The sequence below is a fragment of the Chiloscyllium plagiosum genome, unplaced genomic scaffold (genome assembly GCF_037043375.1).
Source record: "Chiloscyllium plagiosum isolate Xiang-an unplaced genomic scaffold, Cpla_swu_hap1 HiC_scaffold_10, whole genome shotgun sequence".
NCBI lineage: Eukaryota > Metazoa > Chordata > Chondrichthyes > Orectolobiformes > Hemiscylliidae > Chiloscyllium > Chiloscyllium plagiosum.
The window spans coordinates 26,359,769-27,513,201 of record NW_028270148.1 but is presented as its reverse complement, the minus strand read 5'-3'; the positions used below and the strand labels follow the sequence as shown (position 1 = coordinate 27,513,201).

General features: G+C 41.2%; 3 protein-coding genes across 6 annotated transcripts; 1 reads left to right on the top strand and 2 right to left on the bottom strand.

The window, feature by feature from the left end:
* Positions 1-224,103: 224,103 nt before the first annotated feature.
* ryr2a (ryanodine receptor 2a (cardiac)) lies at positions 224,104-993,577 on the bottom strand. The gene is made up of 103 exons (XM_087991236.1): positions 993,396-993,577; positions 755,449-755,568; positions 727,680-727,788; positions 679,485-679,555; positions 678,963-679,041; positions 678,168-678,280; positions 676,674-676,773; positions 669,285-669,381; positions 655,897-655,971; positions 648,208-648,364; positions 643,820-643,984; positions 641,417-641,538; positions 637,878-638,061; positions 637,482-637,617; positions 633,109-633,204; positions 621,882-622,000; positions 618,438-618,571; positions 616,111-616,352; positions 609,897-610,089; positions 607,463-607,679; positions 602,694-602,798; positions 600,719-600,822; positions 588,181-588,264; positions 557,475-557,634; positions 535,648-535,795; positions 522,749-522,957; positions 519,201-519,375; positions 505,196-505,404; positions 498,920-499,272; positions 489,607-489,724; positions 486,267-486,427; positions 483,304-483,463; positions 477,475-477,561; positions 472,000-472,226; positions 470,549-471,350; positions 462,296-462,496; positions 459,431-459,536; positions 455,066-455,209; positions 453,919-454,192; positions 451,060-451,174; positions 447,151-447,283; positions 445,672-445,775; positions 441,491-441,626; positions 439,165-439,351; positions 437,336-437,441; positions 434,858-434,978; positions 432,301-432,470; positions 426,018-426,238; positions 424,484-424,574; positions 417,168-417,308; positions 413,288-413,451; positions 408,888-408,966; positions 407,062-407,151; positions 404,212-404,349; positions 398,671-398,748; positions 397,549-397,624; positions 395,824-395,947; positions 390,231-390,346; positions 388,781-388,845; positions 387,383-387,504; positions 382,236-382,285; positions 380,352-380,412; positions 378,728-378,966; positions 375,933-376,014; positions 368,146-368,276; positions 363,384-363,704; positions 361,755-361,995; positions 359,043-359,130; positions 358,838-358,930; positions 358,003-358,173; positions 354,010-354,069; positions 350,131-350,265; positions 340,653-340,765; positions 335,600-335,696; positions 333,813-333,919; positions 332,374-332,425; positions 325,786-325,839; positions 316,514-316,613; positions 314,884-314,963; positions 312,905-312,981; positions 309,757-309,830; positions 307,281-307,298; positions 302,928-303,008; positions 301,957-302,045; positions 294,240-294,368; positions 291,925-292,029; positions 291,482-291,563; positions 286,629-287,935; positions 282,310-282,377; positions 279,766-279,916; positions 277,991-278,077; positions 270,181-270,402; positions 265,582-265,712; positions 262,735-262,777; positions 261,251-261,384; positions 252,801-252,861; positions 249,662-249,808; positions 249,106-249,240; positions 247,947-248,103; positions 233,374-233,438; positions 231,902-232,002; positions 227,576-227,627; positions 224,104-225,186 (listed from the first exon to the last, which is right to left on the bottom strand). Exons 1-103 carry the CDS (start codon positions 993,441-993,443, stop codon positions 225,091-225,093), a joined length of 14,868 nt encoding a protein of 4,955 aa, XP_087847362.1. The 5' UTR covers positions 993,444-993,577; the 3' UTR covers positions 224,104-225,090.
* Positions 993,578-1,035,023: 41,446 nt separating this feature from the next.
* heatr1 (HEAT repeat containing 1) lies at positions 1,035,024-1,123,136 on the top strand. Of its 3 annotated transcripts, none has more exons than XM_043695571.2 (45): positions 1,035,024-1,035,082; positions 1,039,635-1,039,785; positions 1,042,547-1,042,763; positions 1,043,106-1,043,247; positions 1,044,184-1,044,285; positions 1,044,783-1,044,923; positions 1,045,733-1,045,944; positions 1,050,740-1,050,933; positions 1,053,816-1,053,930; positions 1,055,019-1,055,126; positions 1,055,559-1,055,676; positions 1,057,264-1,057,371; positions 1,058,355-1,058,450; positions 1,059,000-1,059,088; positions 1,064,697-1,064,908; positions 1,066,565-1,066,686; positions 1,068,030-1,068,224; positions 1,070,005-1,070,185; positions 1,073,906-1,074,054; positions 1,075,018-1,075,210; positions 1,075,318-1,075,490; positions 1,077,018-1,077,185; positions 1,079,429-1,079,662; positions 1,080,581-1,080,712; positions 1,082,663-1,082,769; positions 1,083,406-1,083,558; positions 1,085,885-1,086,003; positions 1,088,892-1,089,013; positions 1,089,641-1,089,769; positions 1,093,212-1,093,442; positions 1,095,469-1,095,598; positions 1,098,910-1,099,082; positions 1,102,719-1,102,771; positions 1,105,938-1,106,061; positions 1,106,544-1,106,687; positions 1,108,967-1,109,256; positions 1,109,861-1,110,011; positions 1,110,101-1,110,259; positions 1,111,247-1,111,381; positions 1,112,378-1,112,482; positions 1,112,581-1,112,749; positions 1,114,592-1,114,746; positions 1,116,294-1,116,452; positions 1,120,814-1,120,922; positions 1,122,757-1,123,136. In XM_043695571.2, exons 2-45 carry the CDS (start codon positions 1,039,644-1,039,646, stop codon positions 1,122,843-1,122,845), a joined length of 6,549 nt encoding a protein of 2,182 aa, XP_043551506.2. In that variant the 5' UTR covers positions 1,035,024-1,035,082; positions 1,039,635-1,039,643; the 3' UTR covers positions 1,122,846-1,123,136. The 3 variants fall into 3 exon arrangements, with proteins under 3 accessions (XP_043551506.2, XP_087847361.1, XP_043551505.2); XM_087991235.1 differs by having other exon boundaries at positions 1,070,002-1,070,185; positions 1,098,913-1,099,082; XM_043695570.2 differs by having other exon boundaries at positions 1,070,002-1,070,185.
* A 2,203-nt stretch (positions 1,123,137-1,125,339) lies between these two features.
* On the bottom strand, positions 1,125,340-1,151,061 carry LOC122552695 (galectin-8-like). Of its 2 annotated transcripts, XM_043695566.2 has the most exons (10): positions 1,150,942-1,151,061; positions 1,146,327-1,146,415; positions 1,141,029-1,141,239; positions 1,139,553-1,139,672; positions 1,137,069-1,137,125; positions 1,136,953-1,136,979; positions 1,135,027-1,135,115; positions 1,127,678-1,127,846; positions 1,126,589-1,126,734; positions 1,125,340-1,126,497 (listed from the first exon to the last, which is right to left on the bottom strand). In XM_043695566.2, coding segments are annotated over exons 1-10 (936 nt in total). In that variant the 5' UTR covers positions 1,150,969-1,151,061; the 3' UTR covers positions 1,125,340-1,126,496. The 2 variants fall into 2 exon arrangements, with proteins under 2 accessions (XP_043551501.2, XP_043551500.2); XM_043695565.2 differs by having other exon boundaries at positions 1,125,340-1,126,734.
* Positions 1,151,062-1,153,433: the final 2,372 nt, after the last annotated feature.

Genomic DNA, 1,153,433 nt, shown 5'->3' with positions numbered 1-1,153,433 from the left:
TGAACCCTCAGATATTTACATGGCACTTTCTCACCAACCTTTAATCAGGAATAGATAGGGTACAAGAACGTACTGTACATCTGGACCTAGTTGAAGATCCACTCTCCCATCCTCTGTGGCTAGAAGTGCCATATGCTGTTTTCTTTTAAGCAGCTGTGTTGGGATTTCTAAACTACAAACCCAACAGCAAAATACTTTATCGTAGGAAATTAAAATTCATTGCTTCTTTTGCTTTTAGTATTGAAGGTCTAGTTGAGCCTATTTTCTACCCTTTAGATTTAAGAAGCATGGCATTTAAACTGAAATATAACAATTCAAGAACAAAAGCTGCCACAGAGCAGGCTTAAGTGAGAATAATAGTCAGTTCCAAGTACTTTACATAAAACTCTGCAATTTAAAGTAGGTGAGCTGATGTATTTGCTGCCCTGCATTTCTGAGTTAATGCTGAAAGGCCATTGATGCAAATTTTAATACATTCTTGACCTCGTGGTGCTGCTTAGAGGACCATATCTTTTAATGACAACAAAGATAAGCGGATTCCTAATTAATCCTTTAAACCATCCCTCTTATTGAGCAAAAGGTTAATTAACAATGTTGAGAGATGAAGTCCAAAATAAGATTTCACCGCTGTCTGTAAGATTCCCTTTTCTATACTCTGCACTGTCCTTCACACCAAGAGCAGAGATTTCCACTTTGGGTGGGGTGTAATATGGATTACCTGCCCTATTATACACCCTGCTCCATTCTCCTTCCATTTACAAGCCGAAACCCTTCGTCAGGAAGAGTTTCAGCCTGAAACGTTGACTTGCCTGCTCCTCGAATGTTGTCTAACCTGCTATGTTTTTCCAGTTTCACATCTATTGACTCTGGCTTCCAGTATCTGCAGTCCTTACCATCTCCTTCCATTTAACTCAATCATGACAGACAGCCCCTCAATGTCAATCACAAACAAATATTTCTGGTGCTAATATCTTTGAATACCACGATCACTCTTTTGCTGCAGTAAAAACAAACATGAGTTTGTAAAAACAAAGAACGTGAACCATCAGCTAATATTCATCTATTGAACCTTTAGTTTGAATGCAGTACCAGTGTCCTAAAATAACATCTGTGAACTCGATTCAGTTCATTATCTAAGGAATTTGTGCTCAATTTTAACAAAGTTGCATTTGCTTCAAGCTGTCCTTGAATAACATTCAACATATTCAGACAAAATGCACAGATTGATCATTTCATGTCATTTGCAAGTAAGACATACCACAAATAGTCTTACAACTTTTGACTTTAAATGAAGTAAGATTCTCAGGACCATACAATAGAAAGCCTTTGGTGAATGACTAAGTTTCATTTCTACAAAGTGCTATGATTAATCAGCAAGACTGAATCTTATTTCAATTTTTATTCTGTTTAAGAATTGATATGATTTGAGCGAAGATTCAAATCCACTTTTCTTTTGGCCCAGTGTTCCTCATTTGCATCATTTATTCAGCCATAGGGAACAGGGCTGCTCTTCATTCCTATAATCATTGCTTCAACTTGCTCAGGCAATGAACCAAACATAATTTTTTTAATAATTCGTTGCAGAGCTCATTTAAATTTCTTACTCTGAAATGCCTTGGCATAGCTCACACACTTGTATTATAACTGTCAGCTCTGCAACTTACATAACTATAATCTGGCCTTGCTATTGAACTAGAACTAAACACACTCATAATTATAAATCACACCTTGGATTTGTTAAAAAAAAGAGGAGGTGGTTGTTACCTTTCACAGGACATGATAATGTGCCCATCCATAATGCTAAGCTCCTGGTTATTATATGTTTAAGGTGATGAAAGAACAGCACCTAATTTTCCACTTGGGAATTCTGTAGCCTTCAGGACTCATTATCAAGTTCAATAATTTTAGGGCCTGAGCACATTTCCCCATATCTTTACCAGGCACACACCAGGCCTTGTCATCATGTAGGCTGCTACTGCAAACAACCCATTATCGGTTACTAACAATCCATTTTTGTAGCTAAGTCGGTTCTTCTATAATGCGATTGAAGAATTTAGGCCAATATTTGTAGAATGCAAATGTTCCTTACCTGCATTGGTTATAACGCAATTCAGGTCCTATTGGATTAAATGATGCTGCTATTACATGATTTTCTTATAACGTGGGATTACATGGAAATGGGACTATTGTGTTTTATCAGAACAGAGAATATTCATTAACCCAGCTGACCTTTAACCACTCCTTTTCCATCCAATTGTTTTACTCTCTCTTTGGGCTCGAGCACCATCTATCATTTACACCTCCCCTCCCCCACATGATCTTCTTCATAAATACCAATCTGTTCCTAGACACCAGTTCTGAGGAAGGGTCACTGGACTCAAAATGTTAAGTCTTGATTTCTCTTCACAGATGCTGCCAGACCTGCAGAGTTTTTCCAGCAATTTCTGAATTTCTTTCTGATTTCCAGTGTCCACAGGTCTTTCAGTTTTTAAACATTATCAACCCTGCATTTTCCTGTTAATGTCTTGAAGACTTCAATCAAATCACCATTTATCTTTGTAAATTTATGAGTAAACAGACCAAATTTGTATAACCTGTCCTCATAACTTAATGCCTGAAGTCCAGATATAAAGCTATGTTGTCCTCCCTTCTTAAGATGTCCTTCAGCTGTATTATGTACAACAGCTATAGTATTGATATAACACACAGTGGCAAGGCTTTAGTTATAAGATGGTTTCCCATATAGAAGCAAAGTCTCCACTTCCAGGCCAAAATGCTTATGAGTGAAATAAATCCCTTCAATGGACAAAGAATTAATAATTAAACTGAAAATAGCTGGCAGGGTGGGAGGAGAAGGTTATGCCAAATGTGACGAATTTTAGTTGACTGGAAGTGTTAGAGAAACTGGGTTTATTCTCCCTCGCGCAGAGAAGCATGTGGGGCAATTTCATAGAAATGTTCAACAACTCGGAAATCTATTACAGAGAAAGAAGTTGAAATAATGTCCACTGGCTGTAGTCAGGATCCAGAGCACAAAGATTCAACATGACTTGTGAAAGAATCAAAAGGGAGTCAAAGAGAATTCTTCGACATAGGGTTGTTATGGTCTGGAAGGAAGGCAGAAGAAAATTCAATACATTTACTTGAAAATTGAAAATAAAAATTGTGGGTCAATGAGGAAAAAGCAACAGAGAGGGATCTAACAGGGTTCAAACACAAGCATGCTGGCCCATTGCCTCCATCTTAATGATTCTATAACTTTCTGAACAAATGCATGAAACAGCAATACTATCCTCTGAAAACATTTCATTCAGACGAGGTGAGAAATATATCTGTCCAGTTAGAGGAGATCACAAGTTACCTCTCATCTACAACTGCAACCATCAATTGAGTGTGTGTTTTAAAAGCCCACAAGGAGCATGATGTTTTTAAGACCGAGAGTCTGAGAGCAGTGGAGGGTGAAGTGGAACCTGTTTCAAACATCTTGTTCCAGAAGAACTTTAATCTAAAAGAGAACTTTCATGATGACTAAAGCAGAATAAACTGCAAGCTGAGAAACAGCAAGATGATCAAGTATTAGTACAGACAATAAAGAATAAATCTTGGGTTGCTATGGGAACAATCTAACTAACTGGTACCGTTTGGAGATAAGACTCCATTGGTATGCCCGGTGAAGCAACACTTAGAGCCAACTATGAGTAACAGAAGTAATAGCCACACCTGAAGGAACTAATCACTGAGATGAGCCTAGGAATCATGAGGAAGTGTGGACATTAAGAATGCAATAATTTAACAACACTGAACTCCTTTATAGTCAGCAGTGACTGGTGACTAAAGACACTAAACAGACATCAAATGAAAATAAAAACAAAGAACTGCGGGTGCTGGAAATGACAAACAAATTCTGAAGAAGTCATTGGACTCAAAATGTTAATTCTGCATTCTCTCCACAGATACTGCCAGACTCGTTGAGTTCTTGCAACAATTTCTGCCTGTTTCAGACTCCAAATGGTTATTGGTTTGGACATCTGTTACTTGAAAACCCAAATTATGATTATTTTTAATCTGTGTGTGCACAGTTAAAATAAAAGGCCTTTACAATTGAGGGTGGACTTATTTGCTTCTATCAAAGTAGACTCAAGTCTACCATCTGTACACTAATACCCAACAGGGGAGGTGTGAAATACATAAATAATTCTTAGAAAGAGCAATGGGATTTAGAAGTCCCATGTGAAAACACTTCTATAAACAGTTCTGCTCAGGTAGAAAACGAAATCAGAGTTGCTATAGGAAGGATGTTGTTAAAATTGAAAGGGTTCAGAAAAGAATTGCAAGGATGTTGCCAGGGTTGGAAGGTTTGAGCTACAGGGAGAGGCTGAATAGAGTGGGGCATTTTTCCCTGGAGTGTCAGAGGCTGAGGGATGGCCTTTGTGAATTTTATCAAATTATGAGGGACATGGATATCGTGAATTGTCATGGTCTTTTCCCCAGGTAGCAGAGGACAAAACTAGAGGGCATAGGGTTTAAGGGGAGAGAGGAAAGATTTAAAAGGGACCTAAGGGGCAACTTTTTCCACCAGAGGGTGGTGCCTTATGGAATGAATTGCCAGAGGAAGTGGTGGAGGCTGGTACAATTACAGCATTTAAAAGGCATCTGGATGGATATATGAATAAGAAGGGTTTCGTGGGATATGAGACAAATGCTGCCAAATGGGACTAGATTAATTGAGGATATTTAGTCAGCAGGGACAAATTGGAACGAAGGGTCTGTTTCTTTGCTGTATACCTTTATCATCTATGTCCTGTATATGGATTGTTGGCTTTTACCTTAATAGTCCTTGAATACAAACTGAGAAAGTGATGCCTATTGAACACTACTGGTGTCCTGTGATACGGTGTTCAGCCTTTTCCACAAAACCTCAAGAAAGAGGAGTCTTGTCAGGAGTAGAGAGCAGATTAACTGGAATTGGAGCTCAAATGGTTAAAATAGGACAGAAACCTGCACTGCCTGGTTTTCCCCAGATGATTGGGATGGATGTGAGAAGATTTTATAATGATCTTTAAAACTATCGAGAGATTCAGCAGGGGAGAAATTAGGACATTATTCTGTTTGTTGGGGACAATGGCAAACAGGAGATATTATCATAATGTTGCAACTAAAGTTTTCAGGAGTGAAATTATCAGGAGTTTCAGGTTAAAAGTAATCCAAAACTTTCTCCCTGTGGATGCTGGATCAATTAAAACTTTCAAGATGGGGTTTGATAGATTATTGATGGATAAGAGATGGTAAAAAGCCGAATTAAATGGAGTTGAGGTAGTGATTAACCATGCCCTATCCCAAAACAGGCTGGAGGAGAGATGATTGGCTAACTCAGCTCCTGGGACATACCCCAGTGAGTGGTGCATACTGAAAAAAAGAAAATGACAGCTCTGTCTGAACAACTGATTTATCTGCGTATTAATTTTTAATAGATCTCACAGCACTCGGGTCCACAAGTTTTGCATGATTCTTTCATTATCAATCTCCAACCGCTATCAGCAAAAATAAATTCTGAAATGACTAACATCCCTCTGAAGAGTTTAACAGTATGTGTATTTTATATGAAATATTAGAAAATGGAATTTTGAAATTCAGAAGATTCTGATCTAATTTTCACAATAAAATTGCTGCTTCGTGATAATTTTTAATTGTCCTTTTCTCTGTTTGAATTCTAATGTGATGGAGTGTTGTTTAAAGGCAGTGGCCAAGATTTATCATAAAATCATGGATTGACTACAGCACATTTGGCCCATCATATCTGTGCTAGGACACTCTAAGGCAAATGCATTCCAGGTCCTAATCTGTTACAGCTGAAAAGGTTTCTCCACGATAAAGAAACTGAAAGAACTGCAGATGCCATAAATCAGAAACAGGAACAGAAATTGCTGGAAAAGCTTAGCAGGACTGGCAGCATCTCCGGAGAGAAATCAGAGCTAACATTTCCAGTCCAGTGACCCTTCCTCGAAACTGAGGAACGAACCGAAACGTTAACTCTGTTTTCTCTCCAATGTTTCTCCACTATTTCTTGTGTCCATCACTTTAAATCTGTGTGCATTTTATCTCAATGTTAACCCACTTCACGTGACGCCCCACCCCTGCCCCCAACCCAAACGTGTTGGAGATCAGGTTTAAATCAAAACGCTAACAGGGCCCAACATGGTCAATCCTGCCACCACTTCTATTCAGTGAATTTCCTGTCATGTGATTTTGGACAGGCATCATACTTAAGGACTCTTGCAGTACAGTTGGGAGCCCAATTTACATGTGAAGAAGCATACCAGTAAAAGAGAGGAGTGCGCTTCAGTTTCCTGGAGGTAACAAAAACACAGAAACATAGAAATTGAAGCTGGAGTAGGCCATTTGCCCCTTCAAGCCGGCTCCTGTATTCAAGAGGATCATGACTAATCCATATAGCACTAAGATCTATGTTTAACTCCTTCTTGAAACATCCACTGTTTTGGCCTCAGCTATCCTCTATGGTGGAGAATCCCACAGGCTCACCAGTCCCTGAATGACAAAATGTCTCCTCATCTCAATCCTAAATGGTCTGCCTGATATCCTGAGACAGTGACTTCTGGTTCTGGACTTCCGAGTCATTGCAAACATCCTTTCTGCATTTACCCTGGTTAGTTCTGTTAGAATTTTATGACTCCAGTGGATATAATCCTAACTAATCCAGTCTCTTTTCATATATCAATTCTGTCGTCCCAGGAATAGGTTTGCTGGTATCAATGCCTGAGTTGCCTGCACTACAGCAACTTTTACCTTGATCTATCCTGCAAATTCTCTGTTGATCCAGTCTCTTAGGCTAGGCTATAAAGAGGTTTGTGACCTTAGGGAACAGCACAGAGTATCTGATCGCTTCAACTGAACTGCTTCCCCTCTTAGTGCACTGCATCAAAGTCTCTGTCTTATTTCGAGTGGCATTCAGGAATTCCAACAAACTCTGTTCTTCACACATTTTTATGCATTACACTCTGAAGTACATGTTCTTCCTGCCCTGTCTTCTCAGTGTCTCTGTCGAGAGTGTGGTGCTGGAAAAGCACAGCAGCTCAGGCAGCATCCGAGGAGCAGGAGAGTCAATGTTTCGGGCACAAGCCCTTTATCCTCCTCCTTCGCAGTGTCTCTGTAGTATATAAATGTGGGTGCCTGTGCTACACCATCATTATGTCACTAGCATATATATTCTATACATTGAACTATAAGTAAGTGTATTTTACTGCACTCTTTATAGCTCAGAAGGAGCATGAGCTCAGTTCCCATCCCCAGCCACTGAAGGAACAGTCTATCTCTTGTACCTGCTCCAATTTCTGATCTCTCCCACAGACCATCAACCCCAACCTGTATCCACAATCTCGCTGCTGGATTTTCTGACCAACCAGTTTGATCTGCTTCTAAATAGGGAATGCAAATTCCAGACACCTTGTTTCCTGGTCCTCCCACTGCCCCTCTCCCATCCCAGCTCTCTATAAATATATTTTACAATGTAGCTGCATTTCTGAAATATATAGCGAAATCACCGATAGAGAAGTCTTTGTTCGTTCGATTGCTGCTGGAATAAATTGATCTAGAGTGTATGGTAATGCAATGGTTATCTTAGTGACACTAGCACTCCAGAAAATATCAATTTGAATGCTAGCTGTGACTTGGACAGAGGACAAGAATTTGGTTTGAAAAAGTACTGATTGTCTTTGAAACCCAACTAATGGCTTTCAGGATAAAAGTGATACCTGGTCAGACCAAGATGTCGCTCCAGTCCCACGCTCATGTGGTTAACCTTTAAATGCCCTCTGCCTTGCAAGCCATTCAGTTTTAATGTCCATTTGAGAGGGCAGCAAGGGACAGACATTAAACGCCAGCCTTGCCAGAGATGCTCACAACCCATGGATTCATTAAAAAAAAAATCAGGGCAATTCAGTTAAACATTCCTGAACATCTGGCAAGTCAATGATCTTAGAGGATCCCTGCACTGTTTCTTCCAGGCAAGGCTGGTTGATTTTCATTGGAGTCATTCATTTCGCAACATTTTATATGGAAATTTATGTTAATTAGAGTCATGCATAAGTTGTTCAAAATAAATAGAAATGTTGCTTTACAGCTGAGTGCAGAAATGTGATTGGATACCACACAAAGGAGATTGCAGGAGAAACTCTGTGGGTTTATAGTTTCTAAACATCGTATTCATTCCTACAAGTCATTACAAAGCCAATACCTGACATTATATCTATATATGAGACTGCATTGGCTAATTCACTGACCTGGAGTGTGGTGCAGATTTCCGAGCTCTATGCAAACAGCAGCTTGCTTCCTTGTCAGCCGTTTCAGGCACCTGCACTGATCTCAAGCTGAAACAGCTAAAAGATAAACAGACAAGGAAACTGTGGTGGTGTCTCTCGCCTATGCAGCGTCACAGGTATTGGCAGGTCCACAAGGCCGCCTCTCTAATCTGCTGTCTGTCAAAAACCTCTGCGTCCACAAACTGGCTGTAGGACTGACCAAGGCGGATCCACAAGAACTGTAGTCAGTTCAGACCCCTTCTAGTTGACATTGCCGCTGTACCTCTAACTCTCAGCAGCATTTTAAAGTTCATAGGTAACATTTTTGCCACTGAAATTGGCTGCTAAAATATTTGAGGTGAGGGGTCTGTACAGCAACTCAAAAGGGTTGTGAAAGTGATCTTTTTTACTTCAACATTCTTTTAAAAGTTTTGAAATCCTTGCAGTCAACAGATCATAAACCCATATGAAATTTGTGGGCCACCACCACACTCTTGACTCCCATCTCCAGCATCTGCAGTCCTTACTCTCACCTTTCGCATTTAAATAGTTATGTCAACAAAGAGCCAAAATCTAACTGGTCTCAAACAGACTGGTCTGACAGCACCAGTGGAGAGAGAAATTAGCTTTGGACCCCTTCTTTTGTTCCAGAAATGGTGCCTATGCACTTGAAATGCTGACTGTCTTCCTCTCTTTCCATAGATGCTGCCAGACTGACTGAGTTTCTCCATCACTATTTTGGTACTGCCAACCGGAGATGGAAAATGAAAGATAGGTCAGTGTTTCAAACCATGATCAATAATTGTTGATTCCTGCTGAAGGGGATTACAATTAATGATATTAATGGCTTTGGTTCCTCAACTGGAAAACCTGCTACTATTCCTGCACTAGATTCTCATTGAGATGGCTAAAGATCCACATCAGACAACAACATCCACCAGACAATCCATCCCAACCCCGCAAACTGAAATGACGGAATATCGGGCAGAGATTATAATAGGCTCCCTCTGCAAAATCACTCTCCCTCCCACCTTGGTCAGTGAATGATCACTTGATGCAAGAGACCAAAATGAATTCCTGGATGAGCGAAGCAGTAATCCAAAAGATTAAGCACCTTCCACCCAGACAGGAGAGAAAGAGTCGGAACTAGTTTTGTTGCCATTGATTTTCCACCAGAAATTTTACAATCAACTAATTATAACAAACATAGAGTCTGTCACAAAAACACAACCCCTTCACTCAGCAATGTCATGGATAAGGGCCCCATTACCTATTGATGTAGCCAACCTGGATTGATGTAGCCAACACCAATACACATTTATTTGTGTAGCATAAAAAAGCAATGCTCCAAATCAATTCACTGAAATATTAGATAATAAAAATAGATACAAGGCAGAAGAAACTTATATGTTGGTTTCCAAAAAGACAAAATGTTGGAAAATCTCAGCAGGTCTGGCAGCATCTGTAAAGAGAAAAAAGAGCTGACGTTTCGAGTCGAACTGACCCTTTATCAAAGCTTTGAGTCAGTTAGACTCGAAACGTCAGCTCTTTTCTCTCCTTACAGATGCCCCCAGACTTGCTGAGATTTTCCAGCATTTTCTCTTTCTTGGTTTCAGATTCCAGCATCCGCAGTAATTTGCTTTTATTACACGTTGGTTTCATATGTTAGTTTTGTATTTAATTTGAAGTGGGCCTTGAAGGAAAAGAAGCATGTAGAGTGACAGGAGGGGGGAGAATTTCAGAGTCAAAGTTGCTAACGGTAGGGTCACCACAGACAGAGCAAAGGTGATGGACTTGTTTGTTCCTAAAAAGAAATGTTGAGAAGACAAGAGCATACTGCTGTCACAATTCAATTGACCACTGGACCATGTTGGCCTCCAGGGAATGCTTGCCCTGCAGGTTCTGCTATTTTATCGCACAGATCTCAGAAAGAATTTATACCCGTGCGACATGTGACACTCCAGTTTAACCCATCTCCATTGCCCTCCCTGCACAGACAAGGAACCAGCTCATCAATCAGTCAGTCAGCTATAAATATAATGCTTTGGTAATAAAGTAGGCATATAAACCAGATTGTGTGTGTAAGTCTGAGATGTCATATTCATGTACACAGTTAGCAGTTAATAAACTTCAAGATATCAGCGTCAATAAGATCCTGAGTCCCTGTCCTATATGCTATGTTGCCCCACACAGAAAACCACATCACAAGGTGATGCATTTTGGAAGGTCGAATTTGAAAGCTGAGTACAGGATTAAGGATAGAATTCTTGGCAGTGTGGAGGAACAGAGGGATCTTGGTGTGCAGGTACATAGATCCCTTAAAATTGCCACCCAAGTGGACAGGGTTGTTAAGAAAGCATATGGTGTTTTGGCTTTCATTAACAGGGGGATTGAGTTTAAGAGTCGTGAGATCTTATTGCAGCTCTATAAAACTTTGGTTAGACCGCACTTGGAATACTGCGTCCAGTTCTGGTCGCCCTAATATAGGAAAGATGTGGATGCTTTGGAGAGGGTTCAGAGGAGGTTTACCAGGATGCTGTCTGGACTAGAGGGCTTATCTTATGAAGAGAGGTTGACTGAGTTCAGTCTTTTGTTCATTGGAGAAAAGGAGGAGGAGAGGGGACCTAATTGAGGTATACAAGATAATGAGAGGCATAGATAGAGTCAATAGCCAGAGACTATTTCCCAGGGCAGAAATGACTAACACAAGGGGTCATAGTTTTAAGCTGGTTGGAGGAAAGTATAGAGGGGATGTCAGAGGTGGGTTCTTTACACAGAGAGTTGTGGGAGCATAGAATGCGTTGCCAGCAGCAGTTGTGGAAGCAAGGTCATTGGGGACATTTAAGAGATTACTAGACATGCATATGGTCACAGAGGGTGCATACATGAGGATCAGTGGTCGGCACAATATCATGGGCTGAAGGGCCTGTTCTGTGCTGTACTGTTCTATGTTCTATGTTCTATGTACATCTGGGTGGCAGCATTTGCCAACTAGAAGATGATGACCACAAGTGTGTTCTCATGGCTAGTTGCAGGAAATTGATACTGATGGCTAAAATGTCATATCGTAAGTTGTGAAAGATTATTTTCAAAACCGTCATCTGTGAGCTGTCCAAATTCAAAGCAGAAGTACACAGCTAAGAACCAAGACTGAAGGCTATGAACTATATTAAAGAACAGCAACCCTAACAGAGGAACAGTCATCATAGAATCCCTTCACTGTGGAAACAGGCCATTTGGCCCAACAAGTCTACACCAACCCTCCGAAGAGCATCCCACTCAGACCCATTCCCCAACCATATTACTCCAGATTCCCCCTGACTAATGCACGAAACCTACACATTCCTGAATACACATTCCTGAAGCAATTTAGCTGGTCAATTCACTTAATCTGCACGTCTTTGGACCGTGGGAGGAAACTGGAGCACCCAAAAGAAACCCACGCAGACACAGGGAGAATGTGCAAACTCCACACAGACAGTCACCCGAGGCTGGAATCAAACCTGGGTCCCTGGGCACTGTGAGGCAGCAGTGCTAACCATTGAAGCACTGTTATTAATAGACGCTAATAGATACTCTCTACCTCAGAAAGAATATAAGAGGCATGCTGTGCCAAATATAACACATAAACAACATTCAAAAAGTCCTGAACATTCTTGAGTCAGCAAAGCTATTCTGACCCAAGTACAGCCCAAAACAATGGAAAGAAAACGTTCTGCATTTCGTTCAGACTCACCTGTACAGCATCATCAGCTGATTCTGCCATTTTGCATTCTTTGGAAATGGTGCAAAAGCAGCGAAAAGGTGGTTGTGACATCAGTCTATTTCTTTTTTGGTGCAAATGCAACATACAGGCTCTACTTAGCTATTTCTTTCAAAAGCAGAAAATATGAAAAAAAGAGAAAGAGCATCAACCTCTAAAGCAGAATTAAAGAGAGAAACAAAAGAGGAGAAGCCAACAAAATAAGAAATGCATTATAATGCAATATAGATCTTTATGTACAGGCATTTATTTTTATATTCAGCACAGTAAGGATGAAAAGCAAACATTTGAACATAAACTGGCAATCCAGAAGCATTCTGTCAGAATTCAGTTATTCAAGGAAAGAATGAAACTGAACTACATAGTTCATTAGTTAGTTGATGAAAGGAGACAGTCAAACTTCTTACCACTTTGGGAAATGGAAAGGAAGGATTAAAAAGATTAAAATCCTCCTGTACTTCAAGTGTACACCAGAAAGATTCTAATAACATTTTCCAAGTTTTGGGATATCTGCTTAAAATCTGTGTCAGTCTCACGTACACAGGATTGCGTTTGTATCATTTGACTAAAATGCCAGGTGAAAATACTGTCAAGATTAGAGTGGTGATGGAAAAGCACAGCAGGCCAGGCAGCATCCGAGGAGAAGGAAAATCAACGTTCTGGGCAAAAGCCCTTCACCAGGAATGAGGCTGGGAGCCTCGGGAGTGGACCAGCCCCATGCCCCCCCATCCCGCACCCCATTCATCTCTCCACCACCGAGGCTCCCAGCCTTACTCCTTTGCCCAAAACGTCGATTTTCCTGCTCCTCGGATGCTGCCTGAACTGCTGTACTTTTCCAGCACCACTCTGATCTCCAGCATCTGCATTACTTACTCTTGCCTCGATGAACATACTGACCAATGTATAGCCAGATGTCAATGCAAGCACAGAATGTGATTTCACCAAAGCTAACTTAGCTGGAAGCTTAATGGAACTGCTTGTTGAATCTCCACCCAACAACTTTTTCTGATACGCTCTTCTGCATGAACCTTATGCTATTAGCAAAACTGCTGGATGTAAGATGCAAGTTCAAAGCAAACCCTAACAGAATACCAGTAATTACAGGTTCTTGACTCTGCACAACAATCTCAGCCTGGATCAGTGGTGCTGGAAGAGCACAGCAATTCAGGCAGCATCCGAGGACAGGATTTTGCCTGTCCTCGGATGCTGCCTGAACTGCTGTGCTCTTCCAGCACCACTGATCCAGAATCTGGTTTCCAGCATCTGCAGTCATTGTTTTTACCACAACAATCTCAGCCACCAAATTTTGTTAAAAAAAATCCAAATCTTGTACAAGATAGTATCCAGCATTTTATGACATGTATATTCTAAAAGACAATATTGAGCTAAATTGTGCAAGAAGTCCAAGTGATTATTATTTTAATTATATATACATATGTGTGTGAGACAGCATGTGAGAGGGTGAGAGCAATCTGTAAGCATAATTAACCTTCATCTTAAACTTCTCAGCCAATATGGTTATTAACAGTTAAATTAGATTTTGTTTTTCCTATGTCTGGGCATTTGCAATGTGTTATTATTTGCTATCTGTCACATCAATCTTCTGAAGATATGAGTAACTACAACAAGGTGGAAGAGGGAAGCACAAACAAGAGTGAAGGTGAAGAACCACAGACACAAAATGACCAAAAATAGTAAAGGGTTAAGTTTAGAGTTAATGCATGGATATGTTTACTCATTAGCTGCTGCATCAACCAAAGAAAAGACCTGCAATCAGTTGATATTCCACAGTTAAAAAGTTCAAAGCACAAAAAAAAATCTACCACTGTCTTCTGACCTTTTTATTGTGGAATTTTGAGACATTTTGAAGACACTTCAGTTTATCCCCTCCAGCTCTCTTTGGAGAATGTTTTAACTGGAAAAATAGTCTGATTCTTTAACATATAAATCTATCTCCCCATGAAAGAGAATGATCACAACAGAAACCTCATCAGTTTGATAACAAAGTCCACACTAGTCTTCTCAAGGCAATAATGACCAGCAATAAATGTAGCCCTGCCAGTGGTGTGGGTATGCAGAGAAAACCATAGAGCAAAGCAAGTTTTTCTAGATTAAAGAGTTATCTAAATGGAAATTGCTGCGGTTACCCTGCTGGTAAAAACAACAGGCATTCCTGAATGTTTTGCAATGAATGGCATGAATGTTGTATGTTGTTCATGGATGTTGTACATTATTTCACGGCATTAGATGTAGTTCATGGGCTTTGTCTGTAATTCAGGGGTATTGTATGCAAATTCTATTCTTTCCCCTTTAAATTTAGTGAAAGGAATTTCAATGTATTTCAAAGACAGGTATATCAAAGGAATATGAACAATCATACATTGTCCAGTACCAATATTAGACCATAAGACATAAGGGGAGAGGTAGGACGTTTGGCCCAATGAGTCTGCTCCATTATTCAATGAGATCATGGCTGATCTGTTCATCCTCAACTCCACTTTCCTACCTTGACCCCATAATTCTTGACTCTTTATTATTAACACTGAACATTAGCATGAATAATATTCTGGGTGCGTGGACTACATCTAAAGTATTGTGTCCAATTATTACCATTGTTTTTTAGGGAAGATGTCAAGGTCTTGGAAAGGGTGCAGAAGAGATTTGCTAACTTGTGATCAGGAATGAGGAGCTTGTGTTATCTGGAGACTAGAAAAGCTTGGATTGTTCTTCTCTAAGCAAAGGGGAGATCAAAAAGTGGTCTTCAGAATTCTAAAGTGCTCCCAGAGGCAGAAGCTTTAATAACCATAAGGGGAAGATTAATGGTGATTAGCAAAAAAATCCAGAAGATAACTCCTTGTTTAGCCACACAACTTGTTACAATTTGGAAAGCACTATCTGTAAGGCTACTAGAAACAAACAAAATGGTAAACTTCAAAGAGAAATTGGATTTATAGTGAAAAGGAAATATCTGCAGGGCTATGTAAACTGCAAGGGAGCTTTTTCTTTATACATCCACTGGCTGGGTGAGCAGTTATTGACCATCCCTAATTGCCCTTCAGAAAGTGGTACTGAGCCGCCTTCTTGAGCCAAATGCTTGGGTGTAAGTAAACCCACAATGCTGTCAGGAAGGGAAACAGCAACAGTGAAGGAACATTGTGTGCCTTGGGGGGAAACTGGCAAGTGATGGTATTCCCACATAGCTGCTGTCTGGGTGGCAACCTTGGCGAGATGCTGCTGTGCATCTTGTAAATGTTACACATTGCTGCCACTGTACATCACAGGATTGTGAATATTGAAGGTTGGAAGATGTACTGAAACTCAAGCTAACTGTTTTGACCTGGATGGTTTCTGTTTTATAACAGTGTAAGTGTCTGAAAGGGTTAATACTAAGGAGTGCATTAAGCACTACCCACTGTGATGATATCTTATGGATTGTGGGGATCATGAAGGCTCACGAGTTTCCTTTCGGTTCTCCTCGCAGTCATTGTCTCAGTATCTATCGTATCAAAGTAAATTGTATCTAATTGCTATTATACAATAACCTACATTCTGTTTAAGATAAGAATCTCTTCTCATTAAGCCAGTAAATGTTTTTCTGCTATCACACCAGACCAAATAGGCCCTGTAGATCCTGACCTAAAAAGAGGATGTTGGCAATAAACCTATCCCATGTTGAGCAATGCTGCCTGCAGACTCATAAAACATGGTGGTCTCCAGTGAGGAATATCTGTCCAACAATGTGGAACTTCCTAAGTGTTATTGGAGCTGCATTAATCCAGGCAAGTGGAGAGCATACGACCAAATATCTAACTTGAGCCTTGTAGATGCTTGAGGTGGAGACAGGAGGTGAGTTACTCATTGGAAGTTCCCAATCTGATATGCTTTTGTAGCCATAGTATTTATTAACTGGTCCTGTTCAAATTCTGACAATAACGCTAAGGATGTTGACAGTGACGCGTTCAGTGATGGGAGTGTCACTGAGCATCATGGGTCATTCTTAGATTTTCTTTTATTGGAGATGGTTACTGCCTGGCACTTTGTGGCATGTATATTACTTGCCCTTTATCAGCCCAAGCCTGGATATTGTCCAGGTTATTCTTGGATACTCTCAGGTCGTGTTCATATGCAAGGAGTTGTGAATGGTGCTGAAGATTGCGCAAATGTTCCAAATCCTGACCTTATGTGAAGGACTGATTATTGATGAAGCAGCTGAAGGTCCTTGGACCTAGGACACCAAGCTAAGCAATGCTTGCAGACATGTCCTGAAGCTGACCTCCAAAAACCACAGTCATCTTCTTTTGAACTAGATATGATTCGAACCAGTGGAGAGATTTCCCCCTGATTTTCATTGACTCTGTTTTATCTTTTGGACTTTCTTGTGTCATACTTGGTCAAATGCCGCCTTGATATCAACTGCAGTCACTCGCACCTCACCTCTTAAGTTGAATTCAATGCTGTAATGCGGTCAGGAGCTGGAAGAACACACACTAACCATCAATGAGTAGATTATTTCTAAGAAAGTGTTGCTTGATAACACTGCCAATCACCACTTCCATCAAGATGCTAATGATCAAGTTGAGTTTGATGGGGCTGTAATTGACCAAGTCGGATTTGTCCTGCTGTTTGAGGAATGGGACATACCTGAGCAATTTTACACATTGCCAGGTCAATGCCAGTGTTGTAGCTGTGTGGGACTAATTGTCAGAGAGTTCGCAAAGGTACAGCAAGCAGAGAAGTCTCCTTCTGTATTGTATCACTGTAAAAATTTGAATTCTTAACTAAGGCTTCATTTATTCTTCTCAAACACTGCACACAAATTAGCCCCCAGTTTCCAGGCCAGCCAACTTTGATGAAGTCTGAGTGAAATCCAATGTTAATTGATACAAACTTCTGGTAAATTCTACATCTAAAAACAAACCAAGCTGATTTTGTTTTCATGGACAGATATTTGACCAGTTTGCCATACCTAAAAGACAGGCTGTATTAATGCACAATGCAATCTGAAATCCAGGAAAAACATTATTACAAACTGGCATCTTTTATTTCATTTGTCATAGTTATAAACACTGCTCTCAAGATTCATATCATTGAACATAGAACAGTATAGCACAAGAACAGGCCCTTCGGCCCACCATGTCTGTGCCAACCATGATACCATTTTAAACTAACCCCATTTCCATGCACATAGTCCGTACCCCCTCTATTCTCTGTCGGTTCATGTGCCTATCTAAATGCCTCTTAAGTGTTGCTAACTTATCTGCTTCCACCACCTCCCTTGGCAGTATGTTCCAAGCACCTACTTTGTAAAAGAACTCCTTGCACATCTCCATAAACTTTTCCTCTCTCACCCTAAACCTGTTCCCCACAAATATTTGATCCTAGGAAAAACAGTTCGACTATCCATCCTATGCACACCTGTTATGATTTTATATATGTCTATCCAGTTGCCCCTCAGCCTCCAAAGCTCTAGTGAAAACAACCCATGACTGTCCAAACTCTATTTATGGCTAATACACTCCAATCCAGACAGCATCCTTATAAACATTTTTTGCACCCTCCTCAAAGCCTCCACATCCTTCCTACAGTGTGGTGATCAGAACTGCACACAATACTCCAAATGTGGCCTAACTAATGTCTTACACAGCTGCAACATGGCTTACAAACTTTGATACTCTGACTACATGCCCTGGCCAATAAAAGTATGCATGCTGGACATCTTCTTTCTCATCTTATCCACTTGTGTTGCCACTTTCATGGAGCTAAGGACTTACATCCAAGATCCTTCCATATATTAATCCTACCAAGGGTCCTGTCATCGACTGTATACTTTCCTCTTGCATTTGAACTCCTTATCTCACTCCATTGTTATTTCTCTGCCTAGTTTTCCAACTGATCTATATCCTGCTATATCCTTTGACAACCTTCCTCACTATCCACAATTCCAGCAATTTTCAGGTCGTTTCTAAATTTACCAATCAGACCATCTGCATGTACATCCAAATCAAACAACAGAGGCCCAGGCATTGATCTTTGTGGAACATTGCTAGTCACCGAACTCCAGACAGAAAAATACCCCTCCACAATTACCCTCTGTATTCTATGGCCAAGCCAAGTACCTATCCAACTTAACAACCCATTGTGAATCTTCTGGATCAGCCTACTATAAGGGACCTTGTCAAGTGCTTTAGTAAAGTCCATGTGGACAACATCCACTGCCTCACCCTCATCAATCATCTTCATTCATTCCTCAAAAAACTCAAACTGGTGAGATAACACCACCCCTACATAAAGCCATGCTGACTATCCCTAATGCAAGCAAATCCTGTTCCTTTGAAACTTCTCCAATAATTTCTCTCGTGCTGATGTAAATTCACCAGCCTATTATTTCCAGGATTATCCCTATTGCCTTTCTGAAACAAAGGAACAACATTGGCTATTCTCCAGTCTTCTAGGACCTCATCTGTGCCGATAGAGAATACAAAGATCTCGGTCAAGGTCCCAGCAATCTCCTCCCTTCCCTCCTTCAGTATCCTGGGATAGATCCCATCAGGCCCTAAGGACTTATAGAGTCATAGATATGTACAGCACAGAAGCAGGCCCTTCAGTCCAACTCATCCATGCTGACCAGATATCCTAACTTAATCTAGTCTCATTTGCCAGTATTTGGCTCATATCCCTTCCTAATCATATACGCATCCAGATGCTTTTTAAACTGTAATCATTGTACCAGCTTTCACCACTTCCTCTGGCAGCTCATTCCAGACACGTGCCACCCTCTGTGTGAAAATATTGCCCCTTAGATCCCTTTTAAATTGCTTCCCTCTCATCTTAAACCTATGGTCTCTAGTTTTGGACTCCCCTACCTCAGGAAAAAGACCTTGTCTGTTTACCCCATCCACGTCCCTCATAACTTTATAAACCTCAATAAGGTCACCCCTCAGCCTCCAACACTCCAGGGAAAACAATCCCAGCCAATACAGTCTCTCCCTATAGCTCAAATCCTCCAACCCTGTAAATCTTTTCTAAATCCCTTTCAATTTAACAACATCTACCTAAATGTTTTTCAAGATACCCAACACCAACTCCTTCTTAATATCTATTTGGCGCTTCCAAATCTAGTTCATCCCGTCCCCATACGATCAAAGTGGGAGAAGGAAATCATTGAGTTTAGCCATTGCGAGGTAAACACAATCACTTGGGTATCGCTCCTACAAGATACAGCAAGTTCAGCAACTCATTGACACTTATCTGTTACTAGGCCCATTTAAAGATGTAATGCCACAAAAAGGATTACGCCAGTCATTTCAAATATACGTTTTGACAAGTAATTGAAGTGTCTTCGAAAGATTGGATCAAAAGGTCACAGCTAATATTCTGAAAGACCCCTGGAAAGGAGCCAGCTCAGGACTCGACAAGGGCTAAAACCATTTAATGGTCACATTTCAAATTCCATTAGTTGAAGCCAGAGACGGGTTGTGGGGAAATTGGAGTCCCTGCAGTGCTCAATAAATTGAATCAACAGGAGGTTTGATGACTGGCTAGAATAGGACAGCTCTCTCACACATCTGAGGGAGTGGTTACAAATAATATCAACACTGTTGCAAATTAAAATTTGGATTAAAAAAATGACTTCCACCAGCTGAATGGAATAAAAGTCAGACCAAGGAGCTTTAATAGTATCATCAATCCTCACTCAAAGTAGTATCAAAAGACCTGCATAGTCGACGGAAAGGATCTGTTAACTTTTCCTTAATGACATTTTCACCTGGGAGCATTGCTGACACAGAACACATTCCTAACCATAACCTTAAAGTGAGCACTACTGGCCCTCAGATAAAATGACACCACACTCCAACACGTTGTACTTGTTATGAGATTTAAGTCTGAACGCTTTAATCGTTTCATATTTGAGGGTGAAGTTACTCCACTTTTAGCTGAAAAGATTATTTGGACCACAGCATCAGCTCAAAGTGTGATGTTAGCGAAAGAGTTTTCTTCAGAAAGTTCATGAAATAGAAATGTACTGATATGGGGTATTGATGGAAATTGTTTTCCTATCCCATTGAAATCATATAATTAAACAATTCCGTACTCAATGGGGCACTTTGTGCCTAAAATTGCCTATTCATCGTGTTGATTTCATACCAGGGAATTAGCTTGCAGGGAATAAAGTGTGACCATCTCCTGGGATGGGAGGCAAGTCCACTGAAATGATCAGGGTGCTCAAAGAATCAGAAAGTATGTGCAATTCTGCTGTGGGAAGTATGGAGAGTTGGGAACGTGTTCCACTTCTGGAGTTCACTCCCAAGTCACTTCCATTGAAAGTTGGAACACAATGCAGGACAACAGTAAAAAGCTGTTTGTAGTACGGGAAATGTTCATATGTCAGCTCTTTAAAATTACACCCCTGTATTGTGTTCATACATATGAGTTTTTGTAAGTTGGATGTTTGAAATCGAGGACCCTCCCCCCCCCCCCCCCCACCCCCTGCCGTTAAGTTTTGATTAAAGATGAGTGAGGAAATTCAGAATTCCAGATTTATGAGAGTAAAGAATATTTGAAATCCTCACCTGGAAGTAAAGAGTTAAAGTCAAATGCAAGCAAGCTGAATCTGTATACTTTGAGCTTGCCTACAGACTCTAAACCATGGATGCCAAAACAGAATACAGAAGCAGCGCTAAAGACTGATGATCAATGAAAGAAAGACGTGCTTTTGCTTTAAAGCACTTACTTGTAACTAATGCTGATGCAGAGGAAATACATAGCTGCATTATAATCTTCCAGTAGGACATGAAACTCCCAAAAGAAGAAGAAATGGACCTTGGTCAGAAAGAATTGAACAAAGCTCAGACTCAGTGAGAAGAAAAATGTAGAAAAAAAAATGAAAGAGGCCATTAAAAAAAGGATATCAAGATTTTCTTGTAAGAGTATGAACACAACCTCAACAAGATTCTTAAAAGAATGTAAAAGAGCCATAATGTGCTTTTAAGTAGGAGGTAGACTACTCGGATGGTTGCCTAGCTGAAGAGTTTTATGTGGATTTGAAAGTTAAAGCCTGCAGGCAGGAAATAAATTACAGAACAAATGCTAAAGCTTGGGCCAAGTGACTCACAGAATAATTCTAAAGGCCAATTGTAAGGATAAGAAAAAAGCATGGAAAAGAATTTCCTTGATCTGCTAGTATTCAAAATCCTGAGGGACTAGCACAAATCAACAATACTTTTCTTGACAATGTTTCCCAAACTGAACTAAATGTGTCACCCTTTAATCAAAGACATAGAAATAAAATGAAGATTAATCATTAAAAGAGAAGAGATACTAACAACAAGTGATTTTTCCATCATTTGAAAGGAAGTACATTAAAAATCATCAGAATAAAAGGTTTTAACTTTTAACTATCGCTCGCATTTGGTTGATATAGGTTGAACACTGTAATGCTAACAAAGATAGACTGCATAGTGAACAATATGGCAGCATGGGGGTAGAGGGGATATTCATTTTACTGAATATAGTTATGTTAGTTGTTAAAGCGTACACAATGTTATAAGTTGTTGGAAAGCAAATGCAATGCTGGCATTCATTTCAAGAGCAGGGATATTGCTGAGACTGTATAAGGCTCTGGTCAGACCACATTTGAATATTGTGAGCGGTTTTGGCCCCAGAATCTAGGGAATGATGTGGTAGCAATGAATGAGGTTGACGAGCATGATCCTGGATATGAAGGGTTTGTCATATGAGTAGCAGTTGAGGACTTTGAGTCTGTACTCGATGGATGAAGGGGGGATCTGGTTGAAACTTATTGAATACTGAGAGGTCTGGATGAGGTAAGTGGAGAAGATGTTTTCATTAGTGGGAGAGACTAGGATCTGAGGGCACAGAGTGAAGGGATGACCCTTTAGAACTAAGGGGTGAGGAGGAACTTCTTCAGCCAGAGGATGGTAAATCTGTGGGTGTCATCACCTCAAGGCAGTGGAGGCCAAGTCATTGAGATATTTAGATTCTTGTTTCGTAAGGGTTACAGGGAGAAGGCAGGAGAATGAGGCTGAGAAAAATGTCAGCTTGAAAGGTGAGGCAGACTTGATGGGCCGAATGGTCCAATTCTGCTCCTGTATCTTATGGTTTTATGGCTTTGCTCTTGGATAACGTTAATGAAAATTCAGTGCTATGGTGGTGACTTTTCATTCTTTGGGGGGAGGTATTACAATTATGATCCTTACAAAACTATTATATTTTGAGATGGTGGCTTTAACTTTAGGATAACTGAAGACGGTCCTGTGACCTGTTTTGAGGTCTGCCGAACAGTAAGCCTGGGTAGCTCAATTGTTCAAGATTAAGTGAATACTTAGATTGTTTCTTTAAGAACAAAGTGTGAGGCACTCATTGGCAGCCGTCTCTGAGTTTGCAAGAAAAAGACTAATGTTCTCCCAGAAAGGTACTGTTGGAACTGGGTAAGAAACAGTATGCTGTAAATTGTCTGTGTATATCTAAGATGAAAGGAAATTGAATCACAAATCATTAATTAATATATTTACCTGGAATCAAGATTAATGTGTTTCATTTTGTGATAGGGAAGAGGGCAGAGGAAGTCATTTTTAATCAGATTACAGGCTTCCTTATAAATCAGAGATAGACAGTGAGCAGAGGGATAAAGCTGCGTGGCTTTGAGAGTTACCACAGCTGGAGGCAGGAAACAGACAGGCTGTAGTTGAAGAAATGCATCCTGCAGGCATCTGCAGATTCAGAGAGATTTGTTCGGGTATGTTTTGGGGAAGGAGAGTCATTAAAACAGGCTTTAGTGCTGCTGGTGAATTTAAGAAATTGGCTGAAAACTGGTGACAATCATATGAACATCCTACTCAGTGGGGCAAAGATATGCGAAGAGAGAGAGAGAGCCATCCTAACTTGGAAATGCATCACCGTTCCTTCAGTTTTGCTGGGCCAAAGTCCTGGAATTCCTAATGGCATTGTGGGTCGGCCACAGTTTAAGGAGGCAGCTCACCATCATCTTCTCAAGGGTAGCCCGGGATGTACAATAAATGCTGGCCCAGCCAGCGACACCCATGTCTGATGATTGAGTAAAATAAGATGCATGTGGCTGGCATTGCTATAATTGTAGTTGCAGATGGGGAGGTTTCCCAGCTGAGTGATTAGACAGAGCGGAGGGCTTGGAGGGTCCGTCATAGTTTGGGATGGATGATGGTGATGGAGAACAGCTGGTGCATGCAGTAGTGAGTGTGATAGAGCATGAGTCTTCACGGGAGACTTGTACAGTAGTAGAGATAGCATGAGTGTGAAGTATTGGAGAGAGGATGGTGTCACTTGTGCTGGCAGAGTGGAAAAGAATATTGATCCTTATCCTACATTGCTGTGCATTCCTCCAGGTGACTGAGACTGCTTGCTCCAACACAGGATGCAACCTCCGGCCGGCCTGGTATGGTCAACTGTTGGTGGTGGCAGGAGGAAGCCCTGTCTCTCTCTGCCACATCAGCAGGTTCTCCAGGACCATGCCCGCAAAGCGGAGTGCCAATTTACTCCATCTGCCATGCCCAGGGTGAATGTCCTGAACTATGCAGGGTGGCTCCAGACTGGTAGCGCCTGTCCAGGTATACAATGGCCTTTTCAAGATAGTGCTGGTGCCAGGAACGCTGGTCAATTTTGGGATCTCCAGCAAATAGGGAGTTGCTCCAAGAATGGCATACGCTGAGATGGGGTGGGAATCGAATGTGATTCTCACCATCAGGCCTCAAACAGCACTTAAAGTAGCAGGTTTGGTAGAGTACAGCGAGAAAACTCACTCAGCCTCATGACAAGAATCACTCCACCAAACTCAACCCAACTCGCACTTAGCCAAAAGATCCTGTTAGTTGCTGTCCTGCCTCACTCTCTGAACTCTTTCTCTCCATTTGTCCAGGCATTTTCAATCAGACTATCTTAGTGTTTGTAAGCCACACCCTCGAAGGCAAAACCACATTTGATCCAGGTTCTTTGCCCCGTGGCAACCATTGCCTGCCCTGTTACCAGGCCAAGTCCAATTCAATGTCACCTCATTCCCCTTTTGCAGACATTCTGTTTTACCCTAGATCAGAAGTGACAGTCCGAAACTTAATCAATTTGATGAAACTTCACATATGTAACAAAGTTAAAGTTAATATGGACACAATGTTAAAACCAGAAAGGCCTCCTCATTCACATCTTGGCTGTTTTCATTCTCAAGGAGAAAGTGAGGTCTGCAGATGCTGGAGATCAGAGCTGAAAATGTGTTGCTAGAAAAGCGCAGCAGGTCAGGCAGCATCCAAGGAACAGGAGAATCGACGTTTCGGGCATAAGCCCTTCTTCAGGAATGAGGAAAGTGTGTCCAGCAGGCTAAGATAAAAGGTAGGGAGGAGGGACTTGGGGGAGGGGCTTTGGAAATGCGATAGGTGGAGGGAGGTCAAGGTGAGGGTGATAGGCCGGAGTGGGGTGGGGGCGGAGAGATCAGGAAGAAGATCTCAGGTTAGGAAGGCGGTGCTGAGTTCGAGGGATTTTACTGAGACAAAGTGGGGGGAGGGGAAATGAGGAAACTGTGTTTTCATTCTCACCTGTGTCCTCCCTGTTAGCAGTGACATTGACAGGGACAGAAGGAGGCCCTGAAAGTAAGACAATAATGTTCAATCCTGTAAGTGCATTTAATGAGCATCGTTGGTGGTACTTGTGTGCTGGAGTGATCAAAGGTGAGGGGGACATGAGAAACAGACTGCACATTGACACTATCTTACATACAAAGATATGAACATATCAACAAAGAAATTAGGAGGAGAAGTATACCATTCAGCCGTCATACCTTCTCTGCCTTTTAATAAGATTAAAGTATTCTGAATTCCACTTCCTGTGCAGCTGATACCCTTTAATTTCATTGCCTAAATATCCATCTATCTTCACCTTTAATGTACTCAATGATCCTACCTTCACTGCCTTCTGAGGCAGAGAGTTTCAAAGTTGCACAATCCTTCAGTGAGAAAAAAAATCCTGTTTCATCTGTCCTCAAAGGGCCGTCCTTAATTTTAAAACAGTACCTCCTAATTCTGGACAAGGACATTGTAATATTGTGCTGTAGTTTTCAAACCAAGCATTCACACAAATCAATGTTGGACGGTGTTCTTTGTTCCCTTTGCTTTCCACACACAAGGTTAAAAATAAAACAGTAATTCCACTCTGTGTAAATGTACAAATGAAATGATCAAAGACCACTTTTGAAGTGACAGATATTGAGATTAAAATTTCTCCCAAGTGAGTCTCTAATCAATCTTTTGTACTAAACCTGTCAACAGAACGAGTCCCACCACTGAGCCGAAAGCTATTTTGCAGATCACATTTTGCTTTAGAATCTATATTAACTCCTCCTGCATGACTTATAATAAACAAAGGAATATTTTAAAGGCCAAATGAATAAAAAGGAAAACTGAAAGGCTACAACTGCAGATGCTGTAAATCAGAAACAAAAACAGAAATCGCTGGAAAAGTTCAACAAGTCTGGCAGTATCTGCAGAAAGAAATCAGATTTAACATTTCAGGTCAAGTGAGCTTTCCTCAGAACCTTTTTTGTTCCTAAATAAAAGGAAGGACTTGCATTCATTTGGCATCTTTCACAACCATGGAATATTCCGAAACATGTTATAGCCAATGTTAAACTCTGAATTAATGTCACTGTTGTAGTATGGGATAGAGCAGTCAACCAATAGACAGAAGTGTGTTAATGATTGGCTAATTTGTTCTTGTAATGTTAATCAGGGGATAAACCTTGAGCAGGACACTTACCTGCTAATCTTCTAAATCGTGCTATAGGAGCTTTTAAATTCAATTAAGAAGAGAGGTAGCACCTTCAATAAGTGTTTCAACCAACAACAGCACCTCTAACAGTGCAGCACTCCTTCCTTTCTGCACTGGAGCATCAGTCTGGACTTTTCTGCTCAGATTCTGCACAGGGATTTAGAACATAGAACATATTCTAACATAGAACATAGAACAATACAGTGCAGAACAGGCCTTTCAGCCCTCGATATTGCACCAACCTGTGAATTAATGTAAGCCCATCCCCCTTCACTATCCCATCATCATCCATGTGCTTATCCAAGGATTGTTTAAATCTCCCTAATGCATTGACAGGCAGGGCATTCCATGCCTTACACTCTCTGAGTGAAGAACCTGCCTCTGACATCTGTCTTAAATCTATCACCCCTCAATTTGTAGCTATGCCCCTCCCGCAAGCTGACGTCATCATCCAAGGAAAAAGACTTTCACTGTCTACCCGATCTAATCTTCTGATTATCTTGTATGTCTCTATCAAAGCTTGTCTTAGCCTTCTTCCTTCCAATGAGAACAGACCCAAGTCTCTCAGCCTTTCCTCATAAGACCTTCCCTCCAGATCAGGCAACATCCTGGTAAATCTCCTCTGCACCTTTTCCAATGCTTCCATGCAATCTACTGTGTGTGTAAATATATTGACAACCTGTTGGCCAGCTGTGATATTACTTAAAACAAAATGCTGCTGAATCATCTGCAAGTTTAAAAACAGCTTTGAAAACTTTTTTATTCTGTTTAAATGGTTTCCTTTAGTGAACTTAATCACCAATGAAAATGCAATAGAACTTGCGTGATCCAATTAACACAAAATAAAGCTGGACTCCAGAGAGGTTTTGCAAGTTTGATCCTGGTCAGGGAGGGACTGTCTTGTGAGGAGAGGTTGAGTCAGTTGGCCTGTAATCAATGGAATTTAGAAGAATGAGATGTGACCATCTTGAAATATACAGAATTCTTCGGGAACTTGACAGAGTAGATGTTGAGAGGTTGTTTACCCTTGTGGGAAAGTCTCAGACCAGAGCGCGTAATCTCAGAATAAGGAGTGCACACTTAAGCAGACATGAGGTGGAAATTCTTCTCTCATACAGTAGTGAATCTGTGGAATTCTATACCACACAGGGCTGCTGAGGATGGGTCATTAGATGTATTCAAGCCAGAAATTTACTTGATAAGAGAATATGGGGTAAATGGCGGAAAGTGGAGTTGAGGACTGTCAGATCAGTCATGATCACATTGAATGGTGGAGCAGGCTCGATGGGCTGAATGGTCAACTTTTGCTCCTACATCTTATGATCCTTTTTTGTCTAAAATTGAGTGTGAAAAGTGCAAAAGGATTGTTTTGCCAGCATCCGTTCAGAGATTAAATGAACAAATTACTTTTGGCAGGAACATAGTTACAAATAGTAACGTTTCATAGTGACTAGCCATGGGCAGAATCTGACACTGTCCACAAAAGTGAGTTTGGGTTTGAGGGGCATTTTTTTTCATTATCCACTCGTGGGGATGTGGGCATCACTGGCTGGGCCAACATTTATTGCCCGTCCCTAGCTGCCCTTGAGAAGCTGGCGGTGAGCTGCCTTCTTAAACCGCTGCAATCCACCTGCTGGAGGTTGACCCACAATGCCTTTAGAGAGTAAATTCCAGGATTTTGACCCAACAACAGTGAAGGAACGGTGATTCATTTCCAAGTCAGATAATAAGCGACTTATTATGGGCGGCACGGTGGCACAGTGGTTAGCACTGCTGCCTCACAGCGCTAGAGACCCGGGTTCAATTCCCGCCTCAGACGGCTGACTGTGTGGAGTTTGCACATTCTCCCCGTGTCTGCGTGGGTTTCCTCTGGGTGCTCCGGTTTCCTCCCACAGTCCAAAGATGTGCAGGTCAGGTAAATTGGCCATGCTAAATTGCCCGTAGTGTTAGGTAAAAGGGGTAAATGTAGGGGTACGGGTGGGTTGCGCTTCAGCGGGGCCGGTGTGGACTTGTTGGGCCGAAGGGCCTGTTTCCACACTGTAAGTAATCTAATCTAATCTAATGGAGGGGAACTTGTAGATGGTGGTGTTCACATGTGTCTGCTGCCCTTGTCCTTCTAGAATAGGAAGGGAACAAATAGTAAAGGGTTGGAGCGATTTGGGCCAGGTGGGACCAGGATAATTTGGGAAACTTGGTCGGCATGGACAAGTTGGACCCAAGTGTCTGTTTCTGTGCTGAATAACAATAACTTGATGGCCATGATTCTATGACTGTGAAGTAGTTATGGGTTTGGAAGGTGTTGTCTAAGGACCTTTGATGAATTCCTGCAATGGAACTTGTAGATAGTACACAATGCTGTTACTGTGCACCGGTGGTAGAGGGAGTAATTATTTGTAGATACAGTGCCAATCAAGTAGGCTGCTTTGTCCTGAATCGTGTCAAGCTTCTTGAATGTTGTTGGAGTTGTACCCATCCATCCTGATTGGGACTGTGGGGAGAACATCCACAGTCATATTGTCACCAAATGAAACCCTTACATGGACAGTTAATCCCCACTGATTGGTCTCATCTCGCAGCGACTGGCATCAACCCAGCAGCAGACAGGAATCATGATCAAGAAAACCATGGCAGGTCAATACCCAATAGAGGGACCCGTCATCGGGAGGAAAAGGTGGCTGAGAATCAAAACCCATCCTCCCCAACTGCAAAGTCTTCAAAGTGAGAGGATTCTGGAATGTATGATCATAGACAAATACAAGCAGTCAGCCAATTGGCCCTGCTAGCCTGCTCAGCCAAACTTTAATTGCTAATCTATTTGTTGGCTCAATTTCATGTTCCCACCTCCAGCCAATAGCCCTTGCCAGACAAGACTAAAGGACATTTGTAAACCTGATGGTTTTTACTATTCAAAAATAGACCTAGTTTCTTGGTCACCATCACTGAAACTAGGCTGGGAGTTTCCATTCTTTGAGTAAAGTGTGGGGCGGGCATCTTTAAGTGTGAGAGATGCCCTGCCCCAACAAGAAGGCATTTTGGATCAAGTACCATATAAGAACTTGCCTGGTAACTCGGCAACATTCCTGGCCAATCAGATCCTATGGTGGAAGCGTCCTGCCTGAAGTTTGTTAGCGAACCAGATGCCTGTAGCCAGCAGTGACCAGTGGAAGGCCCAGATGAACACTGAATGAATTATGACAGTCATACCAGCCCTTCGGCCCACCGTATCTATGCCAACCAACAAACGCCAAACTACACTGATCCTATTTACTTACAATTGCTACTATGCTGGAGAATTTCAACTGCTCACCCAGATACTTCATAAATGTTGCGAGGTTATCTGCTTCCACCATCGTCTCAGGCAGCATGTTCCACATTTTGCCCATCCTCTGGGTGCAAACATTTTCCTCTGACCTCCTCTGAACCACTTACTCTTCACCTTAAACGTATATCTTCTAGTCTTAGACATGTCTGCCAGAGGGGAGCAACGTTTCTCACAATCTTCTCTGTCAATGCCTCTTATAATTTCTGATACGTCATTCAGATACTTCCCCAGTCTCCTTTGCTCCAAAGAAAACACCCCTAGCCTATCCCGTCTCTCCTCATTACTGAGACCTTTCTCCTCAGGCAAGATCCTGGTGAATATCCTCTGCAGCCTCTCCAGTTCAATCATACCCTTCCAATAGTGTGGCAATCAGAACTGCACACAGTATTCCATATGTGGCCTAATCAAAGTTTTATAAAGTTGCAACAAGTCTTCCTTGCTCCTACATTCTACGCCCCAGCTAATGAAGGCAAGCATCCTATATGCCTTCTTCACCAGCCTGACTAACCTTGCTTCCTTCTTTTTCTTTTTCAAACTCTCAATATACTTTGGTATTCAGGGTTTCTTGGACTTGCTGCCCTTAACAGAACACATAATTTTTGCACTATCCTTACCATAATGACTTTGGAATTTACAGTGTTATGGTCACTATCCCTAAAATGCTCACCCAATTTCAATTTACCAAATTTTATTTCCTAGGATTGGGTCCAGCACTGCCCCATCTCCAGTTGGACTATCTATGCACTGGCACAAAAAGCTCTGCTGGATGCATTTTCAAAATTCCATCCTGTCTATTCCTTTCACACTATGCTGATCCCAGTCAATGTGAGCAAAGTTGAATTCTCCTATACCATAGCCCTGTTTCGTTCACACCTTTCTTGATTTGCCCACATATCTAGTTGTCTTTCTCTCTTTGACTGTTGGGAGGCCTGTAGTATAATGCCAGCAAAATAATCACCCCTATTTTATTTCTTAGCTCTACCCAGATAGCCTCATTTGAAGATCCTTTGAGGACATCATCCCTCATTGCTGCAGTGATGGATTCCTTTATCAATATGCAATACCCCCACTTCTCTTACATCCCTCCCAGCCTGCCTGTAACTTCTGTTCCATGAATGTTGAGCTGCCAGTCCTATCTTCCCTTCAGCCATGACTCAATGATTGCATCTATATATTCCCACATGCTGATCAATGCTCTAAATTCATCAGTCAAGCTCCTTACATTAAAGTGGATATAATTATGCTCTCTGAACCTCTTATGTGCCTTATCCTGCCCATGTCTTCCCTGCCCACTGGACTGCCATAGTACTCCTTTTACAACTAATTGGATCTTGCTCCCAACTTTACATCTACGCTGTGCCCCCATACTACCCCCCCACCACCCCTGCCAAATTAATTTAAAATCTCTCCAACAGCATGGGCGAGCTTCCCACAAGGAAGCGTTCCACCATTCCCATTCAGGCGTAAGCCATTTGGCTTGTACAGGCCCTGTCTACTCCAGAAGCTCTCCCAATGATCCAAACATCTAAAGCCTTCCCTCCTGCACATCCCTTAAGCCACATGTTCATCTGACCTATCTTGCTGTTCCTATATTCTATGGTGCATCGCACTGGAAGTAATTTGGAGATTACAATCTTAGTAGTCTTCCTTTTTAACTCCTACCTAACTCTCTAAATTCCTGTTGTGGGGCCTCATAACTCTTTTTACCCATGTCATTGCTACTGATATGTACCATGACTGCTGGTTAAACACTTTCTCTCATCAGAGTGCCCTGCAGTCACTCTGACTCTGGTACCAGGGAGGCAATCTATCATTTGAAAGTCTTGTTTGGTGCAAAGGACTTTCTGTCAGTTCCCCTTACAATCGAGTGCCCTATTACTTAAACTCTCCCAGCACTATTCCTCTCTTGCTGTGCAGCAGAGCCAACTGTGGTGCCACAGACTTGGCTGTTGTTGCTTCCTCTGAAATGCTGTTTCTCCCAGTGGTATGTAAAAGAGTATATCAGTTTGAGGAGGGAATGGCCGTCCTTGTCAGTGGTCAGCTAACACTTTTCTGTCCTTGTGGTGGTGTGGTCAGCCTGCTAAATATGTTATCCATGATATTTCCAGAACTTGGATGCTCCATAGGTGTCTGCAGTTCCAGACACTCTATACAGCCAGGAGAAAGTAAGGACTGCAGATGCTGGAGATAAAAGTCGAGCATGTGATGCTGGAAAAGCACAGCGGGTCAGGCAACATCCAAGGAGCAGGAGAATTGATGTTTTGGGCATAATTCCTGATGAAGGGCTTATGCCTGAAACGTCGATTCTCCTGCTCCTCGGATGCTGCCTGACCCGCTGTGCTTTTCCAGCACCACACTCTTGACTCTATGCAGCCAATCAGGAGCTGCAGCTGAACGGATCTCCTGCATACGGAGTCACCATGGAGACTGGAGGTATCCCTGATTTCCCACATATTGCAGGAGGAGCATTTTCACAGGTCTGGGTTCACCTGCCATTGTGAATCTCATCAACCACAGACTATAAACTAGGAATCAATGGCTCAACCTTACCCACTACTCACCAAAACAACTTTCCTTCTGTCTCTCTGTCTCTCTGTCTCTCACTCTGTCTCTCACTCTGTCTCTCACTCTGTCTCTCACTCTGTCTCTCACTCTGTCTCTCACTCTGTCTCTCACTCTGTCTCTCACTCTGTCTCTCACTCTGTCTCTCACTCCATTTCTAACAACCTACAAACCACAAAGGTCAGGACTTTCCGGTCAATCTCTCTCCCTGTGTTACTCACTCACTCAGTCCCAAATGCTGGTTCCTTGGCAGCCAATCCTTTTGCCCTACCTCACTTTTTGAATTGCGACGACTGCTCGAGAGCTCCGCCTCCATATTCACCAAGGATTCCACCCTTTCCACTCCTCTCCTGAGGCCGCTCCGACTGAGTGTTATTGATTGGTTGGTTGCAAAGTAACTCTGGAAAACTGCACCAGCAGATTGTCATGAACCGAGGGGAAAGAGAGTTGTGGAACTGTGTCGTGCTGACAATAATTGTATTCACCAACTTGAAGAGGAAAGCTTGATTTGGATAGGATTCTTCACTTACCCTGTGTGACTTAAAAAACCATGCACACATTAATGCCACACATGCTGAAGGAAATTGCATCTTATTGTTTAATTGTTGCTGTATTGACTAGTTAAAATGCAATGTGCCTATTTATTTGCTCATTAATTCATAGTTAATTCATTTTGCTTCCAAGTTATGTTAAAATCACAGATGTACAGCAGGGAAACAGACCTTTTAGTCCAACTCGTTCCATGCCGATCAGATATCCCAACTCAATTGAGTCCCACCTGCCAGCACCCAGCCCATATCCCACCAAACCCTGTTCATAATGCCTGCATTTTAAATGTTATAATTGTACTCTCCTCCATCACTTCCTCTGGCAGCTCATTCCATACACGTACCACCCTCTGCATGAAAAAGTTGCCCCTTAGGTTTCTTTTATATCTTTCCCCTCTCACCCTAAACCTATGCCCTTTGGTTCTGGACTCCCCAATCCCAGGGAAAAGACTTTGTCTATTTATTCAATCCATGCCCCTCATTATTTTGTAAACATCTATAAGATCACTCCTCAGTCTCCGACACTCCAGGGAAAACAGCCCCAGCCTATTCAGCCTCTCCCGATAGCTCAAATCTTCCAACCCTGGCAACATCCTTGTAAATCTTTGCTGAACTCTTTCAAGTTTCACAACATCTTTCTAATAGGAAGGAACCAGAACTGTACATAATATTTCAAAAATGACCTAACCAATGCCCTGTACAGCCACAACATGACCTCCCAACTCCTGTACTCAATACTCTGACCAATAAAGGAAAGCATTCACTATCCTATCTAGCTGTGACTCCACTTTCAAGGAGCTATGAACCTGCACTCCAAGGTCTCTTTGTTCAGCAACAGTCCCTAGGACCGTAACATTAAGTGTATAAGTCCTGCTAAGATTTGCTTTTTCAAAATGCAGCACCTCGCATTTATCTGAATTAAACTCCATCTGCCACTTCTCAGCCCATTGGCACATCTGACTAAGATCCTGTTGTAATCTGAGGTAACCATCTTCGCTGTCCACTGCACCTCCAATTTTGATTTCATCTGCAAACTTACTAACTGTACCTCTTATGCTCACATCCAAATCATTTATGTAAATGACAAAAAGTAGAGGGCCCAGCACCAATCCTTGTGGTACTCCACTGGTCACAGGCCTCCATTCTGAAAAACAACCCTCCACCACCACCCTCTGTCTTCTACCATTGAGCCAGTTCTGTATCCAAATGGCTAGTTCTCCCTGTATTCCATGAGATCTAACCTTGCTAACCAGTCTCCTCAGGTGAACCTTGTCAAATACCTTACTGAAGTCCATATAGGTCACATCTACCACTCTGCCCTCATCAATCCTCTTTGTTACTTCCTCAAAATACTCAATCATGTTCGTGAGACATGATTTCCCACGCACAAAGCCATGTTGACTATCCCTAATCAGTCTTTGCCTTTCAAAATACATGTACATCCTGTCCCTCAGGATTCCCTCCAACAACTTGCCCACTACCGACATCAGGCTCACCGGTCTATAGTTCCCTGGCTTGTCCTTACCACCCTTCTTAAACAGTGACACCACGTTAGCCAACCTCCAGTCTTCTGGCACCTCACCTGTGACTATCGATGATACAAATATCTCAGCAAAAGGCCCAGCAATCACTTCCTTAGCTTCCCACAGAACTCTAGGGTACACCTGATCAGGTCCTTGGGATTTATCCACCTTTACCCATTTCAAGACATCCAGCACTTGCTCCTCTGTAATCTGGACATTTTGCAAGATGTCACCATCTATTTCCCTACAGTCTATATCTTCCATATCCTTTTCCACAGTAAATACTGATGCAAAATACTCATTTAGCAGCTCCCCCATTTTCTGCAGCACCATAAAAACGCCGCCTTCCTATTTTGAGCAGCCTTATTCTCTCCCTAGTTACCCTTTTGTCCTTTATGTATTTGTAAAAACTCTTTGGATTCTCCTTAATTGTATTTGCCAAAGCTGTCTCATGTCCCCTTTTCGTCCTCCTGATTTCCCTCTTAAGTATACTCCTACTGTCTTTAAACTCTTCTAAGATTCATTTGATCTATCCTGTCTATACCTTACATATGCTTCCTTCTTTTTCTTAACCAAACCTTCAATTTCTTTAGTCATCCAGCATTCCTTACACCTACCAGCCTTTCCTTTCACCCTGACAGGAATATACTTTCTCTGGATTCTCGTTATCTCATTTCTGAAGGCTTCCCATTTTCCAGCCGTCCCTTTACCTGCGAACATCTACCCCCAATCAGCTTTCGAAAATCAATACCGTCAAAATTGGCCTTTCTCCAATTTAGAACTTCAACTCTTAGATCTGCTCTATCCTTTTCCATCATTATTTTAAATCTAATAGAATTATGGTCGCTGGCCCCAAAGTGCTCCCTCACTGACACCACAGTCACCTGCCCTGCCTTATTTCCCAAGAGTAGATCACGTTTTGCATCATCTCTAGTCGGTACATCCATATACTGAATCCGAAAATTGTCTTGTACAGACTTAACAAATTCCTCTCCATCTAAACCCTTAACACTACGGCAGTCCCAACCTATGTTTGGAAAGCTAAAATAAAATAACCCTGCCATAACCACCCTATTATTCTTACAGATAGCCGAGATCTCCTTACAAGTTTGTTTCTCAATTTCCCTCTGACTATTAGGAGGTTTATAATACAATCCCATTAAGGTTATCATCCCTTTCTTATTTTTCAGTTCCACCCAAATAACTTCTCTGGATGTATTTCCAGGATTATCCTCCCTCAGCACAACTGTAATGCTATCCCTTATCAAAAATGCCACTCCCCCTCCTCTCTTGCCTCCCTTTCTATCCTTCCTATAGCATTTGTACCCTGGAACATTAAGCTGCCAGTCCTGCCCATCCCTGAGCTATGTCTCTGTAATTGCTATGATATCCCTGTCCCATGTTCCTAACCATGCCCTGAGTTCACCTGCCTTCCCTGTTAGGCCCCTTGCATTGAAATAAATGCAGTTTAATTTATTAGTCCTACCTTGTCCCTGCCTGCCCTGACTGTTTGACTCGCTTCTGTTCTCAACTGTATCAGTCTCAGATTGATCGCTTTCCTCACTATCTCCCTGGGTTTCACCACACCCACCTTACTCGTTTAAATCCTCCCAAGCAACTCCAGCAAATCTCCCTGCCAGTATATTAGTCCCCTTCCAATCTAGGTACAATCTGTCCTTCTTGTATGGATCACTTCTACCCCAAAAGAGATTCCAATGATCGAAAAATGTGCATCCTTCTCCCATACACCAGCTCCTCAGCCATGCATTCATCTGCTCGATCCTCCTATTCCTACCCTCACTAGCTTGTAGCATCGGGAGTAATCTAGATATTACTACTCTCGAGGACCTCCTTTTTAAATTTCTGCCTAACTCTCTGTAATCTTCCTTCAGAATCTCAACGTTTTCCCTTCCTATGTCATTGGTTCCAATGTGGACAATGACCTCTTGCTGGACCCTCTCCCCCGTGTGAATATTCTGTACCCTCTCTGAGACATCCTTGATCCTGGCACCAAGAAAGCAACACACCATTCTGCTTTTTCACTGCTGGTCATAGAAACATCTGTCTGTACATCGTACTAGAGAATCCCCGACACAATTGATCTCTTGGACTCCGACGTAACCCTCATTGCATTAGTGCTAGTCTCAATACCAGAAACCTGGCTGTTCGTGCTACATTCCCCTGAGAATCCATCACCCCCTACATTTTCCAAAACAGCATACCTGTTAGAAATGGGTATATCCACAAAAGACTCCTGCACTAGCTGCCTACCTCTCTTACCTTTCCTGGAGTTAACCCATCTATGTGACTGTATCTGAGACTTTTCCCCCGTTCGTATAACTGCCATCCATCACATACTGTTGCTGTTGCAAATTTCTCATTGTTTCTAACTGTCTGTTCAACAGCTCCATTCGATCTGATAAGATTCGCAGCCAACAGCATTTATGACAGATACAATCCACAGAAACCCTTAAACCCTCTTTAAACTGACACATCTGACAAGAAGTACATATCACTCTATTAAAGGCCATTTTTGTTTCTTCACAATCTACAGACCAGAAAATAACATCATCTTATTCCTCTACAAACACTGCCCCAGGTTAAATTAATAGTTATGACTTTTATTTTAAGTTTAATCAAGAGACATATCTCCAAAAATATATAATCAAAAAGAACCCACTCTACTCACGACTGCAGATTCTCTTTAGGCCACACTTAAAACAACGATTAACGTATCTGATTCTGTGCTGTGAACTTTGCCCAACAGTTCCTCCAAGATCAGTTGTGAATTTCACTATTTGTTAATTTTCCCAGATGCACTCCGATGTCCAGTGATACATGAATTCAAACAGCAAAGGCAGTAACTGTGCAGGTTCTCTCTCTCTCTCTCTCTCCTGCAATGACCTCACCATGTGTTTCCTTTGTCTGTTCTTCTCCCTTTTGAAACTGCTGTTGTTTTGACTATTTTCTTCCAAAGTTCCAAAACAATGCAACAGCATATAAAACAGTAATTGCTGCTCCTGGGATTCGAGGAAATCACCTCCAGCACCTAAAATACCTCAAAAAAAGGAGCAGCTCTTACAGCCAGAAATTTTTCCTGACCTCCATCTTGGATTACCCAGAATCCTCAAACTCTCTGTATAATTACTGGGAACAATATCAAATTCTGTTTCATACTTAACCATGCTGCATCATGGATATTTCCAAGTTTCTTATTCTTTTCCCCTCAGACAGGCCTTTCTGTAATCTGTGATATTTGCTGACACTCACTTCATATTTCCATTCCTACCACTTTTAAAACCTTGAGAAATTTCAATCTAACAAAATGACAGACATGATGTAGATTAAAGATTTAATTGAATTGCAGTCAGCCATCTCTTCAATGTAACTTTAATAGTATTAATCTTACTGAAAAAAGCGCAGACTTTGTTCTCAATGAAGTTGCATGATATGTACAGGCACAAAGCATGAACAAATGTCACAAAGATTTTACAAAACCAAGATAAGGAGACTTATTTTCCTCTTTTTAATAGAAAACCAGGCAAGGCATTTCTGCCTTGGAACTGCAGGTTGTTCAGAGTCATTGTGCATCATCTGATGTCACTGGGACTTGGAGACTGGAAGAGCATTTAATTAAAAGGAGGGAGCACACCTAAACCTCACAGCCTTCCTGTGACCACCAGAAATAAGGTCCGGAGTCAAACTTCCATCAGTGCTGCCAACCTAAATGAACAATAAAGGACACGTTGTGGGCCTCAACCTATGACCAATAGGATGAACCATCAACATGTGGGCCTGTTACCATCTGGTTGTCTCCTCAATCAATTTCAATTAGTGCCTGATTGAAGGGCTGGACACTGGAAAGAGGGCAGTGGGTGGGCAATGTAAATTACTTCCCTTGCCCTTGCTTCCGATGCACAGGCTTTTCCTCTATGATGTCCACCTTGAGAACTCCCATGATACATTGTTTACCTCTAGCCTCGATCCTCTTCAATCTGTGAACTCCAAGGCTGTGCAATTCCTGCAACAGCCACAGTCCCCAATGGTTCTGCTGAGCACAAGAGCTGTCAGATTCTGATTGGCCAGCAGATCTCACCAGAAGCAAGATCTCCACTGCCAGGGTAATGGCAAAGACCCATTGATGGCATCATATCTGCCTCATTGGCATGTGGTTCAGGATCTCTCCTGAAAAGGAGGCTCTGCAGCCAACAGACATAACCCTGATTCGACAAGATTCCACCCAATAAGAGGAATTTGGATTTTGTCTAACATCTAAATCTAATACTGGATGAGCAGAAATTTCCTTCAAGTAACTACTCCAAAAATTATCTAGCAAAGGACTGGGATAATGACACCAACTACATTCCCTAGACACCATTTGCATTCTTAACAATTGCCTGAGTCTGAGTCAGACTATCAGCAGTCTTGGTGTTGACCCAAAGTTGAACTTTTCAACTACATACCTCACTAAGACTGACTGCTTCCACTCCATGCTCCAATGCTGCCTCAGCTCATCTATTGCTGAAAACCACATCCATGCCTTTGTTACCTCAATTATCCCAGTCCTTTCCTGCTGGCTTCCTATCTTCCACTCACCAGAAACTCTTGCTCATCCAAATCTCTGCTGCCCAGTTTTCACTTCACCACCATCCTTGTACTCTCCCACCAACAGTAGTTGACAGTTTGACAGTCACCCTTGCAACTCCAATTAATAACTGGAAATCTTTTATACTCAAGGCATTGGGTTTAACTGTTGCAGGATTCTCTCCTGAAGCAACTGTTGATTTATAATTTCCTCCTGGTCTCACATTGCTGTGAATGGCCTTTGCTTATTTATTTGGCTCATTTGTCTTTACACTGACACCATGCACACATGGTAGAAGTGGAGACAGGAGGTGGTGCAGTCATAGTCTCCCTACCTCTGGTCCAGAAGCCCTAGCTTCAAATCTCATCTCAGGACTTCATGGTGACAGAGGGTTTGTCTTAATGCAGCTCAGCAAATTGATTAGCAAGCTGTAAATCTTTTCCATATGTCTACAGAAGGCAGTAAGAGCAAAAGAGCATCTTAGTCACCGAGGACCACGTGGTAGCTATAGAAGATTGTGTGATAGAGTCTATCACGAAACAAAGTTTTGTATGAGCTAGCTGGACTCATAGTCACTGTTAAGCAAATTTGCTGCCATTATGTTCATCTTAGCCTGGGGTCTATGGTGCCTCCTTTGTCAGTGTGGTTGAAGAAAGCTGCTAGGTTGTCCAATGAAAAAAGACTCTATTCTTAAATAAGATGTAGTTTTGCATGATAGCAATCAGGTACAAGCTACATTGATAGGTCACATGTTGTTGCTAAGACTATGATGAATGGTAGCTGTGTCTGCTTCAAGATCCAGATCGGCTCCTCCACCAATGTTCAGGATGTTCTTCTCCTTTATTGTGCTCTTTTTTATTGGGAAACGGATTGCTTTAAGCCAAGGAGTTGCTGCACTTTTATAAACAATTTGCTGAAAGGCATTGGGAGGTGTGCTTTCACTGCTGCTTCATTCAAGCAGTGGGGCAAGGTATCTAAGATGCTACAGCACCTAGGGTGTGTGTGCAGAGGAAAGTTCACCCAGAGACAGATTGCTGACTGAAGCTTATGCAAACCGGACCAGTTCACTGGAAATAGACAGAGTGTTTGCATGAACAGTTCCTGAAGCAGAAGCCTGCAGACAGCACTTTTCATCCCCTGTCTGCAGTGAAGTAATCAGAAACTGGAAAGTAGCAAACTTTTCTGTCCCACCACTTGCTATCCACTATTGATTTTAACCAGTGACTGTGTGAGACCCCGGTCAGTTATGCTAACTATGGGTTACATCCTTGTTGTTTTAGCTTTCTGCTCCCCTGAAGCAATGCAGCTTGTGACTGAAGAGCCCACTGCTGGAGTGACAGTCCCGGTCACAGAGTTCACATCTGTATGTGGTTGTTGATCTGCTCGAACTCCTTCCTTGGTGCCTGTTTGTCTGATGCAGCGCTCGTCACATTCTTCGCCCCTGTTTTGAGGTGTTGGTTCAAGGTGTTTCTCCATCTCATGCTGTAAGCTGTTCCCAGGACTCCATAACAATATCAAGCGCCTTCATGTCCCTCATGCAGACATCCTTGTAGCGCAGCTGGGACGCCCCGTGGGTCTCTTCCCGGATGCGAGCTCTCCAGGAAGGATATCCTTTCAGATGCAGCCATCCTCCATGCGGTGGGCCTGAGCAGAGTGTACATTCTGGGAAGGCCAGCACAAGATAGGACCGCTGCGTCGGACACTATGTCTTGTCAGGATTTGCCTAGGATGCAGCAGATATTCCTGAAGTGGAAGGTGTTCAGATTTCTCTCCTGTCTGGCATATGTAGTCGACGTTTCATTGCTGTACAGCAGTGTGCTGATGAAGTAGGCATTATAGACTGACATTTTTTGTCGTCACTGTCAGCTTGGGATTTGTCCATACTCGAGTCGTGAGGTGAGCAAGACTGGAGGTTGCTTTCCTGATCTTCTTGGCAACCTCTGACTGAAAATTACACATCTGATGAAGAGTTATCGGATTTGAAATGTCAACTCAGCTTTCATCCACAGATGTTGCCAGAATTGCTGGGCTTCACCAACAGCTTCTGATTTTTGTTTCAGGTCTCCAGCATCCACAGTTCTTTTCCTTATTTATGGGAGGTTTAAAATTACAGATTTATAGGTTTCTCCCACGACACACCATTCTTGCCAAATAAGGAATTATGATGTCACAGGGGCTCTCCTCTAATTTTGTTTAGAATTGGAAAGACAGATTTGCCAACAAATCTTTGGACTCAGATAAGACTTATTAAAGTAGAAAATGATTTTAATGCATTTTCTTTGAAGTAAGTTTTGTAGCTGTGTGGTGAGAAATGCAATCTGCCTTTTTTTTGAAAAAAGCAAGGATGAGGAGAGTTAGTTTTTGCCATTTCAGTACAGAACTGTAACCTTTTAATTTTTATTTGTAACTTCAACATTTGAAATTTCTTTCAGCTTGAAAGAAGTCAGAGTCTAATCAGCATGAATTTAGTTCTTTTATCATACTCACTGAAACTGATAATACAGGCTGTATGAATTATTTGATGCATCGGCTGTTTTCCAATTGATCTTCAATTAGGTTTTCAATATATCTATAAAGGCTCAGCAGTCTTCTTTGTAAGTGGTCACCACTGTTCACCTTGGTCTGCATTTTGTTTCTAGTGATGTATTTGTGGTGCTTCTGTTATCTCTATTATACTTCTATTATCTCCTGTAACGTGATGAATAGTCATAGCCCTTAGGTTGGAGAGTCAGAGTCTTTTTCCCAGGGTGGAAATGGCAAATACTAGGGGGCTTGGGTTAATGTGAGAGGGAAAAGTTTAAAGGAGATGTGTGAGGCAAGTTTTTTTACACAGAGGATGCTAGGTGCCTGGAACATTCTACCAGTGGAGGTGGTAGAAGTAGATATGAGAGCAATGTTTAAGAGGCATTTAGACAGAGACATGAACAGGCAGAAATAGAGATACAGACCATGTGCAGACAGTTGGAAATAGTTTAGAATGACATCATGGTCAGCAAAGACATGGTGGGCCAAAGGGCAAGTTCCTGTGCTGGACTTAGGTAACATAAGAGCCTAGACATGGGTGATGTGGTATTGAAGAATCCAACGAAATGTTTATTAGCTCATTGTTATATCCAGCCATTAAATTCACAGGCACTTCAGTGATACACTATTAGCTTACAAAAAACAATAGGCTTTTATCAGTTTGTCACTCTTTTAAGTTGCCCAAGTTAAGATGGTATCTGACAGTGATGATATCATGAATATGAATATTAAAAGTGTCCTGAAATAACATTGTGAGATACAAAACAATAATTATCATATATTGGATGGAGCAAAATGCAATCTTTAGCTTTAACAGTTTCAGAACCAAATACTGTACTTCTACAATGCAACATAACAGTCTCCCAACATGAGAAGATTCCAAGAGCATATTTTTTGCTATGAACAAGCTGACATCCTCATCCAAGAGATTATCACTGTGCCTGCACATGCACACAAATATACAAAAACAGACATATGTATACATACACATATGCGCACACACACATATGCGCTTATACATACGCACATGCAAAGACAAAAACTGACACGGATACACACACACAAACATACACACGTATGTGTACACCCACACATACATACATACACACAGATCAATCAGATGTCAGGAATCATTTCAAAATCTGCATTTGTTACTTGAGCCTTCAGATACCATAGCAAACCTTGTGACATTTCTAAAACATTTCCAAAACTTGCTGCTTGTGGATTGGTGGAGGTGGCACTGGCTATTTCAGCTGGTTTTCCTCACACTATGTGCACCCCACCCCCCTTCTCTACCTCTGCCTGTCCTTTTTGAACATGTTTGTGCCAACATTGCAGCCACTAAAGCTTCTAACAATCAATGGGCTTTGCTTACCAGAGAGACGCCTGCCACTGCTTTTCCTTCTAACATTTTAGTCCCCATTTTGTGATCTTAATCACCCTTTCCTTGGTTGCCAGTGGGAATCGATAGACAGACAGAGAACGTGACCTGCTACACTTCCCACAGGTATGGGAAATAGAGTTAAATATTTATGCAATATGATATCCTTGATAAAAGAATGCAAAACATTCTCTTCAAAACTAGGGTTAACTAAAATGCCATGGCATGTCATTTGGAAAGGCAAGTGAGCAATTATCCATCTGAGTAGTGTCAGCAAAAATTTAGATTGCCTACTGACTTCAAGTACTTAAATCATGCCTGCTTTGAGCAAATAAATTACATGGAGTATGTTCTGCTCACCTTCCCTCTAATAGAAATGTCAGAACCAAATGGGTTTGTGCTAATATTTTAATGTGTGTGAAATTAGAATGACTAATACTGGCGAATGAAGTGATTATGAATTCTGCACTTGTGTTGTATTTACATCCTAACAGTATGGTACATTTACACTGTGAACAAAGGTTGTGATTCTTGCAGAGAAGTTAAGCCGTTTTTTAAAAAAAATCACACTCAGAATTTCCTGGTGTCACTCCCAAGTGTTTGTTTCAGAGCCTTGGACTGAAGGGTAATTCTTTCACATGCAGCTGGACTACATTTTTATTGCACCGGACTTAGATTTAGCATTAGTTCTTTCAGTCTCATATGGGAGAATGGACAACAAGGATCCACATTCGGGATTAGTGGTGCTGGAAGAGCACAGCCGTTCAGGCAGCATCCAAGGAGTTTCGAAATCGACGTTTCGGGCAAAAGCCCTTCATCAGGAATACTGAAGGGCTTTTGCCCGAAACGTCGATTTCGAAACTCCTTGGATGCTGCCTGAACTGCTGTGCTCTTCCAGCACCATTAATCCAGAATCGGGTTTCCAGCATCTGCAGTCATTGTTTTTACCTCTAACAAGGATCCACCACCAGTCCCAATCTATCACATTCTTTTCTGATTCAGCCCACCCTTGAAAGTGCTTCTTAAATGCACTTTGCCAGATCTTTCTTGGTCAGCCCTGTTTTCTTTGCGTGTCTGGTGATATCCATTTGATGGCTACTCTGATGGAGCCTCCATATCACAGGCAAAATAATAAATATCCTGCCAATCAACTCTGTCATGGGGAGACACATCTGAGTGGTTCGCAACCCCTCTTCTTGGCTGATGTTGTCTTTCTAAATGATGCCCTTGCATAGACAACGCTGGTGGAAGGCATTCAACTCACATAATACCTCTGTTGCTTTTTTCCATGTCTCACTGACATAGACTGTAATTGGGACTACTCTTCTTCTTGTATGGCAGACCCTGGTGGTGATGACCTGCTTCTGCACTAAGTAATGCATTCTCAGGAGACTGAAGAGCCTGATGTGAGACCTACAGGTTCTCTCAAGTGGGGCAAATTGTGTTTAGGAGAATGAGAGATAGTGATGCCTCAATTGTCAAACACTCCGAGGTGTCAATGGGAGAGTGCCTTTGAAGGGGTCCCCTCTGCCTTCCTGGTGTTGGCTTGCCATGTTAAAAGGAGGAGAAAGTGAGGACTGCAGATGCTGGAGATCAGAGCTGAAAATGTGTTGCTGGAAAAGCGCAGCAGGTCAGGCAGCATCCAAGGAACAGGAGAATCGACATTTCGGGCATAAGCCCTTCTTCCTGAAGAAGGGCTTATGCCCGAAACATCGATTCTCCTGTTCCTTGGATGCTGCCTGACCTGCTGCGCTTTTCCAGCAACACATTTTCAGCTTGCCATGTTAAAACTCCAAGTGAGGTGACCGAAGGTGGTGTTGCCACGATGAAAGCGGAAGGGTTGAACATCAACAAGGATGTCTGCCCTCACTGAAAACAGGCTCCCAAGGAACAGAGAGAGGTCAACATTGGTCAAAGTCTCAGCATGAATTTTGATAACTGGGGTTGGGGGTTGGGGGCAAGGCAGTGCGTTATGAACAGTGGCAGGTTGGAGCTCAGCATCAGAGGTGTTCTGCGGTTTTTGACAGTGGGTGAGATGACCTCAGATTGGGTCTGCAGGCACTTACTCTTTCTGCATCTACCCTGTCACACCCCCTCAAAATCCTATATATATATATCAATAAGGTAATCCTTCATTTCTCTACATTCTCATGAATAAATTCCTAACCTGTCTAACCATTCTTCATAAGTCAATCATTTATCCCAGGAATCACCCAGCTAAATTTCCTCTGAACTACTTCCAATATCATTACATCCTTCCTTCAGTTCACGATCCATGACTATACTCAACTACTCCAGTTGAGCCTCACCAAAATTCTACATAATTTTAACAAGACTTCTCCATTTTTAAATCCCAACACCCTAGAAATAAAGGCCACAATTCAATTTCTTTCTTAATTAGTTGCTGGACCTGGATTTTAACTCTCTATGCTTCATACATAAGAACATCTAAATCCCTCAGCAGAGCATTTTTGGAATCTATCTCCATTTAAGCAATAGTCTGCCATTTGATTCTTTCTCCCAAAGTGTATAACCTTACACTTTGCTACATTAAACTTCATCTGCCTTATCGTTTTCTCATTCACTATAAGCCCTTGTGGATTCCTTAACCACAGTATGGCCTCCCACAATTTCTGTATCGTCAGCAAATTTGGATGCATTGCATTCTGCTCCCCCCTCTTCCAAGTCATAAATATTGATCGTAAATGATTGAGGCCCTAGAACCACTAGCTTTTTTTTGGACTTGATAAAGACCCATTATTCCCATCTGAGAGATCTAGGACTGCCAACTGGTAGTATTGCAATGGGATGCCACAGTATTCACCCACCATGGCCTTCTCATGGTGAAATCAATCACAAAGTGGAACATTAATGGAGATTAAGCCTTGCATTGTCCTGTGGTAATGTTGACGGATCCATGGTGCCCACTGCACTTACAATTGCCTCATTTTTAAAATCAATTTATCTTGAAAATGTCTGATTCTTTATGGCTGCCTGTGGTTGCAGTGTGAAAGGTTGGTCCCCATCAGTTTCTGCTCTTAAAGTTTATCGTTCATGGGAGAAAGGCATTTCTGACGAAAAGCTTATGCTCAAAATGTTGACTCTCCTTGGATGTTGCCTGGCTGGCTGTGCTTTTCCAGCACCACATTGTTTGACTCTGATCTCCAGCATCTGCATGCCTCACTTTCTCCATGGGGGAAAGGTATCTTATCACTGACACACTGACCAGGACCAGTGTTTTCAGGGATCCCTTCCATTCTCTGTTTCCAACTTTACTCCAGGGCCGACGTCAGCACCAGAGTTCCTCCTAAATTGTGCCTAAGTTATATCAGCATTTCCAGTTTCACCATCCAGTGTCTGACTTTGATTTGCATTTATGAGGGTGCCCAGTTAGGATCAGAGCCTGTTGGAGAGTCCAGAGTCATCAGACAACATCTCGAGAGAGAGGGAACGGGTTACCATTTTACTCAGCAATGAAGAGAAACTTCTTCACACCTGTAACCGTGAAACTTATAAGTTTTCTATCCAAGGGATCTGTGGATCTTCAGTCATTGAATATATTCAAAGCTGAGATCAACAGAATGTTGCACTCAAAATGAATCAAGGACTGAAAAAAGTGGAGAATAGGTCATGGTTTGTCTCATGTAATAGACGAACAATAATGTTATTAATGGTAGTGGATACTGAAAGGGCTATCTGACTAATTCTTGCTCCTACCTATTATATTTGAGATTCACAAATTTCAAGCTGTCTAATCCAGAAATGTCTGATGATTGCTTTGGTTATATATATTACTGGCATATTTGATTTGTAAACCTGGATCACAGTGTTCAGTATCACAAAGAATAAAGATATGTCACTGACTGCATTGGGTCGGGTCTTTATTCATATGTGATTGTTTAATTTATTGGCTTGATATTTATTTTCTGTTGTTCTATATTGTAACTATTCTGCATTGTTAGCTGTTACGCTAAGTCTAAAGTTTGCGTTTGTATGGATATGGGTTGCATGTTACTTTCTTCTGCTGGTTCAAGCCTTTGAAGCTTCTGCCTCACTTCGTTAGTGACTAAGTGTCTTCAACTTCCTTGCATTTTATTCACTTTTAATTCACCTTCATTTGATTAGGCATTGTGCAGCACGCTTCTATAATTGTCATTCTCCCTGACTCACTGCTTCATGTCTAACAGGTTGATTAGATTTCTCTGAGAGTCTGATATAATATGCCAGAGAAATGAGGAATCTTTCAGAGTATCTTTTCTGCCTTAGTTCAAGAATGAGATAACCCATTTGCATTGAGAGCTTGTTTTTTTTTGTTATGCCCCAGTGAATTGTGCAGCCAATGAAGTCCTTTTGAAGCTGGAATGCGAGAATTGTAGCAATCAATTTGCTCACAGCATGCTCCTACAATAAGATGAATGGTCAGATAAATCTACTTTTCGTGATGCTGGTTGCAGGACATCAGGGATAAATCAACTAGGAGAAAGTGAGGACTACAGATGCTGGAGATCAGAGTTGAGAGTGTTTGGTGCTGGAAAATCACAGCAGGTCAGGCAGATCCGAGGAGCAGGATAATCGACATTTCGGGCATTCCTGATGAAGGGTTCCTGCCTGAAAAGTCGATTCTCCTGCTCCTTGGATGCTGCATGACCTGCTGTACATATCCAGCACCACACAATCTCGACATCAGGGATAAATCTCCTACTCTTCTTCAAATTGAGTCATGGGATCTTTTATGCCCTCCAAGAAGCAAGACAGGAGTTCCATTTAATGTCTCGACTGAAAGACAGTATCCCTGACACTGCCATATCTCCTCAAGAATGCTTCACAGTGACAGCCTAGATTTTGTGCTTACTTCCCAGAGTGGGATGTGAATCACCAATTTTCTGATCAAAGGCCTGCACTACCAGTGCAGTGTAAAGTAAGGCTTCCCAAAGTGGGGTCTGGACTTCAAGTAGGGTCAGAAGCTGTAATTCTGGAAATATGAGCTCCGAGAGATTAACGGCTTCCACCTAATTGCCCTCACCCCTTCCACCTCCTCCTTTCACAGGCTGTCTCCCCTCCACCATCTCTCCCCCCACAATGCCCCTCCCTATTCCCCCATGTCAAGGTTAAAGGTCCTTGCCAAGGGATCAAGACAATCTTTATGCCTTGAAAAGGGTCACAGTCAGAAAATGGGAAGGACTGGAGTAAAGGATCATAGTACAACATGATTGGAATCTTTTTTTTTTATTTAATAGTGGTACCAGCTTTGCTGCAACATTACAGGGCCCTGGGATGGAGTTGGCGGAGTCACCTAAATATTTAAAACTCCTTCTCAGCTCTCCAATTTCCTGAGCAAAGCCCTCAAAGAGCGTGCTCATTGATATTCTGCCTCATACACCACTCCTGGGCTCACTCAGTTAAAGTGTCATCAGATGGTACAAGCTTACATGTGATGTTGACAGCCAGATTATTAAAGTACCTTAGAAATAACTGGAGTTCTCCCACTATCCCCTTAGGAACTCCACTCAACAACACACTAACACCTATATCTGACATTACATTTCTTTTGTTTTCTGCTATTGAGCCCTGTGGATTTTAGTGGAATTAGGAATCTTCATGTAGGATTTTGTCAAAAGCCTTCAGAATATCCAAATAAGTTATAACATATGGAACACCATTATTTATACATTTTATCACTATTCTTTTCAAAGAGGTTTCCTCAGGTGCTTTCAAATTCATGTTTCTTATTAAGTCAATAACCTAAAACTCAAGGTTTCTAAGTTCCATCTTTGTACTATTGCCATTACTTATTTGTAACCATGGCAACATCTCAGCATTAAATAGTGTAACAAAACTCAAGCTGCCCTCATTTTGGTTCAAAGTGATATGCAGTAACTCAGTCTTGAAAATGAAGGAAACTTTACTTATTTAAATAGATTGTAATCATTCAACTCTCACACAAATCATGTTTCTGACAGTTCCCCACATCATGGATAAGTGTGACGTATATCGAGCTACCTGTACACAACAAGCAAGGTACTGTCGAGGTACAGTGGAACAAATGAGATGGTATATTTATGATACGATACCCCCATTTAGTCATTTGGAGTTACATATTACTAAGAAAAAGTACAGTTTGTTGAAGTTTCTCATCTTTCACTCAGCAAGACAATTTGCAAGAATACCAATCTGAGAGGAAAAGCAACATTTATTCTGCTTGAGGGGTAAGTGCTGACTGGTTGGCAAGTAGACTCAAAATGGTAGCTGCAATGCCATGGAGAATGTACCCATTAATGCTTACTGGTAGTTAACGGTCAGCCTTTGTTTAAATTTTAAAACAGAGCTGAAAATGTGTTGCTGGAAAAGTGTAGCAGGTCAGGCAGCATCCAAGGAGCAGGAGAATCGACGTTTCAGGCATGAGGCCTTCTTCAGGAATGCAGAAGGGCTCATGCCCGAAATGTTGATTCTCCTGCTCCTTGGATGCTGCCAGCCCTGCTGTGCTTTTCCAGCAACACATTTTCAGCTCTGATCTCCAGCATCTGCAGTCCTCACTTTCTCCTAGTAAATTTTAAAACAGGCAGGTTTACTTTGATTGGTCAGGGAATTGCATGAGAAATAAACCAGAAAATTGCTGATGCTGATTTTCTAGAGTTGAAACAGACAGTGTGTGTGAGCGTATGTTCTCTCTGCCTTTAAAGAATACAGCCTTGTGTATTAATACGAGTAATTTGTAATACTGTACCTTGGTACCACACTGCAAGCCTGACTGACAGTCAGAGCCAATGGCAGCAGCAGCAAGGCTATTCTCTCGGTGTTCGGGGCTAATAGCAGCAAAACTCCTCCAACGTTCGGGAACAGCGGCAGCGGACTGTCCAAGGTTGTCGCACGGGCAAGACAACATCTGCAGCCAAAGCGGGACTCGTAGCCCGACGGTGGTCTGGCCTGGCCGTGCAGCCAGGGACTCTTAGTTGTGGGTCAAGAGTGTAGTGCTGGAAAAACACGGCAGATCAGGCAGCATCTGAGGAGCAGGAAATTTAACATTTCAGGCAAAATCCGTTCATTAGGAATGAGGCTGGTTCAGCAGCATCAGTGAAGTGGGCCCAGCAGCAAAGAGATAGCACCTGAAGTGGGGTGACCCCTACTTTGGAGGGTCTGGTGCAGGTGGTGGTGAGGCGATAAACGTCTCCCTTAAGGCTGGGTGCTGACATGGACAGGGTCAGAAAAACCAATATTCTGAATGTTTTGCTTCTTTGTTAAGCTTTCTATAGTATGTCAGGAATAAAAGAATGACTGGAGTAAGATTAGGGCCACTCAAGGACATCAGTGGGAAATACAGTCAGAGGAGATAGGAGAGGTATTAAATGAATATTTTTCATCAGTATTCCTCACTGGAAAAAGACAATATTGCCGAGGAGAATACTGAGGTACAAGCTATTCAACTAGATGGGATTGAGGTTCATAAGGAGGAGGTGTTAGCAATTCTGGAAAGTGTGAAAAAGGTAAGTCCTCTGGACCAGATGGGATTTATCCTAGGATTCTCTGGGAAGCTAGGGAGGAGATTGCAGGACCTTTGGCTTTGATTTTTATGTTGTCGTCGACAGGAATAGTGTCAGAAGACTGGAGGATAGCAAATATTGTTCCCTTGTTCAAGAAAGGGAGTAGAGACAACCCTGGTAATTATAGACTAGTGAGCCCTACTTCAGTGGTGGGTAAAGTTTTGGAAAGGATTATAAGAGATAGGATTTATAATCATCTAGAAAGGAATAATTTGATTGGGGACAGTCAACACGGTTTTGTGAATGGTAGGTCATGCTTAATAAACCTTATTGAGTTATTTGAGAAGGTGACAAACAAGTGGATGAGGGTAAAATGATGATGTGGTGTATATGGATTTCAGTAAAGCATTTGGTAAGTTTCCCCACAGTAGGCAATTGCAGAAAATATGGAGGTACAGGATTGAAGGTGATTTAGCAGTGTGGATCAGAAATTGGCTAGCTGAAAGAAGACAGAGGATGGTGGTTGACTGGAAATGTTCATCTTGGAATGCAGTTACTAGTGGTGTACCACAAGGATCTGTGTTGGGGCCATTACTGTTTGTCATTTTTATAGATGACCTGGATGAGGACTTAGAAGTTAGTAAATTTGCAGATGACACTAAGGTTGGTGGAGTTGTGGTTATTGCTGAAGGCTGTTGCAGGTTACAGAGGGACATAGATAAACTGCAGAGCTGGGCTGAGAGGTGGCAAATGGAGTTTAATGTGGAAAAATGTGAGGTCATTCACTTTGGAAGGAGTAACAGGTATGCAGAGTGCTGGGCTAATGGTAAGATTCTTGGTAGTGTGGATGAGCAAAGAGATCTCGGTGTCCCTGCATGACGATCCCTGAAAGTTGCCATCCAGGTTGATAGGATTATTAAGAATGCATACGGTATGTTAGCTTTTATTGGTAGAGGGATTGAGTTTCAGAACCATGAGGGCATTCTGCAGCTGTGCAAAACTCTGGTGCGGCTGCACTTGGAATATTGCATACAGTTCTTGTCACCACATTATAGGAAGGATGTGGATGCATTGGTATGGAGGGAAGGTCTTATGAGGAAAGGATGAGGGACTTGAGGCTGTTTTCGTTAGAGAGAAGAAGGTTGAGGGGTGACTTAATAGAGAAATATAAGATGATCAGTGGATTAAATAGGGTGGACAGTGAGAGCCTTTTTCCTTGAATGGTGATGGCTAGCACGAGGGGACATAGCTTTAAATTGAGGGATGATAGATATAGGGCAGATGTCAGAGGTAGGTTCTTCACTCAGAGAATAGTAAGGGCATGGAATGCCCTGCCTGCAACAATAGTAGACTTGCCAACTTTAAGGGCATTTAAATGGTCATTGGATAAACATATGGATCAGTGTAGATTAGATCGGCTTCAGATTGGTTTCACAGGTCGGTGCAACATCGAGGGCCAAAAGGCCTGTACTGAGCTGGAATGTTCTGTGTTCTATGTCCTTATTTTTCTAATTTATTCCTATGACCTATAATACCGGACTATTTATTTCTTTGTATTTAATTTTTTGTATTTCCTAAGAATTTGATCTTGACTATTTATACCTCGGTGCCTTTGTACCTAAGATGGTATTGTAGTGTGGAGACTGTAATCATTTCACTCTCCTCATTTGAGTACATGTGACCATAAAGCTAATTCTCTTCAATTCAATTCACTTCCAAATTGGATGGCATTATAATTCCTTGTGCACTCAGGATTATGCAGCAAGTATTGTCCAACTGCAGAATCATCTCGACTGTTAGACACTGTTACCAGTTTTGTCAGTGCAGGCCAGCTGGGTATAGCATATGAATTTTAGTGCCATGAATAGGCCATATGCCCCAAAGATTGATGGATCATATCAAATAGTATGTTCCTTCAGCTGTTTGTAACAAGCAAGGAACTGACTGCATCCAGCCAGCTGAAAATCTCTTCAAAAGACTTTTCAAACAAAAGCTAACTAAACAAACTTTTGATGAAAGCCATTTCAGCTGTCAGTTGTAAAGTGTAAGAACTAATGAAGATCCACACTGCTACAGCTTTCAAGACTTGATTTTGTTAATTTACACAAAATTGACAATCCCACATCTCTTTGACTGTATTTTTGACTAAGGGCTGATTTCCAATTTTCAGAAAGAGACATTTCTCCTAGGTCAGGCTGAGTGTACTCAATTAATTGGGTCAGTTGTGCCCTCTGATATCAGGAGGCTTTTTTGCCACCTTTTCCAAAATCATTCATTAAATACCACTGAAATCTCGCTATGCAAGGAGCCTTTTGCCAAAAACTGTGAAAATCTGCACAGCCCATAGCAATAGGACTGCCTCTCCTCCATTCCCACTATCTTTATCATGGGGGTAAGTACAGGATTACTAATTCAGCAGCCCAGCACAGCAATGTCTTGGCCCACTGTAGTGATCTCTCAGCCTGGCGTGGCGGTCTCTCATTGTGAGGGTCTCTCAACCTGGCATGTTGAATCTCTCGTTGTGGGGATCTTTCGATGTGGGGTCTCTTGAACTGGGAGTCTCTTGGTATGATGTTCTCTCGGTGTGGGGGTCTCTCGACCCGAGCTTGGTAGTTTCTCAGTGTGGTAGTCTCTCAGTGCAGAGGTCTCTCGGCCCAAGCATGTTGGTCTCTCAGTGTATTGGTCTCTTGGTATGGTGGTCTCTCGGCCCAGCATGGGGGTATCTCGGTGTAGGGTCTCTTGGTGGCCTGCATGACCTCAGCATGATTCCAAAGCAGTGTCCTGGCTTCAAGAGCCCCGGGGTGAAGCCTGGGACAGTCTAGAGTTGAGGCCGGAGTAGACTAGATACTCCTTGCTAGCACGGACTGGGTTAGAAGGACTGTTATTCTGAACTTTTTATTTCTTCATTTTTCTAATTTATTCCTGAGCTCTGTTATGCTGGACAGACATTATTTTCTTAATTATTTTTTCCCCAAAGAATGGGTACTTGAGAATCTGTACCTTTGTACCTAACGTGGTGCCAAATGTGGTGACTTTTAAACTTTACACTATCCTCATGCGAGTACATGTGACAATAAAGCTAATTCCAAATCTAGTCCCTGCAGCACCGCAGCATTATGGACAGCCATGACTGAAATTACATTCCCTTGTGCTGCTCACTCTCCAGCTCACAGGCTCTTCAATATTGTCTTGAAACAGAATTTGAATTGCGGCATCGTTATCTCAGCAACCCAAATCCTCCCATGACACCTTATCTCAAAACAAATGCTAAACAGATACTTAGAGTCGAAAATCATTGCCATTCTTTACAGAGACAAACAGCAGGAATGATTACCTTCTTGGCTGCACTGTTTACAGAATACTATTCCACTTTCTGCTATCATTTGTTGACAAAGTTACATCCTGAGAGGCTATTGGGTCAGGGAAGTTTGCCAAGGGTCCAGTATTCACCACAGCATTCAGTTTAAAATATTAACCAAATACCATGGTTTAAAATGCAAGTCCAATTTCCTCAGTTCTCACTCTTGATGATAATTATTAATTATTAAGGGCCTTCAATTAATTGTCGTCAACAGAGACATCAGCTGACAATTGATTTTGCAAATCCAATGAAATGGAGCTGATATAGGTCAGCTGCTGCTCCGATGTTAATTGAAAGCATTTGGAGCTGACAGCTCCCTATTTAGAATCAGCTTATTTGAATAATTAGAGGAGAAGCTCACAGCGCAGCTTTGCACTGAGAGCCAACTGAGAGCGCGCGTGCACACAGAAAATCTGGTGAGTAACTCTAATTGAAAGATTTGGGCTTGCTTAGAATTGGTGGCTGCATACAGGGCAATAATGTTTGAACTTTCAGTTCTCTTTCTTTCATTTTCTATTTAGAACTAAGCAGATCTACAATGTGTAACTTTTTACCTTATTTCTGATGTTTTACACTTTACTATAATTACTGCAGTGTTTAACTTTTAACTTTGTTCGTTCTTTCTTTCTACCTTCTTGTTAAGATTCTGCACCAAGGTTTGAACCCAAGATGGTGCCTTCCGTGGCAACGTTACGCACTTTTCACTGCACTCCTGTATTTTTCTACTTGAGTACACCTGACCATAAAATCAATATTCATAAATCACAATGTCCTTACTGGAGGAGTGGCAGGCCATTCAGCACCTCCTGTCCTGCCTTTCCTTTATGGTGCAACTAATCTGTACCTCAATTCAATTTACCTGTCTTAGCTCTGAATCTTTCATTACCCTCAGGAATCGAAAATCAATCTTCAAAGCTCATCTTGTCCAAAGCGGTTTGTGTTTTCCCTGATTTTCTGTGAGTAAATACTTTCTGAATGCACACTGAGTCAGAATCATACAGCGTGGAAACAGATCCTTTGGTCCAAGCAGTCCATACTGTGGGATGTGGGAAAAATAGTGTTACTTCTGCAATTCCATTTACTTATACAAAGTAAATGAACTCACACCAGTGTGTAATTGTTTTAGCCAAGAGCTGAGTCAACAAGAATAGAAACTATGTGGAGGAAATACATAATTGTTTTGCAGTCACGTTTCATTCTGGCATACAATTTTAGCTAATACAAAAACAATGGTAGATATTACAGGCAAATAGATAAGATGCTGTGAAGGGATGAAGTTAAGCTAGATATGCCTGTACAAATAGTAGGTATAAACATCTGTTTCCCACTTTTACAGAAACATAGGAACCAACCCCAATTTAAAGGGTCATAAGGATCAGGGGAAGGTACAGATGGAGGGAGTAGATAATGATGAAGAAAGAATATGCCTAACAATGACCTACAGCGGGATGAGGTCAAACGGCCTTGTGAGGCCAGAAATAAGCATTTTGTCACAGACAAGGCCGGATAAGGCAAGAGATAAACAGGAACAATGGGGCCGGTCTTAGGGAAGTGGAAGATGTAAACAGGGGAGGAGCAATGTAAAACAAAAGAAACCAAATTATATAAATGTGTGTATTAATTGAATTTGGGGGGGGGTGTATGTCCCCTGCCTTATAGACACTGGACATCACACCCTCTTGCAAGAGTAAAATAAAGGACACTACTGAATCAGATTTTGTCTCTGACTGCAATTATTGAAGTGTGTAAGCTTTGTTTCTCACAATACCGACCATGTTACTAAACTAGACCCAGCTGCCTGCACTTTGCCCAAATCTCTCGGAACTTTTCTGATTCATGAACCCATCTAAACGTCTATTAAATATACCTGCATCCATCACTTCCTTTGGCAGTTCATTCCACAAAGGAACCACTCTGAGTAAAAAAGTGTTGCGCCATGTCCTTTTCAAATCTCAACAGACCAGGATTTATACTATTAATGGTAAGGTCCTGAAGAGTGTTGCTGAACAAAGAGACCTTGGAGTGCAGGTTCATAGCTCCTTGAAAGTGTACTCTCAGGTAGTTAGGATAGTGAAGAAGGCATTTGGTATGCTTGCCTTTAATGGTCAGGACGTTGAGTATAGGAGTTGGGAGGTTATGTTGCAGCTGTGCAGGATATCGGTTAGGCTACTTTTGGAATATTGTGCGCAAATCTGGTTTCCCTGCTATAGGAAAGATATTGTGAAACTTGAAAGGGTTCAGAAAAGATTTACAAGTATGTTGCCAGGGTTGTATGGTTTGAGCTATAGGCAGAGGCTGAAGAGGTTGGGGATATTTTCCCCGGAGCATCAGAGGTTGAGGGGTGACCTTAAAGACATCTATAAAGTCATGATTGGCGTGGATAGAGTGACTAGACAATGTCTTCTCCCTGAGATGGGTGGGTCCAAAACTAGAGGGCATAGGTTTAAGATGAGAGGGGAAAGGTATAAAAGGAATCTAAGGAGCAACCTTTTCACCCAGAGGGTGGTATGTGTCCAGAATGTGTCCTTCTGCTGGAGGAAGTGGTGGAGGCTAGTACAGTTACAATATTTAAAAGGCATCTGGATGGATATATGAATAAGGAAGGGTTTAGAGGGATATAGGCCAAATGCTGGCAAATTGGACTAGATTTGTCTAGGATATCTGATTGGCATGGATGAGTTGGACGGAAGAGTCTGTTTCCATGTTGTACATCTCTATGACCTAAAAATGACCCAACTCTCAACATAAGATTCAGTCTGTCTTTTCTGCCATCTTCATTTCCAAATTTAAGTTCACGAGCTTCCAATAGATAATGGTCAAAGTGTACTGTGGTTTGCCATTGCCTTCTAGAAACATAGAAAAAAATACAGCGCAGTACAGGCCCTTTGGCCCTTGATGTTGCGCCGATCCAAGCCCACCTAATCTACACTAGCCCACTATCCTCCATATGCCTATCCAATGCCTGTTTAAATGCCCATAAAGAGGGAGAGTCCACCACTACTACTGGCAGGGCATTCCATGAACTCACGACTCACTGAGTAAAGAATCTACCCCTAACATCTGTCCTATACCTACCACCCCTTAATTTAAAGCAATGCCCCCTCGTAATAGCTGACTCCATACGTGGAAAAAGGTTCTTATGGTCAACCCTATCTAAACCCCTAATCATCTTGTACACCTCTATCAAGTCACCCCTAAACCTTCTTTTCTCCAATGAAAATAGCCCCAAGTGCCTCAGCCTTTCCTCATACGATCTTCCTACCATACCAGGCAACATCCTGGTAAACCTCCTCTGCACCCATTCCAGTGCCTCCACATCCTTCCTATAGTATGGCGACCAAAACTGCACACAATACTCCAGATGCGGCCGCACCAGAGTCTTATACAACTGCAACATGATCTCAGGGCTCTGGAACTCAATTCCTCCACCAATAAAAGCCAGTACGCCATATGCCTTCTTCACCACACTATTTACCTGGGTGGCAACTTTCAGAGATCTGTGTACATGGACACCAAGATCCCTCTGCTCATCCACACTACCAAGTATCCGACCATTAGCCCAGTACCCCATCTTTTTGTTACTCTTACCAAAGTGAATCACCTCACACTTACCTACATTGAACTCCATTTGCCACCTTTCTGCCTAGCTCTGCAGCTTATCTATATCCCGCTGTAACCTGACACATCCTTCCTCACTGTCAACAACTCCACCGACTTTCGTATCATCCGCAAACTTGCTCACCCAACCTTCTAGTCCCTCCACCAGGTCATTTATAAAAATGACAAACAGCAATGGTCCCAAAACAGATCCTTGTGGAACACCGCTAGTAACTGCACTCCAAGATGAACCTTTACCATCAACTACTACCCTCTGTCTTCTTCCAGCCAGCCAATTCCTAATCCAAACCTCCAACTCACCCTCAATGCCATACCTCCGTAATTTCTGCAGTAGCCTACCATGGGGAACCTTATCAAACGCCTTACTAAAATCCATATACACCACATCTACTGCTGTACCCTCGTCCACCTCCTTCGTCATCTTCTCAAAGAATTCAATAAGGTTTGTGAGGCACGACCTGCCCTTCACAAAACCATGCTGACTATCCTTGATCACATTATTCCTATCCAGATGTTCATAAATCCTATCCCTTACAATTCTCTCTAAGACTTTGCCCACAACAGAAGTGAGACTCACCGGCCTATAGTTACTAGGGTTATCCCTACTCCCCTTCTTGAACAAGGGAACCACATTTGCTGTCCTCCAGTCTTCTGGCACTATTCCTGTAGACAACGAGGACATAAAAATCAAGGCCAACGGCTCTGCAATCCCCTCCCTTGCTTCCCAGAGAATCCTAGGATAAATGCCATCAGGCCCAGGGGACTTATCTATTTTCACCCTTTCCAGAATTTCCAACACCTCTTCCCTACATACCTCAAAGCCGTCCATTCTAATTAATTGTGACTCAGTATTCACATCGGCAACAATGTCCTGTTCCTGAGTGAATACTGATGAAAAGTATTCATTCAGTGTCTCCCCAATCTCTTCAGCCTCCACACGCAACTTCCCACTACTATCCTTGATTGGACCTATTCCTACCCTAGTCATTCTTTTATTCCTGCTGGATGGCTGACCATTGGATTCTCCAACTCCTATCGCCTGCCATCAAGATCATTGGAAGGATGAGCTGACAATCAACCTGTCTGCAATATACCATATTATAATTCATCCTCCATGGTCACCAGTCCTGGCACTGAACTCAAACAGAGAATTTCTAACCCAAATGGAAGGATGGCCACTCCACCAAAACTTCCAACTTGAAGATAAGATTTCTTCCTGATGGCATAATGTTTCTTCATAAGGGTGGCAAGGTGGCTCAGTGATTAGCACTGCTGTCTCACAGCTCCAAGGACCCAGGTTTAATTCCATGCTGGGATGACTGTGTGGACTTTTCATTCTCCTTGTGTCTGTTCGGGTTTCCTCCGGGTGCTCTGGTTTCTTCCCACAGCCCAAAGATGTGCACGTTAGGTGGGTTAGCCATGGGAAATACAGGATTACACAGATAGGGTGGGGGTATGGGTCTGGATGGGATGCTGGTCAGAGGGCCAATATGGACTGGATGGTCCGAATGGCCTGCTTCTACACTGGAGAGATTCTATAATCCATTCTTCACTTGCCAATCAAAGGAATTGGTGTGTCTCCATTAATTTTATTTCATCTGTTAACATTTTTAATGCCTTAAGCAGTTGAACCCCTCTCAATCTTCTCAATGTTAATGTCAGAGCAGCAATTAAAATACCTGTCAGCTTTTGAACTTGCCAGGGCTGAGGACTAGGGCTGTCAGACAAAAACAACCAGAAAGGAAATGAAGATAAGAAAACGCTTTTGGGGTGATAGGGAAACTCCCCAAACAAACCAAGATTGATGATGCCCACTGTTCCTTGCAGAGTGCAGCAAAACATCAGAATGAAACAATTTAGCTCTTTGCACAAAGAAAATAAAGATTTTCAGTGACAATCTGTCATAAGGCACTTCTCCAGAATGTATACTTTTGTGGAAGTTAAGGGAAGCAAAGCCACTTGTGGCTAATGCTCCACTTCACTTAAAATATCCTTAATTGACCCCTCCCCTTCCCCACTTGTTTTTTGCAGGTGGGGGTTTTGTTAATTGTACTGTTCAATTGTCTTCTACTTGATGATGTGAGGATACTTATTGATGCTCACTGGGCTTGATTGTGAAGAGTCATTGTGAGTTTGAAGAAAAGTAAATAAAGCTGTGAAAAGAACTCTGAAACCAAGAGCTGGAAGTTTGGAGTAGACAGTTTAAAATGCTGTAAGGAAAACTTTGTAATGCATGTAGAAATGTTTGTCACCTTTATAGAGCTCCGACAGACATAAAATTTGCAATATTACCAAGACTGTGCAGCCAGTTCTTGATTTTGGAGCTACTAATAATGTCATTTCCAGCCCAGATGGTCCTAATGATGTACTTTCTAACCCACAGCTGAACCTTGCAGGAGAAAATTACAAATTGCTGGAGTCTTTGCACATTTCTTTATAAGCACCTGTTTCCCATTAACTTGCAATGGCCAACTAATATACAATTATTTGCAATTATTAATGACATGGATGAGAGATGTGAATGTACTATTGCCAACATTGTTGTTGACGCAAAATAGATGGGAGGGCAGGTGGTGAAAATGAGACAGTTAGTGGAAGCTTCCCAGCCCTTGAGCAATGCGTCGAGAAATTTAGAAAAATCAATTGAGATGGTATTGAGATGTCCCGTGAGGACCATCTCAAAGTCAAGACCAAAAGTCCCATTTTCCAACTAATTGTCCATTATCAAAACAAGAGAAGATTCTCAATGGAAAGAGGCATGAAGCTTATTAGCATTGATTATCACTCATTAATAGCCTTGTTATTACCTCATCGAACCTCTGCATCTGCAAATGCAAAGTCACCCCATAGACGTGCATGTGAGTGTGTGCATGCTTGATAGAGAGTTTGCATGAGTGTGATGAGGTATAAGCCTGGGAGGATGTGTGAGCGGGTGAGAGTCCGGGTGGTGTGTGTGCGCGTGTGTGTGTCTGAGAGAGAGCGTGTGTATGAGAGATTCTGCGTAAGTATGAGTGTATGTAAAAGTGTGTGATTATATACTGTAGTGGGGTCACCTACACCATGACGTGAACCTGAGGTCCCAGTGTATTTGCAGAAACATTCTATTTTTTGCTCAAAAAGCACACAACCTGCAGGCAGTCAGTCCATATAACATTTTATAAATTCCTACTTTGGAAATAGAACCAGTCTGACTCAAGATTGGGATATAGATAGACTCTAATCTCATACATTTAATATATTTACTGAGCTGAGATGTCGCCTTTTGTTTTATAACACCTTAAGTGATCTCGAGAATGTGACTTAAAAGAAGTTCTGGGATTTACATATTCATGAACCAAAACCTGCAACCCATTTTAAAAGATGAAAGACTTTATAGAAATCTAGGCTCGTTCAATATATAATCTGAATTGCAGGACACTGATTTTTTTTTTGCTATAAATTCCATACCTTATGATCCCGCCTGACTAGTTACCTGATGAAGGAGGAGAAACTGAGGACTGCAGATGCTGGAGATCAGAGCTGAAAATGTGTTGCTGGAAAAGCGCAGCAGGTCAGGCAGCATCCAGGGAACAGGAGAATCGACGTTTCGGGCATAAGCCCTTCTTCAGGAATGAGGAAAGTTTGTCCAGCAGGCTAAGATAAAGGTAGGGAGGAGGGACTTGGGGGAGGGGCGTCGGAAATGTGATAGGTGGAAAGAGGTCAAGGTGAGGGTGATAGGTCAGACTGGGGTGGGGGCGGAGAGGTCAGGAAGAAGATTGCAGGTTAGGAAGGCGGTGCTGAATTCAATGGATTTGACTGAGACAAGGTGGGGGGAGCGGAAATGAGGAAACTGGTGAAATCCGAGTTCATCCCTTGTGGTTGGAGGGTTCCTAGGCGGAAAATGAGGCGCTCTTCCTCCAACCGTCGTGTTGTTGTAGTCTGGCGATGGAGGAGTCCAAAGACCTGCATATCCTTGGTGGAGTGGGAGGGGGAGTTGAAGTGTTGAGCCACAGGGTGGTTGGGTTGGTTGGTTCGGGTGTCCCAGAGGTGTTCTCTGAAACGCTCCGCAAGTAGCCGGCCTGTCTCCCCAATATAGAGGAGGCCACATCGGGTGCAGAGGATGCAATAGATGATGTTTGTGGAGGTGCAGGTGAATCTGTGGCGGATATGGAAGTTTCCTTTGGGGCCTTGGAGGGAGGTGAGGGGGGAGGTGTGGGCGCAAGTCTTGCACCTCCTGCGGTTGCAGGGGGAGGTGCCGGAAGTGGAGGTTGGGTTGGTGGGGGGTGTGGATCTGACGAGGGAGTCACGGAGGGAGTCACTCCCTCCGTGACTCCCTCGTCAGATCCACACCCCCCACCAACCCAACCTCCACTCCCGGCACCTCCCCCTGCAACCGCAGGAGGTGCAAGACTTGCGCCCACACCTCCCCCCTCACCTCCCTCCAAGGACCCAAAGGAAACTTCCATATCCGCCACAGATTCACCTGCACCTTCACACACATCATCTATTGCATCCTCTGCACCCGATGTGTCGTCCTCTATATTGGGGAGACAGGCTGGCTACTTGCGGAGCATTTCAGAGAACACCTCTGGGACACCTGATGAAGGAGCAAAGCTCTGAAAGCTAGTGCTTCCAAATATACCTGCTGGACTATATCCTGGTGTTGTGATTTTTGACTTTATCCACCTCACCGGCACCTCCACATCATAAGAATTAATTGTCATTCTTTCTGGACAGATGTGGCAATTTTGTTTCTCTCAGACAGTTGTACAATTTTGGAACTCTCTGCCTCAGAAGATGGTGCAGTTGTGGTTATTGAATATTGTTAAGATGGAGCTTGATGGATTGCTTTTTGGGTACGGCTAATAAAGGTTTTCAGAGGGAGAGAGAAATGTGGAATTTGGAACACAAACAGATCATCCATGGTCTTATTGAAGAGCAGAGCAGACCCTAGGGACTGAATGGGCTACTTCTGCTCCTAAGTTTGATGATTGCATAAATGTTTTAAATTACTCAGTGTCAACTCTTCATGCCACACAAAGCTAAATAGGCGTATTGTTCCAAGGGAGTGTTGGGGGATGCATTTCAACAAGATTCTATAACATTCCCGTGCCAAGTTGTAAGTTCTCAGACACAGGCTGTAATTTAACGTTGACGAGGGATGTCTCGCCTGCCCCATAGCTGGAGAACTGGCAGAAATCCCATAGCACATCCATTGGCCACTTGATCCCAATAGACATTGTCCCTCAGGCACTCAGTGGCCAGTGTCAGACCTTCCCAGGATTTAAGAATACGAGGGATGAAAGTCAGCCTTCCCATGAGAAGCGCTGGTCAGCAAGAGGCTAGCAGATCCCCATTTTTAATGAGCATTAACCCTGCCAGTGTGCCCACCAGAGGGCTAGAATAGATGAGAGGCCCAGGCTGTGAATGAGTGAGTGAGGGAGGTTTGCTGATTGGTTGCAGGCAAGAATGAGTATTCATTGGCTGAGGGAGATGTCAGAGGAAAAGTGAAGGATGCGACGGAACTCACTGATAGTGGGTTGGAGGATATAATTCCTTGCTACAGCACTCTTTAGATTGTGAAAAGTCTCAACAAATATACAAGGACAATAGCCTTTTAGGATTGGATTGCTGAAGCTACAAATGAAAAAGAAAGAAAGATTAATATTTTGGTAACAACATTAATCCTTTTAGTTGTGTTGATTTCAAGAGATATGATTTGTTGATGGTAATTATGGTAATATATGCACAGAATTATTTCAATAAAACTTTTATCAGCATTTTTCTGATGGAAAACCTAATGACAAATTCAAGATGCAATTTGTATAAATTCTAACTGAATATAATGTGTCTTACAAAAGCTTTTACATACCAGAGAGAACAAAAACATCTTTAAAATGTCCATCTTTTATTCTATCCCAGCACTAGCTTTGATGTCTAAGTTATTGAAGATTGAGCACATTGATAACTGCTGTTTCTCCCACTACTATTAGCAAATATAATTAGTGACAGTGAAAGTCCAATATAACAAGTATCAATATGCCATTAATTTGCTTCCAGCTTGTTTTTCTAAAGGCTTCAAAATCATGGTGTCACAAAGGTAGATGTTCAAGATGGCGGCAGAGTAACATGCTCCAGCCAGAGCTCCGTTCTTTTTTTCTCTCCTTTTTTTTTCTCTTTTTCTGCATTTTTTTTTCAAACTTTTAACTTAAACTTTCTCAGAGAGGAATGGAGGGGGCGTCTCAAAACAAAAACCATCACTGGTAAGTCCCAGACCAGGCCAGCAGAGGGGGGTGTCGAGTCCCACACCAGGCCAGCACTGGGTTGGGTGGGGGTGAGGGAGAGGTGGTGGGCACAGTGAATCCTAGACCAGGCTGGTACGGGGTTGGGGGGGCAAGAAGTCAGTGAGTTCCAGACCAGTTCAGTGCAGGGTGGTGGGCTGTGTGTCAGTGAGTTCCGGACCGAGCTGGCACTCGGTGAGGGACAGGGGAGTCAGTGAGTCCCGGACCAGGTTGGCACGGGGTGGGGCAGGGGATCAGTGAGTCTCAGACCAGGCCAGCACGGGGTGGAGGCTCAGTGTGTCCAAGACCAGGCTGGCACTAGATGGAGGGCAGGGGCCAGTGATTTCCAGACCAGACTGGCACAGAGTGTGGGGGCAGCAAGTCCCAGCAAGTCCCAGCAAGGCCGGTTTAGTGGGCGGTGGGGGGGAAAGCAGTGAGTTCCAGACCAGGCTGGCATGGGCTGGGGGGGGCGGGTGACAAAGGTGAGTCCCAGAGCAGAGGCCAGCGAGGGGAACATATTCTGGAGCAGAGGCGAGGCCCTTGGGCAAGGCCCTGGAAGTGAGGCATTGAGGTTTGAAACCCAGTGTGGTCTAGAGGCTTAGTGCTGGCATGGACTTGGTGAAAAGACTGAAGTTTGAGTACGTTTTTTAAAACAAAACTTCTTTACTCTTGCAGAACTGTGCCTGAAATGGAGCAAAAGTGGTAACGTTACAAACTTTTCATTGCACTCTTTCCAGTACACCTGACAATAAAGCTTATTCAATTTATAAGAAGCGTAAGTCATAAAATGTCAGTGTAGAAGTAGGGCCATTCAGCCCATCAAGTCTGCACCTCCATTCAATGACATCATGGCAGATCTGATAATCCCTAATTTTGCTGTCCTTTCCCCATAACCCTTGATTCCCTTAAAAATCCCTTTCTCTCAGCCTTGAATATAACTAATGACCCAACCTCAACCAATAGCGTTGGAAAAGAATTCCAAAGATTCACTGCTTTCTGAGAGAAGGAATTTCTGTTCACCTTACTGATTTGTCCTGACCAGCTCCCACCTTTTCCCTGACCTGACCAGGTACTCTGCCCTTGGATTCAGTCCCCCCATCAGCCTCAGTCTGACTCCTCACCCCCAACTCCGACAGCCCCGCCACAGCACAAACTCCAGCCCCATCCCTGACTTGAAAATTCTAGACGTTTTTGATCCCGCAAGAGATAATCTATTTCATGGTTGAGTTGAGTTGTAACATGGACTGCTTTTTTTGGATCACTACAATGGTACATGGGTGTGAAATGGTTAATACTGCCTTTATTTCCTCATCTCCCACCAAATCTATCCAACCCAGTCTTGAACATAATCATCGACTCAACCTCAACTGCTCTCTGCTGAAGAGAATTCCAAGGAATAATGACAATCTGACAGAAAAAGATGATGCTCCTCACTTTTGAATGGGAGATACTGAATTTTGAAGACTCAATTTAAACCTAAAAGAGGAGAGAATATTGAATAGTGAAGAGGAGGAAAGAGTAGAGGAGAGATGTATAGGAGAGAAGGAGCAAAGGAGAAAATTAGGAAAACAACATTATTTATTCTTACAGTGGATTGAACTGTTGTATGACAAGAATCGTTATGATGAAGTTTTTTTTAGAAGCTGATGATAATTAATGCCACTGACATGAATGCTGAAAATGCAATGATCTGTGGCATTTTTCATGAAAGGTCTAAGGGCTCAATATTTGAGGTCAGTTCTGCTTCTCCAGTATGAGATTATTGCCTCGGAAAATGTTAACAATGTCTACTGCAATTCCAGTTCATTAAACAATTGCAAGAAGATTGAAGCATGAATAACTCGAGCATTTTTAAATCTAAAATGTTGTCTATTATGGTTATAAACTTTGAGATTTATGCTCGTCACACACCCACTGAGATTGGAAAAAAAACGCAAATATTTAAAATGCTAAATGATGGGAAGTGCTTACAACTGGCTTGAAATGTCAGAACAACTTTAAAGTAGATGTATCCGGAAAGTTTCATTTTCCCTGTGGATTTCTGAACCCTAACAGTAGTCTCAAATATGGGCCCAGAAAAATGCATTCTGTGAGAAACCGTTACTCAATGGGAATTTAATATTTCCCTGATAACTCTGTCCATGAGATGTTATTACATACCTCTGGAGCAGGTGGGACTTGAACCCTGGACCAAATGTAGGAATGCTACCACTGTGCCACAAGAGGATTTTACTCAATGAGGACATTGACTGGTTTCTTGAAGATGGGTGTCCAGTCCGAGCTCCCAGACTAAAAGGAGCAACAGGCAATAATGGAAGGTTAATAAGTGAGAGGGCACTCCAAAAAGAGGTGCCCCATCTCCGGGCTGCTGAGGAAATTTGGCACGATGGCAAATACCCTTGCTGACTTTTATAGGTGTGGCATCAAGACCATTCTGTCTGGATGTATCACTGCCTGGTATGGCAACTGTACCATTCAAGATCGGAGATGGTTACAGAGAGTGGTGAACTCGGCCCAGACAATCACAATGACCAACTTCCTATCTATAGAATCCATCTACTAGGCCCACTGTCAAGGAAAGGCCACCAGCATTCTCAAAGATCCATCCCACCCTGGCAATGCTTTTCTACAACCTCCACCATTGGGGAGAAGGTACAGAAGTCTGAACACATGCACCAGCCGGTTTTGAAACAGTTTCTACCGCATTGTCGTTAGAATACCGAATGGACTCACAAACACTTAACATTCACCTGTACCTGTGATTTTTCGTTTTTGCTGCTGTTTACCTATTATTTACTTATCTATGCTACTTCACCCTGTGATCTGCCTGTATTGCTCGCAAGACAAAGTTTTTCACTGTGCCTCGGTACACATGACAATAAATTCAATTCAATTCAAATTTCTTTAAGTTTATATAAAAATATGGCTTTTGTAACAAGCCATCACTGAGGCAGTAGTAGGGGAGATGGGGTTGTGTTGGTGGGGTGAGTTCTTCTACCTGTCCTCACTGTTTCCCTATCAAATGGTCCAAGTTGCGTTTGGAGTGGTATCCATGATTTCCTTCAAGGATTCTCAGGCCATTCACACCTTGCTACAAATCCAATTCTCTATGAAGTACCACATGGTTTATTCTTTTTAGGCTAATGCCGCTAATAGCACAGTTTAGCTATTTTCTTTGGGCAATGGATGTCTATTCTCCATGAGGACAGGCTGCTTTCTCCTTACGAGGCAAAAGTGAGGACTGCAGATGCTGGAGATCCGAGTCGAGAGTGTGGTGCTGGTACTTCAGATGCTGGACCTGCTGTGCTTTTCTAGCACCACACTCTCGACTCTGCTTTCTTCTTACCTTGAGTCAGGTCTTCCACACCTTCAGCACTCTAATACTCTTAATTTTCACCTGTAGATTATATGTTGAGATAGTGGTGCTGGAAGAGCACAGCAGTTCAGGCAGCATCCAAGGACAGGCAAAATCCGAGGACAGGCAAAATCAACGTTTCGGGCAAAAGCCCTTCATCAGGAATAAAGGCAGAGAGCCTGAAGCGTGGAGAGATAAGCTAGAGGAGGGTGGGGGTGGGAAAAGAGTAGCATAGAGTACAATAGGTCAGTGGGGGAGGAGATGAAGGTGATAGGTCAGGGAGGAGAGGGTGGAGTGGATAGGTGGAAAAGGAGCTAGGCAGGTCGGACAAGTCCGGACAAGTCAAGGAGACAGTGTTGAGCTGGAGGTTAGAAACTAGGATGAGGTGGGGGGAGGGGAAATGAGGAAGCTGTTGAAGTCCACATTGATGCCCTGGGTTGAAGTGTTCCCAGGCGGAAGATGAGGTGTTCTTCTTCCATGAGTCTGGTGGTGAGGGAGCGGCGGTGGAGGAGGCCCAGCACCTCCATATCCTCGGCAGAGTGGGAGGGGGAGTTGAAATGTTGGGCCACGGGGCGGTTTGGTTGATTGGTGCGGGTGTCTCGGAGATGTTCCCTGAAGCGCTCTGCTAGGAGGCGCCCAGTCTCCCCGATGTAGAGGAGACCGCATCGAGAGCAACGGATACAATAAATGATATTAGTGGATGTGCAGGTAAAACTTTGATGGATGTGGAAGGCTCCTTTAGGGCCTTGGATGAAGGTGAGGGAGGAGGTGTGGGCACAGGTTTTACAGTTCCTGCGGTGGCAGGGGAAAGTGCCAGGATGGGAGGGTGGGTCGTAGGGGGACACCACCCACGCCTCCACCTCCTCCAAGACTTCCGTTTCCCCGGCCCCCAACGCCTCATCTTCACCATGGATATCCAATCCCTCTACACCTCCATCCACCATGACCAGGGCCTCCAAGCCCTCCGTTTTTTTCCTCTCCAGACGTTCCCAACAGTACCCTTCTACCGACACTCTCATTCGTTTGGCCGAACTGGTCCTCACCATTAACAATTTCTCCTTTGAATCCTCCCACTTCCTCCAGACCAAAGGGGTAGCTATGGGCACACGTATGGGCCCCAGCTATGCCTGTCTCTTTGTTGGCTACATAGAACAGTTGATCTTCCCTAATTACATCGGCACCACTCCCCACCTCTTCCTCCGCTACATTGATGACTGCATTGGCGCCACCTTGTGCTCCCGCAAGGAGGTTGAGCAATTCATCAACTTCACCAACACATTCCACCCTGACCTTAAATTTACCTGGACCATCTCTGACACCTCCCTCCCCTTCCTGGACCTCCCCATCTCCATCAGTGATGACCGACTTGACACTGACATTTTCTACAAACCCACCGACTCCCACAGCTACCTGGATTACACCTCTTCCCACTCTATCTCTTGCAAAAATGCTATCCCGTATTTCCAATTCCTCCGCCTCCGCCGTATCTGCTCCCAGGAGGACCAGTTCCACCATAGAACACACCAGATGGCCTCCTTCTTTAGAGACCGCAATTTCCCTTCCCACGTGGTTAAAGATGCCCTCCAACGCATCTCGTCCACATCCCGCACCTCCGCCCTCAGACCCAACCCCTCCAACCGCAACAAGGACAGAACGCCCCTGGTGCTCACCTTCCACCCTACCAACCTTCGCATAAACCAAATCATCCGCCGACATTTCCGCCACTTCCAAACAGACCCCACCACCAGGGATATATTTCCCTCCCCACCCCTCTCCGCCTTCCGCAAAGACCGTTCCCTCCATGACTACCTGGTCAGGTCCACGCCCCCCTACGACCCACCCTCCCATCCTGGCACTTTCCCCTGCCACCGCAGGAACTGTAAAACCTGTGCCCACACCTCCTCCCTCACCTCTATCCAAGGCCCTAAAGGAGCCTTCCACATCCATCAAAGTTTTACCTGCACATCCACTAATATCATTTATTGTATCCGTCCTCCCGATGCGGTCTCCTCTACATCGGGGAGACTGGGCGCCTCCTAGCAGAGCGCTTCAGGGAACATCTCCGAGACACCCGCACCAATCAACCAAACCGCCCCGTGGCCCAACATTTCAACTCCCCCTCCCACTCTGCCGAGGATATGGAGGTGCTGGGCCTCCTCCACCGCCGCTCCCTCACCACCAGACGCATGGAAGAAGAACGCCTCATCTTCCGCCTCGGAACACTTCAACCCCAGGGCATCAATGCGGACTTCAACAGCTTCCTCATTTCCCCTCCCCCCACCTCATCCTAGTTTCTAACCTCCAGCTCAACACTGTCTCCTTGACTTGTCCGGACTTGTCCGACCTGCCTAGCTCCTTTTCCACCTATCCACTCCACCCTCTCCTCCCTGACCTATCACCTTCATCTCCTCCCCCACTGACCTATTGTAATCTATGCTACTCTTTCCCCACCCCCACCCTCCTCTAGCTTATCTCTCCACGCTTCAGGCTCTCTGCCTTTATTCCTGTTGAAGGGCTTTTGCCCGAAACGTCGATTTTGCCTGTCCTCGGATTTTGCCTGTCCTCGGATGCTGCCTGAACTGCTGTGCTCTTCCAGCACCACTAATCCAGAATCTGGTTTCCAGCATCTGCAGTCATTGTTTTTTCCTATATGTTGAGATATACAGCCCTCTGGAGTAATGTCTAAGATCTTTGCCGCTTTGCAGATCACCTCCTAACCGTGCACTAGCATGACTCCATCCTTCCTATAGCCGGTCATGTTAAGACAGCGTTCTGCTCACATGCCTGTTTGTCTGCCCTGGGTATGCTGCAGTGTTCTAGTGAATTGCTGCGTAAACTGGAGGAGTAACACCTCATCTTTAACTGGGCACTTTACAGCCTTTGGGAGTTAATATTGAGTTCAACCCCTTCAAATTGTGAACTACGTCCCATTTCTTCCACTTCTTTTAGCTTTAGTTGTTACATTCTCTGTCACCATGTCCTCTCTCCCCTCCCCCCACCCCCCCACCTCCCACTGAGGTGGGACTGTCTGTTCTTTTCAGTCTGGCAGTTAGTCACACCATTGTTCTGCCATTCTCACATTCCGATCATTTAATCTGAACTATCAACATCTTTTCTCCACCAGCACTCTACACCCCATCACCACCATACCACCACCTCACAACTACAGCATAAATGTTGCCCCGTCCACACTTCACTTTAACTCAATAAACCTTGACTCGAAGTTTGGAGATGCTGGTGTTGGACTGGGATGTACAAAATTACAAATGACACTACACCAGGTTATAGTCCAACAGGTTTAATTTGAAGCACACTAGCTTTCGGAGCGTCGCTCCTTCATCAGGTGGTAATGGAAGGAGCGACACTCCGAAAGCTAGTGTGCTTCCAATTAAACCTGTTGGACTATAACCTGGTGTTGTGTGATTTTTAACTTTGACTCGAAATGTTAGCTTGCTGTCTTTCCATGGATGCTCTGTGTTATCTTCAGTGCCTAAGACCTCTCTACATATTTCTTTCTAGTCTGATATCTGTTTTAAAATTGCTCTGCTGATGTCAGAACGACATCATTATATATGTCATCAATTATATATTCCACAAGTTTCTCTTTTGCTTGATTTACACTACTCCAGAAATTTATCTTTAAATTACTTATAGCACCACTATTAACGTCAACATCATTATTTCAATCTCCTTCCACATCAAAGTCTGAATCTCACAGGTTTAGATGATCTGTGACTCTGATTCATTGGCTTTATTTTGACACAAGAATAACATTTCATAATCTGTTCAGAGTTCTAAGTCAGAGAGGTATCGCTTTTCAGATTCTGCAGTAATCACATTTTCTTTCTCTTCTCAGCTCAAGTAAGATAAATCTCCTAATCATAGCTTCAAGTGTTCAAACTCTGTATGATCTCAGTTGTTACTTTGGATCCACAGAGAGGCCTTTTCTTGGCCTGTGTGTCCCAGAAACAAAATTGTCATATTCAAGATTGGCACTTTTCTTTGAATATAAGGTCTGCATTCTTGAGTGTCCTTAACTCTTCCCTGACTCTATGGTCATGTTTCCTTTTTATCTGACCAGTAACTGGGATATCGTCCATGTAGTAAATGGTTACTCGTTTTCTTTCCAGGACTCCTGACATCGCTTTCTGAAAACTTTCTGGTGCAGAGAAGATTCTAAACAGCAGACAGGAAAAATGGTACCATCCAAATGGTACAATGGATGTACTCTGTCATCATAACTGATACTTTGGAAGTTTCTGCCAAAACTGCTAATTGTGTTTTAATTACCAAAGAACTTGCTTCTTTCCAATTTGGCCAAGCTATCATTGACTGATGAAAGTGGATGGATAACTCATCTAACTTCTCTCTCCAACATACATAATCTGAGTTCCCCATCTGGTCTGGGAACTATTCCCAGCCCTGAATGCCTTGTGTCAGTTCTGTCACTCTCAATGTGACCTTACTGTCTCCCTTGCTGTCTAACTGTGATCTCACTTTTTCCAATAGAAGGTGAAGAATTTTCCCTGGATAGTCTACGGAAACGGGGGTTATCATTTTCTAAATAAAAAACAGTAAGTAAAAATTATGAAGCAGCTGAGCAGTGGAGTACTAAAATGAAAGGAAACCAGGTAGTAACAGAACAAGTGAGAATGTTTGAAAACAAATATTCTTCTCTTGGAGGTGTTAGGATACAAAAAGAAGGAATAAAAAGAACAAAGAAAACTTACAGCCCAGGAACAGGCCCTTTTGCCCTCCAAGCCTGAGCCAATCCAAATGTACTGTCTAAACCTGTCGCCCAATTCCTAAGCATCTGTATCCCTCTGCTCCCCACCTACTCATGCATCTGTCCAGACGCATCTTAAATTAATCCACTGTGCCTGCCTCTATCACCTCTGCTGGCAACACGTTCCAAACACCCACCACCCTCTGTGTGACATACTTGCTGCGTGTATCCCCCTTAAACATTCCACCTCTCACCTTGAAAGCATGACCTCTCGTTATTGAATTCTTCATCCTGGGAAAAAGCTTGTGTCTATCCACCCTGTCTATACCCTTCATGATTTTGTAAACCTCAATCAGGTCCCCCCTCAATCTCCTTTTCTCTAGTGAAAATAAATCTAACCTACTCAACCTCTCTTCATAGCTAGCACCTTCCAAACCAGGCAACATCCTTGTAAACCTTCTCTACACCCTCTCCAAAGCATTGACATCCTTTTGGTAATGTGGCGACCAGAACTGTACTCCGTATTCTAAATGTGGCCGAAACAATGTCTTCTATAATTTTAACATGACTTGCCAGCTCTTATACTCAATACCCCGTCCAATGAAGGCAAGCATATCATATGCCTTCTTGACCACTCTATCCACCTGTGCAGCAACCTTCAGGGTACAATGGACCTGCACTCCCAGATCTCTCTGCCCATCAACTTTTCCCAAGGCTCTTCCATTTATTGTATAATTCGCTCTAGAATTAGTCTTGCCTAAATGCATCACCTCACATTTGTCTGGATTGAAAGCCATCTGCCACTTTTCCGCCCAACTCTCCAATCTATGTATATCCTCCTGTATTCTCTGACAGTCCCTTATGCTTTCTGCTACTGCACCAATCTTTGTGTCATATGCAAATGTGCTGATCATACCAACAGTGCCCTCTTCCAGATCATTTATGTATATTACAAACAACAGTGGCCCCAATACTGACCCCTGTTGAACACCACTGGTCACCTTTCTCCATTTCGAGAAACTCCCTTCAACCATTACTCTCTGTCTCCTGTTGCTCAACCAGTTCTTTATGCACCTAGCTAGAACTCCCTGTACACCATGTGACTTCACTTTCTCCATTAGTCTACAATGGGGAACCTTATCAAAGACCTTACTAAAGTCCATATATATGACATCAACAGCCCTTCCTTCATCTATCAACTTGGTCACTTCCTCGAAGAACTCTATTATGTTGGTAAGGCACGATCTCCCCCACGCAAAATCATGTTGCCTATCACCGAGAAGCTCATTCTTATCTAAATATAAATAGATCCTATCTCTCAGTACCCTCACATAAAACTTGCATAAAGACAATTTACCTGAAGCATTCGAAACAAAATGAATGAGTTGATGGCATGGATCATTGTGAATGGGTATGATTTAGTGACCATTACAGAGACATGGTTGCAGGGTGGTCACTACTGGGAGTTAAATTTCCAGGAGTATCAGACAATTCAGAAGGACAGGCAGGAAGGAAAGGGAGATAGTGTAGCTCTGATGTAGAAGGATGACGTCAAGGCAGTAGTGAGAGATGATATAGGTTCGATGGAGAAAAAGGTTGAATCAATGTGCGTGGAAATTAGAAGTAATAAGGGAAAAATGTCTGATGGGGTAGTCTATAGGCCACCAAATAACAACATCATGGTGGGGCAGGCAATAAACAAAGAAATAACTGATGCATGTAGAAAAGGTACAGCAATTATCATGGGGGATTTTTATCTACATATTGCTTGGTCAAACCAAGGCAGTCTTGAGGAGGAGTTCATAGAATGTATCTACGATCGTTTCATCAAACAGCATGTAATGGAGCATATGAAGGAGCAAGATATCCTACTTCTAGTCCTGTGTAGTGAGACAGGAATAATGGATGATCTCATAGTTAGGGGTCCTCTCGGAAGGATTGATTACAGTATGGTTGAATGTAAAATATGGATGGAGGGTGAGAAGGTAAAATTCAATACCAATGCCTTGTACTTAAACAAAGGAGACCAGAATGGGATGAGGGACGAGTTGGCTAAGGCAGTCTGGGAGCAAACACTACATGATGGGACAATTGAGGAATGGCGGAGGACTTTCAAAGTGATTTTTCACAGTGCTCAGCAAAAGCATATACCAGTGAGAAGGAAAGACTATAGGACAAGAGAACATCAGCCATGGATAAATAAGGAAATAAAGAAAGGTATCAAATTGAAAGCAAATGCATACAAAGTGGCAAAGACTAGTGGGAAACAAGGGGCTTGGAAAATCTTTAATGCTCAATAGAAAGCCACAATAAAAGCTATGAAGAAAAGTAAGATGGATTATGAGAGTAAACTAGCTGAGAATATAAAAACAGACAGCAAAAGTGTCTATAAATATATAAAATGAAAAAAAAGTGACTCAGGTAAACTTTGATCCCTTAGAGGATGCAAACAGCACAAGTAACATGCCAATAATTGATGACAAAGAGGAAATGGTAGGTGAGGACCTAGAAATGATCATTATCTGTAAAGAGATAGTGGTGGGCAAGCTAATGGGGCTAAAACCAAGTCTCCTGGCCCTGATAGAGTGTATCCCAGGATACCAAAAGAGATGGCAAGTAAGATAGCAGATTCACTCGTGGCGATTTCTCAAAATTCACTGGATTCTGGGGCAGTTCCAGCAGATTGGAAAACAGCAAATCTGACACCACTGGTTAAGAAAGGCGACAGATGAAAGGCAGATAACTATAGGCCGATTGCTTAACTTCTCTCCAGTGGGTAAAATGCTTGAATCTACAATCAAGGGAGAAATAGTAAGACATGAAGGTGGTACAGTGGTTAGCACTGCTGCCTCACAGCGCTAGGGACCTGGGTTCAAATCCAGCCTCAGGCACCTGTGTGTGTGGAGTTTAAACATTCTCCTCGAATCTGCGTGGGTTTCCTCCCACAGTTCAAAGATATGCAGTTTAGGTGAACTGGCCATGCTAAATTGCCCATTGTGTTCAGAGATGTGTAGATTAGCAGCATTGGTCAGGGGTAAATGTAGAGTAATAGGATAGGGGAATGGGTCTGGGTGGGTTACTCTTCGGAGGGTTTGTTGGGCCAAATGGCCTGTTTCCACACTGTAGGGGTTCTGTCTATCTGTGAATTCCATAAACATCTGGATGGATATTGTATGATTGGGCAGATGCAGCATGGGTTCAAGAAAGGCAGGTCATGTTTAACCAATTTACTGGAATTCTTTGAGGACATTATTAGCATGGTGGACAACAAGGGGAAAAGGATAGAGCAGATCTAAAAGTTGAAGTTCTAAATTGGAGAAAGGCCAATTTTGATGGTATTAGGCAAGAACTTTCAAAAGCTGATTGGGGGCAGATGTTTGCAGGTAATGGTACGCCTGGAAAATGGGAAGCCTTCAGAAATGAGATAACGAGAATCAGAGAAAGTATATTCCTGTCAGGGTGAAAGGCAAGGCTGGTAGATATAGGGAATGCTGGATGACTAAAACAATTGAGGGTTTGGTTAAGAAAAAGAAGGAAGCATATGGCAGGTATAGACAGGATAGATCAAGTGAATTCTTTTTAGAGTGTAAAGGCAGTAGGAGTATACTTAAGAGGGAAATCAGGAGGGCAAAAGGGGACATGACATAGCTTTGACAAATAGAATTAATTAAGGAGAATCCAAAGGGTTTTTACAAATACATAAAGGACAAAAGGGTAACTAGGGAGAGAATAAGGTCGCTCAAAGATCAGCAAGACGGCCTTTTTGTGGAGCCGCAGAAAATGGGGGAGATACTAAACGGGTATTTTACATTGGTATTTACTGTGGAAAAGGACATGGAAGGGAAAGAATGTAGGGAAGTAGATGGTGACATCTTGAAAAATGTCCATATTACAGATGAAGAAGTACTGGATGTCTTGAAATGCATAAAGATGGATGTCCCCATGACCTGATCAGATGAATCCTAGAACTCTGTGGGAAGCTAGGGAAGTGATTGCTGAGCCCCTTACTGAGATATTTGTATCACTGATAGTCACAGGTAAGGTGCCGGAAGACTGGAGGTTGGCTAATGTGGTGCTACTGTTTAAGAAGGGTGGTAAGGACAAGCCAGGGAACTATAGACCAGTGAGCCTGACATTGGTGGTGGGCAAGTTGTTGGAGGGAATCCTGAGGGACAGGATGTACATGGATTTGGAAAGGCAAGGACTGATTAGGGATAGTCAACATGGCTTTGTGTGTGGGAAAGCATGTCTCACAAACTTGATTGAGTTTTTTGAAGAAGTAACAAAGAGGATTGATGAGGGCAGAGCGGTAGATGTGATCTATATGGACTTCAGTAAGGCGTTTGGCAAGGTTCCCAATGGGAGAGTAGTTAGGAAGGTTAGATCTCACGGAATACAGAGAGAAGGAGCCATTTGGATACGGAACTGGCTCAGAGGTAGAAGACAGAGGATGGTGGTGGAGGGCTGTTTTTCAGGCTGGAGGCCTGTGACCAGTGGAGTGCCAAAAAGACCGGTGCCTAGGTCCTCTACTCTTTGTCATTTACATAAATGATTTGGATGTGAGCATAAGAGGTATAGTTATTAAATGTGCAGATGACACCAAAATTGGAGGTGTAGTGGACAGCGAAGAGGGTTACCTCAGATTACAACAGGATCTGGACCAGATGGGCCAATGGGCTGAGAAGTGGCAGATGGAGTTTAATTCAGATAAATGCGAGGTGCTGCATTTTGGGAAAGCAAATCTTAGCAGGACTTATACACTTAATGGTAAGGTCCTAGGGAGTGTTGCTGAACAAAGACTGTGGGGTGCAGGTTCATAACTCCTTGAAAGTGGAGTCACAGATAGGTAGGATAGTGAAGAAGATGTTTGGTATGCTTTCCTTCATTGGTCATAGTATTCAGTACAGGAGTTGGGAGGACATGTTGCAGCTGTACAGGACATTGGTTAGGCCACTGTTGGAATATTGCGTGCAATTCTGGATTCCTTCCTGTCGGAAAGATGTTGTGAAACTTGGAAGGGTTCAGAAAAGATTTACAAGGATGTTGCCAGGGTTGGAGGATTTGAGCTATAGGGAGAGGCTGAACAAGCTGGGGCTGTTTTCCCTGGAGCGTTGGAGGCTGAGGGGTGACCTTATAGAGGTTTACAAAATTATGAGGGGTATGGATAGGGTAAATAGGCAAAGTCTTTTCCCTGGGATCGGGGAGTCCAGAACTAGAGGCCATAGGCTTAGGGTGAGAGGGGAAAGACATAAAAGAGACCTAAGGGGCAACAATTTCATGCAGAGGGTGGTACGTGTATGGAATGAGCTGCTAGAGGAAGTGGCGGAGGCTTGTATGGTTGAAATATTTAAAAGCCATCTGGATTGGTATATCAATAGGAAAGGTTTGGAAGGATATGGGCCTGATGCTGGCAGGTGGGACTAGATTGGGTTGGGATATCTGGTCGGCGTGGACAGGTTAGACCGAAGGTTCCATGCTGTACATCTTTATGACTCTATGACTCTAGTGTGTATGGATTTCCAGAAGGCAATCGACAAGGTGCCGCACAAAAAGCTGCTGTATGAGCTAAAAGTACACAGAATTATGAGTAATGTATTAGCACAGATAGGGGATTGATTTACTAACAGAAAGCAAAGAGTGGGGACAAATGGGTGATTTTCTGGGTTGGCAATCAGTGGCTAGTGGTGTGCCTCAGGCGTCAGTGTTGGGACCATAATGGTTTACAATTTTCATCGATGATTTGGAGTTGGGGACCAAGTTTATTATGTCAAAGTTCGCAAATGACACTAAAGTGAGTGGTAGAGCAAAGTGTACAGAAGACACTGAAAGTCTGCAGAGGAATATCAATAAGTTAAGTGAGTGGGCAAGGATCTGGCATGTGGAGTACAATGTTGATAAATATGAGGCCATCCATTTTGGCAAGAATAATAGCAAAATGGACTACTATTTAAATGGTGAAGAATTGCAGCATGCTGATGTGCAGAAGGACCTGGGTGGCCCTGTGCATGAATCACAAAATGTTGGTTTGCAGGTGCACCAGGTAATTAAGAAGGCCAGTGTAATATTGTCCTTCATTCTAGAAGGATGGGGTTTAAAAATAGGAAGATTATGCTGCAGCTGTACAGAGCGTTGGTGAGGCCACATCTGGCGAACTGTGTTCAGTTTTGGTCTCCTACCTTGAGAAAGGACCTACTAGCAATGAAGTATCCTAGAGTAAGGCTCTTCCACTCCTTAAGTACAGTAACATTCTTTATACATCAGTATATTAAAGATTAATGAATATAGATCTCTTGTGTAGAGTCGAAGGCCTCACTATTTGCATTCTGCTTTTGGTCATGTGTCTACTTCCAAATAAACTGCACTGCAACCTGTGGGGGACACTGAGTTGTGTTTTTGAGCATTCCAACTATTTCAAGCAATAGATGCCAAATATACAAAGTGACCATTGGTCCAAAAACCCCCAATCCTCACATTTTCAAAATGTAGCCCCATTATCCGATTGTAAAGTTGAAGAAAATTGCATAATCAGATACTGTGATACTTACCAAACAGACTTATTGCTGCTGTGTTTGGCATATTATTCATTCTCAGGATGTGTGAAAGCCAACATTTATTGTCTATTCCAGACATCTTTACATAATTTCAATGGGCCTTTCTGTTGCACCATTGAACAGTTTGATACAATTGATTGGCTTTATCAGTCCCTTCAGAAGGCAGTTAAAAGGAATCACTTCACTGTGGGACTGGAATCAGATATGAACCTGACTTGCTAAAGACAATGTGTTTCTTTCTGTTAAGGCCCAAAGTGAACTAGTGGGAGTTTTACAAAATCCAACAGCTTCATGGTCACTTTAACTGATTTTAGTTCCAATCTTTTTTTAGAAGAGAGAGTTCAATTGCTCAACCTACTGTGCGGTGGGGTTGGAAATATAGCTTTCTAGTTTGTTAGGCTAGGCCTCTGGTTTGTAGCATAACAAACCACACACCTGTACTGAAAATAATAAATGCTGAGGATCACAGAAAGCTCTCTCTCCTGGATGCTGCCTGACCTGCTGTGATCCCTGGCATTTGTTGTTTTCAGTACAGATTCCAGCATCTGCAGTAATTTGATCCTAAACTTGTTGTTTTGAGCAAAACAGTATCTGGTCACTCTAAAAATATAAGTGGAGTAAAGACATGTGAGGGCATTCAAAAATCAAAACAAAACAAATTATAGGATGTCAAATCCAATTTCTAAAAGGTACCATCAACATCACGTAATAAGTCAAAAACGTAACCATTAAACTGTCAATCGACCCACCTTCTGGGAATTAATGTCGAAAAGAAGCACAGCAGATACCTCTCAACCAATCACCCAAGCAACGAAGAATCAAACAGGCAAAGGCTTCAGGAGACCATGAGCATCAGAAAACTATGAGTTCTGCCGTCACTGCAACTGTTTTAAGCCATTAGTGTTGTAATTAATGCATATAGGGTAAACTACACAGAGTAAATGTTGGAACTGATCAAATCTCATGTCGAGTTGAAGGGTTACACTATACATTACTATTTCTTGTTGATCAAATTATTATGCAATTTCAGTATTTCATATTGTAGTATTATAATTATTCCAGCTACATCCATGGTTTAATCCATACAAACCATGATTGGGGTGGACTGGGGTGGTGGCTCAGTGGTTAGCACTGCTGCCTCACAAGCACCAGGGACCTGGGTTTGATTCCACCCTTGGATAACTGTCTGTGTGAAGTTAACATATTCTCCCTGTGTCTGTGTGGGTTTCTTCTAGGTGCTATGGTTTCCTCCACTGTGCAAAGATGTGCTGGTTAGGTGGATTGGCCAATCTGAAATTGTCTGTACTATTCAGGGATGTGTAGGCCAGATGGGCTAGCCATGCTAAATGCAGGGTTACAGGACATGATGGAGGGGCTGGGTCTGGGTGGGATGCTCTTCAGTGGATCGACGTGGATATGATATGCCAAATGGCCACTTTCTGCACTGGAGGGATTCTACGATTCCAGGTTACTTTTTTTTAAAATCCAAAATGGCAACTTATTTTCACAGTACCATATTAAACTATCCATTGGAGGTAGCAAACACAGAAATTGCTGGAAAAACTCAGTAGGTCCATGGAGTGAAAGCAGACTTAATTTTTCAGGTCCATTGCCCCTTCTTCAGCTCAGACCCATCAATTTCTATTTCAGATTTCCAACATCCACATTTCTTTGTTTTGTTATTTCGATTATAAGTCTTTTGTATATTTGATTCATTGTGCGCTGCTTCTTAAATAAAACTTTCATGGAAAGAAAATTAAAAATGACAACTGACTTGACACTGAAACTAGTTCAGACCATCACCAGAAAATAATGTAGGATGAATACCTAACCTTCAATTAAATGTTTGTAATTTAAAGAGCCTTCCAAGTTTAATAAGACAATATATCGGAATATAACAATGGGACTTCACAAAACCAAAATTGCACCATTTGTAGGATTTCATCAATGCTGAATGTGGATTGAAACTTGCACTGGACTTAGGCCACGATCTACAATTCCCACTTCTAGCCATGGAGAGATCAGACTTCATGAAGAAAGCAAATAAATGTTTGAGAGTGTTTGCAAATACTTTAAACACAGTTAAATAGTTCCTTATGGTTCAGGCTTGACTATGTCCAATGAAGGTTTGTTACTTGGGCACCAATAGTTTAATACCTAATGCAGGTACACAATACACATCTACCCTGGTTTCTCACAGACTAATGGAATCAAAATGGCTTTTTGTAAATTTTAGTTCCAAAAGTATACTTTATTCACAAAATTTGTAAAAGCATATTACAAACATTTTGACTGCAACATGATATAATTTGCACTAAAATTTGACATGTTCCACCCCTGCAAACTTTAATATGATTGTAATGATCTTAATAATTACAACATATATACTGGGCCACCCGGACGAACCAACCCAACCAACCTGTGGCACAGCATTTCAACTCCCCCTCCCACTCCACCGAGGATATGCAGGTCATTGGACTCATCCACCGCCAAACCACAACAACCCGACGGTCGGAGGAGGAGCGTCTTATCTTCCGACTGGGAACCCTCCAACCGCAGGGGATGAACTTGGACTTCACCAGTTTCTTCATCCCCCCTCCCCCCACCTTGTCTCAGCCGGATCCTTCCAGCCCGGCACCGCCTTCCTGACCTGCAGTCTTCTTCTTGACCTCTCCGCCTCCACCCTACTCCGACCTATCACCCTCACCTTGACCTCTTTCCACCTATCACATTTCCAACTCCCCTCCTCCAAGTCCCTCCTCCCTACCTTTTATCTTCTCCTGCTGAACACTCTCTGCTCATTCCTGAAGAAGGGCCTGTGCCCGAAACGTCGAATCTCCTGTTCCCTGGATGCTGCCTGACCTGCTGTGCTGTTCCAGCAATAAAGTTTCAACTTTGATCTCCAGCATCTGCAGACCTCACTTTCTCCTCCAACATATATTCCATGTCAGGCATACAGTCTGAGGATAAAACATTACTAATTGAAAATTATAGAATCTGAAATAGCAAATAAAGTTTCTATGACCACCATGAGCCACTCTGAAGTGCCTCGACACGATTTCAATATTCTTGATGTTCACCATTTAAATTCTTTGTAAAGAACACAGTCCAAGAAATTCTCTAGCTTCCAGCCACTTCATGTACTCTGGTACTAAGGTCTTAGACAAATTGTTAAATATTACTGTTTTGGTGCTTTCAGCACTCACCTGACATGTGGTGTAGCTTTTGTAAAAATTTATTTGTTTGTGTGATGTGGGTGTTGCTGGCTGGCCAGCATTTATTGCCTGTCCCTAGTTGCCCTTGATAAGTGTTGGTGAGCTGTCTTCTTGAACAGCTACAGTCCACCTGCCGTGGGTTGACTCACAATGTCATGAGGGAGGGAATTCCAGGATTTTGATCAGTGACAGTGAAGGAATGGAAATATATTTCCAAGTTAGGATAGTGAGTGCCTTGGAGGGGAAATTGAAGGTGGTGATGTTCCCATATATATGTTGCCTTTGACCTTCTAGATGTAAGTAGTCATCGGTTTGGAAGGAGCTTTGGTGAATTTCTGCAGTACATCTTGTAGATAGTACACACTGCTACAACTGAACATTGGTAGTGTAGGGTGTGGATGCTTGTAGATTTGGTGCCAGGGAAATGGACTGCTTTGTCCTGGATAGTGTCAAGCTTCTTGACTGCTATTGGACCTGTACCCATCTCGGCAAGTGGGGAATGTTCCATTACTCTCCTTATTTGTGCCTTGAAGATGGTGAATAAGCTTTGGGGAATTAGGAGATGAGTAACTTGCCACAGTATTCCTAACCTCTGACCTGCTCTTGTTTGCATTTGTTACGTTTTGGTTGATACCTATATGAATACAAATTCAAGTCACATTGAGATGAGAGTAATTGTAGAACTCGGGCAAATTCTAATACAGGAAAAAAGCAGGCTTTGCTGCTCAAAATCACACGTTCCCCAAACCTGGAATATAGACAGAGGGCTACAGTACAGGTTATTTCTTGCTATTTGGCTGCTTAGTGGTACATTAGTCTGGAAAAAAAAGAGAAGCAAAGGACTATCAATGAAAAATAACCAATTCTGGAGGTCAAAAATGAGGAGATTATTTTAGATTATTGTCTAGTAAACTGTTGCAGATTCTTGGTGTGGTTAAGAAGCCTTTTTCCAAACATGCTCACTATTTGTTTTAAATGTTTAAAGGGTCACTTTAAAGGGTATAAATCATAACTGTGAAAAACTGCAGACAAGTTCACCAAATTTGGCATACTTTGCAAAAATAATAATGTTTTTGAATGTAAAAACATAGTTTATTTAAGGTAATTTCTATTAAATCTGATTGCAAACTTTCTTGAACATGTTCAATCAACAGTGCAACAACATAAAATGTGTTTTCTGTGTTTTCCTTAAATAAATCAGTATCTGTTTCTCAATTCTGTAAAAAAAAGTCATCACTATAACACAGAAAACAGTAAAGATAAAAAAGATTGTTCTTTTTATCCGTTGTTCAAATGAGTTTCTTTTATGCATTCAAAGTGCATACAACTATCCTGTTTTGTAACTTTTACATATTTATGAATATATGGTTCCCTAGAAAGGGCTGTGAGCACATTATATCATGGCAAGACCTACATAACAAATTATTTTTGAATATTCAGTACATCAAATGCTAACCTAGCAACAAACATATCTTAGAAAAGCATGTACTAGTTCCAAAGCAATGTCTTTAATTTTATCTGAATATTTATTCCAATATTGTTGAACGTCATGAACAGCTCTCTCTCAGCAACATCAGGCCTTTTACACGTGACGTTTTGATCAAGAGATAAAGGTGTTGATGCAGTCACAGATAAATAGGACTATCCTGTGAAAGATCAGTGTCAATACAATACAATCATTTTTGTTCCATTGTAGTCTCTTTTGAAAGGGGATTTGATTCAAACCCTTGCGTCTACAATTTGTATTTGAATTCCTCAGAGTATTACCAAAACAAAATAAGTCAACCTTTTTTTTCCACTGATCTGGGAACAGGTATGGATTTGGTGGCCGAAATGGTCTCTTTCTTTGCCCTAATGTCTCTGTGACTCCCCAATAGCCCTGATGCAAAAGGCCTGGTTTCCTCCCAGATCAAAGGTGGGTGATGATCCAGTGGTATTATTGCTGGAATATTAATCCAGAGACCTATATATTGTTCTGGGTAACTGGATTCAAATCCTACCATGGCAGATGGCGGAATTTGAATTCAACAATAATCTGGAAATAAGAATCTAATGTTGACCATGAAACTATTGTGAATTGTCAGGAAAAACCCATCTCGTTCACTAATGTCCTTAAGGGAAAGAAACTGCCATCCTTACCTGTGGTTAAATCTTAACTGCCCTCTGGGCAATTAGGGATGAGCAATAAATACTGGCCTAGCCAGCAATGCCCTCATCCTGTGGATGAATTTTAAAAAAAGTTTGTCTTCTATATTGCTAGTTGTGGCAGAGTTGAAATACAGAGTGGGGTAAACACGTCATGACAAGACAAGACCCCCGTAACAATTACTTTTCAATATTGTGAATTTTGAGTACATCAAACACTAACCTAGTTGCAATGGAGTTATTGAGTAAACATGGCAAACATTGTCTATCCAAAACAGAACAAATTAAAAAGCAGATTAGCACATATTTCAAGTATTGCATGCAGGTCTGGCCTCATGTGCATCAAATAGGCACTGGAGAGGGTACTGGAAGGTTCCTAACAATAATACCAGAAATGTGAGGGGAAGCACCTTAGTAAAAGATGTTCAGACTGGATTTCTATTCTTTTAAAGGAACAGTGATGAAGGATGTCCAAATAGACGTCTTTAAAATTATGAAACATGTTGATACATTTAATACAGAGGGAATATTTCCATTTGTGGAGAAGATCGTAATCAGAGGCCACCCAACATAAAAGAGCCACCAAGAAATCCAACATGAAATTTTAAAAAGTCTACACCCAGAGAGGAGAATGTAGAATTACTGCACAGAGTGTGAGGTAGAAATTAATAGATGTATTTGAAAGAGGTTCGGCAAGCATTTGGAAAGACCAAATATTGAGAGATTTCTGATTGCTAAAATTAGATGAAGTAAGATGGCCGGCAGTTTGAGTGGAGCATCAGTAAAGTATTATAGTGATAGGAACCAGCTGGACCGTGTTAACTTTGAAATCCTTGATTGGGATTGTTAACCTGGGCCAATCAGGATAACCCTGGATGACAAATACTACTAAGAGACTTTTAATCTCCTCAGGTCAGGTGTACTGACTCCAAGCTGGCTGATCACAGTCAATGTACTGTGCACAGTAAATAAAGGATGACTTGGTGAGAGAGTTCTGGCCTCTGTGCAGTTAATTCAAGTATAGACTGGTGAGATTGAATGGTCTGTTTCTTTTTCTGATATTCTGAACAACCCCAACTAGTAAGTCTACAAAAGAAGTTGACATGATGTGAGGAAAAACCCCAGTGGTGGTGGCTAATATTGTGAATCCAAGGTCCAAATTTACCAGTTTTCTCCTAAGTACACACAAGATAGATTAGACTTCCTCAAATATATTTACCAGGAATATGGTTACCATCTTGCACAATCATTATTTCATTAACTAAATATGGCGCTGGAAGACTCTCTCTTCAGCACTTCTTTTTCCCAACCTGGTTTTTGTGTTTCAGGTATTTTGCTAGACACCAGTATTTGCAATCAGCCTAGAAAGATTATTTACTGTATTCAAAAATGTGATGAATTCTTGCTATATAACTGAGTCGAGTGAGACCTAATGGCTTAATAACTACTGAAAATGATCCAGCCAAAGTTGTGGATTGATTTAATTGTTGGGGAAACATCAAGAAATGCATGATTACAAATTATACAGCAGTTCAGAAATTTCCTTTTTAAATTGCATGTTCTAATGTCTAGACAAATGCCAGAAAAACAAAAACAAAAACAAAATGTGTGCAGGGCTTCAGAAAAAGATCAGGGGAGTGAGACTGACTAAATGTCTCACTCCCCTGATCACAATGGGATGACTGGCCTTTTATACCATGTGATTTCTTATTTAAAGACCAACTTCATTCATAAATTTGCCCCCACTGCACTGCTCTTCCCCCACCCCCCCCATCTCATTCCCCACTCAACCTCATGACTCTGATACACTTGTGGCTCCCTTTCCCCTTTTGCTAGTCCTGCCCGCTATCTCAATGGAATGTAAAAGATCATCCGGATACTTTGCTGAAGGAAGTCAAGTGGGAAAGTCCCTGTTAAATCCAAAAGAATCAATCAGCTTATTGCAGAGTAAATGGTGAAAGTGAGGGAAATTCAGCCTCATTCTGCTTGTCGAACTTGCATCAGTCAGCCTTAAGTTGTCTAAAAGGTTCTCAGCACCCCCTGCTGGTAAACAGAAAATTGCCCTCAGTGTGTTGAAAGAGAATCTGCCTTCCAGAGGGGTAGACTCAAGGGCTTGAATACAATGAAATCAAGAGATCCTTTCAAAGTTTCTTCGAAAAGCTAGACATTGAGCATTACTCAGTTTAATTGGAAAACAAGTCAGTGGTGTTGGTTAACCATTGATTTTTACACTTTTCTGTGAAAGAGGTAGCAGTCACAGAATTTCTTATTGAATAACATTTCAAAGGAACTCTAATTTTTCATTACTTCTACATAAGGTTTTTGTCTCCATTTTTGTTGGGAATTCGTTAACCATTAAAGATAACAATACATTATGAAAACCCTGTTGAAAGGCATATTTTGGCACTCCCTTTTGGAATATTCTAGTAATTGTTTCTGCTGAAAATGCTCTCCCTTATTGACAAAACCAGAAGCTGCACTGACTTGTGCCAGACATTACTGTTAAAATATTTTCGTGAACTGTAATCTCCCTTTGTTATATTCAAAAGAACTTCTTAACGAGGTAATTTAGAATCCTGTGAATCATCTAAAAAGCATGCTTTTGAATTCTGAAGCTCCTCCACAATGGTATTGCAATCATAGAACATAGAAAATAGAACAATACAGCGCAGAACAGGCCCTTCAGCCCTCGATGTTGCGCCGACCTGTGAACTATTCTCAGCTCGTCCCCCTACACTATCCCCTCATCATCCAAGTGCTTATCTAAGGATTGTTTAAATCTCTCTAATGTGGCTGAGTTGACTACACTAGCAGGTAGGGCACTCCACACCCGTACCACACTCTGTATAAAGAACCTGTCTCTGACATCTGTCTTAAATCTATCACCCCTCAATTTTTAGTTATGCCGCCTTGTAAAAGCTGACATCATCATCCTAGGAAAAATACTTCCACTGTCTGCCCTATCTAATCCTCTGATCATCTTGTATGTCTCTATCAAATCCCCTCTTAGCCTTCTTCTTTCCAATGAGAACAGACCCAAGTCTCTCAGCCTTTCCTCATAAGACCTTCCCTCCAGACCAGACAACATCCTGGATAATCTCCTCTGCACCTTTTCCAATGCTTCCACAACCTTCCCGAAATATGGCAACCAGAACTGTGCACAATATTCCAAGTGTGGCCGCACCAGTGTTTTGTATAGTTGTAGTATGATATTGTGGCTCCGGAACTCAATTCCTCTATGAATGGAACCTAACACACCGTATGCCTTCTTAACAGCACTATCAACCTGGGTGGCAACTTTCAGGGATCTATGTACATGGACTCCAAGATCCCTCTGCACATCCACACTACCAAGAATCTTTCTATTGACCCAGTACTTTGCCTTCCTGTTATTCTTCCCAAAGTGCATCTCCTCACATTTAGCTGCATTGAACTCCATTTGCTACCTCTCAGCCAATTCTGCAGTTAATCCAAGTCCCTCTGCAACCTGTAACATTCTTCCAAACTATCCAGGACCCCACCGGCTTTAGTGTCATCTGCAAATTTAATAATTCATCCGCCTATGCCTGCATCTAAGTCATTTATAAAAATGACAAACAGCAGTGGTCCCAAAACGAATCCTTGTGGCAAACCACTAGTAACCGGACTCCAAGATGAATATTTTCCATCAACCACCACTCGCTGCCTTCTTTCGGAAAGAAAGTTTCTAATCCAAACTACTAAATCACCCTCAATTCCATGCCTCTGCATTTTCTCCAACAGCCTACCATGTGGAACCTTATCAAAGGCTTTACTGATGTCCATGTATACCATGTCAACTGCCCTACCCTCATCTACATGCTTGGTCACCTTCTCAAAAAACTCAATGAGGTTTGTGAAACATGACCTGCCCTTGACAAAACCATGTTGACTATCTGAAATCAAATTGTTGCTTGCTAGATGATTATAAGTCTTATCTCTTATGATCCTTTCAAAACCTTTCCTACAACAGAAGTAAGGCTCTATAATTACCTGGATCATCTCTACTGCCCTGGTTGAACAAAGGCACAACATTTATAATCCTCCAGTCCTCTGGTACTAAGCCCATAGACAATGATGACTCAAGTATCAAAGCCAAAGGCTCTGCTATCTCCTCCCTAGCTTCCCAGAGAATCCTCGGATAAATCTCATCTGGCCCAGAGGACTTGTCTACTTTCACTCCTTCTAGAATTGATAACACCTATTCATAACTAACCTCGATCCTTTCTAGTCTAATATCTCGTACCTCATTATTCTCCTCTACAATATTCTCCTTTTCCTGAGTGAAAACCGATGAGAAATATTTGTTTAGTACCTCTCCAATCTCCACAGGGTTCACACTCAACTTCCCACATCTGTCTTTGACTGGCCCTATTCTTACCCTAGTCAACCTTTTATTCCTCACATACCTATAGAAAGCTTTAGGGTTCTCCTTTATTCTTTTTGCTAAAGACTGCTCGTATCCTCTCTTTGCTCTTCTTAACTCTCTCTTTAAATCCTTCCTAGCTGATCTGTAACTCTCCATCATCTCATCTGAACCATCTTGCCTCATCAACACATGAGCCTCCTTCTTCTGCTTAACAAGAGATGCAATTTCTGTAGTAAACCACGGTTCCCTTACCTTATCACTTCCTCCCTGCCTGACAGGGACATACCTATCAAGGACACGCAATATCTGTTCCTTAAACCAGCTCCACATTTCCATTATCTGCATCCCCATGCTACCCCATTCTATGCATCCTAATTCTTGCCTAATCGCATTATAATTGCCCTTGCCCCATCGATAACTCTTGACCTGTGGCATGTACCTATTCCATTCCATCGCTGGAGAAGAAATGAGAAGAAATTCCAGAAGTTAGGGCCATAAAGAGCAGGAGAAAGCCATTCAGTCCCTCAAACCTGTTCTGATATTCAATGAGGTAATGGTCAATCTGAATCTTAGCACAATTTACCCACTTTTGATCCATAATCCTTGACCCCTTCACTGAACAAAACTCTGTCAGTGTTCGTTCTGGAAATTTCAATTGGCTTGACTTTAGTTTTCAGATAATGCATTTTTTATAGAGAGCACGGATACAGACCCTTCAGTCCAATCAGTCCATGCTGTCCATCATCCCAAACTCAGTTAGTCCCACCTGCATACTCTTGGACCATATCCCTCCAAACATTTCTTATTCATGTACTTATCCATATATCTTTTAAATATTATAACTGCACCCGCATCCACCACTTCCCATGGAAGTATATTCCACACACAAACCACACTTGTGTCAAACAAATTGCCCCTCATATCTTTTTTTAATCTTTCTCCTTTCACTTTAAACATATGCCCCCTAGTCTTGAAATCTCCAACCCTAGGGAAAAGACACCGGCCATTCACCTTATCTATAACTCTCATAATTTTATAAACATCTCTCCCTTCACCCCCTAACCTTCTTCACTCCAGTGAAAAAAGTCTCAGCCTATCCTGCCTCTCCTTATAAGCCAGTTTTTTTTCCACTGAGGCTTCCAGCTCAGGGAGCTCACTTCCATATCATCAAACCGAGCTACAAATCTTCTCAAAAATCACTAACTGCATCTGTATTTATCCTTTTGAATCCTTTTATCATAATTAGATCACCCCTCAAACTTAGTACTTCGAGGGCCACTTGACTGGCCACCTAAGGGTCTTTGGGACATGGGTGGGTGTGTACATGGACAAGTGGCCTGGACTTCACCAGTCTCGCCATAGAATTGTGGAGAGGTTTGGCAAGGCAGGAGAGCAGTGGGAAAGCCATACAGAGACTGTTATGGACTAACCCTCACCCCTGCATCCTGAAAACCCAATTACAGGGGAACACACAATTCTGGCCCTAGAAATAAATGCTTTATCACTTTAACCCATGTCGCACTGGTGATTCCTTGTCTGTCCTCATTGAGGTGCAGTGCAGATAACTAGTTTGTTGGAGACTGGTCCACAGACTGTTTAATTGATGCATAAGTCCCTAATTATTTTCCTTTGTATTCTGGTCATTTTTGAGATTAAGGTCAATGTTAAGCTTTTTGATTGCTTTTAGTAACTATGTTCTTAATGATTTGGACTAAAGCGTTCTCACCCAGGAGAGAATTATATGTCACAAGGCATTTCTTTTATAAAGAAGTTGCATTAAAAACTAGTTTAAATGTTCCTTAATTCCAACAATTTATCGTTCAGAAAGTAATTTGAAACCAGTAATAGGCTTATTTAAGTCAGCTTTGCTTTTAATAATTGGGTTAATTGGTGATTCACTACTTGGGTGGTAATACTTAATTACTGGTATTATTATTTTATGCAAGGTGTAACAAAGCAAAGATTTTGTAATAATCAAAAGAATTTAACAGGATAATACCTATCTTGAATCAATCCAACCCATCCAACAGTCAGTCATTACTGAAAGAGGAATGTTATTAATAATCTAATTTTTGTCCTATTATTTTATGATCTCTTCAAAAACTGGACTGATTTTGGAATATGTCCAGGTATAGTGTGACTTTTGAAGAGGAGACTGGCTCACGAATGACTTTGGTTCAGTCACGCGTTTGCGTTGGATTCTTACTCATTAAACTATGGGCCAACAATTTATAATAAGGTGCTAATCTCTCGAAACGAATGTATCGGAGGAAAAAGCAAAGTAGGACATACTTTTTATTTTCTGAGGCCAGTGCCACAGGATCTGAATGGCACAAAGGGACTCTGAAATCTGATAATGTTCCGTAGTGATCTGGGCAATTTGCACACTGAGCACGGTTCTCCAGCAGAATCTTGAGACCAATCCAGAACAGCCTCAGAAAGAAGGATCCAGACTTCATTTGGTAATGTAATGGACTTGAAATGAAGCCAAGTGCAATACCCCTGCCAGTCAAGGTGCAAATGACCATTACATGCATTGGAAAAATGCTCAGCAATACATTGACTAGTAAAGCTCTTAAAACATAACTTTTGATTTCAATTTTTACAGCTTTGTTTGAATTGTCTTCTATTATTAATTGTTGTTGCTATTATTATGAAAAACATTTTAAATTGTGTTTTCTTTGATTTCCTAACTGACAACAGAATGTGAGGTCGCTGCCTAGGCGATTATAATTCACCCATAATTGAAACGTTTCCAAGATTTTAAGCAAACAGTTGACACTGAAAAGGGAAACATAAAGAAAGATCTCTTGCAATGTCAACTTCTACAGGTGGGGCTTAAGAACGGACAAAGTATCTAAGTGAACAATTGCATGGGAGTTAGCAAATCGAATTAAGATTGAATTATTTTTAATTAACCTGTTTTCACATGTTATGATGTACTCCTGGAGCGGGTGGGACTTGAACCCAGTCCTCCTGGCCCAGAGATAGGAACAGTACCACTGCAGCACAAGACCCTGTTTTTAGTTCAGATTTAAGTTAGACATCTGTCTTGAGGGACCACTATGATACCCAGGTGGAGTTTTTCCAGAGGCTCTCCTGATCCTGTGCTGTAACATCAGCAGAAAATTGACGGCGAACCTGGAGACATGGAAGAATTCTGATCTGACAGCAGCATTGCCATTTTCGAAATCAAACTCTTCTCTCAACCTAGGGTTCAGCTACAGGAAGAACTCTGCACCAGCCTTATTTAAAGACAGAATGAATTCTTTGTTGGTTAGTAGCTGGTTAATTTCTTCTTACGGCTGTGGATCATGAAAAGGAAGAGGAAGGGGAGACAGTCGGCAATGCAGAAAGCCCCACTCTGTCCAAGCATAATAGCAGTGACTGGGAATCCTATTCCCTAGCTATCAATGGTCTCACTCCTTACCTTATCTACTCTTCATTACTGACTATTACACTGCCTATTTAGCCACAATGCAAACTGAAGGACACTACCAAATGAACATTCCAAACCAAGTTTATACAGAAATCCTGTCATATTTCATACAATGCCAATTTTGGACATCGTCCTAATGTTTGCTGTCCACATGTCTTTGCCTCTCCTGAAGTGTATTGCACCAGTTGGGCTGCAGCATGCTGTTGGAAGAGGTTTTCCAGTGGACAAGACAAATGATATGACCTTGCAGGATGACCCGTAAGCAGTTCTGGGTCTAGAAGGCCAGGCTGCAGTTTGTGCCATACATAGCTAGAATAATCAGTGCCAGCCAGTCTCACAGAAAAACAACAATGGGGTGTTAAGGGCAAGAAGGCAAATGCTGACTGCTTGGGAGATGACTGTAGGTTCTCTTCCATCGAGGATCCCCAGTACATTACAAAAAAAACCTTGAAGCATGCTGCCTTCCACTCTTCACTGTTTTCCAGGTCACAATCACTTCAGCTGGACTGCCAGCCCCTCCTCCAGCCACTGGGTATCTCCTTTTAACAAAGTGCATCCTTGCTTTAAGCTGAGTGCGCTCACATAACCAGCATTAGGAAGTTATGATATTGGGCCCATTGCTGACACAATGAAGAATACAATTAGAACTGACTCAATCATTCAAATGGGAAGGCAGGATCAAGTTAGCACACTGACTGCATTACAATGAACGGTCACAGAAAAATTGCACTTCACAATTGCTCGCCTGTTTTTGAGGGCTATCTGTTTTGCCTTCACACCAACTAACGTTTATAGAAATGTTATTTGGCACAGTCTGGAAGGCCTTAGGTGATTGAGAAAATCAGTACATGTTCCACCTAAATGATTTCTGGAGGATGCCTGACATCATCATCTCCTGTGCAGGCAAGTTGTTTCAATGCTGCAATACCCCATGTTACAAATTTGTTACATTACCACAAGGAACACGTACGCAATTTGTTTCACAGGTAAACTATAGCTTTTGCGCCACTGGTCCTGTTTACAGTTGCCTGGACAAATTGAAAAATTGTCTCCCTGACCAATCAGGAAATGACATTTCTAAGACAATGGCACTGTAAATTACTCCTTAATGCTCCTTATTTCGTTTCTATGGCGCTGCTCAAGATGACTGTTTAAACATCATCACTAATAGCTTTATCTTCATCCAATACTATAAACGGGAATTACTCATGCTGAGACCAGTGCTTTTCAAATAAAATCAATTAATAATATTTGTCTTCTACCACAGATTAAGGATGAAAATCTATGCCTCACAATATAATAATTAAACATTATGATTAGTTGTTTAGCCAGATAAGTATTTTATTCTACAAGATTTGAGACATTTACTCATAATACTTTATCTTTTCTTAATTAATGCATGTTGTTACAATTAATACGCCTCTGTTAATGGATGAAGAGAAGAATTAAGCTTCTTTTTCAATTCAAACATTTATAAACATTAGTTACAATTTAGGGTTTTTATAGTAATTATTTATCTCTTAATGATTTTACATCCATTCCTACAATTGGACCTTATCGTATAATAATGTATACACAGTAGGTTCTTGATCTCCTGCTTTTGTAAATCTGCATGCCAATTGATTGACAGTTATCTGACATACAAGGTAAGAGACCCTTGACTGCTGTGTGCTGGGAGAGGTATGATGTCTGTATTTGTTGTCTAAGCTTCCTGGTTTCTCTGCAGCACTTCTACATTAAGGCTGAGGTATCATACTGTGAAGCCCAAGGCAGGGCAGAGGCTGTTTAATTTGCATGAAACAATGGTTCAGGTGTTTGGATTGCTCCATTAGTAGCCTCACATGCATTCTGAGACACTGGCCACAGTATTCTATGCCTTTACAGCACTGCCATTGATACAGAAATTAGCAGGCAGATTAATGATAACAATCGGGCACTTGTACAAGCTGGAGGCAAGGGTTAAATTATTATATATTATATTATATTCCCTACAGTGTGGAAACAGGCCTTCAGCCCAACTAGTCCACACTGACCCTCCGAAGAGCAGCCTACCCAGACCCACTCCCCAACATTTACCCCGACTAATCCACCTAACACTACAGGCAATTTAGCATGCCAATTCACCTAACCTGCACATCTTTGGACTATGGGAGGAAACCCACACAGACACGGGGAGAATATGCAAACTCCACTCAGACAGTCACCCAAGGCTGGAATCGAACCTGGGACCCTGGTGCTGCGAGGCAGCAGTGCTAACCACTGAGCCACCGTGCCACCCAAATTCTACCCTTAATTGCAGGACCCCAGGCTTGGCCTGAAAGGTAGGTTGCCTGCCTGTACTTTGTGGCCATGGGACAATTCAATGATTTCATCTCAGAGTCATAGCATCATACAGCACAGAAACAGACCCTTCAGTCCAACTCATCCTTGTTAACTAAGAGTCACAAACTAAACTAGTCCCTGGACTTGGCCTATATCCATCTAAACCTTTTCTAATCACGTGTCTTGGGAATTTGAAGACTTGCAAATGATATTTTAAAGTGCAACATCTTTATTGAATCATAGAATCTGACAGTGTGGAAACAGGCCATTCAGCCCAACAAGTCACACTGACCCTCCAAAGAGCATCCCACCAGACATACCCTGCTACCCTCTCTCTGTAACTCTGCATTTCCCATGGCTAATCCATCTAGCCTGCACATCCCTGGACACTATGGGCAATTCAACATGGACAATGGACTGTGGGAAGAAACTGGAGCATCAGGAGGAAACCCACGGAGATATGGTGAGAATTGCAAACTCCGCATAGACTTGTATTCAGCTGCCTGTGGCTCAGTTACGCATGATGGACTACCACTTGATACTATCAGAGGCCTGTCAGAGGCATAGAAGGCCTGAAGCCTTTGGAGTGCCAATGAGAGAGGTGGGCACTCCTGAGGCAGGTGAAAGACACACATATCACCAGGTAAATAAAACAAAAATGAAAATCAAAAGGCCAAGAATTAATAAGCAAACCCCTGCTGTGGGGGAATCACTTAGGCTGTGGGAGCGACCATTCCCAGCCCACCACTTCCTTTTTAGGCCATTGAGTATCAAGCTGTGAATTTCACCATTACCTCCATCCTCCAACATCGCTTCCACCTGCTACAAGGATGTATCTTTCCAATATTGGAACGAATAAGATTTTTAGGGGCTTTGATAAATGCAGGGCTGTTGTTTCCCTCTGTGGGAGAGTCTAGGACTATAAGGCATAATCTCAAAATAAGGCATTGCACATTTAAGGCAGAGAAGAGGATGAATTTCTTCTGTTTGAGGGCAGTGAACTTGTGGAATTCTTTACCACAGAGGGCAGTATTATTTAATATATTCAAGATTGACATTGACAGATTTCTAATCAGTAAGGGAATCAAGGATTACTGGAAAAGGGCAGTAAAGTAGACATTATCAGATCAGCCAAGATCTCATTGAAAGGCAGGACAGACTCAATGGGTTGAATAGACTACTTCTGCTCCTACATCTTATGGATTTCTAGTCTTAGGATGCCAGAAGTGGAGGTGGTCTGGCTCCATTGATGACAAAATGCTGGTAGCCTGGTAAAGAGGCTCTTAACAAGACCTGCATAAATGCTACTCAGCCGCCCACTTTCTAACAATCCACCAATGGGAAGCATCACCAGGAATCCATTCCATCCTGGCTCACCTCTCTGCTACTGGCCGTGCACTGGCTCCACAACTATCTACCCATTCCACAGTTCCCTCAACCCCACAACTGCCTTCTTCTAACCCCTACCTGGAAACGGGTAGAAATCTTCCCAAGGATGTTTAACAACATCTTCCCATTACGAAATGTAAACCACTCCAGCACTAAAACATAGCCACAATGGGATTTTGAGAAATTCTGTAATGGCAAAAGGACACTAACTTAACCAGGTAATGGCATAATCTTGAGATCTGGTCTAGGGGACTTTTACAGGCATTGGGCACAATCATTTGCTCTCGCCAATGGTGAGTTTGTGGGCAGGAAGAGCATTCAGTTAGGCGTGCTATGTTTCACCCGATCACCCACTGTCTTCTGAGTGAAGTTGATTCTGGTCACCAGGGCTCATCGTCAATGTTCCTGCCCGAATACCAATTCATGCCTTGTGGGGCCATTTAATGACCATGAAAGGCCATCAGCCACTGCAACTTATAGTAACCTCTCATATGTCACGATGTGGCACACACAAGATTGTGTAGTCCATTTGACGCTTCGGGGAGATCAAAGGGAACCAGTCCTTGATCGATAGGGGTGGGTCTTTGGGAATGTTGGAGGGCCGCAAGTAACAGACATTCCTGGTCCTTTCTCCTGACACCACTCCCTACGCTCCCCCTTTCCCATGATCCCTTGTCTCCTGTTACATTGTTTACCTGTGGCCTGGCCCTTCCGCGACCCTATGATTTCATGGGGTTGGGAGGAGGTAGGTCAGATGAAGGTCCCATTCTGGCAGCAGCTACATGTGGTTATAACCTGTCGGCTGGTTATCTCCCCCTCCTCCCTCTACACCTGGGGATTTTGTCCCTAGAGAAGGCTGTTACTGGCCTTGCTACTGCCTGATTGGCCTGGATCAGCAGGCCTTTTCAAAAATAAATGCTACAGGTCTCCTGCCTCCTCCAGTAGTTTCTCTCATATTCTCTGCGTTTGTTTCAAATACATCCAGTTTAGGCAAGATGCCATTTTTGCTCCTATCCTGACCAGGCCTGGCCTAAATATGACTTATGGCCCACAGTAGTGTATTGACTCTTAAGTGCCCTCTGAAATGTCCCAGAAAGCCACTCAGTTGCATCAAACGCTATAAAGTCTTCAAAGACAAGAATGAATCTGGACATCAACAAAGGCACCAGAAATGATACTGACAAACACAGCCTCATCAACCTGACAAAATCTTCCTTAGCAACATCTGAGATCTAGTTGGATGTTAGCATTGCTGAGGTAGAAATCTGAACCAGAAGGGACTTTTCTTTCATGATCAGGTCACAGATGGACCTCACTATCAAAAAGAGCAGATACATGAGTAACTTTGAACTCTACGGCGTTTGCTTCATTTGCCCCTTGCCTCAGCAGTAGTTTTTTGAAGAGGTTGTGAATTCTGTATGAAACACTTTTTCTTTAGCTTCATACTCAGTCTTATGCTGTGGCCAGGAGGATAACATAGAGCAGAGTTGTGGGACTCCTCAGTGTCCTGGAGAAGAACTAGCTCCCATCAGTGCAGGAGCAGAAAGCTTCATTGACAAGTATATTGCATGCAACAGAACCCTGTTACAATCATCATTATGCAGCACTAATATAATCCTTACAAGGATTTGTGGCCATTAAAAGTGTACCAGAGTTCTAGTACGATATTTCTTCACAAAATGAAAAACATATCAAAAAGCTCTGAGATCAACAGGTTGAGTTTGCTGGCTTCTTAATTTCTGTGCCCTGTGAAGTCAAGTGCCATGATTGAGTGCATTGGAAAACAAACTTGAAATGTCTTTTTTGGCATTGAGTAAGCACAATCCACAAAGTTGTTTACACAATATCAGAAAGTTAAATTTGGAAATGGTGATAATTTGTTCCAGTATGATTGTTTTGAAGTAAAATATGTTGATCACTATGTAATGGAGAGCAGCATCGAGTGGACAAAATTAGTCAACATTAGCTTTTGTTATTTAAATGTGTTAGGACAAAAACATTTCTCACGCCCATTATCCTAGAGTTGATGGTGGCAGCCTTCACTTGCCATGAAAACATTCCCACAAAATTAATTCTGGCTTTAGCCTTCCCTTTTAAGGAGTTTCTACTGTTTTTTTTAAAAAAAATAACATATTGACCAAATTAAACAGAAATCAGAAATGGTTTAAGGATTTCGTACATCAATGTTCCTGTTACTGCTTGTCAATAGGCCTCAAGTTAGCTTCACTAGACCAACCCTCAACAGTATTTCTGTATTTGAAGGTAAGTTTTCTTCTTTACTTTGCCAGCACATCAGAACCCATTTATGACTTCTTATTGTCTAATATCAGGTTTTGTTGAACTTTCAGGTGACTTTGTTTTAATGTAGCAATGCGCACCAGACAGATGGTGTGTGACAATACATCAGATCCTTGTGGACTTTTGCTGCAGGGAGTAATGGCCTTGTTAAACAAGAATGAAAGCAATGTCTTTGAGAAGCTGGGGGAGGGTGAATCAGAGGCCATTGGCAAGGGACAATGCAGGAGAAGAAGCCTGGAAACTTATGATTAGAGAACCAAGAAGAGGAATTGGAAGTGTGCATGCTTGTGCTGTCTCTCTAACCAGACAGACTGGCAGAGAAGCATTATGTAGAGACAGGGGGCAGCAGGAGTTGGGGCAGAGTTCCAGAGTAACGGGTCAGCACTTAAGAGCAAGAACCATTATGAGTGCAGATCATCGCCACTGACAGTGGCTAAGTGGTAGTGGAGCAAGCAAACAACCATAGAATACCCAGGTTGTCCATCTGGGCACAATCACGGAGTCCAAGAGGTCATGAAGATGGAAAGATCCCCTTGTGTGGGCAGGAAAAGTAATCAGCATCACTTGGTAACAGGTAGTTCCCTGTAGGAGTTCTTCCAACTGAACATGTTACCCAGCTGACAAGAGATCAGGAGTTCAGTTTCCAAACAATACCCTGGGGGATGTGTAACATTGAATATTCATCACAAAAGATCATTCCTCTAAGTTACATCTTCCATTATTGTTTATAAAGATTTATTGAAGGTGGAATAAAGAATCTCTTTTGTGTGGATGTGTTTAAAATGCCAGCTGCATTATCATGCTGACCACGTTCATCCCAAATAATGTTTTATCAACTGGCCACACTGCAAAGTCATTTTAGAAACATAGAATCCCTACAGTGTGGAAACAGACCATTCGGCCCAACAAATCCACACCAACCCTCCGAAGAGTAACCCACCCAGACGCATTCCCCTACATTTACCCCAACGAATGCACCTAACCTACATATCCCTGAACACTATAGGCAATTTAGCTTGGCCAATTCACCTAATCTGCACATCTTTGGACTGTGTGGAGAAACCAGTGCACCCAGAGGAAACCCACACAGACACAGGGAAGACATGCAAACTCCTCACAGTCCCTAAGGCTGGAATTGAACCTGGATCCTTGGTGCTGTGAGGCAACAGTGCTAACCATCATGCCGCCCAAGTTTTGATCGTGTTACAATTCATTTCAGTTAAAAAAAATTAGAGACTATTTTGTTGCAGGTAAACAGATAAGCTCTTTAAGATCTATGTCAATAATAAAGCAGTGGTGTTGATATATTTCTAACCTATTCCCACGTGTCTGCCGAGCACTGAGCATTGCATTGACCATTCTATAGGTGTTGTCATTCTCAATTCTCACTGATGTAGTTTTCACTGTCACATGTTGGGCACACACACATGCTGTCAAGAAGTTTTCACATTTGTGCACAGAATTTCACAGCACAAACTGTTCTTTCTAGTCCTAATGTAATGCAGCACAACCTCAGATAATTAGAGAACTTTGAAGATTATCTCCTTTTTGAGATCGTAAGTAATTACAGCAACATCACAGGACATGCGAAATGTCATTATCGGGAACAGGAACAGTTTAAATCCTGCCAATCTGCTGCCATCGCACTCTTTTCAACAATCCCCTTTCCACATTGATACAAAAATACATTTTACATAATCTTCTATGTGAATAGCATTCTTAAACTCATCAAAAAAAAAGATTCAAAAGACCTGATGATTTCCTATTCCCTCTCCCTTTGCCCCATGTTCAGTGGATTGTCTCATTATGTGACAAACTTAGGGCTTCACTGCCATCACAAGTTGCCAAAAATGTCTCTTAAAAGGATAACGTCAAATAATCTGATATGTGTTGGTACTGAAAATTCCTTATCTGCAACGTACGTAATTGATGATTGCTCCACAAAAGAAGCACAGCAGAACTCACTGTGAATATAGATGTCATTGACCATCACAATCAAAGAGTTTGATGTCTATCCAAATGAAAATCCTTAGTTATATCAACGATGAACAAATACCACTCCTTAACTATGCACTGATAAAACAAGGCAGTTTTTTCATCTTTTCTTTCAGGATGTGAACAGCTATGATTAGGAGTTATTTATTGCCAATTCTGACAACATTAAGATCCTATTAAACATCATGGAACTGCGATACTGTGTAGGATTATTGGATTCCTTTCCAAAAAGGACATTCATGAACAACAAGGTTTTTATAAAAATCTGGAAGCTACCTGGATTTATTGTGTTACCTTTCACAAGTTGCCATACCTTCAAACCTTACTAACACCATGAACATGAAGCTATTTAACCTTATCTTGTGTATGTACTAAAGCTCCTCTTCTTAACAAATTTGCTCTGTGTAGATGATGATCTAGCATTCAAAGAAAACCTATAGTTTTCACAGCATCTTAAGCACCAACACACTACGCCACTGGAGCATTGGATGAACAGAATAAGCAGAAACACTGAGCACTTTTCTGGGGCTTTCAGATCTGGGGACATTTGATTGCAGGACATCGCCTAATGTGGTGGAAATCTGGCCTCTGAGAGCTGCTGACATACACAAGCTGCTGACATCATAACCCATAAGACTTCCCTCGCTGGACTAAAACAGAGGAAGATGGGAAAGTGCCACCATCTCCAACTCATACCATCCTGCCTAATCACACAAAGCCAACACTCCCTGACCTCATTTCCAAATACAAACTCAACCCAGGAGTAGATGGGGAAATCACTAAATTCCACCCACTGTTATGGACAGTGACACCTCACCTTCCATAGTAATAGGCCAATTTACCAAATGTCTGTTCACAAATATCTTTGGAAATCAGCTCAGAAACAAGTGGCAAACCATCACATAAAACAAATAAACTAAACCACATCTGAAGTAAGTGAAAGGTTATGACTCCGAAACCTGCTGCTGAGTTTAGAATTGAGTGACTGCATATAGGACGCAGCTTCTTTTTGGCTATTGCAAGACATTAGGCAGAGATGAAATATTAGCCTGTTTTTACAGGTTGATAGTTACCCACACCGGTCAGCATTGGCACTGTAGATGTACATATTAACAATACATTAAAGGGAAAGATCATATGAAATGGACAGAAGATAACTGCAGTTTGTCCTCAGGGAAGGGAGGTTCGTGAGAAGAAAATCTCTTCCAAAAAGTCAATTACATAAACACAGATGAGGTAATCACCCTTTTGCATTTCTACCTATTTTAATTGATCAGTTTTTCATTGATCTGGTGAATGCTAACAACATCATTAGTGGACCTGATTAGAGGGCTTAATGAACCTAATTATATGTGAGACAGAATTAATGTACCAGTGAAGTGTGAAACCCTGATTCCAATCACAGGAGTCCAATGTGTCTGTCAGCAGATTTCTATATGATACTAACCAGGCTAATGGGATGTCACTCAGGAGCTGGTCCTGTCCTTGAAGTCATGGACTTACAGGAAGTCATGGCAGGAGACAGATTAATCAACTCTTCAGGGTCATCCAGCATGGTATTTTCTCAGCTGGCCACTCCTGGTATTCACCATCTCTACCAGTATATAATACTGGTAGGTACAGTTGAGGTGGTTTGCTGCCACAGTCCTCCAAATCACTGTATAGTATCCACAGAGTGGGCACCTTTCTTAGATATCAAGACGGCTTATTGCATTTGGTCAAGCATAATTACTGGGACCTTGGGAAACTGGCATCTTCTGACTCCAAAAGCTGAAGTAGAACTCCTTGTCTCCTCCCACAGACAGTTCAATATCAATAGAATGGGTGAAGCCAATGTCTTGTGAGCATTAACTACTTCAGAACCATTACCAGATACAATACATGATTTTCTTTAAAATTATATCCTTCCATTGGTTTCAAGGAAGATATAGGCGACTTGATATCAGGTTTGTTTCTCATAGCAGCCAGTGCTATGTTAGAGCTGAACAGAGACCTTGGAGTGCAGGTACATTCTTGAAAGTGGAATCACAGGTAGATAGGATAACTTGGAAGGCATTTGATATTCTTTCCTTTATTGGTCAGAGTATTGAGTATAGGAGTTGGGAGGGTATTTTGCTGCCATACAGAACATTGGTTGGGCCACTTTTGGAATATTGCATGTAATTCTGGTCTTTTTGCTATCGGAAAGATGTTGTGGAACTTGAAAGGGTTCAGAAAAGATTTACAAGGATACTGCTAGGGTTGGAGAGTTTGAGCTATCGCGAGGGTCCAAATAGACCAGGGCTATTTTCCTAGGAGTATCAGAGACTGAGGAGTGACTTTATAGATGTTCATATATTTGTGAGGGGCATGGACAGAGTTAATAGACAAAGTCTTTTCCCTGGGGTGTGGGAGTCCAAAACTAGAGGGCATAAATTTAAGGTGAGAGGGGAAAGATTTAAAAGGGACCTAAGAGGCAAGTTTTTCATGCAGAGGGTGATGAGTGTTTGGAATGGGCTAGCAGAAAAAGTGGTGGAGGCTGGTACAATTACAACATTTAAAAGTCATCCGGATGGGTGTATGAAAAGGAAGGGTTTAGAGAGTGATATGGGTCAAATGGGACTACATTTATTAAGTTTATCTGGTCAGCATGGATGAATTTGACTGAAGAGTCTGTTTCCATGCTGTATATCTCTATGACTAGCACCTGCTTATGAAAGGAGCAGGAAAGGCAGGCGCTGTCATGGTCATTATCTTTTATTCACTCATGGGATGTGGGCATTTCTGGCTGGCCAGTGTTTATTGCCCATGCCTAACTGCCCTAGAGGAGATGGTGATGAGCTGCCATCTTGAACCACTGCTGTGGGTAGACCCATTCGAGAGGAACCTTCAGGGTCTTGACCCAGTGATAGTGAAGTAACGGCAATATATTTCCAAGTCAGGATGGCAAGTGGCTTGGAGGGAAACTTGAAGGTGGTGGTATTCCTATTTGTCAATTGCCCTTATCCTTCTAGATGGAAGTGGTTGTGGATTTGGAAGTTGCTTTCGAAGGATCTTTAGTGAATTTCTGCAATGTATCTAATAATCTCAGCTAGTGTGCGTATTAAACCCTTACCGTTGACATCACAAATTAGCTATCCAGCCTACTGAGCTAGCTAAACCCCAACACATTACACCTTACACTGGTAGCATAGTAGTAATGTCACTGGACTTAATGACCTAAGACCTTGGGGTGTGGGTTCAAATGAGATCACTGCTGGTCATGGAAAATTGTATTCAATTGAGAAATCTGGAATTAAAAGCTGGTCTCAGTTTTTCAATGAAGCTATTGTTGATTGTCATAAAAATCCATCTGGTTGACTAATGCCATTTATGGAAGGAAATTCATCCTCGTTTTAGTGTACATATGACTGCAGACCCCCAACAGTGAGGCTGACTCTTAACTACCCTCCAAAATGACCCTGGTGAGCTATTCAGTTCAAGGGTAATTAGAAATTGGCAAAAAATGCTTGCATCCACAAATGAAGAGATAAAATATCGACAACAAAAGGCAGTGTAGAAAGACCACACGACAGCAACAAAATCAAACAATTCATCCTTACTCACTCTGTGGAACAACATTCCAGTCTACAATCAGGCTTCACAGTCACATTAGAATGCACAATATACATGTCAGAAGGAGCCATCTTGGAAACTAAAGGGAAATCGAATGAATGAATTTGGCAATCAGGAGTGGCAGCAATCAGTGGGCAAATCAGGTATGGAGTTGAGGAGAGCAGTCTTGAATCATTCATGTAAATAAATGTGAAAAGACTAACTTCTTAACTGAGGTGATCCCAAGCCATGGTCTTCCCTGGTGCAACCAATGGCTTCAGGCCAAACTAATCTTGAAGTGGAAGCCTCAAACAGGAAAGAATAACATTAGCTTCAGATAAAATCTAAGCATGCCTTTTATCTTCTTCCCCATTTCCATACAAAAATTTCCATCCACTGTTTAGCAAGCCAGTTAGTGCCTGGGGAATGAGTGCTGGATGGCTGAATGTACGGGCCTATCTCTCTCCTAAAAAGAAATGGAATGAAAATGTACAAGTTGCATTTCAAAAATCTAAATCTTCCCTTTCACTCATTTGAAGTAAGCTCTGCAGAGAGAAAAAAAAACAGGCTGACTGTCAAAGCTAAGTAAAGAGCTGGGGACAATTTATTTCTGCACACATTCCAGAATCTTAATGACATGATGAGATGAAAGGGTAGATTTAATGAATTAATGCTCCAAATGCACTAGGAGCTTATAACTGGAATTTGAATATGGAGGTGAGCCGGTTCTGCAGGATTTTCTGTCCATTAATTTTATGCCTTAAGCTATTTCTGGTGATTTTTGCTTTCCCTGTGTCTGTTCTGTATCTGCTATACCAGTGCAGATGAGCTGAAAATCTACCTTAATAGGCTCTCATCTTAGTTCAAAGAAACAGCACTGAAGACATTATTTTATAGCCAGTTGCAAATCATTTGTTTTCTGGCTTCATGTAAACAGTCGAGCTCAAATCTCCTGTTCATTCACAATTCAATGGTGGGCATAAAGATTTTGTGCATCTGCACTCCATCTGTGTCCCCGGTAAATGCATTCATTATTGGATACAGGTTGATCTTAAAGGGTGGCATGTTGGCTCACAGCACCAGGAACCCGAGTTTGATTCCTGCCTCGGGCGACTGTCTGTGTCAAGTTTGCACATTCTCCCTGTGTCTGCGTGGGTTTCCTCCGGGTGCTCCAATTTCCTCCCAGAATCTGAAAATGTGCAGGTTAGGTGAATTAGCCATGCTAACTTGCTTATGGAGTTAGGTGCATTAGTCAGGGGTAAATATAGGGTATGTGAATGGTTCCAGGTGGGTTACTCTACAGAGGGTCAGTGTGGATTTGTTGGGCCAAATGGCCTGTTTCCATACTGTAGGGAATCTAATCTTGTATAACGCGATGGTTGTGATCTTGTGCAACTCCGTGTTGTACAAAAATCGCACTTTAGAAACAGCGCTTAAAGTGCTGGCGATGCAATCATGTTATAGCCAATGCTCATTTTAAGAGTTTATGCTTTAGAAATGGCAGTTGTGTTATAATGAATTTGCCTTAATGAAATGCGTGTTATGGCAGAATGACCTGTATGCACTCAGATTCCATACCTCACATTAATTCCACAGCAGGAGCTATTAAACACAGATATGGCCATTAATTACCAGGAATTCTAAAGCTGGTGCAGCTGGGTGTGGGCGGATGGGTGTGGTAATTAAAGAGGCAGGGTGAGCTTAACTGATGAGAGACTGCATTGGGTTTTTCCCAGGTTGGTCACTTACAAACAGGATTTCCCATTCCAGACCAACACATTTCTGGTAATAAATGTTTAAAAGCCCTTTCTATGCAATCAAAGATTCAAAAGGGTGTCCTTTCCTTGAAAGCACATCTTTTCAATTGTAAACAATGTACCTTAACAATTCAAAGGCTGTGAGAACACATTTTGCACATTTAAAAGGCAGTTATTAATAATGAATAAATACGAAGCCACCTGGTTACACTGTCAAATTGTGTAAACAAGAGGTGACATTGGGCTGGACATTAATGCTGTGCTGTCAGTGTTCAAAGCCTGTTACAAAACACATGTCAATGTTGCTTTGGTTTTATTAATCATTATTTGCTAATGGCTAAAACAGAAAGGGCAATGAGAGACCTCTCAATGCGCAATAAACAAAAGCATTGACATCTGAACGATACTTAATAGCAGCTGCTTTGTCAATAATGATGCATGAGTAACCATTTTCATTTCAATCATTTTTATGAGAAGTTATGATATTTAGGTTTTCCAGTCAGCCATTTAACCTGGGGAGAAAGTGTTCACATTGGAGGGGAGAGTGGAGTGGTCTCTAACATTTTTTTAAGCAACTCAGTACTTGGTTTTTCAAGGTCTCAATGTATAGTTTGGGGACTTCTGCTTTACAGAAGGTAGCAGTAGTCAAAGGGAATGTGATGTCAGGCCCACGTTGTGTCCAATATCCTCCAGACTGAAAAAGTGTCACTGCACCTATAACCTTAACTCTGCTTTCGCTGCACAGATGCTACCAGACCTGCTTAGTTTATCCACCATTTTCTGTTTTTGTGTCCTCTAGCCTAATTTTGGGGAAAAAAAGGAAGCTATTCTCTGTGGCATACTCTACCATTCATGCATATCTTGAATCCAACAATCCAACTATTGCCTGAAGTTGAGTCAAAGTCAATGGAGCCCTTGATGTAATGCTAAACCAACACAGCTTCGGGACAAACTGCATCACTCATCTAACTTCCACCATAACCTCTACAAAATGAAACCAAATTAGAGTTTCTCTCAAAGCAAAAAGAAGTCTGATCCTTCTAAATGTAAAGCAACATTTACTCAATTTCCTCATAAAACATTTCCAATGCAAACTAGATTCCATTATCATCCCATGAACAACATCTTGCTTGCTGGTTTAACAAAAAAATGGCTCCAGAAATATTAATGAGTTAAGTATTAAACTCCTTTATACACACAGACTAAAGCTCACATGTCACTCATTCAAAATCAGAAGTCTAAGTTATATTAACGTATAAATTACACATCTCACAACACAGCCCCTAGCCTCACTGCTTCACATGACAGACATAATTTTTGTCAGGACCATATTGAAGTTTTAATTGTTAAAAAAAATTAGTATACAGCCAAAAGATGTCTGCAGATGTAAATTCAGCTCTTGGCTGGTGAGGAATCTTGAAATGTTGTAGTTGAAGTTATCAAGGAAATTTAAAAGGGAGAAATGCACTTTATATTGAACTGAAATCTCCTATGAGTGTTGCTGACTGTGAGCATGATGGGAGAAAGAACAGTAGACTGGGCAAGAGACATATTCACATTTTCGCCTTTCAAAAATTAACAAGGATATAGATTAAAAGTCAGTCTCACCCCTGGTCTTTGTTTTTAGTGTGCTGGGGAGCTGCTGTGTGCTATTCAGCTTAGATACTCATGTATACTAGCCTGAGTTTGATCACTAGTGTGCTGTGAAATTCACAGCCAAGTAAATATTCACTAGTCATCCCCTGCTTTGCAGTTAAAGCGAACTCTTACTCTGAATGTTGGTAGGCAAGGCACAGGTGCAAAGATTGGGTAGTGTTGTGATTCCAGGCCAGAACACTAATAAGCCCCTTCTATATTTCTGGGTGATTATCAAACCAGTTCCAAAGGGAAATAGGACAAAAAAAAATTGAGCCAAGAATTTTGAAATTGACTGTTCAACTATCAATGTTCCACTATCTATTCTTCACAAATGACTCAAAGACTGATTTGTAAATGTTCTGACTTGTATCTTTTATTGGACTTACTCCCCATTTCCAATCTGAGTCTGCGTCTTGTGACGTTATTTCTTCTCACATCATAGAACGAATTAACTCACTCTTTTGCTAATTCAAGAAATTCTGGTTAAATTTCTCCTTTTCAAAACACAAATTGACTTGGTCTGGGAGAAAGGTTTACACGAAGGAAGGGATGCTTTTTGATTGACCTGGTTGTGACCAATGGAGGAGGGGTGTGAATAAAGAAGGGAAGTCAATTCATCCCTCCTCACCTGGGAGCTTGACAGTTTGGAGTATCTGACTTGGAACCATATTAAATTGGGAAACATTTTAAATACAATACAAGATCTCAACATTTGAATGCACATTTCATTACCACTGGCTCTGCCTGATGTGCAATAACTTCAACATTCTCTTCCTCACTATCAGGACCTTAGTTAAAAGATTCTCACTTCATATCCTCTAAGCATGTCTGATGCAACTCTTTAATTATTTGCATGTTTTTTTTTGTATTCAGCAAGCCAGCCATGTATGACTGGGGATGTTCACAGAATTGGTATCACACCTCACTGGAGTAGTTCACTAGAAATCAAGATCTGCTTTTCCTGAGGTTGTCACAAAAGTAAACGATGTTTTAGAAGTATGTGAGATTCCCATTTACCTGACCATTAGATTGAGGTGAATAGAAAGCACCCAATACAGCATGGGTTGGGACAATGACTCAGTGGTTAGTACTGCTTCCTCACAGCACCAGGAACCTTGATTCAATTCCGTCCTTGGGTGACCTTCTGTGTGGAGTTTGCACATTCTCCCCATGTCTGCCTGGGTTTCCTTGGGATACTCTGGTTTCCTCCCACAGTCCAAAGATAGGTGGATTGCCATGGGAAATACAGGGATGGGGTGGGTCTGGGTGGACTGCTCTTCAGAGGGTCAAGGTGGACTTGATGGGCTGAATGGCCTGCTTCTACACTGTAGGCATTCTATAGACTCACAGACATGTGCATAGTTTTCTGTACTTAATTAGAATCAGTATTTATTATGAGTAAGTAGACTCTCACAGCACATAAATAATAATGAACAGTCAGCATAAAACTTCACTAGTTAAAATTTTAATCCTTTATAAGCTCCCACTTAAACATAAAGATGTGTCAGACACAGACAGGGTAAAAGAAATTGGTATTAAAGGCAGAAGAAAACACATTTCAGTGGTCCCTATTCACATGATGTGCTGAGATAGTTGGTGTGCTGATCATAATGTCACGCCTTGGTCTTTTTTCTCAGGATGCTTTCACTGGTTTGCAAGAGGCACTGGGTGGTTCACAACTATAAAAGGTCTCTGACTCATTCATTAAAAGCCACAGCTTACAGCTACTGCTGAAGGAAAATTAAATTGATTTTTGTTTAGCCTTAAAGAAACATTTACTGCAGAGAACAAAGAGAGTTGCTGAGCTGCTGAATGTTAGTGCCTTTTTCACAGCCTAAAGTGAGTTAGCTACCTGAGAAATAATCACATCACTGTTGGCAGGCAGAAGGCCTTCACAATCAATAATTGGTCCAATGTCCAAATGCCAATCGGCACCTTGTGGCCAGTTTAATCTTGTCTGCACTGTTGTTTTTGACTGCCTGAACCAACAGTAAAAGAGTGCTTGCAATGAGTGTCACAACAAGTCCATCAATCCCCCAGACCTATCCAGTTTCAATGCCTCTCTTCTGCTTGTTGTTAACTGCTATTTTTCTTTGCAATGTCAGAAAACATTATAAATACAAACAGCTGGGACTGTTGACAAACAATGTATTATCCAGTTTGATGCCTGGAGTTTTGACAAGGGTCAACTCTCAGTTTGTGAGCTCATGACCTCAGTAACTTGAAACCTGGCCAATACGGAAGAAGCTTGAGAACACAAGTGCAGCTAGTGAGATTGTCCTAATGGAAATAGATGGGTCTGCAACACAGAGTGATACCATTGGTCAACTCCGGCTCTGGCTTAGGTTACCATGAAGATCTTGCCTTATCAATGTCACCATGTGTCTGAGTTGTGATAATCCTCAGGTTAAACCATCCCAAACATCTTTCTCTAATGAGAGACCAGCTACAATGATTCTCTTCCACTATGGCGACTTGAATAGGAAACGACTAAAAACTGATTCCAATGTCAGACTAGGCATGTACTAGTATCATCCTGACACTGTATAGTATAAAATTACATTGTCAATATAAAAGCCCAAAATGTGTGAGCTTTTACACCAATAGAACACTTATATTCTGATTAATGCAAAATTGAGTGTGATACAAACTCATCACTTTACTGCCTCAAATCAGCACACACACTAACAAATATTACTATTTTTTAAACTGTGCACTTTTTTTCGCAAATTATGTAATTCTAAAATAAGTCAGTAACAGTTCAGTGATTAAATGCATTTTAATTACTCTATTTATCTACCAAATGGAAATGTAGAGCGGAGATAAGTAAACCCCAGTGCCCATGTGGATTGAAAGACACAAGTCTTTGATTTTAGATTGAAAACAGAAAAAAAAATTCACACAGTCATTAGATGCTCTAATGGGATTTAATTAACATGGATTACAGTTCCTTCTTTAGTTTCTCTCAAACCGTTTTTCAGATCAGCTGCTAGTTATTATTGGCAATGGCTACCTAGGTTCAGTGAACTGAAATTGTCAGTGTGCCTGAAAGTGAAAATCAGCCAACTCTTATCTTCTATACACGTACACTTTTACAAGATATTATTGAGGTGGCTGAGCCACAGACTAACTTGATATCTCATGACACAGCCTCACTCTGTTGAGAATCCTAATTTAATTTACTCTGAGGTGCTTCTTATCCATTAACTCTTTGAGGCTGACTGCAGCCTAATTGCAACAAAGAACTTGAAGAAACAACTTCTTGTTCCTGTTTCAGAATGGTAGAAAACATTTTGTGCCTGCACATAAATTTCCCATGGATATTGCTTTCTTGCCATCTCCATTTTACTTAGCAACGGCTCAGGCAATATGATTGTCTTGAGCTGTCCATTCAATACCTCAGGAGGCACTCCATGAAAATCTGATTAGTTGCTAAGAGTTCATTTAATATGCACTAGTTCCCATGTCCTGGAGGTCAGAACTTTCAGAAATATTCAGTCGCTTCTTTGTGCTTTAAGTGAGGCATAATGTTACTTAGAATCATAGAATGTTACAATACAGAGGAGGCCATTTGACTCATCATGTCTGTACCAGCTCTTGAAAGAGCTACCCAGCTAGACGCACTTCCCAGGCAATACTTTAGCATTGTAAAGATGCCCATCACAGAAAGAAGTCATTCAACTGTTCCTCTCAGTGAAATATATAGCCTTTAACCTTATTTAGGATTGTTGCATTAAAGACCATAGGACCATGAGATGTAGGAGCAAACGTACTGCTCCACCATTCAATGAGATTATGGCACATTTGTTAATCCTTAATTCCACTTTACAGCCTTTCCCCAATAACCCTTGAATACCTGAATGATAAATCTATCTATCACATTCTTGACCCATTTAATGACCCATGCTCCACAGTGCTCTGTGGTAAACAATTCCACGGGTACACAACCTTCTGGGAGAAAAAAGTTCCACCCCATCTCTGTCTTAAATGGGTGACCCCTTACTCTCAGATTATGCCTTCAGGTCCTAGAATCTCCCACAAAAGGAAATAACATTTCCACAGCTACCATGTCAAGTACCCAAGGAATGTTGTATGTGTGTGTTTCCTCCGGGTAACTTGGTTTCCTCCTACAATCAAAAGATGTGCAAGTTCGGTGGTTTGGCCATGTTAAGTTGCCCATAGTGTCCAGGGCTGTGTAGGCTAGGTGGATTGGCCATGGGAGATGCAAGGTTAGGGTAGGGAGTGGGTCTAGGAGGGATGCTCTTTGGAGAGTTGGTGTAGACTCGATGTAACAAATGGCCAGCTTCCACACTGTAGGGATTCTATGATTCAATCTTTCAGGAAGGCCAGCTTTCAGACTTCTAAACTCTACTGAGTTCAGACCCAATCTACTCAGTTGCCCTTAATAAGACAATCCCGTCTTACCTGCAATCAACTTAGTGAATCTTCTATGGCTTGCCTCCTTTGCTTTTCACTGTGCCTTGGTACACATGACCATAAATTCAATTCAATTCCAATGTCAGTACATCTTTCCTTAGATCAGGGATACAAAGCTGTTCACTGTAAACCAGCTATGGACTGTCAAATGCCTTGCAAAGCTCTGGAAAACCTCCTTACTACATGCCCATTCCTTTTGAAATAAATAACACTTTATTTGCCTTCTCTATTTCCTAATGAACTTTGTTGCTTGCTCATTGTGAATCATGTTTGAGGACTCCAAAATCCCTCAGTTCTGTAGTTTTATATAGTCTTTCTCATTTTAAATAATATTCAACTCCTTCATTGTTTCTGCCAAAGTCCAGAATCTCACATTTCCCACTTTATATTCTATCTGCCAATTTTTTTGCCCATGGGCTCTCATCTTATTAAGGAGATGGATATATATAATGTTAGAAAACACCTTCTGACAAATCAACTACATTACATCCACTGGGTCCCTTTTATCTTTCTTGCTTGTTACCTTCTCAAGGAATTCTAGTAAATTTGTCAGGCTGATTTCTTTTTATCATAAATAACAAAAAACAGAAAGTGCTGGAGGAAGCAGGTCTGGCAGCACTCTGGAGAGAGAAACACAGTTAACATTTTGAGTCCATCAGAATTAGATTTGTCAGATTGTGATTTTCACCATGCTTTCTACTTCTTCACTATTAATAGACAATTTTGAGTGGAATTGGAAGCTATGTGCAATGAGGAATTTGTTTTTATATCACACCCTCCACAACTTCAGAACATCAAAAGTGCTTTGCAGATGATGGAGCACTTTTTGAAGTATAGTTAAAAAAATGTTACTCTTATAATATCAAGAAATATGGCGGCTTATCTATACGCAGCTTGTTCCACTGAAAGCAATGCAAAAGGTAGCAAACAATCTATTTTACTGGAAAAAAACTGAAACAAAAATTTCGGGAGAATATCAGCAAATCTGGCAGCAACCGTGGAGTGAAAAGAGAGGTAATGTTTCGAGTCCAGTGTCCATTCATCACTGGTACTGATATTATTTGAGGGATGAATATTGATCGGGGCACTGGAAAGAACCAGAAATGAGGATGTTGCCATGGTTGGAGGGTTTGAGCTATGGGGCGAGCCTGAATAGGCTGGGACTATTTCCCCCTGGAATGTCAGAAGTTGAGGGTGACCTTATCAATGTTTATAAAATCATGATGGGCATGGACAGGGTGAATAGACAAGGTCATTTCCCCAAGGTGGAGAACTCCAAAACTAGAGAGCATAGGTTTAGGGTGAGAGGGGAAAGATACAAAGAGACCTAAGGGGCAACAATTTCATGTAGAGGGTGGTGTGTGCATGGAATAAGCTACCAGAGGAAATGGTGGAGGCTGGTACATTAACAATTATTTAAAAGGCATCTGGATGGGCATATGAATAGGAAGGGTTTTGAGGGATATGGACCAAATACTACCAAATACTGGCTAATGGGTTTAGATTTATTTAGGATATCTGGTCAACATGGACAAGTTGGACCAAAGGGTCTGTTTCCGTGCTGTACAACTCAATGATTCTATGACTCTACAAACCCCTGTTCTTCTTTATGATCCACACCATTCGAGGCCTGAATGGGTCTGAATATACACATTATTTGCAAAAGTGTGAGATCTCTCAATGAAGTGATCAAAAGAATGCAGAAGGTGAGAGATCAAAATCGAAGAGAAGGAAAATAAGCATTAGTAGACAATATGATCAGCTCACACACACATATTACTAGAGGATATAAATTTCTTTCAACCCTTCTCAGTGACAGTCATAATACCATAAAGAAGAGTTAGGAGCATGGTTTCCTCCCCTTGGCTTTTTCATCTCCCACAATTTGTTTCGATTATTGTCAATAGGGTGTAGCTTCAAAAGGCAGGGTATTTTCCAAGGTAGTGTGGCGTTGATGTTCTGAAGTTGTGGAGGGTGTGATATAAAAGCAAATTCCTCATTCCACAAAGCTTCCAATTCCACTCAAAATTGTCTATTAATAGTGAAGAAATAGAAAACATGACGAAAATCACAATCTGACAAATCTAATTCTGATGGACTCATCTTCCACTAATATATAGATCATAATGGTTTGGCACAGTGGCCTAGAGGTTGGCACCAGGGACCCAGGTTTGATCCTAGTTTTGGGTGACTGCATGGAGGTTGCACGTTCTCTCTGTGTCTGGGTGGGTTTCCTCTAGGTGCTCTGGTTACCTTCCACAATCCAAAGAAGTGGATTGGCCATGCTAAAATGCCCTACAGTTTCCAGTGGTGTGCAGACTAGACTGGTTAGCTATGGTAATTGCATGGTTATGGGAATGGAGTGGGTCTGGGTGGGATGCTCTTCAGAGGGTCAGTGCGGACTCAATGGGACAAATGGCCTTTTTCTACACTGTGGGGATTCTATGATCTATGACAGCAAATACTAAGACTATTATTCCTGAATTTCCAAAGCTGAGTATATTTAGCAGCAAGTCAATAGGTGGCTAACTACTTCGAATGCATTAGTAATTAGAACAAATTCTAACTCCAGTTGCTACAAAGTGTCATTGTTCACTCCACGTCACCTGTAAATGATGCTTCACTTGTCAGTGTTGCATAAAAACAAAAGAATGGAGTAATCTTTATTCATGGCGACAGAAGCCAATTATTATTTCTGGAATTTTGATATTTAGGACAAACTTTCATCTGCTCCAGTTTTAATCATGGTCATAAAGATGTCTCAATGTGACATGAAGCTCAACAGCGTTCTGTCAGTAATAAAATCTATTTGGAACAGTTTTTACAGTTCATCACTGCCATTCAAACACATACAGGGCCAAAAAGGCTTTAAAATTGGGTGATAATCCAAATTTGACTTCTTTCAAGTTCTTTCCCCGGGTTCAGAACTCCCCTGGCAAGGGGCATCTATCAGGGGTTTGGGTCACAGCTGATGTTCTTCTACTTTGTGAGTTATTTCTGACCCACAGTATCATGATCTCCATCTCGGGCAAAGGAACAGCACCCAAATTCCGCCCAGCCCCCATCGGGATCAACCCATTTTCTATTGACACCTACCCGATCCCAAGTGATTATCCAGAAAACCAAGCCAATCAATGCCCTGTGGAGGTGTGAATTGGTGAACCAACATACATTTTCATCTGCCTGAAAATATAAGTAGCGATAGTAAAGACTCCAATTTGTTTTCATCAGATGGCTATCCAGGAATCTCTCCAATTCTTACTGCCTGACATTAGTGTCAATTGGAAGTTGACACCCAACCTGTTTGGCCATCAATAAGTGTTCGGGTGAATCCTGAACCTGGTGCCTCTGGCTCAGAGGTAGAGACACTCCCATTCCACCACAAGACATCTGTGGGATTTTCTCTCCATCTGTAAAAATAACAATATAACTTTTGCCTTTTCTGGACAATTTTGACTTGTCAATTCGAAGCATGCATCTGTTAGTAGATTTAAATGATTGATGGCATGATGGTTCATTCTGTACCTGAATGTTAAAGTCCAGTTTTAACGTTTCATTATCAAATAGTCATCCAAGGAATGCAAATTGCAGAACAACATCACCAACCATACAGTACTCTTCTAGGCAGGGAATGGAAGGATAATGGCCTGGGATAGGACATGGCTTGGGGAAGTACAGTATTGAAGGGGAGGTGTGGGGGAAATGGATCGGAAGTACGAAACAGGGGAGAGGGATAGCATGAGTCCGAGGAATGGGACGGGGTCTTTAGGAAAGGATGATAGAAATCAATATGGAATGACATGAGATGGGGATTTTGAAAAAAAAAACACATCCTCATGTCACCGCAAATGCATTGCTGTCCTTCATTAGTCAAGTTGCATCAAACAAGTCTCCTGTGGGGTTTGTTGTTCCTAATCAAGATGTTGTTAGTCACCCCTCGCCCTTGGCACCACCTTCCCGATGCATGAAGTTCATTGTTCGGAACATGACTTTGCAAAAGATTCCTGTACACAGATTTGACAGAAAACTGATTCAAGAGAGAAACTAAGAATGGAACTTCCATGACCTTTGGTACTTTGGAAGCTGGGTGACAGAGGAATTGAACATTGGCAGGGAATATTTGATGAGTCTTAACTCAGATGGGAGATGGTGGCAGTACTGCTTTAAACCACAAAGGTGAAACTCAAAAGAATTATAAATTGCCCAAAAGCGTTTTAAAGTCAGTCACCCTCTCTCAATTTCGTGTTATGTATTCAATAAAGACTAGAGTGTATTCTCTTCCTGATGGGGGTCCAAAATACTATTTAATGGCTGCCACAGCCAGCCTCCAGCAAAGGGTTTGTTGTACAATCTCACACAGTGAAACCAGGAAGATGAGGTTTGCAACACAGAATGCATAATTCATTTCCAGATTCGGGGTTTATGATCAGGCATGCTTTATGTTGCATTTGTCTTTTTGAAGTGAGTGAATCAGGATTCCAGTTAAATAATTCCAGGGGATAAATTGGGCATAATTTTGACACTTGCATTTCAGCAGTGGAAAGTAACTGTCATTGCACATGAAACAAAGTTAGCCCATCATAATAGTTACTGACAACATCCAGAAATGAATTCTTTTGACAGGATGAGGCAGAAAATTTGATTAAAAGGATAAAGCACAAATCAATTTAAAAACAAACAATTATTTTCTTTAACTCAATCAACAAGTATTATGAGATTAATTGCATAGTATTTCTGAGCCTGACAGCAACTCATTACTTCAGACTGAGGGGGAGAAAATGAGCTTCTAACTAAGAGAAATGAATAGGTTTACGGAGGGTGATGAATGGTACTTAACAACAAGAGGCATTGCTTCTCTCAGATAGCCAGATATAAATCTTGCCAACAACATGTGTTTTGTACATTGTGGTGAAACTATTCTGCCTCCATGTTCAATTAACTGAAGGTTTCTCAGTGGATGCCAGTATCATTGTGCTGAAACCACAATGCTGTTTGATGAATTGGTTTACTGGCAAACTTCAGGCATCTTCCAAGTTACGCAGGTTAAAAACACAGGATGCAACCTTTGCTCAGTGACGAAAGATGTTGAAGAAAGCTTTTACTGAAATGATTCAACCTCCGTCCCATCTCTTTGAAAGCTAGCTGTTATATGCATATAAAAGAAATCAGTTTTGAGTTCAAGATTGAAGGCAGTCAACATCATCAGCAATATTTAGACATTCCTCTCATACCCACAACTTCAGAAATGGGAAATCATCACAATCAACAATTTCTTCATGGCTTGGAGCACGAAGGGGAAATGCAGCAAAAGAAAATCACATGGCAAAGTCTCTCGGGAGTGAGCATCCCCTTTGCCGCACTCTCTTTATCAATTATTAACGCACATCGAAAGATTAAACACATAACAGCTTCTCACATGTGTATCACAGCCTTCACACACCAAAGTCCCAGCATTTCTATTAAACATTCACCAGCATGTTAGCTCAGGCAGGGCTGTCTACAGTAATTAACTAATCAACGAAACCTGCTGCAACAGTCAACCTACACTCACCACTCTGACAAGGAAGACTTCAAGAGTTGCTCACAGGATAAGTTATTAAAGAAAGAGGTTCCCTTAGATTTTAGTACTTTGATTTTTTTTTCAAGGAATTTCAAATAAAACATGTTAAAAAATCTATTGTTACAAGTTCACCTGAGATTTAGTTTAGCTTGTAAACTACAAGCTAAACTACAATTTAGCTGCCCAACTACAATTTAGTTGGAATCCTACGTTACCTGTAAGAAAGGTACTATTTTTGTAAGTAAATATAAGGAGTTAGTGTAACTTATTTGCTATTGTATACTGTGCTTCTGTTCATAAATGCTTAGCCTGCTTGGCTTATTTGCCTGCATACATCTTCCTGCAACCTCATTATAGTTGGACTATTAACCAAGTTTTACCTCTCCCTAATTTTTGTTCCAAAATGCATCATGTTACAGTTCATTATTTCATGCTGCAAGAGGAATGTATTGTGCAGCTATCAGACAAAAGCAAAGCAGTGAGTCTAATTGGAAAGCTCCTCAAAAGTCCTTGGACCAAATGGCCTGCTCTAATGTTGTATGGTTCTACGAGTACAGATCATTACAAATCCCATTAAACTGATATCTTAGAACAATCATCAATGTTATTCCTCCACAATAAAATCCAGATTTACCGTGTGTGTTCTACTGATAAGTAAACAGATTTCAATCGAATACAGAATACTTTTGACTGCACCCTACGTAATGATGGGGAGCAACATTCAAATAGGTTCAGATGTACTTCATGTATTATTTGTGATTTTTGTACAGAGATATTAGCATTTCACAAGAGTTGATACGGAGATAAGTTTCCTTGAAGTGTAGCATTTTGGAAACTTCTGCAAAATTAATTTCAGATCCCCTCCTCCAGCTCCCACTGAAGCCTCCCCCTCTGCACCCTCCTCACTCTGCAGATCACCCGGGGAATTTGAATCCAAAATGGTGGCACCACAGAACACTTTATTCAGAATGAACACAATTCTCAGAAATTTACAGTGGAAGTCAGATTGTCTTTCCCATAATTAAAAAAACACATTCACACTGTGAACCATCTGCATTGTGAAACAGTGTGATAGACAAAGTAAGAAGGGAAAAAATTCTTGACACAATGTCCAACAGCAGAGGGCTGCTATTTCCTGCCATCAACTGGTACATATGCAAATGCCACCTGCATGCAGAAGCTGTGAGAAGGCTTTACTTCCTCCACTCATTTAACGTGAGAAATAAGATCTATGTCATCTTCTTACTAAGTATTCTTGCCACCATAAAGTACAATATATCCCCTGTTAGACATCAGTCCAGGTTACCCAGCTGATTTCTCTTACTTTACAAGCGCAGACAGAAGGTCAAGAATAAATTCAATTGGAGACTTACTTACCACAAGGTAATTATCATTCCAAGCTTCCTCGAGTTCAATTTGCCTCCCCCTTTTTCAGGCACCCTCTCTTCCTTCTGGTTTTCTTGTACTGCAATTGTTTCTCTGCACTATCACCAGCCATTCCACCACCACCCCAGCCAGAGAAAAGTATCACCCCCTCGCTCGCTCTCTGCACTTGGAAACCCAGCTGTCTTTCTGTGGTTTAAAATTTAATTTTATTGACAGGATGTGGCTTCAAGGTTTTATTGTAGTGAACTGCACAGCTCCCTTGTTCTGTGTAAATGCAGAGAGGACTGGTTAGCAAGTCTCGGCTTTGCTGATTAACACTCGACAGCTATGATAGATTGTGAAAACAACTTATAATTCACCTGATGGGTTGCTGGCAAGATTGTCACCCTAGTGGAAGCAATTAACTCAGAGAGCTGTTTACTTTAGCCAGTGTGTTGTTAAGTTCAGCAGCCCAGAACTTTGCTGGCTCCTTAGCCATAAGAGTCCAAATTGCTCTCCCCACAAGTTTGGTTTTAAACAGCCAAATATTTACCTTACTTTAAGGGCTTTACAGATTCTTTCATTTTAATTACGCTTTCTTCCTATCACAGGGTAGTAATGAGATCTAACCATGGCCACCCAATGAAGAGGCGAACAACTGAACTCTGAGTTACGATAGGATATCTCTTTGTCGATCTGCACTGGATGGTTGTTAAGCTGCTTTAGTAAAGCTAAGAGAGAGTTTGTTGTGATCATTGTAGTGAATGGAATGCGGTCAGCCAGATGGACCTCACACACTATGAGTTTCCTGATTGGGGCTGTTAATCTGGTCCAATCAAGGAGCCCTGGCTGACAGATAGAAACAGGAATGTCAGGGATTCTGTTCACTCTAGGACTATGCATTGTGTAAATAAAGGGTGACTTGGTGACTTGGTGACATGATATCGGCCTTCATGGAGTTATTTCAATTGCAATCATGGCGCATGTTATCCAACTGTGAGAAATTGCAGATCAGTCGATTAAAAGAGGTGATGTTAAGATCATCCTTCAAAGACCATAGGTTATTTAAGAGTAAGAAACATTGTTGATTCTGGACAGTGAGAACTTCATAAAGAGCACATTGTATTTTGTTGAAATGATCTTTCGAGCCTAAAGCAAAATAAAATTCAGCATCACAAGGTGATTAGTGCAAACAAAATCTAGACTGACTCCTCAATGGAGAACAGAGCGCTGTCAAGATTGGGTAAGCTGTTGAACCAAAGATCCATCTACCCTCTCAGGGAGATGTAAGCAATCCCATTTGAAGGACAGCAGGGGACATATCCCCAGAACAATGGTGACTTTACTTTTAAACCCAATTTCAAGCCAATCTGAAACATCCACACAAATTTCTACCACTTGATCTTGTTACAATTTCTGCTTGCCTCTGCAAACCTATAATTTACCCTTCGAATGAAAGGCCATTGATAGAACATGTTCAAACATGGTTAAATCAATATATAATAAACAGGCATTTTGAGGTAAAAGCCATTTTTCTTTCCAACATAATGTTATGATGCTGTTTGGTTGTTTAGTTATTTTGCAGAAGATACGACTTCCAAATCTAATTTTGTGCTTGCATACAATGAAGGAAATCATTAATGTATGTAGCATCAATATTTGATGGTTTGGACAATTGAATGTGTCCTTACATTAATTTAGTAATAAATCACTAGCCAGTTTTGATTTGTATTTCAATTGACAAATATCCCTGCGCAGGAATTAAATAGATTTACTTCTCTGAATGCAGCAGAAATATTCAGTCTCCTGTTGTGAATTTCAAAGTAAGAGCATTCAAAAATATTGAATAAGCACGAAAATTGGACAGTCGCATAATCCACCCAACTTATTTATTGACATGAGGATAATTTCTGAGGTGACCAAGCACCGTATAATCCCTTACCAACCATCAGGAATGAAATGGAAACACCAGGGTATTATATTAATTGTAAGGATTTGCATTACTGAGCCACTTGTATGCACAGATAGACATGCCCATGGCATTGAGGCACAGTTCCATTGAGTAGACAGGTATCAATGTTGAGACAACATAGTAACTAATGACAAATCCAGGATTCTGATGAAGTTTTCTCACTCAAAGTGAGGTAAGCATACAGAAGTTACTGATGAAGGGCTTTTGCCTGAAATGTCAATTCTCCTGCTCCTCGGATGCTGCCTGATCTGCTGTGCTTTTCCAGCACCACTCTAATCTTGACTCTAATCTCCAGCATCTGCAGTACCGGCTTCTGCCTACACAGAAATTACTACTGCGTGGAATAGTCACAATGAACAGCATCAATGCTCATTCACAAAGTGATGGGATGTGTCATTGCATGTGCTGTCAAGTGGCACTTACTCAACAATAACCTGCTCACTGATGATCAGTCTGCCTTCTGCCCAGGCCACCCAGCTCCTGACCTTATTACTGCCTTGTTATAAACATGGACAAAAAAGGCTGAACTCAACAAAGTAGGTGAGGGCAACTGCACTTGGCAAAAAGACAACATTTGTCAGGGCATGGCATTAATGATTACTAGCTAAACTTCAGTTACTGAGATTTGCGGGAAGAGAAGGGAATGCTGGAGATGGTCTGCTGGTTAAAATCATGGCTGTGGCGATTGGAGGTCAACCATCTCAGCCACAGGGTATCACCGAGAAGGACAGAAATACCTCAAAATGAAGGTCCTGGTCATACTGGAGCCCCTCTTTAAGGTACGCAAGATGAGGTTGACATCTGCAAGTTTTACTGTTTTTTTTTCTTCTTCTGGGAACTAAAGGAGCTAGTCCATAAGACCATAAAGCATAGGTGCAGAAGTAGGTTTATTGGCCCATTAAGTCTGCTTCATGGTTTATTAGACCATGGCAAATCTGATATTCCTCAACTCCTTTCTTGCCTTCTCCCCAAACTCCTGGATTTCTTTATGAGTTATCTGTCTGTTTCAGCCGTGAATACATTCAACCACACAGTCTCAAAAACCTCTATGTAAAGGATTCCATTGATTCACAATGTTCTCTCCCTCAGGGCAGGCCCAAGCTCCACACAGCAATAACTCTCCAAGGTTCCTTTGCTAACACCTTCAAAACCCATCGCCTCAAACTTTGAAAAATTAGGACAGGAAACACTTGGGAACACCATCAACACCTGCAAGTTCTCCTCCAAGCCACTCAACATTCTGACTTGGAAATGGATCACTGTTCCTTCATTGTCGCTGAGTCGAAATCCTGGAGCATCTTCCTTAACAGCATTGTGGGGGTACCTGGCTGACCTGTGTGGACAGCAGCAGCTCAAGAAGGCAGTCACCACCACCACAGAGACAGGGAGGGAAGGAGACTGTCTGAGATATGGAGGGAGATTATCTGATGCAGGGAGAGAGCCATGGAGGGACATTGTCTAATTCGGCAAGTTAGGACCAAGTGTCATGAATGTTGTGATCCTGTTTCGGATGGCGTATGAGATTTCCGGACAGGCTTAGTTTGATGGAAGTGGTCCTATAAAGATTGGGTTAGTGCAGTCAATGATGGAATTTGGAGACTGAACTGAAAGAGGATCAAACAGTCGCAGCCCAAGTGGGAAGAGGGATGCGCTTTGGTTCAACTTTCAGGTACGAGTATCAGATGGTCTCATGGAAGGAGTAGGATTGTGGGATTGTATAGAATAGAATTTAAAAAGCCCTACATTGCAGAAAGGGGCTATTCAGCCCATTGATTCTGTACCGACCCTCTAAAGAGGAGCTCACAAGACCCAATCCCCCCTCACTCTGTCCCCATTACCCCACATTTTCCATGGATACCCCACCTAATTGCACTCTATGGACAATTTGGCATGGCCAATCCACCTAACATACACATGATTGGACTGTGGGAGGAAACCAAAACACCCAGAGGAAATCCACACAGACATGTGGAGAATGAGCAAACTCCACACAGACAGGCACCCAAGGTTGGAATCAAGCCCAGGTCCCTAGAGCTGTGAGGCTGTTGTGCTAACCACTGAGCTGCTATGCCATTCAAGTGGGTTGAACAGTTCAGATATAGTGGATAACTGGAATGGTTAAAATTGGGGTGTGCATAGTGACAGTAATGGGTCTAGTGACAAAAGAAGACATGTAGAGAATGATGGCTTTAGGATCAAGGGTAATGTGGGAAGATTCAATGGTAACAGAGGGGAGAGGTATAGTTATATTGGGTGGGGCAATGATAATGTAGGAGATTTGTGGATATGAGGAAAGGATTGAAAGTGCAAAAATGAACTTGGAATCTCTTGCTCTTTGCTATTTAAACTGTTGCTCGCAAAAACAATGTCTCTGAAAGTGTGATCATTTGAAACAGGAGGAGGGTTGTTTAGAGGTGGGTGGAGTTGAAGGTGAGGACTGTTGGTGAATTAAAGGGACACCCTGATAATTGTGAGGTAAATAGATGATAACTATGATCAATGTGTCCTTGTCTCCATAGTCACACTCTTAATATTGAGTTCAACACCTTTAGATTGTGCACTCACTCCATTCCTTCCTTTTCTTTTAGCTTTAGTTATTGCATTTTCCAACACCATGTCCTCTCTCCGCTCCCCCACCCCACTCAAGTGGGACCATCTGTTTTATCCAGTTTGACAGTTAGACACATCATTGCTCTGCCATTCTCATATTCCAATCACTTATTCTGTACTATCAGTACCCTTTCTCCCCCAGCAACCCACCACCTTCCCCACCCCACTATTACATACTCCACACTTCACATCAGCTCTGATGAGAGGGGAGTGAGAGCTTTATGGTCTTTCATGTAGGACAGAGGGGGGAATATTAGACCAGGCAGGGAATTTCAATCTTGGAAGAATGGCTGTGATGAGAACGAGAGTTATATTAGGAAGGTGATTCCCAAATCCACAACCGGTGACTGTGGATGATAGTGTAAGTGCCCAGGAGAGTGAATGGTGGGTTAACATTTATGAAGATAAGGGTTGGGAAGACTCCTCAATGTTCCCTGAAAGCTGGTCATAGCTGTCAATGGGGTGGGTGGAACTTATCTGAAAGCAGGGCAAGGATGATGGACTGAGGCTTTAGATGGAGGGAAGCTCAATGGCAAATGGGGAAGGATGCATGGTTATGACTTCCATTGTCAGGTTCACTGCTCCAGTACCCACATGTTCAACAAGATGTTATCTGAGCAGCTATTCTCCAGGATGGAATTGTTCACAACAGGATGATGGAGGCCAGAATGTACCTGATGCTAGGTAATGCTCCTACTGGTGAGGAATGAATATCTGGCTGGGTGGTCTTTAAATAGGGCGCCTGGACATTTCACCCCATGAGGTAATGGTGCCCCATCACACGATTGGCTGCCCTCCTCACACATACACACACGCACATGTGACTGCATATAGTTTGCCATCTCTCTCTCAAGCAAAGTGTTATACACTTCCTACCCCACCACTGAAAAACCCATTGTCCCCAAGGATTCTGCCCCAAGAAGGTTTTAAGGTGACAAGTTTATTCACTCAGAGAACAATTATTAGATCTCACGTGGAAAGTGTATCCTGATTCGAGAATGTGTCGAGGGAATGCCAATTTATTTGAAAGAGCAGAGGAGGTTCAGCTCCAAGAAAGGGAGAGATTTATTACAACTGAAGCACTTTCCCTCTTTTCTTCTGCTCTTGTGCAAAGTAAAAAAAATGTTTTCTCAAATGGAAGGCTGCTTTTTCTAAATTGAGATGTGGAAAAGCATTGCTGTCTGCCAGTAATCTCACAGCAGTAACATCATAAATTGAACCTTTTAGTGAACACGTTTGAACTGTATAGGACAGCTGATCAGCTTATTTCAGTCACGGAAAATGAATCACTTGTGCACATCAGCATGTTTATAATTGTATTATTAAATTTGTTGTAAAAACATTGCGAACATGGTATGAATATAAATAATATCAGATCTCACTGTTGAAAGGCAATAAACTGCTCGAGCAGTTATTTCTCCAGCAAATTGTCAACAGGAAATATTCTTCCTTGTTTAAAATCGCAGTCAGCGCTTAGTCCAAGAAGAGGTCTTGCATTTATTTCGAACCTTTTATGATCATTCCCAAAGCACTTTACAGTCAATGCAAAGTGTTGATAATATGGATATTATTTTGACTTTTTTTTATTTTTGTGATTTATAGTTTTATTTGAAAACCTGAAGAATCTGACTAACTGGATGTTTTGCACGTATCAAAGGTTCCACACATTTCAGCTTCACTACCCGATGGTTGTGAACCCTGTAACAACTGAACAGCCATTTAAAAAGGAGACCAAGGCTCAATTTTAGTTTAGAATTGTGCACAGAGTGAAATAGTCCAATTGTCCATCTCACCGTCTCAGTTTCAATCTTTATACTCTTCTAAAACAATCTAAAATCAAACTAATTAGTTGATTTAAAATCTCTTGGAGCAGTGTTATAATACAAAATACAAAACTTCCAAAGCAGAGTGAACTGAATCAACTAAAATGTCATTTTGGGTGGAGAAGGCGCTGTCCAGTCTCCTCCTATACCCACTGATCACAATAGGTCACAATTGTACGTACTCTATTGATAAAGTAATTGATGAATTAAACTAATTAATGAATTGGCAGCTTCATGAAGGATCAATTTAACAAAAGTAAAATGTTAAAGACTATAGTGATTGTAGCGAGGTCAGGCAGGTGGAGTACATAGAATATGAGTTCCCTGATTGGGGCTGTTAACCTGGTTCAATCAGGGAGCCCTGGCTGACACATACAAACAGGAGGTGTTCGTGGGTCTGCTCCTGGGCATGGCCAAACTGGCCATAAACATGTCCAGGCGGTGGGCCTTAGAGGGGGTCGTTAGGGCCAACTGCCTGCCCCTCTTCCGCTGTTACATTAGCGCCTGGGTGTCTCTGGAGAAGGAGCACGTGGTATCCACCAACACCTTGGAGTTGTTCAGGGAGAGGTGGGCACCACAGGGAGTTGGGTGTATTATTTCCCCGAGCAATTTTATTTTGATTTAAACCCTGCCCTCCCCTTCACTGTTTGATCAGACAGCATTGACCTTTGATGTCAAGGGCACTGTTTCTCATTGGCCACTTGGTTGTTTCTTTTCTTCCCGGTGGTGGAAATTGAATAAAGATTCGTGCACCTTGTGTCTCTCATTGTGTCTCACACCTGCACACACACACAACATGGGTGCTAGGGAAAAATAAGCACTACCGCAGTTAGGCGGTAGTGGGGGGATAAAAAAAAAAGGTCTGTCAAAAGTAAACAGGTGGTGGATCTGAACAAGCTGGATCAGTGTCAAGGATTTTCCACGTATAAATAAAGGGTGACTTGGTGATGGGATACCAACCTTTGTGGAGTTATTTCAAAGACAACTTGCAAAATGAATTAAGCAATGCATGCCTCCGCCTGTTTACCTGCGCGTTAGCCTGAATAAAGTTATGTTCCAACTCAGTTCTGTTTGCATATTGAACTTTAAATGAGAAGTCGCAATCAACTAATATTCTGTTATACCTTTCATTTAAAACTTGAAAGCAATCTGTCACATGATGTGAACTGTCACTTTCTAAGAAAATGTTAAGCAAGCCAATATCAACTTGCCCTGCCTTAAAGGAACTTGTGATTTTTCTTGACATCAGATGGCACCTTCTTTATGGATTAGTGCCTAATTTGTGCAACTCTCTGCTAACTTGCAAATCCAGGAACGTGTGTTTAACTCTCTAATTTAAAATGATACATGCATCAGTAAAATAAAACTTAATGTTCAGCTGCATAATGTTTTTGAGAGTTCATACACAAATTAATCAAATCTGAGCTGGAAATGCATACTACATTCTGTCACAAGGAATTGTACTTTGACTTTTGAGACAGGTAAATGTCAAAGTGTATGCCAGGTTACCAAAAAGGAGAGTAACCCTTGACTACTTTTTTGTCTTATGTGCATATTATCTTGACTACATGAAGAGTAATTATTTTTAGATTAGATTGCCTACAGTGTGGAAACAGGTCCTTCAGCCCGACAAATCCACACCAACCCTCCAAAGAGTAACCCACCCAGACTCATTTCTCTCTGACTAATGCACCTAACACTATGGGCAATTTAGCAGGGTCAATTCACCTGACCTGCACATCTTTGGACTGTGGGAGGAGACCAGAACAAACCTACACAGACAGAGGGAGAATATACAAACTCCACACAGACAGTCACCAAGGCTGGGCTCAAACCTGGGACCTTGGTGCTGTGAGGCAGCAGTGCCACTGTGCCACCCCCAAATGTAGGAAATGTTAATGTTAGTAATGTCTTGGAGATAGGAAACATGCCTACATTTCAAAAGGAAGCAGGTAATGAACGGGAAGTGGAGAGAAAGCATTATTATTTGAAAAAGCCTTGTTTTGCAAGTATTCTGACTGCTGTGTCGGAGCTCAAATTAAAACAAAATACTGCTGATGCGGGAACTCTGAAACAAACACAGAGAGTGCTGGAGGAATTTGGTTCTGAACAAGCGTCATACCGGACTCGGTACATTAACTCTGCTTTGTCTCCATAGAGGCCTCAGACCTGCTGATGTTGTCCAGCATTCTCTCAGGTTGATGCAGTGTTGGAGTTTATCTTCACAACCTTTGCAATAGATTAAATCGTAGCTATATTCTCCAGGTTCCAGTTGATAACATCTTGCTCAGCAAACACAGTGTCAATACATCTGAAACATACCCCAGGGCTTGTCCCTGTAGAACATGATGTGCAATTATATTCAAAGTACATAGCTGATCATTTGATGGTAGTTGAACAGCTTGACTGAATATACAAATATTGAGCGATTTTGAACAAGTGCATAAAAGCATCTGCAAATAGGTTTCCAGTGAAATTTGGCAGGGACACTCTGCTTAGCCAAGAGGCTTAACTACTGAGCTTTATCAGGAAATGATTAAACTTTGAGTTTAGCATTTCCCAAATGATCCTTTCTGTTCTCCATGTAGACTTCTTCAACCCAATAACTTCTTTGCATTGATTCAGAAAGTAATTTTCTTCAATGCTATATGAATTTTCCTTGTGTCTTTGTCTTTTTTCTTATCCATATTTAAATTTAACAACCTATCATTTTGTGGGGTTTTTTTTAGATTCACTTTAATGGAGTGAATAATTGGTTTACAATTATTTAGAAACTTGCAGTCAGACTTTTTGGTCCTGTGGAATTCATTATACTCCCAGGCATGAAAGAATAAAGGATTCACGAACACTTCTTCATCACAAAATATTCAAGGAAATAAGAATGGGACATAGAATGTGAATCAAAAATTTTAATTGCTTTATTCTATGTGTCTTACAGAGCTTTTTAAAGCATGTAGCTGGGTCAGATTATCATTACTTTAAAAATAAGATCCACATGTGAAAGGATGCATCACATCATAACTATTGTTTGGATTTTTGATCATTCTGTTCATTTAACCTTTTTATTGTTTCTGTTGTGAACAATGTAATTGGATTATCATATTACTATTGGTAATAAAGCATCCTTCAGGAAGGATGTGAAATTATTGGAGAGAGTGCAGAAGAGGTTTGAGAGGATGGTTTTAGGGATGAGGAATTTCACTTCTTTAGATAAATTGGCAAGGAAGATAAGGCTGAGAAGAGACCTGACAGAAAAATTCAAAATCACGAGAGGCCTGGACAGAGAAGTTGGGGAGAAACTGTTCCCTATCAGAAATGATTGAGAATGAGAAGGAACAGATTTAATGTAATTTGTAAAATTAACAAAACTGATATGTGGCAAATCCTTTTTAATGAGTGCCTCGGGTCTGGAATGCATTGGCTGAGAATGCGGTCAGTTGAATGAGGACTTTCAAAATGGAGACAGGTGGTTATTTGAAAAGGAACTGTGTGCAGGGTTACACGGAGAAGGTGGGATAATGTCATGAGGTGCCCATTCAGAGAGTCAGCACAGATATAATGCACTGAATGGCCTCCTTCTGTACAGTAACAATTCTGTGATTCTGGGTTCAAAATCTGCGGAAATTACCCAAAATAGAGGGTGAAATTCGTCAATTGTGATAACACAAAATATAAGGAAGTTCTGTGGCAAAATAATGGCTTCCTTGTCTCAAAGCCACAAGCTCAGGTTCAAGGGTGAATCCAGGATTCGATGACTACAAAGAGAGTATTAGCAGTGCAAAGAGTGTAAAAGTAGCTTCAGTTCAACCTATGAATCTTTCCGATACACCAATGGCAGACAGTAAGTGCAGGAAGGTCTCCTGCTCAGCCGTGTTTAACATGGAGTAGCTGATGGAGGGCACAAGCTATAGCCGCTGGAAGCAGATACATTGACCTGTTACAGGTAAAACCTCACTCTGGGAATGGATATAAGCCTGGGTAGGTTCCTCATGCATCAGGGCTTTTGCCCGAAACGTCAATTTTCCTGCTACTGGAATGCTGCCTGACCTGCTGTGCTTTTCCAGCATCACTCTAATCTTGGCTCTAGTCTCCAGCATCTGCAGTACCCACCTCCGCATAGAGGAAACAAAATAAACTGATAGTGAGTGGGCAGCCTGCTTCACATTCATCTGAAACCAATGGAGTATAAAAGCAGTTCCATTGTGAGGAGAGGTGGAAGAGATTAAAATAAAGGCAAGTTTCTGTTTTCTAACAGATTGAGCAAGAAATGCTGAGTACAGCAGATACTATAAACACTATGTTTGCACATGGGTTGCAGGGCAAACAATTTGGTGCCTTTACCAACTATTCCTTTTAAGCCTACACATAGGGTACAATCATATCAAAAGGAAGACTGAGAGTCAGAACAGGATGGCATTGAAGATCGGATAATGTCAACGTGCATTCGGTCAACCCTGTGATTTAACGTTCTTGTTCGGCAAATCCTGTGACATTGCCCTGAATGGTCACGACTGCAATATTTTGGATAGTGGGAAAAGCAGCCTCCACTTTGGTTGGAGACACAGTGGAACATGACATGGGAAGACTTGAGCAATGGAACATCAACAATATCAGCAAAAATGTAGGCCCGATGATTAATAGTGGGAAAAAAAAGCAAGTTATGCAAAAGTAAACCATTTGACACATGATATTCGCATAATTGTGCCTGAGAAATTCCAGGAGGTAGTAACCAATTTACTTTGGTTCAACTGCAACATGGCTTGGGTCAGTTGAAAACAAGTGGAGCATTTGATAATCCGCCGAAGTCTGAGAACAGAAGGAATTCATGTTGCCAATGAGGGTCACCCAGTGTTCCAAAAAACAATAACATTGGACTCGAAACATTAACTCTGTTAGACGATGCGAGATCTCCTGAGTTTCTCCAATACTTCCTGTCTTAATTTTAGGTTCATCCATTGCTTCTCAACATACTACAATAGGTCACTGAGTCATATTGACTCAAAAATGGTGATAAGAGGATTAGATTCAAGCAAACCATGGAACTTCTAAAGAATATAAATAATTCAACGGAAACAGCAGACTAGGGATATGGTTGAAGAAGGGAACTCTAACAACATGAACAAGGTACTTATTCAAACAGGACAGTCCAATTTCGTCACATTATGAGATTCTATAAACAAGTGTTTCCGAAAAAATGCTAGTCATTGTCTGCAACCAAGAAAAGAAGAGCAAATGAGAGACCAGAGGAGAGTCAGAAAAATTTAAGAGGGTGGTATTTCTAGGAAATGTAATTTCTGGGACACGGAGGCTTTTCACGTTAATTGAAGAGACACAGAAAGTTTAGCAGAAGCAAGCACCTGTTTGTAAAATAGACTGAGGGAAATAAGCTTAAGATACGTTGTTACAAAAATGTGAGAGCTCACAAATATACAAAACTTTTCTTAGAGTTCAACAGAGGAATGGACTCTGAACTGTACTTGTGTTGTGTAAAATGGAGCCGTGATCAGTTCTGAACAAGAATCACTGGACCTGGAATGTTAACTCTGATTTCTCTCCACAGATGCTGCCAGACCTTCTGAGTTATTCCAGCAATTTCTGTTTTTGTTTGTGGCCATAATCCATGTTCTGTCTCCTGTAAGGAGTTAACAATTCTGTAGTGAACTGTGAGAAATTAAAGAGAACATTTTTCAGTTGATCAAACCTCTGCTACATGAAGCAAGAGAGAGAGAGGAACGTTTAGTAGAAATCTTAGAAGATGAGTTGCAATGTGTACAGATGTGATAGCCTGAATGGTGTATTTGGTAGATTTTTTTTATTTCAAAATATACTTTATTCATAGAAATAAATCTTTGGTACCTGTACAATTTTTGTAGATGGAAATTATAACACTATGGCTCCCTGATTTAACCTGCAGCTATCCTTTTCCATAGTCTCTGCGCTATTAAGGCAAGTGTGTCTTTTGAGATATACGATAGGTAGAGGATCTGTATTGGGCAGAGGCCACTACTGAGTAAGAGGTCTACTCTAAAGAAAATAGATCATTTGCACAGGTAATCTACAGTGAGCAGGATAATGAACTGGTGAAGCTTTCTCCTCTCTGCCCCTGCGTGTCGTAAATGAACTACTTTGGGCCTATTCCTGCCCTTTGTTTTCTATATCTTGATTGAATCTGAGAGATTGGACTCTGCTACAAGACTATGCAGAGAAACTATGTTTCAAATAGTTGTAAATTCTTGAAATGTGAAAAGCAAATAGAGAAAAAAACTGTGGAAATTCAAAAAGACCAGAACTTTTTAAAATGTCAATTTGTTTTCGTTTTCACTGTCTAAGATTTAGATTTAATCCTAGAAACATGGAAGCATTCTGAAGGCTAAAATCTTGCTTTAACATCCCTGCCAATTCTATTATGTATTGGGGTATTCAAAATGCATGAGAGTGAATTTACCCCTCAAATCACCATGCTGGGCAGCACAGTGGCTCAATGGTTAGCACTGCTGCCTCACAGTGCCAGGGACCCAGATTCAATTCCAGCTGTCTGTGTGGAGTTTGTACATTCTCCCTGTGTCTGTGCGGGTTGCCAGGTGAATTGGCTGTGCTAAATTGCCGATAGTGTTAGGTGCATTAGTCAGAGGGAAATGAGTCTGGGTGGGTTACTCTTCAGAGGGTCAGTGTGGACTTGTTGGACTGAAGGGCCTGTTTCCACACTATAGGGAATCTAATCTTCTTTCAGCCTGTTTGTGAGAAGTTCACTCTTAACCTTACCTGATGCAATAGAAACACAACACATCCAAAATTATCTACTCAAATGTCAATAACCATCTTCTATTTATTTATTGAATGTTTGACTAATAATGACATCCTCTCCTCAGTTTGCTCTGTTCTCTATTAATTCATGATTGCATGAAATTGCCCAAGAGAGGCATGATTAATCAATCCATAGCAAGAGTTTAAGTCCTTCTCATTGTTGTAAATCTAATATCTTCAAACCAACTTGTTTCCCATCCCAACCATTTTTTTCCAAAAATCCAGGGGCTCATTAGTTTCAATGCTCTTGAAACATTTTATAGAACCAAGCTACGGCATCTGAGAGGAACATACTTTATAAGCTTCACTAAAATGAAAATCGATTGAATATTAACAGGACATGCTGAGAAGAGGCATGTTCACAGGCTTTTTTTTGAAAATAGAACACTTCTTCAATGTTGTAAGAAGTGCAACTATATGGTGCCTTCAATAAAATGTTTGAAGAAATTGAATTTAGCTGTGCTTGTCTGAAGACCAGCCATTCTCACTGGCTACATTTTGAAGCTATTTTTCTATTTATTCAAATAGAAATTTAATGAAACAGATTTAACAGATGTGCACACATGATCAGATTGTGTCCCATTGCTCTCCTCTGTTCATAAATAAGGAAAAATAGCTTACAACTTTTACCTCGAGAACATAGTTGATTTAAGCATATGGCAGAACAGATGGGACTTGATAATGGAGTAGATTTATTGCACTGTTCTCTCACAATTCATATGAATCCACCCAGATTGATGGGATAAAAACTCCTTGCTCTCTTGGTTGCAGTCATTCTGCACAGAATGAGTTGAATAGATAAGATAGAAGCAGGGAGGCTGTTTCCATTGAGGGGTAAATCTAGGACTAGAAGGCATAGCCTCAAAATAAGGGGGAGCAGATTTAGGACTTTAGCTGAGGAGGAACTTCTTCACCTGAATCTGTGGCATTCCCTGCCCAGTGAAGCAGTTTTGAGGCTATCTCACAGAATATTTTTAAGGCAGAGATAGATAGTTGTTTGAACAGTAAGGAGTTAAGGGATATGGTGAGCAGGCGTGTTAAGTCCATGAAAAGATCAGCCATGATCTTATTGAATGGTGGAACAGGCTCAAGGGGCCAGATGGCCTACTCCTGCTCCTGGTTTGTGTGTTCTAATAAGACAGCCTCAGCTGAATTGACAGCGAGAACAAGTCCAGGTCACGAAACCAAGCCTTACTGTACTAAGTCATATCGAGAGGAAGATTCTCTCTGCTCCTTGTAGCAGAAAAAATGTTCTTCTGGCAGAATTAGTAACAACAATTTCACAGCATTTTATTTGAATTAAATTACGATTTTAGTGGATATCAGTGAGACAAGAGCCATTTTGGGGCTGTCTTAAACATTCACAATTGAGCATGGACTCTTACATCTCTCCCCATATAATTCAAAAGCATCACCATTTGACTTACGGGTGAGCTGCTTCAGACTTCCTTTTGCAAGATGCTTCCAATTACGGTGCAGTGTATTTTTATTTCAAAACCATGTTTCATTCATAAAAATATCTTTATATATATATATATATATATATATACAGTCACTAAAACACTATCGTCTTGTCATTATAGTCTGTGACTGGACTATCTTTACATTGAGGAGAAAGTGAGGTCTGCAGATGCTGGAGATCAGAGCTGAAAATGTGTTGCTGGAAAAGCACAGCAGGTCAGGCAGCATCCAGGGAACAGGAGAATCGACGTTTCGGGCATAAGCCCTTCTTCTTTACATTGAGGCAAGGGACGGTCCAATTACTGCACATTTATGCACACTGTGATACAGGAAGGCTTCATACTATTGCCTTCTGCAGCTCAGGGTGAACGGTGCTGGACCATTGCAAGGATAAGGCCCCTAGGCAGAAAGTAATGGTGACTGAAGATTCTGCTCTTCTTGAAGCATAACAGAGAGATGGAGCAGAAACAACATGAAGGAGAAACCTCTGGCAGAGTGAGGAGGAGGAGGAAGAAGGCTCTCCATAGACGTCTCAATCCTTAAGATATACAGAGAGCACTTCTCTTACCTTCATATCACAATGAGGAGTGTCTACAGTAGCCACACGCCACAAAGCTGCTGGTCAGTTAACCATACCACTTCCTTGGATCAGATCTACAACTGCAGAGCTGGCAAGGTGTGGTAAATAGCTTTAGACTGCAGGATGGTCCCGACGGAGTGGTCAGTTGGTTCAACAGTGGAATTTAATCCTGAAATGTCTGAGATGATGCATTTTTGGATGACTAACAAGGCAAAGGAGAGCATTTTGAATGGCTGGACACTAGGAAGCACTGAGATTCGGAGGGACTTTGCTGTACTTGTCCACAGATCCTTGAAAGCAGAGGACAGATACACAAGGTGGTTAAGAATGCATATGGGATGCTTGTCTTCCTTTGTCAGGGCAATGAATCGAAGAGCAAGGAGGTTATGTTGGAGCTGCATATATTATTAGTCAGGCCAAAGCAGGAGTACTGCTTGCAGTTTTGTGACTGCACTAGAGAAGGTGCAGAGGAGATTCACCAGGCAGTGCAATTCAACTATGAAGAGACACTAGATAAGCTGGGATTGTTTTCCTTAGAGCAGAGAAGGCTGAAGGGGGATCTGCTTGAAGCACACAGAAATTCTAAGGACCATAGATAGGATAAATAAGGAGAAACTTCTCCCTTTAGTAGAGGGGTCAAAAACCAGGGGTATAGATTTATGATAAGGAATAGGAAGTTGAGCGGAAATTTGAGGGAAATTGTCTCAGCCGGAGAGTTGTAAGTTTCTGGAATTCGCTGTGTGAAAGAATGGTTGAAGCAGGAACCCTGAAGAGATTTAATAATTATTTAAATGAGCACTTGAAAAGCCATAGTATTGAAAGCTATGGCCAAGTAATGGGAAATGGGATTCCAGCAGATGAAAGTTGATGATGGGCACTGATACGATGGACCAAACGTCCTCTTTCTGTGCTGTTAAAAACTCTAATGTCAACAGTGACAATCAGTCACAGGACCCTTAATTTCAATATCTCAGGATTCTTCCAAGCTGCAACCAGCAATGTTCCTGATCTTTCTGAGATTGTAATTCAATGCTTCATACAGGAAGTTACTGAGGGCACGCACCTACCAAGATGGGACTTCATTGTCTTCTATCTTTGCTGAGAAAAGCAGAAGGATTGGGCATGTGGCTTTGCCAGGGTAACGGATTTCTGTCCTGCTGAAACGAGTCATCAAATACAGACACACGGTGCAGCGAGCACCCCTTCTCAATCAGGAGATGCAAGGGCTTCCACTCCCTGATCACACACTCATGATGTGGCCAAGGCTGCCTCACCTTGGCAGCAGTCACAATGGACTGGATATTCCAAGAGTGGCAATCACACTCAATTTGCCACTCCACTCCTTCATTTCAACTTTAAGAAAAAATTCTGTGTTTCTGACACAAGATTCTGACCTGGACTCCTTCAGAAATATGGAGCATACCTGAAAGCTGATAGGTCCCTCACAGTGCAGAACAGTCAGGAGATGTCAAACTACACCCACCGTTTCACAGCAGTGGTTTCTGTGTTTTGTGATTTAAATATCAGGAAACACAGCTACTTTCACGGCTCCTACAAAAGGTAAGAGAGCAAGTTATATGTAAGTTAGGGTGCTACGATGGTAGGATGCTAGATCGGTAGAATGTCAGGTATTAAGGAAAGATAACCCTCATTCTAAGATTATATCCTCTGATCCTAGATTCTCCCACAGGGGAATTAACCTTTCCTCAATGCCTGATCCTCTAAGAATCTTGTACGTTTTAATACTGTTGCCTCTAATTCTGCCTTAAATTCCAACAAGTACAGGCCCATTCTACACAAAGTTGCCTCCTAAGACAATCCCTCCATACCTGTATCAGCCAAGAGAACCTTCTCTGGACTGGCTCCAATACCAGTACATACTACCTTAGATAAGTGGCCCATAACTATTCACATTATTCCAGCTGTCTTCTGACTAGTGCAACATATAATTTTAGTAAAACTACTTTTATATCCTCTGAAATAAAGGCCGGCATTCCATTTGTCTTCCCTATTTCCCGCTGAACTTGAATATTAGCACTTTGTGATTCAACATTTATTAACAAGATCAGAAAGGTGGATTGGCACATTTGTTGTATTATAGAATAGATTCTAGAAAGGCCAAGGTTGGAAGCATGTCAGCAGTAGATGAGAATGCGGATTTGACATTACAATCAGATCAGCCATGATCTTATTAAAGGACAGTGCAGGCTCGAAGAACTGAATGCCTTTCTCCTGCTTCTGATTTGTCAGTAAGATAATTATATGAGATCATAATATGAGACATTCCAGTATAAAGGTATCTGCCTAACCTTCAATCACTGTCTCTGTGTCATGGAATCTTGCAGTCATTTATAGTACGTGATGTACACTAACATGAGTAACCATTGAACCCAGATTAAATCTGTGATATTGGAACCATGTTAATAGTGGTATTGCTAACAAACATCAAGACAGCTTTCTCAAAAAGAACCCAACTCTCTGTGGTATGTTAACAGATAGGAAACCACAAAGTGCTTTAGCACATCACCACAACTATTAAACACCAGTGGTTAGTACCACAACATCTAACAGAACATATCTGACAATCTTGCAGATTGTTGGATCAATGCCAGTACTGTGACTGTACTGGAGCAGCTTGGTTAGGAGCATAACCTTTTAGGAGCATTGCAGGGACATTGTCTGGTGCATTCAGTCCTTTCTTGATGTCATGTGCACTGAATAAAATTGGTTGTAAACCAGCAGCTCTGTTGTTGGGGGCTCTCAGGGAGAGACCAAGAAAGATCATTCACTCTGCACTGAAAATGGTTGAATCAGATTGAACCTTGTCTTGTGCACTGACATACTTGACTCTCCCATTACTGAAACTGGGGAGATTTGTAGCACCTCCTTCTCCAGCGAGTTGTTTATTTATCTGCATTCTCGTTTGCCTTCTAGTCTTTCTGAGATCTCCCCTCCCTTCCATCTTGGAGCTCACTTCCTCAAAAAATGATAGAATCAATCCTTTGATGTATTTAAGGCAGTGGTGGATAGATTGTTGGCAAACAACAGAGTTCAGGGTTATGAGGGTAGGCAGGAATGTGCATTGAGTTTGACTTTATTAAATGGCAAGCAGACCAAAGGAACCAAATGGCCTCCTGCTCCTAACTTGTACATTCTTAGTTTTAAAATTATCTCCATGCTGAATCTGCCCAGGAAGTACTTAATACTGTTGTTCAGTGAAAAATATCATAAATATTTCCATCATGGGGCAGGACATCCATGATGAAAATGCAAACCCATGCAGCATCTCAGCACATCCTAATACTTTGAAGGTGGTACATCACTGCAGGTTATTGTTGTTGATGACGGCGAAAAATATTTCCACAAAATCAAAGGAAATGGCTGGAGCGGACAGCAGAAGTTGAATGTTCTGATGTTTACAAATGGATGGATTCTCTCGGTTGCAAGCAATTATGGATTGGACACCCCGGTACACTCCAACTCTTCTTTTCACCCAGGAATACTTTCTGGCAATGACGAGTTTTAAATTGATGAGTTGATCCCATCTCTCCCTGATGGAGTACCACAGCGGCTGCAGAGAATCCCATAAGCCCTGCTGCACTCCCTCAATTTCACAGTTCATCAAAAGCCATTGACTCTGTGGTTCACAACATTTCAATCTTAACTCCCAGGCCAGCTGCTTCTCACCTTCCCGATAACATCGATCTTTATTCCCAGTCTGGGCCCAAGGCTCTGGTGATTTTCTACACTCATGGTAACTTTCTGAACAGTTCCACTTTGATAGTTTGTAATAAACTTAATAGTACTGGTTAAAAAACATCATCTTTTAACATATAATAATTATACTTTTTAATTAACTTAATCATACAGAACCAAGATTTCTGTAATTTTACTTATTTTCCCTTTAGTTTGCTTTTATTTCAGTTTCCCAGTTTTGGACATGCAGCTGGAACTATAGGTCTAATTTATAACAAATAATTACATGGAATGCCCAGCCCAAAATGAGACAATTCCCTCCCCCAGTAGCACATACCAGTGCCCATGTTTCATAAGCACAGTTTCTAGCATAGATTTATTGAACTCTATCCTTCTACTTTCCCCCTTTCATGCATTTATCTAGCCTCTCCTTAAATGTGTCTATGTTCATCATCTCCACTGTCACCTTGTGATCGTGAGTTCCACATTCCAACCCAGAATTTCCCAGATGGTGGGTTTGGAATGCCCTGTGGGATATCCGGATGGGAATTTAGTTCTGAAGAAGAGTCACTGGACCCAAAATGTTAATTCTGAGTTCTCTCCACAGACGCTGTCAGGCCTGCTGAGTTTTCCAGCAATTTCAGATTTTGTCAACAATTTCCAGCATCTGCAGTTCTTGTGGATTGGTGTTGAGCATTTAGAGTCTTGGCCTGAGTTTATCCCCAATGCCTCATCAGATCGGTGTCTGGCTTGGATTTGCTGAGAGGGAAGGGGAGCTGCTGCCAGGCAGGATCAGTGTCAGACATGATAGCATTCAAATCTTTTCTTCCTCCAGCCCAGGTATGATGGGAGATAAAGGGGAGGAGAGAGGCTTCAAGTGAGCCCAATGACCAAGACAATGCTGATAATACTGCTGCCAGTGCGGAGGAAGCTGAAACCAGCTGATCCTGGTGTTCTCCTTCTTCCCCTCTGCCCATGAACCCCAAACTGCAGCTACCTTAGTGAGCTGATGTCAGAGAATGAATCTCAGTGAACTTGGATACCACCCCCAACCCCACCCCCCACTTCCCCCACCCCAAGATCTTGTGAACTTCAATGCTTGAGGTCTCCAGCACTTGCTTCTCAGCAATTTTGCCTAATTTCTTTGTCCTGAGATTGATGCAAAGTCAGTATTACAAAGTGGATCACTATTAAACTCATCATGTTATGTTGGTCTTAAACCAGTGAATGAAGCACGTTAACTCCATTAGTTTTCCAGTGGGCTTTTTCTCAAGATTTTGATTGCATTTTGAGCAGATTTTCCTTTCTGTGGGTTGGTTATACTGTGAAATTTCTCAAATGCTACTGTTCTGAGCTTTCAGTAACTGCATGCTCACTGCTCACATTCTTTCCCTTACAAGTAGCGGTCACACTTAATTTAAAGGGCAATGAGCATGAGCCCTCATGTAAAATGCAGGAGGATAATTTAGTGCCAGTTACACACTTACTTTTGTCCAACTTCTTACATTCAAAATCTTGTGACAAATCCGAACAAATCTGTGTGAACCTTGGAACACAAGTATTTTATTTATTGACCTTTATAAATTAGTAGAAAACATTTCACACACAAAAAAAACTGATTTTGATAATGGGCCAGGCAAAACAGAAATCAATTATACCTTCACTGTCTACCTACTACATTCCAAATGCCAAATCTGTATTTTTGGAAACTCCGATAAAAATTGTTTAGCATTGACTCAATAATGTGTGTGACGCATAATAGTAATACCATTGCACCTCATTTACTTTGACAAGCGTAAACATTTAAGATGATGGATTATGTGAACTACAGGATAGCGTAGCGAAATTCAAAAATAATGCTGATCATTGTAAATATTAGTCATTGCAGGGCAGTTTGACTGAAGAGATTTAGACAGTGAGAAAGAACTTGCAGCTATAGAGGGCCTATCATCATGCAGGACATCCCGAAGCACTTCACAACTGACAAAGTGCTTTCTGAAGTGTAATCAGCACAGCAAGATCCCACAGAACGTCATATGAGCACAAACAAGATAATCTCTTTTAGTAATATTGGTTGATGATTAAACATTGGTTGGGACTATTTCCTTCAAAAAAGTGCCAAGAGATCTTTCATGTACCTGAGAGGACAGATCTGGGCTCAGTTTAATATATCATTGAAAAGAAGATCCTGCTGAAAGTGCAGCACTCCCTCAGTACTGTCGTGGAGCATCAGCCTAGATTTTGGTGCATAGGTCTACTCAATGGAGCATGTACAATGAACAATGGCCAGAATGCTACAAGATGAAACAAGCCTGACACATATTGCCATGAGAAGACCAAAACTTAAATACAGCATCAGAATTACTCTCGTATCAACTACTTTTATAATTTTGCCTCAGTTTAATGTTATCTCTGTGGGTATCCATTTGTTAATATTCTTGCCAAGAGCATGTGTCACTATAAATTGAAATTTTGAACAAGACGAGCAAAACCATAATAGTCATTCTTCCTGCTGTTAGCTGCAATAAATCAACTTGTGCAGAAGGTGAATCGATGGAGTGATTGGCTGAGGGCATGAGACTTCCTTCCACAGTTGAATAGTTTTTGGCACACTGCATAACATTATGCGCAATGATTAATACCAAGTGCACCAATGCAAATCTTCATTCTCAAGACAATAAAGCAAAGAACTGCAGATGTTGGAGGTCTGAAACAAAAACAGAAATTGCTGGCAAGGTTCAACAGGTTTGGTTGAATCTGTGGAAAAGCAGAGTTAATGTTTCAAATCTAATGATTCTTCATCAGAACTGATAGCAGATACAAAAAAAGTGATATTTATGCTATTTATTGAGACAATGTTGGGGAAGGGCGGGGGGAAGGAGAAGTGAGTGGAAAGGTAGAGATGGAGTCCAGGCAGAGAGAGAGAAATGGAAGGGATAGGAAAATGAGGGGACAGCAACACGTGTTCTATTTGGGGTCCCTGCAGAGTCTAGGATTTGATGTCTAGTCATGTCATCCCTTATCCCCTCATTGACCTACCCTTTTCTCTTTCTGGGCTCCGTCTCCACCTACCCTCTCACCTCTCCCTTTCCCCCACCCCTCCCCCAACTTTGTCTTCAGCATAAATACCACTTTTTCCTGGCCGTTGGCAGTTCTGATGAAGGATAACTGGACTAGAAATGTTAACTCTGCTCTCTGCCAATGTGCAAGAGAGATGTGCCGATAAATAAAACTGCCCTGTCTTCATTGATGCAGAATGACATTAATACTAACTACTGGAACTTCTTTTTTTTAACCAGGCTGCAAATATAATGAGAAATTATTGCCATTTGGTAATTATAGTGTTATTTGACCATGATACACATATACATTTAGTTATAAAATCCCTACAGGGTGGTAGCAGGCCATTCAGCCCATCAAGCCCACACTGACCACTCCAAAGATTTTACCACTCAGCCTCACATTTCCCATGGCTAATCCACCGAGCCCGCACATCTTTGGACTGTGGGAGAAAACGCAGAGGAAACCCACACCATTGCCCAAACCTGGAATCAAACCCAGGTTCCTGGTGATGGGAGGCAGCAGTGCTAACCATTGTGTTACCATGCCACCCTGTAGTCATGGAAACAATTACCAATCTTACTTTCACAGAGTATTGAAATGGCTGAATACCTTCAATCACTTCCTCAGTGTTTCAGTAGATTTATAAGACATTGCTTAATGGTTCTGAACTCATGCTGACTGCATCTTATGAATTCTCTACTCTTAAAAGGAACATTTATTGTATTCACCCTAGTATCTTCTTCAGTTTTATTAGATCTCCTATAACTCCAAGATAAAAAAATGTTCTGGTATTATCCGAGAATTGGTATTATCTGAGGTGATCTGCAATTTTAATCTAAAATGCTTATGATTACCAAACTTTTGAAGATTCAATTCTGATGGATTTTGGCTGTTGCCCAGTGCTCCAGATAAGGAATGTTTTTGGGAGGAGATATCAAGGGTAAATTAGTTATGCTCATTAAGGTAAATGTTAATGAATGGATAATTTACTTTTCCCATTGTTTGACACCCTGTGCTTCTGAGTCAACACAACACATGTTCAATTCATAATATGTTTCCAAATGATATTGATTAACACCTTCTGAATTACATTGAGTGCACATCACAATCACATTCAACCTGGCTGGAGTTAAAATCTGTCAATGAAAATCTCTGCTCTGAAAGGTGAAGGTGTGCCAATCCAATGCATAACTGAATCTTTACAGTAGAGATCAGGACAGTAAGTATCAGCTGATTTCTGATGAAGGGCTTATGCTCAAGGCATCAACTCTCCTGCTCCTCGAATGCTGCATGACCGGCTATGCTTTTCCAGTACCTCATTCTTCGACTCTGACCTCCAGCATCTGCAGTCCTCACTTTCTCCTTGTAACTATCAACTGTCCCATCTGCAATCCCTATAAATGAAAATGGGATGGTCAGCTTTATCTGCCAAACCTCAACTTGCAAGCTCGGGAATAGCTTGAGAAACGCATTCTGCTCTATTGGTGGTGCAGTGGTAATATCCCTGGATCAGCAGGGGTTAATATTTTGTGGACTATATCCACAAAAGCTGATGGAATTTAAACTCAGTGAAGCAATTTCAGCTATAGAGCATGTCTCAGTAACGGTATCATCAAAAAAGCTCACCATATTCTTCAGGGAAGAAAATCTGTCAGCTCCACCCCATCTGCCCAAATATAACTCCAGACTCATCGTAATGTGATCAAGAATAAAGCTTGCTGAAGCTCCTCGATGCTGCCTGAATTGCTGTGCTCTTCCAGCACCACTAATCCAGAATCTGGTTTCCAGCATCTGCAGTCATTGTTTTTACCGTAATGTGATCAACTCTTATCTGCCCTCTGAAATGGCTTACCGATCTACTCAGTTCAGGGACAATTATTGATGGGCAACAGATTCTAGTCCTGAAAGTAAAGCTTGTATCTTATGGAAGAATTAAAAACTCATCAAACAAACTGCACACTGACACTCATTTCCATAATTTCAATATCGATGACACGCTGGCTGGCCGCCTATTCAGTAGGCGCCTACTTGTGTGCAAGCCGAGCGTTGGTTATAGCCAGCCTGCTGCCGTTAAAAGTAGTCTATTCTTCTTAAACAGAATCTACCCTGAATTGTAGGAGACTATTGCAGGATGCAATTATTGCCATTCATTACAATGGGAATAGAAGACCAGGGCAGGGAAGAGGCAGTTTTAATGATGCACACTGGAGACATTAGCCATTAAGATGAACAAGAAGAAGTCATGTTTTCACAAGGGATAGGGGCCTGAGGACTTTCAGGTAAAACATTAAAATGGGGAGGCTACAGCTTAGTAGACTGTTAATGCAGAGACCCAAGTAATGTTTTGGGGATCCAGGTTTAAATCTTGCCATGGCAAATGGTGAAATTTGAATTCAGAATAAACTTTGAATGAAGAGTTTAATGATGACCCCAAATCCATTGCTGAATGTTGGAAAAACCCATCTGGTGCACTAATGTCCTTTAGAGAGGGAAACTACAACCCTTAGCTGGTCTGGCCTGCATGTGACTCCAGACCCTTAGTATATTTAAGAACAATGAGTACCGGATGAACACAGCCCACTGATTCTTAAACAACAAACCCAAACAAGAAGACACAACATGTCCAGAGGTTCTAGCCACACTACCATACATCAAAGACATTTCGGGGGGTGACTTCCAGAGTACTCTGAGCTCTTGGCATCATGGTAGCCCACAGACCTACCAACACACTGAAACAGCTACTGATAAGCCTAAAGGACCCTATACCAACAACCAGCAAAATGAATGTCATTTACAAAATACCCTGCAAAGACTGCAACAAACACTATATTGGACAGACAGGCAGGAAACTAGCCACCAAAAGACATGGCCAGATCTCACTAGTATCCTTACACACAGAAGAAGAAGGAGACCACTTTGACTGGGACAACACATCCATTCTAGGACAGGCTAAATAGAGACACACACAGGAATTCCTCGAAACCTGGCATTCAAACCAGAATTCCATCAATAAACACATTGATTTGGACTCTATTTACCAACGTCTGAGAAAAAGAACCGGAAATGATATCACCCACCTTACCAGACTAAGACACATGAATAGAAAGTGGGACAGAGCACCAGCACTTCACCAGAAACTCACTGATGATGTTACTTAGCGTGGTGATGAAACACCTGAGAACAAACCTACCGGGTCAGCGAGCAAACTTACAACCTTAACCTCAACCTGAGCTACAAATCTTCTCAAAATTCGCATTGATCTCCCTTGCTAACTTTGCTCAGTTACTTTTAATTTTAAAAAAAAATCATTTCATAGGATAAAGGCATTGCTGGCTAAGCCAGCAATTTATTGCCCATCCCTAATTTCCCAGAAGGCAATTAAGAGTTGCCCACATTGCTGTGCAGAAGTAACACCTATTGAGCAATTATACATGGCCTGTAGTGTGTGTCTGAATCTTTTTCTCGCCATTTGAATCTGCTGAGCGCAAGCAAGATCAGATGAGAACTTGCTATGTATACGTGTCCTCAGGAAATTGGCTCTATTTTTCATGAGCACTTTGTGCACATGTGAAAATACAAATTAGGGATTGTTTGGTTCCTTTGGTCTTTTGTAATGAAGAGGATTCCCAAAAGTAGGGTGTGTGTGTGGGTAAATATTTATATTAAAAGGCCTGCTTACAAAATTCAATGTCATTATGTGTCAGTAGAAGGAATGCTATCTTTCATCTTCACACTTATAAATGCCACAAATTCTCTCATTGTTCTTTGCTCAATTACTTCCTGAAAAGGTGCAGTATCCGTTGTTTAGGCATGTGAATTTATATTTTGTGTGGCCTGTGTAGTTTGGTTTTGAGGAATTCAACTCCCAGTTTCTTGCTGAAGTGCTATAAAGTTGAGTTGTTTATCATCTTTCTTGGGTTTGTAAACACAGAGACTGCAAATCTTCTATAATCTCTTCTTAATCTCCTCAAAGCTTGAGGTCAGAGTAAAAACGTTCTCACTATTCCTAAATTTGAGCTTTTCTGTACTGTGTCAAAAACAAAACTTCTCTTAAGAGACGTCATCTACTGAACTTGGGGTGATTGTTTCAACTTTGGCAATTTTTAAAAAATCATAGTTATCCTTTGAAATGCCATGGGGAAGGATTGCTCCAGTAATTGGGACCATGGACTGATGGTGTGCAACAATAGCTAACAAACTCTCAAAGAAATCTTGTCACAATAGAGTTAGTAGCAAGTAATTAGGAACAGTAATTGGTTAGCGACCTGACTTTCATGAAAGTTAAAGAAATATGAAGTTATTCACTTTGGTCATGAAAACAGAAAAGTAGAATACTCTTTAAAAGGCATGAAACTTGCAAATATTAATGTTCAAAGGGATTTGGGTATATTCCTATAAGGAACGCAGAAGGTTAATGTGCAGTTACAGCAAGAAATTGCACAAGGCTATGATGAGACCACATGTAATGAACTTTGTACAGTTTTGGTCTCTATACATAAGGAAGCCTAACTGAGCATTAGAGGAGGCACAGCTTGTAATAATAATGTAAATGGTCTGGTGAAGGGCCTGATGAAGGGCTTTTGCCCCCAACGTCGATTTTCCTGCTCCTCAGATGCTGCCTGACCTGCTGTGCTTTTCCAGCACCACTCTAATCTAGACTCTAAATGGTCTCATAGCCAATTGCTAGTCAGGGATGATTTAACTCCCTGGCTTTGTTTACTTAAATCTGTAAATACGTTATGAATCAGACATGAGCACATAGCAATTGATTTCGGTGTGCACAGCTTGCAAACCCAAAGCCTAACAACCAGGCAGAGTAATAACTGTGTACACAGACAGCACTTTAAATGTGAACTCTCCAAAGAAAAGGTATACACAAAACATTCCCCTTCCGGACAACAGAAAGATTAACTATTTACAATAGCAAGTGAGTCTAGAGTGTCTGTAACATTTAGGTAATTTGCTGATATATCCACATCTCATAACTATGGTTTTATCTCGGAGATGCTATCAATTTCCAGACATCAGAGATACTGTCTGTTGTTCCTGTTTGTTGCCAATTTCCTTTGGCAGGAACTGCAGCTCGTATTCCAGATACTGATAATTCTGACACATGACAAGCAAGTTTCTTTTTTGACTAGCTACTGACTGATCTTGCTCATCAAGCTGTATCGAGTAGTTCAAATCTTCTTGTTGTTATTGTTTTGTTTCAAAGGAGCTTCCAGTTCAATTTAAACCTTTTGGTTTTACATCCTAACTCTTTCAGAAGTTTTATCCTTCAACTGGTCCAACATATTTTCTCCTTCATAATCTGATCTTCCAGCCAGCCTCTTAACTTCTTTTTATTATTGTTTTTTCAGAAGCCTGGGCCTCTTCCACATTTTACTTTGGTGGTTATTTGGCCTTTCTTTATGTCCTGCTAAGTTCCTCCAGTAGATTATCATTACTGGTGTTTATTGCTGAGAGGTCTGTCTCATGATTGCTTTGCGATTCCTCATTGTGTGCACTGTGCATCTCCACCTGTGTTTGCAGGTCTGTCATTTTCTCCAGCCTTTCTTTGAGCTCAAGCTAATGTCTCTATAACCGCTCCTACTGAACTTGATCTGTTTTGTCAGTGAGCTTCTCCAGATTTTCCTGCAACTAGTAATCTTTCAATAATATAGAACTTATGGTGCATTCTGTGCATATTCTTTCTCTTTCCTAGAGTCATAGAGTCAGGCAGCACAGTGACAGATGTTTCGATCAAACTCGTCAATGCTGACCAGTTTTTCCAAACTAAACTAGTTCCATTTGCCTGTTTTATCCCTCCAAGCTTTTCCTATTCATATACTGTCAAAATGTTTTTAAATGTTGTAATTTTACCTTAATCTACCACTTCCTCTGGTTGAGCATCCCACATATGAGGTGGCGGGGTAGCTCAGTGGTTAGCACTGTTGCCTCACATCGCCAGGGACCTAGGTTCAATTCCAGCCTTGGGCAACTGTCTGTGTGGTGTTTGCATGTTCTCCCTGTGTCTGCGTGGGTTTTCTCCAGGTGCTCTGGTTTCCTTCCACAATCCAAAGATGTGCAGGTTAGGTGAATTGGCCATGCTAAGTTGTTCAGGGATGTGTAGGTTAGGTGTATTAGTCTGGGGTAAATGTCGGGGAATGTGTCTGGGCGTGTTACTCTTTAGAGGATTGGTGTGGACTTGTTTGGCCGGAGGGCCTGCTTCCACACTGTAGGGATTCTATATCTATGTGAACCATCCTCTGTGTGAAAATGGTGTCCCTCAGGCCCATTTTAGGTCTTTCACCCTAAAATTATGCCCTCTAGTTTTGAACTCCCCTACCTAGGGGAAAAAAAAACCTTTGCTATTCACCTTATTTATCCCCCTCATGATTTTATAAACCTCTATAAGGTCACCTCTCAACCACCTACACTCCAGTGAAAAAAGTCCTAGTCTTTTCAGTATATTCTTATATGTCAAACCCTCCATTCCCAGCAACATCCTGGTAAATCTTTTCTGAACCCATTCCATTTTAATGATATCCCTCCTATAACAGAATGACCAGAACAGAAAACAGTACTCCAGAAGAGGCCTCACCAACATCCAGCACAACATCAACACGACATCCCAACTCTTGTATTCAATGGTTTGAGTAATGAAGATAAGCTCCATTTGCTACTCCTCGGCTCACTGGCATAATTGACGAAAATATCTTTGTAATCTTAGATAACCTTCTTCACTATCTACTACATCACCAATTTTGGTGCCCACCCTTCCTTCAGGCATCTATTGATTTATCTTGTCAGCACTGAAATAACTGCACAGAGACCAGTATCCCATCACCAAGTCACCCTTCATTTACATGTGCATGGGCTCTGACCAACCAGCTCCAAGCTAGTCCCTAGAGTAAGGAAACCATCTGAATCTTCTGTTTATATCTGTCAGCCAGGGCTCCCTGATTGCCACAGACTAACAACCCCAATCAAGAATCTCATAGTCAATGGGATCCACCTGGCCACATTTCCAATCACTACAGTCGGCTTGTGTTTAAAAGACATGTGTTCTAGTTGATTAATATAGAAATTTAATCTCACTCTGGATTGATCTTTTAATATCTTTTGTCCATATATTTTGGAGAACCTTTAGCTCCTTCGCTGTCAATGCTGATGTGTCATGTTTGTGTAGACCCCAACTGCTAAGCAATCTTAATGGTTTGGTTCTCTGTATTGGATATACACAAACGTGGATAACTCAGTTCTAAACACTGTCTAAACAGATGAAGTTCTGTTAGGTGGTACGTAATGCCTGAAATTATGAAATGGAATTTTGGGGACATTCCAACAGTATGTTTTTGATTGTTCCCTGTTTGCTATTGAACTGACAGACACACTGAGCACTTCTCAACGCTCAATTATTTAAACTGGGATTTCAATAAGGATTTATCCGCTTACCAGAAAAAACAATAGTTGCAAATTATGCTCTGCAGCACCATCACAGTAAAGACGCTACAAAAGAGTGCTCAGCAGTCACCGTCATAGTGGAACAGTCTGAAAAGAGTGTCCTGTCGGCAATATCGCAGTGAAGCACTCTGGGAAGAGTGTCCTGTCGGCAGTATCGCAGTGAAGCACTCTGGAAAGAGTGTCCTGTAGGTAGTATCGCAGTGAAGCACTCTGGGAAGAGTGTCCTGTAGGTAGTATTGCAGTGAAGCACTCTGGGAAGAGTGTCCTGCAGGCAGTATCACAGTGAAGCACTCTGAGAAGAGTGTCCTGTCAGCAGTATCGCAGTGAAGCACTCTGGGAAGAGTGTCCTGTAGGCAGTATTGCAGTGAAGCACTCTGGGAAGAGTGTCCTACAGGCAGTATCACAGTGAAATACTCTGGGAAGTCTAACTAGTCATATTTCAGTGAAACAGTACCAGAAAAAATCTTGCATTCGGCTACTCAGTGAAGCAGTCTGAGGAATGTAACCTGCAATCGGCAGGTTGGGTTATTAAATCTATTCAAGATGTGGAGGAGCCAGTGTTGGATTGGGGTGGACAAAGTTAAAAATCATACAACACCAGGTTATAGTCCAACAGGTTTATTTGGAAGCACTAGCTTTTGGAGCACTGCTCCTTCATCAAGTAGCTGTGGAGTATAAGATCATAAGACACACAATTTATAGTAGAAGATTACAGTGTCATACAATGATGTATTGAACAAATCTGGATTGTAAAGTCTTTCATCTTTTAGAATGGATTGCAAGCTTTGGTTCATTAATACGTAAACCCCAGAATTTCTTTTAAGTCACCTTCTTGAGATAACTTAAGGTTTTAGAACAAAAGGTGATATCTCAGCTCAAACAATGCATTAAAGGTGTGAGAAGGCCTCACTAAGACCTTCCCTATGCCTCCCCTTCTTGCCTTTAAACAACCACCAAACCTTAAACAGGCAATTGTTTGCAGCAAACTGCCCAGTCTTCAGGACAACATCAACCACAACACCACACAACCCTGTCATGTCAACCACTGCAAGTCATGTCAGGGTGTCGACACGGATACCTGTGGGGACACAACCACTATTTACGCAGCAGATAATCATGTGACTCAGACAACATTGTCTATTTCATACACTGCAGGCAAGGATACCCTGAAGCATGGTACATTGGTGAGACTAAGCAGAGCCTACGATAACGGATGAATGGACACCGCACAACAATCACCAGGCCGGGGTGTTCCCTCCCAGTCAGGGAACACTTCAGCAGTCCGGGACATTCAGCCTCGGATCTTCGGTTGACCGTCCTCCAAGGCGGACTTCGGGACAGGCAACAGCGCAAAGTGGCTGAGTGGAGCCTGTTAGTCATATCGATACCCATGAGGATGGCCTCAAACGGGATTTTGGGTTCATGTCACACTATAGGTGACTCCACTACACTATACACGCTCTCACACACACACACAAGCACACATACACACACACACTTACATACACACACACTTACACAGACCCTCTCATAAACACATGCAAATACATACAGGCCCCACACTCACACCCACGCGCACCCTCTCACAGATTTATACTGCATAACACCCACACATACACACTTTACCAAGCTTTCACAGACATGAAACACACACTCTCCCATGTGTACTCACAGTCACATGCACACACTCACATGAATACTCTCTCTGTCTCTCTCTCTCTCTCTCTCTCTGTTTGCCATGCATACTCACGCACATATAAATATATGGGGTGAATTTGTATTTACAGAATTATATTGGCAGATACATTATATTTTGCACAAAAAATACACGCTCTGCTGGCAGTCAATGCAGGCAGTCAATCCATGTAATATTTTGTAAATTCCACTTTGGAAATAGAACCAGTCTGACTCAAGATTGGGATAAAGACAGACTCTGACCTCACACCTTTAGTGCATTGTCTGAGCTGAGATCTCACCTTCTGTTATAAAGTCTTAAGTTATCTCAAGAAGGTGAAGTTCTGGGATTTACATATTAATGAATCGAAATTTGCAACCCATTCTAAAAGATGAAAGACTTAACAATCCAGGTTTGTTCAATATATCTCTATATGACACTGTAATCTTCTACTATAAATTCTGTGTCTTGTGATCTTATACTCCACAACCTCCTGATGAAGGGGAGCACTCCAAAAGCTAGTGCTTCCAAATAAACCTGTTGGACTATAACCTGGTGTTGTGTGATTTTTAAGTATATTCAAGGCTGAGACAGACAAAATTTTAATCAGTAAGGGAATCAAGGGTTATAGGTAAAAGGTAAGAAAGTGGAGTTGTGTATTATCAGAGTAATCGTGATCTCACTGAATGGCAGAGTAGACTCAAGCAGGATGAATGGCCTACTTTTTTCTATTATGCCTTATGGTCTGATTATGGAAGCCGAGAACATGGAATTTGAGGATAATGCGCTGATCACCTTGGACTGAAATTAGTTTAGATTTTGTAATTCAAAGAATTGTAAATCTTACTAAGGCTCTAGGCCAGAGAGTTGTGGGTACCCCATCACTAAATATTTCTAAGCCTGAGATAGACAATACTTTGGTCTGTCAGGAAAGCAAGTAATACTGCTATGAGACCATTGCCTCCCTGTAGTTGCTGGATCAATTAAAATTTCCAAGGCTGTGATGGCTGGATGTTTATTAGGCAACGGAATCAAGTGATGTGGATCAAAGAATAAATGAAGTTGAGATCTAGATCAGCCTCGACCTGAGAGCACAGTGGAACAGAACAGAGGGGTCCACTGGCCTGATCCTGATTATCTGTTTGTATAATTATCTGGATTTTTCTTTTAGCACTCTCTTAGAGTCATAGGGATATACAGCATAGAACAGACCTTTCGGTCCAACTCATCCATGCCGACCAGAGACCTTAACCTAATCAAGTCCCATTGGCCAGAATTTGGTCCACATCCCTCTAAACCCTTCCTATTCATGGACCTATCCAGATGGCTTTTGAGTGTTGTAATTGTACCAGCTTCCATCACATCCTCTGGCAGCTCATCCCATACACGGACCACATTCTGCCTCTTCGGTCCCTTGTAAATGTTCCCTTCTCGCCTTAAACCTATGCCCTCTAATTCTGGACTCATCCACCTTAGAGAAAACACCTTGTCCATTCACTCTATCCATGCCCCTCATGATTTTACAAACTTCTATAAGGTCACCTCTCAGCCTCCAACGCTCCAGGAAAACAGCCCCAGCCTATTCAGGCTCTCGCTATAGTTCAAATCCTCTAACCCTGGCAACATCCTTGTAAATCGTTTCTGAAGCTTTTCCAGTTTCACAACACCCTTCCCATAGCAGGGAGGCCAGAATTGCACACAATATTTCAAAAGTGGTCTAACCAATGACCTGTACAGCTGCAACATGATCTCCCAATGTCAATACTCAATGGTCTGACCAATAAAGGAAAGCATACCAAACACCTTCTTCACTATCCTATCTACCTGCGACTCCACTTTCAAGGAGCTATGAACCTGCACTCCAAGGTCTCTTTGTTCAGCAACACTCCCCAGAACCTTACCATTAAGTGTTTATGTCCTGCCCTGATTTGCCTTTCCAAAATGCAGCAACTTACATGTATCTAACATAAACTCCATCTGCCACTCCTCAGCTCATCTGATCAATATCTCACTGGAATCTGGTGTAACCTTCTTCGCTGTCCTCTACACTTCAAATTTTGATGTCATTTGCAAACTTATTAACCATTTATATAAATGACGAAAAGTAGTGGACCCAGCACCAATCCTTGTGGCACTGGTCACGGGCCTCCAGTCTGAAAAGCAACCCTCCACCACAACCCTCTGTCTTCTACCTTTGAGCCAGTTCTATATTCAAATGGATAGTTTTCCTTCTATTCCGTGTGCTCTAACCTTGCTGTCCACTCTCCCATGACGAACCTTGTCAAGTGTCTTACTGAAGTCCATATAGATCACGTCCACTGCTCTGGCCTCATCAATCCTCTTTGTTACCTCTTCAAAAAACTCAAGTTGGTGAGAAGTGATTTCCAACGCATAAAGAGAAGTTGTGCATTCCTAATTCCTCTAATTTAAGATGATGTCGTTTATTTAAAAAAAAGATACTTCAACAAAAGTGGAAAGGGTGAAGTTTCAGACAAATGTACAAATTATTAACATCGCACAACAGAATATCATCAGTCCATTTGCCAAGCAATCAGTACTCTCCTCTCATCTATTAAAAATGCTGTTTTGTATTACTTCCCTACTTTTGACCTGTCCTGATGAAAGCAAATGGAAAACTGACAAAGTGCATCACTTTTCTGAAATAATGCCAAGAAGCACTGTGACGTATCAATATCATTGAAAATGGGAAGACTTCCTCAGCTAATTAGTTGAAACTTTATTGCTGGAACAGCACAGCAGGTCAGGCAGCATCCAGGGAACAGGAGATTCGACGTTTCGGGCACAGGCCCTTCTTCAGGAATGGCCCATTCCTGAAGAAGGGCCTGTGCCCGAAACGTCGAATCTCCTGTTCCCTGGATGCTGCCTGACCTGCTGTGCTGTTCCAGCAATAAAGTTTCAACTTTGATCTCCAGCATCTGCAGACCTCACTGTCTCCTTCCTCAGCTAATTATTCTAACTAAATCACAAATTTTATGTAAAGGACTGAGATCCCTTTTGTTAGAAATAGCAAACAAAGGAAGTCTTCCTACTATGCTTACAATATCCTTGTCATGTCACAAGCAAAGGAAATTTCCACTCTACCCATGAGCTTTCTTATCTCCTAATATAAAGTTGTAGTCCATGTTAGGATATATACATGGTACTAACAACTGACAAGACATTCATGTTCAATATAATGTTTTATCGTCTTTATCCAAAATTGCTGTTATCTCCATCAATTCTGCCTTAAAAGCATAATTTATTGAACTGATTTTTAGACACTTTAATCAACAGTCTGGTTTATATATCCATTATTCTATGAATATTTATCTCTTTTCTTAGCAGTCTCAAATGTATCAAAAGATTTCATGAATTCTTTGCTCAAGCAGCATGTTCTGTTGCCACTTAATGTTTCCAAGATTAAATTTATGATCCCTTTAATCTGCTTTTCTTCATTGCAGATAAGTCTAATTCTATTAATAATTCAAAGCCTAATAATTAACTTGATTTTAGTCATTCAGCTTTGAAGCCTCCTTACTATATGTGGACAGGGTGAGCAAGATGTGGGCCATCATTGTCTTTAATCATAGGATTTATGAAGGATGATTCTAAAACATGCATATACATATTGTTATATAACTTCTCAATAGGCAAGTGACAGCTGTAATCACCTTACAGTCAAGAAAACAGTTCACTTTCAAATCAATCCAACTTGAGAAATTAGTGCATACCTTCCCACTGATCCAGCCTGCTCTGCAATGCAATTTGATCAAGGCTGATATTTAACCTAAACTCCACTTTTCTACACTAACCGCATTTAGCTCAATTCCTCCAGTTTCCAAAACAAATTATCAATCTCTACCTTCAATGAATCCGAACAATTGAGAACCGCAGCTCTCTATTAAAGTGAAATTTCTTTTCCCTGTCTCAGTCAGACCACCTCAAATGTTGGTTGCCACCCAAATCCCAGCTGCTGGAATTTCCAGAAAATGGTGATAAGCCCATCTGCCAGAAACAGGAGAAAGGCTGTCAATTTTAATCTGGAAAACCAGTAGTCATGGAATGTAGATCTTAATAGAAAGCTTGATTTGACCCAGTCCCCCTCATGTTGAACCAGTTGGTTCTCCTTAACTGTTCTGCTCTAAAATTAACCTGGATTTAGGGATGGTAAAGTAACTCCAACCCTTTGTTTACACTGTATACCTTCAGTGTAATACCTTCTCTGTATACAGTCTAGTACAGGGTGTTACTTCTCTGTCCGTCTCCATCGCAGCCTCATTTCTCTGATTGATCTGCTTACAGCTGGTTAAATCATCAGTTACTTCACTGATTTATAATAACTAACTACTGCACAATTTTTATGCATTCGTACTAGAAACTAAACAACTGAACAAATGGAACATAAAAAGGCCAATGGATGAGTCAGTGTGCATAGAAAGGGAAGGACATCTTGTGGCACAATTAGTAGCATCTCCACCTTTGAGCCAGAGTCTCTCGGGTGAACTGCAGCTCCAGGCATGATGGTCACAGAAGAAGCATTCAGCAAGACTCGTGGGGCTGAAATGCCCCTCCTGCTCCTAGTTCTTATAAGATGGCCAAACAGCTTGATTATCAACCTCTAATTTCTTCTGAGATACCTATGGCTGGTGGTAAAAGTGGGACCATCTCCGGTCAACCATGCTTAGACCACAAGACATAGGAGCAGAAGTAGACCATTCAGCCCATCAAAATTACCCCAATATTCAATGAAATTGTGGCTGATCTGATAATCTTCAACTCTAGTCTATCTATCTATCTATCTATCTCAGTCTTACATTTATTTAATGACCTAACCTCAACAGTCCTCTGCAGTAAAGAATTCCGTAGGTTCACTGCCCTCTGTAAGAGGAAGTTCTTCCTCATCTCTCTGGTAATGGCTGATCCATTGGAAGAGCATTGCTGGTTACCTGTTCCAGGGAAAACTCCACTATGGAAAGTGTGTGTTTTTTTCTGTCTGATGTGTAACTTGGATAAAGGAAAAGTTGTAGACAGGAAGAGTAGGGTATCATTTTCAATAATAGGTTTCTACTACGATAGGATATAGCCATGAAAGGATTTCATCCCTTTGAAGATATACAATCCCTTCAAGATGACAATACTATCAGCGTAATATATTACAGAGGATAATTATCATTGTCAATATAGCGCCAATAACATTATAGAGAATTGTGATCATATAATTATCGTCGAACACTACTCTAGTCAATCCATCAATATTAAATAACTTAGAAATAAAAAAAATTAAGACATCAATAAAGGAATTTGCAAATGTACAGCTTGTCAGTTGAACTGCTTTCATTTTAGATTTGTAATATTCCTGCTGGTTTCCTATTTTTCCCTGAGCAATAAAGACAGCTGTCTTTCATCTCAACAGATTTGGTACTTAAGTCCCAGCAGCAACTTTATGCAGTTATTGTTGAGTCTCGCAGTGAAATAATTTCTTGAAGGCTTACTTCAGGCGACAAAGTAAATCCCTGCTTCTACAGTCTCATCACAAAGGAAGCACAGCAAGTCAATTACCCACAATCATTTTGATGTGCAGCATTACGGGCACTACAAGTGACCTTAGAGAACCAAAACTGCTTCTGCAGGACACATCCACACCTCCATTGTCAATCACCCCAGACCCAATATCGAGCCGCAAGGATGGTAGATTTCAATGTAGGTCAGAAGACTGGGCAGATTGTGGCATCAATCATCATGACACTAGTACTGCCAACATGGAGCTTCACATCTAATGACCTCTCTCAATCTCACGCAGCTGGATGGCTATTCAACATCTGGAAGGATCTCACCCATAACTCAGTCTAACTAAAGGAGTCATTAATAACTTGCACATTAGTTGCTGATTGATCCCTGCTCTCTGGCACTCGGGTTGATTAGACAATAATTACTCGAGTTTGGTGGTTTTCTAGTGTTCTTTAAACATTTGCAAGATTACAGCGAAATTGAAAACAGGGGTTGCAGGGCTTTTTTGATGACTTCAAGTCATCCTCACGAAATGATTGCCCCAAATATGTGTCCAGTCATAGGCGAACCCTCCAAAATACAACATGACAGGGAGAATGAACAGAGGTAACACAAAGCAGGATACACTACCGGAAGCAGGAAGTGACCATTTCTGAATACAGAGCCAATGGAGCAATTTTCCTACCTGATGCTCAACAGGGGCTTGGGTCAAAACTTTCAATCTCCTAGTAGCTGGAGATAAGACATGTCTCCAAAGAAGCTCATCTGACATCCTCAGAAGCCTTGGTGCACTGACTCCATGGGATCTGTCTGGGAAGTTTAAACTTCCGCTGGGCAATTCTTTATCTCTCTGAGATCCTGTGTAATGTCTCTAGCTATGAGTTGGAGTTGGATATTTGAAAGAGATCTGACTTACTTATCTCGATACTTATCCAGGAAATGTTAGACAGATTAAAACCAAGCCTAATTCCTGGCTCACTGTACAATTGACAGTCTCTACTGATCTCCCCCATTGACTCACCTGACCCTCCACTTGCCTTCCCTAACCCTCTTACTCCCGCCTGACCCTCTGAATCACCACTGAACCCCTCATCACTCCATGCTCCCGACTGTGCAACTGCTCTATCTGATTCTCCATCCCCTCTAACCCATCAAGCATTCCCCCAATGTTCTACCACTCCCTGAACACCCGTGACACTTCCATGATGCTGGTCTTAATAAGCCCCATCCCACCTCAAGACAACCTTATTAATCTACAAGCCTGGTACAACATCCATCCTGTCACCCTGTCCATTTGGCATCAAGTGACTCTACCACTGTCCAGCCTGCCCTCATTCATACCCACTTTACTAGCTCACTGATAAGCTGTTCACATTTTTTGTGTCTTTTGTGGGTGCCTGTGAATGAAACTTTACCAAACTACAGCACCCAGTGCCATAAAAAGCAGGAATGTCTTAGCTTTCACCCATGATCCTCCACTATGAAGAAAGCAAGATTCCAATGTCAGGTACACATCACTTTTCGGAAGTAGTCAGTTTTGGAAGACCTAGTAGATTCCAGTTATGGTTGAAAACTCTAGGAGGGGGAGTAACAATCTGACAGTGATTGCTGCTCCTAGAAGATTCAGGTTAATGTGTGTGATCACTGAGGAACTCCTCACTGAAATCTGTCATCAGCCAAGTGAAACATTGACAACGGCATTGGACAATTATTGCAACAAATATAATGTGCAAGGGTATGGGGGAAAATCAGAAGATTTCTACAGAGCAATGATGCTCATTTAACAAGTTGGGACAGGCACAGTGGACCGAATGGCCTTCTTCTGCAAAGTAACAGCTCTATGATAGTGTGATTAATGTGCCTCCCCTTTCAGTAGTGCAGGCTAGCTTTAACCAATGCCAGCTTCTCAGGATTTGCAGCCTCAGCCTATGGCTTGCAGCCGGATTAATAATGCCATTAGCACCAGCTACATGAAGCGTACCTGTTAATTGGCAGTCATGATCCTTGCTGTGGATACAATGGACACAGTTTAATCCAAGGTTGTGATCCCTGGTCCTACTTTTGAGGCCAACAGTTTTATTCTCCCCCATTCAATTCAGATCAAACTTTCTTAACAGATTGATGTTCAGGTTTAATTGCTTAGTAGAGGTTTTATTATTGCTAGTTAGTAATGTGCTTTATTCTTCATCATTGAACACTGTCATCTAAGGCAAGACTGAATTCATTTCCCCATCTCCAGCAGTGGTAATCCTTCCAAACCCCCATTGTTCAGCAGAAAATGCCACTTATAACAGCGCCATTAATGGCTGCCTGCAGCTGATGGATAATGATGAGCTATTAAATCTTCAGAAACAGTTTATAGCAAAGCACCCCAGAGGAGTCAGCTAATATTGTGTGGCACAGGAATGAAAGACAACAGCACTTGAAGCTTTTTTCATTGAAAGAATACTTTCCATTATTGCCTTTTCTTCCTGTTATTCAACACTGCTGGACCGTTGCAAATATAATTCATCAGGATTAACCAAGTGCTCATTTTCTTCCTTAGCCCTACATTGTGGGTCTGAGAGGGAGGTGACAGCCAAGACATGCGAAATGAAAAAAAATACAAAATGGGATGGCAGCCATTTAAACAAAAGTATTAAAAACACTTTTAAGTCTAAACAGGTTTGATAAAAAATGACATCTATAACATTCCCTTCAAACTCAGAACTTTGTCGAGAAGCCAAATATACCTCAAACTATGAAGCCAGATAAAAATGCACTGTCGGCTGTGCCTTTCATTTAGAGTCATAGAGATGTACAGCACAGAAACAGACCCTTCAGTCCAACTCATCCATGCTGACCAGATATCCTAAATAAATGTGGACCCATTTGTCAGCATCTGACCCACATCCCTCTAAAACCATCCTGTTCATATACCCATCCAGTCCCCTTTTAAATGTTGTAATTGTATCAGCCTCCACCACTTCCTCTGGCAGCTCATTCCATACACGCACTACCCTCTGCATGAAAATGTCACCCTTGGGTCTCTTTTTATATCTATCCCCTTTCACTTTAAAACTATGACCTCCAATTTTAGACTTACCCACTCCAGGAAAAAAACCTTGGCTATCCATGACCCTCATGATTTTATAAACTTCTATAAGGTCACCCCTCAGCTTCCATTGCTCCCGGGAAAATAACCCCAGCCTATTCAGCCTCTCCCTATAGCTCAAGTCCTCCAACCCTGTCTGCGTCCTTGTAAGTCTTTTCTGAACCTTTTCAAGTTTCAAAATATCCTTCCTATAGCAGAGCAATCAGGACTGAACACAATCTTCCAGAAGTGGCTTAGCCAATGTCATAGAACATAGAACATAGAACAATACAATGCAGAACAGGCCCTTCCGCCCTCGATGTTGTGCTGACCTGTGAACTATTCTCAGCTCGTCCCCCTACACTATTCCAAAATCATCCATGTGTTTATCTAAAGATTGTTTAAATCTCCCTAATGTGGCTGAGTTGACTACATTGGCAGGTAGGGCATTCCACGCCCTTACCACTCTCTACATAAAGAACCTGCCTCTGATATCTGTCTTATGTCTATCACCCCTCAATTTATAGTTATGCCCCCTCGTACACACTGACGTCATCATCCTAGGAAAAAGACTTTCACTGTCTGCCCTATCTAATCCTCTGGTCATCTGTATGTCTCTATCAAATCCCCTCTTAGCCTTCTTCTTGCCAATGAGAACAGACCCAAGTCTCTCAGCCTTTCCTCATAAAACCTTCCCTCCAGAACAGGCAACATCCTGGTAAATCTCCTCTGCACCTTTTCCAATGCTTCCACATCATTCCCGAAATATGGGGACCAGAACTGTACAGAATATTCCAAGTGTGGCTACACCAGCATTTTGTATAGATACAGCATGATATTGCAGTTCCGGAACTCAATCCCTCTACGAATGAAACCTAATACACCGTATGCCTTCTTAACAGCACTATCAATCTGGGTGGCAACTTTCAGGATCTATGTACATGGACTCCAAGATCCCTCTGCACATCCACACTACCAAGAATCTTTCCATCGACCTAGTACTCTGCCTTCCTATTATTCTTCCCAAAGTGCATCACCTCACATTTACAGTCGCAACATGACCTCCCAACTCCAATACTTAAAGCCCTGACCAATAAAGGAAAGCATACCAAACCACACTATCCTATCTACCTGTCAATCCACTTTCAAGCAACTATGAAGCTGCACACCAAGGTCTCTTTGTTCAGCAACACTCCCCAGGACAATACCATTAAGTGCATAAGTTAGGTTACAGGTTGATTTGCCTTTCCAAAATGTAGCACTTCACACTCATCTAAATTAAACTCCATCTACCACTCCTTGGCAGATGAGGTAACCTTTTTCACTGTCCATTAAACCTTCAATTTTGGTGTCATCTGCAAACTCATTAACATAATCTCCTATATTCACATCCAAATCATTTATGTAAATAACAAAAAGCAGTGGACCCAGCACTGACCCTTGTAGCACAGCGCTGGTCACAGGCCTCCAGTCTGAAAAGCAACCCTCCACCACCGCCACCCTCTGTCTTCTCCCTTCAGAAATGGCCATACACAGATTCACTAAGGTACTGCCTGGCATACAGAAATACAAATAATCTCTTGTTAAATGTGTATAATTTTTTGTTACAGGTTGATTTGATAAGTGCTTTAAATTAAAAAAGGTCAGGAGAAAGGAAATTGAAGCACAATTAAGGCCTGTATTCTTTACACAGTTGTGAGGAAGGCAGTGGATGTTGCCTGGCTTCAAGATGCCAGCGCTGTCTGGTGAACCAGTGATTTGCCAACACATTTATGCCCCCGGGATAGTTTGAAGCTCACTGGGCAGGAGATCGGGGTGGAGACAGCTACCTGCTGATTGACTCTTTAAGTCCTGTTAAGGTCACTCCCCAGTCAGCGTTATCACTGCCCCCTCTCCATCAGTAATATCTGGTCAATGAATTGAAGCAGGCTCCTGGCAATAGACTTGGGGGGAGGGGGTATGCTCCTTTCCTCCATTTATCATTTTAATTGCCTCCCACACTCCTCCATGGTACCATCTGTGCTAGATATCCATAGCTGTGGTCACAGCCTGCCCTTGAGAGACATATGTTTGAAGGATGACTGCATGGAAGCTCTGGTCTCTTTATGTTGCAAGGTTGTTAAGTGCCTACTCTCTTTCTCTCCTACCTCGCTCACCACTCACAGAGTGGGACTGTCGATGTGTCACTGTTGGACAGCTTCTGTTAGCCCTCCAGTCTTTGGAGACCATAGTCCGCTCTTATTTTCAAGGGGAATGCAGACCGCAGCCACTAAATATCTGCCAGCATGACATGGGATCTGTATCTGGAAATTAGATTAGATTAGATTACTTACAGTGTGGAAACAGGCCCTTCGGCCCAACAAGTCCACACCGCCCCACCGAAGCGCAACACACCCATACCCCCTTTACCTAACACTACGGGCAATTTAGCATGGCCAATTCACCTGACCAGCACATCTTTGGACTGTGGGAGGAAACCGGAGCACCCGGAGGGGACCCACGCAGACACGGGGAGAATGTGCAAACTCCACACAGTCAGTCGCCTGAGGTGGGAATTGAACCCAGGTCTCTGGCGCTGTGAGGCAGCAGTGCTCACCACTGTGCCACTGTGCCGCCCACAAATGAGCAGCAGCTCCAGAACAAAGGTTCAGCTCTCCCTTTTCCCAGTGACTGAAGTATTTAGAAATGGGGAGGCAGGGAAATAAAACTGCATGTTAGAGACAGAAAACAGAACAACAGAAAATGTTTCAACACAAAGGGTCATGGGGCTGTGGAATTCACTCATAGAATTTAAATGAATGAAACTGAGATTACACTCATATTTAAGAATAGATTAAAACTGTGGTGGAAGAGAAAGGGAAATGAGGAGATGTGCGAAGAACATTGAAGCTCAGGATTAGGACAACTGTTTATGTAGAAGGGATACCGTAACTGCCACAATCACACTTGGCATGTCCTTAGACTAGCTTATTAACTGAGAATCTGTGAAAGCTTTTATGTAGCCCCCTTTTAGTTCTCTAATGTTTCAAATTAAAAATAACAACAGAACAGCATTATGTTTTAAACAAGGTGAAAAGCGAATTTATTACACCGTTTTTTCTAGAAGTTATTTTAGTAAAAACTGATAAAGTTATTAGCTAAAGTACCGTTATAAAGATTAGAAGTAAACAAGTTAAAAATTATGAATGTAGATGAAAATTAATCAGTCTCCATTATCACCGCTGGTCTGGCTTGTTTGAAGATCTTCTTTTTAAAGTGAAAGGGCTGAAAACTTGAAATTAGATTCAGCAACTGTGATGGTTTCGTAGAATAGAATCATCATAGACTCCCTCCAGTGTGGAAGCAGGTATTCAGCCCATGGAGTCCACATCAACCTTCTGAAGAACACCTCCTCTCTAACCTATCCCTGTAACCCTACATTTCCCATGGTCAACCCCCCTAGCCTGCACATCCCTGGACACTATGGGCAATTTTGCATGGTGTAATACAGAGTACTGGTTTAATGGTAAGATTCTTGGTAGTGTGGATGAGCAGAGAGATCTCAGTGTTTACATGCATAAATCGCTGAAAGCTGCTACCCAGATTGATAGGTTGTTAAGAAGGCATAGAGTGTGTTAGTTTTTATTGGTAGACAGATTGAGTTTCAGTGCCATGAGGTCATGTTGCAGCTGTACAAAACTCTGGTGTGGCCACATTTGGAGCATTGCGTACAGTTCTGGTCGCTGCATTATAGGAAGGATGTAGAAGCATTGGAAAGGGTGCATAGGAGCTTTACCAGGATGTTGCCCAGTAAGGAGGGAAGATCTTATGAGGAAAGGCTGAGGGACTTGAGGCTGTTTCCATCAGAGAGAAGAAGGTTGAGAGGTGACTGAATAGGTACATACATGATCAGAGGATTAGGTAGGGTGGACAATGAAAGCCTTTTTCCTCAGATGGTGATGGCTAGCATGAGGGGACATCACTTTAAATTGAGAGGTGGTAGGCATAGGAAAGATGTCAGAGGTAAATTCTTTACTCAGAGAGTAGTAAGGGCATGGAACACCCTGCCTGCAACAGTAGTAGACTTACCAACTTTAAGGGCTTTTAAATGGTCATTGTATAAACATATGGATGATAATGGAATAGTGTAGGATAGATGGGCTTCAGATTAGTTCCACAGGTTGGTGCAACATCGAAGGCCGAAGGGCCTGTACTGTGCGATGTAATCCACCTAACCTGCATGTCATTTGGACTGAGGGAGGAAACTGGAGCACATGGAGGAAACCCATGCAAACATGGGGAAAATGTGTAAACTCCACACAGACAGTTGATTGAGGCTGGAATCAAACTCGGATCCCTGGTGCTATGAGGCAGCTGTGCTAACCACTGAGCCACTGTGCCACCTGTATAGATGGAGGTCACTGTCACAGGTGGATTCACAGATGTCCCTCATATCTCCTGGTCAATGCTCCAGAACCCTTTTGAGGGTTCAATGGATGTTGCTGGGCGTCTTGAATTATTTACTGGCCATTTGTGGTTGCTTTTTTGATGTTGCCTCTTAAGATAATGCAAACTCATTGTCTGCTTTTGGCTGCAGGTCAATCTACCAAAGAGGTCTTGTCGGTGTTGGGGTCATTTTGTAAGGCACCTGGGGACTGTTCGTGAAGAAAGATAATCTGCCTTTAAAGGGTTTAACAATATAACTAGACTTTTGTGACAGTAACTAATTTGGTTCGACAGCTTGTTTCCATGTCATCATTTTCAGGATTTCAAAGTTAAAAAAAAGTGGCTGCTGTGATTTAGCTGTCATTTATTCACACAACTTTTGCATAAAAAATTTCAGCAAAGTTCCCTCCAACCTTAACACCCACACATAATTAAAATGATCTTGCTACATCTCCCAGTTACTGAGTAGAAAATGTTGCAAGAAAAATATGCTTTTGTCTCCAACACATGATGTGGACTGACAGATGAGTCTCTGTATAACAGCTAATTAAACAGCATCTTCCTGCCTTCAGTCAGAGAGGTAGCTGGATTGTTTAGCCGCATTGAGGAAGCATTCATAATTTCTCAAATTGGATTCCTTCCCAGAGAAGGTGTGGCAGATGGTAAGGCTGGAGGAAACATTCCGTAGGGTGTTTGGCCATCCTCTCTTCAATCTTCCTAAGACTGAATTCCCTTGAAAACTCTGCCTGACAATCTGCTGCTGTTCAGAGTTGCTACCCACCTGCCAGCGTGTATGCATGCCATTAACTCCTAACCTCTATCCATTGCCTCTTCCTTTCAGGTCCTATAAGTCAAGGTCCCAACTGCAAATAGAGAAGAGAGAAGGGAGCATCAGGAGGATATATTATTAGTCTCGCCCACCAATGTAGACATCAGCTCAAAAATCAATAGCTCTCAAACTGTATAAAGTGAATTTCAGGAGTGGTCATTGCTGATTCAACACCCAGAGATGAACAGATGCAAGGACAGGGGTAAATTGTGGTTGGTGACCCTATTGAGGGTTCTGCTGTTTGGGAAGACCAACTTTAGATGTTCAATTGAAGAATGCAAAAGCTGTAATGAAATGTTAGCATGGCACAAACTCAATAAGCAATCCCTCTGAAATCTACTGAAATTCTTTGCAGAAGTACTTATACTGGTCCAGTGGACCTCGAGATTTGCTTGGCAGTAGAACAAAGGTAACTGTAAGGAATCAAGTGCATCCACAGGAACAAAGTTGCTGAAGTTCATTGATTCATTTCCTGTTCCTCTCCAGAGTGATCAAAGCAGGGACACAAATGCAATTGTTCAAACTCAAAATTATACTTCAACTTCTAAAAAAACATCAGAATCCAAATACACAGGATTTCTATAGATGGTAATGAAAGACACTTACAATCAATCATCCCCCAACATGTACATGCCACAGCTTTCATTATGTTTAAATATATACAATATAGGATATAATATACACAGAATATAGTAATGCACTATTGGACACTGAGTACGGACAGAACACAGCTGATTCTATCCAAAAAATCACTGCATGATATGATATGTATGTTATTAATCCCATTTTATTTTGTACAGTGCTTTATGGAACTCCATGAAATAATTTTCTATCAGGGAATTGGAGAAGACAATATAATTATACAGCTTTCTCTGACAACTTGATCTTGGTTAGTAATTGTCTAAATGAGAAAGCATGTCCACAAGCCAATGTCCTGCTCTGTGGCAGGATGTGGGAATACGTTAGCAACACACAGAACACCACCAAATTTGGCTAGTTCCTCGCCATGTGGCTGGACATCCTGAGAAGCAGCAATCTTGTGCAGTTTGAGGGAGCTCTGTATTTCTGGGAGGGGATTCCAGTCTGCATTCATCAGAAATGTGAAGCCGTACTCCCATTCTGACAATTCTTTCCTGGTACAGAATTGACAGGGAAGGTAAAACATGCCTCTTTTACCTTAGAACCGATGAGGTGTGAGGGCATGAGATGGGTTTGGTTGCGTACGGAAGCCATGGGAAGGTGGGTAGAGTAGGGTCCAGCACAAGGGAAGGGGTCTCTGGGGCAAAGAGGGCTGTGTTAAATCTGGCACCCGGTGTAGAGAGGTTGAGGGAGGACCAGAGTATTGGGAATCAGGTCCTAAGAGGTTGTCAGGTCAGGGTTTGGGGTGGTTTGAGGTAGATATGGTTAGATATATGTGAGCTAAGTATAAAATCAGTTGAAGATCAGTTGACCAGGAGTTAGACTATGTATTTAGTGATGTAACATTTCCTGAGAAACCATTTTCCTTAATTTCACCAGATTCTTTGAATTCTCTAATTTAAATGGAGACTTCCAAAGGGTTCCAAGTGTAAGGGAATTGCCCAGGGAAGGGAAGGTTTCAATATCCTGGACAATTCTTTCAGAGCATACGTGAAGAGGATTCCACAGGCTTCCTATGTACAGCTCCCATTTATGCTGGAATCATGACTGTCTGGCCAGTAAAAAACATCCAGGCCATTGTTCAAAGATTTGAAGTATACTAAACTAAGTTGAAAGTTGACCAGTTGGATACTCAGCAACTTTACCTGTCAACCTAAGGCTTTAGGTACTCCAGTAGTGTCTACAGCCTGTAGGCTTTGTTGTCTAAAAGGACATGAGCCTGAAATGGTTACTGCTGAGGCATGCATTAAACATTGCCTGATATGATTTCAATGGATTTAAGATCTAAAATTGTAATCTCTCTCATAGTCTCAATCACAATATCTATCACACCTATGTGACCTGTTCATAGTTGCTATCATATAATAAACCAAATCTTATTGAGGACATGAGTCTCTTTTTGTAAGGGTACCAGGCAGTTGTCCTTTACCAGAGTAGATCCACCAAGCTATGTAGATCCCAATGAGGAAAGAGGATGGTAGCAGCATGATTGGACAATGTTCAGCACCATTCACAACTTGTCAGATATTGAAGCAGACCATGTCCAAATGCAACAAGATCTGGAGAATATCCAGTCTTGGGATGACAGATGGTAAGTAGCATTCATACCATATAAATGCCAGCCTATGACTATCACCAGTAAGAGACAATCTTACCACTGCCTCTTGACATTTAATGGTGTTACCATCACTGAATCCTCCACTGTCAACATCCTGAAGGGTTATCATTAACCAGAAACTCAACTGGATTCACCACATAAAAAGTGGCTACAAGAGCAGGTCAGAGGCTAGGAATACTGTGGCAAGTAACTCACCTCCTGACTCCTCAAAACCCGTCCACCCTCCCCACGATACATCAGGAGTGTGATGGAGTATCTGGATGGGTACAGCTCCAACAACACTCAAGAAGCTTGATATCATCCAAGATAAAGCAACCCATTTGAATAGCACCACAGCCATAGAATAGAATAGAATCCCTACAGTGTGGAAACAGGCCCTTCAGCCCAACAAATCCACACCAATCTTCTGAAGGGTAACCCACCCAGACCCATTCCCCTACCCTATCATCCTATATTTACCCCTGACTAATGCACCTAACCTACACAACCCAGAACACTAGGGGCAATTTAGCATGGCCAATTCACCTAACCTGCACATCTTTACATTGTGGAAGGAGACCGGAGCACCTGGAGCAAACCCACACAGACATGGGAAGCATGTGCAAACTCCACACGGACAGTCACCTGGGCTGGAATCGAACCTTGGTCCTTGGCGGTGTGAGGCAGCAGTGCTAACCTCCCAGCCACCATGCCGCCCATATGCAACCACTCCCTCCACCACCAACACTCAGTAGCAGCAGTGTGTACTCCCTACAAGATGAACTGCTGAAATTCACCAAAAATCCTCAGACAGCTCTTCTAAACCTACGAGCACTTCCATCAAGAAGGACAAGGGCAGCAGATACATGAGAACACCACTACCTTCAAGTTCCCCATCAAGCTTCTCAGCAGCCTGACTTAGACATATATCACTGTTCCTTCCATGGTGATTGGTCAAAAATCCTGCAACGACCCCCGAATGGCATTGTGGTCTACCCACAGCAGGTGGACTGTAGCGATTCAAGAAGGCAGCTCACCACCACCTTCTCAAGAACAACTAGGGCTGTGCAATAAATGCTGGCCAGCCAGATCCCACAAACGAATAAAAAACACCAGATTTAATCTTACACCATGATGAACGGTGATAACAATTTCCAACTTTGTTTGCTCACTGGAGTGTGTGTAGCCTCAGGTGAGCAAACCTAGCAACCTTTTACACGTCCATGAAATTACATCTTATGGCTAAATTTTCCCAACTTGTTACGTTAGGAAATTCTCAACAGGTGCACCTAATTTCTGCCTCAGACCTTGATTCTCATATTGATAGCTTTGATGATTTAACTTTGTCTGGAAATGAGTGGGGTGTTCAGAAATTTTGTCTGGGCTTCAGCTTGGTCTTCAATCATTCCCCTGCAGACATTAAACCAATGTAACCTCGTCCACAAAAGGAAATAGCTGACACTTCCTTCTTCGTTGTCTTTCAGAAAGCTCCTAAATATTAGGATACATTTTTGTTTTAACTTTTTAAATGTCTCTAGGACATCAGCAGCCCATTATATACTGTAGCTGTGCATTCAGTGCTTCATTGAGCATTTCCTTTTCATATGATACATTCAATTTTTCTTTTCTCTGGGACTAATTTGTGTTGATTTTTCCTCCAATGTAATTCATCATTAAATTAAGGTGTTTGGGTTTTACTTACACATGCACACTATCACAATTTTATGTCACCTGATTCTTGTAAATTAGAAATAACCACATTTTAGACTCAAAATACGGTAGCTTTATTATGTATATTTCATTCGGTTTCCCTGGTCACTGATGGCTTGGTTGTTACTGATACAGAACATTGTTAGTCAACACAGGATTGAAATGTAAGCATGCCTAATGGATATATACTCGCATAACAATGAGCTCCTAGCTGTTTATAAATAATACAACAAAAAAAACAATAAAAACAGTCCCTAGCACCACAGACCTTCCACCAAAATACCAATAGTGGATGGGGAGTGATATGAGTCAGTGCTTCCGGCAAGGAGATGAAATGAATAGTTTGAAAATGGTTTATGCCTCACGTAGTTGATTATAGTTGATTCTGATAAGAATGTTTCCAGAAATGCGTTATGCTCAATTCTGATGGAAGACCTGAAATATTAGCTGCATTTCACTCTCCACAGATCTCACAGACTTGCTGAGGCACCCCCCCACTCCAGGCATTTTCTGCTTCCATGTCAGATTTCTGCCATCTGCTGCGTTTTGCTGGGTTCTTAGAATCGTACAATCCCAACAGTGTGGGAGCAGGCCATTCAGCCCATTGAGACCACACTGACCCTCTGAAAAGTATCCCACTGAGACCCCCCCCCCTACTTTACCCCTGTGACCCTGCATTTTGCATAACTGATCCAACTAGCCAACACATCCTTGAACACTACACAGCCAATCCAGCTAACCTGCCCTTCTTTGGACTGTGGAAGGAAACCAGAGCACCCAGAGAAAACTCACATAGACATGGGGAGAATGTACAAACTCTACACAGACAGATACCTGAGGCTAGAATCGAACCCTGCACCCCTGGTGCTGTGAGTTAGCAGTGCTAACCATTGAGCCAACATGCTACCCTGCAGTTAGTCTGGTGGTTTTGTCACCCTGGTTAATAGCTGGGTCCCTTATTTAAAAAAGAACATTGTATCATTGGAGGCAGTTGAGAGAAGATTCACCAGGATGATCCCTAGTATTGAAGGATCGTCTCATGAATGCAAGTTGAACAGTTTGCAACTGTACTAATTGGAATTCAGATGAAAGGTGATTGCTTTTTTTAGATTAGATTCCCTACAGAGTGGAAACATGTCCTTCAGCCCAACAAGTCTGCACCGACCCTCTGAAGAGTAACTTATCCAGACCCATTCCCCTACATTTACACCTGACTAACATACCTAACACTATGGGCAATTTAGCGTGGCCAATTCACCTAACCTGCGCATCTTTGGATTGTGGAAGGAAATCCACACAGACACAGGCAGAATGTGCAAGCAGACAGGCACCCGAGGTTGGAATCAAAGCTGCATTCCTGGCATTGTGAGGAAGCAATGCTAACCACTGAGCCACCATGCTGTCTTTGAATCATAGGATTCTTCAGGGGCTTAACAGGGTGAATGCTGAGAGGATGTTTCTCCTCATGGGAGAGTCTAAGACCAGAGGGTATCATCTTAGAATAAACGGGCCTCAATTTTAAAACTGAGATGAGGAGGAATTTTGTCTCTCAGAAAATTGCGAGTCGTTGGAACTCTTTGCACAGAGAGCTGTAAGGGCATGTTCTGAGTGTGTATTTAAGGCTGAGATAGAAAGATTTTAATCAGGAGAGGAATCAAAGGTTATGGTGAAGAAAGTGGACGTAAGGGGTGTCAGATCAGCAATGACTCTATTGAATGGTGGAGGAGACTCAGGGGCCAGAACAGCCAATTCCTGTTTCTATTTCTTATGGTCTTGAAGCTTGTTGAGTTGTACAGTTCAAGGTGAATTCCAATTCAATCCTTGGACCAGGCCTGAATCAGTGTAGTTTCGACAGGATGTGGTTCAGGACTGCAGTAGTGCCCTGAAATGAGGAAGAGATAATGAGTTCTCTAGTGACCCTTACAGAAAGCTTGAAGACATAACCAGTCCTGGCTCTGATAACCCAGATGATTTTCAGCCTATAGATCTGATCAACTCTGGTCACTTGTCCGTGGCTCTGGAGTGCTCTCTGCACCCCTGGATTGTGCCTTTGTCTCCACATGCATGATTATAGAAAAGAAAAGATAAATCAGGATTAGGCGCTCTAATTACGACTAATCAGATTAAAGAGTTCAGAAGAACCTGCTGCCAAACATTATTCTAAAAATGTGAGTTGTCACGGTAATAAAAAGCTCATTTCTTTTATCTCAATCAGGATAAAACATACTTTGTGGATCACTCCCCTGAGAAACTACACTGAGCACGAAGCCATCAGTCAAGCCTGTCACATGAAGATGGATTTCAAGAAATTAAGCTTTAAGTGCCCCACGAATTACTGCTGTTGTAAAAACGGCAACATGTGACTTCAAAACCAGGCAGCATCGTACCTATATTTCAGTCACTGTACAAACTGGGCCCGTAAAACAGCAGGCAGCACGAGTACACAAATAAGCAGCCAGAAGTGCACCACTGCATCGTATTGATGACCATGCTGATGCTTGGAGACATTTTCTGCAGGAGGTCGAGGGATGAACTTATATTAAGTTTACAAAATCATCAGGGGCATGGATAGGATAAGTTTCCAAGGTTTTTCCCCAGGATAGGGGAACCCAAAACTAAAGGGCATAGAATTAAGGAGAGAGAGAAAAGATTGAAATGGGGCAACTTTTTCACGCAGAAGGTGGTGTGTGTAAGGAATAAGATGCCAGAGAAAGTCGTGGATGCTGGTACAATTAACATTTGGAAGGTAACTGGATGGGTATATGAATAGGAAAGGGTTAGAGAGATATGGGCCAAATGCTGGTAAATGGGATTAGATTAATGTGGGATTTCTGGTCAGCATGGATGAGTTGGACCAAAGGGTCTGTTTCCGTGCTGTACAGCTTGATGACTCTCCATAATTGGGCGGCACGGTGGCACAGTAGTTAGCACTGCTGCCTCACAGCACCAGAGACCCGGGTTCAATTCCCGCCTCAGGCAACTGTCTGTGTGGAGTTTGCACATTCTCTCCGTGTCTGCGTGGGTTTCCTCCGGGTGCTCCGGTTTCCTCCCACAGTCCATAAATGTACAGGTTAGGTGAATTGGCCATGCTAAATTGCCTGCAATGTTCAGTGCAGGGGTAAATGTAGGGGAATGTGTCTGGGTGGGTTGCTCTTCGGAGGGTCAGTGTGGACTTGTTGGGCCGAAGGGCCTGTTTCCACACTGGAAGTAATCTAATCTAATCTAATCAACCTGTTCAGAGATGTTGCTACACACCTCTGGAACTGTGGGATTTGAACCCAGGTCTCCTGGTTGGATCATAAGTGCATTCCAACAGTATTCACTTAAAGGTTATGTACGTTGCTGAGAGTCCTAGGCTTCATGCATGACATGTTTTCCACTTTCACTCATACCCAGTAAAGGAGGAAGAGTTCCATTAAAGCCACGTCATTCTGTGCCAGTCTCCTGGTGCTGCCATTGGCACTACCAGACCTCCTTCCTGCTTTCAGTGCACAGTTTATCAAAAAGCTCATCAAAGTCAGTACTTCCATTCCACAGGCACCAGGGCACGTGCAAACCTTATTTTTCTGACGCGCAATTGTGGAGAAAGAAATCTGGGATTTACCTTTGCCTTCCAAGCTGAACCTTGATTGCTGGGAAGTATTGGCAGAGAGAATGAAACTTGTTAAATATTGAAGTGCTCCAGCCAGGTCTCACAATGAAGATTTTCATGACTCAGTCAGCACTGCTATTGCCTCCAAAATGGAGCCTCCAAGTTCCAGTCCCAATCCAACACTCGATGGTCACAGAAGGAGTATTCATGATCTCATTCAACAGGTTCATAAGCCAGTGATTCTTAACATTTCCCAAATATTCTTCAAGGGGGAAAATGGTCTGTGAAGATATTATGCTAACAAGGTCTCATCATGGATGGTCATCTCAGATTAAGACACTGCAGGCCGACCAATCTGCTGACACCATTTGACTCAGACTATTGAAAAAAAAGATGCGTGATGAAATGCATTGTCTAACTTTTAATAGCACTTTGAGCTTACATAGGTCAGAAGTTCACATGATCTCAAAGTTTTAGGCCAAGAAATGAAAGAGGGCAAAATTCCCATTAGATTCTAGTTAAAGGTCAAAATATTAGATTTCTGGTCACTTGTAGGGCTTAACCAGCATTAAGGAGTTCTGTATAACTAACCTGATTGAACTGTTTTGAGGAAATGAACAAAGTGGAAGAATATTCCATTCTATTAGATGTTGCAGATCTTAATTTTCAGAAAGCCTTTTGGGAAGACACCATAGGGTCAGCTATGAGAAAGATTACACAAATGGTCAGAAATTATACTAAATAGGAAAATATCTCTGAACTTGTAGTAAGCCATGGGAGTGAAGATGTGAGGGATATTTCTTCAAACTATTATTTTTCAGCATTAAGATCAATCATTTGGAATGAGAGTAGTGGGCGGCACGGTGGCACAGTGGTTAGCACCGCTGCCTCACAGCGCCAGAGACCGGGGTTCAATTCCCACCTCAGGCGACTCTCTGTGTGGAGTTTGCACATTCTCCCCGTGTCTGCGTGGGTTTCCTCCGGGTGCTCCGGTTTCCTCCCACAATCCAAAAATGTGCAGTTTAGGTGAATTGGCCATGCTAAATTGCCCGTAGTGTTAGCTGAAGGGATAAATGTAAGAGAATGGGTCTGGGTGGGTTGCAGGTTGGTGTGGACTTGTTGGGCCGAAGGGCCTGTTTCCACACTGTAAGTAATTTAATCTAGATCACTAAATTTATGAACAAAAACAGAATTTGCTGGAAATGCTCAGCAGATCTGGCAGCGTCAGTGAAGAGAAATCAGAGTTAATGTTTGGGTCCGATGACCTTTCCTCCAGACCCGAAGCGTTAACTCTGATTTCTCTTCATAGATGCTGCTATACCTGCTGAGCTTTTCCAGCAAATTCTGTTTTTGTTTCTGATATACAGCATCTGCAGTTCTTTTGGTTTTTATTTTGCAAAATTTATGCTTTGAAATGTATACGTGACTCTGGAATTTAACTCAAATAAATGGGGTTTTTCTCATTTTTCAAAATTAGGGAATATGCAGTAAGATAGTCTTCAACATTGATAAATGCAAACTCTTAAGTAAAAAACAAACAATACAAAGAGCTTCAGTAAAATGCAAACATTGTGGAAAAGATAAAAGGAAGTGCAAACAGTGAGGAGGGGATGAAAAGACAAATGAAAAATTTCATGTGAAACAAAAGCATAATTGTTACTATCTTTCTTTAAAAACTGCACATACGGCAGAAAGTAAATGCAATTAGAAAATGTAAGTAACACTGAGTCAATATATCAATTTCAAGAAGAAAAGAAGAATTGCTTTAAACTAAAAATCCAAACACCAATCTTCATCCTGATAAAAGATTTCTGAACCAAACATCACGCTAACCAGTGACAGGGCATTCTCACATCATTAACAGCAAGTACTGAGAAGAGAATAGTGGATGTAGCTATGGTCAATAGTTATTAAAATCAATGTACACAGTTACGCCTAGAACAAAGATTTCATTTTAGCTGCATTTGAAGCCCTTTGACAATTCTTCTCTTTTAATTATATTGCTTTTGCTTTTGATGTGTACTGGTCTTTTCTGTGTCTTTTCAATAACAGCACACATACGCCCATCTGCCCCAATACCATCTCTCGCAAAAATGTTTTACCAGATCCCATCTTTTTTACAATTGCAATCTCTGAATCATTAGCCCCGAATCACAAATGTAGTCAAAATTACAAGATTGATAAAACAATATCATTCTTGATGGTGAAAATTACATTGGAGAAATTATTGGAAAGATGCAGAAAATGGATGTAAGACATTCCTCTGACCACTATTTTAATCAAAATTTCTTCAAAATGTCAAGGAGCTTCTGGCTGAGAAATGTTGTACTTCTAATCCACTTAACAGAATTGTATTAACTTGTGTTCTTTCCCTCACTACAGTCACATTTATTTCTACATTTTTAAAACCTTTCCTAAACTCCTTATTAATCAGTTTTATTTATAATCAAATCCCAGGATAACCCATAGCCCAAATCTACTTGCTTTCTCAAATTAGTATTGGTGTTAATGCTGCTCATAGAATAGAATAGAATGCCTCTATTGTCACATATACTCAATGAGTAAAGTGAAGAGTGTATATGTTGCTAATTACAATGCCAACCCTTAGATACAAAAGTACCTAGGCACAGGTTTTTTAATTACGTGACTTAGACAATACAGAAATAAAAGGTCCATCATTACAGAATTAAAAGTTCAGTACAGCAGACCACACTGGCACTGAGCTTCCAGCCCACACTTGCCCTGGCTCCACACCATGCTGGGAATACAATGGGAGGCCAGGCCAGGAGGTTATCATACAACAGGTGAAGGTGAGGCCAGAGTGAAAATTGAAAGTGTAATGAATAATGTTTTTCAATTCTGGACCAAGGAGGGAAATAGCACCAATGATGTCTTCGATGCATCAGAGAAAGAGGGCCCTACAGAAAGATGCCACAGAGCCAGATTGAGAGGTCACCATGCCAACACGGGAGGCCAGAATGGGTGACCAGAAGGTTGGCTATGTCAGGCCAGGAGGCTGCAATGGGAGGCCACTGCACCAGGGGAGGCTGGGAATCATCGCCTGAGGCCAGGAATCATCCACAGAGGCTGGGAATTGTCACTCACTGGGGTCAGGAATTGTCACCAGAGGCTGGGAATCATTGCTGGAGGCCAGGAATCAAAGAGAACAAAAAGGAGGAGGAGAGGAACAAAGAAAATCACTAAGAGGAAGAAAAAAAGAAGAAAAGAAGAAGAAAGGGCAAACCACGCGAACTCTGGCTGGAGGGTCCTACTCCGCCACCATCTTGCATCATTGGCACCATAGTGTACTCACCATAGATTATAAAAGAATATTGCAGATGCTGGAAATCAATATCAAGATCCAGCACTCTACTCATTCACTCCATCAGAATAGTCTCAGGGTTTTTCCCATCTACTTGGAAAGCAGATCTGAACTGTCCCCATCCATCACCAATATCTCCTTTAATTCTTTTCGCTTACTTCAGATCAAAGATGTGGCCATGTGTACCTGCAATGGCCCCAGTTATACCTGTCTCTTTGTGGGGTACATGGAACATCCTTTGCTCCAATCCCACTCATTCTGTCCCCACAATTCTTTCTCTGGTGCATCGATGACATCATTGGTGCTGCTTCCCTCCTTGGTTCAGAACTGAAAAAAATTATCCATTGCACTTTTAATTTTCAACCTGCCCTCACCTTCACCTCGTCCCTTTCTGACTCTTATCTTCCCTTCTTTGACATCTCTGTTTCCATTTCTGGTGCTAGGCTGGCCACCGATATCCATTACAAGCCTACCAACTCCCAAACTTATCTTGACTATGCATCCTCACACCCTACCTCCTGTAAAGACTCCATTCCATTCTCCCAGTTTCTTTGACTCCATCACATCTGTTCTGATGATGCCACCTCCTGCCAGACAGCCTCAGAAATGTCCATCATTTTTCTCAACCAAGGAATCCCCTCAGGGCCCTTAGCCATGCCTGACCCATCTCCTGCACTTCTGCCTTCACCCCTTCTCTTCCCTCCACAACATTGCAATTGTTCCCTTGGTGCTCACTTACCACCCCACCAGCATTAACATCCAAAGAATCATAAGCCGGGATTTCTGCCACTTCCAGGAGGATGACAGCATCAGACACATATTCTTCTCTCCTCTCTTGTCAGCATTTCACAGGAACCATTCCCTCCAGGGCATCAACCCTCCTCCATTCTCAATATCTCCCATTCCCATACATCACCTTCCCATACAATCATAGAAGGTATAACAATTGCCTATTTACTTCCTCCCTTCTCAGTATCCAAGACTCCAGACACATCTTCCAGGTGAAATAGCGATTTACCTGCACTTCATTCAATCTAATCTACTGTATTCGCTGCTCACAATCTGGTCTCCACTACACTGGGGAGATAAAATGCAGACTTGGTGACTGCTTTGCAGAACACCTACATTTCTGTCTCACTGCAGTACTTGCTGCAGTACTCCAGCGAGTCTCAGTCCAACCTGGAACAACAGCATCTCAATTTCCACTTGGGGACCCTGCAGCCTTCAGGACTCAGTATCAAGGTCAATAATTTTAGAAGCAGAATGCCTTCCTCTAAGTCCTTTACCACCCTTACACCCCAGGTTTATCATGGCATAGACCGTTTTCAGCACAACCAACCCATTTCCACCTGTTTAAGCTCCCTATTTTCACCTTTTCATTCTCTTTGGCTGACTGAGATGCATCCTTCTGTCTCCATCTCCACCTATTTGCTCACATATTTACCCCCTTCCCAATCCCCCTGTCTCCAGCATACAAGCTACCTTTTCCTAGCTACTAACAGTTCTGAAGGAGGGTTACTGGATGCGAAATGTTAACTTTGATTTTACTGCACAGACACTGCAAGACCTGCTGCATTTCTCCAGCAATTTCTGTTTTCATTTCAGATTTCCAGCATCCCCTGTTATTCCTTTTACATTAATGTGTTATGAAAATTCATAAAACATTTATTCTGTTTTTCACTCTCCACAGATACTGCTGGACCTGCTGAACATTCCCAGCACTTTCTGATTCAGTTGTCGATTTATGATGTTCTGTGATAGTTTAACTGATTGGCGTCATTTGATCTTAGTTTCAATGCATCTCCTGGGTGACTTTTCTTTGAGGCTCTTTAAGTGTCTCTTAATTTACCTTTATGACATCCTCAATGAACACTGTTAATCTTCAACCACTTGATATTTTTAATGGGTCACTTGCTGGTTAATTTCCAATTCAAATTGTGCCTGCAGAAGAGTATTTGGAAGTATTGCTAGAGATGCCATTCTTTAGCTAAGACATTAAGTCGATGCAGTATGCTTGCTCTGATCTTATAGAATCTTGATAAAGTGCATGTGACTGAATTAAGTGTGTTCTCCCAGTGTTACATACGACACTAATACTGCACAAGTAGACGAACTAGTCATCGCTGTATCATGTGAAATAACTGCTACCTTTGCCTGAAAAATAACTGAATAAAAACAATTAATTGAACAGAATCAAGATTTTAAAAATATAGCAAAAGCATGCAACGTGTTTGGCAACATTTCTGGAAAAAATTATTCAGAAAATTGCTTTTTCTTCAGAATTATTTCGGACTGCATTATGATATTTGATTTTACTTCTGTTTTTGGAATTACGAACGTCTTATCTGATACTCTTTTAATTTACCTCTTTTTTTTGATAGAACTTCCATTTGTTTCTGGTTTTCACAATCTCTTTTCCTTGTGTAGCCCTATCCAATTCCCACATCAACAGCTGGAATATCCTATCTTTCTCCTTCTCCCACACTCAGCTGCCAACATTTGCGTTTTTCAACATTCTCAAAACTAGTGATACCAGATTTCTTTATTTTTTTAATCTGCTACTGGCACTGTCATTGTTTCAGTGAATTCTGTCATGTGGTGCACTTTTAATGTTTTGCCCCTTAGTTTAGTATATTGGAATAACACACTTTACCAACTGTGCACTTCAAGAGCTGTATGTACCAGAGGTTTTATTGCACCTCTGGCTGTTTCACATAGACCTTCATTTTGCATCAAAATACTGTTCCGATAAAATTTCTGCTCACTCACCATGAAGTTGGTCAAGTCAGCTCAGATTGTGTATATCATGCTTATTTCTCCTGAATTGGACATTTGATGTAAAGCATGACAGTAATGCTGTGATCTGACCTGAAATCATTATCCCTCAGAAGACTGAGACAGTCAAGCATATGATTCATTGAGTATTTACCATTGACTGAAAGGAGTAAAATTCCACCATTCTTGCTTCATTTGTTATTCTCAACTTTCTGCCTGTGGTTGACATTTACCCAATACCTTGAAGATGGTAAGGTGTTCATAGGGGCTAAATAGGAGCTATTATACATCAAATGTTACATCGGGCCACATCAAAGGAGCATGAAAACAAGTGACTGAAGTATTGTTTAAAGCTGTAGGCATCAAGGAGCAGTACAGCAAGAGAGAGAAACATTTAGGGAGGGAATTCTACAGCTCAGGGCTTAGCCTTAAAGGCAGAGTAGCCAGTAAAAACATTATTGAAATTAATGTGCAAGAAGTGTGGGCAGCACGGTGGCACAGTGGTTAGCACTGCTGCCTCACAGCGCCAGAGACCTGGGTTCAATTCCCGACTCAGGCGACTGACTGTGTGGAGTTTGCACATTCTCCCCGTGTCTGCGTGGGTTTCCTCCGGGTGCTCCGGTTTCCTCCCACAGTCCAAAGATGTGCCATGCTAAATTGCCCGTAGTGTTAGGAAAAGGGGTAAATGTAGGGGAATGGGTGAGTTACGCTTCAGTGGGTCGGTGTGGACTTGTTGGGCCCCCTGAAGGGCCTGTTTCCACACTGTAAGTAATCTAATCTAATCTAAAGTCAGAGTTACCGCGTTGGGGGGAGGTGGGGGGTGTTGCTGAAAATGTGTTGCTGGAAAAGCGCAGCAGGTCAGGCAGCATCCAAGGAACAGGAGAATCGATATTTCATTATAAGATGTTCCAACAGGAATAAGACAAGCTCATACAGGAATAAACCTTGAACACCCTATGGGTATACATTAGCAGAAGCGGCTGCAGAGGAACCTTGAACACCCAAAGACCTGGCTTAACGTTCAGAACAAGCTAGAGTACAAACAGATTCCTGTAAACACGATAAGAGAAAGACCTAGGATGGAACATTTCTGTTTATTGTACAAAAGTGAAATGTAAATACTGGATGTGTATAAAGGTTGATGATTTTCTGTACATATGGGGCAAATGTAGGAGAGATGTCCGACAGAGACTGGACAGAGGTAAAACACAACCAGACAGAGCTGGGACAAAGTATAAAGGCGAATTCTACTCAGCCAATCTCAGCCTGAGTTTGTTTAAATAAACACAATGTTAGCCTGCATCGTTGAGTCTTTCTGTGGTCTGTGAAAAGAGAATTACTACAACACAGCAGAGAGATAGATGAAGTGCCATACCTCTCAATATAGTTGTCAATGATAATTATTCTTGCTCATGTCTACTGAGATCCCACTCAGTGCTGGAACTTTACTGGTTTTCATTTCCCTGATGGCTTCCCTGACTTTGAGGTTACTGATCTTGTCCTTATTGCAACATGACTGTGGATTTGTCCCTGAACTGCTTCTCACAAGTTCTCTCGCACTGCTGAATTCTTAGCAAGCACCAGTGTCAAGTTCTCAACGAATTAGCCCGATGCTGTGAGGTGGCATATAACATCTGAAGAATAAACACAAATGAAACGAAATCAAGAAAGGAACAATCCTTCAGATACGCACAACAAGCTGATCTGGTCAGTGGTCGTCCCATACTGACCAACCTCTGGAGCTTTCAGACAATTACCACACTCTTCCATTATATGTCTGATGCTGTACTACACCAAGTAAGGACACTTCATGAATATGTGCTTTGTAAACCACACAAAACAGCACAAATGTTCCAGTATTTAACCAAACCAGCCTGTTGGATTATTGCTTTGCTATTCTGCAGTCATTAACTAGTCTGCCATCATGTGGTTTCAAGTGGTGTTAAATTCCAAATCTTACAAAACTGCAATTACTTTTCATTCAGCTGTAAGGCCGACTTCATTAATTGCAACATTTACATAGTTTATTTCTGTGTTTATACTGTTCTAAGCCAAAGAAAATTTTAAACCTACAAATGAGATCAGAGAAACATATTAGCTTAAGTTACAAATGCCATGGTTTTGTTAAGGTGGTCATCATATGTGCTGAGAGAAAGTGAGGACTGCAGATGCTGGAGATCAGAGCTGAAAATGTGTTGCTGGAAAAGCGCAGCAGGTCAGGCAGCATCCAAGGAGCCGGAGAATCGACATTTCGGGCATGAGCCCTTCTTCAGGAATCATTCCTGAAGAAGGGCTCATGCCCGAAACGTCGATTCTCCTGCTCCTTCAATGCTACCTGACCTGCTGCACTTTTCCAGCAACACATTTTCAGATCATATGTGCTGAGACTTACAGAAGATTCAAGTTAAGCATAATCCAAATCAATGAAAATTTCCCAAACTGGTATAACAAGTAATCTGTAGCGAGATTGTATATTTCTACTTCACATCTCTTTCGCTCTTTTTAAATGACCATATATAGTTTACTGAAATAAAAGTTGAAATTTTGAAATGAAATTTCGAGACCAAATGGTTATGGAGCAGGACTTTAGGTTGTACTGGGATTGCCAACATCTTATTGAAAAAGACTGTGGTGAAACCACCCTCACTCTGCCACATAGTCCCAGAGCCATTTAATCATCTCAGGGCTATTAAATCACTGAAAGCAAGGTTTCAGCCCCATCTGGAAGAAGAATTTGGGATGAATTGTTCAGTAATTCAGGTAAAATAAAATTAGGGTAATTTTGAAAGCGTTTGACGTGATGTGTCGTAGTTAATTTGTTCAATATCATATTACATTGGATAAAAAATAGCATATACTTTTATAAGATAAACTAACAGATAATATATAGACAAAATGGATGCAGTTTGTTCATATTATAAAATGAATAATTCATAAAAAGAAAAACAGAGTTTTACAGCACAGAATGAGTCCATTCGACCCATTATGTCTAAACCTGGTTTAGAAAGAGCTATCCAACAAGTCTCATTCTCCAGCCCTATTTCTGATGCCCTCCAAATTCAGCACTTTCAAATATATATTTGGATCTCATTTGAAATCTCCTATGAAATCCACCTCCATTCTTCTGTCAGGCAGCACATTCTGAATCCTAACAATGCTCTGAGGAAAGAAGGTTCCTCTCATCTCACTCCTAGCTCTCTTGCTGACAGTCTTGAATTTGTGACCCCATCTGTCACTGACATAGTATCCTGCTTTACCCTGTCAAAATTGTTCATAATTTTGAACGCCTCAGTAAGGTCACCTCTTCATCCTCTCTGCTCAAAGAGAATAAGCCCAAAATTTTGAATCTTTCTTTGTATTGAAAATCCTTCATTCCTGGTATCAGTCTAGAAAATCTCCTTTGCACTCTCTCCAGGACTTTAACATCTTTCCTTAAACAAGGTGCCCAGAACTGAACACAATACTCCAAATATGCTCTGACCAATGATCTGTAGAGGTGTAGCATCACTTCTTTGCTTTTATACTCTAATGCCTCTGTTTATAAATCCAAGGATCCTATAAGCCTTCTTAACAACTGTTTGAATTTGCCTATCTCAGAGGATTACGTACATGAACCCTGAGGTCTCTCTGCCCCTGTACTACCCTCAAACTTATACCATTGAGTCTGCATTGTCTTTCCACATTTCTTCAACCAAAATACATTACCTCATACTTCTCTCCATTGAAATTCATCTGCCAGGTCTTTGCCCGATTGGCTAACTTATCGATGCCTCTCTGAATTCATTCTGCATCATCCTCACAATTCACTATTCTCCCTTGCTTAGCATCACTGACAAATTTAGAGCTCTTGTCCTCAACACCCATCTCCAAATCACTCAGATAAACCAAAAAAAGCAAGGGTCCCAATATTGATCTATGGGGAACACGACTTGTCCCCAGTCTGAGAAATGCTCATCTGCACCCACCCCCTGTTATCTATTTTTTAGCCATCATCTAAACTGTGCTGCCATGGGCTCATCAATCACAAACATTTCTAATTTGATTACTTACCTGCTATATGGCACCCCATATCAAATGCTTTCTTAAACTCCAAATATACAACATCCTCAGGACTATCCTTTCCTATTGCCTATGTCACATCATCAAAGGACTCAATTAAATTTGTCAGACATGACCTGCCCATAACAAAATCATGTTGACTGTCTGGTATGAATTTATTTTTCTCCAAGTGTATATTTACCTTATCTTATAGTATTTACCTTATCCTATAGTATAGTTTTCTTACTATTGATGACAAGTTGACAGGTCTTATTTTCCTGGGTTATCTTTTGTCTCTTTCTTAAACAAATGCATTGCATTTACAATCTTCCAGTCCTCCAGGACTATTCCTGTGTTCAGAGTCGCCTGGGAAATTTCTGTAAATGGCTCTGCAATTTGCTCCTTTACCTGTCTCAGCAATCTAGGATGCATCAAATCTGAACCTGGTGACTTCCCAACTTCAAGTGCTGCCAACCTTTTTAACACCTCTTCTTCGTCTATCACTATATTGCTCAGTTACTCAACACACACATTTTCAACGGGGCCATTGTCACCATTTTCTAATTTGATGAAGACAGAAGCCAAGTACTCATTTAATACCTCTGCCACACCCTTTACTTCAGTGAGCAGCTTACCCTTCTTATTGCTTATGGGCCACACTCTACTGTTCACTAGTCTTTTAATATTAATATGCTTGAAGAGCATTTACTCGTGCAGCTTGCCATTCTTTCCTCATGCGCACTTTTATCTTCTCTCATTCGAGCCTTAGCCTCTCTCTTGCATTTGAGATGTAAGAGACAAGCAAATATTAGGTACCAGAATTTCAGATTTATATAAGGCAGGCCTTGAGGGAATGAGGCAGAGACTGTCCAGAGTAAACTGGAAAGCTCTGCTAATAGATAAAATAACCAAGGAACTTTGGAGAATGTTCAAAAAAACATTTACTGCTATTTAGAACTCACCAGGAGGAAAAAGTCCACCTCACAAAGAAGCAGCCTGGGAGATCTAAGCATCCATGGACAGCATAAAATTAAAAGAAAGAGCTCATAAAAGCACAAAGAACAGTACAGATCCCAGAGAATGGGAGAAATACAGAGACCAACAAAGAGCCATATAATGGTTTATAAGAGCGGCTAAACAGAGTTTGGAAAGGAAACTTGCAAGGGACATAAAAGACAAAAGAAGAGATTTTATAGTTATATAAAGGGAAAGCGACTGGTTAAGAGTACTACTGGACCATTGAAGACTGAGAATGGTGACATTGTCAATGACAATATGGGGAAATGGCAGGCATACGGAATGAATATTTTGCTTCAGACTTCCCTGCAGAAAATGAGGATAGTTTTCTGAAAGTCCCAAAGAAATTAACAGAGGATCAGTGACAGGGTCAAAACAAAATTAGCTTAAATATACCATCAATAATAGGGAAATTAATGGAATTGAAGGGTGATAAATGTCCATGATCTGATAGTTTCCATCCACGAGTGTTAAAGGGGCTAGGACAGCACATTGCCAATGCCCTAACCATAATCTTTCAGAATTCCCTGGATTCAGAGGCTGTACCTCTAGTTTGGAAAGTTGCTCATATCACTTAACTTTTTAAGAAGGATAGAAGAGGGAAACCAGTAAATTACAGACCAGTTAGTCTGACATCTGTGGTGGGGAAATTGTTGGAGTCTACAATCAAGGATAGGGTAACGGATCACCAAGAAATATTTCAGTTAATCAGGGGTGTCATCAATGGTAGATCATGCCTGACAAGCCTCATAGAGTTTTTTTGAAGGCAGAGCAGAAGTGATGGACGGAGGTAAGTTGATGCATGCTGTTTATGTGAACTTCCAGATAGCTTATGCCAGAGCCCCACACAAGAGACTGTTAGCTAAGGTGGAAGTCCATAGAATTCTAGGAAAATTATTGACATGGATAGGAAATTGCGTGAGTGGTAGGAAACAGAGAATTAGAATAATTGGTAAATAGTCAAATTGGCATGATGTGACTAATGGTTTCCCGTAGGTATCTGTGTTGGGGTCTCAATTACTCACAGATTCATAACAACTTGAATAATGGCATAAAAGACAAATATTAAAATTTTCTGCTGACATAAAGTTGGGCAGCATTGTAAACAGTGTTGACAGCATAACATTGCAACAGGATATTAATACATTAAGTGACTGGGCAAAGCAGTGTCAGACAGATTTTAATATCAACAGATGTGAAGTTATCCATTTTGGGGTGAAAAAGGATAGACCAGTGAATATTTTAGAAGGCACAAGGTTAAATACAGTGGGTGTCCAAGGAGATTTTAGGGTTCAGGTGCATATCTCTTTAAATTGCCACAAACAGTTGCGGAAAATAGTCAAGAAGGCTAATGGAATGCTGGCCTTCATAGCTAAAGAGCTGAAGTAAAGGGACACAGTAATACAAACCCCACTTGGAGTACTGTGAGCAGATCTGGGCACCACACTTAGGATGGATGTTTTTGCCCTGGAGGGAGTTCAATGCAGGTTTACAAAGTTAATATCTGGAGTTTAAGGGTTAAATTATATGGAGAGATTAGATAATTTAGGCCGTTATTCTCTAGAATTTAGAAGGTTAAGGGGTAATCTAATCTTCAGGATATTAACAGGGCAAGACAGGGCAGATAAAGATAAATTATTTCCACTGCTTTAAGATTCTAGAAGTAGTGGCATTGTGTAGGAATTAGGGCCAAGCAATTCAGGAGAGATATTAGAGAGCACTTTGACACACAAAGGGTAGTAGAGGTTTGGAACTCTCTTTCTCAAATGGTGGTTGATGCTAATTCAATTGTTACATTTCAATCTGTGAAGGATGAACTTTTACTAAGCAAGGGTATCAAGGGATATAGGCCCAAGGCAGGCATATGGCCTTAAGCCACAGATCAGCCATGATCTTAATGAAACAGCAGAACAGGCTTCAAGGTCTGAATGGCCCAGTCCTGTTCCTGTGTTCCCATGAGATACTCTTCCTGATTTCTATTGCTATTATTGTTCCGGTTTATATTGTATGCCATCTTTTCCTTCCTTATTTTCTCATCAATACCCTTGGTCATTCAGAGTATCCTTGGTTTGGATGTCCTGTATTTATTTCTTATGGATATTTATCTAGGCTTGTACCCTAGTCATCTCTGTTTTAAAAGTTTCCCATTTCTTATTCATGGTTTTATCAATCAAAACACATTTCCAATCAGAAACAAAAAGAGAAAATTGCTGGAAAAGCCTCTGGCAGTATCTGTGCAGAGAAATCAGAGTTAACAGCTGGGAGATTAGTTCCATTTCTCCTCAGGTGAAACCGATCTCTTCTGAACAGCTTTCCCCTTTCCCAAAGGTGATCTCAATGTCCCAAAAATCTAAACCCCTCCTTTCTCCACCATTCCCCAAACCACACCTTTATCTCCCCAATCTACCTTTGCCTAAATGGTGAAATTTGTGGTACAGGGAGTATTTCTGAGATTATTGCCCTGGAAGTCCTGCATTTTAACCTAAATCCTAACTCCTGAAACTGATCCTGCAAGACCTCCAAGTTGTCCCTTCTTATGTCAGTAGTTCCTACATGAATCACAACCACTGGTTGTTCATCCTCCCTTTCCAGATGTTTATCCTGCCATTTCATTATATATATAGATAATAACTATAATTTTTTTTTAGCATTGTTTCAGATTAGATTAGATTACTTGCAGTATGGAAACAGGCCCTTCGGCCCAACAAGTCCACACTGACCCTCCGAAGAGTAACCTACCCAGACCCACTCCCCCCCACCACCACATTCACCCCTGACTAATGCACCTAACACTGGGCAATTTAGCATGGCCAATTCACCTAACTTGCACATCTTTGGATTGTGGGAGGAAACCGGAGCACCCGGAGGAAATCCACACAGACATGGGGAGAATGTGCAAACTCCACACAGACAGTTGCCCGAGGCAAGAATCGAACTTGGGTCCCTGGCGCTGTGAGGCAGCAGTGCTAACCACTGAGCCCCTGTACTGCCCCATATGGTGCCTTTCACGACTACTGGATGTCCCACAGCATAGAGTCATAGAGATGTACAGCACAGAAACAGACCCTTCGGTCCAACTCGCCCAAGCTGACCAGATATCCTGACTTAGGTTCTGGATTAGAGTGGTGCTGGAAAAGCACAGCAGTTCAGGCAGCATCCGAGGAGCAGGATACCTAGATATCCTAACTTAATCTAGTCCCATTTGCCAGCATTTAGCCCATATCCCTCTAAACCCTTCCTATTCATATACCCATCCAGATACCTTTTAAATGTGCAATTGTACCAGTTTCCACCACTTTCTCTGGCAGCTCATTCCATACACGCACCACCCTCTGCATGAAAAAGTTGCCCCTTAGGTCCCTTTTAAGTCCTTCCACTCTTACCCTAAACTTATGCCCTTTAGTTCTGGACTCTCCCACTCCAGGCAAAGACCTTGTGTATTTATCCTATCCACGCCCCTCATTATCATTATCCTAACCATCTCCCCCCAAATTAATGGTAAGTAATTAATAATCGCAATACGATTCAAATGCAGAAACAAAAACACAATTAAAACAATTAGTTTTTTCAGGATATAAGTCATGAACGTAAGTTACAAATGAAAATATATGTTTAATTTGTGTTTGTCTAAAAACTGCTATAAAGTTAATGGTGGGTTCACTTTGCCTATCATTTAATTCATAAAAGGACATTAATTTATTATGATACTTTATTCTATTATTGTGGTCTTTTTGACTTTCTGTTTGGGCCAAAACATGCTTGCATATAAACTTCTTGAAAACAATTCATCCCAAATCCTGGTTGTATAAAGCCATTGTGTGGATCTTTATCACAAATACAGGCATCATCTTTCCATAGATAAAAATGTTCCCAATGGCATCAATCACATTTGATATCACACATTTTAGTCATTATTTTTGACAATACTAGGATTAAGGACATTGCATATATCCATAACCTACTGGCACTATGTCATTCATCAGCGTGCTCACTGGTGTCCATCATTAGTGATTTTTTTTTGTCTGACAGCATCAAATTGTTCTGCATCTTTCAGATACCGTCGAAGCCTGTTCATATGCATGTCCGAGGACTGAACAATATCCATTATAACTGCTACAGTGGTGCAGGTTGATCTTACATTGTTGACGACGTTACTGATTAGGGAATTTGAACACACCTCCAGATGAGCAAACCCTTTGTGTAGTCCTCCTGGTCTCCACTGTCATTTCTTTGACCCAATGCCTGCAACCACCTTCGCCCATTCCAGCTTTGCTTGTGAACATTGACAGTATTAGAAAATCATAGAGTCATATAGCAGGGAAATAGATGCTTTGGTCCAACTCATCCGTGCTGACCAAGATTCCCAAATTAAACTAATCCCACTTGCCTGCATTTGCCCCACATCTCCCTAAACCTTTCCAATCCATGCACTTATCCAAATGTCTTTTGTATGCTGTAACTGTAACTGCATTTATCACTTTCTCTGGCAGTGCTTATCACATATGAAACATCCTCTGTCTAAAAATGTTGCCCCTCAGGTCCCTTTAAAGCTTTCTTCTCTAACCTTAAAAATATGCCCCCTATTTTGAACTCACCCAACCTAAGGAAAAGACCTTTGCTATTCACCTTATCTATACCCCTTATGATTTTATAAACCTCCATTAGGTCACTTCCTCAACTCCTCCCTCCACCCAACTCCAGTGAGAAAAGTCCCAGCCCATCCAACCTATCTTTATAACTCAAATCCTCCTTTCCCGGCAACATCCTGGTCAATTTTGTTTTCTGAACCTACTCTGTTTTAATAATATCCTTGCTATAGCAGGGCAACCATAACTGTACACAGTACAGTTCTGGAGATGGGTCACGTAATCTGAAACATTAACTCTGATTTCTATCCCTAGATGCTGCCAGACCTGCTGAGCTTTTCCAGCAATTTCTGTTTTTGTACGCAGCTAAGTGTTGGAGTCAAGACTCAGAAGTTATGCTGGAGAGCTGTGTTGGGGAAAATCATAGGGACTTGGAATGAGCAAGCTATCAATAATACTCAGGTCATCTGACAGCGTGGATTTGAAAAGCTCACAAGATATATTTGCTTGGTGCAGTTGTGCAAGATAGGGACTTGGGGGGTGAAAGCTGTCTACTTATGAATGCATATTGGAGTGTCATTCTGAAGCCTGATAAAGGAAGGTGATCGACTGGAAAAGGAAGCAGTCATTGAGACAATCAGGATGCAATGACTCAAGATGTGGTTTCAGGGCCAGGCAGCAAAAATGAAGAATTTAAATCTCATGTGAAGATAAATGAGATGCGATGTGCCCCAGATGTTAATGAGTTATTGGGAAATTTGCAAGACATGTCTTGATCGCATTTGCCATTTGATGTGTGGGATGTTTGATCATAGTCTATTTTTCATATTTACCATTTATCAATTCTACATGTTAGAAAGAAGTTATAGATGTATTGTAGATTGCATTACCATTCCAATATAGTGAAGTTTATTATTATTAGTGCAAACCCCTGGAATATTGTGGCTTTATTGTCTTGTTAAGTCCACACTTTGTTTACGTTAAAAATAAATTACTTACCTCGTGTCAACTTGTAAGAAATTTGACAGTGGTTCAAGATTGTGGCATAGACTATTACCATTTTCTCATCCTTGTTAACCTGTGAAACACTTTTCTCTACATTTAAAATTGAGTTGGGTGTCTGCTATTCTTTTTTTGAAAAGCAACATGATGAGTCACGCAATGTGTATTAAACTGGATTAGCCGGAGATTGTCACTTGAATTGGTTCAAGATGCAGGTGTGAACCTTTTAATTAATGAATTCTTGCAACTTCCTTTAATTTTTTTCATGAGATGTGGTCATCACTGCAAATGACACTATTCCTAATTAAACTGAGGAGCTTGGTGGGCCATTCCAGAGGCAGTTTTGCCCCCTTTTGGCACAGTGGTAGTGTCCATACACCTGGTCCAGAAGGCCTGGATTCCAGCCCCACCTACTTCAGACATTTATAATACATCTCTAAACAGAAAATTAGGTCAAAAGTCAATCATATTGCTGTGGGTTTGGAGTCACATATAATGCAGACCAATGAATAATATAATAGTTATTTCACTAATAATTAGTAAACCAGATGGGTTTTTATAAACGATGATCACAATGATGAAGACCCAAGTCCATATTTTATGAATTGAAACAATGATGGGATTTTCTCTTGAGTTTCTGGATTACTAGTCCAATGACATTAACATTATCCTAACCATCGCCCCCCCAAATTAATAGTAAGTAATTAATAATCACAACATAATTCCATCCCGGAAACAAAAACATGGTTAAAAAAATTCGTTTTTTCAGGATATAAGTCATGTGCGTAAGTTACAAATGAGAATATATGTTTAATTTGTGTTTGTCTAAAACCTGCTATAAAGTTAATGGTGGGTTCAGTTTGCCTGCCATTTAATTCATAAAAGGACATTCATTTATTATGAAGAGGAAATATGCCATTAGTTACAAAATGCCTCAAACTTTGGATTGGTTTTCTCGGTGCTCTCAGCACTATTATCAAACCACACTTCCAGTGATTTATGGCAAAAAGTAATTGGAGCTGAAAGATGCAGAAACGGAATCTAATGCCCTGTGAAAAACTCGAATGGATCAAATTGTGAGTTCTTCTTTCTTGAAGGAAGTGCAGCCTAAACTGCTAATTCAATGAAGACCACTAAGATTCATGCCAAATTACCTTTCTACTGATGTATATAAGCACAATGCCAAAGTTCGCAGTTAGTATTAAATTAAATTACTTTAAAATTCACAACTGGTATCAGCCTTGTTAGAGACATTTTCACAAAGTAGTCAAGCTTCCTTTGTTTGTCACTAATTTATATCAAAACAATTGAAATGACTGACATTTATATTACAGAGGTAAATGTCCCAGTGTTTCCTATGGTCAAAAATAAATGCTGAACTAAAAACAGAGCAAATAATAGAATAAAGTTTTGGTCAGAGGTATGTGTTTTAATGAGGCTTTTAAACAGGACGAGAAAAAGAGAAGTTGGAAGCGCTTAAAGGAGGGAATTCAACAGCTCAGGCTTTAAAAAGGTAAAGGGACAAGCACTAGGAGCAAGAAAGATGTCAAAGCAGGAAGTAGCAAGGTATACGTTCCAAAGAATGGGTTTGTAGGGGAGGCCATGATGATATTTATATAATGGAGCAGATTTCGCAAGAACAGAAAAAAATCTGAATGGCACAAACCTTTGTAAAGTATATATCAGCTGGAAGCTTGAATGAGGTTGGGAGACCCATGAATTGCAAAAGCCACAATAATTTTTATTTTTAAAGTAAACAAAGTGTGGACTTACAAAGACAACAAAGCTATGATATTCCAGGGTTTTGCACAAATAATAATAAACTTCACTATATTAGAATCGTAATGCAATCTACTATGCATCTACAACTTCTTTCTGACATGTAGAATTGATATATGGTAAATATGAGTAATAGACTGTGATCAAACACCCAACACATCTCACCCTTAACCTCCTTTGATTTTTATGAATTTGCACATTACTTATTAGTAAACCCACCACCATATGTTCAATCAGGTAATTAACGGTGTAAATAATAGCACTTTTTGTGTAGAATGCAAGCAACTTGGTTCAGTGTATCGGATCTTTACTTTGTGTTACAGGTCTGAAAATGGCAAAAAGGTACTTCTACGGTGGTGTAGCAAAGGCAGTTCTCCTTTACAGAAACAGGAATCACTGGAAAAGCTCAGCAGGCTGGCAGCATCTGTGGAGAGAAATTGTTTCAGGCCGATGATCCTTCCTCAGAACTGGGATCTCCTTTAATGGATTGGAAGTATCTTACCAAACTCTGTAGCTTTCTCTTAGGATTTTAAGGTAAGTATTGCTTTTATATTTTAAATAAATTTCTGTAACATGAAGTAAACTAGGAATATCTATTAGAAACAAATTAATACCTCCACTCCTAGAGCTATCAATGTTGCAATTGATTTTCCCATCAAATGTGAATTGCACATTCAGTTCTTTCATAAACATTTATCTATTTAGTAAATAGATAATTTCACAGAACCGTCCTTCTCTATACATCTCTATACATTGATCAGTGGAGAGGTCCATTATTGTAGAGAAACGAAAAGACCTTTGTTATAGGGGAACTTATGAATAGGAAGAGGCCATTTAACCCCTTGAACCTGTTCTATCATCCAGTGAGATCATGGCTGAGCTGTGTCCTAACTCCATATACTTGCCTTTGGCCCATATCCCTTTGCTTGATAAAAAAAGTCAGAGAGGGACAAATAGAACGAGAGAGACACAAAGGAGTAATATGCCTGATCTGTAATAGTTGCAAAAAAGGATTGGGATTACAGAAGTTAAAATACAAGACTATGTTATTGGCCAGGACTACATAAAGTTGTTGTCAGATGTTGCCAGACCCACCAGTTACTTGGGAAACAACAACCATCAATGAAACCTGATCCTTTAATTCAAATGCCAGTTTTTAGAGAATCATTTATTAAAGTCTTTATACATTTTGTAGGATCCCTACTAGGAGTGGAAATCAGCATCGATTATAACTAAGGATGTTTCATCAGTATTTCTTCAAGCATTCATTTGGGAAAGAATTATGACAAAAAGATTTTTTTTAAGGTATGGATTAGCCAAAATAATATTATTCGAATCAAGGTTCAAATTTAAATGTCATAAATATTCAAAGAAATAATGAATAGTTTGGAAGTAAAACAATTCACATCGTCAGGTTATCATCCACAATCTTAAGAAGCATGGGAAAATGGGAAATTTTAAATATTGTGATCACTGATTTTTGTCAGGGATGTCCCAATGATTGGTGGTTCAGCTCACCACTACCTTCTCAAGAGTACCACGGGATGGGTAATAGATGCTGACCATCCAGCGATGCCCACATCCGACAAGTGAACAAAAAAATGGAATTCCTTTGTTACAGTTTATCATCAGGAAACCCTTAATGAGGTCACCAGATTCAGTCTCTTTGAACTTACATGTGGACATGAGGTGAGAGGGAAGTTGAAGGGAAATTTATAACCAAAGCGCAGGGACTATACTTCCAAACTTTGCTTCAAGTTTCCTGGAGAAACCATAACATGTGGAAATTGGACAAAAAATATTTTAGTAGTGTCCTAGAACCGATGAAAGCTAGAACAAATTAAAAGTCTAACACTCAAAGTTTTGTTGCTGGAGGCAAGATGATTTATTACCAACTATATGTGGGGGACCATATCACTGGACCTTATCAAATCAAAAATAAACTCAATGATTTGAATTTTGTAATATGTCTCCAGTGCGAAGGAGAAACGCATTAAAAAATAATTATTGGAAAAATAGTCAAAACAGAAACATACTTACAATGATGAAAGAAATAGGGATTGAAATATAAATCAGAACAATTCAAGAATTAATTTGAAATTGAAAAATTTACAATTTGAACTTACAGTAATGAGATTAGATAATGAAGAAGTGTAGAAAACAGATGGATTGTTATGTTGTCTTCTACAAAGCTATCAAAGCTAATACAGATTCATAAATTAACTTATGTAAAGTTGTCAGGAAAAATATAATGCAATGTACAGAATTTGTTACCCATAAAAAAAATCTTTATAGTCTCAACCCAGAAAGGTGAACTCAAGTGAGCAAAAAAATTATATTCATGTCGAACAGTGGCATTATTGAAGCAAGTCATAATAGTTGGAGCTTACATATATGTGGTGCTGCTGTAATTAGCATAGTGGACCAAACCAAACTCCCTCAAAATATATTAGAATGGTAGCGTAAACCCTAACATTTTCTTATTTTAATGGTAAGTGTAAAGTGTTGCATTCCAGATGCAATTCAATTGGATAAACTCTGGACATTAAGCAAAACCCACAAACAAAATAAAAAGAAAAGAAATCAAGACCCCAATAACAACTGCTACTGAAGGCGAAAACTGAAAAAAACGTTCTGGTTCTGTGGGAGCTTGAGCTCACCCATTCAGGTTGCTTCTGTTGTTCCAACATGAGAAAAGATCACAAAGGCCTCACACTTTACTGGCTTTGGAGCAGACTGCTTGACACCCTTGTCTCAATGTTTACTCATTAAAAAAAGGACGAAATAGACTCATAAATCCATGGTAGCGTCACACCAGATAAAACCAGAATGCTGATTGTGGCATGGGGCAAGAGATGAGATTCCATGACCAAAACTATTTGTTGATGCACAATGTTACAAGCACACAACATAATAAATCAACCATGTGAAAAGATGGTTACTTTTGAGAAAATACTTAGAAAAGTTGAATTCTCCGTTTAAACTGGACTTGTATGGAATATGGTTGTGAAGGTAATTGTAAGTGTAATATAAATGTATTATTACCATCAATGTAAATATAAACAAGTGATTTGATGGAAATTTGATAGCAAAATGAAGTTAGGTTTGGTGAAGGGAACTGGCTTGTTTTAAAAGGTTAGAAAGTCATTTGGAACAGAGAAATAAATGCAGAATTGCAAGAAGTTATGTGGCTTTAGTTAAGTGCCCAGCAAGATCCCTGTGGTATTAATTGATGAAAAACTTACAAAGTTTTTTTATGACACATAGACAAAACAGAACAGGTGTTATAAGTGGCTGGTATTCAGTTCAGAAGAATAGTTTCATCCCCAGAATAGGACAATTATCTTAGTTTGTAGACTATCCAGAGTTTGCTAAATATCCAGAGTACTTATGCAAAGTTTTTCAAGCTGTCCGAACTGAATAAAAGATTTTCATTAGAGCCAAAAAGACTAGTAAATTAAGATAAGTAAGAAATTAAAGAGTTAAAGATCAAAATTATACTGCAATGGGATTGAATATCTGAAACAGATGTTTCTGCAAAAAATATTGACTGGTTTTTGTTTGTGCTGATTTTTCTAAACTGATTGGGTTTGATTTCTCTGCCCTTTTGAATAATAAATATATGTTCTTTTGTTTAAAAACAATGACAGCTTAATGAGAATGTGAACAGTGCCAAAACACCACGGTAAGAAACTGCAAAAACTAAACTGATCTGTCAAGTCAGGTTTCACTCGAGACAAGACTTGCTCAGAATTGCTATTGGCTGGCATCATAACACTGTGTTAGCACCTTACCTTCCATGGGGGCAGCACAATGGATAGCACTGCTGCCTCACAGCACCAGGGACCCAGGTTTGATTCTGTGTGGAGTTTGCACATTCTCCCCATGTCTGCGTGGGTTTCCTCTGGGTGCTCTGGTTTCCTCCCACAATCCAAAGATGTGCAGGTTAGGTGAATTGGTCATGCTAAATTGCCCTTTGTGTTCAGGGATGTGTAGGTTAGGTGCATTAGTCAAGGGGAAATATAGGATAGGAGAATGGGTCTGAGTGGATTACTCTTTGGCGGGTCGGTGTGGACTTGTTGGGCCAAAGGGCCTGTTTCCACACTTTAAGAATTCTATTAAAAATATAATGCCATTAGACGTCGGAGCAGAATTAGGCTATTTGGTCCATAAAGTCAGTTCTGTCATTAGATCATGGTTGATATGTTTCTCAACACCATTCTCCTGCCTTCTCCCCATAACCTTAGATTCCCTTATGAATCAAGAACCTCTCTATCTTGTCCTAAGTACACTAAATGACTTGGCTTCCACAGCCTTCTGTGGCAATGAGTTCCATAGATTCAATGCCTTCTGGCTGAAGAAATTCCTCATCATCATCATTCATCCCTTCACTCTGAAGATGTGCCTCCGATCCTAGTCTCTCACAAGTGGAAATACCTTCTCCATGTCCACTCTATCCAAGCCTCTCAATATTTTATGTGTTTCAATGAGATTTCCCCATCATCAAGTACAGACCCAGAGTCCTCAATCAGCCCTGATATAACAAGCTCTTCATCTCTGGAATCATTCATATAAATTCCTCTGGAACACCTCCAACACCGACACTTCCTTCTTTAGAGACAGGGCCCAAAACTACTTACAATATTCTGAGCAGAGCCTGCTTGTATTTCTCTTGTATTCCAGCCCTCTTGAAATGAATGCTAACATTGCATTTGCCTTACTAACTACCAGGTGAACTTGCACGCTAACCTTGAGAGAACCTTAACTAGGCCTCCTAAATCCTTTTGTGCTTCAGATTTCAAAAGCCTTTCGCCATTTACAACATAGTCTACACCTCTGTTCTTCTTACCAAAGTGCATAGCATCCCATTTTCCTAAATTGTATTTCATCTGCCACGCCTTTGTTCAGTCTCCCAGCCTTTCCAAGTCCTTCTGCATCCTTCCCCTTCCTCAATACTACATCTCTCTCCATTTGTGTCATTTAAAAAACTTGTCAGCAATACCTTCAGTTCCTTTGTCCAAATCATTAATATATAACAAGGAAAGTTGTGCTCCCGACACTGACCCCTACGGAACTGCACTACTTTCCAGCTGCCATTCTGAAAAATAAAAACCCTTTATCTCCCCTCTCTCCTTTCTGCCAGTCAGCCAATCCTCTATCCATGCCAGTATTTTGCACCTAACACCATGGGGTGTTATCTTATTTAGCAGCCTTCTATGAGGCACTTCATCAAAGACCTTCTGGAAATCCAAATGGATCACATCTATTGGCTCTCTTTTGTCTAACTTTCTCATTACCACCTCAAAGAATTCTAACAGATTTGTCAGGCATAACCACCATGACCTTTGACAGGACATCATGTGTTGGTGAAGATTCACAGCAAAATAATATTCCTTGAACGACTCAACACCATAAGTTGAAACTTGCAAAATGGTTCCTTTTTGGAGAGAGACAAGAAAAGTGACATGATTGGAGGTTTAAAATTATTAAGATGTATTCATGGTACAGGCTGATGTGGAAAAGCTAAGATTAATTACTTGATCCCAAGCTTCCAACAGGAAGGACCCAATCCAAGAAGACTCCATTTTGGAAATATATGGAACATTGTAGCTCCAAATCCCTACCATTCCCTGACACCATGGCTTCTGGCTTAATACACTAAATCCTGCAATTTAATATTCATATAACTAAAACGTTTACCGTCATTGTAGAACTGAAGGAAATTATTATAAAAATGTTGAATCTCAACTGCACATCTCAATAGACTAGTGAATATTTTTAACAAATGCAAGTAAGAATATGAAAGACTGCAATCAAACGCACTTAAACTCATGTTAGTTAAATTCTTGGGAAAGTGAAGTGGCTACACCTGCAGTTAAAATTAAGGACGGAGGCCTTATTTGCAATTATAGATGTAACTAATCAACTTGCCAGTTTCCTTCATGGATCTTAAAACTGTTATCTTACCATTGACACTAAATATATTAATCAAAACACACCATAACACTTCAAAGCCCTTTCCAGTCTCTGCTGGAAGGAAGATAAGTATATCTGAATGGCTTTACCTGCAAGTTTATTGTTTAAGGATTATTTTAATATCGCAATGTGGCAAATACCCATAGAACTTGTGGTATTAGAGACAATATTTTTTGATTACTATTAAAAGACTGACAATGGAAACTGTAATAAATATTAAAATATACAAATAAATCCCAGTTGAAAAATGTCCCTGTCAATTCTAAAAGCAAAGCCATGCTGTGAGAGTGAATGCATTATTAAAGTCTGCTGCCAGGCTGTCAGGGTAGAGTAATAAATCCCAGGGCTAGTTTCTATTTGATGTTCTGGCAAATTTCTCTGTGGGCTCATGTAAAAACATTTGGATGCTTTACATTTTAATTAACGATGGCAGATTGTCCGATACCCGCCACCAGATAAATAATGTGCATGAATCAGCCCTATTAAAGTAGTGCACAGTATGGCAGCTGTAAGCTTGGGGAGTTGAGTCAATAATTTCTGTAATTATCATGAGCACTCTTCTGCTGATGAAAATACAGAGGACTGGCATTATTGGAGAATAGACACTATCCAACAGCCTTTGTGAGATGAAACACTTTCAATTTGGCTGCAGCATAGATGTGATATAACACACAGATGACAAACATTTGTTCTACCTGTAATTGGAGCGAAATCACCAACTTGCCCTTTATAAATAGATTTATTTCTCATCTATCAGACCCTACAGAGAGAATGTCTGTCCAAAACCCATCAGTTTGATCTGGACAATGTAATGTAGCCTGCAAGACACTTTGGAGAGCACTTCCCCCCACACTTCTGTTGTGTTGGGTGTTCAATGCAGAATATCAGATAAATTTGGACTTGTTGAGGAACTAAAGCTTGCCCTCTTCAGAAAGGATGAGATTTCAGGTTGATAAGGACAAGAATTCTAACAATATTTCACCAGGAAAATGAGACTTTTCAGCATATACACTCTAGCATCGGTAACTCGCTAGATTTCGAGAGGGAAGTTGCCTTCATTGCTACCCTGCCACTGGTGAAATGTCAGAGAGGCTGTAAGATTGCTCCTCATGGGGATCTCAACACTGTTAGTAGGCTTCAAACCTTCATGTTTTGAGCGACAGATTTGTGTCCCTGCCCAGAACTCAATGAGGAGACGTCTTGATGTGGCAGCTTCGGTTTATCCTTTCCACTGTCTCCGAGCTCACAACCATAATAGTGTGAAACTTCTGCCCGACATTTTGGGTCAATGGCTTGTGTTAGCTCTGGTCCTCTTTCCACAGATACCACTTAACCATCCGAGTATTTTATTTCCATCATGGGCAGTATTTCACTTATTGTATTAACATTAAAAGATAAGACGTTTGTAGCAACAAAGGAAGCTGGATGGAACTTGATCATCTCAAACATATGAGGGTTTGGTGCAGTATATGGTAGAAGATAATAAAGTATAAATCAATTGTTTCTTGAACCCAAATCAAAGCAAAATGCTGCAGATGCTGGAAATCTCCAGCACTGCCTGTTTTTACGTCTCTTGAATCAATTTGTTTGCATTGCTGGAGAAAGGGTAAAATTAGGAGATCATGACAAAGCTACTCTGGTTAATCTCAGACAAAGGCTCGGTTTTATTTGGATTAATAACTGCTCCCATCCATAAAGATTCTCTTTTTCTCACAATCTTACAAGAATCTGACACTTCTTTTCCCCAAACACTCTCTGTGGATTTACTGAACTGTCACACTGTCAAATTCAATTTCTTTAAAGCTGCTTTCCCTCTAATAAATCACCTCCCGAGAGCTGGACTAAGACAAAGGTTCTTACTTCACTAACTTAGTACGTCAGCAATTTAAGTAGCCACTTTCGAGACTCAGTGTGAGCATTTTCCCTCCAACAGGACTAAGGATCTAGTGTTAAATGTCTTTCAGCAGCATCAATGCACTGCTCAGTCTGGCTGGAAGACTATAGAACTATGATAGGGGTCACTGACTGAACCAGTAACCCAGAGACCCAGACTTATGCTCCAGAGATGTGAATTCAAATGTCACCACAGGGGAATTCAAATTCAACTAATTCATACATTTAGAATGAGATGTAGTCTCATTAGTAATGATCATAAAATTTGCAGATTGCTGTAAAAATCGCTTTGCATTATTAATGCCCTTCAGTGTAGGAAATATGCCATCCTTATTCAGTGCACCCTGTTTGTGACTGGAGACTCACAGCCAGCCACTCAGTTGGATCAAACTGCTACCATAAGAAAGGCAGAGGGGACTGCATGGACAGCAGCTGTTCAAGAATGTAGCTCACTATCACCTTCTCAAGGACAATGATAAGTACTGACCTTGCCCATGATGTTTACATCTTTAGAATGAATTAAAACATTAAAAAATTGCCCCATGCATGTCTGAATTTTTTGTGTTTATTCAACAAGACCAGAGGACAGCTTGCATGCGAAGTGGAAATGTTCACTCCGGTGCAGTGATCATTTTCTTGTGGAGGTGGAAACAGTCTTATTCTGTACATAAATGTGATGAAAAGTATCTAATTTACACATATATACTCTGTCACATTTAGAGATTGAAGTTCAAACTAATGGCATATGGCAGGTAGTTGCTTTTGTGAAAGGTGTTATGACACAAGGTACACCCTCCTGCTTAATTTAAAGCAGCAACACAGAACAGATTTATCCTGTGCAGTAATCTGTGAAAATTCAAGAACCAAGAACTATTAAAGTTAAAATTAACAACTTTATTTCTTAAAGTATAACAGAATAATTAACTAACAACTCCTTCCTCTAACCTATCTTTTACCTTCCCCTTCCACAATACTTAGTCCAATAAAACTCCCAATTAAGATTCATAAAACAAAACTTCTTATCTCAAAAGCAGGCAGTTTTCATTTCTCCTCTTTATTCCTATCTTCTTTTCTTCTTGTTGGGGATTCTGCTTTACTGATCGATTAGGTAGCTTGAAGAGGTTACTGATCGATAAAGGTAGCTTGAAGAGAGCTATTTTTCATGCAGTCTTTACATGCTGGAAACTTGGCAGTTCTCCTCTGCACTAACCTACTGTGGTCTCCATTTCCGCCTAAGGATTCTATCTTTCAGATAATAACCCTCCAGAATACTCCCTGCCTCCTTTTCGGAGTATGCATTTCATATATATCTTTTATTGTCTTGTCTTGCTGTTTCTAGTCCCTTAGCCTTTCAGGACTAAACACTTCCGTCTGACCCTCTGCCTGTTCAGGTTTTTCCTGCACCATTACGTCAAACAGGATATCTGTTAACTGAACCTCAACTTCTTCATCTTTCTCTTTATTTTTACTTTGTGCTGTGACTTATGATAGTGGGATCTGGTTATCACACAGTTTAGGAAAATACCAGGATATTTCTGTTTTAACTTCTCAGTTTCTTGCTCTTCCTTGGGCTTCTCCACAATAAGGGGTGTCACTCTCACCTTGGATCCTGCCAAATCATTCCAAAGAACAAACTGAATTCTTGGAACTGACTCTGTGTCAATTACTCCCACTGTAACTTTCTCAATCTTAAGTTGGCGCTTCAACCTAATCTTACATCGGGGAATGCTGAATTTCTGTCCATCTATCCCACAAATTACTACACTCTGGGTAACAAATCAGAAAGAGTGCATATTCGCTCATGCCTTACTATCAGCGACTTGTTAGATCCGGTATCTCTCAAAATTATAACTTCTTGTCCTTCTCCTCCTGTTCCTTCTGAGTAAACTTTACCCACAGAGGCAAATTCTTTGTAGAGTTCAGGTACTAACTCCTTACCCAGCCTCTGCCTAGGCTGTGCACTCTCCTACAGCTCCTTGGCTCTTCTTGGGGTGTTCTTTACTAACTTCACTAAGGCCACTGGCTTAGTTTCTTTTACCACATCTTTTCCCACAATATCTTCCTTTAACAACCAGCACTGTGTCTTTACGTGTTCCACTTTACCACAGTGGAAACGCCTGAGGCCTTTCACCTCCTTTCCACCCTCTTGGGCTTCTTTTTTATCCTGTGATAAATTCTTACCAGTGCTCTCTACTCTTGATTTCATAGTGTAGGATCTCCCCTTCTCCCAACTTATATCCCTCACAGGACAAAATTCTGGCCGGGAGCGTGTCCTATGCATCAACATGTACTCATCTGCTAATTCTGCTGCCCTTCTCACTTCCTGAACTTTCTGTTCCTCCATATGAATTCTTACCATCTCTGGAAGTGTGTTTATAAACTCCTACAGCAGAATACTCTCTCTCAGAGTCTCAAAGGTCTTATCTATTTTCAAAGTACGTACCCATTGATCAAAATGACTATGTTTAATTCTTTCGAACTCAACGTAAGTCTGTCCTGGTTCCTTCTTTGTGTTTTTGAATCACTGTCTATATGTTTCTGGTACCAATTCATAAGCACTTAAAATAGCCTGTTTAACCTCTTCATAATCTCTTGACACCGCATCTGACAGTGCGGCAAATACCTCACTAGCTCTGCCAACCAGTTTAGTCTGAACTAGCATTACCCATAAATCCTCGGGCCACTCCATCTGCCTCACCAATTTTTCAAATGAAATAAAGAAGGCTTCAACATCTTTCTCATCAAAATGTGGCAGAGTTTTGACATGCTTATATATATGTCACTACCTTCTCTTTTAATCTCCATCCTGGTAACTTGACTTTGCTAAGTCACAACTTTTCAAGTTCAAATTCTCTCTCTTTTTGCTCAGCTAAGAACTTTCTCTCTATTTCTTTCTTCTTTCTCTCTCTTTCTCTCTCCCTTTCTTCTCTCTCTTTTTGCTCAGCTAAGAACCTTCTCTCTCTTTTTCCTCTCTCTCCCTCTCTTCTCTCTCTTTCTCTTTCTCTCTCCCTCTCTTCTCTCTCTTTCTCTTTCTTCGCTCTCTCTTTCCCTTTCTCTCTCCCTTTGTTTATCTTCTAACTCCATTTTCCTCATTTGTAATTTAAGTTTTTCTATCTCTACTGCACTTGTTTCTCTGTCACACCTAAGTGTTTGAGTAATTAACTTACAATTTCAGCTTTACTTGTGTCCTCGGTTAAACCCAAATCTAACTTATTTGCTAATTCTAAAAATATGGCCTTTCTCTTTCCTTCTAAACTTTCTTGGCAAATTTGAGAAACATCTTCAAATCCCAGAACCTTTTTTAACAATTTTAAGACTCATTTCTCTCATTTTTAATTTAATCAACCACAAGTTGCCAAAATTAAACAAATTGTCTCACCTACATTTTATTTAAAGATCTAGGACACTGCAAGTGTTTAAATCTGCTGGGCTTTTTTGTACCCCCAAATCTATTCAAATCTGTCTAAACCAGTTCAAATCCCAAACCCGAGCCCCAAACAGTTAAGGCATGGGGTAAACTCTCCTGTTAAATTTAAAGCCAACAACACAGAAAAGATTTATCCAGAGTAGTAATCTGTGAAAATTGAGAGGCCAAGAACTATTTAAAGTAAAAATTAACAACTTTATTTCTTAAAGTATAACAGAGAATAATTAACTAACAACTATTCACAACTCCTTCCTTTAACCTATCTTTGACCTTCCCCTTCCACAATACTAGTCCAATAAAACTCCCAATTAAGATTTACAAAACAAAACTTCTTATCTCGAAGCCAAGCATTGTTCTCTGTATTCCTGTCTTCTTTTCTTCTTGTTGGGGATTCTGCTTCACTGGTTACTGATTGATAAAGGTACCTTTAAAAGAGCTATTTTTCAGGCAGTCTTTGCATGCTGGTAGCTTGGCAGTTCTCCTCCCAACTGTTCAATTTTCCATGGTCTTATACCCCCAAGCATCAGATTGTGTGATTGGCTTTTAAGATTGTCAATATACTAAATTCAAACTGATTGGAGTTCAGTATTTTTTAGGGGTATAATTTAAACTGGTTGGCCTAATTCAAGTCTGTTTTTTGTCTCCAGGTAACAAGCTACCCTAACTGCTGGACCAAAAGGTTACATTATATCTTTTTTCAGAACAGTTGGTGCTGTCAGGTAGTTCTGTTGCTTTTAACTCTCTTAAAGGTACATTACGCCCACATCTTCATAACAAGGGGTTAAAAAAAAACCTAGTTCAGTCAGTCTTTTGCAATCTTGACTAAGACTTATCGAGTCATAGAGATATACAGAACAGAAACAGACCCTTCGTTCCAATGTGTCCATGCTGACCAGATATCCTAACTTAAAATAGTCCTACCTGCCAGCACCCGACCCATATCCCTCCAAACTCTTCCTATTCATTTACCTATGCAGATGCCTTTTAAATGTTGCAATTGTACTAGCCTCCACTACTTCCTCTGGCTGTTCATCCCATACACGCATCACCCTCTGCATTAAAAAGTTGCCCTTTAGGGCTCTTTTAAATCTTTCCCCTCTCACCCTAAACCTATGCCCTCTAGTTCTGGACTCTCTCATCCCAGGGAAAAGACTTTGTCTGTTTATCCTATCTATGATTTTATAAACCTCTATAAGGTCACCCCTCAGCCTCCGACACTCCAGGGAAAACCCCAGCCTATTCAACCCCTCCCGATAGTTCAAATCCTCCAATCCAGCAAGTATCCTAATTTAACTATTTATTTATTTATGGACTATGAAAGTTCCAAAGGTAATGTTGAATGAAGACTTTTCTGCTTTCTGCTCTAGAAGACAGAGGAAAATCACATGAAAAACCTTCAGCTCAGGACCAATTCTGAGGTCACTATTTTCCTTCCACTATTTTTTTGCGTTATAGAGCAAGGACACCTGGAGTGTTAATGGAATGTGGCTATGCTGAATTTATGACTGGGAATGTAAACATCGAAGCTCATACGTTCATAAGGTATAGGAGCAGAATTAGGCCATCGGGTCTGCTCCACCATTTGATCATGGCTGATATGCTCCTCTCCCCCATTTTCCTGCCTTCTCTCCATATCCCTTCAACACATTACCAATTAAAAATCTGTCTAACTTCTTGTTAAAATTTACCCACTTTCCAAGCATCCACCATGCTTTGGGGTAGTGAATTCCATAGACTCACAACCCTTTGGGAGTAGCGGTTTCTCTTCAACTCTGTATAAAATTTGCTATCCTTATCCTAAGATTACACTGGCTCATTACATTGTTTTTGATTCTGGATAATCCAAGGCTGATTTTAGCTCAGGAAGCCCACGGATTCAAAGTTTTGAGCAGTTCAGAGCAGAACTGACAAGGATCAGAAGCACAGTACAGTTTCTGCCTTAGAAAGAGTATGGAGGCACTCTGGAAATGTTTTCTTCGTAGAGAGTTAATTTGAATAACTTCCAAGACCAGGAGTGTGTGAATCCTGCAGATTATTAAAGGACTGAGAAGGTCTGAGCTTTCAGATTTATGAACTGAAGAACACTTCACAGTTCTTCAATTAATGTCCACCACATTAAAACTTTTAAAAAGTTTTTTTTCTATCAATCCAAGTTTCTTTCCGGGACCTGATGTGTCCAGCAGTAGCATCAGCTGAGACCATAACAATAAGCACACTGATTGTGACATGTAAACTTCTGGTCATGAATGATGTGAAAAGACATTCCATGAGGAAAAGGATGGGAAGAAATTAGTCATGTTTATAATTCCAGGCTTGCAGCTGGAATCCACAATCATTTCTGTTTACACGGAGACAGAGGCCTGACAATGCTCATCACAAAGATGAGCAATCAGATAGTTTGGCAATGTATCACCAAGCTTTGCCAATACATTACTATGAACAACTTTTATCAAATATTTGGCATTCATTTATTGGTTAGTGTTTATATTTAGTCAAAATAATACAATCAACATTTTTAATAAATAATTGTCAAGTCATTTTTAAAATGTTAGTCAAAGGAAGGAACTGAATCAAAGAATTTGTTCAACAGATCTATAAGTCTGGAGATAAAATTCATATTTTATTGAAAATGTGAGCAAATTTGATTTCACTACATTAGCTGAAATTTTACTGAATTACATACAGACTATCAGTAAATGTCAACAAATATTGTACTCAAACACTTTGTAAGCAATAAATGAACAGTCAAATCACTTGTAATCTCCAAAACATTATGCCCTGCATTGGTACATGACAAATTTGGGTGTTTGGTAGCAAAGCTGAAAGTGTAGAAATCTCAAAAGACCAACAAGGCTCTACATGTACCCTGCCCTGTAACGGTTTATTGCTTTGTATATGAATTATGTTGCTGATCTGTGTTGCTGCTGGCATGCTCACTGCAGTCCCTTTCGATGAGGCTTATAACCAGCATGTTCTCTGATTTCATGACAAGGCTGCAACTATAGTAATGTGAAGAGAAAGCGAGAGGAGTTGATTAGCAAGATTAATTAGGCATGATGTCCTAATGGAATTCCCACTGGGCTTGTTAGTGGAGAATATTCCACCTGCACCAAGCACAGCCATTGCTACATAGGGCAGAAGTCGATGTCGTTTACTCCCTACATTAGGAGTGTCCAACCCCTACTTGCTTGGGATTGATGGTAGTGTGAATTGCAAGATTAAAAATGTACTTCTTATAGCTACCCATGGCTGAATATGACAAAATGGCTGCCTGTGCTTTTTTTAACTGACACAAAATGGTGGAGAAAATTGTAGCTGATGCAGCACTTCATATAGCTCAAATCATGGCTTTCACAGACAGACAACAAAATGCCTCCAAGTCTAAGTAAGATGAAGCTAGTATGCAGACTGCAAAACTCCGATAAAGCAGCTCAGATAAAAACCGTCTGATTTGAAATTTCTGATTTTTATATGAAATAGAAAGAGAAAACTTAACCCACCTTAGATGAGGCCTTTTAAATAATTATAATTACATATTAGAATGGACACATATATTCATACAATAAAAGCCTTTTTAATGTATTAGATACTGGAAGTGTTAATTTGATTTCTGTAGGCAATCAGTCTTGGGGACAGAGACTGGTTTTAGAGAAACGCCATTGGAGAACCTTGATTAAAATGTTACCAACTAGCAGCTGGAAAATGGCTAAGAACAATCGATGTTGGAATGTGGTCCTTAAGTTGTATAGTAAGAGCCGAAGGACAGGTGATAGGGAGTCTGACAAACATCACAAGATGATGAGAGGACTGAAGGTTGATCATAATTTTGTCCATCATTGATCGTTTATTCATAGGATTGAATGTGCAAGTCAGAGGGGATGTAGCAAACACCAATGTCAATGTTGAATGTAACCACTGTAATAGAGTATGTATAAATATCCCATACTTTATTGGGAAAGATAGAATGTCCTAGAGACCTCTCCCATGCTGCATGGTAAGGAGCTAAGAATAAAGATTAATTCGAGATACTGAACCTAATACTTAGAGTCCTCTCCAACAATACTAAATGATATTTGTGGTCTCCCTCTGAGGTTCAGGCAATGACTATGTATTGGATCTACCAAGGGGAAATGTATACATTTTAAAAACTATTCGATGAAATTCTCTTTTTAGGAGAAGGTACACACTATCTTGTAGCATCAGGCCACTGCTAGCACACAAAAAAAAACAACTGTACACTGATACTGGCTACATAAAACTATTCTATGAGATGTTGAAATTTGTCCACTGTGATGAAGCTTGCATGTTTTATATACATGGTTAGTATTTTGAATCTTAAACTAGTGGAAAATAGATATTGATCTATTTTTGTGAATTGGTCATTCTTTCCAGAAGCATGACTTAAAAACCAATCTGTCAGAGACAGCAGATGACAATGCAATGCCCTTTGGAGTGTTAATGGAAGTTGGTTTATATTGTGGGGTTTATAACAGGTGAGAGGAAGCACTAAGCCATTAGCTGTAGCCAAATCTAAGATGGACAAGTTCTGTAACTTATCTTAAATGTTTTTGGATTCACTTTGAAGGAGAACTGACTGGGATCAGAAGCAAATATGGTGTCTCCTAGAAAATGAAAATTGTTCAGAGCAGTTAAGGGAATAATTTACCTCAGTGAAAGGAGCTGTTACAACACAACGGTGAACTCTTCTGTTAATTAAACCAAACACCCAGAAAAGCTCACCTCACCTCGTAATCTGTTAAAGTATAAATGACAGAGAACTCCCAAATTCCACTATCAATTTATTCTTTAACTCTAAAAATGATCATTAAACAACAACTATTTACAAATCTAAGCCTCCTTTTTCTTAACTGCTTATTATCTGCTTCCAACTTTATAACAATATACTCTTCCAGTAACCATCCATATTAAAATTGCATCAATTTAATTTTCAAACTGACACGGCAGCTGTCATCATCAGTGTTTGTCTCCCTCTGTCTGTGGATCTCCCTGGATTATCTTCGATCTTTTGCTGCAAGGATGTTTCATATGAAAAAGGTACATTTGATAGAGAGTGTGTTGCTGGCAGTTACTCTATCGATGGCAGTTGGTCTCACTGTAACTCGCCAACATGCCGGCTTCTTTATACCCCAAACATCAGATCGTCTCATACGTTTGATGTTGGCAAAAACAAGAAATTCAAACGCAAATGGGTTTTAGTATCATGGGGCATATTTTAAACTGATTGATTTCATTCAAATTGTGGTCCAAACAACTCAGGTATCTAGTTTACAGCCAAATATTACATAGTTTCAATTTTCCAGTACACTCTGAGACTGCTAGTCAGTCACATGACAACTGCCTGCACGCTCTCAGTGTAAAACAGATTTTGCGCTCTCTTAAAGATACAATACATGCCTTCAACTCCAGATTAGTTTGTGAAACAACCAGAGCAGAAGTGTTTGGTTAGAAATCTGCATTATTTATTCAAGGCTAAAAAACCTAAATCCTAAATTGTGTAAATATTCAAAGAAAAGACTTCACACCAGCTCATAAGACAGCTGTGAAAAAGAAGCAGTTAAATCAAGCTTATCGAGATGACAAATTTTGAGGAAGTAACAAAGAAGATTGATGAGGGCAGAGCGGTAGATGTGATCTATATGGATTCAGTAAGGCGTTCGACAAGGATCCCCATGGGAGACTGATTAGCAAGGTTAGATTTCATGGAATACAGGGAGAACTAGCCATTTGGATACAGAACTGGCTCAAAGGTAGAAGACAGAGGGTGGTGGTGGAAGGTTGTTTTTCAGACTGGAGGCCTGCGACCAGTGGAGTGCCACAAGGATCGGTACGGGGTCCTCTACTTTTTGTCATTTATATAAATGATTTGAATGTGAGCATAAGAGGTACAGTTAGTAAGTTTGCAGATACACCAATATTGGAGGTGTAGTGGACAGTGAAGAAGGTTACCTCAGATAACAATAGGATCTTGACCAGATGGGCCAATGGGCTGAGAAGTGGCAGATGGAGTTTAATTCAGAAAAATGCGAGGTGCTGCATTTTGGAAAAGCAAATCTTAGCAGGACTTATACACTTTATGGTAAGGTCCTAGGGACTGTTGCTGAACAAAGAGACCTTGGAGTGCAGGTTCATAGTTCCTTGAAAGTGGAGTCACAGATAGATAGGATAGTGAAGAAGGCGTTTGGTATGCTTTCCTTTATTGGTCAGAGTGTTGAGTACAGGAGTTGGGAGGTCACGTTGTGGCTGTACAAAACATTGGTTAGGCCACTGTTGGAATATTGCATGCAATTCTGGTCTCCTTCCTATCAGAAGGATGTTGTGAAACTTGAAAGGGTTCAGAAAAGATTTACAAGGATGTTGCAGGGTTGGAGGATTTGAGCTATAGGGAGAGGCTGAACAGGCTGGGGCTGTTTTCCCTGGAGTGTTGGACGCTGATTTGAGCTATAGGGAGAGGCTGAACAGGCTGGGGCTGTTTTCCCTGGAGTGTCGGACGCTGAGGGGTGACCTTTAGATTAGGCCCAACAAGTCCAAACTGACCCTCCGAAGAGCAACCCACCCCGCTACACCTAACACTACGGGCAATTTAGCATGGCCAATTCACCTAACCTGCAGATTTTTAGACAGTGGGAGGAAACCGGAGCACCCGGAGAAAACCCACGCATACACGGGGAGAATGTGCAAACTCCACACAGACAGTTGCCTGAGGGGGGAATTGAACCCGGGTCTCTGGCACTGTGAGCCAGCATTGCTAACCATTGTGCCACCGTGCCACCCTTATAGAGGCTTACAAAATTATGAGGGGCATGGATAGGGTAAATAGACAAAGTCTTTTCCCTGGAGTCGGAGAATCCAGAACTAGAGGACATAGGTTTAGGGTGAGAGGGGAAAGATATAAAAGAGACCGAGGGGGCAACGTTTTCACACAGAGGGTGGTATGTGTATGGAATGATCCAGAGGAAGTGTGGAGGCTGGTACAATTGCAACATTTAAGAGGCATTTGGATGGGTATATGAATAGGAAGAGTTTGGAGAGATATGGGCCGGATGCTGGCAGGTGGGACTAGATTGGGTTGGAGTATCTGGTCGGCATGGACAGGTTGGACCGAAGGGTCTTTTTCCATGCTGTGCATCTCCATGACTCTATGTTAACAAAACCATCATAAAGACAGAAACATTCGCAATTCAATCTCCAATTTCTTTGGATAAAACAAAAATTCTCCTGTTGAATACAGGAGGCCAAAACAGCAAATTTTCCCTTTCGATTCTTGAATTATATACAGAGAAATTCTGCAAACTACACATGGTCAAATGCCTAAGGAGAGAAGGCTCCCTTTGATCTGTTAGATGAGCTGTTAAAAAAATAGCTGTTAAAAAAAACCCAAAATTCCCAAATCTGACTGCCCCAGTTGACCCATTGTCTCCACCTGCCCCTGCCCCACTGATCTTATCTCTGCATACCTTGACACCATCCTGTCCCTATTGGTCCAGGATTTCTCCATTTACATTTGTGCCACCACCCACACCCTCCACCTCCTTCATGACTTTTGGTTTCCCAGCCTCCAATTCATCATCTACACCATAGATATCCAGTCCCTATACACATTTATTCACCTTAAGGAAGGCCTCCAAGCCATCAGTTTCTTCCTCTCCCGCCAACCCAACCAGTCCCCATTCACCGACACACTCATTTCATTGGCTGAACTGGTCCTCACCCTCAGCAATTTCTCCTTCCAATCCCCCCACTTCTTTCAGACCAAAGGGGTAGCCATGGGCACCTGCATGGGACCCAGCTATGCCTGCCTCTTCGTCAGGTGCATGGAACAGTCCACCTTCAGCAGCCACATTGGCACAAATCCCCACCTTTTCTTCTGCTGTATTGATGACTGTATCGGCACCACCCCGTACTCCCACAAGTCGGTTGAATAGTTCATCAACTTCATGAATACCTTCCAACCTGACCTCAAGTTCACCTGGACCATCTCAGACACCTCCATCTCCTTGCTGGACTTCTTCGTCTACACTTCTGGCAACCAACTCAACACAGACATCTACTTCAAACCCACTGACTATCACAGCTACAAGGACTACACCTCTTAGCACCCTGCCTTCTATAATAAAAATGCTATCCCTTATTCTCAATTCCTCTGCCTCTGCTGTATCTGCTCCCAGGAGGAGCAATTCCATCACAGAACATCCCAGATGGCCTCCAATTTCAAGAATTGCAAATTTCCCTCCCACATGGTCAACAATGCCCTTCAGCACATCTCCTCCACTTCCTGCACCTCCTCCCTTGAACCCCATCCCTCCAACCACAACAAGGATAGAACCACTCTGTCATCACCTTGTACCCCACCAGTCTCTGGATAGAATGCATCATCCTCTGCTATGTCCTCTACCTGCAGTCAGACCACACCACCAGAGATATATTTCTCACCCCACACCTACCTGCATCCGCAGAGATCTTTCCCTCCGTGACTCCCTTGTTAGGTCCACCCCCCCCCCCACCACCAAACCACCCTCCACTCCTGGCACCTTCCCCTGTCATCACAAGAGGTCTAAATCCTGAGTCCTCACCTCCCCCCTCATCTCCATCCAAGGCCCCAAAGGATCCTTCCACATCCAGCAGAGATTTTTCTGCACCTCCAAATACCTCATCTACTGTGTCCATTGCTCTCAACGTGGTCTCCTCTACACTGGGGAGACAGGATGCCAACTTGCAGAATAGTTCCGAGAATATCTCTGGGGCACATGTACCAAACAACCCCACCGTTCTATGGCCGAACACTTCAAACTTCCATTCCCACTCTGCCAAGGACTTGGGTTTCCTCCACTGCCAAAACTAAACCACTCAATGCCTAGTGGAAGAATGCCTCATCTTCCACCTTGGGACCCTCCAATCACACTTGATCAATGTGGATTGCAGCAGTTTTCTCATCTCCCCTCCCCCTACTTTATCCCAGATTTAACTCTCCAACTCAGCACCACCCTCTTGAACTGTCCTATCTGTCCATCTTCCTTCCCATCCGCTCCACCCTCCGCTCAGATGTATTGCCATCACCCCCTCACATTTATCTACCTATTGCCTTCCAAGCTATCTTCTTCCTGCCCCCATCTCCCTTCCCATTTATCTCTCAGCCCCCTTGGGCCCCCTCCACATTCCTGATGAAGGGCTTATACCCAAAACATCGACCCTCCTGCTCCTTGGATGCCTCCTAACCTGCCGTGCTTTTCTATCTCCACACTTTTTGACACTGAAGGTAAGCATGCAGGTTCAGCAGGTGTTAAAGAAGGCAAATAGTATGTTGGCCTTCACAACGAGAGGTGTCAGGGATGGCTTGTGCAATTATACAGGGCCTTGATGAGACAACACCTGGAATAGTATGTGCACTTCTGGTCTCCTTGTCCGAAGAAGGATGTGCTGGCTATAGTGGGAGTGCACTGAAGGTTTACCAGACTGATTCCCAGGATGGCAGGACTGACATATGAGGAGACGTTGGACCGTTTCGGATTATTATTCACTGGAGTTTAGAAGAATGAGGGGGATCTCACAGAAACCTGTCGAATTCTAACAGGCTAGACAGGATAGATGCAAGGATTATGTTCTTGATGTTGGGGGAATCCAGAAAACAAGGGCCACAGTTTAAAGATATGGGGGTTAGGCCATTTATGATTGAGATGATGAGAAATTTCTTCACCCTGAGTGTTGAACCTGAGGAATGGATTACCACAGAGAATGGTTAAGGTCAAGAAATGTTATGATTTCAATGAGAGGTTGGATATCGCACTTGGGACAAAAGGCTTCAAAGGCTTTGGGGAGAAAGTGGGAACAGGTTCCGGTTTTGTTTTTTTTTAAGGGATAAAGCCACAAACTGTTAGTACTATTATTGTTGTCACTGTTACTGCTATTACTAGTTACAAAGGGACTTTAATGTAATAAAGCTTGATGTCTTCAAATAACGTTTATTAGATAAGTAAGTGAGCTAATGACATTCTAAAGAGGGGCTTAGTGATGATGTTTCTCAAACGACAAAAGGATTAATTGAAGTCTCGCTCTGGCAACCGTATAATGCATTGTCCCACTTGGTTAATTGTTTTCAAACAGTATCAGCAAAGGACTAGCTGTGACAGTGCTAAATTGCTTTCATTCAAGCTTATGTTTTGGGAGGCAAAGTCTACACAATGGAAGACCATGTACTGACCTTTTAGAGTCCCCTTGGCCAGTTAATTGCCTCATCATGCAGTATAAAGGTCATCATTTCATCAAATTACAAACCCTTCATGGTCAGTGTGCTGTCAAAGCTTTTAAAGATCGTTCATCTTTTGCAGCAAAACAGCATGCATTCCAGCTGTCATTTCTATTCTCAAACTTGTCATATTATGAAGGTCAATAACCTCCACTGAGCATTGATCCTGATCCCACCAGGCTATTATTCCATTTCAAGTTTATTATTTTTAAGAAGAAAACACTTCATTTCTTCACTTTTCATTGTCTTGAACTAAATATAGTGAGGTATCACTTCAAGTATCTTTGGTAACATTCATTAAGCAATCGTTCCATTTTTTTCAATGGTCCAGTTGCAATTCAAAGCAAATTCTCTTATAGAAACCAACAATGAAAAATCCTCAATTCTAATTTAATGAAACACAGCCCTGGATTCTGACTTGGAGACAGGGAGTGAGATGGTACAAGAGGGGTGGGGAACAGGGGCAAGGTAGAGAAACCCGGAAGTAATTCATTTCCAGACTCTTCCGTCATTGGTTACACAGTTTATTTTCTCACCTTTCGTGACTGTGGCCAGCCAGATTGAGAGGAAGGCTGGCAGTTAGACTGCACTAGGGAGGGAGAGAGGGAGGGGTCACACATCACGGAGTGTTCGATCAAAATCGGAGGCCTAAAGGATTAATAGTTGAGGGATGTCAAGTTGGAGGCTCACAAAATAAAAGGCATGATCAAGGTGTGGGGATAAGGTTTGAACTCTGAGGCTGCAGGGGCTCCTGGGTTGTGGGAGTTAAAGATGCGGGGGTTTGCTGACTGGGACATTGAGGTTGTGGATAATCGCTGCGGGATGGAGATGAGGCAGGTTGAATGGTGGAGGGGGTAGGGGGAGCATCTTTCATCATGGGTTTGGGGAGGCAGGTATGATGAATCCAGTGGAAAATTGGAAAAGGCACTTGCATCCATTTTCAACTATCCCTTATCTTCCTTTAGGTGCCTGAGAAGCTCAACCAGTCAGAATTCAATTTGAAACTATAAATCAATGCCTGACTGCCAGTCTGATACTTTCATTGTCAAATCTACCTCTTGGCATTGGGTTGGTTTCCTAACCCTGTTCAATGTCCATTAAAATTGGAAGTAGACCATTTGGAGGCAGGTTGGACCTGGGTTTCAAGACTTAACATGAGATGCTGCATTTTGGAAAGGCTAATCAAGGCATGACTTATACATCTTAATGATAAGTTCCTGCTGAACTAAGAGACCTTGGAGTGCAGGTTCATAGTTCCTTGAATGTGAAGTCACTGGTAAATAAGATAGCGAAGAAAGCATTTGGTATACTTACCTTTATTTAAGCTATAGGGAGAAACTGAATAGTTGGGGCTATTTTCCTGGAGCATCGAAGGCAGAGTGGTGACCTTATAGAGGTTTATAAAATCATGAGGGGCATGGATAGGACAAATAGACAAGGTCTCTTCCCTTGGATGGGGGAGTCCAGAACTAAAGGGTATAGGTTTAAGGTGAAAGGGGAAAGATTTAAAAGGGACCTAAGGGGCAACTTTTTCACACAGAGGGTGGTGCATGCATGGAATAAGCTGCCAGAGGAAGTGCTAGAGGCTGATACAATTACAACATTTAAAGGGCATCTGGATGGGTATATGAATAGGAAGGGTTTAGAAAATATGAGCCAAATGCTAGCAAACGGGACTAGATTTATCTAGCATATTGGATCAGCATGGACGAGTGGGACCGAACGGTCTGTTTCTGTGTTGTATCTCTCTACGACTCTATGACTTTAAAATACTTCAACCACCCCCGTTCCCTCAAACGTAGATAGCTTAAAAATGATCATGGAAGAAGAACATGGATGACAACTGAGTTCAGTGGAACTACAACAGTGAAGTAATATAAAGTTAGTGCATTGGAGTTAAAGGTGTTGAATTTATCAGAATAATAGATAAATAATACTCCAGTTGGTATTCAATTCGGTACAGCATAACAAAGTAATGGAAAGCATACTGCAGTCACAGACAGTTGATTATGAATTTTCTATTGGCGGGATTGCATTGATGGAAGTTTCAAAAATCTGAAATCCAAGAAATATTCATCATAGAATCTCTACAATGTGGAAACAGGCCATTTGGCTCATCAAGTCCATGCTGACACTCCAAAAGGCCACCCACCCAAACCCATTCCCCTACACTGTTACTCTACATTTCTCCTGACTAATGCATCTATGGGCAATTTAGTATCGCCAATTCACCTAATCTGCACATCTTTGGATTGTGGGAGGAAACCAGAGCACCCGGAGGAAATCCACGCAGACACAGGGAGGAGAATGTGCAAACTCCACACAGTGAAGAAGTTTGGATGGACAATCTTTGTTGAGCCACGGATCAAGGATAAGTCTGGGAAGCCTGAGGCTGGAATTGAACCTGTGTCCCTGGTGCTTTGAGGCAGCAGTGTTAACCACTGAATCACCATGCCCTGCCCAAGGGCAATAGATACATTGAAACACCACCTACAAGTGCCCTCTGATCCACTCACCATCCTGAATTGGAAATTTATCGCTGCTCCTTGACGGTTGCTGGTTCAAAATCCTGGCGTTCCTTCCCTAGGGTTGGTGACGATTCGCCGCGGCACATTCGCCACCACCGATTAGCCACTGCCGGTTCGCCACCAGCGTTTCTCCACTGGGGCCGTTTGACCTCTGGAAACTATTCGCCACTGGAAATATATATATGTACTGATTGTTTTCCCTCCCGCCTGTTCTTTCATACTTCTCAGTACCCTTTATTTATACAACAACATGGTACATATTGATTTAAAAAAGAGGTGAAATAAATATCATGTTATTAGTTTATGCATAAAAATGAGTTACAAACACTTGCGGTGGCGAATCGTCCTCAGCGGCCAATGGGCGCTGGTTAAGCGTCCTCGGCGGTGAAAGGGCAGTGGCTAATCGGCGGCGGTGAATCAGCGGCGGCGAATGGTCCCATTACCACATTCCCTAAGGGCTATGTCGGTCAACTGGACTGCAGCAGTTTAAGAAGGCAGATGAGCTCAAGGGCAACAAGGGATGGGCAATAAATGCTGGCCAGCCAGCGATGCTCATATACCTGAGTAAATTTAAAAAAACCTTCCATTGCTCCAATTGCAAACTGGAAATGGTTACTCGGTGTTTTTATCTCCGTGGAGAGGAGCACTTAACTGTGAGCCAGCTATTAATGCTACTGTATCTGACCACCATATCCAGCAACAAATTAATGGACTCAGTTCATCGCTGGTCTGTGATTTATGAACCACTCTTTAAGGCGTTGATCCACCAACAAAAATTTTTGCAAAAAGCAAATCTGAAATCTAAATAAGCAAACTGCCTACGAGGTTATTGTTATCCCAAATGTCAACTGAGTTCAGTTGAACTGCAGACATAAAGATAATCGAATTCTAATTGCAATTAGGATAGGTTTGATTAAAATATGGTATTTATTGGCTCACATGAATTGCGTTGATTAAATGTGCCCAAAAGATGATTAATGACTGCAACAGAGATGACCTCATGAAGAAAATGTCTAAAAGGTTTATTGCCATAATAATAAACACTAATTATTCCTTGCTTCAGATGTATTTGCTTCTACCTTCTTGGCTTTACTGATGTCATTGAATTTATAGCAGTTTTGATTGAACTCATTTAGAAGCTAATTGTGTGCATGATCAAGCAGACAAAAAGATTGCATTTTGGTGTTTGGGTTGTCTCCTTGTGAACTGTATATCATCTTCAGTTTCAATGATCAAAACTGTGTTCTAATCTTCAAATCCTTTGAACTTGATGAGTGGATTGTCTGTATGTGGTAATAGTGTAACTTTTGTTAAAATGAGGCAGATCCAAAATTCACTTTGCAAAGCCCAAAGCTAAGACCATAAAAATGTAGACTTGTAATGTGATAAGGGAGAGACAATGATAAGATAGACAGCCTCAGCACATGCTTGAAGAACATCCCATTTTCCGCTTGGTGATCCTGCAGCATCGAGGACTCAACATCGAGTTTGATAGCTTTAGAGCCTGATTCCATCCTTTCAATCTTTTTTACCCAGCCCACACATGGTGCTGTCTTCCATTCCCAGTACTCCTGGGCAAATCATCATGTTATAGAACATAGAACATAGCACAGTACAGCACAGTACATGCCCTTCAGCCCTCAAAGTTGTGCCGGCCTTTTAACCTACTCTAAGATCAGACTAACCTTTATACCCTTCATTTTACTATCATCCATGTGCCTATCCAAGAGTCGCTTAAATGTCCCTAATGTATCTGACTTTGCTACCACTGCTGGCAGTGCCCTCCAAGCATCCACCATCTGAGTAATCTCCCCGAAAGCTTCCTCCAATCACTTTAAAATTATGTCCCCTTGTGATAGGCATTTCTGCCAAGGCAAAAAGTCTCTGGCTATCCACTCTATCTATGCCCCTCATCTTCTTGTACACCTCTGTCAAGTCACCTCTCATCCTTTTCGCACTAGAAAAGCCCTAGCTCCATCAACATTTTTTATAATACATGCCCTCCAGTCCAGGCAGCATCCTGGTAAATCTCCTCTGCACCCTCTTTAAAGCTTTCACATCCTTCCTATGATGAGGGGAGCAAAACTGAACACAATATTCCAAGTGTGATCAAATCGGGACTCTATAGATCTGCCGCATAACCTTAAACTCAAGTCCCCTGCTAATTAAAGCCAACACACCACCCACCTTCTTAACAATCCTATCAACATGGGTGCAACTTTAAGGGATATATGGACATGAACCCCAAGATCCCTCTGTTCCTCCACACTGCCACGAATTCTGCCTTTAACCCTGTATTCTGCATTCAAGTTCAACCTTCCAAAGTGAATGACTTCACATTTTTCCAGGTTGAACTCCATCTGCCACTTCTCAGCCCAATTCTGCATCTTGTCAATGTTCCATTGCAACTTACAACAGCCCTCTACACTATCAACCTTCATGCCTTGAGCAAACTTACTAACCCACACTTCCACTTCATCATCCAAGTCATTTCTAAAAATCACAAAAAGCAGAGGTCCCCCAGAACTGATTCCTGCAGAACACCACTGGTCATTGAACTCCAGGCTGACTACTTTTCATCTACCACCACTCCCTGTCATCTATGGGCCAGCTAATTCTGTATCGGACAGACAGGTTTCCCTGTATTCTATGCCTCCTTACTTTCTGAATGAGCCTACCATGGGGAACATTATCAAGTGCCTTGCTGAAATCCAAGTACACCACATCCACTGCTCTACCTTCATCAAATTGTTTTGTCACATCCTCAAAGAATTTAATAAGTTTTGTGAGACATGACCTTCCCCTCACAAAGACATGCTGACCACCTCTGATCAAACTATGGTTTTCTAAGTAATTATCTCTCAGAATCCTCTCCAATAATTTGCCCACCATTGAGTAAAAATGTCTGGTCAATCATTCCCAGGATATTCCTTTTCCCATTATTGAATAGGGGAGTAACAGTTGCCACCCTCCAATCATCTGGTACTACTCCAGTGGACAGTGAGGATGCAAAGATCATCACCAAAGGCGCAGCAATCTCTTCTCTTGCTTCCTGTAATAACCTAGGTATATCCCATCTGTCCTTGTGTTTTTCAAAAATTTTCTGCACATCCTCATTCCTAATGTCAACCTGTTCCAACATATCAGTTTGTTTCATGCTGTCCTCAGAAACATCAAGATCCCTCTCAGTAGTGAGTGTTATAAAGTTTGTATTCACCAGAGCTAAATCATTTTCTCACTCTTAGCTCTTAGTATCTCTTATTCAGCTTTTCTTCTGTCCTTGTCTTCTATCCATTATTTCCTTGTTTATCAACCATTTTCCTATCTCGCTCTCTGGGTTCCATCTCCACCATTCTGTCCCCTCGGCCCATTACCCCGACTCCCACTTTGGCTTCAGCGTAAGTACCACTTTTTCCGAACTACTGTCAGTTCTGACAAAGAGTCACCAGGTTGAAAACATTATCTCTGTTTTCTTCCCATAGATGCTGAGTTTCTCCAGCAATTTCTGTTTCTATGTAAGAGAATATGGGGCCTGGTTTTAATTCTCATTATTTTCTGTACCTAAACATGTAATTTCTATTTGAAAAAAAGGCTAATGGAAGATTTACCTGTATTTCTAAAGGACTGAAATATTACAATAGGCACAATTCAGGAACGATATATCAGACTTGGAGGGTGGGCAGCATAGACTCAACCTGAGTGAAAGCTAGACTTCCAGATTCAAATTACACATTGACATATGAAATAGGATCAGATGCACACCATTTGACCCCTTGGCCTGCTGTGCCATTCAATATGATTCCATCTACTCCCAATAGACTTTAATTTCCTTGCTTAACAAAAATCAATCTCTGCCTTAAACATGTTTAATGACCCCATTTCCACTACCTTCTGATGCGAATATTTCCCTAATTTGCAAACTATACTTACACAAAATAGTGTTGTATTTCCTGGAATTTGAAAGTCTAAGGGGTCATTTGAGCAACATTTTCAAGATATCAAAATCAAAAGATCTAGCAACTGAAGGAGGCTATTCAGCCTATCAAGTCAGTTCCATCGTTCGGAGAGATCATGGCTGATCTAACAACCCTCCATGTTACTTTCCTGCCTCTTCCCCTTAATCCTGGATTTCCTTATTGATTAAAAATCTTTCTCTCCCAGTTTGAATATATGTAACCCAACCTCAAAAGCGACCTTCTGTAAAGAATTTCACAAATTGACTACTCAGGAAAAAGTTCATTCTCATCTCTTTTAAATGGCAACTTCTTACTGAGAATACATCCTCTGGCTCTAGATTTTCCCACTATGGAAAAAAATCTCACAGCATCTACCCCATCAAGTCATCAAGATCCTTCCTTAGACAAGCTCCTTCATCTTTTATATGTTTCAAAAAGATCGCCTTTCATTTTTCAAAATGCCAATGAGTACAAGTCCAACCTACTCAACATCTCCTCATAAGAAAGCCCTTCCATGACTGGCTCAACCTTCCATGCACTATCTCCAATACCAGTATATTTCTCTGTAGATAAGGGGACCAAACTATTTAGGGAGAGGGAGATGGTTAAAGGGAACATAAAGGGTAGATAGAAAGAATCGGTATTGCAGGTTGAATAGTCTCAACTGGCGTTTAATCTAAAGAGCCAGAGAGTGGAGTGAAACTAGGAAATATTTTTGCATGCACAGTGTGTTAAAATTTGAAACTTTCCTCTATCAATGATAATTGGTAGTAAATCAATTGTCAATTTTAACATTGAAATTGTTTTCAGTTTATTAGGCAAATGTACTCAGGGACAGGGGCAAAGTTAGGTATGTGGATCTAGGTCACTGCATCTTTCACTATGATCGAGGGAATGGTGATGGTATAGCATCGAGAGGCTAAATTGCCTGCTTCTCTTCCTATATCCAAAGGAAAAATGCCACAACAGCTCCAAAGAAATTCCTTCATCATAAAAATTAATAGACAATGAAATATTTACTATTTACTTAAAATAAATTAATTACTCTTTCATTTGGAACTATCCTTTCATCTTCTAACTGACCTTGACTTTAATTGGTTTTGAAAATTTTCTGATAGCTCGTTTTTTCTCTTTAACCAAACTGATTAATTTACTCGCCCACAAGCCTATTCTTTTCTTGGCCTTAATCCAATTCCTGTGTATTTGTTTACTGCCTGACAAAGCTACAACTGCACTTGTACAGTTCATATATCAAACACACTGGGCATAGGACCAATGTGGAGACAGATATGGGCGAGGAGCCAGTCCGAGTTACTTACATCAATATGTGGGGAATTAGCTTACCTGGTCTGGTGCATCATTAATTTACTTACTTTTTTAGTAAGTGCTATTAGTGTGATGGACAGGAGCTACCACCATGCTCAAAAACATGTGAACTGCTAGTAATGCTTTCTTTATCTGCTCTCTCCAAACTGGATCACATACAACCAAGATCAGCAAAGGATCTATGAAATTAGGAGGATATGATGGCTTAGTGGTAATGTCACTGGGCTAGTCATCCAGAGGCTCTGGGGAACATGGGTTTAAATCCCATCACGACGTCTGGTACTAAAATTAAATAATAAAAATCTGAAATATAGTCGTGATCAATGATCATTAATTTTGATTCACTAATGCTTTGGACCCAGTCTGGTCTACAGATGATTCCAAATCCATAGCATTGTGACTCACTCTTACCTCCAATCTGCAATGGATGAGCAAGCCACTTATTTCAAGGGCAGTTGCGCATGGGCAGCAAATGCTGGCATTGTTATCATCCTCCACATTCCATGAATAAATAAAGAAAAAAAGTCTGCAGCTCTCTCCCTTTATACTACAGCAAAAAGAATGTGGAAGTAGGTCATCTCTTTGCTTGCCTACTGCCAGTGTTAATACTCCAAACAGAAAGAAGAGATTTGGTGCTCCAATTCATCCAATTTCTCATTTCAGAACCCAATATTCTGCACCTGATAAAATAACCTTCCTGAAAATATTCCAACTTTAATAACTTATTCACAAGAAGGTATTCTTAATCGTAAGCTATTGTGACGTGGAGAAAGGCGGCCTTTCATTCACCTGATCAAACTAGTTACACTAGTTTTCAGTGTTAGCAACTGAGGCAGCTTCTCTGAGTGAATGGATCAACCATGACTTAGGACTGGATTTTCTGAGGAGCAGCGTCTTCTTTTTTTCCAAGAGGAGAGTTATACATTTCTAGGAGGAGGTTCCAAGCAGGACTACCTCAAAACTACAGAGATGTATCGCCATTCTGTCCATTCTTCCACAAAGCAGAACTGTCAGAGAAAGGCAAACCACTAGATTCCTTTATCATGCCAGCCAGCTACAGTATTATGACACTTAAGGATCCTGACAGCTGCAGTCAAATTGTAAAAACAGAGGGAAGGCTGATATTCGGACGTCAGATTGGTAGGGGGAAGGGTGCCAGGTAAGGAGAACATCTGGAAAGTTGGGTGCCAGCTGATTAGGTGGTGGGGTGCCAGGTGAGGAGGGTACCAAGTGGGCAGGGGTTATGGTACCAGGTAGGGAGGATACCAGTGTGCAAGATGGAAAGTGGCCAGATAATTGACACAATGTTTAGGATACCAGTAGGGGAAGGAAGTGTTGGGTCAAGGTATGGGGGAGGATGAGGTATTAAGTAGTCAGTTCACTAGTTACTCAGGATTTAGACTATGTATTTAATAGTCTAACTTTTCCTGAGTAACTATTAACTTAATTTTTTTCACAACTCTGAAATCTCAGATTTATGGAGCTTTTCCAGAGGGTTCCAGGTATAGGAATTGGTCTGTGAAATCTTCAGTTTGCTGAGCAATTCCTTCAGCGTTTCCTTCGATGGAAATTCTGCAGAGTCCTGCAACTCCCAACCCGTGGCCATCAGAACATCCAGGTCCATTTCTCACTCAGCCAATTTACTACATTAATTTGTTTTTCACTTGTGGGATGTGGCCATTGCTGGCTGCCCAGCATCGATTGTTGTCCTTAGTTGACTTATGGAAGTGGTGGTGAGCTCCCTTCTTGAACCGCTGAAGTTCCATGTGCTGTAGGTAGACCCGTAATGCCCTAAGGGAGTATTCCTGGATTTTATCCCAGCGACAGTGAAGAAATGGTGTTATATTTCCAAGTCAGGATGGTGAGCAGCTTGGAGAGAAACCTGCAGGTGGTGTTGTTCCCATATATTTGCTGCCCTTCTCCTCCTAAATGAAAGTGGTCATGGGTTTGTAAAGTATTGTTTCAGGATCTTTGAAGAATTTCTGGCAGTTCATCTTGTAGATAGTACACACTGCTGCTACTGAGCATCGGGGGGGGGGGGGGGGGGGGGGGGGGGGAGGGAGTGGATGCTTGTGGATGTGGTGCAAATCAAGCAGGCTGCTTTGTCCTGGATGGTGTCAAGCTTGTTAAGCGTTGTTGGAGCTGCACTCATCCAGGCAAGTGCATCCACCCAATAGAACAGGTCTTTCATTATCAATGGTGAATCTTACTCATTGGCTAACCATCTCAGGAAATGAAAAGCTTGCAGGTGTGTTTTCTTCATTATGGCAAATATTTGTAACAGCACAGCTTCAATTTTCTGATCTGCGCAGCCTGGGGATGAAGCACCATCTTAGAAAATCAGACATACAATCCCAATAGGAAGCCAATATTCCTTGTAGAGGTGCTCCATTCTCTCACTGGATTCACTACCTACTAAAAGTTGAATTCTGAATTCTTTCTTTCCAATGCCATTGTAAGTGTTAGGGTGGTGGGGGGTTGGGGGATTCTCCAATTTTGTGCTCAATCCCCAGTCCATTACCATCCACCTGTTGAAATGATTAATAAGGAATTAATGGACGTGGACGGTAGCCAATACAAGCAGAAAATGTTCAACATCTGATGAGCATCCTGGACCACGTTTTTCCCTCAGTAACAATGACCATGAAAAGACTATACTGAACACTCTTCTCAATTTCTTTTTAAAAACATTCATTTCAAAGGACACAGAGAACTTTGGTTGCCCTACAGCATGCAGTGGGATACCATTAAAATGCTAGGTCCACTTACGGTAAATGTTTGAGTCCTTTGCCAGTCTAACTTCAGGCAAAAGCTGCTTAATCAAATTTGAAATAGAAGTATGTACTTTTCAGTTGGACTCCGTTTGTGTCAGTAATCTTGATTGCTAAAAAATGAACATAGGCCAGACATTCAGTAGCTGTGTTTCTGCTCCATAGAATGCAGTTTAATGCTTTAGAAATTATTTTAACAATTGCACATGAATAGTTTGGAACTTAAAACCTAGCCTTCCAGACAGTTTTACTTTGTGAGCAATTCATTAGATATATTAGATTAGATTACTTACAGTGCGGAAACAGGCCCTTCGGCCCAACAAGTCCACACCGACCCGCCGAAGCGCAACCCACCCATTCCCCTACATTAATCCCTTTTACCTAACACTATGGGCAATTTAGCCTGGCCAATTCACCTGACCTGCACATCTTTGGACTGTGGGAGGAAACCGGAGCACCCAGAGGAAACCCACGCAGACACAGGGAGAACGTGCAAACTCCACACAGTCAGTCGCCTGTCGGGAATTGAACCCGGGTCTCTGGCGCTGTGAGGCAGCAGTGCTAACCACTGACAGGCTAAAACATGCAGCTGCACTTCTTTTTCTAAAATATGTCTCATTTTAACAAATAAATGACAGAAAGCATTTTATTGTTTGCTCTCAACAGTTACAAGGTGAATATAGTCAAAGACAGATTGATAATGTTGACAATCAGCAGTTTAAACTTATTGCACTGTTAAAGCAAAAGCAAAGGACCTCAGCATTCAATGTAGTCAGTGTAGTCACTCCCCACAGTGGGAGAAAGAACAAATGACTCTACCTTAGATGCTATTCATATGAGATTTACTGGGGTAATGAGGTAGTGAGGTTTAGTACTGTATATGTTTGGAAGAGTTATGGGTCAATCATTCAACATGTTTTATTTTACTTAGGTTCTCTGTTTTGTGCTACAAATTTTGGTTAAACCATTTGTGCTGAGGATTTCACTCTACAAATGGTTGCAATTTGAAGCCATTATCACCAATTCCAAGGTAAATATGATGCAAGTTTACTATAATACAGTCTATATATATTGCAAGATTTGCATGCATGTGTACCTTTTCAATATTATGGGAACTTAGCATAGGCATATTATGCAACATAGTGACACTGCATTGCAATGAAGTTCAAGTGGTGAAGTTGTTAACGTGTTGCAATCTGCCCTCATTCAGATAGTGTATAGTCTTGTTACAAGTCAATAGAGATAAGAATGGAACATGTTGGAAGTCTGAAACAAAAACCTGAAATGCTATAGAACATAACAGATCATTCCACATCTGAAAGAGAAAAGAAAGGCTAATCAAATTGAATTCTTCAGAAAATCATTGTACAGTATCTGATAATGGTCCATTCATTCAGTAGATAAGCTTCACCAATAACACAAATTGAAAGGGCAAATTATAATTAAAATTGATGATGTGGAGGTGCCAGTATTGGACTGGGGTGGACAAAGTTAAAAATCACACAACATCAGGTTATAGTCCAACAGGTTTCTTTGGAAGCACTAGCTTTCCAGCGCTGCTCCTTCATCAGCTAGCTCCTTCCTCAGACAACTGCCTGATGATGGAGCAGGGCTCTGAAAGCTAGTACTTCCAAATAAACCTGTTGGACTATATAATCTGGTGTTGTGTGATTTTTTAAATTAATATTGAAACATACTACATTATCACATGACATTGCTCTGACTTCAGGAGGTTATTTTGTCTTGGTTTTTTTGAAGAGTGATTGTAAGGCAGAGGCAGAGAGCAGTCTGGGGTAATATCAACAGCTTGGCATGGCTTGGTATTTTTAAACAGCTTGAATGGGTGTGGTCAGCTCGCACAGATCCAGATTTCTGGGTTTGCTTTTTTCTTTGTAGCATCAGAAGCTATTGGAGTCTCAACAGAGTTGGAAGCTACAGTAAATATCTCTTGGCTACTATTCTCTCTGAATTTTCTCTTGATGTTTTATTAGTCCTGGATTAGAGAACTGCTTGTGCGGATCTTTGCCTGAATTTGCCTTGTTGCCAAAGGAATGGACCAGGATGTTATTATATTGGAACAGTTAATTAGTAATAGTTACTGTATCTATTATTCTGTTGTTATCCAATCGAGTTGTTATTCTAAGTCTTCTTCCTTTTATTGCAGTTCAACTATAGTGTTTAAATAAACTGTGTTCTGCTTAACATCAAGTAGTTTAACCAGTGCATTGCATCTGACGCATGGCACTTCACATCTGCCTTGAAAATAAGAAAAGGTCTGTTCTACCTTCTTAAAATATTTGGAGGGGGTCTGGTCTGGTCCATAACAAATTCACCTGCACAAGTAAAATCCCATATGTCTTCGGAATGCTGGAAAAATAATGTTGTGAGGGTAACATCTTGTACATTTTCTGTGTGTTTTAAAATCTAAAGGTCATTAAGCTTGCCACTGAGCCAAATCCAGCATAATGTATTCTACACCTTCACAACAGAGCCATTGCGGTCACATATAATTAAGCTCCTAAATCTCTCGAGATTCACACTGATGATCTCTCCCATTGACATGACAGCTAGTGGACTTAGTTAATAATGGTGAAGAAGCTAAGGCAAATACAAGGTTCAAAGTAAATTCATTCCCTTAACAAATACAGTTTTCTGATGTCTATAAAATTGTTGTAATCCATTAAGACATACAATTGTGAAGTTAACACAGAACATAACGCAAGAATTTACAGCTCTTGTTAGAATCTATTGCTAGTTATAACTCTCATTCTTTTAATGAGATGCCCTAGGGAACACAGCATTGATTTAAACTTTGTTGGAATTAATTGGTACAGACAATCTGTCTCCAAGCAGGAATGCAGCTCTGCTCTTGATCCCATTAAATGACATCAGGCATTTACATAATTATTTTAGACATTGTTAATTCTATTGAGAATGATATTTTTGAGCTGGAAGTCTGCAATCAAAGACCTTTTAAGTGGGTGGAGCTTACCTAAATTATGGTGAGTCAAAGGACTTGGTATACAAACAGGCAAGATGGCTGCTTCTATTGAACAATGCTTGCATGGGCGAAATCATGCTGTAGATATTTTTAATTACTCTGGTCAAATGATGTTATGACGTATCTCTGGAGTAGGTAGGATGTGAACTTAGAACTTCTGGCCACAGGTGTAGGGCTATTACCACTGGGCCCCAAAGTCATGCTGTAATTTTGAACAGGGAAACATATGACACGAACATCCTCCAGAGTTCAGAGTTCGGTCATCAGAGCAGAGTAATTGTGTGGAAAAAAAATATTTAGTGGTGGTTGTATCATGTGATTTCAGAAAATGCTCTTCCACACAGCTCGATTGCAATATCACAGATAAAACACAAAGCAAAACACTCATTAATCAGGGTTTTAAATAAGAGTTGAAAATGTGTTGCTGGTAAAGCACAGCAGGTCAGGCAGCATCCAAGGAACAGGAGAAGCGACGCCTCGGGCACAAGCCCTCCATCAGGAAGGCTTGTGCCCGAGGCATCGATTCTCCTGTTCCTTGGATGCTGCCTGACCTGCTGTGCTTTACCAGCAACACATTTTCAGCTCTGATCTCCAGCATCTGCAGACCTCCCTTTCTCCTTTTAAATAAGAGTCCCAAAACTCATGTGTGAATTCAGATGTACTGGGTTTGGCAATATTTATGCATGATCAGTTGCTTCGGTTTACAAAAGCTTCACCTTAAAAAAAGAAAGATACGTGCTTTTATTCTGAATGTTTTATTTCGAAAGATTTGCATTACAATTTAAAACAACTCAAATGAAGTATTCTACACAGTTACTTTACAATGGTGGTCGATGAAATCCCTGAATGAATATTGCTTCAGCTTCAATCAGAAATGAGTGGGCAGTTATTCCTCAATCACTATATTTAATACAAGTGGCAGAAAAAATGGGAGGCAACAACCAAGTTTAAACACTGCATTCTTGGCTGATGAAACTGGTTCTGAATCTACAATCAAGTACACAACACTTGGTAACTACAGATTTATCAATAACCTTAAACCTAAAAAATAGTTGTTACATTGATCAGCTTGCTTTTTTAATTGTTCTGTTTTGCTTGCATAATAAACATGCAATGAAATATCTTTATTTTCTTCTGAAAGAATCTTTTTAAGCAAAGATTCAGATCGTTACTGTATTGCATAAGAGCATTACCAAAATAAGGAAGAGCTAAATAACCAGAAACTAACATCTTAGGTTCATGTGAATGTCCTACACTTCTCCTGAGACGCACGGCAGTCAGACAGAAGCATGTACATCAAAAGTTTGATTTACAGTGTGACACGGTCATGCACACAACTCCTTGCATAGCTCAACCCACATATAGTAAGGCACTATTTCCTCATCACAGCCCAGTGTCCATAAACAGATTGCTCTGCACATCAAAATGTATATACCATTCCAGATGAAGAAATACATAAATGTATAAGATGAGAGCAATTTATCATCTTTCATGTATGTGCTCACAAGATGAAGGTAATGTCTTAAAACGTCTCTGCACACAGTTTGAAATCAATTTTTGTTTTCTCTACATCAATTTGAAAGCAGATGCGCTGACAGAGCGGACTCAGTGGGCTATAGCTTCGGTGGTCCAAGTGCACACTGATCAGGTTATATACAGAAAAAGAGTTTGAAAGCATTCAAAGAAGAAAGCTGTAGGTATTTCGACATCTGTGAATCAGCTAAGTCCTTGTTCAGTTGAGCTGGTCCTCATATTGCTTACGGAAGCAATCTCCGGCAGGAAAGAATTCCCAGCAACGTTCCTGATACATTTTCCATACATAGGACTCCTGTCAGATAAACAATATGGTGTTATATGGGCCAGTGCATGGCAGATACTTTGCAAGGGTTCAGAAAAACTTTACAAGCAAATTGCCAGGGTTGGAGGGTTTGAACTATAGGGAGAGGCTGAACAAGGTGGGGCTATTTTCCCTGGAGTGTTGGAGGCTGAGGGGTGACCTTATAAAAGTTTATAAAATCATGAGGGGCGTGGATAGGATGAATAGTCAAGGTCTTTTTCCAGGGGTGGGGTAATCCAAAACTAGAGGGCATAGGTTTAAGGTGAGAGGGAAAAGGCTTAAATGGAACCTAAGGGGCAACTTTTTCATGCAGATGGTGGTGAGTGTTTGGAATGAGCTGCCAGAAGAAGTGGTGGAGGCTGGTACAATTGCAACATTTAAAAGGCACCTGGATGGGTATATGAATAGGAAAGGCTTAGAGGGATACAGATCAAATGCTGGCAAATGGGACTCGATTAATTCTGGTTGGCATGGATGAGTTAGACTGTACATCTCTCTGACTCTATGACACTCAACAAACAGTGAGCAATATGATAAGCCTCAACTAACTAGGAAAGGTGGAGGTACAATGATAATTACACTAGATCTAGTAATCCAGAACACCAGGTCAGGGTCCTGGGGTCATGAATTTGAATCCCACCATGGCAGATGGTGAAATTTGAATTCAATAAAAATGTGGAATAAAGAGCTAGCCTAACGGTGATTAATTAACATTAAAAATCCATTGGGTTCACTAATGTCCTTTAGGGAAGGGAACTGCTGTCCTGACCTCACCTATTTGTGACTCCAGATTCACTTGATTCCTATCTGCCTGCTGAGTAATAAATGTTGGCCTAACCAACAACAGATGATTTTTTTTTTGTCAAAAGGGAAGTGCTTACAAAGAGAATGAGTAAGAAATTCCAATTCACACAGAGAACAACAGAACCATGGAGTAGACAGATGGAGAACTGCTCAAAGAACGAGGGTAAGTGCTTTAAAAGCCGCTTTCTCTGTGTATCAGTCTTTTAATGCACAAAAGGATGAGTAATTCATATGCAAATTGTTTTATATGTTTCTTCCCGACCCAGCCAAGCAATGAACAGTGTGGCCTAAATGGGACTGCAGATGTTGGGACCCTGATGTGGTGATGCAAAAGCAGGACGCAAACCCTTACTGACAGCAGCAGGAAGAGCTTGGCAATTCTACCACAGTCAGCTTCCCAAAAGATTCCCTGCAGACCCTGTCAAGCACCTGAGGTTACTGGCCCAATCAGAGAACCCACAGCACTGAAGCCTGACCTGTCCTATCAAGAGCTGGACAAGAGAAGTGGGAACATATTTTTGAAGATTACAGAGCTGAGGACTGGAAGGGAGATCCCACAGTGGGAGACCCACAGTTGCACCATCAAGTCTGGCTATTCTTTCAGGCAGCAGGAAAAAGGCTGCCCCTTTATTTAGCTACAAGCCTCACAATGCCACTGGTGAGGGTGGCTGGTCCTACCAATAGCACTGAAAATGTGTTGCTGGAAAAGCGCAGCAGGTCAGGCAGCATCCAAGGAACAGGAGAATTGACGCTTCGGGCATAAGCCCTTCTTCAGGACCAATAGCACTGCCAAAAATGACTTCTAATTGGACCTTTCATTATGGCACTTTTCCAGCTCCTTGGAACAGGCAGCATCTCCCCATCCAGTCTCATTACTAAAGCCTCTGGATTATTAAGGGGATCAAGGTTTACAGGGAGAAGGTAGGGGAATGGGCTGAAGGACATTTCAGCCATGATTGAAAGGTGGAGAAGACTCGATGGGCTGAAAGGCCTAATTCTGCTCCGATATATTATGATCTTAAAATCATATTGGGGGGGCAATCTGATATGGCTGAAATGCAATTGCTTGTGCAATTGGTAAAATGCTGGCGTGGATCTTTGTAAAACATCTCTTCGGCCCACTCTAATGATGACAAAGAATCATGAAGTTTCATAGCTGGCCACTTGCTGAAGGACTTGGCAAAACTTGGTAGTTGTAAATGGAAGGATGAATTGTAACAGGAAAGTTAGGTAGTATGTGAAAAAGAAATGATGGCCATCTGTGTGTGCCCTGAGTAGACAACCTTTACTCCTAATTAATGCTGACAGGCAGGAGGCTGGAAGAACCCAGCAAGCCAGGCAGCATTAGGAAGTGGAGAAGTTGACGTTTCGGTTACACCCCAAACGTCAATGTCTCTACCTCCTGAAGCTGCCTGGCTTGCTGTGTTCTTCCAGCCTCCTGCCTGTCTACTTTGGATTCCAGCATCTGCAGTTTTATTTTGTCTCCTAATTAATGCTAGCAAACATGCTAACATCTTGAAGTGTTATAGCATTAGTCCAACCATTTTCACTCTATTAGAAAGTGAGGCGGCCTTACCTGCCCAGTGTGCTCTGTTTCATCTTTGTTAATTAGATACATCAAGAAAAACCTGTAGGAATAAAGACATATGTTTGTAACATCTAAACAAACATTGTATGCATTGATATGAAACTGATTCCTGTACAAATTCTATGTTATTAAATGGAGCCTCTCCTTATGAGATGGGCTTTGAAAACCGATGCACTGATCGTGATAACACACAGTATGCTGTTATTGAATTCCTCCTAGAATTTCTATCTTGTACGTTTGCATAATGGTTTTCTCCGTTACTCACCCTTGTGTTGTGGGGGTCTGTTTGAATCAAGAATGTGACAGTTTTCAACAAATTTGAAGGAAGAAAATGAGCAATAGATTTGGATTTTAGACTTGGAGTACTTACAGTGTGGAAACAGGCCCTTCGGCCCAACAAGTCCACACCGACCCTTCGAAGAGCAACCCACCCATACCCACTCCCCTACATTTACCCCATTAATGGGGAGTCGAATCAGACAGTACACTGAATTAAATGAGACACTTCCTGCTGCATGCTTAATGACACCAGCAACCCAAACTGCTTGAATTCCACCATATCACGTTCAATAAACTGAGACTCTGCAGTAACACAGTGTGCAACAAAGATTCAGACTGACTCGTAATGTATTACCTACCGTGCTACCAATTCCATGAATTGTCAAGATAGTGGAGCTAAAAATTCCCTTCTCCCAAATTAACACATTGCATTAAAAATGTATACGTGAATGTACAATTTATTCCCCTCAAAATGTACTGAGGGGTATAAATTCTTTGCTGTAGATAGCTGTAAAGGCTGAGGAAGACATATTTTTGATCAGTAAGGGAATCAAGGGTTATGGAGAAAAGGCAGGAAAGTGGAGTTTAGAATTATCAGGTCATCTTAGTGAAGGACGAAGCAGACTTGATGGGCTGAATGGCCTACTTCTACTACATCTCATGGTCTTATTAAGTGATGGTTGTTAAAATAATTTAAGAAAGTGCTTGCCTGTTTTCACCAGACACAGCAAAGACCGTAATACAAGGGAAGTGAGTAAACCAATCTAGTTACAGTTTGCTTGATAAGCTGTTAATGGATGTAAATCCCAAGCTTCTACTTCATTAGCAGATTTAAATGATCTCAAATAATGTGGTAAAGTGCAGTTCATACTGTGTTCATTGTCTCCATGGAATCTTTACAGTACTAATTAAAAATGTTGCTTCACTAGTTATTGTTGCTGCCCAAGACTATTCCACTGTGTTACAATAGCACGAATGACAAGTAGTAATTTAGTATTCCATTATCCAGGCTTCATTCAGAACTGAAAACATAGGTCACTACTAGTACCTTGTATGTTTTATATGGTTTTGATAATGTTGTTATAAATCTGTGGTTCTCAAATCCCCTTATATAAAATAATTTTCATGGTATATGGCATAACTGGCTAGGCCAACCCAAATGTCTAGAGGACAGTGAAGTGCATTGGTGAAGCAGATGTTGGTTCACAAAAACACAGGGGCCATTTGGCCCTGTTCTGCCATTCGATAGAAACATGGTGTACCTTGTTACCATTTTCTCCCCAAACCCATTGACCTTAAGAACCACATCTAATTCCTTCTTCACAATGTTTTAACAGCTTTCTGTGGGTTCCATAGTCATCATTAGGTTAGCTTTATATTGTAAATTTTCTGTCATGGTGGGAGTTGAACCCATGTCCCAGCTTAGGGTTATAGATTACTAGTCCAGTGACATTACACCATGCCACCATCTCCCTCAAGAATGGTGCTTCCCAGGAACATTTTTGGAGGTTGGTACTAGTTTTGGGCTGAAATGGCAAGAGAGTACCATTGTCTGCCCAGAGTGATGTGGATACATTAGGATGTGGAGCAATGGATGGGGTTCCACATGATGGCAGTGGTGCTGGACAGTGAAGTTGGGATCTGGCATGTCTTAGAAAGGGATGTTGGGGCAGTAGAAACCCTGGGAAAGTTGGAGGCACTTGGTGTGAGAATTCTCAAGCAATACAACATGGGAGGAAGTCATTGGGAGCAAAGGAAAGAAAGGTCTGGAAGTGGTGGGAGTAACAAAGGGGAGAAAGGGTAAAGGAACTCAGGATGGGTTCAGATGAAATGGTTGGACAGAACAGTGTAATGGAAGAAATACTAGCAAGATTAAGGCTAGTTCAAAAAAAATCTTCATATTAAGCTGGAAGATCCTGCATTATCTAATTTGTATACATCCTGTTTTCTATTTAAATACCAATGAGCTTCCCAACTAGTGTCGAACCCATTTGAGTAATCTGAGAAAAAGCCTGGCTTGCTAAAGGAACTATATAACTGGCTTTAAATTGATCAAGCTCTTACAGCACTTTGCCAGGAATCTTTTGTCTTTCCATTCTTTTTTGAATAATTAGTTCACTTTATAGCTAAGGCCAAAAGAAGAAAAAAAGTATCTCTCTTTTCCTGGAATATTCTCCCTGTTTGGCTCCTTTTCCCTGCCCTTTTCTTTATTCTGCTCTCCACCTTTCTGTTTGCCTTCTACTTGTTTTTACCTCATGGTTTTCCCACATTTTCTCTCAATGCCATCTCCCTTTCTATCCAGTTGTACTTTGTGCATTTAAATTTCTAAACCTTTTCAAGAACTATAATCAGAACAGCTCTCTCTTCCCCTCTGTATATTACTATATCCAGAATACTGCAACATTACTGTCAAATGCTGTTGTAAATTTGTAATAAAAGATGCCTTATAGACAGAAGAATGGGCATTGAGGAATTTTCTAGTCAGAGAGAATCTGACTGATTTTAAATTCTGTTGGTTTAATTTGTTTTATTCATTTCTTGGGGAAAACTTCTCTCATGAAAATTAGTGAAATGACTTTATTATTCTATTTATTTATGAGACACAGAAACCAGGGAACTTGCAAAATTAATCGATCAATTCAATAATATGGATTCAGCGTTGGCAATTCCTTTATTATGGTTTCTTGCTATTTATCTGAATATTGTGCTGCCAGGATGAAATAACAAGAGATTCTAGCAATGCTCAGACAGTGGTCTTTCAGAAATACAAACGCACAATACTGAAAATACTAGACATCATTTGGAGATGCCGGTGTTGGATTGGGGTGTACAAAGTTAAAAATCACACAATATCAGGTTATAGTCCAACAGGTTTAATTGGAAGCACTAACTTTCGGAGCGCTGCTCCTTCATCAGGTGGTTCATCAACAACCTGATGAAGGAGCAGCACTCAAAAAGCTAGTGCTTCCAATTAAACTTGTTGGACTATAACCTGATATTGTGTGATTTTTAACAAGATACTGGAGATCTGAAATAAAAACAGAAGATATTGGAAATACTCAAGAAGTCAGGCAGCGACTATGGAGAGAAACAGAGTTAATATTTCAGTTCCATGGTGACCCTTCATCAGAGTGAGAAACAAGATGGGATGAAGCACTCAATTCCTCTTGGCCCCATATGCAGTGCTTTAAAAACGCTCCCCTTCTCCCTGAACCATGTCTTTGCAACTGCGGAGCTTCCCAAGACCTGAGAAACCACGCTGCACATTGTAAAACCCACAAAGCAGGTTAATTCAGAGGCAGCCAACTTCAGTAATATCTTTAAATTGTAAACCCGTCTCCTGGGATTATGTGTGCTTCCCAGTCTCTTGTTCTGCTGCTGTTAAAGCCAGAGGTGGTTGGGTGGGAGGTGAGTTACTGTCAGGATTCAGAAATTTTAAATTATAACATCTGATGTGACCCTAAGCCTAATCACTTACGTCCACTCAATGTCTCAAGTGTGGATGTCAAATCATAGGGTAGTATTAACACTATAAAAATGACCACTCCAACACTGCACACAATCTATCTTTGTATTATAAATCACCCAGAAGCTTCATGTACCAAGAAGCCTCATACTTGCACGCCAAAAATGGCAATTCAACTGAGCTGAACTAAATCACTTGTGTAATATTTATCACATATTTATGTGTTTATATAATTTTTCTAATCATATCTTAGTTCAAACTTTCATTTGAAAGTTTACAGCTGCACAAACGTCTTTTCAAAGTTTACTGCCTCCATCTGCAGGTTCAGCAGCAGTTCCTGAAGCTCAGCAATGCAAATGGCTTCTATCCATAAAAGGATGTGGTGTGAAGCTCAACATTAGACAGAGTTATTTTCCTTGGCGGATTTCATTCCTATTTCATATATTTAAAAAAACAGCACTGACGAGGGCTGTTTGTTTTCTTTTCTCTTCTGGTGGCCATATAGCTGATTAAAAAATCCACGCATGCTGCTTTCGTGTGATTGAGTAGCAGGAAATGCAAGTACTTACAGGTAATTTGCCAAGTTATGTTCCTGTAGCGTGTGAGTCTCAAAGCCGTGAGGGACCGTGTCGAAGTAATCATTGCCAATCCCACAGATGAAGCACTTGGTCTGAAAGAGATTTAAAAAAAGTAAAATAAAAGAAGATTGGCATGTGAAGTCTCTAGATCACTATTGTCTGACGACCATAATCAGTTGGTGGGGTGGGCTTGAGATCCAGGAGATGGTTCTATGTGATTTGTCTGTCCATCTTTTGGCTTAAACATCGCAAGTATCCAGATTTACCTCCGAATGGTCACATATTCCTTTCCAAGCTGTGGGAAATTATGATGGGAATTTGAGATATTTGCATATCTGAAATTAAATTGATCTTACATTATTTGTCCATGAAAGTGGGTTTGGTGAATGTAATTCCCATGCAGAGTTTTTTTATCAGCACAGCATACACCAAAAGGGGGACTGTTTATATTTTGCTTTAAATGAGCTTGACTAATCTTTTAATTATAATGGGAATAGCATAACCTAAAATAAAACATAACCTCAGCAGATAGATTTTCAGATCCTTGTCTGGCCTTATAAATTGTCCACTTGATTTAAGAATCAATGGAGATGAATGTTTAACAGTTTTGCCAATTTTGATTGACAACAATTTCACAGTCAGTGGAAAGATGCAAATCTACTCCTTTATCCTTTCTTTGTGGTGTCACTATCAGAAAATTATATGTCCAAAAATAGAAAATTATTTCTATTGTTCTCAATTCCAGCAAAATCCCCGCAGTTTTAGGCTGTACAGTCATACAATTTTCCAACACAGAGAGAAAGGAGCTCATAGACCATTGCTGTCATGCCAATCCTCTGAAAAAGATTTTGACATAGTCCCATTCTCTGGTCTTTCATCACGCCCTTTGTTAAAGCAGTTTGTATTCTGATTCTACCTTGCATGAAAAAAAATCCTCTCACATCCCCCTCTTTGTGCTCCCTGTACAAATCCTAAAATCGTTTTGTCCCATATTATTGAGTTGCCACCAGGGAAATTAATCTTTCTCTGTTTACCTTCGGTTAGCTAATAGGCAATTACAAATACTTGTTGTGAAAGGCACATCGCTTGAATTGGACTTGTAAGGCCTGATGATTTTAATGGATGCAAAATTTAAAGCACATCCCTGTGCAATGGAGGATGAGGCTTGTGTTACCTTAGAAAATAAGTCTTATGTCAGCTCCACATTCTGAGATTCAGAATGTGAAATTTCCCTGCAATGTTAGTGAAGAATGCAAGGACATAGTCCCAGTTGATTTTTTTTTTAATTTTCACCAATTTCACAGTCAGTGGAAAGATGCAAATCTACTCCTTTATCCTTTCTTTGTGGTGTCACTATCAGAAAATTATATGTCCAAAAATAGAAAATTATTTCTATTGTTCTCAATTCCAGCAAAATCCCCACAGTTTTAGGCTGTCATTCCTGATATTGTTAAATCTCTTACCTCCATATCTTCTTTAACTTGCTCTTGCTGATCTCTTAGTTCACCAAAAGCGTCAATAATTAGACCTGAACAGAAAAGAGGAATTAGGTCATTTAATAAAGGTAAGCCTCAGTTGCAGCTCCTTCTGGAGGGAATTTTCACTTCAGCTGTCACTGTTAGTTGCAAGGACAGTGAGAGTAGAAAAACTCAGTCCTGTGACCAGAAGTCATTGAGCAAAGGAACACATAGAGCTACCCAGGTGAAATCAAGACTCCTTGGGACACTGGTGACGATTATCCATGGTGAAGGAAATAAAATAACATGCTTTAGCATGCCAGCTTGCTTAATGCATCTAACTGATTAATTCATTTTACTTATATCCATAAAAGGACTCTCAAATAATTCAACAGAGCCTGGTATCACGTCAACAAGTCACCCTTTATTTACATGTGCCGAGTACTTGACACTGATCCAGCTTCCTCAGAGCCAGCTCCCAGAGCGAACAGAACCAGGATGCTCCTTTTTTTTGTTTTTTTTTTGTTTTTACCCCCACACTACCGCCCAACTGCGGTAGTGCTTATTTTTTCCCCAGCTCCCATGTTGTGTGTGTGTGTGCAGGTGTGAGACACAGTGAAAAACATAAGGTGCACGAATCTTTATTCAAATTTCCACCACCAGGAAGAAAGGAAACACCCGAGTGGCCTGTGACAAGCAGTGCTCTTCACATCAAAGGGACCCTCCTGTTTATATCTGTCAACCAGGGCTCCCTGATTTGACCAGGTTAACAGAGCCAATTGGGGAGCTCATATTCCATTAGGGCCACCTAGCTGACCTCATTGCAATCACAACATTCCTCCCCCTCGAAGTCCAGGGGCATAGGCCTGTCCTTTCTCTTGTAGCCTCTCCTGAGCCATTTTCACACCTGGTCCGGGTCCTGCAGCTCAGCCTCAGATACGGGTGGCGTGTACCCGGACTGTAACCCACCTCTTGTGCTCAGACCGCCTCAGAAGTAATTCATCTTCTTCTTCAGGTGGTAAAGGCGTCGAGGCGATGACACCCCCTGTGTCCACCTCAGATTCTGAGGTTTCTTTTGCACTAGACAGAAGGGGAGAACCCAGCTGTTCTGACAGCCTTTCTGGCTGTTCTGAGAGGCCAGGTATGTTTGTTCCTGCCTGCTTGCAAGTTTGCAGCTTTTGTGCAATCCACGTGCTTGTTCAGGACTGCCTCACCTACCTGAGCTTAGTACTCATAGGATCTGACCTCACGTCAACCTCGTCTCTTATCCACGCAGGGCTACTTCCGTGGTTTCGGCACCAAATTTCATTTCCATGAAGTAAACTGTCTCTCCCGCTTAGAGGGGTCTCATGTTTCACCATCCCCCAGGTCTGTGAAGATCAGATTTAACCTAGTTCTGAGTCTTTTCCCCATTAGCAACTCTGCTGGAGCTATCCCTGTAGTTGCAAGGGGTGGGTGGGGGGGTGCTCCAATCGTCAAATAGGAACAGGGACAGTTTGGTATCAAGTGAAGCTGTAGTGTATTTTACTGAGCGTGCCTTCAACATTTGGTCTGCTCTGCCCACCAGATGATTGGGCATTGGATGATATACGGAGCTGTCTTTATCTGCTGAACGCAATTCAACTTTAGGAAATACTCAAATTCCCTGATGGCAAATAATGGCTCGTTATTTGTGACCAACAATTAGTGATACCTGATTCAGCTGCTTCTCATAAGAGACCAAAACCAAAGGTGTACCCTTAATCTATAAAGGTTCCCTGGTACAGTTTCTCAGTCCAGCCGAGGCTTTATGCAAACTTAAGGTTGGGAGTCCAGATTGAATTTTGTTAAAGACTGGTTCTGCAATCACTGATACAGCCTTACTGGTATCAACCTCCATTAGAACCAGGTGACCATTGAACCAGATATTTATGTTGACTGGTTCTGATTTAGATGTTGTGAAGCAATTTAACTGTTCCAAGCTCATGTAGGTGGGCTTACATGAGAACATAAGAACTAAGAGCAGGAGTAGGCCATCCGGTCCTTCAAGTCTGCTACGCCACTCAATAAGATCAAGGCTAATCTTTTCATGGCCTCAGCTCCATGACCTGCGTTTTCACCATATCCCTTAATTCCATTATTTTTCAAAAACGTATCTACGTTAGCTTTAAAAGCGATTACTGAAGTAGCATCAACTACTTCCCTGGACAAGCAATTCTATAGATTAACAACCCTCTGGGTGAAGAACTCAGTTCAGTCCTAAACCTGCTTCCTCTAATCTTGAGGCCATGCCCTCTTGTCCTCGTCTCACCTACCAGTGGAAACATCCTCTCTATTTCTATTTTATTGATTCTCTTCAAAATTTCATGTGTTTCTATAAGATCCCTCCTTATTCTTCTGAATTCCAATGAATATAATCCCAAATCATTCAGCCTCTCCTCATAAGCCAACCCCCTCAACTCCAGATTCAACCTAGTGAACCTCCTCTGCATCCCCTCCAGTGTCAGTACACCCTTTCTAAGTAAGGAGACCAAACCGCACACAGTACTCCAGGTATGGTCTCACCAACACCTTGTGCAGCCGCAACATTACCTCTCTGCTTTTGAACTCAACCCCTTTAGTAATGAAGGACAAAATTCCATTTGCCTTCCTAATTACTTGTTGTACCTGCAGACCAACCTTCTGTGATTCATGCATAATGACAGCCAGGTCCCTCTGCAAATCAGCATGCTGCAACATTTTAACCACTCAAGTAATAATCTATTTTGCTGTTACTGCTACCAAAATGTATGATTTCACATTTACTGACATTGTATCCCATCTGCCAGGCTTCTGCTCACTCACTCAATGTATCTATGTTCCTCTGCAAAGTTTCACAGTCCTCTGCACACTTTGCTCTGCCACTCATCTTATTGACATCGGCAAATTTTGACACTGTACGCGTGGTCTCCAACTCCAAATCATCTACATAAATTGTGAATAATTGCTGTCCCAATAACGATCCCTGAGGCACACCACTAGTCACTGATTGCCAGCCAGAATAGCACTCATTTTTCCCCACACTTTGTCTTCCCAAAGAATGGCATGATGCTAGAAATGCTCAAAGAAGACTGTTGTGAGCGAATTTCTTCAGAAGAATACTTTTTGGCTCATCACTACTGATCTTGTTACAATCACTAGAGACTCAACAGCATAAAAGATACATGCAATCCCCAGATTCTGTAGATCTGTAAAGAACAAGTGATGACTTCCTTTGTAACGTTGGAATTGTCTACAGAAGTCTCTGCCTGAATATTATTCTGGTGTGGCTGCACAGATGGGTAACTGCTGTGTGTGTCTAGTGCTGTCAGATGACCCCAGGATTTCTGTTTTACCTCTCGGTCTTCCAAAAAAAAAACCAAAAGACACAAGGTTGTACCCATTGCACTATTTCAAACATTGACAGAGAAGTAAATACCCTTAAGCAGTTCAAAGATAATTATCAAACTCGTTGCAGGAGCTGAAAAACCTTCCATTGAAATAATCTGTTGTTCCTGGTTCCAGGAATTGTGTTAAGAAATGAAGCCATGCAGTCTTCATTAATTTTGATTCGGAGATGCCGGTGTTGGACTGGGGTGTACAAACAGAAACAATTCAATGCTATGGCAGATCTAGATTCACCACTGTACCTCCAATCAAGTTATTTAGTTGCCATATGTTGGCCATTAGAGTGTTACAAAGGTTTGCGTGTACTGTACCTTTAAGAGAGTTAAAGGCAACATAGCTACCTGACAGCACCAAATGTTCTGAACAAGATATAATGTAACCTTTTGGTCCAGCAGTTAGTGTAGCTGGTTGCCTGGAGATAATGACAAATTCAAATTAGACCAATCAGTTTAAATTATACCCCCAAAAAACAACAACCTCCAATCCAGTTTGAATTTAGTATATTGACAATCTTAAAAGCCAAATACACAATTCAATGCTTTGGGAGTATAAGACCAGGGAACGTTGAGAAGAGAACTGCCAAGCCGACAGCATGGAGAGACTGACCAAAAAATAGCTCTCTTAAATAAGACCATAAGACATAGGAGCGGAAATAAGGCCATTCAGCCCATCGAGTCCACTCCGCCATTCAATCATGACTGATGGGCATTTCAACTCCAATTACCCGCATTCTCCCCGTAGCCCTTAATTCCTTGTGACATCAAGAATTTATCAATTTCTGCCTTGAAGACATTTAGCGTCCCAGCCTCCACTGCACTCTGCGGCAATGAATTCCACAGGCCCACCACTCTCTGGCTGAAGAAATGTCTCCGCATTTCTGTTCTGAATTTACCCCCTCTAATTCTGAGGCTGTGTCCACGGGTCCTAGTCTCCTCGCCTAACGGAAACAATTTCCTAGCATCCACCCTCTCCAAGCCATGTATTATCTTGTAAGTTTCTATTAGATCGCCCCTTAATCTTCTAAACTCCAACGAATACAATCCCAGGATCCTCATATGTTAGACCTACCATTCCAGGGATCATCCGTGTGAATTTCTGCTGGACACGCTCCAGTGCCAGTATGTCCTTCCTGAGGAGTGGGGACCAAACTGGACACAATACTCCAAATGGGGCCTAACCAGAGCTTTATAAAGTCTCAGTACACAACAGTGCTTTTATATTCCAATCCTCTTGAGATAATTGACAACATTGCATTCGCTTTCTTAATCATGGACTCAACCTGCATGTTTACCTTTAGAGAATCCTCAACTAGCACTCCCAGATCCCTCTGTACTTTGGCTTTACAAATTTTCTCACCGTTTAGAAAGTAATCCATGCTTCCTTTCTTTTTCCCCAAAGTGCAAGACCTCGCATTTGCTCACATTGAATTCCATCAACCATTTCCTGGACCACTCCTCCAAACTGTCTAGATCCTTCTGCAGCCTCCCCACTTCCTCAGTACTACCTGCCTGTCCACCTAACTTCGTATCATCGGCAAACTTCGCTAGAATTCCCCCAGTCCCTTCATCCAGATCATTAATATATAACGTGAACAGCTGCGGCCCCAACACTGAACTCTGCGGGACACCACTTGTCACCGGCTGCCATTCCGAAAAAGAACCTTTTATCCCAACTCTCTGCCTTCTGTCAGACAGCCAATCCTCAATCCATACCAGTAGCTCACCTCGAACACCATGGGCCCTCACCTTGCTCAGCAGCCTCCCGTGTGGCACCTTATCAAAGGCCTTTTGGAAGTCTAGGTAGACCACATCCACTGGGTTTCCCCGGTCTAACCTCCTTGTCACCTCTTCAAAGAACTCCAACAGGTTTGTCAGGCACGACCTCCCCTTACTAAATCCATGTTGACTTGTTCTAATCCGACCCTGTTCTTCCAAGAATTTAGAAACCTCATCCTTAATGATGGATTCTAGAATTTTACCAACAGCTCAGGTTAGGCTAATTGGCCTATAATTTTCCATCTTTTGTCTTGATCTTTTCTTGAACAAGGGGGTTACAACAACGATCTTCCAATCATCCGGGACTTTCCCTGACTCCAGTGACTTTTGAAAGATCTCAACCAACGCCTCCGCTATTTCCTCAGCCACCTCCCTCAGACTCTAGGATGTAACCCATCAGGGCCAGGAGATTTATCAATTTTAAGACATTTTAGCTTTTCTAGCACTTTCTCTTTTGTAATGGCAACCATACTCAACTCAGCCCCCTGACTCCCTTTAATTGTTGGGATATTACTCATGTCTTCCACTGAAGACTGACGCAAAGTACTTATTAAGTTCTCCAGCTATTTCCTTATCTCCCATCACCAGGCTTCCAGCATCAGTTTGAAGTGGCTCAATGTCTACTCTTGCCTGTTGTTTGTTTCTTATGTATTGAAAGAAACTTTTACTATCATTTCTAATATTACCGACTAGCCTACATTCATATTTGATCCTCTCCTTCCTTATTTCTCTCTTTGTTATCCTCTATTTGTTTTTATAGCCTTCCCAATTTTCTGATTTCCCAATGCTCTTGGCCACTTTATCGGCTCTCACTTTTTCTTTGATAGATTTCCTGACTTCCTTTGTCAGCCATGGCTGTCTAATCCCTCCCCGGATAATCTTTCTCTTCTTGGGGATGAACCTCTGTACAGTGTCCTCAATTTTACCCACAAACTCCTGCCATTTTTGCTCTACTGTCTTCCCTGCTAGGCTCTGCTTCCAGTCTATTTTCGTCAGTTCCTTTCTCATGCCCTCATAATTACCTTTATTTAACTGTAACACCATTACATCCGATTTTGCCTTCTCTCTTTCAAACTGCAGGCTGAACTTTACCATATTATGTTCGCTGCTTCCTAAGTGTTCCCTTACTTTAAGATTTTTTATAAAGTCTGGTTCATTACATAGCACTAGGTCCAGAATAGCCTGCTCCCTTGTGGGCTCCATGACAAGCTGTTCCAAAAAGCCATCCTGTAAGCATTCCATGAATTCCCTTTCTTTGGATCCACAACATTATTTACCCAGTCCACCTGCATATTGAAGTCTCCCATGATCACTGTGACCTTGCCTTTCTGACATGCCTTCTCTATTTCCCGGTACATGTTGCGGCCCTGGTCCTGACCACTGTTAGAAGGTCTGTACATAACTCCCGTTATGGTTTTTTTGCCTTTGTGGTTCCTCAATTCCACCCACACAGACTCCACATCATCCGACGCTATGTCATTCAGCACCATAGATTTAATTTTGTTCTGAAATAACAAGGCAACCCCGCCCCCTCTGCCCCTCCCTGTCTTTTCGATAAGTTGAAAACCCTTGGATGTTTAACTGCCAGTCCTGACCCCCCTGTAACCACGTCTCTGTGATGCCTACCACATCATAATCATTCACGATGATCTGTGCCATTAGTTCGTCTGCTTTGTTACAAATGCTACGAGCATTCAGGTAAAGTGCCTTAGTGCTAACTTTGTTATCATTAGAGATATTGGAAGTCATAAGATGTCCTAAGTTATCCTTCCTTTTTGCTGCATTCCCAGTCTGTCTCAAGTTTAAATCTGCCTGCACATATGCTATCCTGCCGCTTATCTTTCCATTTAACTCCATACTCCCTGTCACTTTCACTTTCCCTTCCCCCCAACTCAGAAGTTTAAAGTCCTACTGACCACCCTATTTATCCTCTTCGCTAGAACATTGGTACCTGATCGGTTCAGGTGGAGACCGTCCCAACGGTACAGATCCCCCCCGGTTCCAAAACTGATGCCAATGCCCCATGAAGTGGAATCCCTCTTTCCCACACCAATCCTTTAGCCACATGTTTACTTCCCTAATTTTCTTATCCCTATGCCAATTGGCACATGGCTCAGGCAGTAATCCAGAGATTATGACCCTTGAGGACCTGTACTTCAATTTCCTTCCTAGTGCTCGATAATCCCCAAACAGGTCCTCCACCCTAGCTTTGCCTATGTTGTTAGTCCCAACGTGGACCACAACAACTGGATCCTCCCCCTCCCGCTCCAATATCCTTTCAAGCCGGTCGGAGATGTCCAGTACCCTGGCACCGGACAGGCAACACACCATGCGAGACTCCCGATCCGGCTTGCAAAGGATACTATCTGTCCCCCTAATTATAGAATCCCCTATAACAACTACTTGTCTTTTTGCTCCCCCCTCTTGAATGGCCTTTTGCACCATGGTGCCATGGTCAGTTGGCTCATCCTGTCCAGAACCCTTTTCCTCATCCGTACAGGGAGCAAGAATCTCATACCTGTTGGACAAGGTCAAGGGCTGAGGCTCCTGCACTCCTGAACTCAGGTTCCCCCTACCTGCCTCACTTACAGTCACACTCTGATGTCCCTGATCACTAACTGAATGTGAATTACTTAATCTCCCAGGTGTGACTGCCTCCTGAAACAAAGAGTCCAGGTAAACTCTCCCCCTCCCAGATGCGCTGCAGTGTTTGAAGCTCAGATTCCAGATCATCAACTCTGATCCGGAGTTCTTCCAGCAACCAACACTTGCTGCAGATGTGGTCACTGCCATTCACAATGGGATCAGCCAGCTCCCACATCATACAGCTACAGCACACCACCTGACCAGCCATCTCTGTACCTTTATCAATCAGTAACCAGTGAAGCAGAATCCCCAAGAAAAAGAAGACAGAAATACAGAGAAGAACCAAAAGCTGTCTGGTTTGGAGATAACAAGTTTTGTTCTGTAAATCTTAATCGGGGGTTTTATTGGAATAATATTCGAGAAGGGAAGGTAAAAGATAGGTTAGAAGAAGGAGTTGTAAATAGTTGCTGTAAAGTATTCTCTTTTATACTTTAAGGAATAAAGTTGTTAATTTTTACTTTAAATAGTTCTTGGCTTGTTGAATTTTCACAGATTACTGCATGGGATAAATCTTTTCTGTGTTGTTGGTTTAAATTAAGCAGGAGGGTTTACACTGTGTCATAACAGTTTGGGGGCTTGTTGTCAGGATTTGAACTGGTTTAGACAGAGTTGAATAGATTTGGGGATACGAAAAATCTCAGCACATTTAAATATTTGCAGGTTAATGTCCTTGATCTTAAACTAAAACATAGGTGAGACAATTATTTAATTTTGGTGACTTGTGGTTGATTAAATTAAAAGTGAGAGAAAGTGAGGAGTTAAAACAGAAATATCCTGGTACTTTCCCAGACTGTGTGGTAACCAGATCCCACTATCTTAAGTCACAGCACAAAGCAAAAAGTAAAGAGAAAGATAAAGGAGTTGAGGTTCAGTTAGTGGATACCCTGTTTGACAGGAAAACCCTGAACAGGCAGAGGGTCAGATAGAAGTGTTTAGTCCTCAAAGGGGAAGAGACTTGCAACAGCAAGTCAAGATGATAAAAGATATATATGTGGATGCATACTGCGAAAAGGAGGCAGAGAATATTTCAGAGGTCCAGATGGAGGTGGAGGCCATGCTCCACAAGGACATCATTGAACCAAGCCAGAGTGAGTAGAGTTCGCCGATCATCTTCGTTCCCAAATCGGACGAGACTCAACGATTCTGTGTGGATTATTGGAAGGTCAACGCCATTACAAAATCAGACTCATATCCAATTCTGAGATTGGAGGACTGTACTGAGAAAGTCAGACAAGCCAGTTACATCACCAAGTTGGACTTAATGCGTGGTTACTGGCAGGTACCTTTATTAGAGACAGCAAAAAAATTTCTGTGTTTGTAACTCCAAATGGGCTAGATTAGTTTAAAGTGATGCCCTTTGGAATGAAGAATGCACCCGCCACATTCCAAAGACTCTCGAACAGAGTTGAGGCTGGGTTAACAAACTGTGAAGTCTATTTGGACGATGTACTGATCTTTAGTAAGTCCTGGAAAGATCACATGGTACAGTTGGCAGAGCTTTTTGACTGACTACAAGAAGCAAAACTGGTGATAAACTTAAATAAAACTGAATTCACGAAAGCAGAGGTGATGTTTTTGGGACATAACATCAGTCATGGAAGGTTGACCCCACGGAACGCAAAGACGAAGGCCATTGAGGAATTTCCATGACCAAGCTTGAAGAAAGAGGTGCTTCAATTCTAAGGACTCAGCAGATTCTATCGAAGTTTGTTCCAAACGTCAGCAGTGTAGTGGGCACCATTAACCAATTTGCTGAAGAAGAACACAAAGCTTTGGTGGACAGAACCATGCCAGGAGGTATTCGATTATTTGAAATCAATATTAACCACCAAACCAGTTTCAGCTACACCAAACTTTTCAAGATCTTTTAAAGTTACCATCGATGCTAGTGACATAGGAGTTGGAGCTGTACTCCTATAGGAAGGCGAGGATGGGACTGAACTGCCAGTTGGTTACTTTTCAAAGAAGATCAACATCCACCAAAGGAAATACTCCACAATCGAAAAAGAACTATTGAGATTGGAACTGGCCTGACAGTATTTTCATGTGTATGTCACGAACAATGTGTCGGAGACGGTGGTGTACATGGACCACAATCTGTTTACATTCTTAGAACGCTTTAAAGACAAGAATATGAGACTATTTTGTTGGAGTCTTACTTTTAATTTAAAAATCACACATGTTGCAGGTCGCAAGAATGTAATCGCAGATGTGTTATCGCGGATTTAACTGATAAAGTCGAGATGAGATTTGTATTTATTTAATGTTTTATATATATATATATATATATATATATACAGGTGTGGTGTAAAATTATGTCCCAATACATGTGTGAATCATAATGTAACACATGTATTGGGCCAAGCAGTGGAATGTGGTGAAACGGTTAAAAATTATGTCCCAATACATGTGTGAATCTAACCGGAATGGAGGTGTTGCTTAGTCCCGTGTGAATCTTATTACACACCTCCCCGTGTGAATCTTCTTATCTGTATGTAACCAGAATGGAATGTGTTTTTTAGCCTTGCTCTGCTGTTCACATGAATGTTTATATCTGGAAAAGAGTATATCAGCTGGAAAAGTCTCCAGTTCGGTGAGTCTGCTCCGGGGTTACGTTTAACCGCCGAGCGTGGGTTGTTGGCAACCGCTCTACGAGAACTGACGGCTCCCAGTTCCGGTAACATGTAGAGTGAGTATAAGCCAGACCCGTTGTAAGTATGAGACCTGGTTGTGGCGACGCTGCGGGGAATAAAATGCTCATATTCTAGCAGACTCGCCTCTTGGTCGTTTGTTCTGTGTCAGACTACTCTCCTACGAACCTGACCTTGAGAATTTTTTAAAACATTTGGCGCTGCGAGCAGGGTCAATCGCAATTGAGGAGAGATTTTGATACAGAACAATGTTTTGGAAAAAGACTAAGAAACCAGAAGAACAAACTGTGGAGGTCCCGACCATCCCGGGATGGCATGGACCGTGGCATGACGTGGCAGTTTGTTTGAGAAATGGTGGGGGGCGACCGGAGGAACCCCAGGGTCGCTGCTGTCCACCCTTGAGAGGATCCCAGTCCTGCCGAAGAACCCCTTGCCTGGGGTACAGCGGAGGATGTGGGCATGTCCAAAAAGCTGAAGCGGAGTTAACAGAATTGAATGGGATTGAACTGAACTGAACTGAGTGGAACTGAAGTGAATCAAATTGAACGGAACAAAATGGAACTGAGCTAAATTGAATTGAAATGGACGGAACTGAATTGAACACAATTGAATTGAACTGAACAGACCTGAACTGAGCTGAATTGAACTACACTGAATTGACTGAACTGAAATTAACTGAAACGAATTGAACTGAATTAAGCTTAATGTAACACATGTATTGGGCCAAGCAGTGGAATGTGGTGTAAAATTATGTCCCAATACATGTGTGAATCATAATGTAACACATGTATTGGGCCAAGCAGTGGAATGTGGTGTAAAATTATGTCCCAATACATGTGTGAATCATAATGTAACACATGTATTGGGCCAAGCAGTGGAATGTGGTGAAACGGTTAAAAATTATGTCCCAATACATGTGTGAATCTAACCGGAATGGAGGTGTTGCTTAGTCCCGTGTGAATCTTATTACACACCTCCCCGTGTGAATCTTCTTATCTGTATGTAACCAGAATGGAATGTGTTTTTTAGCCTTGCTCTGCTGTTCACATGAATGTTTATATCTGGAAAAGAGTATATCAGCTGGAAAAGTCTCCAGTTCGGTGAGTCTGCTCCGGGGTTACGTTTAACCGCCGAGCGTGGGTTGTTGGCAACCGCTCTACGAGAACTGACGGCTCCCAGTTCCGGTAACATGTAGAGTGAGTATAAGCCAGACCCGTTGTAAGTATGAGACCTGGTTGTGGCGACGCTGCGGGGAATAAAATGCTCATATTCTAGCAGACTCGCCTCTTCGTCGTTTGTTCTGTGTCAGACTACTCTCCTACGAACCTGACCTTGAGAATTTTTTAAAACAACAGGTAAATGGGAAGATGTTTAAGGTGAACTTATGTTAAGGTTATCGGTATGTTAGGGCAATGTGTTTAAAAAATAGAAAAAAAATGAAGCCATCTTTTCATTATGATGGTTCATTTTTTCTTAAGGGGGGAGGTGTTATGAAGGTGTGAGTGTACTGTACCTTTAAGAGAGTTAAAAGCAAGAGAACTACCTGACAGCACCAAGTGTTCTGAAAAAGATATAATGTAACTTTTTGGTCCAGCAGTTAGGGTAGCTGGTTGCCTGGAGACAAAAACAGATTCGAATTAGACAAATCAGTTTAAATTATATCCCAAAATAAAAACCAAATTCCAATCAGTTTTAATTTAGTATATTGACAATCTTAAAAGCCAATGACACGATTTGATGCTTTTGGGGGTATAAGACCAGGGAGAATTGTACAGTTGGGAGGAGAACTGCCAAACTACTAGCATGTAGAGACTGCCCAAAAATAGCTCTCTTAAATGTAACTTTATCAATCAGTAACCAGTGAAGCAGAATCCCCAAGAAAAAAAGAAGACAGGAATACAAAGAAGAATCAAAAACTGCCTGGTTTTGAGATAAGGAGTTTTGTTTTGTAGATCTTAATCGGGGATTTTATTGGACTGATATTATAGAAGGGAAGGTAGAAGATAGGTTAGAGGAAGGAGTTGTAAATACTTGTTAATTAATTATTCTGTGTTATACATTAAGGAATAGAGTTGTTAATTTTCACTTTAAATGGTTCTTGGCCTCTCGAATTTTCACAGGTTACTGCACAGGATAAATCTTTTCTGTGTTGCTGGTTTAAGCAGGAAGGTTTACCCCATGTCATAACAATAGTGCAAAGGATTTGGGGTATATTTCCCTGAATCTATTCCAAGATGGAGGGGCATAGATAAGATAAATAGACAAAGTCTCTTCCCTGAAGTGGGAGAGTCCAGAACTAGAGGGCATAGGTTTAGGGTGAGAAGGGAAAGACATAAAAGGGGCCTAAGGGGCAACTTCTTCACGCAGAGGGTGGTGTGTATATGGACTGAGCTGCCAGAGGAAGTGGTGGAGGCTGGTACAATTGCATTATTTAAAAGGGATTTGGATGGGTATATGAATAGGAGAGGTTTAGAGGGATATGAGTCGGGTGCTGGCAAATGGGACTAGATTAGGTTGGGATATCTGGTCGGCATGGACGTATTGGACCTAAGGGTCTGTTTCCGTGCTGTACATCTCTATGACTCTATGACTCAATGATCAGGGTGGCAGTTCCCAGCTGGGACACCAATTCATAGGATCTTTGGCCCCCTTTTACCCAGGAGTGTACTGGCTACAGTTCATGAGGAACATGTGCTGAAGCAGGAAACCCACTGTACCACCAGAAGCAACTGCCCGATATCTGCAACAATTTCCAAGATAATGTTAAACAATATTTTGTGGTGGGTATTTCAATGACATTTAAACATTATGGTGATGATGATGGACATTGGTGACTGGGCAACGTGCCATTAAGACCAAGCTCAATTTCATTGTCATCCATTGTGTACTAACTTGTTCCCCAGTGTAAACAGGAAGCTGGAATTCAGTAACAACACTTCTGGCTGTTTTGTTTTTGCCTTCCCCTTTGCCCAAAGGCACTTGAAATGCTTTAATTTCCATGCCAGCTAAAGTTAGCCAACATGCATAAACCACAGATTAGACCTGAGTCCTTCTGTTGTCTGTTGTCCAACGTGTTACTAAAAAAGTGCTTTTACTCCTTGATTCCTCACAATAGTAAATACAAAGTACTACTGATGCTCGGAATCTGAAACAAACACTGAAATTGATGGAGACACTCAGCGGGTCTGGCGTCATCAAAGGAGAGAGAAACAGAGTTAACATTTCAAGTCAGAACTCAAGAAGAGTCATACCAGACTCAAACATTAACTCTGTTTCTCTCTCCATAGATGCTGCCAGACCTGCTGAGTTTCTCTAAGATTCCTCACAATCTTTCATAGTATATAATTAATTTTACACCATTGTGCCTGTAAACTTGGAAGTACAGATGAAATGAGATATGCCACATATTCATAACTCTGTCAAATTTAAAATGTTAAAATCACTAGTTCTAACATTATTTAGTGCACAAAAAGCATAGTTATCAGCTTTAGCTATTGACTAGCCACTACTTTCCTGTTTCACTGCTCATGCATTATGTAGTCAGGATATTTATTGGTTAAGGTCTGAAGAAGCATTCCACTTGTGTCACTTAGGTTTCCTCCAGCGCAGTTTTAAAAATCACCACCTGATGGATATTCTATCAGTGTATTGCTTATATAAATCCATCTGCCCTCTCAAAACTATTAATGGACACCAGAGGTGGGGATCCTTTTCATGTTGGAAGGCCACATTATGTTAGTTGTAATCTAATAAGGCCGCATCCTAGAAACTTCAATTATATATTCTTCAAAATTCACATTATTTTATAAAAATCTCACTACCATGTACTAACTAAAAAAAATGAAAAAAAAATGTTAATTCTAAAGTTAACTAACCTTTTAATTACTTTGTGGGACAAAAAAAGACATATTAATAAAAAATAAAAGATTTGTTCTGCAAAATTTGGATTCATTCAAAAGGCCACACACAATGGCCTGGAAAGCCGCATGCAGCCTTAAGGCCGCAGGTTCCCCATCCTTGATGAAGACTATGGTGAAACATAGTCACAATAATACAATCTCCCCGAGCAGCTGCAAAATGCGCTTGCAAAATATCTCCGCACCTTGAATGATGGCCAACAGGATGACGATTACAAAAAAGAAGAAGGTGATATCAAAGATAATTCGATAGATTTCGTATTCATCTCCAGCTGGATCTTCAATCTCATCACCAATACCTCCACCAGCACGAACACCCACGTACATGTGAAACATGTAACACTGTAAACAAAAGAATAAGTGACAACTTCAGATGAGCATGCATCTCACCTTCAGATTGAGCTCTCTAAATACTTTGTCCTTTGTTTATACTTCAAACCACCAAATCAACAAATCATTGTAATTGAAAACCTGACAAAAAATTCACCTAATCCAAGAATCAATACTCCCATGTCCATTTTCAAAATATTGCAAGCATCTTATGTTCATATAATTGAATTGTGATCTGCTGCCTTAGCAGAAAACCCTGATGTCAATTCATCATTGCTCATTGATAGACCCTGAAATGTTCCTGTGGTTTAGATAAACCATCGAGTGTAACTCTGAAGGTGAATCTCCACAGGGCTTGGTACATTGTCTCACTGCAGCTTCAGTAAAAGAACTTTGCAAAGCCCAAAGAAGCAGCTTAAATCAAAACAGCCCACGTATTATATTCACTGTGTAAACATTGTTAGAGTACAGGATATGCTGGGAAAATGCAAGAGAAAATCCAGTAACTGTTCACAGAAATAAATCAAAAATTAAAAGACAATTAGAAGCAGCATTTCATAAAGGAGAAGGAACCTTAAAAATAAATAGGAATACATTTACTAACACAAAGCTCCTTTATAAAAGCTACACTGTTAGTGGAACAGTTGTATTAGCATTCATCTTTCATCCTTAAAATATAATTTAGCATAACAAGGTAAACATTATGATCAACAGTGATGGTTAAAATGTGTGAGACAGCTTATAAGCCCATTTAAACAAAAATATTAAGGTCAACTTATGGCTTAAAGGCTTCTCCATTGCGAGTGCATGCCAGGAAATCATAAGAATGCTACCTTAGTTTTCATCCAATGGAAACTCATGGGCTGTGACCACAAAGGAAGTGCCTACTGGTCTAAATAGCCTTTCAGGTCTGTGTTTCTTTTCCAGCTTCTCATCTATTATATTCCTTAAAAGTGAAATCTGATTCAAATGAGTCAGACTTGACATGTTTTCCCCAACAAGTACAGCACCTACCGTCAGCATATCATCACACTTCATGTCTGGCGTGTCTCCATCTTCACTTTTGTTGTAGAATTTGCGAAAGAAATTAAAAGCAACCACTGTGTACAGATACACCACAACAGCCAATAAGCCCACGGTTAATACCAGCTGCGCAAACATAAAGGGGGAGAGAAGCGTCAGATCAATGTGAAATCATTAATAGCCATCTATTTAATAAAACTGAAGATTCTACTGGATGATTACTCAATTGTTTTATCAGAACAACTTGAGGAATAACTTCCCAAAGTCTTTCAATCATACAATGATTGACCAATTCATACAATATTTGGTTTTCCCACTTCCTCTGGCTGTATTAAGTTGCATCTCTTAATCGGCTGCATCTTAAGCGTATGCTTAAATGAGAACAAATAAATCTCTTCCCTTTGCATTTTAAGTTTCAAAGTATTGCTACAGGCAAGTTGTTAGAAAACACATTCAAAAATCCTCATAAACATGTTATGCAGGGACTATGTACCTGCTATTCATTTGTGGATCCAACTTTATACTTAAAAAGCTTGCATCCAAGTACCTGTTTGCCGTTGTGTGTCACAGATGACAGGATGGTCCGTAATGTTTTAAATCCCATTGCAATATCCAGCAAATGGGCAGCAAAGAAAAAGTTGTTATAATGTCCCAGAACTGACATCGTCATGTACCAGGCAAGGTACAAGAAGGACTGCAAACAAACAGAAACAAGCATTACTTGCAGCCAGCACACAGAAGTACATTTTCTAGAAGAGGAAGAATTTTATTGAGTGCACACACATTGCATTGAGTTCGAAATTGAAAACAGAAAATGGTCTATTAAATAGCTGTGAACAGAATAAATACTAACGCTTCACCTAGAGACCATTCATCAGAAACCACTCCTTTCTCTTTAAAGCTGAATGACTTGCTATTCTGTTCAAATCTTATTTCAAATTTGCAATACTTTCCTTTCATTTCTGTCTGAAGTAATATTTTGCTTGCGCATCTTGCAAGATTTTACATGTCAGTTTGCTAGGGTAATTTCCCTCTAGTGCAATCAATTTAAAGCACAAACAGGGGGCACTTGATGTGCAAATAAGATCATTAATTCACCACAGAGACCACCTTTCAACCCAAGCTCCACTTCAAGTCTGTAGTATTTCTCTATAGAACTATGAAATAGATTTGATTCCCAAAATTCCCCAAAGGATTGTCAGCTTCCCTAAGGGTTCTGCTTGACTCCTTTTGGAATGGAGAGACAGTAAACCAACCATGGAGATTCACTGTTAAAAATCACACAACACCAGGTTATAGTCCAACAGGTTTAATTGGAAGCACTAGCTTTCGGAGAGCTGCTTCTTCATCACATCCACAACCACCTGATGGTGTTGTGTGATTTTTAACTTTGTACACCCAGTCCAATACCGGCATCTCCAAATCATGGAGATTCATGGCTGTGGTGTTTCTGTAGCGGAATTCTCACCATACATCAATTAATGCAATGGATAATTTTTAACTGTAGGCAATCTTTGCAAAATCAAAAAGTTTCAGTTGCAATACTTAGTGAAGATAAATAATACGGTTTATTAGTCAAGTCCTGAAATAGGTTCAATCAGAGATTTGTAAATGAGGAAAAATGAAGGGAAGCTTTCTTCAAAACCTTTTTTAAAAACTTCATTCACAGGATGTGTACGCCAGTGACCAGGTCAGCATTTATTACCCACACCTAATTGCTCAGAGGTAAGTTAGAGTTAAACACATTGCTCTGGGTCTGGGGTTACATGTAGGCCAGACCAACAAAAGATGGCAGATTTCCTTCCTTAAAGGACATGGGTGAACCGGGCGGTTTTTCTCTGATAATCAGCAATGGTTTTGTGGTTACCATTAGACTCTTAATCCCAGTTTTCTTTAAAATTGAATTCAAATTCCACCACCTGCCATGCCTGAGACCTCATTACATTAAAAACCTAAAGAGCTGAGGGTGCTGTAAATCAGAAAGAAAAACAGAAGTTGCTGGAAAAGCTCAGCAGTTCTGGCAGCATCTGTGAAGAGAAATCAGAGTTAACGTTTTGGGTCTGGTGGCCCTTCCTCAGATCTGCTCAGCTTTTCCAGCATCTGCTGTTTTTGTTAACCCAGAACATTACCTGGGTCTCTGGTTTAATAGTCTAGTGATAATAGCACTAGGCCCCTTTAGTTACTGCCTTTATTGCCACTGAGAAAGTTCGCTACATGATGGATTTATGTCAGTGGAATTTTTAAAAACAGTACTACATGAGTAAAAGTAGTGAGTTTTGTTTCAAAAATGTATCAAATTATTCAGATGAGATTTATGACCTGGATTTTCCAACCTTTGATGTTTTGAGTACAAATGGCCACTGATAAACTGCTTGGTAACCCCAATATATTTTACACATTAAACTGAACCAATTGGCTTTGGTAAATTCACTAAGCCATTAATTATGCATGATGTAAAAACCATGGCAATTACAGAATTCCACAAGAAGGAAATTGCTATCTGATAACTCCATTCTGGAACAACAAACATTGGTTCCAAAGCAATTAAATTGAGGGACTGGGGAGTGAAATCCAAGAAAAAAGCACAGGAAAAATAATTTTAAGACAGTTTTTAGGCTCTGATTATGGCAATGTCAATTTGTGTGTTGGCTAGGTTAGTGGATTATTACACTAAGTAGTTTAGGAAATATGAGGTTGAATACTACCATGGAGGTTTAAGAACTTGCTTTCAATGAAAAATAAAAATATGGAATGGGAAAGCAGTCACCAGTAAAGTGACTATGGGTTGTCTTAAAAATCTAGTGGTTCAGTAATGTTCTTTAAGATTACACTACACCAGGTTATAGTCCAAAAGGTTTATTTGGAAGTACTAGCTTTCGGAGCGCTGCTCCTTGGTCAGGTGACTAACTACCTGATGCAGGAGCACCACTTCGAAAGCTAGTACTTCCAAACAAACCTATTGGAGTATAACCTGGTGTTGTGTGATATTCTACTTTGTCCGCCCTAGTCCAACACCGATTCCTCCGCATCATGTTCTTTAAGATGGCATTAGGTAGCTCCTGGAGAGTAAACTATAGAGTGCAATTGCTATATAGAATCATGGGTCATGCCACCTTTCTGAGAGGATTTTGTAAAAGCAGACAATGTGGTAAGGAAAAAAAAAAGTGTGAAAAACTTGTGCAGGTGCAGACACGCATACAAATGGAAATAATTATAATGAATGATAAAAACAGCCTTTCTTCTTAGAGTAGTTTTATCAGAGCTGTAAGATGAACACATTTACACCATTCTTATATTTCAAAGAATCTGTACAGAGCAGAAAGACACCCATCAAGTCTGCACCGACCCCCTGAAGTACATCCCATCCAAATCCAACCCCCATCATAGCATCATAATCTCACATTTACCATGGCTCCTGCTCACCTGCATACTATAGGACAATTTAGCATGGCCAATCCACCTAAGCTGCACATCTTTAGACAGTGGGAGGAAACCAGAACATCTGGAGGAAACCCATGCAGACACTGGGAAAACGTGCAAACTCCACCCAGACAGTCAAACAAGGCTGGAATCGAACCCAGACCCCTGGTGCTGTGAGGCAGCAGTGCTAACTATTGAGTCATCCACATTTATAAAAGTGTTTCATTGAAAATTGAATTAGCTTCCGTCCCCTACTTGATACCTACATTATCTGTGAATACTACTCCCAACTTCCAGATCTGGTACTTGACGTCGATGGAGTTCAGCCTGTGTGAAACAAAACAAATAAGTTAATTTGTACATTTGTTTCTCAGCCCATCACCTGAAGAGTTATTGGACAACACAACCCTGCCAATGTTAGCTGTTCTGCAGACAGCTTACATTCAGTAGAATATGTGTTGTCTGAGGGCAAAATGTGCGTCCCCTGCTGGGAGGACGCTCCTCCTTACAGAGGTGCTGGGCAATTAGACAGATTGCAGCTCTGCAGTCCCAAGCACTGATAGTCCCTGATAAAGGATGTTGATAACAAACACTTCATAGGAAGTCTTCTGCTAGGAATAAAGAGTAAGGAAGAATAGAACTTGTATTCATCTATGGAATTAAGAGAAAGTAAATGACATTTGAGGTGATTTAGGATGGCCATTCAGTTATAAAACAATAATTACAAAAGAAGACCCACCACCACCTTTTTAGGACAAGAATCTTTAGAGTATTTAACTTAGGCATAGTTGGCACTGCCCACAACCTGAGCCCAAATTGTGGGGGGAAAAAAAGAGCCAAGAGATGCTAGCTCTGACAATATTTGCAAAATATCAAAAAGAAAATCACAACTTACAGCAAAACTTAGCCAAGTATTCCTCAAAGACAAAACGCCTGATGATTTGTTTATTAGCACATCTACACATATTGGAATTAATTTTAAGGATCATTAAGCAACAATGTTTTTAATTGTTTTGTTTTGAAAGGAAATCCTTGCAATGATCTTTTACAATTTGGTTCCAATGATATCTGCATGATTTCCAACAATTTATTGAGCGAAATGAATCAATTTTCCAAATACCTTATATTAAATCTGACTATCAGCTACTTTGTTAGGTTTGTTTTTGTTGCATCTGAATGGTGTCACTCACAGGAATGAAGCAATCTCCTCATCATTACTGGAAAAGGCCTAGATGCTTAATTTAATGGAAATTGTAACTCAAAAACCCCACACATTCTTTCATTTCATGAGGTTGAATAAGGAAGTTGGAATATCAACTCTATTATTGGTGGATTTTCCAATGGTATAATTTGCATGACACAGATATCTAAAACTTTATTAGAAAAACATCAAGGCCTGTACCCTGTGTCTTGTCAGAAATGAGATGATGGCGGGACCACTCGAAGCTCACTATTGAGGAAGGGACCTTGATTTATACAGCCAACATATTGCTCAAATCTGACAAGAGGCTGATTAAACTGAGGTACCTTTGATACCTCCAGATTTCAAAATGCACTGTTGATTAAATCATTGCTGAGTTGCTGCCTGTTAAAATGTTCCTCCCAAAATTGACCCTACTGGTAGCATTTTCAGACAATGAGTTTCCTCAGCCCATCACCCAGAGAGTTATTGGGGAGTACAACCCTGCCAATGCTAGCTGCTCCGCAGACAGCTTACATTCAGTAGGGTATGTGTTGGCTGAGGGTAATATTTGCGCCCCCTGCTGGGAGGATGCTCCTTCTTACAGAGGTGCTGGGTAATTAGATAGATTGCAGCTCTGCAGTCCCAGCAGTGGCAGGTTTGTGCAATGGCTTCTGTTGGGATCATAGATAATGATTGGAGAAAAGGAGCTAATGGATGCGTGAACTAAGGTAGGTCTAGGGTATCAGCCATGCCTGGCTGGCAGGTCCCAGCCACAGGAGCAGTTTGGGGGTAGTGATGGAATTTGACAGACCAAGATGAATAAGATTAAAGGGAGTATGAGCTTCAAGTGGGGAGGGCTTGAGCTGGCCTATTCAGCTATCTGCTTTGTATTGGTATCATCCAGCCTTGGCTCAAATAGTAGAGGCGACAGGATGAGGACTTAGGGGCAATTTATGGGCCACCTAACGTCCTCAAGAAATAATGGCCATGTCAAGTCCAAGGGTGTGTGAGCCACCAGTCACCTTGGTCAAGGGCAGGTGGCTGGGCAGTGAACATGTCTGGCACTGTGTTTTGTGAGTGGCTAACAAATGGGACCATAAAATTCTACCCCATGGATTCATCTGAACAAAGGAACATGGGATTGGGAATCACGGCACAGATTTATGCAGATAGTGGGATTAGTGATTGCAGTGGGATTAGCATGGATGGGTCAACACAGATCTGATGGGCCAAAAGGCTATTCTGTGCAATAACAGCAACTGCTTGCATTTATGTAGCACCGTCAACTTAGTAAAGCAAGGTATTTCAAAGATGTGATAACAAACAAAATTCAACACCTAGCCACGAGAGGACATAAAGGCCCCAATACACACAGTTATTGGGAAGGGAGTCATTTTTACCCAGCCGCAAACTGGAAATCGCTGGAGGCAATTCTGTAACCAGAAACAATCTTTTTTTAAATTCTCCTTTCTCACTTGCCAGCTGGATAGGCGGAGAGGCTTGCTCTGAGCACCATTCAGAAGAGCCAGCTTTTTTTTTCCACTCATTTGTGAGATGTGGGCATCGCTGGCTGGCCAGCATTTATTGCCTGTCCCAAGTTGCCCTTTGAGAAGGTGGTGGTGAGCTTCCCTCTTAAACTGCTGCAGCCCACCTGCTGTGGGTTGACCCACAATGCCATTTGGAAAGGAATGCCAGGATTTTGACCCAGGATGTGGCAGGACTGCAGAGCTTAGATCTGATCCGTCAGTTGTGAGATTGCTTAGCTCTGTCACTTGTTGTTTATGCCATTTGGCATGCAAGTAGTCCTGGAAAATGGCTTCACCAGGTTGATATGTCATCTTCAGGTATGCCTGATGCTGCTCCTGGCATGACCTCCTGCACTCTCCATTGAACCAGGGTTGATTCCCTGGCTTGATGGTAATGGTTGAGTGGGGGATATGCTGGGCCATGAGGTTACAGATTGTCAGATTGTACTGGAATACAATTCTGTTGCTGTTGATGGCCCATTGTGTCTCATGGGTGTCCAATCTTGAGTTGCTAGATCTGTTTGAAGTCTGTCCCTTAAGCATGATGACAATGCCACATAACAAAATGGAGATTATTCTCAATGTGAATGTGGGACTTGGTCTCCACAAGGACTGTGCCGTGGTCACCCTTACACATACTGCCGTGCACTGATGCATCTGCAGCTGGGGGATTGGTAAGGATGAGGTTAAGTATATTTTTCCTGTTGTTGGTTCCCTCACCACCTGCCACACAGAGAGTGTTACGTGTATGGAATGAGCTGCCAGAGGAAGTGGTAGAGGCTGGTACAATTGCAACATTTAAGAGGCATTTGGATGGGTATATGAATAGGAAGGGTTTGGAGGGATATGGACCAGGTGCTGGCAGGTGGGACTAGATTGGGTTGGGATATATGGTCGGCATGGACGGGTTGGACCGAAAGGTCTGTTTCAATGCTGTACATCTCTATGACTCTATGCTATGTAGCCAGTCTAGCAGCGATGTCCTTTGGGACCTGACCAGCTCAATCAGGAGCCCTGCTGCTGAGTTACTCTTGGTTGTGGGCATGGAAATCCTCCAGCTGGACTACATTTTACGCCCTTGCCAGCCTCAGTGCTTGTTCAACGTGGTGGAGTACTGATCCAAAAACTGAGGGAAGACATGGTAATGAGCAGTCGAGAGAGTGGTGCTGGAAAAGCAAAGCAGGTTAGGGAGCATCCAAAAAGCAGGAGAATCAACATTTTGGGCATTAGCTCTTTATCAGGCATCAGCAAGAGGTTTCCTTGTCCATGTTTAACCTGAAGCCACAATACTTCATGGGATCTGGAGTCATTAAAGGACTCCCAGGGAAACTCCCCAACTGTAAGCCACTGTGCCGTCACCTCTGCCAGGTCTGTCCTGCCGCTGGATCAGTCCATATCCGGGATGGTGAAGGTGATGGCTCAGACAGTTTCTGTGAGGTATGATTCGATGAGTATGACTATGTCAGGCTGTTGCTTGACTAGTCTGAGAGACAGCTCTCCCCATTTTGGCACTAGCTCCCAGATGTTAGTGAGGAGGACTTTGCAGGGTTAACAGGGCTGTTTCGGCCATTGTCTTTTCCGGAGTCTAGCTCAATGCCAGGTGATCTGCCCAGTTCAATTCTTTGAGACTTTGTCACGATTGGTACATCTGAATGGCTGCTAGGCCATTTCAGAGGGCGAGTGAGAGTTAACCACATTGCTGTGGGTCTCGAGTCACAGACCAGGTAAGGGTGGAAAATTTCCTTCCCTGAAGGGTATCAGGGACCAGATGGGTTTTTCTGACAATCAACAATGATGTCATGGTCATCAGTAAATTCTTAATTCCAGATTTATTTCATTGAATTCAAATTCCACCATCTGCCATGGTGGGATTCGAACCTGGGTCTGCAAAACATTGGCTAAGTTTCTAGGTTAATAATCCAGTGATAATACCACTAGCTGTAGAGAGCTAAAGCCATAATATGTTGGGGAAGGATCCAAAGATCAGGGAGAATTGGAGATTTGTGGCAGGCTGAGACAGATTTGGTGCAGAATCTTTTACTGCGGCAGAATTCGAATAACTGAAAATTTCTTTGAACATTCACATCAAAGTATATGTCAGATATTCGATGTAATGCTGTGTGAACAACTATAACAATCTACGTCTCATTAGATTCACTTTGGCAGTTGGTTAACACACAAATTTCTTGCGAGCTGTTGGTTAATTGTAAACTATTTCATCATTTGCCTTGACTGGAAAATAAATCTTTTCCTTTTGTTTTATTCTTTCCTGTCAGGCAAAAGACAGACCCGTGCTGACTTCTGTTCCTGCACAGAGCACACAAGTGATCCTGTCAACATCGTCAGCCTGTTTTTGCTAATGTTCATGCCCCAGCCCACCCTACTGTGATTACAGAGCACTCCTCTTCTGCTGTTCTGTACATATCATCACCTTCAACTGGCAAAGAATCTCAAAAGTAACCAAGGGCATGTCACAATCATTCCTTAGAGTTTGAACATAAGTGCTGACAGCAGAGATGGTACCAACACTAAGCTACTCTATTTAGAGTGACAAATAACATTCAAGGCTACGGGCCAAGTGCTGGAAAGTGGAAGCAGTGTTCAAAGGTTGGTACAGACTTGGAGGGCCTTCATGTGCTGTATGACTCAATGATAATTAAAGTAGGAAGGAATGTAGCTTTTGAATCATATCCAAAGATGATGGAGAATGAGGAATTGTTCTTTACCAATCATTGATGAAATTAATGTCCTGGCTACTTTGGAGGACATAAACTATGGTACAGAAATATAGGAGTTGTGAGAGAAAAATGCCATATCCAGCTACTTCAACTTTTACGATTGTGGTAGTTGCATCATGCATTGACATTGGAAACACTGCCTCTGAGGGCATTTTGCAGCAAGTGACTCGAGCTCTCCTTGACAAGACACAAATCCTCACTCACCTGAATGAGTGCAGATCCAGGAACACTCAAAATAGTTAATGCAGTATAGCAGCCCCTTTGAAAGGTAATCCGTCCAGCACCGTAATTATTCACTCCCATCAACACTGCCATGCAGTGGCTACAGAAGCACAGCAGCAACATGCCAAGACCCTTTCTATAGCGCCTTTCAAATCCATGACTTCTGCCACTTTGAAGGACAAAATCAGCAGATGCATGGAAGAGCCACCAGCTGTTAGGTTCCCTCCAAATCACAGACCCTCGAGGAGTCTCCATTCCTTCAAATCCTGAAAAGCCTCCCCAAAAGCATTGTGGGTGTGAACCTAAATTAGACAGAGTGAAGACTGTTCAAAACGTCAGCTCAACACCAACTCCTCAAAGGGAAATTAGGGGAAGAACAATAAATGCTGGTTTTGCAAACGATACTCACATCCCAAGAATCAGTAACTTTTTTAAAATCACATTAATCAATCTCTCCATGACACAAGGCTAACTCTAGCTGTGTAATTTTGGGAAACATAGTTGCCAAGTCACCACTAAATTGAAATTTTATTGGGTTTCTTCATTGAACAACTCGTGGAATATGAAAGTATGAGTTTCCTTCTATTGGTCCCAACTAGAATTGTTCAAATGATCACTAGCTAGATATTTAGCAATTCATTCATGTAGATCATCAAAATGCAATGGAATGAACTAGGAGCAGGAGTAGGCCATTTGGCCCTTCGAGCCAGCTCTGCCATTTGATAACATCATGGCTGATCTTTTCATGGACTTACCTGCCGGCTCACCATAACCCTTAATTTCTTACTGTTCAAAAAAATTTATCTTAGCTTTGTAAACATTCAAAAAGGAAGCTTCAACTACTTCAGTAGGTAGAGAATTCCATAGATTCACAACCCTCTGGGTGAAGAAATTCCTTCTCAATTCAGTCCTAAATCTGCACCCTCTAATCTTGAGGCTATGCCCTCTTGTCCTAGTTTCATCTGCCAGTGGAAACACCCTGTCAACTACTGTCTTATCTTTTCCCTTTGTAATTTTATATGTTTCTATAAGGTCCTGTTCATTCTTCTAAATTCCAATGAATATAACCTTGGTCTACTCAATCTCTCCTCATAAGCCAACCCCATCATCCTAGTGAAACTCCTTTGCACCCCCTCCAGTGCCAATACATCCTTACTCATGTAAGGAGACCAAAACTGCACATGGTACTTCAGGTACAGCCTCGCCAGCACCCTGTACAGCTGCAACATAACCTCCCTGCTTTTAAACTCAATCCCTTTAGCAATGAAGGACAAAATTCCATTTGCCTTCTTAATTACCTGTTTTACCTGCAGACCAACCTTCTGTGATTCATGCACAAGGACACCCAGGTCACTCTGCACAGCAGCATTCATCAATTTTTACCATTCAAGTAATAATCATTTTTACTGTTATTCCTACCAAAATAGATGACTTCACATTTATTAACATTGTACTCCATCGGCCAGACCATTGCCCGCTCACTTAAACTATCTATGTTCCTTTGCAAGGTTTCACAGTTCAATGCATACTTTGCTCTACCACTCATCTTAGTGTCATCCACAAACTTTGACACACTACACATGATCCCCAACTCCAATCATCTATGTAAATTGTGAATATTGTGGTCCCAACATTGATTCCTGAGGCACACCATTAGTCACTGATTGCCAACCACAAAAAAACTCATTTATCCCCACTATTTGCCATCTCGCATGTTAGAAATGAAATCGAAAAGACTGACAAAGTATGAGTTTTATACCTACAGAATTAGAAAATATGGGGTTAGAAGTCATACTTAAACCATATAGAGCCTTAGTTAGAACATTCTTGAATATTTTGGACAGTTCTTGGCACTACCGCTGAGGAAGGAAATATTGACCTAGGGGTAAATTTATCAGAAGATTACCTGGACCCCAAGTGTTAGATTACGAGGAGAAATTGAAAATGAGAGTTCTCATCCCCGGAATTTTGTATGAGTTAATGGGAAATTTGAACAAGGTTTTCAGGCCACTAAGGGGAACAGACTGGTTGCAGAGTGTAGAACCACGAGGCATAGGTTCATAGAATCCCTATAGTGTGGAAACAGGCCCTTCTGCCCAAGAAGTCCACACCAGCCCTCCGAAGAGTAACCTACCCAGACGCATTGCCCTACATTTAACTGCTGACTAATGCACCCAACATATCTGAACACTGTGGACAATTTAGAATGGCCAATTCAACTGACCTGTACAGCTTTGGATTATGGGAGGAAACCGGAGCACCCAGAGGAAACCCACACAGACACAGAGAGAATGTGCAAACCACACGCCCAAGGCTGGAATCGAATCCGGGTCCTTGGTGCTGTGACACAGCAATGCTAACCATTGATCCACAGTGCCTCCGTAATTAAAAATTAGTATTAGACATTTCAGTGAGGACATTAGGAAACACTTCTATACACAAAGATGTGTAGCAGTTTGCATCTATCTGCTGTAAACAGCAATTGATATAGACCCACAAATGCTCATTTAAAAGTGATATTGATACAACCAATGACATTAATGGATATTGTACAAAGTTAAGTATGTGGAGTTAGGTCACAGTTTAGCCAGGATCTCTCTAAATGATGGAATGGGATCAATACACTGAACAGCTACTCCTATTTGTAAGATCCGTGCAAGTTAGTTGGTTTGCTGTGCACAAGTGCATCAAGAAACAATGAACTGGGTTTTTATACCTCCATCCGTGTGGGAACAGAAGAAGATGATTGTTAAAGATGGAGGGCAGGGCCCAATTCTGTGACTCCTACATCATGGCATTGGAAGGTTAGACCACTGTTAGATCTCTGGAATGGGCTTGATTTGTGGACAACACGGTTGAAAGCATCGGAGGGTGAACTCTAATCGGACAGGAATGTCATAATGGGATTTGTGGGTGGGGAATGTAAAGAATCACCCCGTCCTAATACGTCTCACTTTTAGAATTCAGGCTACATGCCATGAATCAATGAGTGCTTACACTTACACAACTCCGTCGTGATACGTAGATTGGGCGTAAGTACTACTCACACTGCAGAGAAGGAGTTATCCCTCTTGGATTTCTTCTTCTCCTGAGCATCACTGAAATCCAAAGCAGCTTTATCCATTCCCAGCAGTTCGCTGATCCTATCCCTCCCATAGAATTCACCATACTTATCCATAACCTACAGGAAGGCAAGATAAATTGTTAATTAAAGGACTTTTGTGTTAGATAAAAAGGCAATGAGAGGCAAGATTTAACAAAGTCTGGTTGCTCAGTGGTGGAATATTTACAAAGACAGGTATTTAACAGAATATGATGGTGTACTCTAAAGCCATTGGCCTCATGTAGATGACTATTCAGCTAAATGTTTCTCAGATTGTTTTACAAATGCTGCATTTGTTCAAATGAAATTTTCCCTCCCTCATTAATTTGTTTAAAATAATTCAGTGAAACACTTCAGTTAGGCAGCACAGTAAAGAAATGAACAAATGCCTGCTGAAAAAAAAGTGATGTTCTGTTGAAGATTTTCATCTTGTCCTTTGTCAGGCCAGATGCAAGAATGCAAAATTGCAAAGAAGCAGCAATAAATGCAAGAGGAAAAGGAGCTATATAAACTATTGCTCCCTTTGAAATTTGGCATTCTTGCATCTGTCCTGATGAGTGTAATATGAAAAGTTTCAAGAATGTTTCATTTTTTTGCAATACTCAAGTTCTGTAATGCCAGGTAATTACTTAAATAAATACTTGTCAAACATCCCAAGCGGCAATGCTAACAGTGATTTTTTTTCTTCAAATTTACTATCAGCTGAACTGACTTGTTTTCAAACTTTTTCACCAATTACCACAACTAATGCCTTGAAAGTTACAACATTGCAATGAATGTTTTATGAAAACTATCATCCTTTGAACGAACTGGCTTATTGGATACATGCCAATTTCAAAGTAATGCTGAGTTAACGACCATGTGAGCATCAGTGTGGTGGATTTACACTGCTTTCATATTGCATTAATGGGTAGACTACAGGTCGAAATTAACGTCATAACCTGATCACCTCATTAGCACCAGCTCAATTTTAGACATGGTCCACCACCAAGGAGATAGACCACATGAAGTATGAAAGTCTGGGTCCATTGATAAAAGTAATGCTCCAATTGCCATTTTAGGCAGGACCTGGTTACAATATGAGCCATGTAAACGCCAATCAGATAGTGGAAGAGAAGAGGCCAATGAAGGACGAGGTTTGTGGGCCTCAGAAGATCAGATACAATCTGCCCCCAGTCCTATCCAAATTTACATGGCTGATGGAATTGCTGGCCTAATTTTCAGGTGAGTTGAATCAAGGCATCAAGACACCCATTTGGCACTTTCACCTCATCTCATGAAACTAAATGGGGCCAAACACTCAAAATTATGGGAAGCCATTCCACAGCCAGAATGATCAGCTGACCAGCAAGCTCCCAACACACTTATTTGACTGCCGTGTGTGCAGGATGCGAGAAAAATTACAGAAAATTTGAATCTGCTCTTTACCTTTCTTTTCACAAACTTGTCCCAGTAGTTATAAGGGAATGATCTGAAAAAGGAGGACAGAATTATTAGTAATCACATCTCTTGGTTCTGGCATATCATGCAAATAAGAGAAAGACAAATTTTGCTGTTCCAGCTGAGTACAGAGGCAGGTGAGGGTGAAACAGAATACAGTCTTGCTTTGGACCACACTATTAATCAAAAGGCAAAATTTCAGTAGCAGTTGGAGATGTGAAAATGTGCCAGGCTGCTGGAGAATGGCCAATGCAGTACAAATGTTTAAAAAGGGAGACAGAACTAATCCAGCTAACTACCGAGGTAAGGGAAAATTTTACTGAGCAATAATGAAAACAAAATGAAAAGTAACTAGTTTGAAGTAGCCAGCATAGACTTAAAACAGAGGCAATCATCTTCCCAACCTCATGGAATTCCCTAAGACAGCAACAGAGAAGGTTAATGCATAAGCATTGTCAATAAAATAATATATTGAATTAAGATGTGAAGACAAAACTCACACAACACCAGGTTATAGTCCAACAGGTTTATCTGGCATGGCAAGCTTTCAGAGCCCCCACCCGTTCCTAACTACCTCAGGAAGGAAGGGGGCCTCTGAAAGCTTGTGGCTTCAAATAAACCTGTTGGACTATAACCCGCTGTTGTGTGATTTTTGACTTTATCCAACCCAGTCCAACACTGGCACCTCCACATCAAAGATATAAAGAGGCAGTTCCTAAGGATAGTTCAATGTCATATTTGATTTACACACTGAATAAAACTCAGCTGAATTAAATTTTGAATCATAATAATGTCAGGACCCTAGTCTGATCATCAAGGTTATTTTACTCTGATCTTTTACTTTGTATTTTCATACCTGCATTGAAGAAATTATTGATTGTAAACCTTACGTCAATTCAGCCTATGACTGCAACAGATGTTGATTTTAAATAAATAGAGCTATGGTAATAAGACATGAACTATAGGAAAGCCTCTGACAAAGTGACACATGGAAGATAAATGGAAAACATTAATAGTAATGAAATCGCAGGAGGTCTGAAAATGAAATTGTGAATTGATGAGAAGGGAGAAAACAAGGAACTGGATTTGTGGATGTGGTATGGAGATAGGTGCATGGGTTCCAAATTGCTTAACTCTGGAGTCAGTTTCATTCATTGTGAAATCAATGAGTTATCATAGTCTTACAGGAGTGATGACAACATTTGCAGGTAATATTGGAACTAGAGGTACAGTTATCACCCCAAAAAAGCAAATGAAGCTGAAACAGAACATTGATAAGGCAAGGCCACTGGCAGCACAATGCTAAAGGTTGAGATGGGCATGGCAACATGTGGGAGAACTTCTAAAGCACAATCTCACAACAGTACATAATTTGAAGTTACTTCATTAGGCATCTTTTATCTACAAGGAGAAAGTGAGGACTGCAGATGCTGGAGATCAGAGCTGAAAAATGTGTTGCTGGAAAAGCGCAGCAGGTCCTGAAGGGCTTATGCCTGAAACGTTGATTCTCCTGCTCCTTGGATGCTGCCTGACCTGCTGCGTTTTTCCAGCAACACATTTTTCATCTTTTATCTACAACATGTTGTCATCCATGAGTTCTCTACCATGTCCAACCATAGACCTTTTGGAAGGCTCCTCTTATAATGGTCCTCAGCCAGAGTGACCTCTATTCCCTTGGTCAGTTTGCCACATTATTCCCCTCCAATCCAGGCACCCACATTCCAAGTTAGCAGGTGAAGTGAAGGCAGAGCAATTAGTTAACCAAACCATAACAATATCCTTTTGTGATTAATCTTAATCAGAATAATGCTGAAGATATAAAGCCCGAACCTTTTTTGATGCAATTACATTCTGTGGAATGTAAGCAGCTATCACCACCTTCTCAGTGATGCTGATTGTAATGAGATGGCCACTTGTTACCCTTGGATCTGGGCAGACTGTTTTGAGGGGAAGGTGAAGATTTCTGTCCACAATATCGTGGATACTGGGGAATACTCGCTGCCGGCCACTTATTACTGCACATAATTGGGCAGACCTTCCCCAAAGGAGACAGTGTGGAATTCTGCTGGCTCTCACACTGATGGCAAGGTTCACACTGACAGGATTGCATTTCATGCCGATTCCAAATAGAATAGATATAGAATCATAGAATCCTGACAGTGTGGAAACAGACCATCTGGCCCAACAAGTCCACACCGACCCTCTGAAGAGTAACCCACACAGACCCATTCCCCTACCCTATTACTCCACATTTACCCCTAACGAATGCACCTAACCTACACATCCCTGAACACTTTGGGCTATTTAAGTTGGCCAATTCACCTAACCTGCACATCTTTGGATGTAGGCCATGAACCTTATATTTCTCCATAATGTTTCCTCCATTATTTCTTTTCTTTATTCTTTCGTGGCATGCAGGCATTGCTGGCAAGGACAGTGTGTCACCAATACCTTGTTGAGCATGAACAAAATGGCCTTGCTAGAGCATTTTAGAAGATATTTACAGGTTAACCACATTGTTGTGGGTTTAAATGTAAATCAGATCAGGTATGTATGGCAAATGGGAATGAGACGGGTTTTTGCCAACAACTGATGATACTTTTGTGATCACCATTACTGAAACTAGCTTTATTTTCCAGATGTATTCTTTGAATTTGAATTCCACCACCAGATGTAGTGTGATCTCAATGTTTGCCACGACAGACTCTGGACTGCTAGTCAAATGACACCACCACCATGTTACCATCGCTACCACCCCCCCCCCCCCCAACCCCAGACTGAAATATAAGAATGAACCAACAGAATTACATACAAAACCCAATGTCTAATACTCACTGTGTGTTTATGACCAGCCTGTCCCATTGTCCCTTGATGTCATCCTCTGAAGGTTGTTCAGTGATGTATAACCCATCAAACTCCAACTTCCTGGCAACCTCTTTCTCTCGCTTAAAAATAACCAGAGGGACCTACAAAAAGATAAGGAGATAAGTGTGGCTGAATGACATGACAACTCTAATTTTCTGGCCACCAAAATCCCATTTTGCACTCCCTTGCTGTCATTTAACTGCAGACTGGTTTATGACCTGACGCAAGAAGGTTAAGCTTGTTTCGTGCTGAACCAAAGAGATTGGCATATCTTAAATGTTCAACTGTTTAATGCAAAGATGAGAGAGACTTGAGCAAATGAGGTGACAGTGTCCCATGAAAGGCAATATCTGCTGGTAACATTTGCACTGTACCAAACTGCTGACGAGAGATGGATTCCTCCTGCGGCTGGATGCCTCTTGCTGCTTCCACTCTGCAGCCCCACGATCCTCAGCAGCTTTCACACGTCCATCCAAATCACATTCATTTGTCTGTGTCAGCTGACCTCCAGGTCCTTCTCCTCCTCAGTGGAGGAGGTACATTATGAGGAATATACAATGCTCAAAGAGAACACTAATCCTCACCATTAATAGTGCGCTGAGAGATGACGACATTGCAAGTTCTTGGACCTATGCTTAAGGGATAGTCCTGATTATAATTATAGGTTTACAAAAGGCAAAGATTTTCTAAACAACAGTCAGCAGACTCTGCTGTTAAAACCGGCACATGCCCACTGCCTTTATGCCCTGTCCATGACACACTGAAAAAGAAACCCGGATTCACACCAGGCATGTTTCAGATATTTTATAACCAAGCAGTTTCCAGGTGTTATTGTGAACCTCTGGAGCAGGTGGGACTTGAACCCAGATCATTTGGCTCACAGATAGAGAGCTGAAAAATGTGTTGCTAGAAAAGCGCAGCAGGTCAGGCAGCATCCAAGGAGCAGGAGGATCAATGTTTCGGGCATAAGCACTACCACTGCATCGCCAGAGCCCAACTAGATATAAATCATATGCACCCACCTTATTAAAGCATTGTGACTGTATCAATCAGATGACTGACTTGCTAAAATGGTTTTATGAATTTCAAAATGACAAACAGACTGCTGATTTTGGGGCTCACTCACCCATATTACAGTGTTCTGTCTTAATTATGTCATTGTGCCAGATATCATAATTCCACGTGACTATGGTAGTCTCACTTTTGCAATGTAAAATTCAGCTCCATGTTGCGGACTAGTTTAGAAGATTTTCTCTTATCATCTTCAAGCCAAATTTCTCATGCCCTGATCATGGGTAAAATATTGCGAATGAATGATACCAAAAGTGGAGGTGCAATGGACAGCGAAGCAGGTTACCTCGGATTACAGGATCTTGATCAGATGGGCCAATGGGCTGACGAGTGGCAGATAGAGTTTAATTTAGATTTGGGAAAGCAAATCTTAGCAGGGTTTATACACTTATGGTAATGTCCTCGGGAATACTGCTGAACAAAGAGACTTTGGAATGCAGGTTCATAGCTCTTTGAAAGTAGAGTTGCAGGTAGATAGGATAGTGAAGAAGACCTTTGGTATGCTTTCCTTTATTGGTCAGAGCATTGAATACAGGAGTTGGGAGGTCATGTTGCGGCTGTACAGGACATTGGTTAGGCCACTGTTGGAATATTGCGTGCAATTCTGGTCTCCTTCCTATTGGAAGGATGTTGTGAAACTTGAAAGGGTTCAGAAAAGATTTACAAGGATGTTGCCAGAGTTGAAGGATTTGAGCTATAGGGAGAGGTTGAATAGGCTGGGGCATATTTCCCTGGAGCATCGGAGGCTGAGGCTTATAGAGGTTTACAAAATGATGAGGGGCATGGATAGGATAAATGGACAAAGTCTTTTCCCTGGGGTGGGGGAGTCCAGAACTAGAGGGCATAGGTTTATGGTGAGAGAGTGGTGCATGTGTGGAATGGGCTGCCAGTGGAAGTGGTGGAGGCTAGTACAATTGCAATATTTAAAAGGCATCTGGGTGGGTATATGAATAGGAAGGGTTTGGAGGGATATGGGCCGGGTAATGGCAAGTGGGACTAGATTGGGTTGGGATATCTGGCCGGCATGGATCGAAGAGTCTGTTTCCGTGCTGTACATCTCTATGATTCTATAACTAAAATATTGTGAATAAAATATTCAGATTGTTGTGCCATTAATTTCTATACCTTGTGCCCCCATTAAACCATTTTGCTCAGACTATACTCTGTGTAGGCTTCAACTATCCAGTAGATTACTTAACAGTAGAAAAGTAATTAATAGTGGTACAATTTTACAGTAAAATGTAATATTTAATGCTCTGGATGGTGATCTTGAGATGCAGTGGGTAGCATCTCTAAGCCAGAACTCTGGGTTCAAGTAAAGCTTAAAGAATTGATGTCCAAAAGTGCATTCACAATGTGGCCAAACAGGTTGAGTATCAACTGGTGAATACTTCCAACACATACCAATGGCAGGAGTTTAAAGTGGAACAGACTCATGGTCAGCCATGTGATGGAATGAAATTGGAGTCCTTGCCATCATTATCCACAGATCCAGGCAACAGCATACATGTGGGCAGCACAGTGGCTCAGTGGTTAACACTGCTACCTCACAGCACCAGGGACCCAGGTTCAATTCCTACCTCAGGTGACTGTCTGTATGGAGTTTGTACATTCTTCCCGTGTCCATGTGGGTTTTCTCCCACAATCCAAGGATTTGCACGCCATGCTGAATTGTCCAATAGCATTAGTCAGGGTAGGGGGATGGTTACTCTTTGGAGGGTTGGTGTGGATGTGTTGGGCTGAAGGGCCTGTTTCCATACTGTAGGTAATCTAAAGTGAATGTTACCCCAACACTCTGAGTTTTTTTGGGGGGGGGAATTGGGTAGTTGTCAGTTGACTGTGGACTTCAACTTCTTATTCTGGGGTGCATTTGGAAAAAGAGTCACGATGGACTCAAAATATTAACCATGTTTCTCTTCAGATATTGCCAGACCTGCTGAGTTTCTCCAACATTTTCGGTGTTTATTTCAGATGTCTAGCATCTGCAATATTTTGATTTTATCTGGATTTAGGAACTGCCACCTTGCCGTACACATTGTAGGGGTTGTGGCAACATTGGTCTGACCTGCCTTCCAATAGAGAACTCAAGAAGAAAAATTAAGCATGGTAGAAAGAAATACATTGCTCACGACTCTTTTCATTGCTGGGCTGTTTCACCCATTTCTTAACGTAATTATGAGAAAAAAATTCTTGCTTTGGAAGGACTGGCAGACAAACACCTTTAAACTCGTGACTAAATTTATTTTAACCACACAGAATGTTAGTATTTGAATTGAAAAGCTGAGGTTAGCCAGTGACTATTCATTTTCAGATACTACAAAAGTTAACTGTAACAGAATGAGTTAAAACATTCTGACTTATACTGTTTGCTGCCCCAACCCATGCTGTACCTGAATGAAAAAAATGCCAAACCCCAGCTAACATCTATAAATAAATGGACTTTATCGTAAGAGTTACCCTCAATCACTGATAGTCAGAGATCTTAAACCCCATAATTCTAAGCAAGTTAAGGTCAATAATAAATCTTTCTAATAAATTTACTTTTAAAACTTCTGATCCTGACAGTAGTCTGAAATGATTTTTGAATCCCACTGTTGTGATCTGTTAACCATTACTCACTGTAAACTTCAAAAAAATACTAAAGATTAAAAATACAATAGAATCCAAAATGTGAAAGCTCATAGCATGAAGCCCAATTTTACTTTATAAAACTGTAATATCTGCCGAAATCTAAATATTTGGAATGGATCTTCTGCAGACAGTTGTGTGTAGTCTTCATACAAGAGTAGGTTTTTCTGAAAGATATGCTACATATTGACCATCGTCTTTTTCTGAGGAACAGGCTAAGCAAAAAAAAACACATCTTAATACAAATGCAGTGATTCTATCAGACTTGTTAATATCACCAGGTAAATCTCTTGTTTCACCAATGATATGTGAGTCGTGGAGACTTGTCAACAGCACAAAGAAAATGTCCACAGTGGAATAAAATCCTCATGTCAGTTCTTTGTGTACACTAATAATTGTGATAATAGGCCTATAATCGAATACTGGGTTTCAGATGATGGAGTTTATCTATTTGATCTTTGCTTTAACTACATTTTGTTAGTGTTGACAGAATCCATTGATTAAATTGCTGCCTGCTAATCATGCCAAGGCAATATCCAGTAAACTGCTGTAGGCTACAGAATCAGAGTCAGTCTTATGAAAAACCCAGCTCATGACTGTACAACTTGGGCTGTAAAATGACAAACTCTATAACTTAAGCAAAATAAATTATTGACCAATGAATATGGTTAAATAGTTTGGGTAATATAATCGAACAAAATTGGGCTAGACATTGAGAGTTAGAACTGTCTTCTGGGAATGAATTAGGCTTTCAGCTTGTTTCTTGGAATGGAATTAGTAATTTACATAAGTAGTACCTACAGTTTGCAAAACAAAACGACGGATTTTTTGTGACTTGTTTGCAATGACCAAAATGTTCTGTTGCCTTACTTTTAGACAGTAGTAGCCAATGATGCAGAAAAATGAGATGACGGTGTGCAGGATGGCTAGAATTCGCAAGGTGGGTTCCATATAGCCACTGCTTTCCTGGAGAACATAATGCACTGTGACCCTGTGCTCACTTCCCATACTGCTCCATCGAGAACCTCCACCTTCCTGATAGTATCCTGGGTGTTTACATTCCTTCTCTTCTAGGGATGGAGAAGTGGAGACCTGTTGAACATTGCACATTAGTAACAGAACCTTCCATCATTCATCAAAATATCCAATACAATTTCCAATCTTTGCATTCAGAAATTACAATAGAAACAAATCAACTGTTGGAGTATTTTTAAACTGTTGTTTTTGGATGCACAAGGTATATTGAGCATCATTTTAATGATGCCCTGATACACTAATATAATGATAGAAAATAGGAGCAGGAATAGGCCATTCAGCCCTTTGAGCCTGGTCTGCCATTCAATACAATACCTGTTCCCACTTTCTCTCCATATCCTTTGAACCCTTTAGTCCTAAGAATTACTTCTTGAAAACATCCAATACTTGGCCTCAGCTGCTTTCTTTGGCTGAGAATTCCATAGGTTTCCCACTTTCTGGGTGAAGAGATTTCTCATCTCAGTCCTAAATGTAAACCTCTTTACCTTAAAATATAACCTCTGACTCTAGACTCCCCAGTTATCAGGAACATCCTTTCTGAATCTGCCCTGTCTAGTCCTGGAGAATTTTATAGATTTCCATGAGCTTGTCCCAGTTCTTTTAAACTCCAATGAATGCAGTTCCAACCAATTGGGTCTCTCCTTATATGCCTAGGAATCAGTCTGGTAAATGTTTGTTGCACTCCCTCCATTGTCAGAACATTCTTCCTCAGATAAGGTTACCAAAACCTAAGATGTGGTCTCACCAAGGGCCTGTATAATTGCAGAAAGACATCCCTGCTCCTGCCATTTAATTTTTTTTTCAGGGGCAACAAAACATTTAGACCATAAGACATAGGAGTAGAAGTAAGGCCATTCAGCCCATCGAGTCCACTCCACCATTCAATCATGACTGATGGGAATTTCAGCGGCACTTACCCACACTCTCCCCGTAGCCCTTAATTCCTTGCGAGATCAAGAATTTATCAATCTCTGCCCTGAAGACGTTTAACGTCCCGGCCTCCACTGCGCTCCGTGGCAATGAATTCCACAGGTCCATCACTCTCTGGCTGAAGAAATGTCTCCTCATTTCTGTCCTAAATTGACCACCTCTAATTCTAAGGCTGTGCCCATGGATTCTAGTATTCCCGCCTAACAGAAACAAATACCCAGTGTCCACCCTTTCTAAGCCGTGCATTATCTTGTAATTTTCTATTAGATCTCCCCTCAACCTTCTAAACTCTAATGAATATGATCCCAGGATCCTCAGCCGTTCATCGCATGTTAGGCCTACCATTCCAGGGATCATCCATGTGAATTTCCACTGGACACGCTTCTGTGCCATTATGTCCTTCCTGAGGTGTGGGGCCCAGAATTGGACACAGTATTCCAAATGGGTCCTAACTAGAGCTTTATAAATTCTCAGAAGCACATCGCTGCTTTTACATTCCAACCCTCTTGAGATAAATGACAATGTTACATTTGCTTTCTTAATCATGACCTCAACCTGCAAGTCAACCTTTACAGAATTCTGGGGTAGCATGCCCAGATCCCTTTGTAATTTGGCTTTATGAATTTTCTCACCATTTAGAGAATAGTCCATGCCTGTATTAATTTTTCCAAAGTGCAAGACCACGCATTTGCTCACATTGCATCTCATCAGCCATTTCTTGAACCACTCCCCTAAACTGTCTACATCTTTCTGCAGCCTCTCCACCTCCTCAGAACTACTTGCCTGCCTGCCTAATTTTATATCATCGGTGAACTTTGCTAGAATACACCCAGTCCCCTCATCCAAATCATTAACATATATAAAGTGAACAGCTGTGGCTCCAACACCAATTGTCACCTGTTGCCATTCCGAAAAAGAACCTTTTATCCCAACTCTTTGCCTTCTGTCAGACAGCCAATCCTCAATCCATGCCAGTAGCTCACCTCGAACACTATGGGCCCTGACCTTACTCAGCAGCCTCCTGTGAAGCACCTTATCAAAGGCCTTTTGGAAATCTAGGTAAATAACATCCACTGGGTTTCCCTGGTCTAACCTACTTGTTACCTCTTCAAAGAATTCCAACAGGTTTGTCAGGCATGACCTCCCCTTACTAAATCCATGCTGACTTGTTCTAATCTGACCCTGCACTTCTAAGAATTTAGGAATCGCATCCTTAATGATGGATTCTAGAGTTTTACTTACAACCCAGGTTAGGCTAATCAGCCTATAATTTTCCATCTTTTATCTTGATCTTTTCTTGAACAAGGGAGTTACAACAGTGATTTTCCAATCATCTGAGACTTTCCCTGACTCCAGTGATTTTTGAAAGATTACAACCAACACCTCCACAATTTCTTCAGCCACCTCCCTCAGAACTCTAGGATGGAGTCCATCCAGGCCAGGAGATTTATCAATTGTTAGACCTTTTAGCTTTTCTAGCACTTTTTCTTTTGTAATGGCTACTGTACTCAACTCTGCCCCTTGACTCTCTCAATTGTTGGGATATTACTCATGACTTCCACTCTGAAGACTGACACAAAGTATTTATTAAGTTCTTCGGTTTTTCTTTATCTCCCATCACAAGGCTTCCTGCATCAATTTGGAACAGCCCAATTTCTTTTTTTGCCTCTCGTTTGTTTCTTATGTTTTGAAAGAAAGTTTTACCATAATTTCTAATATTACTGGCTAGCTTACCTTCATATTTGATCCTCTCCTTCCTTATTTCTCTCTTTGTTATCCTCTGTTTGTTTTTGTAGTCTTCCCAATCTTCTGATTTCCCAGTGCTCTTGGCCACTTTGTAGGCTCTCTCTTTTCCTGATACATTTCCTGACTTCCTTTGACAGCCCTGGCTGTGTAATTCCTCTCCTCCACTTCCCCCTACCGCCCCCCCCCCAACCCCTGGATAATCTTTCTTTTCTTTGGGATGAACCTCTGTACTGTGTCCTCAATTACATCCAGAAACTCCTGTTATTGTTGCTCTATGGTCTTCCCCATTAGGCTCTTCTTCCAGTTGATTTTCGTCAGTCCTCTTTCGTGCCCTTGTAATTACCTTTATTGAACTGTAACACTATTACATCCGCTTTTGCTTCTCTCTTTCAAACTGCAGACTGATATCTACCATATTATGATCACTGCCTCCGAAGTGTTCCCTTACTTTAAGATCTTTTATAAAGTCTGGCTCATTACATAGCTCTAAGTTCAGAATAGCCTGCTCCCTTGTGGGTTCCATCACAAGCTGTGCCAAAAGGCCATCCTGTAAGCATTCCATGAATTCTCTTTCTTTGGATCCACCGGCAACATTATTCACCCAGTCTATTTGCATATTGAAGTCCCCCATGATCACCGTGACCTTACCTTTCTGACATGCCCTATCTATTTCTTGTACATCTTGTGCCCCTGGTCCTAACCACTGCTGGGAGGTTTGTACATAACTGCCATTATGGTTTTTTTGACTTTGCGGTTCCTCAACTCCACCCCATCTGACCCTATTTACTTGCTTCACTGCCAGCTTACTGATGTATAAGGGCATGTAAATTTGGTTGCAATTCCCCCCTTTCCAATCAATTGCTATTCAGCTGATAACAGGCTTAAACTGTTTATGATACTAAAGTGGATAACCTCACATTTATCCCTGTTATACTTCATCTCTCCAGTCACTCAACCTGTTTAAATCACACTGAAGCATCTCTGCATCCTCCTCATCCTCTCACCCAGCTTTGTATCATCTGCAAGCTTGAAAAATATTATATTTAGCTCGCTCATCTAAATTGTTAATTCAGTTTGTAAACAGCTGTGGTCCAAGTACTGATCCTCACAGTATCGTACTAGTTACCATCTGTCACTTGGAAAAAGACCCATTTGTTCCTACTGTTGTTTCCTATCTGTCAATCAGTTCTCTACCCATGTCAGTACACGAACCCTTAGTTGCATGCGTTTTAATATTACATGCTAATCTCTTACATAGGACCTTATAGAAAGCCTTCGCAAAGTTTGAGTAAACTATCCACTGGCTCTCCCTTACTTAGATCTCAAAAAATTCCAATAGATGTCTCAAGCATGATTTCCCTTTCGTAAATCTATGTTGACTCTGTCCAATCCAGTTATCCTTTTCACGTGTTTGGCTATTAAATCTTCTATAATGGACTCCAGCATTTTCCTGACTGCAGGTGTCAGGCCAACCAGTTTAGACTTCCCTGTTTTCTCTCTACATTCTTTTTAATGGGCAGGGTTACATTCAGAGTTTATGAAATCCTGAAAGACAACTACCAACGTACTCATTATATCGAGACACACTTCTGGGATATCGATTATCAGCCCTGGGAATTTACCGGTCTTGGATCCCATCAATTTCCCCAACACCATTTCCTTACTAAAACTGATTTCCTTCAGCTCCTCCATCTCTCTACACACTGTGTTCCTCAACATTTTTGAATGTTACTTGTGTCCACCTGTGTGAAGTCAGCACCAAAGTATGTATTTAATCAGTCTGCCATCTTTGTTCCCTATTTTAACGTCCCCTGTTTCTGACTGTAATGAACCTACCTTTGTCTTGATTAATCTACTTTCTGTTCACTGGATATTCTTACGCCGCTAGTCTACTCTTGTACTCTACTTTTCCCCTCTTAATCAATGCAATTGTCCTCCTTTGCTAAAATTTAAACTGCTCTCAATCCTCAGGTCTGTTGCTTGTTTTGGTCAATTTAGCCATTCCTGATGAAGGGCTTAACATCAACTCTCCTGCTCCTCGGATGCTGCCTGACCTGCTGTACATTTTTCAGCGCCACACTTTTTGACTCTGACTCTCCAGCATCTGCAGTCCTCACTTGTTCCTCCTTGGCCAATTTGAATGCCCATTTGTAATACTATTCCTCATTTCTCTTTGGCATTTTTCCTGTTTTATTTTTGCACAAGACAGAAACAATTGTTGCAGTTCTTCCATGCGTTCTTCAAATATTTGCCATTATTATCCACTGTTATCCCTTTAAGTAATGTTCCCCAACTTAACCATAACCAACTGGAGACCCATACCATTGTGGTTTCCTTTATCTAAACTTAGGACTCTAATCCTAGAATCAACTATGACTCTCCATCTTAATGAAGAATTGAATCATATTATGGTCACTCATCCCCAAGGGGCCTCGCACAATTAGATTGCCAATTATTCCCTTCTCATTACACAGTACCTAGTCTAGAATGGTCTATTCTCTAAAGAAATGCTTTACAAATTTGACATTCCATACTATATTATGTGCTTGCCAATACAAAGAAAAATATTGCCAAACATTTCTTCATGAAAAATATCTTGTGCCAATTTCAAGCATCTGGGAAAACGAATTGCAACCATTTTCAATATTGATGCTTGAAATGTTTTAACTGAATTCTAAAGAAGTGAACACTATCATACACACCCTTTTTTTATTAAGACATGTATGATGTAACATGTCAGGGTAATTATTGTCTATACACAATTCCACTCATGATCATGCTTGGTGACATTCCTTACTACACCAAGTTGCCATCGCTCTTCTATTCAAATAGTCTAATTAACCCCAGAACCTATCATTTGGCATCAGATCAACTGAAAACATATAGTGAATTAACTATATGCTAGCTAAACATGTTGCACATGCAACATGGATCAATATAAAAGTTCTGAATTCAAGCTTAAAAGTAGTCACAATTTTACAACTAAATTTCCACTCAACAGACTTTAGAAATATATGCAAGAACTTCACTTCTAGAGATCACAAACGTATGAGAGTCATAGTGGCATTTGATTTAGTGCTTTATGTTTATCTCTTGGATTAAGTACTCATGGTTGGGTAGTCCACTACGAACACTATCAACTGTTGGGGACATTACTCAAAAGACATAATTACATTAATTTGATTGTTTGATTGGCTAATTGAATCCAGTTGGGAAAACACAAATCATAATTTGGACCTGACGATCAGAACCTAATCTGGATATTTAAAGAAAAACACTGGGACTTGCACTCTCTTCTGTTGGAAGGACAGTTTGGAGTCCAGTCTTTATTTAGCTGTGAGCAATACAATCGCTGACAAATTTTGATTAGTAAAATTCAAAATAAACAAATGTCAACTATCTCTTGAACATTGATAAGAATGGTGAATAAATCATCATATATTGCGACACCACTTGTGTCAATTAAACTATTATACTAGGGTGTAAGGATCTGAAAGGGTCAACACTGAGGAGTGCCTGAAGCACCATCCAAAATGATGATACCGTACAGCTCAGTATGAGAGCATCCTAGGATTTCACAGGAGTAAGACCTACAATCTGGATTTTCCTCATAGTCTCTGCTAACAAAGTTGATATTCAATCAGTGTAACCAGGGCACAGTTGCTGTCATGCAGCAGATTCCATCTTGCTTAAGACAAGAACCTCTTCTGATTAGATTACTAAGTGGCTTTACTCTATCTCACTAGGCCAAGTAGACTCTATAGATCCTTCTCTGAAAGAAGATCGTGGCAGCCATTATACTGCATAGTATATAATAACAGAGAGCTTATACAACATTATGAGCCAGGATTAGGGTCGCTCATGAAAATAGACTCAACAGGAAAAGTAGGAAATATGAATGAAGTCAATCAACAAATTCTGGATAACAAAGAAGTTGTCATTTGTCATTTGTGTAAATGATTTGGATGAGAATATAGGAAACATGGTTAATAGCTTTGCAGATGACACCAAAATTGGTGGTATAGCGGAGAGTGAAGAAGTTCTCTAAGATTACAAAGGGATCTTGATCAATTGGGCCAATGAACTGAGGAGTGGTAGATGGAATTTAATTTAGATACATGTGAGACGCTGCATTTTGGTAACATGAACAAAGGCAGGACTTACACAGTTATTGGTAGACCCCTGAGGAGTGTTGTCAAACAGAGAGACTTAAGGGTTCAAGACTTAAGGGTGATAGTTGCAACACAGGTAGTAAGGGTGGTTAAGAAGGCATTTGGCACAATTGCCTTCATTGCTCAGACTATTGAGTACAGGAGTTGGGATGTCATGTTGTGGTTGTACAAAACATTGGTAAGGCCACTCTTCAAGTACTATGTACAGTTCTGATCACCCTGTTATAGGAAGGATATCATTAAATTGGAGAGAGTACAGACAAGATTTACAATGATGTTACCAGCACTGGAGGGTTTGAATTATAAAGAAAGGCTGGATAAACTGGGATTTTGTTTTCACTGCAGTGTAGGAGGTTGAGGGGTGACAGGTTTATAAAATCATGAGGGGCATAGATAAGGAAAATAGCAAAGATCTTTTGCCTGTGATTGGGGAGTTCAAAACTAGAGGGCATAATTTTAAGGTGAAAGGAGAAAGATTTAAAAGGGACCTGAGGGACAACTTTTTCACATATAGTGGTCTGTACATGAAATGACTACCAGAGGAAGAGGTAGATTCACATACAATTGCAACATTTAAAAGACAGTTGAATAGCTACATGAATAGGAAAGGTTTAGAGGGATATGGGCCAAACGCAGGAAAATGGGACTCGTTCAGTTTGGGAAACAAGTTGGGTCGAAGAATCTGTTTTAATGCTGTATGACTCTATGACACTATTGTTATTTGGCACACAAATTGTGGCTAAACATTACCATCTGCACACCCCTCAAGAAGTTAGACAAGAATACAAACTTCCTACCTTATAAAATAGGAGAATGAAGTTAATTGCGAACGCGACAAACAATGCCAGCATCCTCATGTTGTAGAAATTGCGCGCAAAGTAATTCTGAAAAGGGAGGAACAAATAGATTGTGGAAAATTTTACTATAAACAAAATTATTTATAAAAACATTCAGTTTAAAACTTAGCGTAATTAACATTGAAAAGCAACACTAAATCACTTCTTCAAATGCTATGAACCAAGGAAGATTTTAATGAAAATAAAGACAAAATAAGGATGGGTGCCCCACAACTCAAGAAGGACCTGAAAGGTCCCACATTTGATCCATGGTATGTACTCGATTCTATGGTCAGAGCCCAGCCATCCTTGCTGAAAGCATACATCCACAAATGCTGTGTGAAGAGAGAATCAGGCTTGACTATCATGGTCCCTGCACATAGGTACTGGGAGAACCATTCAGGCTTCAAACCTGTTCTGTTATTCAATGAGTGTATGGCTTACTTTCATTCCACACTCTCTGATACTCTGTTAATAAAAACCTAGCAATCACAGTCTTGAAAGTTGCAGTTGACCGAAGATTGACTAGGCGAATTCAGGAGTAAGCAACAGTACTTAGCAAAAGTGTGCCTGTTGTTTTCCAAAAATGAGTCATCTCCCACAAGAAAGCTGAAAGTTTTAAAAAAGGAAAATAGGGAGGTTTTCAGAATGAAAAGTGGAAAGCCAAGGCAGTGATTTTCAGATGGGGTACAGGAGATGAACTACTGCTCATTGTAAATTCTGCCTAATTTCCTTCACTATTGACCTTTGTCAGAAAGAAAAATAATGGCCGATGGGTATTTCTCAACAGGATTTCTCCTTTCTCTCAAAGTAAAAACTGATGCCCACTTCTCCAAGTTCAACTTCTCATGTTGGCTGAAATTTTTGGAGGCTCCCAGTGCTTGGTTGGAGGTAATAAGTGGAAGAAATCTGGTGGAAGTTCAGGTGGGCTAACATATCCATCACATTCATGCCATCACTCTGTATATAACCAACAGTAGGGAACGGTGGTGGAGATCTGACCTTCTCTGAAATCATTGAGGGCCTTCAGGTGTTGGATGAGATCTTTACTAGATTAGGTGAGTGTCAGGCATACTTTGGCAGATTTTGTTTGGGCACAAGATTGAGTTGGCTTCTAACTGGACGTGCTTAGAAAGGGATTGTCTTTAGGAAACATCCCTCATTGCATTCATCAGCCAAACTAGCCAACCCCATGTTTCTGGGTTTCTCAGTGTCCTCTTTGTTTGCCAACTCTTCCTGAATGTACTTCTAGCTGTCCCCACTGGTCCCAGTGGCACTGCTTAGTGTTACTGTTGGTCCTCTGATTGGCCAGCAGCTCATGAGGGTCATGACCTTTCTTCTCAAAGGGAACTGCTGGGTGCAGACGTGTTTGTATAGGGACTCCCACAACTGGCCACTCTCAGGACTCCCTCAACTTTCTGGGTAGAAAATGATGTCCGAAGAATTATATCTAACTCCTTCTTGCAAACATTTAATGTTTTGGCCTCAACTACTTTCTGTGGCATAGAATTCCAATGGCTGAAAATTTCTCCTTATCTCAGTCTTAAATGTCCTACCCTGTATCCTGAAACTGTTACCGGTGGTTCTGCACTTCCCAGTGATCAGGAACGTCCTTCCTGTGTTTTCCCTGTCTGATTCTGTTAAAATTTAATAGGTTTCTATAAGATTCCTCCCCACACTCCCCATTCTTCTCAAGTTCCTTTTCAAATATGTTTTCACTGAAATATTGCACCCACGAGCAGTTTCTGTTGATATGCCGTAATTTTCTTCCAGAAGGCAGATTCTTGCACTTCCGGTTCTTCAACCTTCTGTGCATGTTGCTGTCGTCTTCTTCGCCGCCGGGACTTATTTTCTGTATTTCTTTCCTCTTTTTCCCCATCCTCCCCTCTGTAATCCAGAAATCAAGTTGTTATTAAAACTGTCAAAGTATTCAATAATTCAACCTTCCATTGTGATGTATCATACATAAGACATTCAAAGGTTAGGTGAATTGGCCATGCTAAATTGCCCATAGTGTTAGGTGAAGGGGTAAATGTAGGAGAATGGGTCTGGGTGGGTTACGCTTCGTCAGGTCAGTGTGGACTTTTTGGGCCGAAGGGCCTGTTTCCACACTGTAAGTAATCTAATCTAATCTAATCTAAAACTGCACACTTGTTGAACAGGGGGACTTTTTAATTCACTCTTGGGACATGGATGTTGCTGGGCAGGCCCGTATTTATTGCCCAAATGGCAGCTGAGTGTCGCCGTGGATCTAGAGTCACATGTAGGACAGACGAGGTGAGGATGATAGATTTCCTTCCCTAAACAGGATCAGTGAACCAGATGGGTTTTCCCTCCAACAGTCGGCAATGGTTTCACTATTCTTAATCCCAGATTTTTAGTGAATTCAGATTTCACCACCTGCTTGAACTTGAGACCTCAGGATATTATCGGGTTCCCTGGATTAATGCACAAATTACGGAGGCATGGGATTGAGGGTAATTTAGCAGTTTGAATCAGAAATTGGCTAGCTGAAAGAAGACAGAGGGTAGTAGTTGATGGAAAGTGTTCATCCTGGAGTTCAGTTACTAGTGGTATACCGCAAGGATCTGTTTTGGGTTCACTACTGTTTGTCTTTTTTATAAATGACCTGGATGAGGGCATAGAAGGATGGGTTAGTAAATTTGCGGATGACACTGAGGTCGGTAGAGTTGTGGATAGTAACTAAGGATGTTGTAGGTTACAGAGGGACATAGATAAGCTGCAGAGCTGGGCTGAGAGGTGGCAAGTGGAGTTTAATGTGGAAAAGTGTGAGGTGATTCACTTTGGAAGGAATAACAGAAATGCAGAGTACTGGGCTAATGGTAAGATTCTTGGCAGTGTAGATGAGCAGAGAGATCTTAGTGTCCAGGTACATAGAATCTTGAAAGTTGCCAGCCAGTTTGATAGGGTTATTAAGAAAGCATAGGTGTGTTAGCTTTTATTAGTTGAGGGATTGAGATTTGGAACCATGAGGTTACGCTGCAGCTGTACAAAACTCTGGTGCGGCTGCACATGGAATATTGCGCACAGTTCTGGTCACCGCATTATAGAAGGATTTAGATTATAGAAAGGGTTCAGAGGAGATTTACTAGGACGTTCCTTTGTATGCAGGAAAGGTCTTATGAGGAAAGGCTGAGGGACTTGAGGTTGTTTAGAGAGACGTAGGTTGAAAGGTGACTTAACTGAGACATATCAGAGGGTTAGATAGGTTGGACAGTGGGAGTCTTTTTCCTTGGATGGCAATGGCTAGCATGAGGGGGCATAGATTTAAATTGAAGGGTAATAGATATAGATCAGATGTCAGAGGCAGTTTCTTTACTCAGAGAGTAGTGGGGGATGGAACGCATTGCCTGCAACAGTAGTAGACTCTCCAACTTTAAGGGCATTTAAATGGTCATTGGATAAGCATATGGACGAGAATGGAATAGTGTAGAATAGATGGGCTTCAGATTGGTTCCACAGTTCACTGCAACATCGAGGGCCCAAGGGCCTGTACTGCGCTGTAATGTTCTATGATAATACCACTCTGAGTTAAGGCCAAGTTTTGTCTCCATGTGAAGTAAGAATAGTGAATAAGGGATAACTTGTCTATGGGGTGAGGATGTAATTAAGTCACTGTTTTGAAATTATATATTTTATTTTACAATATTTTATAAGTAATACTGTATATCAAATCACTGAACAATTTGGGGAACGGAAATGTCAAGCTCATTTGAATAAAGTAGTTTATCTGCAGTGCAATTTGAGATGATGAAAAACCATTTTATTGATTCACAGGAAGCCTCAGTTTAACAGTTCAACTAAAAAACAGCATCTTTGACAATGTAGCGCATTCTCACAGCGCTGGAGTGTCAGCCTTTCCTTTTGTGCTGAAGTCCTAGTTTGGTAACCTTGTAACTCAAAGTCAACAGTACGATCAACAGAACCACAACTGGCAATGTAGCTGCATCCAACGCTTTTTTGGAGAAAATGCTCCGATTTCAGGTTCTTAAACTCACCAATTGTTCTAACAAACCAAGGTAAATCTTCTCTCCCACTGAGGACAGTAAGTTTGTGGCGCCACACCAAAACTGGACAGGTTCCAACTGCGGGAGACTGATCAACCAGGTTACCAAACAGATGGAGTTGAAGATTTGCCCCAATGTCCCATTATGGTGCAAATATTATACATTTCATTTGATAAAAATCCTCTGTGTGAGCCCTCACTTCATCAAAAGGAAATCAATAATAAAAGAATTCTGATTCATAAAGTTACTCACTCAGCTTTCTCTGACTCAACTTTATGGTCTTCTTTCTCATTTGTCTCATCTTCCTTTGTTTTCTCCTCCTAGACGTACATTGAGAGTAAAAAGATTCAGGAAAAAGCAGGGATTACTTTTCCGTACTAAATCATATTTATATGAATTTTTAACCCCATGAAATTTATTGCATCGCAACGACTGACCAAAGGAGCAAAACATTACTGGATGTAGAGAACAGAACTGGATCAGATTATGAGGCAGATCCCGATTGAGGAAAGGAGATGCAAAGAGGGACAAAGGTGAGGATTAAATTTTACGTACTGGTTGATTAACTGAAACATAAGCAAGAATTTATCGCAGACACAGGCAAACCTGTGCAACTCTGTACAATACTAAACAGCTCCAATGTCCATATAGCATTACCAGTCATGAAAAGGCATATTAATTGCATGCATTAAGCAGAAAAATGTCACAATATTATTAATGATTTGAAATTTGAGGTAAAACCAGTGAGATGTTTTAAGCCTGGTTTCAATGTAGACTCAAACAAATGGAATGAAATTAGGAAATTAGTAATTATACTGGATTTATTCATAAAGGTATTAATGTGATGAATACGAACAGTTAGGGTCAAGAGGTCTCTGATTTAATGAGACTGGTAACCTATAAAAAAATTCAAATAGAACGAGGAACCATGTGGATACATATGGGCTAATTTAGCAATCTCATCATTCCAGCTGAATGCCACATTCAAACCGAGTGCACAGTGGAGAAATGGAAGGCTAGGACAGAATTTTTCAGATGGTAGGGAACACACTGTCACTCCTGATGGCTTCCCCACTGCTTTGTAAGCTTTAATTGGCCAGAGACAAGCCTTCTTCCACCAAATGGGTAGGATGTTCCATCTCAGAGACCTGTCAGCCATCAGACTGACCAAGAGCTCTCCAGTACCAGCAGCTATACCAGGAGTGGTGACTAATGCTGGGACTAAATCAAGTCCTGCAGAACACAGACCTAAATGCCCAGGATGCAGTGAAGTCCAGAGGCCTTTAAGTGAGGCCCTTATGAGGGTCATAAATTACCACTTAGGAGCTGCTTCCTCAATTTTAGAATCAAAAGGCGTGTCGCTGGAAAACACAGCAGTCAGGCAGTATCCGAGCAGCAGGAGGGTCGACGTTTCAGGCATAAGACCTTCATCAGGAATGAAGGAGGAGGAAAACTTCTTCAAGGTGGGCATCCTTGGAAGTGGCTTCACAGTAAGATTACAGCAACTAGGAGAAAGTGAGGACTGCAGATGTTGGAGATCAGTGTCGAAAAGCACAGTGCTGGAAAAGCACAGCAGGTCAGACAGCATCTGAGGGGCAGAAGAGTTGACGTTTCGGGCATAAGCCCCTCATCAGGAATGTGGTCAAAAGCCCTTCATCAGGAATGTGGACATTCCTGATGGAAGGGTTTATGCCCAAAACAGCGCTTCTCCTGCTCCTTGGATACTGCTTGACTGCTATGCTTTTCCAACGCCACCCTTTTCGACACTGATCTCCAGCATCTGTAGTCCTCACTTTCTCCTTCCTCAATTTTCACACTGGCAGGTGAAAGGTTCAGGAGCTAAGGGTAAAAATTGGGAAGTGATCCTGTTCAGGCTTTGTTTTTAATTCATTCATGGGATGTGGTCATCACTGGTTGTCCAGCATCTACTGCTCAACTCAGGTTTCTCTTGAGAAGGTAGCAGTGAAATGCTTTTTTCAACAACTGTAGGCACACCCATAATGCAGTTAGGGATTTCCAGGATTTTGAACCAGTGACAGCGAAGGAACAGTGGTATATTTCCAAATCAGGATCATGTGTGGTTTGGAAGGGAACTTGCCAGGTACATGCCAGTGTGTGTGCTGCCATTCTTATTGTAAGTGGTAGAGATTGTGGATTTGGAAAGTGTTATCTAAGGAGACGTGGTAAGCTACTACAGTGCATCTTATAGATGGAACATATCACTGCTATCTGTGTTCATGGTGGAGCGAATCAATGTCAAAAGTGATAGATGGGGTGCCAATCAAACACGCTGCTTGGTATAGGATTTTAATTGAGCTTTTTGAGTGCTGTTGGAGCTACAGTTTTCCAGCAAGTAGTTAGTACTCCATCACACTCCTGACTTGTGCCGTGTAGATGATGGACAGGTTTGCAGAGTTAGGAGTTAAATTACTCATTGCAAGGCTGCTAGTCATCAACCTGCTCTGAGAGCTACAGAATTATATGGTAAGTCCAGCTCTGGTTAATGGTTATCCACTGGCAATCAGTGATGGTAATGCCATTGAATATCCAGGGACAATAATTGGATTTCCCCTTGTTGGAAATGGTTTTTCCTTGGCACTGGTGTGGCACAAATGTTACTTGCTACATATCAGCACAAGCCTGGATATTGTCCAGGTCTTCCTGTGCTTGGACATGGACTGTTTTAACATTGAGGAGTCACGAATAGTGTTGAATATTATGCACTCATCACATAATTCAAACTTCATGATGGAGTAATAGTTATTGGAGTAATAGTTATTGACGATGCAGGTCTGGGTGGTTAGGCCAATGACATTACCCTGAGGAACACTTATAATTATGTCCTTGGACTGAGATGACTGACCTCCAACAGCCACAAATAGTTTCCTTTGCAACAAGTACGTCTCGACCCAGTGGAGAGTTTTGCCCAATTCCCATTCTCCAGTTTTGCTACTGGTCACATGCTGCCTTGATGTCAAGGTCAATCACTCTCATGTGCCCTCTTTTTCTTCTAGTTATTCACAGGATGTGGGCATCACTGGCCAGGCCAGCATTTATTGCCCATCCCTAATTTCTCAGAAGGTAGTTAAGAGTCAGCCATATTGCTATGGATCTGGAGCCACATGTAGGCCAGACCACAACAAAACAGCAATCTCCTTCCCTCTAGGACATCAGTGAACCAGATGGGTTCTTGTGACAATCAACAATAGTTTCAGGGTCATCATTAGAATTTTAATCCCAGATTTTTATTGAAATTCCACTATCCACCATCCTGGGTTTTGAAGTCACGTCCCCAGAATATTACCTGGATCTCTGGATTAATAGTGATAATCATCACCCCTCTTGAGTTCAGCACTATTGTCTAGGTTTGGATCAAGGCAGTAAAGATGTCAGCAGCTGAGTGGGTCTGATGGACCCAAACTTAGCATCCAGGACAAAAGGTTATTGTTGAGCAAATGCTGCTTGCTAGTACTATTGAAGACAGCTTCCATCACAATGCTGATGATCAAGAGTAGAGTGATGGGACGGTAATTGGTTGGGTTGGATTTGTCTTGTCTTTTATGTACAAGACATAACTGGGCAAATTTTCATCTTGCCGGTTAGACACCAGTGTTGGAACAGCTTGGTTAAGAGTGTTGCTCGTCTTGGAGCACAAAGCTTCAGTACTATTGCTGGAATATTATCAGGATCAATAGCAGTATCCAGTGCCTTCAGCTGTTTCCTGGTATAATGTGGAGTGAAATAAATGAGTTGAATATCTATATCTGTAGATTACATTCTGGGATTGTCTGAGTCCAGGTTTTCCCAGTTTTCACTGTGTGACATGAGTGTTCACAAAACTGCAGCTACAGCAGTTACCAGCTTCCAAATTTTGAGCATATGAGAAAAGGTTACAATGCAGCATTAAACTAGAATCAATGATTTATCTGGCTTCACATATTATCATTGTATTGTTTGGGAAAAGAAGCAGTTTTCTTTCTTAACAGAATGGTAAACCAACCCTCAGGTGAAGGTGGGCAAGGGGAGACAGGTCATCCTCGCATCATAAGTAGCTGCCTGTGGTCTTTGTCCTCAAAGGGTTCCAAATGGGCGACTGGCACAGCTTAGATTGCCAGCCCCCATAATAAGAGATATGAGCATTGGGAGGTGGCAAGTGAAAGGCGGGAGAGAGAGGATCCAGAGAATGCTTCATCACCCTCTTGGGAGAAGACCAGAGGTTGAAGGGGAGAAAAAGGACTCTCACCAGCACAGTCTGCAAAACATCATTGATAAACACAACACCACTTCAAAAACACGGGGGTCCATCACCTCCGCTTCTCCAGTCTACAGAACAGCTTCAGGATCGGTAAAGCATTCTCATCTGTGATGGTTAGTGTATTTCCCTTTTTTGACTATTTTAATGATACATCGTTTATAAATGGCTGCTTCTTAACAAACTCAATGAAATATCTGAAAATTGCTTACAACAAGTCAACTTCCCTTTATTAAGTAATTGTAACCATGCAACCCACCCCCGCCCCCACCACCAAAATCTAACACATTGCAAGAGAATGGCTAACGTTTTGTGTTACCTGTTGGATGCTTTGAAGTTCTGGAAGTGGAACAGTGAGGTAAGGTGGACTAATTAGATCCCTCACTCCAGCATTTGGATTGTGTGGTATTAGTTTGTACTGGCCTCCCTCACGCCGTAGGTCTAATCCAAAAATATCAGAAAGGAAGTCACTCTCCTCAGTGATAGCTGTTAGGTCAGTCAAGTCTTCAGAAGGCAGGGTTGATTGTGTAACTTTTCCCTCTCCTTCACCAACTTCACCTCGTACCTCATCATGTGTCGGATCTGGCATGTTAGCTAGAAGTTCTGTAACTTTAATCTTCTTGGCTCCCTCAACAAGGCTGCCCCCCAAGAAAGTGCTGTACATGATGCGGAAGAATCCACGGAAAACACTAAATACAAAATGGGAGAACCCGATCAATAAACTCCAATAGAAGGCAAACAAGGTCATAACCATGTCCTTCATTGTCATTTTCTTTATTTTCTTCATCTGCTTTCTGAGGCTTTTCATTGTGAGTAACTTCATGAGAATCATCACATTATACCTGAGAGCCATTAAGGCAGATCTAATTGTTGTCATGGAAAAAAAGTTCATTTTGGGATCTTCTTCCTCCATTTTATCCTTTTGAGACTCCTCTTTACTCACCGATCTCTCAGTAGAATCTGACTCTGAGATCTGTGCAGCTAACTGCATTTCAAAGATTGTGTCTTCACAGAAATTCACAAACAGTTCCATCTTTTCCTTCTCTCCTCCTTCATTCACAACATCGAAGATGAATTGTCTCTTGGACTCCTTTACTTGTGGCTTCTCCCATTGAGTCCTGCTGGATTCACTGATCTCAAAGTAGACTCTCTCAATTCGCTTGGCACTTCCCATAATCTCGATGCGGCCAAGAAAAGGCTGAAAATAATTGAGAACACTCTCTGCCAACTCCAGGAAGGTCTGCAGGCGAGTATCATGGGGCATGTGCTCCGATAAGTTGGTCAGTAGCACTGCAACATTAAAACCAATGTCTTTTGCAGGTTCATGAAATCTTTCAACAAACTCTTCATAATCCAGCATCTCATTCTCATCAGTCTCTGCACAGGAGAGTAGGAATTCGGTTTCTGACTGTGTGTAGTGTTTATGACTCTCCATAGCCTTCTGGAAGTCCCTCTTGGAGATTAGACCTTTGCTATCAGGATCATATTCTTTGAACGCATCAGATGACGTTAGGTTCTTTAACTTAAGGAACATGTCAAAGAATTTGAGAATCATTTCCACATTGTTTGAGGATTCCACCAACATGTCTACCATCTGCTTGCCAATAGTTCCATTGACGACATTACCTGAAGTAAATAGTTCACGTAATGTTACATTTGGTCCATTATCAATCCTTTATTATCAATGTCTCTTCACTTGTACTTTAAATGTCTGTTTTGCATAATAGTGCATGATCTCATGCAATAAATTCATAGAATCCCCACAGTGCAGAAAGAGGCTATTTGGCCCATGGAGTCTGCACTAACCCTCTGAAGGGTATCGCACCCAGACTCAGCCCCCTCATGTTATCCCTGAACCCCCATTTACAATGGCTAATCCACCCAGCCTGTATGCCCCTGCACAATACAGGGTAATGTAGCATGGCCAACCTACCTAACCTGCACATCTTTGCATTGTGGGAGGAAACCAGGGCACCCGGAGGAAATCCACACAGACACGAGGAGAATGTGCAAACTCCGCAAGACAGTCCCTCAAGATTTGAAACGAACCGGGGTCCCTGGCGCTGTGAGGTGGCAGTGCTAACCACTGAGCCACATTGCCACCCTTAAACAATACAGCACCGCCTCCATTTTGCACAGGAGTGTTCGTGACTCTGAATTCAAATTCTTGATGGGGACTTGAATCTAGAAGCGTTTGACTCTGAGGCAAGACAGCTGCAAACTGAGCCATGAGTGATAATTTGATTGCTTTGATTGAATCAGACTTGTTCTGATATTGCATCTCAGTGCCTCACATTTTACAAACCAAGGTCTTCATTTTATCCCCCCCCCCCTAGTAAAACGTAAGAACGGGTATTTGAGAGGTTAAAATAGAGGCATCTTCGTCCCTCCTGAACAGGATTGTCCTTGTGTTTTGACACTGGGGAATCGCATTTCAATTTTTCCTCTTACTTGTGTTACCAATGCGCAAATTTCAGAAAGATAATATTTGCCAAAACAGTTACTGCGAATTTTGAGAAAGCAATTCCAAAGCAATAAATTGATCATTTAAATAAAATGAATAATAGATGAAAAATGACCATTAGAATGTCACAGAGCTAACTCATTAAACCATTTTTTGGCATCTCAGTTAAGAGCCGGCACAGGGCCAGCCAGCCTTATCCCCTCACCCGCCCAACAGGGACCCTGTCCCTTGCATTTGATTGTTGGGTTTCCCTCCACAAAGTGAGTACCTGGAGTGGTGGAATGAGAGCATTAGATTTAAAGGAATATTATAGGTGTAACATAGATGGGCTTTTTTTTTCAGAAAGTGATTAATAGGAAAACTCAAGATTATGGTGTAAAAGAACTGTGGATGCTGTAAATCAGAAATAAACACAGAAATTGCTGGAAAAGCTTAGCAGCTCTGGCAGCATCTGTGGAGAGAAATCAAAGTTAATGGCTTGAGTCCCGCAACCCTTCCTCAGAACTGAGAGGGTCACTGGATCCAAAACGTTATCTCTGATTTCTCTCTTCGAATGCTGCAAGAATATGCTGTAATTGGCCATGTAGCAGAAACGGAAATTTAGTTATAAAGCAAGAGCAATGTATCAGAATAAGTGAATTTATTTCTAGATTAGATTAGATTAGATTAGATTACTTTACAGTGTGGAAACAGGCCCCTCGGCCCAACAAGTCCACACCGACCCGCCGAAGAGCAAACCACCCATACCCCTACATTTACTAAATTTCCCATAGTGTTCAGCACTGCATAGATTAGGTGCATTAGTCAGGGGTCAATGTAGAGTAATAGGATAGGGAAATGGGTTTGGGTGGGATACTCTTCGGAGGATCAGTATGGACATGTTGAGTTGAAGGGCCTGTTACTACACTGTAGGGATTCTAAATAAAACCTTAAAAATATCAATAGAATTTTGGGTATTAAATATGTAACAGGATAGAGGAGTAGAAAAGGTAAAGATAACTTTATACCAAACATTGCTTGATCCAGAATTAAACTATATGCAGTTTTGAGGGCCCCACTTTAGAAAATATATTAAATACATATAGCATAAAATCACCTGTATGATCCAGGGAAATGAAACAATGGTTATAAAGAGGAATGTACAATATAAGGACTACTTCTGCTGGAACAGACATGGTCTGTTTATGGAAGTTATGAAAATCTCAATAAGGTTTTGGCTGATTCAACAGATGGTGGTTCAGTGATTATAGGGGTCATTAACTTAACATTATTACTTCAAGTGAGCCCAGTGTTCAAGACAAATGTTCTTATATACAGGGTTGTTGGGACATTGAATTCTTTGCCACAAAGTGTTTGAGACAATGACTATTCTATCTTCTGAAGGGAAGCTCTATAGATATTAAGAACGGCAAAAATACAGGATTACTCTGGCACTGAGCTGGGAAAACCATTATGGGCCAAATTTTCACTTTCTATGCTGTGAACATCAATGATTATTTTCAAGAAAAATGCTATTGGAAGAATAAGACAAGGTGATTTCAGAATGAAAAAAATATCAAAGTTAAAAACAGTACAGTTTGGACTGAGATCAATGTACAGAGACAGAGGGTAGTGGTGGGTTTTTTTTCAGACTGGAGGTCTGTGACCAGCAGTGCTCCGCAGGGATCAGTACTGGGTCCACTGCAGTTTGTCATTTATATAAAGGATTTGGATGAGAATATAGGAAGCATGGTTAGTAAATTTGCAAATGGCACCAAAACTGGTGGTGTAGTGGACAGTGAAGAAGGTTCTCTAAGATTACAAAGGGATCTTGATCAATTGGGTCAACAGATTGAGGGGTGGCAGATCAAGTTTAATTTAGATAAATGTGAGGTGTGACATTTTGGTAACATGAACAAGGGCATGGCACACACAATTAATGGTAGGGCCCTGGGGAAAGTTGTCGAACAGAGAGACCTAGGGGTCCATGTACATTGTTCATTGAAAGTTGTGTCACAGGCAGACAGGGTGGTTAAGAAGGCATTTGGCATCCTTGCCTTCATTGCTCAAAACACTGAGTATTGGAGTTGAGATGTCATGTTGCAGTTGTTCAGGATATTGATGAGGCCACTTTTCGAGTACTGTGTACAGCTCTGGTCACCCTGCTATGGGGAGGGTATTATTAAATTTGAGAGGGTGCAGAAAAGATTTACAAGGATGTTACTGGGACTGGAGAGTTTCAGTTATGAGGAGAAGCTGTTTTTTCTTCACTGGACTTAGGAGATTGAGAGGTGACCTTATAGGGGTTTATAAAATCATGAAGAGCATAGATAAGGTGAATAGCAAAGGTCTTTTCCTAAGGTTGGGATAGTTCAAAACTAGAGGGCATAATTTTAAGGTGACAGGAGAAAGATTTAAAAGGGACCTGAAGGGCAACTTTTTCGCACAAATGGTTTAACTGCCAGAGGAAATGGTAAATGCAGGTTCAACGTTTAAAAGATATTTGGACAGGTACATGAATAGGAAAGGTTTTGAAGGCAGGCAAACTGGACTAATTTAGTTTGGGAAACTTGGTTGGCATGGAAGAGTTGGTCCTAAGGGTTTGTTTCCATGCTGTATGACTCTATGAGTCAATGACTCTATAACAGACAGAAATAAGAGCACAAAATTAATTAAGGTTTTATTTATTTGTTAAATTTTTTGTGTCTAATTTTATTTCACAGACTCACCTTCCAACATTGAAAGCAGCATTACGACCATATCCTTCTGAAGGTCCATCAACTCCTTCAGCAGCTCAATTTGGCTAGAATCCTAGAAATTGTAACATGTAGATACTGTAATAAATAACCTTATGGTTTTAATTTTGCTGTACATTGTTAAATTTCTATAATTGAATTCTAACGATCAATGCCGTGAAGAAATCATCATAAAAATTACTTTTTTCATTTATTGTCTACTCTGAATAAGCTAACTGTTGTTCAGTAAACTTAGAATATTTCTTTCTCTTATACTATTTTGTTTTCCTAAACTTTTGCATTTTTCCCTGCTAACTTGTCTCTTAATTCTCTAGATGTTTTTGTCCTTTAGCAATCTATTGCCTGGAGATAGGCACAGAAATGGAGGCTGGAGTAAATACCAAAGCCTTTCTTTATTTGCATACCCACTCACTAACCTGGGACAGTTTCATTTGCATGTGGGCAAACACATGAAGAAAGCCAACCACTGCATCCCATAGTCTGCTATGTGCCAGACTTTGCTGATTTCCAGTGCAGGGGCCCTATAGAAATAAACAGAGTTTAGCACAAAACTAAAGTATTTACATTGCACTAGCTGACCAATAAATCTTTTCAACCAGAATCCATTTTTTGTGCAAGAATCTTGAATCATAAATGGCAACATTTTTTTTCAGCTGATTTGCACTCTCACTCTGAGTCAGATGGAGGTGATTTCAACTTCCACTTCACGATATCTGCTCATAATCGAGACTGATTCTCCAATGGCAACCGAAGCAAGATAACTCACTTCCTGCTTGTACTTGGGTATCTGACACTTCAAGCTACATTAGAAATTGTCCTAGAGTTTCCAATGTAAAGGTGATATTGATTTTTACAATTATAGTCTTTTGTTGCATAAGGAAAGAAGCTTTGGAGACAAAGGCGATGATTTTAACTTGAGACGCACAATGAACAAAGTGTGGGATGCTGGCAGAGTCCATTAGTTGCCTGATGGTTGTTTCTGGAAAGAGGCACAAGCCATTTTGAGGCTTAGGTCTTATTTACTTACAGCTGGGAAGCTCGTCCCTTCAAAGAGCCAGGACAGATCTAATGTACCAAATGGTCTTCTTCTGCGCTATACGAACAAATTGAAATGAAACCCTCTCCCTAAAAAGCCCCTCATGCTAGGTTGATTGAACCATAAAGCATTGGGATTGATAGATTATTCAAGTGTTTTAATGTAAATGGAGCTAATTCAGATAACTAGGCTAGCCATGACCTATTATATTGGGAGTACGTGTTTGAGAGGCTGAATGGCCTTCTCCTGTTCCTTTCAGATATTGCTTCCACTAAATTTTGAACTTTATACAACTTTTCTGCCATACTTAACAACAAACAAACTTGAAAGGATTCAGAAAATATTTACAAGGATGTTGCCAGGGTTGGAAGGTTTGAGCTATAGGGTAGGGGCTGGGGTATTTTCCCTGGAGCGTTGGAGGCTGAGGGATGACCTTAACGAGGTTTATAAAATCATGAGAGGCATGAATAGGGTGAACAGACAAGGTCTTTTCCCCAGGGTTGGGGAGTCCAAAACTAGAGGGCATAGGTTTAAGGTGAGAGGGAAAAGATTTGAAAGGGACCTAAGAGCCAATGTTTTCATGCAGAGGGTGGTGTGTGTATGGAATGAATGGCCAGAGAATGAAGTGGAGGTTGGTACAATTACAACATTCAAAAGACATCTGGACGGGTATATGAATAGGAAGGGCTTAGAGGGATATGGGCCAAATGCTTGCAAATGGGACTGGATTCATTTAGGACATCTTATTGGCATGGACATGTTGGACCAAAGGGTCTGTTTCCAAGCTGTACATCGCTATAACTCTACGACTATATAATTTATATAAATTATTGGTATTAATATGTTCCTAGAAAATGGTTTGGCAAATCATTCTGCTATATGGGTCAATAAAGCGAGCTACAGTGAAATGAACACTCATGCATTATAGTACCCCAGGTTCTGCTGCCTGCAGCAAATTAACACACCACCGTTCGCTGGACTGGGTAAAATATTTGGACTGGGACTGGATTGGGTAAAATATTTAATGAGTTTTTAAGTTATAAGTTACAGCTAATCAGGAGTCTGATTAGGACCTGTGTAATAAAGGAATAAATCTCACCTCAATTAATCAGATTGAAAGATCCTTACTGAGGTACAGACAGTTCTGAATTAGGATAGAATATTTAATTCAACCTAAGATTGTGAACAGGAAGATGTAAAGAGAAACGAGATATGGAAATAAAGGCAGCCTAATGAAATAGACAAAATAGACAAATATTTCTGAAAATATTTTCAAATTTTTAATTTTCAAGTAATCTCCAAAGATAATTAATGTCCTCATAAATGAGAGTCCATGATCGTAGAATTCAAATCCCAGTACCTGCAAGATTGTGAGGCAGTAATTAAGACTGAAGACTGATCATGTCATTGTACACTTGAATCTCCTGATTTTTATTTGTGGTGAGTATATATTTAGTGTAAATACCACACTTTCAAGTGCTGTATATGTTTGACCAGATAAATTGGACAACTTAACTGTACCCATCAAGAAACTGACAAATCGTTTCTGAGCTAATTCTTAGTAACAACCTCACCATTATTTTCTAATTCAATAACTGGGCTATTACGGTGAATATGACATAAAGCTAATACATCTGATCTTTTCACCAACAAGCTTAACTGAAGAGCAGTGATGGTTCTCAGTGATGATTCTACCTGAATGTACTCAGTAAGTGTGTTGAACACTTGCTTTGCCACATTGATTGCCTTTGAGAAATTGCGCTGTCCCTGTTCATCAATGATGTCCTTCCCAGAATAAAACCAATAGAAGTCACTGATTGATTCCTGGAGGCAAAACAAAAGATAGTGGTCATAATTATGGACATCCAGTGTATAGTATTTTAGGAGATGCAAATGGTTTTCCAACATATAAGAAGTTTAATGTGCACAGAAAGCCCGGGGTTGTGCATTAAATCAGAGTTCACTGTTCTTCCCAGTATTTTAGCATTCTCTTAGGAATGTGCAATTTCATTCAATATGCCATCTTCTACAAATACTGTGTGATAGTTATTGCACAACTGAGATGTTATCAGAAAATAATATTGCTCAATTACTTCATAAATTGATAACAATCAACTTAACATGTTTGCTCCTACAAGGATTGGGTAATTCCCTTATATATTTTGTGCTAATGAGCTGAGGTAACAGATATATCGAGTCTACCCACACAGCACAGTATTAATTAGCTGCAATAGCACTCTGCTTTTTACTGAATTGTTTCAGAACGACATGCATACGAAATACTGTGAAATGTTAAAAAAAAGGGTAATAAAACTGCAGGCAATTTACAAAGATTCAATAATATCTGAAGGAAGACCATATATGACAATAGTTTGCATAAAGATCTTCAATTCAGGCCTGTTCACAATTAACAACCTTTTACTTGTCTGTATGCTTCCCGCATTCTCCACATTTATCCTCATTGCATAATTCCACTCTACCAGGAATACCTTATGGACTCAACTATATGGGGATCAATCTTCTCTGGAGCACCAAACTGCACACTTTTGTTTCTTGCAACTTGAATGTCTGACTTCACATGACAACTTTTTTTCTTTTTACACTGGAGTCAGGTTTGCAGTGCAGTTGCAAGGCATGCTGGGTACAAGAGGAGTATGGCTGCAGAAGCGGGTAGGTTAGAATGCTCACTTTTGTTCTTCAACACAGTATCCCAGCTTCCAACAGGATTTAAGTGGTCCTTAAACCCATGCCAGCCGATTACCTTGTGAAAACAAACCAAAAACCACATCAAAGGAACAAAATGTTAATTGCAACTTCTTGAAATTGTCATTTTTTTTGATGCTAAAACCCAATAGTACTTCAAACTCAGCCAAATATTTATATTGGTCACTGCTGCCCAAATCGTAGGCTACTCTCTTCGAAGGAAAGAAAAGCAGGGGTTCACTTTAATTTCCAAACAAAGTGCTTAGCATTTAATGTAAGGGATCATGTGGTTTTGTCAAAACCATGTTTTTTAATCCATTGGACCCAACTAAATTGCATTAGAAAAGATGACAGTACAGGCTGCCAAGACACTTTGTAACACTTTTCACTACATTTTCTAATGACTACACATTCTAACACATGTGAACAAGTGCAAAAGACTGGTCAAGGTAAGTGACAACTTATCTTTGAAGGTCATATCCCTCTGATGAATCACTTCATAAAAATACATCTCCATAACAATACAGCACCTCATAATAACATGTGAACAAACTTTACATTTACCTTTCAGAATGTTTCAGATTGCTCAGCAGTCTTTCCATTTGCTTCATGAACTCTCACTTATATTGCCTCTAGTGGGCTTTCAAACCCCACACTACTAAAGTAAAATGTTGGCTGAGGGGAAATCTGGTTTTGACCTCCTACTTAGAATGAGGATCCCGATCTCAACAAGAGACATTGATGACCCCCATAAAGTCCAGAGGAAAAAGGCACATGGTCAAAATACAGAGGAAAATCATATTTCCTCTTTAAAAAACTGTAAGATTGACTAGTTGCATGTTGAAACATTTCTTTACTGTTGTAACTTATTACTTAACACTGTGGAGTAGTTATAAAGTCACAAAGTAGGCAAGTATTCTCAGTTAGCAGCAACAATGATTAAGTACATTGTTCAGTTCACAATGTGTTCTTTTGGATACATCTTTGCTCATCTGGGTAAAATGTTAATCCTGAATACTTAAGCATTCATTCTGCAAAGTTTAGATTGTTCCTAGATTGTCAATAAAGGGAGCTACATCAAAATGCACTATAACATCACTTGTAATATACTTTTACAGTTCTACCTTTTCAAGATTTCATATAGTATCTGACACAGTATTAGATAGTTGGTCACCTTGACCTTAACAGTAAAACATGCCCTACGTGCCCAAATGAAGGGCTTTTCCATCAGTCTGCAGTTCTCTGTAGTCTTCTTGTCGTGTTTGCATTCATCTCACCTTCCCCACTGATCAATATGCTCTAAATGGGCAGCAATAATGTCTTTCCCATTACAAGCCAAGCCTAAAACATCTTGGAGAAACTCATTGAATAATCCTTAGGAAAAAATGTAAATATAGCATGTGCACAGCAACATGATTCATACTTCGTTAATGGGGCTTATTTAGTAGCATGGGCAAAAGATACCACTCTGATCACAGTAAAGCACCCCATGCTCAATTGACACATGTAGTAGCTCTCATGAACACAAGAAAGCTATGAGGTCTTATGCTTAGTACCGCAATATTTCAGTAACAATTCAAAGTGGTGGGGTTAATTGTTGCTATGCTTAGAAACAGTATAAATATCTTCTTTTTAATGCATACACATCATTGCACATGGTGCGTGCCATTGTCAATCCCTCCACATTACTCGTTCAATTCATATTTCAACATTTTATTCCCTGTTATTTCATTAAGTTATTTCTTGATTGAATATGCAGCGAGTTAAATATTCACAGATTCATAAGACCATAAGATATTGGAGCAGAAATTAGGCATTTGGCCCATCAAGTCTGCTCTACTATTCAAATCATGTTTGTCAACCCCATTCTCCCACTTTCTCCTGTAGCCTTTGATCCCCTTGACAATCAAGAATCTATCTATCTCTGTCTTAAATATGCTCACTGACCTGGTCTCCACAGCATTCTGTTGTAATGAACTCCATAGATTCACCAGTCTCTGGCTGATGAAATAACTTCTCATCTCTCTTTTATAGGGTCTTCCCTTCATTGTCAGCCTGTGTCCCAGGCTTCCCAAACACCCACTCTGTCCAGGCTGTTCAGTATTCTGTAAGATTAAATTAGATTCCCCCCTCATCCATCATAATACATCTCATCTCATTATGGGACCTTGGACCTGCTATTATTTGTAAACCAATGACTGTTGTTTATTAAATCAACACAAAACTGCACATTGCTGAAAATGTGTTGCTGGAAAAGCGCAGCAGGTCAGGCAGCATACAAGGAGCAGGAGAATCAACGTTTCGGGCATGAGCCTTTCTTCAGGAATGAGGAAAGTGCACATTGCCAAACCTTGATAATTCACATGGGCTTCAGAGTCGTCTGAAAAATTAAGGTTGGCAACCTTAGAAAATCAATTGCAATTCAAAGTTTGGGAGAAGATTTGTAGCTCGAGTGCTCGTTGTTGTGGTTCTGTTTGCTGAGCTGGGAATTTGTGTTGCAGACGTTTCGTCCCCTGTCTAGGTGATATCCTCAGTGCTTGGGACCCTCCTGTGAAGCGCTTCTGTGATGTTTCCTCCGGCATTTATAGTGATTTGAATCCGGTTCCGATTGTCAGTTCCAGCTGTCCGTTACAGTGGTCAGTATATTGGGTCCAGGTCGATGTGCTTATTGATTGAATCTGTGGATGAGTGCCATGCCTCTAGGAATTCCCTGGCTGTTCTCTGTTTGGCTTGTCCTATAATAGTAGTGTTGTCCCAGTTGCTTGTCATCTGAGTGTGTGGCTACTAAGGATAGCTGGTCATGTCGTTTCGTGGCTAGTTGGTGATCATGGATGCGGATCGTTAGCTGTCTTCCTGTTTGTCCTATGTAGTGTTTTGTGCAGTTCTTGCATGGGATTTTGTACACTACATTGGTTTGCTCATACTGGGTATCGGGTCCTTCGTTCTGGTGAGTTGTTGTCTGAGAGTGGCTGTTGGTTTGTGTGCTGTTATGAGTCCTAGTGGTCGCAGTAGTCTGGCTGTCAGTTCCGAGATGCTCCTGATGTATGGTAATGTGGCTAGTCCTTTGGGTTGTGGCATGTCCTCATTCCGTTGTCTTTCCCTTAGGCATCTGTTGATGAAATTGCGCTGGTATCCGTTTTTGGCGAATACATTGTATAGGTGTTCTTCTTCCTCTTTTTGCAGTTCTGGTGTACTGCAGTGTGTTGTGGCCCTTTTGAACAGTGTCTTGATGCAACTTCTTTTGTGTGTGTTGGGGTGGTTGCTTTCGTAATTTAGGACTTGGTCTGTGTGCGTGGCTTTCCTGTATACCTTTGTGGTGAATTCTCCGTTCGGTGTTCTCCATATCATCACGTCTAGGAATGGGAGTTGGTTGCCCTTTTCTTCCTCTCTGGTGAATCGGATTCCTGTTAGTGTGGTGTTGATGATCCGTGTCTTGTTGTCTTGTTGACAACGGAATGAGGACATGCCACAACCCAAAGGACTAGCCCCACTACTATACATCAAAAACATTTCTGAACTGACAGCCAGACTACTGCGACCACTAGGACTCATAATAGCACACAAACCAACAGCCACTCTCAGACAACAACTCACCAGGATGAAGGACCCGATACCCAGCATGAGCAAAACCAATGTCGTGTACAAAATCCCATGCAAGGACTGCACAAAACACTACATAGGACAAACAGGAAGACAGCTAACGATCCGCATCCATGAACACCAACTAGCCACGAAACGACATGACCAGCTATCCTTAGTAGCCACACACTCAGATGACAAGCAACTGGGATAACACTACTATTATAGGACAAGCCAAACAGAGAACAGCCAGGGAATTCCTAGAGACATGGCACTCATCCACAGATTCAATCAATAAGCACATCGACCTGGACCCAATATACCGGCCACTGCAGCGGACAGCTGGAACTGACAACTGGAAGCGACAGATTCAAACCACTACAAATGCCGGAGGAAACATCACAGAAGCGCTTCACAGGAGGCTCCCAAGCACTGAGGATGTCACCTAGAATTTGCAACACAAATTCCCAGCTCGGCGAACAGAACCACAACAATCAATTGCAATAATAAAGGTTGAGAAATATAAAGAGAAATTAGCAGCTAACATTATTTACAAATTGTAGCTAAAAGCTACTGTTCTAGTTCTGTACTGTAACCAACATAAAACATGTCGAGAAAGGCTCTTCTAGAGTCATAGAGATGTACAGCATGGAAACAGACCCTTCAATCCAACCTGTCCATGCTAACCAGGTATCCCAACCCAATCTAGTCCCACCTGCCAGCACCCAGCCCATATCCCTCCAAACCCTTCCTATTCATATACCCATTCAAATTCCTCTTAAATGTTGCAATTGTACCAGCCTCCACCACTTCCTCTGGCAGCTCATTCCATACACGTACCACCCTCTGCGTGAAAAAGTTGCCCCTTCGGTCTCATTTATATCTTTCCCCTCTCACCCTAAACCTATGCCCTCTAGTTCTGGACTCCCCGACCCCAGGGAAAAGACTTTGTCTATTTATCCTATCCCATTCAAAGTAAAAGGTAGACAAGAAAGGGTGGGATCTATAAGAAAATAAATAATCAGGAAAATATAAGATTGGCAAAGATGCTTAATATATACAAAAGCAAAATACTGTAATTTCTGTAAGTAAAAACAGGAAATGCTGGAAACACTGCCAACAACTGTGGAAAGAAAAACAGACTTAACATTTCATGTGACTGTCCATGAGAACTTTCTGATGAGAGGATTACAGAAGTTTTCATGATGGGTCACAGATCTAAAACATTGCTCTGCTTAATAACTCTGTTGCTTCTATATTCAGGAAGCAGCATGAAGGACCTGCCAGAGAGAACAACCAACTAATAAAAGTATTGAACAAGTTGCAGTTTAAAAACTGACCAAGGTATGGATGGTTGGACAGCCTACAAGGAATACATTGTGAAATATTGACTTGCCTCAGCCGCAATGTACAAGTGTCCCATTTCATTTTACCAGATACATTTCTCGTAATGTGTGTTCCTCTTTCCAGGCAGGCTAGTTTCATGGATGTTGAAAGTACATCAAAGCCTGGAAATCATGAGTGCTCTACAAGGAATGCAGGAGATCCATTCCCCATTCTTCATCTTCCCTTTGGGAGACTGTCCCAGTGGATCCCCAGCTGCAGCATAAGACCATAACATATGACCATAAGATAGAGGAGCAGAATTAGGCCATTTTGCCCGTTAAATCCACTCCACCATTCAATCATAGCTGAAATGTTTTTCAACCGTATTCTCCTGCCTTCTCTCTGTAGCCTTTGATCCCCTTACTGATTAAGAATCTATCTCTTAAAGACATTTATTTAGCTGTTGTGCACAGACAGCCTGAGGTCAGTGATGCCAGCTCTGAGTGGGAGACAAGCTTAGTCTTATCCTTTCATTTCTTCATGGGATGTGAGCTTTGCTGGTGATGCCAGTATTTGATGTCTATTTAAACACTAAATAAGCTTTATGCTCCTCATCCACCCAGGGTAAAAATCAATGCCTTTATTTATTTAAGGCACCAGCTTCAGCAGAATTCAGATCATTTGAAGATTAGTTCTCTCATGAGATTCCAATTAATTCAGGGGCTAAAGTAAGGCCACTTATACCTGACTTGGCCAACAGAAAGCATACAGGTGGTCAGTTAAAATCAGCCAGGCAACTCACCTACAAATTTCCCACCTACAGAGAGAGCAACCAATTAATATCACTTTAACTCATACATGAAGTGTATTATCAGGCTGTGACCACATTATAAACTGTGCCTTGAGAAATGGAGTCATTTTGACTTTGACTTCCATTTTAGTTGTTTTGGCATCACAGGTAAACATTCATATTCCACCAACATATTGTTTAGATTTATTATGAATCTGGTATTATGGCAAAGATCAGATGTTCTTTTTTCCTGTAATGTTGACTGAGCAATAACTATGGGCCAGAACACCCTTGCCCATTCTTCGAAATGATACTCAAGGATCTTATATACCTACCTGACCATGCAGGTTAGGCATTAGTTTAGCATTATGTCTAACAGGATGACACATCCATCACTTTTGTGTTCCTTCAGTATCAAACAGGATGGTCAGCATTGGTCTTCTTATATTCACTTAAGCTTTCAGAGTGGAACTCAAACCCAGGAACTTGTGGTTCAGAGGCAGAAATGCTACCAACTGCACTACATCTGCCAATAAAACAGTAAGTGAAGCATCTGAGGCTGGAAGAGCACATTCAATGCAAATTTCTTTTTCCCTTATTTGTCCACAGGTGTGCTGTTTTGGAATCTCACAGGAAACATTCAGGCCCTTCCTGTCCTGGGCTATCTATTTCCTGCAAAAGCCTCCCAAAACTCCTGGTTGCAGTTTTTTTCTATACCATCAATGGGCCTCCTGTCAGTCCAACGATAGCCCAGTCTCACTCAGATGTCACATTTCACACATTTGGAGCAAACAGCTGGCTGGCAACACACAGATGTATCTCAGGAGCTTCAATTTCCCAAACCTCACATCACTGAAGTCCAGCACATTTGCCACCTGTCTCCTGGCCACCAGAATCTGACTGTTGGTTAAAACAGGGAATAGGTTGCATAATACTTACATACTACTGAACATGCACGCTTTCTTTGCTCAAGATCTGCTCTAACCAGGATGAATTATCTCTGACACACAGTACCTGAACTCTCAAGAGGTAGTCCACAGTTGAAATGATGATATTGACTGTTGTGTTGTTGCCCGTCTGGGTTCGTAGATAATTCTGGAAATCTTTAGACAAATAAAATCAACATTTTAAATGTGAGCTGGGATCCAAAACAATGATGTATCTTATAATAACTACAGCACATGGGCAGGTTAAGAATAACAGACTGATACTATTTAAATAGCAACCCAAAGGTAACAAGAGCAATCAATAATGATAGTCCAATCTGGAGTATCGAAGAATTGGCCTGTTATCTCTACATTTTTCTTGCAAATGTTTTGTGAGGCAATCTTGCTAATTTTATTTATGGAGGCCCTTGTCTTTAGTAAGAGAGAAGGTCTCATTTTATGACGTCTGGTGAGTTTTGCCACTTCTCGTTTACTGAAGTCTTATTATTTTATGTAGAGACAAGTTTTGTTATTTTTTCTGTTAAGGGATGTCTTTGCTCTGTTTCTGTACAAAAAGGCTATTTTTATTAATCACTTTTGGTTTGTCTGGGTCATGTCACTCTTTAGTGCAAATTGGGATTTTATAACTTGTGAACATAGATAGGATTATTATTTTCTATAAAGAATCTCATATTTTTCTGTGTTTGTCTTTTCATAAATTTGCGTATGTGGGCCTTATATTTTACCATTGAGAGTCTGGCATTTTTATGTTTTTTGTACAATGGGTTGGTTTGGAATTCCCAAATTTACATCTCGCATAATCTTACATGGTCCTTGAAATACATATCTGGTTTCCACCCCAAAGATTGTACATTCCTGGCCTCAATGATGCAAAAATCCTTTCAACTTCAAAGTCGGTTTTCATCACAATTACTACATCAATAGTTTACCAGTTAAAAGGCAAAACTAAATGTGAATACAAAAGCCATCAGTTTTTCAACTGTAGTATAACGCATTGTCCCTTGACCAATGAGCACACACGCAGCCTTTGTTACACACCTGAGTTGTGACCTTCACAGAGCAGCTGGAGAAATCGAAAGAGATCACACGTAAACTCATCATCCTGCATCACCTTCTCACCTACAAGATGTCAGTGATAGTGAGAGTGCAGTGCGTCAGTATCAGGAGCCTGGCAATGTGCATCCTAAATCTAAATCGTTTGCACACTTTTAATTACATTACAAATATATTTATATTTATATATATATATATATATAAATGTATATATATATATATCACCTAGTTTCCCAATATTGGCTAATCATAGCTACTGTTCTATCAGAAGCCCACACAGTGCACTTCACAGATAGAGAACAAATGAAAACAGCACGCATATGACTATTAAAAATGAAACCTGAAAACACTCAAAATAAAACACATGAAAACAATTTTAGAAGTTGACATGGCTATTGCCAATGTTTATTGACTCCCCTGAACTTATATATTTTATAATTATTTATAAATATATTCAAATACATAAACAAGACAGCCATGTATGTGCATATAGGAGAAACTGAGGACTGCAAATGCTGGAGATCAGAGTCGAGATTGTGGTGCTGGAGAAGCACAACTGGTCAGGCAGCATCCCAGGAGCAGGAGCATCGAAGGCCTGATGAAGGGCTTACGCCCAAAATGTTGATTCTCCTCCTCAGATGCTTCCTGGCCAGCTGTGCTTTTGCAGCACCACACTCTCGACCCTTGTATATGCATGTGTAAGGATTTAAAATGCAAAACATTTGATGATTCATAATAATTTCAATTTTTCTAAAATGCACTAACTTGGTCAAAAGCAGAGGCTGGCCTTTCATGATGCTTCATTAATGACACATTGGGAACATTGGGGCTACAGTGTTAATTAGGTTGCTTGCTTAGTTAAATATGTAATTACATGAGCTCTAAGGATGATGATTCTGCAAAGCTAGGTTCAGAGATATAGCTGCTTCTTGCTAATTTAGTTGTGAATCCAAGTGGGCAAGGAGTGTCTTACAGGACATAAGTTGAGATGATTGTAAAAGGGTGAGTGCTGAATCTTTAATTTAAATTATAGTTCTTGATCTTTTCTTCAATAGTCTCATATTGAATCCAATGTGTCATGCAGCTCTTTGAGATTGAACGTGTACAGAAAAGGAAATTTACAGGAGCTTGTGTAAACTTGCAAATGTGCTTGAGATGTCCAAAACAATACTCCAGAATCTAACAGCCAAACCACGTTCATCTTAATGTTTTTCTTAACATTGATATTTGAATTGGCTGAGTTCAGTATGGATCTCAATGGAAGACAGGAGAAAATTGAACACCTGCATGAAACCTGTATTCCATGTAATGGAATACATAGCTATAAAGAAAGGAAACAGGCCTTAATATATTTTGATAAACTGAAATTTGTGGAGATTCCCCAAGCCGTATCTATTGTGATACGAAGTTAGGTGGACAGGCAGGTAGTACTGAGGAAGTGGGGAGGCTACAGAAGGATCTAGACAGGTTGGGAGAGTGGTCCAGGAAATGGCTGATGGAATTTAACGTGAGCAAGTGCGAGGTCTTGCACTTTGGCAAAAAGAATAAAAGCATAGACTACTTTCTAAATGGTGAGAAAATTAATAAAGCCAAAGCACAAAGGGATCTGGGAGTGCTAGTCGAGGATTCTCTAAAGGTAAACATGCAGGTTGAGTCCGTGATTAAGAAAGCGAATGCAATGTTGTCTCTTATCTCAAGAGGGTTGGAATATAAAAGCAGAGATGTACTACTAAGACTTTATAAAGCTCTGGTTAGGCCCCATTTGGAGTACTGTGTCCAGTTTTGTTCCCCACACCTCAGGAAGGACATACTGGCACTGGAACGTGCCCAGCGGAGATTCACACGGATGATCCCTGGAATGACAAGTCTAACATATGAGGAACGGCTGAGGATACTGGGATTGTATTCGTTGGAGTTTAGAAGATTAAGGGGAGACTTAATAGAGACGTACAAAATAATACATGGTTTGGAAAAGGTGGATGCTAGGAAATTGTTTCCGTTAAACGAGGAGACTAGGACCCGTGGACACAGCCTTAGAATTAGAGGGGGTCATTTCAGAACAGAAATGCGGAGACATTTCTTCAGCCAGAGAGTGGTGGGCCTGTGGAATTCATTGCCACGGAGTGCAGTGGAAGCCGGGACGCTAAATGTCTTCAAAGCCGAGATTGATAGATTCTTGTTGTCTAGAGGAATTAAGGGCTACGGGGAGAACGCTGGTAAGTGGAGCTGAAATGCACATCAGCCATGATTGAATGGCGGAGTGGACTCGATGGGCCGAATGGCCTTACTTCCACTCCTATGTCTTATGGTCTTATTCACTTGAAGTCTACTGTTATAGAAGCAGTCCTGTCCTCACAAACTCAGCATAGTTGGGTAATGGAACACTGTTCAAAGTTAAGTATTAAAAGCTGGTTCCACCACTCCACTGAGTACCCAGTCTTTGCTGTGCTGCCTCAGGAAGATATTGAGCAAGTGCCTGTGAGTATACTGTGGGAAGGACATATCAAACAAAGGCTCATTGTTAGGCCACTGTTGTACTGAAAACATTGCTCAACTATACCATATTTTAAACATTGCAAGAAAAGGAGGGTAGCATAAAGTATTTTTATAATAAGAAAATAATATTTGGTTGAGTATTCCAAGTTACAAACTTCAGCAAATGTCACTTTTGTTATGAAGGTGTAGGGGTTCTGCACCTTTAAGCACAGAGAGTCATAAATCTTCATAAAACCTTGTGTGTTGAATCTTTCAAATTGAACAATCACATTTAACCAAACTCCATGAAGGAGCAAACATCTGAGCTCAGTTTTAATCAATTAAACTAATCATCAGAACCAAACCTGTTGGACGTCGGCCATGAACCATGTCAACAATTCTAAAATATGAAGACAACTCACAATAAGTCATGGATGATGAAAAAGGCTAATGCTTAATGGCTTTATGACTTCACATGGGACTTTTCAGATGCATAACTACAGATGGAGTACAGTAAGTGAAACAACGATGTAGTGAAAAGAAAAACCAGAAATGTTGGTAGTTAGTGGAATGTGAATGCAATTACTGACTAATCTTAAACACTTTGGCTGAAAAAACATACTGGATCCAGAAACATTGGAAATTATCTTTGTTCTGTGGCCATGGGCCTAGTGAAAAATGGGATTGATGTAATAGGAGATTGGAATTACAATTAGGTTTCTCCAGGTTTCTCATGTAATTTTAATGCAAGATTGGGGTTGCTCTTCTGAATGCTATTTACATGGAGTAGAAACCACATCCAGGAGAGAAAACAAGTGCATAAATTGCTTCAGATGTTGAGCGGTCACCTCAGTTCAGAATCTTACATGTGTGATATTAAAAACATTTATTACGATTATCAGTACCCATAATTGACTGGTATTACAACTGTGAATCTATTCCAAAGATTTCAAATAGGTTGCAGAGATAGTTTGATCCTCACTAAACCTGTTTTCTCATTTTCAGACACCGAGGACCTCAATGGAGGTGATCTATCTTTTTTTGTATTCCATAAAAATAGTTTTTTCAATTTTTTGAAAGTGGGACTTTTCTTGTTGACTACAATTCTCAACATGGTCAATGAAATTAGACCCTTGCAAAACAGCATCCGCACTTTGGAAACTTTGACTGAGAACTAATTGACCGTTCTTTTCTTAAGACTAGTATATCCAGTCTGTGTTATGAAACATTTTTCCATTTCTGCAACCAGTATGCAATTCTGATTTCTGGAGTTTTATGTTTAACAGGCTGAACCTAAATAGCCAAAACAATACAAAGGCTTTCTGCCTGAACTTCACATTGCAAGATATGCAAAGGAACCCAGTTGCAAAATAGGGTAGATAGTAAAACACACAGTAAACTCACACAAAAAATGTCATCTGCATCACAACAAATAACCAGCGCCATTGCATTTTAGTTTTTAAAGCAACTGAAAAATTAAATTAGGTACAAAATTTAACACTAAAAGTCTTTTAGTTGTTACTTGCACATCGACAGGTGCAGCCATAAAGCCACATTGAATACACAACAAATACTACAGTAACTGTACACCACAGTTTGGCACATCCAACCACCGCATCACTGCCACTTAACGGCTCACAATTCTTACATCTAGTGTGCCAGTTACTGTGCAAATCCTGAGAGAGAGGCAAAACAGGTGTGAAGTTGGTTAAAAGGCTTAAACTTTTCTAAAGCAGAAACAAACAAAAATATATGTTTTTTTTTTGTATTAACAACTATGTCTAAAGAGTGCAAATTGGCAGAGTTCAGGACCTGTACAGTGCTGACACAAGGTAACAAAGGAAATGGCAGAGTTATAATTACCGCGCTCATGAGTGATGACTGAGGAGGGGAAGACAGAACAATTGAAATCAAAAGAAAAAAAAGATGAGGTTAGGTATTAGAAATTATACTCAACTTCGTTCTAAATTTTATAAGAATCGGGTAGGTTGAAAGAGGGGAAAACAGAATTGTAAAAGTCACACGAAAATAAAACCATATATTAAAGAAACATAATTATACACATCTTCTTAGTTCATATTTAATTAGTAACAAAGGGTTTATGTTATTTTAAAAAATATTTTTCAATAACTAACAAACCCTGTGTTGAACATTTATTTATGCAATGAATTCAAAATGAACAATTCAACACATAATTACCTTTTTTCAACAAACAAACACACATGCGCGCGCGCGTGCACACACACACACACACGTATCCTTATGCACAGGTACATAGGTTTAATATATAGTGCTGTTGAAAAGGTACTTGAAAAAAATTGTGCAGTTCAAAAGTCCTTTTTTGTTCTTTAATATCTAATCCTACCACCTGCTGAAAATCGAATTTGGTTGATTGGTTTTAGAATTTGGTAAGCAGTAACGTCTTTCTCAAACAGTGGTAGTTAGTGAGTGATTTAGCATTCATGAAACACAACATTATTTTTGGTACATTTTAACACAGTCACGTAACAAGTGAACAAGCGATAGATATATCATGACTAAATGGCAATGTCTATTGAATGGTATTTAAGAAAATTACACTGAAGGATGGTTCAAAGTCAAGATGATAAGGACAAAATAAAAACAAATGTGTCCGACTTTGAAAATGGAAAATGCAGCAGTATGATTGGCTTGTGTATGAGCAAAATAGAGGCTTCCAGATCAAGTATGTATTCATAAACATTTTTGGAATAGTTCAGCTTTTGATCTCTAGGCTACAAAGAATACCACGAAAGATTACATTAAGCAGATACTTTTGTTCTGAGAAAGTAAAATGTGTAATCTTTTTATAAGTAAGGTTGCATTGCTGCTAGTGCATTGTGCATCTATTACACGTTCTTCTTTACTCAGTTTGGAGGATAGAGATTCAGAACGAATTTCTGACACTCATAGACCACGAATCACCATTTGTGGTCATGTACGATATGGCAGTCATCCATATGTATTTTAGTAGAAGAATTTATTACTTTGTTTGATGGTAAAATGGATTAATTCTACCATTTCTTTATGGTAGAATTGCCATACAAATCTGTTCACGTGCTGCCATCACAAACAATATATAGCAATAGGAGTAGACCATTCAGCCCTTTGAACCTGTTCTGCCAGTTAGTGAGATGGTTGATTGGGATTCAAACTCCTCCCCTTTGCCCCGCTAATACCCTTGGCTAGCAAAAATCTATTTACTTCAAATATAACATGATTAACTGAGCTACCAACCAATACCTACTGCAGGACAGAAAATGGAATACTTCTATCAGCATTTGTGTGAAATCGTGTTTCTTAACTTTTGTCTCCAAAATGGTCTGGCTCTGATTTCGAATTGCATTTCCAAGTCATTAACTTTCCAACAGCAGAAAATTATACCACACTATCAACTCTTTCAAAAATTCTAAAAAGCTCAGTCAAATTACCTCTCACTTTTCCTCATAATTTCATTCAAGCAGCCCCATCACATTTTGATGTGATGTACCCTCTCCAAGGCCTTTCTAAGGTGCAGTGCCCAGGTGTGCACACTACACTCTCAATATGATCTTACCAGACTTTCAGATGGAAGGAGAAAATCTTTCTTCTATTTACATTCTAGTCCCTCTGAAATAAAGGCTGAATTTCCAGTCACCTTCTTGATTTTGTTTTTTTAACTTGACTGCTATATTTTTGTGAGCTGTGTACGGCAATTCCCAAAATATTTCTGAAGAGTGGTAGATCATCATCATTGTCAAGAATCAGTAGTAGATGTTGCCATTTACCACTCTTTCTAGATTTTGAAATATTGCAATACAAATGCTTTATATAAACATAACTGCAGCGACAGCAACTTCCTTTTAGTTAATTAATTTCAATGATTAGTCATTTCTGAGCATTTTAATAGAATCATTAATTTAACAATGTTTGAAACAGTGCAGGGATTATTGTCAGCCTGTGAAATACAGTTGCAAAGAGAAACCTAAGAATGGAATCCCATGTTCAGCTTTATAAATTAGTATTCCTAAAAAGAATACACATTTAGCTGTCATTAAATATTACCCCTTGGGTTTAAAATTATGCCATACCGGTATGTAAATATTTACCACATATGTATAAAATTCTTCCATCTCTAAAGGAGGAATTATCCAATATAAAGCAAACAAGTTTACAGCTTTGTTAATTGAGCAAAGGAAGACTTTTCATACAAATGCATTAAGTGTTTGCATGCTAGCTAGTAATTCATGGCATTATTACAAATGAATCGTGTAATTTTCTTTACTTTATTAGAAAGCTTAGAAAAGATGACTAGAATACCAAATGGTGTTTCAGCATATACCTGATCCCTCTTCTGTCACCATGCCAAGCCCTTCTGCTTTGTTTTGGCGTTCAAATGCATTTAGATCAAGTACACTGCAAATAACAAAAATAAATAAAGAAATATATGTTTTTCAATCTTTTTGTAATTAAAAACACGAAAATGCAGGATTTTAAAAATGCCGATCATGCTCAATTGATCCACAGATGATAAAATGTTGATAGCTGTCAAACAGTCAGAAGTTTTTTTTTATCTTTTCATAATACATTATTGTGACAATGCATATTTTGAGCTGTGTCATCTTTGAACTTAAAAGGGACTCCAGATTCCAAAAGGTGGATATCAAAAGCCTGAATATCTCACTCCAACCATTTGCCTCTTTTAAAAATTATTTTAAGAATTAAGCCTGCAATTAAAGATTTTCCACTTCTTTTTTGAAGCTGTCAATTACTTAAGGAAATGGGTAGAGAGTAACGGTGGCACTGTGGTTAGCATTGCTGCCTCACAGCACCAAGGTCCCAGATTCAATTCCAGCCTCAGGCAACTGTCTGTGTGGAGTTTGCACATTCTCCCGGTGTCTGCGTGGGTTTCCTCCCACAGTCTAAAGATATGCTGGTCAGGCGAATTGGCCACGCTAAATTGCCCATAGCGTTAGGTGCATTAGTCAGAGGGATGTGGGTCTGGGTGGGTTACTCTTTGGAGGGTTGGTGTGGACTGGTTGGGCCGAAGGGCCTGTTTCCACACTGTAGGGAATCTAACTTAATATATCCAATAAATTATTGATAACCTAAGGCATCACTCATCAGGTATATGTTTGAAATTCAGTTGCAGAACTGTGCAAGAGTCCATGCAGAAACACCTGTATTGTGCAAGTCATTTTAAATCTGTGGGATTTCAGGGTTGATGCCATATACCAGTCATTCAGCATTTACCGCTTGGTCAAGGTATAGAGTGCAGTGGCTGTAATGAGGTCAGCCAGCTGGACTTCGTAGAATATGAGTTCTCTGATTAGGGCTGTTAATCCAGTCCAATCAGGGAGCCCTGGCTGACAGATATTCCTGATGAAGGGCTTTTGCCCGAAACGTCGATTTTCCTGCTCCTTGGATGCTGCCTGACCTGCTGTGCTATTCCAGCACCACTCTAATCTAGAATCTGACAGATAAAAAAGCGAGTGTCAGAGATATTGCCACTCTGATAGCTAACTCTGAAGAGGCAGTTGCAAAGTTAAGGACTGTTCATACATAAATAAAAGGTGACTTGGTGACGGGATTTCATACGGCATATTCTCTAAGTAAGCCATTCCCACCAGTAAACCAAAAAGTTCAAGAACCATCAGCTAAACTATATGAGGTGATCACAGTACTCCTTATATTCAATAAACTTGCTGAACTTTTCAGAATTCCCTCGCTCAAATGCAATACATCAGAACACTGACTACCAAGAACTATCTAACAACTAGAATATCATCACCAGGAAGGACATTGCAGTTTCTCAAGGAAGTGTATGCAGAGAAAGGGCTGCACAGCATTCCAAGTCATTGCGAATTCTTATATTTTGTGAAAATTGCACATCCGCACAGTCGGGTCTTGTTGAAAGGCAAATCAATAAAATTGATCCAAATATTCATGGCACTCACAGATCAGCTGTGAATTCATCAAGTCACTGAATCCAAAAATTGTGTTTTGAAAGAGAACTTACTTTCCACTAATACCTTGGATTTCTTTAGTACTTAAATAATGATAAAACATAATTGCTTCACAATCTAACATTTGGCTGATGCTGTGAAATCAGACTTTAAGAATGTAAAAAAATGTTTCTATTGTCAAATTTCTAAAAGTAAGTGTAGCATCTGATGACTGAAAAGAAACTCACATAATAAATTAACAGCTGTGAATTTGCTCTGTTTCCTAAATAGAGTTGTATTTGCACAACATCGCAGTTTCTTTACTGGTGCTTGGTAAAAACCCTGGAACTGTCTTCCTAACCACAGTGTGAGTATATCTATCCACTGATATCTCACCTTCTCTCACTTTCTCAAAGGCAATTAGCATTGGGGAACAAATGCCTAGCCAGAGATACCCATATACCATGAATAGATAAAAGGAATCCCTTCATCACAAATGTTTTTTCATCCACCTAGTATCAGATCCGCTAGGTGGTAACAGTGACAAGAATATTTGGGATTTTGGTGACTGACAAGTCAAATAATGGATATCCTTAACTAATAAGCGTTAATTATTGAGTGATAAACTGAGGAAGTATGGAGAAATTGTAGGATTAGCTAGTGAATTAACCATAACGCCATATCAAATCTCTGACCTACCTATCTGACTTTAATACTGTCATGACTGCACACAGTGTACAAGAAACAACTGTCATCAGCAATACTCAGACCATCAAATCAGGTATTAAAAAAATGAAAAGGAAATAAAGATTGGACTGAGAGCTAAAAGGAGGCAGAAAGGAAAGTTAGAGCGCATTTCAAAAACGTTTTGAAAATTGTTATTTTAAGGTATTAAGATTCCACATTTTAAAATTTTCACTTGCTGAGCAAGAACAGTTGATTAACTATTCTTAAAGAAATGGCACATAGTTAAACAAATATTTAAGCTGTAATTACGAACGAGATTTAAATTCTGATGTTGAATTTAATAATTAGCAAATGCATAAATGCAACAATTTCATAAAATTCTGTGGGATATTAAGCACAGAATATGGTTTCCATAGAGTTAATAACCGAGTGGTCCAAACTGGCTCAGTAACTCATGGTTAATTTCCATTCCTGGGTTATTTCTTCCGTGCCTCGGTAAACAGCCTATTTGCACATTAATAACAGCATGAATTGTTCACTTGCTGTTATTTTATCTGTGATTTTTCTGGGTCTATACATGATTGATTCAAACACAAGTTTTGTGTCATGGATGACCTGGAGAAAAAAGACTCCCTTAAGAATGAAACATTGCATTCTCAATCCTGGAGTTACCAATACAAACATGATCTAGAGGTGAGATCATTAGTGAACTGCTGAATCGAATTTAACTCAAGCTGGTCATATTCTGACCACAATAATTAAAAACTTGTCGAAGTCGAAAATGAACTAAAGGAAGTGCCAAAATCCCGCTCATATGGGAGAAAGTATGAACTGGAGGAGGGCGTGTGGTAACCTTACCTGCAAGACTGCATGAGGCCAGCAAGACTCTGAAAGAAACCTACATCCTTCTTCTCTTTTAGACAGTCAAGCATTTTCTGCAGAAAGTTAAAAACAGACCTCAAGTGATGGACTTATGACTAGAAGTTGCACCATTGTCCTGTATTAAATACTTATTACAATTCCTATTAAAATCTATCACATGCAAAGGAGGTAAAACATTTTCTGATGGAGGATGAGTCAAAGGAAATATATTTGAGATGATTAGACAAAGAACCAAGTATGGAGGTCCTATGGCACACTTGGTAACAATATTGCCTCTGAACTAGAGCTCAAATCCCTTTCACTGACTCAATAGCTACAAAAGGGCTCCTTAAAACGTGGTTCAATACTTGTTATGTAGGTTGCAAATCACATCATTTGCCAAAGGGACAAGAGAAATTGAAGATGAATAAAATAAACAAGAGAGAAACGCAATGTGGATTCCATAACAAGTCAACCATGGGTAATCTGAATTGTTTGTGAAAATAAACTGACGTAATAGACAGAATATCTATGGATACAATTCATATGGACTTCCAGAGGCATTTGGTTAGTTCCACTTTCAGGAGATGACAAGCTAACAGGAAAGCTCATGGAATTAAAGGTAAAACTCTGAGATTGATCTCTGTTGCCTTGTAAATTACAATCTCAGGTACTTCAAATTGGATGAGGGTAGAGCAGTGGATGAGGGTAGAGCAGTGGATGTAGTATACATGGATTTTAATAAGGCATTTGATAAGGTTCCCCATGGTAGGCTTATGCGGAAAGTCAGGAGGCATGGGATAGAGGGAAATTTGGCAGTTGGATAGAAAACTGGCTAACCGATCGAAGTCAGAGAGTGGTGGTAGATGGTAAATATTCAGCCTGGAGCCCAGTTACAAGTGGAGTTCCGCAGGGATCAGTTCTGGGTCCTCTGCTGTTTGTAATTTTTATTAATGACTTGGAAGAGGGAGTCGAAGGGTGGGTCAGTAAATTTGCAGATGATACGAAGATTGGTGGAGTTGTGGATAGTGAGAAGGGCTGTTGTCGGCTGCAAAGGGACTTAGATATGATGCAGAGCTGGGCTGAAGAGTGGCAGATGGAGTTCAACCCTGCCAAGTGTGAGGTTGTCCATTTTGGAAGGACAAATAAGAATGCGGAATACAGGGTTAATGGTAGGGTTCTTTGTAAGGTGGAGGAGCAGAGGGATCTTGGGGTCTATGTTCATAGATCTTTGAAAGTTGCCACTCAGGTGGATAGAGCTTGTAAGAAGGCCTATGGTGTATTAGCGTTCATTAGCAGAGGGATTGAATTCAAGAGTCGTGAAGTGATGTTACAGCTGTACAGGACTTTGGTTAGGCCACATTTGGAGTACTGTGTGCAGTTCTGGTCGCCTCACTTTAGGAAAGATGTGGAAGCTTTGGAAAGGGTGCAGAGAAGATTTACCAGGATGTTGCCTGGAATGGAGAATAGGTCGTACGAGGATAGGTTGAGCGTGCTAGGCCTTTTCTCATTGGAACGGAGAAGGATGAGGGGTGACTTGATAGAGGTGTATAAGATGATCAGGGAAATAGATAGAGTAGACAATCAGAAACATTTTCCCCGGGTACAACAGAGTGTTACAAGGGGACATAAATTTAAGGTGAAGGGTGGAAGGTATAGGGGAGATGTCAGGGGTAGGTTCTTTACCCAGAGAGTGGTGGGGGCATGGACTGCGCTGCCTGTGGGAGTGGCAGAGTCAGAATCATTGGCGAACTTTAAGTGGCAATTGGATAGGTACATGGATGGGTGCTTAAGCTAGGACAAATGTTCGGCACAACATCGTGGGCCGAAGGTCCTGTTCTGTGCTGTATTGTTCTATGTTCTATGTTCTATAAGGTTACCCATTTAAACTGTTTTCTAGACTCCAATTGTGGTATAATCAATGTCTGGTACAGATTCATCATCAGTCCTTTGTTTTGGTATTCAGTCTAACTTACCTGTTGAACTGTTGAGTTTCCGCCATTTAGAATAGCAATCCCAAGCTTTAGAGTGGATGCAACCATTGGTCCCATTTCTCCTAAGGAAAATGACAGCAATTACTGAATACTTTTATTTACAAACCCATGTTAAACAACGGTACAATATCGCGGGTCCACGATTGAGCAATGACACGAGGTTGCTAGCAATAGCCTTAAATCTCTATTCTTATAGTTTTGGTAGCAAATTTCACAGCATTATGAGGCAAATATGTCAATGTTAAACATTTCACCTCTGGGCTTTCAGAAATTACAATGCAGGTGGATTCAACAATCTAAGATTCAGCAAGAAAGTAACAATTATATGTTCAGAACAAATCCACAAGGAATTTAGTGATTAATCTAACTGATGTAGAAGATGGGAAGATCAAGGTCTCATTGTAGAATTTTCTTACCACAGGGACCTCTCTCAAAAAACTCTTGAAATGTCTCATACTGCAGGGTAGCAACTTAAAGGAAAATTAAATAAAATCCAAATCACCAAATGACAAAAGGGAACTAGCAGGGATCTGGGTGGCAGAACATTTGTGAAAACAAGTAATAATAAAAAAGATATTGATCAGAAGATTTACCAGGATGTTGCCCATGCGTAGAGGTTCAGATATGAATCGAGATGGACAGACTGCAGTTCTTTTCTTTGGAGTAGAGGAGAGTGTGTGTAACATGATTGAGCTGTATAAAGTTATGAGCTGCGGAGATAGTGGAGTGAGGAAAAAACTTTTCCCTTGATGGATGGATGGATCAATGATCGAGGGCATAGATTTAAGATAAAGAGCAGAAGATTTTGAGTAGATGTGAGGAAAAGGTTTTTCACAAAAAATCTGGAACTCACTGCATGTAGGGGTGATACAAGCAAAAACGCTCAAAGCATTTAAGAAGTATTTTGATGTGCATGTGTGATGCCAACTTTTACAAGACTGTGGGCCAAGTGCTGGAAAATGGGATTAGAATGGTTAGGTGGTTTTTTTTGAACAGCGAGGAACAGAAAAATAACTGAAGAAGGAAACAGCCTGAAAAGGAAAGATTATCTCTGAACCTTTAAAGATTTTTCTTCCATTCAACATGTTTACCTGACCAGTTTTAGTGGACAAACTGCATTTCAGGAGGAACTTTGATCAGAGTTTAGGGAAACTCTCTTAGCTGCCCTTGACCTACACTTGCTTACAATGAGCATGTTTAATAATATCCTTCCAAATTCTTATCAAATTCTTTATTTTTGTCATAGTTTACAATTGAATTATTCATTTCTGTCAGTAGTGGCATGATCTACATTTTTATCTCAAAAGTTTAGTCCTCTTCAATAAAAGGAAGTTCCATTATCTCCAATAAAAGTTTATACTGGACTTAAAAAGTTCACTCTGTTTTGTTCTCTCCACAGATCCAGTCAGACTGCTAAGTTTTTTTCCACACTTTCAGTTTTTATTTCAGAATTACAGCATCCTCTATTGATGGAATTTTAATTCATAACTTAGGGCCATTACCCTTGACACTGGTATGTTAATGGCCTTTTCATAGGGTGCTGGGAATTGCTTTGGTTGAAGATAGGTTTTTTTTTAACAGTGAAGCTCCATAGAACCCTTAGTTCATTTACCTTTGCTGGCACTGATCATCTGCAGAACCATCTCAGCAGCTCCTCGGTCATGGAGTCTCGCTTGCTGATACAGAAGCTTTTGCTTCTCCATTTCCTTCTCCTGAAGAGATAGAAGGCAGGTAATCAAATGAAGGTAAATCAAGCATTTTCTTTTGTCCAACAAGAAGACTTTGCTTGTTTTCAAACCTAGGGCTCTATGCTAACTTCTCAGGCCATACATATTTGAGGCCTAACACTGGAATTTCGACTTTGCTGTTACCTGTATGCAGTCCATCTTTGCAGGAGGCTGACACATGAGGTCAAGACGTCTGCCTCACTGTTTTTCAATAGTCATGCTAGTTCCTTCAACCATCTTAGAGCTGGAGTATCCTTTTTTGAGGAGATTGCACAAACAAATGAACTGATTCAAAATAAAGCCCTTTCTAGCAGGAATCTGGCATTCTCTTTAGGTCGTGTACGGGAATGTCAACAAACACAGTTTTTCGCAGGGCAGACTAGAGAAACTTTTATCTTCTTGCTGTAGGATGATGTGAGAAAATACTTGCTGCACTTTAAGCCTGTTTACACCAACACACTGTGGTTCACAACTTCCAGAATAGCCACGCTCAGTATGTGCTTGGAATCTTAGGTTATTAATCAAGCGTGATTTGGAATGTTGATGAAAGAAGGCGCAAACATTTTTGACTTGTATTGACTAAGCATTTTCCAAATCCCAAAATGTTTGAATTTGGCTAGTGTGGGACAGAATACATGTCCAAAGAGTGTGTCATCCTTGTTTCAGCCAAATCACAACAAGCAACTAATTCAAGGGCATTGTTAGCTCCCAAATGCACCATTATATAATTGCTGTGAGGGAGATCACAGCAGGTCTTTTCCAGTGGTGGAGGATGGAAACAGGCTTGACAAGACCCCTGACGCAAATGTGGATGAACAAATCCGAATTCCTGGTAGATTTGAAGCCTGCAAGTCAGCTATAAAGAGGATACCGCAGCTTGGATGGGACAAAGTTGGATACCAACAGAAGGCAGTCTAGAGCCCTGCAGAGTACAGCAGCGTTGGGCGTTCAATGGCACGGCTGAAAGCTGAACACATGGGGGTGTGAAACAATTAAATCTGCATCATGTGCAGACAAAAGAAACTTTGGGAGACATGTGTGGCTTATGAGGAGCAGCAGCAGTAGCAGCAGCAAAAAGCAGGTCGTCATGAAGCTGGTTTTGCTGCCTTTGTGTTCTATTGGAATTACTCAGAAACACGCTGAAAGAACAAAAAATTCAGATGGAAGAGGTTTAAAAAAAAGGCTTTTACAGGAATCTATCTATATATAAAATAGAGGGGATAAAAGGAAAAAAGGACACAAATGAAAAAGATAATGGATTAGAAACAAAAACTACTGAAATACTGTAGATGACACTAACACAGAACAATTAGTGGGTTTTTGTTTGTTTTCTTTTCTTTATTTTTTTTGTTTTACCAGAGTCGTTTCCCAGAAGCTGCCAAATTTGTTTCGTAAATCTTTGATTATATCAAGCTGCAAAAACAAAATTAATCAGTTTTTTGTCATTTCCATGTAGCAAATAAAAACTCCTTGTCTGGAAGAAAATGGTGATCAATCTAAAATGGGAGTGCAAAGTAAAAGGGCAGCCTTGCTTCACTTAGCCATGCCAAAATCTGACAGTTTTGCCTTCATTTTCAACCTCTTCCTCAGTAGCTACACAGTGAAAGAAAACAAAATTCTGTCAGTTCATAAGTCTTTTATTTTTCAGTAAAGCTGCAGCATTCCTTTTGTCACCTTAAAGGGATGGATTTGCTACTTTTTGCAACTTCCCTTCTTTCAATTATTTTTACTCCTCCCTTAAGAACACAGGAACAGCACTGGGCCATTCAGCCCATTAAACCTGCCCTGCTGTTTGACAAAATCATGGCTGATTGAACACTTCTGTGCCTTTTACCCACCTCATCCCAGTAACCTGGAATAGCAGTGGCAATCAGGAATCTAGTAATCTCCACCGTAATCGTACTCAAAGACTGAAATTCCACAACCTTCTCTGATTAACAAAAATCTCATCAAAGTGACATCCCCTCTATTTTAAATTGTACCACACCACCCCCCATTCGAGACTCCTCAAAAGGGGAAACACCCTACCTGCATCAACCCTGTCCATTTATATTTAGGTGCAGTCTGTATTAAGTAATTGGAGGTGATGAGCACAGCTGGCTAGGTGACTAGCATGTAGTTCATTCAGAATAATGCGAACAGTGAGGGTACAAGTCCCTTTCTGGCTGAGATAGATTTGGTATCTGTTTCCTTGCTTTCACCCCTGAAAGCGGTAGGCAATAGCAAACTATCGCTGAAGATAAAACCACCAAGGCAGTGTGCCAAAGACTTGCCTTCATGCAGAGCACAACAGCACATTCGAAAGAACATTAGGTACAACTTCTCAACTGTAAAGATCATTGACAATAAGAGTGAGGAAACATATGAAAGTGAATGGGCATCTAAATTCCCCTCTCTTTGGGTGGTGAGGGAAAGGTGAAGAGCATCATTTCTTGTCTTACCATGTCAATTGGCTGGGACTTGTAATTTACTATTTTGGAAGCTTGATGCAGTAATACTGGCATTATTTTCACCGATTGTAAATATAAAGGGCTACCACAATTAATGGCATGTATTTTCCTGTCACTGATCAATGAATGGGACCCACTCTGAAAAGGTTAGATTATGTCCAAACAGCTTGATTCCTAGCAGTTGCTGCAAGTGGGAGGTAAAAACAACATGATGCATTCTTCAGGGTATCTGGTATCTAACAGAACAGGCAACCAAGGGTATATCTCATTCCCAATTAGAGAAGTGTTGTGAAATGAATGAAGCAGAGTCTGAACCAGAAAGTGGAAGTTAGGACACTGAATGAAACATCAAATCAAGTGCAGTAAATGCAATAAAGAGAAGGAAAAAGAAGATTGGATTAAGAGAAGCAAAAACAAAACAGACTAGAAGAAAAAAATAAAAAGCTATTACATCCTTTTTAAGGACAACAATTTGCATTTATATAATATCTTTAATGTAGTAAATTGCCCCAGTTGTTTCACAGGGATGTTAGCAAACAACATTTGAGATTGACCCATCTAATGAGATATGAGGGCAGATGGCCAAAAGCAATTGCTTAAAGACATGGCTTCAAAGAGCTTCTTAAAGGATGAAAATGGGTTAAAGAAGCAGAGCTGTTTACAGAGAGAATTCCAGAGATAAGAGTCTTGACAGTTCAAGGTGCCAAAAGGTAGAGCTATTTACAAAATGAAAGATGCTGAAGAAGCCAGAATCAGATCAGCGTAGATATCTTGGAGGGTTACAGGGACATAGCAAGAGCGAGTCTGTGGAGAACTTCAGACATGAGAATAATACAACTGCAGCTGGCTTAACTGGAATCCAATGCAGGTCAGAGAATCTAGTGGCAATAGGTGAATGGGGCGTGGTTCAGGACAAAACAAATCAATAGAGGTTTGAATAGCTTCAATTGCATAAGAAATAAAGCTAAAAAGATGAGTTCCATTTTGTAACAGTTTAATTCATTTTCAGTACCAGGGTACTTGACTGTTAGTAACTAACATTTATCAGGCCACTGTAATGGGTATTTAGACTAAATAATTCAAGCTTTACTTGTTGTAGTGAACTTAGTTTGTGCATAATATGCAAGTACTGAAATTTCTGCCCATTCATTTCAAGACAGAATGCAAGATACTGTTCTCACAAAATTAATGGCAAAGGGTATCAACTTGGACAACAATTTTCAGTTTTTATTATTATGAAGGTTCATGATATATGAATATTGTTTGTTGACAATTTGAGATCTAAAGTGGAGGAAAAGTTGATCTTAGACTTTCAGTTCTGTGAAGATCACACCTCCAATTTTCCATGGGTCAGAAATTAATTTTGAATCGTAAATTGAAAACAGCATTTACAAGAAGTCACATGATTTCAACAGAGTGACCAGCAAGTAGCCAATGGAAGATCATTCCAAGCTTTTCTTAGGATTTGAATATTGTGACCACCAGAGGGGAGGGGGGAAGTAGTTTAATGCAGAAGGAAGAGGCCCACTAACAGCAGATGTGCTGCTATTAGCAGTCTTCAAGCAGTCGGAGCTAGGGAGGTATTTAAAGTCATTGAGGAGACAGCCCCAGTGGCAGAAGGCTGTGGAATGTCTAAGAGAACACACTGGGCAAGACTTTTGAAAATGAGTCCAGGGAAGCCATGCAAAGGATAATAAGCTGTCCAATGACCATGGGCTAGATCCTGAATATTTTTAATTTTTCAAATTCCAATTGTATTTTTTAAAAGAGGGCTGATGCAGCCAAAAATGCCCGTGAATATAATTTGAGTGGCTGTCTGCAGAGAGCGAACTGCCGAATGTCATACCTACAACATGATGGGAATTTCAAATTACAGCCCTTCAAGGAGTGGATGAGACAAGTCAAAAGAGCCTGGACTGCGATCTCTTGTTCCTATGTAGATAACAAGGGCTGACAATCACTTGCTCAACAGCAAGTAGTCAGGCGGACACATTTTATGTTTTCCCTTTAAACAGTAAACGGGTTCAGAGTTAAGAAACCAAATGTAACTCTACTGAAGTGTGCTGGTGGGATTGAATATCCTTGTGTGGATCAGCCTGGGTTCAAGCATTCAAGTGCCATGAAGATCACAGTCAAAAAAACTATCCCCTAGTTACCCCTGTGCTGCAGGTAAAGGGAGATCTTCATACTTCGAGTGCTGCCAGCCATTAAAAAGGAAACAAGACAACAAAAGGAATGCCAGAGTTCATCCACAGTAGAAAGGACAAAGGGCCTTGTTCCATGCTGTAAAACCCTATGACTCTAAAAAGAATACTAACCAATCTATTAAACTAAGGATCAAAAAACCAACCAATCAACTAGGAATGTCAAGGCTATAGGCAACCTCTACTGCAATGGACACAAATTTGACTATCCACCCTTTGCTAACAATTCAGAGATTGATCCACATATGTTTCTTTATAACCTCTTTTAGAGATTCATCTCCTATTTCTAATTACAGAGCTAATTCCTCTTGCATAAAGATATTAATAAATTACTCTTTGTCGACTCACAAAAGCCTGCGAAAATGGTTAGTTTAATCCTCCTTTTGGGTCTGGGAGAAAGGTAATCACAAGGGAAAGGAACGTTTTAAAATTAATCTTATTGTGACCATCAGAGGAGGTGGGTGAATAAAGAAGAGGAGCCAGTTCATAGTTGTCTGTTAACTATAGGGATCTCATAATCTTAGAGAAATCTATAAAATTCTAACATGACTCGACAGGGTAAATGCAGGAAGTATGTTCCCAATGACCCTGGAGTCCAGAACCTTGAAAACCTGTTTAAAGATTTGGGGCAGACCATTTAGGATCAAGAGGAGGAGAATTTCTTTACTCAGACAGTGGTGAGTCTGTGGAATTATCTATCACTGAAAGAAATTAAGGTTTTTGAATGCTTTCAAGACAGAGTCAGATATAGTGCTTATGGTTTTAGATTACTTTACAGTGTGGAAACAGGCCCTTTGGCCCAACAAGTCCACACCGACCCGCCGATGCGCAACCCACCCATACCCCTACATTTACCCCTTACCTAACACTACGGACAATTTAGCATGGCCAATTCACCTCACCTGCACATCTTTGGACTGTGGGAGGAAACCAGAGCACCCGGAGGAAACCCACGCAGACACGGGGAGAATGTGCAAACTCCACACAGTCAGTCGCCTGAGGCGGGAATTGAACCCGGGTCTCTGGCGCTGTGAGGCAGCAGTGCTAACCACTGTGCCATGATCATATTGAATGTTGGAGGAGACTCACAGGACCCAATAGTCTAAACCTGCTCTGAGTTTCTATGTTTCATTCCTGCTCACATGGGAGCTTAACGGTTTTGGGTATTCCATCTGGAACCGTAGCAAATTGAGGAATCTCACTGGGGCTGGGTGCAACAGCAGAATTAATAATTTTTTTAAGGTGTCATGAGAGACAAAAATTGAAGAAAATTACATCTAGTGAAAGCACAGCAGTTTGCTGAAAAGAAACCGATTATAGCTGTATCAGCTGAGCAAGAAGCTTTAGTGTGGAGAACAGGATGACTCTTTACTGTGGTTTGAGTGGTTGTCAGGCTATTGCTGGGATCACAGGGATGAATCTTTCTTCTGGATGTTTGTAACGAGATTGCTCAAATAGGTTTTGTCAGTTGTAACATAATTCAGATTTTTCTCTTTGTATTAAACATTGGTGTTCTTTTATTAAAAGTAGATATGCAGTCTATGATTACATTGAGCTCTGTGGTAAACAAAAAACAAAATAAAACTTATGGACCATCAATCTGGGTCTCAGTGTTAGATCTGATTGTCCAGTAATATCAGCAGCTGGGATGTAAACAACGCTTAACTACATTTCTGCCTGGATCTAAAACTGTGTGATTTGTCCATCAATATGGTGGTTAGCATTATACTTATTTTACTGAGGTAAAACTTTGGAGCAATATGTAGAGGAATTGGCATAACATTTTCATCCAACATTTCATACTTGGAGGTCACATGGCTTGACGTTCGAGATACCACCCACGCCCTCCACCTCCTCAAGACTTCCGTTTCCCCGGCCCCCAACACCTCATCTTCACCATGGATATCCAATCCCTCTACACCTCCATCCGCCATGACCAGGGCCTCCAAGCCCTCCGTTTTTTCCTCTCCAGACGTCCCCAACAGTACCCTTCCACCGACACTCTCGTTCGTTTGGCCGAACTGGTCCTCACCCTTAACAATTTCTCCTTCGAATCCTCCCACTTCCTCTAGACCAAAGGGGTAGCCATGGGCACATGTATCAGCCCCAGCTATGCCTGTCTCTTTGTTGGCTACGTAGAACAGTTGATCTTTCGTAATTACACCGGCACCACTCCCCACCTCTTCCTCCGCTACATTGGTGCCACCTCGTGCTCCCGCGAGGAGGTTGAGCAATTCATCAACTTCACCAACACATTCCACCCTGACCTTAAATTTACCTGGACCATCTCTGACACCTCTCTCCCCTTCCTGGACCTCTCCATCTCCATTAATGACGACCGACTTGACACTGACATTTTTTACAAACCCACCGACTCCCACAGCTAACTGGATTACACCTCTTCCCACCCTACCTCTTGCAAAAATGCCATCCCGTATTCTCAATTCTTCCGCCTCCGCCGTATCTGCTCCCAGGAGGACCAGTTCCACCACAGAACACGCCAGATGGCCTCCTTCTTTAAAAACCGCAATTTCCCTTCCCACGTGGTTAAAGATGCCCTCCAACACATCTTGTCCACATCACGCACCTCCGCCTTCAGACCCCACCCCTCCAACCGCAACAAGGACAGAACGCCCCTGGTGCTCACCTTCCACTTTACCAACCTTCGCATAAACCAAATCATCCGCCAACATTTCTGCCACCTCCAAAAAGACCCCACCACCACGGATATATTTCCCTCCCCACCCCTTTCCGCCTTCCGCAAAGACCATTCCCTCTGTGACTACCCGGTCAGGTCCATGCCCCCCTACAACCCACCTTCCCATCCTGGCAACTTCCCCTGCCACTGCAGGAACTGTAAAACCTGCGCTGACACCTCCAACCTCACCTCTATCCAAGGCCTTAAAGGAGCCTTCCAAATCCATCAAAGTTTTACCTGCACATCCACTAATATCATTTATTGTATCCGTTGCTCCCGTTGCGGTCTCCTCTACATTGGGGAGACTGGACACCTCCTAGCAGAGCGCTTTAGGGAATATCTCCGAGACACCCGCACCAATCAACCACACCGCCCTGTGGCCCAACATTTCAATTCCCCCTCCCACTCTGCCGAGGACATGGAGGTCCTGGGCCTCCTTCACCGCCGCTCCTTCACCACCAGATGCCTGGAGGAAGAATGCCTCATCTTCCGCCTCGGAACACTTCAACCCCAGGGCATCAATGTGGACTTCAACAGTTTCCTCGTTTCCCCTTCCCCCACCTCACCCTAGTTCCAAACTTCCAGCTCAGCACTGTCCCCATGACTTGTCCGGACTTGTCCTACCTGCCTATCTCCTTTTCCACCTATCCGCTTCACCTTCTCCACCCTGACCTCTCACCTTTATCCCCTCCCCCATTCACCTATTGTACTCTATGCCACTTTCTCCTCACCCCCACCCTCCTCTCGCTTATCTGTCCACACTTCAGGCTCTCTGTCTTTATTCCTGATGAAGTGCTTTTGCCCGAAACGTCGATTTCGCTGCTCCTTGGATGCTGCCTGAACTGCTGTGCTCTTCCAGCACCACTAATCCAGAATCTGGTTTCCAGCATCTGCAGTCACTGTTTTCACCTGGATGTGTTCTATTAGCCTAACTGTCAATGTTGTAGACAATTTGTCAATCTGTATGTCAATAGATTTTTTTTGTGGCAACCAATATGTAAAAATGTCAAATTCCTTGCTACATTTTAGAAAGCATAACAGGATGCATCAAAGCAATCCAAACTGATCATCTCAACAATCTTCAGCCTGATTTTACAAACGTAATAGGACTTAGAAGTTATTCTTCCAGTACCAAGTCAAATTTATCTTTTGGAAGTTAAATCATCCTAAAAGCAATTCCTAAATTATTATTTTATCGATAACCCATGCTGTGTGGTTGTAAAAGGACTACTGCAACCTTAAGAACAGCAAATTAAGGGACTGTGGAGTTGGGGGTTATAATTACCTTTGGATATTAACATAAAGCATGCAAATTGTTACTAAACATTGGCATTAGATTACACCTTGACAGAGACTCAACGAGTAAAGGATCTGTTTTGCAACTCTTTGATCATTCTTACTTTTTACCATCCATGTGATGACTTTCTGGTCCTGACTGGTATCCAGTGATGGTTCAATTATATATATGAGGAAAAAGTGGTGTAAAAGATTACAGATTTGACAATGATGTAATCTAATTTCAAGAAGGAGATGTGTGGCCTCAGGAACTAAGGTTCTACATGGAGACATCAAACTAACAAACAAATGTCACCATACGCATTCCAGCTTCTCATAATTTATCAACTGTGTATTGCTGAAATTGAACATCAGATTCAATATAAAATAAGCAGCAATTCACAGGGGGAGAGCTCAAAGCATTTGGCGTTAAGCAAGAAGGTCTACAAAATGAAATTAGATTAGACATGAAATCTATGCAAAATATTCTGATATGTATCATCTGAAAGACTAATCGTGGAAACTCTTACTTCAAAGCTTTTGACTTCTTCCTCGCCGTCCTCATCTTCTTCTACATGACAGCTCTGCCATAAAAGAAAAGTAAATGTCTGGTTAAAATGAACTTCAATTTAAAACATGAGACATTGTAAATGGCTACTTTCCTTCCATATGAACTTTGACCTCTGATTCAAAACTGGTCCATTATGTCAACTGCATCTCTTTCTTGCTGCAAAACCTTTGACTCAGACACTACAAGTTCAGGAACCGAATGCACCAATGCAAAAGGGGCAGCAACAGAGAGCCATGAAAACACAACAAATAGAGAGAACATCTCAAAGTGTTATCATTGACAATACAAAGTGAGAAGCAGCAAGAGCCAGAGATTCACAGTCAAGAGTTTAATTTCTTTAAGCATTAACAGCATTGCATTATTTAAGCAGATAAACAAGTCTAACAAACAGGTGATGCCCAAAACATCGATTCTCCTGCTCCTCGGATGCTGCCTGACCTGCTGTGCCTTTCCAGCACCCACGCTTTTCAACTCAACAAGGCTTGTTTGTCAGGTCGGATTCAGAATAGTCACATGACTCCCTTCATTTTAGCCAACTTTTGGGCACAGTCATAGAGTCATACTGATGTATAGCATGGAAACAGACCCTTCAGTCTAACTTGTCCATGCCAACCACATATCCCAACCCAATCTAGTCAGCACCTGGCCCATATCCCTCCAAATCCCTTCTATTCATATACCCATCCAGATGCCTTTTAAATGTTGCAATTGTAAAGCCTCCACCACTTCTTCTGGCAGCTCATTCCATACACATACCACCCTCTGTGTGAAAAAGTTGCCCCTTAGGTCTTTTTTATATCTTTCCCCTCTCATCCTAAACCTATGCCCTCTAGTTCTGGACAACCCTGCCCCAGGGAAAATACTTTGGCTATTTATCCTATCCATGCCCTTCATGGTTTTATAAACTTCTATAAGGTCACCCCTCAGCAAGTCCTAAACAAAATACTCTTCTAATCTTCATAATTGTAACAAAATAGGAGTCTCCCAGCTAACTGGCAATAGAAGTAAATACCATGCAACAATCATTATGTTGAAGAGATGTCTGCCCAGTGAAAAGTTTGAAATCTTTCCCCATGTCATTTCTAATTCATATCTTTCATTGGGCACGAACCTTTCAAGTGGGATGTCGGGGACACTACAAGAAGAGCTTGAGTGTAATGGACTCTGAGGAAACACAGTCACAAGGCTCATGTGTACCATCCACCAGCTCAGAAACACACATCTCAGTGAAGGTAGCTGGGTCACCACATGGTGGGTGCTTGAGCAGATGCTGAAGGTGAAGACAGCAGCAGGGAGCCATAATGGAGGAAGCAGGATCATCCAAACTCTGTGTGGCTAGGCATAGATGCTGACAGCCATTGCTGAAAAAGACTATTCCAGAATAACACCAAAGGTTCTATGAACCTTTCCAGAGACACTGCACATCACTAAAGACATTGGGGGCATATGCCTCGAGGATGCTATCACCAGTAATTAAAGCAAAAGAATGAGCAGTCTCCCTCTGACTCTGCTGAAGGGATAGAAGTAACAGGAAAAGAAAAAGAAAGAGTTTGTAGTTTCACAATGGGAAGTATTTGGGTGTTCATTAGGATGTCAATTTGTCAAATGTATTGTATATGCTTCCATAGAATAAACTGTATTTTAAGTTTCATTGTCATTTCTCACCACTAAGTGTACACCAGCCTAATATGACAAGAGTTGAAAAGGAGCAATGGGAATGAGTGAAATGGCAGGATTACTGACTGGTGGGATAGGTTAGGATTGGTGGAGGCTGGTTGGGTGGGGCAGTAGTTTCAGGATTGGCAGGCACATACCTTGCAGTGCCTCAGGTTACTTTACTGTGGCTGTATAAGACTGTCCTGGACATTTATGATACAAACCAGCGCTGCTTTCCTCCTACTACACAGTCTAATTCCTAATTCTAGATATTTCTAATCAACCTGTTTGCTGATGTTATTACACACCTCTGGAGCAGGTGAGAGTTGAACCTGGATCTCCGGGCTCAGAGTAGGGACACTACCATTGCATCACAAGAGCCCCCACTGCTAACTGCATTTTTTAAAGCTATTTTTCTAATCAATCAGTTCAGAGATGTTACTACACACCTCTGCAGCAGGTGGGACTTGAACCCAGGTCTCTCGACCCAGAGGTAGGGACATTACCACTGAGCCATAAGAGGACCCTCCTCTGCTAATTATACACTAACTGCATTTAAATAATGCAAGTAGTGGATGTTAACCAAGGATTCACTGGAGCCCCTGTAAAAAGAGAGGATTTAGTGGCTCAGTGGCAATGTCCATACCGCTGAACCAGGAGGTCTGAGTTCCCATTCCATCACAGGGTGTGATGACCACAGAGCTGTGAACACATTCAAATAAAGTTTTATTTTAATTTAAAAGGATCAGACTGAAACAATGGCTGTTGGACAGGAAGGTGCATGTTTGAAATGCGTTTTCCTGCAAGGAATGCTTACATACGTGTGTAAAGATTGGTTTCACTCCTATCCTTCTGAGATATAGCAATGGAAATTACAGTAGTTCATGACTGCTCTTGCCTGCTGAAGACCTCCAAGTCTGGCAGGCACTCGAATTACAAATTCAATTATCACTCTTGTCCTCATGTGGCTCTTATACCTTCCCTCTGGCACTGTCAGAATAACATGGCTCAACTTTTTAACCCAAAGGAATGATTCTCAAACTGAGAAAACCTTGGACATTACAGTTTTGCAGGCTACTTCCTTTAACACCTTCAGATTGAAATTTGGTCATGTTAATTGGATTTGTCACCCTTTGTTATCATGACATTCTGTTATTTTGCTGACATTAATTTTGGTCAGTCACTGTCCCTGCTCAATATTAGCTCCACTGGGATATCTAGCATGTTGTCCTTTTCTTCAACTGTAAATACTGATGCTGGCTAATTATTCAACTTTTACAGTCTCCATTTCCTTTTGTTTTTATTAACAAGGGGTTAAAATTGCTCTCGGCTCATCGTATTGAAGAATCCAACTCTAGAACCTTTAGTAATGATTTACATTTATCCCTTTCGAATATTATATTATACTTGAAAACACTGAGGTGGCTTTAGTCCTATTACTGTGGCATCAGAAGTGAGCCTAAAGGTTTTTGGGATGTCTGAACCGGATTTCATGGCAGTTGAGTCATGAATGCAGATGGCATGGACTTGCTGCTGGATTGTGTCAAAGAGAGAAGGCAACTGTGAAGCTTCTATGACCTAATTGTTACGCAGGAGCTGACATCATGTTTAAAGGGTAGCCCTGCCCATGTTAGTATTGGAAATCATTTTGCAAGTTTTATTAGGAGAACTAATAATTAGGAGAGTTATAGGGTAGCCAGGAAGGACCTGAAGAGAGAGCTAAGAGCAGCAAGGAGGGGACATGAAAGGTCCTTAGTCGGTAGGATTAGGGAAAACCCTAAGGCTTTCTATAGGTATGTTAGGAATAAAAGAATGACTAGGGTAGGAATAGGTCCAGTCAAGGATAGTAGTGGGAAGTTGCGTGTGGAGGCGGAAGAGATTGGGGAGACACTGAATGAATACCTTTCTTCAGTATTTACTCAGGAACAGGGCATTGTCGTCGATATGAATACTGAGTCACAAATAAGTAGAATGGATGGCTTTGAGGTATGTAGAGAAGAGGTGTTGGAAATCCTGGAAAAGGTGAAAATAGATAAGTCCCCTGGGCCTGATGGCATTTATCCTAGGATTCTCTGGGAAGCAAGGGAGGAGATTGCAGAGCCATTGGCCTTGATTTTTATGTCCTCTTTGTCTACAGGAGTAGTGCCAGAAGACTGGAGGATAGCAAATGTGGTTCCCTTGTTCAAAAAGGGGAGTAGGGATAACCCTAGTAACTATAGGCCGGTGAGTCTCACTTCTGTTGTGGGCAAAGTCTTAGAGAGAATTGTAAGGGATAGGATTTATGCACATCTGGATAGGAATAATGTGATCAAGGATAGTCAGCATGGTTTTGTGAAGGGCAGGTCGTGCCTCACAAACCTTATTGAATTCTTTGAAAAGGTGACGAAGGAGGTTGATGAGGGGAAAGCGGTAGATGTGGTATATATGGATTTTAGTAAGGCGTTTGATAAGGTTCCCCATGGTAGGCTACTGCAGAAAATACGGAGATATGGCATTGAGGGTGAGTTGGAGGTTTGGATTAGGAATTGGCTGGATGGAAGAAGACAGAGGGTAGTAGTTGATGGCAAAGTTTCTTCATGGAGTGCCGTCACTAGCGGTGTTCCGCAAGGATCTGTTTTGGGACCATTGCTGTTTGTCATTTTTATAAATGACCTGGAAGAGGGGTTAGAAGGTTGGGTGAGCAAGTTTGCGGATGATACGAAAGTCGGAGGAGTTGTTGACAGTGAGGAAGGATGTGGCAGGTTACAGCAGGATATAGAGAAGCTGCAGAGCTGGGCAGAAAGGTGGCAAATGGAATTCAATGTAGCTAAGTGTGAGGTGATTCACTTTGGGAAGAATAACAAAAAGATGGGGTACTGGGCTAATGGTCGGATACTTGGTAGTGTGGATGAGCAGAGGGATCTTGGTGTCCATGTACACAGATCTCTGAAAGTTGCCACCCAGGTAAATAGTGCGGTGAGGAAGGCATATGGCGTACTGGCTTTTATTGGTAGAGGAATTGAGTTCCGGAGTCCTGAGGTCATGATGCAGTTGTATAAGACTCTGGTGCGGCCGCATCTGGAATATTGTGTGCAGTTTTGGTCGCCATACTATAGGAAGGATGTGGAGGCATTGGAACGGGTGCAGAGGAGGTTTACCAGGATGTTGCCTGGTATGGAAGGAAGATCGTATGAGGAAAGGCTGAGACACTTGGGGCTGTTTTCATTAGAGAAAAGAAGGTTTAAGGGTGACTTGATTGAGGTGTACAAGATGATTAGGGGGTTAGATAGGGTTGACAGTGTGAACCTTTTCCCGCGTATGGAGTCGGGTATTACAAGGGGGAATAGCTTTAAATTAAGGGGGGGTAGATATAGGACTGAAGTTAGGGGTAGGTTCTTCACTCAGCGAGTCATAAGTTCATGGAATGCCCTGTCAGTTGCAGTGGTGGACTCTCCCTCTTTATGGGCATTTAAGCGGGCATTGGATAGGTATATGGAGGATAGTGGGTTAGTATAGGTTAGGTGGGCTTGGATCGGCGCAACATCGAGGGCCGAAGGGCCTGTACTGCGCTGTATTCTTCTATGTTCTATGTTCTATTAACTCTACTTTAAATCTCCAGGCTCTGAATTTCTGTTGCCTCCAGCATGAAAAGACATTCCAAAGTCCAGCAAGAAGATTCCTTCACCATCACAGAGGTTCAAATGAGGTCTGAGATGGAGGTAGTGCATCCAATACTTGAGGATAAACATGGACAGGGTGGCTGATGCCCATACTCTTACACCTCACTTCCTTTTGCCAGCAGCATTCTGGTAGTTTTCTCCTTAGGGGCTCAAATCTATGAAGCAAATTAGAGGGATAGCATCTCAGTTGAGTGTTTAGATTTTTGGGTCCAGTATTTCTGCCCTGGCTTCAGAGTGTCAGTTCAGCAGAGTTTTACAAAGAGAAATTATCACCAAGGTCACTTGAGTGCACACTGAGTCGGTCTCCTGAAAATACAATTGACTCTCGCCGTAAATCACAAAAGCCACTGATGAGTGACCAGTTTGCACTGGGCAGGTTACTGAAAGCTGGGATTTTTGCTAAATTGGGGAGATAAGATTAAATCATGTCAAATTGCATTTAAATTACATGCAAGGGGCATTAAGCATGAACTCCCCATCGCTAATTGGTGGCTTGTCTGTTTTGTTAATTTCCTACTGTCAGATTAATCACAAACAGTTTTCCTGCCACCAGCAGTGTTCTGTGAATAATTCCAGCATCTCCATGCCTGCCCACCTTGCCCCTGCATGAAATGCTCATCATTAGGCTGTTAACAAAACCAAGTTCATTACTGGGTCCAATGGCTGTAGCTCACCGAGTATTTATCCACTGGGTCATCACCCGATCTGCTGGCCTATTGAAACCTGCACCCATTCAGCAACCTTCCCACACCAGGTACATTCTGTCGCCTTGCTGAGAGCAAGATCACAGATTGTGAATGACTGTAAAGTTTCATTCGGTATGAGAAAATAAAGCAACAATAAAGCCACTGTTCACCCTTCATAGCTTTGAAAGAACTATCCAACACAAACTATTTTACTTTAAAGAGAGGAAATGAATGCAATCAATTATATGAATTGGGACCATTCAGCCCAGTCAGTTTGAATGTTAGTGTGTGGTTCAGACTAACATCAACAGCCCAGTTTTGACTCTACTTGTGGCGAAGATAGAATTGGGAGTTACTTTTGTCACCTGAGTCTGTTTCGAGGAGAGGAAGGCAATGGCAAACCATTGCTAATCAAAACTGCTAAGAAAAACAGCACAGGAGGCAGCATCGGCAGACAATAAGCCAAATATCTGCCTTCAGGCAGAGCACACAGTCATATAAATAATTTACACTAAATTAACTTAATAAATGTAATTCAATCATTACCTTTGCCATAATGTCAGCATAAGCCATGTAGAGGAAATCTTCTTCGAGATTACTGAGAAAATCATAAGAGAATGCTCTAAGTAATAAGATATAATAATTTTTAGTGGTTGTAGTTTGGTTTAAATGACACGGACTACAATTCCCAAGGAGTTCTCCTGATCTTCCTCCATAACCTTGGCACACCATCGACAGAATCAACAATCAACAGAAATGGCTTTTTTATATGCCATTTCGCAGGTTTCCTACTGAAGTCAGTGTGAGTTATCAGGAGAAGCTCCATAGAAATTCCATGCCGGCAATCAGACTATCAACCATTGTACAGATATTAACAAAAATTCAAACTAAAGATGTTGAATTAAAATTTCACCTTGTGGGGAAGAACTCAACAATCAGATCACTTGTGAATGAGCAGGACAAAAATGACCATAAAAGTCATGTTAATGCAAAAATTCAAATCATTCAGTGAAGGGAAGCTTCCTCCTTTCCCAGCCTGCCATCATATGACAACAGAGAGTTGACCTTAAGTTAGCTTTCTCCCAAAGCTGACCTTCACTCTACTGTTAACACACACACTGGATTAGCGCTTTGTCTCCTCTCTGCAACCATTACCACTCCCTTAGCCTTTTGTCCTGCCATACCTTTAATCTCTAAATTCCTTCACTCTTTAATCTGTCCCTGATTTAATCCTCCATTCCACTTGTTCCTGCCCACATTTGTCAGCAATGCAGAACACACCATTTATCCACATCTCTTCACTTCCAAAGGGTCATATTGCATTCAAAACATTAGCTCTGTTTCTCTCTCCACAAATGCTACCAGACTTGTTGAGTTTCTCCAGCATTTTCATTTTACATCAGAAGACGCATTGTAGTGATTCTTATTGCTCTCAGTAACTACTGCTTTGCCAGTATAATCTCTCTCCAGAACAAAAGATCACATAAAACCATAGTGTCCTATAAATTATTCTTTACCCATGTTGTAACTTTGACAGAAGTATGGTGAAATTGTTACTTATACACAAAGATACCTGTGTGGGAGTGGTGCCAAGGAATTTCCAATGTGCTACAGCTAAAAGGTCAGTTAGAGTGGAGTTGATTACCAAAGATGAAGTTTTGGCTAATTCTTACACAGAAAAATTCAACCCATTACAAATTGTGAGTTCAACTTGCAATGAGGTTTCTAGTTTTTGCAACCAAATGTGAACTAAATACACCATTTTCTGAAGTTAACCTTAATTTACATTTATGTTTGTAAAGACATTGTATCAGTGGAATAAAGAATCACATTTGTAAAGTTTAGATGTCAATGAAATGAAGAACCACAACTTCATGAACTTCAGGCCATCTGTGTACTTTATTCTCTCATAATATTTAGCTTTTTGGTCTTCTCTTGTGAAAAGCAAAGACAAAGAAAAGCAAGTTATATTAACTGAATCCTACCATTTTTCAGTTAAGGCTGTCCGACTGAAAAGAAGAATGAGTTGGTGAAGAGGGTCAAGGCGCTTGGTTCCCTCCTCTTCTTCCACTGGTTTTTCCTCCCCTGGTTTCTAAAGGAATACAGATAAAGTTATATCTAAACTGAAATTTCATTAGAAACATTATGAAACTAAATACCATCACAAATGGTACAGGTTGTCTAATAAAAGGCTTAATATTTACAATACAATTTTCAGTGAAATAAGTTGCATAATACAATCAGTTATTTGTTCTGAATGTACCACCTCATATAACTGCAAACGAACAAATTAGCCTTGCTGGACTATAGTCTATTTTCTTTTGACTTATACAGTTTGTTTTCCAGGTCTCAAACAGGCATTAACAACAAGACTAAGAACAAATAGTAGATTAATCAACATATATGAAGTGAACAGACTGCTGCGATTCAAACATGAAAACAAAGTCAAACCCTTGACAATGTGTTCCCTCTGCAATGTGCTCGTTATTTTATATATTTTGAACTTTTTAATTCAAATTTCCAACATTTGCTCTTCATGTGGCTTTAATCAATACATCACCACTACTTCAGCTTCCTTTTCCTGTAATAGTGTCTATTATTTATTATTCTTGGGACTGAATTGACCTGATAGTATTTAATGGCCATACTGAGTTATCCTTAAGGAATTAAGAAATTAAATTACAGGACGGAATGCTTCTGTATATTTAAGGCTGAGTCAGAGAGATTCTTGACCAGTGGGGAATCAAGGGTTAAGGGGAAAGGGCAGGAAACTATGCTTGAGGAATATCAGATCGGCCATGATCCTGAATAGTGGAGCAGGTCTACTCCTGTTCCTATTTCTCATGGTCTTAGTTGAAGGAGAGCTATCACATTGAACCACTTCTGTTGGATAGACACCAGCATTTTGGGTGCATGGGAACATCTGGCTTGGGACCAGGCTGGTTTGGAGCATAAGCCTTCAGTACCACACTCAGAATGTCCTATCAAATCAGCCATTTGTCGATATCATGTGAAGTCATTTTATTATTCCAAGTGATGAGGTACCTGATATACTTCTTTATATTGTATGACACCACAAAAGTGAAACTTGTTGCTATGTTTATATGTCAGATTTCAGAATGGAAAGTGTGAAAGGCATGTGGTTTTTCAATGAATGCTGGTGCACCCATGTAACATACCGAATGTGGAAAACTAACAAAGTTACAAATCACACAACATCAGGTTATAGTCCAACAGGTGTATTTGAAAGTATAAGGTTTTGGAGTGCTTCTCTTTTGTCAGGTAGCCACCTGAAAGCTTGTACTTGCAAATAAATCAAAACTATAGCCTGGTGTTCTGTGATTTGTAACTTTGTCCACCCCAGTCCAGCACCGGCACTTCCACATCATGAAAATTGACAACTTTAACCTTGTCTAATCAATGCAATTTAACGAGAATTACATTTTCTCCTTTGCTTAGAAATAACTAACACTGATATTCCTCTTTCCACTATCTTAACAAAGGCACTCTTTTCTTTTAAATGGATCACCTTCTTTGCTGAAAGAAAGTACAAAGAAATCAATCATGAATAAATCATTGCATTCATTGTCCACTTCAAACAGAGCAATGAAAGATGGCGTATGTAACAGACTCTTAAGTGATGATGGATTAGCTATCCTGGAACGGTAGAAGCAAAGGTATGAAATTAAGAACACTGTTTTACATTTCCAATACCCTATTAGTATCCTCAGAAATTAAACTGCACAAAGGTCAATAACAACATATAACTCACAGCTATATCCTCTATTAGCTTATCTTCGAAATAATGTTCCTCAGTTTCAATCCAGGATTTTTCATAGCCTTGAAGGAAGAGATTGACAGCTCGGTGCCTGAAGGGACATACAACAATGACAATTATGGCACATTATTTGTTTTGCTTGTTACATTAGGGCTATATCAGTCTCTGCATAATGTTAAACTGATTATGTTGCAAGCTGAAGCCCAGGTTATAACATTGTCCTATCAGTCATTGCCATTTGTTATGGCAATATCGGATCATTTCCAATCTCAACTTAGATTTTTTTCATCTACTTCAATCTGATTAGGGCATTTTAATAACAAAAAGTATAAGGATGTCTATACCAACTTGAATTGGCTTCTAATCTCTCATCTGAATCTCTGTTAATAAACATAGGTTCCTATCTTTATAACAATTTTCAAAATAACAGTTTTTTTCTTCTTATAAAATATGTCACAATAACAAAAACCCTTGAGAAATAATATTCAGCAGCATTTAAAATTAATGCGATTTTTGAGAAGATTAGTAGCTCAGGTTGAGATTCCAGTTGTAAGCTTGCATGCTGGTAGGTTTGTCCTGAGATGTTTTGTCAACAGACTAGGTAACGCCATCATTGAGCCTGCGGTGAAGTGTTGGTGTTCTGTCCTGCTTTCGATTCATGTGTCTTGGTCTGTTAAGGTGGGTGATATCATTTCCGGTTCTTTTTCTTAGAGTTTGGTAAATGGGATCCAAATCGATATGTTTATTGGAGGAGTTCCAATTTGAATGCCAGGCCTCTATTCCTGTGCATGTCTCTGATTAGCCTGTCCTAGGATGGATGTATTGTCCCAGACAAAGTGGTGTCCTTCTTCGTCTGTGTGTAAGGATACTAGTGACAGCTGGTCTTGTCTTTTGGTGGCTAGTTGATGCTCGTCTATCCTGGTGGCTAGTTTCCTCCTGCCTATCCGATGTAGTGTTTGTTGCAGTCCTTGCAGGATATTTTGAAAATGACATTTGTTTTTCTGGTTATTGTTACAGGGCCCTTTAGGTTCCTCAGTAGCTGTTTCAGTGTGTTGGTAGGTCTGTGGGCTACAATGATGCCAAGAGGTCAGAGTACTCTGTTAGTCATCTCTGAGATCTCTTTGATGTATGATAGTGTGGCTAGAGTCTCTTGGTGTGTTGTGTCTGCTTATTTGGGTTTATTGTTTAAAAATCAGTGGACTGTGTTTATCGGGTACCTGTTGTTCTTGAATATGCTGTGTCAGCATTTTTCTTCTGCTGCTTGTAGGTCCTGGGTGCTGCAGTGTGTTGTGGCCCGTTTAAATAATGTCCTGATGCAGCTCCGTTTGTAGACGTTGGGATGATTGCTCCTGTAGTAGAGTATGTGGTCTGTGTGTTGCTTTCCTATAGACGCTGGTCTGCAGTTCTCCATTGATGGTTCGTTCCAATGTGACATCTAGGAGGGGTAGTCTGCTGTTGCTCTCTTTAGTTTAAAATTAATATCATGAACCGCATTCATTTCTCGGTGTTATATCTCAGAAAGGACATATTGGCTGAAGAAAGTTTGTAACAGAATGATAGAAGTTTTAAATGATGTATTGACTAGGCTTTTATACTCCCTTAGTATAGGAGATTAGTGGTTGATCTCATAGAAATGTTTAATATCATTTGTTATGGACTAGGCCAGACTACTCAAAACATTTCTAAGCAGGCAGCCCAGACTGTAACTTTGCTATTCATTTTGGTAAGTGTACAATGAAAATTACCCGGAGTAAGTTAGCTAGGTTGACTACCAGGTTTTAAAACAGACAAAAATTTATTCACAAAGTTACAGAATGAAACACAAAGAACAGAATATAGAATACCCACAGAACTCAGTCTATTCAAACTAGACTTAATTATGCTGTTCCGAAAAAGTGCAACAGTCCCGATAAACAAACCTCTTAAACACAGTAAAAATGAAACAGAGGCTTACAGGTTGATGTTAGAAGGGCAGAAGGAGAGAGAGTCTAGCAGCCTGTTTCCACACAACCCACTGCTGAACTGAACTAACAACAAGAATTCAGCTTCCAGGACTGACCACTCCCCTTTCATTATACAGTTTACTTCTAAAACATGAAAGCTGTGGCCTAAAGTCTCATCTGTTTACGTATAAACAAAAAAAGCCTCTCAGTAAACCCTTTCATCTCTGTACTAAACCAGTTGAATCAGAACCCGGACTGTTTTAGACCCCTCTGAGAAAAACCAAGGGCACAGTATCCTTGAGAAAAGGAACAGCTTTTAGAAAAAAGGACCAGCTTTGTGACATTTTAAAGTAATTGATGAGGTGGATAAGAGAAACTATTTCCTCTGTTAGGCAAGTCATGAACATAGGACCAGAACCTTAAAATAGAGTTAGAGGCAAGAGATAAGGAAAGGGCAGCAGAAATGAAACACTTTGAGTTACAGTTGAAAGCAGAAGAGAAAGAAAAAGAATGAATGGCTTTAGCAGAAGAAAAAGAAAAAGAGAGAGAGTTTGAACTTCAAAAATTGGCACTTAAATAGGTAAGTCAGCTAAAAAGGCTGGAGATAAAGGCTGAAGGTCAGCTTAATGTGGAAGAGCTCAGTTGTTAATGGGTGATATCATAGAAAAGGAAAGTGAAAATCTAGCACTATCTTCTCAAAATGTTGTTGAGGTCAACAGAAAATCTAAGAACTGAGAGTTTGTTGGGTAAGGGTACTAAGGGTTACCGAACCAATTAAGGTAGGTAGACAGAGTTAAGCTAGAGGTCAACCATGATCTCACTGAATAGTGGGATATGCTTGAGCAGCTAAATGACCTAATCCTGTTGCTACATGAAGATAATGCCAATATCCAATTTGCCTAATGGTGCTGCTGGTGACAGCAATATCAAGTTTATCTGCAGTGAAATATAATGGTTTGTCGTGCAGCCTCTGAAGATTCCAGGATCTGCCAGGTGTTCCATAAAAGTTCACACGATGGCCTGCCATCAATTTCATTTAGAAAAAATAAACAACACGTTCCACTGTCAGTTTTTGCTTTCATCTGGCTTTATAAGCTGCACTTGTGACCAGAGTACAATGCCAGCCAAGTAAATATGAGTAAAGTGTACCTGACAGTCGGGAGAGCAACATTCCCCCAAAACTTGCACAGCAATGTCAAAGCAACTTGGGTGATGTGCTCGAGCAGCATGTAGAAAGGCAGAGACACTCCATGTGCACTATAAATGTTACCACCTGATACCGAGTGTGTACTCTTTGTTGAGTGGCTTAACCTGTCTATATGATGCATCTTGCCAGATGTAAGCAGTCCTATTAGAAGAATGAATACCTTCACTTTTAAAACCATATTCCTCCTTTAACTATGTCTTTGTCACCTTCAGAGTAGACCTCTCCAGTACCATACTCAGCACTTTTCCCAGTTACATCATATAAAAGATCCCACTTGGCAAATGCACCATTCTCCAAATCCTGTCTCCTGAAATAAATTAGTATTAGTTTGGGGTCATTTTCAAAAATGAATTATATTTAGCATTGATAAATTCCCTAGACCAGATGAGCTATGTCCAAGAGTATTGGAGGTGGTGGCTACAGGGATAATGGATTATATTTCAAAATTTTAAAGATTCTGAAAAAGTTCCTGCAGAGTAGCAAATTATTTAACATGACAGGCAGAGAGAAAGCAAGAAATACAGACCTATTCATTTGATGTCAGTCATTAGGAAAATGATGCAATCTATTATAACGAGTGTGATAACTGGATACTTAGAAAATAAGAATATGATTGAACAGAGTCAACATGGCTTTATGAAGGGAAATCATGTTTGACAAACGTGTTGGAACTTTTGAGGATGCTGCTTGTTGCAGAGATAAACGAGAGTCAACAGATGTGGTGTGTCTAGAGTTAAAGATAGTAAATAAAAAGTAGTAAATAATAAAAAGTAAAGAATAAAGTTAATAGGTTCTACGAGTTTTGGGTATCCTTGTATCCCAGTCATTGAAAGTAAGCAAGGAAGTGCAGTAGGCAGTAAAGAAGGCAAATGTATGGTATCTAATGTTATGGACCAGGCCGAACCTGCTCAAAATGTATTAAGAAGAGAGCTGAGACCCTAACCATTCTTATTTAAAGTTAAGTGCAAGGTATTGCATTCCAGATCCAACTTGATTGGTCAAACTACTTGATGCTAAACAAAACACACTTTATTTTTACACTACAGTTAAAATACAGACTAAACACAAATAAAGTAATTAGTTTAACTGTAACTCTATTGAAATGCTTAACAAAATAATAGATATATTAACTATTACTAATTAACTATTCCAATACAGTAGCATCCCGTAAACACACCTTTGGCAAAGGCAAATTCAACAAAGTTGATTATCTCATATACAATGCTAGCAGCGGGAAGAGAACCCTCGCTTTTAGCTGGAACAGAGAGAGGAATAAAAGTTTCCACATCCAGTGTCAGGACCCCAGCAACTGCTGACAGCTAAAACTAAAAATTCTGGTTCTGTGGGAGCTTGGCCCCATCCATTCATGCTGTTATAATTGTTCCAACTTTTTTTTTAAAAAGCCTCAAGGCCTCACAAGTTGTTTACTCTATTAGCAATGAGCTAGACTGCTCGACACCTCTGCCTCAAACTTTCTTCAGAAAAGAAACCAGGACAAAATGCACCTCTTAGAGCCATAGTATTGTCACACTAAGTACAGGAGTAAACATGTCTTCTGCAGTTGCATAAAACTTTGGTGAGCCCACACCTAGATATTTAATACAGTTTTGGTCATCTTATCTAAAGGCGTACATATTGCCATAGTGGGAGTGCAATGGAGGTTCATCAGATTAATGAGGAGACATTGAAGAAGTTGGGCCTGTTTTCTCTCGAGTTTCAGCAACTGAGAGGTAATCTTTCTGGAAATTTCCATGTACTTTGATGGGGTGTGACAGGAAAGACGCGAATAGGACTTTTCCTCTGATGCTGTGATAAGGATAAGCTGATCCATGCGTGGGAAGATATAAATGCTTGTTACAGGTTTATTAACTATAGTGAGAAAACAGTTAGTTCCTACCGTGGTAAATTATAGAGCGGTGCCATCCGGAAGCAGGCCACAACTGCCCGTTTACGTTGTTTTGACAGCAGTTTGTGCCAGACAGCCTTTTTAGATCTCTGGGGATGCTCCACCTAATGCATAAGGTAGAAATGCAAAGCTCAGGCTTACCATTACAATTGTGAGACCACTTGTGACAAAAATGGTTCAGTCATCGTTAGTTTAACCAATTCTGGAATTTATTCTCATCACGTCCACGACAATGAGATTGTACATGGGTTGACTGGTACTTTAAGGTTTGAAGCCAAAGCCCATTTGAAATCATACTATCAGACATTAACATACGTTGTGCACTGATACAATTTTTTTCCCATTTGCTATTACATTACTCAAATGTTAAGACAGCAGCTTTACAATGGGTTCAATAATGTGTAACTTAGATGATTTTGCGTTTACAGCTAGACCTACAGGAATGTACACAATGGCAAATAATGTGGGTAGGTTTAATCTAGGCTCTGCTAATGCAAGTTAAACCATGGAAACAGAACATAGACCAAAGGATCTGTTTGCATGCTGTACATCTCTATGACTCTATGTTCAAACTCGTAAAAGGAAATTTTAATTCTGCAATAAAGAAATTATTCTTAATGAGGAAGTAATCAAGTCTAGAGCCCCAGCCTGGAGCACGTATGCAACCTGGGCAGTGATGCATCTGCAGAGCTATAACAACAGAGAGCTAATCAATGGACCTCACTGCAATCTGATTTCACCAACTCAGGTTGAATGATGTGAGGATCAAAAAAGAATGATTCCTCAACAGAACTAGGGCTCTTGAGGCATAAGCATTGCCAGGGATGGGGGTGGGGTTTGAATGTGGGGAGCTAAACAGAAACTTAGTAGCAGATCATTAGAGAAGCAGAGAAATATAGAGTAGTGGAGACCTGACGTTTCCTTATAGCATGAAGGAGCACCCTTACTACTCCTAAGCCCCAATAATACACTAAAATACTACATTTATTTCCCTTTTTGGTAGTTTCCAAGGTCTGTTCCTGAATGGTGCCAGGTTTCCCCAGCAGAGAAGAGTGGCGTGTAATGGGAAGTGGATGAGAATCATGTTGGGTCAGACACTGCTCCAATTTTACCCTCTGACTCGGGTACAACTGTTTGCATTGGGAATCAGAGATTGAAGGTGAATCTTGGGAAGCGAAGACCAGGCAGAGTGATGTGACCCTTGCAGAAATGCAAGGAACAACTAGACATAGCAATGGAGGGAATGGAGAATCATTTCAAGTTTACGAACTGATTGGCCTTCCTCATTTATATGGTAATCTCAGCCGACTTGTAATCCAGAACACCAGGTTAATGTTCTAGGGACATGGGTTTAAATCCAGCTATCAGAGACAGCTAAATTTGAATTCAATAAGAAAAATCTGGTATTAAGCAAAAGCTGGACTAAAAAACAATGTAACCAGTGTCGATTGTTGTAAAAACCCATATAGTATACTAATGTTCTTCGGAGGAGGAAATTTGCAGTCCTCTACTGTCCTACCACACACACACACACACACGAGTCAAAACCTACTGCAATGAGATAGACCCTTGATTAGGAGCAGGTAATAAATGCTGGACTAGTTAGCATCACTCACATCCTGTGAGCAAAAACAAAAAAAGTTGCATCAAAACTGCAGCACACAGAATTCTACACCAATGGACTTATTGGGTACCTTGAGTGGCACGAGGAAATAATGAGAAAGTTGGAACAATACATTGAGAATGGAAAAATAAGATTCTTAACATCAAAAAGAATAATTACCAATTTTTCCCTTCAAGGATGAAACACTCATTTCTAAATTTCACTAATGAACAGGGACTATCTTACTTCATTTCAGTAATCTCCCCTCATTTCTATTCAGTTCTCAATTCTCCCCTCCTTCCTCAATAAACTAGGTGGCATCAGTTTCTGACATAACAGTCAGAGCGGTTACCTGGCGGCAGATGTTTAATGCTTCTTCAGGATTTATGACAACTCGATGTTCACCACCATTTCCCTGGACACCATCTTCTTTCACTCTTTGTCCATGCCAATGGGCATCACCAAACCAGCAGTCTCACCACATCGTCATAGCTGTATTCAGACCAACTTTCAGCCAGTTTAGCCCCCCAGGACTTTATTTTGCAGCTCAGGAAACTATGACTTGCACTTACTTCTGCCAAATTATAGGGACACACATGCACCTCATATATCCATACAAGATGCATCTTTTGACTCTTCATTTACTTTCTTCATTCTCGCTCATTTTGCACGGACTCAGAGATTATCAGGTTCTCTGACTTTCATTGATTTTTAGTGTGTCGGTTCTGGTGTTCCAACTTACAGGCTGTCAGTCTCTTTGGACTGCATTGGTATTCCTTGCAGAGAGAAAGGCATGCACTATGTCACTGCTCAGAGCATGCAACTATCAAGGAGGTAGATATATTGCTGCACAGGCCAATGCTACCTCAATACAGCATATGCCAGCAGCTTATGCAGAAACATACTGCACATGCTCCAACTTTGAGCGGCACTGCTGCCTCACAGCACCAGGGTCCCAGGTTCAATTCCAGCCTCGGGTGACTGTCTGTGTGGAGTTTGCACATTCTCCCCATGTCTGCGTGGGTTTTCTCCAGGTGCTCCGGTTTCCTCCCACAGTCAAAGATGTGCAAGTCAGGTGAATTGGCCATGCTAAATTGCTCATAGTGCTAGGTGCTTTAGTCAGAGGGGAAATGGGTCTAGGTGGGTTACTCTTCGGAGGGTTGGTGTGGACTGGTTGGGCCGAAGGGCCTGTTTCCATCATTGTAGGGAATCTAATCTAATCTAATAAATGGCTATGTCTGAAAGTCAGAGGACATTAGTCCTTAGTGCAGTCAAATGACTCTTTCATTGTCACTGAGCCATGTCATCTGCAGAACTTGAGCTCACATGGGGTCTCCAACACTGGTCTTCCAATCCTTGGCTCGGAGATGGGCCTGGGATGTCACTGATGCCATTTCTCCATGTTACACCAGTTTATATCTTCCCTCTGTGACGAGCAGTCAGTTATCCTGGGCAATGCGATTATCAAACATTGCTGGCTTCCCCCATATGCAGGGCTCTATAGATTTTGCTTTGAAAGCACCCTATCACCAACCTGCCAAGTTCATCAAAAATAAAGGCTTCTGCTCCATCAATGTGCAGTTGTGATTGTGTGACCAGTAGTGCCAGGTCTTGGAGATCTGGGCAATGTCATTCTGCATGCATGCTAGCAAACTCAAGGTTTGTGCCTCATTCCAAGGTCCTCAGGCTAAATAACGATGGCTGCTGGGAGAGAAACAACATCCCCACCAAACAAGGCTGATGAGACCTTTACAAAAGTCTCACACTGACACAGTACAGAGTTACAATGCTTCTCAGTTGGCCACAGTGCGAGAGACAACAGGCCTCCTTACTTTGAGGTTTTGCTGCCTGGACTGCTGACTTGACGTATCACTGGGGCAAGCTGTGCCTGCCAGAACTGGCGCGGACAATCTCTTGGATGAAGAGGAAGTGGAGGATCCACAGCAATGATGCAGATGAGGAGCAGGATATTGATGTGAGAAACATCCAAGAGACCATGATAGATCTAAACATCACCAAATGCAAGAGGCTAGACACTACCTCTGACATCTCCCCTAAACCTTCCTCCAATAACCTTAAAATTATGCCACCTCGTGATAGCCATTTCCACCCTGGGAAAAAGTCTCTAGCTATTTAGGGCGGCACGGTGGCACAGTGTTTAGCACTGCTTCCTCACAGCGCCAGAGACCCGGGTTCACTTCCCGCCTCAGGCGACTGACTGTGTGGAGTTTGCACGTTCTCCCCGTGTCTGCGTGGGTTTCCTCCGGGTGCTCCGGTTTCCTCCCACAAACCAAAAATGTGCAGGTTAGGTGAATTGGCCATGTTAAATTGCCCATAGTGTTAGGTGAAGGGGTAAATGTAGGAGAATGGGTCTGGGTGGGTTACGCTTCGGCGGGTCGGTGTGGACTTGTTGGGTCGAAGGGCCTGTTTCCACACTGTAAGTAATCTAATCTAATCTAATCTAATCTATTCACTCTATCTATCCCTCCCATCATCTTTTACACCTCTATCAAGTCACTTCTCATCCTTCTTCGCTCCAATGAGAAACGCCCTAGCTCCCTAAACCTTTTATCATAGCCCTCCATTCCAGACAAGATCCTGATAAATCTCCTCTGCATCCTCTCTAAAGCTTCCACATCCTTCCTATATTGAGGCGACCAGAACTAAACACAATATTCCAATTGTGGTCTAAGCAGGGCTCTATAGAGCTGCAGCATAACCTCACAGCTCTTAAACTCAAGCCCCCTGCTAATGAAAGCCAACATGCCATTCGTCTTCTTAACAATCATATCAACTTGGGTGGCAACTTTGAGGGATCTATGGACATGGACCCCAAGATCCCTCTGTTCCTCCACACTGCCAAGAATCCTGCCTTTAACCCTGTATTCTGCATTCAAATTTGACCTTCTAAAATTAATGACTTCACATTTTTCCAAGTTGAACTCCATTTTCCACTTATCAGCCCAATTCTACATTCTGTCAATATTCGGCTGCAACCTCCAACAGCCCTCCACACTATCCAAAACTCTACAAAACCTCATGTCATCGGCAAACTTACTAACCCACACTTCCACTTCCTCAACCAAGTCATTTATAAAAACCACAGAGCAGAGGTCCCAGAACAGATCCTTGCAGAACACGACTGGTCACCGAGCTCCAGGGTGAATACTTTCCATCTACTACCACCCTCTGTCTTCCACAGTTCTTGCCTAATGGCATTGTAATTCCCCCTCCCCCAATTACTTTCCCATATTATCTGCTCTTATCCCTCTCCATGAGTATAGTAAAGGTCAGGGAGTTGTGATTTTTATCACTGAAAAGCTCTCCCACTGAGAGATCTAACACTTGGCATAATTTGTTACCAAACACCAAATCCAGTATGGCCTCCTCTCTCATCGGTCTGTCTATACATTGAGTCAGGAACCCTTCCTGGACATACCTGACAAAAACTGCTCCATGCAAACTATTTGAACTAAGGAGATTCCAATCAATACTAGGGATGTTAAAGTCACCCATGACAACAACCCTGGTTACTTCTGCACCTTTCCAAACTCTGCCTCCCAATCTGTTTCTCTGTGTCTCTGTTGCTATTGGAGGCTCTGTAGAAAACTCCCAGTAATGTGACTGTTCCTTTCCTGTTTCTGACTTCCATCCATACTGACTCTGTGGACAAACCCTCCTCGTTGACCTCCCTTTCTGCAGCTGTGATACTGTCCCTGATTAGCAAGGCCATTCCCCCACCTCTTTTACCTCCCCCCAAATCCTTTTGAAATGTCTAATCCCTGGGACATCCAACAACCCCATTCCTGCCCCTGTGATATCCCAGTGTCTGTAATGGCCACAATCTCACAGGCTCAAGTACTGATCCATGATGTAAGCTCATCATCCTTAAGGTCATATATCTGATGATGTGGAGGAGCCAGTGTTGGACTGGGGTGGACAACGTTAAAGACCACACAACACCAGGTTATAGACCAACAGGTTTATTTGGAAGTACTACCTTTCAGAGCGCTGCTGATAACAACTACCTGATGAAGGAGCAGCAGTCCGAAAGCTAGTGCTTCCAAATAAACCTGTTGTACTATAACCTAGTGTTGTATGATATTTAACTTTGCCATATATGTGAACCTAGTTATTTCTGCACTCCTTGAAATATTTTGTTGCTGAATAAATACATTCTCATCCTTATGACTGTTCATGTGGTAACTTTTGGCTGATCCCACCTTTCTGTACCCACAATTTACAGGTCCTCCTTACCATTTGGGAGACAACAGCAGTTATGGAGACAGTAACATTGCATGGCCAGAGAAAGGCAGCAATTGCTTCAGTTCCTCTCAACAGGCAACTGAAGGGACAGTAGGGACATGAACTTCTCATTGTTCACTTGCCTTGCCTTGAAAAGCAGAAAGACAGGATGACACACTGGCAATGGAAATAGAACATAGAACATAGAACATAGAAGAATACAGCGCAGTACAGGCCCTTCGGCCCTCGATGTTGCGCCGATCCAAGCCCACCTAACCTACACTAGCCCACTATCCTCCATATGCCTATCCAATGCCCGCTTAAATGCCCATAATGAGGGAGAGTCCACTACTGCTACTGGCAGGGCATTCCATGAACTCACGACTCGCTGAGTAAAGAACCTACCCCTAACATCTGTCCTATACCTACCCCCCAGTGATGTGAAATCATCACTGATTCAGTGCTCTCACTTATGACGTGCATGTAGGTGTGGCTGATTTGTGCAGGGCAGGCCCCCATCTAATCCCTGCACATTGCTTTTCACCTCAGTATTGTGAACATTTAAGTGCAGTGCCTTGGCCCTAATCATTAACACCATAGCTAAAGGATCAGTGAATCCTAATGCTATATGTTTGTAAGTAATGAGCAATACTTGTCAATGACCAACTGTCATCCTTGTGATTAGATTAGATTCTCTACAGTGTGGAAACAGGCCCTTCAGTCCAACAAGTCTACACTGACCCTCTGAAGAGTAACCCACCCAGACCCATTCCCTCATTTAACCCTGACTAACGCACCTAACACTATGGGCAATTTCGCATGGCCAATTTTGGATTGTGGGAGGAAACCAGAGCAAGCCCACACAGACACAGGGAGAATGTGCAAACTCCACACAGACAGTTGCCTGAGGCGGGAATCTAACCCAGGTCCCTGGTGCTGTGAGGCAGCAGTGCTAACCACTGAGCCACCGTGTTTGACAAGGCCACTCATCTCATTTCTCTCACACGTGTAAGTTAAGCAGGTCCAACAGCTACAAAGAACCTGTAGCAAAGATTTTAAGAGTGCGAGTGTATGTATACTGTATTAACAAAAGCTAATATTTGTTGTTGACAATGAAGTATCACCTTTACCATCCCTGTGCCCTCAATAGGTTTTGTTTGTCCTCTCCCTTCCACGATGTCAAACTGCAGGCGCAACCTTGGCATCTGGAGTGGAGGGAACCAACTTTGTAGTTGGCGCTGTTGACTAGGTTGCTCATGCCCTGGCATATATGGACCTAAAGTGCCCAGGGATACTGGATGCCCTGCCCGGCTGCAGGTCCAACATTCTATGCTTAGGCTTTTGTAGGCTTCAGTATCACAGACATGGGCAAAGGTATAGGGGACAGGTACCTCTGCTAAATTCTTAGGGGTAACTTAGTAGAGTTCTGCCTGTTGCTTCTTTTTCTCCCTATGGGTATCTGCTTACACTACCCTATCTTCCAAGAGGTTGAGGTTGCTCATACCCTTCTCACCTTGCCATTGATACTGAGCACCCATGGCTACAGCAATGGAGTACAGGTACCTGCACGTAAAACACTAGCTGTGCAAGACCTGGCTGTCCATTGTAGTTACCACATGATGTATGAAGGCAACCACAAGCACATATACTGAAGCCAGATGGCACTGATAAAATTGATGGAATCCTCTGTCTTTCGATCCAGCTAATAGACTGTCTCTGATAAACCTGTCTGCTGTTCTTGTGCCTTGCTATGCATTTTGATGAAGTCATTAATTGCTGAGGCCGTAAGAGTATCTTCTGCCTGGGGCTGAGCAAGTGCCTCAGCAAGGTTTCTGACAGTTCTCCAAGTGTCTGAAGCTCTGCTGAGATGTGACAGTGATATGTTTGCCAGATTGTGATCCTGAGTCTAATCCGTAAAAAGCTCCCACCAAGGTGAAAGTCTCTGAGCTGGTGGAAGGTGCAGGTGGAAGTCTTGCTGTTAGATCCTCTGAGGGATGAGTGGCTTCCCCCTCAGAGATGGAAGTGAAGCTCAGCGTCAGTGGTGCTGGCCTCTGACTTGCAGTCTTTCGCTCGGTCCCACTAGTGCCTGCTTAAGAGGAGAGATGGCAATAGTTGTGGATGAAAAGGCTAAAGGCTTGTGCAGGTTAAGAAATAAGTGAGCACTAGCGTTAATAGTAGAGCAGTGCAGTACTATGAAACTCATTTAGTCTCCACATCCCCTCTTGAGCGGTCACTTTTTCTCAACCCAGCTCCAGCACTCTTCCTGATATGGGATGAGAAGCCTAATGTTTATTCTTCACTCTCTGTACCTGGTTATGAGGCATATTTTCATCAATGAGACAAAACCTAAGGTGGCACAGTGAGTCAGTGGTTAGCATTATTGCTTCACAGTGCCAGGGACTGCTCTACATTGCATTAAACCCAGAACACAGAACTGATCTGGGTCGCCATCTCCTGGGTCTGGTGAATGGTCTCTTTTGCCAAGGCTGGAGGATATAGCACTGTCCTCCCATCCGTCAGCACTTAATATTCCTATTTGAGCCATTTTCATGATTAAAATGATACAGAACAAATGTATATGGGCAGTTCCTGGCTGGCAGCATCTGAAATACTATGAAGCCGGGGCTTATTATGGAGCCAGCGGTATGAACATTGCAACATCCCAGCAGTATTAAGCACTTCTGCTTCTATCACGCTATCCATGAGACCTTTGTGTTTATTTGTTAGTGGCACGTGGATGTCACTGGCCAGATTTTACGTTATTACCCAATCATCATTGCCCAGAGGACAGTTAAGAGTCAATCACTTTGGTGTGGGACTGAAATCACATGCAAACAGACCAGGTAAGGACTGCAGACTTCCTTCCCTAAACCACATCAGTGAACCAGATGGATTTTTATGATAATTGACAGCAGTTGTCACTGGATTAGCTTTTTTCTCCCTTTTCTTCCAGAATTCCTTTTTAGATTGAATTCAAATTTTACTATCTGGAATGGTAGGATTTGAATCCATGCTCCAGGAAGATTAGCCTGGAATTCTGGATTACCAGTCCAGTAACATTACTACTATTTCACAACGCGACTGGCTGGATGCATAAGTCATGAGCCAAGGAGTAGAAGCTTGCGTGGGAATGTTGACATGGACCACGGTAGATGGTCCACATTGGATCTCACTCGAAAAGCACTTCGGCAAAAAAATTGGGATAATTCAGCTGTCAGCTCCAAAAGACTGTTGAATTTCCTATTCCTGATAAACCTGCTGATATTCCCAAGTATTACTACAAATACAAACCAAAGTTATGGCCTCTTTCAGACAGGCATCTTGTTAAGGCACACAAATTAGTGTTCGATCATCGCCACAGGATCTGGGAGTAATACAACCGTGTGAACAAGAACCGTGTGCTTTACACATTTCAGGCACTGTGATCGGACAGGCCTCACAAAAGTCTTTCCACCTGCTGCCTGCCTCTCCTATTCCCTTCGTTTGGGGTCCCCTCAATCTCTTCCCACTATAACTCCCCTTTACCCCCTGCCTTTCACCCCATTTAACCCCTATTTTAAAATCAGTTCCTCAGAAAGTGTGTATTTACAAATTATAATCACTTGAATTAAATCCTCAGACCTGCTCCAAGTGGAAGATCACATTGGCAATATCCAGCACACGCATCACCGTTTTCTCTGGATCAGATGAAGCTTCATTCCTGTTAGGTAGATCTTTGTAAAGGGCCATCTGCCACCTAATGGCAGGATCTTCCAACTGTGGGAAAGAACAAGTGTTAGTGATATACACAGGAGCATGCATGAGCAAAGATAATTCTTCTATCTCTGTGCAAATGTTTTATTAAAGCTCACATTTAATTCTATTTAGTTCAGAATACAGAACCTTGAACCAAGAAAATCAATAAATGTTTTCGATTGCACTGCTCACCCCACTGCTGTTAAAATTTAGCCACTTGTGGAGTTTGAACAACTCAAATTTAAATAGTGATCAGGAAAGTAAGATGAAAGATACAGAAAATGACTGTATACATATGTAGAAGTATGGACTGTCCTGAATGTAGTAAAGCTGTATCAAATAGCAACAGTTCAGATGTTCAGAAGTTATAAGGACAAAGAGTCAAATGATTTCTGAACATTATCTAAACTTTGAGATTAAACTGGGGCCGTACATTTTCTCCATAAGTTTTTTAACGTTTTATTGTGTAAATAATTCACCAAAATTAAAACAGTACTAAAATCAAAGCAAAGCTGAAGAGAAAGTAAACAATTGAAGAGGGGTAAACAGGCACAGTCTTTTCCCTGGGGTCAGGGAGTCCAGAACTAGAGGGCATAGGTTTAGGGTGAGAGGGGCTGGTACAATTGCAACATTTAAGAGGCATTTGGATGGGTATATGAATAGGAAGGGTTTGGAGGGATATGGGCCGGGTGCTGGCAGGTGGGACTAGATTGGGTTGGGATATCTGGTCGGCATGGACGGGTCGGACCGAAGGGTCTGTTTCCATGCTGTACATCTCTCTGACTCTATGACTATAGATAACCACCAAGACTGCAGAACACCACAATCATGTGATTGTAGAAACCAGCATATGAAAAAGTAATCAAATCTTGGGAATGATTGCAAAGCAACCAAGCTCAAGATCTGAGACATTTAGGTAATGTCAAAAATGCAAAAGTAAAATCCAAATAAAATAAAATGATTACTGAATCCTGGGATAGGATTAAGGTTGCAGCATTGCGATCATTTCCATTTTGTTGTACTTATTGCAATATTTGTATTATTTAAATTTATTCCAGACTACAGGTTTTTTGACACTTTCCCGGACTTTACAATGGTTATAATGATCCAAACTTGAGTGTTGGCCATCTATACACAAAAATTGCTAATCAATACACTCTCCAAGCTTTGAAACTAGCAGTACTTTGGGAGTCTGCAAATGTACAGAATACCATGGAAATGCAGAAGCTGCTGTCAGTCAATCTAAGCTCCTCTTGCAAGTGTGTTATTTAAATTCTCAAGAGCGAAATGTCTAAGCAATCAGTGAATTGACGAAACATTCTACTTCTTCATTATTAGTTTAACTGTAAAAAAAATTGAAAAAGTTACACCTAGTTGCATGAGTTGCTACAGGGTTTATAGTCATATACCAAATTTATAACAGCTGCTGAAAGCCGAAGATCATAATTGGAATGCCATTCCCCCACACACAAGTTTTAAAATAACATTTTTAGAAGCTTATTCATAAAAGTTTAGCTTCAGTCTTAATACAATCTCAATCAGAAATATTTATTGTGCTATCTGAAATAAGGAAATTCTGTGCTTTTCACCTCTTGGATGGTTAGCTGTGGGAATATTTTAATGTCATTGGCTGTTTCCTCATATCCTGACATTACTGTTACTAGTCACCTTGAAATCCCCTTGATTTGGTACTAGATTTTAATGGCCATCAGCAAAGGAGAAGTCTGCATTAGAGAGACTACTGGATCTTTATGCATGGGCAGCTTTCTTTGAAATCAGTCACAAGCATTGTTGTTTCGCTATTGACTGCAGTGTTTTTTCATTAACCTACTCAAATATATTGTGACACATCACTCTTTGGCCCAGACGTAGCCACACTAGATGATTTTTAAATCAACTTATTCGGACATGTTATAACACATCTCCAAGCCAGGTGTAATGTGAACATGGAACCCTGACCTAGAGTTATGGACACTAACAGTGCAACATGATTCTCCCTCTAAAAAATATTTTGGTCAACCCATTTCAAAATGTTCTGAAATAAAACAAAGATGCTGGAAGTCAGAAATGAAAATAGAAATTGCTGGAGAAACCCAATAGGCCTGGCAACATCTGTGGAGAGAAAGCAGAGTTAATGTTTCAGGTCCAGGTCCCCTTCTTCAGACATGCTGCATTCTGAACGGTTCTGAAGAAAGGTCACTGGTTTCAAAATGTTAACTTTGTTTTCTCTCCACAAAAGTTGCCAAACCTGTTGGGTTTCTCCAGCAATTTCTGCTCCTGGAAAAGTTCTGACACTGTTCCAGAACAGGTGGGACTGGAATCCAAATCTTCTGGCCCAGGGATTTGTATATTACCATCATTCTACAAGATCCCATGACTATATAATTCTTAATTAATCTATTTTGAGATATTATGACACACCTCTGAGGCAGGTGGGACATTGTGACACAAGACCACTTGGTCACTGACACTCACTATGTATGTGCAATTAATAGATAATGAGGGATACACTGAAGTGTCAATAGCTGTGATGTATTCAGTGCATTTTAATGAAAGGGCATCAGGTGGTTGATCATTTGTACTGAAAAGTGGTTTATTCAGTAATTTTCTCTCAAAAATTCATTTGAGATATCAGTATTAATTAAAAGTCAAATGATCTAATGTATTTATTTAATTTACAAACAGTAACCCTGAGCTCATTTTGATATAATGTACAGGTTGCATTAGAAAACATGGTAAAACTCTTTGAGTCAGAGAAGGCAATAAAAATGGAACTGGTACACTTCAAATTCCCATTAATTTGATGTACATTTAAGATGAAAAGAAGAAGATATCTTGTAAAAAAAAATTCTGGTTGGATAAGATCATTTTATATGCAACATTAATAGTAAGAAAATCAAGATGTGTCCCAAGGCATAAGTGAAATATTATTCAAATTTAAGGTGTTGCCAATTGTAGACCAATGGCATTGAAACCAACATCAATCATTCATTTATTCACATCTGTACATTAAATAGGTCATTCCATAACATTAAAATATAAATTGTGATAGCACATTCTACAAAGGCAAGTAGTTTTATAAATATACAAAGACAGCACTATTCTATTGAAAAATCAATTAAAAATAGAACATTAACACACCACAGAAGATTAAGCATCTCTTTTTTATTAGTAATCAATTCAATTATTCAGATTTAGATGACTATCCTGTATGAGTAGACACAGCTTGTAGCATCTAAGCAAAGCATGCGCTTCACCTAAGTTTAGCAACCAGCATCCCAAAATACTCTTGGGGGTCTTCGAGTGTCTCTTCAGAAACACATAGTCAAGAAAAAAAATCATTTTTTTTAGAAGCTGACAAAGGAGCTGGTTCATCTCTGAGAATAAAGCCAAATGAACAGCATATTTTTGCATGGTCAAACGTTTATAAATGTAAGTGCTGGCATATCTGGACCTGAGTTAGTGAGCCTTGAAATGGATTTGGAAGATTTGCTCTGCATCCATTTCACAATTACGGTTAGTGTCTTCAGCAGTCTCTTGAAATAAAAGGCTCAATAATGAAAGGCAGCATGCAGGCATGCAGGAAGAGAGAGATGGATATGTGAAATGAGTAGTTAAAAGATTTTACACAACAAAACAGCCATTGCAATGCAACTTGTATGTAATTCATGCTTGAGCACAGCAATGCAATCAATAGAAAGCAATTTCACAAACACACACAAACTGCAATTGCTTAGCAAGTAGATAGTAACTCCAGATACCTACTTTCCCCTGAAGGTGAAGATTATTGCGAATTATTTCTCTAACTTCATCTTCTGTATCTTTCTGTTTTAAGAAGGAAAAATAATTACATTTCAGCAAACTACCTTCAAAAGACCCACAAGATCATGTAACTCTAATAATATATGAAATAAATTGTAACAGAGACTCTGTGGAGAGTAGCATGTTGTACTTTCCAGCAAATTCTTAAAATTCATTTTCCAAAATACATGTACAAGATGTTTTGGATTATTGAGATTTACATAGGTCCAATAATTTCTGAGATACAAGGTAATAACACATCAATTGTCAGTGTAGCAGTATCCTTCTGGTGTTTCTACATTTTTACTAACAACAGTGAGCAGTACAATCTTTCACACAATAAAACCACTAAAGAGTTAGACATCCAAGCTTAGAAATTACTCTGAATACATTCTTGCTTAAGATTTATCCGGATTGATGTGACCATTTTATATTGGAGGAATACAAAGGAATTAGTTGCTGGGTCCACTGCTTTTCATCATTTATATAAATGATTTAGATGTGAACATAGGAAGTATAGTAAATAAGTGAGTTTGCAAATGACACCAATGTAGTGGACAGCAAAAAATGTTACTTCAGATTACAACGGGATCTTGATCAGATGGGCCAGTGGACTGAGAAGTGGCAGATGGAGTTTAATTTAGATCAATTTTGCCTTTTGGAAAAGCAAATCAGAGGAGGACTTATACACTTAATGGTAAGGTCCTGGGGAGTGTTACTGAACAAAGAGACCTTGGAGTGCAGCTTTATAGTTCTTTGGAAGTAGAGTTGAGCGTAGATAGGATAGTGAAGAAGGCATTTGGCATGCTTTCCTTTATTGGTCAGAGCATTGAGTATAGGAGTTGGGAGGTCAATTTGCGGAGGACATTGATTGGGCCACTTTTGGAATATTGCGTGCAATTCTGGTCTCCTTCCTATTGAAAGCATGTCCTGAAACTTGAAATGGTTCAAAAAGATTTACAAGGATGATGCCAGGATTGGAGGATTTAAGCTGTAGGAAGAGGCTGAATTGACTGGGGATGTTTTCCCTGGAGCGTCGGAGGCTGAGATAGAGATTTATAAAATCATGAGGGGCATGAATAGGATAAATAGACAAGGTCTTTTCCCTGGGGTGAGGGAGTCCAAAACTAGAGGGCACATGGCGAGAGGGGAAAGATATAAAAGTGACCTAAGGGGCAACTGTTTTACACAGAGGGTGGGGTGTGTACGGAATGAGCTGTCAGAGGATGGGGTGGGGGCTGGTATAATTACACCATTTAAACAGCATCTGAATGAGTATACGAATAGGAAGAATTGAGAGGGATATGGGCCAAGTGCTAGCAAATGGGGCTAGGTTAGGTTGGAATATCTGGTCAGCATGGACAAATTGGACTGAAGGGTCTGTTTGCATACTGAACATCTCTATGACTCTATAACAGCAAAACTGGAATCATATTAAGATTAATCAGAAATAATGCTGTTAAGTATCTGTTCAGAGAGAGAGCCAGGAACTTTAAGAACATTGTGCATCCAATGTCAGCTGCTTGCAAAATTGGTTTTCTTGAATGGAAATAATTTAAGACAAAAAGGAAAATGTAATTTAAATACCAGTCTTTGGAAAGCTGTGACAGAATTACCAAGGAAGAAGTAAAACATAATTTGTCAATTAAATGGTTATCACTCCCCATAAACTGACATAAAGTGAGATCAATGATGCTGCACTGGGTGATAACAGCAAACTGGAGGATGTTCAGACAAAGTTACATGAATTGAAAAAAAATGGAGAAAGTGACCACCGCAGATGCTGCAGATCAGAGTCAAAAGGTGTGGTGCTGGAAAAGCACAGCTGATCAGGCAGCATCTGAGGAACAGGAGAGTCGACGTTTCGAGCATAAGCTCTTCTTCCACATTCCTGATGAAGAGTTTATGCCCAAAACATTGACTCTCCTGCTCCTCGGAGGCTGCCCGATCAGCTGTGCTTTTCCACACCTTTGACTTTTAAATAAAATGAGCAAGCTGAGAAATCAAAGTTTCAGTCAATAGAAGAAGATTGTCTAGATTTGGAGGACCATATTGAAGATTGAAAGAAACTTACTACATTTGATGAGAAAAAGAGGCTTCACTGATTGTTATTGCGCTTCCACACTGTGAAAGCCTGTGATATCTAGCCACCAAAGATGATGTGTGGACAATTACTGTCTGGCAAATGCAGAAGAAGAAATGTCCTCAGCTATTATATTAAAGCCTTTGTCCCATGATTTCAGACTAATTGCCTGAATGCATCTCTAATAGGAAACCACAAATCAAATGCTGACTCGACTTTACAGTTAGTTATCAGTTAAGGATATATGAATGGCGAGTAGAACAAAAGACAGTTCACGAAGCCAGACCATTGTTTCATCCTACACATTAATGATAATCACAGTAGAAAGCAAGTTGACAAAGCAAAACAGAATACAACAGAACATTGCTAGCTGACAGTGCAGGTAGATTGAGATACAGTGCCATTAAAAACCCAAGAAACTCACATGTACCCAGCCCATATAGCTAATCAACTGCAGAGTCACTGAAGAGCTGAAATAGGCAATTAGTACAGACTTGTATTCATAGACTGGACACAAGCATAGCACCCAACATAACAGAAACTAGTGATACTAAAGATCCTCCTACACAACATAATCATACATCAGCTTCGTTTAGTTGGAAGCATTTCTATCCCTGACTCAGAATGTGTTGCATAGCGCTGGACTAAGGGTGTGCTGCACTGCTACAGGAGATTAGATATCCCTATTGTGGTTCTGTTCGCCGAGCTGGGAATTTGTGTTGCAGACGTTTCGTCTCTTGTCTAGGTGACATCCTCAGTGCTTGGGAGCCTCCTGTGAGGCGCTTCTGTGATGTTTCCTCCGGCATTTATAGTGGTTTGTCTCTGCTGCTTCCAGTTGTCAGTTCCAGCTGTCCGCTGTAGTGGCCGGTATATTGGGTCCAGGTCGATGTGTTTGTTGATAGAATCTGTGGATGAGTGCCATGCCTCTAGGAATTCTCTGGCTGTTCTCTGTTTGGCTTGTCCTATAATAGTATTAGATATCCCCATATTTGCAAAAGGACAAGAAATGCTCTTGACATTCTACACTACATTCTTCGCAAAACCAAATCCACAAAACCAGATGAATTGGTTATTTTGATGATTGCTCATGAGATCTCACAATACAAAGCATAATTGCTGAATTTATTGCCCCAAGTCACTCAACTTTAATGCCATTCACTTATGTGACGGATCTGAAGACAATGATAAGGCATAATAACAATGCACGCCTTTCAAAAGGAATCTCTTGAGGCACTTTTTCTCTGTGAGATTCACAAAGATCTACTTCCCTTTGTACATGGAGCATCTGTGGGGATTTATGTGTGAAATCAGTGGATCCCTACTACCCTGACCATCCAATGCTGTTCCTCTTTCATTACATGGTGCACTCACTCACCATGTAACTGCACTGCTCCTTCTCCTGTTTATTCAAACAAATGTAAGATATTAGGCAATCTCTCAATTAGCGTAAATGCTTTAACTGGCACACAAACATATCCATGTGATGCTACAGTGCTTTTCTGAAATATTACAGCCCAAATATCTGCAAGCTGACAGGTATAAAAATAAGAGTTGGGCAAAAATTCCCTTAAATGGAACTGATCAGCCTTACAGCAGCTGAAACACCATAATGCACAGACTGAGCGATAGTGTTGTGTGTAACACGTTGAGAAGAATTTTCAGCACAGCAATAAATAAAAATGAGAATTATTGCTCAGAAAACAAAAAGACTGGGCTTTTACCATACAATTAGTATCCATGTTAACATAAGGTGCGGAGTAATTTCCAGGATTTCGACCTTCCTATTGATATTCTTATCAATGTACTGAAATCTTTTGACATTAAGATGATTAAAAATTACTCAGAAAAAGTAATCTGATTTGCAGTCCACATACCATGCTAAATCTACTTTTAGCTAATGAGATTAGTTCCTGGTCACCAGGTGCACATATATTTAACCCAATAGGCAGCAGTCTCTTCAACGCTGCAACAATGAGTGAAGTTTGAAGAGAATAGCGATCTCCCTTCCTCTTTGATTTCTTCCTCTCTTGATCAGACACACCTCCCTGGGGACAGCAAAAGAAGAAAAAAAGTCATTATTGTTAACATGACTTATCGAGAAAATGGTTGTTGTCATGATATTTTTCCAAAAGGTCAGGTCTAAAGCGGTTTATTTAGTGCTACAAAAGGACCAGGGAGAGAGGACCGGAACTATCAGCATGGAGAACCAAGGTGAAATTAGAAGAGAAACCTTCTCTGATTCCCAACATATTGTTGGTTAATACCATATTATGGGTATGTTCTAACAGTTTTTCTAAAGACTGATGTTTGAATACCCTAACTTGATTTTACATGGAACGCTTAGAGATAGTGGATTTCCAACCTATTTTATTGCATTGGATTGAGCCCAGAACAACATACTCAACGGTTACAACAAGGAAATAACTCACCGAGATGAAAATGACGCACTGTATTACAAGATATAATGAACAATAGGCACCGGTCAGAGGGAAATCTTAATATCTATTGATCATCTCAAATTTTTTATTAACCACTGTGAAGTCATTAAAACTGTTCAGCTGAATTAATGTCTAATCAATACATGAACAATTAATATTTTAACAACTATAAATTACTGCAACTTAAAATTCAAGGCAACTCCAACGGCAAATAGCAGAAATTCTATATAAAACTGTAACAGAAACAGAAACAAAATGATACATTTGGAACCTTTGACATCTTGGACTTTGTATCAGTAATGAGGAAAGACATGTTGTTGATTTCATTCTGAATCACAAAGTTCTGTTCCTCTCTTTTAAAATTCTGAAAAATAAATATTGACTGTAAGTGAGATTGAAAAAGTATTATAACCACATAAATTATTGTTTTATGAAAGATCCTGAAGGTTGGTTTCATTATTGCATATTGAGCTTACATGAGATTTTGCCCAGTAGATAAATACTTCTGCTACCATGCGGAAAAGCTCCTCTGCTTCAGGATTTGGCTCTTTAAGCCATTTTGCACTGGAAAGAAACAAAAAGACATTTTGTAGGCATGTTTTAGAGCCACAGTGGATTTTAACTCTTCTGTATTTTCAGAAGTTATGGCTGAATCTCCAGGTGGAAAGAAGCAATATTACATAGAAACATAGAAAATAGGTGCAGCAGTAGGCCATTTGACCCTTGCTTGCACCACCATTCTATATGACCACGGCTGATCACGCAATCTCAGTCTCTCATTCCCACTTTCTCTCCATAGCCCTTAAACCCTTTAGCTGCAAGGACCATGTCCAGTTCCCTCTTGAATGTATCTAACAAACTGGCCCCAATAGCTTTCTGTGGGATAGAATTCCACAAGTTCACAACACACTGAGAGTGAAGAAATTCTTCCTCATATTAGTCCTGAATGGCTTACCCCTTATTCTTAGACTGTGATCCCTCGTTCTGGACTTCCCCAACATAAGGAACATACTTCCCGCATCTATCCTGTCCAGTCCCAACAGAATTTTATCAGTTTCTATCAAAGCCACCCTCATTCTTCTAAATTCCATATCAGTCTTTCTTCATACATTAGTTCTGCCATCCCGGGAATCAGACTTGTGAACCTTTGCTGGAATCCTTCAATAGCAAGAACGTCCTCCCTCAGACTAGGAGACCAAAACTGCACACAGTACTCAAGGTGTGGCCTCACCAATGCCCTGTACAAGTGCAGCAATACATCCCTACTCCTATCCTCAAATCCTTTCGCGATAAAAGGCAGTATGCCATTAGCTTTCCTACATTTGTTGGCCAGTTCCTTTGAAAAGCTCCATATTATCCATTCATTAATGTTCATTTGTGAAAAATTCACAACTCTGCACTTACTAGATTGCTGCTGCCTGCTGAGTGATCAGTCAAAACAGTAGCGGTTTTGATATCTTGCTGCAGTAAAAGGGATTTAACTTAATATTAATGAGCCCTCAATCAATACTCCCTGTGAGCACTGCTATTCATCAGGAATGACCAGTCAATAAATTGGCACTATGTGTTCAAATTTAAGACTAGTCATTTCATTAATTGTTATTGGCTAAAGACCAAAGTAAAAATACTCTTATAGCAAATACTCTTTTACCAAAGTAAAAATCTCCAGCACAGAGAAAGACCCATTTGCCAGTATTTAGCCCATAGCCTTCTAAGCCTTGGCATTGCAAGTGCACATCTAAATACCTCTTAAATGTTATGAGGATTTCTCTCTGCACCACCCTTACAAGCAGTGAGTTACACATTCTCACCACTTCCTGGGTGTTTTTTTTTAAAAACTCACATCTCCACTAAACTTCCTACATCTTTTCTTAAGCTGTTTTCAACAAATGCCAAAAAGTCCTCTAGGCTACTCCTGCTCCTCTACTATAATGTCACCCAGAGGTATAGCAAGATACATAAAAGGCACTTTCATTGCATGTCTAGCAATGTTACTGTTGGACAAGAGAGTAAGCGTTTCAAAGGATTCATGCTGTGGAGTTCACTTTGCACCACACAATATGATGATGTCAGATGGAGTTGGAAAAGGGAACAGCAATTTTTTCAGAGGGAAAAGACCAATCAATGAGATCTCCCTCATAATCTCAGTTACAATGTCTATCAGTCCAATGTAATTTGTATGCATTTACCACCAGCAAATCAACTACATCATTTTTTAAGACCAGGGTCTTTTCTTGTTCGGCTGTTTTTCCTTGATCAAAAGGCTAAGCAAGTCCTGCAAATCCCATCCAGAAAAGTGTATGATGGCAAGAAATTTACTTTGATCTTATGCCATTATGAGCTGTGGTGGGGATCCAGGCACTTCAGAGCAGTGAAAAACTAAGTGACTTTCCTATACTACATTAGACCAAAGAAGCCTTGTACACCCCTACCAGAAAGGCAGAACATCTACCAGATTGACTTTACATCAAGCACAGCTATAATGGTGAGGTGAGCTTGGAGGGTAGTCAGGGATAAGCAACAAACCTTGGCCTTGCCAGCCATGTCCACAGCCCATGAACAAAGAAAAAAAAAATTAGAATATTGCCAGGGGACAGTGTATTCATGGTATGCAGTACCAAGACAGCAGACATATGTTTTGTAAGTAGCACAGAATTAAAATATGTTTAACAGTTAATACTTTGACTACAAATAATAATATGGAAGTTGTCATATTCTACAGTTGACAGGCTGCTCCCTCAAGAGAGAGAGAGAGAAAGACAATTGGCGGTGACTCTAACCTGAGCATCACCTGACCTAAGATGAGGGATTGTTTGAAAAGGCAGGTGCTTCATGAAGATGATACAGGAATTGAACCTGTACTCTTGATATCGCAACAATATATTGAATATATTATTCTTAAGAGTTCATTCTTCCTAACATCTGGCCTGAGATAGGTACAGTAGTAAAGGGTACAATGACAGTGAAATGCATTCTATCCCTCAACACTGTAGAATGAGATTCAATGCAGGAGATTGCCATATGTGAGTTGCTATGACTTTTTTTTGAATGGTATGGGGTGATGACCAGGAGTACGATCTTCTGACCTAATCGCATGACATCACACTTTCCTACATTAATCTCCATCTGTCAAGTTTTTGCTTAATCAATCAAAATTACAGTAAAGTAAAATATTAAAAGTACATTACCGGTTATAATCCACAAATCTGATCAGTAGTGGGTAGAAAGCATAAAGATCTCGGGCGAGCACAGTAAATTCATCCAGAATTAACAGTTCAGCCTCAGACATGTCTCCTCTGCCCTCTGATTTCAGATGTTCCTCTTCTATCACCACAGTGGCCACTTTCTTTTTCAGCTTCTCCATCAGGGGAAGGAAGTGTGTTTTAAGGAGCTGTGGTTTCACTTTGCTGATAATTGGCTGTGAGAATACTGGTAGGAGTAAAACATCAGGTTGCAGCATTTCATAGAATCAGAGGATCTCTACAGTGTGGAAACAGGCCATCTGGCTCATCAAGTCCACGACAACCTTTTGAAAAGTGTCCCACCCACCACGCCCCCACTCCCATAACCTTGCATTTCCTATGGCTAACCCACCTAGCCTGCACATCCCTGGACACTATGGGCAACTTAGTACGGCCAATCCACATAAACTGCACATCTTTGGACTGTGAGAGGAAACTAGAGCACCCGCAGGAAATCCACAACATGGACAGAATGTGTAAACCTCCCATAGAGGGTGGAATCAAACTGGGGTCCCTATCACCATGAGGTAGCAGTGCTAACCACTGAGCCACCATGCCTCTGTGATTTGATAAGATTGGTGGAAGAAAGTGCAGTAGCGATTTTCAAAAGGGAACTGGATAAACACTTGAAGAGAAAACATTTACAGAGGAAATGTGCAGGGGAACGAGAGGAACCAAACAGCTGACACAGGCAAATTGTGCTGAATGGCCTCTGTCTCGGTTGTGTTATTCTATAACTGTACAGAAAACAAATGGATGTAAACTGTAACTGAAATCAAACTTTTGTTTTAATATCTTGCATACTAGTAGCAAAACTGTTGATTATAACTCAACACTTAAGTATTACACTTTTCAATACAACTTTACATATAGCAAAATGTACAGACTGATTACAAATAACAACCTCAAGTGAAATGGGAGATGAGGGAAAACTTTCCTTCCTCTATAGAATAGAGGTATGTGAAACAAATACAGCTAAGTTAACACATCCAAAGGGAATAATGAAGGCTCTTCTGAAGTCACACTTTTTGCATTCTTGGCTTACTTCACTGACTCTTAATAGTTTCATCAATCAAAAGGAATATTTCCCTTACAGAAAATCTGGCAGCTCTTGTAACTAATGTCTTCAAGTAAACAGTAGGAATGGTAAATTCTGAACAGCAGATAATCGCAATTAATTAGACATCACAGTCCAAATATCAATTTTACTTCTGACTACTGGAGTAGAAAAACATAGTGTTATTATAAGTGAAGGTTCTTTGATCAAATGCAATTTTTTACCCTGTGAGTCGCAGAAAAAAATCCACTCTAAGAAACTAAAGAACAAATGCTCCTTAATTGAGACATCTTTTTATTCAAATGGCTGAATTTCTAAATGCATAGCCCAAATGTCCCATATTTCATTGGGATGTGCTGAATCAAACATTATGGGCCAACTCCCCAGGAATTTCTATCCATTTATTAAAAAAAGTCTTGAGAATGCTTTGGCAATTTCCTGATTTGCACACCCCCAACTTACAATCAGTCTGATGATGCTTAAGTTTTGTGAAACATACTGGTCATAAACAGCAGTACCTGCTAATCTTTTCATCCAGGCTCCTTCGTCAATGCCCAAGTTGTTCGAAATTATCTTCAGAATGTTGCCCAGAAGGGTGTTCATGTGTTCGGAGGTGAGAGCAGTGCAACACTGCTCTGCCTTCTCAGGGTTATTCTCTGGCCCATGTTCCCACCAATGGGACATGTAGCTGCATAGCATGGGCAGAATAACTTCCATCACATGGGGCATCTGAGTGTAGCGTATCCCAGATTCTGCCAGCTCCATGATCTCATCCAGTAAACTTTCCAGGGAAGGAATATTGGGGCACATATCTTCCACTTTGGCTGGTAACTTCAGAGCTAAGGCATAAGAAAAACTTTAACAGCATGAAGATCAATAGCAGTCCCCAGAGAACAACACCCTGCACTTTTAATCTATTCACTCCGAAACCAAATGTTTTAATAAGGAACCCTGATGCATAATTTGAAGATTGCATTTTTGGTTTTTAGTGCACTTTTTCATTTTCTTAATAAGATACAATATAAACAGTCCAAACATCATCAGCAACGTTTTGACCACCTCTACATGATGTCATATCTAACAATCTAATCATTACCCCTTGATATTCAATAGCACTAACATCTCTGAATCCCACACGATCAAGATCCCACTGACCAAAGTGGAGGGTGGGTTCAGTTGCATTGAAAATTATGGAAGAAGTTAAATGGGAGGAGAGCTCAGGAGAGGTTATTAAACTTTCTAGAACAAGTAACAGGAAAGAGGTTAAGGAAAGGGTCAGGAATCTAACTTCAGGTACAGCAGGTAAGAGGTCAACTCTGAGAAGGGGTGAGTCAACGTAAGACTGAGAATGTTGTACTTAAATATGCACAGTATAAGGAACAAGGTAAATGAGCTTGTAGCTCAGTTTGAAATTGGTGGGTAGATGTCGTGGCAATCACAGAGATGTGGCTGCATGGAGATCAGGGCTGGGAAACTAAATATCCAAGGATATACATCCTATCGAAAGGACATGCAGATGTGCAGGGTCGCCTTGTTAATAAGAAATGAAATTAAATCGATATTGAGGAGTAATATAGACTCAAAAGCATAGAATCTGTGCAGGTAGAATTGAGGAACCACATAAAGAAAGACCATGGTGGGAGTTGTATACAAGCCTTCTCGCAATAGGATGTGGAGCAGAAAAAAAATCAGGAGATAGAAATGGAACTTAAGAAAGGCTCTATTACAATAGACATGGGGAATTTCAATATGCGCTGGACTGGGAAAATCAGTTTGGTAGCGGATCTCAAAAAAAGGAATTTGTGGAATGTCAATGAGATGATTTTTTTGGAGCAGCTTGTGGTACAGCCCACAAGGGAATAGACAATTCTGGATTTGGTGATGTGTAATAAGTAAGATTTGATTAGGAAGCTTAAGGTGAAGAAACTCCAAGGGGCAGTGAGCATAATATGATATAATTCACCTTGCAGTTTAAGTGGGAGAAGCTGGAATCAGACGTAACAGTATTACAATTGAATAAAGATAATTACAAAGACATGAGGGAGTAGCTGGTCAGAGTTGATTGGAAGGGGAGGAAAGCTGGGAAGATGGTGGAGTAGCAATGGCAGGAGCTTCTGGGGGGTAATTCAGGAAACACAGCAGAAATTCATCCCAAGGAAGAAGAAACATACGAAAGGGAGGAGCAGGCATACATTCCTGACCAGGGAAGTCAGCGAAAGTAGGAAAGTTAAAGAAGAAGCATCCAATGTGAAGGTTAGTGGGAAGTCAGAGGATTGTAAAGCCTTTAAAATCCAGCAAAGGATAACTAAAAAAGCAATAATGGGATGGGGGGGGAGGGAGAACATGAAATATGAGTGTACACTAGCTAGTTATATAAAAGAAGATTGCAATTTTTAAAAAATTTATAAAGTTAAAGTGGACATTGGACTGCTGGAAAATGAAGCTGGAGAAATGGTAACGGGTATCAAAGAAATGGCGGAGGAATTGAATAGGTACTTTGCATCAGTCTTCCAGGTGGAGAAAGTCAGTAGCATACTAAAACTTCAAGAGAGTCGAAAAGTGTGACGTACATTAGACCTGCCTGATGAAGGGCATATGCCCGAAACATTGACTCTCCTGTTCCTTGGATGCTGCCTGACCTGATATGCTTTTCAAGTGCCACATATTTCGACTCTGATCTCCAGGATCTGCAGTCCTCACTTTCTCTTAGAACTTCAAGAGAATCAGAAAGCAGAGGTGAGTGTAGTGACCATCACTGAGGAAGCTGAAAGGTCTGAAGGTAGATAAAGCACCCAGACTGATGGACTACACTCCAGGGTCTGAAGGAGATAATGAAGGAGATTGTAGTGGCATTGCTAATGATCGTTCAGGAATTACAGGGGTCAGGGAGGGACCCAGAGGACTGGAAAAAGGCTAATATTACACCCCTGTTTAAGACATGAAGGAAGGAGATCTCGGTTATTTGCAGGCTTTTAGAATCCATCATGAAGGAAAAGATTGTGCAATACTTGGAAGTGCATGATAAAATAAGGCTGAGTTAGCAGAGTTTCAACAAGGGAAGGTCATCCCTGGCAAATCTGTTAGGCTTCTCTTAGGTAACACGCAAGTTAGACAAAGGAGAGTCAGTGGACTCGATCTATTTGGATTCCCAGAAGGCTTTTGACAAGGTGCCACAGAGGAGACTGCTGAACAAGACATGAGCTCATGGTGTCAGGGGCTAGGTACTGCCATGGATAGAGGATTAGCTGATTAGCAAAAGGCAGACAGTGGGGACAAAGCAGTCTTTTTCAGGATGGTGGCTGGTGACGAGTGGAAATCTGCAGGAGTCAGCATCGGGACCACAACTATTCACATGATTCTTTGATGATCTGGACAAAGGAACTGAAGGCATTGTTTCTCAGTTTGGAGAAAACACAAAGATAAGCGGAGGCACAGATAGTGCTGAGGAAGTGGGGCAGATGCAGAAGGGATAGAAGATGACTAGGATGGATGAGGAGATTGAGCGACAAATTGCAGATGGAATACAAAGTGGGAAAGTATGCATTTTGGTAGGAAGAACAGAGGTGTAGACTGTTTTCTACATAAGGAAAGGCTTTTGAATTCTGAAGCACAAAGGAACTTAAGCATGTAGTTCAGAATTCTCTTAAAGTTAACATGCAGGTTCAGTTGGCAGTTAGAAAGGCATTGCAAAGTTAGCATTCATTTTGACTGAGCTAGACTTCAAAAGAAGGGTTTTACTGCTGATGCTGTAAAAGGCTGTGGTCAGACTTGATTTGGAATATTGTGAGCAGTCTTGGGTCCTGTATCTAAGGAAAAATGTGCTGGCATTGGAGGTAATCCAGATTAAGTTTACAAGAATGATCTCAGGGATGAAGGGTTTGTCATATGAGGAACAGATAAGGACTTTGATCTGTACTTGATGGAATTTAGATGTATGAGAGGGAATTTCATTAAAACTTAGACGGATCGAGCCTCAGAGTGAAGGCATGACCATTTAGAACCGAGATGAGAAGGAATTTCTTCAGCCAGAGAATAGTGAATTTGTGGACCTCATTGTCACAGAAGGCTATGGAGGCCAAGTCACTGAGTGTATTTAGGAACAGATTCTTGATCAGTAAGGGTATCAAGGGTTAGAGGGAGAAAGCAGAAAAATGGGTTTGAGAAACATATCAGCTATGATTGATGGTGGATCAGGCTTGATAAGCTCCTATATCTTATGGTCTTACTAGACTGAACTGGACTAACCACACAAATACAATGTCTACAAAAGCAAATCAGAGGATAGAGAGTCCTGTAGCTCATCTCCTGACTCCCCAAAGCCTGTTCACCATCTACAAGATGCAAGTTAGAAATATAATGGAATACTTTCCACTTGTCTGAATGAGTGCAGATCAAACAACATGCAAGAGAAGGTCAACGATATCCAGAATAAAGCACTTCGCTTGAAGGCACTACATCCACAAACATTCATTTCCTCTACCACTGAGGCTCAGTAACAGCAGTGTGTACTATCTACAAGATGCGTACAGAAATCCAGAATGGCTCCTGACCAAACTTGTGAACACTGACATCTAGAAGGTCAAGGGCAGCAGACACAGTGGAACACCGCCACCTGCAGGTTCCTTACCAGATCACTCACAATCCTAACTTGGAGATTTATCCCGATCTCTTTATCATCATTGGGTCAAAATACTGAAATCCATCCCTAAAGCATTTTGGCTTTACCTACATCAACTGGACTGCAGCAGTTCATGCAGGCTGCTCACCATCAATTTCTCAAGCATAATTAGAGGTGGACAATAAACCTACCCAGCTAATGAAGACAAAATTCTCTGAATGAATTTTAAAAATGCTATCCTAAAGCTCCAATTTTAACCAATGGTGAGAACCGAACAGGTGAAGGCTAACGATGTTAGCTCAGTTGGCTGGGCAACTGCTTTGTAGCATACAGTAATGTCGACAGTGTGGGTGCAACTCCTGCAACCAGCAGAGGTTACCATTAAAAGCTCTCTTTCTCAACCTTTCCCTTTGCCCGAAGATGGTGATTCTCAGGTTAAACTGCCATCTGTTCTCTCTTAAAGAGAAAGAGCAGCCCTATGGTCAGCTAAGACTATGGCAACTTTTACCTTTACTATACACATCAACATGCTACCATCATATGGCAGAATATGGTGGAATTTCAAAGCATAGCATCAGTACATTTGTTGGTCATTAAAGTGTGCGCATTAGATCAAATGAATTAAACGGTCAAAACAATCATTGCACAAAAGGTTAATGTACCTGCTCGATCATTCGGTGTTTTAGTGTTGTAGCTCGAGAATGGATTGTGTTTATTCGAGTCAGTTTCTAGGAATGCAACTGGAAAGGCCCCAGCTAATGCTGCCAGACATTCTCCCAGTGCTGGTCGCTGCCTGTAGATGGAAAATTACACAAATAGCAACAAAATTAACAACAGATCCTCCAAAAAAGCACCCTTGGCCTGCAGCGTTGGTATTGAATAGATTAGGCCCCAAGCCCTGTAATTCTTAAGTCTTTTCACCTTTCTGTCTCTCACTGCTCCTTCAAGATGCTCTGTGAATTCTCTCTTAGCTACCAGATATTTGGTCACTTATCCTAATTTCTTTGACTCAGTGAATTTGTTCTGTCAATGCTCCTGTGAAGAGTCTTGAGGTGTTCTTATAGATTAAATGCAATTAGTAGTTGTTGAAAGCATCACCTTCTCACAGTCATACGAATTAAATCAAATGAAGAAGGTAATTACATAAAGGAAAACAGTTACATTCAGACGGTATCTTATCACATTTTGAGAAACAAGTGATTAGATTTTTTTAAAAAGATTTTAATACTGCCATGTGAACAAAGTGGATTTTAATAAGGACTGATATCTCAGATGAAACAGTTGATATATTGAGATAGCCAGAGAAATAGAAACATCTCTTTCAAACACTTGCAATTTGTTTTACAGCAGAATCTCTGGATTATTCACTTGGAGGTTCACATTAACTTTCAGAACTTTTATATTTTAGAAGTGATGCTTCTCTGGGCACCTAGAAAGGCATTTATTGTGAATGAACAGACTGCTGTTTTGCCTGCAATAGTGGGTCAATTAGTAGGACAGCTGGTCTGTGCTGCATAATGACACCAAAGGTGTGGATTTAATTCCTGCGCAGCTGAGGTTACCATGAAGGACTCTCCTTCTCAACCTCTCCCCTCACCTGAGATTAAGTGGTTATTTAATGAAAGTGAAGGCTATAGTGATATTACTTTTACACTACAGCATAAATTAATCTTCTCTGAACTACTATGGGACTTCCTGAGATCATGGAAGCTGCCATATGCCTTGCCTCCAAGTCATAAAGTTCTGAATTCAATTTCCACCCCATGGCTTCAGTATGAAAACCAAGGCTGAGATACAAATACAAGAACTGAGGGAGTGGCTACACTGATCAACATGATCTTTCAGGCACCATTTGCCAGCTCAAGTGGATGCAAACGATTGAATAACACTAATTTAAAGAAGAACGGGACAGTTGTTCCTGGTGTTCGGGCCAATTTTCATTCCTTAATCAATATCACAAAGAAGTGATTATCAGATTATTATCATATTGTTGTTTATGAGAGCTTGCTATGTATAACTTGATTCTGCAGTTCCTACATTGCAATTTGATTTGATTTATTGACACATGTATTTGTTACAAATACAGTAAAAAGTGTTGTTTAAAACATTATAACATTGACTACACTGTGAACTGTTTGACATGTCTAGTGGTCCTGAAAGCATTATGTAAATGGAAAAGGTAAGCTTGTGTTTTATGAATATAACTTTGTTTTATTGGTATCACTTACATAGGCTGCATCGGCTGACACCAATGCATGCGCACTATGTGTCACTTAGATACGGGCATGTGTATTTAAATCGGTTTAGAGGGATGCAACTGATGAGAGGGCCAAGGACCTGGGAGAGGGTGTGGGGGAGAGAGGGAAAGAGGAGGATGGGGCACAGAGGGAGGATGGGGTAGGGATTGGGACAGAGGAAGAGATGAAGAGAGGAAGTGAGGGAAGAGATGAAGGGAAAGGGGTGGCCTTCTAATTCCCAAGTCCTTACTCCCCTTTCACCCGGCATCCTGTGTCCCTACCCTTCCCCCATCTTCATGCCCTCTGCATTCTCACTCCACACTATTGAACCCTGTTTCGAATCACCCTTATTTTCTGTGCATTGAAGACTTTACATTTGACATTAGATATCAATTTTATAAGGTGACATACTCATCTGGAATTATGCGCAGGCATGTTTTCAGATTAGCGTGCATGCACAGTTCTGGACAGCACTGCCTTTTCATGTTAAATAAGACTATAACATGTAGGTGCAGAAGTAGGCTATTCCACTAGTTCATAATTCAAAGAGACCATGACTCATCTAATAGTATCCTTTGCAAGCCAGATCAGGAGTCTCGCATGGTGTGTTGCCTGCCCGGTGCCAGGGTGCGAGACATCTCCGACCGGCTTGAAAGGATATTGGAGCGGGAGGGGGAGGATCCAGTTGTTGTGGTCCACGTTGGTACCAACAACATAGGCAAGACTAGGGTGGAGGACCTGTTTGGGCATTACGAAGCACTAGGCAGGAAATTGAAGCACAGGTCCTCAAGGGTCATAATCTCCGGATTACTGCCCGAGCCACATGACAATTGGCATAGGGACAAGAAAATTAGGCAAGTAAACACGTGGCTAAGGGATTGGTGTGGGAAAGAGGGATTCCACTTCATGGGGCATTGGCATTAGTTTTGGAACAGGGGGGATCTGTACCGTTGGGACGGTCTCCACCTGAACCGATCAGGTACAAATGTTCTAACGAAGAGGATAAATAGGGTGGTCAGTAGGACTTTAAACTTCTGAGTTGGGGGGAAGGGAAAGTGAAAGCGACAGGGAGTATGGAGGTAAATGGCAAGATAAGCAGCAGGATAGCATGTTTCCAGGTGGATTTAAAATTGAGGCAGACTGAGAATGCAGTAAAAAGCAAGGATAACTTAGGACATATGACTTCCAACATCTCTAATGATAAGGAGGTTAGCATTAAGGCATTTACCTGAATGCTCGTAGCATTCATAACAAAGCCGATGAACTAATGGCACAGATAATAGTGAATGATTATGATGTAGTAGGCATCACAGAGACTTGGTTACAGGGGGGTCAGGACTGGCAGTTAAACCTCCATGGTTTTTCAACTTATCGAAAAGACAGAGAGGTGGGCAGAGGGGGTGGGGTTGCCTTGTTAGTTAAGAACAAAATTAAATCTATGGTATTGAATGACATAGCGTCGGATGATGTGGAGTCTGTGTGGGTGGAATTGAGGAACCACAAAGGCAAAAAAAAATAATTGGAGTTGTGTATAGACCTCCTAACAGTGGTCAGGACCAGGGACGCAACATGTACCGGGAAATAGAGAAGGCATGTCAGAAAGGCAAGGTTACATTGATCATGGGAGACTTCAATATGCAGGTGGACTGGGTAAATAATGTTGCTAGTGGATCTAAAGAAAGGGAATTCATGGAATGCTTACAGGATGGCTTTTTGGAACAGCTTGTCATGGAGCCCACAAGAGAGCAGGCTATTCTGGACCTAGTGCTTTGCAATGAACCAGACTCTATAAAAGATCTTAAAGTAAGGGAACCCTTAGGAAGTAGCGACCATTATATGGTAGAGTTCAGTCTGGAGTTTGAAAGGGAGAAGGCAAAATCGGATGTAATGGTGTTACAGTTGAATAAAGATAATTATGAGGGCATGAGAGAGGAACTGACTAAAATAGACTGGAAGCAGAGGCTAACCGGGAAGACAGTAGAGCAAAAATGGCAGGAGTTTGTAGGTATAATTGAGGACACTGTACAGAGGTTCATTCCCAAGAAAAGAAAGATTAACCGGGGAGGGATTAGACAACCTTGGCTGACAAAGGAAGTCAGGAAATGTATTAAAGAAAAAGAGAGATCCTATAAAGTGGCTAAGAACAGTGGGAAATCAGAAGATTGGGAATGATACAAAAGCAAACAGAGGATAACAAAGAGTGTAATAAGAAATGAGAGGATCAAATATGAAGGTAGGCTAGCCAGTAATATTAGAAATAATAGTAAAAGTTTCTTTCAGTACATAAGAAACAAACGACAGGCAAAAGTAGACATTGGGCCACTTCAAACTGATGCAGGAAGCCTAGTGATGGGAGATAAGGAAATAGCAGGAGAACTTAACAAGTACTTTGTGTCAGTTTTCACAGTGGAAGACATGAGTAATATCCCAAAAATTAAAGGGTGTCACGGGGCTGAGTTGAGTATGGTTGCCATTACGAAAAAGATAGTGCTAGAAAAGTTAAAAAATCTTAAAATTGATAAATCTCCTGGCCCCGATGGGATACACCCTAGAGTTCTGAGAGAGGTGGCTGAGGAAATAGCAGAGGCATTGGTTGAGATCTTTCAAGAGTCACTGGAGTCAGGAAAGGTCCCGGATGATTGGAAGATGGCTGTTGTAACCCCCTTGTTCAAGAAAGGATCAAGGCAAAAGATGGAAAATTATAGGCCAATCAGCTTAACCTCGGTTGTTGGTAAAATTCTAGAATCCATCATTAAGGATGAGGTTTCTAAATTTTTGGAAGAGCAGAGTCTGATTAGAACAAGTCAACATGGATTTAGTAAAGGGAGGTCATGCCTGACAAACCTGTTGGAATTTTTTGAAGAGGTAACAAGTAGGTTAGACCAGGGAAACCCAGTGGATGTGGTCTATCTAGACTTTCAAAAGGCCTTTGATAAGGTGCCACACGGGAGGCTGCTGAGCAAGGTGAGGGCCCATGGTGTTCGAGGTGAGCTACTGGTATGGATTGAGGATTGGCTGTCTAACAGAAGGCAGAGAGTTGGGATAAAAGGTTCTTTTTCAGAATTGCAGCCGGTGACGAGCGGTGTCCCGCAGGGTTCGGTGCTGGGGCCACAGCTGTTCGCATTATATATTAATGATTTGGATGAGGGAACCGGGGGAATTCTAGCGAAGTTTGCTGATGATACGAAGTTAGGTGGACAGGCAGGTAGTACTGAGGAAGTGGGGAGGCTACAGAAGGATCTAGACAGGTTGGGAGAGTGGTCCAGGAAATGGCTGATGGAATTTAACGTGAGCAAGTGCGAGGTCTTGCACTTTAGCAAAAAGAATAAAAGCATAGACTACTTTCTAAATGGTGAGAAAATTAATAAAGCCAAAGCACAAAGGGATCTGGGAGTGCTAGTCGAGGATTCTCTAAAGGTAAACATGCAGGTTGAGTCCGTGATTAAGAAAGCGAATGCAATGTTGTCTCTTATCTCAAGAAGGTTGGAATATAAAAGCAGAGATGTACTACTAAGACTTTATAAAGCTCTGGTTAGGCCCCATTTGGAGTACTGTGTCCAGTTTTGTTCCCCACACCTCAGGAAGGACATACTGGCACTGGAACGTGTCCAGCGGAGATTCACACGGATGATCCCTGGAATGACAGGTCTAACATATGAGGAACGGCTGAGGATACTGGGATTGTATTTGTTGGAGTTTAGAAGATTAAGGGGAGACTTAATAGAGACGTACAAAATAATACATGGCTTGGAAAAGATGGATGCTAGGAAATTGTTTCCGTTAGACGAGGAGACTAGGACCCGTGGACACAGCCTTAGAATTAGAATGGGGTCATTTCAGAACAGAAATGCGGAGACATTTCTTCAGCCAGAGAGTGGTGGGCCTGTGGAATTCATTGCCACGGAGTGCAGTGGAAGCCGGGACGCTAAATGTCTTCAAGGCCGAGATTGTTAGATTCTTGTTGTCTAGAGGAATTAAGGGCTACGGGGAGAACGCTGGTAAGTGGAGCTGAAATGCGCATCAGCCATGATTGAATGGCGGAGTGGACTCGATGGGCCGAATGGCCTTACTTCCACTCCTATGTTTTATGGTCTTATGGTCTTATAATAACCGAGGTAAAAACAATGACTGCAGATGCTGGAAACCAGATTCTGGATTAGTGGTGCTGGAAGAGCACGCAGTTCAGGCAGCATCCAAGGAGCTTCGAAATCGACGTTTCGGGCAAAAGCCCTTCCTGATGAAGGGCTTTTGCCCGAAACGTCGATTTCAAAGCTCCTTGGATGCTGCCTGAACTACTGTGCTCTTCCAGCACCACTAATCCAGAATCATCTAATAACCGTCAACTCCACTTCCCTGCCTTTTCTCCATAATCCTTGATTCCCTTACTGATAACTTGCTTCCTATGTTTGAGTCATCACAAACTTGGTTATAATACATTTACTTCCACCATCCAAGCAATTAATATATATTGTAAATAAATGTGGGTGCTGCACTGATCTCTGTGACACTGCACTAGTTATTACTGCCTTCCTAAAAACTCCTGCTGCCCATCCCAGCTTCTATTAGTTAGTCATTCTTTTGTAATATTCTACCCCCAACACCATGGGGGTAGAGTATTACAAACCTTATGTATGGTACCTTACTGAATGCCTTTTGGAAATGCAAATGTATTACATCTACTGGTTCCCCATAATCCATCTGACTTGTTAACCCTTCAAAAAATAATAATAAATGTGTCAGGCATGATTTCCCCTTCATGAAGCCATGCTGACTCTGCCTGACAATATTACGTTTCCTACACACTGTGCGATTATATCCTTCATAATGGCTTCTAACAGTTTCCCAATGGCAGATGTTGAAAAAACAGATATGTACTACCATTTTTTAGTTTCCCTCCATTTTGAATGAGAGTATAACATTGGCAGTTTTGCAGTCTCTGGGAATTTTCGAGTATCTAAGGATTTGTGGAAGATTACTGCAATTGCATTCACTATCTCTCTAGCTACTTTATTTAATATCCTATGATGCATCCAGTTGGGTCCAGGGGCCTACTGGCCTTTAGCCCCTTCAGATTCCCCGATTTGCTTTTCTCTCTCATGACAGTTAATACATTTATTTGCACCCTTGCTTTAACCCCTTAATAATTTGGTATTATTTAAATGCTATTAAAAAAAACTCTGAAGAATAATTACAAGTATTTATTCAACTCCTCTGTCATTCCCTGGTTTCCCATTATTATTTCCCCAGCCTCATTTTTAAAGTGGCTGATGATCACTTTGTCCTCCCCTTTCTTTTTTATATATTAAAAAAAGCTCTTGCTTTGCATGTTTACATTACTTGCTAGTTTGCCCAGAAGGCTATTTTCTCTCTTATTTATTAAAACTTCACCAGTCCTGTAGCATACCACTATTATTTGTCACATTGTATTTTATTTTTAAAAATTGATACTATTTAAGGTAGTGAAATATTATTTTGTGATATTCCTTACTAGTGTGCCATTTAAGTTGCCAAAAGTGTACAGTAGAAGTATGGGACAACAAAAGCCAGAGAGCTGGCAGTTGGCTGAGTTATATGAGCCAACCAGATGATGGCGACATCACCAAAGATCCACTCTGATGAGCTTGTTATCAGCATAACATCAACATGTTGCCAACATCTATGATATTAGGATGTCAACAAGTGAGAAGACACCAAGCTGCTGAGATTGGAGTCAATGCATGGGATGTCCCTGCTGCTGACCAGAATGCTAGAGACAAGCAGTCAGGTAGGGCACAGAGAAAGCAGACATCAAGAGAATTTACCCTGCAGCAGAAAAGAGCATCCACCGGAAGGAAAAAAAATTCAGGCAACCCATTCATCTGTACAAAATGGACTGCCACTCACAAATCGATCTGTACAGCCACAACAAATGATGTTCTGTACAAAGATAATGTCCATCCTAGATACAGTTCATTGCCTCCCAAGATGGATGGATGTCAACCAAACCAATACAATTTCAATAAATGACATTGATGAACAGTATAAGCTCAATAATTAAACTACATAATGTTGTACTTTGCAGTATTGCAGGTAATATATTTAGGGAAGAAACATTGATAGCGTTACTATCATGCACAAATTATTATGATGTACGATACCACAATGCAAGTCATTCTAACAAGCTTTGAAGCAAGTTTTCCACTTTAAAATATTTTCACTGGTTATTTCCTTACCTTTCTACATATATGCTTTTCCCCGTGCCCAATGCATATAAGCTGCTTAATATTCTGTAGCCAGAAACTTGTACATCATCCACTGAAAAAGAAGAGTGCCACCAGCACAACATTAATTCTCAGTTTCATATTAATAGAAATTAGAAAATATCTTCCTTCCATGCACTCTCATGAAATCACAATTTATTATTGATATCCCTGAGGTTGGGAATGCTTTGTGATAACACAAGGATACTCTTTAACCATGTTCAGACCTTGGTTATAGCTTATCCTGAAAGTACTTCCATTGTATTACAGGTCATTAGTAAATGAGTTAAAATAGTAGCACTCCACACTAGAAAACAGAATCTAAACATATGTATCCAACAAAATCTGCTTTTCTGGCATCACCAATTTTACACTGTAGAAATCAGTTATGGGAAAGCATGATTTATATATTAGCGCCTCATTTCTTTGAGCCTTCAGCTTTGTCTCCAAAGTAGCATATTCGAAAAAATTATCTTTATATTAAACACTTGATTTAAAGTGATCTGTAACAACTGAGCACACTGAAACAATATTAAAGAACTGCTTAGTATTGTGTAAGGTATGAACATATTCCTTTGTCTGCAGAGGAAAAACGCCTTAGTGTGAAGCTATGTCACTAATAGAAAGTATACATAAACCGTGTTATGAGCTCGACTGATTATCCTAAGTTGGTTGTTAATGTTAATATTAGGGCACTTAGGAGGTTCAGCAAATTCTACCCATTCTTGAAATCAAATCCAACAGTAGACATTTTGTTTGAGGTTTTGCAAGCAAAGAATGGTTGAGTGTGACATGTGGGAACATTTTGTTTGATTTGATTAACAAGTTATTGGGCTTACATAGCTTGCATTGCACTGAAATACACATAAGTTTGTCCAATTATCTGGTAGGCAAAACATTCTTTAGGGACTGACAACAGCATATTGTTATTAGAAAATACCATTGGCATTACCACTGCACATTAGTAGAATGAACTGGCTTGTTCAGTTACTCAAATCTTTTTAGCTACTTTGCCTTTCCAGGCTAACTTACGTCAGACTGAGTAAAAAAATCACATAACACCAGGTTATAGTCCAACAGGTTTATTTGGAAGCACTAGCTTTCAGCATTGCTCCTTCATCAGGCGGCTGTGGAATAAAGGGTTAGGTGTTATGAGATTTTTAACTTTGTCCACCCCAGAACAACACCAGCTCCTCCACATTATGTTAGATTGGGCACTTCCCAGTTTTGAAAGTGACACTCTTTGGCCCATTTGCAATTTTGCACAATAAACAGCAAACAATTATCTTATCAGGATAGACAGTACCCTGCAGGGCTTTGGCAAGTTGCCTCTCTTATAATAATCCTGTTACATTGGAACGCAAGCAGCTGTTAGATTTATACTCCATTCTATACTTGCTTTTTTTTGCATGGGGGTGGGGTGGGGCGTAGGTAAGTGGTGGTAGTAGAGGGAGAGCCCAAACACAGTTGTTTTTGAACATGAGCATTAGGTTACTCACTGCCATTTATATAATTGGATACTCGCTGTCGTTACTTACTTGGATTAATTATCTCATACCATTCAAAGAAAAATAGGTGACTGTGTTTATTGAACCAGACAGCAGAGCAAGGACAGATTAATCTGGGAGACAGAAGAGTTCGTCCAAAGGGAAAAATTACTTGTCCACTACTATTCTGTCGAATGGGGAGATAGGCAGATCGATCGGAATGATGAGATGGGAACTTATGTATCGAATTGAGCTGTTGCAGCCAGTTGGATAAATCTACAAGACAATCTGCAATTGGAGTCCGTGGGAGCAAATGATCCATCATTAACATTTGTGTGTTTTTCAGCTTTTATGCATCTCTGCCTATACAGTGATATGCAACATTTATTGGTGATATGCTGAAGGAATCAAGAATTGCTGATATCCTCTTGTTAAACACTTTCAGTTAAGCTCATGTTCTCATGTAGTCTGAATATAAAGCCCTCAGCTAATTACATTTTAAAGTACTACAATTAAAGTGGGAATTAAAGGAGTATTTTCTTCATGATTATAGATTAGATTAGATTAGATTAGATTAGATTCCCTACAGTGTGGAACCAGACTAAAATCATAGAATGATTACAGCATAGAAGGAGGCCATTCAGTCTGTCATGCCTGTGCTAGTTTTCTGAAAGAGCAATTCATCCACCCAGGAGTGGTGGCCACTGCTGTTGCGACAGACAGTTCCACAAGGCTAAAAAATTGCGCTAAGTCCAGGTTGGGTCTCAGCAAGGGAGATGAAAGGATTTTAGTGGGCCAAGTTTAAGAGGCTGGAGGTGGGTTAAAAGATGCGATCATCTGGAAAGGGAGGAGGTAGGGCCTTTGATGGGCACAGGGGACTTGCAAAGGAATATAGCACCCCACTCTCTTTATCTGACACTAATTAATCATTAATTGACAACTTAAATGCCTCAATAGGCTAAAGGGTTTTCCAATGTCTCTCCTGCCTTCTGGAAGGTTTTAGGCAGTCGGCAATGGGGCGTGTAGGAAGTGGGGAAGGTCCCCTCTTGGATCCAATGTGCCGCCTGCATTTAAACACATCAATGAGGGAGCACAGAACCAAATCCATGCTACAGTGTAACCCAGTCTGAGAGCATCTACACTGAAAAGAGGAATTATTGTAAGCTTTTCATTTGATGATGCAGAGTTAAATTGCCAAAACAAAAAGGCTGTGGTGATATGTTAGATTTGATCTCTCATGGGATTACTGAAATACAACAAGACAAAAGAATGGAAGCGTACAGATCAGATCTTCTCCAAACTGGTGCTGTCCAATGTGTTCAAACAACGATGATAAGACAGGCAGCAGTGCCACTGTGGTGTAATTGATGATCTGGGTAACTCCCTTTGGCTGTGTCCGTGTGTGAGTGAATTGACCCAGTTTAAGGTTCTCTATGGTCTTTTCCAAATCCTCTGCCGCATTCTCAAAAAAGGCTCGTAACGCCAACTTAACAGACTCCAGGCCAGTCTTCATCACCGTTCTGTGTAAAACAAGATCATCACAAAGAGGTGGTCAAAAATCATGCTGAGCTTTAATGAGTGACCACAAATCATCATCTGTCTCTACATTAACAAAAGCACTCCATGTAACATCTGTAAGATTGTATATTCATATCTAAGAAGCTTGAGCTGGAATTTGGAGGTTCCTTCGGTGCTGAAAGATCCAGCACTGGGAAGGGGCAGGTGCTGAAAGACACCTGATCTGTACTTGTCTCCAACACCCTACCCCATCCTGCCATCATTCAGCTTTAATCTGGGGCAGCACTATGGTCCATTACCTTGGTTAACGAAATGCCAGCAGCACAAACTGCTCCCATTTGCACTGGTGGCATGAGGAACTGACTGACCTGCAGTGATCGACAGGTGGGCATTCCATCACTGTGGTCCTCAATCATGAAGAGGGTTTGATGTTGGTAACGTATATACCTGAGGGGCATTTGATTCCATCAGCCCAACCCACAGCACTGACAGAGAGTGGGAGGGACAATTCCCCATCAGTTCTCCAGGAAAGACCTCTCAGCTGACAAATCCTAGCCCATGCATTTCCTGTCTTGAAGTATAACTTTGCTGCATCCTAACCCAACAAGACAGCTGTTGTACAGCAAGTATCAAAAAAACAATTGGAGGTGTCCAGGAGGAACAGTTGCAGAATAATAATTTGTCTCACCTGGTCCAAAAACTTCACTAAAATTGAATTTCTGCATTTAGAAAATTGCACAAATTCTTTAAGTTTCTTCCAAAGGTATTCTTTGGTGGCCCGTCATCTTAGCTTAAAGGGCAGCAAATCCATATGCATTGTTGGATTCAAAATAACATTTAACGTACAAATAGAAAACATAATTTTATGGAAAGATTTTGCTCTTCAAACTGGTGTGAACATGCTGAGTGCTTTCCTGAAGGCACTCATTCAATGTGAAGTCTCGGGCTGCCTGAAATTATCAGGTCTTTCATTTGTGGATTTCTAGGAACAAAGGAAACTAGCTAAAACCAGAAAAGACACAGAAGATAAACCTCCCTCTCTCTTACCAGAAAACATGCCCTGCCTCCTCTTCCACCCAGATGGACTCAGGTAATCAGCACAACTTGTGGCACAGTCAAGTGTAGTTTACAATCTCAAAGCACACACAGGTTTATAATTGAGATCTTCCATTCTATATACAATACAATATTGAAGTGTAACGTAAACTCTGCTGTGAAGGTCCAGCTCAAGTTGCTCCCCTTATGTGAGAAGAGGCTGGAAGCTGATTTTAACTTGAGGCCCACAAGAGGCGATCAGCCAATGTTCATTCTGGCAGCATCTCTTAGGAGACGGTAGCTAAGCAAGTCGACACTCATTTATCTAAACAAAACTAGTCAAGTGGTTTACCTGGCATCCAAAGTCTGGCCCAATATGTGAAGACAGTTTACAATTGATGTGGCATCATTTCCTGCATTAAAAACAAAATTGACTTACAATTGCTGCAAAAATGGATTATGATTTGCTGATCTGTCCAAAACCAGAACTACAATGGTGGTGTCGCAAGTTACATGACAACAAATAATGTTTGCTGTGGTGCAGAGTGAAGTACCTGGCAAATACAACAAATTTTAAGCCTGTACCTTCAGATTTTTACTTAATACTGCCAGCATGAAGAAGCTTTACCATATGTGGAGGGAGACATGCAAGGTAGAGGTTAATAGGTCAATTGCCCTTCTATTTTCAAATCTGATTCCTATTTCTATATTTCCAAGAGTTTAATTTTTGGAAATAAATGCTCTCCAGTCCAATGCCTTCTAGTGATTGTCACTTTCTTTCTAAGAGGTTTCAAAAGTTACAAAATACATAATTATCTGATGTTAGCTTTACATCAAGCACTGGACATTTATGCACTTTACTATATACCACAGTGGCCAGATTTTAAATAATTGTTTTTAAATTAAGTCCAGAGTCTTTGCCTAAACTTGCATGTGTATGTCAGAAAAATGGTAAATATGGCACCTTAAGGGAAATGATATGAACAAAGTGGCTGTTGCCCAATTCATCTCCATAATGACATGGAAGATCGGGGATAATGCCAAGTATATGGCAATTTATAATGTCTTCCCAGAGGCCAACTGTGGGAAAGTGAGGGTAACTCATGTAGAAATTCCAGGTGGCACTGTCCTCAGTTGTGGCATAATACTTACCTTTATAGGAGCCGATCCCTACATAATGACTGGAGGCCCACCCTCGCCATTCATTGTCATGTTGTACATGTTTAGATGGCACCTTGGAGCAACTATTTAGTAGAGACTTTCCTACGGCTACAACAAAGTGCTGAAGGGTCCGCTTCTAAGCTGTACAACTCTATGACTCCATGGAGTCAGTGTTAAAAATCACACAACACCAGGTTATAGTCCAGGTTATAGTTTAACTTTGTCCACCCCATTCCAACACCGGCTCCTCCACATTATGGCTTCCATGGAGTTACTAAGCTCAATTGGCTGGACGCTGGTTTGTGACGCAGGGTGATGCCAACAGCGTGGGTTCAATTCCTGTGCTAGCTGAGTCTACTGTGAAGGTCTTGCCTTTTCAACCTTGCCTCTTGCCTGAAGTGTGGTGACCCTCAGGTTCAACTCACCACCAGTCATCTCTCTCTCTCTCTCTCTCTCTCTCTCTCTCTCTCTCTAATGAGAGGGCAGGACAGTGGTGACTTTATTTTTATTGTCACCTAGTAAGATCACTTACAGGGTCTCCCACCATCACTTCATGTGAGTGAACCACATTGAATCAATAATCACAATTAACTACTCCACTTGGAAACCAAAGGAACAGACTGTCATGCATAGCTCATGGGTATTTGTTATATTATTGATGAACGAAACAGAAGACATTTTCATTGGCACAAATATTTGAAAGACTGTAAAACACAACAGTTGTCACTGGTGTACAAACAAACACTTCTATCAATGGACAGATAAAATATCATGCTTTTTCGATAAATAGTTAAATAATGAATCTTAAATAATCCAGATTTTCAGGAACAACGGCAGGCAAGCAGACGAAAGATAATTAACCAAAACTGACAGTGACGGAACTGGGCACCATTCTTGTGGAATTGTTGGATTTACTCGCGGGACAGGAAGGGTGGAAAGGAGAGTGGCATCCCTAGGAGTCAAACACACGACATGCTAAACTGGCCGTGCAAATGGGCAAAGCATAAAATCAAAACATACAGATGGTGAGAAAACAATATGGTGCCATGCTTCAGTCGTCAATGCTTTAGCTTACCAAACAGTGATATCCTATGTCTGACAAGCACTCCAAGTTTGCAGAAGAGGCTGAAGTGGAGAGAAGGAAGGACAGTGGGGAAACAAAACAGAAAAAGGAAACGGCTGAAATAAAAGCCTATCGAGTAATGTGACATCATGAAGAAAGAAGTCTTGTAAAAAAAATAGTCAGAACTACACAGCAAGGGACCATCATTGAGCTCCAGGGACACATTGCTGCCTAGATTATGAGTCTGTAACATAAAAGTGCATAGTATATGCAAAGCCAAGAGCAAAGCTTTTATTAAAATGATTCAAGCAGCATCTATGTGTTAATAAAAATAAAAGTTCATTAAAGCAAAAGAGCACTTCTTGTTTTGGTATAAGGTCAGTCAAATTTTACACAAAATGCACAGTAAAATTCGATCAGATACATTGGAACAGGCTTAAGTTCTTTATTTAAAATCTCTTCCCAACCCACGCATTACCTTAGTTCTTTCAGGGTCACTGACCTCTCATCTCACATCATTCTCTGACTGAGAACCGGCGAACGTGGCCGGCTCCAAGCCGTTGACCATCATCCTACAGAGTCAGCTGCAAAAGGGAATGGCAGCTGAGGGAGAACAACTTATCTCTAATTGTCCCAGGAGAAGCACTCAGTCTTCTCTCTGAACTCCTTCTTGTTGACCCGCCCAAGAGCAAATTTTCAATTGTAATGTGGAACCAATTGGGATATATCCCTCATGAATACAGCATGTTGATACAATCATATGTATCAAGAGAAATGAATTTTCCTCCCATGCTGCAAGATTTTACTTGGATTGATTTGTAGCTGAATTGGTTTTCAAAATATATATTTAAAACAGTGAAGAAATACCACTTAATTTGCAAAAATGTACAGCTTTTTAAACATAAAATAAAAATATTCTCCACATTAATTACTAAATTTACCTATTTTACTCACATCATTTCTTCTGAAGAAACTGTTCAACATTTACCAAGTTTTCTCAATAGGTGGCAATCTAATCACATGGTAATAACTGTCCAGCTGTGTATCAGCATTCCCTCTTGGAAATGCAATTTATAATAAAAAATATTTACATGTTTATTTAAAATTCCTTCATCTGATTTTTAATAATAAATTATTATCCCATTTAACAGATTCATATCTTTGTTTTATTAATGGGCAAAGGGATTTAATGCAAATATATGAATACTTTCTTTCTTAATAAATTATAATGCAGTATCAACCCATAATGTGCATTTGTATTTTCATTAATGCAGTAATGATAATTAATGCATTATTGATATTTTGCCAAAATAAATATTAATAGGTTTCTTACCAAGATTTTTTTAAAATCATAGACTTGAGTATGGACATTCTAATAATTGATTAGCATTTAAATGAAGGAATGGATTGTTTCTCATGGCCAGTTAAAGAATATCTGGCAATTTAGTTGATTCCCCCACAAGCTGTAGAAGCTGGGTCATTGAATTTATTCATGGTTGGCCTCGATCAATTCTTCAAAGACAAGGGAGTCAAGATCACAGAAGGAGGCAGAAAGGAAAATGGAGTTGAGTCAGTAATTGGATCACTACGGCCTTAACAAATAACACAACAGACTTGAGGGCCAAAAGTGGAACTCCTGCTCCCAAGTACTACATTATTATGTTCTTCAAAATCCTTGATTAAGATTAGGGTTTCAAAACAAATTGTTGCCTGATCTGTCATCACTAATTCTCATCAATTATATATATTGCTTGTAGAAAAACATCAAAAAATTGCCATATGCTTCCATTTTCTCAGATAAACTTGCAGTTAACTTTTGGTGAGTCATCATCAGCCAACAGAGCTAGCAGATATAGGTGACCTACTTACTTGGCTCTGCAAATAACAGTTTACAAAAATGTTAACTATTACTGAAGAAGGGTCACTGGACTTGAAATATTAACTCATCTTTTTCTCCACAGATGCTGCCAGACCTGCTGACTTTCTCCAGCACTTCCTGTTTTTGTTTCAGATCTTCCATAGCTCTTTTATTTTCTGTTAACTTTTGCTGTTTAAAGTACCATAGAATAGTTTTGCTATGGTGATTACATTAGTTAAATGTGTACTGTGCGCAGTTTTTAAGAAAAGCCTTATGCTTGTGACAGTAGTCTAAAAACCTTGCAGTTGTAAAACTCACATTTCCATCACAGCAAGTCTTGAAATTGAACTCAATGAATATGGAAGTTGTGAGTGTAGTGATTTCAATGAGTATGGCATTGGTGAGCTTTCCCAGAAAGCTGCCAGATCCATTTGGCTCAGCAACATCCTTTGGGGAGAAGAATCTGCCATGCCCTCTCAGTGTGGCCCACATCTGTTCAATACTATGTGGATGTTGTTTAATGCTCTCAGGGCTGCAATAGCAATACATTCCAATAGCCTATTGTTCATTGTTAGCCTTTACAGTATATGACATGAGACTGTTTGACCTTAATGGACATTGTTGGCTGCACCTAGTCTCTTTTTACAGTTAGCATCCATTGTGTGTACCTTGCCAACTGGAGTCACTGGAAAGTGTTCAGGAGTAGAAACCTAAATTGATAGCTCTCCCTCACTTGCCTAGAGGTGGAGGCCAATGGGTAATCTCAGCATTCTCACCCTTTACTGACAGGAACATGGATTGGAGTATAAGACAATTATCTAATTATAATCCATAAACCCTTTAGAACACAGAACAATACAGCACATTAACAGGCCCTTCGGCCCACAATGTTGTGCCGAACGTGACGCCAAATTTAACTAATCCCTTCTGCCTGCCCTTGGTCTATATCCCTCCACACTTTTCATATTCATGTGCTTATCTAAAAATCCCTTAAGCGCCCCTATCAGATCTGCCTCTACCATCAGCGTGAGTGCATCCTCCAAACTCCTGTCATTTGCTGTTTAAAAAGCTTGTCCTCATGTCTCCTTTGAACTTTCCCCCTACACCTTAAATGCATGTCCCCAACTTTCAGACATTTTCAACTCTGAGAAAAAGATTCTGACCATCAACCCCCTCCATGCATCTCATAATTTTAAAGACTTCTATCAAGTCTCCCCTCAGCCTCCATGACTCAAGAGAAAACAACACAAGTTTTTCTAGCCTTCCTTATAGCTCATACCCTCTAATCCACGCAGATTCCTGCTAAATCTCTTTTGCACCTTCACCAAAGCTTCCACATTTTCTTGTAATGTGGCGACCAGAATTGAACACAATACTCTGTGGCCTAACCAAAGTCTTACAAAGCTGCAACATGACACCCTGACTCTTGTACTCAATTCCCTGACCAATAAAGGCAAGCATGGCCATACACCTTCGTTGTCACCTTATCTACTAGCAGGGATCTATGGACCTGAACCTGAAGATCCCTCTGTACATCAATGCTGTTGGGAGTGCTGCCATTAACTGTATACTTTTCTTTAACATTTGATCACCCAAAGTACAGCACCTCACACATCTCCAGATTAAACTCCATCTGCCATTTTTCTGCCATGTCTGCAACTGATCTATTTCTCGCTGTAACCTTTGACAAACCTCTGCACTCTCCACAGCTTCACCAATCTTTGTATCGTCTGCAAACTTGCTAACCTACTCATCTACATTTCCATCCAAGTCATTTAAGTATGTTACGAACAGAAGAGATGCCAGTACGGGTGTAGTGTAAGTGAGGGCCTTCCTTGGAAGCACATAGCTTCAAATGCAGCGATCCTAAACAATTTTGAATAAGATTAACAAATTGAGCCCAGCCCAAAGATCAACCAGATTGACTTACCCAGGAAATGCATTGAGTAATATTTTGGTTACCTTATACTATCATAGCAAAAGCATAAAAGGAGGCCATTCAGACCATTGGGTCCAGGACAGCTCTCGACAAGAGCAAATCAACAAATCCTACTCCACCTTTACCCCTGGAATATTTTTCTCTTCAGCTACTTATCCAATTCTTCTTTGAGAGCCAAGATTCAATCTGCCTCCACCACACTCTCAGCTAAGTGCATTCCAGAGCCTAACCAGTTGCAGCAGAAGAAATGGTTTCCCTCATGTTTTATCACCAATCGCTATAAACTAATGTCCTCTGGTTCTTCATCCCTCTATCAATGGGAACTGTTTCTCTCTACCTAATCTTCTTAATTTTGAACACTTCTGTTAAATTTGCCCTCAATCTTCTTTTCTTAAAAGGCATTTAGTGGATTGGATGCTTTCATGTGTGTCAGTTGCTATTTTGTTGCATTGAGAACTTAATTCAGATTCTAGAGTCAAGAAGATCTGTCTCTGAAGTAGAACCCCTCAGGAAGACAGCTGTAAAGATGATGTGAAAAATGGGAACTGCCTTGATTCAAAAACAGCTCACATTTCAACTGACCAAGCAGACAGCTAGGTAAGACACAATGCTGTACACCTTTCATGTCAACTAAAACACAATGTATCTGTTCAATATGAATAAAAGGCAAGTTGAATGTGTACCATTACAGGTTGTGTTGACTTATTTGTCACAATTATTAAACATTTTCAAAAGTTTTCAAAATCTGCAAGAGTCTGGACAGAGTACCATTCCTGCTTGTAAAAGAATTAAGAATAAGAGGATACAGACTTAAAGTCATTTGCAAAAGAAGCAAATTGATGTGAGAAAAAAACTTCTTCACAGAACAATAATAATGGTATGGAATGTGTTATGCATAAGTGTGATGGATGCTGGTTTAACTGAAGCATTCAAGAGGACACTGGACAGTTAGTTAAATAGAAACAATATGCAAGGGTATGAGGAAGTGGCTAGGAGAAAGTGAGGACTGCAGATGCTGGAGATCAGAGCTGAAAATGTGTTGCTGGAAAAGCGCAGCAGGTCAGGCAGCCTCCAAGGAGCAGGAGAATCGACGTTTCGGGCATGAGCCCTTCTTCAGGAAGTGGCACAAAAATGGAACTAGAGTTGCAATGTTCATTTGGAGAGTGAGTACCAATGTGATGGGCCAAATGGCTTCTATCAATTCTGCAATTGCAATGTAGACCTGTAAATTTGGAACTGAGTATAATCCGCCTTTCTCTAAAATACCTTTCTTTCATGCCATGGTAATAAGCAAATCATACTGCGGAGCATGACACATACTGCCACTCAACAACTCATTGAAAAAGAATAAGCCAGCATTACCTTGTTACCATCTCCTTTTCCTTGTTAGATGCATGGCCTCCACTACTGAGAGGGTTACTTGCAGTAGACAGGAAATAGAGGCGATGGTTCTTAAAATATTGATCAATTAGAGGTAGAACAACCTGCAAAAATGAGCAACATTTAGTGCGCATGTTAAACATCCATCAGTTAATTAACTACAGGATAAGGAAATCAGGATATACTCAGTTCACCTTCCATAATGCTGGTTACCAGATGCTGCAATAATGACAGACCTGTTGACTAATCAATCTCTACTACTTACTCTTCAACAGACATTGTGCAGATTTTTGGGAACTAAAGTCACTTAACACTCACCTACCATAAGTTATGTCTCAAATTACCTAGACAATGCATGGTAAAAACATCACCTTCTGAAAGAAATTGGCCTAATTTTACTTGTGAATCATCTAGTCTCAACTGCTCCTCTCATCTTCCTGGGAAACCTGTCGCATTAATTGGTCACTCTTTCACTGAGCTATTCTTTCATTCATAGTTCATGCATTTGAGATTCAGCTCTAATAATTATCCTGGACACTAATACAAAGTATATTGTGGGTGCACTGGAGCAGGTTTGACCCTACATTGGCAACTCAGAAATTAGGGACTGGATTTTACAGATCTCCACTCACAATCAGTATGGAGATTGAGGGTTGGTGTGGAGGCTTGTTCTGCTCTTCTCCATTCCTGACAGACTGCTCTGCTGTAAATTACTGCTAGAATCAATATTAATTGCTCCAAGGTGAGACTCTACTCCTATCTCAGGAAGAAACCCCATCTTAGAGTTCACTGCCCAACAGATATGTAGCATCAGAAGAAGCATTGGACATCTCTGGGACAAGAGACACCCCAAGGAGACCCAGTTGTCCAGGATGAGACTGGGTGAATTCAGTTGTTTGAGGGGGAGCGGGGGGATTAGGGATGGGAGCTGCAGACAAGTTTCAGGGGATCAGGGAGAGGGAGGGCAGATGTGTCAGATGACCTTCAGTGGGGGTTGGGGAGGAGGAAGGAATGATTCTGTACGGGTTCAGGATCTGAAAAAGGAGATTATGATCTCCAACCCTCAGTCAACAAGACTATGCAGCAAAAGTGGCTGGGTGAACCATGTGTCTTGGGTCTCTCCCTGCAGCAGTGGGATGAGGCCTTCCATCCTACCCCACACCAAACCCACATCCACCCCCACATTAAGGTTCGGGCAGGTCAGGGTCGTGAGCAGATAGACAAGAAGAGTGCCACTGATTGACTTTATCTGTCCCCAGCTTTTAAAGTTGCCAGTGAGTGAGTTCAGTAACATATTGCCCTCATCCTTGCAAACGTTCACTCACTGAACATTTCATACATTTGTTTCTCAAACAGCTTCCCCCTTTTAAAATGTTGTACCTTAGCAAAGAACTTGACTTCCTGCTCATGCAGAAATCTTTCTCCTTTACTTGTGGAACAAAGATCTAGAAGCGATGACAAGACAACACATGATAAAAGAATTAATGTGTATACCATTAAAAACTGAACAAAGTAACAATGTTGGAAATGCTGGGTAATGTGTGCTGTGTTGGAAATAAAAAGCAGAAATTGCTGAAGGAACTTTTCTGAAGAATTATGTTAGACTTAAAATGTTAATTCTGTTTCTCTCTCCACGAACGCTGCCAGACCTGCTGAGTTTATTCAGCGCTTTGTTTTTTTCAAATATCGAACATCCGCAATACTTCACTTTTATCTGTGTGTTGAGTCAGGACGTGGCATAAAGAGAAATAATTCTAATTGCACAAGAACAGACTGTGTAACAACAAGCACCATGCTACATTATACCAGAGAAAATAAAATGGAGATTCACATTTCCCATAAAACATATCTTTGTTGCAAGTGTCAATGGCTAGGCTTGTAGTAAATTTCATCTTTCGGTCAGAGGCTGGGGTTGAAATCTTGTCCTAGGACTTCAGCAAAAAAATCTAGACTAGCAATACTGAGGGAGCACAGCACTCTTGGAGGTGCATTATATTTGGATGAAATATTAAACAGAGGCTCCATCAAGTAGACATAAAAGATCCCATTGGTACTATTTTGAACAGGAGCAGGAGAGTTATCCCTGGTGTCCTGGACAACATTTATTGCTCAATCAACCTCTCTGAAACAGATTATTTGGTCATCATCAAACTGGTATTTATGGGATTTTGATGTGCCCATACTGGCTGCCACACTTCCTCCTTTACAAAGTTGATTACATTTCAAAGAAGCACTTCATTAGCTGGAAGACACTTCCATTGGACATGAAAAACACTGTGCGTACACAAGTTTATTTTCTTCTATTTCGAAGAAGGGCCAGCAAGTTATCCCCAGTGTTCTGAACAATATTGATCTTTCAATCTTTTCAATTAAAATCCACTAGCAGGTCATTTTCACATTGCTACTTGTGAGAGCTTGCCCCGTGTAAACTGTTGTCTGCATTTCTCGCATTACAACAGTGACCACAATTCCACCATACTTCACTGGCTAAAAAACAATGCTAAAAGCAATGTAAATGTAAATGCAAGTTTCGCTTTACTACTTTTGTAACACCACTGTACTATAAGTGGCAGGAGGAAAACTTCACAAGGTTGAGTCTGTTACATTATTAAAAATCATTTAATCATTCCTGTGCTGGAATTTACAGCCCAATTGGTCCACACTAGTGGCTAGGTTCCGCATGAACCTCCCCATATTTTTCACTCATTCTGCGTTGGTTCAACAAGAAATCTCTACCTTGCAAAATGCAAACATGGATGCCACATTAAGCTTCTGTGGCATCCAAAATATCAGAATCTAACATATTAATAACAGTAAATATGCATTTTACCAAACTGCAATATATAATCATGTGCCTGATCAACATATTTGATGAGTTGTTGCAGGAAGCTGTAAGCAAATCTTTTTTCAATGGAAGGGGTGTCCAACTCCATCTCTTTTAAACCCCTGGAAATATAAAAAAAAAATAGTCTTAGGATTTTGCTTTCCTATGCTGCTACCTCTTGTTTAAAATATACAAGGTGTTGCGAAAGACATACTCATGTCAAAAAGTTGACCGAAATCAGTTAAAGAACTCTCAATCGGGATTGTTCATCAGAGCCATCATATCAACTGTCACAAGCATGCACTTACAAAATTATTTGAAGAGGATGAAATGGGAAAGGGCAACACAAACAACAGGCTTATTCTTGTGTTGCTAATAACCTGTACAGGGCTGCCAATTCACTGAGAATAATAACAAGGTTAAATTTGGTGATATTCCCGCTCAAGCCACATTGTTGCCTGCCAAGTGACAGGTGAATTAGAGTGAGTGATGGAGTTGAGTGAGGTGATGATGAGCTATTCTGGAGTTACCAGCGTTTGTATGACCCCTAACGTTCTTCTGGATGGTGATGCAGAGGAACAGAATGTGTATGAGAAAGAGAAGGAAGCCACTGAAAGGTCCTTGGGGAGCTCACTTGCACTTAAAAAGATGCAGATTGTTAAGGTTAGACTTATTCCCTTTTTGCCTGTAGTGTGTATGTATATAAAGCTGGCTGATTACAGCAAACTCCCATTTGAAATTGTGACAAAGCTGCTGCTTTAACAAGATAATGCTGTCCTTGTTTCTTTTCAGAGAGGTTGTAAAAGACACAGACTCCAAAAAGTCAAAGTTGAAGGAGGGCCAATTTGATTATAGCTAACAGATAATTCCTCAGGCAACAAGCTTTCAAATTTTTGAAAAAAAAACACTTGTACAATGAAAGGGGAGTGATGAAGGGCCTTTGCCTGAAACGTCGATCTTCTTGCTCCTCGTTTGCTGCCTGACCTGCTGTACTTTTCCAGCACCACTCTAATCTTGATTCTAATGAAAGGGAAGTGGCCAGTTCTCCCAGCTCAGCATTACCCTGGTTTGGTTTGGTTTGGTTTTACCACGGTAGTGTTTTGAAGCTGCTGGAGCCAAAGAAGCAGATCCATGCTGGTACTCTCTCTCTCTCTGACTTTTCTCCTGTAAGACCCTGTGTTTGATTTTACCTTTTGCGCCAAGGGGTATTTATAGGTATTTGTTGCAAGTATTTGGAACAGCATCAATAAGCTGCGATAATCTGATGGATTTTCGGATAAGTGTTGTTATTCTGCATTCTGTTCTCTTTTGTTTGTGTTTCATTCGGTAATCTTGTAAATAAAGTCTGTTTGGTTTAAAACTAAGTGGTTTCACCACCTGCATCACTCCTGGAATATCTGCATTACACCTGCCTAAAACAACTTGCAAAGTTAGGATCTGGGCTACGTTCTTGAAATGTTTACAGGGGATCTAGCTTGGTGCATAACAAAATGCAGAGGGAACTCAAAATATAAAGCATCAGAGGTAGTATAATTACACTATTCTTTCTCACCATTTCTGAACCATCAGCTGCAAACCACACTCATATATAGCAGCTGTCTAGGATTGGTGGCACTAAGGTGCACATGACACTGTTATTTTTAAAATAGCCTTTGTGTTGTTTCGCTTCATTCACTTGTGCTTTTGCTTTATTTTTATACCATTTTGTTTCTCCTGTGCCCTGTTGCAATTGGGTATTGCGGTTGTCCACCCAAATATCATTATTAAAATCAATGAGTCTTTTTTTTTAAATGGGAATCACAATCTGACATATTGAAGGTGAAGGAGCACCAAGTGAGTCAGCCTTCACAAGAAGGAATCTATACTGCCCTCTTTGCCAACAAATAGTGGGGTAAATGCTTTATTTTTTTTTATTCATTCGTGGTATGTGGACTCCATTGGCTGGGCCAGTACCCTTGAGAAGGTGGTGGTGAGTTGCCATGTTGAATTGCTGCAGTCCATTTTTTTCCAGATAGACCTATAATGCTATGAGGGATGGAGTGCCAGGATTTTAATACAGTAACACCAAAGGAATTGTGACAAATTTCCAAGTCAAAACGATACGTTCCACAAGTAGAGATTCCTATTCACCAAAGAGATCTAATGGTGCTAATATGATCTATGAATGTCCAAATAATCAGTGCATAGTACAGTTCTTCAGGAGCGCCCCATCACAGAACCCCATACTCTCTAAAATGGCACTGACTCTCTGATAGCAAATTCTGTTTCTGACGTTGCACTAAGCAGTTCAGAAGGATTCTGGTGAACAGGGATGATTTGTCACAAAATTGTGGAGAGCTCTGTTCTACCCATAGAGGCATCTTTGTGGGCTAGTTGGATGGTTCTACAACAATGACTGAACCAATCATGGTTGTTACAATTGTTGATCTTATTTACATTTCCAAGGATGCCCTTTCCATCGCTAGTGATCTGCGTCAGCTCTGGCACGGTAGTCACCAAGATTAACTAACTTGTCTGACATTGGTATCGTAGGTAATCTAGGAATGGAGAACATCATAGAAGTTACACGTAAGTCTAATTAACTAACCATAAGATTGGATGGGTCTTCAAAAGCATCTATGTCTCGGTATGCCATGCTGTCAGTGATACTTCCATTGGAAGCCAGCCTAGTCTCATTGCCCAGAATGCTATCAACCATTGTCCCATTGTCCCATTAACTACCCACCACCTACAGTAGCCCACAAATGGATCTGTGCCACCAGCTGCTTTAATATCTGCACCTACCACGCAGCAGATGGTGTGCATATCTAATGATCATCACCAGCGGATGTGGGCTTAACTCTGCCTTCATCTACTTTTGAGCATCCTACTTATAAGGATGATGTAATTGAGAGAAAGCAAGAGACAAAGCAACTCTTGTTGCAATCACAGCATATGAACTCAATTCATTTCAGCAGCTAGAAAGTCAATTCTATCACTTCAGATTCATGCTTGTGAACTTTTGTTCCTTTTTGTTTATTCTTGTCCACTTACTTTAGACCATTAACCTAGTTCAGTTTTCCTTTTGAATGAAGTTGGTTAATTAATAGACTTAACCCCCTGTCTTCAACAGTAACAGGAAAAATGCAACTTCACAGGAAAATAATTAGAATATCCAGGTATATTTCAAAACAAAGACCACCTGAAATGGCTGAATGTGGGTGAATGTCCTTGGCTGCCCCTGATTATGCATATAAAAGAATGTCCAGATTTTTCGATGTTCAGATAGCTATTTCTGCAAAGTAAGTGAGAGATGCATTTTGGGACACTGCAAAATCCCCACAGTTTGAAGATTCCACTGTGCAATTATCTAGTGCCTGGAACCCTCTAATAACAGCCATCCAAACTGAACAACTTGGAGGGTTCTGTTGTAGTTAACTCAACAGTTGCCCTGCAATTTTCCTGCTACTGTTGACCACAGGGGGTTATGTCTATTAATTAACCAACTTCATTCAAGTAGAGAACAGTCCCCTCAACTTACTGTATACCCCCAGACCTATACCATCCCCCAAACCTTTTACATTCTTGAACCCTGACCTAATACTCACCTCACCTCCCAGAACTCAACACTCATCCCTCTGCTACTGGACCTGACAACTCACCCCATCATCAGACCATCAACCCCTTCACCTCCCAGGACCTAATAATTCCCTCACTACCCCAGACCCAACACCACCTTTCCCTCCATTGGACATTCAGCACATTCCATTCCCAACCCCATCCTGACACTCCCCTCAGAGGGTCCAATAATACCCACCTGCTTGGCCTGACACCCGTCCCCTGTGACCTAACAATTCTGACATTTCCTTCCAAAAATAAAAATCTATTTATCATTAAAACCAATATCTGCCTCACAATTCAGTGCAGATTTTGAAAATTTTTTTTGGGTTATTTTAAACCTCTTCCCTTAATTATACCAGTTTTTTTCTGGTGAATCTGTCCTTTCTCTGACATGTGATCCACGAACTTGATACACATCAGCATCACAGACAAGAAAATATACAAGAGGACACCGGGATGTTCCTCACTACAATGCTTCTGATCAATTCCACATCTCCACCAAAGACTGTATGGCTGGAATGGGGAAATTAGAAAATCCTACTGCCTACTTTTGCAACAGAGTGAAGAAGTTGTTTCACAAGTATCAAGTCTTTGCATCATTATGTTTGTAAAACTCCAATACATATTGCTATACGTTCCCCATTAATACAGCTTTTAAAGTTGCCACATAATAGGGAGTCTGACTTTGATTTTTAAATTGCTTTTCGTAAAATTTGACTCCATAAAATTTGCCATGGGGCGGCACGGTGGCTCAGTGGTTAGCACTGCTGCCTCACAACACCAGGGATCCAGGTTCAATTCCAGCCTTGGGCGACTGTTTGTGTGGAGTTTGCACATTCTCCCCGTGCCTGTGTGGGCTTCCTCCCACAGTCCAAAGACATGCAGGTTAGGTGAATTGACCATGTTAAATTGCTCACAGTGTTCAGGGAGGTGTAGGTTAGGTGCATTAGGGGTAAATGTAGGGGAATGGATCTGGGTGGGTACTCTTTGGAGGGTCAGTGTTATTGGGGTGAAGGACCTGTTTCCACACTGTAGGGATTGTCTGATTATTATAATGTTTTCGTGGCAATGCATCACATTAGTAAATCAGTGGATGGTGTCGAAACAATAACTTTATTATCCTCCTAATACTGGATGTTGTACAAGAACAAAACTTGAAAAGAATTCTGAGGAGTGCATTTAACACCATCCGATATGATGACGTCAAATGGACTTGGATACAGGAATAGCTCTGGAGATTGAAGGAGGTGGACCAACCATCTACACCACCCTCATTATTTTGGTAACAACCTCTTTCATACCAAAGTAACTTGTACCAAGCTGCTATCATGCAATAAGTGTATCTTGTTTAGACTACAAAGTGATTTTCCTCCACAATAGACCAGCCAGGACTTTGAGATCTCGACCCAAAAAGGCAGATGGTGACAACAAATCTCCTGATTTATCTTTCACCAAGGTAACTGTGGTGAGAATCGATGTTGTGAAACTTGAAAGGATTCAGAAAAGATTTACAAGGATGTTGCTAGGGTTGGAGGATTTGAGCTATAAGAGAGGCTGAACAGGCTGGGGCTGTTTTCCTTGGAGCATCGGAGGCTGAGGGGTGACCTTATAGAGGTTTACAAAATTATGAGGGGCATGGATAGGGTAAATAGGCAAAGTCTTTTCCCAGAGGTCGGGGAATCCAGAACTAGAGGGCATAGGTTTAGGGTGAGAGGGGAAAGATAGAAAAGAGACCTATGGGGCAACCTTTTCATGAAAAGGGTGGTACGGGTATGGAATGAGCTGTCAGAGGAAGTGGTAGAGGCTGGTACAGTTGCAACATTTAAGAGGCATTTGGATGGGTATATGAATGGGAAGAGTTTGGAGTGATATGGGCCGGGTGCTGGCAGATGGGACTAGATTGGGTTGGGATATCTGGTCAGCATGGACAGGTTGGACCGAAGGGTCTGTTTCCATGCCGTACATCTCTATGACTCTATACAATACTGGACAGTAATACCTTGACACTGCATAACCATTAATCTGAAGAAACTTGAGGATTTCCTGGGCTTTCTCTCGGTCTCTGGCTTTCTCCTTCGCTGTCAGTGTATCATAAGGCACCAACAAAGGGTGGTTTCCCCCTCCTGAAGGAACAAGAGCAACCGCCAACATTAGAAGGTCGAAGCAACACTTCGGAATATGGTTACAGTCTGTGAAATGTCACCTCCAGCTGAGGTTGAGGCTAAAACTATGACAATATACAAGAGTAGATTAGATAACTGAATGAAGGAAATGGGAACAGCACTGCTGCATGCCTTATGAACAGTAAACGCTGACGTGGACTGGGAGAGCTGACGTTTGCTACCTGAATGTACATAAAATGACAACAACCTTTTCCTGCTTATGAACCTTAGAAAATGGAAGTGCTCAACCAGCAAAGCAATTTATATCTCTGTTTAATAAACTATTTAAATAACATTGCCTATTTTAAGAAAGATTGCTGATTGTAAAGTGGCAGTCATCAGTACAATGGGTGTGAGCCTATGTTAACTCATGCAGAAGATCTCTGATTTTAACCACATTGAAAGAACGCCAACCAAGAAGAAAAAAATCCTCACAGGAAAGAAACACAAATGGAGAAGTCATTCACTCAAATGCACCCCCAGTCCACTATACAGTGTGACAGACAAAGGCCTGGGAGTTGATGTTGTGCTCACTATCAAAACAGGGAAAGGTACATAGGGCAGTGCGATCAGAAAATGGGAGGAAAATTCCAACCGACAAAACTATAATGCCCACCAATGATATAAAATAGCAGATGTAATCTAAAGTAATCAGAAGCCCATACGGGGATTCTTTGAGAGATTTTACGTTACTGGTGGTCACCCATTTTACACTCTGCCCAATTTGACTTTCGATGGTCTCCATGGACTGTAATTCTAAGAGTTACCTGACAAGAGTTATGTTAAACCAGTCCCCCATCGTGTTATTCTTGGGATCAAACAGCAAATGTGGGAGGATGAACCAATGACCATCGGAAGGTCCACTGACACAATGGCCAAAGGTCATTACCTTGCACTCCTCCCAAATATTGCATCACGTGCTGAGTGTTTTATGGTTACATGTCAAATTTACTTTGAAAACTCAGGAGCAGGTCGGTGACCTTCATCAGTAACTTTACCAGCACAGGGCATATATTAAAACAGGTGGCAACAAAATAACATGCAAAACAGATTTACTGTACTGGGAGAGAGAAAAAAAAAGCTAAAGAGCAAGTTCTGATTGCCCTCTGACATTACAGAACAGGTAGTTTGCATTAGCACTGGTGAAGACCTGATTAACTGCCCTCCTGAACTTCAGGGAAAATAGCTCAAAAATAGAGGGCTGTAAAATTTACAGGCTATATTTCTGATACTGAAACATTGGGGACTGGGGGGGGATTTGTTTTCTAGTTTTGATCAAGAAATGCAGGTTAAACTGTACAATGACATTATGAAATGGACTATTCCACAACTTTCAAACAGGTACAGGAGCAACCAAACCTCTCAAATGGATCAAGGTGGGAATAGCCATCAAATCTTGACCAAAATCCTGAATAATAATTCAGCACTCTGCCAGCAGATTCACCAACCTATCAATTCCTTTGAAACATGCATTTAAAACAAAGATGAAACTGCAGAAGTTAAACCCAATGCGTTCCACGAATCTAACAATATCTTAATGATAATGTAGCGTGTCCTGTTACCTTTAACTTCCAATTCATTTTTCTTCTTTTTAGCCCAGATGTTATGATAGTTCTCTGCTAGTAGCTCTGCCATTGCCTGTGATAAATTGCACAGGAACACACAGTCATTGCCATGTTAAAATTAATTTATACTGTGAAACATAAGTTCTTGAGAAGTGCAGGCTGCAACTCTGAGCATTTACTGATCAAACTCAGTTCCCATAAAATGCTTCTCTAAATAAGGAGTAACATGTCTGCATGCTAGCATGAGATGTCTTTATCTTTGAAGACAGATTGAGTAAAGTGGCATATATTCTCTGGAATTTAGAAGCATAATTTGATTTGATTTGATCTGATTTGATTTATTATTGTCACATGGTACAGGGAAAAGTTTTGTTTTGCATGCAGTACAGGCAGATTGTATCATACAAAGTGCATTGGGGTCATAGAACAGAGCGAGGAATACAGTGTTACGGCTGCAGAGAAGATGCACTTAGAGAGAGATCAACATTAAATTTAAAGTTTGAGGGGTCCGCTCAGATGTCTAGTAAGAGCAGGGAAGAAGCTGTTCTTGAATCTCTCTGTACGTGTATACAAACCTTTATATCTTCTGTCCGATGAAAGAGAGTATAATCGGGTGGGAGGGTCTTTGATTATGTCGGTTGCTTTCCTGAGGCAGCAGGAAATATAGATGGAGTCAATGGATAGAAGGCTGGTTTGTGCTATGGACTCTCTGTAGTTTCTTACAGTCTTGGGAACAGCAGTTGGCAAACCGTGCTGCGATGCATCCAGATAGGATGCTTTTTATGGTGCAGCCATAAAAATTGGTATGAAATGTGATCTTATTGACATATTTTAAACGCTTAGAGATTTGAGTGGATAGATGCTGAGAGGCTATTTCCCCAGCCCAGTAGAATGAGATTTCATGTTAAGAGATTCTCTATTGAGGACTGAGACAAAGAGAAATTTCTTGTGAATCTATGAAATTTTCCTCCTGAGAGTTGTGGATGTTCAGACGATGAGCATATCAAAGTTTTCAACAAGAAAATCTAGTATAATAATTTCAACATCATTGTTCAATTTACAACATGGCACATGCAGGATAAATGTCAGAACAAATTAAGTGGAGTAGGAATAACTTACATGCAGGTCCCTGGAAAGTGTAACATTGCTCATGTCGATCGGCCTTGGGCTGTACCCATGTGCAGAATCTACAGATACCTGAGTAACAAGTGGAAACACCATTGTAAAAGCAAGTGTAAAAAACAGATGGAAATAGTAATCTGCTGCATTTAATTCAATAAAATGAGTAACACAGCAAGAAGGGACAGAAATCAAAGAAGATTGGGGGTGTCTAAATTTGTTTTACACAGTCAGGATACTTATTATTTTCACCTTTATCCTTAGTCTGCCCCAGGACTATTTTTCTGAAGAAGGGCTTATGCCCGAAACGTCGATTCTCCTGTTCCTTTGATGCTGCCTGACCTACTGCACTTTTGCAGCAACATATTTTTCAGCTCTGATCTCCAGCATCTGCAGTCCTCACTTTCACCAAGTTGTGTGATTTTTAGCAACAAACGTGATAGAGAAGGACCTGTGATTGGAGGAGCAGCAAGCAGTTCAGAAGTCAGTGGCAGCAATGAGGAAGTGACTGGTGAAGCTGGGATTGAGGGCTTGCCTTTAGCCAATGTCAGGATCAGGTGACCCATTGCCAAGGCTGGATTCTCGGTCCATCTGGGAAGCGCAGGGAGGTAGCGGGTACAAAAGAGTTTGGAAAGGAAGAATGAGACTGCAAAGGGAGGGGTTTGGAACAAAAGAATGCTACCAATGCAGGGATGGTAATGGAGGCAAGAAGGAGTTTGCAAGAAGTGAACTGGCTGCAGGAGGGGTGTGGGGGAGAGGGGCTGCAGGAGGGGCCTGGGGGACAGGGAGGCTGGAGGAGGGGTGTGGGGGAGAGGGAGGCTGAAGGAGGGGTGTGGGGGAGAGGGAGGCTGAAGGAGGGATGTGAGGGTGAGGGAGGCTGAAGGAGTGGTGTGAGGGAGAGGGATGGGTGTGGGGGAGAGGGAGGCTGAAGGAGGGGTGTGAGGGTGAGGGAGGGGTGTGGGGGAGAGGGAGGCTGAAGGAGGGATGTGGGGGAGAGGGAGGCTGGAGAAGGGGACTGGGGGAGTCGGAGGCTGGAGGAGGGGTCTGGGGGAGAGGGAGGCTGGAGGAGGAGTGTGGGGGAGAGGAAGGCTGAAGGAGGGGTGCTAGGTAGGGGGAGGCTGAAGGAGGGGTGCGAGGTAGGGGGAGGCTGAAGGAGGGGTGTGGGGGAGAGGGAGGCTGGAGGAAGGGTGTGGGGGGAGAGGGAGGCTGAAGGAGGGTTGTGGGGGAGAGGGAAGCTGGAGGAGGGGTGTGGGGGAGAGGGAGGCTAAAGGAGGGATATGAGGGAGAGGGAGGGGTGTGTGGGAGCAGGAGGCTGAAGGAGGGGTGTAGGGGAGAGGGAAGCTGGAGGAGGGGTGTGAGGGAGAGGGAGGCTGAAGGAGGGGTATGAGGGAGAGGGATATGTGTGGGGAAGAGGGAGGTTGAATGAGAACTGTGGGGGAGTGGGAGGCTGAAGGGAGGGGTGTGTGGGAGTGGGAGGCTGGAGGAGGGGTGTGCGGGAGAGGGAGAGTGGAGGAGTGGTGTGGGGTGAGGGAGGCTGAACGAGGGGTGTGGGGGGAGGGAGGCTGGAGGAGGGGTGTGGGGTGAGGGAGGCTGGAGGAGGAGTCTGGGGTGAGGGAGGCTGGAGGAGACATGTGGGGGAGAGGGAGGCTGGGGGAGGGCTGTGAGGGAGAGCGAGGCTGGAGGAGGGGCGTGCGGGAGAGGGAGAGTGGAGGAGGCGTGTGGGGGAGATGGAGGCTGGAAGAGGGGCGTGGGGGAGAGGGAGGCTGGAGGAGGGGTGTGAGGGAGAGGGAGGCTGAAGGAGGGGTGTGAGGGAGAGGGAGGCTGGAGGAGGGATGTGCGGGAGAGGGAGAGTGGAGGAGGCGTGTGCGGGAGATGGAGGCTGGAGGAGGGGTGTGGGGGAGAGGGAGGCTGGAGGAGGGATGTGAGGGAGATGGATGGTGTGGGGGAGAGGGAGGCTAAAGGAGGGATATGAGGGAGAGGGAGGGGTGTGGGGGAGAGGGAGGCTGAAGGCGGGGCTTGGGGGAGAGGGACACTGAAGGTGGGGCTTGGGGGAGAGGGAGGCTGGAGGAGGGGTGTGAGGGAGTGGGAGGCTGGAGGAGGGGTGTGAGGGAGAATTCTGGATCGAACTCTAGAAGCTGTCTGTGTCAAAGAGTTTGGGTAGAGAGCATGAGTGTGCCATTGAGTTGAAGGATTAGCTGTGATCATATTAATGGCAAAGCATGCTCAATTAGCTAACTGGTCTATATTTGCTACCTTTCTATTTTAAGATTGAATAAATTGAGGAGCTACTACTATTCTTGGAAAAATTGTAGTAGGTCCTACTGTACCTATCAACATCCATGTCCAATATCCCCAATGCACTGACCAGTAAAGGCAAGTGTACCAAAACCTTCGTCACTACCCTGTCTACCTGCAACTCCACTTTCAAGGAAGTATGAACCTACACCCATGGTCTCTGTTCTAGAACACTCTCCAGGACACTTCCATTAATTGTGTAAGTCCTGCCCTGATTTGCCCTACCAAAATGCAACACCTCACATTTATCTAAACTCCATCAGCCACTCCTCGGCCCATCGTCATTGCTCTGAATATTGGAATTGAGATATCATGTTGTGGACAGGAAATTAGTTACGCCACTTTTAGAATATTGCTTTCAATTCTGGTCTCCCTGCTATAGGAAAGTTGTTGTGAAACTTGAAAAGGTTCAGAACAGATTTTCAAGGATGTTGCCATGGTTGGAGTGTTTGAGCTATAAGAGAGGCTGAATAGGCTGGGGCTGTTTTCCTAGGTTATGGACACTGAGGGACATGGATAGTGTGAATAACCAAGGTCTTTTCCCCAGGATAGGAGAGTCCAAAACTAAAGGGTACAGGTTTAAGGTGAGAGGGGAAATGATTTAAAAGGGACCTAAGTTGCAACATTTTCATTCAGAGAGTGGTACGTGTATGAAATGAGCTGCCAGAGAAAGTGGTTGAGGCTAGGACAATTGCAACATTTAAAAGGCATCTGGATGGGTATCTGAATAGGAAGGGTTTAGGGGGATATAAGTCAAATGCTGGAAAATGGGACTAGATTTATGTTGAATATTTGGTCTGCATGGATAAGTTGGACCGAAAGGTCAGTTTTCATGCTGTACAGCCCCATGCTTTATTTCAATTGTTAAATTTAAATCTGATACTGAGATCCATGATGCGATAAGCAGGGTTGTAACTGCCTGGTTAAAATGTTCCGGTTTTATTTATTTGCAATGGAAATGCATTCACTGTGACATTACTGGCATGTAATGATTTTGTGAACAGTGATGGGTCTTTTTGTGTCAATGTGTATGTCAGTTATAGAGTCATAGAGATATACAGATGGGAACAGACCCTTTGTCCAACTTGTACATGCCGACCAAAATCCTACATAAATCTAGCCCTATTTGCTAGCATTTGGCTCATATCCCTCTAAACCATCCCTAACCATTTACCCATCCAGATGCCTTTTAAATGTTGTAATCATTCCAGCCTCCACCACTTCCTCTGGCAGCTCATTCCATACACACACCATCCTCTGCGTGAAAAAAGTTGCCTATTTTGACTTTTAAACAAACTTGTGTTGCTAAGTTATGCAAGTTGGCTTGTACAAATTTAAGTTGTGTTTTGTATGGGAAATGAATACTTTCCTTGTGTGCTGCAGCGTTATATTTAAGAGTGATTTGATTGATGAGCTCTTCTCATTCTGCTTCTGGGAGAGTCTAAATACAACATATGTCAACACACATAAGTGCAGAAGTATTATTATTACATCCTGAATCAGATAATAAATGAGCTGGTAAGCATAAAAAGGTAGCCTCGAAAATCAAAAAGTGGCCCTTGAAAATATCTCTTCAGGGTGGCTCTCAAAAGTACTTTGAACTCTAGTGTTAAGCCCCTAAATGGTGCACTCATCCACCAGGTGGCCAATTAGTCTGGTAAAGTGACCAATTAACAGCCACTTCCCACCCCCATCATTATTGGGAGATGCTACTATGTGGACAAACAACCAGGAAAACCCTGGTAGCCTGTGTGAGCTTCCAGAGGTTCACACTTTATACCACTTCATGGCTCCTGATGAGATCCCTGGTAACAATGACAGTGCCATAGCAGACACCATTACTGCAGTGTGCACCCCTTGATCTCTGTGGTCTCTCTTCCTGGTCCATACAGGGAAACAAAGGATTTTCAACATCTCAAATTGCAGATGTCTCCTCCATTCTGCAGCATCAGAAATGGCCGCCACCACAATGGCGTTGCCAACATCGTGAATGAACCGGTAGCATTGAGATTCAGCTGTCATCCTCAATGCAGCGGTGGCCTCATAATTGGCAGCCACTAGGAAAACACTGCCACTTAGTCCAATCCTCTCATCAGCACAGGATCAACTTCCTACCGCGGGACTTTTTAATTGTTGATAGAATTCAGCCAGATATGTTTTAACCAGCGCCACTGAAACACAGCATTCCAGTATCCAGTTTTTGCTGCCATATTATTTCACTGGTTAGAAGCCTATTTTGTCCATGCCTATTTTACTTAGGAAAATCAGAAAAGGGATGCAGACATATCCCTTAAGGGTTAAGGGTAATATTTAGTATGTAAGCTGTATTAATAGCACTGATTAATAAACAAAAGATTTGCTGGGTTTGCAGGGGACAGCTAAGCTGGTATCTGATAAGAGGTGGTGACACTTCAATGATGATTGAGTGGAGGAACAGGACAACCGGGTGAGGGACAGGATTAGAAAGAGGGCTATATTTTGTTTTTATTCTAATGCTTTTAAAAACTTGGCCAAACACTGTGAGGAAAGTCATTTTCCCAATGCTAACAATGATCATTGAGTCATAAAGATATACAGCATGGAAACAGACCTTTCAGTCCAACTCATCCACACTGACCAGAAATCCTAATCTAGTCCCATTTGCCAGCACTTGGTCCATATCCCTCTAAACCTTTCTTATTCATATACCCATCCAGTTGCTTTTAAATGTTGTAATTGTACCAGCCTCCACCACTTCCTCTGGCAGCTCATTCCATACACACACCACCTCTCACCTTAAACCTGTGCCCTCTAGTTTTGGACTCCGATGTCCAGAAATTCTCCAAACTAAACAGCACAGGCAGTCAGCTGTGACAGTTCACTGCCTGGTCAGACAGACGTTCACCGCTCCTTTTTTTTCTCCTTTCACATAGTACCCATTTTCTCTCTCTTTCTCTCTCTCTTCCTTGTTAAAGTGCCACTGTTTTGATCTTTTTGTTTCCAAAAAGTTCCAAAACAATGCAACAGCTTATAAAACAGTAATTACCGCTCCAAGAGTTCGAGGAAATCAGCTTCAGCACTGAAAAAAACCTCAAAAAAGGAGCAGCCCTTATAGCCGCAAACCTTTTCCCATCCTCCAGTGAGTGTATCAAGTTCCAATTGGTTTTAAGTTGATAAAAAAAAAAGCTAAATGCATTCTAAAACAATTCAGTAGCAATATTGGTCAATGAAGAATTGGTCAATGAAGTTTTTTTCTGTTGGGCTTACCTGACTTGACTGCGATATTCGACGTGTTCTGTTATACAGAACCATGGATTCACCTTCTCTCGTTCGTGCAATTGTCCAGCTCCAGGCAACCATTGTTTTTAGAGACTCCTTTATTGGCCACCGATACACTTCTTTGTCCTGAAATGTTATTGGAACATTCTCATTTAGAATTACATTTTTTTTTAAAAGTATAATGGACGATTTTAAAAGAAATCAAAAATATCCAGCTGGTTTGCCTTCAATTGTCGGAAGTAAGTGATGATATGGTTTTAAGTCCTAACTGGGCGACAGTAAGTCCAAGTCAAGATTACAGAGATTTTTATATCAGGGCAAATTACTGCAGATGCTGGAATCTGTGCTGATAATAAAATATTGTGGAAATCACAGCGGGTCAGGCAGAATCCATGGAGAGAGAGCAAGCTAATGTTTTGAGTCTAGATGACTCTTCATCAGAGCTGATGTGAAATGTGGAGGGGATAGCATTTATGCAATAGTACAGGATAGAGCGCTGGGGGAGAAAGGGTGTTGATAGTGCAGATTAAGTGATCGGAATGTGAGTCGAAAAGTGTGGAGCAGGTACAGTAGGTCAGGCAGCATTGAGAAGCAGGAGAGTCTACGTTTTGGGCATAAGCCTTTCATCATTCCTGATAATGGGCTTATGCCTGAAACGTTGACGCTCCTGCTCTGCTGATGCTGCCTGACCTGCTGTGCTTTTCTTGTGTCACACTTTTTGACTCTGATCTCCAGAATCTGCCATCCTCACTTTCTCCTAATTGGAATGTGAGAACTGCCAAGCTGGAAAGAATAGATGGTCCCAATGAAATGGGGGGAGAAAGAGAGGATATGGTGACAGAGAATGCAACAAGTAAAGCTAAAAGGGAAGTAATGAGAGTGGGTTCACAACCTGAAATTGTTGAACTCAATATTAGCTTATGAAACTTTTATAAAATTGAAAGGGTACACTGTATCTTTAAGAGAGAGTGAATGTTGTTCTGCATTAAGAGCTTACAAGCACCTGTGTCATATGACTAAACAGCAACCCCAGAGTTTACTGGAAAATTGAAAATATGTTACATTTGGCTGTGAAATGGATACCTGTGTTGGTTGCTGTTTTGACAACAATTCAAATTTAACCAGTATAAATTATGCCCCCAGATATTAAAACCCAATTGAGTTTGAATTTATTGTTTTGCCAACATTGAATCAATGAGATGATCCAATGTTTGGGATATAAAAAAGCCTAGCAGTTTGAAAATCAGTCAGAGCAACTGCCATCAACACAAATCCAAGAAATTAGGAAACAATCTATATCAAAGGTACCTTTTCATATGAAACATATTTGCAGTAAAAAGAAAGATGACCCAGGAAGATCTTCAGCCAGGAGAAGACAGATGCCTGTTGTATGGTTTTGAAATTAAGTTGATGTAATTTTAATAAATATTTTATTGGAACAGTATATTGTTCTCGAGTTGGAAGCAGATAATATGCAATAAGAGAAAGAGGGCTTAGAATTGTGAATAATTTTTGTTTAATGTTTAACAGACAGCAACAATCGCATGATTATGGTACATTTCTTATACTGGGGTCTCACTTAGCCAATAACTTATTGACAGTCCTTTCTAATGAATTGGTGAAAGATTAAGGAAATTTATTGATCTCTTTATAAAGGGAATTGAATAAATATTCAAGAAAGGAGAGAATTGTAGGACTACGGAGAATGGAACTGATCAAGTAGTTCTTTCAAAGAGCTGTTCTTTCAAAGAACAGATGCTTAGATTACAAACTATCCACAATGATCCCAGTATAATACATGCCAGCTTCCAACCCTCGAACTTCAAGGACTGCCTCTGGGCTCCACTTGTTCCCTTTGGTTAGCACAGTTAGGAGATGTGTCTGAAGGTTTGGCCATCAACAGCCTTGACAATTGGAACAAGTGATTTGGGATTTACTTTTATTTGTGAGGCATCAGATACAAATGTGGGAAAGATTGGTGGGTGCCTTGACTTTAGACAAATTCAAATTGTAGCAGCCTTGGAGACCCAAATCCCTCTGGAGAATAGCACATCAAAGACAATTTTTCTGGTAAATACTAGTGCTTTGAAAGTGTGTTCTGCTTTTATTACTTTCTGGTTACTGATTGTTTGTATCTTAGTGCCTCAGAATGAGGATGACACTTGCTCATGGCAATTGATCTGTGCGGACTCTTAACATGGGGAGGCTGTTGCATGCAGCTATCACACTGGCTGGCTGACAAGAACATTCTCCCACTCTCTCTGCTGCCATAGGTGTATATGAAGGATTTACAGATTGATAATCAACATGTTTGATTACATTACTGTACACCTTCCACAGTCATCAAGTGTTGAGGTGGGATTTGAACTTGGAGCGTCAGGCCATGATATAACGATGTTATGCACTACGCCATAGACTCCTCTTATTGTTGGATAAAATGTTTGCTAAAACTCACTCAGTAGACAAGACTCATTCTCTCCTTTTCACAGCTTCATTTACATTCATTTAAATCTATTTTATCTTTCTCTGCAATGTAAAATCCATCTGTCTTTGGCATGGGCTTCTGCCTCTATCAAAAGTATAAAAGAAATTTTCCAATTCCGTTCAGTTCAGAAGAGTTATACTGGCATGCTGAGCTTCTCTAATATTCAGTGTGTTGGTTTCAGATTTCCAGCATCAATAGTATTTTGCCTCAACAATGATAAACTGTTCAGTTTTCACTCTGCAAGTTTACACCATTATCCTTTTTGCATTGTTACAATTTAATCATTCTTGTGTATTCATTATGCTCTATACAATCACATCTATTGATGAGATAAGTACGTCTCTCCTACCTACCTTTTCAGATAGAAGTTTGAATGGTTTTAACAAAGGATGAATCTTGGCAGCTTCACTGCATGTTTCACCATACACCCATCCATTTGCAAACTGGAAAAATAACACCAGGTTATTTTGTTCTTATCATTGTTTGGGTTTCAATAAATCATTGACAATATTCAACCACTGTTGTGACAATGCTGTCGCTTTAAAAAGGTTACTTTGTCCTTGATTTTGTTTTGAAGAGAGGTTGGAAAGGCAGAGGTGCCGAAGAGTTGAGTTTAACAATGGAAGGGGAGTGGCCAATTCTCCCAGTTCAAGTTTTTCTCTACCTTGTTTTTAGCTGTAGCAGTCACAGGATGTGTAAGTGCAGGAGAATTGCAAGCTTCAGTAATGAATTCTTCTGACTTTATTCAGAAATCTCTCTGTGGAAGTTGTTCCTTCTGCCTGTAAGAATCTGTGTTTGAACTTACCTTTTTGCCAAGGTGTGTGTTTATGGGATGTTACTGTATTGGAACAGTTAATTAGTAATAGTTACTGTATCGGGTCAGTTAAGTTTTCCGGTAAAGTTACACTAAATTCTGCTTCCTTTCGTTTGTGTTTCAACTGTAGAGTTTTAAAAAATTCCGTTTTGCTAAAAGCCAAGTGGTTTGACCAGCTACATCACTCCTGGAATATCCATTTCACATCTGCCTTTAAAATAAGAAAGGGTTAGGGTCTAGGCTACCTTCTTAAAATATTGTGAAGAGATCTGGCCTGTTCCATAGCACTGTAGCAAACTCAATTGGCCTAACAGTTATTGATGCAGTATGCTGGTATTCAAATATCTCATGAAGCTGTAAAGTGCTGTTTCAATGAGTACTAGTCAATATGGCAAGTTCCTGGTGTTGCATGCAATGCTAAGGAGAGGTGGTACATATAGTGCAGAACACTCCCCTACAAAGAACGAAACAGAACAGTCACAGTTACAGTATTTACACATTCAACACAGTCTAAGAGCGAACTGTTTTATCATATTAGATTAGATTAGATTACAGTCTGGAAACAGGCCCTTCGGCCCAACAAGTCCACACCGACCCGCCGAAGCGAAACCCACCCATACCCCTACATTTACCCCCCACCTAACACCACGGGCAATTTAGTATGGCCAATTCACCTGACCCTGCACATCTTTGGACTGTGGGAGGAAACCGGAGCACCCGGAGGAAACCCACGCAGACACGGGGAGAACGTGCAAACTCCACACAGTCAGTCGCCTGAGGCGGGAATTGAACCCGGGTCTCAGGCGCTGTGAGGCAGCAGTGCTAACCACTGTGCCACCGTGCCGCCCACCAGCAGAAAATAGGTCAGGATCTTGTAGAGATCAAAACAGATCTAAATTGGGAGAAAATGTATCCAACAATTCCTTGGGAGGTATGGGGGGAAATTAAATCTTAAAGCATCCTATTTTCCCTCAGAAAAGTTCTGCTCACAAGTGGTACACTATTGTGACATGATGAACAAGCAGCTCAATTGTAGCAAAACAAAACTAAATGTCACTGCAAAAAATAAGAGACAAATGTTCTTATAGGTGTCTTACGCTGTCTATAAAAGGTACAGTAGCACAGCATATTATTACATAATAACAGCAGGTTTTAAATTCAGTCCTCTAACTAATGAGTTCCTATGTTCGTCATGCTTCTATCAGAAGACGATGATCAGCAACGAGAGGTCACTTTTGCCTGCTTTTCAAAGGTCAATGCACAGCAGCATCAATGAAAGCTCAAGAGGAGGGTGCGCCCTCCATTGCCTACACTGTGAATCTTAAAGAAACTCAAGCAAGACTAAAACAATATTAACAGGCTTACCTTGTCCATTGCCCATTTGTCATGACTGTGCTCTGCATATTTGTTTACAAAATAATCCAACTTTTCTGGAAGGGTTGTACTAACAATGGAAGTGAACAAAGAAGAGCAGTTATGTCCTGAACTACATCTTTATATGAATAGAACTTACAAATCATTTATGGTAACATTGGTCATCACAGATGAAGATAATTTGATGCTTTCCCCCCTTTGCGCTCTCCTTTACTACTGACTAACTTACTGTATTTTATACCGGTTTCCTATTCTTTAGCAGAATGGTGTAATTGAGTACTACATCATTGGTTCAACTGTAAAATGCTTGTATATGTGATTTTAATTGCTATTAATTTTCATTTTCAAGATAGGAAACAAGAAAAGTTTAATAATGTATGGGGAAAGGGTAGGGCAATGGAAGTAAATGAGTTACTCGAGAGTTGCCACATTCTGGGATTCCATTAGGAGAAGGTCTTCTTTTCCTCTCTGTTTGAAAAAGAAGTAGGTCAGCTGTACCAGAATTGTGTCAGTCTCTTAGGGCAACACCAAACTGCTGTGTTTCTCCTCTACTGGGATACATAAGCTGGCTCTATATGGTTGGGAAAGCCTTCTTGGGTTGCAATCTGTTGATCTTCTTGTAACACTTCAACATTACTCGGCTGCAGAACGTGTTTCTGCTACTTTGCTTCCTTTCTACCTCTGTTTTTCAAATAAACAGCCAAGGACAAAATCAAACAAATACACTGACTGATAAAGCTGGTTTCATCCTGATCCACCAAAGTTAATACAAAAGTATAATGCATCCCCAGTCTTTTGTAATCATATCCAAAATGTTTTGTGATTGTTTCCTTACATCTTGGAAGTTTTGGTAATGCTTCCTACCTCTGTAGGTAGGAAAATAAGTTTGGAAGGGAAATTACTAGGCTAAAAGGGGATAACGATAGATTTGGGGAGGAAAGAAGGAAAGTAGCATATCATCTAGGGGTGGGAAGGCCTAAAGGCCATTGCGTGTGGCCTTTTGAATGAATCCAAATTTTTGCAGAACAAATCTTTTATTTTTTTTCATCCTTTATTATTTTTATTTTAATCTTAAAATGAATATACTTAAAATACCAGAGAGTAAAAGAAAATTAGTAGTTAGATTTTTACAAAATAATGTGAATTTTGAAGAATATATAATTGAAGTTTCTTGGATGCAGCCTTATTAGATTACAACTAACATAATGCGGCCTTCCAATATGAAAAGGTTCCCCACCTCTGATCTAGATGATGAGAGATTGCAGAGGACTGAGATGCAGAGTGTTCCAGTACCATGAATCAATATTACTATGTTGGTAATGTCCTGATGTTTAACATGATGTCAAAGGTTTGAGCACATAAAGGGTTTAACTTCTATTTAGAATGTGGTTAGATAGGATACAGGTGATATCCTATCTAAGTTCACTGATATCAACTAAACATAAAACCAAAGGACTGCGGATGATGAAAATTAGAAAAAACCCAGAAATTTCTGGAAAATTCAGTCGGTCTGGCAGCATCTGTGAGGGAAAGCAGAGTAAACCTTTTGGGTCCAGTGCCCCTTCTTCAGAATGGACTTGAGTTGTTCCAGAAATTTCTGTTTTTTTTTCAGAAATCAGCTGCTTGCTTTTCCATGTTCTTTTAACTTTGAAATTAAGGTTAGGCCAATGACTTTCCATTACAGTAGACTTTTTTTTATTCTTTATGGTTGACAATGGGTCTCAGCATTTCATACATATCAGGTTCACAACCTGCCACACCAGAGGGTGGCCTTTCATTAACTTTAACAGCAAATTCAGTGGGCCAAGTGTTAACCTATTTGAGAGATAGATCAAGGGATAACCATTGCTTTTCTTTTTTTTTGGAAAGAAAAGTGCAAGATACCACAACAAACATACATAAAAGCCTTGGGAATAGTGCGTTAAATCCATCTTGTCTGTTGTATAAGGACAGTTCTGGCTTAATCTGGGAGAGCTATAGTTGCATAGCTAGTATTTTTCATGGCATGAAGCTGATATACCACATTAATCCATTCATATTTATATTTCTTGTAAAATAAACTAGTTAGATGAATTCCAATTAGTCCCAAATAACTAGAGATGCTTTAAATTTGTATCTCAGAAAGACAATGACGCTACAAACAAGAACACAGTACTCAGCGCCTGTAATAAGGGGTCTGTATTATTGTCGTATAAGGTAACGATTTGGAAGGAATTAATATTCATGTTACATTGGCTCCACCCATTCTACTGATGTGACACAACCTGTAGGTGGAGACGAGGTGTTGTACTATAACTTTTGGAGGGGACAGATGTATCTGTACCAGCTCCAAGTTTCCTAGCAATTAAGTCTGACCAAATGTAGTTGGACTTAGTACGATCATGCAATAAATATAACATAATCTAAGGACAGTGCCTCTTCCATTAAAACTCTATATATCCCCTCCCACTAATCACCAGCTAGGCTCAAGACAACGCAAAGACAAAGGAAGACTGGTGGCAGCAAACCACCTCAAACTAGGATATTGGTAACTCCACTTTTAGAATGATGCATACAATTCTGTTCGCTTTTCTACAGGAAGCATGTTGTTAAACTTGAAAGGATGCAGAAATGATTTACAAGGATGTTGCTGGGACTGAAGGGTTTGAGTTATAGGGAGAGGCTGAATTTGCTGGGGCCATTTTCTCTGAAGCATTGGACACTGAGGGGTGACTTTATGGAGGTTTATAAATTCATGAGTGGCAAAAATAGGATTAATAACCAATGCCTTTTTTCCTTAGGCTTAAGGTGAGAGGGGAAAGAGTTAAAAAGGACCTGAGGGACAACTTTTTCACTCAGAGGGTAGTGCGTGTATGGAATGAGCTGCCAGAGGCAGTGGTGGAGGTGGGTACAATCACAACATTTAAAAGGCACCTGAATGGGTATATGAATAGAAAGACCTTAGACGGATATGGGCCAAATGCTGACGAATGGGACTAGATTAATTTAGAATATCTGGTCAAGTTGGACTGAAAGGTCTGTTTCCGTGCTGTACACCTCTATGATTCTATGAATATAGAATAATAAGAGATGATCTTATTGAAACATATAGAATTCTTCAGTGACTTGACAGAGTAGATGCAGACAGGTTGTTTAACCTTATGGGGAGAATCCTGGACTAGAAGGCATAATCTCAGAATAAAGGGTCATGCATTCTAAAACACAGAGGAAGTTCTTTTCTCGGAGGGTTGTGAATCTGTGGAATTCTTTGCTGCAGAGAGTTGTTGAGGTTGGTCAGTAAGTATATCCAAGACTGAGATAGATTTTCAATCAATAATGGAATAAAGGGTTATAGGGAAAAGGTAGAAAAATGGAGTTTAAGATAATCAGAGCAGTCATGATCTTGTTGAATGGCAGAGCAGACTCAATGGGATAAATGGGAGAAAGTGAGGACTGCAGATGCTGGAGACCAGAGTTGAAAAATGTGGTGCTGGAAAAACACAGCAGGCCAGGCAGCATTCAAGGAGCAGGAGAATCGACATTTCGGGCATAAGCCCATCTTCAGGAATGAGGCTGGTGTGCCAAGCGGGCTGAGATAAAAGGTAGTGGGGAGGGAATTTGGTGGAGTGGCGCTGGGAATACGATAGGTGGAAGGAAGTGAGGGTGAGGGTGATAGGCCGGAGAGGGGGTGGGGGCGGAGAGATTGGGAAGAAGATTGCAGGTCAAGAGGGCGGTGCTGAATCCTGGGGTTGGGACTGAGATAAGGTGGGGGGAGAGGAAATGAGGAAGCCGGAGAAGTCTATATTCTTCCCGTGTGGTTGGAGGTTCCTAGGCAGAAGATGAGACGTTGGAGTGGGAGGGGGAGTTAAAGCGTTCAGCCACGGTGTGGTTGGGTTGGTTGGTGCGGGTGTCCCAGAGGTGTTTCCTGAAATGTTCCGCAAGTAGGCGGCCTGTCTCCCCAATGTAGAGGAGACCACATCGGGTGCAGCGGATACAGTAAATGATGTGTGTGGAGGTGCAGGTGAATTTGCGACAAAGGTTTTTTTGTGAAGTTGTTTTTATCTCATTAACAAGGTTGTTTGGCATGCAAACAGATGGATCCATTGGGGCATTGGAGGGAGGTGAGGGGGGGAGGTGTGGATGCAAGTTTTGCACTTCTTGCTGTTGCAGGGGAAGGTGCCGGGAGTGGAGGTTGGGTTGGTGGGGGGTGTGGACCTGACGAGGGTGTCGCAGAGGGAGTGATCTCTCCAGAACACTAATAGGGGTGGGGAGGGAAATATATCGCTGGTGGTGGGGTCTGTTTGGAGGTGGCGGAAATGACGGAGGATGGGATAAATGGCCTACTTCAGCTCCGATCTATTACAGCATTAAGTTTCAATAAAGAGAAGTGATCAAAATCTGCCCAATCAAACCTTAACGTATCTACAGGTTGCGGGTTGAAATTTCCTTCGGTATCCACTGACGATTGTTTCTCCATCATTGCCACATAATTGGATTCCATGTAATCTGGAGGTAGGGCCCCAGCAACAGCATTCAAACAAGGCAAAGCTAACTTAAATAACTCTGGTTCATACTTCTGCAGAAAAACGGGAGAAATCAAAAGCAGCCATTAGATCATTGCCTGAAAATACAACACCTGCATCCTTTCTGTTTTGCTCCTTTATTTCCCTACATCCTTTCTATTTCGCTCTGACACTATTTCTGACAAGGCTCAAAAAAGTGAATCTCTAAAGGAATACAACCTGCAATTTCATTTGCAACATGATTTATTTTCATTCATGTGCGGCAACACTGACTAGGCCAGGATTTACTACCCACCCCTAGTTCCCTTCAGAAGGTGGTGGTGAGCTGTCTTCACAAATTGTACTGCAGTCCATTTGGTGTAGGTAGATCCACAATATGATTACAGAGGGATTTCCAGGATTTTGACCCATTGACACTGCTTACACAGGTAGACGATCCTTTATCCAAAGTTCCAAAATCTGAAAAGCTCCGAAATCCAAAGGTTTTCTTGTGAAGTTGTTTTTATCTCATTAACAAGGTTGTTTGGCATGCAAACAGTTAACCCAAGTTAACACCCACTCGATGCGTGTCATTCAGATGCAACATGTGGGGGCATGGCCCAGCATAGATAGGAGAAAGTGAGGACTGCAGATGATGGAGACCAGAGTTGAAAAATGTGGTGCTGGAAAAACACAACAGGCCAGGCAGCATCCGAGGAGCAGGAGAATCGACGTTTCGGACATAAGCCCTTCTTCAGGAATGAGGCTGGTGTGCCAAGTGGGCTGAGATAAAAGGTAGGGGGGAGGGAATTTGGGGGAGGGGCGCTGGGAATACGATAGGTGGAAGGAGGTGAGGGTGAGGGTGATAGGCCGGAGAGGGGGTGGGGGCGGAGAGGTCGGAAAGAAGATTGCAGGTCAAGAGGGCGGTGCGGAATCCTGGGGTTGGGACTGAGATAAGGTGGCGGGGGGGGGAGATGAAGGCCTGGATTCTCTCTCAAGGCCTGTTTTAGTTAGTACGTCTGCTCCTCCAGTAAGATTTTTAAAACTTTCACCATCAAACTGTTACTTATTTTGAAAAACTCCAAATTCCAAAAAACAGCTGGTTCCCAACGATTTCGGATAAAGGATCGTCTACCTGTATTTCCAACTCAAGATGGCTGAGTGGCTTAGAAGGTTCTTGCAGGTGTGCTGTTCACATGTATCTGCTGTCCTTGTCCTTCTATATGTAAGTGGTCATGGGTGCTGTCTAAGGATCTTTGGTGAATTTGGTGTAGATCGTACACACTAAAGCTACTGTGCATCAGGGGTGGACTGACAGAATAGTTTCAGATGCAGAGCAGTCAATTGGACTGTTTTGTCCTTGATGGTGTCAAGCTTAAAATGATTTTGGAGCTGTCCTCATCCAGTAAAGTGAAAAGTATTCTATCAGGCTCCTGATTAGTGCCTTATGGGTCATTGACAGGCTCTGGTCAGTCAGAAGATTAGATTAGATTAGATTAGATTACTTTACAGTGTGGAAACAGGCCCTTCGGCCCAACAAGTCCACACCGACCCGCCGAAGCGCACCCACCCAGACCCATTCCCCTACATTTACCCCTGCACCTAACACTACAGGCAATTTAGCATGGCCAATTCACCTAATCTGCACATTTTGGAGTGTGGGAGGAAACCGGAGCAGCCGGAGGAAACCCACACAGACACGGGGAGAATGTGCAAACTCCACACAGTCAGTCACCTGAGGCAGGAATTGAACCCGGGTCTCTGGCGCTGTGAGGCAGCAGTGCTAACCACTGTGCCACCGTGCCGCCCACTAAGATGAGTTAGTCTTAGCAGGATTCCTGGCTTCTGATCCACTATGACTAGAACAGTTCAATTTCTAGTCAATGTTAGCCCCAATGATGCTGGTTGTGGGGATTCAGTAATGATAACACCATTGAATGACGAGAGATAATGGTTAGATTCTCTCTTGTTTGACGCATATGTTGCTTGGCATTTATGTGGTGTGAATGTTAGCTGTGATTTATAAAAATATAGAGACCGTTCCCATTATTTCTCTTCGTTTTAGGTGGAACTGAGTTGAGTTTAGGGTGAGTGAATTTTAAAATGCTTCATGGTTTAAAGAGAAGAGAGCAAATGCAGATGTTTGGTAAATGACCTATAAGATAACTTAATTTAATTACTAATCTGAGGAACACTGTTGACAATTAGACACCATGTGTTACAATGCCCAGGGCCTGTTGGATATTGAGTTTGTCAATCAAGGGAGGACCAATGCTAATCAGCCAACTACAAAGAACAATGATTTAAAAAATGAAATAACAGAAAAGTAGTTTTGACTGGTTTTGGTAGGTGTGGAGTGACTTTCGAAGCTTTGGGATTTGCTGCTGTTTTTTAGTCTCTCTATTTTTCGATCCAATTAAAGAACTGTTGAACATTCTGAGAAAAGAGTCCCAGTCTGTAAGAAATAAGTAAATATTTCTTGAAGTCTACTGAAATTGTTCACATTCATCAGTGACTTCAAAACTGGATCTGCAATTACATCCCTGGGAACAACCCATTATCTAAGGATTGCATGAAGACTTGGCATTCATCATTTGAAACTATTTAAGCTCACTAACAAATTACAATTCTTTTATTTTCTTTCAATTTATCCCTTAAACATATCTCTGTCTATCTGTCTATGTGACAGTGAGGGTCATGTTCAAAGAATATTGAGTTTAAATCACAAATATTAATTAATGACCTTGTTTTGCTTTATCGTGCTAAAGTAACAGTATTAATTATAATTTTTTTTGTTTAAGTCATAAGCTTGGAATCCAAAATCTGTTGTTTGTAAAGTCTGGTTAGAAACAACTAGTCAACTTTATTAAATATTTTAATTTCACTATGCTGCAAATTCTGTGATAGAAATGCTGATTTGGTGTGGCTTGCTCTTCCTGGTTGTAATAAAACCAAAACTGAATATTGGCCAGGCATTCTTGCATTTAGAAATAGACTGCTTCAGAGTGAGGGGTCACAAATGGTGATGAACATTGTGCATGTCATCAATGAACATCCAGACTTCAGATCTAATAGTAGAAGGAAGGTCATTGATGAAGTAGCTGAAGACAGTTGGAGTGAGGATTTCAGCAGAGATGTCATGGAGCAGAGATTATAGACCTCTAACAACTATAACCACCTTCCATTTGTGCTAGGCATGATTCTAATCTGCGGATTTCCTGATTTCCAATTATTCTAGCCTTGCAACAAAGGGAAGGGTGTGACTTTGAGTGAGACGCCCTCCACATTCTGATGCTAAGTTCCTCAATCAGGCAGTGTGCCTTTCAATGAGGAAGACCTGATCACCTACTGACATAAGATGACTATTTGGACACAGTTTTACCTGTTGTTCACATGATATGCTAACAAATGGGCTACGGTTGGATTTTTTCAGCAATAAAGAATCAGACCCTTAACGCTTACTAATTGTCCACTTAAAGGCTTCAATTAGCAGCAGGGCAAGGGAGTTGACTGTGATCCCATTCAGATAGAACATAGTTCTGCTGGAGACTGGATGGCTGTAAGCATTCAGATATGCCACCAATGTGCCCAATTAAATGCCCTACCCACTCAAAAGCTTGCCAACAGAGAGAGCAGGAGATTCAACCACCTATATAATTTATTATAATTATTAAGTAAAAGGGAATGGGTCTGCTATTTTTAAATTGTTTTCAGAACTATAAGACCATTTAGACTTTAATAAAGAAAATAAAGCATTGTTGGTAGATAATGAAATAGAAAGAAAAGGTACCTTCTGGGACAAGGCATCAAAAATCCCCCAGAACAACTTCCTGGAGAGATGAAGTTCCTCTTCTGAAGTTGTTCCAAAGCTACCCCAACCTCCAGGGAGACAGTAATACTTCCAACACCTTTCATAGTGATTAGTCAATAACTGGAAGAGGAAGATGATAAGCCAGTTACTGGACCAAAATTACTTTTCAAGAAATGACATTGATCATATTTCATTAGACAATGTGTACCATTCCCAGAAAAGGCACACAATGTAACCTGCAGAACTTTAATAACTTCAAGGATTGAAAGAACCAGCAAAGAAAACCTATTACACACAGAACGAATCAGCAATAACTGTTTCTGGAATAAACTATTTCCCGAGATGAAAGGGTCAAGGAGAATATGTTATAAAGGAATTGAAATCAACATGCTAACTAAACATCCCTAGGAAGGAGGAGAAAGTAAGGACTGCAGATGCTGGAGATCAGAGTCGAGAGTGTGGTGCTGGAAAAGCACAGCCGGTCAGGATGCATCTGAGGAGCAGGAGAATCGATGTTTCTGGCATAAGCCCTTCATCGGGAATGAGGCTTGTGGACAGTGCTGAGAGATAAATGGGAGGGGAGTAGGGTTGGGGGGAGTAGCTGGGAAAGCGATAGGTGGATGAAGGTGAGAAAGAAAGTGATAGGTCAGAGGGGGCAGTGATGGATGGGTCCAAAGATGGTGCCGAGTTGGAGGCTTGGGAATGGGATAATGTGGGGTGGAGGGTGTGGGGGGGAGGGGAATGAGGAAGCTGTTGAAATACACATTTATCCTATGTGGTTGCAGGGTCCCAAGGTGAAATATGAGGCGTTCCTCCTCCAGGCATTGGATGGTAACAGTTTGGCAGTGGAGGACACCCAGGACCTGCATGTCCTTGACGGAGTGGGAGGGAGAGGTGAAGTGTTCAGCCACGGGGCGGTGAGGTTAGTGGGTGTGGGTGTCCCAGAGATGTTCTCTGAAATGATCCACAAGAAGGTGTTCTGTCTCCCTGATGTTGAGGAGACCACACTGGGTGCAATGGATGCAGTAGATATCATTGGGAGAGATGCAGGTAAATTTCTGACAGACATGGAGCCTTGGATGGAGGTGAGGGGAGTGGTGTGGGCACAGGTTTTGCACTTCCTGTGCTGGCAGGGAAACATGCCAGGAGTGTGGTGTGGACTGGTAGGCGGGGAGGGGGAGGGGGGGGGGCAGCGGTGTGGACCTGAAAAGGGAATCGTGAAGGGAATGGTCTTTTTGGAACGCTGTTAGGGATGGGGAGGGAAGTATATCTCTGGTGGTGGGGTCCGTTTTGAGGTGGCGGAAGTGGCAGACGATGATGTGCTGCATGCAGAGGTTGGTGAGGTGGAAGGTGAGGACCGGGGGATTCTCTCCTTGTTGCATTGGGAGCGGTGGGGTTCAAAGGTGGCGGTGCGTGAAGTGGAGGAAATGTGCTGGCGGGCATCGTCAACCACGTGGGAAGAGAAGTTGCGATCATGGAAGAAGGAGGCCATCTGGGACTTTCTGAGGTGGAATTGGTCATCCTGGGAACAGATGCAGTGGAGGCAGAGGAATTGGGAATAAGGGATGGCGTTTTTACAGGAGTTAGGGTGAGAGGAGGTGTAGTCTAGGTAGCTGTGGGAATTGGTGGGCTTGTGGTATATGAACTAATCTCTGCATCCTCCACCACTTTCGCCACCTCCAAATGGACCCCACCACCAGAGATTTATTTCCCTCCCCACCCCTATCAGCGTTTCGAAAAGACCATTCCCTCTGTGACTACCTCGTCAGGTCCACACCTCCCACCAGTCCACAACCCACTTCTGGCACCTTTCCCCGTCACCGCAGGAAGTGCAAAACCTGCGCCCACACCACTCCCCTCACCTCCGTCCAAGGCCCCGAGGCACATCCATCAGAAATTCACCTGCACCTCTCCCAATGTCATCTACTGCATCCGTTGCACCCAGTGTGGTCTCCTCTACATTGGGGAGACAGGATGCCTTCTTGTGGATCATTTCAGAACATGTCTAGGACACCCGCACCCACCAACCCCACTACCTCATGGCTGAACACTTCACCTCCCCCTCCCACTCCATCAAGGACATGCAGGTCTTGGGCCTCCTCCACCACCAAACCGTTACCACCTGTTGCCTGGAGGAGGAACAACTCATATGTTGCCTTGGGACCCTGCAACCACACAGGATAAGTGTGGATTTCAACAGCTTCCTCATTTCCCCTCCCCCCACATTATTACAGTCCCAAGCCTCCAACTCGGCACCACATCCGGACCTGTCCATCACTGCCCCCTCTGACGCATCACCTTCTCCCTTACCTTCATCCACCTATCGCTTTCCCGGCTACCTCCCCCCAACCCCAACCCCCTCCCATTTATCTCTCAGCACGGACCCACAAGCCTCATTCCTGATGAAGGGCTTATGCCCAAAAATGTTGATTCTCCTGCTCCTTGGATGCTGCCTGACCAGCTGTGCTTTTCCAGCACCACCATCACAATCCCTGGGAAGGAGTAAAAGCAACATAAACAAGCTGTTTCCTGTGAGAGAGTAGGTAACACTGCTGAATAACCTGCTGCCTCATGACCAATGGGCAGTTAAGACTGCCTGCAGAAGGATTGTTTTGAAGTAAAGGGTTAAATTCAGGGTAAGCTGTTTGAAGCAGACAGCTAACACTGAATGTAACAAGGAGCAGGGGAGCTATGTCTGATTTGACAGAAGCTGCAGACTTGAGATCTCCAGAAATGTCATCAATGTTGGGGATGAAAGAATCTAAAGGATCATCAATAATATCACATCACAAACTTGAAAGAGAGAAAATTATATAAGAAAGCAACTTTACAACTCTCTCTTAGCAAAACTTTGAAGAACAACACTGCACAAAAATTGAACCTTGCATACTTCCAGAGACAGACATTACTGGTGGAATCTGTCGAATTTCCATCATTAATTGGGTAATAGCCAAGTTGGGTTGTGCGGCTTAGCTTGCTTACTTGAGGGGTGTTATTTTAGTTGCTTCATGGAATAAAGTTTAAATAATTGGTTCAGTATTTGATTGTCTGAGAGACTTCTTAATAAGTAGCCGAATTAAAGATACCTTGTGGCAACTTACCCACAACACCATCCATCATGAATGCACCATTAGAAGCTGTGTAACAGTGGCAAAGGAAACAGGGGTGAGGTTAGAAGAAGACATTTACACAGCCAGTTGGTGAAATTGGAAATGTTTCACTTAAAAATGAAGTGGAAATAGATTTAATAATACTTCCATATGGGAATCAGGTAAGTTCTCAAGAAAGTAGCCATATTTTCCCTAGGATGGGGGATTGCAAGACGAGGGAGCACATTTTTAAGATGAGAGGAGAAAGATTCAAAAAAGACATAAGGGGCATTTTTTTTTACACAGAGGGTGGTTCTCATGTGAAATTAGTCTTCTGACAAAGTGATGGATGTGGGTACAATTAAAACATTTAAAAGACGTTTGGATAAGGATGTGAATAGGAATGGTTTGGAGGGATGTGGGCCAGGAACAGGCAGGTGGGACCATTTTAGTTTGGGATTATGTTCGGCATGGACTGGTTGGACCAGAGGGTCTATTTCTGAGCTGCATACCTGTTTGAATCCAAGATTCTATGTGCAGATTTGTGGGTCAAGATCTGGTAAATGGGACCATTGGACAGGTATTTAAACCAGTCAACACAGACATGATGGGCCAAACAGCCTCTTTCTATGCTGTATCATTGAATGGTATGAAGAAAGACCCAGATTATGCCTCTTACCTTTGAAAAAGCACCTAAGCTCTGCTTAACACCTGTACATCTCATACAACAGATTAAAACATCTATATACTGTATCATCTTTCCACCATGAAAGAAATTATATCTCAACATTTTCATCAGCATTAATAAAGATTGAGTTTTCAAACAAATGTACTCCAAATGATAAATATCCAGATTCCTTATTGTTCCTCAATCTTGACAACACATCTCATATTTTTCATGTATCAGTTTTTGTAAACAGAATAGATTAACACAATAGAAATGCTACCAAAATTCAGAAATACTTATTGGCTCGTTTAAATTTGTTCATGAGATATGTGTATCGCTGGCAATGGCAGCGTTGATTTCCCATTTCTAACTGCTGTAGAGAAGGTAGTGATGAGCTGCCCTTCTTCAATTGTTGCAATCCGTGGGCTGTAAGGATAACCACAGTGCTGTTGTGGAGCAGTTCCAGGAGTTTGACCCAGTGACAGTGAAGGAACAGCAATCTAGATCCTGATGAGAGTTTCTGCCTCCAACAAGGTACTTTATTGGATATGGCACTACTTACATTATCCCTTGTAATGTAAGAAATTGGGCTTGTAGATTGTGGTATTGAAGAATCAAATGAACATTCATTAAAATTAGCTAGTATGATACAATGATTACATTCACAGCTTCCTCAATGTCTAGGCAAACATTAAGCTATTAGATTGTAATAGAGCATTGTGCTTCCAGCATACCATGCTTCACAGGTACTTTATACTTCAAGGTCTTACGGTATGATTGACAAAATTGTGAGTTTGTCTCTTCAAAGCATATCACGAGACATAACACAACAGTTCCCAAACAAGATGTTTTGTGATTTGGAGGGGCACCTTCAGTGGTGGTCTTCCCACATACTTGCTGCTTTTGGCTTTCTGGGTAGTCGTGGTCATGGATCTGGAAGGTACTATAGCACAAGCCTTGGTGAATTACTGCAATGCCAATGTGCATCAGTGGTGAAGGGAGTGAATGTTCAAGGTGGTGGATAGGATGCAAATTAAGTGGTTTACACAGTTTTGGATGGAGTCAAGGCATCTTGAGTGTTGCTCGGACTGCAAAAATCCAGGAAATTGGAGAGTATTCCACCACATTCCTAACTTGTGCCTTGTAGATGGTGGACAGCGGAGACAGGAGGTGAATTACTACAGAATTTCTAGCCTTTGACCTGCTCCAGTAGAGACAATATTTATATGGTTGGTCCAGTTCAGATTTTGGTCAATACTAAATCCCAGGATGTTGATAGACAGCTATCCAGCATTGGTAATGTTATTGAACATCGGGGCTAAGGGTTAGGTTCTCTCTTTTTGGAGATGATCATTGCCTGTCATGAATGTTGCTTGCTACTGACTAGCACATGCCTGGATGTTGTCCAGGTCTTGCTGCATTTAGGCACTGCCTGCTTCAGTGTCTGAGAAGTCATAAACAGTGCTGGACATTGTGCAAACATCAACAATTATCCTCATTTCTGATCTTATGATGGAAGGAAGGTCATTGATGAAGTAGCTGAAGATGGTTGAACGTGGAACATTACCATGAGGAACTCATGCAGAGATATCCTTGAGCTAAGCGCCCCCATCATTGAGGATGGAGATACTTGTGGAGCCTCATCCTCCTATTGGCAGTTTTATTGCCTATCAGCATTCACAACTGGACGTGGCAAAACTTTACATCTAAGATCTGTTCATAGGTTGTGGAATGCTTAGCCTATTGCAAGTTGTTTCTGGTGTTTGTCATGCAAGGAGGGAAGTAGCCCTGTGTTATGCTTCAACCAATGGACACACAATGCTTGGAGTCACATTAGCGATATGCATTGAAGATGTTCAGCTCCTTAACGTTAATGGAAATGTACCATTCCTGCAATTGTTGCCATTCTTTGTTCCCTTGAAGAGGTTTAAAATTAATCAAAGCTTACACATTCTGCTGACAATGTAACCAATGATGAAATAATATTCTCCTATTTGCTCTTTTGACAGAGGCATTAAATAATTTAAAATTAATGGGGTAACTCCTACATTAAGGCTGAAAATGTGTTGCTGGAAAAGCGCAGCAGGTCAGGCAGCATCCAGGGAACAGGAGAATCTCCTGAAGAAGGGCTTATGCCCGAAACGTCGATTCTCCTGTTCCCTGGATGCTGCCTGCCCTGCTGTGCTTTTCCAGCAACACATTTTCAGCTCTGATCTCCAGCGTCTGCAGACCTCACTTTCTCCTCATAACTTCTACATTAAATCAACAGAAAAATAAATGCCGCATGTACATTAATATTGCCAAATCTTGTTCCTCCACTCAAAATTCCTTTCTAGCTTTAGATCAATGCTGTTTGCAGTTTGCTAATCAAACAACGCAACATGCCTTCCAACATGTTCAACTTTATATCTTTCAAGTGAGGGCTCTTGTGTGCAATGATAGTGTCTGTACCCCTGAGCCAGGAGGCCCGAGTTCAAGTCTCAGTGCTCCAGAAGCTTGTACTAACATCTCTGAACAGGTTGATTAGAAAAATATCTATACCTTTCATGTGCTCTGGCACTTTGTACTTGTTGGCCAGGCATGTTACCATGTACGCTTCTGGTAAAGTGATTTGAGATAAGTGTTAACAGCACACCAAGTTATCCTGCCCACAAAGAATTCCTGACCACCTATGTGTCATATAAGGAAAGTACAGGTATACAATCCTTTATCCGAAATCCTTGGGGCAAGTTGATTTTTTTCGGATTTCAGAATAAATGACATTTTCACAGTGAAATAAAAAAATCCCACCGAGCAGCAGATCCACGTGTGACTAATAGGAGCGCTGAGACACAATTGATGCCGATCAGTGCTGGGCCACGCCGCCATGTCTCATCTGAGTGGGTCAAGTGGGTATGGAGTTGGGTCACCTGTTCGCATGTCAAATATCCTTGTTATGCAGAAAAATACCTCATAAAAGAAACTTCAGATTTTGCAGCTTTTCGGATTTTGGAATTTCGGATAAAGGATTGTGTACCTGTAGAAAGTGTGCACCGGAGCTCCCATTTCTATGAAATTCAGTTTTGTTCAATGACTTCTTCTGTTTGTCAATTGAAAATAGCAGATGAAGGTGTTGCACATCAGGTAATGATCATGAAATAATTGATGATGGAAAGTGCATTAAGCTCCACATCATCCAAAAATGTAATATAGGGTTAGGTTGAGCGAAGGCAGAACATGTTAGAATCTCATGGACTGAAGACTTATATCTAAAGGTCTCTTCATGGTCTTAGTAACATTTTCATCTGACTGAGGTAATTTGTAACTGACTGCTATTGTGCAATAAATTACATCTTGTTCAAGACAAGAACCTCTTCCCATTAAGACTCAGTTGGTGGCAGCAAACTACCATAGCCATTACCGTGGGTTGGAATCACAAAATCAAACAGGACAGATGGAATATTGTACAGATACATTAAGAATTCCCATGAACACCAAGAACAAGAGCAATAATGAGCTTGAAGAACTTACCACCACGATTCGTCAATACACATACTTACTTTCAGAGGCATTTTTGCATGTTCATTCAGCAGGGGGACATCAAACACCAATCTCCTCAACAAATGCTGCATCATGGATGGTCGTAATTGGCTGTGTAGAAAGGGAATTCTCTCTGATGAAGTAAGAATGTGATTCCTTCTCATACTTACCATGACAGCAATGCAATAATTACATTGTCCTTTTAGACATTACTACATAAACATTCTTATTCTATTTTTTTGAATTGAGAAATCAAATAACGGGCAAACACCCATTTGTTGAGGACACCATCAAGAGAAAATTAAATAAATAATGCAAAAAGTGAACCTGGAAGTTTGATCTGAAAAGATTGGGGCGAAGTTGAAGAAGATCAGAATTCCCTTATGTTTAAGGATTTGAAACGAAATGCAGCAAAGAAAATTATGCTGTGATGATGCAGAACAGAAAGAGAATGTGAAGCATACTTGAAATGTAGGCTGGAATTTCACAGCCCCTGGGGTTAAGATGCCAGGTGGGGAAGGTTGTAAAACTAGGTGCTGCTCACAATGTGGTCTCCTCTACATTGGGAAACAAAGCGTAGATTGGGTGGCCACCTCACAGGACACCTACATTCTGTCTGCAAAAAAGACCCTGAACTTACAGGTGCCAGCCACTTCAACACACCACCATGTTCCCTGGCCACCCTGTTCCCTATCTCATGCAGTGCTCCAGCGAAGCTCAGTGCAAGCTGGAATGGCAGCACTTTATTTTCTGCCTGGGGACCCTGCAGCTTTCTGGACTCAATATTGTGTTCAATAACTTTTGGGCTTAAGCTCTCCCATGTTCTTACCCCAACCCCGACACACCAGGCCTCTGCTAACGACATTCCCATTGTTAGCCACTAACAGTCCCCATTAATAACTATTCTCTTTCCAAAGCTAGGTCATTATCCACTTCTTCTATCCAATTGCCCTTCTCTCTCTTTCGGCTCAATCCCTACCCTATCCTTTACTCTTTATCTCCTCTCCTTTCCTTACCTTCTTCATTTAAGCCAACATTCTCCCAGTTACTATCAGTTCTGAAGAAGGGTCATTCAACCTAAAATGTTAACTCTATTTTCTCTCCACAGATACTGCCAGATCTGTTGAGCTTTTCCAGCAATTTCTGTTTTCGTTTCTGACTTACATTATCTGCAATTCATTTGGTTTTTAGCCAATTAATGACTTTGGGGAAAACCCGTCTGCAGAGGCAGGCCCACCTTTGACATTGCTGCAAGGGGCTGAATCATCACTTCAGCCAAAAGATCAGCACTTGGATCAGCACTCACAATAGGAAAAATGTTTGGGCAATAATAACCATCTGAAAGTGAAATAGAAAGGACTTCAGAGCCAGTCCCAGCATGGTGTCATTGGGGATTTATTTAATGTAATGTTGAGTCACTATCTCTGATTGATTTTCCAGCACAACTGAACAGAAAGCAACATTAACTAATGCCAAATATAGAAAGTGATGCAATGCTGTGGATAGCTTGAACCCGAAACATTCAAGTTGTTGTCTTCTTTTCATTTAACTTACCCACAGATTGCTAGTAAGCATTCCTCAATGGCATCCCTCTGAGCCTTAGTGAGGGAGCACCCTTTAGACAGCCTGTAGACAGTGTGCAATAAGGAATCAATAAGAGACGCATGATGTTCAGTACCAGCAAAGAGTGGGGCACACTTGGTTAACAATGGCAGAACAGCAGTGCACAGGTATCGATTCAGTGCCAATGCCATATCTGTAGCACTCAAGGCGGCCTAGAGATTACGAAAAAAAAAACAAACATGTATATACATTTTATCTCTCCAGCAAAAAGGCCCTTAAGTCTAGGCAGACTGAGGAGGTTTAGAAACCCTGCTCAAACACACCCCTAATATCATGCTGAAATGCACATCTTGTTCTGGTTACCAGCCTGTTTGTTTCATGGTGGCTCTGTAGTTGGCACTGTTACCTCACTGCGCCAGGAACGCGGGTTCAATTCAACCTTTGGACAGTTGGCCGTGTGGCGTTTGCACATTCTCCCTGTGTCTGTGTGAGTTTCCTTTGGGTGCTCCGGTTTCCTCCCATAGTCTATAGATGTGCAAGTTAGGTGAATTGGCCATGGTAAATTGCCCATATTGTTCAGGGATATGTAGGCTAGGTGCATTAGGAGAAATGTAGAGTAATAGGGTAGAGGAATAGGTCTGGGAGGGTTGTTCTTCGGAGAGTCAGTATGGACTTATTGGGCTAAATGGCCTGTTTCCACACTGTAGGGATTCTATGATTTCTGTGAGTAAGACTCTACCCATTCTTCCTTAGGTAACCCCAAACATCAGACACTTCACTACTGTAATAACACATCTAATTTGTCGACTATCAATTTCTCTGATTCTAGCAAGTTCTGACCATATGGAACCTGTTTCCAGAATCCCAACCCATTTTTTTTCCAAATCCTTTGTTAATTGGAACAGAAAGAGGGTTTGGATAACGATGCAGGTGATCGATAAGCTGCCATCTATTCATTGATTAACATTTGATTAGACATAAATCATGTGCCATGTCAATACAGAAAATATACAGCTGTTACACCAATACCTTAGAGTTCCTGCAGGAATCATGATGTGCACAGCATATGGCTGACAGTCAATTGCAAAGGCAACTCTCCAATGTAGTTACAAATATGTTAAGCATTCTAATTTTGCATAAGATTTTTGCTCATGCACTGCAATAATGTGCTGCAGCTCTTCAGCTTACGCAGTCCCAAACTTTATGTTCTGTACTATACTGACTGGGATAATCACCCTCAAATTATAACAGCAATGCAAACTTCCCTCAAGCTGTCACTGGAGTGCGTAATCCAAGACGATTCACAAACATTACAGAGAATCTAACAAGGCACAGACAATTTATAGCAAATGCATTTTTGGGAGTGGACAGCCACAAGAACAAATTCTTAATATGTGCATATGGTAGTTGAGGCTCTACATTACCAAGGTAAATTAACTGGGGCAGACTCCTTGTGTAAATTTAGAACTGATCTTATTGAATGGTTGAGCAGGCTCAAGGGGCTGAATGGCCTATGGGCGTTCCTATTTCTTATGGTCTAACTCAACTGCTATTTCGTAAGTGCCATTCCTCATCCTTGAAAGAGACCAGTTGTGCAAAGGAAAAGTATAATATAAAGACTGATAACTAGTGCTAGAGGAGTGTGAGCTGCAGGTAGTGATGGTAATGAAGGGCACTGACCAAAGAAACCAAACGGACTGCCAAGATCACCGCCAGCAGGTGGCAATAGTGACAGAGAGTGGAACAGACTGAACAGACTTTGGGAAAAACAGTGGCATTGGTAGGAGTGGGGCTGATGGGAAGGGGGTTGGGGGAGGCAGAAAGAAAAAGATTTCTTCAGCCCAATATAATGCACAGGCTACGTTCCATGTACATACAGTCATAGATCCATAGAGATGTACAGCACAGAAACAGACCCTTCAGTCCAACTCGTCCATGCCAACCAGATATCTTAACCTAATCTCGTCCCATTTGACAGCACTTGGTGCATATCCTTCTAAACTCTTCCTATTCATATCCAGATGCCTTTTAAGTGTTGCAATTATACCAGCCTCCACCACTTTCTCTGGCAGCTCATTCCATACAGGCACTACCCTTTGCATGAAAAAGTTGCTCCCAGGTCCCTTTTAAATTTTTCCCCTCTCAGCCTAAATTAATGCCCTCTAGTTCTGGACTCCCCCACCCCAGGGAAAACTCCTTGTTTATTTATCCTATCCATACCCCTCTACAAGGTCACCCATCAGCCTCTGCACTCCAGAGAAAACAGCCCCAGTCTATTCAGCCTCTCCCTGCAGCTCAAATCCTCCAACCCTGGCAACATCCTTGTAAATCTTTTCTGAACCCTTTCAAGTTTCATAACTTACTTCCGATAAGAGGGAGACCAGCATTGCACACAATATTCCAAAAGTGGCCTAACCAATGTCCTGTACAGTGCAATATGATCTTCCAACTCCTATACTCAATGCTCTGTCCAATAAAGGGAAGCATACCAAACACCTTCATCACTATCCCATCTACTTGTGAATCCACTTTTAAGGAACTACAAACCTGCACTCCAAAGTCTCTTTGTTCAGTACACTCCCCAGGACCTTACTATTAATTGTATAAGTCCTGCTCTGATTTGCTTTTCCAAAATGCAGCACCTCGCATTTACCTAAATTAAACTTCATCTGCCAATGCTCAGCCCATTGGCTCATCTGATCAAGATCCTGTTGTACTCTGAAGTAACCTTGTTCACTGTCCACTACACCTCCAATTTTGGTGTCATCTGAAAACTTACTAACTATACCTCCAATGTTCACATCCAAATCATTTATATACATAACAAAAAGCATTGGACCCAGCACCAAGCCTTGTGGCACACCACTGGTCACAGGCCTCCAGTCTCAAAAGCAACTCTCCATCACCACCATCCTTTGTTTTCTACCTTTGAGCCAGTTCTGCATCCAAATGGCTAGTTCTCCCTGTATTCCATGAGACCTAACCTTGCTAACCAGTCTATCATGAGGAACCTTGTCGAACGCCTTACTAATGCCCATATAGATCACATCCACTTCTCTGCCCTCATTAATCCTTTTTGTTACTTCTTCAAAAAACTCAAACAAGTTCGTGAGACATGATTTCCCATGCAAAAAGCCATGTTGACTATCCCTAATTAGGCCTTGCTTTTCCAATTGCATGTAAATCCTGTCCCTCAGGATTCCCTCCAACAACTTGCCCACAACCAAAGTCGGGCTTATCCTTACCACCTTTCTTAAATAGTGGCACCACATTAGCCAACCTCCAGTCATCTGACACCTCATCTGTGACTATCGATGATACAAATATCTCAGCAAGGGGCCCAGCAATCACTTCCCTAGCTTCCCAGAGAGTTCTAGGGTACATCTGATGACGTCCTGTGGATTTATCCACCTTTATGCATTTTAAGACATCCAGCACCTCCTCCTCTGTAATATGGACATTTTTCAAGATGTCGCCTTTTATTTCCTCAGATTCTATATCCTCCATCTTTCTCTCCACAGTAAACACTGACGCAAAATGCTCATTTAGTATATCCCCCATCTACTTAAATAATTTCTTGCTTATCTTTAATTTGTCTTTTGGTTTGTGAAGACCTGGCACCAGTAAAATAAAGAATCCCTGCTTCATGACCTTCAATCTGTCTATGTGTTCAAATCTCATGTTACCCTTCAGCGTGTCAATAAGTTTATTTAACACACACAAGCAGCAGTATAGAGTCATAGAGATGTACAGCATTGAATCAGACCCTTCAGCCCAACTCTTCCATGCCAACCAGATATCCCAACCCAATCTAGTCCCAACTGCTAGAACCTGGCCCATATCCCTCCTAAACCCTTCCTATTCATATACCCACCCAGATGCCTTTTAAATGTTGCAATTGTACTAGCTTCCATCACTTCCTCAGGCAGCTCATTCCATACACGTCCCACCCTCTGAGTGAAAATGTTGCCCCTTAGGTCTCTTTTATATCTTCCCCTCTCACCCTAAACCTATGCCCTCTAGTTCTGGACTCCCTCACCCCAAGGAAAATACTTTGTCTATTTATCCTATTCATGCCCCTCATGATTTTATAAACCTCTACAAGGTCACCCCTCAGCCTCTGACGGTCCAGGGAAAACAGCTCTAGCCTATTCAACCTCTCCCTATAGCTCAAATCCTCCAACCCTGGCAACATTCTTGTAAAACGTTTCTGAATCCTTTCAAGTTTCACAACATCTTTCCAATAGGAAGGAGACCAGAATTGCACGCAATATTCCAACGGTGGCCTAACCAATGACCTGGACATCCGCAACATGACTTCACAACTCCTGTACTCAATACTCTGACGAATAAAGGAAAGTATACCAAACGCCTTCTTCACTATCCTGTCTGCCTGAAACCCCACTTTTAAGGAGCTATGAACCTGCACTCCAAGGTTTCTCTGTTCAGCATCACTCCTATGACCTTACCATTAAGTGTGTAAGTCCTGCTAAGATTTGCTTTCCCAAAATGCAGCACCTCACATTTATCTAAATTAAACTCCATCTGCCACTTCTCAGCCCATTGGCCCATCTGATCAAGATCCCATTGTAATCTGAGGTAATCTTCTTCGCTTTGTTATAGAACATAGAACATAGAACATAGAAGAATACAGCACAGTACAGGCCCTTCGGCCCTCGATGTTGCGTCGATCCAAGCCCACCTAACCCACACAAGCCCACTATCCTCCATATGCCTATCCAATGCCCGCTTAAATGCCCATAATGAGGGAGTGTCCACCACTGCTACTGGCAGGGCATTCCATGAACTCACGACTCGCTGAGTAAAGAACCTACCCCTAACATCTGTCCTATACCTACCCCCCCTTAATTTAAAGCTATGCCCCCTTGTAATAGCTGACTCCATACGTGGAAAAAGATTCTCACTGTCGACCCTATCTAAACCCCTAATCATCTTGTACACCTCTATCAAGTCACCCCTAAACCTTCTTTTCTCCAATGAAAACAACCCCAAGTGCCTCAGCCTTTCCTCATACGATCTTTCTACCATACCAGGCAACATCCTGGTAAACCTCCTCTGCACCCGTTCCAGTGCCTCCACATCCTTCCTATAATATGGCGACCAAAACTGCACACAATACTCCAGATGCGGCCGCACCAGAGTCTTATACAACTGCAACATGACCTCAGTACTCCGGAACTCAATTCCTCTACCAATAAAAGCCAGTACGCCATATGCCTTCTTCACCGCACTATTTACCTGGGTGGCAACTTTCAAAGATCTGTGTACATGGACACCAAGATCCCTCTGCTCATCCACATTACCAAGTATCCGACCATTAGCCCAGTACCCCATCTTTTTATTACTCTTACCAAAGTGAATCACCTCACACTTAGCTACATTGAACTCCATTTGCCACCTTTCTGCCCAGTTCTGCAGCTTATCTATATCCCGCTGTAACCTGCCATATCCATTCCTCACTGTCTACAACTTCTCCGACTTTCGTATCATCCGCAAACTTGCTCACCCAACCTTCTAACCCCTCCTCCAGGTCATTTATAAAAATGACAAACAGCAATGGTCCCAAAACAGATCCTTGCGGAACACCGCTAGTTACGGCACTCCAAGATGAACCTTTGCCATCAACTACTACCCTCTGTCTTCTTCCAGCCAGCCAACTCCTAATCCAAACCTCCAACTCACCCTCAATGCCATACCTCCGTATTTTTTGCAGTAGTTATGGGGTTGTATGATTTTTCCCAAAGGGTGTTAATGCTGTGCCAATGAATGCCTTAAGCACATCTATCAGCTAAAATTGGACTCTGCACTTAGTACCAATCATGTAACAATTAATACTTAATTCTCGCTTTCTCAAATAATTTGTTCTGAATAGGAAGACAAATTGTGTAATTGTACTGTAGGTACAGTTCATGTAGATAGAATATTAAAGTTTCATACTTTCATTCTATCTACCAAGAAAAAAATCCCTACAGCACAGCTGCATAAAAATTATACAGATTCACCATTACATGTTGCTCTATTCATCTGATAACTGAATAATGGATAGACAATGAATTGAATATATTTAGTTTAATCCACTTACCTGGAGGTATCCGTAGATGCCGTTGCTTGATTTTTAAAAAAATCTACAAGTCAGTCAGGCTGGTTTATTTTCTGTGTGAATTGCTAAATCACTACCATACTTATATCACATTGACAGATACATGCAGAGTCATGACACCTATTAAACCTCTGAGGCTTCTTATCTACCCACCGTGTCCAGTGAGGCAGCAGCACGGAGGTCTGGCAAAAAGCCAACTTCCAACAGATGTAAAAGAAAATCTTGCTCTTCAATCCCGTATACCCTTTCCAAGAACAAAACCATGGCGGCTTTGTGATCTGGACAGAATCCTGCTGACATGTCTGGCTCCACAACCGTCCCGTCTAAAAGGAAACATATGCATTTACTAATTGCTGAAGGTGTTAATCACCTCTTTCTTGGATAATTCAAATGACAAACATCACAATTTTTGTTTTTGTTTTCCCTGTATGAGATGCACATGCATCACAAAGCTCAGCGAACAACCTCCATTCTGAGGATGGTGTTTCTGAGCTAGCCTTTGGGCACAGCAAAATATTCTCCCTCCTCCAGGAAAGCAACCACCATTTTCACCACTTGCCCTCAGTAACTCAGCTGAAAGTCTAGCAGAGCAGAAGACCTTCAATCCACATTCCATTCTTCAAATTCAAAGTGCCATCTCATCTTTATCCGATATTTACACTGTAGGATGGAAGGAGGAATTTCACTTTTCCCTTCTCCCAACAGAGATCAGTAAGAATTAGATTGTACCCAATATATGGAAATCAGCATAAAGGCATTTAGAGAAGAAACAATGCACATACTTCTAATCCATGCCACATCAGTTTAAATAATGGAAAACTTGCAAATTATCAAGAAACCCTCAATATTAAAACATGCTTTACATCTTACACTGAATACAATTTCCATAACAGATGTAACCAGCTGGCAGTAAATTGAAGTGGATACAAAACCTCATGTCTTGAGCAATTTGTCACTAGCTTGTTGGAAAGACAGCATGCCACATCTATTTGTCACTTGGAGAGATAAAAACTAATGAATAGCAAACCCTTTGTACCAGGATTCACTGCATACTTGGAACATTCAGCCAAAGTACAGTTAAGAGTTATTTTAATCCCAAAAATGGGTTGGCACACTTTCCCAAACCCAAACTTGGGTTGTGAATCTACCTGAGCCAATGACTTCCTCTTGACTAATCCTTGCCCAATTGGAATCTAAGCCTGTCAATCAGGCAGGAGATTTGTTGGTGTTATCAGATACAACTTAAAACAACGACAATGTTAGGGGTAACCACAACTTCCGGTTTTCTGCACTCTGCACAGCTACTGCCCTCAGCTCAGGCCATCTCAGCAGATCAAAAAGATTACAATTCTCAAAAATGAGTTTGAACAATTCAGTAGCTGAAAGGCAAAGTTCGGAGCTCAATAAGCCTTTCTTAATTTCCCTATGTAAGCTCCATCGGAACTGTGAAACAAAGAAACCATTCAAGACCCTGAAAATAATTAAAATAAAACAAGAAAAAATGTCTTTCTTCACCATGTGGAGTGGTTTGTCTGCACGTTATAAAATCCATCAATTTTCATTCCAAATGCTCACTTGCTGTATGAGCACCACAGCTTTATAATCAGCTGTACGAATGGAACAAAAATTCAGGCAAACCCTTTAATGCAGTATATTCCTTTTTACTACTTTAAATCTATTTAATTTGATTCTAATTTTAATTTTTTTCATGTCAGTACATGAGACAAGATTGAGCAATCTCTTCATCTGTCTGAGTAATCTCACAATTCCTCTATGTTTCCCATACATGTCACATCTGTGTTTGGAGGTCAAAGTATAATGGGCAGTGGAGAAAGTGAGGTCTGCAGATGCTGGAAATCAGAGCTGGAAATGTGTTGCTGGAAAAGCGCAGCAGGTCAGGCAGCATCCAGGGAACAGGAGAATCGACGTTTCGGGCATAAGCCCTTCTTCAGGAATGGGCAGTGGTTTATTTAGTGGGATGGTATCAAAAAGTGCATTTAAAGAATGTAAGTATTATTCCAATGCAGCAGTTTATGCAAATAAATCCTCAAAAATGTCTCACTCACAATCAAACAATATATCACCACACTAAGTCAAACAATTCTCTTCAATTAAGTTATTTTTTACATCGTTTGTGTAGACTAGCAGAATCTATATGAAGTCAGTTATTTCAACGCCAAGCAATTTCATTTGGAAGATTATTTTTTCAACAACTATGTTAATAATCTCTTAAATACTTCTTTTGCTTGTCAAAAAAGATATACAGCTGTCAATCAGAAATAATTTGAATACGTCATTACTAAAAATATAATAGGACATTATTCCAACCAACATAGGCTGTCTATGAGAATAATAACATATGATTTGTTCCCACGCATCAATGTTGAAAGATGCTTGAACATTGTGCTGCAGTAATTCCTTCAGGCAATCAATAATACTGTTGACAAAGGAAAGCTTACAACACAGTATAAGTGCTTAATAAATTATCAGAGACTATGTTCATAACCATTCTTCAAATCATAGACAACTCAATACCCTTTTCTTTCTATACTCAACAGAATAGCGTAAATGTTTGCAAACTGAGTTGTTCTTTTCATTCATGGATAGTAATCTGCTGATTTGATGCCACAATTAAATTTGTCATAACCTGCAGTTAAAAATACTTATCATACAGTCTCCAAAGTCCCCTCATAAAATATGTTAAACTCACCCTTCGCCACTGTTGGCATCTGGAAGGGAATGCTGACAACTCCTTCCAGGTCTTCCAGAGGAATCAATGAACGGAGAATGGATTTAATTCGGATTGCCTCGCCTTTGCCAGCATTAATGAGCTATTACAATGAAGAAAAGAGCAAATGAACATTGAGATATGTAAAAGAGGGGAACCACACAATTGATACAAGTTGACATAAGTCAAGATTACGACTACTTTTCGTTTATGGTGGACTCTCTGGTTCAGTGGTATTATTTGCTCTTTAACCCTTTCCTATCTGCCCAAGACAACAGGGAGACAATTAGATCCCAGGTTTTTGCCAAAATTAATCTGAAACCTCTAGAAGTGGCAAAAAACTTTTACTATTTAATTTTCATTACTGTCTGTCCCTATCCCTCCATACTCAACCACTCCATCTTTTGGGAATCATATGTTGTTTCTATTATTTGGACATAGAACATAGAACATAGAAAAGTACAGCACAGAACAGGCCCTTTGGCCCATGATATTGTGCCGAGGTTTAATCCTAATGTAAAACACAATAACTTCACCTACGCAACCCTTAACTCACTGCTATCCACGTGCATGTCCAGCAGTCGGTTAAATGTCCCTAATGACTCTGCTTCCACCACCACAGCTGGCAACGCATTCCATGCATTCACAACTCTCTGCATAAAGAACCTACCTCTGACGTCCCCTCTATACCTTTCTCCTAATATCTTAAAAACTATGACCTCTCGTACCAGTCAATCCTGCCCTGAGGAAAAGTCTCTGGCTATTGATTCTATCTATTCCTCTCATTATGTTGTGTACCTCGATCAGGTCTCCTCTCTTCCTCCTTCTCTCCAGAGAGAAAGGTCTGAGCTTATTCAATCTTTTTTCATAAGGCAAGCCCTCCAGTCCAGGCAGCATCCTGGTAAACCTTCTTTGCACCCTCTCAAAGCCTCTGTATCTTTCCTATAGTAGGGCATTTCAGAACTGGACACAATATTCCAAACGTGGTCTCACCAGGGACTTGAAGAGCTGTAACAAAACCTCGCGGCTCTTAAACTCAATCCCCCTGTTAATGAAAGCCAAAACGCCATATGCTTTCTTAACAACCCTATCCTCTTGGGTGGCAACTTTGAGGGATCTATGTACTTGCACACCAGATCCCTCTGTTCCTCCACACTGCCAAGAATTCTGTCTTTAATCCTATATTCAGCATTCAAGTTCAACCATCCAAAATGCATCTATCCACATTGAACTCCATCTGCCATTTCTCAGCCCAGCTCTGCATCCTGTCTATGTCACGCTGCAGCCTGCAATAGCCCTCAATACTATCGACGGCACCTCCAACATTTGTGTCATCTACAAATTACTAACCCACCCCTCAACATCCTCATCCAAGTCACTTATAAAAACTGCAAAGAACAGTGGCCCAAGAACAGAGCCCTACGGGACCCCACTCATCACTGACCTCCAGGCAGAATACTTTCCATCTACAACTACTCTCGGCCTTCTGTCAGCCAACCAATTTTGAATCCAGACAGCCAAATCTCCCTGTATCCCATACTTTCTGACTTTATGAATGAGTCTACCATGGGGAACCTTATCAAATGCCTTGCTGAAGTCCATATACACCACATCCACTGCTCGATCTTCATTGACCTGTCTTGTCACCTCCTCAAAGAACTCAATAAAATTTGTCAGGCATGACCTGCCCCTTAAAAAGCCATGCTGACTGTCTTTAATCACACTATGCTTTGCCAAATAGTCATAAATCCTACCCCTCAGAATTCTTTCCAAAATTTTGCTGACCACAGACGTAAGACTGACTGGTCTGTAATTGCCAGGGATTTCCCTATTACCCTTCTTGAAAAGAGGAACAACATTTGCCTCCCTACAATCATCCGGTACGACTACCATGGAGAGTGAGGAAGCAAAGACCTTAGCCAGCGGCTTAGCAACCTCCTTTCTCACTTCTCAGAACAGCCTAGGACAGGTCTGGATAGTCTCCTTTTAATTATAAAACCACGGACCTCTGATCTTCTGTGCAGTTTGACTTGGAGCAATGGCAGAAAAAATGGATAAGCAAAAGAGTAATACACAGAGGTATTCAGGAATACCTCTTTGAACGATTTGTTCATAAAATTGACAAAACTCTCAATAATAACAATCACACATGCTTTACTGACCACGTTGTGAATATTGTTAATGTGTTTGCTCCAAATGAAAGCAAAGTATATTCTTTTAATTACATGAGTTTGTCAAGTTTGAGAACTGTGATGTCATGCTGTAATGTGTCTGAATATGAACATCTGAAAGAAGGAGTACTTGTGTTCAATTGAAAAAAATTGTGGAAATTCCTTTTCCCCCATCCAAAGTCACTTTTTGCAGAGCTACCGAAAAGACTAAAACAACTGGACTGAGTAGATTTACAAAAGTGATCTCTGAGACTAATGAAATTGATTATTGAGTTTATTTGTGACTTACATGGATCTCTGGTGCACAACGTCCCAATAAATCAATTAAAGCAGAATAGAAGGTCATAATAGCATTCCCCATATGAATGGTGTCATCTTCCTCTTCTTCAAGGTCTCTATTAACCAAAATGTATTAACAACATAACTGTGTTTTGTGAAATTTAACAGGTACTAACAGAGATTTGTATTGGTCACAAACTTCAGTACACACATACATATGCACAAATACAAATTCCAATATTATACAATGTTAGCAGCATACACTATGACTAAAAAAATGATTTATGTTACAAAAAAGGCATTTTGCATAACTGTGCTTAAATGTTTCCTATACACGTTTCCTGTTGTCCTCTGGTGTATTTTACATGTGCCCACCAAGTAAGTGTCCAGGTGCAGCCACTTTTCTATCAGTAATGACTGTCTCTTTTGGTGTCATGCAGGTATGAGCTGCTTGTGCCTATCAGGTAATTTCCAACAACACAATCACTACACATTGGGAAAAACATTTTGCCATGGATATTGAGAGAATACTTTTTTCTTTATAGTTAATGTCTTCATTATAAAATGACAGCTTTCTACTGTCAAAATGTACAAAATCTGTGAATCCAATGTTATTAGCAAGTTAGTAATTGCAAAGAAAAGCAGGGGTTTTCCTGATTTTCATTGAAAAAGGATTTTAGCCCCACAGTTTTTCATCAATCCTTGTAGTATTTGCAGCAACACAAGATTTCAGCCTTGCCATTAACTATTTAAATTAAAATCATTTACGAAGAACATCTTCCTATTTCTTTTTGCTGAAATTTTAGAATATTTTATTGTGAATTGCAAGTATAGATGACAATATTGAGGAAATTGGCTCAGAGAAGTTGCTGAGTTTACAATGTGAATGAGCTTAATTAAGAGATATAGTTGAGTCATCTTGAACTTATAACTGAGTATTATTTTAATTCAGTTATCATACTTCTCAGTGAAATGCAACTGAAGCAATAATGCTCCCTATTCAAAATCTGTTTGATCAGAAAGACTTTTTTTTTAAGATTAGATTACTTACAGTGTGGAAACAGGCCCTTCAGCCCCAACAAGTCCACACTGACCCTCCAAAGAGCAACCCACCCATACCCATTCCCCTACATTTACACCTTCACCTAACACTACGGGCAATTCTGCATGACCAATTCACCTAACCTGCACATTTTTGGACTGTGGGAGGAAACCAGAGCACCCAGAGAAAACCCTCACAGACACGGGGACAATGTGCAAACTCCACACAGACAGTTGCCTGAGGCGGGAATTGAACCCGGTTCTCTGGTGCTGTGAGGCAGCAGTGCTAACCACTGTGCCACCGTGCCGCCCTTTAGAGGCACTTAGTTTATAACCTCAAAATTATAAACTAAGGAAGCACTTTATCACACACTGGAAATCTGAAAGAGTCTCCTCCAAAAGCTACTGAAGCTTGGGGGCTCAACTAGAAATTCCAAAAATGGGTCTGGTTGCATTGTCCGATAAGACAATTAAATGTTATGGAATCAAGGTGAATAAATTAAACTAAAATTCAGGACAGCCATGATTTAATTGAAAGCTGAACAGCTCAAGGGACAGAATCACTCATTCCTGTTTCTATAACCTTCTGGTTAGATCTAGATAAAACGATGGTTATGCTGAGATGGATTTTGACATTTCACCTTTTGAGAGGGGTTTGGTAAAGGGTTTGGTAATTTTGTCTTTTTTCTTAAGTCAGCTAAATACCTCCACAAAATATATTTCAAAGAAAGGCCCTGGTCACTCCACAACCACCAAATTGTGACAGTAATCGACTGTCAAGTCACAAGTCAGACTCACAGCCTCCTACTTGACTCATCAGTTGATGACAGGCCATCTCTCGTTGGATCTTCAGAGATCTTTATAGCTTCCTCCATAGCAGCGAGAAGCCCATCCCCACCTTCTCCTCTCAGAGCTGGGCCAAAGCATTCGGGCCGACGTATCAACAACCTGACAACTTCATTGGCATTCTCTTCCACGCTCTCGCCTACAAATTGATGGAGCAACTTGAATGTGAGACACTAGTACATCACACAAAAGAATCATCCTTAAATCAACAATGCATGTGAAAAACAATGTTATTCAGAGATTTAGAAAGCTTTGATGAAATGTAGAAACCCTGTTTCTTTCTTGTGGAAATATTGAAGTTTATTTTCTTGTCATTGCAGCTAGCTCTGCTATTGGACATCAGTTCTCTGCTACATGGAGATATAGCTCACTGATTTACTCCATTCATTCACAAGAATTGGCACCAAGAGGCATACATGTTACTAACAGCATGATGTGAATGAAATGTCAGTATTTGTTTGATATGTACTGAAGATAACTCACACACTGGAATCCATTCATTCTGATGCCCAATTCCCCAGTTTACAAAATTACAAGTTGATCAAGAACTCACTGCAGATGTATAGCAGTTCTCTAAAATTGTGATTAGCCCTTTACGTAGGCCATATGTTTCAGCTTTATTTTGTTTATTAAAATGAAACAAGTACTATCTGCAGTGCCATTTCCACTTCTTGTTAACAAGAGTGAAAAATGACTAGCTGATACAACTTGTAAATCATATTTTCGTACTTTTGAGATTTATTATGAAACATTATTTAATTTGCTATTTAAGTTCCTCTGAGAAGTTGTTTGGTAAACCATGGATTAAATTAATTATTGGAAGGTTGAATTTCCAGTCTTCGTTGAGGTGCCAAGTTCAGCTGGACTAGCACTGTGATCATTTTCAACACTCTGGCTAAGAAGAAGCAAGGGTCAGCTAAGACTGGTTATTAACAGATCAGAGCTTCAAGAGAAATTAATCAATAGAAAATACTGTGAGCATGCTGAACTTGCTGCTCAAGCCCCACCCATATGTTGGTAGCCTCTAAACTGGCTGGTGAGGTAGTAGAATCTCAGACTCGCACCTTTTCTTTATGGAATGAGTTTACTGACTCACTCCATCTCAAAGCTCTTATCAAACATCCCAGTGTCCCAAATTTCCCCTATTTTTATGTGGATATTTTCTAATCAACCCTTAATGGATATTATTACATATCTCTGGAGCAGGTGGGACCCAAACCCTTGGATTCTATCACTGTGTCACAAGAACCCACTCCTATTTAAATGTGCTCAAACAGCAATAATACACACTATCTGTTTCCCTTAACCTTGACAATGATATTAGCAAATCTTCACATTGTGATTGACAAGACATGAGCAACTTGTTCCTCACGTGCAAAGTTCTATTTGGAAGCATGCAAATTTGTAAAATTTGCAATGCTGGAGAGGTGGAAGTTGGTAGTGTCCCTGTCTTTTGGTATAGAATGGAATAGTCTCTATAATTTTTTTTCTGCCATTCAGGAATAACCACCCTTCTGGTTGGCATGACAATGCTAAACAGATAGGGAAGGAACATTCGTTGTTCTGTCCTGTCAGACCGTTAATCAATCTAAGAATCTTACAGCAACTTCACACTATTCTCCAAAGGAAGAATATGAACACACGTAAACAACAACTAACAATAACTATCTTCATTCACAATCCACATTCTCACTTATATTGGATTCTGACTACTAATAGATGAACATGAAAGCAATCTCTCTTGCTTCTGGTCTTTTAGTGGAAATTGAGATCACATTGTTCACTTACACTGGGAAAAAAAGATATGTGCAATTCTGAAAAGCTCAAAAAGACTAAAACATAAACAAGTAAAGGCTTGTGCATTTTACACAGAATTTGCTTTTGTTGCAATCCATACATGGCAGGTCCCCCACCCATCACTTAATACAGCAGTGAAGCAGGAAATCTATCCATGCTCCCTACTATAGACTTCATTGGGGTGAAGATGGGAAGGAGGTGATGATCCCATGTGTCACCCTCCAACTGAGTAAATACCCCATTGACAAAAAAAGCAGAAGGGAACACAAGATTTTGCCAGACAGCAGGCTTTCTGTCCACATCCTCACTATTTCTATCAACAACATTAATGTCCAAAAAATGAAGCGGATCACAACTCCATGCAACTAGGTTACTTCTTGCACTGTAACCCCATTGACACTTCATTCTTCCCTTTTCATAACACAACTGTCTGCTACACAGTCTTCACTTCTAAAGGGCATGCTGTTAGATAGCACCTTACCATTGCAAAATACTGCAAAACGGAGAAAATCCAGATATCGCTCCCCTTCCACGGGATTCCAGCCAATATCAGGGTAACCCTTGGCAACTAGCATAGCACAGCTCTGCAGGCCACAGCCAGCTAAATATTGAACAACCTGGAGAATGGAACACAGGCATAAATCAGCAAACATCTCAATTATGTATTCCCAAACTTATTTGGATAAACTATTTAGCTTGAATGAAATATCAATCAATTTCCTGGAAGAGATGCAGAAGTGAAGATACAGCTAACCATTACAATCTCTTCCATCTGAGTCCAATCCAATTACTTTTGAACTTCTTAAAAGGACAACAGTTCAATGAAAAATGTTTTGTTGGTTTCATAGTCTTCCATGGGGGAAATAACAGAGAAGGATTGGATGGATAAGATGGCTGATTAGCAAGCAGTTGAAACTGCGCCTTCAGCACTGCTTCATCAATCAACAACTTGAACTTGGAAATTCTGGCCCAAAGGAACAAGATTGCCATGAAAATTGGTTGGCGAATCCTTTCATTTAGTAACAAGCACTTTACATTGTTTCCATTAAAACTGAATGTTACTCCACTTCCAAGAAATCATGGCTCCAGGTATTTTCTCCTTTGTGGAGCAAAGGTTATGCAACACTATTTTAATGGGCACTATTCAAAGGAAATTCTATCCAGTTAGCAACACCACTGATTGAGTATCTGAATCAGCCCTGGTTCTGACTGTGACGCAATTTTCCATTTGCAAAGAATCAGCATTGGAGGCAGCCTTTCTCTCCAAGTAGTCAATCTCTCACCCTTCATGCAGCGGCCAAGAGTGGATAGTTGGAGGATTGCAGCACTATGACTGCCTCATGGCCAACTGTCAAGAAAGTGGGCACAGACCCTTCATGATAATCACTTAACAGCTGTGGATTAATGGACTGAAAAACACACTGTCATAAATCACAAAGTAGTTAGACAATCTGAAGGAGCATGGAAGCTGACATGACTGCGGAGGAAATCTTGGATGTGTTGGGGAGCTTACAGGCTGGGAAATTGCTGGAGTCTACTCTTCTCCTTCCAAATGTGCAAAGGCATCGTATGGAAAGATTTGTTTTCCATGAAGGATGGCATTACTCACCTGCTTTATGGGCTGCAGACCAAGTGAATAATGAGAAACTGTTTTCAGTGGCAGACAGGTCAGTAACAACAAAAAACAGATTGAAGGTGATTGGCAAAAGAACCAGGAGTGACATGAAAGAAAGAAAATTTGTGAAGCAAGGTGTTCTGATCTAGAATGCACTGCCTGAAAGAATAATGGAAGCAGATTGAATAATAAATTTCTAAACAGAACTGGATAAATACTTGAAGAAAAAACATTTGCAGGGTTATCATGAAAATGTTGGAGAGTGGGGGAGCATGTGGAAAACCTTGACAGCCATTTTCAAACAGCCTGCATTGGTACAATGGCGAAAATGGTTTCTTTCTTTGCTGTATCAACCTGTGAATCTAACGCATAAGCAAACAGGACTGAAGTGAATATAGGTCCACAGAACAACTTTATTTAAACTGAGGCAGATCAACATACAACAATATATTCTGGAGTGATGTGCTTACATTTGCTGCCAGGATCTGAGTCACGGCATTAAGTGCTCTCTATGCTCCAGCTTTATGGGATGGCACGGTGGCTCAGTGTTTAGCACTGCTGCCTCACAGCACCAGGATCCCAGGTTTGATTCCAGCCTCAGGCGACTGTCTGTGTGGAGTTTGCACATTCTCCCTGTGTCTGTGTGGGTTTGCTCTGGGTGCTCTGGTTTCCTCCCACAGTCCAAAGATGTGCAGGCCAGGTGAATTGGCCATGGTGAGTTGCCCATAGTGTTAGGTGCGTTAGTCAGAGGGAAATGGGTCTGGGTGGGTTACTCTTTGGAGGGTCAGTGTGGACTAGTTGGGCCGAAGGGCCTGTTTCCACACTGTAGGGAATCTAATCTAGTCTATGTTATGTACTGTGCACTCACTTGTCTCATGTCTCTGTCTCTCTTTGTTTAAAAAATAGCATTAACATTGGTAAAAATAAAATCAAGCTAATCAATTGTATAAATGAAATCCTCTATTGACGAAACAATGCAAGATGTATTAATTTTAAACTTCAATAAATGACAAAAAGAATCAGGGATGATTCCTTCAACCACCATATTCAAAACTAATATATAAAATTTGAAATATGAATAAATGGAAAAATAATAACAGGAATTGTCATTCCCCCCACCCCCTATGGCAAAATACATTAATATCATGGAGGTCTTGTAATTATTTATACTAAAATATTTATTTCAGAAACCAAAATTACTTTCTATTCAACACATATTGATCTCCAAACCAGTATAATACCTCATTAAAATAAAGCTGCAAGCATGTTCTTTGACATAAAAACAGAAAATGCTGAGACACACAACATATTCAGCAGCACATGGGTTATTCACAGTTCATCAGAAGTTGGATCCCTTTGGATGACAAAATAAAATGAATCACAGAGAAGAGAACAAATGGTATAAGTCAAGAAGTGAAACTTGCAATCACAAAGTAGTCACTTCAAGTCAATGTTTAAAAGGAGTAGCGAAGCAAGGTTTGTGCTAATGTATATATAAATAAGACCTAAATTGCAATTAAAAAAAACCCAGCAAGTGCTGCAAGGTTAACAGCATTTTTAAAGAAAGAAACAGAGTGAACGTTTTGATTCCAATGAGTCTTCTTTGGGACTGAAAGGGGCTGGAAAATGATGTTTTTTATGCTCTGGACAGAGGGGGAGGAATGGCAGTTGGAACAGATGTTGAGGATGCCAAGAGCAAAAGACAAGAAGAGTGCTAATTGTAATAATAGAAGTCTAAATGCGAAATGTGAATAGTCAAAAACAGGTCAGCTTTACTGAGCGCAAACTCATGCAAACAAGAAGTTGAGGTATTGGTGTTGGACTGGGGTGGACAAAGTAGGAAATCACATAACACCAGGTTATAGTCCAACAGGTTGATTTGAAATCACAAGCTTTCAGAGCATTAGGTCTTCACTTGACAAAGGGGCAGCGCTCCAAAAGTTTGTTATTTCAAATCAACCTGATGGACTATGACCTGGTGTTGCATGATTTCTGACCATGCAAACAAGACACTGGTATGAATGGGAGGGATTGGGGTGTCATAAAAATAGAGGACAGTCTTCATCCTCCAAAGTTGTTGAACTCAATGTTATATCCTGAAGGCTGTAAAGGACTTAGGTGGAAAATTAACTGCTGTTCCTTCAGCTTGCACTGAGCTCTCATAGAATCCCTACAGTATGGAAGAAGGCCATTCAACCCATTGAGTCCACACCAACCCACTGAAGAGCATCCACCCAGATCCACCCCTTCTCTGTAACCCTGCATTTCCCAAGGCTAATCCACCTTGCCTGCACATCCCTAGATACTATGGGCAATTTAGCATGGCCAAGCCGGCTAACCCGCACATCTTTGGACAATGGGATGAAACCGGATCGCCCAGAGGAAACCCACACAGACATGGCAAGAATGTATAAACTCCACATGGACAGCTACCCGAGGGTGGAATCAAACCCAGGTCCCTGGTGCTATGAGGCAGCAGTGTTAATCACTGAGCCACCATACTGTCTGCACTGCAGCAGGCCTAGGTTTGAAATTCTAGCACTTACAGAAAGATTGAGTATCGACATGGCAAGCAACTTGTAGCTCAAGGTAATTCTTACGAACACAGTAGAGGTGTTCTGCAAAGTGGTCAGTCAGTGTGTATGGCCTCGCCAATATAGAGGAGGCTACACTGTGAGCCCATGAATGCAGCACGCTGTATTTAAAGAAGAATAAATAATTCACTGAGCAGGTCTGGCAGTATCTGTGCAGAGAAAGCAGAGTTAACGTTTGCGGTGCACTGAACCTTTTTCTGACATTTTTTACTTTTTACTCAACTGAGGAATCGTCCCTCATGACAGTTCACAGGGCCTTCAGTCAAGTCAATCTTTCTCCAGCATTTATGCCTTCACCCCTTCCCCTTACCCCCAGAACAGCGATAGGGTTCCTCTTGTCCTCACTTTCCACCCCACTATTCTCCACATTCAAAGGATCATGCTTTGCCATTTCTGCCATCTGCTGCAGGATACCAACATCAACCACATATATAAACTAAACCAAATACATACTTTCTCTAAGTCGGGCTCTCGCAATGCTAAGGCAAGTTCATTGTTGTCCATTACAGATGCTGCTGCAACATCTAAAGGAGTGGAACCTCGCATTGAAGGAGAAGCTGTTAAGAAAATATAAAACATTTAAGGAATAGTTTTTAAATGGTTTAGGTGTGGCAGTGCTGTTTAATACAGTCAGTTCTGCCTTAACACGATAGTTCCACTCTCGGGCAATCTTGTGTTATAAGAAAATCGCATAATATCAACACCATTTAAACTAATGGGGCCGGAATTGTGGTATAACCAATAAACACTTTAAAACTTTGCATTTTGAAATAGTGTCCCCAATTCGTCAATCGTGTTATAGCAAATTTGTGTTAACAAAACACGCGTTATAGCTGAATGACCTGTATTGGTTCAGACAAAAGAATTTTCTTCCCTTATGCACAGTAAGATACAGCAAGGCTGAGATTTGTAATAATCAAAACGTTGACACAGAAAGGTTTGGACTGATTGACAAATGCGTAAGTTCAGTTTCAGAATGCATTGAGCTTTCCTGGCAGGAATCTGAGGTTTGAGTATCAAATCCAATTGCAAATCATCATCAACGAATACATGAACACAAGGCTATGTGCCAAGAGCTAGAGAATGGGGTTAGAATTGATCGGTGCTTGATGACTCGCACAGACATGATGGGCTGAAGGGTCTTTGTCCATGCCATGAAAACTCCATTCTATGAGATCAATAAATTACTTTGAGTGCATTTAACTCACTTTTGAAATTGACTTGTAGGTAACTTTTTCCACAGAGCAAGGCTACTCTTTAAAGCACAGGTAAACTGTGAAAGACTTATACTAATTATGTTCACCATTATGAAGTAGTACTAAGGGCACAAGACATTAGACGATTAACCAGAATACTAGTAACCAATAACACTCACATACACAAATCCAATATGTTGATGAATGAAAAAGTCCAATAGAAGAAACTTTTTAAGTGAGGTCAATTGTAACTTTTTTTAATTCATTATGGGGATGTGAGTGTTGCGAGAAAGGCCTGTCTTTATTGCCACATCTTTTACTCTAGTGAGTCACCTTTTTTAATCAGCGTTCACAGACAGTACTTTCTTCTGTAGCAACTGGACTGGCTTGTAAGGCAGTTAAGAGTCAACTAGACTGTTGTGCATCTGCAGTTGCATGTAAGTTACACCAAGTTAGTAGATTTCATCCCCATTAATGAAGCAGATAAATTTTTACATCATTGTCATCATTATTAGTGAGATGAACAATTTATGACAAATCTATAAATTAACATAAATTTTCCAAGTCGCTAAGTAAGTTTTGAATTCACTTTGCTGAATGACGTGACGTGACCAGAAATATTCAGATTCTGAACAGTACTATTCCATTGCATGAATATCAGCAAGATCAGAAGTGAATGTTACATTAATTCATAATTTAAAAGGACATCCAGCAAATCATTTATTTTTTTCCTCACCTAATCCAACACTGCTGTTCTCCAACAAATAACTTAAGTGGTCAAACATGGCTTTTTGATTTTGCCTGCTGATTCGGCAGAAATAGCACAGGAAACGGCAACAGTTCGCCACCATCTTTGGGAAGATAATTTCCTAAGCACCGATAGAACAAAACAGACTCAGTTTAATTTGAATATTGTTTTAAAGCTCAATAATTGGGGGCAAAAAAACAGAAAGGTCACAAAGCACTTTAGCTTTTCATTATCCAGTAAGAGTGAAAATAGGAAAGTACAAAATTAAACAATCCCCTTGGCCCACGATGTTGTGCCAAGGATTAATCCTAATCTAAAATAAAATAACCCAATTTATGCTCCCTTAAATTCACTGCTGTCCATGTGCATGTCCAGCAGTCGCTTAAATGTCCCTAATGACTTTGCTTCCACCACCACCACTGGCAACGCATTCCATGCATTCACAACTTTCTGTGTAAAGTACCTACCTCTGACATCTCCTCTATGCCTCTCTCTTAACACCTTAAAAATTTGACCCCTCATGCCAGTCAATCCTGCCTGAGGGAAAAGTCTCTGGCTATTTACTCTATGCATGCCTCTCATTACTTTGTACACCTTGATCAGGTCACCTCCCTTCCTCCTCCTCTCCAGAGAGAAAACTCTGAGCTTAGTCAACCTCTCTTCGTAAGACAAGCCCTCCAATCCAGGCTGCATCCTGGTAAACCTTCTTTGCACCCTCTCCAAAGCCTCCGCATTTTTCCTATAGTAGGGCGACCAGAACTGCACAATATTCCAAGTGTGGTCTCACCAGGGTTTTGTAAGGCTGCATCTGCAGTTGCATGTATGTTGCAGCAAGTTAGTAGATTTCATCCTCATTAGTGAAGCAAATACATTTTTACAACAATCCAGTCATTTTGTCATCATTATTAGTGAGATGAGCAATTTATGACAAATATATAAATTGAACATAAATTCAATTAAACTCAATTAAGCTCTTAAACTCAATCCCCCTGATAATGAAAGCCAAAACACCATATGCTTTCTTAACAACCCTATCCACTTGGGTGGCAACTTTGAGGGATCGATGCACTTGAACACCAAGATTCTGCTGTTCCTACACACTGCCAAGAATCCTGTCTTTAATCCTAAGTTCAGCAGTCAAGATCGACCATCCAAAATGCATGACTTCACATTTATCCACGTTGAACTCCATCTGCCATTTCTCAGCCCAGCTCTGCATCCTGTCTATGTCACGCTGCAGCCTGGAACAGCCCTTGATACTATCAACGGCACCTCCAACCTTTGTATCATCAGCAGATTTACTAACCCAACCCTCAACCTCCTCATCCAAGTCATTTATAAAAACTACAAACAGCAGACACCCAAGAACAAAGTCCTGTGGGACCCCATTCACCACTGACCTCCAGGCAGAATACTTTCCATCTACAACCACTCTCTGCCTTCTGCCAGCCAACCAATTCTGAATTCAGAGAGCCAAATCTCCCTGGATCCCATACCTTCTGACTTTATTAATGAGCCTACCATGGGAAACCTTAACAAGTGTCTCGCTGAAGTCCATATACACCACACCCACTGCCCGACCTTCATCAACCTTTTTGTCACCTCCTCAACGAACTCAACCTGCCCCTCACAAAGCCATGCTGACTGTCTTTAATCACACTTTGCTTTTCCAAATAATCATAAGTCCTACCTCACAGAATTCTTTCCAAAACCTTGCTGGCCACAGACGTAAAACTGACTGGTCTGTAATTGCCAGGCATTTCCCTATTACTCTTCTTGAAAAGAGGAACAACATTCGCCTCCCTCCAATGCTCTGGTACGACTCCTGTGGAAAGTGAGGAAGCGAAGATCTTCACTAGCAGCTTAGCAACCTCCTTTCTTGCTTCCCGGAGCAACCGAGGATAAATCTGGTCTGGCCTTGCGGACTTATTAATCTTAATGTTTGCCAAAATTTGCAGCACATCAATTTCCTCAATCTCAATCTGTTCAAGCCCGTTTCCTGGCTCCTCAAAGTTCTCATTCACAACAAGCTCCCTTTCCTTAGTGAAACCTGCAGCAAAAAACTCATTCAGGGCTTCCCCTATCTGCTCAGAGTCCACGCACAAGTGCCCTACGCTATCATTGACTGGCCCTACCATCTTCCTGATCATTCTCTTATTCCTCACGTATGAGTAAAATGCCTTTGGGTTCTCCTTAATCCTTCCTGCTAAGCCTTTTTTATGTCCCCTCCTGGCATTTCAGTCGATTTTTGAGCTCCTTTCTAGTAAGCTTGTAATCCTCTAAAGCTGTGCTAGACTCTTGCTTCCCCCACCTTACGTAAGCTGCCTTCTTTCTTTTGACGAGAAGTTCCTCTGTTCTCGTTATTCAAGGCTCCTTAATCTTACCCTTCTTGCCTGTCTCAGAGGAACACATTTGTGCATCACTCAGAAAAACTGCTCCTTAAAAAACTTCCACATGTCTGCTGTGCCCTTTTTGTGGAACAATTGCTCCAAATCTGTACATGCCAACTCCAGTCTGATAATGTCATAATTTCCTTTTCCCCACTTAAATATCTTCCCTCAGTAACTGCTCCTTTACCTCTCCATGGCTACGGCAAATGGGAGGCAGTTGTGGTCACTGTCAACAAAGTGCTCTCCCACCATGAGATCTGACACCTGTCCTGGCTCTTTGCCATGCAAAATGGCCTTTCCCCTCGTCGGCCTGTCTACATACTGAGTAAGGAAACCCTCCTGAATACACCTGACAAAAACAACTCCACCAAACCATCTGCACTAAGGCAGTTCCAGTCAATATTGGGAAAGTTGAAGTCACCCATAACAACAATCCTGTTACATCTGCATTTTTCCAAAATCTGTTGGGCTATGAGTTCTTCAATCTCCCTACTGCCATTAGGGGGTCTGTAGAAAACCCCCAATGAGGTGGCTGTTCCCTTACTGTTCCTAACTTGCACCCATGCTAACTCAGTAGACAAACCTTCCTCGACAACCTTCATTTCTGTAGCTGTGACACACTCTCTGATGAGCAATGCTACACCCCCTCCTCTTTTTCCCCCTCCCTGTTCTTTGCAAATGTTCTAAGCCCTGGAATATCGAGCAACCATTCCTGTCCCTGTGAAACCCACGTCTCCATTATGGCCCCAGCATCATAGAGCATGGATCAGTACTTGGGGCTAAGTTCATCACTCTTATTTTTGGCACTCTGTGTTAAAGCAGACACATTTTAACTGATCCCTTTGTTTCATCACATGAAAAAACCTCCCTGGTAGATTCACTACCTCCTGTCACTGCCCCATCTACAACTAACCTCCTCTCAGATATGTAGCTCTGGTTCCTACCCCCCACCAAACCAGTTTAAACCCTAAATGTTATGACATGTGAAATATTTGAAAAGTTGACAATATAATTTACTCAACAAAGCTGTATCCAGAAACCTCATTTGTGTGTTTTTCATATATGCAAACAATGGTCTACACATCAAATACTTGTGAGGGAAAATAGGTAATATTGTACCTTTTTAATTGATATAAATATGCATATTTAATTCAAATTTTGTAGAGTGTGTTGCATCCTTGTTGAAAATGTGTACATATGAAAGAGGTTTCATGGCTTCAGCTCTGAAGAGGGGTAAAATAGTGTTGACACTGCCTCAAAAGATGACAAGTTAATGGTAATTTACAACTAATTCTTCAACATACTTAGACTCAGGCTAAAACTCAAGATGGTGATACCAACAAGAAATATGTACTATCAATAAGAAAGAGATACTGCTGAATCATATTTTAATGAATAAATTCTCTGATAAATTACTTATTGGGATGATGCATCCAGGAGCAGAATGCAAAGAATTGAGATATTGTGACAATAAACGTTAATGAAGTTCAAATCCAAATGAATCTACCTTGGATTCTCCACCTCCAAGCACATTCACCATCACCTCCATCACTGTCTCATGCATCCCCAGAGCCCTCATTAGATTTGGATGTTGGTAAAACACTTTGTTGTTCATTATGTCCCTATGTGAATAAAGAAAGAAACTTATTTACAAATAGTCACTTATGGATGTTGGTTAATTGTTGGGACAATATCACTTTTAGGCAACATTATTTAAGTTGTTGGCTTTCAGAATATTTCAACCAAACTTTGACTTTTTAAAATTTGTTTTCTTTTAGAATGGCATACTCTGAATTTCTGAGCACAAGCGAATTTTTTTTTTGATACTGGCAAACATATTGAAACCAAAGCTGTAATGTGAAAATCCAATTCAAAGTAACTTTTAGAGGCTAGAAAAAAGCCTGTCAGTTCCAGGTTATGTGAGGTGGGTTGTCACTCTGGTATTCGGCACTTCATGCCATATTTGCATTTTCTGCCATTTTAACTAAGGGCATCCTCAGGCATGAAATTACATTTTCCATCCCTCTGGCATGACTGAAAGTTCCCAGAATCGACGATTAACAAGGTCATCTATCCCACCACCTCATCTTCAACGTTCCCAGATGCAGCCTCCAGAAGCCTGGGATATCTGTGATCAAAGTTTCCCATGGCCTTTGTTATGATACCAAATAATACAAGTATAGGACAAGTTAAATCCCAGAATGAAACCTGGTTTTATTGATTAATGTTGTAGTTTTGTAGCTGTTTAGTCACTGAACATATTCATAGGAGGCAACCAGGATTCTTTAATATAGGAACACACATTTATGTAAAGAAAGACATAAAGTAGCAACACAAATTATACTTTACAGATACTTAATTCTGAGGGATTTCACTATTATTGCAAATCTTTAATTCCTTATTTAACTGACTATTGCCAGTTGTCCTCCTTGGAATGCTGATACGGTTTTCTGACTTCTTTCAAATTCTGATGGCCTCAACCTCATTTCAATTCTGACAATTTGAAAACTTTAAAATAAACTCTCATAGATTCGGGCCTTTATGAGCTCACACCTTTCTGCTCGGGTGACTGTTTCCCTGAACCAAACTCCTGATAATTATGAACTAGACTCAAACTAAATTAGTTGCTCCTCCTCTGTTTTCTCTGTATTTCATAAAATGCAGCAGTACAGGAATCTTGCTCAGCACTTGATTGAATCACACGTCTTCTTGGAAATGATGTGTTTAGGTCACAATTCCAAATTACTTCCCGACCTCTTCAGAAAAACAAATTATCTTCACAGAACAGAATTCATCTGCTCCTATTTTAAAAATCCAACTTCCTCAAAGATAATTATTGATCATATATGTTTACCACCCAACATACAGACAACTCTCCTACCCACACTCTGGAACCATGACGCTGGCAGTTTCAGTTAGTGAAGAATTAGTTCAGGGATCATTCTCTTAGGAATTTGCTCATATCTAACTCCCACCTCTTGTTTTCAAAGCATTTGCTTTGAATAGTAGATCAGAACAATTCAAATATGGCCCTGGCCTCAAGTTAAGGAGCCTGTTGGTGTTACCCTCCCAAAACAAATCCAAAGCTCTCTTACAGTAGGTTTTTGGAGGAAAGATCATTCTCACTTGTAAAGGCTGCACGCTGAAGCAGGTGTCTCAATGCCTTCATACCTACAGAATCATGAAATGTAATGGGAGTATTTTTAAACTTTATCTACTGGGTGAGAAGTGCACGTGTCAAGTGGATCATTGGTCTTAAACTCCACTTAATATCACAGATAGTCAACTTCAATGAAAAATAGATTGGAATAGTTATTAAAACAGAATTACATACATTCTGATTATCTCCCCTATCATTTTCCACTATAGCGTGGGCTTTGCCTCCAGGAGGACATTGCATCTGATGAGACAACAGTTATGTTAGCTCTGGTAATGTAAGAACTAAATGTGGATAACACGGCACTTAAAGATTCAATGGACACTTATTACAACTCCTTGTCGATACACATGCATTGCAGACTCTGGCATTTCAGCATCTGGAATAATATTTAGCTATTTGGTTCCAAATAGTATCATGCTTCTATTAATGTGCCATGTTTCAAGTGGCCTCAGTTAAGATGGCACCTGAGACCCTTGGTCACGCGCTATGATAGGGTGATGTTATAACAGGCATATCTTTTAAAGGTATAAAGCAAATTACTGCGGATGCTGAAATCTGAAATCAAAAGAGAAAATGCTGGAAAATCTCAGCAGGTCTGGCAGCATCTGTAAGGAGAGAAAAGAGCTGACGTTTCGAATCTAACTGACCCTTTGACAAAGTTAGACTCGAAACATCAGCTATTTTCTCTCCTTACAGATGCTGCCAGACCTGCTGAGATTTTCCAGCATTTTCTCTTTTAAAGGTATATTGCATATTAACTATGAGATGTATCACGTCGACAACATTAGGTTATAATTGGCTACAATATTCTGTGGCAGATATTGTCATGTTAAAGTTTTTCAAATAAAAGATTCTTTCAAAATCCTCCAAAAGATGGGCCTTGAAATGATACTGTGGGATGAAAGATTTGCAAATCAAACGCATTTGTCTCAAACTCATCTTTTCTAGACATGAACCCACTACCGTAAATGAATTAACACCTCCACCCCAAATCTAGTAGAGGGAGGAATTTCAAGCAGGCAAATTAGTCATTCCTACAACATCCAAAATGTGTAATAATGTTAAAAACTGTTTTCAACCTTTAAAGTAAATAGAAGTCTCTATCGTTTGAAAAATGATGCAGTTCAGTAAGAAGATAATTCTTTCCACCACAGGTTATAAATCAACTTCATTTGAGCTGCCCAACACCAGATTCTGTTTACTCACCCGAGCCCACGGATCATCAATTTCTCCTCTTCTTTACCCATTCTGACACTCAGAAGAGATCTGATTTGGCCCAGTGAAGCAAGCAAGTTGATTGTGTCCTCCACAGACACTCCATTTATTGTGTATGTCTTGGGTAAAGCACGAACCAGCTCACCAATGCCATCATACTGCCGATGCAAAAGCACAAACATGGCCCGAACCAACTCTGGGTCTTCAATCACTGATTCCTGGGCCCAACGTACCATGGTCTCAGAGATCAACTGCTGCAGGGTAGCTAAAGAACAAAACCAAAACCAGACCTTCATTTCAACACACAGGCTTACAAATTCCTGACAGCACTGTCCTGAAACATGTTGTCAAATATGTACACTTTCATCATGTTCTCATGTTCAATCCCCTGTACAATAATAAAGTTTTGTTATTAAATGCAAATCTTCAGAAAAAAAAGATTATTTTTGTTTGTTTGGACATTTTTCTTATAGAATCTACTGACATCATCCAATTTCTCAACTTTGTAAGCTATCGAACAGATCTTAAGACACTCCATATCGAGCAACTGATCTTTGTTATCTCATAACTTTATAAAGCATATCCTTTAAAATTTCCAAAACCAATTGGCTTTTCAATTTCTTAAATAGTTCAACCCACTTTTCTGCCCTGACAATTTCTTCCCCCCCTTCCCTGCTCTATCCATCAAGATAACATCTCTAGGCTATGATACTGCACAGCAATCATGAGTCATGTTGATCTGTAACCAATAATATTTAATAACCAAGAAAATGCTGGAGATACTCAACAGGTTGGGGAGCATATGTGGAAAAAAAGACAAGAGTTAATGTTTCAGGTCTCTGAGATTTCATCGGGGTGCTCTTTGTCTGCAGTTGCAGTCTGACCTGAGAAACATCCCAACTTTTTCTGCTTTTTTAATGTTGGTTTTCCAGCACCTGCAGTTTTACCATCAAAGCCTGATTGATAAGACCTTTGCAAAATAAGCGTTCATTTCCAAAGGTACAATTTAAAATTTAGATTGCCTAGGGTGTAGAAATAGAGAGGGTAAAACAGTATATTTCAAAAGGCTGACTCATGATCTGAAATAATCAAATCTAAAGGAAATCACTTCTAACACACTCCAGAAACAAACACTAACTGGGCTTTTTTGTCTCCTGTTCCACTGGATTCTCTTCCTGCTTTTTCTTTAAGTAGGTCACTTTTTCCACCAAATTCATAAGTCGCCCTCTGATTGTGGAATCACTGTCATCATTATTTGCTTCTTCTTCTTCCAGTTCAATGCCTGTAAAAAGAATTGTGACTTGTTTTTAGCAATTGCAATCCCATTTAAATTAATAGCATTTGGAAAACAAACCACAGTACAGGGCTCTCTTTGTGAAATTGCTTTATATTGACTCATTTTAAATCTGCTATTTAATCTGATGAAGGAAGTGATGTAACAGTGGAGGATGGTTTAATGACACAAGGCAATCATTAAGATTAAAAACACTTTGTCAATAACTGTCCTCATCTTGTCAATAACTTGCTAGAATTTTCCATCAGAAACGCATTGCTTCAGTTTGTACAATGTCAACTAATCCCAGATATTGTCTAATAAGTTTTTTTTTGTTTCTGAAGTACAATTGATCCAAGGTGTGATGATGCTGTGGCTTTGGGGGGTTATTTTATCCTTTTTTTTTGAAGAGTGATTGGAAGGCAGAGGTAGTGAACAGTCTGGGTGATTAAACAGCTTGGGAGGCCTTTTTTTATGTTGTCTGAATATGTGTAGCTTGCTCTCACAGTTCCAGATTTCTGGGTTTTGGTTTTTTCAGTAGCATCAGAAACTATTGGGATCTCAGCAGAGTTGGAAGATTCAGTGAATGTCTCTGGGCTGCTTCTCTCTCTAAATTTTCTCTTGATGTCGTGTTCCTTCCCAAATGGGAGAACTGCATGTGAGAATCTGTGTCTGAATTTGCCTTTATGTCAAGGAGTGTGTTTATAGGATGCTACTATACTGGAACTGGTAATTAGTAATAGTTACTGTATCTATTATTCTGTAAAGTTTTCTAATAGCTAAGTTATTCTAAACTCTTTCTTTTGTTTGGATTTTTACTATAGTATTTAAATAAACTGTGTTTTGCTTAACGTCAAGTAGTTTGACTAGTCACATTGCATCTGGAACACAGCACTTCGCATCTGCCTTTAAAGTAAGACAAAGTTAGGGTCGACACTACCTTCCCAAAATATTTAAAGGGGTCTGGTTTGGTCTGGTCCATAACAAAGGGAACTCAAAATCGATCAATTAATCAATAGTTAACATTGATTAATTAACAAAACTTTAACTGTGTGTAAAAAAAATTATTTCATGAAGGTAATTTTTTACATCCTTTCACTTGATGTTAATGGGGCAGTGACAACATATTAAATGAAATTAATAGCTTTACTGCTCCATTAACACCAGCAATGTGGCTGGCATCAATCTGGGTGTCCAAAGAGCTCACCTGTTTCAGACAACTGTTTACCCAGAAATGTAGAATATGATGTCTATTGTCATTTTAGCAAGGAAGGGTTAATGCCTACAAATTGCAGGTTTTTTTTCACTTCACAGTCCAGAATTATTTAGCTAAGTGTCAGAGATGTCCAACAAGTATTAACAGGGCACTGTAGTCCCTGTGCCCATAGCTAAAAGGTTTGGGAACACAGTGATGGTCTGTAGAACTGTATGGTTCAGCAATTGCCTTGCAACTGATTAACATTGAATGCAAAGTCAACTGGTTGGAGGAGCAACTTCATTCCCCTCTCTCAGGAGGAGGAGGACCAGCCTTAGAGGTGTCCAGCCAATCGAATGTGGTGTGATGGATACCTCTGGGATTACAGGCACAGAATCCCTGGTACTCCTACAATCCAAGGTCTCAAATGGGCCAAGCCAGCAGGTTCTGTTAATTTAGAGTTTTTGGGGTGGGGCAGTCGGGGGGGGGGCGGGGAAGGCTCAAGAGGCCAGGGGTGAGGACTATAGGAGGGAATGAATGTGTGACAGGTCGTAGCTGTGATAAGGCCAGACAGCTTGCACAGGAGGTTATCCCCCACTTTCCCCCTTTGTCTGACACCAGCCTGCGTAGCTAAAACTGCTGGCCTCCCTACTGGAACATGCTTTTCTATTCTGTGGCTGGCAATTGATCCCTTAAGAGCCTCAATAACTCAAAAGACCCGGGGGCTGATGGGTCACCCTAACAGCGTCCCCTACCCCCAACCCCATCCAACTTTAAACTGTGGGTATGGGCTTGAGCAGGCAAGTGAGATAAAGGCGCAGCACCAACATCACCCTGTCATTAAACCTGTCAGCAGGGGAGCATATAATCCAGTCATAAATTGTATTCTGTGAGAAATAGAATACACTCAAACACAAATACTTGTTCCAACCTGACTGTCTAAAAACTGGAGCTGCCTGAAAGCCAGATATTTTTAGAATGTGCCGCACATCAATGTTTTTTCCTTTAATAAAATTAACTTCCCTGAACAATCAAGCTAGACGATGCATGCCAAATGTGCCATCAGTTTTGCCACTTACGAGCCAATCTATTCCTGCACTCCAAATGACGCTTGACCCCACCTGATAATGCATCAGAACATTATTTCAACGAGCCAACATACACTGCAGCACAGATCAACTACGCATAGCAGAGGAAAACCACCTATACCGTGTATTCAAAAAGAATGGGTGCCTACTGAACACAGTCTGCCAATTTCTCAGGAACAAACCCAAATAAGCAGTCAAAACACATCCAGAAACCTAAGCCACTGTTCCCTACATCAAAGACATCTTGGAAATGACTGCCAGACTACTCAGACCCCTTGGCATCATGGTAGCCCACAAATCCACCAGCACACTAAAACAGCAGCTAATGAACTTGAAAGACCCTATACAGACAACAAGCAAAATTACTGTCATTTACAAAATGCCATGCAAGAACTGTAACAAACACTATATTGGACAAACAGGCAGAAAATAGCCACCAGGATACATGAACATCAACTAGCCACAAAACGACATGACCCTCTCTCACTAGTATCCTTACATATACATAAGGAAGGACACCACTTCGACTGGGACAACACATCCATCCTAGGACAAGCCATACAGAGACATGGAGAATTCCTCAAAGCATGGCATTCCAACCAGAACTCTATCAACAAACACATCGAGTTAGACCCCACCTACCACCCCCGAGAAAAAGAACCGGAAATGACATCACTACAGGAAATGACATCACCACAGGCAATGACATCACCAACCCAAAGAAACCCAAACATATAAATAGAAAGCAGGAATTATCAGCAGTGCTTCGCCTGGAGCCCACTAAAGATGTTACCTAGTAAGGCAACGAAACATCGGGAAATGGACCTTCCAGCTCAGCGAGCAAACCCACATACAGAACCTCAATCTGAGCTACAAATCTTCTCAAAACTTGCTATGACCCCACCTTGACCAGAAACGACGACTGACCAAGGCATCTGATCTGAAATCTGGAAAAAATCCAAAACAGCCTCAATGCAGAGGCAGCTGATGTTGAGAGACTGTATCTCTAAGTGATGGTGTGATGGTAGCATCACTGGGCTAGTAATCCAGAACCCTAGGCTAATGTTCTGGTAATATGGGTTCAAATTCCAACATGGCAAATGGTGAAATTTGAATTTAATACAAGAAAATAAAAACCAATTGCAATTTTCACACTTGAACTATGTATTTTTAACAAATAATTGCGATGACTCAATGACTAAAGTTACAAATGTTGGAAGCAATTAAAAGATGTTGTAAAAAATCATCCTAATAAGTGTTCATTGGTGATTCACTATGGTCTGATTATATTTTGCCCATGACATTTTACTGCTGAGGTTTGTAGATAGTAGTGAAGTTTAATGCAGAAACCATTAGTTTTCACATATTATACAAATTAGCCTTTGTTCCTCTAGATTTTTAGTTAACATGCACAGGTTAGTAAAGCTGTTTTTCTTTGTGTTTGACCTGATATCACTGTGAGGTGGAAATGTGGACCAGGAATTTCAAACAAGCCAGTATTCATACCAGAAGGTGTTTTTTGAGGAGGTGGCCAATTTCACAGCTGCCCAGAGTAAATTTAAGAACAGAACGTGGGAGGGTGAGAGAAGGAGCCCTTGAGCACTGACACATCAGCAGTACACCAGTGGAAGAAAGTACAAGTGAGTGAGTGTGAGAATTGAGGGGCGTTTACAGAGTAGATGTTTAAAGGACAGCAGGAGCACCACCAGCAACAAACCGCTTCACCCACTACCCCGATGCCTACAAGGTCTGCTACCAGTTGGCTAATGACCTTAATTGTCCTTTAATTACAATAATGGTCCATCCACTCCCCAACCAACCAAAAACGGGCAGGAGACAGGAACACACCACCAACCCAACCTGTCACTTCTGATGCTGATTTTCCTGCCTTCCTGCCTCCCAGTCCTGCCTCTGACATGAGTCACGAATTCTACCCATCAAACTCACCACAATGGGCCATGAGGTCTTCATGGAAATCCAACAGTTCTTCACGGACTTCTACGGGGCAAGGGCATTCACGCCTGTCATTCTTGAAACTCAGCAACATGTTAATCTGAAAAAGAAACAAAATTCATTGAATGTTTAGCCAAGCTGTCATCTCGCTGACATATAAACAATGCCACAACACTGTATAAACTAATGTGAACTAATGTGTATTCAAACATATGTGAATTTGAACCAGCAATCCTTTTATCTATTTGAAACAAACTTGGGATTTACCTGCACTGTGGATATACATAAACCTTCAAGACTTCCTGCTGTTTATGAAGGGTGTTAGAATTATTTCACAGTCATCTGCATATTTTGTGATTCTTCCTCCAAATACTATCCTTGGAACATACTCAATTTAGAAAGGACTTCACCATTTTGATTTTGAGTCTGCAGATTTGCATTTCCTATATTATTAGCAAGAAAACTGTATGCCATCTACAAAAACATCTGGGATTTTTTTTTCAACCAAATTTCACAAAGGAATAGCCAGATTTGTGTGAACTAGTAAAAGACAATCTGATTGATTGATTGTTGTCACATTTACCAAGATATGGTGAAAAGTGTTGTTTTGCAATGCTATACAGGCAGGCTGCACTGTACAAAGTGCGTCAGGATAACAGAAAGGATTCTCACTGTTCCCAGTCGACCCTGAGTTGAGCGTACATGTGCTAGTGAAATTGTCATTCGGAGCACTAACGTGGCACACAGATATCCCAGGACCTGAGCTTCAACAAAAAGCTTGGGAAGGCAAGCAACATTAGATAAGTCATCTTGACTCTGACAACCCCAAACAACCTTGGGAACACTTAAAATTTAAGAAAAGTCAAATAAAAAATGAAAGAACTGTGGATGCCGCAAATCAGTAATGAAAACAGAAGTTTCTAGAAAAGCTCAGCAGGTCTGGCAGCATCTGTGATGAGAAATCAGAGTTAAGGTTTGGGTCTGGTGGCCCTTCCTCATCCCAGCTTTTACATTCTAGTCCTCTCAAAATAAAAGTCAACGTTGTATTTGTCTTCCTAACTACGGACACAACCTGCAAGTTTACCCGAACAAAATCCTGGGCTAGGACTCCGAAGTCCCTTTACACTTCAGATTTCTGAAGTTTCTTCCCATCTAGAAAATAGTTTGTGCTTCTATTCTTCCTACCAAATTACATGACCTCATACTTTCCCACGTTGTATTCCATCTGTCACTTTCTTGCCCACTCTCCTAATCTGCCTAAGTCCTTCTGCAGCCTCCCTGTCTTTTCAATACTACCTGTCCCTCTACTTATCTTTGTATTGTCTGCAAACTTAGCCAGAATGCCCTCAGTTCCTTAATCCAGATCATTAGCGTATAAAGTGAAAAGCTGAGATCCTAACACTGACCCTTGGGGAACACCACTAGTCACTGGCTTCCATCCTGAAAAGGACCCTTTTATCCCCACTATCTGCTTTCTGACAGTTGTCTTACTAATTATCACTTGGCTAGTGAGACTGAAGTTATTCCCGGTTGTTTATAGAGAGAAGATAAAAGAGAGAGATATTACATATAAAAAAAACCCAAAAACCTGTGGATGTTGGAAATCAGAAACAGAATCAGAAATTACATGGAAAAATTCAGCAAGTCTGGCAGCATCCTGGAGAGAAAGCAGAGTTAACATTTCGGGTCTTGTGACCCACCTTCAAAACCTTTTCAGACAATATATATCAGGTCATTTTCTCACGGCTTCAGAATATCTCAAAGCGTTTTACCACCAATAAAGTATGCTCAATAGAAAAAATGGCAGCCATTTTTTGTGCACAGGAAAGACACATAAAAACTGAGAATGTGGCCAAATAATCTGTTTTAGGGGGATGTGGTGTTAAGGATAAACATAGGCCAAAGAGAACTCCTCTGCTTTTCTTCAGAGAGTGAAATGGGATCTTTTACATTCGCCTGATGAGTTGAACACAAAGGTGTGACCAGTTAGTAGATTAGATTAGATTCCAAATAGTATGGAAACAGGCCCTTCGGCCCAACAGGTCCACTCCGACCCTCCGAAGAGTAACTCACCCAGACCCATTCCCCTACCTATACTTACCCCTGACTAACGCACCTAACACTACGGGCAATTTAGCATGGCCAATTCACCTAACCTGCACATTTTTCGATTGTGGGAGGAAACCGGAGCACCAGGAGGAAACCCACGCAGACATGGGGAGAATGTGCAAACTCCACACAGACAGTTGCCTGAAGTTGGAATCGAACCCAGATCATTGGTGATGTGAGGCTGCAATGCTAACTGAGCCACCATGCTGCACAGTGGTTATGAGGTTAGGTTATGAGTAATTGGTCAACCTCATACGACAGTAAGCTGGTAAGATATAAAGATAAGTATATGAAGTGAACAGAATGAGTGGATTTTTTTATTCCATTTAGCTTAATCGAGAAGTAATTGACAGCAATGTTTCAAACTTTCTGAAGTACAAACACATACTGTTTGGTGGATCATATTGACTATGACATCCTCAACTGGGGTTGTTGACCCTGGACTAATCAGGGAGCCTTGGCTGATAGATATAAACAGGGGATTCATAATCTCCGCTCCTCAGGGACTGAATCCAAGCTGGCTGGCACATGTAAATAAAGGGTAACTTGGTGATGGGATACCGGCCTCTGTACAGTTATATCAAAACATTAAGATAATGCAAATGCTAACAGAGTTTAAAAATTAGCAAGATATTAGGTATCAAGAATAAGATTCCTTAAAGGCTTCAAAAATGAAAGGGGTCATGAAAAATCTGCAACATATAAAGGCAGTAAGCATCTATCCATTCACCCCATTGTTGGTGTTCTTACTTGCTCCTGTGGAGGTGATCGGAATTCTTTTGTTTTCTTGGCAGTCAATGCAGCAGACATGTTCAATGCCTGCATCACTTCATTATATCGGAATCTTTGGTTGTCTTGAAGCTTTAGCACAAAATCATCTGAAAAGGCGACAATGGCTTCAATCCTGTGTCGTAGTTGACAGTCACACAAATACTGCAAAAGGTGGCACATCTGGGGAAAAAGAAGCCATTACATTAGCCTGTGCCATGTTTTTATTTTAATCATTCTTGGGATGTGAGTGTAACTGGCATTTATTGCACATCCCAAGTTTCCCTTGAGAAAGCAGTGGTGTTAACATCGACTGCATCTCTTCTCTTGGTGCTGGCTATGAAAAAAATAGTGAAATACTATGTACTGCACATTACCAGTTTCACATAGTTAATATCCACAATAGTTTTAAATCCACCTTAAAGAGAAATTTTGGATTATTGATAGTACAGACTTAGAGTTACACAGTCATACAGCATAGAAACAGACCTTTGGTTAGATGTGAGAGAATCTAGAACTAGGGGTTATTGTTCAAAAATCAGGGGTTGCCCATTTAAACCAGATATTAAGAAATTTCTTTCCTCATAAAGTCTCAAGTCCTCATGAGTCTTTGGAACTATCCCCCTGAAAAAAGTTGTGGAAACTGAGTCATTGAATATTTTGAAGGTGGGGGTTAATACATTCTAGTTAAGCAAGAGGTGACAAAATATTATTGGGGTAGGTGAGAAAATGGGTGGGATGTGAACTTATATCTTCAGCCTGATTTTACCGGTATGTCACCATTTCTCCCAAATAACGCAAAGGTCCCAAATATGGACCTTTAAGTGTCAATTCTTGCTGAGCAGATAGCACTCTTGCGTCGCGAGTCAGCTTGTACCCGAGAAACTGAACATAAAATATCGAGACAGACAAGCCAATGTGTTCCTGAGGGAATGCTGTTTTCTCAGAGGTGTCATCATTCAGATGAGTGAGATTAAAATGAAGCACCATCTGTCTTCTCAAGTGGTCTTGAAAGATCCCAGACACTATTTAGCAGAAAAGCAGGGGAAATTTCCTCGGGTTCCAGGCCAATATGTACCCCCAGCATTCCCTCTGGAATACTAGGTTGCAGAGCTGACCAGCAACTCAGACTTTATCATGTAAAAATATTATTTAAGATACAGCATAAGTCTGGTTGCACATTAAAAACTGAAGGTATTGTAAAGTTAAATCATTAGGTCATGCACAATGACTAAAAGTTAGAGAGATCAATGTATATCCTTTAATTTGTTTCGTTAAAGGATAGATCGCATACATGTTATCATTTTGCTTGTGGGGGTTTGCTATGTGCAAATGGCTGCTGCATTTCCTACATTATAACACTTCAAAAAGCAATTCATTGGTTACAAAATGTTTCACAACATCCTGAGGCTGGAAGACATCAGAATGCCACAGAAATGCAAGACTTACTTTCCATATTTTCCTCAATCCTAAACCCTCGGGCATCTAATTTGCCTCCTGTCATGTACATGTGAATCAGGAACAAGGGTAGGCAATTCGGCCCTTTAAGCCTGATCCATAATTCATGGCTGATTTGATTGTAACCTCAAACCCACTTTCTCACCTACCCTAATAATATTTTGTCACCCCTTGCTTAACTAGAATCTATCAATCCCTACCTTCAAAATATTCATTTACTCATTTTCCACAACTTTTTCAGGGGGATAATTCCAAAGACTCATGAGGACTCAAGATTCTATGAGGAAAGAAATTTCTTAATATCTGGTTTAAATGGGCAACCCTGATTTTTGAACAATAACCCCTAGTTCTAGATTCTCTCACATCTCACCTGCCAAGATCCCTTAGGCTTTATGTTTCAATCAACTTGTCTCTTACTCTTGGATGCAATGGATACAAGGTGGAAGTGATGAATGCCTCTTGCCCAAAACGTCAATTCTCCTGCTCCTCGGATGCTGCCTGACCTGCTGTGCTTTTCCAGAACCATACTCTTGACTCACCATGGATACAAGTCTAGCCTGGTCCAACCCTTCCTCATAAGACCTCCTGCTCATTTCACCTATTAATCTAGTAAAGTGTCTCTGGACTGCTTCCAATGCATTTACATCCTTCCTTAAATAAGCTAAGCAATAATTTTATTGGGTGTGGGTGGACGAGTGGGTTGTATCTACTTAACATAACAGCTACAGGTAAGGGTTGTGTGGGCAAAGATCTAAGTCATGGCAGATACTTTTACTATACTGGTGTCTTATTAGTGAAGTAAAAATATCTTCAATAAGTAGTGTATAGTTGTTGATAACGATGCAAGAACTCACTGAAGGCTGTTTGCAAGTTTAATTTTTGAATTTGTTTTGTTCTTGGAATGTGGCAATCATGGGCATGAAGGTTTATTCTCCACGTCTAATTGCCCTTCAGGTGGTGGTGGTGAGCATCTTTCTTGACCGCACTGCAGTTCATTGGTGCTGTGGCACACAAAGGGAGGGAGTTCCAGGATCTTAACCCAGCAACAGTAAAGAAACTTCCAAATCAGGATGGTGAGTGGTTTAAAACTGAACCTGCAGGTAATGGTGTTCTGATGCATTTTTCTTCCTTGTCCCTGCAGGTGATAAAACGTATGGATTTGGAAGATGCTAGTGATTGAGCTTTGGTTACTTTCAGAGACTTATTTTTATTAATTTCCAAACTTTTCACAGAAAAATTATGCATTTAATAAATTGTATGTTCTCAGTTTCATATACACAATATTTTGAGACTCAACTGAAAATGAAAATGAATTGAAAGTCTTCTACCTCATGAGCTGTAGTGCATCATTTATAATTTTGAGTCTCAGGGGGACCTCCAGATCTCTTCGATCAACAATCCACCAACTTTGTTTCTTTACAAAACAAAACTTAATGATTTATTGCAAAACCAGCATGCAAAACTGGTCAACACCCTCTCTCTCTCTCACACACACACACACACACATATACATTTTCATTACACTTTTCACCAATACTTCTTATTTCTTGAAGGCAAAAACGATCAGGTTTGATAAGATGCATGGGAACACCACTACCTGCAGGTCTGCTTCAGATCACTCACCATCCTGATTTGGTTCAGATGGCTATCAGTCTGATGTATTGGCACACAAAGATAGACGTTGCTGAACACATACAGTCATTCAGGAACTATCAATAGTGTCTTTTCAGATGTTTTTTAATGGAAAAGTAGCTGTTCCAGTGCTCCAAGGTGCCACTCTGGACCCAGACCTCCTCCTTACTGAGAATGAAAGTTCAGTCCTCAGCAAAGGCCTCATCTTCATCCTTCTATACTCCCAGGTTAATGAGTTTAACACATGTCGCGACATCAAACATTTCTTCCACCGCCTCTTCCTCCGGGCTCACTTTCTCAATCAAGACACCCACCAAGGACCCCTTCTCCCACCTCGAACACACTCCATCCACCTGGACACCCCGTGCTGGCCTGTTAACTGCCTTTGACCTCTTCATTTCTAACTGCCACAGTGATACAAACCGCCTCAACACTCCCATCACCCACTCCAACACACAGCCCTCCACTCCATCCCCAACTTCACCATCAAATCAGCAGACAAGGGGGCGCTGTGGTAGTTTGGCGCACCAACCTCTACACCACTGAAGCCAGGCACCAACTCGCAGACACCTCCTCCTACTGCCCCCTCGACCACGACCTCACTTCCTATCATCAGACCATTATCTTCCAAATCATACACAACCTCATTACCTCTGGGAATCTCCCATCCACAGCTTCCAACCTCATAGTCTGAGAACCCAGCACCGCCTGATTCGACCTCCTACCAAAGATTCACAAACCTAACTTCCCAGTTGACCCATTGTCTCAGTCTGCTGTTGTCCCACTGAACTCATCTCTGCATACCTGGACACCATCCTTTCCCCCATAGTCCAGGAACTCCCCATCTGCATTTGGGACACCACCCATGCCCTTCACCTCCTCCAAGACTTTTGTTTCCCTGACCCTCTACGCCTTATCTTCACCATGGATATCCAGCCCCTGTACAAACGTTTCTGCCACGACGAAGGCCTCCAACCCCTCAGTTTCTTCCTCTCCCACCGTCCCAACCAGTCCCCTTCCACTGATACCCTCATCCACCTGGCGGAACTGGTCCTCACCCTTAACAACTTTTCCTTCCAATCCTCCCACTTCTTCCAAACCAAAGGGGTAGCCATGGGCATTCCACATGGGCCCCAGCCACGCCTGCCTCTTTGTCAGATAGGTGGAACAGTCCATCTTCTGCAGCTACACTGGCACAATCCCCCACCTTTTCCTCCGCTACATCAATGACTGTATCGGCGCTACCTTGTATTCCCACAAGGAAGTTGAACAGTTTATCAACTTCACTAACACCTTTCTCCTCAACCTCAAATTCACCTGGATCACTTCAGACACCTGCCCCTCCCCATCCTGGATCTCTCTATCTCCCTCTCTGGCGACTGACTAACCACAAACATCTACTACAAAACGACTCCCACAGCTACCTGGACTACAATTCCTCCCACCCTGCCTCCTGTAAAAACGCCATCCCTATTCCCAACTCCTCTGCCGCATCTGTTCATAGGATGACCAATTCCACCATAGAAAGTCCCAGGTGACCTCCTTTTTCAAAAGCCGCAATTTCCTCTCCCATGTGGTCGATGATGCCCTCCAATGCACTCCTCCATTTCCCGCACCTCTGCCCTTGAAGAGACCATTCCCTCCGTGGCACCCTTGTCAGATCGACACACTCCCCCACCCCCATCATCCACCCACTCCCACCACCTTCCCCTGCCACCACAGGAAGTGCAAAACCTGCACGCATACCTCCCCCCTCAAGGCCCTGAAAGATTCTTCCACATCCGACAGAAATTTACCCATGCTTCTACCAATGTCATCTACTTTATCCATTGCACCTGGTGTGGTCTTCTCTACATTGGGACAGGACAGCAACTCACAGATTGTTTCAGAGAACATCTCCGGGACACCCATACCAATCATCCTCATCCCCCCATGGCTAAATGCTTCAACTCCCCTCCCACTCCACCACGGACATGCAGGTCCTGGGCCTCCTCCATCGCCAAATCCTTATCACCTGACGCCTAGAGGAAGAACACCTCATCTTCTGCCTTGGGAACCTGCAACCACACAGAATTAATGTGGATTTCACCAGTTTTGTCATTTCCCCTTTCCCCACCTTATGCCAGATCCAACCCTCTAACTCGGCACCACCCTCTTGAACTGTCCTACATGTCCATCTTCCTTCCTATCTCTCCGCTCTACCCTCCTCTCCAACCTATCATCTTCTCCCCCACATTCATCTACCTATTGCATTCCCAGTTACCTTCCCCCGAGCCCCATACCCTCCCATTTATCTCTCAGTCCTCTGGCCCACAAGTCGCATTCATGATGAAAGGCTTTTGCCTGAAACGTCAATTCTCCTGCTCCTCAGATGCTCCCTGACCTGCTGTGCTTTTCCAGCACCACACTCTCGACTCTGATCTCCAGCATCTGCAGTCCTCCCTTTCTCCAAGCAATCATCATGAACTGTGCAAATACCAAGAAATGCCTTGTTCAAAAAACCTTTCATTGATCAACATGAATCCTTCATAACAATGAGAGGGCTATTGACGAAGCAGCTGATGATGATTAGGTGATTACCTTGAATAACTCATGCCAGCATGTCACAGGACTGAGATGATTGACCTTCAATAACTAGAACCTAGGCTCCAAAAACAGAGAATTTTCCCTGGCTTTTCATTGACATCAGTTCTGCTCCTTAAGGCCACAGTCTGTCAAATGCTGCCTTAATGTCACGTGCAGTCACTCTTACGAGACATCTGGAGCTCAGCACTGAATGCATATTTGGACGAAGATATTAATGAGATCAGGAACTGAGTGGCCCTAAAAGAATTCAAACTGATCATCAGTAAAGAAGTTGTTGCAGAATAAGAGCCACTTGATAGCACTGTTAATGAGGCTTTTCATCACTGATTAGTGATGAGTAGACTGATGTAGCAATAATCGATATATCCTGCATTTTGTGGGCACACCATACCAGAGCAATTTTCCATGTTATCAGGTAGATGGTAGTGTTGTTGCTATTGGAATTTAATACTGGTAATGAGTACTATCAATCCAGTACTAGTACTGCACTCGTAATCCAAAGGCCTAGATTAATGATCTGTAGACATGAATTCAAAACCCTTCACAACTCAGACTTCATACCCAGTTCACTGTCTGGACAGAAAGCTAGGGCTGGATATTACATGCCCCATTGCTGGGTGTGCTTTCAGTGGGACAGTATGTCAAATGGGGAGGAGAGGGGGGCTGCCCAGTCTACACTCCTGCCATCCACCCTCATAATAGCGTGGGTGGACATCGCAATTAGCAGCCCACCCTTTATATGGAAGTGAATAATTAAGGGTCAATCGAACTTGGCAAAATCTCAGTTGCCCCCAATAACATGTTGCTCTTGGCTGGCATGGACCATCAAACAGATGTGGATAGCCAATTTTCAAAAACCTACATGAAGAAAAATGAGGGGTAACTCATCAGAGGGATGCATTATGGGGATGGTGTCCCATGATTACTCCCACATCCTCTGTCCTCCCCTGTAAAACTCCATTCCTCCACAGGTCTCAACCCGCACTCCTGAGAGGGAGGGGTGTACATCCCACAATTTGCTCATTTAGCCTATCCGCAGCATCCTTTGGCCAGGGGTCAGGCTTCCAATTAACAAGTCAGCTTCAATAACATTTCTTCCAATGGTGTTGGGAGATGATAGAACAGGCCATCCGTCCACGCTTCAGGCTCTCTGCCTTTATTCCTGATGAAGGGCTTTTGCCCGAAACGTCGATTTTGCCCGTCCTCGGATGATGCCTGAATTGCTGTGCTCTTCCAGCACCACTGATCCAGCATCCGTCCATCTGCCCACCTCACATCCCCGGTACATTTCTGCCCTCAGTACCATTAATGATCACAAAACAATTAAATTCTTGTGTAAAGCCATCTGGTTGAATAACGCCCTTTAGTGTAGGGAATGTGTCCTGATCTGGTCCGACCTGCGGCCAACAGTGTGGTTGTCCTTTAAACCTTGTGAAACGATCCTGGCAAGCCATTCAACTGACTGGAGGACAACTGAACTAATAAAGGCTGGCCTGGCCAGTGACACCCCAAACTGTAAATATTCCAAACGCCAGTGTCCAGACGGCATTCAACGGATTTGAAGCATAGAAACCTCAAAAACAAGCAGGGGTAAGCCATTCAACACTTTGAGTTTGCTCCACTATTTAATATAATCATGACTGATTGTCTAACTCAGTATCCTGTTCCCGATGTCTCCCCATGCCCTTTGATTCCTTAATCTATATAAGAACTATATCTAACTCTTTGAAAACAGCAACTTAGTCCTAATTACAACTGAAGAGGCCATTCAGCCTAACCTATCCCTGCTAACATTTATCCCCAAATGGAGCTGCATTGATGTGCACCCATATCCTCTTTCCTTTAACCATTCAGCTTACTCTTAGATGTTGACAAAGATGTTGCCTCAGTCTTTAGCATGGGGTGTGCAAGCCAGAGTATCAGAATATTCAGTGGGAAACTATTTTTCCGTTTGAAACACAAAGAAAATTAACTTGCACTGTACAGTAACAACCGTAAATACATTAACACAAGCTGGAAGTTTTTGTTGCAAACGTTTCATCCCCTGTCTAGATGACATCCTCAGTGCTTGGGAGCCTCCTGTGAAGCACTTCTGTGGTGTTTCCTCCGGCATTTATAGTGGCACTATAAATGCCGGAGGAAACACCACAGAAGTGCTTCACAGGAGGCTCCCAAGCACTGAGGATGTTACCTAGACAGGTGACGAAATGTTTGCAACAAAAACTTCCAGCTCGGCGAACAGAACCACAGCAACGAGCACCCGAGCTACAAATCTTCGCACAAACTTTGAACATTAACACAAGTTTACATAAAATTTATCTGGTATTTTAATGAAATAAATAGCTTTGAAACATTAATAAAATAGCAGATACAGATATACCAATGCATTCATTGTCAATCCTGCCCAGAATAATTTTAAATAGTTGAAATTATGCATAAAATGCAATCGGCATTGAATTTTCTGACATTCTTGTTTGTAGAATATAAACATCTACTAATTTAGATGTTACCCCTAACAAGCATGAGTACATAAACATTCAGATTTTCTTTAAGTGTTACCTGAAGTTTAACTGGCTCAGGGAGTTTCATCTGCAGTAGCCCTTCTTTGGGGACTTGGTCACTTTTGAATTCTTCATCGCCTCCTTCCATTTTTTGTTCACTTTTACTTACATCCTTTTCATTCGTTACATTTTCTTCTGTTGTCTGAGTATTTTCGGCAAACACACTGGCCTCAATGAGCTGTAAAACATGCTTCAAATCTTCGCTGCCGAAAATGCCCATAATAAGCAGCGTGTAAAAAAGCTTGATCAGGGGAACGAAAAGGAACTCGGTGGTGCCGCCAACTGGGTCTCGGACGTGGAGACTGCCTTCCTGCACAGCTTCTGTCAGCATCTCAATCGTTTTGGCCTTCAGGATGTCCAGAGGAAATTCTGGGCTGTACTGGAAAGACTCCCCAGTCACACTGACGAAACTGGCTGAAGAAAACTGCATTCTAGGCCTGAGTGAGGTGCTGAGGCCTACTCCAGGGACCGCATGATTTTGGTTATCATCTGGGAACAAAGTAATGCTCTTGGTCTCATCTGTCATCGGAACGATGAACTCGTTGTTCATCATCAGCCTGGCAGTGGCATATGTACTAAGGTACGTGTCAATGAGTAGATCGTAATAACCTGTCCGCAGCAAACCAGGTACATATTTATTTTCTATCGCATACAGCAATTGAGACTCATCTACATGGCTGCAAAGGGCATGGGCCACTCGGTTATTGCCCAGAGCACAAACTGCAGAATACAAACGCAAGGTATGGTAGTGAAATTTCAGCAGGTCCTCATGCTCTGTGAGTTCCAAGATATCCAAAGCCCTACATATCATAAAGAATCGAAGGAAAGGTTAAAATTTTCATTAATATTAGTACATATGTAAAACTTCTTGTGTTTTCTTTTAAATTACTGCACTTTAAAGAAGGTCAGATTTACGTTGCATAACAAATCTTATATTTAGACTATCCAGACCAGGGAGAACTAAATGTGCAGACGGACAGATACAGTGCTGCTGAGGACATTGCTAATCAATAATAATTAGAATGACATTAACATAGATTTAAGCCAATCAGCCCATGTTGGTATTAATATGCCTATCCCTTGTGTAAACCCTGCTCCCATATTTCTTGTCAACCATGTCTTTCAACATCCAATCTAATCCATTCTTAAAATGTCAATAAAGCCCTGACAGTCAGCACTTAAAAGTAGACATCATCACGTAAAACGTATGCTGCTTTATGGTGCTCACTCTGTTTGGACCTCCTCTTTCACTTAGATGCTCAGCATGGTTTTCTGACCGTGCATGCCAAAAAAACCAAATGGATCAATAAATGAATTGTGTATTAGAACTCATTAAGTTGGGATAAAAATACTGATGTGAGGTGTGTGCTGTTGTTTTGGCCACACTTAGAGTTCACAGGTACAAACTGTTCACAGAATGTTGCCATGGTAATGCTTCTGGACACTAACCTGTTCTCTTCAGGAATATGTAAAGACATGAATCTTAGCGGTTCTGTACATTGCACCTGCCATCCATGGCGGTCGCTAACACGACTGATGTCCACTTTTAAGAATTCGTTTGGCACCCTGCTCCATAGCACAGGGGTAAGGTATTGGACATGAAGCCGAGGAGGACACTGTGGTGTTGGATTCCTGCGCTCACTTTTAAACAATCCGGCTGAGAGGGGCATTACATTCTGAAAATGAACAAAAGAAATGCAGATTGCTCCTAGTCATGATGAAAACAATTACAATATCAATCCTTTCATAACAGGACGGTCCTGACTTCCCAACACAATTACACTGACTTTCAAATGTCGACTGATTGAATGAAATCCATATTGATTCCAGTTTAATTTATCAAAGTGCACCTATAAGAGCTGACCTTAAGCAAATATTGAAATACCGAGGGTAATCTTGTTTGTGAAGTGAAAGAAGAACAACTTAAAAATAATTGAATAAAATAACATAAACAGCTGCAGACATTCTGGAAATCTGAGACAAAATGCTGGAGAAACTCAGCAGATTTGGCAGCATCCGTGGAGAGAGAAGCAAGAGTTAATGTTTCAAATCCAAAGACCCTTTTATCAGAACTGAAAGCAATTGGGAAAGGTTGGTAAAAGAGACAGAGAGAAAGACAGACAAGTAGAGGCAAACAAAAGGATTGCTGATGATTAGCTGAGAAGGATATGAATAGTAGATAGAGTGTCAGCAAAAAGTATAAATGGTTGAAAAAGGTTTTGCCTTTGCTGGGTGCAACCTACACAGAACAGGACCCAGGAGTGTGGGGGTGGGTAACGAACATGAAGGAGGGTGTTGAACTTCTGAAATTGTTAAACTCAGTGTTGATTCCTAAAGGCTCAACTGATCCTGGTCATCGTAGTCCCTTCCTCCATATTTTTCTGCACATATGGACTAACTTGATTTCCTTTTGTTTCTCTTTTTATTCAAGCTGAAAAACTAGGAGTTGATCATTTATAAATGTAAAGCAGTGATCGGAGGATGAGCAGAAATAGTTATACAGACCATAGAATGACTGAAATCAGCAGAACTATGAACTACAAGGCAATCAAAATCATATCCCTTAGACCCTGATTTTTAGTTGTAATATTTACAAATATATGATTTAGAAGCAGGATTAGGATCTTTGAACCTGATCTACCCTTCAGTAAGATCGGATTAGTCCACATTCCACTAACTTAACAGCTTTCACCCTCCCCTTATTTCGCAAGAATCTTGTTGGATACGAGTGTCTGCCCAACCAACACACAGAACCAACTGTAAACAACAGGTTGATGCAAGTTAACATCGGAACAACACTAGGTGGTACTAAAATTAACAAAAATATTACTGCTTCCAAAAACGTAGCAATAGCTGAAATGATGATCAATATGTTTGCCTTCATTGATCATGACAAAGAGGTTTAACTTGACTGCAGTTCAAAATACAACAGCTGCTTTACACAAATGAAACACTTCATAGCCATTGAATGAGTCATGAAAAACTTTTGAAATGCAATATAAATATTCTGATTATAAATGCTCACCCTGAAATAAGTTAATAGACCAAGTGGTGAACATACAAGAGATATGATGAAAATTTATTGCTTTAGTACAAACAAAATAAATTGTTAGAAGAAAAAACAAAGAAGTGTGAATGTTGGAAATCAGAGACAAATTGCTGGAAAAACTCAGCAGGTCTGGCAGCATTGTGGAGAGAAAGCAGAGTTAACATTTCGGGTCCAGTGATCCTTCTATTGAACACTGTTAGGATCTCCAGACTGCTGTAGTTTGGCTGGAGTAAATCAGCAGATTCCTTCTATCTAACAACATTAACCCTGCAAGGGAATGTGAACATTCCATTATAGAGATTGGAGTGAGTGCCAAACAAGAAATCTTATATTGTTCTCACCAGATATTTCATTAAAATAATTGTTTGGAGAAATTCTAATATAAAGTAAAATTTGTAGTCATAATCTGAATTTGTAGTTACATGCACTCTCATTTGTACTGTTTAGAGTCATAGATTCATAGAGTTGTACAGCACGGAAATAGACCCTTCGGTTCAACTCGTCCAAGCTGACCAGGTATCCTAAATTAATCTTGTCCCATTTGCCAGCATTTAGACCACATATCACTAAACCCTTCCTATTCATGTACCCATTCAGATGCCTTTTAAATGTTTCAATGTACCAGCCTCTACCACTTCCTCTAGCAGCTCATTCCATAGCACCCTCTATGTCCTTTCATTTTGGACTTCCCTACACTGTTAAAAAGACCTTGGCTATTCACCCTATCCATGCCCTTCATGATTTTACAAACGTCAGCCTCCAGTGCTCCCAGTTAAATAGCCACAGTCTATTAAGCCTCTCCCTATAGCTCGAACTCTCTAACCCTAGCAACCTCCTTGTAAATATTTTCGAAACCTTTTCCAAGTTTAACAAATCTTTTATTTCACAACATGACCTCCCAACTCCTGTATTCAATGCTTCCCAAACACCTTCTTCACTATCAAGGTTATTCTTCATTTGTACCTCTCAAACCATATATTACAAGTGAATGTCTACCACATGATAATTACAATTCTAAATGAGATAAGTTCTTTGTTAAGGAGTAGAATCTTCAAAGTTTTAATTTCTTCCCTGTGTCCTGGATTTTGTGGTCAGCAGTGCAATGGTTAGTACTTGCTTCTGACTTTGTAAAAGGTTGCCCCCAAAGATTTTGGCCACCTCCTCCATGGTAGAGAGTTCCTTCTTCCCCACCTGCAGTTTCCATGTAATGCCAGTTCAAGGGGATCCTGAGCAGTCCAGCAGCAGCGTCACAGCAAGAAGAATGAGTAGCCAATCACAATGAAGCATTCCCACAAACAGAAAACCAGGAAGTTAAAACATTGCATTTCTTCGCTTTTAATTTAAAATTTCAAATCACAAAACTGTGATTGAAATTTTTAAAAGTTAAGGGTCATTCGATTAAACTCTTCATGATATTAAGGGGAACTGATGGGGTAGAGAGGGAGAAACGATTTACACCAGTGAAGGAATCAAAGGCCTAGATTTTTGCAGTGACAGACAGTCTCTTTGGGCACAGTACTGAAGCCCACTTGACAGGTCTTCAGTCCTCCTCCATACCAACATCCTCTACATTCACTTCCAGGGATTCCTGAGCAGACCCCAAGGAACCTAGTTATTCCGAATGAAAATTCTATTGTCCACCTAGATTGCCTTTGCAGATCCAATGAGGAGTGTAAATTCAGCCCTAACAGTTCGAGGCAGTGCTTTCAGGGCTGAACGTAGGAAATGCCTTTTCACATAAAAGTATTGTCAGGGTTTGGAACTCTCTTCTGGAAATGGCAGTGATGTTAGTTGAATCTTTATTTTAAAAATTAAAATTGATCATTCTACATTAACCAAATATTAAGGGGCATTGGGCAAAGGGGGCACATGGAATTAACTCACAGGTTAGTTATCATCTCGTTTAATAGCAGAACGGGCTGGGCAAATGAAAAAATCTTCACCAGCACCTGCTCGTATGAACTTGAAATTTTATTAACAAAGCAAATGCCCTCCCTTTTTTCTCAATTAATTATCACAATAATAATATCAGAGGTTAAATGTCAGCCTCATCCCTTTTTATCTACTCAGTTAATATTATGAACCAGTGAAATAGATTATACCGAGAGAAGGGATGTGTTGTAATTTGACTAATGCAACTTAAGCTCCACTTTTACAAGCTAGAATCCCTACAGTGCGGAAACAGGCCATTCAGCCCAACAAGTCCAAACCGACCCTCCGAAGAGTAACCTACCCAGACCTATTCCCCTACATTTACCCCTGACTAATGCACCTAACCTACATATCCCTGAACACTATGGGCAATTTTAGCATGGCCAATTCACCTAACCTGCACATCTTTGGATTGTGGGAGGAAACCAGAGCACCCAGCAGAAACCCATGCAGACACAGGGAAAATGCGCAAACTCCACTCAGACAGTCACCTGAGGCTGTAATTGAACCCAAGGCTCTGGCACTGTGAGGCAGCAGTGCTAACCACAGAGCCACCGTGCTGCCCTACCAGACATTTGGAATACGGTCTTACATCAAAGATTTGTTCACAAAAATCTTATATTTTACATGATGCCTTTTTCACGTAGTGGTAAAATATTTACCATTGAGTTTTGAATTTCATCATTTGATTTCAATACCTGGAACTTCCATGGACTAAAATGGTTTCACAAAGGAAAAACACAGAGTTAAAATAACTACAGTAATCACCTAACCATATGTTGACCAACTCTGTAAAACCAACCAACAGAAACAGACAATCCAAACCAAAGTCAACATGTTATGAAAAGACACTGAAGCCAATCAATCATGCATAGTATGAACAAATCATTGTCTCCTATCTGGATTTACACTGTTACATGATTTTTCACATATTGTAGATGGATTTGTGACTGCAGAATTAGACAGTGTTTTCTCTCTATTCAGATGGACAAAGCACATAAAGATGATACATTATGGCAGCACAAAGATATCTGTAGTATTTGCAGCTATTGTTGATACAGAACACTCCTAACTATTCCTGGTCCCAGATTAAACCTCTGGACTTGACCCTGCATATCCTTTTGTCTCCCTCTTGGACTGGAAACTGTCCCCTTCAACCTGTGTGTTTGATATCACATCTTCATTATTTTTTTTGGCATTAGCAAAGAACAAGATTGCTCTTTATTTCACTCATGAGAATTTTGTAATTGGCTCCCATGTGACCTAGTTAATTTCACTTTGACTTGTCAGGAATAACCTTGCAGTGGAAAGGAACTTCAACATTTGTTTTGGCCAATCACAGAGGTTAAAAATTGTTATGACTGGGTGAAGTTTGGTCAACCTGTAGTCAGATGGTTACTGAGGCTTATTATTTTTAATAGAGATATTTCCGTTGAAAACCCATTTCAGTCCATGAAAAATTCCAGGTATTATAACCGAAGAATGAAATTCAAAATTCAATACTTCACATTATCACTAGTGTGTTAGGTTGCTACATAATGATGGGAAGAGTATGATCGGCAATGTATTATTTTTCTGCTAAAGTGAACCTCTAGTTCATAAGGCTTGTCCCTTTAAGTCCACAGTAAATAGGAGATGGTAAAGTGAAAATCTTACCGATTGTATATTACTAGGAACCTGTAAATTTGAACCTACAAGTGAAAGATCGCGGCATAAAATAATTGTTTTTCTTTCGATTGTCCTAAACATTCAACATTATTTGAACTGTGAGAAATATCTTTTAATAATGGATAGATAGTTTCTTAACAGCCAGTGGCTGATAAAAATCACCAATTCTACACTCGCAGACAATTTTTGTAGCTCTATTGCAATGCTTCACTGACTTCAAGAAAGCCTTCTCACTGGAAGCATGCAATTTGGAACTTAACTCAAGTGTTACTTACTTTAACTCTTCCGAGTTCAAACTGGAACACATTGGGACTTGTGGCTTGTGCAAATACTGCTGCAAACAGTTTTGTGCTTGGTTCCACCTAAACACAGAATGAAGATCATATTATTGCTGAGGAAACTGAGTGGTTATGGTCAATTTTTAGAAAGGCAGCCTATTTTTCTATCTTGTCAGTCTGAGTTCATTAAGATAATTGAATCCTTGCATTTCAAATGGTTAATAACATGCATATCAGTATTTCACTGGACATACCCACAAGTGCTCAGGCATATTAATATAGCACTTTCCAACAATTATCTTGGTGATGTTTTTGTTAAAGTGGGACCTACTTAAAATTATAAATTAGCAACAAGCCCACAATAATCCAGAAGATGAATAAATTATAATGTAGTCCATGCCACCCACTCATCCATCACTTGACTGTGTACTTCATTTTAATTATTTTTATAAATCGCAATGCATGAAGCAATTTTAATGCAGCGTACTCTGCAAAAATCCATTGCAGAGAGAAGCTCATTGCAGCCAGTATACAGAAGGATTCAGGATTCCTGAATGAAAGGCTTTTGCCCAAAACATTGATTTTCCTGCTCCTCAGATGTTGAGCTTTTCCAGCACCACACTCTTGACTCTAATCTCCAGCATCTGCAGTCCTCACTTTCACCTAGTATACAGAAGGATGCTCACTGGTGACTTGATTTCCCACTGTTTTTACAACAAGTTCCAAAAAATATTTTTGAAAATTGGTCAATCACAGACATCACAATCCATCATCAGTTCTTACATAACAAAAATGCTGTGTCGTGAGAAAATTTTCATTATCTTAATGCACTTTCCAGCAATATTCGGATAACTAGGATATGAGGATAGGCCTTCTATAAAAGTGTCAGATACTCTCACGACACAAAACTTGAGCTCTTTAAGAAAGAAATTATATGAATTAAAAATCAGATTTTTTGGAGTCAGATGTTATGACTGTATTGATTTGTTACATGCCCACTTACCCCCACACAGGCCTACAATGATGCAACTCAAAATATGTCATTGCCTATGGGATAAGAATATGATTTTCCTGGGTCTTAAAATTCATTCATTATAGGGGTGTGGATGCTGCTGGCGAGGCCAGCATTTATTGCCAACCCCAATTTCCCTTGAAAAGGTGGTTGTGAGCTACTTCCTTGTATTCTGTGTTCCACTGCTGCAGATTTGGTAGAACTGAGCTGTCCATTTAGAGGCAATCAATAACATTACTGTGGGTCTGGAGTTACCTAGTAAGAAGAGCAGGTTTCCATCTGTTCATGAGTGAAGTAGGCAGGTTTCTATTATAATCCAGTATTTTCATAGGAACATAGGACATAAAAGCAGGAATTGTCTTTGCAGTCCTTCAATCGTGCTTCGCCATTAGATAAGGTCATGGCTGATCTTTTGAGGCTTCCTACTTTCTTATCTGACCCTGCCATTACTCTAGACTCTCCTCAATCAAAAAACCATTTAACTCATACAGCCTCTATGGCTTTCTGTTCAGAAGAAACCGTAGAATAACCACGAAGAAATGATTTCTCCTCATCTCTGTGTTAAAAGGAGACCCTGAAAGAAAGGAATTGAGTCTCCTATTTCTACTCTCCCCCACTAGAGGAAAAATCCTTCCAATAATTGTCCTGTCAATTTTTTTTCAGGATTTTAGATAAGAAGGTGACGTATCACTCTTCTAAAATCCAATGGGTATAAGCCCAACTTATTCATGGTCATTTTCTTGGTCTCCACTGCTGACACTTGTTTTCTATATCAGATTTGTAAAAGGAGAAGCATGATTTTGGTGACTGTCCCCAGTGAGCTCAGGGGATCTGGGCAGGAGGTTATTTCTCCTCCCACTTGCCCAAAACTTACCCACACAGTCAAAGCTGCTGGTATCTCACAAGGCACGGGCCTTGCTCCTGTCAGATGCCAAATACATGGCCACTTACTGGGCTGAAGGGCAGGCAGACGGTCTGATGCTTCCCCCTCTATCAAACCGGTCAGAGCAGTTGGCACAAAAGCTACCAGCTAGATCTTCTCAGTTCCTCTATTTCCAAACCCACTGCTGGAATGCATAGGTTCCACCCAAATGCTAACTATCATGGACTGTTGTAAAAATCCATCTGGCATAGTAAGTCCATTTGGTAAGGACAGCAGTGTCAGTTCAACAGTAATGGGGTTGACTTTTAACTGCCCTCAGGAATGGCCTTGCTAGACCCCCAATTCAAGGCTAACTAAGGATGGACAACAAATGCTGGTTGAATGAAAAAAGGTCTTTTGTATATCACCCGGTATCTTAGCAGAAAAGCCAAATGATGATCTGCTTCACCACAGAATGTCATGTAAAGCAGTGCAGCAAAATAACCAAAACAAGAAACACAATATTACACAAAGAATATTTGAAATTCAGAGATTTTCCTAAAAATCTGCGAATCCTGGAACAAAGGATACTTTTATAACTCAAGATCATTGATATTTGGTAGTTGAAGGATATAGATCAAAGTGAATTATGGCAAGTGTAATGAAAGGTGTGTGGTATTTATGTAGATACATAAATGATTTTGGATTTCAAACGAATGATTAGTAGCTATTGGTCAGTATTTTTGTGAAGAGATTAATAACTAACTTTGTGTTTTATTTCAGAGCCATGATTTTAAATCAGTATGTGTAAGAGAGTCAATGTTTGAAGATCACTTGGAGCTTAGTTGAAGATTGCTTATATTGTGGGGTATACCAAAGGAAGGGACAAAAAAAAAGACTTTATTTTAACAGAAGAAAGGATGGGCAAGTTTTATTTTAAAGCTAATTAAAACTCTTGAGTTCATTTCAAAGGAGACCTGACGCAAGTCAGATGCAAGGATAGCTTCTCCTCGACAAGGGAGTTTCTTCAGAGCAGTTAAGGGAATCCATTACCTCAGTGTAACGGCTTCAGTTTGTGAAAACTTCCAGATCAGTTATGTTTGGTTAAGAGCTCAGTTGTGTGAATCAAACAGAAAGGCTTTACAGTTCACTGGACTGGAACTGAAAATTTTCAGTTAATTTACTGATTTGATAGGGAAAGAATATTTCCTAGGATTTTGATTAATTATTAAGGGATGGAGTTGGGGAGTGGATGAGATTATGTTTAGCTAGATTTTAAAAATCTTTTAAACTCTGTTATATGTAGATAGTTTATTTTACTTTTCCTTCTCTTTCAATAATAAACTTTTGTTTCATTGTTAAAACTGTATCTGCAGCCTTGTGCACTTACATAATACGACACTGAATTAGACAGAAATAAAATATGATCTATCAAGTCAGGTTTCATTCTGGGATCTGACTTGACTAATAGTATCATCAAGATTAGAGTGGTGCTGGAAAAGTACAGCAATTCAGGCAGCATCCAAGGAGCAGGAAAATCGACGTTTCGGGCAGGAGTCCTTCATCAGGAATGAGGCTGGGAGCCTCCGGGGTGGGGAGATAAATGGGAGGAGGTAGGGCTGGAGAGTAAGTAGCTGGGATTGCAATAGGTGGATGGAGGAAGGGGTAAAGGTGATAGGTCAGAGAGGAGGGTGGAGCGGATAGGTGGGAAGGAAGATTGCCAGGTGGGGCAGGTCATGAGGTTGGTGCTGAGCTAGAAGTTTGGAACTGGGGTAAGGTGGGGGGAGGGGAAATGAGGAAACTGGTGAAGTCCACATTGATGCCCCGGGGTGAAGGATTCTGAGGCAGAAGATGAGGCGTTCTTCCTCCAGGTGTTGAGTAGTGAGGGAGTGGCATTGGAGGAGGCCCAGTACCTGTATGTCCTCAGTATAGTGGGGGCGGGAGTTGAAATGCTTGGCCACGGGGAGGTGGGCCTGATTGGTGCGGATGTCCCGGAGATGTTCCCTGAAGCACTCTGTGAGAAGGCGTCTGGTCTCCCCAATGTAAAGGCGACTGCATCGGGAGCAACGGATACAATAAATGACATTTGTGGAAGTGCAGGTGAAACTTTGATGAATGTGGAAGGCTCCTTTGGGGCCTTGATGGAGGTAAGGGGAGAAGTGTGGGTGCATGTTTTGCAATTCCTGCAGTGCCAGGGGAAGGTGTTAGGAGGGGATGTTGGGTTGTTGGGGAGCATGAACCTGACCAGGTAGTCATGAAGGGAATGATCTTTGCAGAAAGCAGATGGGGTGAGGAGGGAAATATATCCCTGGTGGTGGGGTCCATTTGTAGATGGCGGAAATGTCGGCAGATGATGCAGTTTTTGTGGAGGTTGGTGGGGTGGAAGGTGAGGACAAAGGAGGATCTGTCCTTGTTGCAGTTGGAGGGGTGGGGTTTGAGGGCAGAGGTACGGGACATGGACGAGATGCATTGGAGGGTATCTTCAACCATGTGGGAGGGGAAATTATGGTCTTTAAAGAAGGAGGCTGTCTGGTGTGTTGTGATGGAACTGATCCTCGTGAGAGCAGGTACGGCGTAGGAGGAGGATTTGGGAATAGGGTATAGCATTTTTGCAAAGGGTATGATGGGAAGAGGTGTAATTCAGGTAGCTGTGGGAGTCGGTGGGTTTGTAAAAAATGTCGGTGTTGAGTCAGTCATCATTAATGGAGATGGAGAGGTCTAGGAAGGGGAGGGAGGTGTCAGAGGTGGTCCAGGTGAATTTAACGTTGGGTGGAATGTGTTGGTGAAATGGATGAACTGCTCAACCTCCTCGCGGGAGCACGAGGTGGCGCCGATGCAGTCATCAATGTAGCAAAGGAAAAGGTGGGGAGTGGTGCCAGTGAAACTGCGGAAGATGGACTGTTCTGTGTAGCCGACAAAGAAACAGGCATGGCTGGGGCCCATGCAGGTGCCCATGGCTACCCCTTTCGTCAGGAGGAAGTGGGAGAAAGAGACATTGTTGAGGGTGAGGACCAGTTCAGCCAAACGAATGAGAGTGTCAGTGGAAGGGTACTGGTGGGGATGTCGGGAGAGGAAGGAATGGAAGGATTTGAGGCCCTGGGCATGGCGGATGGAGATGTAGAGGGGCTGGATGTTCATGATGAAGACGAGGGGTTGGGGGCCAGGGAAACACAAGTCTTAGAGGAGGTGGAGGGTGTGGGTGGTGTTCCAAACGTATGTGGAGAGTTCCTGGACTGGGGGAATAGGACAGTATCGAGGTAGGTGGAAATGAGTTTGGTGGGACAGGAACAGGCTGAGATGATGGGTCGGCCAGGGTGGTCAGGGTTGTGGATCTTGGGAAGGAGGTAGAATCAGACAGTGTGGGGTTCCTGAACTATGAGATTGGAAGCTGTAAGTGGGAGAGATCTCCTGAGGTGATGAGGTTGTGTATGATCTGAGATATGATGGTTTGGTGATAGGGGCTGAGGTCGAAGGGGAGGTAGGAAGAGGTGTCTTCGAGTTGGCGCCTGGCTTCAGCACTATAGAGGTTGGTGTGCCAAACTACCACTGCACCCCCTTTATCTGCTGGTTTGATGGTGAGGTTGGGATTGGAGCAGAGGGAGTGGAGAGCTGTGCATTGTGAGAGTGAGAGGTTGGAGTGGGGAAGGGGGGTAGACAGGTTGAGGCTGTTAATGTCCCGGCGAAAGTTGGAAATGAAGAGATCGAAGGTGGGTAATAGGCCAGCATGGGGTATCCAGGTGGATGAAGTGTGTTGGAGGCGGGAGAAGGTGTAATAGTAACATCAGCTGGGAATCATAACACAAGAATAACAAAGTGGGTAAATGGGAAGTTGTGGTTCAGATTAGATTTTATCTGATTGAATGGTGCAACAATGTGGAGAGGTAGAATGGTTTAATCCTGTTGCTATATAGGAGAAAAAGACAGGTCATTCCTTCCATTCAATTTAACATACCTGATAATATGTATTTAATTCCTTGCCATTGGCTGTGAATGTCAGTAAGCCACTGGCAGTATCCACCAGACAGCCTATTTCCAGCCCATTGTTATTACGGCTCTGTCCAGGGCTCGTGCTTTCTCCGGCCCACACCATGTAGCAATTGCTTCGCTTGACGCTGCATTGGACAAACATTTATAGAAAAATTCATCAAGGCAGACGAGAGTCAGAGAGCTTGAGCTTTGCAGCTATCATCACATTTCTTTGTCTCTGATGTGAAAGCATCTCTTAGTTCAACAACTGTAGCTTTGCATTTTTGGCATAATTTCTATGCCCATCTGTCACCTTTCTCCTCCAGGTATCACTGGGATACGGTTCCACTACCTCGCACAGCTGTAGAATATGCCACACAGGTGACCATTCTCTATTTATGAGTCTAGGCAATGGGTCTTTGAGGTCATTTAATAGTGTAAACAATGTAGCCCAGCTGCTGATATCTATCCCTGCATTTAAAAACTGTTTTTTTTCTCCTGTTAATACTGGGACAGCAAGGTCAAAGACAGAATCTCGCAGCTATCCTACTAGTGAAACCAAGCAACCACATTCAGAATAGAAACATTTTCAGCATGTTGTTCATGACTAATTGGTCAGCTATGTATCATTATGATATTGGGCTGCTTGCTTAATGCTATTTATACTACATGACACTAGCTAAATCAAGTATTAATTGGAACATTTTCACAGCAATTTGTTTGATGCTTTAATAGGAAGCAATAGGAAGATTGGTGGCACTTTGGCTCAGTGGTTAGCACGGCTGCCTCACAATACCAAGAACCAGTTCGATTCCAGCCTCGGGTGACTGTCTGTGTGGAGTTTACACGTTCTCCCTGTGTCTGCTTGGGTTTTCTTTGGATGCTCTGGTTTTTCTCCCACAGTCCAAAGATGTGCAAATTAGGTGAATTGGCCATGCTAAATTGCCATGATATCTGGGGATGTGCTGGCGAGGTTAATTAGCTATGGTAAATGCAGGATTAAAGGGATAGGGGAGGGGCGGAAGGGGGTCTGGGATGCTCTTCAGAGGGTTAGCATGGACTCAGTGGGCTGAATGGCCTGCTTCCACATGTAGGGATTTTATGATTGAAGGATGTTTCCAATTGATTCCAAAACAGACATTCAAAAGTTGAAAATCGAGAAGTGACTTCCAGAGCTACCTAAGTGGGTGAACATCCCACCCATTTGATTTCAGCAAGGCTCTAGCTACTTAAATAAGCAGGTTGGGATGCTATGTCAGTTACAATTCTCCCCCAATTGTAATAACTTACTGACCTAACCAATGCTCTTTGAAAGGACTGCTGCAGGCTTCTTACAAAACAGCTGAAGACTCATTTACGTTTTATTTTCATAAGGCTATTAAAAGCTTCAGTTCACTCCTCATACGATCACCTCACTTCTCTTAAGCTCCAGAAGTCACCAGCTAAAAAGTTTCTTGTCTCTTTAAGATGCTCCTTAAAATCTACCTCACTAGCCAAACTTTTGGTCATGAGTCCTAATACATCCTCATGAGATCCAGTGTCAAATTATGTTTGATAATGCTTCTGTCAACTGTCTTGAGGTGTTTTACGATTTTCAGGGTGCTATCTTAATGTACATGCAACATCGTTTGTCAGTCAACAAACTGTCAACCCTCCTCACCCAAACCCTTTGGACTTACTGCTGGAACATTTCTTGGTTGTGCAATGTTTATATCTTGCACTGCATACTGTGCAGGCTATTGCATAGCCATCCATGCGTGCATGTTAAAAGTAATGTTGGTTGTGCACATGGTCTGTTTGTTGCACTGCACAGGACATCTGGATTGCTGCAAACCCATGCAGGTTAGAGGGAACACTACTTGTGATGTAACAAAATTTTCTTATTTTGATTCTTCGAACATCACATTATCACTCCAAGGTCAACAAAGGGCTGACATCATTACTTCTGATGGTCCTCCTTGTTGATTCTCATACAGCAATGAAAAATATTGACCTCATCAAAATCATTCCTAATACTATCCCATCTTGTGGTGTAGTTGTAGTATCCCTACCCTTAGACTAAGAGACCTGGGTTCATGTCCGACCTGTTCCAGAGATGTGTAATAACATCCCTGAATGGGGTGATTAGTAAAATAGGTCAATTTAAAGAAAAGTCTGGATTTTATAGCCCCCTTAATGGATTGGACAAAATTCTACAGGGTGCTCCATCATTGCCTACCCAACCAAATCTCTGCTGCCCTATCTCCCAAACTGTGTGAAATTTTATGAAGGGTGGAGAGACAATTGAGGGGGGTGTTATGAGTCTCCTATTTAGGGCCCCTCAGTCCAATGGAAACATGCACCAACCAATGACTCCTCCACCCCTCCACTATTCCAGATCGAAGGAGTCATCCTCCCTTTCAAATCTGCCTCCCTACATCTCGCCCAGCCTCGTCAACCCAGTCCTGAACCCCGCAGTAAGACCCCAATCCAGGATCTGCCTAAGCCTCTCAGCGTGGCAGGACACCAAGGAGTCCCGGCAGCAGCCACCCTTCTAAATCCTGCCCTCAAAATTGAGAGTTCTTCCTGAGGAGGGGGCGGAAGTCTTGCCTGAAAATAATTAATGTTGCTCCCAGAATAGAAGCGCTGCACTGCAGTGATCGTAATCATTAGGAGATGGGGGTAGGGACCATGTAGGCCCATGTAGTCAAGCTCCTCAATTCTCCTTCATGCTAAAATCTTCTTCTCCCTTCAATAACTCAGCTCAAATTAAAACCTCATTCAACCTAGTCTCCAAAGCTATTCCTGATATTTTGGGACATGACTGTCTTCAATACCTGCATTTTATAGAAGGAAAAAGCTTCTTCCTCCAAACAGTTACTTATCCAGAAATTTGCCTTATTTTCTCCTATAATCAACAGTTTAGTCATGAAATTATTGCTCGGTCCAGATTACAGTGCAATTCTTCACCTTTCATGGACTTTTCCTTTCTCATCTCCGAGTGTTACTGTCACAGTGCGAACCTTCTCCAGATCATAAGCAGTGTCGTACTGATGAAAATCTGAGGTAATCCAACCGACCCACACATTAGCCGGCTCCTGACCAGGAAATATTCTCACAGAATAATAATACTGTAAAAAAGCAAACCGTGATTAGCAGAGAGGCTAACATCACACACTCTCCATTTCTTTTTCTCAATCTCCAATCATTCACTGTTACTCTCTAAATATAACAACAATGCACAGGAAGTGATGTTGCATGGCCTTTTCACTCACTTATTGTAAAGTAGAACAGGTTTATGTTGCTGACTAGTGTGGACTTTCCCCAGATACTGGGGAAAATAATCCTCAGCAATAAATCCCCAATCACAATTGGCAATTTTTTAAAAACTCTATGCCACTGCAGACATGTTTGTCACTGTTGTTCAGTGTATTAGACAGATGCCATTTCCCTCTGAATTACACCCCACTGTCTAAATGGGGTTAATCCATATCCAGCGAAGCCAAGACATTTCCAGAGCTGCTTCCAATGAAACTTATTCTGCTACATAAATGAGGTAACAAGTGAGACAGAACAGAATTGATGTCTGCAAACACTTAATCATGCAATCAAATACAAATGCAGCATGTACCTGCCAATGCTTAATAGTAAACACTAAAATCGATACCTGAAATCTTAAGACTAAATCATTCATTTTTTGATTGACTCAGGCGACATGTTGATCACTGACTGGGCCAATACTTATTGCCCATCACTTGATGCCTTTGCGAAGGTGGTGGTGAGCTGCCTTCTTGAACTGCTGCAGTCCACACACTATAGGTTGACCCACAATGCCTTTCGACATGGAATTCCAGGATTTTGACCCAGTGGTAGTGAAGGTATGGTAATACATTTCTAAGTCAGGATGGTGAGTGGCTTGGAGGGGAACTTGCAGGTGTTGATGTTCCCATATATCTGCTGCCCTTGTCCTTCTTGATGGAAGTGGTCATGGGTTGGAAAATGCTGTCTAAGTACCTTTCGTACATTCCTGCAGTGCATCATGTAGATAATACACACTGCTGCTATTGAGCATCGGTGGTGGAGGATATGTGGTGCCAATCAAGCAGGCTGCTTTGTCCTTGATAGTGTCAAGCTCCTTGATTATTGTTGGAGCTGCAACCATCTAGCCAAGTGAGAATATTCTATCACACTGCTGACTTGTGCCATGTAGATGGTGAACAGACTTTGGGGAGTCAGGAAGTGATTTACTCACCACAGTATTCATAGCCTCTAACATGCTCTTGTAATTATGCTTATGTGGCAAGTCCAGTTGAATTTCTGCCGAGAATTGAGTGGTTCTGGAAAAGCACAGCAGGTCAGGCAGCATCCGAGGAGCAGGAGGAGGACGAGGGGGAGGAGGAAAAGGGGGATTCAATTACAGTAATATTATTGAATGTCAAGGGGCGGTGATTAGATTGTCTCTTATTGGAGATGATCATTGCCTGACATTTGTGTAGCATAAATTTACTTGCGACTTGTCAGCATAAGCCTGGATATTGTCCAGATCTTGTTGGATATGAATATGGTCAGCTTCAGCATGTGAGGAGTCGCAAATGGTGCTGAACATTTTGCAATCATTGGTGAACATTTCCACTCTGACCCTATGATGGAGGAAAGGTCTTTGTTGAAGCAGCTGAATATGGGTAGGCCTAGGACACTGACCTGAGGAACTCCTGCAGAAATGTCTTGGAGCTGAGATACCAACATCCAACAACCACTAACCATCTTCCGATGTGTCAGGTATGACACCAACCAGCAGAGAGTTTGTCCCTGATCTCTAGTGATTCCAGTTTTGTTGGGGCTCCCTGAGGCCACACTCATTCGAATGCAGCCATGATGTCAAGGGCTATCAATCTCACCTCACCTCTGGAATTCAATGCTTTCGTCCATGTTTGAACCAAGTCCATAATGCAATAAGGAGCTGAGTGGCACTGGCAGAACCCAAACTGGGCATCACTGAGCAGGTTATTGTTGAGCAGGTGCTGTTTGATAGCACCGCTGATGACACCTTCCATCATTTTATTGATGATCAAGAGTAGACAGATGGGGCAGTAATTGGCTGGGTTTTTAATATACAGAACATACATGGGTAAGTTTTCACATTGTTGGGTAGATGCCAGTGTTGTAACAGTACTGGAAAAATTTGGCTAGGGGAGAGGCAAGTTCTGGAGTACAAGTCTTTAGTTCTATTGCTGGAATATTGTCAGACCACACAGCCTTTGCAGTATCCACTGTCTCAAACTGTTTCTCGATATCACATGCAGGGAATCAAAATGGGTGAAGACTAGTATCAGTGATGCTGGGGAACCACTTAAGAAAGCCAAGATGAATCATCCACTTCTGGCTGACGATTGTTGCAAATGCTATAGTCTTATGTTTTGCACTGATGTATTGGGCTCTTCCATCATTGAGGGTGGAGATATTTCTATAGCCTCTACCTCCAGTGTATTACATATATAACTCAACACGCATTTTAATTTGGCTCAGTATGAGACCTGGCAGCATCAGCAATGGCTGCATTGGAAAGATGGTCCCAAAGCGGACTCATGGCAGCAGCAGAGTCAATTTTAGGTCAGTGCAGTATTCGGCAGCATCAGCAGCATCTACATTGGCGAGGTCCATTGAGGACTCATAGTGGCACGGGCATCAGTGGAGGTGAGATGGAGCCAAAGTGTGGTGACTTTTGTTCCAATGATGGCAGCAGGATGAAGGGGGCTTGTGCCTAGCCATCCGGCTCATGGCCCATGGTGGAGCAATTAACAAGAGGGACTGTCAAGATGGATAATTTTTCTTTACTTCTCCATTTTTCTTTACATAGTCTTTACATTCTTTTTTTTAAACTTTTCTGTGTGACGCCGGAGTGTGACAACACTATCCAGCACTTTTTTACTATATTTTGTGACAACATACACATGACAACATATAAATAAGATCATTTACCTTCACTAGTTTTGTTTCAAATACAAGAAACAGATTTAATTCCAAATTTTAGATTTGGTACCAAGAAAACAGAAACAGCAGATGATAGAATTGGGGAAGTAAATAAATGCTGCAAGTTAATTATTCAACTTCTTTTATGATGCTGCATTAGTTTGGCCCTTTTTGAAAGTACTGGACAACAACTGGTGAGTCAATGGGATCCACAAGCTATACTCTATTTTGACCAAGCAAATGAAAACTGCTTCAGAAACAAGTCAACAAATAAGTGTTGAAAGTATTTCATTAAAGCAAAAGTAAATTTGATGTAAGGTGACCATTATAAAGCACTTACAGTTGTTGTCTGCATCAGAAAGTCATAATCATCCCTGTCCTCTGCCAGTACTTCCTCCGTAAGTCGAGGTGAGGAGTGAGCCACATTATAATCAGGTTTCGTCCTTTTTAACATAAACCTGAAAAGGAGGGTATTTCATTTGTGAGCAGCAAAATATATCTGAAGCACTGATTTATACACTGGTTCTTATGTCATCTTAACAAAAGTGCTTTATCCACCTTGCGGTAACCTTCGTTACAGACAAAGTTATGTAGAATGGAGCAAATTACATTAATAAATAGTTTGTTTTCCTTATTCTAGTCAATGGTAGCACCCAGGATACTAAGGTTGGGGGAATCCAGTGGTGATGTTACCCCCAAATGCCAACGGAAAGTGGTCAGGTGCTCTTTGTTGGAGATAAACATTCCCTGGCATGGATGCTGCTTGCGATTTTCCGTGCAAACCTGAACGTGGTGTTGCTGCAGATGAGCATGGATGGCTGAGGAGTTGAAAACATTCATGAACATGGTGCAATCATCAGCGACCATTTCCATTTCTGATGACAATGGAGGGAGGATCACTGGAAAAGAAGTTCATGATGGCTGCACCTAGGACTATGAGGAAATCTGACAGGTCATGTCCTGAGGTTCAAATAATGTTGGGCCCAGTCAATGGCATCGTTCAACACCCGTCACCATTAGTTTTGCATAGGGCATTTAATTGGGAAGGAGGGAGTTAAATGAAGACACTCCAAGCTTCCTGTCTCCACCCGATAAAGTCTGTGGTAGGAAGATCCATGGGCAGCATCCTCTGTCAATTTACATACTTAAGTGGCCAATTAATGTCCTCTCAAGGGCCTCATCCCATACAGGTCATTTGAACTCAGAACCAGGTGGGGGACTCACCATGCAGAGGATATGAAGAGTAATCTATCTTTTCTATTCTTGCAGGCTCCGAAAGGAGTTGGCATCAGGAAAGGGGAACCCAGCCAAAAGCATTGCTCCTCCGTTACCCCCACATCATTGGCACCTTGCTGCCATTACTCCCCTATTCTTGCATTCCTCCTGTATCCGAGGTTTTGGTGATGCTGCTGAATACAGAAGAGTTGGTCTCCAAGTGGTTGGCAGCTCTCAGTGTGTCAGACATCCATTCCCCAATCCCCATCCCACTCACTCCTGGCTCCTTGATCCTCGGGTAGTGGCTCAGTGCAACAGGGTTTCCCAAAAGAAGGCGATGCAGGACCCCCACAGTTTCTCCAGCCAGCAAATGAAGAGCCCATTGATGCCATCGTATCCAGTGTGATGCACTTCCGATGATTGCACAGCAGTTCCACATTGAAGTCCTAGATTCTCTAACAGTTCCTGAAGGTGATGAGTTGACATGAAGGACCCTCATGGCAAATTATGTGTCAGCACTGCTGCTATGAACTTGGAAACAGTCTGTGGTTTCTTCAAATCTTAGACTTTGAACCTGCCATTTTGGTTGACACGGGGGAAAATGATAAAGTTGCAAGTCTCAGTAACCAGTTTCAGGAACCATGATACTGCTGTTAAACTAATATAGGGACAAAACTGGAGATGACAAAATTGAGGATCACAATAAAGTTTGGCATGAATTACAGCCATGGTTGCAAGTGGCAATATTAGTCTGCGAGAGCCTTCCTTCCAGGAGATACATAGCCATGCTTGCTCCCCCGAGAACTGCAGGTATTGTTAGTTATGGAGAGAATGAAGATGTCTGCAAAGTCTCTTACTCAAAATATTAATGCTGATGCTATAGTGTAATGTTGACGGAGTGCTGCTCTGTCAGAGGTGCTGTCTTTTGGATGAAACATTTAACCAAACTCTATATGCCTGCTCTGGCTGCTGTTAAAGATCACATGGTATTACTTTGAAGAAAAGCAGGACAGCTACCCACAATGTCTGAACGATATTTATCTTTCAACTGATGTCAATAAAAACTATCTGGTCTTTATTACATTGCCATTAGTAGGAGCTAACTGACTGTTACATTTCCTAAAGTTCAACAGTAACTGAACTTCAAAAGGTTTTCTTTAACTGCACAGTGCTTTGAGGCAACTAGCAGTTGTGAAAAGTGCTGTATAAATGCATCGATCTCTCTTTCTGTGCTCTCCTTTCTGCTGCATGTAGATTTGGCTTTCCTATATGTTGCTACTCCTGTCTTTTTCCGATCAGAATGGATCCTAATTTTAGAAACAGCCAGGCTCTTCCAGTTGCTCCAGTTTGCTCCGACAGTCAAAAGATGCACAGGTTCGGTAGACTGGTTACAGGAAATTTCCAATAGCGTCCAGGGATGTGCAAGCTAGATAGATTAGCCATGAGAAGTGCAGGGTTACAGAGATGAGGTGGGTCTGGGTTGGATGCTCTTCGGAGGGTGGGTGTGGACCCGATAGGCTGAATGGCCTGCTTTCACACTGTAGGGATTTCACGATTCTATACTTTTTTAAGCTTATTGAAAATGAGAATGAGAATCAAAAACCAAAGTGATTTTGCATCCATATCAGACGAAAAGTAAGAGAAAGATATTTGCTAAACTGTTGAAGCAAGTTAAACGAGAGAAGGTGAGTGTCCTTTTAAGTAGCTCAGCAACTGGGTAACTAGCACCCGAAATCACCCATAATTTGGGGGCAGGTTCAAGAATTTGTGGTGGCAGTGCTGAGTCAGAACTAAGTAGCATTTGATTCCACACTAAGATGTGAATTCTCACTGTAATTCATATTAAACAGGCCTCCGGGAGGTGTGCTATCTGCCAAAATTATAGCTTATCCATAAGCTGCAGCTGGTAGGCTTCAGATGGAAAGGTCTGACTCCAAAAACCATATGAATTACTCACAACTACAAAAGGATACTGATGAACAATGCAGCACAGTTATGTACCCTCTTGAATTAATAAATTGTTGGAGCCATTGACATCTTTAAATAAATAATTTTCAATAGCTGAGGGAACCAGTAACCAAATAATTAGTATGTCAGTGAGTGACTGCAAATTAGACAGAGAAGTGGGCACCAAAGAATTCATCAATTCATAAACCAGCAGGTATAGCATCTAATAGTTAAATTAATGGGTTATCAGGGAGCAAGGAATTCATAGAGAACAACAAATCAAAGTATAAACACTGCAGTAGACAAATCAGTAAATGGATAAAGTGCTGGAGTTTCAAATGTAAATGAATTAATTAAATCATAGAGGGCAATTGTATGAAAATATTAACAAGTTATTGAAAGCAGGGTGTAGTGAAGGAATATACCCAGAGAGGATTAGGATGCACTAACAATACACTAATTAGAGTAACCCATACTATTGATTAATAAAAAACATTGAGCAAACCAAATAATCAATAAAATATTGGAGCAGGAACAAAAACAACCAACAAATTAATCAATGGTGCAGCAGTTACCGACAAATTAATTTTGTGGGATGACCATGCCGTACAAATACTGCGAGTTGTCTGGTGAATGAATTAATTATTGCAATAGGAGGCACACCTACTGAAATAATAAATTCATCGAGCAACGGGCACATCAGCAGGTAAATCATTGGAAGAATACTTACTGGTGAATTAATGAAGTAATGGAGAATTGGGCATGACCAATAAAGTCAGTAAATGGATGGAGCAGCAAACACCAGTGGATTAATACATTAATCTTACAGACAGCACACCACCAAATCAATAAAAGAATAGGGTAATGGCAAGTTATTGGGCAAACCCTCACTGGAGTGTCGTCTTGGTTTCCTAATTATTGAAAGAATCTTACTGATTGTGAGGTTACTGAAATTGATATTAAAGATTATTTCATTTGTTACGGATTTAATTTATAAAACCTTGCAAAGTCAACTGGGCTTGCTTTCTTTGTTTCTGCAAAAGTGATTTCACAGTAGCTTAACTTTCTAAAAACACCACCATGAATTTCCCAGGGGTCTCCTGACTGACTGCTGTAATTTTCCCATGATGAGCAGTGGAATCACTGGATAAGCAAGTGAACCTAGTTCCCACTGAAGTAGCAATGTTTTATGAGCTTATGCAATTGTGTGAAGTATTGAAAAGCAAAAATATCAGTGGACAAGGTAAAAATTAGAAAGATATATGACAATATGGGAAGATAATGGACAACTAATTGAAGTTCCTTCCTAAATATATCAGTGTATACAGACCAACTCAATTTTCTCTGGTCTGATTCAGAGTCATAGAGACATGCAGCACAGAAACAGACCCTTCAACTTATCCATGCCAACTACATTTCCTAACTGAACTAGTCCCATTTGTCTGCACTTGGCCCATATCCCCCCTAAATATTTCCTATCCATGTACCTGTCCAAATATCTTTTAAATGTTGTAATTGTACTCGTCTTTATCACTTCCTCCAGCAGCTCATTCATATTCGTACTACCTGTTTTAAAAAGTGTCCCTCAGGCCATTAGAACCGTGGTTACCCTGGCTGGGAAAATGAACAACTTTTGGCAGTTACAGCATAGATGGGAGAACAGAATAATCCTCTTGAATCCAGTGGAAGTTTTGGAAGGGATATTAGGAGATATCGCTGCTCAAGCGAAGTATGGGGTGAATTTCCTTGGACTGTCTCCCACTGAGGAACTGCAACGTTGAGAGAAACCCAATTGGGCAGAAATAGGATGTCTTCCCACCAAAATTACGGCTGAAGGAAAGCCCAATAGAAACTTCATCCTCACAAATTTGTTATTCTAATAAAACTGATAATACAATTGGCTTAAGTTTGATAGGTTTCCAAATAGAGATATAGCAAAAAAGCAATTTGACAGGGTTCTTTATTAAAACAGGGAAAGGCTTGTTTGGGTCCAATCATTTGTTCTAACCACTTTTAAATGAAGAATCATTTTTTTAAAGAAAACTCATTTGTCCCAGTAATCCTTCAAAACATCTTAAGAACTGCAACTTGGGCTCTGCCAGACCAAGGAGAAGTTTTGGAGGTCACTGAGAGCACGAGGATGGTTGAAAACTTTAAGCTCAATTTGAAAATACATTCCCAACATGTCCAGGCCTGAAGCTATTTCCAGATCTTCCCATCTCCAAGAGGCGGAGCTCATTAACAGATAAAACTTGCAATCTAATGATGCTATTCAGATCGCAACACGGTATTTGAATCCAGGCTTGCAAGCCTCTCCTGGACTTGCCGATGTCTGGTCATAGTACACAAAAATAGAGCCAAAAGAAGCCCAGGTATGTTTCTCTATTGTGCTTAATTGTGTTAGGGTTATCTCATGGTTCAGAAAAACAATGGTGCTTCTCCTGACCTCCCATGACTAATTTGAGTCTCTGCTACTACATCCAGATTTCCTCCCGAGTACAATTATATCTGGACCTCCCCTTTCACTGTTTACTTCACCGTGGGGACGATTCCTTTACATCTCCTGGTGGCTTATTTGTCCCCAAAATACTTACCAACAACCCAGGCTGCACTAACCACCACATCTTTGTATTTTTGATACATGGAACATAGCACAGGATTAGGCCCTTTGGCCCACCCATGTCTGGGCTGATCATGATGCCATTCTAAACTAACCTATCTGCCTGCACATGGTCCATATCCCTCTATTGCCTGACTGTTCATGTGTCTGTCTAAAATGTCTTTTAAACTGTGCTAACATATCTGCCTCTCACAACTCTCCTTCAGGTACCCATCACCCTCTGTGGAAAAAATTTGCCTCACATATCTCCTTCCCCTCTTACCTTAAACCTATTTGACCTTTCCACTCTTGGGGAAAGAAAGACTGACTATCCACCCTATTCATGCCAGTAATAATTTTATCTATCAGGTCACCCCTCAGCTACCAATGCTCTCCTTACGATTAACTGGAAAATAGCTTGACTGAGTAGTATTCATTTACCTGTCTCATGTTCAATTACTTTGTCTAAGAGATTATATGCTGAGCCACAATCCCATAAACATATTATTTTTCCATCCACCTAAGAATAGGTCACATACTAACCAGTGAACTGGAATATAATAACAAGAGATCTCCGATAAAAATTATGCACCAGATTATTAGAGCAACAGGTTTATTTGGAAGCACTAGCTTTCAGAGAGCTATTCCTTCATCAGGCGGTTGTGAAGTATAAGATCATAAGACACAGAATTTATAGCAAAAGATTACAGTAAACTTTTGCTATAAATTCTGTGTCTTACAATCTTATACTCCACAACCACCTAATGAAGGAGCAGTGCTCCTAAAGCTAGTGTTTCCAAATAAACCTGTTGGACTATAACCTGGTGTTGTGTGATTTTTAACTCTGTACACCCCAGTCCAACACCAGCACCTCCAAATCAAGAGATCTCCGGTTAGCCACTGGATCCATGGGCAGGTAGGGGTGGCCCGAAAATGCCACCAATGCCTTTCCAGTGCCTACCTGCCAATTGTTTGAGCTGCAGGGAGGCATCAAGTAGCCCAATCATCCTGTTCCCAGTTGTGGCCAATCAATCTCACCTATGACGCAATCAACAGCCACCAAAGAGTCACTTCCTGTTGCTATTTCCCAGGAGTTTGACGGAGGCCAGAGACAGTCGCAAAAATGACAGCAACGCTGTTCTTGATTTGGAATGCTGGTGTTGGACTGAGGATGTGCAAAGTTAAAAAATCACTAGCTTTCGAAGCACTGCTCTTTCATCAGGTGGTTGTGGTGTATAAGGTCATAAGACATAGAATTTATAGCAAACCACCTGATGAAGGAGCAGCGTTCCGAAAGCTAGTGCTTCCAAATAAACCTGTTGGACTATAGCCTGGTGTTGTATGACTTTTAACTTTGAACACTGTTCTTGGACAGGAAAGATGGAAGCAACCTCCACTACCAACACAATAAAACAAAGAAGATATGAAACAAAAATTTTGAAACAGAAATTGTTGGCGAAACTAAGCAGAGTCTGTCAGCATCTGTGGGGAGAAAGAAGAGTTAATGTTTTGAGTCCGGTGACTCTTCCTCGGAACTCACAACATTAACACTGCTTTCTCCCCACAGACCTGTGAGTTTCACCTGCAACATTTTGCTGCTACACTGGAGCTTATTTCAATCACAGGACCTTCACAAGCTCCTGAGAACCCCACTTTTCATCTTACCCCTCCACCTGCCATGTTCACCTCAGACCCTGGACCCACTCGCTCCCCCTTGCCACGCCCTAATGGACTAACACCGCTGCTTCTCTCACTTACCTTGCACCCAGTTTCAGTGATAAGTATTACAGGAGACTAGTGCACTGCTCCCAGACATACAAACCAATGCTTTGTGCCATATTATTTCCACCATAATCAGCTCTACAATTCTACTCTTTTCAGTGAACATTCTGAAATCTTTGCACAGGGTAGAAGCAGCAAAATTGCTGTAGAATGTTTGACTAATGTATCTGGTCCATCACCAGAGGTGTAATGAGTAAAACACTCAAAGACTGACCAACTAAAAATTGACTTGGTATGTCGCAGCAGCCCCACTGTTAGTAACAGTTACTGTCAGCAGTGAATGTAATCCACTGCAGTAAATTGTGACCCTGTAAGGAGCAATGTGCACTACGCCGTTACAAGCTGATCTTGCAATGAATATTCATTGCTCTGATATTCCAATGTCACGCTGACTGGTACTTCCTAGGAAGCTGTGTGATTTCGGAGTCTAAAAGTAAAGCGCTCAGTTCTAAAAAATCCTATCCCTTTGCTGAATTTCAGAGTCAATTTGTGGTCAGCTGCAAAAATTATGTATATATTATATATATTGAGATGTTTAGTTTATTATTAGGAGACTGTCTAATATCCTTTCTGTAAAGTTGTGCAACAATCAGAAGAAACAAGCATTTGAGAAGCAATTTCAAAGTTGACAATATGTGACCATCGCATCCTGCATTTTTATATAGATCTGCACTATATGGGAATTACCACACCACTGTCACACTTATAACATGTTAAGGTGAATTACTTGGAATTTGTTATTGAGCAGTCAAATTTCAACAAAATAAATACCATTGTAATTGTTAGCAAGCAATTTGCTCTGTTATGTATACATGAGTAAGTATGTTACTTAATTTAACACAAAAGTGAGAATGTTTAAAACACCATTCACCATGGGTTACATAGGTATACAATAGTGCTTTGAGGACCACATACATTAATAATACTAGGTTATACTGCCTGGTGATCCCTCCCCATACTATCACACATGGAGGCACGTGTGCTCATACATTGTACAAGTTCTACCTCATAAAAATAATCATCACTTACAATTAATAACCTTAAAATGCAGCTAAAATGAGCAAGGAAGCTATTATTAACAAACACAAAAATACTGGATGAACTTAGCAGGACTGGCAGTATCTGTGGAGAGAGAAACAGAGTTAATGTTTTGAGTCTGTTTTGACTTCTTCAGAACAGTAATAATAACAATAATAAAGTTATTATTAATGTGTGTCAAAAAATGAAGAGAATGTTGAACTAAAGAGCTTCATCATCGCAGCTGAATGCAAAATGATAATCACCAAATATTCGTGACATATTTGTATATTTTTCACTTCGAAAACTGTTTTGTCTATTCCAACTGCAGAAGAGTTATCTCACATAAAAATACAAATCGATCTGTTAAAGTTTTTTTGCAATGGCAATAATTGAGGCGAAAACTGAATTCAGTATATATATCTAGGATAAATAGAGTGTTTTTTTCTCCTGGGGTGGGAGAGTCCAGAACTAGAGGGCATAGGTTTAGAGTGAAAGGGGAAAGATATAAAAGAGACCTAAGTGGCAGGCAGAGGGTGGTACGTGTATGAAATGAGCGGCCAGAGGAAGTAGTGGAGGCTGGTACAATTGCAGCATTTAAAAGGCATATGGATGGATATATGTATAGAAAGGGTTTAGAGGGATATGGGCCAAGTGCTGGAAAATGGAACTAGGTTAGGTTAGAATATCTGGTCACCATGGATGAGTTGGACCGAAATGTCTGTTTCCGTGCTGTGCTCAATGACATTATGGCTCTATATCCGGTCAAACAAAAACAGACATTGCCGAAGAAACTCAGCAGGTTTGGCAGCAACTGTGAAGACAAAATGTAGTTCATGTGTTGAGTCCAGTGACCGTTCTTCAGAATATATATCTTGATGTTTGCTAATAATCTAAAATCCATCCCATGCTGCATTCCAAATAACTTCACACTATTCCTCAAGCATGAAGTATGAAATTCTCTTGTGAAATGTTGTCTGCTCAATCTCTGGTAACTGTCAGAAAGAGGAATGCTTCCATTTTACCACTTCAGAAAGATTTAAGCTCAGCTTTCAGTGAAAAATACAGTGTTTTTACGTGCAATGAAACTCACCTCTGTTTCAAACGAGAAGGCTTTTCCTGATTGTAATCCTTATGGTTGTTGAACTCTGTTTTGGCACTTTCTTTCTCTTTTTCTGCTGTGGTTGAGGCCAGATGTCCATGTGCTGTTTTCATCAAAACTTCAAAGTCAGAGTCTGCATCAAAATCTTCAATTTCATTTTTCTGAGGTAGGATATTGGTATTTGCCAAACCACCAATGGACATCTTGCAGAACACTTCTGCACATTCAATGGGCATGCTCAGACGATAGAAAGCAATGTCTGTGTTACTGTTTTGAGATCCAAATGACTTCTGTATGACCTTCAAGCAGGGCGAGCTGTCAACAGTGCCATCTATTCGTGTCACCTGGTACATAAATGCCACAGAATTGTTAGCAAATGATGTTCTAGTTTTTGCATATTAATTAAAATACAAAGTAATGTATTACATGTAACATGTGTTGACATTTGTAGCAAACCAAAACATCACTTGCTTAAAATGAAGGCCCACCACAGACATGCTGCTTAGAGCTTTCTCTACAATTACCAGTTGATAAATGTCAGGACTTCATTTTTATTTAATTCGCCTTATTACCTAGAATTGTAGAACTGGCCATAAAGCTTTTTACCATAAAATGACCAAGGGTTGGGGCATTTAATGCGTTGTCAGTTTATTTATATTTGTAAGTTAGAGAATTTTTCTTTTACTTACTCAGTCATGAGCTGTAAGCATTAGTGGCAAAGCCCTCATTTATTGCTAATTATTTTTGAGAAGATAATAGTGAGTTACTTTTTGACATAGTGCAGTTGGAAGTGAAGGTGCTACGCAGGTGCTGTTGGGCAGGGGATTGCTTTCCAGCATAGTAACCCAGAGGCAATGAAGGAATGGGAATTTATTACCATGTTGAAATGCTGTCTCACTTGAATGGGATCTTAGAGATGCTGATGTTCAACTGGGCCTGATGCCCTTGTCTTTCAAGACATTGGTGGACACTCAACAGCGTTAAACATTCTATTATTTGAGGAATGTGCCACCAGTAATCAACAGCTCCACTTCTCACTTCAAGATAAACAGCTGAAGATGCTCTGACCTAGTCAATGCCCTAAGGAACTATCATGGCAAAGTGCTGAGGATGAGATAATCTTGTGGAAGAAATCTTGTTGCTGCAGTGCAACTTGTAGATGGTATACACTACTGCCATGTTATAATGTGATTGAAAGAATTGGATATTTAAGGTGGTGAATGGAATGCCAATCAAGCAGGCTGCCTTGTCCTGGACAGTGACCAGCTTTTTACGTGCTGTCAGAGCTGCACCCATCCAGTGGACAGTATTCCACCTTAGTCTTGATGTTCTCTGCAGATAGTGGACAGACTTCGGCACATCACAAGGTTGAATTACCTGTCACAAAGTTCCAATCTTCCACCTGTTTTTGTAGGCATAGTATTTATGTGGTGAGCCCCTTAAATTTCTTAAAAATTGGGACACCCAGGTTGTGGATTGTGAAGGATACAACAATGGCAATGCCACTGGATTTTAAGAGGGAATAATGAGATGTTCAATTGTTGGGTATGGTCATTGCCTTGTGTGGTCTTAATATGAGATATCACTTATCTGTCTAAATCTGGATGCTGGCCAAGTCTTGCTGCATGTGGGCAAAGACTATTTCATTATTTGAGGAATGTGCCACAAGTAATCAACAGCTCCACTTCTCACTTCAAGATAAACAGCTGAAGATGCTCTGACCTAGTCAATGCCCTAAGGAACTATCATGGCAAAGTGCTGAGGATGAGATAATTAGTCTCCTTAAAACACATTTACTTTTGTTTGTTCAAGACATGACTGAAACTGCGATAGGGTTAGGATTTGGGCTAGGCTTATGGTTAGAGAGCTCCCCCCACCCTGCAGCCCAAGTTTCCAATAACTTAATTTTTTTCTGGAGCTCCTTGATCCAACTTTAGGTCATATGCTGCAATGATATCAAGTGCAGTTAATTTCACTTCACCTTGAACATTAAGAGCTTTTGCCCATGTTTGGGGTAAGTGATATTCAAGAAGAACAGTAAGCTAAGTAAAATGGATGAGGCATCACTGTTAATCAAAGATGGCATGGGTGCAAAAGGTGAGGGTTCTGGGAGATTTGAAAATGACCATTGGTGAGCAAATTAACTGGAAAGTAATTAGTGCTTATTAGCATAGTCATTGACATCTTCCATCATTTTATCAAAGACAGAGTTCATGCTGATGGAACATAAATTGATTGGATTAGATTTGACTTGCTTTTTGAAGTAGGATTTTGTGAAAAAAATACCAATTTATAAGTGTCAGAACATTCACTCTAGTTTATTGAAATCAGATTGCAAATTCAACTATGTGGCTGTATAATACAAAATGTGTTTCCAATTCAGCAATCCCAATGCGAAAGTTGGACCAGAAGGAAATGTAAGTTGGAGACAGAATCATGATTTGTAACCTGGAACCCGGCTCCTATTGGAAGTATAGGATTTAAGTTACACAGTGGGGACAAGGAATATAATGTGGAAAGGTGTGCTATATCAAAAAGTAGAGACAAGAAAGGAAAACAGTAAAATGGGAAATGAGGATCAGAGATTTGCAGGAAGGGACAAAGAGTGTAAAACCAAGGAATACTCCAACCATCATGGCCAGAGGTTACACTGGTGTTATAAAGAAAATAGCAAAACAAAAGGATCTGTATCACAGTGTGCAGAGGATTCATAACAAAGTAAATATGATCCAATAGCCAATACACATATAGCTGCAAGGTTACAAGGATGGGATCCTGAATTCTTTAGGGGTAAGTGATATTCAAGAAGAACAGTAAGCTAAGTAAAATGGGTGGGGTAGCACTGTTAATCAAAGATGGCATGGGCGCAATAGTTAGCGCTGACCGTGTGTTCAGGAGGTCAGGACGTAAAATTGGTTTGGGTGGAGACATCAGGGAAAATAAGAAAGTATATTAGAAGAAAAATTGGGTGCTTGCAATAGTGGGACAGCAATAATCATGGATGACTTCAATCTATATTAAATGGAAACATCAAATGGAGATAAATGAATGCTTTTGAGATAATTTCTCAGAGCAGCATGTTCTGGAACCAAAAAGAGAACAGATTACAATGTGACAAGATTGATCAATGACCAACAATTAACAGTAGTAGCAACCAGATTTGATTAAATTTCACATCCAGTTCGAAGGAGTGGTGATTAGATCAATCCTAGCATTTTACACCTAAATAAGAGCAACTATTTTTTAGGCACAAAAGCTGAGCTAAGTGAAGTGAATGGGACACAAGGCTAAGGAAATAGATCAACAGAGATACAGTGGCAGATATTTAAGGAGAATAAGTATGCTCTTACTATAAAGAAAACTTCTAAATACAGAATTCCCCCATGGTAGACTACTGCAAAAAATACAGAGGTATGGCATTGAGGGTGAGTTGGAGGTTTGGATTAGGAGTTGGCTGGCTGGAAGAAGACAGAGGGTAGTAGTTGATGGCAAAGGTTCATCTTGGAGTGCCGTCACTAGCGGTGTTCCGCAAGGATCTGTTTTGGGACCATTGCTGTTTGTCATTTTTATAAATGACCTGGAGGAGGGGTTAGAAGGTTGGGTGAGCAAGTTTGCGGATGATACGAAAGTCGGAGGAGTTGTGGACAGTGAGGAAGGATGTGGCAGGTTACAGCGGGATATAGATAAGCTGCAGAACTGGGCAGAAAGGTGGCAAATGGAGTTCAATGTAGCTAAGTGTGAGGTGATTCACTTTGGTAAGAGTAACAAAAAGATGGGGTACTGGGTTAATGGTTGGATACTTGGTAGTGTGGATGAGCAGAGATCTTGGTGTCCATGTACACAGATCTCTGAAAGTTGCCACCCAGGTAAATAGTGCGGTGAAGAAGGCATATGGCGTACTGGCTTTTATTGGTAGAGGAATTGAGTTCCGGAGTCCTGAGGTCATGTTGCAGTTGTATAAGACTCTGGTGCGGCCACATCTGGAGTATTGTGTGCAGTTTTGGTCGCCATACTATCGGAAGGATGTGGAGGCACTGGAACGGGTGCAGAGGAGGTTTACCAGGATGTTGCCTGGTATGGTAGGAAGATCGTATGAGGAAAGGCTGAGGCACTTGGGGTTGTTTTCATTGGAGAAAAGAAGGTTTAGGGGTGACTTGATAGAGGTGTACAAGATGATTAGGGGTTTAGATAGGGTCGACAGTGAGAATCTTTTTCCACGTATGGAGTCAGCTATTACAAGGGGGCATAGCTTTAAATTAAGGGGGGGTAGGTATAGGACAGATGTTAGGGGTAGATTCTTTACTCAGCGAGTCGTGAGTTCATGGAATGCCCTGCCAGTAGCAGTGGTGGACTCTCCCTCATTATGGGCATTTAAGCAGGCATTGGATAGGCATATGGAGGATAGTGGGCTCGTGTAGGTTAGGTGGGCTTGGATCGACGCAACATCGAGGGCCGAAGGGCCTGTACTGCGCTGTCTTCTTCTATGTTCTATGTTCTATGTAATTCATCATTCATGGTTAACTGAAGTTAGGCAAAGCAACAAACTCAACGTAAAACACATAACTACAGAAAGATGAGTGGCAGGTCAGGTGATTGATCACAATGTAAAGAATGGCAGAGAATAATAAGAAGGTTAATCAGGTTAATCAAGTATGAAAGTAAGGAATGTAAAACCAGATAGCAGGCGTGTATAGCAAAAGATATTTTAAAGGGAATTTAGTGAGTGTTGGTCCTCCATAGAGTGAAAATGGACAGTTAATAGTAGACCATAAGGAAATAGCAGATCAAATGAACAAATATTTTGCTTCTGGAGTAGAGTGGTGCTGGAAAAGCACAACAGATATTTTGCTTCTGTCCTGACTAGACAGAATACATAAAACTTCCAGTAATAGCTGTAACTCAGGAGGTAGAAGAGAGAGAGGAATTTAGTGAAACTACAATCATGAGGGAAGCAGCACTCAGCAAATTGCTGTGAGCTGACAACACTATCCTGGGATCTTAAACAAGAACCAATGAGGAAATGGATGCATTGGTGTTGATTTTTCAAAATTCCCTCAATTCATGAAAAGTCCCATCAGACTGCAGGATAGCAAATATAACCCCTCTGTTTAAGAACGGAGGTAGGCAAAAAAACAGGGAAGTATAGACCGGTTAGCATGACATCTGTCGTGGGTAAGGTGATCAAATTGATGATTAAAGCTGTGTACTCAGAAAACCTCAATGTCATCAGGAAGATGAAAAAAACATCACACAACACCAGGTGAAAGTCCAACAGGTATATTTGGAAGCATTAGCTTTCTGAGCACTGCTCCTTCAGGTGGTTGTGGAGTATAAGATCATAAGACACAGAATTTATAGCAGATGTTTACAGTGTGATGCAACTGAAATTATGTATTGAAAAAGACTTGGATTCTTTGTTAAGTCTCTCATCTTTTAGAATGACTATGTTGGTTTCAGTTCTTTCATATGTAAATCCCAGAAATTTTTTTAAAGTAACATTCTCAAGTGAACTTTAACAACAGATGCCATGTCAGCTCAGATAACGCATTGAAGGTGTGAGGTGCCCTGTGTGAGGCTGTCTGTGCCCCAAGGTTTAGACTGATTCTATTTCTAAAAAAAATACATTTACAGAATTTTACATGGACTCATGCAGTTTTTGAGCAGGTGGTTGACTCATGCAGTTTTTACTGAGTGGCATAGATGCGTTGGACCGAAGGGTCTGTTTCCATGCTATACATCTCTCTGACTCTAAGACTCTATGACATAAGGAAGTCGCAGACGGATATAAAGAATTTGAGTGAGTGGGCAAAAATATGGCAAATGGAGAATAATGTGGGCTACGGGGAGAGTGCGGGTAAGTGGAATTGAAATGCCCATCAGCCATGATTAAATGGTGGAGTGGACTTGATGGGCCAAATGGCCTTACTTCCACTCCTCTCTCTTATGGTCTCATTATCTTATTGAATGGTGGCGTGGTCTTCTGTTCCTAATTCATATGTTTATATGTTAGGATCACTGAACTGCCCATATATGACAAACAACAGCCACAAAATACAAAGACATCAGATGCATGACTCAAAAGCTGAGCAGGGTGTTATCTTTCAAAAGCACATTGTTAATATTCAAACCCAGTCTGGAAGAGAAGCAATCTGTTTGAAATCTGTCATTGGGTTACTGGTGCTTGGCTCAAAATAATGACCAGCAAGTTTTCTGACAACGATATTCCCCCTTAAACTTGAGACTAAACACAGATGCTGTCTACCCTACCTCAACATGTTCGTGGTTTGCTGGTACAGGTACAAACTGAGGCAGCCTTTTGCTAAACCACATTGTGATGTCTCTGTTCATGTTCACAGCAAAGGGCTCATATCCTTCTTGCAGCCCACAAATGGTGAAGTACTTCAGGGTGCTAACATCATTGCCAAAGTTCATTCTGCCAACTTGAGAGAGCCCCAGACTACACACTGGAATGAAACCTATGGTGTGAGAGGAAGGGCAAGGGGAGGAAAAACAATGAAAGCAAAATATTATTACAGCACTTACAGCACTAATGTAAGGCACGCGTTTAATAAGTGTTGTAAGAAAAAGACAACATTGGAGATAATTTTGAATTTGGCCAATTTGAGATTTCAAATTAACTGCATAATATATGTCTCTGAATAAATATTTTCTTCCATGCCAGTGGGAAAGAAAACAACTGTACAATGTCAGGCTAAGCCAACATTTCCTGTTTTAGATTATTGCCCAGAGTCAAAATCTTCCCCCTTGTGTTTGAAACAGCTCAAAACAATGTAAATATTTTTCATTACGCCATCTTCTACAATCATTTATTGAGAGTTCACATGCTGTGAACGTCCTTTGTCAATTAACTAGTTAATTACAGAAATCGTAAAACATGGGAGAACTATTGAATAGATACACGGCTGCACAGTCGTTAGCACTGTTGCCTCACAGCGTCAGGGATCCAGATTTGATTCCAGCCTCGAGTGACTGTCTGTGTGGAGTTTGCACATTCTCGCCGTGTCTGCATGGGTTTCCTCCAGGTGCTTCAGTTTCCTCCCACAGTTCAAAGACGGGCAGGTTAGGTAGATTGGCCGTGCTAAATTGCCCACAGTGTCCAGGGATGTTCAGGCCAGGTGGATTCTCCATGGGAAATGCGGGGTGATAGGGGAGGTAGGTAAGTCTAAGTGGGATACTTTTCAAAGGGTCAGTGCAGACTCGAGGGGCTGAATGGTTTCTCTCTGCACTGTTGAGATTCTATGATCCTATACTGCATAGCTGCTGCAATTACTATCCGGATGGAACTCAATACAAACTGTGAACAATTTTTATGTTTTAATTTCTTCAGACGCTTAACTGTGGGCGGCACAGTGGCACAGTGGTTTGCACTGCTGCCCCACAGCGCCAGAGACCCAGGTTCAATTCCCGCCTCAGGCAACTGTCTGTGTGGATTTTTCACATTCTCCCCGTGTCTGCGTGGGTTTCCTCCGGGTGCTCCGGTTTCCTCCCACAGTCCAAAATCTGCAGGTTAGGTGAATTGGCCATGCTAAATTGCCTGTAGTGTTAGGTGAAGGGGTACATGTAGGGGAATGGGTCTGGGTGGGTTGCTCTTCGGAGAGTCGGTGTGGACTTGTTGGGCCGAAGGGCCAAAATCTTGTACTGAAAGGTTTTTACCAGTCTGTCTCATAACATCCATCACTAATGGTCATAGAGCACTTTGAGCAGAGTTGTACAGACTTACCAAGTTATTTTCTTGTAGTCCACCTTATTAACAATGGAATGACAGCCCAAGTGAACCTTACTTATCCAGGTTCTATCAACCAACAGCACTTGTAATCTACACTGTGCGACAATGCTTCCCAAACCTTTTCCACTGTGGTCCCACTTTGAGGCTTGAAAACTATCACAATTTCTCTTGGTACAGGGAAGAGGAAAAGACCAATTAGAGCAAGGGGAAGAGGGTCAATCGTTGCTGCCTTGGAGATCACAGCTCCAAATTCTTCCAAGTTTTCATCTCATTTAGAGTCATAACAACTGTTTTGGAAAGCCCCACTGTAGGGTGTTGAGCCTGTTGCATATTAACTGGTCTCATATCCACTTGTCCAGATTTTCATGTGGCTTATTGGGCAGTGTGAGGTCCTATTTGCTTGCCTGCAATACTTTTCGCCAAACATTTTAATTAGCCCCTGTGACTCATTGAGTCAGTGCATATGAGAATTTGTTGAGTAGGTAATTAAAATATGGAAGAAAATAAAGCCCTTATGTGGATGGATTGTAAAAGCATTTCATTAGTTTAACCATGAGCAGCTCAAGCTCTAAAATGACACAAGAGCTCCACTTCAAACAAATCATACCTTTGCACAGGAATGCATTTTGTTCGATCAGTGAGACAAGTGTTTCAGTTTGCACATAGGAGATTGTAGCTTTACATATCAAAGGTTTCTGAAACAAAGATTTCTGTGGCTCCTAGTAACTGATCAATGTTAAGAAAAAACAACTACAATTGCACCTCATGAAGCCATCAAGACCATCATACAGTACACATATCTACCAGAGGATACCAAAAGGACACCAAGTACATCCCTCCTACACAACAGGATGTTCAGCATTAAGAGATTTCCTTCTAAAATCTGAATTTGACATTTGTGACTCCAACTCCAATTCTAAACCAGCTCCTTAACAACGGCTACATCACAAGCAAGCTAATTATACAAGACAACAAATAGTACATTTAGGTTTTACAGACATTAAGTTCATGACTGAGCATCCAAGATGGCAAGGTGGATGCACACACACATATCTCAGACCATTTGTGTGCCACCCACCATGTGATAAATTCAGAAAAAGAGACTGGGATCCACAGAGGACACAGGAGTTAGACCATTGTTTGATTCAAATAAGGAACCGCTCTCCAACTTTCCACAATTACACCAGGTCGAGTGAGTTCAGGAAAATATAGCCCATGTGTGGCCAAATTTGCAATCTCTGAAAGGGAAGCCAAAGATCACCAAATATAAGTTCATTTAAAAGATACATAGATCAAACTGAAACCAAGAGAAGTGCTCCATTTCCAGCTTCCCGGTACACTCTGCACCAGCAGCATCCCTACAGTCTCTGCCCTGATAATTGCGGTCCCTCCAGTCCACACTATGTCTAAAGAAGAAGATACATTTGCCTCAGAGGAAACCTCAGCAAGGTTGTCTCCTGCACCTTCCTTCAGTCCAGATACTGACTCGATGGGTACTAGAGCCAGGTAAGGGTCAGGGTGAGCACATCATAGGCAAACTGCCTCCTCAAACAATCGGAGGAAGAAATGTCCCAGGACTCTGGCATTGAAAGGACTGCCAATGACCAGGTGCCGGTTCACTCCAGGCAGGAGACAACCCCGTGATTTCAAACACGAAAACTTTATAAAGATACACAAACAGGCACAGAAGCAACAGGCAATTTGGCATTCTTGTATTTCTCTTGATGAGTGCAAGATGACACGTCTCTCTTTTCAGCAATGTTCAAGTGTGATCAGATCAATCATTTTCAAAAGTGCCTTATGAACAGGGAGCAGAAAGGGATTGGTGAACAGGTGATGAGATTAGGAGCCACACAGCAAACTGGAGTCAAGGTTGGAAGAATCCTCTACAACATCATATTGGCTCTGGAATGGACTTGTCTGGCTGCCTCCATGGACGGGTTGTTCAGTGAACTTTAGGTCCAGATAATGAAGAATGATACAGCTGATCACAGATTGGGCAAGTGGGGAGGGGGGCAGTCAGGCAGATTTCCTGTTGTGCTCAGTCTCGTCAAAACAAGCTTCTTGAAGCATTGTGTCACACAATGAAACAAAAATAATAAAAGTGAAGAGAATCAACAACAGAAAAGAAGGGAGGAAGTGAAGGCAAAGCCAAAAGAAACAATTTTCAATTTCTACTTCTGCATTCTGGATGTGTTGGAAAATATTGGAAAAATCAGCCTGCAATCTAAGTAGATTTGTTGCAACAATACTAATGTAAATGTTCACACATGGCATGCAATGTACAAATAAATTATTGGTCCTGAATCAAGAAGCAGTGAATGTTTGAACAGACTGAAGAACTAGAGAGTTTTACAACACAAAAATCTAATCATGGGCTTACAAACCTCCTCTCAGCTTACTTCATCTTACCTAACCAACATATCATTTTTTACAATGCTATTATCACAAACAGAACTGAAGCCACTAGGGATTGTAAGCAATGAATTTTCTCACAGTGCCCTACTCACCCTAGCCATTATTGATATGCTTCACGACTCCAAGTGCTGAAAATCAATCAGAGTATTTCTTGTCTTAATTGATATTTTGCAGGTGTAGGTCAACAATTCATCCATGTTCACATCCTGTTCATTCAAAGCTTTGGCAGGACATAAAATTATACTTTGCACTTGAATTATTCAAAGCTTTCTACACTCGACAATGTCAACTTGTCATTTACTACTAAAAATTCACTCTAGCCCTTACTGAACACACACAATACACTGTCGGTAGCAATACATTCATTAAGATGAACTGATCTCCTTTGATTTTGCTCGCTCAGGAAAGATATTTATGTCTTTCCCTTAGAGCGCGCCACTGATAACTTGAATTTCCACATGAACCTAATGCAATCTGCACAATGAAGATTCTAGCAGCCTTGAGGAAGGATTCCCTCCTGGCATGGCTTGCTTCAGCACAGGCTAATACAGGGAAAAACATAAGGGGGTTGTGGGCATTACTCACAGTCACTGGACCACAAACACTGGATAGAGTCGAGCTGCTGCAGTAAAAAGGCATTGGAAAATCACATCTGCACAAGGCAAAATTAATTCTGCAAGGTTAAAAACTTAAACATATTTTTATAATGATTTTAATTTGCATCATATAAACATTGCTTGAGAACACAGAACAGGAATGTTGTTGAAAAGAGAGATAAGTTGTCAAAACGTTAACACAATAATTCCAAATTCCATAAGATGATTTGAAGTTTAGCATTCTTGCATTTCTTTTCTTGAGTGCAAGGTGACATATCTCTCTTTTCAATAACACTCAAGTTTGATCAGATCAATCATTTTCGAAAGTGCCTCATGAACAGAGAGCAGAAAGGGGTTGATGAACAAGTGATAAGATTAGGAGGAAACCAGGTAACCAATGAAAACCTGAGAAGATGCAGTGAACAAAAAACACAGGCAGGGGAGAAAATAGGGAACAAGATGCACCAGGACACAATCAGCAGGGGATAAAGGGAAAGATGTGGGGAGGTGGATGGGGGAAATAAAAGAGTTAGTAGAGTATACAGAAAGGACAGGAAGGTAAAGGGGGTCAGGGATCAGAGAGCACCAGTAGACAGGGTGCAAGCAGGGAGCATAACTGGGCCAAGGCATGTGCAGTGAACATTTGGATATGGGGGCTGGTAAAAAAGGACTAACAGAATACAGTGTAATGCAAAGATGCCAGGAGGCATTGGGTGACCGGGGGTAAGGCAGCAGATGATTCAGAAAACATATGCAAACTGGGAGAAATGGAGCAGAGTACAAGGTGAATCACAGAAAATAAAATGCATTGTAAGTGGTTGAGTCTCAAACTTTGTGAGTGAAGGTGCAATGGTTCAGGGAGACAGTTCAACACCACCTTCTGAAGGGCTATTAACGACAGGCAATAAATGCTGGCTCAGCCAGCAATACCAATGTTAAAAAAGGTAAGTGTGAAGCAGTGGTTCATTAATTATCAATGGTACAGTATCCAGAAAATGGATTAAACATCCAAAGGTATAGGGAATTGTTTGGCATTGTTACAGGGTTGTGAGAAGAGAGCCCCATGAGAGATCCTCAAACTAACCCCAATACCTGGCTCTCTCCACATTGCCAGTGTCTCAATTCAAACTATCCCCATTCCATAATTCTCTGCATAACCCTTGAAAAATTCTAATGAGGTGGTCAGGTATGATTTCCCTTTCATAGAGCCATGTTGATTCTGCTTGATGACATTATGTATTTCTGAAGGGTCTGCAATTGTAACCTTTATGAGAGACTCTAACTTCTTCCCAATGACAGATGTTAGGCTAACTGGCCTATAGCTATGCCAGTTATAGCCAACAGCTGCCTATGTCCCACTACTGAGACAGCAGAGCAAAATTCAAATGTTCTTCAGTCTGTTGAGCTCCCTGGTGATGCTGAGCTCGATTCCACAACCTGATGTGAATGAGGCCCAAGGACCAATATCAACTCAGGGATCAATTGACACAACAAAGTTTCCAGGTCTTTGCACAAGGAGTTTTGGTGACTGATAGAAGTGACATATAAATAATTTAAAAGAAAAAGAACAGAACTCGACTTCAAGAAAAGACACTTAGCTAGTAATTCAAATGAAGAAGACAAACCAAAGCCACAATGATGATATAAATTATGGCCATGATGTGTTCAGCACACACGACAAACCCAAGAAAGTGTCCTAACAATGTAATTATCATCACATAGTCAGGTCAGCAAAGTCTAGAAGGTCACACAAAATTAGATGACAAGCCACAACAGAACTTGGAATTTGGACAAGTCTTGTTTCTACAACAATGCCACTGTGGGAACTCTGCTGGTTTGGCAGGAATTTGACACCAGAAATACACAAGAAATAATCAGAGTTTGTGACCATTAGAAAATATCTCAAAAGGACAATATTTGCTTTGGTGCTGCAAATGTATGTGCTTCAGCTTTCCAAATAGGCTGAATGGTCTATTGCTGCAATTTATCACTTACCCTATTCTGTTCAGTACATTTATTTATGCAGAATTACTCAGCAGGAGATAAATTATTAATGTGGCATTTCATAGGAAACCAGCCTTCGATTATAGTGCTCCAATGTAATCATCTATGTTTCACAACAAAGTATTTTTCTTTCTGTTTTCTTAATGGCACTGATTGGACAATAAGATGTGAGTGTGTACTGGCTATATATTTTGTGGAGGATCCTGGCAACCATTGCTGGTGAAGCATCAGCAAAAGGAGAGGCACTGCCTTTCAACATTCCCCTTTCTCAACCACCACCTTCTATCCCTATCACTCCAGTGCCTCACCGCCTCTCCTGCACACACACATACTCACACACACACCCTATGCTCACTTTGAGAGCACTCCAGCCATCAATGCAGTTCTCATGCTATGTAAAATGCTGAAAATCTAAAAGTGATCCTATTGGAAACATAGAGCAGATCAATAAGTGTGTGAAACAAGAGAAGAGACAGATTAACATTTCTGACACTGGAACTGGAAACTGGAAAATTTAGCAAGTAAGGCCGGGGTTAATTATTTCTGTCGCAAAGTTGAATTATTTTGAGAGTCTATAAATAACCTTAATTAAAAGATCAAAGAAAGTAAAAATCAGTGTATAACATTAAAGCTAATGTATGAGTCAGCTCAATGGGTTTACGAATAGATATTAAAGGATTTTAAAGGAAAGCTTTTAAATGTTCAAGAACATCTCTGCAGGAGTTCCTCAGGGTAGTGTTCCAGACCCAACCATTTTCAGCTGATTCATCAATGACCTTCCCTCCATCATAAGGTCAGAAGTGGGGATGTTTGCCGATGATTGCACAATATTCAGCACCATTCACAACGCATCACAAACTGAAGCAGTGCATGATCAAATGCAACAAATCTGGACTATATCCATGCTTGGGCTGACAAATAGCAAGTAACATTCGCACCACAGAAATGCCAGGCAATGACTTCTCCAATAAGACACAATCTAACCACCACTGCTTGACCATCACTGAATTTCCCCACTAACTTGAGATTATCATGACCTAAAAACCCAACTGGACTCACTGCATAAACAAAGTGGGAAGTGCTAGGTGTGGGGAGGATATGAAATCATGTTGGATATTGAGGGTTAGCATTTCACCAGCGACAGGGAAGGTGGTTGATGGCCCTCCCATCCTTAGGTCAACTCCCAGTTGCTCCGTTTTTTTAACCAGTGACTATTCAACACTTTTTCACCTGGAGTGACCCAACAGTTGTATCCTGGCAAACTCACTGCCAGGAAGTGGGAGCTCTAGGCCAAGCCACAAACACCATGCCCCACAAGTGAATAAGAAAAAGGTATGAAGAGCCATGGGCCATGAAAGGGTTGTTCCTGATGCTCTCACAACTGACCCACCCACATGGCCTGCCTGACTGACACTGGTAAGCCCGACCTGAAATGCCTTAATTCTCAGCCTCATTCTTCACACTTGGTCCTGGCCTGCCGCAGTCCCATCAGTGGCCACCACCCCTGGAGGCACTGTTGAGGGTGATGAGTTGCCAGCCCTCTGATGGGCAACTCTTGGGGCCAGATCTCATCCCTTCAAAGGGTGGAAACCCCAACTTATAGCAGTTAATCTTCTGAGAAGCATCATAAGAAGGTGAGGACAGGTCGAGGTAGAGTTGCTCCAACTTTCTGAACAGGTGCACTGCTGCCTCGTGAAATCCTGACTGCTTTATCCAAACTGGAAAGAGGTAGCCTGTGAAAAACCGCCTGTGTAGTCTTTTCTTTGTGATAGCAATTTCATTTTATTTCCTTCCAAATAAGCAGACAAGATTTCAAATGGCTCTAAGGTGTGGTGCTGATTTTGTTTTCTCAATCCCTTTTATGACGTCAAGTCAAGGTTTCAAATCTTTGGACGGCACGGTGGCACAGTGGTTAGCACTGCTGCCTCGCAGCGCCAGAGACCCGGGTTCAATTCCCGACTCAGGCGACTGACTGTGTGGAGTTTGCACGTTCTCCCCGTGTCTGCGTGGGTTTCCTCCGGGTGCTCCGGTTTCCTCCCACAGTCCAAAGATGTGCAGGTTAGGTGAATTGGCCATACTAAATTGCCCGTAGTGTTAGGTAAGGGGTAAATGTAGGGGTATGGGTGGGTTTCGCTTCGGCGGGTCGGTGTGGACTTGTTGGGCCGAAGGGCCTGTTTCCACACTGTAATCTCTACAGAACTGAACAGCCAAAATACATTTATTTAATAAAAACCTAAACCACCAAATGTACAAGAGAATGCCAAGAAGACAGATTTCAGATTAAATAAAAACAAAGTCATTCAACAGTCTGGCAAACTGAATAATTAAGAAGACACAGTGCAATTGTACTCTGCTCTCAGGTGTTGAAAACCTAACTGGATTTAAATAGGATTGAATTCCTCCTGTTGAGTCTGTGAGAAAACCGACATTCATTACGAAGTTTCTTTTGAAAACAGCAGCTCTGTGCTTGGCCAGAAAGGAAAATTCATCCATCAAAATGTTCAGCAATCTCTGTCTGAACTGAACATGATGTAATGTGTGAATTCATTCTGCACTGTGTGATTACAACATTGGCTAATGCATTATTAATCTTGTTAGACTTTGAGAACTGTCGGGTGCATTTAAAAACCAAATCTCATACAAGTTAATTTCTTGGAGCCTGTTATTACATCTCATTTTGTCGGATGCAGCAGATTTCATGCCTACACTGTCTCTCATCCTCTACAGGCCATCCGCTGTGTTGGCAAATGAAGGACACATTGTGAATGTAAAACAATGGATGCTACGAGTAGCATTCTCAACACTACACTCAGACTGCAAAATGTTCTCAACTCAAATATTTTTCACTGGATACATTTTCTGATTGATGAAGAAATAACTATGCTTTAGAAAAACTCCATTGAGACCTCACTGAGTAATAAAATGGTTGATTTTAAACCTGCCGGTACAGGAGCAACAGCAGGAGCATGAAGAGTGCCAAGTTGTATGCCATTGTATCCCCCATCACGAAGGACTCAAAGCCCTCCGCTTCTTCCTTTCCCGCCGTACTAACCAGTACCCTTCCACTGACACCCTCCTTCGACTGACTGAACTGGTCCTCACCCTGAACAACTTCTCTTTCCAATCCTCCCACTTCCTCCAAACCAAAGGAGTAGCCATGGGCACCCACATGGGCCCCAGCTATGCCTGCCTCTTCGTAGGATATGTGGGACAGTCCATCTTCCACAGCTACACTGGCACCACCCCCCACCTTTTCCTCCGCTACATCGATGACTGTATCAGCGCTGCCTCATGCTCCCACGAGGAGGTTGAACAGTTCATCCACTTTACCAACACCTTCCACCCCGACCTCAAATTTACCTGGACCGTCTCAGACTCCTCCCTCCCCTTCCTAGACCTCTCCATTTCTATCTCGTGCGGCCGAATCAACACGGACATTTACTATAAACCGATCAACTCCCACAGCTACCTAGACTACACCTCCTCCCACCCTACCCCCTGTAAAAACGCCATCCCATATTCCCAATTCCTTCATCTCCGCCACATCTGCTCCCAGGAGGACCAGTTCCAATACCATACAACCCAGATGGCCTCCTTCTTCAAAGACCGCAATATCCCCCCAGACGTGATCGACGATGCTCTCCACCGCATCTCCTCCACTTCCTGCTCCTCCGCCGTTGAGCCCTGCCCCTCCAATCGCCACTGGTCCTCACCTACCACCCCACCAACCTCCATATACATCGTATCATCCGTCGTCATTTCCGCCACCTCCAAACGGACCCCACCACCAGGGATATATTTCCCTCCCCTCCCCTATCAGCGTTCTGAAAAGACCACTCCCTCCAAGACTCCCTCGTCAGATCCACACCCCCCACCAACCCAACCTCCACTCCCGGCACCTTCCCCTGCAACCGCAAGAAATGCAAAACTTGCGCCCACAGCTCCCCCCTTACTTCCCTCCAAGGCCCCAAGGGATCCTTCCATACCCACCACAAATTCACCTGCACCTCCACACACATTATTTACTGCATCCGCTGCACCCGATGTGGCCTCCTCTATATAGGGGAGACAGGCCGCCTACTTGCGGAACGTTTCAGAGAACACCTCTGGGACACCCGGACCAACCAACCCAACCACCCCGTGGCTCAACACTTCAACTCCCCCTCCCACTCCACCAAGGACATGCAGGTCCTTGGACTCCTCTATCGCCAGACTATAGCAACACGACGGCTGGAGGAAGAGCGCCTCATCTTCCGCCTAGGAACCCTCCAACCACAAGGGATGAACTCAGATTTCTCCAGTTTCCTCATTTCCCCTCCCCCCACCTTGTCTCAGTCCCAACCCTCGAAGTCAGCACCACCTTCCTAACTTGCAATCTTCTTCCTGACCTCTCCGCTCCCACCCCCACTCCGGCCTATCACCCTCACCTTAACCTCCTTCCACCTATCGCATTTCCAACGCCCCTCCCCCAAGTCCCTCCCCCCTACCTTTTATCTTAGCCTGCTGGACACACTTTCCTCATTCCTGAAGAAGGGCTTATGCCCGTAACATCGATTCTCCTGCTCCTTGGATGCTGCCTGACCTGCTGAGCTTTTCCAGCAACACATTTTCAGCTCTGATCTCCAGCATCTGCAGTCCTCACTTTCTTCTGCCATTGGAAAACCCAAATTCTTATAGTCTATCCCTGGCACCACTTCCCCTACTGCCAATGGGCCAGCCTGGTTTTCCAAAGCATGGATGAAGCTTCAGCAATGTTGAAATGCCAGCATTCAGTGATGTCTCTGGGTCCTCACTGTCTCCAATGACCAGCCACACAATTTCTCATTCCCAACCAGTGACTAGAGGGATGTGAGACTGGAGGAAAATCAGACTGAGCTCCCCCGCACTGCCCCAGACCCAAAGAGGTGTGAGCCTGTGAAATTCTACACCACAGCAGTTGAGGCCAAATCATTAAGTGTTTTGGAGTTAGATTTTGTTCCTCGGGCTAAAAGGGATCACGGGCTATGGAGTGAAATCGGAAACAGGGTACTAAGTTGGATAATCAGCCATGATCACATTGAATGGCAGAGCAAGCCCGAGGGGCTGAATGGCCTACTCCTTCTCCTACTTTTATGTTTTTATCAGATTGTGCCTCCCGGCACAGAATCTCCCCTTCCTGGTTTTGTCCTTGCCACCTCTGGCTCCAGTCCCTGGCAGACTAGACCATGGCTGTAACTCCCCTTTCGCTTGTATCCCATGTCTGGCAGAGAGGCAGCCTCTGATTGGGTAAACAGCCACTCGCAGATTCTGACACTCCTGATCCCTGGGGCGATCCCCTCCAGAATTTGCCGCTCCCCGTCAGGGACTTTTCCAGGACAAATCCCACCACCCCACCACTCACCCCTCCTGGGGATTATTTGTGCCTCTGGTCACAGGCAGAGGAGATCCCTACAAAGGGTTACCTTGATTTACCTTTCCAAGAGAGGGATGGTTCATCAGCCAGTCTCCAACCACATCCACACTGAATTCAAGAAGCAGTCAGTAATAGAAACTTAAATTGGAATACATGACTTAAAGAAAAAAATTATTTCCAGAAGTTTTCATGACTCCTGCTCTGAGTTAATATCTGAGCTTTAGTTTCAGCATGTTTTCTAGTTACAGCTAAAGGCTGGTAAAGCATCAATCAAAGATTTGCACGGACATCAATGTTCTAACAGTAAAATATCTGTCAACCATGCCCAGCTACAAATAATATGTAGCAGTCAATAGATAGTTTGCTAACTCATTGATACAAGCTGTTGATGTTAAAGTGAGATGGATACGCCCAAAATGTACATTTTTTGTAGCCAAGTTTAAAAGGGCCAATCATTAAATTTCAAATGTATCACCGATCTAAGAACTTTTCCTTTATTCTTACACTCGCGTTCTGTCCAACAACCACTTCTCTCTGCAATGGCCCCTTTCTTTTAAGTTCAAATACCAGTTGTCATTTCTAGAGTTCTAACAAATGCAACTCAAAAATCTAAGAAAACCCACAGCTGTTTTGGTTCTTTTACTAATCTATTGTTTGGACCTCAGGGGAAAAACCAGCAGGTCACAGGAGTTGACAAGTGTTCTATCCATAAGATCCATGCCTTGAACAGCACTTCTTGGGGAGTCAGAATGACCAGGAATGTTTCCTCAAGCTCAGTGATTTGTTATGTGTATTGAGGTAGAGTGAAAAGTGTTGTCTTACATTCATCACAGGCAGATAATACTATATAAGTGCAGTTGGACCGAAGGGTCTGTTTTCACGCTCTATGACTAACAGACTGCAGGGTACAATGTTGCAGCTTCAATGCTCAAGAAGCTTGACACCATCCACAAAGCAGTCTGCCTGATATTCATTCCCTACCCCACCGATGCTCAGTAGCAGCTGGGAGTACCATCTATAAGATGGACAGCAGAAATTCACCAAGAATCCTGACACAGCACCCTCCAAACCTAAGACCACTACCACCTTGAAAGACAAGGGCAGATGGGAACACCATCACCTACAAGTTTCTCTCCAAGTCACTGACTAACCTCACTTGGAAAGATATTGCCACTTCATCAGTGTTGCAAGGTTAAAATCCTAGAACTCCCTCCTGAAAAGCATTGAGGGGCTACCCACATCAAATAGACTCCAGCGGTTCAAGAAAGCAGCTCACCAACACCTTCTCAAGGCATTTAGGAATGAGCAATAAATGTTGGCCCAGCCAGCGATGTCTACATCCCAGGAATAGGCAACAGTAAAAGAAAGCTTGTGAACTTCCACACTATTTGTCTGTACATCCTTCAATCTCACATTTGCCTCTCACGTATGCACTCTCCTCCACTGACCCCAATCACCATATCACACTCTTAACCACCCTAACTACAAACTACATAAGCCTAATGAAGGGCTTATGTCCTAAACGTCGATTCTCCTGCTCCTTAGATGTTGCCTGACCTGCTGTGCTTTTCCAGCACCACACTGTCGACTCTGATCTCCAGCATCAGTAGTCCTCACTTTCTCCTAACTACAAATGCTCTTGCTCTTCCCCTCCAGCTCCTCAATGTCCTTGTGCTATTGCTTTTCCCACCCACTGGGCCATTAATCTTTCAACTGGGCTGGGTGTTGGGCAGGACACCTGGAGATAAAGTCCACATGATTATAATCTGAATGCAGGGAAATTGAGTTTCACATCAAAGCACCTTAGTAAATATCAGAGTCATTGTGGGTACATCCTCTTGTAAGACCTTCATTTAAAAGGTAAATCAGTCAAAGAAATCAAATAAACTGGTTGGATAAAACCTTCTCAAATTCATATTGAATACTCCTGGATTATGATAAGCCAAGAGTATACCTGATAATAGTAATTAATTCCATTATTTGACCCAGTATTGATATAAGGCTAAAGGTTCTCAAAGTTGTGCAACTTTGATTAACCTTTATTTTGTATTTTTTTTGAAGAAGCATGTACCAGTTGTAAAACTCTTTTCCAGACGCACATTAGTCCCTGCTTACCATCTGCGACTTCAAAGTCTTTGAACGCAAGTTCAGATCCTGAGTCATCCAGCAGAACCTCCCCATTCAGAGTGAACGTCATGGTGTACTCGTTCATATCGACCAGGCAGCCGACAACATCCCCGGCCTGCCATGAACGGCCAAAGTGCTCGTTGCCCTGGTGCCACCGTTGTGCCTTAGGGAAAAATCATGGACAATGTGAACAATTAAATGGAATTGCCCCATGTTGAATGTTAAAGAGTAATATCTTTACCCATCCTGTCATTGTCCAGTCACGCAATGGGTAAATATGGTAAATGCTTTAGAGAAATTCTAGACAGGGCATGGAGGGTTGTCCTTTCACACTAAATTCCATTATTTCCAGCAAATGTTCAGCATTCGTTCAGGATGGGCTAAATAGTATACTTGCTCATTGAATGAAATGAAGTGGGATGTCAGTGGTCCATATATCACCTCTCCTTAAAAGATGTTGTACTTGACAATGATGCCACACTGGGTTAGGACTGTCCTTCCAGTTGTCAGAGAAAATGGTTGGGATGGTTAACGTCTCATCAAAGTGTTCCTCAAGAGGAAGTAATCAACAGCACCTCAACTCTCACAGCAGTGAAATTATTTGGCCTGGCGAAGGGCTGGCCATCCAATTAAGGATGATGGCCAGGGTCTCAAAGTTAGACAGCTGGTCAGAAGCTCTCTATGAAGGAAGCAGCAGACTATGAAGAAGGTAAGAAAGATAGAGAGTGGTGGTGGTGGCGGGGGCGGGGGCGGGGGGGGGGACTTCAGAACAGAGTTGTCGTCTCCCTGCCTTTTTTCAATTTGCATTTAACTGGCCTTTTCATCCACTTTGAAGGAGGAACTGCTCAACAGTGCAGCACACAGGAATGGCTTTAGATCAGTCAGGAGTCCCAGGGTCTGCTGCCAAGATGCCATCTCCAAGCTGGCCCCTGCCACCTGCGGAAAACTGGAGGGCAAATCAAAGATTCCAGCCCACCTCCTTCAACTGGCCTTCTGTCCAAAATGAGCTATGGAACCCCTATGGAAATGGACCAGAAATGGGATGAGGCTTGGGTTTACTCGAGGTCACAGGTTTAAGGTAAGGGGCAAAAGACTTAAAAGAGACCTGAGGGGCAACTTTTTTCATGCAGAGGATGGTGCGCATATGAAGCAGGCTGCCAGAGCAAGTGGTGAAGACGGGTACAAAGATAACATTTAAAAGACATTTGGAGAGGTACACTGATAGGAAAGATTTAGAGGGATATGGGCCAAACACAGACAAGTGGGACTAGTTCTGTTTGGGAAACCTGATCTGCATGGATGAGTTGGGTGCAAGGGACTGTTTTCATGCTGTACGACTCTATGATGATATGATTACCTAGATTTTGGACTCAAGGTCTGGACTCCTGAACCTGCATGCCAACACAAGAACTAAGGACACTGGAGATCTGTAACAGAAACCAAAATTGCCATAGAAACCTAACAGGTCCAGCAGCATCTGTGAGAGGAAAGTAGAGATAACGTTTCAAGTCCAGGAAATCATTGTCAGAACTGAACAGAAATGTTGGGGTGGGAACACAGATGTACCGGTTAGGTGAATTGGCCGGGCTAAACTGCCCATAGCATTCAGGGTGAGGTGGATTAGTCAGGATAAATGTAAAGTAATGGGGAATACTCTTCAGAGGGTCAGTATGGACTTATTGGGCTGAAGGGCCTGTTTCCACGTTGTAGGGATTCTAATTCTAATTCTAACACAGTGGCATTCTGTGCAGCATGTTACCGCTTTTAAATATAATCTAACACAAAGTTTGAAGATGTGGGATGACTACTATTGCAGAGCGAGGTTTGAAGTATAAACTATGAAATAACTCCACAGAGTCCAGAATCACATTACCAGGTCACCCTTTACACGTGGGAAGTCCTCAGCTATGGTTACAGCCTCAACAAAGTCAACTCCCAAGGTGTCAGAATGTCTGGAATTCTTGTTTTTATCTGGGCTCCCTGATTGGACCAGATTAACAGCCACAATCAAGGAACTCATATTCTATGAAGTCCACCTGGCAGATCTCATTACAATCACCACATCCTTCCCCCTCTGAAACCAAGGACATAGGCCCACTCTTTTTCTTATATCTCCTGCTGAGGCATTTTAACACTAGGTCAGGATTTCTCAGACTCTACATCAGGTATGAGCAGCATGTAACGCACAGTAGGTCGCCTCTTGCATCCAGAGCATCTCAGAAGAAATTCATTCTCTTCTTCAGGTGATAAAGGCCTGGAGGCGGTGATATCTGCTGTGTCTATCTCGGAGGTTTATAAAGTCATGAGGGACATGGATAGGATGAATAGACAAGGTCTTTTCCCTCGCACGGGCAAGTCTAAAACTAGAGGGCACATGTTTAAGGTGAGAGGGAAAAGATTTCAAAAGGACCTGAGGAGTAACTTCACCCAGAGGGTGGTGCATGTTTGGAATGAGCTGCCAGAGGACATAGTGGAGGTTGGTGCAATTACAACATTTAAAAGACATCTGGATGGATACATGGATAAGAAGGTTTTAGAGGAGTATGGGCCAAATGCTGGCAAATGGGACTAGGTCAGAATGGGATATCTAGTTAGCATGGATGAGTTGGATCAAAGGATCTGTTTCCAAGCTATGTGACTCTGCGACTCTATGATTCTACGACACAATTTTCTAACAGGACCTGCATTTACCACTTCCTTGGGCAATTCCTACCATAAATGCACTACCCTCTGTTTGAAAAAATTGCCCCTCAGGTCTCTTTTAAATCTTTCCCTTCTCACCTTAAAATGATGCCCTCTACTTTTGAACTCCCCTCCCCTGAGGTAAAGACAAACAAAGAACAAAGAAAATTACAGGACAGTAACAGGCCCTTCAGCCCTCCAAACCTGTGCCGATTCAGATCTTCAGTCTAAATCTGTCGCCTATTTACTAAGGATCTGTATCCCTGTACTCCCTGCCCAATTATGCATCTGTCTAGATACATCTTAAATGATGCTATCTGCTAGCAATGCATTCCATGCACCCTCTGCTTTAAGAACTTTCCACGCATATCTCCCCTAAACTTTTCCCCTCTCACTTTGAAGTTGAAACCCCTAGTAATTGAGTCCCACACTCTTTGGAAAAAGCTTCTTGCTATCCAGCCTGTCTGAACCTCTCATGATTTTGTAGACCTCAATCAGGTCCCCCCTCAACGTCCATCTTTCACATGAAAGTAATCATAATCTACTCAACCTCTCTTCATAGCTCAAGCCCTCCACTTCAGGCAACATCCTGGTGAACCTCACCTGCACCCTCTCCAAGGTATCCACATCCTTTTGGTAATGTGGCGACCAGAACGGTACGCAGTATTCCAAATGTGGCCGAACCAAAGTCTTATACAACTGGAACAAGCCCTTGGCTATTCAGCCTTATCTGTGTCCCTGTTTCTGGAGGAAAAGATAGGCAAAATGCACAGGGCTGTTCGATGAACTATTTCTATTCTCTTCATTGACACGAACTCAAGGGCACGGTCTTTTTTATCTTCCAACATACAAACCTTGAAACCGTCAAAAACAAAGGACTGGTCATCTGTTCCGAGCTCCTGATCCGGACGGCAGCCTGGCCTGGTCCAGCCAATGCGCATGTCTTCAGCAGTAACTGCTTCAAATTCAAAGTACCACTTCCCAGTTTTGACTGCATAAGTTTTCTCAGCTCGGAAAATGCGGAACCTCTCCGCTGCATTGCTCAGCAGATCAGATCTTGCGGCTAGAATACAAGCACACACAAGCCAACAAGTCATATGTCGTTCCAGTAACAGAATTGTGACTTCAATACTGAAAGCCACTTCAGGTGAGGTGAAAGGTGAATTCTCATCCCTACAGTGCAAGTATTGTTCGGGGGCCAAAATTGGTGGTGTACAGAACAGTGAAGAAGTTTACCAAAGAGTGCAATGGGAACTTGATCAGATGGGTCAAAGGTCTGAGGAGTGGCAGATGGAGTTTTTCCAGGTAAGTGTGAGGTGCAGCATTTTGGAAAGGCAACATAAGGGACATAAGGGCAATTGTTTCACACAGAGGATGGTACGTGTATGGAAAGAACTGCCAGAGGAAGAGGTGGAGGCTGGTATAATTACAACATTTAAAAAGCACCTGGTTGGGTATATGAATAGGAAGGATTTGGAGGGAAATGTGCCAAATGATGGCAAATGGGACTAGATTAATTTAGGGTATCTAGTTCGCATGGACGAGTTAGACCTCTATGACTCTATGTGTGAATTATCTGGAATGAAACAGTGTATTCATATAGCCATTATGCAAATATTGTTACAAGGAGGTCAAAGCTTGAAAATAATATGTGACCTTTTGAAAGGATAGACAGGAAAGAAATGGTAGTGGGGGAGCTCTGTTAGTATGAGATGGAATAAGTACAATAAAAGTAAAAGATCTTGGATTGCAAAATGCAGAATCTATATGATGGAAATAAGAAATAACACGGTCAAAAAAGACTCTGGTTGGAGTACTCTACATGCCCCCTAACAGTAGTCATATTGTAGGGATGAGGCCATATCAGGAGGTGATGATGACATGTAAAAAAGGCAATATGTTCATCATGGGTGACTTTAATCTTCATGTAGATTGGGAAAATCAAATTGGCAGAGGTGACCACAAGGAAGAATTCAGAATATCTTCAGGAATTACTTGCTGGAACAATTTGTTGTGGATCTAAAAAGGAGTCAAGCTATTTTGATGTGATAATGTGTAATCAGGCACGTTTAATAAATTATTTCTGGATGACTAAAGAAATTGAGGGTTTGGTTAAGAAAAAGAAGGAAGCATATGTCAGGTACAGACAGGATAGATCAAGTGAATCCTTAGAAGAGTATAAAGGAATTAGGAGTATACTTAAGAGGGAAATCAGGAAGACAAAAAGGGGACATGAGATAGCTTTGGCAAATTGAATTAAGGAGAATCCAAAGAGTTTTTACAAATACATTAAGGACAAAAGGGTAACTAGGGAGAGAATAGGGCCCCTCAAAGATCAGCATGGTGGCCTTTGTGTGGAGCTGCAGAAAATGGGGGAGGTACTAAGTGAGTATTTTGCATCAGTATTTACTACGGAAAAGGATATGGATGATATAGACTGTAGGGAAATAGATGGTGACATCTTGCAAAATGTCCATATTATAGAGGAGGAAGTACTGGATGTCTTGAAACGGGTAAAGGTGGATAAATCCCCAGGACCTGATCAGGTGTACCCTCAAACTCTGTGGTAAGCTAGAGAAGTGATTGCTGGGCCTCTTGCTGAGATATTTGAATCATCGATAGTCACAGGTGAGGTTCCGGATCACTGGAGGTTGGCTAACGTGGTGCCACTGTTTAAGAAGAGTGGTAAGAACAAGCCAGGGAACTATAGACCAGTGAGTCTCACCTCGGTGGTGGGCAAGTTGCTAGAGAGAATCCTGAGGGACAGGATGTACATGTATTTGGAAAGGCAAGGACTGATTCAGGATAGTCAACATGGCTTTGTGCGTGGGAAATCATGTCTCACAAACTTGATTGAGTTTTTGAAGAAGTAACAACGAGAATTGATGAGGGCAAGACTTCAGTAAGGTGTTCGACAAGGTTCCCCATGGGAGACTGATTAGCAAGGTTAGATCTCACGGAATACAGGGAGAAGTAGCCATTTGGATACAGAACTGGCTCAAAGGTAGAAGACAGAGAGTGGTGGTGGAGGGTTGTTTTTCAGACTGGAGGCCTGTGACCAGTGGAGAGCCACAAGGATCGGTGCTGGGCCTTCTACTTTTTGTCATTTACATAAATGATTTGGATGCGAGCATCCAAACTTACAGTTAGTAAGTTTGCAGATGACACCAAAATTGGAGGTATAGTGGACAGCGAAGAGGGTTACCTCAGATTATAACAGGATCTTGATCAGATGGGCCAATGGGCTGAGAAGTGGCAGATGGAGTTTATTCAGATAAATGCAAGGTGCTGCATTTTGGGAAAGCAAATCTTAGCAGGACTTATACACTTAATGGTAAGGTCCTAGGGAGTGTTGCTGAACAAAGAGACCTTGGAGTGCAGGTTCATAGCTCCTTGAAAGTGGAATCACAGGTAGGTAGGACATTGAAGAAGGCATTTGGTATGCTTTCCTTTATCGGTCAGAGTATTGAGTCCAGGAGTTGGGAGGTCATGTTGTGGCTGTCCAGACATTGGTTAGGCCACTATTGGAATATTGCATGCAATTCTGGTCTCCTTCCTATTGGAAAGATGTTGTGAAACTTGAAAGGGTTCAGAAAAAATTTACAAGGATTTTGCCAGGATTGGAGGATTTGAGCTATAGGGAGAGGCTGAACAGGCTGGAACTGTTTTCTCTGGAGCGTCGGAGGCTGAGGGGTGACCTTTTAGAGGTTTACAAAATTATGAGGAGCATGGATAGGGTAAATAGGCAAAGTCTTTTCCCTGGGGTCATGGAGTCCAGAACTAGAGGGCGTAGGTTTAGGGTGAGAGGGGAAAGATATCAAAGAGACCTAAGGGGCAACATTTTCACGCAGAGGGAGCTGCCAGAGGAAGTGGTGGAGGCTGGTACAATTGCAACATTTAAGAGGCATTTGGATGGGTATATGAATAGGAAGGGTATGGAGAGATATGGGCCGGGTGCTGGCAGGTGGGACTAGATTGGGTTGGGATATCTGGTTGGCATGGACGGGTTGGACCGAAGGGTCTTTTTCCATGCTGTACATCTCTATGACTCTAAAGGAAACAGTGATGATACCATGGTCAAATTTATTAGAATTCTTTGAGTAAGTAATAAGCAGGCTGAATAAAGGAGAACTAATAGATATATATTTGGATTTCGAAAAGGTGGCTGATAACGTAGCACAAATAGGGAATCTTAGCAAGATAAGAGCCCATGGTATTAGGGGTAGAGTATTAGGATGGAGAGAGGATTGGCTAACTAATTGTAGACATGCTCTGGAGGTGCTAGTGTTGGACTGGCGTGGACAGAGTTAAAAATTACACCACACCAGGTTACAGTCCAACAGGTTTATTCGGAAGCACTAGCTTTCCAGGCGCTGCCTCTTCATCAAGTGGTTGTGGAACATGACCATACGACACAGAATTTATAGCAAAAGGGTTACAGTGTCATGAAGTTGTAATAATATATTAATCAAGCTTAGATTAAGTCTTGCATCTTAATCTAAGTTTGTTTAATATATCATTACAACTCCGTGACACTGTAACCCTTTTGCTATACATTCTGTGTCTTCTGGTCCTGCTCCACAACCACCTGATGATGTAGACAAGCAGTTGGGACAAGGGAGGGGCATTTTCAGAGTGGCAGAGAGTGGAGTGCTGCAGTAATAATTGTTTCACTTTCATTTTCGTCATCTAAATTGTTAATACATTGTAAAGTGCAATAGCCAAGTTTGTGGATGACACAAAAATAGATTGGAAGGGAATTTGTGAGGGTGACACAAAGTCTCCAAAAGGATACAGACATAGAACATAGAACATTACAGCGTGGTACAGGCCCTTTAGCCCTCAATGTTGCGCCAAAACTGTGAAGCAATCTGAAGCCCATCTAACCTACACCATTCCATTTTTGTCTATATACCAAGCCAATGACCATTTAAATGCCCTTAAAGTTGGCGAGACTACTACTTTTGCAGGCAGTGCATTCCACACCCCTACTAGTCTTTGAGTAAAGAAAATACCTCTGACATCTGCCCTATATCCATCACCACTCATTTTAAAGATATGTGCCCTCATGCTAGCCATCACCATCCGAGAAAAAAGGCTCTCCCTGTCCAGCCTATCTAACCCTCTGATTATCTTATATATCACAATTAGGTCGCCCTTCAACCTTTTTCTCCCTAACGAAAACAGCCTCAAGTCCCTCAGCCTTTCCTCGTAAGACCTTCGCTCCATACCAGGCCACATCCTAGTAAATCTCCTCTGAATCCCTTGGGGTGAGGGAGTGGCGGCACTGTGGCTAAGTGGTTAGCACTGCTGCCTCACAGCACCAGGCATCTGGCTTCCATTCTCTCAGGCGACTGTCTGTCTGGAGTTTACACACTCTCCCCGTGTCTGCGTGGGTTTCCTCTGGTTGCTCTGGTTTCCTCCCATAGTCCAAAGATGTGCAGTTCAGGTGAATTGGCTGTGCTACATTGCCCATTGTGTTAGGTGCGTTAGTGAAGGGTAAATATAGGGTAGGGGAATAGGTCTGGGTGGGTTACTTTTCAGAGGGTCAGTGTGGTCTTGTTGGGCCGAAAGGCCTGTTTCCATACTGTAGGGAATCTAAACTAAACCATTTCCAAAGCTTCCACATTCTTCCCATAATGCGGTGACCAGAACTGTATGCAGTACTCGAAATGTGGCCGCACCAGAGTTGCAGAATGATCTAATGATTCCAAAACACAATCCCTCTACCAATAAAAGCTAACACACCGTATGCCTTCTTAACAACCCTGTAAACCTGGGTCACAACTTTCAAGGATCTATGCACCTGGACACCGAGATCTCTCTGCTCATCTACACTACCAAGAAGCTTACCATTAACCCAGTACTCTGCATTCCTGTTACTCCTTCCAAAGTGAATCACCTCACACTTTTCCATATTAAACTCCATTTGCCACTTCTCAGCCTAGCTCTGCAGCCTATGTCTCTCTGTAACCTACAACATCCTTCGTCACTATCCACAACTCTACCGACCTTAGTGTCGTCTGCAAATTTATTAACCCGCCCTTCTACGCCCTCATCCAGGTCGTTTATAAAAATGACAAACAACAGTGGACCCAAAACAGATCCATGTGGTACCCCATTAATAACTGAACTCCAGGATGAATATTTTCCATCAACCACCACCCTTCTTGCAGCTAGGCAATTTCTGATCCAAACCACTAAATCACCCTCAATCCCATGCCTCTGTATTTTGTGCAATAGCCTATCGTGGGGAACCTCATCAAACACCTTACTGAAATCCACATACACCACATCAACTGCTTTACCCTCAACACCTGATTGGTCACCTTCTCAAAGAACTCAATAAGGTTTGTGAGGCATGATCTACCCTTCACAAAAACGTGTTGCCTATCCCTAATCAACTTACTCATCTCTAGATGATTATAAATCCTACCTCTTATAACCCTTTCCAATACTACCCACAACCGAAGTAAGGCTCCCTGGTCTATAATTTCCAGGGTTGTCTCTACTTCCCTTCCACAACAAGGGAACAACATTTGCTCATCTCCAGTCTTCTGGCACTACGCCTGTCGACAATGATGACATAAAGATCAAAGCCAAAGGCTCGGCAATCTCCTCCCTGGCTCCCAGAGAATCCTAGGATAAATCCTATCCGGCCCAAGGAACTTATCTGTTTTTACACTTTCTAGAATTGCTAACACCTCTTCCTTGTGATCCTCAATCCCATCTAGTCTAAAAGCCTGTATCACTAAAGTAAACATAACCGAATTTTGGTCACTTTCACCTAAGTGCTCATCTACCTCCAAATCCAAAATCTGGCTGGGCTTATTACCCAGTACCAAATCTAAAGAGGCCTCACCCCTTGTTGGCCTGTCTACATACTGTGTCAGGAAACCCTCCTGCACACACTGGACAAAAACTGAGCCATCTAAAGTACTCGAACTATAGTATTCCCAGTCAATATTTGTAAAGTTAAAGTCCCCCATAACAACTACCCTGTCACTCTCATTCCTATCGAGGATAATCTTTGCTATCCTTTCCTCGACATCTCTGGAACAATTTGGAGTCCTATAGAAACTTCCAACAGGGTGACCTCCTGTTTCTAATCTCAGCCCATACTACCTCAATAGAGGAGTCCTCAAATGTCCTTTCTGCAACTGTAATACTGTCCTTGACTAACAGTGCCACACCACCTCCTCTTTTACCATTTTCTCTGTTCTTACTAAAACATCTAAATCCTGGAACCTGCAATAACCATTCCTTCCCTGCTCTACCCATGTCTCTGAAATGGCCACAACATCGAAATCCCAGGTACCAACCCATGCTGCAAGTTCACCCATCTGATTCTGGATGCTCCTGGCGTTGAAGAAGACACACTTCAAACCAACTTCTTGCCTGCTGGTGCCTTCTTGCGATCTTAAAATCTTAGTTCTGACTTCACTACTCTCATCCTCCCATATACTCTAACTACAATTTTGGTTCCCATCTCCCTGCTGAACTAGTTTAAACCCATCCGAAGGGCATTAGCAAATTCCCCTCCCAGGATATTGGTACCCCTCTGGTTCAAGTGAAGATCATCCTGTTTGTAGAGGTCCCACCTACACCAAAAAGAGCCCCAATTATTCAGGAATCCAACAGGGTGACCTCCTCCGATACTATCCCTGTAGCCACGTGTTCAACTCCTCTCTCTCTCTATTCCTTGCTTCACTAGCATGTGGCACGGGCAACAAGCCAGAGATAACAACTCTGTTTGTTCGAGCTCTAAGCTTCCATCCTAGCTCCCTAAATTTCTGCTTTAAATCCCCATCTCTCTTCCTACCTATGTCGTTGGTGCCTATGTGGACCACGACTTGGTGCTGCTCTCCCTTCCCCGGCGAGGATCCCAAAAACACAATCAAAGACATCACAAACCGAGGCACCTCAGAGGTAACACACCAAACATGAGTCTCTCTTGTTCCCACAGAACCTCCTATCTGTCCCCCTAACAATGCAAGTTATCCTTGTACGATAGTTTTGGGCCAAAGGGCGTAATCTCAGAAGAAGCATTCACCTATTTAAATCAGAGGTCAGGTTTAATTATTTCTCTCAGAATGCAGTGAATCTGTGGAATTGTTTACTACAGAGGGCTATGAAGGCTAGGTTATTAAGAATATTCAAAGCTGAGACTGACAGACTTTTAGTCAGTAAGAGAACTGAGGGTTATGGGGAAAAGGCAGGAAAGTGGAGTTGAGGATAATCAGATTTGTCATGAACTCAGCTCGGACAATCACAAAGGCCAACCTCCCATCTGTAAAATCCATCTACCAGGCCCGCCGTCAAGGAAAGGCAGCCAGCATTCTCAAAGATCCATCCCACCCTGGCAATGTTTTTCTATAACCTCTACCATCAGGGAGAATGTACAGAAGCCTGAACACACACACCAGCTGGTTTTGAAATAGATTTTACCCTACTATTGTAAGAATGCTGAATGGACTCTTAGCATTTACCTGTACCTATGTTTTTGTTTTTGCTGCTGTTTACCAATTATTTACTTATCTATGCTATTTAATGATGTGATCTGCCTGTATTGCTCACAAGACAAAGCTTTTCACTGTGCCTCGGTACATGTGACAATAAAATCAATTCAATTCAATTCAATTCAATTTGACATTAGGAGCAACTCCTCAGCTCTTCTTCAAAATAACTTCATGGGATCTTTTACCTTTAACCAAAAGGTAGATGAACCCTGAGTTAAGCAAGGAGTCTCAAAAATAGCATCCTGACTGCAAGCACCTTTCGTCCTGCATTGGAATGGCAGCCTTGTTTTTAGAGCTGTGGCTCTGGATTGGTTCTGTGAATGCACAACCTTCTCACCCAGGGGCAAGAGAACTACCATTGAGGTATGGCTCTGACAAACACTGAGCTAATACAACTGGTCAGGTCTGGCAGGGGCTCATATCCCCAGAAGAATGAAAGTCATAGAATCATGGAATGGTATAGAACTGAAGGAGGCTTGAAATGATGTCCTTGCCAGTCCTCTGCAAGCACCTCTCAGTTGGTCTTAGACTTCTCTTTTCTCCAAAGCCCTTCTAATTGTTCTACTTCAAGAGTTTATCCATAGAAATGTTTGTTGAATCACAGTATTTGACTGATTCTTCAACCAGCTTGTTTTTGTTGCAACACAGATTTGCTGTTTCCACACAAATTCTCTGACAGGATGCTTAAGTTCATCAGTACTTCAATAAGGCACGCTGAGGAATAATTTTCCAACATAAGCTAAACCAGAGCAAGTCTCCAATGAAATACTTTGGCAGATGATGTGCCACGTATACTATCATGTCACTTCTATTGATGAAATGGAGTGTGTGCAAGTTCAGTTGCTATGCTAACAATGTAATTCTTTCCTGCTATTAGCATCTTGGAAAGTTATTCTGCTATAAGAAACTGGAGGAAGTGATCCTGTGAAATAAATTAAAATCAATTTAGTCAGATCTCGCAATCAACCATTCCTGAACTCACTAAATGTTGATAGTTGTGTGGACTGCATTCCTAACCCAGTGAGAATAAGTTTTGAAAGACTGAAATAAAAGAATTGTAAAAAGTCACATTTTATATGTTTCAAACGTGTGTTTTGAATTCCTGTGGAGTTTCAGATCTTACTGTACATTAATGGTTAATGTATGTTAAGTGGGTAAAATCTGTCAGCTACACCAAGGGTCATCCTGTGCATTAGACATTTTCTCCCATCTTTAATTCCTGAGACTGGTGAAGCAAAAGAGAAAAGGGTCCATTGAATTTCAGGAAAATAAACTGTAGAAAATTCATCCTTGATTCCCGAAAGCATTTGAGTAAACTCCTGGTGCCAAAGATTAACTTTGATACATCATTAAGCAGCTAAACAAAGTCCGTTGCTCTCTGTCCTAATTTCTAATGACATGAATCAAAATGACACTTTCATTTAGGAAAGTAATTTGAGAAAAGCAATCTAAGACATAAAACAGTTCACCCTTTTATGGATCCAAGGTAATTTCCTAGGACGGCCATGACTGATTCCCTTTTGTGGACCTGCTTCACTTCAAGTCCTGGCTGTGGACCAAATTTACTATTCATGGCAGGAGCCTTTGCCAGACAATAGCAAGATTGCCAGGAGGACCACATCCTCTTTTTGGGAAGAGTCGACAGGATTAAGTGCCCTTCACACACTGAACTAGCCAGCGTTTGGTCTTTCCTGTGATCAAGGACTCCAAGGAGAAAGATTCTGCATAATAAGGACTGACAGCTAATTAAAAGTTGGCAGCTCTTCATTGCCAACAGCTCTCCATTGCCAACAGTGCCACTGACTGAAAGCAGTCAGAGCTGCCAGAAAAGCACCAGGGAGAGGCCAACCATCGTTGAGGAGCCTACGCTAGAGGGCACCACCAGCTGGTGGGAGGGCAGGACACTCCAATGAGAGAAAGGGAGTTGGCTCTGAGTAGCCTCTGTCTTCCATTAGAGTTTGCTTAATGGTCCCCTTCAGATGCTCAATGTCCAATGGGGTAAAATCCACAATGGGCATTAATTACTGTTCATGATCCTTCCTGTCCCACATCTTCACAACCAATCATTCAGGGTCTTAAATTCCACCCTGTGTGTAGCCCACATCCTCCCTTAAAAATCTCAATACTACCCCACTTTAGTTCTTAGTGTGATCTTCAGTCGCCTTTATTCTGCAATTCGTTAGGCCCTTTCCACCTTGTTCTCACCCCGTATGGGATCCAAATATGAGCACAAAGGTGATCGACCTGAGTTGTCAAGCTTGACTTTTAACTCCAAGTGTTTTGAGTAAGTTAAAACCTCATCTGTTAACTCTGTTTTTCTCTCTCTCCACAGACCTGCTGTGTATTTCCAGCATTCTCTGTTCTTATATGCTGGAATCAAATTTGACAAATTGTGTAATTATTGTGTTACAGCAGGCTCCACTCTGCAAATAGATCAGCACAGCAGTTCCAATTACAGGCATTCTTCCTTTTTGCGCACAATAACGTCTTAAGTTAACGATAGAGAAACAAGTTGCTATAGAAACGGTGCATGCTTCTACTGTCCATAACAACTAATATGTATTTTTAAACACCTTACTCCCTGCTGTTTTTCAGTGGCAATGTGCTTTTCAGGGACTATATATAGCAGTTCCGATCTAAAAGATATTCCTTTCTATCACAGCTTACTTTTGAACTTTTCAGTGCCACTATGTATTAAGCCTTAGTTATTACAATTTTAATCATTTGGTTTTTTTGCCTCCAAACCCATAAAAAACATAGGAGACACTAAATCTACTTAAGTCAGCATTCCTGTAATTTTGACTGATACAGCTCTCCTTACTACTGAAAAAAAAGACACTTTTTAAACTGTCTTCTCTCATTTCGATCTTATTGCATACACAAGTTACTAATACATAGTGTACACATATAATGGTGATCGTAGTATAAATCTTTACTTCAAAAGGAAATTAAGTATAAAGGGGTAGAAGTTAAGACTCAGTTACAATTGGCCTTGGTGTAATCTGGAGAATGCTGGAATATTATTTTGGGTGCTGGGACTCAGGAAGGATATGCTGACCTTCGAATGAGTGTCACCCAATTCACTGTAATGATATTGGTTTTACGAGGTTCAATGATGAGGACCGGTTGCATAAGCCGGGGCTTTATTTCCTTGAATTTAGAAGGTTGCAGGGTGATCAAATCAGATTTTAAAATAACAAACTGATTCAATTGGGCAGATATTGTTTCCTTTGGTGGGAAACTTTCGATCGCGCGAGCACAATAAAATCATAAAGCATTTAGTCACTCTAAGGACACTGGAAATATAGAATTAATTCCCCCAAAAGGTTTGAGTATTGGTTCTATGAAATATTCAAGACAAAGACCGGTCAATCTTTGTCACTTTTTGTGATCAATTGGTATGAAATAAAGGTAAGTAAATTGAGTTCAAAGCAGAGATCAGCCAAACTCAAACTGAATGGTGGAATAGGCTTGGGATAAAAGGAGTGAATTGGGTTTTTAATCTTTGGAGTTGAGAAGAATGAAAATGATGATGTTCCAACATATAAAATCCTGAGGGGGTTGTACAGTATTGGTATTGAGAGAATGTTTCCCTTCCTTGAGAATCTACAAACAGGGCAGTTTCAAAATAAAGAATCTCTCATTTACAATGGGGCTGAGGAGAAATTTCTTGACATGAACCATTTGCAATTCTCTTCCCTGTGCAGGCTGAGTCGTTGAATATATGCAAGGCCTGAGTTAGACAGATTTTTGATCTGCGAGGGACTCAAGGGCTATGGGTGGAAGGCAGGAAAATGGAGTTAAGGCCACGATCAGATCAGACATGATCTTATTGAATGGCAGAGAAGGCTGGAAGGGTTGGTTGGCTTAATCCTGCCCCTAATTTTTATGATCATGTATTGAAAGATCTAGTTCTGTCCCTATATTCCTTTGTATAAGACTACTAAATAATTATTCTCATTAATAGCATGGGAAATGCAAGGTTACAGGGATAGGGTGGGGGGGTGGGACTGGATGGGATGCCCTTTGGAGACTCAGTGTGTACTCCATGGGCTGAATGGCCTGCTTCCACACTGCAGGGATTTTATAATTTTATGAATATTTAAACTCATCAGCAGAATCATCAGGGGCTGCACGATGGTCCAGTGGTTAGTAGTGCTGCCTCACAGCACCGGTACCTGGGCTCGATTCCAGCCTTGGGCAACTGTCTAAGTGGAGTTTGCACATTCTCCCTGTGTCTGGGTGGGTTTCCTCTGAGTGCTCTGGTTTCCTCCCACAATCCAAAGATGTGCAGGTTAGGTGAATTGGCCAAGCTAAATTGCCCATAGTGTTCAGGAATGTGTAGATTAGGTGCATTAGTCAGGGGATATGTAGGGCAATGGGTCTGGGGGGATACTCTTTGGAGGTGCGGTGTGGATTTGTTGGACCGAAGGGCCTTTTTCCACACTGTAGGAATTCTAAATATTAAGAAAATAAAACATACGAATGGATTGTTTTCCTTGAAATTAATTCTCCCCATTAAAGGGCAATCCACATTGAAACTCACTATCAATCACGATATAATTACAATTTGACTCCCTAATTTTACCAGTTAGGAAGCTTTTACTTTATCTCGCACTCAGAAAGTAAATAAACCTGCTACAACAGGAAGTATTTCATTATATGCAAAGTAATCTAAACAAAAATCACTGAGTTGGATTTTGGACTTGGGACTAGAACCAGAGCCAGTACAATCAGTGCCAAACCTGTATCAAAAGGAGCTACCAATACTGGGCAATTGACTTCACCACAGGTTCCTAAGTGAAGATCTGACATTTGGTCAATTTGATCCAATTTACAGTTATTGCATAGTTTGCAAAAAAATTGATGTTATCAGTCAGTGGCTAGCTCTCGCTTTCAGTTCCACTCATTATAATTTGCCAGTTTGACCCTACTGAGGATGGTACATGTTGACCCTTAGGTGGTGAGGAAAAAAATCATTTCTATGGGCATCTCCTAAAATTGAGCCCATGAGGGAACATTGCAGAGGCATGATTGCTGATCTCATCATTTCTTTAGTTCAGGAAGAGTGAAGAAATAAGCAACAACAGTTATGTTAAAAATAAAATTAATCAAACATACCAATACTCAACAATTAATTTCTACTGCTAATACACAACTAATAGTCTTTAACCATAACCTACTTGGCAAAATCTTAGAAAAGGTCTAAGAGAATAGGAAGAGTTGGGATGTACCATGGTCCTGGTCTGGTGCCTCCAAATTATATCCATAGCCAAGAAGTGTGCGAACTGCCTCACGCAGACTGTCTTTGTTGGATTTTTTGGTGCGCTCATCCAAAAGGGTATAAGGAACCAGACGGGGGTTTCTTCTGTTTTTGACATCCTATGGCAAAAGAAACACAGTAAGAAAGAACAATTAAAAAAGAAATTTTAACCTTGACTATTAGGCCACACGTGTGTTCATCTAGTTACTTAGTTTTCACGTTGGAAAGGGAAGAGAAATTGTCAAATTGTGATTCGGGAATATAGTTAGCCACGATTGCACTGAGTGGTGGAAGAGCTCAAATGCACTTCTCCTACTCCTATTTGTGATGTCTGTTCTTTGTATGGAGAGTTTTGTTTTGAATTGTGAAGCTTCATGAACACTCAAAATGAGTTCTTCTCGTATTCAACTTATTCCTGTGTCTGCACGAAGCTGTAAAATGAACAGCTATATTGTATCAAGCCCTGGGGCGTCAGATGCGCAGAAACATTGACTATGTCTTTGTGCCAATAATTTCTCACAAGCAAATCTTCTGACTTCAGTCACACCAGCACGAAGAGGAGCTGGACAGAAAATAGACATTTGTGACCCAGCACTGACCCCTGTTGCATTCCACAGTTATAGATTACCATTCTGAAAATGGCCCCTTATCCCAACTCTTTGCCTTTTATTAGTTAGCCAACCCTCTAGCCAAGTTAATATAGTATCTCCAACCTTATCAGCTCTTATATTATTGGGTAGCCTTATGTGCAGTACCTTAGCAAACACCTTTTGGAAATCCAAATATATTACATCCATGGCTTCCCCTTTATCTATCTTGTTTGTTACCTCAGAAAATTTGTCAGTCATGATTTCTTCTTCATAAGCCATGCTGACCCTGCTAGTTATGTTATCTAATTCTAAATGATCTCTAGAATATGCAAGGTTTTGCTTTGTTCCCAGTTTTTATTCCCCAATTTGTTCTAATGTTTTGGCTGATGACTGACTTTGCATTAGGGCATTAGGGCAACAGAACGAGGACATGCCGCAACCCAAAGGACTAGCCACACTACCATACATCAAGAACATCTCTGAAATGACAGCCAGACTACTGCGACCACTCGGACTTATAACAGCACACAAACCAACAGCCACTCTCAGACAACAACTCACCAGAACGAAGGACCCGATACCCAGCATGAGCAAAACTAATGTAGTGTACAAAATCCCATGCAAGGACTGCACAAAACACTATATAGGACAAACAGGAAGACAGCTAACGATCCGCATCCATGAACATCAATTAGCCACGAAACGACATGACCAGCTATCCCTAGCAGCCACACACGCAGACGACAAGAAACATGAAGTTGACTGGGACAACACTACCACTATAGGGCAAGCGAAACAAAGAACAGCCAGGGAATTCCTAGAAGCATGGCACTCCTCCACAAACTCCATCAACAAACACATAGACCTGGACCCAATATACCAGCCACTACAGCGGACAGCTGAAACTGACAACCGGAAGCGGCAGGGACAGGCCACTATAAATGCCGGAGGAAACACCACAGAAGCGCTTCACAGGAGGCTCCTAAGCACTGAGGATGTCACCTAGACAGGGGACGAAATGTTTGCAACAAAAACTTCCAGCTCGGCAAACAGAACCACAGCAACGAGCACCCGAGCTACAAATCTTCTCACAAACTTTGAACCACAGTAGCAGCAGAAGAATGTGATGTTGGAAAAGCACATTCGGTCAGGAACATCCGAGGAGCAGGAGAATTGACGATTCAGGCATAAGCCGTTCATCAGGAATGAGGCTTATGGGCCAAGGGGGATGAGAGGTAAATGGAACGGGGGTGGGCTGGGGAGAAGGTAGCTGTGAATGGGATAGGTAGATAAAGTTGGGGGAGAGGGTGATAGGTCGGAGAGGAGGGTGGCGCGGATAGGTGGAAAGGAAGATGGACAGGTAGGAAGGTTCAAGAGAGCTGTGTCAAGTTGGAAGATTGGATCTGGAATAAGGTGGGGGAAGGGGAAATGGGGAAACTGGTGAAATCCACATTGATCCCGTGTGGTTGGAGGGTCACAAGGCGGAAGATGAGGCATTCTTCCTCCAGGTGTTGGGTGGTTAGAGTTTGGTGATGGAGGAGGCCCAGGACCTGCACTTCCTTGGTGGACTGGGAGGAGGAGTTAAAGTGTTCAGCCACAGGGCAGTGGGGTTGGTTAGTGCAGGTGTCCCAGAGATGTTCACTGAAATGATCCACAAGTTGGCGTCCGGTCTTCCCAGTGTAGAGGAGATCATATCAGGTGCAACAAATGCAGTAGATGACGTGTGGAAGTTCAGGTGAATTTCTGTCGGATGTGGAAGGACCCTTTGGGGCCTTGGGCAGAGATGAGAGGGAGGTGTGGGTGCAGGTTTTGCACTTCCTGAGGTGGCAGGGGAAGGTGCCGGGAGGCAAGGGGGAGTTGGTGGCCCCTCTATGCATTAGGGTCCCTCTAATTGATTTTTCCAATGCGGTGTTGAGAAATGGATTAACAACCAGAATTTCCATTGTGAACGGATCTGTCCAGAAACCCCTGCTGGAACTTGTGTGAGCAATGAAAAGCTTTACCATCTCAGCTCATTCACCAAGAACAATGACTTGGGAAGGATATTTAAAGTAATAATGTTTTTAGGAGTGAATGAAAATAAAAGAAGAAAATTGGTTTCAAAAACCCCTACCCAAACAGGTAGGCCACTGATGCTGATCAGCTGAAAAGGATGCACACTTAGTGATGCCTTTGGAACAGAAAACTCGAACTGAGGGCAGCTCACTGTTGCAGGGCAGTAGTGCATCCAATCTTAGCAAACCACAGCCCCACTTCCCCAATTCGAGAGAGTTTTGACGGCTCAAGAACTTTCCCTTTGCTGAAAGTACAGCAAACACAAGTAAGGAAAACTGTTTATATAGTACTTTTTGCAACATCACAAAAGAGTTCTTTATTCATGCTTTAATTTATTGTGCATTTTCGATTGCCACCTGAGAAGCTGAAGGAGAGCCACTGTCTTGAATCGTTAGAGTCCAGATGGTAAAGGCTCTCCCAGGGTGCCGAGACTTTGATGTAGTGACAATGAGGGAAGAACAATATGTTTCAAGGCAAGATAGCATGCAACTTGAAGGGGGACATGGATGTGATAGTGCTCCAATGCACAAGTACTTCCAGGTGGTAGAATTCATTGGTTTGGAAGATGTCATCAACAAATGAAGTGTTTTTGCAATACGGTTCTTGTGTTTTAATAATGATAATGGTTGAAGGAAGGATGAGAGAACTCTCTTGCTCTTTTTCCAATATTGCTTAACAGTGCAGATCGATTCCTGGAGTCATAGAGACATAGAGATGTACAGTACAGAAACAGACCTTTCAGTCCAACTTGTCCATGTCAACTAGACATCCCAACCCAACCTAGTCCCACTTGCAAGCACCTGGCCTATATCCTTCCAAACACTTCCTATTCATGTACCAATCCAGATGCCTTTTAGATGTTGCAATTGTATTAGCCTCCAACACTTCCTCTGGCAGCTCATTCCATACATGTACCCACCCTCTGCGTGAAAAAGTTGCCCCTTAGATCTCTTTTATATCTTTCCCCACTCACCCTTCAACTATGCCCTCTAGTTCTGGACTCCCTCACCCCAGGGAAAAGACTTTATCTATTTATCCTATCCATGCGACTTATGATTTTATAAACCTCTAGAAGGTCACCCCTCAGCCTCCGATGCTCCAGAGAAAACAGCACAAGCCTATTCAACCTCTCCCTACAGCTCAAATCCTCCAACCCTGGCAACATCATTGTAAATCTTTTCTGACTCTTTCAACTTTCACAACATCTTTCCGATAGGAAGGAGACCAGAACTGCATGTAATATTCCAACAGTGGCCTAACCAATGTCCAGTACAGCTGCAACATGACCTCCCAACTTCTGTACTCAATACTCTGACCGATAAAGGAAAGCTTACCAAACGCCTTCTTCACTATCCTATCTACCTGCGACTCCACTTTCAAGGAGCTATGAACCTGCACTCCAAGATCTCTTTGTTCAGCAACACTCCCGAGGACCTTATCATTAAGTGTGTAAGTCCTGCTAAGATTTGCTTTCCCAAAATGCAGCACTTTGCATTTATCTAAATTAAACTCCATCTGCCACCTCTCGGCCCATTGGCCCATCTGATCAAGATCCCGTTGTAATCTGCGGTAACCTTCTTCGCTGTCCACTACATCTTCAAACTTACTAACTATACCTCTTATACTCACATCCAAATCATTTATATAAATAATGAAAACTAGTGGACCCAGCACTGATCCTTGTGGCACTCCACTGGTCACAGGCCTCCAGTCTGAAAAACAACCCTCCACCACCATCCTCTGTCTTCTACCTTTGCTAGTTCTGTATCCAAATGGCTAGTTCTCCCTGTATTCCATGAGATCTAACCTTGCTAACCAGTCTCCCATGGGAAACCTTGTCGAACTCCTTACTGAAGTCCATATAGATCACATCTACCGCTCTGTCCTCACCAATTCTCTTTGTTACTTCTTCAAAAAACTCCATCAAGTTTGTGAGACACACTTTCCCACGCACAAAGCCATGTTGACTATCCCGAATCAGTCCTTGCCTTTCCAAATACATGTACATCTTGTCCTTCAGGATTCCCTCCAACAACGTGCCCACCACCGACGTCAGGCTTACTGGTCTATAGCTTCCTGGCTTGTCCTTACCACCCTTCTTAAACAGTGGCACCATGTTAGCCAACCTCCAGTCTTCCGGCACCTCACCTGTGACTATTGATGATACAAATATCTCAGTAAGAAGCCCAGCAATCATTTCCTCAGCTTCCCACAGAATTCAAGTACACCTGATCAGGTCCTGGGGCTTTATTCACTTTTATGCATTTCAAGACATCCAGCACTTCCTCCTCAGCGATACGGATGTTTTTCAAGATGTCACATCTATTTCCCTACATTCGATATCTTCCATGTCCTTTTCCACAGTAAACATTGATGCAAAATACTCATTTAGTATCTCCCCCATCTCCTGCAGCTCCACACATAGGCCGCCTTGCTGATCTTTGAGGGACCCTATTCTCTCCCTAGTTACCCTTTTGTCCTTAATGTATTTGTAAAAACCCTTCGGATTTTCCTTAATTCTATTTGCCAAAGCTATCTCATGTCCCCTTTTTACCCTCCTGATTTCCCTTTTGAGTATACTCCTACTGTCTATAAATTTATACTCTTCTAAGGATTCACTCGATCTATCCTGTCTATACCTTATATATGCTTCCTTCTTTTTCTTAACCAAACCTTCAATTTCTTTAGTCATGCAGCATTCCCTATACCTACCAGCCTTTTCTTTCACCCTAAAAGGAATATACTGTCTCTGGATTCTCGTTTTCTTATTTCTGAAGGTTTCCCATTTTCCAGCTTTTACCTACAAACATCTGCCCCCAATCAGCTTTCGAAACTTCTTGCCTTATGCCGTCAAAATTGGCCTTTGTCCAATTTAGAACTTCAACTTTTAGATCTGGTCTACCCTTTTCCATTACTATTTTAAAACTAATAGAATTATGGTCGCTGGCCCCAAAGTGCACCCCCAGTGATATCTCAGTCACCTGCCCTGCCTTATTTCCCAAGAGTAGGTCAAGTTTTGCACATTCTCTAGTAGGTACATCGACATACTGAATCAAAATATTTTCTTGTACACACTTAACAAGTTCCTTTCCATCTAAACCCTTAACACTACGGCAGTCCCAGTCTATGTTTGGAAAGTTAAAATCCCCGACCAAAACGACCCTATTATTCTTACAGATAACTGACATATCCTTACAAATTTGTTTCTCAATTTCCCTCTGACTATTAGGTGGTCTATAATACAATCCCAATAAGGTGATCATTCCTTTCTTATTTCTCAGTTCTACCCAAGTAATCTCCCTGGATGTATTTCCGGGAATATCCTCCCTCAGTACAGCTGTAATGCTATCCCTTATCAAAAATGCCATTCCCCTCCTCTCTTGCCTCCCTTTCTGTCCTTCCTGTAGCATTTGTATCCTGGAACATTAAGCTGCCAGTTCTGCCCATCCCTGAGCCATGTTTCTGTAACTGCTATGATATCCCAGTCCCATGTACCTAACCATGCCCTGAGTTCATCTGCCTTCCCTGTTAGGCCCCTTGCATTGAAATAAATTTATTAGTCCTACCTTGTTCTCTGCTTTGTCCCTGCCTGCCCTGACTGTTTGACTCGCTTCTGTTCTCAACTGTACCAGTCTCAGATTGATCTCTTTCCTCACTATCTCCCTGGGTCCCACCAAACCCACCCCCACCTTACAAGTTTAAATCTCCCTGCCAGCTCTAGAAAATCTCCCAACTCTCCTGAAAGGCATCATTCCCCAAATGGAAGAATTTGCTCAACACTGCTTTAAGGACCATTATGCACTCAAATAGATTATATGCTGAAATCTCCAGAGTGGAGTTTGACCTCCCAGTTGCGAGCGCCCTATCATTGAACCAAGGCAATGTCCAAATTATTCATTCCTCCGCTAAGACTTCAAATACAAATTAAGAATGCAAAAATTTGAAGAATAAATTTTACCTTCCTAAATAGTGGAAAAATACATTAGCTCCAGTTGTTTACAGTACTGTACCTAATTAATCCACAAAGTCATTTTAGCAATGACGACATACTTTGTCAATTCAGTTTCAAACTGCAGTCAGTTGCATCGTCAGAGAGAAGTCCTGCTTTTCATAAAATTTATGACATCACAACATGAGATTTAGCAGAACCTGTTAATGCATTGTAAATGGGAAACCATGAAGCTTCTCTCATAATAACAATATGCTGAAGGCTACATTTGTTTACATTCCATCGAAGATCTGGAAAAAGATCACTTTTCATGTTGGGGTGATAAGATGGAATCTATGGTGATTGTGGGAATATAGGAGATATTAATTATGGAAGGAGTTAGAAATCTGTTTCTTGATTCGGTAAAATTCTCGGTCTCTAATTATTCGTTTGTGATCTATGCAAATAGTGTTCAGTACCAGAAGTGAAGACTATGCAGTTGCCAAGGCAACGTTTATTTGGTAAAACAGCTTTCTGCACCTCATAAACGTTTTTCAATTTACAATATTTGGTCTTATCGGGGCTTGGATCAGTAAACAAAAAATTCACGTAATAAATGTTAGTTCATGCTTTCGGCACTTCAGTCCTCAATTTGAAATGTCCTTTGCTTTAATGGGGGTGAAAGGGTAAAGTTAAGCAAAGTTAAGAAATGCCATCTGTTCAGTTCTCAGTGGATATAATCCAGTGATACAGATCAACTCTCAACATTAACCCTGCTGAGAAATAGCACGAGTTCCAGCAAAATTGTTTATGAGGTACTGGGAAGACAGCATGGGAAGGATGATACTATGATTATGTAAAAACAAGGACTCCAGATGCTGGAAACCAGAGTCTAGATTAGAGTGGTGCTGGAAAAGCACAGCAGGTTAGGCAGCATCCGAGGGCAAAAGCCCTTCATCAGGAATTAGAGGCAGGGTGCCTGCAGAATGGAGAGACAAATGACAGGGGGGTGGGGGTGGGGTGGGGAGAAAGTATCATAGAGTAATAGGCGAATGGGGGTGGGGATGGAGATGATAGGTCAGAGAGGAGGCTGGAGTGAATAGGTGGAAAGGAAGATAGGCAAGTAGGACAGGTCATGGGGACGGTGCTGAGCTGGAAGGTTGGAGCTGGGGTGAGGTGGGGGAAGGGGAAATGAGGAAACCTATCCACTCCACCCTCCTCTCTGACCTATCACCTTCATCCCCACCCCCATTCGCCTACTGTGCTCTATGCTACTTTCTCCCCACTTCCACCCCTCTCTCATTTATCTCTCCACTCTGCAGGCACCCTGCCTCTATTCCTGATGAAGGGCTTTAGCCCGAAACATCGATTTTCCTACTCCTCGGATGCTGCCTGACCTGCTGTGCTTTTCCAGCACCACTCTAATCTAGACTCTGATACTATGACTATGTCATACCAGCATTATGTTAGATCACTTTGCACAATGCTAGGCTAGATTTACATTGTTAGACATCAGAACATTCATTGTAGCATCATACTTCTTAGTCCATTCAGGGTCCAATGTGAAACAGAACAGAATGCACAATGGGAGACAATTTTGTGGTTTTCTCACACAATCGTTCATTGTCAATTCAGTTGAATATTGGCAGAATCCCTACAGAAACAGTGTAGTCACCTGCTTTTCTTCATTTACACCACTTCTCCAGGGATTCTGTTGACCTGCTGGTTAGTGGAAAGAGATTGAAAGAAACCAAATGTTCATCCCAAGTACTCAGTTTTTCTTTGTCATGTATGGCATACAAATTCATTGTGAGGCTAACACGGGTGAAATAAATTAACAATAACAATATTACCTTTCCAGTTTATCAATAAACTGATGACAAAAACTTCGCTCTGAAGCTAAAATATGAATTTTGATACTGTGTATCAAAAATGTTTTTAAAATGCATTTAAAGGAACAACATTTTCCCTTGTAAAAATATGAACAGCACTAAGAAACCTGAGAGAATCTCAGACTAGAATGTGCAATGCTTCCATTCTGTCTGTTAATTCCGAAATTGTTATTTTACATTTTTCTTCACATTTTGAGAAGAAGGCTGCCACAGTTACTTACTTATTCATTTTGATATGGCTTTCTGTGATATTTCCAAAAGGGATTTTGTAAGGTGCCCAACGACAGATTAATACACAAGATGAGATCTTATGGATTGGAAGTGATATATTAGCATGGATAGGTAAAGCCTCCACAGTCCCATAAGATAGGTTAACAATCAGGAAGCACACTGCAGAAATCAATGGGGCCTTTAAAGTGGAATGCCACAAGGATCAGAGCTAGGTCTCAGCTATGCAAAACCTACAGGGGGATCTTGTGATGTAGTTGTTCTGAGCCAGGAGGTCCACATTTAAGACTCACCTGCTCCAGAGGTGTGTAATAATATCTCTGAACACATTGATTGGAAAATAAATACAAAATCTACATTGACGACTAACAAAAAGACAGTTATGTAGCTAGCATTGCTGACTACGCAAACTGTGAGGAAGACACAAGGAAGCTACAAAAACACATAATGGGGGTGAATGAATGGTCAACAAGATGACAGACCAAGAAAAAGATTGGTAAGTGTGAAACTGTTAACTCTGGTTGTGAGTTTTGAAAAAAACTAATATTTTAAAAAAGCTTGAAACTCGTAGATGTCATTCAGCGAGACATTTCTGTGATTTTCCAAAGGACACAAACAGTGAACATGCAAGGACAGAGAAACTTCATAGAAGCAAATGCTGTGTTGACCTTTATTGTGAGGGCTCTTGAGTGCATAAATAAATAAGTTTTGCTACAATTGTACATAGTGATGGTGAAACTATACCTGGAATCCTGCACGCAATTTAGGTTTCCATACTTAAGAAAGCTTATTCTTGTGCAGCAGTGAAGGTTCACCACATTAGTCCTGGGGTGAGGGTTGTCCAACGATGAAAAGCTGAGTGGGTCTGTGTTGGGCAACATTCTAGACCAGTGTTTCTCAACCTTTCCATACACAATGCCCCCTTCTTATCCTTGAAATCATGCAACGCCCCCAAATCACCAAAGTCTGTTTTTCCATATAACTGCAATACACTGCAGTGCTGAAAATGGAAAACTTTTGTGAAATTTGTTTTATATACAACAAAAAATAAATGTTATTTATTACTGTTCTTACTGTCCACCTACTTTTGGCTCACTGTATAAAATTTAGTCTGTGATAGCAAAATAGTCAATGCGATCCTTGTGGTTCACCAGATGTATATGTCTTGCTAAATCATATACATCTGGTTCAATTTTTGTCAAAAGCAATCTCAGGTCACCACGTTGAACAACATCCATGTGATTGCGGGTCTTATCTTGTATTCTTGCAACAGCACTGAATCCTTTCTCAAACAAATAAGAGGTAGGAAATGGTCGTGCAAACCGCTTTGCCTCTTCGCTTAATAGCGGGAAATGACATCGGGTGTCATCTTGAATCCAAAAAAGAGGCTCACCCATTTGCGAAAACCGAATCGTCATTGTGGTGTCATTTTGGAGCTCTATCATTCCTTCCTGAAGGCGAATGAGATAAAGGGGTCAGTCAGCCATGTCAGGATCTCCATCTCGATAAGATCAGCAAATCGTATTTTCATATCATCCTGCAGTGCACGAATGTGAGCTGAGTAGATAATTAATTGATCATCAGTAACATTCTCTGCGATATTATTTAAACTCAGGAACCGGTAAAACTCACAACGACTGATATTCCGATGAAAGAGATCAAATTTCGCAATAAAAGATGTAACAGCATTCCTTGCTTTTATGAAACTCACATTATCTCCTTGTATCTGTATGATCAGTGAATTGCACTTTTCGAATATATCCGCAAGATATGCACAGTCGTGTTTTACAGTTTCGGCTTTCATATAAAGGTTTTCATTATTTCTGTGTAGGAAATCGATGATAGAATCGAACAGTTCATGGAAATGATTGAGGCATTTTCCTTTCGAGAGCCATCTCACTTTTGTGTGTCGCAGCAATTGCAGAAATTCATCTTCATTATCTTTACAGAGTTGGCGGAGAAGTCATTCATTCAGAGCATGTCTCTTTATCTAATTTACCACATCTATCACCACTTGTAGAGAATGGTTGAGGGCTTCACTATGTTTCTTTGCAGCCAGATACTGCCGATGGATAATGTAGTGTACTGTGAAAACATGTGGCACTTCTCTCTTTAATAATGCGACAAATCCCCAATGTTGGCCAGTCATATCACGCATGCCATCCGTAGCACAAGCAACAATGTTTTTGAGGGGAACGGTTTTTTAGCAAAATAATCCTTGACGCAGTTGAAGATAGTCTTATCTTTGGTATCTGTCAGTAGATCCAGAGCAAAAAGTAATTCTTCTCATATTTCATTTTTGTCGATGAAATGTACATACCCCAAAAGTAAAGCTTGATTTCCACATATAGTACTTTCATCAATTTGTAAGGTGATTTCTTTCGATATCAAAAGGGAACATAATTTATTCTCAACATTTGAGGCCATTTCATCGAGCCATTCTTGAAGAAGGGCTCATGCCCGAAACGTCGATTCTCCTGCTCCTTGGATGCTGCCTGACCTGCTGCGCTTTTCCAGCAACACATTTTCAGCATTTCATCGATGCGCCTTCTCACGGAATCGTTGCTAAGAGGAATATGCTCAATAGTCATTGATGGTTCCTTAAGTAGCACGGTTGATAATACTTCGGCAATAGCTGGAAGCACCAACGATTCACCCACGGTATGAGGTTTTACCACATTTTGCAATTAGCTTCGCTATGTTGTATGATGCCACAAGGCCATCCACATTTGTGGCTCCCATCTTTGAAAAAGCAGTGGAAATCGTTGGTCGCTGATTGAATTTATTCCTTAATGTTTGAAAATATGCCAAATCTTTGTCCTTTTTGTCACTGTTTCTTTTCCAAATGTTTAATAAGGTGGGAAGGCTTCATGGCCTCATTGGAAAAACTTTGTTCACAGAGCAAGCACAGTGGTAACTGCTTATTAGATGGAGATTGAATAAAGCCATATCGCAAATAGTCCATGCTATACTGCCTGCACTTTTTCTTACTCGATGAGGCAATTTTTACACTGTTGCTCGAATACCCTGATGGAATCATGGGTATTACCTTATCACAATAATGTTAAGATGCTCAGACAGTGGCAAAATTTGATTGGTTAATTAGCTGTAATGTGCATTCATTCTGCCACCTGGTAGAACAATTGAAAAGCTGCATTTCGTCTTCCTAAAAGCAACACGAGTTAGGTGATATTGATCTCGGCAGTAGAATCAGTGCCAACTGCAAACGAGTTCAAATGGTTTGATATTCACAGAGAAGACTATCAATAATAGCACAGCAACCAATCAGAGCACACACCTCCATGGGTGGAGGGAAAATAACAGACTTGTGTTATGCGACTATCCATCTGCACACAGCAATGTCCTTCAATGCTTCTACAAAGTCATTCAGTGCCCCCTTACCGCCCCCTTTGACTTCAACGCCCACCGAAGAAAGGCAAATGCCCCTCAGGGGGTGCTTCCGCCCCCATTGAGAAACACTATTCTAGACTAATGGCAATAGGGGAGACAAGGCTAAAGTTAAAGATTTCTCAGGCTTGAATTCCCCTGGTACTGATCTCCATTCTAACCAGCAATCTTGACACTTGGAAAAGCCCAGCATCATGTTTAAGCATCAAAGTCAATTTAAATGCAGGAACCTCCAAGAGCTCCGGACCTGCTGTCGATATAATTTGTAATTCTGCATGCTTAGAAAGAAGGTCAAATATTAGCAGGTTTTGCTCCTTAGAGGAGTACCAGCAATCACCAGGCAGATATCAAGTATATTATTTATACACCTATCAAGCTCATGAACCACTCAAGATTGTTCCTCACATCCAATCAAGACATTTGAATTTGATGATGGTGTTGGCTGCGAAAGGAATACCGACTAGGACTGAGGGAGCATTCACTGTTCCTCATGCAGGGCAATGGGACTGTTCTAGCAATGAATCAGCACAGACCACATGACTCTGTCCTCCCACAGTGCTGTCAATCTCTACCATTCTCTGAATCATTTACATTACAAAGTTATTTCTAATGTCACTGTTACCAATGGAAGCCGCCAACCTGGAGGATAGTTTAGGTAAATGAAAGAGAAACACCGTAGCTTGCAGTTTACAACTGAGAGAGGATTCCTTTAGTAGCAACAAAACACAGAAATCCCTCTATGCTTCACTCTAATCTTGAAATTGAAGGTATGTTTGAAAAGAGTTTTTTGAGTCATCTTCAAAAGTGGAGAAAGACTTATTAAATCAAACAAGGCAGGTTCAGGAAAAAGGTTCAGGGCAATAGCTGTGGAGTTGAATTTGTGTAGTTACCATGGCAAGCAGAGAGAGAGTTAATAGCTTTCAGTTGAAGAAATATAGGCTGCCATGACCTGACATTTAGGTTAGATTCCCGATAGCGAGTTTTGAAAAGATTTGTAGCTCAGGTTGAGGTTCTGGATGTAGGTTTGCTCGCTGAGCTGGAAGGTTCACTTTCAAATGTTTTGTCACCATACTAGGCAAGATCATCAGTGAGCTTCGTCCGGCAATGAAACGTCTGAAAATGATCCTTCCAGCTCAGCAAGCAAACCTACATCTAAATTCTCTACAGTGTGGAAACAAGCCCTTTGGCCCAACAAGTCCACACCGACCCTCCGAAGAGTAACCCATCCAGACCCATTTCCCTCTGACTAATGCACGAACAAGATGGCCGATTTCGCATGACTAATTCACCTGGTCTGCACATCTTTGGACTATGGGAGGAAATTGGAACACCCGGAGGAAACCCACACAGACACAGGGAGGATGTGCAAACTCCGAACAGATAGTCACCCGGGGATAGAATTGAACCTGGGTACCTGGTATTGTGAGGCAGCAATGCTCACCACTGAACCACCATGCATGTTTTTTCACCTCATATATCAAGACAAATTGAAGCTGGATGAACCAATGGATAAGGTGTTTTCCTTTTCCTGACAAAATATGTATTAAAAATTAAAGTAGAATGCACATTAAATGTAATGGAGGAGTTTAGGGTGCATCACACAGCTATCCTTGTGGAGCTGATCACTCAAACGGGTTCAGCAAGGCAGGTTCAGGAAAGGGTTCAGAAAAAAAAATGAAGATGTCTGGATGTCAATTTTCTTGGGAGGATGTTTAAGTAAAACTGCACAAGGACCATGTTGGGGTAATGGGGGCAGGCAAGGGGTGGATTGGGTGGTTACTGGATATGTCATACCTTGTGTCTAAAATGCTTCAGCACTCAGGATTCTGCATCTTTGAAAGTTTAATTCATTTAAAGGAGCATAGTACAAAAAGGGAACCCAAAATAAAATGGTCCTCATGGTAATGACGGCTCCATCAACAATAAGGACAGGCAGAGCCATGAATGAATAATGTCTCAGAGCTGGACAATTGCAAACTAGCAATCAGCACATAGCCAAGAGTTTCCACTCAAAGTCAGACAGTTCTCTGAGGGGTATAGATAAGGTGAATGGCAGTTGTCTTTTCCCTAGGGTTGGAGGTTTCAAGATTAGGGGTGAGAGGAGAAAGATTTTTTAAAAAGACATGAGGGGCAACTCTTTTATAGAGTGGAGGTATGTGGATCAAGCTTCCAGAGGAAATAGTAGATGCGGGTACTGTTAGAACATTTAAAAGACATTTGGATAAGTAAATGAATAACAAATGTTCAGAAGGATATGGGCCAAACACAGTAAAGGGTCTATTTTCGTGCTGTATGACTCTATGACTACACTCAACTTGAACAAGCTGTCTCACAAATTGATAGAATTGGTGTCAGCCTCAGATAGGCAGTGGTGAGAGTAAAATGGGACAGTTTCCAGTTTGCCCACATTAGTCCAGTCACAAAGGCAGCTACTACTAATACTTCATTTTGCTCAACATAATAGAAAATGTCATAACATGCAAATGTAATCCCTCACAGTACAAGATAAATTTTTACTGCCCTTCACTATTGTTGACGTAGTGCAATGGAGATGACTTATAATATGGTTTTTAATCAAATAGAGTGTATTTTTAATGGAGATTAGTCATATGAAGTTGTAAGATACATTATTCTAATATTTCAAGTCCTTTAAACTATGATCTTGAAGGTATATTCCGAGCCCTAATGATTTCTTTGTGACAGATAAATTACTTACGTCATTGATATACTACACATTTTTCATTAACTTGAAAAATCTTACTTTAACACAACAGTTTGCATTAATATGTATAATTAATCAAAGCATTTCTTGCATATTAATTTTCATATCTACAAATAAACCTTGAGATTCAGCTCCAATTTCATTCTCAAGGACTGCATTTATCACTCACCCTGTTTAAAAAAAGTGTACCATAAAAAGCAGATGTGATAGAATTCACAAAGTACATTTATGATTCATGTGAACATAATTTTTTCCAGGAAAAGGTCATTATGTCCAACTGACAGTTCATTCTTTTTGAATGTCAAAGTTATTTCCTCATTTTCTTTCCATTTTCCTTAATTACTTCTCTCTTTAGGAAGTGATTAACCTATTTATACCGTCACTTCCCCGGTAGCCTACCTCTTTGCTGCCTTTGAGCGTATTACGTTGCAGAACAGAAAGATTGTTCTTATAATTACATAATACATGGTCAAAGCTGAGGAGACTGGTTCACATCAGGAATAGCCAATTGATAGGAAGATTTAATTGGATTTAGTGGATTTATCAATGACGTGATAGCAATAATGGAAGCAAATGAGATAAAAGCAGAAAATACTGAAGAATCAGCATGTCAAGCAGTACTATTAGAGAGAAACAAGAGTAGTGGTGGGGATTTTCCTTCTTGGAGTCAAAATATGGCAGTGGACATTTCAGATGGCATCATCTTCACAATAGTCTGCGATGATCTTTTCTCACACGATCACTTGTTTTCCAATACAAATTGTATGCAAGTCTTGGGATGAAATAAAGAGTAAATCACATGCAAATGGTGGACAGCAGTTCTCTCTCACAAGCATCTTCCAGCCTGAAAGGTTTTGGTACAACAGCTAAAGGCTACCTTGGCACCCTCCTTTACTCACTACAGGGCAACAATCTGTAATTTTATGTCCCACTGCCGACATGTCATCAGAAGGTGACTCTCCACTCTGCCGAAGCCTCACTGGGTATTCTGCTTGAGGCTATCCAGGCCAGTAAGGTGGTCTTCTTCCCCCATTGAGGGTTACAGCAACCTTTCCTTTAGACCTGGCCAGCCTGGGATAGGGTCGCACAGGAGGAGTTCATGCTGGTGTGCAAATGTAAGAAGCTAGGGGAGTGGAATGCCAGGACAGAATGATAAGGTACTAAAATATGACCAACTGGTGAGACAGTCATGATGGAATGGATTTTGGGGGAGTTTTGAAGCTAGATCTTAAAAATAGAACTAATTGGTATGCTTTATAACGTTTAATGGGATTTGATAACTCACCATGTCACTAACATCTGGGCCCTGGCTAAACATTCCATGGGATCTATTTTAACCTATTTTGAACAAAAAGTAGAAAACAGGATGTAAGTTTCACATCAGCTGAATTCTATAAGTGAGCAACAGGCCAAATCAAATACATTGAGTTGGACAGTAAAGAGGAAAACATAACTAGCATGGGAAAAATACCAAAACTGTTCACTTTATATATTAATGATCTGGATGAAGGGGCTGGGGCATTCTGGCAAATTTCGCCGATGATACGCAGTTAGGTGGACAGGCAGGTAGTACTGAGGGGGTGGGGAGGCTGTAGAAAGATTTAGACAACTTAGGAGAGTGGTCCAGGAAATGGCTGATGAAATTCAACCTGGGCAAATGCAAGGTCTTGCACTTTGGAAGAAAGAACATAGCATGGACTATTTTTTAAACGGTGAGAAAATTCATAAAGCCAAAGTACAAAGAGATCTGGGAGTGCTAGTAGAGGATTCTCTAAAGGCTGATTTGCAGGTTGAGTCCATTATTAAGAAAACAAATGTAATGTTGTCAGTTATTTCAAGAGGGTTGGAAAATAAAAGCAGTGACGTGCTTCTGAGACTTTATAAAGCTCTAGTTAGGCCCCATATAGAATACTGTGCCCAATTTTGGGCCCCACGATTCAGGAAGGACATAGTAGCACTGGAACATGTCCAGTAGAGATTCACACAGATGATCCCTGGAATGGTAGGCCTAACATATGATGAACGACTGAGGATCCTGAGATTGTATTCTTTGGCATTTAAAAAGTTGAGGAGAGATCTAATAGAAACATACAAGATAATGCATGGCTTAGAAAGGGTGGACGCTGGGAAGTTGTTTCCGTTAGGCAGGGAGACTAGGGCCCATGGACACAGCCTTAAAATTAGCAGGGGTAAATTTAGAACAGAAATGAGGAGACATTTCTTCATCCAGAGAATGGTGGGCCTGTGGAATTTATTGCCATGGAGCGCAGTAAAGGCCGGAAGGTTGGGTGTCTTCAAGGCAGAGATTGATAAATTCTTGCTCTCACAAGGAGTTAAGGGATACAGGGAGAGTGTGGGTAAGTGGAATTGGAACATCCATCAGCCATGATTAAATGGTGGAGTGGACTCGATGGGGCTAATGGCCTTGCTTCCACTCCTATGTCTTATGGTCTTAAAACAGAAAGGCAGTAAATGTTAGAATAGAGCCAAACTAAAGCTCCAACCCCATGCATATACTAAGTTGGGCAATTAATGGAGGTTTGAGGTGGGGGCCGACTAGACAAATAAAAGGTGATATGCTTAAAGGCATAGGAAAAGGGTTAAAAACATGAGTACTTTGTATCAGTACTCACTCATAAGGAAAATGCTGAGAGAAGTGACGCTGAAGATAGTGGAACAGTTTTCCAGAATATTCCATCTGCAGTCAAACTGGTGAGACGCATGAGGCTGGAGATGTGGTAAATGTGGCACCCTTATTCATGAAAAAGTGAGATTACTCCTAGTTATTCCATGCCAGTTTGTTTAATATCAATGGATGGTGAGGTTTTAGAAATAATGGGCTGGATTGTAGGAATTGTATCGTGGCTGGTACCATGGCAACCAAGGCGGATAGGGAAAGGACAAACACAGGATTTGCATCGACTGACCCCTCTGTCCTTGTCCATGACATGCCCCTGATCTCTCTCCTGCAATCCTCACCCCATCAATCCTATGCACAGCAGGTCAGGCAGCATTCAAGAAGCAGAAAAATCGATGTTTCGGGCAAAAGCCCTTCATCAGGAATCAATTTTCCTGCTCCTCAGATGCTGCCTGACTCGCTGTGCTTTTCTAATACCACTCTAATCTAGACTCTGATCTCCAGCATCTGCAGTCCTCACTTTCGCCCTGCACAGTGAAGTCATATCAGCTGTCCCTCTACAAGCAACTACAAGGCAATGAGGAATCCCAACAGTATGAGAAAACAGTCCTCTAGCCTTCATCTCTCACCCGCAACTCACCTCTACATACCCTTCACACTATTATTATTATTAAGTCAGGGGACCAAATGTGGTTCAATGAAGAATACTGGAGGGCATGCCAGGGACAGCACCAGTTATACCTTAAAAAGAGGAGTCAAACTGGAAAAGCTGCAAGAGAAGGCTACTTCCAAACTGCATGAGTGACTAATGATAGATCAAGCTAAGCAATTAGCAAACAACTGAACATAGTCTGAGGATTAGAGCTGGACAGTTCAGGAGAGATGTTAGGAAGCCCTTCTACACACAAAGAGTGGTGAAGTTTTGGAACTCTCTTCCACAATTGGCAGTTGATGCTTGATCAAATCTGAGATAGTTAACTATTTGTTAAGCAAAGGTATTAAGGGATATAAGGCAGATATGTGGAGTTCAGCCAAACATCAGCCATGATCCCATTATATGGCAGAACAGGCTTGAGGGACTGAATGGCCCACTCCTGTTCCTATGACCCTATTTCACAGCCAAGGGATCAGATCTAGGCTCTGCAGTCCTCACACACCCAGTTGTGAATGGTGATAGACAACTAAACAACACACTGGAGGAGGAGACTCCACAAATATCCCAATCTTCAATGATGAAGGAGAATGCAGCATAGCAGTGCAAAAGATAAAGCTGAAATAATTACAACAATCTTCAACCAAACTTGACAAGTGTATAATCCACCTCAGCCTCCTGTGGAGGTCTAAGGCTGTTCTGAGCATCGGTGTGGAGGGAGTGGATATTTATGGATGTGTTGCCAGCCAAGTAAGCAGCTTTGTCATGGGTGATGTCAAGCTTTTTGAGTACTGTTGAAGTGACACTCATTCAGGCAAGTGGGGAGTATTTCACCACTCTCCTGACTGTGCCTTGCTTTGGGACATGCTTCGAGAAGTCAAGAGGTGAGTTACTTGCTGCAGATTCCGAGCCTGGTCTGACCTGTTCTCATAGCCACTGTATTTATACAGCTTGTCCCACTCAGTTTCTGCTCAATGGTCACCTCAAAAGATGTTGGTAGTGGGGGATCCAGTAATGGTAATACCATTTTCATGTCAAAGGGAGATAGTCAGATTTGCCCTTGTTAGAGATGGTCATTGTCCGGCACTTGTGAGGTGTGAATGTTATTTACCAATTGTCAGTGCAAACCTGACAATTATGTGGTCATGCTGCATTTGAACATGGACTGCTTCAGTATCCGAAGAGCTGAAAATGGTTCTGAACATTGTGCAATCATTTGCAATCATCCCCAGTTTTGACCTTATATTGAGAGGAACATTATTATTGAAGAACTGAAGATTGGGCAGGATGACATTTATTGTTCCTACTTTCTCAAGCTATCGTTTTCTTATTTTTTTATGTGATACTCAGAGAAATAGTTTGCTTCGTGATTGACAGCTCTCAAACTGTCGCTGGGTCAAAATTATGAAAAGCCCCCCCCCCCCAAGGGCATTGTAGGTCAACTTACAGCAAGTGCACAGCAGCAGTTCAAGAAGACACCTCACCATCACCTTCTCAAGGGCAACTACGGATGGGCAATAAATACTGGCCAGCCAGTGACTGCCGCTCCTCTGAATGAATTAAAAAAACACTTGGGGCTGTGACCTGAGGGAAAAGGTCACGACTACTCATGAGGAGAATGTCAACATTCATTCTCTGATGGTCATTGCTGGTGGGGCCAACTCCTGCTTCATCCTGTATGGCGTACACCGTGTTCATCCATTAAGCCAATGGGAACAGAGAAACCTCAGCATCAAAGAAAGGAAACTCATTGTACTTATAATGAAAAGCAGTTCACTTAAATAATTGCTGTGAATTCTATCAGTTAGAAGTTATTGCACTGAATCTACTACTCACATCACATATACTAAGGATGTGAAAATTTAATGCTTTTTCATACCAATTATGAAAGACTAACTGCCACATAATTCTCTGCAAAAAGCTCCTCTTGGCAAGATAAAAGTTTTTTTTAGGACTCCTTTGGCAGTTGTGACATAATACAGAAAGCCAACACCTCGAAAACATCTTCCAGAAGGAGAAATTATGACTGAAAACAACATAAATTCTCTGTATTCAAACCAAAATATGTAAAATATCTGATGCTACATTTCCAAAGGAATAGTCAATATAAAGGCCATTCAGCCCATCAAGCCAGTTCCACCATTCAATAAGGTAATGGTTATTCCCTGCCTCTGATTCGCCTTTCTTGAATGACTGGCATCTTTAAGGTAAAAAAATCACGCAACACCAAGTTACAGTCCAACAGGTTTATTTGGAAGCACTAGCTTTCGGAGCACTGCTCCTTCATCAGGAGGTTGTGGAGTGCCCTTCACCTGATGAAGGAGCAGCGCTCTGAAAGCTAGTGCTTCCAAATAAACCTGTTGGACTATAACCTGGTGTTGTGTGTTTTTTAACTTTGCACACCCCAGTCCAATGCTGGCACATCCAAATAATGGTATATTAAGGAAAAAAAAAGACTATTTGAACAGCTCAGCAGATCTGGCAGCTCAGCGGAAAGAAATCAGAATTAACATTTCGGGCCCAGTTTCAGGACCCTTCTTTAGACATTTTCAGGAAGTTGGGGGTTGGGAGTTTAGTGGAAGGTGAGTGCAGTTTGGTGGGAAATTTCTAACAGAATCCAAATGCTACAGGTTTCTGTTCAGTAACAAATCTAGCGGATCCAATCAAAATTCCAGTCAAGGGCATGAGCAAGGCTTTTGTCACTTGCCTCCAGAAATGCATCCATGTAAGTTCCTGAAAACTATACCCACCTTGCCCTGGTTTTGTCTGTATAGAGGACTGTTAATATCAGGCTTTAGTTATCTAGTGAGATCAGACATGGCCCAAATTGAACCAGGAGGACAGATTTCCAGGCTCACAGCCAAAATGGGTACTTCTGATGCACACTTTTTGCTCTTTGACTCAGGACATGGAGCACACTGACTGGCAGAACAAGAATTTGGGGACTTAAATAATGTGGCACTCACCAACTCAATTCTGAAGCACACCTCTGGCTCCAACAAAGCTTTCCATCAACAACAAGAGGCACATGTGTGTGTGTCTTTGAGGATGAAAGCACAGTGAGGTTTGTATATAGCCAGGATGGTGGGGGCATGGCTGCTTTTTTGAGTCCAGCTCGCAACAAACCAGTTGCCGTTGTGGCTCCTATCTTTTTAAAGGTTGGAAGCCTGGCTCCGTGAAATGCCACTCAGCAGCTGTTCAATCTTAGCAGCATCACTGGGAGTGGATGGCCACTGCTAGGACTGCACCCAGCTGAAAGGGCACAGTGATGGACACCATCCTCAAAATAGGTGAGTCGGGTAGGGGCTGGCAGGCTAAAGGGAAGGGCAATGCTAGTACAGATTAGATTCCCTACAGTAGGTGATAGTGCCGAGAGAATGGTCACAGTGTGAGACATTCAAGTAGACCAGACCCACCTATATCCTGAACACCCACCAGCTGAGACAGTGCTGCAGCAGAAAATGCAGTGTTCAAGATAAATACGTTGCAACTGCTCCAGCTCTGCAGCCTGAGAGAAGGATAAACATGCAGCAGCCTCTTGCTCAGCTAGTGATGGGCACATTAAAAATGTAAAAGCCTTCTGAAACTTTCATAGCTTCCATTCAGTCTAATCAGCAGCAAGTCCCGCAGGGCAATAACTTAGGATGTGACATCCATTGGAAATGCAGACAGGAACACAACTTGCCTGCTGAATACCGTACGTCCAGCCTTGCCTGATGCGATCTCTAGCCCACACATTATGAGCATTCTCTGCCAGTTTGTCCACCATTGCTTCCTGGGTTGAGGTTAACTTGATGTGGCTCAGGTCCATCGGAGCTGGCTTATATCCACTTGGTAGTTGGTAGCTGCAACAGAAAACATAGCGATTCTCATTATTCATCTGTAGTTTTATTAAGATCTTAAGATGTGTGAAACTCAGAGCATTAACAATTGTAGTTTTGCAATGTGTGTATGAAATCTTGACAGTCACTGTGGTTTTCAAACGATCTTAGCAATGACGTCTGGTCTACAATATTAAGCTTACACCTTCAAACATTCCTCCCCTGCCCCATCTTGTAATATTGTCTTTGCTAAGACAAGACAGCATGAAGTAAAATGATGCCTTTTGCATCATTCATCCATCCTCATCACAGGTATAACTCAGGCAGTTTGTGGCTCCCTAATTAACAAAGAGGCCAAAAGTCTATAAAAACCAAAAGAACTACAGCTTCTGTAAATCAGAAGCAAAACCAGAAATTGCTGGAATAGCTCAGCAGGTCTAGTAGTATTGATGTAAAGAAATCAGAGTGAACATTTTGGGTCAAGTGACCCTCCCTCAGAAGGTGGGAGGCTGAAAAAGGACTTGAACAGGCTAGGAATGCTCACTTGACCCAAAACGTTATCCAAAATTATACATTCTGGGGAAAAAGAAACAACAAAGGAATAAATAACAGTTGTAGAACTGTGATCAGCAATGCACAGCCCTGTCATACTACATAACTGATTTGTTTTCTAACATGTTATGATATCCCAATTATAAGGATATAACAAAAAATTATGGATGCTGGAGATCTGAAACAAACTCAGAAATTGCTGGAGAAACTCAGCAGGTTGGCAGCATTTTGGGGCATTAAATAGTAAGGAGTGGGATCAGTTGTATGAAATATTATTGAGGGGAAGGCTCAACAGAGGTTATTGAACTTTCCAGAACAAGTAATAGGATAGAAAGATTCAGGAATCTAACCTCAGGCACAGCAAATAAGAGAACAACTATGAAAAGGGGTTAGTCAACATAGAATTAAGAGTGCTGTACCTAAATGCATACAGAGTCCAGATTAAAGTGGTGCTGGAAAAGCACAACAGGTCATGCAGCATCCGAGGAGCAGGATCCTGCCTGACCTGCTGTGCTTTTCCAACACCACTCTAATCTAGACTCTGATCTCCAGCATCTGCAGTCCTCACGTTTACCTAAATGCATGCAGTATAAGAAGCAAGGTAAATGAACTTGGAGCACAAATTGAAATTGGTGAGTATGACACAGTGGATATCACAGAAACTTGGCTCCAAGGGAATCAGGGCTGGGAACTAAATCTCTGAGAATATACATCCTATCAAAAGGATAGGCAAATGGACAGAGGTCCTTGTCAGTAAGAAACGATATTAAATCGATAGCAAGAAGTAATATAGATTCGCGAAGCATAGAATCTGTGTGGGTAGAGTTGAGGAACTGTACAGGAAAAAACACCCAGATGGGGTGTTGTGTACAGGCCTCTTGGATATGGGGAAGAAAATAAATCAGCAGATAGAAAAGGCATGTAAGAAAGGCACTATTATAATAATCATGGGAGGACTTGAATATACAGGTGGACTGGCAAAATCAGGTTGGCAATGGATCTGAAGAAAAGGAATTTGAGGAATGTCTATGAGATTTTTTGTTCTGAAGCAGCTTGTGTTAGTGCACACTCGTGACCATAATTCTATTAGATTTAAAATAATGATGGAAAAGGATAGACCAGATCTAAAAGTTGAAGTTCTAAATTGGAGAAAGGCCAATTTTGACGGTATTAGGCAAGAATGTTCGAAAGCTGTTTGGGGGCAGATGTTCACAGGTAAATGGCTGGAAAATGGGAAGCCTTCAGAAATGAGATAACGAGAATCCAGAGAAAGTATATTCCTGTCAGGGTGAAAGGAAGGCTGGTAGGTATAGGGAATGCAGGATGACTAAAGAAATTGAGGGTTTGGTTAAGAAAAAGGAAGCATATGTAAGGTACAGAAAGGATAGATCAAGTGAATCCTTAGAAGAGTATAAAGGAATTAGGAGTATACTTAAGAGGGAAATCGGGAGGACAAAAAGGGGACATGAGATAGCTTTGGCAAATTGAATTAAGGAGAATCCAAAGAGTTTTTACAAATACATTAAGGACAAAAGGGTAACTAGGGAAAGAATAGGGCCCCTCAAAGATCAGCAAGGCGGCCTTTGTGTGGAGCTGCAGAAAACAGGGGAGATACTAAATGAATATTTTGCATCAGTATTTACTGCGGAAAAGGATATAGATGATATAGACTGTAGGGAAATAGATGGTGACATCTTGCAAAATGTCCATATTACAGAGGAGGAAGTGCTGGATGTCTTGAAACGGATAAAGGTGGTTAAATCCCCAGGACCTGATCAGGTGTACCCTAAAACTCTGTAGGAAGCTAGAGAAGTGATTGCTGGGCCTCTTGCTGAGATATTTGAATCATCGATAGTCACAGGTGAGGTTCTGGAACACTGGAGGTTGGCTAACGTGGTGCCACTGTTTAAGAAGGGCGGTAAAGACAAGCCAGGGAACTATAGACCAGTGAGCCTGACATCGGTGGTGGGCAAGTTGTTGGAGGGAATCCTGAGGGACAGGATGTACATGTATTTGAAAAGGCAAGGACTGATTAGGGATAGTCAACATGGCTTTGTGCGTGGGAAAGCATGTCTCACAAACTTGATTGAGTTTTTTGAAGAAGTAACAAAGAGGATTGATGAGGGCAGAGGGGTAGATGTGATCTATATGGACTTCAGTAAGGCGTTCAACAAGGTTCCCCATGGGAGACTGATTAGCAAGGTTAGATCTCACAGAATATAGGGAGAACTAGCCATTTGGATACAGAACTGGCTCAAAGGTAGAAGACAGAGGATGGTGGTGGAGGGTTGTTTTTCAGACTGGAGGCCTGTGACCAATGGAGTGCCACAAGGATCGGTGCTGGGTCCATTGGATGCGAGCATAAGAGGGTACAGTTAGTAAGTTTACAGATGACACCAAAATTGGAGGTATAGTGGACAGCAAAGAGGGTTACCTCAAATTACAATAGGATCTTGACCAGATGGGCCAATGGGCTGAGAAGTGGCAGATGGAGTTCAATTCAGATAAATGCGAGGTGCTGCATTTTGGGAATGCAAATCTTAGCAGGACTTATACACTTAATAGTAAGGTCCTCGGGAGTGTTGCTGAACAAAGAGACCTTGGAGTGCAGGTTCATAGCTCCTTGAAAGTGGAGTCGCAGGTATATAGGATAGTGAAGAAGTTGTTTGGTATGTTTTCCTTTATTGGACAGAATATTGAGTACAGGAGTTGGAAGGTCATGTTGCGGCTGTACAGGACATTGGTTAGGCCACTGTTGGAATATTGCGTGCAATTCTGGTCTCCTTCCTATCGGAAAGATATTGCGAAACTTGAAACGGTTCAGAAAAGATTTACAAGGATCTTGCCAGGGTTGGAGGATTTGAGCAATATGGAGAGGCTGAACAGGCTGGGGCTGGTTTCCCTGGAGCATCGGAGGCTGAGGGATGACCTTATAGAGGTTTACAAAATTATGAAGGGCATGGATAGGGTAAATAGACAAAGTCTTTTCCCTGGGGTCGGCGAGCCCAGAACTAGAGGGCATAGGTTTAGGGTGAGAAGGGAAAGATATAAAAGAGACGTAAAGGGCAACATTTTCACACAGAGGGTGGTACGTGTATGGAATGAGCTGTCTGAGGAAGTGATGGAGGCTGGTACAATTGCAACATTTAAAAGGCATTTGGATGGGTGTATGAATAGGAAGGGTTTGGAGGGATATGGGCCAGGTGCTGGCAGGTGGGACTAGTTTGGGTTGGGATATCTGGTCGGCATGGACAGGTTGGACCGAAGGGTCTGTTTCCATGCTGTACATCTCTATGACTGTATGACTCTATATTAACATCCAGCTTTCCTCTTGATATAAGCAACATACATTTGTACATAGGGACCAGCTCTCTGGAAATTAAAGGAATCTGTTCATGACTTGTACCTTTTGTGAATAACATGGGAACTTGGGGCATAGCTTTTTCCATTGTAACACTTTGACCAACTTTACCAAGCCAGTCATCTTAATTTATTTGCAATCGTTTGAAACCTCACACTCATTATTTGTCTTGTTAAGTGAAAGACAAAACGCTTTTGCTAATTTGTTTTCTCATTCCAAATTCCGCAAATCTTCCAGCCTCCTTTTCCCTCACAAATTTTATGTTAAAACTGAGCACACACACTCACCCATATTCCTCATAGTTAGCAATAAAGTTAGCATTTCCTCTGATTACGGTGCAGACCTATCTAACATTTACTCTTTTGCTCCCTCAATCAGTGGCTTTAATTATGTAAGAACAAAGCAGCAACTGCCCCTGTCTGCTTTGGCGAGCAGAAGAACATCAGATAAGTAGGAGGGATGTGGAATGCTCTGCCTGCAACAGTAGAAGACTCGCCAACTTTAAGGGCACTTAAATGGTCATTGCAGAACCATATGGTTGAAAATGGAATAGTGTAGATTAGATGTGCTTCCGATTGGTTTCACATGTCAGAGCAACACTGAGGGCCTGTAACATTCTATGTTCTATAAGTTGATAAAATGAAGCCTCCATAGTCCCTCGCCTAAGTCCATGGGAATGAATATATTTGGGTTATTTCAATCAGAAAGTAAAACCGTCTTTAACCTTCAAAACAACCCCTTTCATGCCATGAACCAATGACTACTTTATATCTCTATTTATATCTCTAACAGAGTTAACTACCCTCTCCTCCAGGCTTGCTGGGTCCACAAAGAAACTCTCTCATTTGTGATGGTATTTTTAATTTATTTGATGTGGGAACTGAATGAAAAGAAGACTGCTGAAAAAAAATTGAAAGAAATGATTTTTCTTATAAATTTATTTTTTGTTGGTGAGTTTTATACAATGGAAGCCTCAAAATCGCAAAAGTTAATAAAGCATATCATCGAAAAGCAAAGACTCCCTGTTGGGTTTGTGATCAACTACAATATACAAAGAAACAGTAGTCCTTCAATAGTGCAGGAAATGCACAGAAAAAACACAGAGAAAACACAGAAACCCCATTTAATGCAATCAAATGTTATGGTCTTCAAAAGACATGAAGTGCATTGAAACATAAAAATTAGGAACAGGAGTAGACTGATTCAATTGTGGTCAAGAGTGTGGTGCTGGAAAAACACAGCAGGTCAGCCAGCATCCGAGGAGCAGGAGAATTGACATTTTGGGCAAGACTCCTTATTCTCCTGCTCTTCGATACTGCCTGACCTGCTGTACTGTTCCAGCACCACACTCTGGACTCTGATCTCCAGCATCTGCAGTCCTCACTTCCTCCTAGTTGATTCAATTGCAGTCTCATTTACACATTCCTGTCCATCCTCAAAAACCTTTGAACCACTTGTTAGTCAAGAATCTTTTAACCTCTTGCTTAAAACTTTCTTGTTCTCTGGGTAAAAGTGTTGAACTGAAACAATTTCTCTTCATTTCCACTTTAAATGGAAGAATCCTTATTATTAAACCTTATTATTAAATCCTTATTATTTATTTCTTGGTTCTTGTCTTTCGCACAAAAGTAATACCCTTTCAGCATTCAGACTGTCAAGTCCTTTCAGGACCTTACATGTCTCAATAAGTTCGTCTTTTACTCTTTTAAATTACAACAAATACAGGCCAAGCACGTCCAACCTTAACTCACAAAAATAACACCCACATCCCAGGTATCCATTGGGTGAATATTCACTGAAGTGTTTCTTAAACATTTATAACACACCTTAAATAAGGAAGGCAAAATTGCACACAGCACTCAGAATGTGGTCTCAAAAACACCCTGAACAACTAAAATGTAACATCCCTACTCTTACATTCAATTCCTTTTGCAACATCCCATTTGCCTATCAAACTACCTGTCTACTAATGTTATGTGATTCATACCTGATCAAGTGTACTCTAGAACTCTGCGGGAAGCCAGAGAAGTGATTGCTGGGCCCTTTGCTGAGACATTTTTATCATCAATAGTCACAGGTGAGGTACCAGAAGACTGGAGGTTGGCTAATGTAGTGCCACTGTTTAAGAAAGGTGGTAAGGACAAGCCAGGCAACTATATACCAGTGAGCCTGACATCGATGGTGGGCAAGTTGTTGGAGGAAATCCAGAGAGACAGGATTTACATGTATTTGGAAAGGCAAGGACTGATTGGGGATAGTCATCGTGGCTTTGTGCATGGGAAATCATGTCTCACAAACTTGATTGAGTTTTTTGAAGAAGTAACAAAGAGGATTGATGAGGACAGAGTGGTGGATGTGATCAATATGGACTTCAGTAAGGTATTTGATAAAGTTCCTCTTGGTCAGCTGATTAGCAAGGTTTGGTCACATGGAATACAGGGAGAACTAGACATGTGGACACAGAACAGGCTCAAAGGTACAAGACTGAGGGTGGTGGTGCTGGACTGCTTTACAGACTGCTGGCGTGTGACTACTGGTGTGCCACAAGGATTGGTGGTGAGTCCACTGCTTTTCATCATTTATATAAATGGTTTAGGTGCAAACATAGGACTTATAGTTAATAAGTTTGCAGATGACATCAAAATTGCAGGTGTAGTGGACAGCGAAGAAGGTTACCTCAGAGTACAACAGGATCTTGATCAGATGGACCAATGAACTGAGGACTGGCAGATGGAGTTTAATTTAGATAAATGTGGGACGTTGCTTTTTGGAAAGGCAAATCATGGCAGGGCTTATACATTTAATGGTAATGTCCTGGGAAGTGTTGCTGAACAAAGAGACCTTGGAGTGCAAGTTCATAGCTCCTTGAAAGTACAGTCACAGGTAGATAGGATGGTGAAGAAGGCGTTTGGTATTCTTTCGTTTATTGGTCAGAGCAGAGAGTATAGGAGTTGGGAGGTCATGTTGCGGCTGTACTGGAAATTAGTTAGGCAACTGTTGGAATATTGCGTGCAATTCTGGTCTCCCTCCTATCAGAAGAATGTTGTGAAACTTGAAAGGGTTCAGAAAAGATTTACAAGGATGTTGACAGGGTTGCAGATTTGAGTGATAGGTAGAGGCCGAATAGGCTGGGGCTGTTTTTCCTGGAGCATCAGAGGCTGAGGGGTGACCTTATAGAGGTTTATAAAACCATGAGGGGCATGGATAGAGTAAATAGACAAGGTCTTTTCCCCAGGATGGGGGAGTCCAGAACTAGAAGGCATAGGTTTTGGGTGAAAGGGGAAAAAATTTAAAAGAGACCTAAGGGGCAACTTTTTCACGCCGAGGGTGGGTGCGTGTATGGAATGAGCTGCCAGAGGAAGTGGTGGAGGCTAGTACAATTACAGCATTTAAGAGGCATTTGGATGGCTATATGAAAAGGAAGTCTTTGGAGGGATATGGGCTAAGTGCTGGCAAATGGGACTGCATTAGGTTAGGATATCTCGTTAGCATGGACGAGTTGGACTGAAGGGTCTGTTTCTGTGCTGTACATCTCTATACCTCAATATACTAAGACACCCAGATCTCTCTGTACCTCAGTGTTCTACAATCTCTCTTCATTTAAATCATATCTTTTTTGTCTATTCTGTCACAAATCTGGTCCTTTTGTTTGCTAAAAGCTGTTCCTTTTCTCAAGGCTACTGTGTCCTTGGCTTTTTTCATAGGGGTCATAAACATCTTCCGGTGCTGATTAGACTGGTTTGGTACAGAGATTAAAGGGTTTTGAGAGGCCTTTCTGTTTATATGTAAACAAATGAGACTTCAGGCCAAAGTGATCATGTTTTCAAAGTGACTTGTTTAATGAAAGGGGAGTGGTCATCTCTCTAGCTGAGCAGTTCAGTCCCAAACTAGCTAGGCGTTCAACAATGAGCTGTGTGGCAAGTCTCTCTCTTCCTGCCCTTCTAACTTCAACCTGTAAGCATCTGTTCCATTTTTTATCTGTATTTTAAGGGGGTTTGTTTTTTGGGACTGTTGTGCATATTTGGAACAGCATAATTTAGTCTTGTTTGGATGGACTGAGTTCTGTAGGGGTTCTTTATTCTGTTTCATTGTGTAATTTTGTGAATAAATTTCTGTCTGTTTTGAAATGTAGTAGTCAACCTAGCTAACTTACTCCAGGTAATTCTCACTGGAGACTCACTGAAATAGATTGCAAAGTTATGGTCTGGGCTGCCTGCTGAAGAATATTTTGAGTGGCCTGGCACTTCCTACCAAAGTGGACAAGTCATTGTTTTCCTATGTACTACTGTCTTCTAAATGTTGTTTCCTCACTTATCATTTCTCTAGCCCTCTGCAGGCTCTTTCATTTTGATTTTTATATATCCATACCAGGCATGTCTTTGGCAGGGTGTCATATAGAATAGGGTGGGTGCCCAATGCCCACCCACTCCCAAACTAACCCTTATAACATGTGGAAGGGATGTACTGAATAGACAGCCCAGCTGACAATTAAATGAATATTTACTGGTCTATTGAAATGTTTAAATACTCAGTTGAACCTAATATTACTTTGTCCCCTGCCATATAATGGTAGATGGAGTGGTAAGCCTGTTATTCTTAAAATGGGATACTTGGGGATGGGGGTAGTCTTCAGGAGGTGAGTTTTGCACACTGGAGCAAACTACCATCGTATAGTAGCTCGCTTAATTCGCCACCACTTGGACTTTAAAACCCAATCCTCAAACCCTCTCAGAGCTCAATTTTTTAAAGCATTTAAACACTCCCTGCCCAATGCCCCCAAACTACCTAGGTCCAGGTCGGACCCACATCTATCTGGCAGATGCCATCACCATGGAAGTGCTTGCAGTACCGGCACCAACCACTGTCGAGCTCTTGGCAGTGCTGGGACTGATGCAGCTCCCAGCCTATCAGATTGACCAGGAGCTGCACGGAATGGGAGTCCCTCTCATTGAGAGTTGGAAATCTCACTCTGCACCAATTTAGATTACTCATCGTACTTTATTTCTGATTCTTCTCAGTGTATTGGTTGGCTACTGACTGTCCTTACAGGGGTATAAGCATTCCCCCATCCCCTCCTTCTCTCGTTAAATTCTGCATTTATGTTCCTTTCACAACTTACTTTCTTCCCCACCTCTGTATCATCTGCAATTCCTTCATTCATGTTATGACTATAAAGTAAATATCAAAGGCCCCAGCACTGACATTTGTGGCATACTATTTGCCACATCTAGCCAATTCATAAATGACCCATTTATGCCTATTGTCTGTTTCCTGTGAGGTCACCAATCCACTATCAATATTAACATGGTACCTGTTATGATCCCAGTTATTATTGGACAAGTCAAATCCCAGAGTAAAACTTGATAGATGGTATTTTGTTTTTTGGCTTTAACAAGGTAGTTTTTCACTGAAACACATATATGCAGTGCCACAGATTTGGATTTAACAATAAAGCAGACATTTATTCATTGAATCTCTACAGTGTGGGAACAGGCCATTAGGCCCAACAAGACCACACCAACCCTCTGAAGAGTAACCCACGTAGATCCATTTCCCTACATTTACTCCTGACTAATGCACCTAACCTATATATCCCTGCTGAAAAATGTGTTGCTGGAAAAGCACAGCAGGTCAGACAGCATCCAAGGAGCAGGAGAATCGACGTTTCGGGCATAAGCCCTTCTTCAGGGCTTCTATATATCCCTGAACAATATGGGCAAGATAGCACAATTCACCTGGGCTGCACATATTTGGACTATGGGAGGAAACCACCCACAGACACAGGAGAATGTGCAAACTCTACACAGCAGTCACCCAAGATAGGAATCAAACCCGGGTCCCTGGCACTGTGAGGCAGCAGTGCTAACCAGTGAGTCACCATGCCACCCACCGTGCAAGAAATGAAGAAAACAACAGAATAATCTGAAATATTTATTTATGATACAAGTTTAAAGATTTTTAAATGCACAATAAAGTATAAGCTCATTTAACTCAGCAGCACTCTTTTGCAATATTCTCACCAGAGCACTTCTTTATCATGGCCATAGGGTTTAAACTAAATCAGGCTTCAAGTCCTAGTCTTAAGAATGTGATAGCCTCTTTCTGTGTCTTCACACAATTAAGCCTAGATTTTCTCTGTCTCAAATAACTCCTTCAGGGTGTTATTACCCAAACACCTCTAGTCTGGAACTTTCAAACTAAACTCTTTATATCTATGTTTTTACAGTTCTTCAGGAACAACTGTTCTACACATCCAACTCCATCCTGGACTCCTGCAAGATGAAAAAAAAATTCCAGAGCCTTCTAACTGAAACCTGATGCACAACTGTTTATAAAGCTCATCCAAGGGGAAAAAAAGCAATACCCTCCAGGAAGACAGACTCTCATACTGTGTTTCAGAAGAGATCACCATCATTTCAGAAATACTCAAATTAATTATTAAAGCCCTTCAAAGACTCAAACCTTTCAACATCTCTGTCCCCTCCAATTCTGATCTCTTGTGTATCCCTGAATTTAATTGTTCCACTTTGCTTTTACCTCTTTAGATTCCAAGCTCCAAAATTCCCTCTCTAACTCTGTCCTTGTATCCTGCTTTATAATTCTCCTTAAAAGCTACTACCTTGTATAATCTTCCATTCACTTGTCTTGATAGATGTGCCAAATTCTACTTGTTAAAACATCTATGAAGTACCTATGGATGTCTTACTCTGTTAAATATGCTATATTGAGCAACTCATTCATATTCTTATCTGTATGTAGCAAATAATTGATTGAGATTTTCTAAAGTCTTTGATCAGCTGTTCATACAGTTAACAGCTATGGGCATCAGAAACTGGATGCTTCTACTGGAAGCCAGGGGAGATAAAGGACAGTGCTCAGCAGACAGTTAACAGCATTCAATCACACTTTAATTAGGGGTCTATATATAATGAGCCTTATTGAACTGTCTTAAATAGCCAAAGCCTTTGATGCATTATAAGTGACATGTTTGTAATTGACTATTTAAAATATTTGGTGCACTTACATGATATGGTGGCCGCCCAGAACAAACTTTAATGTTATCAGTGGACGGAACAGTGGGAGGAATACTAACACAATATGTGAATTCAGTGCAACCTTAGAAAAGATTTAAGCACCCAACTGCCCTTGGAGAGGGAGCATCCAGTGTTTGCTGGTACACTTCCAGCATTTCCCGACTGGTGGGCACCACAGGAGCTGAAATACATTATCACACCCAAAGTTCTATTTTAATTTCAAGTGAATAAGTTTGATTTTATTTGATTTTCATTTTAGTGCTCCCTATGGGTTATTTGAACCAATTTTGGATGTTATGTTCATTTAAAATGGTGGAAACTGTTTGATGGGGCTTGAATAGAAAATGAACAAAACAATAATAAACTTACTAATCCCATTCAACCAACTTCTGACTAAACATGAGCTTTAGGAACTGCTGCTTTGATTTACTTACAGACAGAAAAACAGAGGAGCCAGATTTGAGGGAGACAATGTCAAAGTGATAATATCTACTGCACTCGTAATCTGGCGGGCCAGGCTAACCCTCTGGGGAAATGGGTTCAAATCACATTAATGGCATTTGGCAGAATTTAAATTCAATTATTAATCTGGAATTTAAAGCTTGTTTCAGTAATGGTGATAAAGCAATTATCTATTGCCATAAAAATCCATCTGGTTTACAGATATTCTGCCATTCTCAGCAGGTCCGACCAAAAAGTTGGTTCTGAACAGACCTTTGAAATGGCCTAGCAAGCCATTCAGTTTAAGGGCAATTAGTGATGGGCAATAAACACTGGCCTTATCAGTGACGCCATAATCCACAGTAGAGCAAACAAAAGAAAAAAAAGTAAAAGAGCAGCAACATAAAAAGAGGTGAATTATCATCAGCTCCACTCTAAAATACCCCAAAGAGATGGTCATTCAATCGATCTGGTTTTGTGTAGTTCAACTATCCCCTGCCACTACCCATTAGTGACTTGGCTACCTCAAACAGGTTATCAGCATGATTTTCAGTAGGAAAAATCACAGACAAAAGGTTGTTTCCATTAATCATTATTTGTTGCAACTTGTTGAAAAATAATTCCAATGGCAAAAGGCTATCTTAAAACCCAGCACGTCCACATGTCTTAGAAAATGAAATTCACTTTTTGACAACTCTTGTAGATAAATGCAATTAGTATCGAATGATTGTAATAATGATGGATCTGGAGCAAGTGCAAGTGATTTCCTGTGAAGACCAGTCGTGAATTATTAAATTGTAACCTTTAAAAGAATGAGAGAAGGTACAGTATCTCCTCCAAACCTAAGAAAGATCAGATTCTGAAGCAGTGCGCAATTCTTGGAATTCTATATTTGATGGCTTTTCCCTTTGCAGAGTTCTTTTCCCCTCCATCTTTTAAAAAGAAATTCAGTCCTAGTGTGATTGCTTTAATTTGCTATTCAGTCATAAATCACATTCAAAAGCAAAAAAACTCAATGGATTTGACAACACCAATGGAGAGAGAAACAAATCTCATGGGGACCATGTTTTAGGTTCACTGACATTGGCAACGAAAGGTGACTGAGCCCGAGAATATCAGTGCTAGCCAGTATGCCAATTTCCCAGCACCTCTCCAATTTCAGCCCTTGTTAGAGGAGGCAGGCATGGGACTTGGTAAAGCCTCTCCAATATTTCCTCCTAGCTCAGACCCTCCAACCCAGCAGCATCTTATTGAGATTGTTGTCCCAACTCAAGGTGAACCTCTGCCAGACTGAAAACTGATTGAACCTAATTTCTTGCCCATTACTGATTGTGCTATTTTCATTGTGGCTGAGGAGATTATGGGGATGATTTGATAGTGGTGTCCCCATGAGGTGAACTGTCAATTAACTGACAGACTCATAAATATTTACAGCAGAAGGAGGGCATTCACCTCATCGTGCTCACACCAATCAAAAAAGATCTGACTACACTAATCCCATTTGGAGCTTCTCATGGAGGTTTATAAAATCATGAGGGGCATTGATAGGATAAACGGACAAAGTCTTTTCCCTGGGGTGGGTGAGTCCAGAACTAGACGGCATAGGTTTAGGGTGAGAGGGGAAAGATATAAAAGGGATCTAAAGGGGCAACTGCAGAGGGTGGTACATGTATGGGATGAGCTGCCAGAGGAAGTGGTGGAGGCTGGGACAATTGCAACATTCAAAAGGCATCTGGATGGTTATATGAATAGGAAGGGTTTGGAGGGACATGGGCCAAGTGCTGGCAAAGGGGACGAGATTGGGTTGGGATGTCCGGTTGGCATGGACAAGTTGGACCGAAGGGCCTGTTTCCGTGCTGCACATCTCAATGATTTTATGTGAATATGTTGAAATCTGACTCCACCATCCTTTCAGGCAGTGAATTCCAGGCTCCTATCAACCTCGGTGTGAAAAAACATCTCCTCAACTCTCCTCTTAGCCTTCTGCCGCTTACCTTAAATCTATGCCTCTAATCCCTCTACTAATGGAAAAAGTGCCTCCCTAACCAGCAGATCCATGCCACTCATAATTTTATTCGCCCCCTCTCCAACTTCAATGCTCCAAGGAAAACAATGCTAGCCGCCCCAATATTTCCTCCGAGCTCAAAATCTCCAACGCACGCAGCATCTTACTAAGATTGCTGTCCCAATTCAAGGTGAAACTCTACTAGCCTGAAAACTGGTTTAAACTCATTTCGTGCCCATTACTGATTGTGCTATTTTCATTACAGTTAGGGAGATTATGGGGGTGATTTGATAACAGTATAAGACAGTGAGACCAAGTAAATAGAAACAAATTAGGTTTTTCACTGAATTACTGGACTGGGTGTCAACGAGACAGTAAATGAAATTTTTGGTCCCAGAGGTGGTGAGAAATATGACAGGCAGGTGAACTTAATCAAGCAAGAGGCAATAAAGTCAGGTTCTTACTGTTGAGATAAACTTCAGCGATTAAGTTCCTACCCCCCTCCATCCTCAACTGCTGGGTTGAGAATGTCAACAGCAGATGGCAAGCGTATGTTTGCAACATACCAAAACCACAACTTGCTGAAATTAAGTTTGCCTTCCTACTTAACATCTCATTCAAGAAACTCAATGCTTCAGACTCTCAACTGAAAGTAAATGTAGGCGCATATCTAGCATCTTCACTTATTCCTGTGCATTGGGGTAAGTAATAATGAAGTGCTTCAAGATGCTGCCCACGGCCCATATCAACTCCAGTCTCCCAGCCAGCCTCAATTCCCTACAATTTGCTTACCAGCGTAACAGGTCCACAGCGAATGCCATATCCTTAGCCCTGTTTTCATCCCTGGAGCATCTGGATAACAAGGACACCTGCATCAGACTCCTGCTAATAGACTACAACTCCGCCTTCAACACCATTACTTCGTCCAGACTGATCTGAAAACTCCGTGAGTTGGTCTCAGTTCTGCCCTCTGCAACTGGATCCTCAGCTTTCTGACCCACAGACTGCAATCAGTGAAGATAGACAATTGCACCTCCTCCACATTAACACTCAACACTGGAGCCCCCCCCCCCACCCAACCAAGGATGCATCCTCAGCACTGATGACAAATTCCGAACGACTGATGACAAATTCCGAACGAACGCCATCTACAAGTTTGCTGACGACATCACCATTGTAGGACGGATATTAACAACAACAAGTCAAAATACAGAACGGGGTTAAAGGACTTGGCGATGTGGTACAATGAGAACAATCTTACTCTCAATATTGGCAAAACTAAAGAACTGACCACTGACTTTAGGAAAAAAGGAGAGCATGCTCCCATCTACATCAACGGAACTGAGGTCTAAAGGTGACAAGTTCCTCAGACAACCTGTCCTCATCTTCCCATGTAGTTGCAGTCAAGAAGACACAGCAATGCTTCTTCTTCAGGCAGCTCAGGAAATTTAGCATGTCCATAAGGACCCTCACCAACTTCTACAGATACACAATTGAAAGCATACTGTCCGGGTGCATAACAGCCTGATATGGCAACAGCTCTGCCCAGGATCGTAGGAAACTACAGAGGGTGGTGTGCACAGCCCAGGCCATCAAGGAGAGCCAACATTCCATCCATGGACTCTATTTACACAGCTCACTGTCACAGAAAGGCTGCCAACATCATCAAAGACCTGGTAATAATCTCCTACCACCGCTTCGAACAAGCAGAAGATACAGAAGCCTGAACACCTGCATCAGTAGGTTCCGAGACAGCTTCTTTCCGGTCATTATTAAACTATTGAATGGACAGTCTGGCTTCAAATAATGCTGATCTTACTAATGTTGATCTCTCTTGTACACCCTGTGCAATGTTACCAGTATGCCTCCGTCAATCTCTTTTATTCTGCACATCCTTGCTTTCTATGATCTGCCTGTACTGCTCATAAACAAAGCTTTTCACTATACCTGTACGTTGGTACACATGACAATTAATCAATCAATCAAGTACTTTTACAAATTCCAAACAGGTCCCATAGAATAATGGAACCAAAATACATCATGGTCTGATCACCATGTCCTGATGTCTCAGGAATACAGTCAGCAATACAGTGAGGGAGGGACATCCAATCTAGAAGCTGCTTCATCAGTCATCACAACGACTGCAAGTTCAATGCCACAGCCACACAAAGGGAAGGGTGGCACAGATGCTAGTACTTCCAGTGTCAAGGCTATATTCAAAGAGTTCTGCTTCAAGCTTCCTGAAGGCAAGCTGAAAAGGAGCAGAAAGGAAAGGTATGCTTTCCAGACCAAGAGACCACTGTCACCATCATGACATCAGGAGTAGCGAATTATCACAATCATGCAGAAGCCACTTTGTTACCATATTCCCAACTGTTTCTTGAACAGGCAGAACGACGTGAACATTGGAAAATACAGCCGGGTCTTGGCCAATGGCCTGGACAACCAACTGGGTGAGGATATTAAAGAAGATTGAAGAAGATTCGTGCACACAGTGGCCTGAGACACTTCTGGGTCTCCATCGGCGTGGCCAGCACACAAAGACCATGAAGCAGGTTCAACACACCTGTATGCGACAGGCAGAAGGGAGATACTTCAAAATGTCCGGGGAAGCTGTCTCTTATATCTGCCAGGAGAGGATACACAGTTCATGTGTCAAAGAAGAAGTAAATATTTTATCTGCCAAAAAGTTTCAATGGATGTTCAAACACTAACAAAAAAGGTGCACTCAGATGCATGCAGTACCCTAGGCATGGTGCTCACATGGAGCTGTCCTCTGAAACCACATAGGATACCACTTTCCAGAATACTCGTGTTGGTTGGAGAATAGACCAGGTGGATAACCATGCTGGTGACATATTCCCCAAGGCATGATGGGGCAGGCTGGCAGGGCATGGTGTAAGGGAAAGATTACTTTCTCCTCAAACCAAAAACATAATAGCTGACATCAACCTTGAATCACAGAAGCAACTACAAGCGATACCAGCTGAGGTGGCCTATAGCAACACAGGACAGCAGCAGGAGGGAGCTTTGCCGGCAGAGGGATATGGGCCAAGCTCTCTAGCTAAGCAGTTCAGTCCCGAACTAGTTAGGAGTTCATCAGTGAGCTGTGTGGAAACTCGCTCTCTTTCTGCCCCTTCTAACTTCAACCTGTAAGCATCGGTTCCGTTTTCTGTGTCATATTGCGGATGTACAGGAAATTGGTTAGGCCGCTTTTGGAATATTGTGTGCAATTCTGGTCTCCCTCCTATCAGAAGATGTTGTGAAACTTGAAAGGGATCAGAAAAGATTTACAAGGATGTTGCCAGGGTTGCGGGGTTGAGCGATAGAGGCCGAACAGGCTGGGGCTATTTTCCCTAGAGCGTTGGAGGCTGAGGGGTGACCTTATAGAGGTTTATAAAATCATGAGGACCATGAATAGGGTAAATAGACAAGGTCTTTTCCCCAGGCTTGGGGAGTCCAGAACTAGACGGCATAGGTTTAGGGTGAGAGGGGAAAAATTTAAAAGGGACCTAAGGGGCAACTTTTTCACGCTGAGGGTGGTGCATGTATGGAATGAGCCGCCAGAGGAAGTGGTGGAGTTTGGTACAATTACAACATTTTAAAGGCATCTAGATGACTATATGAGATGGCTAGAGAGCTGACCACTCCCCTTTCATTACACAGGTCACTTTGAAAACATGACCGCTTTGGTCTGAAGTCTCATTTGTTTACATAAAAACAGAAAGGCCTCTCAAAACCCTTTAGTCTCTGTACTAAACCAGTCTAATCAGCACTGGGAGATGTTCATGACCCCTCTGAAAAAAGCCAAGGACACAGTATCCTTGAGAAAAGTAACAGCTTTTAGAAAAAGTGGACCAGCTTTGTGACAGAATAGACAAAAAAGATATTGTTTAAATGAAGAGAGATTGTAGAACACTGAGGTACAGAGGGATCTGGGTGTCTTAGTATATTGAGGTATAGAGATGTTCAGCACAGAAACAGACCCTTCGGTCTATGCTAATGAGATATCTAACCTAATCCAGTCCCCATTTGCCAGCACTTGGCCCATATCCCTCCAAGCCTGCAGGGGCCACCACAGACAGCGATCATTGGCCCCGAAGCAGGTTCAACACACCTGTATGCAACAGGCAGAAGGGAGATGCTTCAAAATGTCTGGGGAAGCTGTCTCTTATATCTGCCAGCTATTGGTTCAGCCCCTGCACCCTCATGGTCTAGGAGGGAATCCCAATCCACTGAAGGAGACAGTGGCTGTCAATTGCAGTGCGAGTGGGTCATTCGAGGGAGCCACTGGGGATCTCTGTGCAATCTCATAGACATCTGTTCATGAATGTATCCAGGATGTCACTGGTGCTCTATTCATTAAAGTGCACCAATTCATTAGCTACCCCTTGGATGCTGGGAGGCAGGGCAGGGTGCAACCAACTGCACCCACACAGCAGAAAGCCTCATCAACAACCAGGCGTGTTCATAAATTAGGGACAGATTCTACTGCCTGAGGAGTAGTTCACCTGTGACCACAAGAGCTGAACAATGTCCTCAGCATATACAGGGATGATTGGCTGGTGGCAAGACCTGACTGACAATACCCGTCAGAAATTCTCAGATGATGCCAAGGAGACATACACGTGATTCCTCAAGAGTCATTATAGACCAGACCATTGGCCTCGTGACGTTGAGATTCAGATACTGCCTGGACTAGTCAGACAGTGGAACACAGGACATCTGAGAAAGAGAGTCTGATACAGGCATGGTAGAGTTTGCTGCACCTTCCACAACCTGATTCGATAAACAAGGAGTCATCTTGAGAGAGAAAGAGATGGATGTAGGGGTTAAATATCACTTTCTGAGGGGGTAGCTGGCACTGCAAGTAGCAACCTCTTGCTCTTGTTGGACTATTCTGGGGGTTGAAGGTTTGGACAGTGTACTTTTGAGCTTCCTGACCACCCCCGTACTCACTGTAAACCAGATGTATCACAGGAGTTACCTGCCTACTCCCCTATGGAAATGTCATAAACTAAGAAAAAGATTGCACCACGCTTTACAGAGTACTTTCTAGCAGCTCTGCTCTATGCTGTCAGGGAAAGAAGGGGCATACTTTTATTTTGAACTTGCAGCATCTGTACAATTTTCCTTTTACTTGAGGACACTGGGAACTTTGCTATTAAAATAAAAAAGGCTTGCTTTTATCAAGAACAGGCAGAAAATTTCCTGGAATGAGCAGATTGTCATAGAAGGAGAGTGTGGACAGGCTGGATTTGGAGTTTAGAAGAGTGAGGAGTGAGTTGATTGAAGTCTATAAGACCCTAAATGGTCTTGACAAGGTGGAAGTAGAAATGATGCTTCCTCTTGTGGGTGAGTCCAGGACTGGGAGGCACCGTTTTAAAATTAGGGGTCATCCTTTCAGGACAGATACATCTCTCAGAGGGTTCAACCACTTTTAAACTCTTGACCTTAGAAGGTGATGGAGGCTGGGTCACTGAATATATTTAAGGCATAACTGGATGGAGTCTTGGAGGAGGAGAAAGTGAGGACTGTAGATGCTGAAGATCAGAGTCAAAAAGTGTGGTGCTGGAAAAGCACAGCTGGTCAGGCAGCATCCAAAGAGCAGGAGAGTCGATGTTTCGAGCATAAGCTCCTCATCAGGAATGGATGGGTTCTTATCAGGCAGGAGAATATAAGGTTATCTGATATAGACTGGAGTGTGGAATTCAAAACACAAAACAGGTCAACCATGATTCTACTGAATGGTAGAACACTTGAAGGATGAATGGTCTACTTTTGCTCCTTTTTTGTATGTTCTTAACTGAAACCTGTTGGAAATTACAATCCAGAACTAACCTACAGTTCAGCATACAATTTCTGACTGAAGCATTTCCTAAAATCCTCTGCTCTTTTCATAATCACAGCACATCCTGATAGCACGTCTGTAAGATCCTTCATATGTTTTATGTTCATTCCTTGTACACTGTTTGTTCTTCACTTTTTAAAATTTTTATTCTTAACAAAGCAAAACATTGATGGAGTGCTACAGATTCAAAATAGCCAGTTTGAGGTGAAAGACCTCTTTACCTTTTACCTTACAGTGGGAACACTCTCAATCGTGAGCTTGAGACCCACCCCAGAGACTTGTATACATTTTCTAGAGACTTAATGTACATGATCTACACTTCAATGAAGCTCAAAAGGAGTACCACATTGCAGCTTTCTGATGAGACTTTAAACAAGTCTCGTCAGGCCTCCCAGAAGATCCTGTGGCATTAGTTTGATGAACAGTAGGAAAGTTCACCCAATATCTTGGTCAGTTTTTATCCCTAAACCAGCATCATTGAAACAGTTTTTCCAATCACGGTCATATTGAATGTAGGTTTGCTCGCTGAGCTGAAAGGTTCATTTCCAGACGTTTCGTTACCTTACTAGGTAACATCTTCAGTGAACCTCATGTGAAACAAAGCTGAAAGTCCCTGCTTTCTATTTGTGTGTTTGGTTTTTTTGGGTTGGTGATGTCATTTCCTGTGGTGAAGTCACTTCCTGTTCCTTTTCTCGGGGGGTGGTAGATGGGGTCGAACTTGATGTGTTGTTGATAGAGTTCCAATTGGAATGCCATTCTCCTAGGAATTCTCATGCGCGTCTTTGTTTGGCTTGTCCTAGGATGCATGTATTGTCCCAGTCGAAGTGGTGTCCTATCTCATCAGTATGTGAGGATACTAGTGAGAAAGGGTCATGTCTTTTTGTGGCTAGTTGGTGTTCATGTATCCTGATGGCTAGTTTTCTGCCTGTTTGTTCAGTATAGTGTTTGTTACAGTCCTTGCACGGTATTTTGTAAATGACATTAGTTTTGCTCATTGTCTGTATAGGGTCTTTTACGTTCATTAGCTGAGGTTTTAGTGTGTTGGTGGGATTGTGGGCTACCATGATGCCAAGAGGTCTGAGTAGTCTGGCAGTCATTTTCGAGATGTCTTTGATGTAGGGAAGAGTGGCTAGGGTTTCTGGATGGGTTTTGTCTGCTTGTTTGGGTTTGTTGCTGAGAAATCGGCAGACTGTGTTCATTGGGTACCCATTCTTTTTGAATACAAGCTATAGGTGATTTTCCTCTGCTCTGCGAAGTTCCACTGTGCTGCAGTGTGTGTTGGCTCATTGAAATAATGTTCTGATGCAGCTTCGTTTGTGGGTGTTGGGATAATTGCTTCTGTAGTTCAATATTTGGTCTGTATTTGTTGTCTTTTTGTAGACGCTGGTTTGAAGTTCCCCATTGGCTAATCACTCTATTATTTCAAACTAATGCCAGTCATTCCTGCAAACATTCCTGTTTGACCAAGACAGGTCACATGATCTCACCTTCTATGATTTGGCCTCAAATTTGACTTGATAATGCCCTTGGGGAATACTTTTGAATGTATTTACTTCATTAGAATCTGACCACGCTCACTGCTTTTTAAAATTATTATGAATCAACCTTTTCAGATTTATTATTACATACCTCTGGTGCAGGTGGGACTTGAACCAGACCTCCTAGTCCAGAGATAGGGACAGTCCCACTGTTATACAAGAACCCCTTACTACAGTCGCCAGTAGAACTTAAATTCAATTAATAAGGTTTAGAATTAAAAGTTAGACACAGTAATAGTGACCAATAGACTATAATCTTCGAGGAGAAAGTGAGGTCTGCAGATGCTGGAGATCAAAGTTGAAACTTTATTGCTGGAACAGCACAGCAGGTCAGGCAGCATCCAGGGAACAGGAGATTCGACGTTTCGGGCACAGGCCCTTCTTCAGGGCCTGAAGAAGGGCCTGTGCCCGAAACGTCGAATCTCCTGTTCCCTGGATGCTGCCTGACCTGCTGTGCTGTTCCAGCAATAAAGTTTCAACCAATAGACTATAATCAATTGTTGTGGAAATTCATCTGCTTCATTCATGTCTTTTAGGGAAGGAAATCTGTCATCTTTTCCTGGTCTAGTCTGCATGTGACTTGAGATCCACAGCAACATGGCTGATTCTTAGCTGCCCTCTGAAATGGTCTAGCAAGCAACTTGATTCAAGGGCAATTAGGAATAGGATACAAATGCTGGCCTTGCTGGAACAAATTCATAAAGGCACCATATCAATGCCAAGCATTGTTGCTAACTATAGTATGTGCAATTTGGCTGCCATGTTTCCTACTTTAGAATAACAATTACTCTCAAAAGAATTGTGTCCACTGTACTTTGATTGTTGTACAAATATAAATCTTGCTTTCATCCTGATGGGCAGGATTCAAACTGTAAGTTTTCCATTTCTCAGAACTACATTTCTTTGACCCTGACATGCTAAAACAAACAAAACAAAATAAAAATTATGAAAGGCAAAAACAAATAATGAGATCATAATAAAATTACTGCAGAAATGCTCTCTAGACTTCTGTGCTGGTAGAGCCTCCAGCTTGTCTGAACATTAAATATTCAACATTTTGTCACTTATACTGGCAACATTTCCTTTATTTCTGCTGCATAATATGCATGTCCATTTGTTATTTGAAGATGAACATTGACAGTCCTTCGTAATATAAAATCTCATGCCCACAAAGCAAAAAGACAGAGCTGCAAACAATTTTCATGGGAATATCAAATTGCATTACATGAGCCAATCCAAGGAGGGAGGCATAGGGACTTCAACATGAAAGATAAAAGATACACAAGAATATGTTCAAAGGCTGCAAACTAATAGAAGGACTAATCACAAGACCATGAATTTGAAACCCAGGAATTATACTGCCATTTCTGTTAAAAGCCTCATTTTTTAAAAAAAAAATATGCAAATCTTTGTTTTGGATTTGCTATTCAGTTCTTGGTTTATTCATATCAAGAGGTTTTTATTTGTGGGAAGGGCAATGAACATAAGAGGACTTGCATTTACTTTAGTCACTAGTGAATCCAATGAGGAATTGAAAAGAAATGTGCTTACCCAGAGAATGGTTAGAATGTGGAATGATCGCTGTTATTGAGGTGAAGAGCATTGGTGCATTTAAAGGGCAACTAGATAAGCTTATAGGCAAGGAATTTATAGAAGAGTGTACTGATAGGATAAAATGTAAATTGGTGAGGGCAGGGTTGGGGGCAAAGAGAGAATGTGTAAAATATTGACCAGCTATGGACTAAATGGCATGATCCTCTGGTGTAAATTCTATGCAATTCTACATTGTGTTAGGAAAGAGGGAAAGTGGAGAGAATTATTCAAGAGTGTGGGGTGAACGTAAATCTGACAGTGATGTAACTTAATGATGTGATGATGAAATAGAGCGTTCACTCAGGCAGAGGGTGTGAAATGGAGACTGTTAGAGAAGCAGCTCTCTATTAGACCACAGTCGCATATATAGTATGAATGAAGTGTTGGAATTACTTTACTATGACTATGTCCAGATCACTGGTATGGCACAACAGTTAAGGACAATCAACACTGAAAAGGACAGTACAGACTTCCATTCCATGGCTCATCCCCATCACATAACAAATACTAGCTCATGAAAGAGACTTAATCCCAACAACATACATTGATCCAAATACTCATCTGCAGTGACCTTATCACCAAATGTGACTGTGTTGCCTTTCCATCCACCTAATTTCAGCACAGATTTCTAAGACTCAGCCTCCATCTCATTTTCAACCAGGCTTTGGGGAGGGGTGAGGAACTTATACACATATAACATTGTATTGCAAGTGCTTTGAGATATCATCAATGTTGACTGTTCCATTTGCACCAATTCATGCACTCAATGCACACAATTCATCACACACCGATATTGTTGTTCCCATGTTCTCTCAATAATACCACTGCGCTACTGTTGTTAAGTTCTGAATGATGTTACAATTCTTCAATACATGGTTGACTGGAACTGGTGTTAATCTAGGTGTGGGACCAGTTGTGCTTTTTTCAGAAGTCATTATGCCATTTCACCACTGCCATCAGAAGGATAGAAAGAAAAAAGGATTTCTAACAACTGCATCTAAAGAGATTCTGGACAAACATAGTAGATAAAGGAATAGGAAATTGCACTGACAGGTTTAGCTGAAGAGAGGGGAAAGGATGCTTTTATGGAGGATAAACACCAGCATGGAGACCAGTTAGGCTAAATGCTGGTAGACACTTCAGTCGGATTTTTACTACCTGGGGAAACTCAAGTTGGGAAAAGTAAGAGGATGGTCAGAGGTGCTATACTCTCTCCTTTTCCCCAACCCCTCACCATACTTGGCTGACCAAGAAGAGAATGTAGGATGTGGCTCTCTTAGCTGCACTCAAAACATGCACTGACAGAGTGGCTCAGTGGTTAGCACTGCTACCTCACAGCACCAGGGTCCCAGGTTCAATTCTAGCCTTGGGCGACTGTCTGTGTGGAGCTTGCACATTCTCCCCTATTCTGCGTGGGTTTCCTCCAGGTACTCTGGTTTCCTCCCACAGTCCAAAGATGTGCAGTTAGGTGAATTGGCCATGCTAAATTGCCCACAGTGTTAGATGCATTAGCCAGAGAGAAATGGGTTTGGGTGGGATCCTCTTTGGAGGATCGGTGTGGACTTGTTGGGCAAAGGGCATGTTTCCACACTGTAGGGAATCTAACCTAAAAATGCCAGCACAGCAGGAAAGTGGACAGGATTTTCCCAAATCAGTTCCTCTTTCTTTTGTGAAAATTCACACCTCGGTAATTTGTGTACTATTTATATTACAAAACCAAAACCACTGGTAGCCAAACACTCTGTAGCACTGTAAGCTTTCACATTGGTTCTAAACTACCATCAGACCAATATACTATAAAAGATAATTTGTTTTTTTTTAAGGTATCAAAAAGCAGGAAACATTTTTCTCAGAGCAAACATCATAAAATTAAAAATCAATCACAGTTAGTGGAGATTTGAGAAGGGTGATGTCAGTTTTCTAGTTTTCAAGATCAAATATGCACTAGATTTAGGAAAACACTAAAGGACAACATCACTGAATTGTTACAGAGCAGGAGGAGGCCATTTGGCCCATCATGCCTACATTGGTTCTCTGAGCAGTTGACTTACATATCTCCTGCGTTTTCGCCATAACTCTGAAAACTGCTTTGATTTAAATAATCATCCAATCTCCTCATGAATGCATCAATTAAATATTCCTCCACCACATTTCCAGGCAGCGCATTCCATATCCTAACTACTTGCTATGGGGAATGGTTTCTTCTCACTTCACATTTGATTCTTTTGTAAAACATTTTAAATCTATTACTTAACAATAACCTGCTCAATAACATTCAGTTTGGGTTCTGCTAGGGCCATTCATTACAGTCTCAAGGTCAAAAGAGCTGAATTCCGGAGGTGAGGTGAGACTGCTTGCCCTTGTCATCAAGTCAACCATTGACCGTGTATGACATCAAGAAGCCCGAGAGAAACTCTAATGGTAACCAAGGGGAAAACTCTCCACTGGATGGAGTCATACCAAACACAAAAGAAGATCGCTTGTAGAAGGTCAGTCATTCAAGCTCCAGGACATCCCTGCAGACATTTCTCAGAATAGCGTCCTCAGCCCAACCATCATCAGCTGCTTCATTAATGATCTTGCCAACATAAGGTCAGAAGTGGGGATGGTCACTGATGATTGCACAATATCCACCACTATTCAAAATTCCTGACTTGGAATATATTGTTGATCCTTCGCTGTTGCTGCGTCAAAAACCTGGAATTTCTTCCCTAAGGGCATGGTGAGTTCCAAATGTGTGCCCATACTATGTGGACTACAACAGTTTATCAACCATCTACTTCAAAGTCTCATCACAAACACATCCTATTTAGATGATGCCCACATTTTTCATTGCTTGAGACTTTGCAGAAACAAAGATACTCAACAAAAAAGTAAATGTTAAAACAATGTACAAAGAAAACTGCCAGGTAGCAATGTTTGATCTTGGGAATATAAAGTCAAAAAATAAGAAGAGTGCATTAGTCAAGCTGTAAGGATAACTGAGTTTTGAGAGTGAAATTTTATAATCATAGTTTTATGTGAAATTCAACCAGTTTTGTGAAACACATTTGAGATTTTTATTACATACAAGCTAAACACAATGTCCCAGAAAATATTCAGCTGTGTTCCATTGGTATCAATGTACTGCTAACACCAGAAGAACACCAACAGTAAGTTTTCTGAGCATCCAGACTAATATGGGTACTTACTACATGTCAGAGGGGATGCAACATGCCAAATAATATTGGCAAACCCCCCCCCTTTAAAGAAACTCTCAACCAAGCATATCAATGAAGGTTTTCTGGAATCTTCTAAGTAAAAGCCCCAGCGTATGCAAATGGTTTCTTCCTCTGTCACACTGTCTGAAGGGAATACGACCATCTGCATTCAGATTAAATGCAGCATTAATTGGTTATAATAGAATTGCTTACCAAGGGGACATGAATTTACTCGCCATGTACAATCCAATTAATTTGATCATTTGTGACCCATTGACAAAAACTAAAGAGAACTGCCGGAATGCAATTGCCTTAAGAAGGTTGATGACATTCAAGGATATTTAGACATGAAAAATAAATCCTTAGAGAATCAGCCAATTTTTTTTTCAAACCTGACGCACTCCAAGTGGCCTGAGTGGAGTAATTACATATTTCTTTAACATATCTAAATCAGGTTTTCAGCCAGGCTGGGTTTGAGGATTTTAAGGATTAAGCGCAGGGTATATTTGCAGAATTAAACAAGAATGTAGGCAGATTGAGACAGCATGCCTCCACTGAGCTGCATCTTGCTTTCTGATCCAAGCCAACTGTTCTGTTATTTCTGCCCTTACGCCCACTGTGGCTTACCACATCTCACCCAGAGGACTTTCAGGAAATTATAAAATGTGTAAAATTACCCACCCACAGCAGGGAAGCTCCACAGTTATCTACCACCTCAAATTGATGGAGAATGCGTGCCATCAGTTCATGGCCTTCAACTGTATACCAACTCTGCCATGCCATAATCAAATGCTATTTATGAGCTTGTGACTGGATCATGATCTCTATCACAAAGAAATAAAACTCACTGTATTCTGTTTGACTTTATCCAAGAGGTCACTGAGAGATTGCACTGAAGACGTCAGATGGGAGAATAGGCAGATGCTTAGGAAATGTCAAGGAAAGAAATGCTTTCTAACAAAAATACATTAGTTGTAGGAGAAAGTGAGGTCTGCAGATGCTGGAGATCAGAGCTGGAAATGTGTTGCTGGAAAAGCGCAGCAGGTCAGGCAGCATCCAGGGAACAGGAGAATCGACGTTTCGGGCATAAGTCTGAAGAAGGGCTTATGCCCGAAACGTCGATTCTCCTGTTCCCTGGATGATACATTAGTTGTAGGCAATTAAATGAAGTGATTATTGATTGACAATATTATAAGAAGTAATTTGGATGAATTCCACATATAACAAAACACCTGTGATGATTACTGAATGTCTTTTATAGGTTTTTTTTGAAAAAAGACTTCATCCTTGAACTCCTATTGTTAATCTGAAAAATTATTAGATAATTAATGATGTGTAGACTGAGTCAGCATGCCTCCACTGCTCTGCATCCAGGCCAACTATTCTCACTAGATGCCTTTCTGGAAACTATGGAAAGGGTAGGATTATTCATTCTGTGAAGATGTTCCAGTGACATCTACCTGTACAATCTGTCAGACAATAAGTATTGGTTTAAGGTCTCCAACTCCCAACTAGGTCTGTCTTGCCATCATCACTTGTTAATAACGAACTTAAAACAGAGGAAACATTATCACCTTCAAACATTGACTCTGTTTCTCTCTTCACAACTGGAGCCTAATCTGCTGAGTATTTCCAGCAAATGTCCTGTTCAATAGGGCATACAGCAGCAGGTGGCAACAGGAAAGGAGTGCACTGAGCAGGGGACCCTCTCTGGAAGAAAGAGTGTCTTTGGAAGAGAGAGGCCTCATGGAGAAACAAAAAAAGAAACAAACGACATCCTCAATCAGTCGTGAACTACTGGCTTATGTTGGTGTAAATGCTCTGCTTTCTGAGTTTTACCATAATTTCACCCTCTTTGTAAAGACCTGATGCCAGAGGAGTAAAGAAACCCTGTTTTCCAATCTTTGGGCTGTCCATATGCTTAGATCTTGTGTGAAATCCTGATGCCATTAACCACTTTTAATGATTCCCACCTTCTCAACCTAACTGTTTATTATTCACCAGGGATGTCTATGCTCGCTGCACCTCCATCCTGCACCAAGATGGCCTGAGCATTCTCTGCTTCTTCACTGAATGAAAATCCTATATTGTCCCATCCTCCAACACTGCCCACGTTCACATCACTGAGCTTGTTCTTAAAATTCATAACTTCCTCTTTAACTCCAGTCATTTCCTCCAAATGAAATAGTTTGGTACGGAACCCCATGTAGATTGTTGCCATGTCCATTTTTCTGTGAGACAAATAGAATATTCTTTGTTCCAATTCTACAGAGAACCCCTCCCTGGCCTCTTCTTCTGGTACTTTAATGATGTCTCAGTGTCTTTTTCTGCCTTAATCTCAATCTGGAAAATTGAATGAACTTTGCGGCTAAACTTCCACCTTTCCTTGTCTTCACATCCCTGATTTCTCTCTTCCCTTTTGTAGCTTCCAGCTCCATTTTGCAGATCTCCATTTGCAGGGATGGGCTATTGACCAATATAAGCCAAGTAATGCCTACAGCTCCTAAAACTACACTCCTCCAAATTGTTTGAATGTTCTGTAAGGACTCTATTCTACTTCTCATTTTTGCTGCTTCCTGAGTAACCGTTGGAATGAAGTCACCTTTCTCACCATTGCTTTCAATAAATCTTCCTTATCCCTCAACCAAGGATTTTCCTCCACCATAGCTGACAGGATCCTTAGTTCACAGTCCACTCTTTCTCTTCTCTCCCAGTGCCTCAACTGGGTTGGAAAAGCTCAGCAGGTCAGGCAGCATCTGAGGAGTAGGAAAATCGATGTTTCAGGCAAAAGCCCTTCATCAGGAAACTGATGAAGGGCTTTTGCCTGAAACATCAATTCTCCTGCTCATCGGATGCTGCCTGACCTGCTGTGTTTTTCCAGCACCACACTCTCGCCTCTAATCTCCAGCATCTGCAGTCCTCACTTTTGCCCACAAGTGGGTTGCCCCAGTCTGAGGCTGCCCTCCCACTGGGCTGTTCAATGGATTATTCAGTGCCTTTTCAGCAACATTCATCACAATGCCACCACCAAACACATTTTCCCTTTTCATCATTCCAATACCTTGATCTATTTCTCAAATTGTAGCCAAAATTCCCACAGAGCCTCCACATTGAGCCTTCCTATGCAATCCTCAATGTTTACACCATCTGGGTCTACAGACTCCAAATGTTCTGAATGGTTTTCTGTTATTTTAAATTGCTGCTGACTCCCACTCTTACTTCACTGTCCTTTGACTCTTACAATTTCACAATGTAGCCCAATGGAATAAGAAAGCTACAATATCTCTTCCCATGACTGAGCACTTTATAGGCTTCTGGATTCAACATTAAGTTTGGGGTTTGCTTGTAAATATTTAATATATATTTTATATATTTATTATTACATATTAAAATGCATAATTTATTATATTTAATACATATTTAATTGGCTGCATGGGTGTTTTATTTGTGGTGATTAGTAGTTTTAAAAACAATGCAGACAGAAACATGTTTCTTTCCAGTTGGACTTGCCGAGCTATTAAAGAGGGACTAAGACTTATCATACAGTATTGGTCAAAGAGGCAATCTTTGAGCAATAATTTGGAAGTGATAAGGAGAGATTGGGAAGTGAAGAATTTAAGGAAAGTATTTCCATACTGCGACCAAGGGGTAGAGTGATGAAAACTGGGGATGTGCAAGAGACCCAAACTTAGAGATTGGAATGTGGGAGAAGACTTCACCGTTATGAAGAATTGGAGCCAGGGAAGGATTTGACAACATGGATGAAAGTTTAAAAATCAAAGTGGTGCGAGATTGTCAACTTGCTGGCATGCAATAATCATAGGCCTCATACAGCACAAAAGGAGTCCCCTCAGTCCTTTGAGAACATCTTTGCAAAAGCAAGTTAATTAATCTCATTCCACCTGCCCTACCTTGTAACCCTGGAAAGGTCGTCCCTTCAAGTGTTTATCTAAGTCCCTTTTGAAAGTCACAATTGAGTTTGCCTCCAACACCCTTTCAGTCAGTGCATTCTATATCAAAAAAACCAATGCGTGAATAAGAGTTTTTTACTGTCACCTTTTCCTAATTACCATAAATTTTGTCTCCTAATTTTGACCTTTCCTCCAAAGAGAATAAATTCTCTTTATCTACTTTGTTTCGGTCCCTCATGTGTTTCCAATGTAATTACCTCAGCAAAATTTTGCATTGTAATTTGGAAGAATTGATTAATGAACCAGATAGAAAACTCGACAGATTGAGCAGAACATGACCTGGCAGTGGAGTTCTCCCTAACTGTGAGGTGCCTCTATTCCTTAATTTAGATGAATACATGAAAAATTTACATGAATTACTATTCCTTGAGAAAAAGAACTGGTGTTTGGTTACCACATACCTCTTATTTATTTAGTCAACAAATGAAAGCTTCTTTCAGACTATTATATTTAAAACTTGGACATTGTTACTTGCAGTCATCACCAATGGATATGGTTCTGTTGTATGTATAGAACTGTGGAAGCAGGTAAAACTACCTACAAAGATTACGTCATGGGAAAAATATGACCTACTGTGACAAAATGAACCAGGGCACAGGTTGTCATCACAGGAAATCAGTGGATGGGCAAGTAGCCACATCTTAGGGCAAAAATAGCAAACAAGGAAAGTGCACTACACTCCAAATATTACTACTCTGTATGCACTACAAAGATTAAAGTCAACATCAGCCAAGATTAAGGTCCAGCCTACATTGTGAATTCAACATTATGAATATGCCATTGTCAACTAATGCTGCATCATTTAATCATGATTGTGAAGTAAATTGTGCTGATTTTTAAATTATCTTCTTTTTCAGACCAAACACAGGTTCAACAATATTGTTAAGTACCTGTTACATTGGGCAAGGGAGAAAGAGGACAGGGGAGAACAATGACTACCCATTGGAAGGTAAGTTTTAAGCTTTGCAGAAAGCAAAAACACACCAAAAAACATTTGGATGGTATGCTGGATCAAAGTACTCACTTCCTGGGAAGCTTTAGTTTTTTCACTTTTTCTTCTGCCTGGTCATCAGCAATGCCTACATGGCAACCCAAAGCCATAAGGGTCCTGTAAAATAAATGGACAGAAGTAAGTAAACCTTCAACTCATATCCTTTTACATAAATGGGAGAACTGATAGCTCCACTTTGGTGCTCATTACAGAATCCCTACAGTGCGGAAGCAGGTCATTTGGTCCATCAAGTCCATTCTGACCCTCCAAAGAACATCCGACCCAAACCCATTCCATACCTGCTGCCCCACATTTCCCATGGCTAATCCACTGAGCCTGCACACAATGGGCATCTTATCATGGCCAATCCATCTAACCTGCATATCTTTGGACTGTGAGGGCAAACTCAAACACCTAGAAGAAACCCATGCAGACACGGGGAGAATGTGCAAACTCCTGCAGACAATTGCCCAAGGATGGCATCGAACCTGGGTCCCTGATGCTATGAGGCTATAGTACTAAACACTGAGCTACCATGCTACTCCATTATAAACCTCACTAACCTCTTCCCACTTCATTCATTTAACACCAGCAACATATTCCTCAGTTCTTTCCTCCTAATGTTTAATAAATTTAAATGCATCCAGGATCCTTTGTCTCAGGTACTTCCTGTGGTTGTGAGTTCACATTCCAACCTGAGTAACGAAGCTCCTTCTAAATTCTCAGCAACATACTCTTTATCAGAACTAGACATATCATAAATTCTTAGACAGCATATGAAAATCCAGGAATTAACCAGTGAAAAGATTATTCTATCCACTGTACAACTTTACTCACATATCACTCCATCTCATCGCACTTGCTGCAGTGCTTCGCAGCTACTTTGGGGAGATAGTGCCATGGTAGTCATGTCATTGGACTGGTACTCACAAGGCCATTGTTAATTCTCTGGTGATATGGGATCAAATCCCACCATGACAACTAGTTTAAATTTACGAATAAATTCAAAATATGGAGCTACCGTCAGCAATGACAATTATCATTTGTAAAAGCCCATCTGGTTCATTAATGCTGTTTTGGGAAGGAAATCTGCCATCCCTGCTTGGTCTGCACTACATGTGGCTCCAGATCCACAGCAGCAGACGGAAATGGTTTAGAAAGTCATATGTTTCACAGGAGATTAAGGGTGGGCAACCAATGTTGACCTTATTAATGTGCCCATACCTCACACAAGAATAAAGAAAAATGTCTTTTCAAACTCCATTTCTCAACACACTATCGAGCATCAACAGTTCAGCATACTACAGCCTTCTGGACTCAATAATGAGTTTGTGGCGATTGCAACCAGGGCCAGGTGGATCCCTTTGACTTGATGGCCCAATCAGGCATCCCTGGCTGACAGATATAAGCAGGAGATTAAAAGAGAAAAAAAAAGGAAAAAAAAGAAAAAAAATAAGCAGGAGATTCAGAAGGTCTCCTCAGTCTACAGAGCGCATGGAAATAAAGGGTGACTTGGTGAGGGGATACTAGCCTCTGTGCGGTTATTTCAGAGTTCAATAAATTTTAGAATATAATATCTGCCTCCATTTTGTTCCATGTGTTGTGTTAATGAAGTTTATGTTTTCATTTTCTGGCTCGTTTCTGTCTTTATCCTTTCATTTACATTCAGCTTCTATGTAGCTACTCATGCCAAAGCTGTATTCCTTTACAACACTCATTACTATTCTCTTTGTCTTTTGCATCATGAAATATTTTGTTCCTTAATCTCTCGCATCTTCCAACCTATCCTCTCCTAACTTCTACCCTTCTAAGTTATTCTTTCTACTCCCACCCTTCCTTGACTGGATCAAAACAAATAATTTTATCCTTATTTTTCAGTTCCAATGAAAGATAAATAACCTAAAGTGTTAACTTTATTTGTCTCCACAGTTATGATCAGTGTAAGTATTTATGTAATTTTGTTTATTTAATCTCTCCAACCTGACAAATAATTTTTAGTCACTTTATTCAGGAATTTTAGTGATGCTGCACAAAATGCTGTTTTCCAATAGGTTTGAATTACTTTCAGTGTATTTGTAATTAGTACTCGAAATGTTGGACACTGGCCATAGATTATTAGTGGGCTGTCATCAGCTCTTGATTTTTATCCCCAGTAAAATGGGCACAGTGAGAAGCACAGGATGGTAAGCATTTACAAGTTGCAAACTGTGGTCACAATGACCAAAGTCCAGCAGAGTCTAACTACAAGAATGTTCCCATCATCTAACGCCCTTAGTGGGGAGTGTTCCTGACAAAGAATATTTAAGAGAAAACTGGAGGCCAATTCCTACCCTTGCTATTCAGTGAAAATTCAGTGATAGCACAAGGAAATTCACACTGATATCTAAGCTTCTATTACTGGAGTTAACCACATAACCTGGGTTTAAAGCAAGCAAGTGCTTCATTGACACCTGAGAATGGCTGTCACATGATATTAATAGAAGTGCAATGCAACTTGCAGAATTTTTTTCACATTTTGAATGGATGAATCATTAGTTCTCAACATTAAAATTACAATTTAAAACTTGCTCTGTTTCTCAAGAGGATTTGTCCTCCTTTTGGCCTCATGGAAATTTACCCCCTATAATGCTAAACTCACTGCAGCCCTCCTCAGGAGGTAATTTCCGACCTACTCCCCACTTAGGGGAACTGGGTGGACTCCAGCATGCAGACAATAGATGGTCAGGTCTCTGCAAGCTGCTTGAAAAGTAAAGGTAAAGTCGTTATAGTCCGACCGGAGCATCGGGCTGCTCTCTCATTAGAGAGAGAGACGATTGGTGGTAGTTTCAAATGTATACGTAGTTTGTCAACCTCACTGATGACAATGGACAGTCAGGGGCATGCTCCATCTACTGCCTGCCAAATTTCCACTAAAATCAACAATTAACACAGGGGCAGTGAAAAGAACACTTGCCAGCATTATTTTACTGGGCAGTATTGCTCATATTATGTCTCAAAAAATCATAACACTTAGCCATGATCTCCCTTACACTTGCTCAACACCGGGGTAATCAGAGTTAAAAATCACACAACATCAAGTTATAGTCCAACAGGTTTAACTGGAAGCACTAGCTTTCGGAGCATTGCTCCTTCAAATCACCCGATGAAGGAGCAGGGCTCCAAATGTTAGCGTTTTCAATTAAGCCTGTTGGACTATAACTTGGTGTTGTTTAATCAGAAACTTTGTACACCACACCAATCTAACACCAGCATCTCCAAATCATGATGGGGAATCAGACTCCACCGAGGTGAAGGTAACTAGAAAAGGAGTCCCAATTTATAATGTTTTAAAGCAAAGAGAGTTGTAAATAAAATGCACAGGTTTACATTCAAAGTATTTTGGACTTATACTTGCATTTAGATGTAAGAGTCAGTTACATTCTGATGTGCAGACAAAATAAGGTGGAAATGTGGCTTTGCATTGAGTTGTCTCAAGCTCAGTCATGTCCTTTATATTTGTTCTGGGTTCTGACCTGAATCAGTTCAATCAGTTTGCAAAACCATATACTTAATGGTCCTTCTCCCAGCACTCAGTCATGAATCAGTTTCAAAAATCCTTCCAGTTATCTTACTGTCAAAATATTTTCACTTAACAAATGACTTATGGGGAGCTGTCATTTCTTGTGTGAGAAAATGAGGTTGAAAACTTTATATTTATAAATGTCATCATATTGCCAATTCAAATGAAGACAGTTCAGGGCTGTTACTGTAAATACTTTCTCCAGAATTTAGAATCATGTGGTCTACAAGTTAGAAAGCAAGCTGATTTACTAATAACATTCCTTAACATCCTCAATGATACTGAAGCAATAAGTTTTCTCAGAGGACTCACTGTCCTATGATTTCCAACTGTCAGTATTATTGGTACATACTCCTTGCAGTAACAATTTCATTGTGATACAACCATGTGAAATATGAACAGGAGTAGGCCGTCCAGCCCCTTCAGCCTGCACTGCCATTCAATAGGATCATGGCTGATCTGACATTCTTCACATCCACTTTCCTACCCTGAGCCCATACCCTTAATTCCCGTACTGACCAAGAATTTATCTATCTCAGCTTTAAATACACACAAGGTCTCTGCCAACACCCCACCCCCACCCCCTTCCGCCCCATAGCTCTCTATGGAAAGGAGTTCCAAACGCTCACAGCCTACTTCCGCATTTCAGTCTTAAATTGATGATCCTTAATTCTGTTTCTAACAGGGCATTGTTTCAGTCATCCAAAAGTTCCTATGGCAATGAGCTTGGCAGTTACAACAGCAGAGCACCTACTAATGCCCATCAACACCAACCCCATTAATGTGTACAGAGTTGGCTGCAGGGCACCTCATCTGCAAAGGACTACTGGAGGCCTGGAACACTAGGATTGCATTGTTGGTGCCAACCAGCTTCCCATGACCAGTTAACATGGTTTCTAATGCAATCTTAGGTACAGACTGATTCACTAACACCCAAGCCACTACCATCCTGAGAGAAGCAATAACTTTAAACACTTTGGTGTAACCTAGTTTGGTTGGATCTCTCCCCTCACCCTGAATGCATCGTTCCCTCTATGACATGGTCTCATACCCTGCTTGAAACCAATATGTCTTATCTCACGAGAGGCACCATCCACATAAAGCATCCCTAGACATTTCATGGGAGCATTATAAATTAAGATCTGATGACAAGCCACATAAGGTGATATGAAAGAAGATTGTCAATAGCTTGATCAAAGAGGTAGTATTTAAAGAGAAACTTCAAGATGGAAAGAAAGTTAAAAGAGCCTTAGAGGTTTCAGGAGAGAATTCCAGAGCTTAGAGCATAGGCAGTTGAAGGCACAGCTACCAATGCGGCACAATTAAAATCTGGGGTGCTCATGGTGCCAGCTTTAGCTACAAGTAGACATTTCAGAGGGTTTCAGGAAAGAAAGAAGTAGCAAGGTATAAAGTAATTCTGGATTTTGAAAATAAGGATGAACATTTTAGAACTGAGGCCTTGTTTTACCAAGGTACAATTAGATTAGATTAGATTAGATTACAGTGTGGAAACAGGCCCTTCGGCCCAACAAGTCCACACCGACCCGCCGAAGCGAAACCCACCCATACCCCTACATTTACCCCTTACCTAACACTATGGGCAATTTAGTATGGCCAATTCACCTGACCCTGCACATCTTTGGACAATGTAGGTCAGCATAACAGGGAGGATGGGTGAACAGATTTCTGGGCAAGGTAGAGGGTCAAGTTTGCAGAGGATATAACTTAGAAGGTCACCCAGGAGTGCATTAAATTAAACAAAACAAGAGATAACAAAGGCATGAATGTGCAGCAAATCAGCTGAGGCAAAGCAACTTCAAGAGACTTGATGGAGATGGAAATCGGTTATCTTGGCTAAGGTGCTGATTCGTGGTCAAAAGCTTCTTTAGTTCAAATATGAAACCAAAACTGAACAGTTTGGTTCAGCCTCAGGAAATTTCCATGGAGAGCAGTGGGGTTGGTGGGGAGGGAGTGAAGTCTGAAATGGCAGCTGAATACAATGGCTTTGGTCTTCCCAAGGTGTAGTAACAACCTCCAAATGCAGGCCATAGTTTGGGAAGAAAGTTCCCACCGTCAGCTTCATGCTCTTTAGACCAGTATCAGTTATAGCCAAATAAGAACTTGGAAATCCTACTACTCTATCAGGCCCCTCTGCTGCTCTCCCTTTGGAGTCACAGACAGATTGCAGCCATGTCTGCTCTAACATTTACTCTGCTTGGTGATGGTTCTGGTTTCAAAAATGAATACATATGCTACCAGTATTGCTAAAATCTAGCTCAAATTAATGCATTTCCTCTATACCCAAAAGACTTGCTCATTAAAGTCATTATTAAATAAATCTTTCACAATCGATTAATTTGTGATTCGCATTAGGAAAGATTTAGACAGAATATTGTATCATACCAAGTCTGCCTGGCTATCATCTAGATTTGCGATGGCAGAACATAGTCTGAGTGTATTTCATCTCAGCAACACAGGAATTAATTAAAACTGGGGAGATTGCCCCGAGTGGATTAAATACACTGCAATAATTTTGCACATATGCTCTAATGCAAATATTTAGGTTTTTCCTTTTACACTTTAATATCAAGTAAGTGTCTCCAGCTTAAAGTGAGAAATTATTTTTCTTTCTTAATTGCAGTGAATAGCTCTTGGCTAATTCCTAGATATTGAATCAGAACACTCTACACTGAATTGAGATGGGGCTCGTCGGATGCTGCCTGAATGACTGAATTGAGATACCTGTGGTAAAATGACATACGTTTGAATATTATGTGCAGGTGACAAGTTGCAATGAATAATGTCCACCTTACAAGGCTCCAGTTCCATAACTTAAATGAGAACAATGTCACAGCAACAAGCCACACAGGATACTGTAGGTCACTGATCAAATATCTTCCATATTTCATAGAGAAATGATGGGCAAGAGCACTGAGCAACCTAGATATATTAGCAGGGAATTTAGAAAAGATAACAGGTTTAAAAAAAATTCTGTATAGGTGCCTTTTAAGTCGATGGGACTTCATCTCAGGGCAAACTATCCAATACTCCACTTTAGGATAATTTTCAACGACACAAAATTAAGAATGCCGCAAATCAGCCATGTTAATTTTGTCAGTGGTGCACACCTTTTCCTCTGCTTGTCCATCTTGCAAAATGGCAGGTATAAGGGTAAATCCATTTTTTACACCAAGGGGGAGAATAGAAAACATTGAATAAATTTGTAGTTGTTTCATTGGCCTTCACCATAATATTTTACACCGAGAAAGACATAACATAATTTATTGCACAGCAGTAGGCCACTGAGCCTTTCTATCTAATAATTCTGTCCCTCCTTCCATTATGACTCAAAAGCGAGTACCCATTTTTCATTGATATATACTAATTATTATAGGAACTTCACTTTTAGACACTTAATTCAAATTGGGCATTTACAGTTACTTGTTTTTGGATTCAAATTTAAGTATGGGTTATATTATCAAAAAGACTAATATAAGCTCGTTGGGAAGTTCACAAGTAAATGTGGACATCACACATCTCTGCAGCAGGAAATTTCACTTCCTCATCAACTACAATTACAACATTTAAAAGACATTTGGATAAGTACATGAATAGGTAAAGTTTAGAGGAATATGGGCCAGGAGTAGGCAGGTGGGACCAGTTTAGTTTGGGATTATGTTCAGCATGGATTGGTCCAAAGAGTATGTTAACCGTGCTGTATGATGCCATAACTTTAATAATTCTTCACCGACCAGTGTAGCTAATTTTGATCAATTGGTATATTCATAAAAATTAGAGGCACAGCTGGGAGTCATTGTGGGTAAAGGATCGGTAAATCATTGATCCTGAAGAGTCCAAAATGACTACTACTGCATTACTGTCATGGAGAGGGCTGAATATATTTGCCATGGATGCTGTCTGCAGATTTTTCATTCACAGAATATGGGCTTTGCTGGCTGGGCTGGCATTACTCTCTGTCCCTAATTGTTATAGAGTCATAGAGACATACAGCACGCAAACAAACCCTTTGATCCAACTCGTCCACACCAACCAGATACCCCAAAGTAATCCAGTCCTATTCCCCTAAACCCTTCCTATTCATATACTTATCCAGATGCCTTTTAAATGTTGAAATTGTATCAGCCTGCACCACTTCCTCTGGCAGCTTATTCCACACATGCATCCACCTTCTGTGTGAAAAGGTTGCCCCTTGGGACACTTTTATATCTTTCCCCTCTCACCCTAAACCTATGCCCTCTCGTTCTGGACACCCTCACCCTAGGGAAAAGACCTTGTCTATTCACCTTATCCGTGCCCCTCACGATTTTATGAACCTCTGTAAGATCACCCCTCAGCCTCCGATGCTCCAGAGCAAACAGCACCAGCCTATTCAACCTCTCCCTATAGCTCAAATCCTCCAACCCTGGCAACCTCCTTGTAAATCTTTTTTGAACCCTTTCAAGTTTCACAACATCTTTCCGATAGGAAGGAGACCAGAATTGCACACAATATTCCAAAAGTGGCCAAACCAATATCCTGTACAGCCACAACATGATCTCCCAACTCCTATACTCAATGCTCTGGTCAATAAAGGAAAGCATGCCAAATGCCTTCTTCACTATTCTATCTACCTGGGATTCCACTTTCAAGGAGCTATGCATCTTATTCCAAGGTCTCTTTGTTCAGTAACACTCCCTAGGACCTTACCATTAAGTGCATAAGTCCTGCCCTGATTAGCTTTTCCAAAATGCAGCACCTCACACTTATCTAAATTAAACTCCACCTGCTACTCCTTGGCCCATTGGCCCATCTGGTCAAGACAAAGCTGTACTCTGCGGTAACCTTCTTCACTGGCCACTATACCTTCAATTTTACTAACAATACCTCCTATGTTCACAACCAAATCATTTATATAAATGTCAAAAAGCAGTGGACCCAGGATCGATCCTTCAGGCACACCACTGGTCACAGGCCTCCAGTCTGTGAAGTAACCATCCACTACCACCCTCAGTCTTCTACCTTTGAGCCAGTTCTGTATCCAAATGGCTAGTTCTCCCTGTATTCCATGAGATCTAATCTTACTAACCAGTCTCCCATGGGTAACCTTGTTGAACACCTTACTGAAGTCCATATTGATCACATCTACCAGTCTGCCCTCATCAATCCTCTTTATTATTTCTTGAAAAAACTCCATCAAGTTTGTGAGACATGATTTCCCACGCACAAAGCCATGTTGACTATCCCTAATCAGTCCTTGCCTTTCCAAATACATTGAGGAGAAAGTGAGGTCTGCTGATGCTGGGGATCAGAGCTGAAAATGTGTTGCTGGAAAAGCGCAGCAGGTCAGGCAGCATCCAGGGAACAGGAGAATCAACGTTTCGGGCATAAGCCCTTCTTCAGGAATGAGGAAAGTTTGTCCAGCAGGCTAAGATAAAAGGTAGGGAGGAGTGACTTGGGGGAGGGGCGTCGGAAATGTGATAGGTGGAAAGAGGTCAAGGTGAGGGTAATAGGTCAGACTGGGGTGGGGGCGGAGAGGTCAGGAAGAAGATTGCAGGTTAGGAAGGCGGTGCTGAATTTGATGGATTTGACTGAGACAAGGTGTGGGGAGGGGAAACGAGGAAACTGGTGAAATCCGAGTTCATCCCTTGTGGTTGGTGGGTTCCTAGGCGGAAGATGAGGCGCTCTTCCTCCAACCGTCGTGTTGTTGTGGTCTGGCGATGGCGGAGTCCAAAGACCTGCATATCCTTGGTGGAGTGGGAGGGGGAGTTAAAGTGTTGAGCCACAGGGTGGTTGGGTTGGTTGGTCCGGGTGTCCCAGAGGTGTTCTCTGAAACGCTCCGCAAGTAGGCGGCCGGTCTCCCCAATATAGAGGAGGCCACATCGGGTGCAGAGGATGCAATAGATGATGTGTGTGGAGGTGCAGGTGAATCTGTGGCGGATACGGAAGTTTCCTTTGGGGCCTTGGAGGGAGGTGAGGGGGGAGAATGGGCGCAAGTCTTGCACCTCCTGCGGTTGCAGGGGAAGGTGCCCGGGAGTGGAGGTTGGGTTGGTGGGGGGTGTGGATCTGACGAGGGAGTCACGGAGGGAGTGGTCTTTATGGAATGCTGATAGGGGAGGGGAGGGAAATATATCCTTGGTGGTGGGGTCCGTTTGGAGGTGGCGGAAATGACGGCGGATGATGCGCTGTACATGGAGATTGGTGAAATACATGTATATACTGTCCCTCAGGATTTCCTCCAACAACTTGCCCACCACTGACATCAGGCTCACCGATTTATAGTTCCCTGGCTTGTCTTTACCACCTTTCTTAAACAGTGGCACCACATTAGCCAACCTCTAGTATTCCGGCACCTCACATGTGACTATCGATACAAAATCTCAGCAAGGGGCCCAGCAATTATCTCCCTAGCTTCCCGCAGAGTTCTAGACTACACCTGATCAGGTCCTGGGGATTTATCCTCCTTTATGCATTTTAAAACATCCGCCACCATCTCCTCTGTAATATGGACATTTTTCAAGATGTCACCGTCTATTTCCCCACTTTCTGTATCTTCCATGTCCTTCTCCACAGGAAACGTTGATGCAAAATACTTGTTTAGTATCTGTCCCATCTCCTAAGGTTCCACACATAGGTGGCCTTGCTGATCTTTGAGGGGTCCTATTCTCTCCTTAGTTACTCTTGTATCCTTAATGTATTTGTAGAATCCCTTTGGATTCTCCTTAACTCTATTTGCTAAAGCTATCTCATGCCTCTTTGGCCTCCTGATTTCCTATCTTAAGTATACTCTTACTACCATTATATTCTAAGGATTCACTCAAACTCTGCTGTCTATACCTGTCACGTGCTTCCTTTTTTTGCTAAACCAAATCCTCAATTTCTCTAGTCATCCAGCATTCCTTACATCTACCAGCCTTACTTTCACCCTCACAGGAATATACTGTCTCTGGACTCTCGTTATCTCACTTCTGAAGGCCTCCCATTTTCCAGCCATCCCTTCACCTGCAAACATCCACCCCAAATCAACTTTTAAAAGGTCTTGCCTAATGCCATCAGAATTAGCCTTCCTGCTGTTTAGAATTTATATTCTGGTCTATTCTTTTTCACCACTATTTTAAAACCAATGGAATTATGGTTGCTGGCCCCAAAGTCCTCCCCCACTGACACCTCAGTCACCTGCCCTGTCTTATTTCCCAAGAGTAAGTCAAGCTTTGCACCTTCTCCAGGAGGCACATCCACATACTGAATCAGAAAATTTTCTTGTACACACTTAACAAATTCCTCTCCATCTAAATCCTTTACACTATGGCAATACCAGCCTATGTTTGGAAAGTTAAAATCCCCTACCACATCCACCGTATTATTCTTACAGATAATGAGATCTCCTTGCAAATTTGTTTCTCAATTTCCCACTGACTGTTAGGTGGTCTATAATAAAATCCCAATAAGATGATCATCCTTTACTTATTTCTCAGTTGTTCTGAAATAATTTCTCTGGATGTATTCTCAGGAATATCCTCCCTCAGTACAGCAGCAATGCTATCCCTTATCAAAAGCACCACTCCCCCTCCTCTCTTGCCTCCGTTTCTATCCTTCCTGTAGCATTTGTATCCTGGAACATTAAGCTGCCAGTCCTGCCCATCCCTGAACCACATCTCTGTAACTGCTACGATATCCAAGTCCCATGTTCCTAACCATACTCTGAGTTCATCTGCTTTCCCTGTTAGGCCTCTTGCATTGAAATAAATGCAGTTTAATCTAGCAATCCTACCTCGTTCTCGAGGCAGGAGGACATTCAGCTCTCGTTATGTGTGCTGGTGGGGTTGATGGCATCTTAACAGTGCCAAGCTGCTGACTAAGCATCCGACACTGTCACACTTTCCTCCTTGTGAAGGTTGGCAGAAATTAACTGCCATCATCTTCTGTGTCTCCTTAATCCAAGTGGATACTGTTTAAATATATTCAACCATTGCCTAAATTTGATGAGAAGGATGTTGAAAGGTATTTCATCTCATTTGAAAAGGTAGCTAAACAAATGCAGTGGCCAATGACCATGTGGGTTTTGTGAACTGATGAGGGCACGGTGGCTCAGTAGTTAGCACTGTTGCCTCACAGTGCCAGAGACCAGAATTCAATTCCAGCCTCAAGCGACTGTCTGTGCGGAGTTTGTACATTCTCCCTGTGTCTGCGTTGGCTTCCTCCGGGTGCTCCGGTTTTCTCCCACAGCCCAAAGATGCGCAGGCCAGGTGAATTGGCCATCCTAAATTGCCCGTAGTGTTAAGGGATTTGTAGGTTAGGTGCATTAGTCAGGGGAAAAGTAGAGTATTAGTTTTGGGGAATGGGTCTGGGTGGGATACCCTTTGGAGGGTCGGTGTGGACTTGTTAGGCCAAATGACCTGTTTATACACTCGAGGGATTCTGTGATTCTAGTGGGATGACACCTATGAGCCAGTAGTAATTGTCTATTTAATTAGTGATTAGTGATAGGCAGAAAGGCCATCTAAGGATATTCCCACCATGGGATTAAATTGGAGGGAAGGCAGCACGGTGGTCCTGGCTGATTAAAAGCCTCCATCATCAAATTCAGCAGGAGGTAGGGCATTAATTTCTGCCTGACATTTCTGTTGCTTGTTTCTTTATCATTAACTTACAAATGAATTTCCGCAGATTTCAGACAGGCCATAAATCCCTGCAGAAAATCAAGAACAGACGTTTGAATTAATTCAGCAAGTTAACTCATTATATTCTCACTGAGTGAGATGCTCAAGACGTCATATCCCTGCTGGGGCTTTGCATACAGTGAGTGGCTTATCAGAAGATGACAGAGGTAATAATATTCTGTTCTTTGCTCCTGTGATCTTCAGAAAGCTATGACTGGAGGAAAATCATATAAACTTCATAAGGTATACGCTGTAGGGATCCAAAAATTGTCAGCATTAACAAAAGCTTTAAACTTCAGGAAAATATAATGTTTGTTACTGTAAGAAGAAAGAGAATAAATAAAATAACACTCACTTGAGGGTTTCAAGTGACATCTGCAAATTGTAATTTCGTTCCTGTTCTGGTAATTTGGAGAATTCTACCAGACAAGGATGTTGCCGTTTGTTGTCATCCCGGATCTATAAGGAAAATGCCAAGTTATGTTAATGGCTTCACAGTTGTGGTGGCATGTTATAATCAAAAACCTGTCTAACATCTCCAAATCAACTCTAAATTTTCTTGTCGCAAAGTTTTATTTTTAGATTCCCTACAGTGTGGAAACAAGCCCTTCGGCCCAACCAGTCCACACCGACCCTCCGAAGAGTAACCCACCCAGACCCATTTCCCCTCTGACTAATGCACCTATCACGGTGGGCAATTTAGCATGGTCAATTCCCACCTGACTTGCACATCTTTGGACTGTGGGAGGAAACCGGAGCACCCGGAGGAAACCCACGCAGACAATGTGCAAACTCCACACAGACAGTTACCCAAGGCTGAAATCGAACCCGAGAGTCTGGTGCTGTGAGGCAGCAATGCTAACCACTGAGCCACCGTGCCACCCTGGACAACAAACAAACTAAGTTAACGTGTAACAGGGGATTTTGGCTACAGCATTGTTGTTTCAATGCTTAGCAAAAATAACAGTATAAAAACTCTCATTTCTGCTTGATTCAAATATCTTCAACTGAAGGAAATGTTTTTTCTTCAAATAAATCTGAATCCTGTCATGAAGTTAAAAAAGTTAAAATACAATCTTGATAAATTCTCAGAAGGTTAAATATTTGGGTCTTCTTGCCTCGGGGTTGCCAGCTTGATAATGTTGATTAGAGGAAGAACAAGGGTGTGTGTTTTAACTAGCAGCTACCTATCCCTGGCTTGACAAATGCTAGGCAATAGTTTCAAATTAGAGGACCATTTCAGCCTTTCCACTGATGTCCAAGGCTGACCTGAAGAATGGGTGAACGTATAAACAGGTGAGAAATTAACAACTACTTAAATATGCAAAAGCATTTTGCGTGCAATCTTAACTTTCAGGACTGAAGACTTTGCCTATTTTTTTATCACACAACAAGAGGTTGAAACAGTAGTTACTGAGGGGATCTTTCATGCTTTAAGAAGTGCTGTGGGTTTATTGCTATTTTGCAGACAGAGCACTCAGCCTGGGTCACAAATCTAGCCCATTGGTGGCTCAATAATGCCCCTGCCATGACTGCACTCCACTCCTCAACAAAGCTGCCTCCGAGCCATCAGTTCCCCTCACATCCCCTTCCCTCACCTTTTCCGGTCAGAAGTGCTGGTTGGCTCCATATTCATTCCTCCCAGTGACCAACCAGTCATACCGTCTGCCCATCTTCACCTATCCCCACTTCACCACCCTGCTCCCGCCAGCCCCTTTATCTGCAGCTCCCCCTACACCCACCCCCAGTCCTGAAGAAGGATTAGACCCAAAACATCGACTTCTCCACCTCCTGATGATGATGCCTGACTTGCTGTGTTCTTCCAGCCTCCTGCCTGTCTACTTTGGCTCCATGTAGGAGGCAGATGGTGTTCTGTCCTTCATAGCCAGAAGGTTATGGTTGGCTGCCTCTTGGTGCTTTCAAATCATCAGTGGCATTTACGTCTAACTCCACTTGAGCACGTGAACCTCCCAGCAGTGGTTTTGCATTATGCAAGTTGATTTTCCTCCTCGAATGCCAAGTAACAGGTTTAATGGAACTTCAAACGAACTTGGATGGCGATGCAGTCAGCCCAAGGAAAATACACTTTACTGTGCACTTTGCAATCTTTACTATATTCCAAGATACTGATTTCTGAAGCTGTTTTCCTTTCAATGTAAAAGCCTATTTTCTTTCATTAGATTAAAATTGAAATAATCTTCATCCTGACTCAAAATCAAATTGACTCACTTTTCCTAAGCTAACACACAATAGAAAATAGCCCTCCTGGACCATATATGAATTATGTCACAATCTGCCATATATGAATTAATGACACGCCACCAACATACCGGCCCATATGTCCAGCCAAGCTCAATTTTGTTCATCACCCAGAGCTCGTGGATGTTTTCTGCTAACTTTTCTCGAACTCGGTCCAGGTGAGGTGGGAGTACAATCTGGAATAGTTTCAAGGAGAGAAATATAATTCTTATAAGTAAGCTTACAAAGTCTATGTTTCCCCTAAACATTGAACATTTAGGAGCTTTAGCAAAAGTCAAGAACATCATACATAAATAGCTTGAAGGATCAGTAATGGGTGTTTTCAGCTTTCTTCCTTTGGTGAAATCTTATCTATGTGGATCTCACTACTAAACCTCTTCTTCTTTCTCCAAAATAACAAAGACTGAGGGCTTCCAACACAAACACCACTTGTCTCACTTCACAGTGGAAAACAAAAAATGGCTATCCTAAAATACAAGGCATGGTCCCATTCAGGCACCAAAGTAGTCGAAAGAAAAAGCATGAGTAGTACAAAAATGCCTATTTATATTCCCAGCAGTTCCTGCATTTTTTTCCATTCAAAGACACATTGCATATACTTTGAGGGCATTGTGGTAATTTTTAAGGATAAGAATTGGATGAATTAACTATGATTACATTGCCAACAACATAATATTTGGTCAGTGAACAGGCTATTCACATCAGTAAACACAACATAAATAAATTCTGTTATAACGAGGTTAAGCATCATATTCAAAACTATTTTCTCCGTAGCAATCAGCACTTGTAAGCTGGCAAAAAAAAATCAAACAAATATGTTTTTATGCTCAGCAAAAGCATAAAACATCATTAAAAAGTCAATACTTAACATACACATTGGAGTAAGATGCCAGCAGCGACACCGAAACACAAGTGGTGTTGTGCTTCAGTCATTGGAAAAATGAAAGTGAGCATAAAGTGTGAGAAAGGATTCATGAGCTCAGATGTGAAAGCAATATAAATATTCTGTAACATTAGCTTTGTTACGTTGCAATGAGAATTCTTGAAATACTAATACATGATTTTGCCAGTTTAGAGTCATGATTCATGATTAAGTCAGTTTGATGTGTACGGATAGGGTTTAATGAGTATGTAGATAAGCCTGTGAGGTAACTGTGGGGTCACTGTGACCTCAGCTGTCATGCTTTTATGTTTCACAAATAAGTTGGATCCTGAACAATATGGAGCATGTTGCTCTCTAGTCTTATCATGTGGAGCACAATAATAAACAAGTTTAACAAAGTTGAACTCAAATTAAGACGTGAAGAACTCATAATAAAAGAAGATCAACAGGTATTCAAAATTCAAGAAAACAAAGCTGTACATTCCTTCCTTGTCTTCTGATTAAATGTAATACTCAAGGATTTTTAAACCTTGAAACCTTTGCTTATGAATCAAAAATTCCATTTCTATTCCTTATTTTAAATACCAACATCAAAAACAAATTACCTGGTAATTGTCATATTGTGAATCACATTCATAAAATATTTTGGCATACAGATGTTAGTTTGTAATGCTGACACAAAGCCAAAACAGAATTAACCTATAGTTTACACGGTGATGTTCCCTTAAAGTATACAAGCTATCCCTGCTGTTTCATCTATATGGTACTATAACCCGACAAACTTAAACATTGTAGTTAAATCACAGAAGTGATCTATTTGTTGCACCCTGTCTTGAATGCTCCCAACCACAAAAACACAAATAGAAATCAGCGGACAATGCTAAGCAATGCTGCATTTATAAGTAAAACATATCTAAGATGTGTTGTAAGATAGTAATATATCATATTTGATGAGATATATTGATAAACTATGTAATTAGTATTTATTATATATTATTGTTATTATTGGGATCTTGGTAGAGGTATATAGGTTTTTGATTTTCATGTCTCTTAAGATGATTTGGGTTTTTTTAATGGTCAGAAGGTTTTTTTTCTAGCAGTGGGTCATAACTGCACCCCCAAGAAAGGATGTTACTTTAGCTAACTTTAGCTACTTTAGCTAGTGGGGTGACACGGTGGCACAGTGAGTAGCACTGTTGCCTCACAGTGCCAGAGACCCGGGTTCAATTCCCGACTCAGGCGACTGACTGTGTGGACTTTGCACGTCCTCCCCGTGTCTGTGTGGGTTTCCTCTGGATGCTCTAGTTTCCTCCCACAGTCCAAAGATGTGCAGGTCAGGTGAATTGGCCATGCTAAATTGCCCGTAGTGTTAGGTAAGGGGTAAATGTCGGGGTATGGGTGGGTTGCGCTTCGGCGGGTCGGTGTGGACTTGTTGGGCCGAAGGGCCTGTTTCCACACTGTAATGTAATCTAATCTAAATGACTAGAGAAGCAATCTAGTAAAATAATTGCTGAAGTTGAGATTTTATAACCTTAAGAAAAGAGAGGCCAGAGGCCAGAAGGGGGTTCAACTCTGAAGATTCCTATTAGCAGGTGTGCTGCTTAGCAGCCTCAAGGTAGTCAAAGTAACTGGCAAAACTCCAGATATTTCTTCTCCATAGATTTTGGTGGAAACAATCAGTGAGCTGGCCTATATTGGTTGGTTTCTAGGTGAGACAGACCTGGTGAATTTGCAATAAATTGTCAAAATTAAATATTTGCAAACTCATCAGTTGGGTAAGAAATTTTAAGGTGAAAATAGGAGTGATACTACTCTGGGGTTGATTGTCTGAAAAGAATATTGTGGGGGAAAAGATTTTTTTTCCTACTTATTGCTAATGATGAGCGAATTTCAAACTATCTTAAATGTCGCAAAAATAGAAATTACTGGAACATCTCAGTGAGTCTGGGCAGCATCTGTGGAGAGAAATCAGAGTTAACATTTGAGGTCCAGTGACCTTCCTCAGAACTGATGATAACTAGGAACAGAATGGTTTATATACAGAAGATGGGGTGAGGAAAGACGAGAGAGTAAACGATAGATGGAGAGAGAGCCTAAATAGAGAGAAACACAGTTGAACAGACAAAGGAGTGGTTAAAGATCAGTCTGGGAGAATGAATACCTGCTAATGTGGCTGACACTGGGTAGGGTGTGGTCACAGCCCAGGTGATGACAAGGCCTGGTATGTGGAGATGGGGGAAAGCATGGGGAAAGGTACTCCAGCCCTAAAATGTTTCAACTCGATATTAAGCTCCCCACCCACACATACCAAACCTTGTCATCACATGGGCTGCTACCACACACTACCCATTGTCAGCCACTAATAATTCCGTTCGCAGCTATTCAATCCCCCAGACTGACCTTTAACCTCATCTAGGATCAATGGTGCTGGAAGAGCACAGCAGTTCAGGCAGCATCCGAGGAGCTTCAGCAAAATCGACGTTTCGGGCAAAAGCCCTTCATCAGGAATCCGTCAATTTTGCTGAAGCTCCTCGATGCTGCCTGAATTGCTGTGCTCTTCCAGCACCATTGATCCAGAATCTGGTTTCCAGCATCTGCAGTCATTGTTTTTACCTTGTTGATTTTAACCTCATCTATCCAATTGTGTTTCTCTCTCAATTGATATAAATGATTTCGATGTAATCAAAGGAGGTATGGTTAGTAAGTTTGCAGATGACACCAAAGTTGGAGATGTAGTGGACAGCAAAAAAGGTTATCTCAGAGTACTACGTGATCTAGATCAGATGGGCCAATGGGCTAAGGAGTGGCAGATGGGGTTTAATTTAGATCAATTTTGCATTTTGGAAAGCAAATCAGAGCAGGACTTACACACTTAATGTTAAGGTCCTAGCGAGTGTTGCTGAACAAAAAGACCTTAAAGTGCAGGTTCATAGCTCCTTGAAAGTATATAATGAAAAAGGCATTTAGTATGCTTTACTTTATTGGTCAAAGCATTGAGTATCAGAGTTGGGAGGCTATGTTGCGGCTGTACAGGACATTGGTTCGGCCACTTTTGGAATATTGCATGCAAATTCTGGTCTAATTCCTATCGGAAGGATGTTGTGAAATTGAAAGCATTCAGAAAAGATTTACAAGGATGTTGCCAGGGTTGGAGGTTTTGAGCTAAAGTGAGAGGCTGAATAGGCTGGGGCTGTTTTCCCTGGAGCTTTGGAGGCTGAGGGGTGACCTTACAGAGGTTTATAAAATCATGAGGGGCATGGATAGGATAAACAGACATGGTCTTGTCCCTGGAGTAGCGGGTGTCCAGAACTAGAAGGCATAGGTTCAGGGTAAGACGGGAACGATATGAAAGGGACCTAAGGGGCAACGTTTTCACACAGAGAGTGGTGCGTGTATGGAATGAGCAACAGGAGGAAGTGGAGGCTGCTAGAATTACATCATTTGAAAGGCATTTGGTTGGGTATATGAATAGGAAGGATTTAGAGGGATATGGGCCAAGTGCTGACAAATGGAACTAGATTAGGTTAGGATATCTGGGCGGCATGGACGAGTTGAAGTGAAGCATCTCTTTCCATGCTGTATATCTCTATGACTCTAAGCCAGACTTCACCATGGCATCTGAGTTGTCCCATATTACCATCATTCGGATCATAATAACTACAAGAATCTTGTGACATCAGACCCTAAATGCTTTAATAGTCTTGAAAGAAGCTGCCCACTTGTCTTTCTATGTACACGAATGTGAATATTATGCTAATAGACTGCACAATGATACTGTGTATTAACGTTCATAACACCAGCCTCAAAAGAATTGTATTTTCAAATGAAAGCTCCAAATTTGCATCAATTTAATGCAACTAAATCTTCTATTTTAACATGCAGTTCCTACACCCATTATCATTTGTATCTGCGGTAACACAGAGCGACATGTAAATGTCCATCAAACAAGTGCCTTACCTGAGATGTACCCACAGGCATTGGGGTAAAGGCAGCTTGCGTGAGTGGGATGTTAGGGCCTAGGAGATCCCTGACACCATTGTGATCTTGTTTGTATTCATTAGTATGTTCCACCCTCATCTTCTCCTTCGGCAGCAAGGCTTCAAAACAAGGAGCGTAACCTGGAGGTGGCAGGAACTTAAACTCCCCATGACGGCCACCAAGCAAAAAACGGACTCTGAGGAAACATAAATGCTGCACACTTAGACAAAGCAGCTGCATTAAAAACTAGACAGCAAAAAATATCATGCAGATCTAAGATCAGCAGAACAATGAAACTCTCGGCCAACAATTAAGCAGAGATTTGCAGCTCATGCTGGTTCAGGGAACACCATCCAGGCATGACAGGATTCCCCCTACAGGTAGTCATGAGCACTGTCGCTGAAAAGTTTAGTCCACCAGAAATCTCAAGTGTCTCCTTCTGCTGAACTATAATAAGCCTCCTGACATCCACAATGAGAACATCCTCCTCAAACAACCCCACCAGTTGATGGTGCACAAAGTAGTCTCATTCACACAGGACATAGAACAGTACAGCACAGGAACAAGCCTTTTTACCATGTCTGTGCCAACCATAATGCCATTCTAAACTTGACTTCAGAAGAAAACCCCACAAAAATGAATCTGAAATCTCATTGCCCCAATTGGAATACACTCCACACCATGACAGTCACATCCAGCTTGACTGAACTTGCCATCAACACCCAACTGGTGAAGTTTCAAACATCCACAGACAATCTAAACAACCCTCAACCACTTGAGTGTGAACTACAAGTAAGGCATGAAGAACAGTTTGATCATTGCCTGGCACTTATGTGATGCACTTGGTACTTGCCAGTTGTCAACCCAAGCTTGGATACTGTCCAAGTCCTGCTGTGTTTGGACACGGACTGCCTCAATATCTGAGGAGTCGTAAATGGTGCTGAACATCGGACAATCATCAGCGATCATCCCCACTTCTGACCTTATGATGGAGGGAAAGTCATTGATGAAGCATGTGAAGATGCTTCACACTGAGGACACTACTCTGAGGAATCCCTGGAGATATCCCTGGTGTTGAGGTGACTGACCTCCAACAAACACAACCATTTTCCTATGTGCCAGCTATGACTCCAACCAATGGAAAGTTTTATCCTGATTTCTACTGATTCTAGTTTTACTAGTCCTCCTTATTGCCATTCACGGTCAAATGAAGACTTGACGTCTACAGCAGGCACCCTCTGGAATTCAGCTCTTTTCTCCATGTTCAGTCCAAGGCTACAATGAGGTCAGGAGTTGAGTGGCATCACTGAGCGGGTTATTGCTAAGCACATACTGCTTGGTAACACTGTTGAATACACCTTTCTTCACTTTACTGATGATCAAGAGTAGCCTGATGGTACAGTAATTGACTGGGCTGAATTTGTCCTGTTTGTTTGGATACAGGACATACCTGGGCAATTTTCCACATTGTCAGATTAGTACCATTGTTGTAACTGTACTCAAAGAGCTTGACTGGGGGACTGACAAGTTCCAGATCACAAGTCTTCAGTAGTATTGTTGGAATGTTGTCAGGGCCCATAGCCTTTGCAGAGTCCAGGACCTTCAGCCATTCAATGGGAAATGACTGCAGCTGGCTGAAATGAGAAACTGCACAAGTTGAGCACCAGGATGTTGCACTGAAAGCTCTTGCAGCAGTGCAACAGATGACCAAGAATGCTGTGGGAGAGGCACTGATCTCATGCTGCAGCAATTTGCTACCTTCTTGCAGATTGACAGCATGCAGGCTCACACCCATGTCCTCACTATTGCCTGCATGTTACCCATGCCCAAAGACTGAAGTCCAAAGCACTACACACACACACACATACACTCATCTCTCACTCTCTCTCTCCCACTGTCACACTCACAGGGCAGGGAAGAGAACCAACAAAACCAGCATATTAATGTACATTGGATTTGTTGTTTGATAAAGATTTTATGGTGAGGTTTTCAGCAGTGGTTTTTATAGCAAATATCCGTCCAAGAGAAGGCTATGCCAGGATGATGAATGGGAAGGTGGAGTACAATGGAGCAAAGTGGTGAGGGGATATTTCCCTGAGGGAACTGGAGTCTGTACAGATGCTCGTGGACTAGATGAAGATATCCTGGCAGTGCCCTTCACGTCATTCCTCTGTTTATAGTTTTCCATCTCCATACTCTCTGTATTCACAGCCAAAACAGCTAAACTGATTTAACCTGCTACTGTTGTAATCATATGACTTTTCCAATATAATGTGCTAGAATGCATCTACTGCCAGAACATTGCAACCAATTGGTATCAGATTCACGATATTCAACCGTCTTCCGTGCAATATCAACACACCGTGAGATCAACATCAAACTGAAATGAACACAGGGTGGAAGAATAACTTACTTTACTCCTGTAGAGAAGCTGACCACAGGAAAGAAGAGCCCATCGGTGTTGAAGTTTTCAAACATCCCCTGTACTGGCTGTCCATTAATTCGGAAGGAAATGCTTGGAGCACTTAAATCCAGACAACAGCTGATAACATCATCTGCTTTTAGGAGGTGCTGATTTGGTGAACTTACTGTTCGGGCGATACAACCTAAAGACAAACAGAATGACAAATTTAGATAATATTACCTCTTTTTCTGAATATCACACTGGATAGACTTCCCACTGTTGGGAAGGAAGGGAAATGTTCATTTGATAATTATTAAACAATCTATTTAAATTTATTGCCTCAGATGAATTGCGATATTGAGATCATGGCAGGCAGACAATTTTTGACATGGCACAATAGTAGCACATTATGGTGGCACAATAGTAGCACATTATGGTAACACATTAATTGGCCTTTGACAACATGGCATAAGTGCCTTTAATTCAGAGTGGGTGGCCAGCCATGAAGCTAACCTATCGAATATGGCACAGGGGCTCAGTGGTTAGCACTGCTAGGCAAAAGTGAGGACTGCAGATGCTGGTGATCAGAGTCTAGATTAGAGTGGTGCTGAAAAAGCACAGCAGGTCAGGCAGCATTCAAGGAGCAGGAAAATCCGATGTTTCGGGCAAAAGCCCTTCATCAGGAATGAGGCAGGGAGCCTCCGCATTGGAGAGATAAATGGGAGGGCGTTGGGGCTGGGGAGAAGGTAGCCAAGAGTACAATATGTGGATGGAGGTGAGGCTGAAGGTGATAGGTCAGAGAGGAGGGTGGAGCAGATAGGTGGGAAGGGAGATTGGCAGGTAGGACAGGTCATGAAGATGTGCTGAACTGGCAGGTTGGAACTGGGGTAAGGTGGGGCAGTGAGGAAACTGGTGAAGTCCACATTGATGCCCTGGGGTTGAAGTGTTACAAAGCAGAAGATGAGGCGGTCTTCCTCCAGGTGTCGGGTGGTGAGGGAGCGGCGGTGGAGAAGGCCCAGGACCTGCATGTCTTCAGAAGAGTGGGAGGGGGAGTTGAAATGTTGGGCCACAAGCAGTGGAGTTGATTGGTGTGGGTGTCCCGGAGATGTTCCCTAAAGCATTCTGCGAGAAGGCATCCAGTCTCCCCAATGTAGAGGAAACCGCATCGGGAGAAATGGATACAATAAACGATATTGGTGGATGTGCAGATGAAACTTTGATGGATGCAGAAGCCTCCTTTTGGGCCTTGGATGGAGGTGAGGAGGGAGGTGTGGGCGCAGGTTTTGCAATTCCTGCGGTGGCAGGGGAAGGTGCCAGGAGTTTGGCACTGCTGCCTCACAGCACCAGGGATCTGGGTTCAATTCCAGCCTTGGGCGACTATCTATGTGAAGTTTGTATGTTCTCCCCGTGTCTGTGTGAGTTTCCACAGGGTGTTCTGGTTTCCTCCCACAATTCAAAGTTGTGCAGATTAGATAAATTGGCCATACTAAATTGTCCATAGAGTTCAGGGATGTGTAGGTTAAGTGCATTAGCCAAAGGTAAATATAGAGTAATAGGGTAGGGGAATGGGTCTGGGGGTGATACTCTTCAGAGGGTCAGTGTGGACTTGTTGGGCCAAAGGGCCTGTTTTCACACTGGAGGGATTCTATTCATTCTATGAATACAGAAAATGACCTGATTTCCAATGTCAGTCTTTTTGATCTGACAAGATACACAATTCGAGCTAGCATCTGAAATCAAATGATGTAAAAAATTGACTATTGTGCGATTCTTTATCAAGACTTTAACAGATGCAATTGTAAATAGTAGCACTTATATTGATTAGTGAAATCCATTTATTATTCCAGTGAATGAGGGTCAGCCTAACCCCCCAGTTGGTATCAACACTGGCCTCGTGTGCAGAGGCTGGCATAAAGATTTAGGTGGGTATCAGTGATGCAGGACCAGCCTTAGATCCACCTTTTGCTACGTTTTCAACAAAATTCTTCGCTATGCACTATTAACCTCCCTGCATGTGATTAACATTTCAGACCAATATCAGACTCCAGTCACCAGGCTGAAGATTTATTTCCAGTACAACAAATAAAGTTGCTCTAGTAATTGGCATCAGGCAGACAACAACTGGGCTGGTGCATCATTAAGTACTTGCCTCTTGCTGCCAGGTGAAAGTAACCATCACCCAGAGGTCCTTTGGGCTATTTTCTTATTCGAGAGAGATATGGCTCACTGAGTTTAACTGGAGAAACATCACAGTTGAGAAGGTAGGGATTTTCAGCTGCATGGCAATTTAACCCGCACAGTTGGTTTGACTCCACATTACAAACCAGCTGTCTAGCCAACTGAGCTAACTGACCCCCCAGCTTCAAAATTATAATCCTGGCATAAGCACACAGAGAAGCTAAAGCACATCAAGTGGACTAGAATTAACAGGGTTAGGGTTAGTCTGAAACAAATCCTTCTACATTTGAATGAAAGAACAATGCACATCACCACCTTATGACACTTTATGATACTTTACAGCCAACTGAAGACTTTTCAAGTATAATTAATTTGATATCTAAGAAACACTGCAACCAATAATAAATGCCCTGTAAAGCCCAACACACAGCAGTGAAATACATGGCTAGATCTATTTTTTTTGTGATCTAGTTTGAAAAATATTTATTAGCCACTATACTCAGCTGAAATATGGCTCTTCCAACACTGCAGCATTTTCTCAGTACTAGGTTATGCTTAGACTATGTGCATAAGCTCCTTGTTCTTGTATGAATACTACAGGGGCTTTCCAAACTGTGGGTCAAGTGGGGTCACAAGATGACATTCTGGTACATGAACTCTGAAGTAACAATGATTTGGAGATGCCGGTGTTGGACTGGGGTGTACAAAGTTAAAATTCACTCAACACCAGGTTATAGTCCAACAGGTTTAATTGGAAACACTAGCTTTCGGAGCGACGCTCCTTCATCAGGTGGTGATGGAGGACACAATTGTAAGACACAGAAGTTATAGCAAAAGTTTACAGTGTGATGTAACTGAAATTATACATTGAAAAATACCTTGATTGTTTGTTGAGTCTTTCATCTGTTCGAATACCATGATAGTTTCACTTTTCATATGTAAATCACAAAACTTTATTTTTGTAATTAATTGTGTCCTCCACAACCACCTGATGAAGGATCGGTGCTCCAAAAACTAATGCTTCCAATTAAACCTGTTGAAGTAACAATGGCTGCAATGGAATCCGGACTGAGCTTTTACCATAATTTTGTTTTGGCAGATGTGGCCTAATGGACATAAAAAAATGTCTGTGAATAGGTAGATGTTTGTGTTTAACTGAAGAAAACCATGCCTTTCCATCAATGCTTCCCATTCCCTCAACGAGTCATATCTGCAACTCCCCCACGCTCACACCTCAAAGTTTCAACACCAGGTCATACAAAGTCTGAAGTAGGAAAGTAGGTTTACACCAGCACAAGAAAGCGTAGGAATGGTGTTTTGGGAGACACGGGAGTGTGAGAGTTAGGACGACTGGAATGCTATTTCTGCAGAATGCATTGCACATGGACAACTTGGCTAATAATAACTACTTTAGAAAAGGGACAAGATGAAGCTGAGCCAGATAACTGTGTCTGCTAATTGCAGTTATTACCTTTACAGCCACCTAAGGGGGTAGACAAACTAACACTTCATCCAAATCACAGCTCTTCCAACAGTGCAGCATTCCTTCAGCACTAGGATATTCCCAGGCTATGTGAACATGTCCCTCCAGTAGGGCTTGAACCTTGCTGTGCTCCCCCCCCCACCCCCGCCTCAGTTGAGAGCACTACCACTGTGTAAGATTCACAAAGACGATTAGCAGTATTTCTATCGTCTAAAAGAACCGGAAGGTGCTTTTGAAAATGACCACAGATTCTAAAAGTACAGGTTTTGAGAATTGAGAAACGCAATTAAGAAATGACTGCACTAAAAGACCATAAGCTACACCATAACAGAAAATACAACTGATTTACAATATTGACATGTACACTGTCACTGGAAATGAAACATGACAGAAACATTACAGTTTATTCACAGTAGTTTCTAACTATAATTATGAGGCCACAAGCCTGAATAGCAATCAACATTCAATACTTAACTGCACTTGGCTGGATTTTCTGAGCACTGGGGAACCCAGCAGCATCCTCAAAGAGGGTAAGGGGTTTTGCATCGAACCTCTGGATCAAAGTAACAGCCTGAGCAGCCACACCATTTGGCACCCAATGTCAAACTTCCATGAGGCCTTTGACCTCCACCCAGTCAACCAGGCACCAATTGCAATCTCCCACTCCACCACTGGAAGCTTCATACACCGCCTTAACACAAGGTCAATTAACTCCAAACCCGAATACCTATGTCCAGTGGCTACCCGATTGACTCATTTGTTGCCTGTTGTTCACCAGCCCTGGATCCTCATCACAGTTTGTTGCTTCATATGATCCATTTAGTAGATCTGCTACCATCATCCTCATTCCTGTTCGGGATCTGCAGAACCTTGTAGGTCTAGTCTGGTAGAGGATAACCACTTGGTGGTCTTAAACAGGATGGAGCTTATTGCAAGATAACAACTAGGTACAAGTATCATTAATCTCATAGACATTGTTATTGAGACTATAAGGGAGACTTTGATAATAAGTCTTACTCCTTTGAGACCCAAAGCTGTTCTTCCACCTGAGGCCATTTGACAACATTATATTGGGTGAAACTTTGTGCACTCCTCAGGATTAACCCTCATCCCTTAAAAAGCACCAATCCTATTGGACCTCTTCCTCCAATGTTCCCTTGCACAGATTTGTCTCTTGTGAATGACTCTCCACCTGACTAAAGGTCAATCAGTGCAAGCCAAATTGGACCTCAGTGTAGGTTCAAGATCTGAGATGTCAGATAGTATGAAGTCAAATCACCACAGCATGTGCAGGAAATCATGAATGATGGGCTCTCCATGACTTTCTGTCAAGATTAGATGGTGCTGGAAAATCACAGCAGGTCAAGCAGCATCTGAGGAGCAGGAAAATTGATGTTTCAGGCAGGAGCCCTTCATCAGAAATCCTGATTTCTGATGAAGGGCGCCTGTCCGAAACATCGATTTTCCTGCTCCTCAGATGTTGCCTGACCTGCTATGCTTTTCCAGCACCACTCTAATCTTGACTCTAATCTCCAGCATCTGCAGTCCTCACTCTCTCCATGACTTTCTGACTGACCCATGATTCAGATCAGTAAAATAGATTTCTCACTGTAGCTGGGGCATTGTTACCTGGTTGGAAATACAGTGCTTTGATGGAGCTGCTGAAAGGAAGCCCTGAGTGGCTCTTCAGCTTGATGTAACAGACCTCATTGCTCCTTGTTTAAGGAAGAGCAGAGGCTTTGCCTGGTCAGCATCCCTCCATGAACCAATTAAACTCATTGACTGGTCTCTCTTCTTATCTACGGACCTTGTGGTAAACATATGCTCTGCTACATTTGTCTATGAAAACTGTGGATGGAGTCCAGAAATAAACAGCAGATTCTGAGGTGCTTCCAGACATACTGAATGAGTGATATAAATGCATGTTCCTTTCCTCATATTAAAAGGGTCTCTCTCCCTAATCTCTCTCTCTCTCTCTCTCTCTCTCTCCTTCCGATCTCTCCCTCTCTCACTCACCCCCTCCCCGATATCTCTTTCCCTCCCTCCTTTTCTTTTCCTCATACTATAAGGGTCACTGGTTTAAACTGGATATCAATTAATGTTACGTTACATTTTGAAAGCTAATATCAATACTGATTCTTCATAAAGGTTTTATTTGATTTTTAAAAAAATGGATATTCTGATAATACATGTTCTCAAATGCTAAAAGACATCCATATGCCCAATATGGGAGATAAAACTAAGTCTAAAATTAGTCTAGTAATATCTTAAAACTTTGAAAACTTCACACAAAAAGATTTAACATTAACCATGAAAGTAGCATACGTTTGCATATAATAGCCATACAAACAAATCATCGAGCTGCTTCCGACAAACCATGAACAGGCCATATTTCACAGCAACCACTATGACATGTGCCAGATGGTTTTGGTTTAAACATTTCTCAATATTAACATGAACTTTTTAAGTAGATATTTAAGTTGAGAAGATGAATATTCTGGATGAAGACTCAAGCTTTGCATTTTCAATAAGCTGCATAAATTGTTATAGTTCCTAACTTACCTGACCATAAGTGCAGTCCATCAAATCCATAGGAGTAAAGGTCATCTCCAACGCCATTCCCTCCCCATCCCTCACCCCCTCCAGGGCATGGTGAGTAACCATCTGTTGAAGCCCAACCGACTCGAAGATGTGTGGCTTCTGTTGTCACAAAGGGGTCAACATGGTCCACGATTAGTTCATAATACCACTTCTTGTATTGGGCAGCACCCTCACTTATTCCCAGAAAGACATTGGGCCTCATACTGAAAACAGAAAACAAATGCATCGTACTTCTTCATCAGAGAAAACTTCATCTCAATTTTTGTAAAATGCTAACCCGCATTTGAACACAACAATTCCACTATCATCTGCCTGTTGGAGAAGTGGTATATGTGAGATTTGAGATGTAACCTGATTACAATAAGTTTGCAACCCCAGTAATTCACCATCTAAAACTTTGAGGCTGTAAGATGACACTATTGGAAAATCCTTCCCACCCACCAGGAGAGGGTGGTACATCAATCAGGAAAATGTCAGTAGCATCATTGCATTGTATGTTAGTACTCTTCACTGCGGGATACCAAAATGGCTCATGGTGGGGGATATGCAAGATCCATAGTAAGTCTCCATCGTTTAAATGATGGATTTATCTTAAAATTTCCTTCTCCAACAAAGCAACCAATATTTTTGGTTCCTGGTCCCAATCATTCTCTGTTCACTTCTGCAATTTTTCAAACCTGATCAAACCCATTTCCTGGATGTCACTTTTTGGAATTCTTTGCTCTTGCAATTTTAAAAAGTAGCTTTGTACAATGTTGATTCGGCCATGGCTGGAGTACTGTGTGCAACCTTGGTCACCACACTATAGGAAGGATATGACTGCACTAGAGAGTCATGAAGTCATACGCCATGGAAACAGACCTTTTATCCAATCAGTCCACGCCAACCATAATCCCAAACTAAACTAGTCCCACTTGCCTGCATTTTGTCCATATCCCTCCAAACGTCCCTCTTTAAATGTATGCTCCCTAGTCTTGAAATCCCCAATCCTAAGGAAAAGACACTTGCATTCATCCTATGCATATGCCTCATGAACTTATAAGGTCACTTCTCAACCTCCCATGCTCCAGTGAAAAATGTCCAGCCTATCCAACCTCTCCTTATAACTCAAGCCCTCCAATTCTGGGAACATCCTGGTAACTCTCTTCAAAACCTTCTCCAGGATAATAGTATCCTTCCCCTTACAGGGAGACCAGAACTGGATGCAGCACTCCACAAGAGGCCTCATCAACGTCCTGTACAAGCTCATCATAATGAGAGGGTGCAGAAAAGACTCATCTTCCTCTTCTCCAATATCTTCCAACCCCATCCTTGAGTGAACCGGACAGCTTTAGAATGTCAATGCTCATCCAGGTGTACAGATACCTTTTCAAGATAGTGCAGACACCATGGATGCTGGGTCTTTCAGTGATATCCAGAGAGGAGCAAGCTCTACTTGAGGGACACCATAGGGGCAAGGTAGATAGTTAATGAGGTCTGTTTGGTAAGATACAGTAAGTACATTCGCTGGGCCTCATGGTGAAAACCACAATGCAATTCACACTTAGTAGAAAAATACATAAGATTCAATCCTCCACATACTTCTAAAACCTGAAAACATTTATGTCTGCTGTTATTACAGGCTGGACCTACTCTTAAATGTTCACATCTAGTAATATGAAAAGTTAGATAAGCAGTGACAACTTGAGAACATTAAGGAAAATCTTATTTATCTCTGAGCATGGAGACACTGTGACACATACTGATGCTTGCTTGAAAATGGAGTGCTCCAATATGGCTGTATATTCATATACAAGTGTTACTATATTGTTAACGCTGGTTCTTCCCTCTGGAGGTTTGCCATGAGTGCTGCCTGCACATGCACAAGCACCCATCCCACCTGCCCCTTCAACAACCTCCGCCACCTCCTTCCCCCTCAGCAGCTGCATTAGTCCCTGCTAATCCTAGTAAGCTGCTGACAACAGGCATGAAGTTCCTCAACTCATGAACACATACTTGTGGGTGATAGCCCTGCCAATTATCCCCTCACATCAATACAATCTCCAAGCAAGTGAGCTGGCTGAGGAAATGAGCTGAGGAAATGGAATGCCAGTCAATCATATGAAAGTCCACGTAGGCCCCTTTTCTTATAATTCAGACCTGTATTTTAAATGGCATCTGTCCCGCAGGAGAATCACAACTGTATTTGTAATTAATTTAAAAATATCAATATATTGGCTTGCTATGTTTGTGGCATTTAAAAGAACAGTAATTGTGAATGTAGATCACTGAGGTGATTTTAATGTTACCTGCTGACATGGTTGATGAGTCGTGTTTGGAGCAGTAGGTCTCTTCCTGGTAGCAGGTTGTCACATATTAGATGCTGGTTAGATCGCACAGCAACTCTGTGACACACACACAGAGAGCATAACACATCTAAAACCTTAGAGGACAAGAAAATTAATTATGTGGAGTCTGCCTTTCTCCATTTGTCATTTACCACAACGTGTAGATATTCACAAAACTCATGGTTCTGAATAACCGTCTCAAGGTGCATATTTATTCCACATCTGGACATTTTGAAAACTTACTGGAATAAAAGACCTTCAGAAGTGCAAAGATACCGGCTGCTGTTCAAAGGCACTTGTTGAAACCTGTAGAAGCTCAAATTACTCTTGCACATCTATTCAGAAAAATCGGTTCATTTGATCACTAACTTAGGAGCCTATTACAAAAACTTCAACAAGCAATATCAATTTGGCCCATCATAATTGCAACTAAAATAGAGAATTTGTGAAAAAGAATACACAGTAAAAGTGTATTAAAAACTGGCTGCATATAGACTTAAAAATGAGGTAAGACACCAACTTTCAATGTAGGGTTGTAAATCCATCACCTGGGTGAATTCTGCACCCCCGTATCCACAATGAGGCACTGTGGTGAATGAGATTTTTAAATTCATGTTGTTCTAACCAGCCAGGAGACAAACTCAGAACTTATTTAGAGGTTTCAAGAATCTCTAGAAAGCAGGAGTTGTCTGACTGGCATTAACAGCAAAGGCAGGCAGCAGCCATATTGGACACTGCCGCTGCTGTGGTGATTAGAGCAGGCAGCTCCTGGCAAGACCCTGGAGGCAAAATGAGTCAAGACAGCAGAGATAGAAAAGAAGGTTAGGAACCATGATTATGTCAGTGCTAGGTAGCCGCACATATTAGATTTCAGGGCATCTCTGACGGAATGTCAAAACTGACAGGCTGTGCACTAAATGCACAGGACAAGCCCCTCAGGGAAGTTAAAAAGCCATTAAGTGGTGACAAACAAGTGATCATTGCATTCACCTCCAATGGCTCTTTGAAAATTCAAAACTGTCCTGAAGTTGTTTGGATCACAAGAGAATTGCAGAGCCTCAATTATCAAGCATGCTTGTACTTGGTCCTGACCCTGTGGCCTTTCAAACATCCAGTCCACATCAGGTGAAGCTCATCAAATTTACTCTTATTGAAATTCTACAAATTCTGGAATGTACACATCAGACTTTTACAGAATTTGACCACTTGACCCAGTATGTCTGTGCCAGGCTTCTGATATTGTTCTTCAACTAGATCCACAACCCTCCCTTTTCCTTACATCATTCCAACTTCTGTGATCAGTTCCTTTTACTTGCACTGTTGTTACAATATTAATATTCAGCTCTTTCTGGCACATAATAAACATTCTGGCCATATTGGTAGCCACTGTTTCTGCATTGCCACTAGTCAATATCCCTTCCCAATAGCATTGTGAGTGCAACTATACCATGTGGACTCAGCGGTTCAAGACATCTCACCACCACATTTTCAAGGGCAAGTAAGGATTGTAAACAAATGCTGGCTGTGCTACCAACATCCCTTGATTTTTTTTTTTAACTCCATTAAATGGAATTTAGAGCATTAGGTCTAAGTACTGTGCTAATTTCCTGCAGATATATTTAGATCTGATGGGGGTGGATATCCCTTGCACATTGTCATTGGCAAATGCAACGCTTAAAGCTTCCTTACAGCCTTCGAGGTAAAGGTACTCTGAAAGTTAAAGTAATCAGGAAGCCAATGGCAACCCAGCCCAATCAAATAAATACCTCAGCAACCTCAGATGTAGGGCCTGAATTAGGATTAACTCCATTAGACTATAAGATGGTACAGTATGGGAGCATAAATAGGCCATTCAGTTCATCGGGTCGACTCCACCACACAATGAGACCATGACTGATCTGATAATCATCAACTCCACTTTCTTGCCTTTTCCCCATAACCTTTTATTCCCTTACTGATTAAAAATCTGTCCATTTTAACCTTGTATATACTAAATGACCCAGACTTGATAGCTCTTTGTGGTAAACAATGCCTCAGGCTCACTATCCTCTGACAGAAGAAATTCACCCTTATCTCTTTCCTAATTAGGTGACCCCTTACTCTGAGATTATTCCCTCTTGGGGCATAAAATCACAGATTTAATACAAAGTACAGTAACGAAACAATTGAACTGATTATTGATGGTTTTATTATATTTATGTCAAAGCATAAAATGTAGAAATAAAAATTGCATGTTATCAACATTGTGCAAGATATAATTGATTAGCCCACCTTATTTTTCTGTGCCATTTCATAAGAGTTGGGAATTTTATCAAAAATTATAATACAATAACAATATGATACCTGACCTGTGTTATGTAATAAGTAAGGAGGTTGACTCGCCCTTCAATTCATTTTAATCATGTCCCTTTTGGAAGACCTGAAGCAGTTGTCAGGCATTTAGGGTATGGAAGGGAGAAGAGTTGACATGGTAATGACATAGGTCAGAAGTGTGATGGAATACTCTCCAATTCTCAAAAACACTCAAGAAGCTGACACCATCCAGTTAAAGTAACACTTTTATCCATCATCTTCAATAGTTAGTCTCTTCATCACTCACAAAAGGGGCAGCAGTGTGTACTACCTACAAGATGCGTTGTAGGAAATCACCAAGGCCCACTGACACCACCTTTCAAACCCGCAACCTCTACTGCCTAGTAGAAAAGGACAGAAGACACAAGGGAACACCACCATTGTCCTAATTTGGAACAATACTGCTGCTCTTTCACAGTAGCTGCGTCAAAATCCTGGAACTTCCTTCCCAATGGCACTGTGGATATCCTTAAATCCAAAGGACCACAGCAGTTCAAGAAGGGAGCTCATCACCACTTTCTCCAGGGAATTAGGTAATGAAAGCTGTTGTAGCCAGCAATGCCATCATCCGGAAATGAATGAAAGCATGTTCTCAGCAGCCTCCTGGTAGCTACTACAGGATCGCATATCAGAGAGACTAAAACAGACATTAGGCGCAGGAAGTTCATGGTTTTGAAGGGCTTATGGGGGAAATAATATTCCAATCTTCTTTAATAAGTTAAAGTCAAAAGAAATGTAACAATCTTCTAATAATAAACAAGCTAACATGCCAGTAAATATCCTAACGCTATGTTATAAATCATTCCATCACTTAAAATACGTGAAAATATTCCACTATTAGACTTTACTTGGAATTCTACATTTTAAAAAAGCAAAATTTATGTAAGATGATTTTCTCTGCCAATATTCATAACAAAATACTAAATAACTATGTTTCATAAATATAATTACAATTTCACAATAAGTCTTCACCGCATATGGTCTTAAAAATTTATCAATGTGCCTTTTCACAGAGTAAAATAATTAGCAATACAAAAATAAATGAAAACATACCTTATGATTCCTTCCATGTTTATCTAGCAAGGAAATTATAGACTTAATGTGCCCTTCCTTGATAATGTTCAAAGCTTCAGGACTTTCCACAAGTACACAGTGTAAAACTTCAAGGATTCCTGTTGGTAAAAATTAAAATCAGCTAGTTCAATGAATGCTTCATTTTACTATATTTTGTTAAGACTGTTATTATTTTCCTCTCTCTATTACATGCCATCATCTGCCAAAAGAACAGAAAGAACCAGCCAACCTCCCATCAGTGCAACTGTATTAGAGTGATTTTTCTCTCTATATCTTTTGCCTGCATTGGGAAGCAGCCACCTAACTTTGGAGCCCGCCTTCATGATTTATCTGAGATGAGTACTTTATTGGCAGGGAACTGAACCAATCCTGTAAACACAGAATGAAACTATTTGGCTCAGTATCACTCTTTAGCAGAGCCATCCAACTTGTCTCTCACCCTGCCACCATTCCCCACTTTTCCCAACAACACTCCTCCCACTCTTTAATCGTGACTCTGCAGCTTTTTGTTTCACTCTTTCTAGCATTTATCTAATCCCCTTTCAAATATCATTATTGAATCTGCTTTCACCACCTTTCAGGCAGTAATTCCAGGTCACAATTTGCTATGCAAAAAAAGAGCATTCCTCACCCTGCTTCTGGCTCTTTTGCCAATCACCTTAAATCTGTAGTCTCCTAGTTAACAATTTTTTTGCTGACACAAACAGTTTTACTTCACTTGCTCTATAAAAACCGCACAATATTGGACAAATCAAATTCCCTTTTAGCCTTTGCCCTAGGCTGAGTAGCCCCAGCTTATTCAGGTTCTCAGTATTACTGACGTTCCTCATTTCTGGTCCCTTGCCAGTAAAGCTAACAGCTTGTTGGTTCAGCCACATAATTTAAACACAAAAGAAAACCCAAAAAATGACTAATGTTTGCTTTCCTTTGAGACATTTTGTGCGAAGGTTAGCACAATGTCTGTTTTATTGCAGGGAACAGATGAACTTGATGGTATTGCCATTAAAATATAAAATAAAGTATGTCCATGAGAATTATTGAATTCAATTCCTGACATACGCTTTAATGTAATTTAAGCATGTAAGTCAACCACAAGAAAAACAAACCATAGCGAAAGGAGGAATATCTCTATAACAGATTAGGACCTTAAGGATCAAATATTTATATTATGTTTTTGTTCTTAGATTATTGTTCACTGTGTAGCTTTTTTTCCCCAAGGAAAATGACAGCATTTTCAATAAGACCTCTCTTCATCAAAAGGTTCATAGACATACTCAAGAAAAAAAATGTCCTACACTACAGGGAATCAAATTGCTTTAGTGTGACGTGCTTGGAAAGCATTAAGCATTAGCCAACCACAGAGAATAATAATGTGTAAAAAAGAGGAGGAAAAAATGTTTCATGCACACATGGAATCCTCATTAAAAACCTCAATTCCTGATGACAGCTTTATTATTGCATGTGTAAATCCCATTAGTTATAAAAAGCTAAATCAGTTTATATCTAATTGCTTAAATGATTTTCAAGATTAATAATGCTAATCAATCGAGCATTATTTGCTGGAAACCTCTTCCATTTGCCCTAAACTGCAATTTTGATAAACAACAATTTCATTCCCATTTAAAGCATGTTACTCCTGACCTAAATGGTACACACTTACACAGACTCATTACAACTGACCATTGTCAGCCTACAGCAAGAACAATACATAAGTCAAGCCTGAAATCTGCTGCATGCCTTTCCACTATTCACTTGACTATCTTAATCAATTTGACAACTTCAGAAATACCAATTTTGCTTCATGTTAACTGACTTGTTTAGCATCATATCTGATGAAAGAAATGGGCTTGTGCCATAAAATTGAAATAACTTCGCCATGACTCACGAGGGCAGTGCCTGGAAATCAAGTGCCACTCTTCCTAGAGACATTGCAAATGTGAAAATCTGATTAAACTGACTAATCTCACCTAACCTTTGAATTCAGGTTGTAAGAATAAGTGCATCAGGATTTTATCATTAAGAAAAAATAATTATTTATTGCAATCAGACAGGTTTAATCAATAACAAGAAAGAAACATGAATTGCTAACATATGCTCAATAAGTTAGATTCTATCCCTTTTAAACATTTCCATACAAACAGACACACAAAGAAACCAGACACAAATATTATGGGTGGGGAAGGAACAAAAATGTCAGTGAAGTATAGATCTGACAGCAGTCCAGGTTACAGGTCTGGGGAGGGGGTTGCGGTACAATGATTCAGTGGTTAGCACTCCTGCCTCAAGCGCCCGAGACCTGGATTTGATCCCACCCTTGGGTGACTGTGTAGAGTTAGCATATTCTCCCTGTGTCGATGTGGCTTTCCCTCAGGGGCTCTGCTTTCCTCCCACAGTTGAAAGATGTGGTTAGGTGGATTGGCCATGCTAAATTGCCTAAAGTGTACAGGGATGAGTAGACGAGTTGGATTAGCCATGGGAATTGCAAGGTTACAAGGATTGGGTGGGATGTGCTTCGGAGGATCGGTATGGAGTCAATGGGCCAAATGGCCTGTTTCCATAATGTAGGGATTCTATTCGTTTGTTTTCTTCCAATTTGTTTTACCTCTTTGATAAGGACACTAGGTTGTGGATACCACAACTCATAATCTTTCATTCACTGGTTGAAGATTCACCTTTGCAGTATATTTCAAAATGGTTTTCCTCCCTTTCCTTTTGAGAGAGCAGTTTTTAGAGAGAAAGAGAAAAAGCTGCTTGGAATTTTGTTTTACTTCTCTACGAACATAGGGAAAGATGGAAAGAGAAATAAATGCTTTCGCTTTCACGACCTGGATGTTTCTGCTGTATTGACCAGACAGAGAGCTGTAACAACTCACACACAAAACAGTCATGAAGTTTCTATGCTGAGTACCCTGAATTCACACAATTAATCCTGGTTGAAACACCAAAGGTCTATCACTGGGCAAAACTCCTCTGAACACACAGCCATGGAGCTGAGGTGTCCAGCAGCCTTCCCACTGCATTTTTAAAGTCAGCAACATATCCTTCCACAGTCTTTGGTTTAACATAGTATATTTCCCCATTTTTTTAGTCCAAATGTAAAACTAGTCTTTACAACTTGGAAAGAAAAATAATCACCATGCAGTTTGAAATGGAAAGGTGCTTTTTAATTATGTTACTCTTTAACTACTTTGTCCTTTACCACCACTGCTCCCACAGATCACGACATAACATGTTATGTACATGTCCTAATTATTCCCACACTTTGGGAAATAAAGAAGGTGCAAGTACTAAACAGTCAAGAACAAGACACCAGTCATAGAGATGTACAGCACAGAAAAAAATCCTTTGGTCCAACTTGTCCATGCAGACCAGATATCCTAAATTAATCTAATTCCATTTGCTAGCATGTGGCCTGTAATCCTCTAAACCTTTCCTATTCACATACACATACGGGTGTCTTTGAAATGTTGTAATTGTACTGGCCTCCACCACCTCCTCGGTCAGCTCATGCAACACTCTCAGCGTGAAAGAGTTGCCCATTAGCTTTCTTCTAAATCTTTCCCCTCTCACCTTAAACTTATGTCTTCTAGTTTCGGACTCCCCCAAGACATTGGCTATTCACCCTATCCATGCCCCTTGTGGTTTTATAAACATCTATAAGATCACTCCCCAGTCTATTCAGCCTCTCCCTATAGCTCAAACCCTCCAACCTGGGTAGCATCCTTGTAGATCTTTTCTGAACACTTCCAAGCTTCACAACATCCTTCCTATAGCAGGCAGACCAGAATTGAATGCAGAATTCCAAAAGTGGTCTAACCAATGACCCGTACAGCCACAACATGACCTCCCAACCCCTATACTCAATGCACTGACCAATAAAGGCAAGCGTACCAAACACTTTCCTCACTACCCTGTCTGCCTGCAACTCTGTTTTCAAGGAAATATGAACCTGCATCCCAAGGTCTCTTTGTTTGGCAAAACTTCCCAGAACCTTACCATTAAGTGTATAAGTCCTGCTTTGATTTGCCTTACCAAAGTGCAACACCTCACATTTATCTAAAATAAATACCATCTGCCACTCCTCAGCCCATTTGGCCATCTGATCAAGGTTCCATTGTACTCTGAGGTAACTTTCTTCACTGTCCACTTAACCACCAATTTTTTGATTTTATTTATTTGATTTATTATTGTCACATATATGTAGGTATAGTGAAAAGTATTGTTTTGCATGCAGTACTGGCAGATCATGTCATACAAAGTGCATCTGAGTAACAGAACAGAGCAAAGAATGAATTATTATGGCTGCAGTGATGGTACAGAAAGAGTTAGATCAACATTGAATTTGAAATTTGAGAGGTCCATTCAGAAGTCTAATAACAGTGGAGAAGGAGCTGTTCTTGAATCTGTTGTTGCTTGTGTTTAAACTTTTGTATTTTTTTCCCTGACAGAAGAGGTTGGGAGAGATTATAACCAGGGTGGGAGGCATCTTTGATTATGTTAGCTGCCTTTCCGAGGCTGTGAGAAGTGTGGATGGAGTCAATAGATATTGGTGCCATCTGCAATCTTATTAAACAAACCTTCTATATTCACTTCAAAATCATTTATATAAATGACAAAAAGCAGAACTGATAATTATGACACACCTGGCAACATATAAATCACATGACAATGGAAACCTGGCAACCACTATGTTTCCTCAATTTGCCCAGTCAAAACTTTAGTTATAGGAGTGGCCAGTAAGAAGATGGTATGTGGAAGGTTTAATTTAAGAGTGGCCTGTGCAACTACTCTTGTAGCAACTGCCTGTCAATCTACTGCCTTCTATCATTCAAAAGGATGTTCTTCGGATAAACATAAAACTTAGCAATTTTGAGAAGATTTGTCGCTCAGGTTGATGATAAGTATGTAAGTTAGCTCGCTGAGCTTGAAGGTTTGTTTTCAGACGTTTCGTCACCATACTAGGTAACAGCATCAGTGACAGTCAACGATGATGTTACCTAGTGTGGTGCCAAAATGTCTGAAAACAAACCTTCAAGCTCAGCGAGCTAACTTACATACTTAATAAACATAAAACTCTTTATAATGAAGTATAGAGTCACGGAATCATACAGCACGGAAACAGACCCTTCAGTCCAAGCAGTCCACGCCAAACATAATCCCAAACTAATCTAGTCCTACATGCCTGCACTTGGCCTATATCCCTCCAAATATTTCTTATTCATTTTATTATATGGAACAGACTTTATTCACATACAACAAAAGTGATCAATATGCACAATACAAAGGAGAAGCTCTGAATTTCTGTACCTGAGCTCCCAAACTAATTCTGAAAAACCCTCCTTATTTATATATTCAATGTTTACAGGTATTTTTCAAGAACATTCTTGGATCTTTTGAAGAGTAGCTCATTGGTGCAATCTCAATTGTTTCCTTTGAGGATACATTCCATAAAGAATTACCTGTGCTTGGATGTTTTGAAGAACAGTTTATTGTCATCCATCCAAATCTCGATTGTTTAGTCTTTCTGCTTACATTTATTAAAGTGGCCACTAAAGTCATACAGTAATTGCTCATGGTTGACCTCACTCCATTTAATTCTGTGCACAAGCATTTGTTGATAATAATCAAACATTTGGGGTGCAATGAGATCAATCCTTTCCCAATCTGTGTCATCATAGAAACCCGAATGTGATTTGATACAAGGTAGTTTGGTTATCAGCCCTTAACTCCTCATCATGTATTCAACCTGCCCAACATATATTTTCAGAACAATGACATACACAGGTCTGACAGAAGTTTGGAGGCTGTTTCTAGTTTTGTCTGCTGCAAATTCCACCAGAGCATATTTCCAGGTTTAGTTGGACATAACTCTCCATTAGGCTTGGACAACAGCCAAGCAAATTGCAAAACAACAGGGTCCTAGAGAAACCCGTATCACAGCCATTTTCATGCTGAACTGAAACTCCACAGTATCAGAGGTTCCCCACCTTTTCTCCAAATGAATGACCAAGGTCAAGCCCTTAGATTTGTTCTGTTCAAATCTTATAGGCAATGAATTTCAAAGTAATGCATTCTAACCCCTAAAGAAATAGTTGTCAGCATAGAAATGATGATATAAAGAATTTGTCTTTAACAAAGGGGCAGAATAGTGCAATGGGTTAGAACAGTATCATTTCACTTGAATTTGAGTTCATACCAGCATGATGAATATCAGCTCTCCCAAGGATACTATGTGAAAGGAGTTCAATTGCTACCAAACATAAATCACTGTAAAAAGTCATGAGGAATCTTCTCAATGGGTTATTCATGTTATATGCACTGGGACCGGGCAATTTACGAAACAGTGCTCATCTCAACAGCACAGTGGTAAAACAGTTAAATGGCCAAATCCATTGTACAATACTCTTGTATTACATGTTACCTCCTTTAAATATGCACACAAAATCAAAGGTTAGTCAGAAAGTCATTGCAAGCAAATCCTAAAAGACGTGTTCCATTTCTCCTCAATATATTGAAGAAAAGCACACTCGCCCCACCAGCTAATGTCAGTGAAAATGCCGTGGAATTCTAAAGGACTGTTTCCAGAGCAGAGTGTGCCAGAAAGCTCCCTAATAGAGTGACACCACTCAGCTTGCTCCAATAAAATGGTGCATAAGCAACCATTGGACTCTTCCCTCATTCCAAGCACAAAACCGATTTTTTTTTAATCTGTCATGTCAGTAAAACTTTGTTTGCTGAAACCAGTTACAGTTACCAGCACATCTAATGCAGTCACCTGACAGCACCATCCACAGAGGCAGAAGCAATGGGGATAACTCCAATAGGAAGTAATTATAGTTGACCTTGACAAGCCTTGAAGTCACACAATCTTGTGTCGCTCCCAAGGTTTGTTTAATATAAATCTTGTTCTCCCTTCTGAAAATCCATATTCTCCTGAACTATAAACCCTTAAGCAAAACTCCTAGATTAATTACATGAGCAGAAATGTTGAACAACAACTTGCATTTATAGAACTATCCAAACCAGAAAAATAGCCAAAGATATTTCACATAGGATTAAAGATATCCACCAAATGCTGTGAAAAGGAAATCTGGGAAAGAGTGATCAAAAGCTTGGTTAAAGAAGTGGTGTGTACGGAGGTACTTAAAGGAAAGAGAGCAGCACAAGTGTTTTCAGAAGGGAATCCAGTGCATTAGGGCTGAAAATACAAGAGAAAGATGAAATGTAAGGGAGAAAAGGGAGAAGGAGGTGAAGCATGTGAGTCTTGAGTAAAAAAAAAACAATTTGATAGCTTATAACTGATGAGGGAGATAGAGGGGTACAAACCCAGGGAGAGATTTAAATATGAGGACGAGAATTTTAAATCAGAGGCATAGTGCCATTAGCTAAGAGTGTGATGATTTGTAGTTCCATGCAGCAGTAGATAATATTCATGCAGCACAATCTTACAGGAGCTGCTGTTTTCAAAAGAGTGAAAGCTGTAAAGGAACTGGAATAGTCAAGTCTAGAAAATTCACGAGAGCTAAGACACTGCCTGAGAGTGTCAAGATCAATCATTAGGTTTTATGCATTTGAATAATTATAGATTACCTTTGGCAAAAACAAAAAAAAGAAGCAAACAGCTGCATTTAAGAAAGTGAAACCCTATTTGCTCTAGCAAGCAAATTCGCCCATAAACCACCAACAGTAACAGGCACAATTTTGCACTGAGGCAGCATTTCTAAAGGTCGAAGGAGTTTTATATATATATGCTAGTAATGTGGCCAATCTGTTCCCTCAAACAATGTAGCATGTATACTAAATAAATTATTTTCTGTACTCACTGAAGAACACCACAAAATAGTCATGACAATATTCATAAAGGGAGGGTTCAATGGTGGGGACAGTGCATCATGATGGCTGGCAGAACTAAAATGTAGACCTGGGATTCAGGAGGTAATGTGGAGTAGTGAAAGCTTTTAAAAAAAAAGTTGGGTGGGTACATTTGGGAGTTCAAAACTGATGGGATAGAAAGAGGGTGCAAGGCTGTTTGGGGGAGGTCACATAAATTGATAGAGTGAGATTGTTACTCAGCAGAAGGTGATGGTGGAGGGTTGTTTTTCAGACTGGAGGCCTGTGACCAGTGCAGTGTCTCAAGGATCAGTGATGGGTCCTCTACTTTTTGTCATTTACATAAATGATTTGGATGCGAGCATAAGAGGTACAGTCAGTAAGTTTACAGATGACACCAAAATTGGAGGTGAACTAGACAGAGAAGAGGGTTACCTCAGGTTACAACAGGATCTTGACCAGATGGGCCAATGGGCTGAGAAGTGGCAGATGGAGTTTAATTCAGATAAATGCAAGGTGCTGCATTTTGGGAAAGCAAATCTTAGCAGGACTTATACACTTCATGGTAAGGTCCTAGGGAGTGTTGCTGAACAAAGAGACCTGGGAGCGCAGGTTCATAGCTCCTTGAAAGTGGAGTCGCAGGTAGATAGGATAGTGAAGAAGGCGTTTGATATGCTTTCTTTCATTGGTCAGAATATTGAGTACAGGAGTTGGGAGGTCATGCTGCGGCTGTACGGGACATTGGCTAGGCCACTGTTGGAATATTGCGTGCAATTCTGGTCTCCTTCCTATCGGAAAAATGTTGTGAAACTTGAAAGGATTCAGAAACGATTTACAAGGATGTTGTCAGGGTTGGAGGATTTGAGCTATAGGTAGAGGCTGAACATGCTGGGGCTCTTTTCCCTGGAGCGTCGGAGGCTGAGGGGTGACCTTATAGAGGTTTACAAAATTATGAGGGGCATGGATAGGGTAAATAGGCAAAGTTTTTTCCCTGGGGTCGGGGAATCCAGAGGCTATAGGTTTAAGGTGAGAGGGGAAAGATATAAAAGAGACCTAAGAGGCAGCTTTTTCACACACAGGGTGGTACGTGTATGGAATGAGCTGCCAGAGGAAGTGGTGGACGCTAGTACAATTGCAACATTTAAGAGGCATTTGGATGGGTATATGAATAGGAAAGGTTTGGAGGGATATGGGCCGGGTGCTGATGGGTGGGACTAGATTAGGTTGGGATATCTGGTCGGCATGGACAGGTTGGACTGAAGGGTCTGTTTCCATGCTGTACATCTCTATGACTCTATGACTCTAAATAGTGAAATATGCTCCTTCCATCCCCCTCCCAATTGCAAATGCACAATGAAATGCACAAGGGATTCCCCTTAAATGCCGCTTCAGACTGAATGACTAAAGTTTTCCTGACAGGTGGAGAATGATGTACAGCCTCCTCCTATGATTAAAGGAACAGCCACCATGATTCCCATGGCAATGTGTTGGTCTACATTCTTTCCTTAGCTTTCAGTATAATCATATTCAGAATAACGCAGACAATTTATCCTCTGAAAAGCCAATTCGGCCAATTCTTGACTTTGGCCCAAATGTTCCTGTAAATCAGCACAACAGCCTCGCCATTCATCTGAAATTGGCATTGAGTGGCCTGAACAAGTTTCTGGTTTGGCCACATTTGAACATCATCGGGGAGTTGTGTCTGCCATTGGAGTATTCCATTGCTGACTGCATGAAGGTTTTGGGGCATTTCTTGAATGGACACCAAAAGTTCCTTTAAGATCAGTGATTGGGTCATTGACCATTTATTATGAATGGGTGAAAGTGCACTGTGCATGCTCTGCATAGTTGTGCATTGAAGTGACAAATTAATGCCATGAACAACATATATTCTCTATATTTAAGCAGATGCCTACCAAAAACACACAAGTATGTTCCACTCCCTTTTAAGGGCTCACTTGAAAATTGCACCAACCAGGCCTTGTGTATCAATGGAGAAACCAGGGATCCTCTACTCTTCCAATAATCCTCTCCTGATGGCCTGGCTCCCAGGTCAGAAACAGTCAGCTCACCAGTCAAAATCACTCTCTGTACCTTTTAGCAATGGACCAATGTTAATTTATCAAAGATAAATCAAAACATAATTGCTAAACAAAATCCAGCAATGAAATTATGCAAATTTCACAGGCATGCTGGCACATCTTTGAATGATACTTTCCAGTAAAAGCATATGCTACATTTTTGTAATTTGTCCAGCAAAGCCTGGACAACATGAATGCTTGGGCTGATAAGTAGCAAGAAATATTTACGTGACACAAGTGGCAATAACCATATCCAATAAAAGAGAATACACTGATCTCCCCTTGACGTGCTATCAACATCCTGGGGTTTATCAGTGACCAGAAACTAAGCTGATCCATCTATATAAACACCATTGCATCAGCAACAGATCAGAAGCAAGGAATTCTGTGGTGAATAACTCAACACATGATTCACCAAAACATTGCCATTAACTACAAAGCACAAGTCAGGTGTATGATAGAATAATATACTATATATATTTAATAATAATGCAAGTTCTCCTAGAAACACATTACAATATATACAGGGTTAAACTCCCGGACACAGACACTGTGTAACATATATAGGGTTAAATTCCCCTTTACACCCGCTGTGTGCAGAGGAACCCTGATTATCCGGCATTCGCTATCCAAACATCGGATTATCCATCAAAATCATAAGGTCCTGATGCTTGGCGAAACTATGTTATCCGGCATCCGATTATCCAGAATTCAATTAATCAAACAAAATAGCCCCCGCTCGTGTCCTTTGGATAATCGATGTTCCTCTGTAATATCAGCAGGGCTAAACTCTACTTGAAGAGAGTAGCTCCAACAACACTCAATAAGTACAGCAGCATCCTGATCAAAACAATCTTCTTGAATGGCACCTCATCCACCACCTTTAACATTCAATCCCTACTTGACAATTGTACAGGAACAGCTGTGCACACTATCTACAAGAGACACTGTATCACCTCATCCATGTTCCTTCAATTGTAAGTTCCAAATCGACAATGTCTACCATCTGCATGAACAAAGGTAGCCAATGTATGGGAACATCTCCACTCACAGATTCCTCTCCAAGCCATACACTAGTCTAACTTGGACTATATTGTCACTCCTTCACTGTTGTAGATTCAAAATCCTGAAACTTGCTTCTTCACGGCACTCTGGGTGTTCCAAACCTGCCATGGGCTGCAATTCACCTCTACCTTCTCAAGGGAAATTAGTGATGGACAATAAATGCTGACCTAGCCAGTGAGAGTCAAATTTTGTGAACAAATAAAATAAAAATTGCAAGAGTTCATACATACCAGAAGAAGCTTCTAATCTTTCTAGTCTGCTGATCAACCAGTCCAAGGAACCAGAAAATTGGGCACAGTTTTTGCGATTGCCTCTGATCAGGGCAGCTAAAGACAGATGGGACAAGATTAGGTCATAACTTTATATATGTTTATGTCCTCAAAAAGCATTTCTCTCAATGGGAACATTAACAATTTTCATTCATATACAATGGCACTTCAGACCAGAATATCAGAGACCAGTCCACAAAAGGAAAATAGGTAATAGAGTGTGTCAGATAAAGATCTGCATTGTCAAATAACCATTTGGTTTGCCCACAAACAATAATCATTGTGACTTACAAAAATAACAATCTTGTTAGACAACACGATGACAAACAAACTCTGAAGCACAGGATATGTAATGTGTCTGAAACAGTTTGCACTCCTGGTGCAACATGTGGTCCAATAAAATATAATTCAGTTTTGGTTAATCAGAAAGTGGTCAAACTTCATAATTTACGAAAAAGTCCTCAATGCATGATGCCAACATTCATTTGCTTGCAAGTCTATTTCAATGAGATAAAGATGCTTTGTCGTCATGATAAACAATTTGTGTTGCTAACATTTGTTTTCTACATGTAGCAAACATGTTAGGAATATACTCAGATTCCATAGGCTATTTGCAATGGTTTACCTACATGCCTCTAAATAATGACTATTTACTGAATCTCTTTGCCTTTTAATTCTTCAGCACACCAGCAATGCATGTGGTAGTATTTATTTTAATGCGACCTTTTTTGTCAAGCATTGCTAATAAATTAGCTAATAAATTGGTTGCTTGTGCACTTTTAGCAATGACAGTTAAACATCACAAGGCAAAAATTGTGTTTTGGCTCTTCCACATCAGAAACATTGTAAAGACCAGCTTTGTGTACTGTATTGATTGAAGGCAGATGGATTTGGAATTTGAGGAGTGCTTTGTTCTCAAATGCAGACTGAAGACAATTACAGCAGTACCTAATGCAATCATTGTTTACATATATGTATGTATAAGCATTATGTATATGTGTATACTCAAAAATAAAACAGATAATTACTGGCAAAGAAGACAAGCTCCATCACATTTCCAAGAAACTCATTAGCACACAACACGTTACTTCATATTCTCCTTCCAAGGTTGCACCCATCTTCATTCCAGTCAATACGATGGTGAATCTAGTACTGTAGGAGGGTTTTATGGGACCTCAAAGCCCATGATGCATGCAGGAAGAGGGCCATCAACATCCACTATATGGAAATATTTCACAAAATTAAGGTCCTACTTATTGACCAGCTCAATCTAATTTACAACCTCCTTTAACAAAGAACAAATAAACTAACAGCGCAGGAACAGACCCTTCGACCCTCCAAACCTGTACCATTCCAGATCCTCTATCAAAACCTGTCACCTATTTTCTAAGGACCTGTATACCTCTGCTCCCTGCCCGTTCATGTATCTGTCTAGACACATCTTAAATGACTCTATTGTTCCCGCCCCTACCACCTCCACTGGCAACGCATTCCAGACACCCACCACCCTCTGCATGAAGAACTTTCCACGTATATCTCCCCTAAACTTTGCCCCTCTCACTTTGAACTCGTGACCCCTAGTAATTGAGTCCTCCACTCTGGGAAAAAGTTTCTTGCTATCCACCCTGTCTACACGTCTCATGAATTTGTAAGCCTCAATCAGGTCACCCCTCAACCTCTTTCTTTCCAATGAAAATAATCCTAATCAACTCAACCTCATGAGCTCAAACTGAGAGGGGAAAGGTTTAGGGGAGATATGCGTGGAAAGTTCTTTACACAGAGAGTGGTAGAAGCCTGGAACACATTGCCAGCAAAGGTGGTTAGAGGTGGAAACAATAGCATCATTTAAGATGTATCTAGACAGATACATGAATGGACAGGGAGCAAAGGGATACAGACCTTTAAAAAATAGGCAACAGGTTTAGATAGAGGAACTGGAGCGGTGCAGGCTTGGAGGACCGAAGGGCCTGCTCCTATGCTATAATTTTCTTTGTTTTTATTCTGTCCTCATAGCTAGCACCCTCCATACCAGGCAACATCCTGGTGAAAAAAAAGAGCTTTGACAAAGGGTCAGTTAGACTCGAAACGTCAGCCCTTTTCTCTCCTTACAGATGCTGCCAGGCCTGCTGAGATTTTCCAGCATTTTCTCTCTTTGGGTTCAACATCCTGTTGAGACTCCTCTGCGCCATCTCCAAAGCATCCACATCCTTTTGGTAATATGGTGACCAGAACTGCATGTAGTATTCCAAATGTGGTCGAACCAAAGTCCTATACAACTGTAACATGACCTGCCAACTCTTGTACTCAATACCCCATGTGATGGACGAAAGCATGTCGTATGCCTTCTTGAACACTCTACTGACCTGTGTTGAAAATGTGTTGCTGGAAAAGCGCAGCAGGTCAGGCAGCATCCAGGGAACAGGAGAATCGACGTTTCGGGCATAAGCCCTTTCCTGAAGAAGGGCTTATGCCCGAAACGTCGATTCTCCTGTTCCCTGGATGCTGCCTGACCTGCTGCGCTTTTCCAGCAACACATTTTCAGCTCTGATCTCCAGCATCTGCAGACCTCATTTTCTCCTACTGACCTGTGTTGCCACCTTCAGGGAACAATGGACCTGAACACACAGATTTTGCTGTACATCAATGTTCCCCAGGACTTTTCCATTTACTGTATAGATCGCTCTTGAATTGGATCTTCCAAAATGCATCACCTCGCATTTGTCCTGATTCAACTCCATCTGCCATTTCTTTGCCGAATTCTCCAATCTACCTATATTCTGCTGTATTCTCTATCAGTCCCTTTCACTATCTGCTACTCCACCAATCTTAGTGTCATCTGCAAACTTGCTAATGAGGCAACCTACACCTTCCTCCAAATCATTTATGTAGATCACAAGCAACAGTAGACCCAACATGAACTCCTGTGGCACACCACTGGTCACAGGTCTCCTTCCACTACTACTCTGTCTCCTGTGGCACAACCAGTTCTCTATCTATCCAGCTAGAACACCCTGGAACCCATGCAACTTCACCTTCTCCATCAGCCTACCATGGGGAACTTTATCAAGCGCCTTACTGAAGTCCATTAATACGACATCTACACCCTTTCCCTCATCAATCAATTTTGTCACCTCTTTGAAGAATTCTAATAGGTTTGTAAGACATGACCTTCCATGCTGCCTATCACTGATATGCCCATTTTCTTCCAAATGGGTGTACAGGGGAACCTCGATTATCTGAACGAGATGGGCTGATTTTGTTCGGATACTAAGGGATACTATTTCATTCGGATAATCGATTATTTGGTTAAATGGTTAAATGCCTTTCCTCTGGGGCTCAGAGTTTTTAAAGTCTGCTCCTCGTTCAGGAGACTGCAGAAGCACACAGCGCGCAAGACCCTGACCCTGCCCCCGCCACTGCCCCTGCCCCCATCAAACACCCACCCCCACCCAACTGTCCAACACCACCCCCCCGTCTGCCCCCCATCCCTGTCCAGCACTGCCCCTGCCCCCTCATCCCTGCCCAGAATTACCCCTCCTCTGCCCACCCGACCCCCCCCCATCCCCGTCCAGCACTGTCCCCACCTCCTCTCTGGGGCAGCCGGACTGGGCACCAACAATAAGACTGCTGCTTCTGCTGTCTTTGTGGTGTAAGTCTCCAAACACACACACACCTTTTTACTGCAACTTTTTGACAGGTTCCACCTCTGCCCTGTACAGGACAATGTTGTTCAGATTATTTGAGGGGTTGGGGGGGGTGTTGTTTATGGTGCACCCCTCTGTAGAGCTCCAGGGAAAGTGTGGGGAGAGAGAGGGTGGGAGGTCGGTCATTTGGAGACGGTGCCTGGTTAATCACTGTAAACAAAAGATGTGATCAGAATTGGAAATATGTCTTTGATGTAGTCTATTGGGACCTTGAGATCTCCTTCAGATAATTCAATTTTCGGATAATTGGTATTCAGTAATCGAGCTTCCTCTTTCTAGCCTATCCCTTAATATCTTCTCCAGTAGCTTCTCTACCACTGACGTCAGGCTCACAGTTCTATAATTACCTGGACTATTCCTGCTACCCTCCTTAAACAAGGGGACAACATTAGCAATTCTCCAATCCTCTGGGCCCTTCCCCGTATTCAAGAATGCCGCCAAGATATCTGTTAAAGCCCTAGCTATTTCCACAACGTTCCCTAAGATTCAATGTAATTTTGAAAATGATTAAAGTGATTTGGATTGCTGTTATAATTATTGATTTAAATTATCAAGTGAAAAAGATTGCGCGTAAATCTACTGAAATGAATATATCAACTGGAAATAAAAGATCAAAAACATCCACCTTACCAAGTAATTCATACAGAGAATTTAGAATTGCTCTCCACGACTCTCCTGCTTCCTTCCCAGCTACATCTGTAAAATGGGCTGCACTGCTATACACGTTGAGATGATCAATGCACTCAAGAACTAGATTAATCATTCCCTGCAAGTGAATGTATGAAGATAAATTTGCAGATCACGGTATATTGAATTTTCAGCATTTTTTTATATGGGTTGTTCTATGCCAATAAAACTTTGGTATTATTATCACAAAAACGATTTGACAGGTTTTCAAATCAAATAGAAATGAGCTGTATATTGTACATTCGATTCTTTTGCAGTTAACTTATTAACATAACCTCAGATTAAATCATCCGAAGATTAATAATGGGAGTCAAATGCCTCTAAAGGAGAGCTGCTTACCTCTTCCTGGAAGAGATTTTGTCTGTTCTTCAATGCTCTCAATCTGTTCTGTCTCTCTTCATGTTCCAGATGTTCATCGGGTGGCTGAAAGTAACCAATCAGATCCCGCAAGCTCAGGCTGACTGACTCAATGGGCAAATCGATAGCTGTGGACTTCCCTTTTTTATTGAGAGCATCGAGGCCCCTGAAAATACAGCCAAATATTAGCCACAAAAATAAATCCTAATGTCAATGATCATGATGATTGTTTTAAACTTTCATCACGTGAACTTGCTGCCAGAACAATTTGTCAAGTTGATAAAAATTGATAGAAATTCACTTCTTTCATGAAGCAGAATTTTGGTCAATCAGAAGTTTTCAAAGTACTCAATGAAGCTGTAGCAAATTCTAATTAGAAAAAAAAAAGCCTGACGATTCTTTTGACAAGCCCCAAATTTTGTGACAGTAGTTTGAGGACATGTGTGGAGCACTTGCTGGGTTAAGGTTAGGGTTCGGGTTAGGGGCAGGGTTGGGGTTAGGGTAGGGTTCCTGCCTGACATGTCTCTAATTAACCTGCGTGCGCTTGTTTCATTTGAAAACAAAGGTGATTCCTATGATACTCTCATCAGTACAATGTGGACCCTATCAGGGCTCCTTTTTCCTTCAGTGTATTTGACCTTGGACAGAAAGAAAAAGGGTTTAATAAGGCAGGTGATTCTACGCTTTATAAATTGAGACAGTACAAAAGCTAGGAAATCACAGTGAAACTTTGGAAAACACTAGTACAGCTTCAATTGGAATGCTGCAACAAATTCTGGGCTCCACACTTTAGGAAGGATCCGAAGGCACTGCAGAGACTGCAGAAGGTTTCACAAGAATCATTCCAGAAATAAGAGACTTCAGTTATGCTGATGGTTTGGCAAAATTAGAACAGTTCTCCCTCAAGAAGAAAGGTTAAGAGGATACTTGGCAGACATGTCTGTCCGAACAGAGACAGAAAGGAAAAACCTTCTACTGGTGCAAAGCTCAATAACCAAAGGGCAACAATTTAAAGAGACAGCATATCAAGAAGCTATCTTTATGCAGGAACGGGTTGGGTTCTGGAATGCACTGCCTCAATGTGATGGACAGAGATTGAATTGTGATCTTCAATAGGGAATTGGATTATTATCTGAAGAAAAATAATTTGTTGGGCTGTGGGGAAAAAACAGGGAAGGGTACTAGCAGAGTTGCTCTCACAGAGAGACAGTATGGATACAATGGGCCAAATGGTCTGCTTCTGTGTTATGATTTTCTGGCTCTAAGTCACATATCTGCAGGTCATACTAAAGGAGGTTTGACCAGAAATTCTGCTGGTGAGAGCATCATGAGAACCAGCTTCCTATCGAATGGGAGGGGAAAGCTGAGTAATAATTGGCACCAGAAACTGCAGAAAGAAAAGAGACAACAATACTAACAGCATTAGAAAAGTGCCTGATAAATTTTGCATTTAGAGACATCCAAATAACTGAGGTGAAGGATTTAAAAGTCTATCTCCAACATAAAAGTAAAGCCCTGCTTTTATTTTCTTCCCTTCCTCTAGTCAGTCACTCATTCAATTAATAAAACGCAAGTGCATAGCAACACTAGCATTCTCAACAGGTGTCGTGATGGAGCCTCTGGAGATCTGTCTTCACTGCATTCCCACTGGGGAAATAATTAGAAATATCAGATTATACCTTCAGTCAGGGGAAGTGTGAAGACAAAATGCATGGAGAATATTTGAATTACACATTGTAAGAGTTAATCAAAATCAGGTATGATTGATACTATAATGAGTTCTGGCAGCTTGTTGGTATGAGGTAGATTAAAGAAGTTGGAGAGATGAGAATTTACAGGTTTATGGAGCTAATGATTCATTTCGCAAAGCAAATGTGTTGTGTTTGGATATTTGAAGCATTTAATTATATGTGACATCCTGTACAAATCCCTGATGAAGGGTTTATGCCCAAAACGTCGACTCTCCTGCTCCTCGGACGCTGCCTAACCTGCTGTGCTTTTCCAGCGCCACATTTTTCGATCCTGTACAAATTGCCTTACAAGTCTAAGCGGCCAGTCCTCTGACAGACAAGTCTTCTGTCTCTTACTACAACTGGGACTACTGCTGGCTATCCCCTGTCTGCTTCCTGGCAAGGCCCCATTGTATACAAAGCTGTGAAAGAACACACAGAAGTAACTTTGGACACTACAGTCAACTTGTACTGGCAACCTCTTCCATTCTGCTTCAAGGTTTCCATCTCCAAGTTCATAGGGAGAGGAATGCCGAATAGAATATTGATTGCGCCTATGTGGGGAGAGCTCAACTACCCGAGCTCCCATGGTAACTCACAAATTAGTATCTGAGGTGAAGCTTAAAAGAATGTGATCGCTTTAAAAAACTCAAGGACATCCTGAAATGAATTGTCAAAAACACAGCTACTGCATATATTTAGAATATGTAAACCACCCATTTTCTATTTTTATTGTGTATTGAGCCTCTGCAGTGTTGATCAGATGTTGAGAAGACATTATGCAAATATTATCCCATGAACATTTTAATGAAACTTTAGTAAATGTAGTGCTTGCCCAGCCAATAAACTGTAGGCATCACAGGCAGTTTTGCCTACAAATGCAACCAAAAGCCACATGCCATAGTGTCTTATTCTGTAGTACAAGTGTCATGGCACATCAGTCCAAGAGGTATCAAGCAACATATTAATGAAGCCTAGAATTTACTGTTGGCGACATTAGTACACAAATGGTTAATGCATTAATATGAATTTGCTGCCTGCAGTTTTGACAGAGGGATTGAACCATGATGAATAAATTGATATCTTTCAAACACTGAACAGAGATATGTTATAGAAAAGCAATAAAATGTTAGGAATACATGTATACTTATGGATTATGAAAAACCGAAATATGGATTGATTTGAACATTTCTGGGTTAAAGAAGGTTTAACTTTTCTCTCTCTCTCTCTCTCTCTGTGAGACTCCCAGTTAGCAAGAGACATGCCTTAAGGCAAAACCAACGAAAAGCTCTCTCTCTGAGTGAAATACTTTGAAAACCTGATGAAGTTTCAAATCTCAGGTCTCCTAACAATTGCCCACTGAATATGAAATCTGGTCTGAAGACCGTCCATCATTCTGTAGCTGTCAGCAATTTGATTTCATTAAAGGAATCAAAGGAACTAGGAGAAATCAATGCATTCTAGTTTATGAATTTTTACATTTGACCAACAGTGGAATTGTACCTTTCTCGCCTATTTTTTCCTGACCCTGAATAATTCTGCAAAGTTGTGTTATCTTGTCTTGTCTGTGAATTACTCTGTGGGTTTGGGGTTAAGGGGATATCGTTTAAGTCTGAATAATAGCATCACAGAATTAATAGAGTCAAAAACAGCACAGTAAAAGCCCTTCAAGCCATCAGGTGATCCAAGAGATGACTTGGAGTTGTGGGATTCTAGAAAACTGCTTTAAATCTGCTCTGGTGCTACTGTACATGTTTATAAGAACCAACTCATACTCAAAAGAAAGCATACCTAATAAACCTGTTGAAGAGAAACACTGTGCTGCGGATAACCCGGGCTGTCCTTGATTCTTCATGCTGGGAACGTGAAAGAGTTAAGCCATCATCCATGTGGCCTTCATGATGCATTATGGCCTAAATGAAAAACATTTTTATTCCAGTCAGATCTCAACAATTTATGTTTGCACCTGTTGCCTTATTTTGTTTCTCTGATTACAGAGGAATCTGCAAATAAACATTATCACATCATCAGAAGACTGTGGTGGTCTTCCTAGGTAAAAACAAGGACTGCAGATGCTGGAAACCAGAGTCTAGATTAGAGTGGTGCTGGAAAAGCACAGCAGGTCAGGCAGCATCCGAGGGACAGGAAAATTGATGTTTCGGGCAAAAGCCCTTCACCAGGAATAGAGCCTCTATTTCTGATGAAGGGCTTTTGCCCAAAACGTCGATTTTCCTGCTCCTCAGATGCTGCCAGACCTGCTGTGCTTTTCCAGCACCACTCTAATTTAGCGATGGTCTTCCTGCCACACCACCAATTGACATCCTTTTACATGGGTGATTCGGTCCTGCTTAGAAGCTTCATCCTTCCAATAAGACTTTCAAATGTAGAAACAGAAGTAGACCACTCAGCACATCCAGAATGTTCCACCATTCAATGAGGTCATGGCTGAACTGATAATCCTCAACTTCACTTTCCTCACAACCGACAATTCCCTTACTGATTAAAAGATTATCTGTCTCAGAATATTCTTGATGACAGCTTCAATGGCCCTCTGCAGTAAAGAACTTCACAGATTCACTACCTGCTCAGAGAAAAAATTCCTTTTCATCACCATCTTAAATGTGTAATCACTCATTCGGAGGTTATGCTGTCTGGTCGAGACTCCCTCACAAGATGAAACAGTCTTTCTGCATCTAATCTGTCATGTATTAATTGTATGTTTTAATAAGGTTGCCTGCCATTCTTCTATATTCCAACAAGTACAGGCCCAATCTACTCAACCCCTTCTCATAAAGATAGTCCTTCTAAAGCTGGTATCAGCCCAGTGAATCTTTTCTGGACTGCTCATAATATCAGGAAATCTTTCATTCAATAACTGGTCATAGTATTCCAATTGTGGTCTGACTAGTGATTTGTATAGATTTAGCAAAACCTTCCTACTTTTACAGCCCATTCCTTTTGAAATTAAGGCTAACATTGCATTTGCCTTCCCTATTACCCACTGAACTTGGATGCTAGCCTTTTTGTGATTCATGGATGAAAACTCCCAAATCCCGCTGTCCCTTTGTTTGCTGTGGTCTTTCTCCATTTAAATAATATTCAGCTCTTCTATTCTTCCTGCCCAACCTACATTTCCCCATTCTATCTGTCAAGTTTCTGTCCGCTCACTTAACCTGTTTCTATCTATCTGTAGACTCTTTGGGTCATCCTCACCACTTGCTTTCCCACCTATTTTGAGTCATCCACAAACTTGGCTATAATGCATTTACTTTCATCATTCAAGTCATGAACATATGTTGCAAATAATTAAAGCCCCAGCACTGATAACAGTGGCACAGCACTAGTTACAGGTTGCCATTCTGAAAATGTTCACATTCTCCTAACTCTGTTTTCTGGTAGGTCGTCCCTCATTTATCCATGTCAATACATTACCTCGAACACCATCAGTTTTTATCTTATTGAGTAGTCTAATAAGTGATACCTATCATTGTACAGTGAGTGGCAGAATCGTTAAGAGTATTGATATGTAGAGAGATCTGGATGTGTAGATCCACAGATCACTGAAAGTGACAGAGCAGGTAGATAAGATAGTAAAAAAGGCCTATGACATGGAACGGGCATTGAGTATAAGGATAGACAAGTTATGCTGCAGCTTAATGAACCTTAGTTAGGCTACGCTTGGAATATTGCATACAGTTCTGGTCACCACACCACCAGAGGATGTGAATGTTTTGGAGAGGATAAAGAAAAGGTTTATCAGGATGTTGCTGGTATGGGGGGCTTTACCACCACCAAACACCTCCCCAGTGACTGCCACTGCATGGCTTTCCTTTCTGTTATCAATAAACTGTGGCCTGAGCCTCTGAATGGTCTTGTTAACAGCAGCTGCTGCCACCAGCTCTACAGTGACCCTGATAAACAATGAAAAGTGGACAGCCTCTAATTAGTCACAATGATCTACAGGCAGAAATTCCCCAGTCTGGGGACCTTGATTCTAATGAACATCTGTCCACCACCCAGTCACACTCCAGATTGGAACCTAATTCATTGGGCCTTCCAGAAAAAAATAGATTATGAAAGATCCACACTGGCCCTATAGCACGTCACCTACATTAAACTACACCCAACATTTAAGTTGGAAAGAGGCAATTAGAAATGCAGTCATGTCACCAACATCCAGAAGAAAAGACTTACTTTACGTTGAACAGTTCCCATCCGAGCTGATTTTGCATCAACAGACTGATAGGTGAGCCAAAGTCCAGTGTCTAGGTGCTGAATAAAGCACACCGAATCTCCATATTTAACCTCTGGAGATCCCATTCCATCTACCTCTTTTCTTATTCCTGTATCCAGTTTTTCCTGAAAGTAGAATTATATCATTTTAAATATTTTTTTATTGCACAAATATACAAATCAAATTAGTGACTTTTCATCAGCAGTCATTAGTTTTACCCAACCATTAACAAAAAGCAGTTAAACCTGCAAAAGACACATACTGGTCTGACTCAGCTTGTACACTTCAAAATGGAGTTCCAGTACGACAAATATATTCATTTCAAGGTATTACTATTTTTCACTGCTTTTCTCCCTCTAGGCAAAGTCCATGATGAATCGCCACCACTGAATGCATCAAACCCTACCTAACTCAAGATAATACTAAGTGCATTTATGTGACCTGTTCTCTGTTCTCATCACAAAAATCTTTATGCCATGTTATCACACAGTAGAAGTCATGGCTAGTAAATATTTCCTGAATTTCCACTTTCAAAACTGAACACAGTTCTCTAGATAAGGATCTACCTGAACACAGAACTCCAGATGAGAAGCTGGTCAAGGTTATTTTTAGCTGTTACATACCTTTCTTTCCTTTGTAATTTAGGCCCCTGGGATGAAGATCAATATTCTATTAGAGATTTGTTTATATTTTTGAGCCTGTCCAATGATTTTAAATGGTTTGTGTGCTTTATTCCCACATTCTTTTGTCCCTTTACATTTTCTAGTAAATTGCACCACTGAATGTTGGAAGCCCACTTGAATCTCAATTTTGATAGATAAATGCAAGAATTAATATAGCACTGCATTATACAGAACAGGAGAGGGCCATGCTTTAATTCATGCATTGAGTTAGCTCACAGCTAGGATGAAAGTGAGAGTTATTACTATTGGCTTCAGCACTCCAGCCATGTGTGAGGATGAATTTGTTCAGATCTTTAACTTATTAATATTAGTCAATCTGTGCACGCATAAAGCTCAGGCAAATGAAGGATTGTGATGATCCCTGGGAAGAAATGACATATGGCCTCAGGCATGAAAAATGACTGAGAAATGTTATCAGACTGCTCCCAGAAAGCAGGGAGCAAGACTCAAGTGCCAGTCATGGTCTTTTCACTCTGGTTGCTATACCAACTGGCAGATCCAGAAACCTGCAACAGAGAACTCGTAAGACTCAATTAATTAGTTTATTTATTGGTGGTGCCAAATTTACCAATCAGGCAAAATTGAGTACAAGCAATGGTGTGACTTCCCTCCCTCTGATGGTCATAGCATGCAGGGAAATGCCTCACTAGCATTCAGTTAGTCATCTCAATGTAACCAGGCCGTCGGCACAGGAATGTTTTAACCGGAGAGCTAGCTAGACCTGTTGCATATTTAGCTGCAGATTGTAAAATCCCATCAGGCAAAAACCCACAGAGGACTGTGGTCTGTCATGAAAGGGAGTCTGCAATACCTGCAGGATTTATGGTGACAGACAGGAGATGTGGGGAATTGGGAAAAAATAATAAAAGTTGGCAAGGATTGATTAATAAGAGGATTTAAGCCCTTAAAATGATGCGACAAATACATCTGCATGGTTTTGATTCTTGCCCACAGGCCACTGCAACAATTATTCAGCAGCAGTGTCAGAGCTTAAACCACAGCCCCAATCACACCATCTGCAAGACTTTGGAAAATCAGACATTTTAAACTTAAACCACATTTATCCTCAGAATAGGAGATCCCAGCACATTTACAAAATAATAATCATAGAGAGGGTCAGATAACATTAGAACTGCCCCTTCTGCCAGGATATCCAAAACACCTCAAAATGAATTGTGTGCAAATTGTCTGGTGCATTTGCTACATAACAATGATCATTATAATCCAAAAGTATTTCATTAGCAGTAAAGTGCTTTGAGATGTATAGTGGTTGTGAACAGCATAATAAATACAATTCTTTTGTAAAACTCAGTTTCAAGACCTCTTTGCGAGCAACAAGTGAAATGACAGCTCCCAATATCCAACATATTCTCACTCCTAAAAATGTTCCTACAGAATAACAATAAGATAGGTTTGGATTGACTGTTGTTTTTCAGGAACTAAGAGCCACTGTACAGAACACAGCAAAATGATAGTGCTTTTGGCATAACATCAACATTCTTAACCAAACTCAGCATCACAGCCAAAATTTATTTGAAAAATTGCGGTGGACAAATAATAGTATCTCTGAAGTGATAACTGAACTACCATATAAAAACAGATGAAAGAGTTGTGCTTTTGAGAATAAATTTTCAGGCAAAACAGGGTCAACTTTTACATGAGTAATATTTTTGAAGAGGTTGAAATTCACGCTGGGCTTTTGGAACTGCCATAATGCTGAGCATTATACACTGATGGTAGTTGCTGGCCATGGTGCTGAATGTAGCACCAAACAGCTGTCCCAGGATATCCACTGACATTTCTGACACTGAATGAGAAAACAGCAATTGTGAAAATGTACTCCACAGGCTTCCCAACACTGCTCCATAAACTAATTGAAAATGTAAGTATTTTTGGGTGAAACATCGAAGCCAGTGAGGATAGTTGAATTTTACATGAGATCAATTATGACTTGAATTTATGTGATCTTAAAAAATGATTTGACCCCTAGGTCCTAATATGTGAATGTAATCCCAGTCACCGCAATGCTTGTAGTCTCAATACTCCTATAATATAGAGGACTAAACCAGATGAGGTTCCTGCAGGCACTCATTAACCCCACGGCCACTGCAAGTCTGCTTGTGCAGAGATTAAGTGAAAAATAGATCGGACTTTGGACAACACTGAATGATGCTGCCTCTCAGGTGATGAATGGCTGCCTGTGTGAGGTATATGGGATCAACAGGAATACATTAACCTGTATGCAACAAGAATGCACCTTCACGTTAAGAGCAGCAGAAAATGTTTGCATCAAAAAGAAACACAAAAAGCAAAGGGGAAAAGTACCAATTATTGTACAGGCAACACTCTGTGTATAAATTATTTAACAAGTAAAAGAAAAATAGTTTGCAGGGTTTAATTATTTTAATAAGTTTGGGCAAAAATTAAGTACGTTAATGATATGAATGATAGAGTCTCAAAGCGGTTTGACATTTTCAATACTTAAGATAATTAATTGTTAAGCATTAAATTTAAATTCAGGAATAAATTGGAAAAAAGATAAATGCCAGGAATTTCATTGGGTGTTGTCTCAGTTGACCATCATAATTTAGGCAAAAACTTAATGGACAGGTCACCAGGCCTTCTCTCAATCTGCCTTTGAGATTGCAATTGACCTTTGAGGAAGGTTTCAGTGCTAAATCTTAGAACTGCATGCTTGGTTAATTTTTGCAACAATTAAGAGAATTCATTGAGTTTTTGACATGTATTTTTTGGGGAAAAACCTGGCCAAACTTTAATTGATGGCAAGTCATTGACTACAGATGAAGCCTGCATAAACAATGCCACCCTGATGTGCGTGGGAGAACTACTGTAATCAACATGTTACTCTGACATATGGCACATTCATATTAATGTGCTTCAATAACAACAGATTGGAGAACAAGCAGTAACTCATCCTCTATTCAATGCACTCACACTGCCATGCTGATCACAAAATTGACAGAAGGGAGACATCTAACCATTGGAAAATAACTCATTTTCTGTCCATTTTTGGGGGGCATTATTTCAAATTTAGGGGCTGGCTTTAAAATTGAGATATTTTTTCTCTCAAAGGTTTATGCAATTTTGGAACTGTCTGTCTCAAAACACAGTGTAGGTGAGTGTCATGGAATATTGAGAGATTGTCTCCCCGTATGGGAGAGTCTCCGACCAGAGGGCATAATTTCAGTATGTGGAGGAATTTCTTCTCTCAAAGGGTAGTGAATCTGTGGATTTTTTTTTAATTGCAAAAGGCTGTTGAGGCTGGGGCCATAAGTATATACAAGGCTACGATAGATTTTTAATCAGTAAGGGAAAGGGCAGGAAAGTTGTATTGAGGATTATTAGACCAGCCCTGATCTCACTGAATGGTAGAACAAACTCAAAGGGCTGAATGGCCTTATGTTTGTTTATTCAGTTCTTCCTTTTTTGCTCACACCTGGTGTTTTGTGGAATCCAATCCATGCAATTCCTATTTTCTTTGCAAAGTAGCTAAGCCTAAATTGTCTCTTGAGCTTTTCTCTTTTAAGTTGAAGTCTAAGTTGCTTAATTTCATAATTTGTACAAATACACAAAATAGCTTCAGTTTCACAGGCTGAGCAAGCACATTAATTAAGTCAGATCACTTGACAAGTATTTTGGAATACCTTGGACAATCTGAAGCAGAAAGCTGTGCTTTTTACATCAGCCTTTTCTTTGCCCATTAACAGAAGGCCTTTCTCATCAATGAGGCTCAAGTACTTCCCTGTTGTAACATGTCTCAGTCGGAACGGCTGACCCCACCTGATATGGCTTCCACTCCACCTGGAAGGAGAAGTTATTTCACACGATGTAATATCAAATGAATATCAAGTCAGTGAAACGACAAACAACACCCAGTCAATGGGAATGAATCAAACAAGTCACAAGCAACAGTAAGTAACCTGATTTACTTATCATCTTGTTTCCAATGCTGCTCAGAGATCGTTGCTCCATTGCAATGTAATGTTGGTTTTTTATATAACTTACTTTCACATCTGTTACTGTTTGCACTTTAACAAAGAAACAGTGCCCTCTCTACATGAAATATCCATGTTTCAATCCATCTAGTTCCATTACGATCAAGTTGCTTTTTCCAAAACTATAACATTTGTAAAACATAATAGTTTATATTGGATGACATATAGAGAGAGAGTGCAATTCAGACCAGTTTCTATCCATACAGTACATGAGATACCTCACTGCATTACCATCACAGGTTCTGAGCACAATGTATATTTACATATCATGTCAAACATTCTCTAGTGGATATGCCCTGAATGCTTTTACATGGATTCCAGTCCTTTGGTGCAGGGTGGCAGGAGGGCCTCAAACAGTACGCTTTCCTCATTGAACCTATGTGATAGCTGCCCTGAATTTCATTGCATCCCATAGTACATTATCCTGGACCTTGGAATGCGCCAGTCTGCAATGATTTGTTGTCTGAAACGTTCTATTTTGGCAACACCAGCAAATTCTGTGCAGCCCAAAGACCTTCTTTAACCAAATTAGTGGTTCTCCAGCATTAGTTGGTATTTCTGCATGTGACATGGGTCAGCATGTAGTGGGCCAAACAGAGGTTTGTTGTGGAATTCCCACCTCACTAAAATGCCAGTGTCAATATATCATTAATTACACAATAAATGGTATCGGTTACACCTGATACTGCTCAGTACAGATTGCAATAATAATCATATTGAATAAATAAATGACACCTCATGACCTCATACACTTAATCCTGTTTTACAGGTGTATGCATGTACTTACAGGTAGTGGATCACTGGAATCTTGTATAGTAATAATAGTGACTACCCTTTAAACAAGCCAAGGCTTACAGCAAGCAAATCATGTTGGACTTTTACATCAACAGCATGGCATGGAGACAGACATGGAATCTTGCACCACCAGCCCATGGCTGATTCCCAGCTCCATTCCACTCTCTGACTACATCATGGACATCGGATGGGGAGGGGTGAATTTGGTCAAAAGGGCTATGCAGGCGTATGACCAATTTAGGTATCGAAGAGTCTATCAGGGCTATTGTCAGAAGCCAACTGCAGGTGGTAACAAAGATGCCCAGTTCTGGAAGTCTTTTATATTAGAGACTGGTACAAGATACAGGAATGAGAATGTTTTATAATGAGGTGATTCATATTTGTGCAGTGATGCATTGTTTTCAGCAATTCAATGCTGTTCAAGTGATAACCTGGATATGGACTGGGAATGATATAGTCCTGTTTCCTGCATTCCTGTTGCATTTAGGCTGCCATAAACAATGAAAAGAAAACATCCAAGGCCTTTACCCAGGTTTTATTGAGATAAGTGTACCAAGGATCAAAATATAAAGCCAACCACCACAGGTCATTGAATAGACAGACTGAAAAGTGGACTGTCCATTTTGGTTAGATCCATGTCATTTAATGTCTACAAGGATCAGGGCTCACAACAGTTTAACTCCAGACATTTTAACACCATTGGGAGAAAGTGAGGACTGCAGATGCTAGAGATCAGAGTCGAGAGTGTGGTGCTGGAAAAGCACAGCAGGTCAAGCAGCTTGTTTTGGGCATAAGCCCTTCATCAGATCCAAGGAGTAAATATCATCACCAATCTGTCCTGGTCTATCTATGTCAATGCTACAGCCAAGAAAGCACACCAAAGCTTCTACTTCCTCAGAAGGCATGTCCACAATTACTCTTACCTATTTTTATAGATCCACTATAGAAGGCATTTTATATGGATGCATCACAGCTTGGTATAGCAACTGCTCTGCCCAACACGGCAAGAAATTACAGTGAGTTGTCAACACAGCCTAGTCCATCACTAAAACCAGCCTTCCTTCCACTGACTTTGTCTACACTTGTTGCTGCCTAAGGAAATCAGCCAACATAATCAAAGACTCAACCCACCCTGGTTATACTCTCTTCCATCCTCTTTCATTGGGCAGAGGATATACAAGTTTGAAAACACGTACCAGCAGATTCAAGAACAGCTTCTTCCCACTGTTATCAGACTTACAGAAACGAACCTCTTATATATTAGAATTGATCTTTCTCCACACCTTCTCTGTAGCTGAAACACTATATTCTGCATTCTGTTCTATCACTCTGAAGTACTTATGTAATTATGATTTGGCTGGGTAGCATGCACAACAATACTTTTCAATGTATCTTGATACATATGACAATAATAAATCAAATCAAATCAAACATAATCATCATAGGCCCCTTGTCAGGCTCTCTGCAGCAGCAAAATTTCCCATTATTAACTCAGAGGGCAGATGGGAATGATTTAGGATTTCTGGCCTCCACTATCAGGATAATCAATTAGACTTAGCAATTATCTATGCAGCCACAATATAGTGGTGGGTCAGAGATTAAATGGGAGCCATACAGGTCTGAGGTGGCAGCCCAATAAATCCTATCAGAATTTATCAACAGCCTTACAGCAGATGGGCTGTCTAACTGTCATTATCCCAGTGGCACTGGCAGTGAAAGTAGCTGCTGGCTTCTAACTATCCAAAAGTACTTCAGTCACCAGGGACCCAAATTAAGGGGGAGAGCATTGATTCCATCAGGTCTCCTCCACAGAACTGATGGAGGTTCTCCAATCATTAGGTGGGACTCCAGTCTGCCCCACAAAATCCAGCCCATTGTTTATGAAAGTACAGTGATTCTAACGAGGGCCAGGTGGATCTCATTGAGTATGGAGATTCTTGATTGGGGCTATGACCTGGGCCAATCAGGGAGCCCTGGCTGATAGATAGAAACAGGGGTTTCAGACAGTCACCTCACTCGTGGAACTGGCTCTGCGCTAGCTGGTGTGTGTGTGTGTGTGTGTGTGTGTGTGTGTGTGTGTGTGTATATATATATATATATATATATGTACATATGTATATATGTACACAGTTTATTTCAGATGACAGATGAATGCATCAAACACCTTCACAATTCTTTCCCTGACCTCCTTGTAATCACTCCCACTGGTTCCACAGGTCAAGCTTGCCTGCAGCATGAATATGCAAGAACAGAAAGGAGATTTAGCTGTCAAACTTTCACTCCAGATCAACCTGTTACTAGTCCAGTTCTGTCAAAATAAGGGTAATCATAGAATCTCTACACTGTGGAAAGAGGCTATTAGGCCCATTGAGTCTGCACAGACCCTCCAAAGAACATTCTACCAAGACCCACTCCAGCCCCATAACCTCACATTTACCCATGGCCAATCCCCTTAACCTGCACATCTTTGGACTGGGAGAGAAAACTGGAAGCCAACACAGACACGTAGACAACATCCAAACTCCATACAGACAATCACCCAAGGCTGGTCTCTTGTGCTGTGAGGCAACAGTGCCAACCACTGAGGGTCCTTCTTTTTTAAGATGCAAATCAAAATACAAAACCCTTCACACCGTGTCAGTAACTTAACAAGCAATGTAGAAAGACTGCTCCTAATTGTTTCATTCAGCAAAGTCTTAAATATGTTATTGAAGACCAAACTAATAATGACAGGAAACAGTACTGCCATATACTTGCAATGTTTGGTGCAGTTCGCCACTGGAGGAAATCTTTCTCCCTCATTAGTAACATATTCTATTTGATCCAGATATACATGGTGAAGTGTGCACAAATATTTAACTTTGTCAATAAACCAAACAGAGAATTCTCCATTGGCATATTTATAGAATTTCTTCATTGTGTCTATGTATGAGAACGAATCATCCATCATTTGCAATATTTCAGCTGCATAATTTCCATTACAGAAACCATTCTTCAATAACAAAGTTCTCTAAGGTTTCAACCCATAACTCAATGCAACTATTGTCATAGCATTTTTATTAATTGCATTTTTGAACTTTGTTTATAGCATAATTTTCCCACTGAACCAATCTATTTCAACTGACCTCAAATTGAGTTTCAAGCTCAAAGGATTTAAAGGAAATTATCTGCGGTACGTCCCTAGGTTTAGTGCCAGCTATATATCCCATTTTCATCATTCAGTTTATTGAAATTCACATAATTCTGGTGGTTGCCTGTGGAGTTTTAACAAGTAACGTTGTAACAGTCCAGTGCTGTGGTTCATAGCCCATTGATTTATTGGTCTATTCCACTGTAAAATGACAGAAGTGCAAGTTGCCAGTAATTTGCCTATCAGTGGTGATATGTAATAAGTGGCATTAAGACCTCAACTGAAAATGAATGTAGCCTTGCATTGTGTCTGCAGTTTCTGAAGCAAATTCCTGATCTCACTGAGAAGTGTTTCCTCACAGGAAAAGCAAATAAAAGCTGAAAAACACTTATTCAATTTTAATAAGACTGATGGAAACACTGAACAGCAGCCCCAAATTCCCTCTCAAATAGGGCAGGCCTTTATAACTCAGGAGACTGATTGTGAGGGCAGGATTAAAACAAACAGGTGTTTCCTTTCTTAGGAACTCCTATAGTTTTCATGTCTTTGTAGCATTGACAGCACATCTTGTGGGAAAACAGAGCATGGGTAGCATTGAAAATAAAGGCTCTGTTGGCACACTTTGACAGGTTGCAATCCAGATTGTCCTCCATTTAATGTCTTCCATTTGATGTAGAAAATGCCGGACCAATGGTGGACTGCAGGGAAGAACCAGCCAGTTCAGAGATGAAGGTGTGATATTGAAGACATCAGGACTAATACCAATTCATGGTTTGAATGAATCAACAAAGGATAAACTGTGACACACAAAAAGCAGCAGCAATAATTCTCTGGCATAAACTATTAGAGGACAAGGACAAAATTATACCACAATTGAAAGCAATTAGCCATGTATTTGAAAGGAGGGAGTTGAGATTACATAGACAAATCTGCTTTGACACCTACTTGATAAACGAGATGCTTTATGCCACAAGGATAACTTGGATGCCCTACAGACAAATTAACTGACACTCCTGACTGTATCTGTCAGCCAGTGCTCCTTGATTGAACCAGGTTAACAACCACAACCAGGGAACTCAAATTCTATTAGATCCACCTGGCTGACATTGTTTCAATCACTACAGAGATGAGAAGGAATTTTTCTCCTAGGGATATTAATCTTTGGAAATCATAGATACCAGTATAGCCTTGGCTATTTAATATACTCAAGGTCGTAATAAACAGATTGTTTGATCTACATGAGCTTAAGATAACAGGGGTTACTTCGTAAAGTAGATTTAAAGCCACAATTAGGTCAGTCATGATTTTACTGAATGATGAAGCAGATTTGATGGCCCAAATGGCTCTTTTTTTCTTAAGTTCTTATATTCTTACATTAACAAACTCTATGCAGTAAATTTTATACTCCCTAACAGCACTAATGCTGGGACTTTGTGAAGAGACACTTATCGTTGCAAGTGTAAAGTCTTTTCAATGGCCAAAATGCTCCTTGCCCATCACGAGGCAACTCAGACATGATACGCAGCATGCAGCAAATTAGCCATTTTAAAGCTCACTAAAATCTCAGACTCTGTGACCTGTGAAGGAATATGGAGAATATTTCTCAAATTTGGCTGCCCTCAGAGGTTTTGTCATCATTCTCTGCCCATCCACAATGACATGTAAACCAACAGAACCATCACAGACCTAGCGCAACCCTCTTCTTCATCATCCTCACTGCAATACTGGACCTCACCTCAATTAAATTACCCAAAGAACTGGAGATAATTCACATAACAGACAGAAAACTGTTCAATCCAAATTGCTTTCAAAAGCAAAGCCACTCCAGTTTCAGTCACTGAACTCAAATACGCTGATGATGCTGGTGTACAAATTCATGTAGAAACTTAGCTTCAGGTGACTCTTTTTCTCTGAAGCTTTCTCAAAACATCTGGAAAGTCGATACTCTCTTTCAACCAGCTATCATTGCACAACATTTCCTCCAACAATCCCCTCCCCAAACAATTAATTTAAATGGCGAGATGCTGGAAAGTTTGGATCACTTTCCATCACCTCCTAACCCATCAAACTGGAGTGCTAGGATGTCATCCTCAAACTCAAAGTAGTGCCTGAGAAAGAGGAAGGACTCTTATACAATTTTGAGGCATGAAGAGCAGAGAGTGTGTCATGTACACTCCATCCATTGATGAAAGGTGTAATGATTGAAAGTGGACACTCGTCTCAACAATGGAAAACCTAGTCAACAAAATCCATCATCATCTCCAATGAGAACAAGAGTATTTGAGCACCAGGATCACAAACCTGAGACTAAGGTCATACAGGATCAGAGAACAAAGACCCTATGCTCCTACATGTTTTGGAGGCTAGATCAACCTACCACAGGCACCTCAAGCATTAGAAAACTACCATCAGCAAATACGCTTGCAAAATCCTCCAAATCTGGAGGCCATCAGTCAGCAGCATCCTCTCCCAGGTCAACAATGCCCACCATCAAAGTGCCAATCATTCGAAGTCAGCACCACTGGGCAGGATATATTTCTCAGAGGCCTGTCACCAGACTCCTGAATAGCTGTTCTGCTTGGAAATCAGTCATTGCAGGAGACTCCCAGAGGACAGCAGAAATGCTTTAGCAATATTCTCAAAGCATCTCTGAAAAAATCAAACATTCCAACCAAACTCTGACTTGTGATCAACCAAAATGGAGAAGTTTCATCTGGGCAGGCACCTAATACATCAAGAGATTTATTCAGCAACATGCAGAAGTGTGCAAATTTCCAACCAACTCATCTATCCAACCCTCCAAGTGCCAATTGTCTCTTATATGTGGCAAAGACTAAAGATTTACTAACCACCTCAGAACCCATCAAACTGGAGTGCTAGGGTGTCATCCTCAAACTCAAGGTAGTGCCTGAGAAAGAAAAAGGACAGCTACACAATTTTAAGGCATTAAGAGCAGAAAGTGTGCCACGTACGCTCCATCTATTGATGAAAGGTGTAATGCTTGAAAGGAATTCTTTCTGCTTCTCCAAATTCCAGTGTGAGGATTATGAATACAACACGTAGCTCTGAAAAATCTTTGCATTTGCCAACAGCTTATCCACCAAGTCTTCTACATCTACCCCTTCTTCCCATATATTCCAGATTTCCCATAGGCTCGATTGATAATCTCCTGTGAATGGTAGTTTACTAATAAGATGTAAATAAATCCACCCCACATTATGGTTACAATCTCACCTCTGTCCACCGAGTATTTACCACAGATTACAATTAATTTGTATTACTTAAATGACCTTGATACACTTTCAACACGACTTCAATTTTGAATAATCGCATTTTTAACTTTACAGTTGAAATGTATATTCATACACATCATTTTTATTCAACTAAAGCAAATCATGACTTTTGTCACTTACGCAACCCTCAGCATCTCTAGCCTCCACAGTGACCGAGCATGAATGGACACTGCTCCACCTTCATAATGAACCGTCCTAGAAGGAAATTGCAAAGAGACACAATTGAACACATTCTTGTTATTAATGTTGAGGCATTCCATAATTTTAATACATCTTATTTACAATAAATCATTAAAATATGCAAACTGCGACAACTTAAACTTACTTTGATAATAATTATTTGAAAAATTAAGGAACTAAGTAATCAATACTTTTTATGGTATCTCTACGTCTGAGCCATACTGCCCACGTTCAAGACATACTTGCACCAGATATGTATCAGAACAAGTTGATTAAAAATTTCTGGAAACATTTAAGAAGGAAACTGAAGAATAGGTTTTCCATTACATCGAACCTTTGGTTCCTTTCAAGATTAAAAATGAACATTTTCTGTCATGTGTTTTTAACACACTGTTCTCAAGTTTAAAGTAACAGATTGATGGTTTTGTCACAATAGCAGAGATGTCTATTAAACCTGCCAGAAGGAATATGTGAACTAAGGAGTCCTGACTCCTTTGTGAAAATTACCTATATTGACATTTCTAACATATTCTGTGCGTTACTGACAGTGCTGCACATAGAGACCAGAGGAACTCTTACACGTTGTAAACACAATACAATGAAGAATTGCTCCAGTTGACATGTTTCTTGGCAAAATCCCTCAGCTTAGCTTTTTAACAGATCAGCAGACATTTGACTGAAATTCCTTTACTCATTATTTCACCAGTCTTTAGCTCATTTATATTAAGTAGATTACTCACATTTGTTACTGATTGCTCAAGATTATATGTTAAATAGAATACTTACATTTACATTTCCCAACTTCATGTAACATTGTCTAAAGCAAAACAAATTGTTGCATTGTTTGAAGTATTTATAAACACCATTGCACCGTGCAGGGATTATATTGCACAGAGGTGTCCCTTCAGCATTCTAGCTGACCCATTTCTATCAACCAGCTTCACACATTGATTCTAAGTAGGTCTATGTAACACATTTTCAACCTGTATCAAATATACATTTGACTTTAAAACAAAGTCACGGCACCTTCGATGTCAGCAAGCTGAACTGGATTTTCCTTCAATTTTGCTAAATCATGTCATCTAACTTCCCAAACTTGGCCTCACCAAAACCTCTACTTGTTACCTCCATACTCACTGGCCCACTTTTGCAACTGGTCCAAATGTACATTCCTTCATGAATGTGAGAGAATAAAAAATCTGGTACCCAGCTACACGAGGAGATACTAGGGTGAAATGTTAACAATTTGGTCAAAGAGGTAATTTTCAGGAATATTTTAAAGGAGGAAAGAGAGTTGGAGAGGTAAGGATTAAGGAGACAGTTCAAGAGCTTAGAGCCTTATAAACTGAAGGAGTAGCTTCCAGTGGTGAAGCAATTAAAATTGGGGATGATCTAAAGGTAGAATTAGAGGACTGCAGACACCTTGAAGAGTTTGAGACTGAAGGATAGTACAAAGATTGAGAGGGAGAAAGCTGTATCATGACTTGAAAGCAATGATGAGCCTTTTAAAATTGACATGCTGCTGAGCCAGAAGCCTATCTAGGTCAGTGCGCATGGAGTGGTGGATAAATAGGACTTAGTACAAGTAGGGACATGCCAGAAGAGTTTCGTATAAACTCAAGTTTATGGCGAGTACAACCTGGAAAACCATCCAAGAATGGAATAGTCATACATGATGAAAGTTTCAGCAGCAGATGAACTGATGCAGAGGAAGAGGTAGGCAATCTTAAAGAGAGGTAGATCAGTGATGTTAGTGGTGGTGTGGATATGCGATTGGAAACATATCCCAGAGTCAAATATGACACCAAGGCAGTGAATAGTCAGGTTCAGTTCGTTGGGAGGGGCACAGAGTTGGTGGTTAATGGCTCCTTCATTTATTTGGTATCAACTTTTGTCTGACTAGGCTGTTCAGATATGCTTGAGATATATTCCATGATAAAAGTGTTATATGAATACAAAGATATTATTGTAATAAAATCTATTTTTCATAGATGTTAGTACACATGGATACAGAAAATATTAATGCACTCTATGTCTCTAAGGTTATTGCTCCTACTTTACATTGCAAACTTGGAATGTTACCTTTTGAGTTTTCTGCACAGACCTAAATCTAACTTTACACTAATTGTTCAAGTATTTCCCATAGTTGTTCACATTGGTACACACGCATGTTTAAGGAGCAGAGCATGCTGGAAACAACCACTTAGCCTAATGGACATGATAGCAGATGAGGAAAACACTATATAATTAGTGTCACTAACTCTGTGGTTGCAGTTTAAGAAAATTAGATTCGCTCTGACATATGGAGAAGTTGGTTCATGTTGATTGGAGTAGAAATCCTAACTTGCTGTTTAATTGAGAAATCTAACTTTATTTTTCTTAGTTATGTTGCAAAACGGCCCTGATATTGCTAAACAGAATTAGAGATCTTATTTATAGTCTCAAAAGATATTTTCTGTGCCACATTGATTAGTCAGCTCAGAAAAGGAGCAATACAATTCAGATCTAATTGACAGTGATGTATGGCTGCTACAAATCTGATTAGACTATTACACCCATCAATGACCAAAAAGGAAGCAACTGGGAAAGGTTAACGTTGTAGCTGTCGCGTCACAATGTCTTCAATGTCTTCAATGTCTGCATGACATTCTATTTTCAATACCTTTACAGATTTCTTAACAGAACACTTTACAATGTGCACCCTTACGTTCACCTCAGTTTCTGCTTCTTGACTTAATAAATGTCTTTAAAATTCTAAAAGCTTTTCATATCCAGAGAGAACATGCCCACTTGTGAGCAAGTGCATAACAAGAGGTCATCAGTATCAGATAGTCAAAAGAAATGCAGTGGAGAATGAATGGTGAGAATGTTGAATTCGCTACCATTGGGAATGGATCAAGCAAAGATGAAAGACGCAATTAAAAAGAAGCTCGAATAACATATGTTGTATTGAAGTGGTCTTCTGTGCGGTCTTACAGCTGCTTGGCGTGCTTGGCAGTAGAGATCTGTCCAGGGTTGGGAAAGGTTATGTTGATATATGGCACTCAGATGTAACTCTAATACCTACAGCATGTGTCAGGTTCCTGCACAGCAAGCACACTACGTGTTAATGTAATTATAAGGCTTTGCCAGAAACTGGGTGGGGACTCGTCTTCAATCCTGTCAAGGGTGGTGTGGGAACATGCACTTTCTGTCAGAAGATCCCAATACTATCAACCACAGGCAATGTCTCCTCACACCCCACTGTTGTGGCCCTGGTCAATCATTTGCTTGGGTTGCTCAAAGCCAGGGGACCAGGGAGCGTACATCGGTCAGTCATGCAGGATTATAACAGGCAGTCAGGAAAATTATATATCATCAGACAAGAAACTAATAGTACAGTGGACAGGTGCTGGTCAGTCATGTCTAAGGGTTACATGCAAAATTAGTCAGAGATCTAAGGTCTGGGAGTCCATTTATTAATCTGTGAGAGAGAGGCAATGAAGGCCTACAGGAGCGGGAAGGGAAGATCATCACTGTTAAAAGGCGTCGGGCAGTCACAGTGGGGGAAGCAAAACAATGGCATTTGTAGAGATGGGAACAAGGATGGTGACAAGGGAGAAAGACAAAATGTCTGGGGATTTGCAAAACACATTGGTGGGAATGTTAGACTACAGGCGGTGATGCATATCGGCAGTGACTATCACCAGGGGAGCGTAATGTCAGGGCTCTGGGGGGGCAGGAAGGAGAGTGGGACACACACACACGAATACACAAACACACACGAAGCATCTCACTTCAACATTATGGTTTAACCTCACATTGTAACACAGTCAAGTGTAATGAACTGTCAGTACAAACCCAAATACAGCACCATTTATTGTTTACTTAAGAGAAGGAAAGAAAAACCTGCATTTGCACAGTGAGGGGATCCCAAAATGCATTAAAACAACCAAAATTACCTTTGTAAATTACGAGTAAACAAGGAGGTTCTGTTTGGAAAGATCCCACAAAATGCAATTGAGATAAATATTCATTTGTCTCCCTACATCATAACTTATTGCTGCAAAAGGCAGTTAGAGATTGCATCAAACACTGATGGCCTGCAGGAACTGTCCTGAGATAAGGTTCAGCTATAGAATGAATGGACAACTGAAGCTCCATTAGCAAACTTGAAATTTCAGGTGGGAAAGTGGAATACAGCTGTCTCTAGGCTGGAAAATCGAGAAATTTTCAAAGTACTTACAGCTCAGATCAAGTGTGGTTGCCAGGGGGCAACTAAAATAATCTAAAATAAGGTCACAAGCAAGGTACAGTGCAAAGCTGGAATTAAAGTGATGAAGGGTAAGTTTAGAAGCCTGCACAGACAAAGTCTAATAGAAGAAGGAAATTTGCAGACTATGGAGGCTACAAAAATTGCGGGAAATCAATTATTTAAGTAGTGGTAAAGGAGGGCAGTATTTATTAAGAATACATCTAGAAAAAAACATGCAAGTAATGGGGATTATTATTTACAGTGCTAAATAGTGGAAATCATCTAGGGAAAACCCTTAAAGAATAAGATTCATTCAGTAAAGCCAGAAGAGAATAGGAATCATTATTCAACACGGGCAACAGGACTCATTCAAGTAAAGCTATTAGAGAAAGAGGAATTGTTTATTATTAAGGTTGCAATTAACAGAATTCATCAGTAGAAATCACAAAAATGAGGGAATCATTTATTTTACTCACTGAAGGTGGGATCATCCATTTTGACCATAAAAGGTGGTAAAACCATTCAGTACACATTAGGAGAATCAAAAGCCTTTCAGTCAGTGAAAATAAATAATCATATTAGAAAGACATTGCAGTAGAAATAATATTGACAACAAGGTTTAATGATAGAAATTGGTCTAACAACATAGAATTAGACATCGTCAAGAAAATAATTCTTCAGATACTGAATTGTTGCCAAATTAGATATTGAAATAGAAGTTAAATCAGTTGATACATTTTATATACAGTTGTAAATATAGCTAATGGCATTACAGCTCGTGATGGCATAAAAGAAACAACAGATGCTTTTGATAAAAGAGCAAGATTTAATATTATTTTGGCATCCAGGGTAATACATAGATAATTTTGTCAATGATATCTACAGATTAGTGGAAAATGTGACTATGTAAACGTAAATGTATAAGGAACAGAATTGTTGTTGGGATTGTTGATAACCTTTGTCATATTTGTTAAAGTCAAAAGAAGAATGACTTTAGAGAAAGACATTGAGATGGTAAATGAAGGTAAAGTATGAAAGCACAGCAGATTAGTGCTAAGAGGAGATCAACCATCTCACAAAAATTCAGGAGAATCCATTCAGTTCTTATGATATAAACTCCCAAAAGATACCCCTAAGAACCAATACAGACAGCAAGACAGATATTGTCAATACTGTCGTGCCAGGAGTCCACGTAGGCACAGTCGGTACCCACCTCCTAAAACAGACTGCTTTATACGTAACACATTGGTTTACTTTCAGAAAATGTGCTGATGTATGTCACGGTCATAGAAACACAAGAAGTAAACAGTTACCTCACAAAGAGGTCAATGAGATAAAAGAGGCTATAACAGAAGAAAACTCAAAGTATGGATCTTCAGTGAGCCAGACTTGGCATTTTGGCAAGAGAATGGCAAGTCATGCTATAACATCTCTGCAACATGAGGGGTGTCAGATAGTAGACAACTTAAGTATGCCTCACAATCAAGAAGTGTGCTCTCGAGGATGAATGCATATTTTGTCTCGAATATTCTTCAAATGGGAGAAGAAGTAAAATTAGTTAAAGTCAAGAAAGCACAGGTCAAGAAACAGCCAGTCACAGAAAACTGGTCAAGGAACATTGGTTAAAGGAAAGCTACGATGGAACTCCCAGTCAATGGGCAAACAATAAAAAATATTATAGGGTTCCCCATAACCTAGATGGAACCTAGTAGAAGTCAGAATCCAATGATACTAATCATGTTGGCATAAGAAAAATGATTCATACTGACAGCAGATGCTGGACTGCAGAAATGTTTTGCATTGCCATCAACACTGATGAGAGTTCAGACTGCAAGAACTTGTGAGGTTTGCAAGAAAACACAAGCAATTAGATAGCCAACGAGAAGTGCACCCTACTTGAGGTAACCAACAAAGCTTCAGCTGAAATAACTGAGTGCAACACAACTTAGTGAAAACATAGTGCTGACAAATTCAAAGTATGATATTAGATGCAGCCGACGCACATGTACAAGCAGAACATTTCTTTATCCACCGTGGAAGAATCCTCAGCACCAGTGACTGAGATCACACTGAACAAGAAGTAATCCTCAAACAATTCAACTCACATGGTGAGCCTTTTGATCGATAGATAGTAAAATCTGCTACCACATGGATGAACTGAATAGCACAGATTGATTTAAGGGGATCTATTAACACAGAAGGATGAAAGGAAAAGTTGACATGTTGATAGGGTTACATGAGGTAGGGTGGGAAGAGGCTTTTATGGAGCATAAAAATGGGCACAAAACAGCTGAGTTAAGTGGCCTGCTTCTGTGCCATAAATTCAATGCAATTCTGTATAAAACTTTGAGTAAGCAACGCTGCCAACTGTGGAGGAGCAGTTCATTCATTTCATGGCCAGAGGTGACAGGATCAAAGCAAAAACACTGGGCTGTTCACTATTGCCTTTGAGGATTTTCCGTGTTTGGGAGCAAAGGCAGGTCCTGATATTAGTTCTAGTGCCTTGCTATCTGCCTGTATAATTTAACTGAAGGCAAGCAATAAGGATCCACCTCTGGAAGCAATATCCTGTCAGCAGCCCCTGCAGTAGTGATGGGCTGTGCAATAGGTGGCATCAGAAGGTTCCAATTATTTGTGACCAGGGACGCCAGGACAACTTTCAGGGGGAGCGGGGGAATGGCTGTTGCAGGCTTTGGGCAATAGAGGGCGGAGGGAAAGAGAATACACAAAGGAAACTTGTGTTCTCCTTGGCCTGCCACTGGCAGGCTGCATCCCCTGTCTATTAGGGGTGACCTATTAGGTTTCACATGCAGAGCTGGCCTGTCCCAAGTGATCTATCAATTGCAAATAACATATTCCCAGCTACTGCTGGACAGGTAGCCACATCCATTACTTAGAGTCAAGATTAGAGTGGTGCTGGAAAAGCACGGCAGGTCAGGCAGCATTCGTAGAACAGGAAAATTGACATTTCAGGCAAAAGCCCTTCATCGGGAAACATCCATTACTTACCTACTTCCAGGAAGATTCCCTGTAGGCAGGAACCTTTGCCACCAATCCAAAGGCAATCTTTCTGGATTTCCCTCCCAGTCTTATATCCATCCCTGCTAATACAGGTCTCTTAAGAATCTGTCCAATAATGCCGCCTGTATTGTTGTCATGTCGCGTTGCGGCTACACAGGACATTGGTTAGGCCAAAGTTGGAATATTGCGTGCAATTCTGGTCTCCTTACTATCGGAAAGATGTTGTGAAACTTGAAAGGGTTCATAAAAGACTTACAAAGATCTGGCCAGGGTTGGAGGATTTGAGCTATAGGAAGAGGTTGAATAGGCTAAGGCTGATTTCCCTGGAGTGTCGGAGGCTGAGGGGTGACCTTGTAGAGGTTTATAAAATCATGAGGGGCATGGATAGGATAAGTAGACAAGGTCTTTTTCCCTGGGGTGGGGGAATCCAGAACGAGAGGGCATAGGTTCAAGAGTGAGAGGGGAAAAGATATAAAAGGGACCTAAGGGGCAACGTTTTCATGCAGAGGGTGGTACATGTATGGAATGAGCTGCCAGAGGAAATGTTGGAGGCTGGTACAATTGCAACATTTAAAAGACATCTGGATGGGTATATGAATAGGAAGGGTTTGGAGGGATATGGGCCAGGGGCTGGCAGGTAGGACTAGATTGGGTTGGGATATCGGGTTGGCATGAACAAGTTGGACCGAAGGGTCTGTTTCTGTGCTGTACATCTTTGACTCTATGATGCTACTAAACACCATCTATTTGGGCATGAGAAGGCTGACTGATTAGAACCCACAGTTTTGTAATGATGTGATTCTCTGCCAGCCTGCCTGGAGGTACAATGAGATATGATAAAGCTCCATGAGACTAAGTTCAAGATTCTTAACACACAGGATTCTCAATTCACTGAACACTTGATCAGTATGCTAAATAACCACACCTGGATTTATAACATATTGAGAAAACCACAGTGTGAATCTATTTAAATTCTATTTAAATCAAACTCATTAAAATAGATACTTTTTTATCTTTATATTTTACTTTATAATTCACCAAGATATTCTTAGTATGTTTTTATTGCCTAGCAATAACTTGCTGACTAGGTTGTGTTGTCACACACAAAGATGAAATGTTTAAACAAGAACAACATTAACCTAAAGCATGTTACTTAGTTCCCTGAAAAATTCCTCATGGTAAATCTTATTTAATTCAAATGGAATCTAAAAGGCAAAACACACACTAATCATTCTTGTCTTGATGCTTCATCAAGAGTTCATGATGTCCTTTGATAACAGAAGGTGATATGCATTGTATAACGAGGAAGAGTAGCAAACCAGGAAAACAGATGAAATTGAATCGTAACATTTAAGTAAAAGTGTGAATTAGCAATATAATTGGTCTGCTCCAGTGAACTCCTCAGAATGCTTACAATCTGGATTATCCAGGAACTACTTGAATAATTAATTGAGTAAGAAAATCCACAGGGTGATATTTATGGATCCACTTGATTCTGATTTACTTCACTTCAAATGATTCTCACTTTGACATAATGTTGGTACTCCCAATCCCCTGTTCTCTTCTCACAGTTTTACATCTATTTTCACATCACATGCAAAATCTGAAAACAGTTGTGACCTATTATATACACTGTGACAAGGTGACTTTGTGACACAGTAGTAATGCCTCTACCTCTGGGCGAAGAGACTTGGATACAAGATGCAGCTGCTTCAGAGGTGTGTAATAAAGCCTGTGAACAGGTTGATTAGAAAATATCTACATTGTGACCGGGAGGGCTCTTGGAGTGCAATGGTAATGTAGCTTTGAGGCATGAGATTCAAGTCCTACCGGATGTATGTTATGTGTTGAAACAAATTGATTAAATTTGTGAAAACTTGCCCAAATATTTGCTCAGCTTTACATCTATTTTCACATCACATGCAAAATATCAAAACAATTGTGACCTATTATATACATTGTGACAATGTGACTTTGTGACAGACGCCATTGGTTTCGCTCCAGATAATGAAGTTACATACTCGATCCAGAGACTGGAAAACAGTCTAACCCAGGTAATTTCAGTGAGTAACAGGAAGAAGTTTTCAGTTAACTTAATCTTGTCTGTTTTGATTCTCTTCTCTAGTTTTTGATTACAGGCTAATAGACACAAAAGGAGACAGGGATAAAGGATAATAGCCCTGCATTACATCTATCCCTGTCTCATTTCTTAAGTTTTAAATTGCCAGTTAACCTCATCAACTTGTATCTGGCTGCTCAAACTTGACATTAAAAGGTGGCAAGCATGTATTTAAAGTATAATGTTAGGCCCTTAACTTGTTCATGGAGACCGCAACCTGGAACATATGACTTAAAACATTCAAATTGCATAAAATGTGAGTTTAACATGCAAAATTTGAAACCATAAATTTAGCTGCCTTTGATATGATTCTGCTTCCCTTCACTTAAAAAGCCAAACTCGCCCAAAGGTGCCTCCTGGCATCATCAACTTTGCAATACACCAATTTCCCTGAGTGTTTCCGCAGTCTCTGACCAATCGCCCTTCTTGCTTTCTCCAAGATCACTTTGCTGGTGAGACCCATCACCTGTTCCGTTGAACTTTTCCACCAAAACAATTGGCCACTCAATTTCCCTTTCTACTATCCATGCCATCGATATCACAGATGGTAAGCTATTCAGAGGGCTTCTGTGGCACAGTATAATCACAACTCCGAACAGGTTAAATAGAAAATACTAAATTCTATTCAGACTTTCCTTTTCTAAGACACATTCTCTTCAAATTATCCATTGTTGACCCCTCTGTCTTTGCAAACTACCACCCACATTTCCAATCACTTTCTCTTCTTGCCCAAGCAACGTTCACCTCCCAAACTTGTGTTCATATTTTACTTAACTCCATGTCTTAATCTCTACAGCCTGCCTCTACAAGATTCTAATCAAGTTGACAAATTACATTTTTTAATGACTGTGATCATAGTGCACTATCTCTTCTCATCCTTCCCACTCTGCAGCCTTTAGTATAGTTAATTACACCATATTCCTATGAGGCCTCGCTTTCATCATCCAACTGTATGTGATTCCCAGATCATCATCCATGATGGATATTCTTCGAGCTCCTGTACCATTACCTCTGGAGTTCTGCAGCGACCTCTTCCTAACCTTGCTTCTCTTCTTCATCTATATGCCACCCCTTGCTAGTATCAGCTGAAGACTCGGGGTCAAGTTGGAGGTTACATATCGAAGCTAGATCTTTCTTGATCCAACTTTGTGTTGTCAGACTGCCTTCCCAAATTCCTGTTTCATACATTCATTATTTCCTCCAATTACACAATGGGATGCCTAAATCCACCATCATTATTTCCAGATGCATAATCTGTTGACTCACAATCCATTGATTCATCCCTGATTCAATTTCCCTCTTCAGATATCATCTCAAATTGTTACAGACCCCCCTGTTTGAAAATTCAGCATCCCTTCTTATATTAAGGCAAGTGTTTGCTTCTTTATCCCTTCCACCTTGAAAACATTGTCCACTTCCACCCATGTAATTGTCCATCCATCACTGAATGTCTTATCTATGTCTTTGTTATCTTCAGACTTGATTATTCTAAACCTTTTCCTTAACCTCCATAAGCTTAAACTCGTTCAGAGTTCAGCTATATGTACCGAATCTGGCACCGAACCCCCTTCAGGCATCATCCTGATGCTCATTGACCTGCATTCATTCTCATTTACTTGAAAACCCAAGGTAAAATTTTCACCCTCACATATTCAAACCTACTATAGTCTCACTCTCACAATCTTCAACATATGGCAAATTGACACTTTACTTCTAACATACAAGTCAGCTAGGACATTCAATTGGTGAAAAGCGACAGGGTGGAATTAAGTCACAGCAACATGGATCTTTCCCACTGGTCACACTCAGACCGACTGCTCTCCAATACCAGGAGCATCACTAAGAGTTGCCAGTAATACTCTGAAGCCTACCCAGAGGAATGATGCTGAATCTTGGGAGGCCTGGTGATTGTGATGGGCGAATGGAGATCACCAAAAGAAGTCACCATTGAAGGGTGGCAAAGGGTTCACAGGCCAGGGCAGGGGAAGGGGCAGGGGTGGGTTTCAAAAACCAACCAACCAACCACTTCCCTCAGGCCCCTCAATAGGCAAAGAGTGACTGACAATGAGGGATTCCCCCTACTCCAAACGTACACTTGACTGCAGGGAACCCAAGAGTTTGTAGGATGGTCTTTGAGAGCTGCTAGAGACCATAAAGTCATAGAGATATACAGCATGGAAACAGACCCTTCGGTCCAACCCTTCCATACCACCCAGATATCCTAACCTAATCTAGTCCCATTTGTCAGCACTTGCCCATATCCCTCCAAATTCTTCCTATTCATATGCCGATTCAAATATCTTTTAAATTCTGTAATTGTACCAGCCCTCACCACTTCCTCTGGCAGCTAATTCCAGACACGCACCACCCTCTGCATGAAAAAGTTGCCTCTTACATCCCTTTTATATAGAGTCATAGAGATGTACAGCATGGAAACAGACCCTTCGGTCCAACTCGATCCATGCTGACAAGACATCCCAACCTAATCTAGTCCCACTTGTCAGTACTTGGCCCATATCCCTCCAAGCCCTTCCTATTCATGTACCCATCCAGATGCCTTTTAAATGTTGCAATTGTACCAGCCTCTACCATCTTTCCCCTCTCACTCTGAACCTATGCCCTATAGCTCTGGATTCCCCCACCCCAGGAAAAAGATCTTGTCTGTTTATCTAATCCATGCCCCTCATGATTTTACAAACCTCTATAAGGTCACCCCTCAGCTTCCGACGTTCTAGGGAAAACAGCCCCAGCCTATTCAGACTTGCCCTATAGATCAAATCCTCCAAAACTGGCAACATCCTTTTCTGAATCCTTTCACATTTCACAACATCCTTCCTATAGGAAGAAGACCAGATGCAATATTCCAGAAGTGGCCTAACCAATGTCCTGTACAGCCACAACATAACCTCCCAATTCCTATACTCAATGCTCTGACCAATAAAGAAAAGCACACCAAACACCTTCTTCACTCTCCTATCTACCTACGGCTCTACTTTCAATGAACTATGAATCTGCATTCCAAGGTCTCTTTGTTCAGCAACTCTCCCGAGAAACTTACCATTAAGTGTATAAATGTTGTTCTGATTTGCTTTTCCAAAATGCCCATCTAAATTTCCAAAAGGCCAGTCGAGGTCCTATTAAATTTCTGAATCACCAGTAACCTTGAGTATTTTTTTAAATTCAAAGTGCACTACCAGCTGTTGTGGAATTCAAATATGGTCCCCATGACATTATTTTGGTTTCTGTGTTACTAATCTAGTGACACTGTAACATCATCTTCCCTTCAACACTAAAGTTCACTGGGCTCAAGCATAATTACAAATAAGTGACTCAGTAAAAAGCTAGTTTGGCAATCCCTTCACCCACCCTTGCACGGGATTCACACTGTAGGCCCTACCAGAACTCGATTGAGGATAGTTTACCCAATTGGAGGAATTGGATTCAGGTACTCATACCCGAATCTCACAGCACCCCGTCCGCCATCACGTCCGCTGCAGCAGGCTCTATAAAATCCATCCCGCAGTGTGAATTGTGAATCTCCAAAAGCTACTGGCCAATTTAAGATAAAATATAAACAGAAGATGCTGGAGAAACTCAATGAGCCTGATAGCATCAGGGGAGAGAGAAATAGAGTTAACGTTTTGAGTTCAATATGGCTCTTCTTCAGAACAACAAAAGAATTTTATTTTGAGATTTCAAGCCACTGTATCTCAGAAACACAATAACAGCTTACCCTCACACAGCACATTCATTGTAGCCAAAATCATGGCACATTAATCTCTTGTACAAATAAATGTGTAACACAGCTACTTAAGTTATTTGATGAGTTGATACCTCCTTGCAAACAACATGTGGCATTACATAATTCTATCTCTGTCAGGATCTTTCAGTTCTCCACATAGATCTCCCACTGCGCACCCCATGTGCCACGGTTAGTTTTGCCACCTTAGTTACCTCCGCTGTTCTTCTCCATGTTCTCCTGAAGGCACAGTCAAACATTCATCCATGTGTCCATGCAGTAACCTCAGCACATCCCCTCCCTTTAGGTATCCTAACAGAAGGTAAGAAATTATTAACCCAAGATGAGATATAATAAATAGCATACTGTTTCTCAAGCAAAAAGCAAACACAAGCAAGCAGTAAAAGCATGGTACACTTGGACTAATGGATAGGGAGATAAAGACGAGTCCTAAAGAATTAAGCATGGGGAGAAAGTGAAATCACAAATACTAAGTTCTTCCCATTACTATGGTAGTATGACACACACACGAAATTAAATTGCAAATCCATCATCTGAAGGGCCATAATAAAGCTGTAGGATGCAGACTGGAATAGCAATAAAAGTAATCATGATTATGTGCTGAACATTGTTAATGAAGTAGTATGTTTGAAAGGAGGCCATAGGTATATTCACCTAGTCTCACAAATGAAGCTTTTAAGTGGATGTTTTTTCTTTCGATGATTGATGTGACTGTCTTTCTGGCTGCATATTAGCTTAATCTGATTCATTTTCCTCTCTATGCTTCTTTTCCTGCTTTGCTAAATTTCTAATGTTGCAAAACATTGCAGAACACAGCTAATATTGGAGGGTTCTTGTTGTACTGTGACAGTGTGCCTGTCTCTGAGCTAAGACGTGTAATAACATATTCAAGCAGTTTGATTCACTGTAAATACAGCTGATATTGATCATTTGTAAACCTTTGTAGAATTGGGCCCACCTAACCCCTATGGGCAATTGGACCACTATTTCAGCATTCCGGTTATTTTGGTAGTTTTTAATCATATGAGATTGCCTGTTACCCTTGATTTAGTGGTTTGTCAATGGTATTCATACTCATTGATCTTTGAACTACTCCTGGCACAATGCACAGGACAAGGTAAAGGCACTGAGACTGCTGGGAGAGTGTGCTCTAATATCAATGGAATATTGATAACCTATATGCATGATGTTATTATTCACACTGTTTTCTAACTAAAACATTGTGACTCTGCACATTAAGAGAAGGTAAAAACTGCTCTTCCTCTTTGCCGTGAGGAACTGGGCATAAGTTTCCCGTTTGGCAAACAAGGTTTCTCAAGCTGCTTGGAAATTTGGAAAACTGGTTTCTGCGTAATGTGGCAAATGTCACCAGAGTGGCTTGAAAGGAACTTATCATAGTGGCTTTCACAACAGCAAGAAGCGTGTTGGCCTTTGGTAGACCTCAGGCTTCAGAGATGGCATTATACCACTATGCCCTCAACTCACAAAGTGGAACTAGAAAGGGGTAAGTTTCCTCAGGCATGACCAGTAGATACATGTGAATATGGAAAGCCACATTGGGGCTAATTCGAAATGTGGGTTTGGTACTTGTGGCAACAGCACGCCTGCTCCTCTGCCTGAATTTTCCTTCCTCCTCCAAGACCACAAGAGCTATTACCATACAGCACTGAATGCCAAAGTTGAGCAATATAGTTAGGAAGTAGACTTGCAACAGTGGCTTAAAGATATTGCAAAAAGCACTCCGATATTAAAAAATAATTATTTTTAATTCACTTAAGGGATGAGGGCATCGCAGGCTAGGTCAGCATTTATTGTCCATCCCTTATTGTTGTGGGTCTGGAGCCAGAGGTAGACCAGACCAGGTAAAGATGGCAGTTTCCTTCCTTAAAGAACAATATCAAATAGAAGACACTGTAGAAGCCACTGCTTTGAAAATCAAATAAAGCAGCAATATCCTCCTTCAAAAACCTTACTGGCCACAGTTTGAAGAATCAAAGTTCATCAGCAGCAACAGAGCACAGAGTGAATAGCTCAGAAAATGTTGGGTATTCCATGCAAAATCAATTAAACTTAATTTGCATTGTATATATGGAATAAATAATAGGGTCTGCATTACGTCTTCGCACACTTTGGAAAGCAATTCTAAAATTGTGGAACTTAAGAACAATAACGCTAGTGTTCAGGTTTCTCTATCCAATACTGCGATAAATGGTAATTGCAAACATATGTGGAAATACTCGACAGATACCTCAAGGAATCTGCCTGCTATATTTCACAAATAAACTTGCCTCTTTGGTGTTTGAATATAAAAGGTATATAAACAAAGCCAAGAATGTCAAGGTAGAAACTTTGCTCTACTAAAATGGAGATTCAATTTCTGGCAGCACATCATGGAAAAGTCAAGAAGGTGGTATGAAATGAACCCTGGTATATCAACATTTAAGGTTAAATCTACACAAACATATTGGATTACACTTCCTTAGTTTATCAATATATATTGGCTACTGCTTACAATATTTAGAGGAGGCCGCATTTGTGATTGTACTCATGATGTTTGGTCTCATTGAATTTACTCAATAACACTGAGCTGAATTTTCTTTTTTAAAGCTATGTCAAAGTTGCATCAGGTTTTTTGGAGGGATTCTCACAGCAAGGCCAAACAGGATTTCTCACCACATCTTACAAACTTGTCTCATTAGCCACTACCCTGTCCCTATAGTGCCCTCATCGATCACCATCTTACCATGCACTGTTTCCAGAACAACTGGCCACTCAATGGATATCTGCTGAAAAATAGGCATTCCTTGTACCCATGCCACCTTTAAAAGCTGAGTGTACACCATCAGTGGGGGTCAAGCCACCAATCTATTCCAGCCTGGTTTGAGGTTTCAATGGGCAGCAGTGCAATCTCAGTCACCTGGAGAAATGCACAGCAATCTAAGTAGAAGGCCATTGACCTTCCCACTCTGCCTGCATAAGTGACACCACATTCTCTCTGCTACTTCACACTCACTCCACCTCCCACCAAAGCTCGCATTCTACCACTCTCACTATTGCCCGTATCTTCCTACCCCAACTCCTGACACTGCCAACCCAGGATACACTCTGTGCTGCCTATTCACTCGCTCACCCACCTGCATCAAAAGTAAAAGCTGTATCATCCACTTACATCTTCCTTAATACCTGATTCTCGCCCTCTTTCTCATTCCAGAGGGAAAACAGCCCCCAATAGGGCAGAAAGACTGAAGATGAATGGGGTGGGCTGCCCAACATTTAAATCCTCACCTCTTATGCAGACAGCATCCTGACTCCGACTGACCTAAATGGCTGACTGACCGTGTCCAAACCCCCAGTCAGATATTGGGAACTTCCCTTGACTTACTGTGCCATGGCCACAAGCAATTGTTATCCTGCTTGACTTGGGTGAGGCCTGCTGACAACCATGTGGGCGGCACGGTGGCACAGTGGTTAGCACTGCTGCCTCACAGCGCCAGAGACCCGGGTTCAATTCCTGACTCAGGCGACTGACTGTGTGGAGTTTGCACGTTCTCCCCGTGTCTGCGTGGGTTTCCTCCGGGTGCTCCGGTTTCCTCCCACAGTCCAAAGATGTGCAGGTCAGGTGAATTGGCCATGCTAAATTGCCCGTAGTGTTAGGTAAGGGGTACATGTAGAGGTATGGGTGGGTTGCGCTTCGGCGGGGTGGTGTGGACTTGTTGGGCCGAAGGGTCTGTTTCCACACTGTAAGTAATCTAATCTAATCTAATCATGACAAACTTCCGTGGCTTTGTGTCTACTCTAAACTGTAAGACAAGGGAGGAGTAATATGAACCAGGAATCCCTTGGTTAGACGGCAAAGCACCAAAAGAAAAGACCTGGAAAGATAATGCAAGACAGGGATGCTGTGAGCATCCAGGAAGGCTCAGGTGAGTGAATGTCCTGACTGCAAGCAAACAACCTGAAGATATGGTCGGATCCAATCCATGGTCTGAGTGCATGTCCCTGAGTGCATAGTGTCCTCACTGCAGCATTACAGTAATATATGTCAGTGCAGACTTTGGTACAGCATTGAAATGTAGAAGGTTCCTGTAGGTGGACTGGAGATTTGCCATGACAGCTAATAGAGGCTGGCATGTGTCAAATTGCCAGTGTGGATGTGGCTGGTACCCGTGGATTTTTCCCTAAGAGTATGGTGCCTGGAATCCAACAAGGACAGCCTTCAAAGCAAGCATTGAGCTGAAATCATCAGGTACCCCCAATCTAACTTTCATACTGGGAATTCTCAAAGTCTCGATGGTTTGGTATGTTTCATACGTTAGGAGGCTAAGTGTAAACGAGGCAAGTTATGGCATTAATAAGGCATTTTAGAAGCCATAATACTCCTTAATTGTGACCCTCTGCTTCCTAGCAAGAAACTCAACTCACTGCTCAGCAAAAGCCAGATGCTGCCAAGGTTAAGATGAGCCTCACCAGACCTCTCACTGGATTCTGTCTCATTTATAGCTCAAGGCATTCAGACATCTGCAGGATTCTAGGAGAAAGCGAGGACTGCAGATGCTGGAGATCAGAGTCAAAGGGTGTGGCACTGGAAAAGCACAGCCAATCAGGCATCATCGAAGGAGCAGGAGAGTCGATGTTTCGAGCATAAGCCTTTCATCAGGAATGAGGCTTGTGGGCCTAGGGGGCTGAGAGATAAATGGGAGGGGGTAGGGCTGGGGGGAAGGTAGTTGGGAATGCGATAGGTAGATGAAGTTGGGGATGAAGGTGATAGGTCAGAGAGGAGAGTGGAGTAGATAGGTGGGAAGGAAGATGGACAGGTAGGACCATTCTAGAGGGTGGTGCCAAGTTGGAAGGTTGGGACTGGGATAAGGAGGGAGGAGGGGAAATGGGGAAACTGGTGAAATCCACATTGATCCCTCATGATTGGAGTGTCCCAAGGCGGAAGATGAGGCGTTCTTCCTCCAGGTGTCGGGTGGTTAAGGTTTGGCGATGGAGGAGGCCCAGGACCTACATGTCCTTGGCAGAGTGGGAGGGGGAGTTGAAATGTTCAGCCACAGGGCGGTGGGGTTGGTTAGTGCAGGTGTCCCAGTGAAACGATCTCTGAAACGATCTGCAAGTTGGCGTCCTGTCTCCCCAGTGTACAGTAGACCACATCAGGTGCAATGGATATAGTAGATGACATGTATGGAAGTACAGATAAATCTCTGTCGAATACAGATCCTTTAGGGCCTTGGACGGAGGTAAGGGGGGAGGTGCGGGTGCAGGTTTTGCACTTCTTGCAGTGGCAGGGGAAGATGCCAGGAGAGGAGGGTGGGTTTGGAGGGGGGGTGTGTGGACCTGACAAAGGAGTCGAAGAGGGAATGGCTGCTGCGAAATACAGATAGCGATGGGGAGGGAGGTATATCTCTGGTGGTGGGGTCTGTTTGTTGGTGGCAGAAATGGCGGAGGATGTTGCAACATATCCAGAGGTTGGTGGGATGGAAGGTGAGGACCAGAGCGGTTCTGTCCTTGTTGCGATCGGACGGGTGGGGTTCAAGGGAAGTAGAGGAGATGCCCTGGAGGGCATCGTTGACCATGTGGGAGAGGAAATTGTGGTCAGTGATGAAGGAAGCCATCTGGGATGTTCTGTGGTGGAATTGGTCCTCCTGCGGGCAGATGCAATAGAGGTGGAGGAATTGGGAATAAGGGATAGCATTTTTGCAGGAGGCAAGGTGGGAGGAGGTGTCATCTAGGAAGCTGTGGTAGTCAAGGGTTTGTAGTGAATGTCCATGTTTAGTCGGCCACTGGAAATGAAGATGGAAAGTTCCAGCACGGGGAAGGAGATGTCTGAGATGGTCCAGGTGAACTTGAGGTCAGGGTGGAAGATGTTCGTGAAGTTCAACTTCCTCGTGGGAGTACGAGGTAGCATCACTATAGTCATCAATGTCGCGGAGGGAAAAGTGAGTGATGGTGCTAGCATAGCTGCAGAAGTTGGACTGGTCCATGTGGGTGCCATGGCTACGCCTTTGGTTTAGAGGAAGTGGGAGGATTGGAAGGAGAAGGTGTTGAGGGTGAGGACCAGTTCAGCCAGGTGGATGAGGGTGTCGGGTGGAAGGGTACTGTTGGCTTGATGTGAGAGGAAGAAACGGAGGGCTTGGAGACCTTCGTCATGGTGAATAGATGTATACAGGGACTCGATGTCCAAGGTGAAGATAAGGTATTTGGAGCCAGGGAAATGAAAATCTTGGAGGAGGTGAAGGGTGTGGGTGGTGTCTCGAATGTAGGTGAAGGGCTCGTGGACTAAGGGGGACAGGAAGGTGTCAAGATATGCATAAATGAGTTCAGTGGGACAGGAGCAGGCTGAGACAATAGGTTGACCGAGGCAGTTAGGTTGTGAATTTTGGGTAGGAGGAAGAATCAGGCAGTACACGGTTCCCAGACTATGACATTGGAGGCTGTAGATGGGAGATCCCCAGAGATGAGGTAATGGATGGTCTGGGAGATAATGGTTTGGTGTTGAGAGGTGAGGTCATGGTCGAGGGGGCAGTAGGAGGAGGTATCTGCAAGTTGGCACCTGGCTTCAGCCATATACAGATCAATGTGGCAACCTACCGTGGTGCCTCCCCTTGTCTGCTAGTTTGATGGTGATACTGGGGGTGGGGCAGAAGGAGTGGAGGGTTGCATGTTGCGAGGGTGAGAGGTTAGAGTGGGTGATGGGGTGAACAGTTTGAGGTGGTCGATGTCACAGCAGCAGTTGGAAATGAAGAGATTGAGGGCAGGTTACAGGCCAGCACAGGGTGTCCAGGTGGATGGGGTGTGTTGGAGGCGTGGGAAGGAGTCCTTGGAGGGTGGGCGGAGGTCTTGATGGAAAAAGTAAGCCTGGAGACTGAGGTGGCGGAAGAAATGTTCAATGTTGCAATGCGTGTCGAACTCATGGATCTGGGAGCGTAGAGGGATGAAGGTGAGGCCTTTACTGAGGACTGACTGTTCATCCTTAGTGAGGGGGAGGTCTTGGGGGGGGATGGTAAAAACACAGCAGGGCTGGAAGCTAGGACTGCACACTATAATTTCAGATCTGACAGAAAACTGGGGCATTTTCAGCTGAGAGTTCACCAACAGTTCACTATCAGACCACATTTAAATTAAGCCCTTGACTCACAATATAGCTGCATGAATGTGCTGTCGGACATGGGACTATCTCGCCTTCTGTTTAAGTTCCTCCCCATAGTTTCCTGAAGCAGATGAGTGCCTGAATGTTGTTACATTTCCTTGTGGTGAAGAACAATTTGGGGATCACAGCTTAGAGCTGACACCACGCACCTTTGAATACTCAGTTGAGTTATAAAGATGTACGCAGTGAGTGGAATTGGTCTCTTGCTAGAATGGTTACATTGTGTGAGGCAAAGCTTGAAAAGGAGAATTAAAGTAGCAGAAGATTTAAAAGGATCACAAGATGGGTAACAAAAAAGGATTAATGTAGAAATTAGCTCTTTGAAATGAGTGAAGTTATTTACTCCTACGATGAGCATGCAAAGTGCTTTGACAAAGTATAAAGCTAATAGCAAAACTGCAGCAGTATTACTGCAGGGGTGCTCAAACAATCTTACCTTGTGCTACTTCACTTCCAGAGCAAATTGGAGCAACACTCCAGAGAGTTTGTTGGAATGCGGCATCAACATGTAAACTGCTACAGCCATATGACAAATGCTGCAAAAGAACAAAATCAGTTCAGCACCAGCTGATGACTGCCTGGTCACACTTAAATACATTTTAACAGAATACTGAGGTTTTATAACAGCTTTTACACTATTCAACAATGTAAATATTACAGGATTCAAATCTGCTTCCAGATCTTATTGTTACCATGCAATGAATAAGCATTTGAATAAGATAAATACAATCATTTGTGCAGCAACCATAGCAGTTACCATAGATTCCCTACAGTGTGGAAACAGGCCATTTGGCCCAACAAGTCCACACCAACCCCCCAAAGAGTAAGATAGTTTAACTTGTTTATTTAGTCAATGCCTTCTTCATTTTGTCTGAACAGAAGTGGGATTCGGGTTCCATACAGCCTCACATGCATTCGAGCTCCATAAGAAAGTAAATATGACTGCATTGTTAGAAGTAATAAAGAACTGGTTACACTGTGATAGAGCCAGATAATGCATTAAAAATGGGATCAATGCTGACTAAGAATCCCAGGGTTACTCAGTAGGAAGGAATAACATGTTCATTGTTTTCGCATTTAGCTAGCAGACTGAAATCTAGCTTCTATTAAAATAAAATGAAAATGGAACCTATCACTCTCCACTGTGTACAGTATCCTGGCCATGATTACAAATTAACTGCCCAAAGCATTTCAGCAGCTTTGGTCCTATGTTTGTTAATCCCCTCCTGCCTCTGCAAATCCCTATTCACTCCTTCTCCAGTCAACTAGTGTTTTTAAATGTATCAGTCACTCTTGGGATCCTCACATCAATGGCCATTCTTCAAAGTGCAGAAGTGGGTACTGTACACGCTGGAGATTACAGTCAAGATTAGAGTGGTGCTGGAAAAGCACAGCAGGAAAATCGACGTTTCGGGAAAAAGCCCTTCATCAGGAATCCTTCAAGTGCAGGCTGCCCTATATAAGTCACTTCAAAGGCAAGCCTCAAAGTCTTTACCTAATACCACATATATTGACAGCTGGCAAGACCCACTGGATATTAACAGGAGTAGAAATACTGAATAATTTTTCCATCTTTAACCTGGAGTTTCTGAGGCCTTATGTATCACTGGCCCACAATGATCAACTAACAGTGCAGAACGATAATATAGCTTAGTTAATCATGAGCTTAACTACCAGTGCCATTGGAAGCACAGTTTTTTTCAAAGTTTCGAAGTACCGTACAGTTTGTAAATACATCAAAATTCCTACATGTCCAGGTAGAGACTTAAAATAAAGTGAACAATGCAAATGGTTTGCTTTCAGAAATGAAGGGAAATGTGTGAGCTTTATCGTGTTGATGAAGTAATACACATATTATATTAGCAGAAAATAAATCAGAGAATGCTTGGTTACAATAATTCTGACAGGAAATTTGCAAAATACTACTCACCAGGTATCGTTCTGAGGAAATGCTGACTAAGATAAGATCATCTCCTACCCGTACTTTTTCCCCTTCCGAACGTTGTTTAGAGGCTGGGTGTATAGTCCACCAGCAAGCCTCCCCTGTACAAAGAACAAATCTGAAGTAGTCTGAAATAGTTTCTGTATCTTTATAAAGTACTGTGTCTATTTATCACATAAATATTGCCAGTATAACTGTAAATTTATAGAAATACATATAAAATGAATTTTAGACTAAAATAATGTTAACTTGCCATTTTTGCTAACTAACTAGACTCTTGAAGCAAATACAACTGCCTCTTAATGCAATAAGCTAATTCCTATTCCTATTTCAGATCCAATTTTTATTCCTTGCAAATATACAGTGTATGCCGCTTTATTTTTAAAAAGACTCCAAAAGTTTAAACTACTCTACAACCTTTATTTTTGGGGTTTTTTTCATTGAACAGTCTATTATAAAATGGGTGACTATCATCTTATGACTACATCCAATCCAGTAGCTGAATGGTGTGCGAAGCTATTGAATTTCCAGAGCTGATTTAGGATAAAGTCTGTATGGTACCCAATTTTTTTATTGATCCCTGCTCATTTTGCTTCCATTTCTCTTAGCACCTTTCTTATTTAATTAATGGTTCACAATTATCACATCTATCTATCATGGATATATAAATATTTGCTGTGTTACCCAAGTAAGCCATTCTGAAATAAAAACGGTGAATTCTTGAACCTGACACATGAAAGAGATGAAAACAACGGAAAAGATAACACATCCCTCACAACATACCTGTTGTATCTTCTTGTAATCCAACATCAAAGGCTAGTTTGTCTGTTGAGGATCGAGAGGTGGACAAACAACAGAGATACTTGGAAAGAAAATGCAGGACAACAGCAGGTTAAAATCTCAGACTGGTGATAATCTAACTGAGAAAACAGTAGTAAACAGATGATCGCTTCAAAGGAATTTAAAGTCCATTTAAGTTGGTTATTGCAAATTAAGTTTTGGCAAACAAGCTTTAGTTTTCCGCGTTCAGTAAACCAAAACATTTAATGAGGTTTGAAATGAATTCTTATTACATTGCTGGTCAACATATGAATATTGACTGCTACAATGAATGCCAATGGATATATCAAGTAGTCAAGGTTTCATCACATTAGTGCATTAGAGCATCCTGACCAGGCAATGCCCTGCAAATGGGCTCAACAAAGTTACTTAGCTACATTTTGTAAGAATGGAAAAATTAGATCACCATAATAGGATCTTTGATGTGAATGAGGTAAATAAAAACAGTAAATGAGTCATTCTTACCATTCCACTATAGGAGTGCCTGAGCAACACTGCATGTCCATACAAGAGGGTCCGATGGCCTCCACCTTGAGCTGTCTGTTAGTAAATGATGATAATGTTCAGGATAGTGAATCAAATAAAGCACAATACTTCTCTGTTGCAGCAATTGACAATTCAACTGACTGTCTTTTCTGCAGTTAACAAAACAAACGTATTTCTGAAACATGGTGCTAAATCTGCCAGTGTACAAATCAATGGATATCACACAGCAACTGTGCGGTGCTGCGGTCAGAATTTAACATGAATACTATGTTCACTTTGGTCATCTAAACGTGGGAGAGAATTGGGCACTGGCACCAGTACAGAGGAGCAATAAGGTTGACCTTAATGTTAAATCCTAAAGTGCTGTCATCTGTTGAACCTCAATGTACATTAATGAAGTACAGTATCTAATTTATTAATTCTTTGGATAAGGGCATCATTGACAAGGCCAGCATTTATCACCATCCCTTGTTGCCACACCTAAGAGGCTTCTCAGGCAATTTCAGAGCACAAACAAAAGTCAACCACACTAGTGTGCCATTGTAGTCACTCTGAGGCAGAAGCAGGTGAATAGATTTTCTTCCCTGAAAACTGGAGATCCACTTGGATGTTTATGCTGATAATGCCAAGTTTTATTTCTCAGTCAATTAAAACTTTCAGTCATTGTGGGATTTGAACTCCCATTTCTAGCCTATAAGAAAAACATCTTACCCTTAATAACACTACACATCCCATAATAAGCTATTAAACACACAAAAAGATAAATTGGTTATGTATTTGTTAGTAATGGTTCTGTAGAAGATTGGTTAATGTAGAAGATTGGCATTAAGTTGCATCCAATCTGATGATGTCATAAGGCCTTGGGAAGGATAAGGCAGAACATCTTAGCATCTTGCAAGGTGAAGATCTATATCCTCAGGTCTCTCAACAGTCTTCATAACAATGTCTATCTTGTGAATGATAGCTATAATGCAATAAGTTACATCCAGACAAAATTGAATGTTCTTTCCACAGTTAGTCTACATGACCAGGCTAGAGAATAGAATTGTTGGGAATGATGAATTGTTGGAATTGATGAATTAAAATTAGACATGCCTTTTTTTTCTTAAGTTTTTCTGTAATCTTTTGCTGACAAAACATCTGAGTTCTGAGATGAAGGAAAAGGGAAAGCATTACCACAAAACAAATGTAACCAAAGCTCCATAATATTTTTTCACATGGCCAGTGCAAATGGAAGTTTGCTTTTCTAATTAGGCAGGATTACATAGGTATGTAGCAGGTTAGTGCAATAAAACGTAGATATTTAGAATAGAATTGAATTTAATTCAAAATGATAACAGAGAGGCAAAAAAAAAGGCTCTATTTTGTATGGTACTTAATCAAATATAAAGAAATCTAACTTTCCTGCAGTTCTGCTCATGGTTCTTAGAAGCTTCCATTATTTCTAATCAATGTGATTTCTAATGTGATTCTTAAATAACAAACTCTCACAATTCTGTACATGGTCCTGCATTCACACAGCAGAGGTTCCAATATTTTGTGGTGCTGTAGGACTCCTCATGACTCTTTCTCTTCTATCATACTGTTATGTTAAAATAGGTATTTGAGAGTATGGAACAGTCCATCCAGTTGGGTTTCTCCAAAGAATAACAAATACAATCAGGTATTAAACAATCATCAGAGAAACAAATCAATTCCTGCGCACACAGGACTTCATTGCAGCTTGAAAACTGCAAGTAAAAGGCCAATTACCAGGTCTGGAGGAATTGATTAAAAGATACACCAAGTTTTCTGGGTCAGATGAAGCATAAAACAATCAAAAATAAAGCATGCAAGGAGACTGGCGTAAGGAAGACCTTTCAGGACAAGTCGATTCCCACATGCAGAAATAAAACAAAATAGATTTTGTATCTTCTGACACCATAGCAATCCCTATATCAATAAAACTCCCTATCACAAGTACAATACTTGTGAATTCACCATGAAACGTATCAAAAGATTTTTCAAAAGTGGGAGGTGGCTTCTTAGGCAATATCTTGTCCTTGACAGGCAGTGTTACAACAGGGAAGTCAAACTTGATTCAGTATTTTGCAGTGAACATGAAATAGTGAGAAATAAAAGTCACGGATCATGGCAACACTTAAACCCTCCATCAGAAATAGAATTGGATGTACCAGAATGGAGAACCTCATGAGATAATTAAGTGAATCCATGGGATTTCCAAGTAACTGATCTTTGAAAATGCACAACTGAAGGTTTTCTCAAGTGTTATTGGCAACATACATGCTTCCCTATTCTTCATGGGTCAGAACTAGAACATTGACAGTGGCATCATCAAAACTTCAGGACAACAATTACACTCTGCCATCAATTTTTTCCTAATTTCCAAAACCACAAAAATACAACATACTACATACTTTGAGCAAAAGTGTTGTCACACAATGTAATGCAGCCTAAATATTATATAGGCACCAAAGACGGCTTTTGAGGTTTACCCAATTCTGATCCATGTCTGTCAGCATGTTTTATTTCACTGCTTTTCTGTTGCATTGATGATCCTATGAGAGGGAGTCACAAGAGTCACCTTACCACCCAACAGTCATTTTGTCTCTTATCTCTACTGTTGCAATCAAGTTGTGATGATGGACTGTGTGACATAAGGAAACACCATGGTAGCTCCTGGAACATTGAGAATTCATGTGCAAGTAAACTGTGCCTATCATAGCGACTCATCTTCCGCCTAGGAACCCTCCAGCCACAGGGGATGAATGCGGATTTCTCCAGCTTCCTCATTTCCCCTCCCCATCTTTTCTCAGTCCCAGCCCTCAGACTCAGCACCGCCTTCTTGACCTGCAATCTTCTTCCCGACCTCTCCGTCCCCACCCCCTCTCCAGCCTATCACCCTCACCTTAACCGCCTTCCACCTATCGCATTCCCAACGTCCCTCCCCCAAGTCCCTCCTCCCTACCTTTTATCTTAGCCTGCTTGGCACACCCTCCTCATTCCTGAAGAAGGGCTTATGCCCGAAACGTCAATTCTCCTTCTCCTTTGATGCTGCCTGACCTGCTGCGCTTTTCCAGCAACACATTTTTAAGCTCTATGCCTATCATTGGAAACTAACTGCATACATATTGAATTGCAGACTCCGTGGTACATATAAACATGAAGATTAACATTTAGAGGTCAACAATCAGTAAGTCCAGGGAAACTCACCTCCCTCAGCCCTGGAAGTCACAACCGAATTTTGTACTATCCAGGCAATTAGTTACCTGAAATCAAGGCTACATATGGGATATCCCATCTTCAAATTAGAACGTGCCAATCAGGCCCGGGCCCAGTAGTCTGCATAGAGGCCTGGAATAAACAGCATTTAGGGCCTGGCATCAGTGAACCTAAGGCAGAACTAATATGTTAGTGGAGATGGGGTCTTCCAGCAGCAGTAGCCCTTGCAAAAGTGGGAGTCTATTGTATGACAAAGAATGCCTGATCATGAGAAACCCCATCTCTGAGCTCGTCGGGAGCCCAGAAAGTTTTATTGGGTGCACTCTGCAGATGGCAACAGGACCAATCTTGGAAGAGATGCTTAAGAGTCCATTAATTGGCATCCCAGGAATTCCACCAATTTTATCACCCATCCTCCCATGCCCAAGCTTGTGTTAAGGGCATACAATTCTCACTCATGAGTGCAATGCTGCAGTGGGTGCAATCAGTAGCCCTGGAAAATCTAGTAATTCAAAAGGTTTGAAGACCTTGGAGGCAGATGTTCACAGGTAAAGGGACGGCTGGAAAATGGGAAGCCTTCAGAAATGAGATAACAAGAATCCAGAGAAAGTATATTCCTGTCAGGGTGAAATGGAAGGATGGTAGGTATAGGGAATGCTGGATGACTAAAGAAATTGAGGGTTTGGTTAAGAAAAAGAAGGAAACATATGTCAGGTATAGTCAGGATAGAGCGACTGAATCCTTAATAGAGTATAAAAAAAGTAGGAGTGTACTTAAGAGGGAAATCAGGAGGGCAAAACGGGGACATGAGATAGCATTGGCAAATATAATTAAGGAGAATCCAAAGGGTTTTTACAAATATATTAAGGACAAAAGGATAACTAGGGAGAGAAGAGGGCCCCTCAAAGATCAGCAAGGCGGCCTTTGTGTGGGGCCACAGAAAATGGGGAAGATACTAAATGAATATTTTGCATCAGTATTTACTGCGGAAAAGGATATGGAAGATCTAGACTGTAGGGAAATAGATGGTGACATCTTGCAAAATGTCATATTACAGAGCAGGAAGTGCTGGATGCCTTGAAACGGTTAAAGTGGATAAATCCCCAGGACCTCATCAGGTGTACCCGAGAACTCTGTAGGAAGCTAGAGAAGTGTTTGCTAGGCCTCTTGCAGAGATATTTGTATCATCAATAGTCAAAGGTGAGGTGCTGGAAGACTGGAGGTTGGCAAACATGGTGCCACTGTTAAAGAAAGGCAGTAAAGACAAACCAGGGAACTACAGACCGGTGAGCCTGACCTCGGTGGTGGGCAAGTTGTTGGAGGGAATCCTGAGAGATAGGATGTACATGTATTTGGAAAGGCAAGGACTGATTAGGAATAGTCAACATGGCTTTGTGCGTGGGAAATCATGTCTCACGAACTTGATTGAGTTTTTTGAAGAAGTAACAAAGAAGATTGATGAGGGCAGAGCAGTAGATGTGATCCATATGGACTTCAGTAAGGCGTTCGACAAGATTCCCCATGGAAGACTGATTAGCAAGGTTAGATCTCATGGAATACAGGGAGAACTAGCCATTTGGATAGAGAACTGGCTCAAAGGTAGAAGACAGAGGATGGTGGTGGAGGGTTGTTTTTCAGACTGGAGGCCTATGACCAATGGAGTGCCACAAGGATTGGTGCTGGGTCCTCTACTTTTTGTCATTTACATAAATGATTTGGATGCGAGCATAAGAGGTATAGTTAGTAAGTTTGCAGATGACACCAAAATTTGAGGTGTAGTGGACAGTGAAGAGGGTTACCTCAGATTCCAACAGGATCTGGACCAGATGGGCCAATGGGCTGAGAAGTGGCAGATGGAATTTAATTCAGGTAAATGCAAGGTGCTGTATTTTGGGAAAGCAAATCTTAACAGGACTTATACACTTAATGGTAAGGTCCTAGGGAGTGTTACTGAATAAAGAGACCTTGGAGTGCAGGTTCAAAGCTCCTTGAAAGTGGAGTCGCAGGTAGATAGGATAGTGAAGAAGGTGTTTTGTATGCTTTCTTTTATTGGTCAGAGTATTGAGTACAGGAGTTGAGAGGTCATGTTGTGGCTGTACAGGACATTGGTTAGGCCACTGTTGGAATATTGTGTGCAATTCTGGTCTCCTTCCTATCGGAAAGATGTTGTGAAACTTGAAAGGTTTCAGAAAAGATTTACAAGGATGTTGCCAGGGTTGGAAGATCTGAACGATAGGGAGAGGCTGAACAGGCTGGGGCTGTTTTCCCTGGAGTGTCGGAGGCTGAGGGGTGACCTTATAGAGGTCATGATGGGCATGGATAGGGTAAATAGACAAGGTCTTTTCTGTGGGGTGGGGGAGTCAAGAACTAGAGGGCATTGGTTTAGGGTGAGAGGAGAAAAATATAAAAGGGATCTAACAAGCAACATTTTCTCGAGAGGGTGGTGCGTGTAATGAATGAGCTGCCAGAGGAAGTGGTGGAGGCTGGTACAATTGCAGCATTTAAAAGGCATATGGATGGGTATATGAGTAGGAAGTGTTTAGAGGGAAATTGGCAAATGGGACTAGATTAGGTTGGGATATCTGGTCGGCATGGGTTGGACTGAAGGATCTGTTTCCATGCTGTACATTTCTCTACCTTATGGCTCTAATCTCTATAAGTTGAGCTGCCGTGCTTAACAGGACAATGGTGACATGCCAATTGGCTGATGTAACAAAAGCCCCTACATGGGGCTTCACTGGAATGAGCATGGAGTTTGAGTGCCATTGGCATTATTTGTACATAATAAAACTGGCGGTGCTGCAGACCTGCAGATCTGAAACCCACAGCAAACAGAGCTCCTCTAAAAGATGGACTCACGGGTATGCTACACAAAGATAATAAAATAATAAAAAGATATGCTGATAGGCTTGGATGAAGAATGCCCAAGTGTGCATAAACACCAGTATGGACTGGGTGGGCACTTAAGACAATTTCTCTGTGATACATTCTATGTAATTCATCATTGAAGTGCAGCCTCGTCTGACAGAGCTCCAGGGAAAGATCTTGCAAGTTTTTCTTCCAACAACAGATCCTGCAGAATGAGTCATTCCATGGTGATTAGGTTTTCCTCAGTACTGCAAGTTTTTTTTTCAGGGTTGAAAAAGCTGTCAGCTAATCCTTTCCCTCCAGCATATAAAGCGGAATTCCACAGTGGGAAATTCATGGGTGTGGTCTTCAGGTTATAGCTCAGCAATTCTCCTGAAACAGCATAGTCTCCATTGTAATCACAATTCAATAATGGGGGGAAGGCTTCCTGAGTATGAAAGGAGGAAAGAAATTATAACCTGCATAGGGACATAATTCGTCACTGCTCTTTTTGTTGTGCTGTGCCTTTTAATGAAGCACTTCTGTGCTAATGCCTGGATGTTCGAAAACTGCACCTTTTACTGCTGCTCATAGTTGCTGTTTGTTGGGATATGGGCAATGCACCGCTTTGAAACTACTGGAGACCACAATAATTGGGCAGAGTAAAACATATTCTGTATGTGGGTGGCACAGTGGCACAGTGATTAGCACTGCTGCCTCACAGTCCCAGAGACCTGGGTTCAATTCCTGCCTCAGGCGACTCTCTGTGTGGAGTTTGCACATTCTCGCTGTGTCTGCTTGGGCTTCCTCCGGGAGCTCTGGTTTTCTCCCATTGTCCAAAAATGTGCAGGTTAGGTGAATTGGCCATGATGAATTGCCCATAGTGTTAGGGGTAGGGGAATGGGTCAGGGTGGGTTGCTCTTCGGCGTGTCAGCGTGGACTTGTTGGGCCGAAGGGCCTGTTTCCACACTGTAAGTAATCTAATCTAAAGTTTACTGCATTACTGCAAACTATATGCAGGTTGCATAGCACTTCTATCCGCTGCTCATGCTAGACATCTCCCAGACTGATATCATGCTTTCACATGGTGTAATCATGATAGGTGGTGTCAGTTTCCTATATAAACTCACATTTTTAAGGACAGAGAGAAAAGTGAAAGTCCTGTAATTAAGGGCAGGTGACATAATCAGGTAAATGTGCTTTGGTGTAATTTCTGGCCCTGCAGAAGCACAAATGTTGCCTTCTATTCTTCCACAAGAATAGAATAATAAATTAAAATAGTTTGAGAACAAACTAGAGTGACTCCCACTCTTCTCCAGTAACTGGGGCAGGAGGTCAACAAAACACCTGAGCAGCAACGTGAATGGCCACTTGCTGCTGTTTGTGCCATTTCTCTTGAGACTGCGTCACACTCCCATCAATGTTTACAGAAATCTAATTGGTGAAAAGGTGACCTACCTCGGGGAAAGTACAATGTTCATATTTCAATCTAAGAATAAAATATACAAAATTATTATTTGGAAGCATGTCTAATCTAAAAATATCCAATATGTGGTGATGCATGCCAAACTTCAACCTAGCATACATCAAATTCACACATATAATGCCAGATCTAAAACAGCTAAAATCTTCATTAAATGGATTCCTGTACATGAATTGTGAAAGAGCAAAGTTTGATGTTCATGATATGACTCTGCAAAAATTAGTTCATTTCTTCTCAAACCCAATTAACTGATTTTCATACAACAAATTCTGACTTTTTGTGACGTGCTGCTTTCATGATATTTCTGGTAGAAGACAACATAAGGGAGCTACCTGCAGTTTATAAAAAATCACTGCTGCACAACTTCTTTTGTACAGATACACATTTAGCACTGAACTTTTATAATAGTTCCATCTTGCCATGCATTCAATTAGGAAATCGCCTGCTACAGCACTCATGTTCAATTAGAGTTCATATTAATGATGGAATGGTAATCAAACTCATAGTTAGGTTGGATATTTGCACTGTATTTATTATGTGCTCTCATCTACAAGAATTACATGTTGCTAGATTTCTAAACTAGGCAGAATAGAACAAAGTTAAAGATATACTTGACTAAATAACATTTTATTGATTACAACACTACTTTATGGGATTTTTAATGCTGAATAGTATATAAGATAATACGAACACACATTAGTTACAATCAGCACAGCATTAGCATGTTGATATTTTCTGGATGGCAAAAAATTAATTGGTTGGTTTGATTCTGTCACAAAACGTCTTGTCCAAGAGAAGTCTTGATTTTAGTCAGATTTTTGATTTCACCACTATGAATATGTATAAGACAGGCACAAAATGCAATTGACTGCATATGTACTTCAATCTCTCAACGCTGCATGTCAGCAAATTGACCAGCATGTATCATGTGTGCCAACATGGACTTGAACACAGTCTTAGCACAACCCCTTGGCTGAAGCAGAAAAAATTACTTGACTCAAAGGGTTGTGAATCTTTGAAATTCTCTACACCAAAGAGTTATGAGTGCCTCATATCATGTTTCAAGAAGGACCAGGAGGCCAAAGTCTTTAACAGAGGGAGCTTTATGAAGAAGGTGTTCACTCTGCAGACAACAATGGTAGACTAAGCTATTTCCTGTCCAAAATGGCCAATGATATAATAACTATGTGATTGGACTCTAAAAGTGACAGTTCATCATACCTACCAAGTACACAATACTTCATCAATGGAATGCAATTACGGCTGCCACAGACAGATTTTAAATTTCTTAGGGAATTAAAAGATCTGGATGGAAAGTGGAGTTGAAGCCCAATATCAACCATTATTGTTATGAACAGTGAAGCAGATTCAACAGTAAGTATGATCCACCCCTGACCTTATCATTTGCATTTCTAAATGTTTCCTGCTTGCAAATGATTGTCCATCCCTTTTCTGTCTCTTTGGAATCACACCCCAATGAAATAGAAATGTTGGGTGAGGGTGAGACTTACTTTTCTCACCATGGGGTATGAGAAAAAAGCAACTAACAAGAAAAATGCAGATTCTGAAGAAGTTTTTAGCCAATGGTCTGATATATGAGATAAAAGGGCTACCTCACCACATCCACAGAAGCTTAAAATTTCAGGGTGAAATTTATTGTATATTTAATATGGAAATGTTCCATTTGAAGTGAACAGCTAAAAAGGTACTCATCAGCAGTACTTTAACTCAGTCATTTCCCATAGTTTAATTTCCTTCAAATATATTGCATCGTGAAATGGCAAGATTTCAAATGCTAAGCAAGCGTTTATGCTCATAAAGTAGCAAGACAATAAAATGCTGTTACTAAAGATTATTGAAAAAAACAGTCTTTTGGCTTGAATGTTAAAACAAACTTCCTTTTCCTGTATTTGAACAGAACTAAGTCCGTAATGTTATTCAAAAAGACCAGGAACATTCCCAGCATCAATTTTTTCATAAAAGCCATGAAAAGCATCCTAAAAATGCATCACAAGCAATAACTTGTGTTGGCAAGAGGGCAAATGGGAGATTGATTACTAAGTTTAAATAATTGGAGGGAAAGGAGTATAAATATAAAAATGTCTTGCCGAAACTACACCTATTTAGTTAAATCATCCCTGGAAATAGCTTTGGTTCTCCAACATGGGGAAAGATGTACTGGCATCCAGAGAAGATTCGCTAGGTTGATCCCAGGTATGGAAGGATTGTAATATGAGGAGAAGATGAGAAGGTCAAGCCTGTATTCATTGGAGTTTGGAAGAATGAGCAGAGAGTTTTTGGAGTGTGAAAAAATTCTCAGGTTTCTTCGTAGGGTAGATAGGGAAAGGTTTCTTCCCCTTGTGGGAAGCATAATCTTTGAGTAAGGGACCACCTACTTAAAAGGAGAGATAAGGAGGAATTTCTTCTCTCAGAGGGTCATGAATTGGTGAAATTGTTTCCCATGGAGGGCTGTCATGGTTGGGTCATTAAGTATTTTCAAAGCTGAGATGGAGAGATTTTTAATCAGTAAGGGAATCAAATGTGAAAAGGCAGGAATTTGAAGTTGAGGATAGCACGGTGGCTCAGTGGTTAGCACTGCTGCCTCACAGCACCACGGTCCCAGGTTTGATTCCAGCCTCGGGCGACTGTCCGTGTGGAGTTTGCACATTCTCCCTGTGTCTGCGTGGGTTTCCTCCCACAATCCGAAGATGTGCAGGTCAGGTGAATTGGCTATGCTAAATTGCCCATAGTATTAAGTGTATTAGGTGGGTAGCTCTTCAAAGGGTCAGTGTTGACTGGTTGGGGTGAAGGGCCTATTTCCACACTGTAGGGAATCTAATCTAATCTAATCTAGATCAACCATGATAAAATGGTGGAGCAGACTCATTGATCCAAATGGCCTTGTTCTACTCCTATGTTTTATGCTGAAAATGTGTTGCTGGAAAAGCGCAGCAGGTCAGGCAGCATCCAGGGAACATCTCCTGTTCCCTGGATGCTGCCTGACCTGCTGCGCTTTTCCAGCAACACATTTTCAGCTCTGATCTCCAGCATCTGCAGCCCTCACTTTCTCCTATGTTTTATGGTCTTTTAAAGAGATCCACTCTGTAATAGGCTTCAAGGAGTCATGAAAGAGTAAGGAGGTTCTGACATTGTTATTTTTTTTGGCCTGTCTGCCAAGGTCAGGGTTGAGATCTGGAAATCAACAAGTAGGGATTTTGTGACGCAGTGGGCCACTGGAAATGAATGGGTTTTGAGTAAGTTACAATCCTTATCGCTCAGAGTTAGAACTCCAACATGCTACACGACTGCACTATTCCCTTTTGCCATGAACTTGTTTTACACATTACTTCCATTATTTCTATACTGAGCATACATCCAAGCAATAAAAAATAACTCATTTGAAATGTGATTGCTGATTGAAAATCATAAGTAGAAGTATGGGGCGACCTGGGTGCCTTCTCACAAAGTAAGTTCCAACATTAACCATAGATGAGGCGTGCTAAAATACAAGCTGCAAATGCTACGTAATGAATTCTACGGCTAGTTTGTACAAGCAGTTCAGGGATCACTGAAATATTTGTTTTGTTTATCTTCATCATGAATTTCTGCATAAGTATACAAAATATTTTAGGAAGTTAATTGTATTTTGTTTTTTAGAAATCATCAGAACATAGCACTAACATTATTTAGTTTATGATAGAAATGTTATGAATATAACTAATATCAATCGCCCCAGTATATCAATGTATGGAGAGCAGAAAAGGATTCGCTTGGGATTTTTTTTGCTTTCTACTTTTGGTATATTAAAAACAGAATCATGATTAGAAAAGGTTAATTGAAATGCCAGTTTAATAAGTGACAAGTTGGTGTTTTTACATGCAGAAAATTGAAGTGAAATGTAATTGCGTTGACAGATTTCCATGACCTTCCTTTGAAGGATATTTTAATTGAAGCATTGCCACATTTAAATTAATTTCACAAATTACAATTTCAAATCCTAATTCCGTAACTCAATTCTCCAAATTCTTTATTGCCAAGAATGAAAATCCCATACTTTATACTGAGCTGGCATGAAAAAAGTTCAGGCCTGGGGCAGACCAGTCATGATCTTGTTGAAAAGCAGGGAAAGCTTGAGAAGGCTGAATGCCCTATTTCTGCTCCAGATCTTATATTCTTAATACTTCCCAGCTTATATATCCAATACAACTTAAAATAATAAATGATAATGCTGTGATAAAAAGAAGTCTGTGTAAACTTATTATCTGATGTGCATTGCTGTTTGTATCTCATTATTGAAAACAACATTTAGGAGATTAAGAAATGGATCACAGAGATCTGTCATTTTGTACATGATGAAAACAACTTATTTTGTAGTCTACACATAGAAAAGGGTCAATTCAGATTCATTGTTCCAAGAAATGCTTTGCAACACTTTGCAATTTAGATGTCACTCTATTCGCTTGCTCGTATAACATTTTGGTTACAGACAATCTTATTTCACTGGCTGTGAAAGCTGTATTTGGCTGAACAAGCATTCCAAGTAATTAACAGCAGCTATAAGCACCTCCTGAGCTTGCGTAATTATAAGAGATGTAGCTGTTCTTGTTTCAGTAGATTCAAAAGATGATGATATCCTTGCCAACAGTGATAGTGCTTACATTACTGGGCTAGAAATCCAAAAACTAAAAATGCTCACAGAATGACAGTTCAAATCCTATCATGGTAGTTTGAGAATTTAAGTCCAGTGTCAAGTAAAAGATATGGAACAAAAAATTGGGCATCATGAAGCTGTTTGACTGTAGTACAAATACAGCTGCTAACATATATTCTCCAGAAGAAAACCTCTCATTATTGTCACACCAATACAATAATTCTTAACTGCCCCCTGAATTGCCCACCAAGTCATTCTAAGGGGACTGAGGATAGTAATTGCTGGCTTTTCCAGTGATACCAAGATCCTGAGAATGAAATATATGAAAAACACTGAAAATTTCAAATGCATTTAATTTGGTTCAAGTGTTGATAATGATACCCCAATATGGCCTGCAGACTTCACACCTTTACTCAAATAAAAGCAAAAATACTGTGGTTGCTGGAAATCTGAAGTAAATGTGGGTAAATGTTAAGAATCTCTGCAAGTCTGGCAGTATTTGTGAACCACTTATTCATTCTGAAGAAGGCTTAAATTTGCTTCTCTCTCCACAGTTACTGCCAGACCTGCTGAGTTTCTCCAGCACTTTCTGTTTTAAATTTCACATTTTCCCTCATTTTTGAAAACTGCGAAGATGAAAGGCTCATGGAATGAACTCTGTACTTTACATCAAATTAAATACAAACAAAAGCTTTTGTTTCATCGAACTTTATATCATCTGTTATAATTTTACCTCCTATCAAAAGTTACAATTTAGAATGTGGCACACAAAATTTGCAATGGTCAGAGTATTGCGTATTGATGTCCTACTGAAACAAACAGTATAATCAGACTGGCAGCTTTGATGAGGCTAAAGAATGCTGGCTATGTGACAAGAAAATTTAGAATGCATGCATTTCTATAACGCATGTTTCATTAATGTGAATTTGCTGTAATGTGATTGACGAATTGGGGATACTGTTTCTAAAGTGCAAATTTTTAAAATATGTGTTGGCTGTAATACAATTACACCAACAACATTTTAAGTGCTGTTTCTAAAGCAGAATTTTTCTATAATGCGGGGTTTCACAAGAAGGCAACCATTGTGTGAAAGAAGAACTATAACAAATGAAAGCTAAAACATAATCCAGTAATCAAATTCTGAATTAAACCGATCACTATGAAGAAGTGCAAATGAAGGAAACAAGGTCTACAGAACAAGTCAGAGAAAATGAAATTGCAAATTCACCATGAATAGTCTTTTGAATACCTTTGTAGCAACTGCTGAAAAAGCAGTATTTATGGAAGCTCTGGTCTGCTCTTCCAGTTAATGAATAGTTTCCTCAAAATGGCACGGAGGAAAACTCAGTTTGAGCCCGAAAACAGGTTTCAGGTGGACATTGGGAATGACCCCCAAGTCTGAAGGAATAAGTTCATGGCAAATCTAATGCTGGGGCTTGAGCCTCATTATCATTGAAACAACAGACTGATGGCATCTCACTAGAGAAGCAGCCCTTGAAGACTGGGCCACTGCATCATAGGCAGTAGCGCTCGGTTAAGTGTTCAAAGGGGATTGGTGAGTCAGAGGGACATAACCAGGAAGAAAGCGTCAACCAGGAGAGGAGGGAGATTATTAAAGGAGGGAGGGGACCTCGGAGCTAGCAGGTACACAGCCAGAGTGCTCTGGATAATGGGTCAGAATTTGGTATCAAAACAAAAGCAAGCCAAAGCCAATGAACTAAAGGGTGAAGGTCAGATCTAACTGCCTCATCACTGCAAACTCTGGCCCAATTAATCCAATAATTGAGACAGTGATTAACTAAGAATGGCAATCAAGATATAATGGTGAGCGTAGCTGCCTTCCAAGCAATCCAGCCAGGTTCAGTTCTTGCCCTTCAGAAGTTTTGAGTTTTAAAATGTTCATCAGAAATGCTAAATGAAAAGCGAATTTGATCAATTGTCATAAAATACCTTGTAGTAGTATCCCTGCCACTGCAGTATGTTATGCAGAGGTGTGGCATAACATGCCTGAAGAGGTTAATTAAAAACAATCAGCTCCTGGCTGATATGAGCATCTTGAGTGTGTTTGAACCTACATCAATCCAGGTAAGAATTTGATAAAGAGGCTTTGAAGAGTCAGAATCTGAGCCATTCGTCAAAAAATACCAGTACAGTTCATCCATATATTTAAAGTACAAAACAAAACCGATGGCAAAAAATCCATGTCATGCAAACTTATGATAATATCATAATTGACTTGACAATTTATTTATTGTTTGAGTCATAGCGTCATAAAACACAGAAACAGACCCTTCGGTCCAACTCAACAGCACCGACCTGACATCCCAATCTGACATAGTTCCATTTGCCAGCATTTGGCCCATAACCCGCTAAACCCTTCCTATTCATATACTGATCTAGATGCCTTTAAACATTGTAATTGCATCGTCCTCCACCACTTCCGCTGACAGCTCGCTCCATACAAATACCATCCTCTGCATGAAAAGGTTACCCCTAGGTCTCTTTTGAAATTTCCTCTTTCGCCTTAAATGTATGTCCTCTGGTTTTTAGATTACATCCCCTACAGTGCGGAAACAGGCCCTTCGGCCCAACAAGTCCACACCAACACCCAGACCCATTCCCATGACTAATGCACCTAACACTACAGGCAATTTAGTGTGGCCAATTCACCTAACCTGCACATCTTTGGACTGTGGCAGGAAACCAGAACACCCAAAGGAAACCCACACAGGCATGGGGAGAACGTGCAAACTCCACACATATAGTTGCTCAAGGCTGGAATCAAACCTGGGACCCTGGTGCTGTGAGGCACATTGCTAACCACTGAGCCACCGTGCCCCCATTCTTGGGAAAAATACCTTGGCTTCACTCCCTATCAATGTCCTTCAAGATTTTATAAAGCACACAAATGGCAGGCAATGAACATATCCAGAAAATGACAATCTAATCACCGCCCCTTGACTTGGAATGGTGTTACAATAATTGAATCCTCTACTATCAACATTCTTGGGTTACCGTTGACCAGAAACTTAACTGGACTCATCAATAAACACAGTTGCTACAAGAGCAGCTCAGAGACAGCGATTAACTCACTTCAGAATAACATGACATCTACAAACATGATGACATCTATCTTCCTCAGGAAATGATGACTGCTATCAAGACCAATGTCACTTTCACTAACATATCACCATTATAAACATATAGAAGGGAGAATGTAGACAATGTAAGCATCTCCTCTTGTTTACTAACTTTATATTCAGCCTTAAAGGTAGATAGCAAGAAACTTCATTATCTTGATTAAAAGTATTTTAATATTAACTATAAACATTAAAGCACCTCATTAAACAGAGTTAAAATGTACGCTAATGACAAAGACTGACTGAGAAAAAAGCTCCAATGTTTAAACAGAATAAAGTCACAAGTACCTATTTTCCCATATCAAATACCTACTGCAATTCAAGACAGCTGAAAAGCAGAAAATAACATGACAGTCATCTAAACACATTTTGGAATTTGAAATAAATTTTCTATTTTAACAATGGCCTTAAATTGTCATAATAAAAACAAAACCATCAGCCTTTATAGTTATTACAATTGTAAAGCTGTTACAACATCGAACTATGCAAATTTTTCCATTATGAGAAAATTAACTACCAACTCTTAAAAAAATAAAGCTAGTTCATACTATTTCAGCAAATCCTATGTACACTGACCAAGCTTTACTTTGTTGCCTGTAAATAAAAAAAATTGCAAGAAATATTTGTATCTTTTATTTCCTAGTTTTCTGTCAATCAGAATTATTTATTCTAATTAGTTGTTTAAACTGTTGTGTCTTTGACTCCAACAATCACTACTATAGAGTCATAGAGATGTACAGCACGGAAACAGACATTTCTCGTCCAACTCGTCCATGACGACCAGATATCTTAACCTAACCTAGTTGCAATTGCCAGCCCATATCCCTCTACACCTTTCCTATTCATATGCCCACCCAGAGGCCTTTCAAAGCTGCAATTGTACCCGTCTCCACCACTTCATCTGGAAGCTCATTCCATGCATGCACAACCCACTGCATGAAAAAGTTGTCCCTTAGGTCCCTTTTATATCTTTCCCCTCTCACCTTAAACCTATGCCCTCCAGTTTTGGACTCCCCGACTCCAGGGAAAAGACTTTGTCTATTTATCCTATCCATGCCCATCATGATTTTATAAGCCTCTCTAAGGTCACCCCTCAGCCTCCAACGCTCCAGAGAAAACAGCCCTAGCCTATTCAGACTCACACTATAGCTCAAATCTTCCAACACTGGCAACATCCTTGTAAGTCTTTTCTGAACCCTTTCAAGTTTCACAACATCCTTCCAATGGGAAGGAGACCAGAATTGCATGCAATATTCCAACAGTGGCCTAACCAATGTCTTGTACAGCGCAACATGACCGCCCAAATCCTGTACTCAATACTCTGACCAATAAAGGAAAGCATACCAAACACTTTGTTCACCATCCTATCTACCTGCGACTCCACTTTCAAGGAGCTATGAACCTGCACTCCAAGGTCTCTTTGTTCAGTAACACTCCCTAGGACCTTACCATTAAGTGTATAAGTCCTGCTAAGATTTGCTTTCCCAAAATACAGCACCTTGCATTTATCTGAATTAAACTCCATCTGCCACTTCTCAGCCCATTGGCCCAACTGGTCATGATCCTGTTGTAATCTGCTCTTTGCTGTCCACTACACCTCCAATTTTTGGTGTCATCTGCAAATTTACTAACTCTACCTCTTATGCTCGCATCCAAATCATTTATGTAAATGACAAAAAGTAAAGGACCCAGCACTGATCCCTGTGGCACTCCACTGGTCACAGGCCTCCAGTCTGAAAAACAACCCTCCACCACTACCCTCTGTCTTCTACCTTCGAGCCATTTCTGTATCCAAATGGCTCGTTCTCCCTGTATTCCATGAGATCTAACCCTGCTAACTAGTCTCCCATGGGGAACCCTGTCGAACACTTTACTGAGTCCATATAGATCACATCCCACTGCTCTGCCCTCATCAATCCTCTTTGTTACTTCTTCAAAAAACTCAATCAATTTCATAAGACATGATTTCCCATGCACAAAGCCATACTGAATATCCCTAATCAGACGTTGCCTTTCCAAATACATGTACATCCTGTCCCTCAGGATTCCCTCCAACAAGTTGCCCACCACCGATGTCAGGCTCACCGGTCTATAGTTTCCTGGCTTTTCCTTACCACCTTTCTTAAATAGTGGTACCACGTTAGCCAACCTCCAGTCTTCTGACACCTCACCCATGACTATCGATGATACAAATGACTGAGATCAGAATGAAATTAACATTGAGAAACATGAAATGAACACCATAAAGATTGCTAGATCATGACAGGAGGCTACTGAGTAAGTGCATGGGCCATGGTGTTCGAGGCAATGTGCTAGCATGGATGGAAGCTTGGCTCTCTGGAAGAAAGCAGAGAGTGGGGATAATATGCTCCTTTTCAGGGTGGCAGCCAGTGACAAGTGGTGTTATGCAAGGCTCAATGTTGGGACCACAATTTTTCACTTTATACATTAGATGAAGGAACTGAGGGCACTCTGGCTAGGTTTGCAGATGATATAAAGATAGATAGAGGGACAAGTAGCATTGAGGAGGTGGGGAGGCTGCAGAAGGATTTGGACAGGTTAGGAGATGGGCACAAAAGTAACAGATAGAGTACAATGTGCGAAAGTGTGAGGTTATGCACCTTGATAGGAGGAATAGAGGCATGGGCTATTTTCTAAATGGGGGAGAAAATTTAGAAGTCTGAAGTGCAAAGAGACTTGGGAATTCTGTCCAGGATTCCCAGTAAACTTGCAGGTTGAGTCAGTAGTTAGGAAGGCAAATGCAATAATGGCATTTATTTCAAGACGACTTGAACACAAAAGCAGGGATATTCTTCTGAGGCTCTATAAGGCTCTGGCCAAACCACGTATGGGGTATTGTGTGCAGTTTTGAGCCCCATCTCTCAGGAAGGATATAGGACATTCATGAGAATTCCGAAGGATGAAAAGCTTAACATGTGAAAAATGTTTGAGGACTCTTGGTCTATACTCAATAGAGTTTAGAATGATGAGGGGTGATCTAATTGAAACTTACAGAATACTGAATGGCATGGACAGAGTGGATGTTGGGATGATGTTTCCATTGGTAAGAAAGACTAGGAATCAAGGGCACAGCCTTAGTGTAAAGGGAAGAACTTTTAGAACAGAGATAAGGAGAAACCTCTTCAGCCAGAGAGTCATGAATCTATATAATTCACTGACACTGAAGGCTGTAGAGGCCAGGTCATTGAGCATGTTTAAGGCTGAGTTAGATAGGTTCTTCATTGTAAAAGGGGCTTAAAGGTTACATTGAGAAAGTTGGAGAATCGGGTTGAGAATCTTATCAGCCATGATTGAATGGCAGAGCAGTCTCTATGGGCTGGATGGCCTAATCTCTGCTCCTATGTCTTATGGTCCTATCATTATTGGTAGATTTCATAAAGGTGAATGGTAAGCATTCTCACTTGATCATTGATTGCAAAATCCAAGACAAGGCCACCTAAAATGAAGAGAACATATTGCTATAAAAAACATAAGTCTGGAATTGAAGTTAGACAAAGAGGATCTGAATTTTTCCTTAATTACTGTGGTATAAACTGGGTAGAGTAGGAATATTGGTCAAAGTGCCATTCTGACATTTTTCTGCCACATTGCCTCACTCCAGGGATTTTCCACCAGACCTAATGTCAAAACAAAATCTGCATAAAAGGACTGACCTATTAAGAAAATACACCAATGACATAAACTGGCCTAGAATTTTCTGGAGTGGGGTCTGCTGAATTAGATATTTTCTCTTGCTCGAGTGATTTTTTTTTAAAATTTGCAAGGTTCTGAATGCAAAAGGGCAACATTGCAACAGTGATTTTGGCAAATGACAGTGACCTACAGTATATTTCTTTAAGCAGTGAGATTTGCAGATGGTGGAAGGAAATGGGGAACATTGAGAGGAAAAGAGGTTGAACTCAAGTAAAATCAAATACAAAACTCAGGTACAGAAATATTCAATTGAGTGAGGGAGTCAAAAAAGTAGAGAAAGAAGAAATAAGCCAAAGATTTTAAATGTACAACATTAAAGATCTCTTAACTATTTACTACCTCTAGGCTGGTGGACATGGTTTAAATTGTTTTCTCTTTAGACAGGAGAGAGTGAGTGCAACATTTGTTCAGGAAATAAATCATCTCAGTAAAAATGTACTTACACTATTGAATATTCTATATGCCAAGTTTAACAAACTGATGCTGCATCTTCATGACATATATGGGGATGTTGAGAGTGAGTTGCTCTTTCCACAGACAAATGGTTCAGTGATACATATCATCTGGCAATTTGTGGTCATTCACAATTTACACAGTATCTCTTTCTTAGACAGGCTGCAACATAGAGTTGTGCGGCATGGAAACACCCTTCATCCAACTCATCCGCGCTGACCAGACATCCCAATCTGACCTAGTCCCATTTGCCAGCATTTGGTCCACATCGCTCTAAACCCATCCTGTTTATATTCCCAATCAGATGCCTTTTAAATGTTGTAATTGTACCAGCCTCCACCACTTCTTCTTACAGCTCATTCCATGCACACACCACCCTCTGCATGAAAAAGCTTCCACTGAGGCCCTTTTTAAATTTTTCCCTCCTCACCCTAAACCTATGCCCTCTCATTTTGGACTCCCTTATCCTGGGAAAAAGACCTTGGCTATTCACCCTATCCATGCCCCTCATGATTTTACAAACCTCTAGGAGGTCATCCCTCAGTATCTGTTTCTCCAGGGATAAAACCCCAGCTTATTCACTCTCTCCCTGGAGCTCAAACCCTCCAGTCCTGCAACATCTTTCTAAATCCTTTCTGCATCCGCTCAAGTTTAACAACAACCTTCTGATAGAAAGGCGACCAGAGTTGTATGCAGTTTTCTAGAAGTGGCCTCACTCATGTCCTGCATAGCCACAACATGACACCCCAACTCATATACTCAGTATTTGGACTAATGAAGGCTGACTAGAACTCTACATAATACTCCTGAAGAGACCTCATCAATATCTTGTACAACCTTAACATCACGTTCCCAACTCTTATACTCAAAGTTTAGATCAGAGTGGTGCTGGAAACACACAACAGGTCAGGCAGCATCCGAGGAGCAGGAAAGTCGATGTTTCGGGCAAAAGCCCTTCATCAGACACCTGATGAAGGGCTTTTGCCTGAAACATCAATTTTCCTGCTCCTCGGATGCTACCCGACCTGCTGTGCTTTTCCGGCACCACTCTGATCTAAACTCAGGTTTCCAGCATCTGCAGTCCTCACTTTTTTCTCCTATACTCAAAGATCTGAGCAATGCTCAACACCTTTTTAACCACCCTGTCAACCAGTGATGCAAATTTCAAGGAATTATGTACCCGAACCCCAGACCTTCCTCTTCCACAACACTACCAGGGCCCTACCATTAATTGTATAAATCCTGACCTTGTTTGTTTTACCAAAATGCAATACCTCGCATTTATCCAAATGAAATTCCATCTGCCATTCCTTGGGATTTTTCTATCTTTATACATTTTAAGAGGTCCAGCATCCCCTCTTCTGTAACAGAAACTCTTTTCAAGACGTCAATATTTATTTCCCCAAGTTCCCTAGCTTCCATATCCTTCCCCATATTCATTCTGTATCTATGGTTTCACACATAGACAGCCATATTGATTTTCAAAGGTCCCATTCTCTCCCTAGTTAATCTTTTGCCCTTAATGATTTCATGGAATCTCTTTGGATTCCTAAACTCTACTTGCCACAGCTATCTCATGTTCCCTTTTTGTCCTCCTGATTTCCCTCGTAAGTACAGTCTTCGTACCTCTTCTCGGGATTCAATCGATCCCAGCTGTTTATACCTGATGTATACCTTCTAAGAGACAAGATGGCAGTGGAATAGAATGCTTCTGCCAGAGCTCATCTGATCCATACGTTCGTATTTTCTTTTCTCTTTTCTTTTCTCCTTTTGTCTATTTTTCTCTTCTCTTCTCACCCTCTGACTACCTGAACTGGAACTCCTGGCTTGGTGCCTCAGATCTCTCAGACTTGAAACTCCTGGCCTCAGCACAGACCCAGCCAGGCCTCCTCTCAGCCAAGTGTGGCATCCTCCTGGCCCAGTGTGGTGATTTCCCATGCGGCCCAGCAAGGTGGTCTTCGGGCAGTACGTGGTGTCCTCTCAGCCTGGCATGCTCTCAGTGTGGACTTCCAGTTGCGGGAGGTGGGGGGACTAGATGTCAACATGGACTAGGTTTGAAAACCGTTTCTATGTACTTTTTTCTCCATTTTATAATTTAGTTCTAAAATTTGCAATGCTGGACAATTGTTTTACTTCTACATTTTTCCATAAATTTCACTGGAAAAGCTGTACCAAGGGGCTTTTGTAGCTAAGCTGGCACCATACACAGCGACTTGTACTTATCATTTTATTCATTTGAGTACCCGTGACAATAAAATTAATTCTAATTCTAATTCTTCTTTTCCTTGACCAGCACCTCAATTTCTTGAGTCATCCCGCATTCCTTACACCCACCAGGCATGTATTCACACCAACAGGAATATACTGTCTCTGAACTCTCGTTACCTCATTTTTAAAGTCCTCTCACTTCCCAACCATCCTGTGAATGGCCTCTCCCGATCAACTTTTGAAAGATCCTGTCTAATACTGTCAAAATTGGCCTTACTCTAATTCAGAACTTTAACTTTTTCATCAGTACTATCCTTTTGCATAACTATTTAAAAACTAATAGAATTATGATGGCTGGCTACAAAGTGCTCCCCCACTGACACCTCAGCCATTTGCCCTGCTTTACTTTCCAACAGAAGGTTCCACTGCTCCTTCTCTTGTTGGTACATCTAAATACTGAATAAGAAAGATTTCTTGTATATACTTAACAAATTCTGCCCCATCCAAGCCCTTAATACTATGACAGCTGAAAATGTGTTGCTGGAAAAGCGCAGCAGGTCAGGCAGCATCCAAGGAACAGGAGAATCGGCGTTTCGGGCATAAGCCCTTCTCCTGTTCCTTGGATGCTGCCTGACCTGCTGCGCTTTTCCAGCAACACATTTTCAGCTCTGATCTCCAGCATCTGCAGTCCTCACTTTCTCTTAATACTATGACAGTCAACTGTATGTTTGGAAAGTTAAAATGCCCTACCATTACAACATCACTTTTCTTATGGATATCTGAGGTCTCCTTACATATTTGCTTCTGAATATCCTGCTTTGGGGGGCCAATATTACAATCCTAACAAGTTGATCAACCCTTTCTTAGTTTTAAGTTCTATCCATATAACTTGACGTGACAATCACCCAGGAATATCCTCCCGAAGTACAGTTGTAATATTCTCCGTAACCAAAACCATCATTCCCCCTCCTCTCATGCCTCCATTTCTATCCTTCCTGCAGCATCTAGGCCCTGAAACATTAAGTTGCCAGTCTGGTCCATCCCTGAGACATATTTCTATCATAGCTACAATATCTCAGTCCCATACTCCCAACCATGCCCTAAGTTCATTTGCCTAACCTGTGAGGCCTCTAGCATTTAAGTAGATGCATTCAAATTCTCTGCCACGGTTTTGTCTTCCTTTATTATTCGACTTGCTCCCCTTATTTACTGTACCAACCTCAGCTTCTTCTCTTTTGTTACTATTGCTTTGGTTCCCACCCTCCCTTATTAGTTTAAAGCCTCCAAAGTAGCACTAGTAAATTTCCCCACAAGCAAATTGGTCCCTTTCTAACTCAGGTGGAACACGATCCTCTTAAACAGGTCATTAATAGCCCTGAAAAGTTCACAATGTTCCAAAAGTGTGAATGCTTTCCCCCTGCACAGCTCCTCATCCACGTATTCATCTGCTCTATCCTCAATCAATCATAGCAAGCATCATTATTATTTGATGCAGACACAGAGTGTGTAGAATTCCTGTTGTGTCCTGCTGGAAAATATGACAATGAGGAAGCTCTTAGGCAGCATCTTTGAGCCATATTTCTAGGTGGTCAGGACTACTCCAGAATCAATTGTAAATGGCAAACAAGACCCAATTCTGGCATTCCCACTGCCACTCCAGACACTGACAATTTTGGCTAGCATCCATAGGAGTACAAGTAATGAGTCCATATCCGGCATTTCCAACTAGGCCAGTTCCATTATGGGGGTAGGAACATTTCAAGGAACATTTCACAAATCTTCAGAAGAGTTGTGACCATAATCCAGATTCAAGAATCCTTTGAATGATTCATTCATAAGGTCTTAATAAAACTCCTTGAGCCACATTCATAGGAACTCATACTCTTGATGCTAACTCAGTGCCAATTCATGTTCCTTCCATGCCCATTTACCCATATGCAGATTGGTACATAAGTAACCAGTCACAAAGTACAATGGTAAATGTGAACTGATGAAAAAAAAAGCAATTAGAAACATTCTTTGAAAAGACTGTTCCGACAAACTTACAAAAATGTCAGTCAGAAAGCCTTTAAACTGTCAAAAACTGATATTTCAAACACTTCATACCTCTTCTGTTTGTATAAATAAACGTTCAAGTACTAACAAGAGATCACAGAAAAGAATAACTTATTACAACCATTTAAAGATACCAATCAAGCAACATCAACAACTCACTTCGTTTGTCAAAATAGAATCCCTGCGGAACTCATGGTTTTATTTCTCTGGGTTCTCAGCCAAGCGTGTGTAATGTAGACAGGACCATTTGGGTTTCTACCCAGCCTTAAGTGGGAGGTAAGAGGGGGTGTGAGGGAGTGTGAGTGATGAGGGCTGAAGGGGCCAAAATACTTTTATCACAATTAGGACAAATCCCAGAAAACAAAAGCGACTCCTCTAATCAGTCCACTTCAGTATTCCTAGCCTGATGGTTGCTAAGGATCTGTTTCCAGAGTTGGCCCAACTCCATCCCATACCCACCTACACAGAGTGAGAATCAAATGATTCTAATCTGAGAAACGTCTACCTTATTGCAGCCTTAATTCAAACAAGGACAAAAGAGCTGAATTCTAGAGGTGAGGTGAGAGTGACAGCTCTTGACATCGAATGAAATGTGGCATCAAGGAGCCCCAGCAAAATTGGAATCAATGGGTATCTGGGGAAAACTCTCCACTGGTTGCTGTCCTACCTGGCAAATAGGAAGATGGTTGTGATTATTGGAAGTCAATCATCCAAGGCCTAGGACATCTCTGCAGGAGTTCACAGCATACTGGCCCAAGCCCAACAATCTTCAGCTACTTCACCTTCCCTCCATCATGAGGTCAGAAGTAGGAAGGTTCCCTGATTATTGTACAATTTTCAGTACCATTCACGACTCCTCAGATTTGGAAGCAGTCTATATTTAAATGCAACATGATCTGGACAATACCCAAAGTTGTGCTGATGAGTGGCAAGAAACATTCATGTCCCACAAATGCCAGGCAATGGCTATCACCAACAAGGAATGACCCAACCACTGCTCCTTGTTATTCAATGCTGTTACCATCACAGAAACTCCCACAGTCAACATCATGAGGGTTACCATTGAGTAGAAATTCAACTGGACTCGCCACATAAACACAGTGGCTACAACAGCAGGTCAGAGACTAGAAATATGGTGGCAAATAACTCATTTGCTAACTCCCCAAAGACTTTTAAACATTCACAAGGCACATGTCAGGAGTTTGATGACATATACCTCATTTGCCTGGATGGGTTCAACTCCACCACAACTCAAGAAGCTTGACACCATCCAGCACAAAGCAGCCCACTCGACTGGTACCACATCCACAAGCATCTACTCCCTCCACCACCAACACTCAGTAGCAGCTGTGTGTGCTATCTACAAGAAGCACTGCAGAAATTCACCAAAGATCCTCAGACAGCACCTTCCAAACCCTCGATCACTTCCATCAAGAAGGACAGGGGCAGCAGATACATGTAATTTCCCCTCCAAGCCACTTGCACCCTAACTTGGAAACATATCACAGTTCCTTCATTGTCACTGAGTCAAAATCTAATCTAAAAAAACGTGGGTCAGAGAGAACAGGGCTGAGGAGTGAAGGGGACTCTGCACAAGTTAAAACATGGGAGGCAGAATTTTAGAAAAAAAAAGTGGGCGGCACGGTGGCACAGTGGTTAGCACTGCTGCCTCACAGCGCCAGAGACCCGGGTTCAATTCCCGACTCAGGCGACTGACTGTGTGGAGTTTGCACATTCTCCCCGTGTCTGCGTGGGTTTCCTCCGGGTGCTCCGGTTTCCTCCCACAGTCACAAAGATGTGCGGGTTAGGTGAATTGGCCATGCTAAATTGCCCGTAGTGTTAGGTTAAAAGGGGTAAATGTAGGGGTATGGGTGGGTTGCGCTTCGGCGGGTCGGTGTGGACTTGTTGGGCCGAAGGGCCTGTTTCCACACTGTAAGTAATCTAATCTAATCTAAAATCCTGGAATTCCCTCCCTACGGTCATTGTGGATCTACCCACAGCACATGGACCACAGAGATTGAAGAAGGCAGCTCACCACCACCTTCTCAAGGCAACTACAGTGGAGCAATAAATACTGGCCAGCCAACTACACCTACATCCATTATTTCAGTTCAGTAAGGACAAAAACCTCTACATTTTTTGAAATTTTGTCTTAACAAAGCAGCTTGGAGCAAATTACTGCAGGTGCTAGAATCTGTACTGAAAACAAAAATTGTTGGAAATCACAACGGCTCAGGCAGTGTCCGTGGAGAGACAGCAAGCTAACATTTTGAATGTGGATGACTGATCTACAGCTCTGTGGAAGAGCTATCTAAACTCAAAACATTATCTTGCTCTCGCTCCATGGATGCTGCCTGACCCACTGTGATTGCCAGCAATTTTTGTTTTCAGTTTTTAACAAGGCAGCAGTTGGTTTAGAAATCTGCATCCAGCCAGTGCTCCTGGTGGTAATAAGAGATTTGAAAAGAAGGGTGGGTAAAGAGAAGCAGAAGAAAGGGTTTACATGCAGCTGTTCTGCACATTGAGTGACAGGCCTGATGCAGGTTTCTTCAAATTATCAATTCGAGCATTGTCCACCTTTTACAAAGCTAACTGGCACATCACAAATGATGCAAACAATTTCAGTTCCTTCTTATCTCTGTAAATGCTACTGCTATTGCGAAAAGATGATAATTCTCTTCAGCAGAAACATCACATACCCCAAAGAAACACATTCCATTGCATTACAGATTATTTCTGAACAGTTTAATATAATCAGTATATCCCTGACTGTGAACTAAGGGTGTATGGTAACCATGACAGCATGATGTTAATAATGAATTTTGATGAATATTTCGCCCAGCTCATGACTTCAAGCCAACCAACTTTACCTTATGCAGTTTTTAATTGTTATGTTCAAAAATGCAGATAGTAGCATTGAAACCAAAATATGTAGCAATTACCCACTCTACAACTTGTCACTTAACACAAAGTACGAGTGGCATCTAACTTCAGCCCGCACTTGAAAAAACAACTTGCAAAATTCCCTACGTGGAGCCGTACTGTACTGTACAGTTTTGAGAGCTCAGCTATTAATACCATTGATAAGAAAAGGATTGCAAGCTTTTGAAATACAGCTCTAATCTATAGGAACAGCTGGACAGAATGAAGAACCAATTTGTTTGTCCTCAGGAAAATTTGAATCCTGGTACTTTCTTGATTTTTAGCTGAAGTGAAGCGGCAGAAATTTATAAAGTATGGCCACTGGACAAAGTTGTCAGCATCAAAAAGAGGGATGGGGGGGGGGAATGACAAGGCAAGTCATTCAAATCTGTCTAGAACTTTTTTACAGGCTAAACAGCTGTACATCCTGCATCACACTGTGGCGCTATGCATTCTTAGTCAAGGAACAGCTTGAGTGAGCTATGTAACTAACTGAGTGAGGAAAGTGGCTGCTACTTCAAGACTTTCAAGCCTTTTTCAAGGCATGTCTACCACGTTTTACAGTAGCACTCATGTATCTGTGTCAAAAGGTTAAAGGTTCTTTTACATTTCCTCTGTCATGTCGCCAGTTTCAAGTCGATGATTTTCTTATGTTAGAACCATAGAACCGCAGAAATGATGCAGCATGGAAGGGGAGCATCAGCCCAACTTTTCCATGCCTACCCAAAGACAGTCCTACCCAGATGACCTTTCCAATCCCATCTTCCTGCATCCCAGATTAATGCAGTTATTTCAGCCGAAGCTGTCTAAATCAGAAAAAATGGAAACTATTTGCCCTTCTTGTTTGTCCAATTCCCACAAACTCCACACAACTACAAGATGGAACCTCCTTCTCAGACAAGCAGAAGCGAAAGAAATAGTGAAAAAATGCAGTACGGTCTGGTTATCAATATACCAGGACAGTGCTCCTTCGCAAACATTAATGCACTTACAAATATAGCAGGGTTTTGTGGTAATGTCCCCACCTCTGAGCCACCTCTGAACAGTTGATAAGAAGATGTCAAAATTTCTTGATGAGCTGACAAAGGCAACATAACAACACTTCTACCTTAGGGACAGGAGCCAAAATTTACGGAGAAGGATGAAGTCGAAAACGTGTTTCGAACCCTAAAAGTTCAAGCAACCTGCATCCCTGTACGACACCTAATTTGTGCTTTAATTTACCACCACAAAGCCTGAGATCCCATCAATAATTGACAATTGAGGAATATACATCTGAATGCATGTTATGCACCCTAATGAGCAGGCATGCACAAGAACCCAGGTTGAATTGATTAAACTAAAATGTCTCCAAAATGACACATACATCATGTTCTTGAGGAATAATGGAATCCGCTATTCAATCATAAACATTATTTTAGTTGAACAGCTTGAAAAGGTGAATAAAATTTACTCAGGTAAATTGCAGAAGTGTCTTAGAGACTGCTATAAGCACAAAGATCTTAGATCAAAGTAACAATGTATTTGTGCCCTAATATGTCAGAAATGCAATATAGTATATGTGCTTACTGAGACTTTCCCGACATTAACATATTATCCACACAAATTGTTAAGAACAAATTGAGATGCGATTTATAATGCATACACTTCACGCATTAATTGAATTAAATTCTCAGTTTATGAACTTGAAAAGAGAAAGAGATTTTATTGCTGTGAAATATATTGCTGTTACAATACACTCACACCACCCAATTGGAATAGCTGGAGAGATATTACTGAGAATGTTGGAGAATCTACATTGAGGTCAATTGTGCTCAGTATTGTTTCCATCTTATAGATTTTTGTGAAATTTGAAATCTGCATTCAATTCTCTACCAAGTATTGATCTGAAGGGAAGGATCTGACAGAAAGTAAGGCAAAAATCTGTGGCCGGTAAGATCAGGGGGCTGGACATTCCCATCCTGACATGGTGTCAAAGTGCATCGAGTGATTTTTAAAATTGTTGGCAGGTCCAGAATCCAGAAATCCTGCCATCATTCAGACCTCCTCAACGTTCACCAGTATCCATGGTAAACAGAATTCATGAATTCTACAATATTTGGAAGTGTTTGAAAAGGCCATACATCTGTGCTAGGTGAGCAGCTACTCAAAAAAAGTCACCTTGGAAATTCACAAATCTGTCGAAATAAACCAGCTTTACTTGACAATACAGTGAAACGATGTTGTTTGAACGGCTCATAAACCTGTCAAAATAAACTAAAACTATTTTGAAAGGAAAGAGATTCATACCCTCTTAAAAGTTCAAAAAGCTATGAAATTTTGCGCTTTCCCATTTCCAGCACCAGTGATTTTCACATGTGTGGGATAAAGGGGCAAGTTAGTAGTATGCACAGAGCTGTGACATTTTAACAGACAATCGTAAATGGAGACATTTCCAAATTTCTGTAATATTGATTGAGGAGTATACAGACTTTGGTATACAATTTGAATCAAACCAGCACAGAGGTGCAGGTAACCATGAATGAACCAGGATTTACAAGACAGGAATAATTTGAAAATTAAATACCAAAGGTGTTGCCTACTTCAAATTATAATGAGATTCTTCAACAGCAGTCTAGTTCACTTTTACTACAGTGATTGGTAATAGTGCTTTTTAAAAAGATACATATTTGGCAAACTGTTTATTCTGACAAAGTGAAAACAGTCAAGAGCAAACAGTATGAAAGTGGAAAGCCTTCAGAAGAATTACAGTACATCATTTATTGGATAATGTGCTATTTCAAAGTTTATGCCAATGAAATCAGTTCTGACTGGGTAAAAGTACTCCATGGCTTTCATGTTTTCCTTGATGTTCAGCTTAGCTCCTAAACTGTCTGTTTCAAAGTTTTTAATAGATGGCTGAGCTTTTGGCTATGTTGAAAGGTTCTAATTGATACTGCCTAGTGGTCCACAGCTTGTCTGTAGGTAATCAGTAGCATGTACTTATGGATGCTTAGTTCATTTTGACATTTTAATTGATTTAGCTTAGCATAGTTTGTTAACATAGCTGCCAAGATAAATATTCATTTGATTATTTTGGCAGATTTATGAGCTTTTAAGAGGACGTTTATGTGGCTATTCAAGATTTTTTTGTTTATTTTTACATGTTTATAAGCTGTTTAATGATGGCCATGGTGAGCATTTTGGGAAAAATCTAGTGAGATGTCCAGAAAGAAGTTTCTCGAAGTTGAGATCAAGTCCCTTTTTCCGATTCATAAAGAATGGTGAGAGGCCCATTTGCATGAATAAGTATGCATCATATTTCAGGTGACCTTTCCCCACCTTCCCATTCCTTGGATAGAAACTGGACATTGAGAATTCCTGACATGAAAGTCAGCATGGTTACCTAGCAACTCCAGCTCACCACTTGTTCCTCTAGAACTTTGTCTTGAATAGCAACACCAATATAACAACACACACTCTGTCGGTAGTGACCACACGCATCCCATTTACAGAAGACTTTTGTATCCAACACAAACCAGTCTCACTTCATCATCATGACATACTTCTGATCCATGTTCTGCGCTTCACTGCTGCTTTTAGGTGCATAAGCACCTTTCATTGCAATGCTGATGTGAGAACAGCCTGCACACAGAAATGGTCTTCTGTCCCATGCCTCTGACATAGTACATCTCAGAGATCCTTGTTCACCCTCTTAGCACTCAGTGATTGTGCCTACTTGAATGCTCACAGCCTCTCTACTTTGCCTTGTCTTTTTGCACTTTGCCCTCTCAGTCAGAACTAATAGGTTCACAGTACCTACAGTACCTATGTCCTGTTTTGCTGTTTACTACAGTCAGAAAGTCAGAAAGCTCCTCCTGGTTCTCAGCAGTCATCAGTCAAGGAGGTGGATACTTTTCTGTATGACACCATGTGACAGCAATCTCATACCTACAGCATGTGCCAGCTGTACACCAAGCAACTAGCCATGTCTCAAGGAGTAATCTTCAGTCAAGCCAAGAGAGATACCCTTCACTCAGGGGGCCCAGCACAGCAAGTCAAAGGCAGTCTCCAGTACTAGTTCAAAGACAGAACACGGTCAGTCAACTGCTCAGAGATGTCATGATAAGGATTTTGCATCTCCGCTGTCAAGTAAGTGGGCCCTGTAGGCCTACTGCATATGTTCAAGGAGTAACAGGAAGCTGTAGAGATATCAGTCACAAGCCTGGTCACTCATTGTTCATGGATATCCTTCTAAATTGGTCAAGGGGTCAGCCACAGTCAGTCCAGGGCCACCACTGAAAGTCAAGGGGGTATATCAAGGGCCACTGTTGCAGGAGGGAAGCCAGAGAACTTCATTATGAGGATTGGAGGCACCATGCTGGAGTACAGAGGGGATTACAATTGTGAAGGGAGGGACACTGGATAAAGAAGTGAGGGAGATAATAGAGCATTGAAGGGAAAAGAACAGTGTGGAAGGAGGGTCTTTGAGAGTCAATAGCATCTTGGCAGGAATGATTGGAACAATGCACTGGAATGTTTACTCAATATGCTTGGGGCTGTTGGTGGGAGATAAACTAGTGAAACCAATATTTGGATCGACAGGTTGGGTGGGAACTTGGGTAAGTTCAAAGAACGTAAGAACTAGGAGTAGGAGTAGGCTGTCTGGCCCTTCGAGCCTGCTCTCCCACTCAATAAGATCATGGCTAATCTTTCTGTGCACTCAGCTCCACTTACCCACGTTTTCACCATAACCCCTTAATTCCTTTATTTTTCAAAAAAGTATCTTCCTGAGCTTTAAATGCGATTACTGAAGTAGTGTCAACTATTTCCCTGTGGCAAGGAATTCCATCGATTAACAACGCTCTGGTGAAAAAGTTCCTTCTCAGTTCAGTTTTAAACCTACTCCCTCTAATCTTGAGGTCATGCCCTCTTGTCCTAGTCTCACCTACCAGTGGAAACATCCTCTCTATTTCTATTTTATCAACTCCCTTCATAATTTCATATGTTTCTATAAGATCCCCCTCATTCTTCTGAATTCCAATGAATATAATCCCAGTTTATTCAGCCTCTCCTCATAAGCCAACCCCCTCAACTCTGGAATCAACCTAGTGAACCTCCTCTGCATCCCCTCCAGTGTCAGTACATCTTTTCTTAAGTAAGGAGATCAAATCTGCACACAGTTCTCAAGGTGTGGCCTCACCAGCTTTAACACTACCTCTCTGCTTTTAAACTCAACCCTTTTAGCAATGAAGCATAAGATTCCATTTGCCTTCCTAATTACTTGTTATACCTGCAGACCAACCTGCTGCGACTCATGCACAAGGACACCCAGGTCCCTCTGCATAGCAGCATGCTGCAACTTTTTACCATTCAAGTAATGATCTATTTTGCTGTTACTCTTAACAAAATGTATGACTTCACATTTACTAACATTGTATTCCATCTGCCAGACCTTTGCCCACTTAAAGTGTCTATGTTCCTTTGCAAAGTTTCACAGTCCTCTGCACACTTTGTTCTGCCACTCATCTTAGTGTCATCGGCAAATTTTTACACTGTATACCGGAGTCCCCAACTCCAAATCATCTGTAAAAATTGTAATTAATTGTGATCCCATCACCGATACCTGAGGCACATCACCAGTCACTGATTGCCAGTCAGAATAGCACTCATCTACCCCCACTCTTTGCTTCCTGTTATTCAACCTATCCTCTCTCCATGCCAATACTCTACCCCTAACACAATGCATCCTTATCTTATGCAGCAGCCTCATGTGCAGCACCTTATCAAGACCATTTGGAAATCTAGGTGCATTACATCCACTGGGTCCCCGTTGTCCCCTGGCTTGAAATGTCTCATAGAATTCCAAAAGATTTGGAACATAGAACATAGAAATGTACAGCACAGAACAGGCCCTTTGGCCCACAATGTTGTGCCGAGGTTTAGTCCTAATGTAAAATATAGTAACCTAACCTACGTACCCTTCAACTCACTGCTATCCATGTGCATGTCCAGCAGTCGCTTAAATGTCCCCAGTGACTCTACTTCCACCACCACAGCTGGCAACGCATTCACAACTCTCTGCATAAAGAACCTATCTCCGACGTTTCCTTTATAACTTCCTCCTAATATCTTCAAACTATGACTCCTCGTACTAGTCAATCCTGCCCTGGAGAAAAGTCTCTGGCTATTGACTCGGTCTATTCCTCTTATTATCTTATATACCTCGATCAAGTCTCCTCTCTTCCTCCTTCTCTCCAGAGAGAAAATTCCGAGCTTATTCAACCTTTCTTCATAAGGCAAGCCCTCCAGTCCAGGCATTCTGGTAAACCTCCTTTGCACTCTCTCCAAAGCCTCTGTATCTTTCCTATAGTAGGGCGGCCAGAACTGGACAGAATATTCCAAGTGTGGTCGCACCAGGGACTGGTAGAGCTGCAGCAAAACCTCGCAGCTCTTAAACTTGATCCCCCTGTTAATGAAAGTCAAAACACCACGTGCTTTCTTAACAATCCTATCCACTAGGGTGGCAACTTTGAGGGATCTATGTACTTGCACACCCAGATCCTTCTGTTCCTCCACACTGCCAAGGATCCTGTCTTTAATCCTATATTCAGCATTCGAGTTTGACCTTCCAAAATGCATCACTTCACATTTATCCAGGTTGAACTCCATCTGCCATTTCTCAGCCCAGCTCTGCATCCTGTCTATGTCGTGCTGCAGTCTGCAGTAGCCCTCTATACTATCGACAATACCTCCAACCTTGTGTCATCTGCAAATTTACTAACCCACCCCTCAACCTCCTCATCCAAGTCATTTATAAAAACTACAAAGAGCAGTGGCCCAAGAACAGACCCCTGCGGGACTCCACTCAACACTGACCTCCAGGCAGAATACTTTCCATCTACAACCACTCTCTGCCTTCTGCCAGCCAGCCAATTCTGAATCCAGATAGCCAAATCTCCCTGTATCCCATACTTCCTGACTTTATAGGAGAAAGTGAGTTCTGCAGATGCTGGAGATCAGAGCTAAAAATGTGTTGCTGGAAAAGCGCAGCAGGTCAGGCAGCATCCAGGGAACAGGAGAATCGACGTTTCGGGCATAAGCCCTTCTTCCTGACTTTATAAATGAGCCTACCATGGGGAACCTTATCAAGTGCCTTGCTGAAGTCCAGATACACCACATCCACTGCTCAACCTTCATTGAACTGTCTCTTCACCTCCTTAAAGAATTCAATAAAATTTGTGAGGCTTGACCTGCCCCTCACAAAGCCATGCTGACTGCCTTTAATCACACTATGCTTTGCCAAATAGTCATAAATCTTATCCCTCAGAATGCTTTCCAAAACTTTGCTGACCACAGACGTAAGACTGACTGGTCTGTATTTGCCAGGGATTTCCCTATTACCCTTCTTGAAAAGAGGAACAACACTCGCCTCCTTACAATCCTCTGGTATGACTCCTGTGGAGAGTAAGAAGGCAAATATCCTCACAGCGGCTTAGCAACCTCCTTTCTCGCTTCCTGGAGCAGCCTAGGATAAATCTGGTCTGGCCCTGGGGACTTATCAATCTTAATGTTTTCCAAAATTTCCAGCACATCAACTTCACCATTTTGTGAAGCATGCCCTTCATGAATCCATGCTGTGTCTATACAATCGGACAATTTCATTCGAGATGCCCTGCTTTTTCTTCCTTGATAATAGACTCAAGCATCTTCCCCATTACAGAGGTAAAGCTCATTAGTCTATAATTCCCCGTCTTTTGTCTATTTCCCTTTTTAAATAGTGGTGTCACATTTGCTGTTTTCCAATCCACTGGGACTGCCCCAGAGTCCAGTGAATTTCGGAAAATTACCTCCAGTCCACCTGCCATTTCTCCAGCTATCTCTTTTAGTACCTGGGATGCATTCCATCAGAGCCAGGAGACTTATCTATCCTTAGCTCCATTTGCTTACCCAACACTACGTCTTCAGCAATAATAATTCTTTCCAGGTCCTCACCAACCTCTGTCTCTCCGTCACTTACTGGCACGTTATTAGTATCCTCTACTGTGAAGACTGATGCAAAGTACTTGTCCAATGCCTCAGCCTTTTCATCATATCCCATAACTAACTGCCCCTTCTAATCCTCTAAAGTACCAACATTTACTTTAGCCACTCTTCTTCATTTTATATATTTATAGAAACTTTTGCTATCTTTCTTTATATTCTGTGCTAGGTTTTTTTTTTCTCATACTTTTCATCATAGCTCTTTTTGTGGCTTTCTGTTGACTTTTAACGTTTTCTCAATTTTCTAGATTCCTGCTGTTTTTGGCACACTTTGTATACCTTATCTTTCACTTTGATAGCCTCCCTTATTTCCTTGTTCCCACGGCACATTACCTCTCCTCTTACAGTCTTTCCTTCTCACTGGAATATACTTTTGCTGAATACTGTCCAATATTTCTTTGAAGGTCCTCCACTGCTGGTCAACTGTTGCACCCGAAAGTCTCTGTTTCCAGTCTACTTTTGCCAGGTCCTTCCTCATTCTATCATAGTCCCCTTTATTCAAGCACAGGACTCTGGTATTGGATTTTATCTTCACATTCTCCATCTGTATTCTAAATTCAACCATACTGTGATCACTCCTGCCAAGAGGATCCATGACTATGAGGTCATTAATTATTCCTGTCTCATTACACAAGACCAGATCACGGATAGCTTGCTCTCTCATCGGTTCTATTACATGCTGTTCAAAAAAACTATCACGAATACACTCAACAAACTCCTCCTCAAGGCTACCCTGAACAAGCTGGTTCAACCAATTGACATGTAGATTAAACCACGCCCCACCCCCATGATAATAGCCATACCATTCTTGCAGGCAATAGTTATTTCCTTGCTTATTGCCCACTCCAATGTGATGTTATTATTTGGTGGCCTATAGACTATACCTTTCAATGACTTTTTCTTCTTGGAATTCCTAATTTCCACCCAAATGGATTCAACCTCATGCTCCATAGAACCTATATCATCTCTCAGCACTGTCCTGATGTTGTCCTTGAATATCAGAGCTACATCAGCTTCCTTATATTCCTGACTATCCTTCCAAATAGTCTGATAACCCTGGATATTTAACTCGCAGTATTGACCATTCTGTAACCATGCCTCCATGATGGCTATCAAATAATATTCATTCACGATGATTTGTGCCACTAACTCATCAACCTTGTAATGAATGCTGTGAGCTATCTTACTAGTAAGAATGCTAGCTTTATTACCGTCGTGATTCACAACATCTCTAATATCTCCTGAGTTATCCTTCCTTTTTGCTTAGATTACTTACAGTGTGGAAACAGGCGCTTCAGCCCAACAAGTCCACACCGACCCACCAAAGCGCAACCCACCCAAACCCATTCCCCTACATTTAACCCCTTCACCTAACACTAGGGGCAATTTAGCAGGGCCAATTCACCTAACCTGCACATTTTTGGACTGTGGGAGGAAACCGGAGCACCCGGAGGAAAGCCACGCAGACACAGGGAGAATGTGCAAACTCCACACAGAGAGTCGCCTGAGGCTGGAATTGAACCTGGGTCTCTGGCGCTGTGAGGCAGCAGTGCTAATCACTGTGCCACCGTGCCGCCCATCATAGTCGGCCTTCTTTCACAGTCTGCCTTGAACTTAAACCCTCCTGCACACATGCTAACCTGCTGCTTGCCTTTTTATTTATCACCATACTTCCTGTTGTTTTCCTTTTCCCTTCCCCCCAACTCACAAGTTTAAAGTCTAGTGACCACCCTATTTACCCTTTTCGCTAGAACACTGGTTCCAGATCGGTTCAGGTGGAGACCATCTCATCGGTACAGATGCTCCCGGTTCCAAAACTGATGCCAATGCCCCATGAAATGGAACCCCTCTTTCCCACACCATTCCCTTAGCCATGTGTTTACTTCCCTAATTTTCTTGTCCCTAAACCAATTTGCACGTGGCTCGGGCAGTAATCAGGAGATTATGACCCTTGAGGATCTGTTCCTTAATTTCATTCCTCGTGCTCGATAATCCCCAACAGGTCCTCCATCCTACCCTTGTCTATGTTGTTACACCAACCGAATCCTCCCCCTCCCGCTCCAATATCCTTTCAAGACGGTCAGAGGTGTCCTGCAGCCTGGCACCAGGCAGGCAATGCTCCATGCGGGACTCCAGATCTGGCTTGCAAAGGGTACTATCTATCCTCCTAATTATAGAATCCCCTATAACTACCACTTGTCTTTTTGCTCTCCCCTTTTGAATGGCCTTCTGCATCATGGTGCCATGGTCAGTTGGCTCATCCTCCCCACAGCCCTTTTCCTCATCCACACAGGGAACAAGAATCTCATACCTATTGGATAAAGTCAAAAGCTGAGGTTCCTCTACTCCTGAACTCAGGATCTCCCTACCTGCCTCACTTGCAATCACACCCTGTTGTCCCTGATCACTAACTGAATTTGAATTACATCATCTCCCAGGTGTGACTGCCTCCTGAAACAAAGCATCCAGGTAACTCTCCCCCTCCCGGATGTGCTGCAGTGTTTGAAGCTCAGATTTCAGATCATCAATTCCAACAACCAACACTTGCTGCAGATGTGGTTACAACCGTTCACAATGGGATCAGCCAGCTCCCACATCATACAGCTACAGCACATCACCTGACCAGCCATCTCTACCGAGTTAATTAATATATACAAATTTCAGTTAAATAATTTCTAGTATTTCTCTGCTATGGTCTTATTCAATTAAGCTCATGAGTTTGATGGGGAAAGCTACCATACACAGACTGTGAATATTTGAGGCGCACTAACAATAAGGGTCTGAGCCTGCTCGCTGCATGAGGAGCTACCACTAGACTTCCAAAAGGCCTTTGATAAAGTGCTCAGGGGAGGCTGCTGAGTAAGGTGAGGGCCCATGGTGTTCGAGGTGAGCTACTGGCATGGATTGAGGATTGACTGTCTGACAGAAAACAGAGATTTGGGATAAAAGGTTCTTTTTCGGAATGGCAGCTAGTGACTAGTGGTGTCCCGCAGGGTTCAGTGTTGGGGTCGCAGCTGTTCACTTTATATATTAATGATCTGGATGAAGGGAACTGGGGGCTTTCTGGTAAAGTTCACCGATGATACGACGTGAGGCGGACAAGCAGGTAATACTGAGGAGGTGGGGAGGCTGCAGAAAGATTTAGACAGTTTAGGAGAGTGGTCCAGGAAATGGCTGATGAAATTCAACATGAGAAAATGAGGTCTTGCACTTTGGAAAAAAGAATACAGGAATGGACTATTTTCTAAACGGTGAGAAAATTCATAAAGCCAAAGTACAAAGGGATCTGGGAGTGCTAGTCCAGGATTCTCGAAAGGTTGACTTGCAGGTTGAGTCTGTAGTTAAGAAAGCAAATGTAATGTTATCATTTATCTCAAGAGGATTGGAATATAGAAGTAGCGATGTGCTGCTGAGACTTTATAATGCTCTGGTTAGGCCCATTTAGAATATTGTGTCCAGTTTTGGTCCCCACACCTCAGGAAGGACAAACTGGCACTGGAGCGTGTCCAGCAGAGATTCACATGGATGATCCATGGAATGGTAGGCCTAACATATGATGAACAGCTGAGGATCCTGGGATTGTATTCATTAGAGGCTAGAAGGTTGAGGGGAGATCTAATACAAACTTACAAGATAATGCATGGCTTAGAAAGGGTGAATGCTGGGAATTTGTTTCCGTTAGTCACAAACACTAGGATCCATGGACACAGCCATAGGGGGTCAATTTAGAACGGAAATGAGGGGACACTTCATCAGCCAGAGAGTGGTGGGCCTGTGGAATTCATTGCCATGGAGTGCAGTGGAGGCCGGGACATTAAGTATCTTCAAGGCAGAGATTAATAAAGTTTTGATCTTGCAAGGAATTAAGGGCTAGGGGGAGAGTGCGGGTAAGTGGAGTTGAAATGCCCATCAGTCAAAATTGAATGGTGGACTGGAGTCAAAGGGCCAAATGGGCTTACTTCTACTCCTATATCTTATGGGATAGGTGTTGAAAATGGCTGCCACCACATCCTGTCCCTCAGATGTTTCTGTGAGGGAGGGGGCATAGTTACGCTACAACTGTACCGTCCCACCACTCATCTGACCAGTTGGAGGTCTCCTTATTATGCGATCCTGATAGAGCACCTCCACAATGGGGACACGGATTTCCTGTGCAGCCATATATTACAGTCCTGGAGGCCGGATAGAGGGTGAGGAAATTGGGTCAGATCCCCCTACTACATTTATTCCCGTGCTAACGATGCTACTGTAAGAAAATGGGGCCTTTACTTCTTCATTGACGTTCCAGCCAACCCTCCCAACATCTCCAAGCGTCACCAAGATCACTCCAACCCCTGCAATGTGAGACTCACTTTGCACTGTCAGGAACCCAAAACATCTCTTGCTACTTGACTCATCAGTTTTAAGATCCTTTTAGTACCAAGGAAATTGGAATCCCCACTCTGCATTAATTATGTCCTTTTCAAGTTCACGGCCTTACTTGATACAGGGAGATGCTCCACTCCCAAACAGGTCCACACCAAAGGTATGTATCAGACCAGGAGCCAATATCGAACCTTGTGGAGCTCTCAGCCATTCCTGCAAAGTTACTGTCAGAGTTTGTTTGAACTGTCACGCAACTTTCAGGACATTTATCCTTGAAGATTAGAAAAATAAATTCAGCATAATTTACCGTTAAAGCATAGTCTGTGAGACTTCCAAGTATTTTAAGTCTCCTTTATTGGAGTAGCATTAAACCAGTAAGTAGCCAGTGAACAAGTTACATGTGATGGACATGGATTCAGTACATTTGGAGCATAAGATTTATCCAGATTCAATCTAATTTTTAATCAGTTTTCAAACATAATAGCTTATCAAAAATGGCTTTTGCAACAAAGTGATATCCCATTATATTAATACATTGGAGCAGTTATAAAATTTATAAACAATTGAAATATAAGCAAAAATATATTTTGGTTTCCTTGCTACCCCCTTTCTTTCCCATTTTTCTCTGTGAAGATTACAAACATGTTTAGATTTCCAATGAGCTGCCACTGTAGACTGTTCTTCAATAACACACTTGATTTGTCATTCATACTGCAGACGGTGGACCCCCTGGGAGCATTGCTCTGCTCTGAGTTGCCTATCAATTATTTTAAAGAAGGAAGAAAGCATTTGTATCTTTGGACAAAGTGTGGCAAGCAATCTGTTCACAGGCAGGGGGAATGATTATTTAAAAATTTTAGTGAAACTGTGCCTTAACTATTACTTTTAATAGTAATTCTATTTTCAACCACAGGTGACCAGGCGGTTTGTGCACCCATGCTAAAATGAAAATCTGCAGGATATTCAATAAGTCCATTTTTTTCGGTATCTAACCTCAAATCAATCCCATACACCCCACTCCCACTCCAACTCCCTCCCCACCTCAAAGCTAATGTTCGGCCCAGTATTCCTGCTGATTCAAGGCTATGCAGTAAATTCTGCCACAGTGCAGTTTCATACAATGATACCTGTAGCATATATATTTTTAGAATCATAATTTGCACACTCCCTATATGTCCATTTTACCAAACTGACAGTTTTGATTAATTTAGTATGTGACTTGCTATGTTCATACTCCTTGGTAGGTCTGACTTTTTTAATTGTATTCAGTCATGGAGCATGAGCTTCACTGATTGGACTGGCATTTATTTCCCATCTTTAATTTCCCTTGAGAAGAGGGTGGTGAGCTGACTTCTTGAAGTCATTTGTGTGTCGGATATACCCATAATAAAGTTAGGGAGGGAATTCAAGGATTTTGATCTAATAACAATGACATATATCCAAGACAGGATGGTACATGACTTGGAGTGGAACCTGTAGTTCATAGTGTTCCTACATATCTGCTAGCCTTGTCTTATAGATGGTAGCTATCAGGAGCTTGGAAAATGGTACCTAAGGAACCTTGCTGAATTTCTTCAGTGCATCATGTAGATGGTACACACTGCTGCTATTGGCCTCAGTGGTAGAGGGAGTGAGTTAATGGATAGTCAAGAGATGGCTGACTTGCCACAAAATTCATAGTCTCTAAACTGCTCTTGTAGGCGGATTATTTACACGAGGTTTACTTGGCAACATTTATTGCAGAACATCCGACACATTGTGCATAGTGCAACTAAAGTACATTGGTGCTGGAGGGAGTTGATGTTTTTAGCAGTGGATGGAATAGTAATAAAGCAGACCTTGTTGATTGTTATTGCAGGTGCATTCATTGAGACAAGTTGAGACTATTCCTCAATACCATTAACTTTGCAGCTGGTGGAGATACTTCAGGGGGATGGACGAGTAACTCATTGTAGAATACCCAGATTTGGACCTGACCTAGTAGTCATGGCTGGCTAAGCTGAATTTCTGGTCAATGGTATCCCACAGGATGTTGATGACAGGGGAGTCAGCATTAATGGTTCAGTCTTACCTTTACATTCAGTTGCGATGTGGATGACAATTGTGGATGACAACACTTTTGTAAATACTTCTTCCTGTTAGTTACTTATTTGTCTATTAATTAACATTAACCAATAACAACTGAAAATGTCAGGACTACAGAGTTTTGACCTGCTCTATTCAGCATCACCAGGTTAGCTCATCACTTTACAATATGCCTCACAGCGCTCCTATATGGTATTTTGGTCACTTGTCTAGTTGGGGATGAGGAAGTGAGAGGTATATTGGGCCAGGAGGTTAGAGATCATATGCAGTCAATGTTTTACCCTCCTAGGGTGACTCCCACCTGATTGTTAACAGTGTACCTCTACGTTTGGAAAGGCTGACTAACTAGGGGGGCATCACATCCCCAGGGAAGTTGATTGATATGATACAGTGAGTACAAGTATGTCAGGCTATTGCTTAACAAGCAATACCTACATTTGGAACAGTCCCCAAATACTCATGAGAAGCGGTGAATGCGCTGGATAGGCTTTCTTCAAGGCCCAGTTTGTATTTATTTATTGACAAAAAAATTTACCCCCACTCCCATACTCTCCCCTTTCTTCCTCCCACCTCCCAACAACACCAAGGATATATGAAAAATGAGTCAGGTGGAGTTTAATTGCCAAAAAATGTGAAACCTGATCCAAGCCTGTTGCAAATGTGACTATTTCTGGCTTAGTTGGGGCAGGTTGCAGAGTGGAAATGTAAACTGTTTCCAAAAGTCAGGTCAGAAATTATAACATTACCCTGAGAATGTGTACCTCAGATTTTACACAACTCGTAAATTTCACAGCTGTGATCTCAGACAGCTCAGGAATCCTGCTGAATCCAGTGGAGAAGTGAATTGCTTGTGGGCCTGAAGGAATGGGTGCTCCCTCCAAAGCTTATCTCTTGCTATCTTGCCCCCACAACCATCACCACCACCAATCTGAAACTGCTTTGTGATCTCCCACACCACCCCTCCTTTCTGGTTCCTATCATGCAGCCTTCTACCACATGCCTTCCACTTGACAAGCTCTAAATCTGGTCAACTGCTAAGCTAAAAAACTGAAAGAAAAGAAAAATCAATAGAAGTCCTCTTAATTTCAGGAGCACCTTCGCAATTCTGTGTTTATAATTGTCCTGGCTACTAAATGTCACTCACATCTTCTTGCCGCCTTCCTATGAATATCAGAGCTATAGCAATAGTTTGATGCAAATGACTGTTTTGCAACCTGCCTCAGAGGGGAGATAAGAGTCTTAAAATTTGGTTTAAGACTAGAGTCTGATGAAGGGCTTTTGCCCGAAACGTCGATTTTGCTGAAGCTCCTTGGATACTGCCTGAACTGCTGTGCTCTTCCAGCACCATTGATCCAGAATCTGGTTTCCAGCATCTGCAGTCATTGTTTTTACCTTTTTTAACTCATAAAGACAAGTCCAGGTGAGAATAACAGGCTTACTTGTATAAAAAACATTAGTAAAACAGTTATGGACAATCCCACAGCTTTGAGGTTGCTTCATTGCTGCCATCCTTTTATTTCCGGTTATATTTGTTTAACCAAAAATAAAAGGATTTTCATTTATTTTGTAACTTCAATGACCTTAGGACATCTTAAGGCACTTCAGGTCAATTGATCATGGTTTCAAAACTTGAACAGCTGACTATGTTTTAATCTGTGGCTTTTATCTAAGCAATGTGCAACAATTGGGTGTTCTGCTCAGTTAGAGTAAATGAAATCAGAAATTCCACCTCTGAATTAAATTGATGGTTCCAGTCAAATCTGGACAACAAATTACCACTGAGATCGAAACTGTATCCAGACAGGGTCATTTCATATTAATTCATAAAGCTCAAATGGAAAGGGATGTGCTTCCCCACCTCTTGCTGCGTACATCTTCACAGTTTTTCTCCTTTGGAAAATGATGTAGTGTTGCAAGGATTTTGCAGGCTGATTAAAAATCTACTTTGAGCTACTTCAATGCCCCAAAGGATCAAAATTGTTAAAATATCATGCATTACCTTGAACAAACGGAAGTAAGGAACAGTGCGGATTAACAGTCTTTCCCACTGTCATGATATTCTGAAGTGCTTTACAGCAAATGAAGTACATTAGAAAAACACTATAACTGATATAATGTAGGAGAAACAAGCAGCTAATTTGTGCACAGTAAGATTTCACAAACAGCAATGTGAAACATGACCAGTAAATCCCTTTTTGTAATTTTGCTTAAGAAATCAAAGAATTAAATACTTAAGAAATAAATGAATTAAGAGGATGGAGGAATGCCTCTTCTCTGAATAGTAGCATATGATTTGATAATTCAACATTTCATACAAAAGTTGGCACTTCCAACATTACAGCTCTCCATTAATATTGCAAAGAGGAGCAAACTGGATCTGCCGTGCTCAAGTCTCTGACCTTCAAACCTTCTAGATCAAAGACAAAAGTGCTATCTACTGACCCACAGTACCCAAAGTACAGCAGCATGAATGGACCTCAGTTGAAAATTTGAAAATTGTCAGCTGAACACATTAAATACTCATCTGCTTGGCACCTAAATGATAAGCTCTGAACTAATAGTTTTAAAAGATACAGTCTGGAAATTACAGGTTGTGACATTATCGTAGAGAGAATTAATGTCATCTTTCATTTGGCATTTAAGTACCAATGAGTTAATGCCTCCAAATATCAAACAGCATAATAGTATCTATACCATAAGTGCTTGTACAATAATATAAATCTACTGAAGTCAATATATCATTCTGAGTCATAGTCATCGAGTTATAGAGATGTACAACACAAAAAACAGACCCTTTGATCCAACCCGTCCATGCCGACCAGATATCTCAACCCAATCTAGTCCCATCTGCCAGCACCCAGCCCATATCCCTCCAAACCCTTCCTATTCATATACCCATCCAAATAGCTTTTAAATGTTGCAATTGTACCAAAAGGAAACTAAACCAGAAAACGTAGCTAATCAAATCATTCAGGTGATCTGAGAAAACCTGACAACATGTAACAATGAACATAAATATCAGGTGATGATCCATTATGATTGGTTACAGAATACATTTAGCATTGCAGTGTATGAAAGCAAAGTCTATCAAATGAACAAAACACGATGCAGAAAAAGAAAATGAAACAGCAGCATTTAGGATGAGAAGTTTAGATTGTAAACACATCATTATCAACATTAGTAATAATAGTAAGAATTGGAATGTCCCACAGGTGCACAAAGTAGTATGATTACTTTACTCCTGAAAGTAGCTTGGAACTTGCAACCCTTACTTATACTCAGATAGGATGTTTATTTCTATTGACAATAAAACAATGTTATTTACAGGAGCAGACAACGTGGAAGAAAATACTCATGGCGCAAGAGTCACAGAGATGTACAGCACAGAAACAGCCCCTTCGGTCCAACCTGTCCATGCCGACCAGAAATCCCAACCCAATCTAGTCCCACCTGTCAGGACCCGGCACATATCCTTCAAACCCTTCCTATTCATATACATCCATGCCTTTCAAATGTTGCAATTGTACCAGCCTCCACCACTTCCTCTGGCAGCTCATTTCATAAGGTAACACCCTCTGTGTGAAAAAGTTGCCCTTGGGTCTCTTTTATATCATTCCCGTCTCCACCTAAACTTATGCCCTCTAGTTCTGGACTCTGCCATTGCAGGGAGAAGGCTTTGTCTATTTGTCCTATTCATGCCCCTCGTGATTTTATAAGCCTCTATAAGATCACTCCTCACTGTCTGATGCTCCAGGAAAACAGCCCCAGTCTATTCAACCTCTCCTTATAGCTCAAATCCTCCAACCCTGGCAACATCCTTGTAAATATTTTCTGAACCCTTTCAAGTTTCACAACATCTTACCTATAGAAAGGAGAACAGAATTGATCGCAATATTCCAACAGTGTCCAAGCCAATGTCCTGTACAGCCGCAAAATGGCTTCCCAACTCCTATACTCAATACTCTGACCATTATAGGAAAGCACACCAAACGCCTTCTTCACTATCCTAACTACCTTCGACTCCACTTTCAAGGAGCTATGAACCTGCACTCCAAGGTCTCTTTGTTCAGCAACACTCCCCAGGCCCTTACCATTAAGTGCATAAGTTCAGCTAAGATTTGCTTTCCCAAAATGCAGCACCTCATATTTATCTAAATTTAACTCCATCTGCCACTTCTCAGCCCATTGGTCCATCTGATCAAGATCCCATTGTAATCTGAGGTAACCCTCTTCGCTGTCCACTACACCTCCAATCCTTAGAAGATTGGGAAAGAAAGTAAGAGTATACTTAAGAGGGAAATCAGCAGGGCAAAGCGAGGACATTAGCTTTGGCAAATAGAATTATGGAGAATCCAAAGGGTTTTTACAAAGACATTAAGGACAAAAGGGCAACTAGGGAGAGAATAGGGCCCCTCAAAGACCAGCAAGGCAGCCTTTGTGTGGAGCCACAGAAAATGGGGGAGATATTAAATGAATATTTTGCATCAGTATTTACTGTGGAAAACGATATGGAAGATCTAGACTGTAGGGAAATAGATGGTGACATCTTGCAAAATGTCCAGATTACAGAGGAGGAAGTGCTGGATGCCTTGAAACGGTTAGAAGTGGATAACTCCCCATGATATGATCAGGTGTGAGAACGCTGTGAGAAGCTAGAGAAGTGATTACTGGGCCTCTTGCTGAGATATTTGTATCACCGATAGTCACAGGTGAGGTGCCGGAAGACTGGAGGTTGGCAAACGTGGTGCCACTGTTTAAGAAGGGCGGTAAAGACAAGCCAGGGAACTATAGACCAGTCCAGAACTAGAGGGCATAGGTTTAGGGTGAGAGGGGAAAGATATAAAAGAGACCTAAGGGGCAACTTTTTTATGCAGAGGGTGGTACGTGTATGGAATGAACTGCCAGAGGATGTGGTGGAGGCTGGTACAATTGCAACATTTAAAAGGCATTTGGATGGGCATATGAATAGGATGGGTTTGGAGGGATATGGGCCGGGTGCTGGCAGGTGGGACTAGATTGGGTTTGGATACCTGGTCGGCATGGACGGGTTGGACTGAAGGGTCTGTTTCCATGCTGTACATCTCTATGACTCTATGACTCTAAGTTTTGCACTTTCTCTAGTAGGTACATCCACATACTGAATCGGAAAATTGTCTTATACACACTTAACAAATTCCTCTCCATCTAAACCCTTAACACAATGGCAGAACCAGTTTATGTTTGGAAAGTTAACATAACCATCCTATTATTCTTACAAATAACTGAGATCGCCTTACAAATTTGCTTCTCAATTTCCCTCTGACTGTTAGGAGGTCTATAATACAATCCCTATAAAGTTATCATCCCTTTCTTATTTCTCAGTTCCACACAAATAACTTCCCTGGATGTATTTCCGGGAATATCCTCCCTCAGTACAGCTGTAATGCCATCCCTTAACAAAAACGCCACTACCCCTCCTCTCTTGCCTCCCTTTGTGTCCTGCCTGTAGCATTTGTATCCTGGAACATTAAACTGCCAGTCCTGTCCATCCCTGAGCCATGTTTCTGTATTGCGATGATATCCCAGTCCCATGTTCCTAACCATGCCCTGAGTTCATCTGCCTTCTCTGTTCGGCCTCTTGCATTGAAATAAATGCAGTTTAATTTATCAGTCCTACCTTGTTCTCTGCCTGCCCTGACTGTTTGACTCGCCTTTGTTCTCAACTGTACCAGTCTCAGATTGAAATCTTTCCTCACTATCTCCCTGGATCCCCCCCTCCCCCTCTGCCCCCCCCCCCCCCCCCACCTTACTAGTTTAAACCCTCCCGAGCAGCTCTAGCAAATTTCCCTGCCAGTATTCAAAGTATTCTTTTCCAAGAGAAAGGTAACTATGATTAATATTTTGGTATTTCTCAAATGCACACTGCCACGTTAATGCCAGAAGTCACACAATACCAGATTACAGTCCAACTGGTTTATTTAAAAGTCACTTCACCTGAAAAAGGAGCAGCACTTCAAAAGCTTGTGATTTCAAATAAATCTCAATGACCTGGTGTCATATGACTTCTGACCTTGTCCACTCCAGTCCAAGACTGGCGCCTCTACGTCGTATTAGTGTCAACTCAACTGACTTATAATAACAATAGGTATTGTTTCTGTACCAAATATAATAAATTCTTCACTGAAGACTGTTGCATCAGACTTGAATTAAACATATCAGACTGGATATTCTGATCAGACATCTCTATTAGAATGCAGAACATGACCACTCTTGACGCCTGGGTCAGATGCCTGTAGATGGTGAACTGCAGTGTGTTGTTGCATTTGCCAATGTTTATAATTTTGCACCAGTTGTGGAACATTACTGTATATCTACGTTTCTCTTTCCACAAATGCTGCTGGAGTTTCCAACATTTTTTATTTTTATTTCAGATTTCCTGTATCTGCAGCCAGAACTTGGGAAAGCAAGATGAACAAACAACTAGTTTAACTTAGTTAGTCGTTGCTTATAATAGTTAAATTGACAGTAAGGCATTTATGAACAGTGAAACCAGAAATTATCAGATTAATGTACGATTTCCTGAAAGCTCCAGCAATAACATCCACACCATGTCATGAAAGTGACAGAAAACCTACAGCTTCACTTGGGGACAAACAATAAGGATTAGAATGCTCCAGGAACTAAAAGTCGACAACATGCCAGATTTTCGGAAATTAACTCATCTTGAAGTGAACAGAATTGTTTTCTCTTTTTCTGCAGCTCTTCCCACTGCCTCAACAAAGAAGCAATTTACGTAGTGTGCAGCTGACCCAGATTAACATTTGCAAATATCAAGAAACCTTGTGGAGGTCTTGTGGTATGGTGATAGTGTCCCAACCCCCAGACTGAGAGACCCAGGTTCAAGTCCAGCCTGCTCCAGAGGGGTGCAATAATATCTCTGAAAGGCTGGTTAGGAAAAATAGGTTATCAAAAAACCTTGTGAGGGAAAATCTTCTGTTCATTAAATGTGCCATAATTATTTTGATTACTTGCCCCTTCTGCCTTTTCCTCGTTGTTTGCCAGCATCTCTTGAAGAGCCCGAACAGAGAGGGATTGCTCCAGTACAAATGTACAGATGGAGAGATCTGGAGGGACATTCTGCAATGAAAGAAAAAAAAGTAAGGTTTAATAACCTGTTTCTCATTAGAAAGAAAAACACATTCCATCTTTATTTGTAAGGTCAATGCAATGTGTTTTTGCATTGTACCTTCAGATTGTCTAACTGTTAGTATTTCCATGTCATTTGCCAATTCTTATCTTTTTCACTTGATTATGAAAGGCTTTGAGCAGTGATGCACAGCCTTCCATCATAAGTATCATATAAAGCATTAATTTGAAGTATGAAGGGAGCAAAAAGATATGTATCGACAAAGACACAGGATTTGAAACTAGAGTAGGACAATCAGTCCCTCGAGCCTGTTCTGCCATTCAATAAGATCATGGCTGATCTGACAGTGATGTCAACTCCACCTTCGAGTCTGTCCTGCATAACCCTTGACATCCATGTCGATCAGAAATCTGTCTGGCTCAGCCTTGAATTTGTTCAACCACCCAGATGTCACTGTTCTCTGGAGAAGAGAATTCCAATGGGAACATTTCTCTTCATCTACATACACAAATAGGTAATAACTCAGTGCATAAGTACAAAATACCTGTTATTTTGAACTCAAAACATTAACTCTGTCTCCACAGATGCTATCTGACATGTTGAGCTTTGAAAGCACTTGTTTTTATTACAAAAAATGTTAAAATAGTTCAAAACTTCATGGTGGTTACAAAACAAATGTGAAGATGTGGTATTTCAGTGGTATATAACTGATCTGGAGTACCACATTAAATTATGGACATCAAAGAATAAATTGGCTCCAAGTGGATAGAATAGATTCACCAAAATGATACCAGAGTTTAAAGTTGTGAATATGAGCACAGGATGCAAAAACTTATTCTGTGTTTCTTTGAGTTTAGAAGGTCTTGTCTAAAGTGAAAAGGGATTTGATGGAATAGATGCAGAAAAACTACTTTGATTCTGATAGAGAAAGTCAGAACAATTAATGGAGCTAGGTTAGCTCAGAGTGCAATCAGAAAGCATTTTTATCACAAATGGTAATGTAAAAGTGACACTCTCACCTTCAGAAGGTTTTGGATGCTAGGTCAATTGAAAATTGAGACAAAAATCAATAGTTTGTTTTGTTAAAATTATTGGCGGTAGTTACAAATTGGCTGTAACCTAATAAAATGGTACAACAGGCTGAAGATCTGAATGGCTTACATCTATGCCTAAGTTTCTCTCAAGATGAAAACCAATTATTCTCGTACATGCTTTAAAAAAAATAAATGTAGTAACACATCATGCATCACATTATCCTGTATTTTCTTTATCATTTATAAGTTTATCAAATTTATATATAAAACATTACCACAGCCAGAATGTGCTAGATTAAAGTTTGTATTGTAATTGACAAGTCCAAGTCGAAGAGTTGGTGCTGCAAAAGCACAGGTGGTCAGGCAGCATCCGAGGGGCAGGAGAGTCAACATTTCCAAGCATAAGCTCTTCATCAGGATGCTGCTTGACCTGCTGTGCTTTTCCAGCACCACATCTTTGAATCTGATCTCCAGTATCTGCAGACTTCATTTTCTCCTAACTGACAAGTCCAAGTTTAACATTGTGCTTATGAGCTGACCAGCTACATCCTACGGTTACTAATCTTTCATGGATTAAAGTTCGGTCCTCCAACAGCTGCACAGTCTAGCTGCACTGTGTAAAATTGCACTATGCTACAACCTGCCTGTTCCAATTTCCAACAATAAATGGAGGCTTGTTTTTCACACTAAAAGTTCATTGTCTGATTCAACTTTATTGCTATGTAGCACAATGAATGATGCAAAGGACAGAATGTGCTACATGAATAAATTGATTCACATTGATAGCATATTACATAATTACAGAAGCGCTTTTGGTAACCTACAAGTATTTATTATTTCCCAGGTGGATGGTACACTCCTGCATGCTCAGGATCCAGGTTTAATAGACTTATAGCTAGGTCAACTGAGCCGAGATTCTGGTGTTTCACACTCAAATACGCAGATTGGACACAACAGCTTTAGTGATGCATGTGCTGATTTCTGCATGTGGCAGAATGGGTGGTGATTGTAGAGCTTAGGTATGTAAAGAGCTCAACAGCCTCCAGAGTCAGAAACTGCTGGTGAAACTCAGCAGGTCTGGTAGCATCTATGTAAAGAAAGCAGAGTTTTCAGACACGAAATACTAACTCTGTTTTATATTTCACAAGGAAGAGTTTTTACAGCAAGTTGTTTTTTGTTTCAGATCTCCAGCATCCACAGTTCTTTGTATTATTTTAGCCTCCAGAGTCACATCGCCAATATCAATAAATGACAATATGAAAACATTCCATATGTATTTTCCTGATGCTGGTGGTCACACATAAGTCATTACAGGTATGAGAAAGTGTGTCCATTTGCTGATGAGGTGCTTGGCATGGAATTCTGGTGTAACATCATCTGTGTCAAGCAACTCTCTGCAGAGGGTTTGGCATATCTTCATCTTCAATCTCAAATAAACATGGCTGAACAGCTGTCTATCAGTTCTGGTAGCTAAGTAGATAACCTCTGTACATAATCTAAAGATGCATGACAGCAACAAAGAGACGAATATGTCAAGGAATGTGGGCACTAGGACTCAACTACGGGTCCCTAATGCTTTCAATGTTGCCCAGTCATGGTTGACCTTACCATTCTGTTATTAAAGAAAGAGATCACATTTGAGTAGTTTCGGTGGGAAACCAATTTTCTCCAGTAGTTTAAATAGCCTATCACTGCTTACATGGTCAAAGGCTTTGGTGAGATTGATGAAAGCAATATATTACAGCATCCTTTGTTCACAGTATTTCTCCTGCAGCAGTTTCCAGTCTGAAAACATCCTATCAGCTCTAGCTCTTCCAGATCTGAAACCATATTGAGAGTTGGTGAAGATATTCAGCAATGATTTTTAGTCTGACAAAAGGAACACAGGCAACTGCTTGAACAAAAACAAGCCGAGATGGTTGTTCCAATCACTGCGTTTGCTGTTGTTCTTTCCCAGGCCCATGACCTCTGTATCACACATAGCGTGGGGTGCTACCTCTTACCTCCACAAAGACGGAGACTTAAATGCAAATACTGCAGGACTGTTGGTTTCCCATGTATAATGGGTTCAGGTTCTATAGCATCAGCACCTGGAGCTTTGCCCATGACAAGCAAGTCAGTAGCTTTGCTAAACTCCCCCATTGTCTGTTCAACATACACTTCTTTTCATGACAGCAAGGCTTTCTGTGATATCTGGAGCATCCTTGGCGGCCGTGTTCTCGCTGAAATTGAACTCCAGTTCATGATCCACTCATCTCATCAAGAACTCATTGCACTGGGTGATGACCTCCCCTACGTTGTTTTCAACTGAACCATTTTCTTTGCTGATGGTCCTGCTGCATTTTTGATCCCATCATGCATGCTTCTGACATTCCCTACATTGAAACAGATCTGGATATTCTGGGAAACTGGCAATCAGTGATGACCAGATTGAAGTGGTCTGTTCTAAACAAAGATGTTAGTGATACAAAGCTCACGGTAGAAGCAAAAGTCATCTATGTTCTCATTTATCTTTCTCAGACTATGATGTGTGAGACAGCAGGGGAATGTTCATGAACATAGTCCTGGGAATGGATATTAAGTGGTATGAAGTGTACCCAGCTATAACCATGCGGATGACTGTTAATGCCCTCCAGGCATTTACAGATGAGCAATTGACAATAGCTTGCCATCATCACTTGCTTCGTAAGAGCATTTTTTAAAACATGGGGAACGCTCTCAGCTCTGAGTCCACAGGTGGCTGCTTTAAATTCCACTCCACAACCTCATTGCAAAAACTTGTCAACATTTTAGTAGAGAAAGAACTGGCATTTATCTAGGAACTTTCACATAAATGCAGTAGCCCAAAGTACTTCACAATCATGTATGTATTTTGGAGTGTTACATTTGGAAACACAGCAGTTAATTTGTGCACAGCAGCGATTCCACTAACAGCAAGTGAAATAAATTATCATTTAATCTAATTGACTGATGGATAGATGTTAGCCAAGGACAACTGTTTTGTTCTGTGTCAAATAGAGCTGTGGAGTCCTTTACATTTTCCTTAAACAGAAATCCAGGATTAAGCTGGCCTTATTGCACAATGCAATTTTCCTTCTTGAATGTATAAGATTATCAACCCAACTCAGTTACACAAATCTCAAAATGAATAAGTTCTGACTCAGAGGGGGAAATGCAATTACAAAAGCAGCTTAACATCTGAAAGGGAAATGCAATTTAAAAGTGCTGCTTCCATTTCAAAAGACATCAGATTCTCTCCTGCCAATTCAAGTGAATATATAGATGTCTTACAGCACTGTTCAATATAGGACAGATTTTTCCCAATGTTCTCACCAAGATTCAAAAATAGCAACTTTGTTCACTTTCTGATGCTCTATCTTCAAAATGTTTCAATACCATTTAATTACTCGAGTTAGCTGTCATTCTCTGTAGTTTCTCATTCTTGCTTGAAAGAATGGTTTCTTTTGGTTTTGAAGTTTTGGGGATCAGAACCATTTCAGTGGCAAATCAATGTGGTAAAAAGGAAGTGTCCAGGATAAAGAACCAGACCAGTGCTCCCATTTTCTTGTCCTCAAAAGGGCAGCACGCTATCAGTTTCAAAAATAACCCTTAACTCATTTACTGGAGCATTGAATGAAACCTGCCAGCAGCTTTTCCACTTCAGTCACCAGCCTTATTTGTACATTACGGCTGCTTTAGGATGCTTTAGGCTGCTCTCTTTCAGATATCCGGTTATCTAAGGAATGCTTTACTCAAAAAGCAAAACATAGTTAATCTATCATCTGCCAAAGTTCTGCCTCTGGCAAATTATTTCTCCTTTTAAAGAGATTTCCCATTATCAAAATTGAGGACACATTTTCAGTCACAATACATGTTCATATGGCTAATGGCATATACCAGAGGAAATATTCATGATATTAATATTGCAAATTATGCATTGTGCTTTGTAACATTAAGGTAGACAAGCAGGAGGCTGGAAGAACACAGCAATCCAGGCAGCATCAGGAGGTTGAGTTTCGACTGTAACCCTTCTTCAGGACTGGGGATGAGTGAAAGGGGAGCTGCCGATAAAAGGGGGAGGGGCGTTGTGGTGAGGTGAACACAGGTTGAGGGTACAACCTGGTTGGTCGAATGGGAGGAATGAATCCAGTTGGTAGCTAGAAGGAAGGGAAGGGAGGGAGAATGGTAGCTAGAGGAATGGAAGGGAGAGGGAGGGACTAGAAAGGGAATCAGGGAATGGGAAGGGAGGTTATTTGAAACTGAAGAACTCAAAGCCTGATTTTAACATGGAGCTGCTTTAAGGAAGGGATGACATGCAAGTGCTCTACAGACCGATAACATTTTAAAAATTATGGATTTCTCAAGTCAAAAGATCACATGACAAGATTTCATGTTTCAAGATTTTTGTTGTAACAGACAAATCAAAATCAACTTCAACTAAACATTACTCAGAGGGCAGCACACACTAAAGAGTATTCCTAATTAAAGTCTTACCAAACTGAAAGCTCTGCACCACATTTATACATTACTCAAGTTCTCAAAACATCCACAGTCTTTTATGTCAAGTCTCAGATGCGTTCTAGAGATTTTATAGGCTATCTTTTCTCTACCTCACTGAGGGAATTCTCTTCTGGAAGAATTCTTCAACAAGCCAGGTGGAGAATTGCAAACATTACACATTACACCATTGTTCAAAACAAATTACATAGGAAACCCCATCAAATACAGACCAATCAGTAGTGAGAAAACCTCCAGAAAACACAATATGAAATAGAATTAATAACATTAGGGGCAAATATAGATTCATTAGGGAGAGAGAACAAGGGCTTCTTCAAGGATCAAAGGAACGGTTAATTGATTTGCTGGAGTTGTTTGGATAACAGCAGCGATTTGATGAAGATAATGTTTCCAATCTTTTGTAGATGAATTACCAAATGACATTCAATGCAGTGCCATACAATAGACTTGTGAGAAAGGTTATAGCTCATGGAATAAAGGGTGGTAATGTGGCTACAACAGTGTTGACAAGGAGAAATTGTTTCCACTAGAAAATGGATCAAGAATGAGCGGGCAATGATTTACAGTGATTCACGAATAAATAAATGCATTATGACCAAAAATCATTTTCGTGCAATGGGTGGTTCGGGTCAAGAATGTTCTGCCTGGAAGTGAGGTAGAAGCAGGTTCAATCAAGTCACTCAAGAGGACATTAGCGGTTTATTTAAACAGAAATATTGTGGAGGGGTATGAGGAAAGGTCAGGAGAATGGCACTAAGTCATGCTGCTCATATCAAGAATCAGTGCAGACACAATGGACTAAATAGCATTTTGCAATAATCCTGTGATTCTGTGCTAAAACCTACACTTGTACCCTCAATAGATTTTGAGAGGCATAGTGTGAAAAAGCACAGCAGGTCAGGCAGCATCTGAGGAACAGGAGAATCGACATTTCGGGCATAAGCTACTGCCTGAAACATTAATTCTACTGTTCCTCGGGTGCTGCCTGACCTGCTGTGCTTTTCCAGCACTACACTCTCGACTCTGATCTCCAGCACCTGCGGTCCTCATTTTCTCCCATATTTTGAAAGGCCCTGTCCCGTTAGCAACCAGTTCACATGAACTGGTCTCTAGGCAGAATCAGCAGGAGTTTGCCTTCCCTTCCCCCTCAAATGAATCAATTTTAACTTGCATTAAAGGAGAGAGTTTAAAACATAACCATCTTATAATGGCCAACACTAAATTTGCAAAGATATCTTAAATTTGAATCCAAGTCTATTTTAACTTCCGGGCCTCATCCAAATTAAACAGAAAATTTCACAACCAATGGTGTCAGAAATAGAATGTCTACCATCTTCCTGCTGGCTTCGAGAGGTGTATTCAAAGTGAAAATGCTCCTCTTAATAGAAGGTTGCATTACTGGCTAGTTTCACTGTTGAGTTGTTGCAATTTGTAACTTGGTCAATAATAAGTCATGGCCTCAGCTTCCACGGTTTCAGAGGTCAAAAAGTTAGGATGTGATGGGAAATTATCAAAAAGAATCCATAACTAGGCCTTCATCAAGATTGAAAATATATAATTGTGTCAGGTTCAGGGATATCATTCCCAGGAGGCACAGGGAAAACAGCCCCAGCCTATTCAACCTCTCCGAGGAGGATGCTGCCTGAACTGCTGAGCTTTTCCAGCAACACTAATCCAGAATCTGGTTTCCAGCATCTGCAGTCATTGTTTTTACCTATTCAGCCTCTCCCTATAGCTCGAATCCTCCAACCCTGGAAACATCCTTGTAAATCTTTTCTGAAACCTTTCAATTTCACAACATCTTACCTATAGGAAGGAGACCAGAATTGCACGCAATATTCCAACAGTGGCCTAACCAATGTCCTGTACAGCCGCAACATGACCTCCCAACTCCTATACTCAATATTCTGACCAATAAAGGAAAGCATACTAAACACCTTCTTCACTATCCTATCTATGTGCAACTCCGTTTTCAAGGACCTATGAGCCTGCACTCCAAGGTCTCTTTGTTCAGCAACACTCACTAGGACCTTACCATTAAGTGTATAAGTCTTGCTAAAATTTGCTTTCTCAAAATGCAGCACCTCACATTTATCTAAATTAAACTCCACTTCTCCACTTCTTTGCCACTTCTCAGCCCATTGGCCCATCTGATCAAGTTCCCGTTGCAATCTGTGGTAACCTTCTTCACTGTCCACTACACTTCCAATTTTGATGTCATCTGCAAGCTTACTAACTATACTTCTTATGCTCACATCCAAACTATTTATATAAATGATGAAAAGTAGTGGACCCACTACTGAAAAACAACCCACCACCACCCTCTGCCTCCTACCTTTCAGCCCATTCTGTATCCAAATTATCCCTGTATTTCATGAGATCTAACCTTGCTCACCAGTCTCTCATGAGAAACTTTGTTGAACATCTCACTGAAGTCCATATAGATCATACCCACCACTCGGCCCTCATCAATCTTCTATGTTACTTCTTCAAAAAACTCAATCAAGTTTGTGAGGTATGAATTCCCTTGCATAAAGCCATTTCGTCTATACCTAATCAGTCCTTGCCTTTCCAAATACATGTATATCCTGTCCCTCAGGATTCTCTCCAACAACTTGCCCACCACCAATGACAGGCTGACTGGTCTATAGTTCCCTGGCTTGTCCTTATCACCGTTAGCCAACCTCCTGTCTTCCAGCACCTTACCTGTGACTCTCGATGATACAAATATCTCAGCAAGAGACCCAGCAATCACTTCCCTAGCTTCTCACAAAGTTCTAGTGTACACCTGATCAGGTCCTGAGGATTTATCCACTTTAATGCGTTTGATCTCTATTGGGCATGGAGATCAAAACCAATACATCTTGATCATCCCAAATTAATCAATAAGCATGAAGCAAGCACTTCCTCCTCTGTAATATGGACATTTTTCAAGATGTCACCATCTATTTCCCTACATTCTATATCTTCAATGTCCTTTTTCACAGTAAATACTGATGCAAAATACTCATTTAGTATCTCCCCCATCTCCTGCGGCTCCACACAAAGGCCGTTTTGCTGATTTTTGAGGGGCCCTATTCTCTTCCTGGTTACCCTTTTGTCCTTAATGTATTTGTAAAAACCCTTTGGATTCTCCTTAATTCTATTTGCCAAAGCTATGTCATGTTCCCTTTTTACCCTCCTGATTTCTCTCAAGTATATTCCGACTGACTTTATACTCTTCTAAGGATGCACTTGATCTATCCTGTCTATATCTGACATATGCTTCCTTCTTTTTCTTAACAAAGCCTCAATTTCTTTAGTCATCCTGCATTCCCTATACCTACCAGCCTTTCCTTTCACTCTGACAGGAATATACTTTATCTGGACTCTTGTTATCTCACTTCTGAAACCTTCCCATTTTCCAGCCATCCCTTTACCTGCGAACATCTGTCCCCAATCAGCTTTCGAAAGTTCTTGCCTAATCCCATCAAAATTGGCCTTCCTCCAATTTAGAACTTCAACTTTTAGATCTGCTCTATCCTTTTCTATCACTATTTTAAAATTAATAGAATTATGGTCGCTGGCCCCAAAGTGCTCCCCCACTGGCACAGCCACCTGCCCTGCCTTATTTCCCAAGAGTAGGTCAAGTTTTGCACCTTCTCTAGTAAGTACATCTACATACTGAATCAGGTATTTTCTTGTACATACTTAACAAATTCCTCTGCATCTAAACCCTGAATACTACAGCAGTCCCAATCTATGTTTGGAAAGTTAAAATCCACTACCATAACCAATCTATTATTCTCACAGATAACTGAGATCGCCTTACAAATTTGTTTCTCAATTTCCCTCTGACTATTAGGGGGTCTATAATACAATCCCAATAAGGTGATCATCCCTTTCTTATTTCTCAGTTCCACACAAATAACTTCCCTGGATGTATTTCCGGGAATATCCTCCCTCAGTACAGCTGTAATGCTATCCCTTATTAAAAACACCACTCCACCTCTCTCTTGCCTCCCTTTCTGTCCTTTCCATAGCATTTGTATCCCGGAACATTAAGCTGCCAGTCCTGTCCATCCCTGAGCCATGTTTCTGTAATTGATATGATATCCTAGTCCCATGTTCCTAACCATGCCTTGAGTTCATCTGTCTTCCCTGTTAGGCCCCTTGCATTGAAATAAATGCAGTTTAATTTATCAGTCCTACCTTGTTCTCTGCTTTGTCCCTGCCTGCCCTGACTGTTTGACTCGCCTTTATTTTCAACTGTAGCAGTCTCAGATTGAAATCTTTCCTCACTATCTCCCTGGGTCCCACACCCCACCTTACTAGTTTAAATCCTCCCGAGCAGCTCTAGCAAATCTCCCTGCCAGTACAGTAGCCTCCTTTCAATTTAGGTCCAATATGTCTTTTTGTACAGGTCATTTCTACCCCAAAACAGCTTCCAAAGATCCAAAGATGTGAATCATTCTCCTGTACACCAGCTCCTCAGCCATGCTCTATCCTCCTATTCCTGCCCTCACTATCCCGTAGCACCAGGAGCAATCCAGATATTACTACTCTCGAGGACCTCCTTTTTAAATTCCTGCCTAACTCTCTGTAATCTCCCTTCAGAATCTCAGCCTTTTCCCTTCCTATGTCATTGGTTCCAATGTGGACAATGACCTCCTGCTGGCCCCTCTCCCCCTAGGAAACATTCTGCACCCTCTCTGAGACATCCTTGATCCTGGCACCAGGGAAGCAACACACCATTCTGATTTTTCGCTGCTGGCCACAGAAACATCTGTCTGTACCTCAGACTAGAGAATCCCCTAAGACAATTGATCGCTTGGAACCCCACGTACCTCTCATTACATTAGAGCCAGTCTCAATGCCAGAAACTTGGCTGTTCGTACTACATTATTGAAAGTTATTGGAAAACTTGCCAAGACGTTTCAGCATCTTGGATGGAAGTGAAGCAAAGTCTGATTCCAGTCAGTACTGTATCATTTGACTGACACCAGCATCCTGCAATCATCCTTGGTACAAAGGTACCAGGTTCAAAGCAGTTGAAGGTCCGCTGCAGCTTAATAGTTTTGCTTGTCATTTCCTCATTTTACTTTGTCTTTTGTTATTTAACTGGCTGACATTGAAAAGTCATACAAAATCTAGAGGCAGAAGCAATCAATTACCTCAGTGTAACAGCTGGCACCTCAGACGCTAGTTCGCCATAATATTGGGCATGGAGATCAAAACCAATACATCTTGATCATCCCAAATTAATCAATGAGCATGAAGCAAGCACCAAACTCACCAATGTGTTGAGCTAGCCAGTTGTATTGGATTTCAACCAGTAGATTTTACTACAGTCCCATTCTTCTCTCTCAATCCCAACATCTCTCAAATTCCCCCAAGGTAGGACTTTCAAGGTATGAGCACCATTCAACCTGTTATTTGAATATCCCTGGGATGTGACTTTGCCACATTGGGTTCATGATCCCAGATGTTTGTGGCTGTTCTTTGCACATTCAACTGACCTGGAATTGTCTAAATTGGATCCTGATTGAACGTATGGGCACTAGAAATTGATTTATTAATATTCCTCTTATTGATCAGTAACGTGGCAGTGGTTTTACAACTGTGCAACATGTTAGCCCACCTGAGAACTGAACACATTTTATGCAACCAGCAACAAAGTAAGGCAAGATGAAACAACTCACAAATGTTGTAGAATCCTTACTGTGCAGATAGATGACATTCAATCCATTACGTGCCTATCGACCCCTACCCTAGCCCCGTGATCCTACATTTGCCACAACTATTCCCAACCTAGTTTGCAACTCCCCGGACAATATGGACAACTTAACATGGTGCTCCCACCTAACCTGAACATCTTTGGACTGTGGGAGGAAACAGGAGACCTGGAGAAAACCCACACGGTTGGGGGGACCATGCAAACTCCATAGAAATAGTCACGCAAGGCTGGATTTGAACCTGGATCCCTGGCACTGTGAGGCAGCAGTGCTAACCACTGAGCCAACGTGCTCCCTGCAAATTTCATTCAATTTAGTTTCAGAAATAACTAGAATGGAATAGCCTTTATTGTCACAAATACTCAATGAGTACAGTGAAAAATATATCCGCCGCAATTACAGCGTCAATTTGTATAGAAAAGTATCTCGGCACAGCTTCATTAGTTACAAGATTGAGACAATACAGAAATAAACATCCAGCAACTATTCCATTACTGTTACATTTGGAAAGTATTTGGATGCCTCTATCTGGTATTTTCTTGTCTCTGCCCTATTTAAGTCCAGGCAGAAAATCACATTGATAGTTTTACAAGCACACAGCTAATTAAGGCTCTTAAATGGGCTACTGCCTGTGTAAGGGCATCATCCCACTCCCAGTGATACTCACAAAGAGGTAGATCACTCAAAATGTGGGAGTCCCGAGAAGCAAACCTCCCTCCGGGGCAAATCATTTGTTCAACACCTTACCACCCGCCTCTCCCACCAAGGTTCTGTGACTTCCACACCCCACACCATCCCCTATGCATTCAACAAATACCATCCGAAGCCTCTGAAATGCTAGTCCTGTGCCACTTATTTAATGTACATTTTATTTTTTTCTTGTTTCAAAACAATCTATTTATTGGTTACACAAGGCTAGCATTGTATCATATCCAACTGTCTTCCTGATGAAGGGCTTTTGCCCGAAACGTCGATTTCGAAGCTCCTCGGATGCTGCCTGAACTGCTGTGCTCTTCCAGCACCACTGATCCAGAATCTGGTTTCCAGCATCTGCAGTCATTGTTTTTACCTCATATCCAACTGTGTCATACTGTTTCTTTGGATTATTCTGCCTGTGAGCAAACCAGCCTGAGCTTTAACCTGAAAGCAATGGCCTGATAGTACCCTACAACTTTCACTGCAAAGCAGATCAGAAAACTCACTGCTATGATATACCAAAGAAAGAGAGCTTGCTGGCTCCATGGCACAATATCGCACATATAATTGCAGGCTCCAGTTAACAGATGTGTCTATCGACTCATACAAACTGCTTTTCTATTATCAACATGAGGGAAGATTGTCTGAAAGTCTAACAATTACTTTGTGTGGAAGTTCAAGTGAAGCAGATTGAGCAACTGCTATGGAATGAAGCATTGCTGTCAATAAACTGGGTAACACTACAGTTCAGGTTTTCACACCTCAACATTTTCTCAGATAGGAATGATCTCCTCTTTAAGTACAACACAGTGTTTGGCTTGCAAGAATGCTGACATTATTTTCCGGAGTAAGAGCTCCCAAGATCTCCTGTTGTCAGAAGAATGAGCTGCTGCGATATTATTGCGTTTGAGAAACACTCTTTTTACTGCAATATATTTGTTCTTCTAATGTAAATGTTTAAGTGAAAAGCACAATCTACAATAAAATGCTCAACCTGCATCATCATCAGGCAGTGTTACAGAGACATTCTGCTGCAAAATTAATACTGGTTGACAGCCCAAATCCATTTGCAGAGAACAGCTTCTATAATGTGCAAAAGCTGACACTTATTGCCATTCAGTGTAAAACAAAGCACCAGTCTGAGTAAAGTGTGCTCTGGTGAGGCATCAATGTCGAAAGCATTTAAAACTGTTTTTTTAAACCTAATTTCAAGGCCTGGTAATTATAAATGTTTGTCCAACTATTGCCCTTGTCTCTCTTTTCTTTTAACTCTATAGATTGAAATAGTCATTTCACTAGGGTGTCACTTTGTAAGCCTCTCTGACAAGCGAAAGGCTGGCATACTTGCAAGAATTCTCCAGGATCTACACCAATGTGGTAGAATGTACTTAATACTGCAATGATATTACAGCATTGCAGGTAGAAACAGATCCAGCAGTAAACAGACAGTAATAGTGCCATTAGCAGCAGGAAGACTTGAAGATTTTTCCAATGTAGCCTTAAAAAAAAGTAATAGTACTATATGTTAGTCCATTTTGCTACTTGGTCTTGATTGAGTGGGCTTTATGCACAGCAATGCAATTTGTGCTTCTGTTACTTTCAGGAAGCTCCGCAGCCAGAAAGTAAAGCTACTCTCAGCCAAAGGAAGTGGGAGGAATAACCGTGGATCGATGAGGTGTGGAGAAGAGCAGGCCAGGAGCAGACATATTTAAAAGTGACGTGCCAAGCTAATCAAGCTAAAATACGGGACTATGTAGATGCTAAACTGCGGAAGTACCATGTGACAAACAGAGCAGAGCGATCCCACAACCAACAAATTAGATTATAAATCTGAAGAGCTGTCAGTTCCAGTTTTGAATGGTGTCAGATAATTAAATAATTAGTTGGAGGAGGAAGTCCACAAATATCCTCAGGGAGTGGGAAGCCTAGCATAAAAGTGCAAAAGAGAAGGCTAAAATATTTGCAGTCATTTTTAGCTTGTAATGTTGAATGGATGGCACATCTCAGCATATTCCTGAGGTCTCCAGATTCACAAATGATAAGTAACAATCAATTTCACTCAGACCACAAGATCTCAAAGGTAAGACGAAGGCACTGATTACAGCAGAGACCGTGAGACCTGACAGCATCTCAGGTGAAGACTTGTGCTTCAGAATTAGCAATGTCCCACCAACTCCAGTAGAGCTGCAATACTGAAAATATTTATTTAAATTATCCAGATAGCTACTGTCCACAAAAAGTAGGACAAATTTAGCCTGGCTTTTCAGTCTACTCTCAATCATCAGCAAAGTGAAGAAAGTTGTCACTGGGGGTGCTTTATAAAGTGATCCAATGTTCAGTTTGAATTTCACAAGGAACATTTGATTATAGCTTTGGTTTAACCATGGGAAAAAGAACCCAGATTGAAGAAATGAAGTCAAATCAAGTGAGCATTTGACTGAGCATGGCATCAAGGATACATCTCAAAATTGAAGGTAACTGGAATTGATAAAAGGCTCTACACACTGGTTAGAGTCATAACTAGTACAAAGGAAAATGATTATGCTTGTTGGCGGCCAATCATCTCAGTCCCAGGTAGGAGTTCCTCAAGATAGTGTCCTAGGCCCCACTATCTTCAGCTGCTTCATCAATAACCTTCTCTGCGTCATAAGGTCAGAACTGGCGATGTTCACCAATGATCACACTATCCCCAGAAATGGAAGGTGTCCCCGTCCAAATGCAATAATAACTGGACAATATCCAGGCTTGGCTGAAAAATGGCAAGTAACATATATGCTACATAAATACCAGGCAATGACCATCTCCGATGAGAGAGAATTTAACCACCACCCCTTAAAATTCAATGGCATTACCATCACCAAATCCCCAGCTACCAACATCCTGGCGAGAGGTTACCATTGACCAGAAACTGAACTGGACTCACCATATAACACAGTAGCTAAAACAGCAGATTAGAGCCCAGAAATCCTGCAGTGCTTAACTCACCTCCTGACTCCCCAAAGCCTGTTCACTATCCACAATCAAAAAATCAGGAGTTTGGTGGAATATTTGCTACTTGTCTGGATTAGTGCAGTTCCGACAATACTCACGAAGCTTGACACCATCCAGGACAAAGCAGTCTGTTTTAGTGGCACCACATCCACAACATCCAGTCACTCCAACACCAATGCTCAGTAGCAGCAATGTGTACTATCTACAATATGCACTGCAGAAATTTGTCAAAGACTGCACATTCCACACCCACAGCCACTACCATCTAGAACATCCAGGGTAGTGTACATATATGGGTATAACACCATCTCCAAGTTCCAATCAAAGTGTCTCACAGTCCTGACTCTGAAATATATCACTGTTCCTTCACAATTGCAGGGTCAAAGTCCTGGAATTCTCACCCTAATGGCATTGTGGATCTACCAACAGCACATGGATTACTGTGATTCAAGAAGGCAGCTCACCACTAACTTTTCGAGGACAATTAGGGCTAGGCAATAAATGCTGGCCCAGCTAGCAATGCCCACGCCCCGCAAGTAGATTTCTAAAAAGTCAGGGGCAAGGAATTCTGTAGTATGCAAGTCACTTCTTGACACAAAAGTCTATCCACCAACTATAAAGCACAACTTAGTAATGGTAAAGGAATATTCCCCACTTGTCTGGATGTATGCAGCTCCAATTATACTCACAAAGTTTGACACCATCTGGAATAAAGCAGCTCATCCATCATTCTAAACATTCACTCCCTCCATCACCAGATGGAGTATGCAATATTTACAAGACATACATGTAAATGCCTAAAAACACGCAACAACTTGCCAGGATCCTGCAACTTCCAAATGCACTATCTCTACCACATAGAATGATGTGGGAACATCACCACCTGGAAGTTCCATTGCAAGACACAATCATTCTGATTTGGAACTGCATCACTGTCCTTCACTCTCAGAGTCAAAATCCTTCAACTCACTTCCTAATAGCACTTTGTGTCTAACCTATACTGGATGCGTTGCAGCAGTTCATGAACACAGCTAAGCAAAACTTTAAAAGGCATTTGGAGATGGCAATAAAATTGGAGCCTCACCCACAAACAAAATTTTAAAGCATGACATTTGAAGGGCTCTTCCTGTGTTTCTGCCCACATTTTCAATGTTTCCAAGGTTGTTATTCCACAAAAACCTTCCACGTTGTAAATGGGGAACAATTTTAATGCAGCAGCCCAGAAACATCATTGAACATGGTATAGCACTGGTTACATCCTATAAACCCACATAAAAGTTATCACAAAGCACACATGGCCAAATGAAAGCTAAAAAGATTCAATTAAGGCCTTTTGATGAGTCTCCATGAAGGACATGCAACAAAGGTTCACCAGATTTGTTCCTGTGATGTTGGGACTGTCCTGCAAAGAGAATTTGAAAAAATTGGACCTGTATTCTCCAGAGCTTCAAGAATGCGAGGTGATCTCGTTGAAATTTAGAAAAAACTTAAAGCGATTAAGTACATGCAGGTAAAATATTTCCCTTGGGAGTCTAAAACCAAAAGCACAAGTTAAAAACAAAGAAGATGCCATTTAAGTTTGAGATGAGGATAAATTACTTTACTCAGAGACTTGTGAACGTTTGGAGCTGTCTGGCACAGAGGGTTGTGGAACCTCAGTCTTTGAGTATATTTAAGGTAGAAGTTGATAAATTTATGATTACCAATGGTGGGTTATGGGAATTAAGTGAGTAGAAGGCATTGAATTGAATGGTGGGGTAGGCACAATGGACTGAATGAGCGCAGCAGGTCAGGCAGCATCCAAGGAACAGGAGAATCGACATTTCGGGCATAAGCCAAAACGTCGATTCTCCTGTTCCTTGGATGCTGCCTGACCTGCTGCGCTTTTCCAGCAACACATTTTCAGCTCTGATCTCCAGCATCTGCAGCCCTCACTTTCTCACAATGGACTGAATGGCCTATTCATGTTTAATATTGAATTTACCTTGGGATCAGTAGTGCAAGATTCAGCTGTATTGTGTTCAGAGTTGCATATTATTTGAAAATATGAAATTGTACCAGTGTTTTCTGCTTAAAGTTTAGGCATTGCTTAAAATAAGAGCAAACGAGGTAAAAACAATGACTGCAGATGCTGGAAACCAGATTCTGGATCAGTGGTGCTGGAAGAGCACAGCAATTCAGGCAGCATCCGAGGACAGGCAAAATCGATGTTTCGGGCAAAAGCCCTTCATCAGGAATAAAGGCAGAGAGCCTGAAGCGTGGAGAGATAAGCTAGAGGAGGGTGGGGGTAGGGATAGAGTAGCATAGAGTACAATAGGTCAGTGGGGGAGGAGATGAAGGTGATAGGTCAGGGAGGAGAGGGTGGAGTGGATAGGTGGAAAAGGAGCTGGGCAGGTCGGACAAGTCCGGAGAAACTACGATGAGGTGGGGGAAGGGGAAATGAGGAAACTGTTGAAATCCACATTGATGCCCTGGGGTTGAAATGTTCCGAGGCGGAAGATGAGGCGTTCTTCTTCCATGCGTCTGGTGGTGAGGGAGCGGGGGTGGAGGAGGCCCAGCACCTCCATATCCTCGGCAGAGTGGGAGGGGGAGTTGAAATGTTGAGCCACGGGGCGGTGTGGTTGATTGGTGCGGGTGTCCCGGAGATGTTCCCTAAAGCGCTCTGCTAGGAGGCGCCCAGTCTCCCCAATGTAGAGGAGACCGCATCGGGAGCAACGGATACAATAAATGATATTAGTGGATGTGCAGGTAAAACTTTGATGGATGTGGAAGGCTCATTTAGGGCCTTGGATGGAGGTGAGGGAGGAGGTGTGGGCACAAGTTTTACAGTTCCTGCGGTGGCAGGGGAAAGTGCCAGGATGGGAGGGTGGGTCGTAGGGGGGCGTGGACCTGACCAGGTAGTCATGGAGGGAACGGTCTTTGCGGAAGGCGGAGAGAGGTGGGGAGGGAAATATATCCCTGGTGGTGGGGTCTGTTTGGAGGTGGCGGAAATGTCGGTGGATGATTTGGTTTATGCGAAGGTTGGTAGGGTGGAAGGTGAGCACCAGGGGCGTTCTGTCCTTGTTGCAGTTGGAGGGGTTGGGTCTGAGGGCGGAGGTGCGGGATGTGGACGAGATGCGTTGGAGGGCATCTTTAACCACGTGGGAAGGGAAATTGCGGTCTCTAAAGAAGGAGGCCATCTGGTGTGTTCTATGGTGGAACTGCTCCTCCTGGGAGCAGATACGGCGGAGGCGGAGGAATTGGAAATACGGGATGGCATTTTTGCAAGAGGTAGGGTGGGAAGAGGTGTAATCCAGGTAGCTGTGGGAGTCGGTGGGTTTGTAGAAAATGTCAGTGTCAAGTCGGTCGTCACTGATGGAGATGGAGAGGTCCAGGAAGGGGAGGGAGGTGTCAGAAATGGTCCAGGTAAATTTAAGGTCAGGGTGGAATGTGTTGGTGAAGTTGATGAATTGCTCAACCTCCTCACGGGAGCACGAGGTGGCGCCAATGCAGTCATCAATGTAGCTGAGGAAGAGGTGGGGAGTGGTGCCGGTGTAATTATGGAAGATCAACTGCTCTACGTAGCCAACAAAGAGACAGGCATAGCTGGGGCCCATACGTGTGCCCATGGCTACCCCTTTGGTCTGGAGGAAGTGGGAGGATTCAAAGGAGAAATTGTTAAGGGTGAGGACCAGTTCGGCCAAACGAATGAGAGTGTCGGTGGAGGGGTACTGTTGGGAATGTCTGGAGAGGAAAAAAACGGAGGGCTTGGAGGCCCTGGTCATGGCGGATGGAGGTGTAGAGGGATTGGATATCCATGGTGAAGATGAGGCGTTGGGGGCCGGGGAAACGGAAGTCTTGGAGGAGGTGGAGGGCGTGGGTGGTGTCTCGAACATATGTGGGGAGTTCCTGGACTAGGGGGGATAGGACAGTGTTGAGGTAGGTAGAGATGAGTTCAGTGGGGCAGGAGCATGCTGAGACAATGGGTCGGCCAGAGTGGTCAGGCTTGTGGATCTTGGGAAGGAGGTAGAACCGGGCAGTGCGGGGTTCCCGGACTATGAGGTTGGAGGCTGTGGTTGGGAGATCTCCTGAGGTGATGAGGTTCTGTATGATCTGGGAGATGATGGTTTGGTGATGGGGGGTGGGGTCATGGTCAAGGGGGCGGTAGGAAGAGGTGTCCTCGAGTTGGCATTTGGCTTCAGCGATGTAGAGGTCAGTGCGCCAGACTGACATTTTCTACAAACCCACCGACTCCCACAGCTACCTGGATTACACCTCTTCCCACCCTACCTCTTGCAAATATGCCATCCCATATTCCCAATTCCTCCGCCTCCACCGTATCACTTGTGTGTGTTTGTGTGTCTGTCTGTCTACGTGTATGTGTGTGTGTATATGTTTTTTCCCATACTAATAATACGAGCTCCATGTTGCATTGACATCACAAGAATCATCTGCAACAGAATGGATATTTTAGGTTGGACTTGAAAACAGATTTTTGCTTTTTAAAAACTGTCTTTGACCATAAAAGCCGAAAGAACTGTGGACACTAAATGAGAAACAAAAACCACTTGTGAGGAAGGATCATCAGACCTGAAACATTAACTCTGATTTCTCTTCACAGATGCTGCCAGACCTGCTGAGCTTTTCCACCAATTTCTGCTTTTGTTTTGTCCATAAAAAGTTCATCTCGAAGGATGCAAGATCAAATGAACAATGCTCTAAAACATGGCCATCAATCAAGAGCTTATATTTTTCACCAACCTTGAGACACAATTATGTCAGCGATTTGGAATGGAGTTGGTCATTACTGGAATAACCCACCAAAAGCTCTGTTCCTCAGATGCAGGATTTCACCTGCCCTTCCTACACCACTGGAAACACACACACACCACATAACATTGACTGTCAAGACACATATGTGAATGTGGCACTGAGGGACAATAACTTTCAACGGTGGACCACGATCCAGCAAGGAGTCAGTGCCTTTTGGGGAGCAAAAGAGAGTAATATTTCTGCAAAAATCAGGAGATTCATGTCTTGCAAAGGAATATGCATTCTAGATGCAGCATGACTGTATTTTAAATTGCCTCCTCTAAGTTCATAACAGTCATTAGCATGATCAGGCTCTGCTATGATTGACTGTCATAAAGAAATATATAACTCTCATTATAGCATGTCAATAATGTATTATAACGTGGCTTTAACTTACAACGTGAGCCTGGTAGAAATGATCTGACTTCCCACACATCAATATAGGAATGTAGGAGGAGAAGTAGACCATTTGGCCCTTTGAGCCCACTCCACCACTCAATAAGATCATGCCTGATCTGGTTGTGGTCTCAGCTCCACTTTCCTATCTGCAGTCCATAACCCTTGACATCCTTGTCTGTCAAAAACCGATCTCAGCCTGGAAAAAAATTAAGGATCCAGCTTACATTAGCTTCTGAGGAATACAATTCTACAGCTCAATCACCCTCTGAGAGAAAACAATTTTCTGTCTTAAAAGGGAAACCTCTTATTCTTAAACTATGTGACATAATTTTAATCTCCCTTACAAGGGAAAGCATCTTCCTATTATCCAATGATCCAGGAGTTCTCCCTCAAGATCTCATATATTCCAATAAGGTCACTTCTCAATGTATATCCAAAAGATACATGTCTAACTTGTTCAATCGTTATTAGAAGATAAGCTGTTCATCCCAAGAATGAGTCAAGTGAACCTTCTCTGAACTGATTCTAAAGTAATTATATCTTTTTTTCAAATGAAGACAGCATACTGTAAACAGTGCTCCAGATGTGATCTCATCGATGCCCTGTGTAGCTGCAGTAAAATCTACTTATTCTTATATTCCATCTCCCTTGCAGTTTAATGACAACATCCCATTTAACTTCCTAATCATTGACTGTAACTGCATACCTGCATTCTCTGACTCATGTACCAGAACTTTCAAATCCCTCTGCACCACAAGTCCTGAAATCTGTCTCCATTTAAACAATTTTCTATTCTTCTTGCCAAGACAAACAAGTTCACACTCACCTCTGTATACTCCATCGGCCAATTCTTGCCCACACATATAACCTACCTCTGCAGACTCTTTACCTTGTCTTGAAAATTTACATTCTTATGAATCTTGATGTCATTGCCAAATTCAGCTACAATACATTGAGCCCCCTCATCTAACCGATAGATTAGATTATAAATAATTAAGGGCAAAAGTGACAACTGCAGATGCTGGAGATTAGATCGAGCTTGTGGTCTAGAAAAGCACAGCAGGTCAGGCAGCAACCGTGGAGCAAGAGAATCAACGTTTCAGGCAAAAACCTTCATCAGGAATGAAAATGTCGATTCTCCTGCTCCTTGGATGCTGCCTGACCTGTTGTGCTTTTCCAGCACCACACTTTCCAGTATAAATAATTGAGGACCCAGCATTAATTCCTGTGATACTTTACTAGTTGCACCTTGCAAACTTGAAAACTAAATTACCCATTTATCTCTAAGCTCTGTTTCCTGTTAGCTAGGCAATCTTTTTTCCATGCTAATATCTTAGTCAACTCTGTGGCTGAATCTTACAGAGGTCTGAATCTTACAGGGGCCTGGGCATAACCATCATACAATCTAGGGGCTTTTGCCATGGTCAGTCATCCTTCACCAGGTTTTTTTTTAGATTAGATTAGATTACTTACAGTGTGGAAACAGGCCCTTCGGCCCAACAAATCCACACCGCCCCGCCGAAGCGCAACCCACCCATACATTTACTCCTTACCTAACACTACGGGCAATTTAGCATGGCCAATTCACCTGACCCTGCACATCTTTGGACTGTGGGAGGAAACCGGAGCACCCAGAGGAAACCCACACAGACACGGGGAGAACGTGCAAACTCCACACAGTCAGTCGTCTGAGGCGGGAATTGAACCCGAGTCTCTGGCGCTGTGAGGCAGCAGTGCTAACCACTGTGGCACCGTGCCGCCCATGCTGCACATGTTCAGCCTGAATGCAGATGGCTGACAGAAACATGGCCATTTGTTCTCTGTATGCAGCTTTTGTCACAGTGTGGTGAAGCGTTCTCAGCCCTCAGCTGCGCAATATTTCAATGACATTTTTTTCTGAAACTACTCTCTCTCCTTTTGCTCCCATTTTAGATCATTTCCACTGAGGGTCTGGTGCTCTGCCGTGGGTGGCATATTGGTCACTGGTGTTGCTTTCCTAAGACGGTGAAGATGGATGCAGGAGGTACAGGACTGACAAACAAGTTCAGAGGCAGTAGCAGGTCACTGAGGAAGATGAGGAACACCCCACTCAGGAAGAGGTTGGAGACACAAATGCACGGAGTGCATAGAAGAGCCAGGTTTTACTATCCTGACTGCATTTCCTGTGGATGAGTGAGATGCAGTGCCAGCACTGGCTCTATATGTCCAGGGGGCACTGCGACAGAAATTTGCTAGATCCTGGAGTGGGGTCCGAGGGCTGCAAGAATGGGAGGCCACCCTCTCCCAGTAGCTGTGAAGATGACAGCTCCTTTGAACCTCAATGCAACCTCCAGGGACTGCCGGGTGATTGTGTGGGATCTTTCAATTGTGTCTCCACAACTGTGTCAGACCAGTGACTGATGCCATCTATGAAAGGTCACACTGGCTCATTTTGTACCTCCGCAATAAGATCAGTGCTGGAGCCTTCCCTCAGGTGCACAGTGCAATACACGGCACACATATGGCACTGAGAGGGCCATATCACAACACTGCAGAATTCCACTTGATAAATCTGCAGGTCATCTGTTGCTGTAGGAGGGACAGCTTCAGATATGTGGATCATTGGGATACTTTCTGGGGAAGGTGGGACTTGTACAAGAAGGACAGATTGCATCTGAACAGGAGGGGCACCAATATCCTGGGCAGAAGGTTTGCTAGAGCTCTTTGGGGTGGGAACCAGAGCTATGGATCAGATGATGGAGTGTGTCGTGAATAGCCAGACACAGTGTGCAGAGAGTTTGTGAGGAGGGACAGGCCCTTGATAGGGCAAAGGCGCAGTCAGTGTGATGGGTTGAAGTGTTTCTTTTTTAATAAAAGAATGATCAGTACTTGGAACTATAATGTTCTGGCCATTATGGAGACATGGATATCACAGGGGCAGGAATGGTTGTTGAAAGTTCCAGAGTTTAGATGTTTCAGAAGGAATAGTGGAGGAGGTAAAAGAGGTGGGGGAGTGGCTTTGCTAATCAGGGATATTATCAGAGCTGCAGAAAGGGAGGTCATTGAGGAGGGTTTGTCTACAGAGTCAGTATGGGTGGAAGTCAGAAATAGGAAAGAAGCAGTCACATTATTGGGAGTTTTCTCCAGACACCTCAACAGCAACAGAGACACGGAGGAGCAGATTGGGAGGCAGATTTTGGAAAGGTGCAGAAGTAACAGTGGTGTTGTCACAAAGAACTTTAACATCCCTAATATTGATTGGAACCTCCTTAGTTCAAATAGGTTGGATGGAGAAATTTTTGTCAAGTGTGTCCAGGAAAAGCTCCTGACTCAATATATAGATAGGCTGACTACAGGGGTGGCCATATTGGATTTGGTGCTTGGCAACAAGCCAGGCCAAGTGTCAGATCATTCATGGCAAGGGATAGGAGCAGATGGTACGGGAAAGTAATTAATTGGGGGAGGGGGAATTACAACGCTGTTAGGCAGTTACTGGGAACAGATGTTTTCAGGGAAATGCACGACAGAAATGTGGAGATTGTTTAGGAAACTCTTGCTGATAGTGCAGGACAGGTTTGTCACATTAAGCAAGGAAGGGATGGTAGGTTTGAAGAACCTTAGATGACAAAAGACGTGGACCATCTAGTCAAGAGGAAAAAGGAAGCTTACTTCAGGCAAGGATCAGAAAGGGCTCTAGAGAATTACAAGGTGGCCAGGAAGGAAATGAAGAATGGACTTAGGAGAGTCAGAAGGGGGCATGAAAAAGCTTTCACAGATAGGATTAAGGAAAATCCTAAGGCATTATACATTTATGTGAGGAACAAGAGGATGGCCAAAGTGAGGGTAGGGCTGATCAGGGATAGTGGAGGGAACTTGCACTCTGAGTCAGAGGTAGAGGGGGTCCTTTGAAAGTTGCCACCCAGGTAAATAGTGCGGTGAAGAAGGCATATGGCGTACTGGCTTTTATTGGTAGATGAATTGAGTTCCGGAGTACTGAGGTCATGTTGCAGTTGTATAAGACTCTGGTGCATCCGCATCTGGAGTATTGTGTGCAGTTTTGGTTGCCATACTATAGGAAGGATGTGGAGGCACTGGAACGGGTGCAGAGGAGGTTTATCAGGATGTTGCCTGGTATGGTAGAAAGATCGTATGAGGAAAGGCTGAGGCACTTGGGGTTGTTTTCGTTGGAGAAAAGAAGGTTTAGGGGTGACTTGATAGAGGTGTACAAGATGATTAGGGGTTTAGATAGGGTCGACAGTGAGAATCTTTTTCCATGTATGGAGTCAGCTATTACAAGGGGGCATAGCTTTAAATTAAGGGGGGGTAGGTATAGGACAGATGTTAGGGGTAGGTTCTTTACTCAGCGAGTCGTAAGTTCATGGAATGCCCTGCCAGTAGCAGTGGTGGACTCTCCCTCATTATGGGTATTTAAGCGGGCATTGGATAGGCATATGGAGGATAGTGGGCTAGTGTAGGTTAGGTGGGCTTGGATCGGCGCAACATCGAGGGCCGAAGGGCCTGTACTGCGCTGTATTCTTCTATGTTCTATGTTCTATGTTAATGAATACTTTGCTTCAGTATTTATTCACGACTGAGAGGGACCTTAATGTTTCTGAGGACAGCATGAAACAGACTGAAATGCTTGAACAGGTTGATGTTAAGAAGGAGGATGCGCTGAAAAGTTTTAAAAACATGAGGATAGATAAATCCTCTGGGCCAGATAGGATATACCCCAGGTTACTACAGAATGTGAGGGAAGAGATTGCTGCGCCTTTGGCAATGATCTTTGCATCCTCACTGTCCAGTGCCAGATGATTGGAGGGTGGCAAATGTTACTCCCTTGTTCAAGAAAGGGAGTAGGGATAATCCTGGGAACTACAGACTAGTCAGTCTCACATCTGTGGTGGGTAAAGTATTGGAGGATTCTGAGAGACAGGATTTATGCTTACTTGAAAAATCACAATTTGATTAGAGATAGTCAGCATGGCTTTGTGAGGGGTAGATCATGCCTCACAAACCTTATTGAATTCTTTAAGGATGTGCCAAAACACTTTGATGAAGGTAGAGCAGTGCATGTGGTGTGCATGGATTTTAGCAAGGCATTTGATAAGGCTCCCCATGGTAGGATCATTCAGAAAGTAAGGAGGCATGGGATACAGGGATCTCTGGCTGTCTGGATACAGATTTGGCTGGCCTATAGAAGACAGAGGGGGGTGGTGGTAGATGGGAAGTATTCAACTGGAGCTTGGTTACCAGTGGTGTTCCGCAGGAATCTGTTCTGGGACCTCTGCTCTTTGCGATCTTTATAAATGACTTGGATGAGGAAGTGGAAAGATGGGTGAGTAAGTTTACCAATGCCATGAAGGTTGATGAAGTGATAGATAGTGTAGAGGATTGTTGTAGGTTGCAGTGGGACTTTGACAGGATGCAGAACTGGGCTGAGAGTGGCAGATGAAATTCAACCTGGAAAAGTGTGATGTCATTCACTTTGGAAGGTCATATTTAATGTAGAATACAGGGTTAAAGGCAGGATTCTTGGCAGTGTGGATAAACAGGGTTTCCATGTCCAGAGATCCCTCAAAGTTGCCACCCAAGTTTTTAGGGTTGTCAAGAAGGTATATGTTGTGTTGGCTTCCAGTAGCAGGGGGATTGAGTTTAAGAGCCACAAGGTTATGCTGCAGCTCTATAGAGTGCTGGTTAGACTATATTTGGAATATTGTGTTCAGTTCTGGTTGTCTCATTATAGGAAGGATGTGAAAGCTTTATGGATGATGCAGAGGAGAATTACCAGTTTGCTGCCTGGACTGGAGGAAAGGTTGAGGGAGCTGGTATTTTCTCATTGGAGTGAAGAAGGATGAGAGGTGTACAAGATGATGAGAGGCATAGATAGAGTGGATAGCCAGAGAATTTTCTCCAGGATGGAAATGGCTATCACGAGGAGGCATAATTTTAAGGTGATTAGAAGGAGATTTACGGGAGTGTTCAGAGGTAGATTCTTTACACAGAGAGTGGTGGGTGTATGGAATGCACTGCCAACTGTGGTATTACAGTCAGATACATTAGGGACATTTAAGCAACTCTTGGACAGGCACTTGGAATCTAGTATAATGAAGAGAATATAGGTTAGTCTGATCTTAGGGTAGGATAAAACGTCAGCACAACATCGAGGGCTGAAGGACCTGTTCTGTGCTGTACTGCTCTCTGTTCTGTGTTCCATGTCATTTGTGATAACCATTCCCACTTCCTGGAGGTGTGTGCCCCCTACCTTGGCAGCTGCTATGACTCCTGCATCTTGGAGCACTTTCATATAACTGGTGTGCTTGAGGGTCCAGTTTACAATGCTAGTCACTCAGGGTTAAGGGCTACCCACTGCATCAATGCCTCATATCACCATTGCATAACGCCCGAGTGACATAGAGAACAAATGTAATGCTGTCATATCTTAATCAAGCCCATAATGGAGCAGAGTACAAGGCATTTGATGATATGATTCTGCTGTTTGGACCAGTCTGGGGCTAATAGAGTGCAGCTTCATCTGGTGAGCTGTGATTTATACAGTTGGAGTCGGCAATGAGGTGATGTGCAGAAAGCTGAGGAATTGGGGGAACAGGAGCAGTCTTCTAAGGGGGAGGATAATGACACTAGAGAGGAGGAAGCTCTCCTTGTGTGTGTGAGTCACAGCTCAGCTGTGTTCAGCACTACAGGCCAGACAGGACCTGATTGACACTCAGTTCCAGTATATGAAAGTTGAGTGTAGCAGAGTGTAATGTAAAACACTCATTGGTCATGATGCTGAAATCTGGTTTGCGTTATCAGGGCAATTTTCAGTCACTATTGGGTTTTTTGTGTTAACTTTTGATGTAAGAAATTGAACGCTCATACTTGGACTTATCCAATTGCTTGCTTGTTGCCCTACTAGACAATGACCAACTGCCTGTAGACAGTGGACACTGGGTACAGGGCAGAGTTAGGGGGTGGTCAGACAGGATTTAGCTACAGAGAGATAAAGTGTACAGTGTGGTGGTTAAGCAGCGAGGGTGAGAGATTGAGGTTATACATGTCAGAGAGTATCAGCTATGTGCTGTGGATCCTGTTCAAAGTGAACACAAAATTGTATCACGTTGTGATCACTGTCGCCTAGAGGCTCCATTAGCAAGAGAATATTGATTAATCCTGTCTCAAGAAAAAAAATTAAAAGCACTGCTCTAGCATTAATTATTAAATAACAACAGGTTCTTAATATGTGTCTATTACATTTTTAATTCAAGAAATCTTAACAAGTACAGTTGTCTGCATCAGTCATCTTATGCAAGAATGAATTGATTACTTTTAACTTCTCTTCAAAAATATACCAGCCCTTCATTATATTCATCCATCTATTCAGTTTCTAACTGGTCTTGGATTATTATCCCTTCCACAGTAGAACATAATATCCTTGAGCCAACCAAAAACTGATGTGGCAACAATCATTGACTCAAAAAGCTCAGCAATGTCTGATCAGGGTGCAATAACTATCTGAAAGGCTCACCTTAGAGTTCGAGGTAGACTCCAAAAAACAGAGTCGGTTGCCAAATCCTTCTGCAGCAAGACAGAGTTTGAGCTGCTCTTTGTGGAAAGTGGCACTGCACTGCAGCACAACTTCATCATTCTGCAAGAAGAGAAATGAAACATAAGCATCACTTGGAGTTCTCTGTCTAATGAACAGCTTACACTGCAGAGGGCATTCAAAAACATGGAATAATAGCAAATATTGATTTGATGTCAAACACATCCATACATTATTCTCCGGAAATAAGCTGCAAACTATGAAATGCAAAGTTAATTGCAAATCTAGCATATACATTGCATCTTAAACAGAGAAATATTCCTGAAGCAGTTCACAGAAGAGAGAATAAAAATTGAGCAGCCCTGGAAGAGTTAGGAAAGGTGCCTGAAAGTGAAGTCAAGTGGGTGGTATTTAATAAATAATTAATACCAAAATGGCTAGTGTTCAGTATTTTGGAAGGAAGAAAGGAGATATTGAAACAGAGGTACTTACAGTCAGACAGAGTTCCAAAAATGAAGTTGAAAGGGTGTAAGAATTCCTATCAACAACAAACAACTTACATTTATGTGGTACCTTTACACAAAAAACCTCAAAACTAGGAGAGGATGATAGAAGAGAAATGATAGCTGCTGATGCTGAACATTAGCCAGGATAGATAAATAAAAATTTGGTTCAGAAGATGAACTTAGAGACCAATAGTAAAAGGGGGAGGTGGAGGAGTTTAGACAGGTGCTTTCTCTAGTAGAGGCAGGTAGCTTAAGATTATGTCATCAGTGGTAGTGCAAAAGGCAAAGGGATGTAATGAAGGACAAAGCCTGAAGTCCAAAGGGTGGTCAGGAGTGTGAGTAAGGCTGGTGAAGAGATGTTAATGGGAAGGTTGGAGAGAGTGAGATGGATAGACTGAAACTAAGGAAGATTTTAAAAATGGAGATGAGGTTTTAAGATTTAATGCATTGGAATGAATGCATTAATACACAACTGTTCAACAGATGCATGACATAGGTCAGAAGGTACAGGAGTGTTGAAAAAGTAGTCTTTAACAGGGCAGGATACAGACATCTAAATCTTGAATAAACTTAAGTTTATACAGGGTGAAGAATGAATATAAACAAGGGGAAGATGTAACAAATTAAGCTTCCAAAAACCTGGCTAAGTGTTTTGATAACAGTGGGTAAGGGGTCAGGCACAGAAAAAGTGAACTATAATATGCAGACTGAAGCACTTGGCCTTGATAATGAATAGAGTGTCAGATTGAAATTAAATAGGATGCCTCGGTTTTACGCAGATTGCTTTTTAAATGAACACAGATGGAAACATGAACAATATCAAAGGAACAAGCTTTTTGAAGGACACCAAAAATGATGGCTTCAGTCCTACCAATGCAGCTGATGAGTAAATCTTGGCTCACGCATAATGAGAAAAATAAGCAGGCAGTCTGACAAAGCAGATTGGGATTGAAGGAAATAGTCACGAGTAAGATTTGGGTATAACACTCGTTTTGAGGTGGATTGCAGGACAGTAACTTGTTGGGATGGAAATTCATGGGATTAAGTGGAAAACCATCAGTACAGCCTACACAATAGTACTCTGCACTGACTTCAATAGGAAGTAAAATCAGACTGGATTCCAAATATAATGTTAAACACAACTTTATCAGGCTCTCAATAAGTGGCTTATGTAAAACCTGACCCACATCTGTGAGTGATGTCATTGAGTCATAACATGTGAAAGTGCAAGAAATGGGAATGAGAAATAGACTCTTGGGGACCCTGAATGCACAGGTAGCTGTAATGTCAGAGGACTGAAGGATAGAACAGGATGGAGTGTGAGAAAAGTGCAAGATTCTTGAGCTGAGGCCAAACATTTTTCACAGGCTATGCTTGAATCTGTAAATTCAGTGGAGTGTATTGAACTCCATCAAGTTATACTTAATTAATTTTTTAAAGATATGAAGTTTTGTAGAAAATATCAAGAGTAAAAATGTATGGTTTTTAAATAAAAATGAAGCTGTGCGTCATTATCAACTTTTGACCCAGTTTTTGTCCTGATTGTACATTTGAAATTCAGAGTATTTTCATCAGGGCAATATTTCTACTAACATACACATAGTGACAAGTACATAGAAATAAATGTAACACTTGCACATGCAGACACAGAAATACAGTACAAAGAAATGTTTATGACTTAGATGCACTCAAAATTGATTTGGTAGGTTCAGGGTTTTGAGATATTTTCAGTGTTGTGTGGGTATAGAATTTTTGTATGAGAGTCTGAGATACACCTATCACACTTCAGCCTTCATGCTTATGTATAAAACATGAGTAAATCACAGTCAGATTGCCTTACTGCATAAACAGGAGTTGTACCACATTTTCAGATCTTGATGATAACCAGCTTTTCTTCCAGCAGATGAGCCAAGCAATTGAAAATTCAAATAAATATCCAATGACCATATTAATTAGGTTCTAAATGGCATTGGCATATGGCCAAGTAGTGCACTGATCCATAGGGAGTACCAGAGCACTGACTTTAAAGGAACAGAATGATTCAGTAATCATAATAATGTGACAGTCACAGATAAGTGTACAGTAAACCTGGGATTTCCATGAAAGTGGTGACACAGAGCTACTGACTAGAGAGTCAGGGACAACCCTGTCTCTCGCTAGCCATGGAAGCCATGATGCTGAGCAGCTAATCAACTGCTTGTAGTCACAGTTTCCACCCCTATGAGGTAGTATGCCCCACCTCCAAATCAAAGGCCAAGCAACTCCTCAGTTCCGACAGCAACACCAGGCGCAGTGGCCGTTGTACAAATGCAATGTAATTTTCTTTCTTTCAAATTGTTAATGAGCAATTTCAAAGGAGATCACCATCAATTTGTCAAGTTTCACAGTTTTGAGTCTTAATGCCAGGCATGAGGAAATTCTCATCTTCAACTCTAATGTTTCAATCCAATTCCAACAAATGGTACAATTATCCTCTCTCTGTGACTGATAGTTCCAGTGTTACTCTAAAATACAAACTGCAAAGGGGCACCAAACAACCCCACCACCCGGTGACCACTTCAACTCCCCCTCCCACTCTGCCAAGGACATGCAAGTCCTGGGCACCCACCACTGCTAAATCCAACACACCCGACGCCTGGAGGAAGGATGCCTAATTTTCCGCCTTGGGACCCTCCAACCACACGGGATCAATGTCGATTTCACCAGTTTTCTCATCTCCCCTCCTCCCACCTCATTCCAGATCCAACCCTTCAACTCGGCACAGCCCTCTTGAACTGTCTTAGTTGTCCCTCTTCCTTCCCACCTATCTGCTCCGCCCTCCCCACCAACCAATCACAATTACCCTCCACCTGCATCCACCTATCGCCTTCCCAGCTACCTTCTCCCAAACCCCAACCCCACCCCCACCCCAACCTCCTATTTATCTCTCAGCCCCCGTACCTCCCCACATTCCTGAATCGCTTATGCCCAAAATGTCGATTCTCCTGCTCCTCAGATGCTCCCTGACCTGCTGTGCTATTCCAGTGCCACACTTTTGGACTGCAAAGAGGCATACGAGTACAGTCCTAAATAACACGAATTAAAAACATCAGTCTTAGCAGTTGTAATAGTACTGCTTATGGCACTCTGCTTCTGTGGATGGCTCACTTGGCTCCCCAATTCAATTTCAATTTTTTTTCACTTTCAGAGGTCCAGAGGGTGGTGCGTACATGAAATGAACTGCCAGAGGAAGTGGTGGACGCTGGTACAATTGCCGCATTTTAAAGGCAACTGGATGGGTGTATGAATAGGAAGGGTTTAGAGTGATATGGGCCAAGTGCTGACAATTGGGACTAGGTTATGTTAGTTGGACCGAAGGGTCTGTTTCCATGCTGTACTTCTCTATGACTTCTGTATCAGATCCATTTCTTTGCCAGTCAATTATCTGTTGTCTCTTTCCAACATTTATTTAATCAGCATTGTCCTCAGCCAACAGGCATTTCTGCTCTCCCATTCTTCCAAAATCGAATTAATTCATTTAAACTGTTGTTGTTCTGTGCTTCATTATAGACTTGCACTAGTTCAGGAATATGATTTTCACAAATTATTGAATGACAAGAATACACAGCACCACAACAACGGAGATTACCATTGACCAGAAATGGAACTGCACTTGTCATATAAATACTCTGGCTACAAGAGCAGTTAAGAGGCTAGGAATCCTGCAATGAGTAAGTCACCTTTTGACCTCCTTCCTCCCTCCACCCAAAGCCTGTCCACCATTTACAAGAAACAAATCTGTAGAATGATGGAATACTCCCCTCTTGCCCGGATGAGTGCACTTCAACACCACTCAAGAAGCTTTGACACCATCCAAGACAAAGCAGGTCACTTGTTTGGCACCTCATCCATAAATATCTATGCCCTCCACCACCAACACTTAGTAGCAGTACTATGTGTCATCTACAAGATGTATTATGCGAATTCACCAAGACTGCTTAGACAAAATCTACCAAACCCATGATTACTTTTCGCAGATTCAAGGGATCACCTCGACCTACAAGTTCCCCTCCAAGCCACTCATCATCCTGACATGGAAATGTATTGCCGTTACTTCACTGTTACTGGGTCAAAATTCTGGATCTTCCTTCATGACATTGTGGTTGCACCAGCAGCTTATGGACTGCAGCAGCTGAAGAAGGCAGCTCACTACCACCTTCGCAAGACACTAGGGATAGGTAATAAATGCTGGCCCACCTAGCAATGTGTACATCCAATGAATGGGTAGAAAAAAATCTGAAAAAAAAAAGTGGTTAAAGTGTATTCTATTCTGAAGATTTTAAATATTACAGGAAATGATGGTAAGTTGAATAAACAAAGGGAAGTAATAATTGATTAAAATAATTAAGTAGACAATTAAAACACATTGAATGAGGTGATGTGTTGTGATTACAGAATGTGGGTAATGCTGGAGGCTAGTGTGATCCAGCTTGTGCTCCGAATCATTGAGTTGGAGGCTGAATGACAGACATCACAACACATCAGCAAGAGGGACTCATTGTTCCAGGAGGCAATCACACTCCTTAGGATAGGTTCTTCTGATTTGGTCTTCGGTCGGGAAATTCAGACATGATAGTAAGTGCAGTAGTTGAAGGGAAACAGAGGGCTGGAGTGGAAGGGCCACAGTCTTTGCAACTGTCTAACAGATTTGAAGTTCTTTTAGCTTGTCTGGATAAAAGTAAGGGCTGCATGGTGGATGAGCTAACTGAGCATAGCATTGTGGTACAGGGAGCCTTTCAAGTGGTGGAAGCAAAAAGGAATGTAGTGGTAGTAGAGACAATATAGTGAGGCAGGTTGACACTATTCTCTTCAGCAATGAGTGAGAGTTTAGATTGTTGTGTTGTTAAACCAGTGCCAGTGTTTGGGGCATTTAGCCATAGCTAAAGATAGACTGACAGTGAGAGACATAGGATCCAAGCAATATGGCCAATGTAGAAACCAACATAGATAGAATTCTAGTGGAAACTCTGCAGAAATTGCCCTTCTCTATTTGGTCTACATCAAATCAAAATGTTTGAAAAGACAGAATTTCCATTGGTGTGATATATATCTTGGAAGGCTTTCAGATATAAATTTGTCAAATCACTCCTGAGACAACCCCAGCAGGTTGTTAAATACTTGACTGGTGTCTGCTGATCATCACCTTCATAATGTGTTGAGTAATATGGAGAGGTCATGCTTCCCTTTCTGGCCTGACAGTAATTTTTGAAAGTTCCAAAGGATCAGCAACAGAAGTAACAACCAGTCAGAGAAATTGATTCAACGATAATAATGATCATCCACCTATGGTTTACTGAATCTCACAAAACCTGAATGTGCCTAATCACATTTTTAGAAGAGTTAAATCATTTGATGCAGAATGTGGAGGAGTTTAAAGGGAACTCTTACAGCACTGGACATTGCCTTGACCTATCTCAAACAAAGAAAGGCCAGTGAAGAGAGCTGCTAAATAAGGGCCAAGTAATTTCCCACAAGAAGTAGAAATCAGGCAGTGAGCTAGCACAGTTTCTCTTTCTGTATCAGAGTGGCAAAATCAAAATGCCATTATTTTCCAGGGATGGTGCTGTTATTGTCAGAAAAGAGACAAGACAAAGATGCAAACTTAAAAAAAAAACATCAATTGCTTGGAGGTAGCAGGATTCTGACAAAAAAGTCTCCCTCAGAAATCTGAACTAAAAGGAAAGAAAATGGTCATTTATCTCAATATATTTGTGCTATCGTGCTGTACACAGGCTGGTTGCCATCTTGACTTATAATGATATTGAACTTCAAAGTAATGCACAGTGCCAAAGTTTTTCAGATATTTCTGACAAATGAGATGTTATATAAGCACAACAACCACTGACATTTATGTGCTGCTTCTCACATTGACAATCATTTCAAAGCACTTCACAGAGGAATAAACCATTAAGCCAATGATGAGCCAAATGAGGAATATTTGGATAGGTCACAAAAACTATTCAACGCACAAGAGGCATGAGTCAGAGGAAAGGAGACGCTTGGGTGTAGGGATGGTGGAGGAGGTTATTGAGATAGTTATCATACAATAGATAAAGTATGATGTGAAACCATAAATCAGTGGAACAACAAAGATGAGAATTTTATGTAGAGAACTGGGATCCAACTGGAGCTTTGCCCAAGTTGAATGAAGAGGGCAGTGAGGAGATCTCGAAAAATTGGGGTCAATTTACCATGAAGAATGTTAGTAAAAAATTGGTGATAGCAAATCCACAGCCTAACATCTACATTCTACTGATTGACTTCAGGGAAGGCAGTGTCACAGTGATAATGCCATCAGACTAGAAGTAATCCACAGACTCAGACTAATGCCCCGGGAACATGGGTTCAATCCCAACATGGCAGCTGGTAAAACTTAAGGTCAATTTATAATTCTGAGATATAAATCTAGTCTTCGTAATTATGACTAAAAGCCCCATTTGTTAGGGAACCTATCATCTGACTCCAATTGCACAGCATTGCATTGATTCTTACCTGACCTCTGAAATGGACCAACCCACCATTCAGTCATGCACAGTGAGTGAACATCAAAAAAACTACATTTGAGAGTTTAAAAACATATTTGGACTAATGAGGGAGAGTTTCTTCTCCCTCTATGGTAGACATAGGAGCTGGAATTAAAAGGAGAAAGCAGAATATGGCTGGTTTGGAGTACTAGGAAGTGCTTCAAGATCAAATTTGTCAATAAACACAATTATAAATCTTTCTCTTCAGGAGAAAAAAAGTACTACTTGAATATTTATAATCGTGATGAAAAACAATTTATTTTGTCAAATCCTGATTGTATTTGCAGTTTCTCGGCAATACTGTGGTTCAGAACTTTTGCTTCTGTACTAGGTACAATCAGTGCTCCTATGAAACAGTGCTGAACACTTACTTTAGAACAGATCTATTGTGAAATACATAATTCACAACATTATCGTAAAGAAATTTGGAAGCACTTTAGTAAATTATGGATCTTAAGGAATTCGAGAGCGTTTCCTAAAAATAAGATAAGATCTGCCTTTGATGAAGCAGCAGCCTATACAGAAGTTCCCCCCAATATTGCACAATGAAACATTGCACAATATTGCACAATGCAGCCAATTGACAATTCTTGACTGACCCCATTTGTAGCCAATGTGGCACAGTAACATTAGGAATTGGAGCTGGGATTTCAAGCTGCCCACCCACGACAAGTTTTAGAGACAATCAAGTGTCTTTGCCAGGGAATGAGCAGTGGGGATGTTGAGGCATGCAGAATTCGTGTCTGAATTACTGTTCAGAATTCCTGCACATTCAGAAAGTTCACAGAACAGGGTGGTGCAATTTACTGCCTGCTGAACTGGTTAGATGGTGACTCCTGAGCCTGCCTTTGAAAACCTGGTTCAACTTTGGGCAGGTTGAGGAGCTGCTCGCAACCGTGGAAATATTATTTCCTCATGAGTCATTGATAATGAGGGAAAAGACATTTCCCCAGTCAGAGTCCAATCATAAAGGCTAGGTCTCACATAATTGATTATCATATTTCCTATCATACAAAAGTATTGTATGCACAGGTCACACTATAATATATGGTAGGTTTTACTGATGCTTGGTCTTTTTTTCATCTTCATTTGATTTAACACTCACTCTTAAATATGGTTTGTGTGATTGGCAAGTCAGATAAAAGCAATGTTTCTTATTAAAATCTGTACACTATTAGCAGTGCCTGGTTAATGGAAGGTGTGGAATGGTAACATGATCGGTGTGTCAGGAAATTTATGTTCTGAGTTAACTATAGTAACACAAGAATAGATTGAGATTTTGCTACATTATCGCTGCAGCCATCACTTTCAAACACAAGCAGCAGGATAGTCCGAATCCAAGAGTAATGGTATTCGCAAACTTCTGCACATGTTGCGTTTCTTTTTTAATCACTGCAATTTCAAAGATTATATTATCATCATTGAATGTTGCCACCTTAGACATGATTTACTGTGGCAAATGAAAAAATTGAGACATTGTGCAGTAAATGAAAAACAAGTGCCTCAGTGCCTTGATTGAAATGGGGACATTGAAGAGATACTCTGGGCAAGAGTAATGGACTTAAATTAAACAGTGGCAGTAGAGTCACATAACACAGGTTAAAAATAATGTAATACCAATAAAAAATGGATGGATCTTATAAGGGCCTGAATGATATGGAGTATGGTAAAAAATGTAACAGAATCATATGAGAAGTCTCACTTGGCATACCTCAATGTCGAGAGCAACTTGATACATCTTTTTAGCAAGTTCCAGCAGTGAGGCAAGATTCTCACTATGACTTAGTGAGTTGCCTATTAGGGAGATTGTTGCTTGCTAATTACCTTAGCAATTACACAGCATGAAAACTTTCAGCATGGAAATTAGAGAAGGTACATGGAGTCAGCTCACAACTAGCTGCAAAGGCCCCTCCATGTTCCTCACCACTCAACAGTATCTCACGGCACAATCAGTGGGCAGCAGTCGCACATGCCCCTCCTCCATGCACATTAGTGTTTGATAATTACAACTCCTCAGGATCCCCATGGCTTCCCTCCAATCCAGTTGCAGGACATTTAGGTAACACAGACCAGCATTGCTTGGTGCACTAGCTACTAGCTTTGAAAGGCTGCTGCAAGGCCACAGCACCAACTCATGGTTTAGAACTGGCTGTATTTCAGGGATGCTCACTTGCTCATTTAGTGTTCAGTCACATAGCACCTACCTGCATGCTCACAGTAGCCATTTCACAAAGTTTTAGGAGAGTAATCCTCCCTGGAGGCGCCTGTCAGTCACAGAGTCAAAGTCATAGTGATGTACAACATGGAAACAGACCCTTCAGTCCAATTCGTCCATGCCAACCAGATATCCCAATGTAATCTAGTCCCATTTGCCAGCATTTGCCCATGTCCCTCTAAATCCTTCCTATTCATATACCCATCCAAATGCCTTTTAAATGTTGTAATTGTACCAAACTCCACCACTTCCTCTGGCAGGTCATTCCATACACGTACCACCCTTTGCATGAAAAAGTTGCCCCATAGGTCCCTTTATATGTTTCCCTTCTCACCTTAAACCTATGACCTCTAGTTTTGGCCTCCCCACTCTAGGGAAAAATCCTTGTTTACTTATCCTATCCATGCCCCTCATAATTTTACAAACCTCTATAAGGTCACCCCCCAGCCTCTGACGCTCCAGAGAAAAAAACCCTCTCTTTACTCTCTCCTTATATCTCAAACCCTCCAACCCTGGCAAAATTCTTGTAAATCTTTTCTGAACCCTTTCAAGTTTCACAACGTTCTTCCTATAGCAGGAAAACCAGAATTGCACGCAGAATTGCAGATAAAGGCCTAAACCAATGTCCTGTACAGCCACAACATGACATTCCAACTCCTATACTCAATGCATTGACCAATAAAGACAAGCAAACCAAATGCCTTCTTCACTATCCCATCTACCTGCGATTCCACTTTCAAGGAACTATGAACCTGCACTTAAAAGTCTCTGTTTGGCAACACTACCCAGAACCTTAAAATGAGGTGTTTAAGTCCTGCCCTGATTTACCCAAAATGTAGCACCTCACATTCATCTACATTAAACCCCATCTGCCACTCTTCAGCCCATTGGCCGATCTGATCAAGATCCTGTTGTACTCTGATGTAACCTTCACTGTCCAAAACAGCAGAATTTTAATATTGATCAGTATCAGGTAATCCAGCATTGATCAGAATTCTCATTCTCTTTTCAACCTTTGTTTATTTTAGCTGTTGGTTGGAGAAGACAAATCCATGGTCTTTTTTCCTTGAACACACATCAAGTATTTGGATTACCTCATATCCTGAATGAAACTACATTACAGCAAAGATTTTGTGGTTGGGCACCCTACTGACTGAAGTAAGAATATACATTGAAAAACAACTACAACAAACTGGATTTATACAACCCTTTAATGCAGTAAATAAATGACAAAGTGCTTTATTGGATCTGTTAAAACAGGTGGCCAAAAGCTTGGTCAAAGAGATAGCGTTAAAGGAATGTCTTAAAGGAGGAAAGAGAGGTATAAGACGACTCAACATTGGTGGTGGAGGAGTGAATGTTTGAGGGTGTGATGTGACTCAAACAGACTGCTTTGTTATGGTGCCAAGTGCTGTTGGAGTTGCACTCATCAGGCAAGTGGACAGTATTCCATCACACTCCTGACTTGTGCCTTGTAGATTTTGGAGAGGCTTTGGGGAATCGAGTGGTGAGTTATTTGCAACAAAGCTTCCTGCCTCTGACTTGCTTTTGTAACCACTGCATGTATATGACTAGTCTTGTCCAGGTTCTGATCAATGGTAACTCCAAGTTGTTGATATTATGGGATTTAGCAATGGTAATTCCATTGGGGTCAAGGGGTGATGGTTAGAATCTCTGTTGTTGGAGATAATTTTTGCATGGCACTTGTGTAGCATGCGAATGTTACTTGCCACTTATCAGCCCACACCTGACTGTTGTCCAGGTCTTATTACAAATTGTTTCAGTAACTTATGAACTGCAGGTGGTAGCAAATATTATGCAATCATAAATCAAATCCTCACCTCTGACCTTATGATAGACAGAAGCTCATCGGTGAAGCAGCTGAAGATGGATTGCACCTAAGATACTATCTATTTTAATTCACTAATACTCAAGATGCAAAAATGAATAAAGCTTACTGCATTATCCAGTAATGCAGATAATTCAAATCAATGACTCAGTCCTTTCTATAATCAATACACTGCCTCCACCCCCACCAACTGCTCTACGTCTGCTCAACAAAAGATCGCCCACATTGTGACTTCAAATAATAACTACATTTTTTCCCTACCACTCAGAGAATAAACAGTAACCTTCACATCCATAAGAATTGATATTTTACATTGAAAGTACTCTTGCACAGTATTCCACTGAGTGATAGCAGACTGCCGCAACATTGTAATAGCTTCTTTTTGATCTGTATGTGTCCTTGACTCATAATGCAGTATTGTTTCAACGATGCTGGCAGTCGCCCAAGGGGTAGGTGAGTAAGTGAGCTTACAAATGCACTGACAATCCAGAGATGAAAGTCAACAGGCACCAGAAAAGTACCAGCATGTTGTATTGCCCACATTCAAAAGTGGGTGGTGGAACAGACATGGGTGAAATTGAGTCACTCCAATTCCCTAATGCAGCTGATTATCAGGAGTAAACATAGAGATTATCTGGACAACAGCCCAGTGAATGACAGTCAGTTTGGCTTTAGAAAGGGAAAACACTGCTTGATATTCATTTTATATTTGTCAGAGTAAGTGGCAGGCCAAATTAGACTGTATGGTACTATGCAGCTAAGGTTTCCAAAGCCATTTCAGAAATTTAAACACAGAAGTTGGAAACAATGGGATTTCAGGACAATACTTAGTGTTGATAAACAGATGGGAGATGAAGTTTTAAAAGATGTCAGGAACTTGAGAAAGAGCTGAGTGGAGTGCAATGTAGAGACTTCTGCTATTTCTAACTTACATCAATTCCAGAAACCCAATGCAATTTGCTCAGATTTGCAGATTCCAAATTTGGTGAGGTACTGGAACCAAAGGAGACAGCTGAGAACATTCAAAATGACGTAGATAAAATTAGAGGAAATGGCTAGACCAAGGCAGATCTGTTTTCGTGCTAACAAATATAAACTGCAGATTGTGGGAAGGCATAATGGATGGCATTCCTTGGATGGCTTTTAAAGCACAGACCCATGGCAGGTTGGTAGGTGCAGTGGGCTCTTAGTTGGGCAGGACAGCATCAAGTTGGGATACCGCCTCCTCCCTAACCATCCCCTGATTAGCCCAAGGAAGATATCTGACTCAGAGTCCTTGATCACAGGAAAAGCCTCTTAGGCTAGCCACTTAGGCATTTCATCCAACAGGCCGTGCCTGATGGAGATGACGTGAAGCTTTCAGCTGGTTTCCAACCAGCAAGCAAGCCTCCCATTACCGAGATTAAATTATAGTTGGTGAATGGTGCGGAAATGGCTAAGAGCACAACTGAGAGAAACCACGAGGCCTGTGAAGACTGGACAATCAATGCAGTCAAAAAGTACAGAATAGAATACAATAAAACCAACAGACTGTCAAACATATATACCTAGAATAGTAGAATAGAAACGAAAAGGAACTGGCATCAAACGACACATGGCCTTTAATATTGTGTCCAGTTCAGGTTGCTGAGAAACAAGAGAGATAGCCAAGCCTTGCAGGAAGTCCCAAGATAAGCCAAAATAAAGTTGATACCTAATATCAGGAATCTGAGTAATGATAAAAACCTGGACCTCACTGGACCTCTCACCCTGTGAAGTATCTATATGTGTGTAGGTCTTCAAATGGATACAAAAGATCATAAAAGGTATGGTAAAGGCTAATCAAGAATAAAGGGACACTGTCGAATTAATTAAAGGCGACCAATACAGAAAGCATCAGCCTGGATTCAATGGAAGTCTGTCACATCTGAATCGGAAGGTTGTAACTTCGAGCTCCACTCCAGAGATTGGAGTACCAGGCTGACAATTCAGTACAACATGTGTCTATGATGGCTTTAGCGCTAAGGGGCATAACATGGGAAGTGCTGCTAGGGAGGACATAAAGGCAGTGCTGGTAAAGGGGCTTGTTCTGTCCATGATGTTCTGACTGCTCTGTCAATATCACATATGTTAAAGTGATGTTGAATCTATCACAGCAAGTGGATTTATAACACCCCAGGGTCACTAGATGAAGCATGATAGTTCTTCTGACAACCTGTAAAACAACTAGACTTCAAGCAACATCACAAAGTAGATTATGTTGCCATTTATCACATTGTTGTTTGTGTCACCTGATATGACTAGCCATCATTTTTTCTCTGCAATACAACTGACTACATTTAAAACTGTTTTATTCGCTATGAAGTGGTGGAGACATTCTGAGAATGTGAAAGTTATTATACAGATGCAAGCTAACTTGTGAATGTGTTTGTTCAAACATTTATATTTACATTTGGAATGAGTCATGAAAGTGAACATCTTGGGATTATTAATGTGGCATCTAATTGTTAGAGTGTATGAAGGAAGTTAAATGTAGTGGCTGTTTTTTTTTAATGAATGAGAGTTTTTTTTGTAATTATTGAATTCATCAATAGACATTTAAGAACTTTATTTAATCTCAGTATGTGTCCTCGGGTCTGCAGACAGTGGATACTGGTTGAGTTGTCATGGAGGGTGGAAGGGTAAAGGGTGGTGGCTGGACAGCACTGGTTAGCATGAGTTGGTACTATGCTGGAATGGAGCTCTAAAAAGGGTATGAGGTAAGTAGAGGCAAAGAGATTAGCACAGAGGATATGAGAATCCATGGGGACGGGGGAGGGGAGGCATAGATTGAGAAGAGTGGGACATGAGGAGCATGTGATGGATGAGAATTGGAAAACTACTTGTTGTATTATTTTTTTCTTCACAGTTGCAGCCTGCTGCTAGAGAACCAAGATGGACATTTCAAACAACAAGAGCAAGCAGACCCGGGGGGAGGGTGAGAGAGGGAGGAGGCAGTCCCAGAGGGAGGGTGAGAGAGGGAGCAAGCAGACCCGTGGGGAGGGTGAGAGAGGGAGGAGGCAGTCCCAGAGGGAGGGTGAGAGAGGGAGCAGGCAGTCCCAGGGGGAGGGTGAGAAAGGGAGCAGGCAGTTCCAGGGGGAGGGTGAGAGAGGGAGCAGGCAGTTCCAGGGGGAGGGTGAGAGAGGGAGCAGGCAGTTCCAGGGGGAGGGTGAGAGAGGGAGCAGGCAGTCCCAGGGGGAGGGTGAGAAAGGGAGCAGGCAGTTCCAGGGGGAGGATGAGAGAGGGAGCAGGCAGTCCCAGAGGGAGGGTGAGAGAGGGAGCAGGCAGTCCCAGGGGGAGGGTGAGAAAGGGAGCAGGCAGTTCCAGGGGGAGGGTGAGAGAGGGAGCATGCAGTCCCAGAGGGAGGGTGAGAATGGGAGCAGGCAGTTCCAGGGGGAGGGTGAGAGAGGGAGCAGGCAGTCCCAGAGGGAGGGTGAGAGAGGGAGCAGGCAGTCCCAGGGGGAGGGTGAGAAAGGGAGCAGGCAGTTCCAGGGGGAGGGTGAGAAAGGGAGCAGGCAGTCCCAGGGGGAGGGTGAGAGAGGGAGCAGGCAGTTCCAGGGGGAGGGTGAGAAAGGGAGCAGGCAGTCCCATGGGGAGGGTGAGAGAGGGAGCAGGCAGTTCCAGGGGGAGGGTGAGAAAGGGAGCAGGCAGTCCCAGGGGGAGGGTGAGAGAGGGAGCAGGCAGTTCCAGGGGGAGAGTGAGAGAGGGAGCAGGCAGTCCCAGGGGGAGGGTGAGAGAGGGAGCAGGCAGTCTCAGGGGAGGGTAACGGAGGGAGCAGGCAGTTCCAGGGGAGGGTGAGAGAGGGAGCAGGCAGTCCCAGGGGAGGGTGAGAGAGAGAGCAGACAGTCTCAGGGGAGGGGGAGAGAGGGAGCAGGCAGTCCCAGAGGAGGGTGAGAGAGGGAGCAGGCAGTCTCAGAGGAAGGGTGAGAGGAGCAGGCAGTCTCAGGGGAGGGTGAGAGAGGGAGCAGGCAGTTCCAGGGGAGGGTGAGAGAGGGAGCAGGCAGTCCCAGGGGGAGGGTGAGAGAGGGAGCAGGCAGTCTCAGAGGAAGGGTGAGAGGAGCAGGCAGTCTCAGGGGAGGGTGAGAGAGGGAGCAGGCAGTTCCAGGGGAGGGTGAGAGAGGGAGCAGGCAGTCTCAGAGGAAGGGTGAGAGGAGCAGGCAGTCTCAGGGGAGGGTGAGAGAGGGAGCAGGCAGTTCCAGGGGAGGGTGAGAGAGGGAGCAGGCAGTCTCAGAGGAAGGGTGAGAGGAGCAGGCAGTCTCAGGGGAGGGTGAGAGAGGGAGCAGGCAGTTCCAGGGGAGGGTGAGAGAGGGAGCAGGCAGTCTCAGAGGAAGGGTGAGAGGAGCAGGCAGTCTCAGGGGAGGGTGAGAGAGGAAGCAGGCAGTTCCAGGGGAGGGTGAGAGAGGGAGCAGGCAGTCTCAGAGGAAGGGTGAGAGGAGCAGGCAGTTCCAGGGGAGGGTGAGAGAGGGAGCAGGTCATCAGAGGCAGCGGTGGGGACATGGTGGAACCGATGTGAGGCATGCGAGCCCAGCATGGCCAGGCATTTATGGACTGTGATGTTGAACTATTAACTGTGTTTCTCTGTCCTTCTATGTATTAGTACGAAGGACTATAATGTTTAACTCTTAACTTGCTCCCTTTATTTTTATGCTTTATACCAAGATTCTGTGCCTAGGTACATTTGTACCTAAGATAGCACCATAAGTTGCAGCTTGTTAACTTTTCACTGTATTCATGTGAGTGAGTACATGTAACAATAAAAGCTAATTCTCATTCTAATTCTAATTTCAGCAACTCCTGCAGCTGCCTCTGAAATCCTTCTGGAGGGGCGACAAGCATGACTGCTATAAAATCTAGCCACCTGATTGAAAACGCACACATTCCTGGTTGTGTTCAAGAAGATTGGAATTGTCCAGATTCTGCAATCTCGCTGAGGAATCAAAAATTCAAGATGTAACGTATAAGCTTGGTTGTAATTGTTGATTTTTATTTTATTTGAATTCTACCTCATTGCAGCCAGAGACTGACTTGCAATGCTTCTCTATCTGATCCTACAACTTTACATCTGGTATACCCAAGGACCTATCCCGGAACCCCTCTTATTTTCCAACCATATGGTCTTTTCACATTTATGTTGACAACATTCAACTTTCCCTTACCACCATTTCATTCATTTCTTCTGCCGTTAAATTATCAGACTGCTTATGTGGCATTCACTACTGGATGACCACAAATTTCTATTAATTCTATATTGTGAAAACTGAAGCCATTGTTTGTATTCACTCCAAACATGGTTCCCTAACTACTGACTCCATCCTTCTCCTCAGCAACACTCTGAGACTAAGCCAATCTGTTTGCAACCTTGGTGTCATATTTGATCCTGAGATGAGCTTCCAACCTCAAACTAAGATCGTCTATTTCCATCCCCAATACAATCATCTGACCTCGTGCAATCTCTGCTAACCTGCTGCTGAAATCCTCTATATTTTCCTCTATACTCTTAACATAGAAACTGAAGATATAGCTGCAGGATTAGGACATTTGCCCATCATTTGTGCTCCACCATTCAGTAAAATCATGCCTGATCTTATTGTGGCCTTGACTCCACTTTCCTGCCTACCATGTCCACCTTCTCCACTCCCTGTCCAACTCCTTGTTTATCAAAATTTGTCACACTCAGCCTTGAATACGTTCAATGACATAGCTTCCGCTGCTCTCTGGTGAAGAGAATTCTAAACACTAAAATCATCTGAGCGAAGAAATCCCTAATCTTGGTCGTAAATGGGAGACCCCTTATATTTAACCTGTGACCTTATTTCTAGGCTTCCATTCATTGGAATCTCAACTAGCAACAACTGCAACACACTCCTGACTCCCACGATCCCCTTCTTAAACTTGACATCATCAAAAACTCTGCCACCCATTGTCTTAGCTCACAGCATTCACTTGCTATGTTTGCTGACCAATATTGGGAGTCTTTTCTTGAGTTTAACAATCACATGGTGGTCTTAGACTGCTCCCTCTCTCTGAAATTTTCATCTATGTTCCTCTAAATCTAGTCTCCTCTGCACCCACAATTATAATTTTTTCATCAGTGGCATTCATACCTTCAGTTGACTAGGTCCTAAACTCTGAAATTGCCTCCCCACACTTCCATACCTTTCTAATTTACCTTTTTAACACATTCCCTAAGCAAGCTTTTAGTCACCTTACTTAAAATTGTCTATGTGGCCTGATGTCATATTTGTTTTATAATGCTCATGTGCAGTACCTTTAGACATTTTGTTACTTTTAAGATGCTATATAAATACAAGGAGTTGTTAATATTTTGTATTGGAAAGTGAGTGATATCCCTTTAGCACAATGTTTGGACACAGGTCCCTCCTATAAACAGTACCACATGCTCCACAACAGGTTGACATTTTAGTGCTATCTTTTAAATAACACTGAGATTTTATTTTTTAAATTTGAGCCAGTTTGATTTATAGTCAAAGTGAAATGCAAAATTCGAACCCAAGCTTCAATTTTAAAATGATTATTATTTTTCTGTCATAATAATAAATTGTTACACTTTAACTGATCCAAAACAATGATGCAATTTTGTATTCATTGCAGAAATTTCTCCAGAAGATATTGGGTTTTTTATAAGAAGTCCATATATCAGTGTAAATTCTCCTGAATGCTTCTCTAAAACACTTGATAAATAATTCAATTAAAAAACACTTCTGGCCTGTTGGAAATCCCTCAGCTCCATCAGCTTTGTAAAATAAAATGCTTTGTTCTAGCTAAAGCCTAAATGATAAGCGATATTTTCTTCCTAATCACTGTCTCTACATTCTGAGGAATTCTGAAGTTAGATTGTCAGTTATTTTATATAAGGGTTAAGAAAAAAACACACAATTGACTTTAAGTCTGTGGACACAATCCTTCTCAAGAAAGATCCTTCTGGTGTTTCTTAAGAAATATTGCATTAGACCTATGAGGTGTGAAAACAAAATTGTTGGTGTGGTCTCAGCTCAGTTGTTGCTGCAAACTCCTTCACCTTGGGAGGTGAATGCGATGCTTTCATCCACGAGTAGCACATGGGTTAAATCTGAATAGATGGACTTTCAAGTCCCACCTGCTCCAAAGATATGTAGTAACATCTTTGAAAAGATTGTTAAGAAAATATCTTAAGAGCAACTTTGTTAAACACAAGGAATAGAAGTCTATAGCTGGGTTGGATGAGGAAGGGTGAGAGGAGGTTTGTGTGCAGTGTAAATACCATACAATCAGCCAGACTGAAAGGGCCACTTCTGTGCTTTCAAATCAATGAAAATCAGTGTAGTGAGCACCAGGGTCAGGTTAGTTGGTTAATTCTTGTATAAAGAGAAACACTGGTGCAAAGTACATGACTGAATGATTCTAGAGATTCTTTGTCCTTCATCACCCAACTTCACTTCTTCCACCATATAACTTGAGCCCTTTATTGTCTCTTTATCTTATCTAATATACAGTCAATGAAGTACAATTACTGCAGTTAAAGATGGGGTTGCCCATAGCAATCCTCATTGATTCCTGCTACAAAATCCATAGATTATATTAGAGTAGATTCCCTACAGTATGATACATGATTGATTTCACCTCGCTTTGCCATCATTGTTTAAGATGAACCAGAATGACTGTTATGATTAGATTCCTTACAGTATGGAAACAGGCCATTTGGCCCAACAAGTCCACACATATCCTTCGAAAGGTAACCCACCAAGACCCATTCCCCTACCCTCTATTTAGCCCTATGCACCTAACACTATGGGCAATTTAGCATGGCTAATTCAACTGACCTGCACATATTTGGATTGTGGGAGGAAACCAGAGCACCCGGAGGAAACCCACACAGACACGGGAAGAATATGCAAACTCCACACAGACAGTTGCCTGAGGCAGGAATCAAACCCAGATCCCTGGCACTGTGAGGCAGCAGTGCTAACCACTGAACCACCATGCCACATTATCTTGAGCAAGCACTGAGCTTAGTGCCGTGTTGTCTCTATCCACTTAAATCTTCCTCCAAAACTTGCCCACTAGTTGCTGAACCCCTCATTTGTGCTTTTATTCTGGAGTCTAAGCTCCAAATAGCTACAAATTGCTTGAAGCTAGTTAGAGAAAGTGGAATTTAATAAACAACATTTTTCATTGTTTAATAGGCTGGATAATAAAAGCTAAGTTTTCCCATCTCTCATGATTTAGAAACTGAACAGTGTACTTAATAGTCATTACAAGTATTCATTTATAAAAATGCAGCATGATCTGTTGCATGTATTTTCTGCTTTACCAAATTTTCATGATTTGCTTTATACATTTTTTTAAAATCCCACTCAAGGTAATTGCATTATCAAGTGCATCCTCCAATTAATCACAACAAACATAAAAAGCTGACCTCAGTCTACCACAGTACATTGCACTAAAGTTTTTAAAAAGTCACTAACATTTTCTCAATTTTTCCATAAATACCTGCACTATACTTGTGATACAATGAATTATACCAAATAAGACATTCAGAATTATAACTTTCCAAAACAAACTACTCCCTCGGAGAAAGAAGGTTATGTACTTTCTTAACATACAGATATTCTGCTACAAAGTTCCAATCTAATTCAGGATGTAAGCCATGTTAGAACTCAAGGTACTTCTCCACATATTAAAGTCCAATAAACAACCAAGGCATTTGTCATTGATTATATAGTATTAATCTTACTATACCAAAGGAAAGAGCTCCATAAACTCAATAATACATTTGTTTCATATTATACTTTTCAATATTTTTATTGAATATTATGACGTAAAGTGTGTGATTATATATTGTCATTTATTTTAGAATTGGATTTTAAACTAGTGCCACATGGGCTTTGGTCTATGTATTGTGGGTTATGATAAGTATTTTTTAAACTTTTTTAAAAAATCAGTATGAAAGAGAGAGTCATAGAGTCATCAAGTAATAGAGATATACAGCACGAAAACAGACCCTTCGGTCCAACTCATCCATGCTGAACAGATATATCAACCCAATCTAGTCCCACCTGCCAGCACCCGGCCCATATCCCTCCAAACCCTTCCTTTTCATTTACCCATCCAGGTGCCTTTTAAATGCTGCAATTATACTAGGCTTCACCACTTCCTCTGACAGCCCATTCCATACACGTACCACCGTCTATGTGAAAAAGTTGCCCCTTAGGTCTCTTTTATATCATTTCCCTCTCACCCTAGACCTATGCCCCCTAGTTCTGGGCTCCCCCATCCAGAAAAAATACTTTGTCTATTTATCCTATCCATGCCCCTCATGATTTTATAAACCTCTATAAGGTCACCCCTCAGCCTCTGACACTCCAGGGAAAATAGCCCCAGCCTGCACAGCCTCCCCCGATAGCTCAAACCCTCCAAACCTGGTAACATCCTTGTAAATATTTTCAGAACCCTTTCAAGTTTCACAATATCCTTCCGAAAGGAAGGAGACCAGAATTACACAAAATATTCCAACAGTGGCCTAACCAATGTCCTGTACAGCCGCAACATGACCTCTCAACTCCTGTACTCAATACTCTGACCAATAAAGGAAAGCATACCAAACACCTTCTTCACTATCCTATCTACCTGCAATTCTACTTTCAAGGAGCTATGAACCTGTCTCTTTGTTCAGCAATACTCCCTAGGACCTTACCATTAAATGTATAAGTCTTGCTAAGATAAGGTTTCCCAAAATGCAGCACCTCGCATTTATTGGGAGAATTTTACAAGTGGACAGAGTAAACAGCAAAGAGCATTAGCTTGTTTCAGTTGGAAGAATCAGAAACTTTTTTTATGCTGAGGGGAAAAACCCATAACTTGGGAAAATTTTGTTTTTAATGCACAAAGGTCCCAGTTGGAGTTCTATGTAAAAGTAGAGTCCTCCTGAAGAAAGGTCATAATTCAGAACAGTTAGTAAATAGGTTACCTCAGTCTTGAACGTTCAAGACCAGTGTGTTTGGTTAGAACCATAAAGGTTTGATTCAAAGATGAGAAGGTCCATGCTCAGCTGTATGAATATTCACAGAAAAGGCTACCAAACTCTCAAGACTGGGAACTGAAAGAAACAGCTAAGCCAAACCTATAGGTATACAGGGAAGGTTTTTCTGATCTCTGAGTACTATAAAAGTATGCAGTTGACATAGATGGAATTGTATTTTCACTATTTTTCAAAATCATTCAAAATTATTATTTGTTATTTGTAAAATAAACTTGGTTTATTCTATTTTATCTTCTGTTTATTAAACTGCTGTTTTATTGTAAAAACAGACCTGCAGCGTTGCATGCTCATGTTTCAGTGAAAGACCCCTCCCCCCTCATTAAATTAAGAAAATTTCTATCAAGCAAGACTTAAGTCTTGGATCTGCCTTGTTCAGTAATAACATAAGCTAGGGTCATAATAATATTCAAAAGATTATAAACCATTTCAGAATATTGCAGCAGGCAACATATTATTCGGTGCTATACATTTGCCTCCCACAAATAAAATATGCAGAATTATTATGATGTAAGGTTGTAAACATGAAATGTTAGGCAGAATCTTTCAAGTCTATGGGATGGAAAGAAAGAGGTAAGATGTCTTATAAATGAAGTGTGTTATAATTAAGACCAGAACCTCATATCTTCGTCTGTCCACACAAACATACATGAGAGGCATTATGGCCCATGGATAACTTTCTGGTCCTGCTTGCACATAAGATACTTAAGGGGCCAATTAATGACTACTTAACAATCATGAAAGGACCTCTTCCCATCTCAGCTGTCATTTTCTTGTTTCAGTAGGCCTGGCAACATGCAGCCTACATGATCAGTTGCCAAAGGTAGGTAGACAACTGGCACGGCATCCTGGACCTGCCTGCCAGCTTGATCACTGGGGAAGGTATGAGGAATTCCAGTCATACATTGACAACCTAAGAGGCTACTTGGCTCATGTGCCTTTGAAAGATCAATGCAGAACTGAGTTCTGAAGAAGGGTCACTGGACCTGAAGTGTTACCTCTGACTTCTCTCCACAGATGCTGTCTGACCTGCTGAGATTTTCCTGCAATTTCCGTTTTTGTTTCAGCTTTCCATTGGTTCATTGGATCCTAAATGTTAACTCTGATTTCTCTCCACAGATGAAGTTACCAACCTCCTGGTTACACATGCTGGTTACTGACCCTCCTGTCAGCAAAAACAGCTTCTCCCTATTTCACTTTGTCAAAACCCCTCAAGAGTTTGAACACCCCATTCTATTAAATCTGCCCTTAATCTTCTCAGCTTCAAGGATAACTATATTTTATGAAGTATACCAGATATAATGAAAACATCTTCATGATACTTGATTTCATAGCTTGCAAAAAAGCATTGAATAAGCACTTGAAGGGAAAATATTTACAGCTATATGAGGAACAGGCCGGGTGTTAGAACTACAGTAGCTTCTGTGCTGTAATCATTCTTTGATTCATGATTCTATGAACTATATGGAAATATTATTTTCCTGTTTTTTATGGTCATTTCTTTACTCATCTTGGCTCCAGTTTAGCAGGGAACAAGCTTGATCAATAAAACAAAAGGAAAAAGATAAACAATGTGTTGTTAATACTAATCTCACCCTCTAATTGACTCCCAGCAGTAATACTCCACCGTCACAGCATATAAACTGGAAGTAATCAATACTTGATAATTTAACTAATAGTTGATAATGCATGAAAGCAAAGCATTAACTGTAGTAATGCGCAGATGCTGGAACCTCTTATGAACAAGGGTATCGTAAAGTGAGGAAGCCTTTGTTTGAGGTCCAGTTGTTTTGGCAACTTGGAAAGATTTGAGACAAAATCACTATTTGATTTTCAATTTCTCCATTTGCAAAACTAGATCTCCTGAGTGTCACTTAATCTGTCTCTTTTAATCCATATCTTTAAACACTCTGAGCCATAATAACAACTTTAAATGACAACCATGACTTCAGAAAAGAATGGTAGCAGCCAGTTGACTGTACAAAGCTAACATATTAATCTTTAAGGATATGAATCCAGTCAAACTAATCTTCTTAAACCTTTGGATATAAATACTGACATTCTGGATAGTAAACTCAGAAACAAGAGTAAGTAATCTGAAGAAAAAATATGAGAATTGAGAGTTCAAAGTGATTTAGGAACAGAATCCAGAAGCAGGGATTTTAATGGTTGAATAGTGGATGGGAATCTGGAAAGTAAGCTCCAATTAGATGGCAATGGAATAATAATTAAATGCAGAGGTTTAAAAAAGGGCAAAGAGTCAGCCCACAGCGCCAAATGACCCCAGCACAGATGGGTGATTCGTATGTTCTTTGTATAGGACAGGAACCAAGAGAATTGAATTTTGGGCTAACTGAGGGGGTGGAGGGCAGGAGGACAGCAAGAAGAAAATATTTGACCTCAATCTTCAACATGTTGGTGCCATGCCTAGTCAGTCAGAGTCTGACATTAGAAGTTGTAAGGAGATAATGCAAATGAAGACGATAATAACAGTACACGATGTGAAGTGTTAAGACTCCATATAGAGTTGACAGCAGGCTGCAATCATGTTCAGCATAAATAAGGAGGTTAGTGGAATTGGATCCAGAGTTTGATGAAAAGATGGCTTTGGATTACTAGTGTTGAGCTGTAAGAGATTATGGTTTCACTTAGCTTTGATGGTTGAACAGCAGTTAAATAGAAATAATTTGCCTTTAGACAGCATTTCTGTGAAATGCATGGAAACCCACTGCTATGTTTAACAGTCTATGAACCAGTTTACAGAACAATCATAAAACAGCACAGGGGAGGCCTCTACGTTCTATGCCAAGCCTCCGTCAGGGCAACTCACCTGGTCCCACACTTCCACTTCTCTCTATAGCTCTGCAATATTTGTTTCCCATCAAATAATCTTTCATTCCATTTTACAGTTAAATCCTCTTCCACCATACCCTATACCCTTGGAGAAAAGTATCCTCTTCATGTCTCTGCTACTTCTTTTGTCAGCCACATTAAATTAATATTCTCCAGTTCTCCAACCTTCTGTCAATTAGGATTGGTATTTTTCTCTCTATTCTGTCCAGGTGCCTCATGACTTTGAATACCTCTATTATTGTTCCTCTCAATCTGCTCTTTCACAAGAAGAATATTGAAAGCCTCGCTGCGGCTTTGGCCACTGTTGGAAATTGCATGTAATTCTGGTCTCCTTCCTATCGGAAAGATGTTGTAAAACTTGAAAGGGTTCAGAAAAGATTTACAAGAATTTTGCCAGGGTTGGAGGATTTGAGCAATATGAGAGGTTGAATAGGGTAGGGCTGTGTTCCCTGGAGTGTCAGAAGCTGAGGGGTGACCTTATACAGGTTATAAAATCATGAGAGGCATGGACAGGATAAATAGACAAAGTCTTTTCGATGGAGTGGGGGAGCCCAGAACTAGAGGGCATAGGTTTAGGGTGAGAAGGGATAGGTATAAAGAGACCCAAGGGGCAGCTTTTTCACGCAGAGGGTGGTAGTTGTATGGAATGAGCTGCTAGAGGAAGTGGTGGAGGCTAGTACAATTGCAACATTTAAAAGGCATCTGGATGGGTATATGAATAGGAAGGGTTTGGAGGGATATGGGCCAGGTGCTGGCAGGTGGGACTAGATTGGGTTGGGATATCTGGTCAGCATGGACGAGTTGGACCGAAGGGTCTGTTTCCGTGCTGTACATCTCTATGACTCTAGGACTCAATCAATCCATCAAAATGAAGTTCTTCACCCCTGAAGCCATTCTCTTGATTTGTTTCTGAATCCTGTATCCTGTATATTGCTTTGATAGCTTCCTAATGTGTGGTGCCAAGTACTGCATCTTATATTCCAGTAAAGGCCAATCCAGTGTGTGACACATGCTTATTGTAACCTCCTAGTTTTTGTAAGCCTAGCTTCAGCTTTGGCAGCATAGCCTCATGTGCAGAAGCCATGTGTAGTTAATGAGGTTGCTGAGGTACAGAATGTTGACAGGGAATGGGAAGGGCCTGAAATGAAGATACACAGAAGAAATCATTGGGGAATGTAGAATGAAAGCACAGAGAGAGATCAGAATGGAATAAATGAGACACTGAGTGACACTGTGCAAAGGAATATGCTGGGTTGGACCATATAGAAGGCAGAGACTCACAGACATATTGGGCATTTGTTACCCAGCCAGTCCCAGAAGAGGTAGTACAATCCGAAGGAAGGATTGGGATCGTGGTCACAAGTGAATCACCAGAGGTGAGAGGGGTGGGAAGCAGACATGGTTGGGGTTAGGATGGTGGGGTATCACCAGTGATGCGGGGGGGCAGATACTTTGGAGTTAGGGTGGTGGTCGGGGGGGGTTGACAAATGAAGTTAAGGTGGTATATAGATTAACAAAGAGTAGAGGCAGAGAGGTTGGGGTTAAGGCTTTCAGGAGGCTTACGCAGCATACTCACTTTTCACCATTTTAATCAGCCTGAACTCATACAGGAGCAAGCAAACCTCCACAGAAGGTCAGGGGTCTAATTTAACTCAGATTAGCCAATAAAATATTGATTGTGACTGGCAATAAGGCTCACACAATCCTGATCCCCATTGGAAAGAGGTGACACCTGACCACAAGAGGCCCATATAAGGGCATTTTAAACCTAACCCATTTCTGGACTTCTGCCCTCACCCCTCCCACAATATTGATAAGGTCCCTTGATCCTAACTGTTCACTCCACCAACATCCACATCCAAAGGATCATAAGCCACCATTTCTGCCACTTCCACTGGGATGCCACCACCAGACACATATTCTCCTCACCTCCCTTGCCAGCATTTCACAAGGGCCATTCCCTCTGGGACACCTGGGCTCACTCCTCCTCCACTCCCAACATCTCCCCACACTCCCACTGAACCTTGCCATGTACTCACTGAAGTTGCAACACCAGCCCAATTACCTCCTCACCATCCAAGGTTCCAGACACACCTTCCAAATGAAGCCACAATTTACCTGCACTTCACACAATGTAGTCCACTGTATTTGCTGTTCACAATGTGGTGTCCTCTATAGTGGGGAGATGAAATGCAAAGTGAGCAATTGCTTTGTGGAACACCTACGTACTGTCCACAAAATTGACCCTGGCTTTCAGTTGCCTGTTGCTTCAACACCTCACCATGTTCTCTGGTCAAGCTGGAAGAACAATATCTCATTTGTTGCTTGGGAACCCTGCAGCTTTCAGGTCTTAATATTGACTTCAGTAACTTTAGAGCCTGAACATCTTCTTCCCTTGTCTTTTACCAACTCCCAACCCTAAGCCTTGTCATGACATTGACTGCTTTCAGCATATGGAAATGTGTTGCTGGAAAAGCACAGCAGGTCAGGCAGCATCTAGGGAACAGGAGAATCGACGTTTCGGGCATTAGCCCTTCTTCAGGGCTAATGCCCGAAACGTCGATTCTCCTGTTCCCTAGATGCTGCCTGACCTGCTGCGCTTTTCCAGCAACACATTTCCATCTCTGATCTCCAGCATCTGCAGACCTCACTTTCTCCTCAATACTTTCAGCATAACCAAGCCATTTTCACCTATTTATGGTCCACATTAGCAGCTCTTCTTCTTTTCCATCGGTTCTGACGAAAGGTACCTGGTGCTGAAACAGTAACTCTGCTTTGTCTCCACAGATGTTATCAGATCTGCTGAGTTGCTCCAGTAATTTCAGTTTCTGTTTCATTTTTCCAGCATCCACAGTTCTTTGTTTTATTCTGAACCCAACATTTCTTGCTGTTCATATAAACTGAACGGCATCATCCTGGCTCATGTGTCTGGGATGAGACAAATGACCCTCAATGAACCATTTGTGACACTCTGACCTATCTGGCATCAACACAAATCCCACTATCTATACATCGATATTTTAAAAACAAACAAGTGAATTCAATTTGCTTGAAAACTAATGTCTAAAACATCACTGCATCTTTTGTCAGTGAAAGAGATTTCAAATAAAACATGACAGCGTCTGCAATTAAGTAGATGATGGAGCTGTGGTACTTCAGCATCAATGAAGGTTGGGAATGCCCTGTGTTGAAACTCAATGCCCTGTAAATCCAAGTCAGGCATAACTGTGATTGAGAGCAACATAGAACAATTGCTAATCTTCCATATCAGTGAACCATGAAAACAGTGTGTGATAAAAAGAAAAAGGAGAAGACAGAATTGATGAGAAAAGGCGAGGATCTATTCATATCACTTACCAACAGCAGCGACTCTGTCAGATGCAATGTGCTCATGCCTGTGGTGTGCTTTCTTGTACATATTCATGCTTGGGATCCGAGGGTTACTAGCAAAGTCAACAATAATTGCACAACCTAAATCACTTTTGGAAGTTGGTGATGCTAGAAAACCCTAGGCCATGTGGAATAAGTGCACCCCTCGTGTCACAAAGGGAGAGAGTACCAGGACTCCAACTCAGCAATAGTGAAGGAGTGGCACTGTATTTCCAAATCCAGACAGTAAATGATGGGGAGGAAGAATGCAGGTGGCATTTCAATCCATCTCCCACCCTTGTCCTGTGAGGTGGTACAAAGCATGAGTTTGGAATATGCTATTGAAGGAACCTTGATGGATTATTGCAGTGCACCTCGTACATGATACACAGTGTTGCCATTATGTGGCGGTGGTGGTGAGAGTGCATGTTTAAGCTGAGGGATCAGGTGACAACCAAGTGAACTGTGTCAATAGGTAAGGGATATGGATATAAAGGGAAAAACTAACACCCTAGGTTTATTGAACATTTATGACTCATCCTTACATGCTCTGCAGAAGGTGATACTGACTTGTCTTCTTGAACTACTGCAGTTCGTCGGGAATAGATACACACAAAGTGCTATCAGCAAGGGGGTTCCAGGATTTTGGCCCAGCAACAGTGAAGAAACAGAGACATGGTTCCAAGTCAGGAGTATGCTTGGCTTAAAGAGGAGCTTGCAGGTTGTTGTGTCCCTGTGCATCTGCTATAGTTTGTTCCTTCTAAGTGGTAAAAATCATACATTTGGATGATGTTGTAGCAATCCTGTGAGTGCTGCAGTGCACCTTACAGATGGTACACACTGAAGCCACCGGTGAACAGAATGAATGTTTAAGCTGGTGGACGAAGTGCCAATCAAGTGAGCTGCTTTGCCCTGGATGGGGTCAAGCTTCTGAAGTGTTGTTGGAGTTGCACAAAACCTCAAACAAGTGCAGATTACTGCATCAGTATTTGGATTAATGCTTGAAGTGTCATAACTTTCAAGGCTATAGGCCTTATGCAGGAAAGTGGGACTAGTATTGGCACTAGTGTATTTTTGGCATTTCAAACTCAATAGGCCAAAGTGACTCTTCTGTTTAATATAATACTATATCCATATATTCTGCTTACTTGCCTTTATTTATGTCTCCTGGCTGCCATTTCTGGCTCAAAAGTACACTTGTATAAAACATCTTTGATCTTCCAGTGAGCAAATGCTATTCTAGGTTTGTGCCAGATTATACAAATGCCCACCATAAAACAGCAGCAGCTGAACCCTCACTGAAATTTTCATGTCTTCTTAATGTCATGTGAAAAGCATTGTGACTTAAATCATGTGAAAATACCACACAAGACTCTTCAAGCTCTTGCTAAATCACTCCAACATGCAAGGCCCTTAAACTGCTAAGTCATACAGAGGTGAGTTGCAACTCATTGCTCAACAGTTTCTTTTTCAGCTGGAGAGGAGGTTACAAAGGAGAGGGGCTGTCAAGGCAAACCTGTCAAAGCAATACTCAGCTCAATGAGAGTCAGGAAATCTTGAAGTCAGAGATAGTGAATTCTTGACAAATTACAATGCTTTACATGAAGCATTGACGAAAACGTTGACTGCTAATTTACGACTGTTATTTTGTGCTAATCCTGCAGTGGCTCGAAATTTTAAGCTCTCCTTGACTGTTGTGGCTTTAAGTTTAATCGAATGTTGATAATTATTGAGGAATTCTTCTAATTCTGTTTTTTTAAAGTCCAAGTACTCCGCAGATCAACACAAACACAGAAAGTAATGTTATTACTTCATTTCATCTCACTTAACGAAGGGATAAATGAGAATGAAAAGGTAGCCCCCAAAAATCAAAACGTAGCCCTTGAGATCTCAAGAAGGGCTATAAAAAAATAAATATTTTGACCTTTGCTTGTAAGAGTAACTTAGAAGAACTTTGCTTTAAATTGGCTGATTCAATGGCAATGTCTTGAAGGTTCTGCTGCAAAAGAGGTAGTTCTATTTGGAGAATAGAACATTTATGAACCCAAAGCATCATGGTGGAAGGGAACTAAATACAATGAGGCATACAAGGTAAAGGTAGACTGCTCTCTCATTAGAGAGAGACAACTGGTAGTAGTCTAACCTGAGGTTCACCACACCTCAGGTGAAGGGAGAGGTTAAGAAGGCTACTCTTTCATATGGTAACCTCAACCAGTGCAGGACTTGAACCCATACTATTGGCAATACTCTGTACTCAGACTTAGTGCAATCTGCTCTTACTAGGGTACCTTATAGTCACAGTCATACAGTCATAGAGATGTAGAGCATGGAAACAGACCCTTTGGTCCAACCCATCCATGCCGACTAGATATCCCAACCCCATCTAGTCCCACCTGCCAGCACCCGGCCCATATCCTTCCAAACCCTTCCTATTAGTATACCCATCCAAATGCCTCTTAAATGTTGCAATTGTACCAGCCTCCACCACTTCCTCTGACAGCTCATTTTATACACGTACCATCCTCTGTGTGAAAACGTTGCCCGTAGGTCTCTTTTACATCTTTCCCCTCTCACCCTAAACCTATGCCCTCTAGTTCTGGATTCCCCCACCCCAGGGAAAAGACTTTGTCTATTTATCCTATCCATGCCCCTCATAATTTTGTAAACCTCTATAAGGTCACCCCTCAGCCTCCGGCGTTCCAGGGAAAACAGCCCCAGCCTGTTCAGCCTCTCCATGTAGCTCAAATCCTCCAACCCTGGCAACATCCTTGTAAATCTTTTCTGAACCCTTTCAAGTTTCACAACATCTTTCTGATAGGAAGGAGACCAGAATTGCATGCAATATTCCAACAGTAGCCTAACCAATGTCCTGTACAGTGACAACATGACCTCTCAACTCCTGTACTCAATATTCTGACCAATAAAGGAAAGCAGACCAAACGACTTCTTCACTATCCTATCTACCTGCGACTCCACTTTCAAGGAGCTATGCACCTGCACTCCAAGGTCTCTTTGTTCAGCAACACTCCCTAGGACTTACCATTAAGTGTATAAGTCCTGCTAAGATTTGCTTTCCCAAAATGCAAGACCCCGCATTTATCTGAATTCAACTTCAGCTGCCACTTCTCAGCCCATTGGCCCATCTGGTCAAGATCCAGTTGTAATCTGAGGTAACCCTCTTCGCTGTCCACTACACCTCCAATTTTGATGCAAACTTACTAACTGTACCTCTTATGCTCACATCCAAATCATTTATGTAAATGACAAAAAGTAGAGGACCCAACACTGATCCTTGTGGCACTCCATTGGTCACAGGCCTCCAGTCTGAAAAACAACCCTCCACCACCACCCTCTGTCTTCTACCTTTGAGCCAGTTCTGTATCCAAATGGCTAGTTCTCCCTGTATTCCATGAGATCTAACCTTGCTAACCAGTCTCCCATGGGGAACCTTGTCGAACGCCTTACTGAACCATAATGGCACAAAGTGAGTCCATTCAGACCATTGAATCTGTGTTTCTCTCAAGTATCCATCCAATCTCCTTTCAAAATCATTGATCACCCCCACTTCCACCATCTTATAGGTAGAGAGTTCCAGGTCATAGTACTTGCTGCATTAAAATGTTTCACTTCTAATCCCCATTGTTGCCCAAAATATTTAATTTGTATCTAATAGTTCTTCGACAATCAACTAAACGGAACAATTCTTCTCTGCCTATCGTATCTAAAACCATCATAGTCCTGTCTGCCTCCATCAAATTTCTCCTCAACATCCTTTGCACCAAGGAGAACAACCCCAGCTTTTCTGACCTAACCTTATTGCTAAAACTTCTCATCCCCTGAGCCACCCTCTGAAAGACCCTTAGATATGTCCTGAAATATGATGATTAGGACTAGATGCAATATTCCAATTGTGGTTTAAACAAAAATTTATAAAGTTTAGAAATTCCCTGCTTTTGCGCACAAACCCATATTTATTGAGCCATTGTACAATGCAGAAACAGATTCTTTGGTCCAACCTGATATCCTAAATTAATTTGGCCCATACCTATCTAAATTGTTCCTATTCATGGACCCTTCCAGATGCCTTTTACATGTTGTAATTGTACCAGCCTCCACCTCCTCTGGCAGCTCATACCACACACACACCACCCTTTGCATGAAAAAGTTGCCCCTCAGATCCCTTTTAAATATTTTCCCTCTCACCTTAATCCTATACCCTCTAGTTTTAGACTCCCCTACCATAGGAAAAATACCTTGGCTATTCAACCTATCTATGCTCTCATGATTTTATAAACATCTATAAGAGCGCCCCTCAGCCTTCAACACTCCAGGGAAAATAGCCCCAGCCTATTCAGCTTCTCCCCATTGCTCAAACCCTCCAACACCGGCAAAATCGTTGCAAATCTTTCTGTTTTTTGTAACATATTTCCTATAGCAGGGAAACCAGAATTGAATGTGGTATTCTTAAATAATTTCCCGTACAACTGCAATATGACCTCCTCACCCCAACACTCAGTGCACTGACCAATAATAGCAAGCATACCAAATGTCTTCTTCACTATCCTGTCTATCTGTTACTCCACTATGAAGGAAAAACGAACTGGCATCCCAGGGTCTCTTTGTTCAGCAACAATCTCATAAACCCAAGATCCCAAATATCTTATTAATTATTCCCTCAATAATGAAAGGGTGGGGGAGGGGAAGAGATTAAGAGACGGGATTGCAACTCTTCTGCTTCCCAAATGCCCTTCAAACTTACAACTCAAACCCTATTACATTCCTTCTCAAAAGGTAATACATTTGGTGACCTTTAATACCCTGTGTTGGGTGGGAACAGGAAACACGAGATGCCTTATTTGCGTTTTGTGTGTTGGTTTCCTAAAGCTATTGTGGGTTCTGTATTGGAAAAAAGTACGAACTGTGGACAATCAAATCTAAAAATACATGCACACAAAGCAGATGAAAACAGGGCCAGTACCATGACACTAGTTTCCAAATCACAATTATGATTTTACAAGACGAAACATAATTTCCTGTGTTTGAATAATTTTTGTCACTCAGGTAAAATTATTTCTATTGGCCTTTGGGCTTGCCTAATTGCCAATCTAAATACATGTGTGAATACCTTCTAAAGGTCAAGCATTAGTTTGATGACTATAACCCAATCTCATTATCTGTAAAACCAAAATCATTTTCAGATTAAGTTTTAATCGTACTTGTAACAGACATTTCTAAATATATTACATATTAAAATTGTCACTTACAAAATTTTGAGTCAAATGTAATACTATTTCATGATTGTACTTTAGCCCCGTTCAATACTTTGGTCTACATCCTCAGTACAATGATAAGGGACTATAATTCTACATTGTTTCTAAGCTTGTGATCTAAGATGAGACATACTGCTTTTCTATCCTCTGTTTTAGAAAAGTATTGTATATGAATATCGTCACACTGCAGTTTGAATCTCATCACATAAGATCAGAAAGGCCACAAAAATGGCAGGAAACAATCAGAAGGCAAGACCTTTTAGAAGTTGAGCATTCTTTTCATCAAAATATGATTATGACGGTAAAGATTCTATTTTTCTGCTGTATACTTTAAAGATTATATCACCGTAGGATTGGAATGTGAAACATTCCCAGAAGGATAGTCACCTGTAGCTGAAACCAGAAGGCAAACTACATCATTAAAAAAAAAGTGGGTATTATTGAGGGAATCAGCATTTCAAATGCTCTTTAAAGATTTCTTCTGGGGTTTGTAGATAAAAATAATTGCTGCAATGGCTAAGTGGGAATAAGCTGCCTTCGGTCATACAGCACAGGTTGTTGAAAGTCTGTGCCTGAACACCTCACACTACAATATAAATAACCAACAGACTGGGAAAAGAAAAGGCAACATGAGTAAAAGAAATAGACAACTTCTCCTCACTTTGGTTAAAATTTATTCTCCAACTTGTCCATCACTAAGCCAATGCCTTTTGAGTATTTCCTCATTTGAGCATTTAGTTACATTTTCCTCATAATTCTGAAGATCATCTGGGGATCTGACTGGTAAATTGAAAAGAAAAATTGATCAAACTGTGACCAATTAGAACAGATGGCTAAAATTTTCCATTTTGCAGCCCAAGTGTGGAGACTAGGTCATTGCCTCCTACAATAAGGAAGTTCGCTGAATTGATGAGTTTCTCACTAAAATCCCTACGCTGAAGACCCGCCTTGTCAGAAACTGCTGGCTATATCTTTCAATTTGAGTTGGTATTCTGTAAGGTACTGCACCCATTAGGTTTTGCAAGTATACTTTCTTATAATTAGCTGGACAATCAGAGCTTCTGGATCGTAGAGATCATCAGCTGCAGGCCTAGTCTTCAGGAGAGAAGGCAAGTCTTTTTTTTTAACGTATCATGGAGTAGGGGTCAAGGAGAGAGGTCAGAGGCAAAAAAGGTGGGTGGCCTTTAGACTCCACCTCTGCCCCCTAATTGGCCTCAGGTTGGGGAAAATTGAGCCCTCCACCCATCCCAACAGTCAGGTCACCATAGTTTCCCAGTCAGTGAACCAACCACTTTTCCCACCTGTTGGGAAGATAGCTAATTGGGTCGGTGGTGAGGTAAGGCCTTAAGAGGTCATTGATTGACCACATTAGGTCCTTAATTGCTGGTGAGCTGAGAAGGTCACCCAAGGCGCCTTCTCTCCCAGCATTGCTGAGGTGACGAGAAGGGGGCATGCATTAAACTCACCCAATTATTTGCACAGGGAAGGGAACATGCACATAAGATTCCAATACTGAACTAATTTCTTGGAGTTTGCTCCAAGTTAGTTAACATTAGTCAGTAGGTTTACTTCTGTTCATTTATTTACATCAATTCCATTTCCTATCAATGGCCAATTTTAAATATTGGTTTTACAAGTTTTACAAATTCTTTCGGGTACAATGTTACTGCTCATTCCCATTGGTAGTTTGGTGCTCTTACATTCAATGCTAGGAGTGTACTGATCAATATGCAATTATGTTGTGCACAGTAGTGCATTGAGCATAAGAATACCCTTGATGTCAGCCCAAAAATGGCCTCAAATTGATGAGAAGTAAGATTCAAAAGTTATCTGTGCCCACTTTCCCAGTCTTTGAAAAACCAGGTTGAATGTGCTGACACCACTTTTGAATCAAAGAATCCACCCTTATGTTTAAAGCAATAAGCTTGGACATAAGTGCGAGCATTCTGATTGGTACCAATGCAGAAGTATGATGTTTGGCCAAAGAAGTCTAAAACGGGAAGGAACCCAGTTCTTTCTAGTTTCCATCCCAGTGCTGCAAAGAGAAATTCAGGTTGTACAAGTAATCTCTGCTGTCAAATGCCAGCACAAATTATCTGCTTAAACCTTACCATGGTTTACTGATCCACATAATTAATAACTGTTCAAAATTACAATGCAATATTGCTGTAAGCAATGAACCTAAATAACTGAAATTATCACCTGCTTATCACTCCATTATCTCAGAATTAAAAGCTAACCAAAATGACCTCATGTACATCTCAAATTGTCTTTGATTCTTGATGGCAAATCTCATTTATTTTAATTACAGAAAACTTTACTGAGTAATAAATCCGTGAGTAACCCAGGACCATCTTATTCTGTTTAATGAGGGTTGACTCAGATTAAAATTAAATTAAAAATTGTCTTCCTAAAACAATTATTTTCTCATTGTTCAATCTATCAACTGAAGTAACAGAGAAGGACTGTAAAGCTAGGACAAAATGCTGACCAATTTTCCCATCCTCTCCTCTCCTTACAATGTCTCACCTCACTCCCTCTGCTTTCTTCTACCTTCCCTCCTCGAAAGGAGTATAGTGCTGCAAGCACAAGGCACTTATCAGTATCAGTACCTGTGGTGTACACCGGCATCTCCAAATCAGTACCTGTGGTGGCTTGGTTGTCAAAGTTTGTTGATCACCACACCTCTGAAATGTCTTGCGTGTTTTATCATAAAATAGGTGCTGCATAAATGCATATCACTGTGTTTCTGTAGCATGCATAACACATAGGATCTTGAAATTATTGCAAGTGCAACCAATTATCCCTATTTGGTAAAACTCACAAACGCAGCAGCAGAAACCTGAAATTGTGAACATTGAGATTATTTTTCTGTGGTCAGGAGGTGGAGTGTTCTTCCCAGTTCCTCGAAAATGATGTGCACAGCTCCTGCAACTAAATCATCCCCTTGGACCACCTGGACCTCAAATCCCAACCATTGCAGAGAAAGAATTGTATCCAACTTAAGTAAGTCTCTAGGCCAAAGTAGCATCAAGATTCTCAATTGCCACTCATAGCTGAACGCATATCTATTCCTAAGGCCCGAACAATTTACAAACCGCATTACCTGATGATTGATATTATTCGTTGGTTGACTTGTCATCCAGGATCTATGTGCACTTCCTTTCTTTGACATGCAAATTTATAATGAAAACTATTTAAATGAACTTGTTACATCGTGAACACACACTTCCATCAGAAGAAACATTGCAGGTCTGACAATCACTGCAGGATTTTTAAAATAATTTTTAAAACAAACTTCCACAGCCAGTTTTAATTATTGATATGGAATGCATTTTGGCTTATAAAATAAGAACAGAATGGATTATTTTAAAATTAAAAACTGAATTACATCTGCATCCACTGATCAGATTACTGCCCATTGATCCTAAAATACACTACAGTTCCCAATTAATAGTGATTGCCGATATGCATACCTTGTAGGGTTGACTAGATAAATATTAGCATCTCACTTTTCCAGGCACCTCCTCTCAGCCAGTTTCTATTATAGATTCCTGTGTCCCCACCTACAATACATGCTGTCAATGCAAAGTTGTCACACAGTAACTGCCCCATCTTTACCAAGGCATGGACAAGAGTAGTGAGTTTACATTGATAATTTTCAATATGTTGGCATTGAGAATGCAAGTAGAGAACCAAAATCAGATCAGATAACTTTTGAATGAGGATGTTTCCGCTGATGGGTAAGTCCCGAATCAGAGGACACCGTTCAAAAATAAGGGGTAGGCCACTTAGAACAGAGTTGAGGAGAAACCTCTTCACCCAGAGAGTGGTGGGTGTATGGAATGCTCTGCCCCAGAAGGCTGTGGAGGTCAAGTCTCTGGATACTTTCAAGGAAGAATTGGCTGGAGCTCTTAAGGATAGTGGAATCAAGGGTTATGGGGATAAGGCAGGAACAGGATACTGATTGAGGATGATCAGCCATGATCATAATGAATGGTGGTGCTGGCTCGAAGGGCAGAATGGCCTACTCCTGCACCTATTGTCTATTGTCTATTGTTATTATGTCAAAACATGCCAATCTAATTATCCAGACCTTCCTCTTTCACTGCAATGCTACACTTGATTTTGTTTCCCAATGTCATAGAGTCACAAAGACCTCCAGCACAGAAAATGGGTCTTTCACGATACTGAGGCCCACTGAATCTGCGCCAGTCAAAAACAAGACCAACTATTCTAATGTCATTTTCCAGTGCTTGGTCCATGTCTTCGCATCCCAAGTGCACATCTAAATACTTCTTAAATGTTGTGAGAGCTTCTGCCTCTACCACTCTTACAAATAACGAATTCCAGATTCCCACCGCCCTTGAGGTGAAAAAGAAAGTGGTACACCGTTATGGATTAGACCCCAAAACTATATTATGGAGATAGCCCAGTCTCTAACTTTTATATTTTTTAAAGCCAAGTGAAAGGCATTGTGTTCCAGATATGATACGATTGGTCTACCAATAAGCTTTTATCAAACCATACTTTATTCTTACAATAGTTAAAATACAATATAGTAGTTAAATTGGGAAGATTCATTTCCTAAAAGTCTATGTACCTTACAAAATGCAGAAGACAAATGTAAGAGAAATAGTTAAAGAAATTACTGAAAGCTTTAAAAAAGCTACTGTGCTTGACTTGGCCAGTAAGTTTGTTACTTTCTCTATGAAAATCCAAGCTAAGAACTAATGTTCAACAATATAGTTTGCTGCTAACTGATGAGTCCCACAGCTGACATCAGTTGAATGGTTTCCTACAGTCTGAATGCACTAGTTGCATATGAGTATGTGCTACCTGAGTGTAAAAGGAAAAGAGCAATTCAAGCATAAATTTAAGGCTTTATCTAGACATCGAGCTTGAGGTGTCAATTGAAAACCACTCAATCTCACTCCTTCAGAGTTGCAGTGTATTACATGACCTGGTTTGCAGGCACAGGAATCCATAAATTCCCAAGGAAGCTCCAGTTCTGTTGCAGGGTTAACTAATTACATATGAGTGAGTGTGGAATGGTATGATTGCCTCCATACCTATTTACTTTACAACAGACATCGCAGGATTCTTATTAAAAATGGAAAGCATGACATATTTATCTCTCTTTCCTCACCAGATTGCATACAATTGTAACAAATTCATTAGCACTTTGGTTAAAAAGGTAATCAATTTGGCATATGCCTGATTGTTTTGCTCAGTTCCACTAAGTGTATGGAATAAATAAATAATCTGCAACATTATTTTATCAGCCAGATCATAAAAATTTTACTAAATATTAGCCAAGCAGTATCCAATCCTACATCTGTATTTTCACGTGATCTGACAGTATCACGACCTCTGAGCCAGGAGGCTTAGGTTCAAGTCCAATGTGTCATAGAACATTACAGCGCAGTCCAGGCCCTTCGGCCCTAGATGTTGCACAATGTCCTGGAACATTTCCAAATCTACTACCATTTAAATAATACTCTTAAGGCCTAAGAGAGACAGACTAAAAGGGGGTTTTATGATACAGTGGTCGTGCCCCCCCCCCCCCCAACCTCTAGGCTAGAAGGTCCAGGTTAAAGTCTTAACTCAGGGTGTGATGGCCATGGAAATATGTCCAAACAGGATGATGAAAAAGAAGTCTTTATTCTATTTAGACAGAAATGAAAACAATGGTAATTGGTTTAAGGGGTGTTTGTAACATGTAACTCAACGAATAAATATGTGGAAAGATTGTCTCTTGTTCTATTCTTCAACAACCAGCTTTTTGCATTAGGATAATCTTGTATCTATGACAAATTAAAATGAAAAATAATTGAAACTCTTAAAGAGTGCAATTCTTTGCAATATGTTTCTTGAAAATTGAAAGATGGTCCAGGGTAATTTCTGCCTTCTTATATGTTATTGCTAATCCCTCAGAGAAACATGATTCCTATCCTTAAAATCTCTCTTCAATACTAACTGTAGCTCTTATGGATTTTTTTATATCTTTGTCAAAACCTGCAGTAGTCAAATAGAATCCATTGAAAACTGCGCAATAACCAGCATTGGCTCCTGAACTAATCGCAGTTCCCAAGTAGCTACAACCACCTGCACTGTCAAATGGTCTTTTGGTAGTCTGCCATTCAAACTGCTCATTGGAGAAAAATATTTAACTAACACCTCAAAACTGCAATATATTTTATGGCACATTGAAACACAGTGGGCTGAATCTTGTGGTTGTTCTTTGGCGCAAGTTGGGTTGGGTTCCTGTAAGACTTAGCAGGACATAGAGTCATAGTCATAGAGATGTACAGCACGGAAACAGACCCTTTGGTCCAACTCGTCCATGCTGACCAGATATCCCAACTCAATCTAGTCCCACCTGCCAGCACCCAGCCAATATCCCTGCAAACCTTTCCTATTCATGTACCCATCCAGATGCCTTTTAAATATTGCAATTGTACTAGCCTCCACCACTTCCTCTGGCAGCTCATTCCACCCTCTGCGTGAAAACGTTGCCCCTTAGGTCTCTTTTATATCTTTCCCCTCTCACCCAAAATATATGCCCGCCAGTTCTGGATTCCCCCACCCCAGGGAAAATATTTTGTCTATTTTTCCTATCCATGTGCCTCATGATTTTCTAAAAGGTCACCCCTCAGCCTCCGACACTCCAGGGAAAACAGCCCTAACTGATTCAACCTCTCCCTAAAGCTCAAATCCTCCAAACGTGGCAACACCCTTGTAAATCGTTTCGGAACCATTTCAAGTTTCACATCTTTCTGATAGGAAGGAGACCAGAATTGCATGCAATATTCCAACAGTGGCCTAACCAATGTCCTATACAGCCACAACATGACCTCCCAACTCCTGTACTCAATACTCTGACCAATATAGGAAAGCATACCAAATGCCTTCTTCACTATCCTATCTACCTGCGACTCCACTTTCAAGGAGCTATGAACCTGCACTCCAAGGTCTCTGTGTTCAGCAACACTCCCTAGGACCTTACCATTAAATGTATAAGTCCTGCTAAGATTTGCTTTCCCAAAATGCAGCACCTCACATTTATCTAAATTAAACTCCATCTGCCACTTCTCAGACCATTGGCCCATCTCATCAAGATCCCGTTGTAATCTGTGGTAACCTTCTTCGCTGTCCTCTACACCTCCAATTTTAGTGGCATCTGCAAACTTACTAACTAAACCTCTTATGCTTACATCCAAAGCATTTATGTAAATGACAAAAAGTAGTGGTGGACCAACATCGATCGTTGTGCCACTCCACTGGTCACAGGCCTCCAGTCTGAAAAACAATCTTCCAACGCCACCCTCTACCTTTGAGCCAGTTCTGTATCTAAATTCTCCCTGTATTCCATGAGATCTAACCTTGCTAACCAGTCTCCCATGGGGAATCTTGTCGAACATCTTACTGAAGTCCATGTAGATCACGTCTACCATTCTGCCCTATTCAATCCTCTGGGTTACTTCTTCAAAAAACTCAATCAAGTTTGTGAGACATGGTTTCCCACTCACAAAGCCATGTTGACTATCCCTAATCAGTTCTTGCCTTTCTAAATACATGTACATCCTGTCCCTCAGGATTCTCTCCAACAACTTGCCCACCACCGATGTCAGGCTCACTGGTCTATAGTTCCCTGGCTTGTCCATACCACTTTTCTTAAATAGTGGTACCATGGTAGCCAATCTCCAGCCATCCGGCACCTCACCTGTGACTATCAATGATACAAATATCTCAGCAAGAGGCCCAGCAATCGTTTCCCTAGCTTCCAATAGAGTTATAGGGTACACCTGATCAGGTCCTGGGGATTTATCCACTCGATGCGCTTCAAGACATCCAGCATTTCCTCCTCTGTAGTATGGACATTTATCAAGATGTCACTATCTATTTCCCTACATTCTATATCTTCCATGTCCTTTTCCACAGTAAATACTGATGCAAAGTACTCATTTAGTATCTCTCCCATCTCCTGCGGTTCCACACAAAGGCTGCCATGCTGATCTTTGAGGGGGCCTATTCTCTCCCTAGTTACCCTTTTGTCTTTAATGTATTTATAAAAACCATTTGGATTCTTCATAACTCTATTTGCCAAAGCTATCTCATGTCCTCTTTTTGCCCTCCTGATTTCCCTCTTAAGTATATTCCCATTGCCTTTATACTCCTCTGAGGATTCACTCAATCTATCCTGTCGATACCTGAAATATGCTTCCTTCTTTTTCTTAACCAAACCCTCAACTTCTTTAGTCATCCTGCACTCCCTATACCTACCAGCCTTTCCTTTCACCCTGACAGGAATATACTTTCTCTGGACTCTGGTTATCTCATTTCTGAAGGCTTCCCATTATCAGCTGTCCCTTTACCTGCAAACATCTGCCCCAAATCAGTTTGTGAAATTCTTGCTTAATGCCACTAAAATTCACCTTTCTCCAATTTAGAACTTCAACTTTTAGATCTTCTTTATCCTTTTCTATCACGATTTTAAAACGAATAGAATTATGGTTGCTGGCCCCAAAGTGCTCCCCCACTGACACCTCAGTCACCTGTCTTGCCTTATTTCCCAAGAGTAGGTCAAGATTTGCACCTTCTCTAGTAAGTACATCCACATACTGAATCAGAAAATTTCCTTGTACACACTTAACAAATTCCTCTCAGTCTAAACCCTTAACACTATGGTAATCCCAGTCTACGTTTGGAAAGTTAAAATCCCCAACCATAACCACCCTATTACTCTTATAGATAAATTGAGATCTCATTACAAATTTGTTTCTCAATTGAATTGGACAGCACGGAAACTGACCCTTCGTTCCAATTTGTCCATGCTGACCAGATAGCCTAAATTAATTTAGTCCCATTTGTCAGCATTTGTTACATATCCCTCTTAACCCTTCCTATTCATCTACTCATCCCAATGCCTTTCAAATGTTGTAGTTGTACCAGCCTCCACTATTTGCTCTAGCAGCTCATTCCATACATACAACATCCTTTGCATGAAAAAGTTACCCCTTAGATCCTTTTTAAATCTTTCTCTTTTCACCTTAAACCTATGCCCTCTAGTTTTGGACACCCCCACTCCAGGGAAAAGACCTTGGCTATTTACCCTATCTATGGCCCTCATGATTTTATAAACCTTTATAAGGTCACCCCTCAGCCTCCAACGTTCCAGTGAAAAAAGCCCCAGCCTATTCAGCCTCTCCTGTTAGCTCAAACCCTCTTACCCTGGCAACATACTTGTCAATCTTTTCTGCACCCTTTCATGTTTAACAACATCTAGCAGGGAGGCCAGAATTGAATGCAGTATTCGAAAAGTGGCCTGACCTATGTGCTGTGCAGTGGCAACATGACCTCCCAACCCCTCTACTCAGTGTTCTGACCAGTAAAGACAAGCGTACAGAACACCTTCTTCACCACCCTGTCTACCTGTGAATCCACTTTCAAAGAACTATGTACCTGCATTATAAGGTTTCTTTGTTCGACAACACACCCCGTGACCCTACCATTAACTGTCTAAGTCCTGCCCTCCAGCAGCATCAATAGAACAAAACGTGGAGTTAACATTTTATGTCCAGTTATTTTTTTCCTCAGTTAAGGAAGTTAATCCAGCTAACAAGCACTGTTCTCAGAATCGATTATTGGTGTAAGAAAAAGAAAGATGTTCTGAAAATTACTGTTTCCCCTTTACTCTCTCTGGCACTGTGCTTTTGCTTCGAGCACTCAGTTTCACATTCTGATCCCCTGAACGGTAAAGACAGGGACAAGATTGAACCTTTGCCCAGTTACAGTCCAACTCACCTGGTATCTGCACCTCCCTGCTGGCCCCCCTTTTACCCCAGCTCCGAGAATGAAGGGCAGACAGACATCAGCAAGTACTGAAACCTCCCTGCCAACATCACAGCCATCAGGATGAAATCACAGGTATCTTCCCAAACTTACCTCATTAACTATCTACCCTGCCCCTCTGGGCATTTATGACAAGCCATTCCTGCAACAATTCCTGCAACATTCAGCAGATAGCTGCTGAAAGACCTGCATCTCTGGTGCCCAAGCTGCTGGCAATTCCAAAGCTGCCCTCCTCTGTTAAAGATGTGTCCAGAAGATGTCGGAGAAGGGGAAGATGGCACTGCGATTCTCCAACAGGATCTGAAGGTTCCAGTTGAAAGAGTGCCGCAAAGGAATGGAAGCTGATTCTCAGAGGAACAGCCACCTGCTGAGTACTTCACTGCGATGGCTCCACAGTTGGTGGTGGAAGGAACACCCCAGGCCACTGGAACTTGGAGGACTGTCAAAGACCAGGCACCTGTTGAATACCAGGCAGGATAATGGTATCAGCAAGCAGAACTTTGTCCACATGTACTGGGAGGAACAGGGGCAGCAGTCAATTATGTGGCAGGCAGAGGCCCAGAAGCTGCAGCAATGCACTGAAACCTCCCATCGTCTGGCTGCTACTATGGGTAGGTGGGCGGCTGCCATGACAGCCAGGTCCAACACCCTCAAGGTCTGCTGGAGAGATGCTCACATCTGCACTCCAAAGCGTCAGCTTTCCTCAGAACTGGAAGCTTAGCATCAGGAAGAACAGGGAACCCTGGTGTGAACTCCAGGTGCCCAACCTCACACACAGCCCCTCAGAAATCTGCACTCACGAAACTCCAGGACCCCACCTTCAGCCTGTCTGCCCACCTCCAACCCTTGGCAGGTGAAGCCAAGGAGAGTCAACTTGCGACTAGCCTGAACACCCTCATCACGTCTGGACCATTCAGGACCAAGGAGTACATTAGAACATTGTGGAAGGGAGAAAACCCACTGACCATACCTTGTACTTTGGTGACAATTCACAGTGCATTACTTTACAGTAGTTACATAAGTGCCACTGCTTTGACCTTTCATCTGGTTGTTTACCTCTCTGTGTAGCTCCAAATGTCACTGTTCCAGCATGAGGCATAACTTCATGTTCACACAGCTGCACTATATGTGTTAAAGCAGGTCCTTTAACAAGGTTATGCTGCCCTTGGCTTTTTTTTCAGAGAGGTTACAAAACTACAAAGTCTAGTTTTGAAGGATTTCAGGGCCAGTTTGATTAGAGCTAATTGATACTGCCTCAGACAAAAGGCTTTCAGGTTTAAAAAAAATACATGCACAATGAAAGGGGAGTGGCCAGTTCTCTCAGTTCAGCTTTACTCTGCTTTGGTTTGGTTTGGTTTTAGGTTTTAGCAGTCTGGCTGTTCACTGAAAGCAGTCAGTCAGTTGTGAAGCTGGTGGACCCAAAGAAGCAGGTCTATGCTGATCCTCCATGTCTCTGATATCTCTCCTGTAAGACCATGTTTGATTTTTCGTTTTTGCCAAGGAGTGTTTATGGGGTTTGTTGCAAGTATTTTGAGCAGCATCATTAAGTTAGGATGATCTGTTGGGTTTTTGGATAGGTTAAGTTATTCTATATTCTAGTCTCTTTTGTGTGTGCTTCATTTGGTAATCTTGTAAATAAATTGTTATGTTTAAAACTAAGTGGTTTGATCAGCTGCATCACTCCTGGAATATCCACTGTACACCTGCTTAAAACAACTAGCAAAGTTAGGGTCTGGGCTACTTTCTTGAAATGTTTTGAGGGGGTCTGGCCTGGTCCATAACACATGGATTGATAACCATGTAAGACCCTGCTGCAGCATCTGGAAATAAGATGAATGAGGTACATAGAGGGCAATGAGTCCTGCTCGCACCTTTGGCTGGGTTCTGGTCTCTGTGTCTTAAATTATTGATGTGAATGAGGTGATCAGCAATGTCTGCCTGGGCAGCCTGCAAGTGAATCAAAAAGGTGTCATGATGGTTATAAGCAGTTGGTAAATGCCGGATACCAATGTCTGTGGATGATAGATGCCTGACACTGCATCGTGCCTGGGATGCTGTTTCATCCTCCACCACGTGGTAGTCCTTTGGAGCAAGCAGCCAGCAGTATTTGCCAGGTACCCGCTCTGTTTTGCTTTTCGAGTTTTCTCAACATCCAGCTTGCTTGGCTCATTTGGTAACATAGAAAGCTGAATATGAATGAGGTGAGCTGGGCCATTTACAAGGCATTTAACAAACAGTAATCCCCTTTAATTGATGAATCACTGTTGCCTAGTGAGAAACTTGCCTCACTACTTGTCAAAAGCATATAACATGGAGTGAGATATTCTCAACGGTGACATCAGCCTCGCCAAGCTTCTCGTCCTATTCTGTCGAGACGCCTCTTAAACATTGCTGTTGCATCTGCATTGAGAGTGTGGTGCTGGAAGAGGACAGCAGGTCAGGCAGCATCAGAGGAGCAGGAGAATTGACGTTTCAGGCAAAAGCCCTTCATCTGCCTCCAACACCTCCTCTGGCAGCCCATTTGAGGAACTAACCAATCTCTGTGTAAACATCTTGCCTCTTGCATCTTCTTCAAACTTAGCCCCTTTTACCTTAAATCTATGTCCTGTCGTAATTGATACTTGCTGGAAAAAAAGACTTCAACTACCATTCCATCACTGCCTGTCATGATTTCAGGTCACCCTTCACCCTTTAATGTTGGGAAATTGAACTCATCCCTCCATTACATTATCCTCTCATTCCCAAGGATAGAACCCTTAAATGATCTGTCATTAAATGCATTCTAGCAAACAGCTGGAAGAACTCAGCAAGCCAGGCAACATCAGGGGTAGAGAAGTTTCAGGTGTAACCCTTCCTCAGGAATGGAGGTGGAGCTAGGGGGAGCTGCAGATCAAGAGAGGGAAAAGGATTTCAGGTAGGGAGAGGGGTGGAATAGTAAGGTAGTAATACGTGAACACAGGTAGTTGGTATGACCTGGTTGGTTGATGGGAGGAACGAATCTGGTTGGCAACTGGAAGAAAGGGTCGGTAGGTGGAATGGAAAGTAGGAGGAAGGACTGGAAACAGACTTGGGGAATGGGTGGGAAGGTTATTTGAAATTGAAGAACTCAATGTTGAGTCCTTTGGAGCCCAGGTGAAAGATAAGGTGTTGTTCTTCTAATTTGTAGTCTGCTTTACTGTGGCAATGGAGGAGACCAAGGATGGACATGTCGAAGAGGGAGTGCGAAGGGGAATTAAAGTGGTCAGTGACCGGGAGATCAGGCTGGCCCTTAAGGGCCCGGCTGAGATGCTTGGTAAAATGTTCCCTAAGTTTACGTTTGGTCTCACCAATGTAGTGAAGACCACATTGGGACCACCTGATGCAGTAAACTAGGTTGGAGGAGAGGCAGGTAAACCTCTGACTCACCTGGAAGGACTGTTTGGAGCCCTGGATGGAGGTGAGGGAGGTGGTGTACCGGCAGGTTTTCCAACTTTTATGCAGAAAGTACTGGGGGGATTGAAGGGTTGGAGAGAGTGGCATAGACCAAGGATTGGCGAAGAGAATGGTTCTTGCATAAGGTAGAGAATCGTGGGGCATATTCTGGATGGTGGGGTCTAATTGGAGTTGGCGGAAGTGTTGAAGGGTGATATGTTGGATACAGAGACTAGTGGGGTGGAAAGTAAGAACAAACTGGAATCCTGTCTTTATTATGTTTAGAAGGTGGGCTGGTTAAAGCAGTGGAGCAGGGAATGGAGGAAGTATGGTGGAGGACTATCTGGATAACAAATAGGGGAAAAGCATGCTGTTTGTGTGTGAATAGGTCGGCTTTCCTGCCCCCCCCCCCCCACAAACATAACAAATACAGGGTCTCCCTTATCCCTCACTTTCCACACCACATCCACTTCTGCCAACTCCAATTAGACCCCACCACCCAGAAATCTTCCCCTCCCCACCCCTCTCTGCCTTCCACGAGGGCTGTTCCCTTCATCACTCCTTGGTTCACACTATTCTCCCCACTAATCCCCCCAGTCTCCATACCATCTCCATCCAGGGCCCCAAACAACCCTTCCAGGTGAAACATAGGTTCATCTGCCTCTCCTCCAAACCAGTTTACAGCATCCGATGCTGTGGATGTGGTCTTTTCTACATCGGTGAGACCAAAAGTAAACTTAGGGAACATTTCGCCGAGCATCTCAGCCGGACCCTTAAGGGCCAGCCTGATCTCCCGATCACTGCCCATTTCAATTCCCCTTCCCACTCCCACTCCAACATGTCCATCCTCAGCCTCCTCCATTGCCACAGTGAATCAGACCCCAAATTAGAGGAACAACAGCTTATCTTCTGCCTGGAGAGCCTAGAGCCTGGAGGACTCAACAACCTTATTAATCTTTCCTTCCCTTCCCCTGACTCCCTTTCCAGATTCACCTCCTCCCTTGCATTCCTTCCAGTTAACAACAGGATTCATCCCTCCCATCGACCAACCAGGTCGTACCCACCATCTGTGTTCACCTATCACTACCTCACTATTCTACCCTTGTCCGCACCCAAAACCCTTCCTGCCTCCTTTATCTGCAGCTCCCCCTACCCCCCACCTCCATTTCTGAAGAAAGGTTATACTTGAAACATTGATTTCTCCACCTCCTAATGCATTGTAGGTCATAGGAATAAATTAGGAAAATCAAGAAGTAAAATATTCAGTGTATCACTTGAGTTGTATGGATTTTGTGGAAATATAATAAAATTATCTTTTTGCAAAGGTCTCTGACTAGCATTTGAGCACCTCAAATGCAATATGTAATCTATATTCAGGTAGTGTTCTTGTCTGGGTTCGTATCACCCATAAAATCCATGCAATTCAAGCTACATTATTTAGCATTCTTCTGAGAGACAGATCTGAGCCAAAGCAATTACTAGTTTATGGTACAAGACATAGCAGAGTCCTGATCAAAATCATCTTGTAAAATAGGATGAGAAGCAATGGGGCTGTACTTGTTTGTTTAAAACACAGGTGAGAATTCTTTTCACACAATGACACTGATTGTTTCAGTCCTTGCATTGATGCACCACAGTTGAAGTCGATAAACTTAACACGTTTATTTAAATGATTATTTTACACTGTTAATGTCATCCAATTCCAGCAGTGTGCTTCACGCTGACTAAATTTGAGTTCATCCAGAATTGCTAATGATTCTAAATCACAAGAAGTCCAATTTGTCTATTGACCCTATGCTTGCTGACTTGATTTCTGTCGAGGAAGTTTAAAAGTCCCATCCTTCTTTTACTTTCTTCCATTGCTTTGTTCCTCTTTTTTTTCTGGAACTATCTAACATTATAACTCTGACAGGAGGAATGTACTGGAGGAAAAGCCCCACTAATCTAGGAGCTATACCAAAATGCAAATATCTTGTTTGATGACCAAAAATGGCTAATTTGTTTTTCACAGAATCCCTACAGTGTGGAAGCAGGCCATTCTGCCCACACTGATCCTCTAAAAAGCTGCCCACCTACACCCACCCTCCCCCATTTACCATGGCTAATCCACCGAGCCTGTACCTTTTTGGATTGTGGGAAGAAACCAGAGCACCCAGATGGGGGGAGAGCATGCAAGCTCCACATAGACAGTTGCCCAAGGTTGAGGGGCTGATGAAGGGCTTATGTCCGAAACGTCAATTCTCCTGTTCCTCGGATGCTGCCTGACCTGCTGTGCTTTTCCAGCACCAAACTCTCAACTCTGATCTTCAGCATTTGCAGTCCTCACTTTCTCCTGGAATAAAACCTGGGACCCATGCAATGTGAGGCAGCAGTGCTAACCACTCTGCCACCATGAGGCAGCAATGCTAACCACTGAGCCACTGTGCCACCCCACTAGAACAAAAGAGACTTTCACTAAGCTTTTCAATAACCTCAAGAATAATAAGTCCATCACAGAGAAATGTATTCTACAAGTAAGTGTCAAACCTGTTATCAACAATAAACTGTATTCTTCCATGAGGCCATGTTTCACATCCTTTTGTGTCTGATAGACTGGTTTTATTTCCAAAGTAGGAATTTAGAAAATGCCACGTTGTCTACAGGTTTTGTGCTTTTTCAACAAAATATTTGCAGATACATTCTATTTTGTTCAAAAAGCACACAATCTGTAGATAGTTAATGTGGTATTTTATAAATTCCTACTTTGGAAATAAAACTAGTCTGACAGACACAAGCAGACTTTAAACATGGCCTCACACCTAAATTACATTGTTTGACCTGAGGTGTTATCTTTATTCTGAAAAAACCTAAAGTTATCTTGGAACAGTGACATGAAAGAAATTCTGGAATTTACATACTAATCAATCAAAACCTGCACCTCCATTCTAACTGATTAAAGACTTAATCGTTATTTCTGTTTTTCAATATATTCGCATAAATTGTATGACCCCTTGTTCTTTTACTTATAAATTCTGTGCCCAATGTATTCTCTCTCACTCACTGCCTGACAAAGGAGCGGATGCTCTGAAAGCTTGGGGTTTCAAATAAACCTGTTGGACTATAACTTGGTGCCATACGATTTTTGACTTTGTCCACCCCAGTCCAACACCGATATCTCCACATCTTCACTGAGATGGACAGAGAGAGTGCTGAATAAACTCTGTCTCTTAATGAGGAATGGTCACCAGACTAAAAATGGTAATTCCAATTTCTCTTCACAGACGCTGACAGACCTGTTGAGCTTTTCCAGCAATTTCTGTTTTTGTTTCTGACTCTTAATGACTGGACGAGGCAGTATTGCATTCTTGAATCATCTCCAGCAACTGCCCACAGCTTCCAGGTGTGTATTGAATAAATTCACATCACTTCGGTCAAGAGACTGCTACTGCCAACCACAGCATAAATCTATTAGGGTCTTCTAAGTCCACTTGCTCAACAATAAAACTCCACCCTTATCTCAGAATCCCTACAGTATGGAAATAGGCCCTTTGGCCCAACAAGTCCACACTAACCCTCCAAAGAGTAACCCACCCAGACCCATTCCCCTATCCTATATTTACCCCTGACTAATGCACTTAACCTACACATCCCTGAACCCTATGGTCAATTTAGCATGGCCAATTCACCTAACCTGCACATCTTTGGACTGAGAGAGGAAACCAGAGCATTCAGAGGAAACTCATGCAGGGACAGGGAGAATGTGCAAACTCCACACCGACAGTTGCCTGAGGCTGGAATCAAACTCAGGTCCCTGATGCTGTGAGGCAGCAGTGCTAACCATTGAGCCACCGTGCTGCCTTTCAAAAGATTTTATCTCTCTCAAAAGTCTTCGATGGTTATTGCTTTTCAAACTCCCTTCGGTCTTTTGGTAAACAGCAGATAAACCACAGTCTCCTTCAATATTTTGACTTTCTACCACTAAGCATTCATATGATAAATCATTTTCAATAAATTATGTCCCAACTTGGAGGAGACGGCCTAGTAGTATGATCGTTGGACTGTTAATCCAGAGACCCAGATAATATTCTGGTGATATGGATTCAAATCCCACAATGGCAGATGGTACAATTTGAATTCAACAAGGAAAGAATATCTGCAACTAACAGTCTAATGATGACCACGAATCCTTTGTCAATTGTCAGAAAAATCCATCTTGTTCAGTAATGCCCTTTAGGGAAGCAAGTTCTCATCCTTATTTCGTCTGGTCCATATCTGTCTCCAGATCACTGGAGACTCTGAACCACCCTCTGGGCAATTAGGGATGAGCAATAAATGCTCACTGTCAAGATTAGAGTAGTGCTGGAAAAGCACAGCAGGTCAGGCAGCATCTGAGGAGCAGGAGAATCGACGTTTCACGCAAAAGCACTTCAACAGGAATGAGACTGAGCGCCTCGAGGATAGAGAGACAAATGGGAGGCAGGTGGGGCTGGGGGAAAGGTAGCTGAGAGCTGTGCTTTTCCAACACTACTCTAATCTTGACTCTAATCTTCAGCATCTGCAGAACCCACTTTTGCCTAATAAATGCTCACTGGCCTAGCCATTGATATCCTCATCCTGTGAATGAATAAAGAGAACCATATTCCAATTCTCATAATCCATAAATATGTGTTCTCAACAACAGACATCTGAGATCTCTGCATTCCTCTAATCTAGCCTCTTGAGCATCCCCAATTTTCATCATTCCATCAGCAGCCATACCTTCAACTGGGGGTTTATTCCCTATGCTTTGGCATTTTGTCCATTCTCTCCAACCTCCTGCCTCACTCACCACTTGAAAGATACTCTTTAAAACTTAGCTCATGGCAGAAGTACTTTATTACACTGATGATGCCATGTAAATATTGCCATAATTTTGTGGTATCATTAATACTTATTACCTCTTTTACAACTGTGAGATATTGTGTTGTATGCTATATTTATTAACTCACTCACCAGCTCGTTATACTCATTAATACCTGGTTCCTGGTCATTCATTCATAACCCTTTACTAACCTGTTATTTACTATAACTTTAATTCATTCATAAAAACGTAGTTCTATAATATCCAAATTTAAAAACAAACCTTTCAAACCCATCACTGCATTCCCAAACCTTATCAAGCAGTCTTTACCTCAGCATACAGAACAATAGCATCCCTATCAAGTCTCCTTAAGACATTAAAATATTAATCAGCCCTTACCAACCATCTCCTGGACCTGATGACATTAAGTACCTGGGCAAAAGTGAGGACTGCAGGTGCTGGAAACCAGAGTTTAGATTGGAAAAGTACAGCAGGTCAGGCAGCATCCGACGAGTAGGAAAATCGACGTTTCGGGCAAAAGCCCTTCATCAGGAATGCAGGATTAAGTACCTGTTAAATACCTTTTAACTGGGCCATTATCCCTTTTAGAAACTAACTGACAAAACAGCACTTGCATGAAATTGCATAAATGAATGAAACTCATACAGGTAAATATAGTCTCACCACGCAGCTGCAGTATTCAGTATAGTATACCTTATTCTTTTATTACGATTTCTAACATTTTTAGAGCATATAGGCCAGCATTTTTACTAAAATTCACTAATTTAAAAGACCAATATAACTGACACCTCTTGATTATGCAAGCAAACCAGAGAGACACCCTTAATCCCATCAGAAGTAACAGCCAGCATTTAGCACATGTTTTAACCCATCTCTTGTATCCCAGGACAGAAGCCCTTCAAACCTTTGTGTACTATAGAACGGAATTTTAACATATGTACGAACTGTGTAAAGGGACTCTTGTAAGATATGTATTTCAGGATTGTAATGCTGCCTCGCCCTTGTGCTGTGATTGCTAATACAGAGGCTATTTTCACCATTCACTGATTTTGGTTGTTATTTGAACACGATCCCACACAACCTTAGCTTGAAGCATGACATTTTCTCAGTAGCAAAACAACAAACATAACTATACATGGTTAACTGATATTCCATGCTACCCAGATATCAGGAATTGTATTGAAATTAAACTGAGGCCTTCCAGTATTCTTAAAGAAGGGAGTCATTATTTTAACACAATTATCAATACTTCTGGGGTTTTTTTCTCAGCATAAGCTGATGAATGGAGCTGAAAAATATGCCAAATGTACATTTCCTTTCTCCTTGAGCTGCAATGATACAGCCCATGTCTCAGTCTTACCAATACAATGATGTACTTGATACTCATGCTTAAGAGTATATCAGCAACATGTTTTGCACCGCAATGACTTGGAGGGGCTGGCGTTGGATTGGGGTGGACAAAGAACAGAAACCAGCATATCCCATTATAAAAGATAAAAATTTTAATCTAAGATTGTTTACTGTATCACATCTCCATGACATTGGACTCCTTTGGCTATAACTTCTGTGAACATGATCTTAACCTCCACAACCACATAATGAAGGAGCAGCACTCCAAAAGCCAGTGCTTCCATGTAAACCTGTTGGACTATAGCCTGGTGTTGTGTGATTTTTAACTTTGCACTGCAATGTAATGCTGAAAATGTGTTGCTGGAAAAGCGCAGCAGGTCAGGCAGCATCCAAGGAACAGGAGAATCGACATTTCGGGCATAAGCCCTTCTATGCCCGAAACGTCGATTCTCCTGTTCCTTGGATGCTGCCTGATCTGCTGCGCTTTTCCAGCAACACATTTTCAGCTCTGATCTCCAGCATCTGCAGCCCTCACTTTCTCTCACTGCAATGTAATGGTAATGCTGAAAAGCCAAAAGGGGACACACAAGAGTCATGTTTTGTAATGGACTGCCACATGAACTCTAACAATACTTTGCTAATCCCTCAGTAAACTGAGCTTCTGTCAGAAGCTGCAAACCCTCCAACACAATTACTTTGACAGGGTTACTACCAATCACCAAGTGGCTGACAAAGTCAATGTATTTTGAATCAGAATCACAATGTTTTCAAACATTCTTTATAATGTGTGACTAAACTCTAGACACAGAGGATACCTCTTCCTGAGGTTTTACAATTGTAATGGTTTCATCAAATAGAATCATAAAACTCCTGTGAAACAGGCCATTCAGCCCATCAAGTCCACACCAACCTTCTGACCAGCATCCCTCCCCCTGTATTTCCCATGGCTTACCTGTCTAGCCTGCACATCCCTGGACTCTATGGGCAATTTTAGCATGGCCAATCCATCTAACCTGTGCATCATTGAATTGTGGGAGGAAACTGACATGGGGAGAATGTGCAAGCTCCACACAAACAGTTGTCCATGGCTAGAATCGAGACTGAGTCCCTGGCATTGTGAGGCAGCAGTGCTAACCACTGAGCCACTATCCCACCATCAGTTTAGAGAAAGGGAAGCAGAAAGCACACTTACATCATAAAAAGGAAGCTTCAGAAATCCTACTGAACACATTTATGGCATTCTTTGTTTCTGGGCCAAGACAGCAACTTATAAAACAGCAGGAGAATCCATAGTAATACCATTTTAATTAAATGTTTCACAAATTGTAATTTTGTGTTTCATTCCGCATTGCAGATTTAATTCTTAAAGGCATATTTCAGAAAATGAGTTGATTAGTTTTCAGATTTTAGTCAATGCTCAGCTTAATTAACAGTTGCACTCCAGAGAAACTGACTACCATTGTGGACACTGAGGTTTCAAGATTCAGCTAAGAATCTTCAGAAAAAATGGAAATGTTCCATGTTGTATTAAGTGGATTGGATAAGTATTATTGTAATTATAATTCCAGCATGTCAACTGCTTGCCAATGTATCCAATAGGAATAATTAACTGTTTTCTTTAGCACAGAATTAACCGTCATATATTTTCTATTCAAGTTCCATAAGTTTTTGACAAGAGAGCAACTTAGCATTTTTTTTAGTATGGATAAACTTTTATCTGACTAGGGTGCATAACCAGATATTCTGTTTTGGTGCACACTACCACAAAAAAAAAACGCAGATTAAAGTTGACATTATCTGGTGAAAATGAAAGAGCTGATTTTAGTCTGCTTTGCAGTCAGAAAACACAGTTCCTGAGGAAAAACAGAGGAGAAATGACAGAAACCTGGGATACTGAACTCAGCCTTACTACATTGCTATAGAATTCTAGGACTTCTTCTACGGAAAGAGACAGAGAGTTTATCCATGTTACAAACATAACTATTCAAGCTGCAATAATGAGGTGACAAGTATGCAATAGCATCTCTTAACTAGCAAGAGCGAAAGAAATTGGAGCAGGATTAGATCAACAAGGTGATCAAGTCTACTTTGTCATTCAGTAAGATCATGGCTGATCTGATTGTGATCTCAACTTCATTTTCCTAGCCATCCTTCATAATGCCTGAGTCTCCCACAGATCAAACATCTGTCTAAAACAGCCTGAACCCATTCAATTACCTCCATAGCTTTCTGTGGAAGATGTTTGTGGTGGACAGTAGGGGATAACTCAACAGCAGATTTCCCAACTCACGTTGAGGAAAGAAAGTTCATTAGACTGCTGTATTTCAAAGGTGAATTTGAGCATGAGATATATGCATAAAGAAATTCTTAAATGCATCTGCAGATTCAAATATAGCAAATATATATTAGAAATTTGCAAGGCCCAGTAGGTAATTACACTGAAATCATGGTTCTCATGGAAAACAACAAATATGCTAACTTCAGCTGGCCTTGGAGATTCAATGGCAACGTCATCTGTTTATAACGGTGTCCTTAAAGCTGAGCTCAACTGTGCGAGTTGCTTTGTTCCTATGTTGAAAAAAATCAGGTAGAGGAAATGGATCACTTAGCAATGAGGCACAAATGTTTATGGCTTCCTTAAGCAGCAGATCAGTGAGTGGGCTAGCAGCGTCAAATGAGCACATGGACATAGCTTTGTTATCGGTATGCTGTGATCCTATGTATTGAAATCCTGTGTAGTTTTTGCAAAAGTAAAGGAAAAGATTATTGACTCAGAACTGGTTGTATCAACTCACTCCACTGTTTGGTCAATTCATGTTGTGCAGTAATAGACAATACAAAAGATCCAGCATGAAGCAATTTCGCTTTTATGTTGCCCGTATCTCGGTGGAAACAGTGAATCATGTGGATGCATCCTATCATACACACCACCTGGCAGCTCAGTACTGTTACACAAGTCTAACAAACACTGTTATAATAAAAAAAATCAAAAGAAGGATTACTGGACTCAAAACATTAACTCACTTTATCTCCACAAACATTATTGTTACTTCTTCCTAGGAGGGCTGTGAGGTCATGATTAGTGGCAAATCCATTAGATATAAGTAGTTCTTCTATAACATGATGGTTGCATTCTAATGCAACCCCATGATATAGAAAAATTGTGTTTTAGAAACAATGCTTAAAATATTAGTGATGTATTCGCATCACAGTCAATACACGTTTTAGAAGTCCGTGCTTCAGTAACAATGTCCCAAATTCATCAATCGCGTTATAGCAACTGTGCGGTAACAAAATGCATGTTATAACAGAAAGACCTGTATGAATTTGAATTAGGAACAGCATTAATGTTGTCAATATAATCCGATTTGTTGAGGATAGCTACCCTACTTCCTTTGACAGGCCTGCAGGTATGAGTTTCAGAAAATGTTTCGGAAAATTCATATAGCGTTTTGAAAGATTCAAGACAATGATGTACTTAACATCTTTCAGATTACTAGGTCATGGCACTTCTATAGCAATAAATATGACTGTACTATATTACTCTGTTTATTACACACAATGTTTGCACATGCAATCTCTCCTTCTCAGCATATCCCTTCAATAACTCAGTAGATTTTCATTATTGTATATTTTAATTAATTATGGATTCTACTGCAAAAATATTAACAGTTTATCATATGTTTCCCAAACTGCTACGAATCAATTAAATTTACAAAATGTTAAGATAATTGACATTAAATTAGCTCTTTCCGGCTCCAGATCCTTCCTTCTTTTCCCACATACGCTGGCTTCTACTGAGATAATAGCCCTCTGGTTATTCTTGATGGCCAAAACGAAATGAAGTACAATGTTGCTTGTAAAGAAGAAGCCCCATAATAAACTCAATGCCTTCCCTTGCTCAATCATAAATCCAAGATGGAACACTGAATCCTTTGTCCTGCATCAGCCACCTGTTGAGCTGCTGGCAGTATAAACTCAGAGTCATCAATGGGAACAAATTCCAATTTCTAGTCTTTTATCCTCTATACCTAACAAAGCACGTCCTCATGTCTCAACCATTTCAGGTGTTCATACCCAGACCAAACCTTCAATCGAGGTTAATGACAGCACACAGAATATGTAAACAACTGGACAAGAGATGATGAAGATCATTGCCCAATTTCAGCGGGGATGCCACATGAGATAATTAAATCTAGAAGAATACAGAGCAAGTCACATACTGCAGTACACTTATCACTTTGGATGTATTCATCCCAGCAATAATGTTTTTTACAATCCTCCAAAAGTTCTGCATTCTTCCAACTCTGATCTCCAATTTCCATTATCCATCCATGGCAATCGTACCTTCAGCTATCTAGGCCCTAATCTCTAAAATTCTCCTCTAAAATTTCTCGAGCTTTAAGATAGCTCATAAAACACACTTGTTTGGCTAGGTCTTTGGTCATCTGACCCAATGCCTTCACATGAGGATTTTTGAAAGTGCTTGTATAATTTTAACATGTTAAAGTATAATACACATACAAATAGTAATTAGAGTCTATCCACATATATTAAGTACTTAAAATTTTTAACAATAAATTGTATACAAGATGAATAATCTCAATTGAATGCATATGCTAATTTAAATTTAAAACAAAATTATCCTTTTTCATGCACTAAATTAAAGGCACATTGTTTCTATTAACCTCCAAACCTTTTAGTTTCCAACAGTTGTTTCATAACTGTGAGATGGTGTTTTGAAACTTAAGTAAGTCACTCTCTAATCAACTATCTTGAGATTCAACAAGAAACAAGCTGTAAAATAAAGAATTATTCCTAATTTACGGAGCTGGTACATGTATGGAGGCAACCTTTTGACACAAAGGCTGCCTCTAAACTTGAAACTCCAATTCAGGACTTGATGACCATAGAAGGTGCAATCTTAACATGGCCAAATTTTTGATCATCAAACTTCAAAATTCTTTCAACAGACCTACGGCAGACTCTAAGAGGAGGGTTTTCTGATAGCCCATGCTTCCAGGAAACACAAGCTACAAAAATCAAACTCAAACATGTAATTTGCTTTGCTTCTCTTGACTAGGGAAGCCTTCAAATTCAGTGCATATAAGATTATATTCCCTACAGTGTAGAAACAGGCCAACAAGTCCACACCGACTCTGAAGAAGGGCTAATGCCCGAAACGTCGATTCTCCTGTTCCCTAGATGCTGCCTGACCTGCTGCGCTTTTCCAGCAACACATTTCCATCCCACACCGACTCTTCAAAGAGTAACCCATGCAGACCCATTCCTCTCCGACTAATGCACCTAACACTATGGGCAATTTAGCATGGCCAATTCACCTAACCCTGCACATCTTTGGAGTGTAGGAGGAAACCCACACAGATTCCACACAGACAAGGTGGAATCGAACCTGGGTCACTGGCACTATGAGGCAGCAGTGCTAACCACTGAGCCACCATAAGATATTGATCTGAATTTTAGAATTACCATTTTTATGAAGAACGTACTTATGAAGATAGAGCAAGTAAAATTTATTTTCTTGGCCATCAGCAAAGTTTTCACATTTTATCTTGGAATTTATTATAGGAAATAGTCATGATGGAACATTGCAATCTGTAATCCCTTATATTTATCGATGCTCCAAGCGCAGCTCAAATGCATTTCCATGCAGTTCGAATGCATGGTAAAGCAAGAGACCAGCAGAAAGATACTCTCCCACTTTCATCAATTTACTCAACAAAAATCTATTAGGGGAAATAATATTAACATTGATTTTCAGAAGATTCTGGCACTTACTACCTCTTAAAACCTATATAACCTTTTAAGTCACAGATCTGTGTAAACACTTGGTTTCCTTATTGTTATGATTCAAGGATAATTGTTTGAAAGAACATTCTCCTCTTCCTCCTGTAGCGACCAATTAATTGCTGAAGTGCAGTTCGATAAAAGGTTATTTGTGCAAAAAGAACTTGCATTGACATAGCAACTTTACATAAGCCCATAAGACATAGGAGCAGAAATTAGGCCATTCAGTCCATCAAGTCTGCTCCACCACCCCATCATGACTGATCTATTTCTCAAACCCATTCTCTCACTTTTTCCCTGTAACCAGTGATCCCCTTGATACTCAAGAACCTATCCATCTCAGTCTTAAATAAACTCAATAATGTGGCTCCACAGCCTTCTGTGGCAATGAATTCCATAGATTCTTTCATGACATCCTAAAATGCTTTACAGTCAATTGAGTAATTTAGAAGTCCAGTCATTGTTACAGGTCATAAGTTCCACATGCACATGTTCAATGAGAGCTGAGAATAGGGCATATTCTTACATTGTACACAGCTACGGTTATTAACCCCATCCACTGCTATGCATGTTGTCACAAAATGGTAGAACTTCTATCCAATTCCATTATTGATAAAATCGGTTTTAGAATCGTGACCATGCTTAGAAGATCATGAGCCAAATTAATCAGCAAAGAAGTTCACCTGGTTAAAAATACAAAAGGCACTTCTGTAAAATAGATTTTTTTTAACTTAAAGCAACTTTATTCTGTGAACATTTCTCTTGGAGGATTATGTAGACAATAGGTAACTGCACATCCTAATTATGTCAAAATTTGCAAGTCTCACACTTAACTGGCTAATAAATATTAGCAGAACTGAAATACAGTCATAGTCAGAGAGTGATATAGCACAGAAATAGGCCCTTTGGTCCAACTCGTCCAGGCCAACAAGATATTTCAGCCTAATCTAGTTCCATTTGCCAGCACTTGGCCCATATCCCTCTAAACCCTTCCTATTCATATAGTCATCCAGATGCCTTTTAAATGTTATAATTGTGCCAACCTCCACCACTTCCTCTGGCAGCTCATTCCATACATGCAACAATCTCTACACAAAAAAGTTTCTCCTTAGATCCTTTTTATACCTTTCCTCGCTCACCTTGAACCCTCCAGCTCTGGATCTTGAATTTAATATAATAAAAAAGAACACTTTCACCTCTTGCGTATAGACTAGAACCCACTAAAAAATCCCAGCATAGAATAGCAAATTTGTGTGCATGTGAGAAGTTAAAACTCCTGAAATTGACCTGATCCCAGTCTCTTGCAGGTTTCTATGGGTTATAATTGTACGTGAGTGCTGTAGATTAGCCTTGTGATCTAGGTAAGTTATTAAGGCAATTATAAAACTAATTAAGACCAACCTGAACTTTCATCATGCACGCCAACCTTCCATCCATTGACTCAATCTATAGTCATCAGGAAGACAGCCAACATTATCAAAGACCCTTCCCACCCTGTTTCTAATTTCTTCCAACTTCTTCCGTCAGGTAGAAGATACAAAAGCTTAAACACACATGCCAACAAATTAAAGAACAACTTCTTCCCTGATGCTATTTGACTTCTGAATGGACCTCTCAAATTTAAAATTTAATGTTGACTTCACTCTATGTGCATCTTCTCTGCATCCATAACATTGTATTCCTCACTTTGTTCTATTACAGTAATGCACTTTGTACGGTATGATCTGCCTGTACTGTGCACAAAACAGAACTTTTCACTGTACCTAGGCACATGTGACAATAATAAACCAACTCAAATCAAACCATTTCTGAATTTCACATTGAGGAGACCTGATTTCTGACCGGTTACCAGGGTCATAAAGGTGACTGCGCAGCATGAAGGTTTGCTTGATCAGGCAGCTCCAGCATTTGACTTCTTCCCTCTGACACTGCTGTCATTGCTTGATAAGTGATTGTCAGCTTGTTGGAAGGCATTCACCTAGTGACTACTTCACTCTTACTTCAGCTGCACGATCCTAGTCCCAACCTTCACTATGGCATGGGAGCAGCTTAAGTAGCTCTATCTCATACCTCTGAATGCAGAAGTCATGCCACCACCAGCAAGACCAACAGCCATACAATATGATATATAAAAATATATGTGATATATCATATGATAGACACCAGAATCCAACTGGAAAGAGAACAAAGATCAAAGAACAAAGAAAATTACAGCACAGGAACAGGCCCTTCGGCTCTCCAAGCCTGTGTTGATCCATATCCTCTTCCTAAACCTGTCGCCTATTTTCTAAGGATCTGTATCCCTTTGCTCCCTGCCCATTCATGTATCTGTATAGACACATCTTAAATGACGTTATCGTTCCCGTCCCTACCACCTCCGCTGGCAAGGCATTCCAGGCACCCACCAACCTCTGCGTAAAGAACTTTCCACGTATATCTCCCCTAAACTTTTCCCCTCTCACTATGAGCTCGTGACCCCCAATAATTAAGTCCTCCACTCTGGGAAAAAGTTTCTTGCTAACCACCCTGTCTCATTATTTTGTAAGCCTCAATCAGGTTCCCCCTCAACCGCCTTCTTTCCAATGAGAATAATCCTAATCCACTCAATCTCACCTCATAGCTAGCACCCTCCATACCAGGCAATATCCTGGTGAACCTCCTCTGTACCCTCTCCAAAACATTTAGATCCTTTTGGTAATGTGGCCGAACCAACATCTTATATAATTGTAACACTAATTCTTGTACTCAATACCCCGTCCGATGAACAAAAGCATGCTGTATGCCTTCTTGACCACTCTACTGACATGCGTTGCCATCATCAGGGAACAATGGACCTGAACACCCAGATCTCTCTGTACATCAATTTTCCCCAAGACTTTTCCATTTACTGTACAATTTGCTCTTGAATTGGAGCTTCCAAAATGCATTACCTTGCATTTGTCCGGATTGAACTCCATCTGCCAATTCTCTGCCCAACTCTCCAATCTATCTATATTCTGCTGTATTCTCCGACAGTCCCCTTCATTACCTGCTATTCCACCAACCTTAGTGTCATCTACAAATTGGCTAATGAGGCAACCTACACCTTATGTAGATCACAAACAACAGTGGTGCCAGCACCGACCCCTGTGGGACACCACTGGTCACAGGTCTCCATTTTGAGAAGCTCCCTTCCACTACTGCTCTATGTCTCTTGTGCCACAACAAGTTCTCTATCCACCCAGCTAGAACACCCTGGACCCCATGTGACTTCACCTTCATCTGCCTACCATGGGGAACCTGATTAAACAGCTTACTAAAGTCCATTAATATGACTTCTATATCCCTTCCCTCATCAATCAACTTTGTCATCTCTTCAAAAAATTCTATTAGGTTTGTAAGACATGACCTTCCCTGCACAAAGCCAAGCTGCCTATCACTGATAAGCCAATTTTCTTCTAAATGGGTATATAGCCTATCTCTTAGGCTAGTAGTTTCTCTAGTAGTTTCCCTACCACTGACATCAGGCTCATAGGTCCGTAATTACCAGATTATCCCCTTCTTAAACAAGAGGACAACATTAGCAATTCTCCAGTCCTCTCGGACCTCCCCCGTTTTCAAGGATGCTGCAAAGATATCTGTTAAAGCTCCAACTATTTCCTCTCTCGCATCCGTTAGTAACCTGGGATAGATCCCACCTAGTTCTGGGGACTTGTCCACCTTAATGCTTTTTAGAATACCCAATGCTTCCTCCCTCCTTATGCCAACTTGACCTAGAGTAATCAAAGATCTATCCCTAAGTCAACATCTGCCATGTCCCTCTCCTCGGTGAATACCAATGCAAGGTACTCATTAAGAATTTCACTCATTTTCTCTGACTCCACACATGTTTTTCCTCCTTTATCCTTGAGTGGGCTAACTCTTGCCCTCGTTATCCTCTTGCTCCTTATATAGGATTAAAAGGCTTTGGGGTTTTCTTTAACCTTGCTCGCTAAGGATATCTCATGACCTCTTTTAGCCCTCTTAATTCCTCATTTCAGACTGGTCCTACATTCCCAGAAGGAGAGCACCCAATACAGGGTATCTAGGAGGAGGTTCAGAGCATTTTATAGCAATGACTGCAGCCACTGATGCTAGTTTAGACATCAATTAGAAATGGAATGCCGATGAAAGCAAGTATGTTCAAATAAGTTCTTAATGAAATCCAGATTCAATTAATTAACATCTGACTCTTCCCCACTTAAAGAAGCAGCCAGGAATCTCTCAAACAGCCCAAAGCCTTGAGAGTCCAGTGCACCTCTTGAGGCTATCATACATTGCCAATGGTTCAATCTTGTGCCTACTTATCACAGGTACATCCCAAGAGAGGCAATGAAATGGTGCAGTAGAGAGAGCCAATCTGGCAGGCAGTAGCACACAGAAGAGCTGTGGAGCTGTGGAGCAGACAGAAACAGTCTGGCCACTCCTGACTCTACAATCAATTAGTAAAAAAATTATTTCCCTATTTTCTTGGGGCCACAGATTCACCAGCAAGACCTAACAGAGTAATCCAAATCATAGGGCAACCTAATTTCCCAGAAAGAATAAAAATAAATGTTGTTAATACCCCAAAGCTGTACAAAAGACTACCTTCCTGATACATGCAGTTGCCCCAAAGCCTGAAAGAAGGCCGAACCCATTCTTGGACAAGATGTCTTTCGTACATCTGAACACCACAGGAACTTGTTTCTGGAATGTAAACTATATTATGCCCATTTAACATGGATAAAACAGGCACACTGAGGACCAACTTATGACTTCAAACAAGACATGAGCTGTCAAATTTCACTAACATGATTAAAAAAAAGTTGTACTCCTGCTTTGGGTATCAATGTAAATTGATTTCAGATGTGCGCTCATGCAATAAAGGTCATATATCTCAGGAGTCACATCAGCAATTTGACCTCATGCTGCACTGATGGCAAGCAATATGACATCATTTCTATTGTGACTAGCTTATGCTACTTTTACTTCATCCCATGTCGACTGCATCTGCCTGGTAACTTCTAAGTTTAATTCTGGCACTGGGAAGTCCAATATCTGCAATCAAGCAAACCCTTTTCTATAAAGATTAAGTTACATTATTTTTCATTTCCATTGTTCAACCTTCACAATTGAAAATGGGTTGCATTTCCTCACTCCATCCTTGGACAGGTTCACAGTTCCCTTGGGCATGTTTCTGGATACAAGTTGGAAACTTGCTTCCCCTGGTAAGTTTTCTGGAGAAAGACACCAGGGCATACTTGATGAACTGAATGCCTATTTATGTGCTGGAACTTTCTACAATTCAAAATTGCTTTGCTGTGTTAATCACATCAATATAGATTTTGCTCCAAACATTCAACATCTATGGAAACTGTCAGCCCTTCAAGCAGTGAAGTGCTATTTCACAAGTGAAAACCCATGAAGGACCAATTTGAACAGTGGACGTGAGTGAAAATAATGGTCCTTGACTGAACATACAAAAGAACGAGTGAATATAATAGTGTGGGAAAGGATTGCAGAAAAAATAAATTGGATTCCTTGTATTTTTAACACCATCTGATTTACTACACTATTTTGCTCAGTGTTGCAACCAAAACAAAATCATACCATTATTAACAATGACGCAGATATATAATGTACATACATAGATTTAAATGCATTCACTAGAGGTAGATTCCTGGGATGAATGGGTCATATTCAGAGGACAGATTGATCAAGTTGGGCCTATGCTCATTGGTGTTAAAAAGACTGGAGGATGATCTTATCGAAACAGTTAAGATTTTGAGGTGGCTTGACCAGGTAGATGGTGCTAAAATGTTTCCTCCAGACAGGAAATCTGGCACTAGAGGGGAATGGTTTCAAAATATGACATTTCCCATTCAATTTGGAGAGAGAAGGAATTGCTTTTCTCAGAGAGCTGTCAGTGTCTGGAATTATCTATTCCAAACAACGTTGGAGTCTGGGTGATGAAACATAATCAAGCAAAACAAAACAGATTTTTGACCTGCAATTCGGGGGTCAGGCAGGGAGGAAGAGCTTAGCTCACTGTCAAGTCACTTTTAATCTTATTAAATGGCACAGCAAATGAAGGGGCCAAATGGCCTACTGCTAGTCCGATATCTTATGTTGAACATTGCTACTTTTCTGGTAGTAGATGTCTTTGAAACAAGAAACAATCAGAGAAGCAAAGACTGCTAATCTATAATGTATGTGTGCGGGCTGAGCAGATTGTAGCTGTAGGTGTACTCCTAGCCACTTGCATCCTGACCCTGTTTCCCAGGCAGCATGCTAATAATGGTAACACTAACAATATGCCCACTATCTCATCTGTCACCTGCAAGGAAGATATCCAGTTTGGGTTTGAGATGTATTGGAGAAGTTTAAAACAAATAAGAATCAATGATATTTTGAAAATGGCTCTACAGGGACAGAAAGAGATTACTCCCTTTGTTAAATAATTGTAACATTCAGAATGTTAAAACTGAAATATTTATCATTTCCAGCCAATGCAATGACTAGTTTCTTGGACTGTAGAAGACCTCAATTAAGTCACTGCTTGCTACTACCAGATATGCTGATTCCACTGGCACACTTCAATTCATGATTGTTTGTCCAAATAAAGATACAAGTTGAATGCAAGCCTCAACAAGACACATTTCCATAAATGGAAAAGCCTTCCCACATTTTTATATGAATGTTGGGCAATGTGGTTTGAAACTGGTTAGAGAGAGTGGTTTTCAGCTATCTGAACAACTGGGAGCAATGTTGATTTTGGTCGATACTGTAGTTATTGAAACAGATGCCCATGATACACCTTTGCAATTGCAAACAGTAGAAGTAATATTCAACAAAGGCAGACATTTTTTAACCTAATTTATGTTCCAATTTCTAACAATAAAGGTAAAACCTACAAAGGCCAATTTTTAAAACTGAACTTAAAAACAAAACATAGGTCATCATGAATAGATTGTGATGTTGGAATCTCAGATCAATAACAAGCAAAGGATTGTGGAATTAGCAGTAAGACAGTTGAATTCATGGCAGGGGTCCATTAAAGAGAGGTGTATGGACATGAGAAGGTTCGTAATGAGGTGTGCTTTAAACACCACACCAGATCACAACATCATATGATCTAGAGGAAGAACAGCACAGGATCATAAAGCAGTAAGAGCTAACATCCGAACCCTTCTCATAGGTATTGTTATAGACGCTATTATATCAATGTAACCTGTAACTAGTTGCTAACATGCAGTAAACTACTTTTTGTTCTTATCAAGTGTCTTTGAGTTAGACCAGTAAATGGTTTCCATTTATCATGCTAGGCAAAGCAGGATCTATAGATCCTTACCCTGAAAGAGCATGGCGCAGGAAACCTACCACGAGATGAGATGCAGGATCAGCTTACTGGCACACACAATGTGGTGGCAGTATTTTGATTTGACAAAAGCATTGGTTTTCACATTACCATTGCGATTCATAAATCATTTATTATCAAATGGATAATCAGAGGTAGTGGTAAAATCAAGTCAGGAGGGAAAGCTAGGTTTTGTTATATTTGGGTCTGAAATGGTTAATAGAGATGAGTGCCCTAATTTCCATCCACCTTGAAACTGCATGTTTTTCTGAGGCCCTGCTTGGGTAACTGTATATGGCCAATCTGTTTTAAAAAAGATCACTGATGCACAATAATGCTTGTGCTACTCTGTCTAATTTCTAATAACATGTCCTTAGGAGCCATTGATGCCTGATTTCCAATTTTGAATTCTGTTTCAAGCCCAGTTACAACAATGTTTTAAAATTCACTGCCTTGATCCCACAAAAATCATATATATACACATAACGATGTCTGATAACTACTCACCATGGTGCCAGTAAAACATGGCAAGAATTATTTTCACCTGGAGATAGCTCAATTTTAATAAGACAGATTTCACTAAGAAGTTCCAGACTCTGAAAGCATAATTTAGGCCATACACATTTATTTAACTTGCAAAGTGTGCACATAGCATGCGGTACCCTCTTTGGAAGGGCAAAGGAACAATTCCTTTTGAGCTGATCTCCCTACACTAATGCAGTTTAATTTACATTCCCAAGTACAGTAATCTTTCCATTATCTGGCACACACCAGGATAAATGCTGCTCATAAATATTGTCGGCAAGGTTTTGATCAAAAGAAAATAGAGCAAAGTGACCAGTCATTCAGTCTCCAGAGTAAGGAAACCTACTTCCATCCCAATAAGGCAGTCAGTTGGTCTTGTTAAGGTATTCAGAAGGTTACAACTCTGGCTTTCCCTTCTGAATTTTAGAGCATTGTACTGTGGGAAAACCAGTGCACGTAGTCAGGAGATGCCTTTCTGACTCCCAGTTGCATGAGAATCCTAGCCACTAATGTACTGGATAATGGAGACTTTACTAAACTTGTTCCTAACAATGCCATGAAAATCTTCAAAGTTGCATTTTTTGCTTTCAATGAATCTACTCTTTAGATTAGATGGCCTACAGTGTGGAAACAGGCCCTTCAGCCCAACAAGTCCACACCAACCCTCTGAAGAGAAACCCACCTCCCTATATTTACCCCTGACTAACCACCTAACATGTTGGGCAATTTAGCATGGCCAAGTCACCTAACCTGCACATTTTTGAACTGTGGGAGGAAACCGGAGCACCCAGAGGAAACCCACACAGACATGGAGAGAACGTGCAAACTCCACACAGACAGTTGCCCAAGGCGGGAATTGAACCCAGGTCCCTGTCACTGTGAGGCAGCAATGCTAACCACTGAGCCACCATGCCGCCCCAACCTTGGTCCCTAAGTTTTTCTTCAAAACCTTGGGCTTTAGCCTTATGAATCCATCAGGAGACAGCTTTTCCATCTATATCTAATTAAATGACAGCGTTGGCTGTCTGTGATCGTGTACCTTTGCACACACTCCAAATTCTCCCCAGTTTTGTAACTTTTCTTGTTTGTCAACTTTTACTATCTTGTCATCCAACTTGTTTGTAGCCACTAAGACTTTCTGATCACAGAGGATTCTGCTCCTGGTGGCTTTCCTGTTCTGCCCTATATTCTTTTGTCTTGATAAACTGCGTCCTGTATCTTAGCTTCTAACTCTTTCTGGACTGTTCCCTGTTTCCCTGTTTCACTGATAACATTTCTTTCAACAGTCTGTGATCTCTTTCTTGAGGCATGATAGCTCCCAGAGCTACTATCCAAGTTTGTCCTTACTTGTCTTCTATTTTGTTTTACCTTTATGTTCCCAGTCCATGAGCCTTCCTGCTGTTCATCCTGTACATTTAACTTATTATATTTTCCAGTGGCCTTCCCCGAATACTGATAATATTCACATTTTGCTATTGACTAGCCCCTGATTAAATGTTTCAATTTAGTACTCACTATTGATCATCATCGTTTGGAGCAGATGGCCTCATATCAAACAGCAGAACTGACCTGTCCTTCTTCAGACAAACTGTCAATTACAATAGTTTGATTCCTTTGTAACCTATGGTCATAAGAAATACCTGGTTCTTTATCACTTTCTATACATTCTTTCGAATCAACAAATTTCTCATCTATACCAAACAATATTGAAATGTGTGCCCAAACAATTTGGTTCACATGCTGCACAATTATTATTGTTTTATCTTTACCAGCAATCTTTACCAGGCCCCTTTATTCATGCCCCTCTCTTATTTAACAAAGTTGTAACACTTGCCAAATTCTTTGTAATTTTAGTTTTATGAAGCTGTTTTGCACTTGCGCATTGCACTCAAATACTCAACCAATGTAGAGCTTAATTAGAGTGGTGGCACAGTGTCTCAGTAGTTAGCACAGCTGCCTTACAGCGCCAGGGGCCCGTGTTTGTTTCCAGCCTTGGGCGACTGTTTGTGTGGAGTTTGCACATTCTCCCCATGTCTGGGTGGGTTTCCTCCGGGTGCTCCGGTTTCCTCCCACAATCCAGATGTGCTGGTCAGGTGAACTGGCCATGCTAAATTGCCCATAGTGTTAGGTGCATTAGTCAGGGGTAAATATAGGGTAAGGGAATAAGTCTGGATGGGTTACTCTTCGGAGGGTGAGTGTGGACTTATTGGGGCAAATGGCCTGTTTCCATACTGTAGGGTATCTAATCTAATTGTTGTCCCTTCCCTAGCTGGGTGGATCACTTATTACTTATGAAACTTTAGATTTCTACCAAAAACTAACTAATCTGGACTATATCCCCGATTATCTGCTGAAAATTCTTAATATGGACAGCCAAGGCTAATGTTACTGATAATTTGTAGTTTAGCTGACTTATCAAAATTTTATGAACCAATCTGTCTATTAGTGCATAGTCCTTTGACAAACCACATTCCTAAAAGGGCTTTCTGCTGCCATATCCACAACTATGGCATTCATATCAGTACACATAAGATAAAGGAATGCAACAAACAACTCTCCAATAAAGGGGATGCCAAACAATAGAAGGCCTATACTTACTTTATCATCAAGAATTCTCGCTCTTGAGGAGGAAGACATGTCTTAATCTCAACCTTATTCAAAAGTGGTTAAGCAGCAGAAGGTTAAGTAAGTGGGCAAAAACTTGGCAAATGGTGTATAATGTGGGAAAAAGGGAAGTTGTTTATTTTGGAAGGCAGAACAAAGTATTATTTAAATAAAGAAAAACTGTAAAAAAACTGCAGCACATAGGCACTTGGGAGTACTTTTGCATGAAACACAGAAAGTTAGCACATGGGTGTAGCTGGTTAATCAGGAAGGCTAATGGAATGTTGGCCCATATTCCAAAGGGGTTGGGATATAAGAGTAAGGAAGCTTCAGTGTGATTATACCAGTGCTGGTGAGACCATATCTGGAGTACTGTGAGCAGCTTTGATCCCCATTTTTTTTTTTAAATTCTTTCATTGGAGGCAGTTCATAGAAGATTCACTAGGATGAACCCTGGTATGGACGGATTGTCTTATGAGCAAAGATTAAACTCCACTCATTGGAGTTCTGAAGAATGAGAGTGATTTCATTGAAAATATATAATTCTTAAGGGGCTTGACAGAGTTAATGCTGAGAAGATATTTCCCCTCATGGGAGAGTCTAAGTCCAGAGGGCAAAGTCCCAGAATTAAAGGGTACCAATTTAAGAGTGGAATGAGGAGGAAATTCTTCTCTCAGTGGGCGATGAAACTCCTTGCCTCAGAGAGCTGTGGGGGCAGAGCCCTTGTGTTTGTTAGTCTTAAGTAGGTACATAGATTCTTGATCAGCAGAGGAAGTGAGGGTTATAGGGAAGGAAAGCGGATGTGAGAAGTGTTAGGTCAGCCATGATACAACTGAATGGTGAAACAGGCTCTAGGGACCAAACAGATTGTTCCTGTTCTCATTTCTTATGTTCTTATAGAAGCTTAGGAGCTCCTTTCAACAGGAACAATCTAAATTATTTATAGAGTTAAGGAAGATGAATACTGAAGACTGCAGTATCACACTGAAGAAAGATGTTAAACATTTATATCTATATACAGCCAGGAAAATTTCACATCCTTTAAAGAATTCTTTTAATAAAATTGAGAAGCAACTTGCAGAAATGACAAGAATGGACATCAATTTCCAGTCACAAATCAACCAAGCAGTGCTCAGGCATAGTTATCATACACAAACCCAATGGTACTGTTCTCTGCGGCAAGGAGTTCCAAAGATTCAGACTTCCTTACTGTTATGGACCAGACCAGATCCAGTCAAAATATTTTAAGAAGATTGCCTAGACCCTAACTTTCCCTATTTTAAAGAGAGATGTGAAATGTGCGTCCCAGATGTAATGTGACTGGTCAAACTACTTGACGTTAAGCAAAAAATAATTTATTTGAACACTATCATTAAAATACAAACAAAAGAAAAACCATTTAGAATAACTTAACAATTGGAAAACTTAACTCAATAATAAATACAGTACCTATTACCAATTAGCTGTTCCAACATAGCAACATCCCATAAACACACCCCTTGGCAAAAAGATAAATTCAGACACAGATTCACACATGCAGTTTTCCAATCCAGGATGAAACAACATCAAAAGAAATTTCAGAGAAAGGTGCAGCCATGAATCAGTTACTGAAGCTTCAAACTCTTCTAGGACCCAAACAGCTTCTGACTGCAACAGCTAAAATAAATAGAAAGCTTGATCTGTGCAAACTGGCCACTCCCCTTCCATTGTTACAATTGTTAAAAAAAAAATCTAAAGGCCTCATAAACTGTTGACTTAGGCCATATGCAATAGCCACTTCAACACCTCTGCCTTTACAATCTCTCTTTAGAAAAAAACAGGAGAAAATAACCTTTTTAAAGTGGCAGCATCATCACATGTACGCATTTCAGCTTACTGGGGGTGAAGGAAATCTCCTAATGTCTACTCTGGACAAGAGTTTAGGTAAACTATCCAAACGTGCAGTGCTTGTGAAACCTGATGCAAAGTGTGAATACTAGCAGGTGCGATTAGATGAGCAATCAATTTCAGAGATTTTGTTTCAAAAGATTACCATTTGGAATCATCTCTGCCCGACAGAGATTTTTCAACGCGCTATGCCCAATAAAGGTATTTCTGGTATAATGCGATGGTTGTGTTCCTGTGCAATCTCGCGCTATAGAAAATAGAACTGCAGAAGATCAGTATAGAAAATTGCTAAACTGTGCTGTAGAAAGTTTGCGCTATACAAACAGTATCCACTATTCGTCAATCATGTTATAGCCAATTCAGGTTATCGAAACACGTGTTATACCAGAAATACCTGTATTTTACAAGGTCTTCATGAAGTCTTATGCCACCTGGATGCTACATTGAAACTTGGGGAGAAAGATCGGACAATGCATGTCATTATAAAGCACTTACAAGCAGAAGCACTTAATGACAAATGTGAACAATCCAAGGAATGTGTTTAGTTCATGGGAATACAGTATACTGTCAACAGCGAAGTTATAATTGTAGATCCTCAAATTAGTATATGATCTCCAAAGATAAACCTTTCCTTCACTTGGCAATTACTGAGGAACCCTTGATACAACTCGTCAAGAAGATGTAAGGATGAAAGCCCACCAAGAGAATACTTTTCAGGGTTTCAAGGTCATGTTGACATTCAAGAGATCTTATTACCTGTGCATCAGTTGTAGATGTAGGAGCAACCAAATGGGTGTTTTAAACTTGTCAGTTATGTATCATGAGCATTGAAGACATAATCAGTTGTGATTGAGAAAGAGACTCCCTTAATTACATGAGTTCAAGAGATTTTTAGAACACATCCTTGGTCTGATGATGTAATAGAACGGATAATAATCCTCTTGCTTCACTACTGGATGAATTGAACTTCAAAAGGATACCTCCAGTGATACAGTGATTTTGACTTTTTCTGAGTTTTGTCTATGAAAATAGAGTACATGCAGGGAAAATTGCAGATGACAGCAAATGCATGTCCAGTGTAACAGTTGACAACCTTACCAGGAATGATATTAAATTGGTTTATGAAATCAGGTAATACACTTAGTCCATGGAAACATAATGATCAGAAAGCTACAACCGGCTTTGCCAAATCTGATAGGAGCAGTCCAGGGACCAGGGGCTTCTCAATATCTGCTGGTATTGTTCTGAGGGTTGGCCAGACGAAAGGCCCAATGGATTGGCCATGAAAACATATTTTGAGCACAGACAGTATTTTATAATTGTTGCCAACCTACATGTGTATAATGAATGACTGCTCATTCCAGTTTCACTTTAGGAGATGTCCTAGGGAAGCTACACCAGGGACACTTGGGGATCACCGAGCCAGAGCTGTGGTGTGATGGGTGGTAATCTCTGATATTGAGGAACTCATCGCAGACCAAAGCAACAAGAGCCAATGATACCATCACATTTCCCACCGGACCATGAGATCAGGTAGCCACAGATCTATTTGTTGTTGATGAAAAATCATACCTCATTGTGATAATTATTTTTCCTAAGGAATAAAGCTGGAGAAGTTGTGCACCACAATTCCAGATGCTCTTGTGCAAGTCCTACATGAGACACTGACAATTTATGGTATCCTTGACATGATTGTTTCAGACAATGGGCTCCAGTTTGCTGAAGACAGCTAAATCCAATCTGCAATCAGCTCTGGATCTGAACCTATCACAAGCTTGTCGAGTCATTCAAAATGAAATGGAAAAGCCAAGAATGGGATCAGGGCAGTTAACATATTCTTGAAGAAGAATGCCAACTTCTAGATGGCACTGCTAATATCTGCTATCATCTCCCCTACCCTGCTGTGATCTAACATCATCAGAGTTCAGATAGGCAGGAAGCTGGAGACTCAGCTCCCTAACCTACCAATGAATTTGACTCAGCATTAACATTCACAGGACTGCCAAGATGTAAATAAAAGCAATCCAATTATGCACCACAGATCACACACTACATGCTCCCATGTGAGATTATTGTCACAGTTAGGAGAACAGCAATAGGTGTGAACAGGAAAGGTACAGTCATAAGGAGGCCCACAGCACAGAAAAAGGCCACGTGGCTAAACGACTCTGCACCAGTCAAAAACAAGCACCTAACTATTATATTCCCATTTTCTAGCACTTGGCCTATTGCTTTGCTTGCCTTAGCATCACAAGTATACATCTAAGTGTTTCTTAAATATTATGAGGGTTTCTTTCTCTGCCACCCTTACAATGAATTCCAGATTCCCACCACCCTCTGGATGAAAACATTTCTCCAAACATTCCTTCCCAACCTCCTGCCCCTCAGCTTAAAACTATGATGCAAGGACACTAACTCCTCCACTGGGTGAAATGTCCCTTCTAGTCTACCCTCCTCTCACAAGTCACAAAGATGTGCAGGTCAGGTGAATTGGCCATGCTAAATTGCCCGTAGTGTTAGGTAAGGGGTAAATGTAGGGGTATATGTGGGATGCACTTCGGTGGGTCGGTGTGGACTTGTTGGGCCGAAGGGCCTGTTTCCACACTGTAATGTAATGTAATCTAATCTAATCTATCTATACCCCTCATAATGTTATGCACCTCATACAATGGAACCACAAGAACCTTATCATCCACTACTGATCAACTGGAATGAACCCAGGGGGGAATTTGAGGGCACAATGGCCCTCCATATTCATCACAGAATCCCTACAGTATGGAAGCAGACCATTCAGTCCATCAAGTCAACACTGACCCTCCAAAGACCATCCCAACCAGAGCCACCTCCTTCCCTGTAACCCTGCATTTCCCATGGCTAATCCACTTAGCACATCTTTGGACTGTGGGAGGAAACCCACACATACACAGGGAGAATCTGCAAACCCCACACAGTCACCCAAAGGTGGAATCAAACCAGGTCCTTGGTGCTGTTAGGCAGCAGTGCTAACCACTAAGCCACCATTCCACACATTTGGTAGACTTTCATTCAGAAAATCCAACACAACAACCTTCCAACCAGCAAACTACCAATCTTCCAAAACAGAACATGTTGAGTAAAGAGAATGTATTCTGGAAGAACAATAAAACCTCTGGATTGCCTAAACTTGTGAAATCAGAGACTTGGATAGGAAATGGAGTAGCAGTAACTGTAATAATATACACAAATGAATGATGTTATCAATGGGGGAAACAATCTTGAGAGGAGATGTTGCATATCGTTCTGAAAGGGTTAATATTGAGGAGTGCAATAAGCACTACCTGTTGTGATGATATTGTATGGACTTGTTGGCAGAGCAGCTTGGGGTCTGAAAGAAATTAGTTCTCGCATCTGGTCCACCCCAAACACTCCATAACAGTGGGGTGGCATGATGGCTCAGTGGTTAGCCCTATTGCATCACAGGCCAAGGACTCAAGTTTGATCCCAGTTTTAGGCGACTGTCTGGGTGGAGTTTGCACATTCTTCCCATGTCTACACGGGTTTCCTCCAGGTGCTCCAGTTTCATCCCACATTCTAAAGACTACATGTTAGGTGGGTTAGCCATGGGAATTGCAGGATCACAGGGTAAGGGGCTGGGTTTGAATGGGATGTTGCTCAGAGGGTCATTGTGGACTCTGTGGGATGAATGGCCTGCTTCCACACTATAAGGATTCTATGTCTGTTATATCAATATTTGCCAACATTGAGTAAACTTGATCTTGTTAACTATAAAGACTGTTTTAGTTAAACTAGGTCTGCCTCACAAGGCAAACCAAGCCATATAGTACTTAAAGAGGATGTTGGCACAAAGAGCAGCTCTTTTCGCAGATGGGCTGGCATGTCCATGCAACAGATTTTGTCACCATACACATGAAAGCATGAAACATAACCTTTGTTGTTGAAGGGAGTGTCTGAATGAGGAAGATGAAGGAGCCAAGGATGGAACATTGGAGATTCTGAAGGTGATAATTCCAAGGAAATGAAGCTATGGAGGTTGTATTTTGGTTGATATATTAAAATCAAGCAATGGACTGAAATTTTAAATAATATCACAGGAAATATGTAGATTTTCACTTTAAGAATGAAAATGAATTCTATACATGGACTGTTCAAATCTCTCTCATTATTCCAACACAAAACAGCATTCAGCAAAATTGAAAACTAACTGCTTAAGACTGATACTTTCTTCACAAGCATGTTACTTTGCTTGCAAAAAAGGAGTTTGCTGTGCACTGCATGATATGAAGAAAAACCTAGGAGAAAATGAGGACTGCAGATGCTGGAGATCAGAGCTGAAAAATGTGTTGCTGGAAAAGCGCAGCAGGTCAGGCAGCATCCAAGGAGCAGGAGAATTAACGTTTCGGGCATAAGCCCTTCTTCAAGAATCAGCAGGAGAATCGACATTTCGGGCATAAGCCCTTCTTGAGGAATGCATTCCTGAAGAAGGGCTTATGCCCGAAACGTCGATTCTCCTGCTCCTTGGATGCTGCCTGGCCTGCTGCGCTTTTCCATGAAGAAAAACCTTCCAAGATTCTCGTATGCTGTGCATTCATTAATAGTGTATGTGGAAAAATGGGAGAGCTTGCCACAAAATCTGATCCTCTAAGATTCAGTCAAAGAGAAAAGATTTTTGAAATCTGTAAGTATAAATATCACAGATAAATGATAGCATGGTTTGATCCCTGCTGTGTTTCCAATTACATCAAGTGGAGTGGTGCCAAGTGGCATCTGCGCAAGAGTGGAAAACTGGAACACTAATCCATGTCCAAGTGGCCCTTTCCACCTACTCACTGTCAGTCACAGCGGCTTTGGCGACAGCCATGAGAGAGGATTTGCATGAGCCCTTTTCACTATGAACAGTAAAATCGGATGGACAAACCAAAATGATAATAGATGGAAAAGGAACTCAAGCGAGTGCTCAGTCTTCTCCACTGCTTAGGCTAATCACCTTTGTCTTGCCATTATCCAAAGTGAAATTAAATAGGTATCATCTTCAAACGAGACATGGTGACAGGCCAAGGGATACATAAGTTAAAACATGCAGGCAGTCTTTATTTCAAAGTTACATATTCTGTCTTGACTTTTACATTTAAATAATTTTAATATAATATTTTTCTTTTAAGAATGTATTGCAGATTAGGAAGCATGAAACAGTCAATTAGTGTAATGGAGTTTCTCCATAGTTCAGGCAGGAGACCTGAGAGATACAAAACTGAAGTGCTAGAGTGCCAACTCTGCTGGATGTATATAGTTAGATTAACTAATTTTCAAAGATAAATTCCATTATAAATGCAGACATAGGAACTTGTAGAGAGAGAAAAACTAATGGTAAACATATGAAAGCTGAAGTAGATTCATATACGGATTTTCTCAATCTTGTAAGTTTCACATCACTATTCTGTGCAAAATGCATATTAGAATTTTTTATCAATGTAGTCCATTGTTTCTGAGTAAAACCCTGTTTCTGTCAAGTGACCACATCATGGTCACATGGACAAAACACTAACTAATTTGGCAGTGGCTAAGCAGTAGTAATTAAAGGTAAATAATCTGGTGATAAAACGTCAATAAAAATCCGAAAAGGAAGAACACAAGAGGAAATATATTAAACAGACATTGCTAAAAATGTATTGTTTGTATTAGTGAATTCAAGACTGTAAATTTTCAGTTCGGAGGAAGGGTCACTCGACCTGAAATATTAGCTGATTTCTCTCCACAGATGCTGCCACACCTGCTGAGATTTAACAGCAATTTCTATTTCTGTTTCAGTCATTTACTTTCCTCTTTCTGATGATACTCTCTAAGCTATTCAAGTCTCAAGTGTGTTATCTTGCTGCAAAATGAAGCCAGGTTTTGGGCTGAATTTAGCTTTGGAAATAATGATTAACAGCATTCATTGACATTGAAGAGTAAACCAGACAGAAATTTTCAACAATTTCAATGTGTGCAGTTAAATGGCACATGCAGGATTAAATGCAGAAGCTAAAATGCTATTATCTGAGTTAACAAATTTCACAATAGCGGCTCCAAGTTCAAAAAGTCAGCAATCAAATGTGGGCAACATGTGAAGTTGCTGTACAAATACAACATGCATCTGCTAAACCCACCAGAAACATTAGCATTGGTCCACTCCACTGTAAGTATATTTTCAAATATACAATAAGTCTTAATTACAGTCAGAATACAGCTCTGGCACTGAAAACCAATGTTATAAGTGTATTCCTTCAAATCAGAATTATTATTGGAAATTTTAACATTTTTTTCACCTTTATTTCTCCCGTGATTGGGGGCAGATGTTTGCAGGTAAAGGGATGGCTGGAAAATGGGAAGCCTTCAGAAATGAGATAACAAGAGTCCAGAGAAAGTATATTCCTGTTAGGGTGAAAGGAAGGGCTGGTAGGTATAGGAAATGCTGGATGACTAAAGAAATTGAGGGTTTGGTTAAGAAAAATAAGGAAGTACAGATCAAGTATAGACAAAATAGATCAAGTGAATCCTTGGAAGACTATAAAGGCAGTAGGAGTATACTTAAGAAGGGAATCAGGAGGGCAAAAAGGGGACACCAGATAACTTTGGCAAATAGAGTTAAGGAGAATCAAAAGCGTTTTTACAAATACATTAAGGACAAAAAGGTAACTAGAGAGAGAATAGGACCCGTCAAAGATCAGCAAGGCGGCTTTTGTGTGGAGCCGCAGGAGATGGGAGAGATACTAAACAAGTATTTCACATTAGTATCTACTGTGGAGAAGGATATGGAAGATACAGAATGTAGAGAAATAGATGGTGACATCTTGCAAAAATGTCCATATTACAGAGGAGGAAATGCTGGATGTCTTCAAATGCATAAAAGTGGATAAAATTCCAGGATCTAATCAGGTGTAACCGAGAACTCTGTGGGAAGCTAGCGGACTGATTGCTGGGTCACTTGCTGAGATACTTGTATCATCAATAGTCACAGATGAGGTGCCGGAAGACTGGAGGTTGGCTAATGTGGTGCCACTACTTAAGAAAGGTGGCAAGGACAAGCCAGGGAACTGTAGACAATTGAACCTGATGTCGGTGGTGGGCAAGTTGTTGGAGGGAATCCTGAGGGACAGGATGTACATGTATTTGGAAAGGCAAGGACTGCTTAGGGATAGTCAACATGGCTTTGTGCATAGGAAATCATGTCTCACAAACTTGATTGAGTTTTCTGAAGTAATAAAAAGGATTGATGAGGGCCGAGTGGTAGATGTGATCTATATGGACTTCAGTAAGGCATTCAACAAGGTTTCCCGTGGGAGACTGGTTAGCAAGGTTAGATCTCATGGATTGCAGGGAGAACTAGCCATTTGGATACAGAACTGGCTCAAAAGTAGAAGGCAAGATGGTGGTGGAGGGTTGTTTTTCAGACTGGAGGCCAGTGACCAGTGGAGTGCCACAAGGATCGGTGCTGGGTCCACTACTTTTCATCATTTATATAAATGATTTGGATGTGAGCATAAGAGGTATAGTTAGTAAGTTTGCAGATGACACCAAAATTGGAGGTGTAGTGGACAGCGAAGAAGGTTACCTCAGATTACAACAGGATATTGATCAGATGGAACATTGGGCTGAGAAGTGGCCCATTGATAAATGTGAGGTGCTGCATTTTGGGAAAGCTCGTCTTAGCAGGACTTATAAACTTAATGGTAAGGTCCTAGGGAGTGTTGCTGAACAAAGAGACCTTGGAGTGCAGGTGTATAGCTCTTTGAAAATAGAATCACATGTAGATAGGATAGTGAAGAAGGTGTTTGGTATGCTTTCCTTTATTGGTCAGAGTATTGAGTACAGGAGTTGGGAGGTCATGTTGCGGCTGTACAGGACATTGGTTAGGCCACTGTTGGAATGTTGCATGCAATTCTGGTGTCCTTTCTATCAGAAGGATGTTGTGAAAGTTGAAAGGGTTCAGAAAAGAATTACAAGGATGTTGCCAGGGTTGGAGGATTTGTGCTTCAGGGAGAAGTTGAATAGGTTAGGGCTGTTTTCCCTGGAGTGTCTGGGGCTGAGGGGTGACCTTATAGAGGTGTATAAAATCATAAGGGTCATTGATAGGGTAAATAAACAAGGTCTTTTCCCTACGGTGCAGAGTCCAGAATTAGAGGGCATACGTTTAGGGTGAGAGGAGAAAAATATAAAAGAGATCGAAGGGAAACGTTTTTACACACAGGGCGGTACGTGTATGGAATGAGCTGCCAGAGGAAGTGGTGGAAGCTGGTACAATTGCAACATTCTAAAGGCATTTGGATTGATATCTGAATAGGAAGAGTTTGGAGTGATCTGAGCCAGATGCTGGCAGGTGGGACTAGACTGGGTTGGGATATCTGTTCGACATGGGCAAGTTGAACCGAAAGGTCTGTTTCCATGCTGTACATCTCTATGGCTATATGAGTTCCTTATCCCCACACACCCCTCTCTTCACTCCCCACCCCCCAACTCCTTCTTAATGCAATATTTCTTTTCCTCTCTTTATTCCACTTTCTAAGGTTGATTAGGCATTGAATTAAATATTCTGACGGCACTTCCAGATTCAGACTCTCCGTTGCTCATCTCTGATTCTTCAATTTGATTGGTTAAGGAGATACACCATTATTTGCTCTGCTCACTCTGGTCTCAGCTCCCTTGTAAAGGACAGCACACTGAAGTGATTCGCGAATTACAATTAGCACACAATGCTGAATAAAGTTTGTGGATGATTGTAAGTGTAATTGATCAAAATTGCTGCTGGAAGCAAAATATAGCCCTTTACCTTATCATTTTCCCTGAATGTTTTTACTTGTTACTTTCCTGAATGCGTAGATAAGAGAGAAGATACTATTACTGCAGGGTGCTTGTGCGTGTCTCAGATAAGCAGCTGTAATTAATATGAACAGTTGAATGCTGGCAGGCTGTCCAATCACACAGAGTATTACTTCTCATCCCAATTCTGTCCTTATCTAATATCCATACATGTAGATTTTGAGCAAGGTCATTGAATCCAAATCAAAAATAGATATACTAGTTAGTTTTCTCTTCCACAGTCAGGGATACTTTAGCCTCACCATCATAATTGGCAGTCCCTCACAGATGACGATAACTCTCTTCCACTCTCAGGGAGTCCACAGATGGCTGTATAATCCAATGCAGCATATGCAGACTCTGCCACTCTTGGGAAGGGATGGGTGGAGTGTTAGTGTGCTCCATATGCTTTTTTTGCCTAACTTACTCCCGATAGCAAGTTCCGAGGGTTCGATGCCTTCCCAGGTGCTCCCCCTCCACTATGGATGGCCTTGAGTCAGTGATTTCCAGATGTTGAGAGATTTTGATTTCGAAGATTTTGAAGCTGGGAATAGAGCATTTCCTTGGGGAGTCTTGTGTCAGTCCTGCGGATGATGTGCCCAGCCCATCACAGTTGATCAATGGTGGTCAGTACCTCAATGCTGGGGATGTTGGCCTGGTCGAGGATGCTGGTGTTGGTGCATCTGTCTTCCCAGCAGATTCACAGGATCTTGCATAGTTGGTACCACTCCATGATGTTGTAGTGTCTACTGTAGACAGTTCACATTGTAGAGCCATACAGGAGGGTGGGAACCACCACAAGCTTGGCATTGGATCTGATGCTGTTGTCCTTAAACACCCTTTTCTTCAGCGGCTATAGCCATCTGTAGCATAAAAAAAAGTCCCATTGTGTACACTTAAGGGCCTCCGGCTCAAGTTATAGATCCTCATTATCAGACATTAGCATAAATAACCATTTATTTTCCATCTATAACATACTGTGGCCATTATGGCATTGGCTAAAAGCACACTTTTCTCAACTATGGGGAATGAATTATTCACATTACCTACATTAAAATACACTAACCTTTACCTAAGGCTAATTACACTGCATAAGATAGTGATTTCTGCCATGAATATTAATGTAATATGTACCTGTGAAGAATCCTCTTGATGTTAATACAGCATTCCACTAGCCACCAGCTACTCAGAGCTATAGCATAACTTTTCCTTCAATGCAGAATAAAAGTATATATTATTTTTATACTGCAGACTTTTCTAATGTGCTCCATCCACTCCTAAAGGATGCTTCTGTACCTTTACAGCAGAAATAAATGTCACTTGATTCAAAAGTTCATAAGTAACGATAAGCATTCACTAAAGGAATACATACTTTTTGTTACACTTTTAAATGTAAGCAAAGAAGACTCAACAATGCTTTCAATCACCTATCTGAAGCATTGGTGCATTGAAACATATAAATAGTACGATGTTCAAATTTGCACTTTTGCAACTAGAAGTTCAAGATTGACATGTTAACAACATAAGTGATCCAACTTTCACGGCTGCATCAATATGAATTTCATAATTTTTAATGTCTATTGGAAATGATAAAAATTACTTATAATTTTGATAAAAACTATTTTATTAGTGGGAATCAGCTCACGCTGCAATCTTCAAAGTCAGATTTCAACAATAAAATGTTTCTTTCTATTTTCAGCTCTGAAAAGTGTGCTGTACTCAGCTTGAATGATTTACCTAGGTTCCTAGACAGCAGCTATGACATTGGTGGTAACAGAGTAAGTGGGTTATGTCTACAGACTATACTGTCATTTTCTCACTTATCTAAATCGTGTCCCCAAGACAATGTGTCAGAGGAAACCCTGCAATTCCATCACTGTTTTCCATAATACAGAAGAAGACTGGAGACAGAACAGAGAGGACAGTGATGAGCCTCAGGCATAGATGTAGAACAACAGAATCAACATCTATCCAAAGAATAGTTAGTTTCATTTCCATGCAGTTGGAAAGCTGTGGGCATCAAGAAGGCAACTCACTGCAGTTTACTAGTTATGGGAGGGCAGGAAATAAGCTGACTTCCTAACAACCAGCATTGGAGAGAAAGGAGGCCATGGAATTTTACACCAGCCAGTAGTAGAATATGAAAATATAGTCCTAAAGGCAATGATGTAAAATAGTCAACATTACCTTAGGGCACTAGTTGTGTACTTCAAATAATTTTTTCAGAATGTTCAATTCTCCAGCTATATTATATAAAAAAACACTTTGAAAAGGAATTGATGCAAAAATTAATTGTTCACTCTCAAAAGCAAGTCAAAATAGTTGCATTCACTTCACAGAATGGTCAAGAGCAGGATTAATTTAAATTCACAGCAAGTGTCTGTGTGGCCTGTAACTGATCTATAAAGGAATACATTGGCAGCATATCACTAAAAATTACATTTCTTGCAGGCTGCAGTTAAGGTCCATTCAGAAAATGCATATACACTATAAGCAACTAATAACACAAATGTTGCCAACCCTGTGATTTTCTTCTTCATGTGCATGCGGTATATAAATTTGAAGTAATGAACTCTAAGCACAAAATAACATAGGTCACTTATATTTCCATCCATAAGTTTGCATGAAAGATTCCAATTCTCAACTAAAATCAACTAAGGCAAATATTCAATATCCTCACATATATGTGAAAATAACTGAATCTTAGCAATTTCCTCATAACTCAGGTAATGTCGAGAAATTTATATATATATTATATAGGAACAAATACATGGAGTAATAAAATTATACAGATCCTTCGATCCAATCCAGCCATGCTGACCAGATATCCCAACTTAATCCCATTTGCCACATTTGGCCTATATCCCTCCAAACTCTTCCTATACATATATAGTCAGTTCTTCTATAAAGCAATGATTGCATTCCTGTGCAACCCTGTGTTATAGAAAAGTCAGAGCCATAGAGATGTACAGCATGGAAACAGACCCTTCGGTCCAACCCGTCCATGCCGACCAGATATCCCAACCCGATCTAGTCCCACCTGCCAGCACCCGGCCCATGTCCGTCCAAACCTTTCCTATTCATATACCCATCCAGGTGCCTTTTAAATGTTGCAGTTGTACCAGCCTCCACCATTTCCTCTGGAAGCTCATTCCATACACGTACCACCCTCTGCGTAAAAACGTTGCCCCTTAGGTCTCTTTTATATCATTCCCCTCTCACCCGAAACATATGCCCTCTAGTTCTGGAACCCCCACCCCAAGGAAAAGACTTTCTCTATTTATCCTATCCATGCCCATCATGATTTTATAAACCTCTATAAGGTCACCCTTTAGCCTCCGACCCTGCAGGGAAAACAGCCCCAGCCTGTTCAACCTCTCCTTATAGCTCAAATCCTCCAACCCTGGCAACATCCTTGGAAATCTTTTCTGAACCCTTTCAAGTTTCACAACATCGTTCCGATCGGAACTAGACCAAATTGCACGCAACATTCCAACAGTGGCCTAACCAATGTCCTGTACAGCCGCAACATGACTTCCCAACTCCTGTACTCAATACTCTGACCAATAAAGGAAAGCAGACCAAACGCCTTCTTCACTATCCTATCTACCTGCGCCTCCACTTTCAAGGAGCTATGAACCTGCACTCCAAGGTCTCTTTGTTTAGCAACACTCCCTAGGACCTTACCATTAAGTGTATAAATCCAGGAAAGGCAAGAGAGGTAGGCAGTTATTGCAAGAGTCTGTTGCTATCCCCATTTCAAACAAATATGCTGCTTGGAAAATGTAGGGGGTAATGGATTCTCAGGGGTACATAGCACAAACAGCCAAGTTTCTGGTATTGAGACTGGCTCTAGTACAACGAGGGGTACGTCGGGCTCCAAGCGATCAACTGTGTTATGGGACTCTCTATTCCGAGGTACAGACAGACGTTTCTGTGGCCAGCAGCGAAAAATCAGAATGGTGTGTTGCTTCCCTGGTGCCAGGATCAAGGATGTCTCAGACAGGGTGCAGAATGTTCTCAAGGGGGAGAGGGGCCAGCAGGAGGTCATTGTACACATTGGAACCAATGACATATGAAGGGAAAAGGTTGAGATTCTGAAGGGAGATTACAGAGAGTTAGGCGGGATTTTAAAAAGGAGGTCCTCGAGAGTAGTAATATCTGGATTACTCCTGGTGCTACAAGCTAGTGAGGGCAGGAATAGGAGGATAGAGCAGATGAATGCATGGCTGAGGAGCTGGTGTATGGGAGAAGGATTCACATTTTTGGATCATTGAAATCTCTTTTGGGGTAGAAGTGACCTGTGCAAGAAGGATGTATTGCACCTAAATTGGAAGGGGACTAATATACTGGTAGGGAGATTTGCTGGAGCTGCTTGGAAGGATTTGAACAAGTAAGGTGGGGGAGGGGGGGGTGAGACCCAGTGAGATAGTGATGAAAGAGATCAAACTGAGACTGGTACTTAAGAAAAGAAGTGAGTCAAACAGGCAGGGACAAAGCAGAGAACAAGGTAGGACTAATAAATTACACTGCATTTATTTCAATGCAAGGGACCTAACAGGGAAGGCAGTGAACTCAGGGCATGGTTAGGTACATAGGACTGGGATATCATAGCAAATACAGAAACATGGCTCGCGCTTTAGAAACAGCATTTAACGTGCTGGTGATGTAATCACATTATAGCCAACACACATTTTAAAAGTTCACGCTTTAGAAACGACATCCCCAATTCGTCAATTGCATTACAGCAAATTCATGTTGACGAAATGCAAGCTATGACAGGACAACCTGTACCCATCCAGATGCTTTCTAAATGTTGTAATTGTACCAGCCTCTACCACTTCCTCTGGCAGCTTATTCCATACACGCACCACCCTCTGCGTGAAAAGTTGCCTCTTAGGTTCCTTTTAAAACTCTCCTCTCTCAAGTCAAGCCTATGCCCTTTAGTTTTTAACTCCCTTACCCTGGGAAAAAGACCATGATTATTCACCCTATCCATGCCCTCAAGATTTTATAAACTTCTAAAAGGTCACCCCGAAGCCTCTGACACTCTGGAGAAAACAGACCCAGCCTATGTAGCCTCTACCTATAGCTCAAACCCTTCAATCCTGACAGCATATTTGTAAATCTTTTAGAACATAGAACATAGAAGAATACAGCGCAGTACAGGCCCTTTGGCCCTCGATGTTGCGCCGATCCAAGCCCACCTAACCTATACTAACCCACTATCCTCCATATACCTATCCAATGCCCGCTTAAATGCCCATAAAGAGGGAGAGTCCACCACTGCTGCTGGCAGGGCATTCCATGAACTTACGACTCGCTGAGTGAAGAACCTACCCCTAACTTCAGTCCTATATCTACCCCCCCTTAATTTAAAGCTATGCCCCCTTGTAATACCCGACTCCATACGCGGGAAAAGGTTCACACTGTCAACCCTATCTAACCCCCTAATCATCTTGTTAACCCTAATCATCTCATTTTCTCAATCCTTTCAAGTTGTAACAACATCTTTCCTATAGCAGAGAGACCAAAATTGAATGCAGTATTCCCTGAGATGAAATAAAATTACAGAAAAACTCTCACTTGAAATTTCTGTTAATATAAATGTATACTAGCAGACATCTATAGTGGGGATTAAATGGATTGGTGATAATGTCACTGGACTCCTCATCCAGAACCCTCGGCTTTTATTCTGGGGACATGGGCTTGAATCCCTACCATGGCAGATGGTGATACTTGAATTCAATAAAAATCTGGAATTAAAAGCCTCACTAATGGTAAGTATGTAATTTGTCAACTATAATAAAAGCCCATCAATTCATTCATATCCTCTCGAGGAAGAAATCAGCCATCCTTAACTAGTCTGACTTACATATGGCTTCAGAACCAGTGCAATGTGGCTGACTCTTAACTGACCACTGGCCAATTGGGGATTAGCAATAAATGCTGGCTTAGCAGTGATATCCATAATCAATGAATGAATAGTAAGATAAACAAGAAAACTTAAATTGTTTTCATTGGAACAAAATAGTCTGTGTTCTATACTAAGTCTTGCTGAATCCTATTTGCATGCCCTCCTACAATTTAAACCTGACTTTGCAGCTGCACTGCTTCTTGTTCTCTGAACAATATTCTTGCATTGCCTATCTGGGAACCCTTCCACAGCTCTAAGATTTTTGCCTTTACCGTGAGACTGCTGATCTGAGGGGGTGGCACTTGGCCATAGCAGAAACTACCTTGTTTCATTCAATTGAAATCAAGGATTTGAAAATGGTTCAGTATCCACAAAGACTGGATTTTACACTCCACTCTGTAACCACATGGAAGAGAAAGGCAAAAATCAACCACAATGTGTCTCATGGAGAGCTGTCTTTGTATTTGCTAATAATATATAATACGTACTGAATATCTCGCCCTCTATTCTTTGGAATTGCTATGTTTTAATCAATTGTACTCCACAGCAGACAGTTAGTTATTGACATTTTGTCACAACATTAAAGAACTGAGACATACTGCTTCTTTATTATCAGACAGTATTGGTAGCATCAAAATCTTAGTTAGTGTTCAATGGACCTGAACATTTGCACAGCACAGTGAAAGAATGGGTCCTTGACACTGCAATCAAGCAGCACGTGCAAATCTTACTGATGCTCAGTTTAGGTTCTATCTGTGCTTCTGAATTCATTACCACCTTGGTCCAAATAAGGACAAAAGATCTGAACTCCAGGGATGAGGTGAAAGTGACTACTGCTAAACATCAAGGCAGCATTTGGCTGAGTATGGCATCAAATAGCTTTAGCAAAACTGGAGACGTGGGAAGCAAAGGAAAACTGCTTTTAATAGCAGTATTACCTAGCACGCAGGAAGATGTTTGTGATTGATGAAGGGTAATCTTCTCAACTCCTAAACATCACTGTAAGAGTTACTCATGGTTCCAACAACCATCATCTGCTTCATCAGTAGTTTTCCATCCATAATGAGGTCAGCAGTAGGAATGCGTATTGATGACTGCACATTATTCAGCATCATTTGTGATCCTTCAGATACAAAAGCAGTCTGAGTCCATATGACCAAGATCTGAAAGATTTTCAATCTTAGGCTGATGTAACAAGTGTTACAACAGGGAGGCAGAAAGCTGAACCAAACAGAGTTTTTATCTCTGCATTTGCAACATAGTAAATCTAAAACTTTTAAAGACCTTCAAAATTCACCCAACTTGGTTCCAAGCCAAACTTTTGAAAAACCAATACCAGATTCTGCAAATAATCAATTCTTGACACCAGTTTTGTAGCTTAAACAAAGAACTTTGCAATTTATTGACAATATAATAACTTTAGCAGAACAAAGTTAAACAACAAAGTAACCTAATTAACGTCTATGATTTAATTCCAATAGTCCAAAGAAAATAACAAAACAGGCTCGGTTACTTTTCATAATGTAGTTTTCATAATGCGTTGTTCCACAGTCATAGATGATTGTATCTTGGTTGATACTCTGAAGATGTCGATCAGGATGACCTTTTCAGCTCACTCAAAGGGAGTCAGTGCTACATATTATTTTCCTCTAAACTTCTGAAGGCTAATAACAGGAGGTAAGGAAGGGAGTTCTCAAATCTTCATGCTGAAGCATCAACAGCCAAACTCCTTCTCCCAGCAACTGCAGTCCAAATCCCAGTTCAAAGTCTGGCTTCTCCCTATCTTCTTCCCACAGGTCCCAACTATCATTTAACATCTGCCATTTGTTGGAGCATAAGGTCTCTCCCAAGCTTGCTGAAATCAATTCCCAGTTGCTGATCTCATTAATGACCAATATCTGCTATCTGCTTAACCATACTACTCTGAGCCAGAATCAAAATATCTGTAGAACCTTTTGTTCAAGAAACAACTTCCAGGCCTGGCCTCACAAACAAACCACAACTTATTAGTTCTTTTCTCGTTTTTAACACAAGCTGCTGCTCACAGTCCAAAGGTCATCTTCAGTTCACCGTTCTCAGTTCACAATTCTAAACCAAAATTGATTTTAAAAAAATGAAAATTCAGCAAAGGTTCTAACATGTACATTGCACAACCACTAGGTAATTACCATTTTTCTTGGCATTCAATAGCATTTTCATCACTGAAGTCTTCCACTACTAACATCTTGGGAGTTACCACTGACTAGAAACTGAACTAGACTAGCCATATAAATACTGCTTGCTGCATGAGCAGGTCAAAGGTTATGAATATTGCAGCAAGTGCACAACCCCGTGACTCCCAAAAACCTTGTCCACCATCTGCAAGCAGGAGGGCGATGGAAAACTCTCCACTGGCCTGGATGACTATAGGTCCAACAACACTCAAAAAGCTTGGCATCATCCAAGACAAAGCAATCTGCGTGATTGGCACATCAGCCACCTTAAGCATTCACTCCACCACAATCAACACATAGAGACAGCAGTGTGAATTATCTACAAGATTCAATGCAGCAACTTTCCAGACTCCTCTGAAAGTGCCTTCCAAACCCCTGAATCCTACCACTTAGAAGGAGAATGGCAGCAGTAGCATGGGAATGTCACCAGCTACAAGTTCCCCTCCAAATTATACACCATCCTGACAAGGAACTATATCACCACTCCTTTACTATCACTGGGTCAGAATCTACAAACTCCCTTTCTATCAACACTATGGGTGTACCTACCCCACAAAGACTGCAGCAATTCAAGAAGAAAATTCACCACCATCTTCTCAAGGGCAACTAGGAACAGGCAACATGGACTGGCCCAGCCAGTGAGATCATATCCCATGAACGTATAAATTTTCAAGATGAGCTTGAAATAAAATTTTAAAAGTTTGAACCTAAGGAAGGACACCTAACAAAACAGACTGGTAACATCTTCACAGAAAGACACCTAAAATCAGCAAAGTCACGGTCAGAAACTGAGATGCAGAGGAGGTTTGTCTATCTCCACAGTGTGTACCCTTTTCATGGATTGAGAAACCATATCATTGTCTGACCCTCCATGCAAGAAATATTGGCTGTTTGCGGGTATGGTGTGAAATGTTATATGCCAATGCTTTTTTACTGCTCGGAAAAGAAAATGGATTAGCCAAGTGATCTGTTGCTCACAGAATGCTCAAGTACTACTGATTTTAAAAAAAAGAGAATTCCATTCATAAACAATTTTTCTTGAAAATATAAGATGTTAGACAAAAAAAACTTATTTGTTTCAATTCATGTTGTATACAGCAATTTCCTGGAGAGTGGTCTCAATTCTGTTGAATCCATCACGATGGAAAACCTTATTGCCTGTAGTTTTCCGCTAATATCGAATACTTGTGATTGGCCTTGGGGTTTCTTTGATGTAACCATCCCAAGACTTTTATTTGGCACCTTTAGCTGAGCCAAAATTCCACACCAGGCAAGGCAAGGACAATGGCACAGTAGAGTTTGATTTTAATTTTCACATTAATGTCATGTACAGACAGCATTACATAAGCTGTTTCTTAACCTAAATAAAGCTTTTGACATCACAAGTCAAGCTAATCTATGCTACTTCTCTCTAAACTAATTTGTCTGTGTGATGATACGGTTGGACATGTTTGCACCCATGACAAGATGTCAAATGCCTTTATGTCATGAACTATGTGTTGTGCCTCCCCAGCTATTCAACCTCTGTTGCAGTGCTTAAGAGGCTAATGAACATTGGGTTATGTTCAGAGAAACAATTCAGTTTGTTCAGGCTACCGGTCTACATCAAGCCACAGAGGCAGTGATCCATTTGGGACTACTTAGCACACGAAGGAAGACATCCAGACTATAACAAACAAGTTCGCAAGAGTTGTCAAAAACCTGGATCTCTAAATGAATCTCACAAAGATCAAGTTTATGCTTCAGCCAGCACTAGGCTCACACTATGAAGCAGCAGACAATAAATATTGATGGCACTGGTCCCAGGTTGTAGAAAACCTCTCACACTTTGATAGCATGTTTTCTAGCAATTCCACTTTATTTATATTATACCATGTAAATTTAAAGCACAGTGCAACACACCCTCAGTACTGACCCTCCGACAGTGCAACAATCTCCCAATACTGGCCCTGGAGGGGTGAATACAGATTTGGTCTTAAATAAGAGACAATGTTTTCAGTACACTGTGCAAAGATCACACACTGTAGAAAATGACATTGTATTAGCTGTGTAATGAACTGAAGGCAAGCAATATCCAAAGATTAATAACAGTTCATTAAATTGCAAGACTTCATGCATTCAGGTGAAAGATATTGCTTCTGTGACCTCCTGTAAGTCCTCAGTTTATTGTTTCATATCATTATTTATCAGATAAAGACCATAATAGAAAATACAGGAATTAATATTATTCATCCCTGCGAGCTTGTTCTTCCATTCAATTCGATCAAGCATATTTTGCTTCGGTCATGCTTAAAATACCGGGCGTAGCAAAAATCTATAATTTTCAGTATTTAAGTTTTCAACTATCCTCGTCTCAACAGCTTTTTGGACACAGTTCCAGATTTTACTACCCACATCATTAGTAGCAGTAGACAGTAGAAGAGGAAAATTGCAGAACTGCGAGATGAAGTAGAGACATGTTTATGTCCTACTGTAGGGTATCTTTAACGTTCCTTCAATGTGTTGAGATCTAAGGCAGGAATTAAGTGCTCGAATATATCCATGTCAAACAGCTTTGGTGATAATGGGTTGCTGATGATGCAGACTTGTACCGTAGATCTCTGGAGGAGCATTATCTGTGAAAACAATCTCCTCTCTGCTGTATTCGGCAAAAACCAGGTGATATACAGTCCTGATTTCTTTAGCAAGGAATTTCATAATCTAAATCAGTCCATGTTTCAGTTCTGAGATTCCGTGAATGTTGCACATATGGTGCTCGAAAAATATGAAGGAGTGTTCACTTCAACTGGTGAAAACATCTTTAGAAACAATGTCAGTCTCTGTGTAAGCAATGAAGGAATACAATAAAAACAGAAAATGCTGGAAACTCTCAGCAAGCCAGGCAGCATCTGTCAAGAGAGCAAATCTGCAACATTGTTTCTTTCTTCACAGGTACTGTCAGACCTGCAGAGTATTTCCAGCATTTTGTCTTTTATTTCAAAATTTCAATACTTTCCTTTTGTAATGGTTTGCATGTCTGTTTTAAGTATTTCACATGTGTAATCGTCAAGGTAAGTTTGAGGGAAATGGTGAATAATGGGCCTTTGACACTCCCGGAAAACTATCCATCCATCAATAAGACTGCACAATTCTTTTTGCAAATATTAGTAGATGGTTAAAAGGCTTAATCAGGCTCCATCTCAAGCTCCACACCTGCCTAGGGCAGAACTTAATGCTTGGCAGGGTTACCTGTCCCACTAATGCAAACATAGGTGGGAAACACCCCCCACGCTGGAGAGCTGCTTTCAATCATTTAACATTTTGAAGCAAAGGGGTGGGAGATGGGAATGCAAAGCCCTGCTCCCCTCCCCTTACCTTTCTGCCTTTTGACTGAGCAAGTGCATATGGACATGAACAGAATGTTGCAAATCCGGAGTAGGAACTAAAGTAGGAATGTGGTAGATTGACAAAAATGGTTGGGTCATGATTGCAAATGAGAGCAATTCCATCATCCTTTTATTTTGACGGTCACAGAATCTGCCTGAGCCTCGGTTTGCCATGTCCTGAAAGTATTTTCAATATTAACTCTCACATGTGTGATTTTCCTCAAAAGCAGTAATTTCTTATTCATAAATCTTCTGTAGCCTGGATTGACTTGGAAGCAGGCAAAGAAGGTTTTCATAACCTCATTCTTGAAATACATTCTTGAAATAATATGAAAGCCCCCATTCTGAAGCGTGATGCCATACTCTTCTCAGCAATTGAAACTGGCAAGACAGTTTCCTGGAAAGATTCAGAAATGACGTAATTTGTTGGCTGCAATGTATGTCTCCAGTTACATATCCATAGTCATTCTTATATGTTAGCCACTTATTCTACAAATTCTATTTTTACACGGCACAACACACATACTCCTTGGTACATAATACAGTCATTTTCTACTAATAATAAACAACAGGACTCAAAATGCAAATTGGTAATAAGTTGTAAAAATATCTGACTGCCAGAGTTAGATGGTCAGGGATAAATCAAAGGTGGTCCAAGTCATCTAATGTTAAATTTGTTCGATACCTACGCATCTTTTAATTTAAACAAACTGATAGATTTAAGGTGAGAGGGGAAAGGGACCTAATGGGCAACTTTTACATGCAGAGGGTGGAACGTGTTGCCAAAGGAAGTAGTGGAGGCCGAAAGGAATTTTGGTTGGTAAGTAAATTGGAAGGGTTTAGAGGGATATGAGCCAAATGCTGGCAAATGGGGCTGGATTAATTTAAAATATCTGGTCGCCATGGACAACTAAGAACAGTATCGTGGCTGATGCTGTCCTGAAAGCTGTCCCAGTGTGGCATGAACCCAAGGTTTAGTTGAGGCCCTCCCCATGGGTAGATTAAGTCTTGCATCTTGTCCCAGCCTTCAGGACAACATCGACCACAATACCGTACAACCCTGTCACAGCAGCCACTGCAAGACATGTCCGAGTGTTGACACGAATACCACCATTACACATGGGGACACTTCCCACCATATGTACGGCAGGTACTTATGTGAATGGCCAACGTTGTATACCTCATACGCTGCAGGCAGGGATGCCCTGAGGCTTGGTACGTTGGTGAGACTGAACAGACACTACGAAAATGGATGAATGGACACCACGCAATGATCACCAGTCAGGGGTGTTCCCTCCCAGTCGGGAGCACTTCAGCGGTCCGGGACATTCGGCCTCAGACCCCGGGGTCACCATCCTCCAAGGCAGATTTCAGGACAAGCAACAACACAAAATCTCTCTCTCTCTCTCTCTCTCTTACTCAGACACACAAACACACACACACACATACACACATGCGCACACATGCGCACACACATACACTCTCATACACACACACATACATTTCCTGCACTCACCCCCATGCACACACTCTCTCACAGGCTTATATCCCATCACACTCATACACATACTTAATCAAGCTTATACACACACTCTTTCACATACACTCATACCCACATGCACACACTCACATAGACACACCCACTCTCTCTCTCCTGCACGTGCACACATATAAATGTTTGGGGTGAATTTGTATTTGCAGAATTACATTTCATTTTGCTCAAAAACTGCATAAATCCACATAAGGTTTTATAAGCCCACTTTAGAAATAGAATTGACTCAACATTGGTACAAACTTTACCTTCACACATTTAATGTATTGTCTGAACTGAGATGATACCTACTATTAGGTAAGCTGATGCCACCTTGAGAATGTAATTCTGGAATTTACAAATTAAAGAACCTAAACTACCATATCCCATTCTAAAAGATGAAAGACTTAACCTAAATGTATTTAAGAACTATAACCTGGTGTTGTGTGATTTTTAGCTAAAGTTGTTTAATATATCATTACAGCTCCATGACATTGTAACCCTTTTGCTATAAATTCTGTGTCATATGGTCCTGTTCCATAACCACGTGATGAAGAGGCAGCAACTCAAAAGTTAGTGCTTCCAAATAAACCTGTTGGACTATAATCTAGTGTTGTGTGATTTTTAACCTTACCTCAGTCCTGGAAGACATTAGGACATGTTTCAAACCAAAAGAGATGTTAGTTTAATGAAGAGTAAGATTTGCAAATGTCATCACTGACAGAAGTGAATAGGACAGAAGAAACTTGCAGAGTATGCCAGTTAGGAATGCATGGGAGACACATGATCACAATGGGTGTAACTTCACCAGCGAGTCACAGATATCCTAAAGATGCTTGAACTCCGCTGGGAACTGCAAACTCTTCATGAGCAATAATGTGCACAGCCAGTGAAAACTTCTCACCATTCTGAGCCTGGTACAGTAATGCCATTCTAAAAATCCTCCATAGGATCACAGGAATCAACTTCTTTGCTGTGCTCCACTTCATTATAAGGTTAAGTTCTCTACTGGCACAAACCCACCAATGTGCACTTTAGCTGCAATATCAGACATAGTTGAGCTTCTTCCAAAATTGTCACTTTTACAAGGTACAGAGCAACATTAATTCTGTGCATTATGGCCATCTATGCATTTAGCACCAGTCCAATGGGAAATCCAAATAGGAAAGTTATTATTCTATCAATGCAGCAGTAATATGTGTAAGCACTGCCAGAAGATATTTCATTTCACCACATGGGCTGCTTTCACATCAAAGCAGCTAGACATGAAACATCTTTGAAGGAGAAGGAAGGATGGGCTTCTCAGGGAGTTGAGTTATGCTTGCAACAATTCTACAAACCTCTTTAACTACCTCTAGTTAGTTACAATAGTCAGCCTCAAGTTAATACAATCTATGCAGTAGCACAATACTTCTTTCTTCACAGATTCACTAATGAGCAACTTAATCAGACAGAAAAACCTCATTCTGCCTCCTCATTCCTCAGTCCACAAAGATGCCACTTGTAATATAATGTGAATGCGCATGTGACTGATATAATGGTCTATATGATGAAGTGACTCTAACACCAGGATGCTATCAAGAGGCTGGGAGAAACAGAACAACTGTAGTAGAGAGCTGCAACACATTAACCTGTAAATTAAAAGGTTTGTTGAAACGACTGAGGATTGGACAACAGTCACTCTTAGATAAAACAGAGACAGAGATGCAGCAGTGTCTAGTCTAAGAAAGCAATGTTTCTATGCAGAGAAGAGGTCAAAGGCAACCAGGCAGAATCCATGAAGATTAAAAATCAAAAGGTCATGTCCGTGGTGTCAATGCAATCCATGGAGGCAGCTCAAACCATCTCCTCCAGTAAAACAAACTTTACGAAACTGCTGCAAAATGCTGAAAATTTTCATTTTTCGAAGTTTCATACATTTTGCAACTAAATGGACCTTATTATCATTTGGGCCATTTCAGTGATTTGTGAGCAGCTTCCTATTAAGTATTTTTTTTTGTTCTTTTTTTTACCCACACTCTTGTTTATTTTAATTTTTCTTTTTAACCTCCACACTACCACCTAAGCGCGGTAGTGCTTATTTTTTTCCCCCAGCACCCATGGTGTGTGCCTATTAAGTATTAAAGTCATTCAGCTGTATCACAATTGGTTTATTTTCTTTCCACAAGTAAGATAGTTTTGCTTAAATAGGCCAAGACATTGTGACTCAACATTATTAAAATCTATTCTAAAAAAGATGTCTAATCACCTTTTGAAAAAGAGAGGAAAGCGTGGCCCTTTGTGAATAAAAGCAACCTACGGAAAATCAAAAGGATGAAATCACATTGTCTGTTATGCAAATAATCATTTCTTCAAGTTATTCTGTGCAGATTTAATCATCCAAGCCTTCTCTGCCATTAGCTTGAAAGCAATTCTCTTTGCCCCAGCAATCTGTGCTTACTGTTGCGAAAAACAAAAATTAATTTTCAATTAAAGTTCAGAAAGATTGCTGTGCTAAGAGAAGCAGCTATTCTATTTAAATATCTTTCCAGCACTGTGTACTAGGAGTGGCTCAGTATGGTCTGAGCCGACAGGATGAAGTTTGCAGAGGTGATAAAGGTTTTTGCTTGTCTGCGAAAGAACTGCTGATTCGTTTTCGATTTGCTCGGGTATTTGACAGGTCAATGTTTGACTTTCCACTGGGATCAAAGAGCTGGTGGCAGATGACCTACCCAAACACAGGCCAGCAGCTCTGTTGAACAGCAGTGCCACTGGGAAGACAGGGAGTGGGGGCTATTGCTGGCATGACACTCTGTGAAGTCTAGTATCACTGCTGGACACTAGTCAAAGATGAATGATGGTGGTGGGGTGGGGGTCACAGGGAAGAGGCTTTGACAGCAAGGGTGAGGGATGGTTCTCAATGGGTTCTCACTTCACAATGCTGGCTCCTTGAAGCAGGCACCAAGCCCCTTTGTATGAGAGATCCCCATAGGAGCCAACTCTGCACAGTGTTTGCTTTTGCATGGTGAGACCATTGCTGGGTCAGTGAGTGGCAGAAAGTGGTCCTCAAGTGGCAATCATTGTAAATGGGGTGGGAAGGCTGTCCATGAGCACTTCCCACATCAGACTTAGGCAAGGTAGAATCAACACCTGATTAAATTCTCCCTTCTCACTACCAAACTTGCTGTAAATTCAGAGATCCCTCTCCAAGTGTGAGGAAACTTCAGCATTTGTTGGGGTGGGGATCTGCTGGAGCTGATGAAAATGGAAACTGGGCAGATTCAATGAGTGGGCAATTCACTCTGCTGATTTACTGTGCTAAAAAATGTTCATGATGAGTGGAAAGAAGACACTTTTGCAAAAGGAAATAAAGAAAAGTAAACTCTGAGAATTTCCCTGAAATGCTCTTCTACATTTTATTGTAGCTTCATAGAGGAAAATTAATGGAAATTTTAAGCATGTTACAAGGTGGTCTGCCCAACCAAAAATGGAGCAATATTATATAGCTTCCAGAAAGAAAATAATTTCAAAATGTCGTACCTTTAACATATTTTAATTAACATATCTTCACAGATTTCTGACATGGTCATCATGTATTGTAGTTATATATTCAATTAATAAATTTAAACCCTTTTTTACAGTACATAAAGTTAAGTGACCCTACAAGCCAACTAGATGATAATATAATGGTACTGTACTCACTATAGGCTGATATTTTATGAAAGATCTGGAGGGGATTTAAGGAAGACAAATTACCTCAAAAGTAAACATATGTCAAATGGGAAATGCCAATAGTTCATGACTGTGGCTTAAATATCTCAATATTCGGCTAACATATATGTTAAAAATAAGATGATTGCAACTATTATATGTGTTTGCAATTCAAAATGATTTGTGAACTGTTGCAAAAATACAATATTGAAATAAGTTGAAAAAATAATGCCCAAAAAACCAGTTTTGTTTAAAAGGAGAAATCCATAGTTGTCATTCTTTAGGGTGACAATGACAACCATCACAAAGACTTTCGAATACACCATCCTCCAAGTTGGAGAGAGAACTGAAGCAGTGAAGGCAACTGAGAAGAATGTCATTATGTTCTGAGTTGATTTATTACAAGTGCACATTATTAAAATAATAGCATGCAGAACACAGATTGGAACATATATTCATGACAAAAAGGACCCCAGACTTGTTTCAAACTTCCTTAAACATTATTGTAAAGTGGCTGTTCTTCATTGGAACTCTAAGCATTCATTTTCCTAAGCTAATTATTTACAGAATTAAGACTTGTACATCTATTAGTGATGAGTCAGTATAATAATTAAAGCAGAAAATTACATCACAAGTTAAATTTTACTGATCAGAAAGCTTTCGGAAACCATTATCAGAAACATAACAAATATTCATTTGGAAAGGAACAGGCCAATCAAGGAAAACCAGCATGTATTTGCTTGAAAAAAAGAAAATTATGTCTTACTAACTTGATTGATGAGGTAACAGAAAGGTTGATCAGATTAGTATTGCAGATATTGTACATATGACCTTTCATAAAGTAATAACAAAATCTCATACAGGAGGCTTGTTAAGCACATGGAAGCTCATGGGCTTAAGGAGAAAATAGCAGTCAGTAGCCATTTGGAATTTAGTCAAAGATAGAAAGTGATGGTGAATGGATGATTTAAATGCTCAGAGGTGGGTTTGCAGAAGTGTTCCAGAAGGGTCAGTTTGGTTCCAGTATTCATTTCAATCTTTTATAAATGACTTGAAATCAGTTTCAGGCAGCTAATATTTAGTATCAAATATTTAGTGGAGTATTAAATAGTATTTAAATAGTTTAAAAATGGGACAATCTTGAAAGGTGTGCATGAACAGAGATGCCTTGATCTGAGTTCCTATACAAGGTGATAGAGCAAGCTAACAAGGTAGTTAGAAAAAAAACATGGTTTACTAAGGTTTATACGTAGAAATAGAGAATACACAAGGGAAGTCATGATACGGGGAGTTCTCAATTACTGGCTAGACCTCAGGTGTGGAACTATATTCTGGGAACCACACTTCTGGAAGGATGCAAAGCACTTAGAAAAGCTATTGAGGGGTTTTATCAGAATAAAATCCAGTAGTGGGAGCTTTCATTTGTGAATTTCAAGGCAATATATATCTCTACTGAAACAGGATGTATAATAGAGAAGTGCAGGACTGATTATTCTTTCTCCAAATTTCTATTCCTTCCTTTGAGAAGCAAGTTGGGTGAACGCTCCACCAGGAACTTGCTCAGCGATTCCCTCGATAGATTGGAATTAACCCCTGATAAACAGCTTAGACAGTTTCAGGAGTTCAATGTGTGCAGTTGCCTTCACAATCCGTGAATATGAAGATTACAAACCTCCCCCATTCACAGCATATAAGGTAGGAATTCTGGAACTGGACCTCTAGCATCATTTTGGCTCAGTTGGGGATCCCCTCAATATAACTAAACATCAGGCCTCTGACATGGTATCAACTGGACATATTTGAAATTAAAGGAAAATCTCTCTTTGAAGAAGGGGAATGAATTATCAACATTTTCAATTAATTGCAGCCCACATAAGCAATTGTAAGAATAGAAAAGACAAATGATGACCTGCTGGAGATCCTCAAGGAGGTGTTTCGCAAAACCTTTCCCACTGTGACTCAGTTTGAGGCTTGAAAATTGTCACGGTCTCTCTTGAAGAAATGTAAAGGCAGTGCAGGATGTACAACAACAGAATAAGGCCAATGAGAGCAGTGGCTTATACAGAACTGGACCAACGCTGGAATCATGGTCGTCATGATTTGGAAGAGCTGGTGTTGGACTGGAGTGGACAAAGTTAAAAATCACACAACACTAGGTTATAGTCCAACAGGTTAATTTGGAAGCTAGTGCTTCCAAATAAACCTGTTGGACAATAACCTGGTGTTGTAGAATCATGGTTGGCACAGATGTGTTGGGGCCAAAAGGCCTGTTCTCATGTGGCACTGTTCTACGTTATATAACTCACCCATAGTTCCTCAGCAGTCATTGTTGCCTCACAGTTCACAACCCCAAAGTCACAGGTCACAAGCCTACTGGGGTTTTGACACCCCCACTACCCCAGTTTGGGAAGCTCTGTCTTACTGTAATGAAGGGGTTTGATAGGGTAAAAGTTAAGAAGATATTTCTTCATATGGGGAGACCAAGACTGGGGTCCTAGGGATGTCAGATTGATAAAATTAAATAGGTAGAGAATTTAGGTGAAGCTTCTTTACTTAGGGTGAGGACAGCATACCACAAACATTTTTTCAGGTAACCAACAAAGATTAAATAAAGGGGAAATTAGATATAGAAAAAAAGTATGGGGTGATGGTCTCAGATAAAGAAGGACAATAGGAGGTCTATGCAGACCATAAACCTGCATTGACTTTTGTTACGAAGATGTTGGTGTACTTTACCTTTAAGAGAGTTAAAAGCTAGCAGTGACAGCACCAAGTGTTCTCAATAAGATACAATGTAACATGTGGTCCAGCTACTGGGGTAGCTGGAGACAAAAACAGATTTGAGTTAGGCCAATCAGTTTAAATTATACCCCGAAAAATACCAAACTCCAATCAAGTTTGTATTTAGCATATTGACAATCTTAAAAGCTAATGATAGTCCAATGTTTTGGGGTTATAAGACTGGGGAGGAGAATTACCAAGCCAACAGCATCTGCTAACTACCTAGAACTCTCTTAAACGTACCTTTATCGATCAGTAACCAGTGAAGCAGAATCCCCAAGAAGAAGACAGGAATACAGAGAAGAACCAAAAGCTGCCTGGTTTTGAGATACAAAGTTTTATTTGGTAAACATTATGCAGGGGTTTTATCAGACTAGTATTGTAGAAGCAGATAAAAGATAGGTTAGAGGAGGGAGTTGTAAATAGTTGTTAGTTAATTATTCCTTGTCATACTTTTATAATATAGTTGTTAATTTTTATTCTAATTAGTTCTTGACCTCTCGAACTTTCAGAATACTACATGGGATAAATCTTTTCTGTGTTGCTGGTTTTAAATTAGCAGAGAGGTTTACCCGGTGTTGTAACATCCTTTTTGGCCCAAATGGCCTGTTTCCATGCTGTAAATACCATTCTATATCATGTAATAATATCATGTAATCATGTGATCAGAATCCCTCTTTCATAACTTAGAAAGTACAGTTATCATCAGTGATAGGCAACATGGTTTTATGCGGGGAGGTTGTGCCTTACCAACTTAATAGAGTTCTTTGAGGAAGTGACCAAGTTGATAGTTGAAGAAAGGGCTATAGATGTCATATACATGGACTTTAGTAAGGCATTTGATAAGGTTCCCCATGGTAAACTAATGGAGAAGGTGAAGCCACATGATGTGCAGGGTGTTCTAGCTAGGTGGATAAAGAACTGGTTGAGCAACAGGAGACAGAGAGTAGTAGCTGAAGGAAGTTTCTCAAAATGGAGAAACGTGACCAGTGTCCCACAGGGATCAGTGCTGGGGCCACTGTTGTTGTGATATACATAAATGATCTGGAAGAGGACATTGTTGGTCTGATCAGTAAGTTTGCAGATAACACGAAGATTGATGGAATAGCAGGAAGCATAGGAGACTGTCAAAGAATACAGGAGAATATAGATAGATTGGGGAGTTGGGCGGAGAAGTAGCAGATGGAGTTCAATCTGGGCAAATGTGAGGTGATACATTTTGGAAAGTCTACTCTAGAGCGAAATATACTGTAAACAGAAGAGCCTTGGGAAAAGTTGATGAGCAGAGAGTTCTGGGAGTTCAGGTCCATTGTATCCTGAAGGTGGCTGCACAGGTGGACAGAGTGGTCAAGAAGGCATATGGTATGCTTGCCTTCATCGGACAGGATATTGAGTATAAGAGCTGGCAAGTCATGCTAAAATTGTACAAGACTGATTTGGCCACATTTAGGATACTGTGTACAGTTCTGGTCGCCACATTACCAAAAGGATGTGGATGCTTTAGAGAGGGTGTGGAGAAAGTTTACAAAGATGTTGCCTGGGGTGGAAGGTGCGAGCTATGAAGACAGATTGAGCAGGTTAGGATTGTTCTCATTAGAAAAAAGGAGATTGAGGGGGGAACCTGATTGAGGTCTACAAAATCATGAAGGGTATAGACTGGGTTGATAGAGATAAGCTTTTTCCCAAGGTGAGGGATTCAATAATGAGAGGTCACGCATTGAGAGGAGACAAATTTAAGGGGGTTACATGCAGGAAGCACGTTTCACAGAGGGTGGTAGGTGCCCTGGAACGCATTGTCAACAGAGGTAGTAGAAGCAGGCACAGTAGATTCATTTAACGGGCATCTGGACAGAGGAATATAGATCCTTAGGAATTGGGCGATAGATTTAAACTGTGGATTTAGATCAGCAAAGGCTTGGAGGGCCGAAGGGCCTGTTCCTGGGCTGTAAATTTCCTTTCTTTCTTTCTCTTTCTTATAAAGTTTTAAATATTGAATAATGAAATAAAAGCTGAAAATATAGCAGATTTATCAGCAATGTGGAGGGAACAGATAGATCTCATCTGGGAATCAAGCAAGTATATTTAAACCTCACCAGCGCAATAGAAAACCATGAACATATTCTTATGGATCTAAGAATTACGTGAAAAACAGCACAGCAGTATGACTTAAAGTTAAATATATTTAACATTGGAATGATGGAGAAGAGTGCTAGGATCCAAAGTGGCATATTTTACTATTTTGATAGGTCAAGGGTAAGAGTTCTCCCAACATTTTTGCAAGAGTTGTCCAGCTCGTTTGTTGTATTCCAAAAAGGTCAGCATGTGGAGGTGGTCCTAGCCGCTTTCAAGGCAGTTCAAAATTGTGGAAACACCATTAGAAGGTACATCAGAAAATAACCTGCCAATAATGTGTTCTCATCTGTTTAATGTCGCACTTTCCTTCATAGCTTCCATAACTCCCATGCCAAGTTTAATCAATGGCAGCTACTTCAACCCAGTAAGAGAAAGTGGAAGATGAGGAATCAGCAGCAGTAGTTAAATGGATGGCTTCAACTTTAATGACAAAGATGTCAACGAATTCCGCACACTTGTTGCAAGTGCATGCAGAGGGGCAATTGCGAAGAGTTCAATGGAACAGTTGGTATTTGGAAACAAAAGCCAGAGGGTACTCTTTGCTTACCAGGACTGTTGTAGAGTATTTGCAGCTTTAGCAGTAGAGAACGAGGTCTGAGTATTTGATGTGGAACAACTGGATCTGGTGATGAATGTTAGGATTAGAACAGAACAATGATTGGGGAGGAACAGAATTTTAGTTTTACTATGGATATGAGTGGTAGAAAGAAGTGAGTCACTGGGTAGACCACTGTTATTGAAATACCATGCAAATAGGGTGTGCTGAAGAAGTTATCAATAAATGGACATAAGTAGATAGAAATTGAACAAGGATATAAAAAGATTATAAAAACAAGAAGAAAGTAGGTGGTGATAAGTGGTCAGATTCACAGCAGAGCCATACATAATGCCGATCATGAGGTAAATTGGAAAAAGGCAAAACAATTTTATTGACAAGTTCTTAGTTCAACACACCCAGAGCTCATACGAACCTTATTGCTATTTATCCAGTGGAGGGCGAACACTGCATAGTTTGCCCTGTTTTAAGATGTGTCTGTTGAGACATAGTTGCAGTTTTGGTTTTAAACACTCATCTGAGAATATGCAATTCTTTGGAATGCTGAATACCATATATACTCATGTAAAAGTCAATCTCATGTAAAAGTTAGTCCCCTACTTGTGGCCCAAAACATTTTATATATACCTCGTGTAAAAGTTGACCTTAGTTTTTCAGGGTTCTCTTCCTAACCATATTTGCAGCCTTAAAGGTCACAGTACTTGGATACTACCAACACATACTGTATGGTTACCTCAAAATTTCATTACCGGTATAAGAAAACTTGAAGTGCTGGTATTTACCGATAACCTACAGAACTAAGCTGTACATACAGTAAAAGTGTTTATATGATGAAGCAAGATATGGTAAATGTGCCCCCTCAATGATAGGCTTTTGATCATGATGCTTCTGAACACCGGTAAGCTACCGGTAAATTACAGCACTAATTTATATGGCATCCCGACCAGCTGCTGGTATGCCTATTAACTTTTGTACATATGTGTAGAACTACATGCACTTTACGGAACTGGTAAGTGGAATATGGTATGACAGTACCGTTATATCATAGCAGGCAGAGTGGAGACAATTATTTGGAAAATATATATTCAATAATAGCCACAATTCTTTTTCCTTTTGTTGTTTACTATTAGATTAGATTAGATTAGATTACTTACAGTGTGGAAACAGGCCCTTCGGCCCAACAAGTCCACACCGAGTCACAACCTACCCATTCCCCTACATTTACCCCTTTACCTAACACTACGGGCAATTTAGCATGGCCAATTCACCTAACCTGCACATCTTTGGACTGTGGGAGGAAACCAGAGCACCTGGAGGAAGCCCACGCAGACACGGGGAGAATGTGCAAACTCCACACAGTCAGTCGCCTGAGTCGGGAATTGAACCCGGGTCTCTGGCGCTGTGAGGCAGCAGTGCTAACCACTGTGCCACCGTCTCTATTTTAAATAGAGACCTGGCTCTTGTTGGTCCATTTTTCTCATAAACCAAACATGAATTTCATCCCCTCAAAAACAATACCTATGCAACAGTCAGCTTATTTCAGCTTTAAAAAATTGTCTAAAAAAGCTCAACTTTTAGATTAGATTCCCTACACTTTGGAAACAGACCCTTCTGCCAAACAAGTTCACACCAACCCTCCGAAGAGTAACCCACCCAGACCCATTGCCCTCTGACTAATGCACCTAGCACTATGAACAATTTAGCATGGGCAATTCACCTGACCTGCACATCTGGATTGTGGGAGGAAACCGAAGCACCCAGAGGAAACCCACGCAGACATGGGGAGAATGTACAAACTCAACACAGCCAGTTACCCAAGGCTGGAATTGAACCCAGGTCCCTGGTGCTGTGAGGCAGCAGTGCTAACCACTGAGCCACCATGCCACCCCTTTTACAGGACTATACAGGTATTCAATTTTTAACAGGTTATTTTCAAAAGTTGCCATGTTATAACATGAATGTAAAGATAAAAATATTCACAAAGGAATCATTTAAACTCTGCAGTTTATCTCATAAGATTGGCACAACAAAAGGGCAACAAACTAATGGTTTGATACATCTATCTATACCTCACATAAAAACTAGACCTGTCTCTTCCTCATTTGAAAACTGGATAAAGAATGCTCAATAAAATCTGCAAACTGCACTTCAATAACCCGCTAATACATTGTCATAGAACACAACATCATATCCTGGAAGTAATCCAAGAACGTATATAGCATCATAGAGTTGTACAACACAGAAACAGACCAATCAGTCCAACTCATTCATGCTGACCAGATATCCTAAATTAATCTAGTCTCATTTGTCAGCACTTAGCCCATATCCTCTAAACCTTCCAATTGTTAACCCATCCAGATACCTTTTAAATGCTGTAACTGCACCAGCCTCCACCACTTCCTCTGTCAGCTCATTCCATACATGCACCACATTCTGCATGAAAAGTTTGCCCCTGAGGTCCGTTTTAACCTTATGCCCTCTGGTTTTGGATTCTCCTACACTGGCAAAAAGACTTTGGCTATTCAGTCTATCCATGCCCCTCATGATTTTATAAACCTCTGTAAGGTCAGCCCTAAGCCTTTGACCCTGCAGGGAAAATAGCTCCAGCCTATTCAGTTTCTCCCTCCAGCTCAACACCCCCAACCCCAGCAACATCCTTGTAAATCCTTTTTGCACCTACTCAAGTTTCACAATATCTTTACTATAGCAAGGAGACTATAATTGAATGCAGTATTCCAACAGTGGCCTAACCAATGTCCTGTACAGCTGCAATATGACATCCCAACTCCCATACTCAATGCACTGACCAATAAAGGCAAGTGTATGAAGCACCTTCCGCACTACCCTGTCTACCTATGACTTTATCTTCAAGGAACTATGAACCTGCACTCCAAGGTTTATTTATTTGGCAACACTTCCCCAGACCGTACCAGTAAGTGTAGACGGCCTGTCCTGATTTGCCTTAGCAAATGTAACACCCCATATTAATCTAAATTAAAACTCCATCTACCACTCCTCAGCCCATCGGTCCTTCTGATCAAGTTGCACGTTGAGATAACCTTCTTCACTATCCAATTTTCATGTCGGCTGCAAAGTTACTAATCACTCCTCCTAAAAGCAGTGGACTCAGCACCAACCCTTGCGGCACACCACAATATTAAGATGGAAATCTTTTCTCAATTGAAAAAGAATTCTAATCATAAATCAGTACCACATCTGATCTGCTTTGCGTTTAGATATGATGAACACTGCACTTACAGCATCCTTAGCTGACATGCTGGAAGCTATTGCATAATTTTCCATTATCCTATGGATGCTCAATAAAAAGTAATTGCTCGGTTGTGGTAAAGTTAATGTCACCATAGTCCTAGTGGATCATAGGGCTGCTCTCTCAAACCTGACAGGCAACGGGTGGTGGTTTAATCTCAGGATCACTGCAGCTCAACCAAGGAGAAATGTTAAGGCGAGTCCTTCATAGTAAACTCAGCTGTACGAGAAATGAACCCATGCTGTTGGTGTCACTCTATATTGTAAACCAGCCATCCAGGCAAATGAGCTAACCAGTTAATTTGTGGTAATGTGTAATCTGTCACTTCAGGTGTTTCTTCGGTATATCCCATATATCACCATTACAAATGGTAAGAGCTACCCAAAATATAAGAAATATATCTGAATTGGAATTGTCCATACATTATGTTGAATGGACACTAGACTTCGATGTTCTTGTCCCAACCTTATTTTCTGTTTGTGAGTCATACAAACATTTTACCCCAATGCTATAAACTCCTATTTCATGCATGACTTTGGTGGCACCTTAACAATTGCCTTTGGAAACGCTAGTTCACAACATCCACTGAACCTTCTTTACCAATGCTGCTCATTGTATCCTCAAAGAATTCTGAATAAACCTGATAAATGTGATTTCCTTTTCACAGAAATATGTTATCTCTAAATGCTTTTCTCAATGGCTTAATATACCTCTTTAATAATTGATTCTAGATTTTTTCAATGATATAAGTTAGACTGGTCTACGCTTTTTTACTTTCTGTCTATTTTCTTTCTTAAATAGCAGTATTGCACACGTGATATTTCCAAGCCATTGAGATCTTTCCAGGATCTAGGGAGGCTTTAAAGGTAATAACTAATGTATCCATTACCTCTGCAGTCACTTCCCTCAAGACCATAGGAGGCAGGTAAACAGGTCCAAGGACATGTCAGCCTTTAGATCTTATAGTTTTCACAAGAGATTTTGGCACACATCAAAATTGCACCTTGGATTTCTGTATTTTAGGACAGTACACATGTCAAACTATATGTTATTCACAATATGGCTGAGTACTCTAACTGTTGCACACTTAAGGAAAATGTCAAGTGGGACTATGGGCCTAAACTATTAACTCCTACTTTGCAATTGGTAAAAGACTCTACTGAACAACCTACTTATTTAAGATTTTAAAGGAGCTAATATTAAAGTGCCATTCTTTTAGGCACTTCTGGGCTGATAGTAGAGGCTCAGTGATGAGAAGCCAATCAGGATCAGTTCCTGAATTGTTGTACACAGCAGTGCAAGTCTCCATTGCAGAATTGTCAAGCCGACTGGCTTTGCAGTTCCCAGTTCTCATCATTCTGCTAATCTTTCAAAAGATTTCTTTTAAATTGAAATCATTGTGATTTTATAAAATTTCCAAGTCAGATTCAGACATACGTTATAATTAAAAAGAGAGTATTACAGAGAATTTTACAGGATGGAAACAGGCAATTAAGTCCAAATGATCTGCTCTGATGTTTGTGCTGTACACAAACCTCCATCTCACCTTACTTTACCTCAAAGCATTAACACGTTAAAAACACAAAAGCAAGAGAGCATTTCACTCCCCATGCAACACTCCCTGCATAGAATGCACACACTCACAGTTCTGACAACTATTTTGGTATCTTGCATTTTGCTTCCTTTCACAGAGCTCAAACAACCAGTTGCCATATTTACCTCTGCCTCAACTGAAAAAATCAGTCAAGAGGTCACCCAACAAAAAGATGGCTATCCTGCAGCTATTTTAGGTTCAGCAGTGTTTTAATTGGCTCAGCTTCCACCCTCACTTGGGGAAGAAGTTCAACCCTAGCAGGATGCTAGGCAATTCTTAATGGGGAGGGAGGGTTGAAAATGTGAGACTTCGAAAAGCCAGTGAAGGAAGGTTAAAGGGAGGAGGGGTGGAGGAATGAGGGCCTGCACTGGAAACAAGGCACTGTCAAAATAGGTCCCTTCCCACAACCTCTCTCCTCCCTCCTCCCACCTCCCACCCCAACATGCTCAAATCCAGCTCCCCTGCTAAAAGCTGCTTAGGTGTGGACCTCTCCCTATCTCAGGTAAAACAGTGACAGGATGGTATAAAGCACTTAAGTGCTCATTAAATGGCCATTTAAGGACCTCTGTAGGCCCAGGGTAGGCAGCTCAGCTAACTATCTATAAAATACCTCCTCCAATCTGCATAGAATAAAAGACAGCAGGAACAGCAGCTCATGTACTCCATTTATGAAAGCCACCTCCATCCTGCCAACTGCATCTTATGAGCACCTTGCCTTCAATCATGCTGCCAGATTCTTGAAATTCAGGCCAAAAATACTTTGATGAAAACTGACTGCAGCCCTGCTCTCAGTATCTCTTTATTGCTACTACACAGCCACAAAGAGCTACTGGAGATGACCAATAATCCGAATTTTCTTCCGCATCATTGTATGGAAGTGGCTTTCCTCTGCAAGAAATATATTTCCAGAGCATCATGACTGTGATTAGATTAGATTACTTACAATGTGGAAACAGGCCCTTCGGCCCAACAAGTCCACACTGACCCGCTGAAGCGCAACCCACCCAGACCCATTCCCCTACATCTAACACTACAGGCAATTTAGCATCGCCAATTCACCTGACCTGCACATTTTTGGACTGTGGGAGGAAACCGGAGCAAACCCACACAGACACAGGGAGAATGTGCAAACTCCACACAGTCAGTCGCCTGAGGCGGGAATTGAACATGGGTCTCTGGCGCTGTGAGGCAGCAGTGCTAACCACTGTGACACCATAATTCTCCACATAAAAAATCAGGTCACAAACTCCTGTTCTACAGTGCTATAAAATATCTATATGCATTGTATAACTTGTATCTTTAGCAGGGCATATATATTGTTTGAAAGCGTAACTGTGAAATTGAGGGAAATCACACATCATGTTTTGTGGTATCCTCGCACAGCATTAAAACAAGCTGAAATCCAAGACCACAAAATTTTTATGGCTCCTTTTTATCAGCCAACTTGGACCAAGAATGAAAGCAATGCCAATCAGATATTGCCATCCAAACCAATTTTATTTTGCCTCTACTCTTCACACTTTCTCTGAAATAAATTGATAATCCAAACTGCCAGTGGGTCTTTGAACTTATAAAAATAAATTAAAGCTTACATTTTACGCAGAAAGCACTTGGTTGCTGTAGAATGTTATGTGTTTGTGGTCATCCTGCTTGCGCAGAACCTGAACATTACTCCTTAATAAGAACAGAACAAGGCAAGTTGTCTTTAGTAGGTTATCAATTACCAGCCTAAGACCACAATTCACCACAACTAAGGACTGCATCTTGCAGAAATTCTTCATGACTAAGGACATGTGAAATTTTATGAATTGCAACTATTAAATTATTAGTCCTATTAGATTTAACCTGTAGCTATAACACAGAAAACAATAAGACCATTCAACTGTACAGCAAATCCTTAAGAACTTACATTTTCAGCATCTTCAGTGGCACAGTGTGGTAGAAACTGGACCCCGTTTAGTGAATGAAACACAGTTCTAACAAGGTTTAATTTCAGGTGCCAATGCCATGCAGGCCAAGGACATCTGAAAAACATCTGACTAAATTGGGTCAGACCACTTTTGTATGCACACCGAAGGGAACGCCGACATCATGGACTGGGGCTTCCATTTTCTCATTGAAGGACCTCACACCAGTCTTCAATACACTGCTCAGGACTGTAGGCATCAGGACTGGTTCACTTATGTTTTCTAGATGGACTTGCGGCCTTCCAGTGACAGCCCACCAAAATGACGTGGCTCACCATTTTTGCAGCAGGGCTTCTCCAGCTCGAACACATGCATGACTTTCACCCATAACACAAGTCCCCTGCAACTGTCATCCCCCTCTCCTCAGAGGCTATCAAATGGCTGCTAAGGTAGCCACCTCAGAATCTTTTTGTTCAGTCCACTATTCTGCTATAGCCACCCAAGGCATGAGTGAACCAGATGGGTTTTCCCTGACAATCGACAATTGGACTCTTAATTCCAGAGTTTTAGCGAATTCAAATTCCACCATGTGCCACTGCAGGACTCAACCCCAGGTCCCTAGAACTCTGATAAATCACTTGCTTCTCTAATTCTTTTTCATTATTCCATTGTTTTGTCTTCATTGCTATTTAATCATCTCCAGTCTTCTACTTAACAAACCTCTCTTCTTTTTCTCCTCATCCCTCTTTCCCTGATTTTTTTTGTCTATACATAATCTTTTTTTTCAAAATTAATTCAGAGGAGTCAGCATTACTGACTAGGCCAGCATTTAATGCCCTCGCCTATTTGCCTGGAGGGCAGTTAAGAGTCAACCACGTTGCTGTGGATCTGATTCACATATAGGCCAGATTGGATAAGCACAAGAGTTTCCTTTTCTAAAGGGTATTAGTGAACTAGATGGGTTTTCTCTGACAACCAACAATTAAAATTTTCATTCCAGATTTTTATTGAATTCAAATTCCACCATCTGCCATGACAGGACACAACCCCAGGTCCCCAGAACATTACCTAGAGCTCTGGATTAATAGTCTAGTCATAACACCACTAGGTCATCACCTCCCTTTTTTGTATTGTCACTCAAGTCTGATGGAAACTCATCAACCTGAAAGGCTAAATTGCCCAGCCTCTCCTCCAGATCGACTGGGTGCTCCAGTATTCCTTGTTTTCCCTAGTCACCCATTCACAATTTGAATGGATGACACGGAATTTCCAGCTGCCATTCTTTCCAAGTGTTGGTGCCAATGTTAACGCTCTGCACAAGCCTCCTTTCATTTCTCTTCATCAATCACTGACAGCATGATCTCTTATTCCCTTCTCTTTCGTGCACCTCTTTAGTTTCTTCTCAGCAGGTCACGTATACAGGATGGGAAAACAGGCTGGGAAAGTTAATGATGATATTCTATAGCTGCATGATCTTCAATGAGTCTTTAAACATCCGTTTACATGCCGAAGACAGCATCAGCAGCCTGTTTTTCAGTAGCTGGGTTTTTTTCTGTACTAGCTGCTTGTTACATTGCTTGTTAGGGAAAGAGTTTCATTCTGAGAATTGGATTTCACCTTGGACCAAGGTCACGAGCAGTGCCAGGACCAATCCTAAGCTTCCAGACCAGCCGTTGATCAACGGGTCCCCGGTGCACAGAAGGGTGTGAGACTCGTTGCTTTTTCACTTTTTCCATTTATTACTCTTATTATTATCATTATTATTATTTAATGAAAAACCACATTTATGCAAGTTGCTGTTGTTGAGTCTTCTCTTAAGTATATTGAACTGAATTCAAAAGAACCACTTGGATACACCCTGTGATCCAAAACAACATGCATAGATGCTGAAAAATGAAACGTCAGCTATTTTGGAATCTGGCAGAAATAATGGGCAGAGATAATGGGAGCCCAACTCCAAATCATCAACATGCAACATGATCTGAATATTACTAATATCCAAAACCTACTTACGAAAGGTATTTACTCACAGAAGCAAAGGACTGCAGAAGGGCTCTGACGAAGCATCACTGGATTTGAAATATTAACTCTGCTTTTCTCTCCAGAGATGCTACTGGAATTTCTCCAGCAATTGCTATATCTGTTTCAGATTTTCAGCATCCCAAGTTCTTTGTTTTATATTATTGTGGAATGATTAGATTCCCCACAATATGGAAACAGGCCATTTGGCCCAAAAAGTAGAAAGGCCTACTTTCAGCATTCTTCTGATAAAGCTTTTCATTATATAATAAAAATAATGCCTGGTCACAATATTCTAATGCCATTCTCCAATCTTTGTAATGTAAAAGGCACATCATTCGGCATTTCTGTACCATTGATCAGCTAATCTCAAGTCGCTTCCATGACATGTCATAGTTTGTCCACTGGGTGGCACTTCAGTCACTTTCCGTAATGTAACAATTCTACGATTTGAACAAACCAAGAGGCCATTTGACCTTTCAAGTCCATGATAGCTATGGGTTAAGGGGAGTGAACTAAGTTCCCTCAGTTGTTATCACACAAAGAGCACCACCATCAAAAAATAACAAGGCACATCATGGTGACCACAACAGAAGCAAGCTTGGTCCACATACAAATCTCTATCACCCCCTCACCCTACTCCAATCCTGCTATTTGAAGATATTTTGGATTCTGCCCCAGAATCCCCAATGAATAGAAATATCACATACAAACCTACAAATTAGGAGCAGAGTAGGCCACTCAATGTTTCAAGCCTGCTGCACCATTCTGTAAGATATTGGCTGATCTGTGTGTGTTTGTTTTTCTACTGAACTCCAATAGTCTTTCATTCCCATACCTAACAAGAATTTTTCATCTTAAAATTAATCAGCGTCCCTGCCTCCACCACTTTCTGAGGCAGTAAGTTTCAAAGTTGCACAATGCTCTGAGAGAAAACATTTCCCCTCATCTCTGCACTCAAAGGGAAACCTCTAATTGTTAGAGTCCCTGGTTCCAGACTCGCTCACAAAAGGAGACATCTTTTCCATGTTCACCTTCTTAAGACCATGCAAAAAATAACAAACTTCAATCAAATAATGCCTTGTTCTTCCAAACTCCAATGTTACCCAGCTCACTGCATACTTCTCTCCCAAAAATCAGCACTTTGCATCTCCCTACATCGAACAGAAATGTAGTAATGACCACAACTATGCTTCCTCCTCAATGCCCAAGCGTATGTAAAACATTTTTAATTAGCATGGCAAACAATGTGTCCACAGCAATTTCCCGAAGACAGCAACATGATCATGACCGATTAGACCATTTTTGCAATGTGGCTTGACAGATAAATATTGGTCAAGACACCAAAACTTCATTGATAATATGAGAACAGTATATTCTGTCATTATATAACTGGAATCATAAATAGTTTTAATCTATTAGCCTGGTAAATGTTATGTAAGTCTTCATCAATTCCATATCAAGTACAAAACATTTAAAATAAATATTATTGCATTTATATAGCATCTTTCTTACAATAAGATGTCTAAAGATGCTTCCCAGGAACATTTAAAAACAAAATACAGAGAGATTAGCCATTTGAATACAGAACTGGCTCGAAGGTAGTATACAGAGGATGGTGGTGGAGGGTTGCTTTTCAAACTGAAGGCCTATGACCAGCGCTGTGTCACAAGGATTGGTGCTGAATCCACTGCTTTTTGTCATTTATATAAATGCTTTGGATATGAATATAGGAGGTATGGTTAGTAAGTTTGCAGGTGACACCAAACTTGGAGGTGCAGTCGACAGCCAAGAAGGTTAGCTCAGAGTACAACAGGACCTTGATCAGATGGGTCGATGGGCTGAGGAATAGCACTTGGAATTTAATTTGGATGAATGTAAGGTGCTGCACAAGGCAAATCAGGGCAGGACTTATACACTCAATGGTAAGGTCCGGGGACTGTCGCTGAATGAAGATAACTTGGGTGCAGGTTAGGCCACTTATGGAATACTGACGTGCAATTCCGGTCTCCTCTATAGGAAGGATGTGAAATTTGAGTGAGTGCAGAGAAGATTTACAAGGATGTTGCCGAGGTTGGAGCGTTTGAACTAATAGGGAGAGGCAGAATAGGCTGGGGTTATTTTCCCTGGAGAGTCAGAGGCCTGACCTTAGAGAGATTGATATCATGAGGGGCATGGATAGGGTGAACAGGAAAGGTCTTTTCTCCATGGTTGGAGAATCCAAAACTAGAGGACATGGGTTTAAGGTGAGAGGAGAAAGATTTAAAGGGATCTAGGGGGAATGTTTTCACGCAGAGGGTGGTGCCAGAGGAAGCAGTGAAAGCTGATACAATTACAATACTTAAAACGTATCTGGATGCATAGATGAATAGGAGAGGTGTACAGGGATATGGGCCAAATGCTGGCAAATGAGACTAGGTTTGGATATTTGGTCGGTGTGGACGAGTTGACCGTAGGGTCTGTTTCCGTGCAGTACAGCTCTATAACTATACGACTCTAAAATATGACATTGAGCAACATAAGAAGCTATTAGGTCAGAAAACCAAAAGCTTGGTGAAAGAAGTCGACTTTAAGATATACTAAAGGATGAAAGAGAGGAAGAAATGCAGGGACAGTGTTCCAGCCATTGAGGTGGAGATAATTGAAGGTGAGGCCAACAATAGCACAGTGACTAAAATCGGAGATGTATGACTCCCCAGAATTAAAGGAATGCTATTAGGTCATATGTTTGTGGCGCTGGAAAAGTCTACAGAGATAGGGAGGAACAAGGTCAGTCTAAGGCAAGGATCAGCATTTGAAAATTGTGGTTTTGCTTGACTAGATACCGATGAAGAACAGCAACCAAGTGTGACAGGCAAACCAGACTTAGAATCATAGACAACCTACAGTGTGGAATCAAACCATTTACCCTATTGAGTTCACACAGACCCCCTGAGGAGCATCTCACCCAGACCCACCTATACTGGCCCAGTAGAGGCACCGGTGCAATGTCAGGAGAGAGTTGCCCTTGAATTCATGAAATAGCATCAGGTTAAATGGTGAAAAGGCCTGAATCCCCATTCTCTCAGAGTGAATCAGTGCTTCTCCATGTTGAACAACACTTGCAGAAAGCACTGGAGGTACCAAGCATGCAGAATGTACTTTGACTGGGGACTTCAACATCCATCACCAATAATAGTTCAATAACCCTAATACTAGTTCATTCCTAACGGACCTAGCTGCGAGACCAGGGCTGCAGCAGTTGGTGAATGAACCAACAAGATACAGAAAGATAAAACAAAAAACTGCGGATGCTGGAGCTCCAAAACAAACATAAACAGAAATTGTTGAGAAAGCTCAGTCATTTTAGCAACATCTTCAATAGAGTTCACATTTCCAGTCCAGTGACCCTTCCTTAGCTGTCACCCTCCCATGTGATTAAATGCCTGACATCGAACAAACTTGTGACTGAGGAGTTTACAAATTTCTAGCCACAGTTTGACCTTCCATCATCCAACTCTCTGCTGTGTGGTGAATGTAGATTGTTTCCTGAACTCACCAAGACTGTGCTTTGAAACAGACAAGAATACCACATTGCATCCTTGATTGTCTGTTCCAATTGAGAAATGATGTGAAGGATCAGATCACACTGAAGGTGACCCCGCTACACTATACAAGCACACACATACACAGACACTCTTAAGCACGATCGCACTCACACACTCTCACAAACCTTCTCTCATACACACACTCTCTCAGACACACACATATCCACAGTCACACTCACACACTCTCTCACAGGCATATATTCCAACACACACACTCACTTTGGAAATAGAACTAGTCTGGCTCTGGCTCAAGGTTGGGATACAGACAGACTCTAACCTCACACCTTTTAGGTTAGATTCCCTCCAGTGTGGAAACAGGCCCTTCGGCCCAAAGCATTATCTGTGCTGAGATGTCACTGTTTTTGAATAAAACCTTAAGGTTTCTCAGGAATGTGACTTGAAAGTAGTTCTGGGAGTTACATATTAATAAATCAAAACCTGCAACCCCATTCTAAGTGATTAAAGACTTAATCGCAATCTAGGTTTGTTCAACACATCGCATCAGTTGTAAGACATTTTGATCTTTTACTATAAATTCTGTGTCCAATGAGCCTACCTCACTAGCTGCCGGTGAAGGAGCAGCACTCCAAAGCCTCCACTTCCAAATAAACCTGTTGGACTATAACCTGATGTTGTGTGATTTTTAACTTTGTCCAACTGAGAAAGCAATTCACAGAATTTTACCACAAGAGTGCCCACAATAAGCTTGTGAAACATTCTCAGATACTTTTTTTTTCTGAATGTCACCATCTGTTGCAAACTTACACAGCAGGAGCCACCTCAGAAGCTTGAAAACAGTCAGAATGGTGTTAGATAAACTTTTCAAAAGGTTAGCATTCCCAAACATGTTAAATTCACCTGATGAGATCACTGCTAATTTTTTTCTCAATCTTTGTGTGATTCAAAGTATTCCTCCACAGCTGGAAGACAAAGTAATGTTTAAAGGTTATTATCCTTTATGTCAACATTATTGTCTAGGTCTTATTTTCTCATTCTTTTTAATTCACACAATACGAGGAAAAGATTTCCTCTTCATGAACTGTAGTGCCTACTGACACTAATTAATTCTGTCATGGGTACTGCAAAAGCATCAGAAAAGACATCAATCAGTCCAATTTAAATGTGATTGATTAAATAAAACCTGAAATAGAGAGCTGGTGTCAGTGGGAGATACCATTAAACTTGCAATGTTACAAAAACTCACACATGTGCCTTGGTGAGACTACACCTGGAGGACTGCATGCAGTTTTAGTCTCTTTACCGAAGAAGGGATAAACGTGCCACAGAAGGAGTGTAGCAGAGACTCACTGGGCTGATACTGGGGATGACAGGTCTGTCCGAAAAGGACAGATTGCTTTGACTGGGTCTGTATTTACTAGAGTGTAGAAGGATGAGGGGGATCTGACTGAAACCTGTAAAGTTCTAACAGTGCTGGGCAGACTATATACAGGGAGGATGTTTTCCATGGTTGAGAAGTCCAGAACCAATAGTCACAGTCTCAGGATATAAGGTCGACCATTTACGATCAAGATGAGAGAAACTTGCTTCACTCAAAGGTTAGTGAACCTGTGAAATCCTCTGCCACAAAACAAGTTGAAGGCCCAGACACAAAATACTGTCAAGAAAGAGATGGATTAGAGGTGCTGGAAAAGCACAGCAGTTCAGGCAGCATCCGAGGAGCAGTAAAATCGACGTTTCGGGCAAAAGCCCATCATCAGGAATAAAGGCAGAGAGCCTGAAGGGTGGAGAGATAAATGAGAGAAGGGTGGGGGTGGGGAGAAAGTAGCATAGAGTACAATAGGTGAGTGGGGGAGGGGATGAAGGTGATAGGTCGGGGGGGGAGGGGGGAGTGGATAGGTGGAATAGAAGATAGGTAGGTAGGACAAGTCGTGGGGACAGTGCTGAGCTGGAAATTTGGAACTGGGGTGAGGTGGGGGAAGGGGAAATGAGGAAACTGCTGAAGTCCACATTGATGCCCTGGAGATGGAGAGGTCCAGGAAGGGGAGAGAGGTGTCAGAGATGGTCCAGGTAAATTTAAGGTTAGGGTGGAATGTGTTGGTGAAGTTGATGAATTGCTCAACCTCCTTGCGGGAGCACGAGGTGGTACCAATGCAGTCATCAATATAGCGGAGGAAGAGGTGGGGAGTCGTGCCGGTGTAATTACGGAAGATGGACTGTTCTACGTAGCCAACAAAGAGACAGGCATAGCTGGGACCCATACGGGTGCTCATGGCTACCCCTTTGGTCTGGAGGAAGTGGGAGGATTGGAAGGAGAAATTGTTAAGGGTGAGGACCAGTTCGGCCAAACGAATGAGAGTGTTGGTGCAAGGGTTACACTGGCACCACTCCCCACCTCTTCCTCTGCTACATTGATGACTGCATTGGCACCACCTCGTGCTCCCGCGAGGAGGTTGAGCAATTCATCAACTTCACCAACACATTCCACCCTGACCTTAAATTTACCTGGACCATCTCTGACACCTCGCTCCCCTCCTGGACCTCTCCATCTCCATTAATGACGACCGACTTGACACCGACATTTTTTACAAACCCACCGCCTCGCACAACTACCTGGATTAAACCTCTTCCCATCCTACCTCCTGCAAAAATGCCATCCCATATTCCCAATTCCTCTGCCTCCGAGGTATCTGCTCCCAGGAGGACCAGATGGCCTCCTTCTTTAGAGACCGCAATTTCCCTTCCCATGTGGCTAAAGATGCCCTCCAACGCATCTCGTCCACATCCCGCACCTCTGCCCTCAGACCCCACCCCTCCAACCGTAACAAGGACAGAACGCCCCTGGTGCTCACCTTCCACCTTACCAACCTTCACATAAACCAAATCATCCGCTGACATTTCCGCCACCTCCAAATGGACCCCACCACCAGGGATATATTTCCCTCCCCACCCCTTTCTGCCTCCGCAAAGACCGTTCCCTCCGTGGCTACCTGGTCAGGTCCACGCCCCCCTACAACCCATCCTCCATCTTGGCACCTTCCCCTGCCATCGCAGGAATTGCAAAACTTGCGCCCACACCTCCTCCCTCACCTCCATCCAAGGCCCTAAAGGAGCCTTCCACATCCATCAAAGTTTTACCTGCACATCCACCAATATCACTTATTGTATCCGTTGTTCCTGATGCGGTTTCCTCTACTTTGGGAAGACTGGACGCCTCCTCGCGGAGCGTTTTAGGAAACATCTCTGGGACACCCGCACCAATCAACCACACCGCCCTGTGGCCCAACATTTCAACTCCCCCTCCCACTCTGCCGAGGACATGGAGGTCCTGGGCCTCCTTCACTGCCGCTCCCTCACCACCCGACGCCTGGAGGAAGAACGCCTCATCTTCCACCTCGGAACACTTCAATCCCAGGGCATCAATGTGGACTTCAACAGTTTCCTCATTTCCCCTTCCCCCACCTCACCCTAGTTCTAAACTTACAGCTCAGCACTATCCCCACGACTTGTCCTACCTGCCTATCACCTTCATTCTCACCCCACCCTCCTCTCATTTATCTCTCCACCCTTCAGGCACTCTGCCTGTATTCCTGATGAAGAGCTTTTGCCTGAAACGTTGATTTTACTGCTCCTCAGATGCTGCCTCAACTGCTGTGCTTTTCCAGCACCTCTAATCCAGAATCTGGTTTCCAGCATCTGCAGTCATTGTTTTTACCTTTTAGAGGTTAAACACCATGCTTTCATACCGAGAGGCAAAAGAAATATAATACTTAACAAGGTTATTCACCAAATGCAAAAGAATCTGTAACAATAAACCAGATATATATGGTATAGACATAGAAATGTATTCTTACCCATACATAGTGCAGATATAGAAGAATCCTTTTCTATTAAACAGAGCCCTTATCATTTAGATCCAGAGAAACAGCCCAAGGTGAAAGCAGAAATCCAATACACTTTAGAAAACTGCCTAATCAAACCCAGAAAAGCAGCTTGGGTTCTCCAGTAATGCCAATGCCTCGGCCTTGATGGTCCAATTGGGCCCTGCATCAACTATGGAAAGGTTAATGCAGTAACAAAGGCAGATTTCTACCCAAATCCACACTTAGAAGACAGCAATGGGCTAGCAATGTCAGATTTCTTACCAAAATTGATTTATTAAAGGGATACTGGCAAGTTATTTTAATACTCAGAGCTAAAGGAATAGCGGCCTTTGTTATACTAAGTTAAAAATCACACAACATCAGGTTATAGTCCAACAGATTTATTTGGAAGCACTAGCTTTTGGAGCACTACTCCTTCATCAGGTAGCTGTGAAGGAGCTACTTTATGAAGGAGCAGTGCTCCGAAAGCTAGTGCTTCAAAATAAATCTGTTGGACTATAACCTAGTGTTGTATGATTTTTAACTTTGTCTACCCCAGTCCAACACCGGCGCCTCCACATCATGTTTGTCATACTAGACGGCCTTTTCCAATGCTTAGTAATGCCATTCAAGTTAAATGAAATTCCAGCAACTTTCCAGAGACCGATAAATCAAGTACAGGTTAGATAGCCATTATCTGCACGTCTGAAAACCCATAATACTTAAAAACTGAAGATGTTTTGAAAGCAGACCCGAAAGGACCTGTCGACACACGGAGTTTGGGCTCTTTTGGAAAAAACTTTGCTGCTGAGTCCGTGTGGGCCCAAAAGTGGATCCAAAAACCAAAATTATCCTTTATCCAAAAACCAGCTGGTCTTGAGATTTTTGGATAAAGGATTCCTGACATGTAGTCATTATGTTCCTAATTATGAAGTTTATCTCAATGATATATGCTCGGGAGAACCATTTGGAAAAAAACGGAAGCTATGCTTAAGAATTTACAATTGGTTGATTGGGTGACAAAACTTCTAAAAGTGAATTTGAAGAAATAAGTAAACTACTTAGGGAATATAGTATAGCAAGGATCAGTGCTGCCAATAAGAGCAAAGGAAGCACTGGTACGAGAAGTAAACTGGAAATAATTCAATGTTGTGGATGATTGGGTTTTAAGTTTGTACCAGATTTCAGCACTTCGTTCCACTGACGGATTTTCTCCAAACGAAAGCCTAGATAGTATGGCTAGGGGAGTGCTTAACATCATTTGAGAAACTGTTAACTTGATTAGGTTTTCTGAAGAAGTGACAAAGAGGATTCATAAAGGCAGAGCGGTAGATGTTGTCTACATGGACTTCAACAAAACATTCGACAAGGCTCCACATGGCAGACAAGTGAGCAAGGTTAGATCTCACAGAATACAGGGAGAACTAGCCATTTGGATACAGAACTGGCTTGAAGGTAGAAAACAGAGGGTGATGGTGATGGGTTGCTTTTCAGACTGGAGGCCTGTGACCAGCATTGTGCCACAAGAATTGGTACTGGGTGCACTGTTTTTTGTCATATATATAAATGACTTGGATGTGAACATAGGAGGCATAGTTAGTAAATTTGCAGATGACATCAAAATTGGTGGTGTAGTGGACAGCATCAAACATTACTTCAGAGTACAATGGGACCTTGATCACACAGGCCAATGGGCCTAGGATTGGCAAGTCGAGTTTAATTGAGATAAATGTGAAGTGTTGCATTTTGGAAAGGAAAATCAGGGCAGTACATTTACACTTCATGGTAAGGTCTTGGGGAGTGTTGCCAAAGAGATCTTGGGGTGCAGATTCGTAGTTCCTTGAAAGTGAAGTCACAGGTAGACAGGGTTGTGAAGAAGGCATTTGGTACATTAAGTATAGGAGTTGGGAGGTCATGTTGCAGCTTTACAGGATATTGGTTAGGCCACTTTTGGAACACTGTCTGCAATTTTGGTCTCCCTGTTGTGGGAAAGACATTATTAAATTTGAAAGGTTGCAGAAAAAATTTATAAGAATGTTGCCAGGTTTGGAGGGTTTGAGCAATAGAGAGAGGTTGAATAGGCTGGGACTATTTTCCTTGAGGGGTAACCTTATAGAGATTTATAAAATCATGAGGGGCATGGATAGAGTGAATTGCCAAAGTCTTTTTCCCAGGGAAGGGGAGTCCAAAACTAGAGGGCATCAGCTTAAGGTGACAGGAGAAAGATTTAAAACAGACCTAAGGGGCAACGTTTTCACATAGAGGATGGTGTATCCAATGAACATGCATCCAATGAACTGCCAGAGGAGGTGTGATGTGCAGGTGCTGGTGTTGGATTGGGATGGGCCAGGTCAGAAGTTATGTAACACCAGGTTATAGTTCAACAGGTTTATTTGAAATCACAAGCATTCGGAGTACTGCTCATTCATCAGGTGAGGAGGAAGTGGTGGAAGCTAGTTCTATTACAACATTTAAAAACCATCTGAATGGGCCCATGAATAAGAAGGGTTCAGAGGGATTTCAGCTAGATGCTGGCAAATGGGATTAGATTAATTCAGAATATCTGGTCAGCACAGATGAGTTGGAGCAAAGGGTCCATTGCCATGCTGTACAACTCTGTGATTCTATGACTCTAAATTGATCAATGAATTAGTGCTGGCTGCACCAATTTCACTAAGTCCTTCAAGGTAACAATTGATGATTGTGATTCAGGAGTAGGCAGTTCTGTTGCAAGAAGATGGGTCAGGCATAGAGAACAGAGTAGAATATTTTTCTGGAAAACTAAATCAGCATCAAATGAGATATCCTATGGTAGAAAAATAAGCCCTGCACTTACTACTGGTTCTTAAACATTTTGAAGTGTATGTTCATCATGGTTACAGAGGGAGATTGTTGCAAGCTGGTCATCACCCCAGCCTTGGGAAAACCAAAATGTCAAACTATTTGCTGTTACAACCTTATCTTTTAAAGAGTTGTCATATTGAAGGGAAAAACAATGCAGTGTGACAACACCAATGCATTGTCCAAATATTAGGAAGGTTATCAGAGTTAATTATATAAGCTACATGAAAAGTACAAATGAAAAGGAATATGTTAATGTGTGATAATTGTTTTTATATCTGTTGTCCACACTTTACAATGAAACATATTTTAAAATGGCATTTAAATTTTCTACGGGGGTGGAGTGTTACAAAAATGCTTCATATTTAATATTGCTTACAAGACTTGAACTTTGAAGGGTTGCAGAAAAAAATGAAATTATTTCAGATTTTGTGAACACACCTGTTTTAATTGTTTAATTGAGGTCATTGAAAGATAATTGTGGACATTGGAGAGTTTCTTTTAGAAAGGCTTCCAAGAGATCACATAGTAATTGCTTGCTTTGCTCTAGACTCTGCTGTTTTTGAACAGTGACAAAGTGAGAGTTGAGTTAGAAGGAAGCCTGCTATCAATAATGCTGATCTCTCCCATGTAGGCAAATTATATTTTTTACAACAGTGATTGAAACACCTTAAGGTTGCATTTACAGAGCAATTTATGTCGACAAGACTAGAGACAATATTGCAGGATTAGTGACAACCACATGTACCAGAACATCAGAGTACCAGACTCTAAAACATTCTATGCACTCTGCTTGTGCCTTCAAGAATAACCCATTAGTCAAAGTGTTTTTATTTTCAGAAAGCAAATACTTAACAGGGAAATCTGTTCACTTTTCTCTCTCTTTTCCTGAAGAGAATGAAATGTGTGTGTATGTGTGTTCATGTGTGTGTGTGTTTTGGGGCTATTTAGGGGATAAGTATTTATATTCTGTATTACTGACTATGTATGATAACTAATTATTGTACTTCATTGAAAAAATTTTGTTTTGATAATAAATCCAAGATTGTGCTTAGTAAGAAGCCTGTAACATAGATCTTTTTGCATAAAACCTAATATAAATGTTGGAGATCAGAGTCAAGAGTTTGGTGCTGGAAAAGTACAGCAGGTCAGGCAGCATCTGAGAAGCAGGAGAATTGACATTTCGGGCAAAAAGCCCTTCATCAGGAATGAGGTTGTTAGCCGAGGGGGTGGAGAGATAATTGGGAGGGGGGTGTGGATAAGGGGAAGGTGGCTGAGAGTGTGATAGGTGGATGGAGGCCAGGGTGATAGGTCAGAGAGGAGGGTGGAGGGGATAGGTGGAAAGGAAGTTTGATGAGGACAGGTCATGAGGGTGGTGCTGAGTTAGAAGGTTGGAAGTGGGATAAGGTTGGGGGGGGAATGGGAAACTGGCAAAATTCACTGATGCTGTGTGGTTGGACAATCCTGAGGCAGAAGATGAGGTGTTCTTCTTCCAGGCGTCAGGTGGTTAGGGAGTGGCGATGGAGGAGGCCCAGGACCTGTATGTCCTTGGCGGAGTGGGAGCGGGAGTTGAAATGTTTGACCACGGGGCGGTGGGATTGGTTGGTGCAGGGGTCCTAGAGATGTTCTCTGAAGCCTCTATGAGTAGGCATCCTGTTTCCTCAATGTAGAGGAGATTGCATCGGGAGCAACGGATGGAGTAAGTGACATGAGTGGAAGTACAGGTAAAACTCTGATGGATGTGGAAGGCTCCTTTAGGGTCTTGGATGGAGGTGAGGGGGAAGGTGTGGGCACAAGTTTAGCAATTCTTGCAGTGGCAGGATAAGGTGCTAGGAGGGGAGGGTAGGTTGACGGGGGGTGGGGGGGGGGGAGACCTGACAAGGGATTCGCGGAGGCAGTAGTCTTTACGGAAAGCGGATAGGGGTGGGATCCATTTGTAGTTGGCAGAAATTGCAGAGGATGATGCAATGTATACGAAGGTTGGTGGGGTGGGAGGTGAGGAGAGGGGGCGGGGGAGTGGTGGTTGGGGGGTTGGCATGTGGTTCTGTCCTTGCTGCAGTTGGAGGGGTGAGGTTCGAGGGTGGAGGTGCAGGAAGTGGATGAGATACGTTGAAGGGCATCATCAACCACATGGGAGGGGAAGTTGCAGTCTTTAAAGAAGGAGGCCACCTGGTGTGTTCGGTGGTGAAACTGGTCCAGAATTGGGAATAAAGGATAGCGTTTTTTACAGGAGGCAGGGTGAGAGGAGGTGTAGTGCAGGTAGCTGTGGGAGTTGGTGGGTTTGTAGAAGATGTCAGTGTTGAGTCGGTCACCGTTGATGGAGATGGAGAGGTCCAGGAAGGGGAGGGAGGTGTCTGAGATGGTCCAGGTGAACTTAAGGGAGTGATGGAATGTGTTGGTGAAGTGTTGATGAACTGTTCAACCTTCTCATGGAAGTATGAGGTGGCACCGATGCAGTCATCAATGTAGCGGAGGAAAAAGTGGGAAGTGGTGCCAGTGTAACTGCGGAAGATAGACTGTTCCACGTAACTGACAAAGAGACAAGCCTAACTGGGGCTCATGCAGGTGCCCATAGCTACCCCTTTCATCTGGAGGAAGTGGGAGGATTCAAAGGAGAAATTATGAAGGGTGAGGACCAGTTCAGCCAAATGAATGATAGTGTCAGTGGAAGGGTACTGATGGGCACACTGGGACAGGAAGAGACAGAGGATTTGGAGGCCCTGGTCATGGCAGATAGAATGTGTAAACTTTAATCTGCAATTTGAAAGGGAGAGGGTGCAATCGGAAGTGACAATATTCTAGTTGAATAACGGGAACGATGGAGCTATGAGGGAGGAGCTGGCCAAAGTTCAACGGTGCAATACCCTAGCAGGGACGACAGTGGAGCAACAATGGCAGGTATTTCTAGATATAATGCAGAAGATGCAGGATCAGTTCATTCCAAAAATGAAGAAAGATCCTAAGAGGAGGCAGGGGTGGCCGTGGCTGATGAGGGAAGTTAAGAAACATATAAAGTCAAAAGAGAAAAAGTATAACATAGCAAAAATGAGTGGGAAAACTGAGGACTGGGAAGCTTTTAAAGAACAACAGAGGATAACTAGGAAGGAAATACGCAGAGAAAAAATGAGGTACAAAGGTAAACTGGCCAAAAATATAAAGGAGGATAGTAAAAGCTTTTTTAGGTATGTGAAAGGGAAAAAAAATGGTTAAGACTAAAATTGGGCCCTTGAAGACAGAAACGGGTGAATATATTATGGGGAACAAAGAAATGACAGAAGAATTGAATTGGTACTTCAGATCTGTGTTCACTGGGGAAGATAAAAGCAATCTCCCAGAGGTAATAGTGGCTGAAGGACCTGAACTGAAGGGAATTTATATTTGCCAGGAAATGGTGTTGGAGAGACTGTTAGGTCTGAAGGCTGATAAGTCCCCGGGACTTGATGGTCTGCATCCCAGGGTACTGAAGGAGGTGGCTCTAGAAATCGTGGATGCATTGGTGATCATTTTCCAATGCTATAGATTCAGCTCCTGCGGATTGGAGGGTGGCTAATGTTGTCCCACTTTTTAAGAAAGGAAGGAGAGAGAAAGCAGGGAATTATAGACCAGTTAGTCTGACCTCAGTGGTGAGAATAATGCTGGAGTCAATTATAAAGGATGAAATTGCGACACATCTGGATAGCAGTAACAGGATAGGTCAGAGTCAGCATGGATTTATGAAGGGGAAATCATGCTTGACTAATCTTCTGGAATTTTTTGAGGATGTAACTCTGAAGATGGACAAGGGAGATCCAGTGGATGTAATGTACCTGGACTTTCAGAAAGCCTTTGATAAAGTCCCACATAGAAGGTTAGTGAGCAAAATTAGGGTGCATGGTATTGGAGGCAAAATACTGACTTGGATTGAAATTTGGTTGGCTGACAGGAAACAAACAGTAGTGATAAACAGAATGGCAGGCGGTGACCAGTGGGATCAGTGCTGGGACTGCAGCTTTTTACAATATACATTAATGATATAGATGATGGTATTAAAAGTAATATTAGCAAATTTGCTGATGATACAAAGCTGGGTGGCAGGGTGAAATGTGAGGAGGATGTTAGGAGAATACAGGGTGACCTGAACAGGCTAGGTGAGTGGACAGATGCATGGCAGATGCAGTTTAATGTGGATAAATGTGTGGTTATCCACTTTGGTGGCAAGAACAGGAAGGCAGATTACTACCTAAATGGAGTCAAGTTAGGTAAAGGGGCAGTACAAAGAGATCTGGGTGTTCTTGTACATCAGTCAATGAAAGCAAGCATGCAGCTACAGCAGGCAGTGAGAAAACTAATAGCATGCTGGCCTTCATAACAAGAGGAATTGAGTACAGAAGCAAAGATGTTCTTCTGCAGCTGTACAGGGCCCTGGTGAGACCACACCTGGAGTACTGTGTGCAGTTCTGGTCTCCAAATTTGAGGAAAGACATTCTGGCTATTGAGGGAGTGCAGCGTAGGTTCACGAGGTCAATTCCTGGAACGGCGGGATTACTTTACACTGAAAGACTGGAGCGACTGGGCTTGTATACCCTTGAGTTTAGAAGACTGAGAGGGGATCTGATTGAGACGTATAAGATTATTAAAGGATTGGACACTCTGGAAGCAGGAAGCATGTTTCCGCTGATGGGTGAGTCCCGAACCAGAGGACACAATTTTAAAATGAGGGGTAGGCCATTTAGAACAGAGTTGAGGAGAAACCTCTTCACGCAGAGAGTGGTGGGTGTGTGGATTGTTCTGCCCCAAAAGGCTGTAGAGGCCAAGTCTTTCAAGAAAGATTTGGCTAGAGCTCTTAAGGATAGTGGAATCAAAGGTTATGGGGATAAGGCAGGAAGAGGATACTGATTAAGGATGATCAGCCCTGATCATAATGAATGGTGGTGTTGGCTTGAAGGGCTGAATGGCCTGCACCTATTGTCTATTGTCTATTGTACAGGGACTGGTTGTCCATGATGAAGATGAGACATTGGGAACCAGGGAAACAAAAGTCTTGGAGGAGGTGGAGGGTGTGGGAGGTTTCCTGAACGTATGTGGGGAGTTCCTGGACCGGGGAGATAGGGTAGTATCAATGAATTTGGTGGGGCAGGGACAGGCCGAGTCGATGGGTCGGCCGGGGTAGTCAGGCTTGTGGACCTTGGGTAGAAAGTAGAACTGGTTGGTGCAAGGTTTCCGAACTATGAGGTTGGAAGCTATGGTGGGAAATCTCCTGAGGTGATGAGGTTGTGTACGGTTTGGGAGATGATGATGGGAGGTGAGGTCGTGGTTGAGGGGGCAGTAGGAGGAGGTGTCTTCGAGCTGGCGCCTGGCTTCAGCAGTGTAGAGGTCAGTGCACCAAACTACTACTGCACCCCCTCCCCTTGTCTACTGGCTTCATGGTGAGGTTGGGGTTGGAGCAGAGGGAATGGAGGGCTGTGCATTGCGAGGGTAAGAGGTTAGAGTGGGTGAGGTTGAGGCAGTCAATGTCCTGGTGGCAGTTGGAAGTTAAGAGATCGAGGGTGGGTAACTGACTGGCACAGGGTGTTCAGGTGGATGAGGCAGGAGAAGGGGTCCTCAGAAGATGGGCGGGAGTCTTGGTGGAAAAAGTAAGCACAGGGACGGAGGCAGTGGAAGAAGTGTTCGGTTTCACAACATGTGTTGAATTCATTGATCCAGGAGTGGAGGAAAATGAAGATAAGGCCTTTGCTGAGGACTAATAGTTCGTCCTCAGTGAGGGAGAGGTCTGGAGGGAAATGGTGAAATCTTGGCAGGGCTGGGAGCTAGGATCTGGTGTAGGGCTGGAGCTGGGAGTGCGGGGGTGGTAGTAGAGGAAGCAGGGGTAATATCATTTACAGAAATGACATACATCCAGGCCATCAGGGGGCGCAGAGGTGGTGACTGTGGGATCTGTGGGGTGCATATCTTGGCAATTCTGTCAGCGGTGTTCAGGTGAGTATTGTCAGTGGGGGCAAAAGTGGTTGCGATGACAGCAACTAAAGGGCGGAAGTGGCGGAACGTGTGGCATAGGTGATGTCGGTGGGGGCAGAAGTGGCTGCGGCAGCTGCAACAAAGGGGGCAGAAGTGATGTTCCCTTTAAGCCTCACGTTGGTTTCGGCGGCAGTGGATCTCATAGCAGTTGTGGCAGTGGTTGTCTGGCCAGGGATCGCGGAGGCAGCATGGTCAGCCATGGCTGCGGGCTGTCAAGCGGTGGGGACGGAAATGACATCATCGTTCGCCATGGTGGTGGTGGCTGGAGAAGCTGCATGGTTGATGGCAGCCAAGCAATTCTGGAGGCCGCGGGAAGCTTCTGGAATGGTCGAGGATTCCTGACTGTTGAGATGGGTACATGAAAGTTTGTTGTACTTACAGATTTTGATGTCCAATATGGTGTAGAACAAGCATTTGTTAAGTGTTTTAAGAATTCTTCTGGTGATGTAAAACAGCAGCGGTTCCTTTGCAGTTCTAAGAGAGTGTGGCCCTCGGCTGAGGCAAGGTTGACTGTAGAGAGATAAGGTGGCAGCCTTTGGCTGTGAGTGTAGATAAGGTTGGCGGCGCATGGCTGCGAGTGTGGGCTTTTCCATGTGCATTGTTAAGACTTACTTACTTATACATTCCAGCATTTTCCTGATGCCTGAATTTAGGATAATTGGTTTGCTGTTCCCTCTTTTCTCTTTCCCTTCCGTATTGGAGTTGAAACTTTATTGCTGGAACAGCACAGAAGGTCAGGCAGCATCCAGGGAACAGGAGATTTGACGTTTCGGGCACAGGCCCTTCTTCCTGAAGAAGTTTGAAAACTTATAACGGTACCTCTGTTATCTCTTGGATATAGGCCATCAAGTCCTGGTGATTTATCACATCTTAGACCCTTGAGTTTGTACAATAATTTTCTTAGGTGATTTTAATTATCCTTTCTAACTCTTATTAATACATCAGATACTCCCTGTTAGTGTTATTTTTTCTGTGAAGGAAGACACAAAATGTTTGATCAATATTTATGCCATCGCCTCATTTGTCATGATAATTTATTCTGCCTCTGCTTTTACTTCAGCTGCTCTCTTCCTTTTTATATATTATTAAAAGTTCTTACAATATCTTTTTATATTTCTGACTGGTTTAATCTCATTCTGTTTTATATATAAAATAATTCGCTCAAGTGGCTGGTCAACTGGTTTACAATACAAAGTGATACAAAGCATTGGTTGAACTTCCATGGCAGCTGAGGTCACTATGAAGGTCTTGCCTTCTTGATCTCACCCCTTACCTAAAGCATAGTAATCCTATGGTTAAACCCACCACCAGTCATGTCTCTCCACCAAGAGAACACTCCAATAGTCCTCTGGGATAATGTTGACAACTACTGCTACTTTATTTGTCCCAAAAAAAAGGGAAATGAATCTGAGCAGTGCCAAGTCTTAATGGAAACAGCCCTTCCAATCACAAGACCTTTCACTGACCTTCACTTTTTGCCTCTGAGTCAATTTTGAATCCAACTTGCTGCTTTACCTTTGATCTGATCAGTTTTTACTTTTCAGATGTGGGGTCTTGCTAAAATCATTGCTAAAATCTAGATAGAATACATCAAATAAACCCTCATCAACTCTTCTCATTGAGTCTTTTAAGGGGGTAATCATGTTAGTGAGGCTTAGCCTTCCCTGAATAAATTCATATTTACAGTCTTTGACATACCAATGCCTTTGAAAATGAAGTTTTAGTTTGTCCCTCAGATTTTTTTCCAACAATTTTTCCAACCCAGCAACTAGGTTAAATCGACTGGTTTCAGTTGATCCCTCTCTCTCTCTCTCCTGAATATGTAAGGAACCATGCTTTACTTACTACAATAATTTTTTTAATATTCATTCATGGGATGTTGGTTTTGCTGGTTGCACCAACATTTATTGCTCATGTCTAATTGTCCTTGAGAAGATGGTCGTGTACCACCGTTCAGAAATTTCTGGTTCTTCTCTCAATCTTTAAATACATTCACACATTGCTCTCACGTAAAGTATTGTCTAATTTTGTGTTAGTAATTTCACTTTGATATCAGGGTCTCGTACAAATCTGGAATGTATACATTCCAAAGCTGAAATCACACAGAATTAATTAGCAGTTGAATATTTAAATGTTTACAACTTACCAGCAATCAAACCTTTTGCAACTTACTTTTAAATTATATTTTCTACCATGCAGAGTAATTTGCCAAGATCTCTTGGCAAGTTGGTGGACAGGACATTCACTGCAGAGTTCACTGTCCAATATCAATGTAATTTGGTAGCAACAGTTTAAGCTATTTATTTAAGTCAGTGACCAAAATAAGAGGGTTCAATGCTGGTTAAATCCATCCAAGTTTGTTACCATCTTGCTAATATTTCATCCTTAAGTTTCTTTGTATGGAGAAACATCTGTATATTTGTATATAAAATCATATAATATATATATATATATATACATAAACAATTATAAAAAGCAGAAAAATGTAAAAGCCCAAGTACAGACTGTTAGGGTATGGGTTGAATCTTTAGATGAGGAGAGTACCCAAGAGATATGGAGGCACCAACTGAACTTGTAGGTAACATTCCAACAAGGAATAGGAGCTGGAGTGGGCCATTCTGCCTCTCAAGGTTAATCCTTCATTCTTAATCATGGCTGGTCATCAATATCAATGTAATTTTCCTATGCTATTTCTATATCTCTTCATATTATTAGCATCTACAAATTAATACTTCAATCAATGTGGAGACAATAAAGTCAGTTTTACACAATCTGGAACACATGACAAGATGTATATATTCTGCACATATGAGAGCAGATTTTCAACAGGGATAAACAATCTTCCTCCTTATTTAATCTAAAGCATACATTATCGAAGCAGAAGCTGAAGTGTTGCAAGGTTACAAGGTGATCCATGTTGGGACCAAAATATTGAGGGTAATTTAATATTTTAAAATGACAGGAAGCTTGGAAAAAGTGGTGAAGTATCTCTGTTAATGAAGGTTGTCATTAGTGCTGCAGTGAGCGATTACTTTATTTTGAAAGAGCAAGATGTAGAATCAATTTCAGTAGACATCAGAAATAGTCAGTCCTCCTTCGACTGACCGAACTGGTCCTCACCCTGAACAACTTTTCTTTCCAATCCTCCCACTTTCTCCAAACAAAAGGAGTAGCCATGGGCACCCGCATGGGCCCCAGCTATGCCTGCCTCTTCGTAGGGTATGTGGAACAATCCATCTTCCGCAACTACACTGGCCCCACCCCCCATCTTTTCCTTCGCTACATTGATGACTGTATCGGCGCTACCTCGTGCTCCCACGAGGAGGTTGAACAGTTCATCCACTACACTAACACCTTCCACCCCAACCTCAAATTCACCTGGACAGTCTCGGACTCCTCCCTCCCCTTGCTAGACCTTTCTGTTTCTATCTCAGGCGACCGAACCATTCTCCCAATTCCTTCGTCTCCGCCGCATCTGCTCCCAGGAGGACCAGTTCAAAATACGTACAACACAGATGGCCTCCTTCTTCAAGGACCGCAATTTCCCCCCCGACGTGGTCGACGGTGCCCTCCACCGCATCTCCTCCACTTCCCGCTCCTCCGCCCTTGAGCCCCGCCCCTCCAACCGCCACCAGGACAGAACCCCACTGGTCCTCACCTACCACCCCACCAATCTCCATGTACAGCGCATCATCCGCCGTCACTTCCGCCACCTCCAAACGGACCCCAGCACCAAGGATATATTTCCCTCCCCTCCCCTATCAGCTTTCCGTAGAGACCACTCCCTCCGCGACTCCCTTGTCAGATCCACACCCCCCACCGACCCAACCTCCACTCCCGGCACCTTCCCTTGCAACCGCAGGAGGTGCAACACTTGCGCCCACACCTCCCCCCTCACTTCTCTCCAAGGCCCCAAAGGAAACTTCCATATCCGCCACAGATTCACCTGCACCTCCACCCACATCATCTACTGCATCCGCTGCAGCCGGTGTGGCCTCCTCTATATTGGGGAGACAGGCCGCGTACTTGCGGAGCGATTCAGAGAGCACCTCTGGGCCACCCGGACGAACCAACCCAACCAACCTGTAGCACAGCATTTCAACTCCCCCTCCCACTCCACCGAGGATATGCAGGTCATTGGACTCATCCACCGCCAAACCATAACAACCCGACGGTCGGAGGAGGAGCGTCTTATCTTCCGACTGGGAACCCTCCAACCGCAGGGGATGAACTTGGACTTCACCAGTTTCTTCATCCCCCCTCCCCCCACCTTGTCTCAGCCGGATCCCTCCAGCCCGGCACCGCCTTCCTGACCTGCAGTCTTCTTCTTGACCTCTCCGCCTCCATCCTACTCCGACCTATCACCCTCACCTTGACCTCTTTCCACCTATCACATTTCCAACGCCCCTCCTCCAAGTCCCTCCTCCCTACCTTTTATCTTCTCCTGCTGAACACTCTCTGCTCATTCCTGAAGAAGGGCCTGTGCCCGAAACGTCGAATCTCCTGTTCCCTGGATGCTGCCTGACCTGCAGTGCTGTTCCAGCAATAAAGTTTCAACTTTGATCTCCAGCATCTGCAGACCTCACTTTCTCCTCGAAGACATCAGAAATAGGAAAACTAAGAGGTCGTTTGTGATTATAGCTTATAGGCCCTGAACAATAGTTACAATGTCAGGCAAAGTACACAGGAAGAAAATTACTGCAATAATCATAATTGATTTTAATCCACATGTAGGGACCTTGATCAGATGAGCCAATGGGCTTAGCAGTGGCAGAGGGAGTTTAATTTAGATAAATGTGAGATGCTGCATTTCGGAAAGGCAAATCAGGGCAGGATTTATATACTTAATGGTAAGATCCTGGGGAATGTTGCTGAACAAAGAGATCTTGGAGTGCAGGTTCATAGCTCCTTGCAAGTGGAGTCACAGATAGACAGGAAATTGGAGAAGGCATTTGGTAAGCTTGCATTTATTAGTCAGTGCATTGAGTATAGGAGTTGGGAGGTCATGTTGCTGCTGTACAGGACATTGGTTAGGTCATTTTTGGAATACTGTATGCAATTCTAGGGATTCATGCTGTAGGGAAGATGTCACAAAACTTGAAAGGGTTCAGAAAAGATTTACAAAGATGTTGCCAGGACTGGAGGGGTTGAAATATAGGGAGAGGCTGAATTAACCAGGGTTATTTTCCCTGGAGCATCAGATGTTGATGACTGACCTTGCAGAAGTTTATAAAATCATGAGGGTCATGGATAAGGTGAATAGCCAAGGTCTTTTCCCCAGGCTGGGGGAGTCCAAAACTAGAAGACATGGGTTTAAGGTGAGCAGAGAATAATTTAAAAGGCACCTATGGGGCAACTTTTTCATGCAGAGGATAATGTATGTATGGAATGAGCTGCCAGAGGAAGTGGTAGAGGCTGGTACAATTACAACCTTTAAAAGGTATTTCGATGGATATATGAATAGGAAGCGTTTAAAGGGATATTGTCCAAATACTGGCAAATGGGATTAGATTTATTTCGGGTCTCTGGTCGGCATTGACAAGTTGGACCAAAGGTCCATGCTATATGTCTCTATGACTTCATGAGTCTAAATTTGGCAAACCACGTTGGTCAAGGTAGACTTGAAATTGTTTCACAGAGTGTATCTAGAACAATTTCTTAGTGCATTAAGGTCTACATGTAACCAGGGTAGACCTGGTAATGAACAATGAGTGAGAATCAATCAATAACCACGTCTGGAGGCAACAGCATTCATAACATGGTGGAATATCACATTCAGTATGACAGGGAGAAGTCTGCTTGTAGGACTACTGATTTAAGATACACCCGGCATGGTGGCTCAGTGGTTAGCAATGCTGCCTTACAGCGCCAGGGACCTGGGTTTGATATCAGCGTCGGGCGACTGTCTGTATGGAGTTTGTGTGTTTTCCCCATGTCTGCCTGGGTTTCCTCCGGGTGCTCCAGTTTCCTCCCACACTCCAAAGATGTACAGGTCAGGTGAATTTGCTAAATTGCCCATAGTGTTCAGGGTTGTGTAGGTTAGTTGCATTAGTTAGGGGTAAATGTAGAGTAATAGGGTAGGGGAATAGGTCTGAGTGGGTTACTCTTCGGAGGGTCGGTGTGGACATGTTGGGCCAAAGGGTCTGTTTCCACACTGTAGGGATTCTATGAAACTATGCTGAAAGGTAGAACAGGGAAGGAATGGCAGAGTTTTAAGGAGATGTTTAACTGCTATCAAAGATTTATTACAGATAGAAATAAAAGGCTCTGTAAGACTCGTAGCAAAGCGAAGAAGTTAAAGATTGTATCAAATTGAACAGAACACTCTACAATTCTGCAAAGGTTAGTTGTGGGTCAGAAAATTGGGCACATTTTAAGGACCAGAAAAGAATGACTCAACAAAAAAATCTTGATGAAAGAAAGCTGGCTAGAGATATAAAAATAGACAGTGAGAGTTTCTACAAGCATTTAAATAAGAAAATAGCAACTGAAACAAGCATTGGTCTTCTAGAAAATGAGTCTGGAGTATTGGCAATGGAAAACCAAGAAATGGCAGAGACACTGAACAGGTACCTTGTGACTGCCTTTCCTTTGGAAGACTTAGAAAACTTCCCAAAGCCACTTGAAAATCAAGAATTGAAAGGGAAAGTGAAATTTAAGACAAGCACCATCACCAATAAAAAGGTGCTCAGAAACCAACTAGTCTTCAAGTTTAAAAGCCTCCGGGATGAGGTAGATCAGCTGGCATGCATCCTAAACTCTTAAAAGAGGTGGTTGCACAGAAAGTAGAATCAGTGATTATAATTTTCCAAAGCATCTGAGCAAGAAAGGAGGGAGACAAAATGGAGGAAAGTAAAGGCCAACCAACTTAACATCTGTTGTATCAAAATCCTTATTAAGGAAGTTATCGTAGGATATTTTGAAAACCACAATGTGATCAGGCAAAGTTAATACTGTTTTGTGAAACAAAAATCATGTTTCACTAATTTATTAGTGTTTTTGAGGAATTAACAAGAAAGGTGAATAAAAGGGAACCTGTGTATGTGGTGCACTTGGATTTTTCAAAACGCTTTTGATGAGTTACCACACCAAAGATTACAATACAGCATAAGAGGTCATGATTTAAGCAGTATCATACTAGCTTGGATGAATGGTTAGTTAGCTAACAAGAAGCAGAGAACAAGGACAAATGCACCTTTTGCAGATTGCCAAGCTGTAGATAATTGGCCACACAGGGTCTGGAGCCTGAAATTTATTAATCTTCTTCTGTGCCTTGAATGTAGGGTTAAAATGTATGATAGTCGGAACAACAAAATGTTAGTGTGCATGTCCAGCAAGTGGTTAGGACAGAAAAGGTTGAAACATAAAAACAGAGGAGTTTACTGCGGATGCTTGAAGCAGTTCAGAGAAGGTTCACTTGACCCATTTGCAATGGTGGACTTATCTTATGAACAGATGTTCAACAGGCTGGGCCTTTACCCATTGGAGATTAGAAGAATGAGAAGTGATCTTATTGAAACATATAAAATCCTGAAGGGATGCTAAGAGGATGTTGCTTCTTGCAGGATTAGAACAAGGGGTCATAGTTTAAGAATAAGAGGTCTCCCTTTTGAGATAGAGGCAAGGAGATTTTTTTTAAAATTCCATTAGCCTATGGAATTCTTTTTCCCCAAAAAATAGTAGTCAGAGTCATTGAAGTTATTCAAAGCTGAGTTACATAGATTTTTGATAGATGAGGGAATTAAAGGTTATGGTGGGGTGGTGGTGGTGGGGAGGCAGGGGGGTGGTGGGAAGGTGGAAGGGGATGCAGTTGAGAAAGCAAACTGATCAGCCATAATCTTATTCAATGGTAGAACAGGCTCAGTTGACAGAATCATCTAGTTCTTCTCCTAAGGTCTATGTTCCTAAGTCCTATGTTCCTGTCAGGAATTGTGAAGTGGAGGTGTTAGTGTTGGACTGGGTTGGACAAGGTCAAAAATCACATGACACCAAATTATTGTCCAACAGGTTTATTTGAAAACAACATTTGACACTTTGATACTTTCCTTATAAGTTCTATATCTAAAGTCTTTCTCACTAACACCTGATGAAGGAGCTACACTCTGAAAGCTAGTGTTTCAAATAAACTCATTGGACGATAACATGGTATCATGTGATTTTTGACCTTACCAGGAATTAGGCAGTGCATGAGATTTCACCCGATGGCTATTGAACTTCCTAATAAAACGCTGCCACATTGCTCCTGGAAGAAATTATTTAGCTAAGAGGTGACTCATCACACTTACTGGACAACAATGATTGGTCAAAGAAATCTGCAAACAAGATGTGTCCAATCCTCCAACTTGGAAGAAAAAAAACTTCAAGAAAATAAATAGCTAACCAAAAAAGCTAAATGTCTGACTTGTAAAGTAGGGAGAGACAGGCTGAAAACATTTGAACTTTCAGCTGATAATTAATTCTGTGTTGTACCACCTCTGGGACACTGACAGCCAGGTCTCAGATATATTGAAATTACAGAAGACAAATTACAGCCATGAAATTCAGTTGCACGTATGCTATGTGTCATTTTTTTTTAACTTTCAAATCTGGTGGTACACCAACTTGTGAAAAATGAGATACAGATTATTAAATTTCTGCTTGTTTAACTTTTACAAAAACAGTAGCATTAAGTTAATGACAATGTTGTGTATATTTTTTGTCACAGTAATATTAGTCCAATTATAGTTCAGAATTTTGCCTATTTTTGGAGGTAATTGGTGTCTGTTAGGTGTCTGTAAAAGAAGAAAGACTGGCATTTATATAGTGTCTTTCACAATCTCAAAATATTCTAAACTATGTCACGGCCAATGTAATCACTGATGCAATATAGAAAATGCTTCAATTTGCACATAATAACGTCACACAAACAGAAATGAAATAAAAACTAGATAATCTTTTATTTCAGTGGTGTTCATACAGGGATAAATATTGGCCAGAGTATTAGAGAAAACTGCCATGTTCTTCTTCCTCTAAGAGGGAACCTTAGTGCAACATCTCATCCAAAAGATGTCACCTCCAGCAGTGCAGTACTCAGTACAGTGTCATCATAGATTTTGTGATCTTGCAACCACCTCTTCTGGCTCAGAAGCAAGTAGTCCTACTGAGCCAAGAACACTGCAAAGTATGGACAATACTTCATCTTGAGATACAAATGTAAGAAGCTAAGCTTTTGAAGAACTTTTTCAGAATACCTTGCATACTCTCAATACATCTAGAATAGATACTATTGAAAAAGCAGTTGATTTCATCATCATCTATTTTCTGTTTGAAACAACTACCTGAACATGTTCTGAAACACCTTTGTTCTTAGCTAATTTATCATGAGGTACTTCTTCGATAAGTTTGCTGATGACTGACAGTGATAGGATAATTAATCAGATCAAAATGTTCCTGCCTTTGTTTCCAGGAAACACCCGATCAACTTTTCACATTGTTGAATAGATGCCAGAGTTGCAGCTGTAGTGAACAGGTTAGTCATGTGCACAGCCAGTTCTGGACCTCTAGTCTTTAGCATTATACCTGCAACATTGCCAGGGCCACTGTATTTGTATGGTGAGTCCAGTTCAATTTCTGGTCAATGGAAACCCCAGGATCTTGATAGTGGGGGATTCAGGGATGGTAACACCATTGAATGTCAAGGGATGGTGATTAGATCATCTCATACTGGAAATGGTCATTGCGTGGCATTTGTGTGGTGCGAATCTTACTTGCCACTTGTCAGTCCAAGTGTGGATATTGTCCAGGTCTTGTTACATTTAAACATGGACTGCTTCAGTATTTTGGAGTCACGAATGGTACTGAATATCACTTCTGACCATATGATGGAGGGAAGGTCATTGGTGAAGTAGACAAAGATGGGTGGACCTAAGGTAACACCTTCAGGAACTCCTGCAGAGATGTCGTGGAACTAAGACGACAGACCTCCAACAACCACAATCATCTTCCTATGACTCCGACCAGTGGAGAGTTTACCCCCGTAACCCACTGCTTCCAGTTTTGATAGGGCTCCTTGATGCCATACTCAGTTGAATACCACCTTGACGTCAAGGGCTGTCACTCTCACCTCACCTCTGAAATTCAGTTTTTATACTCATATTTGAACCAAGGTTGTAATGAGGTCAGAAGCTGAGTGGCTCTGGCAGAACCCAAACTAGACATCAGTGAGCAGCTTTTTGCTGAACAGGTGCTGCTTGATGACATTTTCCATCACTTTGCTGATGCTCAAGCGCAAAGTGATCACAATTTTAATTGAAAACACATTGTACCAGGTTTTGAAATCATGTTTCTTAAGCATTTGTCCAGATTTCTAGATTACAAATTAATACCAGTAATATTATCAAGATGCTTTCATTCTCATGATCGTCATTAACAGTTGTATTTAAAAATTCAAGTGTCGGCTAACTAAATATTTAGTTAAAATGTTAACAGCACTGAAAAACCCCACTCCCTCAGATTCACTCCCTGTGTAAGGTCTGCAGCCACAATTCAAAATTTACAGAGTTCCTTTAAACTAGTGATAAAATAACTGATGAAAAAAAAGTCATGAATGGCTAAATCATAGCAACAGCCAAGACAACTTGAAAGCAAAATGAATCCCATGAGGAGTGATACTTAGTATACAATTACTTCATTAATTTCAAAAGATTTATTTACACTCAAAAATAATTATTATTCAATAATTTGCATTATACAATACAAATAACAGATCAAAGTAGACATTTGTGCTTAACAAATTAAGTTTTCAGATAACATAAACGAAACAACCAAATTAATAGCTTCAGCCATGTTCACAAGAATATAAACAGTGATCGTTGCAATGTTGCAAAAACAACACACTGAAGAACCCACAGATTCACTCCCTGTGTAAAATCCACAGCTACAGTTCAAAATTTGCAGAGTTCCACTAAATGGTTGTCTTGAAAAGTGGTAAAATAACAAAGAAAAAGATACATTCTATGAATGACTACACCCAAGCAACAATAATGGGAGTGGATCCATAACGAAATAGCTGTTGGTACACTAGAGTTCAGGGTTCGTTTTTAACCAAGTTCGGCTAAAGAAATTTGGGAGCAAATTTATCTTTCACCAATGGTATAGCGTTAATGATATCTGATTGGTTATCCTTTATATGGTCAATCTCATTTTACCTTTCTAGCAAGTCCAAAGAAAAGGAAAATTGTGCAGGTTGTAGGCTGACAAAAAGTTGCTGGTTGGCTTGTTTGCTGCAAAAGAAGTAATTTGCAAGTATTTTAAAAATAATTGACTCATCCTGAAGGATTAACTGTCTTTCTCTAGGGAACATGTGGCATCATTCCTCAAATGACTTTGAAGTGTAAGTCACAAGGAATCCCAGTAACTTCCCCAGATATAAAACATTGATGCCAGACGGTCGGGCTGGAAGGCTACCTCTCCATATCTTGGCTATATGTAGGTACCTCGGTGAAACACTTCCCACTCCAAATCTTGTTCCACTCTGAGCCAATACCTTGGTTTCTGCCCTCTCTGGTCTTTAGGAATTTCAGATCAATTAGAGGCTCAGACATCTGGGGCCAGAAATGACATCACATCACCATCTCCTGATCAATGTGAGTGAGTACTCAATCTCATCAGGGAGAAAGTGAGGACTGCTGATGCTGGAGATCAGGGCTGAAAATGTGTTGCTGGAAAAACGCAGCAGGTCAGGCAGCATCCAAGGAGCAGGAGAATCGACGTTTCAGGCATGAGCCCTTTGAAACGTCGATTCTCCTGCTCCTTGGATGCTGCCTGACCTGCTGCACTTTTCCAGCAACACATTTTCAGCTCTGATCTCCAGCATCTGCAGTCCTCACTTTCTCCTAGAAGATTTTAACCTACTGCGAATACTCTTGCAAGGATGCCTTCCTTGAAGAAGCTCTCTTCCTCCCTCTACAAGGATTCCTGAAGAAGGGCTCATGCCCGAAACGTCGATTCTCCTGCTCCTTGGATGCTGCCTGACCTGCTGCACTTTTCCAGCAACACATTTTCAACTCAATCTCATCACCCATGCTTCATATTTTTACAGTACCACAGACAAGAAAGGAAAATCAGACACATGGAGACAATTTATGCTCCACTTGGAGGCAAGAATGAAACAAAAAAGGTCACTTTGGTGAATCAACACTACTCAATGATTCAGTAAGATCATGATTTACCTGATTGTTCTACATTTCCACCCATTCTTGCTAACATTTTACCCCCTTACTTATCAGGGAAAATGGCCTTTGGATGCGACAGCTTTCTTGTAAGTGTCATGATCATTCCCATTCTATTTATCAGGACTTTCATTATTAAAACAAAAACACATAAGCACCTGAAATACAAAGCATAATGTATTCTACCCACTGCTCAGTGACCAAGATTAGATTACTTACAGTGTGGAAACAGGCCCTTCGGCCCAACAAGTCCACACTGCCCCGCCGAAGTGCAACCCACCCATACCCCTACATTTACCCCTTACCTAACACTACGGGCAATTTAGCATGGCCAATTCACCTGACCTGCACATCTTTGGACTGTGGGAGGAAACCGGAGCACCCAGAGGAAACCCACGCAGACACGGGGAGAACATGCAAACTCCACACAGTCAGTCGCCTGAGGCGGGAATTGAACCCGGGTCTCTGGCGCTGTGAGGCAGCAGTGCTAACCACTGTGCCACTGTGCCGCCCACAAAGATGTTGAAATGAATCCTGTTTAATGGTGAAAAACAAACCTCAAAAGTTTAATTGATACATTTCAGAAATGATGTCTTATTCCTAGCACCTAGGAGAAAGTGAGGACTGCGAATGCTGGAGATCAGAGTCGAAAGTGTGGTGCTAGAAAAGCACAGCAGATCAGGCAGCATCCGAGGAGCAGGAGAATTCACGTTTCGGGCATCAGCCCTTCATCAGGAATGAGACTTGTGGGCTGGGGGCATTGAGAAATAAATGGGAGGGGGTGGGGTTCGGGGGAAGGTAATTAAAATTGCGATAGGTAGATAAAGGTGGGGGGAGAAAGTAATAAGTCAGAGAGGAGGATGGAGAGGATAGATGGGAAAGACGGTGCACAGGTCAAGAGGACAGTGCTGAGTTGGAAAGATAAGGTGGGGGAAGGGAAATGAGGAAACTGGTGAGATCCACATTAATCATGTGTGGTTGCAGGGTCCCAAAGTGGAAGATGAGGCATTCTTCGCCTAGACATCGGGTGGTTAGGGTTTGGCAATGGAGGAGGCCCAGGACCTGCATGCCCTTGGTGGGATTGGAGTGGGAGTTGAAGTGTTCAGCCACGGGGCGGTTGGGTTGGTTGGTAAAGTTGATAAAGAGATGTTCTCTGGAATGATCCACAAGTTGGCATTCTGTCTCCCCGATGTAGATGCATCCCGATGTTGGGTGGAATGAATACAGTAGGTGATATTAGTGGAGATACAGGTAAACGTCTGTCGGACATGAAAGGATCCTTTGGGATCTTGGACGGAGGTGAGAGGAAAGGTGTGGGCACAGTTTTGCACTTCCTGCGGTGGCAAGGGAAGGTGCCGGGAGTGGGGTGAGGGCTGGTGGGGGGGGATGTGGATCTGATAAGGGAGTCACGGAGGGAATAGTGTCTCCAAACGCTGATAGGGTGGGGAGGGAAATATATCTCTGGTGGTGGGATCTGTTTGTAGGTAGCGGAAGTGGCGGATAATAATGCAATGGATACGGAGGTTGATGGGGTGGAGGTAAGGACCAGGAGGTTCTATTCTTGTTGCAGTGGGAGGGGTGGGATTCAAGGGCAGAGGTGCGTGTGGTGTAGGAGATGTGCTGGAGGGCATCGTTGACCATGTGGGAGGGTGATATTCCTATCACCGTCTGTTACCTTAGCAGACTTGATTCCCAATGATTCTTACTTCTTTAATACTCCAAATTACCTGTATTAAATTCTATCTCAGATAGTTTTAAATGCTCTGAAATCTAACATCTATGAATGTCACAGACACTTAACAGATTATCTTTCTTGTCAGTTTAATTGAAGAGTTCTAAAAGAAAGCATGAATCTTAAAAACTAAACAACCAATGGGCATCTAACTTCCACAATTCTTGACTCCTGATTGTATCATTGGTATGAAGTGACAAGACCAAAGCCATACTTTCTCTTTCATAGGGACTTTATCCATGTCCACGTAGCCAATGCTTTCTTCCAGTCAACATATCTTCAAAGTCCAGGAACATAAAGGGTGATCATATCTCGGCAATTTTCACTTGGTTTCTGCCATTTTCCACAATAACTGCTCGGATAGTAGTTTTGTCATCATGTTTTGTTCCATAAGAACATAACAACTAGGAACGGGAGTAGGCCATCCGGCCCTTCGAGCCTGCTCCGCCATTCAATAAGATCATGGCTGATCTTTTCGTGGACTCAGCTCCATTTATCTGCATTTTCATCATATCCCTTAATCCCTTTATTATTCAAAAAACTTCTATCTTAGCTTTAAACACTTCCACTGAAATAGAGTCAACTACTTCTCTGGGCAAAGAATTCCATAGATTTACAACCCTCTGGGTGAAGAGGCTCCTTCTCAATTCAGTCCTAAATCTGCTCCCTCTAATCTTGAGGCCTCTTGCCCTTGTTTTACCTGCCAGTGGAAACATCCTCTCTACTTCTATCTTACTTCGTCCCTTCATAGTTTAATATGTTTCTGTAAGAAAGTTCTTCTGAATTCCAATGAATATAATCCCAGTCTACTCAGTCTCCCCTTATAAGTCAATCTCCTCAACTCTGGAATCAACCGAGTGAACCTCCTCTGCATCCTCTCCAATGCCAGTCCATCCTTACTCAAGTAAGGAGATCAAAACTGCACACAGTACTTCAGGTGTGGCCTCATCAGTACCCTGTACAGCTACAACATAATCTCCCTGCTTTTAAATTCAATCCCTTTAGCAATGAAGGACAAAATTCCATTTGCCTTCCTAATTACTTGTTGTACCTGCAGACCAACCCTCTTTGATTCAAGCACAACGACACCGAGGTCCTTCTGGATAGCTGCAACTTTTTTGCCATTAAATTAATAATCCTTTTTACTGTTATTCCTCCCAAAATGTATGACTTCACATTTATTAACATTGTCTTCCATCTGCCAGACCTTTGTATTCACTCACTCAAAGTATCTATGTTCCTCGGCAAAGTTTCACAGTCCTCTGCACACCTTGCTCTGCCACTCGTCTTAGCGTCATCTGAAAACTTTGACACACTACACGTGGTCCCCAACTCCAAATCGATATAAATTATGAATAATTGTGGTCCCAACACCGATCCCTGAGGCACACCACTACATCTGCAGTCCTCACTTTCTACTAGTCACTGATTGTCAGCCAGAATAGCACTCATTGATCCCGACTCTTATTTCCTGTTAGTCAACCAATCCTCTATCCATGCTAATACTTTACCTGTAATGCCATGCATTTTTATCTTATGCAATAGCCTCTTGTGCGGCACCTTGTCAAAGGTCTTTTGGAAATCTAGGTACACCACATCCACTGGGTCCTCTTTTTCCACCTTGCTCGTAATGTTTTCATAGAATTCCAAAAGGTTTGTTAAGCATGACCTGCCCTTCATGAATCCATGCTGCATCCGCCCAACAGGACAATTTCTATTGTGATGACTTATTATTTCTTCCTTGATAATAGACTTAAGCATCTTCCCCACTACACAAGTTAAGCTAACTGGTCCATAATTCTCGATTCTTTGGCTACCTCCCTTTTTTAACAGTGGCGTCACATTTGCTGTTTTCTTTTAGTAGCCTGGGATGCATTCCATCAGGGCCCAGACACTTATCTGTCCTGAGCTCCATTAGCTTGCCCAACATTATCTCTTCCGTAATAACAATTGTTTCCAGGTCCTCACCTGCCTTCATCTCTTTGTCAGTTTCTGGCATGTTATTAGTGCCCTCCACTGTCAAGACCAATCAAAATACTGCTCAATGCCTCGGCCACTTCATCATATCCCATAACTAAATGCCCCTTCTCATCCGCTAAAGAACCAACATTTACTTTAGCCACTCTTTTTCATTTGATATATTTATAGAAACCTTTGCTATCTGTCTTTATACTCTGTGCTAGTTTTTTTCTCATGTTCTTTCTTACTTTTCTTTATAGCTCTTTTTGTGGCTTTCTGTTGGCCTTTAAAGTTTTCTCCATCTTCTAGATTCCTGATGTTTTTTTATAGATATTTTTATTGAAAATTTTATTGAAAATTTAACATTTTTACAAGTTTACAAAAATAAAAAAACAATTCCAAGTATAAACATTGATATACAATTAAATCTTAAATAAATAATAACCAAAATTTAACAGAAGAAGAATACCGAGAAAAAAAACAAAGCTCAACTAACTACTAATCTAACCTACAACTAACCAGAGTGTATAATTAAGTCTCTTACATTATTCAAATAAGAGAAAAAAAAAACGACGGATAACACAGAAATTGGGTAGTGAGATACATGCTTGGAATGTATTAACATCAAATGTAACAAAACCCGTATTTGTGCAGGATTCCTCTCCCAAGAGGCCCTGGACCAGCCAGGTTCGCCACCTCAATTAAATAAAAGCCCTTGTTAGGATGGCTGAGATATCTGTATTTATATAATTCAAGAAGGGCTGCCATATTTTATGGAATAATTCGGTCTTTTGGTGCACCATATTTGTAAGGAAGTCAAGGGGAATACATTCCATGATTAATCTGTGCCAATTTGAAAAGTCCAGGGGGGCCCTTAGCCACCCAGTATAGCAAAATATTTTTCCTTGCACAGAAAGAGAGAATAGAAAATAATCACTTCCCGTGCATATCCAGGGAGGGTAAGTTCGAAAAGCCCAAAAGGAGAGATACAGGGTCCACTCTAATTTCCGTTCCTAGGATTTCTGTCAGAGCACTTGCTACTTTAGTCCAATATCTATAGATCTTATGACAGGTCCATAGGCAATGTACAAGAGTGCCCACCTCTATTTTACATTTGGGACACATTGGAGATGCTCCTGCCTTAAATTTTGCCAATCGATCCGGTGCTAAGTGGGCCTTATGAAGTATCTTCAGCTGAATACCCTGAGTTCTGTTGCAGATGGTGATTCTTCTGGCGTTTTCCCAAATATCATTCCACATTTCTACAGAGATTTCTAGTCCCAAATCCTGATCCCATGTTTTAAGCAGATTGTCCATATCTCCCGATACTTCATCATGTAGTAAATGATAAGTAGTACTGACGGAAGATACCCCCATTAGCCATAGCACTCTACATTCTCTATCTGATTTATAAAGACTATCTAGTAACGTAGTCTTCTTCTGTATGTAATCTCGAATTTGGAAGTATCGAAAGAGGTCTCCATTGGGTAATCCGAATTTCTGACACAGCTATTCAAAAGACATCAGGACCCCTTCTTTAAATAGATCCCCTAAACAAGAGATACCCCTGGATCTCCAAATTTTGAAAGTGGCATCTGTAAACCCCGGTTGAAATCCCCATGCTCCCACTATCGGAGCATAGGGGGATGTTTTATGTGAGTTGCCCTCATTTTGCCGCATTATATTCCAAGCTTTAATTGTGTTTAGTATTATAGGGTTTTTACAGTGATCCGTAATGATTTTCCTCTTGTCTGAAAATAAAAGGTTAATAAGTGGGCATTTTACTTGAGAAGCCTCGATGTCCAGCCGGATTGATTGTGGGTCAGACAAGACCTAATCAGCTGTGTAACTTAATAGGGAACTTAACTGATATTTCCTAAAATCTGGGAAATCCAATCCTCCCCTTGCCTGTGGAAGCTGTAGTTTATTCAGCTTAATGAGGGGCCGTCTATGATTCCAGATAAAGGAACCCAACCAGCCATATAATTTACGTAGTGCCCGCCTCGGCAGCAACACCGGAAGCATTCTCATGGGGTATAGGAGACGGGGCAGGACATTCATTTTCATTTGTGCTATTCTACCCAACCAGGAAATTGGAAGGTCTCCCCATCTCTGGAGGTCCTGCCTTATCCTTTCCAGTAAATGCACAAAGTTAGCCTTGTATAACTGACCAAATACTGGAGTAATAAAAATGCCTAAATATAAGAAACCCTCCAGGGACCACCGAAAGGGAAAGTGGGATCTGTCCAATAAGTGGGATATACTAGCAAGGCAACCCATTGGCATAGCGTCTGATTTTGAGAAGTTAATTTTATAGCCTGAGAATGCACTAAATGTATTAATAACTTGGAATAAGCGAGGTATGGACATCAGAGGATTACTGAGGAATAGAAGAACATCATCTGCATAAAGGGTAATTTTATGTTTACCTGTACCAATCCTTGGGGTCGTTATATTAGGGTCAGCCCGTAAAGCTTCTGCTAGTGGTTCAATTATTAGCGTTAATAGCAATGGCAAGAGAGGACATCCCCGACGGCAGCCCCTATCCACACTGAAGCTATCCGAGCCTAATCCATTGGTAATCACCACAGCTTTGGGATCACTATACAGTGTTAAGAGCCATTTGGTAAACACCTTTCCAATGCCAAACCTTTCCAATGTGTAAAACAAATATGACCATTCAACCCTGTGGAATGCCTTTTCCGTGTCTAATGAAACTACTACTCCTGGTATCTTTCCCTGATGGCAGGCTTGAATCACATTCAAAACCCTTCTAACATTATTGGATGATCTACGGCCCTTAATAAACCCCGTCTGATCCTCCTTTATGATATGTGGCAATACCCTTTCTAGCCTCAATGCTAACGTTTTAGAGAGGATTTTAAAATCTACATTTAGCAAGGATATTGGTCTGTATGACGCGCAATCTTCTGGGTCCTTTCCTTTTTTAAGGATAAGAGAGATATTTGCCTCTTTCAGCAAAGGCGGGAGATAGCCCTGACTGTATGAGTAGTTATACATGTCCATAAGTGGACCAGCCAATATTCCTGTAAACTCTTTATAGAATTCAGCTTGAAAGCCATCTGGGCCCGGTGCCTTACTGCTCTGAAGTTGCCTGATTGCGTCAAGTATTTCTTGGATTGTTAGGGGAACATTCAACCTGTTCCAGAATTAGGTCCGGAAAGGTAAAATGCTTAAAAATTGATTGCATCCTCCTAGTCCTGTCTTCACAATCCTGCGATTTATATAAATCAGAATAAAATTTTCTAAAGATTGCGTTAATCCTTTTATGATCATGAGTCAAAATACCCGTACTTTCCTTGATAGATGTGATAGTTTGAGGGGCCTGCTTTTTCTTTGCAAGAAATGCTAAGTATCTACCAGGTTTATCGCCAAATTCATATAACCTTTGTTTTGCAAATAATATTCCCTCTTAGCCGTTTGGGTAAACGTGGTGTTTAAAGCTGTCCTAAGGGCCGTAATCCTTTGCAATTTGATAATAGAAGGTCTGTCAGCGTATGCTGTTTCAGCCGCTTTTAAGCGAGCTTCAAGCTGACGCTGTTGTTCTCCCTTTAATTTTTTCTGGGTCGCTGAGTATGAGATGATCAAACCTCGCACATAAGCTTTGATGGTCTCCCTTATCATTGATGGGTTGCTAGCCATACCTAAATTAATTTCTAAAAAAGTTTTAAATTTTTGAGAGAAGTACTTTACAAATTTACTATCTTTCATCAGGAAGGGATCCATACGCCAATGCCGGGGGGGATGTCTCATTGTTCCTCGCCTTGATTTCCATATATACAGGAGCGTGATTGGAAATTGCTATACTGCCTATTTTGCAGGATCATATGGAATTTAAAAAAATCGAGGGGGCAAAAAACATATCGATTCTGGTATGACACTTATGTGGATTGGAGTAAAAAGTAAAATCGCTGCTCTGTGGATGAAGGCATCTCCACACATCTACTAATCCTAATTCTTTGTTCAAATCCACCAATTGTCTAGATCTGGGAGATACTCCTGCAGTACTCTTGGGAATCCTATCTATTTCCGGATCCATAATACAATTAAAGTCTCCCCCTATAATTGTATGACGAGCACCGAGAGCCATCAATTTTGAGAAGACTTCCGTTATAAATTTAAAAGGATGTGCCGGGGGGGGGGGGAATACAAATTTAAAATTCCATATTCCTCTCCATTTATAAGAGCTTTAATCAGAATATATCATCCAGATTCATCTTTTATCTGATTTAAGATTTTGAAAGGGAAATTCTTCCGAATAAGAATAACAACTCCCCTGCTTTTTAAGCTAAAAGAAGCAAAAAAGGCCTGATCAAATCCACCCTGTCATAATTTCAAGTTTTCTTTATCCAATAAGTGTGTCTCCTATAGGAGAGCTATATCAACCCTTTCTTTCTTGAGGTTTGATAATATTTTCTTCCTTTTGACTGGTGAATTACTCCCCTTGACATTCCAGGTGCACCACTTAACCAACTGATCAACCATAATCGTCCGAGCTAGTCCGAGACCCCTCAGGAGGGGAAACCCTATCCAGAACATCCCGAGCATACAGCATATAAAATTCACAAAAATAAAGGCTCTGTAATACACTCACAACAGTATAATAAAAAACTATTTCTAAATATAAAAAATATATAACGTATTTAAATGGGGATTTTCCCCCTTGTTCCCAGGGGGTTTCACTTCCTTTCCAAAGGTCCATTGTATCCTCTCCCAACCAGCGCCCCACCCTTGACCCAGGCGCTCCTCAATAGGATGAAGAAAATTCAAATATACTACAGAGCTAGAGTTAACAGTGAGCACCCTACCCCCACCCCCCCACCCACACCAACACCTGGATATATTTGGTAATATTAATACCATGTATAAACATATATAACTGTAAAATTACAACTTCAACAAGTAATAATTAAATATAATAATACAAAATAACAAGGGAAAACAACCCCGCCCCTCGAGACAAAGGTAAAATAGGATAAGGTAACCACCTCCCCTCACCAACATTAACTAGACCCCCAGCCTATATATATATATATATATATATATAATAGAATAATTTAAAAAAACCAAGGGGGGGGGAAGAAAATCTTTAAGTAGAGAACAAATAAATAAATCCCTCTCCCCACCCCCCAAGATAATATTAAACAGTCAGGTAAAAAATGGGGATTAATATATATAAAAAAAAGGGAGGGGAGATGTAAACCGGAGTGGGGGGAAAGCAAACCAACATCAATTATCTCTTACAATTTATCTGAGAGAGTCCAAAAATTCCTTGGCCTTTTCCGGCAATCCGAAGTTATACACAGATCCTTCATGGTTAAAGCATAGCGTCGCTGGGTAGCGCAAGGAGTACTGAATATTTAAGTCCCTTAAACACTTCTTCGCCTCATCAAACCCCTTCCTCTCTCGGACCAGATCTCGGGGAAAGTCCTGGAATAACATGATCTTGGATCCTTTATAGATCATGGCTTGGAGATCTTTTCCAAGATTTCTGGAGGCTTCTAGGAGTATCTGCCTCTCCCTATAGCTCTGCAGCCGGAACAGGACCGGGCATGGGCGCTGGTTCGAGCCGGGCCTGCGTATTGCAACCCGATAGGCCCATTCCACACTTACCTGGCCTGATCCAGCCTCCAGATTTAAAAGCTGTGGAAGCCACTATTCAAGGAACGCTGTAAGCTGGTCTTCCTCTTCCCGTTCGGGAAGGCCCAGCAAGCGAATATTTTTTCAATGACCTCGATTCTCGAGGTAGTCAGTGTGGTTCTCTAAGGTCCGGACTCGCTGTTCGAGAGTCCAGACCTGATCCACAGCCGATTGTGCTGTAGTTTCGGAGGTCACGGCCTTTAGCTCCGCCCCTCCGACTCGCCGCTCGATTTCCTTGATGTCTCGGTCGTGCTTTTGCAGCGCGGCTGAGAGTGAGTCCCATTGGCTTCAGTATTCTTCAATAAAAGTGTCAATCTTCGCATCCAGTTTGGAGATAATTTCCACGAGGCTCGCCACCGTAGGTAAGTCCCCCGGGGCAGCTGCAGACGCCTCTGCTGCAGCTGGGGAGGGTGGGGGAGGGGTTCCTGCTTGCTGAGAGCTGCGGGCTCCCTTCCCTTTAGTCATTTTTAATGGAGATTAAACTGTTTAAATTCAATACTAAACAACTAGTTACATAAGGTAAAAAACAATTTTAAATGATTAGGTGAGTGTGGTGGGGGTGGGTGACCCACTTTGCCCAATTCTTGGGGGGAGCACTGTAGACTCAGACTTGCTGGGTCGCCACCATCTTGGATCCCCATCCTGCTGTTTTTGGCCACTTTGTATGCCTTCTCTTTCAGTTTGATAGCCTCCCTTATTTCCTAAGACATCCATGGCAGATTACCCCTCCTCTTACAGTCCTTCCTTTTTACTGGAATATACTTTTGCTAAATACTTTGAAAAATTGCTTTGAAAGTCCTCCACTGCTTGTCAACTGTCCCACCATAAAATCTTTGTTTCCAGTCTACTTTAGCCAAGTCTTCCCTCATTCTATTGTAGTCTCCCTCGTTTAAGCACAGGACCCTGGTAATGGATTTTATCTTCACACTCTCCATCTGTATTCTAAATTCAACCATACTGTGATCACTCCTTCCAGAAGGATCCTGAACTATGAGGTCATTAATTATTCCAGTCTCATTACACAGGACCAGATCTAGGATAGCTTGCTCTCTCATCAGTTCCATTACATACTGTTCAAGAAAACTATCACAAATACACTCAACAAACTCCTCCTCAAGGCTACCCTAACCAAGCTGGTTCGACCAATCAACATGTAGATTAAAATCCCCCATGAAAATTGCCGTACCATTTTTACAGGCATTCGTTATTTCTTTGTTTATTGACCACCCCAATGTGATGTTATAATTTGGTGACCCATAGACTACGCCTCAGTGAATTTTTCTTCTTAGAATTCCTCATTTCCACCCAAATCAATGCAATCTCATGCTCCATAGAACTGATATCATCTCTCAGCACTGTCCTGATGTTGCCCTTGAATATTTAAAACAATTTGAAGGAAAGCAGTGAGTATAAATACTCACCCTTCGACGCCAACGGTCATTTTGAGTGCGAGCATCAGCTGAGTTTAAACGAACCCGGAAGGCTACAGCTAAGGTGAGACAGTTTGTTTTAAAATTACTTACCGGTAGCAGGCAGCGGTGGGTTTTTTCTCTTCACAGAAAGAGCGGGAGCAGCAGGGGGAAGTGACGACGACCAGAGGGGCAGCCGGAAGCTAGTGTAACGCAAGCTTACCTGTGTAGGTTTTTTTTTCCTATAAAAGCGCGCAGGAGAGGAACCCGAGGCACTACAGAGGTAGTGCCTCCCACCCTCCCTCCTCCTCTAACCTAATAATAAGTCCCGTTGTGGTAAGTAGGTAAGTGCTGCATTTTGCTTGTTCTATTCTTTAGACCTATTTTAAAAAAAAAGGTTACTTTTAGAGGGATGGCAGTGAAGGCAGTGCAATGTTCCTCTTGCAACATGTTTGAGGTGAGGGATGCCATGGTCGTCCCTGTTGATTACACTTGCAGGAAGTGCACCCATCTCCAGCTCCTCCAAGACCGTGTTAGGGAACTGGAGCTGGAGTTGGATGAACTTAGGATCATTCGGGAGGCAGAAGGGGTCATAGATCGGAGCTTTAGGGAAGTAGTAACTCCAAAGATTGCAGACAGATGGGTGACAGTGAGGGGGACTGGGAGGAAGCAGCCAGTGCAGGGACCCCCTGCGGCCGTTCCCCTCAAGAACAAGTATACCGTTTTGGATACTTGTGGGGGGGGGGGAGACTTACCAGGGGTAAGCAATGGGGTTCAGGCCTCTGGCACGGAGCCTGTCCCCGTTGCTCAGAAGGGAAGGGTGGAGAAGAGCAGAGCAATAGTTATTGGGGACTCGATAGTTTGGGGCACAGATAGGCGGTTCTATGGGGGCGAGAGAGACTCACGTTTGGTATGTTGCCTCTCAGGTGCAAGGGTACGTGACGTCTCTGATCGTGTTTTCCGGGTCCTTTAGGGGGAGGGGGAGCAGCCCGAAGTTGTGGTCCAGATTGGCACCAACAACATAGGTAGGAGGAGGGCTGAGGATGTTAGGCAGGCTTTCAGGGAGCTAGGTTGGAAGCTCAGAGTTAGAACAAACAGAGTTGTTGTCTCTGGTTTGTTACCCGTGCCACGTGATAGAGAGTCGAGGAATAGGGAGAGAGAACAGTTAAATGCGTGGCTACAGGGATGGTGCAGGAGGGAGGGATTCTGGTATCTGGATAACTGAGGTTCTTTCTGGGGAAGGTGGGACCTCTATAAACAGGATGGTCTACACCTGAACCTGAGGGGCACCAGTATCCTTGGGGGGAGGTTTGCTAGTGCTCTTGGGGGGGGGGGGGGGGGGTTTAAACTAACTCTGCAGGGGCATGGGAACCTAGACTGTAGCTTTAGGGTGCAGGACCTGAAGTGTGGGGAGGTTAGGAACATGGCATCAATCTCAAAGGAGGGTGCCTGTAAACAGGAAAGTGTCTTGAAGTGTGTATACATCAATGCAAGAAGTATACGAAATAAGGTAGGTGAACTTGCAGCAAGGGTTGGTACCTGGGATTTCGATGTTGTGGCTATTATGGAGATATGGGTAGAACAGGGACAGGATTGGCTGTTGCAGGGTTCCAGTGTTTAAATGCTTTAGTAGGGTCAGAGGTGGGGGTAAAAGAGGGGGAGGTGTGGCATTGCTTGTCAAAGATAGTATTACAGCGGTGGAAAGGACGATGGATGAAGACTCGCCATCTGAGGTAGTTTGGGCTGAGGTTAGGAATAGGAAAGGTGAGGTCACCCTGTTAGGAGTTTTCTACAGGCCTCCTAATAGTCCTAGAGACGTAGAAGAAAGGATTGCGAGGATGATTCAGGAGAAGAGTGAAAGTAATAGGGTGGTTGTTATGGGGGACTTTAACTTTCCAGATATTGACTAGGAAAGCTATAGCTCAAGTTCGTTAGATGGATTGGTGTTTGTCCAATGTGTGCAGGAGGGTTTCCTGACACAATATGTAGACAGGTCAACAAGAGGTGAGGCCATACTGGATTTGGTTCTGGGTAACGAACCAGGCCAGGTGTTAGAATTGGAGGTAGGTGAGCACTTTGGGGACAGTGACCACAATTCAGTGACTTTTACTCTAGTGATGGAGACGGATAAGTGTGCACTGCAGGGCAAGTGTTATAGCTGGGGGCAGGGAAATTATGATGCGGTGAGGCACGACTTAAGATGCGTGGCTTGGAAAAGTAGGCTTCAAGGCATGGGCACAATTGATATGTGGAGCTTGTTCAAGGAGCAACTATTGAGTGTCCTTGATATGTATGTACCTGTCAGGCAGGGAGGAAAGGGTCGTGTGAGGGAGCCGTGGTTTAATAAGGAATTGGAATCCCTTGTTAAATCGAAGAGGGCGGCCTATATAAAGATGAGGCGTGAAGGTTCAATTGGGGCGATTGAGAGTTATAAGGTAGCCAGGAAGGATCTGAAGAGAGAGCTAAGAGCAGCAAGGAGGGGATATGAAAAGTCCTTAGTTGGTAGGATTAGGGAAAATCCTAAGGCTTTCTATAGGTATGTCAGGAAAAAAAGAATGACTAGGGTAGGAATAGGTCCAGTCAAGGATAGTAGTGGGAAGTTGCGTGTGGAGGCTGAAGAGATTGAGGAGACACTGAATGAATACTTTTCGTCAGTATTCACTCAGGAACAGGACATTGTTGCCGATGTGAATATTGAGTCACAATTAATTAGAATGGACAGCTTTGAGGTATGTAGGGAAGAGGTGTTGGAAATTCTGGAAAGGGTGAAAATAGATAAGTCCCCTGGGCCTGATGGCATTTATCCTAGGATTCTCTGGGAAGCAAGGGAGGAGATTGCAGAGCCATTGGCCTTGATTTTTAAGTCCTCGTTGTCTACAGAAATAGTGCCAGAAGACTGGAGGATAGGAAATGTGGTTCCCTTGTTCAAGAAGGGGAGTAGGGATAACCCTAGTAACTATAGGCCAGTGAGTCTCACTTCTGTTGTGGGCAAAGTCTTAGAGAGAATTGTAAGGGATAGGATTTATGAACATCTGGATAGGAATAATGTGATCAAGGATAATCAGCATGGTTTTGTGAAGGGCAGGTCGTACCTCACAAACCTTATTGAATTCTTTGAGAAGGTGACGAAGGAGGTAGACGAGGGTAAAGCGGTAGATGTGGTGTATATGGATTTTAGTAAGGCGTTTGATAAGGTTCCCCATGGTAGGCTACTGCAAAAAATACAGAGGTATGGCATTGAGGGTGAGTTGGAGGTTTGGATTAGGAATTGGCTGGCTGGAAGAAGTCAGAGGGTAGTAGTTGATGGTAAAGGTTCATCTTGTAGTGCAGTTACTAGCGGTGTTCCGCAAGGATCTGTTTTGGGACCATTGCTGTTTGTCACTTTTATAAATGACCTGGAGGAGGGGCTAGAAGGTTGGGTGAGCAAGTTTGCAGATGATACGAAAGTCAGTGGAGTTGTTGACAGTGAGGAAGGATGTGTCAGGTTACAGCGGGATATAGATAAGTTGCAGAGCTGGGCAGAAAGGTGGCAAATGGAATTCAATGTAGGTAAGTGTGAGGTGATTCACTTTGGTAAGAGTAACAAAAAGATGGGGTACTGGGCTAATGGTCGGATACTTGGTAGTGTGGATCTTGGTGTCCATGTACACAGATCTCTGAAAGTTGCCACCCAGGTAAATAGTGCGGTGAAGAAGGCATTTGGCATACTAGCTTTTATTGGTAGAGGAATTGAGTTCCGGAGTCCTGAGGTCATGTTGCAGTTGTACAAGACTCTGGTGCGGCCGCATCTGGAGTATTGTGTGCAGTTTTGGTCGCCATACTATAGGAAGGATGTGGAGGCATTGGAACGGGTGCAGAGGAGGTTTACTAGGATGTTGCCTGGTATGGTAGGAAGATCGTATGAGGAAAGGCTGAGGCACTTGGGGCTGTTTTCATTGGAGAAAAGAAGGTTTAGGGGTGACTTGATAGAAGTGTACAAGATGATTAGGGGTTTAGATAGGGTTGACCATGAGAACCTTTTTCCACGTATGGAGTCAGCTATTACGAGGGGGCATAGCTTTAAATTAAGGGGTGGTAGGTATAGGACAGATGTTAGGGGTAGATTCTTTACTCAGCGAGTCGTGAGTTCATGGAATGCCCTGCCAGTAGCAGTGGTAGACTCTCCCTCTTTATGGGCATTTAAACGGGCATTGGATAGGCATATGGAGGATAGTGGGCTAGTGTAGGTTAGGTGGGCTTGGATCGGCGCAACATCGAGGGCCAAAGGGCCTGTACTGCGCTGTATTTTTCTATGTTTTTCTATGTTTCTATGTTATTCATTTTTGCGGAATTATATACTTTTCCTTTCAGTTTGTTTCTACATTAACTTCCTTAGTTCACCATGGTTAGTGTGTCCTTCCATTAGAGTCTTTCATTTTCATTAGAATGGATCATTTCTGAGCAATCTGATCTATCTTAAGTGTCTGCTACTCTGTCTTATCAACCTATCCCTTAACGTAGTTAAGTTCACTTTAGTCATCTCTCTCTTCATGCTTCGTCATTGAGGTTGTTTAAATGTAAAATACTAGTCTTAGGTCCACTCTTCTTTCCCTTTCACTGAATGTGTCATTCAATCATTTTATGATTGCTGTTACTTAGAGATGCCTTTACAATGAGATCATTAAATAAGCCTGTCTCTTTTGTTGGTCCTAGACCCATGCTGCTCTGTGAAATTGTCTAACAAAAGCTCAAGGAGCTCATCCTCCAGTTTATTTTCTTACAAATATTATTTGTTCAATCTATGTGTAGATTAAAATCACTTTTCACTGATGCCCAACAATAGTTTCACTATACTCCCAACTTCAGAGAAATGTTACACTTTATCAATGTCCATGATGACGGACCTTTCTTTTCTAAATTTAAACAAAGAGTACTGTTCCTGAAGAGTTATTAAATGGCTTTTTAATTATGAATGTAACAGTGTGATGTGGGATAAGAACTTGCAGTACAAAGTAGCTTTATTAACATTATGGAATTATGATGCTTTAAATTGATCTGCTGCTCTGAGTTTCCCTCTTTCCCTTTTTAAAATAGATAAATTAAAGCTCTATTAAGAGACAAAGCATTCTCGGCATTGTTGGTCTCTGCTGTTACATGACAAATGGATAAACTTAAGAGCTGCTCCTGTTCCAGTTATTTAATTTGTCATTTGAACATATACTTTTTTTTGTTTCCACACTGTAGGGAATCTAAAAAAAAAAGTATGTGTTCAAATGACAAATTAAATAACTGGAACAGGAGCAGCTCTTAAGTTTATCCATTCGTCATGTAACAGCAGAGACCAACAATGCCGAGAATGCTTTGTCTCTTAATAGAGCTTTAATTTCCAAACTTAAAACTTTAAGCAATAAACCTCTGCTACCTTTTACAATCCAGAAAGCTAGTTGGAGAAGGATGAATTTGGAGCTAAGCTTAACACACTCTTCTAAATATTTATTTGTACAGTTAAAGTGAATATACAAGCACTTCCTGAGCCAACAACCATTGTTTAAATCAATGTCTGCAGGGTCAAGTGAATCCCAATTAATCCCAATCCCAATTTAAAATTAAAGCCACTTAATATTCAATTAACAAAAGATGAAAAAGAATTCTTAACTTGAGTGAAAATGGAAGTGACAAAAGTCTTCAACAGTTACAAATTAGCTGCATAAAGCACAATTATACAAGCACAGTAAGTCATGAAAATAAATGATCAGAACTTGGAGAAAGTCTCAAATATTTTCACTGTAGAGGTAAAGAATATCTGTCACAAACATACCAGTGACACAAAAAAATTGTCATTATTCTAAATGCTGCAAGGTAACACTGATTTATAAACACATCATGACATTTTAATAAAACAGCCAACAGAAAAAGATTTGACAGCAAAGAATGAATATTTGTAATTGAAATGAAATGTCAAACTCAAGATTTTTTGAGAGTGTAAATTCTATTATTTCTATCCAGTTTACAGGGACCCCACTCCAGCTATGTCTAAAAGGATAGCCCAGCTCAGTCTCAAACTTCTCAAAAATACACAAAACAATTATCACAAGATTATTAACATCAGAGCCCACGTCAATGCCTGAGGATTTATTTTTGGTACAATGTCCATCTTTGAAATGTAAAATAGGCACCTAAATTCCAAAGAATGATGGCTGGTGTGTGTTTGCAGATTCTGCATCAGAAGCATACCATCCCACCATCCTGGTAATGGCAGGTGAGGAAACGGTCCTTAATTGAGAAGGGATGGAGTATAACTCCAATTCTTCACTCCTGTTGTGCCCTCACTCCATGTTTCCCACTTCCCTCCCAATCAATTCTCCTCTTGCTCTGATCATAACCTTCTTCCTCACTATCAGCATCTACCAGAATCTGCCACTCCCAGGTCAATGACAAGACACTGTCGAAATGCCTGAAGGATGCTCGGCTTTCTGTCTATAGTACATTTCAATGAGGTCCAATTCCAAACTATGGGCTAAATACAAATCATGTCTGATTTTTTTGAAGGGATTGCCACTCCACTGCGAGGCCTAATGAGATTTCTGGCCACATCTAACCAAACTTGCCTCCTTAGCTACCGACACTGCCCCATGGCATTCCTCTTGCCCAATTCCAGTCCCATCTAACCACGTGCCATTCCCAGTGTAACTCACCACTATCAAGATATCCTGAAATTCAGCGGCATCACTTATGCCCACACCATCTTCAAAAGCCCCTGCACTTCAGTTCACAGCTGCCCTACACGGTTTCTGAGAATTGCCCAAGCATGACAGAGAGGGTAAAACTGGCAACCTGCTTTGTGGCAGGGATCTCGAGATCCTGTTGGATGAGGTGATGCAAACACAGGATTTCCTTCTCCTCCAAAGGCAACAGTGGAGGTCATAACAACAGGCCATGCCAGTATGGTGCTCAGTTGCCACGCTGGTTAAAGCAATCTCAGCCATTTGGCACTATAGGAAGAAGATCAATGTCCTTCTCTGCCCTGCCAGTATAAGTGCCGCTATCTCCTTCTGGTACCTCACACCCATTTTATTTCGGCTATTGTAACGACCCCCTATCATGGTTCATGCATAACCACCCTCACTATTACATGTAACATCTTCCCAACTCATTGTTACATCCACCACCACCACCCCTGTGCCCCCAATTAACACCTGACACCACTCACCCTACATGGCCTCCACATGTCTATTCGCTTGTTCAAAACACCTCCCCATCTGCACAAAAATTAACAGCTGTGCCACCTGCTTTCTTCTCCCTTAATACCTGCCTTTGTCTCATTCCAGAAGGTAAACAGCCCCCAATAGAGGGCTATAGAAATAGTCAAGATGAATGGTAGATTGTCCGACATTTGGCTCCTCACCCATTCTGCGGAGAGCATCCAAATCCTAAGCAACTGGATTAGTTGATTTACTATTCAAGCTTTTGGATTCCTATTGGAGGGAGCCCCTGAGTTACCATGTCAGGACCCTCTGAAAAAGTTGTTCCCCCTGACTTGACCAAGATCTGCTAACAACATGACAAAGGTCCTTTTCACTCTGCTCAAGTGAGGCAAAACAGAAGTAATAAAAGCCAGGTATCTCAGGCTAAAAGGTCAAAGGGCAGGGTAAGGTTGAAACTTTATTGCTGGAACAGCACAGCAGGTCAGGCAGCATCCAGGGAACAGGAGATTCGACGTTTCGGGCACAGGCCCTTCTTCAGGCCGACATTTCCGCCACCTCCAAACAGACCCCACCACCAGGGATATATTTCCCTCCCCACCACTCTCCGCCTTCCGCAAAGACCGTTCCCTCCGTGACTACCTGGTCAGGTCCACGCCCCCCTACGACCCACCCTCCCATCCTGGCACTTTCCCCTGCCACCGCAGGAACTGTAAAACCTGCGCCCACACCTCCTCCCTCACCTCTATCCAAGGCCCCAAAGGAGCTTTCCACATCCATCAAAGTTTTACCTGCACATCCACTAATATCATCTATTGTATCCGTTGCTCCCGATGCGGTCTCCTCTACATCGGGGAGACTGGGCGCCTCCTAGCAGAGCGCTTTAGGGAACATCTCCGAGACACCCGCACCAATCAACCAAATCGCCCAGTGGCTCAACATTTCAACTCCCCCTCCCACTCTGCCGAGGATATGGAGGTGCTGGGCCTCCTCCACCGCCGCTCCCTCACCACCAGACGCATGGAGGAAGAACGCCTCATCTTCCACCTCGGAACACTTCAACCCCAGGGCATCAATGTGGATTTCAACAGTTTCCTCATTTCCCCTTCCCCCACCTCATCCTAGCTTCTAACCTCCAGAAACTCGATCCCCTGACCTGTCCGGACTTGTCCGACCTGCCCAGCTCCTTTTCCACCTATCCACTCCACCCTCTCCTCCCTGACCTATCACCTTCATCTCCTTCCCCACTGACCTATTGTACTCTATGCCACTCTCTCCCCACCCCCACCCTCCTCTAGCTTATCTCTCCACGCTTCAGGCTCTCTGCCTTTATTCCTGATGAAGGGCTTTTGCCCGAAACGTCGATTTTGCCTGTCCTCGGATGCTGCCTGAATTGCTGAGCTCTTCCAGCACCACTGATCCAGAATGAGACTAGCAAGAACTATGACAGTGAGCTAAGAGCCCAGAGATGAAGCTTGGTCTGATCCATGAGCCGAGTATGTATCCCTGAGTGCACAGTGTCCTTGCTGCAGTATTACAATGTTAGTTGCCAATGCAACCCAAGATGCATCACTGAAATGCAAAGTTGTCCTGGATAGGAGATGTTCAAAGAGGATCATCAGAGACTGATGTTGGATGCTAATGCCCATGGAGGGGTACATGTAAATAGTGTCCACAGAGTGAGCCCTGAGATGTTGATGTCTCATGTCCAACATGAAGATTCATCAGAGCAAGCGACGAGCTCAGTTCGCCAGGTACTCGTTCTGACTTTCATGTTGAGTTTTTTCAGCATCTGACTTGTTTAACCAGCTTAGTAAAATGGAAAGGTGAATATTGATGTGAGTTAGACTGTCAGCATTAATCCCCCTTAAATGCCAAATTGCCACTGCCTATTAAGCAACTCATTATGCCACTTGTCAAAAACATAAAGGATGGAACAAGATGCTCCTGATGTTGAGATCAGCCTTGCTGGATTTCTTTTCTGATTCTGTCAAAAATCTCACAGTAGCCCACATTACTCAGACCTCTATAAGACTCCATCCATAACTTGTGTCTCTGAGTTGCCCATTCTGGAAGAGGGACAGAATATGATGCTGTGTTTATGCTGGCCTGGCAATGCAAAGCAATTGCCTGGAAGTGTAAACAGTTACGTTAAAATATTGCTGTCAGGATGTTTCAAACTTCAGATCGCTGTTAGTTAACCTGCGGTGGTCAGAATCCTTTAAAGCTACTGTGCAGAAAGGAGGATTAGAAATGTAAAAATTGACATAAGAAGCTAGAGAAGTAATTTTGCAATAATGAGATGATCAGCCATACCAACAAAATAGGATTTTTCAGTGATTTAATTATAGATACATTAATTTATGTTCACTTGGGGTGGAAGCCTGCAGAAACAGATGACCCATGATTATTTTTCATTATGATCTCATGATGTACTTCGATGTGACAGAAGTACATGTCCTCACATCTGTAAGTTAAAATAAAGAGATTTAGTCAACACAATTGTCTTAGGACGCTGTACTTCCTGTTATGGATTAGGTCAGACACTCAGAACATTCTTAAGCAGGCAGCATAGACCATAACTTTGCAATTTGTTTTAGAAAGTATGCAGTGAAAATTACTCAGAGTGAGGTAACTAGGTTGACTCAAGATTAGAATGGTGCTGGAAAAGCACAGCAGGTCAGGCATTATCCAAGGAGCAGGAAAATTGACATTTTGGACAAAAGCCCTTCATCAGGAAAAACCATTCTAACGTTGACTCAAATCTCCAGCATCTGCAGTACCCATTTCTGCTTAGCTAGGTTGACTACTTGATTTTAAAACAGACAAAACTTTATTTACAAAATTACACAATGAAACAAAGAACAAAATAAAGAACCCCTACAGAACTCAGTCTATCCAAAGTAGACTTAATTATGCTGTTCCGAATATACACAACAGTCCCAATAAGCAAACCCAGTATAAATGGAACGGATGCTTACAGGTTGATGTTAGAAGAGCAGAAAGAGAGAGAGTTTGTTTCCACACAGCTCACTATTGAACTCACAACTAGGTCTGGACTGAACTAAACTGCTCAGCTCGAGAAAAAAAGGGTCTAGATTAGAGTGGTGCTGGAAAAGCACAGCAGGTCAGGCAGCATCTGAAGAGCAGGAAAATCGACTGTTTTGGGCAAAAGCCCTTAATCAGGAATGGAGGCAGGGAGCCTCCAGGGTGGAGAGATAAATGGGAGGTGTGGTAGGGCTGGGGAGAGAGACTCACTGAGATTCTTGTGGAGAGAGGAGGAGAGCTTCTTCAAGGTAGGCATCCTCGCAAGAGGATTCGCAGTAAGGTCAGCAAGACAGCTGACCACTCCCCTTTCATTACACAGGTCATTTCTAAAACATGACCACTTTGGCCTGAAGTCTCATCTGTTTACATATAAACAAAAGCCCTTTCAAAATCCTTTTCATTTCTTAACCAAACCAATCTGATCAAAGCCCGGCCTGGTTTATGAACGCTCTGAAAAAAATCAAGGACAAAGTATTCTTAAGAAAGGAATGGCTTTTAGAAAAAAATGGACCAGCTTTGTGACATTCCATAATGGAAAGAAATAATTTTTAAAATGTCAATAAAGGGAAAAAATTCAATTAATATTGGAATTTTGTGTGCAATTCTGATCTCCCTCCTATAGGAAGGATGTTGTGAAACGTTAACGGGTTCAGAAAAGATTTACAAGGATGATGCCAGGATTGGACTGTTTGAACTACAGGGAGAGGCTGAATAGACTGGGCTGCTTTACCTGGAGCTTTGGAGGCTGAGAGGTGACCTTACAATGGTTTATAAAATAAGAGGGACATGGATAGGGTAAATAGACAAGGTCTTTTCCATGGGTTGGGGGAGTCCAGAAGTAGAGGACATAAGATTAAGGTGAGAGGGGAAAGATTTAAAAGGGATCTACGCAGCAACTTTTTCATGCAGAGAGTGGTGTGTGTATGGAATGAGCTGCCAGAGGGAGTGGTGGAGGCTGGTACAATTGCAACATTTAAAAGGCATCTGGATGGGTATATGAATTGGAAGGGTTTCGAGGGATATGGGCCAAGTGCTAGCAAATGGGTCTAGATTAATTTCGGATATCTGGTCAGCATAGGCAAGTTGGACCAAAGGGTCTGTTTCCATGCTGTACATCTTTATGACTCTATGACTCTAATATTTCTATTATTGTTCTCACTTTCTACATATCATGTGAAGTACAATCAATGTTGTTGTTATGTACAAATATGGATTGTATTAGATTAATGCACTCTCAGATAAAGAAGAGTGTGCTTCTCTCTCCTTATTTGGCAAACTGCACCAGCAGGAAGGAATTCCAATTTTTATGTTTGTCACAACACATTCTTGAAAGTGCTTGGAGTGTGTCAAGAAAAGATCACCTAATTTTAACCTTGTTTCACAGCTGTCACAACAAAACCAGAAAAGACAGGTGTGATAATGTATGTGTAGTAACATGTCACAATCCACCTGACTTAACAGTTGTCTGCGCCAATATGGTTTAACAATCACCATTACAAACCTGGTTTCACAGCAGTCCAAATCACTATGCCTCAAAATACACTGATAGCAGAACACTCCTGCTCTTCAGCAGTGTGCTGCAATGCTATTCTCCAACGACTCATGTAAACTGATACTTCACACTTTGAACATATTTGTTAAAGTTTCATCAATAACCTTCAAATGCCTCTCCCCAACATTCTCGCATTTGTTGTCTAATGTACCTATCCTCCCGGGAAACATCGAGTTAGAAAGTGATTAGAGGCTTCATTCACTTGTGGGATGTGGGCATTGCTGACTGGCCAGCATTTATTGCCCGTCCCTACTTATCATTGAGAAGGTTGTGGTGAGTTGCCTTCTTGGACCACTACCGTCTTGACCCACAATGCAATTAAGAAGGGAATTCTAGGATTTTGAAGGATCAGTGATATATTTCCAAGTCAGGATGGCGAGTGGCTTGGAGGGGAACTTGCAGATGGTGTATTAGCTGCCTTTGTCCTTCTAGGTAGAAGTGATTGTGGGTTTGAAAGGTCTATTGCACAATTCTTTAATCGTCAGTTCAACCTTCTTCCTCATGTCAAATATTTTGATAGCTAATAAACAAAAGGAAAGGATGAAAAGAAAATTTAAAAGTAACACTTGTTCAATGCCCCTAAGATTTTTATCTTGGGTGCTTTGCAGAAATTTTCCGAAGATTAGATTTTAATTTCCAAATGAACTTGAAGAACTGACAACCACTCACAATAGACTAAATAAACAGATCCTTCAAACTAAAGGCTGAATTTATAACAAGCCTCAGACACAAATATTTACCACAGACCAAGCTAATTTACATTGAAAATAGAACTGTACAGCACAGTACAGGCCCTTTGGCCTACTCTAAGATCAAACTAACCTACATACCCTACACAGAGGAACCTCAAATCTCCGAACAAGATAGGCAGGCAATATTTCATTTGGATAATTGACTATTCGGATATCTGATTCAATGCCTCTCCTATGGGACTTGGAGTTTTCTGAAGTATCCTTTTCCCTCGCTCTGCCTGCCTTGCTCCCTCGCTCTGCCTGCCTTGCTCCCTCTCTCTGTCTCAGGGTTTGTTTCTGAGCAGACACACACTTATGTGTAAGGGGCATGCAGCATTGCTGAAGCCTCTCCCCACCGCTGCTTCACTTCAATGGGATTGATAAAGTGAGCACTTGCTATGTCCGCTCCCCGTTCGGGAGACAAGGCAGCACCACATTGCATACCCACACCATTCCCACCATCCCTAACCTGCTGTGTGCTGTCAACTCTCCACGTTCCCAGTCAGCGGATGGAGTGAAGTGGCCAGATGTCTCTTATCTCTTCTCCCCAAAGGGACTCCAGAACAAAATGAAGTCACAGAATGGACACAGAAGCCGGACTGGACACCAAAAGTAAGACTTCTGCTGCCTTTGGGAGGTGAGTCTCAAATTAGCACACACACACACAACTTTTTGACAAGTTCCCAATCTGCCCTGTTCAGGACAACATTGGAGAGATTATCTAGGGAAGGGAAGAGGGGTTTAGGGTACATCCCTGTATAGAACTCCAGGGGAAGTGTTGGCGGGGGGGGGGGGCGGTGTAGAGAGAGAGAGAGACAGAGAGGGTGGGCCTGGGCTCCCATTGATGTCCAGGACTGTTCTCGTAGCATTTTAGTAAGCCAAATTCACAGACGCGATCTGTGTTGATAGCACCACTTTGATATAATGTTTTTATCAGGCCTTTGAGATCTTCTTCAGATAATCTGGACATTGGATAATTGATTTTCAGGTAATTAAGGTTGCTCTGTATTTCACTATCATCCATGCGCCTCTTCAAGAGTCGCTTAAACGTCCCTACTGTATCTGACTCTACTGCCACCACTGGCAGTGCATTCCATGCACCCACCACTCTCTGTGTAAAGAACCTATCTCTGACATCTCTCCTAAACCTTCCCCCAGTCACCTAAAATTATGCCCCCTCATGATAGCCATTTCTACCCTGGGAAAATGTCTCTGGCTATCCACTCTATCTATGCCTCCCATCATCTTGTACACCTCTATCACGTCACTGCTCATCCTTCTTTGCTCCAATGATAAAAGCCCTAGCTCCCTCAACCTTTCTTCATAAGACATGCCCTCGGTCCAGGCAGCATCCTGGTAAATCTCCTCTGTGCCCTCTCTGAAGCTTCCATATCTTTCCTATAATGAAGCAACCAAAACTAAACACAATATTCAAAGTGTGGTCTAACCAGAGCTTCATAGAGCTGCAGCATAACCTCCCAGCTTTTAAACTCAATCCCCCTGGTAATGAAAGCCAACACAGCATATGCCTTCTTAACAACCCTATTAACTTGGTTGGCAACTTTGAGGGATCTATGGACATGGACCCCAAGATCCCTATTCATCCACACTGCCAAGAATCCTGCCTTTAACCCTGTAATCTGCATTCAAATTTGACCTTCCAAAATGAGTGACTTCACACTTTTCCAGGTTGAACTCCATCTGGCACTTAAAGCCCAACTCTGCATCCTGTCAATGTCTCATTGCAACTAACAATAGCCCTCCACACTAACCACAACTCCACCAACCTTCATGTCATCTGTAAACTTACTAACCCACCCATCCACTTCCTCATCCAAGTCATTTATAAAAATCACAAAAAGCAGAGATCCCAGAAAAGATTCCTATGTAACACTGCTGGTCACCAAGCTTCAGGCTGAATACTTTCCATCTACTACCACTCTCTGTCTTCTCTGGGCCAGCCCATTCTGTATCCAGACAGCCAAATGTCCCTGTATGCCATGCGTCCTTGCTTTTTGAAAGAGCCTACCATGGGGAACCTTGTCAAACACCTTCCTAAAATCCAAATATACCACATTCACTGCTCTACCTTCATCAATGTGTTTTGTCACATCCTCAAAGAATTCAATAATGCTTTTGAGGTATGACCTGCCCCTCATAAAGCCATGCTGACTATCTCTAATCAAGCTATGCTTTTCCAAATTATCATAAATCCTGTCTCTCAGAATCCTCTCCAATAAATTGCCCACCAGCAATGTAAGACTGATTGGTCTATAATTCCCAGGGTTATCTCTATTCCCTTTCTTGAACAAGGGAATAATATTTGCCACCCTCCAATCATCTGGCAGTACTCCAGTAGACAGTGAGGATGCAAAGATCATCGCCAAAGGCGCAGCAATCTCTTCCCTTGCTTCCGGTAGTAACTTTGGGTATATCCTGTCTGGCCAAGGGGACTTATCCATTAGGGTGTTTTTCAGAATTTTCAGCACATCCTCCTTCTTAACATGAACCTGTTCGAGCATATCAGTCTGTTTCACGCTATTCTCACAAATGACAAGGTCCCTCTTGGAAGTGAATACTGAAGCAAAGTATTCATTAAGGACCTCCTCCACCTCCTGTAACTCCAGGCACAAGTTCCCTCCACTACCCCAGATCGACTCTACTCTCGTGCTGCCATCCTCTTGTTCCTCACATAAGTGTAGAATGTCTTGAAGTTTCCCTAATCCTTCCCACCAAGGCTGTTTCATGCCCCCTTCTAGCTCTCCTAAGTCCATTCTTCAGTTCCTTCCTGACTATCTTGTAACCTTCTAGAGCCCTGTCTGATCCTTGATCCTTGCTTCCTCAATCTTGCTTCCTGAAGAAGGGCTTATGCCCGAAACGTCGATTCTCCTAATTCCTGAAGAAGGGTTTATGCCCGAAACGTCGATTCTCCTGTTCCCTGGATGCTGCCTGACCTGCTGCGCTTTTCCATAACACATTTCAGTTCTGATCTCCAGCATCTGCAGACCTCACTTTTTCCTCAATCTTAAGTAAGCTTCCATCTTCCTCTTGACTAGACACTTCACATCTTTTGACATCCAAGGTTCCTTCGCCCTCCCATCCCTTCCTTGCCTCAGTGGGTCAAACCTATCCAGCGCTTGCAGCAAGTGCTTCCTAAACAACCTCCACATTGCTATCATGCATTTCCCTGAGAATATCTGCTCCCAATTTATGCTCCACAGTTCCTGCGTAATAGCATTGTAATTCTCCCTTGCCCAATTAAATACTTTGCAAGTGAAAAGTGCACTTCAATCCGGTTTGGAGTATTTTCACAGTGGTAAGCAGTCACCTCGAGAGTGCAAGAATGATGCAATAAAGTGGTTTCCAACTGCCGTCCCAACTTTTTAAAAATCCTTATTAATATTAAAAATGAGAAAAACAAAAATAACACTATTAACATTAATTTAAAATTCTAGCAATTGGACATTCAATTCCCACACAAATGTTTGGGGAAGAAGTTAATTAAAACGGTAAAGATAATTCCAGTGAGTTGTGGTATTAATGAGATGCAAATACATGCAGTTAAGCCTCTCGCCATCTGTTGGTAACATACACAACCCACAACTTGAATGGGTAAAACTTAATCACTACAGTTTTTCTCGACAGAGGGAGTCTGATATTTGGCATCTTTCTTGATTCATTTCACTAACCTGGGATCCTTCTCACTGGGGGGTGGGGAATGATAAAATCCCACCCATTATTCACCTACATCATACTAGTATCAAAGCTTAATTTTTTTCTGCCAATTTTCTCTAATCTCCCAAAACTGTTCACTGTCCCACAATATACTGTATTATGCTTTCAGTCATCTGAACTTTTCCACTTCACAACTTATCATACTTCTAATATCCCTCATGGACAATATACCTTCTAAATTATGATTCTCAACATTTATCATTCCCATTTAGAAACACTATGGGCATGTGTGCATGTGTGTTGGGCTGGAGTGGGGGGGTAGAGAGAATGGAAGTGGTCAATGCAAGTAGTTCAAAGCAGGCTGAGCAGTCAATTTTCCATCATCTCTGATTTTCTTCCCACTAAAGTTCACAGACTTATGGCTTAAACTCTTTCTGGAGGCTTCTATGCAAGTCTCACTTTTGTTTTTCCTTGGCTTGAAATTCAATAAAAACTTGGCAATATTTTCTAAGTCAATGAATAAAAACTGGCATAGTGAAAAGTTGTCTGCCGATACAATATGACGAGTTTCACACTCCAGCATAAATTAACATCATCCCCTATATCCTCTGATGTGCTATTAGTAACACAATGTGAGATTCATTAGTAAGATAATTACAATCGTAAGACTGGCATGCAATATTTCTATGTGTAACACTTCCTGTCACACTATTCCCTCACACTTTTCTGGTCCAATAATGTGCATCTATGACTTAACTTTTCTCAGCTATACTTGATCTATAGTCTGGATGCTGCTGTTGTTCACATATCTTTTCCAACACTACATCCTTGACTCACATCTCTTAGACTACCCAACAACACTCTGAACCTTGATGTTACTGAGGCAGCAGGCCTATAAAATTTAAACATCGCTTTTTAGATTTTTCTGAATTTCTTGTGTGCCTTTTTTAATGGAGTATTGTTCCTTTCTGCTGCATCTGGTTCATAACATGGCCCCACGATTATCACCAATCTAGCCCCATATCTACTCCTCTCAGATTTCATCACCTCATTCAGGCATTCCCCCTGTCAACTCTTTCCACCTGGTTGCCAGCAAGAATGTCATTCACTTCTTCCATTTTTCTTTTCATCTTTCAAAGCATTGCAGCTCTACTATTTTCCTAGCTTAGGCAAATTGACTCACTGGTCAACTAGTCTTCCTGGCTTCTATCACATAATTTATTTGGTGGCTCAGTGGTTAGCACTGCTGTCTCACAGCGGCAGGGACCCGAGTTTAATTCCACTGTGGACGACAGTCTTTATGAAGTTTGCACATTCTTCCTGTGTCTGTGGGGGTTTCCACTGACAGTCCAAAGATGTGCAGGGCAGGTAGATTGGTCATGCTAAATTGCCCATAGTGCCCAGGGATGTGCAGGCTAGGTGGATTGGCCATAGTAAATGCAGGGCTACAGGGATAGGGTAGCAGGGGTGGGTCTAGGTTAGATGCTCTTCAGAGGACTTGATGGGATGAATGGCCTACTCCCACACTGTAACTGTTAATTTGTGTTCATTTATAATTGTCTGGCTTTGTTCTCTTTCTGTAATAACATTGCAATTCTCTTACTACATCGGCTAAAGAGGCCATTGAACCAAAGAGTGGTATATTTTGAAGAGAGGTATACTTATGTCCAATAAATCCATAACAAGATCTCACAACACTCATACATTGAAAAATAAAACTTCATATGTTACCTAATTTTCCATTTTTCAATTAATTGCCACTGAACCATGACAAAACAATTTTAGTGCTTTCTTTATTAAAAGAAACAATCAATACATGGTATACTCGTGAAGGTAATGAATAACCAGGAACAGCACATTGATTCTTATGTCAGATTTGTACGGACGGTATCGGTTTTACTTCCTATGTATTATGTAAATGTTGAATAGCCCCGCACATGAGTGAAAGTAACTGACAATTTCTAAATAGAACACTGTCTAGATTTATCGCAGATTATCAAACTTTTACAGATTGTTCATTACAATGCTTTCAAACAATACTAAATCAAGACATTTTGTGTATCAGGGAGGGTGCTGCCAAAGGTCATAAACAGGCTAATGTTATTGCGCCATGAGGTTAATATGGGTAAGTACAAGATCACAGAGTCATAGAGATATACAGCATGTAAATAGATCCTTCGATCCAACTCACCCATGCTGACCAGACATCCTAAATAAATCTAGTCCCATTTGCCAGCATTAGGCCCATATCCCTCTAAACACTTCTTCTTCATGTACCCATCCAGATGCCTTTTAAATGTTGTAATTGAAACCAACCTCCACCACTTCCTCTGGCAGCTCATTCCATACACACATCACCCTCTCTGTGAAAAAGTTGCCCCTTAGGTCCCTTTTAAATCTTTCCCTGCTCACCTTAATCCTATGCCCTCTAGATTTGGACTCCTCCAGCCTGGTGAAAAGACCTTGTCTATTTATCTTCTCCATGTCCCTCATGATTTTATAAACCACTATAAGGTCATCCCTTGGTCTCCAATGCTCCAGGCAAAATATCCCAGTCTATTCAGCCTCTCCCTATAGCTCAAACCTTCCAAACTTGGCAACATCATTGTAAATCTTTTCTGAACCCTTTCAAGTTTCACAACATCCTTCCTATAGGGAGACCAGAATTGAACATAGTATTCCAATAGTGGTCTAACCAATGAACTCTACAGATCCAACTCCTATACTCAATGCACTAATAAGCATAACAAAAACCTTCTTCACTATCCTATCTACCTGTGAGTCCACTTTCAAGGAACTATGAACCTGCACTCCAAGGTCTCTTTGTTCAGCAACACTCACTAGGATCTTACCATTAAGTGTATAGTCCTGCCCTGATTCGCCTTTCCAAAATGCAGCACCTCACATTTCTCTAACTTAACTCCATCCTCCACTTCTCAGCCCGTTGGCCAATCTGATCAAGATCCCCTTGTACCCACTTATTTTAGATCCACGGAAAATAAAACTTCCATTCATGGGGCATCAGCATTGCTAGTTAGGCCAGCATTTAATGCCCCACCCTAATTCCCATTGATAAAATGCCAGTGAGCCGCCTTCTTAAACTACTGCAGTCCTTAGGGTGTAAAGATACTGACAGAGCTGTTAGGAAGGAAGCTCAGGATTTTAACCCAGCCAGTGAAGGAATGACTATAAGGTTCCAAGTTAGAGTTGTGGTTGGCATGGAGGGGAGCTTGTATTCCCATGCATTTGTCCTTCTAGGTGGTAGAGGTCATGAGTTTGGAAAGAATTGCTAAAGGAGCCTGCTTGAGTTCCTGAAATGCATCTTATCAATAGTACTCATTGCTGCCATTGTGTAGCAGTAATGAAGGGAGTGAACTTCCATAGTGTTGTATGGAGCGCAAATCAAGTGGGCATCTTTGTCCTAGATGCTGCTGAGCCTCTAGAGTATTGTTGGAGCTTCACTAAATCTAGGCAAGTGGGGAGTATTCCATCATGCTCCTGATTTGTGTTCTGTAGATGGTATCCCACATCAGGAATACAGCAGATGAGCACTTAGTACCCACTGCTGAATACCTAGGCTCCAATCTGCTCTTGTAGCCATTGTACTCATATGACAGGTGCAGTTTCTGGTTAATGGCAATCCCCAAGATGTTGATGGTGAGACATTCAGTGATAGCAGTGCCATTGAACATCAAGGGATGATGGCTAATTCTCCCTTGTTGGATACGGTAATTGCCTGGCATTTGTGTGGTGTAAATGTTAATTGCAACTTGTCAGCACAAACCTTAATATTGTCCAGGTCTTGCTACATTTGAACATGGACCACTTCAGTATCTGAGGTGTCACAAATGGTGCTGCACATTACACAATCATCAAAGAGCACTCTCACTTCTGACATTATGATGGAGGAAAGGTCTTTGATGAAGTTGGTACAGGTGTTTGGGCCTAGGACACAGTCCTGACGAAACCTTGCTGTGAAGTAAAAAAAAATCCAGAAAGGCTTTTCACACAAAGCGTGGTCGAATTTTATTGCTCTAAAAGTGTCTGGATGCTGAACAATTGGAGAGAGAAATTTTGTTCAGCAAAGGTATCAAGGGACTTAGAACAGAGAAGAACAACTGGTGCTCAGGTGCAGATTGGCTGTGGACTACTTAAACTGCGAAGCAGGCTTGAGGGGCTGGATAGCCTACTTCTGTACCTATAACTCCCTGGTTCGTACTTTACACAATAAGGTCACAGCAAAAAGTGTTAGATAATGATGAACTGAAAAAGTGATTGTAATGTGTATCAAAGTTTAAAGTAAAGCGTAGACTTTGGGGATAGCAGTCATATGAAGCAAATTGTGTTTTTTACACCTTACTGAGATCTGTTCTGTACAGTAAGTCTGCACAGCTTATGATTAGATAATAAATTTAATAATTTCCCTTTGCTTTAGAGTACGCTTCCTAAACAAGATGCCCCCTAAATACCTTAAGAACTTCCACATTTTCACACCTGTTAAGAAAACTAAAAGCCTATATGCTGACAAAGTGTTCACAACTATGAATTGAATTTATTGTCACGTGTACGGAGGCACAGTGAAAAGCTTTGTCTTGCGAGCAATACAGGCAGATCACAGGTTTAAGTACCATAGATAAGTAAATAATAGGTAAACAGCGGCAAAAACAAAAACACAGGTACAGGCGGATTTTAAGAGTTTGTGAGACCATTCAGTGTTCTACCAACAGTAGGGTAGAAACTGTTTCGAAACCGGCTGGTGCGTGAGTTCAGGCTTCTGTGAACACTATCATGCTGTGAACACTAGCATGAAAGCTATCTTTCCTGTTTCGTCTTTTTGGAGATGTCTGCACCCAAAAAATTTGCAGCCATCATGTAGCTTTGTAACACTTTGCTCAGTAGGTTAGAGCATTGGTGTTTGATAATGCTGAACATGTAGGTCCAAACACCTTAAGCAGGTGAGTTTCCATTGTGATATAATGGCATCATTATGTCATTATTAGCAACCCTCAGACAACAAGAGAGAAACAGAATAATCAGGAAGATTTCTGGCAGAATTTGAACACGAGGAAAGAAAGAACAGACTTTGCATAGGGCATCCATTTACACACAATTTGTCTGTATATCTTCACTAGAGCTCTGAAATGGAGACACTCATATCTGCTTGAGTTATATATTTTGTTTCGTGGAATTCTTTCCAGATCACAACTTAGGGAGATCTAAATTGACAGTATAGTCAACTATAACACAGTTTAACTCAACTAGGTAAAAGAAAAGTCAGGAAATTAATTAAGTAAAAATAGAAAGATTTTATTGCAAAACTTGCATTGAAAATATTTATTTCAAAGGGGTCACTAAAATATAATAGTATACACAGCACCATCCCTTCTGAAGAAATGGATGTAAATTTGTGACATTTCATTGGAATTCGAATAGAATCAATTCTGGAATAATACAGTTCTTTACAGAATCATAGAATTTTACAGTACAGAAGAGGCCCTTCAGCTCAATGTGTCTGAACCGAAAGAACTTTTCAAATGTTTTTCCAGCATCTATTGACCAGCTTATTTATTGTTAATGATAGCCCAATGTCACAAGCTAAATCTGACCTTACTGGACAAGATTTCAATAATACAAGCATGTGAACTAAACAGTCAGTTCAGTCACATTTCCCCCGAGTATGTGTGTCAAAAAGGTACTCTTCCATGCCACTCTCTGCGGCTCCCAATCTCATCAGGTTGATGATGTGATCTCCCAGTTTCTTGATCCTCTTCACTTGCTCATTCAAGTAATGTCTCCAGGAAGTCACAAAGATGAGGGTCTGTGTTGCCAGAGGAGAGTTTGTGAAGGTCCAACAGACATTGCTTCACATCCTTCTCCATCTGTTTCTCAGCATGTTCCTGTTCCTCATGGGAATGCTCCCTGAGGAACTCAGCAAAGAAACACAGGGAAACATCATCCTGGTCATAGTACGCGAGAGGAATAGAGTTCCAGGTTGATCTGTTTGTTTACAGCATCCTCACAGTTCTTATGGCAGCTCTGACGCACTTGCATCTCCACGATTACTGTTCACCATCACCTAGACTCTGCAGCAACAAAAAATTACTCTAAATCCACACAAGTCACACCGTCTAGCATTTGGCCCATAGCCTTGAGTGTCATGACACTTAAGTGCTCTTCCAAGTTCTTTTTAAAGATTGTGAGCTTTCTTTCTTCAACTATCCTCCTACTGACTTTAATGTTCCCGAAGATTTTCCCAATTCAGCTCACCTGCCAGGGGATAGTAAATGAAATGGGGACCTTACACTGCCAAGTTAAATAAAAGTTTGCACTGGGCATTTAGACCAGTAGTGTCAGCCATTTGCTTAGCAGTCCCAAACAAAAGCAAGGAACGGGGTGAGAGTTTATCCTCTGAAACCTATTTCTGCACAGTCACTGAAGTTTCTTTCAAAGTATGTGACAAATTGGGCCTTTCATGTTCAAATCTGATTCCAAGGAATCACTTACATTCGTGATTTGGCTTCTAGTAAGTTTATTTCACATATATAGAAACTGTATTGTCAGAAAATGTTCCAAATTACCATTAAAGAAAAAAAGCCATCAAATGGCTTCTAAACTAGTAAACTCCCGCCACTCAGATACTTATTTCATCTCGCCTGCTTTGATAGCTTAAAGCCAACCAGTTAGTGCTGCAAAAGTAAAAGATAATGCCGCACAAAAGATAATTAATTCCTGAATATCTCCAGTGATAGGATATTTTTCACAGAAACTACTGCAGTTTGCTTGCTGCACCCGCATGCTCTCTATCAGCCTTTTACATCCAGCACACTGCTTCTTCTGATCAATCAGATTACATAAGAATACTGCAGATCTCTGCAGAGAACTAATCCCAGTCCTGTCGAGCAACAAAAAATCCTTTCAACCATAAAAATGCAACCTAAACTGAGTGTAATGTGTATTGAATGGGATTTATAAAAAATCTTCTCTCTTTTATTAGACAACAAGTGTAAATTTCTGAAAATGTACAACTCAACACTTCACCCCAAAATTCTGAGCTGCTAAAATTCAAAGAAATTTTAGCAAGAATGGTTAATGGCATAACATGCACTAGCCATAATGTGTTTGCTCAGTCACCAAAAATGCTCAAGAGCTAATTACCGTAACTCCACTTGTCATCACAATCCATGGCAGGACTGAGTTTAATTAATTAACACCACTGTGATCACCACAGCTTGGTACCAGTGAGCTCTCAATCGGTAAAATATTTCATTACTTTCATGTTTAAAACAGATTCCAAGGAATTACTAGCATTTGTAAATTGGTCCAGTAAGTAAGGGGATTGCTGTAAAAGGCAGCATTTTTTCTCACTTATTCTAGGAATTTCACTGAAATCCTAATCCTAAAGTTATACAGTTAGAATTTTTATAGCCAGGTTCCTATTGGGCCTGACTGATTTAGTTTACGTTAATGTCTATTGACCTACTGCAGTAAATATTGATTGCAACCAGTAATAAAATACAGCTAGACATCACAAGCAATTTAGGTGATATCCTGTTCATATGGGTTCCTTCTTGAACCTAGCATACATAATTTTATTGTTTCAGTACAAATTCATCATTCAAATTAATCCAAAACAGGTATTCAGTTTGTACACAGTATATTCCCATGTTAGCATATTTGAGAAATTGGTTCAAAGGAGCAGTGAATGAATACTTTACACTTGTGCATATAATCACTGTGGGTTTTGTCATAAAACCTAAGAGGATTGGAAATCTATTTTGGTGCCTCATTCTCTACAGAGGGTCTGGTGACCATGTGAACATAGCAAGCAACTACGTATCACCTTAACCACTCAGTCTGAAGAATTCTTAAAGAGTATTATTGAGCTTAAACCTGGAAATTTCCCTTGAAATAATTAGTTCAATGTCAAATCATGTACAGGAATCAAATTAGATTAGATTACTTACAGTGTGGAAACAGGCCCTTCGGCCCAACAAGTCCACACCGACCCGCCAAAGCGCAACCCACCCAAACCCATTCCCCTACATTTACCCCTTCACCTAACACTATGGGCAATTTAGCATGGCCTATTCACCTAACCTGCACATTTTTGGATTGTGAAAGGAAACCGGAGCACCTGGAGGAAACCCATGCAGACAAGGGGAGAATGTGCAAACTCCACACAGAGAGTTACCTGAGGCGGGAATTGAACCCTGGTCTCTGGTGCTGTGAGGCAGCAGTGCTAACCACTGTGCCACCATAGAAAGATAGAATAAAGCAAGCGAGATAAATGAGAGGCTGATATGAAATAAAAATGAGTATTTACTATTTTTTATTAATTTCAATATTCAATTATAATGGAAATCTGAAAAAATGAGAGACCACACTGGAAAGGTTCATTTTCAATGCCAGAGTAGTTGTTGATACTATTTACAATTCATCGTGTAGTTAAAATCCACTCACTCTAGATTAGATTTTTTTTAACGTGTGTCCAGTGGCAAAGTACACATTCATACATTCCATGTGTTCCAACTGCAAGTCTCTCAGAGAGATGTTAGCCGAGTGAAACTTCTGGCGCAGCAAGACAATTCAATCAGCAATGTCCTGATTTCTGCTTTTAATTATATATGTGCAGTCACTGGAAGTTCAGCCTAGATTAATGTGACATCAGTTTCCTATCTGTACTTGTTGTAAGGCCTCTCAGTGAAATGGATGTGGAATCTCAGTCCAAACACAAGTGGGTGAGTTCAAAGTAGCAAATTACAAACTTGGCAGCAGCTGGACAATTAAAGTCATAAAAATAACTAACCTAGATAACAAAGCTGTCACATTTGTGCTGTACGAAATGATTTTCTTAAGTTGTTGTTGAGATATACAGTTGCTTCAGTGTATCAGGCTTCTATAAGGATCCTGGAGTCCTTGATCCACAATAGTATTAAAAAAGTGAGAAAAATGTTTTGACCTCCCACAGTTTGATCAGCACAAATTGAATTACCTCACCGATAAAAAGAAAGACATAAACTAATCATAAGCAATGTGAAGATAATTAAATCAGTTATTTTCTTTCATAATAAATGCAACTCTAGATCAGAAAGAATGATTAACTCTACAGAGATCATTGGCCTTGGAGATTATTAGGTCAATTCCTATGGCCTACTTTGCAGTTGCACCAACTGTCATAGGAAGTACAACTACTGTCAATGATATAATAAGTGGTATCTTTACGAATGAACAAATGGGAAACCCGGATGACACAGAAACATTTACTGCATGTTTTACCCTGACAAATAAAATGCCTTCCCTAGTAAGAAGTGCTGTTCTTGTGCCAGAGCCAGACTCAGACACAACCACTTAATTATACTTTTATTTAAAAAGTACACAATACATTATTAAAAAGAAAATCACTGTTCTACAGACAGGTGTGTCAATATTAATAAAGGTCAATATTTTCCCTTGATGTCTGATCTATTACATCTCAGTAAAAAGGTCAGTTTCAAACTTCAAAGTACCTTGACCTACAATAAAGAGCTACAGTACAGACCATTCTCCAAATAACCATTGCCCAACTTCAGAGAAACGTTACACTTTATCCATGTCCATGATGACGGACCTTTCTTTTCTAAATTTAAACAAAGAGTACTGTTCCTGAAGAGTTATTAAATGGCTTTTTAATTATGAATGTAACAGTGTGATGTGGGATAAGAACTTTCAGTACAAAGTAGCTTTATTAACATTATGGAATTATGATGCTTTAAATTGATCTGCTGCTCTGAGTTGCCCTCTTTCCCTTTTTAAAATAGATAAATTAAAGCTCTATTAAGAGACAAAACATTCTGGGCATTGTTGGTCTCTGCTGTTACATGATGAAGTTTTAGTGAAATGCAACATGGATAAACTTAAGAGCTGCTCCTGTTCCAGTTATTTAATTTGTCATTTGAACACATACTTTTTTTAGATTCCCTACAGTGCGGAAACAAAAAAAAGTATATGTTCAAATGACAAATTAAATAACTGGAACAGGAGCAGCTCTTAAGTTTATCCATTCGTCATGTAACAGCGGAGACCAACAATGCCGAGAATGCTTTGTCTCTTAATAGAGCTTTAATTTATCTATTTTAAAAAGGGAAAGAGGGAAACTCAAAGCAGCAGATCAATTTAAAGCATCATAATTCCATAATGTTAATAAAGCTACTTTGTACTGAAAGTTCTTATCCCACATCACACTGTTACATTCATAATTAAAAAGCCATTTAATAACTCTTCAGGAACAGTACTCTTTGTTTAAATTTAGAAAAGAAAGGTCCGTCATCATGGACATTGATAAAGTGTAACGTTTCTCTGAAGTTGGGAGTATAGTGAAACTATTGTTGGGCATCAGTGAAAAGTGATTTTAATCTACACATAGATTGAACAAATAATATTTGTAAGAAAATAAACTGGAGGATGAGCTCCTTGAGCTTTTGTTAGACAATTTCACAGAGCAGCATGTGTCTAGGACCAACAAAAGAGACAGGCTTATTTAATGATCTCATTGTAAAGGCATCTCTAAGTAACAGCAATCATAAAATGATTGAATGACACATTCAGTGAAAGGGAAAGAAGAGTGGACCTAAGACTAGTATTTTACATTTAAACAACGACAATGATGAAGCATGAAGAGAGAGATGACTAAAGTGAACTTAACTACGTTAAGGGATAGGTTGATAAGACAGAGTAACAGACACTTAAGATAGATCAGATTGCTCAGAAATGATCCATTCTAATGAAAATGAAAGACTCTAATGGAAGGACACACTAACCATGGTGAACTAAGGAAGTTAATGTAGAAACAAAATATAATTCCGCAAAAATGAATAACAGTTCAGAAAATTAGATAGTTCATACTAAACAGCAAAGAATAACTACAAGATTAATAAGGAATGAGGAATTAGTGCATGACAAAAAGTTAGATATAAATATAAAAGCAGAAAGGAAAAGTTTCTACAGACTTTATTAAGAAAAAGAGTAAGTAAAGTGAGCACACTAAGTAAAATGAACATTGTTCCTCTAGAGTGAATATTTAGGGAATTAACAATGGAGTATAGGGAAATGGCACATGAATTGAAGTGAACAAAAATAACTTACTAGAAATAATTATGGATCAAACTGTGAAAGGAAGGGAGGAAACACAATGTCTGGGAAAAGTGTGCCGAGAAAATAGTTAAAACTAATATCCCTTTCACTGATGGACTTTGTCTGAGGATGTTACAAAAAATGACTGCTGAAACAGTAGATACAATTGTGTAGACAAACAGGAGGCTGGACGAACGCAACAAGCCAGGCAGCATCAAGAGGTGGAGAAGTCAACATTTCATGTATTAACCCTTCTTCAGGACTGAAGAATTGCTGAAACATTGACTTCTCCACCTCCTGATGATGCCTGGCTTGTTGTGTTCATCCTCTTGTTTATCTATTTTGGATTCCAGTAACTGCAGCTTTTTTTGTCTCAATATAATTGAAGTACTGTGTTTGACTTTCTGGAAGCTATTTCACAAGGTGCCACAATGGTTATTTCTGAAATTAAGAGCTCATGATGTAGGAATATCATAAATTGAGGATTTTTTGGCTAACAGGAAGCAAAGAGTGTGCATAAATAGGGCATTTTCAAGTTAACGACAATTAGTGTTTGGGCCTCAATAACTTATGATCTATACCGAGATATAGATAAAGTAATTAGGCAAACATTTGACAGATTGTGTATAATGCAGGAAAAATGTGAACTTGTACACTTTGGTAAGTACATTAGAATCCCTGTATCTGCGGATTCTGTTTCCACGATTTCAGTTATCCGCAGTTTAACACGGCCCGAAAATACTACATGGAACATTCCAGAAATAATCCCAGGGGGCTGCCGGGGAGGCAAATTTCCCATTTTAAAGATAAGGTTCACTACTATCCTCGGTTGCAGGCATTCGTGGTAGGTCTTGGAACATACCACCCGTGGATATGGGTGGGGGGGAGGGTGAAACACCTGTAAACTGCAAAAATAGTATGTTATTTAAATAACAAAACATTGAAGTATAAAGTGTGTTTTTTTAGGCTACCTTTTTGTGTGCTGATGCAGCCAGCATTCAGTGAACATTGTTATATTCAGTGGCAGACAATACCAAAAGGTTGTCACATGTTAGCTCCTCTGCTGATTGCTATACTTGAATGCTACAAAATATTAATTACATCCAATGTTGCATACAGACAAGGGAAGGGCTTGTTGCAAGGTTTACAATCGGTCATTCAAAACAGTCCTTGAGTCATTGAATTGCATTTACAGATTGCAGATTGTTGGAGAAGAAGCCAGATGGGGACAGAAACAAACTTCATGCAAGAAAGATCTGTTTAGCTGGACCATTGAAAAAGTAACTGAACTATACTGAGTCTGTGTCGTTGGAAACTCAGTTAGAAGTCAAGAGCAATTGGATGGCTTTGTACTTTTGGACAGCAGGTATTTGCTTTAGAAGTTAGAAGGCAGCTAAGCGTTGGAGTTTGGGTTCCATAAATATCCTGGGTGTTATGGGGGCTCCAAAAAGCCATGAAAGGTGCCATCGTCCCATGCTCTCAGATGACTGACAGTGAGGTTAACCTAAACATTCAGGCAAGGGGAAAGGTCAAGAAAGCAGGACTTTCATGGTAACCTCAGACAGTACAGGAATTGAATGCATGTTGTTGACATCACTCTGCATTACAGACTAGCCATCCAACCAACTGAGCTACAATCAGTTCACAACCATAATAACTTAAAATGGTGCAACAGGCTCATGAGGCCAAGTAGCATATTCCTGCTCCTAAATCACATGTACATATGTTTATCTTCATTCAGTACATAGTCACAATTTGTCAACACCCAACAGTGATGGTGAGAAGAGACTACTTCAAGGTGGACTGACTAACTATTTCAAAAATGTAGTCACAAATTGTTCTGTTATAACGTGCGTTTTGTCAACACAAATGTGCTGTAACACGAGTGACAAATTGGGGATGCTGTTTCTACAGCATGAACATTTAAAGCAATTACAGCACCAACACTTTAAGCGCTGATTCTAAAGCACAATTCCTCTACTAAGCGGGGTTGCACAAGAACGCGACCACCAGGTTATAGAAGAACTGACCGTATATCAATGGGCGCAACATGGAAACATATAAACTAGAAGGAGTAACAGGCCATTTAGCCCTTCAAGTCTGATCCATCATTTAGTATGGCCATGGCTGATCATCCAACTCAGTACCCTGTTCCCACTTTCTCCACATACCCTTTGATCCCTTTAGCCCTAAAAATGATATCTAGTATTTCTCTAAAGCAACGTTTAGGCCTCAAATGCTTTCTATGGCAGAAAAGTTCACAAGTTCACCACTCTCTGGCTGAAGAAATTTCTCCTTATCTCAGTCCTAAATTGCCTATCCCATATCCTCACACTGTGACCTCTGGCTCTGGATTAGCCATTCATCTGGATTAGGAACGTCCCACCTATACTTACCCTGACTGGCTCTGTCAGAATTCGAGAGGTTTCTATAAGATCCCACCATCCCTACCCATTCTTCTAAACCCCAGTGAATATAGTCCCCATTGATCCAGTTTCCCCCATATGCCAGTCCTGCCATCCCAGACATCAGTCTGGTAAACCTTTGTTGCATTCCCTCCATGACCAGAACATCTTTCCTCTGATTATACTCCAGGTGCAGTCAAGGCTCTGCACAATTGCAGCAAGACATCCCTGCCCTTTAATGTGATACTAAAATGTAATATAAAGTTGTACCACATGATTTGAATATAATTTGCATCAAACATATACAATGAAGAAGGATTGTGGACCTGATGGAGTTTTCTCACATTATTTTAATAAAACTGTAAGCTATTGCTGGTATAAATTATACTGTAATTTCAAAGCTACCCTCAGCACAGCACGATAATATTTACCTTTCAATCTTTCTGCTGTGCCGACAAAATATGCAGTGTTTGTTGATTTGAGCAAAGTGTCAGCAGAAATAAATAGTGGCCAGGAATATCCTCAGAGCTGTTCACAGCTCAATTGCTGTCCAGAAACACCAGTGAATAGACTTTAATTGGTTTTCTGCTGTATCTGTCCAAGAGCAAATTTGCTTACTTAACATGAGATGGGCCTGAAAAATAATGCAGAGGCAGAATTCAAAGATGCCCAATGAAGGAATAATTAGTACCAACTAGTGGATGGATCAGTTTCAGGAAAAATGTGGCAGAACTCCATTCCGACTGCAGAATGGACCCAGGTATGAATGGAAACCCGAAAAAGTGGGATATGAGAAGAAAAACACATTTCTTAAGATCCACATTTAAGTATCTTCTTTCCTAACGTTAGGATATCCCAAAGCATGCACAGCCAAATACAGCTGTAGCATGGTAACTGTTATAACACAGGAAATACTGCAGCCAATTTGCACATGGCGAGGTCCACAGCAGCAGTGTACTAATTGTTCATTTATTTTAAAGTACTCTCTCCAGGTTTCACTGCTCCTTTGCATTTTGCAGAATGGTTTCAAAATTGACAAGGTTGTATGTAACAAGGTTGCTCAGCAATAGATGTATGACAATACAGGAATATGACAGCAATAGGTATATGGCAATTCAAAGTCATAAAACGAGGAACTGATCAAAAACAGTAATTGCCGGAGAAACTGCCTGAAATATCAACTCTCCTGCTCCTCGAATGCTGCCTGACCTGCTGTGCTTTTCCAGCACTACACGTTTTGACTCTGATCTCCAGCATCAAAAGTCCTCACTTTCTCATCAGTGCAAAGAAAGTCAAGTTAATGTTTCGGGTTCAGTAACCCTTCTTTAGAGCTATTAATCACTTGGGAAAGGTGATATGTATGCTGAAGACAGAGGGTGGGGAATGGGAAGTGATTAGGCGGAGACAGCACCCAGAAAGGGAGAAAGTTAGGCAAATAAAAGAATGGATAATGGTGAGCCAGGGAGAAAGAAAAACTGATAATTGGGACCATAAGCAGCTGAAAAAGATTTGGCCGTGCTAAAAGCAACCCATGTTATAATGGCATCTGGGGTGTGGGGATATGCAAAGGACATAGAAGAAGGAGTTCAGGTTCTAAAATTATTGAACTCAATAGTCAGTCCTGAAAGCTTCAGGGCCCAGAAGAAGAAAATGAGATTTTGGTTCTTCGAGTTTGCACTGGACCACTGCAGCAAGGCCAAAATAGAGATGTTGGGCAGACAATAGCGTGTTTAAGTGGCAGGCAAGAAGAAGCTCAGTGTCATTTTTACAGATAGAACGTAGGTGTTCTGTAAAGTGATCGTCCAGTCTGCACTTCATCTCCAAAATGTACAGGAGGTTACATTATAAGCAGCAAATACAGTTGACTAGATTGTGTGAAATGCAGGTAAATCATTGCTTAACCTGAAAGGCGCATCTTGGAACTTGGATAATAAGATCGGGGAAGTAAACAGGCAGATGTTACATCTTCTGCGATTGCATGGGAAGGTGCTGCGGGAATATGGGCAGATGTTGGGCATGGAGGAAGATTGGACTAAGCTTCCCAGAGGGAACACTCCCTGCAGAAGGCTGACAATGTATCTGGTGATGGCATCCCACTAGAGGTGGCAGAAATGGCAGCTTATGATTCTTTAGATGCAGATGCTGATGGGGTAGTAAATGAGTACCAGGAAGATCCTATTGGTGTTGTGGGAGGGAAGTGAAAGAGTGAGGACCGAAGTGGGGGAGATAGGTTGGACACAGCTAAGGGTCCTGTCAACCACAATGGTGAGGAATCCCCAGAGGGAAGCAGCACCAATGATGTCATCAATATATTGCAGAAAGGATTGTGGGAAGAGACCCAATTGGAACAAGGAATGTCCCACTTGGTGCACAAAGAAACAGGCACAGTTGGGGCACAGTTGATCTGAATTAAAATTTAGTGTTTTAATATTTTATGTTTACTTCTATCTTATTACATAATACAGAAAGCAGAATTCATAAAAGCATTAATTGGATCAATCCAAGATGGCAGCATCCTGTTAGGATCATGTTTGCTGAGGTCTGAGCTGCAACACTGACCCTACATAGCTAGAACCCATGAGTAAAAACACAGTAAAGGAGCTAGAAACCCAAAAAAAGCCTTTGTTCTTGCAGCTGGAGATTGCTGAGAAAAGGAGGAAACTCACCCGGGGCCAGGGCCACAGCCCAGCCCTCTGAAGCAACGGGCTGGCTTACTCACCAGACCCTGGTTGAGGAGCTGGCCAAATCTTGCAAGGTCCTGGGGAAGCAGATCCAGGAAAAGGTTAAAGAGAAGCTGGCTCCTCTATCTGCTATGCTGCAAGACCTGGGAAAAAGAACTGATGAACCCGAGCGCCAGGCTGCAGGGTTAAAGGCAGAAACTGACTCCTCCATGAGCCGGATTGAAGCCCTGGAAACACAGGTCTGGGGACTGTTGGATCTGGTAAATGATCTCCAAAACAGGGACAGAAGAAAGAGCCTGCGTGTTGGTGGCACACCGGAGGAGATGGAAGGTGAGCAGCCGGTGGAGTTCTTGGAGAAGTGGTTCCCAGAGTTCCTTTGTTTGGAGGTTGAGAAGGGAAGGATAAAAATTAAAAGAGCCCACCAGATCATGGCACGAAAGCCAGGTGCTGATCAGTGCCCACAACCAATCCTGATAAGGTTCCATCATTATAAAGACAAGCAGAGAGTTGTGGAAGCCTCTGGAGTCCAGGGGAGTGCCCCAAGGGCATTGGTATGTGGCGGCTCCAGGGTCATGTTTATCAAGACTTCTCGGTGACAATGGTCCAGAAAAGGAAGTCCTACGATGGTGTCAAAAGGAGATTGAGATAGCTTGGGATCCAGTATTCTCTAAGATATCCAGCGGTGCTTCGGATCAATCATAATGGATCCATACTTTTGTTTGACTTGCCAGAGAAAGCGAAGAGCCTTTGTGGACATGTTGACTTACATGGAATTGGTTGAATTGGCATAGAGGACAGAGTTGTTGGGATTTGTTCTCCTATAAAAAGGACTTGGTGAATTTTCCTTTCGAGTAATAAGTTGTGTGAAATGATGTTTGGGATAGATAGAGTATTTATCTTCAATCTCTAAGTTATGTTAAGGGATGGGTGACATATTTATTTTTAGTTTACTTGTTTATAGTACTAATCTTGCTTTTGGTTTTCTTTTTCTCTACCAGGTGGTCGGTGTAGGTGGCACAGCCCTAGCTGGTAGGAGTTGAGAGGGCAGTTGAGATGGTTAGTAAGTTGTAGGATGTTTGGGTATCTCCTTTGAATGGGTGGTAAATTCCTTCAATCAGTGCCTTTGGCAATTGTTTTGTTTTTCTGTTTTATCTATATATAGTTTTTATAAGTTTTGTAGATTTGTTGGCTGTAGTTATTTTAGTCTGTGGGTTTTGTGAATTCTTTTGCATTAAAGCTCAGTGATTGGTAGTTCGGGTTCTTCCTCTCTGGAGTCTAAATGGTGCTGTAGAAGATTGTGACTAAGGATGTGCTTAAATGGTGCACCTGGAATATCAAGTGGAGTTATTCACCTGTCAAGAGGAACAAGGTACTTTCCAGCCTTAAAAGGGAGAGGGTGGATGTTGCCTTATTCCAAGATACACACTTGGATGATGCAGAGCATTTGAAGCTGCAACAAAATGGGTTTGACCGGGTTTATTTTTCATCTTTCAATACGAGAAGTAGAGGAGTGGCCATTTTAGTTAGAAAGAATCTCCCATTTAAGTTGTTAGAGTGCACTAAAGACACACACGGGAGATTTGTAATCCTTAAAGCTTTGATACATGGGAAAGGATACGGGATCATAAATGTTTACCGACCCCAGCCCACCCCCTTAAATTCTCGACTGGTTAACCTTGCATTTCAACATATTATCGTAGGAGGGGATTTTAATTGTCTCATAGACCCTACGCTAGACAGATTGCCCAAAGGTCTGTTGATATCTTGTTTGCAATTGAAACAATTAAGGGATCTGTGTGCTGAATTGGTGTTGGCAGATGTTTGGAGGCACCTTCACCCTACTGGCAGAGACTTCACGTTCTTTTCGAACCCACATAAACGCCATACCAGGATTGATCTTTTTCTGACACCCGCAGCACATCTGGGCTCGGTGGCATCATGTACAATTGGCATTTAATCTTTTCAGAACTGTAGGTTAAATTTCCAGTGTCCTCTCTGATCACTATTCTCGATCACGCTCCAGTGTATTTAATGGTCAAGAGTAAGGATACTGTGGTAGGCTCGAGGCACTGGCGACTGGACCCCTTCATCCTCGAGGGTAGCAAGTTTATTGAATTCTTTTCTACTGGGTTCAGGGCTTTTTTTAGATATTAATTCAGTCTTGACCAATAGCCCAACCATCCTTTGGCAAACAGCTAAAGCCTATGCTAGGGACTTGGTTATTTCCTATTCAGCCAGTAAGAAGCGGCAGACAGGTGAGCAGCAATGCTTACTTGGGACGCATCAGAAAGTAGCTGAAAAGGCATACTTTGACAGTCTCTCACTGGTTAAACTATAGAGGTTCACAGCGCTTCAGTCTACACTGGACTCCATGCTCACACGTACAGCCAAGAGGGAGCTTACAGTTGCAAATCAAAGGCTGTTTGAGTATAGGGATGAGCCGGGCAAGTACGTAGCGTACCTTGTTAGCAAAAGGATTGCCTCCCAAGCCATTGCCTTGATCAGAGAGGACACTGGAAATTTAACCTACAGTTCTGAAAGGATTAATGCAACACTTTGGAAATTTTACTCTGAATTATACCAATCTGAAAGCTGTGAGAGGCTAATTAAAGGATGGAATCATTTTTTATGAATTTGGACATTCCGGGTATGAGCCCTGAACAAGAGTCTCTCCTCAATGCCCCGTTGTCAGAGCAAGAGGTGCAGGAGGCTGTGAGGCAGCTCCAGAATGGAAAGGCACCGGGTCCTGATGGGCTCCCCAGTGAGTTCTACAAGGAATTTATAAGTATATTGACAGGGCCAATGCTTAGTATGCTTAATGATTCAAATAGTCGTGGCCTCCTCCCACCATCTCTAAGAGAGGCAAACATCTCTCACAGTCTTAAAAAAGGGAAGGCCCGGAGAACTGTGCTCCCTAAAGGCCCATTTCACTCCTGAATGTCGATTTCAAAATCCTGTCTAAGACTCTGGCAATAAGGCTAGAAACTGTACTGCCCTCCATCATTAAGGAGGATCAGGCAAAGTTCATAAAAGGTCACAAATCAATGGATAATGACAGCAGATTACTTACCACGGTCCAAGTATGTCAACGGAGATTAGTACAGGGATTGGTGATCACCCTGGATGCGGAAAAGGCATCTGACAGGGTCGAGTGGCCATATCTTTTTTATACTTTGAAGTGGTTTGGCCTGGGAGAGACCTTCATCAGGTGGGTGGAGGTTTTGTAGAGTGATCCTCTTGCTGTGGTCCTCAACAACAGTGTACAATCAAGCAATTTTAATATTTGTAGCGGCAGTCGACAAGACTGTCCCTTGTCTCCAATGCTTTTCACATTGGTGATTGAACTGCTGGCAGAGGCAATAACCACTCTTGAAGTGGGGACGAAGTCACATAGGATCGCACTGTATACGGATGACGTTCTTGTCTTCTTATCAAACCCAAATGTCTCAGTGCCATACCTGATACAATACATCAATTTATTTGGTGGCTTCTCAGGTTATAAGATCAATTTTGTGAAATCAGAGGCCATGCCCATGTGTGGTCTCCCAAGAGTGCCTGATCCTGAGGGTGGATCTCAATTCCCTTTTAGATGGTCACAGGAGGGCTTTCTTTACTTAGGTATATTCATTACTCCCGTTTTTGATTGGCTAATTAAAGCCAATTTTGTCCATTTATTCCATAGAACCAAGCAGGACCTTTGCAGATGGGAGGTGCTTCTGATCTCTTGGTTAGGTTGGATAGCCCTCATTAAAATGAACATTCTGCCCCACCTGTTGTATCCTATTGTCACAAAGCTAGTCCCTTTTTTGTTCTAAAAGCTGTTCTTTGGCTCAAGGATACCCTGTCCTTGATCTTTTTCAGAGATGGTTTGGTACAGAGATGGAAAGGATTTTGAGAGGCCTTTTGTTTATATGTAAACAGATCAGACTTCAGGCCAAAGTGGTCACGTTTTAGAAGTGACCTGTATAATGAAAGGAGAGTGGTTAGCTCTCTAGCTGAGCAGTTTAGTTCAGTCTTGAACTGGTGAGGAGTTCAACGGGGAGCTGTGTGGAAACTCTTTCTCTCTTTCTGCCCTTCAACTTCAACCTGTAAGCATGTGTTCCATTTATTACTGGGTTTTAAAGGGAGTTTGCTTATTGGGACTGTTGTGTATATTCGAAACAGCATAATTAAGTCTAGTTTGGATAGACTGAGTTCTGCATGGGTTCTTTATTCTGTTCTTTGTGTTTCATTGTGTAATTTTGTGAATAAATGTTTTGTCTGTTTTAAACCTGGTAGTCAACCTCGCTAACATAATCCGGGTAATTTTCATTGTAAACATACCTAAACAAATTGCAAAGTTATGATCTAGGCTGCCTGCTTAAGCATGTTTTGCGTGGTCTGGCCTCATGCATAACACTATGTGAATGCTTCCTCTGATTTTTACTAAGCAAATACTTAGAAGACTGAATGGCTGGTTCAGTTCTTTTATCTGGTATTGCAAATGGCCCCTAATTAAATTGACTAAACTGTAGTTACCTTCCAGACTGAGAGGAGTGGGCCTCCCAGATATCAAAACCTATCAATTAAGCTCATTACATGATTGGGCCCAGGGGGACCCTCACTCACTTTGATTGGACATTGAAGCATCTCAGACAAGATGCCTCCTCATTAGCCTGCTATTCTTAAACAAAATGAGGACAGTTAAGGAATATTGCCATAGTTCAATAGTCATCAATGCTGTCAAGGCGTGGTGGGCAATGCGTCAGGGTGAGAGCAATATTGCTAAAACATCATTTTTGACACCCATTGTTAGTCTGCCGGGCTTTCAGACAGGGATGGTGGACTCTGGGTTTAAACTATGTGCTGCTCAGGGCATGTCTTGCTTCCGTAATTTATTCGCAGGAGACATATTGATGTCCTTTGATCAGCTGGCTCAGAAATATGAATTGCCAAGTAGGGAAGTTAAAAATCACACAACACCAGGTTATAGTCCAACAGGTTTAATTGGAAGCACACTAGCTTCCAATTAAACCTGTTGGACTATAACCTGGTGTGTGATTTTTAACTTTGTACACCCCAGTCCAACACCAGCATCTCCAAATCACAAGTAGGGAACTTTTTTCTTTCAAATTAGAAATTTCATATAAAAAGAGACCACACTTCTAACTGATCCTTCGAGGTCCGACTTGGAGAGGAGGATATTGAGTGCTGAAGGTACGTTATCTGTTAGCAACGCTTATCATCTATTGGGAGAGGGCCCCTTGGACAAGACTGAACGGCTCTGTAAGGTGTGGGAGAGGGAATTGGACATTGAGATCTCTTCTGAAATATGGAAGGATATCTGGGAAAATGCAAGAAGGATCTCGATTTGCAACAGGACCCATGCCTTGCAATTGAAGAATCTCCACAGGGTACGTTTGGCCCCAGACCACCTCGCTAAGTTTAAAGCTGGAGCATCTCCAATGTGTCTTAAATGTTAAGTGAGCATGGGCACGCTTCCTTATTGTCTTTGGTCCTGCCACAGACTGCGGACACACTGGAGCGCTGTGGTAGGCGAAATAGAGAAGGCCTTGGGGATGAAAGTGGAGATTCACTTTCATTAGATGCACACACAAAAAAAAGCCTTTTCGGTATCCTCACTTTTTGCGCAAGAAGGAACATTCTATTCGGGTGGGTGTCGGAAAATCCCCTGGGGCTGGTGGGCTGGCATAAGCTAGTCATGGAGCACATCCCCTTGGACTTTCTTACGAGTATGGTGTACCATAAAACAGAGAATTTCTATAAGACGTGGTGGCCGTTTATGGACTACCTGGATACAGGTTTGTCCGCCATACTAGTAAGGGCCTTTATACAGCTATGGCAATTCTATGTATTGAATCTGGTATCCAGAGAGGAGGAATAAGAACTATGAATATGTATAAACTTATGCGCTCGATGATCAAGGGGTATTGCTTTGTTTTGCTGAGCTGTGTTATTATTATTACTATTATTACTGTTAAGATTTTCCTTTTTTAGCTTAGCTATTATTTGTTTATCTATGTGATTATTGAGTTTGTTTTTAATATTGGTTTGAATTGTTCGGTTTTGTATTTGTAATATTCAAAAGAAAAAAAAATCATTTTTTAAATAAAAATATATTTTAAAAAAAGCATTATTTGAAAAGAACCTTAAGAATTTCACTTGTGTAATTATATATATATATATATAACAAGCAGGGGAACAAGAAATATGAATGTGTTCCAACAGCAAACTAGCCAGGTTCTTGTCAACAAATCAGATTCAGGGTGAAAGCAGAGTAATTAAGGAAATTATGTGGACCAACGGTTAACTAGTTTTGTCCTGAAACTGTTGCTATGCTAATTCACCATGACGTGTTTTTTTCAATTTCTCTTCGACTTATCTTTCTTGTTGTTTCACATTGCTGATGAGAATTACTATTTGACCTGGTGAATTTGTCTTCTGTCAGAAACAGATGCAAAGTGGACAGTGTTTGTGAAACACCCGTACCTGAGGAGGAAAGCCTAAGGTTCATTAAAAATTGGGCCTCAGCTCTCATCTATGCAATATCATTTGGTTGTGGATGCCAATCATGCAGTTCAATGCTTGGAGTCCTGGAAAATTTGGCTAGCTCCAAGGTCACATAGCTCGACAAGGGAATCTGTCAGCTGAGATCACTGACCCTAGGTGCTGAGCAATGTGCTTAGCAAGCATTCGTTCTCTGATTGGGAACAGCAGAAAAAATATGGAAATATAAGCAATGAAAATAGGATGCTATAAGGTAGTCATGCAGCATAAGAAAGTGAGAAAGCAAGTTAGAATTGTTTGGAATTACTTTGCATACCAGACCAGTTGATCCACCAACATGAAGAAGTATTATCACACAAAGTTCATACTGATGGGTCACAAGAGGCACTGTTATACCTATTGAGTTATACTATCATACAAAAAGGATATAATGCAGTGCAAATCAACACCTACAAAAGGCAATAACTCAAGACTGTTTGTTGGAGGAGCAACCAAAACGATTAACACCTCAATAAATCACCCACAGACAACCCAAATTTCTATAACTCACAACTTTGTTTTTTCCCTATCTCCCTCAACAGTCAATATTTGGAATGCAGCTTTGGTCTTGCAGAACAAATAATATCCAAGGAGTTTTCCAAGGAGTAGAAATGTGTCAGGTTGTGTGGGAGCAGGTAGCATGGTACAAAATCCTTACATCCTTAATTACGTCTGCAGTAAGCTCTGTTGCTAAATGCCCCTATGGTCTGCACGTGAGCTTCAAAAATCAACAAAACCTCATGTTTCACAAGTGTACTAATCTCACTTGTTCAAATGGTAAAGGTCCAATGAGAACCATTATCAATAGTAAGGTATGGATAACTTCAACCAGATTCTTGCTCCTGGCATTATCAAAGATGGCAGTGTCACAATAGGCAGCGCACGAGCTCCTGTAACCGGGCTTGTCTGCTTTGTCTGCATTTTTTTCTTTTTCTTTTTCCTTCTTCCCCTTTTTCCTCAAATTTACCTGATAAAGAGAGTTCTTCAGCAGGAGACAGTTTTGATAGGCTCCAAAAGAGCGGTGGCGTCTTCAGAGGCAGTGTGGTTAGAGCATCAGTCACTCAACCTGTGATGCCTGGAGTGGGAAACTCCCTCTCACGTGGAGTGAACCAGTGCCAGCAGCATGGCGGAAGGGGGGCTAGGAAGCCCAGACCAGGGATGGCATGGGCTGGGAAGCCTGGAGCGGGACTCTGCTTGTGGCATGCTGTAGCAGCGGGGAAGGGAAAGTTGAACACTCTTCAAGTTATTTTTAAATTATTTTCTTCTAAGCTAATTGAATGGCGCCTAAGTGCGGCGATGGTACACACTTTTCACTGCATTTTATATTGAATACACGTGATAATAAAGGACGTTCTATTTTATCCCATGATCCTTACCATATTTACGTTTGAGGAGGTCAAAACTATGCTCAGTGATGATGCCTGACAGTAAATAACTTACTGACCTCTCACTGCCTGAAGATAGATCTGAAAATCACCACTTTAGAGGAGATTCAGCAAGCGTGAGTAAAATTATGCCCCAACTGAATGACATTTGCAGGGAATGAATGCCATCTTTATTCATTCTTGAGATGTCAGCACTAGTCACATGGCTAGCATTTATTCTCAATCCCTACTAGATCAGGAGAAGGTGGTAGTAAACTGCTTTTTTGAACTGCTGCAGTGCATATGGTGTAGGTATGTCCACAATGTTGTTTGGCAGCGGGTGTTCCCGGATTTTGACCAGTCTCTTCTATTTCTCCCATATTATCTAACACACATTACAGCTTAAGAATAGACATGTTTTATTCATAGCCTGTACCAATAGAGATTTCCCCACTAATTTAATTTTCTTCTTCATTTATTTAGTTCTTTATTATTCTTTGCTTAAATTGTCTTCTCTCCCAAAAGTATTGATTCTTTGCTGAAACATGACTTTGACTTTCCAATGTTTCACATCGTATCCAAGAAGCCAATCATCATTTGATAACCTGAACAAAATCTTCAACCTGAGAGGGCATTAGAACAGAAACCAATCCTGTTTTTAACCGTAAGCAGGAAATATTGGATAGCAATCCCTTGCAATCCCAGGGATACTGAGACTAACAACACGGACTTTACTAGCAGCTAAAATTAGCATCAGTTTGAGTGTCAAACAAGGGATACTCTTGGTCCTTCCCCTGAGCTTCTCATTCTCTGAACAAACTGAGCCATTAACAGCTACCTCCTCAAGTTTACCACAGTTAAATTAAAACTGATGGTGAAATGGCGAATGGCTAATATTGCAGATAACGCTAAAGTTGGAGATATAGTGGACAGTTAGGAAGGATACCTCGGAATACAACAGGATCTTGATCAGATGGGACAATGGGCATGGAAGTGGCAGGTGGGGTTTAATTTAGATAAATGTAAGGCACTGCATTTGGAAAGGCAAATCAGGACAGGACTTATACACTTAATGGTAAGGTCTTGGGAAGTGTTGCTGAACAAAAAGACCTTGGACGTGGAGTTGCAGGTAGATAGGATAGTGAAGAAGGCATTTGGTATGCTTGCCTTTAGCAGTCAGTGCATTGAGAATAGAGGTTGGGAGCTCATGTTATGTAAATGACAAAATGTAGTGGACCCAGCACCGATCCTTGTGGCACTCCACTGGTCACTGGAGTCCAGTCTGAAAAACAACCCTCCACACCCATCCTCTGTCTTCTACCTTTGAGCCAGTTCTGTATTCAAATGGCTAGTTCTCCCTACATTCCTTGAGATCTAACCTTGCTAACCAGTCTCCCATGGGGAACCTTGTCGAACACCTTACTGAAGTCCATATAGATCACATCTACCGCACTGCCCTCATCAATCCTCTTTGTTACTTCCTCAAAAAACCCGAACAAGTTTGTGAGACATGATTTTGAAAGGATTCAGAAAAGATTTACAAGGATGTTGCAGGGTTGGAGGATTTTTACTATCAGGAGAGGATAAATAGGCTGGGGCTGTTTTCCTTGGAGCACCTGAGGCTGAGGGGTGACCTTATAGTGGTTTATAAAATCATGAGGGACATGGATAGGGTAAATAGACAAGGTTTTCTCTCCACGGTAGGGGAGTCCAAAACTCGGGGGCATAGGTTTAAGGTGAGAGGCGAAAGATATGAAAGGGTTCTAAGGGGCAACGTTTTCACAAAGTTGATAGTGTGTGTATGGAATGAGCCGCCAGACAAAGTCGGGGAGGCTAGTACAATTACACCATTTAAAGCGCATCTGGATGGGTATATGACTAGAAAGGGTTTAGAGGGAGATGGGCCAAATGCTGGCAAATGGGACTAGATTTGTATAGGATATCTGGTCGGCATGGAAGATTTGGATTGAAGGGTCTATTTCCGTGTATCCCTTTGACTGTAAGACTCTATGACATAAGTCTAGACAATTAAAAGTATGGGAAAAATTTCTCCATGTGCGTTTATGAATGGTGTCAGCCGTAATTTATCTGAAGTCTTAAAGATTTCCGTTGAAGTCCTACTCCAGAAACATGATTAGAAAATCTAGGCTGACATTTCAGTGCACTACTGAGAGATTTTTGGACTTTCAGAGATTCCACCTTTTGGATGAGATGTTGAAGGGAGGGCTATTTAAGGAGAATGTGAACAATGGTTCTACCTTAAAGAAGACTGGAAGAATTCTTTCTGATAGCCCAGAAAATGCTTATCTCTCAACCAATAGCATAAGAACAATTATTTGATTATTACCTCATTCTGCTTGTGGCAGCTTGGCGAGAGGTTGGTTAGCTCAGTTGGCTGGATGGCTGATTTGCATTACACAACCATGCCAATAGTGTGGGTTCAAGTACCATGAATGTTGAGGTTACCATGAAGGACTCTCTTTGTCAACCTTTCCCAACCCTGAGGTATGGAAATTCTAAGGTTAAACCACCACCAGTCTAATGAGGGAGTGGGACCATAGTGACATTATCTTTACTTTTATCTGCTGTACACAAATTGGCTAATGCGTTACAGCAATAACTAAATTGCTAAAGTACTTATTTGTAAAGTTAGAACGTCTTGAGATCACAAAGGACACCTGTAAAAATGCAAGTTCTTTTCTTTTTTCTTTTTACACTAACATTATCAAAAAGACTCCTGTCTCTGAGCCAGATTCTCTGGGTTTAGGTTCTGCTCCAGGTCTTCTGGGCAGTGAAGAAGCTTTCACGATGCAGCTAAACATGCTGATAATCAACCTGCTAATCCTTTCAACAAGCCCATGGCAGGCAGGATGAGCAGAAAAGACTCCTGGTCTGCTATACATAATGTGATGTGGAGATGCCAGTGTTGGACTGGGGTGGACAAAGTTAAAAATCATTCATAAATTCTGTGTCTTACAATCCTGCCTCACAGCTATCTGATGAAGGAGCAGCGCTCCAAAAATGGACAGGTTTCCCTTGAGCTTTAACTATTTTGTCCCTCTCCAAAACAGACAGAGAGGCCTACAATCCCTTGTGAACCAAGGCTAATGAAGGATGGAAGAGTATCAGATATATTGCTTTCCTTTAAAGCTGTTATGATATCCTTCTCTCCAATACTCGTGAGACAAGAATTTCAATGGTCCATCACCTTAAACAATATTAACTACATTGTAGAACTCCCCATTGATATGCAATAATTATTCATTCCGGTTGCCGTCAAATCATAGGGAAATGCCTGTTTACGTACCTTTGGTCTTATACTATAATTGCCCAAGCACCAATAATTGCAAAGCATGACAAATAGAAGAGTCTGTAAGCAGCCACAGATATCTGAAGCCTTTCTTGAATACATTGATACCCAAACAGGTATTTTAATTCTAACTGTTAAATCATAATTTACCTTTATTTTTCCATTCTTAAAACTGTAGTTAGATATTAAGATATAATAGCATGGACACATTTCAACAGTTGCATATCATTTGTTCACATTTTAAGTTATAATTACAGAGTCTGGTGAGACCCAAAGACAGCTGTGATTCTTTTCAATATACATTTGCTGCTCATTACAGTGAAAATTGATTTTCACTTCACATTTAGCAATAGTGTGAATGAATTAATGATTAGATATACTGCAAGGATACTGCAACCATAGAAAATATCATACAGGAAATTATGTGCTTGTTTTCCCAAGTGGCCACGTGTGGCTTGTGCCTAGTGTATTAAAAAACTATGCTCCAAGTTAACTTTTACCTAACAACCCTGGAAATCCATTCCATATGGGTCCAAACATGCAACCTGAAAGGTACCACACAGGCCTTGTTCCATGGTAAATTCTGTGTCATTGTGCTGCACATTGAGAAAACTATCCACACACAAGACTTAAGTCATTAATGAATACTGATCATTGCAACATTTGTTATTTCATTATTTGAAGATTTTAATTAAGTTTCCAAACCATCTAGAATGCATATCAAGAACAAATAGCTCAGAAACCAAGGGCTGCAGTCACCCTCGAAAACAAAGTTGGTTCTGTCTCATGATCCAATCCTACTCCTGAGAGTAAAATTAGGGCCAATCAAGGATAGTAGTGGGAAGTTGTGTGTGGAGTCAGAGGAGATAGGGGAAGCACTTAATGAATATTTTTTGACAGTATTCACTCTAGAAAACCACAATGTTGTCGAGGAGAATACTGAGATACAGGCTACTAGACTAGGTGTGATTGAGGTTCACAAGGAAGAGGTATTAGAAATCCTACAGAGTGTGAAAATAGATAAGTCCCCTGGGCCGGATGGTATTTATCCTAGGATCCTCTGGAAAGCCAGGGAGGAGATTGCCGAGCCTTTGGCATTGACCTTTAAATCGTCATTGTCTACAGGAACAGTGCCAGAAGACTGGAGGATAGCAAATGTGGTTCCCCTGATCAAGAAGGGAAGTAGAGACAACCCTGGTAATTATAGATCAGTGAGCCTTACTTCAGTTGTTGGTAGAGTGTTGGAAAAGGTTATAAAAGATAGGATTTATAATCATCTAGAAAAGAATAATTTGATTAGAGATAGTCAGCACGGTTTTGTGAACGGTAGGTCGTGAGTCACAAACCTTGTTGAGTTCTTTGAGAAGATGACCAAACAGGTAGATGAGAATAAACTGGTTGATGTGGTATATATGAATTTCAGCAAGGCGTTCGATAAGGCTCCCCACAGTAAGCTATTATACAAAATGCGGAAGAATGGGATTGTGGTAGATATAGCAGTTTGGATCAGTAATTAGCTTGCTGAAAGAAGACAGAGGGTGGTGGTTGATGGGAAATGTTCATCCTGGAGTCCAATTACCAGTGGTGTACCGCAAGGGTCGGTGTTGGGTCCACTGCTGTTCGTCATTTTTATAAACAACCTGGATGAGGGCGTAGAAAGGTGGGTTAGTAAATTTGCAGACGGCACTAAGGTCGGTGGAGTTGTGGATAGTGATGAAGGATGTTGTAGGTTACAGAGACACATAGGTAAGCTGCAGAGCTGGGCTGAGAGGTGGCAAAAGGAGTTTAATGCAGACAAGTGTGAAGTAATTCACTTTGGTCGGAGTAACCGGATTGCAAATTACTGGGCAAATGGTAAGATTCTTGGTAGTGTAGATGAGCAGAGAGATCTTGGTGTCCAGGTACACAGATCCTTGAAAATTGCCACCCAGGTTGACAGGGTTGTTAAGAAGGCATACAGTGTTTTAGCTTTTATTAATAGAGGGATCGAGTTCCGGAACCATGAGGTTATGCTGCAGCTGTACAAAACTCTGGTGCGACCGCAGTTGGAGTATTGTGTACAGTTCTGGTCACCGCATTATAAGAAGGATCTGGAAGCTTGGAAAGGGTGCAGAGGAGATTTACTAGAATGTTGCCTGTTGTGGAGGGAAGGTCTTACGAGGAAAGGCTGAGGGACTTGAGGCTGTTTTCATTAGAGAAAAGAAGGTTGAGAGGTGACTTAATAGAGACATAGAAGATAATCAGAGGGTTAGATAGGGTGGAGAGGGAGAGCCTTTTTCCAAGTATGGTGATGGCGAGCATGAGGGGATATAGCTTTAAATTGAGGGGTGATAGATATAGGACAGATATCAGAGGTAGTTTCTTTACTCAGAGAGTAGTAAGGGTATGGAATGCTTTGCCTGCAACGGTAGTAGATTCGCCAACTTTAAGTACATTTAAGTCATCATTGGACAAGCATATGGACATACATGGAATAGTGTAGGTTAGATGGGCTTCAGATTGGTATGTCAGGTCGGCACAACATCGAGGGCCGAAGGGCCTGTACTGCGCTGTAATGTTCTATGTTCTATGTTTTGTATCATAGAATCCCCACAGTCTGGAAGCAGGCTATTCAGCCAATCATGTCCTCCAAACAGCTTCCCACCCAGACTCAGCCCCGTAAGCCGGTGTCTACCAAGACAATTCCTCCTAAACTACATACCCCTGGGCACGATGAACAATTTAGTATGGCCAATGCACCTAAACTGCACATTTTTGGCCTGTGGGAGAAAACCAGAGCAAGTTCACACAGACACAGGCAGAATGTGCAAACTACACACAGACTGTTGCCCAAGGCTGGAATTGAACCCAGGTCCCTAGTGCTGCCAGGCAATAGTGCTAGCCAAATGGATCAGGTTTTCTGCCCAAGTAAAGATGTGGAGGTGCTGCTGTTGGACTGGGATGAACAAAGTTAAAAATCACACAACACCAGGTTATAGTCCAACAAGCTTACTTGGAAATAATAGCTTTCGGACTGCTGCTCCGTCATCAAATATGCCAGACTCTGGCATATTTGCAAACATGGAATTTCTGCTCAGGGGAAGTTTGCCAATGTGTTGAGCACTGCACTGATTTTGCCAAGAAAAGTTACACTCAAATTTCCAAGCAAAGTTCATTGCTGTAAGTCCAAACCAGGACTTATACACTTAATGGTAAATTCCTAGGGAGTGCTGCTGAACAAAAAGAGCTTGGAATACAGGTTCATAGCTCCTTGAAAGTGGAGTCGTAGGTAGATAGGATAGTGAAGAAGGCGTTTTGTATGCTTTCCTTTATTGGTCAGAGTACTGAGTACAGGAGTTGGGAGGTCATGTTGCAGCTATCCAGGACATTGGTTTGGCCACTTTTGGAATATTGTGTGCAATTCTGGTCTCCTTCCTTTTGGAAAGACGTTGTGAAACTTGAAAGGGTTCAGAAAAGATTTACAAGGATGTTGCCAAGGTTGGAGGATTTGTGCTATAGGGAGACGTTGAATAGGCTTAGAGCTGTTTTCCTTGGAGCATCAGAGACTGAGGGGTGACCTTATACAGGTTTATAAAATCATGAGGGGCATGGACAGGATAAATAGACAAAGTCTTTTCCTTGGGGTGGAGGAGTCCAGAACTAGTGGGCATAGGTTTAGGATGAGAGGGAAAAAGATATAAAAGAAACCTAAGGTGTAACTTTTTCACACAAAGTATGGTACATTTATGGAATGAGCTGCCAGAAGAAGTGGTGGAGGCTCGTACAATTGCAACATTTAAAAGGCATCTGGATGGGTATATGAATAGGAAGGGTTTGGAGGGATATGGGCCGGGTGCTGGCAGGTGGGACTAGATTGGGTTGGGATATCTGGTCAGCATGGACAAGTTGGATTAAAGGGTCTGTTTCCATGCTGTACATTAGATTAGATTAGATTAGATTAGATTAGATTAGATTAGATTACTTACAGTGTGGAAACAGGCCCTTCGGCCCAACAAGTCCACACCGACCCGCCGAAGCGCAACCCACCCATACCCCTACATTTACCCCTTTACCTAACACTACGGGCAATTTAGCATGGCCAATTCACCTGACTTGCACATCTTTGGAGTGTGGGAGGAAACCGGAGCACCCGGAGGAAACCCACGCAGACACGGGGAGAACGTGCAAACTCCACACAGTCAGTTGCCTGAGGCGGGAATCTCTATGACTCTATGACTCTAAACAGTTAAACCAACCAAAATTGATTTGGGACTTGAACAAGGCATTCTCCAGCATCACAGAAATGAGAGAGTTAATGCTCTAGATCTTTTTTTAATTGGCTTCAACTGATTGTTTTGATCTTCCTTTGATTCATACAACTCCGAACTAGCCATCAATTGGAACCAAAAGAAATCAAAGAACTGTGGATGCCGGAAATCAAAAACAAGAACAGAAATTGTTATAAAAACTCAGCAGGTCTGGCAGCATCTGTGGAGAGAAAGCAGAGTTCATCTTTCAGGTCCAGTGACATTTCCTCAGAATTCTGATCAATTGGAACCACATGGTTGTGTCCTGCTCCACTGCAACTGACTGAATTCAGATTAATTCAAAGTAAATCTGAAGCAGGTGCAGCTCTGGCAGAACAAACACAAAAGGATAAAATTTCAATTTAATGCTGGTCCTTGTAGATAGGGATGATTCGAGCTGGATCAATGTGATGACAGGTGCCTGTGCACCCAGGTTTAAATGAAAGCTGTGATGAATATCCTAAATAGGTCAAATAGGTGGAAACTTGCCATTTTGACCCAGGAGTGGTGTGGTCGGTTTTATGGGCAGGGACAACGTAAGGAGAATGTATTTCTTAACCAGTTTGGAAGACCTGGATTAATGTTTCACCTGCTCCAGGGGTATGTAAAAACATAGCTGAACAGGTTGATGATAAAATATCTAAAAGATAATGGATACTGAGCCATAATGTATTTGTGCTGTTGCTTTTCTGTGCTGCTGTAATGAGGTTTTCGCATATTTTGAAATAAAAATTAGAATTTCTGCTTTCTCACAGCCAAGATACAGGATTTCTGCCTTTTCCACACCTTATGGGATCAATGTTGCTATTTGTGGGCCTTAATAAATTATTTCCATTTCCTTTTCGTGGCTTCACTGAATTAATCTCACTGCCAGCAGCTTTCATAAATGATGCCAGCTTAGATTTTGTTTTTATTGAACCACTCTCACTATTTGCAGCTTTAAGAAATGAATCCCACCTCTTGATTTTTTTTTCCCTGGATAGTTCCTGCCCCCAATAGTTTAAATAAATGCTTCCTCCTTTTAATGTGGTTTGAAGGAAGGGTCTCTCGTGTTTTCAGTCACTTTAATAAAGTCTCCAAACTTTCTTCTTCTATCTTCTAACTTTCTGCTCTTCCCCTTCATCATTTTAATTCTGTATTTTCACCTTACCCAGATCTGTGACCTTGGTCTGAATGCTTTAATGGTCCTGGATTTCCCTTGTGATGGCTGCCCCTTATGGCAGTGAAATTCGATCTGAACTTTTAAGTACCTTCCTTACTCTTTTCTTTCTCAATCTGTAATAATGCTCACTTTTAAAGAAGGTTTTTTCTTGCCCGCCAACAATTTTAACTTTTCTCACTGAGCCTCCTTTGCCTTTTCACTCACTGGCTGAACCCTAACTTAGGACTGTTGCTCTGCCATGCGATTCAATCTCTAGCTGCTTTGAGAGTAACTAATTCTCCTTCTTCAGGAAGTGCCTAACTCTCCCATTTCAGCACATCTCTCATAGGTCTGAAATGATTTTACAATGATAGATTCTTCCATAATAAAGCTTGCCATGAAGGTTTCCTAAGTAAGATTCTTGAATATTCTGCTGCTGATTATCTGCAGAACCAAGAGAATGAATATTGAGTCCGAAGGTGCTGAATGCTCTTCAGATCTCCATCGCTCCCAGCACGTTATATGAGGCAGCTAAGTGAAATCCATACCCATTGGTCATCATGTTATATGTGGACCAAGCCAAGTTTACACTTCATCAGGTGACAGATTTCAACTGTAAAGACCCACTGGGTCTGTTTGGCCTACAGTAGTAGAGAAAAACCATTTTGTGGTCCAACAGGAAGAGATTCTGGTATTGAACAATAAGTAGTTTATTGCCTGTTAGCAGCTAGTTTGAAGTTATACTGATATGATAGACATTGTTACAGAGACTAATAGGAGAATTGGATGTTTGGTTTTACTCCTCCAAAATCATGAACCGATCTGCTCATTAGTCGATATATATCTTCATCATATGGGTCATGATGATGGGCCTCTATGTTGACCCTTTTAAACCCATATATAACACAAATATTAGCATATCTCTTTTGTTTACAGAGAAGGAGACCCTATGTCTGAAGATTACCAGCTTGTCTGCTCAATCACAGAATCACGTCTAAAGGCAGACATTTTGTTTCCCAAGTCCAGTCTTGTTGAGAATGGTCTGTTTTCTCCTCATTTCAAACTATGGACGAATCAGCCAGTCATTGGGGCATGCAGCTTATAAAACTGGCCTTACATGAGCACCAAAATTCATACACAAGATTGTTGTTCAAAACTGAATGACTGAGAGATGTTTTATTTTTTATCATGGTTCCTGTGTACAGAATGGGTTGCAGGGATCGATGAATGTAAAATGCATCAGGGAAATCAACAAGTTATTGAAAGAGCAAGAAAGGGCAGAAACATCCTGAGGCTGAGAGATAATATTTTTTAAAAAGTTACGGTGGTAAGGTTACTTTGTCATGATGTTCAAAAAAATAGCATAATTTACACTGTGTTGTTTGCTGACTAATTAACAATAACTTATATTTAAACAGTACCACTAATATAACTCATTCACAAAGACATCATAAACAAAGTATGACACTGAGCTACAGATGACCAAAAGTGTGATCAACGAGGTAGGTTTTAAGAACTGTCTTAAAGGAGGATAGTGAGGTACAGTCGGAGATGGGTATGGACTGGATTTCAAAGCGTGGAGACGAGGCAACCAAATTATCTGAAATTCTGATTGTTGTTACTGTTTTGTATTACATGCTGGCTAGTGTAATGAAGTCAAAGTTGTTTATCCAATCAGTTCCCCTTCCCCCTCACTCCCACAAACTTCAAATCACTGCAAAACTATACAATGATTTCTGTAAACCACAACTGTCAACAAATACCAAGACAGAGTATTTATACTGGACAGGATATATAAAAGTATATTGGGATATATATATATATATATATCCACAAAGTATATATCCACAAAGTGGATGGGTAAACAAATTGGAAGTCAGTTCTATTTATCTTTAGCTGTTTCACACTGCAGACAAGCGCAGGTGTACAGACATTATAATTGAGTATTTAAATGTTTAATTATCTCAGTTATGGGAAGGTGGTGGTGTAGTGGCAATGTCACTGCGCAAGTAATCCAGAACCCAGGTTAACGATCAGGGAACATGGGTTTGGATCCTGCCAGAGCAGAGGGTAAAATATGAATTCATTAAAAATCTGGAAATTTAAAAAAACTAGCCTAATGGTGACCAGATATCTATTGCTGATTGTCATAAGATCCCATCTGTTTCACTCATGCACTTTAGGGATGAAAATCTGCCTTCCTCACTTGGCCTACATGTGACCCCAGCCCCACATCAATGTAGTTAACTCTTAAATGTCCTCTAGGGTCTCGGATGGGCAAAAAATACTGGCTCATTAATTGACATCTGCATAACATGAATGAATAAAATACTGGTTTCAGAATGAATATAAGAAAAATTTGCAGGTTGTTACAGTCAAATATACCATCAAATATACCACAACTAATAATAAAATGAAGAGGAGTCCATGAGAATTGGTTCTGCTTCCATAAATTTGGGGAAGAATGATTTACTCAAAAAGAGAGATAAAGATAAACATGAAATTCACAGTAAACTAATGGAAACTTTCAAAACATGATTATCTGAAAGAAACATACTGATCCAAAAATTACTTCAATTTCAATCCAACAGCAATTCTCTTGGCTTTTATTTTTTCAATCTTCCAAAGATCCTTTAAAAATTGGAACACTTAAAACAGGATTTCAACTAAAAGATGCAAGAGGTAGGGCTCTAATTGCTGGTAAGTAGGTAACAAAAGATAGTTTAAACAGTCATGTGATTAACACACCCTTATCTCAGGTAAGATTTATTGGTCATTTGATTCATACAGACCTGTCTGATGTCTAAAACCAAACATTGAACAGTACACAAGAATAATACTTGGCAAGGTAAAATAGTCAATGCATCTCTGTAGCTGTTTCTCAGCACCATATTTTGTCAACTACATATTGCTGATCAGTGATATGCCAAAGTTGCCAAAAAAGCAAGGCAGCTTTAGTCGACACAATAAAGCCTGCATTTCTAACACAAATAGCTTTCTCAGACCTGTAAATAAAATAGAGGCGTGCTGATGTAATTACAGCAGCAAAGGTCTGCGAAGTGCTAATTAGCAGCAACTGATGGTAAACAGGATGGGTGATTTCAGAACTTTATCACTGCAAAACTCTAAAAATGTTTACCAATCTTGGTCATTCTATGGAGTACTATTTAAAGGATCACATAAATCCACCCCAAACAGTCCCAAGAAAAAGATTTATTTTACCAAATCTCACATTCCAGCTTAAAGTAATGAAATTTGTCCATTAGTTAAAGTTGGTCATTGATCCATGTTTATCCAAGGTTCTAAAATAAACCAAATAGGTCCAGCCTGAAAATACTTTATTTTTAATTTTATCTCATCATTATTGGTGTGAAGCTCCCACTGGCTCAATAAAAGTCATAGTCCATTGCAATTTTCTACCATGAAGTAGTGAAAGCTCCTAGGTCTCACTTGACACGCAGTTAAACTGATTCCAGTTGGGAAATTATTAGAAACGCCACAAATAGGTTCCAACAGAAAAATATACTTTTATGGTCATTGTTACAGAAAGGGCGAATCAATTATGTTACTAGATAATTGAATGTTCAATCAACATTCAATATTTCAAATGGTTAATGATTACAAAATATGGCATTGTTGCCACTTCAAAACTGACCTACAAGGGTGGGAGTCATAACAAGGAGGAAAAACTTAAAAGGTGGAACAAGTTGTGAGGCAAAAAAGATTTAACCTTTTCAGGTAAGATATAATAAGGCTACTGCGTGCAATATGGTCAAATGGTTAGAAAGGACCAGGGTAATAAACATACTTGAGTTTCTCTTCATCCAAGAAAAGTCCCATATAGTCAGCGTATCAAACTCCAATTGCTCAGCTTTATGTGCCGATCCCTGCTGAGAACTGGGGGAAGAGGTGTGAGGTCTGGTGTTTGGTACTTCAGAGCCAAACAGCTCAGGGTTGGTAAGACTCAATAATTGGAAGTTTACATTGAAGAAGGTAACTCTGATTGCAAAACTTCTCAACTATTTACCAGCAAAGTATACAACGGCTGGCAATGTGGAAGATCACAGTTGTGTCAACAGAATGGACAGGGGACGTCAAAGATACAAGAGGGTATTCAGCCTGATCAGCAGTTCATCATGAAGGACAACTTTCAATTCAAACTTGCATCCTTTCAGCTGCTAAATCTGCATTGCACCAGTGTGTGTTCAGCTGTCTTAGAGGAGGGAGTAGGAGAAACTCTGCACAAATACCACCCACTTAAATGTACTCCACATGCAGGTTGTTTAGCAAATGTTATTACTACTGGACGAGTCAGATCCCGGATTGAAATTTGTCTTGATAGATCATAGGTTGCTTTTTTTTGGTGCTCTTTCACTGAAACACAAACACAGAACGTTGCAGAGTCAGGGTTAAAAATAAAAAAAATTATTATACAAAAGAAATTAAGATAGAATCCCTATTTTGTAGAAGCAGGCCATTTAGGCCATCAAGTCCACACCAACCCTCTGAAGAGCATCCCACCCACACCCACACACCCCCTCCTACCTCATTAACTCTGCATTTCCCATGGCTAACCCATCTAGCTTGCACATCCCTCAACACAATGGGCAATTTAGCATGGCCAATCCACCTAAGCTGCACATCTCTGGACAGTGGGAGGAAACCCACAAAGATGCAAAAATATACAAACTCCACACAGACAGTCACCCAAGAGTGGAATCAAAACTGAGTCCCTGGTTCTGTGAGGCAGTAGCGCTAACCACCGAGCCACCATGCCACTCATAAATAAAACAGAATAAGCTGTTTAAATATAGCACAAATTTAAAGTTTGAAACACATTGTAAAATATAATTTCATTAATTCCAAAAACTCTGATTTATAGTGCTCACATCAGACAGAATATCCTTCTCCTTTACATCTATAGGACTTAATTTAACTGTGGTTTCAATTCTCCATCTACAGAATCTGATAGACTTGATACAACCGAGCTTCATGTCTTCAGGGTTTAAACCAAATACTTATGGTCTAGAACTTTGAAATTAAACTCCTTACATTTTCTTAACAGTCCTAAAACTACTTCCCTTTCTTCACAGCAGCTGTTATTCTAATCCACCTCCAACCAAGACTTCTACAAATTACCCATCTGAAACCCATTTTTTTTGCAAGCTATTAGTACTTTTCCTTAAGCATCCAAAAAATTCCAGATTTCTCTATTAAAAAAACTTAATGCACTACACTGTTAACTTTGTTTGCTGGTAACTCTCCCAATGTAAGTAAAACTCTATCGAGGAAGAAAGTTTGTAATACTGTGTTTTAAAAAGCAAAGTTAAAAAGTCACACAACACAACCTTCAAGCAGGATTATTTGAAAGCACAAACTTTCGGAGCGCTGCTCCTTCATCAGCAAATCACTGCTGCTACAGAAATATTTACAAGTTATTCATGAAACTCCTTCAGACACACAGACAACAAAACACATTCTACTGGCTTCAAATCCAAGAATTAAAAAATAAGTGATAATAATATATACATATAAACCACACATCTTACATCAAGTTGTCATCAAGCAAAACACCAGACTTCCAAAGCCAAGTGGTGTGGGCAAGTGACAACTGAGGACTACCAATAGCTCTGTCTGCCATATGCTGCTCTGTCATGTTCCTGTGCATGTTCCAAGATCTTAACACAGGAGGAAAATTCAACTTAGAGCAGCTAGTGACCTCTTTAATTTGCAAAGACTCAAGACTTGCTGAAAGGTTATTGAACAGGCCATCGACAATGCATTTCCACTGCACATACGAGGGAGAACATTCAGCTGCTTATTGCTTATTTTGCCTTAGCCTCAGAATACATCTGCCCGACAATCAATCTGAAGAAGAGTGTTTGTATCAACTTGCACCCAGCCACATATTTCAAGATCCCACATCACTATCATCCATGCTCCCTTCCATTCAGCAACAGATGTCTTGCTATCTGGGGACTATCCTCTCCCAAAACATTACACTGGATGACAAAATCAACCAATTTCCAGCAAGCGTTCTTTGCTCAGTCACAAATTACTCTACAGCCAGCTGAACACAGGAATGCCTATAATGAGATTATAGCACAGCAGGTCAGGCAGCATCCAGGGAACAGGAAATTCGACGTTTCAGAAGGGCCTGTGCCCGAAACGTCGAATTTCCTGTTCCCTGGATGCTGCCTGACCTGCTGTGCTGTTCCAGCAATAAAGTTTCAACTTTGATCTCCAGCATCTGCAGACCTCACTTTCTCCTATAATGAGATTACTCAAGCTTCAATTTAAAGACAATCTCAAAGACATCCTCATAGCTTGCTTGTTGAATCCCAACACAAAGGAATAAAACAACCTTTTGGATAGATGCAAATGGAAAAGTCTGTGTCATCAAGTGATTTCAACACTTGAGGAGAAGGCAGACATTGAACATTCATCTATCAAAGCTACAGGCAAATTATTTTTGTACAGACGTATTATTTGACATACAGATGGTAAACAGAAAAATAACTAAATATATTCCAGAAGCTCTAATTTTACTTATATATGTAATATTGGCTTTATCTATTCTCTGCAAAGATCTGTGTCTGACAGCGGCCATTTCTATTGAATATTCTAGCACTCAGCATCTTTCTGCTTTTGGAGAACATTAGTCATAATTTTAAAAAGTTAGTAAATCATAAAATACAGACAATAATGATCCATCAAGTCATTTAACTCACATAAATATCATAAAATGCATTTATCTAGCAGTTGTTTCTGGTTGCACAATAAGTGATCACTATGTTTGGACACTATAAAAACTTTGTCTTTGTGCTTAGTGTTTCTAAAATCTGGGGACTGAAATGAGTAGAGCTGCTTAAAAAGCCACTACTTGAAAGAGTAGCTACAGTCTGAAAGCAAGTAACTGAACACACATGGCAGGTATTTGAAACAACTATTTGAACACGCAGTAATTGGAAAAAAAAACAGAAATTGCTGGAGAAACTCAGCAGGTTCGGCAGCATCTGCAAAAATGGAGTAAACATTTCAAATCACAAGTTCAGTTTCTCCAGCATTTTGTTTTTGTTTCAGATCTCCAGCATCCTCAGTTCTTTATCTGTTGGAAGTAGTATTTGCAGATGATCTGCAGACAAGGGCATATACTGATGCAGCACTCATTGGCAACAAAATGTAGATTGATCTGTAAACCGATAACAGAGACACAGAAAGAGAAAAAGAGTGCAGATCCTCTCCCAGCCAAGAAACAGCCTGTTCAGTGCAGTCAAAAACTCAGTTTAAACCTGAAGTAAACCAGTTACCTTTCCTGCAACTACTGTAAGCTGTGTCTTTTGAAATGATAAATCAGAAACATTTTCCAAGTGAAGCAGTCACTCTGTACTTTTTGCAAACCAGGAGAAACATCCAGAGAAACACATCTGGATAATAAGAGATTTGGCCAGCCGAAGAAGGATCCTCTCAATATCAGAATTGGGAAGCAAAAACCACTGAACTGATTTTCCATTTTTTCTACTTCTGCCAACACTCCATTTTCCCTGCGCGTGCACGTGTGTGTGCATAAGAGTGTGTGTGTGTGTGCGTGAGAGAGAGGGGGAGAGAGAGAGAAAGGGGGAATTCAATTAATTTATATCAGTTTACTAGTAGTAATAGTCTAATCATCTATAATAAATAATCCTACTTGGTTAGTACAGAAACTTTCTATCAACTTTGGTATGAAAGTTATATAAACTGGGGTTCTGTGCATACTTTAAAAAAGACTTTAAAATTCAATATGACTCTGGACATAGCGGAGCTTGATTTACAGTGCACCACCCCAACTGGTTGTAACAATACCTAATTTGGAGAATATTGCAGAACCCTTATCATTCTATCCAAATAGTGAAATCAAGGATTTGAACATCTTGATGGGCCTTTGAATCACAAGCTTGGTAAGACACTTCACTACTGCTGCTGTTTAAGGGGGTCTCTGAATTAGATATCAGCAATGGTAGCATCTATGTGCTTTGTCTCTCACATTCTCTTCTCACAAATGGTCATGGGAGACCAAATGCCAAAGAATAATAATGATAAATTCCTGCATATTGATGTGGAGGCTGACGAAGAACAATATCGAGCTCAAAACATTAACTCTATCTCTCTCTCCACAAATGTTGCCAGACCTGCTGAATTTCTCCAGCATTTCCTGTTTTCATTTTGAAGTGATTCTTTTCTATGTTATCTGGACATTAAGGGACGAATATCCCTTCATATAGGTGAGTGGATGTTCTTGGGGTAACTGGACCTTGGATAGGGCAGTTACCCAATAGAACAGCATGGCCCATAGTTTCTTCAGTTTTGCTGTGATTAGAAATGTTATTGATTAGGCTGTTCCAGTGGAAAGGGCTTCCATGATCATGTCAGGAACAAATGCAAGGACTTGTATTTATATAACACCATTCATGTCAGGATGAACTACTTTTGAACTCCAGCCAATCTTGGCATGAAGGAAATTAGAAGCCAGGAGCACAGAGCAAGCTCTAATAAAGAACAATTCAATAGTGACCGGATGATCGGTTTTAATGACATTAATTGGGGAAATTTATTGATCTAAGCACCTATCATTGAATAGCAGCATGGGAACTTTTACACCTGCTTAAAAAGATAGGTGAGATCTTGGCATTTAGCATCTAATAGGTGCCATCTCCTATATTGTAGCATACCCTTAGCATCCACAGCACTAAAGTATCACCCTGTAATTTACCAAGCGTAGAATAGTAGTGAGAATCTCAGAAACACACAGTTCCTACAAACACATAGTTCTTACACCACAAGCTCTCACTTGATATACAAAAATATGTCCAGAGGACTTTTGTTGGCTGGACTGCAGGCAAATCAATAAGCATAAAGAAATTTGAGGGAAATGGTAGAAATGTTTTGCCTTGCTAGAGTAATTTTCTGTGCCATTTCTGCAAGCCAACTGCAGCAAAACATGGCAAAAAAAAATCACCCCCAATTTGTTTACAATAGTTTCACACGGTTCTGAATCAACAACTGCTTTTAATAAAAATGTATATTTGAGTCTGTATAAAACTGTCATGTATTTCTTTAGTGGATTAAACCATATTGTCCATTACTATCATTACTACCTGAAAAATGGATCATAGATGTTGGAAATCAGAAATAAAAGAGCAAAGCATAGCAGATGTGGGAAATTTACAATAAAAGCAAAAAATGGTTTCCAACATCCAATTTCAGCTTTTTTTTAAAGGGCTTTTCAAATATAATACTTTTTTACAAAGTGGATACAACACATAATGCAATAAAAAGTACAGATGAATTAAATCTCATTGCTTAAATCTTACAGATTTCCTTTATGTTAATTAAATTTTGATACATGTCTCCAATTTTGGTTTACAAAAGCGTTAACTATTATCCAATTGCATAATCATTGTTAATATCCTGATAATACGCCAGCATTAAAAAATCATAAGACATCATTAAGAAACTTACTTAAGAAAGTGAATGTAATTTTTTCTGTGTGAATAAAAATCTATTTCTGCTTGTAAATGTGGCAGTTTTGTCTACAGATGTATCTATATAAAACAAAGTCATTTATCAATTTAAGTGCAAAAAGGTCCTGGAATCATAAATTGAACAAGTTGCACTGTGGAAGCCTTAATTTAGGGGTTTGAAACTGGATGTACTAAAAATGCATCAAAAACAAATATAATTAGAATGAGGAATGGGGAAGAAATAATTCAAAAGCTACTGAGCTGAAATAACATGTCACATTGGTCAATACCAGTATGTTTTATTGTGAAAAAATGTCTATTAAGAAATATTTTAAAACTTAATATTTTCAATAAATCTATATTTAAGTCCATCAAGATGAGAAATACTGCTGCTGAAGAGTAGAACTCTTCACCTGTTAGTGTCAACCTCCTTCAAAAAATGTTTCAACTTCGAAGGTAAGGGTTGGTGACTCTCAGAGGGTCCCCCACTTTCCTATGTGCTTACAGGGATTCTCCCTCTACCCTCAAGAAATACGAGTTGGTTCACTGTTTCAGCTGCCAATCAAGCTGCATGGCAACAGACTTGCCTGGGGTTGAGTTAGTACCAGTGGAAGTGGGATGAGGCCTTCAGGCAGTTATTAATTAGCCACTTAAGGGACTCAATTGACAGTGCAGTGGGAAGGTCAGCCATGGGTCTTCCTGTCTAGAACTTAATTCTGACGGAAGAGATATCCACCATCATTCTCCACCTATCCATCTCTCAGCTCACAACCAGCGAAAGCAAAAGATTTCTCGTTTTCTCTAATGTCATAGTTATTACGTTGTGCAAGACATATTGCATTCTTGATATTTTCAGCTATTAACACAATTACATTCTCAAGCATTTCAGTTTCTACAAAATTGATTTGGAAATGAATTGTCATTATAACTCAGTAGCAACATTGCCAAGACTCATGATTCTTGAAGGGAGCCCTGCTATAGGATCCAAGTGGGAGTCTCGGAAAAACACTGAAACAGAGCTGGAGGAATCTCTGGCACTACATGAGGGTTTGTTTTGAGAATCATTGCTACAATATTACAGAAATAATGCACTTTTTATGGTGACAACTGCTATGTTTACAACAGTGGAAAACCAGATGGCTCATTCTCTTTGCTGCAGATTCACCATTGAATGAAATATTATAACACAATAGCCCAGATGATTGAAATGGGAAATTGATAGTTTGCCTCCAATGAAATTGCACACAGGAAGATGATTCTTTGCTCTGGGGTCACTGACTCCATCATTCTCCTGGGCAGCTCCATTTATGACTTTAGATTAGCTTCCAACCACATATCAAATCCATCACTAATATCACCTAATTCCACCTTCATAACAGCGCCTGCTCTCATCCATCTGCTGCTGACACCCCATCCTGACCTTTGTCATACCCAGACCTGACTACCACAATGCCACCTGATAGTCTCCAATCATCTACCCTCCATAGACTTGAAGCCATCCAAAACTTTATGCTGTCACCTGTGGTAACTGACCTATATTACTTCCTGTCCAGCAGATCCTCATTTTTATAATTCCCAATTTTTTTTTTAATTCTCCATGACATAAGCTCCTCTCCATCTGTCTCTTCTAAGCTACCTCCATACCTCAACACTCAGATCTCTGCACTTCTCCATTTTGGCTTCTTCTATATCACATTTTAAATTACTCAATCATTTGTCATGTCTTCAGCTGCTTTGAGTAAGGAAGGGAAATTGGAATTTTTGCATTTATTGCTAAAAGAATAGAGTATAAAACTTGGGAAATTTTGCTGCAACTGCAATTTTGATCCCCTTACTTGAGGAAGGGTCTAGTTGCATTGGAGGCAGTTCAGAGGAGGCTCAATAGATTGATTCCAAAGATATGGGGCTTGTCTTCTGAAGAGAGATTGAGCAGTTTAAGCCTATACTTTCTGGAGTTTAGAAGAATGACAAGAAACCTAACCGAGGTATATAAGATCTAAATGGGATTGACAAAGTAATCCGAGAAAGGATATCTCCTAATGTGGGGTAACCTAGAATGACAGGTCATAGATTGACGAGGAGAAATTACTTGTCTCAAAGGGTCATGAATCAATGGAATTCACTACCCCAGATTGTGAAAGATGCCAAGAAATTGAGTAAACTTATGGAGGAGATAGACAGTTTTTAAATACACAATGGATTACAGGATTCTGATGAGTGGACAGGAAAATGGAGTTGAAGCCAAGATGAGATCAGCCATGATGCATCAAATGGCAGAGCATGCTCAAGGGGCTGAAGTGGCTATTCTTGCTCCTAGTTCCCAGTTCTTATGTTCTTCGGAGATTAACACTTCCCTTTCTCTCACCATTTAAGAAACACTCTGCATTTCTATTTATATTATTGAAGTAGATAACTTCACACCTCTCTATGTCATATTCCATCTGCCATGTTCTTTCCCATTCACTTCATCTGTCTAAATAACTGGGAAGCCTTTTCCCAACCCGCTCACAACTCACATTCTCCCCTAATTTTGTGTCGGCAACAAACTTGAAAGTTTTACCCATGGTGCCCTCAAGCAAATCTTTGAGACAGCTTGTGAACAGCTGAGACTGAAGCACTGACCCATCAATTGCAGTCAGCCAATTCAGAACAACTCATGTATTCCTACTCTGTTTTCTGTTCATTAACCAATTCCCAATCCACACCAGTACATTACACACTATTCTATGTGCTCTAATTTTGCTTAATCATTTCCTGTGTGAGACCATCTGAAAATCCAAATACAACATATCCATTGATTCTCCTGTATCGATGATAAAATAACCTCCTCAAAAATGTCAAAAAGTGTGTCAAACATGACTTACCTTTCATGAACCTATGTTCAATCTGCCCAACCCTACCATTATTTTCGAAGTGTCCATCCTTTATAGTTAAAAATCACACAACACCAGGTTATAGTCCAACAGGTTTAATTGGAAGCACACTAGCTTTCGGAGCGACGCTCCTTCATCAGGTGATTGTGATAAAGGAGCGTTGCTCCGAAAGCTAGTGTGCTTCCAATTAAACCTGTTGGACTATAACCTGGTGTTGTGTGATTTTTAACTTTGTACACCCCAGTCCAACACCGGCATCTCCGAATCATCCTTTATAGTAGTTTCTTGCATTTTCCTACCATTGATGTCAGGGCAACAGATCTGTAGTATCTGATTTTTTCTTCCCTTCTTTCTTAAATAGTGGAGTTACATTTGTTACCTTCCAACTTGAAAGAACTATTGTGGGTGCCACCATCATACTTTCTAAGCATGTAGATTCTTTAGGATCTTATGTGGACCAGTGTACCTGATGGTAGTCATTCCTGTCATCACTGATTAAATTTTAATTCATGTTTCTTGTCCTGCCTGTGATTATTTTCCTACTATTTCAACAAATATTTTACTTATCCCACTTGAGATTCTCTAAAAGATGACTCATCACAGAATCTAAAGTGGAGATGTTAGCTGTTGTCTATCTTCAGATCATCCTCTTTCCCACTCTATTAGTTGCTGCTGCCTCGCTTCAGGTCCTCCTCTTTCTCACTCTTTTAGGTGCCACTCACTATCTGTAGGAGTCCTGTCTCCCAGCCTTTTTGGTCCTGGTGCCTCTCTCCGGGTCCAACTCTCTTCCACACTTTTAGACCCCACTGTCTCTTTTCCGGATTCTCCTTTCTTCTGCTCCAATAAATGTTGCTGCCCTTCTCCAGATCTTCTTCTTCTCTCCTGCTCTTTTATTATTTTCCCAAATTGCCTTACCATTTCCTTTAAAAATCATTTTGCTACATATTCAAAATATATTCTGAATATATTGTTGAAACATAAAGCTTAATATTGTACTTCAACAGCAACTTTTGCCAGAACTATAATTCATACATACTCTGAGAAAAAACTCTCAGCAGACAATAATATTTATAGAACAAGATAAAAAGTACTTTGCCAAAATTAGTTGAGAAGCTAATTACCTTCAGAAGTAGAATGACTTAAAGCAATTTAATTTCCAATGTGGTTTAAGTGCATCAGGTAAATTAATCTTTTTTTACTATAAGATGCTTGATTAGAAAAGTTACTTCCTATTTGCTTCTTTGAAAGAAAGTTTTCACTGCAAATTAGTTATTATCAAATAATTCAAGTCAAATGATATGGTTGAGAGTATATGATTGTCAGGTATCTCTGATATACAAAGCACTGCTCATAATTCCAGCAGACAGGGCATAGCTTTGCTAATGGTTTATTTCCAGCATTCAATGGCTTTTCAGATTTGGTCCATTGCTTTTCAAAAATGTGCATTATAATTTTCTACATATATATGGTACTGCTAGAAAATTCTATGGATACTCAAAGGACTTTTGAAACTTAACTTGTAACTTTATCAGTATTTCTTGGTGCATAAAAGATAAATTTGATGATGTTAGCTGCATGATTATTTGATATCAATCTGGACTTTGCTGTGTCAATGAAAAGGCTGTGAGCACTCACCATCTTTACTGGGTGAAACTGATACCAGCTTCATGAGTCCACACATGTGCAATTAAACAAAGAAATCTGGAAGTTGCTGGCCATAACCCCTCCTCCACAGGACATACCACTGCGGTTTTTGCTGATGTAATCTTTAAAAATTACCACTCAGGTGTGAACTTAAACTAATTTATTATCACATCAAAGTCCAATTAGTCTTGACTGAACCTTAATTCTGTTAAATTAAATCATTAAGTAATTTCATAACTATATTAGTATTAAAACTTAATTAAAATAATTAAATTTAATTACTTTTGAACAACCTTGCTGGCCTTGAAAATGTAATTTTGCAAGTGTGTCTTATTCACTCAAAGGAAATGTTGCAGTTTTTTTAAAGTTTCTCTGTTTTTCTATTCAATGTTCTCCCTAATATCCCATACGGCTCAATATTTATTTGGCCTTCTGTACAATGATTTAAATGAAAATTGATTCTGGTTTTTACTTCCTATGTTGCCGGGTATCCTACAATCTGATTAGCTGATCAACCTGGCTGTTATTTTCCCTGTTCATAGTGTGACAATGCTGCTCCTTTAACAAGGTTATGTTGTCCTTGTTTTTTTTTCAAAAGAGTTCATAATGGCAGAGATTCCAATATGTCTGGAAATACCTACTTGAGAAGGCCTTTAAGTATTTCTTTTAAAACACTTGCACAATGAAAGGGCAATGGCTAGTTCCCCCAGTTCAGAGGTTTGGTTTGGTTTTAACAAGCAGTCTGCTTGAGGCTGCTGGTCAAAGAAACAGCTCCATGCGGATCCTCTCTCTCTCTCTCTGACATCGCTCCTGTAAGAACCTTTGTTTAAATTTACCTTTTTGCTAAGGGGGGGTTATGGGATGTTGCAGGTATTTGGAACAGCATCGTTAAGTTATGATAGAGTCGATTGAGTTTTCAGACAGGTTAAGCTATTCTAAATTCGGTTCTCTTTTGTTCATGTTTCATTCAGTTGTCTTTAAATAAATTCAGTTTTGTTAAAACTGAGCAGTTGGGCCAGATGCATCACACCTGGAATATTGACTTTAAAACAATTAGAAAAGTTAGAGTCAGAGCTACCTTCTTGAAATGTTTTGAGAGGGTCTGGCCTAGTGCATAACAATAGATAGCATGAATCCTCTACTAGAGACACCAAAGTAAACTAATATTCGAGAAGATGAAGTCATTTCTGAGACCCTGCTAAATCTTTGAAAACAGATTTTTTTTCCTGCTAACAGAAAATGGTGCTAGTTATTTTAATGAGAGATATCAAGTTTTAGATTAGATTAGATTATATTAGATTAGATTAGATTACTTACAGTGTGGAAACAGGCCCTTCGGCCCAACAAGTCCACACCGACCCGCCGAAGCGCAACCCACCCATACCCCTACATTTACCCCTTATTACCTAACACTAAGGGCAATTTAGCATGGCCAATTCACCTAACCTGCACATCTTTGGACTGTGGGAGGAAACCGGAGCACCCGGAGGAAACCCACGCAGACACGGGGAGAACGTGCAAACTCCACACAGTCAGTCGCCTGAGTCGGGAAATGAACCCGGGTCTCTGGCGCTGTGAGGCAGCAGTGCTAACCACTGTGCCACCGTGCCGCCCACAAGTTATTGAACAAAACACAGAATCAACTTATTTTTAGCAAAGTACGACCTTATGAACACTTAAAAATGTTTTGAGTATTCAAAACAAAGGCCTATATATACAATATACCTGACCATTTGATATATTTTCTTATTGAAATGGATAAAATAACTTAAAAATAACCAGAAAAAAGTACGCCTGCATCACTTATCAAGTGCACAATGTCCTAAGTCCATGTATATTTAATCTACGATTAACATCCCTTCTGGACCACTTATTGATCCTTTATGAAGTATTAGCCCTTCTCGACTTCCTGAATCAAAAATAAAATCAGAGGGTGGTGTCAAATGTATCAATGAAATGTCAATTATTAAAATTCACTCATTATAGTGATTTCAGGGCAGTCGTATAACCATTCTTACTCTCATCCAAGAAAAAATGTTTTGAAAGAACAATACAAAGGCAAATGTCCACAGATAACAAACATCTATCCAAACCCACCTGTGGACCTTTGGGAAAGGGATATAAAGTTATTACTTAAAGCTTTGTTTAAATTTGTTTCAGGCAGAAATTTTTGTGTTAAAATTCTATAAATCAAAATTTGTTCAGAAACTCTCCAAACAAGTTTCTGTAAATCAGAAAAAGCTTTGTGATTAATTCATTTAATCCCAATAATAGCTAACGCTAGTACATAAATAAATCCTTATCTCTATATCAATCTAATGCAATTTATAAAACAATATAAACATTGTCTTTGATTTAGGCATCTCATTAGGGGATCTGTCCCTGATTATATTGTATTTGAAGCAATCTAGATCGTCTACCACCTCTTTAACAGTTTAAAGCACATTACTCGATACATAAAGTGAGTTCTGAGAACGGTCTTCCTATTTTTTACTCTCTCTTAGGGCATGGGCATTGCTGGCTAGGCGAGCATTTAATGCCCGTCTCTAGTTGCCCTTGAGGTGGTAGTGAGTTGCCTCTTGAACCGTTGCAGTCTGTGTGCTTTGCGTAGACACCCACAATGCTATTCAGGAAGGAGTTCCAGATTTCTGACCCAGATACAGTAAAGGAGCAATATTATATTTCCATGTCAAGATGGTGAGTGGCTATGAGGGGAACTTGCAGGTAGTGGCTTCCCCATGGATCTGCAGCCCTAGTCCTTTGAGATAATAGTGGCCATGGGTTTGGAATGTGCTGTTGGTGAATTTCTGCAATGTATCATATGGATGGTATAGAATGCTACTGCTGAGCATCAATGGTGAAGGGCGTGAAAGTTTGTGGGTGTAGTGCCAAGTGACCTGTTTTGTCGTGGTTGGTATTAAGGTTCTTGAGTGTTGCTGGAGGATTCTACTCACTTGAGCCTTGTTGATAGTGTACAGGCTTTGGGAACTCTGGAGAACAGTTACTCACTGCATTGTTCCTAGCATCTGACGTCCTTATATTTATATGGCTACTCCAGTTCAGTTGTTGATGAATGGCCACCCCTAGGTTGGTAATAGAGGGGTATTCGGTAATAATAACATCAGTGAATGTCAAGGGGCACTAGTTCAAGAGATGGTCATTGCCTGGTATTTTCATGGCACAAATGTTCCCTGCCACTTTTCAGCTCGAGCTTGGATATTGTCCAGGTCTTGCTCCAGTGGACACAGACTGCATCAGTATCTGAGGAGTCCCGAATGGCGCTGAACCTTGTGCAATCATTAATGATCCATCCCCATTTCTGACCTTAATGTGGAGGAAAAGTCACTGATGAAGCATTTGAAGGTGGTTAGGCCTAGGACACTACCCTGAGGAACTCGTGCAAACATATCCTATACCTAGAATGAAAGCTATAACCACAACCATCCCCTTATGTGCCAGGTATGACTCCAATTATGCCTGGACTCATTGATGTCACATCTGGTCAAATGTAGACTTAAGGTCAAGGGCAGTAACTCTGTCCTAACCTCGAGAATTCAGCTCTTTTGTCTATGTTTGAACGAAGGCTTTAATGAGGTCAGGAGCTGAGCGGCACTGGCAGAACACAAACTGGGCGTCAGTGAGCAGATTACTGCTGAACAGATGCTGCTTGAAAGCACGACTGAAGATGACTTCCATCACTTTATTGCTGCACACACAAATACAGGCCAAACTTTTAAGAATCTCAGTAATCAAAGCTATTATGTAGAGAATGTAAAACATGGAAACCATCATTATTGCTACTTTGTCAACTTAGGTAAAATTAAAATAAGCCAACCACATTGTTCACAAAATGCCTTGGTGTTGCAATTTGAATTTCTCTAGGTTCCTTCAGATGATTACCATTTCGGAGCAGTTCACACAATATGGCATCCACATCATCCTTGAACAGAACTTTCACATTACACTAATCATCAACGCATTCCTTCCAAACAAAATCACAAGTATGTACTTTCTTCAACAGAAGATGGCAACCAGATATTCTTGTACTTCACATCGAGGCTAGTGAATAATTTTGTTGAGTTGCTGTCAAAAGCTAATGTAATTGAGAGAATGTCCTTAAATAATGTGAGGATTGTAATTATAGCTTTTCTATCAGCATTCATCAATTAACAGCTGCAACCTAACATTTTGACTATAATATCTCAAATCTATATTAAATTCAGTTTGATGTCTCTATGACTCTATGACTCTATAAGATTTATGCGTGTTCCATATTCAGGACAAAAGTACTAATGTGGCATCAGTATCCTTGGCAGCTAAAACAGATGCAGACCATCACTTGCTTTGGCATTGAAATAATTTGTAGTGCACCCCCCCCCCCCCCACCTGGCCCCAGTTAGAGATATATTGATGATAGTGCTAGCAGTATAATCAGTTTCATTTCTTCCACCTCATTTCCCAAAGCAAATTACTAGAATTGAACAGCAACCATATCACAAGCAGTACTTTTGCTGGTGTCAAATAAGTTGCAGCAATGAAGTATATTCCGATGACCTGCACTCGTATCATAATTAAGTTTATGAAACAGTCAACTTGGTATGTTGATCTTAACTATAATCACAGAATTATTCTGGTGCAGAAGGAGGACATTTGGTCCATTGTACCTGCACCAGTATCAGTTTGCTAATCTAGCATGCACTTACTGTTAGCATTTCTCAATGTTTTTGACCATTTCTTTTGTGCAAATCACTGCCTAATATTGTCACATTGTATAATGTCACTGGTTTCATGTGTTCTTGTAACAAGTTAGATCACATTCCAAAAGTGGTAACCTGATCATTCCTACAGTGAGTTTCTTGACAATGTGTAGAATCTTTACCTAAATGTGAAATTTCTAAATATCAACAATGAAGAAAAGAAACAAACCAGTCAACGCAAATTTGAGGAAGAATTATCATGCTTGCAAACCTTTGAGGAAATGGCCGAAATATTGGCTGATGAGAATACACAGTGCACAGAGTTTCAGAGAGCCAGTAACAAGGTAGCATGCAAGAGACAGGAGTGGAAAAGATGAAAAGGTGTGGAATTCAGCAAAGGATAGAAACGTTACTCAAAACATTTTAGAAAAAACAGAGTAGAAACTTCTCAGAAGATTTGGGAACAGTTAACGGTGTCCCACCATATCCTGACACTGGCTCTGCTCATTGTGTACATCAACATTATGAAAATATGTAGTGGATTTGTTTCCAAATTTGTAGTTGATTCAAACTAGTAGACCAAGTAAGTAAGTCTGATGACCAAACAAAGCAAATTGGGAGGATTCAAATAAGGTGGAGGAATAGGTAGTATCTGGCAAATAAAATTCAATGTCAATAAATAGGAAGTAGCAGATTCAGTTGGAACAGTTTGGGTGATGTGAAATGGTAGACGGATCTGGGGATTCAGAGTCAGAAAATATTAAAGCAGCACTTCAAATGGTTGCAGCCATTAAAAAAGAGCTAAAGGAATATTTGGGCTTTTGACAAGAGGTACAGATTAAACAAGTCAAATCACAGTGGTGCATTATGCTGGGAAATTAAGCTGGTACCAGATTCCTGGCAAATCGCATAACCAGGCTGTGGGTAGGGCGTTAAACTAACTAGTGGGGCATTGGGTTCATTTGCATGGAAAATTAGGGAAACCTTAAAGGTCAGCACTTAAGATTAAGTTCCCTACAGTGTGGAAACAGGCCCTTCAGTCCAACAAATCCACACCGACCCTCCGAAGAGTAACGCACCCAGATTAATTTCCCTCTGACTACTGTACCTAACACTATGGACAATTTAGCATGGCCAATTCACCTAAACTGCACATCTTTGGACTGTGGGAGGAAACCGGAGCACCCAGAGGAAACCCACACAGACACGGGGAGAATGTGCAAACTCCACACAGTCACCCAAGGCCAGAATCAAACCCGGGCCCCTGGAGGTGTGAGGCAGCAGTGTTAACCACTGAGCCACTGTGCCATCCATTAGGTTTTAAGGGGCTTAAAACTTAAAGGGGTCAGCAGAGGTTAAAAAATTTCTAGTTCAAGTAATAGGGCAGAGAATACGGAAAGCATCAGGCATCTAACTTCAGGCACAGTAGATAAAGAGAAAGGATCAGTCAACATAGGACTGAAGATGCTGTACTTAAATACACTCAGTATATGAAACAAGGTAAATGAGCTTGTAGTCAGATTAAAACTGGCAGGTACGGTGTTGTGGGTATCACACAGACATGGCTACAAGGGGATCAGGGTAAATACATTTCCATAGATATACGTCCTAACGAAAGGACAGGCAGATGGGCAGAATTGTAAGTAAGAAATGAAATTAAATTAATAGCAAGAAGTAATATAGAGTTGTAAGGCACAGAATCTATATGGGTAGAGTTGAGGAACCGCAAAGGTAAAAAGAACCTGTTGGAAGTTGTGTACAGGCCTCCTATTGGAAGCTGGGATGTGGAAAGAATATAAATCAGGAGATAGAAAAGGCAGGATCACAATAACCATGGGTGACTTCAATATGTAGGTGGACTGGGAAAATCAAGTTGACATCGGATCTCAAGAAAAGGAGTTTTTTTTAATAAGGCAAACTTTTTTGAAGCTTGCCACCCACAGCTTCCAACCTCATAGTCCGGGAACCCCGCACTGCCCGGTTCTACCTCCTTCCCAAGATCCACAAGCCTGACCACCCTGGCCGACCCATTGTCTCAGCATGCTCCTGCCCCACTGAACTCATCTCTACCTACCTCGACACTGTCCTATCCCCCCTAGTCCAGGAACTCCCCACATACGTTCGAGACACCACCCACGCCCTCCACCTCCTCCAAGACTTCCGTTTCCCCGGCCCCCAACACCTCATCTTCACCATGGATATCCAATCCCTCTACACCTCCATCCGCCATGACCAGGGCCTCCAAGCCCTCCGTTTTTTCCTCTCCAGACGTTCCCAACAGTACCCCTCCACCGACACTCTCATTCGTTTGGCCGAACTGGTCCTCACCCTTAACAATTTCTCCTTTGAATCCTCCCACTTCCTCCAGACCAAAGGGGTAGCCATGGGCACACGTATGGGCCCCAGCTATGCCTGTCTCTTTGTTGGCTACGTAGAGCAGTTGATCTTCCGTAATTACACCGGCACCACTCCCCACCTCTTCCTCCGCTACATTGATGACTGCATTGGCGCCACCTCGTGCTCCCGCGAGGAGGTTGAGCAATTCATCAACTTCACCAACACATTCCACCCTGACCTTAAATTTACCTGGACCATCTCTGACACCTCCCTCCCCTTCCTGGACCTCTCCATCTCCATCAGTGACGACCGACTTGACACTGACATCTTCTACAAACCCACCGACTCCCACAGCTACCTGGATTACACCTCTTCCCACCCTACCTCTTGCAAAAATGCCATCCCGTATTCCCAATTCCTCCGCCTCCGCCGTATCTGCTCCCAGGAGGAGCGGTTCCACCATAGAACACACCAGATGGCCTCCTTCTTTAGAGACCGCAATTTCCCTTCCCACGTGGTTAAAGATGCCCTCCAACGCATCTCATCCACATCCCGCACCTCCGCCCTCAGACCCAACCCCTCCAACCGCAACAAGGACAGAACGCCCCTGGTGCTCACCTTCCACCCTACCAACCTTCGCATAAACCAAATCATCCGCCGACATTTCCGCCACCTCCAAACAGACCCCACCACCAGGGATATATTTCCCTCCCCACCCCTCTCCGCCTTCCGCAAAGACCGTTCCCTCCGTGACTACCTGGTCAGGTCCACGCCCCCCTACGACCCACCCTCCCATCCTGGCACTTTCCCCTGCCACCGCAGGAACTGTAAAACCTGCGCCCACACCTCCTCCCTCACCTCCATCCAAGGCCCCAAAGGAGCTTTCCACATCCATCAAAGTTTTACCTGCACATCCACTAATATCATCTATTGTATCCGTTGCTCCCGATGCGGTCTCCTCTACATTGGGGAGACTGGACGCCTCCTAGCAGAGCGCTTTAGGGAACATCTCCGAGACACCCGCACCAATCAACCACATCGCCCAGTGGCTCAACATTTCAACTCCCCCTCCCACTCTGCCGAGGATATGGAGGTGCTGGGCCTCCTCCACCGCCGCTCCCTCACCACCAGACGCCTGGAGGAAGAACGCCTCATCTTCCGCCTCGGAACACTTCAACCCCAGGGCATCAATGTGGATTTTAACAGTTTCCTCATTTCCCCTTCCCCCACCTCATCCTAGCTTCTAACCTCCAGAAACTCGATCCCCTGACCTGTCCGGACTTGTCCGACCTGCCCAGCTCCTTTTCCACCTATCCACTCCACCCTCTCCTCCCTGACCTATCACCTTCATCTCCTTCCCCACTGACCTATTGTACTCTATGCCGCTCTCTCCCACCCCCACCCTCCTCTAGCTTGTCTCTCCATGCTTCAGGCTCTCTGCCTTTATTCCTGATGAAGGGCTTTTGCCCGAAACGTCGATTTTGCCTGTCCTCGGATGCTGCCTGAATTGCTGTGCTCTTCCAGCACCACTGATCCAGAATCTGGTTTCCAGCATCTGCAGTCATTGTTTTTACCTCGTTGATTTTAACCCTACTGCGAATCCTCTTGCAAGGATGCCTGCCTTGAAGAAGTTTTCCTCCTCTCTCTACAAGAATCTCAGGGAGTCTCTCTCTCATTGCAACTCCCAGGTCATTTCCTCAGCCCTGAAGCTCTTCAACCATGTCCTGAAACAAACTCGGTATCACAGCCACATTTGCTTCCTCAGTGCCTGTCTCCGTAACCAACTCACCCCACACGGACTCCGGACCACCTTTAAACCAGCAGAGTTCGGACCCGAACAGGACAAACAGTACAGATTACAGATTCAAAAACACCAGCAACGGTTCTCCATCAAGATCCTCCGCTCCACGCTTGCAGCAATGCGCCGGCACCTAACCTCTCTACAGTCTGCCCTGCCTCAGCTGAGGGCCACACTCTCTCAGAATTGCAAAGGACCCACTCTGTACTACATCCTCAGGAGAATTCATACTCTCAACAAACAGTATTTCAATTCCATCTCAAACATCAAAAACTGTAAGTACAACAAACTTTTATCTACCCAGCTCCATAACCAGCGCTCCTTGAACATTCCAGAAGATTCCCCTGGCCTCGGAAACGCCATTAGCCATGCGGCTGATGCAGCTACCACCCCCACGCTGATTGATGATGTCACTTCTGCCCCCATCATGGCCACTCCCACAGCCACTTCTGGCCCTCACATCATCGCCGATGCCACACCCTCAGTGACTTCCGCCACCCCTACTGCCGTGTCTGCCACCACTTCCGCCCCCACCAGCGCCACTCACCTGCATTCTGCTGACACGCCCCCCACAGACCCCACTGTCACTATCCCCACCCCCCAGAACCCTGAGGGGAACACTACCCCTGCTCATGACTCTACCCCCATTCCCCCCACCATCACACCCACTCCAGGTACTGGCTCCGACCCCACTCCCAGCTCTACACCCACACCAGCTCCCAGCTCCCAGCCCTGCCGAGTTTTCACCATCCCCCCAGACCTCCCCCTCACTGAGGACGAACGATCAGTCCTCAGCAAAGGACTCACCTTCGTCCCCGTCCGTCCACGCATCAATGAATTTAATACACGCCGTGACATCGAACAATTCTTCCGTCGCCTCCGCCTCCGAGCTTACTTTCATAATCAGGACTCCCGCCCACCTTCTGAGGACCCCTTCGCCCACCTCCAACACACTGCATCCACCTGGACACCCCGCGCTGGCCTATTACCTGCCCTCGACCTCTTCATTTCCAACTGCCGCCGGGACATTAACCGCCTCAACCTGTCGACCCCCCTCCCCCACTCCAACCTCTCACCCTCACAACGCGCAGCCCTCCAATCCCTCTGCTCCAATCCTGACCTCACCATCAAGCCAGCGGACAAAGGGGGCGCAGTGGTAGTCTGGCGCACTGACCTCTACATCGCTGAAGCCAAACGCCAACTCGAGGACACCTCTTCCTACCGCCCCCTTGACCATGACCCCACCCCCCATCACCAAACCATCATCTCCCAGACCATACAGAACCTCATCACCTCAGGAGATCTCCCACCCACAGCTTCCAACCTCATAGTCCGGGAACCCCGCACTGCCCGGTTCTACCTCCTTCCCAAGATCCACAAGCCTGACCACCCTGGCCGACCCATTGTCTCAGCATGCTCCTGCCCCACTGAACTCATCTCTACCTACCTCGACACTGTCCTATCCCCCCTAGTCCAGGAACTCCCCACATACGTTCGAGACACCACCCACGCCCTCCACCTCCTCCAAGACTTCCGTTTCCCCGGCCCCCAACACCTCATCTTCACCATGGATATCCAATCCCTCTACACCTCCATCCGCCATGACCAGGGCCTCCAAGCCCTCCGTTTTTTCCTCTCCAGACGTTCCCAACAGTACCCCTCCACCGACACTCTCATTCGTTTGGCCGAACTGGTCCTCACCCTTAACAATTTCTCCTTTGAATCCTCCCACTTCCTCCAGACCAAAGGGGTAGCCATGGGCACACGTATGGGCCCCAGCTATGCCTGTCTCTTTGTTGGCTACGTAGAGCAGTTGATCTTCCGTAATTACACCGGCACCACTCCCCACCTCTTCCTCCGCTACATTGATGACTGCATTGGCGCCACCTCGTGCTCCCGCGAGGAGGTTGAGCAATTCATCAACTTCACCAACACATTCCACCCTGACCTTAAATTTACCTGGACCATCTCTGACACCTCCCTCCCCTTCCTGGACCTCTCCATCTCCATCAGTGACGACCGACTTGACACTGACATCTTCTACAAACCCACCGACTCCCACAGCTACCTGGATTACACCTCTTCCCACCCTACCTCTTGCAAAAATGCCATCCCGTATTCCCAATTCCTCCGCCTCCGCCGTATCTGCTCCCAGGAGGAGCGGTTCCACCATAGAACACACCAGATGGCCTCCTTCTTTAGAGACCGCAATTTCCCTTCCCACGTGGTTAAAGATGCCCTCCAACGCATCTCATCCACATCCCGCACCTCCGCCCTCAGACCCAACCCCTCCAACCGCAACAAGGACAGAACGCCCCTGGTGCTCACCTTCCACCCTACCAACCTTCGCATAAACCAAATCATCCGCCGACATTTCCGCCACCTCCAAACAGACCCCACCACCAGGGATATATTTCCCTCCCCACCCCTCTCCGCCTTCCGCAAAGACCGTTCCCTCCGTGACTACCTGGTCAGGTCCACGCCCCCCTACGACCCACCCTCCCATCCTGGCACTTTCCCCTGCCACCGCAGGAACTGTAAAACCTGCGCCCACACCTCCTCCCTCACCTCCATCCAAGGCCCCAAAGGAGCTTTCCACATCCATCAAAGTTTTACCTGCACATCCACTAATATCATCTATTGTATCCGTTGCTCCCGATGCGGTCTCCTCTACATTGGGGAGACTGGACGCCTCCTAGCAGAGCGCTTTAGGGAACATCTCCGAGACACCCGCACCAATCAACCACATCGCCCAGTGGCTCAACATTTCAACTCCCCCTCCCACTCTGCCGAGGATATGGAGGTGCTGGGCCTCCTCCACCGCCGCTCCCTCACCACCAGACGCCTGGAGGAAGAACGCCTCATCTTCCGCCTCGGAACACTTCAACCCCAGGGCATCAATGTGGATTTTAACAGTTTCCTCATTTCCCCTTCCCCCACCTCATCCTAGCTTCTAACCTCCAGAAACTCGATCCCCTGACCTGTCCGGACTTGTCCGACCTGCCCAGCTCCTTTTCCACCTATCCACTCCACCCTCTCCTCCCTGACCTATCACCTTCATCTCCTTCCCCACTGACCTATTGTACTCTATGCCGCTCTCTCCCACCCCCACCCTCCTCTAGCTTGTCTCTCCATGCTTCAGGCTCTCTGCCTTTATTCCTGATGAAGGGCTTTTGCCCGAAACGTCGATTTTGCCTGTCCTCGGATGCTGCCTGAATTGCTGTGCTCTTCCAGCACCACTGATCCAGAATCTGGTTTCCAGCATCTGCAGTCATTGTTTTTACCACATATAAACAAGGTGGCTAAAAAGGCATTTAGCACAGTTGCCTTCATTGCTCAGTCCTTTGAGTATAGGAGTTGAGAAGTAACGTTGAGATTATACAGGACATTGGTGAGGCCTCTTCTGCAGCACTGTGTCCAGTTTTAGTCACCCTGTTATAGGAAAGACATTATGAAGTTTGAGAGGGTTCAGTAGAGATTTACCAGGATGTTGCCAGGTATAGAAAGTTTGAGTGATAAAGAAAGGCAGGATAGGCTGAGACTTTTTTCTCTGGAGCTTTATAGAGGTTTATAAAACCATGAGGGGTATAAATAGGGTAAATGGTAGGTGTCTTTTCCCTATGATGGGGGATTTCAAGACTAGGTGGGGATATTTTTAAGGTAAGAAAAGAGAGAGATTTTAAAAAAGACATGAGGGGCATTTTTTTTAAACACAGAGGCTGGCTCACATGTGGAATGAACGTCCAAAGGAGTTTTTTGATAAGGTGTTTTATTGAGATCTGTCTCCTGATTAAACTTAAAAAATTAAAGACGTAGGTACTAAGTTAGCCTGCAGCAGGGTTTTAAGAGCAGTAAGGCTGTGAAATTTTCTGGGTCTCTAGGTTGTAAAGGTGCAAAGATGGCCTTCAGCAGAGTGACATAGTTTTCCTGTCGAATGTGGGAGATTAGGGAGAGTTTCCATTTCACTGATGATTATGTCTGCAGGAAGTGTTTTTGGTTGTGAATCCTATTGGATCACATGGACTGTTTGGAGTTAGAGGCAATAAGGAATTTATAGGAGCTGAGGGGTGTGAAGGATGGCAGTCCCAGGAAGGGGGATAAACCAAAGATTCAGTCAGATAGATGGGATACCTCCTGGAAAAGTAGGAGAGGGAGGCAGGGAGTGCAGGAGTCTCCTGTGACTATCCCCTTCTCAAATAAGTATCCTGCTATGGAAAATGTAGGGGGCAATTGACTCAGGGGAATGCAGCACTGACAGCTGGGTTTCTGGTACAGAGACTGGCTCAAATGTAATGAGGAGTACGTCAGGTTCCAAGCAATCGATTGTGATAGGGGACTCTCTAGTCAAAGGCACAGACTGACACTTCTGCAGCTGGCAGCAAGACATCAGAATAGTGTGTTGCCTCCCTGGTGCCAGGATCAAAGATATATCAGAGAGGGTGCAGAATATTCTCCAAGGGGAGAGGTTGCTGTACACATTGGAATTAATGACATCGGAAGAGAAAATGATGAGATTCTGAGGATAGAATATAGGAAATTAGGAAATTAGGAATTTAAAAAGGAGTTCTTCAGGGGTAATAATATCTGCATTACTCCTGATGCCACGAGCTAGTGAGGGTAGGAATAGGAGGATAGAGTGGATGAATGCATGGCTGAGGAGCTGGTGTATGGGAAAAGGATTCACATTTTTGAATCATTGGAATCTCTTTAGGGGTCGATGTAACCTGTATAAGAAGGACAAATTAGAAACGGACTAATATACTGGTGGGGAGATTTGCTCGAGCTACTCGGGAAGATTTAAACTAGTAAATTGGCAGGGATTATCCAGGGAGGTAGTGAGGAAAGAGATCAGTCTGAAACTGGTACAGTTGCAAAAAGGAGCAAGTCAAACAGTCAGGGTAGGCAGGAATAAAGCAGGAAACGAGGGGGCACCGATAAATTAAACTGCATTTATTTCAATGCAAGAGGCCTAACAGGTAAAGCAGATGAACGCAGGGCATAGTTGGGAACACGGGACTGCATAGCAATTACAGAGATGTGGCTCAGGGATGGATAGGACTGGCAGGTTAATGTTGCAGGGTATGGATGCTGTAGGAAGGATAGAAAGTGGGGCAAGAGAGGAGGGGAGTGGCATTTTTGATTAGGGATAACATTAGAGCTGTACTTAGGGAGGTATTCTTGAGAATACACCCAGGGAAGTTATCCGGGGTGGAATTGAGAAATAAGAAAGGGATGACCACCTTACTGGGATTGCACTATACACACACACACCAATAGTAAGCGAGAAATTAAGAAACAAATTTGTAAGGAGATTTCAGTTACCTGTAAGAATAATAGGGTGGTTATGGTAGGGGATTTTAACTTTCCAAACATGGACTGGGATTGCCATTGTGTTAAGGGCTTGGATGGAGAGGAGTTTGTTAAGTGTGTACAAAAAAATCTTCCGATTCAATATGCCTACTAGAAAAGGTACAAAACTTGACCTGCTCTTGGGTAGGTGATGGAGGTGTCTCGGTGGGGGAGCACTTTGGGATCAGTGTCAATAATTCTATTAGTTTTAAAATAGCGATGGAAAAAGATAGGCCGGATCTAAAAATTAAACCTCTAAATTGGAGAAAGGCCAATTTGATGGCATTAGGCAAGAACTTTCAAAAGTTATTTGGGGGCAGATGTTTACAGGTAAAAGGACGGCTGGAAAATGGGAAGTCTTCAAAATCAGATAACAAGAGTCCAGAGACAGTATATTCCTGTTAGGATGAAGGGCAGGGCTAGTCGGTGTAGGGAACGCTGGATGACTGGAGAAATTGAGGTTTTGGTCAAGCAAAAGAAGGAAGCATATGCCAAGTATAGACAACAAAAATCGAGTGAATCATTAGAAGGGTAGAAAAGCTGTAGGATTATACTTAAAGAGGGTGATCAGGAGGCAAAAAGGGGACATGAAATAGCTTTGGCAAATAAGGTTAAAGAGAATCCAAAAGGATTCTACAAATACATTAAAGACAAAAGGATAACTAGAGAGAGAATATATTCCCTTAAAGATCAGCAAGGCCGCCTATGTGTGGAACTGCAGGAGAAAGGGGACACACTAAACAAACTTTGCATCAGTGTTTACTGTGGAAAAGGATATGGAAGATAAAGAACGTGGGAACATAAAAAAAATCTTGAAAAATTTCCATATTACAGAGAAGGAGGTGCTGCACAGCTTAAAACTCATAAAGATGGATAAATCCCTGCGTGTATCAGGTGTACCCTAGAACTTTATGGGAAGAACGGAAAGTGATTGCTGGGCCCTTTGCTGAGATATTCATATCATCAATAGCTACAGGTGAGGTGTCGGTTGGCTAATGTGGTGCCACTATTTAAGAAAGGTGGTAAGGAAAAGACCAGTGAACCTAACATCAGTGGTGGGGAAGTTGTTGGAGTAATCCTGAGGGACAGGATTTACACATATTTGGAAAAGCAAGGGCTGATTAGGGACAGTCAACATGGTTTTGTGTATGGGAAATCCTGTCGTACTAACTTGAGTTTTTTGAAGAAGTAAAGAAGACGATTGATGAAGGCAGAGCAGTGGATGTGATCTATATGGACTTCAGTAAAGTGCTCAACAAGGTTCCTCATGGTAGGTTGGTTAGCAAGGTTAGATCAGATGGAATACAGGGAGAAATAGCTATTTGGATTCTGAGCTGGTTTGGAGGTAGGGGACAGAGGGTGATGGTAGAGGGTGGCTTTCACACTGGAATCTTGTGGCCAGCGGTGTGTCACAAGGATTGGTGCTAGATCCACTGTTTTTTGTCATTAATATAAATGATTTGGATTTGAGTATAAGAGGTATAGTTAGCAGTTGATACCAAAATTGAAGGTGTAATGGACAGCGAAGAAGGTTACCTCAGTGTACAATGGGGTCTTGATCAGATGGGGCAATGGGCCGAGGAGTGGCAGATGGAGTTTAAGTTAGATAAGTGTGAGGTGCTGCATTTTAGAAAGGCAAATCAGGTCAGGACTTATACACTTAATCGTAAGGACTTGGGGAGTGTGGCTAAACAAAGTGTCCTTGGAGTGTAGGTTTATAGTTCCTTGAAAGTGAAATTGCAGGTGGATAGGATAGTGGTTAAGGCATTTTGTATGCTTGCCTTTATTGGTCAGTGCATTGAGTATAGGAGTTGGAAGGTCATGTTGCAACCGTACAGGACATTGGTTAGGTCACTTTTGGAATACTGCGTGCAATACTAGTCTCCTTTCTATAGGATGTTGTGAAACTTGAAAGGGTCCCGAAAAGATTTACAATAATTTTGCCAGGGTTGGAGAGGCTGAATAAGCTGTGGCTGTTTTCCTTGGAGCATCAGAGGCCGAGTGGTAACCTTATACAGTACAGGGTTATAAAATCATGAGGGGCATGGATAGGGTAAATAGACAAGCTCTTTTCCCTGGGGTGGGGAATTCCAAAATTAGAGGGCATAGGACTGAGGTGAGAGGGAGAAGATTTAAAAGGGACCAAAGGGGCAATGTTTTCATACAGACGCGACATGTACGAATGAGCTGCCAGACAAAGTGGTGGAGGCTGGTACAATTGCAACATTTAAAAGGTATCTGGACAGGTATATGAATAGAAAGGGTTTAGAGGGATAACAGTCAAATAGGATCCTGGCAAATGGGACTAGATTTATTTATGATATCTGGTTGTTATGGACAAGTTGGACCAAAGGGTCTGTTCTCGTGCTTTACATCTCTGTGACTCTATGATTGTAAGTGGTGGCTGTGAACACAAGTTTTTAAAGACATTTGGATAAGCACATGAAGATGAAAGGTTTGGAGGGATTTAGGTCAGGAGCGGACAGGTGGAACTAGTTTATTTGGGACTTTGTTTGGCATGGATTGGTTGGACCAAAGGGTAAGTATCCGTGCTGTCTGACCCTATGCTCTATGACAGAGACGAGTGTAGTGCCCATCACCAAAGAAAAGGTGCTGAGGAAGTTGAAATATTTGAAGGTGGATAAATCATCCAGATCAGATAGACTAGACACCAAGGTTTTGAAGGAGATAGCTCAGGAGATTGTGGAGGTTTCGCTGATGGTCTTTCAGGAATCACTGGAATCAGGGAGGGTCTCAGAGGAAAATGGCTAATGTAACATCAATGTTTAAGAAGTGAGGGAGGCAGAAGACAGGAAACTATAGGCTGGTTTGCCTGACCATGGCCATTGATAAAATTTTAGAGGCCATTATTAATGATGAAATTGCAGAGAACTTGAAAGGGGTGAGTCAGCATGGCTTCTGCAATGGGAGATCAAGTCTGCAAAATCAAGCCTCAAAAGTTCTTTGAGGAAGTAACAAGCAAATCAGGCAAAGGAGAATTAGTGGATGTGTTCTATTTGGATTTCCAGAAGGCCTTTGACAAAGTGCCACACAGGAGGCTGCTAAATAAGATAAGCACCTGTGATGTTTGGGGCAAGCTACTGGCATGAATAGAGGTTTGGCTGACTAGCAGAAGGCAGAGAGAGGGCATAAATGGACCTTTATCAGGATAGCAAGCTGGTGACTAGTGGAGTTCCGCAGTGATCCATATTGGGAACCACAAGTATTCATGTTATAGATTAACAATCTGGATGAAGGAACTGAGGGCAATGTTGTTAAGTTTGCAGATGACACAAAGATAGGTGAAGGGACAGGTGATGTTGAGGAAGTGGAGAGGCTGCAAAAGGACTTAAACAAGCTAGGACAGTGACCAGAGAAGTGGCAGGTGCAATACAACGTGGTAAATTGTGAGATTATGCACCTTGGTAGGAAGAATAGAGGTGTACACAATTTTCTAAATGGGGAAAGACTTCAGAAATCTGAAGCACAAAGGGATTTGTGAGTCCCAGTTCAGGATTTTCTTCCGGGTAACATGGAGGTTCAGTTGGAAGTTAGGATGCAAATGCAATGTCAGCATTCATTTAAGAGAGCTAGAATACAAGAGCAGAAATGTACTGCTGTGGGTGTATAAGGTTCTGATCAGACTGCATTCAGAATATTGTGAGCAGTTTTGGGCCCCGTATCTAAAGATGGAAGTGCTGGCATTGGAGTGGACGTAGAGAAGATATTTCCACTGGAAGGACTAGGACCCTGGGGTCACAACCTCAGAGTGAAGGGGCAGACCTTTACAACTGAGATGTGGAGGAATTCCTTCAGCCAGAGGGTGATTAATCTGAGGAATTCATTTCTGTGGAGACCATATCTTTGAGGGCATTTAATACAGAGATTAAGTCAGGCTCTTGATTGAGATGGGGATCAAGGGCTATGGGGAGAAGGATGAACAATGGAGTTGAGAAAGATACCGTCTATGATCGAATGGTAGAGCATATCCAATGGGCCAAATGGCTTAATTCTACTCCCATATCTTATGGTCTAACTATACATAAAACGTTAGTGAGACTACAGTCAGAGTTCTGTTTCTGGGTTTCATACTATAGGAAGGACATTGAGGAAGTTAACACATTAAGATAGAATTCAGCAGTTTGCATTGTTCACATTGTTACAGCAATTTAATTACCAGGAAATAGGATTCAACATCAGTTGTAAAATGTAGGCTAACATTGGAGTGTATCTTTGAAGAAATTTCAGTTTTTTGGTTTGTGCCTCCACTGGTTGCATTCATGTCTCTAGGCAGAAGTGTAACACCAGATACTCATCTATGCAGCATAGGCTGACATTTCAGTGCAATACTGACACAGTGTTGCATTGCTGAGGATGCCATTCTTTAGGCGAAATATGAAAATAAAACCTATCTGGAGAATGTAATACATCACAGATACCTTTGAAGAAATATAACAAAGTCCTTCTGCTATTGTGGCCATTACTACATAAACAGATAACCTGCTTGTAATCACGTATGCTGTGTGTAAACTGGCTGCCGCATTTCCCACATTCGAACAGTGACTACACTACAAAAATATTTCATTGAATGTAAAGCACTTTGGGCTGTCAAAAATGACACTACGGAAATGCAAGTTCCTTCAAGACTCAAAATGTTTTGTATGAAACATTTAAAAGTTTAATCTCACCTCTTCCAACATTCTCATTCTTAGAAGAGCAGGAAACATGTTATTAAGTACATCCACTATCAATGTCACTACTTGTTTGCCTCAAAGTGCAATCTGTAAAAACAATTCTGATAGAAAATTGGGTGGCAAGTCTATTTTCAGGATATTTACGTCCTTTATCAGCACAAGCTGTCCTTTAAGTACATTTTAGGAATGCAATGCTACGTAACCAGATTACTGTTAAATCACTCTTATCACTGCATTTGCAACACATAGACAGTTCTTATCACAAGAATATTTTATGCAGAAGAGAGGTGTTAAAAAAGCAATCATCAGATGCTTGCAATGGATGGTATAGAAAGAAAGTAGGTCACGAACAATATTATGCAACTTGCATGTTAAGCAGTAAAATTGAACATTGATGGTTTTAAAGCCACAATTTAATGTAAAAAGTAAATTACGATATGATGCAGGCTGTTTTCTTTGAATATTCATGTTTTCAGTGGTACACTGGGACATATGGCAGTATGCAACAGAAAGGTTCTATGCCACTAGTCTTCTAACACATTTGAAACATTGAAAACTAAAAAAAGTACATATAACTGCTAATAACTGCAATATAATTTATCACACAAGTATGCTACAAATGTGTCCAATTTGCCACATAGTATTCTGTTCTTTATTTATGTTTTCATCTTTTTTTTTAATGAACAGATTCTTCATTTATTTTAACATCATGCAACCAGGACTTAATGCAACACTGCCATTTAAACATTTAACGTAGAGTCATAGAGTCATACAGCACAGAAACAAACCCTTTGGTCCAAACAGACCATCCCAAACAAATTCCCAACCTAATCTAGTCCCATCTTCATCATATATAGAACTCTGCAGCATTATTAGCAATATGCCAAATGTCTCTCGCTCACTGGTAATGTGACAGTGGTAATCTATTATTCACTTAATGTTCAAGTACTTTTTTTTGTTGTTCTCATTATACCTTTGTCTGTCCTTCTTTAGATCTTCCTCTCATTCACTCACTCCTCTGGTTACCTTTCTTTCCTCCCACTGCTCTACAGTTTTCTTCAACCTTAAAAAATGACCTTCATTGGCACTGACTTATAAACAACAACATAATATCTTGTAAATTTTTCCATCTTCTTCTAAGTTATAGAGAAGCTATTATAACAATTTTGTTTAAGGCATAACACCACCTGCATCAATCTGTACTTCTACTTTACAGATTCAATATTCTCAGCTAACTGGCAAGTCAGTGACTGAATAATATATGGTTGAAGTGCGTAAGGGATAGATCTATCAGTGAGGGTTTTTTTGATGGACAAAATGATATCCAGAAACAAAAATAAGATGAGATAGGAAGAATACAATAATTAAACTTAAAATGTTTATAAATTGGGTCAACCAATTAAAACAAAAATAATGTTGAGTTATTTTTTCTTCTTTTAGCAGATTCTTGAAAACAGACAATTAGATAATACATATGCATATACTTATCTGGTGTTTCTACTACAAACATACATGAAGGAAAGCTGATTGAATATAAGGCTAGAGAGTAATTAACAGGGTGGTGTTTTTGGAATTCAAGCATATTTCTTGAAGCTAACACATCCAGCTGTTTTTCCTTGAATACAACTATAACATTTTACCTTATGCCAATGATAATAATACTAAGTTACAGGATACAATGGAGCAGCAATTACAATGATAAAACATGCCATTAATCCAAAATTGCTGAACCACCACCAAGAAATTATTTCTTCACCTGTCAAACTATATGTACCATTTACCAGAGCCATCAAAGTATGGTTACTTTGCTAATTTTGGAATAAAAAGGTGTTGTCCCTTTCAGCAGTCTTTGTCTTGGGTCTTCTTCTATGATGAGGGTTTTTCTACATAAAGTATTGGAGAATGTTATGAGCCTATTAGGGTTAGACTAGCATACACAGTTATGGTGTACAAAGTTAAAACTCACACAACACCAGGTTATAGTCCAACAGGTTTAATTGGAAGCACACTAGCTTTCGGAGCGACGCTCCTTCATCAGGTGATTGTGGAGAGCTCGATCGTAACACAGAATTTATAGCAAAAATTTGCAGTGTGATGTAACTGAAATTATACATTGAAAACTTGATTGTCTGTTAAGCCTTTCATCTGTTAGAATACAGTGATAGTTTCACTTCTTTCATGTGTAAATCACAAAACCCTTTTTTTTAAAGTTACATTCTCGGGTTAGCGAAAAAAGGGTTTTGTGATTTACACATGAAAGAAGTAAAACTATCACTGTATTCTAACAGATGAAAGGCTCAACAGACAATCAATTTTTCAATGTATAATTTCAGTTACATCACACTGCAAATTTTTGCTATAAATTCTGTGTTACGATCGAGCTCTCCACAATCACCTGATGAAGGAGCGTCGCTCCGAAAGCTAGTGTGCTTCCAATTAAACCTGTTGGACTATAACCTGGTGTTGTGTGATTTTTAACCTTGTACACCCCAGTCCAACACCGACATCTCCAAATCATGACAGTTTTGGTGGCCTCACAGTGCTGTCATTGTTTCCTCTTGGGAAATCTAGGTGATGACCTAGAGCAGATTTATAACAATCTCTGCAGCTCTTGTTACTTCACAGGACAACTTCAAGTACCAACCAGTAACAAAAAAAGTCCAGAGTTTATTTTAAGCAAGTCTCAACATTCAGTGCAATCAATCATACAGTGATTGATTGTGTTAGGCAAGATTGCCCACTTATTTTGAACTCTTCCCCTCTGCCCAACCCACTTCTTCAACCACATTAACATTGCTAATGATAGAACTGGAATGTTGATGTGTTGGAAGCAGAAAATCCCCAGGCATCTTTAAACATGAGACAATTGACACAGCTGATCTACAATACAATTCCCACCCTGAACACTCAAAACCACCTGAAAATTGGCAGAAATTGAGAGACAAATCTGGTTAGATCTCCAGCTTTCCATTTTTAAATTTAAGAAAGAGAGAACAGATTTCATTCTAAGGTTAAAATAAATCATTTCAGCACATCATGATCCCTGAAGGTTGTAAGGTAGGTAGATAGGGTGATTAACGAGGCATATGGAGTACTTATTAGCCGAACCTTGGAACATAAGAGCAGGCAGATTTTGTTGGAACTGCATAAATTGCTGGTTAAACCACAACTGGTGTACCATGTGTGGTTCTGCTTACATTTTAGGAAGAATGCGACTGTACTAGAGAAGGTTCAGAACAGATTTATCAGGACGCTATCTGAGCTGAGGAATCTGAGCAAAGAGGAAAGATCGAATAGGTTGGGGTTGTTTTTCTTGGAGTAGGAAAAATTTAGAGGGAACCTCAGAAAGGCAGATAAAATTGAAGAAGATAGATGGGTGATTAGAAAGGCACTTCTTCCATTAGTAAAAGGACCAATAAGCAGCATTTAACATAAGATGTAGACTGCTAAGAGGAAGGTTGAGGAGAATTTCTTTTCACTCAGAATCATAGAATCCCTACACTGCAGATAGAAGCCATTTGGCTCAGTGAGTCTGCACCAACCTTCCAAATAGCCTCCAACCAAAACACCATAACCTTGCATGAACCATAACTAATTCACCTGGCCTGCATATTCCCGGACACTATGGACATTTAGCATGGCCAATGCACCTAACCTATATGTCTTTGGACTGTGGATGGAAATCAGAGTGCCCAGAGGAAACCCAGTATGAAACGGGAAAACTCTGACAGACAGTAACCCAAGGCTGGAATCAAACCCAGGTCTCTGGCGCTGTCAGGGAGCAGTGGCAACCACCGAGCCACCATGCTGCCCAAGTCACCACAGTCTTGCCATAAGGTTTCTCCATAGGATGGTGGGAATCTAGAACTCACTGCCTGAAAGAGTGGTTGATTCCAAAATTCACAAACACCTTAAGCAGTCATTAAATATTCACCTGTATTGCAATAGCCTCCAAGGCAATAGAGCAAGAGCTGGAAAATAGGATTAATATAAACAGATCTTGACTGGCACAGAAATGATGGGTGAAATGGCCTCCCTCACTGCTGTAAAAGACTATACCTATGAATCTAACAAAAGAAGCATTGCAACAGTGAATAATTAGAGTATGGTCAGTAGAATCACAGAGTCATAGAGACATATCCTTCGATTCAACTCATACTCATATCCTAACCTAACATAGTCCCATTTCCCAGCACTTGGCCCAAATCCCTCTAAACCCTTCCTATTCATATATCGATCCAGATGCCTTAATTATACCAGCCTCCACCACTTCCTCTGGCAGCTCATTCTATACAAGCACTTATATTTGTGTTGCTCAGAATCACCCAAGGCTGCACAATAATTTAATTTTTATAATCGCACAATGTCTTTGATTCTTGGTTCCTTCTCCAGTTTACCAAAAGGAAATGCCTCAAATTGTGCAGGGAATTTTCTTTCATGATCTATGGACAGCATCCTGCCCTACAATCCAAAATACAGTGCAACATACATTAAGCAGAATATGCCGTAATGGTGGAGCTCTCAAAACAAGACAGCATTGGGCTCAGTGCACATTCTTTGATGAACATTGTGGGAAATGCTGCTCAACAAATAGGATCTACACACACCAGGCTGTCATCTGCAAAAGCAGATGAATCATCTATGTGGTTCCAAGGTCATTGTAAGAATTGAAAATTTAGAGAATGACTATTGTTCATCTTGCAGACTGATATTCCTTTGGGTAAAAATGAATAACAATTCATCACTTCCATTATAAGCCATCTACAGAAATTAAGCATCTTTTTTTGGTAGCTTGGAATATGTCTTAATTTGTTAATGTTCATTGCGTGCATTTCATTATTGAAACATGAGAGCAATAACTGAGACTTAAAGCTTTGACATACTGAGATCAAGGTATCCAGATTTAGCTATACAGTACACAGCTTTTACAGATACATGTTTCTGAAAACTTAATACACTTGATTAATATAGAGAATTAGCATACTGAAACCAAACCTAAACCTTGTTTCTGATATATTATAGATATTGATACCTGACTTTGAGTTGGTTCTGTATTTTAAGTGTTCAGTATATGGTGAATGTATTTGCATGTTTTATAGGTCTGTAGAAACTAATAGTAATTTTAAATACAACATGATAGCTGATGTGCACTGATTAATATCAGATTCTAGCCTCCCTGTTAAAATATGGTAAACAGAAATGTTCTTACAAATAAAACAATATATTTCTATTGCAGTCAGCTTTCCTTTAACCTGCGCAACTCTCACTAAATATTACAAACATGCATGAGACATAATGAGAAAACAAGGTTTGATTCACATTACACTTTCATTCAAGGTAATTTCATCCAATTTCAACATTTTGTTGCACAGGAAACCCAAGGATAAATACGACCAAAATCTTCATTAGCTAACACAACACGGGCTTGCCTGATGTTTGTGTAACCCCACTGCTGTCAAGCATTGCAGCGTTGGCACTGCTGTATAGGTACAGGACATGACTAAACTTCTCGTCCAATGCAACATCACTCGGCATTCGGATTGTGCACGATTAAATACTTCTATACATTCAGTATTCCAACAAAGCTTCATAAACTTTGTAAGCGCTCTTTATAAATTACTTAAGGTGACACGGAGACACGAATGACCCGATTAAGATGAGCATGCAGGACATGTCACATCCCTGATAGGAAATACAAACACTTCACAACTCGATGTTTGGTTCTCAGTTTCATGTCAAGCTTCACACCTCGATAAATTGCGCACACTCTGGCGATAAATCAATTAGATCACTGGTTCTTGAGCGAAATTTCCGCATTTTTAAATTGCATGGACACGTGCATTGAAAATACAACGACATGTTTCTGTGGAAAATTAACTGCATTGACCCGTGTATAGAACAAGGTGATCAAAGGAACCCGAGCACTGGATAAGATGGCTCATTCTCACTGGTTTGCAAAGACAAATCCTTACAGCAAAACGGGGCAACTGCATTGCTTATGAACTGAGCAATGAGCAGCAGCCGCCGCACGGTGACTGTATGCGTGTCTTACGCATGAAACATGTTCATTAGGGCAACACAGGGCACCAAATCTAAACCTTGCCTCTGGTCCATCTGATACAGCGCAGCCTTGATAACAGGGCGCATTTCCCCGACAGCTAGGAAAACAGTATCCCACCAACTCTTCTACTCACCCCATACTACTAAGGAAGCGGGGAGGGAGGGGGAACAGGGGAGGAAAACATTAATACTGTGCTAACTCCTGTCACTGGCTTCAATCAAATTGTAAACGCCATCAATGATTATCACATAATCCGCCCTGGGAATGCAAAGGTTCTTTAACACTTTATTTCCGCCTCTCTCCAATCACACACACACAAACAAAATCAGCGAAAGCTTCCCGTTTTACTGCGAGTATAATTTCATCCAAATGAAAGCATCGCGAACACAGCATGCAGTTGGTGTCAGCGCATCCAGTAAGTGCAGTGCAGGACTAATACCCATTGATTCAAATGCGGCTGAAATAAATCCACGCGTCCTTTTCACATGGGGGAGGGAGGTGGAGAGTGAAAGAACGAAGAACAAATTATCTAATGACACGCGAGGTGAGGGAGATAAATGAAAATAATAACGGGGGAGGGGGGTTTGGAGGTTGTGGGAAAGAGGTACTTACAGTTCTTAAGAACTGAATTTCGTCTTCTCCTTCTCCCACCTCAGCCATGACTGCAGGGAGGGTGTTTTGAGGTGGAGGGGAGAGAGAGAAGGCAGGCGCTGCTGGTTGCCTACCCTCTGGATGATGGGTTCTTATTACAGAAGAACTGCAAATCCTCCTGGCTCTCCCCTCTCTCTCTCTCTCTCAGTCTGTCTCCCGCGCGCGTCTCCGCTCGGGGATTCCGCGAGCGCGAGCCTGTGAGGGTGTCGGGGGAGGGGGAGGTTGTGGTTGCGCGCACCGTCAAGATGCTCGCGCCCGCGCCGTGGCGGACCCAGATTCAATGGGGTTTTTTTTGTTATTGCCCGAGAAGAAACTGTGCGGATGCTGGAAATCAGAAATTGCTGGAAAAGCTCAGGCAGCGATCTGTGTCTGTGTGGGGGGGGGGGGGGGGAGAGAGAGAGATAAACCCTTCCTCAGAACTCCAGTCCTGAAAACAAAAATCATTGACAAAAAAAAGAGAGAAATTGCTGGAAAAGCTCGGCAGGACTTGAGTTCTGAGGAAGGGTCACTTTCCTTTCTCTCTCTCTTCCCCCCCCGCCCACACAGACACAGATTGCAGGCCTGAGCTTTTCCAGCAATTTCTCTCTTTTTTGTCAATGATTTTTGTTTTCAGGACTGGAGTTCTGAGGAAGGGTCACTTTCCTTTCTCTCTCTCTTCCCCCCCCCCCCCGCCCACACAGACACAGATTGCGGGCCTGAGCTTTTCCAGCAATTTCTTTTTTTTTGTCAATGATTATTTTTGTCTCTCTCTCTCTCACTCGCTTTCCTCTTGAAAAACTTCGCAAACCCTAGCGACGGCGGAGAGATAGCGTCGATTATTTAATCTGGGGGGAGTGTGTGTCAAAACAAAAACTTAGGAAGAGGTGCAGACGAGCTACGTGCATCTGCTTAAATTGTGAGCAATATTGGATGTGTCGTTAATTTTCCATGAGTCCCGTTATAAAATATCCTAAACCCTCCCCCTAACCCTTAAATAAACTGTGATAAATAGAAGCATTTTGTTGGAATTATGTTTTCTTTTGATCATGCTGGAGAATAAGAAACAAAGGCTTGTATTTATACAGCACCTTTTTTGGATCACAGCTCGCTCTCCCCAAAATGACGTAAGTGCCAATGAAGTACTCTTCTCGAGCATTGCGACTGCTGTATAAAATACAAGCATTTGTGTACCGTCCGCAATGTGTTAATAACTAGATAATTTGCGCTGAAAGATGTTAATTGGAAGATAAATATTAGCCTTCTTGAACATAGTGCCCCTCTGTGTTATAAGGGCAGACAAAATCTTAGTTTAACAACTCTCCTGAAAGCTGGTACATCTGGCAGTGCAGCACTTCATCAGTGTCACCCTTGTTCCTTGTGTTCAACTCTTCTGACTTTAAGTCAACAGTGATACCAAATAGGTGAAGGTGAAGGTGAAGACTGCAGATGCCAGAGAGTCAGAGTCAAAAAATGTGGCGCTGAAAAAGCACAGCAGGTCAGACAGCATCTGAGGAGCAGGAAAATCCTTCATCAGGGCTTTTGTCTGAAACGTCGATTTTCCTGCTCCTCGGATGCTGCCTGACCTTCTGTGCTTTTCTAGCACCACTCTAATTTTGACACCTATTTGTTCATGCCCGAAATGTCAACTCTCCTGCTCCTCAGATGCTGCCTGACCTTCTGTGCTTTTTCAGCACCATTCCAATCTTGATTCTAATCTCCAGCATCTGCAGTACCGATTTCCGCCCTATAAGCAAATAGGTGACAATCATAAATAATTTCAAGAATAAGGGGACGGCACAGTGGTTCAGTGGTTAGCACTGCTGCCTTACAGCACCAAGGTCCCAGGTTTAATTCCAGCCTCAGGTGACTGTCTGTGTGGAGTTTACACATTCTCCTGTGTCTGTGTGGGTTTCCTCCCGCAATCCAAAGATGTGTCGGTCAGGTGAATTAGCCACACTAAATTGTCCATAGTGTTAGGTGCAATAGTCAGAGGGAAATGAGACTGGGCGGGTTACTCTTTGGAGCGTTGGTGTGGACTTGTTGGGCCAAAGGACCTTTTTCCACACTGTAGGGAATCTAATCATTTGTTTAAAATAAAAGATTGGCAGAGTAGATGAAAGTTGGTAATGTGTAAATTTAATCCAGACTTTCTTTCCCACATTTTATTTTTCTTTCTACCCCGACTTGATGTTGAAATCACCAACTGTAATTCACCCCTACTATGAATGAGCCCTTCTGCTGTTTTGTTTTACTATCCTTAAAGATCGCTGACAAAGGACAAACTGTTGGTTAGTCTGTTTATTCCAATATCAGAGCCCTGCCTCCCTCACTCCACAGTAATCAAATCATACTTTCAGCAACTCAGTAAGCAAAGAAATTTATGCTGAAGATCACATAGACTAGTCTAATTGACAGCAGATGTAAATAAATGCCCTGCTGAAATACAGTCTGACATACAAACAGCTGATGATGGTGGTGGCAAATGCCTTCTTGTAAGGAGGAGGTGGAGTAAGAAAACAAATGCTTTTTTTAACATTGGAAGCTGAGATAACATGTAAATTAATTGTTCAGAAATGCTAATTAGTATTTTCTATTGTTTCAGCTTTTCATGTTCTTTTCCCTTTAAAAATTGATAAAAATTAAGGTGCTGTAGGAATGAATAATGATAATACATATCACAGCAAGGAGAATATCGTATCATCAGACTGCTAAGCAAAACCCTTTATGAAATTATGCTGAAAATAAGGCCATACCTTACTGACATTTGGAATTTAAAATAAATCAATCTGGTTATGAAAATCAAGAATCATATCTCGGGGATTTCATGCTTTTTAAACAGGTAAGAAGCTACTGCCCATTGCAGACATATGTCAGTGTGTTGCATTGAACATAAAATGTTTCTGGGTTTTATAGTCATGAATCGATATTGAGTTTTCATTAGACGTGGGGAGATATAATCTTTCAGCTTATATATAATTTACCCTCAATATTTTTATAATGGATGTCTTTCCCATGGGAACTTGAAGTAACTTGAATAAAATATAGTAAAAGGGATGCTTACTTCCTTATTGTTATTCTTAAGAATCATAAAATTCCTAAGAATTTGTGTCAGTAATCTGCAGCCACTTTACCATATTTCTGAATGCTTATGTTCGAACATTGCCAAAGCAAGACTGAGTAAGCGAAATCAGAAGCCACAGGTATTTAGTGGCACAATGCAGTAAGTGCAGCTTGCTGGAGAATCAGACTAGTCTTGCATACCTCCTAGTGGCTGGCTGAAAACTAGCATTAGCAAATGGAACCAGCACAGTTGCTAGCTGTCTTATGTAGGAAATAGTGCATGAGACTAGATGATCTTGTTAAGGTAAGGAGCACAACAGAATGAAGCAAAAAAAGATAACATTGTTGTGGATGCACAGGCTCAAAGTTCAAACCCCACTGCTCCTGAGTTCCTGGTCCAAAGAGCAGGTTAGTGATGTTAAAAACAGAAAGAACTGCAGGTGCTGTAATTTAGAAACAAAACAGAAGTTGCTGGAAAAGCTTAGCAGGTCTCGCAGCATCTGGGAAGAAAAATCAAACTTAACATTTCAAGTCCACTTCTAAGGAAGGGTCGCTGGACGTGAAACATTAACTCTGATTTCTGTTCACAGATCCTGCCAGACCTGCTGAGCTTTTCCAGCACTTCTGTTTTTGTTAATGAATATGTTAATTTGTTACCAAATATTTTTGTATTGCAAAAATATACTTTATTCTTAAAAATCTTTATGCACGTACAGAGTTACTGAAGCAGTTCTGTACAGTCATTGCACACGAAGGGCAAATAAACAGCGGAATTTGGAATTCCCTATAGTTCCAAAAACTCAAGGCATTTCTTACTTTTTTACAATATTTACACATGTGTGAGGTAACGAGAGGGTCAGATAACTGAATGGACCTCCATTGTACTTTGGCTGAAAGTGGTCTTGCCCCACTGTGCCTTGGTGGCAGCTGTCCTAAGCTTTAGTATGTCCCTGGACTTTGGAATATGTCAGTCTGCAATACTTGGTCAAGGTCAACCTTTTGCAATGGAAGACCAACAAGTTTTCGATAGACCAAAGAGTGTCGTTCACCAATTTGATGGTCTTCCAGACACAGTCAATATTTGTTTTGGTGTATGTCCCTGGGGAACAGTTCATTGAACAGAGCCCTACAAATTTACAAAATAATATAAAATGCAAAAAAAACATACTTACACAACATGTTTATTACATCAACACATACAATCTCTTCATGCAGCAAGGTTCCACAAATAATGGTGAGATGAATGAGAATCAGTCCATTGAGTGGTGTTTCTTGAAGATCAACTCCCTACTATTATTTTAAAACTTTTTTTTAGCTTTGTTTTAAAATGTTACCAGAACATGCAGATGAGACCTTGGTGTCTCAGCCAAAGAATCATAGAATCCCTACAGTGAATCATAGGCCACACTGACCCTCCAAAGAGCATTCCACACAGACCCAACCTTATCCCTTAGCATTTCCTAAGGCTAACCTGTACATTATCAGACTGTGGGAGGAAACCAGAGCACCCAGAGGATACCTCCACGGACACTGGGAGAATATGCAAACTCCACACAGACAGTCACATGAGGGTGAAATTGAACGTAGGTCCCTGGTGCTGTGAGGCAGCAGTGCTAACCACTGAAACACTGCGCCACCCCAAAATCATTTCAAACAATTCAGTGCTGTCCCTGTGCTACAGAGAGTTTTCAGTATAGATTACAACCTTTATTTTCTCCCCATCAAGTTGACTCAGGAGTCCTTTTAAAATGGCAGGTTGGTTCCAATTCCAGGATTCCCAAGCTCATTCACATAAATTCTAAGTATCAGCAATGATTTTTAAGGATGTAGATGCATTCAAGTTTCAAGCTGGCACCCCAAGCTGGCCAGCTCCATTTTAGAGATGGACATGTCATAGTTCTCTGCAATTTTCAGTGGATTAGGCCAGATCTTTGAAAAGAGTGGTGGTTCATGGCAGCTCAGAGGTGTTGCGGAACAGAGACTGCATTATGAAATCTTTTGAAAGAAAGGTTAAAGAGGTTCTCCTCATGGTCCCCACTCCATTGTCAGACTGAGCCCCTCCATTCACCCCCCCCCACCCCCACATGGCTCTAATTCATTCTATGCTAGGCTGTACCCCTCCCACACCATTCTTAGCCCCTCATGCCGTATTGCGCTACTTCCATGCCTATATAGTGTGAAGAGTTTAGATGGAGAGGAATTTGTTAAATGAGTGCAAGAAAATTTTCTGATTCAGTATGTGGATGTACCTATGAGAGAAGGTGCAAAACTTGACTGACTCTTGAGGAATAAGGCAGGGCAGGTGACTGAGGTGTCAGTGGGGGAGCACTTTGGGGCCTGCGACCATAATTCTATTAGTTTTAAAATAGTGATGGAAAAGGATAGACCAGATCTAAAAGTTGAAGTTCTAAATTAGAGAAAGGCCAATTTTGACGGTATTAGGCAAAAACTTTCGAAAGCTGATTGGGGGCAAACGCTTGCAGGAAAAGGGACGGCTGAAAAATGGGAAGCCTTCAGAAATGAGATAATGAGATTCCAGAGACAGTATTTTCCTGTTAGGGTGAAAGGAAAGGCTGGTAGGTATAGGGGATGCTGCATGACTAAAGAAATTGAGGGTTTGGTTAAGAAAAAGAAGGAAGCATATGTCAGGTATAGACAGGATAAATCCTCAGAAGAGTATAAAAGCAGTAGGAGTATACTTAAGAGGGAAATCAGGAGGGCAAAAAGGGGACATGACATAGCTAGGGAGAGAGTAGGGCCTCTCAAAGATCAGCAAGATGGCCTTTGTGTGCAGCCACAGGAGATGGGGGAGATACTAAACAAGCATTTTCTATCATGGAAGATTTTGAATGTAGGGAAATAGATGGTGACATCTTGCAAAATGTCCATATTACAGAGGAGGAAGTACTGGATGCCTTGAAACATATAAAAGTGGATAAATCTCCAGGACCTGATCAGGTGTACCCTAGAACTCTATGAGAAGCTAGGGAAGTGATTGCTCGGCCTCTTGCTGAGATATTTGTATCATCGAGAGTCATAGGTGAGGTGCTGGAATACTGGAGGTTGGCTAACATGGTGCCACTGTTTAAGAAAGGTGGTAAGGACAAGCCAGGGAACTATAGACCAGTGAGCTTGATGTCGGTGGTGAGCAGATTGTTGGAGGGAATCCTGAGGGACAGGATGTACATGTATTTGGAAAGGCAAGGACTGATTAGGGATAGTCAACATGGCTTTGTGCATGGGAAATCATGTCTCACAAACTTGATTGAGTTTTTTGAAGAAGTAACAAAGAAGATTGATGAGGGCAGAGTGGTAGATGTGATCTATATGGACTTCAGTAAGGCTTTCGACAAGGTTCCCCATGGGAGCCTGATAAGCAAGGTTAGATCTCATGGAATGCAGAGAGAACTAGCCATTTGGATACAGAACTGGCTCAAAGGTAGAAGACAGAGGGTGGTTGTGGAGGGAATTTTTCAGACTGGAGGCCTGTGACCAGTGGAGTGCCACAAGGATCGGTGCTGGGTCCACTACTTTTCATCATTCATATAAATGATTTGGTTGTTTTCCTAAGAAGTATAGTTAGTAAGTTTGCAGATGACACCGACATTGGAGGTGTAGTGGACAGCGAAGAAGGTCACCTCAGATTACAACGGGATCTTGATCAAATGGGCCAATGGACTGAGAAGTGGCAGATGGAGTTTAATTCAGATAAATGCGAGGTGCTGCCTTTTGGGAAAGCAATTCTTAGCTGGACTTATACACTTAATGGTAAGGTCCTGGGGAGTGTTGCTGAACAAAGAGACATTGGAGAGAAGTTCATAACTCCTTGAAAGTGGAGTCGCAGGTAGATAGGATAGTGAAGAAGGCATTTGGTATGCTTTCCTTTATTGGTCAGAGTACAGAGTACAGGCATTGGGAGGTCATATTGCGGCTGTACAGAACATTGGTTAGGCCACTTTTGAAATATTGCGTGCAATTCTGGTCTCCTTCCTATTGGAAGGATGTCGTGAAACTTGAAAGGGTTCAGAAAAGATTTACAAGGATGTCGCCAAGTTGGAGGATTTGTGTATTTAGAAAGGGTTGAATAGGCTAGGACTGTTTTCCCTGGAGCGTCGGAAGCTGAAGGGTGACTTTATAGAGGTTTATAAAATCATGAGGGGCATGACAGGATAGGATAAATAGACAAAGTCTTTCCCTGGGGTGGGGGAGTCCAAAACTAGAGGGCATAGGTTTAGAGTGAGAGGAGAAAGATATAAAAGAGACCTAAGGGACAACTTTGTCACGCAGAGGGTGGTACTTGTGTGGAATGAGCTACCAGAGGAAGTGGTGGAGGCTAGTAGAATGCAACATTTAAAAGGGATCTGGATGGGTATATGAATAGGAAGGGTTTGGAAGAATATGTGCCGGGTGCTGGCAGGTGGGACTAGATTTGGTTGGGATATCTGGTCGGCATGGACAAGTTGGACTGAAGGGTCTGTTTCCTTGTTGTACATCTTTATGACTCTATGACTGTATATGGGAATAATGATCACTTAACTGACAGTCGGAACCTATTGAATATAATTATTCATTGATAACAAAGTTGGCTGACAGCCTAGTCATCCATTATTCTGTCCCTGCTTGATCGCATTTCTGACTCTGATCTCTGCTGTCAATTTAATTATTTATTTACATAATGAAGAGATTTCATGTTCTTGCAGTTGCAGCTATTGATACTTTAAAGGATCTAGACGATTGTAACTTTTATGAGTTGTAGTGAAAAGGATTTGTTTTCATCAGAGTCGAAAGTTATCAATGAATAATCATTGAAAGTTTTTTTTATACATCTTATTGTCGGTATAATTTTCATTGCTTTTACGCAATGCATAATGAGTGAATACTCATTGAAATGACCTAAGCAGACATGAGGAGTAATAGGCAATGGGTGAGGGGATTGAGGGACCATAAGAGCTGTTTTGGGTGGTAGGTATGAAGTAACATAAATGGGATATGAGTAATGCTTCGGGTTGAGGATTGGATGGCCTTCTTATTTTTACTGTAACTGGGAGAAAGGCCTCCCACCACCTAAGCAGACATTTTAAACTGACTGATTCCACATTTGCAGCACCTGTGACTGCCTCCAAACATTTTCAGGCATTGGTTGGCCTCACTAAGGCTATCACCCATCCTCCCACTGGGAAAATTCTGTATTTGCAGATGCTGTCCTCCCAAGGCTGCTAAGACTAATTGGGAAATTTCTGGCTCCCACTGTCTGCCTTAAGGATGAAAATCCAGGAGCCTCTAGACTCATGTAATGGGAGATAGGTACCAATGAGTCATGCGGAGAAAATAATGTTGTGTATTCTTCTTTTCTCTCTGTAGTCGAATCTGTTCTGACTTCTACCACCAAGTTTGTTAAATTAATCCTTTGTACATTTTCCTTCCAATTGACATTTTTAACCTGAAGCTTTTCAGTTCCTCATTTCTTTTTTGTTTCTTACCAAAAAAATATTTCCCACATTTAGTTCTGCAGTTTAGATACTCACCATGCAAACTGAATTTGAAGCACAGATATTTTGTGCCACTTCTTCAAAGTCTTCAGAGTTTTATTGAATATTGATTTAACCTATTCAATGGAAAAATAAGTTGTCTCAGCAGGCTGCTTGTTACAAAAGAAATCTCATTGTCCTTTTTCAATTTAAGCCAGACTCTAAAGTGTGAGCAAATTCTTTTCCTGTTGCAATACAATCCTCTGAGTAATTTTAGATTAGATTAGATTTTTTAAAATTAGATTAGATTACTTACAGTGTGGAAACAGGCCCTTCTGCCCAACAAGTCCACACCGCCCCACCGAAGCGCAACCCAACCATACCCCTACATCTACCCCTTACCTAACAATACGGGCAATTTAGCATGGCCAATTCACCTGAACTGCACATCTTTGGACTGTGGGAGGAAACCGGAGCACCCGGAGGAAACCCACGCAGACATGGGGAGAATGTGCAAACTCCACACAGTCAGTCGCCTGAGGCGGGAATTGAACCCGGGTCTCTGGTGCTGTGAGGTAGCAGTGCTAACCACTGTGCCACCGTGTTATGCTTTTCAAACAAAAATGCAGCTGAGGCTTACCCATAGTGCTTAGCCAGGCTGAACCTACAAGATTCAGAAATGAACACAACAGCAAATTTTCATGGAAGAAGTGCAAAGAATTGTAGAGACATGTTACAGATAGATCAGAAGGGAGGATATTTATTCATGGAGGTTTCCTGGTTGGCTGTTGTGGTTGTCAGTTGGTCAGCTCAGAATTGTGTAAGTAGGAGGTTTTCTAATGCTGTTTTGGAGGAAGTTATGCATCGTTGAGGAGTATGTATGGGAGGCAGGTGTTCTCAGTTTTACTGTTCACAAATTGCTCCAAATCAGCATCGAACAATGACTTGGTTATGGGTCAAATGATTAGCTAGTAACATGATGAATTTTACGCATCAAAAAGAAGATGTAATTATTTGAAAATAAACTTGAGCATCCAAATCCAAGAAGGGAGAAGAATTGTTTTGGTTTGATGACTACCAGAACATCTCATTTTGTGGCATCAGGCATTTCAGAAAACGTGCCTTAACTTGATGTTTGGCAGATAAATGCTCAGACCCTGACTGGTAGAAAGATAAATCCTGGCACCTTTTTCCAGTTATTTGCTGTGCTGCCACTCGGTTGAGTGTTCTATGAGATTGTTTCATGGAGAACCACTTCACCAAGAATTCAAGATGAATCATGTATTGCTGAGAACTGCTAAATTATTCAAAGTTTTCCTGTTTTGAAAACGATACTGGGAAGCTGCTTGAGGTATTTTATCACATTAAAAAATCTACCATGTTTGCTCTATATTATAGTTTCATTTTTAATAAGTCTGATTTCTTGTTTATATGCTGAGTTATAAAGTCTGTTTGCATATTGTTTGTCTATAATCAGTTGAGATGGGGGGAATGAGTTCCCCTCTTTTTAACCCAGTCTCAGGCAATTGCAATAATGTTTGTTTAATGTGTACTGGCCAACCAGGAAACCTCTATGCTGCAAGAAATCTCTAACTGAAATAGAAATAGGATTTCTATATCATCAAAATCAGGAGAGTTTTGCAACTTGAAGCAATGGTGCACATTTTTGGCTGGGCAAGGCAATACTGCTTTTCAAAGCAGTGAGATTATTACTTTAAGTCTGAGTGGTACTAACTGTTTTTGTTCTGGATCAGTGGTGCTGGAAGAGCACAGCAATTCAGGCAGCATCAGAGGACAGGCAAAATCGACGAGGGCTTTTGCCCGAAACGTCGATTTTGCCTGTCCTCGGATGCTGCCTGAATTGCTGTGCTCTTCCAGCACCACTGATCCAGAATCTGGTTTCCAGCATCTGCAGTCATTGTTTTTACCTCCCTAACTGTTTTTGTGTTAAGCAAAGATTGCCTGACAACAGCCCCTGAAGTGTTTGATCCATGTTCTGCTGCATACTGACAGAAGCATTCAGCACCTGCAATCTGCAATCACATCTCTCTCTCCCCTTCTTTCTCTATGTGGATGAAAAGATGGAAAAATCAAGAAAGCTTAAAAGAAGGAATTCTGACAAGAAATAATATAGGTCCATCTGATCAATGATCAAAGTGAAGAATAGCCACTGCCATACGGACATTATCTGTGTCACATTATCAAAATAAACGGTGGTAGACAATTTAACCCACAATTCTGATCTTGACTTTTGATTTTCAGAATTTTGTCCCATATCTATATCATTTTCCACATATAATATTGGTGTCAAACCAGTTGTCTTTTGTCTGTTATAATCAAGAATATGTTTCCGTCTATTTTTGAGGTTTTTAAGGGGTGTAGTAAAATAGGGATCTTTACCTTTCTCTGCTATTTATTAAAATTAACTAAATTATTTTCTGTTATTGACAAACCTGGTGTGAATTGATTTCAGCCTGAAAAGCAGTATGCCAGGCAAATTAATTATCTTGACCTCATCAGGATTTTATACATTTTGTGAGGGCTTGAGGAACAGACAGCTATGACTCTTCTTCAGCACTGAAGAGAGCAGAGAAGTGATGGTTTTCATATTATTGACAAAGAGGGAGGAGGAGTGTGTGAGTGTACTACATGGTGAGGCTATCCCGAATAAAAGGGAAAGAGTGCTCATGCTAGTAGAGAGATATAGATATAAAATGGGTGTTAATGGTATATGTCAATAGTATAAAATAGGTCTGCTTTGCTAATGACAAACCCACACAAACAAGCAACTGAAGGCATGAATGGGCTATAATCAAAATAGAGAATAGCATTTATGCTCTGAAATTGTTGAGCCCAATATTGAGCCCTGAGGAATATAAAGTGCTTAAATGTGTACTCCATGAGAATTTCCACTGGTGAACAGGCCGTCTCTGGTCTTATTGTAGTGAAAATTGGCTGTGAGATTTAGAAAGTGTTTCTTTGTTTTGGTGTATCTCAACTGTATTAATCAGTTTGGGGTCAGTCTATGTCTGGAAGCAGCTCCCTCACTAAACCTCCAGTCGCTGAAAGCATCAATTCTCTTTCTCTCTCTTCTGTGTGTGAAGTAAAGTAAAAGCCCCAGCAGCTAAACACTCTCTTTCTGAAATCCTGTTGTTAACATGAAAAGGGACAAAAAGACCTTCAGAGGCACTGAAGGACATTCTCAACCAGTAAATGAAGAAGTGAGAATTGGTTTACCCACAACCTTGCGTCTTCAACAAAGTGTCACAAGGATTGGAAGAAATCAAAACATACTGAAAGAAGGCAACTCATCATGTGATCTGGACTGGTGCCAAAATTTGAAAGGTGGCATTGATCAGGGATAGTCAGCAAGGATTTGTTAGAGGGAGGTACTGTCTGACTAATTTAAGTTTTTTTTAATGTTGGCTAAATATATTGATAAGGGTAGTGCACCTAATGTGGTTTCTATGAGCTTCAGTAAGGCCTTTGACAAGGTCCCACATGGAAGACTGGTCCATGGAATTCAAGGCAGGTTGGCAAGCTGGATCCAAAATTGGCTTACAAATAGGAGACAAAGGGTGGTGGTGGTGGAGAGTTGTTTTTGTGATTGGAACCCTGTAGTCAAAGGGTGTACCAAAGGATTGGTGCTGGGACCCTTGCTGTCTGTTGACAACTTTGATGTGAATGTAGAAGATATAATGAATAAGTTTGCACATGACACAAACATTGATGATAGTGTAGAGAAAGGGCTGAGGCTACAGTCTGATATTGATCAGCTGGTAAACTGGGCAGAGCAATGGCAGATGAAATTTAATCCCAATAAGTGCAACATGATGCATTTTGAGCTGTCTAATAAGGAAAGGATATACACAATATATGATAATCCCTAGGAAGTACTGAGGAACAAGGGGAGCTTGATATATAGGTCCATAGATCCCTAAAGAAGTCAGCACAGGTAGACAGAGTGGTGAAGAAGACAAATGGGGGTGGCACGGTGGCACAGTGGTTAGGGGTGGCACGGTGGCACAGTGGTTAGCACTGCTGCCTCACAGTGCTAGAGACCCGGGTTCAATTCCCGTCTCAGGCGACTGACTGTGTGGAGTTTGCACATTCTCCCCGTGTCTGCGTGGGTTTCCTCCGGGTGCTCCGGTTTCCTCCCACAATCCAAAAATGTGCAGGTTAGGTGAATTGGCCATGCTAAATTGCCCGTACTGTTAGGTGAAGGGGTAAGTGTAGGAGAATAGGCCTGGGTGGGTTGCGCTTTGGCGGGTCGGTGTGGACTTGTTGGGCCGAAGGGCCTGTTTCCACACTGTAAGTAATCTAAAAAATTTTTGTGGGCGGCACGGTGGCACAGTGGTTAGCACTGTTGCTTCACAGCGCCAGAGACCCGGGTTCAATTCCCGACTCAGACGACTGACTGTGTGGAGTTTGCACATTCTCCCCGTGTCTGCGTGGGTTTCCTCCGGGTGCTCCGGTTTCCTCCCACAATCCAAAAATGTGCAGGTTAGGTGAATTGGCCATGCTAAATTGCCCGTACTGTTAGGTGAAGGGGTAAGTGTAGGAGAATAGGCCTGGGTGGGTTGCGCTTTGGCGGGTCGGTGTGGACTTGTTGGGCCGAAGGGCCTGTTTCCACACTGTAAGTAATCTAAAAAATTTTTGTGGGCGGCACGGTGGCACAGTGGTTAGCACTGTTGCTTCACAGCGCCAGAGACCCGGGTTCAATTCCCGACTCAGACGACTGACTGTGTGGAGTTTGCACGTTCTCCCCGTGTCTGCGTGGGTTTCCTCCAGGTGCTCCGGTTTCCTCCCACAGTCCAAAGATGTGCAGGGTCAGGTGAATTGGCCATGCTAAAACTGCCCGTAGTGTTAGGTAAGGGGTAAATGTAGGGGTATGGGTGGGTTGCGCTTCGGCGGGTCAGTGTGGACTTGTTGGGCCGAAGGGCCTGTTTCCACATTGTAATGTAATCTAAAAATGGGATATTCGCCTTCATTAGCTGGGGCATAGACTACAGAAGCAAGGAAGTCTTGTTGCAACATTATAAATGTTATAGACCAGACCAAACCTCCTCAATAGGTATAAAGGAGATAGCCTAGACCCTAACTTTTATCTTATTTAAAAGCAAGTGTAAAGCATTGTGTTCCAGATATAATTTGATTGGTCAAACAACTAGGCATTAAGCAAACACTTTATTCCTATACCACAGGTAAAATACAAACAAAAAAGCATTGGAATAATCAAAGTAGTTAACAAAATAATATAGATTTTAATTACTACTGATCAATTGTTCCAATATAGCAGCAGCCCATTAACACATTCTTAGCAAAGGTAGCTTCAGCAAAACAGATTTTCCTCACTTGCTATCTTTTCCAGTCCAGGAGAAAGGAACACCCACAAAATTAGTCTAGCAATAGAGAGAGAGACATCAGGCTTTTTGCAGCAATAGAAAGAGAATTGTATCTAGCAGCTTCAACTCCAAAAGCTTCAACTTCAACAACTGAAAGCAAAACCTAAAACTCTGGATGTATGTAAGCCTGACTCCATCCACTCATGGTTCTTTTGTCTAATTCAAAAAAAAACTACTTAATGTGCTTTCCCTGGAATAGACAGCTTGGTACCAAGTTCATAACATCCCCCTTCAAGAGAAACAGAACAGAACAAATCTCTCTTAAAGTCACATATCATCACATAAAACATTGGCTGGGCCAGATGGAATACCGTGTGCATTTCTGGTCGCCACCCTATTGGAACAATGTGACTGCACTGCAGAGGGTGCAGAGGAGATTCACTAGAATCTACAACCCCTACCGTCGGGGAAAAGGTACAGAAGCCTGAACACATGCACCAGCCGGTTTCAAAACAGTTTCTATCCTACTGTTGTTACAATAGTGAGTGGACTCACAAACTCTTAACATTCGCCTGTACCAGTGTTTTTGTTTTTGCTGCTGCTTACCTATTATTTACTTATCTATGCTACTTAACTCTGTGATCTGCCTGTATTGCTCGCAAGACAAAGCTTTTCACTGTGCCTCGGTACACGTGACAATAAATTCAATTCAATTCAATGTTGCTTGGGATGAAAAGTTTCAATTATGAGGAGCGACTGGATATGCTGGGTTTGTTTTCCTTGCAACAAAGGAGGCTGAGGGGGTGTCTGATTGAGATATACAAAATTCTGAGAGGCGTAGATAAGGTAGATCATGAGAATCTTTTCCCCATGACAAGTGTGTCTACGACCAGAGGGCATAAGTTTAAGATGAGGAATAAATGGTTTCGAGGAGATCTAAGGAAAATCTTTTTCACTCAGAGGGTGGTAAAAATATGGAATCTGCTGCCTGAGATAATGGTGGAGGCATGTACTTGGACAACATTTAAGCACCTATGAGCACTTAAAATGACAGGGCACATAGGCTATGGATCAATGCAGCTAAATGGGGTAATATAGTTTGGTGTTTGTTGGTTACCACAGACATGAGGACCAAAGGGTCTGTTTATATGCTGCATGACTCTGACTTTGTGATTTTTCTTTCCTATTCTCATGATATTTGTCTTGTCTTGACCCTTTGGGTTTCTGTCCGTACATGTATAGGAATTTTCAGGAATGGGTTTAATTTTTAGACCGAGAGATTGACAATCCAATTTGTCCATTTTTTGCTGTTGTTTAAAAAACTTGATTTCACTAGCTTTTTTTATATAATGCAAAACAATCTGGTGTGCATTTTCTTTTTACTTAAATAACACAGTGAGGTTATAATTCAGACCCAGGAAATAGTTGGGCTTGATTTCCAACACGCTACCCCAGAGTAGGAGAGTCCAAAAGAAATCTTGGAAAATAACCGAGAAACTAAAGAGAGTGCAGTAAATCCCTACGAGTATGGCATAACTTGGTTTTGTCCAAGAAAATTTAAAGAATTCTCAAGAACCTCTAACCAAGAAAGAGATTCACAATTGAAATTAAAATTTTTATTATGAGATGTCATGTTAACTAATAGTGCTTAATCTTTCTCTTTTGTCAGTTTTCTTTTCTTCTCTTTTTTAAAATGTGAAATTCTGTTGAGTTGAGTTTTAACTAATAACTGAGGATTTGATTATTGTTAAAGCTCTGCAGCATTTATAACTACAAGAGGAAAGTTTGATTTTCATTACACGTGGTTAGGATTCAGAACATACTGATGAGAAGGTGTGGATACAGATTCAAAAGTAACCTTTAGAAGGTATTTAGATAAACACTTGAAGAAAAACATGCAGGAATAGAGAGACAGAGCAGGAGAGTGAAATTGACTGAACAGCTATTTGAAATGTCTTGCACAGATCTGATGTACAAGGCTTCCTTTGATATTGCTCTATTCTCCAATTCATAGCACAGTGAGTTTATCAGAGCATAAGTGATTTTCAAACCAAAAATGCTACTTTCCAGATCATTTAAAAAGGGTCAATTACTCACTCACTTGGTTCTCACACAAATTCAATGACTTACTGACCCTATCAATTGTAGTAGGATTGTTGAAGCTCACTTTGTGGAAGGAGGTCAATTAACCTTTTTGTTCATTAAGTAAGGAATTCAGTCAAACATGGTGTGCTTTTAACAAATATGTACTGACTGTCCCTCATTAAATAAGCATTCTCCATTTTGTCTTTGGAAATCATCTAATTTTCATAATTATGCATGACACTTTTGCCACAGACAGGAGCGGAGTCAACAAAAAAAACACTGCTCAAGAAGAGAGAAGGATAAACTGAGCATCTACAGGCAAGTTAATCAGGTCATATGTGGTCAATGTATTAGAATCCATTATTTTAAGTAAAATTAGTGAAGATTTAGAAATGTGTAGATTGATCAACACGGATTTGTTAAAGACAAGCTACTTATGATGATAGTTGACAATATGAAGATAGTTTGGTAAGGTTAAAAATGATGTATATGTAGATTTTTAGATAGAACTCAAGAAGTTGTCTCACAAGAGGCATGTGCAGAAACAAATTTATGTCACGTAGCAACATTAGTAGAAAATTTGCATTAAGCAACTTGGAAAGATCCAGATGAAAAGGAGTTTAGGGTGTAGTTACTTTCACTGCCATGAGCAAAGATTGACCATGTGGTCAAGTAGACTGCAGATCTTGTTGCAGAGGGCTGCAGACATCTATCATAGCCAGTCTGAAGCAGCACAAGTTCCTCTTTCAATACTCCTCAGACAAATTACCTTAAATAATCATTTCATCCATCAAATGCTCACCGTGAAGTGGGATATTGATAGCTTTGTATTGTAAAATTTTTTTTTATATAGATATTTTTATTAGAAATTTAACATTTTTACAAGTTTACAAAAATAAACAAAACTCTCAAATATAAACATTGATATACAATTAAATCAAATATACAATAGCCAAAATTTAACAAGAGAAAAGAAAAAAAAATACCGAAAAAGACAAAAAAACAAAACTCAACTATCTACTAATCTAACCTACAACTAACCAGAGTGTATATTTAAGTCTCTTACATGCTCGGAATGTATTAACATCAGATGTAATAAAACCCGTATTCATGCGGGATTCCTCTCCTAAGGGGCCCCGGACCAGCCAGGTTTGTAATCTCAATTAAATAAAAGCCCTTGTCACGATAGCCGAAATATCTGTATTTATATAATTCAAGAAGGGCTGCCATATTTTATAAAATAATTTGGTCTTTCAGTCTTTCGGTGCACCATATTTGTAAGGAAGTCAAGGGGAATACATTCCATAATTAATCTGTGCCAATTTGAAAGTCCAGGGGGGCCCTCAGCCACACAGTTCACCAAAATATTTTTCCTTGCACAGAAAGAAAGAATAGAAAATAGTCTCTTCCCGTACATGTCCAGGGAGGGAAAGTTCGAAAAGCCCAAAAGGAGAGATACAGGGTCCACTTTAATTTCCGTTCCTAAAATTTCTGTCAGGGTACTTGCTACTTTAGTCCAATATCTACGGACCTTATGACAGGTCCATAGGCAATGTACAAGAGTGCCCACCTCTATTTTGCATTTGGGACACATTGGAGATGCTCCTGCCTTAAATTTTGCCAGTCGAACCGGTGCTATATGGGCCCTATGAAGTATCTTCAGCTGGATAGCCTGGGTTCTGTTACAGATAGTAATTCTTCTAGGGTTTTCCCAAATATCATTCCACTTTTCTATAGAGATTTCTAGTCCCAAATCCTGATCCCATGTTTTAAGCAGATTATCCATATCTCCCGATACTTCATCATGTAGTAAATGATAAATACTACTGACGGAAGATACCCCCACTGGTCGTAGGACACTACATTCTCTATCTGATTTATAAAGACTATCTAATAACGTAGTCTTCTTCTGTATATAATTCGAATTTGGAAATATCGAAAGAGGTCTCCATTAAGTAATCCGAATTTCTGACGCAGCTGTTCAAAAGACATCAGGACCCCATCTTTAAATAGATCCCCTAAACATGAGATACCCCTGGATCTCCAGAGTTTAAAAGTGGCCTCTGTTAACCCCGGTTGGAATCCCCATGCTCCCACTATCGGTGCATAGGGGGATGTTTTATGTGAGTTGCCCTCATTTTGCCGCATTATATTCCAAGCCTTAATTGTGTTTAGTATTATAGGGTTTTTACAGTAATCTATAATGATTTTCCTCTTGTCTGAAAATAAAAGGTTAATAAATGGGTATTTTACTTGAGGGGCCTCGATGTCCAACCAGATTGATTGTGGATCAGACAAGACCCAATCAGCTATGTAACTTAATAGGGAACTTAACTGATATTTCCTAAAGTCTGGAAAGTCCAATCCTCCCCTTGTCTGTGGAAGCTGTAGCTTCTTCAGCTTAATAAGGGGCCATCTATGATTCCAGATAAAGGAACCCAGCCAGCCATATAATTTACGTAGAGCCGTCCTCGGCAACATCACCGGAAGCATTCTCATAGGGTATAGGAGACGGGGCAGGACATTCATTTTGATTAGTGCTATTCTACCCAACCAGGAAATTGGAAGGTCTCCCCATCTCTGGAGGTCCTGCCTTATCCTTTCCAGTAAATGCACAAAATTAGCCTTATACAACTGACCAAATACTGGAGTAATAAAAATGCCTAAATATAAGAAGCCCTCCAGGGACCAACGAAAGGAAAAAAGGGATCCGTCCACTAAGTGGGGTGTCATAGCAAGGCCACCCATTGGCATAGCCCCCGATTTTGAAAAATTAATTTTATAGCCTGAGAATGCGCTAAATGTATTAATGACTTGGATTAGGCGAGGTACGGACATCAGAGGATTACTGAGGAATAGAAGAACATCATCTGCATACAGGGTAATTTTATGTTTACCTGTACCAATCCTCGGGGCCGTTATATTAGGATCAGCCCGTATAGCTTCTGCTAGTGGTTCAATTATTAGCGTAAATAACAATGGCGAGAGGGGACATTCCTGACGGCAGCCCCTACCCACACTGAAGCTATCCGAACCTAATCCATTGGTAACCACAACTGCTTTGGGATCACTATACAATGTTGAGACCCATTTGGTAAACACCTGTCCAACGCCAAACCTCTCCAATGTGTAAAACAAATATGACCATTCAACCCTATCAAATGCCTTTTCCACGTCTAATGGAACTACTACTCCTGGTATCTTTCCCTGATGACAGGCTTGAGTCATATTCAAAACCCTTCTAATATTATTGGATGATCTACGGCCATTAATAAACCCCGTCTGATCCTCCTTTATGATATGTGGCAGTACCCTTTCAATCTCAGTGCTAACGTTTTAGAAAGGATTTTAAAATCTACATTTAGCAAGGATATTGGTCTGTATGATGTACAATCTTCTGGATCCTTTCCTTTTTTAAGGATAAGAGAGATATTTGCCTCTTTTAGCGAAGGCGGAAGACAGCCCTGACTATATGCATAGTTATACGTGTCCATAAGTGGACCAGCCAATATTTCTGGAAATTCTTTATAGAATTCAGCTTGAAAACCATCTGGGCCCGGTGCCTTACCACTCTAAAGTTGCCTAATTGCATCAAGTACTTCTTGGATTGTTAGAGGAGCATTTAGGACCGATACCTGTTCCGGAGTTAGGCCTGGAAAGGTCAAATTTTTAAAAAATGACTGCATCCTCCTCGTCCTATCTTCACAATCCTGCGATTTATATAACTCAGAATAAAATTCTCTAAAGATCGCATTAATCTTTTTATGATCATGAGTCAAAATACCCGTACTTTCCTTGATAGACATAATAGTCTGAGGGGCCTTTGTTTTCTTTGCAAGAAATGCTAAGTATCTACCCAGTTTGTCGCCATATTCATATAACCTTTGTTTTGCAAATAATATTTCCCTCTTAGCCGTTTGAGTAAGCGTAGTGTTTAGAGCTGTCCTAAGAGCCGTAATCCTTTGCAATTTAATAATAGAAGGTCTATCAGTATATGCTGTTTCAGCTGCTTTTAAGCGAGCTTCAAGCAGACGCTGTTGTTCTCCCTTCAATTTCTTCTGGGTCGCTGAGTAGGAGATGATCAAACCTCGCGTGTAAGCTTTGATGGTCTCCCACATCATTGATGGGTTGCTAGCTGTACCTGAATTAATTTCTAAAAAAGTTTTAAATTCTTGAGAGAAGTACTTTACAAATTTACTATCTTTCATTAGGAAGGGGTCCATACGCCAATGCCGAGGGGATGTCCCATTGTTCCTCGCCTTAGTTTCCATATATACAGCAGCATGGTCGGAAATTGCTATATTACCTATTTTACAGGATGATATGGAATTTAAAAAAATTGAGGGGGCAAAAAACATATCAATTCTGGTATGACATTTATGTGGATTGGAGTAGAAAGACAAATCTCTGTCCTGTGGATGAAGACATCTCCATACATCTACTAATCCTAATTCTTTGTTCAGATCCATCAATTGTCTAGATCTGGGAGATACTCCTGCAGTACTCTTGGGAATCCTATCTATTTCCGGATCCATAATACAATTAAAGTCTCCTCCTATAATTGTATGACGGGCACCAAAAGCCATCAATTTTGAAAAGGCTTCCGTTATAAATTTAAAGGGGTGTGCCGGGGGGCAGTATAAATTTAAAATCCCATATTCCTCTCCATTTATGAGGGCTTTAATCAAAATATATCGTCCAGATTTGTCTTTTATCTGCTTTAGGATTTTGAAAGGGAAATTCTTCCGAACAAGAATAACAACTCCCCTGCTTTTTGAGCTAAAAGAAGAAAAAAGGCCTGATCAAATCCATCCTGTCGTAATTTCAAGTGTTCTTTATCTGACAGGTGTGTCTCCTGTAGGAGAGCTATATCAACTCCTTCCTTCTTAAGATTTGATAATATTTTCTTCCTTTTGACTGGCGAATTATTCCCCTTGACATTCCAGGTGCACCACTTAAGCGACTGATCAACCATAACCATCTGGGCAAATCCGAGACCCCTCGGGAGGGGGAACCCTATCCAGAACATCCCGAGCGTAGAGCATATAAAATTTACAAAAATAAAGCCTCTCTAATACACTCACAACAATACAATAAAAAACTATTTCTAAATAAAAAAAATATAAAACGTATCTGAGTGGAGATTTTCCCCCTTGTTCCCAGGGGGTGTCACTTCCTCTCCAAAAGTCCATCATATCCTCTCCCAACCAATGCCCCACCCTGGACCCAGGCGCTCCTCAATAAAATGAGGAGAATTCAAATATAATACAAAGCTAGCGTTAACAGTGAGCACCCTACCTCCACCCATACCAACACCTGGATATATTTGGTAATGTTAATACCATATGTAAACATATAACTATAAAATTACAACCTCAACAAATAATAATAAAATATGCTAATACAAAATAACAAGGGAGAAACAACCCCGCTCCTAAAGACAGAGGTAAAATTGAATAAGGTAACCACCTCCCCCCACCAACATTAACCAAACTATACATATATATATACACACATACATACATACATATATATACACACACACACATATACCTACATCCCTCATATATACATAAAATAATAAAAGAAAACAACCCCAAGGGGGGGAGAAAATCAAATCCCTCTCCCCACCCCCCATAATAATATTAAACAGTAAGGTACGAAGAGAAAAAAAAGGGGGGAATATAAACCAAAGCGGGGGAAAGGCAAACCAACATCCATTATGTCTTACAGTTTATTTAAGAGAGTCCAATAATTCCTTAGCCTTTTCTGGCGATCCGAAGTTATGTACGGATCCTTCATGGTTAAAGCGTAACGTCGCTGGGTAGCGTAAGGAGTTACTGAATATTTAAGTCCCTTGAACGCTTCTTCGCCTCGTCGAATGCCTTCCTCTTTCGGACCAGAGCTGGGGAAAAGTCCTGGAATAACATGATCTTGGATCCTTTATAGATCATAGCTTGGGGGTCTTTTTCGAGATTTCTAGAGGCTTCTAGGAGTATCTGCCTCTCCCTATAGCTTTGCAGCCGGAACAGGACCGGGCGTGGGCGCTGGTTCAAGCCGGGCCCACGTATTGCGACCCGGTAGGCGCATTCTACCCTTACCTGGCCTGATCCAGCTTCCAGATTTAAAAGCTGTGGCAGCCACTGCTGGAGGAATGCTGTAAACTGGCCTTCCTCTTCCTGTTCGGGAAGGCCCAGCAAAAGAATATTTTTTCGACGACCTCGATTATCGAGGTCGTCAATGTAATTCTCTAAGGTCCGGACTCGCTGTTCGAGAGTCCGGACCTGATCCACAGCCAATTGTGCTGTAGTTTCGGAGGTCGCTCGATTTCCTGGATGTCTCGGTCATGCTTCTGCAGCGCAGCCGAGAGTGAGTCCCATCGATTTAGGGATTCTTCAATGAAAGCGTCGATCTTCGTGTCCAGCTTGGAGATCATTTCTACAAGGCTTGTCACCGTTGGTAAGTCCACCGGGGCGGCTGTGGGCGCCTCAGCTGCAGCTGGAGAGGGTGGGGGAGGGGTTCCTGCTTGTTGAGAGCTGCGGGCTCCCTTCCCTTTCGTCATTTTTACTAAGGATTAGATTGTTTAAGTTTAATATTAAACAACTAATTAAATTAAACAGCTATTATAAATGATTTGGTGAGTGTGGTGGGGGTGGGTGACCCACTTTACCCAAGTCTTGGGAGGAGCACTGTAGACTCAGACTTGCTGGGTCGCCGCCATCTTGGATCCCCCGTATTGTAAAATCTTAACTGTGAAGATCAGTCCTGGTAAGATCAAGTCTGAACTCAGTGGATTAGTTTGGATAGGCAGTGTGCCACTTGGGGAAGTTCAGATGATCTTTGGGAGGGATCAGGTGCCTTGTGGAATGGTTGAATATATGCAAAGTTGTGTGTAAAAATGCATAAACATATAACTGTCAAGCTTTTCGGAATTGTTAACAAATCTGTCAAAATCAACTGTCAAACCTGTCGATAGCACTTGTTAAAGAGAACTGTCAAGAGGACTTGTCAAAGGGAGTTATAAAAAGAGAATAAGTGGAAAGTTCCTGTCAAACTTTTAAATCATCTAAATTCCAGCCTTTTAAACTTTTGTAGAAACTGGAATGCTAACAAAACATGATCACTTGCTATTTCACCTTTATCTGTTGACATAAATATGAACTTCATTTACTGGGTTAATGCAGTATGACTGATTTCTTAACCATCCATTATCACAGCAGGATGCCTGCTACTTAACAGTTTCATTACTGTGAAATGGGACTGTAATGAAATGTTTGTTAATTTAGTTGTAGGAATTCAAATGTAGTAGTTGTTGTATGTGTGTTTATATCAGTTTCATGAAGTCTAAAGTCAACACTTAATACATTATGTTATATAATTTAATTTATCTAATCTCTGCACGGGCCCTGAGGTCTATCCATGATGCAAACTATGTGAGTTGGCATTGGAAGTGAAAGGGTAAAGGTTGTTGGTGGGGACTATAAATTGGCATTAAGATTGCAGAGGGGCTCTCAAGCTATAGGTTGGCTCATATAGGATATGAGATGTCTCAAGGGTGTCAGATGCACATTGGTATCTGTGAAGGGTAATGAGGGCCATGAGGAGAGTGGGAGGTCTGAAACTTTGGCATCAGGTGACATGGATGGAGCGAGGGGAGTGCACAAGGGTTTGAGAGAATGAAGGCAAGATGGGCTTTTCATGTTTTAAACTTTGTACACAGTGCTGGTTCCCTCAGTCAGGCCTTCTAGCCAATCCACATTTGTATCTAGCAATGGCCTTAGCTCTTCCAGGGTTCTGACCCATTTTCTAATCCAGCATATGGCAATCTTAATAATAATTGTTCAGCAAAGCCATCCTAATTAAACCCATTACTGATTGAAATAATTGGAATTAAGAGTATTCTGGGTTTTGTAATTTGTAATCTGAGTTTTATAATTGTAAATAGTTGATTTATGTATGAGGAGAGAACTATTTAAAGCTCATTTTTATTGATATTATTGGATTTTCAAGCAATAATGTATCCAAAAAGTATTTTATCGCTTTGTTAAAATTAATATTATTGCATTGTGTGTTTATTTTCATTATATTATTCATGATCTTATTCTCGTTTGGAGAAAATAAGGGAGAAGCTAAAAACATAAAATGAATAGTGTAAGAAAATTTGCTATGCAGAACAATGGCAGAGGGCTGTTACAATGCATGTTTAAATGTGTGATTTTTCTTTAACAGTTTACAGTGTCAGCACTGGCTCACTGGTAGCACTCTGGTCTCTGAATTGAAGATTGTGGTAGGAGCTAACCCTGAGCCCTGTGCTCTCAGCACCTTGCTATTTCACTCTATCAAGAAATAATGCTCAACAATTTCCATCTTTGCTGCCTATAATGTGTTCTAGCAGGGCGAGATCAGTCCTTTGGAGCAGAGCTTCCAAGAGTGTTGGCACTAATGAAACAGAAATAGCTTTCTTGGCTTGGACACATAACAAAACAGAAGGCAGTCGCATGCCTGGTGATAGTGAGGTAGTGTGATGATACTGCTCCTTGAAAAAGGTTATGTTGTCCTCGGTTTTTTTTCAGAGACACAGACTCTGAAAAGTCTGAGATTGAGGTGTTTCAGGATCAATTTGATTATAGCTAACAGATATTGCCTCAGGAAGGCGTCCATGTAAAAAGAAATAGTACAATGAAAGGGGAGTGGCTTGTTCTTCCAGCTCAGCTTTCCTGTGGTTTGGTTTGGTTTGGTTTTTAGCAGTAGTATTGAAAAAGCTGCTGGATCCAAAGAAGCATTCTGGGTAATCCAAGATGGAGGACGGGAAAAATTTCTGGCTGTAACAGCTGCTCCTTTTTTTGAGGTATTTTAGGTGCTGGAGGTGATTTCCTCGAATTCCAGGAGCAGCAATTACTGTTTTATATGCTGTTGCATTGTTTTGGAACTTTGGGAAAAAAAAGTCAAAACAACAGCTGTTTTAAAAGGGAGAAGAACAGACAAAGGAAGCACAAGATGAGGACAGTGCAGGAGAGGAAAGCGAACCTGCACAGTTACTGCCTTTGCTGTTTGAATTCATGTATCGCTGGACATCGGAGTGTGCCTGGGAAAATTAACAAACAGTGAATTTCACAACTAATCTTGGAGGAACCTGTTTGGGTGAATTTCACAACACAGAATCAGTTAAGTTAATCATTGTTTTAAGTCTATCCAATAGAAAGGCTGCAGTAGTGAGTACAGTGGGTTCTTTCTTGATTAGATGTTTTTGGAGATAAGTCTCTTGATAAAACTTAAAATATAAGCCATAGCTATTAATTTAATCTGGTGCAGTCTTTTGTAAAGGAATAAGACGGTGTTATTTTCTGGGTCTGTAGTTTGTGAAGGAGCAAAAATGGCCTTTGCCGTGATATGTACTCCTTGTCAGATATGGGAGTTTAAAGAGAGTTTAAGGGTTACTGCTGATTATATCTGCCATAAATGCTGTTGAATGCGAATCTTATCAGATCGAATGGAGAGACAGTTAGAAGTCATGAGGAATTTGCAACAGCAACAATATATGACGGTTGGCAGTTATAGGAAGGGAGGAAAGTCTCAGATACAGTCACATAGATGGGTTAATTCCAGGAAAGGTAAGAGGGGTAGGCAGCTAGTGCAGGAGTCTTTTGTGGATATACCCATTTCAAACAGGCATGCTGTTTTGGAAAATGTAGGGGGTGATGGATTTTCAGGGGAACATAGCACGAACAGCCAAGTTTCTGGTATTGAGACTGGCTCTAACGCAACGAGGAGTACGTCGGCTTCCAAGAGATCAATTGTGGTAGGGGATTCTGTAGTCCAAGGAACAGACAGACGTTTCTGTGGTCAGCGGAGAAAAAGCAGAATGGTGTATTGTTTCCCTGGTGCCAGGATCAAGGATGTCTCAGAGAGGATGCAGAATGTTCTCATGGGGGAGAGGGGCCAGCAAGAGGTCATTGTCCACATTGGAACCACCAATATAGGAAGGGAAAAGGTTGAGATTCTGAAGGGAGATTACAGAGAATTAGGCAGAAATTTAAAAAGGATAGTAATATCTGGATTACTCCCAGTGCTATGAGCTAGTGAGGGCAGGGATAGGAGGATAGAGCAGATGAATGCATGGCTGAGGAGCTGGTGTGTAGGAGAATGATTCACATTTTTGAATCATTGGAATCTCTTTTGGGGTAGAAGTGACCTGTACAAGAAGGACGGATTACACCTAAATTGGAAGGGGAATAATATACTGGCAGGGAAATTTGCTAAAACTGCTCGGGAGGATTTAAACTAGTAAGATGGGGGGAGGTGGCCAAGGGAGATAGTGAGGAAAGAGATCAATCTGAGACTGGTACAGTTGAGAACAGAAGTGAGTCAAACAGTCAGGGCAGGCAGGGACAAGGTAGGACTAATAAATTAAACTGCATTTATTTCAATGCAAGGGGCCTAACAGGGAAGGCAGATGAACTCAGGGCATGGTTAGGAACATGGGACTGGCATATCATAGCAATTACAGAAATGTGGCTCAGGGATGGGCATTGGCTGGCAGCTTAATGTTCCAAGATACAAGTGCTACAGGAAGGATAGAAAGGGAGGCAGGAGAGGAGAGGGAGTGGCATTTTTGATAAGGGATAACATTACAGCTGTGCTGAGGAAGGATATTCCCGGAAATACATACAGGGAAGTTATTTGGATGGAACTGAGAAATAAGAAAAGGGTGATCACATTATTGGGATTGTATTATAGACCCCCTAATAGTTAGAGGGAAATTGAGAAACAAATTTGTAAGGAGATCTCAACTATCTGTAAGAATAATGGGGTAGTTATGTTAGGGGATTTTAACTTTCCAAACATCGACTGGGACTGCTATAGTGTTAAAGTTTTAGATGGAGAGGAATTTCTTAAGTGCGTACAAGACAATTTTCTGATTCAGTATGTGGATGTGCCTACTGGAGAAGGTGCAAAGCTTGACCTACTCTTGGGAAATAAGGCAGGGCAGGTGACTGAGGTGTCAGTGGGGGAGCACTTTGGGGCCAGCGACCATAATTCTATTCGTTTCAAAATAGTGATGGAAAAGGATAGATCAGATCTAAAAGTTGAAGTTCTAAATTGGAGAAAGGCCAATTTTGAAGGTATTAGGCAAGAAGTTTTGAAAGCTGATTGGAGGCAGATGTTTGCAGGTAAAGGGATGGCTGGAAAATGGGAAGCCTTCAGAAATGAGATAACAAGAATCCAGAGAAAGTATATTCCTGTCAGAGTGAAAGGAAAGGCTGGTAGGTATAGGGAATGCTTGATGACTAAAGAAATTGAGGGTTTGGTTAAGAAAAAGAAGGAAGCATATGTCAGGTATAGACAGGATAGATCGAGTGAATCTTTAGAAGAGTATAAAGGAAGTAGGAGTATACTTAAGAGGGAAATCAGGAGGACACAAAAGGGGACATGAGATAGCTTTGGCAAATAGAATTAAGGAGAATCCAAAGGGTTTTTACAAATACATTAAGGACAAAAGGGTAACTAGGGAGAGAATAGGGCCCCTCAAAGATCAGCAAGGCAGCCTTTGTGTGGAACCACAGAAAATGGGTGAGATACTAAATGAATATTTTGTATCAGTATTTACTGTGGAAAAGGATGTGGAAGATATAGACTGTAGGGAAATAGATGGTGACATCTTGCAAAATGTCCAGATTACAGAGGAGGAAGTGCTGGATGTCTTGAAACGGGTAAAGATGGATAAATCCCCAGGACCTGATCAGGTGTATCTGAGAACTCTCTGGGAAGCTAGAGAAGTGATTGCTGGGCCTCTTGCTGAGATATTTGTATCGTCGATAGTCACAGGTGAGGTCCCGGAAGACTGGAGGTTGGCTAACGTGGTGCCACTGTTTAAGAAAGGCGGTAAAGACAAGCCAGGGAACTATAGACCGGTGAGCCTGACCTTGGTGGTGGGCAAGTTGTTGGAGGGAATCCTGAGGGACAGGATGTACATGTATTTGGAAAGACAAGGACTGATTCGGGATAGTCAACGTGGCTTTGTGCGTGGGAAATCTTGTCTCACAAACTTGATTGAGTTTTTTGAAGAAGTAACAAAGAAGATTGATGAGGGTAGAGCAGTCTATGTGATCTATATGGACTTCAGTAAGGCATTCGACAAGGTTCCCCATGGGAGAATGGTGAGCAAAGTTAGATCTCATGGAATACAGGGAGAACTAGCCAATTGGATACAGAACTGGCTCAAAGGTAGAAGACAGAGAGTGGTGGTGGAGAGTTGTTTTTCAGACTGGAGGCCTGTGACCAGTGGAGTGCCATAAGGATCGGTACTGGGTCCTCTACTTTTTGTCATTTACATAAATGATTTGAATGCGAGCATAAGAGGTACAGTTAGTAAGTTTTCAGATGACACCAAAATTGGTAGTTTAGTGGACAGCGAAGAGGGTTACCTCAGATTACAACGGGATCGTGATTAAATGGGCCAATGGGCTGAGAAGTGGCAGATGGAGTTTAATTCAATAAATGCGAGGTGCTGCATTTTGGGAAACCAAACCTTAGCAGGACTTATGCACTTAATGGTAAGGTCCTCGGGAATGTTGCTGAACAAAGAGACATTGGAGTGCAGGTTCATAGCTCCTTGAAAGTGGAGTCGCAGGTAGATAGGATAGTGAAGAAGGCATTTGGTATGCTTTCCTTTATTGGTCAGAGTATTTAGTACAGGCATTGGGAGGTCATGTTGCAGCTGTACAGGACATTGGTTAGGCCACTGTTGGAATATTGCATGCAATTCTGGTCTCCTTCCTATTGGAAAGATGTTGTGAAACTTGAAAGGGTTCAGAAAAGATTTACAAGGATGTTGCCAGGCTTGGAGGATTTAAGCTATAGGGAGAGGATGAACAGGCTGGGGCTGTTTTTTCTGGAGCGTCAGAGGCTGAGGGGTGACCTTATAGAGGTTTGCAAAATTATGAGGGGCATGGATAGGATAAATAGGCAAAGTCTTTTCCCTGGGGTCGGGGAGTCCAGAACTAGAGGGCATAGGTTTAGAGTGAGAGGTAAAGATATAAAAGAGACCTAAGGGGCAACATTTTCACACAGAGGGTGCTACATGTATGGAATGAGCTGCCAGAGGAAGTGGTGGAGGTTGGTACAATTGCAACATTTAAAAGGGATGGGTATATGAATAGGAAGGGTTTGGAGGTTTATGAGCCGGATGCTGGCAGGTGGGACTAGATTGGGTTGGGATATCTGGTCGGCCTGGACGGGTTGGACTGAAGGGTCTGTTTCCATGCTGGACATCTCTATGACTCTAAGCAGGTCCAGGCTGGTCCTCTCTCTCTCTGACTTCTCTCCTGTAGGACCCTGTGTTTGGTTTTACCTTTTGTGTCAAGGGGTGTTTATGGGAATTGTGGCAAGTATTTGGAACAGCACCATTAAGTTGTGATGATCTGTTGCATTTGCGGATCGGTTAAGTTATTCTTTTGTTTGTGTTTCATTTGGTAATCTTGTAAATAAATTCCGTTTTGTTTAAAAATAACTGGTTTTTTTGTAAATATATTTATTAGCAATTTTTTTAACTTTACGAACATATAAAATTATTGAAAAATACAATCAATAACAAATATCAGTATAATAAAAAGAAAAAAACCCACAAATTATAATATGACTACTGTCTACTATCTACTAACCTACCCTATAATACAAAATAAACCCTAAAACTGTGCAAAGCAACACCAATAAATAAGTAAATAACTAATAGATCAAAAAAAGAAAGAAAAGCAAAAAAACCCAAAACACAGACTACAGAATAGCTATGCTCGGCGCAAAGCTCCCAAACAAATGAATGGGAGCATTGTATATATACCCATATTAACTTAGGAGACCCCTCCAGGGCCCAGGGCTTGACAAATCTAACCATCTTAGTTAAACAAATGCCCTTTTTAAGATAACTGACAAATCGATATCCAAGTAACTCAAGTAGGGCTGCTATCTCTTATAAAAATGGTCTGTTGTGTGGTGCACCATGTTTGTAAAAGGTCCAAGGGAATGTGCTCCATAATTGGTTCTCAGCAAGCCTGGCAGGTTCTCAGACACCCAGTTCATCAGAATATTTTTCCGTGCACAGTATGCAAGAATATTCAATGGTTTCTTCCCAGGCCTGTCTAAAGATGGTAAATTCGGTAGACCTAAGAGAGATATCGGGTCTACTTTGACTTCAGTCCTCAAAACCCTCCCTATCTCTCCCGCCATGGCGCTCCAATAAACACGGAGCGTGTGGCAAGTCCAGAAGCAATGTGTAAGAGTACCTACACTTATTTTACATTTGGGGCACACTGAAGATGTCCCTTTTTTAAACTTCGCCAGACGGTCTAGTGCCAGATGAACCCGGTGCAGAACTTTTAACTGCATAGCGCATGTCCTATTACAGATTGAGATCTTTCGAACATTCTCCCATATGTTCTCCCATGTTTCAGAAGAGATCTACACTCTCAGCTCTTGCTCCCAGAGCTCACATAACCAGTTAATATCCTGCCAGGCCCTGCCACCCAGCAGGCGACAGAGGGCACTGACCGAAAGGGTGCTTGTGGAGCGTAGCAACAACCTCTCTGTATTGGGCTTATATGGCTTAGTGACAAGTGTAGTCTTCTTCTGGATGAAATCCCTAACTTGAAAAAAAACAGAAAAGATCTCTGCTGGGCACCTCATATTTGCAGCTCAGTTGCTCAAAAGACATCAAAACTCCCCCTCAAACAAGTCTCCCAACTCGAAACTCCTCTCACTGCCCATAGTTTGAACCCTGAGTCCATCATCCCTGGTCGGAACCCTGGCATGCCAACTATAGGTGTAAGTGGAGAAGTCTTGGATAAACAGCCCTCACTCTGACGCATCGCCCTCTGTGCCTTGACTGTACTAATGACAATGGGGTTACGGTAGTGGTCCATAACGGTCCTCATCTTATCCATGAACAGCAGGTTAATAGGAGGGCACTTTGCCTGGGAGGCTTCAATATCCAGCCATATTGAGTGCAGAGCATTACCTACCCAATCACAAAGGACGCAGGGAACTCAATTGATACCTCCTGATGTCTGGGAAATCAACTCCTCCCCCTCCTTGAGGCAACTGCAATTCATTAAGTTTGATGAGGGGCCACCCACAATGCCAGACAAAGGAACCAAACCATCCCATAAGCTTTCATAGCGTTGACCTGGGAAACATTATAGGGAGCAAATGAGGAAGAACATTCATCTTAATGAGAGATATTCAGCCCAGCCATGAAATTGGAAGAGCCTCCCATCTCTGGAGATCTCGCCTAATATTGTAGAACAAATAAGCAAAGTTAGTCCGAAATAACAGATCAAACTTGGAGGTAATAAAAATACCTAGGTATCGGAACCCTTCCCGTGACCCCTTAAAAGGGAACTTAGGGCCACCTTCAACTTCTGGCACATCCTTAAGGTTCCCCAAAGGCATAGCCTCCGATTTTGCATAGTTAATCTTAAATCCTGAAGTAGCCCCAAATGTATTGATATATTGTATCAAATGGGGTACGGAGGTCATCGGGTTCGACAAAAACAGAAAGACATCATCGGCATACAGTGTAATCTTGTGTGCCCTCGATCCCACATCCAGAGCGGTTATAAGGATATTCTGTGAATGGCCTCTGCCAGTGGCTCTATCACCAACGTAAAAAGAGGTGAGAGGGTGCAGCCTCGTTGACTACCCCTACCAATCCTAAAATTCCCAGACTTCACCCTGTTGGTGATGACCATGGCCAGAGGGTAGAGATATAAAACCTCTACCCACCTAGCAAAGACTCCACCCAACCCAAACTGTTCTAAGACATAAAAAAGATACGGCCATTCCACCTGGTCAAATGCTTCCTCTGCATCTATGGAAATCACCAACCCCTGAATCGATCATTGCTGACAAACTTGGACCATATTCAGCAACCTTCTAATATTATTATAGGACCTACGGCCCCTTATAAAGCCTGTTTGGTCCTCTTTAATGATATGGAGCAACACCTTTTCCAATTTCAGCTCCAGGATCTTGGACAGAATCTTGAAATCTGAATTTAATAGAGAGATGGGCCTGTATGAGGCACAATCCTCAGGAACCTTCCCCTCCTTAAGAAGTAAGGAAATATTAGATTCTCTCAAAGATGGTGGTCGGCATTCATGCATACATGAGTGATTGTACATCTCCAACATTGGCCCTGACAGAATCCCTATAAACTCCTCATAAAACTCACCCGGGAGACCATCAGGGCCAGGCGCTTTCCCACTCTGAAATTGCCTAGCTGTCTCCTATATTTCCTGAACTGTCAAGGAAGCATTGAGGAGAGAGGCCTGTTCCAAAGTTATCCCTGGGAGGTCCAGGTTCTTAAAAAAGGCCTCCATTTTCGCCCTCCTGTCCTTGCAACCTTCAGATCGATACAATTCAGTGTAAAAGCTCCAAAAGGCTTCATTAATCTTTTTAGCATGGTATGTAAGGAACCTGGTGATTGCAGTAATGGATTGGGGAGCACGCTTTTTCCTAGTCGGGTACGCTAAATACTTCCCTGGCCTATCCCCATATTTGAACAGCCTTTGTCTTGCAAAAGCAAGTTCTTTCTTTGCGTTTTGTGTCAGTATTGAATTCAAGGCAGCCCAGAGGGCCAAGATCCACTGTAGCTTCATCACCGAAGGCTGTGCAAAAAGTGCTGCCTCAGCGGCTTTCAACCACGTCTCAAGTAGACGTTGCTGTTCCTCCTTCTGTCGTTTCTGGCTTGCTGAATAGGGAATAGCTAATCCCTGAGCAAATGCCTTCACGGTCTCCCATAGCATGGACAGACTACTAGCCGTGCCTGAGTTAATAGTCAGGAATTCCTGAAACTCCTTCAAAAAGTATTCCACAAATTTGGAATCCTTAAGGAGAAAAGGGTCCAAATGCCAGTGCTGCAAACCTAGCCCCTCACTCTTGGCCTTAACCCTCAAATATATTGCCACGTGATCAGAGATAGCTATATTCCCAATTTTACAACCCATAATCAAATCTAGAAGGGCCGAGGGAGAAAAGGGTCCAAATGCCAGTGCCGCAAACCTAGCCCCTCACTCTTGGCCTTAACCTCCAAATATACTGCCACATGATCAGAGATAGCTATATTCCCAATTTTACAACCCATAATCAAATCTCGAAGGGCTGAGGGAGCCAGAGAAAGATCAATCCTCATGTGACATTTATGTGGGTTTGAAAAAAGGGTGAAGTCCCTGCCGGTAGGTTGAAGACATCTCCAAATATCCACCAGCCCCAACTCCTTGCATAAGTCAACCACCTGCTTGGCCTGCAAAGAAATAGTTGGGGGCCCACAAGGCATCCTGTCCACTGTCAAATCCAAAAGACAATTAAATTCCCCCCCTATAATAATGTGCCATGTTCCAAAAGCACTCAGCTTAGAGAAAGCACTAATCAAAAATTTGAGGGGATGCACTAGTGGACAGTAGACACTTAAAATACCACATTCCTCTCCATGAATCAGGGCTTTAAGTATCACAAACCGTCCCAGCTCGTCTTCCAGCTCTTCTAATAATGTGAACAGAAGATTTTTCTGGATAAGTACTGCTACTCCCCTCCTTTTAGTGGTAAAGGATGAAAAGAATACCCGGTCATAACACCTGAACAATTTCAGGTGTTCCCCATCATCAAGATGGATTTCCTGCAACCAAGTGATATTAACCCTTTCCCTCTTAAGGTTAGAAAGCACTTTTTTGCCTTTTAACAGGCGAATGATTTCCCTTGATGTTCCAGGTACATCATTTAATAATATCTAATAATAATTAGCCATATCCCCTTTCAGAGACCCTTGAACCCCTGGAAGGGAGAACCCTGCTTCAAAGCACTGAGCACAAGAAAATAAAGACTCATAGAGTCGAAGAATTAGGTATACAAGAACTATTATATCGTAACTATAAACAACTATTACTACCAAAAAACTACAAAGAAAACCAACTATAAAACCTTGAATGGAAGACTCTTTCCCCCTGCCGATAGGGGGCACTCCCCTACCCCCCTCCCTCCTTCAAACCTGGATTGTTCCTTAGGCTTAGGCCAGAAAAAAAACAAGGAGATGATCCTTAAATCAACAGAAAAAAGACAAAGTCAGGATAAACATTCCACCCATCCCTGGCTTCATGTCACCCCTACTTGTGACTAAAAGAGAAACAGAACAAACAAAAAAAAGGGAGACAACAAAGAACATCCACAAAATTTCCCATCAGAAAATCCAGCTATTAAAAAAAAGGAACAACTTATTCCAAGTCTTTTTTCCCCCATTCCAAAACAGAAATCACTAGAGGGCGGCATGGTGGCATAGTGGTTAGCATTGCTGCCTCACAGCGTCAGAGACCCGGGTTCAATTCCCGCCTTGGGCAACCAACTGTGTGGAGTTTGCACATTCTCCCCGTGTCTGCGTGGGTTTCCTCTGGGAGCTCAGGTTTCCTCTGGGAGCTCAGGTTTTCACCCACAGTCACAAAGATGTGCAGGTTAGGTGAATTGGCCATGCTAAATTGTCCATAGTGTTAAGTGAAGGGGTAAATGTAGGGGAATGGGTCTGGGTGGGTTGCTCTTTGGAGGGTCGGTGTGGACTTGTTGGGCCGAAGGGCCTGTTTCCACATTGTAAGTAATCGAATGAGAGAGAAAGAAAGGAAGGGAAAACATGGGGAAAGAAGGAAAAGAGAGCAAACATTAACTGTGTTCTTCAGGCCATTCCATCTATTTTAAAGTGTCTGCAAAGTTTTTAGCTTTATCCGCTGAGTCAAATGTATAAACTGAGTCCTCGTGGCTGAAATGGAACAATGCAGGGTATATCATGGAGTACTGGATGCCCAGGTTCCTCAGTCTCTTTTGAACTTCATCGAAGGATTTCATCTTTCAAATTAAAGCTGCTGAGAAATCCTGGAAAAACCTGATTTTTGACCCCTTGTACAGCAGTTCCTGCGAATCATTTCCCAGTAACCTATAAGCTTCTACCACTTTTTGCTTGTTCTTATAGAGTGGAAGTGCATTAGGACCGGGCAGGGACGCTGCACTAGCCCTGACCTGTGCACTGTAACCCAATAAGCCCTTTCAATCTGCAGCCTGCTGGACTCAATGTGAAAGCCCAAAAACTTTGGCAGCCAGCTTTCAAAGAAGCTGACTGGCTGCTCACGTTGCTCACGTTCAGGGAGCCCGACAAGTCAGAGATTTATCCTCCGACCTCGATTTTCGAGGTTGTCGATACGGTCTCGCAAGGCCCGCACCTCTCGCTCCAGCACCTGGATCCGACTGGATGAGGACTCCATCGCAGCTTCCGAGGCCTTAGTTCGACCATCCACCTCTTCCAGCAGCTCCCTGAGGCCCTGGATCTCCTGCTTGTGCTTCTGCAGTATGGATGTGATAGGTTGGACCTGGGCACGAATCTCCCCACGGATCTCCTCAATCGCAGCTCCAACTTTCAAGGTAAGTCTCTCCATCACCGCAGCCAATTCCTGTGAGTCTATCAGGTCCCCGGGGGAGGGGGTTCAGGAGAGGCTGCTGCTGCTGCAGTCTCTGGTGTGGTAAGTGCTGCAGGGGAGTGTCCTCCCTGCTGCTGTTTGCTCAATCCTTTTCCCTTTGGCATCCTTTCCACTCCCAAATATTAACAAATATGTGTTCTGTAAAGTTTTAACCTAATAATTCCACCACATAAGTTGGCCAGGGATGGCAAAAAACACCAGTATGCCTTGGCTGTTAGGCAGAGCTGTCCACAGCAGTTTTACACAATCAGTACCATCTTGCTGAGTCCCAAAAATAACTGGTTTGACCATAGCACCTCCCCTGGAATATCCACTTTAAACCTCCTAAAAACAGCTAGCAAAGTTAGGTCTGGGCTACCTTCTTGAAATGTTTTAAGGGGTCTAGCCTGGTCTATAACAGGTAGCCAGAGCCAGAAAACTCAGTGGGACCCCTAAAGCTTTGCCTCAAGAGTGCTTGCAAGTACAACAATGAAAGCCCGAAACATTGATAAGTGCACCATAACATTATGTGCTGATGTCAGAGGGAAATGCTAACAGCTCCCCTTGGACTGATGTTCACCATCATGCTAACAATCAGCTACAGTAGCTTAGCAACACATGCCAAGGACAAAAGTATCAATTCAAAATGACAACATGATAAATAGCTTCCTGTGCAGCATTTGTGACAGAAACTGTTACTCAAGGATTGGTCAGCCAAAGTTAAAGATCAGCCACATGAAGACATTTGTCTGAGATAAACTTGTTTGCTGGATGCCCACCATGTTCCATGTATGGAAGGACGCCAGAACTGTTTGGATTCAAGACCCACATCATAAATAGCATGTAATCCAGACAGATATTCCAGTTTGGTACTGAAATATTTCAGGGATCAAATATTTATTTTTAAGGCTTTTAAGATTTTATCCAGAGCAACTTTTATTTACAGTGACTTTTTCGTATCTCATCTGCTAGCTGATACAGTCACACAATACTAATACCTTCAGTATTTGTGTTGGCATATGAGGTATTTGGACTCATAGAAGCAGAATTAGAAGAATTCATTAATATCTTCCATAATTATCAACCTTACATTAAACCTGAAGCTACAATACACAAGAAAAGTATTAAGTCAGTAGGCACTACAGTATTTAAAAGGAACAAGACAACCGGCATGAGCTGTTGAAGATGTTTGTGTTTAAAAATACCAGCACACACACTTCTACATATAGACACAAATTCCAGAGTACGGTGACATTACATTAATGTGTTTTCATTACATATGCACAAAGCTGGAACATTTAACCAAGCAGTTTGCATCTTTTTGCATCTCAGAATTCAATTTAACACAATCTTTATTACAACGTAATTCACTATATTTCTTCCACATATAGTGGAAATAAAGCAAACTCAAGCTAGAGATTTCACATTTATTTGGAAGGAATTTCAAACCTCAGTGATTTGAAATTTTCCTGTTAACTAGTTAATTTTGAATTCCTCAATTGAAAGATTTAAAACTGATCTCTCTACTTGCAGCTTCCCCCGTCCCCCAATGCAGACTCCACTTCCCCTCCTGAAGCCTTCCTTTTCCCCACCTTGCAGCTTCCTTGTACTGTCCCAGTACAAAGACTCTAAGCTCTCTCTCCCTCCATCCCACTTGAAACCTATCATTACCCATTTCCAACCTCCCGCTTCCCTCTTTGCAGCATCCTTCCCCAATCCAGCCTCCTACTCTGCTCATCTTATCTTCCAACTTCCTCTTTTCCTCTCCCACCCATCTTGCAGCATCCTCTCCCCTCTTCTTACAACCACCTCATCCCCAAATGCCTTGGGTCCGCCTTATCCACTCTGTCTATCAGCCCCTTGCAGCCTCCTCCTCTGAGAGCCTCCTCGTCCCCTGCCCAACCCTTCCACCTTTCAGACTCCTTCTAAACCTTCCCTTGCTGCCACCCCTCCTGCCCCATCAGCAGAGGATCCCTCCCCTGCCAGTAATTCTCTCACTGCCATCACTTATTTTCCTAACTGCTCATTGCTCATACAACTATAGGCTGATTCTCTCCCATGTTTGTTGCTTATAGGCTCACAGTGAGGGAAGAGGGAAAGATTGAATGGCCAAGATAACTAACATGAAAGGTTTTGTCTCTCTATGAAGCACGCATTCATAGGGCCACTTCCCTCGCAAGCACTTAAGAGTCACAATGATCTTCTTCTTTAGGACATTAAACAACCTCAACAGTTCTACAATTTCAGCATTCACTATGTGATTTTCTCTGTGAAAATCGTTTCCAGTCCTGTTCATGTGGCGAGATTTTGAGTTATTTTCTTCATGTCTTACAGTGACAAAATTCGACTTGTTCTGAAGAGCAACGTTTCAGTGCATGCTTCACATTCACCATCAAAAATTATGTGACCCAACCATACTGTTCTGTATCTGTAAAGTCTTCCTTACTGTCCTAGTTTGACACTATCACTTTGATATATTGTGATGATCCCTCTACCTTAATTAGTTTGTACAGTTTTGGATTATTTATTACTTTTGTTAGATCTTCAATATGTGACTTCTATACCTATTATGTTATTTTAGTCATTTGGTTTGTCCTTGTTTTAATTTTTTGTGATTATCTTTCTACTTCATTTAATTGGATTATAGATCATATTGTTATTCAGCTATTTACATTTTACTCACATTCTCTAACACTTGAGCACCTGCAGAGACCTAATTTTGGCCTGTTGATTCTCCAATCACACCATTTGTATGATTTTTAGATCTCTCTGCCTATACATTCTGTGCCTGTGGGCTTCCGTCTCACTTCATCTGAGAAAGGGGCAACGCTCTGAAAGCTTGTGATTTCAAATAAACCTCTTGGCCTATAATCTGGTGTCATCTGACTTCTGATCAAAATTATGGATCATGTTAATTAATTTATTTGTCGTCTTGTTCTCTGCATTATTCAAGTCAAATTGAAGTGAAGATAATTATTTTTTAAAAATGCTTCAAAATATTTGGCAACATGATCTTTGTTTTTATAATGTTCTTTCTATAATGTTAATTTCTCATTGGTCTATCCCTTCCAACTGCCCCAATCTGATTATCTATGACACTCAACCAAAAAGATAAACAGTTTAGTTTTATTCATTCAAGAGATGTGGATATCACTTGCTTGGCCAACATTTACAAACATCCCTAATTGCCCGGGAGAAGGTGGTGGTGACCTGCCTTCCTGAACTGTTGCAGTATTTTGGGGGAAGGGACACCCACCGTGCTGTCAGGATGATTTTGACCTGGCAACAAATGAAGCAGTAATGTTTATAGTTTCAAGTCAGGGTGGTGTGTGATTTGGTCAGGAATTTTCAGGTGGTGGTGTTCTCATGCATCTGCTGCCCACATCATCTTCTGGGATGTAATAAACAGAGGTTTGGGGCTGGAAGGTGTGTCAGGGTGGACCGAGAGCCACAGAGGCACGTGGTGGACTGACAGCCGGAAGGGGCATAGGGGCAGGCTGCTTTGAGTGGCCAGGGGGTGGGAGGGACAGGTAGCTTGCTGGGGGATCTGTATTCTATGCACTGTTTCTCATTTGATTCGACTGTCTTGTATGTATTTGTTACTGTTACCTTTGTGATGACTGAAAGTGGGATTTGAGGTTTGTCCTCATTACCCTAAAAGCGGTGAGGTTTGGGGTCCAGCCTTGCTATCCCTTTCCCTTGTAAATTGCTGTTACTTGTATACGGCTGTTCATGTTAACTGTTTGTATTTTGTACTGTTTAATTTATAAAAAATAAAAACAAAATAAACAGAGGTTTGACTGTTGCTGTTGAAGGACCTGGGGCCACTGTGATGGTAAAGGGAATGTTGAAGGTAGTGGATGGGGGGGACCAATCATGAGGACTGGTTTGACCTGGATGGTGTAGTATTCTTGAGGGTTGCTGGAGCTGTGTGTGACCAAAGCTCAATCTTTTATTTTGAATGTTCTCTAACTGTCCACCATAGACAAGTCTATTTTGCCTCCTTCTCTGTCAGAGAAATGTTAGGTTTTTAAAAACTTTTTTTATTGTGCTGTGTATTCAAGTATAGGAATACAGTGAAAAGTGTATAATGTTGCCACCTATGGCACCATCTTAGGTATCAAGGTACCTTGGGACAAAAACGCTTATGTACAAAGTAGTAAGAGAAATGAGTGTTAAAAAGTTAAGCATTACTTCATAGTAGAAAAATAAAGAAATAAGTGATAGTTTACATTAAGTCTTTTGTAGTTTAAACGAGGAAAATAAAGGAATGTTAAAAGTTCAACAGTCTTTGATGAGTCCTCTGCTTATCTCACTCACTCTGTTCTCAACATTGCTGCCCCAGATACCATCGCTACTGCTGAAACTACCACCTCTCTGATCTCCCCAGTGCCGAGGGAACATGCCTGGGCAGGATCTACTGACTTGCTGAGCTGAGACATCGCCATGAGCTGCCGAGAGGTCAGCCAACATGTTGTCAAGAGACCAGGCTGAGGGACGCCAAGAGACCACACTGAGAGACCAGGCTGAGGGACACTGAGGGACCAGGCTGAGGGATGCCGAGAGACCACCTGAGTGCGGTCATGCTACTCAGAGACCAAACGTTGAAGAAAGGAAAGAGAAGGAAATAGAAGGAGTGGAGGAGCTCCAATTGGAGCATCCTACCCCGCTGCGATTCTGACGGGAAATATAAAGGGTTATACCATTTAAGAATCCAGCTAGTCCTGTAAACAACCTTGTGAGGAATCCGAGATGCCAGTTAATATTTTATCTAAGCAAAGTACAATGCATTTATACACCAACTAACTGCACTACAATGTTACACAATTATCTTTCTGAATGCACTATAACAATTAGCTCACATCCCATCTGTGATGCTGAAGGGACACCACATAATATCTTCACTGGAATCATCAAAGGAGTGAAATTATTTGCATTGTTCAAATCATGGGAGAACTGACTTTGCCTGAGCATCTGAGGACGTCTTTGTTTCACTTCACAGGTAGCAACTTTACAAGGAGGTAGTAACGCTAATTTTTCTCCAGCATAAAGTTGTATTAATTCATCATTTCAGACAGTGCAAAAACAAATCTGCTTTGAAGTCAGAATTGTTACAGACACATTCCATTTGGTAACTGATAATACCCTTAGATATCCAGCAGTTAGTGATGAACAGAGAATTAATCTTTTTGATAGTTACAGTATAATGTAAATAACTGTTTTACATGTCAGTTGCATATGTAGCATTTCAATACCTTTGGTTATCAATGTCAGGTTATAATGTGACTGGGAATATATTTCAAGTTTAGTCTTTTTTGTCAACTGGATGATTTGAATACAGCTGTCCCTTTGAGAATGTGTATCGGGTCCGATCAGGTAGGGAAAGAGTTAAGTTTTGAGTTGTGTGTTACAGATGCTGCCAGACTGACTGAGTTTCTTCAGCAATTTCTGTTTTTGTTAAAGAAAACATTTTCATTCTCAGAAACATCCGTTTTATAACAAAATCACAAAATGAACATTGCTCACAAAAGGTCAAAAGAAATGTTTTCAGCGCAACATTAACATGGGAACAAGTGAGGCCACATACGGCAACATTGTTGTTCTTGTCCGCTGGGGGCCAACCCGGCGGAGACTTCACAATGTTAAAAATCACAGAACACCAGGTTATAGTCCAACAGGTTTAATTGGAAGCACTAGCTTTCGGAGCGTTGCTCCTTCATCAGGTGGTAGTGGAGGGCTCAATCCTAACAGACAGAATTTATAGCAAAAATTTACAGTGTGATGTAACTGAAATTATACAATGTCACCTCCACTATCACCTGATGAAGGAGCGTCGCTCCGAAAGCTAGTGCTTCCAATTAAACCTGTTTGACTATAACCTGGTGTTGTGTGATTTTTAACTTTTGTACACCCCAGTCCAACACAGGCACCTCCAAGTCGAGACTTCACAATCACTGCCTCCAACCTTAGGGGGCGCTGTGACAGGAGCTTCATCCAAACACTCCTCCCAGCCGGAGGGGGCGCTGTGACAGGAGCTTCATCCAAACACTCCTCCCAGCCGGAGGGGGCGCTGTGACAGGAGCTTCATCCAAACACTCCTCCCAGCCGGAGGGGGCGCTGTTGGAGACAGGCTGGCGGATCGCGGAGATGTTCCGGTTCAAGGGTGAAGTGCCAATTACCATGTGGGGCGAAGAGGAGTGAAGGCTAGTTTCGTTAAATTATAAGAGGTGAGTTTAATAGATTCTCGAAGGAGATTGTTCAAGAACATTATCTCACGCTTTAAAGTGCATGTGTACCCGTGACAAAATGCTTTTAATTGTTCAGGTTTTATTGAACTGAACGGTTAACTTTGCTGCTGTTTAGTTACAGGGAGTAGGAGGGTGCATGTCCCCTACAGGTACTTACTAGGTTTTTAATACTTAGATAAATTATTAACATTATTCCTTATTAGATTTCTTCAGGTTATAAAAATCCATGCTTGTATTGGCTTTTAAAGTAACTACTTTGAAAGATCCCATGGTCTGATCACTTTATGTGTAGCTCAGGTTGAGATCAAAAGGATTGAGATCCACACTCTCATGGATTTGTGGAATTGAGTGTTTTCTCTAAGAATAGATCAAAATAGGTGACACATTTGAACCAAAGTGAGAGAGGGTTAATCCCAACATTTCTACCTGTCTGGTTTTGAACTGCATTGTTTGAAATCTATCTGTGCAGCCTGATTTACAGCTGGGCAATGACAAGGCTCCAGCCAGTGTTCCAATGCCTGTAATAAACAGCATAATTTTAATACATACACTTTGCGTTATTTTTACTACTACCTAGATTGAATATTAGCTCTGGCTAAGTAAATGTCTGTTGTGGAGCCAAAGTTTGAAGTTACCAAAAATGCCGTAACTTTTAAGTGGTAGAATGTGGTGGTGTTTACTGTTTAATATGGTGTGGTTATGTCTTAGCCTGAATAAAAATTAAATTATATTGGAATTGCATTGGTCAATCAACATTCTGGGTGTGAAGTAGCTTCATGTTCATTGATGATACACCATCTCAGTCAGACAACTCAGAGACAGTAAAGGACATTCACTTTTGGATAAATATAACTCAATGTTGGCAAAACTGAAGCCAATTTCTTGTGTCATCACTGTAAACTCTACCGCCAGGCAACAAATTCTTATTTTCTAAATCAGGGTAATCACAACGGTAACTGTTTTATTTCAGCCATAATGCATTTCCAAACATGTGATCATTCAGTTACCAAAATCACTAACATCCTTCTCTGTAAAATTGCTTCCCTTGCCTCAACATATCTGCTAAAATGGCAAAAGTGAGGACTGCAGATGCTGGAGATTAGATTTGAGAGTGTGATGTTGGAAAAGCACAGCAGGTCAGGCAGCATCTGAGGAGGAGGAAAATCAACGTTTCGAGATTATCTTAGAATCCATAAACTGTATAAACAGGCTATTTGGCCCAAGGCAGGCACACCGATCCCCCCCAAAGATTAACCCACCCAGACCCATTCCCCTAGACTCTACATTTCCCCTGACTAATGCACCTCACCTACACATCCCTGAACACTATGGGCAATTTAGCATAGCCAAATCACCTAACCTGCACATATTTGGACTGTGGGAGGAAACTGGAGCACCCGGAGGAAACGCACAGACATGGGGAAAATGTCAAACCCCACATAGTCACCCAAGGCTGGAATCGAACCTGGGTCCCTGGTGCTGTGAGGCAGCAGTGCTAAACACTGAGCCACCATGCCAGCTGATTGCTTCCCTTGTCACACCTTTCATTGAAAAAGAATCAGTCCAGAATGACACGTTACACAACATTGTATCTGTGCTGATGATGGTTAGATTTTAGCTCCTGAAACAAACCAAACCTAATTCATAATAGCGAATGCTTACTCTAGTGAATGTCACTCAAACAGGACCATCCTCCTTTATATCATCCATTGGTGGAGTTCCAATCCTCCCAAATGAAATGACTTCAGCCTGGTCTCAGAGTGAGTATCGAGAGAATGACCAGAGCCTCGTTCCCTGTAAGCAGGGCAGCTGCACAGCAGCTTAAAAACTTTGTGTACATTTGATCATCCTTCACCTTACAACTTTCATTCTGGTTTAAATATCTAACTCAAGCTACTCAGAAATCCCTGCAGTCACAACAAAAATTAGAGGTAATATTGCTTGAGACTCAATTATTCCAGACTTTCCGTCCAATTCTTGACCTATTCACCCAATGGCATTGTAATAATTGCTAGACCAATAGACAATATAGATCAAAGTTTCAATTTTAAATTTCTCACCTTTATTTCCAAATCCATTATTTGCTTTACTAATTCCTTTCTTTGTAACTTCCTACAGCACACCCGATCTCTGTGTTCCTCCACTTGTGGCTTTTTCTGCATTTCTGAATATAGTAATACCAACATGAACTGCCACATCTTCAGCTTCCTGGGGCCTGAGCTCTGGAACTCCCACCATAAGCCTTTACCCCTCTTTCTTCTCTAAGATATTTCTTAAAATCAGCTACTTTGACCAAGCTTTTGGCCACTATTCCTCATATCTCCTTCCTGAACTCTGCATCACATTTTGTTTGATTCTACTGTGAAGCACCTCAAGATGCTTTACAATTTAAAGATGCATCATAAATGATACTTAATATTAGGTCTGGAAGGAAACTGAGGAGAAATGTGTTTGGTAAAAATGTGTGTCAAGACGAAAGATAGAAAAGAGTTATTGAACTCCATCATTCTTCGAGATCAACGATAAGGAGAGAATTGATTATAACAAGTGAAGTTAGGAATCAGTGAACGAGGATGTTAAATTATATTTCATGTGGTTCATTGAATCCATTCTGACCCTGTAACCTTGCGTTTCCCATGGCTAATCCGCCTAGCCTGCACATCCCTAAACACAATGGCAATTTAGCATGGCTGATCCACCTAAACTGCACATCTTTGGATTGTGGGAGGAAACTAGAGCACCCTGTGGAAACCCGCGCAGACACGGGAGAATGTGCAAACGCCACACAGACAGTTGCCCGTGGGTGGAATTGAACCAAGATCCCTCGCCACTGGCCCACCATGCCACTCCAGTTTGTAGGCAGAGTAGAAGTACTTGGCAAAGCAGTTACTGACCTGCATTTAGTATCCATGCTGAGGAGACTGCATAACAAGTTAATTTAGAAAACTTGGTTGCATTAAGTATACAATATAGAAAGGCTTGGAACTCTGAACAATAATGTGGAGAAGCAGATATATGAACAAATATCTTACACAAGAAAGTGTCAGGAAAGAAAGTAGTTGGATGTGTGTAGGGTAGAAAAATGAGCAAAGAATTCAAGGAGAGAATGATACTTCCGGAAAGCAAGAAGGAACAGGTGATGGAAACTGTGGAAGATAATCAAGGGAAGATGGAGGTTGATGTGTTAAACACATGAAAAAATGTGTATTATAAAGGCAGGAATAAAACCAAGGCCCGAGGAAAAGTTATGAACACCAGTTAATATCAACTATTTACACTTGCAAGTAAAGGACATTGGGCTTTTATTGGAACAGATGGCTGCTGCAGAGGCAGCAAGGCCTTAGAAGTGGTGCCTCCATTAACATCTGCCTTTGAAGGACCAAAAGAAAATGCCAGAGCCAGGATGGCTGACCCCAGTGATTAGAGAGGAATACCCAACTGTGAAAGCATTAGGCCTCCAGGCACAGTCATTGCTACCAGGGGTCATGAAGTCCCCTGAAGTTGCTGGGAGGTCACACTGATTTAGTTCACAGTCTCCTGACTAAATGGAGGTCACCATTCTAATCGACTAAAGTGACACAGTTCTGGTAAGATGACCATCAACAGGCCAACTAATTGACTACCTATCCTTGATTGACCGATACCTAAACATTGCCGAAAACGTGCTGCTGGAAAAGCGCAGCAACATTGCCATTCCCACTTTTAGGAATATCTCAGCACAACAATAGCATCAAACTTCTCTCCTGACATCTTCTACCAGCATTTAGCACAATGTGACATTTCAAGCTCGTTTCTGGATTGATCAGTGAGAATGGGTCCCAACTGCTTTTGTCCTCATTTATTCACCAGCTTTTGACTAATGGAATCTCTGTGTCTGGCAGTGGTCGAAGACCAGGATTCATTCTCCAATGTTGCTGTAACGCATCAAATGTAGTTTTAAAAATAAGCTAAAATATTTTCTATCAAAAGAAAGAGCAGCATTGTCTTTGCCTCATATATATAAAATAATCATATTGAGTATTAGTGACTGGTGTTTGCTTTTAAATGCTGACAGACCTTTTGTGAGTTTTTAGCAATTTGCTTTTATTGAAATAACATCGGCGTTAAACTATTTCCACACTTTTTTATGTTTCCATAGTAGTTATAAATGTTTACAAAAAGAAGTGTGGCTTGGCCTATAGGATAGAGTAATATAAATTTAGTTTTCTTCTCGATAGTTGATTGATTTTCCTCATCACCTTCTCAATGCTGAATCATTGATTAACTTACTGTGAAAATGGTCTGGGAAAATGTTGTGCTGAAAAACACAATTTTCAGGGAATCTAGTTAAATCTGACGAAAGCACTTCTAAGGAGAGCAATTACTTTACACCACATGGTGCAATTTGTAATGAAGTAAAGGTTATTTGAAATGTCACTATTCAGCAAGTTTTTTTTGTGTGTTTTACTAAAAGTTAAGTTTCCATAGTGAGCGTCTGACCTTAAGCATGTGTTCATCATTAGTTTTCATTTCCTTTTGTTTTCAACCTCAGGAAAGCAAAATGACCTCTTTAGCCTTTCAGCTGAAACGCTTGGCTTTACCACAGAATGATCCAAGTCTTCTGTCTCGCACAGTGACAGTATCGTTGTTGTTTGATTGTAAGGAAGCTGCTACTGTTGACAGAGACACTTTCTTTGCCATAGGTAAGTGATACATCCACCCTGCACTTGCATGCCTCAACATATTTTCTTTGGGAGCTGTTACTGCTGTTGTCTCTACTCTGCTATACCTGTCATAGATTTATTGCATTGGTACATGACCACTGCAAAGGTTTACGCAGACCATATACTTGTAATTTATCTTATTTGATCCCCATTTTTGCTTCCTCAGTTAATCAAATTTTGGAGTCTAACTTTTTTGAAGTTTTCACATATATTACTTAGCATCGTCATTTGCAAATATTCCAATTTTTTCAACTAAAAGATCCCTCCCATTTAATAAAAATGTATTTTTCACTCCTTTTGAACCATGTCATTTCTAAAATAATATATCTTGTATTAGTCTTTAGTGATGTGAGCTGCTGTGGTCGATCCTCACTGGAGATTCTAGCACTACACTGAGGGCACCATCCAGAACTAGATATCAAATGGGGTCATCGATTTATTAGTTACTGCTGTAACTCATTTAAGAAGTGCCATTTTATTCCACTTTCCAGTTTCCATTGTATGAATTAAAAATCACGCTATTGTATTTACATTCTGTCCATACGTCATCAAATGAACATAAGAAATAGGAACAGAAGTGAGCCATTTGGCCAATTAAGCCTGGTCTGCTGTTCACCTTTACCATGGCTGATCAAACTCAGTACCATTCTCCTGTACTATCTACATGTCTTTTGATATTGGTAATACCTAGAAATGTATAAGTGTCAGTTGTGAATATATTCCAAAGCCCTCTGGGAATGGGAATTCCAAATATTCACCATCTTTGGAGTAAAACAATTCCTCCTTGTCTCAACCCTAAATGGGCTGTGTCTTATTCTGAGACTGGGTCCCATGGTTCCAGACAATCAACTGGGGAAGTATTCTTCCTGTGTCTACACTGTCAAACTCTAAGAGTTTGTACGCTTCAATGGGGTGAACTCACAATCGTACGCTTCAATGGGATGAACTCGCACTCTAGAGAGTATAGGCCCAGTCTGCTGAATCACTCCCCAAGTAACAATCTGTCATTCCTGTGATCAGATTGTTGAATCTTTGTTACACTGCCTCTGTGGCAAGTATGTCCTTTGTTCAATATCTGCCACAGTTTGCAGAAAATCACCAGCCCTTTTTGGGAATCCCTGTTTTGCTAGAATTAAGTAAAACCGCTGTGACATTTTCTCAATTTGTCCTTCTTCTTCCTAAAATGCTGCATACATCATCCAGTCACAGATTTCAGTTGGCATTTAAAATAATTTTTTCTCATACTGTGTAAATTGGTAACTAGGCCAGCACTTATTGCCTCTTTTTGATTGTCCTTGAGAAGGTGGTGACAAGCTACTGTCTTGAACCCCTGCAGTCTTTAATTTGGGGTAGCATTTTTAAAAGATTCACTCATGGGATGTGGGGGTCACTGGCCAGGCTAGCATTTATTGCCCATCCATACCAGAGGCAGTTCAGAGACAACCATATTGCTGTAGATCTGGAGTTACATGTAGACCAGACAAGGTGAGGGTGACTGATTTCCTTCCCTAAAGGATGGGTGCTTCCCCAACAATTGATGATGGTTTTGTGGTCATCATTAAACTCTTAATTCTGGATTCTTTATTCAATTCAAATTTCACCATCTGCCATGTCAGAATTTGGACTTGGGTCCCCAAAACATTAGCTGAGTTTCTGGATCAATAGTTTAGAGATAATGTGACTAAGTCATTGCCTCCCCCTGTGGTGTGGTGGCAGTAGTAGGTATACCCACGCTATTGTTAAGAAGGAAATTCCAGGATTTTGAGCTATTGACGGTGAAAGAGCCGCAATATATTTGCAAGTCAGGATAGTGTGTGGTTTAAACTGAACCTGCAATTAGTGGGGTTTCCATGAATCTGCTCTCGTCCTTCTGTTTCTATTTTCATTCTGCCCTTTCAGCCTCTCCCTTCACGATTACTTTTTCCAGCTGTTCCTCATAGAAATTTGTTTCTTTTAGCAAATCACGGCACATTTCATTTTGACCCTTTCACACTCACCATTCTTTGTGTTGTTTGCTCCATTCTCCAATTCCACTAGTCCTCCTTCAGTTCTTTGATAACAATATTTATATTAACAGTGGTCTCTGAATTTCACCGTTCTCGGAACCCTAATAGTTGATGTTTGAATGTGATATTTTTTATGTTTCACTTTTCACCAGCTTGTATAGCTGAAGCCGCAACTTCTTAATATCTATAGAATATCCATTTCCTTTTTGTCATAAATAATACGAAATTGCTGATTTTACTCCGAAGCAGTTATTCTTTGCCACAGTTTAAGATGGTTCTCTTTTTTTTTCATTTGGTACAAAGTTTTTTTTCTGGTTGAATACAAAAATGGTACTAAAGGCCTAATGAGTTTTTAATGCTTCTTTTCCAATCCTTTTTTGCACATCATCTTTCCAGAAAGTGTGTAAACTGCCTCTAATAATTAAACAATTACCATCTACTGGATTGGTTTAGGAGGAGGCTTATTAAGGGAGTGTGCATGCATGTAGATCTTATCAAATGCATGAGCGATAATTTTCTTTTATCATGTTTACAGTGTAAAGATAATATATACAGGACCATCCAAATAGTCTTTTAGAATTTATAATGCACTAAAGATCAAATCCTTCCATAAAGGTGTGTTCTAAACTTTGACTAAAATCAGTAATAGATTTTTCTTTTATTGCAAATTCTTGTGGAATAATACTTTACATTACTTCATCATTGTGTTAACACTCATTTCTCTAATCATGTAGGATGTACAGGTCTAGAGGAACTTATTGGAATTGATCCAGCTTTTGAAGAATTTCAGTCGACACTCTTCAGCCAAGCTTCCAAAGGTCTAGAACGTAGTGTTCAAACTAAAGAAGTGAATGCCAAGCTCAATGAGAATATATTGATTTTTCTAACACGCTTATCACCATATTTCATGCTCAAGCCAGCTCAGAAATGCCTCGAATGGCTTATTCAAAGGTAACATGATACCAATGATTTGGAATTTAGAAAATAATTTATTTCTTTTTTTCTTCAACAAGCATATTTGAACCTATGTTTGAATGTCTCTGTTCTTAGTCAAAACGATCTGTATTCAAACCTGTATTATATTAATGAAACATAGTTAATTGCAATTTTCTTTTATTTTGCAGTAACTAGGAATCAGCAGATTTAATTAAAACATATAAAAACATTTTGCTGAATGATAGTTTTGGGATCATAACATGTTTTGAAGCTGTGATACAGTTATTTTCATTGCATAAAAGTAATTACAGCAATGAGATCTCCATGGTTTTAACTTGTATGTACTTGTTTTGCTAGGTTCCACATTCATCTGTATAATCAGGACAGTTTGATCGGCTGCATTCTTCCCTATCATGAGACCAATGTATTTGTCAGAGCCATTCAGCTTCTTAAAATTGATTGCCCAACTCATCGCTGGCATTGGCTGATGCCCATGCAGGTAATAAAAAAAGTTCAAACAATGTAATTAAAGTCTGCAGAAATGAGGCTTTTATTCTGCAGTTATGATGTTTATGACATTCAATGGATAAGAATAATTGGCATTCCTCAGGTTTTATTTCAGTATTTTTAAACTAAAAAATCCAGCCATAACAGTATTTAACTTAGATGGCTATTTGGTGAAAATTGTTGAATGCATTTGGACCAGTCTGTTATTTTCTTATCCGTCATAAAATTACTTTTAAATTGACTAACTGGTTCTGTAATCTGTAAATTCTACGGCTGAAATTCCTTTAAATATGATTCATCCTCCAGCTAGGGTCCCAGCCTCCACCTTACTTCCCAACCTCTTGTCAGTGTCACTAATCATTCACTAATGATGATGGCACTGCACATGGAATGTGCATCCACTGTATCCATATTGTTTGTTCAATAATCACTCTGAAATTCTGCAAGAGCATGGCTAATGGCAGTTGACTATCTTTCTACTGTCTGGGTATATTTCCAGTGTAAAATATTTTATCAGTGCACCTCATGGTTTATGGAGGTATTTGTTGTACATGTTATTATTATCAATGATCTGATAAATGGTTATAGGATAGGCCACTAACCAAGCATCCATATCGTCAACTGCTTGCTGTTGAGATCACGGTGTTTGAGTTGCTTTTCATCCAAGTACTAGAAAATGTGCATCTATATGTGAAATTGATGCAGAGCGAGAGAGAAATGAAAGATTTGATTAATCTTGTGCGACTTTGTAGGACATTATTTCTTTAGTAGAGCGTGTGGTGTAGCTGAGACACAAAGATGGTATCTGAATGAGAAAATAATCAGTTCCACCAACAAATGCATTCTGCTGTAACTTGCTCAGTTGATGTAGCTGGAGATATTGCAAAGTATCATTCAAATAAGTTGTATTTTTCTATTATCTATGCAGAAATATGGCGTCCCATTGGCAAGAAGTACATTAATTACACATTGTTACAAAGATTTGAACTTTATGGATTTCATCTGCAGTCTGATAACCAAAGCTGTCAAGGTTTGTACACCCAACCTCAAATTTGAAAGTTTTGGACTAATTTGAATTTTTGCTCTGAGTGTTTTCACATTCACACTTAGAAAATGTGAATTGTTCAAAACCATAGTATAGAATTATTATTGTAGTAGCGGTACAAAAGATCCTTAAAGATACTGCAATTATGGTACTGACTGGTGCAGGCCAGCAAGCTTCAAGGCTTAATGCTTTTCTTGTGCTCACTTGGTGATAGTTAAGACACATTTGCTGGTTTCTGTTCCATGACTAGGGCATGATGAAAACAACCAGGGTTGTCCATCTTGATCTCAGTCTGAGATTAAAACAGGAAATTCTAGGTAGATTTACATCAGCAAGCCCAAAATCAGCCTCACATATGATGTTCTCGGCAGTTGAATAAATTAGCAATTTATTGAAGCTTATAAAGGAATATTAAGCACACCAAATTTCAAGAATTGTGATTATGAAATAAACCTAATTATCAATTTCTGTTTTTTACTTAGACATTTGGAGATTATCCTAGCAATCCAGCACAGCTGAGGGTTCTTTTTTCTTTTTATGCATCCACCATTGTGGTAGCATTAAACACTGCGGAGAAAATAACAGACACCATAGTGGCCAAACTGCTTCCATATATCCAGAAGGTAAAACATTTTGCATGTGTGAAGCTAAATCATGTGGAGCATATTTACTTTCAATTTTATTATAAATATCTTGAAATAAAAGCTATATACTGCAGGTGTTAGAAATATGAAATCAAAACAAAGTTCTGGAAATATTCAGCTGCAGTTCAGTTCTGAGAAAGAGTCCTATTTGACTCAGATTATTAACTCTTTCTCTCTCCATAGTTGCTGTCAGATGTGCTGAGCTTTTACTGCCCTTTCTGTTTTTATTTTATAAACGTCTTAACTTTTTTTTTGCTAGTTAGATCTGCACTATTCAGTTTGTGCAAAAGTGCAAAATATACTGTAAGGGATAAGAGGGGGTGGGGGGCTGGGTTCACTATTGCTCCTCATTACTTTATATACACTCTGACTTCTTATGCTTCACACCAATAGCTGAAGCTATGTAACAACATCCATTGCTGAAGTGACCTCTGATTTGTATGCACCCTGCTGGTCACCCACATTATAATTCTGGATTCGTGGTGCTGGAAGAGCACAGCAGTTCAGGCAGCATCCGAGGACAGGCAAAATCGACGTTTCGGGCAAAAGCCCTTCATCAGGAGGGCTTTTGCCCGAAACGTCGATTTTGCCTGTCCTCGGATTTTGCCTGTCCTCGGATGCTGCCTGAACTGCTGTGCTCTTCCAGCACCACTAATCCAGAATCTGGTTTCCGGCATCTGCAGTCATTGTTTTTACCCACATTATAATGTTTGAATGACACTGCTTTTATATGTGTTATACTGTGCTTTAGAAATTGTTGGTTAAAACATTTTTCTTCAAATTGATAGGGATTGAAGTCTTCATTTGCTGATTATAGAGCTGCTACCTATATGATAATCTGTCAGCTTGCTGCAAAAGCTGTCATGGAAACCTCTCTGGTAAACACTCTGGCCCAGCAGATCACCAAATCACTTGTGAAGACACCATCACTGAAGCGAGAGGGATTGAGTTGTTTGATAGTTTTACTACAGCACCAAAAGAAAGAATGTATTAGTGAAAAGTAAGTGAATTATTTTCTTTTATAATCATTTGGTAGTACAGAATTTGGGTATTCCTGAAAAAGGACTTGTAAAAAGTTTTTTGTTTGAAGAATTCACAGAAACAAACCAACTAAAGGGAACACATGATTTATACTGTTTGAGAGGAGAATGCCGATTGGTTAGCAGCAAAACTGTGATTGATACCTGCATTGACATTGGAGAATACACCAATTAATAATGAGTAGTGTCTGACTGTTTATTACCCAGCGATTGTATTATACATCTATATGATGTCGTTACTCTACAGGTCAAATTCCAGACTGAACTCTGGCTTGATAGATATGTTTTATCCTTTAGTTTTATTGAGGTGGTCTCTTGCTGAAACATAGGCACACAATGTTGCAGGTTTGCTTTTAACGTAAAGCTAAAGTTTATTAAGCAAAATAAATCAAGACAAAAATAGAATAAAGCAGCCTATACATATAGTATAAGCCTAAAGACCAAAACTTTAAACATACTAAAAGTTTAATCCCAAAACACTCCTTTATGGATCCCAAAGGAAACTTTTTTGGATCCCAAAATTATCCTTTGTACAGTACCCAGAAGTACTCCTTGTCGAGTAATTTTACCAAGGAGAAAATATTTTCTTAACCCCTTGATAGGCTTACATTAACTGTGACTTTAACATTAAATCTGGAACATCTGGGTGCTTCTTCCTGGAGCTATCATATACCTGACCTTCAAAAACTACTCTGTTTCAAATAATCTTTTCAGGGTTTAATCCAAACATTTTGGGACTGAAACTGATTCTTTATTCTACCTGAGAGTAACAAACCCAACTATCTTCTCTCTTTCTTAGGAGCAGTTTTATACATCTTTTTCCAAGGACTTATTCAGTACTGACTAAAACTGAAAGGGCTCACTCGCTCAGCTATGGGTGTTTCTCTTAAGCTGAACGAAAGGTCCAGAAATTTCTAACCGATCTTGATCATTTGTTTACCTTGCTTGGTCATAATCCCTGCTAATTTATGGACACATCCATTAGTTCTAAAAGATAGCTCTTAGAGACTGTTTTCAAAGAAATCATCATTGCCAAGGAATTAGTTACACGTTACTTATTAACTTCAGACACAAAGAAAAACCCATTTTTGACTAACTCAAACTTAATAAAAATGCATTTTGTATTATTTATCACAATTGGATGTTTACAAAAAAAAACCTAACAGTGTGAAGAATTAAGCTGACAATTTAGGAATGTTATTTAGGTTTGCAGTGTGGCAGATTTGCACATTGTGGAAACTATGCATAGTAATAAATGGGGCCCTGTCTTTCCAACAGACAAAGCAAGTAGACACACCGTACCTTAACAAAGTAGGGGTAGCCATGTTCTGGTTCATTTCTCAGAGCCATATCTTGACCAGTCAAAGTCAACCTGTCTGGTTTGAAATGTAAACAAAGCTTGGCAGTTAACTGTCAGTTACTTTAGCCAATGCATAATTAATAGTTTTTTTTTAAACTTGAACAGTGGCACTTCCAATATGCAGTATAACAAACATGCTTTCAGCTGATGGTAATATTGGACAGGCAACATGGTGGCTCCGCTGCTTCCTCAGCACCAAGGACGTGAATTGGATTCCAGCCTCGGGTGACTGTCCGTGTGGAGTTTGCATGCTCCCTCTTTGTCTGCGTGGGTTTCCACTGGGCCCTTCCATAGTCTAAAGATACACTGGTTAAGTGGATTAGCCATGGTTAATGTAGGAGTACAGAGATAGCATGGGGCCTGGATTGGTTGGGATGCTTTTCTGAATGTCAGTGCGGATACAAAGGGCCGAATTGCATGGTCGGGATTCTGTGATTCTAAGTCAGATCCCAGAATGTAACTTGGCTTGATAGATCATATGTTTAATATTTGCATTGGTTAGAGTGGTAGTCAGTCTCTGAAACATGTTCACATGCAACTGCAGATGCTCTTTAATAATTTTAGAAGTATAATCTCTTTTTGGACGTAATAGAAAGGAAATAGCTTTGTCAGTTCCGGATTAATAATGCAAATAAGAAAATATTCTGAATTGTCATGGTGATAGAAACTTTTGTAGCAATTCAGTTTTTGAGGTGCCAGATCAATTTTGAGGAATGATTTAATTTCTGCAGGTTTGCATTTAAAGCCTAACCTCACTTTCAACTGGTTTTATTTATTTCAAGACTGAAGTACCAATTTGAGTAAAAATAATCCATGTTAGGACATTGCAAATTGCAAAATCCTGTGAAAAAGGCAATACTGTTCAAGTTGTTTGACAGTAAATTTACAAACCAAAATATAACAGATTATGGAGCTCCAATTTGTTCTCCATCTTCCGTAAACAAGGATTGCTCACCATCTCAGTCGTTGACAGGGCTCTGTATGGTGTCTGAACCATTCTACATCTACTCTTATCTTTCCCCTCCCTCCCTGAAGCATGATGGGATGCCCCTTGTCTCACCTTCTGCGCAACATAGCTCATCCTTTGCCATTTTCACCACTGTGATGCCTCAATCAAAAGCATCTTACCCTGACCCATTCCATGCAAGCATGTGAGGTGGAACACATGTCCTTTTATCCCTCCCTTCTCACCATCCAGGGCCCCAAACATTCCTTCCAAGTGGAACAGCAGTTAACTTGTACTTTTTATTGTAGTACACTTTATTCACTGCGGTCTCCATCACATCATGGAAAATAAATGCAGACTAAGTGACTGTCTTACAGAACATTTCCATTCTATCCACAAACATGACCCCTAGCATACTGTTGCTTGTCATTTTAATTTCTCATGCTGCTCTCTTTCTGACCTTGTGACAGAAGCCTGTTAATGTGCACCAGTGAAGGTCAATGCAAGTTCAAGGAATGACACCTAAATTGTTTTAACTCACATTCTACAGTCTTTTGGGCTCAATGTTGAGTTCCACAATTTTAGATCACAACCTCTGCATCCATCTTGTTCTGTCTGTTTTTCCGTCTGGTGGGTCTTGTCTTGTTTCTTTCTTTATCCCTTTATGTTTCATTCCGTTGACTGATATAGTCACTCGTACCTTGGTTGGATACATCTTTTTCTTTATTATACCCATGACAACTCTTTATGGCTTTTGCATCATGAAGTATTTTGTAATTTTTTTTCCTGCCCTCCAGCCTATCATGTTCCTTTCCTTTTGTTTTTCATGCTATCCCACCTGCTCCATTGGCTCAAAACTGTCTCTTCCTTATTTTTAATGGGATGTCAGTATTGCTGACAACACCAGTATTTGCTTTCTATTCCTAATTGTCCACCAAATGAGTGGCTTGCTGGACAATTTCAAAAGGCAGTTAAGAGTTGACCATATTGCTGTAGATCAGGAAGCGCACATAGACCAAGATAAGAATGGTGGATTTTCTTCACTAAAGAACCTTAATTAAACAGAAGGGTTTTATTGAGAGTGGACAATCAATCTTGCCATTCCAGAGATTAGCTTTACATTTGTAATTTGTGAATTGAGGTTAAATTGCCATGGTGGTATTTGAACTGCCAGCTATCCTCAGAACATTAGACTGGTTCTCTGGATTATATTACATTACATTTTTACATTACATTACAGTGTGGAAACAGGCCCTTCTGCCCAACAAGTCCACACCGACCTGCCGAAGCGCAACCCACCCATACCCCTACATTTACCCCTTACCTAACACTACAGGCAATTTAGCATGGCCAATTCACCTGACCTGCACATCTTTGGACTGTGGGAGGAAACCGGATCACCCGGAGAAAACCCACGCAGACACGGGGAGAATGTGCAAACTCCACACAGTCAGTCGCCTGAGGCGGGAATTGAACCCGGGTCTCTGGCGCTGTGAGGCAGCAGTGCTAACAACTGTGCCACCGTGCCACCCACAATTATGATAGTGCTGACATTACCACAAACTTCTACACACATTTCTAGGACTCTCTTCCACAAGTGGCAGTGGATGCTAGATGAGTTATTAATTTTAAATCTGCAATAGATATTTGTTTGTTGAGCAAAGCTGTTGAGGGAAATGGGCCAAAGTTGGGTATTTAGAGTTAGGCAACAGATTAGCCATGATCTCATGGAATGGTGGAACAGGCTCAAAGGCTGATTGGCCAACTTCAGTTTCTACGTGCCACTGGGCCATAATCTCTCTATGTTCATAGCTCCCCATTTTATCTTCAGTTCTCAAGACACATCAATTTAACCTGAAATGTTAACTCTGCTTCTGTACACAGATGGATTCTGACCTGTTGAGCATTTCCAGTATTTTTTGTATGTTTTTATTATCGTGGTATTGTTTCATCACAGATCCACATACATTTTAAATTAGGCATTGTGAATATCAATATGCTAAGACCGAATAGAAGCTTAACTGTTTCTGTGTGTTCATCAAAAGTGATTTGCTAATTTCTCCATTTGAAGAATTGCTGAAGGATTCATTTATATTCTTCAGTTAACTACAGATTGCATCCTGGAGAAGATAGTCTTTATTCAGTAGTTTCAGAAAAACCTAACACATGACATGTTTATTGTATACAAAAATCCATGCTGGTAGTTATTTAAACAGCTACCACAGTAAATAGTGGTTCCAGCCATATCATTTTCTTCCATGTGGTTACTCAGTTTGCTGTAATTGCCCTTTTTCTTCCACGTTTTCCACAAAATCTCTTTTTTTTATTTTCTATCACTGAAGTAATGTATGTCTTTTATCTCCTAGACTGATCGGGAGAGAAAACTCTACGCGATCCATAAATTACATTCCTACTTTAGCATCTGATTATTGCTTTCTTTATTTTACAGGACCTTTAATCATCTCTGTAATATTCCTGGCCTCATTACAACTCTCCAAGAGATTGATACTAGGTATAATGTTTCTCCATTGCTCCAATGTTTTCTCCCGAAACTGATACATTCCGTTATCACAGAAGGCTACAACAGAATTAGAAGCAAGACGAAGCCATTCAGCCCATCGAGCCTGCTCCACCCAGACACAGGTATATTTTCTAATGATTTACTTAATACACTTGCTCTGTATTCCTACACATATATGTGATGAAATAATACTTGATATCAATGGACAAAAGCATCTTTCTCTATCTGCCCCAGCGATATTAACATTCTTAAGGTTTTGATTTTTGTCAAATCTGTTGATTTCTTTTATGCCAATTTTACAAAATTTACCGTTATTTAAATGAAAGACTTCAGTAGCTTTTCAGCATGACAGTCAAACGTTTCGAGGCATTTAAGTTCTTCAAAGTGCAAGAGCCATTATACAGGTAGATGTGATAATCATTTTAGATACAGCAAAATCCTCTAGACAGGAGTGCAATGAATTAGCTAATTGGTCTCTGGATGAGTGGTGCTGGAAGAGCACAGCAGTTCAGGCAGCATCCAAGGAGCTTTGAAATCGACGTTTCGGGCAAAAGCCTTTCATCAGGAATCGCTTTTGCCCGAAACGTCGATTTCAAAGCTTCTTGGACGCTGCCTGAACTGCTGTGCTCTTCCAGCACTACTAATCCAGAATCTGGTTTCCAGCATCTGCAGTCATTGTTTTTACCTAGCTAATTAGTCTGTTTATTTTTTTGGTCCGTTAGTTGAGGGGAGACTGTTACCCATGTACTCAGAATTTGCTGACCTTTTTCAAACAGTATCAAAGGAATAATATGCACTAACCAAAGCAAAGAGCCTCCACATAATACCTCATCTGAAGGACAGTGTCTGTGACCATGCAGCAGTGTATAGTATGGCACTCAGTGTCATCTTAAATTTGGGGCTTCAACCCCTAGCATTCTGACTTAATTATGAAAATACTACTAATGTACACTCTGATTCTAGCCTTTTGAATATTCCTAATTATAAAGACTCCAAAACTGATGGCATGTTTTTCACTGCCAAGGCCCTAAGCTCAGGATTTTCTCCCTAAAGCCCTGAGCTTCACTCTCTCCATGTGACTTGACTTTTTGTTCAAAGACACTGATATTGCCATAGGTTGCTAAGTGTCATATTTTAATCTATAAAGTGATGCTTGGTAGTGCAGAATTTGAATATTGCTGATGGAAGAAACATGTTGAATCTTTTTGTCTTGCACTGTCCAGGACAAATATAAGATTAGGAAATACCAAATGATTACAGGTAGTTCTTCTATAACGTGATGGTTGCGTTCTTGTGCAACCCCACATTATAGAAAAATCGCACTTTTAGAAACAGTGCTTAAAATGTTGGCGATGTGATTGTGTTGCAGCCAACATACATTTTAAAAATTTCCACTTCAGAAACAATGTCCCCAATTCGTCAGTCGTGTTACAGAGAATTCGCACGTATAACCTGTACAACAATTTATGCTAGAGGAAGAAAGCTATGCTGATCAGTTGGCGTTTGTCTTCAGTTGAGGCATTGCAATGAAGAGCAGTAGTACCTCCTACTTCTACCTGCCAGCTGTGTTGACTGAAACTCCTAATGATCACCTAATTGAATCAAACAATTATTCTTTTGTCTGTCCTTGGGAGGCAGAGTTGGGAGCATATTCAACCAGCCCATACTTGCAAAACCCAAAACTAAATGTTTTCTGTTTGAAGTGATTTACCAATTGGGCAACACTTGCTGAATAATTCTAAAAGCTCCAGTAGCAATCCGTTTAACACAATCAGTCGAATTCACAGCGTAGCTTGTTTACACTTGCTAGAAGCACCTATGTTTATAGGCAGGAACCTATTCTTTCCAAACAAAAGGAATATGTTCAAGTCTTAAGCTTTTTACTTACACAGAAGGAAGTGGAGCCTCTACTTCTCCATTTTCTCAATTGCAATGCCTTGACCAACGAGAGTTAACTTGCTCTTGTATTCTAGCCCCTTTGAAATGAATACTAACTTTGCATTTGCCTTCCTAACTGCCAACTGAATCTGCATGTTAACCTTAAGAGAATCCTGAACAAGGTCTCCTGAGTCCCTTTGTGCATCAGATTTCCACAGCCTTTCCCTTTTTACACAATAGTCCATGCCTCTATTCTTTCTACCAAGACACACAACGTTAGACTTCCCCACATTGTATTCCATTTGCCACTTCTTTTCCCATTCTCAGATCCAGAAAGATTTGCCTGAGCAAATCCTTCTGCAACCTCTCTGCCCCTCCACTTTGTGCCATCTTTTGGATTAGTGGTGCTGGAAGAGCACAGCAGTTCAGGCAGCATCTGAGGAGCAGCAAAATCGACATTTCGGGCAAAAGCCCATCTGCCAACTTAGCAACAATGCCCTCAGATCCTTCATCCAGATCATTAATGTGTAATATGAATAGTCATGGTCCCAACATTGACCCCAGTTGAAATCCACTACTCACTGGCTGCCATCCAGGAAAATAACCCTCTATCTCCACTCTTTGCCTTCTGCCTGTCAGCCAAGCTTCTATCCATGCCACTACCTTGCCCTAACACCATGGGATGTTATCTTAATTTGCAACTTCCTGAGAGGCACTTTGTCAAAGGCCTTCTGGAAATCCATTGGTTTTGCTTTGTCTAACATGTTTTTACCTCCTCAAAGCATTCTCTCAGATTTGTTAGGCATGTGGTGAAGAACACCCCTCGTGCTGCTATTATGATACTTCTGTTCTCTGTATTAACTCTCTTTTGAGCTCTAAGTCACAGTCTTTGTGCTGAATTATGAAGCTTTATGCTGTACACTAATGTGTAGTGAAAACTAATTAAAGAATTGTCGATTGTTATTTAATGCTCCTATCCTCTGGCCCAAATTTGTTTCTTGCTGCCGGAGGTAAGAGGATAGTATACTTGATTCATTTTACCTCTTAGATTTATCAGCTCTGTTTTCCTGCACAACAATGACTGATATAACCTCTGTGTGTCTCATGTATTCGTTTATCTCCTCAGCTGAAATGCCTGAAGAGCAGGAAGAACGTTCTGATGGCCCAACCCACATCCAACTTCTGGAAGGCATACTTCAGAATGTTGCATTAGAGAGCAACCTGGACCAAATTGTAGCCAAGTAAAGATCATTAATGTATTTCTGTATCTATAATGGCAATTCTTGTAATTCTTGGTTTGTTTGATTTTTCAGGAATTAAGTATTTCATTTCCAGTGTTTCTTGTCTTTCGTTGGCTGATTTTTGTTCGCAAATGAGTTTTCACTTCAGTCCTTCCCAAAAACTTGAATGAGACAATGCCCCTCTCCTGCAATTCCCTCCTTGTCTCACAACATGCTGAAAAATAAAATTGATAGCATTCATTCATGCGTGCAACAACTCAGAAAAAATCCCTAACTCTACATCCATCTTCTGATCATTCATCTTAAATACCCTCTGGCTGTTTATGCAAGGTCTGGCAACTCCGGTATTAGAAATTCTCTTGTCTCCTCTACACTAAGCTTTTCTCCTTCATTTGATCCTTTCATATATAACCTTACTCATTCCACACACCAATTTGATTTTCTACTCCCAACTTTAAACCTTGTAAATTTAACATTTGCTGACTTCCCCCTGTTGCATCCTAATGCATACGCTGGACCATGTTATTTGGTTGTGACAGTTTCTTTATTAAAAATAAATGCTGAACATGTTTATGGTGTTAATTGAAAACACAGTCCCAATGTCATTTCTTTTGCTTTGCAGGTTGCACACACTTCAAATTGTTTGATGCAAAGACAAAAATAATTTTGTCCAAGAAAAACCATAAATTAGAATAAGTGTAATCTGAAGATTGCAAACAGAATAATAGAGAAAAATACCCAAACGTAATATGGTGATCTAATTAGGGGATTCATAAATTACTTTGTTTTGTGTTTTATTTAAAGTTTGTTAACATCAGGACATTGTTGTCCTGAATTATTATGTGATGGATTACTTGTGGTAAAATCTTTAGAAGAGATTTGCTATTTGATAAATTTGCCAAATAATCTGTTATTGCAGCTGTTAATCATAACTGTCTTCTACAGGGGCTTGTAGACAGGAATCCTTTGGTGGGGTTTATCATGATAAATGTCTGACTGTAATTGAGTAGGGATTTACTACTATGGTTCGTTTATCTTTATCCTTGTTTTTCAATCACACTACATCTTACTGTTTTTCTTTATTCTAGCGTGCTTCTTGAGGAGTACATTTCCCATTGGACAGAGAATATAAACTCTGACAGTCTTACTGCTTTAAATAAAGAAATAATGCCCGTGGTCAGACTCATGGAAGCAAAGTAAGCAAAGTAAAGAATTCCTATTTTGGATGTGGCATGATTGCCAAGCAGGTTGGAGCAAAGATCCCCATGTGTTGCTTTTCTCAGTCATTTTACTCTGGAGAATGCTAAGTTGAGTCCAGATGCTTTCCTTGCATTGGAAGGGAATTAAACTGGGCACAATGAGTAAACTGGGATCTCCTCATTCCCAACTTGTAGTTGAATTGGTATTTGCAGCAGATTACCTATTAGCCCTCTTCTTAAAAAGAATATATTGCAAAATATAGAAACCTTTTTTTGTTTTGTAAAACAATTGCTTTTGTAAGCGTTTAAGGCTAGCATAATTTTTCTTTTCGACCTATTGTGTTAAATGCTCTTTCAAAAATGCAACTATCTTAATGTTGCTTTGTTTGTGACTTCTATTTAAAGACTTGCTTTTCTGTTTACATGAAGGTATTCTAACGTTTATGATATAGTCTTGGAAGAACAATTGAAAAAAGTCAAAACCCAGCGTGAGCAAGACATCTTTCACCAGTTTGTTTCTCTGTCATTGAACAGTGCCAAGCATCAGGTAATATAAGATTTTAGACCCAGGCTCAATAGGAACTATTAAAGAGAAAAATGACTTTGCAGTAAATTTCATCATTCAACTATCTGTTTCACAATTAAATATGCAACTGTGAGATTATCATTTTACAAAAACGTTTATTTTGGTTGCATGTATTTCTTATAAAATGACATTTGGTGTACCATGCAGAATGATATGCTGCTGTTCACCAAATCTAAAACTATTACTTTCAACATGCACGATAAGCATTTCTTTCCCAGCTCTTGCATCGTATAAACTATAACATCAAGACATTTTCAAAATGGGAGGAGGATTGAGGTGGGATCATGTGGCAACCTGAAAGTTTAGGCCTCAGAAGCAACCAAGCTGCTGCATTGATCTGACCAAGTTTGAACAACTGTATTCCCAGTCTATTGGGCCCTTGTTGTGAGAATTCTCCCTGAGGGATCACAGCAGTTGGGACAGGAATTGAAAGTACACACTAATGCAATTGGGTTGTGCAACTAGGTGGATGTAGACATATTTTGTTGGAACAGAGTTGTGGATGCTTTAGTTTTAAGGAGCTTACCTTGTCCCTGCCCTGGGCTGGCTTAATGTCACAACTGGGTTGGAGTTAAATCCATATACACTGGTTTACCTAGCCTTCCTGCTGTTTGCATCCTCACTTCCATCAAGATTCATTCTTTCCCGGATCATCAAAATAATGGATTTCATTATTTCTTTTCTTATTTCCTCCTCCTTGCAATCCCGATCACCGAACCACTACTTAATAGTGTTGTTGAAACGTAATTCATGCCCTGCGTTCTAGTTCTTCATCCTTGGGATTCCTTCATTCTTAATTTCCAAGTTTGAAGGTTTTGGGCTACTGCACAGTTCCTGAAACTTGAGCATGATGAAAGTAGGTTGACATTGCATATTGTACTGTCAGAACTACTGTACTCCAGCTGACAGACATCTGCGTCATTTGGTGAACATAAAAGTTCACAAGCACTACTTTGAGAAGCAAAAGGTGTTTTCCAAAAGAACTGCTTAATATTTAACTCTTTGTGAGAGTATGCTATGCATAAATTGTCTACAACGTTTCCTTTGTTTTAATAGTTATTACACCATAAAAGTACTTAATTGGCTGTTTCTTTCATTTAAAAAATAAATAAACTATGTTGTTTTCCTTACAATCGTATTTCTTATCCAGGGTGATGGAGAACAGCAGGGTTAGAGGCTCCATTGTCACCTGTGAATGTTTCATTCGTATCAGCCACAGGCATATTAGCTGTGTATCTTCTTATTAGCATTAGTGGTATTGGGTTAGGATGGGGGATAGACAATGGGAGTTCTTCTTTCCAATTGCTATCAATAAATCTCACAGAAAGAATAGAATTGGTTATAATGTGTGCCTTCCTATGTTTGAGTAGTATGTTATCAATCTGTGTACATACTCAAATGAATAAGAAAATTTAATTATGGGATCTCTGGAATCATGCCCCAGAAACTAGTCAAAGCCTTTAGGAGTAGGTAAAGTGGTGGGTGTGGGGGGAAAGGTAAAACTAAAAGGGCCGTGAAATTCCTAACTGAGCTTAATTTTTATTTTAGTTGTTGGCAGATTCTAACACATCTTTGTTGCTGAGTCTGAATCACCCACAGCCTACAATCAGAATATTTGCTGTTGAACGCTTGAAGGAAATCATTAAAACATCACAGGTATTCCAAGGTTTAAAAATTAATTGAATTTTTATTGCATTATTCATCTTAAGCTTCAAGAATTTTCAGCATTTCCAAAAGTTCAGAAACTATACAAAGTAACTCTAGTAGTTCCAATGAATGCCATAAGACAAATAAATTATTTTAACATGGTGAATTTACAACATTTTTAAGTATGCAAAATGTATTCAGAAATTATAATTAGAACAACTAGCTACATGTTTGTGAAGTTACCATGTTGTTAATTGCTGGTGATTCTGAATCCAGACCAATTGCAAAGATACATGAGGTTCCTTGGCTTTCTTCAGTTTGAACAGTCTTGAGGTGCGAGTTAAGCCATTAAAGAGATTGAGTGAAATAAAGTCCTCTTTGAAATTAATTGCTAAGTTAGTTAAGTCGTTTCCCCTGGATTTCCTAGGGGGAAGAAAATATATAACACCTGACTGTCTAAATCAAATTTGTTAGAGGTATTTTAAAAACAAGGCACCTTCAATAATACAGCTTCAGTGATTGAAAGTTAACTGTTTAGATTCACCAGCGCATTCAAATTGTTGTCACAGGTTTGGTCCCACGTGGTATGCAGCTTCCTTGCAGAGAGGGAAACTGCCAACAAATCAGCTTGAAAGGTTGTGCAAGAGCACTTGTATATTTGCTGGTAGTTGGAGCAAGGAGGACAGGGACTAGGGGAATTCCTGATCGAGATCCACTAAGCACTTTGGAAGGCATCAGTCTTTGAGTTGTAGCACACAGTAATCTTTGTTTTTGTTTAAAACGCGGAATATTATGGCATAGTTCTGTCATTTAATTATTGAGTGTCCAGCTGTCTCTTTAAAGGTTTATGGTCCCTACGATGTATGCAGCATGGTAAAACATGTAATATTATGGGCACTAGAATACTTGTGGAAGGATTTGAAGATATAGCTGTTTGATCACAGGACGACGCACCATTTTAAATTTATTTATATACTCATTTTATTTCGAAGGAGGGATGTGATGATCTTTTTCTGAAGGAAGCAATTTTAGAGCGTTTGAAAGATGACAGTCTAGAGGTAGTTCTGGTCGCTATGCAAGCTCTGGAGGTGAGTTGTATATTTTTTTTCATAGCTACTCCACTTATTTAAATATCAGAACAGAGCATACGTTTCATGATATCAATGTGTTTCAAGTCAATTCACAGGCAGCATTATCTAACAAATATCTTGGTACTTAATGTGCACCGAATATACTCCAAGGATGAAAGTTTTGCACTTGAATGGAATTGCAAAATGACCCCATAATCCAAAATTTACAAGCACAGTATTTGTTCTCTGTTCACTGTAAAAGTAGCTCCAGTTTGCTTTTCTAGGCTACTTCCCTCAATAAGGAGTCCTTTGTATGTGGCCTTAAAAGGATGCATGGCTTATTCATAGCAGCTGAAGATCACAACCATGCTCCAGACTAGAAGATGGCCATAACTAATGCTGTACATGACTGGTCAGTTCTAGTATGTTTATAAATTCATGCACATTAATCACAGTGACAGCTAGGGCCAGATGCAGTCCTGTGTTATCTTAAGGTGTTATCCTCTTGCTTGATGAAAGGCTAAATACGAATGCTAAATTTTTGATTTTGTTCTGATCCTTTTGTAGGCCTTCTCTGGAACCCTTGGCCAAGAAGAGACAGTTACTTGCCTTTTGACAGTGCTTCAACGAGTGAACCTTTCTGATAATGACTATTGGTGAGTATAATTTTAACACCATGATAGCATAATACAAGTATTATGGAGTCATAGAGATGTACAGCATGGGAACAGACCCTTCGGTCCAACCCGTCCATGCCGACCAGATATCCCAACTCAATCTAGTCCCACCTGCCAGCACCCGGCCCATATCCCTCCAAACCCTTCCTATTCATATGCCCATCCAATGCCTCTTAAATGTTGCAATTGTACCTGCCTCCACCACAACCTCTGGCAGCTCATTCCATACAGGTACCACCCACTGCGTAAAAAAGTTGCCCCTTAGGTCTCTTTTATATCTTTCCCCTCTCACCCTAAACCTATGCCCTCTAGTTCTGGACTCCCTGACCCCAGGGAAATGACTTTGTGTATTTATCCTATCCATGCTCCTCATAATTTTGTAAACCTCTATAAGGTTACCCCTCAGCCTCTGATGCTCCAGGGAAAACAGCCCCAGCCTGTTCAGCCTCTCCCTGTAGCTCAGATCCTCCAATCCTGGCAATATCCTTGTAATCTTTTCTGAACCCTTTCAAGTTTTACAACGTCTTTCCAATAGGAAGGAGACAAGAATTGCACACAATATTCCAACAGTGGCCTAATCAATGTCCTGTACAGCCGCAACATGACCTCCCAACTCCTGTACTCAGTACTCTGACCAATAAAGGAAAGCATACCAAACGCCTTCTTCAGTATCCTATCTACCTGCGACTCCACTTTCAAAGAGCTATGAACCTGCACTCCAAGGTCTCTTTGTTCAGCAACACTCCCTAGGACCTTACTATTAAGTGTATACATCCTGCTAAGATTTGCTTTCCCAAAATGCAGCACCTCGCATTTATCTGAATTAAACTCCGTCTGCCACTTCTCAGCCCATTGGCCATCTGGTCCAGATTCTGTTTTAATCTGAGGTAACCCTCTTGACTGTTCACTACACCTCCAGTTTTGGTGTCATCTGCAAACTTACTAACCATACCTCTTATGCTCGTATCCAAAACATTTATATAAATGACAAAAAGTAGAGGGCCCAGCACCGATCCACTGGTCACAGTCTGAAAAGCAACCCTCCACCACCACTCTCTGTCTTCTACCTTTGAGCCAGTTCTGTATCCAAATGGCTAGTTCTACCTGTATTCCATGAGATCTAACCTTGCTAATCAGTCTCCCATGGGGAACCTTGTTGAACGCCTTACTGAAGTCCATATAGATCACATCTACTGCTCTGCCCTCATCAGTCTTCTTTGTTACTTCTTCAAAAAACTCAATCAAGTTTGTAAGACATGATTTCCCATGCACAAAGCCATGTTGACTATCCCGAATCAGTGCTTGCCTTTCCAAATACATGTATATCCTGTCCCTCAGGATTCCCTCCAACAACTTGTCCACCACCAACGTCTGGCTCACCGGTCTATAGTTCCCTGGCTTGTCTTTACCGGCCTTCTCAAACAGTGGCACTACGTTTGCCAACCTCCAATCTTTCGGCACCTCACCTGTGACTATCGATGATACAAATATCTCAGCAAGTGGCCCAGCAATCACTTCTCTAGCTTCCTACTGAGTTCTCCGGTACACCTGATCAGGTCCTGGGGATTTATCCACCTTTAACCGTTTCAAGACATCCAGCACTTCCTCCTCTGTAATCTGGACATTTTGCAAGGTGTCTATTTCCCTACAGTCTATATCTTCAATATCCTTTTCCAAAGTAAATACTGATGCAAAATATTCATTTAGTGTCTCCCCCATTTTTTGTGGCTCCACACAAATGCCACCTTGCTGATCTTTGAGGGGCCCTATTCTCTCCCTAGTTACCCTTTTGTCCTTAATATATTTGTAAAAACCCTTTGGATTCTCCTTAATTCTATTTGCCAAAGCTATCTCATGTCCCCGTTTTGCCCACCTGATTTACCTCTTAAGTATACTCCTACTTATATACTCTTCTAAGGATTCACTCGATCTATCCTGTCTATACCTGACATATGCTTCCTTCTTTTTCTTAACCAAACCCTCAATTTCTTTAGTCATCCAGCCTTCCCTTTCACCCTGACAGGAATATACTTTCTGTGGATTCTTGTTATCTCATTTCTGAAGGCTTCCTATTTTCCAGCAGTCCCTTTACCTGCGAACATCTGCCTCCAATCAGCTTTCAAAAGATCTTGCTTAATACCGTCAAAATTGGCCTTTCTCCAATTTAGAACTTCAACTTTTAGATCTGGTCTATCCTTTTCCATCACTATTTTGAAACGAATAGAATTATGGTTGCTGGCCTCAAAATGCTCCCCCACTGACACCTCAGTCACCTGCCCTGCCATATTTCCCAAGAGTAGGTCACGTTTTGCACCTTCTCTAGTAGGTACATCCACATACTGAATCAGATATTGTCTTGTACACACTTAAGAAATTCCTCTCCATCTAAACCTTTAACACTATGGCAGTCCCAGTCGATGTTTGGAAAGTTAAAATCCCCTACCATAACTACCCTATTATTCTTACAGATAGCTGAGATCTCCTTACAAGTTTGTTTCTCAATTTCCCTCTGACTATTGGGGGGTATGTAATACAATCCCAATAATGTGATCATCCCTTTTTTATTTCTCAGTTCCACCCAAATAACTTCCCTGGATATATTTCCGGGAATATCCTTCCTCAGCATAGCTGTAATGCTATCCCTTATCAAAAATGCCATTCCCCTCCTCTCTTGCCTCCCTTTCTGTCCTTCCTGTAGCGTTTGTATCCTGGAACATTAAGCTGCCAGTTCTGCCTATCCCTGAGCCATGTTTCCGTAATTGCTATGAAATCCCAGTCCCATGTTCCTAACCATGCCCTGAGTTCATCTGCCTTCCCTGTCAGGCCCCTTGCATTGAAATAAATGCAGTTTCATTTATTAGTCCTACCTTGTCTCTGCCTGCCCTGACCGTTTGACTCACTTCTGTTCTCCACTGTACCCGTCTCAGACCGATCTCTTTCCTCACTATCTCCCTGGGTCCCACCCCCCACATTACTAGTTTAAATCCATCCAAGCAGTTCTAGCAAACTTCCCTGCCAGTATATTAGTCCCCTTCCAATTTAGGTGCATTCCGTCCTTCTTGTACAGGTCATTTCTACCCTAAAAGAGATTCCAATGATCCAAAAATGTGAATCCTTCTCCCATACACCAGCTCCTCAGCCATCAGCTCTATCCTCCTATTCCTGCCCTCACTAGCTCGTAGCACTGGGAGTAATCCAGATATTACTACCCTTGAGGACATCGTTTTTAAATTTCTGCCTAACTCTCTGTAATCTCCCTTCAGAATCTCAACCTTTTTCCTTCCAATGTCGTTGGTTCCAATGTGGACAATGACCTCTTGCTGGCCCCTCTCCCCCGTGAGAACATTATACACCCTCTCTGAGACACCCTTGATCCTGGCTCCAGGGAAACAACGCACCATTCTGCTTTTTCTCTGCTGGCCACAGAAACATCTGTCTGTACCTCTGACTACTGAATCCCCAAACACAATTGATCTCTTTAAAGCCACCATACCCCTTATTGCATTAGAACCAGTCTCAATCCCAGAAATTTGGCTGTTCGTGCTACGTTCCCCTGAGAATCCATCACCCCCTACATTTTCCAAAACAGCACACCTGTTTGAAATGGGTATATCCACAAAAGACTCCTGTACTAGCTGCCTATCTCTCTTACCCTTCCTGGAGTTAACCCATCTATGTGACTGTACCTGAGACTTTCCCCTCTTCCTATAACTGCCATCCATCACATACTGTTGCTGTTCCAAATTCCTCATCACTTCTATCTGTCTCTCCAACTGATCCACTCAATCTGATAAGATTTGCATCCAACAGCATTTATGGCAGATATAATCCGCAGTAACCCTTAAACTCTCTTTAAACTCCCACATCTGACAAGAAGTACATATCACTGCAAAGGCCATTTTTGCTCCTTCACAATCTACAGACCCAGAAAATAACACTGTCTTATTCCTCTACAAACACTGCCACAAGTTAAATTAATAGCTATGGCTTATATTTTAAGTTTAATCAAGAGACTTATCTCCAAAAACTTATAATCAAGAAAGAATCCACTGTACCTACTACAGCAGCCTTTCTCTTGGACAGACTTAAAACAATAATTAATGAATCTGATTCTGTGCTGTGAACTTCACCCATCAGTTCCTCCAAGATTAGTTGTGAATTTCACTGTTTGTTAATTTTCCCAGATGCACTCCGATGTCCAGGGATACACCAATTCAAACAGCAAAGGCAGTAACTGTGCAGGTTCTCTCTCTCTCTCTCTCTCTCTCCCCTGCACTGCCCTCACCATGTGCTTCCTTTGTCTGCCCTTCTCCCTTTTAAAACTGCTGTTGTTTTGACTTTTTTTTTCCAAACAATGCAACAGCATATAAAACAGCAGTTGCTGCTCCTGGAATTCGAGGAAATCACCTCCAACACCTAAAATACCTCAAAAAAAGGAGCAGCTCTTACAGTCAGAAATCTTTCTGTAGATAACCAAAATAGTAAAAGCAGAGTTATGATCGATTTTTGACTACTCTTCCCATATATCACTCTTAACTTTTATTCTCTGTCATTGCTCTGGTTACGGAGCAGGCCTCCAAAGTCCATGTGTAACAGTGGCGGGAGAAACCAGAAGTGAATGCTTCGGCTTGCCAATTGACATGCACGGAACCTTAAAGAGAACGTTGCCCTCAACCTGTCTTCATTCTGTGGTTGGATACACAACAGATGCTGCTATGATCAATTACATTGTCCATATGGCTATATGTTGGCTTTGACTTAGAACATCCAAACCATATCAGCTCCTGCCATCACCACTTCCAAGAAAAGTCACGAAATGTCAACTAAGAGCTGAAGCACTAGCCATAGTCCATTCTGCACACCACTCTCTCTGGCCAACAGTAGCAACAGTGCTGTGGCACAATGACACACAGAACACAGCCAGTCATCAAATTAATGAATTTTTAATACAATAGCAAAAACATGTGCAGGTGCTGGAAAACTGAAATAAAAGTAGGAAATGCTGGAAATATGCAGCAGGGCATTTGAATGAGAAAGAAAGAGTTAGGTCAATGGCCTTTCGAATGTCATTGGTTTGAAACGTTTGCACTTTTTCTTCCCAGGTGCTGAATGACCTGAGTAGTTCCAGCATTGTTTGTATTTACTTAAGGCTTTTGTAGCCTGTATTTGTTAATAATGTGTGTTATTAAAAAAAAACAAAGTGAACTTTAGAATTAAAACTACCTCAAAATTATTAAACTTTGGAGCAGAAGTAGTCACAATTTTTACCCAGGAACCAGATTGTGTGAACCAGTGCTCAGTGCAGTGGAAGTACAGGATAATATCAGACAGAATTATTTGTTGTAAAATATTATCACTCTTTGGAAGAAGAAAATATTGCAACAATAACTTGGTTTCTATGAAATTTTGAGGGGAGGGCAGGGAAGGTGCTGTTTTGTTTTAACTGTTTCCATTCTGTGAGTAGGTGCTTACGTTCATGTGCATATATAAAAACTATGCCTCCACCACTCCCCTGTGACATTTGTATATGTTTAATATTCTTAATATTTGCAGCATATTACATTTTCTATTGTGTAATTGCTCCTAGGCAAGTTATTCTGGAAGAGGCAATTCAGTTTTTAAGCTCAGGGGAATTCCTTCATGTGAATGAAATATTAACTAATCAGATATGGATGGAACTCTTGCCCTATATGGTCCCAACCAACCCAGCCATAGCATCAGCTGAACAGAAAATAACAATCTTTCTTGCTGATTCAAGTTTCTGCTCCATGAGTCCACTGCTGCATGGCTGGCCAGCAGGTAAAATATATTTGATTTATGGTAATAATGCTCATCTCAAACAGTTAATTTTGTCTTCAGATTAGCCTACGTACAGAAAGTATTAAATTATCTCTTAGGAGTGGACAATGCCAAAGCTCCTGAGCCCTGCATTTTTTGAATGATTTTTGAAATAAGGAAAACATTTGCTAGAACTGAATATTGATCGTTAACAAGTTTGCTTGTTTTATGGCTGTTGACAGCTCTGCCCTCATTCCTCTGCATACCAAGCATCCTGCAATTGGCAGGAATCTCATGCAAGAAATCAAAATTTTCATTCTGCACTATGGCATTTAGTCAAGGTTGTATTTTGCTGTGTTGATTTCCCCTGTTTAAGAACTAGTGAACCAAAAGACACTGTGCATAACATCAGTAAAAGATTCCTTTGAAATAAATAGGGAATTCTTAGACAAAGTTGGCGTTTTCACCTATGTGGATTCTGGATACACTCTAACATTCTACAGCAAGGGAAAGTAAAATATAGTATGCTAAATAATATATCTAACACTTGTTAAAATTTAAATTAGAGAGGGTGGCTGTAGAGAGAGATGTATAAACAATGCAGCATAAATAGAAAAATATTTTTGAATAAACATACAGTAGAGAGGAAGGAATTTGGGGGGAAGCGTGCAGAAGCTGAAACAATAATTTTCATATACCAGTCATTGCATTGAGCCAATAATGGTGCTGTTTCACATGAATGGAAGGGAAGCTATGTTCCCTATTTGCTCACATTGAGCCTTGGAAGACAGATCCCAGCCAGTATTTTAAGATACAGTGTTTCCAATCTCCTTCCAAACTGTCAAAATGATTTTTAATTCAAGAATGTTGGCAATACCTTGTCATTTTCGGTTTTATTGTTTTTAAGCTTTGTTTATAGTACTTCATTTTATATTTTAAGAAGAACATTCTAAGTGTTTTATACCTTTGAAATTTTGATATATTGTCAACAGAGGCCATTTCTACGAGGCCAGTTCAGTGGATACTGCTGATTACCATCCCCATTGTCACAATGTGCACGCCATGATTTTTTTGTATTTGTATTTCTTTTAGATATTTTCTAATCAACCTCTTCAGAGATGTTATTACACAGCTCTGGAGCAGGTGGAACTGAAATAAAGGTGAGCTGGCTCAGAGGAAGGGACATTACCACTGCCACTTTAAATATATGTGCAGTTGAATTATATTTCTTCTTTGGGTATTTTTGCAAGTGTCAGATATCTTCAGAAATTGTCTTGGTAACAGTACTATCAGTTGTTTGAATGCCTTTTTTGATGGAAGCTGACTCACTTGCATCTTTATTTTCAAATTTTGCTCAAAGAATACATCAAAAAACACATATGTCCAAGCCAATGTTGTGGGACCATGACAAAATAACCCTGAGCTATGATGTACACTTTATTCAAAGATTGAAGAACAAATTATTGGCTTCCAACTGACTAGTCACGGAAAAGATCACCATTGTACATTTACTCTTTATTATAGTATGTCTGCTGATTATACACACAAGGACTTACCAGATTGCCAAATTCTTTTTGTACCATCTTTCAGTTAGGAGCAAATTAAGGCAGCTCCTATGTTCCTACAAATGCTGTGTTCTGTGCTTGAAGCTGTTTTCACCAATTGTGTTTCCTGTAGAGCTCAAAAAAGTTATTGATGGCTGTAATTCTGAAGAAATTGTGGGTGAAGCAAGTCAGAAATTGATCCAACTTCTGGCAAATAACTTGTGTTTAATGGAGCCTCCTTCTAGGACTCGAACTGTAAGTGAAAATGTTTAAGGAAATAAAACTTGTTATGGAGCATGTGAAATGTTACTAATCAATCTTGCCCCTCAATATTCTGGAGAATTTAATAGAGAGGCGATATGAATATTTGAGGGTTGGAGCAATTTTTAGGTATGGCGAGATGAACGGGAGAATGTTTCTTGGGTAGGTAAGCATCTATGTTTCTTTGCTGCTTGGTGTGGTTAATTAAGCTTCGATTGGAAGTATTGATAATCTGTTCTACCTTAGCCAGCTCAGCAGGGCCAAGGGGTCACAAATTGGATCATTGTGTTTGTTTAGTTTATCTACTGTTTAAAACTTCTGTCTTAATTAATATGACACTAATTAGTTCTATAGAATTGGTCATGCCTTGTCTTTCCTCCTTTCTCATCCTATTTTTCTTTTCCATCTTACTGGTACTATTCTTTGCATGCTTTCTCACTGCCTCCCATTTCATTTCTTTCCATCTGAATCTCTTGTCCTCACACTTTTTCTATAAATCTTTCTTCTCTCATTATCTGTCTTTGTCCATATCTCTGCATGTCTCTGACACTGCTTCTCCAACTGTAACTGATGAGCTTATTCAGAGCTACAACAGTGGTTATATAGTCAGCTTAGAATCTTTCAGGCAGACTAAATGGGCATATGTCACCTTGTTAGGTTAATGTGACATTTCCCAATTTCATAGAAGCCTCCAGTGAACAAGGTGAAGGGCCTTAATAAAGAGCAAGAACTCCAGGACTGGAAAGGAGCAAGTCAAGGGTGGGCAAATACAATAGCTATACTTAATGGATAATAAATAATTTTAAATGAGTGACCTACATTATTTCAATGTTTCTTTGGTTGAAACTGGTAAGAAAAAAAACACAGGGATTAAAATTTAAGAAAAATATTTTTTTGTGGTTCAACATGGAAATAATTCTGTACAGTGAAAACTAAAGGATTAGATGTACTGAAGGAAATTAATAATGTTTCTAACAGAGGCTTGTGCAGAGCTCAACACAACTCAGCAGACATATATATATGGTCGAGGAAGCCCCAGGAACAAGAGAATGAAGTAAAATAATGACATTATATTAAAATACAAGTTCATACCAAATATTTAATCCTAGGGAACTCTGATTGATAACTGGTTGAATTACACTTTTAGAACGTGTCTAAATATACAGTCATTTGTATTCATATGAGATGTGTAGCTGGCAAGATCAGCATTTGCTACCCTTGTATGATAGTTATGATAAATTGTCATGATATCAAAATTAAGTTTTACTGGGGTGGTTGGGGGCAGGAAATTAGTGCATGCCTAAGAATTTTGACGTTATTCTCTTCTATATTTGCAGATGGGACATCTCATAGAAATCATTGCAAAAGAATCCTCAGATGTGAAACAGATGCTGATATCTGATATACTAAGTTTTGCTTTAATTCAGACCTTGGATAAACAGTCTGAACGGGATTGTTTGCACGTGGCTTTGCAAGTGTATTGTGTTCTGGAGAAAAGGTTGAAGAAACTAATAGCAAAAAAGTCACATTTGGTAAGTAGCTTTTACTTCAAGCAGCTTTTCAGGATTAGAATCAAGCAATGACTGTATTTTTAGTTCATACCTGGAATTTGACAAACTAGGAAGCATTTTCTTCCCCCGCTCTTGATGCTTTCTCTCTGTCTGTCTTCCTGAAGATTTTTGCTGAGAATTTCCTCAGGAATTTTCCTGATATGCTGTCATAATCTTGACAGAAGGTCAAGGAAATGCTGTGTTCATGCAGTTTTTATGGAATTGTTGGCAAATCAATAAAGTGGAACTGGGAGAAGCCCTGAGGAAATTCTTACTGCAGAGCAGTACACTGCTTGTGAGCGAGCATGACATTGCTGAGTGCCAAAGAATATTCAGTGGGAAATTAGCCCACTCCTAGATCAGGATATTTCCCATATGGAACATAGTAACATTCTTGTCTTTGCCCAACATCCATACATATCTACTTCCACTAGGTAGGAATTAAGAGCAAGGATACTAGTGTGTCTGACTTGCCTCTTTCCAAGCTGCATTGCTTGACTGATAACAGTTAACCCACCATGACCAAGAATCATTACTGGGGCATGCTCATTTTTGTGGCTCAGTTGCATATCTTTCTATTCTAACTTATTGTAATTCTGCCTCTCTGTCCTCAAGTTATTTCTTTACTTTCATTTGTGCGTGCAGTAAAGGTGTGATTAAACATGTTTAAATGTAGAAACGTATCTACTTGTCTTTTGGCAGCTATCCATAGTTTGAAGTTCATCTCTTTATTTCTTTGCACTTTAAACATTTAGCTTTACCCAGAAAGATGTATAAAATACAAATTTAAAGAAACTTGCATCATCCTGGTCTCTGCTCCACTGAAAGAGCTTTGAAACCATAGGTGACGTATTCTTCTAAGCAGCCTGTTCAAAGATGTTATTACACATCTCTGGAGCATGTGGGACTTGAGCCCGGGTCACCTGGTGCAAAGATAGGGACACTACAACTGCGCCACTAGAGATGAATGAGTTTTATCAAGGTAGCTTTCTCTGATATTTGTCTTTTTCTCCATAGCATGAAAGCTCAGTAATTCGACAAACTGTAAGTTTTTAGTATGTCCTGTTTATGGCTGTATTTTTCCCTCTGGCAGCTTACATAATGTCTTTTATGTCCACAGTTACAGAATATTCTGCATTCATTCTTTTCAGCTATTAAATATTGTGAGCACACATTTTGCACTTTCATTAAGTGTTTTTGTGTTATATAAAACACACACACATATGTTTGCACTAAATTCACACAATGGTTTCATCAAGACAAATTATTCAGACTAAAAGCATTTGTTTTCCTTACAACTTTGAATATGTGCATTCAGTATCACTTAATGATACATTATTGTGTCTAGCTTACAATATATATTCTAGCATCTACTCTGGATCATCCACAGTGTTGAACAATTGTAAATTCAAGCCAGACGTTAGTTATTTCTGATGTGACTAAAATATAATTCAAAACTTTTATGATTAATGAACAGGAAAAGGAGAGGAGAATCTGTTTTGCCAGCAAATCTACATGTATAATTAAAGTCTAGAGTCAGTTGAGAACAAGATTAGACAGATTGAATGGGATGTGTGCACCTCGTTCATGATAAACTTAAAAACTGAGTACACAGTCTTTAAAATTGAGAACTTTTGGTTTTCCAGATGGGATTCCAAAGAATAAATCTCTTAGCCTCCAAGACATCATGTCTAAAAACATTTCCTCAGTTTGCTGAGTATTTCAAAATAAAGCTAATTATTCTCCTCTTTCATTTCAGAAGGTTTCTCAAAAATGGCATTGTGATTCTGTTGAAGGGAACATAGTACCAGCAGGACTACTTACACAATATGTGAAAAATGTGCGGCATTATAGTGCTGAAAATGCAGAAGCTGGATTAATCCTTACTTTCTTGCTAAAGAATTTTATTGTTGCTTTCAAACCACCCAAATCATTTTTGAAAGGTAAGGTATTTAAAATGAGATATTGACTATTAACAACTTGAGCATAAATAGAGTGATTCACATATGTTCACACTTTGGAATGCTGCTTTTAATTTGTTTTTTGAGAATGTGGAAATAGCAGGTGTGAGGAAGTACAGGCTCAGGTGTCCAAAATCCAGCACTCCAGAGGCCAAGATTATGCTGGATTTCAAAATTTTCCTAGATTTTGAACATTGGGCTTGAATGTAGACAGGAGTGTTGTGAAAGAAGGTAAGAGAGCATTTCCGAATCTCACCCAAAGGTGGAAAAGACAACTTTGTGTTTGGGGAATAGGGAGGGTTGGGAAAGTTCAATCTTAAAACGCTGTACTGGACTCATGTCCTATCCATGCACAACTGTCACTGATTCCATGCTCTAGGATCAGCCCAATAATGGATGTACTTATGAGATCAAGGGATTTTACTGAATATCGGACAACTAGATTTTAGAAAATGTACCAGTAGTGTAACCAAAATCAAATCTTAATGTTGATTTGCTTGAAACAGACTTTTTTATTGCCATTTGCTCTTGTTCAGGGAATCAACCCTGTTCAATACATAGTGTAGGATGGTGTGCCAGGAGCAGCACCAGGAATACCAAAAATATGACATGTCAACCTGGTGAAGCTATCAACCAGGACTACTTGCATGCCAAACAGCATAAACAACAAGTGATAAATGGAGCTGAGTAATTCCACAACCAACGGGTCAGATCCAAGCTCTGCAGTCCTGAATGGTGGTAGATAATTAAACAACTCACCGGGATAGGAACTCCACAATATCCCCACTCTCAATGATGGAAGAGCCTGTCATATCAGTGCAAAAAATAACGCTGAAGCATTCGCTGCTGTTTTCAGTCAAAAGTGCCAAGTAGATGATCCAAATTGGCCTCTTCCAGCCAATTCAATTCACTCTATGTGATATCAAAAAACAGTTGGAGGTACGGATACTGCAAAGGCTATGGCCCTGATAACATTCTGGCAATAGTACTGAAGACTTGTGCTCCAAAACATGCCAATCCCCTAGCCAAGCTCTTCAGTACAGTTACAGCATGACCTCTACCTGACAATGTGGAAAATGGCCCGTGTATGTTCTGTGCGTAAAAAGCAGAACTAATCCAGCCTGGCCAGTTACCACCCCATCAGTCGACTGTCAATCATCACTCGAGTGATCGAAAGTGTCATCAGCAGTGCTATCAAATAGCACCTGCTGAATACTAATCTGCTCATTTGCTGCCCAGTTTGGGTTCCACCAGCGTCAGTCAGTGCTTGACCTCATTTCAGCCTTGGTTCAAATATGGACAAAAGAGTTGAATTTCAGAGGTGAGGTGAGAGTGACAGTTCTTGACATAAAGGTTGCATTCAACCAAGTGCGGCATCAAGGAGCCCTATCAAAACTGTAATCAATGGGTATTGGGGCAAACTCTCCACTGGTTGGAGTCATAGCTGGCACATAGAAAGATCTAAATGGAGGTCGGTTATCTCAGCTCCAGGACATCTCTACAAGAGTTCCTCCGTTTGGTGCCTTAGGCCCAGCCATCTTCAACTGCTTCATTAATGACCTTCCCTCCATCATAAGCTCAGAAGTGAAAATGTTTGCCAATGATAGCCCAATGTTTAGCAACTTTTGTGACTGCTCAGATACTGAAGCAGTCCATGTTCAAGTGTAACAGGATCTGGACAGTATCCAGACTTGGGCTGGTAAGTAATTTTTGCATCACACAAATGCCAGAATTATAGAATCACTGCAGTATGGATACAGGCCGTTGAACCCATTGAGTCTGCACGGAGCATTCCACTCTCTTCCTGTAACCCTGCACTAACCATGGCTAATCCACATAGCCTGCACATCCCTGGACGTTACAGGGCAATTTCGCATGGCCAATCGCACCTAAGATGCGCATTTTCAGACTGTGCTTTGGACTGCCATGCAATGGCCATCTCCAGTAAGAGACAATCTAACCACCTCTTGACATTAAATTTTGTTGCCATTACTGAATCCCCACTATCAACAATGTGGGCGTTTACCAATAGACCAGAAACTCAACTGGACTCACCACATAAACACAGTGGTTACAAGAGCATGTCAAAAGCTCGGAATACTGCAGCGAGTGACTCACCACCTGACTCCCCATCCAGGACAAAGCAGCATGCTTGATTAGTACCACATTCACAAGTGTCTACTCTCTCCATCACCGGCGTTCAGTCGCAGCAGTGTGTACCATCTACAAGATGCACTGCAGAAGCTCACCAAAGGTCCCTAGACACCACCTTCCAAACCCATGACCACTTCCATCTAGAAGGGTAAGGCCAGCAGCTACATGAGAACACCACCACCTGCAAGTTCTGGTCCAAGTCACTCACCACCCTGACTTGGAAATATATTGCTGTTCCTTCACTGTCACTGGGTCAAAATACTGGAATTCCCTGCCTGAGGACATTGTGTATGTCAACTTACAGCAAATGGACTGCAGAGGTTCAAGAAGGCAGCTCAGCACCACCAATCAAGGGTAACTCGAGGTGGGCAATAAATGCTGACCAGCGAGCAACACCCAAGTTCCACAAGTGAATTTTTTTAAAAATTCAGTATATGTGGCCAGGGCAGCATAGTGGCTCAGTGGTTAGCACTGCTGCCTCACAGCGCCAGGGACCCATATTCAGTTCCAGTCTCAGACGACTGTCTGTGGAGTTTGCGCGTTATCCCCGTGTCTGTGTGAGTTTCCACCCGGTGCTCCGGTTTCCTCCCACAGTCCAAAAATGTGCACATTAGGTGAATTGGACATGCTGAATTACCCATAGTGTTCAGGGATGTATAGGTTAGGTGTGTTTGACATGGGACATGCAGAGTTACAGGGATAGGATGAGAGGATGGGTTTGGGTGGGAAGCTCTTCCAAGGATTGGTGTTGACTTGTTGGGACAAATGATCTGTTTCCACACCATGTGGATTCTATTAAAAATCTCATTTTTTTAAAGAGCTGTTTATGCAACCATATTTTAGATAAGCAAAGACGCTGAGTGTGCCCTCAACTTCAGGGAACTGGACTTTGCCGTTGATTGTCAATCTGTGCTAATTTGGCTTGTATGGGAGTGTTCCACAAAATCATTTTGACAGTGATTTATTTGAGCCCATAAGAAACAAAATTCATTGTGAGGTTATGTTACAACACCGCAGTAGCAGATTTGTAAAATGCAAAACTCTGCAAAGGTTATGTATGTTACACTTTGCCTAGAATGTGTGTACAGCACAGTAAACTCTCAAAGCTATGTTGAGACTTGTCATTTGTCAGTGAAGTTTTGACATTGCCTGGACCTTGCTGTAGGCTGGCATGAGCAACTTTGTTATCAGTCCAATCACAAGTGGAACTGGCATAGAATGGTGAACAAACCACTGATTTATTTATGTTAGATGAATATTCTTAAACATCTGAAGTTGGTTGATCTTTGCCTTGCAGTTATGTTACAAACTGTTCTGTCTTCCTTGTGACTCCAGCCAATGGTTTTCCCATTGATGCCAAAGTTTGGTCTAGCAATGCATCAATGCCAAGGCAATTGCTTTTGCCTGGCCTCATTGGCATCTTCAGGTGCTGCACCACAAATTGGCAGATTTAATTGAATTATGTTTCACAACTTGTTCTAATCAGTTCATTACCGTGACCACTCAGATACCAGACAAACCTTGTGTTTTCTTACTACAACATTTCAGATCAGGCTTGGTGGAATCCTGAAAGTTTGGACAGGCAAAGCTGTGATTACCTTCATCTTCTCATTAATGTCTTTGACATTACTGTTTGTGCTGCTAGTGAAGAAGAGCTTGGAGGAAACTTCAGGAATCTTGTGAAGTTTCTAATTAAGGTGAGTACATTGAGCAAGGATCTCAATGATCCTAATGTAACTAATTGTGATGGACCAGCAATTTAAGCAATTGAATAAAAAAAACCATTTGTATCTGCCACATAATAAATTTGTATGTTTTTTAAAAATGCAGTATGTTGTGAATAATGTATGATTTACTGATTGCTGAATTTCTGGAAAGAATAAGATCTTTCTTTGACCAAGTTCCAACAGCTAAACAATAGTCTTCAGGTCTGAATGCAGGATGAATAATTGTTCATATATATAATGACTTCCTGGATTATTTCACTGACTATGTCTGAGGTCTGACTGGTGGATCATAAAACCAACCTCCATCAAGAGGAGAAAGAATGAACATAGGTTTAAGAATAAACAGTTAAACCTTAGCTACGTATCCCTTAATATCTTTGGATGACAAAATTAGAGTCATAGAGATGTACAGCATGGAAACAGACCCTTCAGTCCAACCCGTCCATGCCGACCAGATATCCCAACCCAATCTAGTCCCATCTGCCAGCACCCAGCCCATATCCCTCCAAACCCTTCTTATTCATATACCCATCCAAATGCCTCTTAAATGTTGCAATTTTACCAGCCTCTGACAGCTCATTTCATACATGTACCACCCTGTGTGTGAAAAAGTTGCCCTGTCAGTCTCTCTTATATTAGTATAACTTAAGTGGTAATTGACAAAAGATAGTTTTGGATCTCTTTTATTCTCTACTGATTATCAATAAGTAAGTCTGTTGAAATGTCCTTCAGAAAGTGTTGGAGGCTGTGTCATTGAATTTTAAGGTAGGTTAAACAGAATTGTGACTAACAAGGGGGTCAAAAAGTATCAGAGGCAGACTGGAAAGAGGAATTGTGGTCAAGTTCAGATCAAGTTTGATCCTATTGAATGTTAGAGGAATCTCAAGAGGCTGAATGGCATGCTCCTGCGCCTATTTCGTATTTGTCTTACAGACCCATCTGCATGATTCTGATCATCTCTTCAAGTTCTTGTCGCTTCTGTGGAGCCACAATTGTAGCCTTACCAACCAGTTAAACCGGCCAGTTAGTGCTGTGTTGCAGACTCGAGCCCTTTACTTTGGTCATGCTGTACTTGCATCGCAGTCTGCAGAGAGCAGAAGTCTGATTGCAACTCCATCATTCCCAGGTATGGTCAACAGAATGGTTTCAGTCCATGAACTTGAAATGATTAAAATTTGTTTTAGAATTTTGAAACAGATGCTATGATGTTATTAAATTATGATTTGCTTTCAGTGGTGGTCTCCTTAATCATCAGTTTGGGAAATCCTGTGAGAGAGGTGCGTCGAGCAGCTATTGCCTGTCTGCAACCATTAACTACAGTGCACGGGTCTATCTATAAAGTGTTAGTCAATAAACTTTCCTGTATGGCTGAAGAGATTATTGCAGATCCCACTCATTTAAGCCAGGTAAGAAAGGGGGCAGGGGATATTCTGCTTTTCTGTTCATACCCTTGTGTAATTTTAATAATTTTTCTTGCAATTTCAGTTGGTTATTGTAATGTTCTTAAATGTCGCTATGTTTCTTCTCTTAGTTTTATATTTGGTTTACTGGCCTTAAAAGGGGATTCATGGAGAACATGGATTCAATAACCAATTGAACCTCTCAAAAATTCGATATGTCCATCTTAGCTACATATCCCTTAATGTCTTTGGATGACAACATTCTAACAGTAACTAATTTATAATTAACAGTTGGCCTTATGTCATCACCTGTAGCTTCTAGAAATGTGTTTTTTCATTTAAGTTCTGAAAGTTGTGGCTTTAGATTTTAAGACTGTCCAACCAATGGCAATAGTTTATTTCTATCTATCCTCTTAGTTCCATTTAAAATCTTGTGAATATCAATCAAACCACCCTGATCTTTTAAATTACAGGGAATGTAAGCCCGGATTGTGTAATTTTTCCTCTTCTGAGTCAACCCTTAGAACTCAAGTGTCATCATTAATACATTGAGTGAACAATTAAGGTTACAACTCGCATCCCTCTGGGACAGCGCTGGTCAAATCTTGCCAATTAGAATATCTATCCAGCTTCACTTTATGTACTTACGTGTGATATTCCACACATGGTGGTTGCAAAATTAAACACAACTTTGAGATGTCCCTTAAATTTCCTATGGCTAACAGATTCACATGCACGGTTGATGAACCTCGTGTGTCTTTCCATCTCCCTCTACCATATTTTTCTATTTTTGTATGTGCACAAAGAAAGTATATTTTTCGATTTTGAGTTGGTTGGAGGAGCATAATTTGGAAGTAGTGTATGCGATTTTCTTCCTTTAATGGTTGCCGGATTGAGCATAACATGAACCTGAATATTTGGTGTGCACCCTTTGTTGATAAGGCTCCACCTTGGGAATATGAAGTTGAAAGTTGAGTCAAGTATTTCCCTAGTAGAATTTCAAGAATAATAGCCTTGTCCCTGTCCTTTTCTCTTCACATTCCCTATACCCCAATCCTCGTTTCACTCTTCACATTTTAACCAGGAAATAATAGAAAACCCCAAAGATTCTGTTTGCTCTTTTGTGGCTTTTTTTCTCTTCAATTTCCTATTAACTGCATCCTAAATATTATAGTGTTATAAAAACTGGAAATAGTCTTCAAGTCTGGCAGGATCTGTGAAGAGGGAAAGAGAGTTAATGTCCCATGTTGATCACCTTTCATCATATTATTTTGTTCCTATACCCCTTTTTAAATCTTACAAAATATATTGTATTTGTGTGCCTTGCTCTTTATTCAAAATGATTTGCCTTTCTTTTCCCCTTGGAAGTAGCCAGGGAAATCTAACCAAAGGTGAGAAAAGTAGCTAAGCCTCAAATAAATTGAGTTTCAAGTATACTTTTTTATGCAAAAGCTACAGCTCAGACTGCTACTTGCTGATACCAGTACTGCATTAAGGCATATGATATATTGTTCAATTATTCTGTTTACTTAGGCTCTGAGTAGTTTATTTGAGGAGGCTTTAACACCGAGTAAAGCAGGATCACAGCATGAAAAACTTACTGAAGCTCTGGAGAATCTGCTGTATTGCATCGGAGATGCTGTGCGACCATCATATGTAGCTCATAACTTGTTGAAAGCACTTGAGGAGGTGAATGGAGAGGTGAGATTTTTAAACACAGTACATCAAAAGAGAATTGTAATTATGGAGGACTGTGTAATTTAGAACATTATTTTATCTAGTTAAACTATAATTTTAAGTACATTGATAACAGTTAATGCTAGAAAAGTAATTAATGGGAAAGAATATTAAAAAATAATGAAAGCTGTTTCATGTGTTATCCATCATAAAATTGCTAATGGCTTTATTCATTGGCAATGAAGATCTCCTTTGAAGCTAGCACTTGGGTTCATTGAAAGATTGTCCAATTTAACCATGTTAATTGAACTCTCAGTACTTTTTGAGATTTTGTTTTCTTTATTGTTTCCCAGGATGTGGGCATCAGTTTTAACACCAGCCAATCAAAATTGTCCTTAATCTATGAGGCTCAACCACTTAAGGCAAAAGTTCAGAGTTGAACACTTAACTGTTGCCTGAAGTTGCATGCAGAAGAATACAAGTGATGGTAGCAGGAGTAGATCAAATAGCCCCTCAGCCTGCAGTACCATTCATGGTCGATCCCTCCACTTTCCTGGCTGATCCCATATTCCTGTTTCTCACAGAGATCAAAAATCCTCCCTATCCCAACCTTGAATGTATTCCAACAGGTTTAATTGACCGCACTAGCTTTCGGAGCCCTGCTCCTTCATCAGGTGGATAAAGGAGCAGCGCTCCAAAAGCTACTGCTTCCAATTAAATCTGTTAGACTACAACCTGGTGTTGTGTGATTTTTAACTTTGTATATCCCAGTCCAACATCGGCATCTCCAAATCTTGAATGTAATCAGTTTTTGGGAAATGTTTTAAAGCGTAATACTTTGATCCATTAAAATCATGGAAGTCTCTTGAATTAAACATGGTGGTCTGTGCCATGTTATCTAAGATAATGGTCAGGTATTAAAAATTTGTGAGGAAATGGGTATGAAGTTCAATTTGAATTGCATCATGTAATGATTATCAAGTGGACTTTTCCCCACACTGGAATGTTCATTGATGTGAATATGCCCTCAAGGTTGTTAAGTGAACATGTTGTCTGAGATATTCATTTAGAATGTTATTAACTGGGCATATGTATAAAAGCATTTTGTAAACAAAGGAGACTGGCTGAAGCACAGACAAATGTTGCATTTGCCAAGAACTCAAACTGCTCAACTGGAGGCGCCAAGCCTTCAACACTTTTAAAGAGAGGTAGCATGACTCAGCTATTGCATTTAATAAAGCTGTTGGATTTGAATATAGAAGCAGAGAGAAAATCTGCCTGGAGTGTCAGCTTTGCTTTCTCTCTGTATTTTCTCATCAAAGTTTGAGAGTTAAAAATCTATTGGAAGACCTTGACCCCACAAGTGAAGGGATCCTAAGGGAACAATCTTTATTGGTACAACCTAAGAGATCTTTAAGGAGAATCCTGATTCTGCCATCACTGTCTCCAGAAGAATTCTGTCAACTCTAACAACAGCTTTGGCTACAGAGGAATCTTTGACACCCTCTGAGTAATTGTTTTTTTTTTTGAAATGATACTGTTATTTGGCCAGAGTACTTTTAGGAAAACAATCACTAGACTTTTAGCAACTTTTTCTCAGACTGGGAGGTTGTGTTCATGTTAGCTTTCAAAAGAGTTAGTTATATTTATTTGCACAGTTTAAAACTTATGTTAAACTTCTCTGTATGAGTAAGCTTTTTTGTTTGCAAAAATATCTAGCTGTATACTTGTTTCTTAAGGAACCTGGCTCATTTCTTTCTGATACTGAACTAAATAAATCAGATTTTGATAATTGATAATATCACCTCCCTTTTTAAATTCAAACATTGTTATGAATAATGGAGGAGTGGGACAAGGTATGGAATCAGTTCACACTCCCTAATTCAAGGGAAAGCATTTAAGTGATGTTCATTTATTATGAATTCTGTAATTCTGCAGAATTGCCCAGTGATGCTGGAATCACTTACTGCAGTGTGGCATGAGTTGAAATTTGAAGAACAAAATACAATTGAAAGACAAGCCAGTTATTCATTGTGGCAGTATGACCAGGACTTTCTCCTCCATTTTGAATGCCAGACAATGATTTTACTTCCTGTCATTCCACTAAACCAAGATTGAAATGATCTAATCAGCTTAAATGTGTTTTGAAATAATTATTATATCTCTCCAAGAGTTTTCTCATTTGCCATGTTGTGTAATAATGGATGTTGGGTTCATTTCACTATGTAAAGGTAATAAGTTCTGTCCTATGATATACTCCTTTTCAGATTGTATTGTCCAAGTTGCTACCTCTAATGGGGAGACTCATCGAGAAAGAATCTGATACTCTTCTCAAAGATGAAGCCCTTATGCTGCATTTGATCCTCTCAAAGTACAACGAGCATTCTGCAGCATTACTGGCAAAGGATCCACATAGTCTGGATCTTTTCATCTGTGCCTTAAATAGTTCCAAGGAAGTGTACCAAGGGTTACAGCCATTGCAGATCACTGCACTAGAAAAGGTATTTTATGCTGCAATGTCAAAGGAAACATACAGGACTCTGGTTTGCTGGGAAATATTAAATACTTCCTTTCAGCAATTTGCACACTATTAGTACAGGCCAATTGTTATTTTGCTAATATTGATATATATATATATGCAAATTGGAATGGTTAAGAACAGATAATCACATGGAGTGAAGAGTGCATATGTGTATGTCTACAGACCGAAGAAGAAATTATATTCTGTGTGCATGCTTTTTAGTCAGAGCTTCCCATGCCGCTCTGTGTTCATTTAGGAATGGAGATGTGCTTTTGAATGTGTGAGAGCATTTAGTGAAGATTTTATATACTCTTGGGTATAATGATAAAAATTTTCTTAGTGAAGGCAATGCTGTACTTATGTGCATTTACGTTCCCTGAGAAATGTTGCTGTGATTGTGTATGTGGGTATTTCTGGATGGGTATTGACATGCTTATCAGCATTCAATGAATATTCATGCACTTGTGCATGTGTATCCAGTGAGGCAGAAAGTTGCATATTCTGAAAGATTTCCAGCATTGAGGCAGGTTTGAGAAACTGAAACAGCAAAATATAATTTAGAATTTAAAGAAAAAATGCACATCACATAAATGGAGAGCAAACCTTATTGCTTTAAAATTTATCAATCCACTACCATTTTGCAGAACTGCGAGTATAACTTAAATTTTCTGAATATGATTAGAATCTGATATAAGTCTTTATGTCGTCAATTCTGTTTGATCTGAGATGAAAGGAAACATTAACTTTGAAGGTATTTAGTAACTGCCCATAGTAATTTTCAGATATAAGTAGAGGGAGATTTGTGCTTGTTCTTTTCCCATTATTTGTAGATACCCATGATGCTGTTACAACCTTTATACCTTAATGGTTTGGTGAAACTTTCTCTCTTTTTTATCAGATCACAAAACAGTTCTTTGCAGCTCTGCCTGATGGGAAGATTCAGAAGAGGTTACTGGGAGTACTATTTGACTTGCTTGTGCAGTGCAAAAACCCAATCTGTGCACAGACAATAAGCAGTGTTTTCAAGGCAGTGAGTAACAACAGCTTTGACATCTGGAATGTTTTGGCTTAAGTATATTAAGGCTTATGAGACTAACATTTCCTTAGGCTTAATTGGGAATATAAAAGGAAAGTGTAAGATTGCTTACTTCAAATGTTATAAATCAAAATAAGTGAATAAGAGATTGGGACTGTATGCATTATAGTATTGCAAATCTTCATCCTCATCTTATAACCTTGATGCTGAGCTTCTTATGCATTATGTTTCTCAATAGTGCTCGAGTACCTATTCCTCTGCCTACACTGGTATATTTTTGTCATAATTTATTCTGTGAATATTACTCATTTAGATAAGCAGTAATTTATATATTGCTCAAGATTCTCTTTGCATCACGAAACTAAGATATGTTGGAGGAGGTCATTTTTCAAATGTATTTCTCGTTTTATTGAAAGCCACCACTTTAATTCTTTGCTCAGAAAATTAAACACTGCACTAATGATCAGAGTGCAAACCTTTCTTTAAAAGGAAAGTAGCTTTATGTCACCAGATTGTATGGTCTCAAATTGATAAGCTTAAGCATTGTCAAAACTCATCTTGGAGATGTAATTAGAATGAAAGCATGCCTTTGCTCAACACTACGAAATCCCAGTTCATGACCGTCGGATCACTTCAGGTAGAGCCTTTTATATTTTAAGTTAAAGAAGGGTTTCTATGCTTGTTCATTTGTAGGGGGACAGTAATATAAATTGTGCCTGAGTGTGAAATCTCTGCCAAAGGAATGCTGATCTTCTTCAACCACAGAGGTTGAGAGAGACAGCTCATATTTAAGTTGCTTTTAAGGTTTTTTTTTAAAGTAAATATGTTGGATCTCTAATTAACCCTCTTGTAAGTGTCAGGTTTCAAGCAATTAGTGGGCATTTGATGTGCCAGTATTACTTTACATTTATAGTTGAGAATAAATGTACAGATTACCAGGATTTTCTTGTTGTAGTCACTCATTCTAAAACCATCTATTTGTTAAAAGATTTCAAATGCTAGCTTATTCTTGCTTTGTCTTGTGACTTATTGGCCATCTCCAAAATATTAAAACAGGGTATCACTTGCTATGTGGCAGTGCCCAGTGTATCTATTTTTAGATTAGCCAAAACAAATTTAATAATTATTTGCACAGAATATATGTGCCATTTGGCCCAAGGTCAAATCTTCTAATTTTGATATTGAGATTTAAGCAAACGCTTTACTTTTGTAGCATCACTTTCCATTTGCTGAGCATTACTTTGGCTGGTGCTTTCATAAATGGGATTTTATAATCTTGTTCTTATTTCTTCATAAGTGTGATGCCATTGACACAGCCTGCTGCTGATGTTTCTCCTACTTGGATAGTTTGCCTTTACCTTCTCACCTCTTCTTGATGCATATAGAAATAGATTAACACTCAAACACAATACAAATTGGTGTTCTTAACTGAATTATTGTTTAGAAAAGATTTGAATTTATTTATCCTCAGGATGTCCCAATGCACAGTATATCCAGTTTAGTAGTTTGGAAGTGCAGGCACTCTGCTTAAAGCTGTCATTTCGCACCGAGTGATAAAGTCATGAAAAAATTGTTTTATTTTAATTGTTGGTCAGGAAAATGTGCAAGTTAGTGCAGGACCGTTTTCCCAATATCATAAAATCTTTCACGACTACTTTAGAGGATAGATCAAACCCAAATGTTTACAGTGAATGGGGACAGATTTAGCTGATTAAAGACCACAGCTTCTCTATAAGGTAAAATGCTTTGATCTCTGATATAGAGTCACAGAGACGTACAGCATGGAAACAGACCCTTCGGTCCAACCCGTCCATGTCATGGATCATCTGAATGAGTTTTGGCACCATTTAACTTGCAACTTTAAAAATATACATTTTAGTCAAACACAATTTATTTGTTTAAAGGTGTCCATAGCGATCTGTAATTTTTACCTTTGTGATACAGATTGTAGTTGATGCTGAACAAATTGCCCAGGAGCTTGGACCTTTGGAAAAGCCTCAAATCCGTGTAACCATCCAGCAGACCAGGAGGCAGAAAATGCTGCAGCAGCGGTACGTTGTTTCCAGACCCAGGAAAATTGTTGGCATTAATTAACTATGTCAGTATTTTCCACCATATATGCTATTGAATCATTCTGTCAGAAACATAGTGTTAGACTGTTGTTTAACTGAAATTGTTTTACTTCAATTTCTTGTCAAGTTCTACGTGGTCTTTGATGTTGCGAACACATATAAGAAATAGGAGCAGAAGAAGGCCATTTCATCTCTGAGTTTACTGTGCCATTCAAATGCTTATGACTGAACTTCCACATGAACTCTACTTTCCTGTCTTAGCCTTGAATCCCTAGACACCCCGAGTGCTTAATAATACACCAATCTCAATTTTTAGTGATAGAGCGTGAACAGACCTTTAAGGTGTAAAACTGCAAAGATTCACTACCCTCTACATGATGAATTTCTCCTAACTTCAGTCCTAAATGGCCGACCTATCCTGTCTATGACATCCGATTTCCTTGAACTTGCCTCTCATCAAACTATGCTTGAATTAGTGATAAGAAGTGCTGGTTGAATGAGGTTTGTCAGATTTAGTCTTCATGTGTTTAGTATTTGGAGGTTATTTCCGTGCCCATTTACTCTTTATTTATAGTTGCCATTGTTCATTTGTCTGTGATTCTTTTGTATTATAAGGAAAATCCAAGATTTGAAGAATGAAGAACCTGATTTTTCAACAGGCAAAATTAACTGGCAGAGAGCCATACTCATCATGGAATTGTTGCAGCATAAGAAGAAACTCAAAAATCCTCAGGTTCTGGTTCCGACCCTCTTCAGCCTTCTGTCCAGGTATTAGGTTGAGCATATTGACGATTTTGCCTTGGTACTAGACTGGAAGATATACAATAAAACCCCTAGTGTGCTCATCTTTCAGCTGTGATACTGATTGAGGTGCTTTATTTCTCCTGGATAGAGTAAGAGGGGAACTTCACCAGAGTTCTTGCCCCTAATCAGAGCTCCATGACTGCTATACAAGCAGTCCATTGTTGCATAATGTCTTCACAGAGTACTATTTCAGCTCCCACCATGACAATAAACATTGGGATAGGCACATGTCAGTAAAAAGCAAATTCACTCGTGGTTTTCTGGATGTGGTAACAGAGGCAATATCTCTGGAATCATTCAAGAGATTTGTTGGGGAATAGTAGACCTTCATAGAAGAATGGACCAGATGGGATTTTGTGACCTTCACACAGTAATAGCTGGGAAAGTCTATAAAGGAAACACTTAAGTCACCTCCTAAAGTAAATTGTGCTTTCTTACTATCCTCGGATTTTGCACAGAAGATATGGAATGGTGGGGTGCTGTGAACTGAATTACGTACTCCAGTGGAGTAATGGGTTCCTTGTGACTACAGAATCTGAAGGAATATAAATTGGGACGAAAGAATTAAGCCATTTTATGTTTCCTGCATGATTAGTTTTAATTGGCAAAAGTGAATATTTATGTCCACTGCAGCAAATGGATTAGGAACACCGCCTGGTTATCTTGAGCCATTAAATGTTTACTCTCTCACTTGATTTGAGATTTTAGATTTCTAAACAATGTTTCATTTCTTATATCATCCATCTCATTTCTTTGGAGTGCGAGGATTTAAATTTCTTTACTGCTGTTATGGACAAGACATTGTAATTCCTGATTACAGCCACTTGGTGTTTCACCAAGCAAGAAAAAAGTCAAAGTGTAGTTTCACACTGCCACCCAGAGGTCAGAACTTGGTACTGCAGCAAAGAGTTTTAGAGGCTAACAGCTGAGAAAGAGGCCCCTCAGCCCATCAATCCTGCAATGGTCAAAAACAAGCACTTAAGTATTCTTAATTTTCAGCACTTGGCCCAGAGATTTGAAGGTCTTGGCATTGCAAATGCCTATCTAAGTACCTTTTAGATGTCCTGAAGGTTTCTGCTTCTCCCATCCTTAGAGACAATGAGTTCCAAATGCCATCCACTCTCTAGGTGAAAAATATTTCCTCATATTCTGTCTAAACTTCCTGCCCTGACCATAAATTTAAGCCCCAGTCATTGATTCCTCCATCAGGAAAAAAAAGTTACTTCCTGTCTGCCCTTACTATGCCACTCATAATTTCATACATCTCAATTATCTTCCCCATCAGTCCCTTCTGCATCAAGGCAAACATCCCCAATCTATACAGATTCTTTTCATAACTAAAACTCACCAGCGAGGCAAAATGCAGCCTAACGTATTATCAAATATTATCCATTCTCAAGAATAAGGCATCAATGATGCAGAGACAAATACAAACTCAGCTGTTTTGAAATAACCGTAGGTTTGACATAATAAAAAGAGAAGATGCTGGAAATATTTATCAGGTCAGGCAGCATCTTTCATCAGAATCTAACTATTCTCTCAGTACTTCCATCACATCTGTTCTCATAATGTCACTTTTCACAGAGGTGACTGACATGATCTCATCTCTTCTCCCCAAAAAAACTAACCTGACAGAGCCTTAGCCTTCTCCTCTCACCCTTTCCCCTCTCACCCCTTCCCCACATTCCCATATCGGTGATAGAGTTCCCCATGTCCTCACCTTCTACCCCACATTCAAAGGATCATCCTCTGCCATTTAAGCCACCTCAGCAGGATGCCACCTCCAACATCTCTTCGCCAACCCTCCCAAATTGTCAGCATTCCGTAGAGACTATTCCCTCCCCAACATCTAATCCAATCCGCCATTGTTCTCAACATTCCTCACGTGGGCACTGGCATTGCAATCACAGAAGATGTATCACACCTTCCTCACTGTCCAACGTCCCAAACACACCTTCAAGATGAAGCAGCTGTTTACTTGTACTTCTTTCAAACTAGTCTACTCATAATACAGTCTCCTTTACTTTAGTGAGATGACTGACAGACTGGGTGGCTTTGCAGAACACCTGAACTCTGTCCATAGAAATGAACTTGACCTTCCAACTGTCTGCCACTTCAATACATATCCTTGCTCCCATGTTAATATTTCCATCCTGAGCCTGTTGCAGTGTTTCAACTAAGCTCAATAAAGGTTATATTAATTTGTGTATGGAAGTGGAATGGCTGCACATTTGGCTACCATTAAGAAAATTCTGCATGAGTATAACAGTTAATCATTGTTATAACTTAGGTGCCTGGATCCATCACTGTCTGAGGATGGCAGCCTGGAGTACACAAAGCAGCTGATCCTCAGTTGTTTACTCAACCTCTGTCAAAAGCTATCACCAGATGGTACAAGGATCAGCAAAGGTATGAAGAATGTAACAGTTTGTCTGAACCGTATGTTTGTTCTGCTATCATTGCATATTATTTCAGATTGGTTTTAAGTGAATATGATGCAGAATCAAAAACATTTGCAATTACAAAGTGGGCTTCTTTGCTTTTCTAAAAATAAAGTTTCTGTATGCAAATTTGAGATATCGTGAGAAAGATGAAAACATAATGAGAACTGGTTATATTTGATCAGTTGGAAGCATGCCATCGTGATAGAGTCTTCAAACTGATATTTTGAAGAATCCACACAAGTATAGCTTCTGCTTACTTGCAATATCTTCTAAAGGCCCCAGAGAATTTGGTTTTAAGTTGGCAAGAAACTGTGATGTGTGAATACTGTCAAGCAGTTCTTTACACTTTACAGCTAAAGCAGCATGGCATATCAGCACGGGGATCTTGTTACCTTCCTTTTTTCCCCAAATAGGACCACCCAACCTGTTGGGTCATTGTCTTTCAGGGTTATCTGGAAGTCTTTAGTAAATTGCAGCATCTAGAATCCCCTCAACTTACTCAGGTCCCAACATTAAACCAATCTAGTTGGCAAATCCTCAACTGTATCCTGTGGTATTGAGGTTCTGGCAGGTCTCCCACAAAGGATTGACATCTGGTGTGAGTGTGTCATTTTGAAGCCAGTGAGCTTTTAAAAATACCATTCTTACCTGCTCCTTTGAGAACAGATAAATCTTGAGTGTCTCTCTAAATACTTCTGAATACTAAACATAACAAGCCTGTCCTTCATGGGGTGGTGAGCAGTACAAGTTACAGTGCTTTTCAAAGTGAAGGAATAAATGTTTTAAAGAGGAGGAATATGAAGAGGTATACTTTGTGATAAGTACTGACCATACTTCATACAAGAATAGTGTTGTCAGCGTCCCTCTATCTACACAAGATGATGGCCATGCAGCAAATCAAATCCATGGGGCTGGTATTGCTTCATATGATGCACTCTGTGCTGATGGTTGAGAAGACCAATTGTGAAAGGCAAGGTATACCACAAATGGCACTTAGGAAGTGTGGTGATTGGTTGTTATGCATTGCTGTGTTTGGTGTTGGCACCTGTTGCCAAGCTGCTGTAGCCACTGATTGTCATGATGGCATGTGCCTGCCCACAGGTGGTGTAGACGTTTTCTTCTATCATCAGTTTGTGTCCTTCAAGGGCAAAAATCAGTTTTTCAGGCCTCATGTCATGCTTGTAAGCATCCTTAAAGTGAAGATGTGGACATCCTGCTGGCTGTCTTATTCTAGCTGCCTTGGCATACTGAAAGTCTTTAGATATGCAGCTATTTTCCAATCCTGCAAGCATGCTCAAGCCAACAGAGTCGCTTCTGCTTGATGAGTGCTATAATAGTTGGGAGATTTGCCTTGGAGAGGACTGCTGTATATGTGATATTGTCCTTCCATAAGATTGTCCAGAACGTACTGCAAGTGAAGATGGAAGTTGAGTGTTTTATTTCTTGTAAATATTCTTGTTCCACAGCCATAAAACAAATGGCGTGAACAAGGTCTCAGAAACCAGAGTTTTGGTTCTAAAAATCGGCTTAATATTGTTTCCATGCATGCTTTGAATCTGCCAGAGTGGCATCTGATTTCCCTATGCATGTGTCATATTATTCATTAAATTGTCTGTCACAGTGGACCCAAGGTAGCAGAATTTGCTGACAACTTCCTGCAGTGTGTTATTTAGATTAAACAAGGGCAAAAATGTGAGACTATCTTAAAAACCATGGTTTTCGTGATGCTTATAATGTGAGTGACAATCATAGAAGATTAAGGTTAGGAGGTATTGATGTCCAAAGAGAGCTAGTTGTCCTTGTTAGTTGAAGCTAACATACAGGTGCAGGAGGCATTTAGGAATGGCATGTGGGTATTTATTGCAGGAAGGTTAGGGTACAGGAATGAAGAGGTCTTGCTGCAGCTGTATAGAGTCTTGGTGAGGCCACATGTGGAGTATCGTGTGTAGTTTTAGTCTCCTTACCTAAGGAAGGATGTACCTGTGCAGTCTCACTCACTTGCACACCACACTCACTCACTCACTCACCACACTCACTCACTCACTCACACACACAAACTCACACACTCTTCTTACAGAGCTCAACAGGATAAATGTAACAAAGGATGTCTCCCCTGGCTGTAGCATCTAGGACAAAGGACACACACTCAGCTTATGAAGAAAACTGTTTAGAACTGCAATAAAGAGAAATTTCTTCCCTCAGAAGCCGGTGAATCTTGGCAATGTCTACCCAAGATGATTGGAGCCTCAGTGATTGTATTCGAGAGTGAGACAGATAAATTTCTAGATATTAAAGACTTCAAGGGAAGTGGTGAGGTCTCCAAGTTGGTGCTGCAATTTGCAGTGTTCATAAGCTGTGGAGATGAGACATTAAGCCAGAATCCTGATGGCTAACCAACAGTAATTGTGTAATACCCATGCATGGTTATCTGAGGTATGCTTGTGATATCCTTTCTGTTAGAATGTGCTTTGAAGTTCACAGTTTTCCTGCTTCCTTTAAGACTTGCTAAGGACATTGTATTGAATAGAATGAGTGAGAAAACTGATAACCAAAAATTTTTCTCCAATCTTTAAAATTTAATGAACTATAAACTTAATAGCACATAAAATGTCTTAGTTTTATAGATACTTGTCATCATTTTAAAAGTGTGAAATGTTACTGATATTCAAACTTGAGCAGGTTGTTTCATTTTAATTTTAATATATAAAATTAAAAGAGAAAATGCTGGAGAAACTCAGCAGGTCTCTTAGCATCTGCTGAAGTTCTCCAGCACTTTCTATTTTTGTTTCAGATTTCCAGTATCCATAGTATTTTGCTTTTATGTGAGGCTTATTTTCAACTTTGGGTTCACAGATGTCCTTGATGAAGAGAAGTTTAACGTGGAGCTAATTGTTCAATGTGTCAGAGGTTCTAATATGCCTCAGACTCACCATCATGCATTACTGCTCCTGGGTGCTGCTGCTGGATTTTTTCCTGTAAGTGCAACCTGTTACAATTGAGGAATTGGGAATATTTTCAAAGGTTTTTTGAATCGTTTTGGAAGATATTGTCTGTCAGCAAATTTCCTGTGATTCAGCTTATGTTGAATCAGGGTTTTTATAAGAGCTAAGTTCTCATGTTACGTTAAATAAATGCAACTTTCTTCTAAAGGATATTATGAGGGATACCGATTTACTAACTTTCTTGACAGTTCTAGGTTCTGGGGTACGGAGACGGGGTCTTGGGATACAGCAGTATTACGAGATACACTGAGAGCATTGGGATAACATGCATTCGCAGTTTGGTGAATGTTGGAGAGGAAGGACATAGGGCCTTTATATTCTTTTCCTATATGCATCTCCAACTTGTATGGATTTTAAAAGTACAGATGTCCATAATTAGATTCTCATGTAATTTTAGTTGCTTTCTCTATTCCTAAAGTATTTATACAGTCCACTTTCCAATTATAATTCCTGGCATTTTTGTCAAATACTAATGCATTAAACACTCAGTATTTGTGATGCTCCTTGACTGTGTTTTGTCTCCTAACTTCATTGATCTCTTTGATTACTGCAGACTATACTTTGATTTTTGATTTGTTTCTGTTTGCATTTATTTTGTAGGACAAGGTTCTCCATAATATCATGCCGATTTTTACTTTCATGGGTGCGAATGTGATGCGACTGGATGATAGCTATAGTTTCCAGGTGATAAATAAGACAGTACAGACCGTAATCCCAGCACTTATTCAAGTAAGTCATGGTGAAGTTTTTTGTTTTGTTTTTACTGTGTGAAGAAAGAATTCTCCCTATGCAGTAAGGAGTAAAGATGGAGTTAGCTGTGGCTGTTGAAATCATCAGTGGTATATCAACAATCTTCCTTCCGAAGGACAATCCTTTTGTGAAACAAGCTGTCAAAGGAAATAGTTACAGCCTGTCACTTAAAATCTTCATAACTAATCTTTGGATTATTTCTATTTATCCCAACTATGATCTCAGCAATGCCTGGTTTAGCTACTGCTAACAGATATTCATCAGAATTGTCAATTCAGCTAAAGTAGAAACTGAAGACACAGCCTATTAATGTTCACTATCCAAGCTTATTTACATAGCATGCAAGAGTGTAGTTTAATAAACCCTCTGGCCCCTAACTACAGCTGACAGAGTCAGAGGAGTCAGGAGAAATCTGTAACAAATATTTGAATATTTGCGCGCATCACTGAATTACAAAGTCTTGTTAGTTCATATACAGTACATTTATTTGTAGCTTGGCATATGAGAATTCATTGGGATGCAGGTATTTGCTTCTGGCAGTACTTTTGAGGAAGGTAGTTAATGTTTCATTTTCCTGTTTTCTAGCTTCTAAGGAATTGTAGGGGTGTTGCAAAAAGTCAGCTGTACTAGTAATTCATAAAATTACCATTTATCTGCACAATCAAGACAAATTGGTTTTCATACACTAGCTTCATAACTGTATAAGCTTATGTACAAAGTGGTGTGTTTATATAAAAAGAATGAATTGTATTTATGTAGCAATTTTCATGCTTTATAGCCAATGAGGAATATTTTGAAGTATTGTCACTTTTTTAAGATACAAAATGCAGTAACCAATATATGCACAACAAGGTCTTGGCAAGCACCAATATGATAAAACCCACATCATTTTTCATTTGTGATTTTGGTTAGGAGATAATTATTGGTGAGGATGGCATTTCATCTTTTATGTTTACATGAGAGGCAAGGTAGGATTTCAGTTTAATGATTTGTCTGGAAGCTGTCACCTCCAGCAGTTCCGGAGTTCTGAACTGGAGTTTCAGCTAGATTTTTGAGTTGTAAGTCCTACAATGGGACTTGAATACTTGATAACCTTCTGACTTCAGAGACAGACTGCTCCCAGCCTAACCATGGCAAACACATGATAAACAGGCAGTCTTTTATGTATAATCATACAATACAAAAGGAGACTTCAGCTCATCATTCCTCTGCTGGCTCTTTAAAACAAGTATGTAATTAATGTAGGTTAAGGGGGAGATGGTGTCTTAGTTGTAATGCACTGGACTAGTAATCCCGAACCCCAGTCTAATATTGTGGGGCATGAGTTCAAACCACGCCACTGCTAAAAAGCTGTAAAAGAAAAGCTAGACTACCCATTGTTGTTTGTTGTAAAAGCCCATTTGATTCACTAATGTCATCTGGGGAAGGAATTTGGTATCCTTACCTGGCCTGGCCTACATGTGATTGCAAATCCATCATAAATGCCTGGCTTTTAACTGCCCTCTGGACGTTAGGATAGGCTATGAAAGCTAGCCTGGCTAGCAATGCCCACATCTCATAACTTCCTAAAAATACTTTTTCCGTATTTGTCCTGTATATTTTCCCATTTTGAGTGTATGTGCTTATACAGAGGAACCTCGATTATCCGAAGGACCTGGGCGGGGACTACTTCGTTCTGTTAATCGAATGCCGGGTAACATAGTGTAGCCAAGCATCGGGAGCATACGATCTTGTTCAGATAATCCAAATAAACGAATGCTGGATAATCGAGGTTCCTCTGTAGTTGAAAACTGTGTTGCTGGAAAAGCGCAGCAGGCCAGGCAGCATCCAAGGAGCAGGAGAATCGATGTTTCGGGCATAAGCCTTTCTTCAGGAATGACCTTCCTCATTCCTGAAGAAGGGCTTATGCCCGAAACTTCAATTCTCCTGCTCCTTGGATACTGCTTGACCTGCTGCGCTTTTCCAGCAGCACAGTTTTCAGCTCTGATCTCCAGCATCTGCAGTCCTCACTTTCTCCTAGTTCCTCTGTAGTTGTCTTTTGAAAATTACCACTAGATCTGTATCCACCTCTTGTCATAAGATTATTTTTTTTAAAATGCCATCTTTTCTCTAGGTTATTTTGACAATTTTCTTTTGAAATGTCATCTTTTTCAATAGGATTATTCTCTTTAAGTGTTATTAGAGTTTTAATTGTCAAAGCCATGCTGTATGCCTCCAGTACAATTACCTTACAATTCCTGTATATTGACATTGGACTCTGTGTGTACTGTTGTGGTCCACTTTTTGATCTCTCTTTGGCTCCACAGTATCAGTGGAATATTATAATTGACCATCCCAAGATTTGGAAGGGAAGAATTTGCTTTGATGGCAAGACAACAGTGCCTATTGTAAATAGGTCTTCATGATCACAGGATTGAGCTTAATTGCGGTGTCTTCTGCTGTTAGAAAGCTCATTGATATTTACTGTTGTGTCAATATTGCGCATGTTGGTGAAGAACCAGAAAAATAATTGGTACCTGTAGGACAACTTTCCCATAAGGAAATCAGTATCTTCAGGAAGGGAATTCAAGTAATAAGCTTTATGGCAATGAAGTCTTACAGATAAACTCATTAAGAAGCTGCCAGAGCCCCAGATACTTATTCAATGCCACTTAGGTGCTTTATAACTACAAAATAGTAGTCTGTGGTGGCAATGCTTATAATTATGCATACTGTTGTCCTTACACTGGCAAAAATAATTTTTGTTGAGTAAAACTTGAAAACCTAGGAAATAGTATTGGAGATAGATGTAATATTTTTTGGTTGGTTCTGCTGCAGAATAGTTATTGTTTATTGATGTGATGTATTTCTAGAACTGGTAGCCCTGTTGCCAACTCATGCAATGGTTATTCCAAACTGCAAGTGGTTGGAAGCAATCCTTGAGATCGTTTTATGTAGTGAATAAAATGTATATAAAAAAACCTTCTATTTATGTCGCAACTTCCAAGCTTTATAACCAATGAAGAACATTTTGAAGTATTGTCACTTTAGGAACTGTAGCAACCAATACATGCATAACAAACTCTTGTAAATACCAATGTGATAAAACCCAGATTATGTTTCATCTGTGATGTTGGTTAGGAGTGATAATTTAAAGATAGATCATTTAAGTTAAGAAATTTCACGGCATTACTGACTCCTATTTCACTGTTTTTTTCCTGATAAAGATGGTAACATGTTGTGTAATGTGTTGCTTATCTTAACAAGTATTGATTCCATGGGGTCAGTGGGTGGGGTGGCACTATTTTTAAAATCAGTTGTTTAAAGGAAAAAGGCAAAGTTACAGATGGAGACTGAGTACCATCATTCACTGTGCTATAAATAAGCTTGTTTTCTTTTTGTGATTTTGGCTTCTTGTTTATATTTGGTTTTTTTTGTGCAGGCTGATGATGAAGGTTCTGCAGAAACGAAGCAGAATGTGGAAAATGTTGTTACAAAAATCATCCATGTGTTTGTAGATGCTATGCCACATGTACCCGAGCACAGGAGAGTACCTATCCTTTCACAGCTCGTCAACACAGTGAGTGCGGAACGCTTCCTTTGGACTCTCCTGTTGCTTCTTTTTGAGCAGCATGTGACCAAGGCTACTACTTCAGCAACCAACAATGAAAAGGTAAAGACCAGGTTTTTCAAAGTGGATAGCTAACTATCAGGAATTAGTCTGCACTTGAGTACTAAAGTATAGATAGCTTATCCTCCCATGGTCCTGAAACAGAAGGATTGAGTGAGGAAGACGAAGAGGATTGACATGAATCAAAAAGTTTTTCTAAACCAATTATCTGTTTTCAGTACCTAAAATCCTACTTTATTGAAATATGGTTCCCTTATTGTATTACTTAAAGTATTTTGGAAAATGAAATGGTTATTCCAAATGCCAAAATGACACCTGCGCACGTGCAGAGGTGGGCCACATTGTCAGCTAACCGCAACAGGCCACAGACTGATCTGGACATGCATCATTGGTGTCATCGCATTCCAAATGCAGTGACATCAGTGCCTGAGCATGCATGGGCTGCACCTAACTGCTGGCACAGGAAGGATTGGGAAGGAAATTGCGGGCGAGAAGTTGGCGTTGAGGCAGACCTCTCCTCCCCAGTGTAGTGCCTCTGTGATGCCTGCCCATCATTCACTGTGGTGAAGGACAGTGCTGGTGATGGACAATCACTTGTCAGATCAACAATTGGTGAGATTTTGCCCAGGCAGAGGGAGCAGCTGGACAAGGCTGCAAACACCAGAAAATATCTTCAAACAGAAAACACAGTTGAGGTTCCTGGTAACTGCCACTTTGTCCCTTTGTGTTCCTGCACCTAATGTGGTATAATTTCTCTGGACTTGAGTCTCTATAATGAATAGTTAGCAGATAAATTGGAAGTGGAAATTAAAGCAGGATCACATAAGGATGAGATGCTTAAAATGATTACTGAAGAAACAGAAGAACATGAAAGTAGTATTTAAAAAGCTCGAACTTTAGATAAATAAGGAAATCGGACAACATGGCTTAGCCAAAGAAAAGTTTAGAGAAAAATGTGGCAGTAGCTCAGAGGATGATTCTGATTTCAATGCTGAGTTTGATTTAACTGTGCATCCTGCCTTCAATGACTTAGGATCGAGTTGGTAGATATTTCACCTCGTTTGAACAGTTTGATCGACAGTGGAGTGGTCAAAAAGATACAGATTTACATTTAATTTACATTTACCTGTTTTGACAGGTACAGCTATGAATGTAAACATTGTCAGAAGAACTGACTGCAGATGATGAAACCATTGAAACAAAAAGTAATATTTAATGTTGATGAGTTTGTCTGTGAAGTTTATCAATTAAAATTTCAGACTAAAGAAAGGAACTTAATTGTGAGAAATTTGCAAATGGAAATTTGAAAATCTGGTTTCATGGCAACTTGTAATTAATAACTCTTTGTTTCTGTACTTTTGTTTAATACATTCATGGGATTAGGGGCAGCATTTGCTGGACCAATATTTTTTGCCCATCTCTTAAGTGCCTTTAAGGTGGTGGTGAGCTGCTTTCTTGAACTGCTGAAGTCAATGTACTGTAGGTAGACCGACAATGCTATTAGGGAGGGAGTTGGAGGATTTTGATCCAGGGACCCTGAAGGAATAGTGACTCGGAGGGGAACTTGCTGGTGGTGGTGTTTCCATATTTCTGGTGCTGTTGTCCTTTTAGATGGTAGTAGTCATGTGTTTGAAAGATGCTGCCTAAGGAACCTTGGTGAATTTTTGCAGTGCATTATATAGCTCACACTCGCTGCAGTTCCTGAATGTCAATGATGGTAGGAATGATTATTTGTGGATGGACTGCAAATCAAGCAGCTGTACAGAACAGACAATATTACAACTTTACACAATGCAGTGGGATTTCAAGCAATTTCCCCATGGATTTTAACAGTCATATTGGCAGATATTAGAGAGTGGTGCATGAAAATTAAGCCTGTCAGTAAAAGACTTTACTTGCCCAAAGTTGAAAAGATAATTTCAAGAAGCATCATTGAACTCTCCTCCTACCACTTTCTCTGCCCCCGATAGTTCCAAATTGTATTTCTGTTTTCTGAAATAATCATTTATGAATTAGATTTTACTTTGCATTCCAACAAAGTTCTGTATTTTTTTTCTCCTACTGACAGGAAGCTGCTGTAGAAAGAGATGTTGAGTTTTGGATTGCTGTTTGCTGCGAGTTCAGTGCTCAGGAGCAGCTACAGAGCTTCATCAATATTTTGCGTTACTTAGCAAAGCTCCCAGAAGAAAAGGAAGACAGTGAGTACACCTCATGTCATTACTTCATGTGGTGATTTTTGTATCATATCAATAAAAAGGGGCATTTAAATAGGAAAGAATAAATGTATTTCCCAGACCTGAACGTTCAAACTGCTGCTGTTCTGTCTCCCCAAACATTTCAGTATTATAACTAAATTACTTATCGAAACAAAATGTTCACTGAGGGAACTCATTTGATTTTAAAGCACTATTTATATTCGTCCTGTTTATTAATCTTCAGACCTTATCTCAGAAGCCTGGGTGTGAATATTCATGAGAATTCTCATATTTATCTGCTGTAACCTCATTAAAAACTCTGCAGGTACCCTGCAAAATAGCATTTTTCCTGCTATTTCCATGGCTGTTCCACTGATATTATAGTGGACAAGCAAAAAGATATTGAGCAAAGTTCACCCAGTCAGTTTAAGCTGGATTTAATTGATATGTCAGATTGCTTCACTGGTTAAAAAAAGAAGTGCAGATAATTTTATTTTGGGTAAAGTTAATTTGGCACTTTTAGTATATTTTCAAACTTAAGGACATGAAGGATATAGAATGTAGGGAAATAGATGGTGACAGCTTGAAAAATGTCCATATTGCAGAGGAGGAATTGCTGGATGTTTTGAAATGCATAAAAGTGGATAAATCCCCAGGACCTGATCAGGTGTATCCTAGAACTCTGTGGGAAGCGATTGCTGGGTGTCATTGATAGTCACAGGTGAGGTGCCGGAAGACTGGAGGTTGGCTAATGTGGTGCTACTATCTCAGAAAATTGGTAAGAACAAGCCAGGAAACTACAGACCCGCAAGTCTGATGTCAGTGGTGGGCAAGTTGTTGGAGGGAATCCTGAGGAACGGGGTATACATGAATTTGGGAAGGCACGGACTGATTAGGGATAGTCAACATGGCTGTGTGCATGGGAAATCATGTCTCACAAACTTGATTGAGTTTTTTGAAGAAGTAACAAGAGGATTGATGAGGGCAGAGTGGTAGATGTGATTATTATGGACTTCAGTAAGGCTTTCGACAAGGTTCCCCATGGGAGATTGGTTCGCAAGGTGAGATCCCGTGGAATACAGGGAGAACAAGCCATTTGATACAGAACTGGCTCAAAGTAGAAGACAGAGGGTGGTGGTGAAGGGTTGTTTTTCAGACTGTCGGCCTGTGACCAGTGGAGTGCCACAAGGATTGGTGCTGGGTCCACTACATTTCACCATTTATATAAATGATTTGGATGTGAGCGTAAGAGGTACAGTGAGTAAGTTTGCAGATGACACCAAAATTGGAGGTGCAGTGGACAGCGAAGAAGGTTCCCTCAGATTACAACAGGATCTTGATCAGATGAGCCAATGGGCTGAGAAGTGGCAGATGGAGTTTAATTTAGATAAATGCGAGGTGCTGCATTTTGGGAAAGCAAATCTTAGCAGGACTTATACACTTAATGGTAAGCTCCTCTAGCGGAAGGAACCTTGGAGTGCAGGTTCATAGCTCCTTGAAAGTAGGGTCACAGGTAATTAAGATAGTGAAGAAGGCGTTTGGTATACTTTCTTTTATTGGTCAGCGTATTGAGTACAGGAGTTGGGAGGTCATGTTTCAGCTGTACAGGACATTGGTTAGGCCACTGTTGGAACATTGTGTGCAATTCTGGTCTCCTTCCTATTGGAAAGATGTTGTGAAACTTGAAAGGGTTCAGAAAAGATTTACAAGGATGTTGCCAGGGTTGGAGAATTTGAGCTAGAGGGAGAGGCTAAACAGGCTGGGGCTGTTTTCCCTGGAGCGTTGGAGGCTGAGAGGTGACCTTATAAAGGTTTATAAAATCATGAGGGGCATGGATAGGATAAATAGACAAGGTCTTTTGCCTGGGGTAGGTGAGTCCAGAACTTGAGGGCATAGGTTTAAATTGAGACTGGAAAGGTATAAAAGAGACCTAAGGGCAACGTTTTCATGCAGAGGGTGGCGTGTGTGTAGAATGGGCTGCCAGAGGAAGTGGTGGAGGCCGGTACAATTGAAGCATTTAAAAGGCTGGGTATATGAATAGGAACGGTTTGGAGGGATATGGGCCAAGTGCTGGCAGGTGGGACGAGATTGGGTGGGGATATCTGGTCGGCAAGGATGAGTTGGACCGAAGGGTCTGTATCCGTGCTGTACATCTCTATGACTCTAAAGAATGACATAAGTGGAGGAATTAATGTGGCTATGATTGGTGCAGTGATCTTTATTGCCCAAGTTTTTTTTCATCAACCTTTCAGGTTTCCAGTTTTTGTATAGTTCAACAATGTTTTTAAAAGCTTCCTGAGAACCTTGGGACTCTGCTTAATTTGTTTCCTTTTGCATGTTAATATTATCAGGAATGTGGGGGGAGCCCACAGGGGCTGAGAGATAAATGGAAGGGGGTGGGGCTGGGGGATGGTAGCTGGAATGCAATAGGTAGATGAAGGTGGGGGGTGATAGTGGTATGTCAGAGAGGAGGGTGCAGCAGATAATTGGGAAGGAAGATGGACAGGTAGGACAGTTCAAGGGGGTGGTGCCGAGTTGGAGGATTGAATCTGGGATAAGGCAGGAGGAGGGGAGATGAGGAAACTGGTGAAGTTGACATTGATCCTTTGTGGTTGGAGGGTCCCAAGGCAGAAGATGAGGTGTTTTTCCTCTAGGCGTCAGGTGGCTAGCGTTTGGCGGTGGAGGTGGCCCAGGACTTGCAGAATGGGAGGGGGAGTTGCAGTGTTCGGCAGCTGGGTGGTGGGGTTGTTTAGTGCGTGTCCCAGAGATGTTCTCTGAAACGTTCTGCAAGTTGGTGTCCTGTCTCCACAGCGTAGAGGAGACCACATCGGAAGCAATGGACACAGTAGATGACAGGAGTGAAGGTGCAGGAAAATCTCTATCGGATGTGGAAGGATCCTTTGGGGCTTTGGATGGAGATGTGGGCACAGGTTTTACACCTCTTCTGATGGCAAGGGAGGGTGCTAGGAGTGGAGGGTGTGTTGGTGGGGAACGTGGACTTAACAAGAGAGTCGCGGAGGGAATGGTCTCTGTGGAACACAAATAGGAGAGGGAAGGGAAATATATCTGTGGTGGTGGGGTCTGTTTGTAGGTGGTTGAAATGGTGGAGGATGATGCGTTGCATCATTCCTGATGAAGGGCTCCTGCCCACAACGTCGATTCTCCTGCTCCTCGAATGCTGCCTGACCTGCTATGCTTTTCCAGCACCACTCTAATCTTGACTCTACTCATTCTTTGTTAACACATACCATTAATAACATAATACCATTTGTTATTATTGCAAATTCATTTCTTGAATGTACTTCCTTTAAAAGAAGCTGAAGGACAGAGAAAAATGAGGACAAAGGGAAGCAAAGCAAGAAACCAGAGTGAAGAGGAACCACTGTTCAACATAGACACGCACACAGCCAAACAGCTACGGCATTTCAAATTTCTTTCTGTCTCATTCATGGCTCAGATTCTTGCCTCCAACAGCTTTGTTGGAAAGGTAATTTTGCTTTGTTTGTATACATTTAATTATTTGTACCCAAAGGTTTATGCATCATTGAATATTTTGGTACTTGATACTGAAGAAGCTTTCCTCCTCTAGTATTAGACATCTGATCATTTCTTATTTTTCCAGTGGAATGGAACAGTGTTATCCATTGACATATTATACAGTGGACATCCACCAAATACTGGATCAGTGGTGCTGGAAGAGCACAGCAATTCAGGCAGCATCCGACGAGCAGCAAAATCGACGTTTCGGGCAAAAGCCCTTCATCAGGATGAAGGGCTTTTGCCCGAAACGTCGATTTTGCTGCTCGTCGGATGCTGCCTGAACTGCTGTGCTCTTCCAGCACCACTGATCCAGAATCTGGTTTCCAGCATCTGCAGTCATTGTTTTTCCCTTATCCACCAAATACTGTAGATTCAAATAAATATCGCAAATACTTCTGGTCCATAACAAAGTCTGTTACTCTTAATGCCTGTATTTCTTTTTACAACAATTGCCAAAAATAATAAGTCAGTTATTAAAAAGGATATAGGAGCACTGGAGAAAGTGCAGTGAAAATTTACTTGATATGAAATGCATGGGTATACATATCAGGAACAAGTTGACAATTGGGCCTATTTTCTGTTGAAAAACACCCAGGGGTGACCTAATACAGATCTTTAGAATTATGAAAGGTTTTGAAAAATTGGTTCAGAGAGAATATTTCCACTTGTGATAGCTAGTAGTCATCATAAAAATCACCAAGAAATTAATTGTGGAATTCAGAAGAAACCACATGGTCCAAAAAGAGGTGAGGATGTGAAACTTGTTGTTATAGCCAGTGGTTTGAAGCGAATAGTATAGGTATATTTAAAGGGAAGCTAGACAAACATATGAACTAGAAAGGGAGGCAGGGTTACATTGGTGGATTGAGATGAGAAAAGACAGAAACATAAACAGTTGGTGGATAGCACAAAACTTGAATGTTACTGAGAAAAAGAGAGATGCTGTCAAAGATTTTCATCTGGTACTCATCAAGACAGGTGTAAGAAAGGGAGCAATAAAAGGGAGCAACCATAATTATTACATGAGAAAATGGTGCTGGTTGGTTGGCAAGTCAATTCTTTTGCAGTGGCCCTGAACTTCATTTACCTCATTACTCAGTTGTGTGTTAGGGGGAAACATCTTTTTGTTTTGATGGCAGCATCCTAGTAATGGAAAATACCATTCACGTTGCCACAGCATGACATGGCTAGCTCTGACCGTTGCTCAAATTTTTGAGATACTTTCCCTTCCAGGGTGATTTGAGTGATCGTGGGCAATGTTGAAATCCAAAAGTGGACTTAAGCCCATTCATTAGTTTGCAGAATACACAACTGAATGATACCAGATATGGCATGAATTACTATGAAACGCTAAGGTTGTCAGTGGGTCTCTCAATGTCACATTGTTCTTTCTCATGCAGTATAAGTTATTGCTCCCTTTCAAATTTGCTATTATTCCACCTACCCTGATGAAAACCTTCAACAGCATAACTTTTTTCTTCAACAGGACCAGAATAGTCCTTGATGTGGACCAGTGGCTTGTTTCTGTGCCATGTTTCCTATGTAATCCCATATTGCCCATTCCGAGTTCTACTACAATGTGTCAGTCCACTATCTATTTAACTTAAATAAGAGCAATTTTGTTTTTTGCATTACTTACTGCAGTATATTTTCAAGCTAATTCCTGACTGAACAATTTATTTGGGAGTTTCAAATGTCTAGTTAGCAACAAATGTAATTTCTAATGAGAAGAATCTGAAATTGCTTCATGTGTGTAATGATTAAAAATAATTTAAAATGTCACTCATAGAGGTCCCGATAACTTATTTAGAGATTATGATGATTTTAAAAAATCTTTAGACAAGCATATTATCTGTCAAGCATAGAAACATTGTCAGAGGGCTTTGGCTGTGGAAGAAATATATATTTTTTAAAGTGTTGGCTCAAATCAAATAAATGTTTAAATGAATGGTAATCAACTTGTGAAGAGGAAAATAGAGTTAATGTTACCTTGACAGCCTGAGTATTTCTAGCATTTCTTGTTGTTTCAGTGATCCCATAGATCACTGGAATGCATTAATTTACAATAGGTTGCACCTCTATTATCCAGCAGCCTCGGGATCTAGACTTTGCCAGGAGGGGAGTGTTGCCGGGCCATTGGAAGGTCATGTGTCCAATATAATCCCCATAATCTTGACCTGTGCAGTCCCTTCGCTTCTGGCATTTCCAAAGAGGATGAGGTATTGGTATTGAAGAAAGACAACTTTAAGGAAGGGTTTCAGAATACCAGCACCTCATAGTGGAGTTCTAAGAGTGTCAGTGGGGAAGAAGATCGCACCAGGATACTAGCGAGTAAACCCAGTCTGTAACTAGCAGTAAATCTTGTCACTATTTCCTCTAACTAGCAATAAACTACTTGTTACTGAGTTCTAACTTTTTACTACGAATTTCAAAATCACCCTATAAAGAATGAGACATAGAAGGTGTCTTAAACCAGGAAAAATGTGGTTCCAGACTAATATGTGCTGGATAAAGGAGGTACAACCTGTAATCCTGAACGAAAAGTGCTGCCAGTGTGATCTATTTAAAATTTTTTTTTGTTCATTATCACTCTTCTTTATTGGTCTGTTACTTGCATTCTTATGATAATAGAGTCATAGAGATGGACAGCACAGAAACAGACCCTTTGGTCCAATTCGTCCGTGTTGACCAGATACCAGCATCTCATAGGTGGGCGGCACGGTGGTACAGTGGTTTGCACTGCTGCCTCACAGCGCCAGAGACCCAGGTTCAATTCCCGCCTCAGGCGACTGACTGTGTGGAGTTTGCACATTCTCCCTGTGTCTGCGTGGGTTTCCTCCAGGTGCTCCGGTTTCCTCCCACAGTCCAAAAATGTGCAGGTTAGGTGAATTGGCCATGCTAAAATAGCCCGTAGTGTTAGGGAAAATGTAGGGGAATGGGTCTGGGTGGGTGAGCTTCGGCGGGTCAGTGTGGACTTGTTGAGCTGAAGGGCCTGTTTCCACACTGTAAGTAATCAAATCTAATCTAATATCCTAAATTAATCTAGTCCCATTTGCCAGCATTTGGCCCATATCCCTCTAAATCCTTCTAATTCATATATCCATCCAATTACCTATTAAATGTTGTACTTGTACCAGTCTCTGCCACTTCCTCTGGCAGCTCATTCCAAACATGCACCACCCTCTGCATGAAAAAGTCACCCCTTAGGTCCCTGTTAAATCTTTCCCCTCTCACCTTAAACCTATGCCCTGTAATGATTTAATAATGGTTTATCCTTTGTGTTGTCAGATTAAATCAAACCATGTTTCTTCCATTTGAATTTGCTAATTACAGTCATTTTAATGGGTATTAAAAGGAGGCCTTGTTAGCTTGATGAGAGAGAATGTAATAGATAAACTTGGAGTGCTGTGTGAAGAGGTGATTAAACTGAAGGAGGCACATGTGGAATATAAACGTTAACACAGATGTATGGGCCAAGAAAATCAGTGTTGAGAATTCTTTACACCGTGCTGAAAGATGGTTTTATAAAATAGCTCCTGTTAAATATTAAGTGTGCTCACTGAGTTTCTTGTTTTTATATTAGGTTGCAGACTGTGATAATTCTGAAGAAGAGGTTTTGCAGAAGCTTGAACAAAGGTAACCATTCATCTGTTGTGTTGTATATGATTGTTATAAATTTTTTGTCTGGTTTAGGTGTTGACTGGGGTTCAGCTCTGCTGTCCCTCCTATTGACAGTCTCTATGTCTGACATTCAGAATCCTGCTGTATTGTCCAATATCTAGTCATTCATCAGTGTCAATAAGTGTCGGGACAGAAGTACTCGCTTGTAATCTGAACTGGTTATCATGTATTTCTTGGGTCTCCTCCCTGGTACTGCTCAAATACCTCAGTGATACAAATTGTTGAAATGTTATTTTATAAGTAAATATGATCATCTGACTGCTTAGCTTCAGATCCTCATGAATAAGGAAAATAATGAACCATGTAGTCCTACCTGGGTAAGCAGTCTGACTACTGTTTGCTTTTTGTTGGTCCTAATTTTGCAACTTAGTCAGTGCTGGTTTTATAATAAATGACCTGAGTGTTTCTCTCAATAGATCATGTTAATTGGCTGATCAGAGAAATAGATATTCCTCTTTTTTTTGTTACATCTGACATCATGAAGTGAGGGGCTGTCTCTCCAACTTTCCCATTGAATAATTTGCCAGTAGGTCCATCAATGATAGTGTCTACACATATGCAGAATACAAAGCAGGACTCAAGTTATTAAGCCATCCCAACAGACATAGATGTTTGTAGAAAACTTGAAGCAAGGTAACATATTAAACTCAGTGTACTGCTGCAATAGGAGAATGTTAAGTTCCCTGCCTGAAGGGAAGCATGTCCCATATTGACCTGCCTCAAGATTCAACAAGGCAGGTCCCAAATCCCCATCTACACAAGAGGATCAAACCTGATGTTGTTGGCATCAATCTGATCCATATCAGCCATCCCACCAATTGACTCCTCCAAGAAATCCAGTTGCAGTTAGTAACGTTTACGTGCATGTTGTAGTCTGGAGCTATGTATCTTTCTCACTCTTACCATCTAACTTGTTATGAACGCACGTGCCTTGTCCATCAGTTTTCTGAATACAACTTAGAGCTTCTTGGTCAGAAGCAGGAATGCTACAAGGAGGATATCACCCTGCAAAAATTGTATTGCTTCATGGAACACATTTCCAATTTTCTGTGTGGAAAATAGTAGATCATATGTTTCTCAATCCCATTCTCCCACCTCCTCCCAGTAACCTATGATCTCCTTAATAATCAAGACCCTATCTATCTTGAGCTTAAATACACTGAATGACCTTAGCCTCCACAGCCTTCTGTGGCAATGAGCTCCATAGATTAACCACCCTTTGGCTGAAGAAATTCCTCCTCATCACTGTTCTAAAACATCATCCCTTCATCCTGAGGCAGTGCCTTCAGGTCCTAATCTGTCCTACTAGTGGAAACACCATCTGCACCTCCACTCTATCGAGACCTCTCTGAATTCTGTAAGTTTCAATGAGATAACAAAAAGATGGGGTACTGGGCTAATGGTCGGATACTTGGTAGTGTGGATGAGCAGAGGGATCTTGGTGTCCATGTACACAGATCTTTGAAAGTTGCCACCCAGGTAAATAGTGCGGTGAAGAAGGCATATGGCGTACTGGCTTTTATTGGTAGAGGAATTGAGTTCCGGAGTCCTGAGATCATGTTGCAGTTGTATAAGACTCTGGTGCGGCCGCATCTGAAGTATTGTGTGCAGTTTTAGTCGCCATACTATAGGAAGGATGTGGAGGCACTGGAACGGGTGCAGAGGAGGTTTACCAGGATGTTGCCTGGTATGGTAGGAAGATCGTATGAGGAAAGGCTGAGGCACTTGGGGTTGTTTTCATTGGAGAAAAGAAGGTTTAGGGGTGACTTGATAGAGGTGTACAAGATGATTAGGGGTTTAGATAGGGTTGACCGTGAGAACCTTTTTCCACGTATGGAGTCAGCTATTACGAGGGGGCATAGCTTTAAATTAAGGGGTGGTAGGTATAGGACAGATGTTAGGGGTAGATTCTTTACTCAGCGAGTCGTGAGTTCATGGAATGCCCTGCCAGTAGCAGTGGTGGACACTCCCGCTTTATGGGCATTTAAGCGGGCATTGGATAGGCATATGGAGGATAGTGGGCTCGTGTAGGTTAGGTGGGCTTGGATCGGCGCAACATTGATGGCCAAAGGGCCTGTACTGCGTTGTAATCTTCTATGTTCTATCACCCCTCATGCTTCTAAACTCCATTGAGTACAGACCCAGAGTCCTTAACCGCTCCTTATATGACAAACCCTTCATTCCTGGGATCATTTTTGTGAGCCTCCTCTGGGTACCTTCCAAAGCTAGCACATCCTTCCTTAGACATGGGGCCCAAAACTGCTCTCAGTATTCCAAATGCTGTATGATACCAGAATCTTATACACCCTCAGCAGTACATCTCTGCTCTTGTCTTCTTGTACCTCTTGAAATGAACGCTAACATTGCATTTGCATAACTGCAACTGATCCTGCATGTTAACATTAAGTCAAAAGGAAATCCAAAACCTAACAGAGCCTATGGTGTTTATGCTGTTCAGCTGAAGTTAATTTCTCACCAAGTTCAGTTCTGATGGGCAATCATTAATCTAATAGTACAGACTCTGTGTGCAACAACAAGAAACAGCCATAAGCTTACAGCCAACTGTCAACTCCACAGAAACGAATATAAAACTGAGTAAAATAGCCACATAAAATGATCATATATTCAAGAAAAGAACCTGAATAATTGTAAATCTTAGTTACTTTTATTTGCCCTCTGATATGAATAAAGCTGGTGAGGCTGCATTTCACACCCAACTGGTAATGGGCTAGCTTCTTCAACACTGCAGTCTAATTGCTGAGTAGTGCTCTTAGTGTTAGGGTGATGGAACTACTTGAGTGTTTGAATTTATCGTAATTCAGATTATCCTCTTATTAGTCTGAATAAAAAGAAAAAAGGATGGTTGAAAGTACAGATTGGAAATTGCTAATGCTGCGATATTATTGTGAGGAGAGAATCTCCTTGTGTTTACCCAGAAGCACATTGTCCTATTACTTTGTATGATATTTGAAGCAAATGCATAAACCACTAAACTATGGTTCGACATGAACTGTGATATTCATTTTATTTTTGTAAACTGTTAGTTATTGTGTTGCGTTTAATCCTGTATTATTTTTTTCAGAGTGTTCTTTAGTGAATTGATCTTGCTTTGTTTTCTTAGTTTGTTGGAGGAAATTCTGTGCTACATTAACGTTGTTGCTCACAGTGTGGAGGAGAATGCAGAGAAGCCGACAGCCAAATTTTGGAGATCTCTACTCAACCGGTCATATGATGTCTTAGATAAAGTAGGTTCTCAACTTAGCTGGTCCCAGTCGCTGACGTACTTTTCAGTTTGAATTTGCTATTCCAGCAAACTGAAAAGCAGACGTTTACATGTAACATCAATAAAAGATTCTAAGGATAAAGATTATTCATTTTGGTGTCAGCTTTGGTTCCATTTCTGTCCTACTCCATGACTCGGGCACACAATCCAAGCTGACACTGGAATGTAACAGTGAAGGAAAGTTACAATGATGGAGTGCCATAATTAAGATAAAGTATTATCTTAAGTCAACGAGAAATGAGAACAGACTTACACATTGCCTGGCACAATTTGAGAAAGAGCCAACGATCATCCCTCAACCAACATCATTACAATAGATTATCTAGTTCTACCTGATTTATATTTCAATTCTGTTGCATTTACTGTTGGCTGGCAGATAAAAGTTGGATGTGGATGCTGTTATGAAGTAATCTGTCTAAATTCTTCTTTATCTCCTTCATACAGGTGAATGCCTTGTTACCGACAGAAACCTTCATCCCAGTGATACGTGGGCTGATAAGCAATCGGTTACCTTCAGTTCGACGTAAAGCTATGGATCTCTTGAATAATAAACTCCAGCAGCACAGAACTGTGTGGCAGAAACGTCAGGTGAGTGCCTCATTCTCTTAAACCAGTTAAAGATCTTTCTATCTAAATGAACAGTATCAATTTAAAATGAATATTATGCAAAAGTCACAGTTTGAAGTTCACAACTTGAGATCTTTAATGTTGAAAACTGGATCCTCATTTTGTTGCTCTGATCTTGATGTCTGCTTGAAAAGAAAAGGTATAGTTCATGTCTATCAGATGCTGAGAACAAATTGCAGTGGGATCTTCTTTTTAAGTATTTTTCATGCAGGAACAAGACAAAGCTGCCAGCCTTGCCTGTTTCATTTTAAAAAAAGTAGCCTTCTCTCCAGCAAAACAATCAGTCGAACTCATCCGTATCCCTACTTTCAACCAGAATATCCATCTCAAACCACAGAAAGCTGACCCCAAAACCATCCCAAAAGTTAACCATGGTCTCTCACACCACTAGAGGGAGGCCTTTTGAATCATTGTGGCTCGGACAACTCTTTTGAAAGAGCTCTGTTTTCGTCCCCTTGCCATAACATTATTTCTTTTGAAGTATACATGTAATTCCACTTACTTTCACAGTTGAATGCTATAGCAGTCATTCTCAGCTACAGAGCAGCAGATCTGGGTTGCTAATCTGACAATGTAGAATCTGGAGAGCATTGGTGCCTTTTCTATTTGTTCTGTGATAGTTTAAGGAAAACTGAGAGCAGCATGTCATTTCATCCAGTCTTGCCTGTTGAAGTTCTGGCCTGAATGATGCTAGAGGAGAGCAAATGATGGAGAGCTGAAGAGCTCAACATTGTCCAGTAGCCTCAGAATTTTTCAGTTAATCACAGATTTATCATCCATCAGAAGGTCTTCCTGTGTACTCTGGTGTCTTGTGAGTTATATTTCAGGGTAGGTGTCTAAGAAACTTGGGTATTGTGACTACAAAGAAAATTCTATCCATTCATTGTTTCTACACAAGGTGTTCATTGTCAGAATTCCCCATAACCTTTAATGCAGAAATAAAATACTGTGGGAGCAAGGCACCTGAAATTAAAATAGAAAATTTTGGCAATACTCAACATGACAGGCCACAAGTGTAAAGGTACAAAAGTATAGAGTTAACATTTCAAGTTGATGAACTTCAATGAGAACTCAAGTAACCCTGCACAGAAACTGCCCGACATGCTGACTAAATATTTCTAGCAGTCTCTGTTTTTGTCCCTCTTAACTGTGAATTATAAAAATACTCTTTTTTTCCAATCTCGCGTCATAACACAAGCTGCTCATCGCTGATATGCCCTCTTCGTGTTATCCATAAGCCTCTTATGCACTATCGTGTCAAAGACCTTTTGAAAATACGCATACACAAATGTCTAGTGCACTTTCCTTTTCAATGTATTATTATTTCTTCAAAGTTCATCAGGTCTATTTTTGACAGTTATTAACCTTCTCTATCATAATTGAATATTTGACAGACTGAAAGATGAAAAAAATTAAGGACTGCAGGGAATCCATGTTATGACAACATGAAAGAAAGCCTCTATTTCTCCTTGAGATGTTGATTGACCTGACATGCATTCTTCTGCAGCTCCTTGTCTTGTTATGAAAATGGTCCAGTTTGTATCACATAGAGTCATAGAGATCTACAACACAGAAATAGACCCCTCTGTCCAACTCATCCATGCTGACGAGATACCCTAAATTAATCTAGTCCCTTTTGCCTGCATTTGGCCCATATCCCTCTAAACCCTTCCTATTCTTATACCTATCCAGATGCCTTTTAAATGTTGTAATTGTACCAGCCTCCACTGCCTCCTGTGGCAGCCCATTCTATACACGCACCACCCTCTATGTGAAAAAGTTGCCCCTTCTACATATTTCCTCTCTCACCATAAACCTATGCCCTCTACCTTTGGACTCCCCTACCCCGGGGAAAGGACCTTGTCTATTCACCCTGTCCATGCCCCTCCTGATTTTATAAATCTCTATAAGGTCACCCCTCAGCATCATGTCGAACTGCTGTAGTGATTCCCATGCCCTCAATCTTCTTGAAAACAAAAAGTGCTGGAAATCACAGTGGGTCAGGCAGCATCCATGGATCCATATGATTTACAGCATTTGTTATTTTCAGTACAGATTCCAACAACTGCAGTAATTCACTCCTACTAAATCTTTTTGTTTCTTCATAACTTCTTTCTCTTAGCTAGATGTCTTACATGTCCCCACATGAACTTTCTCCATTCATATTTGTAGTCTTTTTATTCAAGCTTGTATATGTTTGTATGAAGTGGTTGTTTAAGTGTGGTATCTTTTCTCTCCAGATCACCTTGCTTTTGAGTCTGATTGGGGAACTTCTGAATGTTGCTTGCTGTAAGCAAAAAGAAGTGGAGCAGGCAGTTAACCGCCAGACAGCGCTTTTCAGCCTGAAGCTTCTTTGCAGGTGCTTTGGTGCAAATCACCAAAAATCATTTGTGCCTGTTCTAGCGACCGCTGTTGACCTGGTCATGGATAACAACGAAGAGGAGGAAAAGAATGTGCTGGGAAGTGCTTTGCTTTGTATAGCCGAAGTCACCACTGCACTCAAAGCACTGGCAATTCCACAACTTCCAAGGTATAAAAACCCGAGAAAGGAACTTAGGATGTACAAGGAGAACTTGTTAAACCATAATCTGCAATAGTAGTTAAAGGGGTAGTACGCTGTCTTGTATCTATGTAACATTTCTTGTTGCAATCTCAGATTGTATTAGAGGAAGTATGAATTTGTAAGGACAGATAATCTGCCCTGTTCGAGCAAGGTGTAATTATTCTGCATTTTTTAATGATGAATGAGCAGACTAAAAACTTTTCTTCGTAACGTACTATTTGCAGTGGAAATGCTGCTTCCAAAGAATATTTCCAACTGTTACTTATGTTTAACAGGATGAGCATGTGATTACTTAAGATTTGCACTTAGCAAAAGGGTAATATATTGTACACTTTGATTCTGCTCTCAATTTTCCATTTCCCTGAATGAAGTAGATTACCCTGAAATTTACCGTGTTTAATTGCTACACACGGTTCTAAATCTGCTGCCTTCCTGTACAACCTGAACTAAATTTAATAGTGGAAGTAAAAAGGGACCAGTATGTTGTGCAAGATTTTTTATCATGTTTATGTATCACTTTGTTTTGAAAGTCTACTAATACTCTAATTGGAATGGATTTATTTTTGTACAGGCTGATGCCAGGACTGCTAAAGACCCTGAAAAAACAGAAGGAACTGCTGTCCAATGAAATTTATTTACTAAGTGCTGTTACAGCATTGCAGAAAGTTGTAGAAACACTGTCACATTTCATCAACCCGTATCTACAGGACATCCTTGCACAAGTAAGCATCAAAGAAAGTAATATTGCCAAGTGGCACAATCCACATATGTTATTTTCATGAAACTGACATGCAGTGATACTTTCCTGCAGGTCACCCGTTTGACCAAAATTGCCTCAAGGACTGGCCATTCTTCACAGCTTGACCCACATCTAACATCACTTCGAACTACTCTGGCCACAAAGCTAGCTCCTCGAGTTCTGTTGCCAGCAATTAATAAGTGCTACGATAAACTTGCTAGCACCAATCAGGTTAGAGTTATTCCCCTTTGGGAATTTATGATTTTTGCTCTGTACCATTTAAGTTGAAGACGATGGAAAATTTTAGAAGCCTTCAAGTTATGCATCAGTTGCTTTGGTTGTTAAATATCATGGTTATAGCAAAGTGCGAACCTGAAAGTTATAATGTAATATACCAAGCGGTTTCTTTGAAATTATAGCTGTGACATATGTAATAGCATTTTACATCATAAAAATATCATAAGCATCCAGCCAGATGCATGAATTAACTACATTCAGATATATTTAATGGATTCATTTGGTCAAACCATTTGCAGCTCAGTTGGCTAATTGTATATCATTTCATTGTAAATCTTCTTTTGCACCTTTTTGATTGAGATACTTAATCTTTGCAGAAAACTGTGAATAGTAAAGGCTTCACTATCTGGCTTGAATTTTTAATAAACCTAAACATACATATATTTTAATTGAGTTTTAATTATCTTATACCAAGATTTTATATTTTATCCTTTGTTACAAAACATATTAAATCATACAGAAATATACAGTGTTTCAGATTTACTTCACTACCTTGTGCCTGTCCAAACTCTTGAGTTATCCCTTAGCTTGAGCAGCAGATTGGCCTGTCATTCAGCCAGTGAAAATGGCATCTGGCATGAACATCCTGCACTCTAGACAACAAACACTGCAACCTTACAATTCAAACTTCTGTGTTTGTCTCAGATTCATTTTCAACCATTTAGTTCCAGTTGTGTTTCATCAGTCTGTCACTGAACAGCAAATGATTCTTCTCTGGCTCAGAATGGAGCTACATGGACAGGCAGGAGTCAGGCAGTGATACAGGCAGTATATTCCTATTTGTCAACTCATTCCTGTTTTGTAATTGATGTGATACAGATATTAATAATAGCACTTGACAGCGTATGTCTTGTCATCCAATGTACATTATTACTGATGGGAAAACAGAACTGGTTTCTAACTTTTTTGCATCTTCTTTAGAATTATTTAGGTCCACTTTTCGATATCCTTAAGGAGCATATTAGTAACATAGAAAAGGAACAAGTGAACTCCCATCAATCTGAGCTTACATTGTTCTTCCTGAAAGCACTGGATTTCAGAGCAGATCATTTGGAGGTATTAACACTGGACTGATTTATTTTATTTTTGAAAATGTAATTTGGAAAGCAAATCGCAAATTAATTTTATGTTTGTGACTGTTATAATTTGGAGAGAGATCCCTCTGCATTTAAGTGCTAAATATATAGCAGCCTAATTTTGAACACTGGTGCTTTTTATATATTATATACAGGCTAGCAGAGCTCGGTTTGGTCAGAAGGCAGTGGGTTCAAGGCCTGTATTCACAATCTCGGCTGTCACTACAAATGAGTGCTGCATCAAGGACAACGAGGATACTGTGACATTGAGAGGAGCATAGAGTTTCTTTGCTATCTTTTTCAGTACAGAAGTCACATGACACCAGGTTATAATCCAACAGGTTTATTTGAAATCACAAGCTTTCAGAGTTCTATCCCATCAGGTGGAGTCACTTCACCTGACGAAGGAGCAGCGCTCCAAAAGCTTGTGATTTCAAATAAACTTGAGTCTATAACCTGGTGTCATGTGACTTCTGACCTTGTCCACCCAGTCCAACACCAGCACCTGCACATCCTCCTTTCCAGTGTTCACTAAAAATCATTAAGATCTCATTGGTGTTTGTGGGATGTTGTTCGTGCAGAAAAACTGATATTTCACGTTTTGTGCATGGAGATCTTTTCACTGTGCAAAGTGTTTTGAGAGTTTTTGATATTGCTGCAAGTGTTTATTCACTTGTACAGTTAATTACTGTTGATAATCTGCTCTTGCAAACCTTCTACAAAGGTCCTGTACAATATGCAACTTCCGTTGGGTTTGGATGGTCAAAAGGTAGAACCTGACCATACCCCATGAATGGTCTCAAGCCCATACACTGGTCACCCCCTATCAGTTATTATGCTTGAGTGCTGAGGTGTAAATATATATTCATGTTTATAAGTTTAAAGTGTGCTATTGACTAATATACCAGTTGGTTTTCCATATTCTATTTAAAATGCACGCACATGATCTATTTTCCTTTCTGTCTTTCCCACACAGGATGATTTGGATAATGTAGGTGAAATTGAAGGGCTTGTAATTAACTGTCTTGTTGGTATGGTAATGAAACTGTCAGAGGTTACCTTCAGGCCCCTGTTCTTTAAGGTATGCTATCGATGTTAAATGAGACGCTCTCTGATGTTTTTCTCTGGAATTGTTTATTTTTTATTTCAAGCACTGACCTATGGTTTGTCTCTGAACAGCTGTTTGACTGGAGTAAATCTGAGGGATTCTCTAAAGATAGAATGATTACATTCTACCGTTTGGCAGACTGCATTGCAGACAAACTGAAAGGGTTATTTACTCTTTTTGCTGGGCAATTAGTGAAACCCTTTGCTGACATTTTGAACCAGACAAATACTGTCAAAACCGGTGAGTTTAAATCAAATAACTTTTTCAACATTAATCCATGTCCTTGGTGGGGAAACATCTTGGAGGCATTAATCTGGAATAAAACTATTCGGTACATGTGGATAATTGGAAAAATGTGGGCCAATAAAAGAATGCCAGCAAGAGATTTAAAAGGACAGTTTTGTTTAACTAAATTGGTTGAGCTTTTGGATGCAGTAATGAAAAATTGTGGATGAGAGTAATGTGGTTGATGATTGCATGGCCTTTAAAAACTACTATTTAGCAGCAAAATTAAAGCCTATGGAATTAATAGACTACTAACTGCAGGAAGCAAAATCAGCTAAGGATCAGACAACAGTGCCATAATTATGAATTCTTTTTCGGGCAAATAGAAACGTGAGAATCCCCTGGTGTCAATATTGGGACAGTGCTGTTTTGGTTTAGATTCATGATCGAGTCTTCATTATAAAAGATATAATTTTAGTGTTTGCAGGTCACACAAAACTCAAACATGGTGAACAGTAAAGAGTATAGCAAGACTTCAGGAGGCCATAGATTGGTGAAATGGGCAGGCCTATGGCAGATGAAATTTACTGCAGAGAAGTGCGAAACAATGCATTGGGTATTAAGAATGAAGAGAGGCTGTAAAATGATAAAATTTCAAAATGGAGGTGGAACATTGAAACCTGGGGATGTACATACGTGCATCTTTGAAGATGGTAGAACAGGTTGAGAAGGCTGTGAAAAGCTATTCAGTGCCCTGGGTAAATAGAGTGCAAAAGAAAGGAAGTTTTCATAAACCTTTACAAAGCACTTGGCTGGAGTATTGTGTACAGTTCTGACTACCACATTAGAAATGACATCAGGGCCCAAGAGAGGATTAGAGATTTATGAAAATGGTATTGGAGGTGAAACACTTCATTTAGGCAATTAAACTAGTGAAGTGAATTGTTCTGCTTCGTGCAGGGAAGATAAAAGGGAGACTTGATTAAAGTGTTTAGAACCATGAAGCGTTTTATTAGAGAAAATAAGGAGAAACTCTTTGTAATAACAATGGGTCAGTAACCAAAGCATACAGATGTCAGCTAAGTAGCAAAAGAACCAGAATACATTATACAGAACTTTCTGATCTGGAATGTACTTTGGCAAGAAGAAAATGAAAACCAATTCAGTGATGACTTTTCATTGGCAATTGGCTCACATTTTCAAAGAGCTGCTGCATGTACAGCGAGATGAATGGCCTTTTTGGTGCTGCAGGATTTAGTCGCTCAAATAAATGTCATTGGTTTACAAGCCTGACAAATAAATTGATAGATGTGTGAAAGTTAGTACAATAAAAACTGAACAATAAACCTATTAGACTATAATCTGGTATCATAGAACATAGAAAAGTACAGCACAGAACAGGCTTTTTGGCCCACGATGTTGTGCCAAGGATTAATCCTAATGTAAAATAAAATAACTTAACCAAGCACCCTTCAATTCACTGCTATCCATGTCCGTATCCAGCAGTTGCTTAAATGTCCCCAATGACTCTGCTCATGTCATATGACTTCTGAACTAGAAAAGATAGCAAAGAAATTCTTTGTTCCTCTAAAACTGAGCAATACTGAAAAAACCTGTCCAATCATGTTCATTTAATCAAAGTCTGATCTTCACCTTTTGAAACTGTGGAATATCCAAATGTTTTTCTTAGCACTTCATTTGTAGTCACTTGTAATATATTGAATCTAATCAGCCGTCACCAATGTCAGATTTCATAGGCACTGGGTATAAATACGGACATATCATTGTTTAACTAACTGCTGAATTACTCAAGCATTAAATGCAGAGTTATCTTGTTTCTTTTTGCCCCCTAAATAGATGAAGCTTTCTTTGACTCAGATAAAAACACTGAGAAATCGTGCTTACTACTTCAATTTGTCTGCGACTGCATGCACAAAATCTTTCTCTACGACACTCAGCGATTTGTCAGTAAGGAGAGAGCTGATACGCTTATGATGCCCTTAATAGATCAGGTTTGTATCTCTGCTTGAACATTTCACTCCAACTCTTAAAATTCACCTCAGCTGATTGCCTGTTTCATATCACACAATTGATACATTCACTCTAGTGCATTGCTTATAAACCAGCAACATGTCTTTCTCTGGTATATCTCAAGTACAGATGTAGCATACACAATGAATGCAGTTTAAGAAGCATTTCTGATGCAACCCGTGATTTAGAATCAAAGTATGTTACAGCATGGAAGGTGGACATTCAGCCTGCTTTGCCCAGGCCAGCGTTTTGGTGGATCTGTCCAATTAGTCCCACTCCCTTTGCTCTTTCCCAAAAGCCAAACAAATGTTTTACCTTCCAGTGTTCAAGTCATGCTATTACTGATGTTCATATTAATTGATTTAAGCTACACATCTTTCCCAGCTACGAATAACTTCTCTGAAAATTTTGTTTTGGAAAATCAAATAAACAAACCTAATATGACAGAATGACCCAAACTAAGTAGAACTTCCATCAAAGATTATTAGATCACTCTTATAATTCATAATTACAACTATAAGAGTTATCATAATGATAACTCAACCTCTCTGTTGCATTGTTGACACCAAGCTTTGCTCGAGCTAATACTTTCACTGCATAGGTGCTCTTCTCATCAAACATTGCAGTAATGGTCCAGCAAAAAACACCTGGTTAATCATAGAATTCATGGAATCCCTACAGTGTGGAAACAGGCCCTTTAGCCCAATGAGTCCACACTGACCCTCTGAAGAGTGACCCACCCATACCCAGTCCCCTTCCATATTACTGTACATTTATCCCTGACTAATACACCTGTCCCTCACATCCCTGAACACTGGGCAATTTAGCATGGCCAATTCACCTAACCTGCACATCTTTGGATTGTGGGAGGTAACCTGAGAATCCCACAGAGAGACAGTGAGAATGTGCAAACTCCACACAGACGGTCCCCCGAGGCTGGAATCGAACCCGGGTCCTTAGTGCTGTGAAGCAACAGTGCTAACCACTGAGCCACCGTGCTGCCCCGTGTTATGTGAATGACGTTTTGCACCCATGTATGTTGTACCAAAAATAGAATTTAAGCTGACTCCAAAATATAAACTATAACTTTAATGACCAAAACGAGTTGGACACCTTCCATTTGCAAACAGAAATTGCTGGAAAATCTCAACACGTCTGTCAGAATCTGTAGAGGGAAATCAGAGTTAACGTTTCAGGGCCAGTGACACTTCTTCAAGACTCTAGTTCCTCCGGAAATGTTAACTCTAATTTCTCTCCAATTGCTGCCAGACCTGCTGAGATTTTCCAGAAATTTCTGTTTTTGTTTCAGACTTCCAGCATCCGCAGTTCTTTTGTCTTTTAACCTTGCAAACACTCACATTATCTGTCTATTATCTATTGATCATGGCTGTTTATTTTTAATTTGGCAAATAGACATACATATATTATAATCAATATTAAATTAGTATCTGCATTAAATTATAATGCTGTTTTTCAAAGTTCGTGGAGTAAGAAATGTAAATATGTTTTGAATTTCTAATGTTTGAAGCTGGAAAACATGCTGGGAGGTGAGGAGGCGTATAAGGACAGAGTGACCAACCATCTAGTCCCATGTATAGCACAGTTTTCTGTTGCTATTGGTGATGATTCTGTCTGGAAACCACTGAATTACCAGATCCTGCTTAAGACACGACACAGCTCACCTAAGGTACGTAACCATGATGGTGAGATGTATTTCAGCCTAACCCAAAGCTATTTTTAAATGACATATTCTACTGTGTACTTCATTAGTTGTTATGCTGTTTCTTAGTTATTGATAGCAAGCTTAGTTGGCTATGTGTTAAACAGTGTTAACTTTTTGAGGCCTTTGTGATGCTTTGGTAATATTGTTGGCTGTTAATGCCAAACCTTGGATTTGGCTTCCCCAATGACTTTGTTGATAAACATGATACTCGGTTAGATAGTCACAGAGGTGCACAGAATGGAAACAAACCCTTCGGTCGAACCCGTCAGCACTAACCAGATATCCTAAGTTGATCTAGTCCCAATTGCCATAATTTGGCCTATATTCCTCAAACCCTTCTCATGTACCCATCCAGATGCCTTTTAAATGCTGTACCAACCTCCACCACTTCCTCCAGTAGCTCATTCCATACATACACTACACTCTGTGTGAAAAAGTTGCCCTTTGGATCCCTTTTAAATCTTTCCCCTCTCAGCTTAAACCCATGCCGTCTGGTTTTGGACTCCTCTACCTTGGGAGAAAGACCTTGACCATTCACTGTACCCATACTGTTGAAATATAGAGCAGGAAGGTTATGGTTCACTCCCCAGTCTCTGTGAAATTTGCTTTCTCCCTGCCCCCACTTGTACTTGCTGTACGGATAATGTTTCTTGCCTATTCCCAGTTACAATTAGACCCATTAGAAGTCAAAACATGCAGTGTCGGTCTGTCATCACTGGTAGTCTAGACTAGTTGGGAATGGCTATCCCCTTTCTTGAAGGACATTAATGAGCTTGTACTGATTATGGGAGAAAAGTCATAAGAGTTTCTTCTCTTAATAATTATCCACAACATTATCCTGATGTGTACAGAAGTACATTGATTTATGGAAGAAGTATATTATTTTTCAGTGCTCGCTGAAGATGAATAACCTGAGTTTTTTCTAATGTTGTCTCTTGTCTCCTGCTTGTCTCCTGTTCATTAGTAGTGCTTAAAGAACTGTCAGACCTTGTTTTTTTCTTAATACAATACCTACTAAGGATTGTTGAGGCTCGCACATGAGGCCAGTGGGCTGAGGAATGGCAGATGGAGCTTAATTTGGTTAAATGTGCGATATTGCATTTTGTTAAAACAAACAAGGGCAGGATTTATGCAGTTAATGATAGAGCCCTGGGTAATGTTATCAACAGAGACACCTAGGGGTTCAGATAGATAGAGTTCCGCCACAAGTAGACAGCGTGGTTGAGAAGGTGTTTAGCGCACTTGCTTTCATTGCTCAGACCATTGACTATAGGAATTGAGATGTAATGTTGAGGTTGTACAGGACTTTGGTGAGGCCACTTTTGGGAGTACTATAGGAAGGATATTATTAAATCGGAGAAGGTTCAGAAAAGATTTACCAGGATTGTTGCTGGGACAGGAGGGTTTGAGTTATAAGGAGAGACTGGATAGACTGAGACTATTTTGACTGGAGCGTATGAAATTGAGGAGCTTTAGAGCTTTATAAAATTATGAGGTGATAGATAAGGTGAATAACAAAAGTCTTTTCTCTAGGAAGGGAGATTTCAAAACTAGGGGACATTTTTAAGGTGAGAGGAGAAAATTTAAAAGGGACCGTAGGGGCAACGTTTTAACACAGAGGGTGGTTCGTATCTGGAATGAACTGCCAGAGGAAGTCGTAGATGCAAGTACAGTTACAGATTTAAAGGACATTTGGACATGTACATGAATAGGAAAGGTTTAGAGCGATATGGGCCAAACAAGGGCAAAATGGACTAGTTTAGACTGTGAAACTTTGTCAGCATGAACAAGTTAGACGGGAGGGTCTGTTTCTGTGCTATATGACTCTAATAATTTTGCATCTTCAGAAAAGAAAGGAAAATTTTCTTTGATTCAAGATACACAATGATTGCTGGAAGTTGAAGAATTTAGAGTCATAGAGATGTACAGCACGGAAACAGACCCTTCAATTCAACCCGTCCATGCCGACTAGATATCCCAACCCAGTCTAGTCCCACTGCCAGCATCCGGCCCATATCCCTCCAAACGCTTTTTAAATGTTATAATTGTACCAGCCTCCACCACTTCCTCAGGCAGCTAATTCCACACATGTACTCTGCGTGAAAAAGTTGCCCCTTAGGTCTCTTTTATATCTTTCCCCTCTCACCCTAAACCTATGACCTCCAGTTCTGGACTCCCCCACCCCAGGGAAAAGACTTTGTCTATTTATCCTATCCATGCCCCTCATGATTTTGTAAACTTCTATAAGGTCAGCTCTCAGCCCCCGACGCTCCAGGGAAAAGAGCCCCAGCCTGTTCAGCCTCCTCTCCCTATAGCTCACATGGTGCCACTGTTTAAGAAGGGTGGTAAGGACAAGCCAGGGAACTATAGACTAGTGAGCCTGACATCGGTGGTGGGCAAGTTGTTGGAGGGAATCCTGAGGGACAGGATGTACATGTATTTGGAAAGGCATGGACTAATTAGGGATAGTCAACATGACTTTGTGCGTGGGAAATCATGTCTCATAAACTTGATTGAGTTTTTTGAAGAAGTACCAAAGAAGATTGATGAGGGCAGAGTGGTAGATGTGATCTACATGGACTTCAGTAAGGCGTTCAACAAGGTTCCCCATGTGAGATTGGTTAGCAAGGTTAGATCTCAAGGAATACAGGGAGAACTTGCCATTTGGATACAGAACTGGCTCAAAGGTAGAAGACAGAGGGTGGTGGAGGATTGTTTTTCAGACTGGAGGCCTTTGACCAGTGGAGTGCCACAAGGATCGGTACTGGGTCCTCCACTTTTCATCATTTATGCTCACATCTAAATAATTTACCTAAGAGGTAAGTTAGTAAGTTTGCAGATGACACCAAAATTGGAGGTGTAGTGGACAGAGAAGAAGGTTACCTCAGATTACAAGAGGATCTTGACCAGATGGGCCAAAGGTCTGAGAAGTGACAGATGGAGTTTAATTCAGATAAATATGAGGTGCTGCATTTTGGGAAAGCAAATCTTAGCAGGACTTATACACTTAGTGAGTTTTGAGAAGATTTGTAGCTCAGGTTGAGGTTTTGGATGTAGGTTTGCTCGCTGAGCTGCAAGGTTCATTTCCAGACGTTTCGTTACCTTACTAGGTAATATTTACAGTGGGCCTCAGGCAAAGCAATGCTGAAAATTCCTGTTTTCTATTTATGTTTGGGTTTCTTTGGGTTGGTGATGTCATTTCCTGTGGTGTGGTCACTTCCTGTTCCTTTTCTCAGGCAGTGGTAGATGGGGTCTAACTCGATGTCTAACACATCTACCACCCCCTGAAAAAAGGAAGTATCATCACAAGAAATGACATCACCAACCCAAACATATAAATAGAAAGCAGGAATTTGCCGCTTTGCTTCACCTGAAGATGTTACCTGTAAGGTAACAAAACGTCTGGAAATGAATCTTGCAGCTCAGCGAGCAAACCTTCATCCAAAACTTATACACTTAATGCTAAGGTCCTAGGGAGTGTGCTGAACAAAGAGACCTTGAAGTGCAGGTTCATAGCTCCTTGAAAGTGGAATCGCAGGTAGATAAGATAGTGAAGAAGGTGTTTGGTATGCTTTCCTTTATTGGACAGAGTATTGAGTACAGGAGATGGGAGGTCATGTTGCAGCTGTACAGGTTAGGCCACTGTTGGAATATTGCTTCTAGTTCTGATCTTCCTATCGGAAAGATGTTGTGAAACTTGAAAGGGTTCAGAAAAGATTTACAAGGATGTTGCCAGGGTTGGAGGATTTGAGCTATAGGGAGAGGCTGAACAGGCTGGGGCTGTTTTCCCTGGAGCGTCGGAGGCTGAGGGGTGACCTTATAAAGGTTTACAAAATCATGAGGGCCATGGATAGGATAAATAGACAAAGTATTTTCCCTGGGGTCGGGGAGTCTAGAACTAGAGGGCATAGGTTTAGGGTGAGAGGGGAAAGATATAAAAGAGACCTAAGGGGCAAATTTTTTCACACAGAGGATGGTACGTGTATGGAATGAGCTGCCAGAGGAAGTGGTGGAGGCTGGTACAATTGCAACATTTAAAAAGCATTTGGATGGGTATATGAATAAGAAGGGTTTGGAGGGATATGTGCCAGATGCTGGCAGGTGGGACTAGATTGGGTTGGGATATCTGGTCGGCATGGACGGGTTGGACCAAAGGATCTGTTTCCATGCTGTTCATCTCTATGACTCTATGACATCCTCCAACTCCAAAATTCCCCCCTATAAGAAAGGGCTAGGTCATTAATATTGGATTTGATTAATTTGAATTATGGTGGATGTATTTTTTTCCAACATGATGAGCTAAAATATATTGATGTAATCTGCAGGTGAGATTTTCTGCTCTGATTATGCTGCTGGAATTGGCTGGTAAACTGAAGGAGAACTACATGTTGTTACTGCCGGAAACAATTCCGTTCTTGGCAGAGCTACTGGAAGGTATGTTATTCGATTGGACTAAAATCTATTTTTTACTACATATTAAAAGTGCGTTTAAAGTTTTTGTGTAAGAATTATTGATGTTTCTAACAGTTGTACGTATACTGTACTGTACTGAAAGGATAGACAGGTTGTATCTTTGCCCAAGTCGAAACAAATGTTGACAGCTCCTACACATTTTGCCAAAATGGTGGGACAATTAGTTGTGCTCCATTAATTATGCTCCTTTCAAGAGAAGAGGTAAGTGCAACAGCACAAAATTGAATATTGGTGAATCAACAATCTATTTCATACTATCTGTTGATGTTTGCAGAAGAGGAAAACTGGCAGACGATAAAGTGAGCTGTCAGTTGTACCTTTTGTGCAATTACCTAAGAATTTAACATCCTCGTTTGTTTGTTCACTCATCTTTAGTGGGTAAAATCAAATCTCCAGGTAACACATGCTGGTGCAAAATATGAGCATGTGTGTGTTTTGGAATACCAGATGTATGTTTGTGTTGAGGAGTTTCATCAAAATAAAATTACCACGTCACTGGGCTTTGAACAGCTATTACATGTCTTGTAGAGACCTCGGAAAACCTCAATTGGTCACTGAAGGTAAAATGTAATTCAGTTTCAACGTGTAGGCCTAACTTGCTCAATCTTGCTTCATAACAGAAACCCCTCCTCTCTAGAATACATCAAGTAAACCTCCTCCGAACTGCCTCTAGTGCAGTTGCATCTACAGAAACTACAGGAGGCAAACGTACTGTAGTTTGCAGATGACACAAAAATAGGTGGAAAAACAAGCTGAGAGAGAGAGTTACAATTGGTTTACAAAGAGATAGGTTCAGTAAGGGAGCAAAAAATTGGCAAATGGAACATAATATGAGAAAGTGTGAGGGTGCTCATTTTGGAAGGGTGAACAAAAGAATAGAGTACTATTTAGAGAAAAACTACAGCAAATTGCCACACAAGGAGACATGGAGGTGCTTGTGCACAAAACACAAAGCTAGCACCGAGGTGCACAAGTAATCAGGAAGGCTGATGGAATGTTGGCCGTTATTTCAAGCGGGTTGAAGTATAAGAGTAGGAAAGTCTTACTGCAACTGTATAAAGTGTTGGTGAGACTACATCTGGAACACCGTGAGCAATTTTGGTTCCCTTACTTAAAGAAAAATATTTCATTGGCAGCAGGTCAGAAAAGGTTGACTAGGGTGATCCGTGGTATAGGAGGGATTATCCGATGAGCAAAGGCTAAACAGGTTAGGACTCTATTCACTGGAGTTAAGAATAAGAGATGGTCTCATTGAAACAAATATAACTCTTCAGAGGAAATGCGGAGAGGATGTTTCCCCTCATGGGAGATGCTAGGTCTTGGAATAAAGAGGTGCCAAGCTAAGACAGACATGAGAAATTTTTATTTCTCTGAGGATTGAATGTCTTTGGGACACCTTGTCACAGAGCTATGGAGCCAGAGTCATTGTGCATATTTAAGGCTGAGATAGATTCTTGATCGGGGGAATCAAGTCTTCTAGGGAAAACACTGGCCATGTCAGATCAGCCATGAAAATTCCATACTTTTTCATTGCAACTTATTTTCCTATTTATTTTAATGTTACCTGCAAAATCAAGGCATCCAAAATTATTACTTTAGATCTTCAATAGCTTGGACCTGAGGATCGAATCATGTGATATTGAACTTCCGAGTAAAGTCAAGTGCTTAGATATTTAAGATTTTGGAATATCAAGGGGATGCAGCCCTTTAGTGACCGATGTCTCTCCTCCAAGCTTTGATTTAACGTTATAGCAGTAGGACCTCTTCATTCTGGATTGCGTTCTTTGTGTTGCAGATGAATGTGAAGAAGTGGAGCACCATTGTCAGAAGGTTATCCAGCAGCTTGAAATCATACTTGGGGAACCACTGCAAAGCTATTTCTGAAAACATTGAAGATGTACAAAGGTTTTATAAATATAAATATTTTATTTGTACAATAGGGGTTCATACAGTACTACATTTCTGTAATCTGCATAGCTATTTAAATCACTTCTATTGAAGTAGTAATGCTTAAGATACAGAATTTTATATTGTATGTGAAATATCAACATTTGTGATAATTCACCAGACTTGGCTCAGGTTGGATGAAGAATTTCCAGCAGCCTCCATATTGCTGTTAACTTTCAACAATCATTATTATCACCCAACAAATTTTAATAAACAGGTTGAAAAAGAGTGTTGATTTTTATTTTAACCACCTTATCATTCAAATGGGAGCAACAACCTAATTAGACTTAGGATCAGAAACTGTTGCAAATTCACTGTATGGGCATTTAGTGAAATTATATTCAATAAATCTAGCAATTTGCTAACACATCAGATTGTTATTTTCTTTATAAAAAAATCAACTGGTTTATGAATGTTGTTCCAAATTAAAACTAGCCATTTAGTAGTGAAGTTGTAACACACACCTTAGAGGATAGGGAAAGTCAGACAGTCTCTTCCCAAAAGATTTTAGTTGCTGCTATATTTGAAATTTTTGAACCATGTCACATTGTTGTTGCACCTTGGAGTATTTAAATTAGTTGCTAATTAAAAGGCCAAGGGTCACTGTTTTGAATAACATCTCAAAGTTAAACATGATTGTCACAACGAGGATTATCAGATCAGCTATACTGCTCCTGCATCTTATGGTCATAAACATTTTAATCACATGAGGGAACTAGAGCTGAAATCAGAAATTTAATAACTGTTCAAAATCTCAAATGGTTTCAGTAAAGAAAATAAGGAAATAAATGTTTCCAGTGGGTAAGAGTAAATAACCAGAAGACATAGAATCCCTTAGTGTGGAAAAAGGCCATTTGGCCCATTGAGTCTGCACTGACCCTCCAAAGAGCATCCCACCCGGACCCAAATCCTTACCCTATCCCTGTAAACCTGCATTTACCATGGCTAATCCACCTAGCCTGCATATCCCTGGACACTACGGATAATTTGGCCAATCCACTTAACTTACACATCTTTGGATGGTGGGAGGAAACTGGAGCGCCTGCCAGAAACTGATGCAGACATTGAGAATGTGCAAATTCGGCACAGTCACCCAAGGCTGGAGTTGAACCTGGGTGTCTGGCACAGACAGATGGTAGTGCAAAGCACTGAGCTATCATGTCACCAAGGTAATTAAAGTGAACAAGAAGCAAATTGGGATTTTTTAAAATATATAATGCAGCAATTGATACTCTGGAATGCATTGCTTTAAATGGTGATGAAAATTGTCAAAAGGTTATAGTTTGGAACTCTTCAAATGTAGTGTGAAAAAGGGTTCATGCGATCTGTGCTTGGAGTCTGCTGGCTGGGTGGTGATGGCTGAGGATCATGAAGATTCAAAAGGGAAGTAACTGATGTTTACGCTAAAGAGAAATTGCTGCTGTTGTTATTCTTTTATCATGTGGTTTGATGCCACACTGAGTCCGAGTTCATGACAGACTGGCTGATGAGAAGACAAGAACTGTCTTCAGAACTTTAAAATATTATTAAACAATAAACACAATGATTACCATTAGATTAAATTACTTACAGTTTGGAAACAGGCCCTTCGGCCCAACAAGTCCACACCGACCCGCCGAAGCGCAACCCACCCATACCCCTACACTTACCCTTCACCTATAACTACGGGCAATTTAGCATAGCCAATTCACCTGACCTGCACATCTTTGTGACTGTGGGAGGAAACCGGAGCACCCGGAGGAAACCCACGCAGACATGGGGAGAATGTGCAAACTCCACACAGTCAGTCGCCTGAGGCGGGAATTGAACCCGGGTCTCTGGCGCTAACCACTGTGCCACCATGCTGCCCACATGTTTTATTTATAGCTGTACAAGGTAATCTGTCTTGTATTTATGTCCATGTGCTCTCAAGAATAGTACTATCTTTATTGTTCAACATTGAGAATGTAAGTGGGGGCTCACAATCAAGTTTTTTTCCATGGGATATGGGTTTTGCTGCATTGTTGTCCATCCCTAATTCCCTGTGAATCAACCACATTACTGTTATTCTGGACTTTGTGTAAGTCAAATCATTAAGAATGCCAATTTCCTTCCCTAAAGAACCAAATAGAATTCCAAAAAGATGATTGAGATATAAACGAACATTTTCTACAAAGACCTGGGATGAAAGCAGATTCAGTAATTTTTAGAATGAAATTAGATAAATAGCTGTATGTCTATAGAAAAAGAGAAAGGACAGTAAGTATAATGGGATAGATTATAGGAGCCCAAACTGGGCCAAATAGCCTCCGTTCAGTATTCTATGAAAATGGTCTATTAAATGCAGATAGTGTTCACATCAGAAGCTCCAACCTGAATCCATTTCAACTGCTTAATCTAGAATCTAAAGAAAAAAAGTGGCATTATAACTAAACTACAAAATATACTTCAGTGTGTTGAAAATATGAACTTTATTTTTTTAATACAGTACAGATTTTAAGTAAGTGTTGTACGCAAAACTTGCAGGGTTTTGTCTTCATATAAATTATGTACATTAGTATAGTACAAAAGCAAATATGTTAATTTACAGTAATTAAATAGCCAATGCATAAATGGACTTTTTCTAAATGTCTGCATTGACACACTGCCCCCAAAAAATAAACTTCAGGGAAAATTAACATGTATATGTTTATCATATGTAAACACAAGCGACAGAGACAATGCAATACACCTGGCACTGGATTAGAATGTCAATTTTGTTTGCAGTGAGAAGTTTCCCATTTAGTTACCAAGTGTATTGTTCATTAGCCCATAAAGAAACAGAATACATCATAGAAATCCATGTGCAACAATAACAGCAACCAAATGACAACATTCTTGCTGCCGGGTAAAGATCATCAGTCTAACTCCTAATTCAAATAATGGGGTGGATTTTCTGCCCCTCAAGATCAAAAATGCAAATTAAATTTCATATTGTCTTTTGTGTCCAGGTTGTGCAGGCTAGCCAAATGAACCAAATGATTTTGTAACACTGCACAGAACTCTACAATAATTTGTGAAACAGGTTGTTAAAACAGCCTGAGAAAACCAAAACGTATTAGCTTTTTATGAATAATACTTCCATCTACAACATTTGTGGAATACCATAGTTTTAATTGACTATTCATGTTTGCACATTAGTCAGATAGAATACTCAGACTTATAGGCTAAAGCCAACATTGCACAGCCTTTGATGCTGAGTAAAGTTAGAAAAGAAGTGCTCAGTTTAATTAACAGTCTGACTTTGTTTTGCAGGATAGGATTTAGGACATTAGCAAACTATTTTAACACATTGCAGCCTTTAAAAAATACATATTTAAACACCATTTGAACTCCAAAGTAAAATTATCTATGCACTTGAAACCATTTAGCATTCAAAATTATTTAAGTCGTGATGTGGGAGAGGTTGGAGGTGGTTCTATAGAATTGATGCTACCCTCAAAATTCTTTTCTTTGAGTACTGAGATTTAAATGAATTCAACAAAGCAATTCCAAAACAAAATCCAGATCTTCAAACATCATGCAACAATCCCGAAGAAATTATTTTCTTCTTGATTTGATCACGTATTCTCTATAATTAGAAACAGAATTCGATAGGTTACGCACCCAGTTATTATCCTGGCATGAGTGTGAATTTTGGTCAGCAGCTTCTCTCCACCTACCAAGTCTGTACTTCAAACAGCTGGATATTTCCATCTACTTCCAACATGTCAATTTTGCTCAAATCAGTAAACCGGTGTTTATATTCCAATAAATGCTCTCCATTCACAGCAATCTTGAAACAGTCAGAACTACAATAAATGATAATCTGGAACACAATCACAAAAAGAGTGCACAAATTCGTTAACCAAACAGCAAACCCATTCAACTCCTTTTCTGCACCACTATAAAGCAAAGCAACTTTGTCTTCAGGTTTACAAAAATCTACTGAATGTCTTCTATAAAGTTGAGACACAAACCCTCTGAGCATCATTTAATTTTCCCAAGTACATTAATGTCACCACTACCACTTTGAAATAATAGGACATTACATCAGTACAGCCTTCTAGCACACTAACCATAATGATCTTCAGTATCTCATTCCATTGTGTTTTCCCATAAATGAGCGCATTTATGAGAAAATCCAAAGATAATTTGGCCATCACATAAATTGACATGGCAAATGTCACTCACCATGGATCTAGGTTGGCTTTAAATTAAGCAATTATGTGAATACTGTTGTCTAAAAAGACAAGGATCTTTAAATTTAATTTATTCCTTCATAGGGACTGGGCAGCATTTATTGCCTATCCTAATTGCCCAAAGGCTAGTTAAGAGTCAGCCAGATTGGAGTGGGTCTGGAGTCATACATAAGCGAGGCCAGGCCAGGTAAGGACAGCAGTTTCCTCCTCTAAAGGATATCAGTGAACCAGCTGGATTTTCTGACAATCAACATGGTTGTACAGTCATCAGATTTCTTCAATTCTACCATCTCTCACAGTAGGAATTGAGCTTTATCTTGATCCTTGATCTAATAGTTTAGTGACAACGCCACTGGACGATCACCATTCCTTTCCTCTCCATGCTGCCGCCGCCACCACCACCCCCCCAACCCAAGCTTCTATATAAACAATTGTTATTTACACCTTTGTTATAAAATCAATTTATACATGTTATTTGAAACAACTAATAGAAAAATAATACGGTTGAGTACTGCTGATATGAAGATCTTCAGAAATGTCTCCAATTTATTTCTGGACTCTACAAAGTACCTCAAAGTATGCCTCTGGGTTAAATGGAAAACAGTCGTCTATCTTCCTCTCCTCTTCACCCCAGCTTTGATAGAGAAAAGAGTTTCGAACGAAAGCTTTTTCTTTGAACCGAGGTGCCAGGTGCAGTGGAATGTCGGTGGAATCACTCACACAGAGATTAATAGCGAACCTGGAAGATATTTACATTTACAATACAGCTGCTTCTTTTCAGGATTTACATCTTTGCTAGTACTTTGGGTTTAGACATGGTACAAATTAAACAATGGACTTAAGTTAAAATTTAACACAGAGTTGCAACAAGATTAAATCTCAACCCCAGTATCAGGACCCTATGTTGATGGGTCTTGAACTCATATACTGAAAGGACATTTGATATTTATCATTCTGTAGCTCTACAAGGATATTTCAGAAAGGTATTTTCCTTGATATTAAAATATAATTTAGAATTAGATATGGAGCTGTTGATATTTTGCAAGAATGTCTTAAAATTTTAATGTCTTTAAAATTTTAACATTAAGCCTAATTCACTTCACACCTCCAAAAACAATAAATTAAGTACAGTACAACCTTGATTATCCGAACGAATATTTTGTTCGGATAACTGATCTGATAGTAGTAATTTGAGTGCCGATTATCGGAAAATGCATGCCATAATGCTGTTTAACTGATAACTGAATCCTGAATTGCCTAATGCCGTTTTTACGAGACCTTGAGATCTTGTTTGGATAATCCAAAATTCAGATGTTCGGATAATCGAGGTTCTACTGTAACAAACAGTATGAAAACTGTTTTCATTATTGTTGCCCAATGTCCCATCATGTAACACAATACAGTTGTAATTTTTATAATTTGAAATGATTTATAAAGTCAAACATCAATTCTTATTTAGTTATTTTTCATTATGTATTAGATGCACATGGGTGCTGTTGAGCAGGCATATGCTGCTTTTTGTCACTTTTTTTGTTTTGTAAAAGACAGTAAATAATTATTAGTCCAACACTCATTTAATAATGAGAGGTTTATGTTAACTCAGATTCAAACTGGAAACTATGATAGTAGCCATTACAGAGACAGGGATTAAACATACCATGTTATAAGGTTTACGGGAGGTTTAGAGAGATGCTGCTGCTTTAACAGAGTGTTGTCACTTTGTTTTGTAAAAGACTGAACAATTATTAGTTCACCACTCATTTAATGATGAGAGGTTTATGTTAAATCAGATTCAAACTGGAAACTATGATAGTAGCCATTACAGAGTCAGAAATTAAACATACCAAGTTATAAGATTTACGGGAGGTTTAAGGGTTGGAGTAGCATTACTGATTAGAAAAAGAATCACTTCTATGATGAAGAGCATTCATAACAAAGCCGATAAACTAATGGCACAGATAATAGTGAATGATTATGATGTAGTAGGCATCACAGAGACTTGGTTACAGGGGGGTCAGGACTGGCAGTAAAACCTCCATGGTTTTTCAACTTATCGAAAAGACAGAGAGGTGGGCAGAGGGGGTGGGGTTGCCTTGTTAGTTAAGAACAAAATTAAATCTATGGTACTGAATGACATAGCGTCGGATGATGTGGAGTCTGTGTGGGTGGAATTGAGGAACCACAAAGGCAAAAAAAACATAATTGGAGTTGTGTATAGACCTCCTAACAGTGGTCAGGACCAGGGACGCAACATGTACCGGGAAATAGAGAAGGCATGTCAGAAAGGCAAGGTTACATTGATCATGGGAGACTTCAATATGCAGGTGGACTGGGTAAATAATGTTGCTAGTGGATCTAAAGAAAGGGAATTCATGGAATGCTTACAGGATGGCTTTTTGGAACAGCTTGTCATGGAGCCCACAAGAGAGCAGGCTATTCTGGACCTAGTGCTTTGCAATGAACCAGACTCTATAAAAGATCTTAAAGTAAGGGAACCCTTAGGAAGTAGCGACCATAGTATGGTAGAGTTCAGTCTGGAGTTTGAAAGGGAGAAGGCAAAATCGGATGTGATGGTGTTACAGTTGAATAAAGGTAATTATGAGGGCATGAGAGAGGAACTGACTAAAATAGACTGGAAGCAGAGGCTAACCGGGAAGACAGTAGAGCAAAAATGGCAGGAGTTTGTAGGTATAATTGAGGACACTGTACAGAGGTTCATTCCCAAGAAAAGAAAGATTAACCAGGGAGGGATTAGACAACCTTGGCTGACAAAGCAAGTCAGGAAATGTATTAAAGAAAAAGAGAGATCCTATAAAGTGGCTAAGAACAGTGGGAAATCAGAAGATTGGGAAGGATACAAAAGCAAACAGAGGATAACAAAGAGTGTAATAAGAAATGAGAGGATCAAATATGAAGGTAGGCTAGCCAGTAATATTAGAAATAATAGTAAAAGTTTCTTTCAGTACATAAGAAACAAACGACAGGCAAAAGTAGACATTGGGCCACTTCAAACTGATGCAGGAAGCCTAGTGATGGGAGATAAGGAAATAGCAGGAGAACTTAACAAGTATTTTGCGTCAGTTTTCACAGTGGAAGACATGAGTAATATCCCAAAAATTAAAGGGTGTCACAGGGCTGAGTTGAGTATGGTTGCCATTACGAAAGAGATAGTGCTAGAAAAGTTAAAAAGTCTTAAAATTGTTTAATCTCCTGGCCCCGATGGGATACACCCTAGAGTTCTGAGAGAGGTGGCTGAGGAAATAGCAGAGGCATTGGTTGAGATCTTTCAAGAGTCACTGGAGTCAGGAAAGGTCCCGAATGATTGGAAGATGGCTGTTGTAACCCCCTTGTCCAAGAAAGAATCAAGGCAAAAGATGGAAAATTATAGGCCAATCAGCTTAACCTCGGTTGTTGGTAAAATTCTAGAATCCATCATTAAGGATGAGGTTTCTAAATTCTTGGAAGAGCAGAGTCTGATTAGAACAAGTCAACATGGATTTAGTAAAGGGAGGTCATGCCTGACAAACCTGTTGGAATTTTTTGAAGAGGTAACAAGTAGGTTAGACCAGGGAAACCCAGTGGATGTGGTCTATCTAGACTTTCAAAAGGCCTTTGATAAGGTGCCACACGGGAGGCTGCTGAGCAAGGTGAGGGCCCATGGTGTTTGAGGTGAGCTGCTGGGATGGATTGAGGATTGGCTGTCTAACAGAAGGCAGAGAGTTGGGATAAAAGGTTCTTTTTCAGAATGGCAGCCGGTGACGAGCGGTGTCCCGCAGGGTTCGGTGCTGGGGCCACAGCTGTTCGCATTATATATTAATGATTTGGATGAGGGAACCGGGGGCATTCTAGCGAAGTTTGCCGATGATACGAAGTTAGGTGGACAGGCAGGTAGTACTGAGGAAGTGGGGAGGCTACAGAAGGATCTAGACAGGTTGGGAGAGTGGTCCAGGAAATGGCTGATGGAATTTAACGTGAGCAAGTGCGAGGTCTTGCACTTTGGCAAAAAGAATAAAAGCATAGACTACTCTCTAAATGGTGAGAAAATTAATAAAGCCAAAGCACAAAGGGATCTGGGAGTGCTAGTCGAGGATTCTCTAAAGGTAAACATGCAGGTTGAGTCCGTGATTAAGAAAGCGAATGCAATGTTGTCTCTTATCTCAAGAGGGTTGGAATATAAAAGCAGAGATGTACTACTAAGACTATATAAAGCTCTGGTTAGGCCCCATTTGGAGTACTGTGTCCAGTTTTGGTCCCCACACCTCAGGAAGGACATACTGGCACTGGAACGTGTCCAGCGGAGATTCACACGGATGATCCCTGGAATGACAGGTCTAACATATGAGGAACGGCTGAGGATACTGGGATTGTATTCGTTGGAGTTTAGAAGATTAAGGGGAGACTTAATAGAGACGTACAAAACAATACATGGCTTGGAAAAGGTGGATGCTATGAAATTGTTTCCGTTAGACGAGGAGACTAGGACCCGTGGACACAGCCTTAGAATTAGAGGGGGTCATTTCAGAACAGAAATGCAGAGACATTTCTTCAGCCAGAGAGTGGTGGGCCTGTGGAATTCATTGCCACGGAGTGCAGTGGAAGCCGGGACGCTAAATGTCTTCAAGGCCGAGATTGATAGATTCTTGTTGTCTAGAGGAATTAAGGGCTACGGGGAGAACGCTGGTAAGTGGAGCTGAAATGCGCATCAACCATGATTGAATGGCGGAGTGGACTCGATGGGCCGAATGGCTTTACTTCCACTCCTATGTCTTATGGTCTTATGGTCTTATATATTGAGGGCTAAGCACCCAGTACAGACCTTATGTGTTGAACTGAGGAACCATAAAGGAACTAAAATCACAAACCACCTGATAGCAGCTCAGAAGTGTGAGATTGTTTAAGTACTGAATTAAGCAAGTATGGGGCAAAGGCAGAGAAGTACTAATTAGGAATTTTAATCTTAACATAGACTGGGGGAGACAAACACTTGCCAGAAAGGTTGTGAATTTCTAGAGTGTGTTCGGGATAGTTACTGCAGCAATATGTCTTGGATGTGACAAGGTGACAAGCAACATTGGATCTAGTAATGAGCAATAAGCCTCAATTAATTAGTGACCTAATTGTTCATGAACATTGTCAAATAATGATCATTACATGATCCAGTTTCATGAAGTGATTGTAAAACACAATCAAAGATTAGAAATGAGAATTTTGGATTTAATTAAGCCAGGCTTTAATAGGATGAGGCAGAGACTGCCCACAGTAAACTGGGAAGCTCTGCTAATAGGTAAAACAACCAAGGAACAGCGATGAGTATTCAAAGAAACTTAACAATATTTCAGAAGGAAAAGCTCCACCTCACAAAACAAAACAGCCAAGGACATCTAAGGAGGTTATGGGACAGCATAAAATTAAAAAGGAAGGGCTTATAAAAACACAAGGACAATACAGAATGGGACAAATGCAAAGACCAATAAAGGGCCACAATGCAGTTCAGAAGAGTGGCTATAAAGGATTACAAAAGGCAACTTGCAAGAGACATAAAAGACAAAAAGAGATTTCATAGTTATATAAATGGAAAACAGCTGGTTAAGAGTACAATTGGACCATTGTCGGCTGTGAATAAGGCTACTGTCGATGATCATGGGGAAGTGGCAGACATGCTGAATGATTTTAATGTTTCAGTATTCACAGCGGAAAAGGAGAATAGCTTGCAGGAAAATCCAAAGAAATTAACAGAGGCTCAGTAACGGTCTAAATAAAATTACCTGAAGCAAATAGTCAATAATGGGGAAATCAATGGAACTTTAGAGTGACAAATCCCAAGGACCTGGTGGTTTCCATCCATGGTTTTAAAGAAGGTAGGAGAACACATTGAAAGATTATAGTTAGGACATTGGCAGAGTTTCCTTGACCATGGAGTTGTACCTCTGGATTTAAAAGTTGCTCATATCACTCCACTCTTAAAGGAAAGCAGAGGGAAACAAGGAAATTACAGGCCTGTTAGCCTGATAAATATGGTGGGGAAATTATTGGAATCTATAATCAAGGATAGGATAACATCAACTCAAAACTTGTCAGTTATTCTTGACAGTCAGCATGGATTAACGAATGGTAGGTCATGCCTGACAAACCTCCAAGTTTTTCAAGAGATGACAAAGGTGATGGACAGAGGTAAGTTGATAGATGTTGTTTATGTTGACTTCATGATGGCTTTTGATGAAGTCCCACAGAAGACAGTTGGTTAAGGTGGAAGCCCATGGATTACTGACATGGATAGTAAATTGGTTGAGTGACAGGAGAGTTGGAACAATGGCTAAGTACTCAAATTGGCAGGATATGACTAGTGGTGTCCTGCAGAGATCTGTGTTGGGATCTCAATTATTCATTAATGACTTGAATAATGGCATTAAGTGACAAATATTCAAAATAAAACAAAGAACTGTGGATGCTGGAGATCTGAAACAAAAACAGAAATTGTAGCAGATCCTCCCCAGCAACATCTGTGGGAAGGAAGCAGAATAACTGAGTACAGTGATTCTGATAAAGATTCCATTTTTGCGTCAAATATTCAAATTTGCTGACAGCACAAGATTGGGCAGCATCATGGACAATGTTAATGACATCATGTAATTACAACAGGATACTGATAGATGAGGTGAATGCACAGAGCTGTGGCAAATGGATTTTAATGGAAGTGTGAGGTTATCCATTTTGGACCAAAAAAGAAAGGGTAGGTCAGGTATTGTTGAGAAGGCATAAAGTTAAATACAGTGGATGCCCAACAAGATTTGGGGGTTCAGTAGCATAGCTCTATAAAGTACCAGGAACTGGTGCACAAAGCAGTCAAGAAGGCTGATTCATACCTAAAAGGCTGGAGGAGAAGGATGTAGACATTATGCTGTAGTTATACAAAACCCTAATCAGATCCCACTTGGAGTACTATGAACAGATCTGGGCACCTTACCTTAGGAAGGATGTTTTGACCCGGAGCGAGTTCCATGCAGGTTTATAAGAATGATACCTGGACTTAAGGGGTTAAGTTATAAAGTCAGATTAAACAAATTAGGCCTTTATGGTCCAGAATTTCGAAGATTAAGGGGTGATCTAATCAGGTGGGCAGGATACATAGTTTAAGAATTAGAGCCAGACCATTCAGGAGAGATGTTAGAAAGCACTTCTACATGCAAAGAGTAGTGGGGGTTTGAAACTCTTTTCCTCAAATGGTGGTCGATTCTAATTCAATTGTTAAATTTAAATCTGACACTCAAATTTTTATTAAACAAAGGTAACAAGGGATATTGACCCAAGATTGGCATATGGAGTTAGGCCACAGATCAGGCATGACATTATTGAATGGTGGGGCAGGCTCCAGGGGCTGAATGACCTACAAGTCTTACTATGTTATAAAACAGACCTGAGAAGGTTCATCAGGTATGAAGAGACTGTCTGAAGAGGGGATGTTGAATAGGTTAGGTATATAATCATTGGAGTTCAGAAAAATGAAAGGTGACCTTATTGAAATATACAGTATTCTAAAGGAACTTGACAGGGTACATGCAAAAGGGTTGTTTCCACTTGTGGGAGAGCCTAGGACCAGACAACATAATCTCAGAATAAGGGTTTGTCCATTTAAGAGATGAAGAGAAATTTCTGCTCTTGGAGAGTAGCGAATCTGTGAAATTGTTTACTGCAAAGGGCTGCTGAGGTTTGGTCACTATATGCCTCCAAGGCTGAGATTGAGAGATCTTTAATCATTATGGAAATGAAAACATTATGGGGAAAAGGCCAGAAAGTGGAGTTAAGGATGGTCAGATCTGCCACGATCTCATTGAATGGTGGAGCAGACCTGATAGGCTAAATGCCCCTATATCTTATAGTCTTATAAAATGCAGTTTGTAACAATTATAAAACTAAATTACCTGTCTGGGTTCCTATTGACTTTGCCTTGAAGAGTGATTGTTCGACCAGGGCATAATCCATCCTTAATCTGACCCATGTAAGGAACAGCCTAAAACCAAAATATCTTCCAAATTAGCGATTTTGGAGAAGATTTGTACCTCAGGTTGATAATATGTAAGTTAGCTCGCTGAGCTGGAATGTTTGTTTTCAGACGTTTATCACTATGACTGGGTAACATCATCAGTGAGAGTTTCCGGTGAAGTACTGGCGGTATGTCCAGCCTCTCTATTTATAGGTCTTGGTTTCTAATATTTCTAAGTATTAAAAACAGGGAAATATTAACAACCTAAGCCTTTCAGCTACTTTCTATATTTTGTCCACCTCTTTAAGCCTGGTCAGAAAATTTGAGAAAAGTAAATAATTCTAAAAGTGAAAGGAAGAGGCAAGGATGGGGATGAGGTGAAAAAGGGGGGGGGGGGGAGAAATGAAATGAGGGGAAAATGTTACTGAAAAATACAACCTCTGGAAACACTTGTGCTTGGATATTGAAGTATTATCATGTTCTATTTGGTGGATTTATCAAGTTACAATGGTGGAGGCATTCTGTTTGTTTTTCCACAGCAGCTGAGAATGGAATTGGTTTAAAATATTCACCATCATAGAGATGTACAGCATGGAAACAGACCCTTCGGTCCAACCTGTCCATGCCGACCAAATATCCCAACCCAATCTAGTCCCACCTGCCAGCATCTGGTCCATATCCTCCAAACTCTTCCTATTCATATACCCATCCTTTTAAATGTTGCAACTGTACCAGCCTCCACTACATCCTCTGGCAGCTCATTCCATACTCGTACCACTCTCTGTGTGAAAAAGTTGCCCCTTAGATCTCTTTTATGTCTTTCCCCTCTCCCCCTAAACCTATGCCCTCTGGTTCTGGACTCTCCGACCCAGAGAAAAGACTTTGTCTATTTATCCTATCCATGCCCCTCATAAATTTTGTAAACCTCTGTAAGGTCAGCCCTCAGCTCCAGGGAAAACAACCCCAGCCTGTTCATCCTCTCCCTATAGCTCAAATCCTCCAACGCTGGCAACATCCTTGGAAATCTTTTCTGAACCCTTTCAAGTTTCACAACATCTTTCTGACAGGAAGGAGACCAGAATTGCATGCAACATTCCAACAGTGGCCTAACCAATGTCCTGTACAGCCGCAACATGACCTCCCAACTCCTGTACTCAATACTCTGACCAATAAAGGAAAGCATACCAAACGCCTTCTTCATTATCCTATCTACCTGCGACTCCACTTTCAAGGAGCTATGAACCTGCACTCCAAGATCTCTTTGTTCAGCAACACTCCCTAGGACCTTAATATTAAGTGTATAAGTCCTAAGATTTGCTTTCCCAAAATGCAGCACCTCTCATTTATCTGAATTAAACTCCATCTGCCACTTCTCAGCTCATTGACCATCTGGTCAAGATCCTGTTGTAATCTGAGGTAATCCTCTTCGCTGTCCACAACACCTCCAATTTTGGTGTCATCTGCAAACTTACTAACTGTACCTCTTATGCTCGCATCCAAGTCATTTACATAAATGACAAAAAGTAGAGGACCCAGCACCGATCCTTGTGGTACTCCACTGGTCAAAGGCTTCCAGACTGAAAAACAACCCTGCACCACCACCCTCTGTATCCTACCTTTGAGCCAGTTCTGTATCCAAATGGCTAGTGTTCTGTGAGATCTAACCTTGCTAACCAGTCTTCCATGGGGAACCTTGTCGAACACCTTACTGAAGTCCATATAGATCACATCTACCGCTCTGCCCTCATCAATCCTCTTTGCTACTTCTTCAAAAAACACAATCAAGTTTGACAAAGTATCAGAACTGCTAAAGGAAAGTATCAAATTTACAAAATATGGTGCAAACAAACAATTGTGCACTTACCAATGGAATTGTTGTAGGCTTGGCATGCTGCAATATCAACAAACATTATTAAGACAATGCGTAATAACTTGAAGGCAGTAGAAAGAGAGTTTAAAAGGATAAATTCTCGGACTTACAGTCCCACTTGCATCAGTCTTCTTTATCGGTAGGGTAAAATATGGATTATCCTGTTCCTAGTTACGACAGAAATGTTTATTACACTATCTGATTTATGGATGTAAAGAAGTTAGAGCACATTAGGAGCATTGGTTATCTATAGTAATGAGATCCTATACACTAGATTCTAATGGTTATAAATAAACATTAATATAAGTGGCATGACCTCAGCACATGTATATATTACCCTATTTTCAATAAGATAATCAGAATATTGAGGTGCACCACAAGATCAAACTTCAGAGAGCTGCTTTTGCTAAAGGAGTATTTCACTGAAGACGGAGTAATCAGGAGGACCAACACCATATCAAACAAAATTGTGTTTTGCAGTTAAATAGGTCATCCTCTAATCAAAGTTACAAACCTAGATCGATTAGTTACGAAAGACACAAGCTGTATGTATATAAGTTAACTCGCTGAGGTGGAAGGTTTGTTTTCAGACATTTTGTCACCATGACTAGGTAACAACATCATCAGTGGGAGTCTCCGGTGAAGCGCTGGTGCTATGTCCCGCCTCTCTATTTATAGGGCTTAGTTTCTTCAGGTGGGTGATGTCATTTCCAGTTCTTTCTTTCAGGGGAAGGTAGACGGGATTTACGTCAATGTGTTTTTTGATGGAGTTCTGGTTAGAATGCCATGCTTCTAAGAATTCTTGTGCCATCTTTGTTTCACCTGTCCTAGGATGTGTGTTGTTCCAGTCACGCTTCTATGGAGTACCAAAAATACCCAAACCTGGGGAGTCCTCAGACCCATAGTCTCTCTACCTGGCACACCAGCATTCAGACTAGCCAAGGATTTCCACCAGAAATTAAAACATCTAACTGAAGATTCATGCCACTCCGTTCACTCCACCAAGAATTCCTGAACACCAAAGACACCAAGATAGAAGAGGATGAAATAATGGTCTCCTTTGACGTTACAGCCCTTTTCATGTCAGTTAATATCGACCTGACCAAAGAAACACTGGCATCACTACTAGGAAAACCAGGACCACAAATACCAGTCAGCACCAACCTCATCAGCAAAGACAACATCCTCAAGCTAGTGGACTGCGCCACACCACCCACTTCACATTCAATAACAAAACCTACAAACAAGTCAACGGAACGCCCATGGGATCACCAATATCAGGGCTCTTAGCAGAAGCAGTAATTCCGAGACTGGAACAAGCTGCCCTCCCATCTATCCAACTCAAACTTTGTGTCTGCTACATGAATAACAACTTTGTCATCACAAAACATAACAAATTGGAGGAAACATACAATACCATCAACAATATCCTGACAGGCATACATTTCACAAAAGAGGAGAACGACAACAGACTCCCATTCCTAGATGTAACAGTTGAATGTACAGTTAACGAAAAGCTTCAAACCAGCGTCTACAGAAAAACAACAAACACAGACCAAATACTTCAGAAGCAATCATCGCAACACCCACAAATGGAGACATTATTTCAACGAGCTACATCACACTGCAGCACCCAAGAACTACAAAACGCCGAAGAAAAATATCTATACAATGTTTTCAAGAAAAACGGGTACTCAATAAACACAATCCATCGATTCCTCAGAAACAAGCCCAAACAAGCAGACACAACGCAACCAAAAACTATAGCTACATTACGTTACATCAAAGACATATCAGAAATGACTTCCAGACTACTCAGACCCCTTAACATCATGGTAGCCCACAAACCTACCAACACATTTAAATAATTACTAATGAACTGAAAGGATCCATTAGATACTACGAGCAAAACGAATGTCATCTACAAGATACCATGCAAGAACTGTAAAAAACACTACAGCGGACAAAGAAGCAGGAAACTTGCCACCAGGATACAGGAACACCAACTAGCCACCAAAAGACAAGACCCACAATCACTAGTTTCCATACATACAGACAAATAAGGATACCACTTTGACTGGGACAACACACACATTCTAGAATAGGTGAAACAAAGACACGCATGAGAATTCTTACAGGCATAGCACTCTAACCAGAACTCCATCAATAAACATATCGACTTAGATCCCATCTACCTTCCCTTGAAGAAAAGAACTGGAAATGACATCACCCACTTGAAGAAACCAATAGAGAGGCGGGACATACCACCAGTGCTTCACTGGAGACTCTCACTGATGATGTTACCTAGTCATGGTGACAAAACGTCTGAAAACAAGCCTCCCAGGTGAGCAAGCTAACTTATATACTTATAATCAACCTGAGCTACAAATCTTCTCAAACATTATTAACACTAGAAGTATGTCAGTACATATGGGCAAATAGTCAAAGGGTGACAAAGAAAAAAAAAAGATGGAATTGCAATCTGAAATAATTTCATGACATTTGATTTGGAAGATAATCCTGAACTTCCTATTATGTCCATTTAATCACCCAGAAATATGTTAATACAAATTGCTTATTTACTTCTTACTTACAGTGCTGTTCAAGAAGCAAATCGTTTGAATTTGGACCACACCGGAAATTCCAAGTGTGTCAACTCTGTCCACACTTATTCTGTGTTGGTAGTCCATGAAATGTTTTCCATTAACTGCAACCTAGTAGATAAATACATATTTATATATAGAGTAGGTTCCTGCAGATAATTACCATTCCTAAAGGTAATGTCATGCATTACCAATGCATCAATCAATCCCATAACTTCAACCCATTTTCCAGCTACACCCCCAACACAAATTCAATTCACTTGCTCCAAAACTATACACTTCCAGCAAATCTAACTGTGCTTAACACAATAGACAGGAGCATTTGATACACTTCACTCTCAGTTCCCTAAGAAAACAGAGTTAATAACATTTTTGCTTGTATATTTATATCAAGGTAAAAATAGAAAACAAGTTTTCATTGGTTTTTCCCTTTGTATCTTTGCATGCAAAGAAAAAGGCAATGGATTTGACAATATTGCTATCATCACAGCAATACGGCATTTCTATTCTGATGAAACAGTAACCAATGTGCCTCTATTGATGACACTAATTATAATATGGTGAGGCAGTTACATGAAAGGAAGACGATGCGAACAGGACTGAGTTTTGAAAAAGGTACTAGGATGATAGAAAATGCCGATACAACTGGAATTATTTATGGATTTCATTACTTACACATTTACTTAGAAGCAGGACAATCAAAAGCTGTTACTTAACAGAGAGATGTTTCAAAAAAATCTTCTCATTGTAATAACATTACAAAAAAATCACCTTTAGATGAACTGAAAGAGTTGACATTCTCATTTCATTTCAACTACCAAGCATTGCACAGAGAAGGTTAGGTTAAGTAAGAGTTGAAGCTCATGCACTATTCTCAATTTGACAACAAGACTAAATTAGTATTCAATGTATGTGAAAAGTTTATTTAAAAAACACAAGTAATCAATCTCCTGGTTACTTTCACATCTCAATTGACTACAAGTATTTTATTTCTAAATACAAATTATGTGAAGCATAAATCCAGACAATCTCCATCCACTGCATAAGGCGACCTGATACTGCAGGAAAGGACACATAAACAGTTCAGAGCAACTATGTCTCCATCCATTTTTGATGGTTACTAAGCTCTCTTTTAAACTCAATTACTTGACCCTGTGTACTGCTGAGGAGTCACAACAGCAATGTCCAGAGAGTCAGATTAATCATCGCATTTACCAGCAATATGACAAAAAAAAACCCTACATTGCAGAAGATTTAAGGGCAACTTACAAATTATAACCAATTTGTTGGAGTTTTACATGTTAAGTTTTACAATGGCACTGCAAGTTATTGAACAATGCAGCATGATGGGCACATTGTCGAATTTAAATATCTTTTAACAAGTTCCACAATTACACAGTACTAAGATGCCATGTCAGAAAACATCAAGGAAAATGTCAAAAAAAAATTAGGAACGGCGAGCATTACCTTGAACCTGTCAACCATTACGAAGAAAATGATTTCAAATGGCTCTCCTTTTTTGAATGGCATCTCATATTTTATCTCTTCACGTCCCCATCTTTCACATGTCAGAGTATTGCAAACAACACGCCCAGATCTCCAAAAACGTGGATTGAAATGGAAGGCTACATCTGCACGAGGTTTTTCACTGCTTCCACACTGTAAATCCACTTGGAATCTGTACGAAAGTTCAACAATGACACACATTTCCGCTGAAAGAAGTTACTCATTTCCATGCCATGAAAAATCAAACTAATTATACGACCATAGGAATTAGGAGCCAGGTGGACCTCATAGAATACAAGTTCCCTGACTGATCAAGATTAACAGCCCCAATAAGGGAGCCCAGGCTGACAGGAGTGTCAAAGGTTCTGTTCACTCTGAGGAAGCATGACCAGTATCAAATATATGCATGTGTAAATAAAGGATGATTTGGTGATGGGATATCAGCCTCTGTGGAATTATTTTAGATTCTGCCTCCACTGCATTCTGTGGCAGAGAGTTCCACAGATTCACAACTCTCAGTAGCAGTTTTGCCTCATTTTAGTTTTGAATCTACCTCCTCTCACTATATCTATGCCATCTTATTCAAAGCTGTCCTATCTGCTCAATGCCCACCTTATCAATCCCCTTTAGCATTTAATATACCTCAAGCAGACTCTCCCCTCATTCTTCTGAACTCCGGCGAGTATAAGTCCCAACTATTCAACACTCCTCATATGACAGTTCTTTCATCTCTGGAATCAGCTTTGTGAACCTCCTCTGAACTGCCTCCAATCCCACCATATCCTTCCTCAACTAAGGAGAACAGAATTGAACACAATATTCCAGATGTTTCCTCACCAACATCTTATATAATTGTAACAACACCTCTTTACTTTTATAAGCCAGTCCTTTTATAATGAATGCAAGGATTCTATTTGCCATTCTTATTATATGCTGCACCCACTTTCTACAATTCATGCACAAAGACACCCAGATCTCTCCACACTGACGCAGTTTGAATCTGCTTCTATTTAAATAATAATTTGCGTTTTTGTCTTTCCAGCCAAACTGGACAACCTCACATTTATCCACACTAAACTCCATCTCCCAGATTCTGGTCATTCTCGAAGCCTATCAATATCCACCTGTACCCTCTTTATCTCCTCATCACTGCCTGCTTCAGCATCAAAATTCAGCAGGAGATGAGAGGTGTCGATTAGGAGCAGCTATTTGAAGGGAAGTCCACATTTGATATGTGGGAGGCTTTCAAAGATAGGTTGAAGGTAGCAGCAAGATAGGCATGTCCCTTTGAAAACAAGGGATAGGAATGGCAAGATGAACTGGTGAACTGTGGATGAAAGGAGAAACCGTACGACTAGTCAAGAGAAAAAGGGAACCGTACATAAGGTCCAGACAGCTTAAAAACAGAAGGGGCCTTGGAGGAATATCGAGAGAGTAAGACCAATCTTAAAGAAGGAATCAAGCGGGCAAAAAGGGGTCAGGAAATAACTTTAGTAAGCAGAATTAAGGAGAATCCCAAGGCCTTTTATTCATATATAAGAAGCAAGAGGGTAACTCGAGAAAGGGTTGGTCCAGTAAATGTTAAGGAAGGAAGGAAGGTTGTGTGTTGAACCTGAGAAAATGGGGGAACTGTTTGAGGTCTACAAAATCATAAAGGGTATAGACAAGGTTGATAGAGATAAGCTTTTTCCCAGGGGAGGGATTCATAACGAGAGGTCACGCATTCAAGTTGAGAGTTGAAAAGTTTAAGGGGGATACACGCAGAAAGTACATTACACAGAGGGTGGTACGCGCCTGGAAACCCTTGCCAGCAGAGGTAGCAGAGGCAGGCACAGTAGATTCATGGACAGATGCATGAGTATGTGGGGAGCAGAGGGATACAGATTCTTAGGAACTGGGCGATAGGTTTAGACAGTGGATTTGGATCGGCTCAGGCTTAGAGGGCCGAAGGGCCCGTTCTTGGGCTATAAATTTTCTTTGCTTTTCTACCTATTTTAGTATCATACCATTTTTAGCTATCTGGTTTCTTGAACCCACTGGTGACCTGATCCACATTTACAAAGTTTACTAAAATGGGGCATATCTTGGAAAAGCATGCGAAATATATGTATAATGACAATAAACCATATCAAGGCCATGTATATACAGCATTTAGCTATAGCCAAAACTGATCTCAATCTCCCCCATTTAATAACAATTCATTTTATTCAAGAAAACTTGCTGTTACAAATTGGAAAGTGTCTGGGACATTTGGAAATGCCCAAAATCAAACCACACAATGTGAAAACAATTCTACATTTCATCTTAAAATACAATCATGTCTGCTTGTCTCAACACTATGTCAAAAGTAATTTTCTTTAGTAAATGCCGTCCAGAGAATATTTATACAATAAAACTTTACATTCCTCATTTTGTATAAAAATGGAATTTCCAGTTACATTGTCACACTACACCATCCACTGTCATTGTTGACTATGGTATAATTTTTACTTTAAAAAATAAAGAATTTTAAATAGGGAAAAGTTCAAGACCAAGCTATTTATTAAGCTAAAATCTTCTACTATCCACACATATTCCTATTCTGTACTGAATGGAACATTTTATACCAAGTTCAAGATACAATCATTGCATTAAGACTGCCAAAGTCTCAGCCAGGTCAATGACATCACATTCCCCAAGCACACAGAAATATCATTGGTGTCTGGTATAAAAATTACTGCAAGTAATAACTTCAGCAAAACAGAAGGCAGGCTGAGCAGTTTCCACCTTTGCTGTTTCAGATGTACCATTAGCAGCTACTGGCATGGCAAGGTCATTTTCAGAGGTCTGAAACATGCTAACTCCATCAGCATTCACTCAATAACACAAATACAAATTGCTGGAAAAGCTCACAAGGTCTGGCAGCATCTGTGAAGAGAATTCAGCGTTAACGTTTTGGGTCCGGTGACCCTTTCTCAGAACCAAAAAACTCATCAGGTCAGCTTTATGTTTCTGATTTACAGCATTCACAGTTCTTTCAGTTTTTGATTAGCATACACTCAGTGTTAAGTCTATGAAATCTGTACTGGGTCAACCATGTTAATTAAAAGCATGATAGCTGAACACCTAATGATGTACAATTAGCTGACGACTGGGTCATGATGTCCTTGTGTCCATTCCGCTTCTGCAAGGACACTTGAAAATGAAGTATGAAGATAGTGGATATTGGCACTGACAATAGGGAAACAGTTGGTGGGGGGAGCTGACTATTTGAAAAGACATTGGAAAAGGTGAATATAAGTTAAAATCCCAACTGGTTGAGGAGAGGGATCAGAGAAAATAGCAGTCAATGAATACTGCACCCTCTCAACCCTTTTCTTCCTCTGCATCAAACGATAGAGATTGCAATGATGGAGTGAGGCTCAGAAGCCCCATAACGCAGAGTTAACCACCATGGCAGAAACCATCACCTTTCAAGATAAAAGGCTGTCATGGGCTTAGTTTTTAAACTTTGATTTTCCAAATTGCCTTTCATTCAAAAATCCTCTCCCTCTCACTTAGCTCAAAGCTATTTTCTCCTTAATCTGATCATATTCTCTCCTTAATCTGAAGCTATTTCTCCTTAATCTGATCATATTTTCTGCTGCACTCTTATCCATGTACTTTCTATCCCTCTCCGTCACACTCTAGTTACCTTGATCCACATAACTACTCTGCCCTACTTTTTCCTTACTCGCTCACTTGAGCATTTGGCACATTTCACTAACATCTTTCAGAATGTAAATTTACCATTTCAAACAAAGATGAAGTTTCAATGATTTGAATTCAACAACGTTTATTTGTCAAATCAAAGAAAACATCTCATCCCAGAATACCAGGGTGGTTTACAGAATACATGTACATTTCTTCTAAGAATAAAGGTAACTGGCTACCTCAAAATTTGTAATTTGTAAATTCCTGCCAAAGGGAAATTTTCGACAAGTGCCCTGGTCACCATATAAAATTTTCTTCCCAGTGTAAATTTTCCACATGGTTCAGGTTGTACGTTTTGCTCGCTGAGCTGGCAGGTTTGTTTCAGATATTTCATCACCATGCCAGGTAACATCATAACAGAGCCTCTGTTGAAGCGTTGGTGTTCTGTCCCACTTTCTACTTACATGTCTTGGTCTGTTAAGGTGAATGATATCATTTCCGATTCTCTTTCTCAAAGGTTGGTAAATGGGGTCCAAATCGATGTGTTTATTGACGGAGTTCCGGTTAGAATGCCAGGCCTCTAGGAATTCCCATGTGTGTCTCTATTTAGCCTGTCCTAGGATGGGTGTGTTGTCCAAGTCAAAGTGATGTCCTTCTTCATCTGTAAGTAAGGATACTAGTGAGATCTGGTCATGTCTTTTGATGGTTAGTTGGTGCTTGTGTATCCTGGTGGCTAGTTGCCTGCCTTCTGTCCTATGTAGTGTTTGTTGCAGTCTTTGCAGGATATTTTGTATATGACATTCAATTTGCTGGTTGTTGGTAGGGGGTCCTAGAGGTTGCTGCATATTCAAGAACAACAGGTACCCGATAAACACAGTCCGCTGATTCTTAAACAAGAAACGCAAACAAGAAGACACAACATGCCCAGAGACTCTAGCCACACTACAATACAATAAAAACATCTCGCAGATGACTACCAGACTACTCCGAACCCTTAGCATCATGACAACCCACAAACCTACCAACACACTGAAACAGCTACTGATGAACCTAAAGGACCCCGTACCAACAACCAGCAAATTGAATGTCATTTACCTAATACCCTGCTAGGACTGCAATAAAGACTACATCGGACAGACAGGCAGGAAACTAGCCACCAGGATACACGAGCATCAACTAGCCATCACTAGCATCCTTACACACAGACAAAGAAGGACGCCACTTCAACCAAGACAACACACCCATCCTAGGACAGGCTAAACAGAGATATATACGGGAATTCCTAGAGGTCTGGCATTCAAACCAGAACTCCGTCAATAAACACATCGATTTGGACCTCATTTACCAACCTCTGAGAAAGAGAATCGGAAATGATATCACCCACCTTAACACATCAAGACACATGAGTAGAACGTGGAACAGAACACCAGTGCTTCAACAGAGGCTCTCTGATGATGTTACCTAGTATGGTGACGAAAAGTCTGAGAACAAACCTTCCAGCTCAGCGTACAAACGGACAACCTGAACCTCAATCTGAGCTACAAACATTCTCAAAAAAAAAAAAATCGGTTCCACGTCATGTTTTACCTTTCACTTTCTTTGGGCAATATTCCTTGCACTGCTATCATCTGCCCTCGTCGCAAACCACCAAAGATCGCACCACTGTATGGCATAACCTGAAAGAAAAAATAACAGCCAAGCTTAGAAGAGCAAATTAATAGACCATTTGAGGATCAGTAATACTTGCATTAGTTTAGTGCAGCTTGCAATACCATTACAATATATTTAAATAAACTCCTTCATTATATTTTGAGCATGAATTGAGTTTGCTTCAATGCTAAAGATAGGTCAAGACATCGTAGCATAAACAAACCATAGCCACAATACAATGCATGCAGTACATTCTTCTCAGTCTATATCTGCATTAAGTTTCTAGTTACTACAAATTAAGGCAGTTGTCCAGTTCTTAGACAAATTGCAGAAGAGCATAATGAGGTTGATTCCACATGTCAGAGGAAAGAGACACGTTCTTACATAGAGATCGAAACAAATCACAGTGTGTTTCATTGGATATTAATTGGACAAAGGAAGTAGGTAAAGAAGTTAAGCAAATTGAGTTCCTAAACAAGTCAAAAATTCCATTCAAAACCAGTATGTAAAAAACCCAACAAGTGAAGGCTTGCTATTTCTAACAATTGGAAATGAAGCAGAGATGTATAAGTAGGCAATAGTGACTATAAATCGAGATTAGAGTGGTGCTGGAAAAGCACAGCAGATCAGGCAGCATCTGAGGAGCAGGAAAATCGATGTTTCGGCCAAAAGCCCTTCATCAGGAATAGTGATCATAACATAATGCACTATAAAATGACAATATAGAATTACACGAGCATGATGAAAACTGAGTATAGAAACTGAAGAAATTCTGATTCTATGTGATTGAGACAGAGCTAGAATGGGAACTAAGTTGGCAAGTAACAAAGTTGAACAATAGGAAACAATTAAAATTGCATTCAACAAAGTGCACGAAACATGTAATCTGCTAAGAAAAAAGAACAAACTAAACATTAGTGCAATGCCATGGATAAATAAGGGCATAAGGAAGCACTTAATAAATAGGAAGCAAATAGTTGAAACAAGTAGTTTGGATACTTTTAATGGGAAGACAAATATGAGTGAGAAAGAAATGAATGATTACTATGGTGGAGTTAATCAGAAGAAATGTTAGGAGGCTCAACTGAAGCACAAAAACTGGCATTAGTTGGAACATCAAATTTATTTCTTCTGTATATTGTGGGTCATCTCATGTACATTCTTCAGCTTTGAAAAAGAGAGTGTTTACAAGAGACTTTATAAAGATATAGGACAGATTCTCAACAAGATAGAGAAAGCAAATCATGGAGAACAACAAAGATTCAGGATTGAACAGAATATGTTCAAATATACTTCTGCTTACAGAAAACTGACTGTCTCAACAGGAAGAGTGAACTTCAGACACTGGGTGCATTCCAGGATCATTTAGATGTTGCAACAGAAATGTAATTAGTACAGCATGTTGAAGTTTCAATATTTGTCACTGCCTCAGCCCTTGCCTGAAGGAATTAAAATTGAGATTTATAGAACTGAAGCAAAAATAGGTAAAAACGAATATGTCTCCAACACTTCTAAACAGTTACAAGACAGGTGAATTGTATAAAATCTGTGCAATATGAAATCAAGTTCCTGAAAATGGTCAGGGACAATCAGAAACTGTTCTAAAGTTAACATTTGTGTCTAAAAATGTGGGGAGTTCTCCAGCTGCAAAAAAATTAAAATAGATTCAGTTCTGGCTTATAATGAATTACATAACAGTGAATTCTAAGAACTGAAGTTGATTCACAGTCAAACCATTCAGAATATTTTGGCTTTCAGAAAAAATGCTCCCAAAATAAAATTTTAAGTATTTCAATTGACAAAAGGAGCAATGAATGCAAATTTATATCGCATCCTTCAACACAAATGTCGAAAAGTAATTCACAGCCAGAGTACTCATGATGCATGGTCATGGTTATAATGTAGGACACACAGCAGTTGTTTTTGTACACAGTATAAACTGGTGGAGAACTTCAATGTCCATTACTAAGAGTTGCTCAGTGATGCCACTGCTGTGCTGGCCAGGTTCTAAAGGACATAACTGCTAGACTGGGCTCGTAGCAGCTGATATGCAAAACCACAAGAAAGAAACTTTGGGAGGCACTGCGCATGGGAATGGTAGCAGCATAGTGGCAAGGTTATTGGACAAGTAATCCAGAAGCTCCTGAGACACATTCAAATCCAAGCACGGCAGCTTAGGGGAATTTAAATTCAATTAATAAATTTGGAACAACATGCTAACCTCTGTTACAAATCATGGTTCACCATAGGGCGACACGGTGGCTCAGTGGTTAGCACTGCTGCTTCACAGTGCCAGGGACCCAAGTTTGATTCCAGCCTCGGGTGACTGTCTGTGTTGAGTTTGCACATTCTCTTCACGTCTGTATGGGTTTCCTCCGGCTGCTCCGGTTTCCTCCCACAATCCAAAGATGTGCAGGTTAGGTGAGTTGGCCATGCTAAATTGCCCATAGTATTCAGGGATGTGTAGTTTAGGTGCATTAGTCAGGGGTAAATGTAGAGTAGAGTAATTGGGTAGGGGAAATGGCTCAGGATTGGTTACTCTTCAGAGGGTCGGTGTGGACTTATTGGACCAAATGGCCTGTGTCCACATTGTAGGGATTCTATGACTCCATCACAAATGGAGAAAAAGTCTGCCAGCCTTATTTGCTCTGGCCTCCAGAAATCTTGAAACAGCTGAGGAAACCACTCTCAAGAACAAATCAAGAAAAAACACATCCAAAAACAGAGACAAAGGTTTGAAATTATTAAAACACTTCACATGCCCTTTTTTAACATTCAAATGTGATGACATTTTAAAATTCCTGAATAAGGGTGCTGGCCCAAACGTTGACTGTCTTGTCCTTGGATGCTGCCTAAGCAGCAGTGCCATGCTTTATTAACTTTACATATGACTTCATGAAAATAATTTCCATGTTTAAAAATAAATAGTACAAAAGCTTAAAAAAAGAAATGTGTGCAGGAGAAGTATGCCTTTCCTACTTATAACCTTTCAGTTTGAAGATTGTGCTGTTGGTGGCATCTCTCACAACCCCAAATGTTCTGGGATTTAGGAAGGCAAACCTACATAGAGATCTATTATTTTTCAACATATGGGCTTTCCAACAAAATTTTCATCTGAACCATCACTTTAGGCAAGTGGGCACTTTTGGTCGGGATTAACACCAAAGACTATTGCTTATACTTTGAAATGCTGAGTGTAAGATACAAGCAAGTATGCAGAAGACACCAAAATTGGAGCTGTAGTGGACAGCAAAGATTACTTCAGAGTACAATAGGATCTTGGTGAGAGAGGCCAACGGGCTGAGGAGTGGAAAATGGAGTTTAATTTAGATAAATGTGAGGTGCTGCATTTTGGAAAGGCAGTTCAGGGCAGGACTTATATACTTAATGGTAAAGCCCTGGGGAGTGTTGCTGAACAAAGTGACTTTGGAATGTAAGTTCATCATTCCTTGAAAGTGGAGCCGCAGGTAGATAAGATAGTGAAGTAGCATTTGGTATGCTTTGCTTTATTGGTCAGTGAATATAGGAGTTGGTAGGTTATGTTGAGGCTTATAGGGCATTGGTTAGGCCACTATTGGAATACTGCATGCAATTCTGGTCTCCCTCCTGTATGAAGGATGTTGTGAAACTTGAAAGGTTCCGAAAAGATTTACAAGGATGTTGCCAGGTTCGGAGGATCTGAGCTATAGTGAGAGGCTGAACAAGGGCGACCTTATAGAGGTTTATAAAATCATGAGCGGCATAGATAGGGTGAATAGAAAAGGTTTTCTCCTCGGGGTTGGGGAGGCTAAAACTAGAGGGCATGAGTTTAGGGTGAGAGAGGGAAGATTTAAAAGGAACATAAGGGGCAATTTTGTTCACATAGACAGTGGTGCACGTATGGAAATGAGCTGCCAGAGGAAGTGGTGGAGACTGATAACAATTACAACATTTAAAAGGCATCTGGATGGGTATACAAATAGAAAAGGTTTAGAGGGACATAAGCCAAATGCTGGCAAATGGGACTAGATTAATTTTGGATATCTGGTCGGTATGGACAAGTTAGACCAAAGGATCTGTTTCCATACTGTACATCTCTACAACCCTGATCTCAGCCAAAGATCAGAAGTCTGTTCTGCACAAACACCCACCTCTCTTTTGTTCTGAAATGGTCCAGCCATTCAGTATCATGGAAGCAAAAATTATTTCAAATAATTTTTGAAATTAGAGATAAGAAGGATGGGAGGATGAACTGGAGAGCCAATTTAGCGTTCTCATCTCTAATTATTTCTCAGATTAAGTAGGTGTAAATATTAATTCTACTACCAAATGAATACAGGAACATAATCTCCAGTGCTACACAAGGTCTAGTCCTCTCAATAAATGGAAAGTGATTCCAGCAGAAAGATTTCGGAGCTGTAAACTCACCCTCTTTTATAGGGTTAACCCATTGGTACTTTATTGTTAATCCTTCCATCAAGTGAATCACCTCTTCATGGGCAGATTCACTTAGCACAGACTAGCTTGCTAAATACAACCACGTACACAAAACACGCCGAAACTAAGTCCTTACCGGGTTGAATATCGTTGGGTTAGACATCTAGGAACCTATTGATTGGGGATGACCAAAAGAAAACCCAAAGACACCGACTGGCGACAAACCCCTCCGCATCCACCGAACCCAGCCACGGATGTCACAATTACACTAGCGTCCAACGAGAAGCCGCTGAGGGAGTGATTGGCAAACGAATTCGCTTTGCGATTGGTAGCGATCACTTCCGTGATTGAGAGCAACGCTCGCGATTTGACAGCTGTCTTCCTCTGAGTGAACTTTCACCGCAAGCGATTGCAGGGCCGTTTCACTTGCTTTCCTTGTCCAGTGACGGCTGTACGCTTGTGTAATTTCCTGCAACTTAATAAATCTATAATTTCACCGTTACAGCAACCAGCTGCAGCTATGTATTAAGCCCTGCGTTGTCTGCCTGGTTCGGGTGACAGAACGTCTACTATCAACTTAAGGGGGCTGCATTGCTTTTTCTTTCAGGTGTAGGGAAGAAAGAACGAAAGGAACCAACCACAATGAAAACTCGTGCTAAAAGTGAAAAAAAAAACAGTGCGGATGCTTAAAATCTTAAACAAATATAAGAGAATGTTGGAGAAAGTCAGTTTGTTGGGGGGAGGTGTGTAGGTTATGAGTGTCTATGAGAGGGTGTGTGTGAGTGTAAAATGGTTTAAGTCTGTGAGAGGGTATGTATGTGTGAGTGTATGAGAGAGGGTCTGCGTGAGTGTGTGTGTCTGTGTGTAGGATGCCATACCATACACCCTTGTCACTGTAGACGCTGCAAAGACGTGTCAGAATGTCGACAAGGGCACCACCATCATGCGTGGGGACACCTCCCACCATGTACGTGGCAGGTACTCATGCGACTCAACTAACGTTGTCTACCTCAAACGCTGCAGGCAAGATGCCCTGAGGCATGGTAGATTGGTGAGACCAAACAGAGGCTACGACAATGGATGAATGGACACCGCACAACAATCAACAGGCAGGTAAAACAATGACTGCAGATACTGGAAACCAGATTCTGGATTAGTGGTGCTGGAAGAGCACAGCAGTTCAGGCAGCATCCGAGGAGCAGTAAAATCGACGTTTCAGGCAAAAGCTCTTCATCAGGAATAATCTGAGGAGCAGTAAAATCGACGCCGCTCCCTCACCACCATGCTTTAGGGAACATCTCCGGGACACCCGTACCAATCAACCACAACGCCCTGTGACCCAACATTTCAACTCCCCCTCCCACTCTGCCAAGGACATGGAGGTCCTGGGCCTCCTTCACTGCCACTCCCTCACCACCAGACGCCTGGAGGAAGAACGCCTCGGAACACTTCAACCCCAGGGCATCAATGTGGACTTCAACAGTTTCCTCATTTCCCCTTCCCCCACCTCACCCTAGTTCCAAACTTCCAGCTCAGCACTGTCCCCATGACTTGCCCTACCTGCCTATCTTCTTTTCCACCTATCCACTCCACCCTCCTCCCTGACCTATCACCTTCACCCCTCCCCCACTCACCTATTGTACTCTATGCTACTTTCTCCCGACCCCTACCCTCCTCTAGCCTATCTCTCCACGCTTCAGGCTCTCTGCCTTTATTCCTGATTAAGGGCTTCTGCCCAAAACGTTGATTTTACTGCTCCTCGGATGCTGCCTGAACTTCTGTGCTCTTCCAGCACCACTAATCCAGAATCAACAGGCAAGACTATTCCCTCCCAGTGGGAGAACACTTCAGCAGTCCAGGACGTTCGACCTCGGACCTTTGGGTGACCAGCCTGCAAGGCGGACTTCAGGACAGGCAACAACGAAAAGTGCCTGAGCGGAGGTTTAGCCAAGTTTGGTGCCCATGGGGATGGCCTCAACTGGGACCTCAGGTATATGTCACACTACTGGTGACCCCATTGCACTATACACACACAGACAGACTGATGGACACACACACACATATACGCAGACCCTCTCTCATACACACACATACACTCCCACACACAAACCCTCTCACAGACTTAAACCCCTTTACACTCACACACATACACACACCCTCTCACAGACACTCATAACCTCCCCCCTCCTCACACACACACAAACCCACATGCACACATACACGTATAAGTTTGTGGGGTGAATTTGTACTTGCAGAATTATATTTTACTTTGCTCAAAAACTGCATGAATTCATGTAAGATTCTGTAAATCCATTTTATAGATTAGAATCAGTCTGACCATTGTGGCACAGACAGCCTCACACAGGGAACTAACACCTTCAATACATTATCTGGCTGACATGACACCAGTTGTTAAAGTACACTTGAGAATGTAACTTTTAAAAGAAGTTTTCCAATTTACATATGAAACAACTGAAACCAACATGGTCATTCTAAAAGATAAGAGACGTAACAAACAATCCTGGTCTTCCTCAATATATAATTTCAGTTATATCACACTGTAAATGTTTGCTATAAATTCTGTGTCTTACAATCTTATTCTCCACAACTACCACTGATGAAGGAGCA

Coding starts and splice junctions, on each gene's coding strand:
- ryr2a (XM_087991236.1), bottom strand. CDS start 993,443: ATGGCTGAGGTGGGAGAAGGAGAAGACGAAATTCAGTTCTTAAGAACT. Junction 424,575..426,017: donor TGCTTACTAGCAATCTGTGG/GTAAGTTAAATG, acceptor CTTTCTACACAG/CCAATTACGACCATCCATGA. Junction 363,705..368,145: donor AACACCGAATGATCGAGCAG/GTACATTAACCT, acceptor CTTATGCCTTAG/CTCTGAAGTTACCAGCCAAA.
- heatr1 (XM_043695570.2), top strand. CDS start 1,039,644: ATGACCTCTTTAGCCTTTCAGCTGAAACGCTTGGCTTTACCACAGAAT. Junction 1,043,248..1,044,183: donor ATTGGCTGATGCCCATGCAG/GTAATAAAAAAA, acceptor TTATCTATGCAG/AAATATGGCGTCCCATTGGC. Junction 1,070,186..1,073,905: donor ACCCAAATCATTTTTGAAAG/GTAAGGTATTTA, acceptor ACAACATTTCAG/ATCAGGCTTGGTGGAATCCT.
- LOC122552695 (XM_043695565.2), bottom strand. CDS start 1,150,968: ATGTCTAACCCAACGATATTCAACCCG. Junction 1,146,416..1,150,941: donor ACCCAACGATATTCAACCCG/GTAAGGACTTAG, acceptor TTTTTCTTTCAG/GTTATGCCATACAGTGGTGC. Junction 1,139,673..1,141,028: donor TAATGGTTGACAGGTTCAAG/GTAATGCTCGCC, acceptor TTTATCTACTAG/GTTGCAGTTAATGGAAAACA.